General features: G+C 40.7%; 42 protein-coding genes, 1 long non-coding RNA gene, 4 other non-coding genes and 1 pseudogene across 124 annotated transcripts in view; 22 read left to right on the forward strand and 26 right to left on the reverse strand.

Annotated features, from left to right (window-relative positions):
* LOC110990777 (glycerol-3-phosphate dehydrogenase, mitochondrial-like) overlaps positions 1-1,211 on the reverse strand; it is a 52,361-nt gene extending 51,150 nt beyond the window's left edge. The window contains exon 1 of the mRNA XM_022255890.2: positions 1,075-1,211. The gene's annotated coding sequence lies outside the window, so the exon portion shown is untranslated. The remainder of the gene's footprint in view (positions 1-1,074) is intronic.
* Positions 1,212-7,591: 6,380 nt separating this feature from the next.
* Positions 7,592-16,673, forward strand: LOC147799735 (uncharacterized; annotated as a pseudogene). Its single transcript, XR_015424626.1, has 8 exons — positions 7,592-11,249; positions 11,417-11,602; positions 12,380-13,672; positions 13,866-13,984; positions 14,390-14,554; positions 14,825-15,028; positions 15,277-15,455; positions 15,766-16,673. The product of XR_015424626.1 is annotated as an uncharacterized LOC147799735 (transcript).
* Positions 16,674-32,543: 15,870 nt separating this feature from the next.
* On the forward strand, positions 32,544-57,828 carry LOC110973018 (choline/ethanolamine transporter flvcr2a-like). 2 transcript variants are annotated; one of them, XM_087134059.1, is made up of 11 exons: positions 32,544-33,863; positions 37,982-38,114; positions 38,951-39,088; positions 40,098-40,165; positions 40,758-40,861; positions 42,860-42,970; positions 43,571-43,676; positions 45,340-45,451; positions 47,343-47,383; positions 48,302-48,347; positions 52,462-57,828. In XM_087134059.1, the coding sequence occupies exons 1-11, from the start codon at positions 33,135-33,137 to the stop codon at positions 52,467-52,469; spliced, it is 1,596 nt and encodes a 531-aa protein (XP_086990185.1). In that variant the 5' UTR covers positions 32,544-33,134; the 3' UTR covers positions 52,470-57,828. The 2 variants fall into 2 exon arrangements, with proteins under 2 accessions (XP_086990185.1, XP_022079069.2); XM_022223377.2 differs by lacking the exon at positions 48,302-48,347 and having other exon boundaries at positions 32,548-33,863.
* On the reverse strand, positions 55,908-71,457 carry LOC110990439 (uncharacterized). Of its 2 annotated transcripts, none has more exons than XM_022255447.2 (12): positions 71,192-71,457; positions 70,010-70,318; positions 68,476-68,714; positions 66,699-66,834; positions 65,926-66,044; positions 65,451-65,597; positions 64,832-64,976; positions 64,298-64,402; positions 62,996-63,223; positions 62,293-62,603; positions 61,335-61,596; positions 55,908-59,128 (listed from the first exon to the last, which is right to left on the reverse strand). In XM_022255447.2, the coding sequence occupies exons 1-11, from the start codon at positions 71,319-71,321 to the stop codon at positions 61,348-61,350; spliced, it is 2,118 nt and encodes a 705-aa protein (XP_022111139.2). In that variant the 5' UTR covers positions 71,322-71,457; the 3' UTR covers positions 55,908-59,128; positions 61,335-61,347. The 2 variants fall into 2 exon arrangements, with proteins under 2 accessions (XP_022111139.2, XP_086990184.1); XM_087134058.1 differs by lacking the exon at positions 71,192-71,457 and adding an exon at positions 70,648-70,777.
* A 741-nt stretch (positions 71,458-72,198) lies between these two features.
* LOC110990448 (histone-lysine N-methyltransferase EZH2-like) lies at positions 72,199-94,054 on the reverse strand. 4 transcript variants are annotated; one of them, XM_087134056.1, is made up of 21 exons: positions 93,967-94,054; positions 89,861-90,043; positions 88,884-89,012; positions 88,218-88,334; positions 87,479-87,599; positions 86,862-86,954; positions 86,334-86,427; positions 85,007-85,170; positions 83,754-83,845; positions 83,044-83,194; positions 82,250-82,407; positions 81,630-81,721; positions 81,229-81,269; positions 80,261-80,386; positions 78,644-78,757; positions 77,278-77,357; positions 76,286-76,381; positions 75,879-75,960; positions 75,601-75,681; positions 74,261-74,345; positions 72,199-74,163 (listed from the first exon to the last, which is right to left on the reverse strand). In XM_087134056.1, exons 2-21 carry the CDS (start codon positions 90,011-90,013, stop codon positions 74,100-74,102), a joined length of 2,133 nt encoding a protein of 710 aa, XP_086990182.1. In that variant the 5' UTR covers positions 90,014-90,043; positions 93,967-94,054; the 3' UTR covers positions 72,199-74,099. The 4 variants fall into 4 exon arrangements, with proteins under 4 accessions (XP_086990182.1, XP_086990183.1, XP_086990180.1 ...); XM_087134057.1 differs by having other exon boundaries at positions 77,278-77,351; positions 82,250-82,410; XM_087134054.1 differs by having other exon boundaries at positions 82,250-82,410.
* A 1,507-nt stretch (positions 94,055-95,561) lies between these two features.
* On the forward strand, positions 95,562-98,400 carry LOC147799736 (uncharacterized). 2 transcript variants are annotated; one of them, XM_087134588.1, is made up of 4 exons: positions 95,562-95,704; positions 95,996-96,666; positions 97,040-97,169; positions 97,613-98,400. In XM_087134588.1, exons 2-4 carry the CDS (start codon positions 96,517-96,519, stop codon positions 97,630-97,632), a joined length of 300 nt encoding a protein of 99 aa, XP_086990714.1. In that variant the 5' UTR covers positions 95,562-95,704; positions 95,996-96,516; the 3' UTR covers positions 97,633-98,400. The 2 variants fall into 2 exon arrangements, with proteins under 2 accessions (XP_086990714.1, XP_086990713.1); XM_087134587.1 differs by lacking the exon at positions 95,562-95,704 and having other exon boundaries at positions 95,885-96,666.
* nop58 (NOP58 ribonucleoprotein) lies at positions 97,689-115,235 on the reverse strand. The gene is made up of 14 exons (XM_022256126.2): positions 115,084-115,235; positions 113,381-113,457; positions 112,818-112,870; positions 111,884-112,008; positions 110,863-110,999; positions 110,222-110,286; positions 109,494-109,628; positions 108,948-109,093; positions 107,869-107,995; positions 105,606-105,769; positions 105,003-105,137; positions 103,004-103,310; positions 102,548-102,651; positions 97,689-100,098 (listed from the first exon to the last, which is right to left on the reverse strand). Exons 1-14 carry the CDS (start codon positions 115,126-115,128, stop codon positions 100,051-100,053), a joined length of 1,668 nt encoding a protein of 555 aa, XP_022111818.2. The 5' UTR covers positions 115,129-115,235; the 3' UTR covers positions 97,689-100,050.
* Positions 109,797-109,895, reverse strand: LOC147799737 (small nucleolar RNA SNORD16). Its single transcript, XR_015424952.1, has one exon. It is a non-coding gene; the product is annotated as a small nucleolar RNA SNORD16 (small nucleolar RNA).
* Positions 110,495-110,586, reverse strand: LOC147799738 (small nucleolar RNA SNORD70). Its single transcript, XR_015424955.1, has one exon. It is a non-coding gene; the product is annotated as a small nucleolar RNA SNORD70 (small nucleolar RNA).
* LOC147799739 (small nucleolar RNA SNORD16) lies at positions 111,373-111,471 on the reverse strand. Its single transcript, XR_015424953.1, has one exon. It is a non-coding gene; the product is annotated as a small nucleolar RNA SNORD16 (small nucleolar RNA).
* A 213-nt stretch (positions 115,236-115,448) lies between the features above and the next one.
* On the forward strand, positions 115,449-122,822 carry jmjd4 (jumonji domain containing 4). 6 transcript variants are annotated; one of them, XM_087135039.1, is made up of 7 exons: positions 115,449-115,602; positions 115,974-116,267; positions 116,860-117,022; positions 118,422-118,556; positions 119,663-119,930; positions 120,125-120,268; positions 121,462-122,822. In XM_087135039.1, exons 2-7 carry the CDS (start codon positions 116,015-116,017, stop codon positions 122,107-122,109), a joined length of 1,611 nt encoding a protein of 536 aa, XP_086991165.1. In that variant the 5' UTR covers positions 115,449-115,602; positions 115,974-116,014; the 3' UTR covers positions 122,110-122,822. The 6 variants fall into 6 exon arrangements, with proteins under 6 accessions (XP_086991165.1, XP_086991166.1, XP_022079334.2 ...); XM_087135040.1 differs by having other exon boundaries at positions 115,452-115,602; positions 115,977-116,267; XM_022223642.2 differs by having other exon boundaries at positions 115,455-115,569.
* A 305-nt stretch (positions 122,823-123,127) lies between these two features.
* LOC110991144 (uncharacterized) lies at positions 123,128-130,487 on the forward strand. Its single transcript, XM_022256351.2, has 2 exons — positions 123,128-123,270; positions 124,487-130,487. The coding sequence occupies exon 2, from the start codon at positions 124,542-124,544 to the stop codon at positions 125,193-125,195; it is 654 nt and encodes a 217-aa protein (XP_022112043.2). The 5' UTR covers positions 123,128-123,270; positions 124,487-124,541; the 3' UTR covers positions 125,196-130,487.
* Positions 130,488-132,776: 2,289 nt separating this feature from the next.
* On the reverse strand, positions 132,777-186,216 carry LOC110989541 (TGF-beta receptor type-1-like). Of its 4 annotated transcripts, XM_087135036.1 has the most exons (12): positions 185,947-186,037; positions 179,574-185,483; positions 178,994-179,107; positions 162,498-162,634; positions 158,247-158,430; positions 157,118-157,279; positions 154,235-154,489; positions 150,692-150,922; positions 150,366-150,533; positions 149,415-149,696; positions 147,488-147,618; positions 132,777-140,325 (listed from the first exon to the last, which is right to left on the reverse strand). In XM_087135036.1, the coding sequence occupies exons 2-12, from the start codon at positions 179,650-179,652 to the stop codon at positions 140,200-140,202; spliced, it is 1,869 nt and encodes a 622-aa protein (XP_086991162.1). In that variant the 5' UTR covers positions 179,653-185,483; positions 185,947-186,037; the 3' UTR covers positions 132,777-140,199. The 4 variants fall into 4 exon arrangements, with proteins under 4 accessions (XP_086991162.1, XP_086991163.1, XP_086991164.1 ...); XM_087135037.1 differs by lacking the exon at positions 178,994-179,107; XM_087135038.1 differs by lacking the exons at positions 178,994-179,107; positions 179,574-185,483 and having other exon boundaries at positions 185,947-186,216.
* A 2,137-nt stretch (positions 186,217-188,353) lies between these two features.
* Positions 188,354-222,053, forward strand: LOC110973060 (uncharacterized). 7 transcript variants are annotated; one of them, XM_087134397.1, is made up of 22 exons: positions 188,354-188,563; positions 190,483-190,629; positions 192,071-192,229; positions 194,783-194,914; positions 195,859-196,239; positions 197,530-197,709; positions 198,598-199,614; positions 200,061-200,178; positions 200,680-200,831; positions 202,033-202,218; positions 204,709-204,859; positions 205,676-205,872; positions 206,234-206,377; positions 206,559-212,791; positions 213,590-213,776; positions 214,544-214,647; positions 214,881-214,938; positions 215,625-215,663; positions 217,373-217,574; positions 218,558-218,612; positions 218,765-218,832; positions 219,462-222,053. In XM_087134397.1, exons 2-21 carry the CDS (start codon positions 190,528-190,530, stop codon positions 218,808-218,810), a joined length of 9,843 nt encoding a protein of 3,280 aa, XP_086990523.1. In that variant the 5' UTR covers positions 188,354-188,563; positions 190,483-190,527; the 3' UTR covers positions 218,811-218,832; positions 219,462-222,053. The 7 variants fall into 7 exon arrangements, with proteins under 7 accessions (XP_086990523.1, XP_022079212.2, XP_022079209.2 ...); XM_022223520.2 differs by having other exon boundaries at positions 218,765-218,828; XM_022223517.2 differs by lacking the exon at positions 218,765-218,832 and having other exon boundaries at positions 188,355-188,563; positions 190,480-190,629.
* A 1,041-nt stretch (positions 222,054-223,094) lies between these two features.
* On the forward strand, positions 223,095-234,682 carry aamp (angio associated migratory cell protein). 2 transcript variants are annotated; one of them, XM_022223538.2, is made up of 12 exons: positions 223,095-223,161; positions 226,494-226,655; positions 227,287-227,433; positions 228,190-228,309; positions 228,595-228,734; positions 229,690-229,834; positions 230,398-230,481; positions 230,867-230,982; positions 231,135-231,217; positions 232,098-232,188; positions 233,184-233,341; positions 233,937-234,682. In XM_022223538.2, the coding sequence occupies exons 2-12, from the start codon at positions 226,565-226,567 to the stop codon at positions 234,010-234,012; spliced, it is 1,251 nt and encodes a 416-aa protein (XP_022079230.2). In that variant the 5' UTR covers positions 223,095-223,161; positions 226,494-226,564; the 3' UTR covers positions 234,013-234,682. The 2 variants fall into 2 exon arrangements, with proteins under 2 accessions (XP_022079230.2, XP_022079233.2); XM_022223541.2 differs by lacking the exon at positions 223,095-223,161 and adding an exon at positions 223,219-223,235.
* A 1,466-nt stretch (positions 234,683-236,148) lies between these two features.
* Positions 236,149-266,569, forward strand: dna2 (DNA replication helicase/nuclease 2). 2 transcript variants are annotated; one of them, XM_087133902.1, is made up of 30 exons: positions 236,149-237,066; positions 238,347-238,400; positions 238,683-239,214; positions 240,198-242,023; positions 242,528-242,673; positions 242,868-242,936; positions 243,603-243,764; positions 244,293-244,317; positions 244,641-244,703; positions 245,130-245,215; positions 245,551-245,679; positions 246,495-246,618; positions 247,008-247,106; positions 248,025-248,148; positions 248,312-248,471; positions 248,915-249,109; positions 249,687-249,800; positions 250,207-250,359; positions 250,926-251,045; positions 251,651-251,736; positions 252,514-252,615; positions 253,096-253,211; positions 253,737-253,865; positions 254,623-254,816; positions 255,550-255,763; positions 256,023-256,109; positions 261,938-262,030; positions 262,357-262,527; positions 263,694-263,839; positions 264,384-266,569. In XM_087133902.1, the coding sequence occupies exons 1-30, from the start codon at positions 237,040-237,042 to the stop codon at positions 264,442-264,444; spliced, it is 5,607 nt and encodes a 1,868-aa protein (XP_086990028.1). In that variant the 5' UTR covers positions 236,149-237,039; the 3' UTR covers positions 264,445-266,569. The 2 variants fall into 2 exon arrangements, with proteins under 2 accessions (XP_086990028.1, XP_086990030.1); XM_087133904.1 differs by having other exon boundaries at positions 261,941-262,030.
* Positions 256,117-261,921, forward strand: LOC147799740 (C-type lectin 9a-like). Its single transcript, XM_087133917.1, has one exon. The coding sequence runs from the start codon at positions 259,296-259,298 to the stop codon at positions 260,043-260,045; it is 750 nt and encodes a 249-aa protein (XP_086990043.1). The 5' UTR covers positions 256,117-259,295; the 3' UTR covers positions 260,046-261,921.
* On the reverse strand, positions 265,113-280,602 carry cntd1 (cyclin N-terminal domain containing 1). Of its 8 annotated transcripts, XM_087133913.1 has the most exons (10): positions 280,399-280,602; positions 273,781-273,852; positions 273,299-273,509; positions 272,382-272,563; positions 271,883-271,958; positions 271,125-271,296; positions 270,321-270,483; positions 269,581-269,725; positions 267,915-268,011; positions 265,113-266,998 (listed from the first exon to the last, which is right to left on the reverse strand). In XM_087133913.1, the coding sequence occupies exons 4-10, from the start codon at positions 272,554-272,556 to the stop codon at positions 266,894-266,896; spliced, it is 933 nt and encodes a 310-aa protein (XP_086990039.1). In that variant the 5' UTR covers positions 272,557-272,563; positions 273,299-273,509; positions 273,781-273,852; positions 280,399-280,602; the 3' UTR covers positions 265,113-266,893. The 8 variants fall into 8 exon arrangements, with proteins under 8 accessions (XP_086990039.1, XP_022111052.2, XP_022111070.2 ...); XM_022255360.2 differs by lacking the exon at positions 273,781-273,852 and having other exon boundaries at positions 280,399-280,535; XM_022255378.2 differs by lacking the exon at positions 273,781-273,852 and having other exon boundaries at positions 273,299-273,505; positions 280,399-280,534.
* LOC110990341 (1-phosphatidylinositol 4,5-bisphosphate phosphodiesterase delta-4-like) lies at positions 273,121-316,263 on the forward strand. Of its 7 annotated transcripts, none has more exons than XM_087133907.1 (23): positions 273,121-273,263; positions 276,925-277,035; positions 287,337-287,489; positions 287,849-288,083; positions 288,578-288,707; positions 289,401-289,528; positions 295,900-295,966; positions 297,619-297,712; positions 299,586-299,703; positions 300,723-300,808; positions 301,631-301,751; positions 302,143-302,228; positions 302,374-302,456; positions 303,031-303,162; positions 304,081-304,101; positions 305,011-305,088; positions 306,896-306,986; positions 308,186-308,365; positions 309,118-309,225; positions 310,479-310,540; positions 311,037-311,157; positions 311,848-311,994; positions 312,503-316,263. In XM_087133907.1, exons 2-23 carry the CDS (start codon positions 276,966-276,968, stop codon positions 312,589-312,591), a joined length of 2,400 nt encoding a protein of 799 aa, XP_086990033.1. In that variant the 5' UTR covers positions 273,121-273,263; positions 276,925-276,965; the 3' UTR covers positions 312,592-316,263. The 7 variants fall into 7 exon arrangements, with proteins under 7 accessions (XP_086990033.1, XP_086990031.1, XP_086990034.1 ...); XM_087133905.1 differs by lacking the exon at positions 273,121-273,263 and adding an exon at positions 276,346-276,667; XM_087133908.1 differs by lacking the exon at positions 273,121-273,263 and adding an exon at positions 276,346-276,539.
* Positions 316,264-316,542: 279 nt separating this feature from the next.
* LOC110991010 (calcium-activated potassium channel subunit alpha-1-like) lies at positions 316,543-401,939 on the reverse strand. Of its 4 annotated transcripts, none has more exons than XM_022256069.2 (26): positions 400,627-401,939; positions 386,442-386,503; positions 382,188-382,284; positions 379,549-379,660; positions 376,753-376,904; positions 375,440-375,610; positions 374,407-374,498; positions 372,676-372,786; positions 347,866-347,971; positions 347,471-347,623; positions 346,202-346,357; positions 345,212-345,259; positions 337,550-337,597; positions 334,081-334,187; positions 333,721-333,789; positions 333,041-333,127; positions 330,762-330,856; positions 330,122-330,199; positions 327,976-328,024; positions 326,432-326,531; positions 325,267-325,488; positions 324,727-324,931; positions 323,598-323,690; positions 322,874-323,004; positions 322,299-322,502; positions 316,543-321,844 (listed from the first exon to the last, which is right to left on the reverse strand). In XM_022256069.2, the coding sequence occupies exons 1-26, from the start codon at positions 400,957-400,959 to the stop codon at positions 321,605-321,607; spliced, it is 3,321 nt and encodes a 1,106-aa protein (XP_022111761.1). In that variant the 5' UTR covers positions 400,960-401,939; the 3' UTR covers positions 316,543-321,604. The 4 variants fall into 4 exon arrangements, with proteins under 4 accessions (XP_022111761.1, XP_022111759.1, XP_022111763.1 ...); XM_022256067.2 differs by having other exon boundaries at positions 334,081-334,190; XM_022256071.2 differs by lacking the exon at positions 345,212-345,259 and having other exon boundaries at positions 400,627-401,938.
* Positions 401,940-408,197: 6,258 nt separating this feature from the next.
* On the forward strand, positions 408,198-412,564 carry LOC110989170 (uncharacterized). Its single transcript, XM_022253341.2, has 4 exons — positions 408,198-408,458; positions 408,839-409,009; positions 409,141-409,460; positions 409,730-412,564. Exons 1-4 carry the CDS (start codon positions 408,318-408,320, stop codon positions 411,552-411,554), a joined length of 2,457 nt encoding a protein of 818 aa, XP_022109033.2. The 5' UTR covers positions 408,198-408,317; the 3' UTR covers positions 411,555-412,564.
* A 690-nt stretch (positions 412,565-413,254) lies between these two features.
* On the forward strand, positions 413,255-442,212 carry LOC110991103 (metallophosphoesterase MPPED2-like). Of its 2 annotated transcripts, none has more exons than XM_022256273.2 (7): positions 413,255-413,421; positions 417,439-417,497; positions 426,870-427,069; positions 429,309-429,458; positions 430,424-430,652; positions 431,051-431,166; positions 432,933-442,212. In XM_022256273.2, exons 2-7 carry the CDS (start codon positions 417,487-417,489, stop codon positions 433,184-433,186), a joined length of 960 nt encoding a protein of 319 aa, XP_022111965.2. In that variant the 5' UTR covers positions 413,255-413,421; positions 417,439-417,486; the 3' UTR covers positions 433,187-442,212. The 2 variants fall into 2 exon arrangements, with proteins under 2 accessions (XP_022111965.2, XP_022111967.2); XM_022256275.2 differs by lacking the exon at positions 429,309-429,458 and adding an exon at positions 429,518-429,664.
* A 44-nt stretch (positions 442,213-442,256) lies between these two features.
* Positions 442,257-450,270, reverse strand: LOC110991178 (charged multivesicular body protein 2a-like). Its single transcript, XM_022256413.2, has 6 exons — positions 450,111-450,270; positions 447,910-448,117; positions 446,709-446,888; positions 445,499-445,629; positions 444,404-444,465; positions 442,257-443,702 (listed from the first exon to the last, which is right to left on the reverse strand). Exons 2-6 carry the CDS (start codon positions 448,075-448,077, stop codon positions 443,581-443,583), a joined length of 663 nt encoding a protein of 220 aa, XP_022112105.1. The 5' UTR covers positions 448,078-448,117; positions 450,111-450,270; the 3' UTR covers positions 442,257-443,580.
* A 288-nt stretch (positions 450,271-450,558) lies between these two features.
* LOC110973027 (uncharacterized) lies at positions 450,559-472,511 on the forward strand. Its single transcript, XM_022223424.2, has 21 exons — positions 450,559-450,678; positions 451,931-451,995; positions 453,317-453,433; positions 453,934-454,025; positions 454,453-454,621; positions 455,411-455,541; positions 456,094-456,223; positions 457,742-457,873; positions 458,446-458,598; positions 459,472-459,631; positions 460,643-461,019; positions 461,914-462,094; positions 462,671-462,819; positions 464,275-464,354; positions 464,799-464,887; positions 466,028-466,112; positions 466,995-467,061; positions 467,174-467,333; positions 468,931-469,014; positions 469,732-469,802; positions 470,180-472,511. Exons 1-21 carry the CDS (start codon positions 450,624-450,626, stop codon positions 470,375-470,377), a joined length of 2,745 nt encoding a protein of 914 aa, XP_022079116.1. The 5' UTR covers positions 450,559-450,623; the 3' UTR covers positions 470,378-472,511.
* Positions 472,512-478,218: 5,707 nt separating this feature from the next.
* On the forward strand, positions 478,219-496,080 carry LOC110991145 (bile acid-CoA:amino acid N-acyltransferase-like). The gene is made up of 9 exons (XM_022256353.2): positions 478,219-478,600; positions 483,410-483,534; positions 484,031-484,288; positions 486,054-486,220; positions 489,357-489,473; positions 490,493-490,578; positions 490,743-490,854; positions 492,107-492,314; positions 493,472-496,080. The coding sequence occupies exons 1-9, from the start codon at positions 478,482-478,484 to the stop codon at positions 493,585-493,587; spliced, it is 1,308 nt and encodes a 435-aa protein (XP_022112045.2). The 5' UTR covers positions 478,219-478,481; the 3' UTR covers positions 493,588-496,080.
* Positions 496,081-497,005: 925 nt separating this feature from the next.
* Positions 497,006-506,179, forward strand: LOC110973067 (isobutyryl-CoA dehydrogenase, mitochondrial-like). The gene is made up of 10 exons (XM_022223531.2): positions 497,006-497,254; positions 498,022-498,122; positions 499,100-499,269; positions 500,348-500,534; positions 500,729-500,866; positions 501,349-501,457; positions 502,020-502,144; positions 502,985-503,137; positions 504,190-504,292; positions 504,667-506,179. Exons 1-10 carry the CDS (start codon positions 497,128-497,130, stop codon positions 504,717-504,719), a joined length of 1,266 nt encoding a protein of 421 aa, XP_022079223.2. The 5' UTR covers positions 497,006-497,127; the 3' UTR covers positions 504,720-506,179.
* Positions 506,180-506,821: 642 nt separating this feature from the next.
* LOC110973061 (uncharacterized) lies at positions 506,822-513,094 on the forward strand. Its single transcript, XM_022223524.2, has 5 exons — positions 506,822-506,984; positions 507,471-507,620; positions 509,913-510,017; positions 510,626-510,698; positions 511,140-513,094. The coding sequence occupies exons 1-5, from the start codon at positions 506,868-506,870 to the stop codon at positions 511,229-511,231; spliced, it is 537 nt and encodes a 178-aa protein (XP_022079216.1). The 5' UTR covers positions 506,822-506,867; the 3' UTR covers positions 511,232-513,094.
* A 380-nt stretch (positions 513,095-513,474) lies between these two features.
* LOC110991186 (ras-related protein Rab-21-like) lies at positions 513,475-523,146 on the forward strand. Its single transcript, XM_022256422.2, has 7 exons — positions 513,475-513,800; positions 515,658-515,717; positions 516,615-516,722; positions 517,193-517,256; positions 517,778-517,832; positions 518,518-518,606; positions 519,855-523,146. Exons 1-7 carry the CDS (start codon positions 513,669-513,671, stop codon positions 519,983-519,985), a joined length of 639 nt encoding a protein of 212 aa, XP_022112114.1. The 5' UTR covers positions 513,475-513,668; the 3' UTR covers positions 519,986-523,146.
* A 543-nt stretch (positions 523,147-523,689) lies between these two features.
* On the reverse strand, positions 523,690-548,326 carry LOC110973043 (nuclear receptor subfamily 1 group D member 2-like). The gene is made up of 9 exons (XM_022223469.2): positions 547,980-548,326; positions 545,415-545,565; positions 533,750-533,841; positions 531,707-531,851; positions 529,885-530,963; positions 529,229-529,375; positions 528,325-528,451; positions 527,701-527,811; positions 523,690-527,159 (listed from the first exon to the last, which is right to left on the reverse strand). The coding sequence occupies exons 2-9, from the start codon at positions 545,455-545,457 to the stop codon at positions 526,969-526,971; spliced, it is 1,935 nt and encodes a 644-aa protein (XP_022079161.2). The 5' UTR covers positions 545,458-545,565; positions 547,980-548,326; the 3' UTR covers positions 523,690-526,968.
* A 196-nt stretch (positions 548,327-548,522) lies between these two features.
* ccdc103 (coiled-coil domain containing 103) lies at positions 548,523-562,854 on the forward strand. Of its 4 annotated transcripts, none has more exons than XM_022253805.2 (4): positions 548,523-548,692; positions 559,191-559,341; positions 560,336-560,477; positions 561,012-562,854. In XM_022253805.2, exons 2-4 carry the CDS (start codon positions 559,193-559,195, stop codon positions 561,510-561,512), a joined length of 792 nt encoding a protein of 263 aa, XP_022109497.1. In that variant the 5' UTR covers positions 548,523-548,692; positions 559,191-559,192; the 3' UTR covers positions 561,513-562,854. The 4 variants fall into 4 exon arrangements, 3 of the variants coding, with proteins under 3 accessions (XP_022109497.1, XP_022109489.1, XP_086990727.1); XM_022253797.2 differs by having other exon boundaries at positions 548,525-548,692; positions 559,118-559,341; XM_087134601.1 differs by lacking the exon at positions 548,523-548,692 and adding an exon at positions 550,944-550,962 and having other exon boundaries at positions 559,118-559,341.
* On the reverse strand, positions 555,943-558,533 carry LOC147799741 (uncharacterized). Its single transcript, XM_087134602.1, has one exon. The coding sequence runs from the start codon at positions 558,047-558,049 to the stop codon at positions 557,216-557,218; it is 834 nt and encodes a 277-aa protein (XP_086990728.1). The 5' UTR covers positions 558,050-558,533; the 3' UTR covers positions 555,943-557,215.
* Positions 562,855-563,889: 1,035 nt separating the features above from the next.
* Positions 563,890-655,263, reverse strand: LOC110989403 (retinoic acid receptor beta-like). Of its 6 annotated transcripts, none has more exons than XM_087134597.1 (11): positions 654,955-655,263; positions 617,996-618,055; positions 594,864-595,289; positions 586,979-587,175; positions 586,352-586,493; positions 582,148-582,302; positions 579,025-579,132; positions 572,096-572,281; positions 570,834-571,038; positions 569,837-569,995; positions 563,890-569,385 (listed from the first exon to the last, which is right to left on the reverse strand). In XM_087134597.1, the coding sequence occupies exons 3-11, from the start codon at positions 595,066-595,068 to the stop codon at positions 569,294-569,296; spliced, it is 1,449 nt and encodes a 482-aa protein (XP_086990723.1). In that variant the 5' UTR covers positions 595,069-595,289; positions 617,996-618,055; positions 654,955-655,263; the 3' UTR covers positions 563,890-569,293. The 6 variants fall into 6 exon arrangements, with proteins under 6 accessions (XP_086990723.1, XP_086990726.1, XP_086990725.1 ...); XM_087134600.1 differs by lacking the exon at positions 654,955-655,263 and adding an exon at positions 636,526-636,544; XM_087134599.1 differs by lacking the exon at positions 654,955-655,263 and adding an exon at positions 618,232-618,288.
* A 2,262-nt stretch (positions 655,264-657,525) lies between these two features.
* Positions 657,526-679,519, forward strand: LOC110989396 (endoplasmic reticulum disulfide reductase DNAJC10-like). Its single transcript, XM_022253764.2, has 21 exons — positions 657,526-657,910; positions 659,502-659,878; positions 662,548-662,722; positions 663,783-663,833; positions 664,635-664,717; positions 665,010-665,135; positions 665,958-666,048; positions 667,241-667,318; positions 667,786-667,865; positions 668,088-668,216; positions 668,676-668,765; positions 669,188-669,310; positions 671,216-671,330; positions 672,210-672,346; positions 673,162-673,377; positions 674,468-674,623; positions 674,930-675,063; positions 675,525-675,726; positions 676,159-676,290; positions 676,924-677,007; positions 677,285-679,519. Exons 2-21 carry the CDS (start codon positions 659,627-659,629, stop codon positions 677,309-677,311), a joined length of 2,481 nt encoding a protein of 826 aa, XP_022109456.2. The 5' UTR covers positions 657,526-657,910; positions 659,502-659,626; the 3' UTR covers positions 677,312-679,519.
* A 943-nt stretch (positions 679,520-680,462) lies between these two features.
* On the reverse strand, positions 680,463-695,338 carry LOC110991113 (zinc finger CCCH domain-containing protein 15-like). The gene is made up of 10 exons (XM_087134292.1): positions 695,182-695,338; positions 692,507-692,605; positions 691,537-691,645; positions 690,745-690,897; positions 690,308-690,399; positions 689,033-689,224; positions 688,538-688,684; positions 683,838-683,942; positions 682,553-682,709; positions 680,463-681,965 (listed from the first exon to the last, which is right to left on the reverse strand). The coding sequence occupies exons 1-10, from the start codon at positions 695,248-695,250 to the stop codon at positions 681,760-681,762; spliced, it is 1,329 nt and encodes a 442-aa protein (XP_086990418.1). The 5' UTR covers positions 695,251-695,338; the 3' UTR covers positions 680,463-681,759.
* A 472-nt stretch (positions 695,339-695,810) lies between these two features.
* On the reverse strand, positions 695,811-699,142 carry LOC110989411 (SOSS complex subunit B2-like). 2 transcript variants are annotated; one of them, XM_022253786.2, is made up of 6 exons: positions 698,672-699,142; positions 698,083-698,221; positions 697,821-697,892; positions 697,643-697,715; positions 697,454-697,526; positions 695,811-696,945 (listed from the first exon to the last, which is right to left on the reverse strand). In XM_022253786.2, the coding sequence occupies exons 1-6, from the start codon at positions 698,757-698,759 to the stop codon at positions 696,740-696,742; spliced, it is 651 nt and encodes a 216-aa protein (XP_022109478.1). In that variant the 5' UTR covers positions 698,760-699,142; the 3' UTR covers positions 695,811-696,739. The 2 variants fall into 2 exon arrangements, with proteins under 2 accessions (XP_022109478.1, XP_086990419.1); XM_087134293.1 differs by lacking the exon at positions 698,672-699,142 and adding an exon at positions 698,535-698,665.
* Positions 699,143-699,916: 774 nt separating this feature from the next.
* Positions 699,917-705,019, forward strand: LOC110991166 (uncharacterized). 2 transcript variants are annotated; one of them, XM_022256383.2, is made up of 7 exons: positions 699,917-700,106; positions 700,473-700,671; positions 701,006-701,089; positions 701,727-701,825; positions 702,241-702,690; positions 702,846-703,064; positions 703,790-705,019. In XM_022256383.2, the coding sequence occupies exons 2-7, from the start codon at positions 700,475-700,477 to the stop codon at positions 703,818-703,820; spliced, it is 1,080 nt and encodes a 359-aa protein (XP_022112075.2). In that variant the 5' UTR covers positions 699,917-700,106; positions 700,473-700,474; the 3' UTR covers positions 703,821-705,019. The 2 variants fall into 2 exon arrangements, with proteins under 2 accessions (XP_022112075.2, XP_022112076.2); XM_022256384.2 differs by having other exon boundaries at positions 699,917-700,028.
* On the reverse strand, positions 703,923-716,664 carry LOC110991165 (actin-related protein 3). Its single transcript, XM_022256382.2, has 12 exons — positions 716,488-716,664; positions 715,118-715,173; positions 713,582-713,706; positions 712,659-712,769; positions 712,239-712,334; positions 711,013-711,120; positions 710,401-710,544; positions 709,595-709,768; positions 708,515-708,607; positions 706,324-706,449; positions 706,101-706,184; positions 703,923-705,751 (listed from the first exon to the last, which is right to left on the reverse strand). Exons 1-12 carry the CDS (start codon positions 716,529-716,531, stop codon positions 705,656-705,658), a joined length of 1,257 nt encoding a protein of 418 aa, XP_022112074.1. The 5' UTR covers positions 716,532-716,664; the 3' UTR covers positions 703,923-705,655.
* Positions 716,665-717,598: 934 nt separating this feature from the next.
* On the reverse strand, positions 717,599-717,680 carry Trnal-aag (transfer RNA leucine (anticodon AAG)). The gene has a single exon. It is a non-coding gene; the product is annotated as a tRNA-Leu (tRNA).
* Positions 717,681-724,939: 7,259 nt separating this feature from the next.
* LOC110991109 (A-type potassium channel modulatory protein DPP6-like) lies at positions 724,940-851,126 on the forward strand. 24 transcript variants are annotated; one of them, XM_087134667.1, is made up of 19 exons: positions 724,940-725,557; positions 731,043-731,250; positions 822,475-822,589; positions 827,087-827,179; positions 830,313-830,407; positions 832,997-833,124; positions 833,688-833,772; positions 834,260-834,407; positions 836,312-836,564; positions 837,175-837,337; positions 837,696-837,809; positions 838,381-838,514; positions 838,869-839,396; positions 840,143-840,200; positions 840,652-840,751; positions 841,189-841,253; positions 844,115-844,187; positions 845,119-845,192; positions 846,744-851,126. In XM_087134667.1, the coding sequence occupies exons 2-19, from the start codon at positions 731,104-731,106 to the stop codon at positions 846,870-846,872; spliced, it is 2,502 nt and encodes an 833-aa protein (XP_086990793.1). In that variant the 5' UTR covers positions 724,940-725,557; positions 731,043-731,103; the 3' UTR covers positions 846,873-851,126. The 24 variants fall into 24 exon arrangements, with proteins under 24 accessions (XP_086990793.1, XP_086990797.1, XP_086990805.1 ...); XM_087134671.1 differs by having other exon boundaries at positions 827,093-827,179; XM_087134668.1 differs by lacking the exons at positions 724,940-725,557; positions 731,043-731,250 and adding exons at positions 757,707-757,931; positions 762,912-762,986 and having other exon boundaries at positions 838,384-838,514.
* On the reverse strand, positions 790,221-792,315 carry LOC147799742 (uncharacterized). Its single transcript, XR_015424793.1, has 3 exons — positions 792,208-792,315; positions 791,388-791,526; positions 790,221-790,339 (listed from the first exon to the last, which is right to left on the reverse strand). It is a non-coding gene; the product is annotated as an uncharacterized LOC147799742 (long non-coding RNA).
* LOC110991052 (uncharacterized) lies at positions 850,418-890,116 on the reverse strand. 5 transcript variants are annotated; one of them, XM_087134662.1, is made up of 17 exons: positions 889,508-890,116; positions 872,334-872,466; positions 871,739-871,932; positions 871,057-871,170; positions 869,915-870,001; positions 869,432-869,517; positions 868,641-868,749; positions 868,324-868,410; positions 867,597-867,711; positions 866,756-866,814; positions 865,621-865,767; positions 864,671-864,817; positions 863,852-863,971; positions 862,182-863,082; positions 857,485-861,533; positions 853,209-853,414; positions 850,418-852,325 (listed from the first exon to the last, which is right to left on the reverse strand). In XM_087134662.1, the coding sequence occupies exons 1-15, from the start codon at positions 889,679-889,681 to the stop codon at positions 861,301-861,303; spliced, it is 2,706 nt and encodes a 901-aa protein (XP_086990788.1). In that variant the 5' UTR covers positions 889,682-890,116; the 3' UTR covers positions 850,418-852,325; positions 853,209-853,414; positions 857,485-861,300. The 5 variants fall into 5 exon arrangements, with proteins under 5 accessions (XP_086990788.1, XP_086990789.1, XP_022111845.2 ...); XM_087134663.1 differs by lacking the exon at positions 853,209-853,414; XM_022256153.2 differs by having other exon boundaries at positions 850,418-853,374.
* Positions 890,117-890,266: 150 nt separating this feature from the next.
* LOC147799743 (perlucin-like) lies at positions 890,267-901,638 on the reverse strand. Its single transcript, XM_087134690.1, has one exon. The coding sequence runs from the start codon at positions 897,293-897,295 to the stop codon at positions 896,756-896,758; it is 540 nt and encodes a 179-aa protein (XP_086990816.1). The 5' UTR covers positions 897,296-901,638; the 3' UTR covers positions 890,267-896,755.
* A 278-nt stretch (positions 901,639-901,916) lies between these two features.
* LOC147799744 (lectin BRA-3-like) lies at positions 901,917-904,106 on the reverse strand. Its single transcript, XM_087134689.1, has 2 exons — positions 902,729-904,106; positions 901,917-902,272 (listed from the first exon to the last, which is right to left on the reverse strand). Exon 1 carries the CDS (start codon positions 903,325-903,327, stop codon positions 902,758-902,760), a length of 570 nt encoding a protein of 189 aa, XP_086990815.1. The 5' UTR covers positions 903,328-904,106; the 3' UTR covers positions 901,917-902,272; positions 902,729-902,757.
* Positions 904,107-913,097: 8,991 nt separating this feature from the next.
* ints10 (integrator complex subunit 10) lies at positions 913,098-960,310 on the reverse strand. Its single transcript, XM_022256235.2, has 17 exons — positions 959,965-960,310; positions 957,856-957,923; positions 957,436-957,539; positions 956,342-956,398; positions 954,809-954,891; positions 954,561-954,642; positions 952,884-953,190; positions 951,878-952,038; positions 948,328-948,455; positions 922,469-922,625; positions 921,642-921,724; positions 921,328-921,408; positions 920,868-920,927; positions 919,793-919,984; positions 919,099-919,264; positions 918,703-918,796; positions 913,098-917,410 (listed from the first exon to the last, which is right to left on the reverse strand). Exons 1-17 carry the CDS (start codon positions 960,094-960,096, stop codon positions 917,254-917,256), a joined length of 2,112 nt encoding a protein of 703 aa, XP_022111927.2. The 5' UTR covers positions 960,097-960,310; the 3' UTR covers positions 913,098-917,253.
* Positions 924,416-927,134, reverse strand: LOC147799745 (lectin BRA-3-like). Its single transcript, XM_087134248.1, has one exon. It carries the CDS (start codon positions 927,132-927,134, stop codon positions 926,610-926,612), a length of 525 nt encoding a protein of 174 aa, XP_086990374.1. The 3' UTR covers positions 924,416-926,609.
* Positions 930,154-930,731, reverse strand: LOC147799746 (perlucin-like protein). The gene has a single exon (XM_087134247.1). The coding sequence runs from the start codon at positions 930,707-930,709 to the stop codon at positions 930,173-930,175; it is 537 nt and encodes a 178-aa protein (XP_086990373.1). The 5' UTR covers positions 930,710-930,731; the 3' UTR covers positions 930,154-930,172.
* LOC147799747 (perlucin-like protein) lies at positions 942,811-944,680 on the reverse strand. The gene has a single exon (XM_087134246.1). It carries the CDS (start codon positions 944,616-944,618, stop codon positions 944,082-944,084), a length of 537 nt encoding a protein of 178 aa, XP_086990372.1. The 5' UTR covers positions 944,619-944,680; the 3' UTR covers positions 942,811-944,081.
* A 3,760-nt stretch (positions 960,311-964,070) lies between the features above and the next one.
* LOC147799748 (uncharacterized) lies at positions 964,071-971,958 on the forward strand. Its single transcript, XM_087134035.1, has 3 exons — positions 964,071-964,225; positions 964,668-965,145; positions 971,509-971,958. The coding sequence occupies exons 1-3, from the start codon at positions 964,071-964,073 to the stop codon at positions 971,956-971,958; spliced, it is 1,083 nt and encodes a 360-aa protein (XP_086990161.1).
* Positions 971,959-974,639: the final 2,681 nt, after the last annotated feature.

A 974,639-nucleotide genomic window follows, 5' to 3' on the forward strand; every position in this document is an offset into this window, starting at 1 on the left:
TCGGTGCTGCTTGATCAAGAGCAAGCTATATTAAGAACGGCTTTCATTCTACCGTCGATTCACGGGATAGCCGAATACGGACGCCAAATGCGGTGCTCCAGCTTTTCCTCTTGCCAAACTATCCGGGCTGCGGACCTTGCACGCAAGTACGCGGTAATTACGACCATGTGAAACAAATAGTCTGGATGCTTGAGAGAGTCTTTAAACAAACTTGAAACAATAATCTCAAGAAGATCTGCATAATATAATCAAGTGCAAATCATGTTCGTGCTTCAGTTACGAAATGGCAGTTTCTGTCTATGCACACAGAAACCTAAGGCATTTAAGATGTTATAACAGCTGGACAAAAATAACCGATTCAAAGCCTCTTGTTACAAGTGAACACAAGTGCTTTTTTTCAGAGAGTTGTTATTATCAAAAAGTAGAGCGTAAGAAAATTAAGGCAACAAACTTGAAAATGCTTTAATGCCTTCGCCGTTTGCGTGGTATACCGTCGGTTACCATGTGCAAACTGGCATACACTGTTTTTCGTTATATGCAAATGAACATCGTATGTATTCATTTCATATTGTCGACGCCACAGTGTTTAAAAACATGAATGAAAATACAAAACGTTTGCTTCGCATCCTTATTACCAATTAAAATATTCATGGACAAAAAAGAGTAATGTTATCGTTCAGTTCACTTACAATCTACTTGACGGAAACACAGTTTATACTACCTAATCAAAACATCTTAAAAATGAACTAGCACCACATTGATGCATTGGATCAAACTCTGAAAACTACAGAAATAACAATTTCCCAATTCTTATATTGTGCAACTTTTAAATTGTTCGAATTGCAACCCTTTCGGCGTTACCTTACATTGGCTCGAGGTTTGAATACCACAGAATGCAGGCGTGAGCTCTCAAACGCACGGTAACTCTCAAATGGTGGCCAGGAATTTTAACAGCGCTTCAGTGAATCGGGTCGTGTATGAAAGCCTTAGATTTTCTGACACGTTGGTACTAAATTCAGTCTTTTTTATCATGGGTCATACGGATGATATAAGCACAACGTGAACGCATCTTACCTTGAAGGCGAGCCCATCGTTAAGCTGTCTCAGAGAGAACGCAAAGATTTCTGCTTTCAAAATTCGGTTTTCTCTTCCAAAAAGGTCCACACGGTCCACCAGAGAGTATTCACGTCCTGTTCATGTCCAGTTTTGCCTCTGCTTATTTGCTCACTGGACAGTCTAGAAATACTCAAGATCACTTTCGGTTTTCCACGTGGCCACCCACGCATTTATGAAACCTTTTATGTAACTGCACAATTGCTATTCATGCGATTCAGTCCTAACTATTTTTAATTCATTCATTCTACAGGAAATCGGAGCCCCCTTTTTATGCATTTCCAGAGTTAAATAAGGAATTCTACGGGAGCGGGACAATGGAGAAAGCCGTGTGCCGTCTTCTTTGGGGAAAACCGGATGTTTGGAGGAGGAGAATCAACATGGCCAAGGGTCGTTGGATCAAAATACGAACTGTTACGCGGGAGTTGAAACTGAATATTTTGCGTTTGATTCTGGATGACGAGGGCTTCGGAGGGATTTACGAACTTCGTGATTGCAAAATATTTTCCTTCTGCTGGACAAACGTAATCGCCTGCATCATGGATTGTCTGCATTGTTTTTGTTTACCTTGGCCCACGTGGAGAGTTGAGGTAAGCCATTTACGTATATGATTTTATTTGAATTATACCAGGTAGTGGAATTCTGATACCAATACGAATGGAACAATTCCCGTAGAAACTCTGTGAACGAGAAGATGACCCAAAAGTTCTGAGGAGTTGAGGGAAACATTACGATCGTTGCAGAGGCAGCAACGGAGAGTTGCAGTGAAAATTATGCATCAAACTGGCCAAGCCAAACTATCCCAATCCCCTCAGACAAAATGTCACCTCAATTCATTTGTGGAGTTACCATTTTCATATAAACCAATCACACTCACATTCTTAAGCTTGACGTGTGCGTTCACCCAGTGGGTCGAGGAGGCATGTAACGCTCACGTACAACCTGTCCGCGAGCGTTGGGGCAATAACATTTATGCTTCCAAATCTGGTTGCCAATTCACATTATAGACAAACCATCAGAAAACACAAGCACCGATCTCTCTCATACGATACAGTCTTACAGAATTTAGATATATGTACAGAGCCAGTCACTATCACTTTAAACAGAGCTTGGTGTTTGTTGCAAGTTCCAAGAGTGTAGAACGTGGGATTGGTTCCCTGTACGGTGGAGGATTTTTAGGGAATTCAGCAAGGTTCTTAACAACAAAGCAAAGGAAGCCAGGGTTAAACTTGCTTTAAATTTACCTCCTAAGTGGGCCCTGACATGGGTGTCGCAAGTTGGGGTTAAGGTGGTTTGAAAGATTGGAAAATATTTACAAAAAGGGGGGGGGGGTTGAAAGAAATAAAAAATAGGTGAAAGGGAATAAAGATCATCAATTTGCTTAAAAGAAACCCTCAAAATTACCCACTCCAGTCCATAATTGTTCATCGTTTTTGTAGCTTCAGGCTGCTTTGACACCTGAAAATTCACCTCCCCTGAAAAAGTGGTCACACCCCCCCCTCAAAAAAGGCGACGCCCATAAACCCCAATGCAGAGACTGTGCAAGTTGGTAATCGCATGGGGCAATGTCTCGAGCGGTTTCTAATTTCCGGTTGGTCTCTCTGTTAATTTACAAGAAAGAGAGCACAGGGTAAGGATTTATTTCATGTTTTACTGTTTCGAAAGGAGAGTTACATTGGCTTGAATACCTTCCTACAGATTTTGAAGTTATTTATAATAAGAACACTTATAATGCGCCGATATCCGCCACAGTTGTGCATTACTGCACAGTTAATGATTGATATTATCTCAACTGGCCAGCGATAGATTTTCTTTTATTTGAATTTCAATCAGTTTTGATACAGCATTTGTATTGAACAAAAGATTCCAAGGACACTTTCACTCTAAAACCGCCCGAGTCAGATTGACCCGTTATGTGGGTCCTATTGGGTTTGACCCTTTCCCAGGTCAAAAGATGGCTCAAAAATGACCTGAAAAAGCTCAAGTGACCCAGGAGAGGGTCGGGCCTCGCTAGACCCGGATTCTAGGTCAGTCTTACCTGGGATACTGTAGGATGTACAATATCCTATTTTGGTACAAACCTGGTGGTAACTTTAAAGGAGGGGGTCCATATTTTGTACTTTAATGTTTTGTGAAACAGTTTCCACCAAGAGAAAACTTCTGACCCATATTGGACTCTTCTATTCGATTTTTGGTTGCCGAAGAAATCCTCACTTGGAGTATGATCGAAAAGATGGGTAAATGAAACTCTTCAATAAACCCTCATGCTTGTTGTAACTTTTTTCGATCACTGATGTTTTTAAAACCCGAAAAAGTCGATCAAACACGATCAAATCTCACCAAGACTACTTAAAATTAAAGGGAGAGCATTTTTTACTAACAAATATCTTCCTCCGTACTTCATCCAGTTCAGGAATGATTTGTTCAAGAATAAGCAAACTATTGGAACCTGTCTGGTAACCAACTTTGAGTGGCACGGACACACCCCTTTGGACCCTTTTGATCCTTGGACCCCTGGATTGAACGTCATCATTAAGCGGCCCCTCTTTAGCATTCCCCGGTTGCTCACATCTCAAAGCTCCAGGGTCCCTCCGGATGACGTCAGATAAACGTCATAGCTGCCCGATAATGAGTCTGTGTTTCCGTATTTGGCAGCGACCGGACTTAGCTGAGCTGTCTCTCTGACGTCAAGCAGACCCTGTAAACCGTACAACCGGGGGACGTACCACTGTCGCGCCTTACGAGTCTATACCCCACTATGGGAGAAATCGTCAAAATGCACGCGTTGGGACCACCAGTCTGAAAGCAAGTCTGACGACGCTGGCTTTCATTGTTTTCATCGTACACGCATTGCGGCACGTCAGACACAATTCGTTCACACGAATTCGGCTCACTAAACAGTGTCGGTGAAAGAGACACCGGGTTCTCTTGCGGGCCAACACCACCATTTGTTAGCATCTTGAGACAAAAGAGTAAACTTTGCGGTTCTCGGGCTCTGTGGACCTTGGATTGCATTGGATATTATGCTTTCTGTCCACCAACGCATCAAGCAACATTGTGGTACGTTCTGTCAAACTTTGTTTACATACCTTTCCTCATTCGTTTCATTTTTGGCTGTCCTGTTGCTTAATGAAAAAGCTCTCGCTTAATAGTCAAGAGAGAGATGGGACGGCTTCCTCTCGAAACTTTGATGCATTGTTTCAAAACAACTGTTCACGCACGCTTAATTACTTAGTAAGAAGTCCAAGCAATCTGCACGAAACCTTACACTCCGCACGTAGGAAACTTTCTAGGGTCCGACTCCCTCTGCTTAGTCAGAATACTTACCTAATGCGAATGAAGCGCTGGATTATTCAAGCACTGATCCTTAACTTCCTCGCGCTGGGGGCGCCAGTTTGACATTTACCTGCGGATAGATTCCTTAAGCCATTTCAGCTCTTGTGTAACGTCCTCAGGAAACACGGGAACAAACAAACAAACAAACAAAAAGTGTCCAAAACAACCATCTGTGACAAAATTATAAAACCCTGTCATAACCTTCCGTGCAACGCTGCCGATAGCTCACGAAATAATGCACTTTGATCAATGCTTGAATTGTCATACTGAAAAATTCCATTTTTTTCTTCTATATACGAATTTTATTTATATTTACAAACAGTGAGTGTTGTTTTTTTTTCAACGTTATTTCGGTGAAAGAAGTTAAGTGGTGAACACCTTACCTAGTGTTACAAACACGTCTTGGAAACTTAATCTGTACGTGCTGGCAATGTACAGCATACCAAGAACGTGTTCTTAAGCTCTCAAAAGCGAGAGTCGCAACAGTTGAAAATTACGAAATAAACAGTACTGACGCTTTAAGTCGGGTCGTTTCAACCCATATGTACAAATGGATTGCAATTACTCAATTAACATGCAAATCGGACGTCCTTGCCCGGTGTTCCTGACCAATACAGTAAACTTTAATCCATCTCAGTGGCGTATCCAGAAGGGGTAGTTTTGAATTCTTAAAAGGAACTGTAAGCAGCAGTATTATTAAAAACAGCACTTCCACCTTAGGGGCTGAGGATTCTTGTATGGGTGAAACAATTTGACACTCGTTGGAAGGGGGGGTGGGGTTGCCCGCTGGACCCACGACCTGGACACGCCACTGATTCAGCCCTAAGTTTCGAACTCCGAATACAATTATTAGATTTTCGGGGGTGGAGGGACTTCTTGTGTAAGTTTTTCCCTGTCAAGGTGTTTCACTGAGTATGGTATTTGGTGTTCAGTGGGAGTGCACTGTTAACTTGGGAGGGCTTGGTGGATTGACTTTGTATTTGCCAGTCTAAAATGTTTGCAGACATTCGGCGCTGTTAGTATTCACATCGTGTTACATCACGTGTTGTTTGATGAACATCATGTTTGTGAGGATCGCTGAAATCCACACTCCCATCGGTTAAGGATTTTTGAGAAATGATTTGGCGTCGAAGGTTTTTTTCGGGGGGGGTTAAAATCCGGTAAAGTAAACAGCATCGTCAGCATGCTTTGTCTGCGAACGGGCGTCGTGATACGACTCCCAGGAGACAAAGTTCATTCATAAAAAGCATACGTAATAGCCAGCTATCGCGTGGGTGGGACGCACAGGCGCACGCAGCACTCAGCCACCCATACATGTAAAGAACCAGTGTTACAGTGAATTAGGCGCGCAATTAACAAGTTGTTTTCAGACAACTTTTGGTAAATATTTTCTTCATTAGATCAGTCAGAATATGACACCAGGTTTTCTTTTCTTTTTTTTTTGAAGAAGGCACACCCCACGAACCCAGCCGAACTTTAACGGATAACTGAGAGACTCCCTCTTGACGTAAATCAAAGCCAGGCATCAAAACAAAATTCCTACCACGTGGTCCGTACAATGCTACAATGAAATAGATACTCCAGCAAACAATATTTTTCGTGCTTAGGGTATTCCTCCTCCAAAACAATTCTTGAGCTACAGCTTGCTTAGTAGCTCAATAAATATTTGTAAACTTCAATTTAAGTAATCCTTTAGAAATATTTCGAAATGATTCTGCACGCTAGAGTTTGTCGGTTGAAAAGGTGCAATGTACTTCCATGGGCGTATGGCATTACTTTACACTTGTTAGGGCAAGGACATTTTTTTGTTAAGCAACAAGTTAAATAATCTTCAGTTAAAGTATACAAACAATCTTTCATAACCGAAGATGCATTCTTAGCCATTCTCTTTATTCCGGGAATCTGGACTTAAACCGAAGCGGAAATAGCTCTCATCGACTTACATTCTGTTCTTGAGCGTTGCACTGAACTGAATAATATCAGCACCGAACGAATCACTGGAGAAAGCCTACGCTCACTGCATGCATAATTAAACGAAGTATGTATACTAAGAAAGCCGCCGCGTGAAAAACAACAGACTGTGCTAGTTACAGTGACTGCTAGACGGTCAATATTTACTGTTGGATTTCTTGAAACCTGCGTTACGTCGATAACACCAAAAAAGAATTAAAATACGCCTATAACGCTGTATTATCATGCAGTTTGATTTTATAATCAGAGATATGGATTTATCTTGTCCCTAAACAGACAGTGTCACGTCAGGTAAAGGTATCACTTTGATAAAAATGCCTCTCAATTGGCTGCTGCGAAGAGTTGATTTCAAGCCCAGACACATGGCATGCATAGCATGCCTTGGCCAACCACGATACCCTTACTGTTTCTCTCTAGTAAATTGTCGCCTAATTTGCCAAGCTGCTCCTCCTAAAAATATCGCGACACAAGCCTGCTCCGAGCATACAGCAGCATTGCCCCTGTACATGAGCGTTTGATGTCTTCTTCACATGAAGAAAAATTAATCAGACGATAATCAGGTCATGGAGTACGCCCTTGGATTGGTCGGTGGCTCCCATTGACGTTGCTAGCTATATGCTAATAATATGCTAATCACCTGTCTGTTTGCTTTCCCTGCTGAATAAATTAAACGATTCGCGGGGAGCGTGCGTATGACGTCACACGTCGATGAGGCTCTATTCGCGTGTTGAGCAACCATGGGCAAAGGAAATTTAGGCGCCGCTGATTGGTCAGTGCCGAATTTATGGTATGCATGACGAAAATCTATGACGAAAATGTAGATTTGTGACGTCGTTAACGACTGCGATCTGGCATTCGCGGCATATACTCATATACCTGAGTTCATTGAATTCAGCGTGGCATTGTGTGTTGAGCGGATCGGACGGAGATGAGGGTTAGCTAGCTGTCTGCGGCGTGTCGGCTAGGAGTTACTGGGAAACACACGGCGGCAAGCCTATATCTCGACGCTCACTGCGAAGCATAGGGGATACGCGGCCAGTGCATTGAGCCCGGTTTATGCTATCATCCGGAGCCTGACAAAACAGGGTAACGACAAGGATCCGGGAACTTTTGGTGACTGAATACAGTGCCGTCAAAGTGGACCCTGCAAGAAATACGCTGTCGGGTGAGTCTTGTTAAGATTTGCAGCTTCGTTTCAATAAGTAACAATAAGATCGGCAAATTTCATGGCATTTTGAAAAAAGAAAGAGATACAAAGCTTCCAGTATTCAAATTGAAAAGTAGAGGCGCGCAAATTTAGTTCAGTTAGTGGAATCGCGACTTTTTAGCCCGTGCATCTCGTTCAGAAAATTCAAGAGTTGTTTCTGTGCTAGGTATATGAAACCACACGCTCCAGTGATTTTGTAGAAAAGTACTAGGAAACTTTTTCATCGGTGAACCCTTCGGCGATGGGTTGCATACTTTCCTAGGGTTCTCTAAAACAAAAAATAATGTTTTCACTTTAAAACTCACTAGTTTTTTTTTTACTAAAATCCGCGGATACATATACTGGTCTGATGTTTCTTCAAATTTAAAAAAAAAATGAAATCAAGTAATAAGAAAATTCATTCATGGGAAAACTCCTCAAGCGGGTCATACAAAGTTCTTTCGCCTGAACAAGGCATTAGTAGCTACTTATTATGCCTTTCTTGGATTCAAAATTCACGTTGCGGGTAAATCTTCACTTACTTAGAAATGGATTCACCTTTCTTGTTTCTTATGAATATATTGTGTAGTTGCCAACTTTAAGCTCAGTGCTCTTGGTACCATCGGCTTTTCCCTGTGCAAAGTGTCTGTGGACGCTAAGCTCGTGGGCTGACTGTAGCCTTGTTAAACCATGAGCGGTGGATTTGTTTCAACATCTCTAAACTCCAACATTGTCAGAAATGCTCAAAATCTATGATTCAATGAGGCTACGGACGCTGGCTGGCTTGTGGGCAAACTACAGAGCACAATTCGCAAGAGTAGTGACAACGTCGGTTAATCAGCCGGTAACAAGGATATGCTTTTACAATGTTGAGTTCAAACGGTAAACGTTTTTTCTGTTTGTGTTTTTTTATGGAAAAAAATACGAAATGTTAATCGCAATGAACGAGTCGAACTGAAACGTACGATTTTAGCTTTCTTTTTAGAGCCAAATAACAAATCGACATGGTACGTCTTCCTGAAATGATGTTTGATTTTGACAAGCTAGTTTGTCAGATGCAACATGCTGAATTCGAATTTATCACTCGAATAACAACTGTCTACAAATGTACTCACTCTTAAAAAATAAGCAGTTAAGATTGTTTTTTAATTAACAATGTCAGACTTTTTTAAACCTTTTTGAAGACTGGTGAAATTTTCTGACGAAAGAGAAGTTTAAATCAAAGAGTCCAAGAAAAAACTACTTGATTCCAACTCCTGCTGCAAATTTGATACTTGCTTCAACAAAAAGTTGACAAATGCGCAATCATAAACATAAATAAATATTTGGAGCACTTGAAATACGTGTAGGCAATCAGCTGTACAAACGGTCGTCCTGCAGAGAGGCATTACGTGGCCCCTGGTCGGACCACAGCGGTCAAAGATGACTGGTATGCTAGTGTTATTTCTCGAGCTTATTTGTAATTGGGATATCAAAACCACATTTGCTATGTCGACGATACAAATCACCGAATTACTAATGTTTAAGGCTTTGTGAGAAGAATAATACACCAATAAATGAGAAATTCTTTCGTACTTATCTTATAAAGATGTCACAGCGTGATGGCGCTAAGAGAGTATCTGTATTTTTCTCTTGTCCGAAATTTCCACATAAATCATATTCACAGTAGGCGCGCGGTGTCTTGCAGGGCAACGTGCACAAGGGCCTATCGGCATTAATGCATGCACCCAGCGCATACTCAGTGTGTTCTATTTTCGTCCGCGGTAGTTAGGTGATAACGTTTTCCGCAGTCTAAAAGGAGGAGAGAATTTGACGTCAGAGCTCACCGGCCCCTGGAGTGTTCGGATGACGTAGGCGGGGGCAACGGTTTTATAGCTTGGCGCGACGACCTGCACAATGATCATATAAGCGGCGAAGGAATTAGCCAAGGAACCGGCCGCGGCAGTGCAAAGCGATCACACTCAGTAAGGTCGCTACGGGAACCCTGGTTAACATTTTGTACTTCCTAATTGGAATCCAATTTGTAAATGATAACTACGCTTTTTTTAAAATCTTATTTAGTCACTGGAGTTTATGTTGCTCTTTGAAGCGGTTCCGCTAATGCCTGCGAGAGTTTGATGTTTCATTTGTTTCTACTTCCGGGACGCGCAGTTTATATTTTCGATCTCGAAAATCATCATCTTTACCTCACCAAGGTAAAGAGTCATTCAACTGGAGAATTTAAAATTTTCAATAACTATTCTTGTGACGTCAAAAAGCATTTCCTGTAAAGAAAAATCTCAAATAACCAAAAGTAATGGACCCTTGCAGTGTTTGTCACTGCACAGTCTAGCGCTGAACAATACCAGTTCGGCCGATTGCCCGCGAATACAAATTTGTGTACGGTGCAGTTCCGGAAATCGAGTTTATGTTGACGCGTACTATGCGTTTCTATTGTTGTTCGTGACCTGATTTATACAGCAGTTGTACCCTCGTTCATGTATAGCAACAGCAAATTAAAAATAGCTCTACAGTGCAGCCGAGTCGCTCAAGCGAAAACGTTTACAGCCTTGAGTTGCTAAGAATGGAAGCCGTTTCAGGTGTTCCGAGAATTATACAGTGATGTGTTACACAGCAGGGCACAAGAACAGTTTGAGGCTTAACGAATGACGTAGGGTGACGTGATAGCAACTTTTCTCAGAGGGTGCAGGGACTCAAAATTGACTGACCGAGGTGACATTTCGACTGAAATAGAATTGATCAAAGCCCCTTTTTGCAAACGCGTTTGAAATAACATTGCAAAGAATCGCGTTTATTTTTTAGTTCGTTGAAGAAGTGAAGCCTTCCTACCGTAAACTCACACTGATATGGCACCATATAGACTCGCACCGGAAGAAGGACATGTTGTCGGTGCCCACCAGACTTTGTGCGGTGTTCATAGCAGCCGCGAGAAGAACTTGATTACTAGTATGAACATAGATGCATAAATTCCCGTAACGAGTCGCCTGCATCGATTATGTAATCGCAGGTATAGGCGCCAACGGAAAGTAAGGCCACTTTCAATGTGGCTAGGGCCGCTCTAACAGGCGTATGGCTCATTGTCGGCCGCAGCCAGTTTGGACACAGCAGCCTAAAATTCGTGAACTGTACACGCGCGACTTCAGAAAGCTGGGCGTTTGAAAGAACAGAAATCCGCATGAACATTTTTTCCGTAGCCCAACTCATGAAAATTTGAATCGCCTTCAAATATGGCCTAATGTGGACAGACCTTCACCTCTCTTCGCGTTATCTTTTCTCAGAATACTGTATTTCCTTTTCAAAAACGAAATCTCTTCTATTCACAACTTTCACACTGAGCCATATACATGTACTTTAGGTGAACTACCGGTACCGAGCGCGTCCTAGATCAACAAATTCCCCCGTCCTTTTTCTGACAAGTGATCTTCGCTCCGCCCCTCCCTTTGTCCCGCTCTAATCCAGAATCGGAAACAGACCCCAGCTGGAGTCTGCGCTGGGGCTATTTTCGTCATGGCACCGTGAGTTCCCCGAATGGAGGAATTGGATGGCTGCACTCGACGTCATCAAAGCTAGATATACATGGCCCTATCGCTCGCCGGGCCCAGTTTGCTCGCGACTACCACTGGAATTATGTCCGTCTCCGAATGTACGTATTCTGCGCGTGCTTTGTGCTGTGCGTTGGTTGCAATGCAACTCTACACTCCTTTAATTTTTGTTTTCAGCATTGCGATATGAGGTTTCCAAAGTAATGTTTTTGGAAACGTGCTTACAATTTCTATGACTTTTTCTCCCCCACCTGGTACGCTTCTCCAGGTTGGCTGCGCTACAGGCAGACAGTGCTACGGGCTACTGAACAATCCTCCACCAGATTTGACGGGAACATCCAACGCAGAATGATGCTGGTTGGCCCGGCTACGGCGACGACTTACCCGATGCATTCACAGGCAGGTCCGTCCATACTAAACGTGGATTTCGCCGACATCTTTGACTATCTCCAAGGTGCATGATTGTTCATTGTTTTTAAGTAGCTTCGTAGTTGTCCAAATTTGTCTTTGTCTCCTCCCAACCCGACCACATCACCACCCAACTATTTTAATCATAACATGTTTTGCGTTGGGCTTGACAATGTGTTTAATTACTGTTCGTGCCACTCACCGATTTAATCAAATCCCCCATTGTCGTGTGTTTCTCAGTTTTCTTTTGCGAACAGTGAGGTGTGATCACAGTTTATCTGGCATGTTCATTGCTACCAAAAAAACCCTGCTTTTGATGGTAACATATAACGTGCCATATGCTGCACTGATCCCTGTCTATCCTGCACCTATAAGCGTGTGTTGTTTTGTGTTGCGATAAACCATCGCATTCACGTCAACTGCTAACCGTCTCAGTCACGAGAATTTTCCTATTTTCAGCATGTTGCCACCATTTCGAGCATTTTGGTCAGGAAAGCTGCTCTCTTTCATTTTAAGCTGCGTGTTTATGATGACGTGTGCTTGTGGCAAAAGGGCAAAGCACCTCTTTGTCACTGAAACGGCCTGCCTTACCTTAGCAGTATCTATGGAATAACATAATTTAAATTACCAAAGTTTACATGAAATGTTTTAATTTTAACAGCCATGCTAATATTCCAGTAAAGTATGCAATCATAATTTATTCAACTTATTCTGCCCTTTCCAGATTTTTCCAGTGACATTTTGTTTTATATGCCAAGGGTAACTTCGCAGATGTAAATTTTTATAGTCGGTTGCCTTTCCCATTTCCCCCTGTTCATCATAGAGTCTGCAGATCCAAGTTCAGACACCCCGTGTACTTGTGGTGTTCAAGTGGACGCGGAGACTAGTCAGGGTCTGTCGAGTCCGCTGAGCCAGACAAGCAGTACCGGAGTACAGGATTCCCCGCTGCCACAGCCCCAACAAGCTGGTCCTCCACGGACCGCCATGCCGTCCTACGTTGGCAAGATAGAGGTGATGCCCGCTGGATTTACCCCATCCGAAGCCGCTTTCCAAGCCACCTACGAGACCGGCAACTTACCTCTGCCCAGTTTTCAGGAGACCTACGGGAATTTTCTCAGCTTTGCGCTGGACCGATCACCGTACGGCGAAGACAGTGAATACGCCTCACTCACACCGCTTGGCGGCACCTCTGCTGACGGAATGGAATTTCCATCTATGGCCGACGCCAATCAGAACTTGGCCAACTCCACTATGTTGCCGGTCACGTCATCGTATAATGCTACCGAAACAGAGACATACCATCACCCCCAACAGCAGCAGCACCACTCACAACAACCACAGAATCAGTACAGCAGTCATCAGCAGCGAATCAGCCCCAGGACGTGCTCTGTCAGCTCACCGGTCTATACATCAGCTCCACAGCCGGCTACTTTCCAGTACAGCCTTTCCCAAGCCGACACCCAACCGTCCTTCTCCGGTCTAGGCAGTGTCAACTTTCCCCGGGATCCGATCCCCCCCACAGCCACCGGCCCAGTCCTACAGTGGGTACACCGGCAGTGGGCCGGGCGTGTCAGGCGGTGTTCCCGAGCCTCCCCGCAGCCTGGGTTCCTTCCCATCCGCCACGCCGCAGGGATGGGCGAGTGAGCTGGGGAATGTGGGCGATGAGTTGGGAATGCCGCCGCACACCGTGCCCGCGCCGCACCGCTCCGCTGCCGTCATGCACTCAGAACTTTCCACCCCGCGCTACGATAACCTGGACATCAAGCCACTCCCAATACCGTACCCATCCGTGTCCATGGGTGCCAGCATGAACCCACCACCACCACCACCGCCGTCCTGTAGCAACCCAGGACAGGCTGCCATGCACATGGGATCGTCACTCCGCGGGAGGAAACCCAACCCAATCCAGCTACCGATCTGCACGGAAGCATCGGCCGGTCTACCCAGCACGAGCCACCACCATCACCACCACTCCAAGAACTCACCGGGACACGAGGGCATGCTGTGTGCCGTGTGTGGTGACAGTGCCGCCTGCCAACACTACGGAGTCCGGACCTGTGAGGGCTGCAAAGGGTTTTTCAAGGTAAATTATGAGGACAAATTAAGAATTTTAAAAGTTTTAAAAAGTTGAACAACTTTCACGCCATTAAGTACACTTTTAAATGGTTACATTAACATTTGAAAAGCTCAATGGCAGCGAAAGCCAAAACATGAACACTGTTTTTAACACAATAGAATGAAATAAATTAACCAAAAATTCAACATAACTATTATTTTTCTTCCTCTATTATCACAGCGTACTGTCCCAGAAAAATGCTAAGTACGTCTGCCTTGCCACGAAAAATTGCACCGTTGATAAGGCGTCGTCGGAACCGGTGTCAGTACTGCAGGTATCAGAAATGCCTCGCCGTCGGAATGGTCAAAGAAGGTGAGAAGGCCCTACTTCTGTCTCCCAGTTTTTATTTACATTTTGTTTCGTTTTTGGGCAGCAGGGTTCAGAAAGATAAACCGATGATCAATAAAGGAAATGAATGATCAATAAGCGAACAAAAAATAAATCTCGAATTTCATTACTTTCACGAAGGGCAACAAACCTCTCAAGAATTTTTTGAAGTTTCAAAGGTTTACAGCAACATAAAATTGACATCTATGAAAAAAGTTATCAATTTTTATACATCTCGGAATTCGTGTCAAACCCCAACTGTTTCATAATCTAACCCGTCATCAGTTCATAACTAACAGTATCGTGCCCTTTTGGGGGGCAAAATTATCAAACTGATACTGTTTGGTTAGTTCATCACAGAAGAAAAACAAAGTTGTCTCTTCTCTACAGTGGTTCGAACAGCGAGTTTGAAGGGACGCCGCGGCAGACTGCCAACAAAGCAAACGACCCTCCCATGCCGTGTCGCCGCCCTCACCACCTGTTAGTCTCATCACGGCTCTGGTCAGGGCGCACGTCGATGCGTCGCCTGCTAAAGCCAATCTTAACTACGATCAGGTGTGTATTAATATTAATGTCGGTGAGAATTTGGCAAATGGTGTCATCCCAATTATTGTTAGTTTCCAGTTGACTAGGTTGTTTCAAGTTGAATTGATTGAAATTAAGGCTTTGTGGTGGTGCGAGTGCTTTTTTTATCATATTATCATTTATTTCTCATTAGATAAGATTGCCAATATGTTATTGTGTAATGATATAAAATATCATAATATCACCCTTTCTCTCCAATAATTTATTTTTCTAAATTCACCCTTTTGGTTACACTGACAGTTCCAGTTGCCAGACGTCAGCACCAGCCCGCCCTCTACGACAGACCCAGGTGAAGCAGTTCTACGAGAATTTCTGCTCGTCCATCGAGGTCCTGCGGGCCTGGGCGCGCAAGGTGCCAGGCTTCAGCGAGCTATGCGAGGAGGATCAGGAGCTGCTCTTCCAGTCGTCCTGTCTGGAGCTGTTCGTACTCAAGATGGCTTACAGGTGCATACAGCCATTTGTTTGTTTGTTTGCCAGTCACATGAGCTCTTCACTGACCCACTGGAGACACAGAACCATTGGATGACAGTGATGCCACAACAGGACCGACGCATGGCGGGCAGTGTTTCAAACCGTTTCAGTTGGCTTGCAAAACGAAACACAGTCGAATTGCCCATAGAGGAGCACACTGCACGTGACCGTAAGAGATTCTGAAATATCCAGTTGGCTAATTTTATTTCTTTTCTCAACAGACTTAACCAGAATGACAACCTGGTAATCTTCTGCAATGGCAACGCCTTGCATCCACAGCAGTGTGAGCGAGGCTTTGGGGAATGGCTCGAAGACATCCGTGCCTTCTCCAAGGTCCTGTCTACTCTGGAAGTCGATATATCAACGTTTGCCTGCCTCTCTGCTCTAGTCCTGGTAACTGGTAAGTTGAAACTCCACAAGTCAGTTGAGTGGATTGAGGCCAGCGTGCATGCATGGCAAGCGCAAAAATGCATTATATTTTTGCTGTAAAGAAGAATCGACAGATTAATGGTTAAATTGCCATAAATCTCAAAACTTATGGCGGGGGAAGGGTTGAAAATAGGCCTCGGACTCAAATGATCTCCTCACTTGCAAAATCAAATTAGACATTACGTGCGACTTCAGGCTGTGAGGGTTTCCTTCGTCAAAGTTTCAAGTGCTTATTTTCAGTTTCTGCTTCTTTATCTCCCATTTTCCCTCTCTCACATTAGAGCGACATGGAACGAAAGACCCCGCCAAAGTCAGCCAACTGCAGAACCGCATCATTGGCTGTCTCAACGACCACGTGACCTTCAACACCTCCGCGCCCAAGCGGGCAAAACTTCCTCTCTCGCATCCTTCTGCAGTTGCCCGAACTGCGTGTGCTCAGCCAGAAGGGTCTGCAGAGGCTCTACTCGCTCAAGGTAGAGGGCGCTGTCCAAGCTCCCCAACTGGTAGAGAAAATGTTTCAGCCCAATTTACCTTACTGAATTTCGTCCTCACCAAGAAAACTAGTATTCATCCAAGTGCTTAATGTTATGTATAAATAGGTACCTACTTACACACCTACAGACTTGTCAAAGCACACACTCAAAAATCAATCCGATCAAAAGTACTTAAAATTACAAAACATTATGAAGAACTGTCAAAAGATCTTAGTATACATTTTTTTATATTTGGCATCCAGCTGTCGGCAATCTGTTGTATTAATATTTTTGAGTCAACCAAAAAACATCAGATTTGTAATGAAGCGAAAACTAGCTGTGTAAATACTAGACGGGAGCGACTCCATTGAATGGAATTCCAAACATCCATCGTACTTATAATGCTGTGGTCGTTTCAGAAACTGGCTTTTTCGGCAGCTGAGTTGAAACATTTTTTGGGGGGGGGTGTTTATTTATTTGTTGTTTGTTTTTTGTTGAATTAAGAGAAAAAAGTGCCTGAATTACAAAGGCAGGTATACGTACAGAGATACATGTATATTTCTGAATTCCAGATGAATGCAATCTCTGTTTGATGGAATTAAAAGTTGTGATTTTAAGCCTCTTTTCTTAACAACAGTGACAAATCGAAGCGTTTGGGCCATTCAGATGTGATTAAAGTTTCCATACCAAATTTGAACTGTGACATTATTATGCAGCTACTGTGTTATTATTTAGGCGAATGAGCATGAACTGTGAAGCTCACTGTTTGTTCCCATACTTTTCAGCCTTTAGAATTATTTTACAATGCATTTAAACTGACCTACTAATGCTGCGTTGGCTGAATTTTTACTGTGTAGTACGTTCGGGAAAAGTAGTGAAGTCATTACTTGGTACGAAGATGTAAGGCAAGAAATGGATGATGAAGTTAGCACACGTTCCAATGAGAAAATGGATGATGAAGTTAGCACACGTTCCAATGTGTCGTCTGACTACCAGTGCTAAAGTGTGGCGAAACACCACAGCTCCTAAACTGCCAATCGCCGTGTACAAAAAATATCTTTTCAAACGTATGACGTCATGTGCGTCATTACACCGATGCCATCGACTGTAATTATGTTTCTATGAAAAATGTGTAAATTTGAACTTCACCGAAACTCTTAATGTCGCACCAAGTGTTAAGCCTATGTGTGAAGTGTTTTGTCCGCACAGAAAACGTATCTCACCACATGAAATTAAATGTCTAACATTTTCTAAGTGTTTTTAAAAGAAGTGAAACTGGAATTATAGGTTCATAATTTATTCTGTAAAGTGTTGTCATAAGACTAAATTACTTACGTAACTTTGGATATGGTTTTACCAACGCACCACCAACGAACTATTTATCTTGTCATGTATTTAAATATTCAGATATTTCTGCACTGATTTTGATACGGCGTTGTCATAGAAACATATAGCTGTGGGTTGTACCCCCTCCATCCCCTTTTTCACTTCACAGGTTTATTTGGGGTTATTTTAACTGTCGCGTCTCTGAAGGTGTGTTATGTGCAAAATCAGTTGGTTGGCAGTCTTTCAGACAGAATTAGTTCACAATATATTACAACCCTCTCATCACCTTGTTCACAACTTATCCGCACAGTTTCTCGCAGTTATGCTTACTATCCGAGCGACTCTTGTTTCATTGTTTTCACATTTATATTTAAAAACTTGCAACTACAGTAAGCAGGGTGTTAATTTTGTACATATTAAAGAATTAACATTATTTTACATGTACATTATGTAACATAACGCAGCCAGTACCTTGGCTTGCTCTGTTGGCAATTTTTTTTAGAAGCAACTGTGACATTGATTATGAAAATGATAGGAATGTTTTGCAAAATTTGGGTGTTTGTCTGTTCGACGTGGATGTACATTCGTTCGATAGAGTTTCTATTTACCAATTAGGGGTAGTTTACGATCAGACGGTTTGATGAGAGGGGCACGAACCTCGTTCCTGACGAGTTGAATTTCGATGTATTATTTTAAATGTCATTGTCATTTTATACAGTGGAGACGTGAAAACTTATAGAAGTACGTTGTGGAAGTGTAAAGTATGATTTTGGTGTTACGTACCCAGTACCCCCCCCCCCAAAGTACCACCAGTAATCCTGAACTGAGTTTTATTTGGATTCAATATCGGTGCTATCTTGCCAAGTGTATTTCGTACTTTTTTTTCATTTCATTTCGTTGAAAAACAAAACGTATATTCGTATTTTAGACAGATAGGCGGATAGTGTGCGAACACGATCGCCACGTGCTGATCACTATCTCCCTTCGGTCGGGTTGTGGTTCGACGGGAAAGTAAGTGTTTGTGGGTTATTCGTTTAAAGATTGTATTCCCCATGTGGCCAAGCTAACACCTTCCCCTTTTCAGTGTAACATGTACTGACTACAAGAGATTTTATATATAAATGTTCCTCTAACACTTGAATAAAACAGAAACGAAAATGTACATTAAGTGTTCTTTTTTTTCGTCTGCGCGTTCCATCAGTTTCTAGAACTGATTTTCAACTAACCTTTACAGCTTGATGCCTCTAAAAAACATAAAACGTAACAAAACTTTCTTTACAGACTTGCCCTTTCCGTTGTAAATACTGAAAAGAAATCTTTTGTGATTAAGTAAACTCTTCGAAAAACACACCCAGGAGTGACGTCAAAGCATTACACTATTCCTGACAAAGCTTTCACTTTAAGTAACATCCAAGCACGCTCTGACAGGACAAAAGTTTTGAGACCAATGAATTTAAACCGTCTTTAACCTTCCAAGACCAGCTCAACCTCTGGGCTGCTACCGGCTTCCGTACAGTTTGCAATCGTAACGCCCTGCATTGGGATGTATCCACGCGCCTTTGAAAAGATTGTCAAAGTAATGAAATGTAGATTTTTTTAAAAAATGCAACCCTGAGAGATGGCTCCTGGCGTTAGAGCTGAGGGGGCAAATTAAATTTTAGATGAGATCAAAGCTGCAGACGTGGATGTACTACTTTGCTCTCTGGTTAGCAGCATCCATAGAGCGTCAACGTTGGGTAGCATTTGCAGGGATATGTGCCAGTCCGCCGCAGAGTTTTATTTGCTTGGAATTTCAAATAGCTCCGGAATTTAAGTAGACTTTTAGACGGGCAACATTCGAACTTGTCCATCGTTTGAATGAGTTTGTCGTCCCTCCACAACAAAGTACATGTATTTTTATTTCTCAAGATCGGACTGACGGAACAGGGAACAATTGGTGGCGCTTTCCAATGACCGATACATCAGGTTAAGGGTGCACCACTATAAATAAATTCCCATAGACAGCAGTGATAAATCCCCATACTTCACAAACATCTTAAAAATACTCACAACTCTCACAGGTGTTCAGGCTGCACAAAAAAATGATGTTTCACATCTCTCCTTTCATTTTCCTTTCAATTTTCGGGGGTTGACCGGGGGGGTGAATTTTTGAGAAATTTTCACCAGAAGCAGACCACCCCTAAAATGCAGAAAATGTCCATGTCCAGAAAAGTAGCCATTTTGAAAAACCATCCCTCGGCAAAATGGCTCAAAAAGTGCCACTTTCAAACCAGATTGCATCCAAATTGCTTAGAATCGGAAGCCCTGAGTCCAGCCCAGAGGTCCAGTCTCATATTTCTTCAATTCCCAACTTCCATGGCTCTCAGGACCCTCTAGTATAGAATATTTTTAGTGTATAACTTTTATTAATGAGCTCGGCAGACATATTTTTGGCCTCAGTACGAGGGTGCACCCTTAATGTGCAGCTGTGTCCGAACCAATTGTCTGCACGGACGTGTATAATAAAATCTGGACTCGCAATGCCCTTAATCAGCTTATTGAGATCATTGAATCAACTCGCGGCCATTTTACCGAGCCGAATACAAAGCTTTCCTGGCAATGCCCGCCCTTGTTCTTCCTAACGTCAATAGAAGGGAGACAACCCAACATTTGTATTCGGCTCGGTAAAATGGCCGCTGGTTGGCTTCTTTTTCATACAAAGGCGTTGCAAGTCCATGTTTTTTTGTACGCGGCTAGGAGTAAACTGGTTGTACAATAGAAACTAGCTGCAGCCGCTATCCGCAAGCTTTCACTGGCACTTATTTCCAGCGGCAGCCATACAAATACATATATTTCAAAACAGCCTCGCAACAGACATGCGCCGGCCGTATAAGCGGCGTGCATTTTTGTCACCTTTCTTCAAAATTGTTGTTTCCCAGTGGACCAGGGAAATTCCTCAACGTTTAAGCTTTTCAACCCACGACAGGCCAAGTCCCAGTGAACATGATGACCCCCATTTCACCGAAAGGCATGAAAGAAATCACTAACGATGCAGACTTTTGGTTATAAAGTCGTGTCAACACAATAATACCTACTCGTTAATGAAAATTGTTTGTCACCCATCCATGTTTGGTAAGTTATTGGGGTAACAGTCGTTTTGAAGGGGGGTTGGGGAGTGAGAGCGATTTAACAAGTTTAGTCGACTTCCCTTGAACATTGGTGCACCCAAAGTTGTCAATTCCAAAAAAATACTACCTGCACTGTGAGCACACTCCCCCCCCCAAAAAAACACCACACCACTGAAAGCTGGTGCCCTCATAAGATGCTGGAGCCCCTCTTGTACCCCCCTACCTACGGCACTGTCAAGAATGTTCTGCAATATTGGACTTTTATTTGAAGATGACGCGATGCAGTAGGTACAAGAGGCTAGAGTATAAAGTTTATGCATTACATGGGGCCCCCCTTCACCGCACAATTCTTAAACCGAACCACTCAACTAAACACTCATGCCTAGAGCAAAATAGAAAGACTTCAATAATGTCCATGTACATGTACATAATACTTCGCTCACGCTACATATGGCAGCATTAAGTTTCGAAAGTGGGCGGATCCATATCCTGTTACACGTGCTCTGATTGGTTCTTCCGTTTGTGCACAAATCAATCGCAGCCGATGATAAATAGGGCAAGTTTTGCCTGCAGTTAGTAAAGGTCACGTGTTTTGACCCAAAAATCCAAGTATCTTTCATAAGCGTCAGTTTTTTTCGTCAGTATTTAATAATGAGAACACACAATACGTAATAGCAACAAATAATCTACTGCAGGTATGTGGTCAACATGAGTTTAAGTACAACAGACAAGACCTCAAAAGCAAACAAAACTCAAAAGTGCATACGTGTTATTCCACGTACGCGAAAACGAACACAGTACAGTGTGTAGCAAACAATACCACAAAATCACAGTGATAACTGTGGGAAAAGTCACAACTGACACTTGTTCAGATTCAGTACAGCTAAAACTAATCTCGTTTGTAACATGTACAAACAAACATGTAACGTGACATTTCCTCGGAGATTTTTGGGGGAATATAGCACATTATGGGTGGCTTCTCGTGGGTCCATTAAATGCGGTCATTTAAAAAGTGTACGCGCCATGTGCAAATCAGTGAACGCATTTGTGAAATGTCACCACAAAATGCACTGAAAGTCGGAATTTTCGAAAATTGAGGTATTGATTTTTTTTATTCAGCAGAAAAGGAGCTTTCCAATGGTACAATGTAAGTACATGTAACACTTTAAGGGTACAAGTAGGCGGCTGTGGGTCTTTGTTTCCGACACTGTTTCAACATTTCTGAATAATGCTATCGTCAAAATTGGTGAGAAAATGAAGTTTTTAAGTATATGATCCTGCTAAAAATCTGGAACTGAATGGAAGGGTTCATCTTTACAAATGTCACAAAACCCCCAAATTAACCCCCCTTTCACTTTTTGACATTAAACAGTCATTATAGGAAATAACGGATTGCGACTTTATATGCTCACTTTGTCGTGACAGATCACATTACTTACGCTGTTTCCGAACCGGGCCTTTAGAACTACGGCTGCATCTATTGTCAGCGCGTCTTCGTGTATTTCCAAAGGAGCGAAGTCCTAGACTAGCTCTAGATAACAGTTTCAGATGAAGCTTGAACTTTTGCTGGAAATGCTAAGACACGGCAAGTGAGGGCGCTCCACAACAAAGATCACTTCAGGGTCCAGTCCACTAATTCAACAACACATGGATACCAACATCCCTGAAATTTCTGAAACACAAATAAAACTGTTGCCTGGCTCCTAATCTCTCTTTTCTTTGTTTGTTTGTTTGTTTGTTTGTTTGTTTGTTTGTTTGTTTGTTTGTTTGTTTGTTGGGGTTGTTGGGGTGTTTGTTTGTTTGTTTGTTTGTTGGGGTGTTTGTTTGTTTGTTTGTTTTTGGTGGGTTAACCAATTACATTTCTCACAAATCAAACTCCAAACTCCCCCCAAAAGTGATTTTTTTCGAAGTCTGCTTGCAGCCATTTTGCAAGTGGCAACCCTCAAATTTCTCGGGCACTTAGGATCATTCTTCAACCGTCGTTTTTAGCCCTTCTGCCCTCATATGAAAGCTCAAAGACCCAGAGAGTTGATCCCGGCAACGATTTACACAATCTCACCATTTTGGGGGCCAAGCAATCTCCTTTTTCAAACGATACTGTGGGGAGCACTTTTACTGCTAATGAGCTGGCCAGAAATTCTTACTTGGATTAGTAGACTGCACCCGTCAAGACGTTTTCAAGACACGGCCAGGTCCTGAGCAGTGCCCTTTGTGTAACAGGCTAATCTATGTGCTCAGACAGTGAACCGTAGGCCCCTAGTACTGGCGCAATGGGAGAGACTGTTAAGACAATGTGACATCACCAGTACATAGGCCTATACATTCGATTACTGCCCGACGCTGACAATAAAGGCCAACAAACAAATCGTCTCACATGCATTATGAATCTTGAAATTCTCAAGTTCATTCGGAGTCTGTTACCCGCATCTGAGAGTTCCCATGGTCTGGTTCCAGGCCATTGACAAAATACAAAAATGTGCAGGCAGACAATCGAGTAACCATTGCCAAAAGGCAGAAAAATTGTAATAAAAAAATCATGTAATATGTCGGGAAATCCGTAAAGAAAGGTGTTTCTACCTTTCTATCATGGGTCCGTAAAATTTCGGCCAATTTCGGAGAATGTTGGAAATATGAGGAATTCTTCCGGTTTTCACGTGACTGTGGCGGCTATCGAATGTATGATTTCGCAGAGTACAGTAGTTGGAATCTAAGTTAGTTTAGGAACCAGTCTAATGTAGATTTCGGGGCCTTTTCCCCTTCACCACTTAAATCACTATCATTTTGGTGGGTTCCACTTTTCTCCTTTGTGGACTCCTTCCACCTCATTAATGACAGCTGTTTTCATCCTAATAATGTGAATTTTTTATTTTCTGTTTTGTCGGCTTATTGGTCCTTCTCTTGTGTTGAAATAATACGCCTCTTTCAGAAAACAATTTTACAGTCACATTTCCTATAAAACGACTACCTGTCTACATGTACTGTGTAACAGTTGCAATTCAATCACTCGACAGATAATGTCCAAATACCTGTGGCAAACTTGATTCTCGTCAGGCAGCCTCCGCTGGCGTTGCTCCCCTCCGCCCGCCGGAGTCGCTGTGAATCTTTTTTCACTGCTCCTCGGATTTCCTGGTCCACTGAATCTTCTTATAAGGACTTCTTCATTAACTGGATATCTGTCTCCCATTGCCACGTTGAAGATGAAGATGTTGCCGAGTCCGCTTGAATGCAAAATGTCAATAAGCCCTTGGCGAGTTAAATTTGAATAAAATCTCTCTGCGTTATCTGATCGACATAAGCATAACAATATGAATTCCCTAGACTAAAGACACTGATGCTATACCTCGTGATTCGGGGCAAGCTTTTGCACAGCGACCACCATCTCTGGAATGGACAAGTTCCTTTGTGCCCTTCTTATCCATCGAAAACAGTGTACTGGTGCAACGCGTTTCTTATTATGACCAGGCACAAGCTTGCCCTGAATCCCGCGGTACAGCAACAGTGTCTTTAGTCGGGGAATTCAAATTGTTATGTTCAAGTGAATTCAAAGAACTCAGTGTGCCAGATTTTATTCAAATTTCACTCGCAATAGGCTTTTTGTAACAATCGGCGGGAATTCTGTCCTCTCTGGATCTGGAGATTCATTTCGTGATTCGTCTAGAATATGGTGTCTCGCCGGACAAGGTCCGCCTTGTTCAAAGGAGATGGCTCCCAAGGAACGACGTGCCCTTGCACGCGAAACTCGCTGAAACAACTCCACCTATCCCACAGTCTCCCACTTATTTTAAGCAGCTTTTGCAGATCTCGTCTGTGTATCGCCGTTCTACTTCTTCGTACGCCAGCTCGAACATCTGATACGTGTATGCATACATGCAAATTATATGCAACGCAGCGTATCAGCCAATAAGAGCCGTTTATAAAGTTAATTTTTCCGTTCGGATGCGACTAACCAGTTCAATTTCAAGCCATGGAGATAATCTGGATTCGGCCAGACATAACTAGAATTAAGCGTACATGCTTCTGACAAAATACAGTAAATAATACTGAAAAAAAAAACCAACTGACTGCTTGCATACGCCATGCATATGCAGCAAGAGAAGAGAACCCCCCCCCCGCTTTGCGTTGGTCATTGTCTCGCAGGAATCTGGGGAATTCCTTTCAGACATCTTGGGGGATGTGTTAAGTAACAATAGTCTGGAATGTGTATAGGGATTGGACATGTTGGGGGGGGCACCCCTCGGTCTCATTTCTTGCTTGGTATAACGCCATGCATTTAATACGTGCAATCATACCGTTTTGGGCAGTAGGGTAAATATCTGACTTACAAGATCTTGGGCGAGTTGACGAATGTGTCTTTGCCGTTGAGGGCACTGCTTCAAAGTTGCTCAGGTTCTACAGCGCTTATCCCCAAGCACGATCCACCGACATATGTACATATATCTCAGATCAAATCACTGTGATAGTCGTCGAGACTGGTCTTGGTCTGGAACTCAGTCTCTTACTCCATTTCGAATCGTTACATTTTCTAGTATCGGCGAGTCCATTGTACTCAGTGAGGCCTGCCCGTCAGTGCCCAGGGTACATATTGAGTCGCACTACGCGGCACTATACGATCTTAATGTAATTATCATATATGGGCGTGGTTAACTGCAAGCTCGATCAATAGACCTTTTCATAAATTAATAATTATTAATTTATGAGTGAAAAGGTCTATTTAGTGAACACTTAGAATCTTCAGTTAGAAGGTGAATCTCGGGCTTTACTTTGCTATGATAAAAATATCCTCTTACTAACTACCTCCTTCCATGTAGACTCGAACCCTGGCCATGCCGCTTACAAGTCAAGCGCTCTTCTGCGCAATGGTTCAGATGAGCCCATTTTGTTATAATTACCCCAACCTTCCTAGGAAAAAATACGACAGCCCCAAGAATCATTTGATGACCATCCTCTTTCGCCCTCAACGACCAGCGTCGTGCAAGTGCTGAAATGAAAGCCGCACAAATTTCCAATTCCGAGTTCCTGCTAAAAGTTCAACGTAAAAATAAGTGTCTACATTTCACGAATCAGCGAATAGCACAGAATCCTTGACTAAGTCAGGAGCACTTTTAAAACACAGACAAAAAGAAAGCTGAAAGGCTGTATTTTTGTGTCGGCCATCTTGAATTGAAGGTGAGGTTAACTTTTCTTTGTGGGACCTTGAAAAATAACAGCAATGAAATAGATATTCATTGCAAATTAATGCCAGTTTACGTTTAGAGCAATTTTAAAATTTGTGATAAATTACTTCTGAATGTTTTATGCAAAGTTAAAAAAGTAAAAACCTGATAGTGATGCTTGGAATCCCACATGGTCTGACACTACCGTTTTTGCAGATCACACTGAATGTGACAGATTCACTGGGAGAACAAGATTGAGAATGGCTTCCCCGTGAATAATTCATGGCAACTATCTCCACTATTCTCGAAGACTTTGGGCCCACTTGTTTCATACCGATCTGGATCTCGACCAGCGATCCCAAAGCTGGTTCGCTAATAGGCGGGCTCCGGTCTCGATGAGCAAAACAGGTTCGATCTGGATCCGTGTGAAACAAACAGGTCCCGATTCCAACATAAATGAACCAGTTCGGTATTTCAATGACGCATGCCCCAATGAAGCGCGTCCAAGGCCATTCGGGCGCGCGTGTGAGGTCTGCCCGTCGACCTGCAAGCATTATTATGTATAATCTTCATGCAAAATAAAGTACATGTAGTTACTACTCTGAACCAGAGCGGAGTGGATCTGACAACTGAACTTGAAAAGGGAGTCATGAATCCGGGCACATGGCCACGAAGCTAACAATGCAGGCGCAGATCTGGGGAAATTTTTTTAAAGTAAATAACTAAAGTAAAGGCACCAATACCACTGTAAATAATGCAAGTCGTGTATAAGGTTTCATCATCGTTTCCGCTTATCAGCAAAAATGGGACATTAAACAAAAATTTCCGGCCTGACCCCCTCCCAGGGAAAATTCCTGGATCATCCCTACAGTGTCATTTCTTTTTCAATTTCCAGTGGGTTCACAGAGTAATAAGGATACAATCATCGTGGCTGCCAACATCTGGCATGTCAAGAATTTCATGTATTTGAATCGTATACAAACCTAACACTTCTGTTCACGTCCGTTACATACGAGTGCAAGTGCATCAAGTCAACTGTGTCCCCGCACAATTTGCTGCTGACAATTCAAAACAGCGCCCTCTATCATTCCTTTTTCAACGCGTATTCCCCATCGAGTGTAAGATAAACTAGAAAGCAGAGCGTTAAATGAGAGCCCCTTCCTTACTGTTTTTTTTTTTAGGATATGGAATTTTTGTGGAATCACAAAGAAGAAAACTCAAACAAGAATACGGAATTGTACGAAGACCACAAATGGGCCAATTAGGGCTCTGAGGGTTCCATTTTGACGGCATTCTTCGGTAAAGAAGAGACAAGCCGTTGAAAATGGGCTCGCTCCTGAGGAGCACTGTTCCAACTTGCCAGTCTCGTTTGATCTGAATCAAAGCATGCCTCAGGGTCCATAATATTCGACGGAAAATTTCCTGAAATTTCCGATGTGCGACGATCAGTGGCGGTGCAACTTTTTTCTAGGGGGGGGGGGAGTTGCAATGTACCTCCATCGGTTGGTAGACCTGTAAAATGGGGGGGGGCGGCAAAATAATTACCTTTTCAATAGTGGGGGGGGCAACCGGGCAATTCGAATCCGATCCCAACTGGCAAACTTATATGTAAATACGAACTTGGTAAAGTTCATTGTGTGAGTCACTGACCTTATGCATAATGCATAACACCCAATGCATAAATTGTCATTGGTGTTAGGGCTATAGAACTTTCCACTAATAAATTCATATTATGCACAAATGGCCTTGGCGGCATGGGCAATTGACGTCTTTGAACAGTAATCCGAATTTGACAGAAATACGTTCAATCCGATCCGATTCAACCCGAGGTCAGAGTCGCATCGGATTTGCATTGGAAGTGGTCATCATTTATGTCCGCGATGCATGCTCACATCAGGCCTATTTCACCTATAACCCTAACGTTGTCACTGATAAAAGGTACTGTAAGCAATAACATCTTCATTAATGGACAGGGGTCGACAGAAATTTTTTTCCGATTGTATCCTCCCATCTCTTCACTATAGACTATTATAATTTTGTATGTACATGTATTTACAGCAAATCTCCAAATACAAATTCACACAAAATTAATTACAAGCTTCTGGGGTCTGCAATGCTGTGAGTTGGTGACCCTGCGTCAGAAGGAAATCAATATATAGAGGATGAAGATGTTGAGATGAAGAAGTTTCCTGGTGCTTTATATTGTTGTGACAGGTGTTGATAGGGCCACAAATCAGCGGAGATGAGTAGTGATGTGACCCCCCCCCCAATCCTTAGCTTCAAATCCCATCGATGCCGTTTCTAGTTCATACCAGGTGCGTCTTTGGTTTCACACTAATGGTGCAGTGTACCCACTGTTCATTGACATGCAGTTCAAGAGATCTGATTTCGCGAAAATAAAGTCAAAAATTCAATAAAACGTTTACATTTTTAAAGCATTCTGGGCGACTTACATTTATACCTACCTTGCACATTTGATGATAAAATTTTACCTTATATGTGTTTCATGACTCAGATTTTAATGACGTCATCGTTACGTTGCAAATTTTCTGTTAAAGACACATCTACTAGGATTATGAAAGGTCTTGCAAAGAATTGTGAAAATGACACTGCTTCATTTAGATTATAGAATGAATAGTCTGATCAAAGAAAATAAAAAAGCACGTAATGACGTCATCATGGCGTTTTAAGTATACGCACACCTTGTTTATGTCACGTTTTAAGTTTAAGTCGTAGAGATTTATAATTGGATAGAAAAAAGATGATACGAAATCACTAAAGTAACTCGTGGTAACAAATTACTTATTCGTAATAATGAATATTGGTATCCCACTGATTTTTTTTTCTGTGGCACGATTGGGCTTTCGTAAGATGACGACAAACAAGGAGAAAGAAGTACAGAATCAATAGGTGATGGGGAGAGATCTAATTAAGAAGCAAAGACGGAAACGGAAACCATTAGGTCATCAATCACCATCGAACCGTGATCGAACAGACAAGCTAGCAATCACTCATCAATCCAACAAGACTAATTCAACAATGCCACAGGTTATCAGTCCCCAGAATAAACAACTTTATAACTTCGACGAGTGTTGCTAAACCATAACCAGACCATCAGTCCGTTGTGTTCCATCATGGCTTTCGGAATAAATGAGTTGTAACTTGTGGTTCCGATCCAAGGAACTCATTGCCTGTAATTCATGTCAATACATTCATCAACTCTCAGTGGACGAAATAAGAGTAACCCGGGGCTGTTAATCAATAACATAAAATAATATCAAAGTTGCTGCAAACTGTTTACTGACTGGAGTGACCTCACATAAATAGGGCCTACAAAGCTTCAAGTTACAAGGCCTCGCTTGTCGATCCTCGCGAAAATCGCCCTAAGAGGATTAATGACTAGAGAGATGTAACGAGCTGGAAGCACACAAGCACGGGTGAATGCAGAATGACAAGGGGCACAGGCGCCCGGCCGGCACGGCGCTGCAGGGACTTCGGAAACGCGGAGCTATGGGTGCAGACCACTAATTCAAGTGAGAATTTCTGGCCAGCTCATTAGCATTAAAAGTGCGCCCCACAGTATCTTTTGAAAAAGGAGATTGTTTGGCCCCAAAAATGACGAGATTGTGTAAATCGTTGCCGGGATCAACTCCCTGGGTCTTTGAGCTTTCATATGAGGGCAGAAGGGCTAAAAACTACGGTTGAAAAATGGTCCTAAGTGCCCGAGAAAGTTGAGGGTTGCCACTTGCAAAATGACTGCAAGCAGACTTCGGAAAAATCACTTTTCGGGGGGGGGGGTTGGAGTTTGATTTGTGAGAAATGTAATTGGTTAACACACCAAAAACAAAAAACAAAAAAAAGAAGAAAAGAAAGATTAGGAACCAGGCAATGTTTTATTTGTGTTTCAGAAATTTCAGGGATGTTGGTATCCATGTTATCGGGCCCTGAACAATGCTGATTTTACACTTCGGTTGAAAAATGGTCCTAAGTGCCCGAGAAAGTTGAGGGTTGCCACTTGAAAAATGGCTGCAATCAGACTTCGGAAAATCACTTTTTGGGGGGTGATTTTGTTTTGTGGGAATAATTAAAACTGTCATTGGTTAACCCACAAAAAATTGAAAAGAAAGTGAAAGATAAGTGACCAGACAAGAATTTCATTTGTGTTTCAGAAATCTCAGGGATGTCGGCGTGCATGCTATTGGGCCCTGAACGGTGCTGATTTTACACTGTTTTCAATGGGGCTTGAATTCGTGGACTGGACCCCTATCTTGTCCCAATAACTTGTCGTTCAACGGGTGCTTATAGGTTGGGTGGAGAGACAAACAGAGATGGGAGAAGATGGTACATGTAAAATGGGATGGCAAATGGGGAGAAAAGGAAAGAGCAATTGAAAAGGTTTTGGCAACTACCCTGAGTCTTGATCCTTACCAAGCCGTGCTAGGGCGGTGCAGGAGTGACGTCACAGGCAAGGCGCATAGGACATAAAGGTGAAGAATTGGTGCCAAACAAACGGTGTAGATTCAGGCGAGGAAAACAAAGAACTTAAGGTGCAGATTAACCGAGAAGACTTCTTGTATTGTGACGGTCTAGAGGAGATGGGAGCCTGTAGGTGGCCTGATCCAATGGAATATGAAGCTTGATAGCAGACAGTAACCTCTGGCAATCAAATCTGTGCGGTCGTTCGCGCTGGTGGGTTTCCCTTTTTGCCTTGAGATTTTGCTAAAATCGGGACATCAGGTCATCCAGGCTAATAATTGGTCTACCACAAGATGTGCAAATAGACTTCACACGTGTTCATCTTAGTGTATGTACATTTTTATTCCCACAACTCCAAAAAAGAATATCTAATCTATTCTTTGTACATATGTTATAAAACAAAATTTAATATTCCCCATCACCACCGAACAAAAGAACTATTTCGTTACTGCAAAGTACCAGCACTTTTCTCTTTTAAATGAAAATACAAATTACCCTGGCACGAAATGAGCGTGTACCAGCAACTCGACCATGTACATGATTTTGTGACTGTACATGTATATGACAAACGTCTGCACGGGCAGCGAGGAGCCATGGGTTATGTCCTTTCTCCCACAATTTTGATGGGCTCATACATCTCTATGATCAGCCCCAATTTTCATTATCCTCCCGGGTTTTAGTTTTAATTGAGTCGAAGAGCAGGTGGATTGGCCTATTTGAACATCCCAGGTATTTATAAACTTCCTGTTGGACAACCAAATTATATTGTAATCTGGGGCTTAAATAACACGAAGATATTGTAATTTCACATTTACATAATATGCAGAAAGCGCTTAACAGTTCGCATTATGGGTTATGTGCTTCTTCCGTCCCCCCCAACCTTGACAAGAAATCCCTGCTTTTGTACTGACTAACCCGTCATTCGATCAAATCTCGTACGCTTGTCACGGTTTTCCAGGAAGTCAACTTTTAGGAGTGTGATTATGCCAACTGTAGTGAGTTATCTCTCTTTTTTTACATGACACTGTGTGCCAGTGCACATGAGCGTCGTTAGGATTTTCCAGGGGCAAAGCACTTTTTTTCGAGGGGAGGGATTTCCGCGGGGGGGGGCAAAGAAGTCTTCAGTGAGGAATTGATGAATTCTCCAAAGATGAAGGGGGTCATTTTGAGGTATTTTCTAACAAATTTGTGATTTTCTACCCCCGTTCACCTTCAAAAATTCTCTTATATTCCATTTTCTTTTTGGAAGGGGCGATGTGCGATGGTGCAATGTCACGATACGCCTAAAGGCCATTCAGTTGATAACTTTCCAACAGCAAATCCTGGTGAACGAGCTCACCCTGGATAATTCAAGGCCAATGTGCACAATTATATAGGGTGACATTAAAGGCTAACTCGGAACATACACTTTGTTATTTAGCTCTGTTCCTGTAGTTTGAGGCAGCTTCTGTAAATACATTTGGTCAAGGAGATTTTTTTGCGGGGGCTACAACAGGAAGTCATGATCAGGGGCGGATCCAGGGGCGTGGGGACGCATGCCCCTCTTTCACCAAAAATAAATAAACAATGAAATAAAAAAACAGGGATTGGGAGGGAAGGACCCAGCCCCGTCATGTGACAAAGGCGTAAAAAGCAACAGTTCTGCTTCCAGTCACCCAACCTTCCTAATTTTACAGCCGCGACGCTAACGTTTTAGTTCACGCCCCCCCGGAAAATCCTGGATCCGCCCCTGATCACGATTCTTCATAAACGCAATACGGTTTACAACAGCCTCCACCGCCATTAACTGGATCACGGTTCAATGCACCTAAGTGATGACACAAACAAACGTGAGTGCAATATAAAGCATATAATAATGTAAGCTCCAGCAGAAAAATGGAAGCAAAAACATCGGAGAAGTGGCATATCAGTAAGTTTGGTTGATTCAACAAAGATCTAATGACGATCCGGTATGATGTAAATGCGATTGAACACTTTTTAAAATCCAGTTTGGACTTGTTTTTAATGAAAATTATCAGTAATTTGTGCAGCGCTGTGTTGTAATTTGTCCATTCGTTCCTTAGTAAGTTGGTTGTTTTTCATCGTGGTGGATAGGCCTTAATACAGCACACAAGGCGGTAAAACATTTTTGATCACCGGCGCTTGACGCTTCAAAGCCTGGGGCAATAACATCTGTCACTTCTGAAAAGTGAAAGCCAACTTCTTCTTTTCACTTCTGAGAAGTGAAAACCAATTCAAACTGCGGCAATTTCGGATCACTTTACCCAAGTTTGGGAGTATTTTTGTCTATGAAGGCTTTTCATTAGCTTTATATGAACAGTCGACTCAACAGTAAGCCTCCCATTTTTATTCCGGAACAAGACAGTGGAGTGAAAGTTCATGTGCATGACCCCCCCGAGAGACAATTAGAAATTCAGGTAAGCGAATTGTGCGTGTAGTCATACGCACCGTGCACATTAGCATAATTTGACATGGGCCGACTCGGACATCGTACATGAACGTTCAAGGTTCGTTCTCAGTATTCGCTCTCTGCGTTTTTGATTCAGCGTGTACAGCACATAATGTGTCGTGGGCGGTGCCACTGTGTCACGAGACGTGTGCCGCTTTCATCTGCCCTGAATTCCACGTAGATGCACTATAGGTGTCGTTATCCATTATTTTGTCCGAAGGCGCCTTGTTTGTAAGGAGAATACGGGGCGCCGCGCCGTTGCACTGAGGGTGCCCTCAGTGTACATGTACCGTGTACGTCACCGATCAGCTGTGGCCGTACGTGACCGAGCTTTGGTTTTGTTGTCATTTCAACATGCCACACGAGCCGGGTAGAATTCAGGCCAATACAGTACAGTGGTACTGCCTCCTTGGGTTTTAAATATACACGGCGGGTAAGATAAACATCAGGACAGGGCATGTAAGCCTGTAAGGAATAACTAAACTGATTCGATTGTGTCCTTCTCAGAATATCTGCGGAGAGCAACCCTTATGAATATCATCTTTCTCTGAGTGATACATACAGAAGTGTGTGGTGGAGTGCCGACAGTGGAGTGCCGATAATAGACATACGCACAGCTGCTCCCCCGGCCCATGTCAAACGGCTGGCAGGTCATCTGCTGATGCAATGGCGGATCATCCCAAAGACACTGTGAATGGCACGGTGGGGAGCGTTAAAGATGTTATGAACTCGGAGCAATACGTTCACCGTCCTGAGAGCAAACATCCTCAGGAAGACCAAGAGAAGAATGGCGAAGATGTTACCAAATCTGCCGTTGTCAACGAGGGTGAAAACAGAGCAGACCGTCCACCGCTCGCGATCGTTACGGACTCTGAACGGACGCTCGATGGTGGCAGCCTTGGCGGTAAGGTTCCTCTTCCATCTTCCCCAAAGTCTCTGGTGTCGATTGAACCTAGGGTCTACAAGCGGCGGTGGTTCATGCTGGCCGTTTTTTGCCTGGTGTCCCTGACCAACGCTGCCCAGTGGATCCAATACGCCATCATCGGCAATGTCGTCAGGGAATACTACACCGTCAGCTACCTCGCCGTGGACTGGCTGTCCATGGTCTACATGCTGGCCTACATCCCGCTGATCTGGCCCGTGACTTGGCTGCTGGAACACAACGAAGGGGGGCTCAAAGTCATCGGTGTCATGGGGGCGAGCCTCAACTGTGCTGGGGCCTGGCTCCGATACGCCGGGGCCACCCCGGATACCTTCTTCCTTGCCTTCTTCGGACAGACTCTCTGCTCCGTGGGCCAGGTGTTCATCCTAGGGATGCCTGCCCACGTGGCTGCCACTTGGTTTGGTGCTAACCAGGTGTCCACGGCTTGTGCCATTGGAGTCTTTGGTAATCAGGTAGGAATGACCGGCCCCAATTTGTAACTGTAAACGATAATTTTGTTTTCTACCATCTATTTCACGACATGGTGTTTTATTATATGACGATATAACTTATCCCGAGAACTGCATGTTGGAATTCCAAAGCATAATTCAAGACGTAAGCATTGCTAGTCGACACCATATTGTAATAGGACATTAATATTTGGACATCAATATTAATCATAAGGAATAGCAACCGACCTCAACGAGGTCACCAATGTCAAACTTCGCCAATGTTACTGACGTTGAAAACATTGCAACCCGAGGGGATGATTTCTTTCGTGAAACGGAAAGTTAATCAGTGATGTATTTACCATGATTTCCATCGCAGAGAGCACAATATTAGGAGGTTATTCTGTGTGAGAGCTCGTTCAAGAATACGCTGTTCTGGGTTTAGCTTATGGAGAATTCGATGGTTTTTATTGGTAATCGGGTGGAAGATGAAAAATAAAATTGCAGGCCTGTACTTTTACAAAGATTCCTTCTCCGGTTTTACTTTGTACGGAGGAGACTTGCTTGCCACAAAGCAATGCAATTAAGGAAGCAATGCACTTAAGCATTAATTACTGGGGAATGTTAGCTCTGCAACCACAGGCCGTCATTGACGTGGATTAATTAAGGACTTTCTTCGAAAGGCTCGCATGATGAGGAACGCAGAAATTAAAAAAGTAAGAACGTGTACCTAAACAAATGGACGTAAATCCAGATGTGACACATGTGTTGTGGTGAAACAGTGCACACGCAACGTTAATTGTTGTACTTATGAACCGAGAACAAAATGTGCACGTGAAAATGTCGAGTCTGGTTAGGACGATTGTCCCCACTTCGCCATGACCTTTATTTGTAAATTAAGCACTGTTTTGAATCCAACTCTACCAGTTTCACACAAAGGACTACATCTACATGGGACGAATTCACTCGGTCGTAACGTCTCAAAACCAAATTGGCCATGCATTTCTACCCAGATTGGTTTGTGGTCTGCACAATGTGTGTGCACCAGCAACACCGGTGTACACAGGTCATAACAAAGTCCACTATTGACCCACATAATCCTCGAGACTCACAAAAGTGGAGTTATCCACCCTGAAGAAGTTTCAGTCACGCGATTTACTTCGCCGAAACGTTCGCGATGTGCCCATAGAGGCTTTGCACGGTAGCTATTTTACAGCATAGTTCTTTTATTTATAATGGTATGTACAAGAGGTTTCCATGCAGTGGACCAAAGGCACTGCCCTGCAAGATGGCTATTACGCAAAGCCTGTATTTCGTTTTGCCTCCACTGTGCACAAATTCGGTTATTTGCATCCGGGGTGCTTCACGGGTCGATGAGGCTGGTCGACACGGCATTACCGCGCGCACTGCACTGTCACGTTGTAAGTTCTGTGCGGGCACCGGCGTATCGCCAGTCATCTAGTCTCAGGCCAAGTGTCTTGAGCCGTGACAAAAGTTTTCCTTTGCCATTGCTCATCCATGGTATGTGACCGGGACTGATGATTTGACTAATTGACTTGCAATATACATGTATGTGCTTGTGATGGAATCGGCCCGAACTGTGGTGTAACAGTCGTTTAGGGAAGGGGAATGGAATTTCTTCCAGCGACTGCCTGTAAATTTCATCCACAAAAATAAAACGTACCCCCTCCCAGAACAGTGGTATTTCTAAACTATCGGCGCTTTTAATTTCTTAAAGACACTGGCAATGTGTCTCCACCTTTCCCAATTGGAAAAAACCGAAAGCACACTCCGCAACTATAGTTCTAGGACTCTCGGGTGAAACCTCCGGTTCACTTCATGGCATACGCTGTGTGCAGTAAACACCGGTTCGGGTTATTTCCTCTTCTGGTGGTCTGGAGTACCAAGGATGGCAGAGAGGTACCCCCGATGTAAGTGTCCAACTTTGCACAACCCCGCCCTCCAACAAAGTCGCCAGATGGTACGCGAATATTACTCGACGAATCCCTATTAACACACAATCGGTGTTCTTTGTTTAGACATAATCGAGCGTGAAATGTTTCAATTAAGTGTCATTGATATTTTTCGTGAGCCATGACATTTTGCCCGATAAGCTTATAATCTAGCTTGAATAATGATTCTCGTATACCCGCTGCTTTTTATGTTTCAGAGGTTCCATTTACATTCTTCGGATTTGCCGGTTACATGCATTATGTGCATGCTTCTAACTAAGCATTTTGTTGTAAAATCCTCTCTTATATAACGGCGGTGGGAAGTCGTATTTGTTTATAATTTGAAAACATGAAGCTACCATAAACGAAACCCTATATACGGGTAATGTCGCCTCTCAAAATTAAAAAATTGGGGGGGGGGTTCACAAAGAAACACGCCAAACAAATCAAAATCGGATGAGAGAGAAAACAGTCGTGTTGAGAATTAGAAAGGTCGCGAGACTGTGATGCTGACCATCAGTGGCAGAAACAAATATCGGACATTCGGTACAGATCACAAAAGGAAGAGCAGGTGCCTCTTATCAGCCAAGCCAGGAAATCGCCCGAGGCAGACTTCGCCGTCATGATCGAAAATTTCCTGTAACCATAGATGCTGTAACCTCCCCATATAAAATAGCCGTTAGTTTTGAAACCTCGTATGTCGAATTTTATCCCAAGTCCTAAATGGTGAGATATCTTTAGGATAGATACATTATTCCAAACAATTTGACCCTCAAATTAAACTTGAATGACTTCATCGGCAGCCTTCATGACTTGCTCAAAATGAGAACTATATGCGAAATAAGTGCAGGTATAGATTAATGCAATAACAGTGACATAAATCGCAGGTTGCAAGGCCGTTCGCAGTCTTGGGGTTTGACTGATAAGCCATGTTTTCTATAATCCTCTGTAATCCTCCGTTTTCACTCATTAAAAACAAGTGCAAAGAGAAGTCTTGGATTTTAAATGCACTAGATTGCAGGATTTGAAGCACTTTTAAAAAAATTTCTTAAGGCAATATGCCCCCTGTAATTCCAAGTCTGGGACCCCATGCCATTGCATTTCTAACCTTCCCTCTGATAATCTTGGGTAGTGGGTTAAGCCCCTGGTTTCCATTTGGTTGCCAAAATCTAACATCCATTTGTGCGCTTTGGCAAGGGAAATCTTCGCAGCGTTCCTAATTTGGAATAATGTGCAAACTTGCCGACGCTGAGAAACGACGTCATTTCCTGAGACGCAAAAATTGCTGACTACAACTACTTATAAGTGAGGCCTGTGCAGCTAAATGGCCACGCTCTAACTGTGGTGTTTATATATTATCGTATGATGCAATACACTGGACACACTTATAAGTGAGGCTTGTTCTTTTTGCCTCCAAATTTTTTTGACGCTGACTAGCCTCACTTATAAGTGTGCCACTGTATTGCATCATACGATAATATATTACCATCACAGTTCTTGCAGGCTATTTTGCTGCACTGGCCTCGCTTATAAGTAGCGGTGGGTAGTCGAATCGGGTGCCCCAGCAATAGTGATGGAAGCTATGTTAACCTTGAGTTTTTGTCGGGTTTTGGATCCAAGTTTGAGCAACAGCTCTCAGTAAGGGAAGAGTGACTCAACAAAACTCGGATTTTTCCAGCATAGATCCGCTAATCAGTACGAACGTCAGAGGTCTAAAAACCTACAAGAAAACGTACAAGCGGGTCTTTTCTCAATGTAGGGCTACCCTGTATTTTAACGCATTTCTCGCGATCTCGTTTGACATTTTACTTTATGCGTTTTCAAACATTGCGCACGTACTTCCAACAAGATCGGCTACAATTTTTTTTTCATGGACGAACTACGTCAGAATTCAGACCTGAACATCATCCATCGGTTCTATAAATGCATAAATTGAAGTCAGCCGCTAGTGTTATTTCACACACACACGCAAGATCAGGCTTAAGAACCACGATTCCTGAAAATTTAAGATACGTGTGTACTTTATCGTAAATACGCCAGTTAGAAATTACAGGGACATAATTACCAAATACATCTTGAAGACATAATTACCAAACCGTTTATGCAAACGGCTTGAGACAGTTGGCGTAATCGTCGTTAGAGTAAACATCGAATCTCTTTTAACCACTTTTTCTCCATGTCGTTTTTCAGCTTGGAGTCGCCTTGGGCTTCGTCTTGCCACCGATAATCGTCCCCAATGACAATAACAAACGACAGAATATGCTGAACATGTTCCTAGGCACGGCTTGCATCACCAGCGTATTACTCGTCCTTATCTTCGCCGGTAAGTGGGACTGGGAGATGCCTCAGAATCCCCGAGGGCTTCCGAATAAAAACTTCATCCAATCGTTTGAGTGTTAGCAGTCAAGCAGATTCCAGGAATATATCACTAAGCCTTCAACAGCCAAATTTAACTTAATAAATGAAAAGTCGTTTTCCGGATATATTTTTCCTTATTCAATTCGTGCAGTCCAGTGCACTGCAATCTTTTCATTCAAATTGAGGAAAATAACTTTTTCATATCACAGAAACTCACTTGCAGCCTACACTGCAGAATCATCCAGTGAGTTACAACTGTGACAAAATGCGCGTGCTAAATGCGCGTGCAAAATGTTTAATAGCGCTGTTCGCGCATCGCGCACTACTGCTGAAGCTCATGGATGGTACTTGTGTAATAATGCTAATCCACCATACTAACAGAAATCATTAAGTTGATGAGTCTCATGTTAACTAACAGGTTTCTATTTCTGAGAAAGGATGGAGAAAATAACACCGATTTCGCTTACAAGCTTCGGCAACAGCACAGCAGTTGCGCTCACACTGACAGCGCGGCATGTATGCTATTGACTTAGAGGGCTTGCCGTGCTGAATGCAATTTACCGAGCCGCATTGGCGCTTAATGTCACTGTGCTGTTGCCGTAACGAACCAAAACACACCAGATTCATACAAGTACGCACAGCAGAGCACGCGTTCACCCTATGTCTATATAAGGATTCATTCACTTTCTTGATAAGACGAGTGATTCTCATATCACGTGTTTCGCAAAACCTTCTCAACTAAGCTATCGAAACCAGATCTTCTAGAAATGACTGCAACCAATCATCTTCTTCCTTGTACAGTTTATCAAGACAAGCCACCTGTTCCACCGAGCCGTGCCAAGTTGGGGGCCCAGATCTCCCGGACGCAGCGTTCCTACAGAGAATCCCTCAGGATTCTTTGTAAAAACACAGGTTTTGTGCTGCTTGTTATAACATACGGTAAGCATCTCCTGTTTTGTGGGAGAACAAAAGCGATTCAGTCAGCGACTGAAGGTTATTCCCCATGTACGTTAGTCAGAAAGAAACAATGCAACCTCATTTGCAGGGGTTTCTTGATTTCCCGCTTTGCATTCAGTAGTAATCCCTCGACAGGAAACTTTCATCCTTTATCCTCATTCGACACAGCAGCAATGAGTTGCAACTGACAGTTAACACTGTGAATGGGGGTGAGACTTTTTTTGGACAAGAACTCTGTCCATATTCACATTCAGTTCCCATGCAAGGAGCGACAAGTGTTCCCATTCGTGTGAAAAGGCGTCAAAAATATTTTCCCACTTGTGTGATAAGGCACGAAAGTCTTTTCACACGAGTGAAAAATGAAATGTCCCACTCTTGTGAAAAGGCATCATATTTATATGGAATGTGATATTACATACTGGGTAAAAAATAAGCTTTTTATCTGGGAAAAAAGTTGTGCTTTCCCTTGCGTCACACTGTGAAGAATCAACTCTGTTTCCTATATTATACCAGACACCACAAATTAAATGAATGCTAATTAAAAGAATTTTCGGGCAGTAGATTATTCCTTACTAAAATATGTCTCCAAAGTTTGTGGAAATGATCCAGTATGAGTAACACATTTAAACACACTGTCAAACCAGTTGACTTTGCAAGTAGGCGAGGTTAAACAAAGCTCAAACTGATACTTCCAAGTGTAAAGGGAAAAAGTACACTATGCAAACATGAACCAAAATGAAAGGGCCCCTGTGTCACACCCCAGCCCCCAAGATCCATAAAATCCCCCAGTAAGTTAGTAGGAAGAAACATGTAGATCCGTTTCTGTAAATATGGGGTGTGTTGTAAAGTCCAATAAAATAAGCTTCCCATTTCCGGCCTCATTCAAGATTTTTCAGGAGGTGAAGAATGAATCATTTTTGATACCAACAATGACTTGTTTACGTCAAGATGTGTAAAACATTTCTCTTACTTCATATCCCTATCCACACAGGTATAAATGTCGGGTCATTCTATGCAATTTCCACTCTTCTCAACCAGCTCATATTGAGCGAATTTGAGGCAAGTTGATTCGGATTATTTGGACGACTTTGCATTACACTTGCCAAACTTCACAATGACATTGTATGCCAGGCTTAAGAATAAGGTCCCGGGTTCGAGTCCCATCTATAGTAAGCTTGTATTTTTTTTCCTCATATGCTGTGAGACACCATTAAGTACATGTATATGTACATGTACTACCTGCTATGCTGCTAAAGGGCAATATCCGGAGACTGAAGTTATATCTACATTCAGCTAGAAAAAGATGTGGTAAACTTCACATGTGAGTCACAAAAAGTACCCCACACAAGGGCTGATCCAGAGCCATTTTGGAGAGGGGGAAGTTTAGGGAGATCCTAACATTTGGGGATTTGTTATGCGACCTTTTGGCCTTGCTACAAGTCATGACTAACTTTGTGAGCATTTTTGCTTTAAACGAAGAGAAATAAAACAAAAATCTCCAAAATCACATTTTTGTTATTATTTTTTGTAAATTAAATTAATTCTTTTTGGGGGGAGAGGAAAGGAATGTCCCATGACCCCACAGACAAACAACCACCTCAACCCGTCTTATTCCTCCATGCTATGCTTTTCTCGTTGAATATTGATGCAGGGTTTAGAGGCTATGGCAGGTATTATAGGGATGACTATTGTACTGACTGGTCTGCTGGGATCAGCTGTTACAGGCGTGTGGCTGGATAGGACCAGAACATACAGGTAAAGACCATTGGGTGATTAAGAATGTATGGAGATTGATCAGTTGCATTCCAGTTTTACTGCTTTGTGTGATCGTCCTCCTCGTTCATCCATGGGCATCTGATGATGGCCATGGTACAACAGGTTATCTATGACTTTATGACTTTATTCACTCTAACATCAAAATAGTTGTAAAGGTCCGGGTAAAGAAAATGTAATGCAGTTCTTGTAAACATTACTTGGTGTTTGATGTTCATATAATCTAATTTTCATTTTTTATGCAACTTTGAGGGTATTTTTGGTTCCTTTTGACATCACATTTCTGCATTACAATTTGCCCAATTTAGATATTTTGCTGTCTTAAATTAAAATGTTTCTTCTGTTATTTTTGTCTTTTTTCAATATTCCTCCAACCCGGACCCTGTCCACAGAACGAGACATTCTTTCTAACAAATAATCCCCATGCAAACCAAGGAAAAACAAGAAAACAATTCCAGAGGAAAACATTGCCACCAATGTTTAATAGGAAGGGTTAAGGATTCAGAAATGACTTGATGATCTGGTCTGGTTCAGTCACAGACTACCACACTCTTGGAGTGGAGAGAGACGTAAACAAGATTTACAGGTGTGATGGGGCATGGGTCAACATCAGACAAAGAAAGCAGCCTCATGACTAGGCAGGTTTACAACACTCCCATGATAAACCAAACAAAAGAGTCATGACAAAAAAGAGAGAATGCTGAATAAAACTCCAATTTCCATGCCTGGCATGGTTTTGGGGCTGGCACATCTGAAGAGAAGAAATGTCGTAAAAGGTTGCAGTGTTATCCAAAGTGTTTAAAAATGCATCAGCCCTTGATAGGATTCAAAATCCACTGACCAGCAGCCAATGAAAGGTCTTATCAACCTGACAGTGACATCTCACCAGGTTTCATTTCTTGACCCCCATAAAAAGCTTCAGTATTCAGCCCAAGTTAATCAGCTGCCATTGACTGTTTGTTTTAATTGGCATCCAGGGTGCATAACCACAGTGCATATTATATCCACCAGCAAACTATTGCTCAAGGTGCCAGTTACCATTAGTCCTTTTTGCCCAGGCCATAAACATTCCTAAAAACCATCTCAGCTCCCTGGGGAGTATACAGCTCAGCACAGCCATTTGCAGGCACCACTATTAATGACTAATCAAACCATCTCTGCCCCCACCAGTACCCATTTTACCCTCTAGAGGCAAATAAGGGTGAAATGACTTTCCCAAAGTTACCTGTAATTTACATCTCCTGGCCCTTTGAGTGGGAAGTACAAACCCTAATAACTACAAGGCCATAGACCGAACAAACAGGTCACTACTAAAAACCTGGTCACAAACAAAACTGATGTTTATCTACAATGAACTTCCAGCTGCAGCTGAAATCTACTGTAGTGACAGCACTGTTTCCCATCAAATCAATCCAAACCTGTTGGCCAGCAACAGGAAACTTTTACATTTAGTACAGAGACACGTACCTCATTTCACAATGTACGCCACTGGATGTGTGGTACGTGGAGGTAAATTTCAAGGTTGTGTCAATAGGTGGAGCCAATGCTGTTGCTGATAGTGGTGAGCACTCCGCTATGCATGGCATGACCCCTATTCTATGAAAAGCAATGCAGTCTTTATACTAAAAAGCAAAAACTTCCAAACTGAATATGCATGACATCGAATCACAGCTGTATAAAACTATAAATCTACTTATAGTAAGATGAAAAATGTACAATATGTGCTTTTTTTACTTGGATAAATAGTCAAACTTGATTTTTACGGTTCAATGATGAATTTGACAAAGCTTTTTTGTACTCTGGTAGGAAAATAGCTTCCAACTGTATTCAGTGGACATCATCCTCCTACACTACTAACATATAAAACTGTACAATGATTCAGATTTAAATGTTTGAAAATTCCTTTCCCAGTCAAAATATATTTGTTGGTTGATACAATCATTCAATCCATTGTATTGTGTGCTTTCATTTTTTGTTCAGGGGAACTACGGTTGTTGTGTATATCTTGTCTCTTCTTGGTCTCATCGGTTTTACATTTACGTTAAAGTTGGGCAACATCTGGATCGTTTTTGCCATATCTGCATTCCTTGGGTAGGTTGTCATCAAACATTAATTTTGACGTGGATTTCAGTTTCTTAGCAATTCCAAGAAACAAAAGTACTCCTAATATAGATGCAGATGTGTAGATATTGGCTGTTCTATTCACTTCAGCAGACATGTTTTACATCTTCAAGAAAACGATAAATTCTGTCCCCAGAACGTATTGCCAAAATTGTTCATAAAAAGATTAAATCAGTTCTTAAATTCATCTTGCAGAAAGGAAAAAATTCAGCTTCTAAAATCGTACCCCTACTTCATTTCCATGACAATGGAGTTTGTATCTCAGGCAGGAATTATTATGCGAGGCATTTCATAAGTAAAAACATAAGTACCACTTCTCATATATTTTTACATTCACCTACGAATGTCACTTCGAATAAGTTTTAACAAATGCACACAAACAAACAACCCAACAACCCCACCCAACAAACCAACAACCCAACAAACACCAAAACAAAGCAAACACCCCAACAAAAAACAGACACAACCCCTACAGTTGTTCAGTGAGTTATTTTTTAGAAGATACTGCCGAGATATGGCAAACCCAGTCAACATTTCATATCACAAACTCTTTCTTGTATTCCTGGACAGATTTTTCATGACCGGTTATCTGCCACTGGGGTTTGAATTTGCGGCTGAACTGACCCACCCTGAACCGGAAGGGACATCCTCCGGCATGCTGAATGCATCTGCGCAGGTACAGCAGACAAGTGTATGCCAAGTTGTATGCCAGTTCCTGGCTTATCAAGGATAACATTAAAAATGCTTGATAAATTTCAAGGACTGCATGTAGACAGTATGACCCTGATTGTTACCACTGTTTCATGTTGCATTCAGTGGCCTTCTTTCTGTGTATAAACAGTTTGAATGGTTGAGCTTTAAGATTAGGAAGTGTTCACAGCTTTCAGGACTGCAACTGAAATTTAACTCAAAGAATTGAGGGACAGGTTAACTCATGCATACAGGAAGGCAAAACTGATTTCTCCCTGTGTTTGCGGTTGTAAATTTACAGTCGCGACCCCCTCAACTTCATGCAGAAATTACAGGCTTTTCTGGCTGTTTGCACCACTGTAGTTGTCAGCCTCTCTGTATGCACACACACCCACAAGAGGATACTTCTACAGGTTGAGTGTTGTCCTGTACCCTGCAATGACTGCATTGTATGCTAATGGAATATGTTTATGATTAACAAAAATGGCACTTTATCTCACTGTCCCAATGAATACCTCCTGGGATGGTAGTAACTGACATACATATACTTACCTCAAACTACTTCTTTTATGGGAAATTTCCTTTTTCTACAGGTTGGGGACTCAGGTTAATTAACCCTAATGCCCCAGGGCATGTCAAAAATCATACTGAGAATGGAAGTACGGCAGACAGTTTATTATATCAGCCTGCAAAGAAAAGGCATTTTTATTTGTACATGTACCATATTCATGTCCAGCTCTAAATTTAAATGAGGAAATTACACAGGGACCTGTTAGTTTTGCAGGAATCTTGATCATGATCTCTGATTCCAATCAACGCTAGTTCCCTCTCTCTGTATGGTGGGTTCTGGTTTCTGTGAAACAACAACGGATTATTGATCAAGATGTGGATCTGTGTGAAACAAACAGGCCCACAGAATCAAATTTCTTTTTGGTGTTTGTTTTTGATTTCTTTTTAATTTTCCTATCTCTCAAAGTGTGTAAAATGCCTTAGACTACATGAAAACCCTTCAATATTTGGCCCCAGCTCCACCTTTTCAAAATTGGTTCTGGATCCGTCCTTGATTCTGTCCAAATGATTGTTATCACTAGCAAATTGTGAAAACAGAAAATTACAAATACATGTCATTAGAAGTCACTGAAATTTATCATTTATAAAGAAAAATTGTGACACAAAATGCCTAGTATTAAAAAAATAGCACCATGCCAGTTGGGCAAAGAACACAGTACTCAACAAATTGTATGGCCTTATTGAGTTCCTGCCAGGTCCAGGGACAACCACATTATTTCCTATCTTTGTTATTACAGGAAGGGTCACGTTCAGGTCAACTGAAATAAAAGCAAGACTTAACACGTGCACATCCTATGCCATTGTGTTAATTGCTCCGAGTATCAGTGACCGTGGAAACCTCTACAACACAGACATGACTCATGTGTGGCTGCACTACACATAAATTCGTTTGATTTTTTTCCCCCCTACATTTTTGCTCATTTAAGGCTTTGTACATACCTGCTAAAGTTGAAGCATATTATTCCGGAGTGTGGCAAAGCGAGGGTTAAACTGTGCAGTTGGGCATATTTTTTAAATATAAATATTCAAAATATTTTCAAAAAGTTTGGCTGTTTTGTCTTTCATGTTTTTGGATGCAGTTATTTGGGATCATTTTCACGATGATAATGGGAACGCTGTTAACCAACTTAGGCACGGTGGCAGCAAACCTCTTCCTATGTGGAGCCGTGCTGGTTGGTTGCATCCTGACCAGTAAGTCTGCAAGGTGTTTTTTTGGAAAGTAAAAGCTCAGCGGAAGACTTTGAGATGCATGGTGGCGGCAGACAAACCGGTCCTTCTCCACGGTTGTGTGCGTGCTCAGAACTAACACGCATGGCTAAAACTGCACTTGCATGCCCACATCAACCAAAAAGGACCATTATATCTCGCTGTGTGCCCGGCAGAAGGGTGTAAGCGCTTTGGCCCTTTTGCCGGGAAGCATGATCACTGCAAAAAAACTTTTCCCGGCAAAAAGACGAAAGTATGCAACTATTGTATTTTACTGAAAAATGAAGATTTCATGGCAAAAAGAAAAAAGAAAAATGCCCAAGTCCTTTAATAAATTGTTCAAAGGTTGCTTTTTGTACAGCCCAGGTTTATTTTGTAGTAAATTATATCCGTTCTTACTAAATAAAGAGAGAGTGTTTCTTACACCCTTTTGCTGGGAACATGCTTCTGTTGTGATCATGCTTCCCGGCGAAAGGGTGTAAGTGTGCTTACGCCCTTATGCTGGGCATCCGACGATCTGCCACCACCAAGTGTCTCAAAGTCTCCCATTGCAGGGCTAAGAAACAGAGCTAGGTATCTGATTACCAGACAGGTGATATCAGGAATGAGTTCTAAATTATGGCACCGAGTAACTGCCATCCCTTTACGAATTACTTTGTAACTATTCAGACACTGATAGTTGAAGGTATTAGAAAGGTTTTGGTGTTGAAATTTAAAATAACATCGAAAGTAAAAACAGATGTCATCTAGGGTAGTTGAATACATGTTCACATTTGCTTTTATGGGAAGGGGGAGTGGCAGGTACCCGTGTTTATTTCAGTAGGGTACTTATGAAAGTTGCTATACCAGCAGTGAATGAATACCACTGCCTACTTCGTCGACTCTTAACACTTTTTTTTTTTCAAGATGTATTTTTTTTGCATTGGGGAGATGTTAATTTGCGAAAAGGTAAAAGGTAAACCCGAGTAGGCTTGTGACCTTTTCGCAAGCTCTTGGACGAGCACTGAGCATACAGTGTTTATTATTAATACATACATTGGGTAAGGGCAAAACCCGTTATATAAATCTGAACACTTTTATTATGCCAAATATAGATAAGATTAACGTAAATGTAACATTTAGGGGAGTCAGGTTGGCAAGGTCGTTCTTTCCTCGCCTTCCACCTCTGTGGTTCCGGGTTCGATTCCCGGCCCAGTCCACAAGTGGATTGGGTTTCAGTCCCTACCTGACACTGTGGGTTTTACCCAGAATATTCCTCTGGGGTTCTCCTCCCCTCTCTAAAACTGTATTTGCTTCTTACTGTCTCCTCTCTACTGATGTTGGTGAATGTGGGTCGTTTGGCGGCTGCCCGAGGCGCCCTTGTATGCCATCGGCTCAACCATGTTTAAATGTATTCATTGTTCCACGCTTAATGTCTTCATTGTACAGCGCATTTGAACATATCTATATGAAATGAACATATCTATATGAAATTTGCGCTTAATAAATGAAAAACTTATTAAAGTCAAGCCAGCACTGTCACTCCCTTGGCTGGTGTCATCAACTGAGCATGCAAAACTGCTAGGCAGGAAAAGGAAGGATGGTGAATTTCTATTTGGGATGGTTATCAGACTAGCTTACTGAACATTTTTAATAGAATGTTCATCTTCTGAAAGGTATTTCCCCAAAGCTGTTTTGGGGTCAAAGGGGTTAGACACAAACACAATGAAAACTTCATGTCACATCGCAAGGCAGAAATCTCTGTTTTGTGTGCGAAGGGTTTCACTGAATGCCCCAATGTAATTTTTTCCGCATCAAAGTTGTGAAGTTGCACACTGGTACTATTTTTTTTTCTGTGTTTCACATATTCTTTCCTTCCTATTAATTTAACCCGCAGTGTTCATCAAATCTGACCTCAGAAGACAACAGGCGGAAAGAGTAAGTTTTTCCCCCAGGAATTTTATTCTTGAAACAAAAACGTGTGTCCTTTTTGTGTTTGACTTTTATGATGAATTTAAAATGACAGTTGTTGAGCGTTTACTGATCACGTAAATAACCATCCATGACAAGAGTGAGCACAGATGTGCACATATTGAATGTCATTGCAATAAATGAAAGTGTTTGCATATCCACTGGCCATTGTATTTACACAGTAGTTATGCAGCTAGCGTGAAGGATGCATTGTAAAAGGTTGTCTGTGCAAGACCACAGACTCGAGGCACAAAAATTAAAATTTTATATCAAAGTTGAGGGAAAAAATGGATCGAATCACAGAACTCTTATAATCCTTATCAAACATAGATTAGGATTATTGATTGTGCCTTTATACTTTCAAATTTGCTATGGATGTCATTCTTTGATGTTTTCTCTGTATTACATGGTCTGCTGCTAAAGAAAATACTTCCTTCTGACAAAAAGAATTTTTGATGGGTTTCTTTGGCCAATACCCAACAAAAAAGACATGTAAAATTGATTCATCTGAAATTTTGTCAGTGTTGATGTAAAATTTAAATAAACCACATTTTGAAAGATCTTTTAATTTGTAATTTCTCACATCCAATGATCCACATTTCTTGACACTTTGAAGTGGTGTATCCAGGGGGTTTCTCCATCCACCCCATCCTGTCTCACTCTGCACCCCCCCCCTCCCCGACATGTTGCCAACTTTTTCACGGTATTGAAAATACCAGCACTTCAGTAACAGCAGGCCCACAAACATCTTCCATTGGGGGAAATTCATTTATGGATGAAAAAAGTGAAATTTTGTTTCAGAAAAAAAACTGTCCCCCTCTTAAAACCTGGATAATGCCACTGACGTTTTGAAAGAAGTCTTGATCGCTAAGTTCATTTTTATAGGTTCACAGTGATTTATCAGGCAACAGCAGCACTGCTCAAACTGCAAGTATGTAGATGAGTCTCATTTCACACATATACATGTACATGAAATATCCTATTGAACTCGGCATTAACTTGGCTTTGACAAAGAGAGGCTGGGGATGTTGGAATGTTTGCATCACCTTTCTGCAAGTCCTATCAGCGATGGTTGGAATGAGAAACACAATATTGTACAGATATTGTCAACTGTAGAGTTCACTGTATCTATAAACTTGAACATGAATTTGGCCTATTTACATGTATAGAGCTTAGTTCTACCAGCAAAAATTTACATTGGAAATGAGAAAATTTATTGAATGATCAAATAAAAACACAAAACTCTTTCTCATTGTTTGATCAATATGTACGAGATAAAAATTCAGCAAGTGAAGAGAGGGATATAATAGGTATATCTCTAAAAACAAAACTTGAAATATGCATGTTTAATTAAAGGGGTCACTTGCGAGAGGTGTGGCTGCTGAATTCTAGCAAAGAATTCCAGTCATTCTGGTCTTGTTTATTCTACAAATTTATGCATGTCTTCAGGCTGATTTTTATTTTCCATCTGCCAGCTGAGATGAGTCAATTTTTCTCAGTCGGCCCCACAGGCAAGGTGAATGCATACTTGCCTGAGCCTCCTAAGCTCAGCGCCAACATTTAATAAATCTTTACTGGGCATGATGAGAAAGTTCTGAAATTATCATGGGGGGGTGTTCCTTGGTGGCTGCAGTTGGTGTGAGCTTTGGTGGTCTGGGTCAGTGTCTGCCGTTACCATCATCAGTGAAAAACCAAACATATGGCTGGCATTTAACACCAATTGAAGAAAATCATGTTTACCCAGGCTCCATGCTATATGCTTGACATAAATATACCTATTCCATTTCACCAATAGTGATCGCCATTGTGAAATTTGCCGCATTTACCATTTCTCTCATATTCGTACGCTTTCCAAAATAAATACAAAATGCAATATCTGACATATGATGGCTTGCTACAATAGTTTATAAAAAACTGATGACAGAAGGCAGCAAAACTGGGTTCTACGTGATGAAAAGTGTTCTTAAGGACTGTTTACAGTTAATATTGGCCCTAGAGAATTCTGATGGACAGTCCTATGAGAACAATCCTGTGGAATTCCATATCTGCCGTCACCCGTCGTACGTCGCCTGTCATGGGTCGCCTGTCGTGCGTCGTCCATCACGCGTCGCCTTTCTGAGAATTCAACCAAGGGTTTTTTAGCGAAATAGAATTTTCCACAAAAATGTTTAGGCAAACTTATCCGCAGTTCTATTCGCTCTTGCCTACTGTGAAAATGTGCTGACTTGTTTTCATGAAATTCTAGAAAGAAATCAGCCAGCCGAAACAGACATTCCATTTTCTCCTCTCAATTTCACCTTGAAATCCACAAACACTAGACAGTAAATTGTTTTTGTCAATTGTGCTGTGGATAAGTAACTGTTTTTGAATGTTATAGGGGGCAATTATCACTTGGTTTAAGTTTAAGAAAATATAACATGTTGGATTTTGTGGGTGTGTATGCCACGGTGGATAGGCCAATGAGCACAGGTAATCCCGCATGTCAGCACTATTTATGGGGCTAACAAAGTAACATTACTGTTTAAAAGATTTCTGTGTGCCTACATGCAACTTAAGTCATGTCTAATTTGGCAGATTTCATCGTAGGTATACGTATACCCGCCTCAAAATAATGTTGAATCAGTTTGCCTCTTATAAAAGATATTAAGGAGTCGAACATTGTAAGTAATTTATTATATACATTTAGTTCAAAGTTACTCTTGTATTTCCGGGAGTACGATCTGTTGGGATATCGTGGAAGGACAGACAGGCATGGGGGATCAATCGAACAAGTATGTAAAAAGATCAAGGATCAAAGTGAAAAATAGCACGGCACAAGCGTGACAAAAAAAAGCGACAGGCGACGGACGACACACGGTACGTGACAGACGACGAGTGACGAACGACGGCAGATATGGAATGCCATACAATCACTCAGATTCTCTTCAAAATTTTGGTTTAAAAGGTAAATTGTACCACATACCTATTTGTTTCCTCCATTTAAAGTTCATTCTAAAAGCAAACCTTAGTTATAATGTAAAGAGATGATGAGGCTGGTAGCCATTTCTGATGGTAACTAGACCACTCCTATTTGGATCAGAGTTCCTGAAGCTCCCTAACAAGAAATGCTGCTCGCCAAATGTTCTTAATTGGCAACCTGTTGATGATTGCAGCAATGCATACAATACTGTTGTGCCAAGCAGTGTCAAGGAATTTGTCCATGAAGTTTGAACACCACTGGGTTCCAAATTTATACAGCTGCTAAGCATGAAGTACTGCTAAGAAAAATTGCTATAAGCATCATGGGGGGACCATTTACAATAAGTATATGGTGTGTGACATTTTGACTTGTAACCTGTTTTTGCTAAGCAAATATTTTCCCTGCTAAGCAGATTTTTGAACTTAGTAGCTCCTACCATTGGGCCCCATGGGACCTCCCATTATTCAGCTGCTAACTCCAAGATTTAGCTTAGCAAAGTTACACATTGCGAACTGGCTAAGCAGATTTTTGTGGTGCTTTGTAAATCTGCATGCCAAGCAGTTCCACAAATTTCTCCCAAAGTCAACATGTTCACGTCGCAATAAATGGCATTTCCATTGCAACTGTTCCCTTTCAAAGCACAAGTGCAAAAAGACAGAAAAAGTCATGGCTCTGCACCATCAGTCATAGAAGTATTCACATGCTAAATGAATCCCACAGATTTCTGTGCACGCATTTTTTCAAATTGAAGAAAACTTCTTGACTGGATTTCCCTGTTTTGCTATGTAACTCCTTCTTCCCTCTACACAGTTGGTGGGTGGCAGCTACGATTATGTTTTTGCATAGTGCCAGAAGGCTACAGATGAATAATTCTAAAAGCAACGAGTTACAAGTTTTATGACCTTAACTAATGACTTGCAAATGAAACCAGCACTTATTGAATAGTGTTATAGCCCTAACCGCCAAGCACATTGTTTGGCTTACACTACACAGTGCTACAGTGCTACAAAATACTAAGTAATAGCCTGAGCCTGAAGGACCTCGCGCTACAGATTACTACTTCTGGCTAGGTTACTTCCATTGATACTTGTACAGAGAACAATAAAGCCATGCATTCATAGTGCCACAGCACTGTATGGTACCTTGTCTTATCTATTGTATCTTATGGCTTCAGAGAACAATAAGGTCACGTCCTCTTACAAGTGAACATTTTACTACAACTAGTAATTCGTAGTACCGTTGGGTTAGGGATAGAGTAGGGAAATTCAATTCATTAAATCTAAAAAAAAAACCTTTACATGTAAGGAATTGTAACTCTGGTTTGTTGTCATTGTCAATACATGGTAACCCTTCTGTTACTTCAGCATCACCTGTACTTCATTATAATTCAGCAAACATGTACATCATTTGGTACTGTACAGGCATCGATACATATGTGTACTTCATTAATCATGACATACGTGCACTTATGAAAAAAATGTCCTGCGTTTTCACCAAAATGTGCTTGTTCGGTACTATGGAGTGTGAATCAGACAGGTAGCAATGACCACCGTTAACCATAATTTATATTAATCATTTTGCCACACTGGGGTGATATTGTTTGGAAAACAAATGCAGACAGTAACAGTCTTTTTGTCGGGGGGGGGGCATGTCGAGAAAACAATTACACTGTCACCAAAATTTGGGACAGGTTTTGAGACTTTGGGAATGCCTCCAGACATGGTGCTTGCTCCATGATCTCAACCGGGTTATCAAGAAAACTTGGTGTTAAGACTGCATGCATGCCTATCCAAAAAGGTACAAAAAGGATCATTCTTGTCCTCAAATTTACCAAAGTGGTGAAAGTTCCCTAAGTCTCTTGTGTTACAGGAACAATGGGAAATGCAACGCCTTGCATTTGAAATGATACTGGTGAACACAATTTTCCCATTTCAGAATGTTGCAAATATGCCCATTCATGAAGGCTGACCAACTAATCAAGAAAACCTCCACTGATCAAATAGCTACCTGCCTTTCTCTGGGTTATACATTGTTTTTGTCTGTTTCAAGTTCCAAAATTGTAGGCTTTTAATTTTTTTTTCCTCAGATGCATGACTTTCAAGCCCTGCCCACTGAAGTGGACGAAAAGGACAGAGCTGGTGCCATTCAGCTTGATGAGAAAAGTACCACTTGAAAAGGAGGTTTACCTCGTAACCCAAACTCTTCCATATCCAACCGTACATCAGAAGAGAAGACAGATTTGTTTTATAACCAGATCTTGGTCTGAGCATGTAAACTGGTCCTTTTTTTTCTCCCACTTGAGCGTATGAAGTATCTCCCTGATTTTGCATCGATCCTCTTTGAAACTTAGGTCCTGTTTATTTCACATGGATCTACATCTCATTCAGTGGTTTCAAGGCTGGCTCATTTTATCCATTACACGGTTCTGGTGTCAGTGAACTAACCACAAATGGACCCTTAGCAAGTGAATTCTACCAGACAGGGGCAGGTTAATTAGAGTTTGTGAACTAAGCTAGTTAAAACAAAATCAAGCTGAGCCAGCTTAATAAAGAAAGAAAAAGAGAAAACCTTCCACGGTACAAACTTATCATATGCAAAGAAAAAGGTAAGTAACGTGCATGAATGGATTGAAGCAAAGTTATGACACAATCGGGAACAAAGTCCACTGATTTTTACCTTTACCCGCTGTTATTGAACTGGTTGATCAATTGATTTTCATTATGCTGAATTGATGGGTAAACATTTCTCTTTGGCTGTGCAATTTCTACATCTGATATTTCTGTTTGTACAAGATCAGTACACAGACGAGGCGTGTGCAAACCCACCTCCAATCTAATAGGGTTGTCTGGGGGTTAGACTTGAATGAGGTATTGTCATCTGATTGCTTTGGTCCCTAATATTCAAGCAACTAAAGCAAAGTTAATTGTGCAGGCCTTCAAAAAAGATATAGTAAAAACAAATAAAAATAAAACAATAAAAAACAGCTATTAATTTTCTGATATTCACTCAGAATGAATCAACTTAAGGTCTTCCTGTAAGCACCTTGACTTTAAAAGGCACCTCTAAGGAAAACATGTTTTCTCTAATTTTATCTGTTCACATAAATATGGAAGCATCCAAATCGAACGCAGAGTCATTCGTCTACAAAGCTGAACTATAACAAGCTAAAAAGGGTTTTTTTGGTTCATGCCAAGATGCGAATTCTGAATGTAGATTGCATCATTCATTGAAAACAGAGAAATTGAGGGGATCCCTCGCCCTGTGTTTGCAGTGGATAAACCCTTGTGCATGCCAAACAATGCATGTAGCTCTTTAAAGACCGACCTAAAATGAAGAATATTAATTTTGCTTTTAAAATATTCCCTTGAATATGTCCCAACATTCACAGCCGTGGACGTTGGCACATACTATTCAGTTTCAGTTATTATTTGCTGTATTATGATTGATGTATTGCATGGATAATTAAGATTTAGACAAGGAACTTCTGACTGTTGATTGTTTACAGGATTAATGAACTAGTGATGTAGATAATTACAAAGGGAAAATATGCTTTCACAGCTCTTACATTTCCAGTAAACTTTAAAACCTGTCCATTACATTACTCTTCTTGGATGTGAGTGATACCAACACATACTCGCGTCAAATATAGATTTTATAGAAAAAATGTAGCAACTCAACTGACACATTGGGTCATATGAATAAAAACTAGCAAATACTATGAAGTTCAAGCAAACAGCAAAAGCATTTACTGAGAAGTAAAAGCATTAAGAATAAGCAATTGCTTGAATTTGTATGAATAAAATGTTTCTTTTACTGTTCAGCATCTGCTTGTACAAATAGTAGCAAATGCTTTATGCTTGTGGCTGACTTCACAGCCAAACGGTTTTGCACAATAGGGATTCCACTGTCTGCACCTGCAGACACACACAGTGCAGCACAGTGCTGTATCTTGGGACCTCAGCATGGCAGATAAGCAGGGTGGCAGTAATTTTGATCGCAAAAACCTTCATGAAGAAAATTTCTCTGCTACTCTCAAATCGGTACAACTGCCTGCATCTGGCTTCTTGAGATTCCCTCCTAAAGGCATACAGCCTTTCCTTTCACATGATATTCATGAACGCTGCCATCCTGAACATAAGTAAATGCTCCTCGTTTTCAAGCTTGCCCTGACCCAGTCTTGGAAAAATGTCAAGTAAATACTCCAATTCTGTAGAACTGACTCGTTTTTACTCATACAAAATGAAGCAACTGCTTATTGTCAAGCTCAAGCTTAAAGAGTAAGAACTAAATACTTTTACTTTTTAACAATTGCACCAAAGTAAAAGCATTTGCTTCGTTATTATTCATACAAACACGAGGAAATGCTTCAAATATGGTAGTAAAAGCACATGCTACTTTTTATTCATATGACCCATTTGCTTTAGATTTGCCTGTCAAGTATTGCCAGAAGGTATTGAGGAATTCCTCGGGCATGCATGCCCATAAGGAAAAGTCTCATAAATCAGGTGATGACATTTGAATATTGCATCCAGTGGTAATTAACGAGAAAAAAATACACAGAAAATGCTTATAGCCACACTTGCAAACTTTGATTCCTGCGAGGGTGTTTGTAAAGAGTTCATGACAGGTAATGTTTTGAAACGGGTATGTTTGATTCAGATAATTCAGGTGTAGACACGGGTAATTCGGGACTCATGCAAAAGAAAACTAAACATTGCTACGTGTACGTTGATTTTGAATCATGGGGTGTTTTTCCCCATACATCAATGTGCAGCCATAACACTGTGCACTTTTTTGTGTTGTCCGAGAGCTCGTGAAAAAATTCACAAGCTTACTTGGATGGGACCCAACCTCTCCTTCTTACTAGTCCAAGTATCTTCACCACTCGACCACCAAGCTCACCAGGATTGGCTGGCCAGTCCGGCAGGAGGTCATGGGTTCAAGTCCCAGACCAGTAAGCCTGTGAATTTTTTTTTTCAGCAAGTTCTTGGACAACACTGCATACACCGTGTTATGGATATCCATCAGTGTAAGGGCAAAAGCCGTCATTGAAAATAAACATTGCCCCAACGCAAAGTACATCTTTGAAAAAAAATGTACATGTATGGACAAAAGTAATTTTCTTGTGATCCTGAAATGCTGCGACCTTCAGAGTCTAAATTTCTGCTGTGGTCAGCAGAGATTTTATACTTACAATAAGCTGAACGGACAGGTTGGGAACTGATTTGTTTTTGGAAGGGGGCCTTGTAGCACGCTATTATACTTTAGGATCATTTTCTGGGAAACTTCATGAAGCTGAGCTCAGACTTTGTAGTATTTGTTCAAGTCTGCACACACACATCACAGCTTGCTACAATGCCAGTGACAGATCAGCTGTCTAATGTGGTCATACTTCTAGTAAAAGACTAATTGAACTGACCTCTTTAGCCTTCTTATTACATTAACATTAATTAAAATGTATGAAGTGGTGAAGTGTGACAATACACATCTGTATTCAGCCGTAATTCAAGAATGAACAGCAATTAGAGTGCATGGTATCACCTTCTGTTTATTCTGAAATTCATGCATTTTTGTTAAAAACTAATATACCAAGATATATTTGTGTATATCTGATGAGTAAGTGTAGGAACCAGTGTAAAATGAACGAAAAACTAGCAATGGAGAGGTTTCATATTTTTACATTTTACTGAAAATTTGTTGAACTCATCAATGGATGCCACTTGTAAAAAAAATAACTTGCACAAAAAAGGTATAAACATTAAGACTCTTGAAACAAATGTAATCTAGAAGAAAAACTCCTCTTAAATATATATTTACATTAACTTGCCTGGGCACGATGACACAATTTATATTTTTAATTTTTACGGGGGAATATTTGTTGCCAATTTCTCTTGCTTCTTTTTTACTTTGAAAATCTGGAATGAATTTGGATAGACTTCTCTAAAATTTGTTCTTACGCTCGATGGAAATTTTTTGTGCATTTTTAAAAAAATCAAACATTTATTTAAAAAAATCCTACCGGCATGTTTGTATAAAAGTATGCAAATTATCTACTGAAGATAGCCTTATAATATTTATTAATATATATAATCTTGTGAGAAATGTATGCTTGAACTCACTGTTTACAAGTCTCATACATACGTGTACATGTATAGGGGTACACTACAGTGGTTACCTTATAGCAGTGGATAACATAGGTATCTTATTAATAAAAGATCAGATGTTGAGGTAATTAACAAAGTTCTTCCATCTTAATCTGGGGGGTCGGTATCTAAGTTGAAGCAGTCTGAGAAGCCATGGGGAAATTCTCCAACATAAAACCTTGTGTGTTGCACTATGTATGTATTCAGTGGTGTGGTGGACTTCATTCACAAACGTAAGAGGGCGCTGTTCAAAGTAGGAAAGCAAGCAAACAACTTCTGCACGTCAGTCCACTGGTGCTTATCAATAGACATTATTACTACACCTCATAAATATTCATTTAGCCATGGCATTTCATTGGCCTATTCCAGGAACTCAACCTTGATCTCAAGGCAAAGCCAAAGATCATCCAACACCTTGGGTATTATGTTGTTGGTGTACTATAGTGGAGACTTTCAATATGGAATGAGACGGTTGACCTGAAGGCCAGTTTTCACTGCTTTCATTAAATCCTGAATATCAGAGCAGAAATCTGGGTCTCTAATGCTGACCTTTATGAAACAAACATTGACTGGAGCTGTGATCAGAACCAATTAAGGTCATGGCTGTCAAACTGATGGACTGTCCAAATACTCAAACTGGACCAACAGCCCCAAAATGTGATCTTTTTTTCATGAGCCCCAATACCACAGTCTTAAGACCTGCATCTCGCTGGTTCATGTGCACCACTCGCACATGATGAGTATTAGATGTATTAGAGGCTGCATCCAAATCTCTTGTCTAGAGCTAGGTCTAGGTCTTCGCTTCATTGGAAATGCGTGGAGATGCGTAGACAATAGACCTAGCCATAGCTCTGGAAGCCCGTTTCGGACACGGCCTGAGTATACAGGGACATGTCCTAGACTGGTGGCAATGTCATGTACTTGTTACTTTGGAGTGTACTTGTCTATGCACAGTAGGTGCCTGATATCCTTTCATGTGGGACGCTTTTGTATTTTTCTGAGAGCACATTGCAACAGTTGTAGACTTTGGACAGGAGGGCAAACACTTCAGACCACTTTAGTGCTTGTTACAATTTTCAGAGTATTCTAAATTCGTCCGCCAACTGACATCACCTTCTCTTTGATTTCTTCCCCTTCTTGATTTTGTCAAATTATCTTTTGGGTTGAGAATTCCGGCTGATGCCGCTCATCATGTGTCACCTTGACCAAGCTTCCACTTGGAACTTACAGTTCCCAGTTGTTAAGAGTGTTTACATTTCATTTTAAAGTGATCTTGCTGCTTGAATAAAAACTAATTTACATAACAAAAATTTGCTTTGATGTCAACTTAGTGGTCTTTGCTTCCCTGACTTCAAAGACAGTTAGAAAATATATATTTCGTTGTCTACTTCAGAAAACATTTCATTTGTTCATGATGCCTGTCAAAATGTACTATAATCCAAAAGTTCCAAACGTTTTAAATTTTTGCCGTAAAAATATTACAAATATGCCAAATATAAGAATGGTATAAAATTTATCAACACTGTACAATTTCAGTTAGATGTTTTTCAGTTTGGTCCATTAGTTATCACTAGTCTTAGATCTGTGAGCAACTACCTTCTCAAAAACTTCACCTCAATTTACTTTCAATACCATTATAAATTGGGTCATTTCAAAGGAAAGGACTTGATTTTTATGCTTAGATTAATAAGAGACATACAAATATTTGGAAGAAGTCTTAACAGTGAAGGATGTTTTGTCAATTTTTTTCTACCAATCATCAAAAACACTGCAAACATTTTGTTCTCAAACCCACAAAGAGTTATGTTTGGAAAACATGGTTAAAGCACTTTGATAACACTTTTCTAGGAAAAAAATCTGGCTGCCAATTAAGTTTGAGATTTTTTGAAGGGCATGGCAAAGTGACAACGTTCAAGAACAGTCCTAAGTGTGAGCTTTGTCAAATATCAATCCTGTTTCAAAAATACTTTTCCTCAAGACATTAAAGCTTTGTTTCTTGAAACTCCATTAATTTAATTCATCAACATAATTCTAGGTGTTCAAATTTTTAATCCGCGAATGAAAAGAGTTAATTTGGTGTTACTAGATCTTCAAAAAGACAGATTTGGAAGAATTTAACCTTTCATAGGCTTTTAAAGAATCCCATCAATTCTTTCACAAGTGACTCCGTCGCCATGATCCACCAATGCAGATATGATACATTTAATTTACTAACTGTCACTACATGTGTGTCCTAGTAAACTTCAGTTGTGTCAGATTTCACAAGTTCTGGCAATCTGTATCCAACCTACTAACAACTTCATATAAAACTGCACAGCAATGGCTTACAATCTTCTCCAACTGGGGCAGGTGTGGGTGAGAAGTATTCAGGGCAAGAATATAAAGTCATTTTCTTTCTAGGGTTTTTGTAAACCTCGAAACCATATTTAGCCAACCATGTCAAACACAGGCTGGAAGACAAACAAACAACTGCCTGAATTGCCAGCCTCCACATACGTGCTGCACACACTTTTATGTTCCATCCTTCAGTACGTTCAGCAATAAACAAAAATTACAGGGCACTTACAGATAAGCTCCATGGTGACGACCCGCACAGTCAAACAACAAGTTCTGCAAGAAAAAAATAAACCTCTCATCAAAATAAAGCAATCAACTGGGGGTTTTTGTTGTCCAAAAACTGCCTAACCGGTGGGGCCCTCCTTCCCACACAAAACCCTGGCCCCATTTTCAAGCGGGTGGGTTTATGGTATTGGCAGCCATCTCTGTCATTTCAAAGGGCTATGGTCTGTCCATCATGTAAAGGGTGGGTGGATGGCATCGTTTGTCACAGAGGGCCTTTTTAAAGAATTTGGTCGAGCGGGGGAAACCAGCACGTGTTGGCTTTAGAGGTGGCAATAAAGTCAGTCACTTGGTTCAAGTGGCAACTGGGCTTCGGCACAATGCAGGTGGTTTTCTTCTGCAATCAAAACTTGTTTTGGCACAGTTGCCATAGAAATGGAGTGAGGCACGGAGTGGAGCTGATGATGCGTAGCATTCCTTTCATGGAAATGAAGTGAGGCAGAATGACAAAACACAAAAGGTACTCTAACAACATAATTCCGAACTGTTTGCATTTCCAATTTCATGTCATAAAGTGGGTTGGCACAATCTACTGTGATTAAAGGAAGACAATGTTTATTGGCAGGTACTTCACTCAAGCGAGAATTCTCAAAATGGTCAACAGAGGGCACTCTTCTCCATCATAGACCACACTTTAATACTGATATATCACTACTGACATTTGTTATGTCAAGTGTTGCAGCATTTCTTTACTTAATTTAATCATTTGTTTCATTATAAGAGGATCACAAGAGAAGTCATCCTGGCCACCCTTAGTTGGACTGTGCTTCCTCCTATCCCATAACCACCCTTACGCCCCCAACCCCACCCACTCCCCTTCCTCCTATCCCATAACCACCCTTACGCCCCCAGCCCCACCCACTCCCCTTCCTCCTATCCCATAACCACCCTTACGCCCCCAACCCCCACCCACTCCCCTTCCTCCTATCCCATAACCACCCTTACGCCCCCAACCCCACCCACTCCCCTTCCTCCTATCCCATAACCACCCTTACGCCCCCCAACCCCACCCACTCCCCTTCCTCCTATCCCATAACCACCCTTACGCCCCCAACCCCACCCACTCCCCTTCCTCCTATCCCATAACCACCCTTACGCCCCCAACCCCACCCACTCCCCTTCCTCCTATCCCATAACCACCCTTACGCCCCCAACCCCACCCACTCCCCTTCCTCCTATCCCATAACCACCCTTACGCCCCCAGCCCCACCCACTCCCCTTCCTCCTATCCCATAACCACCCTTACGCCCCCAACCCCACCCACTCCCCTTCCTCCTATCCCATAACCACCCTTACGCCCCCAACCCCACCCACTCCCCTTCCTCCTATCCCATAACCACCCTTACGCCCCCAACCCCACCCACTCCCCTTCCTCCTATCCCATAACCACCCTTACGCCCCCAAACCCCACCCACTCCCCTTCCTCCTATCCCATAACCACCCTTACGCCCCCAACCCCACCCACTCCCCTTCCTCCTATCCCATAACCACCCTTACGCCCCCAACCCCACCCACTCCCCTTCCTCCTATCCCATAACCACCCTTACGCCCCCAACCCCACCCACTCCCCTTCCTCCTATCCCATAACCACCCTTACGCCCCCAACCCCACCCACTCCCCTTCCTCCTATCCCATAACCACCCTTACGCCCCCAACCCCACCCACTCCCCTTCCTCCTATCCCATAACCACCCTTACGCCCCCAACCCCACCCACTCCCCCTACACCTCTTTTCTACCAGACTCCCTGCTCTGTACCCCCACTCTTATCTTATCTTTCTAGTTGATTGTTATTACATTGTAATGTTCTCTGTATCGTTTGCTATATGTGAAATGGCCAAATAAATACGAATAATTATAAATAATAACAAATAAAGGTGTCATCAGAATTTCTCGGGGGAGGGGGGGACCCGCTTTTTCAGGAGAAAGGGGCGAAACACTCATCAACGACAAACTGATAAACCATTAATGGTGGACGGAAGGCGATTCTGAGGTACTTCAGCAAAAGGGTCATTTTTATCTATTTTCTCCCCTTTCATGTCTCTGGCCATTTTTTCTTTCTTGTTTTTACTTTTCATGTTGTTTTGCCACAAAGCCCATGGTCAAGAGTGAGCGCAGGGTCTGTTTTGGAGATATCTTTTGTCGTAATAACTGAATTTTTGGAACCGTCATGCCAAAATGTATTGGAACTGAACTTACCAGGCTTTCTTTGCTAATCGGGATCCGGCAGCCACCGTGCCTCATCCATGTTCAGGGTCCACTTTTCCGCCCGATAGGTTCCTGTGAAGGACTCCACGGGGCCCACCGTCTCATTGATGACCCGCAGCATTCCTGGTGTGTCTCCGCTCCCACCGCTGTCATTCCCGTAGCCGCAAGGATCCGTAGAGGTCAGTATGGGCACGTCCGTTTGGACTTCTCCATCCGGACCAGTGATTGTCACAGCAGAGGGGAAATGGGCAATCTGGAGATAGAGCAAGAGAACAATTATCATTACATTTTTCCTCCATTTTCAATAAACATGTATCTTTGAGGGAACTTTTCTTATTAACACTGACCTAATCTTTTATTCCTAAAAGAGGAAAGTAACCTTTCCCTTTAGAATATGACTCACTGCAAACAGTCTCCATATAACTTCACTATAAGTGAATATTCCACTTTGCCCTTGAAAGATGCCAAAGGTATTAGTCTCCAGGAAATTGCATGGCTACATAAACTGTGCAGTGGATTTATGAACACACCCTCTGTAGTGTCTTGATAGACACACAACATGCAGTGCTTATCATGCGAATGAGACACGTTCATTTGCTTGACCTCTAGAGGCCTAACATAGGATAGCAGCATGCATGGACATGGTTGAGAACCAGAATAAATGTTCTGTATAGATTCTTCTGACTCCTGTGTTCAATTTGTCTTTATCCAGTTACTGAAATAAATTCATTTCCATAAACACGACACCTTTCCTGTCTATCTTTCAACTACTTGTGATGCAATCCAACAAAGAGGAACAAAACGTTTACTTGACTTTTTCAGTGCCGCGAATGATTTACACATTCCCTCTGTGTATTCTTTATTCTTTGGCAATTACCATTCCAGCTCGGCCAACGGTTTCTTTGGGGGGAAAGGAGTGATTCTTTTTTTTTTTTCTCGTCATGCTTACCATGATAATTTGATCTATCACCAGCTCTCCCACAAGGAGCACATGCCAGTTCACTGGTTCATAGGAAGCCAACACCAGCACAAACCCCCTGGCAGCATCTTGTGGTGGGCTACCCTCAAGCTCTACCTCCATATCGCCTGCTGTCGGGGGTCTGGTGTGGCGGTTACCCTCGTGCACGGCGAGAACAAAGACTCGGTATTTGGGGTTGTCTCTGGCCCGACAGCTGTAGGTTTGCTGGGTCTCGTCCTGGTAAGAGGGCGTGGCAGGGGCTGATGGGTCATCGTGCTTGATCACGCAGGACCCATACCGAGCTTAGCATGAAACGCGAAGAAATCAAGCCTGTGTTAATGCACTACAATCATGCTTTCAGTACCCAAAACTTGTTACCATAATTGCACTATTCAAGATCTGGTAACTCAGTTCCTGGTAAGGAAGCCAGAGTTTTTGAACTAAGGACAAATTAAATATGAGTTCCTGGTTGATTCTAGAAGAGGGATACCAAGGCTTCCACTGTTTAACTTTTTTAACTGAAATATCTGATGTAAATTTTTTGGTCCATAGCCACATTCTGATTACATGGAAGTTTGCAAATTTATCTAACAATCTAAAAAAACAAATAGAATATGACCTCTGAGAGTCCTTTGCATATCCTTTGCAAGGCCTGTGTCAGATTTTGCAAGAACATTTCGCAATTACCACTTACGCAAACAGGATTCCCGGGAGTAGTATGGCGACTCGCAGGAGCAGAAATCCTCCACACAGAGTGCCCTCACCTGAAACCCACCAACATGTGTGCAAGAGCCCTGCCGGCATGGGATGCGCAGCTCCAGAGGGGGCGTGCTCCGTCTCAGGTCTACCGAGGGCTGTGTGGTGTCCAATGTGGTGGGGACGTCTCGTTGCTCAGTTGTCTGTGCTGAACGCGACAAAGACTCTGGTTTGAACCGACAAAGGGAAATTCAGTCTTTTAACTTATTCATGTACGGGTTACGTTAACCCAAGTCTCTGGACTGAACCAACAAAAAGGGGAAATTCAGTCCTTCAGTTTCTTAATACTGGTGTGACACAGCGTTACTTTGAAAACTCCTAAGAGCTAGCTTGACCAGTGATCGAGTAGAGTCCATCTAATCCGAGTCCGAGCCCAACTGAGTCTAAGAGGGTCCGAGTCAAGTCCGAGTCCACTTTTGTCCGAGTCCGGCTCAAGTCCGAGTCCACATTGTCGAGTCCGAGTTCCAATATTGCCCTCCTGGGCCCAAATCCCAGACACAACAAAGATTTTGTTTGAATTGAAGGACATCAAGGTCATTTGATGATGACACAACAACACGGTATACATCGCTGTGCCACGAGCATGATTCATTCAAAAGTTTCTGTTTCAGCCCGAAATTTAACGAGCAGGATCAGAACTTACGTGTACATAAGTAACTATATCCAAGAATTTTCAGTTGCATAGGTTATCTGCCACTCCGGGACTCAAACAGACATTCTCTTGCGGGCGATGCCTGCTTTAGGAAAGAGTTTGAAATGAACCAGCACAATAGCCATGACAAGAAGACGACGAACTGTGAGCAAGTCAATCCTTCACGAAAAACGTGCTGCACTGCACAGGCAACTCTGTCACGTGCTTGCCATTATCCTTGACGCAAAATTATAATGGTCTTAACCAAACAATTATGGACAACAGATGCGGACAGTTTTTCCAATGAAATTTCTGAATTTTATGGACAGTTTTTGAATGGAGTTGATTCGAGTCCAGTACGTAGTCCGAGTCAGCCACTAGCCAAATCCAAAATGACCCGAGTCCAAGCCAAGTCAAGCGTCCAAAAAAATCGGACCCGAGTCCGGACTCGAGACCTCCATCACTGGGCTAGACTCCTGAAGAAAAAATGCACTGCAGCGATCTCGGTAAAAATGGCTTAAAACCTTTAAAAAAATAGCTATTATGAATCACGAAGGAAGAGGCATTTTTTTAGCTCAGTGATTAAGTATCAAACCTCCATAACAATACCATTGAGTTGTCTCTCCTTGATCAGGAGCTGTTCATTGAGTTGACTGATCTCCTCCTCTTGTCGCGTCAGCTGGCTGGTCAGTTCTGAAACCCTCTCCTGAAGGCCTACAAGAGAATATATGGTCATTCCTTCAGTCATGTGAAACCCGACCTTCCTACTCCAGCCAATTTGCATGGCAATGTGGAGCACAGACTCCCTTGTCCAATAAAAAGCCTGTGTCGATTCTAAATGGCAGATCAGGCTGAAGTTTCTATTCATTAAAATGACTGAGAATAATGTCCGCTCCCCTGGGATGGGACGCCAGTTAATCACAGGATGCTCCCCAGCTGATGCTGGTACCCATGTTACACTCTTTGGGTGGAGAGTAGCAAGTACGGGTAAATTACCTTGCCCAAGAACACACAACGCCACCAGCTGGATTTGAACCCCTGTCCCTATAACCTCAAGTTACAAACCTTAACTAGACAATCACATTTCCTTGATGCCTAAAACAGGGGCAAACACAATTGAAATATTAAAATGGGAAAACCAACCTGCACACGTGTCTGTGTCATCACCAATCAGACTATTAATCCAGTGGGTGTACCGATGAACCCTAGTGTACACCCCAGGGAATCGATGCCTTGCACAGCCAATGCCCCAGCTCACCAGCCCAATCAGAAACCAGCGTTTGTCATCCTGTAACAAGAAAACATTTTTTTTTTTTCGAGAAAAAGAAAAGCAAGAGCCCTGAACCTAAGACTTTTGGGACTATTTCTTCAACTGGCCGAACAAATACAAGCAGTTTAGTCTTGAGAATTGATTAAAAGTCACAAAGTCATCACAGACATAGCACTGTGGCAATTGCTGATTAGCATAAATGCTGCATTGTTACAGCCAGAGTTACGGTATCCCACAACAGCAATCCATCCTGTGTTAGGATTCCTGTTTGACTATGGGCCTGAACACATTGTTGCAGTCAAGATCAATTAAGATCACCACATGAGAAACACAGGGCCTACAGTCTGAATTGAACTGCAAATGAACTGCAACATAAATTGTTCAGAGCAGATAGCTATCTAAAGAATACTTGGTAACTGTGAACCCTCTGAGCTAATTTCCACCTGCTTATGTCTATGCCACTGTCCGTTAGGGTTATATTCCCACACTGACCCTCACGGCAAAAGGGCTACCACTGTCTCCAAAGCAGGAATCTCTTGCTGCTGGTCTGTCGTCTGAGACAGCACAGAACATCCGGTTGGTGATGACGTCTCGATGGCGTGCATTACAAGTCCGCTGGTCCATGACCAACAAACGCACCTGCGGCGGTGACAAGAAACCAGGCAAGCAACTTGTGGTTACTCGAGACAGTTACAACGACTGGGACATGCTACGTGCATGCCCTGATTCTTGTACATACGGCAAATACGAATGACTGAAATCCATTTGAATGAGCAGAGGCCAAAAGTTTATTCAAGTGGGCACACAGTCCACAAAAAATAGCACAAACGTCCATGCACTCAGCACGAATGTCAGCATTTGGCCAGACAGTGAGACTGAAAAAACTACATCCCAGCACTGCCCATCCCAACCCTTAACTTGACATCACCCAGGACTGCCAGCGAGGTTTCTGGCCCACAATCCTTACCCTCCGGAGGTATCTGGTGGTGGTGGTTGTGATTTCTGCTGTGCGTCCCCAGCCAGTGATGAATCCTCTGGTTCGAGCTTGGAGCAGGTTCATAGCCCTTATCTCACTTGGCAGGCAGACTAGTCATCAGGAGAGAAACAAGACAGATCTACAGTCTGTGAAACTTAGGGACCTCCTAGACTCAATCTTGGCCTACTCGATAAATGGCAACTTGGAGCTTTTCATCAATTAGTCTGCTGTGACAAATAATCCTGTCAGTAAGCCATGTCTAAATTAGTCCTTTTCTGTCTATGGTTTCAGTGTTCAGTCCACCTTGGCAAACAGCAAAGTTTTGAGCACAACCTTACAGCCGTGGGCAAGTTTAAACTATGACCACTCATTGATGACCACTGGTAACTTTACCCTGGTAACCTGCGCAAGATTGACCAGTGATTGACAAAATCGTTGTCACACAAACATGCTAATGACTGACCAAGTTCACAAGCATGCATGTACATTATTGCAGTAGGCAATACCTTTTACTTAAGCACATTTATAAATACTTAAAGCAACTTGACTCTGTGCCAGAGTTCATCTCTGCAAAGAGCCACTTTGACTGGATTGGAGATTTATCCTCATATCAAACATGTGTACATGTAAAGACAGACAATCCATTTAAACTGTCAACTATCTTCCAGGCACAAAGCCTGTTCTACCTTCCTTGTGCAAAGATGCATAATACAGTGTCTATCACAACCAACGGGATAAAGCAATGATAAATATCACTGACTTACTAGGAACAATGAAGTCTGTATATGTGACTGGTTGTATTAGTTTCAACAGAGCAATGTCCGAGTCGTACGTATCTTTGTCAAACTCTGGATTTATGATGAGTTGTTCCACTCGAAGGATCCTCTCGGTTCCTTCCTCCTGTTGTAAGATCAATGAGGTCATAGGTCATGGGTCAATGGGGGTCATGCAAGGGCATGTGGTTGCTTGATGTGTGCTAAAGTAAATGTAATATATTAATACTTTAGTTTCTTGTTTTAATTTGGGAAATCAAATATTCATTCCTAAAATAGAAGACCGCCCAATAAAAAATTCTGCTGTGACAAAGTGTCACTTCTTCCTTTCAGTGCACCATGGAGCTGGGTCCTGACAGTCCCGTAGCCCTCGTCACTGTCCATCTCTGATGTCATGCGGCAACTCAAACTAATACATGTATTGCTGTGTATGGCAAACCCAGTGCTAGGCACATACGAAGATGATTCTACCGGGGGGGCCCATAATGAAATCTCTTTGTGGGGAGGCCAATGCATGTGATTGTGAGCGCGTAGCGTGAAACCTGTACGGTGTGGGGTTGGCAAATATTTGTACGGTTTTGCACTTTGTGGTGCATGATACATAAGCCTCACTGAAATATCATTTGAGCAATCGGTATGTTGAAATTTCAGCCTTTTAAATCCATGTTTGACAGTTAAAAAAAGACAAGTTAATTATTGTATTAAGGTGATGTTTTGTAAACTCATTACAGGAAAAGTGTCTCACAGAAGCATTAAACACAACAAAATCAAGAACCCAACTTTTGCCAAAGGGAATGGTGGTCACAAATTAAAGTCTAAACACTCATTAGTGGGGTTTTCCTTTTAAGAAAAGAAAAAATTCTTTAATTTGTGAGCACAAACCAGCTGCGATGTTAAAGCTTTGCCTTAGATGACATCACAAACTTGATGACATGCACAAACTTTAAGTTTAAAATAGTATGCGAATATGTTTCAGTAAAACTTTTATTTACTTGAGGAAAGCCCCAAAAATGAGTGGTCATAGTGAACACAATCTTACTTGGCCTCAACTATTAAAACATTCAATGGAAGAAGCTTGTGGATATTTCAATTTTTGGATACGAAGTGATGCTTCTATCCTGTTCAGAGACGCTCTTTCTTATAGGTTAATTCTGGGACTAAACTTTGGGTGATTTAAAAAAGTTTATTCAAGGGTGTGTCACTGCGGGATTTATTTCTATGTGGAGACTGTAATGGAGCCTTAGGAGGGTAGAAATAATAGGAAGAAATTATAATAATGTAGACAAGGGGATCAGTTACATCCGAATCTTTTGTCTAGAGCTAGGTTTATGGCTTCACTCCTTTGAAAATACACTGAGACACCAAGAAAAGACCTAACCATGAGCTCTGGAAACCTGTTTCAGACATCAACACAGCCTGAAATGGGACTCCTTGCTGTTATTGGGCGCTGGAACGACAGAAACTGCAAGATCCCGATTGAAAGTGAATATTAAAATTTCCAATTTCCCATGTGATCTAAGTAAACTTATCACACACTGCTACAAATACTATTCACTTTAAATCTTCCCCTCTGAGAATGCCCGCCCCCCCACTATATTTTCAGGGGGAAGGCCACTGGCCACTGGTATATCACCAACTTAATGCCGTCAAAATACCTTGAAAATTTGTTCAAACATCTTGATTAGGGTGATCAAAAACTCTAGAGAACTTTGACAAATGTACATAGCTTGGAAGAGAAAGACAAGAGATGCCACCAAATCAAATGTACCTTGAAGAGGTCATACTCCCCAAGTCGGACCTCCATGTGATCCTTGATGTCGTACTTGAACCGGACAAAGCAGTGGGCGGCCGTCACGACCCAGCGCTGGTTCAGCAGCACCCCCCCGCAGAAGTGCATATTCTCCCGTGTGTTCCACAGCAGCGCCATCCAGGGTGCCTGGCCCTCCTCTGTCACTTTGCCTCCGATGATCTTACCCCGGATACGTGGAACACCGCATTCAACAGGATCTGTGGAGAGTGTGAATACCAGATGGAAGGTGACAAGTGAAAATTTGCGACTCCCAATACTATTATGAGAAAACATCACAAAATAAGATGGTGAAAATGTGCAAAAAAGGAAATAGGAATGCCATGTTCAACATCAATCTTTACTTTTACAAACTACAGGTAATTGTCTCTAAAAGCCAAAATTGGTCAACATTTCACATTTTCAAGCAAAATCCTCCCTAAAATGACCTCTCAATCCTCCTGTGGTGAAACAAGAACCTCCGTGGAGCAGCAAAGGTAATTTTGGACTGACACACACCTTGTCCATACAATGAGTGACACAAAAATGTAGGGAACTTGTATCATAAAGGAAATGAAGTAACTGCCTCTGAAACCAGACCAAAACCCTCCAGGACTGCATTGATCCATTGAGTCTGGCCAAAATCTGACCACTTGTCTGTGTTTCTATGCATCCTATCCACTGTCCTGCCTCCTAACTACTGAATGGTCAATCTTTTCACACAACTGTACATGAGCCAATCCATTATTGGCCTCCAGTTAAAATCACCTGGCTTCTCCTTAAGTTGCACAATATTTAAGAGTGGTCTCCTCCAACAAACTGAGTTGAGATCTCAAATTTGGCAAGTGAAATGTTCAGGACCTCACCTTTGCCACATAAAAACATTTTTCTGATTTTTTAAAACTGGAATGCACTCCTTATCAGTACAAATGTGAAATGTCAACACAATCTGCCATAGAGTTTTGTTGTTAGGGTCATTTAAGTTGAAGGCCACAAGGGTACCAGCCTGCTTACATTGAGCACAGCAGTGGAAAAGTAAAACCTTATTGGCTGACCTGTCTCAGAGAAATGGGCCATGCTTGAGAACAGTAGGTTCAATTTTCACAAAGATGGCATCAAAATGACTGCAAAGAATTACTGAAAAACTACAAAGGCTTAGTTTGCGAATAAAAAGCACTGCAGCGATATAAGAAAAAATGTTAAAGGATGGATTTATCCCCCCCCCCGGCTCTTTTAGGGTTAAAGGGGTTAACAGGAATTCTGCACCTAAAGGACAATTAAATTCCATAACCATATTATGAAAATCCATGACCCGATAATGCAAATTCTTGGACTATTCAGACTTTTAAAGTTGCGAATAAAATCAAGCATTTAATGCACATATTTCTGATAACAGAAATCACAGTGTTGGAAAAATTTCATGACCTTTCCAAGTCTGAAATCAGTATCCTTTGTACTTTGCATAAAAAGAGAAAAACAGACAAGTTTGAAATAACCCGAACAAACCAAGACTCACAGCTACGAAGCGGACGATTCTCGTCACTAGAGGGCACTACATCCAGGAAGATCATCACCTGGATCATGTGATGATGCCTGATGGCAAGACACATGTAATGACCCCTGTCGCCATACTGGGCATTAAGGACCAAAAGCCCCTCCCCCTTAATGATGTATACACGCCCCTCGTGGTAGGCATTTGACACTTCAATGGCGTTATTGTCCTTCTGCCAATCCAAGTAAGTAGGACTCACAATGCTACATTCCAAAAAGACATCTGTATCAGTAGACACAGTTATGTTCTTATCGTAGATCTCCTCATAAATTTCTGTGAAGAAAACACCAGAACAAAAACCAAAACTATGTAAAAATAAAAAAGAACGCAGACACCACTTCACAGGCCTCAAAACACTATTTTAGGAGGCTGCAAACTTCAATAAACAATTATTGTAAATTAACTTCCTTGTTTTATATGCCGGATAAGCATGTAAAATCATTAGAATTTACCAGCCAATACTAAACAGGAAAATGAAGTGAAGGGGAGTTTTTTCAGCAGAATAAAACAAATTATAAAATGTTAGGAAAGCATTTCAAGAACAGATTCTTCTGAACTGGACTTATTTTGCAATTTTTAAACTTCCAATTTCTTCCACTCACCAATTCAACGGGTAAATTGGAGGGTTTTTATTCCTCCGTGCCCTGACTCTGAGGTTACAGGTTCAGTACATGGCAAAGCGTCATTGGGGGAATACTGCACTCTGTGGATGCAGTTCAGTGCTCAGCAGCAAAACTGAACCCTAGCACTTCTACCCTTGGCCTTTCACTCAGTTTCATGGAATTGATTTGTGAGCTCATAAAGAGGTTGGCAAGGTCACATACAGCGATTACGGCGGCAAGACTACTGTTTGACTCGGGAAAGAACCTTCGCAGCACGACCGAAATTTGTTGAAAACACAACATTCCATATAAGAACGTACAGCTTACAATTAGTTCTGACCTCCTTGTCGAATTCAGTGCTACCTAGGTCAGTTAATATCAATTATAATACATGGAAAAAAGTTTGTTTACATTACTTTTGGACCAACCTGAAACTTTTGTTTGGCCTAGGGCATTGAATGCAAATCAGTGTTGCAAAAAGCCTGATGTGTTGGAGCTGGTTTGTCGATCTAAAGCGGCAAGTAACTGCACTGTAACGACTGACCTTCTGTTTGGTGCTGAGCTTGTATTTGCTCATCCTGTTGTGAACAACTAACTCTGCAGAGAGAAAGCGCCAGAATGACGATGACGAACTCCCGCGGTACCCATAGCTTCGATTCGATTCTACGCGCCATCTGTTGCACTTTACTTGAGTCACTTCAATACCCAAGATGACAGCTGATGAGCTTGAATGCTCAACTACCGTCGACAGCACGCGTGCAGCAGGTGTGCAACCCCGGCCCCGTATGCAGCATGTTGTCGTTGCGGTTTCTGGCAAAACCAGAAGGTGGCGCACTTCAACCTTCACCCCTCGGTGGATGGGATCGTCAGCACGCTTCCCCTCCCCGGCGGTACGGTTGGGGGTGTATTAGCCACGGAGATGAACACAAATTAACAGGAACAGGGTTGATCATTAGCTCTACAGGCTAATGATCTACTCGAAATTAGTACCATTCGTGAAGTCAATCACGCGTACTTATAAATCATTTCCCACTTTCCAACTTTTATTTCAGGGGTTTCGATTTCGGTGCAAGGTTTCCTGTTCAAATGCGTGAAAGACAAACATTTCATTTTAATTTCTGCAGAAATTGAAATCGTCACATTAACCAGCTTTACAATTAAAACTGAATTCAAAATGTTAAATTCCAACTTCTTGTAAATGTCATGTTTAAGGCTCAAAAGGTGAAATGTACTGTCTCAGGGACATTTTGTATTTAACTTGAACACTGTATTCAATGGAGGTGAAACAGAACAAGGGCCCGATACATTTTGAAGTAAACTATACTCATGCATCGGAATAACTTTTTTCCCATATAAATGAGAATTATTAAGTAATGGCCAGGTTTGCAAGAGGGCCACTGGAGTAGTTTGACCTCAGGCTTGCACCATGAATAAATCCTGAAGTAACCTATTCATAAAGCTATCAACAAAACTTGTCCTAAGGAACAGCATGATCTTCACATTTTTCTCATTAGGTGATCTTTTTTTAAAAATCCAGTCACAAAGCGGATGTAAATCTGACATGAGAATGCCAGTAGTGTACAAAACTGTACATTTACTACAAACTGGAACTTTTCTTTACAATAAAAACATTAACATTTCTAAGCAGTACAAATTTATGATCTCTTCTCGGTGTCAACTTGTCTTGCACAGGAATGCCAGTATTATTTTTTAGACTAGAACAACTATTTCATAGAAGCCGCCCCTCTGCAAATATCCTACATCACAGTTGTAACGAGTCACAAATTCTTGTCATTCAACACAAATAGAGTTAGTAGGCAAAAAAGTTGAGTCAAAAGTATTTAGTTCAAGTCAATTTGAGTCTCAAATATTTGAGCATGATACAATAAATAAAACAAGAGTTACTTTTCGGCATTTTAAAATTTACTTCTAGGTTTACAGCATGCGGTCATACCACATCCTACTCTTGATGACTCATGAAAGTACTTATCTGGTATTGTGAGTCATTGTGAAGAATTGTTTGCAGAGAAGTTTGCTTTTATTTAGGGACTCGAGTCACATTAACTTTCACTCGAGTCAGGTCTTCTGATGAGGGACTTAAGTTGAATAATTTGCTTGCAGTGACTCAAGTCGTTATTTGTCAGGACTCCAGTTGAATTTCTAAAAATTGTGACTCAAGTTGCACTCAAGTCGAGACATTAACTCAAGTCATTTACAACTATGCCAAATAAACAATTCATTTCAGTAATCAATCTCTAACAAGCTGAACAGCAGAGTTAGTATGATGTGGGCCTGCGTTCCATTCCGGCACTCACCAAACTATTAACCAAGACAAGAACTTCGGACATGCCACTTGCTTTAGTCCAACGACCCGCATCATGCGTGTTCACCACAAGTCCTTGCACAAGACCAGTCACAAGTAATGGGTGGACGGTCACAAAGGCATAATTTTTGTAACAGTTCATTTGGGAGGTTTGTGACTTGGCTTAAAACTGGATGACTTGTGATGGACTCAACCACAACACTAGCACATGGTGAAAAAAGAAAGCTAAAATCTGCCTCAAAATTGGGAACATTTGTAATAAAAATCTTAGATCAGTCTAAGCGGTCTGAGAAGAGACACAATCACAACCACTTTCCGTTTTGAAGTAAATTTGTCAAATCGCATATCTCCGAACTTTTAAATGAGATAAAGACGTATCAGTTTCAATGACTTTGTTCTCATAAATCCCTTTCCTAGCGCCATCCTAATGGCTATTTCTAAGATCCTCTGATTATGACTACAATGGCCATTTCAATTCCTGAGCACAGGTATCATAAATTCATACGTTTTCAACCCAAAAGTACTGTTAAAATGCTGTTTACTTTTCATCTCTCTTAACAAATGATAGCCCAAAATACATCGTCCACATCTTCAATGGGCTTCACAATAATGAAACTTTCCTGTCAAATCTGTACTAACTGCAACGGAATCAGATATTAAAATTCATACAGCTAAGATTTAGTGAACAAAGTGTACTGTCACAATTGTAATTTATTTCCAAAGTCGTTTATTTTTAAAAAATAAAATTGCCTTGAAATACTGACAGTACAATTCCAATATTTTTAAATTCCCTATTTTGATGTTTGTAGATAGACTGCTCGACATTTAAGGAACCAAATTAAGGAATAATCGAACAAAACCTAAATGTAAAAAATGATGAAACAAAAAATTTAAGAGAATTTTTTGGCGTTTCATTTTGCATTTCATTTTAATACTTGCATAATTTTCAGTCCAGGATTCATACCTTCTGCAGCAAGAAGTTGTAAAAAAGAAAAAAAAAAGCTTTGAAACACTGAAGCTCACTTTACATAAAGAAACACATTAATCAAGAAATTTTAAGTCTGGGCCCTGTATGTTTCTTTTCCCCTGCGGCGTGCTATTCACCACCTTGACCCTTGACCTCATCATTTCAAATCGGAATGTCCATTTCTCTCTCGATACCGACATACTTCAAGGCATCCGTGGCACTGTACCTGTGGAGGGAAATTCAATACAAATTACACTCAGTTCAAGTGCCATTCAATTCAAGGATAAAGAATTTCAGCAAGTACATTTTCCACTCGGGCTTACCTGTAGTCAAAGAACAATTCTTCACCGGTTTGAATGGGTCTCTTGGCAAAGATTCCAATACGATGATCTCCGTTCACCATCATGACTGCAAGTGAAGAAATTCAAACAGCTATAAATAAACCTCCTTCACATACTTAGCAGTCAGATCATTACTTCCAGCTCCGTAATTAAGTCCGAAATTTAGTTTACAGTTCAAGGCAAGTTTTTGCCATAATGAAATTTGGCTGAAGTCAACCCTATTTTAACCACTTCCTGCCGGGACTCCGGAATTGGAGGCGTATGGTTTATATGTGTGGCCGGGGTCTCCAAACTCGGACAAAGGAAACAGGGCCCTGTAACAAAAGACCATACTCTGAACAAAAGACCAGGCTGCTGGGCATTACCGACATTTTTCACTCTCAAAAGTGGTGATAATCCAGCATTGGTTTGAAACCGTATACCAGGGTTTGGGGCATTGAGAGCAAGCGGATTACCACCGGGGACAAAAGCTCTCCACCACCGCAGCGATGAGCCACACAGCACCGCTGCACGCTAATCTGGCCCCTATTGAAAAGAGGTCAACAGTGCACTGAGCCAGGATTGTGAACAAAAGACAGTTATATAACATCGCACAATCTGGGCTCTGTTTACAAGGCTGCAGGCCTGGCTGAAATACCCGGGCGTCAATGAAGGTCACCTGTCAACTTGGAGTAGTTCCTAAAGATTACTTCGTGCGGCTATAAACGACCATTAAATGAAATGATGAATTTTCGAAGGATTTTGAAAACGGAAAAAATGATAGTCATGCCAGCCCAGCATCATCAACATTGAAAAATGCCCCGGCATGAAATGGTTAAGTACACGGATGCTGCATACTACATATGTGTAAACTAAGCCCATCAAACAACAAGTTTTGAAGAATCATGGTGCACAATTTGGATCATTTTTATAAATTTTAAACGGTTGAATGGGATGATCTCAGACTATTTCCTGACTGGTGTGCTTTCTACGCCTCCCTGTCAGTATTTCTCAAAAACAGGCTTAAAACATAAGGTATTACATGTATGTTAAATCATAGATTTGAAGTTATTCAGGGCAGTAATTTGTAATAAAGTTTCATTTCAAAACTTTCATATCCACTCTCAATCTCCAACATGAAGAGGTAACCTTGCTTTTTAAATTTGGTCAACTTAAGAGTTAAGTCTACTACGTGGATACGGCTTGAAATAACAATGTATTCATGGGAAATGCACGAAGCCGCTATAAGTGGCTTACATTGGCCAGTGTGTTAATTCAAGCCATAGCCAAGTAATTTGGACATGGCTTCACCTTCCATACGACTAAATCCCATGTGTTATTACCTTTGGCATAGCAATTTGGATTGTTAGAGTGGTTGGCAAAGCGTATCTTGTTCCCTTTGCGCGTAGCATCAACAACAAAATCTGCAACAAAAAAACAAAGGTAATGAAGTAATTACCAGAAAAAGAACAACATGGCCTCATTTTCAACAAGAATTGTCTTTACTTGTCGTTGACTATGCAATCATCCAAATAGTTACACCGTGACGCTATTTTGAAAAGAAGAGTGAGTTTTTCAGAAAAGCAAACATGAGGAACTAGATCCCAAGATGATATCTTACCATTGTTCAGGTTGAACAGGAAGCTACACATGTATTTGTCGTAGACTTTGCCACGTCGGTCTGCCTCATCCTGGGAAATGATCTACAAGTAGAAAAAATGGACAAAACTGGCGATTTGCACTTCAGGCTATCGACAGTTTATAACCCCAACCCTCCAAAGCCCTTCGATATTCACTAAGGAGGTTTGACAAGTCCTACAGGACACTCTCTTAGTTTCCTCCGCACAAGTGAACTTGACAAGTTTGGGAAATTTTCCAACAAAGACCTTTTATTTCTTGATACTTGTTCATCATCTATAAGTCTCCTACAGCTTGCAATGTATTCAGTCTTTCTGGAGTTGAACTCTGACCTGCAAAGCTTTGATTTTCTCTGAACAGGTTACAGTTTGTCACCACATGATAACGAACCTCTCCACAGTACTCTGAAATGAACTCATTCTTCTGGGCCGACTGCTTGATGAAGATGCCCCACCCGGCGACATCAGATGGAGCTAGCAGGAGGTGCTATTCAAGGAGAAACAAAGACGGAAAACTTTCAAACAAACTGAGCAAAATCATCACAAGAAAGTTCCCTCTTTTTACTAAAACCCACTGCCACAGGAAATCAAATGGTGTGAGGAAAACCAGTTTCTCCCAATTAACCCGACCTTCCCAAAACCTCCAAAATCCTTGTTGTATAAGTGGTGGATTTCGAAGGGGCGAGGGTGTATAGAAAAAGCTGGTAGCTGTTTTCGAAGGATGCTTTGTGTCAAGTCTTATGCAGCGAAGCTTGAGCATAGGGCTCGATTCTACTGAAAATGACCGGCACAGTTCCTGATGTTTTTTACACTGCCTTTCCATACTGATTAGCTGCCAACAAATTCTAAAGGATTTGAGTAATGGGCAAACTCCAAGGAGCACATTGAAGGAATAATAGAGGACATTGGAGGATTGAGGATGGATCCAATTTTTACATCCATGGAGGCAGTCAGACGATTTTGTGGGATAAAGGTTGCATCCTGGCAAAAAGCCTTAGGAAGTAAGGTTGACAGGTTATTAGCTTTCCCTTTTTACAACAAAAAGCACTTCAATAATTAGAGACAAGCACTCAACAACTGGAAACAGCAATATGATCATAAAAACGTCAACAGAAGTTTTTTAAAAAACTCCCTCTTTAAATTAAAAAACCCTCACTTGAAGCATCCGGCATTTTTCATAACTGATGATGGGAACATAAATTTGATAAGCACAAGAAATATCGGCTTTAAGCGAAAAGAAAATATGTCAGATAAAATAGGTTTCCACGGTGCTTAAATTTGCTAGGGAATATTTACTGCTGTACTGCTGATGTACAGGACCCTTTTGGGTTGATGGGGGATTGGCATGTTCTGACGGACGGCAATCCAACGTTATGATCTTACCTTCTTCCAGCCTCGTTGGATGCTGACATTTTTGCAGGAAATGCTGTCACTGTCGGCCTTCTCAAAAAAGTTGCCTGAATCAGTGAAGGAAAAAACACAACAGCAGCAAAAATAAGACATTCTTTTGCGAGTTGTTCTGCATTTCCACAAAGGGTCAGTTGAACAGTATAATCTTGGGGAATGATTTGGAATTGTTCTTTGAAAAATCTTGGGAAAACTGACGTGTGAAGTTTTCATGTGAAATGATGATTAATGCAGTAAAGTGGAATGCCACAATAATGAACACGACAGGGTCCACGCTAAATGTTCGGCACAGGGGTCATTCGGTAAAGCGAAATTATCTGCCGAACGCTTCGTTGCCATGTTGAGTAGCGCCCTCTCTTGTCTAACTGAAGTGCACCCTCTTGTAATACTATGATTTGCTGTTTTTGTGATGTTTTGCCATTGCATTCATGTTTGATGTTTCTAGAAATGTATCTGTTAATTATTTTTGTTTTTTATTAAATCTTCAGTTACAAAATTGAAATCTAGTTTATCCTAAAAGTCATGAAGCTACTGCCCAGGATCGATCTCTGATGCATGCTGTGGCGAATCTCGGTTGATTTGCAACTGCATAATGTTCAGTAGGTTTTGTGCACAAAATATTGGGAGCCAAGGACGATGTTCCATACAGCCGAATGTTTGGTATAGCAGTGTTTGGTATAGCAACGTTCCACTGCACATAGAAGCACAATATTCATAATCACGGTTCTAAAAAATTTAACATTCTTGATTGTTGATAAGAGTAAATCAAGACATACGAAAATCATCTTCTTTGTTTTAAAAACCACAAGCCAAAAAGTGAATTAGCTGCAAGCTAATTTGAATAAATACATACATTACAATTTTCACCATACATATGCTTACAGCAACAGAACAATCCAAGACAAGTGTTAGTAAAATAACGCCAATCAACACTGAAGGATTAAAGATCAATTAAAGATCGGGACCATTCTTGGAAACACGACATACATGTATTTCTGGTAGTTTCAAAAGAGAGATTGATTCCATGGTGTACCCACAAGCCTACATCTCACGTAACTCCCACCATGCAATGCTTCAAATTTTACTTATTTCAAATGGAACGTAGTTTTAAAATGCATTTCAAGATAAACACTGTCTAATTTAGTTCTATTAACAGACCAGAAGTAGAAGTTATTACTGTGATGGCATCATGTTTGTACATAGTCGGTACTCGCATAATTACAAGCCTCTTCACCCAATAGGGTGTTGCAACTTGCCTAATGCACGCACCCTTCAAGTTTAAACAAGCAAGGGAGTGTGATGCCAGTTAGGTAATAACGTTTCCTGGGATTTGTCAACTTACTGGCTCCACAGGTGCCACACAGGTCGGGGTCACATTCCCGGACTGCTAAGTAACAAGGGCACTGCTTGGTGTTACACTGCGCCTTGCATCGGCATCCAGGGAAACGATTCTGACCTGCAAGAAGACAGAAACAGACAGAACAACTGAACAAAAGAAAAGACATACAGCTTGGGTGTCAGTTGGGAGCACAGGGTCCTTTCATGGCAGCCGCTGAGCACCTTAAATCTGGTTATTCTGAAATCACTTGGGAACTAGTCAAACATAATATGTATCTTCTGATCATTTTGGCTGTTTCCCAAGGCTTCAAAGCAAAAAAGTAATGCTAAGCAAATTTAAAACATCAGGATACCAATCTATACCAGTGCACACCACATGTATTTTGACTGGTAGCCTTATTCTGCTTAGTTTACTCACAAGTGTGCTTAAATCAAACTGAATGACATTAAGGGGAATCTTTCAGCTCATTTTGTGGATGTCAGAACCCTATGAACCTCAAGCTGGACCAAGAGAGGGTGCACGTTTCTTACCACCAGAGGCTCCTTTAGTCTGAACTGATCTTCACTGCTTCATGAACGACCACGAAATGCATGTGTTACGGTCACACTGCTACTAACAAAATGAACACTCCCAACCAATATGGCTTTTTCAACCGACGGGGGGGGGGCCTCTGCTCGAAGTGGATTAGAGTAAACACGAACAGTAATACTTCTGCTAGCGCTAAATCATTGGCCAATGCTTAATCTGTTAAACTCCAAGGTTCATCTCTTTTTATTCTCAAGGAGCCAGGTGGAGGAGAGGACCTCAACGTTTTCCCTGGTATCACTGAAACAAGTTTTTTCTCACACTGAGCCTTAATGCCAGTAATATCTTTCAATCATTTTGACTCCAATTTTAAGAACTCTTTCTGAGGCAGGTCAGACAAAAATGTTAACCTTTCCCATCCATGTGCTAAATGCATTAGATTGACATGGGAAGCCAGGAACAGTAAATGAGCAGAAGAAACAAACATACAATGCTAGATTGAATTGGAACTTCACAGATGAACTCATGATGAATGTCTCAATATGTATGCCAAGTTTCAAAAAGACAGCCAAGGGTAGAATCTATCCCTGGCTGTGAGGAGATCCAAAAGACCTGACTCTCTTTCTGGGCCAAAATCTCAAGGTTTAATGAGTGTTTCAGCACATATTGTTCTCAGCATTCAGCTTGAAGTGAGAAGATAAACTGAGAACAAACTGACTTCTCTAAGTTGGTAGCAAAGCCTTGAGATGTTATTTTGGAGGACCACCAACTTGATCAAGTTGCAACTGGCAAACCCTAATCCACATGGTTTATCAAGATGAGAATTGAGCCTGTCCTTAGAGGTAGGTTACAATGCAACTCCTACATTAACCTGGCCCTGCATTCATTGGGTATTGGTGCACAATTTATGCCGCGGCCTTGTGCACTTTCTATCAGAAACTGACAAATAACACAGTCGTCAATTTCACATCATCTCTTACAACATATTCATTTATGACATCTACAAACAGCACTTCAACTGATATGGTCACTGACCATTGTTGGAGTCAGTCCTAGGGACAACAAAAAAACCTAGTAAACCATTTTCTAACTCACAGTCGGAACTGCACTGACAGAATTTCTCGCAGAAGTTTTGCAGCATGATGCAGCTGCATTCCGCATCGCACGGCTTGCCTGGGTGGTCACAGGGCTGGTAATTGTACACATGGCTGGCCGTGGAGTCTGCAAAGAATGCAAGACCATTCCAAATAAACTTATCTATTCATGAGCAATTAAGTTTTGCTAGTAAGAGAGAATCTAAATAGAAATTATCCCATAACTGGGCCAGCAAGAACTTTCACACTGAATGTGACCATACTCAAAAATATCATTTTAGTTCCTAATCCTTTCAGTACTTTCCACTTTGAACAGGGAATGCTTGCATTTTTAAGACCCTTTTTTTTGACTCAACATTTATTTCCGCTTTGCAATGTATATATCAAGTTATACACAAGGTCAATAAATGAAAGATTTATGACTACAAGAGTGAAAGTTAAATAAGACCATGAGACACTGAAATAAAAGGGGGCAAACACGGAGGCATATTCAGGAGACAAAGTCTTATACAGAAATGCCTTATTAAGACAACAAAAAGACATAAGTCAAATTACACATAAAAAAGCCAATTGCAGTACAATACAGTCAAAACAAAAACAAAACAAAACAAAGACGAACCAATAGCCTGAGATGTGACAAAAATTGGAACTATCAAACACTAGAAACGTTAGAAGAACAAAAAGAAGATTAGAATCATAAAAGAGAAGGAGCTATCTGAGATAATCAGAAACGAGGTGTTTTTGTAGTTGCTCTTAAAGCATCCCACAGATGACTGGGACTTAACATTACCATTAATACTATTCCAAAGACAAGGTCCAGAGAATCTCAGCGTATTCAGGGAATAGGATACGTATGCAAAAGGCTATCCCTTTTCAGGCCAAAGAGGTGAACGGTTTTCTTTACAAAGAAAGTAAGGATTACATTAAGAAAAGACAGCAGGAATTAAACTTGGAAGAGTTTACAAGTACCTTTCTTCAGCTGTATCTTTCTGCAGTGCATCGACCACATTCTGTCAGAGGTGAAACAATAACAGGTGTTTCATAGCCCTTTTTGTTTGCATATCCACAAAAGCCAAGCATAGATGTACTGAAGACAATTGCATACGTCCAATGAACACTTTAAACTCAAATATATGGCAAAGTTTTGCGAACTTAAAGAATGAATTCCTTTTTTCCATCTTGCAACAGTAAGATAGCTGCCAGCGAGTGATGACACAAGGTCATGTTAATTAACATTATTTCCATAAGTAAGCATAGGCAATGGCAACATTGCAGCGTGCAGAAACTGGTAAGATCTTGGTACCAGGTACGAGGGCATTGCATTTCCTCATATATTAGGCCAGGTTTCAAGTCTACGTCCATGATATTACCTTTGCTTTCTTTTCTTCTTCCTGGGAGGGGTGGGGTTTCGCTCCGGGGGGAGTTCCACTATCTCACCTTCCTTCAAGGCAAACTCACAAACCTGACAACAAAAGAGAACAAAACGTGCCAAGAATGTGGCAGATTGAAACAAATTGGACTTACCTACAGGGAACTGTTTTTCCCAAGCCAGGTGAACCTGCACTGAAAATTGCCAGATATTAGATAACGCAATGAACAATTTCTTAAAATTTAAAAGCTGGAGGATTCAGGTTGAGGTGACGATATGTTCCTCACCTTCCATCTCTGCGAACTAGGTTCGAATCCCACTTGGGCCAAAGTACAAACAGGGAATTTCAGCCTACCTAATTCCTGTGATTTCCCTAGAATAGTGAGTTTCTCCTTCCACCTCTTTTTTTCTTCTCTCCAGATTTGTCCATGCTCACGAGTTACATTGTCATGTGCACTTTCAGGAAATTCTTTTATTTGGGTACTAAGTGACACACAGTAGAACTCCATGTATGACTCAATTCTGTATCTCCGTACCACTCTTCCAAAGCGCAACTCCAAAGTTCAACCCCATATAAGCTCCGAAAGCTGGTCCATTTTGAATTCAAAGATTGTTGGTTACCTGTCTGCAAGTCTTTGTTTTCAGGAGCAAAGCGATGGTGCAGTAATTGTTGAACCAAACCCCTCTCAAAACTCTAAAGAGTGAGGCATCAGAACCGCTCCACTCGCTATCTGGATTGCTGGTATCAATTGGCTTACCATCAGAGGCGGAGTCAGTGGCTGCTAGGAGAGGCGGGGAACAGTGGAACCATTACAATTAAGATGAAAATTATGGCACCACTCTAAATATCCCTGTATGGCAATTTTGGTAAGTTTTTCTTAAATTTCTATGGCAACAGCACTCACAATCTCAGGAAGTACACTGGGAAACTTACTGTGAGCTTTAACTCAACTGATCCTGTAATTTCAAGGAAACCGAAAAGCCATGCACAAGTTTTTTACCACAAATTATAATTTTAAATGGTAACATTATCACAAGCAACTACACAAACTGTGGGTAAAGTGACAAACTATGTTGTGACAACAATACAGGAAGTCACTTTAAACATTTTGGTATATGCTGTGCCACAACAGGCCAATCTCATGGAGCTTAGCAGCACAGGAGTGGCCTAGGTTAAAAAATACCTGTTTTGCACAACCAAGTTACCAGCTAAAAAAGCTCAAGTGTATTCCTTGCTGCTGGTTTTCATGAAGCACACACTTTTACAAACCAGTTTGAAGCTTCCGGGTGATGCAAAAACTGTACCAGGAGATGCGACATACATTTGTACCCCTTGGTGTAGACACCGTCTTTTCTCAAAGCACAATATCCTATACACTGCCAACTATTCAGCTTATCAGGAACAGGCATCGTACCTGGGTTCAACTTCTCGGGAGTGGATTCGTTGTCCTGGTTTGACTTCTGTCTTTTGGGGGTTGTTTCTTCGTCTGACCGGAACATGTGCCTCCTGGTAGCAGCACGGTTTCTCTCAGGGGTGCTGGGTGGACTGTTGACTGGCTCTTTGGGCTAAAGAAGATAGAAACTGAGTCAAACATTGGGAAGATACTTTGCTCCGTGTGGTATCTTATAAAGCTAAAGAGAATGTACGAAGATTGAGCAAGTGAGTAAGTCTGATCAACAAATGGTAGTTGGCTGTAGGTTGACTACTGTTTTCATCCTTGTACCTTTGCCTTGAGAGCCAACTTTAACCCAAACTGCATGGCCACGCCCACCATTAAGATATTAAGCCTGAGTACTGTAGTGATCTAAATTCAGAAAGGGTCATGTTTGTTTTTTGTTTATGTACATGACGTGACAATAAACCAGTCAGGCATGATCTGGGCCATGTGGCCTGCTCTGCTGCATGCGACCCACCCACTGGTCAGTCATATCCCAAACCCAAACCTGAGTGCATCTGCGGCTTGTCGGTGTGTCAACCTGTTTCCCTGGCAGTTCCCCTTACGGCTGCAGAGCCCTCTATCCGGAGGTTTAGTAAATATACATGGATACAACAGAACAGACAACCTCTCTAAAAGCTCCAACTCCTGGTTATTTGGTTATTGGATTAGTTTGTAGTGATTCTTACCTGTAACATGAAGCAGTCTGGCCCACAAGGCTCGGTTTCCTGACGTACCTCAGACGTCTTTGGTTTTGTCTGGCTCGGTGTGGGGTGGTAGGCTGAAATATGGTTAATACAATCCATTATTTTGCATTGTTGGGTAGTTCTACCTCGAGGTACTCTTCAGAGCTAACTTGCCATCACTACCTCCAAAGCATGGTGCAGTAAAACCAAATACTACATTAGTTATCCTACAGTCTTAAGACCTTTAGCTTCATGTAAAGTAACAATGGCTGGGCATAAAAAAAGTCACGCAAAACACAACTTTGATGTACTGAATGAAGTTAGGTAATTATTACTGTCACACACCACCCTAAGAACAGATCTTGAATATCTGAATAATGGACTAAAGTTGTATGAAACTTCCCTTCTGCAACTGTGTCTTGTTAAAACCCGAGAACAAAATTGTCAAGCTTTATTTTCAACCACAGAAATGGATAAAATTGTCGATATTTATGCTATACAAACAAAATCCCTTTTGATGGTGACTTTTAACCATATGCTACCGGGAAGCCCGGTTTCAGGCACATAGGCTTTAAACACGAAACTGGGAAGCCTGAAACCGGACAAAAGAGCTGAGCCTTGTGACAAAAGACCGTACTCGGAACAAAAGACTGAGCTACTGGGAATTGCCAACATTTTTATCAGTTGTCAGTAGGGGAGAAAATCTGTCCTTATTGTGAGAGATTATACCACTGTTTGTGGCATTCAGTACGGGTGGATTACCATCAGGGACAAAAGTACTCCAGCGATGAGCGATACAATACGGCTGCACGCTAATCTGGCCCGTATTGAAAAGACACTAGCAGCGCACTGTGCCAGTTTCGGGAACAAAAGAAAATTACATAACACCGCACAATCTGGGCTCTTTTTACAAGGTGGCAGACCTGGCTGAAATACTTGGGCATCACTAAATGTTGTCGGTCAGATTAGAGTAGTCACCAGACAGTTATTCATGTGGGTGTAAATGTCCAGTAAACGAAGCTACGATTTTTGAAGAATTTGGAAAACGGAAAATCTTGAAAATCTCCCGGTTTTACATCATGCAACTTCAAATTCCACGCAGCAGCAGATGGTTATGCCTGAAGGAGACGGCATCTTGGCTAAAGACTTGTTTCAAGAAGCACCAGAACATGAATGAAATTATTCTGAGAAGAGGAGCAGAAAGGCAAATAAAAACTTCCCGGTATCAGGGAGTCAATCTTTCCTTGAATACTTACGGTGGAGGAAGCAATCATACTTGAAACATCTGCGACAGAAGAGGGTGTGGAAGGAATGCATGGTCTGCTCACGAGGGACAGACTTGGCTGTTGGACCATCGATGTTAGGGGTGCACTCTAACACCACAGAGGTGGAATTCTGTTTCTCTAGCAAGTTACGATACCTACATTTAAAAACGACCCAGAATAACAAAATTCTTTTGTAGAGCAAATACAGAGATATTTCCAAGCTTGGCATGCTAGGAAATTCCACGGGGAAATGTCACTACCTCCTGATACATGAATCCGGTTCATTAGTTTGACGCTGTTGCGACTTAAACCCAGCCCGCTTACAGTGTGGGAATGGAGCCATTGGATGATTGTGAAAAGTTGGCGTGTCAGCCAATAGGCGCTTATCAGTCAAGTGCCCACATGAACGTCATAGTTACCTATGAACCAGACTGGGTACAAAGATTATTTAAGCAGCAACAGCTGGGAAAATCAGCCGCCCACTTTGAGAATATCCTTGAAAATAAATGTGGATGCCTACTTTCTTTTTTTTTTGCATCGGCAGATATGGATTTTTTTTTATCTTGGGTTTTGTCTTTGGTGATACAACTATAGCACTGCACACCATCTACAGAATGAGCTTTTGTTGGGGCAAGTTTGCAAGCCCACTCAGATGGGATTGAAACCCATTAACCACTTGCCGCTGGGGACTCCAGTTTCGGGCCCCATTGTGTTTATACATGTAGCCGGGGTCTCTGAAATCGGACGAAGGGAACTGGGCCTTGTAACAAAAGACCGTACTCGGAACAAAAGACCAGGCTGCTGGGCATTACTGACATTTTTTCACTCTCAATAGTGGAGATAATCCAGCCTTGTTTTGAAACGGTATACCACGGCTTGGGGCATTTAGCACGAGCAGATTACCAACGGGGACAAAAGCGCTCCACCACTGTAGCAATGAGCCACACAGCACTGCTGCACGCTAATCTGGCCCCTACTGAAAAGAGGTCAGTAGCGCACTTCGCCAGGTTCATGAACAAAAGAAAGTTACATAACTACGCACAATCGGGGCTCTTTTTACAAGGCAGCAGGCCTGGCTGAAATACTCGGGCGTCAATAGATTTTGTCTGTCAGACTAGAGTGGCCACCAGACAGTAATTCGTGTGGGTGTAAATGCGCATTAATTAATATGATGAATTTTTGCAGAATTTTGAAAACTGAAAATCTTGAAAAAGTCCCGATTATGTGCACTGCATTTTTCAAACCACCCAGCAGCAAGTGGTTAACAATATGGCCCCTAGTTTTTTTTCTTCCGTACAATATGCCAACCAGCCTTTACCTTTGTCTGAGATCTTCCGTCTTGCCCTTGTCTGGGAATTGACTCGCTATGGCAGCAAACACATTATCCGAGGGAAATCCCTTAGGCTGTTCTTCTAAGGGGGAAAATAATTTGAGACGGGTTGCATGAGAAAAGTAAAGCAACTACCTGATTCCAAAATAGAGCGATGTTTAAATGAAATCTACAATTTCACAATATGAATTGGGGGAGCGGGTTAGCGTAGCAGTTCTTTCCTCGCTTTGCACCAATGAGGCCCGGGTACGAGTCCCGGCTTGGCCCAGGCTTTTAGTGCATTTGGTTTCCAGTCCATACTCGCTCTCGCAGGTTTTCTCCGGGTACTCCGGGTTCCTCCTGCCTCTAAAACTGGACCGTCTTCCTAACTACGTAATGTGATGCTGATTAATAAAGTGTATAAATGAACGTACAGTTATTGGCGCAAATAGCCCGAGATGCTGAAAGTGCCATTAAAACAAAACAACAACAACAACAACAATATGAATTAATATTTCAGACATTATTTCAGCTTACCAACTTTGTCCAGTATCCCCTGCTCCACTTGTTCGGCCACAGCCACGCTTTTGACAAGGGCAACGAAGGCATCATCATCGATGAAACTGCATTCTGATGGCATCAAACAACCAGTAGTACATGGAACAAAAGTTCAGGGTCAGGTCAGGATTAACACTGGCATTTTTGCCAAAATCCGCTGGTAATTTTACTTGCACCTTAATTTTCAAGGGTCACCAAACTCAATTTGAGGTAGATTATTTTCCACATTCCAATGCACTCAATCATGCAAAAGCCTTAAAAATTATCCACATGGATTTTGCAAGATTCGGAAAGGTTAGGATTAACGAAAGGAAAACAACTCAAGAATTTCTCTTATACCCATGCATCGTTTGAGTTTTTTTTTACCATAAATTTTAATCATGCTAGTTTCAGAAAGAATTAGATTTTCAAAAGCACTCTGACATGTTACAATTTGATTGCCAGGTTTCATTCTGATGGGAATATTACTTTTATCCTATTAAGTTTTGCGGTAGACACTACATTACCTGTTGTTTAATAAATCTATTACATCTTTTTTTTGGGGGGGGCGCTTCTTTTTACCAAGGCTGTATTTTCTGTTTCTTTGATTATCTCACCTTTCTCCCCATGGACTTTTCCATCGTAGTTTTTGATGAGTTCCTCAATGAAGGAGCCATCTTGTTCTAGTACCTCATCTCCCATGTACGGAATGTTGTGAAGAACTGTCTCATCATCGACCTTCAAGAACATCGAACAAGGAGAATTACTGCAATGCATTTTTGGCATGCGCCTGATGAACTTAGACATTTTTAAGTAGCGCTAATAAGGCAGGGAAAGTGGACATTTGATCGTGCTGTTATTGATCTTGTTATTAAAGGCAATTCTTGAATGGTAAATTTTGAAAAAAAGCAGAGGAAATAAGAACGTCAGTACAAAACAATGCAAATACCTTCCATTTCACTTCTAATTTTTTTGGGAAAACTTTTTCTGTTTGTAAGTTGTACAGGTGTAGCTAAACAGGAATTTCCAAGCACTTCATTCTTGAAGTATGGAAACACTTTATTAGCGTTATTCCCTGTTTACTAGGCCATTAAATCAGCACAGTGTACACAAAACGTTTACGTCCTCAAGAGGGCAGGAGGAACTATAAAGAGAGCAAAAAGATATTGTGGGGAGATTTTCAACTGAATTTTGCAACACACAGATGAAAACTGTGAAGCTGCTGACACCACAAACCGTGACTTTCAACAGAATTTTATTCAAAACAAGGGAAGAACGACCAAAACCAAATGAAATTACAAAACCCCAAACCCTACCCCACCTCTGGCTATGTACAAAGAACTCTCCCATACTTACCATGAAGTTTTGTTGGAGTGGTTCCCAAGTATAGACCCATGGAACAGATGGGACTGCATTAAGGGTATACAGGGGACCAGTCTGTGGTGGTCCATCATTGCCAACCTCTACAGAACACTGAAAAAGGAACAAACATTGAACAATGCTGAGATACGAGTAATACATAAAACTTTAACTGAGTGCCTGTTAAAAAAGTTTAACATTATACCTGTGACAAAAGTTTTTCCAGTTTCTATAAATAAAGCTTGTGGACATGGCTGGTTTGCAATGTCAAAAACAGTCCAGTCATACGCTTTGAAGTTTGCATCAAGTGCACAATTGACTTCGGGTACAGGACTGTCTGCTTTGCACCATGTCTGCATTTTGTTTTCAGTTGAAACTATACATAACAAATATCTTCTTCACATATTCAACTCAGATTCAATTGACACTCCTTCGTAACTTTTAACCGTTTTAAAAGAGTTTTTTCATCTTGTTGATATATACATATACCAAAGTTAACTTTTTAAAACTTTTTATTTCCCCCCAAACATCCTGAGTTGATCTCCACATAAAGGCCTCACTCTTCATTTTGTTGGAATCTAAAATATTTCAAGCAGTGCTTGAAGAACAAAAAAAAAAAAGGATATGAAACCCATCAACAGGTAACATGTCAAATTGGCATACCCTTCTGATAACTGGCAGTTGGTCAAACGAAGCTACGGTGTGAATGGATTGGAATGGACCTTCACGCCAAGTGCAGCTGTTGCGTTGAGTGCTCTCTGCTATACATGCACGATTACAGCACCAAAGGGTCTATCAAAGAAAAGGTTACCCACATCTATGAAAGCGAGCCTCCACAAAATTGGCAGCTGCTTGCAAATGCCGACACCACCAAGACTACAAGAAACTACATGTTTAGTACAAGTAGTAATCTACAGTATTCAGTGCTCTAATCAACTTGTGTACCTTTCTTGAAGTACTTTTTAGTAAACGGTACCTCATCCAACATAAAGTGTGCAGTATTTTTGCAGCATTTGGTCCTTCCATCAAAATCAAAAGCCAGGTGGTTAGGATTGATGACAGGGTTGGTTTTTAAAACAAGTCCTTCAAAGGAATATGAATAAAGCATATATCAATTTTATAACACCTCACCCACAGATTCTGTATCTTGATTGACCGAAAGTGTGTCATGTGACGCTTGCTACTTTTATTCTTTTTGTACCACTACTCAAAAAAGACTACAATGTACATGCAGCCTCACTCTGAAAAATAAATATCCATAGCAACCAAAGAACTATACCTGAAGCAACCAAAGAACTATACCCATAGCAACCAAAAGAACTATATCCAAAGCAACCAAGCAACTATAACCGTAGCAACCAAAGAACTATATCCGTAGCACCAAAACCATGAATAGGACCCAGGCATGTATTTTGGTTCCTAGCGTAAACCTTTATCACCAGTAATGGCTCTTATTCAGGTTGCAGGATTAGTCTTAACAAAGAATAATCAACAAGTCAATAAGGAAATCAAGCATTTCATCCCTCCAAGCAAGCAAGGGTTGTCTTTTTGGCCATTGGTGGTGGTGTTGGTGGTTGTTTACCACTTTGTCAACAATTCCCAACAGCCTTTGCAAAATGCATCCATAACTGACTGCTTACTCTGACAGTATCTGCTCTCTTGAACCTTTTGAGCTGGCGCAACCTCATGTACTCTGATTTGACCTTCCGTTTGAGGTCAAAGGGTGGCTTGCTGGCGGTTCTGTCAGGGGTAGACGTGGATGACCGTGTGCCAGGCGGACTGATTGATGCCATCTCTGATTGGCTTCTCTAGGGCAAAGAATGCTAATTCAAAAAGGTCAAATGTTAATGAGCATGGACAACAAGAAGGACAACGAGAAACCATCAGACGAGTACATCAATCCACAAAGTGGTACTTTTCAGTATCAGGACGGATTCCTAGGCAATTCTGTAATTGTAGTAGTCCTACTTGTTTGGTAAGTCACTTGTTTTTTTTTTACTTCCAACAGTTTTTATACGTTGGACCAGCAAATTTTTGAAAACTCAGAGCTTTTACTCATCAACCTCACACTTCTGACACAACGATAACCATATGTTTGGTCAATGGCTGACCTCCAAATATTGCCTCGACCATTTTCAAAGGTTGGGGTATAGTGCTATCTTGTTTTCATCACACGACTGCACCTTGCTATCAGTGGGACACTTGACATTGCACTTCCCAGTGCAGGATTATCTATCCCTACAAAATACAGTGCAGTCACACAATGAAACCAAGATATCCTTCACCTTTGAGACTGGCTGAGCCAATATCCAAAATGTACATGTGCATGTAGGCCACTGGCCCAATGGAAAGAATGTCGCATCCTGCCTCCACTTTTTTCACAAGACCTACGATCATCTCAATAAACATCAGGCATTGTTGAAAAGAAATGAGCATGGGACTGAAAGATACGTCGTAATTGTGTTTGGAAATATTCATACCTTTTTTGACTACCCGTAGACTTCGTACACAACCACTGAAGTGGAGTCAGGATGTTACATTCCTCCCAACCCAAGGCATGCCTACTGCCTGGTCATTCGGCAGTATTCAAACACTGCAAATGGTCAGACATTGTCAGACATGGTCTAACATGGCTGAAAGGAATACTGCTATTACATGTAGATGATAGGGAGCATAAGCAGTCTCAATCCGAAAAATCATTGCCATTTTATTGAAGATTTAGATCGATGAAAGTATTGGGTTTGTCTGAGAGCCATGGCTTTTTGACATCTGTCTTTATCCTGTCGCCATCACAGCCCTACTTGAATGCAGGAGGTTAATACCTGAAATCCTAACAACAGAAGTGTCACAAACTTTGAAGCCTTACAGTCCTTCCAAAAGACAAAAGTATGTACATTTTAACTCACACTGATATATCCTTCAGAGATTGGACTTTCATATCCTTAAGCCCACTGAAACCCTACATTTGAAAAAAAAATTACCAGACGTCTCCCAGTGATGGTGGCTTGTCTGTGCAAGGGAAATCCAAACACCAGAATATGTATGCGAAATGAAATGTTCAAGTGTGAGTCACGAAAATAAAGCAGTTGTCATTGGAAAGAGCTTCAGAAATGCAATAAAACAATGCAAGAATCAGCTCAGTCAGATATATACCAATAAAGTTATGAATTTTGGGGGGAATTCCTGTCTAAGTGTCCTGGGCCTACATATTATATCAGAAAATTGTGACCCAAATTGAAGTCTTTTAGGACTAGTCATTTCACAACTCATTAAATACCTGGAATATCATGTTGAAATTAACTCCAGGATTTAGCATCAAATGAACTAAAATATATTGTTCTATACAGATGAATAAAACAAAAGGAAGATTTTGTCACTACTAGACATGCTAGAACAGGGCTATCTATCAAGGAAAGATCAACTTTATGTGAGCAATGAAAAAAATTTTGTCAACATGATTGTGTAACCATTGGTTATTTTTCAGTAATTAATTGCAATATAATTAATGTTAATTAAACTGTTGTTTCATCTCCCCCCTTCCCTTTAGAGTTTAGTTTAGAATATAGAGAAAGATTTCCACAAATGAGATCCGCCACCAATTCGTATTTAGAAATGTCATTACTTCTCCACGGCATCATGGTAGCTTTCATCCTGGTGCCAGAAAACGCCATCTTCATCCGCTTTGCAATTGGCTATTTCTTGTACATAACAAGTATAGATTGGGCATAATAACACTTCAAATGTTACTTAAAATGTAGTTTTGGATACGATTTGCAACCGTTGTTGCCAAGCACACCGTAAGAGTGTACAAAATTTGTGCAATTCACTTTGAACAAAAAATTCCACAAATGTGGATTAAATATATATATTAAAAATAGTTTAGGAATCCTAGGGTTTTATTCTGACACCATCCTTCCTTCCAGGAAACCCTTGATGAAATCCACAAGCACAGTTTTCAGATGATTTTAACAAGTTTCAAACATCTTACAAAACAAAAGTGCCATTGGTTTGTACAGTAGTATATCGCCAGTTGTCAATAAGTCTACATGTAGTTTCACACGTCCCCACCATATTTTAGCAATGGGCAATATTTTGAAGGTATGGTTGCCAGACTGATTTATGTACAAGGCATGTCACGATGCTGATATGATTAGTAAGGTTCCCTGACCACAGATTTCCCCGAAGTAGGTTAAATTCTACAAAATACACGAGGGTGTTCAATATACCGGTAGGTAGAACTAGATTAGGGGTAGATTTGCACTAGAAAGCGCAAACGAAGGTTTTCTCATCTACAACTACCTGACCCTAGCAGAGCATTTTTCAAAACCCCACAGTGACACCGTACCATGTAAACAAAGTGCGCTCAAAGTCACATGGAGTAATGACTTTGAATTCTTGAAGTAGGCCGCACCTAGCTGCCTAGAGCCAAATGAATAAATGAAAAAAGCAACAAGCTGTTCCAAAATGTTCAGGGCATGCCAGGCGCAAATCTAAAACTTTCATTGTCATGGCCTAAGGTGAAGTATGCAGCTGATTCTATCGATGTCGCTAAATTGAGCGAAGGCCTTGGTCCCTCAACCTGATCATAGAGGTAATACACAGAAGGAGTTTAAACTGTCCTGGCTGTAACATCTGGCCAATTACTGCTTTCTGGCATGCCTGGTATGTCCATAGCCAGAGCGCAGCGAACGCTTGCTACGCATCAACTGTTTCACAACCACAAAATCCCTTTGTACCCTATGACTGCCGCAGCAATTTTTCGCTGGTAGTCTGCATCCTTAAAACTTCGTGTACTGAGGTATAGGACATTGAATATTCATACCTTTGTTGGTACCTGGTAGGATCTCATGACAACATCAAATTTAATGCTTGCACAGTTGCTTGCATTATACCGTGTGCCCTAAATCTACATGTATATGTGCAGTCATTGCCCTTAATGAGCCCTTTCTTCTGGAGTTGTTTTGGGAATAAATAGCCCGGTTGTTTACAAGATTTTGTGTTTTGTTTGAATCACTTTTATTATGTCATTAGTACAAAAGCGTATTTTATGAGATTTCACAATCACTCCCTGTGATGAAATAGCGCATTTTGTTCCGAATGAACTAAACTTTCCAGTAGTAGTGAACATTTTGTTGGCCAGTCTTAGCCAAATTCATACCAATGCTTTGAACACTGATGTATTGGACGGAGGAGAATAAAATTACAAACTTTGCATGGATAGTGGAACAGTGTACCAAAATTTAAAAAGTTTATTTACGATTGCAAAAGAAGGTCTAATATCAGGGATTTTTCTCTCTCTCTTTCCTGGTCACAGCGATAATTTTTATTTAACTGCAAGCAAAAAACTACAACTTCTCATGTTGCTAGGAAATATTACTGGCCTCGCTTGTCCGGCTAAGCTAAGATGCAGGCAGTAATCAGGAATTTTTTTGAATGTCTTCTATTATTCGTCTGACCCGGCAGCGACCATCATTGAACACTTAAGTGCCTAAGTTGCAACTCCTGTGTCCTTTCTCTATGACCTGGTCAGGTGGCCACGATATGTCATGCCTGTGTGCTCGCCGCCAATATTAATCGCCATACACGTACACGCGTGCTGGCTATGCATGGGAGACCTGGAGGTCAAATAAGAACGCTGTTTTGTCTGACAAATTTTCCTTTTTGTGGTAAAATTTTCAGTACTACTTATAATAAAACCTCCAACTTCAAATCGCCCTCGTGAACTGATAGAATTGTCTTACCTCACCTTTGGAAAATATCAAAATCTATCCGAAAAGGAAGGGCACTCTTTCAACAAAAACTACAATGGCGCGAATTCCACTGCATGATGGGACGGCTGAGAGAGATCCGCTTGAGGGCGCTTTAATTTGTATTTTGATTTCACATGTTGTGCAGGCGTTGCAGGCCAGTAAAAACTGCCAAAATAGCCAATAGTGATAAATATCTGAACTTTAAAAAATCAGGAAAAATACTCATGAGTTTCTAAGACGTTCGAGATCATGTAAATTAAATTAAAGCCCAGTTTATGATTTTTCATTTACTGTTCAAATTTCCATATATTAACCGATGACTTTTTAAGAAATTTCCACGGCAGGTCACCCGTAAAATGCAGTCATGAAGCCCCTCACCATTTTGAAATATCGATGCCTACACTTCTCGGAAAAATATACCGTTTTCAGGCACCGATTTCTTCCACATTTTACTGAGACACAAGCTGTTTTTTCTTTGCCCACCTAGGCCTAAACCTGTCTTTTCTACAAATCTTCAAGTTCATGGGCCACAAAATGCTCTATTTCCTGGGGAATTTGAGTGCCTACATTTGGCTCGCGCAAGCAGTTTTCGGCCTATTTACTGGCCTGCAACCGATTGTGATGTGCTAAAGCACGAAGTGGGACTTTGATGGAACAATTCCAATTTACCAGAAGCATCATCCACCCCGGCGGAGGGGGGGGGGTAGTTCAAGTTAGCAAAGTTGCATTTTTAAAATTAGTGCATATACAAACCCATTCATTTGTCTACTTGGTGTGTAGGGTGTAGTTGTTGGTATTGTTTTGTTTGCTTGTTTTTTTCCCTCTTTTGGTCGGGCGATCGGTGACCCGATTTCCCGTGAGCGCGCGCCACGAAGTGAAGCCAGTTGTTGAGATGCAAGGTCATAAGAAATGCGAGTAAGTAACTATTTATTGTAATTGATTTATTTGATTAATTAAAGAAACGGAACTGCGTAGAATCCCAGGTGGATTATTTTTTCTATATTTTTATATTGCTTTCGACATAAAACTGTCATATTGTTTTTGATGTATATATTCACATGTGTATTTTGTTTCGTAAAAGTATTTTGCGCCTCGACCGTCACTTGTGACGGATTTGGCGCGTTATATATTATTATTATTATTATTATTAAGTCTGCCAAAACCTAACCCTCTATTTCTGGACAAAGCAGCCCTATTCTAGTTTAAGGCTAGGCAACTTGACTACAATTGTTCATAAACATACTGGACAAATTGTGTTTGTCGACTTAATTCCACACATTTAAAACATATTGTTTCTTGTTAAATTTTGATGTTAAGGTAAATTTAAGCTGATGCAAATTAGGTTCAGACATCAAAGCCTCATCGTGATTTGATCCATATTATAATCCTGTTCTTGAGTCCGGCGAAATATTGTTATCTGAACGACTGTCAAATTTGTTTCACCCGCAAAGAAACCTCACAAAAGTGGTAAGTGCGGTTTCTGATAATCTGGCACTTTTAAATTGCAAAAAACAGGCAACATGTCTATAACTGGCCCCTTTCAGCTAATTGGATACCAGTACTAACACCGCAGCCTACATTGCACGACTTTCTTGTAGTTATGATTGTGATAGGACTACCAAGCAGGCGTGACTGAAAATTTCAAAATAGTTTTCTGAGGAAGCAGATCGACGTGTAACTTTCAGCAACCCGCTTTCTCTACTAGCTGTCCTCCCATTCTGATCGGTCGGAAAGGTAAGTCTACTCTGATTCCGAAGTGCATTATCACATTAATGAACCATGAACAGATGGTGTTTATACAGAAAAAAAATGCACAGTTACAGGTGCTAATGAATAACCGCATGCAGGCTCTCTGATACTAGTAGTCGAAGGTTGCCTTAGCAGCGTGTACGTTAAAAAGCCAATGCGTTTGCGTCAAGGCCGGATTTCTGTGGGCTTTTTGTTTGAGTCTTTGTGCGATTATCGAGTACGACCTGCATTGCTATTGCAGGGAATAGGCTCATTCCTCTTTGGTTAATGTCACAGGGTCGGCTCGACATCTGCACTGAACTACGAAGGCCTTATTCTCTGGATATGTAGCAGTAACAAGCGGGGTAAAGCAGACGACAAAATGCTACCAAACGCATGACGAGTATCTGGACCTCGGGGAATTTATTCACAAAGCATTACAAATCCCGCCCATCATTTTCAGAGCTTCTCGCTGACGTTGACGTTGGCAACCATTGACGCAAGGGTGTGGAGATATTTCCAATATTTTGCGTCGAGGTAAACATTTGCAGTCACGTTTGAGGAGAAACCAGAGACCAGCCGAGTCATCGTTAGAGATATTTAGCTGAAGAGATTGTAATGTGTGGCAAAATACGCAAAAATGTGTTCAAATACACGATGTAGCTTCCTTGCGGTGCTTTCAAAGCCCTGACTCGACACAGTAGACGAGTGGTAGCCCTCCGAGGTTACACAAAATTCTAAGCCAGCATTTCGGTTCTTCTGGAGGACAACAAAATATTGGACCCACATTTGAGGGGGATTAAATCATTAATGCTATCATGACGGCTGCCAAACCGACTGTCACTAAAGGAGCGGTGGATTTAGCGAGTTTGAAAGGGAAGACACCGGACTCGGTCAGAATACACCCGTACAATCCCTCCCTGCATGCTGCCTCCAGGTACGAGATGGAACCGGAGTTACGACCGCCGGTGAGACAATCATTTCCCAATTTTTAATCTTATTCTGTCGATGTACATTTTTTTTGTTCACTTGAAAATGACGCTTTCCCTTGTATTTCGTGTTGGCCGTCTGAACTTGATTGTAAAGTGACACCAAGTAGTGAGGCTGATTCGATCCATTAATATCGAAAATGTTTATTCCATCCACTGGAAAAAGTATAAGGCAAGATTATTTCATTACTTTTTTTGGGGGGGGTTAAAACCCCTCAGGATCTATCAACTTCCTCACAGGATACTCAGATGTGGAGAGCAAGTCCACCTGCAGGCGTTATTCATAAAGTCTCAAAGATTTTGTTGTCTCCGCGGTCTCGAATTAGCATTCTTTTCATCGTCTTTGTTCAAGGATTACGAACCGGGAAGAAATGTATACTTCAACATTGCTAAAAGGAAGCTCTACGGGCTTTTACTTGGTCTGGTGGTCGGTGGCGTCATTCTAGGGGCATTCATTGCAATAGTTGTGGCCATAAGTGCAAGTAAGTGTTTAAAGAATATCTTATTTCATTTATAACTAGTCGCGTGTAATTAAACAAAATATTGCTTGAAAACGAGGGAAAAACAACTACAATGTACATGCACTCCAATTTGAAGAAATCAAATGGTCAAACCAGTACACGTACGTCTGTGGTGACATTTTAAAAGCTTTTGCATAAGATGTGGGGGGGGGGCTGTTTCAAACATTGGTTTTAACAGACTTGACACTGACGAAGACAAGTTGTCAACCAATGATGGTGTCGCACGCAGGTTTGAGAATATTCCTTACCCATTAGCCTCATGAATATCTTGTTTCACATTAAATTTCTTCAGTAAAGATGTCAATTCATACTTATGAACAATGCATACAAATGAACAACCACAACCGTGGATCAAATAGTAAATACATGCACTTGACAAGCTGTCCGTTTTCTCCTTTTTGCAGAAAACAAAGTCTCACCGTGAAAAGAAATGCTTCAACTCGACCAGTTCTGGACATACTTGCCAAGACATCAGGGTCATGCCATTAGAAAATGTGTTTTATTCTGTGCTTGTTTCATACAAATGCAATCACTTCTCAGAATTTTGTTTTTACCTTCTTGCTTGCTACATTGGGAATAAATGTAAAATACAGTTGAATACACTGGTTATGTATTAGTTTATAAAATATAAATTGGTTTGCTGTATGTCGTCATCCAACTGTCTAGTTTGGATATTTAACCTAAAGTGGACTCTTTTATAAAAAAAGGTTATGCACTACTGGCGCCTTCGAGCTTTTCTTTGTCATTTTAATTTAATTGAAATGATGCACAAAAAGTTTACTAGAGCCTATCCTGGCGATACAAAGCCCCTGCTCTCCAATTCTACCTTGATGCATAACCTATGCATGTATATAACGAGAAGTGTGATACCACAACTGTTGCCAAGAGCTCACCTTCCCAGGGTCTCAATCTTTTGAATTCTTTTGGCATGCATTCTTCTAGTCCTTTTATAATACAGCTATTACATGAAAAGTAATGAAGTTGGTTCTGGCAACCTTGCTGTTTTAAGAGACAATTGTCTCTCTACTCAACAGGCCAAGTAGAAACCTATTCATGTGAACATCAACTCACACCCAACCAACTCGCACAATGGAAAAATATCAGGTAACTCTAGACGATCACTTCGACAGATATGCCAGAACTCACAAATATGTGAAGAGCATGAAAAAACACTGTGTAATGATTACTAAAACTGGTTATGGTTAGGAATGTCTGCCACAATGTCCAAAATTTTGCAAATGGGCAAAGTACATGTACACTGTTTTAAAATGCAACCAATGTTGAGCGATGCACTCATGTATCGATAGTGTAATGATTTAATTCAACCTCGACACCCTTCGGTGTATGTAACTCATACTGAAATTGGAGGATTTGGGACCGTCAGGGTTAAAGTGTCTCTTATTTGTGGTAAGTCCATTCTTCATTACTGTACAACAAAGCGCAGGTGGATCTGCAGGGGAGGGGGATACGGGGTTGTTTACAAGTTGAAGTTGCATCTCCCAAGGTTTCCAAAAATAGAGAGAATAATAGGCTGCATTAGAACAAGAACGTCAAAAGGTCAGCATGGAATCCTGTTCCTAGAACATGTACATGTACGAAGGCAGTGGAGCATGGTACGCATCATCAAAAGTTCTTTCATAAAACACACCCCCGAATAACTGTTTGTCCTTTTGAGGGACACTTTTCAAACTGCTCGCAGCTCTGTGTTGTTACACCATTTACATGAACTTTTCAATCAATGTACTATGTTCAGAGGAGAATAGGCACGTCTAAAATGCATGTACATGCACATGGATGAAGCTTGAATGGAACAAATCAAGCCAAATCAGAAATTGTGCCAGAGGTCATCATGGTGTCCAAATGGAACTTATAACTGAACTGTGCCCGATTTCAAGGCATTACAAGAATGGAAGAAATAAGAACAATCTTAACTGGTCCTCATAACATTCTCGTTCAAGTCACTGCCAAACGGGGGAAAATACATCTGATTATGTACAAAAGTAAAAAAAAAACTTTGCCCAGTCTGGTGAGTCAACAGAACTGCTTGAGGAACTTCAGGTGCCAGTATAAATCCACATCGCATTTATATTTTTTGAAGAGGTTTCCTTTATTAAAAATCTTTCAATAATAGGATGCAGGAGGGGCTATTTAACGGCTGTATTTATTTCATCAGTTTAGGGGAAAAACTGAAATGGATTGTAGAGGAATTGGTGGTTGAGTTTAAAAGGCACAAGTTCAAAAGAAATGCAATTACAGTTTAGATGAAATAAACAACAACTTGTGAAGGGAGGTCTTTACAAAATGCATGAGACAATAAAGAATTTTATTTGTCAAAAATGCAAATCTAATGGAGCTTTACTATGCGTCCATACTGGTCACTGGAAAAACTAATACACAAAGTTTGATATTGAGGACTGTGGTCCTCATTTAGAACCCCCAAAAAGAAAAGTTTCGACACTGGAGAAGCAAGGGAATGACATTTAATACAAGAAGTGGAAAGCAAAAACTTTTACTAAAGAATTTGTTTAATAAAAATGAAAAATTTAAGTGGCCTTCTGCAGCACATCCATCAAGTTTGGGGTTTCTCAAGACCTAAGCATGCATAGGACAAAATGCTGCCTGAGGCAGGGAGGCTGGAGATGATTTGTGAGACCCGCGTTCCTAAGAACCGTCTGTATCTCTGTCAGAACTGAAATACTGGCCGCGGCAAACAACCAATTTTGGCTGTTCAAGCTGTTGACTACAAATGGGTATTGAACATTCCTTTTTACAGAAACTCCAGACATTTTACAGAAAAATTACAAGGGAGGAAAAGAAAAATGAGGAGGAAATGCGGTGGGGCTCACTCCTTCCCCTTTTTCTTCTTTTTCTTCTTCTTCTCTGTGCTTGGCTGGGAAGTAAAAAATGGAAACAAAGAGAGTGTGATTCAGGAAACGCCAAAACTACAAAACTACAGCAAAGGTCAGCCACTTTATAAACCAGGAAACATGAAACGCACGGCGCATTTGGTGTGTGTACTAGCTAGAGGTTGGTTGTAAGCATTTGAATAGCAATTTGCATTATGTACCTGGGATTTTCTGTGAAATTTAGGGTTAGGTTTCTTTTGAAGGAACCAGGATGCCAGTGTTTTACTTCAAACGGGCACCTGGTTCCCACACTGCCTATAAATGAGCACCACCACGCACAGTGACCCCTGTTCTTTGTCAAGTCTTCCACGACGTGATTCAATTGAATCAGATTGCTTTCTCCGGCTTCCATGGGTGGACAGATCCAGACTCTAATCGGGGTAATGCCCACTGTATGATATTGATCCTTGGGATTTATTTACAGTCTTTGTTTGGCTCACTGATGTAAGGCAATGCATATATGTTGCTGTAATGACTAAGCCAAGAAAATATTACTCTCAAAATAAGCAACAAGGTAGTGAGTGGTGTCAGACACATTTCCAGAACAGCAAGACCTTTGTCAAGTGAATGGTCCTTCAACCAATTGGAAATATTTGGCAGCAGATCAAAGTCACCTCACCAACTTAAAAGGTTGTCACCCAATAATGAAATGGGGACGTTCTGAACAGTCAAACCCGACATGCCTTGGAAAGGATTATAGAGGTTAGGCAGGGCAGCCATCTTTCTGGTCAGTGTTTTTTTTAAATACCATAGGGATACACATGAGTAGGCTCTTTGTGCATATTCCCCACAACTAAGGCACTGACTGGGAAGATGGCTGCATAGCCTGTGTAAGAAGTCAGGCTAAATTCCAGTAATCTTGTAAATCCTGCTTATAGGGATTAACTGGATAACGACCCATAACACAGGACCTGGTGTTGAGCATTTATGGTTGGTGAGAGAACCCGGCACGCTGTTGAATTCCTGGGTGCTCGGTTAAGAAACCCCCAAAAATTCAAATCTTCAATTCTGCCAAACCCCAAAAATTGATCAACAATCTTTGCTCACAAAATTTTAAAATGTGTTAAAGCACAACACAGAGATTTCCCCCTTTCTTTTCCTTAAAACCTTTTTTAAACCTTTTAAAATTTACTCCTTTTATTTTCTGAGATGTTATTTATCCCAACTCCCAAGGCCTTTTGCTAGGATGAAACCTCAGTCTCTCCGACATCCCCAAGCTGCCCCTATTGAAAAATTTGATACCGTCTTTATCCTCCCAAATCTTCCATTATTTCTTGAAAACAGACCCAATCCTTCAAAATCCACCGGCAACTCCTGTCAATACATTCAGGATGTGCAAATGATCTCCTGGAGTAGTGTGGATGATTTACAATCTTGGCCTTAATTTATGCATGCCTGAGAACAAAGACCTTGACCTTGCATCCTTTGACATGAACCACACCTTTCTTTGCCGCACAGCCGAAGTCTTTCAAGTCCTACTCTTCTGCAAGGAAGATTTTGGAGGACTTGGAATGGTTGGTTGGGGTTGAGTAACCAGTTCCCAACACCAATAGTTGGGTGCTCAAGCATTCCGTCCCAATTTTCACACATCCAGAACAGGGCCCACTTTCCACGACTATGCTTGTTGAAGCATGGAGTGATTTTTCTTCATATTTTTTCAAACTCATTTTTTGGTTTCAAAGTGAGGGGGCAGAAAAAACAAAACAAAGGGTAGTCTTCAAAATCTTGAGGCAGGTTGAAATTTGACACTGATGATCAGGGTTGGATTGATACAGTCGTCAGAGCTGTCAGACGGCTTTTCCTTGGTCATCACTTCAGCAGTGACAGATCTCTCCCGCCACATCCTACATCACTCCAGCACTAATGATAATCTAATGAACTGCACTTAATGACAAGGGCAGTCTCTCACTGCATTGATTTAACGAGCGAACGATACATCATGGCACACAACTAAGATGACACCTGAATGTCACTTGTAGCAGCTTCAGGGATTGAAATTTGAGAGACTGCGTTGCTAAAATGCTCACCTCGGACCTCAAAAATACTCCTTTATATTCTCATTAGGAAAGCAATTACCAATGCCCATTTTCACCTGACTAATGAAAACTTGGAGGTCAGAGTGTCATGAGATCTCAAACTGAACAAACTTACTAACCAAAATTCTAGTCTGAAATGGAGATGATAAAGCAGACTGAAAATGTCAGCCCTGCAGGGAGTAAGGACTCGTTCCCTTATGGGTCGAGCCCAACTTCAAGCTTCGAGTTATCAAACCAAGATTTCACCCACCAACTGTCTCCATGTAACAAACGAGTTGTTGCCACTTTGTGCACATTCAAATGAAAATTGACTGAGCACGCTCCGCCCTACACGTGCACAAACCAACATAAACACTGGTTCCCATGAGTTCATAGTAATACAAGCAATTAAACTTACCGTTTCAGGTTCTGTGAGTGTTGTGTCCGCTTCGGTGCCCCCTTCAGATTTTATCTTCTTTTTCTTCTTTTTTTTCTTTTCCGACAGGGTCCTTTCTTCTGGTTCTAAAAAGAAATGGGAGTAAAATCCGAAAAGACGATGTTACAAGACTTAAAATCAGCAGTTAGTTTTCGATCAACATTGTGAAACTAACTGTGGGCATATTGATCACTTTAACCTTTTATTTAACTCAATTGTCACTCTGAGAGTGGCCCTCACTGCACTTTGCCACCCAACCTCCTCCTGCTTGAGACTGCAAAAGTGGGATGAGGTGTTGCTAGGGAACAGAGCTGATCAGTGTTTACGTTGTCCTCACAGATTTCAGACAGCGATTCTTTCCTACATCATTTCAGCCACTGAGAGGAGAAGATCTCTATCCTCTCCAAAGTCAGCGCAACAGGGACCTGAATATATTACCTTCTGTCGCCTCCACCTTGACTATTGAGGTATCTACTTCTTCCTTGACAGCCTTCTTCTTTTTCTTCTTCTTTTTCTTCTCTGGCGTTTCCGTCTCTCTCTCTTCTAGAGGCTCCATCTTCACTCTCTTCACCGCTACTGCCACCTGAGCTTTGCTGTCTCCTTCTTCGTCATCGTCCAGCTTCCTCTTCTTTGGCACCGAGGGCAGGGTGGAGTCCTGAGCAGGGTTGTAGGTGCGGATCTCGCTCTTATGGTGGTACTTGTCTGTACGGGCTTTGGCCTTGCCTGTCCCACTGATGCGATGCATCTAGGGGAAAAAACATACATCAACATACATCAAGACATCAGCTAGATGGCCCCAAAACTTGATGCTTTCGGTTGTAAAGCAATCGCACACGTACGGTCTACCTTCCTTGCATTACTGGCCAAGATCACCCATGGGTCCACTGAATTAAAATTAGTCTCTGTATACTTCAGCAGAACTTAGGAATCCTGAGCCAAACTTGAAACGGTGTTTAAAAGAAAATATGGTTCTATCTTCCCCTATCCTACAAATTCCTCCCCAATCTCCCAGTAGATTTTGAAGTATCTAGAAAAGTCATACTTAACCCCTTGACATCGGGACTTTTTTCTGAAAGCCGACTCCGAGAATTTCAGCCTCGCTTGACCACGAATGCCACCTGTCAAACCGCAAAGTCTCGGTTTGTGGCCCTGCGTGCTCTGCACGCTTTGATTTACACAGCGAAAAGGCTCATTGTTCGGTGGCATGCAGCTCTACTCACGCTTCCACATTCCCGTTGCCTTTTCAAAGTAGGGACTATTGTGAAGCTGGTGATTATGATGGAAATTCAGCCCTTTCATTTCTTGGCAACACACAAATTCAATTACCATCTATACAAGAGCCAGGGTATGCCTTCTTTCACCGTGTTCGCTTGAGCGCGGCCGAGAATAATAGCTGAAAAGCGGGCTGAGGGATCTCAATTTTAACAGCGGCTCTTACCGCTTCCCGGTGAGAAGGGGTTAAGCTACACCTTACCACTGGAAAACACTTTAAGATGAGAGTGCCTTTACCCTGGGTTTAATAATGGAAGAATCTTTGTCAAATGACCTAGAAATTTTGGTCTATCATAATTTCAGCTGACTTCAAGATCCAAATGACCTCAACAAACACACTACAAAAATATTTTCATATCATTAAAGTTATATTTTTATTATTTTGAAATGAGTTCATGTATGCAGACATGCAACTTGGACTTTAAACGAATACGACAAAATTCCAATCTTCACAAGACTTTGTACAGTGTTTTTCAATTTTCAATGGCATGAATGTGAAGTCGCAAACGAGGAAATCAGCTGATCTGAGGAAAAGGTGCATGCCTGTGTATTGCTGCACAGAGAGAAGTGAAGCTTCAAGCTTCCACACACTCCTTTGAAACATTACAAATAGAAGAAATGCAGTGGACTCGATAAACTTTTGAAGAGCAGCGCTGATGAGAGTTTTCAGACGGCAATTCCTCAGTCATCATGTCAGCAGTGCAGTGCCACTTGGGATAGTGAAGTATGAAAGGGGAGCTGAAATGTTCTATTCCAATGTTGTCTGATGCTGAACCACTGAGCATCAATCGTCACAAAAACTAATCACGCGGGCAGATTGTGTGCCATTATTGCAGTGGCAACCAAGCTAGGATGCAAACCATACTTGTGCCTGGAAGGGTATGGGCGGTGATGTGTCTAGATGCACTTACCCTGCAACATTTTACTTTGACTTAATGCCTGAAAACACTTTGGCATCTTGAGGGAGGGGTTGAGTATATTGAAATGGGCACTGTTCTAAACATTCAAAATTGCCCATGCAATCGGGCTGAAAGGCCGCGTCCAATTCACTTAGCTATGGCTTGAGATTACACACAACCCTATGGGGCCTGGCTGCAGCCACAAGCATAGACTTGTTCATAATTTCAGGCCGCAGCCATGTAAATTCAGAGATTGCCCGACTTACTGCTCCTTCCTCCAGCTGCCTCAGCCTGGCCTCAACCTTGGCTCTGCTCTGAATACCGATCTCCATATCGTTGTCCTCACCCAAGGCGTCCACGCGGATCGCCAGGGATGTCTTGGCAGCCAGCATACGAGACAACTGCAAGAAGACGTGAGGAAGGACATCACCAACAGAGGGTTGTTAAACTTGACCTGTACCAAATGCACTGATAATGGGGGAGAAAAGGGCTGCCTGGCCAATTTACATGCCAAACACTGATCAACGGTCAATGGGAACACTACTGATGTCTTACTGCTGTATAAAATTTGTTTACTTGGCAAAAATTGTAGGGTTAGAAAGCTTCCACAAATTTGCCCACTGTTCTTTCCACTATGAACTGTTAAACAGCCTATGTGGCTTGATGCAACTTGCAGTTTAAGCTCTTGCTTACAATTTTTGAAACATTCATGACAGACACTGAACATCAGTTACCCAACAATGCTTTTTCAAAATAAGATGGTTTTGACCGATTAGGTGCCTATAGACAAACATTTCTGACATATAAAAAGCACTCCTTTCTTTTTATCTTATAGCTTATAACTTTTAAGAATTGCTCAGTGGCCATACCTTGCCCTTGTTCTTGGGGTTTGTCTGTCCGACCAATGAGGCGTGATAGATTAAACCATATTTGGGCGTGTCCTTCTTTGTTTTGAGAGCCCTAAATAAGGCCTTCTCAGCCCCAAGGATTTGCACTGTGGAGGAGGGATGCTTGGCTAGATTCATCAACGACCCTGCATCCAAAAACAAAATGGCGAAGATAGAAGTGCACCTGCCACTGATGCATTTAATTTTGAGGCTGCATCCGAATCTGATTCTAGAGCTAGGTCTAGGTCTTCGCTCCATTGGAAATGTGTGGAGACGTGTAGACAACAGACCTAGCCATAGCTCTGGAAGCCCGTTTCGGACACGGCCCGAGTCTCAAAGCACCACAGCATTCTCATCCTCAGACTCATTAGGGACCGTTCATAAAGCACATCGCACAAAATGCTGACTTGTGGACTCCTTTCACTAGTGCGCATGGCACACACGGTGGTTCACACCCCCTGGTACTTATCTATTTTAAAAAAAATCTTGAGGCAGGTTGAAATTTGACACTGATGATCAGGGTTGGATTGATACAGTCGTCAGAGCTGTCAGACGGCTTTTCCTTGGTCATCACTTCAGCAGTGACAGATCTCTCCTACCACATCCTACATCACTCCAGCACTAATAATGCAATGAACTATGCTCCTAAAAAACCAGGCTAGTCTCTACAGGTTTGAACTTCAGGACCCACAACACTGGCTCTCTGCAAGTAATGAAAGTCATGGGACACCCAAAGTGCAACTTTATCACTTCAAATAAAAAATTGACGAGAAAGACTCACGAGAGGCCTTCCATTAGGTATGTACACACAAAATGCTGACATTTCCGACCCCCTTCCCGTGTGCGTGGCACCTCCCCTTTGTATGAATTTCCATATTACCCTTTGCCTGGTGATGCTAGTATTGGTAAGATCCACGTGGTTGGGAGGGACAGTTCATGCGTCATGACAATTCTGTGTATATTATTGCTCTGCGTATGTACGCCTTACTTTTCACCTTTCGCCCCTTCCCCCCTCTAACCACAAGTAGTGTAGCATATCAACTCATCCTCTTTCAACTTCAATGACAGGAATTTCAAAACTCTCCCGCTCAACAACAATTCTATTACATGGTACAAGCGAGGCAGCCATGTTGGAAATTCTTGTACTCTAACACAATCTCTATCTCTTAAAAAGTCACTGACAAATAATACTTAATAATAATTGAAAATTAATAATGCACCGTCTCAATAGAACTGATCAAAGGCACAGTACAGGTACAACTTAACCCTAATACCCCAAGGGTTGCCGGCTCTAACCTTCCCCATTCACACAAAGTTCAACACCCGTACGGGACTTTATGCACAGAGGCTGTTGGACTTTGTTTTTCTGAGGTATGCCAAACCCAATGCAAAAGCCAGCTGTTATGGGCCTACCAGACCTATCCCCACAGAATTAAACACTTTACTACTGTTTAATTCTGTGTGGTTGGGGAAAGTTAGGGTTAAGGAAATAAACAAGTACTTAAGTTTAAGTAATAAATGAACGTCTCCACGCGAGTGTAGTTAAAAGAGTCGCTTGCAGTAATGGCATGATCTCTGCCAAACAGAGCAACACACCATGGCAATGATTATCACTGGCACACAAAGCACAAATCAAATAGAAACTGGACACTATTGACCACTTCCTGCTGGGGAGCCAAGTTTCGGGCACCGTGTGTTTATAAGCATAGCCGGGGTCTCTGAAATCGGACGAAGGGAACTGGGCCTTGTAACAAAAGACGGTACTCGGAACAAAAGACCAGGCTGTTGGGCATTACCAACATTTTTTTCACACTCAATAATGGAGATAATTCAGCCTTGTTTTGAAACAGTTTACCACTGTTTGAGGCATTTAGTGCGAGCAGATTACCACCGGTGACAAAAGTGCTCCACCACCGGCATGCTAATCTGGCCCCTATTGAAAAGAGGTCAGCAGTGCACTGTGCCAGGTTCGTGAACAAAAGAAAGTTACATAACACCGCACAATCTGGGCTCTTTTTACAAGGCTGCAGGCCTGGCTGAAATACTCTGGCATCAATAGCTTTTGTCTGTCAGACTAGAGTGGCCACCAGACAGTAACTCGTGTGGGTGTAAACGTCCATTAATTGATATGATAAATTTTTGAAGAATTTTGAAAACTGAAAAATCTGGAAAAAGTCCGGATTATGTGCACTGCATTTTTCAAACCACCCGGCAGCAAGTGGTTAGTGCGGGGGTTAATTTTTACCTGCGTGTGCTATTAGTCTTGCTCCGACTAGTTCACCGACCAATGTGGTCACGTTGGGTGCTATGGCCTGCATTCTGTTCTTCAGGTAGTCGTACAGTTGAGCTCTGTATTCCGTTATCTCTATCACCTGCAAGGCGACCAAGTCAATGACTAACAAATCAATTCTGACGGCAACGCACGTCGATCTACAGTGCCGCTGTGGGACCTCAAGTTTACGGCAGACAAACACTGCTGGGCTAGCTGATAAGCTTAACAAACATAACCAGCCTGACAGTAACAGGCATTATCAGCCCACACCTGAAACACTCCCTCATTAGCACAGTGGTCCTATGCTGTCAAGAAGCATTCCAACCAGACTCCGTTAACCCCTTCGCACCGGAACCGTTGACAGCCACGGCTTTGTGTGAGGATTAGTGCATACCACACATACAGTCTATTCACCATGCAGCTGCTGGTTCAATGGGGCCTGCTGATGGACAAAGCCCTCCATTCGGGGCATGCCACAGCCCAGCAGTCACGGTCAAAAGAATTACCGGCGCGAAAGGGTTAAGAGCACTGGGCATGAGCAGACAAACCATACATTCAACGAACCTAAAGGACCTGTTATGTTAAAGCACACCCTCTCTTGTTCCTGAAAGAAACAAGCGCTTCACACAATCTTTGGCTAGTAGTTTGTTTCTTTGATTTCAAGTGCCGAAAAATTCAAGGTGTCTCAAAATTTTCAGTTCTTGATCTTGAAATCTTTGAACAGGTTTGTCTCTTCACTTTTTCCCCAAGAGTTAACACTGACATGGTGAAACCATTTGAAATACAAAGAATGTGGCACTAGTCACATCAGAGGACTTTGGATGAAGCAGTGCGGGACCAGTCAATGGTTTGAAAAGTTCACTGCTGATCAGGGTTGGATTGATACGGTCGTCATAGTTTTTCAGCCGGCAATTCCTATGTCATCACTTCAGCAAAATTTCTCTTCAAACCACATTTCTCCATGCCAATTTTAAAGTCTCTAGTGACAGTGAGCGAGCATTCAAACGATCATGGCAGTGAACAAAAAAATGTCAGGCTACAACATGGATCACCTGTTCGCAAAGATAGAGAATATTCTGAAAGTCGTCGTCGGATATTTCTGTTCCCATTGAGATCTCAGCTGCAAGTTTGACCTGCTCTTCCAGATCTTCAGGGAGGAGTTCCGAGAAGTCTAAACTGGCTGCTTTGGTTCGGTCACCTACAGAAACAAACATATGAAAATATTAAATATTCCTTTCAAAGCCTGATATCAATAACAAACGTAACCCACACCCTTCCAGACGCAGCATATTGTGAAAAATGCAAAATCTGGTTCCCCCTTGGAAATCAACAGCTGCCAAAATACCCCCGCCCATGTTATAACAATGAGAGATGATCCCACTGAACAATACCACTGTTGGATCTCGTGGTGACTGGCAAGCACTGTGGTGGTTTTTTTTTACGTAGGGCGGCAGCCATGCAAACATGGCTACATAAAATAAATTTCACGCTGTCTCTTGCTTGTAAATGTTCACAATTTTCTCAACTAAGTGACTTTAGCTGTACAGTTTTAGCAATTGTTGAGAGAGCACACAGTTGAGATGAGACTGAAGACTTACCCATGAATTTGACAACCTTTGCAAAGGCCAGATTGTCGCTGATAATTTTCCCCAGTTCAGGAAAGTGCCAGCCATACCACTCCCGACATCTCATGATGTAGTTATTCAGTTCCTTGTCGAGATCGTCTAAAAGGGCTGTCACGGAACACCATTATAATTTAATAAATTCAAAACAACATTCATGCAGTATTTCCAATGTTTTCTATGCTCTGAACGAAATTCAGACAGAAGTCCCTTGCATGACTGTAATAGCATGACTGCTTCTTGGCAATCTTCTGATGGTCCGCATGAAGGCAATGCTACTGCTCAGAGCTGTGATCGTCACATCGGCAGGGCGGCTTGTTTGACAGTAGGCGTCTGTCACCAGCCTTGCTATCAGGCGCAAATTAACTCATCATGGCACCTGAGCACTACTTCCATGCAGAATGCAAAGTAAACTTGAAAAATTTAAAAAAAAAATTGAAAAATAAAAAAAACCCAGCAAAAACAACACATCTTGCAAAAGACTGAACTACTTCCCAAAAAGCAAATTTTATTTGTCCCCTAATATAATGAATATTCATAAACTGTGTTAAATGCAGAATAAAAAAGGAAACAGCTGCAAAACTGTGCATACAGATATCACAGTCAATGTCAAAGAGCATACTAATGCAGTTAGGCTGTTCCACCACATGCAAGAGCAAGAAAACTCGGAAACGTATTGGGGTAAATCCTGCCGGTGAACTTACAAATTGCCTGAACAATCATGGTGTCCACTTTGTCCGGGCTGAACTTGAGCTTGTATCTAGACAGACTGTGAATGAAAACAGAAGACAACAGGTCACATTCTAAACAGCGCAACAAATTCCATGGGAATTCCATGGGAGACTGAACATAACCGATTTGTACTGACTTGGTCGGTTCGGCAACTTAAACAGGTCATGGTCTGTACATCTAACATTACAATAATGTTTACGTTATGTTGTGGAAAATGTTTGTGATTTGTAAATCAAAAATGACCTAGACGGGCCGTCTCAGAGGTAGTGACGAATGTTTTTCAATCTTCACATTTTAATCTGTTACTGAATACATATACATCATTGACAGCCCATACAATGCTTGCACACGTACAATTCACTGTCCTGCCTCTTCCAAATGGATCTATAACATAGCCTCTGTGACCCAGGGGTCACCAACCGTGTATGCATGCACATACATCCGTATTTACATATTGTTAGATAAACAATTAATGACCACAGTCAACCTGGTTTGCATTCAGAAAATCGGATGACTACAAACTGAAACATTTTTTTCTCCACGTATAAATCTTTAGTCACAGCAATAAGTCAAGTAGATCCTGAACTTCATTCAGAAGGGAGACACTACCAACCTGTGAGCCAGCCCCAGTGTCATTGCTGTCAGCTCCCTCTCAGGGAGTCCAGGCACCAGACTGCTGAACTGTGACCGAATGCCTCGCATGAGCTCGGCAATGGCCGAGTTGTGAACACATGTTAGATCGAGCTTTTCCTGCAAACAAGACAGACAGACAAGGGCTGAATAACTGAACAATTTTATAGCCAAATCTTTGCAAAGTTGTAGTGATAAAGTATGTATGATGTCTCACTTGCTTTCCTCAAAATGAGAACTAAGGAGGCTTAAAAACTGAAATCAATAGACATTTGGGTAGTTTTAGGAAAACAAATTTCGGTACAATTTTCTTGAGACGTATTTCAATTGAAGTCAAGCAGGGGTGAAAGTTTTAATCTACATACATGCACTGCCCAGTTGATACATGAGAAACAAGGGTTGACACTTTGGTTAAAATATTTTAAAGTTCGACACCAAATCTCATATCGGACATTTTTCATGAATCTAGCCACAAACCGGGACCAGAGAAAAGTGCTCAGAGCTGTCGTCGTCACATAGGCAAGGTGGCTTATTTGACAGTAGGCGTCTGTCACCAGCCTTGCTATCGGGCGCAAATTAACTCATCACAGCACTGAGTGCCTCCAGCCCAACACTGGTGACTGAATGACTCCGACAACGGCACCATATTTGCTACAGAAATTCCAGAGGTCGCCAGTAGATATTCGTGCATTTTTTCCCACCATTACGAAGTAGATTCAAACACCTGCAAAAGTGCCACAGATACGGAAAATCGTGGTGAAAAAAGTGCTCTGCAACCTACAAAGTTACCTGAGACTAGCCTTCTTCAACTTGGGGCGCGCACGCATTCTGACATGACACAACACCCTGTCGGTGAAGGTCAAAGGTACCGCAGGTGTACCACCTGCCCATGAGCATGGTGACACCACAGTAATGGCTTCTAATTCAGGTCACTGAATTGGTCTCCAGAACACAGCAGCCAACATCTTCCTGATAGTAAACCTAGACAGTGACAGCCGTATTACCTTTATGATGCCACCCAATTTAGCATCAGCTACTGCAAGTTCCGAGTGAGCATCTTTCGCAACGATCTTCTTGAGGATTTTCTTCAAGCCCTTGTTGAGTTTGCCTTCCACGGCGGCAGTTGCAGCTGAAAGCATAAACAACTAGAGTGAGACTTTTCTAGGCAGGAAATTCTCTATTTCTTCACAGTACAAAGCACAAACCCTAGGAATTAGCAAGATGTCTTCTGGGTGTTTGCATTTTTCAGAGAGCATACTTGGAATTTTCCAGACAGCAATTCTGCCACCCCAACTTTCAATAGGTTATAGCCCAAATCCTTTCAAGACTGAGATATTTCACCATTTTGGGCTTTTAAAACCCTCAAGCGATGTAAACTTCTGGACAGTGAAGCCTTTACACAAGGTCTGCGTCTGACAAGATTGCAAGTTAGCTTTGTCTCTGCGCTATGCACTCAACAGACAAAGAATTTTAAGCAAGGTCGTCAGCATCTACGGGTGCGCGTTCAGAGTTGTCTCAGATGAGGTAGTGACGATGTGTGTGGCATCAATGAAATCAGACTACATTGCATCATCACTGACAACTACGCTTAGCTTCTCTTGTGTCATTGATTACTTCCAATGTGCACTTCTGTGAGGGAGATCGATGTGTCCAAAGACATTCAGAATGGGAAAATAATCCAACAAGAACGAAATGAAACCCTGCGACCAACAATCACTACCAAGCCATCATAAATCACACAGAAGACACATGCATATGATTTGGTCTTTGCCTATAAAGCCTCCCTAGAGCTCCCGAAGACTGCCATATTTTGAAATTCCCCACCTCTAACATACCACAAGGGATAACAGCTTTGTGCCTCAAAGCACCAGGTCTGTACCACACATGGAAATGGTTTGTACAGAAATTGGCATTTTACCTTTAACACCTGAAACATACCTGCAAGGGCTTCTGTTGTGTCTTGAAATTTCTCAAACTGTTTCAGCTTCACTCTACAGGTTTGTTAAAAAAGGCAAAGGTGTCAAACAGAGATTTGCTGAATATTGAAATAATTATCTACAAAGGGTTCCAATCCCCTATACTGTCCTCATTTAATCTGGCTAAAAACCTTTGTGACTCTTCAAAAAGTCAGCAATCAAGTCCCAGTTTAAGTAACAATGGCTCCTATACACCTTCATTTCTACAAAATGTTCCAAAATCTCTGAGGTGTTCATGTCAAGATGAAGCATTCTGGGCATACTCGGCATGTCATGTAATGGAACTGATATATAAAAATACACCCCAGGCAACCAATGTTGCAGTCAAGTCGTGGCCAGTCAACCATAAAGCACTTCACATGAACTCAATTCCCCTGTCCAGATTTCTAGGTTGACCAGTAATCGACTTGTGATAGGTAAACTGCATCTCTAAGGATTACTCCAAAAATTGGCAAAAAATGACAAACAAGAAACAAAACTGGACTGAATATTACCACTTGACATCTTAACACTGACTGAACTCACATTCTGCTTGCTCCCTCAGGACTGGCAAAATCCTGGTACAGGTTATCGACGGCAAGCAGCTTCTTCTCATCCAGAAGCTGCAAATAAAACAAGGAGTAATTATTCAAATGTTAACGATTGCCAAATTACTTATCTTTTTTATAGAATTTGATACCTTGAACAATAAGAGTAGGTCTACATATTAAAAAAAAGGCATTTTGTCAAATATAACAGTAAGAGTAATAACGTAACACTTGATGGCAAGAACACTGATGCGCTGTCATTCTGGTTTGATTTCATGCTTCAAGGGTCCATGCTTAGATTCATAAGAGACGCCCTGCAACAATACACTGTTCTCAGTAGTTTATTAGCACTCCAAGGGTGATAAGATTTTCAAATAAGTCAAATTTTGCACTGAAAATGTTGAACCATAGCATTTACTTAGAAACACTTGCATGACTTGGAATTTTGCAGACCAGTCCCATGGCACAGAGTTCGTACATAGGGTGTGAAATGATGTCTAGATACAGAACTCTTTCCTGCTGCTGTTTCACCCCATTTTTCCACAGAAAGCCCGCTTAAGGGCCCTGGAAAATTTTGGATTCCAGATGCTCTGTGGTGCATTCCAGTCCACTTTTGTCTGTAATTTGGCCCAAAATCTGGTTACAACGTGAAATATTGGCTAGATATTCTTCAGGAGGAATTTCTTCATCAAAGATTAGATGACGAAATTATTTTAATTTCAGGAGCATTTTTAGCAGACCCTCATGTTAGTGACTCGAGACATGCTTGAGATGAGCAGAGCATGCGGTTTTCTCATTGATCAGTTGACTGTGAAAAGGTAGAGTAAAAACAAGCCTCAAAATGCGCCCTTGAATAAAAAAGGACAAAAGAAACAATGTGTGTTCAAGCAAAGATAAGTTTACAATTTCCAGCTCACATTATAAAAATGAAGCAACCCCTCCATGAGAGCACAGTGTGGGGACTGCTCAGGCATGGCACGGTCCTTCCACTGGCGCCCGCGCACACTCCGCAAAGCAATGTTGCGCCGCAGGTACCAGTCACATGCACTATATGTACATGTACACATGTGCGCAATACGATGTACAAAACATACGCGATGGTTTTTGTTTTTCAGGACACGAGGTTGACTATGCATAACAGTAGGCAGCCAACGATCACCATTGTCAGTACACCATAAACGTTGTCGATAAACTCAAACTCGATCCACAAATTGCGGTAAACCTGTTTTTTATTAAAATCTTGAGAAAGTAGACATTCAGGGAAAAATATACTGCTCAAAAAAATAGCAGGGCGGCACACATTTTAGCAGGGCGGCAAATTTTTAGCGGGGCGGTCCAAAATTTTGGCAGGGCGATCCGCCCTGCTAAAAGAGCCCATGGAGAGCACTGCTTGTAGGCCTAATTGAAAAGTAGTACAGGAATATGGTGCTAAAACTTAAGTTAAAGTAAGGAACACCACGACAGAGTGGTCCAAGATCGCTCACTGGTGTCCTCTCGTATGTGATAAAAAGCGCGGAGCTTCGTTGGTTCACGGGACATACACGGTCCATCGTGGAACTGAACAGTGGAGAGCACAGTAAATCACATGTTGAACACGCCAGCTGCCATGGCATGCATGGCCAGGCAAGTGCCAGCATGGCTGGGTACATAACCGCCAGGCGTGCCAGGTGAAAAATTCCACATTATTTGAACAAGACAAACCTTAAAAACAGCATAACCTGCTGGAGATTCAAATAACACCAACATAATGTCTCCCGAATGTTAACATCAGTTTTGAAGTACTTTGTTGAGGACTATACGCAGAACTCGAGAAACTCCATCTCTCGCAAAACCACGCGGTCTTATTGAAACTGAGCATGCGTGAGGTCATGCAGATCATCTTCCATAAAAGTTGTGTTTTTGTGGTAGCAAAATCAGTGCCTTTATTGAAAAAAAAATTTCTGAAATAAGCCAATCCTATTATATGGTGCTATACTTTTTTACAATGGGACTTGTTTTGAACAAAATTTTTTTATGCACATATTAACGTGTTCCAGATTATGGTTCAAGTTGGAGCCTAACATGGCGCTGCCCATACTTGTACATCAGTCAGTGTCAGTGTTTGATGCGTACATGTTGAGTTACATAGTTTAATGACATTGAGAGTCTTGTTTTGGCACCTCCTCTCGCAGTTGGATATCTGTCTGTGTTAGTGTTTTTTTCAACGACTTGTTTAGTGGCGTAAGCCCTATTTTTCAAAGATTAGGCCTAATATAATTTAGGCTAGGCCTACATTATCATGTAGTACATGATGATCACAAAGCGAAACTGAGCAAGTCATGCAAGTTGAACTTCAATCTGCAATTCCAGTCACAACCATCTGACCAACATGACAATTACCCCCAGAACTGTGGGATCCGATGTCCGCCCCGTTCCAATGAAGCTATGAAGCGGGGTAGACATCGGACCCCATAGTTCTGGAGGTACATTAACAATAGGTTCTGGTCTTTCTTTTTCTTTCATCAATATGAGGACTTGTAAAAATGCTCGCCACACACATAGCATACCATGGGTTTCCTTAACTAACTTTTCCATTTTTGTATATTTTTCAGCAGTAGGATTCTACAAACATGCATTCAGATTGATAGTCGCCATGGCATCAATAAGTCAGGATACACTGAAGGCTGTCTTGCACCTCGATAGTGCAAAACTCCGATGTGATTTTGAGGTTGGAGAAGTAGAGTACATCAGCACAGGCATCTACTACGATGAGTTCTTCTCAAGGTTTCTCATCCCCAATAAGCCATGTGTTTTTGGTCCTCATATCACAAGAGAATGGAGGGCAGTTCAGGAGTGGGTGATGGAAAACGGAAGGCCAAATTTTGACTTTCTTGCTCAGAACTTTGGTGAGATTATCAACCAATTTTTGTTTCCGGACTATTTTGGTATTCTGGATATATGAATGAAGACAACAAACAAAATTGTATGTTAGATGCTTAAATGACTATCATTCCCAGCCAAGAAGTCCTTGTAGAAAAATAAACATGCTTCCACGCAGATCTATGAAGTTATGAAATGAAATACGAACTAAATTTTGAGACATATTTTTGCATGTTTAACCCTAACACTCCTCAATCCTTCACCTGTTGGAGGACTGAGGACTGTTAGGGTTAGTGAGGTTGGAAAAAAAATAATTATTTTTAGAAGTTAAAAACCAGAACTTGCAATGCTTTAAGAAATTATGTGACTGATGCTACCACTTTTTGGCCAGGACTGAAGACGGTTATGCTCGAGCAGATTGTAAACTTGATCTGTAGAATTCTGCTACCATGAAAACATGTTTATGAAAGTTATAAAAATCGTCTTTGTTGAAATCAATGCTACATGTACAAGGTCAATCTTTATTTGCACCTTACATCATGCTAAATATAACTAACTTTCTCAACAGGATTGAATAGGATCATTAAATACATGTTTTTTCTGTTTCCCTGCTCACAGGGGATGCAGTTGTGCCAGTGGCTGACTGTAAGATGGTCGAGTATTCAGCGCAGCCCAAGTCAGACATGCAGTTGGCAGAATACCTCCATTACTGGGAACAACTTAACGAGGATGTCAGGGAAAACACTAGTTGCCTTTATTTGAAGGACTGGCATTTTAAAAAGTGAGTGATCACCCGAAGACGTTTGGAAGATGAGCCTTCTTACAGAGAAACAATGAATGATTCGGCTGAAGTTGTTGGCTTGACTTACCTCAGATTGGGCCAGTTTGGTAGTTCAGAAAGGCAAGGTCTTCAGAACAAAGCACATGACGTCACTCCAGCTTGAACATATTCAGTTGTTTCTGTGAGTTGGCTAATAGCTGTGCCGATAGGGCTGGTGTGGCACATGCGTGTTGATCTGGAAGGGCTGGTGTGGCACATGCGTGTTGATCTGGAAGGGCTGGTGTGGCACATGTGCGTTGATCTGGAAGGGCTGGTGTGGCACATGTGTGTTGATCTGGAAGGGCTGGTGTGGCACATGCGTGTTGATCTGGAATGACTGACACTCTCAAAGTGTTTGTACAGAAATTCTGCATGAGCTTGTAAGCAAAACATTTTTAGTTTTACTGGATGTAACCTCAGTACATAAGCCAAAATTTTTCCCTGACCTGGAAAGTACACCAGTGACATGCGGAATTATCTTCTTCGTCTTAAGCTACAGTCATAGTCTGAAGCTATGGAAGACAATCTGCCTGGAAATTGTCTCATGCTATTTAGAATGTGTTGACTTAGGAGTTTACCGCAGTCAATTTGTAATTGTGTTGTCCATGCAACATGTAACGGCAAATATGGACTGAAGTGTGATTTGATTACATAACCCATCGTAACTATTCAATCCTTTCTGTTAGTTTCTTTGGTCGAGTTCGGGCGGCCTGTTCTCGACACGGGTTCCTTGTTCTGACGCTCGAACGGCGGGAACATGACTCAAGAACACTGTTCTCGGATTAGGATCACACACCACCCCCTCGTCAGCATTTTACAGGAACACACGGAAAAACTCGTGAGATTTTGATTTTTGAACGGCTGCAAAAAGTAGAGAGATGGCTTCCAAAGCCATAGACAATGGGACGTTTTACAAAATCAACATTAATAATTTTCTGTAACACAGAAATGAATGTTCCTGTTCATATAGAAAAGAATTCAGCCCATCCAAACATTAATTCTAAGAGGGTTAACGTAGCCTACATGGACGCAGCCAACCCACGAACAACAAATTGAGCTGTTCGTGAACATACGGGAACAAGCCGCCCGAACTCAGCTTTTATGCAGGGTTGCCACGCACCAGCCATTTTAACACATACGTTCCATTTATGCAAGGGTTAGACCAGAATTAATGATGGACATGGCAGAGAGGTTCAGTTATTCAAAGATAGTCTTTGTCCAACCCCTTCGGTTTCCCCGTGTGATTTATTAGATTACCATAACATACAGGGTAAATGTACTTCACCACTCACCCCTTCCTTCGGCCCCCAGTCTAATAATCTATCAACTGTGGTTTTTCTTTTCCGCAAACCAAACACAGATCCTTCCCAGATTACAAGGCTTACAGGACACCTGTCTTTTTCACATCCGACTGGATGAACGAGTACTGGGACAAAAGGCCCGGCCAGACATCGGACGACTACCGCTTTGTCTACATGGGCCCTAAGGGTTCTTGGTAAGTAATACACACACTGCAAGATACTCCTCAACTCTGGACTCTTCAGTACTTTGCTCAAAAACCTCCTGCATGAATGTGATTTCTCAAGTTTTACCCAATTTGTAGATTTTTGTTCCCATATTCTAGACTTTTTAGAGATTTAATTATTCAAATTTTGCTATTTCTTCGCTCTCTGTACATATAAACATGTGTGAGATTCTGTTTAGCATAGACATTAGGCATAAAATTCATGTCATGTTAGCGTGTAAACCCCCCCTCCCCCCGTTTTTATTGCAAAGTTTTTATTTTATTGCTGTCTTTATTTCAAAAGTCTCTTCATTCCTTAATCTCACCTGTGGTTTTTGCAGTAGCCTAAATCAGATGCAGTAAACGTATGGTATATTTTTATTAAGGGAACATCTAATTGCAACATACAACTCTGATTCTATTAAATACTGCAGTGCCAGGTGTTTTGACCTGAGTGCACGTAGGGCACTTGGGGTTAAAGGGTCCATTTTTTTTTTTTTTGAGCAATCATTTAGTCAATGAGAAACTACATCTGAGACATAGGTGCCCAGGAATACATATTGGGATGTCTTTAGTGTTCAAAAGTTGAAATTTAACCCATAAATGTGTGGAAAAGAGAAAAAAAGCATCAGGTGTCCTGTGCAGCTGGGGCTTATTGGCTGCGGATGTGGGCCTACCACATTTTCATGGTCTATTAGGGAACATGCGGCCTAGTGGTTAGGGTTTGTAGTTTCTAATCATGGGGTCGTTTGACACCTGGCAGGTGGTTACATGTCGATACATTGCGGCAAGTCACCTGCAAGGATAGATACAATTATCTACATATACTTATAGGGAATTGCCAGAGTGGCCAATTTCTGGACAGCAAAGTTTCCATGGGACGGTAGTTTTCTTTAAAACCAAAAAAGAGCAAAACAATATCATAGATATATCGCTTGTGTCACGAGATTCCCTGCAAATTGTTCTACCTTTCACGTGATATAAAACCATACAAGACAAATCCAGATACCCGCCAATTTTCATGACGTATTAAGTTTCCAGGTATCTATCGCAGCCCAGCGGCAAGCTTCAATTTTCATTTTCTTTTCTAAACACAGGACCCCTTTCCATGCTGACGTTTTCCGCTCCTATTCCTGGTCGGCAAACGTCTGCGGCCGCAAGAGATGGCTTCTGTACCCCCCGGGTCAGGAGGACTGCCTCAGGGATGTCTTCGGCAATCTGGTGTACGATGCCACCTCTCCTGAACTACACAATCCAAATAAATATCCCGATTACCACAAAGCCTGCAAGCCATTTGAGGTCATTCAGGAGCCAGGCGAGGTTATTTTTGTACCGAGTGGATGGCATCACCAAGTTTTTAACATTGTAAGTTTCCATTTTTAAACACCCATTTTTTCCAAGCAGGCTTAAAAGAAATCCTTTAAATTCTTTCTTGGTTCTTGCCAAAGTTGGTTGTCAGCTAAAAATACTCATAAGTCTAAAGAGAATTTTCCATTAAAGTAGTGCACTGGGTGAAATCATGCACCAGTACTGAGTCGGTTACTTCCTTGATTTTACAGGAAGATACTATCTCTATCAACCACAATTGGCTGAATGGATGTAATCTGGACATCACCTGGGCATTTTTGCAACAAGAACTGGCTTTGGTCAAGAAGTCCATTAGTGACTGCAGAGATATGGAGGGCTGGGACCTGCAGTGTCAGGTAGGCCTAGGGCGTCAAGTGGGCCTGTAGTGTCAGGCAGGCCTCGGACCAGGCACGGTTCTAGAGTCAATTGTTGGGGGATGCTAGGCCCTTTGCATGTGACATGACCTTTTAACATTTGCTATTGCAAATCCAATATTTTCCAGCCTTTTTTTATTTTTGCATTTTTTGAAGGGGGGAGGGCATACAGTTTTGGAGGTAGGCTCCCACAGGCCCCCCCCACAGCTTCATATAGGCCTTTGACCCCATCATCATGTTGGCCTAGAACCTACAGTGTTCAGTGGGCCTCAGACCTACAAATGTCAGGTAGGCCTCAGACCTACAGTGCCAGGTAGTCCTTGAAACTGCAGTCTTCAGGACGTACTTCTAAAGTCTTAAACAGTGTTAAAGTCTTTAAAAATCCCACTATTTTGTTTGCATTAATTTTGCTATCGATTCTTGCAGGCTTTCTCACTCTACCATTCTCTCGATGGCAAGCCACATAGTACATGTATTTTACAACTACGCTGTTCTGTCTTTAGGCCAATACAACTGAGCTCTAGTTGCCCATTCATAAGGCAAAGATTTAAGCCTGTTTTCCATATAGCCGTAACGAACACTGACAGCATGCAAGACAGTAACGAGTAGTCAGTCATGGAAGAGACACCGTGACGTCATTTCAGGAAAAAGTTTTACAAAATGGTGTCGGAAACATAAAATGAATATGCTGTTTTAGGCAGAAATACTGCTTCTTGAAGCCAAAATGATATGCCACTTTAATGGGTTTTGTTTATGGTCAGCTATTTTGTCTAAAATTGGGGCAACATACATCTATGTTAGTAACAAGAAAATGGGCAAAATAAGTGGTACTATTCAAGGAAGGCATTGTTGTACATCCATCATACCAGCATGTGTATTTGTACAGGCCTATTCTGGTGCCTCAACATAGTCACTAGAATAGGCTTCAACTTCACCGACTGTCGCTGTCCCTGTTTGCGTCGGTTGCGAAAAAACAAACCCATATGATTGCATATCATCGGGGAACTGATCAGTGATGCTATCTGCATCTCTGTGTTGATTTGGAATCCAGGCTTTATTCTTTGCTCCTACATAATTGACGCAGGCTTAAAGCCATGATGGAGTTTCTTTGTGTTGTCTCTGCACTGACCTTCTGCCACTGTTATAGCCCTGTTTTCGTCCGTATATGATTTCAGATGATAATGAAAGCCAACACTGGAATAGACTACCCAGAATTCTTGCAGTTGTTGTGGACAGTGGCTGAGCCTCGTCTTGACCAATTGCGGCTTTACAGTGAGAGCTCAAGAAAATGTTCAAACAGCAGACACAGCAAGCCCGACAAACCTCTTGATCGCTCCAAGAGATCCCAGGAGCTTCATGGTCTCAATACAAGATTGTCATCAGGAAATCCCGAAAGAACAGTTGAATCTACTGTCAGTGGGGAAATCCTGAAACCTTCTTCAGTTGAAGATTCCCGAGGCACAGTAGAGTTGGAGGGGCAGTCCTCCCATTGCGCACGAGGTGCAGGAAGAATTCTGTCAAACACCGATGAAACAGCTACGCCAAGTGATATGGACAGAGCTACTATCGACCATACGGGCAGTGCTGACCCAAATCAGCCTTCATCACCATGTTCTGAAGAATGTACATGTATCTGTGATAGTGGTACCACATCCAGATGGTCCACAGTATGGCATGTGATATTTGATCTGTGCCGTATTGGAATGATCTTGGAATCACTGAGAGAAAATGAAGATTTTTGCCGGCTAGAAACTGGAAGCTTGTGTGTAGATCCACAGCAGGTCATTGGGGAAATTATTTGCGTCACTGAGGGCCTAGTTTAGGAATGGTCTCAAAACTTGACAAATATGCTACTTTTCCTTTCGGGGTACTCAAGTTGGAAGTGAATTAAATAAATTTGCACTCTATGTTTCTTTTTTCCTAAAGAATGCCTGTTCCAGTGTTTGAGTGCATACCCACAGATAAACGAAACAAGGCCCTGTTCCAGGTTGAAGTTTCTAGAAACTTCACGTTTTCAGACACTGTATCAAGTGGTTCACTTACAGTAGATGTGCCCCTAACGCTGACATGAACTTTTGGACATTTTGAAATTAACCAGCAGGACTGACTGACACAAAGATATTTGATCCATCCCACAAAGGAATATGAAATACTTGTATAGCACATCTGAAACACTTTTTTCAGGTTTCATGCACTACATTTGTGGGGGAGTGTTTCGAAGAAAGGTTTTTAAGTGGAGTATGAGAGGAGCACTGTCTAGTGTCTACAGTGATAGTTTGTCTTATTTTTTTACTTGGAACCTTTTGTTTAGATTGTCTATGATTTTTGTACAATATTTAGATTTTGAAAGTGCAATAGAAGACTAAATTTTGAAGATGTTTTGTTTAAATTTCACAAAGTTTTTGAAAGAGAAATAGCCCTCGTGTTTGTCATCTTGTCCCTCTGTGGTTCCCTCACCTTAAAAACCCAAAGTAGTTAATTTGAATTAATTTTGTACAAACTGAAGCAATGCATTATAGCCAAAAAGTAAAATGCAGATACATGTATGTGTGAGTCCTCTTTTTAGAAATGATGCCAGAAGAATTGCTTAAAAACCCAAATCGTGCCAAATACTTTGCTGAAACTCTTTCAGGAAAACAGTTTCTCTTTCTGTTCCCATTTGCAATTTATACACTGGTACTGCACTCGAATGATGCGAACATAGTTACAGTACCACCCACCCCACCCCCTTTTAAAATTAACCACTTTTGTCACGCCCCTTCATCTTTCACAACGGAGAGCGACCTCTCGCGGCCAGTTTTATCAAGTTCAAGACAAGCACCCAAGCGCCATTCACGGAACTCAACGATAGTTTCACACGGACGGGTCAGGTCTCTGACTAGATCACCGAAACCAACCGCGCCTGTAGAACTTTTCATGTTTTTGTCGTATTTTTGAAGCTGTCTTGGGCCAAACTCTTGCAAATATCAGCACTTTCGAAAAAGGTAAGATTATGACGTCGGACAGATGTTGGCGTATGTTTAGACAGCTGCTAGAAACAGTCCCGCACAACTCTCATCATTGACGGCGGATCGCGTTAATGGCTTACGTGTGTACCCTACACGCTTGAGTTCGGCGTCTGCTATTTTTAACAAGGACAACGCGCTACGTTCGATGCATGCCATGGAAGCGCGGCGGACGACGAACCCCCTACCCGTGGCTCTCCCACACCCATACATGTTACATATACTCCATGTACACGCGCTCTTGATAACAGAGCCCCGCCCAACTTCGGCCATAGACATGACAGAGCATTCTAAACTAAACACAGACATCACTTGACATCCGGCCCTGTCATACTTGTTGAGAACTAGAAAAGGACAAACCCCTGGTAACTGGTCTGAAAAATAGAAGATTATTTTCATATTTTTGAGCACATTCTAGAAGCATTCATTTTGCGCGTCAGAAAAATTTGTAACATCAGGTGATAATAAATTTGTAACATCAGGTGATAATGAAATTTCATCAGAACTTTTTAGCAGATACACGAAAATTTCAATTTATGAATCAGAATAATAGGAGTTAGATAAAGTTTTACTGATTGTGAAATTTGAGGTAAAAATATTGCTCCGGCATGTCCAGTAAGACACAAGAGGCAAGAAATGAAAGTGGGCCACATCAGGGGCTGTGCTACGTTAGGGTATATCAACTATAATCAACTTGGGTTTTTTCTCCTACATTGTTGCATTCTGACAGCTAATAAGTCATTAGTTGGCATGGAACTCTTTCCCGTATTATCACTTTCTGGTGGCTGAGAAATCACTTTGGAAAATTGGCGATGTCCATACTTGGAACTCTTCCCTCACAGATTTTCATCTCACCTTGTATTTTCATTGAAGATAAGTGTATTCAACTTGAAAAAAAATGTGTTCAGCATGATTTGAGGAAAATTGTTTTGTTCATATTTTTCACAAAGTGGCTAGTTTGGCTAGCCAACAGTGATATGATCGTCATATGTAATGCTGTCACAGCATTGTACGCACAATGGTATTTGATGCCCACAGCATAATGCTGTGTTGACTGTACAGTGTATCTATCTTGGCTATCATGATGTGTATGACGTTACAGAAACTGAGAGGCTCTATTTCACATGAAAATGATAAAAAAAGTTGGAAAAATGAAGGTCTTATCACTGATTTGTTCAATGTTCCCTTATGACAGGTGTAATTATTGTCGAAAGAACCCACCAAGAAATCCACATATTGCAGGAGTAGTCATGTATAGAGGGAAGAAGAGACTCAACTATGAGCAGCAGCTGGACAAGGATGGTAACTTAGGTCCCGCCCTCGTCATGGCGGGCGAGAGCCTAGATGAGATCCCTACCATCGACAACAACCAGGGCCGCCGGCTGATCGGCATCAACGTCAGCAACAACCAGATCAGCGAGCTCCCGGAGCAGTTGAAGGGCCTGAAGAGGCTTGAGTTCCTCATCCTGACCAACAACCAGTTCACCACCCTGCCGCCCTCAATCGGCCAGTTAGCCGGCCTGCGCTCGCTCAACCTGAGCGGCAATCAGCTGTCCACGCTCCCAGACGAGATGGAGGATCTAGACGAGCTGCAGGAGCTGATTCTAGACAACAACAAGTTTGACGCCATCCCACCAGTCGTATTCAAGATGCCCCGCCTCCGGGAGCTCCACATGCAACACAACAGCGTCCAGGTCATCCCACCAGAGATCACCAAGATGACCGGGCTGCGGATCCTGGTCCTGGACTACAACAAGATCACCGATGTCCCCGCCGAGGTGGGCCAGATGAAGCTGGAAGAATTGTGGGTGCAGCACAACCGTGTGGAAACATCGCCCGACGATCTCAAGATCAGTAAATTGAAACTTCATGACAACCCCATCGACCCGATAGATCAACCTTAGACCGGTAGCTTGTGTATCCCTTATCACCGGTTTGCTGTGCCTTAACCCTACCATAAAGCTATTTTTTACCTGGAACCTTCCCGAATCCTCCAAAATCCTTCACTGTGCCAGAAACCAATGGCATATCTTTTGTTATCCACTTCCACTGGTACTGTTGCTCGAGGCACCAAACATTATTATCCCTTTTCACCAGACCACTATCAGAAGCATTCCTGAAATCTGTGGGGTGAGCACGTACATGTATATAGCTCAATGCTGCCATTTAAAGTGCACATGGCTTATCAAGCATGGCTTATAGCACATGGCACATGGCTTATGGCACATGGCTTATCAAGCATGGCTTATAGCACATGGCACATGGCTTATGGCACATGGCTTATGGCACATGGCTTATCAAGCACAGCAACCATCATCTCCCCTTGTTCCCCGGGAGTACATATACACCCATCTCTGAATTTGAACACCTGACCCCGTGATGGTGAGTTACAAACCCTGACCACAGGGTTGCACATCCTAACCTTAAGATTTTTTAGAGCATCAAGCTTTGTGTAAAGTACTGGTCAATGCAATCTTGAATATTCTCTGGGAGGGTTAGGGTGAATATGCGCATGGCTTTGACTGAATTATAAATGTAGTAAGCTATTTACTGATTAGATATTCATTTAATATACAGGTATGTAGATTGTCAATCTCTGAATTTGATAATGGTGTTCTCTGTGTGTGTAAATATACCTAAAGGTATAATCTGTGTGGTACAATGTAGTAGCATGGCATAAATAATTAGCAACTCATTCATCAAATTTTAAAATTGATTAAGAAAGTAATTCAGTACTGAAGTACTGTGTAGGATAAATTGCGTAATGTCTTGTGAATGTTGCATCGCGAACGTGCTACTCTACGTAATACATGTACTTAATGACAATTGGGTAACATATTTTTAACACAACTTGAACTGACCTTTTTTTTAAAAAAAAGATGTGACTGATGTCGGGTTTTGTGATTGTTTGTAGTTGATGGACAATTCAATAGGTCCCTCCAACTTTGCACATGGGCCAATAACTGTAGCTCATGCTGCTGTCTCCCATAGCCACACTGCATATATGTCGGCCGCAAACGTTAACTGGCAGATGCACACATGTCACACTTTGGCGTATGCGTCACAACTGTCAAAACACCCCAGGGCAGCACTTGATGGGTTGGTCTGCCCGCTCCTTAACCCTAACCTTCCTCAACCACACAGAATTAAACAGTAGTAAAGTGTTTAATTCTGTGGGGATAGGTCTGGTAGGCCCATAACAGCTGGCTTTTGCATTGGGTTTGGCATACCTCAGAAAAACAAAGTCCAACAGCCTCTGTGCACAAAGTCCGATATGGGTGTTTCACTTTGTGTGAATGGAGAAGGTTAGGGCCAGCAACCCTTGGGGGGGGGTAGGGTTAAGGAATGAGAGAAGGAACTTTAGTGACAACGTGTCACAGGCTTGCATAGTCACATGCACGTTTGGTGCGGGAGACCGACTTCTGTTCAAATCTAGCGTTTTAGCACATGTGCCCTTCACCAAGTTCACATTTTTCCTAACAGCCTGTCGCTTTGCTGGTGGGGGGGGGTAGGGGGATAGGGAAGGGAGGGTTCAAAGCATATAAGTACTCAAGTTCATATATTTGAGGTCCTTCTATATGCACAAGACATACATGTACAAATAATATATGATTTAGTTCACAAATAGCTTGTATACTCGAAACAGTTTTAGTGAAATATTGCATAATTTACTGCTTTCTGAATTTTAGTTGCACACATTGACGTTGAATTTTAGTTTAATACATTAAGCTCTACAAATCATGCCTAGACCCATTTCCCCAGCCAAGTTGACTTAAGCTTGCTGAAGTCCCCACCAAATCCTCCACTATATGGGAAACCAATGGTGTACACACACTATGGCATCATTTCATCATGACAGATGACTGGAAAAGCTATCTTATGCATCAGGTCAATAATAGTGACCTTCATATGACATCCCAAGTATTGTCCACTGGCTGGACACTATCTTCCATAGTCCCCTCAAATTCCTCAAAGGCTCCCTAGTGGATATAAAAGGATCAGGAAAGGATCTGTCTGGAAATACATGTACAGGGAATACACTGCAGGTCTGCCAACTTTTCCAAGACATTTTCAAGGTTCTACTGCAGAATACGTGGGTGTAGCAGGGGTCTGTTCTGTAGTCAAAGTTGTTAAGACAAAACCTTTCCTGACCAGTGTTAAATTGTATAACCAAAGAAGAGTACACGTATGCGTATCTCATAGGGGTACTTTATCTTAAATTGAGGATTTATGTGTGTGATGATTTTACCGTGTGTATTCTTGACAAATTTGTAACAGTCCAAGGTACTATTAGTGGAAGTCTCCCATCAGCCTGTAGCTGTGGAACAGATGGATTTGCATTTTAATAAAAGTACAGAATGTCTGTGGGGATGATATGTTGCTTAGCAACATTGATTTATGTATCACTGAAATTAAAGAGTACTGCCAAGTTCAATTTTTTTGAAACGCTAGTCTTTTGGTCGATTAACATCGATTGTTTTTGGCTTCCGTGAGAAGGAAGATCTGTCCGAGCAAGTATCTTTTAAAGAGCTCACGCAGTTGTACACATGCAGTGTTTTTTTCTGTACCAGGTCTCCTGATTGACATTGTACAAAATTTGAAAGTAGATTATATTTTTTCCACAAGTCACTTACAAAATAATGAATGTGAACCCAGCTTTTTCAGAAGTGTGCTTTAAAAGAAAACACGTATCTGCAGGTCTCTGGGCTCTCCAGTAAAAGCTTTCCTGAGTGCTGCCATTTGCCCATTCATGGAGATAAAGAATAAGAAAGGATGGGTTAATATGCTGGAAACCTCAAGGAAAGAACAACACGTTTGTGATTATGTGAGAAGCTCACCCATGTACCTCTGCGCATTTTAGTACAATTAACTATTACCACGAGTGCAGCCACCAGACAAATCCATCAGCAAGGAATTCTGTTGGATTGCGTTGGATAATTTCAGGCATCTCTTGATTGCATTCCTTTGCATGTTGTGCATAGAGAGCATTGAAATCTGTGCAAAGACTGACATTTGAACTCCTTTGTACATACAATATATGCATGTACATGTACAGTAGGTGCGTTTTCAAATCCTGAATCTCTCAATACTGACACTGTGGGTGCACAGGAAACCAACAGTGCACATTCAGTGCATACATTTAGAATGCCAGACCAACATGTATCACCAAGAAACAATGGCAGTGTTCCACCATCTTGAGGGTAGATACAGTAAACAGATTATTAGCACAGCAAATCAGTAGGACATCTTAAATTACCCTCATTTTTAAAGGAAAGCTACATGTACTCGTACATGTACATGGATAATGTTTGATCATAGGGCTGTATCAAATTACTAGAGATCTAACTCGTTATTCCATTGCGCACAAAGACCTTGAAGCCATTCTGAAGAGCACAGATTACATGTGTAAGTTCATGTGTGTATTTGTAGAACATAAGATCAGATGGACTGAATCTCAAACATTGTGTTATATGTGTATTGCCCAAGTACATGTATAATATACTATGTAAGCATGCAAACTTCAGCAAACTTCATCTCTAGTGTACATGCATACTACATGTAGTGGAGAATATAGTTTATGCAGATATGCAATTAGCCATGCTAAATCTGCACTAATTCATGGATTGCGCATGGATGTAGCCAGCAGGATTCACTTTACAAAATGAGTTAATGCTCTGGTATTTTTAACCCGCAGTATGTATTCAACAGTAAAACCAATGTAAGAAATTACAAACGTACTTGTACATGCACATTTGCAAAAATGTACAGTGCTTACTTGTTCTGAGCGTGCGTTCAGTGCATTGCGTGTATTGGAAGTTAGCAGCATCATGGAGGAATCCTTCCTCCATGGAAGCATCAAGCTGCTTGGGAGTGTCAGTCCCAAATAATGTTTAGTGTTGTGGAGTTTGTATTCATTCAAAATGGTTGTCAATCATTGTATTCATACTTTAATGCTAAATGCTCGTATTAAAAAAGTAATCACGGGGCTATTTTTGTTCGTAAGCATTGTGTTTGAATTAGGCTGAAAACGGATTTTCGTGTATATAGTGTTTTGTAGAATATCAGCATTATTCACATCAATTGGCAAACTGTGTGTGTACTAAGTCTTTGTACCCGTATTTGGCAATATGGACTTGAAACTTTGTTTTTGTATGCGATAAGAGTAGTGCCCTGCCTTCAGATGGTATTTCCATGCAGCTATTGCATTTAATAGTTCTATGGTGCACTTCAGTAGAACAGGACTCTGTCAACCAATATAGAGGTGCTGTTTGCACAAAAGCTTAGCTATGAAGGAGGATGGTTTTCAGTCCTGAATTGCAATGCTAAATGAACACATAGCAATAGTGTTGGACTGGGGCTGGGCACGGATTAAGTACCTATACAAAAGGCCTTTGGAAAGGTTCTAAGAATGCACCCACGCTGTACTGTTGAGGTCAAAAGGAATTAGTGAATGGTGTCATGCTGAGTAAACAATTGTGGCAGATTTGTACAGAGAACTTCGCACAGACATCTTTATGAAAGAAAATGTTTTTGATGGTTGACACAGCTATGGCACAATGGGCATAATGAAGGCCTCCTATTTGTAAAATGGCTGCCACACCCCCAAAAGGGTGAATTTGTAATGGCAATGAAAACCAGTGTCAATACGTCACTATTATAGCAACTGCCCACAGGATGAAATTGAATGCATTTCTAAAATGCATTTTTATTGTTTTTTACACTCAGGAACCACTCGGCCTTGACATTTGATGCTGCAAACTTGCAAAGTTACCGTAGAGTACTAAATTGTCAAGAAGAAGCAGTAGACTTGAGTCGGGTCCAACTTGACAGTGCTAATGTACTTTAACAATAGTCCAGAAAATTGCACAATCCAGGACACTGCCCACATCATGCTCGCATTCAAAGCAAAAGAATGCACGCTTTTATTTTCACAGGCCTGGGACGAGCACTGTCTCGTGTCTCGTTAAAAAAAAAAGTAATGTAATAGGAAAATGGAGTCGTTTGTTTGTCTCTTGTCTGGGACCTGGGACTTAGCAGAGACATCTGGTGTAAAATAATCCCATCTGCTGCAGTTTGTGTATTCATGCATTACCATACAAGTACTACTGTACATGAGCAGTTGGTTGATTAGTGTTATGCTCAGATGAAAATATATATCCGTATACTAGTTGAAATATTTACTGTATTGTAGCAGACATCTTGTGAGTTGCAAAAGGTTTTGTTGAGTGGTGTGCATGCATCAACAACATTAGTCCAGAATTGGCCCGGAAATGTTCTTTGACACATTCCAGCCCCTCTTAAGTGCCCCCCAAATCAACCAACCAATCAAGTAGACAAAGCCAAACAAGCCGACCAACAAACTAAATATGAATCTACACAGAACAGCACAAAGCAGTTAATTAAATGAAAAAAAAATTGTCATTTAAAGACACACAGCTCTGGAAAATTGTTGGAGCACTTATATTTTATCACATTATTACTGGTTAATATACAGTACTTAAATGATTCAAGATTGTCCGAATGACATTTGATACATTTTCTTAAATCCCGTTTGGATGGTTTCGGTTGTCTCCTTTGATGATCCTTTTTTCTAAATTACCTATCCATACAGTATCCAAACATTAGAAATTGTTTCAGATTACCATTATTATGTGGTATACTTTTCAACCTCTGAGAGCAATGCAACAAAGACTTTCATTCCGATACCACCAGAACAAGGCTACAGTAATTCAAGAAACTGGTGAATAAATAGTTCCCTGTTTATGAGACTACGCTAAAATGAGGCATAAGGAGCCCGTAAACACCTAACTGCAGCCCGGTGGATGGAGAGGGAGACATGTATCTGCTGTACGGGATGTCCACTGTCTCATCCGTTCAAGCCTGAGGAATTATCATTTGACCTCCAGTGACCTTTAAGGAGTGAGAGGCTGCGACTAATGTAACATGTTCAGCAAGGGCAGTCCGTAACAAACTCGTGGGTTGCTGTCCTGAAGTCACACCAGGCATGGAAGAAGCCTTTGATCAATGAGAAGCTGACGAAGATGATACAGCAAGCAAAGGCACACCAAAATGACTGGGTTGAAAGTGGTGTCTTCTCCTGGAATGAGCAGTGGCATATTAACAAAGGAGCAAGTCCCTGGGCCCCTGCTGCCCCCCCCCTTCTGTTTAAAATTTGGAAGTGTACACAGCCTGTGCACAAGCCACAGTTAATGTGCTTGCAGTACCCTCTTGAAAAAAAGTGCACTCCCCCCCTCCTTTAAAAGAATTCATTCTATTGGTAACCTCACTGGGAACGGATCAACAACATTACCTCCTTCAAGTTACCACAATGTGGCCCAGATTGGCATTCCTCGATCCTTCCATAGAAGCGATTTGCCTTGGCACGTGTCCAATCAGTTCGGCAGATGTTTTCAGCTCGTTGCCAAAGACTCTGCCACCAGACACGTGGATCAAGAAACAACCAGACTCCCGGACGACATTGTGATCTATAGAACTTGCCTGATGTAATAAATATGATCGGGAAAATGAGTGGCTCCATTCCATGACTAGGAAAAGAAAGTGAAAAGCCATGTTAATCTTTCCTGCAAAATAAGACAGATCTGCTAAATAGTTGTAAGCCCTGCCCCCTCCATGAAGTCAAATTTTAGTTCTAAATGTTCAAGTGCAGGAAAAGCAAATGCACGTCTGGAATAAAACAGCATCTTGAGGAGTGACTACATTGATACAATCCACGTGAACTTTCCAAACCAATGAAGAAGTAATGCTGGTCATGCTTCTTTGAGTATTGCCGAGTTAAACTACTCAAGATAAATTTAATATAAAAAATGGTCACCCAGTGTAACATGAAACAAAACCATAAAATAGAAACAAAAATGAGAAAGCATGAGCAAATCTTTTTGGAGTTCCACTTCATTTTAGTTTCCCCCAACATATTCAAGATTTCAGCATCAAATGGATATATGAACATACAGATGTACGTGTATTTTCTAAAAGCCATGCATATTCTTATGCCCTAAAATGTGGAAAACACTGGATTGGCCCGCCTCCCATACTACCTAAAAAAAGAATTCCTGACAAGTTTTGTGTCTTAATTGTTCTCATATTAGATTTACCTTTTAAAACTCTTTCTTTGTAAAATCACTTCCGGTCTTCTTTCAAACCATGTTTTTCATATTGATCATAATTAGCACTGCCGCTTTCATAAATGCACAAATTTCCTAATCCTAAACCAGTACCTCAAATTTTACCCTCATGCAATTTGCAATATGATTTCACTTTCGAGATTTCTTTTATCTGTCCTGTTGGTAATTTTCAAGTTTAGTCAATATCTAATACCTTGGGTAGTAACTCTGTAAATACTTCATCTTGAGCAAGTGCTTCAAGTGCATTTTTTTTTAATGAACTTTGGCTCAGCAAATTTTCAAGACTTTGTTAAGCTGTAAAGAATTGGCTAAGACAACACAACAGAGAGGCTGCAGGAAACATTTTGGTTATGTACACAATTATTTATTGAACAAATGAAACAATTGGTTATGTTTACAAGAGATGCTATTTACAGTCATAATACATCCCATGCTTGACTTCCAATAAATTCAATAGCTAAAATATCCACTTTAAATAGAACCACAGAAGTCACAAGTCCACAAACCAATGGCCAACTCCATCGACTACGAAAAGTCCTTTACATTTGTCTTGCTGATAAACAAATTCATATAGCAAAATTGTAATTAAGTCTGTGACTACAGTCAATCCCTTGTCAGTCACAGGTCATTTTGTGCCTGCCTGGCAATTTCTTCACAAGTCTCATATTGCAATATCTGATTTTATATCGTCCCAGCAGACCAAGTCCCAAACGCCCATCCCCTCATTTTGTGATTGGGGATGCACACCGACAAAAGGAATGCTTTTCCGTGAAATGCTTGTGACTTGAGGACTTGTGATGAACTAGACCACAATACTAAGACAGTAGCGCAAGCAATATGCAGCGAAGTACCGGTACATAAACAATGGCAAGTTTAATTTTGCTCAATACAGTCCTTCTGACGAGGCTACATGTAACTCCTGCAAACTACTTCAGGGTAATGGCCTAATCTTTGATATCAACCACCTGTGACTATATATTTTAGGCTTGTTTATTCTGATCTTTCTGACTTAACTGTCTGAGGGTTTTAAATTAAACAAGAAATACCCAAAACTTAATGTCATGCCTGTATCTTGTCAAAGACTGGCATGGGGAAAAACAATGGCACCCTGTAACAACAACTTGATGTAACAGGTGCCAAACACTATGGCAAATCTGGGCTGAGGCAAGCAAGTTTGAGGAGAAGCTGGGACCATGGGCTGGAGACTAAAGCTCTTTAAAATCCCCATTAAGTAAGCAATCTACAGAATTCAGACATTTTCAAGTTTTATTTATTTTTTTAATGGGCAGGTGGGGGGGAGTCTTTTTCTTCTCAAAGGGACGTACTGTTAACAGATCTAGGTTCTCCTGAATGTGGAACCTCATTATAAATTTTCCTCCAAGCCAGCCTTGGACCATTCCTTTTTGGGGAGAAATTACAAAATAGCTCACGTCCCATCCGGCCTTTGAACAGGTTCCAGTGAATGAGAAATTAAGAGCCTAATCTAGTACGTGACAGACATCACTGGCTAATCTAATTCCTTTTGTCACCAAAGGGTTTGTTTTGGTTAAGGCCAAGATGACTGTGACGTCAATCTCCTGTTACTGACGGACAATACAGTCCATCATATTTTAAGTGACATGTACAGTGTGTGGATTAGCACTGTCTACTTTTTCCATGCAAAATCTGGCTTCACCACACGATTTCTGAAGACAAGACATGATTTTGTCACAACCAGGCAAATTTGGGCAAAGCTAAATGTGGAGAAAGTCGGAAATGACACAGATTAATTTCATGTTCTAAGATTTTTGCACATTTTTGATACTACCAATGTTTAAAATGATCTGCAAAAGATTCAAACTGAAATTTCAGTACGACTTCCAAATTTTGGAATATCAAAAAAGCAGCATTTGAAACAGTATAGTTTACATTTTACTTCTGACCTTTGTCCAAAAGTGCCTGATTTTGATATACCACAATCACTAAAAACAAGGAGTAACAAAAGGATTAACAATAACGTCAATTAACTGCAGCAACGTCAAGCAAAATTCATATTATACATTACCCTACAAAAAAATCTTGAAACTTCTCGCAAACTGAGCAGCAAGGTTTTCATTTTACAAAACTGCACTCATAACCGCAATACAATCATTACGCCAATTTCAATGTTACACATATTCAGAAGACACAGAAATGTCTAAATGACAATGAAGCTGTTGACCCTATCATAGACATTTATCACTGATTATCCAACATCTTCAAGGTTACTGTTGTTTTTACAATGATCATGACTAGCAGGTGATTTTGTTACATACTTAGCATCTCCCAACAAAACATCAATTTACTCTTTCATCCCCCAAACTTAAAGAGCTCAACAACATTATTTGGCCTTTTCCTATTTTTTAATGGAATAAAAACATATTCCACATATCTAGAATAAAAGTTTTAAAAATGTACACATTTGTACAAATTGTTGGATTTTTCTGAGCATGAATCAGCTGAGGTATATTAGATATTGAGGTATCAGACAAACATCCCTTGATTTCATTTTTTTTGAAAAGGAACACCTGAATTTACAACAGATTTCTCAAAATGCGAACCCCATGGGTGTGCAACGCTGGCATCCCTTCCACACTTTTTGACTGAGGGGACGGGCTGTTAGGAACCCCCTTCACTTACTGGTGGAAAGATTTTGAAAACAAACAAATCTATATTTTGAGGTTATTCTAAACTTACCAACTTTCTTTGTTTTTCAAATTTCCAAAGCCAGGCAATTTGAGGCTTTTTGTTATCTTGCCCCCCCCCATCAGCACAAATTTGCAATCACTGGTTGAGAAACATTTACACTAAGAGCAGGAAAGTCAACACTTCCGCTTTGGCCAATCTCTCCCATCTCAGTGAAATGCTTGCTATCTCCCCAAACTGGCAACAATCTGTCCAGCACAATTGCCGTACTGCACATTTTCCAGCCCCCAATGTAAACGAAAGTTGTGTCCGAACCAACTAGCTGCGGCAGACAATAGCAAGTCAATGGGAAGAGGGTGTAGCCGCAAGGCAGTGGCTCCCATTGGCACTGTGTTATTTGTACCCGCAGCCTGGAATTTTTGATATAGCCTAGTGGCATCTGTCTTGCATTCCCAAATCCATTCAAATGTGCACAGAGATTTGACTTTGAGGCAGTACGGTATCCATGTACAGTCTTCATACCGGCATTCATGGACATGAGGCACTCCTTAATAATGTTCACATTTAATGTTGATTCGAAAAGCAAGAACAAGCAAAGCCTCTCTCTGAATGTGCATCAGGTACCATGACATCCACTGGTTCCCTGACACACTTTCTCAGTGGTCATATCTGACATTAACTTTGAATGGATCTTCACATACATTGTACATTAGGGTACAAATTGTACATGCACTTTGATGGAAATTGGACCATTGCATATGTATTTTGGGGTTAACCGTCCAGAATCCAGGAACTTTAGTTTTGAACAAGTCAAAGGATTTTCAACCCCCCCCCCAAAAAAACCCAGGTATAAATCAGGCTTTGAAAATGTAGTTCCCTCCATGCTGCATTTTGATCACTCCAATGGAGTCAGTGGGGACCACAAGGTCCACTCAGCACCATAGCAAAGCACACACACAGACAAGGTGGTGCCCATCATTATTGACGCTGTCAATAGAAGACTCTAGCGAGTCTGGTCAGGAAGCAGAGGAAACAAATAACTATGCAGCACTGCAGAACATGAGGTCTTTAGTAAGTAGAGATTGTTGAATTTGCCTTTAACGGCAGGCTATGGAGTCGCCATAATATTAGAAACACTATTCTGAAGCGTAGTATACATGCTATGTCTTGCATACATGGGGAGATTTCTATTCTTGTGTTGGTATTTCTTTTTACAATGTTTTGCTCTTGAAGTTTTTCCATGTCAATGACATTTACTAACCAGGGAAAATTGTTAAGTTGTTAAAAATATAGGCTTAGCATGAACAGGTCTCTGGCTAAAATGCCACACCCACTGTGTTTAGCTCAAATTGGTTATCCGCTTATTTTTGCTTAACAGGAAAATCTGCCAAGCAATGCCTTCCGCTGAGCAACTCCAGGAAACTGGACACAGCCTTGAAGAAATGGACGGAGACTGATGGCAGAAAACAAAGTGATTGGCAGTGTAATTTTTAAGCCCTGGATATTAACCCTAATTCCATGGGATGTGCGAACATTTGTATAGCAACCAGAGGGTCTTGGACTTTGTGTTGATTTGTTAATGTTGAGAAGTCCAACAGAATTGAAACATGGAAAGCCAATGACATCTGTAGGTACGACTACAAGTGGTTTTAACTCCTATCTGTCCAGTGTGAAAGAGGAAGGGGGGTTTGGATGTCTCCAGCCCACCATTGAATCCTAAGTGAAGTATCTCACCAATGCTTGAATACCTATAGTTTTTTTGCAGGGCGTGTCTTTTTGTACAGAGTGATTTTCACCTCATTGAAGACTTCTAGACCAATTTACAGTACAAGGATTGAAGTGGGCTCTTCAACTTGAAGTTTTTGCTTGGAATTTCTGGCATGACACATGAGCACAGTGAAGGGTAACAGAAAATTACTGTCCCATTCAGTGTTTTCGTGATGGTTTCACATTTTAGCCACATTTTGAGAACACAAAACATATTCTTCGTACATATCACCATGGAGGCTGAAATTGGATTAAACCCCGAGGAGTAGTTTTTAAATGAAAATAAATGTCCATTTTGATGTCAAAACTGACAGGTGAAATTTGGTCTGTCAATTTTTTGCCTGTCAAGAGGAACCCATGCAGCAATTTTATGAGAACGTAACGTTCTCTGTTGGTTCACTCTCTTATAAGAATGTTTAAACATTGGGGGTAACACTGCTAATGTGGCTGCCTGTCTTTTTTCTGTGTTTTGTGTTACAGACAAGAAGAGTTTACACGTATGTGGGCCAACCTGTTTTAAAACTTTTAACGGAGGAGCTTGGAATAGAGCTATTGCAAGACTAACATGTACATCCCTGAATATGCTTCGGATGAACCTCCTCAATTCACAATATCTAATGCTATTGTTAGGCGTGGATGTCATAAACAAGTCTGGACTCACAGTGCCCTTAATAGGCACAAATAGGTCAGTGAAAACACACAGGACAATCTTACCTTGCCAATAAAATGCTGAGACAAAGCTTGGTTTGTCATCATAAAACCAAACTATTTGTAGCAACAACAGTTACAAAGCCCATGAGCCACCAATCACCTTTGTATTTGGCACAGTAAGATGGCCGCCTGTGGCTTAGGTCGATTCAAGAGCCTTGCAAGTCCCGACTCTTTTTTGGTGACGCCCATCAAGTTAGGCCACACCCACAACAGGCATTACTATGTCCACCGTTACTTCAGGTTAATTAAAAAGCCTGGGGTATCAAACAAACCCGCATTCAAACTCAACCAGGTACTACAGATGGTGCATCTTCAAGGACTGTAGGAGAAAAGAACATATTGCCCTCATTTGTTGGAAGGCCTCCAGTTACGCATAATTGTTTGAACTGAAATCTATGGTGGGTGACTCACCTTGGAAACGATGCACTACAGTCAAGCAAGAGACTTTGAGAAGCTGGTGGCAGCAGACAAAGTGGTCGTTTTTCACAGTACTGCACGTGCTCAGAACTGTACACACATGCCCAGAACACGATCAATGCTCAGAAAGGTGAACAGGACCAGTGGGTTCGCCACCACCAACTATTTCAAAGTCTCCCATAGCAGGAAAATATCCAAAGTTTTATCATGCCCTGACATTTGAGGTACATGTACACATGTATGACTTACAACAAAGCAATGAGGTACTCATGGGGAAACATACTCATACACAAAACAAATCAAACTACAATTAACGACAATGCTCCATTTCATGCCTGTGTGTACCCGCAGTAACCACTGGATCTGCAAGTGTGAACTTGACCCAAAAAAGTCACGAGAATGTCGTACAAAACTTGACATTAATGTAATATGCAAACTTTCCTCTTCTTTTTATGTACATATAAAAGAGTTCAAAATGAGATAGTTAACTAGTGAATGTGGCCAAGTCTAAACACATGCAGATCTATACGAATGCAGATGAATACGTATATTGTAAATATGCTGCTTGATACTGTACGTACAAATGCTGGTTGACACCACCTGACAAGGTTCTGTCCAGAGAACCCGTGCAGCAGAGGATCCATGGCAGGGGTATACGTCTGCCTCATGGCATCTATCGAGACGCAACCCTGTCAGGCTGCCTAGACAATAGTCCAAGCAACTTCAAGTCCTTGACCAACTGTTCATTTTAGTTTTCTCTCTGAAGTCAAAGCTAGGCAGTCAGAACATTTTAAGAGGGGGGAAAGAAAAAAAAATCAATCTGACGGCCAGTTCACAATTGGCATGAAAACAAAGACAAACAGACTCCGGCATCGACGGATCAAATAAAGTCGACTCTCCCTATGACAAAGTTGCAGGGACCAGACAAATTATTTTGTTACAATGATGGCTTTGTGGAAAAACAAAGAAGAACCTAAGGATTCCAGAAATTGGAAATCTTGGAATCCGTTCATCATAGCAAATATAACGGTGATTTCATGATGAAACTGGACTAAATTCACGTGGCGAATCTGCACCAATTCAACTCAAAGCCAAATTTGCAGCAAACATTTTATGACGTAGAATTCGCTACGCTTCCGCATTCGCCGGCTGTGTGAACTGGCCTTGAGATACACACTGCCCAAGTCTCCGTCAGCATTTGCCTCTAAGGTTCAACTGTATGGAACAGTGACGGCGGAAGCTCTGGCAAGTCAGCTGAGAATCAATCAAGAGCAGCGTACATGCCGATCAGTTTATGGTATGTTCGATAGTGTTGTTGCCAAGCAATGCCATCTGTGCTTGACGTATTTTACTGCTTCCATCTCCAAGAAATTGGCCCCTACTTGCTAAACATTATACAGACTAACGCCAGAGATAAAATGAAATTAGGAATTTTTCTTAAGAAAATCCTCAAGATTCTATATACAATATGGTACACTTTCCTTGGGTGATGCTTGAATTGTTAAAAAGGAAGAGCATATAGCACAGCTTCTACTCCAACCTCACCGATTAGGGGATTCAGTCTCAATTTTCCAAAGCTTGATTTCTACTGGGTTGTTGAAGGGATGCTAAAGGCTCGAGCAACGCAGACGGACTGTTATTTCCCTCAAATCAACTTGGAAACTACATACATACATGCATATCCAGATCACAATGTGTTCAAAGCTTTTGTTGAATAAAGAAGGAAAAAAAAACCTTGTGACTGCAGAAAGGGTGAAGAGTAAATATGTGAGGAGATCCAGTTTCCCAAACCCTCCACAAAAGTCGTAGTTGATACCAGTGCTGCGATGTCAAACTGGACAGGCCGATTCAAGCCCCCCTCGTTCATTCTCTGGAGAATGATAAAACTCATCCCACTTGTGCACTGGGATATATTTCCTGTGCTTCCATCACAAATTGATTCCATGCAAAGATTGCTCGGCAAATCAACAAGGAAAATGGCTCCACCTGTTGTCACTGCGTCAGCAAATCCACAGTTCTAGTCTTTCCTGCAATATTCCCCCTCTTTTTAGATTTGCAACTGCACGCACCAATCACGTTGTGCGTTGACTTTTTCAGTTTAGTCTGATCGCACTTTATCTTCTTCCAGAGGGAAAAAACAAAAACAAAACAGGGCCGAAGAAGTGCATCGCCGTCAGAATTCTCCCATCTGGTTTGGACCATGGCTCTATAACTTGACGTCCTCAGCCACCCGTAGGTTGTCCAGGGTCTTCTTGATGCGGAGTGCCGTCAGGCGGGCGGCAGCGCTGTGGTACCAGCATTCCTTCATGACTTTGGCCAGGACGCGCAGCGGCTTTGGGAGAAAAAAGAGGGAGGAAATTAGGTTTACCACAGAGAATGGCAGGAAAGATTCTACTACGAGAAAAGTGTGCCCAAAGCATGATTTTAAACAGCAAGTTAACAAGTACGCTTGTATCTAAACATGGCGCCAAATGACAATCAGGGCTCGTATTTCACCACAGCCGTCACGTCACGGCCATGGCAGTCGGTGCCCTTACAATTGGCCGCGGTGCCCTGAAAGTTTCACTTTGTCCACGGCCCAAACTGGCCATGTACCCTATTCTTCCTGGCAGTGGTGCCCTTTGAAACAATACGGTATGTATACAATGTATTTCGCTTAAGTTTCCAACTTCACATTCACATTGTGTTGCGGTCTACCGGTACGCAACCATCTTCACGCCACATGGTTGGTAAGATCGCACTTTGCAGTTGAAAAAGATGCGTCAAAATTGAAGCAAAACATGTGGCTTTGTTTAATCTATGGTTTAATTCACTGGAATTCGTTTGTAAATGTCTGAATCAATTTTCTCTAAAATTAAGTAATCCTTTGTTAGAAAATGTGCCTGTTTCATTATGTAATATGATGTTTTGTCACAGGAAATGTTGGGAGTGATTACGGGGTTTTTATAAAACATTTAAACATGACAGCTTAAGCACATTAAACACCATTTTTCATTTTTCCAGTTTCTATACTCGTTTTGCAGAAATTTAACACCATGGCCTCAGCGCCTTTCCTTTGTAGAAATGTTGGCCTTGTTGCCCCTGTTATTGGCCGAGGTGCCCCTTATGACATGTCCCATTTCTTGAAGCCAAAATGGCAGTGCCCCCCCAACCCTTGAAATTCAAGTCCTGAAATGGGATCTTTGATTCCCGACTCTAGGGTCAGGGACTGCACATCAGTGATAGGCAAACAAGTACCTTGTGACCTTGGGCGCGTTTCTTCGCCACCCATGAGCCTCACTGAGAGGGTATAAAAATGGGCACCTAAATGTACAGGTGCATGTACTTGTATAAGGGTACAGTGGGTTGTGGTGACTGATTTGCAGTTAGCACCTAAAGCACGTGTAAAGTGGCAGGATCTAGCTCCCCCCCCCCCCAGAAGGTTTTAAATGTTTCTGGGCCAAGTTGCCAAGTAACGACGGATTGTGCGTATGACAAATGCTGCATTGGTACCTTCAATGTTAAACTTTTTGATTTCCACCCCTATTATTTAGTGGGATTGAAGTGTGAAAGATAACCCTTAGGGCAACATTATCACAGTGGCCCTTTTCTTTTGCAGGTTACCCTGGAACTGGCGAGGCAACAAGTGATACTGCAATACACCCATGCATTGTGTTCCAATTACTGTATTTATGACTGTGTTTGTCTTCGGTATGTGCCCCTGCAGGGTGTGTGATAATGTATGTGGTGTTCGTAGGGGTCAAATAGAAGGATAAGTTTTGGCATGAGATCTGAAACCCTGATGAAGCTGCCTCGGTGACCCTACGACCGTAAGACATAAATCGTAGTAAGAATCCTGCATGCTCAAGTATGTGAACGCCCAGAAAGAATGTACTATGAAATAGATTTCTGTCAGCATGGGGTAATTTTAGGAAACGGAATGCTGCCAAATGCAGAAAAGTTTGCCTCGGAAGAGAATGAGGTGGGGGTGGGTTTACACGTGTCTCCAGGTTTAATGAGGTTTTATAGACTTTTAAGGTACATCTGGTTAAAACCTTAAGTTACCACCTCTTGAATTTCCCATTCCTTCTGTGTCCAGCACACTTTTCTTTCTTGCTTGTGTGACGTTGAGTCAAGCACTTTTGACAAAGATAACCTTTTGAAATTTCAAAACCTGAAACTCGGAGAAAAGGTGAGAGCTGTCACATTCCATGAGGAAGATTTAACCATCATGAAACTCAGTCTTTAAGTTAAAAAACAATTGTGCTGGGAAGCAGGTCAGACAGAGGGCCAGAGGTGACAGTCTGCTAAATCAATGTAGTCTCTCGTTTGACTGACATACTGTGCCAAACTGCTTCAACTCTTGTTGACACTAATCAGAGGGGACTTCTGAGATTCACGAGTAGTGCCAGTTGCATAAAAAAATACCAATACTTGTACATGTACTGGTACTAAGGGTTTCTAGACCACCAAAAGACAAAACATATGGTAACCAATGCATGTATGTATAACAATCATAGTAACCGATGGTTTGTAAACAAAAGAATGCAGGTGGACATATATCTTTATTTTTTAAAATAACTCTTTACAGCTGTGCTTGTAACGCAAGCACAATAAGCAAGGTGTGTCTGTGCAACTTTGGCCAAACAACACGGGCACAACCTTAAGGCAAACAATTTGATAGCTTTTTGGAACAATCGATAGCCTTTAGTCATTAGGTACAAGAGTAATCCATGAAAGTGGTGCGTACAGTATTGGGGGTGATCCAAAACTAGGTGACATTTAATGAAAAAATTAAAATCCATCGATAACTCTTAAAAAGTGTTTCATGTCACTGAGAAAGAATTATATTTTTCTAAACTTCACAGGAATTTTAATAAAATCCCTACTAATTAATACATGAACATGCCTTGCCTTCAACATAGCACTAACAATTATGAAATGTGAGGGACAGACAGAAGCTTCATTCTAAAAAGCAGGTTTTCTAATTCAGGAAAGAGTAGGACTCAAGACTTGAAACTGTTTGCATATTGACAACTTTCATGTCAATACATGAAAGTAAACACAAGGTGGGATTAAACCGAATGCCCAACAGTTGTTAACAGGAGGGCACCATTTGTAATTTTGACCGTCTCTCGTGAATGAGCATAAAGACATTTTCTCCCAGACACACACTAAATCAAATGGCAATAAAATGTCCCCCATCTATTGATAATTATTAATCACTACTCACAAACAAAATTGTTTCCATCTCGGCTTTTACTGCCTACAGTTATACCATTTCAATCATGTCCATCCCCTACAATACTTCTCAGGCCAGTAGCATCATGACCTGTAAGCCACACTTGCTGGGTTTGATGTTGCAGACCCAAAGACTGTAAAGGTGTGTGGAAGGTCCAACTTTCTCCTTCCATCCCAACGGTTTTAACATGAAAAATTCCCATGTGCGTCAACTGCAGTCGACAAAAATCCAACGTTCAGCATTTTAAAGGTACCTGTACATGTTCATGTGGTGTTCTCCTGATCAGGAGAAATCTCCGTAGGAAATGCAACCCACCCAGTCTTTTTGTCAGGTTGCATCCATCCTGACTAGTGGAATGGTCCCACAAGGTGGAAAGCAAACTAACAAAACTTTGTTGAAACTTAATTGGTTGTAATGTCTGTCCCTAACGCTGATGCTGTCCGTCCCTCACATTTATTTTGAGGGCTCATCATTATATCTTCAATAAATATCTGAAATAAAGTCAATTTATTTCTTAGTAGCTACTTCTACACCAGTTGGGATTCCTTCAATGCATCTACATGTATGGTGAAATATTTCATCAGCTGTTGTTTTTCACAAAGACTCACATTTCCGTCCCTCATGCAGAACACTTTCCATCCCTCACACTTAATTCAACTCTCTGCTTTCACGAAATTGAAAGTAATTTCTTCCTTGTCAGTTACAGAGTTTGACCATTAGTGTTTTGATTTACCTTGACCAAAGTTTATAATGTTTGCAAATATCATGTAAAAAAAAATCAAATCAAATCTGTGCACTTAGATGAAGGTACCCAATTTTATTAAAGTCCTCTCCCTCACATCCTAAAATATGCTTTTACCAAAAACCCAAAATGAACTAGAACCAGTCTGTAGCCAACTTACACCAGTGTGAGGGCGAAATATAAGCATAAGTTTTGTTGAGAATAAATTTTCCAGAAATCGTTGGCAGAAAAGTTAATGTATAACACATTTTTGATGTGCGTCCCTAACATAAGGGGCACAAGAGATTACCGTACACTACTCACAGTCTGCCTCTGTGAATGCCCTGACCAAAAGCAGTAGTTTGAACAATTCAAATGTGATCAGTTCTATTAACAAACCACTCAAAGCAATGTAACAGGAATAACAAATTAATCCTTTGGAACCAGCTGGTGTGATTGAACAGGAAGACGAACGTCTTGTCACATCACAGCACCCTATTGGTCAGGGAGGCATATGCCATCATCAGCAAGCGTGGTGTGACCACAATGGTGCCCTCTAATAAGCCTTTTGCGAGTTATATTTGAATGAAATCTGGTACACTGAGTTCTTTAAATTCAAGTGAACATAATTTGAATTCTCCACACTGAAGACTGTTGCTATGTACACGTACATTAGAGACGCTTTGCACCAGTCCATTCCAGAGATGGTGGTTGCTATGCAAAAGCTTGCCCCAAATCAAGAGGTATAAATGTAGCAACAGTGTCTTTAGTCTGGGAATTCAAATTGTTCAGCTTACATGTATGTGCAATCAGATAACTCAGTGTACCAGATTTTATTCAAATTTAACTTGCAGAACTGTTATTCTGACGACCCCAATCAGGCGTTTTCACCATCTTATTGACTGAAACAAGGTAGCATCATCTGTGTTATTTTTCAACCAAAACGGTAAGAGAAGTTCAGAAAAACAAAAGTCCTGAAAAACCAATTCTGTAACAGCAATTGTGGTGGCCCATAGTGAACTGAATCATGTGCTAGTCTTTTTTCAAGTTGTGTGCATGCCTGGCACAGGCTTTTGAAAAAATTCGCAGCAATCACCTTGATTAAAGGCTAAATTATTGTGGTCAGTGTCATCAGCATGTCTGGTTGTGTACCCAAGTGTTCTCTTTTAATACAGTGAACTTTTACAAGGAACCACTTTCACATTGCATACTTGTACGTGCGTACACAGTCCACCCACCTACTGTGCATGTACATGTACTCTATCGTTTTTCTCACACCAAAGTAATCATAATTTTGTAAGCCCCAACTCCCAAATGTCTAAAATAAATGTATTGTTTACTTAGCCACAAAGCATCTTATACTATTCTGAAATTCAGATGCCTTCAAAACATGACAGTTTACTCTCATAATCCTTTGCACTTTTGATCTTTACCTTCCCAATGCATCTTTCAAATAAAAGTTATAGATGAATCTAAGTATAGACGCGGACAGTTCCCAAAAGTCATGAATTTCAACTGCAGTCTCAAGCCATTTGTTCTCAACACCAGACGGCAGATTTGTTCACGTTGTTCCCATGTTATCTATTACAGACAGCTGGGCTGAGTCATTTGTCTAGACAGGGAAATTATGATGTCCACTTGTCCAGACAAAAACAAATATGAGTGGGTGTTCTGAATTCTCCTCAAAAGGGACTTTTGTAACATTTTTAACTGAAGATTAGCAGGAACAGGAAAAACCTTATTACATGTAAGTGCATTTCACTCAAAACAAGACTAGGAGACAATTTACATGTATATAAAAATGCATAGTTACCCAAGCAACATCAAAAGGAACTCGGTGAAAAAGAAAAAAGTCAAAACAAGCACTAGAGCAGAAAACAGTTTCTGGCAGGTTCAGCAAGTCTAACAGCAGGAGGAAAATATGATTCCGGTTTTTTAGGGGATTTCTTTTCTGGGGGGGATGTGACAGCCTCAAGAGCATTTTTAATACCACGCTGCGGCTTTAAATGACGGAGTGTTTGGAGTTCAAGAGACGACTTCCTGTCACCTTTTCCTTCCCGGAAGAAATCCTAAACCGTTGTGCTGGGTTTTATTTCTAATTTCACACAAGCCTCAGGATTCTACTTTTTAAATACAGCTTCCTCTAGTCTTGTGCCCTGAGGGCACACACAAAGCTCAGTCAGACAGACAATCTCCCAGAATTCTAAACTCCATCTGTGTTCAGATTTCCCCTCCCCATTCCTAAGTTTGTTTTTTCTCCCCCTGGTATAGTCCTCCATGGCTGGCAGAGTACAGAGTACAAAGTATCTCTGAAGAAAAAACCTGCTATCATGCACGTTTTCGATAACAAAAAAATCACGCGATGAGTACATGTAGGTAGGAATGTGTGGGTATGCTCCATCAGATGTGATGATGGCACAGACCCCCCAAAAAAACCATCAGATGACTTTTACGGCATGGAATGTACCAGTAATTGTCTGTGCCTTTATCAACATTCTACAGGTCAAAAAAGACAAGGACATACCAAACCATAATTTTTTTTTAAAGTTATTGACCAACAGAAAGCCAAAAAAATTGAGTACATGACAACTGTCAGTTAATCTGGGAATGAGAAATTCTCCTCACACATTTTTCTTGGAAGGGGGATTCATAATTCACAAACTGTGACAATCTGTTCCCATAGTGGGAAACTATTTTCACGCACCTTCACACAAGTCGACTTTCAAACCTTTCCACACAAGTGGAGAAAAATTGGCAAACGTTTTCTACGCAAGTGGGAAAAGATTTTTATGCCTTATGCCACAGGTGGGAAAAGGTTTTCAACCTTTTCTCCAAGAGAAGAAAACCATTATCACACCTTTTTCACGCAAGCTGGAAAACAATCCCATGCCTTTCATGCCTTCCTGTTCACAATGTTCACTTTCAACCGCAATGTATTGTTAATCGACGAAGGGTTGAGTTTTAAAAAAATTGGGGACGGCCATTTCATAGTGTAAAAATGTCAGAGTTTTATCTGTCACAAATGAGTAAGTTTATACTGAAGCTGAAAATTGACAGACTTTAATACCAGCTTGTTTCGTTTCCATTTTCTCCATTAACCCCAACAGTCCCGAATGCTACAAAGCACTACCTAGTAGTAAAATGTAGCACTCAGCCCTGTCACTTGTAAGAGAACGTGACATTATTATTCTCTGAAGCCATAAAACACAATCGAGAAGACAATGTACCATTCAGTGCTGTGGCACTATGAATGCATGGTTTCATTGTTCTCTGTACGAGTAACAACGGAATAAACCTAGCCAGAAATAGTAATTTGTAGCGCTAGGTCCTTCAGGCTCAGAGTGTTACTTAGTATTTGGCAGTACTGAGTACTTTAAGCCAAACAACACCCGCTACTGTAGGGATTTTAATGGTCCATAGGGGGTTACGGTTAATCCAAAAATGTGTCTCTAGAGTTTGTTCTAAAAGCTTTCTCTTTCAGCATGACAGTTCTGTTCAGACTGTTCCCTATTCTAAAATCACACCTAAAAAATTACATGGTGGATGACCTACCTCCACATTGTTCCATCTGTTCGGAACTGTTGGCCGCTGCCGGTCATTGACAACCACCTTCCGCATGTCTTCAATGGACGGGTCACATGGTACCATATCGTAGTAAGGTAACCTGTACTCTTCATAGATACCTATGAAGGGGGTTGCAAAGCCATGTAAAGATCAACCAATGAAGCTACATGTACCCTGGGTGATGTATGATTCGGCAAAGCCATTTGCTCCGATTCCAACTGGTCAAACTGGTGCGTGCATTAAAGGTGGTGTACACCATTGGTAAAATCCCGAAAATAGGACTACCGTATAATCCTGATCTTACACAAAGAATGTACACAACAGTCTCAATCAGTCTATAAAATATTTCCACCCAGAATGCTGTAGTTTTTGAGAAAAACAAAGATTTTGTTCTCTTTTATTATGATGGTCGGCCGATCATCGTAATAGAGTTAATTTCACTTCGCACATCACATCCTTTAACAGGCGCCAAATTTCTTATATGTAGTGTTTGCAGATGTTGTGAGATTCCATTAATGAACGGATAAACCTAAAAGCAGCTAAAAATATACTGACATTCTTTCACCAAAAACACTGTGAACTGAAATTATAGAAACCTGAGTGGCATAAAGTAGAAAATGAATTGGATCAGTGTGAAGTTGAATTTTATTTAAGGAATAGGTTTTTAACGGAAAACTTTGCGAATCCAAAACCACCCCTAGATAATAATGGTATGATCCAATATGGCGGCTGTTTCAGAGCACAATGATTTCGTCAACAAAAAGTACAATTTCTACATGTTAATCCTCCCTTGTTTTAAGACATAATTCTTTCTTACTTATAATTATTAATGACTTGACTATGAATGGTGTTTTAGACTTTCATCGACGTGTGAACTGACATGAAAGTGTCATTATAAACACGATTGTGGGTGCACGTGTGTAATCGTATCGGCCTACGTGTATGTTACGGACACGAGTCGACTGCTGTGTTCCTGAATGAAGTTTTTCCATGAATCCGCAATGCTGGGAGGTGCATTACTCCAAGGTAAATTCACTGATTACTCCTGGCCAAGAAAACCGCTCCTTTATTAAGGGAATGAGAACCTGTCATGTTTGTTTCCCACCCTGACCCCACGGACGATGTTCGCTTGTACTACGAACGCCCTATAACCCATAAATTTTACGCAACATAAACTACAGGACCTTCAATTTAAGTGTTGAAAATGCCGCACTGTTTTTCTCGTTTTTTCATAAAGCACTTGACTCAATCATGAAACAAGTGAGTGGAATGTAAGTTGCAGTGAATATTACACACCGTAATCAGCCAATCTTGTGAAACTACGACAAAAAACCAATGGTGTACACCACCTTTAAGCAAATGACTCGATTTGAAGGAATCTGACAGTTGAAACACCAAGATCATGAATTAACCAAGGCAACAATTATGCTTGGTTGCACCAAGGCTCTTTACAACGTAACATAAACTTGATACCCAAGTAGTGCAACGAAACAACACTGGAACCTAACAACCACAAGAACTAAGGCACACACATGTAACACGTATGTCCTACGCAGGATGCTGAAAAACCGTTATTACATGCCATGCGTTTGATCATGGGATCTTCAAAACAAGTTTGGAATTGTATTTGACAGACTACATGTAGCTCATCTTTTCCGGTTACACGTATCCTGTTTTGATTTGGCACAGGATATCACAGATGAATAAATGGACTTATAGACACGTTTAAAAGCCTGGAATAAAAAAATAACTCTTTCTAAAACTGTTCTTTTGACAAGATCAGGTTACGTCACCCTTACCTTAACCACTTGATATCATACTGGAACTCACAAGTCATGTAAGCAATACCAACTTTACATACAATGCAATCTTATGTGCATCCGATTGTAATATCAACTGACTAACACTGCCTTACCTCCTATGGAGCACCGCCGCGCAATCTCCCAGAATACCAGGCCCAGTGAGTACACATCAGCTCGCTTGAAGGCCTCAAAGTGGTTGACATTGATGGTGTCATCTAGTACCTCCGGCGGCAGGTAGCGCTTGGTGCCAATGCGGTTGTTGGGGGCGATGTCCACCGTGTCACGCTCAGAGTCGTGCCGGACAGCCAGGCCTAGGTCGGCGATGGCGCACTGACCGTTGCGCTTGACCAGGATGTTCTTGCTCTTGAGGTCCCTGTGGGCTATAGCGGGCTTGCCTGTGGAACAAAACACCAAAATTCAAAGATGGTTCTCTGAACACTTTTTTGTCTGACTTGTTCAAATCTGTGTTAATGCGCATGGATTTGAGATGGAATAACGAAATCTGCAGCCATCCTCAAAAAGGTCTTTAAAATTGAGTGGGATGTACTGGAAAACTAGCATTACCTTACACGGGATTTAAGGAATCTGAAAGTCTAATTACCAAATGGAGGATTTTAGAGTCTTCGAATAGGTTGCTTCCGAAATGCCTCGGGAATAACATGTAATGTACTGCAGTATACTAATGTGAATGTCTAAAGGCCAATCCTGCAATATAAAAACTTAAATTTTCAAGACCATGCAATTACTTTATGGCAGTATCAGCTGGAACAACAGAAAATCACACAAACCTAATGCGCAAAATTTACGCGTGACCAACTCCCTACCTTTTGAATGAGTTTAGTTTTTTTGAAGGAGGTTACCATGTGGGCATCGGACCAACTGTGAGAGGGCGGGACGGGGGAGGGGCAAAAAAGTCAAGCAATCTGGAACAAGACTTGTAGCGGATAAATGCACCACGTCGTAGGTGCACATTTGGTCTAATTACATTTCTGGTACAAATGGTATTACTCGCAGCCCTGGAACATGAACAGATGATAGCAGGGGGCCGAGGGTACTGGACTGACCTTGCATTCCAACAATCTCCACATGAAGGTGTGCAAGACCGTTTGCTGTCGAGTACGCCAGCCGGATCATCCCAGCCGTGTCAAGAGTTGTCATATTCAGGTAGTCGAACAGGGAACCGTTCTCCATGTAGTCGGTAATCAACAACAGCTGCGTAACCATACCACTGTCTGCAGGTTTGGAACGAGACACAAAATACATAACAAATTTTTGTTTCAAATTTCAACTCATCTAAGTAAATATACAGAATTTAGTGTTGCTTGCAAAATCTTTTCTGCTGTTGCAATATTTTTTCCTTGGAGGCGTGAAAGCGACAGATTACACAAACCTTTGTTATCTGCAGCTATGAATCCGAGGATGTTCTCATGGCGCAGCATGACCGTTTGATAGATCTCTGCCTCGCGGAACCAGGATCGCTCCTCCCGAGAGGAGAAGATTTTGACCGCCACGTACTCGCCCCTCCAGCGGCCTTTGTAGACCTCACCGTAGCGACCCTTGCCAATGCAATCCACCAGTGTGATCTGTCGGGCAATGGTACGCTGCACCAGCAAAGGCAAGCCTGTCAAACGATTGCAAGTTAAACACAAGAGAAACGTTGATACTGGATATTCATTTGCTAGTCATTTCCACGTACAAACATTACTGCAATGCTGGCTACTCCTCGTTTGCCTTTGAATGACTATTATTTTCAAAAACAGTGTGTCTTCTACGTAGGCTGTTTCTATCTTTGTCATGTGCGTTCTTGCATTTTTGGCCTCTGTACATGTAGATGCAATTTTACCCTAACAGCGAACTGTTGGTTTTGGCTGAGTGGGGATACTTGGTCACATACTATGTATAAGGAATGGGAACACTGTGTACTCATCCCTTCAAGATCCAACAACTGCAGGGCTACACAAAATTGTCTTTGTTTTGGGGGGCTCGGATTTCTTTGTTTTATCTTTGACTTTTCTTAAAAAAGCAAGGTCACCAAACACACTGGAGCAATTTATTCGACTCCTTAAGTACAGGCACACACATACCAGCAGCGCTATTCACCAAAACCCAGCAGCAGGTACTAGGCAATATCGACCATATCCACTCAGTCAAAACCCGTCGCTGTTACTGCATGTGTACAGTACTCACCCTGCCATAACCCAACACTTTGTGTAGCAGGTCTCATATGTACACAGAACTCATCGCATCAAATTTCAACAACCTCTGTTGTTGTAAATTGATGGGATGGGGAACGTTAGGGTTAAGTATTCGCGATGATAATCTTCAGTTCACTTTGTGTTGCTTTTACAAGTCAAAACACCTGACCATTTGAAACTTCTACTGGTTGGAAATGTTGACGTACATGTAGAGATATGCCTGTCTCAAAGGTACTGTACCGCTATTGGTACAAGAAGTATTCCCTGGATATTCAGGTCTGGACAAACCAGTGATTTTCATTTACCAGTATTTGAATCTGGCTTGGTACATGAAAGTTTTACGCATTTAACTTTAAAACCTATACTTCGTGCTGCTTGGGAGTAAAAAAGGCGCAAAACAGACAAGGTTTAAAAAATACAGTTCTGAAAATATGTTTTGACATGTGGGTTTAACCTGATTTGCATTCAGCAAACTTGATCTTATAAAGCATGGGTTTTTGTAAAGAGATCAAATAGGCTTGAAATGATAACTGGGCCACTGGACTAATCCAACAAATTACAATGTGATCAGTGGTCTTCTCCTTCCTGGCAAATAGGAAGTCACTGATCTAGTACTTGTAGCTTTTCTCTCCATTCACGAGTACTGCCCCGTTCTTCAGATATTCATCGTAATTAAAAAAATGAGTTTTAGTACAGCAATTCTTAACTTCATTTTAATCATTTCAAGTATTGACAAGCATTTTACATGCATGGATCACACACTTTTTCCAAAAAAAACCCCAATCCAACAGAAACTGCAACTTTGTGAGTTATTTACATGTACTTACATGTATGTAGCTCTAATCAAGTCAATCTGCCAAGTCCAATATAATTTTTGAGCAACTACGGTACATTGTACATGTACATACATTGTATACGTGCACTGTGGGAGTGTATGGTATTGTACCCCAGGGGAGCTTGAGCCCTCCCCTCTTTCCGCCTCCTTCCCTAAGATAGAACAACTGGGTCAGGCAGTCACACTGTAGTGACAGAAATGGTGTCATTTTGGATTTAGGAGCTGACACTGATTTCAGTGAGCAAGGGCAAAAGCCGTGACTCGTAACCATGCGGCAATTATCCATGATCGGAATAGGGGACTGGCTCCATATACATGTATGAGTATGCCCCCTACATGTACTTATGAATCAGTTTCATGGGGCCAAAGAGTGGACAATGGAATCAAAGTTTATCCTGTCACTTCGGGGAGTCAGGCACAAATATGTAGGCAGACAACACAAATGCCACAGCCAAGAAACAGCCAAAATTGATGCATTATGACATCCCAGTGTAAGCCTTCCGCTGACATGAATGATGCAGCAACTGATCACTCTCTCTCGTAATTCACAGGAAGGAATGCACATTAGAGTTGCTGTTTTTTCTTCAGTGGAGAATGAATTTCAAAGTGGCACTGGTTTATGTTTTCTCATATGGGAGCATTCGTCATATTTTTGTTTGACACATTCGAGGTACAGTACACAAACTAAGCAAGGTTGGAAGACATCACACAGCAGAGGTAAAGCACATGAACGGGAAACGAAATTAAAGTCAGGCTTGGACATGTTGGACTAACAGTCTGCTTTTCACTACATGTACACTGTACCTCTGACCACCATAGTACAAAGCAACAATGCTCAAATGGACCAACATGACAGCACATGTAACCAATTTTTATTGGAGTGAGGAGTCTTTGTGCAGACTTCCAGAGCCCAAGCCCAAACTCTCTATCTTCTACCTGTTTACCACCGAGAGGTCACTGGAACCCTTCTCAAGAAAGCAGGACAGGCAGGAGTGACAAAAATTTGAAAAATTCAAAAGCAAAAGGCACCCAGAACTCACACAATCGATGACCACCGTATTGATACAAATACTGTGCCTACAACAAAGAAATTAGGTCCAAATCCTTTGTTCTTCATAGTTTCCATTCCTGACAACACAAGGCTCCAGTTATAACAAGGTGATTTGCAAAGTCTGAAGGACGTTTTATGAATGAGGTATGACTGTAATCAGAATTTTTGGGGGGTCACTTAATGTACCACTTTTTTTTTACAAATTTTGTAGTTGTTAACCGCAATACTCCCTTATCCTTCAGAATCGAGAAATCTCGGAGAATTTGACAAGACTGAGGAAGGCATAGCATACATGGGACTAATATGCTTCTTGGAAGCTTAAGTTCAAAGGAAGTGCCTTTGTTTCTTGTAGTGTGGAAATATTTCCAGGATTCAGAAAGGTCAGTAGACCCAAAAAATAGGGAGTCAGGGGTAACCAGAAGAGAAACTGCTGGCGCTCTGGTGCACCGGAAATTGTTTATCCCCAAAATGGCCTTGTCAAGCTCAGCACCGGTAATTAATTGGCCTCCACACCCTCAAGTTGACGAAAAGCGAGTGAGTGAGGTGGATGTGAATCAAAAGAACTCAATGGCATTTCAAATGATCAGGGCATCTCATGTAGTCACAAGGAAAGGGAGATTCAAGTCTTGTTCATGGAAGCTTGATTTAGAGTGACGCGCAATCGCTATGAGACAAGTCACACACTGTTAAATGAAACTTCCCTCAATACAGTGTGTTTTCACGGATTTGATACTTCAAAAAATAGTTCAGAAGTATTGTAAAGTATCTGAACTTCTTTAGAGCTTCTGGAAAACGTATCTCTTCTGTGGGCTGTAAAATTAAAAAAACTCACAAACAAAAGTTCTCTTTTACCTGAGCCCGAGCTGGACGTGGCCGTGTTGTGGAGGTCATTCAGTGTCCAGCCCATGGGGATGACCTGGCTGCCTTGTCCAGATATCAGCGGCACCTCCAGGCGCGTGATGGACTGGCGGGCCGACTTCTGCAGCAGGTACCAGCGTACCGCCATCAGGAAGAACGCCGCCAGGCAGATGATGGTAACTGGAATGGCTATGGCTAGCGACAGGTTGACCATGGATATTGGGCTGCTGTCCGGCTTGCTGTTAAAGTCTATCACAAATAGAAAGCACCACTACATCATTCTGTCACAGCGTAACTAAATCACAGTGCTAACAAGTCCAACATGAAAAGACAATAAAGTACCCGGCATCTGCGAAAAATAATCAAAATGACAAACTCAAATGATGAAACCCCCTCGAAAAAAGAGAAATGATTACATTCAGAAAAGATGTATTTTTCCCTCCCAAATCAACAATCTAAAAAATTAAACTTTTAACTCATTCCCGTCCAAATTGTATAAAATTTCCTGGAATGAGAGAGGCTCCATTTTTCAGTTTTTCTTTGTGTTTTGTCTCTCCTCCCTGTGCATATGCCTGCAAACTTATTGATCAGGGCACACAAAGACCTCTGCAAACTTGATACCTCGTGCATCAGTCAACCAATCCTTGTCCAGTGTACCCAAGTTCAGACCAAGAACACAGCCACTGCACTCTGTTCATTGGCGCGGCCAGAGCACACTGTAGCCACTGAGGTCTGACGCACGCGCACTACGAAGTTTAGTACCAGAGAGCCACACAGTGCACACAGCTCATTCAACATTACTCATTTGGATGCCAAGCCCGTAAACTAATGCCCAGCATCCGGTCCGTGCAGGAACAAGAGATGGTGTACTTTTACATGTACATGGCAGCGATGGTCCTTTGGTGGTGGACTTCACTGTGTACATATGCACAAGTTTATGTGCATTTGGCATGGGCTGCACTGAACATGTGCAATAAACCAGTCTGTGCGTGTGCGCCATGGCCAAGATGAAACAATTCCACCAATGTGCCTCTTTTCTGCCAATGATGGAGTATTTAAGTCAGGCATACAGTAGCCCATCACAACATGACCACTAAAGAATAACTTCATTTAAAGAGCAACTCAAAGGAAAACATGTTTTCTCTGATTTTATCTCTTCAAATAAATATGGAAGCATCCAAACCGAACGCGGTGTCGTTTGTCTTCAGAGCTATAACAACTATAACAAGATAAAAAGGGCTTTTTTTCTGTTCATGCCAAGATGCAAATTCTGAACATGCTGAATGTAGATTGTGTCATTCTGAGAAAACAGAGAAAATGAGGGGAACCCTGTGTATATTGGATAAACCCTCGTGCATGCCAAACAATGGCTACAAACAATGGCTACATGCGATGTTTGACATGCACAAGGATTTATCCACTATGAAAACAAGGTGAGGGTTCCCCTCGTTTTCTCTGTTTTCTTGGCATGAACAGAAAAAAAGCCCTTTTTAGCTTGTTATACTTGAGCTCTGAAGACGAATGACATCGTCCAATTCGATTTGGACACTGTCCTATTTTATTTGAACAGATAAAATCTGAGAAAACATTTTTTCCTTCGAGTTGCTCTTTAATCATGTTTTTCATTTCAGTACCCATATCTGAAAAAAAAGCTTCACTGACAAAGCCTTCACAATTTCCGGTCCCATATTGTGGAATCCAATACCTGCCCATATCAGAGCTCTGGAAACAACTTAAAACATATTGATTTGCAATCTAAATTTACATGTGCCTATATCATTGGTCATTGTTACCCTTAGCGCAATGATCTGGTGGTCAGACTTTGGCAAGTCTAGGGTTCTCTCAGGTTTCCACACCAAGCGCTTTCTCACAAACCTCGAGTGTTCCTACTCGCTCAACACAGTCCCAACATTATATTTGAATTGTTGTATTTTCTCCGTAAAGTCACCCAGTGCTTGTTCATGGTCGTTATCATAAATTAACTGTATCCTCATTAATATTAGTCTGCAACAACGTGTTTTAGTTCATTAGTTTGTACCAGACATGAGCGTACTTTTGTACACCTACACAACATACTTTGCCATGACGTACATGACGATCTGCCTCTCTCCAGCAAGAATTTGATCTGTCAGAACGTAACTTTTGTCCTAAACTTTTTGCGATGCTTCATTCGTTTGTCCCTTGTTATGCACAGTTTTGGCCTGTTCGCATTGAAAGATTTACCTCATAGTACATGCGAGCCAAGCGTGGGCTCCAAGTCGGGTCAAAAACTCGTCATACAGAGGATTTTATTTGTCGCATTGTCTTGAAAGTTTTGTGGAAAGTTTGGTCATGTGACTTGTATACATGCATGAAGCGTAACAACTGTTTCATGTTTGGACTTAACGACTATTACATGTCTTTGAACTGTTTCACTGTGTGGTCTTTACATAGCTGAACTCTGTAGACAGAGCACGTTGCACAGTGCCCTTTATCCCTTTGCACTTCTTGCTTATCCCTTTGCCTACTGTCTCTGCCATTCGAATAACGTAAGTTGTATCAATATCATTATCATCTCAGAACTTTCGTTCTTGCAATTATCACAGCATAAGCTTTTTCATTACTGGTCAACCAAAATCAATATTGGGAAAGTCCTAAATTTTGATTTCTCAACTTGATTTCAAATAGAAATAAATCAACTCTAATATACAGCAAGAATAATTCCTCGTGCCAATTCTTGATCTTGAGTGGGAGTATCTTGATTACCGTAAAAATCAATCCCTAACTTAAAACTTAGGTGTAACCACCACCGTAGGCTATCACCACCCCACGTATGAATGTGACATTATCATTATTAAAAAACCATCTGTTAAAAGAGTCTGAACAAAAGACACTCACATTCGCAGCGGCGAAGACAGGAACCCTTGCTGTAGAATTTGTTGTCATTCCCACCGCAACCACTATACACAAATTGCCGGCAGTCATTCAGGCTGATATTGTAGTACCACACGAAAGCTTCCATGGTACAGTCCCCATAATCTGGCTTCAAGTTGCACAATTCTGAACACATAAACAGACATACACCCATTAGAGACAGAATCTCTAACACTCTCTCCAACGCACTGAAACCCAGCACTGCACTTGCCACAAAGTAGACCATTAAACCTCGGGTTATGTAACAGTGGTTAGGTTCAACAGACCGAGCTATATTAAATTATGAAAACGCTACCTTTTCATCCTCCGTTCGGAGACATTTTAAATCCACGTACATGCTTGTACAACACTTGAAATAGGCTAAAATGAATATCGAGTTACGTACTCTGCAATGCGTATCAGGTACCAATAAAATCGGATTAAAAATAGCATGGCAACATTATCCGCAGCGCATACACGCACAGGCTTCCATTGTTTATACAGAGCAAAATTAAACGCTCATTTACTGTTTGTGCATGGGCTTTGTTGATGCATCCTTTTAGAATACAAACACACATATATGCAAATAGCCATACAAAAACCGTACAAAATTTCCAGTTTTTATAGGTTTCTGCCCAAACATGGATGCGCCCAGCAGGCATCATTTTGGACATGAGTCGGCTCCTTAGTGTTTAATAGCTCTTTGGTTCTGCCACAATGAACCCTTTAACATTGTGCACCGCAAAGCACTGGATTTCGGCCAATTTGGGGTGGCTATGCGCTCCAAGCCGAACAAAAGAGGGCGTGTCTCTCAATGAAATAGACAGTGCTTTTTGTACAAACTCACCGTGTAGGCGCGCAAGTTTGTGTGCGTTTGACGCAGAGCACGCTGAGTACATGCAACAAATTTAGTCCGAAACATACGGTCTTTGCACAGAACCCGGTTGTAACCAACTGGCTTTCTTTCACCGAGTTGGGGACGCACTTCAGCTAATGGCAGATAGGAGAGGTCCGCTATGGTGCCAACAAACAAACAAAGGTTAAACTCTTTGGGGGAGAGTTCGGGGTCCCTTTACCCAAGCACCTACCGTACCAATACACGCACTGTTCTCACCTGTAGGCTGGGAGGTAGGTAAGGGCAGTAGCTGCATGTCTTTGATCAGCTCCCGATTGCAGTAATCTTGCTCCACGCAACACTTGGACATGTAGTAGGGGCTGGGCTCGGGGTTCTGACAGGGGAAACGCCTCTCTGGTGGCCCCTTAGGGTCCTCCTCACACATCAGCAAGGAAACCTCTTGCTGACAGGTTAAAAAAAAAATTTATCATCAGCATCATGAATCATACCGGTACGCTTTGCTAAGTCTGCTTTCAAGATTTTGCCACCTCTAGTGGCCTATTATCTCATACATTGTTAGTACCTCTATTTTGCCACGAGGTGGAAATAATGAAACTGAACAATTGTAAGAAAAACGACAAGGATTTCACGGTATACCTCGTCACTGAAATGATGACCTGTCAGATGCAATAAAATTAACTAAAGTAGACTAAAGATAATTATTCCTTTGGAAATGTTTTAAATGAATAAATACTGGATTCATGCTTTGAAAAGAAATCCCAAAATCAAAACGCATGGCAAATTGTAAATGTTAAGGATGTGCACCAACTTAAAAGGGAAGTTGAATATCTTTTCACGCCTATAACAGGAAAACAAAGTGGCAAAAATATGTAAGACTTGAAGATTTTCATGGTGAAAGAAACTAGACGAGTGAAACGATTGCGGTGACACCGTGTATCAATCTCTTTCTGGAGCACATGTACGATTGGTTCTCAGAAGAACTAGGGAATAACTTGATGTTTCGAATCGTGTACTCTGTCCGTTTGTTTGCAAAAACATACAAAAGAGTTTCCCTAGCCCTTTGTGCGATTTGAGCCCAAGGGTCCCTTTGAAAATGGCTGAATATTACATAATACTGGCAGGTACTGAATAATAAAATTTTCAAAGATTTGATTCGGCAACAAAGAAAATACTTGCTCTTCACCGCCAAAGCAGTATCAAAAATTGTTATACCTCCATCGTGAATACTGTATTTTTACGGGCCTAGAGCAATCACGTGACCAGTAGCTAAAAACGAATATCTGTGCACGTCACATCTTGATATTACTGACTAGTCCCTGCACCACAGTCCAAGCCACAATGCAGGAGCCACAAACCAGACTTTTCTGTTCACTGGTACCTGTGCTACATGTCCTTTCACCACAGCTACAGTTGACGATTGAACCAGCATACAATCAGCTGATAGAATGCTTTGTTGACTTTGTAATATAGTTATTCTACGTGTACATCCAATAATTGAAGTCTGTTTCTTCCTGTATGGTTAGTTCCCTAATTTGATGTCTGCTGAGCTTGACAAGACATATTCTCTTTAAAAAAAATTGCTCTTTATGATGTACAGATATTGCTTTCAAGCAAGGCCTGTGCGACAAAATGCTGCACAAAGTCTGTACACATCGTATGGACCAAGGCACTAAAATCTGAAATGCTTTCAGAGACAAACATATTGCTCAACTAAACGAAGGGGTGAAACAAAACAATTACTGACTACTGTGATGTGGGGTATGATGCTCTCTAATACCCCCAGGGATGCATTTCCTCATGAGCGCCTCAGGCATTGAAACACGACATGTATATCCCCACATCACAGCAGTCAGTAACTGTTAGGCACTGCATAATTGGTGGAGTCTGAAGGTGTGTGATTAAATATCCATAGTTTGGCACACACTGGTGGACTAGTACTCGGTCACATCTCTTTAGCTACAGATCACTGGCAATCATAACTCAAAACATTAATCCCTCATGAATAATAGTAAAAGCAGAAACACGGAGATGTGGACGTGAAGATCTACGCTTGCATATACATGTACATGGGCCTCTTGTTTCACATGGCTCTAGATCTCGATTGGCGATTCCAAAGCTGGTTTGCACTATCCATTAGGTTGGTTCTGGTATCAGTAAACCAACGTCTGATCACTGATTGATCGCGATCTGGATCTACATGAAACAAGCCACTAGTGCACAGAGCGTTTTGTTTCTGAAGTCATTAACTCTCTATGCTACCGGTACATACATGTACACGTATACATGTAAATGTACATGTATATGTCGTGCTTGTACATCTGCTTTAACCCTAACCACCTGAGAAACTGATTTGGATGGAAGAACCATATACAAAATATTACAGAGTATATCGCGTTGGCCGTGTACAGTAACATCACCCTGTAAAGTTCTACTTTATTTGTGCATGTACATTGTGCCAACCAACTAGAGCACTGGATACTACAGTTTACTACAAAGACTAAATTGCAGCTCTACATGTACTGGAGATCAGGGTTAGGCTGAATCTTCATTCCTTTTTCAGTCAGCTTAAAAACAAAAAGGAATGTATACATAGACTGGATAAAGAATCCAAAAAGGTGACGAACCAAGAGGTTAGAAAACAAGAGATTCCTCCAAGGTATCAAGCCAATGTATACATGTACATGTAACATGCTCGTTATGGCATACTGGGCTCTGACTTGCTAAATCCAAGAAAACAACACTTCCGGATCCTTTGAAATTGGTCAATTCTGAAAGAAACTGCAGGATGAATCTCAAAAGGCCTGATTATTTTGAACCATCTCACAGCCAAAGGGCCGAGGGGAGATGGATTCTGCTCCCTCGTGACCTCAGCTGTCACAGTTTTGTAAACTTAGCATGCATGTACCGGTACATGTACACGGTACATGTACAGTACACACACTTATTATCAGTACCAATGTCAGGTTTCAATTCAATATCACATAGTTTTGATGTTATGATCATTTGAAGTTCATGACCTCAAATGTGTCAGTCCGTGTGCATTGAGCTCACAATGGAAAAGGTACAGATTTTTGACTGACCTGTCATGGAAAAATGCATGTTGTACAAAAGCAGTATGTCTGACTGTCACAAAATTGGTGCCAAAATGAGCACAAAATTGTATTAAACTAAAATGGCAAAGCCGCCATGGCTCGCTGCTTGCTATGAATTTGAATTTCTTTCTTGTAATAACAGGAAGGAGACATCCAAGTTATATAAATATGGTTACTAAATCAAACAAATACTACTGACAAGGTTGGCTGACATACGACTGAAATACAGATGTGCAAGCTATTTTATCGAACTTAGCACTACAATTCATTGTACTCTAGTCAGCGCTGTCTGTCATTTAAAAGTAAATCAACAAAGACCACCACCAAGGGAGATACAGGTACAAAGGCTTCACAGTTCTTTACAGGAGAGAGGAATGCCTATAGAAAGTGGGTCCAGCTAGTACAGTCAGACAAAACCTGGATGATTATATAAGCAGTGCATTTGTGAGTTTGACGGATGGTGCATAATGAAAATTCCTCTAAAGTACCAGGAACACGTACAGCTCTGCACTTTGTAACCAACCCCCATCATCCTATGTACCTTGTCCCTATGATCCTCCTCCTACAGGTACCCCTCCCCTAACAAACATCCTAACCTGTCACTTGGAATCCCCCCCATCCCTTACATTTTTCCCACATACTGTACATGTACATTTGTATGTGTCTGAACACTGTCTATACATACATACATACATGTACATTACAGGAGTGCTCAGTACATATGTACTGTAGGAAAAGTACTACTGGGCAAGTATACAAAACAACTCAAAACTTTAACATTCAACTTTTATAATTTTTTTCATAAAATTCATAAGTTTCTAAGCCATATGAGACTATTTAAATACTGATGGCATTCCAAGAAGCAAAAAAACAAGCACTCAGTGGCACATTTTAATACCTGTGGACCTGCAAGGAAAAACTTTAACATTTGAAGGCGGACGGCACAACTCAAAACTTTGACATTCAACTTTTATAATTTTTTTCATTAATTCATAAGTTTCTAAGCATTAATGCCATATGAAACTATTTAAATACTGATGGAATTTTGAGAAGAAGCAAACAAGCACTCAATGGCACATTTAAACACCTACAGACCTGCAAGGAAAAAACTTTAGCATTTGCGGGTGGACGGCCGGATGCCCCGACGGATGGACAGAAGACAGAAATCGGTATTACATAGGCTCGCACTTGCTTCGCAGCTGGCCATAAACCCCTTAGGCTTTGCACATGAAAAACTGCCACTGTAAAAATATTGCAGAAAATGTTTGCACCCCATCTCTGTAGTAAAGAAGATAGAGCCAAGCCACTTCATGTGCCACGACAGCTGTCAGAGTACACAGTACAATCTACGGGGAGTCAGAATACCACAGGGACAGTCTCTCCATTTGTAAGTTGTAGGAATCAGGGACTCACTAACCTGCTGTTCATTCCGCATCTTCATAGCAATGCACAGGGCATCTGGGTTTTGTAGGACACAGGTGTTGTTAGTCTCAAGGCATGGTTTGTCGTTACATGCACACTTTCGGCCCACTATGTCAGTAGAGCTGTCAATTGCTGCCAAAAAAAAAAAGACAGAGTATGTGAACACGGAAGCACCAGAACATGCAATACAGTGATTTCAACATTCAGACCTCTGTCTGATCAATTTTCCCAACCATGAAACATCATTTGAGGGATGGATAATGGTTCTGAACAGTCCTGCAACACTAGATTGGGAAGTTCTTGAGCTGGTGGTGTACTTGTCACTGTTACAAAAGAATAACTAATTGGCGAAGAGCGGTATCAAGACAAACTCAAGATAAACAAAATGGGGGGGGGCCCTGGATAGAATCTTAGGAACGACCGTCCAAGGTCAATTCAATTTTAAGTGAAAATAAAACCAGACATTTTGTCTCCAATATTGATGTACGTACATGTCAGAAACAATACTCCCCATCCAAACTGGAACATGAAATTCAAATGGGTCCACCAGACTGCTAGAAAATGGAGCTGCTGTCGCAGGTTATGTTTCACTCTGCTCCACATTCAAATGAACTCACCTGCTGTCCCTGTGTCACTTAAATCATCACATGCAATAAATCCAAATGGTAAGGATAACTCCATAAGGTGACAGACTGAATGTTCTATTCCATGAGGTGAATGTGAATCATTCATTTTTTTGTTTCGCAAATCCTCTGTGTACGAGTAGCTGCTGTTACTTTCTCAACTCGGTGTACAAAAAGGTACTCGTAAAACAGTGATTAAAGTTTTCACATTCCAAGCCCTGACTGAAATTGTGTCTGTTTGATCTGGCCACAAGTGTGCCTTCCCCGCACTTGATACAGTGTTTTTCACCTGTGTTGGGACTGTTCCTAGCAGGCCTGCACACTACAACAGAATATTTATTGGGTATATTTCAATGTCACACCAGGCCTCGAAATAGTACTAGCCCGGCGTACAAATTCTAGCGAAAAATGCTCTAGGCTACCTAAACTTGGTTCCTCGGTTGCCCGGTGGGCTAGTGAAAAATTCAGAATAAGCCTACCTGTTAAAGCTTAGATCAAAATATATAATGTTCTTCGTGATAATAAATACAACATCACAAAAACTGAGCTGTTGTAGATGTGTTTTTACTTGTGTTTTTGAAACATGATGGTCGCGCGACAGGGCGATAAGCCACCGTAAACACCATGAACAGAGTAGACTGGTGGGTTGTAGTACTGGTACAGAGTAGCACATGGTACGGCATGATACCGCATGTGCGCACTATTCTCTTTCACTGTTAAGGCCACTTCTGCTTCTGACTACATGCCTCTTGAAAATAGTATCGGTAGGTCAGAATTTTGGTTAGTCAATTTTTTGTACTGATGTAATAGCCTGAATGGGGATGAAAGCTTTCAAATATTGTCTCAAACAGTGATAAAAACATGTCTTGATATATGTATATGTAAAATTTCTGAAGTTGACAGATCACAAGAATTATGGAACAATCACACAATGTTAGTCAGGTAATCACGACGGCAAACTGGACAGCAATGCTCGTGTATCGCGTGGTAAGCGTACATGATGCATGCAGACAGGCAATAAACCACGTGCTATGGCAGGAACATGTGAGCACAGAAAATAAATAAACAAGAGACCAAGTTCTATGAATTAACTTGAAGAAATCCTCTTGCAACATTGTTTTTTCGACCTGCAGCTGTATGGATGCATGCGTGTATGACATCAATGTAGTTTTAATCGACTCGCGACCAGGACGTAAAAACTGATTAGCACTCTTCCATCTCACGTTCTTTTGCATGGGCGCGGCGTGGTGGGAACCAACGCAGCTTTACTTTCATGCGTTGAGCTTTGCGCGCACAAAATTTCACTACGGCGACAGCGAAACACGAGTGGAACTTGTGAAAATGACAGAAGTTTCTTTTCAACAACTGCAAATGAAGTAGGAAAACATATAAAAACAAGCATTTTAACATGAGAGAGGGTTATTGAAAGGTGTTTTGTGAAGGCAGGAAAGACATCAGCATTAAATTTTTTTTTAATTTTGTAAATTTGTTTTTCTAACCTGCCGATAAAAATGTTAGGGTCGTGCCGAAAAGTTAGGGTCGGTCGGGAAACCTAAAACAGAAGTTTTTTTGGGGGGGGGCCTTATCAATTTTTCTGACCTTTACTGACCACAGCTTGCTATACTGGACATTGCAGGAGTCCTTGAAAGCGTTTGATACGAAGTATACACAAAGCCGTGTGCAAACAGCACTCTCTTCTGATTGGAAAAAGTTTTTTCTCGTTCACCGCGCACGTGCGGAGGTCAGAAAGTAAGCAAAAAGTAGCATTTTTTGCCAAACGTAAGCAACCCAAATGAGAGGAAAGATGGAGCAAAGAGATGATTTTGATCCCGGCTCTGTGACCAGTGACTCAAGTAACAGACATGCCTCTTTATTTATTTATACCATCAGCCTTTTATTTTCCGAAAAGTCAAATTCTGCATTGGTCAGCTGATAACAAATTTGGGGTTTTCAACATTTTTTTATATACAGGCTAGTAAAATATCCATTGAACTAGCCCAGTGGGCTAGCCAGGAAAAAAAGTTAGTGCAAGGCCTGCACACTGTTAAATATACCAAATAAGCCAATAACTTGACCAATCAGTCAGATGACAAATTCATTCAGGTGTTGTACATGGACAGACCAATACATTGAAGAAACTGTTCTGAGGTGTTGCACATGTACATGTACACACATGCATCTACTGCCAAACAGTCCATGTCAAGGCTGGTCAGGGCTTTTGACAATAAGCTGATGCTGAAAGATCCATATGTGCATGTACAGCATGTATGGAACATGTACATGTATCCTTGAGAGTAAATTAGAATCATGTTACTGGTACATGCATGCACTTGTTATACCTACAGTGCCGCAAATGGTGCATGGGACCAACTGTCAGCTGCACTGGTCAAACCTGTGTCAGGTCCCTGTCAATGGAATATGTCTCACTTCTTGTACACACTAGTACAAGTACACATAAATCAGTAATGCAACTGATGTGGACTATGCACATACATGCTTTTCAATTTCTACCATCGATGACGTAAACACAGTTCAGTAGAGTCCAGAAAGAGGAACAAGAAAAGGGTACGTGAACATACCAGTAGTCTAGAGTGTGCGATAGGCCTACCGGGACAGCATACCATTCATGTACCTCAAGTGTTAAGTCAAGTGAATATGCATGTTCCTGCAGCACTAGTCTAAGTGGAATGTAAATGGGTGCACGTACAGTGTACAACGTACCAGTACATGTACGATACATGTAAATTTTATGTACTGTACATGTACGTGCATGTAGGTACTGATACATGGACAGTACATCAAGTGAGATTTCTGAAACTCCACGTTCTTTGAATATGGAGGTGAAATAAAATGAAACAAACGGTGACATACATACATGTACATGAATTTATGTAAATTATACCACATACATGTATACCAATAGGTGCTATCATAAATTTTATGCACTAGAACGAGCATGGAGTTTCATGGCTACAATGTACACATACTGGTATACGGTACTTTAAGATTGAGCTTCAGAACAAGTGCACTGTAAACATAACAGTACCCACTACATGCTCATTCAAAAACTTGGTTACTTCATGCACCGGTACAACACCACCATACACACCTAACACCAAATTAAAATATTATAATGCCTAAATCTTCTACAATAAATGAAATACAGTGAAAACCTACATGCATCATATTTCCCTCTTCACAGTTTACACAAATGTACACATGTACCTGGTACAATAAAGTTCATAAGCAAATAACACCTACCGGTATGTTCGTGTGAAGTACAAGTCTAGGAACCGGTAGGCATACATGTAAATGTACACATTTAATATCCGAGAACATGTACTGTATTTATAGACCAACAGACCATTTAATTATGTACATGTATGTAAATGATGCACATGTACCGGTACATGTATGTACATGGAACATTGGCAAATGCAATAAAATTTTACACTACACTAGATAAAAACTACCTGTATTTGTAGAACATACATGACATGGACTACATGTGTGTATACATGTACATGTATCGGTATCTTGTTGGATTAGCACCAGACACAAGCTTGCTGATGAGCACATACATCTACATGTACATGTACCTGCCACGTGTCAAGGCCAGTGTTTGAGCAAGGGGTGAGGCAGAAATGGGAAAATCACAAAACAAGCAAAATATTTCTGATGTAGTTTGAGGCATTCGGCAAACTTCCCACTCAGTGACATACAAGTACTATGCTACACAGTACATGTATTTTATACGATATATTTGCATAAAGCTCTGCCATCTGATTGGTTGATCATTGATCACATGTCAGTGAGTTACCAATGGTACTCATTGAATAGAACTTCATTTCACTTGACTAGTTCCCATCCGGTACATGTACATGTACACAGGGACAGAAACTAGCCTAATATTACACAGTTCTACCACCAGTGGGTAGTGGTAGTGTTTCCGACACAAAGCTGATTTGCAAAATGGCGAATGTTACATGTAACATGTACGTACTTGTCCTCCTAACAAAAGAGGTACATGTATTGAATAAAACAAATTCTGAATGGTTCACATTTGCGAAATGGTAAAAATAATTTCATTCAGTTACAGGCGATATGTTCCACTCCACTCGGCTTCGCCTCATGGAATCAAAAATTTCCTCTGTCATCTCTTACCACTGCACTCAAAAACACTCATTACCTGGTGTCTGTACATGTATGTAGCAGGAATGAAATCAGAATAAGAACTTTGGCATTGCCGGCCGCTGCTCTGCTGTACTTCAGGATTACATGTCCAGCTACATGTTCTGTCAATGTCCAGCACTGAAACCCCAATTCCTTACCTTAAATGTACAATGTAATTCACTTTTACGTATACATGTGCAATGTACCCATGGTCACCATGTACAAGTACAATGCAGTAATTTTTGTGATATATATGTACATGTACTACTCTACCAAACATGTTAGACTGATTGTACTGTTTGAGTCATTTAGCTCATTTGACAAAGTACATGTTCATTTTGTTTTCGACCAAGTGGTGGCAGCATTTCCACTGGACCACACTGACCAAGGTGGACAATCTAGTGCCAGGCGGGAGGGGGGGGAAGAGGGAGTGCACAGGCCTCAAGCAGGGAGGAGAGCCGTGATGCCACTGACCCAGTCATAAAAAAAAAACTCAACTGGCTGGAGAAGTACAGGGCCAGATTTTTCTCTGTGGTCACTCTGCTGTGACATAACATGGCAAAACAACGCTGAACACAGGTGGGTCAGATCAACTCTTGCAAAGGTGTCTACCATAGTAATTGCAAAGCTGACAGAGAATGGTAAAATGCAGCTTTGCAGCCGACCAAGAGACCAAGGATGAATTCACATCTTGCAATTTTGCCATGCAGCTTCACAGTACGGTGCATGAATGGTACAATACCATACACTGTAGAAAAGGAGATGAATCAGAACAAAAGGCATGTGTGCCGGGGAGATCCGACGCACTTCAGTGAGGTTGTAGACCCTTTTCCTGATAATGTTCATTAAATTGGTAGCCTCTTCACACTACACAAATTGCAGGATGGACGCAGGGCTGAGGCAGGGTTTTATAAAAAGGCAGCAGTTTACCCTTGAAAAATTTCAACCCTGCGCCAACTGCACCAAAATCCAATCTTCAATCCAGGAGGGTCACACGGTACATCTATGTTCAACCGGGGTTTAGTTCAAGTAACCCGGTTGAGAAGTTGTAGTGCAAAAAGGCCTCAAGCAAGATTTTGTGGTAGTATACCCTTTTTTCCATTCACAGGGGCACTGTCTGAGAAGCGGGGCATTTAAAAAAAAAAACATTCTGGCTGTAATGCCCTACACAGAAAAAAAATGTGCATCAGAGCATCTGGATGATGCCACTTACCACAAGAAGGTCTATCTACATATTACAAAAAAATATGCCTATAACACTTTTTGTAATCATTTTTCTCTTAAAAAAAAAGAGTTTTAAAAATTCAGGTATCATTTTGGGAATATACTGGGTACCATACTCAAAACACAAAAGGTCAGAGTGCTCATTTAAAACCTTGTGGAGCACACTGACAATCTTGACACCTGCAGACACTTAAGTTTGAGATAAGCCCACAACTTGGTGTCCAGAGAGCACGCTATTCAAACATCGCAGACAACTAAACAAAAAGTTATACCTGTATGTAAGTGTGAACATTCTTTGCAAACAAAATTCCCAAACCGTATCATACCGCACATGTACAGGTACATGTCATTCTAAAAAGCACTGTCAGAGTTATCTAAAATAAGCATAATTTTAACTTTAAAGCAAATGCTTTCCAAATGTATTACACAATAACTCTCTAAACTTCAATGTCAATTGGTTACATGCACTGCTCATGTACATGTACATGTATGCATATCAATTTAACAGAGAAGGCTGGAGCACAGCTGAGATGGAAGTATCATTTTCCACAGCCAATTAAGCCAATGTTGACATAAGGAGTGCATGTAACGTGTACACACGTACGTATGTCCCAAAATAATACCGAGCCAGCATTTGCCTGACATGTCTAGCCACATGGGAGGAACATGTCTAGCCTTTGGTGTACAGGGGCCACGTACAGTACTAGTACATGTACAGCATTGACGTACATGTACATAGGCACAGCATATATGTACTACAGTGCATACATATACATGAACATGTAGGTCAGTGTAGGTAAGCTCCACACATTTACGTCCACCCACACATTCTGTGTTGATCCGCACAATGCCCTCACTTCATTCCGTAGTCCACTTTTGTCTGCCTTCTGAGGCGAACAAGGTCAGGCACTATTCATGTCTGTAAATTATACACTCATGAGAGATCACACTTTGTGTACAATACAAAACATGAGAGCATGTCAGTCTGGATCTAATCACCCTTTGTGCATCCCTGCACTGTGCAAATGATGCATTGATCCAAAGTCTACCCGTCTCATTTCTTGAATTTGTAGGTGCACAAAAACCATCCCCATCACTAAATGCATACCTCCACTTTACTTCTTGAATCTAACAACACCCAGCACTGTGCAGTGAACCAATACCTCCATGAAATGCACATGTGTGTTACGTGCAAATGTACATGTACATGTACTATTAGTTATCACACCAGCGCGAGTGGAGCATAGAATAATGTACATGTACATGTACGTAGAGCATCTGTGTCTCACATACCATGAGGCCGAAGGCCGAGTGGTAGACGGGACACAGAAGCACTACATTATTGTGTTCCGTGAGTGTGATAACCAATTCAACTTCAAGCAAACTTGATGCCCAGTACAGATGTTACAGGGTCTACACATGTACGTGTGCAAACACGCCACCTTTGAATTTACAGTGAATGGTACAATTGTGCAGTTTGCTTTTAGCATAAAAATAGCACATTGCATTGAGTTACATGTAGAATAACACATTACGTGGGGTTTGATATGGACTGTGCCACAGTTACATGTATGTCACGCTGTTTGCTGCCATGGATCAACCAAATCACAGTGCTTGTGCGAGATCAACCTGACTTGCACACACTGAACAAGTTTGAGATGGTACGACGTCAGAAGTTTCTGTTGGCTCTGCACATGCCTCATTGAAACAGAAAAATGAAGCGTGATGTCATTTTAACCAGGAAGTGTAGTACAAACGGAGTAAGCGCACGTGTTGGTTCACGCATTGGTTCTCATAATAACGCCTTTTACACACATAACCGTGTGAATGACTCACAAGCACAGGACTTCCGGTCTGTAGTCAGGTCAAAAGATATTCAAATGAATTTCAACAGGTCGTTATTTCCTCTCTTAAACTTACGCCAGCACTTGTGAATAGTCTGGTGTTTGGCCTTGTGATGGTCTCAACTAGAACATCAAAGGAAACTTATTCAAAATCTACTGGTCTTAACATTGAGGATTTTGCAGGGCCAAAGAAAGCACAGTGCAGCTGCAGCCTCTCACACTGACCAATGTGACCGGACGTAGACTGAACATCCATCAGTGTCACAGCAAAGCTCATGGCACCTGGCACAGTAATATATGTCTTTAGAAGTACCTGCAGGAATGACTGCAGAGTTTTTTAAAGTATGGGAAAATGCACAGTCAGCATCTCATGGTGGATCAGCACGGTACATACATGTAACTACCATAATATATTACACAGGTGGTGAGACTATTAAGCTATTTGATGAAGACATTTACAAACTTACATGTATGCACATGTTCAACGTATGCTTGCTCACTAAACACCGGTATTGTACAATGGTGGCTGATCTCTGTGAAAACATGTGGTCACATGGTACTTTGACATCTTTTGATAAGCCCCTATCAATTCCACACAGCTTGATGACCCTTGAAGTTCACGGACAGTACATGTACACGGAATACAGCAGTGGATTTCTGAGTACTGAAGGTTTCCACCACAAATGTCAACAACGATAGAATACCATTTGACAACCACCTACATGTACAATGTACCTGTATCAAAGGGGAAGGAAATCCCTTCCTTCGGGATTTCTTTGTCATTTATTTGTGACTGCACAGTTTTGGTTGGGAGAACCACTATTTTAGAAAAATTGGAACAGGAAATGCCAAGTGCAATATCCATGTACACCTTTTCAAGGAAGTTCTCTCTAGTGTAACTACATACATGTACATGTACAGTGTACATGAACAAGTACATTGTACATGTACAGAGGTACACTGTACATGTACATGTACCGGTACATACACGTACATGTATGCACTTCAGTACATGTGTATGTGCTGGCTTGTTACCGTTAATGTTCCATGTTCCTGCGGTAGTCTGAGATATCGATAAACAGGTTTTCAGAATGCAAATTTTAATGCAAGATGAACACACTGGGTTTAACCTCAGAGGTTAGCTTGCCTTTTATCTGTGCTCAGTGCTAAAGATCTTCATGAAATGCACGGTGCCTCTTTAGAGTAAAATCATGCGCTTATTGCTTAGCAGTGCCACGAAATTGGGCCCTGACCACATTTAAAGAATCAAGGTGGAAGCCTCGAAAGAAAGTGTGTCGTCAGTGATTAAGACCTAGAATTATGCTTTTATGTCATTTTGGAGACCCTCGATCTGTCATGGTACATGTATGGTGAAGCAAATACAAACACATATCCATACATGTGAATTGGAAAGTCCACACCAATGTGGACTGCCCATCAAGGTGCGATGTCCTTTTTTCATTACTTATCACAGGGCTTGGCAACAATATATGGATGCTAATCGGTCAATATCCTGGAGGTCAACGGCAGTCCTCTTGCATAATCCCCCCCCTACACACTCCAGTATTGTGGGTGGTAGTGCACAATTGTCTATTCCATAAATTACATTCTTCATAAGGGTATTCAGGACTCAGGCCAATGTCAGATTTTCCTGCCCAACTAAAATTTTCACTCCTTCTTAAGAACTTTCTTGCTTCAATCACATTTTACTTGTGGGAAGATGATAACTGGCAGCCTACGGCAGGAGGAACAGGTTTAAAGTGCAGCGTATCCTTGTTGGTATTTTTGTAGTCTGAGTAACTTAGACCCTACTTATTGCCTTTTTAAACATTTGGAAATGATCTGGGGATATTAAGAGTCAGAGCAAATTTGAAGTTAGCGGCTTTACAGATAATTAATGGCCCATCAAAACAGGCCGTCAACTTTGTAATTTTGTATGCTTTCATCAGGTTGATGGGCCGACTTCTTAGTTTCACCATGACTATTGTCGAAGGTGGGAGGGAATCTTGTCTTCAACTATCCCTTATGGAAGCACCCCCTAAAAGCTTTTTTCCTGAATCAACTGTAAACTACATCAGATCTTCATTCATTCTTTACCTGCAAAAATGTTCATGTCTAATTTGAACGTTTAAAAGTCTGTAAAACATGCAAGAATATCCATCCACAGCTACACAGCACAATGGATAGCGTTAGCCCTGCCGCCAATATTAGTCATAATGCAGTCCTGGAATGAAAACAAGCCTCCCATGTACAGGGGTCAGCCCATCGAATTGGTATATGCATATACAGTGTTACAGTACAGTCAACAGAGGGTGGAAAGCAAAAGATCTGGTTTTTTCATTTAAACAGTTGGTCACATGGTGAAAAAACAAAACCATCGCTGTGATAATTTAGAGGGATATGGATTACCCATGACGTTTTGAGGACATCTACCGATGGCTGGATTCAAAAACCATAGTGCTACGACCTCATAAAAAGTAACAGTGTAATGAGGCACATGCGGTACCTAGTAAGTTGTAGTTTCTGTAGTCTGATGGGAGCATTGCACTAGATAGCCAGATTCCTGTCTGCAAGCATGTATGCGATCTCACAGGTTATTTCCCATAAGAGGCGCCTTCATCGGGACCAATTTCAGAACTCTTCTAGATCAAGCATTTGGGACTTGTGGCTTCCAACTGAGAGTATTTTGTTCACAAAAACCACCAATTTGTGGGCCTGAGGATGGAGGGCTACATTCAGACCTGAGCGTGGAGTTTGAATGCTATTTGGGAGGTATTATGGAGATGGGAGGAGGACAAAATGTCATTGCTAAGCATTGTGAAATCTTGAGTCTTCAGTGAAACACATGCAGCCACCCTCTTCCCAAGGGAGCCGGGCAATTCGCCCCACGTTTCCAAGTCGCCCTAAGTCACTTCGCCCTGAACCACTTTGACCTATCCCCATAGCGCACCACCGCAACTTCAGCCCATTTCCAATTTGCCCCAGCTGTGCTTGGTTGTGAGGAAGTTACCGAATTGCAAAGCTGGCATGTAAGGCGCCTTTTCATACTGTAGGTAGCGTAGATTGACAAAACAGTTTCGATAACCATATTTGTTGACAATACATGTAAGCGCGTGCAATAACAATTCTTTTCAATGTAACTTCACTCCTTACAGCGAGGGGCATCACCAGCACTGCACGGTGCAGCCGAAACAGTCGCACTTGCGCCCAGAAAATGATGATATGCAAACAAATGTTTAATTCTTATCGCCAATGGCGACCATGATTTGTGCCTGTTGGTCGCCCACCTTGTCAGTCATATTTCATGAATGCTCATTACCGGGTTTTCTTCTATGTAAACCGAGCATGTGTCTCTGTGATCACACAGTTCTTTCTCCATCTCACAACGTACACAACATTCATGAGACCATGTTAAATGCAACGTTGCGTACATGTACATACACGCAGGTACTAAGTACCCGAGTCGACTGGTTTGTGGTCGCACGCTGTATAGAGAGTGTATGGGGGGCTGAGATGTTTCACATACATGTATATACAATACACAAGCTTCTATGCTCGCCACGATTCCGGTGCAATAAACTTGTTTCAGTCCCAAATGTACACACGTATTTGAAGTTTGAAACCAAAGCTTCCCTTGGTCCGGTCCTAGGTACACAATACTCAAAAGTAAGAGAACAAACATGCCTTGTCTTTTCTTTCAGCTTTTTAATCATGTAATTGGTTGCGATGTTTTATTTATTTCATAAGCACAAAATCCAAAGCCTGTCTGTCATGTGGATAATTGATAGAATAATGTTTCTATATGTGTTTTGTCAGATTTTGTACAAGTACATGTAACTTGTGTATTTTGCAAATTGGTGTACAGTATGTGCAAAAATCTACCTGGCCCCTAACCCTTTTTTCTTTTCTTGGAGCCAGTGGCTCCTCATTTCAATATTCACCATACAGCACTGAGCATCACTGACTACCCTGCATTGAAAGAATAAGATAACTTTGTTGCCTGGCCACGTGACTCCATATTGGCCGACAAGACTTGATGCCCACAGATCATCAGGATGATGGTGTGTATTGTTGCATTTTCCTTGGCAAACTGCCTGCATTGAAACCTTTAGTTTCAACCTCGACATTGTAGCCTTTGCTTAGGTTAAAATTAAAACAAAAGATTGTCAAGTTTACACTGGGGCAAAATGGCATCAGGGTGAAGTGAAAACGGGACAAAGTGACTGTAAAGCCTCCCCAGGTGTCATGTGATCTGGTGTCAATTTTCAACAATTTTGCACTTTTTTCTACAGGCGTGTGCAGTACTTAGTCTTGTGCAACCTTGGATTTCCCAACATGTCAAACATTTCTTTTCTCACCCGGCCTACCCTGGACTATGTACATAGGCTGAACACCAATATTGTAAACAAAGCTCAAAAAAAAAAGGATGACTGACTTAAATCAAGTGGGGCAAGAGTTCCATATATGGACAAACTCAGAAACCACAGAAACATTACCACGCGCACTAGACAATAACTTGAAAGCTACATGTAGCCTGGGAAAAGTGGGATTGGGTGTCTGAAAAGTGTTTCTTAGGCTGTATTTGGGACACACTTTGTATCGGCAGTCCATCATGAGGGCAACCATTTTTCATGTTTATATCCAGGCACAGAGATAAAGAGTAATCACACCCAAGTTCTTTTCTGGGAAGAGGGGGACTCTGTGGCATTTTTTAACTACAGCCATGCACAAAATTGTTCACGTAATTCAAACTGCAAAAACCAAGGTGGCATAATGACTCTTATAAATGTCAGTGATGTATATGTACCATACAGGTGATACGAGTTCTGCCACTTTGGGGAACGTTGCACACTGGTTTCCCGATCAACGTCACTAGAAAATTGGTCATGCGTCCGTAGGTCAGGTTTTATTGAGTGAAATGGTTTGATCTTTCCAATGCAAGTTTCAGCCATTATGGTGTTCAATTCTATGGTTTCTAGTATGGGAAGGCCTAAACGTTTCATCATCAAAGGAACTGAAGTTTAAGACTTCAGCACTCACTGTCATGACTGTGGGAACCCTATGCTGTGATAGAAGTAGAACAGAAAAAGGTCATAGCCAAATGCAAAATGATAAGTGGCATGTTACAAGATGTAGGGTAGGCTACATGTACATGTACAGTATACATGTACTTACCGAACACCAAGATCTGTGGGATTCGATGTCCACCCCCCTCGAACGAACCCCACAGAAAACAAGCCTATTCTGCCATAGGCTTTACATGACATTTAACAGAAATTTTGTGACCACTGTGTAGCCACAGAACTGCTGCTCCATTCCCCGAAGAGTTCTATGTAAGGTAGCTTACATACACTGTACCTTCGTACTACACTGGACAGCAAAAGAAACTTGCCACTTCTATCAAAGGCCTCACATAAAAATTCACTCCATAGATATAAACAATTTTTGTGCACAGGTATGCTGCAATACCCCTTACTAATCACATGCCCAAAAGCAAGTGATTATCTTCACAACAAAAAAGAAATTGACATGCACAGCAATTTGGTTACTGAATCAAAAGTCACTCACAAAAGCACTCTCCACCAAGCAAAAATGACCCATGAATGGATAACATTTTAAACAACCAATGACAAAGTGAACACCTGTTTTGTCAAAATGATGTGCATGAGTGGTTTCTGTATAAGGATCCCATCCTTACAGACTATGCATACACATTATGGAAAAGTAGTGATTGTGACTTCTTTATTTCGTCCTGTGACATTGATTTCTGCATAAAACTTAAGGCTCATTCTGTTACATTCTGTGACTTTTGATTCAGTAACCAAGTTGCTGTGCATGTCAATTTCTTCCTTGTTATAAAGATAATCACTTGCTTTTGGGCATGTGATTAGTAAAGGATGTTGCAGTATACATGTACCTGTGTACAAATTTCTATGGAGGGGGTGGAGTCATTTTTTCTGTGTGGCCTTTGACAGCAGTGTTAAGTTTCTTTTGCTGTCCAGTGTATATACCACGAAAAAAAAGGTCAAAACCATGTCCATTTTCAAAAAAGGTGCAAATATTTCCAGATCAGCATCCGAGAGTCATGTGGTTCACATGTACATGCACTTGTGAAGATGAGCCATGGCCAAATGGTTGACTACGACTGTGATTGATACACAAGATATGGGTTACTGATTGCATGATTGATTGATAGTCCACGTTCACTCGCCCAGTGACACCCACTGTGCGCGGCTGCCCGCGTGCGATGGTCGCTTTGTCATGAAGGAATATTGTGATTGGATAGCTGTATCTTGCAAAATGTACGTCATGAAAACGCACAGTCTCATTAGCGGGTATGCTATCTTTTTGCAGCAATATGAATTATTCAGTATTGGATGATTAGTTGGGCTCGAGATGAGAGTAGTCAAGCCAACTTATTTGGCTGTATTTTTATCGGAATTGGGAAGGGACTTTTTGTTATGATGTTTGTGTGATCAATGTAAAAAACATTGATTTTTGAATCATGCTTTACGCTTGTCGTGACTACAGGAAACTGGTAAACAATGTCTGTGTATCACATTTTATGCGTGTGTGACACATCTGGAGGGGCGGGTGATTAGCCTCATGCTGCGACTGGACATTTTGTGGAAACACGCTCGTTTCAAGTACAAACAGTACATCTTCAAATTAAATACAGAAAACACAAACATAGACATGAGATCAATTTTTGTGAATGAACCTGCAGAAAAATTTGTGACGGCAGTGTTTTTTCGGCTTGCAACTGCAGAGCTGCATTCGTATACCATGTACATATAGTGGAATGCTCACGACCCTTTTTGGCAGGAACTGTACACTGACTGGTTGCCACATTTCCCTCGTGCCTTCTTTGGCAACGGTTTGGACCGGTGAGAACCAGCGTGATGCACTGCCCACATGTTTTAACCACCTTGATTCGCAAATGTTCGTTATGAATGGGTCGTCAACAATAGTTTTTCAGGCAAGAGTCACGAAAACCATTCGTTGTAACAGGAATTTCGTACAATGTGATTTCGCTGTAACAGATTTTTTTTTCACATAGAAATGTACATGTTTTCGCAGGGACCACAGACTTGTGTTTGCTACAACCGTAATTTCGTTACGGCTGATAACGAGAGTCGACTGTACATGTATAACTCCGTCGTGATGTTGTTTGTGGAACTCCTCTCTTGAACATGTTTTGAAGAGGCTTGTAACACACTAGAGCAAGGACAGGAAAAGTGGAAATGGGGCGAAGTGGGGATGGGGCGATGTGGAGATGGGACTAAGTGGTTAGGGGTGACGTGGAAATGGGGCGAAGTGACTGTAAAGCGCTTTTTCCTCAAACTGAATCACCAAAGCAAAGTAATTAATGCAAAAAGTAACTCCTCATTCAAAAGACATTAACGGGCAGATTTTCAGAAGTACAAGTAGGACATTACCAATACCCCATAAAATGTTTGCAATGTATGTGCGTGATGTGTGGTGACGTAGGTTTTACTAATACTAGTAGTACAGCCGAACCGACTCGTTTGCAGATGACATTGTTTCTGTTGCTTCGTGGTGACATCAGATGTTTTTCATAGCTAGTATAGTTAGTATTACTATTAGGCCTATTCCGTAGATTTTTAGTCAAACTTTCAACTAGGACCTACTGAAAGTGAAGCTATACAAAATTTTAGCAGGTCTACATTTAAGAACAAGTTTAGGTCAGAGTACGGCCTAACAGACCCAGTGCGCGGATGGTGACTCGTGACAACTGATCTAGAGCCTACGCTGTGGCAGAATACTAGGCTTGTCTTCATAGGTGGAGTGGGGGGACATCAGACCCCAAGGCCACAGTTCTGGTGGGTATAGGCATACATTACTTACGTTAAGCAGGCTAGGGACAGGCGCAGGCGGGCGGTACGCGCATGTGGGCCAAGTAACAGTACACGTACGTACCAAGTATGCAGGTAGGCTATACATGTACAGTATGTAGGCCTCGGCCTATAGTACATAACATCCACCGACATCTGAATACCAACACAAAATGTGACCTGACTTCTTACCTAATGCGAGACACAAGCAGAGGATTAAATGTACCAACAACTTCAAGTTGAGCGTGCCAGACGATGCCATGGTAAAGGAGAACTGTCGGAATATCTACACTTTAGTTATCATTATATTACGACAGTCCGATTCAGAAGTGAACAGCACACATCAACATAGAGTAGTACGCGAACACTAGCTTAATTGTAGCAGCGCATCTGCGCTCCATGCATGCAGCGAGCGTCCAGTCATTGCATTTAATAATTATTTACATCTTGTACAGACGTTTTACGCACAGGAAAGGGTCGAGTTCCATCCGCCAATGACGCACCGCACTGCAATCCTCCCCATGAATCTCTCGGTTTCTTTTCACGATTCACATCCAAAACGTTCTCTTAGTTCCAAATTGTGTAAATGTACTTTTGAAAATTATTTTTCAGGTATTTACTTGTAAAACGGGCAACAGTTAATAATGCGTTACAAATATCAATACGCGACAACGCGACGCATGGTATCACTGAGGGCGCTATATAAAACCGCAAGATCGAGCGCAACTACATTGTGTGTACGTACAATCACAATACATAAACGTTTTGTACCGCCTGGTGCAGACAAGAAGCGCAACTCCACATCACTACGATACAAGCGGGAATCTTCTAATCGTTGCTTCTTTATTATTATTTTATTTGACGCACAGGAACAACGACAACATTCTGAAAATACAGAAACAGAAAGGGGGCTTAATTAGGAATTTAACTCCAATCGATAACTTTAACTATTCGCTTTCCCCAGTGACAAGATTAACATAAATTTACATTCTACTAGAATATATGTTCAACTACGTCCGATACAACTGAACTAGTCGCTAAACCAGATATCGCCGTAATTAGAATAAAGCTAAAACTAGAATTAGTGGGCTGGTCATGAATAAAACAAACAGACTACAGAGTGAAAATCAAACCATTGACGTGAGAAAATTGAGTCTAATTTGTCTGTGTGTCGAGTGTACAAACCAGGAGTGAATATGCTACCGATAGCCAGACCAAGAGAAATTGAAAGCATATCTAATGTATTTCTACATTAGCAATCATTAATGCAATCTTATTGTTTTTTTTAACAATTTAATCTGTTTTAATCCCAATTGTAAATAAAATCATTCCTTTAAATTGTTCTATTTACCTGAAGGTTTTCTTCTACCGGACTTGTACCGTTCACGGGATACGACGGAATGATTCAAAACCAAAACAAAGAATTTCATTGTTATTTAGTTGGGCGCGGACGCACGCTTTCTTACGCAGCAGTCTAGCTGTTATTCAATCCAACCCTCCAAGATAAGACAACACTTTTGTACGCTCCACCTTTTCTCCCCAGACGGGGTCTTTACCAGGACGTTTCTAACTATTCCATCACCTCCAGGAAACACTTCGATGATTAGCGCCATGCTCCACTTACCATGGGCGAGCTTGTCGTCTGTGAGCAACACGACATCCCCAACGGCTCACTGTCGACCAGCGCTTCGCCATTTTTGTCTGGACATGAATGTGTGGAGGTATTCCCTTTTGAAGCGTCTGTAGAATTGCGTGACAAGACCCTGAATGAACTCGGAGCGTTTGTGTAAGTTTCCAGTCTCGTTGAACTGACCTTGTGGGGTATCTTGTGGAAGCTCTCCCAATCATGAAATGATTGGGGGTAAGAGGTCTGAAATCATTTGGTCATCAGATGAATATCCGATTGGCCTGGAATTAAGAAGACCTTTCACTTCACTGAAGGCTGTGGTCATTTCATTCCACGCCAGAATCTGGCCTGAAATTGAAACTTTCAGAGCGGTTTTCACTTGCTTAATAAGACTCTCATAGAATCCTCCCTGATGAGGACTAACGGATGTGATAAACCGCGTCTTCAATTTGTGGAGAAATGCGAAGTCTTCCAGCTCCCGTCTCTCTGTGAACAGCCTCTTGAGTTCCTTTTCTGCATCAATGAAGGAAGTGCCATTATCAGATATATGTATCAGTGTTGAAGGCCAACCATAATGTGCTGCAAATCGTCGAATAGCACGCATGGAGGCTTGGGTCGAAAGATCCTCTACTACTTCCAGGTGGATCACTCGAACTGTGGCACAAGTAAATATGGCTGCCCAAGCTTTCTTCGCCTTATTACAGCCGTATTTCAACTGGAAAGGACCGAATAGATCAACGCCAACGGTTGGAAATGGTGGCGAAAACATTCTCAGACGTTCTGGTGGTAAACCAGCCATCAAAGTGACATGTGGAGACTAACGGAGTTTACGACAGATCACGCAGAGTCTCACCGCCTCCCTCGCAAGACTCCGTCCCTTGAGAATCCAGAACTTTCTCCTGCCATCAAAGTGACATGTGGAGACTAACGGAGTTTACGACAGATCACGCATAGTCTCACCGCCTCCCTCGCAAGACTCCGTCCCTTGAGAATCCAGAACTTTCTCCTGCTGTCGCTCAACGTTCTCTCCGCTCCTGGATGAGCCCTTGCATTATGGACATCCTTCATAATCAGTCGGGATATGTGTCCCGAAGATGGCAGAAGAATGGGATGAATTTCGTCATAAGGAAAGCTTGCGTTTCTCAGTCGTCTGCTAACTCTTATCAGGTTATTTTCGTCGATAAATGGGGTGTGATCCCGACACCTGATAGACCAATCTCCCAAATCCTTTTGAGCTTGCACTAACCAATAGGTTTCAGCGTCCTTGAGCTCGTCTAGCACGAGAGCACCTGTTCCTTTCATCTGGTCTTGTCTCCTGGATTTCAAGTTGAAATGAATCGCAGGCAGAGAGCTGTAACCCTACGCAGTCTTCCCCAGCTTGAAAATCGCACGCACTCTATCGGGGGATGGATTTCGCTCCTGCTACGGTAGAAACTAACTTCGGCCTTTACCGCTCCGGATCTTCCAAGGTAACTTTTTCTTTGATTTGTGCTGGCCATTCCGTCTTTGGTTGCCGGAGAAAGGATGGCCCATTGATCAATCGTGATCTCATTTCAATGGCCGTCAGGCCGCGACTAAGGTCATCCGTAGGGTTGGCTTCTGTGGCCCCGGAGGGTTGGATTCTGTGGGTACATGATTCCATAGGTCTGGAGACCAGTTGACGGTATTTCTGCAACACGCACTCCTACGAAAGGCTTGAGATCTATGGATTCAGACCGTAACCAGAGAAGAACGATGCGGGCGTCAGTCCAAAGATGAACCTGTGGCTTTTCTCATAGCTCAGTGTGAAGCGTCTTGGCCAAGCGAGAGGCTATAAGCGCAGCCATTAATTCCAGTCGTGGGATGGTAGTCTGGCGAAGAGGGGTAACTCTAGCCTTTGCTGCGAAAAGACGAATGCAGGGACCATTTTGAGTGTTCCAGAGCATATAGACGACAGCCCCATAGGCCAAGAAATTCGCATCTGCAAAGACATTGTAGCGCTGGGACTCCAACTGCATCTGCTGGCTTGATACTCCTCGGCAGTTTTATCTCCTCGAGACCCTTGATATCCTCAAATAGATTGGTCCACAATTCTACACAATCTTGGGGAAGTTCATCGTCCCACCCCAACCTATCCATCCACCAAAGAGACTGCATTGCCATTCTCGTTCTAATGGTCACGGGTGTCGCTAACCCCAGTGGATCAAATACCATTGACATCCTGGATAAGACTGATCTCTTCGTGAAGGCCTCGGTTTCGGGTTCCTTGACATTGAAGGTTAAGAAAAACATCCTCAGTCGGATTCCAACACACTCCCAGGGTCTTAATTATCTCTTCGTCACCAAGATTGATGCAAGAGTCCTCCTGAACTGGAGTTGATGCCGAGCAATACCATCTCTTCACGGAAAAGGAGCCATCCTCGAGAAGGAGGTCTACATCCGATGTCAAATTTATATCTTGTGTTGTGGTTGGACAGGAATGAATTAGGTTATCCATATATCTATCGTGCTGCAGTATCCAAGAAGCTTCAGTATGGACTTGAACTTCTCAGCGATCTGCAGTATGACGAAGCTGGCCATAGCAGGTGAAGGCTTATCACCAAATGTGACCCTCGTCATCCGGTAGATTTCGGGTTTTCTCGAACTGTCAAGGTTTCGCCAAATAAAACGATGGACTTCAGTATCCTCTGGTCTTAACAAAACTTGAAGGAATATCTTTGATATATCTCCAACAATCGCCACTAAATCCTCTCTAAAACGTAACAGTACCCGAAACAGGTTTCCGATAAGATTTGGTCCTTCGTAAAGAAAGGAATTCAGTGAGACTGCCTGATATTGGCTGGCGGGATCGAAGACAACTCTCAACGGAGTGCTGATCTTCTCTGGTCGATATATTCCATGATGGGGCAGATAGTAGACAGGTCCCTCAGCAGCTTCGTCTGACACTTGGATGGCCCAACCCTTATCCATATGCTCCCTGGTTGCTTTGTCGTACATGCTAGCTTTGTCAGGATTCTTGGACGAGCTCCGTTCTGAAGACGCCAGTCGTTTCACTGCTAGGGGGCGATTGTTTGGAAGGAGGGATGGGTCCTTCTTCCAGGGCAGTCCAATCACATATCAGTCTCCCCCCTTGTGACAGGAGTTAGCAAAAATCTCCATTGTTCTTGTGTCATCCTTGGACATGCCGTTCACTGGACAGGAACAGGTTTGCGCTCTTAGACCCAATGTTTCAAGGTCGTACAGTTGGTTAAAAACCAGACGATCTTTGATGACGGTGCTAACAGACGCTCTTGAAGTAGAAGACTTCGTATTGTCTGGACCAATTACAAACCACCCAAGTGGAGTCTTCTTTCCAACTGGCTCAAACTGTAGGTCCTGTCGTAGCTCTTCTTCAGCATGGAGGTGGCTGTACTGAACTCCATGGATGAGGTCAATCGGTCCGGCCTGATGAGCAAAATTGAGATCAGAGATATGGGGAAAGGAGTAGAGCCATTGACGGTCTAAAGGAGGGACGCTAAGGACAGTACGGTCAATCTCATGTGCCTCTATTTCATAATCTTCCCCACTGGATAAAGGTGAAATCCAGAACCTCACCCAGCGACTAAAATTCTGCCTCAAGCGACAGCCTCCAACCACTGAAATTTCCAATGGTTCTCTTTGACCTTGCAGGCCTAGGGCCTTACCAAAGTCTCTGCGAATGATGGTGGTCGCCGCGCCACTATCAACGAGAACATTACCTTCCCTGACTCTCCCAGTCTCAGCTATGAAAACACGCAAACAGCTGGTACAATCCCATCTTTTTCTAAGGTGGAAACTGCACCGCTGGATGGGGGATCGAAATGGATCAAAGGATGGTGCATTCTGGAGCAACCGTTCTTGCTGCATTTTTTCTTGAACTTGCACTCTTCACCCTTGTGGCCTTGGTTGAGACAGGAAAAGCAGAGGCGGTGTTCCTTCACAATCTTGAAACGATGTGTGGGGGAAGAATCCTGAAAGGCAGGACAGTCCGTCACTCTGTGAGGGGATTTGCAGATGTAACACTTGATAGGCCTTCTCTCTGGGGGTTTCTTCTCGCTGACAGCATGGACACCCTTTGATTTCGGACGATTTTGTGACACCCTGTCATCTGCTTTGTCACTTGTAAGATCTCCGAAATCGGGGTCAAAATCTGCCTTGACCTGTTTCTTAAAAAATTCATCAATATGAGCGATGTTGGGTAACTGCTCTCGCTCCCGAATTTGCGACGCAACACCTTTCCATTTCCCAATCATGTAGTCTGGTAAGCGTTTAACTATTTGGCACATTAACGTCTGCAAGAAAATTGATACGGTTTAGCGTGCAAGACAATTCACAACGTCAAGTGACAAATCGCGTAGAGATCTATGGGTCATGGTTTCCAATTTTTGGTCTCTTAATGAGCTTATCGATGCACTTTCTGGCAACTATACTTCTACACCCAAACTGCTCTTTCAACATCTTTAAGGCGGAGTGGTACATTTTGCCACTAGAACCCAGACCCTTAATTGCCCTTTCAGCCTCACCAGTGAGATGCATCCTGAGTTGTATCATTCTCGAGTCATCGGTGAGGTGACGCTTGTCATGGAAATGGATCTTGAAAGAATCAACAAAATCTACATACCCCAGTGGATCACCATCAAACTTGTTCAGTGTTTCAGCTTCTAATCTAAATAATGCATCCGCAACAGTCACTTCTGAATTGTTCATAGGAAATACAGTCTCCTGAAATTCAACCACGTCATCAATCCATGCGTCAAAGGGATCTTTCGATGGACGGGCAGGCATCCCAACTACTTCAGATGAATGCGTCACACCGGCTTCAACTGGGGACACTAGTGCGGCTTCAGATGAGGGCATGACATCGTCTTCGGGTTGAGAATGTGGTGGTGGTGATGATACTTCGTCACACGAAGACGGGACCTCACTGGTTGGTCTCAGGTCAGAATTTTGGAGATGATTAGATCGACGTTCGTCTATTGAAGAAGGCTTTCCGGGGTAGGACTCTTTAGCCATCCGAGGCGGGTCAGGCTGCTGTTGAGTTGTCATACATTGTCTGGTCAGGGACTTGCCGGAGACGGGTAGGTCCAGAACTTCGAAGTAATCGCATTAGACTCTTCGAAGTCGTAAAAGCTCTCGATCAGCTCAGTCTCCCATCTTTTTAATTTCTCGCAGTCCGCTCCAGGCAGCACGAACATCTCGACATTAATGTCACGGGCATCCGTAAATTCTGTCTGTAGAATAGCCAATTCCTTGTCGGCCCGAAATTTGGTGAGTCTGCGTTCTTCCATGCAGTTGTAGATGCGGTTCACACCACGTGTGATCTTGCCCCACAAAATTTTCCTTTTCATCTTTAGCTCTTCAACTCGAGCATCTTCACGGCCGGCGGTGTCTTGGCCTCCTTGGCCCCCTCAGTCCCCAGCGTCGTCTCTTGAACTCATGTTGCCGTCTTCAAGTTCACCAACTACAAGGTAGTTCCACAATACTGGCAGTCTGCTAAGTCGACTCTCACTGGAACCTCAAACCTTCAGAACTTTGGTACAGACAAGAAGCGCAACTCCACATCACTACGATAAAAGCCGAAATCTTCTAATGGTTGCTTCTTTATTATTATTTTATTTGACGTACAGGAACAACATTCTGAAAACACAGAAACAGAAAGGGGGCTTAATTAGGAATTTAACTCCAATCGATAACTTTAACTATTCGCTTTCCCCAGTGACAAGATTAACATAAATTTACATTCTACTAGAATATATGTTTAACTACGTCCGATACAACTGAACTAGTCGCTAAACCAGATATCGCCGTAATTAGAATAAAGCTAAAACTAGAATTAGTGGGCTGGTCATGAATAAAACAAACAGACGACAGAGTGAAAATCAAACCATTGACGTGAGAAAATTGAGTCTAATTTGTCTGTGTGTCGAGTGTACAAACCAGGAGTGCATATTCTACCGATAGCCAGACCAAGAGAAATTGAAAGCAAATCTAATGTATTTCTACATTAGCAATCATTAATGCAATCTTATTGTTTTTTACAATTTAATCTGTTTTAATCCCAATTTTAAATAAAATCATTCCTTTAAATTGTTCTATTTACCTGAAGGTTTTCTTCTCCCGGACGTGTGCCGTTCAAGGAATACGACGGAATGATTCCAAACCAAAACAAAGAATTTCATTGTTATTTAGTTGGGCGCGGACGCACGCTTTGGCGCGCTCTTACGAAGCAGTCCAGCTCTTATTCAATCGACCGCCGCCACAGCGAAAATATTTCTTTCAAGGAGGTACGTGGAAATACGTTTCGGTACTAGGGTAGGTCTTAATCTTAAAAATTTCACTAACATAATTTTGATTAGTTACTTCGTGGGGGTGTTTTTTTTATTTACCGCACAGGCGCGCGTTTATAACGGATATCAATTGCGCGTTTGACACGGAGAACGCTGAGTACGCGTAACGAATTTTATTCAATAAAATGTACGGTCTCTTTTGCGTAGGCCTACTCGCAGAACGCATGTAAGAACCCGCTTGGAAAACTTACAACCAGCTGTCTTTGTTTTGCCGCTTGGGGGTGCACTTCAACTCGGAGCGGAAAGTCCATTATCGATCCTACACGCGGACCAAATCACGAATGGTTTTTGTAACCTGTGAATTCAGTGTTTTGCATTAAGGAAGGTGGAAAACTGAAAGATTCTCCGCTTGTGTTCGGCGAAATTTTAATTAAACAGAGAAAAGTGTTTTGTTTGGCAATGGTGGTCTCGTACTTCAAGACAAACATTCGGACTGTAAGGGGATTGTCTTTAGATAAAAATATCTCCTTACTGCATGTCATTAGATTAACTGCAGGATTGCAGTGGCATGACTGGGATGGGGTATATCCACAGAAACATAAACGCACAGACCGCCGGTCTTGCGCGTAAAACCGTGATTTTGAAAAGTATGGGCAAACAATGGGCGAAGCGATGGATGGCAACGCGTCCAATGCGCATTACGCGCAACGCTCTTACATTGCCTGTATTTGTTTGCATGTGCTCCAAAAATACGTTCACTTTTTTGCCTTTCGGTACGGCTAACTCTTCTTTTCAGATGTTGCAACCGCATTGTTTCGAATCCATAAGGCCTATGGCCAGATTAAGTAAATAGAGGATTTCTTACAATCGAAAAATGCTTAAACTTTTTTTGCTGGAATTTGCCCATGGTTTTGATTTAGTCGGGCGCCGCGGAGATCACGAAAAACCCCTGTAGTTTTGAATAGGACCTGGCGGTCTATTATGTGTTTATTTGTCTGTGGCATACAGTTGGATAATAATGATATCCAACTCTATATATGACCTGTCGGTATTAAACATATTCCTCCTTTTAGCCTGATCAATGGTTTAACGCAAACTACAGACATGACAGAGGGCGCTATATTTATTTGGGTCTTTTCTGACTTCAAAGCTTTCCATGATAGTGGTTCGTCTGCAGTGGTGATAGAGCCCTGTGATGATTTGGGGGGGGGTGTATGGGGCACGTGCGCTAAAGGAAGCCCATGCCCCCTGTTCCTTCCCACGATTGAAATTTGAAATATGTGCGCCACAAGCCACTGTTACTTTGTCATCGCCTTAAAAAAGGTGTCCACCTCAACTTCAAGCTGCCTCCTTCAGAAATTTTACCACAGGGGCTGGGGAGCGGATGGGCTTGGACCGGAATTTCCGAATTTCCCGCCAAAATAGCTCTTTATGCTCAACCCAGGCCGGCTAAGCTACAGGGTAATGTGATATTCGGCTACATGTATATCACAGATATGAAGATGTATACAACCCTCGGTTGGGTGCACCTCTGAGGTGAAGGCACAGCTGAACAGAAATACTGGACTTCTGAAAGATGTGGGAGGGAATAAGCTATACATACGCCACTGTAATGTGCGTCACAAGAAGTTGCATCTTTCCTTTTTGTTCGTTTGCTTGCTTTGAGTGGATTTATTGTTGTCTGCGGTCGCTTCTATCATTTCAATAAAAGATCCCACAATGAGATGTAGCTCATCACACTAAAAAGAAGGGTGAAATTTTTAGGGGCTGCCAAGGGGCCCGCATTTTTCCTAGGGGAAATGAAAGCACATGAACAATCAGGTTTCACCTGATATCAACTTTGTAAAGAGGCGGTGGAGTGATAGGGGGTTACATTCAGACGTGGGTTCAAAGACTGTCAATTACTTCAAGGTCTAGGGAATGAAGAATTTTGAAAATTGAGATGGCTAACTCTGGTGCAAGTTACAAGAGAAGAATCTTGAATTTCCTGAGAACATCTTGTTACCACTCTTGTTCCGGTACGTGGCGGGGCGGTGCTACTTTTGTGTTATCCAGGGTGTACAGGTACCGTATGACGCGTCCAAAGCAAAGTAACAGTCTTTTCAACGAGCGCCCTCTACGAGATATATGTCTGTTTCCGGACTCGTTTTCTTGCAAAGAGATAGGTAGTCGTTCTGAAGCAAGGTTCCGCAGTGTCGAGGACCAGACTAAAATGTGACATCACACAGTCCAGTCAGACAGTGCAGTACAGTCGAGTCTAATCTAGTTGTACAGCGGGCCTACGTGGACTGGTTAACGTTAACATTCATGACATTACTGGCAGGCCATAGGCTATGTATTCTACCTCCATGGTTGGCCTGGTTTATAAAGAAATTAACAAGCTGGTCCAGTTATTTTCAGGAGGGACATCGTGGTGTTAGCTACCGCTAGGTAATTTTAAATGATTTGTGTAGTTTACAGCCTACGGACAACATTTGATGCCCCTGACGCCCTGTGCACAAATGAGACTTTTTGTCTAGCATATCACCAGTCATCAATATTGACGTCAATATTTGTGACCAAATTCACGACTTGCTCTTCAGTTGCGAATATTGACGTCATTATTTGTGACCAAATTCACGACTTGCTCTTCAGTCGCGAATATTGACGGCAATATTTCTCGACCAGAGAGCGAGTTGTGAATTTGGTCACAAATATTGACGTCAATATTGACGATTGGCAATGTACTTCCAGGGCCACCATACTTTTGCCATCAAATTGTCAAGTAGGCCTACTAAATGATAATCTTGATGCTGATGAAAACATCGGCTGGAAAGTCAAATCATTGTTAAATCTACTGGCAAGGGAGGTAGTAGATACTAGGTATAAATCTCTCTACAGTGAGTGTATGTGATTTATTCTTGTATTTGTTGACATTTTAGGAGGCCCTCTCGACACTGACAGCAATTGAGTTCACTTTTATTTTGTTTAAATTTGTTGTTTATTTGGCTTTGTACCCTGTGTCTATCACTATCAGGGGTGAGAGAAATCAGCTTTTTTTGTTTCGATGTTGACCCCGAATATCAGCTTTTGTACACCTGGTGTGTACTAAAGTATGGGGACTACATTTCAGCTTTTTGCCAGCTGTTTTCAGCATTAATTTTGAGTGGCCACTCACACCCCTGGCCTATATTCCCTGAAAAATAATAAATGGAATGAAATGACACAGAATCCCACCATCGTGACCGTGTCTTCTTTTACTTCCAGAACTGTAAAGTTTTAACTTTACAGATAGCTAAGTTACACAGCACATAACTGGAGTTTTGCTATCTCTATCGTATGAAATGTCTTAGCCCTCACAAATGTCTATGCCTTTATCTCTAGTCCATTCAGCACGTTTGGGATGTAGTTTGATGTCATATGGGCAATGGGGAGGATAGCTTTACTGAGTGGAGTGTAAATACACACTCCGCTCAGTAGAGCTTGGGAAGGTTTGTTTACCTTCAATGTTCACTTGACTTTCCTCATACAGTGTTGCCAAACCTCTTGTTGAAAAAAGTCAAATTTGGTTAGATGCTGGCACTATGTGCTTCATAATACTGTTGAACCTGAGTGAACAGTTTTAGTGTCATGAAATTTCATCGGATTCTAAAGACGGCGGCGTCTAGAAATTTGGCAAGAATTCAGCTGATTGTTCACTAGCATGGTGCACTTGAAAAAATTTCAGAAAATCTCAACATGATCATTAAAGAAATCATTTAAAGTTAATAAATTCTAAGAAATTATTATTATCTATAGGCCTAGTTACCTTAATCATAAGTTTGTTTAATTTTTTTTTTTGTATTTTGGACTCATTTTAAAAGAGTTCATTTTGCACTTCAGAAAAAAAAACAGAAAATCAAAAAATAAAGTTTCATCGGAGCCAGTACTCACAATTAAGAATTTTGACACAAAATATAGGTATTTTTATGAAAATTTGAGGTAAAATATTGTTGTGATAAGGCACTAAGGGCGAAAAGTGATTTTAGGGTACATCAACATTTAGGGCTAGTTTATTAAAATAATGAAATTCATGATATTTTTGCTTACCCACATCACGCAAGATTGCAGCAAGTGCTCACTCTTATTTGAACTTGTTCATCAATCTCGAGATGGGTACAGAGTTAATCCAATTCCACGGTGCAGTCCAAATTTCAATTGGCATTTAGCCTAATTAGTCCAAATTTGATTGGTTGCACTCCATTGATTTAATCTTCAAGAAATGATCAAATGTCTCATTCTTCTTATCCCTGTCATTGCCGTCTGTCGTGTCTGTGACCCCCGGTGCGTCTCTCCATCTGGTCATTGTATGTTGTCTTTCATTCCAGTAGATCTTAACCCCTCAGTGAGGTGAAGACCCAACAAACGTTGCCATCATGTGGGGGCGACTAACCAACATTGCACAGAATGTGCAGGACAGACTGGACACTGTGGTAGAGAACGTCAACAAATCCGTGCTGGAGGAGACATCAGAAGGGGTAAGGAAGGCCTTTCTCAAGGGAAATCTTGCCTTTTCTGTTTGGTCATATCAATCAGTGCCTAAAAGAAAAGCCAAACGTGACTAGCATCGAGGTCAACAAGTTGAAAATGCATTCCAAAGCTTAACAGAAATATCATTTCATGAAGCGTTGAGATCACTATCGCTATTTTTATTGATGAGTCATATGCAAGCAAAATGACAGCCGGGAGGGTTGCAGGAGCAGCCCTCCTGTCTTTGTACTTTGTCAAAATTTCATTCTCTTAAATTATTTGAAACATCAAGGAGCCCTGTCAGTATTGTGAATATATTACACTGGCTGTCAGCTGTCCTCAAAGCATCATACCAGGTCAAGAGATACATAGTTTAGTGATGTCGACCATGAGCCCAATACAGACATTTTTGCGAGAGATACTGGGACATATATAGTGATTATTCTGAGGGGATGCGGTAATAGTGGTGACAGTGCATTTACACGTGTCTTTGACACACGTGTGTGGCACATCAAAATAACTTATTGGTTGGAAAGTCATTTAATGTGTGCGTACCACCTACCCAGGGGCCAATTTCATAGAGCTGCTTAAGCACAAAATTTGCTTAAGCGTGAAAAAAACTTGCTCGATAAATCAAGTAACCAGCCCAAACTCCATGTGATGTATATTGTTCTGGGATTGTATTTAGCTGTTTTGGGGTTAGCATGACAATCGGATAGAGTTTGAACTGGTCACGTTTGTTTATTAAGCAAAGTTTTTTCCGTTTAAGCAAGTTTTGTGCTTAAGCAGCACTAAGATATTGGTCCCAGGAGTGTAGAGCCACTACAATGACAGGCTTCCAAATTTCCAACTCTGGTCTTTTGAGAGTTGGATTTAAATGAAATCTGGTTCTCTGAGTTCTATAAATTCACTTGAACATAACAATTAGAATTCTCCGTACTGAAGACGCCGTTGCTATACCTCGTGATTCAGGGCAAACTTTTGCTTAGTTATGTGAGAGACGCCTTGCACTGATACACTGTTTTCAATGGATAAGAAGGGCACAAAGGAACCAGTCCATTCCAGAAATAGTTGCAACAGTGTCTTTAGTCTGGGGAATTCAAATTTTTATGTTTATGTGCAATCAGATAACTCAGTGTACCAGAGTGTATTCACATTTAACTCGCGAAAAGGCTTATTACACTGTAGTATATACTCTTTGTGCATCAACTGTTATTTGTTGGCTTGGTTCCAACTTTCTGAATTCTTTTAAAAGCATAAAGGTCTTTGATGGTGATGCCTAAAATTTCAACAGCATGGCAAAATTAAAAACCAAAAACCAGCGATAAGGGTAACTCTGAAAATAAGTTGCCAAAGTCATGCGAGGGAGGTGTTTCTCTCTTTTAAGTCTAAGAAATATAAAATACATATAAAGTAAAAATTATTTACAGTGCAACTTTTATTTTGAAGGACACCTCGGTTGCCTCAGGATCAGGAGATGCCAGCTTCGCCTCTGCAGCTGACGCCAGTTTTGCTAGTTCCTCAGATGTCCAAGACCAGCTGAACGAACAGGCCAAGCTGCTGAGCCAGCTGAAGGATATGATACGACAGAAAGACAAGCAACTCCTGGTGAGAGATTGAGTGCCTTTTACATGGACATTTAAGTATGTTTTTTATTTCAAAGGTTTTGGTTTTTCCTCTTTGCCCAACTTATCCATGATGTCAAGAGGCTCCTCCCCAAAGCAGGTTGGAAATGGATCTGTCACTTTACCCTGGGCTCATTTATTCAGGGGTGTGAAATTTCTGCTTTTTAACAGATTTCTGCTTTTTCGTTGAATATGCCAAATTACCTTTTCTGTTTTTTCCATCGACAGGCCAGATTTTCTTCGTTTTTCCTCCTTGCACAAGTGTTGATTTTCTGTTTTGTTTTCTACCGACATGACGCGATGGCCAGGCCAAACCTTGCACGCCCTCTTTCAGACATCAAACAGTACTGGAGCTCCGTAGTGCACGCGACTGAATCTACCGTACATGCGAAACATCATGCATACAGTGCATACAATTCTTTGGGGGCATTATTCAGCGCGGAGCCAGCCTCTTGTGTAAACAGCGTCCGCGGACCATCCAGTCATTATGCTGTGATTGGCTACCAATGAAATATCAATATTCATATACAGTCGACTTTTGTTAATACGAGGGCCCTGGGACTTACTAAATTACCTTGTATTATCTGGACCTCGTCTTATGCGAAAGCTGCTGTCCTGCTCAACGTATGTATCACCAATCGACCGTAGGTAAAGCGTACATGTGTACAAGTATGCATAACTAATGTTATGTTATATAAGATACAGTTTAATGAATAAAGGCTTGTAATAAAGAAAAACGTTCAAATGGAGGAAGCGGAATTTCCACCAGTCATGTTTATTTGGAGCGATGCCATATCACGTGTCCCTGGCCCCGCACACCGTGATGAGATCCAAATGCACGCACGTAGCATAAGTACATTAACTTTTTAGTTGGTAACCAACACCAGAGCTGCGCTTGTTGCACATAAAAATGGGAGGAAACCAGCTATTTTTGGTGTGGACAGCAGAGGGTGAATATCGAATTTTACTTTGGAAAGGCGTGTGGGTTTGGTGAAAAATAATTTGCGAGAGATGCACTTCTTTCTTCAAAACTTGTGATTATTATTTTCTTAAACATTTTAGGACTGAAAACCATGGTTTAGTCATGATTTTCTTAAATTGAGAATTTATAGAAATGTCAAAATCGGAAGGGGCGATATTATCATGTTACGGGGGGGGTTAACGATTTTCTGCTGGGGTGGGCAGTTCTTTGGGCCAGTTGTTTGGTTACGGAACAAATTTTTATTAGTTTCCTGGGGGGGACATTTTTGGGGGGGTGGGAGAATCAAACGAATGATTTCTTTTGTTCACTACTGTCCTAAATATCGTAGCACTTTTGGTGGCACTCGCTTATGTTTAGGCGGTTTGAGAACTGCCTCAAGGAATTCCTATGTTGGTTACGGGAACCGCAAACACCCATTGTTCGTCTCTTGCAGCACTGGACACAAACAGCTGATTAACAAGTTGCCTTTAAAAAGCTTGTGCTAAATAGACAGATAACAATAGATTTGCAATCAACTGGTGTGGAAAAAATGCTGGTCTTAAACCGAAATCCCGTAACATTCGAGCTCGTATTACACATTTTTTCCCTCATGGGAATGTGCACAATTCAGTCAGGACTGGCAAATATGCTTGTCTAAACCAGAGTCTCGTCTTACCCGAGATCGTATTACCAAGAGTCAGCTTTATATGTGTCAGTTGGACTGGTTACAGCCGTTTCTGCTCGAGCGGAAGTAGTGACTAACAAGGTTCACTATAACTCGTGGTAGCACACATTTCACTCTAAATTTGCGATTGAAAAAAGGTTAAGAAACTTTGCTTTCACTGACAGAGGGCTTTGTGACAGCTGACGCGGGGTGCACAAAGTGTTTGTGTCATGCATTATTGGACGGTTTTGCATCATTTGGTACAGCCTATCATACAATTTTTGGACATAAACTCATCGAAATGTCAGTGCAACACAAATGTGCAGTTGTCCAAAGAGGCTCTGACTTGGAGACAGTCTTCGACAAGACTGATCCTCAAGTTAAAAATCCATGGAAATGGACATAAATGGAATACACAGTAGATGGGCAAGCAACACAATCCATGTTGGGAAAATCCAAAAGAATGGACATCCAATGTACATTCTTTAAAGAATCAAAATTTTGAAAACGTGGTTAGATCAGGTGGGAAAAGGGCCAACTCACTCTATATACCTAGATATTTACAATTTTGGTCAGCCAAATATGGAGAAAATGTAAAATTAAAAATATGCGTAGCCTAAATTGCATGAAAACAAAGATCAACCGTTGCACCAAGAGGCTGTAAAATGTACCACAGAGCATCTACAGGAACATTTCAAATTTTTCCCTGGGCCCTGAAGCGGGCCCCGGACCCTGCGCCATATATGCTTCGCGCTTTGCGCTCACGATTTCAGCAATTTTTTTTAAAGTTCCACTCACACCCCTGGTTATTGCTTTCAGAATCAACTTAATTCCAATAATATCATGTCATGGTAAGGTCTGGTAGCTGCTAGACTTTAACCCAACTTAGCTGTCCGTTTTTTCTCTTTCAGGAAAGCAATGCCAAGTTTTCCAAGTTCAAACTGCAGGCAAAAGCGAAGATCACATCGCTAACTAACCAGATCGGAGAACTCAAGAAAGGAGGAGCTAATGCACAAGGAGAAGAAGGAAGCTCAAGTGCCAAAGTAGGTATTTAAAAAAATCTAGTGGTGTAATTTAAGGATAACTTGTATTTTCATTGCATCGGGCCACCAGAAATGTGATTTTGAATTAAGGCATCATTTCAAAATTCCTATCGGTTAACTGTTGGACAGGGCCATCCAACTGATAAATAAATAATAACAGTGACTTGTGTTGAGTGAATAATGGAGGGGGGTGTTGCTCCACCGAAACCACATAGCCTTGGGAGTAATGCAATGTAGAGGCATTTATCGGTTAGAATTGGCCACTTGAGAACACTTCACGTGATAGCCAACCGATAATAAATGTATCGGTCGGACCATTCTGTCCGACAACTACCTGATAAGAAGTTTGAAATGGTGCCTAAAGGGATTCTGATTACCATCCAAATTCTCGATGCTGCTGGATCTTGTACAGTTGTTGGCAGAGTGGTACTTGGAGGCTTTTTGGAGCTTGGAACAGTCCCACGTGTTGGATCTTGCTACACTGAGTGGTTCGCGTGGAGCAGATTTCTAACTAAGCCCAAAAACGATTAAGGCTGTTTCTTCCTCCGGCATTTGCTGTTGGTCTTACGTTAAAAACTGAACAAAAACTGCTGTTTTTCAAAGGACGTCTTTTCCTTGCAAACAAGATGACAGATCTTTACTTTGACTATCCAATACAGCTATCTACTTTTCCCAAAATTTGTATTATTAATCAGAAAACTACCAGAATTAAAAACGTTTATTGTTCTTAGCAAGTGATGCCTTTTACACTAGAAAATGTGATTTTTGCAGTGGTTTTTATCATCTGAGGGATCAAATTTTGAGATTTCATACTCTGCGAAAGAGGATATTTGTCCTCAACTGTACATTTTGTGCTCAAAGACACAAGGAAATCCAAGTGAATAGATTGCAGGTATAAGAACTTTTTACTTCTTGTCTTAAAAGGTTCATTTTTTTTTTGGCAGACTGATGGAGCTGATGACCAAGCCACTCGCGGCAAACTCATTGTCCTCAAGAAGAAGCTAGAGGAGAGTGAGAAGGCTCTCTCAGAGAACTCGGCACTCATCAAGAAGCTGGAGCACTCAGTAAACGAGAAGCAGCTTGTCATCAATGCCCGAGAGAAGCAGCTGGCCGAAAAGGGGCAGATGATCACCGAGATGGAGGACGGGGAGCGGAAGCTGCAGGCTGAGCTGCTGGAGAAGGAGAGAATCATCGAGAAGAGGGAGGCGGTGATTGAGGCACTGAGGAGTGGCGGGGTGGGCAGGGAAACGGGCAGTGGGAAGACCGGAAAAGATGAAGCTGACCAGGGTGCATCTGAGAGCCGTCCAAGGATAAAGGAATTACAGGTTAGTGTGATAGCATGCAACCATTCCATGTTTCAACTTGGGAAAAAGCAAGTCGCTCCCAAGCGGTTTTTGCTTATCAGGCCAGTGTTTATCTCCAGTTTCCTTGACATGAAACAACTGTGAACCCCCCTCTTAGATAGGATGCCAGGCCATTGTAGGTTGCCTTCCAGCTAATGCCCATATCCATTTATACTCCTGGGTAGAGAGCGGCAAGCGGGGGTTAAATGCACAGCTTGCCTAAGGCCAAAACGTATGGCAGCTAAATTCAGACCCCTTAAAAGCCTCTTAGTTGGGAGTCTCAAACCTAAACCACTAGGCCACCTGCACCCTCATGTCTGCCTCAGTACTTGTCCTAGTTCGTGTGGTAAGTTGAAGGGTTCGTTATTCGGGAAAATTGAACAACCCATCCAGTTCAATAAAACCCATGAATACTCAGTCTGAAAAATTCAGTGCCTCTGCTGACAAGGTAGCACACTGTGACCCAACGTTTGTGGGCTCTGGTGATTTGATTCTGAAATAGCGTATTTTGAGAGGTGTTGTGCGAGGGCTTGTGAGAAACTTTACAAGCCATACCCAGGTGGGATTCGAACTTATGACCTCCCGTTTGCCAAGTGCAGATGTCTTACCATGTCACCACCGAGCATGCTGGTGTTGGCTGGTTGGTTCGCATTTCATAATCAAACGAGTGTGTTTAAGTCAAAGGAAGGTTTGTAACAAAAATGGTTAGAGTTCTTGGCACATGTTGTTTTTGACTCCAACGTCAGATAATGTTTAGGAGAAAGGATTTTGGAAGGACATAAAATGCAGGCAATAGAGCACCGAAGTGTGACGTCACTGTGAACCAGAAAGTGCAGTACAAACGAATGGAGTACGCACACGTGTTGGTTCACGCGCTGGTTCTTGCACTAATGCCTTTTTACACGCTAATTGTGCGTGTGACATATTCACTTCGGTACTCTATGGAATACTGAGTTCAGTATTTCATAAGATGTTCTGATAGAAAAAAAGTTTACTGTGATCCATATTAAACTCTTGCAGGGAGTTTGTTGTGTTCATTGTTTGTGGATGAAGCACCCATATTGAATTAACTTTTGTTAGGGGCTTTGGGATTTTTTGGATACTTTTTTCTCCTGTAAAATGTAATTGATTAAGAAACCTTTGAGATCTTTGTTAATTTGTTCTTCATTTTTTATCCGCCTACAACTGGCATCACAACTTCTGTTTTATGTGCATTTTTATATGGATAAAATACTGCCAGTTGACACCTCACCACCCCCCCAAATTTCCCAGGACCAACTAAATGAAGAATCGTCCAGGGCTAAGGAACTCTATGCCCAGCTTGTCTACAAAGATAAAATGGTGATGGAGCAGAACAGTAAAGCCTTAGAGCTTGAACAACGTGCCCATGAACTGCAGGAGCATGCTAAGGATAAAGATGAGGTCATTCAGGGTCGGGACAAGGTCATTCAGGTTGGTTGGGTGCTGGTGTGGTACACTGCTCTCCGTCTAAATTCTTCCGCACTCCGCATCCTGTAACCAGTCTTGCTCTTGGTCCAAGCTTCTGGCCACCATCTTTCTTTGTTAATCTGGTTTGGTTTCCTGCACCGTGAAGGATTTTTGGCGGATGTAATAAGTGTTCCATAGAAACAACTTGAATAGCGAATGAGGGTCACTGGGGTTATTTTCTCAGTTTCCTGCAGGTTACATGTATGCTAAGCACTTTAATATGCTAACTTTTCTTTTATGTGTATGTCTGTGTGAATTCATGTTTTATATTACCTGCCAGTTAGCACATGCTTCATTCACGCACCTGTTTGTCTTGTTCCCCGTCATGTTATCTGAACACTTGTTTGCTTTTTTGTCAGCTGATTCTGTTAGCTCTCACTTTAAAGACCTAGTTTTTAAAGTGAGGAAATACACAGTTTTAAAGTTTCAGATTGGAGAAAATATGGGTACTGAAACTGACCGTGTTTCTATAGCAGAAATTGCAGAGAAAAAAAGTTTGTGTACATGTAAGCTCACCTCATCACATTTTTAAAATCCAGCAGCATTCACTACTACGTCTCTCACCTAGATTTTCAGTCTGTCACTGCAACCATTATTTCCAGCAATGTCACCCCAGAGAACATCATCACCCACAGTTGTTCGAGCCATGTTAAGAGATGTCTGTTTGCTCTGCACTTCAACCTTTGCTGAGTTTGCTGTGTATTTTGTGGCAAAGTTCTTGTCCAACATTTGATTCCAAAGGGTTAATTTCTATAAAGGTGTACTCATTCTGTCATTGAAATGGGTCACTCGGTGTTTCAACGAGTTATGAAAATAACTGTCTGTATCAAATGCTTGTGTTTTTGGTTGAAGGTCTTACAAGCAGAGTGTCGGCAGAAGGAGCAAGCAATCGCTGATTTCAACAGAGTGCTTGACAACATGCGTGAGAAGATGGAAGGCACAGATGAGAAGATCAGCCAGCTGACTTCAGAGCTTGAGCAGCGGGATGCCACTCTTGAGGTGGAACGGCAGCGCTCGGAAGCGGAGAAGCAAGAGCTGATCCGCGGTCACCAAGAGATGATGGCGGAGGTGCGGGCCGTGGCCAAGCAGCGGCAAGGCCAGCTGGAGATGTTACAGACGGAACACCGGCGGGAGGTGTCCCAGCTGGTGGGGAGTTCCAACGATGCTGCCACCAAGGCCCTGGAGAGGAGATGCCAAGAAGCCGAGGAGATCCTTGCGGGGAAGGTTCGTGTCTTGGAGATGCTGCAAGGCGAGATCGGAGAGAAGGAGAAGCAGCTCCTGGAGCAGGGGACCACCATCAGATCCCTGACTGAGAAACTTCAGACTTATCAGGATCAGTTGCAAACCCTTCAAGAGGACTTTGCCTCCCATGAAGAAGGTTGGAGGAGAGAGAAAAGAACCCTAGAAAATCAAATTGAAGACATCCGGGAGAAACACGAGACCGAGTTAACAGAGAAGGCAAATGCTGTGATAACTTTGCAAACAAGTCTACAGGAGTACGAGACTGCCTACAATCAGGCAAGGACACAGTGTGTCGAGCTCACAGAGAACCACAACAAGATGCAGTCAGACCTGGAGCAGGCCCGTTCAGAACTGGCCCAGAGCAGGACAGAACTAGAACAAACCAGGACGGAACTGGATCAAACCAGATCGGGCCAGTTGGCACATGAAAAAGCAGAGATGGAAGAGAGACAGGCTGAAACTGAGAGACTACAGCAGCAACTCAACAAGAAGGATGAACAGATCAGACAGAATGAGGAGGAGATGAAGGAGCTGAACAAGAAGGCAGAGGCCAGGTTCATGAAAGTAAAAGCCCAAGCCAAAGCTAAGATAAAGTCCCTCGAGGAAGATCTTGAAGAACTTAAAAAGGTAGCCATCTGTCAGATACGTTTTTCCTTTCACTCAGCATTTTGCTGTTTTCATGTTCAACTTTATCCCTCTTGTCTCCCTGTTTTTCTCCCCACTTAATATTTCCTTATTCTTCTCTTTCTCAAACTGAAATATCTCTCTTGAATTTGAAAAAAAAATTTCCCCCGAACTCCAGATTCTTTTTAAATGCAGCAGGATGCAACAGTGATCAAAGGTTTTTTGTGTGTTGGCAGTTTTAACAGTCAGTACAAGGAAAGCATTGTATCTGCTTAGTTCCAAAGTTGCCATGTATCCAGGACACAGCACGATGCCATAAAATCCACTGTTGAACCTTTGAGATCACCCTGTTACAGCAGTCAGAGGTTAAGGCCCAGTATACTTTACTGCGCTTCTGTGCATGTCTTTTCTCTTCACACGCACATGCACATGGTATCCTTATCACCCAGGCGGATTCCATGGCAGAGGAACTCAGTGACCTGAAACTCAAGATCGCCGAGTTAGAAGAGGAGAAGGGAAACTTACAACTCAAGCAGATGGACTTTGAGGAGAACACTGCTCAAATTGGTGAGTCCAGATAATTGTTTTGAGATTGCTGTGTGTTTCTTAGATCACAGAGGTCGAGGATTACACACGACAAATAGAATGTATTTGTAGTTATTTATATCTGGCCATCCAACAGCACTTTAAAACCAATTACAGGATGATCATGAGTGAAGAAGACAATAAAGTAATGTTCAGTTTTAGAGGTGGGAGGAAAACCCCGGATAAATGTTTTGGGGATTACCCACGGACTCAGCTAGGGACTGAAAACCCAATCCTCATGTGGACCGAGCCAGATTTGATCCCGGACCGCAGAGGTCTTACCACCCTGACTTACCAGATAAAATGTCGTGCTTGTACTTACAGTTCCAATCAAAACTTGCTGAGCATTTTTGAAGATTGCAAAGACAATTTGAAGACAATATGCCGGAAAAGAAAAGTCTTAAACTGACGCAAGTCTTTATTCACTGTGGTGTGTCACAGTTGTGTAGTGACGGATTACTTGATTTATACCTGTCCGTGTAGTAACATTGAAAGAAGCCTTGAGTAATCTTGAAGCCAAATGCAAGAATGTCTGTGAGGAGAAAGACGAGCTTCGCAAGATGATTGAGACTCAGTCACAAGAACGGCTTGAAGTGGAGACCAAGGTGGAAGAACTGCAGTCTAAGCTAGACCAGGTAGGAGCTGTTGGGTCTGTTCCTTTGTCGTCACAGTCGTGTTTTCCCAACAAGTGGCTGCCTAAACTGATGTTGGCCATTGGTACAAAAATGAAAGAATAATTCCCTAAGTGTTAAAAATCCCAGGCAGCTATCAGAAGACTGGATAATAATGCATGGACTAAATACGAAATGAAAATAAGACCCAATTTAAAACTCAATTTTGAATGAATTGGAGATAAATTGAAAACCAACCAATAGGTGATATTTCTGCAAACTTTGGCCACCATACAAGTTGTAAGCAAATAGTGGTCTATAAAAACAAACAAACTCCAGTTTGCATTTGTTCACTTCAGGTGACTGAGGGGTAAAATTGGTCTGCAAAATATTTACCCAAATCTGTGAAATGTCTCTTTATCTTTTGATCACCTTGGGATTACTTTAGACAGTTTAGGCAGAAACAACTCACTTTCTTGGTCAAGTCTTTATAGAGAAAAATATGGACAGGTTAGTACTTCATGTATAACATTGTGGATGCTTTCCATCCCATAGATGGCCAGGTTTAAGACATTTGTGAGTAACCTGAGCCTTATCCATAACAAAGTGATACAAAATGTTTGAATTTAAAGCCCCCATCTATTATACCCCTTGAGTGGAAGCATCCCCCATCAATTGCGACTGCAATGCTTGCATTCCTAGTTGAAAGGAGACTCCATTACTAGGGAAATAATGCCCTCTCTTAGTCCAGCTCGAAGCCCATGCCTAAGTTGTCACAGTTTCATATGATTGCCCTATCAGTGCAGACCAGTTGCATGAATTTGACTTGTCGCAGTACATGTACTTACTACATTCGTAACCTGACTGTTGGTTACCAGTGAGTAGCCTATGTATAAACTACAGTAGCGTAAGGTGAATGATTTTTTGGGGGCTGTGACTTTACATGTATATGATATGAGGAATGATAATGTAGCACCGAAGCACAGAAATGGCTAAGCATGGAAAATGTTTACTTGACAAAACAGGTTACCAACCAAACTGGCATGCAATGTACAATGCAATCAGTTCTTAGCGGATTTCTTGCCTATCAAGTTATTTGCCAAAGCAAAGTTTGTCTGCTTGGCATCTCCATGAATGCCAAGCCAAGTCCTTGTGTTCATAGCTTCATATTCCAAGCAGCTGTGCGTCATTAACTGTCTTGAACGAAATGTTCCCTGCCTTCTAGAATCAGCTAGAATTTGACCACCAGCAACAGGACAAGATGGATGCTCTCTCGGCAGAGCTGTCCCATCTCAGGGAGCGGCTCTGCGAAGCAGAGGACGCCCGCGACGCTGAGATGAAGTCTAGGGTCAGTGTCGAGACCAAGCTTGTTGAGCTGAGCGAGTTTAAGAAAAGTGCCGAAAAACTCATGGTTAGATTCAGAATAGTAGTATGTGTGCAAAGAGGCATTGTGCTCTTGTCCACGTGCGTGACCTGAAACCTGTTGCCCTTGTTGCTAACAATCATATTGCTGTTGCTAAAAAGAACACATTGAGGATCTGAGGAATATTAACCAGCGCAATGGCTAAGGTAACTTTATAAAGCAAACTTACATGCTTGAATGGAAACTGACTGCATCACTCTAGCACAGAGCCATCAAGACAACAATATCGAGACCGCACTTGGTTTCAGCTAAATTGATCGTAGTGCTCAAGTCAGCTAATGTACAAACATCCAGACTGTTTCTCAGCTGACCTTGGCATAGCATTTACCCATGCTTAAGTACTAAAGGTGCATTAAGTCAACATAACTTGGGGCTGCAAAAGAAGCCATTCTTGTGTTCAGAATCACTTTAGCCACGGAAATCATTTTTGTGAGTCAGTGTTACGTCGAACCAGCCTGTATCAGTACACGGGGTTGGTTTTGTGAAATAAACACGTTTTGTGAAATTTTCTACGGTAATAGTAAAGATGGTGACCGTGCTTGCTTGAACAGAAGAAATGAGTCACAAAATGAGATAAAAGGGAGGGTTTAGAAGATGAAGTGTGTAGTTTGGTTACCATTTCATTGATACTGCCCTCCAACAGTAACTTGCCTGAAGAACAGTCTCCTGCTGTGAGGATTTGCCCAGGAGTCTACATTCAGACATACATACGCCCTCTTTTGGCGATATTTTGGTCTCAGTAATGGGTTTGCTTCGCACGTGGGCAACAGTGCTTTACCTTTTGTTCAGATTTTTGCACGATACTCGTTTGTGTTTGGTAACTATACAATGTAATAATTTTGTTGCTTAACTTTTTCACCAGCAGTTTATGGCAATGAATTATCTCATGATTATTCTCATATAAAAACCTTTAGGTTTTGGGGTTTTTTTTTTACCATATTCATCAAAGTTGACTGATGCTTAAGCTTCATTAGTACTCTGTCACCCTTTCCCACTATTCTATTAATGCTTCAATTTCCCCCTTTTTATCCTCATCCTTATCTCTCACTATCTTTGTCATTTTCTGAAATACTGACCTAACCTTCCCAAATCCATCACAATGTAAGGCTTGGTTTAACAAAGTTTGACAGATGCACTTCTTGTCAAGCTACCGCTATTTCGCATGAGGCCAGCGGGCAGTTTTTTGCGGATTGATGAAGTTTGGAAGAAACAAATTGGAACTAATGTAGTTAAAATGAATATTCTAAAAGGATCCAGGAAATGATTTTTTCTTCGAATCACTTTTTGTGTATCTCTGTACTCTTCTTCCATGTATGAAGACTGTTTGACATCTTTTTTGAGTTATGTGAACTGAACGGTGCACTTTTTGAAACATTAAAAATTGACCAAGCATTTCTGGACAAGTGAGGGAGCTTTTGCTTTGATGTAAATCCAGGAAGACCTGGTTCAGGTTGCATGTTTTTATGTTCAAATTGTGAACCCCAAATTTGCTTTCTGGGAACCTTTCTATGAAAAGGATTTGGCTGGATTATTGCCATATACTTACACAGCAGTAAAATGCCAAAGGAAATAAAATCTGCCATAGCAGTGGTAAAAAAAATAGAAATTTTCTGTGCACAAATCAGTGCAACATTGAGATTTATTGCCTTGAATGACATAATAGTTCTGCTCATGAATATGCAAATATGCATTAGCATAAAAAATAAAAAAAAAACATCAAAATATGGGTTAACCCTAACCCTCCTCAATCCTTCACCTGTTGGAGGATTGAGGAGTGTTAGGGTTAAAATTGCAAAACAAAAATTGAAAATGAGGTTAATTGAAACCCAAAGATGCAATTTCAAGGGTTTTTAGTAAAATTTATAAAAATATTTCTATTTCCTGGTTCCTTTAACAGCTAACCCTTACTCCCTAGGCATCATGTTAAGAACCTTCTTGTATCCTCCAAAATCTTTCACTGAGGAGGAAATCAGGGGCGCATTCTTTAGGCTTGGACTTTTGTGGGACATCACACCTCATTGATAGTAATAGTGACTGGGCGTTGGTGACCTTTGGCAGTTTTGGGTTATGGTTAGCACTTGTGTAACAGTCGTTTTACTTATGGAAAAATGGATAGGCTGGAAAACTATTTGATTGCCAAAGTTACAGTTGCTTTCTAATGTGGGGTTTCTTTTCATCGTATCCGCCCCGAGCTGAAGTGCACCCCCATTCGGTGAAAGAAAGACAGGTGGTTACAAGCGGTTTCTTGCACGTGTTCTGCGTGGACGCAAAGAACATACAGGTTGCAATAATTAGTTACACGTACTCAGCGTCAAACGCGCATCTACTTGCGTGCCTCATGGTGCGCCTATGCGGCGAGTACCAAAAAACACGCCCTCTTTTGTTCCGCTCAGAGCGGATAATTCTTAAAAATTCAAGGTTTTCATGTAAAGCATTTACGAGTAAAAATGCATTCTGGCTTGTTCTTTGTATCATCAGGTGTCACAGGAAGAAAAGATTACCTTGTTGAGTGAAACAAGGAATGATCTTGAGAATGAGCTTGGAAGGTTGGAAGCACAGCGAGATGAATTGAAGGAGGAGAAAGTTGCCATGGAATTGAGGATGGTACAGTTAGAAGAGGAAAAGGATGGTGAGAAAAAGTAGTTCTCCTTCACCGTGAAACCAAAAGAAATTGAAAGAGATTACTTGTACCTTCATAATTACAGCTTTGTCTCCATTTAGGAAAGTACAATTTGGAATGACTTCTTTTACTTGTCTTTTCATAGTTTTGTCCAAACTTTGGAATGAGACTGCTCTATTTGTATGATTTATGCTGTACGCAGTGTTCAGTTGAAACTTGGATCACGTCTTTATCCTGTGGTATTGCTGTAGCGGTCCGGTCCTTCTGCAGTTGTCAGAAGGGTGGAGATCCGTCCGCTAATTCAGGAGGAAAGGAGGGGCAAAACCAGACAAAAAATGGACTCGAGGCGACTGGGGCTTGATTCCCTTCGATTTAATCCCAGATGTCAATCAGCAGTGAAATTGTAACCCCCCAAAAAAACTCTGACGTCTAAAAGATTGCCCAAATAGGTGTGAACACTAAAGCCAACGGGAAAAGGGCTTAAGTTATCCCACAAGGACCCATCTTGCCATGACTGCTAGCCCACCAAGGTGCAGGTCTCAAGCGTGGGAACTGATACGGAAAAAAGCCCTGAAACGTCTCAAGTCCTGCCAAAATGTAATACAGTGTAAGTGACTTCCGGCTGAAAGGGCGTGGCTTTGAGATAGCGTATTAAGTCTGCACACCACGGGGGATGCTCATACCCATGCATTGATCTTGTGCCAGAGACCGGTAGTTCACAGTTGATATTCACATCAAAAGTAATTATCTCACGGGGGAATCCCCTGACCCCTACATTGCTCGGCTGGCATTTAATGAATCTGGTTCCCTTGCCACCACTTACAGGTTTTGAGCAGCAAGCACACAGCCTCCAAGACACCGTCCAGCATCTTAAGGAGACCATGCAGAGGGAGCATCTTCCCTTGGCCGAGATGGAGCGAGAGAGGGAGGCCTTCCAGGAGCAGGTCAGAGCTCTTGAGAGCAGCAAGGAGGAGGTACTGAGACAACTGGAGGTGGACAAGGTAGCAAGAAGCCAAACAGAAGTAGGTTCCATCTTTTCAATTAATTTTGTTTTCTTCTGGATGTGATTCGAAAAATAAACTGAGTATATCATTAGGAAAGAATTAACTCCATTTTATCTTTCTTTGGCATTTTCACTGGTTCTGTAGAGTATTCAAACAGCTCATGCGCAAAATAAAGTGCATCTTTGGCCAGGTTAGAGCATCAAGGAAGACCGAAATGCTTTGTAGAGAATCAAATTGCCACAGGTGTTGAGACGTTTGTAAAGGTACTTTTTTGGTCGCTGCACTGTTGAGCAAGTGCAAGAACAGGACACCCCATGTTTCTTCCCGAGTCTCATTACTCAAGCAGATCTTACTGTTTTTGTGCTGTCTTGTTTTTCAGGCTGAGTTAGATGCTTTGAAGGCATCCAAAGCCGAGATTGAGACTAAGTGCAGCCAGGTACAGCAGCAGCTTGAAGACGCCCAGGCTGAGCTGGAGAAGGTGACGGCTGAAAATGAGAGGGTTGAACAGGTTCTGCAAGATGAGGTATACTTCACATGTGGAATGCTTTCAAGTAGTGTTATGTTCCGTGCATCCAGTAAAAATTCCGCTCTTTGACCTTAATTTTGCTGTTCTGACTCTCCATAGTCTTCTTGTTTTTACTTCAGAAGCGATGCGATTTAATAATGTTTGATGTTGATATTTATTTCTTAAATTGCTTATTCAGACAAACCGCATGCTGGATTTGATGAGCCAAATTGACAGCCTTCACAAGGAAACAGAAACCCTTGGGAATGAAAGAGACAACCTTTCACAAAGACTTTCTGACCTCCAAAACCAGTTTGACTACTTTTCAAAGGAAAAAGATGAACTCCGGGCAAAAATTCAAGAACTGGAAGCTGCCTTGGCCGAAACGTCGACGAGACTTCAGCAAAAGGAGGATGAAGTAAAGACGTTCTGCGACAAGTTTGCATCCAAGGAGACAGATGTGGCCGAAACACAGGTCAAACTAGAGGAGGAGAGAGAGAGGTTCGCCAGACTTGTGGAAGAGAAAGGCAAGCTGGAGGCAGACCTAGATTCCTCCAAGATAAATCTAACAGAACTAGAGAGAGTACTTGAAAGTCAGCACTTGAGGTTTACTGCTGAGAAAGGAGAATTGGAGGCTACCCTTCACAGCAAAGAGGAGGAGCTGCTGGAGATCACCAACTCTTGCCAGCAGAAGGAGAAGGAAATAGCAAGGCAGTCACAGGCCATGGAGGACAGCCTACAGGAACTGTCCTCTATGCGGGAGCAAATTACAGAGAGGGATTACAGGATTGGGACTTTGGAGAACTCGGTCAATCAGGCTGAGCGGGAAGTAGAGGTCCTCCGAGAAGGGCAGTCAGCTGAGGGAAAGAAGACGGAGTCCAAGATGGCTTCCCTTCTTGGCCAGATCTCCGAACTGGAGTCTGAAATAACAGAGAATCAGAGGACAATCACTGAACAGGACAACAGATTCCAGGATTTAAGTTCTCAGTTTGAACAAAAGTCCTCTGAGGCAGAAAATGTGATGAGGGAGCTGAAGGATTCCATCAAGAAGCTCTCCCGCCAGGTTGAAGAGAAAGAAGGCAAAGTGGAATCCTTACAGGAACAGCTGATGGCATCCTTACAGCTTGTGCAGGACAAGGAGGCCTCCCACCAAGAGCTGATGAGAACAGAGAAAGAAGCATTTGCCACAATGCAGACTGCTCTGGCTTCTGAAATAAACAACTTGAAGGAATCCTTTGGAAGCTCAGAGGCTGAAAAACATCAAGCAATTGAGGAGGTAAAAAAGAAGTCTGCATCTTGTGAAGAATTACAAAAGAAATTGGATGCTGCTGTGAGGAACTTAGAAGAAATAAATGATGCCTTAAACACAAAAGAGGAACAGGTAACAGAACTTCACAAGATTCACGAAAATCTTGAACACAGTCTTGAAGAAAGACAAAAGGTCTTGGACTTGGAGTCAACATCCCGTCAAGAAATGTTGACCTCATTTGGGACGCAGCGAGAACAACTTGAGAAAGAGCTTCAGGAAAGAGGGCAGTTCATCTCGTCATTGGAGCAAAGTGTTGGAAAACTAACACAGGATGCAGAGCAGCTGAATCGACAGTGTAATGATCTCAAAGATCAGCTTCAAAATGCTGCTGAAGAAATTCAGTCAAAGAATGAAAGGGAAGGGATTCTCATGGCAGAAATTGAGCAATGCAGAAGGGACGCTCAGGAATCTCTGGAGATGCTTCAAACAAAAGAAAGGGCGTTGATGAAGCAGCTTGACATGCACAAAGAAGAAGCAGGCCTAACTACAAAAGAGAGGGACAGGTTGAAAGAGGAGCTGAGTGCATCAAATCTGGAATTGGAAACACTGAAGGAATCCCTTGGAACCCAGGTTATGGCTGTGAAAGAAAGCCTGCAGAAATCCTCTGCAGAAACCAATGAAAAGCAAAGGGTAATTCAAGAGCTTGAGGAAGAACTGGCCAGGAGAAGCAAAGAGTTTGAAGAGGAAATTCTGCCACTGAAGGAGTGCCTGAAAAAAGCAGCAGTAAAGGAGCAGCATGCCAGTGAAGAACTCTGTGTCAAGGCTGAGATGATTGAAGATCTGACACAGAGACTCATCAGTAACGAAGAGAGTTTTTCAGAGGAGATTCAGCATCTCAAAAAGACAGTTCAAGATCTTTATGCCAACTTGGAAAGATCTGCCCTTGAAATTGAGACCAAGAACAACCTGCTAGAAGACATAAAGATGCAGATTGAAAAAGGGGATAAGGATATGGTTGCAAGGACTACAGCTCTGAAAGATAGCTTTGAGCAGTCTCAAGCTGAAACAGCCCAACTGAGAGAAGAGTTGCAAACTAAAGAACGTGAGTGGACCCAGTTGAAAGGGGACCTTATGGAGAGAGAAGCTGTGATGTCTGAAGAGATTGCCACTTGGAAAGAGAAATACGAAAAGATTGTACAAGGCACAGGTGACTCCATGAAAGAGATGAAAGATAACAATGCACAACTGGTCAGTGAAATTGCTTCGCTTCAGAAAAACCTGTCAGAAGTCTCAGAGAAGGCATCCACCACAGATGCGTCTTTGAATAAAAGGGAAGATGAACTCAGGAATCTGAACCAAGAGTTTGAGCAAAAGAAAAGTGAATATGAGTCAAGGATATCATCACTGAGGGAGAAATGCAAGAAGGTACTCCATGAGCGGAATGAGTTAAAGAGCCTTCTCGCAAGCAAGACAGAGGAAAGTAAGACCCTTCAAGTGGAGCTTGAACAACAAGCCAAAGAGATGTCGGACATTGCCGACTCTCGGACGGAATCCGAGCAAACCTCTTCCAACAAAATCCTCCAGATGGACAGGGAACTTGAGCAGAAATGTCTCCTTGTTGAGACTCTGAAGAAACAGCTTCTTGAGAGAGACGAAGAGTTCAATGCTGAAGTCAGCTCCCTCAACAATAGCCTGTCAGAGTTGAGCGTACAGGTGCCAGACTTGGAAGCTGCCCTTGAGGCCAAAGAGACTCAGTTGAAGGACCTCCAGGAGCAACTCCAGGACAAGGAAGGCCGGCTGAGTGATCTTAATGAGAGCTTCTCGGAGCAGGAATCAAAGCTGTCTGCATTACAGGAGCAGCTCATGCAAGAGCAGGAGAAAGTCACAGTGGAAAGGGTTCAGATGACTGAAAGTGCACCAATGTTCGACAGGCAGGCAGAGCTGGAGACCGAAAATGCTAAGTTGAAAATGGAAATAGAGAGTGGCAAACTGCGATACGGGAAGCTGCTGGTAAAAGCCAAGGAGATTAAGGCAAAGTCGGAGCTGGCTACAAAGGAAAAAGAAAGGTTTGAGTCTGAATGTGCTTCTCTTAAACGCGCCATTGAGCGGAGGGAGCAACTGATGGAGATCATGAGTGGAGATAGTGAGAGAGAAAAATTACAGCTTGCGTCATTAAGAAGATTGTTAGAAGAAAGAGGCCAACTGTTGGCTGGAAAGAATGAACAGCTGGAAATCATGGTTGAGGAAAACAACCGGCTTCAAATGAAATCATCATCACTCACAGAGCAACTCGATCAGCAACTTGACAAATTTAATGTTGTGTCTACAGAGAGGGAAAGGTTAGTTTCAGAGTTGTTCTCAATACGGCCGTCACTTGAGGAAAAGGAACATCACCTAGCACAAGCAAATCAAATTATTGAAGAGTTGAAAGCTGCCCAACGAGCTCTCGGCAGCAAGCAGATGGAAAATCTGAGCAAGATGCAGAGCCTGCAAGAGAGCACCGTTCATCTGGAAAGCCAACTGCAAGAGCAAGAAGCTTTGTTAGAAGAGGCTCGTCTGGAAAATGAGTCATGCAGAAATGAAAAAGAAACATTGACCTCTAGATTGGTGTCAGTGGAAGAAAAACTCCAACAAGCACACGCTGAGATAAATAACCAAGAGGCTATTATCCAAACAATGCAGTCTCAGATGCAAGCAACTCAGGAAGAGAATTCCAGGATGTTGAAGGAGGAGCTACAGAAGATTCAAGAAGAACTAGAAGGCGAAAAAGAGACAAACAGAGACTTGATGAAACAGCTTAAGGACTCTGACAACGGTCATCAACAGGAAATCGAGCATTTGTCAGATATCAAAAACAAATTGGAAGCACAGCTGATAAATGCCAAGGTGCATGATGAGGAACTACAGAAAATTCAAACAGAGCTGAATGGCGAGAAGGAGAAAAATGCAGCACTTGAAGAGCACTTTGCCAAAGCAGAGAAGGTCCACCAGCAAGATCAGGCGGATTTATCCGCAACCATTAAACAATTAGAATTGCAAGTGGAAGATTCGGAGTCACGTCTGCAGTTGCTGACTGAAAATGCCGAAAAGATGACGCAGCTGAAGCGGCAGCTTGAGCAGTCGGTGACAGAAAGCAGGGGATGCGAGGAAAGTCTGCAGTCTGAGCTGGACAGAACAAAGGAGATGCTGGAAAGCTCACAGAAAGAGAGAGAGGACCTGGGACAGCATTTGTGTGAAGTGGAAGACAAAGAACTCTGCTTAGCTTCCAAGCTGCAAGACGTAGGCCAGCAGCTGATGCAGGCTACTGAAGAGAAGAAGCATCTGCAGCATCTCCTAGACCAAAGAGCTGAGGATGACCAGCGACGGGATTCTGAGGTTAACGAGCTCTTGGCTAAAGTGGCTCAGATGGAGTCAGACAAGGCAACACAGCAGGAAGCATTTGAGGAGAGAAGTGGACAGTTGAATGAAATGGTGTTGTTACTGGAACAGAAGGACAATAAGTTGTCGCAGTTGCTGAGAGAGAAGGAATCATTGCAGCAGTTGCAAACCAGGGAAGATGAAATTGCTTTGAATGTCAAAAAGTTGAACGAGGAGCTGATTGAAATGAGAGATAAAAACGAACACCTCCAAAGAATTGTTGATCAGTGTGAGATGAAAGAGAGTGAAGCGAATACCAGACATGAAGAACTGTCACAGCAATTAACTCTGGCAACTGAAGAACTTCAGAAGACCAACAACAGGAAAGATGCCATCCAGAGGCAAAATGAAAAACTCAAGGAGAGACTGACCAAGATCAATGAGGCCAGGAAGAAGTTGGGAAAGGAAGTTGAAGAGCTCAAGCAAGAAAAGCAAGAAATGGACGGACTGGTGAAAAAGAAATCCGAAACAGAGTCCCAGTTCCTGGCCATGAAGCAGGAGTTTGAGCATCTTAGACAGTCAAGTGATCAGAGTGTCTCTGAGTCGGTGAATTTGAAACAGGAACTGGAAGCCACTCGGGACAAGTGCCACCAGCTGATTATGGATAACGAATCTCTGAAAACAAAAGTTTCTGAGCTGGATAGTGTCAGGACACAGGCTGCAACCATGGAGGCCCAAAGGCAGACTCTTGCAGATGAGAATGTCAAGTTGTCCAAATTGGTGCAGCAGCAGCAAGACGGTATTGATCACCTGCAGTCCAAGATGAAGCAGCTCAAGTCTGATCTGGCTTCTGCCAACAGCCAGTATAGCAGTTCACAGGATGACTTTACAAAAGTGCAAACCAAGTTAAACAGAGAGATTGAAACGTGCAGTTCCAAACTCCGCAGTGTGGAAGAAGATCTGAGCAAGAAAACTGTTGGTCTTGAGAAGTTGGCAAAGGAGTTTGAACATGAGAAGCTTGACAAGAGCATCTTGAAAGCTGAGAAAGAGGAGGTGGAAGTGCTCTTGGACAAACTCGACCAAAAGAACTCTGTCTTGGCTGAGGAGCTTGCAGTTGCTAAGAATCAGGCCAAGACAGCACAGGATGAGGTCCAAGCCCTGAAGGTGCTGGAATCAAGGCTAACAGCATTTGAGTCACAACATAAGGATTTGTTACAAGAGAACAAGGATTTGAGGGCCCGGAATGTTCATCTCTCCCAAGAGAATGAGGAGTTCGTAAGAGAACTCCAGGAGTACAGTGATCAGATGAAAGATGCACGATCCACCGCTGCTGAGCTAAAGACTGTGACCACAGATCTTGAAAATCTCAGGAGGCACCTTGGTGAACGGGAGCATGTCATCATGCAACTACAAGTAGCAGGCACCGAGAATGAGGAGAAGCTCACCCAGCAGAGCACAGCTTACAAAACTCTGGAGCAAGACAGAGAGGAGCTAGGGGAGGAACTGGAGAAGCTCCAAGGGGAACTGGAGACCTTCAAAGTGGAGCGGGACCACTTGAGAGGGGACTGCACTCAGCTCCGGGTGGCAGTGGGGAGATACAAGCAAGAGAGCGAGCAGCTCGGGGCGCAGCTGGGGGTATTGCAGCAGCAGGTGCAACAGCTGAGCGCCGATAACGAGGGCTTGAGGCTGAAAGCTCACCAGGAGGGAACAGTGGACCAGCAGCTGAGGCATTGGCAGGAGGCTTTTGAGGGAGTGAGGGCAGAGCTTGGAACAGTGGAAGCAGAGAAGCTTCAGGCACTCCAGAGCCTTCACCAAAGAGAGATGAGGTGAGACCTTTTCCAGCTCAGCTACTTCATCACAGAATAAGAGTAGCATTTAATTCATTAGCTTCCACTTCTTTGTCCCTAGTTTAGTTACCATTAACCCTAAACCCTAAGTGGTTATTTTAGAATGCACTTGGAGGTTTCAGAGGTTTTGGACAGGATTTCGGAATGAGGAGCCCAGCCACTGTTACTTTACATTTGACTTGGTGCACAATATGACATTTGTTTATTGCAAAGTGGAGTATTTTGGAGGATTCCTGAAGACTCATAGTACCAATGCCCTAGGGATAAGGAATAAGCTAATGAAAGAACATCTTTAGTGTATTTTGGTTGGACAATATGCTACAGGGGCTGTGTTACTATGGAGTGAAGTTTAGTTCTGAACCAAAGCCCTGCATCTTGGATGAAACAGCCCCCAGCTCCAGCTGGGCCCCAAGTGGAAGGTTTGGTCACAAAATAATGCAGTGAAATCTGCCAATTTAATGTCACTCTATTGCTGGAAGGCATTTGTCACGAAGAGGGGCAAATAATGATGGAAACAGTAACAGACAGAATAAAGCCAACTTTGATGTGTTGAGAACAGATTGTCAGAAATTCCCCTGACCTCTGATCACTGAAAAGATCACCGGTTCTTTTCAGAACTACACCTCTTCTGAAAGAAATCTGTCCACATGGTGTCACTGCAAGCCCTCTCCTTAGTCTGTTCTCCACCATGCAAAGCTTCAAATCTCATTGAAATCCCCTGTTTAGTAAGTATACATCCAAAATATTTGATTTTTTTTCGTCTTCCAATCACCTCAGGTGTGAAGGTATGACGATGCAGATCTCAGCGCTGATCGAGGAGCGCAACAATTTGAGTATCCAGCTGCACAACTCAGCCCGAGCAGCTAAGGATCTGCAGAAAGAGCTGCGACTGGCCGAGTCGGAGAACATCAAGCTGACCGAACAGTTGGATGACAAGGAACGGACGTTTGTCAATCATGCTGTGGTGAGTCAAGACAGTAGTTTATTGTGAAAATTTCCTGTTTTGCACCCTTTTTTATTTGAAGGTTATTTTATAAACTTGAAAGGATAGGAAAGTGGTGTTACTTACAACAGAAATCATGTCCTGACACCAGTCCATCAAAGAATCAATGTATTGCAAAATTGTAAGATCCTAAACATTTTTTCTAAAACTTAGGCAGTCTGTGCTGCTGCACCTTGAAGACCGGATACTGAATCATGCATCCAACATTTGGACTAAAAGTTGTGTTGCAGTGAAACTTAGCATGCCAACATCCGTCCAAGCCCAGTAGGGCATATGGTGATCATGCTTTAACTGTTTATGCCCCTTTTTTGCAGAACGGCTTTGCCAGGTGGTTGTTTTTTGGAGATATTGATGAAGTAGAGGCTATTAATTTACAGCTCAAGATATTTCTTTTAAAAAGATTTTGAGCTGAACCATTTGTACCTATTTTTAATTGATTTACTCTTAAGTGAATTATTCACATATCTTTTGTGTGGTGTTTTGAGATTTAAAGGTAAGACACCACACCTGACCCTGTAGGATGTGTAAAATCATTTTGAAATTGGAGGATACTAGTTTGTTAAGGCTATGAAGAAATTATTATAGCTTCTCCTGAGAAATGCCAAGGGACTTCAAACTCCACTTGTAGTTTGATTTCCAGTGCTGAATGTTAACATTTTCATCTGCCATTTGAACCGTATCTACCCATGTGATGATTAGTCAATTATTGTTGCATGGCATTATTGCAGGACATTGAGGAACCAATCACAAGAGCTGAGACATCCAGCCTTCAGCAGAGTGCACCAGTGGCACGGGAAACCCACCAAAATGAACTCATTGACATCAGCAGAAGGTGAGATAGATAATCAATCAGTTCTTTGAAACAAGGTAAAAATTTCATCAAGTGTTCTTTGTTTTGCTTGATTTTCTAGAAAGGTATACCATTTTCGTCTCTTTGCTTGAAACTATATGTTTCCATCTTTTTGTTGTTCTGATGCAAGGGAAAAATGAAACATTTGTTTGATGATTTTGTGAGGCCTTTTTAAACCCTTTTTTCAGCTTTTTCTCTTTATTTTATCCACGCAGACTGGAAGATGCTGAGCAAGCGAGAGAAGCTATGGCCAATGAATTTTCTGAACTAGAGGTGAAAATAAATATTTTTTGGTTGCATGAACCTCTGTCATGTTAGCGTTTATTTTTTTACTACTATGAAGGAACATTAAAGCTTGATCTCTTCTCATGTACACGTGGAATTTGGACAGCAACAACTTGGCCATCAACATACTTGATTGATTAAACTTCAAAAGTCTTTACTAACAATAGTCATAGAAACAAGCCTTCATAAAACGTGTATGAGTAACATGCATGCCACAGTCCTTAGTTGTTAAAAAGGTATTCAGCATTTCCTTCAGAGATTATGCGTTCCTTGTTTAATAATGTGAAGAGTTGTTGTTACCTAAGGGGGGGTTCTGGGAACTGTTTGACTGGAAATAGGATCAGGACTTTGCTCGGGACACAGGGGTACGCAGGTCCATTTTGAGGTTTCTCCGAGGTCCTGTTGCCCAACTAGTCTGTTGATGCACTCATGGAATCTGTACACACTGTAAAAAATTGTGCCGGTGGAAAGGAGCCTTGGTTCCAGTCACTGAAGTAGTGTGTACAATACAGACAGAGAGGGCACCATCCTACTTTTCCCAAGAGAAAGAGGGCATCCCAACTTTAGGAATGTTCATCAAGGCCAAAATTGGAAACAACTGGAAAACCTTTTAACAATAACAACTCCTCACAATAATAATAAAAAGCATGTCTGTTGTCTTTTTGTTACTGTAGGTTAAAACACCCACCTCAGATGTCCAACTAACTCTTGAGGTGGGTGGCTTAGCACTCTAACTTTCCCAGTGTCTTTGCCAATTGGTTAATTATCTGAGAGTCTAACACCTTAAGATTACCCCTGCAAACAATTTGCATTCTATTTAAAAGCATGAATTTTGTCTGCATGTCATGTTTCTTGAAGGCAGCATGTTGCAGAATTCTTTCTCTTGCCCCTCTTAAATTTGGAAAGCGATTTATGTTCTCAGTTATACTATACCCCATCCAACAAGATTCACTTTAAGCTACCGTGGAGACTGAGAGATAGATCTAAACGGTGAAAGGGAATCACATTTGTGTCAGAAATTACAGGGCAACAAGTCATAGGGACAGTTCATGGTACAGTGTCCCACCGAGAGGTTGTTATAGAGAGGCCATTTTTTTCCGGTGTATGGTCGACAGAAGAATGGCCACCTTTCCATAATTTGCATTTGAAAATGTCGGACAACTGGGAGACATGTTTTCAGTGATTCAGACAGAAAGAGAGTTGCTTTGTCTTCCCTGACAAACAAAAATCTAGATTAATTCAAGTTCCTTGCATGTAGCCGATGAATAGAATTTGTCGAGCATTGCCCACAATGCACCACCAAAAATGGCCTGTCCCATGGCAACCAGTGTGCACTGTATTGTGAACCACCCGTATTGCTGCATTACACCAAGCGGAAAAATCAACTGGGTAAATGGAGCACAGGATTTGAACAGCTCAGTTTCGGTCAATTTCTCCAGCACAAAAAGTTACTTAATGTGACGCCAAAGTTGGTAATACGTGTACTTTCAGTTGGATGAAATGACCCAAGATTCTGGAAAGCAAAGGGTTTTAACAAGGAGCTTCCTAGACTCGGAATTCTAGGAATGTTCCAGTTGGAAATACACGTCCCTCTCTGTCTTTGGATCAGTTGCATTGATGCCATACATTTCCCACACATCTTTAATCTGCCTCTGTTGAAGTCAAGCCAAGACCAAATTGGTCATAATTCTCTGTGGCTAGGGCTTCTTACTGTGGTATATTAATGGCAAGACCAGTGAAGTCATATTGAAAATGCCTGTAGTCGGGGCTCTTCACTGTGGTGCAGCAAGGGCAATACTCAGACACAAAGAACGATGTTTGTTCTCAGTGAGACTGGTAGCATTCAAAACGGAAAATGCCCAAAGGAACAAGTTTCCTCCAAATTTTGAAATGCCTCCTTGTTGAGCTGCTTCTTTGCTCCGAATCTTACACTCAAACTTCAAATACATACTTACCATCCTCAAATTGACTCCCGTTTAACCTTTGCACCTAACGCTTAGGGCTTGTAACTCCCAATCACAGGGTAAGAGGTGTAAATCCAGTGATAGGCATACACCATGACCCAAGTTTCTTCACTGTGATTACTGTTTCCCACTTTGGAGTATTATATAAGGGTTTCTTTGTGTTCATTAACCATTCGTACCTGAAACAGCAGTATTGAATTTTCAGGACAATTTCTAAACCCAATCAGCAGGGATACTAAGGCTGCATCCGAATCTGTTGTCTAGAGCTAGGTCTTGGTCTTCGCTCCATTAGAAATGACAATAGACAACAGACAATAGACCTAGCCGTAGCTCTAGAAGCCCGTTTCGGGCACAGCCTAAGATGGCACCTTGAGCGCCGGTACTGATAGATACGTGCACTCTATGAATAACCATTGCTGTTATTAGTAGTATTGTTATTTATGTTTTGTCTTCTTCAGGCCGCCTTGCAGAGGGAACGGGAACAACGTCTGCGAACGGAGGAAGCATTGGTGCGCGCTCAGGATCAGATCCGGGTCTTTGAGAGCGGACCCCCAGAGAAACCTCAGCCCATTGCAGCAATGCAAGACACCCAAGTGCAGATAGACGAGGCTGCAGAGAGTGAGCCATTGCTCCAGCCGTACCAAACGGGACATGTGCTTAGTGAGTTCCACTCTTTCCTTTTACAATAACAATAGGAACTTCATTGATAGAGAAATGGAAGGATATGACTGCGTATAAATTATAACCACAAGTGAGATGAGGGTAATGATCGGGGCCCAATTTCACAGCACTGCTGACCGCAAGCGAAAAATTGGCGCTTCCTGTAGCAGAAAATTCTGTGCTCACGGCAAACATATTTCACAGGTTAACGAGGAATTTTGGCTTGTGTGCATGTGTACATCCAGTAACTAAGGACTGTGTGCTTAAAGGGTTAGCGTAGAATTTTTCTAGTTTTGTGCGGTTAGCACAGAATTCTGCAGTAAGCAGCGCGATGACATTGGGCCCAGCTGTAGAAGTTTGAGAAAAACCCCAGAAGAATCATCCAGGGAAAATCCACACAGTCAGAAAGGGACAGTGGACCCGTTCCACACATTGTCCTGGGCAGGTTCGGAACCCAGGTCGCAGAGCCGGAAGGCGACAAAAGTACCGCTGCACCAACCAGACTCCCTGGCACGAGTCTCTCGCAAAGGTTGCCTTGCAGTCTTCATGTGGCAACCATTGCCTACCATGTATTAAAAAATAGTGCATGACTCGGTGGGTTTCTTTGTCCAAATAATGGTAGCAGGTACTGGTTCCGTGGTGAGTAACAGATCATGTTACTTGAGTCATTTTATGGAAGTGACTTGAGTCACGTCAGAGTGTATGGTCAAGTCAGTTTGCGTCAGATTGATGATTGAGTTAATTATAATGTAACGTTGTGTTCTAATTACGGAAAGGTGGAGTCAGAATGGACAGGAAAGGTTTGGGGTAATGAATGTAAAAAAGGGACTAGGCACCCGTCATTTTGTTAGGGTATTGTGCTGTGTAGAATGCTTGTCACAGCTCTTTTGCGATATAATGTACCTCTTCAGGAGATGTTGGAAAATGTTTGAAAGTTTCTACATTTCATTTTCCTGTTTTGCCTTTGCTTCATTTTATTACAGCTCGTCAAGCTGGATCCTTTGTATCGCAGATTGTGAGCTGGCTACAAGGTCGAAGGTCAGCTACTTCCCTTATTTATATTTAATCTTAATGCCATATGATAAGTGTATCAGGGAACCAGACTTGATTTTATATTCAAGATATGAAGTGCCCAATTACAATATTTTTTCAACTTTGTTTTTTTTTTTTTTGTTTATTCTGTCTTGCAGTCTGGTCCCCTCATATTCTGAACAGTACCGTGGAGATTGGGTCTAAATCAAATTTGTTTTGGACGTAGGTGGGCCCATTTTTCATCCTCCGATAATTTTTTGTTTATTTTGGAAGCAGTGTTTACCCACAAAGTGCAGTTAGTCACATCATATAATGCATGCAGTGGTTCAGCTTTGATTATGAGAACAGTTACAATCATTGGAATAAAGTGGTTTTAGGGGAATTCAAGAAACTATTTTGTGAACATTCTACTTTCCACTTAAGCCATTGCTTGAAAACTCACCTGCAATCCTCACTGGTGATATGTTGCAAATGCTGCAGTGCCATTTGTTTATTGGTTTTAACAAATGTATATTCATCGCTTCTGCCTGCTTGTCATCTATCGTTTTCTATTCATTCTTGATGATTAGTTGCCTCATTCATGATTCAACATAATTTCCCGATTCATTCATTTTCTGTATTACCTGACAAGCTTTACACCAAAGAAACAAGTTTTTGTTCTCATCTAGCCAATTAACACATGATCAACCCAACTGGAAAGTAATGACAAGCAAGAGCATTTCTTCTGAAAATTTCATTTCTTTCATAAAAGTTTTGGTTTATTCCAGTGTTGTGCAGTAATCCAGAGCTACCACTAAATATACCAAAAATCATCATTTTTCATTTGATTTTGGTTTTGTTCATACTGTTCTTCAGTAAGTACATCAACCGCATCAGAAGGTCTCATCCCAGCCTCCGCGCAGTGATGATGGTCTATGCTGTGGCCCTGCACCTGTTCATTGCCTACCTGTTATTTTCCTGTTAATCAGAGCTGGCACCAGACTGTCCAATCTCTAGGTATTGTGTTAAAATATCGAAGCTCAATGTAGAGGTGTATAGACAAATATCGTAAAAATATATGCAGAACTGATATGAGTTTTTTATTCAGTGAACGTGTTGAAAATGAAATATAATGTTCATGATTAAAGGTGCATTCACATTCGTGCACATGGCAAACCAATGTGATGTTAAGGAATATCTGATCAGCGAAAAAAGGACGACATGTTCATCTTTTTTGGTTTGGGCAGCATAAACTTTTGTTTGACGTCACAAACCTGTGTTTGCATTTATATCGATTGTGAACCGGCCTTAAATGTCAAATTGAAATTTCATTCTGATCTAAGTAAACTTATTCCTGTACAAAATTGTAAATATGTTAATGGTTTTAGATGCTTCCATTGTAAATATGTAAAGACAGATTGGTTAGTTGAAAGAGTAAGTATAATGGTGCGTAAGACTAGATTCCAATTTCAGAATGTTTTACCTTGAATAATTTAGCGTGGCTTTTTTACAAATTAAGTATTGTTTCATCCTGGGTTTGTTTTGAAATTATGTCGGTAATGGAAAATTCTTTGCTTTAGTTACGTTACCCAACCCCCTAACTTGTTCCGTCCCCATGTCCCACCCTGTCCCAGTTGAAATCCCTCTCCATCCCAACTCTGCTGGGTCTCACTTCCCACACCATGCCCAACTTTCTCCCCAACCTGCGCCCACACCCCTGCAAACACCCTATCCCATATCCCTTTTGTTTTCCATTTCCATCCTAATCATACTCCATCCTACTTCCAAATCCCATGTATGCTCTACTCTCCCTGCCCCATCCAATCAATGCCCCGCCTCATTCCCCACTGCCCCGCCTCAATGCCCCACTGTACCCCTTATGGATTCTCAAACCCTTATAGGCTCTCCCGTTTTTTTTTCTTACCATCTGTGCATCTGCATCACCAGTTATATCAAGTAAGTACTGTTTTTTGCCATTTATCGTTTTTGATTAAGTTTTAGATAAGAGCACACTTCATATGAGTACGCAATTAAGAGAGTACACACTGAAATTTGATCTGGATCATATTCATGCAGATTCAGTTGAATTTTAATGGTTCAATCAATGACATAAGCAGTTCAGAGAAATCATTTATCATGTGTTCCTGTATTAAAAGATGCCAAGGACTTCACTCTTAACAACCATTGAGGTTATGAAATTATTCAGTATTTGCTTAGTACAAAGGATGATATGAATTTTTTAAATTAATATAATTGTCTGGGGTTGAAGGTATTTTATTTTTCGATTTAAACCAGAAAAACTATAAGGTATGTATTATTCCTGTTAGTGCATTCCCATTTAAGATCATTACCTGCCGACAAAAATCATTGTATAATGGTATGTTTTTTGTCTCCTGAAACTCCATTTTATACTACTTGGGAAGTACGTGTTATGTCATTTAATGTTTTGTGAAGTTTATATTATGCTTTGCGGTTTTGGGCAGGATACTTTACCCTAATAGTTGGCTTTTACTGCCCAGGAGTACAAAATGGGCACAAGAGATGGGCTGATATCCAGTCCATGGGACATAAGCGTTGTGTTTTAATAGACGTACCAGGTCTGTGTCTTTGCTGGTTGAAAACATTAAGACTTCTGGCAATGGACCTAGTCATAGTTCGGACAGCTTGTTGCAGACATGGTCAGCTTTCCTTTATTTCATGCCAAGAAGTACAGAGTTAAAAAATCTGCCCTGATGAGCCACATTTGCTTTAGACAAACTTTGCTTTTTGGTTTTTTTTTCATTTTAGAAAATATTTCTGTTAGGCGAGCCACTTTTGGGAGGAGAATGAAGAGGTTGTGACATATTTCATGCATTTCCAAACAGAATGGAGAAACCAAGAAAGTAGGAAGAAATTGGTACTGGCGGTCAATGATAATAAATTATTTTGAAAATTGGCACTCTAAAAGGTATTAACTCTGAGTTGTGCAGAGAGGATCAACTAGACACGAGGTATATCATTCACTCCACACGTCAGTGATGGCTCTGTCTCTCCTGAAGTTCGTCAGGCAGTGTTATTGCAAAGCCGTTAGGGGAGACCAGTAGACTGGAATACGACACAAGGAACTGGTACATTTTCATACATCTGTCAGTGTAAAAGTAATTCATTATTGATTTATTGGGGGTCTTTTATCCAGACCAGCTATGCCAAGATTTAAGGTTCACAAAGCAGTTAAAAATAAACTGTTGAGACAGTACTCCCCCAGACAGCGCTCTTTTTGGTTGCAATCAAGCCTACTGTTTCAGTCGTGCTGTGTTTGTTCTCACCCTCGTCTCCATAGCCCTCTGTTCTTCAAGTCTTAGTTGCTTTTATGTCATTCCTTTTCCCTTTATAAAATGTTTCCATCTACATATACAAGTGAAGTGCAATTTTATTCACACAAAAATCGTGATTTTATTAAATGCTAAGCACAACTTAGCCGTAACAATTTTGATTGTATATCATTTGCCTCTGTGCTTTCAAATTCCAGTTGCCATTATGGCGTGCAAATTTAACATTTAATCCGCGTATACAGATATTTCCATTCCTAATAGAGATATCTCTATTGTACGTCCTGTTTTTAACAGAAATTTCTCTATTATGTTTCCAGTCCCGCACACTGAGTCAACAGAAAGGTCATTGTAGCGTAACGCACAAAGTTTCACTGAGCCCGAGGGTTGTGTAAAGTTCCCTAATGTAATCAACCACGGCAGTACAAGTACTGGGACACGATTCAAAACCCCTCAAGATAATAGATTTTTAAACACAGAACGGAGAGGGCGACCTGCTGACCTCTGAAGCGGTAACTTAATAAAGATATCTCTATTTCTCTATTCCATGAATAAATGTTAACTTGTCACGTCCAGGAATAGAGATATCTCTATTCTGGGATTAAATGTTAACTTTGCACGCCATATGCCATATTAATGTTTAAACGAATAAACAGATACACCTAAGTGTGGAGCATCGTGGAAAAATACCCACAGTCCTGATGGGTTGGTAAGGGGGTCGATGCAATTTTGTCAGCTTTTGCACAACTTCTTTAACGCCGACTGTTTAAGTTTCAGAGATGTGGTATGCTGCACCTCCTAGGAGGCGGTGGATACCAACCTTACATTATTTATAGATACGTTCGGAGACCAGCATCCTAATAGAACTGAGTCCTGTGAGGCGAAATTTGGATTAACATTAAATTTAGAATGAATTTACTTTGTTTTATCGCATACCATTTCAACAGTCAAACTAAAATGATTTCATTTTCTCCACATTTTTTGTTTTCAGATGGAAAAGTGACAAACGACTTGTTTGTTTGTTTGTTTGTTTCAAACTGAAGAACAGCAACAAAAAGACTTTATTTCTTTTCTATTTTTGTTTGTCGTTTTCAAATCGAAAAACGAATGAACGAAGTAAAAATGGACCAAAGGGGTTTGGGGATGGGTTTGAAGTAGAGAAAATTGCTTTCGACTAATGACTTGAAGGCAATAGAGGGCGCTATTCTTCACGTGGATTGCGTTCGCGGGGCAGTGGTTCACTGTGCAGTATGACTGGCGAAGCTGCGGTAAGAAAAGTTAAAGAAATAAGGCCTTACTTGGTCATTCAGATCTAATAATAGGCCTAGAACACGTTCAAAGAGTAGGCATCTCATTTACCGCTTCAAATATTCATTCGATGATACATGGTGAAGTTTTGTGTCGCTTGCTTCCGTAAATAAAGTAGGCCTAGCGCCTGGGCCTATTCCTATTTTGTTGTCTAGATTCCGGACGTAGACCTAGGCCTATGTTCAGACGTTTTCAGACCCGGCGTTGAGTCTGATGAGGATTCTGAAACTCAAGACATCCATTGTCTCAGCCCATTAGTAATGGGCTGAGACAATGGATGTCTTGAATCTCAGAATCCTCATCCAGCTAATGCTATTCAGCTACATTAGGGGCCTGTTTGTTTCACATACATGTAGGTCGGGATCAGTGATTCAAGAGCTGGGTAGGTGGATTGAATGCCGACCAACTCGTACGCCGACCAACTCGTACGCCGACTAACTCGTACCCCGACCAACTCGTACGCCGCATGTAGTTGCATGTGTTGTTTAGTTCATGCAAGCGCGATCGTATGCTAAGATTCAGTCCGGCTTTCTGCAAATTTATGCACAAAAATTGAGACTGAACGCTGGTTTGATGTGCAAGATATATGAAGCGAGAGTTTCTGAGAAAAACGTAGATTTTTTTTCCAAGCAACCTGGACCCCCCAAAAAAAGGAGCTGGGATTTTGAATTTTTCTTTTTAAATCTTTTTCTTGAGATTTTTTGTGTAGTATTATTTCAACTATCATTCTTTAAAATTTCCTAGCTAAAAATACAATTTATTTATTTTTCTTGGGGGGGAGTGTACCCCCAGAACTGTGGGGTCCGACATCTGCCCCGTTCCCACAAACCGCACAGAAAACAAGCCTTTTTCGCCATAGGCTATATGTGAACAATTTCTGTTGAGGTGTAGGCCGCCTGTAGCTACAGACAGGCAGCGATGTTTGTCCACATCCATGTACGTGTGGCCTTCACAGAAAGTGTTCATAGTGTGACAGCACGCTCACGTGCACTGGCACCCAACAACTGTTGCTTGTCGCACCTATTTTTTGAAAACAGCATGGTTTCGGCCCGTTTTTCTTGGTACTCAGCAGGAAGGTATGTAAGCTATTTTACATAGAATTTTGGGGGGAAATAGAGCAGCATTTCTATGGGTAAACAACTAGATTAAAATCCCTGTTTGTGCCGTGTTGAACGTCATGTGGAGCCGATGGCGAAAAGGCTCGTTTTCTGTTGGGTTCATTGGAGCAGGGCAGATGTCTGAGAAGAGCCTTTATTTCTGTAGTGCAGCAAGAAAGGTAGGTGCAGATGCATGTGGTTCAGAAGAATGTTACACTGGAAAGTGCTTGAATTGCTCCTCTTTGTAATGGAAAGGGTGACACGTTTTTTTGTTGAAGTGCATCAACTAAGTCGAGGACCAATCTGTTCGGACTTCAAGATCTCTCAGTGAAATAAAAGATCACTTTGGTTCTCTATCTCACTGTATAGAAAACTATCATCAAATAACTGCATCCTTGATTTAATGTTTTGTTGAATGTCATTTCTATATAGCAAGAATAAAACTGGGTCAAGGACTGACCCATTGACTGAAACTGCCTGTACTCTGTTTGATCCACTCCAAGGTTGGGCCTCAAATGAGGTAGTAATTTAGCTTGGCAGATAATCATTGTTGGGACACTTTGTCAAAAGTGAAAGGCTTTGCCAAAGTCGAGGAAGACTATATCGACTTGTCCGTGAGTTGAGTCTGAAGGATGTTAGTTGTGACACGCTGAGATTAATTACACCCATGTTGTGAGTCTAGCAAAATGTTGCGTGTTTTCAGTTGTGTGGCAGTATGGCTAAGCACAATATGCTGCATCACCTTGCGGCACAGACTGGCAAAGAGGTAATGGATACCAGCTCGCCAAGTTAGATTTAGGACCTTTTTTGTTCATGCCAGTTTAATACAAGAGCTTGTTTCCACTGGATTGCTACAGTTCCCAACAACATGTGTTTGGGTGCCAGGTCATCGGGACCACCTACTTTTGCTGGGTTTAATGCTAGTTGTCTCTCCACTCCGTTCACACCTCTGGTGAGATTTGGTATGGACTAATATGGTGATTTCCTTTTTGTGGGTGGTTCTTGTGTGAAAACTGATTCGAAATGTGAATTGAGTGCTTCAGCCTTGTCTACGTCAGTTGTGCAGAGTTTAGTCGTAGCCCGCAATGTCGGAATCCCTTGGTTTTCAGACCTCATTAATTTGACGTCAGACCAAAATGACTTGGGTTTCTCAGTTAGGTTGTTATCTATGATGTTATTGACATAATTCTGGTGAGCTTTATGGACTAGTGATGCAACTCTGTTTCTCTACTCCTAGAATTTGCTCTCCATGGTTTGCACTTTGCTGTCTTGTTTTCTTGCCTGACGGTGGAGCTTGATATCGTGGGTTATTCATGGGAGGTGGCATTTTCCACAGCTCATTTTTCAAGGCGCATTGTTTTTATCTTTTCCCAGAATTAACAGAATGTTAGGACGGATTTGAACTAAGGAACTCCAGTATGAATTCTCTAATGTTTTGTTTCAGATTTTCCATATCTGCTTTCGGGAAATTACTGATGCACGTATTTCTTAATGGATTTTATGTATTTGCTGTTTGGTTCTCATATTTGTGTCAATGGTGACAATGCCGTGATCAGACACCTGTAGAACTTCTGTGTTGCTGATAAGTTGTGGGCTAGTAGCGATGATCAGGTCCAGTATGTTATTGGGAACTGGCCTAGTGATACCAATTACATGTAGAGAGGGAGTTTTCCAATAAGAAGATTAGAAACCTTCATGTATACATATACAAAAGCTTTTCACATGCATACATAGGCCTAGTAGTTACATTTTGGTTAGTTCCTTTTTTGTATATTAGATTAAGCAGCCATTCATGAGTGGAATGTAGCGGTATGAGAGGGCATTATAAGCTCAGGACAATTTCAAATAATGTTAACTTGTTGCTCAGCACAATCTTGAATCTTGTGCAGATTTAGTGTACTCCTTCCTGAGTTGATTTACCTTTTAGTGAAAATCAGGCAGATTTACCACAAAGGACCATGACTAGTCAATTAAGGGAACTTCAATCTCATAATAGTTTTTGAGGAGGGGGTCTTTTGTATTCTTTCAGCACATATTGGAAATCACTAGTCCAAACTATAATTCCCCAAAAGGATTTGTATTGCTAGATATTTCTATGCCAACTGTGTGCATTTTATCTGTCAGTGTTGGTTTCCACATCTTCTGGAATAATTGTTAATTATTGTTAATACTTTTTCTTTTTTTTTAACTTGCAGCTTTCATGATTTGTCAGAAATAATCACGGATACTAGTAGAATTTTTTGGAGGGTAAACAAGTACTAGCAAGATGGATCCAGATGGGGATTCTGATGGTTGCTATGATGACACTGCCGAAGAGGACATGGCTGAAGTAGTTGATTTGGATGCTGCAGAAGGAGGTAAGAGTAACATCCTTTCTAAAATCCCCACCTCAAGTGGCTCACAGCTCCTCCCCTTTTGTACATCCCTTCTTTTCCAATTCTGTTTCGGCTGTCTCTTGTTTTGCACAATGTAATGAGAAAGACATACACGGATGTATCTCGACTTCAGGTTGGGTGAGCTTAAATTATGTTTGAAAGTATCCATCTTTCTAATAACTAAAGTTTAAAAATTTGTGGAAATTTCTTTGTGGATGATTCAGATTTTGAAGAGAAATGTCAGCTTAGTAGTGTGCTCCTGCTGTATGGAAATGTCATTTGTTTCATTTATAGGAAAATTTTGTAAATGTTTCCAGTCCTCAAAAAGAAGTTTATGTGTCACAAACTCTAACCTGTCCAGATCCCATTAAAACCTCCAGGAAATTTTGGTGGATTTGAGGAGGTAGGCACAGCCACTGTTGCATTACAGGGGACTTAATGCCCCTTGAAAGATAAAATGCGCAAAGTGCTTTGGGATTCTGGCATTTACCTTGTCTCAAGATTTTGGATGATTCAGGAAGGTTTTTCATAGCAAAAGTGCCCAGGAAATTGCGGCTAATGTGCTGAAGTTTCCCACATCTTGCATTTCATTATTCAATTCTCTTTTTAACAGAGTATGCAATTGATGACTTGGGAGAAGCAGACTCGGAAGACTTTGACCGAGAAGACGAGGAGGGAGAGGAAGAAGCACAAGGGATGGATGGCCCGCCCGAAGAAGACGTAGAAGATGACGCCGACTTTGTCTATGAGAAACACACAGGTGAGCCAGAAAACATCATTGTCGTCTTATATTTCTAAGTTTGTCTTCATCTGATAGGGCAGCCTGGAGATTGTCGGTGTAATCTAGGCATCAGATCACGGCCTCCGTTGCAATAAATGGAAGATTGGCTTTTGTGGTCTGCTTGTGAGAGCCAAGTTAGCAAAATCTTGCTTACTTGCAGTGGTCGGCCACAGGCATGCGGCACAGAACTAGATTTCGATTGAATGTGTACAACCCAGCCCATAGTCTGACAGGAACATGCATTAATGTAGCACATGGTAACAGTGACACTACATTGTCCCCATAGCAAAGATACTTTTTTGAGTTTGGCAGTGCCCAAGGATCTCGGCTTTAGATGACAGTAAGACATAAACCTACTGGAAGTGGCAACAACTACGGTTGAACGCCGCTATAACGAACAAGACGGGGTCCACGCCAAATGTTCGGTGTAACGGTGTTTGGTATAGTGGCGTTCCACTGTACTAGATATTGTCTGCCTTAAGCTTACATGGTATTTCCTGTCATGATAGCTTCAAACAGTGTCTTTCACTCCATCGGAAGAAGCTGTTCATAGATTCAGTAATTGAGTGTCCCTAGGCAAGACACACTACCTCAATAACTTTTGTCTTCTCAGGATTAACAAGTTACTCATGTGGCATAAATTGGTGTACTTGATACATATTCAAGAGTGTTGCTGTTTAAACCTGGAGATTTCTGTTTGTAACCATTTTTGTGGCAATGTTGTCTTGTTTGCAGCCTCTGTATTCTGCTGTGATTTGGAGCCCACCAAGAGTGCCCTCGCTGTCACTGGGGGTGAGGACGACAAAGCGTACGTCTGGAAAATTGGCGATGGGCAGCCAGTGCTGGAATGCTCAGGTAAAGGTTAAAGGTCACAGTTGCAGTGCTGTTTATGCCTGAAGAATGGCCTCCAGAGTTGTTCAGGCTTTGTCCGTGTCATGTCTCATCTTCAAACAGCTTGGTAAAGTCTAGTATTGATGCAGAAGTTACTATGGTTTTGACATTTTGATGAAACGTTTTCTTTTGGTTATGTATGTTTGAGCACTTTGTTAAATTTGTTGATTTTGGTGTAGTGCATTTCTTTTGTAAGCTTGAAATTCCAATACTCTTGGAAGCTTTACATTTCCATGTTTTCATTCCAAGGTCACAAAGACTCAGTTACATGTGTTGGCTTCAGTTACGACGGTTCCCTGGTGGTGTCAGGTGACATGAGCGGACTGATCAAAGTCTGGAAGGTGGACACCCAGGAAGAGATCTGGTCATTTGAGTGCTCTGACTTGGAGGTAAGGGTCAGAAGGTCATTGCAGGGTCATAGGTCAATGTGCACTTCTTACTATTCTGTACTACGAGTCCAGCAGCTTTTGTCGGTTGTTGGATTGGGAACTATATTCACAGGGAACTAGTACAGTTGTTTCAGGCAAAACCTGGGCAAAACACTTTACAGCCATTTACAACAATTACCTCTCACTACCCAGGTGTAAAAAACGTGTACCTGTGAGGATGGAGAAAGGATTTTGCTGATCTTAACAGACGACAGTAAACTGATCTTTTGTTCAATTAATAGTGGTTATATTCGTGATCCACTTTGAAACCTCTTGATTGTAAATCTTCAGTTACAGGACTATGTTGGGATTCTGAAGAAGCAAATATATACAGAATCTCTCTATTCATCTATGCACATCTTTCTTTTGTTCATACGTTGGTTTTATAAGGTACAAAAACAGTTTGCTGGCTACAGTGACCTGAATATACAAATTGAAGAAGTGAGAGGGCCTGTTGTTTTGATCCTAGCTTTCTCTCAGAGTCGTAGCTTTCTCTTAGAGTCCTAGCTTTTTCTCAGAGCCCTAGTTTTCTTAAAGAGTCCTAGCTTTCTCTCAGAGCCCTAGCTTTCTCTCAGAGTCGTAGTTTTCTCTCAGAGTTGTAGCTTTCTCTTAGAGTCCTAGCTTTTTCTCAGAGTCCTAGCTTTTTCAGAGAGTCCTAGCTTTCTCAAAGAGTCCTAGCTTTCTCTCAGAGTCCTAGCTTTCTCAAAGAGTCCTAGCTTTCTCAAAGAGTCCTAGCTTTCTCAAAGAGTCCTAGCTTTCTCAAAGAGTCCTAGCTTTCTCAAAGGGTCCTAGCTTTCTCAAAGAGTCTTTCTCAAAGCAAGTGAGTCAGATTTTGGAGGGAATTACTCGTAAAGACAAAGTTCTGCCCAAATCCCAAAGTAACTGCCATTTTTTTTCTTCCTGTGGCTTCTCACAGTGGCTGTCGTGGCACCATAGCTCACTTGTCCTCCTTGGGGGTACGTCAGAGGGTCAGATCTGGATGTGGAAGGTACCCAGTGGAGAGTGCAAGACCATGCAGGGGCATGGCTGCCAAACGACGTGTGGCAAGATCTTTCCAGACGGTACATGATTTGATCTTTCACAGAAAGTGCTTGACTTTTTATCCCCGAAAGTTGCAGGACACAGCTCTTGGTATTAAAAGTTTGCTCAAATTGTACATTGCCGATGTAGCTTCGTAAAAGGAAGAGTGTCTATTCAGTCCTCACAGAAACTTTCAGGGTGAACATACTTATAATTTTCTCTGTCAGTTTGTTTTTAGGCATTTTGGAAGGTAAGCACGTCTGTTGCTAACTTTTACACTGCTGGCATTTAAAGGAGATCATTAAGGAATCCTCCCAGAAACCAAAACTAGTGTACAAAATGCATAGATAGTATTGTCATATGTACTTTGTTAGGGATTTACCCATTCAGTTATTGTGTACATGGAGCTGTTGCAAAGTCATACCTTACTAAAATTTCATGACATAAGAAAAACATTTGTTTGTGAAAGAGTTTCTTCATTAAAAGAGCAAGATTCCCAGAACAAACGATAAAGATCTCCGAAACATAAAATCACATTTAGAGCTATTTGTTTTTGTAGATTTCTTTGTTCACTCCTCAAATGTCCTTATCCACAATCCTGTAGGAAAGAAATGCTGTGCTGGTTATGAAGATGGAACTGTGAAGATTTGGGACTTGAAAGATACAACAGCAATCCACACAATCAAGGGTTAGTCCGCCGTAGTAAAATGAATTTCTACCATCAATAATCCTGGAAACTTTCATGCTTGGGCGTACCTTTGGCATCAAAATTGACAGAATGAGGGACAAATTCTTTCTTGTTCTTTTTTCACGGGAGGGAAAGTGCTGTTTAAGTGACTAACCTCCTGGACACAAAATGGCTTCAATTCGCCCTGTGCCATTGCATTAGTGCAAATAAGTGAATGCAAAAAAGGCATGTGCATCTCAGCCATAGTATCTATTGTATGCCCAGCTCATGAAACAAAATTATCTCAACAATGTAGCTCACATTATAATTACTTTTAGAGTAATGTATAGGTTGCAGATGGTTCAAACTTTTACTAAGAATAAAATGTCTGTTCTCCTCTTTTTAGATAGCACTGGACACAGTAGTGGTGTAACATCTGTAGATTGCCATAGCAACAACATTGTGGTTCTCACTGGTTCAGTTGATGGAACAGCAAAGGTGTTCAATGGCAACAATGCTAAGGTTGGAAATGACTGGACTGATTATTTCTTTCCTAAATTATTCAATTGGTTACATCCAGCACTGTTTGCGACTATTTTCTTCTGTCGATTTCTGAGAAAGTCTTAAGTTATGATTCGTTTCGTTTTTCTTTTTCTGTATTTTTTTCCATCCAGGTTTTGGCAACTTTCTCAGCGGGAGCAGTAAAACCAGAAATCGGTGACAGCAACTCGGTGGAAGCTGTTGGACTATGCCAAAGGTCAGTTTGTCAAAGGTCAAAGTTCAGTTATTACTGCGTACTAGAGCAAGTTCGATCAAGGACCGTAGTTAACCATAGTTCGACTAACTCTCGTCGAACTCACGTTAGTCGACGATGGTTTGACTAGTGTAGTCAACTATTTGCAACCAGCCTATCGAGGTTGGTCGCATCGTTGGTTGCCATAAACCGTTTGTAATAGTATAGTGCAAAGAGGACCAGTTATGAGAAACACGACGGAAAAACAGTATGTTGGTAGTAAACAACCATTTTCACTTTAAATTTTGCTGTTTTGACCTTCTTGTAGCCCACTTTTCTCCCCTTTGGCCTAATGACCTTGCAATGGTTGCATAGAGTCGTTCACACTTCAATTTCACTGAACATGCGTCAGATAGCATCACAAACCAACCATTAGTTAACTAGCGGTCCTTGATTGAATTTGCCGCTAGAGTTAGAGGTTGTTCTCCAAAAGATTTTATTTCTTGCTGTCACACTGTTCTAAATTATTTGTGGCTTTGAATACTGAACCAATTTGATAAAATCCATCGACCATCAAGTTTTTATTTTAAGGTAATGGCACAAAACTTGATTTTCAATTTATTCTAAAAGACTGATTATACAGAAATCATTGAATATGAAACTTGGAAATAATTACTTGAACCTTGATTTTTTTCAAAAGCAATGTTTGTGCAAACAAGAATAATTCCTTACTTAAAATGGGTCTGGACCCCCTTATCTTTGTTAATTGTAACTGTTTAGTCTGCACCCACTTCAGGATATCCTGTTTGGGCAGATTATTGAGTATTCCATAGGTCCGTTTGCATTTCAGTGCTCGTGATTTGTGCTAACGCGAGGCCTCTCTGCTTCTCGCTTTTGGCGGCAGTCAATCTCTTGCTGCTGTTGGATCGCTGAATGGCATCCTTGGAGTCTGGGACATACCCACACAGAAGCAGAGGCATTGCTGTCAGCTGGAGGTAATATAAAACTACCTTTATTCCATTTCTCTCCTCTTGTTCCTGAGAACTTTATCAGCGTTGGACACTTCTGCTACAAACTGTGAAGGGTCATTGCAGTCATAAAAATAATATCGCCCATCTTACAATGGAGTTAATTTCAACCCACAGGACCTAATGAAAAAGTCTGGGAAGGCTTGATGTATGTTTCTTCCAAAGGAAAAGAAAGGTTCCATTGCAGTCAGGTCTCTGCAGCTGGTTTTCATTTTAAATGGAAATCTTCCATTTCGCACCTATTTATTACCTTCCATGTTTATTCCTCCTTTCTCTTATTGCGTTTGATCTGCTTCTACAAATTAGGGTGAAGTCAAAAATTTTGATTTGAGATAACTGTCCATCGCATTCTCTGCAGTCCCTTTATCTTATCTGACTTGCTTAGACTAAAGCTACAAACATTCTGTTCTGATTTTCTTCTCATATTTTCAACTGTTGATTTCTCCTAGTGCAAATCTCTGTTTATGCAAGGGTAGTCTTGCAAACAGTAAAAGTTTCGGGCAAGTTCAGTCAAGGACCTTAGTTAACCATAGTTCAACTAAGTTTAATCGAACACAGGATAGTTGGCAATAGTCCGACCAGTCTAGTCAACTATTCGCGACCAGCCTGTCGAGGTTGGTCGCATTGTTAGTTGCCATAAACCATTTTTAATGGCACAGTGCAGAGAGGACCAGTATATTAGAAAAATGCCAGGAAAACAGTATTTCACTGGTACACGACCATTTCCACTTTTATTTGTTATTTTGCCCTTCCTGTGGCCACCTCTCCTCCCTTTCGGCCAAATGACCTGACAACAATTAACTAGGATCATTTGAACTTTAACCTCACTGCACTTGCGTTAGGTACGTCACGAACCAACCACTAGTTAAGTAGTGGTCCTTGATCCAACTTTCCCTCAGATAAGGGGTTTACTGAACTCTGAGCGTCACACTTACGTGTTATCTCCTAAACCCCCCCCCCAGGCTGGCATAGTACGACTCAGATGGGACCCCTCTGGTACACCAACCATCTTCACAGCCGGTCTGGATGGTCAGGTTCAGCTTTGGGATGCACGGTCAGGGCAGTCGGTGGCGTCGTGGACGGGCCACAGAGGGGAGATCCTTGACGTGGCAATCAGCAAGTAAGTAGGACAGCCATGTCCTCTTGGATGGTTGAAATTTGTCAGTTGTTCGTGCATGAGTGGCCCCTGAAAAGTGGCCCTGAAAACGTGGCCCCTTAAAGTGGCCCCAGAGACCGTAGTGCCCATAATGGCTATGCCACGTAAAGATGGCCACAATGAGCTGGTGACTTCAAAAAGAGAGGCAGGCACAAAGGACACACAGCCTTACTTGGCAGGGTGAGACTCAGTTCACAGGTGGCCACAGTTGATAGACAGGCAGAAATTATGGGCTAATAACATAGTCCACAGAAGCTCACAAAATGCAGGTGACCTCCCGGTGTGAGAATGAGGAGGTGGCGAAATTACCTTACCTTAAGGGGTTGCTTGATTGATAGGTTGTCAAAACCAATTGGGTGACGCTCGGGTTGTTGAGTCTTTTGGCGGTCAGTTGTAGGCTACCTAGCCACAGTGAAGAGGTGTCCTTAGCGTACAAGCAGATATACTTTCTGCAGTGTCTGTAACTTACTCTCTGGTGAAGCATTTTGGACTCGCTTTCTGAATAAAAATACTGACTTTGTTTTTTGTTTGTTTGTCTGTGGTTTGGTTTTTTTTTCAGTGATGGTAACACCATTCTTACTGCATCAGGAGACACATCTTGTCGGGTATTCTCCCTTCAACGCCCAGAGAGGTAGAGCCTAGAATCAACACAATTCTTGAGTTATGTTGATAAAGGCATCAACTGATGTGGGTGGTCAATGTCTTAAGATAAGTCAACCCTATAAAAGGATGGCTAAGAAATTGAAGCCAGAGTGAGTACTGCTGAACTGAGGTGACTGATTAAATACATTTTTATTCAGAAACGTTCAATATGGCAGCTTTATTTTTCCAATACTTCGATTTCCATGTCTTATTGACGCATTTTAACTTTTTCCTGCACATTCCTTTACCTCCCTTGGTCACCCAAGACAAAAGCTGAAGCAGTCCTTGTTTTTAAACTTTAACGATGGGATAATTTGTCTTCTTTTTAATCACAGACAGCATTGTAATTATCTTGTTTTTTAGTTGATTTGATTTATGCATAAGCCTCATAGATTCTGTCCCTTTTGATTGGATGAGAGCAGGTTACATGGTACACATCAGCCTGTCACCGACTGACAATCAGAAAGTTCAACTCCTGAAAAACTGATTTCCAAACAACACCTCGCAGTTCCTGAGATTTCACCCAAGCTGAAGTTGAGTTTTCAAGTACCAAAGATATTAAGATGTTTGAGGTGGAAAAAAAATTTGCTCAATACAGAATTACACAATATATGCTTACCTTTGAAAGAAATGAAAGACTGAACGATCAAAGTCTCATATGAACTTAGCGTTGAATTGCTTGTGTAGTTTTTTGTATGTTTGTCCCGAGCTGTTATTAAAAACCATGTTTATTCAATGGTAAGCCAACTGGAAAGAGCTTCGTATTTGGTGCAGCAGGTAATGCAATAGTCTAAAAGTAATTGATTCAACTTTCTAGGTTTCTACTGTGCAAATTTATTTCAGTTTGGGTTTATACGCAGAGCTGGGGTGCCCGGGAAAAAAGGGAAAAAAGAGCTGGTACGTGTAACAAAAGACCCTACTCGGAACAAAAAACCTGCTGCTGGGAATTACCATCATTTTTTCGGGTTGGATTTTTCGAAGGTAATCCGTCACTGTTTTTAAACAGTATACCACTGTTTTGGGCATAGCGCGCCTGCAGATTAGCACCATGGACAAAAATGTTCCAGGGCCACATTGATGAGCGACACAGCACCACTGCACGCTAATCCCACCATGTTTGAAACAGACACCACCTGCATTCCCTGGGGACAAAGGAAATTACGCAACACCTCACAATTCTGGGCTCTCTTTACAGGGCGGCAGGCCTGGCTGAAATATTCAGGAGTCAATGAGGGTTGCCTGTCAGCTTAGAGTAGCCACCGAAGAGTCATTTGTGAGGGTGCATTTATAAAGAATTTTGAAAACTTGAAATCTTGAAACTCACCCGTATGTGTGCACTGCATTTTTAAAAGCAGCGGGCCGTATGTGGTTAATAACAGGAAATGTGTTTATGAAATGTTGAGGAATTGGAGGATAAATAGCAGTCAGCCATTTCACCATTTTAATGGCTTGAAATTGTGAGATATCTTCACATGCCAGCAGTGGCTTGAGTTTGATTTATCAATATTTTTAAAACCGGCAGAGTGTGTGAGGTGTATGTAAGATGCAAACATTCAAACATATTCAACCGTCCAAAATGTCAACTTGTGCTGCTGTGTTAAACTTTAAAGGAACTGTCCAAGGATTTTTTGTTTGTGAAAAGTCACCTCTCGGGCCTTGTTATGCTGAAGGAGGTGACGGTGTCAGTTTGGGGGAACCAAACAAGGCACAGTTGTTTTAGCTGTAGCTGGAAGTTCTTGGACAGAAAGAATTTGTTGGAGTGTCTCAAATTTGGATTCCTCAATCAATGTCCCTTTTTTCTCCTGTATTTTTTGACATAAGATTTTTTTTTTTGGGGGGGGGATATCTTGAATAAAATTAATGGCGAAAACAAAAGGAATCGTGCTTGAAAGAACACAGCCCTTCCTTTTTTGTTTATAGAAGCCAGTGACAAAAACGAGCATATTGAGGCCAATAAATCATCTGAATTTCATTTGTTGACCAAGTCAGTTTCTTATGGCTTGTGACTGGCACTCTCTGTTTTATAACATGAAGGAAGCCCAATTCTGAACAGGGCAATAAGCGTTAACGTCTGAGAAATTTGCATGCAAGTGGTTCTGAAAGTTGTGTTTAAAGGAAAAAATTACAGCGAAGTAATGTTTGACAGGAAATATCTTTGTCAACCAGCTGCCAGGTTGTATGCCTCTCCATATAAATGGAACAAACATGAAATATGTTAATTCCCACTTTGATTTGATATGTGTCTTTCGACTGTATTAACTATTTTCCTGAATTTTAAAGTAAGTGAGGGTATATTGCATCGTTATGGCACTTCAACCAGGGCGGATGCAGAGGGAATGTGGTTAAAAATGACTAAATAACAATGAAGAAAAAGCGGGGCCACACTCCCTGAAATTGCACCACAGTGCACCTAGAATTCAATCCAGTCCTAGAATCCCTTAAGCGGGCCCTGGGCAGCATGTTGTAAGGACTGCGCGCCATGCGCTAGCTCGCATTATGTCATTGCTACTTTAGTTCACGCCCCCACCCCCACCTTTTGGAAAATCCTTGATCCGCCGAAGTTCATGGCATATATATTGAACGCTTGAGGGCGCAATAAATTTGTGTTACCGCGCGTAATTTACATGGCTATCGTCCATATCGCCAGCGCAGCGCTCCATGCGAAGCTTGTCTGTGACTTCTTTTCGTAGAGACTATGACTGATTTCGGTGATTATTTCTAGGCTTACAGATTCTTTTGTGCAAAATACAGCTTAAGCCTGATATAAACATGGTTGTGCGTGGGTCTTTAACGTAGTTGCTTGGTGTCATTACTTAGTGCCATGTGTTGCCGAACATGATAACATGTCAAGTTTGGAATCGTCATGATTGTCGGGTCGTCGTCAACAATGCAATGCATGCACAACAGTGTAGGCCGTCATGATGTAGCTGGTCGAGTCTGGGCTTAAGCCTTAGCTTAGTTAGAGTTTGTCTTCCAAGAAATTTCAAATAAAGGCTGAAGTGCAGCTAGCTGATCTGATCATGGGCAAGACGACAAAGAAATCAGAGGTAAGCCTGTCATGCCTGTCTGCCTGTGTATGCATTCAACTTATGTACGAAATAACCAAGCCTACCGCCCTGTAACTTTGTCTTTGCAAGTTTTTCGTCCCTGAGAACATGTTGAAGTTTTTATTTATTGATCAGCCTATCATTTCATAAGTATAGGCCTAAAATGCCTTATTGGTTTTTCAAAAAACAGAATGTGCACATTGCTTTTGGTTTTTGTGGGGTTTTTTGTGTGGTCATGCTAACTTTGCCGTTGTCATGATGATTTTCTATTGACACTGACTTGGATTTAGACTCTAAAATAAGACCTGATGCAATTTTTGACTTTATGCTTTGTCTATTTCTCTTGGCTTTTTGGGAAAAAGAGCCAAAAAACAAACAAAATTGGAATATCCTGCAGATTAATGAAGTGGATATTTTGCCTGCATCTGTATTTTATTATTTTTTTCATGGGAGTGATACAATATAATTACAAAATTCACCGCTTGAACTCAAGGTCAAGTAGATATAGAGAGTCATAAGTGAGTCCACCAAGAAAGTAGAAATTTTATTCATTGTTTTAAAGTGATTTCTACAATACAGTGTAGAATTCCTTTCTTGATCGGAGGCCCTGGAAAATCTTTTTGAGGAAAAAATCTGAAATTACAGAAGGTCTGAATTCCATCTCATGAGCATGAATTCATAATGTCAATGCAACCATGGAACCAGATGACGGACCATAGTAACCACATTCACTACACATGGTTAGGTACTGTACCAGTATACAGCACCAGCAGCATATCACTCACCAGAACCTTCAACCAGTCAAATATCCAAGACTGCAATGTAATGTAGGATTCATCTCCGAACAATAAAGGATGATAGACCCTTGGAACTTTTTTGGCGGGAAGAAATATGTTATGGCCATTCTCGCAGTCAGACATCAGGGAACTTTTGTGCACTATTGAATAGCACAAACTTAGATTCGCCCCTTTGCCGTGTGTTAAATGTTCGTAGTGATGTCATGCCAAATGTGAGAATGGACCAATGGGATTGAAACCAGAACCTCGCTGTGGGACACACATGAGGCGTAGGCCACTTGCTTCCTCTACTCCAGGGTTGACAATTGTTTTTGTGTTTTTTTAAATTGAAAAGTAAATCAGATTTCTAAAAATTAAGATCAGATTTTTATGCTCCGTCAACAAAGTCTGCTGCTGCCCCTCTTCACTATTTTGAAATGTCGGATATAACTTTCCAAGAGTGGACAATTCAGAGTTCCAAAATTTCTGAAATAATTTTTCCAGGCAGGTACACTCATCAAAGGTCAGACATCCCTGAACAGGTTCTTCTCAAAACAGGTAAAAGACTACTTGCTTCAAAATAACACAAACATTTCTTAATAAAAATTTACAAAGTCTCAATAAAATTTATTCACCATGAAATCTCCCCATAATTCAATGAAATATTGCAAATTTATGTCTGAACACTAATTGCATGACTTTTCCAACTTGATTAGGCTTACCTGATTTCATTTCATAAATTGCTTCAGGTCATTCATAAGTATTCCTTTCCTTTATAGGAGAGTAATTTTTTATCTTTAACATCAAAATATAAATAATTGTGTTTTTTCTTTCTCGTAGCCACCCTGTGGGCAGTCCAAGTTATTTACTCAGGTCTTGCCTGGCTCAAAACCCCCCACAGCACTTCCTCCTAAAACTACCGCCTCCCATCAGTGCTTCAAGATAACAGCTGATGATGACGACTGTGATTTTCAGCCAGTCAAGAAGCTGAAGAGCCCTCCCTCTACAAATGGGAAAAATGCAAAGCCTGCCAAACCGGCCCAAGGCAAAGAGAAGCCTTCTGCAAGGAAATCTGACCACGGGTGCGAGAAACCTCTTACAGTTGACAGCCTGATTGCCAGACATCTGCAGCAAGACAAACTGCAGCAAACTTCCTCAAAAGATGACAGAATTAGTGATATACAGGCTATCAGGAACATTCAGCATGCTGAGAACAACAGTCAGGATTTCTCAAGTCTCGGTCCTGTACAAACATCCAAGACAAATTCCTCGCAGAAAGCCGAAGCCACAATATGCGTCAAACCCGAAGGACAGCCTAGCGGCTACCCCGGTAAAATTGCCTCGCAAGAGAGCCAAGGATCACCAATAACTGGTAGGTATGCTGTTCAGGCCACATCATGCTTCACTAACTTCAGGGGAATGTGAAAGCAGAGTGAAAGTCATTAGCATTGAAATTTGCTGCAGTTGAAATGTGTTAAACGTTTACAAATTCACAGTGTGGCTATTTGATCAGATATCTAGTTCATATTCACTTTCGTGCCAAATGTGAACCGGCCTTTAACATCCGACTCATAAGGGCCAGCTCATACTGTACATATGAAACTTGCAGTGAATTTCGCTTGCATTTAAAATGTTTAAATGTTGGCATTATGAATATTTTATTTGATGTTATGACATCACGGTGTCATGATGTCTCGTTTGTGTTTGCTTTCTCACCAAGTATGCACCATCCATTAGACAAGATGCATGCACATGCGAGCAATTCTTGAAAGTGAAACGAATGCTTCACGCAAGCACGTGATATAATGACCAAATCTCGTGCATTCTCTTTCACAAAAATCGCACAGAGTAAAAATTAACCCCTTCGCGCCGGGACGCAGCAAGACACGACGTAAAAATTGAGATCCTCAGCCCACTTTTCAGCTATTATTCTTGGACCACGCTAGAGCGAACACGGTGTAAGAAGGCATACCCTGGCTCTTGTATATATGGTAATTGGCCTTTGTGTGCAGCCCAGAAATGAAAAGACCGAATTTGCATCATAATCACCAGCTTCACAATAGTCCCCACTTTGAAAAGAGGCAACGAGAATGTGGAAGCGTGAATAGAGCCGCATGCCACCGAACAATCAGCCTTTTCACTGTGTAAATCAAAGCGTGCAGAGCATGCAGGGCCACAAAGTGAGAATTTGCAGTTTGGCAGGTGGCCTTCGTGGCCAAGCAAGGCTGGAATTCTTGGAGTCGGCTTTCGGAAAGAAATTCCCATCATCAAGGGGTTAAGATTTTTTACTTTAAGTTCATACTTGAAAGAGGTTAATCATGGACATGTTCAGGAAAAACTGTCTTTTTAACCCAGTCATTCCAGAAACACCAGAGATTGTTATCAACTCCAACAAGACCAAATCAAGAATCGCTAAGCCACCCTACAGTGATGACGTGACACCCACGAGAAACATCCATGCTGCCTTTTCTACTTTTGTGCCAGAAACCCCAACAACTGCCAAGCCCGAAGATGAGCACACGGCTGAAACACGGAGTAGAATAAAACAAAGAAACACCTCCTCAAGGGGTAGAGTAAGACACTCGCGTAGGGGAGCAAGAAGAAGTAGTGGTGAAGGTCGACCTGGAGAAAACTCATCTTCCTTCAAATTTCTTGGGAAGAACACAGGATCGTGTGTTAATAAAAGAAAAGTTGACTCTCCAGATTTGCTCCAAGAAATGCTTCAAGAGTATGCCCAGTCAGTGAAGACTGTGGATGTCAGAAAGGATCTGCCGACTAATCAGAGTTTGCTCTGTCATGGACTTGCAAAATCTCAGGGAACAGAAAGCAAACCTGATCGCAATCCGTTTGCAAGCAAGTCTGACGGACTGGTCCCAAACCAAAATGCCTACCAAGATGACAGACCAAGAGTCATTGCAGAATTGACATCATCTGTCTGCTTGGAAACATCAGAACACTCCCGGGAGGACATTAATGAGATGGTGAATCCTTCCATCAAATGTGATCTGGACGTGAATGAGAAGCAAGGTTTTGACCCATTAGAAGAGATGCTCCACGAGTATGCAGCATCATCAATTTTGCCAACTATAGACAGTGCTATTTCTAATCAATCAAAAATGAAATTAAGCAAAAGCCTGCGAGGTAAACATGTGATCCATGCTGCCAGACCATCCTCAAAACTCTCAAAGACCTTCAGAAAGAAGCAGAGATCAGACGACAGCCCAGCAAAACTTGGGAACCTTATTAAGACAGAACACAGTGAAATTTTGTTTGAAAGCAGATTTAGTAAATTGGAGGCAGACGAATCTCACCATTGCAAAGAATTGCAGAATTTTTTGGTTTCCACTGCTGTAGATGATTCAATTGACGATCAGATATCAGGCCATGATGCTTCAGAGAAAGATTTACTTGACTCAAGTGCAAAGAAGAAATCAGCAAATCCATTTGCTTTGAGACCATCCAAAGTAAAGCTCAAGGCATCGGTCCTGCATAAAACTAGCAGTGGTCAATCAAAACCAGCAGCATTTAAAACCCGGCTTAATACTCGGAAGAGATCCCCTTGTAAGGGGAACTCCCCCTATGCAAAACGGATGTTAACCAGTCACCCAGTGTATGAGGTTCACAATTCTGATACGGACAGATGTTGTGGGGAAATTAATTTGTCCTCTCCAAATGTTGAGAGGATCCCTGAGGTCCTTGTTGACAGAAAAGCCCACTCAGTTATGACAGCCAAAAAGTCACTTTTTCAAGACGAAAAAGAAAACGTTTTATCCGGGGATAGTGAGGTTTCCAAAGCTGGACCCTCCCCTAGCTCTGATACTAGCCCAACAAATCTGGTCGACAAAACCAACATGTCTGACCCCACAGGGACAGGATCCCCCATCTCGAAAGAGAGAAACTCACCAAGTGTCATGAGAGTTCAAGAAAAATTGCAGGATTCTAGGGTTGGTGGAATTACAGAGCCCCCCGTACAAAGGGAAACAAATGCTCAGCCTTACTTGAGTGAAATTTCAGACAAGGACCAGCATCCACCTTCAGTGGTTCAGGACAGTGGTTGGTTGTCATCACAGGAGAATGTCCTGTCAAGTCAGGGCACTGGTGCATTATGGGAAGACCAACTCAACGACTCATTTCTTGCGGCCATGGATATGGAGTACATGGAGACTGGTGTGAATGCCAAGGTATGGTCAGTTGAAATCCATCTGGAAACTTGTGCGCAGAAAAATGTGTGGCCATGCCTTCCACTGTATAGTATGCAGACATTTTGTTTTTGCTGTTATGAACTGGGAATGAGGCGTTGAATTAAGATGCATTTACTTAAAAACACAAATTCTCACAACATGCACACACAAGAGTCAAGGTGCTCACTGTTTTTGGACATTTTGGATATGAGCATTATCGTGTGCAGCAGAGAAACACATGCAGAAGATGGGTAAGAAAGCATGACAAGACGTATAGTGTGATTTGGAGAAAATATCACTCTGTTAACACTACAAATGTGAAATATCGACCAATCAGCTTTAAGATAGTAAGCAATGGTTAAGGTGTATAGCACATTTTATATTGCAGATTTTAATTTTTTAAAGAAGCGTCAATCCATTTTTTTTTTTTAGAGGTATCAATCCATATATGAATTTGATTTTTTTTCTTAATATGTATTGAAGTTTGTTGCTTTGGTTACACAGGAGAAGAAACTGGATAGCATTGAGTCTCAGGTCACTAGAGAATTCAGTCATCTATCACCGTTTAAAAGCACTTCCCAGAAGAATACGGCCCCTCTTCCTGCCGACTTGAACCGTTACAGGGTTACAGGCATCCAAGATGGCGGCAGGTAAAGACAACTTGAAGACATAACCATTTCAAACTTGCCAAAAGAGATATCTTGAAACATTCACAGAGTAAACATTACCACAGGCGAAAAATGTGTTCGGTGGTTGTCACATTTAGCAAAAAGTTAAAAGAATGAGATGGAGGGATGTCAGTGTTTTAATCCTAAAATGGAAAATGCTCTAAATTTGGTTGCAGTGAGAAGAAGTTACAGTTGCTTTGTCTAACAGAGCACAAGAACAAAGTTTGCTGCCTAAAGGGAACTTGGTAAGTGTGAATTTCACTGTTATTTCCGCATTTAAGTCAAATTGTTTTCTAGTTGTAACATTTGAGTTATATTTCTGAGTTTACGAAGCTCACAGTACTAAGCAAGGAAAAGATTCCCTTTTTCAAAAATTTTGAAGTATCTGTCACATGTTCATATTACTTCCTTGGCAATTTTAGAAATGTTGCTTAGGTTCAGTACAACAGAGGTGGGGCCAAAACAGCAAATCATGCAAAATTCGTCATTCATGCTTCCATTACATTAGTTTCTGATTAGAGTGAAGGCTGGTAGTGTGAAATTTGTCAGGAGTTTTCTTGATTTCAGTATTTTTTTGTCAGGATTTTTCAAAGAATCACTTTCAAAATTGGGAAAATCCTGGTTTTCCATTACAGTGTTTTTATATGTGAAGTTGACATAGAACACAAGAAATGAGTATTTTAAGGGATGCCCCTAGGCAAACAAATGTACATATCCTAGACCCTATGCTTCTGTGGGGCCCTCCAAACCCTCTGGCAATTATTTCGTGTATATTTTATTTTCCACCAATTTCAATCCTTTGGAAACAATACACTACTAGGTCAGTTACTTGTTTCCCAAGTATCAGTTTGCATTTTCTTTGCATCGTGCAAGTAACTCAGTTTTCCAAACTTTGCAACTCCTCTCTCAAGGCTGAATACTCTGGTGGAGGAAGGCGACATGGTAGCCGTCCACGGACGGTTTGATTCCAGCGGGATGTGCACCATAGACCAGCAGAATCACTTTCTGGTGGTTCACCCTGACCGACTGCTGACTGGCACCAACATCTCTCGCAGTATCCGCTGCATGAGGAGGTCAGTTTCCCATTGGATCTGTGTATGAACTATTGAGGGTGCTCTTGCCCATCCGCAAAGGTCATGTGAGAGTATCCATAGTGTATGAGAGAAAAATCAGCAAATGCAAAGCTCTTTGAAGACAATAAGTTGAATATCAGCGTCAAATTGACGCTGATATTCAACTTACTTCTGATTTTCCCTAGTTTGTAATATAGGAAGTGATATTCAACACATCAGCAGTCATTCAAAGCATACAACTATTGACTAACCCAGTGACAACAATCAGAATCCATTATTGTCGTGCATCACCTTGTGCACATTTGTGTTTTGAAAAATGCCAACATCAATATCCACCTCAAGTTTGAGAAAGCGTGAGACATGTAACACTGTGGTGTCATCTCAGTGATGTTGTCGCGGATTAGTTTGTAAGTTTTTGTGTGAACAGTCTACGAAGCCTTCATTGGAATCTTCATATTGTAATTTCATTTGCATTTTTTCCGTTAGTACTCATCCGAATGAGTGGTATTTTTGGTATTTTTGTCCCAGGTCAGTGCTGAGTGAAAAGTTTAAAGTGAGTATATCTCTCTCTAAAACGGACATGAATAGAATCAAATTTCATTTTGAGAACAAAATGTTTTAGCTTCATGTTGGACAGGAATCGCTCTATGTGGTGATCTGAATTAAACAAATTTAAATGGCATTTTACAAATTTGGTCCTTTTTTAAAGCTCCACTTTTTAAGCTGTGACTTAATCATCACTCATTGATTACAATTAGACATTGACAATTGCCCAATTAATTCTTGGCTTGAGTTCTAGTCCATTTCATTTGAGCGACATCAATGGAAGCTGTCATTTCTCTTCACCAATAAATGAACACCAACCTTTCTTTTTAGGGAATGGACAAAGCAAGTAAACCCATGCTCCTAGGTACCATACTCCATGATGTTTTCGATAAGGTAACTTATTTCTTGACTTTGTTCAAACTATAATGCATAACATGTCTCTGTAAGCAAATAGAAAGAATATTACCAACTTATCCTGTCATTCCTAGATCTCAATGCAGTTTTGGGAAGTGAAATATGAATCTTTGCAAATAAAAATAGAAGACTTTCAAACCTATTCAAAAGGTTCTTTCATTTGTTAATTTAACAGAAATACATAAAAGAAAAAGAGTGAGATACAAAGTTATAAAACCATGCTTCATGACTTCTTAATTTCAAATTTTCACAAAGCAATTTCCACAAACAATTTCTAAAGATGTATTTTGGCGGGGTAAGTTTTTAAATGTACCACACGCTAGACTCACAGGGAAGAGTCATCCACAATCTGTTCTTGATATTCGGCATTCAGTGTTTTTTTTATTATTTTGATTACGATTTCAGGCGATAGAAGGGAAGAATTTTGCTGCAGAAAGTCTTCTAAAGATTGTTGACAGAGTCTCGCACCAGTTGCCCTACCTCAAAGACATGTGAGTAGTCGAAAAAAGACACCTGGTGGTCGGACTGAAAATGTTGCTTTTTAATTTAGTCCAATTTAAGTTGTGAATTTTTTTCCGTTTTGGTTACGACAGATAAGCCCTGTTCTAACCCTTCATTGTCTTGTATCAGTGAATATATCTCACAGTGTTATCAATTTGCCCGATATTTAGAATATACTAGATATAAGTGCTTAGTGTGCAGCAAAACTATGCATTTTGCAGACTCTGATGTAAGAAGTAAAGAATAATTTACACCCAATATTTGTGGCACTTCAATTTCAACCTAGCATTACGCTTTGGTCTCTTTCTAATTTCTTCGGAGCTAGGTATGCTGTTGGTATGACTGAGCAAGATGTTCTTGATGAAGCTCAGGAATATGTTGGACCTATGAAGCAATGGGCAGACAGATATCTGCAACCAAATCCAAAGCAGAGTGCCACAGTAGATGTCAAAATGTGAGTTAGTAAGATTAAACTTTATTCACGCCATTGAACCCCACAACACCATTGATATACTACCCCAAAAAAGTTAAGCACCACTTTTTCCTTAATTTGTAATTTTTTTCCAAGCAATGAGTGGGGTCTACTTTTTTCATTTTTTGTTTGTTTGTCAACATGGTGATCTCATTGAAATAAAAGATTAAAAAATGTTTCAAAACATCAAATGCACATTTTCAGCAGTAAAATATCTCACATAAAAAGTATACACAAACTAAAAAGTGGTCCTTAACTTTTTTGAGTAGTGCACATTTTTTTCCCGATCTGGTTGAAGTCATGAATAGGAGACCTTAAGGTATTACAACCGTTAGAGTCTGCTGTATGCAGCATCTTTCTTTTTTTGCTTAATTTTCAAATCTGTGAGACTTAAGTTACAAATTCATCCATTATAAACAACATTTTCTATCACCTCCTATAGACTGTGGAAACTTAACTGGTGGTGTTTTCCTGCAAACAGATTCAGCATGTTGTTAATGGCATTACTGTGACTGCGTGTCTGGGATATGTCAGTTGTTTGCACAAGCTTTCAACTTTACATCGATGTACATATCATCACCGTTTCCTTCTGTTTGCATCATTATGCATTGGCTGCCACTATTTCTGTTGAATTCTGTTCATTTTAATTGTTTTTAATATATTTCCTTCTCCCTTTCGTTCAGCGTTTTGATTTCCAAGGCAATGTTTTACTTTACTGCGCTGCTCTTCCACTGATTTTTTTTTAATTTCACATTTTTGTAATGTCAAACAATGTTCATTATTCCCCAATCTCGTAGGCCCGGACAGAACCACAGTGAGAAATATAATGTCTGTATTTCTGGGGTGAAGGACATTGAAGAAACAGTCTGGTCTCCTAGGTGGGGGACAAAAGGCAAGGTGGATTTGACAGTAGAAGTCAAGGTAAGTTACTTCCAAGATTCAGACTGAATCCTAGAAATCTTTTCCAGAGATGAAACATGGAGGAGCTTCATTTTGACATTTGACGGTTGCGTGGTTGACTATTGCCAAAATAACAAATCAAAACTTTTATGTCAGCCAAACATCGCCAAATTCACTTTTGATTATGTAATTACAAATCCTTTTTACGTGTTGCAATCTCTTTTTTTAACACTCTTTGTACATTTTGTTACCTTCTTTATTTCTTTGTGACTTGGCACTTGATTAAAATGTTGGATTTCATACAAGAGAGGAAAGCTTTGAGACTCAGACGATTTATTCTCACATTGATGTCCTCTCATTGAATGAATTCTTGTCAGTACCCAAGTAATTGCTGATTATTTTGTGTCAAGATTCATCAACGGAATCTGCAAGGCAGGAAGACTCAGATGACTGTCCCCCTTGAGCTGAAAACTGGACGACAGACCAACTCCATCGAGCACAGGAGTCAGGTAGGAGGAGTTTGGGAATCTGCTGCTTGTTGTATATTTAACATGAAGTGTAATTATCAGATAGTGAAGTGAATGGAATTTGTTTTGGATGAGACGTCCAAACAAAATTAACTTGCTTTGATTGCCTATTAACCACTTCCTGCCGGGGACTCCGGAATCGGAGACGTATGGTTTATATGCGTGGCCCGGGTCTCCGAACTCGGACAAAGGAAACAGGGCCCTGTAACAAAAGACCGTACTCCGAACAAAAGACCAGGCTGCTGGGCATTATCAACATTTTTCACTCTCAAAAGTGGTGATAATCCAGCCTTGTTTTGAAACGGTATACCAGAGTTTCGGGCATTGAGAGCGAGCGGATTACCACCAGGGACAAAAGCGCTCCACCGCCGCAGTGATGAGCCACACAGCACCACTGCACGCTAATCTGGCCCCTATTGAAAAGAGGTCAGCAGTGCACTGAGCCAGGTTCGTGAACAAAAGACAGTTGTATAACACCGCACAATCTGGGCTCTGTTTACAAGGCTGCAGGCCTGGCTGAAACACTCAGGCGTCAATGAAGGTCACCTGTCAACTTAGAGTAGTGCCTACAGATTACTCTGTGCGGCTATAAACGACCGTTAAATGAAATGATGAATTTTTGAAGGATTTTGAAAACGGAAAAATGATAGTCATGGCGGCTCAGCATCATCAACATTGAAAAATGCCCCGGCATGAAGTGGTTAATATGAACTTGAATAATTCTGTGGTGAAAGTTAAAGTTTTAGTGGAATGAAAACTGATTGATGGAAAGTTTTTTGAATTTTGAAAGAGCAGTTGTTTATAAGATTGAACAAACTCTTAGGTTTTCTGATAACTTTTGGGGGGCCATTGCTTCACACTTTGCCAATCTCACTATCTTCTTTTTCCTTTCCTTTTCAGTTAGTGTTATACAGTTTAATGCTGGATGACGTTCTGGACGGCCCAGCCAGTGACTTGGGTCTGTTGCTGTATTTGAAGACAGGAGCCATGTTGGCTGTCCCTGCTAATCACATGGACAAAAGAGGTCAGTAACAGATTATATTGACTTGATCTCTTGCGTAAGAGCAGTTGGAGTATTGGAATGCCAGAATCCCTGAGAAGAAGGTTCAGAATAATTACAAAACACCAAGAACCTAAGAAATTAAGGGTGTGACTCAACTGTTACCGTGCCTGGTTTTTGTCACCAGAACTCATACACTTAAGAAACCAGCTTGCATACTACATCAGCCTGCGTGCCAAGCTGGCTAATGATGGAAAGTGGATGTTGCCGTGGTTACCAGCCCCAATCGAGGATGACTTCACCTGTGGCCATTGCCCGCAGCTGGTCAGCTGTGCGTTGCTACAGAGGTAGGAAATTGTTGAGTTCAAATGTCTTTGTTTTTTCATCTCAAGTCTCTCACAAGTTCATCACTGCAAATCCATGATGTGGGTCGTACTGCAGTAATTCGGAGGATGTCTCAGTGTATATCTTTTTTGTTTTTTCCTTCAAATTTATGAAAAGAAATCTGGCTTTGCTTTGCTTGTCGCAAAAATGTTGTGGTAGTTATGAGATTCTGGTCAAAGAAATTGCCTGATTGTTCATTTGAGTAGATTTAGGTTTTGGATTGTGTGATTTCAGAAAATGTTGAACTCATCCAATGACCGTTTCATTCAAAAGCCATTCATTCTTTGTATAAAACTGGAAAAAGTAGCAAAGACTGGGTGACTTTGAAGTTAACTTTGCTTCCGTTCACCAGTCTTGAAGTCAGTGCCTACTTCATGCCATTTTTATTTTCATACCGCTTTGACAGAATGGACAATGAGATGGGTGTTGGTCACCAGTTGAGTGAAGCTGGGCACCAGTTCTTTAGGGACCAGCTTAGCCACCTGTGCCCAGCCCATGTTGAGTACTTCAGTCACTGGTATTTGCTATGCACCCTGGAGGGTATGGCAAGTGAAAAGAAAAACTTAACCAATCAGATCTGGTCAACGACGGCCCAGGAAAGGTAAACAAAACACTGTCCCTCTTTGCAAAGATAATTGTAACATGATGAAAGCTATTGATGAGGTTCTAGTGAAGGGGAATATAAGACAAAGAGACAATTCATAGAATAAAGGGTGATTTTTTTATGACAGTGTTAGTGGCATATATCTGCAGAAATAGCGAGGCCCACTTTTAGGGTTGGACACTTTGCTTGAAGGATCGGTATTATACCTTGGTATGCAAAGGTTACCCCTGAACAAGACGGAAAAGAGCATTCCATCCTTACTGATTCACAAAAAGATCAGATACAAATAAGAATTGTGGACAGATTTAAGTAAGCTGCAGTGCCAAAGTTGCTGCGGTTTTTGCTTTTAGTGAAACATGAACTAACCCTCATAGAGAGTACTTGCCACACGATTGATGAGCCACTAGTAAACTACCATATGACAGAAGACGGGTTTTAGGACAGTTTAGAGAGGAATATTAACCAGCCTCACTAGCTGTTCCAATGCATGCATACAATGACTGCATTTGTCTTATAATGGCATACCAAGCTAAATTTCGGAGCAATTTTTGACCTTTATGTATTTGTTGCCCAGAGAGCTGAGCAGCAGGGGCCAGTGTCTGAGTGGTTTACTGTTGGCTGGATGTAGACACAACAAAACGCAAGACACCTACCATCTTACCTTCAAACGATCAACCAATCATCTTGGGTAAGACACCACTGCTGATAATATCTTCTAATGTTCCTGTGATTTTAGAAGAGGGGTTTTTGACTCTCTCGGGGCAGTTTTAGGCACCAAGTTTGCTGAAGCCAACAGCACCCTTTGATAGCAAAATTGTGAAGCTAGCTACATGAACATCCATTTTTTAAAATGGTTAGAACTGTTTTGGATTTTGTTGGATTCTTTTGACTGGTCTTGATTCTTTATTCCTATGATTTCAACCTTGAACTAATCTCATGAATATATTTTTGGTGGACTTGGTAATGTAAAGTGTATCAGCTCTTTTCTGTTAAATTTTACTTGTCTTTACAATATCTTGCAGTCATCATTTCTCTGTAAGATGAGAACTTCTTTGAAAGTTGGTACATTGCCAAGTTTTCATTAATTCCTCCAGAATTGTGCATCCCCCTAGCAAATCCATATTAGAGTTTGACGTTTCCACTGGAGATCGTGTGGTGGTTTCCGTAGAGGGAACCAGGCAAGTAGCGACTTGCACAGGGTTTGTAGAGAGCATCACATCTACAGAAGTGAAAATCAAATCAGAAAGGTAAAACATCAGTTTTTGTCGTCAGCAATCGTCGTTTTCATACTTGAAGTTGTAATTGCTTGTAGACCCCAAACCCAAGCATCTGTTGCCAGTAACTCCAATGTAGGACTGAAAAAAATTCCAGAGTTTTGCAATGTCTTAAACACTTTACTCTCAACTAGCAAAAATAATGGAGTGCCATCTTGCATAACTGTAACCCCCAAGGTTGTGTGTAAAATTCTATGGAAATGAGAGGACTGAAAACTGCCAGGTTAAGTCATAGTTGAATACACTAATCATGTAAACGGTGAGCAGTTTCATAGCATAATTACAGCGTCCTTCAGCAGTTACATTGGGTTTGTCATCCAGACATGAAATCTATACGATGGTGCCAATTTTAAATCGGTTTTCCCACACAACCCACATTCTGTGAAAGCATATCAGCAAAGAGAATTTTGTAACCTGAGCGACGACATCATCAGAGGATTCTTGAATTTATTGTTGCTCATTTGTGTTTGCAAAAGAAGGTGAAACATCATTTTTGTTGGTAATTGACGAGACAAAGTTATCCAATATTTTTTTCTCAGACCTTTACAGTCCAACGGGAGAGGCAGCCAGGCCTTTCGCATGGATAAAGACGATGCTTACAACACCATGGCATCCAGTCTGGTCAATTTAGCCCAACTGATGCGCAATGATGAAAATGCGTAAGTTGTAACAAAAGACGTAATCCACATAATCATTCACGCTGCCAACGCCATTTGAGACGTCAAATCCAAAAGTTTGTGTCATAATCTGGAATATTTAAGTTTTGGGGCCAATGCTAAACAGTGAAACCTGCTAGGTAAAACAAGATTTGCTCAGCAGAAACTGGTTACCAGCTAAAATATTATGTGTTCTGTATCTGGATGATATGGTCAGCAAAGCACCCAGAGGACACATCACACCAACTGTATTAGGTTTGCGCCTCGCGTGGGCGTCTCACGTGGGCATCGTGCCTCTACATTTGTTGTGACTGCCTCTCGGCCTGGAGATAAGAAACAGTGTTTTCATCAAAGCACTTTGCTTGGAACATTCTTTATCTTTATTGAAAAGGGATGAGCAGAGATAGGTTGCAAACAGGAAGGCAGAATGTTACTTAAAGGTAAAAGCAGGTAAAATATGAGAAGATTTTAGTCCTTTGCTGTATACTTGGAAGATGAGAAATATGTGCCACTGGGGGTCTTTAGTTGAGCTCTCTCATGGTTTGTTGAGTGGACTGAGAAAATATTAACAGAAAGACTTGAAAATGTTTCTTGGAATACTGTTTTAGTTTCCGACTTCGTAAGCTCATAGTGGAACTAAGTGAACCAGGGTTTGACAGTCAACCACAGATTCCTGACTCCGCCAAGGCTAAAGGTAAAGTGACATGGAAAGATGGCCTAGATTTATACAGTTGATAAAATTTCACCTGTGTAAAGCATACAAATTCCAAGTTTATACAAAACAACCAAAAAAAATGACTGCCATTCATTCATTCACTCACTCACTCACTCACTCACTCACTCACTCACAAGCCTAGTTTCTCACCCTAAGTGGTCCTACGTGCATCTTCTAGCCAAGTTCTTTTCTTTTATCCATAAAATTCACCAAGCATGGATTGTTAGACTCTACACAGTGTACGGACTTGATACTTGGGCTCTCGATTATGAGGAGTTGTCTAGATATCAGTACAAAAAGGGTGCTGAAAAATGTCCCGATATTTGTGAAAGGTCTTGGACTCAACTTTAAGTACAAATTCTTTTGCAAATATTGGAACATTTTGCATGCCTGCGTCCAAACCTTCATATTTCTCTTATTCAAAATCAACAGTATTTTTGTTTGTCCACTGGATTCTTTTCATTACATCCGACACTTCAGAGAATTTGAATTCAGAAAAAATGTCTCGACCAAAAATACCATTCGACAGTAGCTGACAGAATATTATTGGCAATGTTTTTACTCCTAGGGAAGAAATAAACTTTGGAGTTTTGAAGGGAAAAATATCAAGGCCTGATGAATCTTTTTTAAACTGATTCAACTCTAGTGTCACTTCTTTTATGAAGGAATGTCACCAACAGAGCAATCTACAGGCAAATAATTCTTCATGTTTTGTCTTCCAGTTGTCACATTGGCATTTTATTTTGTTTATTTTAGTGGCTGAAATCTTAAGCTCGTTGAATACAGATCAACAGACAGCCATCAATTCAGTATTGAAGAGCCACGATTATACATTGATCATTGGCATGCCAGGCACAGGTAGAAATTTGGGATCAGTTTGGTTATGATTTAATTAAAATCAATTGAAATTGGATTTGAAGATTGCAGCTAAAGGTGTTGCTGGAGCTTTTGACATTGTTAATTATTTCTTTTTCTTCTTTTTTCCGGTGTTTGACTAGAAATAAATTCAAAATGAACTGTATTACCCCTTCTGGTTTGTTAGTTTTTTGGTCATTTCGGTATTTCTTTTTGTGTTGACTTGGGATGTTATGCATACATTTTATGGACTATTTCTTCACAACACTTGAGTAAATTTGCAGCCTTCATTAGGAATTTACAGAAAACATTCTTTTTTATGCACAGGCAGTTACTTTTTACTTCAGAACCATTGACTACTGTGAGATGAGAAAAACATTTATGTTTAATTCCCCTTACGTCAGACAGTTAGTAGAATTTTAAACTTCCCATGCTGGACAGTTGACAAATGTTTCAGCTGAGTTTGTTGAACTTTGCTTGAAGGCAAGACAACAACCATTGTGGCCCTGGTTCGCATCTTGTATGCTTGCAATCTCTCTGTACTACTGACAAGCTACACACACTCCGCTGTCGACAACATCCTCCTCAAGTTAACCAAGGTAGGCCAATTTATTCACTTCCATTTTAGCCTTCTCTGCTTGTTGCAAACCTGGGTGACCTTAACTCGTTAACATTCATTTGACAAAATTGTTTGAGGCTGTGCTTGGTGGAGTATCGCTTTGCCATGCTTGCAGTACAACCATTTTTGTCCCAGCCTAAAAAAAAGAGTCAGAAGTCACCACCAGCACTTCTGATGTTAAAGGCCTTGATATAAAGAGAATTTAGCGCGATGAAATCTGTTGGAATCAGCCCTAAACATTTGGAATCCGTGCAGTGTTCATTTGCATCAGGATGTCAAAATAAGTGAAATATCAAACACAGGACTCAGTTCCCCCTTTGCAATAAAGTAAAACCTATTGCAAAATAAGTGAATTGGATCATTGCATGTGGTCACATTGTGTACAAATTATTAAAGAAGACAGACTGGCTCCCACATAGTACCAATTGTCTTGTCCGCATTTCACATACTTGATTCAAATACTGAAATCGGGAGTGTCTTTCCTGACCATTTTCCCTCTCTTTAGTTTGGCTTGTCTCCTCTGAGACTAGGAGAAGTGCATCGCATTCACCCTGAACTAGCTGCATACTCTGAGAAAGAATTGCTGAGTGGAGCTAGGAGTGTCCAGCAGCTGGCTTCGCTCTTCGAAACAAAGGTGAGAATTATCCATGCCATCTACCACAGAACAGAAGACATTGTCGTTCACTGAGTCAGAATCACCTCTGAGTGAGTTTTTTTACAAGCAGCATTTGTTTTATGTCCTCAGAGTTGTAATTGTTAGTTCAGAATGGTCACTCGTCCACTTTGTAAAAATAACTTCGCTGGATAAAAGTAACTTCACTGGAATTCCACCTTACATTGTCTGGTTTACCTGCTCTGCAGGTAATGTTACCCTTTGCCTAATTTCATGGAGATGGTAAATGGCAAACCTGGCTTGACAGATTTATTTACCCGGCAAAAAAACAAAAAGTTAACCAGTCTTATGTAATATTTGTATGGTACTTTGGTTGGTAGCCTACTCATACCAAACCATGTATTTTCTGCACTTTGCAAATCTTATGTTTAGTAGATAATATGGGTACGCCTGTCGCAAATCAACCCAGTAAAACCAGACTGTAATGTATAAATTTGACATTGCTCTGCAACTCCTTGCAACTTATATTCTGATTTTTACAAAATTGGAACTGAGTCAGTCACAGGCCAATCACAAGTCATGCCACAAGTAAATTTGCAAGTCAGTTTATAAATCGGGTCTGAACTGAAGATATGAGCATTGTCAAAGGCACCCCTCTGTCACAGTCCATTTAAATAGCTTTTTAGGATTTATTTAGGACTGATTGACCCGTGAGTGACTTGATTTGACTTGTGACCAACTCTCAACTCTGCAGTTTTCCTTCCACTTTTCATCAAAGCTTATTGTTGCTACAACTTGCCTCGGTGCCAAGCACGCCCTCCTGACCCACCGCATGTTCGACGTCTGTATTGTCGATGAGGCTTCCCAGATCAGCCAACTGGTGTGCCTTGGGCCGCTCTTCCATGCCCGGCGCTTTGTCTTAGTTGGTGACCACAAGCAGCTTCCTCCGCTTGTTCAAAGTGGTGTTGCAAGGTAAAATTCTCCCAAGTGTTGGGCTGTGTGTTTTGTGCAGAGGTGTAGAAGGATATTAGAATAAACGATAATTCAATTTATAAATGGAAATCACACTTTTATTTCGTAGTTTTAAATTTTTGTCCATTTCTTTACATCTGAATATGGAATTGAAGAATGAGTCAAATTCATTTGTAGAGAATATGAAAAATTTCACAACTCTCTCAAAATGAATTGTCATGAACTAGTTTTAAGAATGCTAACTATGGAAGTGTAGATGAGCCATGACCAAAAATTTTAAGTGCTGTCTTGCTGTGGAGTTGATATCTTATTGTGGTGAGCTATCTCCTTGCGGCAAGATGCTAACTCGTGGTGGTAAGATAGATACCCAAGAGATAATAATTTGCTGTGGCAAGGTAAGAACTTGCTGTGACAAGGTAGAACTTCCAAAACATTTTTGTTGGTTCTGATACTTCTACACTTCTGGGCTTACGACAGAATTTCATTCTAAAAATATTCCCCAAATTATTTGTTCAAACTGGCAATTTCTGGTATTTTGTGCACAGTTCACAGTTGTCATGACAACTGGCTTAAATGCGTGCTTTTTGTCATACACTCATGAAGAAATTTGACTACAACAGTTGAATGTTAAAATTTTACAGAGCCTCGCTTGTTTGGGAGTCGTTCTTCTGACCAGAAAAATTTGTATAGAAAAGAATGAGCTTTGTTCAGCTGTTCTGTTTCTTTTCTGCAGGCAGCTAGGAATGGACGAGAGCCTTTTCCAACGACTCGGTGTCAAACACGAGGCCCACCCATTGGCCACAGTCCAGCTGAGTCTCCAATACCGAATGAACTCTGACATCATGATGTTGAGTAATGCGCTGGTGTATGAAGACAGGCTTCAGTGTGGAAATGAAAAGGTTTCCATGGCAACACTGCGTCTACCCAAATGGGATTCTGTCAAATCGGTAAAGATACTTCCTATCCCTTGCGATGTATTCATTTGAATTATTAAGTTAGTCATTAATATAATGGCCGATGTTGAACTAAAAAGACTGACCGTAGTTCTGAATGCAGATTTGAGACTGGAGGAAGGGGAAAAGAATTTGTATTCAGCACACGGTCCTTTTTTTCTCTTTTATGAAGCCTTAAAAATGAAAAGTACTTTTTGGATGACGTTATTAACTGAGTGTTGAAAGTGAAAATGATTTAAAATTCTTAATGCAGGAACTCTTAGCAGGGTCCGGTGACAATTCATGGACACTGAAAGCTCTCCAGCCAGCAACCACTGTATGCTTCCTCAACACTGACAAGGTATGCATTTTGAAATATGGGAACTGTGTCAGGAATTTAACAGAGAATGGCACTTTTATAGTTCAGTGCAGTGGTGTAGGTAGGTCTTGTGTCGGTGGGAGGGAGGGCGATTTTGGCAGTCATCATTAGCATGATCACATGCTATATTCTGACAGAGCTTTGGTGACACTTTCCTCCATTCTGACCTGTTGTCCATCCATGATCTTTTCTCTCTGCCTCAAGAGCTGCTGCCATTGGCTTTGCCTAAAATTGTTTTTCCCTAAAGTGCTGGGTGCCTTAAACTCCTCAGAACAAAATAAAAAGAAATTGTTTACATGCCTCAGGGAGCAGATGCCCCCCCCATACACGACAGTTCTGCGTTGAGCACACTAGCATTGACAATTATTGCGCTGCAATTTGTTGGTGTCTGGAAGCCAACACGTGTATCTGCTCAGTAGAGGGAATAACTGATATTCCAAATAATAGTGAGTTGTGACCTGTGACACTCAGACATACACTCAACGTAAGTGACTTAAACACAAAAATTACCGTTGTTATTGAAACAAGTAAATGTATTCAGAGATTACTATGTATTCTGTTACATTTCCGCAAATCCATAGAAATATATCGGTTACAAATCCTCAGACTCGAGGGAACTCTCAACCAAGCATAAAAGTTGCATCAGAGGACTGATAAACAAATATTTCCGTACACAGTCAAACAGTTGTTTCTCTTTGTGTATTTCGATGACAACAGAAGGTTCAGTTGAATAATTAAAACTTCGTTAATAGCTATTGTTTGCACCGAAAAGCAGCTTTGTGTTAAAGTATTGATGCTTTAAAAAGCTTTAGCTAGCTGTCATGACCGCTACCACAATAGCTTAATGCCTCCAATTACTAGATCAAATTTTAATGAAGGTTTGTCCTTTTTGGCATTGCATTGCTGTGTTTTGTTTCAGTGGTCAGCTAATAATACACCCATTCAAAATTTTGAAAAAAAAAAAGGTCAAAGTACCAAAATAAAACAAGTGCTTCATCTGTCCGTGTATCCATGTTTGTGCACAGATGCATGGAAAACCCAACCAGAAAAGGTGTTGGCACTTGTATGGCTGCATTTTTTATTTCTGATCTGAGAAATGAGTTGAAAAAAGAAACATGTAAATCAAATAATGCCTTTGTATATGCTGCCTCAATAGTTGGCCAAAAAGAAATGTTACCAGACTTGTGTGTCATTGCATCACTGTTCAAGCTAACCTAGGACCATCGCGTTTTGAGTGTAGTCTGAAGTATAGTTCCTGAGGTCTTTGCCCCTCTTCATGAGCATTGGTCGTGGAAGCCGGAGGGGGCAGGAGTGGCCCTGTAACTTTTTTGACTGGGCCTCACCCCCTCCCCCACTACGCACTTTTGGCAGGTCCTTCTAATGGGGTGTGGCTTAACCAACTACCAGCCGGGGACTCCGAAATCGGAGCCGTATGGTTTATATGCGTGGCCGGGGTCTCCGAACTCGGACAAAGGAAACTGGGCCCTGTAACAAAAGACCGTACTCTGAACAAAAGACCAGGCTGCTGGGCATTACAGGCATTTTTCACTCTCAAAAGTGGTGATAATCCAGCGTTATTTAGAAACTGTATACCAGGGTTTGGGGCATTGAGAGCAAGCGGATTACCACCGGGGACAAAAGCGCTCCACCACCGCAGCGATGAGCCACACAGCACCGCTGCATGCTTATCTGGCCCCTATTGAAAAGAGGCCAGCAGTGCACTGAGCCAGGTTCGTGAACAAAAGACAGTTGTATAACACCGCACAATCTGGGCTCTATTCACAAGGCTGCAGGCCTGGCTGAAATACTCGGGCGTCAATTAAGGTCACCTGTCAACTTAGAGTAGTGCCTACAGATTACTCTGTGCGGCTATAAACGACCGTTAAATGGAATGATGAATTTTTGAAGGATTTTGAAAACGGAAAAAATGATAGTCATGCCGGCCCAGCATCATCAACGTTGAAAAATGCCCCGGCACGAAGTGGTTAGTGCATCGGTCTATTAATAGTTGATGCCTGATGGTCTCACGGTTATCCCCCCCCTTTGGAAATGGTTCCACCGCTGCTGTTCATCAGTACTGGGAGACGATAAATTTGAAAGAATGCAGCCCAAAAAAATAATCAAGTTTGATGGGCGCAGTCTTCATTTTTGTAAGGTTCCGATCCCTGTGTTCTTAACACTTGCCATCAAGGTAATTTAGTTGAAGTTATTTAAACACACCAAACATACCAAGTCTTGTGTTTTCATCACATTAATTTTTAAAATATGAAGGCTTACTCGTGGTGAAATATTTGCTACTTTTTCTTTGTACTTCAATGGTTCACCTGTCAGCCGTGTGTCTTCAGAGCAATTTGCTCAGTGGAGTGTAATGTTGCTAATGTATAGAGCATGCACAATGCATTACTTTGGCCGAGTTTTGGCTGTACTGCTGCTGGTAAGGTGGGCAAGGCAAGGAACTGAATCTAGAACAGTCCCTTTCTAGGATGCATGCAAAAGGGAGGTGTGCACCAACCCGGATGTATCAAGCCCCTTTGGGAAAGTTGGCTTTATCTAAGCACAGCCTGTGGATGTCAGCTATTCGAGTAGGTGATAATTTGATGGACACAGTTCCAGATGGCTGATTTCACTGGTTAGATTTGACCCAAACTGACTCATTTGTAAGTGCTTCTTGTGGATGATTAATGAATTGGAACCATCCACCGTGACGTTTTGTCCAATAAAAGCTTGAGACTTTCTCCTCCTCATTTCAAGATATCAAGGAAATGAGAGCAACAAGCCATTAGCAAGTTGTGCCACCAAAGGATCATCATTTAAAATTCACGATTTCCAGAAGCTGGCCTTCAGTTTTTATGCAGTGCACATACCAGGCTCCTACATGCACAAATAGATGTACTTGTGTAAGTGGGTGGTAGCAACAGACTTAAGAAAGAAAAACGGAGGAGAGAATGACAGGTAGCGATTAGTTGCTCTGAAGCAGCGGTCTCTGCTTTGCAGCGGAACGGAGGTAAAAACTTGGCTTTTGCAGTTGCACATTTATGTTCATGGACCTTGGGAAACTAATCTGCCTGACTGAGCCTAGCTGCTTTTTCAGTGGAGAAGCTTAGCTTCAGAATTAAGAAAAAGAGCTTTAAATTGGATGCTAACTGTTGTCATCGTACTTGGATAACCATGCCTGTTTGTTTTCATTTGCCTACAATTAGTGTACTATTCATAATGTTTGCTGCTGCTGTTTCCAGTCTGGAAACACGCAGTAATGGCTGTCCACAAGACTGGTTGCGTTACAACCAGTCATGCTACTTTATGTTTGCCAATAGCCTGTATGACTGGGACCGGGCACGGGCAGTCTGCCAACAGCAGAATGGAGACTTAGCCGTGCCCAACTCCCAGGGCGAGAACGACTTCATCTGGCAAGTCCTAAACAAAGCCATCATAAGGAGCAATCCTGACCGCTACATATGGCTGGGTTGTACTTACGACAGGACTTGCAAAGGCCGGGTGGAATGCTACGGACGAGACCAGGGCAACTATACTGGCCTGAATCCATGGAACAAACTGACCCATCCTGGTTGTTTGGTGCTGAAGTACCGCATTGGAGTCTGGGACTTGTACAATTGTACAGACAACAAGCCCTTCATGTGCGAACGCAACAGGTGCCGTACGCCTCTGCATTGCCGCACCGTGTCCCCTTTGGACTTTGGTCGTCACATCCCGCCCTACTGTTTGCTTGGCCATGCCTTCAAGGAGACTGTCATCGCAAGTCCTGTGCAGTGTTGCTTGGCATGCATTTCAGATCCCCTCTGCCACTCCTTCAATTTGTCAGGAGAGTTGTGTCAACTCAACAACGTCACTGCATCCCAGGTAGACACCAAGAAATTCTTTATGCCAGTGGAAGACTGTGCTTACTATGAATATGAGTGAACATCGACTCCTCGTCTCGGCACAAGTGTCATACCGGGTAGAGCCATGTACATTGTAAATTTATATTCTACACTCTGTCATCTGTCCCAAGGGACCCAAGCTTGTTGACCTGAAGAGCTGCCACAGTACAATCGTACATTATAGTCGTTAAAGAACAGCATCTTCACTCTCACGTAATAAAATGCTTAAAACTGGATTGGATCTAGCATTAAATTGCAGGATGAGAAAACCAACATGAACTAAAACTTGAGGGCCAAAATAATCAAACTGAAATGGTTTTAGTGGAAAGGAGCCATTTTAACTCTTGTGCTACCTGAGAAAACCCACTCTGAATGTACATGTACAGTGTGTTATGTTCGTACTTCTACTCTGTGAGTAACTTGAAGGACATGGATAGACTGGGAAGAGATGGACATGGAAAATAGCTTGGAGTTTGGAGAGGAAAAGCCAAGTGTGCATTACAGGACTGTCTAGATTATGAAAGCTTAAGATTGATAACATAATAAATCTTACATTATTCATTTAATCGTTTTGCAATTTGTTCATAATAGCTATGCATGAGAGTTGAAATGTTAATTGCTTCCCAATGATACAAATGAAAAAGATGGTGATTTACGCGTATATCAACATGAAAGACATTGAAGAAAGAAAAAATGTTGCTCATGTTTCATCATTGGACTTATACTCTCTGTTGAACAAGTTTAGTCTTTTGTGAATTTTGCACCAGATCAGGAAGAATCTGAGATTATTATTTATTAGTCATTTGAGTCATTTGTAAAGGTAAATTCAGAAATGCAGCTCTCAAAATACTGCATTTCCTACACGTGCAATCGAAATCCTTCACATCTACCCTAAACTTGAAAACTTTCCAAAATGTTTTGAGGCATTGTGGTCATGATCTTGTGAGTTGTGTTGTCCAGATTGAAATGCCTTTTTAACGTTTGTGATTTCACAGGACGAAAATTTGTTGTGACAGCACAAATTTGCCATTTCCTCTAGCAGGATTCCTTTGCCGTGTTTCCAACCATGGGGCAGTCGGGCACACACATTTCAGTGACCATCTCAGTCCTTTTGACCAATGTGTTGTCACATGACACTAAAAATCAAAGAAAACACCTAAGAACAGAAATCTGAGCATTTTTGCCATGATGTGTAACCTTCTATTTGCTTTGACTGGTGAAGAGAGGCACAGAATGCAAGATTAGTTTATTTAAGATGAAATGGTTTCAGAGGACATTTTTAGATGTTCCGTGAGAGAGCCTATTGGCATTGTCATCACCATTACCACCGCACTGCAGATTTTGTCAACAGTTTTGGCCACCTCATGCCCTCCAGCACCCTGGGGGAACCCTGGCTCTGAGTTTCAACAGAACTCAAGCTGTTCCTCTAAATGTTCCACTTTTCTGGTTGCATCATTCATAATTCTAAGCCCAATCTCTTGTAGGGTTTTTCAGCTGCGTATTTTCCTTGTGTACACACTACTCTGTTGCACATAAATGGATTAAAGATTATCTTTGCTGCTTGCAATTAAATACATGTATATACAGATGGTGAGAGTGAAAAATTTGATGATTGAATTTACTGTTCTCTGTTAGTGTTTGATTGCTTGGTCGTTTTTTTGTTATTAAGGAACTAAATCACTATTTACCCTTGAAAGTGAGATAAATTTTATACAAAAACTGTGTCCTTCCAAGAATCATACATTTTGAAATAAATTGCAATAAAATTCAGTGTGCATATTCAACAAAATAATCATGACCAGTAAACAGAAAAACAAAATGAAATTGATGTCATTCACAACTAGATGTATTAAAGACTTTGAGAGTCTATTTTTATGGTTGTTTTGTAGACAAGGGAAAACAGCCATTTTGCGATTTTCATGTTTTAAAAAGCAGGTCAAGTCCCCAGAGTCCTTGGGTGAGAAGCACACAGTCAACTCAGCAGAGGCCATGCTGGTGAAGTATCTTGTCTTTTGTCTCATGAAGGTACTCAACAGGATTAATCTCTTTACCATGTAGTTGGAAACAAATGCAAAGTTTTTGCTGGCCCTATAGAAATTGGTTTGAACATTCTATTTTTATTCTATTCTTTGATAAGACTTCAGGTTTCTTGGCATTCAACCTAAGTAATTTTTATCACAGTGTTTTCATTGTAACAAGTAAATTTGTATAAAATGAGAAATCATGAGCTTTGAAAGATGTTATCACTTGAAAATTTACAGGAATAGTGGACATTGATCTGAATAGATCATTTGTAGTCAGTTGTTGAAAGATCTTTTACCGGTATTACCAATACATTGACCTATTTTCAGAGTGGCTGCACAGCTGGAAACATCGGCGTCATATCTCCTTATCGTAACCAGTGCAAACTGCTGGGAACCATGCTGGATGACGGCATTGAAGTGAACACCGTGGACAAGTACCAGGGAAGAGACAAAGAGGTCATCATCGTGTCTTTCACCGTCAAGGACCAACAATCGGAGGTGAGACCAACTATGGCTGTGTTCGAAGTGGGCTTCTAGAGCTACGGCTACGTCAATTGTCTGCATATCTCCAATGGAGTGAAGACCTTGACCCACATGTAGCTTTAGCCAACAGATTGGCTGTAGCCTAAGTCTCTTTTTTCCCGCTTTGCCTAATAACAGTTCTGTTCAGGTTCTTTATTCGCATAAAATTCCCCAATGAAAATAGTACAAATCATACACACCGACAAATGACACAGATCGCTTTGTAGGCAATTTAGTGGCCCAAAATGCATTTGGAGAGATTCTCACTTTGACCAACAAATTAACATTCTCTCACTTAAAACACTTTTTTCCTTTTTCCGTGCCCTGCTTTCAAAAAGCCCTAGTGTTTAGAGAGGAACAGTTTCATAGCTAATACGATGCTTCACCGGTCCATCCTCTCAGGCTAATGAAACATTTGTAGCAAATTTGCTAAGGGAGTGGGTTTGCTCATTAACAGACAGGCATATTTCCGTCTGTGTGCTGGTGAATTTCTGTTTCATGTGTGGTCATTGGCAGCCCTCAAACTGAACCATTGCTGAATTGATTTCCAACCTGTATAAATTGCAGTTAGAGGGCGCCATCCCCGACGTGTCTAGAAAGTGACTGAATTTTTTTCACAAACTGTTTTCTTGAAAAGCAGACTGGTGGTAAGCTCAAATGCCATGACGGAATTAAACCCCTTTGCTTATGATATTATTGTGATCAAAAATTTTGATTTTCAAAAAAGGCAAGATGCAGTGGCCATTTTTTGATGTAGGGCCAAAAGCCACAAATGCTGACCCATTAGGGTTAACTGAACGATATTTTTGTATCATTTCTTGCTTCAACCTCATATTTTGCAACCCTTCGAGGCACTGCCACGGAGCGGTATTTGCTAAAACAGGTCGTTTCCGCGAACAGCAATCAAAATCAACACACGGTCCACCTCCACAGACTTCTTGGGCTTAAAGGGCATGTCCCAAAAATATTGAAAATAAGCGTATAAGCGAACGTCCACCAACACTGACTCAAGGCATACTTGGCAGTGCAACCCACCTGCTGTTCTGTGTTGGCAGACTGCCAGATCGTGTTTACAAGTTCTCCAGCACAAACTCACAAGTAATTTTAACACATATTTTCCGATTTTTTTTTTTTTTTCTCAGAGCGGTTTTCTGCTGCAAGACATTCGGCGTTTGAACGTCGCTCTTACAAGAGCCAAACACAAGCTGATCCTGATTGGCTGCATCAGAGTTCTCAGGGAGAATCCACCAATGGAACAGCTCATAGGGTGCTTACAAACAGCTAACTCCATATCCTTTTGTTTAATCATATTTTTAAATCTGTTTAAAAATTGAGGTGTTGGACATAACTTCTTGTCTAGCACTTTTGGTTTACATTTCTTTGCTGTTACTGAATTTTCATGGCCAAGTTCTCTTTCAAATCACCAAACTGGTCAGCCATGTTTTCTCATAGCAGATCACAAAAATGAAAGGAAGATCTCATTTTGGATACAAAGCAGGTATTTGGAGCTAAAGCCCTTAAAAACAGCTTTTCTGAGGTGACACTTTGTGTATTTTTTAGAGTAGTACTGAAACTGTGCATGATGCTTGTGTTTGCTATCCCTTACTAGTTCAAATTACTATCACAAGCTGTTGTGGCATAATCAGAGGCGGGGCTTGATTTCTGAAGGGAGGTTTGTAGTCTCTCATCCAATTTCCAGGTGAGAAGAGCATGAATGGCGGGGGGGGGCAGTCGTCCCATGCTACTCCCCTTAGTTATATTGCAGAAAAGCTGAAGTTGAATATGAATGTAATTCTAAATGCAAGAACCGATGATTCCTTAACCCCTTTTCACATCTCTGATCTGCCTGTAGACGCGTGCAGTACAAGCATTACATCTTTGGGTCAGACGTGAAGATGTGCAACTAACACATTGGCCTGCTAAGTTGCCTATACCCAGCAAGAAATGAGACCGAGGGGTAACCTCCCCAACATGGCCAATCCCTATACACATTCCAGACTATTGTTACTTATCACATCCCCCCAAGATGTCTCAAAGGAATTCCCCAGATTCCTGCGAGACAATGACCAACACAAAGCAGGGGGGGTTCTCTCCGTCTCATACCTTGCTGCATATGAAGTTGCCACTACATGAGGTAGTCATGACAGTACACCACACAACTGGATTTCCTGTCACTTGTGCTTATAATCAATTTACATGTACTGTGTATCTCTGCACATTTTCAGGTGATGTTTTACGGATTATTGGTTAAAAAGTCATTATTTTCCTGTCTCATAAATTTCTGTTTTTTAAGGTCCAAATCCCCGGCCTTTCTGTACCCACTGATATAAACAAAAAAAATGAATTTTTGTTTGTCTTCTAGGACTGATGGCTTAGTCGATTTTTCCCCAGAAAAAAATATCTGCTCCTGACCCTAAACAGATATGGCCTGAAGGACATTAATGTGAATGAAAACAGTTCTTGGGCAGACTGCTTGGCATCAGCTACGCAGCATAGATAGCTCTTGTACATTTAAATGTTTGATCTGTCAAAACAAGGTGGCGTACATCACTAAACAGACATTTGTACTTTGATATGATTTATTCACGGTGCTATAAACACGGGCATTTATATTTAACAGTTGGAGCACGGACGTAAAAAACAACCTGGACTTGCAATGCCTTTGTATGAAATACAAGCCAAGCAGCGGCCATTTTACAGAGCCGAATATAAATGCGTGGGTTGGCGTGCTTCTATTGACGCCAGGGAGAACTAAAGGCAGGTATTGCCGGGCAAGCTTTGTATTCGGCTTGGTAAAATGGCCACTAGTGGATTCAACGATCTCTATAAGCTGATTAAGGGCATTCAGTCCGAGTCCAGATTTTTTTCTGTATGTCCGTGAGTTTGAGAGCCATTATGATTTTTGTTGTCCAAGGATGGAAAGTACATTGTAAGTCCTTGTTCTTTCTTCAGAACAGCATGGTAATGTATTGTGTGCCGTAAAGATGAGAGGTGAAAGAAGGAAACAAAATGAAAGGTCAAAGTAAATGAGTAATAAAATCTGTGCTACTAACATGCAGACAAGAAGTGAGGAATTCTGGGAATATCTGTTTAACAATGTATGCTTAAAAAAAGTAAATAAAAGACCTGATACTTAGGTTTTTATATGTTCATTACAATTATGAGACCGTTAAGAAGTTATTAATACTGAGTGAAGTATACCAAAGAAATGGTGAAGATTTTCATTTGAAATCTGAAAAAGAAAATTTTCTTGGAGAGCCAGGCATGAGATCTATATATTTTGATGGTCAAATATGAGGAATCATTTGAGGATGAGGTTTGATTATGTTTTCTTGAGAAAGTAGGTAAACTGCTCCTATTATACAAAGGAGTCAAGAGAGGGCGCCAAATCAGGGCAGTGGCCAGGTGCAGAGGCCACATGTGGAGAAATCCAGCAGCTAGACACATGTACATTGAGGTATTGATAGTCACTTGTATGTGTCGTATGTATTTTGGAGTATCTTTTTCACAGCGCTCATGTCGTACCTGTCATTTGATCTAGATTTATAGACAAGCTTACTCCAGCTGTTTGGATTTTGTGGATTGTTCTCCGTACATTCGTCCAGCAAAAATCTAATCTTTGTCTAATGTCTGCCCAAATTTTCTTGGCTTGGGAAAGGATGCACATACAGTTTGTAAACGCTGAACTATTTTCTTTCAATGAAATGCATATTGAATTAAGTGTGCAATTCACTAGTGTGAAAATACTGTTGGCAGGACAGCTTCCAGTCTCTTCATATCAGAAACAGGATTCTTCCTACTGTGCCGAGCCACAAAAGCACTGTCGTCTACACTTGATCACTTCGTTGTTTACTTAAATCGATGTGTGTGGCTTTGTCTTACCGTTTAAAATTCTGTGCAGTAAACAGAACTAAGAATACGTGGGAATTTATCTCTTTGAGATGGAAGTGTCGTACAGATTATGAGAAAAAGGTGATCCGTTCTCATTTTCAGTAAATTAAATAAAATGAATGGACAACTGTTTTTTAGAGTATGTTATCTCCCTGTCTTCCAAGGGCACGAAACCTCCAAATTTGGCCTCACACTTGATGGAGCCCACGAAGTAAAGAGATTGCAGGGGGGCTCCCCAAAGAGACTTTGTTCTGAATCTGTCGTTTCATTCCAGAGTTCCGAGGGTTATTGTCACTTTTTGGTGTGTCTGCCCTCGAATGGAATTTAAGCAGTCACATAACTGAACTATAAATTCAAAGTGACGGCTTGGTTTGTGGGTAAATTTGTAACTGCGGGCAATACCGGTGACGACTTGTGTCTTGAACCCAAGGCTGAAGTGAGGTGGATTTTGTCACTGATGGCTGTCTAACTGGAGAGTGATCTGGACGAGGACGGTAGCAAACTCCAGTATGTCGTCAGTAGGGATGCATGTGATGCGGCTTAGATGATCAATCACCTAAAAACAGAGAAAAATACAACGAAACAGTAGAAGTCTTTAGAAGTACTTTCCATCTCTAAATATTTAAGTTGACAGCAGGTAAAGAAGACACCCAAAGTAGTCTTGAAACATGCTTGGCAATAGTGCGTAATGCACCTGGAAACTGGGATTCTATATACTCTAACCCTATTCAGTGATCCACGGACAGAGGAACTGTTGTTGGCTGTTTTTTTAAACTGTTCATGCACATCTGTGATTACCCGAAGCCTTAGACAATGCCAGTTTTTAAGGTCACACTTTTTGAAAAGGTAGAAAGTATATGATCTCTGGTAACTCTGGTAACTAAAAAACTGTGCTCTCATAGCCATCTTGATTTGAGAAAAACACAAGAAAGGGTCACTGGTCATAAGTGCCAGTTTTCAGGAAGTCTCATTTCAGGCATTTTTCACTTGGAAGTTTGGGCTAATTGTAGGCCCCAATAGGACATATTTAGACTTATCTGGCTTTCACTTCAGGATCTGGACAAGATTATGGCTGGTACCCTTGACTAGAAGATAAAGGGCCATCAAGAGGTTTTTCATCCACCTCTGCTGATGCTTGAATAGGTTTCTTTGAAAAGTTTTACCTAGAAAGCCACAAATTGTAAGTGCTTCTCAGGACCATGAATTTTGGTCCAGATGAAGTTCCTGTAAGAATAATCATGTTTTGGTAAGAGTTCCATGTTACAGACATCACTGATTTTCCACTGTGGTTTTATTCGCCATCGGAAAGTGATATTATGTCCTAAAAAGTCTAATTCAATCGGGAAAACAGAGAATTTTCTTGAAAACACTCCCAATTTTTAGGCCAGTCTCATAGGGTTTGTGCACAGCATGTCAACTGATATGCGGATCTGGAACTCTTGTCAATAAGTACTACTGATGGATTTTAATACCTGATCACTTGTGGTCTTGTCAATCACATAGGATGCTGCACCGATCACTGCCACTGCAAACAGCATTATGTCATGCTCAACCATGGCAAAACTTTCCCTGGATGAGAAGAAAATTGGCACTGTTCATTCTTTGCACGCTGCCACCACAGGCATACAGATCCTGGATCCAGCAGCTTTACACAATACATGTAAATATAGCCGGATCGGCGATTCCTGTGTACGTCACTTATGTGATTTTGCGAGAGCTGTGTTAGTTCTTACACCATGTGATTGGACAAAGCGATTCTGACGTGGTTGTACAAGCTGCCGGTTCGAGGCTCTGCATGCCTATGGCGGCAGCATGCAAAGAGTGAATACCGAGATTGTTTGTCATTTGGGGTTTTGTTTCCAGACTTTAACGCCTTAAGTCCAAATCATGCCTTGAACAGCTTTAAGATATTATCCCTTCAATCAAGATGCCTTTGGAGAACTATTCAATCACTGCCATCCAGTAACTCTACTGTTGTTTAAGTGGGACCCTTGCTGCTGTCAAATCTTGTGTGGTGGTAATTGTCCTATCTTGTGTGACAAGAGTGTGCCTTTCAAGTATTTGGGCCATTCCTCAAAGTTGAGAACTATTTTATGACATTTGGAAATTTTTTTCAGTTGAGATATGAAGGGTCACTCAGATAAAACTCAAATGTAGTACAACATTGAATGTGACTATTGCAGTCAAACTGGAATGTATTGGGTCGTTTTGAAATTAATCAGCATAATATTTTAAAAAGAAACTGGTTGCAGATGTAACAGGGACATCACATCATTTTGTCAAGTTTGGCTGAACTTCAATTTTGTGAGGTCAATTTCCTCCCAAATGAACAGCTGAGAACACAACCCAAGATTCCTAGCACTAGGGATGAGGTCTTAATGACATTCCAAAAAAGATCTGTCAGTTGACACCTAACGTCACGTTTGTGAATTTGGTCGTAATTGACGGATTTCATAGAATGACTGTTATCACAATTCAGGTCAGGAGTGTTAAGCTTGGCTCCAAGCTAGTTACTTTGGGGAATGTGATGCCAAAAAATACAGCTTTAACCAAACTTGATAGAAATAATGTGGTGTCCCTGTTACATGCACGAACAGTTTGTCCTTAAAATATCAGACCAAAATTTCAAAATGCACTGGAACATTTGAGAACCAAAAGATGAGTCCGAAGCAACATGGAAAGCAACAGGGTTTCACTCAGTGGCCCCCATACCCCATCTATAAAATGTTGAAATGTCACCATGTTCCTCAACTTTGTGGAATGGCCCATGTTGCATTTCAAGTATCAAGAAAACTTGCTTCTTGGTTTCAATCATTATTCAATGAAAGCCAGTTGTGACCCAGCCCAAAAAAATAAATTTGAAGTCACCACAGGAATTTCTTGGATTCTAAAATCTTAAATATTCCACGATGGAAACTAATTAAACATTTCCAACCTGTGTAACGCCCGCAGTCATCACTTCAAACTGAGCAATATATCAACATAAAGGGCTCTCTAATACATACGCAAAACTGTCAAATGGATTGAAGTCTCTTAAGACCCATTTTGCGAGATCCTTTCTCTGTCAGCAACTCAGTCTGCAGTTTTTATTTTACAAAGCAGACTCTAGAAACTCTACAGTATTGTTGCATTGTATACCTGTCCTTGGCAGAACCAGTCATTCCACCTGTAGCCACCCTGAAGAGTTGGTCATACACGGCGCTGCGTCGCAAGTAAGCTAGGTCCATCACTTTCATACTGGTCTCGTGTAGGATTTTCATGCTGGTGCTTTTGTCATTGTGCCCTGGGAGAAATTGCAGATGTCAGGAACTGTCAACAGAAGAAAGTCTTCTTGTATTTTTTGTACATTAGCAGTATTTCCACCAGGGTTTTAATACGTCCATCCTGTCAGGCCACTTACAACATTCTTATTTGTCTGGATGTCTGCCCCAAGCAAGTAACTCCCACAAAAAACAATGAGAAACAAATATGGTTTCATTTATTTTCTGAAAATTTATGACCACTTTCTATCTCATCTTACACAAATGTAATAAATTGCTAACTTTTAAATCAAAGAATAAACAGCACTGTGATAACGTTGATATTCACAGTGCAGTCCTATTTTCTTATTAAAAGTTTATAAAACGGATCTTTATTTTTAGCTCCCAAAAATAACGGGTAAAATTGCCAACTTTCCCGACTGAACTTTTTTCAGAGTCACAAGAAATATATTGTGGTGCTTTGGCCAGATTTCTGTGAACACTTTCTCCATTCAACTTTGGCATCCCTCACCTAATTCTATGACATCAGGTGGGCAGGACTTTCAACAGTCTCTTGCTTACTGGAATGTCTACTTCTCTCACTCTCTTCCTCTAACCCCCAGGGAATTTAACACCTACCCATGATCTCCAGGAGAGTTTCGATGTATGTGAGCGGTGAGGTCGCATAGACGTGATAGTCCAGTGTCTCCAGGATGGTCAGCTCTGTCCTCAGGATGGTTGCCGAGGTACAGCCCAGCCCAGCATCCAGGAGAAACCTGCTGCATTTCCGATTTGTCAAAATCTACGAGAGAAGAGAAGGTTTTGGAAAGATTTCAACAGATTTTGAACCAGTCTTATTTAGGGATGATCTGTGGTGAAATACACGAGGGAAGGAGGTAGATGGACTACAGAATTTATGGCCGGCTTAACCACCATATGTGCAAACATTTAGGTTGAAATCTTGATTCCACAGCTCACAGAAAATGGCTCTGTGGCGTCATTTTCGCTGTAGCTCTTGTGATTGTGACAATAAAGAGATTCAATCTTTAAAGGTTTGCAACTCAACCTGCGGCAACTTCTACCTTTAGATTTAGATGAATTTCTAAAGTCTACATGTTTTCTTTGGCAAACTCAAGTTCAAGACCATGTTGTACTAAAGAACTGTTATATGGACATTACTGCCCACAGCCTGCGACTGGAGGAGAAATGATCTGATTTGGCGAACTTGCTGATTCTTAAATGCCCAATTATAGACTATTAAAAACAAACACTTATTTCAGTTGTTTCCATGCATACCATTCATAACTTTCACGTTTCGGCCAGAAGTTGGGGAGCTGGCTAAAATGGAATATATAAGCTTATTAAGAAAGGATATCTGGTTTAAGAGGGGGAAGAAGCATGTGTTTATACCAGAGCTCAGGCTAGCTTCTTCACTGGACCTACTTTGTAATGAGAGCACATCTTGCTGGCTATCTGCACGCAGGACGTGATGTATAGCTTGAGGTGTTTCTGTATTTTCCGCAGGAAAGAATTCCAGGTCGCAGCTTTCTTCTGGTAACCCCCTCTGCCTGAGTGGGCCTTTTTGAGCTGGTCACGGGCATACTTGGTCATGAATCTGAATGGACAGGGATTAGGTAGATGCATCTAGTCAAGGGATATGACATGACAGCTGAACACGGTTTTACCCAAGTTGAAAGTTTCTAAAGATAAAATGAACGCCATTAAATGCCTCGTCAGTGTTTATATTCAACAACATGATATCATATTTAGACCAATGAAATTAATAAACCAGATTCTTGTCCAACCTGCCTTTTTTTTTTATTTCTAAAGTATAATTTTGCCACATGAATATCCTGTATACACATAAGTCCAAAGCCTGTTTGTAATGATGATATTTTTTTTATAAACATTGACGATCAAAGAGTCAAGAAACCTGGGGAGAAAGAAGACCATCCTCTCTTATTTCAAACTTGAACAACTATATCCCTTGTTTATTTTGTTGCCTAATTTCCATGTTACAGCTGAATTTGCTCAAAAAGGTACAATTATGGTACATGTAGTTACTTCTATTTAAATATATATTGTACATCAGCACATGTACTCAGAGCTTCAATTTTCCAATTTCAATCTACCCAATGACAGTTTAGGAAGTCAAGGTTAACAAAGAAAGCAGACTGAGAGCAGCATGAGGAACTTTGTACCTGTCAAAGATCTCCAAGGCTAAATAGCGGGCCTCTGGGGGTTGATTAAACTTATCACACACAAGGAACATCATTTCTGCAAAAGATGGAAATATGACAAATTTAAGGCAAGCAATGTCTAGTAAAGTATGTCGTCATACAATTTTATTTAATCTTATTGACTTTTTGCAACAATGACTTTCTTTTTTTATACATTAAATTTACCAAAACATTTTTTCCCCAAAACTGTCTGGAGTTATTGCATTCTTTTAATGCATGTTTTCAAGAAAGACGTCCATACTGGACTGCAACTCTTTCTGAATGACATAAACACCTATAGGCCTAACACATAAAAACTTGACCCTACTTTTCAAACCTGTTTCCACAGTATTCAGTGGGCTTTCCTCACTAAAATCCCCTTAAATTAACAGATGCCCCTCGTTACACCTGGTATTGTCTGTGATTGACCCTCAATAATTGTGATTTTCCATTCTGAACATTCAGCTAGGGCCTAGGCTACCTGCTATGGACCCTTGTTTGAAAGCACCATCCGCACTGCCAGAATTTTTGACTGCCTTCTCATTGTGAGCAGCCTGTACATACAGCAACTCTTCCAGGAGTTCAGAAGACAGACAACAGCCCTTCAGATTGAAGACTGGTTCTGGTGGAGTGCCAAAGATTGCACTGTCAACCATTTTGTAACTGGAAAAAAAAGGATTTTGAAGTAAAATGGATTGAATGTGAAGCATATTTTGAAGTAAAATTAACTTCTTTCTAAAAAAATAGGCTAATCAATTTTACAGGAAACTTTCATTGACTCAATGCCTTCAGATTTTTGTCTTCTGAAACTATATAAAGTGATTTACAACTGAAGTTAAAGCCAAGATGATCTTTTAATATGAGGATGTATTGTAAGTTGTCAAGTAAAGTTCTGTTGTCAACGTTCAGGCCTGTAGTCCTACTGTAGCGAACGTTCCTCAGCATGCTCAGTCCCGTATCACTGTTCGAATCCAATTAAGTCTGTCAAGTTGCAAGAAGAAAACAGTTAGAAAAGTGTGTTACCTATTGCAGCTTATTATCCTCGCGGCAGCTAACGTTAGACGGGAAAAACAAATCACCCAAGCATGTTCAGCCTCCTGGTCGCGTCCGGTTTTGCCTTTATTTATGTACGTTGTTCGTTAATTCGCGATTCATGCCAAAAAGTTTTACTCGACACAAGAGGGCGCTAGTGCGATACTTCACGCAGAGCCGTTTGGAGACTCATCTGAGCGGTAGGAGGCCAGAGCCTACCTAAATATATAAACTGAAGTTTAGCCGGTGAATTCAATTTTAACTCTGTTGAAGTGTGACCATGGTGACTTGTCTTTTACATTCTTCGGCTTGAGGTGCATCGTTCGTTAAGGTATGTGGCGTTTCATAAAGTATTTTTACTCTAACCTGTGAACATGATGTAGGAGGGATCTCCTAAGACCTTGGCCTGGGTATGTTGGTTGTGACCGTCACATCTCTGTCCTCGTCATCATCTCGGCACTCGAAAGATGGTCATGATGGTCTCCGGGTTGAGATGTGTCGACTTTCTCAGCTAGCTGTTGGTACAGTTCGCGATATGGTGTGGCCTAGGGTGTACCTTGTCATGCTTGTGTACTGACTAAGCAATAAGACAACGATGGTCTTAGAAACTGTAGGCCTACATGTACTTCGACTTCGAGAACTCTAAGTCACAAGGCCTACTTTTTAGTCATGTAGCTACTATAGCTAGCTGGTGCAGAAGCAAGTTTGCTAATTTTTTTATTTTGTAAATATTGAAAAAAACAGCCCCTCTGAAAGTACAAAAAGAATACCAGTCACAGTATTCTGTATGTGTGTTCCTACGTGTATCTTTTAACCTTACTTTGAAAACAAAGAAATATCTGCCATACCTTATAAAAAGTGGACAAAACTGTCATGTCCGTTATGCTAAATGTGTCATGTCCGTCGCGCTACATTTTGAACTGTCGAAAAAGAATGCAATGAAAAACTGTTCAATGAGATGACTTTATGATTAAAGCATGACCTTCGGGTTTTATTAACACCAAAACCAAGTGCATTCTATCCCAAAACTCACAGGAATTTTCATAATTAACAGTACATGTAGGTCAAAATGCCTTGTCCATTTCATGTCATGTCCATTACTCTCACAGTGAGTGCATTTTCTCTACAACCATTCAATAAAACTGTGTGAAACCCAATGTGTATGTCACTGATACCGGAAGTTAAATATGTCCATGGGCGGAAATCTCTCCTTGATCGTGGAGGGGACATCCATTTACGCTTTTTTTGTGCACACCATGTTTATTATCTTATTCCATTTATAAAAACTCAAAAGGGAAAATCCTCCATCCATCAATTCCTTTAGTATTTTGTTTTGCTTGAAATGTGGAGGGACATTTGACATTGTGTCCCCCTGGTCCGCCCCGGGATTTCTGCCCATGAATGTGTCTAATAAACTCAATAAAGATGGTTTGGAGAGTTCTGCCAATTCTACTGTGCGATGATTTGAATTACAAGAAACTATCTGAATGTCATGTCTGTTACACTGGAATTGACCACATCAGCATTTTGACATGGTGGCACTGTAAAGCTTTTCACAACTTAAGCCAAATCACAAGTCTGTACATGTAGACCGTGAGTCACTGTGTACACGCACCAGTACTTGGGTTGTTAAACCCAAATTCACAGTGTACGGACAACTTGGTTTGGAACTGACGAAAAAAGAAACATCAACTTTAAGTACTTACCGGTACATATTCGTGTAGTTCAGGTACTCAGGCCCAAATAAATGTTGTAGATGTACATATAAATCACAACACTTGTCATGGGCGTTACCAGATTTTTATTCGGGGGGGGGGGAGGAAAACAATTGCACTGGCAGCAAACAAAATAAAAAGTCATGAATGATTTAAGGGGTTAATTGGGAGGTATTTTCAAGCAAATTGGTGTTTTTTTATCCACTTTCCTCTTTTCTGATTTACAGGTTTTTTCTCTCTGTTTCCTTCCTGTTTTATATTTTATTTTTTATTTATTTTTTGATGGGGTGGGGGATGCAATGTAATTGCCCCCATTGTCTCACTTGCCCCCCTGCAACACCCCTGACAATTACTAATAAAAGCTAGTCACATAGATTTAAGGTTGATAATCAAATAATAATCATAAGTTTGAAAATCAAAACACCTTTAGAGCTGCGTGCATTACAGCGAAGGAGCAATTACTGTGTGCATGTAATCAGATTACTCAAGTAAAGTATAACTTATATTATTTCCCCATTGGAAACTGAAACCAGGAAAATAGACTTCAGATAGAGTTTTGTTTACCTGTTACCTGTGTTGGAGAGATTCAGAACTTTAGAAGGCAACCATTTCCAAGTGATGTGTACATGTACATGTATATTGAATGAAAATTTGATATTTCCTTCAGTTTGTATTTTTCTCTAAAAGCTAATGTTTTTGTAAGGATTAAATTTATTTCAAGTACATGTAGGTAAAGTCAACTTTTAATTGAAACTAGAGAAAATGTGTTTGTGAACAAACACATAGCTGTTCCCAAAATGTGTTTTATTTCTTTTGATGACTGTCAACAAGTATCATAAGTTTGCAATTAATTGGATTACAAATAACTGAAAAACAAATTATCACTGCAATTGAACGTATAGTTCATGAGATATGACGATGTGTGTGTTAAAATACAACTTCCGTTCAAACCGGAAGTAGAGGTCACATGAGGTCAAGTTATCAATTTTCATCTGTAACACGTCCCTGACTATGTGCATACCAAATTTGAGTAAAATCAGTCAAATAGTTTACTACTTATTAGACTGTAAAGAATGAACATTTGAATGGAGGTCATGTGACCCCTAATGACGTCACGATTACAAAAAGTTTCGCGGCACATCTTTTAATGATGGTTAATTACTATACCAAGTTTGAAATCGATCAGACTTAAAATAATTGCCAAAGTGCCTTGCAGAAAAAAAAAGTGGATAAAGAAAAGGAAAAAAATTTAACGTTTACAAAAGCTGTTCCCAATTGAGATTGGGAACAGCTAATTCTTAGTTTCACTTTGCCTCCAGAATACTTCATATATTATGTGTAGAGTTGTTGAAGCCTTTGATGTGAGTAAAAAACTCACATTACCATCGACTGAAACTCAATGGACAATCCTACAGAACTGTTTTAGTATCCCTTTAAACCAAACAAATTATCGAGTGACATCAATGTGTACATGTACATTGTGATAAAAGTTACCCTGGAAATGTATAGTTGACCGGGCAAGCATCATAAAAGTCATTCTGCCTTTTATCATTAGCTTGTCAATAGTGGCAATTAAGTTGTGGGTAGGAGATTGTCCTGCAATTTATGAATGGCATAGTGTTTTCAATCAAGAAGTGTCTTTGACTGCTCCGGCCACAAATAAAGGTTTCCTTTTTTTCTCCCCTTTTCGAAACGCGTTTCTAGCTCCTACTAGCTCCTACTGGTTGTAAAGTGGATGACAGCCAACGGGAAGGGTGTGATTTGTGTGTTTATTCCTCTGAGTGCACAGGTTACTTGAGTGGCTGGATGGTGTGGAACGTTGTTGAGGGTGACTGTGGGGGCAGGGTTAATCGTTAGTTGCGTTGACTGAGGGGCAGAAGTCTGTGGTTAGGGTGTGTATTTGGGTTGGTAGTGTACATGTACATGTACATGTATGTACACACTGTGCTAAATAGCACTTCTCTCACTACCCTACAGACTACATGTACATGTAATTTTTATTTTCCCATCTCCAAGAAATGTGAGTTTTATTTTGTCTTGCCTCCTTTTGGACAAACCTTGCGTTGTAATTTTCAAGCGCAGATTGACAAGAAATAATGTTTATTTTTGTACCCATTTGATGTTTGCTAATATTCAGGAATTCTGCTTACAGTTGAGCACACCACTTGCAGTCATCGTTTTATGTCTTGTTGCATGCGAACTGGGCACGTCAATAATTTGTAGACTCTACAAATTGTCCAACTTTTGAAATTGATAATCCCATGTCTGTTCTAACAGTGAGAGGATATTACCGGGAAGGAGCGAAGTCTGACAAGGAGATGAGTTTCTTGGCCAAGAAATTTCGGAAAGGGAGCAAGAAAGTGGAGGAAGGGGCAGATGCCGCTCAAGGTAAACATTTTGCTGATTCGCAAATTGAAAAAAGTCTTATGATTCCGGTACCTGTAGATGTGGCCAGAGCTGCTGGTGTGATGCACCTTCATCAGGTCGATGTGCTGAGACTGTGATGTTGCAGCTGCCTGGTTTTGGCAGACATGTATCGCTATGCTTGCATTATACATGTACTATAGTTCAGAAAAAATTGTGAATTTCTGTGACCAGCTTGTGAACATGTTGACGTTGAATTAGTGGACACTTTGCATGGGAACTCATGCCTGGTTCATGTTTGTTTTGGTAGTTTATTTGTGACCACACATGTATTAATACTGACATTTAAAGCAAGCCTTGTTTGACTGTGTGGGATTACATGTACATTATTAGCAGCAAGTAAATGTACCATACATGTACCGGGAAGTCAGGGTAGGCATTCATTGCATTCAGGGGACAAGTTCTTTTGTTAGCAAAATTTGAACCGAGTTGTGGGCACATTTCTGAGTCCCCACAACATTTGCAGTCCACACAAAATAGGTGAAATATCGAGTGTACACATACGTCCCCAAAACTACCGGTACAGTGCGGGAAATCATGTACATCTATAGAGTGTTTAGTGTAAAATTTCCCTAGAGCTGGATAGTACATGTAAAGTATGGCTAGCTTTCTATTGTAAAGAGTTACATCTACATGTAGGTCATTCTATAAATTTGGGGTCCAAAGTGTGATATTTTTCTGTCCCTGTTAGCTCTGACAACCATCTGACAAGTTTGACAAGGGATGTATCACTGAAATTGATTTCAAATTATTGTAGTTTGACCAGTAATTTGCAGTACTTATGCAGTCTTGGAAATTAAACAATAAGTTCTAAAGATTTAAAATCAAATGCCAGATGTAACAGGAACAGGAAAATGGACCCCAAAGTTTTTGCATGTAGAATGACCCACATGTACTTGATTCGTGGCTGTGGGAACATGCATTTACATACACTCATCATTGCAATGTTTCTTGTGGGAACTCCATGTACATATAGATTGTATTGCAGTTTAGAACCTTTAGTGGGAAAACTCCTGGTACCGCTACGATGTGCTTTACGCTGGAGCTCTCTAGCTAGCACCGTCAAAGACCTTCATGTAAATGTCATACATCGTCATTGTAAGCTACAAAACACTCCAAGCTCAGAGCAAAATTTCTTTAATGTATTTTGACTAGGTTTTCTGTGTTTGTATTTTTTTTGTCTAAAAGGCATTTCCATACATGTACATGTAGATGGATATTGATATGTAAGACAAGGAGAATCTGCCAATCAAGGATTTTATCTCCTGACATTCTTTATCTTATTCAACTTGTTTATTGAGGCTGTGTGCTCATACATGACCATTACATGTATCGTGTGTACTGCATCTGTTGGAAGAACCTGTTAAAGTGCACGGGGAAACTTGAAATACATGCATGAATGCATGAATGCACATTGATACAGTTACTGATAAAATATTCATATGTCTACAATGCGCAATATGTGATGTTATCCGGGCACTGTACCGATACGTTAAGACTGTGCATGGGAGTCTTTGAGACCCTGGTGGCAGCAGACATAACGGCCCCTGTCTACAGTTGTGCACATGCTCAGAAGTACCGGTACATGTATGTAGGCATGCTCAGAAGTACACGCGCATACCCAGTACTGGCAGAAACAATGCGGTATGTTTGCTGCCACCAGCTTATCATGGAATACGGAAATTCATAAACATATGTACCTGTTGAAAACTTCGACCAATATTTACAAAAGGTCAAAGGTACTTAAAAATAATCATAAAATTATTTGTTCAGGGTTAAACATAAAAAAAACGAAAAGAAAACAAGCAAAAAAAACGAAATGAAAACAAAAAATTAAACAGTCATGGAATAGCATTGTAAAATTTTCAAAAGTGTATCATAGTGAAGATGTGTGATATTGTACATGTACATGTACGTTTTCTTCATGTACTTGCTAAATGCATGCACCGCGTAGATTCACTTTTGTACGTGTATGCAATATGGACCTGCTAAACTGTAGGGTACAGGTACATTTTATGGCAGTGCTGAGGAGCATTAATTCATTGCTACATGTAGTTGACCATTCAGATTGTCCCACAAAGTACATTTGTGACCCACTCTGTGAAAATGAGTCTTAAGTCGCCAGATGCACTTTGGAGTAAAAAGTCCTTTAGAGTAATTTTGCACAGTGTAAATCAATAGGACCCCACAGCATTTGTCACCATGGAGTATCCACTTTCATCAGGATGCCAAAGTGAGTGATACATCAAACAAAAACTCATTTTCCCTGTCAAAACTCAAAAAGTGGCTCTGGTGACTTAAGACTCACTTTCACAGAGTGGGTCACATTTGCCCTCCAGCTCTTTACAGGTGTACCTGAGTGAATTGATTTACAATCCTTGAGCAAGCCATCTCCCGCATGCGGTTGAGTGGATGGATGTCGCTTACCTTAAGGTCAACATCAACTTCCTAGTAATAAATGGAACCTGATAATATGGCAGACAGTGAAGCCAATTACGTTACAAACACTCTGGATGTACATGTACCACAAGAGGAAGATTATTTCCAAGAAAAACAGAACTCAATGAACTGAATTAAACACTGCTGTATCTTGGCCAGTGCGGGAACTCTACTTGGTGTTACGATTTGGTAGCATGTTACAATTTCATGCACTGTGCTTGGTCAAAACTGGAGAGAAGATTGATTTGAAGTTGACCATCCTGAAGAAAACGGCAGAGCCTCAGCCTGAGGATGTGTGTACATGTATGTACCATACATCGTGTACAGTATGTGTACCCGGGTACATTGCGCATGCAGTATTGCCCATACAACTAATGGTACTGGTAGGCCTAGTGTATCAATCTATCTGTGCGGATCATGCCCTTGAAAGTTGCCAGGCTACCTGAATGAATGTTTGTACATGTTGTTCATGTACATGTTGTACTTCACAGCTTTACATACCGGTTTATGTACATTAACATGTATTTACACAAGTACATGTACATAAACCGAATTTACCATCATTTTAGGGAAAAAAAGTCAATGGCATGTGGTACATGTAAATGTACATGTGTGACTGCACGCACATGTACGTGTATACCTGTGCTTGTATCAATATGCATGCTCACAATGTGTAGTACATGTACTCCACGGACATGATTACATGTACAGTGTGTACGTACATGTACATTTGGCACACGTGGGAATATAAGTGTACATGTACATGTAGGAATGTACATGTACATGTACCGCTACTGTACAGGTGGCAGTTAATTAACGGTGCATTGTGCCAGCACACTTGTACTATAGGTCATTGCAGCATACCATGTAGTTCAAATGCTTACTTACCGCACTGTGTATCACTCAGGTTCCTCCCCAGTCATTTGTATTTTGTGCTTCCTTGCTGGTACAATTGATTAGTACTGCACAAACACTGTGTATTATTGTATGTACTGTGTACATGTTCATACATGAACATATAAAGTATGTACTGGTATTGACTTTTTACCCTGCAAACTCCCTCGGGATCAGCAACCGTGAAGACACAGGGCCATGAATGGAAGTCTCCCACAGTATTCAGTGGCATTGACACTTGTTTCCTTCATTGAGATGCAAATTTATAATTCCAGGATGTGGGTCCGCGCCCTTGAAATCAGTATTCCATAGAACATGTTTGTTGCTGACATATACTTATAGGTCGTGTTCATTCCGGCTTTGAACATTTTATTCAGTCACTCCAACTGAGAAAACATGGAAGATCATCAAGGTAGGGGATATCATGTTTTAAAAAAGTTCAGTAACTGAACTGTGGACTGTCTTATGTGTGCATACAGATGGTCAAGTTGGTTTTGTTTGTTTATTTGCTATTGGGGCATGATCCAGGATACAAAGTTGCAATAATTAATTTATTTTGTCCGTGTAATGACACGGTGTGCATTCTCTGTCAGCCGGTAGTATTTGGGGAAATATTGATCAGATAAGATCTCTCTGCTGGAACTTACACATGTACATTCTGTAAAACAGTAGTGTAACCGAAACCATCAAACTTTGTGAGGCAATCAAGTTGGAAGCAGTATCGGACATTAGAAAAAGTAAGTTCTGGAATCACTTATTGGATTTTATTCAGTAGTCTGTCTTTACTTGGATGCACTGCACATTTCTGGCATGTAGACACTGTGTTTATGAAGCCAGAAAAATCCCCGATTATAAAATAACGAGACAGCATTTGTGGGTTCATTTATCGTAAAGTTGTTCTATAAACTGAAGGGTACAGCGCAAGTTGTGGGAGTTCCGAGTCTTGCATTTTCCTTGTGTAGCAGGTACACAGGTGTTTGTGTTAGTGCCTGTGGTGTAGCAACTCCTGTGTTGTTTCATTGGGTCAGGAACAAGTGTGTACAATTGTACACAGACAGTATACATGTACATGTGTACATGCCAGCAGTAATTGAATGTACATCAAGGTTCCTTGCTCTAGGTTCCCTGCGTTTGGATTCCAAATTGACATTGTTATACATCTTGCAGGGCTGAATACAAAGGTGTATGTTATTTTTACGGAGTAAATGACCTACTCTACAGGTCACAGCAGATGGAAAGAGTTACCGATGTAACAAGGACACCGTCACAAATTGTGCCCAAACCTCATGGAATCACCCAGATCATCACATTAGTGCAGTGGGTTACATGTATATATCATTTGGTACATGTTTTCAGGGAGGGAATTCGGGTTTGCCTCATGTGGTTCTTTCCTTGCCTTTCATGTCTGCAGCCCGAGTTCAATCCCAGCCTGCTCCACGTTGTAGGCCCTATGCATTCACGGGGAATTTTTTTTGTTCATGGTTACACATTTGTAAAGAATGGGTACTGACATGGGAAACCCTGAAAATCGAAAACTGAGAAAATACTTGTGCTTGCTAAACATGAACTCCGATCAATTGAGGTACAGTAGAACTAGAAGAAACTTTCATCAGCATAATTTCACATATAAGCCCAACCATACGTACACTATTAATTTCACACTTCCCCAGAAATTTTTGAGATACTAGTAAACTCAAACCTGTAATCTTACCTGTAGCTATCAAACTTGGTGTGATTCAGAGTTCCAGAAATCAATTTCAGCTCAAACCATTATTCAGCCTGTGACTAGTGTATGTGGTATCGCTACGTAACAGCAAAGTGATCAATTAGGCTACAGTACACTTCCTTGGCACTGAGGGTGTGAGTTCTCTACACCCCAAAGGTTTAATTTTCTGGCTGTTTTCGGTACTGGACCGGTGTTAACTCTAAAAGAGCCAGGTGTCCTTCCCCCCAGTGAAATACATGTAGCCTAACAGAGCCTGAAAACCAGCAAAAACTGGAGATGACATAATACTTTTATGTGCAGCTCACCTATAAAAGTAATCAGTTACCTGTATTGCAGTAATCTGATTGCACAATACTGCACATGAACACAGTACCAACAAGTTGCTTCCACTTCAGTTATGTATATATATGTACATGTACATTCAGTGATTTATTTGAAATTGTATGTTTTTCTGCAGTTAAGTTTGCTTTGTAATGAACTCAGATGTGTAAAGGAACAAAAACACGTCGGCAGATTTCTTTTTCTTTTTTAATTTTTCTTTTTTAATTCTGTATCTCACCACTTCGCTACAGGTGTACTGGTACCATGCATGTACATGTACATGTATGTACCGGTACATGTACCTGGCCTGAAAAAAAACCCGAACTGTACGACTTGTAAACGTACATGTACATGTACCGTATTGATGTCACGAGCCTGATGGATTGGGTTTTCAGTCCCTCCCTGATTCCCTGGGTTTTACTCAGAGTACATGTACCAGTACATGTTTTTTTTTCTGGGATTTCCCCCACTTTAACTGCATCCCATTGTTTACTTGAGAGCTACATGTACATGTACTGTGCCTAGGACACTTTAAAAGAATCCCTTGGTTTGGTTTACATGTGTATTGCTGTGTAAGAGGCTATCAAAGTGGTTTTGATATCTACTTGTAATTGATAGTACCGGTAGATCAATAACTGTGTATTTTACCGTACTGCTGCATGTACATTTGAAACCGAGAGGTTTTTGTACTCAGATAATCTACAATGTACATGTACATGCAGTTCAGAGCACAAACTCCAATTTCTGCATTTATTTATTCTTTTAATACAATTTCTCTAGGGAAGGACTTACATGTACATGTACACATAGTTTACATTGTACGGTATATTTTCTCTGTACGGTACAAAAAGGTTACACACATTAAGCACACACATGCCATGTAGATGTACCGGCATAAATAAATAACTCTAGGCCATTGCACCTACGATCATAGTGAACAAGATGATTTGTGTTACATGTATTTGGAAGATTTAATTTGAAGATGGAGATATCCTCAGAACAGGTACATGCACCGGTATAGTGCAGATTTGTATGCACAAGCTCAAGAGGTTTCTTTTGTTTGAGAAAAGCAGACTTGGCAGTGACAAGTTCAGAAAGTATTAAACAGAACAAGCAAGTTTACGTCTTTTGGAAGAAGACTAAGTACATTTTTGTTTCTAGAACTTTTGTCATAGTGCTTCATTTACAAAACAGGAAATTTTTTTCTGTACATAATTTTTGTACATACATGTATGTAATTTTCCAATTACTGACTCATTTTCATTTGTTGATGTACATGTACAGTGTAACAGTGGCATACTGTAGTACTGTTTGTTGTAAGACTTGTGCTGAAAATAAACGGAGTGAAACAATTCCATCAAGAGATGAAAAACAAATAACTCTATCAATATTACTCTGCCAAAACCACTCTGATGGCCTCTTACACAGCATTGAACATTAAAATCATTATATTTCTGGTAATGAACCCAAGGATTCCTCAAAAGTGCCCTTGGGTACTGTACACATACATGCATAAATGTAATAACGCCCTGGAGGAGTTCACCGGTACAGTATTAAATGTGGTCTACTGTACAGTGCATGTACATGTACATGTAGGTTCCCAAGCCCATGTACAGGTGTACATGTACATGTACTTAACAGCCGGCTCAGTACGTGTGTGTGCATACAGTGTACTTATACATGTAGACTGTAATGCTTTTGGCCTGTGCTTGTTAATAGAATTTGAGGGAGTGGCATGTTAAATGGGTTTATACTGCATACATTTGTATTTAACTGAGGCATATCGGCTATACAATGTACAGTACATATGGTACATGTACTTCACGTCAAGTAAAATACTGGTACATATGTACGTGACCTGTTCCACAAAAAGGCAGTTTAAGTGACTCAAAGTTGAGGGGGTGGAATTTCTTGTAGAATTTCAGTTGGCAGAAGTAACATCCTTGATCTCTGAAGTTTCAAGTTTTATGGAAAAAAATGTTGAAAGGAGCATGCTGGTTGCTAGGGAGATTTAAAGGGAGTCATCTAAGCTTACATGTAGGTCTGGATACATGTAAGATTTTACCTTTTCAAAGTCTGTTTTCTCAGTTGTGGGACCTTCTATAAATTCAGGGTCCAAAAGTGTGGCATTTTGTGTCCCCAGGCTATTACACCTGACCTATGGAAATATCAGTGACACTGATTTCACACTTTTTCTATCTGTTTAGTAGCTACATGTAAGTTAAATTACTTTCCACTCTTAGAAATTAGAGAGTGTTCTAAAGTTCTAAAATCACACATCAGATGTGACGAGGACACAGAAAACAATTGGACCTCAAATTTCTGACCCTTGTATTGATTTGAACTCCAGAGAAGTAATTATGAAAAAAAAAGTCACCTCCAAGGAACATATTGGACTAATATTAAGCTTTGCCATACACAAAATGAAAGCTTACTCTGTTGGTTTTCCAGACATGCACATTACAGTTTAACTCATGTTTCACTTTTGGAACCGACCTTTTTTCCAAGAGGGTCACACATTGTATGTTATCTTATGTGCATTGCATAACTGTATCATTCGCCTTGATAACATGTGAAATGGACTTTGAATATTTGTATTCCTTTTGCCTTGGTTTAAATTAGAATTAAAAGATTAACATTGATGCATGCATTAGCTGAGGTCTGGTGTGCCACGCACGGAGGCCTGTCATTATTTGTCGCCTTTGATTAATGGAGACTACAAACTCAAATATTCTTGTCAGATAAATGTTATTGCGATGTTTCCTTCAGTCCTTTTTACACGAAGCTGTTAAAGTCGAATTTGAAAAATTGGCTTTAACATTTCATATAGGAAAGAAACCAAGAACGAGTGCCCGCAATGCTCATTTCTTCAGTCCTTATGAAATGAAAAGCGACAACAAAACTAAACCAAGAGAAACCATTTTCAATTGGGGTTGATTGTTTCACCTGCTCTGTTAAGATTTATTTCCAAAGGGATGCCTTAGGCACAAATATAAAAAAGTTCTGCTTGCAATCACATGGCATCTGAAAACCCTTACCTGTAGCAAGGAATTTTTTTGGGGGAGGAGGGCATTGTTTCTTTTCAATGATTCAGTGCACAGCTACATGTACATGTACATCTATGTGTACATGTATCTACCGGGTAAGTGTTAACAGGTGTAATCCTTTCAATGATTCAGTGCGCAGCCACATTGACATGTGTATAGGTGTTAACAGATGTAAAATAAAGCAAGAGAGGTCGAGTGGCATTTGTTTCAAATATAAGGAACAGCACTTTAAGGTGCACTAATTGCGAGCATGTACATGAGTCCCCGACTCCCTCGAACCTTTTGCCCCACATTCAAACTACAGTAGACAAACTTTTTCTTCCTATATACTTCTACATTTTCCCAAAATCAGCCATGTAGGGTACCGGTAGGTCTGGAAATACCGGTAGGAAGCATAACCTTTTTGTTTGGCTAATGTGTATGTACAGTACATGTACCGGTATCTCTCTTTTAGATAACACTGTCGAATGAACTCACTTGGTACCGGTGTGAATAAAGAAAGTAAAATTGTGTGAAGCACCATACTCTCTGTGTGAACAGTTACATTTGTATAAGCAAACATTCTAAAGACTTCAAGGTTTGAAAGCGATCATGATGTACATGTGAACAGCACAGTAAATTAATGAGCAGTGTAATCAATTGCACACAGTAATTGAAACATGCTTCATTGAAGGCTTTTAAAGTCAAGGACAGAATCCATGCATTATATATACATGTAAGCATAAATGACTGCATTACCCCTGGCAATCCGTAACAGAGGCATGAGAAACAGCATATTTCAGTTGCAAATTGCAGAATTTCAGGTGCATGTACGCATTTTGTCAAACCGTTTCCACTAATTTGCAACTTGATATGCAAGACAGGAAAGATAAGGCTGTAATGCTTATACATGTTTGAGCAGTGGAAAAAAAATTATTGCGCCGTTAAATGAAATTGTTCCAAATGGAAAAAAAGTACATGTACACGTACATGCAGGACTTTTCTGTACAGTGCACTGCACCATTGCACTTGGAAGAAAACCTTAACCCAGGGGCTTAGAACTTCACCGGAAGCTGAGTAATGCACAGGGAGAGTTGTTAATACAAATTCAGCTGGAAGAGATAGGAAATGAAGGAAATGAATAACACAGATGTTTCCATGGAAACATATTAAGCAGGTCAGAATTTGGCCAGCGCCATCCTTGCATAAGTTATCCCGTGGAGTTAGACGTGTCGGGGTAATTTAGAAATCGATCAGGGAAACGCTGTTTGTTGTACTTGTCTCTAAACTGCTGGTAGATGGGATTTGTGAGACCTTTGGGTGATACATGTACATGATGTATGTACATGCATAAGGCAATATTTGTACAATATTGTACTTCATGTTTTCAGTGGTGTAATGTAATATACTGAATATTTTCACAAGTGTGTGTGGTAAATTACTTGTTTCATAAATTTTAGGCTGGAAAAACAGGCACGGACATGGAGTGCATACATGTATGTTTTTTTCATCATCTAACCCTACATGCGCTATACACTTTCTCATTTGGTAACCTGTCTACCTGCCTTGAAAACAGGCAAATATTATTCAGGACAGACACTTTTGGAGGGGTGAAATTTATAATGCCTGTTTTATTTCAGAAATCTGAAATGCTTGAGAAAAAAAATTACTAGTACTTCTACATTTCCATCCCCAACCCTGGGTACAATGGAAGACATGGGCTCTGGTACCATATCATCAAGGGGTATAAGTTTGGCAAGTTTTGCCAAGGGTGGACCGGCAGTTTGTAGTATTGCTTATTTTTATGTACATTGTGTGATCTTGAAAGAAGATACTATATTTTTTCCTTTTTTCTGTAGTGAATCCAGTACTGCAGCACATGCAAAATGGAACCAAATTCATCAAGATCAGAGAGAACGGCTCCAAAACCTACAGCCGTTCTTTTGCCCTGAGTGAGGATGGGCTTACCCTCGAGTACCATCCTAGCAAGAAGACATCATCCCGATCAAAGAGTAAGTCCTGCAGCCAACAGAAACATCCTGGCATGTTGGACATTCTGAACACATTTTTAAAGAGTCTTCTAATGAAAAGATTTTGTTACGGTGGAGAGGGGAGACAGTATTTTCGTGTCTTTTTTATTATCTTCCTAATCATTTACATGTAATATGAGTAAAGGAACTAACCAAATACATGTATAAAGAAAAATTTAGTAGGGAATTTTAAGGGGACAAAAGACTTAAACTTCTTTTGGGGATTGGACAAGGAGAGGAAATTGCACCAACAATAATTAAAATTTTTAGATTGATTTTGTGGAACTCTGAATGAAATTCCTATTCCTGAAGAAGATGCCATTCTTTGTGTCTGTTACCAGTCCCTGTTCAGGACATTCATGAAGTGCGCTCTGGCCATGAGACAGACACCTTCAAGAACAACAAAGTCAAGACCAAGTACAGCTCGGATCTGTGTCTGGCGCTCATCGTTGGGGCGGAGAACCACACCATCAACCTGGTCGCCCCGACAAAGGAGGATGCTCGCATGTGGGCCCAGGGACTCCGATGGGCCCAGAAGAAGGCCCAGAACCTCAACATCAAAGACAAACAGGCCGCGTATCCTTTGCGAACCAAAAAAAAATTGGCAATTGAGGTCAGGGGTCATAGGGCACAGAGAAGGGCAAGAGAGGGAAAAGAATTTCCTTGCACCTGAATAGCTTTAGACTGGAGCCACGATGACTTGGGATTTACTTGTGAGGGCTTGAGATGACTTTGGGGGACTTGAGATACCGGGTAACTTACAGTGACTTGAGATTAGTTTTGAGAACTTGAGATGACTTCTTAGGACCCGAGGTAACTTGTGGCGACTCGAAATGACCTGTGGGGACTTGATTTTAATTTTTTGTGCTTTAAACTTTTTTCCCTAAAATTGCCTGCTGGCTGTTTACCGGGGACTCACAAAGAGTGAAAGGGGGAATACGCGATGTACTGTAAGGCCATGTCGTTGTGCATGCCTTCCTGTAGTTTGAGTTCAGTAACTAATTTTCCTGTTGTTAACAAGTAATAAAGTTTTCACTTTTTGTTGATCCTTGACGCGTTTCAATCCTAAGCTGGATCCGGGAAACCTTTGAGAAGGCTGACAGAAACCAAGATGGCTCTGTGGACTTTGAGGAGTGTATGAAACTCCTTAAGAAGATGAACGTCAAGATGGATAAGAATCATGCCAAGAAACTCTTTGAGGTACATGTACACAACTCTTTCATGTTTCAAATGACACAAAGCACTGGTGCTGTGTCTGTTTCAGTGTAGCGGTATTTCTCAAACTTGTCAATTTTGTAATCAATTTTGAATGTTCTTACGATGCATGTTAAATGTGACTTTGTTTATAATGTTTAATGTATTACCATCATAGTTCTCAAATTTGGCAGGGTCCCTTTTCCTTCTGTTCGTTACTTCTGCTTTCGCAGCCCGTCCCTTTCCCTAGACAAACATTTCTCCCAACCTACATTTAGATCTGGTTGTGTTAGCCTGCATGTACATCCCATTGACTTGGTACCATAATGGTTACTCTGTATGCAACCTTTAACCATTGAAGTGGTTGTTTAAAGGTCTTATCTGAGAAGTGGCTTCTTTTATTCAAGAACTTTGACACCACCATTTTTATAGCAACAAAATCATTATCAAGTGCCAACTTTACATCATTTTGTCATAGATAATAATCTCGTTAGTTCCACACATGCTGCCAGTAATTTTGACATTTACTGCCACTGATGTTGACTCATCCACTGCCCAAACTTGAGGGTTGCATGGTAACAGATTACTGTTTTGTTTGAATTCAACTCCCTTCATTTCAAAAGTTGAGTATGTTTTTGTCTGAAAAGTGCAACTTATTGGTTAAACTTTTTCTTTTTTTTCTCCTCCGGTCCCAAAAAGACTGCTGATGTACATACACATCAGGATGCTAAAGGGAAGACCGTCACCAAAGCTTTGGATGCAGAAGAGTTCATCAGTTTCTACCAGATGGTCACACGCAGACCAGAACTTGTCAAAGTCTTTCAAGAGTGAGATTTCTTTCTACTTTCTCTCTGCTTTAATTTCCCCATTTCCCTTCTATTAATTCTATCATTTTCTAACAATTGCAATGGTTATCCTGATTTTTCGAAACCAAGTCTTATCAAGAGGTACATGTACCAAACAGTTCAGCTATTTAAATCAGCAGCAGAGTCAAATTTTGAGCACAAACAATTCATTGTCCCAACTTGCCCAGAACTAGGCCAAAGCATTTCATTTATAATCCAGTCTTTTCTTGGGCAATTCTTTAAAATTCCTGTCCATTCCCAGCAAAATGTGTGAACATCTATACCCATACAGTCCCCAACACTTTGGCAGGAATATAAAGATCTATTCGCCAGTGTTAAAGATTTGTGAAAAAAAATGGGGGTTTGTAAATTTTGTGCAAGCAAAATCTACCTGTTCTGAATCATCCTGCCTGTCCTCAGGTCAGGTGGACAGGTGGCGAGATGGGACACTGACTAGACCAATTAAAAATACACTTTTCGAGGCCCAGTGGTCTGTAAACTTTCAGTAAAAATCCAGTAACCCACTAACCCTGTGTGCTGATACCTTGAAAAACTTGCTAGTACCATGTTTAACCAAATGCCCCACTGATTAAAAAGAGGAATTTATCAGTTTTGCTCTTGACCGTTTTATTATCAAAATACTAGTACAATTGTCAGCTCTGTTGTTAGATGTCAAATGCAGAAAAACTGCCATGTATTTTGGGAAACCAAACCATTTCTGTACATAACACAGATTAATTGAAGAAACTTTTGTGCCACAAGAGCCACAGATATTTCTTCCAAGAAATACTCTGTAGCTATTTCCAAAGTTTCAGAAAGTGACTAACTAGTGAATGTTAAAAAAAAAAGAGAAAATTTCAGTATAGCAGCATCAGTCTCAGGGCTGACATAACAGTGTGTATGTGGTTTGCTAACAATTAACTGGTACTTTTCAATAAATTGATGCATCCAGACCAGGTAAATGACTTTTTTGCAGCCTGTAAGTACAATTTTCTGATCAGGCTTATCTGAGTATTTGAATCAGTTGTCATTGTATGCCCAATAAGACCTTCTGCGTTGTGTGGACACTGTAGAGAAGGTCTCTCCTAGCGTTTGAAGAATTCATCAGAAAAAAGCATATATTCTTTGACCTTAAAAACAAAACAATTCTGTGACTACACAGCTGCACGTCATTTCAACATCCCTCTTGCTCTTCAAGACCTCTATGGAAACTTTTTCCTTCATTAGCTCTAAGCAAACCACTCCTTTGTTTTTAAGAAACACGCCCTTAGAAAGCTGCACAAAAATGCATACCGATATGTTTCAGAAGCAAATAATTTGTACAGATGTACTGCAGTTTTTCTACAGCACCACAGCCTTTGAAACACGCCCCTAAGTATTCTATTTTAGAAGTCTGTAAACAGCGTTCCTGATCGTTGCAAGGTTGATGGTTAAGGACATGGTTGAAGCATCCCATTCAGTGTCACGGTGAGTGGCCCTGTTGGAGTGATTCATTGTGGGGGTTTGTTGTGCCCTTGTAGTCTTAGTTGAGTGACTCCAGTACGTGGGCAGAGGAGTAATGAATGCAAAATTATATAGCACCCACGGTTTCCGCAGACACCTAGGCAGCTCGTTTGGGGTTTCCTGCTCAACTTTGGTTGGCTGGTTGAGAAGTTGATGGTACAGGTAGTTGTATCAGAGCAGAACTTGTCGGATATTCAACATTTGGCTAAGCTTGCTCCCCTAGCAACAACAGAATAAATACTAAACCCCACGCAATTCTTTGACGAGTTTACCGCTCAAGGTTACTTACTACATTGTAAATACCATGCTTGAGAATCAGCACCTACATTTCAATGTGTTAAGCATACACAGTTACAGAGAAGCTACAGTGCAAGCAAAACCCACCTTCATAAATGATAAGGTCTTAGCTAAACACTCATTTTCAGTGTCAACTTTCTTTGTCTCTCATTTGATTTGAAAACAGCCACCACACCTTCTGTTCATCATCCCCAGGAATTCTTTCTGAAGCAGGCCGTTCACTCTTTCTTGCACATTGGTGCTTTTCGAAATATTTCCAATTTTTCATGGGCATTAAGGTTTTCAAATAAACCTACGCGCATTCCACATCAGGGGATAGTTGCCTTTACCATGTGAGGAGACTGAAGTTCAAGGACTATTAACAAACTTTCAATAGTTTTATTGTGTTCTTCAGCGTCGGTTACATTGCCTTGACCTGAGACAGATCCATTTGGACAAGGATCGCCAAAGAAGTTTTGCCCTTGGCTTACGATCACCAGACCCTGCTATTTATAGCAATAGGAACTTCCAATGAGTCACTAGGCGTATGTCGGGTTACAGTTGTCACAACAAGCCCTCATGCCACCAGATGGGTGTGTCCGATTGTGGGGGAAAAAAGCTTGGTGGATGTTGTTTAGAAACATGAAAGGGGGGGATTAAAATGCAATATGGTCATAGTTAACTTTATAACCCACAAACCTGATGATGTAACTTGGTTGGCAATTAGCCATGTACACGTATATAGGGGAAGGGCTTAGAAAAAAACTTGAAGACCTTACCACGAAGGATTAGTTACCTCAATAAGTGCCATTGTTGTTCTATCAAAATTTCTTGTCAACATGTTTTTTGAATCTATCGATTATGCTAATTTTGAAATCATCATACAATATTTCTTATAATCAGTTTGAATTTGGTTCAAAGACACATGCCAATTCTCATCAAATATTTCACAAGTTGGACTGCGAGCCCTTAATGTGTAGAAAGCTGTAACAGCAATCTACCTTTCCTTTCTCTTCTAGAAGCCATTCATTTCACTGATCTTCAATTTGCCCATCTCTCTGGGCTGATATAGACACACACATAATTTGACAGATGGTATCTGTTGTGGTGGTAGGCACTAGAAACCAGAATACATGTACAATGTATTACATGTCGTTAGTGGACTGACAATAATTACTCCCTCCTGAAAACTCCTGGCGCCACTGTGGTTGTGCAGGGTCCCGGATGATCATACTATCCACATTTGTAATCGAGAACACTCTGGAGATTAAGCAGATCTGCCCAGGCTGTCATACCACATTGAGGAGACAATTTCTTTTATTGGGATTGGCGGAAGGAGTTATGGGACATAACTCCCCGTCACATCGTTGGTACATGCAACATTTATGTTTCGACATGTGTAGTCTCTGCATCTACAGAAGGAGTATTTTTGTTCGTATTTATTTCCTACTATGACAAATGTAATTGAAGGAATGGAAAAGACAGTATTATCAAAAACAATTGCTAGTCAGTTGGTTTGTTTTTTTTTCAAATGCTCACATTTAACACTTGTTTATAAACACCTTGTTAGGCCTAACTCACACATTTATCATCTGACATCCTTTTTATGGTATTTGTGTCACTCCCATTGTGTGGATGACATCATGCGTTGCGAGACATGCATGTACATGTACATAGCATTCAGGCGCACCCCTTCAGCAGCAAAATCAGAGGGTGCTGCACCCTGCTTGTTCACTGTTATGGCTGTAAATGAATTAGTGAGTGCATAAATTTTCATGTAGTAAGAATTCTTGTATAGACCAATATAGCAATAGCTGTCACACTTGAAAGAAACAGCCATCCATTTGTGCATACATGTACATCTTTAAGTCTTATACATCTCTCATGTTGTACCGGATAAGCACGTAAATATGTAAGAGATCATCTCCCCCATGTCCCTTCTGTAACTCTAGTTTGATTCTTCGCCATGTTTAATCCTTTTGTATACCTGATTGCTCGGGATTTAACAGATATCAATTACTTAGAGTTGCCAACTGCGTTTTAACACCGACAGTTGACGTCCGTCATTTGGCCTCTATTCTTAGGTTGGACCTGGTGAAAGAAAAAAGATTTCTTGATTCCTAGTCATCAGTCTGTGGATTAATAAGAAATAAAATTACATGGACATTAAAATTAAAACAAAGCCTAACAAGTTGAGCCTTAACATAATTTGCCGCAAAAAGTGCGCTAGTAAACCGACAGAGAGTGGGAAAACCATAACCCTAACATGCTTGATAATCTATGAAATGGCTTACATACAGTACCCGCTCTAGTAGGCACGAGGTCATAAGTTCAAATCACACCCAAGTTAGCTTTTTTTCCCCCCAGCATAGAGAAAGCTTAAAAGAACAGTATAATCCTTCTTTCAAAGAAAAACAACTCAACTCCTAAGAGTAGCAGGGTCTTATTATTTGAAATGCGCCCCTAAATCCCTCACAAACAAGGCAGAATTCCGCAGAGTGTTTAACCCCAAGAAACACACCATATTCCTGCTTCCCTTGCTTTGATGGCATGCAAGCAGTTAATGTCATCGGACACGTCTGGTCAGTCATGCTTGAATAAACGATTGAATTGAAATTACTTTCCTAGCTGAGTGTGTAGGCTGGGGTATCCATGTGTAAACCATCTAAAGTACTTATATAGAATAAACAGAGGCTGGGTATGGAGTATGAAAACATTTTAGATATTAAAAAGAAAATACCATACCATACCATGCCATACCATAAGATATAGAATCCCATAGCTTCTGTCCAAAAGCACTTTTTGATAAATATAAAATTTCATGAAAATGGCAGTTGGCATTCTCTTTATAACAGTGCTCACGTTTAATGATTTTTTGGGGTTACAGGTACATGAACGTGCAAGTCAGTTGAGTAAATTTGTTCCAGAAACAAGCAAGGAAGACAGCCATCTAATATTCATGATTTCATTACAGATAAAACACGACTTCTTGTCTTGTCATAAGACTTCTTGTCAGCAACTTTTAAAAATGTATTTGAATAATCTAACATGAGGTTATCATAAATGTCAAATTAACATGAAAAGTGTTGTTATGAAAGTAACGGCTGTCAGTAAAGATGGGCATGTGGAAGATTTTAACAGAAGCTGTTAAAGAGTGTTAAAACTGTTTTCACAATTACCTCAACTCGAACAAAGCTCCCTCATTTTAATGGACAGGCTCTTGCATTTTGCGAGATTGAGTAAGTTGTTTAAATCCAGTCTTGGGAGTGGTCACTCAAAAGTCAACGGCAAGGAAGCACGCTGTTATTGATCTCTGACATCTCAGAGATCACTAACTCAGTAAAGGCATCTGATTGTGCTCTGTGAATTGATCAGTTGAAGGAGTCAGGGAACTAGCCTGACAGAGAGGCTGACTCCTTAGCCATTAGTGGAGTGGGCCATGTCATCTTCAGAAACATGCATACCTTGAAAAGCTCATTTCTTGTCTTAGAATTGCCATACCTCCAGCAAATTCATCAGCAATGCATATAACCTGATCATCAGTACCATTCACACAGTTTGGCTTACATGCTTCACAGTTTACTTGTAGGATGTCCTTCTGGTGTGGGAATGACACATGTACATGTAGTCTGCACAGCACTGTACATGCACTCATTTCACATAAATGCAACAGGTTTCTCCATGATCAGAGGAGTTTATGCTGCAAAGTACGTTGTAATTGCAATGCAGCTTACATTTCTTGTAGGTACATGTAGCTATGCACTTACTTCAGCACTTATTTACGTAGAAGTTACCACAATATTTGTTTCTGTAAGTTTCTGTAATGTTTAACGTGAAAAAACAACAAAAAAACAGGGAACTCTCAGAAAGTAAAAATTGTTCTTTTCTAGAGGGGAAAGAATTAGTACTCGTTTGTAAAAGTTTTTTCTCTTCAGTGAAAGGCTAGTGACTGAAATCTATAGGCCCAACTTCATTTTGTGCAGAAGATTTGTACATGTACTTGTGTCATATGTACATGTAGCTCTAAAACTGTAAAAAACTTCATCAGGGAGGGCATTTTGAGGTTCTGCAGCATGCATGCCTGCATCTGTTCATCTCTGGTGTGTGTATATCAACAACAGTTCAAATTTTATACTTAAAGTGTGAGCCCTTGTACTGGGGATGCTGATGCAAAGGGTCCAGTTTCCAAGGAATGTGCTTCTAGATGAATACAATGAGAGGGGATTTGCTCGGACAGGAATACTGCCAACATTTGTCAATTTTTCAATCAGATTTTCGATCAGACATGTACCAAAAGATCACGATCCGGATCACATCAAGTGAGATGCACCCAAGCATGGAGATTGACGTACAGTTAGCTAGCATTTGTCTGTTTGCATTTCACAGCCAAAGGATGTGTTAGCAGGCCCTTTTAAGTCAGCCCAAGAGTCACAAGCAATGTCCTAGATGTTATGGATGCCTATTCATGTACTACACCATGGGGAACCTGAAAACATTCACTCCATGTAATTAGTGCTGAGATGAACCCTTAATTTTCTGTCATTCACCATTGTTTGATGTCTGTGCGTTGATAGGTACTCGGGTGAAGATGATTACTGGACCTTGCAGGAGTTTGTGGAGTTCATGCATGAAGAGATGAAGGTATGTGTTATATGATACTGAAAGCCATGGATAATTCATTAACAGTTAACAGGTGCAGATGGTAATTTGATAACTGGGATGTCAAAGAGGTGCTTAGTGGAAAGTAATGCTAAGCAGATTTCTAGCTCTGTTGAGCCAAATTCAGCTGGAAACTGCTTACAAGCTGTACACATTGTTATACTCAAGCACCTCCTTACTTGTTCACACAGTCAGACTAATCTCCCTGGCACAATTTCACAGAGGTACCAAGTACTCCAATCTACAAGGTATACATGGCATTTGTTTAGCAAAACAGGTTATAGATTGACCACACCAGTGAACTTCTTCAGCAATACTCTTTGCTTAGCCTTTTTTTGAAATTGGGCACTGGTCTAAAGAGAGGATCCTCTCTATAAACAGTTGGAAGACCAGAGCCCAATTCAATTGTCCTCAAAGCTTCTTAAACTCCATTGCCCTTTATGCATGTAGTCTGATTGGTCTAATTCTCTAGTGTACATGCTTACCCAATGAATGCAGTTCCATAGAACTGCACAGGAGAAAAAAAATTGGTGAGCAGTTTTACAAGCTTAGCAAAGATGAGCAGAGGGTCAGTTGTAGGTAGTATACATCTAATGGCATTTTGACCAGTACCCTGTTTTTGCTTAGCAAATGATTTTTATGCCTAGCAGATTTGTGGCTGTGGCAACTGCTTGAAATTAGGCCCTGTTGAAGATGTAACTAAGTTGACCTCAATGCAGAGGTTACAAGGACAATGGTTGCTAGCTATTCTTTGTCACTGTTTGTAAATGAGATAGTCAGGCAGTGCTAAAGCTAAAGAGTGGTTGGTCAGATCACTGGAATACAGGCTTGCTTTATGCAACTTGTAGTTCTCTCTTACTTTCCTAAGGGCATGTTGTAGCATTGGTTTTGATCAGACTGAAATAGTCAGACTGCATTGTATGCACTTGCTTTGCAGGAGTTAAATTGGGTGGCTTCAGGCCACAAAAGAAGTTTTGTAACAGTTAAAAATTATTGTCAGCACTTGGTAGCTTGCAAGCGTAGATAAAGATTTTCATATGAAAAAAATGACATTTGTGATGATCCTGAGAAGTGGCCCAGACATCAGACTGTGTACACAAAGCTTGTTACACTGTGTATCATGTAGTTGAAGTCAGAGTCATTAAAACAAGGTGAATGATGGTTTCAAAATAACAAAATCCAGTTTAAAAAATCTGGCAAGTGCATTGTACTCACTACAGGTTTAGCCAAAATTTTTTTTTTGTAAGATTGTTAACTTCATTTTCTGCTGAAGTGGGAGATCTTGACCCTTGAAGCCTCAGAAGAAGGAAGCTGAGGAATGTAGTCAGATGTAATTTATGAATGATATTCAGTTGTTGAAACATCGTGTCAATCTGCAGGTTATGTTCGTACATACCTTACATGGTCCGGTTTGAACCCTTTTTTTTTACATGTTAACTTGTAAAGATCCAATTCAGTCTTCTGAGACTGATTTTTAACAGTCATTAAGCGTTGTCTTATTTACTTTTTTTAAGTCTTAATTCTGTGAAACTTACCAGCGGAAACTATTTTGAAATGTTTAATTCTTGCAGTTGTTAAATTGGCACGTTTTTCTTGTTTCTGTTTCCTGTTACATGTACCTGTGATCTGTTCAGCGGCTTCAAGTCAAGCCACAATGGTGCAAAGAGATTATCCAGAAATATGAGCCGTCAGAGGAATGCAAGAAACGTGACATTCTCAGCTTTGATGGTATGTGTACATGTGCTTTCTAGTCTGTTGGTACACACTTGGTGCAAGGTTCTTCATTGAGCACCGGACACACATACTGGCAACTTATTCTGCATGTTTTCACATGCCTGCTAGAACAATTCCACTGGCTTGCGAGGATGGGCTTGGAACCCTCATCCTCCTGAGTAGACACCTTTAACTAATCACATCTGACTGAGACTTTGGTGCAGGGAATCAGTGATGCATGTAGATGGTGAAACTTTGCAGCGGGTTGGTGAATTTGGAATTATGAAAAAGTGTGGTGAGGAGTCGGACGTTATGTGTGTGTATGATATTCAGTTGGACTCCACCTGAAGTGAATTCAGAAACAGTTCTGAGTGGGTAAAGTTCACTTGGATTCAGCATGGGGACATTGTTGATGCTTAAATCTTTGAGTGGTTGTTTCTGTCTGAAGAGCTTTTCAGACAGAACGCTTATCTGCATGAACCTACTGTAGTTATTTTTAGTGTTACATATGTTGAATAATTACCGTGCACTGTCGTGTAGACCAGCTGTATATATTGAAGGATATACATGGATGTGTTGCATTGCTTTGTTGGCAAGTTTTCGTTTCAGTTTTACACATAGCCCACAAGTCTTTATTTGTACCTAAGGCACTTTCCTGGTTGGAAGTAATTCATGTTTTTGAAAGACAAATTTCCAGATTTTCAGAGCAAGGATTGCTACTTGTTTTGTGTATGTGAGCTACCTTAGTTGTAGATCATGTGATTCAAGACAGCTACATCTTCTGCTCTTGTTACTGAGTGCATATCCTTTAGTGTTGATTGATTTCATTGATGCAACTTGTATGTGGACTTGGATGTTGCATGTAGGTCAGTTAGCGGTTGTGGTACGTTGGTTTTGTAGTTGTACGCTTATGCGGGACTGCTTTGAAAGAAAGTTCTGACTCTTCCCTTGAAAGAAATCCTCGGATATATGTTTGGTCAAGTTTTTGTGAATGCGCTTGGAAGATGTACATGTATTTTGAGTGGTTTCTGTGTCAAAGCAGTACTGTTTGCCATCTCAAATTAAAAAAAGGTGGAAAGCCTTGCTCTCATTTTAAGATTGATTCTCCTCAAAGTTTGATAGCACTTGCAATCACCCATCCATAAATAACTAAAATAAACTAAAATAATGACTAAAAGGTATAATAATTGCACCAAAGAATGCTCCTTTCTGAGCAACAAAGAAAAGTCTATTTAATTACAGGTTTTGCCCTAACCTTGACCTAACCTAACCTGATATTATAAAAACTGCATACTCAGTGCTAGTCTGAGAGCTTGCAAAAAAATTCACAAGCTTACTCGAGTGGGACTTAAACCCACGACCTCCTGCTTACTAGTGCAGATGTCTTAACCACTTGACCACCGAGCTTGCTGGGGTTAGCTGGCCAGTCCGAGTCAGATGCAGCAGCGGGTACCACAGACTAGTTTCAAGATGCATTTCGCGTTGGGGAGATGTTAATTTTCATTTTTCGCAAGCTCTCGGACAAGCACTGAGTATACAGTGTTTGTAAATAAGGGCAAAACCTGTCATTAAGATTACATGTAATATCTCTGTATCTACGCAAAGTACACCTTTAAAAAAGAAAATCTGTCAATTATTCGTCATGCACACAGGCAAATGTCTTTGTACGAGAGTAATGTGGCCAGCTTAATAAGATACTTCCCACGGTTGTTCTGTTCACCGTAGTCACCTCATTATGCAGTGGTTATCACAATTTTAATCAATGGTAGAACTATTTAAAGAATGGATGGCCGTCACACAACACTTTTTTGTTTTATTTTAAGAACTTTGTAGTCTGGTGCCTTTCCTCTTTGCACATTCTTTTCACTCACGCTCGCTGTGCACACAGGGTTCCAGTTGTTCATGAAGGGCCCCAACGGTTTGCTCTTCAACCCGTTTCACTCCACCATCTATCAAGATATGAAGCAGCCCTTGTGTCACTATTTCATCAACTCTTCGCACAACACGTGAGCATGCATGTTCTTGTAACAAGGATTTTTCACCCTAAGTTGGAAGGCTCACAGCCTAAGCCTCAAGTCCAAGACCTGTGTATGTGCGTTCCTTCACTAATCCCTGAAAGAGTTTAGGCAAGGCACTACTCTGATTGGCCTTAAAAGGTCCTGTGTGATGAGCATTCTTAGACTAACATTTTGTGCAACTCTCTAAAAAGCATTTGACATCCCTTTTTTGGTTAATTGTGTTGAAAAGTGCACTTTTTAGCCATTTCAAATTTTAACCAAAAATAACATAATAACATATACGACCTTTAAGCATAAATATGTATAGAAAGGCCATCTGCCAACTTATTGAATGGGTTTCACATGTACTTACATGTATTGTGAAGGAATGCACATGCCTTTTCAAATTTATTCCCAATCAAAATGTTGCCCAGAATGGGTGACATAAACCAGGAATAAGATCGCACAAGGTATGCTGGCAGCAGGATTGTACCCAAGGTATGAAGTACATGTAGCCCAAATGATACCTGGCACAACCTCCTTCCCCCTCCCCTGCCCCCGCCCCCTCCCCCCCAGCAGAAGCATGCAGTTTACTTCGTCCTTCCAGAAATGATATGCAAATTTTTTTTTTCATTTTGCCCAAGTCCAGAAGGATGGAGAGGCAACACTGCAATGATTCCCAGATTTGATAGAATCACAGTTATTGTATGAATGGCATCTGTATTCACTGAAAACAGATATATACATGTTATTACGTTGAAGTGCTCTAGAAAGTTTGAAAAAGGAAAAAGCAATGTTGTCATTTGTACTGGAAAATGTACTTCCAAACTGAAACCCGACTGTCTACAAATGCACCCTTAAAATGTGTGTTTATTCCTGTTCTTGCAATGTTTTTAATGAGCAGTTAGTCCTCCCAGACTCTACTGTGACTAGACCCCAAAACTTCAATCTTTAAGACGAGGCAGAAGGGTGTATCAGCCTCAGAAACTGTGTGATTTGGGCTTTTTTTCTGTCTTCATGTACGGTAGCTATTTGATGAAAGACCAGTTGCGAGGACCTAGCAGCACCGAGGCCTATGTCCGAGCCTTGCAAAGAGGCTGCAGATGCGTAGAGTGTGAGTATAGAGCTTGGCGCTCTCCAAAAAAAAAAAAAATTAATGACAACCAACATTCTGTGCTCTAGAGAAATATTTTGTACTGTAATATGCATCACCATTTTGGCTTTGTATAAGTATGTTGTTAAACTGATCAGTCAGCGTGGTAATTTTATACCTACATGTATGGCTGCGGGTCAAGACTTCCACAGCCAAAACATCATCTATCTGTATGTCTAGTATCCTTTGTTTAGACTTTCAGGATTCCAGGCGGCAAATGTTCAATCAAATCCACAATTTTAGCTTGGTGCACAATTTCTACAGCCATTTTATTTTTTGATGCAGTGCTAAGTACAATTTTTTCCAGAGAACATCTCAGTATTGTAGATGAAGTTCAAAGTAGTTGTTATTTGGCAAATATGGCGACTGATAATTGAAAGCCTGTATTTTTGCCTGTTATATTTTGTACAGTTCTCGTGATGATCGGTTTTCAGAAGTGTAGTATGCTCGATATGATAGCCAGAGGTTTGTGTAGGTTTGAACGGCAAACATTACAATACCCCATTCCTGCACACTACAGTCAATGTCACGTGCGGATGTGCCTAACTCTGAAATAAAAATTACTTCTCCTGTGATTCATGAGAGGGCAAGCCTTTTTTATTTTTGTTTCGTTCTTCCAACACAGGATGTATTTTGCATTGGGACTTCCTGTACCACAAAAATATGTGCTGGCGTGATGCACACACAATTGCAGTGCCCCCCTTGGCTACAGAGAGACATTGTAATTAAATTTGTAGTCTTCAGCCATTTCCTATTTCCGTTTCCTTCTGATTCCTTTCGCAGTGGATTGCTGGGATGGCTCAGACAAAGAGCCGGTTGTTTATCACGGTCACACCCTCACCTCCAAGATCAAGTTCAAGGATGCAATTGAAGCCATAGAGAAATATGCCTTTGCCACCTCAGAGTAAGCTGCTTCCCTCACCTGTTCTCTGTTTCCATATTAAACAGATTTTTTTAGCAGACCAGTTCATACCTTTGTCCAGATCGTTCCCATCGCTTTGTCTTGAGTGCGGTTATGTATCCTTGGTTGTGTGTTCCAAGTAATTTTAATCACATCCTATTCCGTCATAATATAGTGAAAAGCGCGTATGACCCACTACCTTAAAATTAAACAATTGAAACTCTTTTGAGATTTGCATATTTCCAACGTTTCGAACATCTTGAGAAACTTCACAAATCAGAGGAATGCATCCCACACAGTTGTTGACAGCTGACCTATGACCTTTGAAGTTTGTAATTTTGGGGGCACTTCAGAGCTTAAAATCTTATGTCTTGTGTTCGCTTTTTTGCACTAGATACCCACTGATTTTGTCGCTGGAGAACCATTGTAGCATCGAACAACAGAAGGTCATGGCTCATCACCTCAAGACAACATTTGGCAGTATCCTTTAAACACAAACCGGACGGACAGTTGTCGCTACTTCCTGAAATCTTGTCTTCACTCCAACACTTCTTTTTTCCTTCTTGAACGAAAAGATTTCTCTCAAAGAAGACACCTTTATGTTCCTTGACAGTATATTAATCAGACAAGATTTACATGACGGACATCACCCCTGATCAAAAGGTTCTTCCTTCTCCAGAGGATCTGAAAGGGAGGGTTCTTGTCAAGGTAAGTCAAAGAGACATTGGCCAAAAACAGATATAGAACAATAACTGGTGATTTTGTAATTCGTCCTGTTACTTTGTGCTTATGTGTGCATAATGTGTAATGCTGTCTTTTTTCACAGCAGATTGGGTTTTAAACAACATGGACTGTTTTTCTTTGGGGGGTTGTTTTGTTTTGTTTTTTTACACTGGTCAGAGATGAGAGTTATCTTTTGTTCATGCCCAAACTCACTGTAAAGTTCCTGAGAATTTGACTTGGAGTCGATGTCACATCATCAAGTTCCAGTAAACCACCCGTGAATGAACCAGTTTACTCGTAAGATTGATGGATTCAGCTGGAAGATTCCAATCTGGGCCTTCTGTCAGTGGCAGACAATGGTCCTCTCCATTTATCAGGCAGGCCTTTATCATCAGTTTCTTTTGCATGAGCACCGAGAATGTTGCATTCCATTGGATGGGATGTGAGCCAATCAGAAATGTCCTCAGAAAAGTGCTATTTATCTTAGAAAAATATTGGATTTTTTTAGAGAGAGAGAGGGAGGAGGTTAAATTTGAGAATTGTTTTTGTTTTTAAACAGAACAAAAAGCTGCCCCCTCCTGTGGAGTCTTCCCAGGAAGATGACGGAGACGTGAGTGACGAGGACGAAGCTGCCGAGCTGGAATCCAACGACCCCGACTTCCAAGCCGAAGTGGCCAAGAAGGAGAAGAAGGTTAGCTGAGTGTGGGTTCGGGGATGACCGTAGTGACATAATGGGTTATTTAGTAGCTAGGGGGAAGGGATATGGAGACATTTCTTATTGGTTCATTGGACGAGCGGGCTTTATGTGAACTAGAAAAGGTTAATGGGGTAGCTGAGCCATCTTTTGCATCTGTTGCATTGCAAAGATCTGTCCTTATGTCACTGCTCTGTCCCTCATCTACATGTATCTAAACGGCTGCATTCAAGTCCCCCCTTAGCAAAGTGAGTCATAAGTATCGTTAACCAGAAATAAAGCCGACGATGGGTACAGTACTAAGACTACTGATGTGCTGAGTACTTTACTGAAAAATGGCTTTATTTTTGGTACAGTACTCAGCTCATAAAACAAAGTGTGTTTTAGGTATTGGTAACCAAACTTAAAAGACACTTAGCTATGGGAGGATGCCATGTTTGTTGGTGGTTGATACCTACTACAGGTCACATGCAATTGGTCGCTTATGCTTTTTTACTCATCAACATATGCCATTTCTTAAACTGATTTAGGAATGAATTTAGGTGCCTTCATCTCATTTCTCATACCAAATGGACAATTCAAAATTAAAGGTTAACCAAATATTGGTACTATTTTGGGCTAATTCTTACACATGTATGTAGTCCTTCAAGAACCTTGCTACACGTTTTTCTTCAAAGTTCTCCCAAAAATCAATGAAGTTTTACGCCATCGGGTGTTTGTCATCATTGTGACTATTTTGTTTTACATAATACTTTCACATCAATGAACGTTTTATATTAATAATTTCTATTTTTCTAATCAATACTAAAGATTATTTGAATTGTGACTGCTGACAAAATTGTTTTTTTCCTAACTCTAATGTCACATTACCCTGCTGGTGTCATCTGTCTGCACATCCCATACTTCTTCTGACAGAGTTCGAAGAAAGAGGGACAGGTTTGTGAACTTTCACTAACTTGTTAATTAATCCTATTAATTTTCACACCATTAACATGGGGATAATATTTCACAATCAGATTTTAGGGAAGCAGTAGTTGGTTTAAGGAAACTTGGCGTAACCCTTGAGCCTAGCGTAAGCTTTGTGCGACAAATATGCGGTGTACCTGTGCAGTAGAGTTTTGACTGACCTAATGAAAGGTTCCATAGCTACACTGTATGCACCAATTTAAATGGAATTACATTATTGGGTAAAGTTTCGTGAAATTGCGTGCAGCTGTCTTACCGTTACCGATTTGGCGTTTGACCAAATTCTGTGTTTTATGTACATTCAATCAAAAGATTTTTTTTTTACTTTTTAATGTTTAATACAAGAGAGTAATGAATAGTATAGGAAGAGGCACAGTTGATGTCATGAAACCGTTGTTTTTATTTTCCTTTTTATTATAAAATTAATTGGCTAGCTTAGACAACTTCAATAGTGTAATTCTCATCACACATTCTGAAGTTTTGGCTCAAAACCATTTGTTTAAGTCACTGACAAGGTTAAAATATCAACTACATAATGTTTCTTCACTTTTGCTGTTTCTGACAATTTGCAGAAAAAGAAAGGTTCACACAAGGCCAGTATTTATATGTTTTTAGCCGAAAAAGAATTTTTTTTTTAGTTTTTGGTAAGATCAGTTTCAAATGTCAATACATATGAACTCCAGAGGATTTTTTTACATTTACGTGTTTGCTTATCAGTTCAAATCATGTGTAACTACTAACAAACTTCTTTAGTCTGATTATAAATCACTAATGTTTGTGATTTTGCTTCAGATTCCTTTTTGCTTTTCCTTTTAGCCCAATTTAGCTTAATGCATGCATTAATTTTTAATGTCTTATTTCCTTCTTGTAATGCCAAAGCCCCATGAGAACCATTTAGCATTAGCTTCTTTGGTGGATATGATTTCCACCAAGGATCCCTCTGTCTCCCGCATCGAGGTAAAGTCTTGTCCACGTTTTGCCTCTAGTGTCTTGCCGTTGTAGCATGCGGTACCTGTCGCTCTCTAAGGTACACCTTTTGAGTGTAGGTAGTCACACCCTTGTATGGTGTTCATTTCTTGTGACTCATCTTGATGAACAGCAAAAAATTTGTGTTGGATGTTAAAAGCAGAAATGTTGTGTTCATCATTTGGAAGGGTTGTTCGCTGCTCCAGTAAGCAAGTTATTGTGCTTGCAAGAAATTTTCTTGGAAGGTTGATGATAGCAACTGTAATCTTCATACACACTCTTCACAATTATTGCTTGAGCTCTCTTGTTCATTGTGAAATTTAGATTAGATCCATCGGCACTGAATAATGTGCTCATAATCAGCACTATAAAACAGTACGTTACTCTGTTTGTGAGGCTGCTTTTTTTTAGGCTTCTACTCTTTGTGTAACTTTTCTTTGCAACACGTTTTTGTTGGGGGTTGCTTCTTTTTTTTTTTGGCTTCATGAAGATATTGTGCCTTTAAAAGCAAAAGGTTTTCCTCCAAACCTGTGTTATTATCAGAAAGTTGAAGTTTTTTGCTCAATTCTGATTGGTCAGTGCTGTGTTTATCAAATGTCAGATTTGCTTCTGAATGGAAAATGAAAATGGTCATGACAGATCCAGAAACAAGTTTTGGTTTGTGACATTTTTCAGATGTCGTTTTTAGGGGTGCAAAGATTTACAGTAGAAAAAAAAGCAGTAATGTACATGTAGATGTCTTCTGTAGTGGGCATTTCTAGAGTAGAAATAATCTTGACTCACACTCATGCATATAGCTGCATGTTGCAAGCATCTTTACGCATTTTGTTCCACAATGACACAACATCTAGGAGATTGGTCTGCCAATGAAAAATGCTGAGAAATACCGAACTGAAAGTTTATAACATCAAGTTGCTTCCAAGTAGAAAGTTGAAAAAGCCTTTAGTTCTTTAAACAGGTAATAGGTTCGTAGTTAGTAGGTGGTATGTGGATACATGTGGAGTGTTTTCATGGGGCTTATTATAGTGTTTACTGATTCTGTGTCTCATTATTGTAATGCTGTATTTGAATGTGAGTGGTAATGCTCATGTGATGAATGATCCCAAAGTTGATATAACCACCATGCAGCTGGCCAACTTTATTATTTTGATTAATGTTTGGTAATGAAAGCCAAGGAATCTTCAATAGCATTCATGGCAATGCAGCTGGCAGGCTTGGAAGAAATCAGAAGAGGAAGAAGTGTGCAATTTGGGAGTTGGGAAGAAAACCCCAGATAAATATATCAGGGAAACCCATGGAATCAGGCAGAGACTGGTCCCCCGATCCACCATGTCATTCTGGGTGGGATTCGAACCACTGACCTGACACCTCCTGTGTTGTCGTTCCTTTGACAACTCAGGTAATATTTAGATGATCATTGTGTGGTGTTGTGTTATAGTCAAGCATGCGGTAAGTCATCAGCCAACTATTAACAGTTTGCCCCCTCACAAAGCGTTTTTTCTAATTCAGGAATGAATTTATGTTTGTTTGTGTGTTTGTTGGGTTGTTTGTTGGGTTGTTTGTTGGGTTGTTTGTGTGTTTGTTTGTTTTTGTGTGTGTTTTTTGGGGGTGATCTTGCTTAGTGGACGATCCATCGTATGTCTTGTCAATTTTCCCCAGAATTGATTCTTTAAGAATAACTTACAGTTCTAGTCATGCAGGTACATGTATTTGTATCAATCCAGCATGAAGTCATGCTCAACAAAATTCTTCACTTGTAACCTTAAAAAAGACTTACTGTTGAGGGTTTTTCCCACAGGCTAAGCTGAAACTTGCCAGGGAGATCTCCAACTTGGTCAATGTCTGCAAAAGTGTCCATTTCAAAAGTTTTCCGCATTCAAAGGAAAACCGTAAGTATTTTGAACCTGATCCAGAAGTTTTCAAGATGTTGCAGATTAAATACTGGCAAAATCAAGAAAATTTGAAAACCGCAAGATTTCAGCAGTGACAGGAAAGTGAATGAACATATTCACTGATACAGATTTCCATATTGAAGGCTGTCAGATATCTCATGTTAAGTCAAATTACCCATTTAATAACACCATGAATGACCTGGATGTGATTTCCCTTCAGAAATGCAAAGATGATTTGGGTGGACATGATATTGGAGTGATTTTGGTAGGCATCATCTAAAAATCACATCCAAGTCTGAAATCACATCCAGGATAATGATGTGATACTGGTTATAACACGGCCAGATAGTGGATGTGGTTCTGGAAAGGTGCTAACACGGGATGTGATTTGGGACTTGAGCGACTAAATCCTGAATACTATTTCTCTGATGACTGTGATGTGATTTGAAAACATGCTCAGATCAGGTGGGAAAAGAGTCAACTCACTGTACAAACTGCGATATTTGTCATTGTGGGTATGCCTATTACCAATTCATTTGGAAAGAGTTCCATATATAGACAACACTTCATGCCTCTCTGCACAAACCTACATTATGAGATTTTTCTGAAAAAAAACACTTGCTTTCTCAGCAAATGCTTCAGAATTGTCTCAGTTTTCCATTTTTTATGGCTATTGTAATATTTCAAGGGAGAATTAGTGTTGCCCTTACAGGCCTAAGTAACTCTTCCCATTCATTTGAACCTCTTCAGGAATTTCAGACAAATATGAAGAAAAAGTAAAATTTAAATTACGCATAGCATAAATTGCAAGAAAAAAATGATCAACGGTTGCTCCAGGAAGCTGTAAAATCCACCACAGAGCATCTGTATTTCAAAATTGTCCCAATTTCAAAATTTTGGCCCCACGCCGTATATGCTTCATGATTCGTGCTCGCGATTTCTGGTATTTTCAGCTGATTTTTTATATTCCACTCACACCCCTGGTTGACAAATGTGTGACCAGAATTTTGTGTAGCCAGTGTCATCTCTCTCTTCAATTGAACACAAAGGAAAACTGTTCACTGTGATTTAGGTTTGGTTGAACAGGAAATTCGGCTTTAGTAGGATTGGGTCAGTACAACAGTGGTCCAATGCAGCCTTGAGTTATTTCTCTGTGTAAAACTTAAAGGTGTTACTATCATTTTCCCTTGGTTTAGACAAGTGCAATGAGATGGTTTCCCTTGGGGAGAGCAAGGCCTTTGACCTCGCAAAGAACAGTGGGCAGGAGATGGTCGAGCATAACACTCGCTTTCTGACCAGGATTTACCCTGCCGGCCGGCGGACAAATTCCTCCAATTACAACCCCATGAAGATGTGGACAGTGGGCTCACAGATAGGTACGTGCTCACCAAGGAACACTGGCATTTGTCATGCCTCCCTCTTCCGTGATCTCTTTTGAGAGAAGCTTGAATTCAGATAGCAATTTAGACCAGTCATAAATCGTGCAAAAGTAGCACAGAGCAGCATAATTTTAAGGTGTGTTTTTTTAGGCCTTTAGGTCTCAGCAGTTAGCCAAGAACCCTTGAACACAGTTTTGCCACTTGACTTCAACCCAACAATTTATTTTCAGACAAGACAGTAGAAGACATGTCAATTTCGAGGTTGAACAAATCCTATGGCATTAATGCTGTCTTGTTAATTCCATTGTTGCAGGTGCTCACGGCAGGTGCTTGTTGAGATGAAAATGTCTCTTTTGACTACAGCATTTTGACTGGAAGGCTGAAAACTGTGGGACCTTTTCCAAATTCTCAGCCAGTTTCAGAAACTCACCCTCAGAACAAAATCTAAACCCCCCAAATTCTGGGGTCATTTTGAACAGTTTGATTTTTTTGGACAGAAAATGGAACCTTAATGGGATCTCATGGGGGGGGTGGGGATAAAATCATAAAAAGTGGAGCTTGGAAATAGATGTAGAGAGGAAGCCTGGTATTTGATCCACCGTCCCCGCATTACCAAGGAATTGTTTAGAACAGAAAGCATCACGGCATATTGACCACAATCTCTGGAGAACCTGCCAGGTTTTGCATTTGATTCAAAAGCCAAAATTACCTCTTGAACTTTCTGCACGAAACAATTTGTCTCTTTACAGTTGCCCTCAACTTCCAGACAGCAGGAGACGAGATGGACCTGAACTTAGGAAAGTTCCAACAGAACGGCAACTGTGGCTTCATTCTGAAACCGGTCTTTCTTCGCAAAGGTAAAAAAGTTCAATCTCTGCTACACTTCACATTTGTAGCTGGATGTTTATTAATTTTAGAAGATTCTACCATTATAATTCTGCCTGTGTTTTATTATTTATCTACACTCAGAATGTGTGTGTTTTATTAGACTTAAGACTATCTTCAGTTCAAATTGTTTGCTGTAATCGGTTGTGATGGTCTGTTGTAGTATTCAAGTCCAGTCACAAGTCCCTTCACAAGTCTAGCCACCACAAGTCCTTTCACAAGTCCAGTCACAAGTCCCTTCACAGGTCCAGTCACAAGTCCCATCACAAGTCCAGTCACAAGTCCCTTCACAAGTCCAGTTACAAGTCCCTTCACAGGTCCAGTCACAAGTCCCTTCACAAGTCCAGTTACAAGTCCCTTCACAGGTCCAGTCACAAGTCCCTTCACAGGTCCAGTCACAAGTCCCATCACAAGTCCAGCCACAAGTCCCTTACAAGTCCAGTCAAAAGTCCCTTCACAAGTCCAGTCACAAGTCCCATCACAAGTCCTTTCACAAGTCCCTTCACAGGTCCAGTCACAAGTCCCATCACAAGTCCAGCCACAAGTCCCTTACAAGTCCAGTCACAAGTCCCATCACAAGTCCTTTCAGAAGTCCCTTCACAAGTCCCTTCACAAGTCCAGTCACAAGTCCCTTCACAAGTCCAGTCACAAGTCCAGCCACAAGTCCCTTCACAAGTCCAGTCACAAGTCCCTTCACAAGTCCAGTCACAAGTCCCTTCACAAGTCCAGCCACAAGTCCCTTCACAAGTCCCTTTCACAAGGCCAGTCATAAACAACATTGAACAATGACAAAAAATACTTTTGTCACAGCTCATTTGAATAGCTTGTGAATTGACTTAAGACTAAATGACTTATGATGGACTTATGGATTTGAATACAACACTAATGACGGTGCATAGAATCAGTGCCTGTGTATGATCAATTTTTTTTTAGTTTACCCTAATTCCCCAGAATGTGTGTCAAATCCTATTGAAATGAGAGGGTTTAGCTTTGTTAGGATCCCCAAGCACATATCTGAGAACAGGAAGAAAGAAAATGCAAGAAATTCCACGACTACAAACAGAGATAAAGGCAAATATACCTTGATGAATAATCGGGAGTAGTGGGCATGGTTTCCCATGTGCACGTACAAGCAAGGGTGAGAGTGTTTGGTATTTCACTGTGAGTGTTACAATTCTGCTGTTTGTACATCTCACTCGTCATGGATTGTTAATTCTGTTTGCAGCTAACATGCAGTTCAACCCAGACAGCCCAGGTGACCAGTACACCCAGAAACTGACACTGAGGGTGAGAAACAAAGCCTCTTCGAAATTCACCAGGAGAGTTTGGGGGGGATTTTGTAGGATTGAGGAAGGTAGAGCCCTGCCGCTGTTACTGTACAGGGGACTTTATCCCTTTTCTGTAGGAAGGTTGAAGTACCTGTACATAGAATGTGCCATGTTTCCCGCACAGTGGTGAGTTTTGAGCCATTTATGATGATTCATCATATGACAGTGCGAATGGAGTCGATATAACTAACAAGTTATTTGACATGCTTTGTACTTGTAACAGTGTTGCTACCTTATTTTGCAATTCAAATGTTGGTCAACTTACAACTTATTTATTTCTTTGAATCTAATCACCCCTGGAATTACATCGACCCTTGTGGCCTTGTGTTTTAGCTCTACTCGGAAAATCCCACTTGAACATTCTGATTGGCACTTTTCCAGATTAAACGAGAGCCACATACCATGTTGAAGGAGTATGTCAGAGAAAGTTGTGTTGTGTTGCAATTTGCTTTCAGATCATCAGTGGTCAGCAGCTGCCAAAACCATCCCGTGAGGTCATTGACCCCTACGTCAAGGTCACCGTCCTGGATGTGAATGCTGAGTACGAGGCCAAGACTAACACGGTGGAAGACAACGGTTAGTCTCAGAAAGGACATCCATTGCTTATCAAAGGAGCCTCAGATCAGAAGCTTTTTGATAAACAGAGAAAGCATGATAACACGGGTGTCCTATCTTAAACTCTGAGCACTTTGCTATCATGCAGCTACTGTCTATCCCAAACTTTGAAGAGTTTTCAAAGTTTTCAGAAACCTGAATTGAAAGTTACCCAAAGACTCGAGTAACCGAACTATAATATTAGAGTCATATTATTTACTTTTTAAAGTTAATTCAGTTCCAATCAGTTCAATACTATGCAACACGATTCTGTTCAGTTCCGTTCAGTGACGAGATAACTATAAGGGTAAAGAAAGAAGTGTGGAGGTCACTTCATTAAAAGCAAAAGTTTGCTGAGGCCCTTCGGTGAAATGATTATAATTGTACTTGTCTAAAGTTGATAGAGTTGCAAAACAAAGGCCATGTTCAAATATCTTGGCTGCGGCTTGATATACATGACTCTATTGGAAATGGCTTCCACCCAGAAATGTAAATATTATTCAGCAGTGAACCAGTTAATCGCAATACAACTTACTGAGCATTTTGGCCGGTAACCTTTTTTTTTTTTTTTTTGATAAAGGTATGTTTCTGTGTTTAGTGATTTCTGTTGGGTCAACTTTATATCCAGTAAACTGTGATCAGATTTTAGGATGCTCATTTTTTCTTCGCCAGGCTTCAACCCGGAGTGGAACCACACCATGGAGTTTGAAATCAAGTCGCCTGAACTCGCCATGCTGCGATTTGTTGTCTATGATCAGGACCGACTGAAGGATGATTTCATTGCCCAGTACACCATTCCAATCGCTAGCATCCAACTAGGTGAGGACACACCTACAACCCTCCCTTGATACCGTTATTGATTTGCAAATGTGCATAGCGGGTACTTGTTCCAATGACCATTCTCTCTTCTGTGTTTGTTTCCTTTTTATGAACTCTCTTTATTTGGTGTAGTTTGCTGTTGCTGAAACCAATTACTACACCAGAGGTACACTGACAGCCACATTCTGGTCTTTTGGACTTGCCCAGTGGTACTGCAGTAACATGGCCTTACCAACATCAGCCGACACTTATCACTAATGTGTGAAAATAAGGACAGTCTAAGTGTCCCCCCCACAAAACAACTCAATGTGAGCAACGGAAGAGTTGGTACTTGTTATAGGGCTGATTTTAGAATAATTAATTGGTGCATTTTCATAGGGTGCCAGTGTATATATTCCAAGATATATAACTTTCTCTTGGCTATGTTTTTTTGATGTAATGGTTGAGCAGTTCAATATATCCGTTTCTTTCTCTCTTTTGGTTTTCTATTTCTTTTGTGGTCGTCTAGGTTACCACCATGTCCCTCTGTTCTCCCAGGAGGGAGATGATCTGGATCCGGCTACGCTGTTTGTCCACACACTCATGTCATCGCCGTAGACTAACCCTGGTTAGCGGAACAAGTTAGTAGGAAGTGAACTGGGGTTACAGGGTTGAACTGAGACATCTATTACAGGTTTTTATCCCAAGTATAATCATAAGCAATTTGGTCACACTGCCCAGACTGGCGATCTGTGTTTCAGTAGGTTTTTTGTTTTTGTTTATTTATTTATTTATTTTTTTTTAATCTGAACAATACCACGATTGGAATGTCACAACAGAAGTGATGTCCACTTTTACGGTGCACAGACTGATGAAGCATGTATGCGCAAACACTCCTGTTATCCGTGTTCAGTTTTAGGCATCTGCATACAAGCATTAGAAATTCCAAGAGAAAGATTGAACAAACACGTAACTGGTCTCACTTTTGCTTTTGTGAATGGGAAATGTCCAGTTTAGGTGTTGCTTAGATCTTTGTGGTTTGTCATTGTTTTTAACCAGTTTCAACTGGTAGTCTAAAATTTAACCAGGGTTAAAGTATTGTTTCAGGAAGTCTTATGTGTTTCTGGTTGTCCCTCTGTTGAAATGACCTGAAGAAGTTTTAAAACTTTTTATAAAACTAGTTTTAGGACTTTTTGGTGGTTTTTAGTGAAGCATTGTGAAAAGAGCATTTACTGCAAAACACAACAAATGGCAGAGGCCAGTCTGGTAATGGAATAAAGTTAGGGTTTTTGGTGTTTTTATAATAAACAAATGATATTTGTATTAATCGAAACGAAACATTGAAGATTTTTAAAGGAGTAAGGTTCCTATGACAATTTGTAATCGTTATATTTTCTTCTCTTTTTAAGAACAAAAATCAGGTGAAATACGGAACTACTTGTAAGTAATCAGCATTTTTTTATTACACATTCCATCACAATAGAAAATGTTATTTTCTTAAGAAATAATTGTTGAGTGTCCTGTTACATGTTTGTACACGTACATGCATGTGGGCATGATGATTTGAAAAGTATGTTAGCCTGTGTCCAAAAGACTAGGCCGTGGCCCAAGTAGCACGTTGCCTCTATGGGTAATGGATGTAGCTACTAGGCAATGGCTTTCAGTGGAGTTTGCATTACTGTTTGCCTTAGCCAAATAATTGGCACATGGTCCTTGGCCATTTTCCAATACTCAACTTCGGCTCCGTCTCAGGCTTCACCTGTTTTTTAACTAGCTGATTTTGAAGCTGTAAGCACAGTAATTAGTCTAATAGTGCCACAAAACATCAAATAAGATGCAAGAGAGCCAGAAGTTACAGTAATCCAATGTGATTTAAACGCTTCAGGCCGCAATCGGGGATTGGTTTTGGGAACAAAGCCTGAGACGGAGCCCAAGTCGAGTATTGGAAAAGGGCCATAGACTCTGCTAAGTTTGTGAACAAATCTACTGTAGTCTGGTGATACAAAAACATGTATTGGATTCATTTCCATCATTGATCTGTGAAGTTAAGGTACCAGACACCACAGAGGATAATTTCAGTTGCATTCCCACGTATTGTAATGGTAAAGACGTGCTTCTTATCTTCATTCTTTTCAGAGATCTGAAGAAGCTTTTGACAGCAAGTAAAGTCACTTTCTTTTTATGATTCATCAAGCATTTGATATTCCACAGTAGGCAGTAAATAACAATCACTTACTGTACTTGCAATTGTGATGTGATGATCTCTCTTTCCCATGAGGCTCTGTAAGTTTATTCCAGTTTTTTACCCATTTTTGTACCTTGCAACTTTTTAATTGTCTTTTTGAACTCTTTCCACTTTGTTCTGCAACTCTTATCCATCATCCAATCATGTCTTAAACATAAGCTTTCCCTTATGTGTTATGTAAACTAATGCCTCCTGTGGTTTTCCCACCAAATTTTAATCAAAACAAAAAGGAAGAGCTTATTGAAGAAACATGGCTGACTGGAACTAAACACGTTTCCCTTTTTAAGGGATCTTATCCCTCCTATGTTTTATTTGTGAATGAATTGTCCCAATATCTGTTATAATTCTGTGAAAAAAAATTGTGAAGTATTCAAGATTGGATCTCTGATGACAAAAACAGAGAAATGCAAGTAAATCTACAAATTATTTTTGAATACTGAGAATTTTAAAAAGAGTTAAATAAAAAAGACCTTTTAATATTGTACTTATATAGCAGTAGAAACATTTAAAGTAGGGTGAGTTTGTTAGAATTAGCTTCGTCCTAGAATTTTGAGTCCGGTGGCAATAATACAATTGTGCTGTCTTAATGTGATGTATTTGAAAGCTTTTGCTTACTTTGTAAATTGGGGCTATATAATCATGTCTTAAAGAAGATTGGCTTACAGAGGTTGGATTACGGTGAAAGTGGTTGTACTCAAAACACCAGGCATGTCTACATGCCCAGTATTTTGAGTACAGGGTATATTGAGACCTTGAGGTTTGTAGCTGAAACCGTCTATTTTAGTGGTGGTGTAGACTTGCTGAACAAAGATGTAACTAAACACACGCCCTCGGGGTAGACAGGGCACTGACTAAACATGGAAAGTCTTGCTTCAAAGTCAGAAAAGGTGTCCCCCTTTCCCAAGTGGGGGGGGGGGTAGAAACTTGATTACTTTGCATGGGGTTTCATGACCTGTTGAAGTGGAAAGACTGTGCCATTGAGTTTCTGCTCAGTGGAGGATATTAGAGGACTCTTGAGCATCTCTTGAAATACTTTTCTGGAAATTTGGAATAGTGAAAAGAAACAAGCAACCATTGGCTAATTTTTGTTATTCGTAAGTGCCGAACTTTAAATTGGTTATTAGTATATTCTGTGCAAGAGTGGTGGAATTTTTTTTGCATGAGCTTATATAACTATCAAAGTATTAATATGTATATGATATTAATGTATGGAATTGAAATGAACAAATTATTATGAACAAATCAAAAGAATGTCACACAACTTGTATGAAATTTGGAAGATGATGCCGCACTCACTTATGAAATTTTTACTCCGTCATGGAAGCCTTCGGAGCAATATTGGCATTATTTGAAAAATATTGTTTTGGGTTTTTTTTTGTTATATTTTCTTCCCTGTTCAGGGAATTCAGACCTCAATGTACATGTATTTAACTACCGATTGGGTCATTTTATGCTCGTGGACTCCTCAAGATACACGAAAAAAAAAAACCTTCCAGTTCTTTGTTATCCAGTATTCTGTGCCTTAAAATAAACTAAAAGTTTAGAGTGCAACCGTATCAACCAAAAACAGGAAGGGGATTTCTTTAAACAATTTGCTCAGTTTGACATAAAATGGCCCACTTTCTGAACTTGGTAACAAGTGTCTCAACCAAGGGCATGGGGAATCCGGTCCGTGTGACGTCACCTCAGTTTAAACCACGCCCACTGCACATGCACTGCATATAGAGTTACATGCATTGATCGACGTTAACGTGGAACCATGGAACCGGAAATTAATGCGCAACTTTGGTGATGGTCGAATGGAAGCCTGCACATTGTGGCGCGTCTGCCTTTGTGACAAAGTCACTTATGAACCGGATACAAAACAAGAGCATTGCTATAAATGATATACCTCTTGCAGTATTTGATCCCACATTTGTGCCTTAATCTTCTAGCCTGGATGAAATCAACTTCCACATGGATTTTTAGTTGGAGACATTTGGATGTATTTCCGACTTATAAACTGCATGAATAAACATTAAAGTAAATTTGCAATCATAATGAAATTAAGGTGTAATCCTCATTCTGTTTGTAGGTGTGTGTGTGTGTGTGTTTGAAATATTAAATGTTTTATCTTCAAGCAATTTTCAGGGAGGGTTTTTTTTTGGGGGGGGGCAATATCAGTAAATCAATCAGAGATTACCTTGAGATTGTATTACTGTCAGATATGAAAAAGCTGCATTGGGCCGATATTACTAAAATTAATGCCCTTTTTCCAAACTATTTTTCCCAACAAAAGTGGCAATTTTGCTTTAAAAGAAATGAAACAAGGCATAGCCAGGAGATTGTGGTAACACCTGTACTTGACTTTATTGTAAACAAGGTTGGTACTATAAAGGGTAAATGATTATTTACATTATGTATTTTTGAAATATTTGCACAGCTGTTTCATCAGAATATTAAATTAAAGAGGACAAAAAACTTTGGCTTGCCCAAAGGAGGGGCAAAAAAAGATAGATGCATCGATGACAGAACTTGCAATGTCTGAAACATACAGAAGACATGCAATTTTCTTGTATTTTGGGAGTTTAAACATAAACTTGTAAATGTATGTAGATTGCGAGAGTGAGTGATGAGATTAAGAAAAATGACAAACTTTTCAAGAGGATAGAATACCAAAATCAAATACTGGTAGTTCATGTTAGAAACTACTCACTGCAATACAGGAATTGGGGGGAAATGGTCAACGTCTACACAGCAGAAACACAGTGATCATTACAACAGCCATTTTTCAAATCAGGAAACCTGTTGTCTAGATACAGCTGTCAGTAGAATGCTCTGGAAACTGATTTCAAACTGAGTTCCTCTAACTGTGAGAGAAACCCACCACACCTGTATTCATTATAAATCAGGATTTCAAATCCTTTAAAAATTATTGATGATCACTTACTTTAATAGCAATGCTACCTGCAAACCTGACACAGGGTGAACATGGAAATTTCAAGTTGGTGACATTCTCAGCTTCCTTAAGCTATCGTTAGAAAATGGTTTCTTCAATACAAATAACACAATGGATATTAAGACGGATGTCTTTTACTATGACCACAAACTTGGACCTGTTTAAAGTTTGCTTAAAATCTTGGCACTTTTATATCAAATTTAAATTATCTACCTGTGATTTGAATGTGTACTAAGCCCAATCTCGTGGCACTAATAAGCACATGATCTTACGCTAACAAAGGCTGAATATATTCTATGGAGTCAGTAAGCACGGCAAAGTGCATGATAACCTCAAAAGAAAAATGTGCTAAACTTAGTGATGTAACAATGGAAAGCTCCAAGTGTACCCATGTGATGTTTTGTTCCAAGCACAGCGACTGTGAAATGTTCACTATGAAATAGTCTTACCGTTAAGCAAATTTCTAGGGCCGAGTCAATTCGAATAATTCACCATTGGAATATTCGACCTTCAATTCGATGGAATATTCGGACCAACTGACAGATTGTTGAGGAACAAACCACATACAAAATCAGTAATAATAACGCCCACAATTGAACATTATGATCATAATAGCTTCTCATGTCTATGAGTATCACCAGCCAGATTTAGCTAGATTTAAGAGACAAATAATACTTCTTTTCCTGTTGAAAAGATATATGCCTTTTAAATTTTTTAATGAATAATGTACTTTTTGAATCGTTTGAAGGTTTCTGTTACTTTTCATCCGAATCTCCTTGGAACAAGCCTCCACAGTGCAATTTTTCTCATTTAAAACAAAAGGACAATTTTCTCCTCATTTTCATGAATTTGCATTGGAATATTCAAATTCGAAAAATAATATTCAAATATTTGATAATCGATCGAATATTCGGATATTCGGCACAGCCTTACAAATTTCTGCACCATGGTTAGCAAAAATGCAGTAAGCAGTACTGTGGAATTGGGCCCTGTTGAAAACATGTGAAATAGTTCCTCAAATTTCAGAAATTCAACTAATAGAATACAGAATTCCTCACTTGAGCCACACAAGAATGCTTGTCATGTCTGTCTGTCTCTCTCTGTGTTCAAAATCAAAACATCTACTCAGAATAAAGGCTGGTTCATACAATTTGCTGAGATCACCCTGTTGCAGACAAGTGAACTACAGTGTACAGATGTGAATTAACAATCCTCATACTACTAAAGATACACTCGGGATATAATTTGAAATCTGAACTAACTATTGTACTTGAGTCCAAGATTGTCCTAAATCGGTATCTCCACTACAAGTTTTGACGGAATGAAGAAAGTGTACAGATTGCCAGTTACATGCAATTGCAGTGCACCAAATGCTTACTGGAATATATCTACAATTGTTTGCATGAAGTGGTTTCTTTAGATGCAGCAATATATGTTTCTCAATGATAGTTGACATTACATTATAGCTGAATATGTCATACAATAATAGATTTTTTGTGGTAATATTGCTGAAGAGGATAAAAGTGAAAATTGTGCAAATTGAACAAGAAATTACGTCATGAGTTCACACTAGATGTCTTGAAAATGTCAAATATGTACAATGTTTGTAATAAACGATCTAAGTCAGCTCCAAGAAATTTTGGATATACTTATTTATTCGGCTAGTAGTATGGTTCTTGGCAAAGGCAGGATGGGATGTAATATATATACAGGAAGGATTGATGCATAGTTTCACAGTATATACATACATACATGTTGGGCGTGCTGTCACATTCTCTGATCTCACTAACAGTGCAGCGCTATGCGGTTTGCATGGTGTTGCCAATATTAAAAAGATAGGAATGCATGATGTCATTGTCAAATGAAACAAAGCGTTTCTCACCATCAGTATTTTACAGTGTCTAAGCACAACTTTTAGATTTGACTGTAAGATTGGAAACAGACGTCATGAGTCTACAGCCATTTTATTATCACCAAAGCTGTGGACTATGACAATTTGTGTGCTCCAGAAAGAGAACTGTATTTTTAATGTAATTTCAGCCGAGCATGCTGCTGGATAATGAAAAAAAATGCACCTTATATCACACTACTCACCGGCTTATCACTGGTAGAACTTACATATTTTTCCTTCTAGAAACTGAATTCTGTACTGCAGGCGGTCAAATCTAGCAAATAATGTTGTGGTATCTTCATAAAATCAACTCTTTGATTCAGAATAGTACAGAGGCATCATACACACCCAATTATTTCAATATTTAAAGAATTTCCTTCAATTTTGGTTTATGCCTTGTTTGGTACATAGTTTTGTGCATAATTTAAGACCTCTTACTTTCAGTCATTTGCAATGAGACTTGACAAAGTGGAACATGTGAGCACAATACCGCCAAATACCTTTCACATGGTTCAACAAAACCGAATTAACATTATTCTCTGGTACAACTGTATCAACATGTAGTGGCCAACTTATGTGCATGTTATAACATTACGTTTGCAAGAAACCAAAATTAACTTTTACAACACAAATCCTTGGGGAAAAAAAGAAGAATAGTGAACGACAGCAACAGTCGCTGCTTTATTTGGCTGATTACAACTCAAATCTGACTCATATGTGCTTAACAAAATTACAAAAATTTACCACGTCCACGTCACACTAAATACTAAGTTACTCACTAAAAAAAAATTAATACAAACAAATCTAAGACTGTAGCTAAAAGCGCCTTGCAGTAGGGGACTACCCTAATATCGGACAACCACCAAAAAGCTGTATTATCCCATGCAAGATTCACACAAGACCAGCATGAATACATACAATATTGGTCATATGTACAGAAGAGCCTTTAGCTATTTACAAGAATACCCTGCAAATGTTGAAATTCATTTTTTGGAGATATAAAAATGCACAGAAACAGAATGACTTATGTTAATCATTAATCAAAGTCTGTACATAATCTATTTACAACAATTTAGGGAACAAAATTAAGTACACATTAGATAAATGATATTGGGTAAAGTGCATCTAATAGAAATAACTAAAATATTTGATGCACTGTAACCTAATTTCTAATTATATACATAATGAAAGTAAAACAAATACTAGTCTAAAAAGAATGGTTTTTCTATTACTTTTGATTAAAACAAATCACTTCCTCAAAAATGATTTTTCATTCCACACCATTCATTATTTTTAATTTAGAACTGTTGATATTTTCGTGGTACATGATACTGCTATTTGAAGACACGTTTATATTGCAATTTTGAATTCTGTATATTTTACATCCTAACATTAGAACACTTTGGTATTTTTTACATATGATGATACGAAGAATTTTTTTCAAAATGTCAAACAAAAGTGCTATGTAAACTTAAAATTGCGTTTGGGAAATGATACACATAAGAATAGTTACTATCTTGGGTTTCATTGTGATATCATATAATGCAGGTTGAAATTGGTGTCTGTGACCTACACTATGGTATGGTGACTTTGTTCTTGAGCTATATAATTTATATCACAATTCTAAAACCTCCACCTCAAAAGCTCAGTCATCTAGTGGTTGTATTGCTGATCCAGTTCTTTAGTAATTCATTTTGAATATGCTAATTCATCCAGCAGTCCTTTTATTATCTGTCATTTTCGCGATCAATACTGGCTTTCTTTGGAACACTACATTGGGACATGTCAAAAATAGTCTGCATGGTAACAGATACCAAGACTGCAATTTTCACAGACACCTATACCAATGTTTATAAGTTGAAGAATGGAAAAAAGTTTTATAATTAATGGCCAGAAAATAATAATTAAATTTCCCATAAACATGCTATCATAAATATCAACAACTGTCATAAATCATTATGAATACGGCAATTGCATTTACACAAGCAGCCCTAACAAAGCAAAGGCTCCAAGAACTTGCATGCCTTCTATTATTCTAAATTTTAAAAATGCATCTAACGAGACAACAATTGCATTGACAGGACCCTTGTTACATTGGAAGACATCTCCAAGACTTTATCAGCATGAAATGCTTTTCTACAAAACTTGTCATGCATGCTTTGGCAACGGTATGAATTATCAAGGTGAATAAAGAAACTCAAACAATAAAAACTCTGAGTGAATGCTTCAGATAATAAACTTTTCAAGAGTGGATGAATAAACTTAAAAAGACTGACTTCTCCCGTTGGGACATCTGACTATTTCTGGTAAAAGGATTTGACATCAACTTTACATTACCCACCTTAAAGTGTGACATATATGTACAACATTGGTATAATTTTATTATTTAATGAAAGAGCATATCATTAACGTGTTGGTTGCACTGGTTATGCTATTGCAATGAGGAATTTTTTAGATTATGAGCAAATCTGAAGAACAGAATTAATAGTTATATCTGAATACAATTTTTGCTTCTGGCAATCTATATCATTTGATTGGATGACAACGTCTCTGTTGACTATAGATCTGAGCCAATCAGCGCCGTCTCTGGTATCTCCTTGTTCATGTTCAGGTCTTCAAAGTGTTTCAAACAGAAGATCCTGTCCCCAGCTAGGATATCAAAGTCTTGAGGTGGGTTGGTGATGACGTAGCGTTTGCTAGAGGATTTGCCTGCGATTATCAGGTTGCGATATATACCGAGGCAAAGAATTCCACTCTCCAAGGCATGAAGGAATAAGGAGCCATAGGCTGCGCCCTCCTAAACCATGAAAAGAACAAGTCCTGGACAGTTATCTTTGCTGGGAGAAACATTAAATAAGGTCTAGAATCTGGTGTATGACCATTTGAGAGCGAGCCACAAGGTTTCCCCAGATATTCTTGTCCTCAGCCAATCTGGAGACAATCAGAACCACACTCAGGTACAGTTGGCACCAGATTTGAAATGCATTTTCAACCGATGAGATGGTTGACGCACTGCCACAATGCCTACACACCACAAGGAACAAACATGTACAATATACATTTGACATGTCTGCAGCTTCTGCTCTGTAGCAATTGCATCTCCTCAAGTTAGCCTACATGCACCAAATGTAGCTTTGAATTACAAAAATTCTGTTGACTTTTTTTGGGGGGGGGGAGCCTGTGGAACCTTTGGAGTACAGATGGCCAACACGGCAGAAAATGACAAAAACATGGTATGCGTTTGTCCCTACCTTAAACTGCTGGAAAACCCCCGTTCCAATGCTGAGCTGAGCTACCGTGCACCTGTCTCTTAACAGCTCCTTGAGACGAGTCCTGCTGATCTGCACTCCTGGGGGTAACTCTCCACCCTCGGCCAAGATCTCCTCCAAGTCAGCGTTGGTGCCACCCGTGATCATGGTCCTGATCAACGTCAGCGAATGTGCGTTGAAGTATGTCTTTCAAAAGACAGAAAGGCATGACGTAGCTTAAATGTCACCAAGAAGTATCAGAGCTCAAAGTTATTGCACTCCTAAGCACTAGACTTCCTGTCAACAGTCAGTAACTATTTCATAAAGACTGTGAGTAGTACGTAACCCAGGCAGCATGCTAAATATCAATTACTGTACTCATGAGGGAGTCTAGCAAGCATACGGCAAAGGCCATAGCACAGCCAAGGGCTGTGTCAGCAACAGTATACCAACAACGGTACACTATGCGAGGGATCGACCACACTCATGAAGGAATCTAGCACTCTGGTGGAAAAGGCTGTACCAGAGGCAAACAGCTGCGTCCAATACAACAAGATGAGACAAAGCAAGAGACTTACTGCGCTCATGAGGGAATCCAGCACACTGACTGCAAAGGCTGTGCCACAAGCAAATGGCTGGGTCAAATACAGCTCCGTGTCTGGATCATCTTCATCATCGTCATCCAGAAACTGCACATTAACATCATTCACTGCAGAAAAATGGGGATCACATGGTCATATCGTTAGAACCACTCCAACAATCCATTTATGCTCTTGCTGACATTTGTTTGGCCATTTTCTTAATATTTAAGTTTGGTTCACATTTCAGACATAACTTCAGCTTGACTGATATCACTATTTCATGTTAAAAAAGTAAAGATGCCATCCTATGAGCCAAAAACTACCTCAATTAACACTGTGAAACAGCTAAAACTTTACGTCAGAAAAAAAGATTACAGAGAAAAGCCTGAACACTCTGTAGTCTGTTATGTTTCAATTCAGTCACAGGAATTTTTCATGGGAAAAAGAAAGGAAACTATTAATGGCAAGAAATTACAGGAATGGATAACAACTCGGGTATTCAGCAAAAATTAAAATCAGCTATCCAAAGTGCTACCCCGACCTAGCCAGATGAAATAATCAGCTACAGAATTCTCATTGTGTTCTCCATCATCCACAGCTGCGGAGTTGGCATCCCGGAGGTCCTAAATTTCTACTTCAGAGGAGAGCCGAGGGGGCTAACTAGGCTGTTTGAAGGAGGAGGCTGTTATCTCCTTCTGGGGCCTAGACCTGGCTGACTTACCAAGCTCGGTGATCATTGGTACGGTGATTTTGGGTGTGCCTTGAGTGGAGAGGCTCCTCTTGATACTGCCGCCGTTCAGTCTGGTCGGTGACTCTGAAACCAAATCAACACCACGGGATGGCGAATTAATCGCTTGGGAAGAGGTGATGTGTGTGACAGTTAAGAGAGATTTCCAAGAAGGTTTAATTTTGGGAAGTATTGATCTTCAAGATGCAAGTGACTCCAGTGCAGTGTTCTATTCGAGTCCCTCACAAATCTCTGAAAGTCCCTCTATCACAAGTCCATCACAAGTCATTCTGTCCTAAGCCATTTCCCAACTATTCAAATGAACTGTGACAAAAGCATTCCTTTGTCATTGTTGGTCCTGTTAATTATGACAGGCCTTGTGACTCGACTTGACACAGGATTTGTGAATGGACTTGTGAAAGGACTCCTGTTATAGCACTTCTCACCATACACCTGCAAACATATTCAAACACTGGCACCATAGTGTTAGGGACAAGACATGTATTGAACAATAGCTACGGTAGGGATGAATCTGTTAAGGGAACAAATTTCTGTTGCCACAAATAGATCTGGGATTTCCCCTCCAAGACACAAACACATGGCTTTACATGCCTCATGTGGCTATTCCCGGTTTTCCTGCAGTCAAAGAAACTCGGAGATTAACGCTACAGGTACATTTCTCTAATGGTGAATATCCTCCCTTCATGCCAGAGAATTTGTTTACGGTTTATATCTATTCTGATCCTTTCATGGTAGAACTTGTACGACCCCAAAATGCCTCTAACATGTCCAAAGGTGTCTTTCAAGGTGGGAGAATGTGTGTCTCTGGGGAAGTCCACACTTCCAACCAACCTTATATCACATGGACTTTTGTTCTCAAGTCGAATGGATGTTTAAAACAAGGCCATGTACATACAGTATGTGTTAGCCAAAGGGATATCATACATTTACATTGGCCACAATAACAGGTCATTTTCTTTTGTAAGGATAGTTGTGGGAGGCAAATCAGAATACCGTTGGTCCCTGCATCCATGTTCAAATAATAACAGAACAAGTATGCGCAGCAAAGCGCCCTCTCTCAGTCACGCATGCGGCTCATAAACCCACTGATTAGGATACTCACCAGCAGCGTAGGCCGCGATGATCTTGGAGCGTCGGCTGTGGGCCCCGGCAGCCATGATGGATTTCAGATTTAGCGAGGAGAGGATGGTCTCCTTGTCTTGGAGACCCTGCTCAACGCTATCGCCCAAGTTGGCTGACAGGATAACGCACATGGCACTCTGATGTACGTTGACGTTACACATGTCAGCACGACTTAGTGGGGACCCCTGTTCATCAAGGAACAACCTTCACTTAGAAATAGCCATCTCTACCTCTAAAAAACAACTTGAACACCTTAAAATGAATTTTTTGTTATTCGTACTTTCAAACTATTTCAAACTTTCAAACTATTTCTAACTCTTTAACCAAATACAGACAAATAGCTGTGATTTACAATTATCATCCATTTCTTATCTCTCCTCAACAAAGTACCATTGATCAAAAAGTTAGGCACTGTGGGTTTTAGACCATGCCCAGAAAGAAACATATTACCTTCAATTTGACAGAAAGAAACTCTTCTGAAATTTCACTCAAAGAATGCATGAAGTCAGGTTCCACTTACATTATAGATGAAAACTTTGGGGAAATTCATGATTTTATCCCACTCTCTCTCGATGTATTTGATGTTGCCTAGGAACACGATGGTCCTGAGGTCTTCATATTTGAAATTGCTTGCTCTAAGCGGCATGACAAAGTTCCGCAGACCAATCAGAGGTGACGACTCGTCTCCAAAGAGACAAACGATGATGTGGTTGACCAGGTATCGGCGCTTCTGTGCTGATGTCTAAGGTAGAGATGAGAATTAGACTTCATGGCAATCAGGTGACTTGTGTTTCTGATTTTGAGTGGCTCTCTCATCAGCTCTGATAAAATCAATCTTTTGTGGAAAATCTAGTTGACCATGGGAACTGAAAGGTATGTACCATAATAAATTTTCTGTTAGTAAATGTTGCTATGCATGCTTCATTCTGTCCATTTCTCACCAAACATGAAAGTATCATGAATCGACTGATTGTGCCCGCTAAGTCACAGTGGGCATTAAACATCAGCAAACATGGCGTCCTCCCACAGCACATTGTGTCATAAGTGTCTTTTACCAAAACTAAAGCTAGCGGTGATAAGTCTTCAGACTACTGATGTGCTGAGCACAAAACTCGGCTTTATTTTTTGTAAACAACACTGAAAACACACTTTGCTATGGAAAGATGCCGTGTTTGGTGATGTTTGATACACACTATAGGTCACATGACTTAGTCTATTAGAAAATAGAAAATAATAGCAATTTCTTGGAGGTAATTTCCCCATATAACAATCAAGCATTAAACCAATATGTATCAAACAACAGAATTATGATATATTAAAATATCCAGAATTTAGTTCCTCTTACCTCCTCCATTTCTACAGGCATTCAGTAAATAACCAGAATTGGTAACTGTGACTTAGGCTGTATCCGAATCTCTTGTCTAGAGCTAGGTCTAGGTCTTCGCTCCATTGGAAATGTGTGGAGACGCGTAGACAATAGACCAAGCCGTAGCTCTGGAAGCCCGTTTTGGACACGGCCATAGATTCACTTGTTTCATGGAAGTTTAAATACTGTAGTGAGTAATTACTTCTTCCTGCAAGACTTACACAAGACTTGTACTGTGCATTTATAATTTGAAAATTATTTTATTTTCATATTGCCCAAATTTAATGTATAAAATTCTTTAACAATATTTTGTACTCACAATCAATGCATCCTCAACCGTCCTGGCTGGTGTCCAGTGAAAGAGACCAGTGAAATCATACGCCGGCCGATCATGATCTGATGATTCTGATAAGTTGACTCTGCAAGACCCAAAAATATAATTGATAGTCTTGATATGACTGACTTCAAGACCCTGCCAAATGCTAGTGCAACAACTTACAGAGAACTGTTACACCGCTATCAGTAGGCCTGAAAATAAAATGATACAAAGTCACTTATTTTGTTTCTTCCTCATAGTGAATGAGACAGGTAACTTTTTGATGAGGCAACAAGCTTTCTTTGGGTAAGGCACACTGTGAATAAACTTTCTCACAAGTGTCTGGCACAGGGTGCAGAAAAGTGACTTCACAAATCTGCGGCATATTAGAGAGCCTTTTACATGGTAGCAGAGGTTTTTTATTCTCCCTACCTTTCTGTTTGTCACCAGTGAGCGTTTCAAATGCACCGAGGGGTATTTAACAATAATTAAATAAGGAAAAGGAGTGGGAAGTCCACATAACAACATAAAGATCCCTGAACAAAATAAAATCAGTCACTAGGATGTAACAACAGACTGATGCAAAGAGATGCCACAACTGAAGTGGCACGATACTCCCGTGGACCTTTTTCGACGGGGGTGCATGTGCATTGGACAAATCAGAGCATCTTATTGGTCAAAGAGGTTTTCTATTTGTTGTATCACCTGAATGCGAGCATTACTGTGCAATTGCATGCATGGTTTCTAATTCAGTTTTGCTGTAACAGCCTATAACCTTGTCTATCTTTTCAACGGAAGTCACTCTTATGAAAGGAAGAATGATCTAGCCATCCCAAGCTGAAGTGCACCCCAAAAGGCGAAAAGAAAGACAGGTGGTTACAAGCAGGTTCTGTACATACATGCCGGAGTAAATTGGTTATGCGTACTCAGTGTAATCTGCGTCAAACGTGTATATACTTGCACGCCTCATAGTACGCCTATGCGGTGAGTACCAAAAAAACCACACCCTCTTTGGTCCGCTCGGAGCGGATAGAGGGAATGAATTTTTCAGACAGACTTTGCAAAACCTTAGCTTGAATGGAATGTTGGTGTAGAGGTAGCAAAAACATTGCTATGCATAACATTATTCTCAGAAATTTTAAACGAATTGGGAAAAGTTGAAATAATTTGAAAGAAAGATGCTTCTCTTTCCAATCATTTATTCTTCCAGATCTGGTTTGAAAAAAAAAATGTAGAATGTTTTTTATTTCAAAGGAGCCATTTTTATCCTTAGTTGCAATGGATACTTGGACATTTTGTTTACAAGCAGAATGCTTTATTGAAATGATTGGAACAAGTCTTGTCGGTGACATCAAATTGACAATCTGAAGGGACAGCTACCAGTACATGGATGCTACTTGAATTTCCATACTGTTAACTCATTAGGCTGACAGAAAGGGTATGTCTGGGACTTGACTCAACACCACATAGACCTTCCTCATAATGTGACTCTGGGGAGACACTCTGCATATTGCAGCTTTGTTCAAAAACAAGCAAGAGTCGCTTACCCTTGAATTTTTAACTCTGCTAATTCTGCACTCGGTGACCTTGCAGGGGCTGAAGGAAATATTCAGTAGGCAAGAAAAGTCATTAGCTATCATGGTATGAACAGCATCTGATCTTCTGGGTGAACAAACTGTCTGAAGTTCTATCTCAGAATTCTTTTGCTTTAGTAATAGATTACTCTTATGCATAACTTAAACTGATGCATATCACTGTCTCAAAGAGCAGGAGAGTTGGCACATATCAGCTTGGTATTTAGTCATGCGTAAATGTCTTGAGGCAAACATTGGCTAAAAGGTAAAAAATTCCTCGTTATTAAAAATGCAGTGGATTATAGGCATGATGTGATGAGGTGATTCATTGCCAAGGTGAACGATGCAGCAGCGTGAGAACGTTTGAAAAGATTGATAAAGGCAGGGGGAATGACGTGAGCCAGAGATAATCTAACCACAAGTGTGGCAATGTTCATGGAGCTGCTTAACAGTTAGCAGAAGTTTGAGCAGAAAATTTCACTAACCGTAATTAAGTACAATTTTGTGGCAATGGTTGGCGTGAGTTGTGCTTACAGTCACGCAGGCGTAGATATTTCAACTGTTTTGTCACTATAATTATGCAAATTTTGCCCCAAGGTCAGCATGCCTTTGCTATGCTTACTGTTTACAGTCCCCATAAAATATGCAGATTAAAGCATGCTTAGCAGTGCCATGAAATTGGGCCCTGGTGGAATTTGGAAGAACTACAAATAGAAAACTTCGTAAAAATGATTTTCATTGAGTTGAGCTTAAATTTGGAAATATGTTAGGCCATACTGATGCCAGAGTTTTGTAAAAGGTCCAAACTAAAATTGTATTAATGCTCATTTTAAAGGCTTATTTTCTCATTTTTGATTTTTCAAACGGTCCACTTTTGAAAGTTCATATTATCACACTGGAATATTCACTTTTCGAAATGTAAAGCAGTATTTACAATAGTAAGACCTATATGTCATTAATTGGCCTACTGTAACAACTGAAATTTACTTCCATTCTCAAATTCGGGAAGTGTTTTCTAAATATTGCCTGAAGGCTTTTGTCCTCCCATTTTTTTTTTTATTTTTAAAGGGGATGCTTGCAATAAGGTATTGGGACAACAGCAAATGCAATTAATTTTAATTACAGGTTTTTGCCTTTACCCGATATATCAGTGCTGTAGTCAAGGCCATCACGACCAGACACAAGAGCAGACACAAGACCAGCCACGAGTAACAGAGTGAATAATGACAAAGCAATTGTTTTGTTGCAGTTCATTTGAACAGTTTGTGACTTAAATTCAGACTGGAGGTCTTGAGTTGGTCTTGTGTGGTCTTGTGAAAGTCTTAAGTGGTGTCGACTAGGTACAACACTGCTAAATATATATTTTTTATAATCATTGCATACTCAATGCTTGTCCAAGAGCTTGTGAAAAAATTCACAAACTTACTCTCCCTGATGCAAACTACATCTTGAAATGCAGTTAAATATGCACAAACCATCATGTGCCATGAAAGTGCTGTTCCAGGCTGTAAAGCGCCCTCAACTATCCGTGCATGAAGCCATTAGCAAATTGCTCGTTGTCTGACTATAAGCCTTCGCAAACCTATGTGTTTACTGCAGTAGACAATGACTAACTTGTCTGTTTCTTTTTTTGTGAGAGAATTTCCAGCTGAAGATGAGGGAAATTAATAGTCTTTTACATGAACAACAAATAGCTCACAATGTGCATGAACGTAATTTTGTAATCCAACCTAATAAAAAAGGGGGTACCACTGCTTTTCAGTTCAAGGCCTTTAAAGTAATCTAACATAATGGACCTTGATGGGACCTGCAACATTTTCACCAATATAATATTTATCTTCGTGTCGGGATGCCAAACCCAGTGATGCATGAAAACAAGTTCTGTTTGCTCTGTCTAATGCAAACTATAAGCAAATTCCAGAACCAATCAGCGTCACAACTCTCTTTAAAACTAGAAAAGTGGCTGCCAGTGTGTACTGCTGCGTGAATGTTTGCCTGAGGGTTAATAAGGGGCATCACACAATGACCAAGACTGAAAGTAATATGTGAGTTCGTCAGCATGGGCACTGAGGAGAATTTTTTTAAAATCCTCATCTCTCATCAAAGACATTTTTCCTACCTGGTTCGTGGTGATCACCTAGCCTGGTCATTGCCAGCAGTTTGTGTCCATCTTTGTGGGTGTACTTCTTCGCATGGTCTAGTGTTACAAGAACAGACACACCAGTGAGTTAACACCAAGACAACCGGATTGAAACTGTTTGAAGAATGGGACCAAACCAGTTTAATAGAAGTAAACTGACAAAGAACGTGCTGTACAGCAATTTAGAAAATATGCCAAAGAGAAAGTCAGTGGGAGGTTTTCACACAAGGGAGAAAATACAAGGGTATTGCTTTCCCAGTGAAATATAAAAAGGCTAGTTCAAACGAAAAGAGATCACTGACCTTGCTGCAGTGGCTGGAAGTAGTGTGCATTTAAATACTGATTATACTCATTTCTAAAAATATCAAAGTTGATGTCATTTTTGTATTTAATGGGAATATGCTAGTCTCTCTGCAAAGCTTTCAATTCATTTTCTTTTCAACCCAAACGTCTGAGTTCATGGCATGAAGAACTTCTTTAAAGGTTACCCTGTGAGGGCCCCTCCCTGTCTGCCCCCTCAAACACCCCCGGCATCCTCGATTCATCTCAATAATTAAACCAAGACGCAAACGGAGTCACAGAGAAAAAAAAAGAAAGAGCCAGTGACTGGCAAACTCACTGTTGTCCAGGCTCTCGCACTCTTTGCATTCACACTTCCAAATCTTCTCCACTTCGACACCTTCGCTGTGGCAGGCCCGACAGTAGTAGTATGCCCTGCCGACAGCAAGAAAGGGGAAATCCAATCATTGATGGCAATCAGGATTTTAAAGATAGTCCCGCACAAAGGGGGGAATTTTGTCTGAGTCAATTTTAACGATGGAATATTCAAATCATCGACTTTCCATTCGATCAAATATGTGGTCGTAACAAATTCCCACAAGAGCAAAAACAAAACATTTATCAGTTTTTACAAACACTAAAATGGAATAACTTGACGGAAAAGTAACTTTTGGCATTGTTGTTAGACATATGCAATCAGCAGCCTATGAATTTACCCACAACACCTTGGAATATGCTCTTAGAATGCAATATTGTAACCAAATAATTGAATTTTTCCTTTTTCACTCATTGCTTTTCACCTCCAAATATGCGAATTTGATACAAAATAATCAAAATCAATCAAACATTCAAATGTTCATTACAGCCCTTCCACTGCCTGAGGAAAGAAACCAATACTGCTTAATTTTAATAAGAATGGTAAAATAGAATTCCCGCAGAGCTATGCAGTATATATTTGAGAGTCATTGTTTTACAATTTCATATATCAACATATTTTTTCCCATTCTGTAGAGGTAATGCATGTAAATATTTCAAAAGAGGTTATTTAATTTGGAGATTGCCGTTTTAGCATTTTAGCTAAAATCTTCAATGATTGGCAAGTTGTGAAAATGACGCAGAAGCCCAATGCCTTCTACAAGAAAAGCAGATGTGTTCAACAAGAATACTGCTCATAATGGGCTATGTTGAAATGAAAAGGAAAGGAAGCATGCATGAAAGGCAAAACTTAGAACAGAACCCACATGCATGAGCTTGAAAAACCCAAACTTGACTGCATTTTGGAGTGGTTAATTCTGTTGAATTGAAGTCACGTCTGACAATGTCGAATCTGCAGTTTTGGAAATCAATACTACTAGGAATGCTTTTAGAAATGAAGCAACGTAATTGGGTAATTTTGAAAAGGATGACCAAAAAGACAACCAATTGTCTTTAAGCATTTAACCTTCAGTTTTATTTCCTGCAATAACTGAAATCAAAAGTTAACTGGTTCAAAGTTGCTGTCAATGCACACATCTAGAAATCAACGAGGCAACCATCCATATAGCCACATCGCACTTTACTTCATGTCGCAGTTTCACTGTCGCTTTCACCTCTGACAGCAGCCCCTAAACCCAGACGCGTCTGCGTCACGCTTCATCACTCACACCGTGAAAAATTTGCCACCCTTCCATGAAAACACAACCCCCCCCCTTGCAAAGCCCTCAAGAAAATGTCAGACAGGTTCAATGCTAAAAAGAGGGGTAGGGCGGGGAGGGGGGGGGTGTATGCGAAGTACATTCTGGGTACTCCTAAAGTCATTAAGGTGACTCTATGCATCATTGATGATGATTTCAAAAACCCCTCATGATTACAAAAAAAAATGATAATAAATTAGCTGACTTGGGCGGGTGTGAACATTTCTTAGAAGTCATTTAAATTCGAGGTGCAGATAACAACCTCCGATACATACTGGGAGTACAGCCAGCTACAGCTACAGCCCTGGTTTGATTCTTGACGAATGATTTTGTGCAGCCTTGCAGCAAAGCAAGAGATTTTGAAATGGCTGGAAAACTCAAAGTTAAAGTGATACTCTGTAAGTAGCCTGTGCTGGTACAGGGCTACCTCAGTCACATAACTTCATAAACTGAGTAATAAACATGGTGGGAAAGCCCATGATATGATAAAAACCATTCTCGTCTTACACAATGGATGAAGAGAACACACAACTCAACACTGCAGTCCAATTAATATTATTCCACTCCATCCATGGAAATTAGCATTTTTCTTTGGTGAAAGTTCATGTTCAAAGCAAACACATGAGCACTGAAAAGCAGCTTCACATGCTTCTTTTCAACAACAGCTTTATCAAACATTAATATCAACCATGAAACAGCCACTGAATTGGAAGTTTTTATGCATTTCGCTTGAGGTTGGTTCAATGAAATTGATCTGAGAACACATCTTTGATCTTCTATATAATTAAGATCTGTACATCTTTAATTTCATTGACTGTCCCTCCGTTTCTTTGTATTTCTTCCTCAGAAGAAAATGAGCCTCTCCTAGCTCAGATGGAGAATAACATCAAAGAAGGAATGCCTGTCACCTTAAGCTTGACTTGTTTGAAATGATGGCTTGTCTTACCTCTTAGCTTCAGTTGCATCTGGAGCCAGGAAGAACCCAACTGTTCCCTGGTTGATGGTGATATAAGGACCTGGGTTAATGATAATTCTGAAACAAAGAAAAATCAAAAATAATCTTTACTTGCATTATTTATAATTAAAATTTAACAGAATATTAATATTTAGAACTAAAAATTTACTTTCAAGTTTTGTTGAATTCTGAACAGCCTTTGTTTACCTTTTTCATGTAAGAATCATTGTTTTTAATTTTACTGGTTTGGTTTTCATATATCTACAGACTTAACTAAATAAAGACAGTGTGGATTTTGCTTTGTTCAAGGCATTGTAATATATTATAAAAACATCAGTGGTATTATTCCTATGTCCTCTGTGTTCCAGTACTTAATGATGTTCAGAATTTCTTTTGTGGAATCATTTCAACGTACAAGGTTTTCATTACATAGTATCTTGGTTGTTTTAATTTCTCTGGTCCAGACTGGTCACACGCCAAGTTTGCAAAAAGGACTTTGGAATCTCTTACGAGTAACTTTGTGCAAGGTTCCCCTCACAAAAGTGCAACATGTGAAACGGTGTGTTGGATTTGAGCTGTCTGACACAGCTTGTCAGGCAGGAAAGCTCACAACCATTGTTGTTTAGTTTCTGTTGATTTAACCCATATGTAAGTGGAGTTTCAGAGCTTACTCGGTTTCGTCAAACTCGTTGTTCTGCTGTACAGCAATCAGTAGTAGCTTCAGCTTAATGAAACACTCCCTGTGAAAGATGACACACACCTCATGTCAAATCTTTGTTGACCACACGAAGCAAAGAGACAACATAATTTACCACCAGTGAATAATGCCGCAGGTCGCATCGTCTACGTCAACTATTGTCCCTTGTGTGTCATTTGTGGGAAGACTTATGCCGTTCTTACTCCTGGAAAATCCAAGGACAGGTGAAGACTGCATCCAGCAACATTGTCTGTTGCTTATTTGCACATGCCCAAGCCCTCCCCTCTTTGAGTATCAGATTTGATATTTGAATAGACGAGCCAAATTTACTCACTTGACCATCTCTGGGGCTGTCATGCCATCAAACGCTCGAGACAGACTTTCTGTGTAGATCTCATTCCCACAGCCGTGAAGGTAATGAGACATCCATCCCTCTGGGCTCTCCTAAAAAAAATGTAACACCGTAATGGACAAAAATCTCACAGACCCCAAAATGGCCAGCAATTGTTTAACTCGTGAAAGGTTACATTAAGGGTTATTAAAATTCTCCTTAAGTGTTGTGCATGAGACAGCATGTCTTCAGAATTTTCTTTCAGTTGAGGAAAATTTAATCCTTCAAGTTCTGTCCTGTTAGTTTGAGAGGGCAGACCACTTTTAAAGTGAATTTTTTTTCAGTGTTACAATGTTACAGTGCAACGGGCAATGCACTGAGGTGGAAGTTCATGTTACGCATAAACATGCATATTAACTTTTGCTGTGCATAATCTACAAGTAAATACATAATGCTCCCTAAACTCCAAACATTAAGGTGCCTGGACCCATCATTGTAAGGTGGCAGACTTTACGATTAGTAAAGCCATCAATTGCACGATGACGTGTAAAGTCTATTAATAAATTTTCAACATTAGTATTCAGCACTTTCTGAATTAGTTCTTCACATACCTAATAGGCACAATGAACTCATTTTAGTTTACAATCAAAAGCCTTCTTTGGAAATTTGACGTTATCTGTTAGTACGCCTTCTTCACTTTTGAGCTTTTTTTAGGCTACTTTCACCACCATCATCAACTGTCTTCAAAATATTGATGATGACCTGTATTTTTGTAAACTCAGAAATTCTAGTCCTTGTCAGAATAAAATTACACCAGGTGGAATAATTTCTACGACAATAATAGCCTGCAGTCCCTCAAGGGAATATCAAAGGTTTTGAAAAATGTACTCATACTTAAGAGAATGTAGGTTAATTACATGGAGTGCTGAATTCTAATGCTATGCGTGAGCAGATGGGTACAATGTTCAATATTACATTTTCAGTAAATGGAATCTTCATCTTTAGTCAATAAATTGCACGAAGACAGAACAAGGATTCTGAGGACTGGAATCCTTCAGTAAATGCAACAGTGTTTCTGAGGTATAGCGGTTCCTTGTTGAATCTTGAAAATCCAGTTTTTAAACACAAGTTTACTTTTATCATGTGCATTGAAGATTATGTATACTTATAAAGTATTTTGATCGTCAAGTTCCAACAAAAAAAATTTCTGACTACTTTGAGAGATCGTCATGTGACGAAAACGAGGAGGAATTCTTCCCATTTCCATTGAACCCATTTTGTTAATTTTTGAGTAGTGTCCTCAATATTCAGGAATATTGAGCAGTACTGCTCTTCTTTGCATATTCACCAACATGCATCAAAATACCGAAAAAAGTTCTTCAATTTTCTTGGTACTTTATCTGCACAATGATCTCTACTTTTGCACAACTTTGATTATGCCAACGCTTTAATATCTAATAGATGAAAGCATGCGGCTTCTAAAAATAGAAGTATGATCCTAGACATTACCTAAAGCTCTGTTTCCATTAATGGCATCTATCTGCCATCATATTCTGTGACAGCAGGGAATACGTCCTGCTCTTTGAAAATAACCTGATACCGTGCTGAGAAATTCAATGGAAAGTTGGAGATTGTGGATACTATCAAATTCTCAGCTTGACTTTTGGTAATAACTTCTTGATAGGGCTCCAGACTCATTTGAAATGTTTACTGCCCTTAAAAGCATGCAGCAAACATTTGCACATTGGCCCTGCAAATTACGTACTTCAATTTTTCTGCAGCACAGATGAGCAAGCAAAAAGGTTCTTAAGAAGGCTTGAGGCTTTATCATTCTATGAATTTTAATTTATAGAGTTAAAGACTCAACAAATCCTGGGAGTGAGGCCCAGGTTAAGACACCCCTTCAGAAAACACTATACCCTTCCTGCCTTGTCCCATATCTGGAAGTACATTTTTCAAAATTGAACGTAAAAATAACTGGGCTAAATCTTCACAAATCCAAGACATGAATCTTACAGTTCATACCATTTAGGTCAACAGCAGGCAGAGACATGGCACAGCAAATACATGGAGATCACATGGCAATCACAACACACCAATAAAAGAGAAGAGAGAAAAACCAGAAACATATCAAATAGAAACTGTCGCTCTAACAGGAGATGCAATCAGAGGTGGGGGAGGGGCAGAGGTATTCAAGGTTCTCTGGTTCATCTAGACATCCGACTCTAGTCTCAGACTCTGGTCTGTGAAAACTGCATGCATGCCACAAAAAGTCTGACTTATGAGAGGTCATTTTTGTCCCCTCTCCAGAGGGGGCAGTCAGGCTGCAACTGCAAACTACATGCTGGCACTGGTTTTAATCTTGCACGTTCTACGAAATTTGAAATGTTGAGAGTGTCCCTCAGAATCAAGTCTCTGAGGTTTTCTCACCAGCAAAGTTCACAGTCTCTCACTGTCTCCTGCAGCAGGACCACAATCTCGTAACTGAAATTTAAGTTGCGGGGGAGAAATGTACCTTTGGTAATTTGTAGCATTTTAGCCTTGAAAAGGTTTCTTCAAGGGTTGAAATATATTCCAATGTCAACTGCACCACTTACATAGTTGGAAAACTTTGCACATACTTAAATTTAAGGAAATCCTTTGCTTTTGCAACTCAACTTCAAAATATAGTTTTGTGGCATCATACAAGTTTATATGGGTTTGTTCTATGTTAATGTGACCTAAAAATTCTTCATCACAGACAAAATCTTCAAAAGCCGGGTACTGCATGTACGAACCTGAACATCAAATTGTGAAGGTTGTGGACGTATCACATGTCCTTCACTCACCTGAGGTGGTGTGGGATAGTGGACAGCAATCCACCTCTCAACAGGGACAGAGGTCATGACCTCCCCCATGCCTCCTTTCATGAGATTCCTCAGATCTCATGAGAGTTCAGCAAAAGGATCTGTGATCCACCACCTGGCTGAATGAAGGACACAGGATACCTCCGAAACATTCCAGTAGGTAGTACCTTTAGAAATTTTGTCTGTGATGAAGAATCTTTAAGTTCACATAGTTTTGTGGCATTTTTTCCAAGTTAAGTCTGTCACAGAGCAGATCACAAACAAGATTCTATTCTATAAAAGGAGTGTACATATGAGATCTTCTCACAACATTCAATTACAACATCTAAAATGGGAAATGCAATAAAAAAAAAGAGTGGGACTTCATGAACACAAGAAAGGGGGGTATTGCTATTAGTCTATCAGAAATCACTGGTCTATCAGAAATCACTGGAATTAAACTGAAAAAAACATTCAACAACAATTCAACAAAAAAGGACTTACTACAATTTAATGAGAACTCTTTCCTGGTTGTTTCAAAACATGTTAGAGACAAAGGTCCGTCTCAGTGGAAAAAACAATGACTGTCTTGTGGAAGGAAGAGAAACCAGACAAAAAACTATAAACCACTGACAATGCCAACTTACAAGGTACGTCTCAGCCGGTGAGGAGGCATTCTTTACCACTGACTGAGTCTGTGAAAGCAAAACAAAACAGCATATTGCAATGACATGTACTATTATAAACGGCGTTTATTCCAACCTAGTTACCTTTGGGTTTGGGTAAATCAGCCAAATACAATCTAAACAAGATTCATGTCAATTAATTTGGGATTTTTGCCGTGCCCGACGTGTATTATAACACTGCATACTCAGTGTTTGCCCCATGAAGGCTTGTGAAAAAACCACAAGCATACTCGGGTGGGACTCAAACCAAAGACCTCCTGGTTGTGAGTTCAAGGCGCAAATACATCCTTGGAAGATTCGATGTCTCTGCAATGATTACACTGGAAGACGTATGTCACACCAATACACGAGTCATAGCAAATTCTTTCCTTACCAACTTTTAGACTAAAATGTTTGTAAAATTGCCTGGAGCTTCTTTTAAAAGCTCAGTGGCCTGGGCACAATTGGATACATCAGTATGATGTGACAACAATAAAATGGAGCCGATGCATCAACTTCCAATCAACACAAATTAGTAGTCACAGATTCAGTGAAATTTCAGTTTTGAGCCTACCCAAGAATTTGGCCACAGATAGACTGGTTTATCAGTTCCAACTACGTAGTTACATTGAGAGTAACTTGCAACTCACAACAAAGTACCCACACCATGTACCCTGCAGTTTGAAACCCTGAAAAGAACATGCAGATTTTACCTCAATGTCACTAATAACAACCTAATAACAACAAGATTCGTTCATATAGAAACAAAGAAATGAACTGAAAGTACCCAAAGAAATTGAGAAGTAAGCCCATAGGTTAAAGTACCAATCTACAGAGACAAAGCCAAATGGAGTGCACCGTTAGGCAGACACGATGTTCCAGCAATGTTCCATATTTTGGCCATGTGTTTGTAGACTTACAGAAGTATGCAGCCCCATGCAACCGCAATAAAGCCTGATACCAGCTTACAGATGAGTTCTAACCTCTGACATGTCCCATGCATTTGTTATGCTATCCACAACTTTGCTATGAAATCGTTAAAAATGGAAATACTGCTAATTAAGAGGAAACACTTGAAGAAAAGATGTCAAATATTGCACAAACTGTGTATTCATGAGGTGTACGTTGGCCTATTCCAAGAGAATTCAGTTCTATTTTGATAATTTTTGGACACAAATTTAGGTAGGATGAATCAAACAAGAAAAAAACACAAGAAAGAATCCAACTTTGGCCCATTAATATTTCATTTACACTTCAGAGACTCCCCAAACTAGTAAGGAGACTCAACCACCTCAGTAGACATAAGTTTCAAAAGCATGTATTTACAAGGACACATTGAAAAAGACAAGAAAGTAAACCTATGAAGGTATGTGTCAATCTGAAATCAATCCCCTGCCCCAATAAATGCCATTTTATATGAAATGACTTTGTTCTGTGCCCTCATTTTGTTAAGCTTAAGACTTCATGAAAATTTGTTGGACTTTCAAACAACTGTCAGAAGCACGTGTTTTCATAACAGCTAAGTTTAAGCATAATAGCTAAGAGTAAAGTAGGTCTGAAATGTCGCCAAATGTTATTACTTCAACTGTGGGTTTCAATTGTCAGAGTTTTAGAGGTAAAATTCCAAGGCAGGTAGGATGCCTGGTCCTGTCTGAAAATTGAGGAATTGAAGTATCACATTTTGGTTAAGCATTCCCAGTTGGACATAAACCAGTGGGTATAATTTAATTTACTCGTGTTAACAACTTGGAAAGTTCAAACTGGGTAGGACGCTAGTTGTAGAAATATAGTTGAATGATTTTAAATAAATTGGGGGGTTTAATTCCACTGATGGTGTGAATTTCCATTTTAACATGAAAAATTTTCAACTGTAGAACACTGCTACAACAGTCTTCACAAGTTTAATGCTAATAACTTTTCCAAATCAAGAAAATAACTTTTTAGTTTAAAATTAATCTTTATTCATCACAGGAAGAAGAGATACTTGCCAATAAAGCAATAAAAGCTATAAAATATAAACACTTGTTTCCAAGGTGAGCTTGTGCATTTCTCCCTGAAAAAGAATTGGCAAATAGCTTGAGTCAATTTGTGTCCTCGGTCAGTGAACTCAAAATTTCTGGATGGCAATTAAAAAAAAAAAAATGGCACCATATTTGTTAATGTATGCTTGAATTATCCTTATTCCGATGGACGGAATTATGGGATTAAAGGATTACCTTCTAGAGAGAATTACTCTACAGTTGACGAAAATTTGACAATTATGATAATTTATGTACAAGGCATATACAAGGACTCAACACAGAGCGAACCACATCACAAACAACCTCTTTGAACATTGGTGATCGCAGTCAGTGATAAAATTGCTACAGAGTGAACCTTCCTCTGAATATTACCGGACACTCAACCTAAATATAATGAATATTCACAGTGAAATTTGTCTTTATCGGTCCCTAAAACCCAAACAGTGGACAAAGGAATGTGATGTTAACAATGGCTATATGAAGTCAGTAAGTTCAATTTGAGAGATGTGTATCTTTTTATTTATGTGTTCACATTGCTTTTTAAGGGCAATAAACCAGGTTAGAAGTAAGGCAGATATATGTAGTCTTTGCAAAAACACACCCTCTCTTTTCCCACCACAGAGAGAGAATCACAGTATGTCACTGAGACTAATTGTACATGAATGGATTGAATTAAAGCTTACATGTACATGCTCTGCAATATTCATGAATACCACAATATAAAAATTATAATACAGCGTTTAAAGTATAAAAGCAAGGGGTGGCAGTGCAGCTGGGACTTTACATGTATAGTGAATGGATTACAAAACAGTACAAATAGTTTGTGCCTTAGTTTGCATAATAATTAAATTCACTGCATATCAATAGATCAAAGCTTCCGGGAAAGGTGTTTTTGGAGGGAGGAGGGAAAACCTAATAATCCTGATGAGAGATCTGTGAGACGAGAACATCTGCCACACAAATGCAGATATATCCCTTAAGCTACTAGATTCAGCTGGTAATGGAGGCAAAACGGGTGTTCCCACATCATCGGAAAACATCTCATCCTGTTTATGGTCACCTCAATTTATATCATTGGCTTCTTAATAATCTCCACACCATAGCAAGTTCATGTATGCCTCAATTTGGTGTACAGTTGAAGAGACATGCTTCAATAGCATGTCCATCAATATCTTGGACTTCAGTCGATTAATGTACAATTAATGTACACGAGCTAGGTGGACTGCTGACCAAGGAAACAAAAACACTCACAGGTACTCTCTTATAAAGTAATGATTACAACTAACATTCTGATTCGGTTATTATTTTTAGTGATCATTCTTTTTCTAATTTTTCTTACCTACCCTTACTGCATTAAACCCTAAAATACTGTAATGTGGACAGATTTACAATCATTTGGGGAAGATTTGAAATTTTTTTTTTGTCAAGGAGGTAGGTTTCAGATGTATCCTGACTTGGAATTATGGACAAGTTGCTACAATAAATATGAGAATATGAATCTGTATACTTGCCTACTTGGATACTTTTTGAACACCAAAACTGGAAATTTTAAGTTTTCATGTTGCTAATCCTCCACATGTCAATGCTACTTTTTAAAAATTGCCCAAAAGATAGGACAGTTTGAAATAACGGCTGACTTTTGGCATGGGGGAGTCGTTTCTCATCATCAAAATGCAGGAGGGGATAGAGCAGTCATCCTCTCCATCTCCTCAAAACATGGGTGGGGATATATTCTCACCATTGCCCTCTCCCCATCCCCCAAAATCCTCTCCCCCCACCCCAAAGTTACAGTAGCGGGACTATCTTTTCTGACTAGAAGCATCCCCTCACTACCAAATGGAAGACAAACTAGTGGGAAAAAGTTCAACTTGGCATACCGCACGTATATGCCAAACCTGTACATATCCATGCACAGAAACTGGATATGTATACTCAATGCTCTCCGTGCCAAATGCCAAAGATTTCATACAAGCACTTGATGTTTTCCCACCAAAGCAACATTTTTAGAAACCCAAGCCGTGCGTTGTTTCTGCAAAGGACATATAGTTTCCAGCAAGAGGATTATTTCAACTTAACGTTTCTTATCATGAAATCCTTGCGATTTAAATCTACAACTGGAAAATGTTGTTCCATCTGGCCATCATCCTTCGGCTTCTCATCAATTTGTGATTAGTAAAAAGGCAGCAAGATTCTGCCAAGGCCACAAAATACTGTGCATAGAATCAAAGCTGAGGTTTATGTGTCACAGGATAAGAAGCGGCTAATCTCACAGCTTTGTTGTCACAATTTTTTGGTGATACAATGGGGGCGCTTCCAGAAAAGCCACACAAGGTTCACAAATCTCCTCCTTTACACAAAGATTCTCGTGAACAATGTCTGTATTGGAGTAGTTTTAAATGCACCATAGGCTAATCTAAGGTACGTATAAATTTACTAGTTTACTTATGGGAATGATCCCTTTTTTTCAGTTGAGCGATTGTCATCAGACAGCATACAAACATGATGATGGGAAAGAAATCGCTGTATCATCTGCTATGTCAATGACTAATCAAATGTCAATACTGGGACCTAAAAGTGCAACTGCCCTTAGCAACGCATTTCAAAGCCATTCTTTTTTTTAAATTTATGTGGGGAGTGAGCTTATTGATGTTAAGTAATACGATGCCATGAGTGAGTGCTCTATACATGTATATGCCTGGTTTTATCTTTTTATCAGTATTATTCCGACACAATGGATCTTGTGTTAGATTTCACAACACAAGAAAGGTAATTGTACAAGGAAAATATTTTAAACTGATAAAAACTTCCGGTCTTGCATAAATGAGCAGGGTTCTCCTGTGATTGGAAAGTTCAGGCCAACTTTACAAATAAGATGTTAACTGTTTTAGAGGAAAGAATCCATGGGTTATTGGCCATTAGCAGCAAACACTAGTCTTTTGCTCAGGAGCAATTGTTTGGCAGGCCCAGGGCCATGTATAGAAAGAGTTGTTGTATAAGTGTCAACATTGCTGGAAACAAATTGGCAGATGTACATGTATGTGCCAGTGTGCTTATACATGGGGCCTTGTGGGGTACCGGAACAATGGGAAGTATCCCACAAGACCAGTTTTTACCTCAAGGCTTGTGAAGAATTTCACAAAACTGATATTTAGAAATAAAAAAAAAATCTGTCACAAATTGAAGTGTTTTATATAAGGGACATGCGGTCAAAATTTCAACCCAGGAAAGTGAATTTGGTTTAAATTGGAGTGATTTGACATTTTTAGCATGTTGTGTGGGAGTTTTGTACACGAGAACAAAGGAAATACCCTGCAAGTATCGCTGTGTAAGGATGTGTGCAGAGAGACAGTTGGTAAGCTCTACTGTACACATACTGAACAGCCACTTGGTTTCCACAATCTTAATCTGGTACTACTCCCTCTGTAAGTCTATACTAAGCTACCTCTGGCACTAGAGCTGAATGCCTAGGGCTACTTTGAGGGGATTAAAATAGACCATTGCACCTGCTGAGTCACATGACCTATATACAGGTATCAAACATCAGCAAACATTGCGCCCCCTCCATAGCAAAGTGTGTTATACATGTAAGTGTTGTTTACCAAAATGAAAGCCAATTGTCAGTACACTACACAGGTCAGTAGTCTCTGCACTGTGCCCAGCGTTAGCTTTATTTTGGTAAATAGCACTTACAACACCCTTTGCTATGTTTGATGATGTTTGATACCCACTGTAGGTGCTGTGACTTGGCGGGCACAATCGGTCTCTTCTCAGGCATAGCCCAAGCAAGACCAGCCAACCCGTGACCTCCTTTTCCTGCAGTGTATTAAACCGCCATCAGGCACACATCCAGGGGGAAGGTTTAGGGTTAATCCCCCTGCTCTACACCTAAATAAATCGATAAAATGAATTAATTAGAGCAATAATAATAATAACAACAACAAAGGACACCCAACTGTGAGTTTAAGGGTAATGCAATGTATTACCTGTGTCTGCTTATCAGCAATAATCAGTAAAAATCAATCAATAAAAATCTTGGTCTGGTCCCCCTCAGAATATTTCTGGATCCATCCCTGACTATGGAATTTTGTGGATCTTTCTGGACTCCACAGTAAAGTATGATGATGCAACCACACTCTTAGGAATCTAATTCCCTGTGTCAGCAGAACAGTCAAGTAAAAAAATAAATTTTGACAAGGCCCCAGAAGATGAGTCATACAACCATTTTTCCCCATCACTTTTGTTTTTTAAGCTTGCAAGAGGAAAAGCAAAACAAGCACCCTGTTTTGGTATATCACTATACAGATGAAATGGACATTGGGCGGAATATGTTCAGGGTTCCTCCTGTTTTCTCACTCAGCTGAAAAGGTTTTCCTACACTCAAAAGAGGCTCAATTACATTTACACAATTTACATTTTAGAGATTTAAAGATACAGTTAGCCCACTAGATAAGTAATCATTTTGTGCATTCTCAGTATGTGTGCCATCAATAAGAAATGCGCAGTTAATTGTCAGTGTTCACTCCATCTCCAGCACAGTTGGATTGATAGAGATGTCCAAATTAGCCACAGACAGGAGACTTTCATGATGAACACTGCCATTTAGCTCAGACTGGTCTGTGTAAACCCCTTTTTCAGAATTACGATGACTGGAATAGCAAGTGCATCCTAGTCACTGACCATAGGGCTTCAATCTAATCTGTACGTCTTCATATTCAAAATTCTCCTTAGCCACAGTGACCCAGCCACATTTGTCTTTGAAAACACTCTAGGTAAGGAGACACAAGGAGAAAATGTGCTTTATTTTAATCATTGTCTTAATCATGACTGGTTTACAGACTGATTTCTGGGTGGAATAAAAAGGAATGGCTGAGCACTGACAAGGTGCAAAATTAACTCTGCTTCACTACTTTGAAAAAAACAACATATGAATTCAACACAACTACAGGTATCAACCGATCTCCAGGGACTGCTCTGACCGACTTGTCTGTCAGCTGACACATGCTCCCAAAACAAAGGCAAAAAAAAAAAAAACTGAGCAAAAAATGCTGACAAAAATGACATTGGATTAATGGTAACAGTGGCCTCATATTGCACGCTGTGTTATTGAACACTGTGCCCTGCATATGAGGTATGATTACTTCTCTCCTACAGGCCATACAGAAAAGCAGCATGCCTACCCTTATAAAATAAAACGCCCGAGATAACCAACACCAGATTTTCCCTTGAGAGCTGTTCCACAAACCTCTTCATATTTCAAGGATTTGCACACAGAGAGATGTATTTCATTGGGAGGAGTGTGGTTTGAAAGTGTAAAAGGCATCTGCTGGGTTTTAAATGCCAAATGGTAAACTATCTACATGTACATGGAAAACAAAAAGTTAACGACAGAAGAAGTTGAAAAGACCGTTGCCCCATTATATAAACCATCACAAAATGCAAAGAGAAATAGAACCGAGCGAATCCAAGCCAAACACTGTCATTAAGATTTTGTGGAGGAAATTGTGTCTTATTCTGAGAAAAACACTTTGAAGACTGAAAGAACTAGCAGGAAACTGCAGTGCCTAAGAAAGAAAAACAATGGTGCAAAAATTAGACTAAATTTGCATAACTCAGAATACCTCACCTCTACGACCCGTTCTGTTGGGTCATCTTTCACTACTTTGACATGTATCTGAAGCAGGGAAAATGCCAAATATTTTGTCACTTGTTTTCCCAAAGTGTAATACACAGACTTCAGAAGCTCAAAGAAATCTCTGTCAAAATAATGATTTAAAAGTCTCTTTCCAAGTATCAAAAACCTGTCTTGAAAATTCTTGTGCCTTAATAATATTGACATAACTTGAACGTACATTGAAAACTACCAGTGTTTTCTGAGGTCAGAACAAATTTTGCTAAAGCCTCGCCTACAAACACACCCGCTTTACAAATACTATTTCAAGCACAGCATTTTTCAAAAATTTGAATAATTTTAATGTTTGAGAAATAAAACTTCAATATTAACAAAAAACTTACATGACCAGGTAGGGACTTGACTATTAGCACTGATGATGTTAGGGCTCTGTTTAAAGTTCTAGTGTGACTTAACTACCATTACAGCAGAACAGTGACATCCAAATCATCCTTGTACCGAGAAAAGTCAACTTTGAATAAATCAACAGACGAATGGCCAAACACATTATCTAATTGTGTACATCAAACATCTACAACTTAAAGACTGACAACGCTGAATCTGATATCTACATGGGTGGAAAAATAAGTACCCCCGATTTAGTGTCTTAGGATTCACCCGCCATTTCTTCTCTTCACAAAGGGGGATGCAGAACCAAATTTTCAATGGGTTAAAAATTGGGTAGGGGGGTTAATAACAATGTTAGAATTTCCTAATTTAATCTTTATGAGCTTTCTTGGGTTTTTAGGTAAATTTGAGAATATTTGCACGCTTAATTTTAAGGAGAGAGCCAAATGAGAGGACCTCACAGTGTCCCTCGCATTACAGTTTTGAACAGCAAAACAATTGTTCCCTCCTCTACTTTTTTGGCCTTTTCTTCCCCCCCGCCCAAATGCCAATGGCCATATCAGGGGAGCCTGGAGGTTCAGGGTGAAGTTGACTTACCTCAGAGCTGGAACGCATGGCGAACAGGTTTGCCATCATGGTGGAGAAGCCCGGGGCCAGGCAGGTCTGAGCAATGAAGCCCAGCTTGAGAGCGGCGATGCAGATGACGTCATCGCCATAGGCCTGGTTCCAGCTGGGGATGTTCAGCAGATGGGTCTGGGAAAAAAAAGAGGGGGGGGTAGGTACCACCAGAGAGGGATTAATGGTGAATGGCAGGTCGCTTTGTGCATGTGCCTGCAAAGTGCAATAAACTATGAATCTAATTGAATAGTGATGCATTAACAGCATGTCTAATGGCTTGCAAAGTGCTAGAACCTCCGTTTAATATGACACTAAAGAGCAACGCTCATTTTAAGCTATGGGAGAAAGATTGAGGGATAAAGGGAAACAGAGGAAACATCTAGTCAATGGACTGGAACATGACAACAATAATGTGAGGTGACTTTTCAGGATATTTAAATGGTCAACAACGCATTAGTTCTCTCACAAATGGCTATGATTGTGTGATTCTTTCATTTGGTTTTATTTGTACAGAGTAAAACAGTATCAGAAAAAGTCTAAGATTTCAGAGTTGAAAATCTTGAAATCCAGAAACTCCTATGAAATCTCACTCCTTGAGAATGGAAGTAGAACCATGGGCATTTGAACTACATAAAAAGAAAAGTGACTTTTACAATGCCAAGAGCCACTATTTCATTTAATATTTATTGTTACACTTCTGAATTCAGTTAGAAAATTCAAGACAAGTGAACCAGCATATGAAGACTTTTTGCTAGTCAAGCTCTTGTCCAGAGCCTGAAATGAAGGCAAGAGATTCCTAAATATACCTTCTTAAGGCCTAAACTTAACCCTACATTTTTTAATGAAAAAGCACGTAAATAGGCTTCAGCCTGATAAGTAGCATTTCACCTTAAAAGAGTTTAGAATACAGAGAAGAAAAAAGGTTATCAAGGTAACTCTTAAACTTGGGTAAAAAGTAACAGGAAAAAAATAGGTATTCCCCTTCAAATGTGACTGAATCCCACAAAACGAGTGTTACTGCTCTTACATAAAGTTATGTTGCTGGCATTTGTAAGAGAAAAATGAGGATTTTTTGTTTAGATGAACCATTTGGTTTGGGAACCCGATGAATACAGACATTAAATGTTGAGGCTCCTGCTTGTGTTGGCGAGATTCTTCTGAAGACCTTTACACAACTCAGCCATGGCCCTAACAATTTGGTTGCCACTTATTTTGTAGGGTGGGGTCACTACTGTTTTCCACTCTCACCTTACTGTGGTCTTGGATGAGCTGCACGATGACCCTCATCTCTGGATTGAAGTTCTTGATGGAGATCACCCTCATGATCTGGCCGGAATCCTCCGTGTCAGGTCTTGGGCTGTACTTGTTGCACAGGATCAAACAGGCATCAGATTCATTCAGCTAGCAAAAAAAATAAATTTTAAATTGCATGCCATTAAAGTACAAATCAGTGAACCTTCTCTTGTACCTCTTACATGGGCATCTATCACTTCTTAAATGTGGGAGGCCAATGTGTTTTATCTGGCAAAGGCCGGCACACCTGAGCACTTAAAATAGTGTGGGGGAGGGGCATAGTGCTGTTCCTCCCCCTTCCCCCATCCTTTCATAAATAGACCCAACAGCACGGCAACATTGGTCCTTACCTTAACTCTTTGCAGGTCCGATGGGTTGAAGACCGAACCCTGGAAATATCTCATCTTGGTAAAGTGACGTCTAAAAAGTGCTTGCAACTCCAGATCAGGGTCCGTCCTGCACAGAAAAACAACAAAAATACCACAAACACATATAAAAATTAGAAGAAAATGCTAAAGTGAGAGTGATACTTGTACACTTGACAGATCAGCACCACACAGTAATGTAAGCATTGCTAGAAGACAATCCAAAGCAGCTCATGGCTAAACCAGATGAGAGGTCGAGTGGTAACGACATCTTACACTTGTAAGATGAAGATTACCGCTCGGAACTGCCTGCAGGATCTTTTTCAGGTACAACAGCACAAGATGAGATAAGTAACAGCCTAGCCTAAGACAGATATTGACAATAAACCATGACTAAAGTATATAGATGCAGAGGTATTCTGGGAGAAAACGACATTTTCAGAATGAGGACAGGAAAGAGATGAGAGAAGAATAGAAAACTGCATTCTGCATAACATGAACACTTCTGCTCAGACACAAGCTGTTAAAAGCATACATTTTTCTAGTCCCTTAGTGAACAGTGCTCAACACAATCAATGCTGCCATTTTAGTGGAGGTACTTTTAAATATTACTAATGCTCACAGGACAATTGGACAGTGTAATGCACAGCTTACATGCTTCACAGCAAAAACAATCATACTTGTGAAGTATAATATGAAGGGGGCAGTTAAGGAAATTCCTGAATGAACAGTATCTGCAGACAGCATCATACAGACTAATATGGCGACCCGAATGAGAAGCCATATTACAGCAGTGGCACTACGCTCACAGGGCAGGTGATATGCACCTTGCATATAGCTCTTTAACCAATCAGGTATTGTGACCTGCTAACGCATACGGGCATTGAGGTAAAGAATGCCCCTGTGGGTAAGGTGCCGTACCATCACAGTCATGTTGTCTCCTCAGATTTTATCCCCTCCCTTCCCAAATGAAATATTTAGCTTAACAGCGGATTTCCGGTTCACATTAAATGTCGTTCTTAGTTGCACTAAAAAAACATGGCTGACACAGGAGTCAAACCTGCCGTGTTGGACTGATACACAGATGCTCAACTATCAGGGCTAGTCAGCCCCATTTTTACCAGCCTCATAACTATGTCTTTTTCCTGCATGAAGGCAGTACTTGGCTAAAAACTTATTGAGTGTGTGCACACACTGTGTCAATCAAAATAGGTAAGGCCCAACAAAGACGGTGAGCTTTACTGGCATATGATACGGGCCCATGACACGGACAGCAATAAAGGATATTCCATGTCGTAACAACAAATAGAACAGAGTGGTTTCCTAGGAGAGTGTTTAATGACACTTGAAGTAGACAAACCACGTGGGGGCGATGAACCGCTTCATTTAGAAAAAAAGGAAACCAGAGTGATTTTTTCTAAGATATTGCCCTGAGATAGTGTTTTCTGGCCAAACAGCAGTCTTGTTAGGTATGACCTATGCCACAGACTGACTAGCATGGTTGAGTGCTTCAAATCTCCCAGTGGATGGGGTGTTATTGTTGGGTGTCAGTATATATTGGTGGATGAAGCCGTTCCTGCCTTGAAGGTACATGTAAAACATCATTCTGCAATAAGTATACATGCCATCTTCTGTCATTGCCTTCACGTTTTGCTCATCTGTGTGGATGGGCACTAACATAACTACATGTCTCCTGTCTGTTCCTCATTAAATATAGCCCAAAGTGTGACACTGCTTTCCCAAATGGACAGCTTAATCAAGCAAAGTTGTTGTTCAGGATAAATGATACCCCACCTTTCTGACAACACGGCTGGCATCTTCAATAACGTGTCTTCTTGTTTCACATGAGTGAAACCATTTTTTTTTTTGGTTATGCAGCCTATTTCCCCTAGGTCATTTGATAGGTAGGATATTTCCACTTTCTCCGTACGGGGGCAGCTTTATGACAACTGTAATTTTCGCTCAGCAAATAACATGATTGAGGTCCAGTAGAGCCTGTCGGAAGATGTGTGACTAGCATTAAACCAGAATCCCGATAGCGTCCTCAGCTAGGAAACAGGGATGAGACGAGCAAACATAAATGCTGAACTAACGGTGTATTGGTGCTCATGTGACACGCAAAAGCTGCAACGTCTCAGATTGCTGGTTTAAGAGCTATTCACGCGCATCTAATTTCTTATCTTCTAATCATGTTTGTTAGCCCCGATGTTCATTAGCCCCGATGTTCAACCATGCTAAAATAAATGACACATTATGCATTTGTTCAGTTGATTTTAGCATGTAGTGGATGTAAGTGTGCATCAGACAGTTAAAAGTCAAATGACACTAAGGCTGGTTGAGGCTGCTTCAATATTTAATGCATAGAGTTCTTTGGGTGTGCGAATGTAACAGGGAAAAATGACACACTATGAGGAATTAGCAAAACAACAAAAACTCTAACTAAACCAAGGATCTTTGAAGGAAAAGTCGCAGGAAACTGAATTAATAAGGACTCAGACCCCAATATTTGACTTAAAAAAAGGGACCCAAAAAAATAATTTATTAATGAAAAAGTACAGGAAAAATGAAAAAAAAAAAAAAGGACTCAAAGACTAAAAACCACCCAAAGACTAAGACTTTAAAAGACTCAAAACCAAAACCAAAACCCAACACAGTGCGTAAAAATGGACCTTATGAGTTTACACTCGGACTTCAATCACTGACTCCTAGCAGAATAGGACTCAAGCAGAAAACCACACTCCAGTTAGGAGGAACAATACATAGGTACATGTGAAGGTGACTGGTCTCTGCTGATCTGCTACACTGAGTGTGACCAGACCGTGTGGTAACTCTATATGGGGGAAGCTAGGGCTTAAACAAATAAACAGGGGGGCACACTACTAAAAAAATCAAGAACTCTAAACTAAAGTTAAACATTTTAAAGGGGAACTACTTCTATGCATAAACGTGTACTTAATAACATAAACATTTCGGGCTCTGCCACACGAAGAACTTAGGTAGGTTCTTATAAACAGATTCACCTCGTTTCAACCGATGTATTTCGTCATTGCAAAAGAGGCCTAGTCCTATGTTTATGACCTGGCCCAAGTTTTGAACACTAATGAAATAGGCAATAGTTCATCACTTTCTTCTTTAAAATGAACCAAAAGCTGAAGCCATGCACAAGCACTACTGAAGCAATAAAAATATTATTACTCCTTGTTATGGGAAGTCTATAGACCGACCGGCAACTCCCCCCCCCCGTGAGCACTACTATCCATGCCAGAGGAGGCAACTACAGCTTCTTGGCCATGTGGTCCAGCTCCCAGAAGGAGTCCCAGCAAGGCAGATCCTGCTAGCCGCCAGCAGGCCTCCACCATACGGCTGGCGCCATCCTCATGGATGCTCCCCCCCCCCACTAACCTAGGTGCAGCAGGTAGACCTGCTCCGACTATTGCACTACTTGATGGACAGTGGGCTCCAAACCAACAGGCCTACAGAGAGTTGGTTGCCACAGTCACTTAACTGGCCATGCGAAGTCAAGTCAAGTCAAGTTTTGGCCATTTTCTCCTAGAAAATTCCCCCCATTTCCCTCCAGGGCACAAGACTGTTTAGAAGTACATGTCAAACTGTGCACTACAAAATAAAACAAAACCACACGACAAAACATTGTCTATTTCATTTCATGTCCTCAAATGATGAATAATAAATATCTGAGAAGGTTAAGGGAAAATCACAACATGTCACCATGACCTGAAAGGATAGGTGAGCTGTGATTTGAAATGCACCTGCTGAACAAGCAAGTGACCAATTTTGATGACCAACCTTTTTAATCTTTGACACAAACCTCAACCAATTTAACATGATGAGGGCCTTCGATTTTCAGTGCACTGCAGTTCCACAGACGCACAGTCAAAATTATTCCAGTTTCTTAACGTGATGGTTTTGATGATGTACTGCTAAAAATCCCCTTAAAATTGCGCACACTCCTTGACATCTAGTGCAAAAATTATTCTTCCTGTTATAACACACACTGCTCCTCAATGCCCCACTCTTCCAAGGTAGTCTCAGAGTTTCTCCAGGCAAAGATTTCAAGATAGAAAAAAAAAAATCATGGAGCCCAACTGCTCATTAGATAAACCCCTTTCCACAGAAAAACAAAGTACATGTTGAAAATGGATACTGAATAGATGAACTTGCTAATTTAGAGGGACAGTCATGGAGGATTCCAACAGGATTTCTTCTTTTTTTTACCATTAGGAATTCAGGGAGTCCTTCAGCAACATGGTTGGCCTATTGACAGAGGTTAGTCATGTAATGCATGGGATGCTGTCTGATGAATGGCGGGCCGAATGAACTTGGCAGTTGGCGCTTAGTGCTTTCCCAAACACATTTCTTTCTTTGTCAGTTCTGGTTGATTGAAATGGATTACATATTGGATCTGAACAGTTTTCTAGTCTCTGTGTGCTCCAATCTGATTTTTATTATAAAAAAAAATAATGGATAACAAATTTGTAATTTATATTTTTGGCTGCAAATGCATTACAACAGTTACATGAAAAATTAATTTTTTTGACAACTAACGTGATAACTTTACAATATTCTGTAAACACATCTCAACACATACATTTGAAACAAATTATTACTGAGGACGGTCAATAAAATGTTTTTAACACTTGTCATTGTTGCAGAGTTCATTTACTGACAAATCGGAGGATACTAGTTCAGTGCATTGAGGCAGTACTTCCCCAGACTGAATGTTTAAACATCTCGCCTTCCTGTCATCCTTCCCTCCTGAAAAGCTAGCATGGTGATGGACAAGTTGATCTGCACTTTTCACCAGCGAACGGATGCAAATGCATGACACTACGCTGGAGATCTCAGTTGCAGCAGCTATCAGGGGGTCCCTTATACATAACGCCTGATCAACGCCGACATAAAAGACATTTAGTGTTGACGTAGCATTGAGATGGCTAAAGCGCATAATGGCAGGCCCACACAAAGGCTCAAATATCCTGCCAGGTTTGTAATGGAGAATAACTATTTCATCTAGATGCTAAAACCCCGGAATCCCACCTCTGCACAAGAAAAAATTCCTGCAATGCTCAGTAATCTGAGAGTTACAACTGATTTGACTTCCACTTAGGCGTTACTTGATTCTGGGAAGGAGGTGTCTATATCTGCTTAATTTGAAAGTCTACTTGGCAGCACTGGGTAAACTTTCCATGGAAATGTTCCATCATCAATAGATGCATTTAGACATTTCATAACACACGCTGTATTATCTGACTTCTAAATGAAATGTAGAACAATTCAACTAACACGAAACGCAAAGTGCCCTTCACCAAAAAAAGAATGCAATGCCTCTAATTTTGCCGTGAGTGGTGCAAATATATGGAATTTCTCAACTGAACAACTGACAACCATTAACTCCCTCAACGTTTACATTTGAAATCTGAAATGCACATTGTTATCTAATCCATGAGTGCCATCTCATGGATGACAATTAACACACCAATTATGCACTTGTAAAGTTGCAAATTTCCCAATTTTTGCCCCACAGATTGCTGGCCCATCCAGTATAAAAATCAGAAATCTTCATATACGGGTATTTAAATGTTTGAAACTTAAACACACATGTGCCAGTAAATAGACTTATTTGTGCAAATATATCTTATTGTAGGACCTACCTATAGCTGTATGCCAGCATAACCTCAATAGAGTTTGTTCCTATTTTTATTATTATAGACCGATTGTGCCAGCTAAGTCACATGACCTATAGTGGGTATTAGATATCAACAAATACAGCGTCCACCCAAAGCAAAGTGTGCCATAAGTAACATTTACCAAAAATAATGCCAACGGTAAGCACCGTACTCTGACCACTGATGTGCTGGGTGCTATCCAGTAACTCTGCTGTATTGTTTCTTAACAACACTCAAAACACATGTTGCTATGAGGTTGATAACCACTATATAGGTCACGTGATTTAGCGGACGCAATCGGTCTCTGCCATACTATGCTAACAGACTTGCAGCGCATATGTACAGAAGCGGTTAAGTTTTGGAAGTCATCATCAATTATGCCAACCCATGGCCCATGGGTCTCTCCACGCTGGGTCAAGTTGAGTGTTCCTGATGGAGTAAAGTTTCAGTAATTGTATATTTAAGTTGGGTATACGATATGCGCCAACCTCCTTTTGTTGTTTCTTGCCATGAATCATTAATGGCCATGAATAAATCATTAAAACTTTATGGAAGCACACACCGTACACTTCCGGCAAACACATTTTTATGGATAAACTAAATTTGGAATCTGTTAATGTTGAGAAGATGAGACAAATGTCATCACTGATACTGCAAATCATTCTTACAACTTTTTATTTTCAACTTCTTAGTTATGCATTTAGTCTCCTTTGAATAATATGCAACAAAATTAAATTACAGATTTAACACTACAAAATTTTGTCACTATTACTTAACCACAAAAATAATTCAAGGAATAAACGTGCTCCTTGGAATCCTGACAGATCACTTACATGTCCTTTCTCCAGAAAAGATTTACTTCACCGTTCATGGCCATGAAATATTTCACAAAAGGCTAATGTATCTTTGGGAGATGTCCATATTTGCTCCTCAGTCAGAGTTTTTTTTTGGGGGGGGGTTATACTGATGACTTGCTTTCTGCTGAATATTCAATGGTATACAAATAATGAATGTTTATGAGTGCATTGTAAGAATAATTCCATGGGGTGACAGATGGAATGTTCTATTCCACAAGGTAAAGCCGAGTGAAATAGAACATTCCATCTGAACAAATGAACTTACTCTTACCATTGCAAGAATGTAAAACATTAATCATTTGTTTTATGCAATACCTACATAAATCCTCCTCTGTTTGGTGAACAAATTAACAGTCTTTGCATATATTAGTGTCCACTTTTATGCAAAATAGATTGGTGTCAGAATCCATCCACCTGTTTCATATAATGTTAGACTGGTTCCCGTCCATACATTATTTTGGGTGAATGAAATATATGAAATTTGGCGGGAACCAGTCAAGTGAAAGAAGTTCTATTCGACGGGTACTGTTGAATTGAACCAATAATTCAATGACATTTTAGCAATGATCCACCAATCAGATAACGGGGCTTTATGCACATATTGTATAGTACAATACGTCCCATCCATTGCAACAGTAGTACTCCAATCAACATAATTCATTCTATAGTCCTTTAAAACTACCCACAAACAGTCTAAAACCAACCCGTGCCCTTTATGCCAATAAAAATGAGATTTGCAATTCAGCACACAAGTCTCCCTCGCACTATTCAATTCAAGAATATAAATGAAATCTCCTAGCACAGTGTGAGATAATAGTGCATAGCATGTGTATGGACATTTTCCTACGGGATTGATGAAGCCTGTTGTGTGATGCTGTTACCTCTGACTGGCACATTCCATCCTAGGATGCAATTGTTTACTCACTCTACCTGCAATACTCATTCTAATCTGTGATCAACTTTCTGAGTTGGGTCGAGTCAAGTCCATCACAATTAAGTCCTCACAAGTTATACAGACCTGTTTAACAGATACTTACAAGTTCCCAGTCCCAATTTCACAGAGCTGCTAAGCACAAATTATTGTTTAGTAAGTTCATGTGCTAAGCTGCACATATTTCACAAAGTTTTGATTGGTAACCTGTTTCTGCTAAGCAAAGATTGTTTGCCTAAATTTCTGTGCTTGAAAAGCCCCATGATGTACTCAAACACACCGTGGCAAAGAATTATATATAACTCCCTCAGTTAGTTCATCTTCTGTTGCTTATGACAGGACCTGGGTATCAAATTACGTAAACTTTTGAAAGGACTTGAAGTGAACTCAATTGCACAACTTTCATGATGACTTCTGCACCTCCAGAACCATCCTAATTAAACACAACTCCCCCCATAGCCCAAACTCTCATGTCTCTCAAACAAAGCTGCAGTCAAATCCATCACAAGTCCTTAGACGAGTCCTTCCACAAGATCAATCCCAATTCCAGTCACAATAGACCTGTTACATAATGATGTCACACTTTGTATACATTTACGCTTCCCTATGGCAGTGAGATGGGATGCGATTGATCGAGACCCCATAAGAAAGTGCACGTTTTAAGCGTGACACCATGTGTTTTAGGTCTATTGGTAGCATGAACAATAACAAAGGGAATGCTTTTGTCATGCTTGATTTGTGACTGAGCTTAAGACTGGATGGAATTGCAGGGACTTGTAACAGACTCAACTAAGACCCTTCATTTACTAGTTTAATTCTACATGCAAAAAAGGCACCATATACAAAATACAGACAAAAGACCTACTAACTCCCTAACTGCACAAACCCCTTCCCATTTGTCCAATTCAAACCCGGCACTTTCCTGACCAAAATAACCTCAGATCTGTCTCAAATGACTTGTCCATTAAGGTCAGAGGGGATTATTGTCTTTTGTCTCTCTGACACCCTTGGTGATGAATCCATGAGTGCTGGGCAAATTTTGAAAGCAGCTGCCGCTCATTAGCTCAGAACCCACAGGGCAATCTGGACTAGTCCTGAAGATTGGCAAGAGTGCACGCACTTGAACGTTATCGATCTGGCCATGTGATGGCAAGGACGCATGCAATACATGCATCCCTTGTGTGACTTCCTCTAGCAAACATGGGGGATGAAATGAGAATGAGATGTCTTACAATTGTCTCCCTTGACACATGAGGACGGTCTCCTTGATATAAATGTCAAATGTCTCTTGAGGAATTCGGCATCAAAGAACTTCAACATTCAGTGGCACATATAAGCCATGCGATGTCACGAAACCATTTCAGATTGTAAAAGGAAGCTTAAGTCATAAAGTACACATTTTTCATTAATATATATCAATTAAGTGTTAATAACAGAAATGCGCCAGTTTAAAAAATGCATCTCTTTTAAGGAAGTCTGGTTGGTTCAGCTGAGTGTTGGATTGAAAACACACTTCAATTTTTTCCAAATAATTGCAAGAAACATAATGAAACTGCCAAAGATTCTTTTATCACAAGTCTTGTGTATTTGCAAGTAAATTTATCACAGTGACAATATAAAATCATTTTCTCCTCACACACACAATAGTTTCCTCGTCAGTCGTAAAACACTCCCCCCAAAAAATGATAATAGTCACCAAGTTTACTAGGGAGTTTCATAAAAAATCTATTAATAAGTCAATTCAAAAAGATTAAAGTGCCGAAAAGTTTGAACCTAGAAGAATCTTTTTCAAAGCTTTGAGGATGATTCTGCTTCAAACAAATATGCCAGGCTCTCCAACTTTTTTGATTTGTATTTTAGGTCATTATTGCCAGCAGTTTGCAGCAATTGTATTTTACTTTTTTTGGAAGAACCAATTTTAATTAAAGCAGTGCCGTTCAATAGACACCATGCTGTACTTTTTGTATCCTTCGTTTTTGTGCCCATTTTGCAAAGTTACTTGTTTTAACTAATAATAAACCTTAGAAAACACAGTAGCTTTTTTAAAACAAGATCATGAATTTTATTCCTGAAGTACTTCTGTTAGATTAGTATTTACAATTCGTGAAGCAAGACATTTTAAGCAAAAATAAACCTCAAGTTGTATTAATGTTAATCCCAACCTGGCCTCTTTACATTTATCATTATGATTTACTGGGACGCCTTTTGCTAGCACTCGACATCAGCCTGGGGTACCTCTCTTGATGGGGAGCTTCCCGCTTTGGTAATAAATTAACGCCCTTGCTCAACCCCAAGCTGAATGGACCGATGACCATTTTCTCCCGGGAAAAAGGTCAGAATGAGCCAACAAAGCTCAAGCTGTTACGGTAATGAGAGAACTAAGAATGCACCTTGCAGACTTGTTTAATCTGAAAGACAAAACTCATACCCAGTAGAATACCCACACATACCCAGTAGAATAACTAAGGTGAAGGGGGCACCTACGGGTGCACACGACTTCTGCAAGAAGTGGGGGAAGGGGCCACAGGCCTAAAAAAGCCTTAATAAATGCTCTTCAATTGGGCGGCAAACATTACCGTCCCACGTGGCTGGTCCATTACTGTTTGTGTCACATGTGGGCTAACGTGTGCATGCTCAAAATGATGCGAACATTGAGCCCCAAGGTGGACCATGAGAGGGTGCAATTTCCCCTACAACGAAGGCTCCGTTGGTTGGAACTGCTTTTCACTGGTTCATAAACAACTATGAAATGCACGCATTATGGTGGCATAGCTACCAACAAAATTGAACACTCCCCACTAACATGGCTCTTTTCAAGCGATGAGGGGGTGCTTCTGCTCAAAGCAGACAGTGGACCTGTCACAAAGGACTTATATGTCTTCAGTCACCTTGCATCTGAAATGTCTTCAATCAGTAGCGGTACATCAGACAACGTCTTTGCCTCTAAATTTGTCTATGTAAAAAACTTTTTGTCTGTATTCATGACTATGAGCATTTAATTATCAGCAACTCCATGACAATAACAAAGATTGTCCATTGACAACTACAGATTGACAAGATCATGACAAGACACTTGAATCCCACAAACTGAAGTCCATATTAATATCAAATATTCCAAGAGACAGAGAAATACAAATTCCATGAATAAAACAAGTCTCCTTATGTCTTAATACTTCATCCTCAGTTCAGTGAGCCTGTCTGAATGAGTTTCACTCAGGGTACACGTCTTGATGGTATGGCTGTTGTAAATTTTTTAATGACCACTGCATATACACTTGAACTGAGCTACAATGTAGGTACTGGCCGCGAACAGGCTTGATAATCAATAAGGAACAACTGACAGAATAAAAATCATCCATAAATCATTAAAGTGTCCCTCGTGCTGGATCTCTTTAAAGAGACCAGGCAGCCAGAGGATTTCAGAGATTTGGGAAACAATTTTGGTGACTAAGAAGGTGACAACTTAACGTGTATTTCGCTGTCATGGGCTAGAGTCATCAAAAAGAATGTTTATGAGGAAGTATATTTGGCTGTGTACTTTATCAATCCTTACACATGTAAAGCTGTAAGTGTTCTAGGTTTTCATATTAAAAAAAATGCCAATACAGCACAGAATTTAATGATAGCAACAATGAATACATGATCATGACAGGACGCAAAATTCATAGACTCTAACCTTTAGTTGTACATTGTACATATTTTGACCCTTCATCCAATAGCGGTACATACATGTGTACATGTACGGTCTGACCAAATTTATGTGTCAACAAATATCAAATTATACAATATGTACATGTATGCTGCTTGAAATTACCGTTCCCCGGCCTTCATAAGGCAAAACCAATTTAAAAATAATTAGTATACCAAATGAAGGCCAGTGGTCATACATGTGAACAATTCACTCACAGAACAAATGCAATGGAAAAAAGCATTGGCCATAATAAATGTGTTCAGTAGGTTAATTTGATGGCACGATTCAACTTCCCTTATTCACCATGGCCTGCATGCCATTTAGAACCCATTAACAATCCATATCAGTTGATATGCACACAAAACACTACTCTATCCTTCCAGCATGTATGATCTTCCAATCAAAGGGGGGGGGTGGTCTCCCAATTGTGTTGTACCAATTACTTTTCACTGTTTGTCCATTTTTGGCTCCACAAAACAACTCACAGAATGACGCTCTGCTGTGACAAACCTGTGCTTATTCCTAGTGAGCACCGAAAGCCAAAAAATTTTTAAAAAAGAATAACGATGCTTGTATCTGCTGTCTGGTTACCCCTCCCCCTCCCACAACAAAAATGGAATGAAAAACAAGCCAACATGATGCTAAATAGTGACATTGTAAGAACTCTGAATACAATGCATGTATGACAGGTGTGTTGCAGATATACACCGCTCGAAACAATCTCTTTTAGAGATTTAAGATTCTGAAGATAAACAGTGCTTTGGGAAACATTTGAGGATCACACATCTACAAAAAAGCTATAGTCACAAGGCGCCTCAGCAAAAAAAAAGTTCTCTGCCTTCTCTAATACGTAGACCTTTTGATTTGATTCTGTAAGTATAAAGTCTGTGTCTGTATACAAGTACCAGCAAAGCACCAGCATTTTTAGGTGATAGGTGTCCGAATTCAATTTTTGTTTACTCCAGTTACGCAAGATGAGATTGTTGACAATCTAAACAAAATTCCTTCTGGAAAGGCCCCTGGATTTGATGAATTGTGCTTGTTTATTATCAAGCAGGCTAAATATTCACTGGCCAAACCGCTGAGATCTTCGATAAATTCCTGACGTGTTGAGTATTTCCTAAGGGGTTGAAAAGGCTCAGGTTGTACCAGCATGTAGTGAGATATTCCATGTAAAACAACAACAATGGTTTCATGTTATCAAGTTTTCGTGAAATTACAACTACATGTACATTGTACCTACCGGTACCTCTTGAAATTCTTTATCTACAGATTCTACAAGTTCCATATTTTACTATAAAAAATAGATAATACTATTCACCATAACTTCAGGAATATTCGGCACAACTTCAGCACACAATATACAATCCTACTCGGAAAGCATATGCACTAGTGATTCACATGTGCAAGAACCTTTTACATGTATAAAAAAAGGGAATTGACGACATTATCTCATTTTTGTTGACGTCAGCCTAAAATTTGCACGCCAAATTCGTAATCAGTAACGTATCTGGTGTAACGTATCTGGCCCGCTTATGTTGAAATAGGCTTCCCTTGACAAAATGTGTGACCCTACCTACTTCTTCCATAACTTGAGCAGTCATCATCCAACAAACTATTGGCCGGTATGCATGTTTGAGGTCAGCTGCCATCGCGTGTCTCCAGAGGACAGGGAAAATAGGTAACGTATCTGGCGCTACACATACGTAACACTTGGAAATTAGGGGGCTAACAGTTCTATATTTTTTTATTCCAAACTTATTAGATTTATGTCATATTTACAATATAATCCCCAGTGTGCAACTTTAAAGGGTGTACTCCTCAAATGTTAAGTCTTTCTGTCGTTTTGAAAAAATGGTAACGTATCTGGCTATGAAATTGGCGACGTGCTCTGAGGGCGATAAGGACAAATAAATGAGCTAATCTTTTCCAATTTGTTATTTTATATTTAAGGCATACTATGGGCTAATAATAAAATGGGGTTATCACTGGTATGCACACATGACGGACAAATAGGAGAGTATTCATGAAAAGCACTTTGGCTGGCGACACGAGAAAACCGCAATAAATATCACCTTACTGTCGCCATTTCTTAGAATTTTCTTGATTTTTAGACCTCCTTACCACATGGGTCTCTGGAACAAACCTCAGCCACGAAGAAAATTCATATAAAGCATTATCAAACACACTCCATACTTCTAAAAAACACAAGCAACACAAAAATGACAAAACTGAACGCTTTATCGGAGAATGCACCCAATGCTGGGCTTCTGAAAATCACCACTTGGCAACTGCCCCAATAAACTACATGTAGATAGATGTACTTAAGTCAAATTATATCATATTTTAGGCTAGCCAGTCCAAATACACTTAGTCTTTACCCTTCCTTTTAAATGATACTCCACTTGATCATGTACAGATCGACAAGAATCTAACTTGGAAGAAACAAACATGAATCACCGCAGCATTGAAATAAATGTGTATATAACAGAAACTGCATATTGTATTGGATCATGTATGCCATAATTTCATAATGCTACATTTCTGCATCACACACAAATACTGAATTCTTTTCAAATTCCAAAATATAGCAAGCCTGCATAAATTTGCTATGATCATAGAGCTAGGACCCACAGGAAGCTAATATGACTCAATGGGGTCCGAAAGAAGGAAGTCTTTGGGAGGGGGGGATAGGATTTGGAAGCAGAGGTATAAGGAAGCACAATGCAAGAAGATATACCAGATTTGCAACTAGGATCTCCACATCGGCCTATTCCCAGCTTTGTCAGCGGATATGCCAAAGTGTTCTCAAGATGTTTCCTGTGTCGGTAATTTTATCTGTGGTGTCTTCCCTGGGAATTAAATTAAACTCACACCTGTTTTTCTGCCCCTAGCACTTATTTGCAGATGCATGTATATGTCGCATGCTTCGTGAGCCATGCTAGGCTTATTATCCCTGGGATTATATATTGATTTTGTTCATATAATTCATCCATTTTTCAGCATTCATGTATGAGAAGGGAATAAGATGAAACCCATTTTAATGTTAAGAAGCGCGACCAATTTGTAATCTACTGGGATCAAATTCGACAGGAAATGGTATACTTTATGACACAAATATGTACAAAATTTAAAGGAACATTATTATGGAACTTCACACAAACTTCTAAATCTTTGAGTTTGATGTGGATGCGAATGTCCACATAAACATTTTGTAATTTGCACCAGATATTTTTGGTGCATAATGCATATGAATGTTGGCCTATGTTTCCAACTATTTCTAAACCACCTTTTCTTTTGTCAAGCCGTTTCTTTTCATACTTTTTCCACTAAGTTCTCTTGTTCATTGAACAACTCACTGGATGCGTACAATTCATTGGATACTGTTTTTTTGTTTATAAAGCCGTACTTAGTTTGGTTTAATTTGTAGTCTAAATGTATTTGAGCTCCACACATTAGAGCATGATTAACTGCAACAGAAAACTTGAGACACAGTGTATGGTTGCACAGTATTCGTTATACATTTGTTATTGTCTATGAATGACAATTCACCGCTGCAAACGTTCAATCAACAAAGAAAGCTGTGGCTTGAATAAAGCATCGGCGTTTAAAAATTCTCAAGTGTTCAAATAATCCACCAGTCCCTACCTACTCTAACCACATCCATACCCTTGGCTTTTCAGTTCTTCAAGTTATCATACATTAGCCTTCCCTCGTCTGACGTGTACGTAATGGAAAGCAAAGATCGTGTAGCACCGCGAAGCGGCGCAAGATGGTGAACTTCACCGTGAATACACATAAAACGTTGTAATTGCAGGGGCGCCATTTGAGCAAGCGATACGCCTGCGCAATGCACATTAATGCACAGACGCAGGCGCCGCGGCAGGCACATGCACCTGCGGAGCCTGTGCCCAAGCATTACTGTAAACTGCGCAGGCGTATCGCTTGCTCAAATGGCGCCCATGGTAATTACACCTTTTGGGTAGAGTTATCCATCTTGAGGCTTTGGCGCAATACGATCTTCAATGGAAAGATACTTGGGAAATTGTGCTAAACTAATCATGTACACGATTTGTTAGGTGACACCTTTATTACCTACCACTACTTTCAATGTGGAACATTTAGAGAACACAATTTCATTTCTTTTGTAAAAGCTTTTCAATCCCAATACATACAGTTCCCTCATTAATTCACCCTTTGGTGGAGTTGAATGACTGCTCATCAATAATGTTCCCCCAAGATACGTCTAAAGCAACATGAACGGAGGTCGTTGGCCAAGCTTACTGAAAATCCTGTCTGACAGTACAGTACAGACTTCTCATAAAACATACTTTTTTGCACCAGCAATGGATTCTGAAAAATTTAATTCATTTTTTCCCATTAGCCCCAAGTTACCACAAGAACAAAGAGTACATGTGCTTAGTGAAGCGCAAATTGACATGAATAATGTATTCGTTAGCCAGCAAACTATATATAATCATCACTTTCAAAGCAGCATCAATTTAATAAAACTTTTGATTTATGTTACAATCAAAAGCGTAAGTTATGGATACCAGTCTGCTGGGTCTTGTCCAGAGCTTGAAAATAAGACCAGAAAAGCCTAGATGAAGTTTTGTACTTCACTGTGGTCTGAAATTAGTCCAACATTTTGAATGATTAATAGGCCTTTTTCGCTTGAAAAGCTGGCATCCCTGCTTAGTAGATCCAAAGGGGGGCCACATCCTGCCCGCCTGTCACAGCCATTTTACGATTTTTGGCTTTGTTTGGTTACGGAGATGCATTTCCGTTCTTTCCCTGTTTTCTTTTGTTCTCAATTACTTAACAACTCTAGAGACAATACCTGACACTAACACATGCCCTGCTTGTATTGTTGGATTGATCCCCATATGGTACTTCCCCTCCTCGTACTTTGTAAAGCCACACCCCTTCCAATGATAAAAGCTGATACAGGATAGCACCAAGCCCTAAAACAACCAATCACTGCTGGACTAGGAGAGTGCCAAAGATTTGGATGCTGTAACACACGGAACCCTGTGAACAGTATTTATTTGCTGAAATTTACCAGTTATCATCATACATGTACCCACTCAAATATCATACTAAAGTAAGTCGGTGCATTATCGGAGACAGGGCTTTAACTTTCTTCCCCTAAACCGGTGTGGGGGTTAATAAATTGATCCACTGCTGTGGCACAGGATGAGGAGGGTACTTAATACCCTCCTTCGGTCCTTGGCATGCTGTCCTGTCAGTTACTGTCTTTAGGGACTTGTGAGCTCCATCTTCATTTAATGATGGTCCAGAGACCGGTAAAAGCCCTCAGCTATTTCTCTTGGAGATTTCCCTCTTGTTTGTGCGTGTACTGGGAGAATCAATCGCGTGGAAGGGGGGGTTTAATGTATGCGGGATCCTCCTTTGAACAGGAAACGGTGTTCATGACAACGTATCGCGCCTGCCATTGTGTAAGGCCCGCTCATTGGCGTAACAAATTGAATAGAGGATCGGAGAGACGCCACTGGTGCACAGCGGTTGTTGGGTGATGCATTGGGGATTTCTCATTTCATTTTCCCCTTCCCTTATTGCAACCTTGAATGACTGGGTTTTCTTACAAACTCCAATTCTTCCCAAAGCACCGTCAGCTTCAGCTCCTCTAAAAATAGCAAAATGTCTCCGGGGGGGGAGGAGTTACGACAGTGGCAATGACGTCAGAGCATTGTCATAATGAATGGCCTCAACTGCTAACACCATGGCAACAAAAAGGTAAAACAAAATAAAGAAATAAAAGCACAATTGAACACAGAAAAATACTAATTTTAGGGCAGAAGTTAGACTCACTTCTGAGTCCTCCATTATTGGAGTCTCTAAGCAACTCCATCATTATCCTCCTCAGGACTCTTCCTCTTTTGGACTTGTTTTTTTACCCTCCAAGTAATTTATTTCCACATTTGCACGATTGTATGAACTCATATAAAGCTGTGAGTAGCAAATGGCCATTTCTGTTGCCAAACTGAGGCATTTACCATGGACACCGGCAATAACCAGCCCCTAAATTACCCCAATGATTGGAATAATCTGCAGTTATGGTATGTAACATCACAGTATTCAGAAGAGGTTTCAGTGACACCACACTGTACCATGCATGAACATGACATGCCTGATTAGCATAATTTTTCAGAGCTAGATATTGTATAGGCCCAACAATCTTTTCCTCATCATTTTAAAGCAAATGCTCATTTTAGGCAGTAATATATTATTTTATTTGTAATGTACACATAAATAAGCATGTCCATTAAATATCACTTTCAAAAATTAAAGACTATGAAAACAACTTTAAACAGTGGCAAGAAGAGGATTTGGCACCAAATTCTTACCACTGGCGGTGGAAGAGGAGGGGACAGGCCCTCCCCTATTTTTTTGCAGGACCTATAATTGGGTGGGGCTCCATGGATTGAGCTATTAACGGCTGAAGCCTGATGGTTTAACGACTGCCTCCCCCCACTTTGAAAAATCGTTTCGCCGCCGGTGAATCTTACTTCATTTTTCGAATACTTTTAAAAACAAGTCTAGCAAAAAAAAAAACAACGCCTAACCTCAAAGGTAGGACTAACATCTTATTCAACGAAAAGAAGAACTACTCAAAACCCAAGACAAAGTTGTATTTGACATCATTTTAAAAAAGCTTCATTCTACTCTTCAGAAAAACATGGAAAATGGAAACACAATAAAGGAAAGCCATAAATGTGATTTTACGTGCATAGAGGCCTGACACTGAATCATTTGTATCTTAAAAATCTCAAGTATGGTGACTATCCAAGAAAATGCACTGCTTTCTTTCAGAGAATGTGCTCGACTACGCGTTCCAGTTACCCGCATCTGTTTAATATTTCACAGTGCAGTTGAGGCAGAAAATACATGATGAATTGGGATAATTGTGGTGAACCGTGAAATCAGATCTGTGTCATGCAATCGACAAATCGCGGGCATCAAATCTGCCTTAATCAACGGGTTGAGCGATGATGCTATTTGCCATACATCTGTGTGCTACTGATGTCCAGAAGGAGTGCATTGAGGGCCAGCAAATGAATATGAGATTGGGTTTAAAAGCCAAAGTTTCAAATACTGGAATGTCAGAATCTGACTATCCTGTAGGTATCATGTAAGCAGTTGCACTTGACAAGTAAATACAGTCCATCTTTTTTTTAGCAAAAATTGCAGTCAACTTCAAACATAATTGGCTCTCTCTGTTTTCTAACATTTCATTGTAAGAATAGAACTACTCAAAATAAATATATCATTGTTTCAATTCAGAAAGGGACAAAGCAATATAAAAACGGATATAAAGCACATCAAACTAAAAGGGGTAGGATGTAAAAGAAATCATAATACGATTTCGTCATCACAAGAATTTAATTAATAAGCCAATGATATGTATCAAATGCTAATGGGGCAAGTTTTGGTTTTAAAAAATGAGCTTAGACATGAACCATACTCTGGATCCAGAAAGACATTTTCGTGAAGGAAGGGGGTCAGAATTTCTTTTTGGAGAAAACAAATTTGTGAATTTTGATGTAACCTTTCATAGCCTTTCTGAGAGTTGGTGGGGAGCATGTCCCCCTTTGGTCCACCAAATGAACTCAGATGTTCTTCAAACACCTAAAGTTAAATATCAGGCCAACTTCATTCCACAAGGAAGTTCAGATTCATTCAAAAGCAAAGTTAAGCTACTTTCAAATATACTCTGGCTGTTGGTACACACAAAATGTCCATCAATGGGAAGAAAAAAAATACTGCAGTGTTAAACAGGGCATATACATGTAGTTATTTTGATAACATGACAGTTGAAGACTGACCTCTTGACCCCCTTTGGTGGGCCATTTAACCAAGTATCATTTCTATGAGCCAACTTTAACATGGAATTAACTGCACATTTCTTTCTCTTTGGAGTCAAGCTGAATCATTCAAAAGATACTTATCAATGTCTTTTTTTCAAAAAAGGTGTTTGTTTACAACCTACTTGTGTGAAATTGTAGTTTGATAATGTCAAGCTCTGAACTGAGGGCAGTATGAGACTGCATATAGACTAATCCGATTAGACGCCTAACTGCGGTGGCACCGCACTCACACACACATTCTTCAGCTTGACGCACGCGTGCATTTGATAAATCACAACACCCTATTGGTCGAAGAGGCATGTGACGCGCGCGTACCACCTGTCCACGAGCGTTGTGCCACCACAGTAATGGCTTCTAATTCTGGTGGTCGAATTACACTATAGATACAATCTGCTCACACTTTTATCTCAATTTCTGCAACTCCCCCCCCCCACACACACAAACAAAGTCAAATCCACTCTTAAAAATTCGGGCTACAAACTGACATCCTAAATGTTGGCCCCAAAACTAGCACCTGCATTCTCGCTTGCCGACACTCTTTGTTGCACTTTAAAGTCTGCAGCGAGACAAAACAATGTCAAGCGTGGGGTGGCAGAAGTTCAGCTGGATTAGAATTAGTTTTATTAAACGCGGTCCCTTTTTTTCTGGATTAGCGCTCGCCATCACAAACACAATCCAACTCGGATGATAAATGACCCCTCAGAACTGTCTGGCAGGTTCTGCTCAGATCCATCCATCTGTGTACAGAGAGCACTTTCCCAATGTTGACATTTTGCTACCGGGCCATCTGTTTGGGAAAATACTTCATGTTGGGACAAATCTCCACCATCAAGCCCAGAATGTTTTTTAGTTAAAGCTCCCTTGATTTTTTGTTTTTCCAAAGGTTGATTTCCTGATTGTATAGATGAAAGGAAAAACAAAACAGGGAAAGAATATGGCAATGTCCTTTTAATAAATTGAAAGGAATTACTGCCGCAGAATTTTTTTCTGGTAACTCAATCCTTAGTTTTGGGACTTCATTTACAAACAAATTGGGGAAGAAATTGGTACTGCTTGAACTTCCAAGTGGCCAACAGCTACAGAGAACTCAATGTTTATTGAGTAAAAGCTGCCCAAACCGGTGATTTCGGGATAACTGATGCAGAGAGAAATCAGAGGGAAATGATGGCCCGGCAAAAGAGTCTTCACAATCTGAACCTAGTGACAGGAAATGCATAAATATTCTACTAGAATCACGTCAGCTGCAATACCAATGGAGATTTTCTATGTTTTTGCCATTATTTATTTATTATAATGCCCTTGCTTATAATGGTGCTTCAAGTTGAATTCTTTGGATGCTGCCTTGTACCATCAGACATGCCCCTTCACTCGGCACCTTCAAATGTAAACTGAAGCTATTATTAAATCTCAGAACTGTAATTGGCAATTAATGCGCATACTCTTTTATGCTTGTTTTGTGTCTGTAAATAAAGGTTTTCATTGGTCCCTTGCCTGTGTTTTCCCATTAATGCCACTATGTCCTTCAGTTTGTTTGTTTTCTGGCATGGCATTCAGCGTTCAAGCTGCACTCGTCAAGGCATGACTCTATTTCACTATTTACCTTTTTAAATTAACAGTAAATGATACCTTGCTATACATCCACTTTCAGAAGGGTGCTTTAAACTGTCAATTGTATGTGGCAAAGCTGCATGTAAATGCTGAATGTGTACCGTGTCTGGCTGCAGAGGCAACTGCTTCTGTTGGTGACTGCATACACATCTTCCCCTCACAGTTGTCTAATAGTTAACATAATTTGCCCGGTGCAATAGGCAGCTGGTAAGTCTGATGGTGCTAATTTTGGTCCTTCCTTTAACGTTTTTCCAACATCATTCTCCCCCCCCCCTTCATCATCTCTGTCTCTGCATGCGTGGTGGTTTTTATTCAATCAAATCTTTATCAGTGCGGCATGTTTGTGTACAGCACATCAAAGCAAATTGCTCCGAGTCAAGGATCTCGGGTCGCAGGACGAGTCAAACAAATTGACAGGGAAATAATAGAGAGCTTGCTCTTCTGCTGATGCCCAACAATGAGCGACACATCTGCGGGAAAATTGCAACTCCGGGGGGTCAGAAGATTTCAAGTCTTCCTCCCATTTTGGTGCTTTTCAGAATCATTCTTCACCAAACACAGGAGCTCAGAAATCCAAAGCAATAATTATTGCAAATACAAATGACGAAATCGTGTTGACTTCTTTTCATCTTGTTTTTCAGATGTCTTTAGATATTTTTGTGTTAACAATGAATAAATAAATAAGCAAATTTTTCCAGTACCTCAAAGAAAAACAGGTCAGAGCAGTGTTTGCAGATGTACATCAAAAAGGATTATCAAAATCAACAGTATTAACAGAATAATGCAACCAAAAGGCTTTAGATTTCTAAGTGCTCTTTTAAAAGAAGCAGCTCCAAATATAGAAATTTACTAACATATTAGACCATTAAGCTTTGAAAGAAGAAGTATTTTCTCCTCATCTAAGTGTATTAACTTCAGCAGATTAAAATAGTTATCATTTCTTTTATCTTCTCTTTCATAAATCCAAACTGCTTTTCATAAATCATCAGACCACTTGCTAATATTGCTTTTGTGCAGCACAAATATTAATAATTCAAAGCATATTTTACCTCTTCACCCATGTTACCTCTGCCTGCAGTCTTTTCGCCAAATTCATTATAATACACAATACAATTTGCAGACAATTTTTACAAAAGAATAAATACCACAGGAAAAATTTCGATTAAAATGAAATATATTGTGTGTGGGGGGTGGAGTGTTCCATACAATTTCCCCCCTTTTTTTACATCTTAGGATATGTTTGAAATGAGTATCATTTCACTCCACCGTCTTTTCCATTTGCACTGTTTGTAGCAAGTTTAAGCACAAGGAGTCCAGCTGTACCTCACACTTATGAAATTCATGATTTCAGAAACCCAAGTAAAACGTTCCCCTATCGCCACTGGCAAATGATGCATCACCACTTCATTTCTAACATCCCACTTGGCCAGTTAATTCTTAGGAGATCTGCTGAGGAAGACTTAAGGGGACTGGAGGTTGAGATTGATTGGGGGGAGGTTAATTGCGAAGGGTCATCCAATACCACACTTTCTGTCCCCCCCCAAAGTCTTAATTTCTTCAGCAGCTCAAAAAAATCGAATTTAATTGACTCATTATACTAAAAGGGTACAGCCTTGCTCATTCGTGTACACTGAGCAAAAAAGCTTACAGACACGTATGACTACCCACATAACCGAAGGCCCAGGAATACATAAGATGCACAGCTCTTACTAAAGCAATATGGGTAGCCCCTCTTTATGCAGTAGATCCCGGCCGACAAGCATTGGTTGTCCAACAAAGAGAAATTGAATTATGCATTTTTCACCACAGTGCATGTCACACGGGTAAGCACGCTGGTCGGCAGACCGCGAAATGTTCGCAAATTGTGACTGCACCATGTAGGGAATGCCCCGCCAAAAATAAGAAGAGGTGAAAGTCCCCAAAGGCAATGCATTGCTCAGTGTCAGTTCAGTGAACTTTTCAACGATGGAGGACAGATAGGTAGAACCCTGCGAACAATCTCCTGAGTGCATCTGCTCTTCACCGCAGCTGTTTAAGTCCTGAAGTTAGCCACACAGAGGCTGTCTACATACATGTAAACAAATCTAGTTCATCGTCAATGTCTCAGAACTGTTATGAAATATTATGGATACAAATAACTAACCACGGTCTGGCAGACTGCAGGCTTGCATTGCTGTGACTGCGGCAGAAACCACTGGTCGCTTTGAAATGAAGAAAAAAGACATCTCATTTTTTCTAATCATGCACCAGCTTGTTTCATTCCGGCCCCTTTATGAGAGCAGGCAGGCACGTGTCATCAGAACATTACGCATTCATTACAGCCAGGGATCTGTCTCCCCTCCCCCCAGGACATGTACAGACAAATATTTATATTTTGACTTGAGGATCTCCTGTCACAAGCCACCTCATAATTTATGGGTTATAAATTAACCAGAGGGGGACAAACAGCCTATGTGTTTGATGATCGGAGGGATTATACTTGACTGCCAGAGCTGACAGACGAAGTCCGGTGTTGCTTGGGTTAGGCTCAAACACCCCCAGTTAATACCAACTAATTGCAAGAGGGGTTTATCAAAGCCGGATGATGTCGTCTTTATGGCCAGTATAGTGACCAGGGAATAGCACAATTTTAATCTGGCCAAAACTGACAAGGTGAGGCTCAAATTAAACTGCTATAGCCATAACACTGCCTCCATCTATGCTGGCATCCAAATATTGTGGCTGAGGCTACAAATAACAAGTGCACCTACAAAAGCCATAGGCTGGTGGCTGTAGCCACTAGTCACAGACATAAGCACTACTGCTTGCCATAGCCAGTTTTTTGGACACAGCTTAATACAGTACCAGATCTTCTGATGTTTGGTCAACTTTAATATTCACCTCTACCATAAACTGGTACGGTGTTTTAAACACGTACATCAAACACTTGATTATATCAAGACTACAGTGATCAGGACATATCACCATGGAAACTGCATGTAGCACCCACTAAAAAATTAAGAAACAAGGAGAGTGCTATGGCTATTACCTAGCTGTCTTGAACATGTACATGAGGACTCTCTGGTCTTTGACTCAAAGCACACTTGAATAAAGAGAAACATTCAATGGACTAGCATCCCATCATAAGTCAAATAATTCTCATCTGTTCCAATCCCTTGAAACCTGAGATAGTGGTCAACACCAGCTTGACAGACTACATTGGCTGGTGACAGCAACCGTCAATGGTGAAAAAAAGAGACATTTTACAACCGACACTTGAACTGGGCACCTGGCACCTACCCAAATACAACGGCAAGTCTGCTGTGCACATTCAGATGAAACTTGTTCACAACACTTGGTGTTATGGTGTCAATCCATATACTGTATGTGAGCTTTTACAATTGATCACAGGGCACGTTCATGATGCATGTACAGACCTCAGTAGTATTATGAACATGGGAACTCTGGCTGGGAGAAACGGTTCAGTGTACAATGTGGAGTCGCGACTACTCCTTGCCAACAGTGGGCCAGTACAACAGTTGACAATATTTAATGGTTCTGGAGCACAGAGTAACGATCATTATTCAAAGTGGTTATAGCAGTATTGCCGTGGTTACAGTCCGGATAGTAGGGTTGGGTTCAAATACTGGACTGGGGCCTAAATAGTGACCTTGGGTAGGTTACCTACTTTACCCTCACCAGCCTCTCTCCACCCATCTTTGAGGACAGAGGGTGTAATTGATACCTAGTAGCACCTCAAGTGGTGGCACCCATAATTTATACACCCCTCCAAGGGGTTGAGATGGTTCATGGGAAATATTTCTGGGCCCAGTGAGTGGGCATAATAAAGGGTAAGGTGCAGTAAGAGTCTATTGGTACTGAAGTGCACAATATAAATACGTGACTGCTTCTCCTCCCCTAACGCAGCCCCTGACCCACCGCCCAACAACTGCAACTCTACCAATGTCGAAACATCCTTACAGATAAACTATCAGTTTCACACATCTTATTCGGCGAGTGCACCATAATTGGTGATGAGGTTAGACCAGATGTGACTGCACTTCTCTAACAACTTGCAACGTCCCTTAATCTGGAAAACTGGCAGAAGTAAACCAATTTACAATATGGAAAGTAAGGCTGTTTTTGAGGTACTTACGTGTCTAGCAGTACGATGTTCACGTTGACTACGTCCCGGTCTATGTGGAGGAAATCCTTGAGGAAGTTGGACACGCTGTCGTACGTGATGTGGCCACAGACAACGATGTGTCTGGAATAAACAAGAGATAGTTTGGGTTAGGAGTTAGACATAATTAACACTAAGGTGAACTGCTTCTTGACTACAACAAGAACAAAGAGAAAATTTCTTGAAGTTATTCTAGCAATGGGTTGCAGGACGAAGCGTTTCATCTTAAAAGTCATCTCCAAATCTTAAGGACTTATTAGATTGAATTTTGTTTACAACATTAAAATTGGAAAATTCCAAAGAGGTTTTAAAATACCGGATATCATACTCAGCTACTTAGTTTAACACAAAAATTGTAAAAGACAAGAACTGGTACGAGATGAAGTCTTAATTTTCAGTGCTTTGGTCTCTCTGCATTCTTTAATGAACGAAGCAAACGAGCAGGAATGAGGAAAGATACAAAATGGATGAGCTATGGAGATGGAACTAGCGACAGGAAACTGGCCACGGTTTTAAGCCAATCAGCGGAGGGAGCGAACACAAAGGGAAGAAGTGGACCCAAGTGATTACTTGCGAAAAGGTAAAGGCCGAGTCTTAGAGCTCCCTTAAGACCGAACGCCCTGGGCACAAAACTGTGGAGGAATGGGATTTACGAGTGGGGAGAAGCGATATCAGTGCAGAAAGAGGGGAAAGACGAACTGAAATGAAAGGACCTGAAAAACATTGAGAGAAAACCATTTGTAGGCAGTCTAGTGGAAAGATGCGAATGCAATAAAAAGTCCAACAGCTAATTACTAATGGACACAACGACGGACAATTGGTAAAAGAGAAATAGCTACGGATATTTAAAAAAACCAATGTAGGTATGCTAAACCTGGGCAAACAAGGTAGTTTTTTAACTGATACTGAACAATGACAAAAATCTCAAAGATACATAAAGTATGTCCACAATAAAACTAAATGCACAAAACAAAGATTAATGATTTCATTAATTTACAATGGTCTTTCGTTTTTAGTCAATATGAACATTTAAACTTTTGGGGCAGTAAACATGCTTTAGATAGGTGGCAATTTATTTCTCTGATACTGCAATACAGACAGTATAAAAATATTAACAGGGGCAGACAAGGGACTTGTAGAGAAATGGAAAGGAAAAAAGACTGAACCAGTCAAAAAACCTCAAGACAACAAAATGAGAGACAGAAAGCCATGCGTAAATAGATACACAAACTGACCTTAATAGGGAACAAATAGTAACACACAAACAGACAAAAAGGAACATATATAAAAAAAAGACAATAGTTACCACCAATAATATTTAATTCTCTTCAAGACAAAAGGAGACCTTTGGAGTAAGAAATTGCAAAATTATGCTACGAAGTGCATTTTGGCTGCTAAACGTGAAACCCTGGACAGAAAATTTAATTCTAAAAAAAAGGAGCTCAGTGACCTCTGAACAAAAGAAATTTTAAAAAAATTACTCTCAATGAAAGAAGACAATGGGCAGAAAAACTTCTGAAGCAATAACTGACTTTTACTTTGTATCTTTCAAAAACTATTATGCAGTGGGCAAAATAAGGCATGAAATGAATAGGAATGAACCGAAACAAACTCATCAAAAGACGGACAAATTCGTGCGCATCCTTGGTTTCTTGGGCCCTTGGAGACTACCTCTTCAAGAAGTTCTGATTTTTTGTGACCTACTTTTTCCCCTTCACGGGTTCATAGACACCAGAATACTTGTTTCCCTTCCCAACGATCTCCACAATTTCTGGCAAGGCGCTGGCAAAGATGGCCTGTGGGAAATCAAAATTGATGATTGGATTAATATACAGGGGGAGAAGGGGAGAGAGCGCGGGATCCAGACCAGCACGGTGATGAAATGGACGGCTATATTAAAGAAATGTTGATGCATGGGGGGGTTGGGGATGGGGAGGGATGACGTCAAGACAGATACGATGTCGTTATGACTGCTGCTGTCGTAACCCACAGTGCTACGTGAGAAGGATGACCTCATAGTGGCAGAATGCTGCTGTTTGTCTGCATCTTAAATGCTAGATCTGGCCAGATGTACTCGATATCTTTTTTATAAAGTGCAACTCTCCAATTTAGATGAATGTTATAAATAAATCTTAAGCATGATTTTTCACACTTCTTTACAGCTTTTTAACCAGAAGGAAAATGTTGCAGCCTATTTTTTTTTATTTTTATTGAGAAAGACATGGAGGGGGCTGGCAGACTTGGGAGGCAATGACCCCAGAACTTCTGATGTGACCGATATTTAGATTCAAGTTTGCTTTCTATAACAACTTAAATGATGTCAACAGATGGTGCCAAAGTTTTGGACACATATATATAATCTACAATTTACAATTGTAGGTTGTAAATTCCTTTATTTTTCAAATGAAAGGAAAATGCACATAGTGAAACCTTGCCCAGATTTAATTTCATTGTAAAAATCAATGTTTAGCTCATGATCCTGCCCAACTGTGAGTGCATAATTTGTTCTCTTTAATATGTTTTTAAAGTGTATTCTGTGGCATCTGGTTCTCAGGTCCAGGGAACAAAATCAATCTTATTTTCCCAGAAACAACTGTCCAAAATCCTTCCCCCAAGGAAAGGTGGTAGTAGGGCCTACCATTTCTGAAATGCTGGTGCTTTTAATTCACAAAAAAGGCAACCTTTCTCCAGGCAAATTGCCCCCTCCCTTCCCACTGGACGAGCTGGAATGTCTCACCAAGACTCCAAGGATGAAAAAGATGATGAAGATGGTGCCACAAGTGGTCTTGGGGGTCAGATCCCCATAGCCCACTGTCGACATTGTAACCACCGTGATGTAGATGCACTGTCCATAGGTCAGGGACTGGGAGTTGTTGAAGTTAATCCATGGATCTCCTGAATTCTCAACCTAAGAATACAATAAACTTTGACAGTGATTAAATGTGACCTGTCACCACAAAATGAGCTGAAAGTTGGAGGTTTCAAAAATTGAGATATTGGTATTTTTTAATTCAGCAGAAAAAGAGCTTTGTAGTGGTTTATACATGGAACACTTAGGGTAAAAGTATCAGGTGACAATGTGACATTCTGGCAGCTTTGCATCTTTGGTTCCGGCATTTTTTTCATAATTTCAGACCAGGCACAAATAATGCTATTGTCAAAACTACTGAGAACATGACAGTTTTAAATTTCTGATCTTGTGAAATATTTGGAATTAATTAGGAGACAGGTTACTCTTTCCAAATATAACAAAACCTCAAAATTGACCTCCACTTCAATATGACTTTGAACCCTCAAAATAGGAAAGATCGAGATGTGACTTTACTCTCATTTTGTCATAACTGGCCACAAATGTGATTTGCAGGTCTGCATAGTGGAAACAACAAGACAAAGGTTTGCAATTGAACCAGTGAAATCTCTTTTGAGAGTAAGGTTCTGGAAAGACGCAGTGTACTCAACCTTTAGGATAGTTAATACTATCCATCATCAGGATGCCGATACCAAGTGTTTTAATTTTCCATTTTTATTCGTCAAAGGTATTTATAACCAAGTTACGCTATTAAAATTAATTTTCTTTATGCAATTAACCAAATATGATTGCCTAGCATAGAAATGTCATTTCACAGTTCAGGTATCATTCAGAAAGTGTGTTGCAAATGTAGCTGCAAACTGGCTCAAGTCAAGTGCATTCTGTGTGATACAGGCCAGAAACGTGTGTTTCTTTTGACAGTTCAAATTCATGTTGCAAATTTAATTGCCTTCCAGTTGTCAGGGCCTAATACTTGTCTGGTTGTTAGGGCCCAATGCTGAGTAACCTGAAATCAATTATTACCACAGGTTGCTCACGTCCAGCTATCCCTCTGATGAAGGTGTCGAGAAGGACGTGGCAAGTAATTGATCACACTGCTTAGAAGTAAGTCCAGCAGTCCAATTGAATGAACTCAGTTGAGTTTAATTCGAGATCTATATATTTCTTGGTTATAGATAACACTTTCCTATTGATGAACCTAGGCAAGCTTTCCGCTACCTCCAGCAGGTGACGAGACTCACCAAGTGATAGATGCCCGCCGATGTTAGCCACGCCCCTGCCACAATGGTCAGCAAACTGGTCAACTTGATGCCATTGCTGGTCCGCAACACTCTCAGCAGTTGCAGGATCTCGGGCAGTTGCATCAGGATCATGATTCGCAAGCATCTCAAACCTGACCAGTGGCAATTAAACACGAAAACAGAAAACCTAGCTAAAAGTCACAGAAAAGTGTAGTTGTATGCAACTTCTTTAGTTGCCAGACATTGACCAGTTTTTGCATACAGATGACCAACGTCTGCGGCAAGTTTAACCATAGTTTAACCTCAAAATGCACATTTGTTCCTTGTTTTAATTTGACAGTTCAACTTGAAGTTTTGTAGATGCACATAACTTGAACTCATGATTTAGTGTTCAGATTGCTGTGTGGGATTTTTCAATTCACTATGTGAATTATTCTTAAGGGTTTATAGAGGTTAGCCATTCGTCAACCAGTACACGGCTGGCACAAAATGACTGTGTCATACAAGTAGCAAAAGAATGATCTATATATGCACAGGTACATTAGAACACCGAAATCATATTCACAAGGTGCCTTGCATGCACATGTAATAGAAAATTGCCTCCACCAACCTGACGATTAACCATACATGTAGGCCCAACATCAAAGTTGCATGAGCTGTTGCAAACATGTCCAACCCTTTCTTTTTCATCTGCACCAAAAGTACCCCATTATTGCTACAAGTATTAGTATTTGAGTACGGATTGGTTGCTATATTTTCTTACTTAACGCTCATCAAGTGTCTTACTTTGCAGAAACTGAGCACATGTTCTTTTGTCTGATATTTAGAACAAGCAGTATAATTCCATCCTCTAATGGTGCATGACACTGCATGGAAAATTGACTTCCTCTTGCCTGACCCTCAGATAACTTACCATCATGACTATGTCCCTGCCTGTTTCTTTGTTACATGTTCTCCTCAAGTGTACATGTACAAATTGTGGGTATGCAAGATATTAATGGACCAGACAACTGTGTACTCTTTCACCAAGAACCCATAAGAGAGATCTCCAATGTACGCCATCATTAAGGTACACAGTATGGCAGTCCTTTTCAGTGAATCTATCTCTGTGTAATCCATCTCCCTCAAGATGGGGCACTGACGTGAATCCTCCAGGAAACAAAACAGAGGGGATTCCGGCTCTGACGGCTGAGCCCATTTATTTCAACTTTCTGATCTATCCACTGGCCCAAAAAGCATCTATAAACAAATTCCGCCATTCCCTGATGTGTCAGCCTCCGTTCATGTAAACTGAACTCTGTGATGCATGCCCAGAGCGAGTCATGAAACAAACAAAAATTAATAAGGCGGCAAAGTAAGCAATTGTTGTAGGGTATACACAAGGGCGTTCTTGCAAAATTAATCATTGTACCATCTTGCCTCAATCTTTCCGTTAACCACTTTACTGTGACAGTATTCTACAGTCTCAAGGTTTCACCCACTTGTGTTTCAGGTCTCTGTATGTACAATGTTTGTTGTTCATCTACAATGTTTATACATGTACAACCCTCTACAATTTTGGGCACATACGCCTACAAATGGCCTATGTTTTAGAAGGGACAGTACGCCACTAAGTCAATTTTTAAAAATTGTATCAACAGTCAAATTTTCACAAATAGAAATGAATACAGAAAATAAATGGCACAAAGACAGCATGAAAAGTACTGTTTCCTTTTAACATTGGTGTGAAGTCCCCCCCCCAAGAATCCTCAGCCAGGTAGTTTTAGGATTTTGTCACCCTCCGATCTTTCTTTCATTGGCAAGGTTTATGCCACTGAATACAATGTGCACAGTCAGGGTTAGCATTATTTGCCTTGTACTTATTTCATTTGTAAACGGGGTCAGATTTTCAAAAATGCCAAAAAAGAAGACACATTTGGCCTACTAGTCCTCCCCCTCTAAAAACAATCACGGATACCAAAATTGAATATTTCAACAAAGAAACACATGCAAGACTATAAAAACAAATGGGACATCAATTCTCTTGACAGTACCGGTGTGTACTGTTCAAAATTGTCTCCAGGATTTTCACAAGTTGAGAAACTCATCTCTGAAATGATTTTGTTTCCCTCAAGAAAATCACACACCCATACCTCCCTACAACGTTTTGTGTTTCAAAGCGCATGATGAACCAGGTGTTTTCTCTATTCTAATCTGAACATGTGTAGCTCAAGTCTCAAACCATCTGCAGAGAATCACTGAAATGCTGCATCCCACAAGAGACCAAAATACCTTCACATTGATTAATGACACTGGTGTTTACATCAAGTATGCTGTCGGTTTTAAGACAAATTTTCCAATTTCGTGGATATGGACATGTATATGTTTCATGTACTTTTATATGTACTTGTCAGCCTGGCCATAACTTTGATTTATATGAATCTTTGGGACTTCTCTCGATGCCTCTGTCTTTAAGACACTTATCAGAAAAAGAAAATCACAAAGCGGTTGTGACATTTTCGTCTTGCCAAAAAGCCGCGAATAGAACTGGTAGTACATTGGCCAGTTCCCCATGGGGTTCATTTCTTTTGTGTGCACTTTCCGTGGGTAGCATTTGAAGTGAAACTCAGATTGTACAAATGTAGGCTTAGTAACAGAACTAGTCTTTAAGATGAAAGTGATCACTGCAATTCCACATGTTCTTGAACCAAATTAAATCATCCAAACCTACTCTGTCTATACCACCATTCCTTATTCTTCAAGTGTCAGATAAACGACAACTTAATTCCCAAGAAAGAGTATAACATGAAGACTTACCTAGCCATGTCCTGGAGATAATGAGGGAAACAAATGTTGGTGGAATGGTGAAAATGTCAACCAGCGTATTGACCGAAAACCAAAACCAAAACTTGTCGTTCCAGCTGATGAACTGTGAAGGGAAAGAAGGGATGTTAAAAATGGTCATAATTCTCCACACTGAGACATCTCATTAAATAAGTGTTAAATTGATGAAAGCGGCTACGTGCTGCATCCACCTATGCATAATTTTAGAATATGAAACTTCACAGGTCCATATGAGAGAATGGACGGATACACTTCAGGCCTAGGATGTGAAAAAAAATTGAATTTTCCCACGTGAATTTCTATGTACTCAGAGGATACCCATATTGGATCCTAGGGAGCCAACAGCCCAGCCCCCCCAACAAGTTTTTCCTAGAAAGATGAGAAAATGAAAATATCTGGTCTAATTTCTTCCCCTTCCTTCAGAAAGCCTGCACAAAAGCCAAAAACACGTAAACTCAACACGAAAGGCCAGAAAGGCCTATAAAAAATTTAATTGGAAAAAAATTCCAAATTTTTGGCCCTCCATAAAACAAGTCCCCCCCCCAATAAAAATGGTTCTAGATCAGCTCTTTCATGGTAAGGGCCAGTTTTATGGAGTCTAAGTTATGTTTGCCAACTGCAAACAAGTATTTCAAGTACAGGTAATTACTGACCAATATGAGAAAACATGAACATAGCAGTTGGCTCCTCGTACATTTACATTTCATTCGTTTTCAATTTAAATAAAGAAAAGTAAAAAAACGAGTTGCTTTTCATAATGCAATCTGAAAATGAAAAACAAGGATATATGTAATTTACACTTTGAACTCTGAAAAAAAAATAGTTCGTTGATAAAGAGGCACTGGCTGGCCAAATTAGCAATGATTGAGATTGGAGATTATGAGGAATTCTTTACATACAAAGTAAAGAAGGAATAACCCACGAGCAATTTTCTCACATTCTGAGCTCACTAACCACACCCACTACATGAACCCCATGCCAACGCACACACCCTTACATATGCATACTTGTGGGGTATTTCCTTTGTTCCCGTGTACAAAACTCCCACACAACACGGAAAAAATTTCAAATCACTGCCATTTTAACCAAATTCAGTTTCCTGGGTTGAAATTTCAACCGTATGTCCATTCAATATATGAAAATACTTCAATTTGCGACGGATGATATGAATGGCACTTGAAAATTCCTCCTTTTTGAGTAAATTTGAAATTTTCGTGAAGTTCTTGTGGGGTACCACTTTTGTACCCCACAAGGATCCAAACTGGCCTTGTGGGGTACCTTCCATTGTTCCGGTACCCCACAAGGCACCATGTCCAAGCGCACCATAGAGTACAAGATCTAGGTACATGTATTTATGTGCTGACACGGGTTATATTGCCCTTAACTAGAAGAAAGTGAACAGAAAAGAGAAGGTTAAAAAAAACTCTTCTCTTGTTCTTCAAGTTTAAATGGAAAAACAAAAAAGGAAAAACAAACTGATTTTTGGAATTTTCATTTTCATGTACAGACTCAGTTATAAGGCACTCAGGTGTTGAGCAATTTGCATAATGAAATGTTTCCACAGCATGTAACTACTTTATATGTATTGGCCCTGGGCCAAAGAAAACCACATTGTTGACATGTATACACTAAATTGCGATATACAGCAATAAACACTGCAACAGCACCACTAAAGTCCACATAAATGCAGCAATTAATTCACTAATTACTCTACCAATTACGTGAATGAAAATAAAAGGACCTTGCATAATGAATACCACCGGAAACGCAATTAGTTAACCATGGTGGTTAATTACATTGCTGTAGGTTTGCCATCATCACCAACGCATACCAATCCAATCCACATTTCACTTCATTAGGGAGTCAGCCAATTTTGAGGCTCGACAGCATTGTGGTCAAGATCGTCACATGACCATTCACGATATGCACTCACAAATAAAATAACAAGGCGAACAACGGCAAATGGAAACTTGTGTGGCAGTTCATTTGAATAGCTTGTGACTTGAATTCAGACTGGCAGTGTTGGTCTTGCGAAGGTCTGACAGGGTCTTTCTGACTGTCTACGAACTACAACACTGATCTATAAAGGATGCATTTGTCATCCGCCGCGGCAAATTTCAATCCACTGACATTCCATTCGGAGAAATAAGCAGACGCTGAGTTGTGTCAGCTGCATTTTAAGTTTAATATACAGAATTGTATTCAGTTTGTTCAAAAACAGTGAAAAGTTACAAATCCTGCTGATATGTCCATTGTCTGTTTCAGAGGCAGCAGAATCAGCCATGCATTCTTTTCTTGAATGGATCAGAAAAAAAAAAGAAAACGAATCCATATCTATGGTGGGAAGTCAGTTTGTTTTTACTCTATTAAAAGCATATCATCCTCTAAACCACAATGCAAAATGATTGACTTTGATAAACAACAAAAGAGCATGTTTTGATAGTGGATGGGATGAGGTTTGTGGGGATTAGTGCACCTCTAGAACTCTAAGGTTTGTTGTCTGTGGGAACAAGGTGGACAACAAACTCCTAGAGTTCTAGGGGTAGCGATTAGGGGGTGCACCATAGCTGGGCTGGGGTTGTCCTCACAGAGAATACAGATAGTTCACTTACCCTGAATATAAACACACCAAGAAAGAAGAAGTTAAAAATGTTGTCGATAAAAAACAATAGGTCTCCTCGATCTGCTGGCAAACATCGTTCGATGGGTCTGACAGGGAAGAATAAAAGGCAAAACTAATTAATGTTGTGGAGCCAAGATGTTGCAATTAACAGGTAGTAACAAACAAATTGTACCTTGCAAAATTTTGCTTAAAAACATTTCCAAATTAGGGTCGGTAAAATAAAGAATTCATGGCAATTCTTCACTAAGGCTTCACTTGGAGTCTCTAAAAAAAAATCAAGAACACAAGTCTATAGTGATGCTCAAATTTCACAGATGTCAGTCTAAAGTTTTATTTCCTGGTAATTTTCGTTGTTGTCAGGAAGGGGACAACAGAATGTAAGACAGGTCATCAATGATCACAACTATGCATGTGTGTCTACTGGACTGAACTCCATGCTATATGACAGAGACAGAATTTGAATAGTTTTACATAAAATTTATACGAACAGTGCTCAAAAAATCCTTTCTTGCCTGTTTGTTTGGGTTGTTGTTTTTCTTTTGCTTTTTTTAGGGCGGGGTGTGTGTTTGTTTGTTTGTTTGTTTGTTTGTTTGTTTGTTTGTTTTTGTTTGGCTGTTTGTTTTGACACGTTTATTACTTCAAGTAATGCAGATATATATGTATGACCAAATCCCTGATGTAAATTTGTGTTCCACAGGATAATAATTAAAAAAATAATAATAATGCAAGTGCTTATATTGTGCAATTCCATTACTGATCATTGCATTTTACAGAATGAAATGCAAATAAAAAGTTTACACGAAAAACAGTTGAGGGAAATCAAATGAAAAAGGAGATGAACCAAACAGGGTTGGGATATTTGAAAAAATTTCATTAGGCCTACTACATGTAATCAATCAACTCTCTGTCATCAACTCCATATGGAATCAGTGTAAACAGAAATTTTCAAGCAGCAATCAAACATTCTAATGGCTTAAAAATAAAATGGACTAGAAAACAATGATTCGACTGAGTTTAAGTGATTTATACAACCACATATGATAAAGTGGGTATTGAAAAAAAGAGCAGTACTAATTGAAAGCAATAACACCGTGCATATTAATCGTTTTTCATCAGGCACACGGCTGTACCCAAACATCTCAACACAACACCGACTCTATGACCTTCGGGCTCCACTCCTCTGGCTTGCTCAAATGTAATTAAATCCGGATTAGCAATTAGCAAAATTTGTCAATCAATCAATCAAATAATGAGCGGCCTCTGACCTAATGAGCCCTAATTTGGTTTCTCAAGTTTTGATACACTCCCAACACCTTTAGAGACATTGCAAGTGAGCAAAGCAAGCCATCAATCAATTCTGGGAGCTCACACATTACATATTTAGGACCATTATACTAAGGAGGCCATTTAAAGTCATCTTGTAATACCCTAAAATGGTCATCTTATGTTCTTTCTTTTTTGATTTTTGGTGTTGATATTCAGCATTCTGTATATTTTCCAACCACGATGCTTGAGGATAGCATACACATGTAGCTATGACATTACACAGCCTGCAATGGCTCAAACAACAGGGCAATTTATTTTATTGAATTTATCAGTTAACTGGTGATGGACCCTGTATATTCAGGAAGCGTTATCTTCTAATGAGGCTCTGAACCCACAAGGGATGTCTACTGGTAGGTCCGTTTACATGTACAAGTACTTCAGGAACACAGTTTCTGTATGGAGTGTGCCTAACTACCAAAACAAATTTGACAACTTCCATTGACTACTCTGTGGACAAAGGCATTCCTTTCAGTATTGTTCGTCAAGTCCTGAATGTTTACCCAATCATCCTAACAAAAGATATGAATGTACATAGTCCCTGGAGTGACAGTTTATATTGTTACAGCAAAGTTTGACACAAGTGATCCAGATATATTTCTGTTTGAGAACCAAGACAGAGACTATGAATTCCTAGCTGATACACATAGGAAACCCAATACAAATTGAATTAGAGCAAACAGTCCTGACACACTAGGTATATGTATTTATACCTGTACATGTCCACAGTTTATATTTTCATCAACTACTGTAAAGAGAAATCAAGGAGCTTTCTAGTATAAAAATTTGTAGACATGCAATGAACAAGAGTGGTGTGACGGCGCTGTGACGCTCTTTGTAATTACAATGAGTTTACTTTAGGAGTGCACAGACGGGGGTGATGAGTACATAGACCATGCTTTCTATGTCTGTGGTTTAAGTTCGCACCAATGCTGATGTTTGGATCATACATTCTATCCCCAGCCTATACCGTGGGTTTTCCCTGAGTTGTCTTCCAATAAACCTGATGGTTTTCAGTTTCCTCGAGGCTTGAACAATAAAGTGTAGTGACCCAAGGAATCTCAATTAGCTTTTTTCAAAAAAGAACAATCATTATAATAAAACTACTTTCGGTATGACCCCGGCTTTACATTTTCTAACAAAACAGGAATATTGCACATGAGAGTCAAACAGTCCTGTAAACTGAAAGCATGCATTCACTGCTATTAACAACAATAAATATTTAGGCCTATGTGTTGTTGGAGTTTCCCAAACATTGTGACAATTATTTTTTACGCAGTGAGAGATCAACAACCACAAACACACCTATTAGGGAATAATGGCAGCTGTTGTTCTCATCAACATGTCTAAACTGAAGTGTGCACAAATTCCATTCCTCCATCTGCAGTGTCACTGGTACACAAACAGTGTATCAAGAATGACAGACAATTTCTCTGACACATGCTTGATTGGATCCACACAGTAGATCTAAAGTACTGTCCTGAAAAGGCTTGTTTTGTTTGTGGGTTTTTTGCAGTTGAGGTATCGCAGTACATGCAAGTCTCTTTATGGGAAATATGTCATTTTGGGTGTCACAAGGCTATTTTCCTGAATGGCAGTCCCAGTAGACATTTAGTAAATTTCACAGGAAAAATATTCGGGGATGGGTAGCTCATAACTACTCACAGCTACAGACTTGCCCGGCCGTATTTTGGAATCCTGTTCAGAATTAATATTTTTAGACAGCGAAGAGTATGCAAGTGAACAAATATGTTTACAAGCAATTACACCTTGGCTTAAAAGCGGGATCTAAAATGAACTTTGACTGACCATGACTGTACTTAAAGAACTCAAAAACCTAAGTTCTGATTTTTTTTATTATTAAAGATACGTACACATTCTGATCCACAACCCTAAAGAGTGGTTGGAATATTCAAGGTCACTTTGTGGGAAAGCCCAGAAAAACCACGACAAAGCATGTATTTGTCGATAGCCAATTCACATGCCTCAGTGCAGGATAAAAATTGGCATCCTGTGTGCATTTTCTATTTATAAACTGTACGACAATTGATCTTAAAATGATCAGACACGTGCTGATTGTAGATGAGACCTCTCAAGTCCAATTAAACCACAGGTCACTCACACTTCGCTCTTCAAAAGGCAAGAAATTCAAATTCATCCAGACCCCTGAAAAGGTGATTTTTTGTTTTTGCTAAAAATTGTGGAAATATGTTTTTTTATGAGAGGGGAAATTAAAATTAAAAAAAAAACACCTTTCTCTTATAACATTTCAAAAAAGTACGTGTGTTTTTTTAGGGGGGATGGCCCATTACCCTTGCTCTGGGTTCACAAATGTACTTGTTATTTTAATTGTGATAGACCTGACTAAACTCTCAGCTCGCTACTCAGATTCCTGGTGGTTTTGATCAATTTGCTGCCTTTACCACTCTTAATGTTGTTGCCCATTATTTAACAAGGAACCGCTGCATCTTTACTCTGCAAGGTCTATTGAGCACAAGCCCGACTACTGCATTGACTGGATCTGACTGTGAGTCTACGGTTTGGCTACCCAATGGACTGATGATGGACTTGGCCAGCCAAGCGTGAACGGGCCTCACAAGCGATCATGTCTGACTAGCCCATATGGCCATTAGCAGACACTTTCTGATAAATGGCATGACTTGTGCATTAAAAACAAGCAATGTCCACTCTGTGGTCTATAACTCTGCCTGTTCCTATCTGTGAAAATTTATATAGAGATCCTGAGGTCAAGGTGAACCTCAATTAAATAAGTGAGAACAGAAAGAGTTGGAAACAAATAAACCAAATGAACAACACAAATTACTGTTTAAAATATCAAGTCAGGAATTGAAATTAAAAGTGCACTTTCAAAATTGAAAGAGTTAGGGTGACATAGAAGGGAAATTCAAAAAATACTTACTTGCCGGTGTCTATTACGTAAATTGCATAGGATGCCATACTGATGCAAAAATAGGTGATCAGCTGCAGATTTGAAAAGAAAAAAGAGAATATTTGACAGAATAGCAGTTTAAAGATGGCAAGGAATAAAAAGTTATAAGCATTCCCCTTCCAACTGATTTATAGTAATTTCTCACATATTTAGTCATGTAAAAATATAAAACAGATTCTCAGGAGGGGTGAAACATTTTTCCAAGATGATGTGATGCATTTTCTTGATTCTTTTGTCTGAGGGACCATTAAGTCTGCATGGCTGGTTTGGAACTTGCAATTACTACGTGAAATAAATAAAAGTCAAATTTGTTGCAAATTTTACACACAGAGAGACAAAGAAGGAAAAAAGTGGACAATGGGCCAGGATGAAAATAGAAGCTAGGGACAAAGGAATTATTTCATTTTTTTGTACTTGGCCTTGTAATAATAATGTAACACTATACTGCAAATTTCAGTTGACGACATATAAGACTCTCACCCTCTCTATATGAAGAGTGGCCATACAACACATTAGCCATCTACATTCCTCATGAAAAAAATCTTGAATCTATCACTCAGTAAGGCAAGTGAATAGTTAATGACAGATCTGAGACCAGTGTGAACCCCCCCCCATCAAGATGTTACCAGCTTTTTAGAGCAAGCCACATAGCCTCTGTTCTCAATAAGAGATCTCAGCTGGTAATACAGTTGCTTAATAAAACTCTTCATTAAGCCATGACTTGTGGTAAGAAAAGTGCCCAAATTAGACGTTTATATTTCTTTTTTGTACATTGGATTTTTCATGTCCCAAACCTCAGAAAATTAAGTCAGTTGCATAATCAATTCAGTTTTATTCTAAAGATGCTAAATAGAGTACAATTCATGTCAAATTGTGTTAACAGGGCAATAGATTTGATTTTTAAGAACTAGTTTAAATGATTTAAACTCCATTTATATGTAAATCCTGAGTGGGCAGAAATGTCGTATCAAACCTGCAAAAAAATTATGTCAAACACAATTACATGTAAATCACTTTAGTCCTTTGCTGTAAACTCTTACAAACCCCAATATGATTCTGATTTCTTGATATCTGCATGTAACTCTTGTTTTCTGTGAGCTAACCTTTGCATAATACAGGTCAGTGTTCTTAATTCATCCTAAGTAAGTCAACCATGATATTTTGTCTGACAGCCCCAAACACCTGCTCCCATACAAGGCGCGTCAACAAAAAAGAGCATGTGCCCAGGAGTTAGTGAGTTGAGAAATGGGTTAAACGAATGTCATCTAAAATTCCAGCACCGTCTTCTCAAGATTCGCACTTGAAGTAACAGCACTGCAGACAAAACAAGAGCTGAAGAAATCGAGCCAGAGTTGACAAAACGGTTCTGAATTCTTGGTGAAGCCTTCCAATGATTAAGCCATTTAAAATTAATGGGGGGTCACATCACTCAGTCAGGAACAAATTTAACTGACAGGGAAATTTATATTTCATAAATTCAACTTTGTCACATCCAAAGTGAATTGAAGTCTGCAATGTCTGTTTGTTGGGTGATACAGATTTTGGTCATATTTCAAAAACTAAATTAGCGGCAGATGACTGAATGGCTGTCTGCTGCTGTTTATGACACATCATATGATTTATTATGCTAATATGGGAGACGTCATCATTTATAATTCAGGAGCCATAACAGCTATACCATGCTCCTGGCACACATCATGTATCGGTATTACAGTAAAGGTGGCTGCATGGTTTTAAGTTGCGCACACAAATCATTTCATTAGAACACGATATGACTGTGTCTCGTGAATAGTCAGACATTTATCTGGAAAATGCATTTGGGAGGTGAGCCACTAAAAAAAGGTAAAATATTAAACAAATATCAGGACAGGCATGAAAATTGGGGCAGGCGGTGATGTGAAAAATTTCTTGTAACAGCCTCAAACACACACATTTCTTTAATTTTTGTATATGAGGTTGGTCACAATGTGATGAAGAGTCGTCAGACCTGGGCAAGGCGGTCCTGTTTATACACGTCAACTTCAAACTACTCACTGGTATTGCTGGGTGCACAACCTGAAGATTCCCATAAAATTATTTGAAGCTGACGCACACAAAGTCATGTGGATCCCTGGGCCAACATTCCCACGTACATGTACATGTACATGTATCTAGGCCCACATGAACTCAACTCAAACTGTCTTGCGTAGTCTTGGCTTGGTCTTTGGATATCATGCTTCTTCTAGTCGAGTCATGACTGGGGCCAGTATCTAGTACTGGCTCCAGTCTGGGGCTAGCCTAAGTCATTTCCATTCTGAGGGTCCAGTCCACTAATTAAAGCCCCATTGAAAAGAGTGTAAAATCAGCACTGTTCAGGGCCCAATAGCATGCACGCCAACATCCCTGAGATTTCTGAAACACAAATGAAATTTTTGTCTGGTCACTTATCTTTCAATTTCTTTTCAATTTTTTGTAGATTAACCAATTACATTTTTAATTATTCCCACAAAACAAAATCACCCCCAACAAATAATTTTTCCAAAGTCTGATTGCAGCCATTTTTCAAGTGGCAACCCTCAACTTTCTCGGGCACTTAGGACCATTTTTCAACCGTAGTTTTTAGCCATTCTGCTCTCATATGAAAGCTCAAACAATCTCTTTTTTCAAAAGATACTGTGGGGGCACTTTTAATGCTAATGAGCTGGCCAGAAATCCTCACTTGAATTAGTGGTCTGCACCCCTCACAGTCAGGATGACATCACTGATCCTTGGTACTTCTCTCTGATTGGTCAGTTGGTGGCTGTTCCATATTTCACACTTTGGACTCAGGGTTAAAAATAGTAATGTGGTCTATGGGGAAAATCTGAATTATCGACTAAACTCTTTACATCAAATATACCTGAAATTTCACTGGTTATACACTATGAATATCTACCACACTGTGCCGAAAAAGTTTACAGTTATTTTTTATCACATTGCAGCAAAAAATGTGGAAAACATGCAAATCCCTGTACAAAGTGAATGGAGGATTGCCCCTTTGCCCAGACGTGAGTGACCGAGAGAATACACATAGCCCATGCCTTATATCTTGGATGTGTCCTTTATTATTCAATAAACCATCTCTATCATGTCTTTTTTGAGTCATTTCTAAGTGTCTTTGGAAGCAATCTGCCACCAAAGCAACCATAAGAGAGACAAAAAAATTTGCTCCATTTCGTTTGGTCCTTAATTTCAATCGGAGGGATTGAATTTTCACTCGAATAGAGTGAATTCTCACTCTTTGGAATTTAGAGTGTAGCAGGGAGATAGGCCGCGTCGGCCGTCGGTGGTTGCAGGTGCACGCGGCCATTTGTTTCAGTATATGCAGGTTTACTTGGCTTATTTGGCTACGGCTGGGATCATGCTGAGATTAACACGTGCATCTGCGGGAAGTGGCAGCATCCACTGAGAAGTGGTTCCTATTGGCACATGTACTAATGCCGGCCACCACAGGATTCGACCCCAGCCTTTTCCTCCGACGTCAAAGTGTGTGCGAGGGAAAATTTGGTGGCTGAATGTTAATTGATGCTCTCATTGGCCAAAAGTTAGCAATTAAAATAATTCCTATCCCTAACCTTATGATGCATAAGCACATTCATGAAAACAGTCAAGCACTGCAATTTCAAGATGTCTTTATTTGATAGACCGTTTAAAACTAGCAGCGTAAATGAATTAATTATGAGGATATTTCTAAAGGGGAGCATACTAGTTTCTTCTTAAAATAATACAGAAAGACTCCGATCCCAACGATGATGGGTTTTGCCACAAAGCACCCATATCTATGACCATGAATGCAGATAAATATAAGGACATTTACGACTGCGAACAGAATCAGACTGAAACAACTGACTAAACCGATCAGTCAAAGCACAAACCAACTTTAATATCGCCAGCCCGGTAATTACAGTGTGACAATGAAGGATAACGACGTCTCATTGAGCTTAAGGTTATCAGATTATTTTCCATGGAGGGAACGATGTGGCAAGATGACGGCAATGTTTCAGTTCAAGAGACGACAACCCAATTACCGAAGTGTAATGAATGCCTCCCCGACCCTTGGGTCTGCTGTCGCGCCATAGGCATGATATGTGGTGCCTGTCCTCTAGGGGGAGAAGCTTGGGGAACTTATTAATATATCAAGCAATGTCGGCACCCTTCCACAGAGATCTTTCGGGAAAAACCCTGACGCTTTGATTTGGTTAAGGCTGCTTGGTCATTCGATCTATCAGTCGGTCAATGTTAATTTGTTCATTTTGCTGGTTCGGGTCGGTTGGCTGGTAATGTTAATTGATTACCTGTAAAGTTTATTTTCCATTGCTTTTTCTACTAGCTTTGGTTTTGCTTTCTTTTCCCACTTTATGGCTTTTTGCATTTTAATCTATTTCTGTTAGTTCAATTTTTCTTTTTACTTGAATACTCGTTAATTGCTATTTTGACTTCCACCCCTCCCTTTAAGAAACTTCTTCTGTATGTAGTTGCAATATGGAAGAAAGCTCATTTTTGCGCTAGTGAGAATTTGAATAGGAGTATAGATTTTCATAGAGCATGAGCGACGCACCTGTCCGAATACACATGATCCCAGACTTGATTTTAATCAAAGCAACGTTCCACCGAACACGACAAAACGAATACGTGCAATGACTAGACGGCACAGAGTACACAGGGGTCACCCAAAGCCAATGCAATATTCCATACGGGAAGAAATCAGCTACAGCAATCATGTTGTTATGGAGACTTGTTAAGCTATCCTCCGCGCCCTGCCCATTACTTCTGCTCGCCTCTCTTGCCCGGTTTTGACGAGGCCGTTTTATCTGGTACGCACATTGAGCACTGTGCCTCAAACCTACAAAAATTAGGGGACCGACGAAAGATACGCCATAAGCATATTTTGTTTTAAAGTTGTGGTGCCTCTCTTTGAATTTTCAAGTTTGAGAAAGCTTCCAACTAGGTAGACGTTCGTAGGCCCACAGCTAATCTCAGTGCAGAATAATCTCAACATGGAATGTGACCGCTTGTAAAATTAGTCATAAAGCTAAGCTTAGGCCTAAAGAGTGCATATAAGGTATATGTTTATGACAGGTTTTCCTTCAATTTTAGTTTCCATACTTTCAAGAGAAAAGTAAAGAAAACACACTGCAATAGCGAATTTCAAGAATTGCCCGTAGGGTTTCCTTGGTAATGTGCCCTCCCCATGAAAAAAAATCTGAGCACCACTTAATGTTCTTGAAGTCTCTCCCGACTTCCCACCCTTTCGTCTTCCCCTCTTGCCGGGCACAGTTCAATCCTGCCTCAATCTGGATATTTCCCCGGACGAAAAACATCCTGCACTCCCAAGGTGCTGTCTACCGGGGAAAAGCAAGAGTCGCCCATGGGCAGGTTTGCTCCAGTTTCCCCGTGTACAGTGTACGCGTGAACCACTGGAGCAAGTCGGTATACGATATTATTGCTGGCTGTCAAGCGGAAACGCGGCGGCGGCACCGATAATTGGAGGTTGCTCGTCTGGTTCCCGCCGACGCGCGCACACACACCCAACACTCTGGCAATGTAGAAGGGAAATGGATTACAAACCATCGGCAAGGTTGTCAGAGGACACAAGCAGACTTCCAGGCCTCCTTGATTTATTTAATGTTGTTAATCCGCGACAGCGGCCGAGGAGGAAGCTGCATTCTCTTCTTGCCAAGTCTGCTGAGAAATGCCAACTAGCTGTATACCTTCAGAATGATAGACGAGATTTTTTTTTCCTATCGCTCTGTCCAAGCCGCTGCAAAGCCATATACATGCTAATGTTTCCTGAATCCCTTTTAGCCAAAAAAAATGCACACACCGGCTGTCACATGAAAGCAAGACCAAACATACAAACTTGACAACACGAGAGTGCTGTTCCGTGTACAATGATGTTGATTTGACACTGTTGTGTATACAAGCCCAGAATCGGACCAAACAGTGGTTAAACCAAGAGTATTATTAAATTTACTACGTCTTTGCGGTATATACCCGGGACATCGACACGCCGGGCAATTGAAAAGCGCTCCATCCCAGAGAAAATTCGGATAAAGTTCACAGCAAATATGTCTGTGTTGAGCATGCTATAACACCGGCAGAAGTGAATGAAAATGTTTTCCGGGCTTGGTAGAATACCAAATGGAGACACTGAATGGACACTGATCAATTATTACTCAAGAATATTCAAAACAAACAAACAAAACTTTGACAAATTGCTTTATCTTTTATCTTTCCCTGTGCATGAAATGTTAGAGTCAATCTGTCCATACCGCCCCGACGCGTACCAATATGTGGATGATAGTATCCTATTTGATGTGTTGTTAAGTGGAAAAACTGCAATTTACATGGCAGTTCAAACATTAAAGTCCGTCTTATGCCAGCCTCTCTCTAATTTTGGTTTCATATAGACCATTGGTTGCGGGGTACTCACTGTTCGACGACCATTCCTCAGGTAAAGAGGGCCAGGTGTCCACATTAAATTAAATCCATTGGCAAGGTTGAACATTTTGTGTCCTAGCAGCATATTGAAATAAATGCTGTGCTCGATATGGGCGACTTCAGTATTGGAGAAAACGCCTTCAACTGTAAACTAACAGCCGAACCATGGTTAAACCCAGTATAAACTATACGCTGCGATTAGACAGATTCCTGTAGCGAAATAATCAGTTATCATCCAGAGAGATAAATATTAGTAATTACAGTGTAGCTGTGTGGGTGTGCAGGCGTATCATTTGCTGTGTGTGTTTATGTGGGGTTTTTTTTCAAAACATTATACAGCTATAGTATTTGATTGTTGTTTCTCATGCAGGAAAACATGACTGAGCCTAAATTTAGAGAGAGGACTGGGAACATGGAGTCCATTGATTTTGCAACCATTAATGAGGTCCTCTGACAAATTATTGCTTCGAGCACTCACATTTCGCGATGATTACTAATAAGTTACTTAAAAAGTGTCAAGGTCAAATGAGTATTTTATCTAAAGAGGCACACCAGTAGTAAGTGAATTTGCTGTTTCTTCCACACCACGGATCCTAGTGCCCTTACCACCCTTACCCCCTTTGTGTGTGAAGAATTACATTAAAATCGAGAACTTTTAGGATAAGTTTAAATAATTTTAGAAAGAACAATCCTTCACTACATCAAATCTTGAATGACGCAAATCCTCCTGTTGGAACTTAACACAGCTAACGAACAAACGACTTGTCATTGGATTTGAAGAGGCCTTGCCTCAGACGATCAGCGAGGAAAGTTACGTTTATTTTAATATATCTGTGATCTTAATTATGGCTCCTTACTGCCACAGAACCAACAATTAGAAATACATACAAGCATATTCTAGTTTAAATCCAACTTTATTGTCGCAGAAGACAGCAGCAATCCAATTTTGAGGAAGCATTGGGTGGCTTTTTACATAGTGTTTTGAAACACTTCAAATATTTTTAACTTCGAGTACAGGAGCATGCAGAAGGGGTCAAATCTTGAGCGGGAACGGGGGCGTGTCTTCAACCCCCCCCTCCCGGTTATTCGCCACTGCTAATCGTTAGGTGCCATGACTATTCACCCTCGATACTACATGTAAGTTAATCCACAGCTCCATAGTTAATCCAGCCAGACCCTCGATCCGGCGAAGACACAGCGTGACCTTGTGGGCGGGTCGTATCACAACGGATCGGCCTGAAAGTCGCGGCCTTCCACTTTGCCGGCTCGTCTCACGACTCCGGCTGTCGTTGCTATGAGATGGCACGGCCGGACATGGGCGCTAATTCGTAATGCACATGGAGCGTGGCTGCGGGAGAGCCGTGACCGCACACATCGGCTAAACCGATTTCTTATACAGCGAAATGGCAGAGTAAATAATTACACCCAATTTGTAAATACAGAGTGGGACTGCTGTGCGGATGCATTTACAGTATTCCTATTTGTGACAAATGTCTTTGGTTTGAAAAGGACATGCAGTAATGATGTTCGTTACGGGTTTTCTATGTCATTACTAAAGTAGGCCCTATCAAATTTTACATCTGCTTATCAACGATGAATCTATGTTAGATACCGGATTATAAAAAAAATCATTGAAACGGAAGCATTCACTGTAATGACGTCATTTCTGTACAGCTAAGAGTCACCACAAAACAAAACCACGAGCAAAAATATCCCCCCCAAAAATAATTTTGAATTAAGTAGACAGTGCACGCCATGTAAATAAAATATATCCCGCTGTAGTTGAAGATATTTTTATTACAGATTTCTTTTTTTTTCCTTTCCATATCACTGGCAATTAAGTCATTTTTACAAACATGAATTCCACAATATAGTAAGTCTCTTAACATAAAGATAATTGCCATGCCATAAATATTCAAAGGTATAATTCACACACCATTGGTGACAGTGACCTTCAACGTCATGCAGGCGTTAGACGTCATCGCCACTCTATAATGTGACATCAAGTGACACCGCTGAATCGGTCATCATCATACAGAAAGCTCAAGGGTCCTTCCCCGTGAAATCCCAAATCAGAGGCCTAATGACCTTATTCTCATGTCCTTGGAAATAATTTTTAAAAAGTCGCTGTTTTTAATCAAAAGATACAAACTACCGGGTGGGATTGTACACACATATTTTTAAAATCATTTTTCTGAAACTTATCATCTCCTCTACAGGCTAGGTTATTAAACATTAAGTTTGTATTCGTTGAGAAGAAAAAAACTATGGGAATACTCGAGCATTGCTAAAGGTAGGCCAATATCATTAATTTGAAAAGGGCGTACTTGCAAATTTTGACGTATATCTTCCCGATCGCGAGCTCAAAAAAATTGAGCGTGTTCCTTTCAGTTACTAGAAAGATTACCCTTAACTGCATTGTCAAATTCACAGTACGGTACTAAAGGAATGACTCTTGAGCCACGTCAGCTGTGAACAAGAAAACCAGTGAATGCATTATTTCCGCGATAAATTAACAAATTTGTCGTTAAAATATAGCAAAGTCATCTTCAAGTGGCTAAACTAAAGCAAATTTGTTCCTTGCGGTTGTTCTTGTGGTTTATGTGGAGTCTTTTTCATATGTAACATTTTAAGGTTTCCACATCCTAATTCGGAGTTACGACATTCGTTTTAAGCGGTCGTTTGACGGAATGATTATCAGGGTTACAAAGGTTGTTTGCATGCAATGTTCATTTCATTTCCATGCGTGTCATATTCTGTAATTTATATATCTAATACTTGACAATTTACAACTTTTTTCTCAAATTGGCCTTTAAGAAAATAATTTCACTTCAGTTTGACTGAACTCTGCCCTTAAACGTATCTGACTTATTTCATTAACTAAAACTTGACGTCAAAGACACTTGAGATTCAAAATATGAAACTATAAATGAAAGCAAAACTCTTCAATGTAAATAGTAACAATTTGTAAATAATTCTCGAATTACACTCTACTTACACTTTTATAATCCTCTTGTGCCCTTTTCGTCTTAAATCTTTTGTTTAGTATGATCTTGGTTCACTCATATCTCTTTATCACTCATTTCTGTCTTATGCCTGCTTTTCATCCTTAAATGCGTTATTTTGTTATCATACAAATACTCTATACTGTCAAGCTATAGGAAATAAGAAACAGAGACGAAACTTTTGATAAACAGTTCTTATGCGTTAAGCATTGGTAATATCGAAACTATTTCCGTTGTAATTCTTATGACTGAGAGAAACGCGGACCGATTTCTTTGCTTGCATTTTGCACACAATTTCTTACTGGTGGAGTCCAACTATACCCATCTTACACGTAGCTTGCAGTATCGGATTGAATAGCCAAGCACGCAATTTTAATTTCAAAGACTCTTTAAATATGGCCTAGATAAGTTTGTCATCAGGTATAAGCCTATATGAGATATCTTCAGTTAACTGAAAATTGAACTGTATGTGCGTTCCAAATCACGCAAAACATGGAAAGGACAGTCCATACTGTGGGACTTAATTGGCTGCCAAATCTATTAAATGGGGTCGGGATAACCTATGAAATATTAGGCCTTATCATAATGAATCACTGCAGTAATTCCACGACTGTTATTCCAAACCTTTAGTTTCAGTAAAATAGTCTGTCTCGTATAAAAAAGAAACAACACATACACCGCTTGATGAAATGAATATCAACATATAAATTGTGATGAGTTATTTTGCTAATGAACAAAAAATCAAACAAAAGGGTCAGCCATATCGAGCCATGTTCGAACAGATCCTCTTTCGGTGTGGTCATTTATGTAACGTTCATTTGTCTTTACGATCAGTGCTCGTTTCAACATTGAATAGCAGAGGGGGACAGAGATTTTGTCCCGTCAAGGTCGTGTATATCAACACGCGTCCTTTGCTCACGTGGCAAAGCGCTGGTCATAATTCACAAGGATATCACTGTATTCGTACGGAGACGTGAAGAGTCCCTTGCGGCTGTCGGATCATATGGCATTCGCACGGGGCGCACTTCACATGAAATTAATTAAAGTGGGCCGTGTTGGTTGTCATTATGAATATTGCTAGAGTGGTGCCCGCCAGCGCATTTTTTCTTGAAGGATATGCATTGTATTACGCGTTGCTACGTGGTGGCCATGATAAATGCATGCAATAACCTTCGTATTATTAGATGCACTCGGATGCCCCTTGCCCAAGCGAGAAGAAGAACTGTCGCCCCGTAAGAACGTGCCTACCTGTTCTGTCTACTCAGAACTGACAACTGAGTGTTACATTCTAACAGTCTTTATCGGCAATGACCTGGAGTTGTGCTATGCCATCATGAACATTTTGGATTATAAGATTAGTCTCCTTACGGGAAGTTTTTAAATAAATGAGTTCAACAAGAAGCTAAGAACAAATGTTTACTTCAGTTATGAAATCCCATTCATTGTAAAGGGAGCAAAATTACAGCGACGACAAAGTTTTCATTCATCGTAATTGAATGGTACGTTGGTAATACATCCATGTAGGCGATGTAAATTTTGTTTAGAGTAGCATCCAAGAAACCAACGTGAACTTCAAATCACGACACCAGTTATCCTGCTAAGATCTCCCTCACGAGTTCCACTTCATTATTATCCAAGGTGGACACTGACGAGGAAGATATTAAGAAAGTCTCCTGCAGAGATCTGCATGTGTAAGACTCCTTTAAGTCTGGCTGAGCACAACTCAAGCTTGTTTATGCGACTCCTTCCCTCCCCCGCAAACAGGCCTCTAAACATTTATATACACACTATACTTTGAATGGTTGCTGAGCGAGAGGTGCAAATAGGCCTATAATGAACCTGCATGGCCGGGAATCCCCCCCCCTTATAATACACAGTGTTTCGCCCAAGATTTGCCATGATTGTGTGGGTGTGTGTGTGGGGGGGGGGGGGGGGTTCGGGGTTCGGACCGAAGCCCCCTCCCCCCTAAAAAATGGCTCATGAAGCCCCTCGCCTTCCTCACTCCCTTTGTGCCAAGAGGGACTGGAATGTATGGTTGTATCAGAAGATATCTAAAGATGTTGGATAACTTAGGCCATCTTATGTCTTCGTTTTTCAGAATGTGTTTTTAATATAAAACAGAAACACTAGGCCTATTTGAGGGCTCAAGCTCCCGTTTGGTGCGCTTCGCAAAACTATCGTGTGCTTAACTCAGACGAAGAGGTATATTCAGCAATTACATGTGAATGTATAGCATTGGCCTGTAGATATCAGGCCTAAACAAAATGTATTCAACTGCGCAACACTATTTCAATGATATCTTTAGCAGTTAATACCATTCGTTCAATTTGTATACCAAACACTCTAGAATGTACCATAGTTTCTCCCATTCATTTCTTTAAACTCCGTATGAAATATTTGGTCAACACCTCCTTAGTTGCCAAACACCATTTCCAGCCTGCTGAATATTCCGGGCACCGAAAGGCCACGGCGGGAGGAAGAGGTGTGATAAGGCCTCTTGATGGAATTGATATCAAATCCAAAGTGCCCAGATAATTAGAAGGTGCTCCGACCGAACGGGGTCCATAAAAAAAGGCCGCCATCCCGCGTGTTCCCAGTAAACCCTTATGTCTATGCATTCTGCGTATTACTTTCGGCCAAAAAAAATAATATGCTTGTACTTCTTCACACAGTAAAAATGTTAAGATTGATGCCGTCGCTGTGTCAAAAGGGAAGATCATAAGCGATAAAAGAAGCAAACTTTTCTGTTCAGTCTGTAAGAAGTCTCTTAATCAAACAATACAAAACAAGACAAAGCAAAACTGACAGTGATCAAGCTCTACGGAGGTTTGTCTGATTTGATTAAAGGTAAGATGCATAGCAGAATGCGTTTCGCCGTAAACGTAGCGAGGCTTTAACATTTAAAGAACAGAGCTGGAGTCGCAGATTCAGAGGAAGGTTTGGGGTCACTATCCACCTCACCACTCAATGCCATTTTTGGTTTTTAGGAAGCTACGTCTCAAGGTTAGTGGACCCCACTAAAAGGAACAAACCATGTAGGATCTCATTTTGCATGTACGGTTAAGGAAAAACAAGGGGATTGACCCCGAACCCCGTCTGCAAAAACATTTCCCAAAATTCCAACTTTCCCCCTCAGTAAAAATCCTGGATCCAATTAATTCTGGAAAGGCATAAAATGAAAGAAGCTGCACAGTTTCACCCAAAAAAGCAAACCCCAATGTTTAAAAACGTTTGAAATTTGAACGGGCCTAGATCGTTAAATTTCTTCTCGCAGGAAAAGAGGGACCGAGTCAGACTCAATATTGCCGAACCTTGGTCATGATTATTCCTCGCCGATGATATTATCCTGCCACCGTAAACATCTAAACTGGACTTGAAAATACCAGATTTTCCAAGAAATTCGCTCGTGTGAATTGCCAGAGAGCCTGAATTTCGGATTTTCAACCTCGTACCTTCAGCTTTCCTGTTGAGGTTTGTTTGTTTGATTGCTTTTGTTTTGGCCTGATGTTTCTTGGATTTTAAGGGAGCTATCAGGCGAGCGGGAAGGAGGCGGTACATGTATTTGTGGCGTTCAAGGCCCGGCAGCTAGTTGGAAGCTCTTGGTAAATATGTCGATAAGCCCAAGCCTTTGCGATGCAGATACTTACTGTAGTCGAGAAGATTCATCAAATAATACTGCTGCTAACCCTGTCTTCAAGCGCTATCTTATGATCTACAACGGGTTCTTTTTGGTTTGATGTCGGCAGCTGTGTATATATAACGGCGGTAAAAGTGTCCCTGTTAAATCTACCTTCAGACAAACCCTCGCCGACTCGATTTCCCGCGTCTAGTTTTTAATAATATGAGCAAGCTAGCCTTCGTCTCGGTTCTTCTTATGGGATTTAATAATTGACGACATCGGCCGTTTCACGAACACCTTGAAAACACCTGCGGCAAACTTTGACGTACTTGGATTGAAGGGTTATGTAGGGGTAAAAGATGGACAAAATCATTTCGGTCTTCCTTTCCGACTCTTATTTCTTGAGATTTCAAGAACTATGAACTCTTTGTCCCATTAATCAACGTATAATTCTAACTGTTTTGGGGGTTTGTTTTCAGAACAAAACTCCATGAATTTCTGTGTTGCATAGCTGACTTTAAACGGGATGAGATTCAAGTGACGTCATTGCTTTAGCTGGGAGACGATTGGTTTCGAAGCCAGGGGATCGTGTTTTTTCATACTGAATATAAAAATGATTGTAGAAACGCTCTGTACATGTCAGTTAACGACGCGAGTCAGTGGAGTGTTACGTTATTTTTACTCTGCTTATGACATCGAAATTCAAACACTAATGTTTGGCTTGGCCTATCGCTTTAAGGAACGTCACCGTCTGGAATTATCGATGTTATTTCAAGAACACCTCTTTAAAGTTCTGAGTCCTGAGAAGAACTACAATTATACAATTGGTCTTAGTTCAGTATTTGGGGGCCTGCAATGGCAGTGGTATAAGAACAGGGAAATTCATAGGAAAACTCCAATGTGGGACTCACGAAAAAAGGGGCTGCAAACTTAAAGAGAAATTGTACTAGATATTATTTGGAACTCTCGGTTTGTCTACCTTAAACCGAGAGTTCCCACACTTCAGGGTATATACCAACACGAAATGGAAGAGAATTTAGCTTAACGTGTTTGCTGGTATGGATGGACTTACCAGAATTCTACCAAACCGACTCTGGGCTGACAAGAGTCTCGTGGCCCAATCCTTAGCCGCTTCTATGGAGTGAATCTCGGCCTCGGCGTTCTTCTCCAGCAAGTTTATGGGGCAGATGCCGGCGCAGCAGCCCGACCCATCGGGCCCTGCCACGTGGTGCCGCCGGCGGTTCAGGCAGGGTAGCCTGGTGATAAACCGAACCAAAAACACCAGGCCGGTGCCAACGGCCAAGGTGACTAAGCTGGAGGCTAGGAACAGCCACCAGTACCGCCCGGTACACACCACGTCTTCACACTCGGGGCCGTAGCAACGCTTGATCGAATGATTCAACATATTTAATACTTCCACACCGTCCCTCTTGATGACCACAGACACAAAGACAGTGACGGCGAAGCAACCCTTAAATACTTTGGCAAGTCACCAACTCTAGCTTTTCGCTACAGCATTAAGGCCTAGAATTGCATGCCATCATGACTGTCTGGGTTTTTTTTTCGGAACCAGAGTAAGCACTGCCGTGTGAGCGGATTTATGCAGTGTTACTTTGTTAGCGCTTTAGCTACAGAATAATGAATGCGTTCTTCTGATGCAAATTCTGGCTCAGGGTCGAACTCTGTTTAGTCCTTGTACAGCTTTCCCACACGAATATGTTCCACAGCAATTTTTTTTTTTCCATCAAAAGGCAAGTCCGACTTAAAGCTCGTGGAATTTCCTTTCTGACGAAGACACGCGCAGGCTCAGACCTGCGCAGATAAATCACCGAGTTGTCAAAATCTGATCCAGGTATAAGAGAATATTCCACAGACTTGCGCGCTGGCGGAGTAGCTGCGAATCACCCCCTGCAAAATTTTACAGCAAAAACACAACATGAGCCCTCATGCACTCAAAGTGGATCTACCGCGCCGTATGAACAAATCTGTCATCGAACCAAATATTTCCCGTTCGTGTTATGATGACGAAGTCAACATTCCATTATCTCATCTCCCCTTTTTTCAGCTCGTATCCTGCGCCGATCGAGTGAAAGGATCAAACCGATTCATCTGATCAGAGTCATTTTCCTGCTGGCGAGCGAGGGGAATGTGTCTTAACCAGCTGTTGACCACGTCCGATGACCACTCGGCTAGCTCAACGTATCGGCCGCAATCGTTTGGTGTCGACAGCCCCAGCTGTAAAGCTCATGGTCGTTCAGAAGTCACGGTGCATTGTGGCGCTGGTTCCATATTGACCAAACATTTTTAATGCGGAATACAATTGGTTGCTGGCAGCCAGGCAACTGAAGGCGCCGCACACAACCGGTCCAGATCAGTCGTAACGCGTCTAGTGCGCAAATGCACACATGCATGCAGTCAGGTTTTAGATAATGAAATTACTAATAATCGGCTTAGATTTATGAGTCATATCAACACTTTATATGGTCGCTTTAACCAAGGCTGAGATAAGCGAAGCATTGTGAACCTTATCGTTTCAAATGTTCCGGATTAACATATTATCAGTAAAATTGTATGCTATTTTTGTGCAGGCAAAGTTAGTGACGTCTGTTTCAACAAACGCAAAAATCAATTGTTTGGTGTTCTTATTACATATTACTACGATTTAGAGATACTAAGAAATTAATGTTAACTATTTCAGAAGTTATCTTTTCCTACCTCCATGGAATGATGTGTTCCTCTTCCATAATTAACCATTTTTTTCTAATTGCTAGAATTATTGGAGGCAGATTATCAGACTCTTTCAAACTCGTATTGTGGGTGTAATTCATATTCGCTCATTATCAATAGAATCGTTTAAAGGTCGATATTATTGAAGACTTTCCATATGATAACGTGAGGAGTTTGTTTGTTTGTTTGTTTGTTTTTCGTTGTTAGGCCTCCCCCTTCTATGGGGATCCTGATGGTGTGTTTTCCCATATCATCCTGTCGTGGGAGGACGTCTAAAATCGCGTGCTGCTCCTTGTGTCTGTGATAATTTAAAAAGGAAGCGCAAAAACGTGACAAAATTATATAGAATTCAAGCTTTGGTATACTAAAAGCTAACTATTATTACATTTATTATTTGACCACGCTATGGTCTTGTCAACTCGCATACCAGAACCCAAACTTCCTTAAAAGGTATTTTACATGAACTGGTATAATACACTCAAGAAGTAAAACACAACGAGAAAAGACTTTCCACAGGGAAGGGGTAGCAATATCAGCGTGAAACAGTCAACCGCTTCCCATCTTGATTTCTGTGTGGGTGTAAAATTTCTTTATCAATGCTTGAGCGATCAGTTTTGCTCCCTCACTCGTTCTAAAAGATAATGTGTTTTCATATCCTTTTTGAGAAGTATAGAGGGCGCTATAAAATAAAATAGAAGGGGTATTGAAAGTTTAATAAAGGCAGTCCAAAATGAGCAGACGTAGGCGTCGATTCTTTCAGCTTGAAAGAAATCGTCGCTGTAATGGTTATTGTTCTTGCCCTTAGGCTGAAAACATGCATAAACCTATCACTTCTCTAATACATTTCTACCGCTGCTATGAGCTTCCGAAGCGCTAAAAACAAACAAACAAGCAACCCCAACAACCCAACATACAAACAAACGCTACCTGGAGTTTCTTCCAAAGACTTGTAAAATTGCAAGGGGGACTTTCAACGGCTTTGCACTCGATTTTGGCGCCAAGCTCGACACTTTCCATGCACAAATGATGTTTTCAAATTAAGGTCAACACAGCTTGCTATACTTTCCGTTTAACAAAGTGGAAGGCAAAAGCGAAACCAGCTAAGCTGTGGCAAGGCCGGCTGCTGACATTTATGGCCATCGTAAACAGGAAAAACAAATACATGTTATTTTATACCAATGAAGTATCCATGCATATTTTAAAAGAAACAATTAAAAAGAAATATAAAGATAAATTCATCGAAATAAATTGATAAAGCCTTGCACCATTCACTCAAACTATTAGATTTTTTTAACTAAAACTTTCAAGCAGAACCAGCAGTTCTGAAAAACAACAAAAGCATTTGGACCATTTTGCAATTGAAGTCTGTCGATTTTTCTCAATATTTTGCTAACGAAATGTCAGGGAATTGCATTTTTTCTCTATTCCCGTAAATTTGATGCACCTTAACCTTCAAGACTGAATAAGTACTGCAAATAACCTGTCAAACAAATAAAAATTGTTTGAAATTAATTTCAGTAATACACCCCTTGTCGAACTCGTCAGATGGTATACATGTCAAAAGTCACACTTTGGACCCCAAATTTATAGAATGACCCAATTACAAAGGAAAGGGAAGGAGAGGGGGTGTTCTAACCGGGGTTCGTTTGAGCCCCCGACACCCCCCGTGTGCGCCCTTGTTTCTATCTTACTATCAGAGTCTTCATTGTAGCTCAATCTGTAATTCATCCTTAATGGGACGCCAATTCCATTTTTAGCTTGCAGACAAAATCCTGGCTTATACGCGCCGGCTAACGCTTTCATTGTTCCTTAAACAATGAGTTCTAAACATTAAAAATCAAATGCCATAAAAACAGGGATGGGAAAAGAATTGGGCTCCAAATTTATAGAATGATTCAATTCTCTGCTGTTTCAGTAATAACACAACCACAAAATGTAAGTCTTAGATATGCTTTTTATAGGCATTTCAAATGTACCAGAATGCTGGATTTGGGGAGCATGGGGGGAGCATGTCATGGGACCCCTTTTAGTCTGAGGATCAGCCCTCGGGTATCCCAAACCTATGGCGGCCCTGAAAGGACATAACATTCACGACTAGTCGTTAATATTTGTACGACGTCGTGAATTTTTTCACGACTAGTGGTGAATATTTTTAGCGACGCCCTGAATATTTTTTTACGACCAGTCGTGAATATTTTTGAGACGTAGTGAATATTTTCACGACAATGTCATGAATAATTTACTAGTCGCAAACCTTGTCGCGAATATTTTTCCAGTAACTTGAAGGGTTTGATATTTTCTTGACATGCGCTACAAAGGCCGTCCAAACGAAACAGGCTTCCAGAGCTACAGCAAGGTCTGTTGTCTGTGCGTCACCGCGTATTTCCAAGGTGTTGAAGACCTAGACCTAGCTCCGAAAGGAAAGCAAACCTTGTTTTTCTGAGCCATGTCGTTTCCCAATGCCCTTGTTTCTTTCTCAATGCACAGCTTCACTGTCCACTTGGCATTGCACTTAGACAACCATACATGACTACACCGCTGTACAATGTACATGCAGAATGCTCACGGCCATTAGGCGTGGCAGCGCTTATCATCATGTATTTGCCGTTTGTTATTAGCGCGCACTCTCCAAGCTAATGTAAAAATATTTGTGACAAGTGAAAAAAGCTTACGACATAGTGAAAATATTCATACGGAAGCGTATAAGGGCCACTTGCAAATTTTTTTCCGAGATACTATAGGCCTAGTTATTTATCTCGCCGCGGCGAGTTGTTCATCTCGCCGCGGCGAATTAGCTAAAACTAGCTCAACTTGCTACATATGAAGGCTCAGTCTGGACACCAGACCCAATGATTCCGACTATTCTTCTAATCACGGATCCTGGGCCGTTTTCCAATACTCAACTTCGTCTCCGTCTCAGGCTTCGTTCCAAAAACCAATTCCCGATTGTGGGTATGAAGCGTTTGGGTTACTTTGGATTACTGTAATTTTTGGCTTTCTTACATCTTATTTTATGTTCTGTGGCACTATTAGACTGATTACTGCGCTTACAGCTTCAAAGTCAGCTAGTTTAAAAACAGTTGAAGCCTGAGACGGAGCCGAATTGAGTATTGGAAAACAGCCCTGTATCACCCAGTGTCCACGTGACCAACACTCCTCCAGACTTTCGGGAATAGTCGAACTATTCCGAACTTTGAATGGTATTGGTAATGTTTGGGCATTTCCGGCCGCGTCTTTACCGAGAATACCGGTCGGAGTACACCATCCACTACAAAGTAGAATTATATATAGGCCTAAGCAGTTTCCTTAACGACGCCCATCAGTTGGGGGGAGCGGGTTGGCGTAGAGGTTCTTTCCTCGCTTTGCTCCAATGAGGCCTGGGTTCGAGTCCTGGCTTTAAGTGCATTTGGTTTCCAGTCCATACTCGCTCTCGTAGGTTTTCTCCGGGTACTCCGGGTTCCTCCTGCCTCTAAAACTGGACCTTCTGCCTAACTCTGTAATGTGATGCTGATTAATAAAGTGTATGAATAAACGTACAGTTATTGGCGCAAATAGCCTGAGTTGCTGAAAGCGCCATTAAAACAAATGCCCATGAGTTCACGCCTATTGCACGTTGCTGAGTCCTACGCATTAGTATATCACACGGAGCTATGGATTCTGAGAGTGACAGGAACCACCAAATTCGATCCACATATTCTGTTCGAGAAAGAATTCAAAGATTACTTCGGCCACAAATTCAACAATCTGTCTATTCCGGACACGAAGGACAATGTTCAGCTAGAGGAACTAAAAATCAAACTTGAAGCTGAAGATTTCGTCAAACCTGGTAATATCGAGCAATACCCATTCTGCGGACAGCTGGAACTCATACATGTAGGGCCTACTTGAAAAAAATAAAGGTAGCCCTTATCAAGAAAGTTGACGTAGACCGAGCCATCGATCAGAAGCAGAAGAACTCATCCACGAGAGAAAACAAAAAATGAAGATCGCCGACAACAGCAAAGCAAGCTGGCTGACTGTGTCACACTTCGAAAAAGATTCATCTTCGGAGCTCTCACCCGAGCAGCAGAAACGAGTCAAGGCAGCAGAAGAATCTGCTCTAAAGGAGATCGAGAACCGAAAACGTCGAGAGGCCCCACATGAATTAGGCCAAGATACCAATACGTCTACCATGGGTCCTGCGCATTAGTCTCTTTTTCAAGGTAAAGCCCCCGTGATTCTTTGTCATAGTTCATGTTGCACTGGCTCTTCCCATGCTTTCCAATAAATATAAAAGAATCAATATTTGCTCTCCTCTTGCTTCGTTTGTGTTATGTTGGGCATTAGAGTCAAACTACTTTTCACACGAATAAGCGCAGCGAAGGAGCACGAAAATACATTCTAAATAAATACGACCGAATAGATTAACACAGAATATGCTGACAAGCGGCTGATGTGACGTCTTACAACAGCGTCACAACGTAGCCAATGAATATTTTCAAAAGAACCATTAAGCTGTTATCTTTACAATGTATCAAATGTGAAATGCTGGTGCTTTTATTTCTTCAGTTTCCTGAAAGACTGGGGATGGGACAAGCCAGACGTCGAAACCAAATTTCAGCCCGTTCGATTGGTGTATAAAGACCTCACCGCCACGACAGCAGTGGCAAACAACGGCCGTCTCGGACACCAATCAAATCAACGACTCACATAATAGAATTACAGGCGTTTTCAGAGGCCACCGGTCTTTTCAACCAGAAATTAACTCTAAACCTAATAAGCCAGTGGTCTCTGGTAACAACGATGCCCATACATGCGATTCCCTGCTCAGACCAAGAAACTGCAAAGACCTGGAAAAATCATTATCAATTTCTGTTTGACTTTTTTCTGTTGTCACGCGCTCGATGTTATCTTTTATCGTAGTATAAGTTGTGACATGTCGACAAAGGACACACGATGACTGTTTTTGGAACGCAGCATTTGCGTTAGTTCACGATGGCTACACGATACAAAACGATATTTACATGGACATTCTCTCATTTTTAATAGCTCAAAGCTTATTCGTACGCGTAAGAAGTACAGTGCATGGGCGTTCATGAGGTTTACGCTGTATCGTGTATGTGGAAAGGACATGTGTGAATAGAAAAAGTGAAGGAATTAGTGGACTGAACTTGCCACTCTTCAGATTAAGTGTGGCCAAAGTTTATTTCATTCAAGATGCGCAATAAACGACTGAAATTTCAAAAACCTGTCCCATAGGGCCCTCTTTCATACGCAGCTCGCAGACGTTATGGAGCGCCCTCTACGGTACCTAACTGGTTAGGATGCTGAAGGCGTCACGCCGTTGAGAATTGTCAAGAAAAGTTGTAGTTTCCAGTTTTTCAATACACACAACATTTTGCCAACAATCTTAGGTAAACTGCATGATTCGTTTTTGCCTGTCCCTGATTTTGCTGTAAGAAACAGGCCTATTACTTCATCACCTGTTCGTGCATCAAACGAACCCAACACGCACACTGCACTCCCAAAATGTGCAACTTTCGTTGTCAAACCCAACGATAAAGGACCACAGAGATTTGAAAAACAAGACTAAATAAAAAACATCCCACGTTCAAACCGCGTTCAGATAAAGATACTGGTAATTGTATCGTTTTTATTTGACGTGCACGATAACAATGACGACAATGATATTGTTGCCCTTCAATATTGAAGTCTATCCGATAATAGACACAATTAATCGATACTGGAAAACTGTTTAAAACAACAGTATAGTATAGAAACGGTGTGTCGTGATCAAGACGAAACGATCGATATCAGGAAAGGTAGGCCTTGTTCTGTTTTACTGTATCCATCGATTAATATCTATATCGATTTTTGTTGGTGGTGTGGCTATTATGTTGTGGAAATAGCGTAAGCACCTGCTGATGAATTGGCGAAACAATTAGGCCTAAACCGATGGGTCGTGGAACGGCATCATCCTTTTGCCCGCCGTAGGGTAATGCACATTTGAGAGAAAGAAAACCCTTCGAAATCACCGGAATTTTAAAACTTTTCAACATGACCTCCTCTGTGTGGGGGCTCGTGATGGTATGTGTCATCATGACCCTGGTGGTGCCATCGGAGGCTACGTGCCCTCAGGGATGGACCAGGCTTGGATTCAAGTGTACCCGTTTGTTCTTGGAGCCGATGACTTGGAAGGTATTTGTGGTCTTGCTGGGTGTATAACAATTAGTAGTAATTGGCAATTGCTTGAAACTGTTTCACTGCGTTTATGCTGATGACAACGCTCATAATCAAATAATATGACTCATGCTGTCAACTATATCTTCTTACCTTAAGTCTATTTGATAGATGTGTCTCTCCCCAATAACACTCTGGAGACTAGACAGTCACCCGTTGATTACAATTAAGAAAACGCTTAGACAGCATACATTCATCAGTCCGTAAATTTGAAGTGTGGATAGTTCCTTCCTTCACACTTCAATCAGACTTACTTATGGGACTGGGAACGTGTACATGCGTGGAGTTGTAAGATATGTTAATGTACTTTTGGTACTTACATTTGTATATGTAAATAGGCAGCCGAGGCCAACTGCCAGTATTTTTCCAATGATGCCAGCGAACGAGGTCACCTGTTGTCTCTTGCGGACGTGAAAGAAACCACGCTACTGAGCTTGATCATGGATGAGGCACAGCAGGGCGGTACGTGGGTGGGGTTAGCGCAACAGGAGGATAATAACAACATGATGGTAAGAAATGGATTAACTTTAAATGAAATCAGAAGGTCCATGATGGTAATATTTTCGTGATTAGTAAAGGTAAGTTAACATTTATTCAGGATATAAGATTGTTATTTGCAAGTTTCCTTTTTCCCTTCCAGACGTGGTCAAATGGGTTGCCGATAGATCTTTTTAGTGTCATCGAAAACGAACTGCTTGACTTCAGTAGAGGAGGAGGTTGCACTCAAGCAACCATAGAAGAGAAACAGCCCACATTGCGGACCACAAGCTGTAACACCATGCTACCCTACGCGTGCGAACTCAGTGACTGCCCAGGAGGATGGACGTCTTACGCCGGTAGCTGCTTCAAGCACTTCGACGAGAAGAAATCGTGGAGTGAGGCCGAAGACTTCTGTCAGGGACACCGGAAGGATGAGGTCAAGGGTCATCTGGTGTCCATAGCGACTGACGACGAGAACAGGTATCGCAGATTTTTGTTTGGTATTGAATAGCTAACGTGAAGGCCACGTAGTGCATGATTAAAGAGATACGACGTGTATTTCGAAGTAGTGGGTGACAGTTTGCATTCAGATTCGTTGTTACTGTTCGCAACCTTATCCTCGAAATAAATCGAGAGGCCTATAATCTGCCAGGTTGGACAAATTTGGGACTTTTTTCTAAATGCATCAATGAAATCCTAATGTGACTCGTCGCAATGCAATAGATTTCACCTTAACATTCATTTTATAGGTTCCTTTCTGAGTGGCAGAAGGCAGCGTCAGGAAATGAAAACCTTGGAGACACATGGATCGGACTCTACGGCATTCCAGGTGGCGACCGGTTTTTCTGGACGGCAGAGCTGGACTTTGCAATCGACGGCCAGGCCGACCTTCAACAGATCTCGCCCAATTATTGTACGGAGATGCACAAAACTGGAGATGGATTGTGGGGCCAAACCTCGGATTGCAACCAAGCCGCGACACACATCTGCAAGCTGAGTCACTGTCCCGTGGGCCTGGTGGCATTCCGAGACCAGTGCCTCTTGTACTTGGGCAGGCCAGATACCGATGCTGATGAGACACCTGGTGGTGAAGGTCACTCGCAGTCTCCGCGTAGAAGCCCTAGAAACCGGCGCAGCGCCCCTTTCAACTTCGGCGCTTTGGCCAACAGATTCAGGTTAGGAAGGACCAATCCACAGACTTCGCAGAAGAGTTCGGCAATCACTCGTAAAGTCAGCTTCAGTAATTTGTGGAAAAAGAGGACCAGCAGCAAATCCCCTATCACTCGCACCCTTGGTTCATCAGTTAAGAAATCACCATTTTCGGGTCTGAGCTTTGGGAAAAGTTTCCAAATAACCAGAAGCGGAACTAGTGGCAAGAGGCTCCCATTCACATTCGGCGCTGCCTTCAGAAATTCCGCCAAAAGCAAAAGTGTGAGCACGGGAATCAGCAGCATCACCCAATCACCGCCTAGGCCCCAGCAGGCTCAGTCTTTGCCGGCCCAGGGTGCCCCAGTCCCAGCTCAGAAGGCTCCCGCGCCCGCTCGACCTTCTCCTGTCCCAGTCAAGTCAGCGGCAGCACCAGCCCCCGACACCTCTTCCGTCAATCAACCGGTCAGACCCTTGGTCTCGTCCACTAGTCAGACTGCATCTTGTCCAGGTGGGTGGACAAAACAGGGTAGCTCCTGCTACAAGTTCTTTGCCGAAGAGAAATCTTGGGACGATGCCGAGGATCACTGTAAGAATATCGACCTAGGAGATGGCGTTAAATACCAAGCTCATCTGACGACGATAGAAAACGTGCTGGAAAACCTCCTGCTTGGGCTGATGGTAAAAAGTCAGGCAGGCGGCGCTCACACCTGGATTGGCAAGAAAAAGATGGGCGAGCAAAACAGCTGGATAGTCAATGAAGGGACCGACTACAACGCCAATTTGGTTCAATCACAACGGGATGGTGCACCGGATGGTTGTGCATTTATTAACCACAAGGCAGAATGGGGACACACAGAGTGTTCGGAGAGATTGCGATTCCTCTGCAAGTTTAAGAAAACAGAGAAGTATAAAAAGTCAGTTGAGGTTGTACCGGAGTCACGAAATGTAGCGTCATCAGCATTGGATTCAGCGCTAACCTCAGAATTACCTGCAAGAAGTACCGGCCAGAAGTATTGCTTCCCAACCTGGAAAGAGCACAGTGGATTCTGCTATCACTTCTCCGTGGTGGAGTTACCATGGGAAGAAGCGAGAGATATATGCCGCTCCTACTTCTTCGGCAACGAAGTCATGGAACAAGCCAACTTGGTCTCAATAACCTCTGCCGAGGAAAACGACTTCTTGATGGCCACCTCTGTCGCGACCAACTCGTTCTGGATCGGCAGGAACGGGAACGCGTGGCTGGATGGCAAGGTCTTGGGTTACCGGGCTTCAGAAATCAATGTAGCGTCTCCCGGGCTGTGTTCGTATGCAGTTAACAAGCGGTGGGGCTACCAGGATTGTGGTCAGAAGCTCCGATATGTCTGCAAAATGCCGATGGCAAAAGTGGAGCGTGTTGTGCGGAAGAGGCGAAGCCTCAAAGAATAGTCTCAAGGCATTTCTCAAATTTCGGCTTCCTTTCGGTTCTGGTTGAGCTTGCATGTTCGTGATTTTTTTTTTCGGGCTAAATCTCCCTTGTCTTATCATGGTCAAAATGTTGGTCTGGTTTGTTTTGCTCGAACACTAAATGTTTGCAGTAGTTGCTGGGGCGAACCGATAGTGAAAGCTGGAGAAACGAAGTTTAAGATACGTTCCTACATATAGTATCACCACTATATTGTATTGACCCACTATCATGTCGACCCTGCCACGGAAATACCTGATTCTTGTTTTAATTGAAAGGTACCTCTTCAATATTATAATTAATCTGTCCTGTGCAGAGATATTTAAAGCTGCAGTATACTGTACCCAAAAAATCTGATATGCCCTTTGAGGGGCCAAAGTGCAAATAGAACAAAAGTGAGTTTTATGATCGTAGTTTAGCAAAAGTTCGATGTAGGTATAAACCTCTTGAGCAAATTAGCGATAATATAATTATGCTACACGGATGTTTGCTGTTTATTTCGGTATTAAAACAAATCATTATACCTACCTAACTTGGTCATCAAAGATCGTATTTTTAATATTCTAGTAATGGTGTTTACCTTATCGGTTGAATTTATGTCTTTGGTTTCCTAGATGGGTAAAAATTTTACACTTAATTGGGTGGCCAGATATCATTATTTAATCATGGTGATTGGCATCAGTAAAATCAATGAATTTAGAAGAACAATTACCAAGCGGTTATCACACGAACTTGATTCGTCAATATTGTGGCGTTGGTGTGCAGTCATGCATGTTGCCATAATGTTATAGAGTCTCGCCAAGAAAGCAATGGATTTTGTGTTTACATATTTTTAAATTAATTTATATATATAAAAAATCATGTCTATTCGAGTTTTTTGTGATTTTTTTTATTCAAGACTTTTTGATGAGATGTTTATTTTACTGTCATTAATATGGTGTCTGACTACTTTGCCTTTAAGTTCAAATAAATCCAGGGTACACTCCAGATCTTATCAGTTCGTGTCGTATCTCTTCATTTTTACCGTCATTGTTTAGTAAGCCAAAACGGGGCCTATTTGCAAGCACAGGAGGACTTTTGTATCAAGAAAAAAGTATTATTACAGGTCAATCACACGTCGACTGTCACAAGCATATCAGGCCTAGACGGAAAACAAATTTAGATGTTTGTTTTACAGTTCATATGAATTTTCTTGGACTTCTGAATGTTCCTACCATTTACGTTGTTGCTATTTTGATCGAAAAGGAATTCAGTTTTTAATCTGAAAAACTATGGCAGTGGAATATCCGCAAAGTGTCCTTTTAGAGTTGACAAATAAATTACGGGGTTCTTTTACAAAATCTGCTTTATAATAAACCAGGTCTAGAAGTGGGCCTTTTTCATTTCGTTTAAGGAAAAGAACAACGCTAACTTTCTTGTAAACGCGATATATTTGAAGATGGTTATTCTTACAAGTACCGTCTCACAATTCAACAGAGCACAGACTGAGGCCGCGTCCGAAAAGGGGCTTCCAGAGCTACGGCTAGGTCTATTGTCTACGCGTCTCCACGCATTTACAATGGATTGAAGACCGAGACCCAGCTCGAGACAAGAGATTCGGATGCAGCCTGATTAGGCGCGGCGCATGCGGTCGTTCTTGTCGCCGCTGGAGGGCGCTCTCACTATCTTCTCAGAGAAGATAGAAGAGAGAGGAACGGGATAGAATTTTGAGAATGCTCTGGGCGAACTGTTGTAGCACTCTGTTTTACCGAAAAACTTATTTCCGTACGGAAGCTGTCAGTGTGCAGAAATGGTTGTTCGAAGACACGATGAGTGATTTGGACGTTTGATATCAACAACGGAAAGAAACCAGTGAGTAAAGTTATTTTTTTTGTAGGAGTGTGTCCTCTGTAAATGTTTGTTGCAAGGCCCAGGAAAGGGCGTCCTAACCCTTGGCTGAGAAACCGAGACCCTGGTTCTTGGCCTTTTTACATGATCGCCTTGTTAACATTTGGACACTGTCGCCTGCGTCCAACCATGCCTTAATTTCAAGAGATGATGTAGAATCCTAATTAGGGCCTACTCGTGAGGCCTACCGTCATTAACACAGACAGAATGCTGTGGATATGGCAATGGATAAATTTGTTTCTTTGTTAAGTAGGGGCCGAGGGCCAGGTGAGGTAGGCTCTCTATCGCCTATATCCCGCATAGGCCTAATAATTTGCACACTTAATACTTGGACCTGTTTTAATAAAAACCAATCTGCACTTTTTAATGGCTTCACCTTTATAAGTTGAAAATCTGGGAAAGAATTCAGTACATACGGATGCCACTAAGTTGTCCCTGCATGCAGTGACCTATTTATTACTAAACGTTGGGGGATTATATTAATAAGGGACCCCCCCAGTTTCATTGTCATTTTAATCCTGTAAAACCGGTCAGCCCCCTCCAAAAGCAATGTACTCTTTATTGGGCTTGACGCTATTATTTGGAAATGTCAAATTGTAAATTATGAGAGAATGTGACTTTCTTACTGATAAACCAGCAATGCAAATTTGAATCCACCATGTGTCATGTGTAATACTCACAGTTTCCCCCTCAAAACTCTGCCCTTTTTTGACAAACATACCGTTGTTGAGCATCATGTCACAGTCATCTACCAAGGTGAATCCAAAAGTTAAAATGTAGGTCTCCCTGCTGTTGTACATGTAGGAACATGGTCCCAAATATACGATCCCCAAAAGAAGTTTCAACTTTCAACACATATCCTATAACTAAAAGGTCAAATTTAGCAATGAAAATATTTAGGTACGTAGGCCTATTCACTTGGAGAGCACTTCAACCTTTCTCAGACCAGTCCTTTATTGCACAGGGTGTGAAGCGGTATCCATGAAATTTCTTCCAAAGTCTAAAATCCTACCAGTACACATGTGCATGGAATAATACTCATATTTTGAAGAACTCCAAATGTCACCGAAGTAACAGGAATGCTAGCATCTGCAGCTGAATCAGATTGGTTGCTATAAAACTCAGATCACCATGCCGGTAATTCTTGCTTTATGTCATTTTACGGGCACCTCTGGAAACCAAAAGGCACTTCTGTGTGTCTTTTGGACAAATTAGCCCGTAAAGGGGTCATTATACAGTCTGGTTTTGAATCCAACCTCTGTAACACAAATTCTACTTTCTCATTTAATATTTCCCATGAGAGTTGTCCTGAGATGCCTGTAACTTTTGAAAACTGTGACTTGGATTTTAGACCATGAAACTTACTTTTTTTTTTCAAATTGGAGTTTTTGCTCTGCAGTCTCTCAATCTCGTGATGACAATTGCATCACACCTTGTGTGCATCACACCGTGCATGCATCAGGCCAAAAGGCCATGAGTTGACCGACCATCTTGACCACTATTGATATTGGCTCGAGCTTTGTCAGAGGTGGGGGCTTGAATCTTGTTTTCAACCGTCCCTTGCAAAAACACCCCCAAAACATTTTCTCACGATTTCTTGTTCCATAGTTGTGGGGAGATACTGGTACATGTGCACGTGATATTTACCCCGTTTTGCAGGGACTGAAACCGGTAATGGTTATGTACGGGTACACAACTCGGTCCAAATTTGCCTAACAAAAGAAATTGTCCCCTTAACCTTGAGACAGCCTGCCCCAAGTACAATGTACCATGTGTAACGCATATAAGATTTTGTTGCCACCTCTGAAAATGGTCTAGCAGATATTGTCGGCGGCTGAGATGGTTGGTATTGGCCTGGTGCATGCGCATTGTGATGCACGTGAAGTGTTCAATGCAATGGTCATCATGTACCAGTAAAGAACAAGAGATTGGTGAGTAAAACGTCCTACTAAAAAAACAAAGTTGATCTTCTGGCCCTGAAGGCATGTGGAGCCCCTTTTGGTTTCCAGATACCATAACCCTAACACTCCTCAGTCCTCCAACAGGTGAAGGATTGAGGAGGGTTAGGGATAAATAAGCTGTGTCCTACATGTACATTGTACATGTTAAATCGGTGCTTTTTGGTTGGAAACAAACTTGTGTGTTGATTACTTGGGTTTTGTGATGCAGTTTGAGAGTCTTAACTTTCCCCAGCTCTCCTTTGAAAATTTTTTTCAATTGCATCTCAAGTAACAGGCATGAAATCATTTTTTTCAGATAAATTGGAGGTACTCAAATGTAGTGATAGGCCTAAATGTAAGGGCAATTGATGTAGGTACTATAAACAGAACTTTCTTTTGTTCCATTTCTGCAAAAGGAAACCCCAAAACTAGTACCCAGTTTTAAGATGGGCACCTTGGCCAAGGAAATCTTAAAAATATAAGGGCCACAATTTTTTTTCAGTATTTGATAGTGGCTTCCCATAATGATACTTACATATAGTGAAAGTTGACCAAAGTTGTCGTTGACATTTTGGAGTCAAACACACAACACTGATCATAAGCAGACCTCACAGTAGTCATTTGTTTTCTAAATCATTTAAATGGGGTTATCTTTTGTTCCGTCTACACAGTGAAATTTTACCCTCAGCTTTGCTTTTTTACCAAGTAGTCAGTGGAAAAGCTTTTAATTTACACATACCCCCCCCCGGTACATAACATCTACAGTACATGGTCAAAAGCCCCTGTCTGACTCAGCTACTGCACAGTTCATCTGTAAATCACATGATCCTGGTAGTGCATAATGTGCGTACATAGGGTATTTTGAATAATTCATTTGCATTGCTTTTTTTTTTCCAGCTGCAATGCAAATGGCCGTGCTTGCTCATGTTGTGCTGCAGTCAGGCTGCATAAAAATAAAAAAGTTGTTGCACCTTGACCCTCCCTCCTTTTTTTTAAAGAGTGCATATGTTGAAGATCCAGAGACTGCGGTAATTCAGTTACCGGTAGTTAGACCGTTGAATCTAAAGTGGACTCTATCTGCTACCTTCAGAAGTCTCTGTTCATGCGGAATTTCCGACATGTAGTGGCGGCACCGGCCCCACCTGCGTGCACTTACAATGCACATTAAAAATCAGTGACGTGTTCCATTCACTCATACAGTAACTCTGCTTACTGGCTGGTATCCTGTCTTTGTGTTGTGACGCATACTTGGGCAGTACTAGTAGTGTACTTGTATGCAATGAGTTCATAAAAATATTTTGAAGAAACCCCCCGACACTGGTTGTATGACAGGGCTTTGCATCTAGTCATGTTTGCGGCTAAATGTTCGCTGAAACAGACTTGTTGTAGATTTAGTGACATCTTGCTGGAGTGCTAAGAAACCAGAAGATTTCAGCCTAGCCTTTGCCGCACATTCACCTCTGACATCAGGATCACTTGTTGGACTGTATTTTGTTCAAACTAAATGAAAATACTTCCATCTTTTTCGTGAGCTAGAAATTCCAAAGTCAGTGGATTAAAACTGATTCAAGTTATAGATGAAGCCAGGAGTTGGCAGTTGGCCGTGCAGTTGGATGCTTCAACCAATAAACTCACACAGCTTGGAACTCACATTAGACTCGTTGGCTTCATAGAAGTAGAAAAATTATCGGGAAGTGAAATCAATCATTGAATGGAGGCTGAGTTACAGTATGGAGCCAAGGTAAAAAGCAAATACAGTAATTTTTTGGGTGAGATCTAAAAAAAGAAGAACATTGTAATTTTTCAAGTCACATTAGCGGTGTCATGAGAAAAAAAAATCCCCAACTTTTTTGAAAAATAAGACAATGAACAATTTATTTTTATGCGTCCTTATTAGCCTGTCGCACAATAAATTCCAAGCCTTTAATGCATGCAGAAGTGTAACATGAACAAGTTAATGACATTGTAAAAAAATTATGCAGAGTTTTTGGCATGTTATAAATAGCATTCTTTCTTCCTGTTTTTATCGCGATTCTTTTAGGGATTGGTTCAACCATACTCAGGCTGATGGTTTTCAGTCACCATAATCATGTCTTTCAGGTAAGCTATCATTTAAGATCTCATGTAAATTGCTGCTTGTGGCTGACTTTTCCAAGACTGTGTGTTGTTTTTAATCTCTCCAAGATGGTCTTGGCTGGAAACAGTGAGACTTTCATGTGTTCAGCCCAGTGGGAGCACAAAGGGGCACCAGCATCTTATGGGGGGGGCACCAGCTTTCAGTGGTGTGTTTGTTGGGGGCAAATTTTTGTCAGCCTTGTTCATTATCCATTTTTTTTTCAGTGGAGGGGGGCACCGGGGGGAGGGCACTGGGAATTTGTGGGGGGGGGAATCCCCCATTCCCCCTCTGGCTTAGCCGCTGGAGCAGCCTCACTACATCCAGCCTCACCTGCACACAGTGACCATATTTGATACAAGTCTCTAGAACTTCCTTTTGAGTGTTACTTTGTATTAGATCGAGGAGTTTGAGCTCTTTGTCTCGATGTGTCACTCAGTTTGGTATGATAAAAACGGACGCTGTGTAGATTTTAAGATGTTGAGGATTCCTATGCTTCCTATGTTTTTCAGTAAACTCCTTGCAGCTGACACTCAGTAATGGTTCCTTGAACATAGGAAAGAAGCATTGAAAAAATTTACAGCACAATCACTCAGTCAAGCAGTGGGGATGTGAAAACTGCATTATACGTACATGTACAATGTACATGTACATTGTACAGTTGTACATGTACATTAATGCAGGGACAACGTGCCATTCTTGTTTCCTGGTGTTGCCACTGTATGTACTTGTGCTGGAGTAACCATTTAGCAATCATGGTAATATGGAACCCAATCTACTGGTATACATATTTGTGTATATATATACATGTGCTCAAAATTATTAATTCCCTTTGGAAAATAACATACTGTACCTTTCTAAATTATTCATTTGTAACAGCTTTTATCTCGGTACTTTCACTGTACATGTATATCTTTTGTCTGTTTGTTGCAATGCACAGACCCACATGTGTGTTGTCTAAACTTCATTTGCATAATAATAGATACATGTAGGCCGGGGTCAAAATTATTCACACCCCAGGTTTACATAAAGGTAGTCCAAAGTCTCTTCTTAATAGTCAATACAGTGACATTTTGTTCTTGAAGACTGCCTCATGACAAACCTACACGTATAAGTGCCCACAAGCTTTCTGCATGTCTCCTGTGGGATGTTGGCCCACTCTTCCTTGGCAGAAGCCTCCAGCTGGGTCAGGTTGGATGGTCTCCTGGCCATCACTCAGGTCTTCAGCGCCCTTTACAGGTTCCCTATTGGATTTAGGTCAGAACTTTGACTTTGCCATTCCAGTACATGGACACCACTGTCCTTGAACCACAGCTTTACTACCTTAGCGGTGTGCTTGGAGTCATTGTCCTGCTGGTACCCTTCGTCCAATCAGGATCTTGATTTACCGGTGATTCTCCTTTTTCACGATGCCCTTGATCTTAATGAGGTTCCTGGTAGCACTAGCAAAGAAGCAACCCCATATCGTTATGTTGCCACCACCACGCTTTACAGTTGGGATTGTGTTCTTCGGCTTGTATGCTTCTCCTTGCTTCCTCCAGACGTAGGCAATATCCATGTGGCCAAACTACTCCATCTATGTCTCATCAGACCACAGGACCGATGACCAAAAGGTACATGTAGGATTCAAATGTGCTCTAGCAAATGCTAGATGAGCCTCTTTATGTTTCTTCTTGAGTAGTGGTGTCTTCTTGGGCCTGTGTCCGTGGAGACCTCCTTTGTGCAATACTCACTGGATGGTTGCCTGGGACACCTTTGTCCCTGCCTTGTCAATGGTATCAGTTAGGGCCTTGGTTGTGATCCATGGGTTGTTGTTGGCCTCCCAGCAGATTTTTCTGGTGAGTCTAGGGGATACTTGGCACTTCCAGCCACGCCCATTGAGGTTTTCACTGTGTTAAACTTCTTATGCTTCCTGATGATACTCTGAACTGTTGCAACAGGGACCTCATATTGCTTGGAAATTGCCTTGTAGCCTCTGCCTTCTTTATGGGCATTCACGATACGCTGGCGTATATCCTCATTGAGTTCCTTCTTCTTGGTCATGGTGAGGAGTAACTGAGAAAGATCTGAAAACTTTTCTTCTTTTTATACTCTTTGGGGGAGATGGCATTTCATCAGAATCTTGAACACAAAGTCATCAAAAGAAGGTATTTATTCTTTTGGAACATCTTGAAATAGCTTCATGCCAAAGATTCTTGCAGTCATTTTTTTCTCGAGATTTTCTCTGGGGTATGAATAATTTTGATCAGGAGCAAAAAACAAACCCGGGCCACATCTTTTATGATTATGATTATTTGCAACCAAAGGTTGGATTGAATTACAGAATACAGTCTAAAAAGACACCATTTCAAAATACAATATAAAAATACTAAAGCCTTAAGTTAAAATTGGTAAAAACAGCAATACAAAAACCAGAATCAATACAAAATTCAGATAGTGTCCCCTGTGGGACACCACCATTTGGACAACCTGCGGGTGATTTACAGACCCAATTTTGACACGTTGGGTCCTATCCTTCAAGAACGCAGCCATCCAACGTACTAGATGATGATCCAGGTCGATCAGTTTCTGGATAAGAATGTAGTGATTTATGTGATCGAATGCCTCGGAGTAGTTTAGCAGCAGGATGTGTACAAATCTGCCGAGTTTGTCAGTAGCCTCGTACCATCGGTGAACCATTTCCACAAGCACATCAGTAGTACCAGACCTAGGAATGCAGCCAAATTGGTTTGGGTCTATTTTGTCCTTGATTTTACTAGACACTTGGTGGAGTACAATAGATTCAAACACTTTGGCAGCAATGGATGTCGATGAAATTGGTCTAATATCAGTCTCTGTTGACCTGGGTGGAAACGTCTTTGGTGTGGGGATGACATGAGCAGTTTTCCAACTCGTGGCAACTACACCCTCTCTAAATGAACTGTTATAAATGTCCGTTAGAGGGGCAGCAAGTACATTGGAAAATTCTCGGAGAATCCATGCAGGGATTCCGTCAGGCCCCGTGGCTTTGGCAACGTCAATCTTATCAAGAGCCTTCTTCGTAGAGTAAACACTGATGCAAAGCTCTGCTGGCACAGGTTCTGTTGACTGGAAGATAGGGTTGGTTTAAAAAGTCATTAATCTTATCTGCTAGCGCCTGCAGTTCTCCATTGGACACCGTTTTGGCAAGGCCCTGCAAATAGGCATCTCCTTTTATTGATGGTGCTCCAATGAGTGCCTACATGTTTTTCCACCAGTCTTTGCAGGACTAATTCTGCAAGGTAGCAATCTTAGACTGGTAGAAATCATGCCATTAACGCGAGGCAGCACGATGAACTTGGTTACGAAGTTGTTTTGCCGAGTCAACTTTGACTGCCATTCTTGCCCGCTGGCGTCTCTGGACCAAATGTCAAAATGCATCGGTGACCCATGGCTTATCCTTGGTGTGTCTTGTCGTGATCTTGGTGGGAAAACAGGACTGCATTAATGAGTGCAGGACTGACTGGTAAATGGCTAATTTCTCAACATGGCAACATTTATTGTTAAGCAAATGAAGTTTAGCCAACACACATGTGGGTTTGTGTATTTCGCAAACAGACAAAAGATACTGTACCAACATACATGTACATGTAATAGCCTTTACAAATGAAGAATGTAGAAGAGTACTGGGTATGTTATTTTCCAAAGGGTGTGAATAATTTTGAGCACAACTGTACATGTACACATGTACATGTACAGTGTATGCATTAAACGGGTACTGATACATGTAATGGTGTATACAAGTACAGGTTCTAGTACTACATGTACATGTAGAACCTTAATGAGTACTGGGTACCAGTACATTGTTCATGACAGTGTAGTAGGATTTTCATGGTACCGGGATGGTAAGTTTGACTGAATTTGTATGTGATAACACTGGCCGCGAGGAGCATGCTGAAATTCAGGCCAGTTTACGCGTACTTGTACCGATAAGTACCGGGTACCAGTATGCACAATCGGAAGCAATAAAGATTTATTGGTACATGTACATGTACCGGCACAGTACATATACATGTACATGTGGATCATGTTATTTGTGCTGTAAATAGGTATACATTACATGTAGGTGTTTGATGGATGGTGGATGCGTACATTTCATTTATGAAATTAAAAGCATGAAATACATTTCAGATATTCTGTTTTTCAATTATGTTTTTGCATGTTATAAAGCCTTGTGTTTAGGGAAAATGGAGTTCATCAACCGATAGCGGAAATCTGATGAGTATTTTTTGTGTTGATTCCCCTTTTCCAGTATTTTGATACTTTTTAAGTACATGTAGGTGCATGTACATGTAACTCTCCTTTTGACTCTGCATGTACATGTACGGTATGATTATTGTGTCAAATGTTGCAAGGTACAGGTATCCTGTGTGTATTTGTTCAGTCATTTTCTGCTCAAAATTCTTAGTTGTAAATATTCTTTGTAAAATACTACAGTATGTAATGGGATGGGATTATACGGGATCCATGCCGTCAGAAAAGTGTAATTTGGCATAGTTGACTGGAGTCAGTCTCATGTATGTGCTTACATGTACATCAACATGTGGCTACTGTATATTGTTTCAAATGCGAGTACTCTGTCAGCTGTTAGTGATGCTGTAATGTCATTGTCGCTCGGTCAACATTTATATTTAGAGCTGCCATGATTGTGCCACCAATGGCCATGGGGCTAATCGTTCGGTGTGATTGTTTTGCTGTAATCAAAATCACATTCCAGTTCTTGGGATGTGTCAAAAAAAATCAGATAAAAATTCTAAAAAATAAGACGATACTTGTCCACAGTTCTCACTTGAGGAGCATCCCTTCCCTGTTGGAAATTTGCCAAAACCAGAAATTGCACTCACAAATTATCTTCAGATTTGCCTTTTTATTAAATTCTAAATTCACAATAATTTAATGCTGTATGGTACACACAAGGCTACAGGTACATTTGTAAGTGTATGACTTGAATAATAATGACATTGAATTGGCAAATCAGGATTGTGGAGTAAATTAGCACAGGAGCAAAAATGTATTTATAGCATACATACTGGTATGTACATGTATGTGTATCAGGCTTTTTTTATTACATGTTTTATTTACATGTAATCTGTATTTGAAAATAATGATTACTTAATTAAAAAAATCTTCACCTTCCAGTCCTACATGTACATACATTGTATCTACGTGTATTTCTTTTCTCAGATATTTCAAAACCAAGAATACCATATTATCCCCTTTTTTGCAATTTCAAGAACCCTTTTTTATCCTCGCTGCAAGACACATTTTGAGCAGCCATTCCCAACTTAAAATATTACCCTTGACCATTTGTCCCTGATTAAAAAAAAAGGAGGGCTTACATATTGGTAGATCGATACTTTTACAGATAGTTAACAGGAAGGTAACTGACATATCACACAGCATGGACTGACCTGGATGCCGGCATTTACTGGGTTACCTAGCATGTGCACATATGTGCACGTGTAGCTGGGCCCTGGGGAATTTTCGCGTTGGCTGTCGCGCCACCGTGTAGCCTCAGCGCTGAATTGAGCGGTCTCGGGTTGCTCTGCCCCGTTTCATGCTTTGACTCCGCTGTCTCCGGTTGATGACTGCAGACCCTTAAAAAAAACACATAATGACCAGGATGCCTTGAGGGGGAAAGCTTGTCCCAATTCTCATCCCCAGAAGTTCCGTGAACTTGATATTGTCAACTCAAATCAGCATTGCACTCCACCAAACCTTAGAGATAACGCTTTTGAATCAAGTCGTAATGCCGTAATTGACCATGGAGTTATTATAATTTTGTTGGTTTAATAACTTGCCCCTGATTTAAGTCAAACGTTTCTTACCAATTGATTTTGGCGTATGGTGTACACGGCTACACATACATGTAGGTTAAAGTGAGTTTTAATCCTTTTAAGTGCCATATTGAACAGTTCTTACTATTCACCCATTGGTACCAATAGCTGGAAAAGCTTCTATTTAAAAGCAACAATATTTGCAGTACATGTACACATGTATACTTGATGTACATGTACGGTACGTATAGTTTACAGGGTTACTGACATGTACATGTATGTTTAAAGAAAATGTATGGGGTCATCTCATATTCAAGATACTCTGTACAGTAAGCTTGTAGGTCAGTATGTACAAAAAAGCTGAAAGAGAGGAATTGTCCAACATCACAAATAGTGACTTCAGCCTGGTTTGGGGATTGGTGGGTGTACGTCTTAACCTTCAGGGATAAAGAGAATAAATCTGTGTAGTGTGCATGTACCGTAGTACTGTAAATGTACAAGTACACAGTGCATGTATGCACAGTGTACAGCAAGCTGCTGAAATGTTGACATGAATTTGCATATACCGGTATCAGTGTATATTGATTTTTGTATACCTTGTACTCCTAGAAAGAGCACACAAACAATGCACAGTACATGTACAACATGTAGTGTACGTTTTGAGTAGATGAAACTAAAAAACTTTATTTAGGAATAAACATGTACCAAAAAGTACTGGTACATGTATTTGGCATATTCGGTATCCACAAAAACATGGTGTTATTATACTGGTGCATTCTGGGATACGTGCACCGTACATTCTAGGATATGTATGTGCACATGTATGGATATGTGCAATAGTTACTCTCATAATGTACCCGGTACATGTGCACGGATTACATGTACCTGTACCGTACATTCTAGGATATGTGCACATGTATATGGGTATGTGCAATAGTTACTCTCATAATGTACCCGGTACATGTGCACGGATTACATGTACATGTACCGTACATTGTTAATAATATGTACATGTGCATGCGCATGCACCTGTACATTTCAGGAGCATGTTTGCAAATGAGACATACATTGTACATGTTCATGTTCATCAGGCCTGGTTACCAAGCACATACATGTACCAGTACATTCAATATTGACACAGCTGGTCTTATGAAAACCAGTGCATCTTAAGAGATTCGTCACTGGGTATGGTACATGTACATTTAGCATTGAAATAAATGAGTTCCTCATACGGTGCATACCGCGGTAGTAGACATTTCAGCATGCTGTTTTTCAATCTCTTTGGTATAGTACATGTAAGTACATGTAGTTGGTTCATTTGTCCTTCAAACTGGGCTTCCTCTTCTGATCACGCTTTCCTTTATAAGTTCCTTTATGATTCATGCATTTTTACAACAGTTCCAAAGGAAGTGTATCAAAAATTTGATGGGATGAGCCCTTTATTAAACTACATGTACATGTACCAGTACGTTAAGCCAGTCATTGAAGTGCTTACTTTTGTTGGACTTTGAACGAAATTGTGAAGAAATGACTTTTGGACAGTTCCACACCAAAGTGAAAAGTTGATCATGCTCTTAAGGAGCTCATCAAAGGTACATGTATCGGTAAACAGAGGGAATTGAGGAGAAAAGACACTGGAGATAAGTAGTGGTACCATAAATACTCATAGCACTGTTACTTTAAATTTCAGTTTGATTTTTTTGGGGGTACAAACATTTTGTGTTTGTGAATAGTGATTAAAACTGAGGAACCAAATGAAAAAAGGGCAAAATGGAGACGTTTACCCTTTTGTTCAATTGTGTTTCACATCCCAATCACCAAGGAATTGTAAAAATATGCATTCAAGAAACAGTTTACTGTTAACGGTACATGTAATTTATTCTGGTTATCATAATAATGTTAAGACTGATCATGTATGTTTGCTTGCATCTTTACTCAAAACTTATTGAAAGCAGGCCTTGCACTAACTTTTTTTCTTCTTGGGTAGCCCAAAATTGCAGATTTTGACAGACCCTTTTTGCTTTGCTTATAATGAAAAACTTCTTTACAGTTCACACGGGGTGCTGCTACTGCTACATGTATATATGCGTAGACTCTGTACCAGACGCTACCGGCAGTGGCGTAACTACTGGGGTGCATGTGCCCTCCCTCGGGTCCCCCGCCCCCCATTTGAAATCCCTGAACAACCTGTGATGCAGCTCATTTGAAAAGGGAGAGAAATTGGTATTCCCCTTACATGTACCTTGGCTTTATTGTGGAAACATCATTGGTTGCGCTTAAACTTTAAAAAACAGATAACTTAGAACCTGCCAAGGGAGTGCATTAAAGAATCAGTAAAGACTTCGATCTGAAGTTGATGGTGTGTCATCGGCTTTGGAGGAATCAGCCGACCATCAGATGGGAGCCAGGGGCACTCATCTGCTTATCAGATGTTCTGTGCATTTCTCCGGGCACAAGAAAGATACCAGTACAGTACATGGAGATATACATTTATGCGCACATGTACTAGTACGTCATGGCACATGCCACATTCATGTACATGTAGGGTAAACGAACCGTATACATGTACATGTGTTCTGTGATATTCACGTAAATGATGGTCTTATTCTATCTGTTGTACATGTACCGGTACATGTATACGCACATGTACATGTACATACATGTATGTGTATGCCACTTCTGTAAATTATGCAGTACTAGTCTACATGTATTTTGGTTTATTGAATTGTGTATCATATTCTCATGAGGAATCCTCAAAAAATTTACCTGTGACTTGTCGAAATCACAGAAACAATAGTTTCAAAATATGTGTTGATACAGCAATTTCCCTTGTGTTGCCTCACAAAATGCTAGGTAATTTTTATATTTTAATTGCTACTTGCATGTACCTGTATGCATCTATTCCATTTTCTGTGGTCATTAAAAATCCTGTGTTGATTTCTGGCCTTTGATCTTCTCTCCTAAACCAGTCATCGGAGTAGGCCTACACTGTTGCTGCATGTACATAAATGCACATGTGTGCATGTAATTACATGTACAGTACATACAAGTAGGATTGAGGCTTCCTGTGGTCTATGTGGCTGGTTCAGCAGCACATGTACATGTACCATGTACATGTACATAAATGTATGCACAAACATGTACCGGTACATGTATATTAGTGCATACAAAAAACATGTTCACCCACGGTACATGTGTATGCAACATACGGTTGCTTACTTAAGTGACAAAAACATTTAGAAGTTGAGCTACATGTACATGTAGAATTTGCTTTGATGTTCTGGTCAGTCAGTCGTACCGGTACATGTACATGAACTGCCATCTTGAGGGAGGGAAGGGATGGGCCAAGTTGTCCCCTTGGGATGAAGTGGAATTTTTTAAGGAATTGAGAGTGCCAACACTTTAGAATTTGAAACAGTATGATAACACGTTTGACAATCATTGCTGAATGAATCCCCATGTTGCCTGCCTCCCTTCTCCCAACACTACTGGAGATAGTGCACTGCTTAGTTTACCCCTCCTAATTAGTGTGGTTATCTTCTGTTGGGTTTCTCTTGGCTGCAGACGCTTCCTACGCGCCACAGGAAGTCGCAGCTTGTCTGCCAAACCTCGGGATGAGGACATTGAGGATGAATGCGCCGGGGAGGTCACGGTTCACCCGGAGAGCCACAAGCCTACATATGTCTGGGATGCCATGAAGAACCGGTCCTCCACGGTCTGTAGAGTGGTCCAGCCCATCAATCCAGACACTCCCATACCCGAAGGTTGGTACAATGATGCCAAGAGTGTCATTAATACAACATCATGTTCAACGCGCCTTGGTACAAGAGTACATAAGTACGTGCACAGTATGCAGGATGCGTGAATAAGAAGTCTGCCCAGATGGAGAATAGATGTACCCGGGCCTTGTTCACTTCATGTACTGCTGTTTCACCATCAATTTCTTAAAACTTCCCAAGAGTTAAAAAAAGAAAATGGTTTCATCCAGAAATGGCAGCACAAGGGTTATGAAAGTGAAAACGGTCCAGAGACTCTGAGTCATACATGTACATGTAGTTTATGGGTATACATGTATCTACATGTGTCTGTATACTGTACTTGTGTCCGTACATACATGTACATGTGCATGAGTGTTGCTCTTGTTAACAAACTTGCACTGTGTGGTCTCGTAATTCAACTTTCACATGCAGAAAGCAACCTCCTGTACTCAGTGCTGCCTCACTATTAACTTGTGCCTTATAGTTGTACGGGATTTGGGCTGAAACATGTTTATGAAGCAGTAAGAAATATCGGGGAAACACAGGGAGGACTTACAGCAGTCAAGATGCATCACATTGTTGGAAGAATATTTATCACTGATTCTGCCGGTACCTTGCTACAGTATCTTCAAAAATCCAGTAATGCAGGAATTAATTGAATTTACTTTTTAAGAATCATTTTCCAAACAGAAACCTCAAAACCTGACAGCAAGGCTCTAATTCCTAAATAAAGAATTAATTTTGCAGAAGTAAAACAGTCACAACTTTTGCATATGTAAATACATTGTAAATTGATTGATACATTTTCTTGTTGGGAGATCGTCCATAAACATATACATGTATATGTGCACTTGTTGTCAAATGGCAACTTTGAAGTATGGTTTCTTACACTTTATCTTTGATTTCCAAGCCACAGTTATGAATCACATTCATGTGTGTTGACAGAATTTAAGACAAAAGGACCAACAGATAAACTGACACATATAAGCAAAGACAAATTTTTTTTCTTTTAGGTTGTTTGCATCTACTGAGCAGAGGATGAAATATCCTTTTGACCCTGCATATTTTCTGACCTCATCCCAATCCGGTTCGCAAGTGTGACGTCACTTCAGTTTAAACCACGGCCACTGCATACGTGCACTGCACATAGGGTTACATGGAACCATGAAACCAGAAGTTAATGCGCAACTTCTGTGATCGTCCAATGGGAGCCTGCGAATCATGGCCCGTCTGCCTTTGTGACAAAGTCACTTACGAACCGGATATGCCTGAACAAAAGTGGATGACACCCTGCACATGACGGGTCATGTGACCTTGACAGATGGCAGGCCAAATACTGACGATGCCCCAGCCATGTTTGCATATTCTGCTGTCCACACTTTCTTGTATACACGTATGTGTATCAGAGTACATGCCCATGCTAGAGCACTTTCCATACCTGTATACATGCACATTGTTTTGCCTGAATGTTTACTTTTTATCCATGCATGTATTCTGTGCTGTATTGGCTAGTACCCTGACTTATTCTTCAACTTTATCATTTCCTTTTTCTTTGCTTCAAAACCTGGAAATACGTCTGTTCAGTTTGTTCATGAAGTCTTGCAAGAAAAGTGCCATGTTTTGATTTGTTTTCAAGTTTTTATTTTGAATTTATTTTGAAATCCACAAATGCTGGCAAATTCTTACATATGTCAAAATAAGAGGGCCCAAAGTTACCGGTACAAGCTGAACAGTTTTTTTTTTTACTTCAAAACAAAATCTTTCTCAGAGATTCTAATAAGAGACAAATTTCACTTTTTCGAGTTTTACTCGTTAAGTTTACACAGGAGCTTCCTTCTTACTGGGTTAAATGAAGATTCTTGAAATATGCATGTACATGTACATAATGTAGATGTTATAGAGACCAAAATTATTATGGGGACGAAATCTGCTCCCATATTGCTGTTCTGTCTTTCTTAACAATAGAAATTGCCCCCCTTAACACGGGGAAGGCCTTCCCACTGCAGTCCATAAGCATTTTGCGGTGCAGCTACTTAATCTTATTTACAGAATTTAACATCAGGGTAAATGTTTAAGTACATTGTACATGTATTCATGATTAATATTAAGGTGTTCTTTGTGTTTTTCTTTTGAGCACACTTAGTTTTAATTTTGCTTGTTCGGTTTCCATCCTGCATGCCTTCACCTCATTTCAGTTTTACCCTGATTTTTTGCATGGTATCCGTCTTTGTGTTGCACTGTTCAGGGGCCGTACGCTTTGTTTGTATTTCTGACACACACAACCAAGCCGCCCGTCTTCTCCCGACAATACCCGACGGTGACATCCTTATTCATGCGGGCGACTTCACCAACATTGGTCGCCCCAGGGAAATAAAGAGATTCAACGAATTCTTGGGTGAGTCTTGCCTCCCTCTTGGTTTATTTTTTTGTTCATGTGTGTCTGTCACTACGCAGGTTACACCAGGTTTGTCTGCATCTCGGACACGTTTTCGAGGACAAGTCACATGGCCAAGATACCAGAAGGTGATATCTTGATCCATGCCGGCAATTTCAGCAACATTGGTCTGCCTAGGGAGGTTGTAGCCTTCAATGCATTTCTGGGTGAGCTGAGTACACGTCGATCTTGTCACAGTTGTCGAAAATATGATGAGAAAGTTGAAGATGTCCTGCATGTATTAGTTGCTCTTTGTTTAAGAGCTGATGACAGCTGAGGTGTGTTCAATACCATTTACAATATTTTTAGGTCTTACTAAAAAAGAAATTGTTCAGAGTAGGTAGGCCCCTAGTTCTTCAAGTTGTGTACAGTTTTGGATTGCCAGCAGCCTTAGCCCTAACAGTTGGAATCCTCCATTTTGACTGAAGAAATTACATTTACCATGAAAATAGTTATGTATAATTCAAATGTACTTGTAACCAGTGACTTTTCCTAACCCACAGTAGGGTAAGTCAAAACTATGGTATTTTAGAATATGTAGAATATGGGATGGCGCACCATTAATAGTCTCTTTTGCTTTTGAGAGTAAAAATTGACAATTGAGAATTTAATCCATATTTATGTTAAGCTGAAACTTGAAAGACCCTACAGTATATTCCAGACCTGTATCAAAAACAGGCCTTCGTTTTATTTTGTTGTGTGAAGATTTAATGTCATGATGTCCTGTGCAAAAAAGCTTGAACACGCCCATTACTGTACCGGAACCTCTCCTGAACATGCACCATTTCAAATGTTCTTAGGAAACTTTGCAGAGGTCATTAATGGAGTTGCTGTTAAATGTTGATTATTAAACTGTAAGTTGGAAATCAAATTTGAAGTTTTAAAAGTTTAAAAGGAAACACATGCATTTGCTTTCCTTCCCCCAGGTCAGTTGCCTCACAGGCACAAGGTTGTCATTGCCGGCAACCACGAAGTGACCTTTGACCGGCAGCTAATGACAGAGCAGAGCAGCCACGTCTTTATGAGCTTTGCCACGGCGCTGCAAGAAGTCAAACAAGAAGATTGGAAGCACATCCCCTCGTTGCTTACCAACTGCACCTACCTAGAAGATGCCGAGGTCAACATTATGGGATTCCGTATCTACGGGTCGCCATGGTAACTACATGTATATCTATTGATTTTTTTCCAATTGTGATCACAAGTCTTAAATATAGAACCTCCTTATGAATTTGGTGACTACAAATACTAATTTTCACACCTATGATGATTTTTCAAATTTGTAATAATTCGAAATCCTGAGGGAATTTTCATGTTATTTTGATAATTTTTTTGATTGGTAGTACTTAGATCGGTTGATTCATGAATGTATCAGACACTGTTGACAAAGTGTTGAGTGCGTTTGAATTTGGCCGTTTCATTGTACAGTTAAACATTGCGTAATGTTGAAGGAATCTTGGTAAAATAGATCGCTCAGGGACACAAGCATTATGGTACATGCTTGTGTAGACAGCACCCATTGAGGCGAACTGTCTTCTGTGTCTTTCCATTCATAGGCAACCAGAGTTCTGTGACTGGGCTTTCAATTTGCCAAGAGGTCAGCCGCTACTTGACAAATGGAACCTTATTCCAGCGGGCATTGATGTGCTAGTCACGCATGGACCACCATTAGGTAAAGTACCACTTGTCTGTCTAATCCCCTGCCCCCCGGCCTTGCTGTTACATTGACATTGTGCGTATAAAGAATACATTGAGCGCTGCTATGGTCTGGATACTACCGTGATCTCTCTGAAATAGTCAGAGACTGACAGCAATCAGGACAGCTCTTTTGCCATGATCAACCGTGGCAGTGGATGAGCATACATAGGCATCGTGTTTCACTTCAAAGCTTACCAGAAAATGAAGTCGGTAAGATGAGAGGGACAACAAACCACAGAATCATCACAGCACACAGCAGTCTAGAAGCTTTGATGGCTTCAGTCAATTAGGACAAGTATCCAGTCTTGGTGCAGCTCTTTCAGAAGCCTCTGCAAGGACCCAGTACATGTAGCTGAACATTGTAATGAGTGGCGGGTTCCCTCTAAGTAGCATGAAGTAGACTTGGAGTCCAGGAGAGTAAAAAAACAAAGCAGCTCAAAACTGGACCTGACTTAAATCTCAACCTGGTTTTATACATGTAGACTCGCTTTACTCACAAGTGAGAAATAATGTTCGACAAACTTATGCATTAAGTGTTGAGCAAAAATTAGCTGGGAACCAGTTACAATAAATACAGAATGCTGGTGATCTTTGTTTCTCAGTAGCACTGTGAAATTGTCTAAGCTGGTTCTTGTGTATACTTGATTTTGCATTCTGAAATGCTTATATTAACGTCATAATAGTAATTAATTTTCAATTCAATATAGTGAATTTAGATTTGCTGAGTCTGGATGTTAGTTTCAAGACACAGTATTGTAGGTTTGATCAATGTACCTTTTCTAAATAGACCATATTCACGGCGTTCCCAATTTCAGTCATATTCCCCAAGGTAGTGTATTTATTGGAAAATGTTAAATTCAAGGAACTAGACTATATTCTACGATTTCATTCTGACCCCCCCAAATCACCTGGTACCAACCCCCTTATGGATTTAAAATTTGTACTGTATGTTAAGGAATATGACTGAAATTGGGGACGCGGCGGATACAGTCTATTGGGCCATCCAGGACTCCATCCTTGTTTAAATGGAAACCCTGCTGCTTTTGGAGTCCCAGGAGTAATTATCCTATCTCCTCCCTGATTGATAAACATTGGTGTGTTGACCTTTACTTGAGGGTAGTACCAACAAGATTATTATGGTTTGATGAGAGTGCATCTTAAAGGCCCTGTCTAAATAAACAGGCTGTGGCTAGGAGTAACATTTACGTCTATGGAAACAGCTGCAGCTTTTTAGTAAGTGGCTTCCATTGGCATACATACATGTAGCACTGCCAGCCACAGCCGTAACTTTTGAATACAGCTTTGTCTGGATTTAGACTACGACTCAACTACAGCGAAAGAGCAGCATAGTGAGGCACGCTGGCATATCCTGCCTGACAAATCAAGCCAACAGATCTACTGTACATATAGAGCTATTGCTTTCAGTGGTAGTAAATATATCTGGTAATCAAACCAAAATTAATTAAAATTAATCCAAGGATTCCTCAGAGCACCCCTAGGCACTGTAGCACGAGAGGAGACAATAAGAAGCAGTTACGGTTTTAGAGGTGGGATAAAACCCCAGAGGAATATTCTGGGTAAAACCCACGGAATCAGGTAGGGGCTGAAAACCTAATCCACATGTGGACCGGGCTGGGATTGAACCCAGGCTGCACGTGTGTAAATTACTAGATCTGTGAATCTGATTGGTCATTGTACATGCGCAATGCATATGAAGCAGCTTTTTCCATGTCTGCACAGGTCATGGGGATTTGACCACATCCAAAGAGCGAGCGGGCTGCGTGGAACTCCTCACTACTATCCAGCGCCGGGTCAAGCCTAAGTACCATATCTTCGGACACATCCACGAAGGCTACGGTGTCACCACCGACAACAAAACCACGTTTATTAACGCCTCCATCTGCACAGTTAACTACAGCCCCTCCAACAAGCCCATCGTGTTTGATCTCCCTACACCAAAGGTCCCCAACATGGAGGCAGAGACATCAGTTTAACCTTTTCACCTCTGTTGAGGCAGAGTTACATGTACGTCATTTTATTGACCCTTGTCTGACCTCAGGTTCTGTGACCTTTGAGATTATGATCAATAGGGTCTGTTGCAAATCCTTTGTATTGTTAATAGATGATGTAAAGTTAATAGATGGTTTAAATCTTGAAAAAAGTAGCTGATTACATTAGGGGCCTGTATTGTACGATCTTTACAATTTGGTCTGGTTTTATAATTATTTATGTGGAGGCAAGTCATGTGACTTGCATAGACTAATTAAACGTAAATATGCAAGCTGTACCATCTCGTTGCTAGTAAGCATTGCTAATTTTCTAACCCATGTTGTCAGGCAACAGTAAAGTGGTTTTTTGTTACCAATATTTGTACTAGTTTCTTAATACTTTTATGAGAAACCGTGCTACGATCAGATTTGTTCAACCAAACAAAAAAAGGGGGCCAAAATGTTTTAGGCAATAAAGGCAAGCTCAGTGATGTTTCAGCATGCTGTGCGAGAGGTAATGAGCTATTGATTATGACTTTTTGTATTAGCGTCAGTGCACAGATGAAATAGCGCTACTTTAGGGAACATTATTGGACAAATGTATTTGAAGTGCCGAAATTGGCGGGTTGAATTTGACTCCCTTTTTGGCCGTATATGCCTGTGACTTTTTCAAAACGTTTTTTAATACTTTTTTTATAAAAGTTTGTTCTTCAGAGTTATCAAAGACATTGAAATGATAGCCATTAAAAAGTACACACATGTAAAAGCACTGTAAAATCTTCAATTGCAGATGAAATTAAATGTTGCTACAAAGCCATTTGGATACGATTTGAACCGTGCGGAATCGAGAAAGCAATTGTTTCTGCAACAGCATGCAGCACATTAGCAAAATCAGGATATTTGAACTGTTGTCTCTGTTAAACCCTGATACCTCTTGCCTTCGGGTCACATCTGTTCTAGCAGGTGAAACCGAGGATGGGCTCTCAACTACTGGTTTCTACTGACACTTTCTGAATTTTATGGAATGCTCCTATTCCTGAACTTCCAGATGCAAAGACACATTCTTGACACAGTTGTCCTATCAGTCAAAACGAGTCAAATTTCCCATATGTGTCTGTGTACTGGGGTAAATCAAGTGGAAGGAATTTTTGACTGTTTTTGACGGTTACAGCAAAAGGAGGGTTTTAATCTAAAATACTGTTTGCTGTTGAAAGTAGTGTGTGGAAAATGTTTGGCAGACATTCATTGGTTGGTGATGCAGATACTGTCAAAGGACTTTTTGTACATTCTTGTTTTGTTGTTTTGTAGCTGTGGTGATGTTTTATACTGCTACTATTTTACAACTTTTGTATTTTTTCAGAGAAACACAGATTTGGAAAGTATTACTCCAAGTTGCTTCCAGATAACTTGATCAAGTACCTTGATGTTTAACAAGAAAGCTGTGCATGAAATATTGCGTGGTGTGAAGTCACGGAGTGTTGATTACAATTTAGAATTGGGTTGACAAGGGTCATCCTTTGGATTTTCATTGAGAGGGCAAGTTCTGTCAAATTCAGATGACCTCTGCAGAGTACATTTTCTGGTGGTCACATTCTTTGATCATTACCAGCAGAAATGGTGTCAAACAAAATGACATTTTAACCTTGCCCAAATCTGTTGACCATATATCATTGGTGCAGACATGTTTGATAGTACAATTAATGTGTTCAAAGCACTCCTGAAAACTTTAAAATAAATATTACTCGCAATTAAGGCTTCTCCTTTTTTTATAGAGTGCAATACATGTTCGTCCGTTGACAGTGCAAACAGCCCACATCAAGTCATTGGTCATTATTAACCATTTTTAGGCCATCATGTACCATACAAAAGCAGCTCATCTCAGTGAAACTGTGAACCTAGAGTTTAGATGTGCATCTATATGTATATCAGCCACAGTTCATGACTGCCATGGTGTACATTGCTTTTTGTACCTTGTCTCTCTATTAGTGAAACACATGCACATGCATGGACTTTTTGGAGAACACTGAAAAAAACTCAGCTTGTTTGACGTGCTGGATTTTGATACTTGTGAATTCCCAGTTTTGTGAATGCACTCAGTGATAACTTGAAACAAGACTACCTTAGAGGCAAATGAGCTATGAATAGATTCACCATTGGGTACATGTATCTCATTAAAAACTCATTTATGATTGCTTCTCTTTTTGCAAGTAACCTAACTGGTACATATGTAAACCTGGTTTAAATTCACATCATACTGCACACATGCTTGATATGTAGTATTGGGAGCTTATGAGAGTAATGAAGTAAAAATTCTCCACAACTCAGTCCTCTTAATACGGTGTTCTTTCGATGAAAAAATTGTGTTGCGTTGTGCCGACCCGCTATGCTACGATGGTTCCATTGAGTCATGCCATTGCGTTGCTTCTTTTGTTGTTACTTTTATGCTGTGTTTTGTGTTGTGTTGTGGCATTGCGTTGTGGCATCGTACTGTTTCTTGATGCTGTTGCGTCTTGCCCTCATACCGTTGCAATGTCGCATCACCTGTTATTGTATCGTTGTGGGTTAGGCCGTCATGTCCTGCCATCATGTTGTCGTGTCCTGATGTCATACCATCGCGTCATGTGTCGTGCTGTCACATCGTGTCATCTGTCGTATTGTGCCACCGTACCTTACTGTGTTTAAAAAAGGGCTGATGATTATCACACCCAATAAAGGGCGTATGTCACAAGTCATGGGGAAAAAAAGTGTGGGTGCACATGGTGCATAGGGTTCTACAAGATGTGATCATGTGATGGTATCTTTTGGTATGGTATTGGAACTGCCTTCCATCTCTTAAGACGCCCTCTATTTCCACCAGTAATGAGGCAACGGTGAGAGTACGATGTGACAGCACGATGCGATGGCACGATGCAACAGCTAAAGGGCACGACTTGATGGGTCGATGGTACAGCATAACAGGTTGAACGCACAACGTGACGGCATGAGATGGCATGACGCAATGCCGACAGTACGATGGCACGATGCTGCGGCATGATGGCGCGACATGATGAGGACTTAGGGCTGTCACTGTTTTGTCGTCTGTAAAACAACTTTGTCCTTGCTAGACAGTAGTAGCTGTTTGTCACACTCTGTAAAAAAATTTATCCTGCCTTTAGCCTCCACATCCGTGCACAGAGCAGACAGAACTGCAAGCTTTATACCAGAGGAATAAACTTGACAATTGTTTTGCAGTATTAACGACATTTTGTAAAGTAAATATATGAAGCCTTACATTGTTACAAATCGCTGTGAAATTATAACTCCCTCGTCTATTTTCTAGTTTATCAAATAATATGATATCCATCGATATGTTCATGTTATAGCATCTTGATAGTGTTCCGTTTAAATCCTCTTTTCTTTTGAGTTCTTAAAAGCCAGCCATGGGATTAATTTATTTCATACATATTTTAATATGAAAGAATTACCAGCTGAAATGTTTTATTTGGTGAGGTTAGAGAACTTCAAGGAGGAAACAAATCCACTTCATTTCAGGAAGAGAGAAAAACTATGAAAACTACAAATTTTATTTTCTGTGAAATGTATATTTTATGCTGATGTGACACTGTCATCAGTGTTATGAAGTCAATTATTTTTGAACTGCGCCAAAATGAAGGCTGTTGTCGAATTTTTATTTGTTCTACCTCCTTTGGGAAAAGTAATTCTCTTTTTTTTTCTTTGAAAATTGCTACACTTCTCTTTCAGACAGAACATCAGTCTTGACTAAGTATTGAGTACCTTCAGCAAAGTTGTTTCATGATTGTGCAGTGATTTGAATGTCCAAGAGATTTATTGTCGTAACTCAAGTCTAATATTACAAAGAGTGTGGAAAACTCGTTTCCATTAACCTTCCAATCTTGACAAGGTTTTGGAGGATTTTGTAGGATTGAGGAAGGTAGAGCCTAACCACTAGTACATGTTCCTTGATCCTCCTGCAAGATAAGGTACAGAAAACATGCTTTTCATCTTCTGCAGAGTAAGGTGTTTTTGAAGATAAAGGAAGGTTCCTCGATAGTTTTCAGAAGTTTGGGTTATTACGTCATGCTTTGTGCAATTTTTGTAATTACATTTGTTGTGAGTACATCAAAACGTATATTAATTTTCAAACAAGGGCAACTTTTGTTAGAGCCTGGTATTTACATGTACGTAACAGGTCTTAAAAGCGTGATTGTACTAAAGGTATAAATACTATTTGAAAAGAATTAGGTAAATATACATTGGTATATTTTTGGTTTTGTCTGACATAGAATTTCATCCTTTGTGTTTCATATTTTATCACATTTTGTCATTGGTTAAAAAGTTAAATGTTAGGCTGTGCAATTTGTGCTTGAGTAAATATGTGCAATGTAAAAACAAATTGTGCTGTACATTTTTGTAAAAAAAAGGTTTCTAGGGATCCAAATCGCTCTCTGAAAGTGTGTAATGTGTAGGTTTTTTTCCTGAGATCTTGGGCTTTGAACATAGTATCATGAATCAGTGGTGTTTCTACCACAACTCTTTTCACAAGTCCCAGCCATGAGTAGGTCCCAGCCATGAGTAGGTCCCAGCCATGAGTAGCAGGGTGAATTAATGACAAAGGAATACTTTTGTCACAATTCAATTGAATCATTTGTGGCTAAAGTCAGGACAACCTTTGATGGACTTCCAGGGACTGGTGACGGACTTGACCACAATGCTGTCATAATGATGGATTGTGATTTGTGTACATGTACAGGTACATAAAGCATGTGATGAGTGGGCTTTCCTGGGCAATCTGTGTCCGTGGGAAGAGGTGCTGGGTCAAACTTTGATGGTTGCCCCTTGTGTTTTGCGCATGACACCCAATTACAGACCCAAGGGGATTTCACCTTATCTGTATTAGATCAGGAAATATACACACATACTTGTTCTGTAGTTGAGGGACTACACAGTTGTTAAAGCGGACATTTGTAGGGGCCAAAAACATTAAAGGGACACTTAATGTCCTCACAACTTAACTGGGTCTCAACGTTCCTGACAAGAGAAATTGTCTCAAATGCAGTGAAAGTCTGGGCATTAGTGCATGCCCACAAGTGTGTCAATATAGTAGGACATCATTGTGCCCCGTAGTAGTACGCAGGTAACATGCCGTCTGCATGCCGTGCCTGTTGACAATTTTGATGTGCTAATTTGGAGTTGTTTCCGTCATTGTGGTATATAAACTCAAATTGGAACCTTTGAAATATCATATTGGTGACTGGAAAATTTAACTTTGTCTGAGGGGCATGGATATGATGGTGCTTATGAGAAAAGTAATACCTATCAAACTGCCGTTCAGTATTAGACAATATAATACACGTATGTTTGTGTACATGTACACGAAGGCCTGCCCCTGGCTCTGTGGTACAGTTGCAGAACATAACTGGCGACTTCTCAGAAATCTTGACTTCTCTGATATGCAGACACTGATTCCCAAATGTAAAGACACGTACATGTATGTATGTTTCAGGAGAGCCTTGAGATCAAAAGAGACATTATGAGAATGAGTAGCATGACATTCATATGACCCCTGAGGTGGGATCAACTCATGGGCATTTGATGTGTAAGCGTTTGTGAAAACGACATGTACATGTAGGTCAGAACTAGGCCATCTGTCAATGTGCAAAGACCTACATGTATACAATTTCAAAACCTTTGAGGCTGTTGCCTATCCCGGTATGCATGTGTATTGTGATAGGAAGTCAGGATTTCAGTCTAAATGCAAGTGTCCTCTACTCTCTCGCAGTGACTTCACCCAAGTCATTTGGCTAATGACTGGAAGTAACACGTTTTTTTTTTCTGTTTATAGACAAGTAATTCAGATATGGTCATTATTGGCCTGCACAGTGCCGTTGTTTAGTGCATGCACAGATCAAGTCCATTGCTTCTCTCAATTCATTTTGTAACGTCACTTTTGTGGCATTAACCTCTTTTTTACATCCAAGACTGGTCTTCCTTGAAGTCGACCAAATTTTCTATTGCCAACAATAACGCTTTTCACGGATGACAGCATCGTGGCAACATGTACGTACATCTTTTTAAATCTGGCAACTTAAGAGTGAACCTTTATGTAACAATTTATAACTGCCAAAATGTCAGCGTTGTTTGAAGAAATCTAATTTTGTTCTGTGTACCTAGCTTTTACTACACTGCAGAGTTTTTAGTACCAGTGTACCATTTTAAATATACATTTGTTTATGAAATATGGTTTACATTAAGTAAAAGGGAACTTTTTGCCTAGTTTATTAAGTACATGTATATGCATTGAAGAAAGGAGTTTTACCTGCCAAAATGTGGTTTATTGGCAGCAGGCAGTTAAATCCTCGTGCCCTATAAAATATTACCTGCTTTCTGTTTCTACCACATTCTTTCTTTTTTAATGATTAAATTCTTGAGGTGCTGCTAGCTGCAAGTTACATGTACCTGTAAATGTGAAGGAGTTTTGAGGACCGTCATACTGGCGATTTGCAATAGTGTGCCTCCAAGAGTTTCCAACGTGTTGGCCAATCACAGCGTGCAAAATCTGTCGATCTGTTCCAAACGCGCATTGGGTCGACAGATTTTGTGCATTGTGATTGTGATTTGTGAATCGCCCGTATTGTTTTGCTACCAGAAAAAAAGATGAAGGTAACTAAACCACGGAAAGCCAATAGGGGATCCTGCAGTCCTGTAAAGATTGTTATCTGGGAAAGAGGGATCTTGAACTTGTATTAACCCCTTCGCGACGGGTGACGGTAAGAGCTGCCGTAAAAATTGAGATCCTCAGCCTGCTTTTTAGCTTCATTATTCTTGGCCCACGCTCGAGTGAACACAGTGAAAGTAGGCATACCCTGGCTCTTGTATATATGGTGATTGGCCTTTGTGTGTTGCCAAGAAATGAAAAGGCCGAATTTGCATCATAATCACCAGCTTCACAATAATCCCCACTTTAAAAGGAGGCAATGGGAATGTGGAAGGGTGAGTAGAGCCGCATGCCACTGAACAATCAGCCTTTTCACTGTGTAATTCAAAGCGTGCAGAGAACGCAGGCCACAAACCGAGAATTTGCAGTTTGGCAGGTGGCCTTCGTGGCCAAGTGAGGCTGGAATTCTCGGAGTTGGCTTTCAGAAAAAAGTTCCCGTCATCGAGGGGTTAAGAAGAAAGTCGGAGAACTAAACAAGCCTGGCTGAAAAGTAGAGTTACAAAATGCTGCTGCTTTCTGTAAACAATGTACATGTACCTAGTCATGCCCAAATAGAAGTATTTATATCAACTGAAAAATAAAAATTAAAACAAGTACATTTGGGGAAGGGCAGATGTGGCCTTTCCTTAATCCACCATTGTCAGGATGAATGGTGTTGCATGTAAAGGGACCATTATTATTGACCTAGCCATTTTATATCAATTTTAAAGATATCAGTAGTACATATTTAAGGCAGATATGAGGCGTTCTTTAATGACTGCATATGCCTTCATATATTTGGCAATTCATGTTAAAACAGTAACTGAATCATAAACCATTATTGATATAGCATAGGAGAGACCACTACTTACTAGGAACGTTATCACTTGCAAAAATACAGGTTATTTTGGTCAGGTGATTTAATCCTGAACCAAGTACGAGGACGCTGTGAAATGGCAAGACGGCAGAAAAGGAAAAGTTGACTATTTTATTGTGGAGAAATTTTTGGTAGAGATGGTATGGTGTTGTAACTGTGCAATAATGGTTTAAAGGTTTAATTTCATGAAGCGACATTTGTCAGGTTGGTGGGCCAAGTGGAAAAGTTCATGTAACGTGTAGGTCTCTAGCTGGCAAAGAGTTTGTAAGTGGTGTTTTACTCTGGAGCTGTAAATTTGGCTTGTAAACATGATATAAATAATTACATGTACAAAAGCAGGCTAGTGACAGGATGGTTCCACTACGATATGAAGGATGTGGCATATGAAAGTATTGAATTTGTGTGTGTTGAAGGGATTGCGACATTTCTTAACCCAACATGAACAGCAAAAATCACAGCGAAAGGGTAGTATTTTAAAGCATGTGACGTGCGTTCCCAAAGTTTATTGTGGTGTAGGCATAATTACCTGTATCTAACTGCAGCTTGGCTAATTGTTTTACTACACTGCATGGTTGAACTTTCTAGTTAACTATTTAGAACTAGAATGCAAGTTGAAGCGACAACCATTTGTTAACCACTGAGTTTCCCTGGTAGCCTACATTCTGGGTACCAGGCAAACTCGACCAGTAGTTGACAAATGGATGTCATTGAACTTGCACTGTCTGAGCCCCGTTTTGTCATGAAATACACAGGGAACGACTGACAAAATAACTGCGTGAAATGGCACCATTTGTAATCAGTGAAGTATGCAAGCACCAGTTGGACTTTGTCATGCTAAGACTATGGTCATTTGAGTGGGACCGATTGTACTGCCCACATCACACAAGATTGATGGTAGAACCCTACTGCAGTTAAACATCTCCATTTTGGATTGGCATGAAAATACACCGTGTTCATTGTGGCACCCAGTAGCTATGTCAAATATGAAATAGCCTATTTATCCAAGCTTGGTGGGTGGTTGGGTAGGAACTACACAGGGTTGGAGTCCAATTGATGTCTGCCCCTTGTTCTCACTAGCTTTTTCTCCCACCAAGTCAGTGCACCTGTGGTCATCTGTAACTGGATCGTGGGGTTGGAAATGGGCAGGTTCAAAAAAATCAAACACCACAGACATATTTTGAATGTGCCAAACTTTGTAAAAAACCAGTGCAGTGTTTATCTTTTTTCAGGTACAATGCGTGAGGTAACGAGGTTAAAGCACGGCTAAATGTTGCGACGGTGAAGGTTCATGCAAAAGCACTTTTTGTGCAGTTACAGTGGTTAGAATTGTTGAATTTTGAATGGGAGCTCTTGCTGCTCTGCCATATAGGTTTTTATACTTTTGGATTAATGGCCAGAGAATGTGCTCTTTTGTACGGCATTTGCTACGGAAAAATAAAATACTATGAATATTAGGAAAAAGTGTTGTCTGTATTTTGTACAGTGTAAATCAAACTGGAGACGGGTTGCTATTTACAAAAGTTTACTTTATTTTCTGATTCACAAAATACTTGACAAGTTGACATGAAAACTGATAAAATTCGGATGTAGCTACATTTGATGCATGTTACATTGCGTTGGCTTTGGTCAGAGTTGAAATCATGTCAGTCCACAAGTCAGTTCCCAAATCAAGTTAGAACTAAAGAAATTAGCAATGAGAAAGGGTTGCTTTTGTCCAAGTTCATTAAAATAGCTTGTGAGTTGACTTTGAATGACTTTTGACTGACTTCGGGTGACTTATGGCGACTCAAGACTGACTCAATGCCAACTCTAGCTTTCAATTCATAAATGAAATCTGTCTCATATTTACAATAATTCAAAGCAGAGAACAAATGAGATGAACAGGGGATGCAATTTCTGTGAACAATTTCAAATGATAAAAGAGCTCTGACTAAAGAGTTCTTTTGCGGACTCCTGCAATGTTCTGTTCAAGGCAATGTACATTCCAAACTTGAGGCGAGTCTCTCCTCGAGGGAAACAGTAATTATTCATAGATTTTACAGCTTTGTATTGTTTAAAACAAGTGTTCCATTACTACAGCAAAAACCCTAAGGTGACCCAAAGTGTGTCCCCTCAATTTGCTTATTAATGACATCAGACAGCATTTTCCATCATCCCCAATAAATTAATTCTATTTTACCGAATTTGTAAGGCAGCTTGCCTCCCCTCTGGTTAAAAATGAAACTGCGACAGAAAATGATTACTTCTCTTTTTCAAAAATAATTTAAAATAAACTGCTTACACTCTTACTAGCATGCCACCAAATCCACCTGCCATCAAAAGAGGGCAGTATTTAAGCCAATGAATCTATGTAAAAGTTACAGCATCCGATGCATAAACAAGTCATTTTTATCTACATTGTACAACTCAAAAAGACTTCTGCATGAGCACTGTGATATACAATTACAGCTTGAACAAGTCTGGAGCATAATTCCAAACGGTTGTAGGACAAAATTTTGCTAGATAGATAGCAAATTTACCCCACATTTAGAGCTGAGAACTAGTTTCACATGCATGTGCATCACACAGCATTTTGAACCGGTAACCCGTTTTTGGCTTAGCGAAGTTGTGAGTTAAGTAATTCAAAGTTCAGGTCAATTTAAGACCAAGGAAAACGTTATGATAAAAATCTGAGAAGTGCATGGTTACCATGGCAATTTTTATTTGCTCTCAACATCTCATAAGATATAAACTAATCTTTATTACCCACAGGTTTTTGGGCTAGGGAGGGAAGGACTTACGTAGGAGAACAGAGGATGGGGTTTAATGCGAGGGGGGGGAGATCAAGACTCACTCTCTTCTGAGATTATCTAATCTGGCCTGAAGGTCATCGTCCTCTCCCCCTCCCTCTGCTACGGCTTGCTTCGCTGGCTCCGCCTTCTGTGTCAGCGCACCACCCGTTCCTGGAATCGCTGTTGGCAAAAAAGAAACAGATCTCTCTTCTAAAATCCAAATGAACTGCGCATCTTGTTCCAATTTGGAAGAAAGCTGTAAACGTCTGCATGGCTTGCTCAAGGACACAAGCAATACCGTTCCATTCTCTTGTCTCTTACAGCGGCATTATCTCTCTCTGGACATAGCTGACTCTTGCTCATACCGACACATAAAGCCCTGTTCTAAAGTGTGCTTTACGTGTGATTGAAACGAATGAGACAGGCACTCCACGTACCACAAAGTTATAACAAACATTTTGGCCAGGCGGAGCCTAGTTTGTATAAATTAAAGTGGAAAGTCTAGCCTCCGAGGATGGCCAGTCTGTTGACATCATGGCCTCTGATCTGACCCAGTCTTCAAATCATTTATGTGGTTATGCACATGTACTCTTGAGAACTAAATTGATGCGACAAGGAGGGCAGCTCTATCAAAACAAACTACAGCCAATACAATTTCAGCAATATTAAGGGCTTCGACTGCATGTAAACTATAAACTGTTTTGAATACGAGATCGTCAATTTTGGGCACCGAAATCTAACGAGCATTAAGATTTAACTGCACACATTCTCTGCCCTTGTGTCATTGTAATGTGCAGTGTATAAACCATTTCCATCCCTTGACAACCTCTGTGCGTTTTAAATGAACATGAAAAGATAACATACTAGTGCAAACAACTTACCGGTGAGTTCATCAGTGAGCACAAGGCCAAGCTCATCCAGGACTTGAGACACGACGGCATCGCTAAAAGGAGACAAATGATGCAGTGAGAAATGAATGCATAGTCACACTGAATAATTTTGGCTTTCCTTCTGTGATGAGCCAAGCGAATTCTAAAAGAGCAAGAAACCACGCAAATATACATTTCCATTCCCCTATTAGTGACGGCAGAGAGAAACAGGTCTGAAATTGAACACCAATTCCTGTGTGCACCCAGGGCTCTAGAAAAGAAGCGATGAGTTTGTACACATTCAAATGAAAACCAGTTCAGTACATCTCACGTCACACAATGTCTCATTCAAACCAGTTTTTATGAGTGATCAAACCATCTATGATTTTTGTGTGGAGTCAACCCTGATAACAGGTTGTCAGCAGTAGTGTCACAGGATTTTTTTTTCGGGGGGGGCGCACACATTTTTTCAACGGGGCACTGAAAGCAGACGAAGTGCAGCCTGTACAGTATAGCTTCAAAATTTCAAAGGGAAAGGGAGGAACTGGGGGAGGGGCATGGACTTCTGGGCTGTGGGAGGGGCATGGACTTCTGCTGGGGGTGGCACTGGTTGACAGTTACAAACACCATGAAATCCTGGTAAAAGAAACATGAAGAACTAAAAGAAACCAAACCACATGGTACATGTGCATGTTCCTCTTTATAATGGCCATTACAGTGCTTTGCACCTTTAACCCGCCTCTGCTGAAGTCGCTCTTTGGGTCAATTAGAAAGCTGCACAAAGATGTACAGCTGTGTCATGCTGTGCACTGCACCAACTATCCCTCACAGGAATATCAGATTGCACTTTTGTGCTGTCCAACAACTGTGCCTTACTGTTTCATGTGCATAATTGTGCAGTAAACCAACTGCAGTGAAGAGGACTGCACGAAAGACCCTGTGATATTTTGTGCCGGCAACCAACCGTATGCTCATTGAACCCGTGCATATTTGTGTTCCATGTAAAAACACATGCACAAGAGTGACTGTTAGCATTCATGCATATCTGTTAAATCATAGATGGGTTAATGGCATTTAGCAAAGGTGGCGGTTTTGAGTTTCTCTCACGTTTCTTCCTCATCTTCCTCATCGCCAAGAGCATCGTCAACCGCATCATTCATCATCTCCTCCTTCATGTCCAGAATCTCAGACTGCTTCTCAAATTCCATCATGATCTTCTGAATTTGTGGTAGCTTCAACTGTTTCAAGTGAGAAGAGACAGAACCTTATTGGTCATGGAAGCTGTAGTGTTCTAACTCCGTCAACATCCACCTTATGGCCGTATTGATTTCCTTTTTAATTGCTGCTGAAAAAACTCGAATGAATTCAATGTAACAACGAAACGTTTTCGACCTCATCAGGTATTAGTCTGCCATGTACAAAGGTCAGATGGGTTCATGTGAAGATAAACAGTCAGAAAGTGACAGCAGTCTGGCTGTAATTTCCCCTCTGGTTAAGTTCCGCCCCTGCCTGAAGCACTCCCTCACCACCAAGGAAGAGACCCGCTCATGGGAAATTTTCCAACCCAGGATGATTCATGTGCTTGGCGCACATGTGCAAATGTGCATAAACATGCGGTTTTCAAGTAAGGATCATCACTACAGTCTACATTTAAAAGCATGTTATTTCTTGTTCCTCCATGGAGTGAATGCTGTTTAGAACTTTTGGGCCTTTCACTTGGCATACAACGTAGAGATGTGGAAGAATTTGAGCAGTATGTTATTATAGTGTGCAGATCTTGAACAAAGACTTTACTGGACCACTGGAAGGCAAAACTGGTGTATTTAGGTAGTTTGAAGGGGTTCTTATGGAGATTACACTTTGACTTAACATAGAAGACACGCAGTAGAACTTTGGACAATTCCTTAAACTATGCTGAAGTCATAATTTGGGTGAGTTGGTAAGCTGCACAAAGATGCACAGCTGTGTCATGATGTGCACTGCACCAACTATCCCTCACAGGAATATCAGATTGCACTTTTGTGCTACCCAACAACTGTGCTTCACTGTTTCATGTGCATCATTGTGCAGTAAACCAACTGCAGTGAAGAGGACGGCACAAAAGACCCTGGTCATTTTGTGCTGGCAACCAACCGTATGCACATTGAACCTGTGCATGTTTGTGTTCCATAAAGACAACACATGCACAAGAGTGACTGTTGGCATTCGTGCATATCTGTGCTGTTAAACCACAGGAGGGTTAAACCAAACTGAATGGTGACCACTGACTACTGCGATCCTGCAGCAATCAAAGCTAGCCTGGCTCTTACCCACCCACCTGTCTGTTCATGGCCTGCATAGCCTTTGTCACCCCCTTCATGGCATCAGTCATGGCCTGGTTGGATCTCAGGGTTTGGATCTTCAAGGAGACGGCCTGGATGTTGGCTCGCATCATGATGAACTTCTTGACGTATCTCCGAGTCCTGACCAAGTCTTTAGCCATTACCTTGACTGCGTCCTTGGAAGAACATAAGACATAAGTGAACTGGTCATTCAAACTGGCAAATGTCACCTCATTAGGTGAAGCCATTTATTCACAGGGAAGCCATTTGTGATCCTGTTCCCTGAATCTACCATACAGTATATAATGTAATCTGTTAAATAGGGTTGGTGCCAGACCATTTTGGGTTCCAAGTCTCCCTTTCAGTGTTTTAAATGTGGCTTAAAACTCTCAAATATAATTTATTCTAATATAATTTAGATATAATTCATCACAAAATTTACATTATTCCAAACGTAAACTGGCATGAATTGTAATGAACTTTTATTCTATTGCTGTTATTTGCTCTCGGTTCCAAAAATGAAAAGTTAATTTCCCTTTGAGTTCAAGATGGCTGACACATGAATACAATCCATTACCCATTACATTCCATTCATTAACTTGGGTAGCTTAATTAACAATCCATTTACTAATTCATCAAACTATTCCACACATCTTCCTCCATGCACATAAACGGTAAAATATTTTCATACAACTGCTTCCTGAGCAGATCAGCCAACAAGCATTCTGATGAAATTTAAATGTGCTGTGATTAGTCAACTGCCCTCAAGTGACAGCCTCCAGGACATGGCAAAGAATGTTTAATCCTGTCCTCGGTGAACAAAATTTTCAGAAATTGTTCCATTTCAAAGACATTTCAGGGATTGGGAATATACGTCACAGGTACCTGGCCATATCAGGGTATTGTTTGTGAAATAAACATAATTGGTAATTTCTTGCAATGGTCAGTTGTACTGACCTATACTGTCAGTGCATACAATTTAACATGTATGCCTCCCTCAACTCAGTCCTGCAACTGCGACAGCGTTTGATTTGACACTCAAGTCTGACTCAGTTACTTGGGGCAGTGTACCACACAACATGCCAACCAAAGCAGCTTAGTCCTGCGTTGCATTGCGAAGGAAATCAGGCTCTGCTGTAAATAATTCCAAAAAAATAGCTGAATTGTGTTATTTTGCTATCCCAAAAGCTTGCTTACCATCTGTCCTTGCTTGGCCATCTTCTTGATATCTGCAATGACCTTTTTCTCCTGGCCTTCCATCCTCGTCCGTTCCCTATCCAGCTCCCTCATGGCTCTATTTAAGGCCCTCTGGTTTTGCTTCAGCATTTCTGCTGGTGTCTTCTTTTTTCCGAAAAGGAATGACATTGTTGGAAGCGGATGAGGGTGACAATTACGTAAAACAATCCTGAAGGGGGAAATCAAATAAGAGTATTATGGTTATGTCCAAAAAAGTATCATTAGCTCTCCACAAACATCATATTCACTAAAAAAAAAATGAAAAAGGAGAATGAAACGTAGTAAACACAACCGGTGCAATCATCGTCGGGTGAAACAAGAGATTGGTGAGTAAAAGTGTCAGACTTTTCAAAAAATACAAAGTTTAGTCTCATGGTCTGAAACCTCTGGTACACATTTTCAAGAGCTACAGGTGCCTCAAGGTTGCTGTTACCAGGAAATTTGAATGTTAAAGTGGAATCTGTGTAACCAGATCATTTACCTCAAGAGCTCAATTAAAAACAAATACATGTACATAGCGTTACAACCCCATGTAAACAACGGCTCAAAGTCGTACGGGGAAGTGACTTGGAGTTCTTCAGGTACCCCATACCCAGGCTTAATGCTCACTGTATTTGGTCAACACACAGAGATAATTTCGGTCTTGGTCTCAGACTATCGGTCTTGGTTGTGGTCTTGGATTACGCTTTCGGGTCTAGTCTTATTCTTGGACTGTTGGTCTTGGTCTCAGTCTTGGTCTCGGACTGCCTGGTCTTGACTACAACCAGAGAACTGGAACTTTTGTAATTGTGGCAAATAGCATCGAGTGCAACCACCAAGTGAAGTGACCGAAGCACATAATGACCGGGGTTCTCTTCGCTTGCAGCCATATCTAGTTCCACTTATTCTGCACCTTTCATTCAATGACTTTTAAGTTGTCCGTTTTTTCCGCCATTTTAAATATTTCCATGTTTTGACAAAATCTGTACATATGTAGCATGATGTATGAGATTTTTTTACTCCAAACCGTGCACAATACATTGTACACATTGATCAACAGCTTATCCTGTGAAAACAATCATGGTTGCACAACCATGATGTAGTTGGTTTCCGGCTTGTTACGTAAAATAAACCTATTCATACAATCTCTGCAATAGGGAACCATTGACTGACATGATAGTCTTGAATACAAGGCTTATGTGCTCAGCACGCTAACTGCCTGCATACGCCTGCACAAATCAACTCACCTGAGATACGTGTTCAGAAAGTTCACTACGCGGTGCAATACTTACATGCTGTGCGCGTGCCACTGCTGGAACTCTGGTTGTCGTTCGACGACTGTAAAGACATGCAGGCACAGGCAGCGCATACCGCATCAAATACAAGCTTGGCAGCCTTCCTTTTAAGGCTTTCAAAGGACAAGAGCTGCACATGCATGCAGTGTGCGACCATCATTGAACTCAAGATGCATTTGAGGTGAATATAAATGCATTCCCGTTTGTGTTTGTGTAAAAAAGGAAAAACTGAAATTGAATCTAAGGCTTAGTTTAGGGCAGGAAACAATTCTATATTTTACACAGACATTCACGGACAATACCCCCAGAACTGTGGGATCTGATGGAGCGATCAGACGTCAGACTCCACAGTTTTAGGGGTAGGCCTAGGCTAGTGCGGCCAACACTAATTTTCCCTTAAAATGCTACAACAGCCATCAAAAAGTGATCGCCTTGGGAAGAGTTCCATATATGGACACCAGTAATTATTCCCTACAGTCACCTATTAGCCATCAAAAAGCATAAACACGTCTAGAAAAGTTCAATTTAGGAGGGAAAATACGAAGTGGTTTACTGAAAAAACACTTGAACCATTCCAGGTTGACTTCGAAGTTTTCAGATCTAGCTCACAGGGTTTGTGCTCGGGGTGTCAAGTGGCGTCCATATATGGAACTCTTTCCACAATGTGTCCTAAAAGTAATGTTTAATTTAGAAAATCCCAAAGCATCTACTTAAAAAACACTTAGCCTAGGCCTAAGTTTTTTTTTTTTTTTCTGACAAGTCTCATAGGTTTGTGCATAAAGCATCAAGTGTATGCTGGGGTGGCCCTGGTCTCCACTCCCTGTGGTTAAATTAATCTCGTAACTTTGCTCGTATACATTGAACACTTTGCTCTATAGCTGAACTTACCACGGGAATTAACTAATACGGTCTTCAGACTTTTACGAAGTTGTTATCAATGAAGATACTGTGACCAAGAAGGCAGGAAAACAATAATACAGTCTAACCATGGAGGTAGTGACGAATATTCACCGTACACACTCACGGTCACGGGAGGGTAGATTTATTTTTCTGTTTAGACATATGACCTCATCGTCTATATTGTAAACGCCATGTAGTTGATGGTATTAGGTTCACGTTATTTTCAAAGAAAGACGATAAATAACCAGCTTATGTGTGTATTTAAACCTTTGCAGTATATGTATACGGCAACATTTACTTAGGCATGGTTTATCGTGAAAGATTCTGATAATAAAAACGAACAACCATCTATGTGTTACTAACAAAAGAAAACTTCCGAGTTCCAGGTTAAACCGACGGCTGTTGATTTTAACTGCGCGCGCCCTCAACGTTATAAATGTGGGTAACATAGCAACGTTACGCTGCGCCAAATTTCAGGAGTTTGTGATCTGCGTTTCAAAGATGGGAGATTCACCTCGGGCTGGCTCATTCAGGAATAACGGATCAGATGGTTCAGGTGTTTATGATGCATTGACGTTTAATTTAATTACTATCAGCTTGAATTTCGGTATTTAGCCATGTCAGCTGAATGCTTTATGGAGTTGGCCAGTTTTCGGACCGTAGTCCTGCGTTTGTGCTGACGTTACTCCGATGCTCCGAGACATAGTCACTTTGTAGGCCTTGGCAGCCAAGTTTTAGTGTAGGCTAACATGAACGTGGGCCATTGTTAAATGTGTCCCTCCAATGAACTGAACATGCTGGACCCCTTTTTCTCAAGTGAAATTCCCCTGGAATCAATCATAGATACCCCCACCAAACTTTCTTAAAATTTAGGCTTAGGAATTCCTTGGTGTAACGTGAGTGTAAACAATTGCTAAATTGGGATGAGGGCAGAAATTTCATCATGAATATGATAGGCCTAACCATGCTAACTGATATTAGGCATGACTTTTTTTGACTCGCATTCAGTTTATTAATAACTTTCTTCAGCATTTTTTTCTTTTTTCACTTACGCTTTCAATGTTTGAAATCATTTTGCGGAGGATAGAAAAATGTGAATTTGTCGCCATTTTGGCCATTGAAGAAGGTAATTGCTTTCTAATAATGTTTCCATGGGGAGGATCTCAAAGTAAGGATTTCCCATTGACTTGTGTAGCCTATTGTTTATTGAGTATAGAAATTAGATCAGGTAGGCTCTACATGTAGGTCACCATGCAGTTTTGAAGTGAGAGACAAAGCCTGAGCCAAACTTTGAAAAAAATCCTCAGAATAACTCACAATCAACCACCCTTCCACTTTCCCAGAAAAAGTGTGTAACCTTTTAAAAGCCTATGTGGTGAACAAAATCTCCTGTCTGATTAATGATGTTCTTAAAAGAATGATTAGCACGTATTTGTGTTGATTTGGGCTTTGCGGACAAGATGGCAGCCAATTTAAACAAACCCAGTCACTCTCTTCACTATGAAAGTACATGTAACTTTTCATACGGTGTCAACTTAAGTGCCAATGTGGAATATGTTTGCGGTCACTACAAAGCCAAAAGTTCAAAAGTGGTCCTAGTTGGCCCTACCGTGACTGGATTTGGAGTATTTATTTAACTATGCAGTTTAAACTTTTGTGGCTGGCAGTAGAAGTCTTTCTTAATTTTGCATTTTATTAACATTTTGCACATAATGGTGTGAGTTTCTATTCTATATTCATGCACAGCTTTCTGCAAGAAGTAAGTCTTCTCTTCACAGAACATTAAGTTTTAATCCTTTCCATCATAGGGTCTGGAAAGAAGGTCACGACCCTTGACCCATTGGGTGAAGAAGATGGAGGCTCTGATAGCGAGGTGGGTATGCATATTTCCACTTAATTTGGGTTATTTCCACTTAATTCGGGTCCATATGCATGAACAGGTCTTTGATACCATTCTGGGCATAAATCTCAATGTTAAGCTATAAAATTTATGTAACAAGAACACAAAATAAATGGTAAAAGACATGATATTTTCCAGTCATAATGTTTTTTTTGGTCGTTCACTGTCGTGTGACTTAAGCCAATAAACAATGTTTAATCACATGTGTTTTCATTGGGCATATCTTTTGTTTGCAAATTGAATAGGGAAATTCTGGAACTAACAATGTCCTCCAAGAATTGCATCGTGGCAACAGTGCCCTCAGTTGTCCAGAAAAGCATGGAAAATTTCAAATGTTTAACCCTATAAACTAACAAGAATCTATACAATTTACATAAAACCTCGAACGAGCTACATATGCAAAAGTCAAGTTTTCAGTACAGAGAAGGGATGCCATATAGTTTCCATATATTTCGCCACTTGCAGACAGCGTTATTTTATAATGCCCTTATCTTAGGCATGATTTTATTTTGGGCTGAAGATACCAACTTTGGAAAACTACAAGATACCGCAACCAAAGTCTTTAATACAGAATTAAATATATAAATATGTTGATCCTTTGTTGTCACTTTTTCAATATTCATGCCATATTTTTTTCTGCATCCTCTTTTTTAAAGCTCTTAAACTTTGCCACAGGGTGGTATATGCTGCTTTGCTGCAACGCCTGGCCATATGGCCCATGGCCACCTGAGGGCCCCACACTCGCTCTACCACACTACCTCTGCAGAATATTTCAAGTGTTTGTGTACAAACTCAATTAGAATCTCTCAAGCATGAGGTCAAGTGTAGATGTCACCCTGCACTACATACAGAATTTGCTGAAACACATTTAAACATCCTCAGCGCCGAAGGCGCAAGATGGATAACTCTGCCCAATAAAAGGTGGAATCACTGTGGGTGCCATTTCAACTGCGCAGTTTACGGTAATGCTTAGGCGCAGGCTCACCAGGTGCACGTGCCTGCAGCGGCGCCTGCGCATTAATGTGCATTGCGCAGGTGTATCGCCTGCTCAAATGGCGCCTATGCGATTTACAACGTTTTACGTGTATTCACGGTGAAGTTCGACATCTGGTGTGGCGCAATATGATCTTTGATCCTCGGTGTTGCGACACAGGAAATCCTTTCATATTGACATATGTCATGCAGTGTGAAGTGGTTGTGAGGAGTAGGAAGTGGCGCAGCATCTACATTTAACCAAATCTCATCACTTGGACCCTTTGATCAATTAGACTGTTTCTGTTGTATTGGTTGACAGAGTGAAGATGAGTTTGCAGCTGCAAAGGCCGCCGCTCAAGCAGAGACAAACAAATTTGAGATGCTGTGTGATGGGGTACTCAACTCCATTGCACTGGTCCAGGCAGCCTTGGCAGAGGTCCGTAACCAGTGTCGTGTCAATTTAATGCATACAGGTCCTGACAGGGTCTAATGATTTCTGTTAAAAGCACACTTTTTCAAAGCACACTTTTTCAAATACAGCATCCTTCAAACCTAGTGCGTTGCTTTCTCATGTATTCTAGGATTTGATTGATGAAACTTTTGATTTTGCTTTTAAACAGAGGCTTGTCGGCTGTAACATTTTCCCACATTTTAATATGGAAATGATAGTACATGTATGGCAGAATCTAGTATATTGAAATGAAAAAGTGAATGCAACATGACAAGTGTATAAATGCCTTCACTGCACTGTTGAGGACTATTTTAAGGGTTAAGGCTTTGTCTAAATCCACTGGCTGAGGATTGCAGTTGAACACTTGTCTATGGGAAACAGTTGCAGCTTCTAGAAAGTGGCTAAGGCTCACATGTTACTTCCTCATAAGCCATAACATTCATATGCGGTCTCAGTTCAGGATTTGGATGTTTGCTTCCTCGTAGTTCCTAAATCTGAAGGATGAGCTGCTTCTCCATGCTCTGCCTCCGTCCTTGATGGCCAGACTCACCATGATAGCTGGAAGACTATTCAGAAGGTACTACAGCCCGCACTTGGCCTCACTTAGCATAGAATTCCACAAAAAATACTAAAATCATAACATAATTTGCTGAAGGTTATGACGCGTTCTTACATTTCTTAAGTATGAATGATTGCCAGCTTATTTGTATTCAGCACGTAAACTTGCTAAGCAACAGTTTCGCTTTCAGAAGCATCTTGATTGTACGATCACGGAAGCTGTGTACGCATTCACATTTATAGAATAAGTTTTTTAAGTTAACATGAAATCCATTTTCACAAAACTACTCATAAAAGGTTAGGTTGCTTCAGACAAAAGACAGCCAGGCCCAGGGTCAACTGTTCAACTTGTGTAGAGGGAGTGGGATAGTGCAGAGAATCACCATGAAATTTGCATTTGCACATTTTTCACATGTAGTCCATGTATATTTTTGGGACCCCTTTAGTACCACCGACCTGTACACACCCACCTCAGAGCTAGTGCGGCTGGTCCGTGTCTACTCTGGTTCCTGGGAAGAGAAGAGTCTGGCCTTGAAGAAGCTTCATGCTGACTATGAAAGCAAACATAAGCAGCTGAATATCGCCATCAGGAGGTTACAGCTGGCTGATGCACAGGTGAGTTTAGTCTTCTAAGATTTTTCACTTGTTTATTCATTTCCCACGAGAATATTTGCCAAATAAGAATCAGGTTTGCTGGCCACTGCTTACAAGGACCGAGAATGAACCTGTTGTGAAGCCGATAAACTGGATCCCAAATATGGCCAAAGGAGCAAAGGTGGACCATTGATGTGTCCAAACGGGTCACAGGATTTGATACATCGGACAGAGTAGTCTGGTGTCCTGTTGTGACTCACTTGGATACCACTGATACTTCAGAACTGCATCTGTGTACTGTACATACAGAAGAAGTCAAGATTCCACAAACTAGAACCCCTTCAGACCTCTCTGGCAAGCTGCATTTGAAATCGTTATCTCTTCTTGAGCCAGAGATTGTGGTCAGAAATATGGTACAAATATTGTGCAATGATTCTCTGGTCAGTATTTGAGGCGTATGCCTGTGGTTTAAAAGTGGGACACCAATGGGGCTATATGGTCTCTTCCATTCTCGTGTCTAGAGTTACATGTACATTATCTTTGTGGTTTCTTGTATTAAGAAGAAAAGACTAAATAAAACTATCTTGGTATTTTCACAAGTTGAATTTTTCAAGAAAAAAAGATAAAAAATTCTGCAAGCTGTTAAGCAGGTGTAACTGATTGCTCAGGTATAATCAGATGGAGAATCTTATGGCTTGTATTACTGGTTATGGGACCGAAAAAAAAATTGACAAAGATACAGAGCACCAGTAGTGTTGGGCTTTGGCCAAATTTCAGGTGGTTTCTTGGTGTACTTTTTGTTTCAATCAGGCCAAGCGCATCGAACATGAGAAGCGTATCATGAACTGGGAGAAACTGTTTGCCAAACTGACGAGCAGCCGTGGCCATGGACGACGCTGGCGCTTTCTCATCGACAACTTCAAGCAGAAAGCCAGACTTGGGTGAGGCCAGTTATGCCCAGCAGTATCAGTTTGTGTGAAAATAAAAATCAGTGTCTCACGTCCAGTTGGTTAAAATCATTTCCTATGCCGCTCCTGCAGATTGGGTTATGGCAAATTTTACAGCAACATATCACGCCAGGTTGAACATGTTTGGCGCCGATGGGTTGGCTTGTGGCCATGGTGATGGGGCCAACTTTGCATGTGTGCTTCAGCATTTTCAAATAACTTACAGTGCGCTTAATTTTGAGAATGCACAGTTGAAACATTGAACTGGCTCGTTAGACGGTAAATAATGATGTGCTTTTAGGTTTTGCACGGAATCCAACTTTAGAACAACCTTTCTGTACACGTATATGAATTCTTTTGCAGTCTTCAAGTAAAGTTTTTTTTTTCACTAGTGGGTTTTCTAAAAGGGTACGATCTGGCCGGATAACTGTATTAATGGCACATGATTTCATGAAGCACAAAATCAGGCAAAACTGAAAAAAAAACCAGTCAGATCTTGGTTTGTGAGGAAACTTGTCTTACATGACACGTTGTTTCTGGGGATAGAATGGAGCATCTACATGCCTACATCGATGAACTTGACCGAGAAGAGGATTCAGACAATGAAGATGAGGAAGACGGGAAGAAGGATGATTCCATCAGCCACACCTCTGGCAACGAGTTTGACATCAGCTCGGTAAGTCCAAACAAACAGGTGGGGCCATATGCTAGGGCTGAAACGAGGCCGGTCACAAGTCCATCTCAATCCATTAAGTAGCTTTGTTGCAGTCTAATCACAAGTACATCTTGCTTGTTCACCGATTCACTACTAAATTCATGATTATGCACGTATGCGCACAAATGACCTTGGCGGTAAGAAGTGTGAGCGGGCCATTGAAAAAGTACAGGGGTGCGACGTTGATGTTCATTTCTCTCAGGTTTTCTGGCTTTGTTGATTTTTTTTCTTCAGAAAATCCCGTTAAATTGTTTTGCTATTAATTTCTAATCTAAGTGGGATTTTTGTGCTCTGTAAAAAGACCTTATAATTGTGATTTTTCCTTTACGCACGAGATTGCTGTATCTAAGTTGGTCTCCTTCCGTGCTGTTTTATAATAAAGATACTCATTCCTTCTAGGTACCATCCACCCCAGTATTATTTACAAAGAGTCTTTGTCTTTTCCAGCACTACTTATTTGCCAGCTTCACTCTTTCAGAAATGTTTTGTGTAAGCCTTGTTACAAACGATCTGACCTTAAATGTCTCAGAAAGACAGAATTTGTTGAAATAGCCCCAACAAGTGCCTACCATTTCTTTCAATATTACTCCAAGCTATGACCAGGTTCAGTGGTAAGCTATGTATGTATGCTACATGTACATTGAACATCAGTACGTGTTTACAAGTGTATAGGTTGGCTCCAAGAACACTAACGATGCAATTTATACTACTTATGATGGAAGGGGCCATACTTAGAAACGGCAATCTCGTGCGCACAGGAAAAATCCCGATTTTTAATTGATTTAATGGACTTGTAGTGATGTAGTTACAATAACATCTGCTTGAAATGACAGAACTACCGTAATAAATTGAGGAAAGGCTAAAATTAAAAACATTAGAACATAAGAATGGTACTAATACTATTATCTTAATGGTCGTGATCAGACAGAAAGGCATTGTTCAAGTTGTTACCTACTGGGTTGAATTTGGGCAGTCGTTATTGTCTTAATGGTCGTGATCAGACAGAAAGGCATTGTTCAAGTTGTTACCTACTGGGTTGAATTTGGGCAGTCGTTATTGTCTTAATGGTCGTGATCAGACAGAAAGGCATTATTCAAGTTGTTACCTACTGGGTTGAATTTGGGCAGTCGTTATTGTCTTAATGGTCGTGATCAGACAGAAATGCATTGTTCAAGTTGTTACCTACTGGGTTGAATTTGGGCAGTAGGCCTGTTGTACCCTTTTTAAAGAAATTTGGCTGCTTCAAGTTGTTTTTTCAATCATTATTGCAACATTAACGGAGAGTTAGTGTCTGCACACTGTTTGCTGAAAATATATTAGTACAAATAAAGGCACAGAGATGGCTACGCAGCTGGTGACAAAATCTATTTATTTACTGGTAATTGCACTTGATGAGGCAATGTAATAAGTTCCTAGGTACCTGCAGCCCCCTTCCTTGCTTACAGTTGCTATAAAATAGTGTGTTTCGATTGATGGCAGTCTGATGAGCTGGAGTTCACTGAGGAGGATTCCGAAGATGAAGAGGAGGATGCAAGCACAGCGAGAGCAACAGCGCAGACTGGCCACACCCAGCAAGACATCGACAGTGACATGGTCACACCAGCCAGCAAGGTTAGCCCACCTGCCCCCCCCGCCTCCTTATAGATTTCCCTCAGGAGGCCTGCCAATGAAACTGAACATTTCAGTGGTGGAGCAGGGGGTTATCAGTTTCTTGCTCATCACCTTGGGTTGATTTTCCCTGGTAACCTGTGCACATGATATGTCTTGGTTTACCAGGCAAACTCAACCCGTGGTTGACAAATGGTCCTCGCTCGAACAAACTTACATTATTCAAAGTAGGCTTGAGAGGTGAGGTAGCTTAAAAAAGGTAAGTTTCCTCCACCCATCATAACACTCTCTATGAAATTTCTACTTCTCAACATTTGGGTTTGGAGGATAAAGATTTCCTGTGAGGCAAAACAAACTTCAACAGATTTCCAACATCTCTGAACAAGTTCAAAAACCAGTATCTCTGTCAATGTTTTATACAGACTCCAAACTTACGTATTGTAAAATTACATATCAGGCGAGCCTACATCAAAATTTTTTGTGGGGTATTGGCTCTTCAGTTGAGTTAAAATTGAAAAAAAAAACCTGATATTGACAGAGCAAACGGCTTTGCTGATTTTGTTTCGTACAATCAGAAAGTGAAGTTCCGGAGAAGGTCCAAGCAAGGGTTGAGTGGAGAGGAGGGAGAGAAGGGGACCAAACAAGAAATAGTCCCACCAGCAACGATAGTTGAACCACAGACAGTCTATATCGAGGTACCGGCACCCAAACCTCCCTCAGCAGACAAGGTAATCAGACGCATTGGTCACCCATCTACAATCCTGGCCAAAATTCTTGGGATAATTGTCAGTGAGACCCAACATTGAGAGGGGGGACTTGGGGGCCAAACAAGATTTGGCTAGGATTGTAGACCATATCAGTCAAAGACCTTTTAAGGAATATTGCACAGTATAAATCAATACAAGCCCTAAGTCTCTTTTTTTACCAACGTAATTCCAGTCTGACATCAGAATGCTGGACTATTACAGCACAACAAAGGCCTCAGTGTGCTTCTATTATGCTAACTAAAACAAGATTACTGAAGAGAGTTCCCGAAGGCTCATTTTGTGGGATCTGTTCCCATTTCTAGATTGCCGGCCTTGTTAAACACACAGTCCATATGAACAAAATTCTTCAAAATGTACCCTTATATCCCACTTTACCTTACTTCTTCTGCTGCTGTTGTAAGGATGTTTCAGGTATTACTGTATTCCTGTTCCAATGAAAAGTTTCACATTCACAAGAAAAAAATTATATCATAACACAGTCAATTTTTACTCAGCTTGAGCGCAAATAAAGTACGAAATTGTGACATCACAGCAGACCTCTCAGTGCAAATCCACCAAAGTTTTGGGATGCCCCATTGAAAGAACCTGTACAATATTCCACCGCCAAAGCAAAATGCATTTCAACTCCGCCAAGTTATGTTTCAGATGTGTTATCACATCAAATTTACTTTCTAGTTGCACTCTTGCTCCGTTCTGAACCCGTTTTGGAAAGAAACTTCTGTGTCAATTGTAGTAGTTTGAGCACAAATGTTGCCAAAAATTGAATGTAGCTAAGACTATTCGTAACATCGAAAAGCAAGACAGAAGTGATCATTCATTCTCATGGGTGCTCAGGTTGTCTGGACACATGAGCCAGAGTATGACTACACTCTCAACATCAGACTGTACAAGCCAACTGGACTGGATCACAAGGATCTCAAGTGCAGCGTCAACTTCATGAAGAAGTTCCTGAGGACGGAAGTCTTTGATGACAAAAATGGAGGCAGTGGAAAATGTACGTTAGACATCAAACATTTGGGAGATCGAGTCTTAGGTTGAAATTTTTGATATTTTGACATCGCATTGTTGGGATTTCATTTCAGGACTTTTCAGTAATGTAAGTCAATTTGGTAGTCCAACTGAACGTGCAGTTAATTGGAGCTTTTCATAGAACATTTTATGTGATCTCTTCTCAAGCATGAGATTACTGTATCTGTGTGGCTGTCTCACAGGCTCTGAACATGTTCAAGCTGGCATGACACCAGGTGCATTTATCCCAGATAGCCTTGCCTCACTGCAACACCAACTTGGCTTTAATATTTGGCATACACAGGAAACTCAGAAAGAGGGAACCTCTCAAAAATGAGTTTAGGTGTAAAAGACAACTGTAAAGAAACAGTGAGCCATTGCAATTACAAGCTGGGTCGTTCCATGAGGTTGGGGCACAATTTGTGACGGTGGTCTTTTTACATGGGTAACTTTTCCCATCTGTCATGACCTGTAGAGTAGGTCATTTACTCTGTAGAAATAACACACTCCTCTGTATTTAGCCTTGCAAGATGTAGAATTTGGAATCTACGGGCAGGGAAATAGCTGTTCATTTTTAAGGAACCCATGTAATAATGGACACCGTCACAAATTATGCCCCGATCTCATGGAATGACCCAGCTCCCCTTCATAAACTTGTGTCATGGGTTGGAATCCCACTTCTGACACCATGTTTAACACGCAGTCTGGACTCAGGCATGTAACCATGATGAACATTGCTGCTTTGTATACACATACGCATTATTTCCCATGCATTACATTTATTAGTCACATGAGTGTGGCTGAGCTGTAACTATGGTGCACTAATTGCCATGAGGACTATCCCCATAACAGCTTTGTCATACTTAAGTGACATTTGGGGAAAACCATGGTATCCTCTCTTAAGATGTGAAAGTTAGAGACAAAACCTGGTATTTCCTGAGTACATCACAGTACAAGGAGTTGATTCAAGATTGCTTGTCTACTTATCTCAATGCAGCACCCTTGAAGTCAGCACTGAAACCTAAATCCATGATTGGTTCCAAAGGATCATCGGCAGCCAGCAGAAAAGATTCCAGTGCTAATGGAGGCGACGGGGACAAGACAAAAGCACCCCCAGATACAAACTTTCATGACGTTGCCATTCCCATTGGCGACCAGCCAATACGACATGACACTGAGCTGAAAAAGCAAGGAGAGGAGTTGGGCCAGGAGGCAGCAGAAAAGTCTGACGCAGGCACAGCCACACCAGCAAGCTCTAGCCAATCACGGCCAGTCTCATCAGCAGAGGAACCAATGAGGATTGCAGTGCATTCTGGGATACTGGAAGATATGGTTGCCATGGGATCAGTTGGTATGGAGGACCTCCACAGCATGGTAATATCCATTACCTGTTATCCAAATTTTGTAAAGTACTTTCTTAATGTAATGATTTTTAAGGTTGCACGTACATGTATAAAGCTTCCTCCAAAGAGAATTCAAACTAAGAATCAGTACAGTTATCATGTTTGGCCCGTTGGGTGGAACAGTCACTCAATCATTTCAGGACTCTCATGTTTAACCCCTTCACACCGGGAGACGTCGACAGCCACAGCTTTGTGTGAGGATTAGTGCATACCACACATACATTCTATTCATCATGCACCTGCGGTTTCAACGTGGGCCTGCTGCTGGACAGGGGTTTGCATACTGGGCATACCACAGCCCAGCAGTCGCGGTCAAAAGAATCCCAGTGTTAAAGGGTTAAACAGGCGTATTGCCCTTTGTAACCAAACTCACATCAGTTTACAGAAACCAATACGCTAATCATAAGAGGCAAAAAATTGTTTTGAATAGAATGCGCGTTGTACCATAAAAACTAAAAACTTCACTCTGTATATTCTGTTTAAAATCTCCCTTTCTAGCTAGAGTCTCCATGGTTGTCATTCAGAATGTCACTGCAAAATCTCTGTGTAGCAGGGGCCTCTAGAGGTTTCTTCAGAATCCTCACTGTTATTTAAGGTTTTTCTATCACTTGACCGCATTCCTCTTAAGCAAAAAATCAATTTGTGCACATTCTGTGGAAATCAGGTAGGTGTACCCCAGACTACAGACCATACACACAGACTGTGAACAAGTGCTCAAGAGAAGTGTTGCTTTGCTGTTATAAATGGGCTGCACCTGTCCCATAAAGAACCTGTGCAGGATTGTTACAGTACTATGATTGTACTGATTTGTGTTGGACGGCATGGTGACAACAGGGTTAACGTGTTACTTCTTGTTTTGTCATAGGAAATTGAAATCATTGAAGAGGCTGACAAGTTGAAGGATCTTCGGCCTTCCTCTTTCCCTCTCTACCCGATCAGTACAAGTCACAAGGACCGGGGGAGTGCCCCCGTATCTTGTGGTAACATCCCCATTGCTTTCTACTACACCAGGGTCCATCGACCATTCGTACATGATAAAGAAACAGGTAGGTATGCCCCAATAAAGTTGTTGACTGGCGTACTTGCCCGTGAGGCCAAACAGGTGAAATTACCAGTGCTGCACGAAGAACTGGTAGTCCTTTACAAATGTCGCCTATCCCGAGCGGGAGCAAGAGAGGGTGTGTTTGTACATAGTAGAGACAGTCTTTTGGTGGGAGCCCTCGGTGTGCGTGTGCAGAAGGTTCATGTGCCTTTGGCGCAGGACATGCTGAGCATGCATGAGCAATTACTGTTTGAATCACTTGTTCTTACACAAGCCCAGTTGAAAAACATTACATCTGTCTCTTCTTTACTGGTGTTTGTGCGTGTGCAGAAGGTTCATGTGCCTTTGGCTCAGGATGTGCTGAGCATTTTGACTTCTGCAAGGTTCAGTTATGCCACACTTTACACGCTTTACACTTGTTTTCAAATGTTGGTCATCAAGGAGCAGTAATGTAAGAGCCTGAAGAATTCGCTGCGTCGTCTTGTGAAGAATTATTGTGTCTGACTTTACCTGTATCACCTCATAGGTTGACTGTTGGAAAGGAGATTGTGATTTGTCAGCTTTTTTCTTTTCGGTTCAGAGTCGGAGTCAGTAACTGACATTGTGCTGGATCTCACCGGCGTGGACCTGAGGAAGATGAAGAAAGAAGACTTGTCAATCAACAAAAGCTACGAGGAGAGATGTCTGTCAGCTCTGTCGATCGTTTCCAGTGTGTCCTCGGAAAAACCGGTAATTGACCAATGAGTTTGTATGCATTGTGATATTGGGACATCTCATTCTCAAAAATCCTATCGGCTGTGTTTCCTAGGTATGCTATACCCCCATTCAATTGCGTGAATATGTCAAAGTGTATGTTGGTTGAAAAGGGCCAAAATGAAAATGACAGTTGTCCCTGCATTTAAGATGAAACACAGTGCCAGTTTTACTCCGACAATTCCTCTGTAAGTTATTTATTCATGAAATAAATCTACTCAGAAACCCTCCTCTGCTTAGAAATGTGCCACATGTATCGATTAGAGAGGTCTGATCTTTATGCAAATCAGCCCGAGTGTGACTTCTCATGCCTACTGTTTTTTCATTAGCCCAATCACATGACAGTGCCACATTACCGCATGACACCCTCACCATAAGACATCGCATTAGCCAGTGTTTATGACATCACAAGTACGCATGCATACATGCACCCCCAGTGTACAGGATAATGCAGGCATCACATATCTCTAATGTTCAAAGATTCCCTTGTCGCCCATAATTTCCCTCAGCAAAACAAGTGAATGACATCATCAAGACAGAGATATGACAAAGCAATTATTTACTGTTGTGATGTGGGATATGTTTTGAAAACCCGAGGGACACACATGGACCCCAAGGTGCATTGTCTTCAGAAAGATCTATGCTGTGTACACGTAATCAGTCTGCCTAGCTAGAGTGCTGTATACCCTTCACCAACCTGTTCGTTGGAATCCTTAGAAAGGCAGAACCTGCTGTGATGTACCTACAGTACAATGCTTGACTCCTTCAAAAAATGTAACTCTTAACTGTCCAGTCCACTGACTCTTGCCATCCTTGATAAGAACAGACTGACAGACTAGAATGCAGACGATTCGCTGAAGAACTCTCAGTCAGTAAGCCTTTTGCAAGTTAAATTTGAACAAAATCTGGTACACTGAGTTCTTAAAATTCACGTGAACATAACAGTTGGAATTCTCCATACTAAAACCACTGTTGCCAAACCTGGTGATTCGGGGCAAGCTTTTGCTTAGTTGCATAAGATACGCCTTGCAACAATACACCTTCTTCAGTGGATAAGAAGGGCACAAAGGAACCAGTCCATTCCAGAGATGGTGGTCGCTATGCAGAAAGCTTGCCCCGAATCACAAGGTGTAGCAACAGTGTCTTTAGTCTGGGAATTCAAATTGTTATGTTTACGTGCAATTGGATAACTCAGTGTATAAGATTTGATTCAAATTGAACTCGCAAAAGGCTTATTTGGGGATGGCGCATTACACCTGAAGAGAAACTTGTTGAAACCTTGTAAGTAACCGCTGAGTGCAGTGAACCAGTGACAGCAGCAGCAGTGGTGGTTAGAATGTTGGAGTATTAGTGTTGGGAGTTTGGAGCTGCAAAGTTATTAGAGGACTAAGAATTCTCTGGTAAACTCTGTCTTGCCACTGTGCATTGCAGGAGATGGTTCCCAGAGCTGAAGTAGACATCCTTGTTGAACAACACAATCAAGAACTGACCCTTATACAGGACGAATATGAGTATGTTGTTTCATTTTTACCCATTTACAACTCATAATTTCCCCTTTTCTGTTGATGGAAAAGAACTGATTTCTGCAAAGTGCAACTTCAACATAGTGGTGTACCACATAGTAGCACACAGAATTCAGGTTTCCAGTCTGTTTGTTGTTGCAACTGTGAGATTTAAGTTGTGAGAATTAAATTGGAAGTTGTGCGTTAAGACATTTAACTGTGGCTTCGAATGCTTGTAAAAAACATGGAGTTTCCCTGTACATGCTAACAGTCAATATCAGGCTGCATCCGAATCTCTTGTCTAGAGCGAGTCTAGGTCTTCACTCCATTAGAAATGCGTGGAGAAGCGTAGACAATAGACCTAGCCGTAGCTCCGGAAGCCCATTTCGGACACGGCCTCATTCTTCTGCCTGAATTTGTTTTATAAATGCCCTTCTTGCTGTGGCTTGACAGGCAAAGATTGAATGAGTTGGCCAGGAATCTTGAGCAGCTTCAGAATGAACAGCTCAACTCTTTGTTAAATCCTCAGAAATCCACTGATGGTACGTAGTCATTCTGTTGTATCTTTATAGAAATTGCATTAAAAAACCATCATTACTGCGACTGACTTTCTTGCGTTGGTATATACCTTTGTCAAGGGAAATGGTCATTTCAAAAATTACTTGTAAGAGTTGGCTAGAAATTTAGATAATTGAACTGGCTTATACACGTTTATTGCAAATCGTTCATTTTATTTGTGTACCTGTGCCTTAACCACTTTCTGCCGGGCGACCCGTTTTCGAGTACATAGGCTTTAGATGCAGAACTCCCGGGAGCCCGGAACTGGGACAAAAGAGTTGGACCTTATAACAAAACACCGTGCTCAGCACAAAAGACTGAGCTGTTGGGCATTACCGACATTTTTTCGCTCTCAATAATGGAAATAATCCAGCCTTGTTTTGAAACAGTATACCGCGGTTTGAGGCATTTAGAGCAAGCGGATTACCACAGGGGACAAAAGCTCTCCACCACCGCAGTGATGAGCCACACAGCACCGCTGCATGCTAATCTGGCCCCTATTGAAAAGAGGTCAGCAGTGCACTGTGCCGGTTTCGGGAACAAAGGAATCTTACGTAACACTGCACAATCTGAGCTCTTTTTCCAAGGCCTGGCTGAAATATTCAAAAGTCAATGAAGGTTAACTGTCAGCTTTAGAGTAGTGCCCAAAGAAACCTATGTAGGTATAAATGGCCATTAAATGAAATGATGAATTTTTGGAGAATTTTGAAAACGGAAAATCTTGAAAAGGACCCAGCATCTTGTCTTGCTCAAGAAAAATCCACCCGGGGGGCAGCAAGACATCATCATGGTGACCTTATCTACAACCGTATCCGGGCAAACAAAAATAGCTATCTTCACTCATTGTACCAAACCACGTCAGATGTTCTGCGACTCTTGGCGCTTTCAAGACCAATATTGACAGAATTGATCTTGCTGTTCTGTCCCAACAAGTTCATTTTACAAATTAATTCTTTTAGTTGCAACCAGATCCCTTGCGGCGTCATCTGTACAGGACAGCCAGAATTTTGGCGATTGTACAGTAGCCAGCTGAAGCAGAAGTGGTTAAAGATTCATGTGGACAAAAAATTTCAAAATGCAGTAAACGTCAATCTACCCATAATAACACTATCTTCCTTTTGCAGGTCACCGTCGCAACATGACCTCACCCCTTGCTGGTTGGACAACCGACAGCAGGATCACCAAGTCAACATCCGCTAAAGAGCTCAGGTATAGCAAAGAAAGTAAAAATCATGGGGCAAGGTTTTCCAACTCTGGTTTTTCAACTACACGTACATTTTGTAGCATAGAGTTTGTGTGGCCAGTTTTCTATAGGTACATCCATCTCACTGCAGGGTTAAAAGAGCAGCAGTGCTTTTATTTCGTTAACTGAGCCTTTAGAATTTTTCCCGTAACTCTTTCCGGTTGTTTTAACATCACATTTGTGAAAATTGAAACTACCGTTCCAGCACAGGCCCCATTTTCCTGAGACCGGTCTGCCAAAATTGTATATTTTACCATTCCCATGCTCATGTGTATGGCCTTGAACTTCAAATGGCCGTCAAAAAAACACCATGCGTCAGATTGAGTTGAAACTTCATATTTGTTCTGATAAGGAGTGTCTTTACATGCATGCCAAGTTTTTACAAAATGAGCATGGGACAGCTGAATTCGTGGGGGAGGGGAAGGGTAGAACCCCCCCAGCATGAAATGGTCCAACATATCCTGACTTTTTTTAGGGCTAATAGAATGTAAAATGGGTCGGAAGAAGGCAAACTTCCACTAGCTCTAGGCAGGAACTGTTGGGATGCTGCTTTACTTTTAAATGCAAGAGCCAGAGGTAGGTCTACATGGGCGTCGCCGGGAGGGGGGTATTGAACAAGAAGGGGCGTTTCCCCTCCCCCCAGAAAAATAGAATAATGGGGAAAAAAGGAAGTAAAAGAAGTGAGCAGAAGGAGGAGATGGGATAGAAATCGCTTGAGAATACCTTGGAAGTGATCCCTGTTCCTCTGTTAATTGTTTGTCACTTTGCCGCTGCTTAGTGCTTTGTCTCTGCTGTCCAGTTTTGTCTCGTCTCATTTTAATGTTCCTTTCCTTTTTTGTTTTAAGCAGAGCGGTCAAGAGTAGAGGTAGGCGACCTGCCAATCTACCCAACTGGGGCAGTGACTTGCCCAAAGATGTAAGTAGAGTTGGCCAACTTCAAGTTTTCTGTTGTGCTTGGGCTGTGCTCTGGTATTATTACTCACTTGTAGCTGTAATTTGTCGGCAATTTGTCATTTTATTGTATCTAGTTCTTTGAGCGCCTGAAGTTATTCTCAGAGGAAAGTGAGATCAGACGAAGACAGCTGATCGAGAGAACAAAGAGCGATATGGAGGATCGTATCGTCAAGCAGCTAGCCGGCCAGTACAGGATAAATCTGCAAAATGAGAGCAACGCTGACGCTAGCAAAGGTAAATCCTTAATACACAGTTTGCCAGGAAAAAGATTAAATGTGTTTTGTGATTTGAAAGTTACTATTTTAGATAAATTGCAACACTGCTTGGTAAAAGTTTTAAATGATATAGAGCAAGTCCAATGAAGATCTAGGATTTCTAAAAAATTAATGATACTTCCACTTGTGTACATAATGTTCTGTTTAAAGTTATAAGAATTAAATTTGGGAAACTGCCAGGTTTCAGTTTTCATACTTCACTAGCTGGAGAAATCAAAAGAGAAAATGACAAAACAGTTGGGATGGTTACTTGCAACAATAAGTTAGGTGTGCTGAGCACAGTTTGGGCTATGAACAACTTTGCACCGGGGTGCCCGGTACCGGGTACCTTAGGTTTGTATGCATATCCGGGGTGCTCGAAATCAGACAAAGGAGCTTAGTCTTGTAACAAAAGACCGTACTTGGAACAAAAGACTGGGCTACTGGGAATTGCCAACATTATTTCAGTTGTGAATAGCGGAGGAAACCTGTTATTGTTTTGAATGATTATACCACTGTTTGTTGCATTCAACACGAGTGGATTACCACCGGGGACAAAAGTGCTCCAGCACTCCAGGGATGGGTGATACAATACCGCTGCTCGCAAATCTGGTCTGCATTTGAAAAGACCCCAGCAGTGCACTGTGCCAGTTTCGGGAACAAAAGAAAATTATGTAACACCTCACGATCTGGGCTCTCTTTTTACAAGGCGACAGGCTTGGCTGAAATACTAGGGCATCAATACATGTTGTCTGTCAGATTAACGTAGCCACCAGACCGTCATTCATGTGGGTGTAAACGTCCAGTAAATGAAGTTTTGAATTTTTGAAGAATTTTGAAAACAGAAATCTTGAAAATCCCCAGGGAATACGTCATGCAACTTCAAATTAAAGGGCAACTCAAAGGAAAACATGTTTTCTTTTAATCTACTTGTTCAAATAAATATGGAAGCATAGAAATCGAATGCAGTGTCATTTGTCTTCAGAGCTCAACTATAACAAGCTAAAAAGGGCTTTTTTCTGTTCATGCCAAGATGCGAATTCTGAATGTAGATTGCGTCATTCTGAGCAAACAGAGAAAACAAGGGGAACCCTTGCCCTGTGTTTATAGTGGATAAACCCTTGGCCATTGTTTGATGTGCACAAGAGAATTATCCACTACAAATACAAGGTGAGGGTTCCCCTCGTTTTCTCTGTCTTCTCAGAATGATGCAATCTACATTCAGCATGTTCAGAATTTGCATCTTGGCATGAACAGGAAAAAAACTTGTTATAGTTGAGCTCTGAAAACAAACGACAGTGGGTTTGATTTTGTTTTCCCTAGAGTTGCTCTTTAAACCCGGCATCATATAGCTAAAATATAATGTGCTAGCTTGGAGGGTGTAATTCCAACCTCATCTAAACATCATAAAACCTTACTATTAGTCACCCAAAGTGATTACTTCAAGGTCCCTGCCCACCACTAACATAGATTTGCTTTGTGGTGTCAAAATGTTCTTTGAGAATCTATACTCTTAGCACATTAAGTTCGTGTCTTTTGTGAGTATGTCACACCTTGTTAATTTAATTCTTACACAGAAGTGTGTCTTCCAGCCATCTTTATGCCCACCAAAACAGGTCAACTTTACAATCCAAGGGCTCATTCCTACTTCCATCCGACTGGTGAGCCTACGCGTCTTTTGTTTGGCAAAAACATAGTTCATTGTGATTTCCTTGTACTGATTTCTGAACAATTTCCATTTTGTGTTAACCAGCTTACTCCAGAAGACGCGTAATTAAACTGATAACAGATTTTCTGTGATGGTACAGACAGCATGTTAACTCACTATGGCATAGTATATTGACAGTGGCAGATGATGGGTCAAACTGTCGGATTTCTCATTTTGCTTTGTATATATGCACACAAGCTCTTGGAGATGAGCTTGTAATGAACGTGATTCTGGCTGATCCTTTTTTCGAGTTGCGGAGTAATTGCAAAATTGCAGTTACCATGAGGACTAACAAGCAACATTGTTCAGATGAAGTTTAAGAGTCATTATTTTTGACATTTCAGTTGATTTTTATAATTTAGCCGGTTTATAGCTGATATTTTACCATTAATAAATTGTTTTCTGCTAGAATTATACCATGCTTAGGGCTGTTCATTTTTAAATAATCCCCCTTCATATATTGGCTAAAATCTTTGCAAATGAGGACAGCATTTAAGTCACCAACGAATTCAACCAAGAATTGCTGACAAATAATTTCAAGGGAAGACTCAGTTTTTATTGCTCGTCTTGTTTGTTTGAAACAGATATTCAGGTTGTGGATTGTTTTCCAATTTATATGATATAATCATTTTCCATGATATAACACAGGTATAATTTTTTTTCAATCCAGGATCTTTAGGACAGCTGCGTCTTACCCAACCACCATCTATGTTCCAGCTGCCTCCATTACCAAATAAAAATGTATCCTTGTCTGTGATTGGTCTATTGATACTGCAATCAGTTTTTATTCAGTTTGTGATTTTTGATTTAAAAAAAAAAGCTCAGAATTTCAGAGTTGTTCCAGCTTGTGTTGTTTTTTAATCTTTTTTTGGTTCCTCCTCCTAAATGTTTTTTCTCCATTGTTGACACTTCTGACTTTAGAGGCAAAGTAAGTTTACTCTGTGAATGTTTTTCGTAGAAAAAGATCATGTCAATTATGCGGATGGCATATGTAATCAACACGCTTGTACAATAGTGACAAAAAAAGAAAACTGGTATTCAAAAAGGTGCTGTTCAAACAAATTTGAAAAGTTTAATATAGATTTTAAAGCCAGAGTTCCCTAACTTGATTTGCACAGAGGGTGTCAGTGATCAACCTGTTTGACATCCGTAAGAACTTTGAGCAGCGTGCGGTTGGAGGGGGCGGAGACTGGTCCCAGATGAGTGCTCGGAGCAGCCCCACCCATATGTCACAGCCCAATACGCCCCTGCCCTCCAATATGGGAGACACTCACGCTAGGTATACATCAGAGACAGCCAGACCTCTCACTGAGTGAACCGTTTGACCCTGAGATGTAATAGGGAAGCAAGCCTCAGGTTTGTTTTGTCTCAATGCTGTATTCATAATCACTGGTACATTCACAAAATTGAAATTATTATTCTCTGTACAATATTTTTATCATTCCATTGGGTACTTCAGCAACAGTGACTGAAGTATGGTTGTGGGCTGTAGGTTTATGATGTACTTCTAGCCAGAGCAGATAACATCACACTAGGTACAACCCCAGTTTCCATAAATAAAATACCGAGCAAATATAGCATTTCCCCTAATATGTGGTATTTAATAACTTTTGCCATGTTCAGGCTGTAGTTTTATACTTCCTATTAGCCAAAGAGTTAAAAAAAAACTGTGAAAAAGAATCCAGACTTTGTTCTCAAATTAAGAGTCTCTACTTTAAGTCCTGCTTAAAAGTACTTCCCATTTAAGCTATTTGTATTTTCAACATCGTGTCATTAACCTCTGATGACTTTGATAAACTTCAAGGTGGTCAAATTTCACAGCAAAAGTTACATTGTGTTTCTGGGTTTGGTTTTTTTGGCAGAATTGCGGAAAAAGGCCACAATAAAGTCAGACCTAGGGTTTAGTCAATACAAAGCCACTCCAGAACAGAGGTGGCAGCAAGTCATATTTTGCAAGTCCAAGTCAAGTCACAAGTCAATTTTTGCAAGTCCAAGTCAAATCACAAGTCAAAGCGGGTATTTACAAGTCAATTCACAAAAATAGCAACTCGAGTTCAAGTCACATGACTTGAGTCACCAGCTCTGCTCCAGAGTTATTTCAAGTTGATACCAGGATTAAAGTAACAGGGATTTCACAGTGAAAGGGGAATGCCTTTGTGATCATCATTCTGAACCAAACTGAGTGGCATGACACAGTCGATCAAAAGAAATTGCATTGTGTAAAGTAAGGATCTAAAAGTCTCATGTGGATAAATTTTATTTATACAGCGGTTTCATACACAGTAAACATTTACGCCAGCAAACTTTGGACAAGCAAGCGTTTGGACCACCTCTAGGCTAAACCAAAAAAAAAAACCACACCCACCAAGCGCAGTACAGTAATAGAGTGTAGCTATATGACAGCCTATGACAACAATATTGACAGAGAAGGAAGACTGAATATTCAAATTTATGTAAAGAAGTTTTAGCATTGTGAATGGGGATCAGATAACACATCACCAACTTATAGAGGTGTGGAGCATATGCACTGTACCTTCCCAATACTTCTATTTTGTTATTTGAATTAGTCACATTTAAGAGGAGTGTATTTTTGTATATTTGTATTATAGTTTTCATTAGATAACAACTGAAGAAAATGTCAGTTTTTGTGATGGAAAATGTGTTTTATCCGCTTCAGTATATAAAAGGGTGGGGTCATCTTTCCTTTTTTAAAATTAAGTGTAATGTAGGGGATTTCCCATATCATCCCCATCCATTATCATATTTGTTCACCCCGAGTCATTGATCACTTGAAACTGATCAAGTCATTGCGGTGATCCTGGTTTGATTGGATCCATGGTGGGAAAAATAAAACACCTGCCTCTCTGTGATATCAGGAGATAGAAATTGTGGCGGAAAAAGCCCCCCCCCCGTCTCCGTTACAATTTATAGATGTTCTTTATGTCCTAGGTGTGCGTTGGTGCAAAGTCAGTGTTATTGAGACCCCTGAGGACTATCAGAAAATCTATACGAAGACTTCAATTCTGAACTTTAACTTACATAAATACCATAGAGGAAGGACACAGAGGGATTTTGAACTGTCCGGGCTGTAACATCTGGCCAATTACCGCTTTCTGGCATGCCTGGCATGTCCATAGCCAGAGCGCAGCGGACGCTTGCTACGCACCATCTGTTTCACACCCACGAAATCCCTTTGTACCCTATGATCGCCGCCGCAATTTGTGGATGGTAATCTGCATCCTTAAAACTTCGTGTACTGAGGTATAGGAAATTGAATATTCATGCAATTTGTTGGCGCTTGGTATAATCTCATGACAACATCAAATTTAATGCTTGCGCAGTTGGTTGCATTATGCTGTGTGCCCTAAATCTATATGTGCAGTCATTGCCCTTAATGAGCTCTTTCTTCTGGAGTTATTTTGGGAATAAATTGCCCGGTTGTATGCAAGATTTTGTGTTTTGTTTGAATAATTTTTGTTATGGTATTTGTACAAAAGCGTATTTTATGAGATTTCACGATCACTCCCTGTGATGAAATAGTGCATTTTGTTTCTAATGAACTCAGCTTTCCAGTAGTAGTGAACATTTGGCAAGGTTGGCAACGTAGTTCTTTCCTTGCCTTCTACCTCTGTGGTCCCAGGTTCGATTCCCGGCCCGGTCCACATGTGGATTGGGTTTTCATTCCCTACCCGACTCTGTGGGTTTTACCCAGAATTATTCCTCTGGGGTTTTCCTCCTACCTCTAAAACTGTAACTGCTTCTTACTGTCTCCCTTTACTGTTGGGTCGTTTGGCGGCTGCCTGAGGCGCCCTTGTGTGCCATCGGCTCAACCATGATTAGATGTATTTATTGTTCCACGCTTAATGTCTTCATTGTACACAGCATTTTAACATATCTAAATGAAATTTGCGCTTTATAAATGAATAAATTATTGATAATTATTATTTTGCTGGCCAGTCTTAGCCTAATCCGTACCGTGTCTTTGAACACTAATGTATTGGACAGAGGAGAATAAAATTACAAACTTTTCATGGATAATGAACAGTGTATCAACATTTAAAAATTTCATTTACGATGGCAAAAGTAGGTCTAATATCAGGGATTCTTCTTTCTCTATGTCCTGGTCACAGCGATAGTTTGTATTTAATTGCAGGCAAGAACTATATGTATTGCCAGGATATTACTGGCCCCGCTTGTCTGGCTAAGATGTAGGCAGTAATCAGGCATGTTCGGAATGTTTTCTATTATTCGTCTGATCCGGCGGCGACGATCATTGAACACTTTGAGGTGCGTGAGTTGCAACTCCTGTGCCCTTCCTCTATGGTAATACATGGGCTTCTTCATGGTGTAGCAAGAAACGGATTCTTTTATCATTCTTCACCCTGTTACTCGAGACTGGTTTTGCGACTGATACGCTAGCTTGAATCTTATTAGCGTACATCCTCATTTGAACACGAGGGCAGGTGTTAGCAGAACTGGTCTCCATAATAAGTGTATGATAAAATCCCGTCACCCACTGCACGCCCCCCTTTCTACACATTTGAAGCAAGATATAGGATGGAGAGAACCCCCCCGGCCTTTGTGTTGGTCATTGTTTGATCGGAATCTCAGAAATTCTTTACACACTTCTAGGGGGGATGTGTTAAGTAACAATAGTCTAGAGTGTGTATAGGGATTAGACAGGTAAGGGGGGGTACCCCTTCGTCCCATATCTTGCCTGGTATATTTCCACGGGGCCTGGGATGAACCTGATTTCTTAGAGATGTATGACGTCCCAACAAATGGCGAACCGCTGTGCAACGAAAATCCGTGACAGGCACTAGCTAATGATTGGTATAGGCCTATGTTGAGGATACACGACGAAAAAGCGGATTCTTTGATTCAAAGAATACTCCACCTTTTTTTCGTCATTTCTCCGACTTGTACACTCAGTCTTCATTGTTTTACAAGTTTTCATAAGTTAGTTGAGGAAATACACCAAGTTAAGTTATCAAGTGCTATTGATATACCTCTCAGCTACAGAGCTCAACAAGCAAGTTTGGCCAGCGGCTAATTTGAGAGCCAGGAATGAGGACCACGTCGGTTTACAACTTAGGAATTATGTGCTTACTGATTAGAATCCCCCAGTCACGGAAGGACATGATGTCAATTGGAAAATACGTGCATTTGGAATATCATCTGGGATGTACATGTATTGTGGCGAGACAACTGACACCTGTGGCAGACCCAGTAGACTGGCCTGATCGAAGATGCCGGGAATTGACCCGGCCTGACCCCACAAACATATTTATTAACCTTGCGCAAGGATGAGCGGCTACCCTGACACAAGGGGGGATATCAGCTGACGAACAGCGGACTAAGCCTTGGAGCAGTTCGTTTGGTGGAAATTTACCACCACTTCGGAAAGACAGGATCAATACTGGTATCAGAGCAAGGAAATACAGGGAAACCTTAATTAGCTCACAGTGATACAGGATTCCTAAGGACAATAACCAAGTAATTGGTTTATTACAAGTACAAATCAATGAGGTGTATAAATAACACAAGGTTTATTTACACAATACACCTGAACAGGCAATTTAATGTGCCTCACGAGGTAAACCTAACTACCCGACCAACTTTAGCACAGCCAATTTATAACCCAAGGGATGCCTCACTACTATAGCCCTCACGCGAATAACACAGAGTGTCACGCAAGTCAGGGGCGATTTAACTAAAAGGTAAGAGTTAACCCCAAGGCCAGTTAGCACAATGATAACAGGATTGCTTCCAGCCGTCACTCCACTACCAGTGCTTACAGACGACAAGCAACTTCAAGTAAACAGCAAAGACCACTAGCTCACAGCCCTGGTTCACCACGTACACTCAGCTCTACCATCAACTAAGCTAGACACAATGCACCTTACTACTACATCTACCAGCTACAGTGTATCCACACGCAGTGCTCACGGTCCAGCGCCCACGCCACCTCAGTCACAGCACAGGACGGTACACAGCGTTCTCCGCGCAAGATGCTTCCACAACACGACCTTTCAATGAACTAGAAAAGCGAGCCCGAAGCACGCCGCAAGCGCCCAGACCCAGTGCTCAACGCACCACTGATTGGTCCATGCATGAATCAATAATTTATGAATTAGACTGGTATCCATGCCTACCCCTGTTTCGTTACAGTATTGATAGGTGCGTTTCTGAGCTACCAATCTGTTCTGTAATGTACATAAATTGCCATCGCTCTAGTTATTTTTTAACATAAAACGAGAGTAAATTGGCTGAATGCGAATTTCCAAAAGGAAACCAATCAAATTTATACATTTAACATACGAATACAAACGAGTAAAATTACGGAAAATGGTGAAATAAACAAAATGGAAGGGAAATGTAAACTAACCAGACACATTCTAAATATAAGTGTATACAACAAAAAGGAATGTTTCTGGTATTCTCAAACTATTTTCCATGGCCGTTGGGATGAAAGCTAAATACAGTAGGCCTATATGTAAAAGTACATTTTGTAATCCTCAAGAACCTAGGAACTTAACTAAAACAGTTCTAGCTTGTAGTGTGTTATTAATAAATTTTTAGACGTTTTAGTTGGTTTGTGGTCACCTGACATATTTCGCGCATTGTAATTGACCAACGCGCTGCAAACTCGTGGAGGCGCACTATTGTGAAATGCCCGTATTATCGTATTATCATGCATTTTCGGTTTCAACTTGAATAGAGCCTGAAAGTTGACCTCTGATGGCGCGCTTCCGGAACCCTTGGATAGGAAAAATAATGTGCAAAGATTTTAGAATTTGTAATTGTTTTCGTTCGGTTACAGCTTAAAAATCCCACTTGGAAAAGGGGCTTTGGAAAATATTTGCTAGTATATCAATTTATAGCAACTAAAAAATCACCTGACCTAAAAGAGAAATATCCTGCCAAAAATGTACCCGTTAGTTCCGAAAATTTAAAATACATGAAAACAGTGTAATGCGTCAGTCTCGGACACTAGTTTAACATTTACGGTTTGAAATTTTATGGTACTCCGTCGGTAAAAACTGAAATAAAAACACATCAAAATATCTAAAACAGTCTTATAATTTATAAGTAGTAAACCTAAAGCAATATTCTACTTCAATTACGAAAGATTCTAATCTTTTATCTAACCTTTGCTGACAACAACTGCATGAAGTCAACTCAACGTAATCTGGAACCCATCGACTGCAAGTAGGTAAATTTTTGCAACGTTGTGCAATTTCGTTTTCACGTGAGCACAAGCAGTGAAAACAAACGTGCACGAACATGGAAACCATGGGCACGATATCGCTGGAAGTGAAAGGTCGTTAAGAAAATTCGTTTTTACATATCTCAATATAACTTTTCCTAAATATTACTTGAGGAAGACAAAGTTAAAATTCCAACATGAATGTTTCATGGGGTAGTTTCAGTTGGGAATAATTCTTCCAAAAATTATCGAACGTGATAGGACGGCCCAACGTAAAATCCCCATAGGAGGACCGCGCAAGGGTTCCAGAAGCTCGCTGCGTGACTTTTTACTTTCGGGCTCTATGAATATGATGGAACAAGCCGTTAGGGGCGGTGAGTCTAATAACATTCTAAGCGTTCGCGTCTCAAGGAATGCTTGCAAAATGTTACACGGTGCCGTGTGAAAGGATATGGTCGCGGTTTGTAAAGAAAACAATTCCCGCCCCGAAATTGTGTCTCAAGCCTTGCGATTTTTTGGGCGTCGTGCGAAAAGGGCTTTAGACGTCAAACATACACAACGCTGTGGAAGTTTGGCAAGGTAATTAAGCGACGTGGGTTCCATTGATGAGAGGGTTATACTCTTGAACCGTAAAACCTCCGTCCGAGTAGGGAGGTTATGAGATTAGCTTAGTAGTTGTTGGCTTTGGTTTGGGGAGCCAAAGTGTACTCGTTCTACTAGGCCTACTGAACGGGGGCAGGCTGGCTGGTGTGTAAAGAGGAGCCTTCGGAAGAAATTTACCGTGAGGGTAAAGTCTTCTTTGCTGAGCCAAAGTGAAACATATAGTGCTCGGGATTTTATTAGAATCGAGTTGAGTGTTTCTCATGTATGTTGGGTCGTATTAGGCTGAGAGATCAGTAATCAGACGGGCGATATTGTTCAACCGGCCGGTAATTCGGTAACGGCATAGCGAGGTTTAGTCTGCGTGATCTATTGTCTATGATCAAAGAGGTTTACAGAGAGCTCCTTGACCTTGCCGATCCATAAGATATGTTAGTAGAGAAAATAACTAACCTGTGGTCACATAATTATAGTAATGTGCGATAATAATTGCGGTTTATACAGTGGACATGCTGAGACTGTTGATAATTCTCCGCTGTGAGGTGCGCTACACGTATTGGGTTGGTATTGAGAGAGGCTTAGGTAATTTGCATAAAGGTGCCGAAGTAACCCTCGCCCTCAAGAGTAATGAACCTTTAGTAAGCTTCGGGGCACTTGATACTGGTGTGTTTATTAGTGAACCTTTCTCATTATTTGTGTTGTGCCTATTGAAAGAGAGGACCAGTATAAACCAGCTGGGAGTTGTTTATAGCACTTGGGTGTCCCTCTTCGCTTCAGTAACTTGTGTTAGGCAGAGAACTGTCTAATGCTTGCCCATCTGTATACTGCCGACAAACGGGCAGGTTTATAGCCCCTCGAACCCGTGGGAGGATAATAAATATTGCTGGGTGGGCAAAAACCGCCACATTAAGAGTGAGTGGTTGTACGTTCAGGACAAAATGACGGCCTAATAGGGATTTTTAAAGATTAGAAAATATCAGATTTCAATTGATTGTAATTTGACCCCCGATGTTGTCATGATGACGTCAGAGTTATACACCGTTTGGGATCATGGCCAATTTATCTTCAAAGTTAAGGAGAAAAGCTGCAGGGCATGTCTGAGAAACAGACTGAGAAAGAAGGATGGAAAGCAAGAAATAAAGATTTATTTCAGCGATACATAAGAGTGACCGGGTGGCACCCAATAAAATGACTCATCAGTTACGTTGAACAAGTGACAAGTGAATTTTGCAACTACAATTTAAACACCTCGCTCCAATAAAACGGCTTACATTCCCTGGTACACAAACTGCGTATCCTATACGAAAATCGAAAGGTATTTATTTAAAAAAAACCTGCTGAAATACAAAACCCCTGTTTATGTTCATTTTCAGTGGACGGCTTGCATCTTTTGCATTATTTGCATACGTGCAAAATTATAATTTTCCCTTTATGCGTACGCAACCTCCTAGAAGCAGAGTGGCATTTGACGTATAAAAGAGCCGAACCAGTCGCACCTGAAGCTGCAGTTGATTAGTGTGATAATCACACCACGAGCATCTCCACTGGCGACCTGTGATACCATACAGACTTCATACACTTTGCGTCCCTCTGACCCATCTAAAGTTAAGATGATATCAAAAGTCAGTAAACTGGCACGTTTGATCGTCACCCCTTCTGCATCCTTGATTGATACCAAAGTGGCAATCCAAGCGACCGGACTGAAGACTTATAGCCCAGTGACTATCAGGTAAGGAACATACACTCCGGCCTCACTTGTACACCAGCAATATTTTCCTTTATCTTCAAATGGGAGATTAGATTGGTGTGACATGAGGTACCATTGTTTTCTATCATCCCTTCTGGCTGATTCAGGGTGTTTGCCTTTTTGAGGCGATATTTCGTAAACTTGTGGAATATTGAATTTCACTGGCTGGTGCCTGTACTACATTGGTCTGTTGTAACTGACAAGTAATCTGTTTTCATGACCAGTCATGTTTAGGTATGATAGTTTGCCAGCCGACAGGCCATCCTTTCTTCTTTTCTGTTCTTTTTTTCACAAGTTTCCAAAGGGTACATTTTGCTGGACCCCTCCCCCTCCAAAGTAGGCTACACTGTAGTTTTTTCACTGTAAATTCTCACAGTACTTTACTGACAGCACGGGCGCCAGTAGTGTACTGTTAATGATTTAAAGTAATTTTTTTTACGGTAAAGCGCCGTCATTGAGTTGGACAGTAATTAACCGTAAAATCAACAGTGACTTAAGTCAATTATTTACATTAATGTCATGGAGACATTAGACAAAGCACGTTGCCCTTTTCATTCAATACGGGTTCATTCTACATAGTGCATGCGTATTTAGACATACGTTCTGTTGATAATGGATTCTCTAATTCATGTTAATCTTTAACAGCTCAAATATAATTACGTATAAAATACACATACGTCGTCTTCAGAAGCCTTGACCACGGCAGAACTTTATATACATTCTTAATGTGCACTGACATGGTATGCACCGACACCACGAACTGACACTAACCTGCAAGTGCATGTCAGTTCGTGATAACCGCGTTATCAACAATTTCGGTTCCACGAACTAACACCCGGTGGTACGCGCACATATTGGACGCTGACGCGAAACTGACTGATTTTCGTTTTCACGAGGTGGCACCTACTCTCGTTAAAACAATACAATACAATATGACGCTTACAAAAATACTTCGAAAAGTTCGACATGAATTTAGTCCATCCGTAGATGCATGCATAAAATATCAATGAAAAGTCGTTTTTAGTGGTGACGTTAAGATTGGTGTCAGTTCGTGAAAACCAAAATGACCGGGCTTTCTAAAATGCGCAAATTAATGAGATCACTTCACGCACGACTGGATGCCAATCATCGTGGAGGAAGTGCTCTCGTGGTTGGAACATGAAAAAGTAATATTTTTCATTTTCACGTTCGATTTATCTGTTAGGCATTCGTACGCATTTACGTGCAAAACTACATCCAAAAAGCACAAACATTTTGTCAGACTAATGTCAAATACTTGCGTAAAGAATGGAAACCACAAAAGTAGTCGGCAAAAGTAGCAAGCCCCATTTGTGTTGATATGCAAATTGAGGTCAAAGCTTACACCGTAAAACATTACTGATAAATGTACAGTAATGTTCCGCATTCACAAAAGCACAGTAAATACGTGTACATAAACGAAGTTGACAGTAGATAAATGCTACAAAAATACAGTGCATACTGCTCATTTTAACGGTATTTTACAGTGTAGTCCACTGCCACCCGTTGCTCACCGTATTCTGTCTATTTCATGGACTACCTCATGAAGAGTGGAATTAGAAAAGATGATTTATTATTATTACGCATGGCCAACTTCGGCCGTACCATCTGGTGACATCTGCTGAAAAAAGCAGCACTGGACAGACGGCTGAGGTAGGACAGGAACAGCACTTGCTACACTGCTGTGTATTATTTTATGAGGAGACAACGGGCGAAGTAACCTTTGTCTGATGATGATGCGTACACAGATCCCCCAAGGCCCCATTAATATTGTTGCGTTCCCTAAATATCAAGTCGATGGTAGCATGGACTTCATTAGTGTCTACGGGATGTGATATTTGGGGTCAACAATTTATTAAAAAGGTGGACGTGAAACAAGGTGTTTGGGTGACAGTCAAACTGTCTGGTTGGTTTATTTGCTCTCACTTCTCTTCATCAAAGTTCAATGTGGGTTTGAAGAAGGTGTAGCTTAACATAATACAACACACAAAAGGCAAAGTTATAGAGAGGCGAAGTTGTAAACAAGTGTAACTGAATTACGGTTTGGCAGGACCATTGGAAATGCAAATCAGACGGAGTGGGTACGGTACAGGTGTGCAGCATCGCACAACTAGGCTACACTAATCGGGCCGGGCCGTGGTGGGAGCTGTCCCGGACCACCACGGTGACTAGCAAGGGCTGGATGGGGCCAGCGCCGGTATGTACCGACCACACTGCCGCTCAGACCGCAACGTGATGAGCGCAATGATAAGATCGCCGCACTATGTACCATTGGCTCAGCGTAGAGACGGGGAGGACTGGGCTAGTTAGCAGGACAAGGGTGGCGAGGGACACGGGGGTGTCTCGCCCGGCAGTCGGTTCGGACGTAGCGGTGACGGGCCGCTACGACTCTCACTAGCACCCTGGGCTAATTCGTACCGCTCTCGCATTGGTCCAAGCTAAGCTGGCCATTCATATGGTTACATTTCTTCGCCATAAGAATGGTTACTATCGCACTTCTCTCGGAAAGGGTCCAACTGCCGCACTACGTTAGGTTCCGCTCTCGCAACAACGAACCCGACAAACTGAGGAAAATCTGCTGTATTTATAGGATTCTAGAGGCTTAGGAATTAATAAAATATGAGCGTCGCTGAACAGCTCTACCAATGAAAATCTTCCATTTCAAAGGGTCACATGACTTCCTGCTGGAGTCGTGTGCAAGAATCTAAGTGTCGTGTGTAAAAAGGTAAAATACAGAATAAGAAGTCACGTGTACAAAGTGTAGAGCCGGGTGCGTGAAAGTGCTTACCCGGTCATCTGTGGCGAATGATTGACAGTTACAAAGTTTGAGGTTTCTGGACATTAGCATTCCAGGGAACCTTACCATGCCCAACCACGCATGCAGCCACATGGAGGGGAATTTTGACATGCCAAAACTGAGCAGAGAAAACACAAGGATAAAGGAGTGAAGGAACACGCGATCATGCCAGAGTGCAGCATGAATAACTTAATACAAAATTAGCGTCTCTGCTACATGTCCATAAGGCATAGCTGAGCTAAATAAGAGACCCTGAGAAATGCAAGGACCGAGAACAAGTAAAACTAGGGGGCGCTAGAATTCCAAAATTTGCGGGTGCGCAACACTACCTTCCATGGAGTAAGGTTTGTAGGCCTACGCTCCGTACTGAAAAAACCCCAAGACGTTCTATGTCTGTTTGCAACAGACCCTATAGGGTTTTCCGCATACCTAAACTATGCTAAAAAATAAACTTTCCATTCATGCTTTTATTTCCCCGGGGGAACTCTGTATTTGAGGCGCCGCCCAATCTGAAGGAGACCTCCGGAGGCGCACTAGATAATGAGGCACCGCGATAAAGGACCTCCCGGAGGCCTCTCACATTCTGCTGACATTCGTTAATATATATATATTATAAAAGCAAACAGCATGACGTAGGAACTCGCCGGAAAGTAAACTAATTTCCGCTTCACAATCAAACTAATAAGGGAATAATGTTTGCTTAATTAAAACGCTCTTTTGCTCTACAGAATAGATTTAAAAGGTCAATGTTAATTTGAAAATATTCTGCTTATGAACCATACTTCAGTATCTGCTTTTCTACATAGTTAACGAAGTGTATTAATGACAGTAACATTTTAATTACATTATAAAGTCAATGGAGTCGACGTCTGCATGCATGCATGGTATTCATATATTTCGTCCATTGTTCATGTGCTTTTTCCTTCGTGCAGCTTCATACTTACCTTGTGCATAAAAATAAACCAAATAGCATACTGTATAATGTAAAGTATAACACAAATGGCTTAGGGCAATAAAAAAAGCTCTGAAAAAATATTTTTTAACATCCAATACAATTTGAAAATGACGAAACTTACTGATGTTAATTGATTTAACCGATGAATGCCAATTCTAAATGCACCTTCCGCGGAAGAGCAACGAAAGGGATACTTTGGTCACCGTGGAAATAGAGTTGAACTATATGAAAAAAAACACCATGCTCCGGCATATTCAAGTTTTTGATTTTGCGAGATGGTAGGCCTCAAGTTTCTCTGTAATCGGTGAAGATCGCTTCGTGGGGTTACGGACGTATTTTTTCATACATGCACGCATTCAGTTGTAGTTATTGTAACAGAACACAATTTTCGTTTCCATAGCATAATTTTTAAATGCACGGGCCAACTACATGAAAAATTAAGATAAATATAAGAATGATATTTTATGACATTTTCTTATGTCTCTATCAACTTACAGAGCAATTTTAAAAATGGCATTAATGTATTAACTTGCGGTACGAGTCACCTTACTTGAACCGCATAATGTCAGGCTTCGTTTTAATTTGCAGTTGCATGCATTGTTTCATCTGGCCATATTCATGTTTATTTAATAAGTGCATCCATAAGTACTTGTACTGTGTCGTCAATATGGCCTTGGCTTTGCTTTCCATTTTTCAATTATGAAATAAGATGACAAGTGGTTTAGTTTTATACACTCAACCCTATGGAGCAATTGTACCTATAGCCTGCAGAACATCAATAAGTTTCCGTCGAAAATTAATACCCGACATCAATCCACTCTCTCTTCGCAGTGTTGCATTGCTGATTTGGAATGAAGTTATTCCCTGCAATCAAATGAAAACTCCTAGCGGAGAGGGAAAAAAAGGAAAAACATCAGTTTGTTTCGCAATCGAAAATTCAAATGATCTTAGATATTTATTGATGGTTCTGACGATAACATTCCTTCAGAGAGTTTGATCCTATCTGTTTGTGTTCAACCAGATCTGTCTCTGAGGTGGAAACCCGCTTTAGAAAAGTGATGTTTGAAGGTTACGGTCATTACATAGTCGACGATGACGGAGTTGTTTCGGTCCCTAAGCAGTCTTCCTTAGGCGGAACGTACACTGGTATGGCAAATATTTATTGACTTTCTCCCGAAGATATGAACTTTCTCCTATTATTTTCTTGTGAACAGTATTGTAGTCTGGTCCATCACCAGCCCCTGTAAACTTATTACAAGTCATCCGGTCTTAAGACAGGCCTTGGGCTGCTCAAACTAATAACTAATTTCTGGTAAATGTCTTTCTGCTTCTTTTGTAAAGCAACGATCTCTCAAGAAGTACTTAAATTTCATTAGAAATGAATAACATGTGAAACTTTTAAAAGATAATATAAAAATAGACATTTTGTTGATGTACGTATTAACCGACGATTACTGTCTATAATGTCTCAAATCTCTGTCCCCGACACAGGAAACTATTTGGGAATAACATGCACTCTTTCCCCTGCTCAATATTTCAGACAATTCTTGAATGAAAATCACTCGAATCGAACCTCGGTGCCCGTTTACGGAGATTATTTTAATTACACGGTTTGACCCTCCCCTCATTTTTTTCCGAGTAGGGTCTGAATCAATGGGGCTGTTCTGGAGCATGCAGCCTTTCCGAGGTCAGAAACTCGGCACTCGTTTCTTCGTTAAAGACGTCACGAAGCCAGTGACGGTAAATCTCTCTTTGCACTATGGACATCTGGACACCGATGCATTGCAAACGGCTGAACCGGAGGCTACTGCGACTGCCGAGAGATGGTACATGAGCAAGAACGTGGAAAGGATCAGTGTCCACAGCGGGCGCCTTAGGGGGGCATTATTCAAACCAAAAGGTGCTTTCATGTTCAAGATCGGCTATTATCAGCTGTGTTTAGGCCCATTTTGGATTTGGATGAAGATTTTATTCCCCTACGATTTCTTTTTTTTCGATTCGATTCAATTCGATTTGCATAACACCTGTGCACAATGAAATCCACAGTTGAGGCCATATCCCACCCACAATGCATTGCGACACCTGCCCTTCCTTTGTGAAAGAGATTAGCCCTTTACCACACAGACGTCAAATAAAAAGTCTGGAATCGCAATGCCCTTAATCACCCTACATAGCTGAGCCTTTGGTAATAAAAAGGCTCATCATTGTTGACCACATCGTTCATGGAAAAAATCAAGTGAGCCAATGATCATAATACGGGCAATTCACAATATTGCGCCTCCAAGAGTTTGCAGTGCGTTTGGCCAATTACAATGCGCGAAATCTGTCGACACTTTCCAAATGCGCATTGGGTCGACAGATTTCGCGCATCGTGATTGACCAACTCGTTGCAAACTCTTGTGAATTGCCCAATTGTATTTGGCACCGTAAATGGCCGCTGGTTGCTTCATTGCATACGAGAGCACAGGCCAAGGCACGTTCGATAACACAATAAGTACTGACCTACTTTTATTGTTAGCGGTGCGCATAGGCCCTACGTACAGAATGTATTGTGCGTTGTTTTGTCCCGTCCGATTGTCTCGTTTTGTCCTGTTTTGTTCAAGGCATGTCTATATAAGACCAAGTCTTCCTGATATTAAATGCCTCCATTATTACCATGCAGCTTTTTCTTTTTGTATGCTTTATGCTTTGCATCTTTTCTCCTTGAATCTATTTTGTTGTCATAATTTTCTACATGTATTTTCGTCATCTTCCATACATGGCATTATGGAAATAAATGTTGTTGTTGAAATGAATTGAATTGAAAAGTCAGACTTTTTAAAATGATGTCCGGGCCTACAAGTAACGTGTTTGTTAGCAACAGTTGTGGGGCAGTAATTGGCCGCCACCTCCGGCTTTTCCACTTTGTATTTTTACGACACATTAGGCTCAGAGTCATTGTGTCGGAAACAAGGCTAAGCCGGTTTTATTACACCACAGAGGAAGGGTACAGAAGGTGTTTGGACTGCCAGGGCTATATAACATCTGTCCAATTACCGCTTTCTGGCATTCCCGGTATGTCCAGAGCGAGAGGGCAGCAACGCCTTTGTACCCTTTGATCGCCGCAGCAATTGCTTCGCTAGTAATCTGCACCCTTAAGACTTTGTGTACTGAGGTATAGGAAGTTGAATATTCACTCATTTGTTGGTGCTTGGTATGATCTCAAAACATCAAAATGCTTAAGCATTTTACTTGCATTACGCCGTGTGCCCTAAAAAATGTACGTGTGCAGCCCATACTTTCTTCTGGAGTTATTTTGGGAATAAAGAGCCCCGTAGTTTACACGATTTTGTGTTTGTTTTGATCATTTTATTGCAGCATCTGCACAATGGTGTATTCTACGAGATTTCATGGTCACTCCTTGCGCACTTTGTTCCTTATGTACTAAGCTTTTCAGCAGTGGTCGACATTTTGTTGAATCGGTACCAAGTCTTTGAAAACTGATGTATTGGCGGGAGGCGAATAAAATTACAATGGATAATAGAAAAAATGTCGAAAAATTGGAAAAGATTATACAAAGAAGGTCCATAGTTGCAACACCTTTTCTGTGTCCTTCCTCTATGATTAACCTACATGGACCTGCCACTTGACGACAATCTTGAATCAGATCGATTCTCCTTGCGCAGGAGCAGGACCGTTTCCAGGTGTGATCGACATGTTTGGAGCTGTTGGAGGTTTGGTGGAGTTCCGCGCAGCTATGCTGGCTTCCCGTGGGCTGGTCTGCTTCGCTCTACCGCACTCCCTGTATGAGGATCTACCCTCAAAGGAAAACATAGATTTGGAATATTTCAGGGTACATATTTCAGAAATAGCGAATGGGTAACGAAAGCGTTGATCATACACCGAACCTCGCGTGAGATCCAATATCTGCAGCTAGCTCTAGCCGATTTAAAATGTACTACGTGTACATGTTGTCTAAAACGATTCCATCACACTTTCATCTCTAAATTATAAATTTCTGCTGAAAATATTCAAAACACTACATATTCGTACATGATAGGCCCAACGTGGATTTTGCCCTGTGAATAAACATTTGTGGAAAGGTCGGTTTTATTTGTTTTCAAAAAAAGTTTGTGTTGAATATTACTGCTTATTATGTTAGGCTTGCGGTTACGCCATGTACAAGAAAATATCTCGTTTTTTGAGTGTGGTTCTGAGAAGTACCGATGGTGAACACTCGACGTTCTGAACAGTATGCTCTGTTCGTCTTCAGGAGGGTGACTGGTTGCCTTGCTCTGAGGATGCTGGTTTTAAGCGCTGGAAAGGATGCTGAGGGTGCACTGCAGTAGAATGGCTTGCTTGGTGGTGGATCCGCTGGACTGAAAGACTACTGAGTGCGCTCACTGATGCTGATGCGTGGCTGTGGGGCATTGGGTGTAGTGAAAAGAGGAACTAGTGACCGTGGGTATGGATGACCCATTGGTCTGGGAGGGTAATACGGAGTGCCAGATGTTGCCGATGTGGAACCCAACGGCTTGAAGGACTGTGTCGTGCCTGAAGATCTCGATTGCTTCCCTGACGCGTCATGGGTACCATCTGTTGACCGGAGCGATAAGTTGAGCTGCTTGCCAGTTGATGATGTGATCCTTGGTGTGTGAGTGCTTGACAATCGCTGATTTATCGTAGTCATCTCCGTGTCCATAGGCGATGTGTTCTTTGGGTCTGGTGGGCAAGTCCCGACCAGTCTTGCCGATGTACGCCTTCCTACATTCACAGGGGGTCCTTCCGACACTAGCTTTCGTTTGATGGTCTTGCTTGTCCTTGTGGGTCTGCAGGGTGGCTTGAAGTTTCTTGGCTGCAGCGTGGAATACTCAGATGTTGGCTTGGTGGAGGATGCGTTGGATCTTGTGGGATGCGTTTCCTATGTATGGTAAGATCACTGTTGCCTTGTAAGAAGATGGTTGACTCTAAGTATATGGGACCCGACACGGTCATTGATCTTGGGTTCTTGATCTTGGCAGTAACAGTTGCGCTTGAGGGCTCTTGAGATGTGCTTGAGTTCTTCTTGGATGTGTTCTCAGTGGCAGATCTTGTAGGTTTGCTGCACCAGGGCACGGTTGACTGATGACTTGATGCTGAGATGATGGAATGATGCGCTACTCAGGTACCAGTCTGGCTTGCGATAGACGGCATGCCCCAGGGATCCATCTGGGTTGCAGGAGACCGTGACATCCAGGAAAGGAATAGAATTCCTCTCCTCCTGTTCCATGGGGAACTTGATGTTGGGATGCAGGTCGTTGAGGTGATCCGGGAACGCTAGCAGGTGCTGGGGGCATATGCGGCCAAGTGACGAAGGTGTCGTCCAGCGCATAGCCAAGTGCTTGGGAGGTGATCTGCTGTGTCAAGCGTTGTATTTTCGAAGACGTCCATGAACATGTAAACCAGGACCGGAGATAGAGGAGATCCCATGGAGGTCCCAGATGACTGTTGGAAGAACTTGTCCCTCCATCTGAAGCTGGATGACGAGACGCAGGTTAGCAACAGGTCATGGATTTGGTCCAGGGATAGGGCTGTGCGCTCACAGAGAGTGAGGTCTCGCTCTAGACGTTCTTTGGCAATGGGGCAGGCCTCGTCTATTGGGACGTTAGTGAAGAGGGAAACGACATCAAAGCTGACCATAATGTTGTCATGGCTGAGTTGAATTTGCTTGATCATCTGAACAAACTGATCAGGTTTTCGTGACGTGACGCGGGGATTTACCCTCCAAGGGTTAGAGAATTGTGGTAAGATGCTTGGCGCTGTTGTAGGTGGGGCCTCCTCTTGAGGCAACAATGGGACGGAGTGAGGTGCCGGTTTGTGTATCTTTGGCTGAGCATAGATCCTGGGGCAGGTGGAGCTGGACGGTCTGAGCTGTCTGTAAAGCTTGTAGGGGATGGCATCGGAGCGATGGAGTGCCAACAACTTGCTGGCGATCTTCTGTTTAACAGACGGAGTGGGGTCTTTCTGCAGGGTGCAGTAAGTAGGGGTGGAGAGGATGTCAGTGACCTTACTGACATAGTCGGCCTTATCCATGACTACTGTTGCATTACCTTTGTCTGCTGGCAGGATGTGGATGGACTCGTCTTGGCGTAGGTCAAATCGCTCGTCTGGGAACTTTCAATACATTTTACAGATCCAGTCAGCAGGGCTGACGATGTCAACAGACTTAGTTGTGCCTTAGTTGTACACTGTGCCTCCTTGAACCATGCTGGCGTAACTGTAGCGGTGGCCACAGGAGCACACAGTCCCCAAAGACGTTGGCTTCCACACCAGCAGCATCTGGCACTCCATATTACCCTCCCAGACCAATGGGTCATCTATACCCACGGTCACTAATTCCTCCTTTCGCTACACCCAATGCCCCACTGGTACACATCAGTGATCCACCATCAAATCCACCATCAAGCAAGCCGTTCTGCTCCAGTGCACCGTCAACATCCTCTCCAGTGCTTAAAACCAGCATCCTCAGAGCCAGGCAACCAGTCACCCTTCTGAAGACGAAGAGAACATACTGTCCGGAACGTCGAGTGTTCACCATCGGTACTTCTCAGAACCAAACACGCATAAAAGAGATATTTTCTTGTACATGGTGCTACCGCAAGCTAGCCTAATTTAGTACTTCCACCATGCATAGCTTTAACTCTTTTCTGCTTATTATGTGTCCAAATCCTGTCTTAAGTGCATGTTTAACACTGGTGACGTGGCGGGCCTTGGACCAATCAGAGGAGGCAAACTGTCCATCGTATCTTTAAGCACAGAAGATACTCTAGTGCAGAGCGAGGGCACTCTCTCTCGGCTATCAAATATAGGTACATGTGCAACTGTGTATACGCTCTCCAACCAAAAGCAACTTTTGGTTACTCTCCTTGGCTGTTGAAAATTGAGTTTTTCCCTTTTTGTCATTTATGGTATTTTGGTGATCTTTGTCTGTCATTTTATTTTAAATGTAGGAGGCCATTGACTGGTTGAGTGATCAACCCTTTGTGAAACCAGGAGGTGTCAGTATGGTTGGTGTCTCGACTGGAGCTCAGTTTGCTCTGGCTACAGCTTCACATTTTCCTGAAAAGGTAAGGTAAACTAAGCAGTCCCAAAAAACCCAAACCCAAACTGACGCAGTTTGAGTAAGCGCTTTTTCTTTATTGCTACAAATTTGGGTAAATTTAGTATCCTTTAAAAAGTGACCTTTTCAAACTGGAAATAGACATTATACTTCACATACCAGTTCGTTTCTCCTTCTTTTGTTCCTACGACCCCATGATGCTGAAGCTGTTACGTAAGTCAGGTTCCCAAAATCGTGAATTTATCGTCAGGATTTGAACGTTTGCATTTTGCCTTCAAAGCCTTGTTTATTAACAGTGGTGGGTAGTTGGATCGGAAACCCCTTTTTCATTTTGAGTTTTTATGCTCCAGATGAACAGTACGAAAAATGTCCAATTTGCGTGTATGCGGCCGCCACTGCACGCGCTAACCAAGCGAAAACAATGGAGCAATTATAGTTGAGCGATTTCGCCCACGAAGTCACGTACCCATAACGGGTACCGGCATCAAACATCAACGAATATGGCGTCCTAGCAAAGTGTGTTCTAGGTTTTGCCGATTTTCGGTATAGCACTCAACATGTTTGTAGTCAGTATCTTACCGACTGTTGGCTTCATTTTTTGATAATGACACTTATGGCACACTTTGCTATGGGAGTACCGGTATATTTACTGATGTTTGATACCCACTATAGGTTACGTGACTTAGTGGGTGCAATCACTCTACTTGTGTGTGTAACATGCGAAAGTTTCCTGCTCTGAGGAATCTGATACATATTCAGCATCGATCCAACAGGACTTTTTCGTTTTTAAATTATCTATCAACACTTGGCTTGCCTCTGGTGTTCTGCCTTTTCACATTCGATACTTCCATCAAAATACTTGAACCCGGCTCTTCACTGCATTATGTAGAGAAAGTTTTGAAACTCAATGTTACATAATAAATCTATGCCACACTATGTACTGGCAAAACCTTTGAAATATTAAAAAGACGGATTTTATTAATCTTCCAATTCTTTTTGTTACTGCACATTCATTCCCACATGGAGTTAAGAGCGGTCATCAGTATCAATGGCCTTCACGCTCAATCTGAGTTTCCCTTTAAATTGAACGGAAAGCAGATGCCGTTTTTTAAGTAAGTACATGCAGTCTTCTAAATTTACTTTGGTTCACGCTTCACAGTGTTTCCATCATTAAAAAAAACTCAGTTTATTTGCAAATGGGTGAGGGTTTTGTATTTCAGTACCTAGAAAAATTGTTCATCTGAGCCTGTATTGTTCAATTTTTTATTTTATAAAGGGCGCCTCCCGAAATCATGAAACCTTCTTCGAAGTTTGAGGGTGCTAAAGATGCATTTGGTATCCACAAAGAGATGTATAAAGTAACAGGTGATCATTCAGCAATATACAAGGTAATAAGCAGTCAAAAATTCTGCAATTTTTCAACAACAAAAAAATCATTTCTTTGGGTGTATGCAAGGATTTTCCCAGTTAATTACTTCTTTTCCCGTAGATATCCTAGTTCAACTTTTCAAACGTTGTGGTTCAACTAATGTTCAAACGTCGATTCAACTTTCGAATGTACTTCAACATCGAAACGTTGTCCTTCAAGTTTTCAAACGTCGTACTTTTCAGTAGCATAAAAGAAAAGTTGAGGTAAGACGTTTGAAAGTTGAAGTGCTACCAGTGACGCACCCAGGATTCGTTTGCGTGTGTCTGTTTTCAAAAAGTAGAAAAAGAAAGAAAGCCTCGTGACGTGTAGTTTGGTCCTTTTTGGTTAGTTTGTATGTCATACTTCGACTGCCTGTAGAACTGTTGTTTTATGCTTTTGTGAAATTTAAAATAAACCTTTGAAAGTTGAACTGTGACGTTTAATGTTCAACCACAACTCTTCATATTAATAATAAGCCAAATTCCCCATTGATGCACACTAATTGTAAATCGGTAGTTGGCCGGGTTTTGTTCATCCGTTTACGGTACTGTGTCGGCTGTGTTGCGCCGAAGTTTGGAAGTAGGGGCTTACATGTCCTAGCGTGCTACTCCGTCAGGCTCGGGCTCAGTCACTTGAATACAGCATAATGTATTCATGTCGTGTACATAATGCGTGTTCGGTATATCACGGACGTGTATAATAAAATCTGGACTCGCAATGCCCTTAATCAGCTTATAGAGATCATTGAATGAACTCGCGGCCATTTTACCGAGCTGAATGCAAAGTTTTCCTGGCAATGCCGGCCTTTGTTCTTCCTGACGTCAAAAGTAGGAAGCCAACCCCACGGACGTATATAAAAAAAACCTGGACTTGCAACGCATTTGTATGAAAAAGAAGCCAACCAGCGGCCATTTTACCGAGCTGAATACAAAAGCGTGGGCTGGCTCCCTTCTATAGACGTCAGGAAGAGCAAAGGCGGGCATCGCCAGAAAGCTTTGTATTCTGCTCGGTAAAATGGCCGCTGGTCGGCTTCTTTTTCATACAAAGGCTTGCAAGTCCAGGTTTTTTTTTATATGCGTCCGTGATATCATGTCAAATGATGTAAAGGGCGCCAACTAGAACATAGCTAAATTATTTTAGATTGAATTCTCCCATAGGTTTTATGTGACCAAGGATTAAATAAGCACAGTTAATTTACGAAGCAATGCATTTTTTATAATGGCCACGTACAGCTGGAAAATGCCAGGCAGTGCCACTTTCTGTTTATAACGGGAGAGGCAGATGAGGTATGGGACAGCTGCTTCGGTGCACGGGAAGCGGCAACCAGACTCTCGAGGTATGGATGCTCCAACTATCAGATCCAGAGTTATCCCGACGCCGGTCACCTGATTGAAGTTCCTTACGCTCCATCAGTCGTCACGTTTTTCCTTCCGGGCTACGGTAAAGTGCACTTAAATCTGACAGTTGTCTTTGTACTGGTTGCTTATATTTTTCTTCCTCACTGCACTTCATGTGTGTGACCTTAAGGAGCTCACTGACGAAACAAGAAAAAAAATGGCTCAGACCACTTAGTCTTGTAGTATTGATAAGAAAATTTCTTTAAACGGACCCTGAAAAGCCAATATATTTTACCACAGAGAACTATGTAGGCCTTTGTGTGCAGAGTTACAATGTTTACGTCGGACGGGAGTTCAGGCATGGAATTCTTCACTTCTCGGATACCATTAATATTGTGCTTGTGCCACAGGCAATATCGTCCTGTTAATGAAAACGTAATTTTACATGTGAGTTCTAAGCTCGGAACAATGATTTTGAGAACACAGAAGTACACGTTTTTTGTATTTCAAAATCATTATTAAAATACTCTTCTTGCAGAACGTTTAATGTACCACTGTCATGTGACCGATTTGGGCAGCGTGCCTCGTTCCAAAAATGTCTAAAATTTTCTTAACACAGTTTTGTTGATTTGCAAAGGTCCTGCATACGGCAGATGGCCTTCGTTTCTCATTTATCAACATAACTATTGCACCTTTTTGACATTTTCCCACAATTTTCTGTACTTTTGGGTCAAACTACGTTCAAGTGTAACTGTCCCAAGCGTGTTTCTTGAGCCATTTTCTCGGGGGGGGCTTGACCCTTCGCACGTGACGTCACCTTTTAATTTTCGCTATCCCGCCAACACAGTGATGATCATTTTTTTTTGGGGGGGGGGGAAACTGCGTGGACTAAAGCCTTGTCCCGTCGCTTTCCTCCCAAAAGTGCGCCAGACCTGTCCTAAAGATAGTAGATCTTTCTTTTGCTTACAAAGGTTAATCGTCATGTCTGTGATCTGCCTTGAGCAGAAGCACCCCCTCATTGGTTGAAAAAAGCCATGTTGGTGGGAAGAGTTCATTAGCGACGGGGCCGCATCGCATGCATTTCATAGTCGTTTGTAAACCTGAAAGACGCCGTTCCCACCGTGAAGCCTCTGTTGCTCGTAAAATTGTGCCCTCTCTCAGCAGTTCAATTAGCACGTTCAAGTAAGCTGTCTAAGTAATTATAACCCCCAGCCAAATGTCAACATTTCACTAAAATGAACCCCGTTCTTTTAAATGCAGGGGTTATTGTGAACGGAGGATCAACAGTCGGCAATGCTAAAGCCACGGAGGACTCTTGGAGCAAGATCGTGAGGTTCCTGCATGTCTATGGTGGCTGCTATAATACAGCGAGCTGAGAGCATGCGCCCGTAAACGACAACGCTGTACATATGTACACGATAACCTACTAAAGGATAACTTAGTTACGTGTTAGAAACCATTTTCAAGGGAACTAAAGGTTACATGCGGCGACGTATCTTGCTTTGAAATCGGGGAGGGGGATTTAAAGCGAATGGAGCTCGGGGCTTATACAACATGATGTTGGGGAGAAAAAAAAACATACCAAACGCCTTATAGTTACGGTCCCGACATCCTTGCTTTTATTTCCTGGTCTTGTAATGTATTTAATGAACATGAAACCGTCAAGAGTTTTTCAGCAATCTGGCAAAATGCCCGTTTATCTGACAAAGATCTGACAAAATTGTCAACCGTTTCCATTGACGTGCACCTTGCACGCGGGCCGGCACGCGTGATGAAAGTTTCAAAGAGTTCGATTGTGAAGCAGCTAAGGTTGAATTCCGCCTCCCACACCAGGATGGTCCAAAGGGTTAAATTTACCGACTATGGGGATGTGGGGAATGTAAGGAGATAAGACTAACTGTATTCCGAAATAATACATGTATAATTTATGTAAAGATGGGCAAATAGACATCTAATTTAAATCGAATGATATCCATGAAATTTTTAGTTTGAATAAGTTGCTAATGCATGTACTTTGATATCTTCCATTTCATCGTGATGGAACTTTTGTTTATTTGTTTTCTCCTAATACGAGGAATTGTCAAGCTTCAGATACATAGTACGATTGTGATTACTTCAACTTTCTTTTAATATGAACCTTCAAATTGCATCGATGTACGTCTCAGTTGACCTTATTTCAACTTATGTTTCGCTATTTCAGAGTATTTTAGTGCCTTTCTAGTTTTTATGCTAATTAGTATTACCATAATCATGAGCAAAACTGTGACGCCATCTTAGAAAGAAAGCTTTAATGTTACGTCGGCCTGTACACAAAAAAAGTCCTGCATTCTTGTAGATTTTACTGAACTAAATTTTCACGTCTTTGCTGATTCACTGTTAGTCAAGTGAAATAAGCAAGCATCAATCCCTTTCTTAGAAATGTTTTCAGTTAGTAAATTTTGGGTTCATAATTTTAACAGAAAACCTTTGCACTGAAGAACCGTTGTCTTTCCAAGATGACATCACAGCAACCGCGCCCTCATTTGTCCAGGAAAGCGTAGATCATTTCAATTCGTTCGTCACCCGGGCACTGGACGGGAAGGGCTGATGACTTCGCAATGTGATTGGCTACATTGTGCCCGACCTGTGACTGAAAGGTTATCACTTCCTGTTAGCGAAGTGGTATATGTTGTAAGTACGAGCAAAGTGTCAGCTATGATAAAAAAAATGGTCTTGGTACAGTCACAGTATGGTAATTTATCTTTTCACGAAGTGTGACTGATCACGTGTCTTTTGGCGATATATTTCAAATCATTGGTTATCTGGATCAATTTTGGATGAACGAATAAAGTGTAGTGAGAATATTTTCAGGATATTTTGAGGGAGAAACAGAAAAACATCCCACCACTTGTGTAACGCATTGAGCGAGCTCGGCACGCCTGCCTGGCAGAAATTTACCCACAATGCTCTGCGTGTCATTAGCTGTGACCCTGTGTGACGCATTTCCTTCACTAAAATCTGTGCAAGGCCACAAGCTCTTCCCAGTGCCCTCATCTCTGTGAGATACAAGAGAGTAAATACTTTTTTAAAATGCCCAATTTTCAGAATAATTTGTTGATACCTGTTTGACTGTACACATAAAACAACCTCACTTCTCAAATGGTCTGCAAATGTTTGAAATCATCTCTTATGGTAGTTAAACGGAAGAACAAGTAAAATGAAAGGCCAACATTGACAGTGTTTATCTGGTACTGAATAGTCAGGTTTGTCGTGACATATCAGTCATTAAACTGATTAAAGGTATTTCCACCATAAAAAGATCTTGTCTCTAAAATTTTAAAAACACCCAGTGCAATTGCTTGTGATTTAACGCCTGATGACGTAATGATGACTTCAGATTAAAGTTGATTTCATAGTTCGAAAAATATTTTACAGATAAAAAGTAGTGGTTGGTCAAGTACGTTTCGCTGTTTTGGGGGATTCCCAAAGCTACCTGTCCCATTGACAGATGGCACGCCCTCCCCTGAGGGTGTAACCTTGACTATTTTGTTGTTCAATTAAAGAAAGAACTTATTGGCCCCAGATAAGAACAAAACTTACACCCTGCTCATATTCTGAGCGCCACTCTTTGGTAAGTATCGGATCCTTCACTGATGTGGCCACTACATGTATTATGACAAAAATAATACGTTCCATTGTGCTCAATTTCCCTCTTAGCGCAGAGTAATGAAATGGGCAACAATTATTCAACTTGGGTTATCACCAATTGCGGTGTGCTTACATCGTGTCATCATTTCTGGTGGTTTTGGTTTGCGTGTTGGTTGAGAATGTTCTGTCAAAAAGTGATTCTTGAGTATTATATGTTGTCATACACATTAAAGCATTAGTAAAGCCACAAATTCTCTGTTTTCGTTGCTTTATAATGTTCAGTGTGTTGATACTTTCCGGATATTGTTTTCAGCCAGAATAGTTTATAAATTAAAGCCTATACAGTTTAGGTATATGCATGTAATCGTGCCGGAAAACGAAGTAAAAAAATTCCATCCAACCTGAAATGTAAAGCAAATATTTTAGGGGTAAATTAACGCTCTTTATCTCATATGCAGGTGGTTTCAGCCAGCGGCCTGGCGATGTTTCAACGATCGAGATGCACTTGACTCTTTCGCAGAGTTGTAACGACTCGCGTGTCGAGTTACGTTATTGTAACAAAGTGACTCAAGTCGAGTCATTGTAATGCAGTGCGACTCGGGTCGAGTCATCAGGCAAATAAAATCGAGTGAGTCAAGCCGACGCGTCGACGGCACTTGGCTCGAGACTTTGCAGCTCTGCCCTCTCAGTGGTTTTCGGCACAGCCACAAACACAAGTTAAATGAAATTGATCTGCATCACCTCAGTATTCATTGAGAACTTCAAGGAGGATGGAATCTACCAATAGGACTGCCAGCTCGTATTTCTGAGAGTATCAGACCAAACTGGGCTCTCCCGAATTGCTCTATTTCGCAATAGGCCTAATGCATGGAGTGTAGGCATCAATTTTCAAAATGGCGATGGGCCTCATTACTGTCTTGAGGGGTGATTTCCTCTGGAGAGAAACATCTTCAAAAGTCATCGATTAAGCCACTGAAAATTGAAAGGAAAATGAAAGATGAGGAAGTGAACTTTATTTTCATATTTGTCTTAAACAACTGTGAAACTTGTATTTTTCTTGGTTTTTGGAAGTCTATGGCAGCTTATGTACTGGGCTGTACCATTTGCGTAGCGCCCTCAGCAAGCTCAACCCGTCTAGTATAGTAGTAGTGCCAGTATGTACAGCACTATACATGTACTGTACATGTACTTGTACAGTTGTACTTGTACATTTTGTACATGTATCATCCGTATACACATTTTCGCGCAACCGTGTGGTTTAATGCCCCACTAACAGTAACACCAAACCCATGGCTTTTAGCAGTGGTTTACGCTGGTGTTTTCGATCTCTGCCCCAAAAGTCATGGACCGATAGCCGACTTTTCTTTCCAAAGTTGTCGACATGCGTGCTAGCAGAAAGATGTTTAAGTATTGATCGTAAGTGTAAATGAAAATTTTTTCAAACATTTTGGCTAGCCTAGGCCCCTACCCGAAATCTAAATAGGTCTGTTGCCCAGTTTACGGACAAATGCTGTGAATGCTTATAAGTTATAGAGTTTAAGTACACGTAGAGCCTAGCCAGAATAGGACCCTACAACTTAAGTTGCCCCTTCTTAAAATTTGGGCATGGTCAGCGATCGCGATATTAGATGCTGACCATGTGTCCAAATTTTAAGTGGTGATGCTTTTACTCCTCGGACAATGGTGTTGGCCCTACTTTACTTCCCATGCTTCCAGAGCCGTAATAATTATGCCCTAGCCCTAGACTGGGGGCCAGTCTACTGGACTCCCTCCGTATCCTAGGCCCCACAGCAATCCATTCAAAAGGTGGGGACTCAGCAAAAATCCCTTCTATGAAACCCCTTTTGCGTGTATGGATCACTCACCCCATCATTACTCTTGATGTATTTGGGCAATTTCCAATTTGTAGAAGTCTGTGAAATTTTGGTTTCGATTTGGGTCATTCTTTTACCACAGTGATTAACTCCCAATCACTCACCGATACCAAACACAATTGGGATCTGTTTGGTCTGGGAACCAGACAGCGTCATTACTTAGATCCCCAGAGCATCACGTTACCAATTAACATGATGAACGTTGATGAATGATGAACCGAAATGCATACATGTACGATGCTTTGGATCGAGTGTGAATTTGGTGAGTTGAAAGAAAATAGTGCGTGTATTTGTACAATATGTCAACAGCTGCTGCAGGTCTGACTGAGGAACAGAAAAGTTTCCAGACGGTGGCTTTGGACTTTGCCAAGCAGGAAATGGCACCACACATGAGGCAGTGGGATGAGAAGGTACCGGTGTTCGTGAGAAGATACATGTATTAATGGGTCCATGCGGTTACAGGTTTTGCTTACCAGTAGCTTCGCTTGCCCCGGGCTAATGCCTTTCACGTTATTTGGGAAAGGAATTCGCCAGCCATGTGGGCTGTGTGCTGTCCTAATCTTGAATGTATATTCAGTGCGGAAGTGCTCACCTGAGTACTTCACCAAAACTACTTCATGCATTGTAAAAATTGTTGCCCTGTAAGTGTGGTGGGGACGAGCGAAATCAGTGGCTTGCAAACCTCAGGCTGGATATCAGAACAAATGCAACAGAATTGCTCAGAGTTTTTTATTCTTACATAATTACTTCAAATACTCAATATTAACACTATTACCAAATACTAAATGGAAATACACATCTAGTCCCCTTTTAGTTTACACGTATGTGGGACACTTGCACTTTGATGTTGAAAAAAGGCCAGTGTCAACCGAAACTTAACTTCCTATAATATTTTCAGCCCTTACAAAGTGGTAGGCAATGTTAGTGTATGAAAGAAAAGATGTACACAAATCAAATTGGTGCAATTAACCTTAAGCCGCTAGAGTTACATTTTACTGAAACTGGAAGATTCAAGGGAATTACTTAAGAATGTTAGGCACATCCATTTCTTTAAAGACTTTACTTTTGTGATCTTTCCTCTGGAACAAGTTGGTCTGTTTTGTCGTATTTTGAAGAAAAACTGTAAGTAGAAACTCTATGTAGTGGCACAGCTACGCATTACCAAAAGGTTAAAAATTGGCCAGACAGGTGCTTGAAAATAAAAGTATTTCCCTCTGGACACGGTAATCATAAATTATTAATGCTGTACATGCTTGGGAAAGCCAGACAAGATAAATCCTTTAAACAGTTGAGAGAGTCTGAAATCTGGGGTTATACATCATCTGTTGCAGTTTTGGGCTGAGAACAACTGATTACTGAATAGAGTTCTGTCTACTTCACCCCTTAGGAAATATTTCCTGTGGATGTCCTACGTAAGGCAGGTAGTCTTGGATTTGGGGGTGTTGTTGTCAAGGAGGATGTCGGTGGTTCAGGATTGACTCGCCTAGATTCTTCTGTCATATACGAGGCGTTATCCCAAGGATGTGTTAGTACAACAGCGTACATCACCATTCACAAGTAAGTGTGCAGTACCAAAGACTGTGAGGTTGAGTTTGAGCTGCCAGTTCTTAACACAGGTTTCTTGTTCTTGCCTCTCGGAACCAGATCACACACCACCTCCTCGTCAGAGTTTTAAAGGAACTCACAGAAAAACTTGTGAGATTTTGATTTTTTAACAGCCCCCCAAAATAGTGAGATGGTTTTTATTCAAAGCTGGAGACAATGGGAAGTTTTGCAAAATAATCATAAATAATTCTCCGTAACACAGAAATGAATGTTCTATTATACAAAAAAATTCAGCCCAGATACCCAAATATTAGCTCTCCAAGAATGTACATGGACGCTGCCAATCTGCCGAGAACAAGCTCCTCAAACTCGACCTAAATGTCAATTTTGATGAAGTCCCATACAGATGAGCTTTTAGTATATTTTGTGCTTTTTGTCAAATGCATTACAAAGAGTGTATCTGTCTCTTTACTTCTGACATATCACTCAGGTTGACAGCGAAATTTACGAATCCCATGAGTGAATAGAATCACAGCACTGGTGACTTGTAAATTATTTTGTTTGAGCAGTCATAATTATATTTTGATTACAAAAAAGTGTCCTAACATCTTCTGCACGGGTCCAAAATTTCAGATGGTGTCAACATTTTCCTATGATGCACGAGACAGACCAGTACATGAAATTAATCACTTTGGCATTTCTTCTTCTTTTGCATTTCTACATGAGTGTTACAAGAAATATCTCTGTGAACATCTTTTTGAATCGCTGTCATTAACCCTAACAGTCTTCAGTCCTCCATCAGGTGAAGGATTGAGGAGTGTTAGGGTTAAGGGGCTCAATACCTAATTAGGACTGAGCGACAGTTTGATTCTCGGCCTGTTTTTTTTAACAAGGGGAAGGACGCTATCTTGACACTGATTGAGGTGGATCCCCGCACAAACATTGTTGCTGCTTTCTTGTTGGGAGTTTGAAACAACCAAAGATTTGAATCTTAAATCAATTGGAAGGTCAAATATCCAAATATTCATTTATTTGCATTGACCCAGCCTTAAAACTTATTTTTGTCTTGACCATTTTTAAATCATGGTAGTATGTGTTGTTGGATGATTGATACATTTGGCAATGAAGACCAGAGACATGCCGTCCTCCCAGGCCTGTGCTCCATGGAGAAGCTAGCCTCTTATTGCCTGACGGAACCAGGCAGTGGTAGCGATGCTGCATCGTTGTCAACCACGGCACGACGAGATGGTGACCACTATGTCTTAAATGGGTCAAAGGTGAGATGTCAAAGGATAGTCATAAATTCTGTGACTTCTTGCTAAGGTCAGAACCTTCTCTTCTAAGGTTGCTCAGGCTTCTTGCCATAACAAGAGTGATTTCCTTTAGCATTTACAAATGGTAGAGTTTCCATCATTTAGCAGAAATACAGTATGCATTATCAGAATAAAATTACTCCGCCCATTCTATTCAGGCATTCATAAGCGGAGGTGGTGACACTGACGTATATGTAATGATGGTCAAAACGGGTGAGGCAGGCCCCAGGGGAATATCATGTGTCATGGTAGAGAAAGGATCACCGGGACTTAGCTTCGGCAAGAAAGAAAAGAAGGTACGGAACCTCGTTGTTCTAAAGTTTTTCTGAAAGCGTTTGTCTTAAGCTATGGGTTGACTGTCCAATTATTACCTCATTTCTCTGATGAGAGGCTAATCCTTCTCCACATCTTCGTGATTCAGAGAGGACTGCCCTGGTTGCAGTTTCAGATCTGAAAATACTTTGGCAGACACTTAGCAATACTGCTAAGTACCCTCCAAACAGTTAAACGTCCCATCATGTTCAACGTATTCAGCTTAGCTGCTGGTAATCCACCAAGGCTAGCCATTTCTGCAACCCTCACATTCAGTCTTCATCTCACTCAGAAATTCTTTGTAATTCTAGATATATACCACTGATTAAAAAAACCATTGCAAATGTATATTTCCCCACACAACTCTTTGGTGCATCAGAAAAAGCAAGTGACCGTGTACATGCAGAAAGGGTTCTTTTGTCATTCTTGTATAGATTTTAATAATCATTACTTTTCCATTTTTCAGATGGGTTGGAATTCACAGCCTACGCGGATGGTGATCATGGAAGACTGCAGGATACCAGTGTCAAATCGACTCAGTAAAGAGGGAGACGGTTTCCAAATTGCTATGCAAGGTACCAGTGAATTTGGCACACCACGTGTACATGTGTTGATATGGTAGATGTTGTCCATGACCCAATTTAGGCAACGATTCTCACCCCACAAAGCACCTAGGAGCAAGGGGGAAGTGTACCCATCACTATCTCCCAGTTTTCCGAAACATTGTTTCTCTGCTTGTTTTCAGGGTACCAAGCCTTCACTTTTCACCTTCCTTTTCTCTTTTGTCTTGTTATAATTTGAAACAAGTGTTACAAAAATCAGACACAATTTTCATGCAAATACATTTGAAAAACAATCTGTTAAAAGTGTTAATTTTGCTGTCAACTTTTTTCACTGATTTTGTTTTACACTGACTGACTCTTGTGAGAGTATTTATTATGAATAACCATAACCAGAAATATTATAATTGATGTTTTTATAGGCAAGGCATGTTTCAAAAGAATTGATCATTATACAATCAACTGCCCCCACCCTGGCTGTGAGAAGGTCCAAAAACCTGCCCCTCATAGAATCTGCCCAGAACTTTCTCCCCCAAATTCAAGCTCGATCCCAGGTTTTTTGTGTTGCTATTTTCAGGCTTGAATGGAGGCCGTCTCAGCATTGCTTCCTGTTCATTAGGTGCCGCTCAGGCCAGCATAGAGGCCGCCAGGGATCACCTCAAAGTCCGTAAACAGTTTGGTAAAACGCTAGATCAGTTCCAGGTGAGTTAGCTGCCTCATGAGTTTCCTGTTGGCAGAATCCCACATTTTCCATGGTTCTAGTTTTCTTTCTGATATCTGTGCTGAGTCACATATAAGACTTGTTTGTCTCTTAAAAACAGAGGCCTAAGGGGATTCCTTTATCGTACATATTACTCAACCCCACCCATCAAAAACATGTTCAAATTACGTGGTAGCAGAATTCCGATCAAGTAAGTTTGCCAGCTTTTGGAATCCGTTTTATGCAAAATAAAAAATTCTTTATTTTGCTGACATGTAGGTCTACGGTGACACGCACGGTGACCAGAAACCGCAGACTTTTTTTTTGCCCAATGATTCCAGTGTTTGTAAACTGAAGCTCAATTCCTTCGTGAGGAATTGTGTTTGTGGAGCCTGTTGTAAAACTAAAATGTCACATGTAGAAATGGAGCATTATTTCTCATATTTTTATTGCAAACTCTTCCTAGTAATCATCTTCACATCCTGTTCATATAAAAGCATTGCCGTAATGGTCTTACCGCTAGACTGCAAGTCCGTCTAGATGTACTCAAATGCAACCTGAGCATGAGTTTGAACTGTTCGAAATTGTAAATTACTTGTCATCAAAAGATTCCATCTTTTGAGTTCGGCGCATGCACCTGTGACTTGTCTTTTAGTTATCATTTAAATCAGCTAGGCTACCTGAATAAGCTTAGTCAGTTGAAATTCCCTAGTTGCTCTGAAGTTGTGGGTTCCAGGTCAAGTACAGCGAGGCTCAGCAGTTTGCTCACAAGATGTCAGAGGATATTTTTTTGCCTTTCATAAATATAAAATCAGTGAGCACTTGTTTAAATCTTCCTTCAGTATTTGCAATTCAGATTAGCTGAGATGGCCAGTGATTTAGTCGCTTCTCGTCTGATGGTGCGTAACGCAGCGAGGGCGCTACAGGAGAGTTCTCCAGATGCAGTTGCTCTCTGTTCCATGGCGAAACTCTTTTCTACCCAGAGGTGCTCATGGGTAAGAAGTTGTTTTTTTTCTTGCTCAATTGCTTTTCTCTTTTTTTTTCTGTCTGAGCGATTCAGTTATTTTTGGGGCTCAAATAAATGCTTCAGTAAACTTATTTGAAGCACTACACCATTATTCAGAAGCTTGTTGGCAAATGGATTTTTACGAATCGTTTCTCCCATTCTTGTCAAGCTTTGGTGCAAAATGTTAGTGACCTGACATTTGAAGTGAAGAAATGATTGCATCTTGAGTTTTAAACAACCACTCTCTCTGTTAATGGTGCTGGGAACAGTTAACTTCTATCATAGTACTGTGAAGGAAACCCAAAGCATTGTGGACAGCTTTCTTGTGACCTGACATTTGAAGTGAAGAAATGATTGCATCTTGAGTTTTAAACAACCACTCTCTCTGTTAATGGTGCTGGGAACAGTTAACTTCTATCATAGTACTGTGAAGGAAACCCAAAGCATTGTGGACAGCTTTCTTGTGACCTGACATTTGAAGTGAAGAAATGATTGCATCTTGAGTTTTAAACAACCACTCTCTCTGTTAATGGTGCTGGGAACGGTTAACTTCTATCATAGTACTGTGAAGGAAACCCAAAGCATTGTGGACAGCTTTCTTGTGACCTGACATTTGAAGTGAAGAAATGATTGCATCTTGAGTTTTAAACAACCACTCTCTCTGTTAATGGTGCTGGGAACGGTTAACTTCTATCATAGTACTGTGAAGGAAACCCAAAGCATTGTGGACAGCTTTCTTGTGACCTGACATTTGAAGTGAAGAAATGATTGCATCTTGAGTTTTAAACAACCACTCTCTCTGTTAATGGTGCTGGGAACGGTTAACTTCTATCATAGTGCTGTAAAGGAAACCCAAAGCATTGTGGACAGCTTTCTTCAAAGATTCGTATTGTTCCATGAAACATAAAAAAGGTTAAACATTGAAAAAGCTTTTTTTTTTTTAGAATTATAGATTTGGCAAGTGATTTTTGAGCTGTGAATTATGCAGGATTTTTTTTTTCTGGTAAGAAATGAGAAACTGTACCTACTTTTTTTTTTCAGATCTGTAATGAAGCACTACAGATGTTTGGAGGTTATGGATATCTAAAAGATTACCCCATCCAACAATACCTGAGAGACATCAGGGTTCATGAAATTTTAGAAGGTAATTGTTGGCAAGGCTAGAATGCGTCTCAATTTTATCTTTTGCCATTATCTACCAGCTTGTGTCTTTGAAATGGTTGATGATAAATTGTCTGCTGGCGGGGGACAGATGCAATTAAGCCAACTGTTTGCATCGCAACAAAAAGAAGTTTCTTGTCTGCAAGCATCATCCCGAAAGCTTGTAAAAATGTTTAATTTTAACGAAACATATATGAGTTAGTTAGATAACCTGTACAGCACACCCATCTTAACCCTAACCCCCAGGGACCATTGAAACATGCACATGCTTGTTGGACTCAGAATGGATAGGGATAAGCTTTAACTGATTATCAAACATCAATGAGGTCATCGTTTGATTTCTTTGTCCTTTGCCAGGTACAAGCGAGGTGATGAGAATAGTTATATCAAGGCATCTTCTCCAAGACTAGTTAAGTCATCGTCATCAGCATTTGCTGTTCTTGAACCTGGTTCTAGTATTCACACTTATGTTGAACTGACATGGGAGGCAACTAGCACGAGAAACTTCAAACCACCTAAGTTATGCAGAGATTGGCTACAGTTGCAAGAGAGAGTACTGTTGCTATGATAAGCAGACTGCCCGGGATGAGGATTGGAGTTTGTCAGGGGAGTACTGACATGCCAGCCAGTTGGTTTTATTCAACATTCAAGTTAGTGGTGACTTCTTTTCTTACGTTCAGTCATCCTGTAAGAGTTCAAACTGGCGTCCAATAAGTTGCAAGCGGGAGAGTCCTGTTTCATTTTTTTCCAGTGTTGTATTTTCCAGCTATTAGTAAAAGAGTATTAAAACCAGATTTTGCCGAAACAGTATAAGGGGTGTAGGTGTCCTTTGGGAAGAAATGATACCTCAGGTTTAGAGAGGGAGGTGCTTATTATTCTAATGAATGTGGCAACATGGCTAATCAGGCAGGATTTGAAGTTTAGTGATTGGTAGTTGGAGATGCCTATGTCACAGTTGCATTCATTGGAGACGGCCATCAGTCATGGACTGTGGCTTTCCCATTATCGTGCGGGTCCCTTTAATTTTAACTCCCTAGCCATTTCTGCTTGTCCTTTCTGGAACCGTCATAGTCTAAAAGCTGTCGGCTTTTGAAGGCTGCAGAGGATTACCGTTAATGTCATTAACCCTAACAGTCCCAAATCCTCCAATTTCAATACGATTTTACATACACCCTAGGGGGTTAGGGTTAATGTTGTCATGTGCCTGAACCTAACTGTGAAAGTGGGTTGAAAATACACGGCTATGAGATGGAGAGCATGGATATGTTTTGGACAGTGTGAGTATAATGTAATCATGCACATAATAAGTGAAATTTGACTTGTTTATTTATTTCAAGACTTAGGTCAATTTAAAAAGGTTTTTCCCAGTATATTGGCAGTGCAAATCTTTTCTTACCAGACTTTTGAAACTCCTTTCAGGATAGGGAACTAGTCTACCGATACGAAAAATAGCTGCTATGAGAATGAACCAAAATGATACCTTCCCAACAAACACGACTGTCACATTCTGTTTGCAGTTTTCTTTTCTTCATGCCTGTATTAAGTCAGGATACTGATCTTCTGGCGTTAATAGGATTTTCAAGTTCATGTATGCTGTGTGTTTATGTGGGTGAAATGGTGTAACAGAGAGATACGTTACAGAGAATATAGTTGTGGCTACACTAGGGATCAAAGGAATACATTTAGAAGACAACACATTCAATAAATATCTGTCGTTTTATGGTATTTTGTATATACATGTAACATGTACAATAGTAACATCTTCCAGAAATGAAAACATATCTATTTTAACAAATTGCTATCGTATTTGTATAGCAAAATATAACTGTGAACCCTGCTTATTAAAATGTCGGTGATATGTGCCTAGAAATGCCTCTCTTGTCATTTTGTTTGTCAGCGTGAGGCTGGCTGTCTGTTTTTAGTGGGTTGGTCCATCTGTGTTTGTTTTGGTCGGCAGTACGATTGTACTGTGGATTGGTCGGCCAGTCTTTTAGTCAATGCAAACAGTTGACCGATAAGTTGATCACTGTTAATGGATGGATTTACGTTGGAAAGTTAAGTGAAGTAGAAACTGTCTTACATGTGAGCCTAACATCTGTAACATGTACAAATTGAACATTTAATGCGCACTTTTGGCATACATGTATATTACACTGCCTGGTGTGTATTCATTAAACATTTGATCATGAACAGATGTTTTTCTTACACACACACGTATCTGTTTCTTGCCTTTGATGGTGGGATATATGTGTGTTGACATCGTTTGCCAGCAGAGTTTTTATTTCCCCTTGTGCTGGTCTTAAATTTGTTTGACCTTTAATCATAATCCCCCCCGTCCTCCACGCAACAACATCCAAAATCCGCCCACGCCCACCCTTTGTAACGAGCGAGGTACAAGGTGCAAGTGTGCAGGTACGTGCCTACGTGCAGCGCAGCGGGCGCAGCAGAAAATTACCGCAGTGCGGCCATCCAGTCAGTCAGCGACCCATTTCAAATATTTCAAGTTGCATTGTTGTTCGTTTGTGAGCTCTGGGTACCGCGCACGTTCAGGATCAGTCATGGCGCTCCGCCAGATTTTTGCTCGAACTTGGACACACGGAAAATTTCCAGGGTTTAGATCAGTGTACGATGAGCGATTGACAGACGTTGCCAGAGCGAGAGGTGCCTTGTTTTGCGTAAGTACCCAGGAAATGAAATTAAGTGCCGTGATTTCTTTCTTCTTTTTTCTTTAAAAATAGAACACCTCCTTTTCTTGTGTTTTTCTTTTAACTTGGCCTGACATCAGATTTGATCAATGACTGCATGTCCAGAGAAAGAAAAACAACAGCGAGCAATGTTTTTAATTATACTTTTTTTGTGGGGGGGGGAGGATATTTTAAATGAATACCGCTTGTAGAAGCCATCAAGCTGGATTAAAACGCAGCTTCCAGAGACTAGATCAGAATAAAGATTAAATCAAAAGGGGACATTAAAAAAATAGTTAAAATACACTCTATGAAATATCAAACAGTAAATTAAAAACCAGAACAAAGCACACACCATAGAAAACAAAACTGAAGATAAAGTTCATAAATCTCTGTGGGAGATCAAGTGTTTTGTTGACAAGTCAACTTATAGCACCACATATATACTTTGTTCAAATAAGGTTATTTTTTGCGTAGCAATTGCGATCTCTGACCTCGGATGAATCATCCTCCGAAGAGAAACTTGCTGCAGATGCTGCCCGCCGACACAATCGGGATAAACCCAACGTCTTCCAAAAGATCATCAGTGGGGATATCCAGGCTGATACAATCTATGAAGATGAGCAGGTTGGTACGAGACTCTGTGTATTCACAGGGAAAGAATTCCATATACGAAGTTCACTTTTTAGGAGAAATTTTTGCTCCAGGACAGATTTAAAAAGGGGCGACATTTATTTTTGGGGGATAGAGATGTGAAAGGGGGTTCAGTAACTTAGGGGGACAGGTTTAAAAAGAAGGGGCCCCACGCAATAAAACGGCAAAAAAGTGAGTCCTTTTGCCGTTCTTTTTTTCCCTACTATATCCTCTACCGTTTCCTCTTTCCTTCACTATCCCGTCCTATTATTTCTCCACAGTTTTCCTGTCATTAGTACAAGGATTATTACAGTTAGTATACACATTTAAGACATTTAATCCAAATTGTGTCGTAAAGGGGAAGCGAACCTGCAATGAAGAGAACTGTTAGGTATAGAAATACAGCAGTCTAACTGACCACGCCACACGAGCGCTTGTTGCCGGAGAAAGTCGATATGTTCCATATAAAGTTACGGTTGAATTAAGGAGAGGTCAAGATGAGGTCAAGATGAATATTTAAAAAAATTAAATATTTATGAAACTGAATATGTAATTATTCACGAATATTTGTATAAATTAGAATATTTAAATATTAATAAATGTGGCTATCCGTTGTTAATATAAGTAGGTTGTGCCAAAGGAAATCAACTAGGTAAGGTACATGTCTGAGCACAATTGACTGTATGACGTGAGTTATCTCCGTACGTCGTATTATGTAAACCAAGAGAGAAAGAACAAGTAGAAATGCAGTCGGCCGTACGAAAGAAGGAATTTCAGTCCAATGCTGTATAAGAACTCAGGCTAGGTGGAGTGTTGCTTCATCCATTAGCAATACATGCACTATGAGCGAGAATTGGAGTCTTACGCGCAATTGGTGAGAGAGGTGACTATCCACACCATACAGTGGAAGCGACCAGTTTGGGTTCTACCTGGCCGAATACATGTGGCGCTGCCGACATGCAGGAGTAGACCACTTCAATCAAATCCTTAAGGATGTTCTTCTCCTGTACAAGCCTACCCTCACATTTTAGAGCGCAGATAGCCACACAATAATCTAAAGACAGGTTTCAGCTCCCTTTTCCCCTTCCCTCTGTATAAATATAGAAAAAAAACTCCTCCAACTGACAAGCATTCTCTAAAAGACTGAAATTTGCCCCTTTTTTCCTTCTAAACAAATTGTCCAACTTTACAAACTGTCTGTAAAAGAAATTGGGCCCATTTTTCCTTCTAACCAAATCCTCCAACTTAAAAATTGTCGCAAAACACGCACTATTTTCCCCCAAGTAAAAATTGTACATGTACAGTAGGGCACATTGCGCGGCACCTCGTGAACTGTGTAGATCCATCCAGACAGATGACGGCCCTCTGCACTCCTCGTGTTGCGGATTCATGCATAAAATTACCTCAATGCTTGTGGCAGCCCAACCCCTTCCGGATATGATTCGGTTCATGCGCACACGTCGTGCGCATTCGCCATGTTCTTCAGAAGCAAAGATGGCCGCCTGTCGATGTAAACCTGGTCCATGTGTAGCTCCAAAAGTGTGCCCAAAACTCCACATTTCTGTCCTATGATGTTCAGCTCTTCAATGCCTATTGGAATCGTCTTCATTCAGCGATCAAAGTAAGGATACTTTTGTAGTAATTACGCGATATTACAGTGGACTTCGTATATGGAATTCTTCCCATTCACAGCATTGGACTTGGTCTCGGCAACCTGTAGAGTCAAACAGAATCCATTAATTGTAGGAATTCATTTTCAGGGCAGTTAAACAATATTAAAAGTCAGTTAATTTATGAATACACATTAGATTACATTGAAGTGGATGGGTTTGGGTGTTTTTTGGTGATGTTACAACTTCTTAAGTTGTGATAGAGTCTGTCAGTCCATTCACCTCTCTGTCTAGGCCTTACCCATTGAATAACAAAAAGAAATGACGTTGGGGGGAGGTCAGGTTGGCGTAGTGGTTCTTTCCTGCCTTCCGCCTCTGTGGGCGGAGTTCGATTCCTGGCTCGGTCCACACATGGACTGGGTTTCAGCTCCTACCTGATTCCATGGGCTTTACTCAGGATATTCCTTTGGGGTTTTCCTCCCACCTCGAAAACCGTACGTGCTTTCCACTGACACCTCTCAACAAACATGGGCTGTTTGGTGGCCACCTGCGGTGTCCTTGTAATCCCACAATCTGAAGGCCTCCATGGAAAGTTGTGCCCTGATTGGAGCTTACCCTCATTAAAGATGATGTATATAAATGTTATTGTTATAACAGACTCCAATTTGATTCACAGTGCATGGCATTTCGGGACGTCAATCCAGTGGCACCAACTCACATCATTGTCATCCCGCGCAAGCCAATTCCTTGCCTGAGTGAATCCACTGATTCCGATGCTCCTGTGAGTATCTATCTAGGGCTGTATTTTCATGTGTTACTCTTGATACTTGCAGATGCAAGAAAATGTTGCATTGCACATTACTCTTGCATCATATTGTATGAACAACCAACAACTACCTCTCTGCCTACCCTCGAGTCATACTTCTGCCGTTTGTGCACTCGGGAGTATACTCATGTTGATATGAGTAACATACTCAATTGCTGCCTGTGGCTACTGTAACATGTTCACCCTAAAGCGTAGCTCCTCTTCCAGAACAAGCTGATTGGATACTATTTGTTGAAGATGTCAAAATTTTTGTTTTGACACAAAACATGCATGGGCAGAACAAAGCGCTAGTACGAGTCTCCATAGGGTCACGCTGATAGGACTCAAACCCTCCTTCAAATGACCTTGGACACGCTTCATTTAGGATGCGTTGTTGGAATACCGTACTGGCTCATTGTGAATTTGTCTTTGAATTTAGACCCCTGATATATAGCCTGGAAAGATTTAAGGTTGAGTTATAATTAGGACTCGGAAGATTTCTTTCTGATTGCTTTGTTTAATACATTTTGGTGGAATTTTAAAATGTTACTGTCTGCACAGCCAGTTCATTTTATTTTGGATAGCTTCTTGGACATCTAATGACTGTGGCACGTAAAGTAGCTGCCCTGGAAGAACTGAAGGATGGTTTCAGGATCGGTGAGTCCTTGTACCATGCAGTATTATAATCATGTGTTGAACATTGTTTAGGTCAAGTGGTTTGGCCGTCTTTCCTTGCAGAGAGTTGTGGTGTTCAGGAAGCGTTATACAGCTCACAACATACAAATCAATTGGAATGCTGGTTTTGGTAACGTGTGTTCCTTTTTTCTCTAGTGCAAATGTACAAGTAAGCATGCATAAACTAGCATTCTCGGCCTGTTCTCAGTTGAACATGTGAGTTGCTGGGCGGTATTCCTGACTGGATCATGTTCCTGAACAGGCTTTGTTCTTACTTGGGTCTTATTAATGGAGGGATAGTGTTCCTGAACCAGTTGTGCTCCTAATTCGGCTGTCTTCCTGGATGGGCTGTCTTCCTGATTAGGGCTTTTTTTTCTGGAAAACAGTTTTTAAGATGCTCACAAAGTTTCTCTTTTTTACTAGTGATGAATGACGGTCGCCATGGTTCCCAATCCATCTACCACCTCCATGTCCATGTTATTGGAGGACGACAGATGCGCTGGCCACCAGGCTAACGAGTGACGACCAGGCTAGAGGGTTTCTTCAAGACTGAGCAATCGTAGAGGCAGAGTGGCAACTTATATAATGAGATGTGATTTGGGTTATTATTCAAACTGATGATTGCCAGCAAACAAAATATTCTTCAAAGTACTATAGGCCCTGTGCATGAGCTTTTTTGTGCGCTGTGGGCAGACGCATGAAGTCAAGTTCTACACATGAACACTGTGTAACATTCAACAACTGATTTTCAGCAGAATGTGCACAAACCTTCAGCCAATTCATGTGTTAAAGAATGTGCACAGCGTACATGCTTGCAAAGTATTTTTTTTCTTTTGAGTGCATTTTCCCCATTTTCCAGTACCCTAGGTGCATTCTTTACCTACAAGTCCTCAGTAATATTTATTATTTCCGGTCTTTTTGCATCTGGTTTCATTTGATGAACCAAAGCCATCATTGTCAGGTTAACAAACTCATCCCAGTGTATTATGCGATAAAGAATTGGGTTTGTTTGTTTTTAAAGTATTTTTTTGCAAGGACATGGTTAGTAAGTATACCTTATTAATGTTTACATGTTTTGACCCATTCAGATGGTGTGCATGCATGTATTGGTAACCAGGCAACAAATTGTTATAATTCTCACAAATCAACGTCAGGCACTGCATATTTTGTGAAATCAATTATTTCACAGTTGTTCAGTATTTGTAATTTTTTTGCAAAAACGTTGCATGGCTTCACTGTGATGCCCTTCCTCAAAAAAAATGCAGTTTACTGTACATTACAGTGAGACCTCACCACATTTTGATAAAAGCCCTCAAAATATTAACAGATAAGAATAGAAGTCCTGAGTTCACAAAGTTCAAGTACATGTCGTGGTAGTCAAGCCAGGGAGGGTTCTGGCAGAGATGATAGCATGAATGCACGAATCGACTTGAGCACACCCACGCAACAGATTTGAGTTTGACTTGAGTTCACATCATGGACTTAGGGCCCATGGTACTCATGCAGTTTCTGAGCATTCAATTTATGATGCGGCAAATAAGGGGTATGCGTACTTCAGATAAATCACTTCATGATGAGACTGTGGAGATTGTAGTTCCCCTTTTGACTCAGCTCATTTCCTTTCATTTTGTTGATGTATTACCATTGAAACATTGAAGACATGCAGAAAGTCTTATGAATGTTGAATTTCCTTTCTTTTCTCAATTGAGTGACAAGTATCCAAATTTCTGTTAAAAGAGAAAGAAAAATGGAAAATTATGTCTAAGTGTATTGTAATGCAACTACTACTACAGTTGCATCTTGTTAAAAATTAACGAAAAAAACGATGTGATAGGTTGTCTGCCACTTCACTGTGATGCCCTTCCTCAAAAAAAAATGCAGTTTACTGTACATTACAGTGAGACCTCACCACATTTTGGTAAAAGTCTAAGTGTATTGTAATGCAACTACTACTACAGTTGCATCTTGTTAAAAATTAACGAAAAAAAACGATGTGATAGGTTGTCTGCCACTTCACATTTACCCACCCTGTCTATGGAATATGAAAAGATACCACCTATACAGGCATTTGTGGTGAAGCACCACTGATCTAGAGTCTCTTTGATGGTGGGTTGTCCGGTTCCAAGCAGTCCAAATAGTATGTCCTGTTTGTCATGAGGAGACTTGTCCATGAACCCTTCAAGTCACATTCACCACTAAATCCAATCTATTTCTCGTCACTGCATTCAAACAAGTTTGGTGATTATCATATTAACAACTGTCCCTTGCAATATGAAAGTGCATGTGTCGCTAAAGTATAGTTCTAAGGAGTTTGAAGTCAGTGATGTGTAATGAAGTGTCAGATGTGATTATTTTTAAGAATAAACTTTGAAAGTCTAGGAGTGTTTGTTTCTGGTTGCTGTGTCATGAAATGCTTCGCTGATGCGCTCGGCATGCAATTTGACTGAAGTCGATTGTTTTCGAAATAGTTTGGGGGGGTCCTTGATGCTGAATTGTGAACTTTCAGCAGTACCTGTAGACTAGTACAGCGCCCCCTATTTATGCAGACCGCAGAGGGAGCGAGGTCTCCACCAAAAATTGATTTTATTGTGAGGGAAAGAGTGACTTCTTCCCAGCTGCAAACACACTTCAATCAAATGGGGGCATTCACTACAACAATAAATCATCGTGTCCATTGCCAAGTACTGCGTCGAAACGAACGCCTTGTGTCCCAGCCCCGGGTCAATGAAACAGCTTCATGTGACCAGTGACGTCACATTAACAAGGGAGGCCGCCATCTTGTGACTGAACTCGTTCAACATGCAAGAAGTCGGGAACGTATCCTGAGCGCTAGCGAGTGTGATAATCACAGTTGAAAGTGCCCCGATTGGAAGATTTCAGTGAAGATTTTGAACACCCACAAATCATTATTAGTGTTTATAAGGAGTACTGACTCAAATTTCCCCTGAAAAAATGGCGACAGGGGGTGGAGGAGGCAAGAATTTCAAAGTCGTCTTACTTGGCGAGGGGTGTGTGGGGAAAACGTCACTTGTACTGCGTTATGTTGAAAACAAATTCAACGACAAACACCTTTCAACATTACAGGTAAATTATTTCCTGGTTTTGAGACTTCTCAATTTTACTGGCTATTGCAGAATGACCTTCATTTAACTAGGGCTAGGCCTGTGTGCAGTTAGTTCGGACCAGGACCATGAGCAATGCCATGGTGTTTTGTTAGTGGAAAATTTGGAGGATTGTGAATTTGGGGACCCTGTTCCTGTAACGAAGGGACACCTACATTTTAACTTTTGGATTCCCCTTGTTAGATGACTGTGAAATCATGCTCAATAACTGTAGGGTTGATGTTGTGAAAAGAGAGCAGGGTTTTGAGGGAAAATATTAGGGGAAGCTGTGGGTGTTTCAACACATGACACATGGTAGAGTCAAATTTGCATGGTTGGTTTCTCAGAAGGAAAGTCACATTTTCTCACAATTTACAATTTGGAATTTCCCAAAAAACAGGGTCAGGGCAGGTCAGACAGTTTTGCCATTGGTTTTACGGGGAATGACCAGTTTTGCACAGATTAAAATGACAAAAATTTGGGGTCCCCAAATTCACAGACCCCCTATTTTTGTAGTAGGCCCCCCATGGGGTATTCATAGATCCCTGTTCCAATAATAAGGAAACAAAAGTCCATTTTCTCAAACTAAAATTTTGACCTGAAAGGACCATTACTCAAACCTGATAGGCCTAGTTTAAGTAAATTTTGACAATATTTAAGTAAGAAAACCTTAAGTTTCTAACCCGACTTTGGCAAAAGACAACTGCTCTGTTGGATTACGCCATTTTGTTTCTCGTCTGGTTACCCGACTCGAGCATTTTGGATTCATCAAAACATATCTCCATCAAGGTCAAGGAGCCAGACTACATTCACTAATTTGTCATCGTTCACAGCTTTTCTGGGCGGTCATGTATGCTGTCATTTTCCCCAAAGAATTCTCTCGAAAACCAAAAGCCAACATCACCGACAACTTGTTTAGATAAGCTGTTTCGAAAAAGTAGAGTTTATTCCCTCAAAGTAGAGTTTATTCCCTCATTATAGGAACAGGGTGCTAAAGGTAATAAACACCACCTGTGGTAGGCCACGCCAAGGACATTCAGACATTGCATTGGTGATCTGGTGGTAGGACTGTGTAACATTCACTTAAATGATTTGAGATTCGTGATGACATGATGCTGTTGTTTTGTTGGTGTTAGTGTTAAATTCTGACTTTGTCTGCTGCCCCAAAAGTTCAGTGCCTACTTTGGGCATGCCCAATTTTGTTGACATTTTGATTCGATTGGACATGTCCAACTTGCGTGAATTGGTTTGGAATCCAGAAGAATATAATATACAGGGAAACATTGCACAAACTGGGCTGTGGCCAGTTTGTTGAAGGTTTTTGTGTCATGGTTGGACTACCTAGATAGCCATTTATTTTATCATTTGGTCTGATATCACTACAGTCCACAGATTTTGCTTTCTCCTCTTTTCCTTTCCTCTTGCATTTTTCCACTTCCTTTTCTTTATTTCCAGTATAATTTCTTGATACTTCGTGCTTGCTTGTGCTCTTTTGCTTGATAAAGTTTTGCTTTCTGACCACTTTTGAGAGTAGTCCAGTTCAGTAGGCACTGAACTTTTGGGGCAGTAGACAAAGTTGGAATTTAACACTAACACCAACTAAACAAAAATATATACAGAAAGCCCAAATGTTCATTACAATGTGGTTGCAAGGTATACACGTGCATGCATTTTGCCTCTCAACTACAGAAAGCCCAAATGATCATCACAATGTGGTTGCAAGGTATACATGTGCATGCATTTTGCCTCTCAACCATAGATGCAGCATTTTTTAGGTACTGAACATTTTAAAAGTAAACCTCATTTCTGACATTTCTTTATGATCTGCTTCAAATTTCAGGCATCCTTCCTCAACAAGAGGCTGAACATTGGTGGCAAAAGAGTTAATTTAGCAATATGGGTGAGTATGCAATGTAACTGGTTAATACTGCTACCCTAGATAAGGATCTTTGAAAAGGTCAAAGTTCAAAAATCAGGCCCACACTCAGTACATTTGGTTGCCCGTGTATTAAGCGGCAACTGATACCATTTTTGGTCTGATGGGTTTGGCTTGATAATTTGTATTTCTAGCTATCAAACTTGAGTCTGTACTGATACTCATGTGGTATGTATGTGGCACTTTTGACCAGGGCTTGAGCTGTTTACAATTTATAAGTTAAACACAAATTCCACAAGGATGTAGTTTTGGCACAATCTTACTTTTGCTAGAAACCTTCAAAATCATTAATCGTTCACTGTGGAGGACACCAAGTGCACATTATTAAACTTTTTGTCACATCTGTGGAGCTAAACAATGGCTCTGCTCTGCCGATATATTCCTTGGTTCTGCAAAACATTTCAAGACTGAATTTGGAAGGATCTGAGATCTACATGTAAGTTGGTGATGGTGAGATTGCTTCTGTGCACCATGTCTTACCATACAGGCATTGCCACACATTCTGTATATAAACCATTTGGATTATTATTAATCAGAATGATAGTATCGGTACGTATACATGTATGTCTGCTCTCAGGAAATTACTGGCATGTATTTTGTTTATGCCATAATAACTGAAAAAATGATTTCACATTTCATCATGCTCCTCGTTCAATGGATGGACACTGACACAGAATTTGGAGACAGGTTCAGGGGAATAATTGATGTTCTCCGTCAAGTTAATTCCATTATCTTCATTCTGCTTCCTACTTCTAGGAAAGCATTTTTGAAGGGTCAGTTTTTTATCAATTCAGTTTCACTTATGGTTGCAAAATGCTATTATTATTATTATTGTGATTGATCTTTTATCTACGTTTGCAGGACACAGCTGGACAAGAGAGGTTTCATGCACTGGGACCCATCTACTACAGAGACAGCAATGGGGCAATATTAGTCTATGATATCACAGACGAAGACTCATTCTCTAAGGTATTAAACCATTCTGACAAGTCATAGGGCACTTAACTCTGCTCATACCTGCTACCTTCAAAGCCCCTATACTTGGTATGTCACAGTACCAAAAAGCCAAGGAGAGTTTTGTCCACAAGGGTAGTTTTGGACAGGACACTACATGGATATAATGTGTAGTCAATGGTTGTCAGAAGCCATTGTGTGTCCAGCTGAGGGCACAAAATGGCTGATGTCATCTGTTACAGAGTGGAATGTGTCATGTGCATTTCATAGTCATTTGTGGACCAGTGAAGTGCAGTTCCCACCAAAGGAGCCTTTGTGGCCAGGAAGATTGAGCCTTCTCTTGGTCCAGTTCGGCGCTCATAGTCCCTCCAGAGAAGATATTTTACATAATAGCCCTACAGTCATCATCATTGTCTCTGCGTTGAGATGCCGTGACATGAAAATGCACTTTGATTTAACATTTGATGTTCATGCTTTGCCTACAGGTCAAAAACTGGGTGAAGGAGCTGAAGAAGATGTTGGGAAATGAAATTTGTCTTTGTATAGCAGGTGAGTCACTGAATAAATGTGTTCCGTTCATTCTAAAGCTCAGTATTGTCGACAAAACCATTTTTTATGTAACAAGTTGGCACCAGCATCATGCCAAATATGTATTTTGTGAATGTGCTGTTCTGAAAAGAACCGGAGGGTACTCAACGTTTCGGACAGTATGCTCTGTCCGTCATCAGGAGACTGCGGGGATTCCATTGGTGTAGCCATGGAGGCGGTGGGGTGTGGAGAGAATACTTACTCCCTTACCCTTGGCAACCATCCCCCGCACTCCCCATCCTTCAGACGGACACACTTCACTGATTATCTTACATCCCCCTGTTCTGCTTGAGCACCCTTGGGTTGAGACAGTTTTGCATGGTGCTATTGCAAACCTATTACTGAACTTGCCACCTTCACCATGAAGAAACTTCAAATCTCACAAATACTTGTTATTGTTGATTTTGATTGATTTTTTTGGGTTGATCGTTGCATTATTTCGGGGCTGTAGCATAATGTTTTGTTTGTTTTTCCTTCTTTAGGAAACAAGATAGATCTTGAAAAACAAAGAAATGTGTCCATTGGGGAGGCAGAGGCGTAAGTATAAAATGAAGCAATCTAACTTTTATAGTCTGTGAATTTCTCTTTGATTTAAGCTTAATGTTCCTCAAAACGAAATCTTTAACTTGCAGTGAGAGACATTGGGACACTTGGTGGCAGCAAACATTACATTACTTACTGGTCCACTATTTGTGTTACTCTGGAGCTTAACATGTGCGTGTTGAAAATGATGTCAACAATAGTGGACTGGTCATGTGGGACCAGTTTGTTTGCCACTCCTTAGTGTCTCGGGCGTCCCCCATGTTGGCAGTAGCTACACTTCAGATAAATCAAGGTAAAATGCTGAGATGAAATATCTCGGCAGAATGTTAGAGGGGGTGTGGAATGTCATTCTGGACGGCTTAATGTGACAGGGTAGCAGAAGGGTTTGCAGCCAGTGAAATTGGACATTGTAAAATGACGCCACACTGGGTTCTGAAAACTGTAGTCTGTGTTGTGCATTATTACTGACCAATTTGTGTGATTCTTGGACCCCTGTCGGTGATAAAATTTGCTCTGGGATGCTCTGTAACGCAAATTGTATTCATGTGCCATCCTGGGATACAAGTAAGTTTAGGAATACATAAAGTAATCAGGAAGAAGTTTGCAGTGTGTCATGGATTAGTTTATGTTTTTTGTGTTTCTGTTTGTATGTTCACTTCCCTACTCATTTTACCTGTAGCTATGCTGCTCAAGTTGGTGCAAAACATTACCTAACATCAGCAAAACTCAACAAAGGCATCGAGGAGATGTTTTTGGACCTTAGTAAAAGTAAGTGGTTTGCTCTTGCATGGACTGAAGTGGAAGGCAGTTCACTAATTGGTACCCAATTGAGAAGGTTCCATTTTATCCAACAGCCTTGGACATTTTCACGGATGGAGTGTAGAGATGATGGCTGAAATTTCCCCAAACATCTGGGAAATAAAAATGGGCTTTTCACTCTGAATAGCAGTGTAGGTTTAGAGTGAGAATCAGGCTTCATAACCCCCAACTCATAACCCCCAAACGCCCCCTCCTAAATAGTTGACTGTGACATCAGTTTGTTGTAGGGCTGCTGTAAAGTTTGGGAAATTCCAGGAAGTGAACAAATATGGCCATCACTTCGTAACTTTATACCGGTCTGCTGTATCCCCCAAGATTTGCCCTTTAAGGAAATGAGCATTCCTGAAAACTCAGATTGCTACTACGAGTATTACAGTGATTACAATCTTCTAAATTCCTTTTTGAAACTTTTCTGCCAGTTTTCTGCAAGAAAAGTGGTCAGTGTTTCCTCTAAAGTCAAGCATTGTACAAGTCTGTGGACTCCACAAACAAATGCTAGAGGGCAAGCAAGAACCCGTCTAATCTGTCCAGAAGTGTAAACCTATCCCTTGGTGATTCCTGTTTGCTGTTAGAGAATGCTAAACCTCATTGTACTCCAGTGAATCATTTGACTGGCCCTGGTTGAATTGTCTATGGTCAGACATTGTCATGGCAACTCGCAGTCCTGGCCACCTGTTGCACGTTGGGATGTGCATGGCTATTTGTTACCAGCAGACCGACCAACCATAGTTGGCTGGTCACACGTGCACGTTGTCAACTAGATAAAAAACAAAGCTTCGTCAGATTGTGTATGATGTCAAACATCGCCACAGCAACTCATAGTTCTGATCCCCTGATGTACATGAGGGTGCGTTTGGCTGTTGGTAACCTGCCTTGCAGCAAACTTCAATAGGTGAATTAGACCACAGAGTAAGAACTTTGCCACATTTGTGTACATTTGATTGATTCCGTGCACATGAAGTCAAACCATGGGTTAACCATTGTTAGTCTACTGCTTGGCGAAATGTGTCATTAAGTCAACTGCTTGCATTGTAAGTTGTATCAGAAAAGAAGGGTGAATGCCCTTTCTTCCAGGCACATGACAGGATATTGTTTTACCACTGAGTTGTATCAAATACATTTAGCTCACAAGAATAGTGTCATGTACTGCAGTACAAAAAGAAAAATTTAAGCATACCATGCTCTCTGTGTTTGCAGGAATGCTAGAATCAACGCCTTCAGATGATCTAGGGAGAGGCACATCATCGTCAAGGTCTTCAAGAAAGACGGTCACCATCGTAGATGATGAGGAGGCACCAAAGCAGGGCGGTGGGAGTTGCTGTTCATAAATGATTCTGTCCTGCCCACCCCTTCCTCCTCCTTCCCTGATTCTGTGGCACAGTGTCAATCTTCTGCACGTCTCCTGATGTATATAAATACAATGCTATCGCCATTAAAAACAAAACTTAATTGTGTATATTTAATCATAGAAAATGCAGTCTCCTACAAATAGGATATCAAATCTGGGGGACTGGCTTTTGACAGCAGGTACCCCGGGGGAAAATGCAGCCCTGGTAGAATACTAGCATTTTCAAACTGATGAACTGCATTCATAATGTATCAGTTCAGAAATTGCTTGAGGGCACCTGTCGGTTTGGGATGAGGTCCTACTACTGATAGTTCTAGAAAGTGACAGTCTTGTCTGCTGGCTTGAGACAAGAGCTGTGTTCATGAGAAGATTACGGGATAAAGAAAGAGTGAAAGTCCCATTTTTTTTAGTCAATGATTTGTCTGCCCTAACCTCGTTATTCCTTTCCAAAACCCTCAAATTTTTTGGTGTAAAATAACTCCAATTTGTAAAACTACCAATTATTTATTATTCCAAATTACTCACTAATATTTAAGATATGCTGTTAATGCAGACTCCTATCTTAAAACGAAAGCCACGCTTGCTGTCAATTTTGTTAATATCTCCAATCTACAAGTATTTTAGTATATGAGAAGTTTGTAACAGACTTGTACATTGGTCAGACTCGTGTCCACATTGCAGACGTGGCCCTACTGATAATGTCAGAAGGGATTAAAGAAAGTCTGATCATTTGTCAGTTAGGATCTGAATGTCAGACCTTTGGGGGAATTGGTTGGGGGGAAAAAGAAAAGAAAACAGGTAGTTTATAATATTCGGGGGGGGGGGGGGAATTTCTGAAATTTTGGAAAATGTTGCGAAGTTTTTATTTGCAACAAAGTCTCAGGACATTTCAGCACTAGAAAGGGCAGATTCTTCGGTGGTTCAGCTGAGATTGTTGGAGCCAAATTCCCCAGCCAGCTCTACTCCTCTAACCTCTCTGCAAGAACCACACTTGCTCACATGAGAATGTATTTCAAGAGAAGCATATATTCAAGGTTATTTCCATGCAGTAATGCGTGCGTCAGCCTGTTGTCAGGTGTCCAGATTTCCTGTTTTTGAGTCCCTGTCCATTCAGCATTGTAAAGCTGTGTTTGATACATGATCCATTTTTCCATTCAATTTGATTTTCAGAGCCTGCTTTATTTTTCAGAGCATCAGGGAATTAAATGTGATGGGCTTTTCTCTGACCATATTGCTTGTGAGTGATGTTGTCTACTCTGACTACATCTCACAACCAAATTTGAGGACATTTGAGATGGCGGTACCCAACAGTTTTTGTTTTGTTTTTGATCCTTTTTGTGCAAACAAAGACAATTATTTCTATTTGTCAAATACAGGCAGAGGTTGTCTTCATTACTGCCTATTTGTTTCCTTTTATTGAAAAGCAATTTGATAGCTGGAATTGTAAGATCCATTTGATTTGATACCTAAGACACTTAGTTTCATAATAAGATACTCTGTAAGATTTCTGTGTGCAAGAGATAAAATGACATTTGAACGACATACATGGGAGCACTTTTTTACATCACCGTAAAAAAAAAGGGAAAAGGAAAGTGTTGCCTCAGTAAGGCTTATGTAACTGAAGAAATGTTTTGTATTTCATAATATCCAACTGCTCTTCTCGTTGGATGTGAAACAAGTTGCACAATGAAGAGTTGAAAAGGATTCTCCACCTTACACAATTTGGCGGTCGGCTCTGTTGTGCACTTGTAAATGTTAGACACGTAATAATAAGGGAAATAGGGTCTAATGGTCATACCTTATCTGGGCAATTTGATTCATTGCCACCACATAAGACCAGGGCAGGCCTTACATGGCCTTCCCTGTAGAAGGTAATGCATTTAAAGATTCAAGAAATCCTGCGCCCCTTTTATTCATTTAATCTGTAAAAAAAAAAAAGAAATGAATTTTTTGTCTTCACCTTTTTCTGTCTTCAACCTGAGTATCACTACCATGCCCTTCCAGTCTTCTATAGTTTCTATCAGGCTGAGTAAGCCCAGGTCAAGAGAGGTCAATCTGCATGGATTGTGAATGGTTGTGGATGCCGCAGTAGTTTTTATTTTTGTCGTAATGAAAATCGGATTGTTCATGACAGACTTTGAGAACCACTCTTTCGCTAGTGGTTATTTTATAGTTACGTGTTAAAATAGTGCATATTACTGCATGGAATATGTTTTTATGTACATGTAATTTCATTTGTTTGGGTTTTATTGTAAGATGTCAAATTCCAACCTTTACTTGGCAAGGCAAAGTTGACTCTTCATTTTCAGTTTCTGTGAGGCAGAAAGGTTGAAATATGTTGCATTCTAGTGCATTTGGATATTAAGAAGAGATATATATCGATGTAGAAATTAATTTGTTATAGAAGTGGGTGATATAATTTAGAAAAAAAATTAGCAAAAAAAGCCAAAGTTGATTTCCATTCCTGCATTTTTCCTTTTCCTGTTGCTTCCATTTTGGAATATGTGACAATTAAGTAGTGCACCACTGGCGCAAGATTTTGAGCCTTGCAGTTACCTACATGCGCAACTTCTGAGAGTGAACTTCGGGGCACTCTTTTTACTATCCAAACCTTTCTGTCAGTCACTGAGATACTTACTCCATGGAAGCTGTTGTATCGGCCTACAGGGTTTGATGACGGTGCATATCACTCCCATTAGAACTGCCTCCAGCTACTCTGGTTTTGTAATGGGAACAATTTGAAAGGAACAATTAGGAGTAAGTGGTGTTTCAGAAAAGAGGAAGGTTTCACGTAGTTGGCATTGATTGCGACACACAGAAGAGGCGTATTTGGCTTTGTTAGTAACAAGATTTGTGAGCAATGCTCACTTGGACTGACAGTCAGTTCCCCCAATCTAATGCAGCAACACAAGTGAATGCTGGTGATGTGAAATTTCTGCTCTACTCAAGTGTTGCAGGTACATATACAAATGCAGTTGCTTGTCTTGACTTTTTTCATAGTGGGACATAGGGCGTTTAAGTTTGGTTGGAGTTTGACATTTGACCTTGACAAATATATATATAAAATATGTACATACAGTGCCAACAGAAAGTATCTTGGTGTTAATCAATGGTCAATTAAAACTATTTGCTATAAATGAAGATGGCTTCTTAAGAGTATTCTTTTTGTCTGTGCATAGTTTTGCCTTTGTGAAATTTTTTACAGTTTTCATGAGCAAGAGCTCTAGAAATAACAGTTGTTAGACACTACACTATGTAACACTTCATCTAGCATCACACGCCACTACACTCTGGTATGCCACACAACTGCATATTACATTACACTGTAGTCCATTCCACCCCTCAAAGCTCTGCATTACCCCATTTACACTACCCTCACACTGAACCAAATGTAACTCCCCCGTAATTGGAAACTTTGGTTCACTTTTCTGATCTTCACAGTATTTCTATACCTGCTAGCATTATACCCAGCAAGAAATGAGAGCAAGGGGTACCCCCCAAGCGACTTGGTAGGCATAATCCCTGCTTTAGATGTGAACATTCGGCTGGTATATTTTGGAACATCACACTTGGTTGTTGGAAAGTTATAGACTGTCCCCTCCTTTCCATTGCCCTTTGAAATTACAGGTAATATTTTCATTCCTAAACAACAAACAAAAGTGTAACAAATGGAATAAGACAAAGCAGCATTTCCCATATACTTTTTTATTAGAAAAGTCAGTCAGTGATAATTTAAGGCACAAATACTGTATAGAAACTTATTTCAATGTCATTTGCTTGGTTTTTTTTTGCAGTTCAGTGTTTACAAAATGCTAGAAAAAACTCTTACAACACACCCCAAGTCATATATTACACTCTGCCAGCGAAAAGTGCTTTTGAATTATTGAAATGTTCAAGCATTTTGTTATTGCTGAGTATATATTTCACATACAACATTTTCTATTTAAAATTCCCACTTATTATAAATTACAATTGCATAACTTCTTTATATCAGTACCTTGTTCCGATATTAAAAGGAAAAAGATCTGCAGCAGAATATGTCTTTATGGACTACATAATCAAAAACTACATAAACTGAGCCAATCAGAATGACATTCTTCTAAAAAGAATCATACCTAAGTACATAGTTAAAACTGCAAACAAAATTCATCGTAACTATCAACATACAATGAAAAAAAAGACAAACTACAAATCAGTCAAATTACTTGAACAAATATGGTCCATTCTATTACTTATTCGTCACATCCTTTCTAAAAGCATATTGCTTGAGCTCACAAGAACAAAGATATTAAGGACAACACTACACATGTATTTAAAGATTGTTTTAAATATCTTTGGAAGTGTATTGCATTGCTAGTGCATGTTTGTGTATTAAATCACATCTTGATGAGCAAGATTCATTACATAATTTACACAAAAGCTATAATTAATCAGAACATCCTTCATGGCATTCAGAAGTCAGATGGCTTTCAATCTCACAGAGTGGCAGGACTTTGAAGTCTGAATTCCTTATAAAAGACAACTTCTGCTTCTCATTAAGAACAGTCAATAAATAATAAACTCGGTCAAAACAGAATGCTATTTCAAATATGTACACTTTATGGCTCGAAATAAAATAAAATACTTCATTCAACAGCAAATTTGATGATGAAAAATTCTTGGAACGAGTTCGCCTCTCAGGACCGGTGCAATAAATTACTTGGCGATCCCATAAAAAAGCCAACAACAATAACACCACAACTGTTTCCTAAAAAGAGATGTACTTTGAAGTCGGCACTAACCATTTCAATTATTAATCTATCACAGATGGTTCCAAGCCAAGGATAAGTTTCATGAAAGACCCGGCAATCATAACAGACAAATTCACGTGCAATCTATGTTTAATTGTGTTCCCTGAACCTATTACACAAATTGTAAACTGATAAATGAGATGGTGCCAGACTATTTCATAATTAGAGTGCATGCCAAGCCTCCATTTCAATTGATTTCAATTGATCAATTTCAATTGAGACTGAAAACATTAAGGCACGTTTTAATGACAAATTGTACATAATATATTTGTCAGAGTAGACAGGTATTGATTTTGCAATCTAATGTAATTTTATTGCATTTATTTCTAGACTCAACTTCCCAAAATGAAGACTTTACTTTGCTTTCAATTAAATATGGCCACCTCGTGAATGAAGTCTATATACATTAAGGCTCTGCACCTGCAGAGCGTTCTGCCCTAAATGACGTTAAGGTCCTTTGAAGGCCTTTTGAAGCTGTATGTGGACCAATGCATACTTCAACTGTGAAAGATGACACTGCACTACGTAAATAACAGACTGAGAACTGAAAAAGCCTGTATCACCCCAACGACAAGGCACGCATCACTGCATTTACATTTTTTACAAAGAAAAGATCATGAGACAAGTAAACCAGAGTTGTAATGACTCGAGTCAGTGACTCGATGCGAGTCTGATTTGAGTCACAATTTTTGGCGAGTCCTGACAAGTTAAGTGACTCGACTCAATTCAAGTCTCTGTGACCAAGTGACTCGACTCAAGTCACTTAAGTTAGTGACTCGTTTAATACAACACTTGACGTTAACATATTTCACTGCTTCGGAAGCACTGTTCATCCATGTTAACCACTTGCCTCTAGAGTTGGAACTGGAACTTTGGGTTTGTATGCATAGCTGGGGTAAGGGTTACCAAAATCGGACAAAAGAGCTGAGCCTTGTAACAAAAGACCAAGCTGCTGGGATTTGCGATCATTTTTCAGTTGGCATTAGCGGTGGTAATCCGTTATTGTTTTGAAACAGTATATCACTGTTTGTGGCATTCAGTGCCAGTGGATTATCAGCGGGAACAAAAGCACCCCAGTGATGAGCAATACAGTACCGCTGCAGGCTAATGCGGCCGCATTTGAAAAGATGCCACTGGCATTCAGCAACGCACTGGGCCGATTTCGGGAACAAAGGAAATTACACAACATCGCACAATCTGGGCTCTCTTCACTCGGCGCCAGGCCTGGCTGCAATACTCAGACATCAATGGAGGTTGCCTGTCAGATTAGAGTAGCCACCAGCCAGTCATGCGTGTGGGTTTATACATATAGTAAATGAAGTTATGAATTTTTGAAGAATTTTCAAAATGGAAAATCTTGAAAATTCCCCGGGAACTCATCCCGCACATGCAAATTCCACTCGGCAGGAAGTGGTTAATTTTGGGAACCAATGCATACCGGGGAAGGTATGATTTGGCTTACTGTCAGAGAAAGGAACTCAGCAACATGACATGAGTTTATTTCTGGCACATCCATGATGTAACCAGCCTTTGCAAGAAGGGAGTGGGAGTCAGATTCTTAGCAACATGACATGAGTTTATTTCTGGCACATCCATGATGTAACCAGCCTTTGCAAGAAGGGAGTGGGAGTCAGATTCTTAGCAACATGACATGAGTTTATTTCTGGCACATCCATGATGTAACCAGACTTTGCAAGAAGGAAGTGGGAGTCAGATTCTGAGGTCAGATGACCTACAACCGTGGTTGACATCAGAGTTTCCATCAATACGGCACAGAGCATGCTCACATCATTTTCATCTTCCCTTGCGCAACAACTCATTGTCATCGGGGAGAGGGTACTAACACACATAGTTCTCACACTGAGGACGGCTATGAGGCATGGGATTACATAAAGCTTTCAGAAAAGACCGATTCCGCCTGCCAAGTCATGTGACCTACAAGTGGGTATCAAAAAATAAAGCTGATTTTCTGTATAGTACTCGGCACATCAGTAGTCTGAGTACGGTACTAACCGTCAGTTTTATTATTTGGTAAACAATACTTAAAACATACTTTGCAATGAGGGCCACCATGTTTGTTGATATTTGATACCCACTGTAGGTCACATGACTTAGCAGGCGCAACTGATTTATTTCAGAGGTCCTTGGAATGATGTCTTGAAGATCTGGCACATCAAGACTGGTAGGCAAGGAGAGTTTCAGCATGTTGCACATTGAGGTTGCGTAGGTCCAAGACAATCTGTAAGCAGCGGTGGAAGACGGTCGTGTCTGAGCCATGGCTGAGATACAAATATCGCTCTAGGAGACCTAGTAGTCGAGTCTGGAGCCTACGAGTGCTTTCGGCGTCTGCAAGACCTTTGCGGTCTGACAGGGGAAAAAAACAACAACGAAACTCGTGGTCATCTTGGACAAAAAGTAACAGGTTACGCTAGTGTCTGGATAATGGTTGGTTCATGCCACCGCCTGTCATGTAAAACACTGACAGGGAAACCATTACGTTATGCCAGCATTACCACTAACCCTCCTGGATCTTTTAAATCAATTGGGAGGTTTTGATGGGTGTGATGGGTTTGAGGAAGGAAGGATACAGGCACCATGTTTTGCACACAGCCCTTAGTTACTTCTGAATAATAAAGTACAAAGTGCTCCTTAAATAGTGAAGTGCAGACTTGATTTTTAGCAGCATTATGCCACAGGGATTAGGGCTAGTCTGGATCATGAAGAATTTTGCCATTTTAGTAACAAGTTTGGAGAGAGAGAGATTAGGCTGGAATACTTGCAACACACAAGGGCACTGAGTGAAATTCAAATCATTCCCAGCACTCTGGCAAGGATCCAAGCAGAATAGAGCTGACACCCACACAAACAGCGGGCTCTGAGGTCCTGCCAATGTCCTCAAACTCACCTGAGGCGATCAAGACAACGACATGTAGGAGCACCGTCTCCGACTGGGTCAGCTGGAGGGTTTTGAGTTGCTCGGCAACGGAGAACATGGCGTCCATCAGCCCCCCAAGCTCTGTGGTCACAGAGAGAAATGAGTAAACGTGGGATCAGCATGTGGTCAATTGAGAATTATAGACAAACATACAGATTGCACTCCCCAGCACACAGTTTGTTACGAGCGGAACTTGCGTCCATTTCACAGATGAAGCAAGGAGTTTCAGATGCAGCAAACAGCATATAAAAATATACCGAGTTCAGAGGAAAAACTTATTGAAACTGTTCATGCAATAAAGGACATCCTACATGTCAAGGAGTTGCAGTTCTTGGCAGTGCAATAAACTGCTCATGCACATGTACCATTAAGTTCGTACAATTTCTGTCTGCTGCAAATGTAGTTAGCACAGCAATATCTGCTTGTCACTAAGAGGTTTCTTGAAACCAGTCCCTTGGGATCAAATGTTTTAATGTTTACTGTAACTGCTTCGCAATGACCCATTCAAGAATTTCCCCCAATCCACACCCAAATCAGAAAACAGTCAAAATTTTAAAAATCATAATTTGCAAACAGATCAACTGGAGGATGTACTCGTCTCTTGGAGCTTGTCCCTTGCGAACCTATGGCCAACCAGATGGATAGTGTCCTGATTCACATCCAGAATCTCACACAGCTGAAGTAACAAAACCTCAAAACAGCCAGCCTTCAGAAGGACAACCTAAAGAAGAGGAGAAGAGAAAAACATAAACATAAGAAAAATTGCTTTCTCTAACTGACTGTATGCTAATTATTTACAAAAGTGTACCGGTGCCAACAATTTCGAACTCTAGCACGATCACTTTTTTTATCATCATGCCTGGCTGGGGCCAATCTTCCTACACCTGCTAAGCTTGAAAATTGCAACATGTAAGCCCTGAGAATATTTGCTGGACAAAAGCAGGTTTAGAACCGAGCTTGCTGAGCAATAATTTTACTATTGTTAAAGAGGGGTGCTTTGAGTCTTCTATTTGTATCACAGCACCAGTCTATACCACTGACAAATGTATGTCCTGGCGTCTGTTATTAAAGGCTGGTGGGTCATTCCTCTTGCCCATCTCAAGCAGCAAAGGCACTACAGCTAGTGATCTGTGGTACCAATCCACAGCCACGAAGCAATGTGCTATCTCTGTAATAGGGTGCTTCAGGTCTGTGCACATTCAGCCGAAAACTGATCATGACCACTCTCATCCAGAATGCAATTTCGAGGCCTGATGTCGAAGAGCTGTTGAGAAGAAATCTGTGTAATCAGGTAAGAAAGAGCCAAAAGAAACATGCAATGCCAAGCATTTGGGCCAACAACCTGCTTTTGCTCAACACGTTTTCTGTGCCTTTAAGTTCCTGAATTTAATACCATGAAATTTGGCCTACGACTGCCACACACAGGGTACCATACAGCATACCGCTGGGTATAACCTGAACACAACTGTATGAAGGCCTGAAGTCTATTTGTCCTCACCTGATCTGAGTGTGGGATGTCGCTGAATCCTGGGATGGATTTGGTGAAGGCCACAATGCGACCGATGGCAGGGGAAAAACGATTGGAGAAGGCTTCCTCTCGGCTGGTCTCTAGATTGCTGTTCTCCGAGGAATGATTCTCTGCTTTCTATTGGATGACATAGCAGAAAAAAAACAGATATTGAGTGTGATCTGGTAGGTGAACTTACCAAGATCTTTGAGCAGTGAGGTGAGCATTGACAGACATTTATCCCGAAAACTGAGGTCTGGTCATGAATTTCACAACACACTACAAAATGACTTTACCAAGATAAAGACTTTCCACTAAAATTGAACTCTGGTTACATTCTCACTGAATTTTGTACAGCATGGATGAAAGTACAGGGACGAACAACCATAAATGCACATCCCACAAAAAATACTTCAGACTTGTCTAAATGAATGTATTTGAATCGTACTAAGGAGTAAATGCAGGAAGTTCACTAAATATTTTTGTTGAAAGTGTCCCAACTTGGCTGCTGTCCAACTGTTCTCTGTGATCCACAGTGAGCCTGAGACCAGCTAAACCGACACGTTAGGTTTCAGTGAGTGCACTTTTATCACAATAGCTTTATTCAGGACAAAGAAACAGAGAAAATGGCACTGAAATGAGCCAACCTGAGAGGTTTGGAGAGAGTTGGGAATTTCTTCCGGTATCTGCTTCCTAACAGCAGCCAGGAGAATGTTCTCAAGATTGGTCCACTGTTCTTCCATTCCTTCCGCATACGCTCCGCAAATGGTGTCCACGGTATTGATTCCATCTTGCTCTAATCCTAGATGGCGTCCTTTCTCCATGGTGATGGCATCTCCCAATGGCATTCTCGTTTTCAGACTGCCACTCGAGGCAGAGCTCTTTGCATTCACTGTGCTACTTGGCGGGTAAGAATTGCACTTGCGTTTACTCCTGGGGGCACCGAGCTCGTCTTCCGCTGGTGAGGGCGTGTGTATGTGGGCCCTGTCCCTGAAATTTCTCTGAGAGACACTTAAGAGAACTTTGGCACCATTCTGGTACTGGAGAACTGCATTGCGTCCAGATTTACTGGGAAAACCTTCATGCTTTGCACTGTGAGATTCTACAAGCGCCAACTGTCCTTGAATTGGCTCAGGATGCGTCAGCCTCTGCTCGGCCAGAGTAGAGTCTCGAACTATTCCGTTTTTCTTTGGGGCAATTTCTGACTTAATTCTGTTGGATTTCTCATCTGAGCTTTGTGTAAGAGGTTCTAGAGGGGCTAATGGTGCTGTGCCCGAGGATTTCTCGGGTGCTAGATGTGGCATTGAAGCTAGATATCGCAGGTGGGATGTCGCGGAGTAACAACTGGGATCCCCAAGCACCAGCGGATAGGAGTAATGGGGGGAAGCAACCAGACCGAGATATGCTCTGGCATCTTCCTCCAGTGTCGGTTGCCTTGGCGACTTCCTGGACAAACCATTGATGGTAACTGCACCATTCATGAGGGCACTTACTGCCGACCGTTTCCCACTGGGAATGTGCCCCTTCTCAAGCTCGGCAATTTTGTGATACTGCAAAGAACTGTCGCGTCTGGGTTCAGCTTGACTTGGCGGGTCCTGATTGGACGACTGGCTGAGGTCGAGGGGCTCAGTAGAGGGAGTGTCAGGATTGACTCGGCTCACCACTTCCTGCCTAGCTGCCTGCAATTTGGCTTTCTCTTTCTTGGACATTCGACCAAACCTAACAGCTGAAAAGTTGATACATGTATGTGCAACCGATCTCAAACTAAACAATTACATGTAACTGAGATTTCAATATTGATAACTAGCATTGCTGCTAGCATAATTTTGGGCCTGTTTGTTTCCCATGGATCTGGGTCTTGATCAGGGATCCAGTGAGCTGGTTCACTCCATCAATGTAGTGGGTTTTGGTGCCAGTGAACCAATGACAAGTTGCTGATTGAGATTAGGATCCATGTGAAACAAACAGTCCCTTTGACATTAACAGACAACTAAGGAAAACAAAGAAGGTGAACTTAAAACTTAACACTACGTGCTTCCCGTTTCAATGGAAGATGATTAACACACACTGCTCCAATTATCAAGTTTCTGTGTTGGAACCAGTGAAAACGTAGCACAAGATGGTGACATTCAATTTAAACTGTCACTACAGTTACTGATTTGAATGTATGACTCCGTTCAATTCACTGCAGAAAATATGAATGTATTCTTTAAAAGAACATTATTACATCCTCAATATATCTTGCAGAGGAAATAGGATCATTCGTTTGAAGAAATGTATGTACTGTAAAACACAGTTCTTCCTAAATTCAAACTGCCTGAAGTGAAGCCCAGAGCTTCTCAATATACATGCCAAATATATTCATGGCAACTAAAATAACATGTCATCAAGTTCATCAACAAAACTGGTATCTCTGTTCAGTAATGACTTCATCTCATGACTGCAACTTTACTCCATAACTGTACATACCATTTCTGGACATGCCCATGTCGATGCACTTTTTGAGTCGACAGGACTGACACTGGTTACGACTGCTACGTTTGATCTCACACTGGTCAGCGTTGAGGCACGGGCGGTAGGTCAAGTTTTGCTGGACAGTTCGTCGGAAGAAGCCCTACATGTATCATGAGAATGCAGACCAACACTCAAAGTTTGTTTTTATGTCTCCCTCTCCAAATTAACGCTCATTTTAAAATCAATTTTACAGGGTGGACCGTTTAACATTTGAGTACTACTGACCGGAACCACTGCTGAATAGTTCTACGATATTGCCTGGTTTTAGTTCATGTTTATCACCATCTTGAGAAAGCAAAGATTATGTTTGGCAAGCATTTGTTATGTGACCAGGATGTGTTCCCTGAGTGTGGAAATGACTGAACACGGCCAAATATTCTGTTCAATTTTTGAGCAGTTGACTAATCCAATGGATGCCATTACTACAGGGGTTCAATACTCTGAGTGTTCTTGAACTTCATACACCAAACACGCTGTGTGGTAAGTCACTGCAACTTGTACAGGCACTCATGTACATACATGTACATGCAGCATGTGCATACAACCTCTGTAAATCTACTAGCTAGATTACGCTACACTATGCAGGATGTAACATCTGCAAATGATGCTTGCCTTGGACCCAAGAGAATGAACTCCGGGCTGGGACTGAACTAAAGAGAACTCCACTGCTAGACAAATTTGGGCCGAGTTGAATGGACTTGTCACCACTAGGTTATTAGTTCCAATGACTTCTCCTCTGTGTGGTCACAACAAAATTGTAATAAGGCTCTGGGCTGTTTAGTGCCTTCATGGCCATCCTGTACCTTTCCACATGCTATCTAGGCCATAAAGTGCCCTCGAGCGTCATTGCGCAAAGCCAATAGGGCTAGCCAGATTATACACAACAAAATTATAAAACTGGTGGTTTTCTGCATGAACCAAAACAAAAGGGTAAAACTCTCCTCCAATTTTGACTGAATGGGCCAAATTGTCTTTGGGTGGTCTACATGTAGGCATTGGTTCATTGCTGTGAGCGTCCATGACCACATGATACACCATTGGGGGGTCCAAACTTCAACTGTTATCAACAGGTGAAATGAGGAAGGTTTTCTGGCTTATTTTGGCCACAACCAAGGTTTCATTTTCTGAGAATCTAACACATCCGCCCCTTTGTGGTTTTTTTCCATCTATTGATATTTAAACTGAGGTCTTCACTGCGGTGCTATAGTTGAGTCATAAAATACTGTCAACAGAGTAAAAAAAACGATACCAAGTCTAAATGCAAAAAATAACTTACTTAATACCAAATAATTTCTCACATACACTGACAGTCACTTTAGCATTTCGTTGTGAATTTTGTTTGAATTCAAAATGACTCATACATGTAATATTGAAAAATGTATCTTGATGCTTAACCTTCATGAACCTGAATAAAAAAATGTCCTCAATTTACAAGATGGGCCAATAATCCTAAATAGGGGAAACTGTAACGTGCATTATTTTTATCACAAGTCAGGGGATTCCTTTAAACACTAAACTCTAGATTCTGCTGACAATTTCAGAAATGTGTAATTAGGTTTGTGGTGTATTGTGAGTGTCCAAGTTTTCTGGTCAATTCCAAAATGCAAGCTAATGTGAAATGAGCCAGAATCCTGTTTACAGTGTTTGAGTTTGAGAGAAATGAGCTGTGTGACTGGTGATACATGTGGCCAATGGGGTCTGGGGAGGGTTGATGAGAAGGTCCAATCAACTGCCCCAAATCAGACAGCTACTTATAGAGGGTGTTGTGACATGAGCGTCTCAATTGTTGGAACCAAAATGGTGGACTCTGCATCAGTGCGCATGAACAATTAGCATACAATACATTGTAGACGTAGCCGCATGCTGTACTGCATACATACATTCAATGAACTACCCTTCTGGTTCCAAAGTCTGAAGTAGGCACTATACTCTGAACATAAACAGCTCTGCCTAAAATGATGTAAGTTGTAACACTGCCCTCTTGTGACACCAACTTACCTTGCACCCTTCGCATGAGTGTACTCCGTAGTGAAACCCCGATGCTCTGTCCGAGCAAATCTGGCACAGGATGTTCATGTCATTGTCGAAATCTGTCCAAACAAAAGACAAACCACACAAAATAATACACCCTCAAACATGTAATCTGCATGTACACGTACCGGTACATAAATATCAGAACTAATAAAAACATCTGTGATCTCATTCATCAGATCCAGCCTCATGGTGTTATATATATGACATGGGAGTATGCATGCATCAGTGGTTGTGAAATTTGAGATAACAACTGAGGGTTGGATTCAACTTTAGGGCTGAGTCAATTCCAATCATTTACTATTCAAATATTCGACCTTCAATTTGATCAAATATCTGAATATTCGGTAGTACCGACTGGAAGATTGTTGAGGAACAAACCATATATAGAAATCAGTTGCGAACACGCACACCGTTATACATTACAATCATTATAGTAGCTTCTCATGACTATGAGCCACGATTTAGCAAGATTTAAGAGATGAATGATACTTCTTGTCCTGTTGAAAGTGTACATTCCTTTTAAATTTTTTAAATAAATAATGTACCTTTTGCATCATTGTAAGGTTTCTGTTACTTTTCATTTGAATCTGTTTGGAACAAGCCACCGTCGTGCAATTTTTCTCATTTAAAACAAAGGAAAATTCCCCCTCTCTTTTCATGAATTTTGCATTCGAATATTCAAATTCGAAACACAATATTCTAATATTTGATAATCATCAAATATTTGTTTATTCGGATGTTCGGCAGAGCCTTATTCAACTTTTTCTCGAGTCAAACTTTAAGAATTTCTTTCCTTTTCATTTATTTAAAAAAATTCTTTAGCTGTGGGATTTCCCTCTTTCTATTTAGTACGGAGTCCATCACTGCAAAAAAGAGAACAAACTTCTGCACAAGTAGTCTACATTTTTTCAGTGAAATAAATATACATGCATGGCATAACGAAAATCAATCAGACAAACCCGGTCTTAGTCACATATCCAACAAAATAAAGCATGGAGGAACTGCTTTCCTTCTTCCATGGATAAAGCCTTTAATTTGTAGAGGAGTTAGTGACTGATGTTTACCAGTCTTGCTATTTGCTTTCTAGGAGGCAACCCTTAACAAACCACAAGACTCACAACATGTTTTCATTTCAAAGGAACAGCCTCTCTTTAGGGAAAAGGCTCCCCCATTGTTCTCTCTGCCCCCATTCACTCCCGGCGTGACCCACCACTCCCCTTTAGGCCCGCCCTGCTGGCATAGCCTGACCCAGTCTGAGCCAAGATAAATTGCCCTCACATGTCCTTGACCGACTAGTCTGCTGGCTGGCCAGATGCTAGTCCCCAAGGCAAAGCACCGACCAACAAACATAGCCAGTGCTGTCAATTCTGTCCAGGCTACTGGTACATGGAAAATGGAAAGTCACACTGTGAGTGTAACAACAACAATTAACACAGGAAATAAACTAAAGCAGGAAAACTTTCACTTGTGCAACTTTTAATGAATCTACTGGTATTAATTGGAACAAAAACCATTTCGCTTCACGTACAGATCTGATTTGTGACAATGTGCTTGTATTTGTAATACAATTTTTGGGAATCCACCAACTTCTACATTGTAACCTAATGCAATTCCACGCTTTAACGAAATCATGTACATGTAATAATGCGATCACTACAAGTATTATCATGATATGGACGCTGAAATCAGAAAACAGTCAGTTTTAATGACAACTTCAAGGAACTGTTGAGAAACTTGAGCAACATAATTTAGACATATTCACCTGGCTTCGACCATGTGTACCCTATTATCAGTAAGCCATTGACCTTTGACAAGTTTCAGTTGAGTTCTTTGCCTATTGTTGTCACCCTGTGACGATTTTCGGGGGGGGGGGGAGGGAACCAGGAGAACAAAACAAACCACAATAGCCCGCTGATGTCATACAGAGGGGCTGGTCAGGGGAAGAAGGGTGGGAATTCCCACCAAGTTCCAAGTAAAACCAGGCCCAAATTTTCACCAGAAAATCAAACCTCAAAATCTGCACATGATGATCAATATGATGGCCATAAAAACTGTGGGGACTCAGAGGAAGAAGGCCCAAAAAACCTTTGGGTTATAAAAGGACTGGCAGGAAAACACAAATTTCAACTAGTAGACCATTTTCCATGCTCCCTTAATAGAAATGTATAAGTTCTGCCCAAATCTAACAGTACGTGTTCTAAAAATACCAGTACTGTGTTCTTCCAAGAAAAGTCATCTACCTGTAAAGTCACGCGAATGGCACATTCTTTGTAAAACTTGCACAAAGAGTCTACTATACAATGGGAACGTACCAGGTTATTGTACACGTACAGGTATGTATTACATATACCTTGGACTGGATTGTGTAATCATGAGTCTGTCAAAATGTTCAATTTTGACAGATTCAGTGTGTTATCCATCAGCACAGGATAATTCCTTGGACAACACGTGCAGTAAATTGTTAATAAGAAGTAACATCCTTCCAAAATACATGTCAATTCAGCAACTCGACTAATAAGCTAATAATAACAACTAAAAACTTGATTAATAATAAATCTCAGAAAAAGTCAGAAAAAATACAAAAAACTGAAACTAGAGCAGGATGGTGGTGCTGGTCATTTGGAGACTGCTGACTTTCCTCTACACACACAGTGTATAATCAAAAATCCACACTGATTTAACTGAACAAATATTGCCCTGGTCAGTTCATAGCACTTGGGATGTTTATCAAAGTCAGGAAATGACTGCTGCTGACCTCTGGCTGACCGATCCTTTACAAAGACACCATCAGGTGCTCTTCAGAGGCCGTAACTAATCATATATGGATCAAATGAAGCAATTTCCATGTTTTGCATGAAAATGACCACGCTGACCACTAGGTGACCTTTGTCCCATATCTGCAAACAGCCCGTGCAAAATTGACGAGACCCCCTAACTCTAAGTTTCGAAAAAGTGAGGAAACAAAGCACTTTATTCATGTTTGGTAAATAACAACATGCTGATCCCCATGTGACCTTTTGCCCCAAATCTGCAAACAGTCCATGTGAAGCTGAAGAGGTCTGCCATAACTGACCAATTTTGGCTCAAATCAATGAAAAAAGTGAGACCCCTCAGCCACTTTGTCAGTTTTTCAGAAACTGACCACTATACGGGAACTAGAATGTACACAAGCTGCTGCTCTTTTATTTTCATAAAATGACCTGCATAGGTATAGACATTCACTGACCAAGTTGGGCCTTTATTCGATAAAGATTGTGGGAGAAACAGTTAGTAAATTTCAATAAAACGACCACTGGGCATACCAACTACTAGATGACCTTTGACCCCAGTCAGAGTGCACCACATATCCAGCTTGGGTCATAGTTGTTCATATTGCCTAGTTTGGTTGCAGTATAGCTAGTTACAGCTCATGGAGGCTAACTACAAACTGAATTTAGTCAGATGCATCAGCTATATCGTTTGTACCCAGCAACAAAATGATGAAGGTACAGACGGACCAAAATGCGCTTTGAGCAGAAGCACCCCCTCATCAGTTGAAAAGAGCCATATTGGTAGGGGAGGGGGTGTTCAGTTTGTTGGCAGTGACCAGACCATAATGTGTGCATTTCATTGCCGTTCAGGAATCAACACAGTGCAGTTCCAACCAAGGGAGCCTCCGGTGCCAGGAAAATTGCGCCCTCTCTTGGTCCAGCTTGGGACTCATACATGCATAATTGTCATGAATGTACATGTATATCAGCTGGACCTGTGTTGATGAATGGTCTACACACCACAGTAGGACTACGGTACGTCCAATGCCAAAATTAGCCCCAATTTACAATGTACATGTAGTAGCAGGCTGTACAGATGCTGTATATCAACCGGAAATCCCAGGAACAAAGACACTTTTTGAAATGGTTTCACTGGAACTATGGTACCCATATTTAATTAAACATGACCTGCTTAGCCTTGACCCAATGTCCTGGAGTCCTGGCGCCAACAGCCTCCCCCCCCCAAAAAAAAAGAACAGATTTGAGACGGCTAGCTGAACTGACCTGGAAAACTCAACTGCTTTATCAGTTGGTTTGTGTTCTTTGATTATGCTTTCATTCCCACATTAAATGGGTAATTCCAGAAATTAGGGGTCCAAAAGTGTGACATTTTCGTGTCCCTGTTACGTCTGACCTTTGTTATTTGACATGGAAATATCACTGGAATTAATTCAAACTATTACTACTGTATTTGTTTGTCAGGCAATTTGCATTAATTCATCACTCTTGGAAATTAGAAATTGTGTGCTGAATTTACAAAATCATATGTTAGTGTGACTGGGACACGAAAAACAATGGACCCCTAATTTCTTGAATTACCCAAATGTAAATACAGAATTACAGGCCCTTGTGCACCGAAATACATGTACAAGTCATTTCCCATCCAAAACTTAAGCTGTCCATTTGAAACATACTAAGGATTTGATCCAGGCTTGCAACTGCATGTATGAAGACCAGTTTTTTAAATAAAACCTTTTAAAATGTAGTTTTGTGTCTCGATATACCATCTGCCTCATTTGTAAATTTTGTTTCTCTATTCAAAGGGTATTCAGATGCTTATTGGTTTTTATGCTGAGAATATCAATATTCATGAGCAAAATTGTGATGTCATTCCAAGCTGCATAAAACCTCAATGTTATACACCGATTGTTGATTGAAACTGCTGATCCAATTAAATACAAAACACTGAGGCTGGTTTTTCATGCCTTTCATGGTTCTTTGGTTGAATCACATGTACATTACATGTATGGGTACACTGCATTGTCAGCATCACTCTTTGCAGTGTCTACCAGAGAGTGATGCTCACAACGCAGTGCGCTGGTGCAATCATTTAAGTCGCCTTACTGAAGAAACGTGGACATAAATAGTGACTGGACCAATCAGTCTCAGACAAACAGTGCATGAACATGTACATGTGTACATGACCATTTACATGTACATACATGTAGGATCTGGGCCTTCAGTACAGCTACAAGTACCGCAGCATGACTGCACTGGTGTTTGCACTCTGATATAAATCCCACTTCAAGTCCGATGAAGTCATTGTGAGACAACAGCTGTTGATATAATTAAGGATGTTTGCTAAGCGAGGTACAGACCAACAACTTAAGTCTGATTTCCATAAGGTCGTAACGAACGCCGACGGTTAAGGCAGAGGCCCTGTGTGACGTTATTCCACCAAGAAAGTAAAACAAAATGGCATCTGACACACAGAAATTTTCACATAAACTGCCTTTAATTTAGATGGCAATGTCGCCTCTTGTAGCCAAACTGATACTCCAGTTTGATAGAATTTGTTTATGTTCTGCTGTTTTGTTGACGATTGGGGCTGCATATGCTAGTAATAAGGAAAAAATGGACAAAATGAATGGTACTAAGAGAGAGGAACATTGTACCGCACCCGTCATGACAGTGTGTGTCTTTGTATTGGCCTACTCAGCGACTCCACGCAGACAGTCGGCAAAGTTGAACTGGGCTCAACATTGCCGATCTGTCTGGGGCTGCCTTGTGTATGTCTGGGTTATTGGTGACACTTTGGTTTGACATATTTTCATTTACCGGTATCTGCGTTGCAGTTTGTGTCTTGATTGTGTTGCTCTCTGAGCTTATTACGTCCACATGGAAACCAGGCTTAACTTACTGCTGCTGCTAATGAACAGTTGATGAACAACACGTGATCTACATGTACATGTATGATACTGTCATTCACAATATATGTATCTGTATATGTACCCGGAACATGGACAGGTTTGTTTTTATTATGTACTGGTACATGTCCAACGCAGACTTATAACCTAACAGTTACACTGGTGACGACCAATTACAGACTAGCTAGGGTGACAACAGAATGCCGCTGATGCCATGTCTGACACCCAAGTAAATATTCAGCGGTTTTGCAAAATTACGGGTACATTTGCATGAGTATTTGCACGTACATGTACTCATGTACACAAAAACGTACAGTCACATGATCACTGAACATTGCTTGACAAGAAAATCAGTTTTTTGTTCATAGCCAGAGTTTAGAACTAAATGTAAATGTTGCACTTGTAGCACCTTGATACAATGTATTTTATGTATGGAAACCTTTGTACATGTACATGTACATACAGGTATATGTACATGTACACTATTTCTAATACATGGTTGCTTAAGTAGCAAATATCACTCAGTTGGAGTTGATAAAGGCATGCATGTGCTGGATGTTACATGTACAGTACTGACACATGTAAATTATAATGTACATAAACAGAGTAATTGACTAATTACAAGTACATGTACATGTGCACAGTTGTCAACTTGCATTGCTGACTCGAACTCACAACTTATGTCAAAATGCTTTGAAATTAAGATTTGACTTGGGAGAAAATGACTTGCAAGTTGTTACTTGACTAAATTTGACTTGTTGACAACTTGACATTACATTTGTTGAAACTGGCCCAAATAATGTACAACCAGATCCTTTACTTTATATGCGCTAAACCAAAACTGTCTGTGTTCATTATAGATATTAATGTTTCGTCAGCAAAATACAAATATATGTTGCAATGGAAAATTAAGCAGACAGTCAATCTATTTTGAGAAACATTATTCATGAAGGTCCCATCATCAAGAAAGGTTGTCAGAAAAAGTGTGCAAATTGAACAACACAGAGGCTTGAAAAAAAAAGACCTAGGATGTGGGACTTTACTTGGAAAACACATGACATGTGACTTTACTTGACTTGTGGTAAAATGAGTTGTAACTTATTTTGTAGAAAAATGACTTGGTTATACCACTGTACATGTAATGTGCATGTAATGTACATGTACAATGTATGTACTACTCAGTACATATACTTATGGAGGTAGATGTATACATGCAGGACTGAGTACATTCAAAAGGGAAATAACATAAATGCTTCAGGGAATAATGAGAGGAGGATACAGGTCCAGACATTTCTGGGTTCACTTAAAGTTTACAGGAAATCCCCTTTGGAAAAAAGTTCAGTTTGTGGAACACAACTCAGTGGTGTGGAAGTGACTCCACGTAAACACATGTATGACCAAAATGGGCAACAGTATGAAACATCTTCATTGCTCAGAAACTTGTAAAAAAAAACAACTTATTCACTTATTTTTGAGAAGTGTAAGGCTAGAGTGTTATTCCTAGAGTGTCATATCTACACACATGTAGCCTCCCCTTTGGTCCAATGCAGTCCTGCACTGTACCGTTATTTTAAACTACATACTACATTTGTACAGTACATTATATTTTAAAGAGCGCCTCTATGGGACAACATGTTTTCTCTGATTTTATCTGTTCAAATAAATATGGAAGCATCCAAATCGAATGCAGTGTCATTTGTCTACAGAGCTCAACTATTTCAAGCTAAAAGGGCTTTTTTTCTGTGCCAAGATGCTAATTCTGAATGTACATGTAGCTTGCATCATTCTGAGAAAAGAGAGAAAATGAACCCTTGCCCTGTGTTTGTAGTGGATAAACCCTTATGCATGCCAAACAATGGCTACACACAATGGCTACATGTACCGGTACATGCAATTTGTTACATGCACGAGGGTTTATCCTCTACGAACACAGGGCGAGGGTTCCCCTTGTTTTCTCAGAATGATGCAATCTACATTAAGAATTCGCATCTTGGCATAAATAGAAAAAAAAGCTCTTTTTAACATGTTTAACTTGTTAAACATGTAGTTGAGCTCTGAAAACAAATTACACTGCATTCGATTTGGATGCTTCCATATTCATTTGAACAGATAAAATCAGACAAAACACGCTTTTCCTTAGAGGTGCTCTTTAAGTAGATTAAATGCTTCATTGTTACAAAGGTTTATAAGTGTACATTTTAAAGATAATTGAGCCTGATTTACTGTATACTGATTTCAAGTGATACATGAAAAATAATTCCTGTGGCACAAAACTGCTTCAGGGGATTGTTTCACAATACCATCCTTCAACTATTTCCTTTTCCAGTTTGCTTTTTCTGATGGGAACAAGAAACACAACACGCACACCCAAAGGAAGAATAACAATGATCCGGCAATGCCTTGACCCAGTAAACGTCGCAATGGCGTGGGAAAAAAGCATGAACAATTGTGAAAAGTTCATCGACGATACCCATTAAAACTTCAGAACATGAAGCAGCAATACAATTGTTTCCAAGGGCGCTCAAAGTTTGGTAACAGCATTCACGGTACTTCGGTTCGGCAAACAATATTCCTGTTAACTTTTTAACCCTCTGCGTGCACTGCAGTGCGGTGGATTCATTAAAAAATTTACCTTTACGGGATGTAAATCATTTCAATCCATTGAGCTCACTGAAACCAAGCCATCATGCTTTTCACCTACAAAGGCTTTATGCTCCATTTTGTTGGAGTGCAAAATGAGCAACACGATTTAATACAGAAGTCAGGCTGATTTTTAGAGGGTTCAGGTACACGCCCCTAAATTTACATGTACCGGTACTGTTATATCAGTTTTTGAGAAGTGAGCTCCTGAAGGGTATAAGCAGAAAAAAAAGATTCAGAAACCTAAATAATAAACAATTTAAAAAGTGGAGTTTACACCACTATGGGTTTCAAAAGAAGGACTCCATTCTCACTGAGTCTAGACAAAAGGAGTATACACCTATAGTAGGTCATGTCTGTGTTTTGGACAAGCCCATGTACATACCAGCACACAGTACATGTATGTATGTTTGGGTAACGATTCAGACAGTTTATTTTGGGGGCATAAATTTGACTCAGCGTGAGTTCATTTTGTTGCAAAAACAAAATAAACAATTCTATAAAAGGTAAGCAATTTTGGTTGACTCTGTATCTCAGTTTTTTTCTGATCACTCTGTCAATCAGTGAAATAAATAGCCACACTTGTTTCCTTTCCTAATTGTGGGGGTGACAGGGTCATTCTTTCTAGGCCGCTGTGATGGTAGAAAAATGACAACAAAGGTGTAGATAAATTCAGGACATTAATTTAGTGATAGTGGCACTGTTATGTACAGTTAATCATTAATGTGCAAGGTATTTAGAATATTTGTTGGTTTGATCAACAGACTTGTGAGATTACCAGTACATGTACATGTACATATAGGTTGCTAGTTATTGTGTGCCTCTACGCAAAAGTACACCGTACGTACAGGTAGTCTGGACAAACATGGCCAGTACAAAGACACATCCATCATCACATAAAACTACTAAATAACAAAGTAATGTTCGGTTATAAGGTCTTGACTATTCTTCGAAGGAGTGGAGACTACATTTCAGGAAGTTGCATGCTAGTACTGGTACATCAGTCCACAATGTGTATGCATACATGCACATGAATGCAGATTTGACATGCCTAACATATGTCAATTCAGATGGGGGATCAGGGAAACCTTTGCCATAATATCTCAGAAAAGAGTGTTTTCTGGTAAAAAAGGAACTTTGGGATCCATGGGTAAATACCGGTTCATGTACGCCTGGAAGTCAGATGCTAAGTACAGGTACTATATGCCCGAGAAATTCGCATGAGATTCAATCTCTGAACTGCTCCTTCAGTCTGTTATCACGCTTTTAATATTGTATGACTAGAGCTATAAAAAATTCACAGAAAAATTCTGAGAGCAGCTTCCATAAATGTACTTGTGAAGTATTTACGTACATGTACACGTATGTACATGTACATGTACGTGCATATCTAACTCGGTTACTGCAAAGGCATTGCCACTGATAAAGCTTTACACAATGCAATGTTCATCTGTGTCACGGCTGTTATCTTACAAAACAAAACAAAAGTGGTGAACTAGGGTCACTCAGTTTGGGGTTATTATTCCTCCCTGTAAACAAATATTATTGAAATGGGTCACCTGACCACAAAGGCTGCTCACCTTCATGACTTACAATAACCTAGCATTCCGGCACAGATTCCCAGTGCCTGAAATACACAAATCTTTGTATCTTGATGATTTTCTTAAGTGTCTAAAAAAGAGGAAGCAATTTTCAAATTTGAAATACACATACATGTACAAATATGGATGGAAATGCAATCTTAACTTATGTACAATGTTCCAGTATAAAAAAGATATACATGTCCATGTTTACTGTCCAATCTTCGCATTATCCATGAATTCAAGTCTGTATTGAATGTCTGAAGAAAGGCAAAGAAAAACAAACAAAACAAAAACTGGAGAAAACACTGTTAGAAAAAAATCTGCAAAGTTCACTTTAAAAGCTTTGTGACAGATTTTTAATTCAAAAAAGAAATCAGGTTAATTTTACTTTGATGTATTCATACAGAAACTTACACACCAGTGAATTCATCACGCACTCAGAAACTATGACTTGCTTTCAAATATCAACTGACTAATCTAGAAACTTGCAGTTATGTATCACATGCAGTGACAGACTGTGACAATCATGGCAACCCAAACCTTGTGCAGGGCAGTTCTTTTGTTCCACAGGGAAACCTCCATTGTGCAAACCCTATGGAACAAAAGCACTGGCCAGCAACATGGCTGCAGTGTAAACCCTCTATAGTAAAATGTACATTGTATCCTCTCCTACGGTAACTGCCAAACTTTCATTTTGTCAGATCCTTCAAGACTCCTTGAAGGATGGAGAAACTTACGGCCAAGCCACTAGTGTTCTGGGCTGGGTGGCCCTTGAAAATTCCAAGTAAGAGGGAATGTGTTGATGGTTTTCTGCATGGTGGTGGGTTTTGCCAAATCCGGGACGGTTGGAAGCGGAAGTGCTTGGGGGCATTCTGGTATAAAAGGATGCCTTTTATACTTGGGGCACATCCAACTTTGTCGACACAGTTGGACATACCCAACTGTGGTTATTTAGCAGAATTGAATATAAAAAGAGCACATTATACTGCAAGAGTTGAGCTGTTTTCAAAATGGTTTTAACAAATGATTGCTTCATTACTAACCAAAGAAGGGAATCTACATCTGATAAATGTTAAGAAGAACTGTCAACTACCATGCAATTATACATTTAAATGTTTGGCCAACACTTTATAGAGGGTGCTGACACCTACCTTGGTATTATACATGTAGCTCAACAATGTGCATGATCAGCCCAGTGTATGAAATGTAGATCAATGCTGGGGCATTCAAAATACATGAAAGAAATGTGTCTTGCTTTAAATTCAATTTTCCCCCCCAAAAGGTGGGTGGACGCAGAAAGGGAAAAATCACTACATGCCACTAGGAGGATCAAATTTATTTGAACTGTTTGAAATGAACTCTGTCAAACCTGGAAATAAACAGGTTCCACTGAAATGTTTTGGAAAATCTGTAAACATGTTTTGAACTTTTTTCGTTTAAATGTTTAAACGTATAAATATCACATCCTCATTACTGAAATCACTGCCTGCTCTCCTCTGACTTCTTTTCAAAATCAATCTTTTTCTTACTTTATACTGGTTTCTTTTTCCTTATTTTTCTTATTTCATCTTCAGCACAATTCTATGACATATTGCTTGCACATACTCTTTTTCTCAAAGTTGGTCAGGCCCAACTGTGCAGACAATAGTGGGCCTACCTGAAGTTAGAACATACTAACGCAGAAAATAACCATTCATACGAAAATCACGCCAAATCTGAATAAACTTACCTAGTACACCTGATCCCACACGATCTCTGGACTCCCATTCCATAGTCTTATGTTTCAAGCTTTACAATTTTCGTTTCCACCAAAACAAGAATTTTTGATGTAGATACTGCAGTTATATTTCTCGTCGCCTGTCACAAAACGTTGACTCTATCTGAGAATAAAAGGGGAAAAGAGAGAGGCAGATAATACGGAAATCCCTGGCGCATGTACATGTACGTCACATTTTGACGAGCCCCTTTAAGAACCATAAATCATCCAAAATGTCACAAAATCATTGTATGTTTCTCTAATTATGATGACCAAAATTACAACTTTGGATTTGGCAGAGCAATGTTGCACAATGCTGCTGTACTACAAAGTCTCTGCACAAACTACAGGTGGTAGAGCGTGTATACATGTACATGTAGCACCTATTAAACTTGAATGGGATATATGGTTCTCAATATTGGGTTGTTCTCAATATTGGGTGGTTCTCAATATTGGGTGGTTCTCAATATTGGGTGGTTCTAAATATTGGGTGGTTCTCAATATTGGGTGGTTCTCAATATTGGGTGGTTCTCAATATTGGGTGGTTCTCAATATTGGGTGGTTCTCAATATTGGGTGGTTCTCAATATTGGGTGGTTCTCAATATTGGGTGGTTCTCAATATTGGGTGGTTCTCAATATTGATAAGGGTAAGAAGGAAAATGGGAAAACATGCATAAGATATCAATCAAATTAAAGCCCTCGTCAAAAACGACCACACATTGCAGGCCTTTTGTATACCATCAGAAACTGAGGTTTTATTGCTAAAAAAGTGTAGTGCCCAGTGTAGCCCATCCACTGTTCGCTTGAACCTTGCAAATTTGATTTTGTTCTGGTGACCCTTGGGGGAAATGTGTGTACATGAACATGTAGGATGTGGTTAGCAACAATTCTATGAGATCTTTTACATTTCCAGCACCGGTACCATTGATTAACAATTCCAGGAACTAAGACTCTTAAATTTATAAGAAGTTCAACATAGTGCCTGTACAAGAAGTTCTGTCGGTTTCAGCTGCATACATGTATGGAGTAGCAGCTATTTTTTCAGCATATGTGTTTGTGTACATGTACCCTACTGTGTATATACTATGTGTAAAATTGCCACAAAATTTCTCTGCATACAACAAACAATTTCACTGGCATAATTTACTGAAAAGGATTCAGCACCACAAAATCAAACCAACACCACCAAAAAGCCCCATTCCATTCACAGCTATAGTTGTTGATTATTTAGTGTCTATCCATAACCCAACTCCTCAGTTAAGTTGGCTTTCAGTCAGAGATAAGTTTTATTAAATCACAGTGCTGTGTTTCTCCCCTATTTTAACTGAAACTTTACTTGACAAAGGAACTTCCATTGACGCCATGCAAGATTTCTTTCAAGTAATAGTTTTAATTGGTAAATTTCAGGCTAATTAAAGAAATATTGTTATCAGCTTAGGTTTTTTGGTCTTGTTTTGTTTTTTTGTTGAACATACTTAGATGGAATTTCAGGCTATTCCTGGTGAAAGACAGCAATAAGTGGAAAGGCTTGAGGTAGCACCATGCGAAGGAATATTTCTCTTATGAGTACATGTACACTGTATGTGTGGTTCTGAAAAGAACCGGGAGTATACTCAGTGTTTCGATATTTAGGGACGCCAACTGCCTCATGGAACCAGGACCTGTAATTATCATCCATCATTTGATAGAAGAAGAAATCATACAAGCTGCAACACACTTTTGGGGAAAGAATTTTATCTACTGATGACGGCACTAATTTTTACTAACATTTACATGTACCTATTAGCCATCTGAAAGTAACAACATGACTTTAAAGGTCACATTTAGCACTGAACATATTTAAATATTCACATAGAAAACACTTTGAATTTTCAGCCCAGTTTCGTAGAGTTTGTGCACAGGTTGCCAAGTGGTATTCAAAACAGTGACTTGCTTTAAACAATGATTTCAAATAAGATTTAAAGCACAAACATATGGGATAAACTTTTATAAAGTATTTTTTAGACTGAGTTTAATTTTTGATTGCATAGGCCCACTTACTGTAAAAACACTTTTTGAAGTGGTTCATGTACAGAGATACAACTCAAAAGAGTTACACAGAATTTTAAAATACTACACAATGCCACAATTACACCTTTAAGATTTTTAAACATTTTACTGCATCTTTAAACTCAAACACTGTCAATGACTGTAAAAACAGGTTTTAATGAATCAGTTTGTAAAATTCTTTCAACATGTTCAAAGAGATCAATTCAATTTGAACACGATCAGCTTTATTAAATGTAATCTGAAATTATACCTCAGAAAGAAAATATCCCCCGCCCAAAGTTTGGCATTTAAATTAGCCTACTGTAGTCCGTAGCTAGGCCTAGGTATTGAAAAATATTTACGTATCAAAATGTAGAGAAATTTGCTAACAAAAGTTCGGCTTGCCCAGTCAGCCCATATTCGTCCTAAAAATATAGGCAGCACCTATACCGTCTTTTCTCATTGTACAAACTTAAAAATTTGTGTTTGACATAAACATAAAAACTCACTGCTTAACTTCAGTTGCCTTCTGTCCACCATAGGCTACACACGATTCCAGTCTGCACTTTGCCTACGACGAACGCTTTCTAAAACAAAAGCAAGCGTGACTGCGCGGGAATGCAGTAGGCCCACTCCGTCCCGTTATCTTGCTCTGTCTCAGTTTAAATTCCAACTTTTCTGGACAGTGTAGTGCAACCAAACAAGTACAAAAGTGTCGGTGAACAGCCACAGGTTCAACAGTTAAAATGTAAACAGCAGTGCTCGAGTATATCACGGGTGAAATGCTGGCACAGAGTGAAAGAGATTCGGTTGACCCACTGACCTACTTTGTGTCCCATGAAATGAACCGTCTGATGACCTTTCTTTCATGGACTATTATTAATTACAAGGATCGCTCCAAAGTTGCTGGTGCCCCGAGGCAGTACAAAGCAACGACGCGCGAGTGGATAAAATGGGTCAAGTTTTCCCACGTTGGCAGACTTGAAGCCAATCGTAGCTCAGAGCAATCCCTCAAAAGTGGATTAATGGCACAGCTAGAGGGCGCTACTTAACATAGGAAGTCACTGGGTTGGCGTCGTCAGTGATATCATGTGGAGGCCTGGTAATGTTACAGTATGTGCATGCACATTGCACGCTGTTGATGTTTAGGGTTAGTTTCCATGGACATGGCGTTGACGCATAGCCCTTCGTAACTCTGTGGTCTGGTGGTGATTTAGTGAAGGTAAACAAGATAAGAATCGTCCTCGAATTGAACTTAAGAACTGTTGTCAATGAAGTAGTGAGACATCCTCCGTCTGCTCCAGGCGGAGGATGCGTAACATAAGCCTTATCGCAAATACTGAATGGGTGATTTTGCAAAATGGTAAAAAAAGCATTGTAGGAAGGCAAAAAGGGGCGATGTTTGCTCCTTTTTCCTTCCCACAATGCTTTTCTGCTATTGTGCAAAATCACCCATGCAGTATTTGCGATATGGCTTATCCCCACTTCGCCCCATTTCCACTTTGCCCCGTCCATGCTCGAGTGTGTTATTATTACGGGTTTGTAAGTGAGACGTCACTTCAGTTTTACCACGCCCACTTTACATGCACTGCACATAGGCCGTTTTCCAATACTCCACTTCGGCTTCAACTGTTTTTTACTCCCTGACTTTGAAGCTATAAGTGCACTAATTAGTCTAATGGTGCCACAAAACATCAAATAAGATGCAAGAGAGCAAAAACTTACAGTAATCCAATTTGATTTAAACGCTTCAGGCCTCAATCAGGGATTGGTTTCGGGGACGAAGCCTGAGTTGGGAACGTAGCCTGAGACGGAGACGAAGTTGAGTATTAGGAAAACGGCCATAGAGTTACATGCATTGATCGCCGTTTACACGGAAACATGGAACTGGAAGTTAGCGCGCAACTTCGGCGATCGTTCGATTGGAGCTTGCAAATCGTGGCGCGTCCGGGCCGTGTGTATGACCTAGTCACTTACGAACCAGAACGAAAACTCTATGGCATTGGACTTGTATTGGGGTTATTTCACATCCTCTTTATTCTAAATTGCCTAAAAAATTCCGTACAATATTTACATCATTCTGGTTGTCACTGTCATCCACTTCACATTTTTATTTTTTAGGGAAGAATATGAAAGATGTGTCCCCCAGTTTTAGGCTGTTTCTGACACGTTTTTGACTTCATAATCTCAAGCCAGCACTGAATAGATTTATACTGAATAGTTCAGTGGCTCATCACTACATAGACAAGACGTTACTAAGTCCGCATCCTTCGAAGCCAACTTTAGAGTAAATGGAAGTCAGTGAAGCGGTTATATATGGATCGGAGTGTTTTCAGCTGCCTTTCACATCCACTTTGAATTGTGGTCCGCTAATGGATATAAGAGGCATGTAAAACACACATGGGCCCGTAGTACGTGAAGCTGCGCATTTTGATAAGTTGTGCATTTCATTTACGTATTGGGGTATCCTTGCTGAAATAAGGTTGGATTAATGAATGAAACAAAAATGAACATTTCCCCAAGTCTCCCCTTCTCTTCTATTTAATGCTTTCGTTCGGGGTATTTTTGTGTTTGAATTACTTTTGTGTGACATACCTCTCGAAAAAAGGAACCAAAAACTGCAAGATCTCCGCTTTGTCTCTGGCAATTATTTAATTCTGGTGAAGAGATGATACGATTATATTAATACATGTATCCCGTGGACAAGGCCTAGGCTAGTCTTGCCCCAAGGCTGGTTTTACTATTTTGGCTAGTGCACCATGCAGGGGGACATGCACTGGTGAGCACAGTCGAATAGCACTACCAGTAGAGGGTGCTACATTCACAAGAGACAACCTGCCAGAGAAAACCAGTCTTGTAACATCTGGCAGGCTTAACCGAAAAATTCCGAGCATAGTTCATGTGGTCAAGTTGATGAATAATAATGCCCTTACGCACTGCCAAAGACCGCGCGCCATGCAGACTGCGGTTTTCGGCATTGCGCATGGGCAATTATTCATGGTAAAAGCCCACTACTGGTAGTGCTATTTGGCTGTGCTCACCAGTGCATGTCCCCCCTGCACAGTGCACTAGCCAAAACAGTAAAACCAGTCTTGGGGCAAGACTAGGCCTAACATTTGCCGTGTTTGAATCGGAACCTCTGACTTGGCAAGGTACTCAAACCTTTTTTATTTGTTGCATGCCTCTCTTAAAGCTGAAAGAAAAGAATGCATGATAATCAGTGGGGCCAGGTTGAAATGGGGCAAAGTAGGAAAGGGGCAAAGTGACCGATACCCTTTTAGAAATGTCTGTTTGGATTTGATCTGCATGATTGGCCATAGGGGGTCCAGACAACTTGGCTGTTGGGACAACTCGACCGTCTGCGTCAAACTGAAAGACAACTTGACCATCGAGACAAGTCGTCCGTTAAGACAAGTTGACTTGTTTATTTGGGTTTCTTCTAGCTATGGTGCACACTGTGAGGGCCATCATGCCAACTTGTGGGTGGAACTCGTAAGTTTGTTGAGGCTGGAGTACAAGCTGGCACACGTACGACTTGACCAGCATTCCTTTCAACAAGGCGCACTTTTTACATCAAAGAAAGTAAAATTCAAAGAAGTTGAATAGAGGAGAAGATGGTAGGCCTAGGATCGTACCTTTACCATGCCGTGCATGCACCATCCATTGCCACTAGTTGTGAAACCATTCCCGCGTGTTCTGTGCCTTGAGGCCTGTGCATGCAATTCCTGCAAATTTGGCCCAAACACGTCGCCTTGCAGTTTGTGCTAAGTTACAGCTTAACGTTCGCACACGCTTGCCACGTACTTATACAGTCCTCCCATAGTTGAGTTGTCTCTGGGTCAAAGTCGACTTGTCTTGACAGACAACTTGTCTTAACGGTTGACTTGTCCAGTAACTGGCCATAGCCAGCCTCATAATGTGGTTCATAATACATGTACCAGCCACACAATACCATTCGTGTTATGAGTGGAGAGACCCCGTCGCTAAGGCTCCCCCAAAATGAGATTGGCAATTTTGTCCAAGCGTTCAAGTCAAGAGGAGTTTATACTTGGGTACCCCCCCTCCCATTTTTTGTGTCATTTTAATCTTGTAAAACTGGTCAGTGCCCCCAAAACCAAAGGCAATTTTCTCTTTATTTACGCTGACCCTATTTTTGGGAAATTTCAAATTGTAAATTGTGAGAAAATGTGACTTTCTTACTGATAAACCAACTGTGCAAATTTGAATCCGCCATGGTCAATTGGTCACAGTTTCCCCTCATATTTTCTGTCAAAACACTGCCCTTTTTTGACAACATCAACCCTACAAATATTACAAATATTATTGATCATTTCTGGTAATGACACCAAGGATTCCTCAAAAGCACCCTAGGCACTGTAGCTCGCAAGCCTGAAGAAACCTGTAGAGAGGAGACAGTGAGAAGCAGTTACAGTTTTAGAGGTGGGAGGAAAACCCCAGAAGAATATTCTGAGTAAAACCCATAAAATCAGAAAGGGACTGAAAATCCAATCCACATGTGGACCAGGCCAGGGATCGAACCCGGGACCACAGATGTGGAAGACGAGGAAAGAACCTCTACACCAACCTGATCTGCCTTATATTACAGGAACAGGGTCCCCAAATTTGCAATCCCCCAAGTCAATACAGCGTATATTGGTAATGTTACCAGTCCCTCTGAATTATTTCCTGTTGCTTTGCCTCTAGGCTAGTTGTCTCGACATGTCGAAGCAATGTTGGAAAAAAAGTCACCTGAAACTAGTATGGTGGCAGCCATATTGTACCTTGGGTCAAGCACACAGTGCACGCCCAAAGGTCTTACATTGTACCAACGGCTATTGCATGTCAATGTTGCATGTATTGATGGGATCTCTACAAGACACAAAGCGTATTGCGAGATAGGACACACAACAGCCGTCGCTGAGTGCATTCACTGAATAACTGTCACGGGAAGACCAGTGCAAGTCTATCCTTTCAAAGGCTCAACATAGAATGTATTTTTTGAGGAAAGGAACTCATTCTATGTGGGTAGGACGGACAATTCTGAGACTTTTCTATAAGTCAGTTATAGAGAGTGTAATGATTTGTAGTCATGTAGTCAGGTTTGGTATTTATAGAAAGGAAGACTTGAAGAAAGTGCCACGATGAAAAGAGGAGACAGGTCTAGGCCATTGTGTACCGACATTGTTTTGAAAAAAAAAGGTGAAGAAATTGCAAATGCTGAAAATCACCCCTTTCATTCATATTATGTTCTTATGAAATCTGGAAAATCTACCCATCAATGAACTGTAGTAAAACAAGATTCACAAACTCCTTTGTCCCACTCTCGATCCGTCTCCTCAACAAGTCATCACAACTGCTATTGTAACGGTGATTTTAACCCCACAATGGTCACACACTCTAATGCATGTATGTTAAGTTTTTAAATGCTATCAATCCTCTTTTCAAATTTTAATTAGCTGAAACTCGACAAACTCCTGTTATTAAAATATATATAATAGCTAAATGCTCAATAACTGTCCCAAATTAATTACATAAAGCATTTGAATATGAATCGTAAGCTTAATTACTATGGTGTTATATTATGTGGATATGTGATGACTGTGTATGTAAAGTGAATAAGAAGAGTTTCCATTTTTTTCTGGACAGTAGAGAATTGAATTGAATCATGTGGCTCACTGTATATGGAGGTTGTCCAGTATATGAGCCACATTATGGGGCTAGATCAGCCAGTGCTACCCAGCCAATCTGGTCGGTGTCAGGTCAAAATATCAGCCAGTGCTACCCAGCCAATCTGGTCGGTGTCAGGTCAAAATATCAGCCAGTGCTACCCAGCCAATCTGGTCGGTGTCAGGTCAAAATATCAGCCAGTGCTACCCAGCCAATATGGTCAGGGTCAGGTCAAAATATCAGCCAGTACTACCCAGCCAATCTGGTCGGTGTCAGGTCAAAATATCAGCCAGTGCGACCCAGCCAATCTGGTCGGTGTCAGGTCAAAAATGTCTGACATCATTCGCGGAAAATACATACCAGGTGTTACTATTTTAGTAGTGTTGTATAAGAAAGAAACAATGTTGACAACAGGTACTAACTTTGAAGAAAGGAACTTTTATTCTAAACTATTTTCAGCTTGTACAAGAGAGAGTGGGAGTACTGCATGTAGAGATGTTGCTTGAAGAGTGGTTGTGATGAGACTGGCTAAAAATATGACCAAGTGGTGAAAATAAGGTTGGGAACATAGGCCGGAAGAACAAGGGTAAATCTAACTAAAATCTAATTATAAAGTAATAAATCCTAGACCAGAAGTCTGCCAGAGGAATGTGGTAAGAAGGCCAAAGCAATAAAAGTGGGTCCTGTGTAGGAGTGCTCTTAAATCAATTAGGAGGCTTGACATTACAGGGTCAAAAGTTAAAGGCTCCTAATCTACTGCTGGGAAAAATGTACATGGAGTCTACTGTAGATGCAAGTGTTCTTATTTTTACAAGGGGGAAAAACGCTACAGGAGCCCCCTTCCAGTGAGTGACTACATAATGAAAAGGAAAGTAAAATAACTTGAGAAATTAACAAAAAAAAAATTAGGAACGAACGAATGTAACATAGCGTTTTGGCCAATGGACGGTACGGCCGGAGCGTGTGGTACGCTTAGAGGGAGTGCCTGACAAAGAGGAATTGTGATTATTATCGAGAGTGATATTAGGTGCGAGTGCTGGGGCAGGTTGGTTAGGTTTGGGCGGAACAGTAATTGTTTCTTTGGCAATGTCTAGATGTGCACATTTGAGGCGGTCAATGCTAATAGTGTCCTTTCGATGTCCTAGTTCGATGACGAAATGTTTGTCTGAACGGCTGAGAACTTTGAACGGGCCATCGTAGGGGGGTTGGAGAGGTTTGCGTACCGCGTCACGGCGGACAAAAACATGGGTGCACGTATGCAAGTCTGAGGGAACATGAATGTTAGTCCGTTGTTGGGAACGGCCAGGGGGTGGTTGAAGACTTTGCATGGAGCGTTGTAGACGATGAACGTAGGCCGTGGGGTCGAGGTCCACGGCATCTGTGGTAGTATCGAAAAATTCTCCGGGCAAGCGAAGAGTGGTTCCATAGACACGCTCAGCCACACTGTGGCCGAAGTCTGCCTTGACGGCGGTTCGAATCCCCAGCAGGACGAGTGGTAATGTCTCTGTCCAATTGGTTGTGTCAACTTGTGACTTGAGTGATGATTTGAGTTGCCTGTGGAAACGTTCCACTAGGCCATTGGCAATGGGGTGGTAAGCAGTGGTACGTATACACTGAGTGCCAAGTAGGTTGGTCAGGGCACGGAAGAGTGCAGAGTCGAACTGTGCACCACGGTCAGTGGTGAGAGTTGATGGAACGCCGAATGAGGCAACCCAGTGTGTGACAAAAGCACGAGCGACTGTTTCAGCAGTGATGTTAGGCAATGGGATGGCCTCCGGCCAACGTGTGAAACGATCAATGCATGTGAGCATGTATGTATTTCCATTGGATGGTGGTAATGGTCCTACCAGATCGATGTGGACATGTGAAAAGCGACAGTCCGGGGCAGGAAATTGAGAGAGGGGGGCAAAGGTGTGACGACTAACCTTTGCACGTTGGCATTGAATACATGATCGGGCCCACTGTCTGACATCTCGGTTGATAGATGGCCAAACATATCGATCTGTGAGTAGGCGTTGCGTAGCGCGAATGCCTGGGTGTGACAGGGAGTGCAGTGCGTCAAATACGGTGCGACGAAACTCCACTGGCACGAACGGACGTGGATGTCCTGTCGAAATGTCACAAATTAATGTTGTGTCGCAAGAATGGAGAGGAACTGCATGGAATTTGAGGGAGGATGACGATGATGTTTGAAGTTGCGCCAGTTCCGCACTGCTTGTCTGCAACTCCGCCATTTTGCGGAAATCGATGAGAGAAGATTGTTCCAAGCGAAGAGTGTTAAGTTCAACACGTGATAGTGCGTCGGCTGCGACGTTATCTCCACCTTTCACATGTCTGATGTCACAGGTAAATTGTGATATGAAGTCGAGGTGGCGACTTTCGCGAGGGGGGTGACGGTCAGATGAGGTGCTGAGAGCATATGTGAGCGGCTTGTGATCTGTAAGCACATGAAAATGTCGACCCTCAAGCGAGTGCCGAAAATGTTTGATGGCGAGGTAAATGGCTAACAATTCGCGACCGAATGTGCTATAACGTGTCTCGGCGGGTTGAAGTCTCTTGGAGAAAAATGCGAGTGGTTGCCATGCGTTGTCCACTCGTTGTTGGAGAACAGCTCCAACAGCGACATCCGAAGCATCTGACATGATGCACAGAGGCGCGTCTGGCTTTGGATGAGCGAGGAGAGTGGCATTAGTGAGGGCAGTTTTGATCGCTTGAAATGCAGCCGTAGCAGTGTCACTCCAAGGCAACGGTGCTGATTTCTTTCCTGCATTAGTGAGCAGATCGGTGAGTGGCTGGAGGACTTGCGAGCAATGAGGAATGAAGTGGCGGTAGAAGTTAACTAGTCCGAGAAATTCGCGCAGTTTGGTCAGAGTAGTTGGCTGCGGAAAATCGCGGATGGCACTGACCTTTGTTTCAAGTGGTTGCACCCCTTGAGCATCAACTCGATGTCCAAGGAACTCAAGTGATTCCGTACCAAGGCAACATTTGGCCGGATTGATGACCACTCCATACTCATTGAGGCGGCTAAACAGAAGACGGAGATGTTGAGCATGTTGTTCGGCGTCGGCACTGGCGATCAAAAGATCATCAATGTAAGCATAACAAAAATCAAGTCCGCGTGTGACTTCATCGATGAATCGCTGGAATGTCTGGGCAGCGTTGCGCAATCCGAACGGCATTCGAACAAATTCAAAAAGTCCAAACGGTGTAGTGATGGCTGTTTTCGCGATATCTTCCGGTGCCATTGGTATTTGGTGATATGCACGGACGAGATCGATTTTTGAGAATATCGTTGTGCCATGTAGTGAGCTGGTAAAGTCCTGTATGTGGGGCACAGGATAACGGTCTGGCACTGTGGATGAGTTCAGGGCTCGGTAGTCTCCACATGGCCGCCAATCACCAGGTTGCTTCTTGGGGACCATATGGAGGGGCGACGACCAATTGCTGTCAGAAGGCCGAATGATGCCAAGAGCCATCATGTGCTGGAATTCATCCTTAGCAACTTTAAGGCGGTCAGGGGCTAGACGCCGTGGGTGGGCCGCTGTAGGCGGGCCTGTCGTGACAATATGATGCGTAACATTATGTTTGACTGGAGTGTCACGACAGGATGATCTACTGGTGATGTCCGGAAATTCCTTCAGGATGTCTGCGAAATGTGATGGGGGCGGTGGCGCGAGGACAAGACCGACCGATTGTGTGTTCGAGGCTTTGCCGGTGATGCTCAACTTGGTTGTGGCATCAAGAAGCCTGTGATGTCGAAGATCTACCAGCAAATTGAAATGACGAAGGAAATCTGCGCCTATTATGGCCTGCTGAATTTCTGCAATTACAAAAACCCAGCGACATGGCCGCCGGATACCAATGTCAAGTGTCAAAGATCTCTCACCGTAAGTAGCAATTGTCGATGAATTTGCTGCTTGGAGATCTTGCCCATGTCGACGGTGGGTGCGCTCCTGCGGGGTAGGAGGGATGACGCTCACCTCAGCTCCTGTATCTACGAGGAATTGGCGTGCAGAGTGGCGGTCAGTGACATAAAACAGGCGAGAGGGTGTGGAGTGGCCGGCAGAGTATGCCGCCTTTACTTGCCGGCCTGGCCGTTTCCCTGGTTGCTGGCATTGAAGGAACAGGGTTGGGTGCACTTGTGGGCCCCGTCACCAAATTTGGCATGATACCAGCACACGTTGCCGTCATCCGGAGGAGTTGGAGTGCCGGCACGGGGTCGACGACTGCGAGAGTTTGAACGGGAGCGTTGAGGGTTGGTCGCCAGTTTCTGGATTTGAGTAGTTAGGCGATTTATCTCGCCGCGAAGAAGCTCTACCTCGCTCTGCAGGTTTGCTGTTGGGGTAGCCACCGGTGCCACTGAGTTTACCCCGTGAGATGGGATGGACACAGCCATGACTTTGTCAGCCAGCTCGGCGAGTTGTTCCATCGTCATTGAGTCTCCTGCCGAGGTGATTACCATCTGTACGCTAGCCGGTAACCGTTGCAAGAATAACTGGCGCAGGATCGAGTCTTCCAGTACTCTGTCACCGAGGAGTTGGCGCATCCGCCGCAGTAACTGCGTCGGCTTACGATCGCCAAGTACCTCGTCTGTCAGAAGCTGCTGTAGTCGTTTTTGTTCAGTTGCCGTTGTTCTTTTGATCAGCTCCTCACGCAGGGTTTTGTAGGGGGTGTCTTGTGGAGGATTTAGGAGGATGTCCCTGACTTCCTGAGCAATTGACGGGGTGAGAGCTGAAATGATGTGGTTGTATTTCGTTTTCTCCGCGTTGATCCCTCTTGTGGCAAACTGGGCCTCCACCTGAGCAAACCATACATGTGGATCTGCTGGCCAGTACTGAGGTAGTTTCAGGCTAACTGCAGCTGTCATGGGTGTGGCAGTCGAGCCCACTGCTGGTGTTTCTTCGAGTGGCATTTTCAAATCACGTCAGGGTCACCAATTTAGTAGTGTTGTATAAGAAAGAAACAATGTTGACAACAGGTACTAACTTTGAAGAAAGGAACTTTTATTCTAAACTATTTTCAGCTTGTACAAGAGAGAGTGGGAGTACTGCATGTAGAGATGTTGCTTGAAGAGTGGTTGTGATGAGACTGGCTAAAAATATGACCAAGTGGTGAAAATAAGGTTGGGAACATAGGCCGGAAGAACAAGGGTAAATCTAACTAAAATCTAATTATAAAGTAATAAATCCTAGACCAGAAGTCTGCCAGAGGAATGTGGTAAGAAGGCCAAAGCAATAAAAGTGGGTCCTGTGTAGGAGTGCTCTTAAATCAATTAGGTGGCTTGACATTACAGGGTCAAAAGTTGAAGGCTCCTAATCTACTGCTGGGAAAAATGTACATGGAGTCTACTGTAGATGCAAGTGTTCTTATTTTTACAAGGGGGAAAAACGCTACACTATCATCAGGTTTTGGGAACATGATATCTCAGGCATTGCTCAACATTTTTCCTTTTAGCCTCTTTACCCAATCTTTACAATTGCAACAAAGTGCACAAGGCTTGTTATTACAACTTCATGGGTACATTCTGTATGAGTCTCTAGGCCTGCCCTTTTTCATTAACTGAAATTCTAAAGAAGTTTTAATTTATCAGAGAGATTAGAGTTTAACCATGGCGCTATTAAAAAGGGTTTTACAGAGTCCATTCGTCTCTCTTTGTCAAAGTGGCAGCACCCACATACTCTGTTGAAAGTGCAATTAAGAATTTATTTTTTCCCCATCCAAACGAATGTAAGTTTGTAATTCCACTCAATGTTCCTCTGTCCATTGCGACTTTCATCACTGCTTAAAAATCATGACTTTCACAAGATAGCTAACTGGTCATTTTACAAAGTAGCCAGCCCTGACTTTCTAATGAGGGGACAAGTTGGCTGGGGAAAGACGGCCAAGGTGCGAGTTGGCCAGGAGGCAAGTTGTAATTGTGTAATCCAAATAAAAACAAATTGTGAAAAATGAATATTTGATCTCGTTTGTCAATGCTTAGACCTTACATGAACTGAGGAAAATACATCAAAGGGAGGGGTTACGTCACTTACATGATCTGTTGACATTCCCAGCCATGGCACATCTGAAGGAAGATTGGATTGACTTTGGCAAATTAGAGAAGGAACTAGATGAGGCCGTGCAGAAGGACGCTCGCTACTGGCGTGAGAATGACGCCAAATTCCGCGCTGTGGAGCAACGGGTCGAGACGTATGAACAGTTCAGGTAAATTAAATGTCTTTGTAGTGGGCGTGCCTTCTGTGTGGGAGGTGGGGGTGGACGGACAGAAGTGGGGGAAGTCGACCACCCAACACACACTGCATGTATGATAGAGAGTAAGAGAACAACTTGTACTGTCTGTGTGGATGAGACCATCACAAGTTAATCATTCCTAATCAAGTCACCAGCTTTTCAAATCAACTGTGACAATGACATTCCTCCAGTGTCATTGCTCATCCCCGGCTGAGATTGGACTCGTGATTCGACTTGAAATGGCCTTGTGATGAGCTCAACTACAACACTGCCTTGACCAACTCTCCTTTTCCAAAATGTCAGTGTAACCTTAAAATAGTTTAAATGTGTTTCATAGTTGGACTTGTGTGCTTTTCATGAAATTCAAAATTCTGTATTTAGTGAAACCAGATTATCCTCACACACAAGCCACATTAATCTCTTCTCATTGTTAGGAATAAAATTAATTTTCTCTGTCAAGCACTCTACTTAAGTGAGTGGATGTTGTGAAGGGAATTGATAGATCAGATCATACAAGGGTAATTCCAGAAATTAAGGGTCCCTTTTTTTGTGTCTCTGTCACATCTGATATGTGATTTTGTAAGTTCAGAACACATTTTCTAATTTCCCAGAGTGATGAATTAATGCAAATTACCTGCCAAACAACTAGTAATGGTTTGAAATCAATGCCGGTGATATTTGCATGTCAAATAACAAAGGTCAGATGTAACTGGGACATAAAACTTTTGGACCCCTAATTTCTTGAATTACCCACAACGGTTAGTAGGTTCTATTTGTGCAGATATATTAGGACTGATATTCTGATGATTCATTGTCTAAAATTAAATTTACACCAGACGACAAAAGATTGCAAAAGTTTTGACCATGAGTTCAAAAATTTACAGAGCAAATCTGTATGTATACAAAAACTACAGATTTTGAGAACTGGCTTCTAGTCTCTGTGATTTTTTTAATTGGTTGCCAACAGGGACATTGTGAAAGCTGCTCATATCAAACCTTTGGACAAAAAAGACAAGATTGGTGAAGGGAAGCGAAATCAACCGTGGAACCCTTATACCTCAAAGACAGCCGGTCAGGAACACCCCAAGCAAGACGAGTTCTCTCGCAAGGTGGGTTATCCAAGGCATGGCAGAGAACCTGTGAGTTTGTTGCATGAGTTTCGACTAAGAGTACACATTTTCATTAGAAAGTACTCAATACATAGCCATTTGTTGGAGGGTGCTAATAATAAAATACCCAGCGGTCTTATTTGTATAAAACGACCGCACCCTCAAGATTCCTAAGATGTTTGTACAAGTATAGTGCCAGAAAGAAAAAGAAAAGTTGTTCAAACAAATGGAACTATCACTGTCAATTACTGGTGTCTTGGGCCAAGACTGGGGGACGAAAAGCAAAAGAAAAGAACAAAAGAGATGAAAGGGGATAAAAATTAGTAATTTGCTTGGAAAAAAATGTCCCTAACAATTGACCCCCTCTCTGTTAATGATTATTAGTTTGTCTCCCCCCCAAAAGAGTGGTTTGCCCCACCCCTGAAAAAAATCTTGTTGGAACCCATGTTCAGTTAATGAACAAAAGGAATGCTGCCAATCTTTGTATAACTTCAAAATCTGATGATTTATACGAAGAAAATTTCTCCTTGACAGGAATCAAACAACTTACCAAAGACAAGCCATGAATTCATACAAAGTTGGAAAACTCTCGGCGACGCACCCAGCGAGAAGTACCATTTACTCACGGGTCTGGGCTCCGAACAGCTGGGTCACATTTTCCGGGCCGAGATAGGCTTCGGTCTCCTGGGTGACTTCATGACAGTTTTGAACCAACAGTTTCGAGGGAGTGATTGTCATTGCATTGTGGGTATTCTGGAAAGTCTGTCAAGAACAAATCGCTTTGGGCTGTCGGTGGGCTTCTTAAGCAAACCCGAAAGACAGGATTGTCTGGAGTTGTTTCAGAAACTCCAAGAAGCTTCCAGCTGTCTTGAGAAAAACTCAACATCTGCCTTTGCATCCAGTGAAACCAAAACTAAAGATGTGCTACCAGAAACTAGAGAAAGTGGCAAACTTCAGCCCTGCCAAATTGCAGAGGAAGGAAGCGATGATGTACAGGACAAACTAATGGCATTAAGAAAACTTTACAAGTTATGAGACGATGATTACAAGAACTGTTAGGAGATACATTATCTGTTCCTATGCAGTTCCAATTGCTTTCAACTGCCATGCTGTTTATTTTATGGAGAATACAGTTTTCAAGGCGTGAGTGGGTAAACATGGTAAACGTACCTGTGCATGATGCAGTTTAAGCTGCATGTGTACCTTGGCTGTCACTTTGTTGAGAGGACAGTTTACTTTATTTCATTCTGGACCACATTGTAAGGACAAAAGGTCTTCCCCCATAAACACCATGTTCCAACACATGTGGTCCCCGCAACTAAGGTGCCATTACGTGTGACAAGGCCAGTACGACACATAGGGGAAAGTTTCTTTTCCTTTGAGGTGACACAAAGGGGAAAGTTTCTTTTCCTTTGAGATGACACATAGGGGAAAGTGTCTTTCCTTTGAAATGACACATAGGGGAAAGTTTCATTTTCCTTTGAGGTGACACATAAGGGAAAGTTTCTTTTCCTCTGAGACTGAGTTGCAGGACAAAAGTTTGGCCCCACAACTTTTTTGGTTCCCACAAACTCTTTTTCAAGACTTATGTAGTCCCCATAGCTACCAAACAAGTACATGCAAGTACCGGTACGTTGTTGGGCTACACACGTGTGCTGAAACATGGATGTGTCAGGAGATTAAAAAATGTCATTTTTGTCCCCATAACTTGGTGTCAACCTTCCCAACAAGAAATTATTCCCTCCGTGCGGCAGTGGCCGGGGACACGACGCAAGTATAAGTGGTTAGGCCTGCACGGCATAAAGGGGACCGTTTTGTCGTCAAGAAAGTTGGACCGAGTTGAGGGATTTCATTTTTCCCCATAACATATTGGGTCCCCATAACTTCTGTTTATTTCAACACACATTTTGTCCCTACAACCCGGTAAGTGTGTATTTTAAGCCAATCAGAACTCAAATATCTGATTTTACTAAGGGAATACATATGTGCTTAGCCGGTCAAGTTAAACGTGTGTTGAAGACCAGCTCAGGAGAATGGAAACTGCAGTCCCCTGAGTGAGTCTTAAACATTAGTATAAGACCAGCCAAGCAGCCAGTCTTAAAAGTTAGTTTAAGACCAACCAAGCACATATTTATTTCCATTTATAAATACTGTTTTAGTCGAGAGTCAAAAGAAGTCATTGTATGTAAAATTTCGAAGGTTTTTTCCAAGAATTTTACTTTAATTTCCCAAACACCCCCGTCCATTTCATGGTATATTCTTTGTGCAAGTAGTCCTTATATAGACTTGGTGCGTGCTTATTGAGGTATGTATCCTGTGGCCCACACAGACTCTTGACCAATAGCAATGGATTAAACTCTCTCGTATCCAAGTGCCAGCACGTTTTCACACAGCGGGCATCATCTGTATTAATACATGGTCACATTACGCATTGTTGAATAGGGAAACTGACAAAGGTCAAATGTATGAATCATGGATAAATGTGAGACGGAGAGAACCCCCCCCTGCTTTGTGTTGGTCATTGTCTCGCAGGAATCTGGGGAATTCCTTTCAGACATCTTGGGGGGACGTGTTATGTAACAATAGTCTGGAATGTGTATAGGGATTGGCCATGTTGGGGGGGTACCCCTTGGTCTCATTTCTTGCTGGGCATATGCATGAAGGCTGTCAAAAACAGCATGGAGAAAGCACTGCAAGACATGGGTTTGTTACGTTAACAATATTGATACCATAGACACTCAAGTGAATAAGAGGGGCGCTAGATCACCTGGCAATGATGTATAATGTGATCGCACTGTAGAGTCGATCTTGTGTATAGCCAAGTTCGATCAGTGAGTGTTTTTCAACCACTTGTCAATTTTACTTGGTATCCAGAATGTATTTTGTGAATTGGTCAAACTTATCCACAGGGAGGCACTGCCGATAACATCTCATCCACAGAATGTGTCTCTGGATTGGCCAACAGGTAGTCACACTGCATTCACTACTATTGCTATCTTGCTGAGCACAGCCAAAATTACTTGACCCATAGCCACCAAAGCACTACATCTACAGTGTATTTATAATAGAATGCTCCATGGATCACCTTTGGAGGTTTGTTTTGATTTGCATACTCTGTTTTTCACTACTCTGTACCAAGTCCACAGCAGTTGGCTTCAGGTCAGCTGGAATAAAAAGTTTCAAAGTGGACAGTCCCATTTTGGGGGCGGATGAAGAAAGGTTGAAAAGGAATGAATAGGGGAGCACATGTAACTCCTCCAAAATGCCCACCCCCTTTAAATCCACCAGTAGCTCAATATCACAGAGTGAACAAGTTCAACGTACTTGGATTCTCCGTAGTCTTCACCTCAAACTCTGAAATCATCACCACAGACAACAGTCAATAAATAAACCAAAGAAGGACACAATCCAGTTACAAGCTCATCAGAAACTTATTATTTAGTAATTTCTTTTGTAATCTTTTGCCTTTGTACATGCAGGTAAAGGATGCTAAACAGACAAGCCTATGGCATAATCAGGTATTGTCACACAAACTGACTTCAAAATATTTCTGGCATGATTTGTTTTTAGACATTTATAAGAAAAAAAGTACTTTCATTTTGAAAGTACAATTACTTATTGACATGATTTTCAAACAACGTCCTCATCAAGACAAAAACACTGTATCTTCAACAAATGTAGGGACACAAGAAACGAGTAGATTTCATTCATATGAAAAGGATGAAAAGGGCATACTTTACATGACCGTTTATCTGGATACATGTACAGTAGATAAATGAAACAATGAAACATCAGCCTTATTCAACTAAATTCAACATTGTATTTGTCACTGACAATGCTCACATTCAACAAAGGTTGATTTACAATTTAATTCTCTCAATTATGATTACCTTAAAAATATCCCAGTAGTTGGATCTTCAGCTTAGAAAATTTAGTGTTGGAAAAAATCTTGTATTCAACTGGTTACTGATGAAAAAATTATGTGGAAGTAAAAATGCTCCACTGGTGCCCTCTTTGACAGGGTCTTGATATGGTGTTCCATTGGTTACCGATGAAGGAATTACATGAAAATAAATGCAACAAACACATACACCCTTATGTAGAACTGTTCAACAGATTTTGTAATCCATGACAAATTTCACAGTGGACTCCAACCCTCATGATGCCAGTACCTTTTCTTTTCAACCTCAGAAATACAGTTACATGTACAGTCTATTTGAATTATTTTGTTTTCGCTCTGTGTGTGTGTGCAGTAAATGTCACAAGGAAAGAATTACTTCACGTGTCAAATGTGAAAGTTAAAAAGTTACAGAGGTCACTGTTTTCAGTCTGAGCCATTTAAAAGACATTCAACCTTCCTATTCATTAGAGCCAAGTTTACATTTAAAATGTTATGCAAGTATAGTTGTTATCAGAAAAAAGATAACTTTTATAAGAATCTTTCCAGGCAAAAAAAGATCAGTATTTCAAATCAATACCGATCAAGATCAACTATTTCAGCAACAAAAATAAAATCAATAGCAAAACAAAATAAACCAACTAAAAAGCAATAGGTTTTCAAAGATACACTTAAATGGACAAAAGTTGATATTAAAGACCAATCAAAGTCTAGCAAACTGTCTGTGCTTTTGGAAGGAATAAAGAAAATGTACTTTCTCACTTCTTAAACTCGACTGAATCATTAAATCCGGGAGTCTTTCCGGTTTTAGGCAATAATTTTTGCCCAAAACCAAACTTGGTTTAGTCTACATGCCACTCTAAAAAAAAAAAGAAGATACAAATGTACACATTTATGTAGGAAACGTATCCAACTCCAATGAAGCACATCCCTCAAAAAATCCAGGACTATTTTTGTGATTTAGAGATTTTTTTTCCCTAAAATAATGTTCTGCTCTAGGTGCAAAGAAACCAAGTTAGTGGGAAATGTAATAAACACAATTGGCTTTACGCAAAAACATAGAATTCAAATAGTTGTCCGACTTTAAAAAACTACATTTCTTTTCACAAAAAAATCCAATTTCCATAAATCACTAAGAGTAATACTTTGTAAGAGAAAACAAATCACAATAGGAAAGCTTTAAGCCAGAAAAAAAGGAAAGGACTGACTAAATGTGGGGGGAAAAATACAGTCTGGTATCTATGGCGATTTATGGCACATGATTCACCTCTATTCACTCTTTGGGGCAAAGATTCCATATCACATATGGCACTCATTTTTCAAATGAGACTGAAAAATACAGAGAGAGAGAGAGAAAAAAATCTAAAAAATTTACAATAATGTACAGCTTCATGATTCTAAAATATAAATTTGTATTTGTGTAGTATTTCTTTATGTTTAAAGGGGAATTATTTAAAAACTCTAGTTATTGGCTCTCAGTACATGTACATTTGACATGACAATGTAGCTAGTGTGCATTTGAACATCTCTCAATAAGATCTTAGTGGTATGGTCATAAATATTTTAAATACTACATTTGGGCAATTTGTTTCAGTTCTGAAGCAAAAAGATACACTACCATAATTCTATTGTTCACAAACACTTCTAAAACAATTTCAGGTAAAATAGCAAGCATAAAAAGTAGCAGTCTACAGTAACAAAGAATGAAAAGTTTGATCATGGAGCTTGCTTGGATGAAATTTTAATTTGATCAGGGTTTTAGTGGCACAAACCGGCAAAAAAGACACCAAAACAAGGAATCCCAAACGGAAGAATAGACATGTGAATAACAATGGATCAAACAACACAGTGATCAAATGAGACAGGATTTTCAATCCAGGGGCTTGTTAAATTTGACGATTTTGAATCCAAAGACATTTGGTGAGTTGTGTAATTTAGGGGGAATTTTATGAAACTTGAAAACTCCAAAATTCAATCTTGTTTTTTAACACACAGGTCCTGGCCCACACTATATAAAAACTTCATTCATACAAAACAAAGAAGCACAGGATATCCTAATCCTCAGGAATACTAAGACATGATGACCGCCATAAACCCTGACTAATTGACACTTGTCTGGCACCCAACTTGAATGTGAACGAGTAAAATTACTGGCTACCAACAACTTGAGCCATGTCAAAGGCTGAGATGGTTTACAATTGCATGTATCTCATGATTTCAAATTGATAGCTTTGCATTTTGGGTTCTCTCTTTAAAAAGCCAGCACAGTTTGAGCTAAGAGATGTTTCTATGAATATAGAGGCAATCAATTACTGGGCTTTTTAAGGTGGCACTTGAGGCTGGATTCAGATGTTCATTTAAAAAAATGAACTGGAAGAGCTCAATGCAGCAAAGGTCACCAAACATGAAGAAATTTCAGGTGTTCACATGTAATCAACATCAGCTCCCTCCAAAGCCAGTACACTTTGTGCTTGAGTAACATTCACAGTACATGTAGGATAACTGTGACCCCCTCTGCAAAAATGAGTTGACATGCTCCCAGAGCCACTTTTGAATTAAAGGCCTTTGAAAGCATCTTGCACAGTGTTTAAGAAACAGGAATACCAAACATTTTAATATCTACACAATGTTCATTTTCATCATAAACTGAGCAATGAGTTAAATTCCTCAATCCAATATAGAGTAAAACTTAAAAGTGGCTCCGGTGACTTGTAACTCATGTTTACAGCACTTGGCTGGATACTAGCAAAAGCCAAATGAGAAGCTAGCAAATGCACGCACACTTTTGTGTAAGTGAATGGTGCTCAGTTTAAGCAACTGGTTTCCAGCGGAATATGCACAAAACCTAGTGCATCTCTAACATGACAGGAGTGGAACCAAGCTCAGGTAAATAATGGACACTCTAAAATGTTTCCCGTCTGCTCAGGAAGTCATGGCTATGTATGGAAATCAAGGTCAAATATGGACCAACCCACACACAACAACCCCACACGCTGGGGCCCTCAGGAATAACAGAGGTATCAAGCTGGCTATTCTGCAGAATATCTGGAACAGTCTTGTACAACTGGAGCCGCCATGACTGGAGGACTGTGAACGTGCAGCGATCATGTGGTTGGATGGTCTTAAATAGGGCAACCTATGTACATGTTCATGGCACGTTCATCATATGCATTTGCAAGATCTGCTGGAATGAGATTCCTAAATTTTTAATGAAATGTCACCGTGGCTTGCCAAGTAATAAATGCAACAGCACAAGGATGCATTCACAGTTCAGTCACTTCAATGCCTACATTAGTTTCAAGGATTCAAACCAGCACAGCTGCTTCAAAAGCTCCAAGCTGACAGCAAACAGGGAGGGGGGGAACACAAGATGAGCTGTTACACAATCAGAGAAACGAGGAAATCTTTTAACTGTGTGGGATTACTGCACATGATTCACGTGCCCACAGCAGCAGGTGCCATTGGTACACAATCCGGTTACGCACAGAACCATCAAAATGTGCTACCCCCTTCGATCATGTCCATACAGCACCCGCTGAAGAGGCTGACGTGCACGGGACCACTCCTAAAAAAGGGGTTTTTAAACCAAACAGCGACCTACCTGGCCCCTAACTTTCAACACATCCAAAATGCTCGGGCAGGGAACAATGCACTTTTCTGAGAGGCTCCGAGTGGTGAAAGGTTAAAGTCACGGGGAAACACTTTTAGTACGTGCCTCTGTACAAGGACATTTTGTCTTCAGTGCAGATAGCACACAAATCCTCAATATCTGCCTATCAGATACACGATCCAGTCAAATCACCAAATCTATGAACTGTTGGAATCCCTCAGGAAAAACCAATGCTATAAATTACATTTTAAAGACTACTTTGGTTCGGGATAATGTCTGTGCGTGGCCTGTGAACATATCTACACGCAGTGTCCAGTCTTCACACCACATGGTCACATCTTGATGCATACTTCTTAAGTACGCATATGCGCTCAATAGGCATGTCTGCAATCTATACATACTTAATATGAACTATTATATACACTATGAAAACACACATTTAAGCATTTAAGAAGCTAATGTGTAGAAATAGACTTTCAGAGTTAGCTTCAAGCGGGGTAGGGTTTATGTGCTCAACATCTTTTTGTTCCCCTCATCTCTTGTGAATCAATCCAACCCAAGCACTTGTCGCAACAGGTCACAACCTTCCAATCTGAATTTCACTCCTTTTTTTTTTTTTCTTGCCCACTTCAGAGCTGAAAAAATGTACAATAAATCACAAAATAAAACCACTTTAGTGCACTCAATAAATGGCGACTTTTAGTCAAGTATCCATGCAAATCATCAATAAAGAAAGTGTCAATGAAGATGTTCACCTGTTTTTAAAACAGATCTCTTTTGCATTTTCAAACAAATTTCAGTTCTTAAAAACTTCCTGGCAACTAAACTGGGCACGTCTTGATTTTTGTAATCTGAACCAGAATCAGGAATTTGACCTCCATCATGAACACTCAGACATGCCAACATATTTCATTAAAAACAAGTGTGATGTTACTGAAGCACTTAGAAATCCCCTAATATGCCAGCTGATTGGCTGTTTCATTACAGACAGGTTATGTGGTTGGAGAATCTACACATTCACACATAAGGGATTCATTACAAGTCATTTAGCACAAAACTCTTTCCTTGGGCGGTCCCGTAAAATAAAATGATTGCGTACAATGCGGAGGGTACTTAAATACTGAACAAACAAACTATACGTGATTCCCAAAACTTCTTCCAGCAGTTGTTAAAGTGTTTAAAATTCCTCTTTGTTTGCTCACTTCCTTGGGAAACTTGCATTCGAACTCTTCAAACAAATCTTCGTATCTAAGAAGCTTGAGTGGATCTTATTGGCTTATTCCATGCACCATCAGCTGTCCTGTCTTTTCACTGGTTGTCAGCTCTGTCGATCATTTCATTGATGAGGGCCGGGAATTTGTTGGGTAATTCTAGCTTGAGGTTGAGCACTCTCTCTGCACCTATTTGGGATACACACGGAAGAAGTTACACAACCATGCCCAGATAATACTTAAAGAGCTAGAAGGGGATTACTGAGCCAATTCACCAGAGATGGCAAGATGAAAAAATATGGCTACATAAGGGGCACTTATCAATAAAGGTGCAGCTCGTTGGCCTATGAAGATTTTCTCAGGCCAAGTTCTGTTTTCTAAGGTGTAAATATTTGAATGACAGTACTTCGAAGGAAAGAGAATTAACAACTATCTCTACCTTTACAAGAATCTGTTTCACCCCACAGTGGTGTGAATAAAACATCTTTTACAATGACAAACAACAATATTTAAAGGTTGGGATAAATAGAATCTTAATTATAAAGAATTCAACTTTATGACCGAGGATTCCACTGAGTCATTGGTACCAAATGTTCCAAAAAAGTTTTCCCAAACAACCTACAACTGGAACTGTACTTACTCTTCACACTGATGCTCCGCAAGTCGGTGATCTTCATTAGAATTTTTGCAAAGATGTGGGGTTCCAGGGGGCGGCGTTTCTTGACGTAGAGTCGCAGGCCTTCCAGAAGGGGTTCCTGAAGTTTCTCAATTTCAACTGGATTCTCCAAGCCGGAGCGATCTGTTTGGTAAGACAGATATCAGTGGCAACAGCTGTGATAAACAATCGACCAGAGTACACACTTGCTCTGCCAAAACAAGTCAGAAGTCACAGCGTCACGTGATGCACATTTCCTACAACAAGAAAGTTCCACTGATCTTTGCTGAACACATAAACCTCCGAAGTAATATTTGTGTCCGCTTATCTAATACCAGTATGAATTCCAAACCTTGACAAGAAGAAACTGAATGATTTTTGAACATACATGTACCTCAGAGAATTCTGTTTAGTCTGTCATTTTGTGCAACTAGCCTAACTCCAAGTTTAGTTGTGAATCAGTCGAGGACACAAAGTCCATAGAAAATACTAAAATGAGTCATCCCCCGAAAAGAAAAACACACAAAAAAATTAACATCTGGATCTGTATCAATACAACCACAATAAAATGAACAAAAAACCCCACTGTACCCAACTGAACAGGACACTTAAACAGGATCAAGCTGACCAAAACACTTGACCATGTCCAAATCAACATCAAAGTACATGTACCTACAGTCAGTCAGCCATTTCTGCTCACAACTTTTTGGTTTTAAGCCACTTGCATGACACAGGTACGACCCAAACATCCTACCCATAGTCTCTCACATGCTTAAAGCCAAAAGAAGGCTCCATCTAGTCTCTTGGAATTGGCTGTACGGCTAAAGTTGAGTATCTAAGAGCATTATTTTTGGTTGATGCCAAGACTTTTAGAAGCAGACTAAAAGTATATCGCGTCTGTGACTATGGAAATATCTTGCCCAACTGAGGATCAAACAGCTACAAAGAGTAAATGGATAATTTCTTTCCCATATTTTTTTACCTCCACTGATGAGACATATAGCAGAGAGCAAGGACACCTCCGTCTCGTCAATCTTGAGCTTGGAGAGTGCCAAGGCAAACTGCAGGATGGGCTCCAGCAGCCCACCGAAACCACCGCTCTTCAACTGGTGGTGGCTGAGCTTAAGGCCACTGGTGAAGGTGACGCTGCCGTCTTCCGTGTTGAAACGGGAGCAAATCCTGAGAATCTGGTGGGGGGGGGAGCACAAGCAGGATGCTAAGCAAAGTAAGTCAGGACTTCTGTGGGCACTAGATGCCAGGCCTGTGACTTTCCATGGAAACTGCCCAGCTTATAAAAACAGTGCATGAATTTCTTTCTGCCACGATCTTTAACGGCATCAAGAACAAACCAATCAAAGCAAAAAAAAAAAAAAAAAAAAATCACATTGCAATCCAGGGTCCCTATAATGGCAAAAGAATCATGTCGTCTCTTGCTCACAGCTTTTTGGTTTTAAGCCACTTGCATGACACAGGTACGACCCAAACATCCTACCCATAGTCTCTCACATGCTTAAAGCCAAAAGAAGGCTCCATCTAGTCTCTTGGAATTGGCTGTACGGCTAAAGTTGAGTATCTAAGAGCATTAGACACTCACAGTAATTGCTGCGCGATGATTATTCAGCAGAGCTGGGGTACAAGGTTCCCAGAACTACTGCTCCCCCCCCCCATTAACTGCGATCTCTTATAAAGACTCGGAAATTATAAAGTCACAGGGGCTGAGGGAAATTCGGCCTCATTCCTCATTTATGTGTGCATTGATTAATTCAATTTGCTTGGAATGAAAAGGGCAAGAGACTTGAACTTAGCTGACACTGCTAAATCAGGAGCACAAGGACGGGAAAATATTTTTTAAATCCAACCTCAAGCCATCACAAGTTTACTCCTGGATTTTGTCAAGGGCTGTAGCTGAATCCATTATGAGTCCCTGTCCCATACAAGTCATCCAGTCTTGAGCTGAGTCACATGCTGTTCAAGTGAACTGCGACCAAAGCATTCCCCGGTCACTGCGCACCCCGCTACTTTGTGAAAGGACTTCTGACTGGACTAGTGATAAGCTCAAATACAAGCCTGATGTTGCAGCATTTGAAATTGGACTTGGGACTGTAGAGGCCAGCCTCTGTTACTTATCATGTCAGACGTCTCAATTCCATCGAGGTAAGTAGCAAAAACACCTCACAGAAATAAGGGTTGGGGTTATGTCTTAGCACTGGAATACCACAGATGCTTGCCTGCTGGACCCCTTACCATGATTTCCAGGCACGCTGCCTTGAGTAATGTGATCTGGTCCTGGGTGGTTAAGCCCAGGAACCCGGGTAGTTTCTTGGCAAAATCCACCACCATGATTATGGCTTTGGAGGACATGTCCGTCACATAGCCAAACAGGGTGAGGTTGGTATCTGACTTATCTAAGTTCATCGATGTTTCTTCAGGCTATAAAAGACAGAAGAAAATAAAAAGGAAATGTTATTTTGAAGGAATAGTTCCTGGCCTGAATGCACTGAGTGAGAGCAAACAGATGCAATGCAATACAAGCGCCAAGCTGATCTGTGCAAAGTATATTAAACAGACTACAAGCTAAAATTCTATTCACTGAGTAGGCAGAATGCTACTCACTGGTGACTAGCTAGAATACTACTCATCGGTGAGGAGTCGGAATGCTACTCACCGGTGACAAGCTAGATTAGTACTTATCGCTGAGGAGTCACAACGCTACTCACTGGTGACGAGCCAGAATGCTACCCAATGGTGAGTAGCCAGAATGGTATTCAATGGCGAGTAGCCAGAATACTACTCACTGGTGACGAGCCAGAATGCTACCCAATGGTGAGTAGCCAGAATGGTATTCAATGGTGAGTAGCCAGAATACTACTCACTGGTGACGAGCCAGAATGCTACCCAATGGTGAGTAGCCAGAATGGTATTCAATGGTGAGTAGCCAGAATACTACTCACTGGTGACGAGCCAAAATGCTACCCAATGGTGACTAGCCAGAATGCTATCCATCGGTGACTAGCTAGAACTCTACTCACCCATGACTAGCAAGAGTGTTGCTCGCTGGTGACTAGTCAGAATGCTAGAAACTAATGAAAAGTCAGAATGGTTGTATATCTAACTGGTTACCAGCTATTGAAACACAAAATTTTAAGTTTGTTTCCTGCAAAGCCAAATCTACCATACTAGTCATCGGCAGGCATGGGGAATCAGTCAGATCTCACATTAGTACTAGTAATTGTTGCCTGTGTATCTGGAAATGCAGTTCCTTGATATGCAATAAAATGACAGATTGGAAACATCAGCGAGTCTCTCCTGATCATTATCTCACTCTGAAATACACGATCCAAAGAAAAGTAAAGTTGCCTTGTGGAAGGAGCGAAGTACAACCCGTACGATGTCATTATCTTTTGATAAACAGAATACAAATACAATGTACAGGGTATTCTACTTTATTTCTCTGTAACAAACAGTACATGGACATACCTCATACGTGTAACTCAGGACAACCAAACTCGTTCTTAAAAGATTCGTTTCTCCAAAATTTCTACATGTCCAAGAGTATCATCAACAATGCCCCAGTATTGTTGGATGTAGCATCTTACAAATGCTGACCTAGGCAAGGAGCACTGACGCAATCCTCTCAATCACGCTGTCATATTGCATAACATTGAGCCTGGCCAAGTCAGCCATGTGCAAGAGGTTAGGTTAGACACATAAACATGCAGCCTGCCATGCTGCCAGGGAGCCTATTCTATCGTCAGCCCACCCCCCCCCTTTCACCCCATAGGACACATAAAGCACATTGGAGCTCCCTATGAAAGACCCGGGGACACCAAAACAACAAATACTTGCTCCCCGCTGGGGTTTTTGTTATGACTGCCTATGTGACAACTGGAATGGACTTTTGCAGATTGTCACCATATTTCAGCCAAAAGATTTTTAATTTGAGTTTAAAGGGATGAAAAATATATCTACAAGTTCATATTTCAAGTCCTGTATGTACTCTGTAACATGTGAAGCAGTGGATTTCCTGGACTGAAGACTTAATTCCCACCTGTTATTAGTACTAAATCTAAGTTTTTTAAAAATAACACTGCAGAATGTGAATTTCATTGCTTTTTAATGGACTTGTGATATTGAAGCACTTTCTTTACTTAAGTTAGATGAAGCGAAGTACTCAGTTGCATATTTGGGGATTAACATGACTGCTCCATATAAGTAAGATTTTGGCTATTTAACAATGAGACTTTTCCAATGAGACCTTTCACTCAAGAGGAACATTTCTGCATGGACTTCAAAGGGTTAAACAGCAGAACAGTAGCTTAAAGGTTAAGGAAACCTTCTGTTTATGTGTTTTTAATGGACGCAATAAAATTGCTCAAAATCTGAAGACAGGTACTTAACCAACCAAGATTTACAATTGTGTTAAATACATGTACAAAGTAGTGCCTGTTTGGAGAAACATGACGAACATTTTTGAGGTCTCATAACTTGATTCAAAAGTTGCTGTGTCCAATTTAAGTACCGGTACATGTACGTGTTTCCATCATTGTAAGCCCTCTTGTGACACAGTAGCATTTGGTTCTATGACTACACCTGTGCAATGTCATGGTGACATGATCTCGGTACTAAAGCAAATGTAACTCCTCCCAATGCGTTTGCTGCAGCAATTTACCTTCCCCCTCAATTACAAGCCAGAACAATTAGGACTAACATTTGTGGAAATTTCGAAAAAATATGTCACCCTTTTATCATTTTCTTCAAAATGACTGCACCCCACAACCACAAGGTCTAACTTCACAGGCAGTTAAGAGTCATTACTATGCTTTTTAAAGAATAATTGTGGTTGGTTGGTTTCCTGATGTCTGTTTATGGCACTCAAAGCAAAATTACTGCCCGGTCAAGCTTTTGTTGATAAAGGAAAATAATTGCAGTCGAACCTCGTTAATAAGAGCACTTATCACAAAGAGAATCTTTGGTCCCAATCCTTTGTTTTCCATTGTTTTCATTGCTGATAATACAAGGTTCCTGTTATAACAATGTAATTTGCCAAGTCTGAAGGACCTCTTATTAACGAGGTTCGACCATATTCTCAATTTGGATGGGGAAAAGGTTTCAAATGACGTGTAAAGCAAGACATATCATAAGTCACCAAGATTTTTCACGACATACTTGAAACTGATCATTTCTGAATTTTAGGGTTATAAATGTTCAATTCATTCAGCCTTGAGATATAAAGCCAGCTCATGGAACATTGTAATGTTACACACATGAGCAAAAATGAACAGATGGCAAATAATGCTCAGGAATAATGTTAAATAACTACGCATGAGAAAACATTCCCGAGAATTCCACTTCTTCAATTGTATGACACAATATCAAGGAGATTCTTTCATTTCTTCCAATTATAAAAAGGCATCTGTCCCTTCAAACCTGGCCAACCCTTTTTTTTTCAGTGTACGTGTACACTTACTCCTGCAAGGTAGCTGTGGGGACATACACTCGATATTTCACCTACATCATTTGTGGGGGCCGAAAATGTTGTCGGGACTCAGGAATGTCCTCACAACTCGATTCCAATTTCCCTAGCAAAGGAACTTGAATGTGGTGAATGCCTACTCAGGTATACATGTACTGCAACGTACACGTACATGAATGCATGCCATGAAAGTAGAAAACATGTACTGTCAACCGACACCTGAACACAGTGAATGAGTGCACATGTGTTTGGTGAATGAGGGGACACCGGCACTGCGCTTATCAAAATAATACTGTGACAGTATGGAAAAGTGCAGTCAGCCAGCCAGTCAGTCAGGACAAATAATTACTCTGTTGATGTTAGTTAGATATCTTTGATAAACACTTGTGAACTGTGCAAAGGAGCTTAAAGATACAAATAAAAACAAGGCAGAGATAGTGATACTGAAACATAACTTGCTGCTTATACAACGGGTCACAAAAATTTAAGTGCAGAAACAATGGAACCTGTCCAGTGGGCACCATTTCTTTTTCATTTCATTACCGATGTCATCGAAGGGACAATCTGCAGGAAATGTCAAAATAACAGCTCAACGTCTTCAAAGTAATTTTGGTCAGCCAAATCCCCTCATGCACATTTGAGATGCAGACACCACTTGAGTGGCTGCACTAAGTAAGTTACCAATGAAATACCGAAATTATGTTTAAAAAAAATCTACATCTCAACCAAATTTTTCCGTTAATTGTCAAGCCCCACTTTGGGGAATCATTCACGGATGTGGACATTTGAGACGCATCATTCGTAATGCCATCTGAATGTGAAATTAAAAACTGGCACCCTCTGTAATAAATCATGACCATGTGATCGTGAATACGACTCCCTGACAATCGATCAATGACCTCTCGCTGTCTTCTCACATTCATGTTCATTTCCCTATAGACCGTGCCACGTGTGCTCCTGACCAGACAGCCGTGATGACATTCGGTGATGTAGAGCACTGTTCCCATGGGTCGTGCATCTCATCACGTGTTGACTTTTTCCGTACCCCACATCCATGATTTATTTGTTTACCAGCCCATATGCCTAACCTTTTGGTGTCTTGGCATAACGCAAGAAAGCTTGGTTACTGTGGTTTTTTTAAGTTCAGTTAAAAGAGGACAACCCTAGACATGAAAGGTTAGCTAAAGAGTCCAATGTGAGGAATGTAAACGTTTCACATGACAATGGGAAAGATTTATGTGAGCATGTTACTTGGGTCAACATAATGATGCCAACCTGAATAAATTCAATAAAAAAATTCCTATGACGGACAGGAAGAGAGGCTCAGTTAAGTCCTTGCATCTAATATTGTGTTTTGTTAGTGTCTGTAGAAATATTAAATGGGGCATTTTTGGCAAGAGAAAACACTTTGTTTAAATTATTTGTACTAATCTGCGGACTTACACCTGGTAGTTGTTTACATACAAAACATGGAAGTCCTTTCACAACAATGAAGGGAAACAGTTATCAATTTTGATACATAAGTTCTTGATGTACTCTGTACAAGTTGTCCTCAGTTATAAAAATACCCAAGATTCTTTAAAAATTTCATTAAAATTTCCATTCATGGGATTCAAAAATCCAAACGTGCCTTAAAAGGTTAATTACACAGTACTTGCAAATAGTTTTTTTCCTACTTCCTTCAAAAATACTGCAAAGTTTGCTGAACTCTTTCCTGTCGAGTGGGACACAGTGAAAAAGCTGAACCTCATCCTCTGTCCCTTTGAACCCACAGCAACTCTCAATTGTCCTTCTCAACCTGCCCTGCCCTACTTCTCTGTCCTTGTGACCCGGTCACTGCCGTCCTAGCTTGTAACCCAACACTTAGTTGGAGAACAAGAGACATAGAAACCACAAAACTTTGCTGGTAGCCTGCTGGGCTTAGATTTCTGGGGGCAACCGCAGATTCTGTTTTTATTTCCTTTTGGTTTGCGTCTGGCTTGGCTGTTTTCAGTAAAATGTAAACAACACCAATATAACATGGGCGAGGCAGTAAGAAATTTAAACAGTTGTAAATCCTTAGGATATTGTCCTGTAATTACCTCTGATTGGTCTCTCAAGGTCATATAAAACTTTTTCTCATCTCCACAACGTGTGTCTTGATTGAAAATCTGCAGTGAAATGTTTTTCCGGCATAGGGATCCCCTGCATTACATGTAACTTGCATTTTCGACCTGACTAAATGTAGTAAAATTGAAACTTCAGAGAGTCCTTGACCACTTGGTTGTTCGGAGGATCCAATTTCAGTCATACAATACTACCGCTGTTCAACAGACTGAATAAATCACCAGAAAATGAGAGATTTATTGGGCCAAATATTTCTGCATTGTTTTCATGCTTGGAAGTGATTTACTGCGTGATTTTCCCAGCAGCGACTAACCTCCTGCTCAACTCCTTATAAATAACTCACCCACTGCTAGGACAGGGGGATACTGAGGGTGACTGTGCAATGTATACCACTCGGGGGAGGGGGAACCAGCAATCACACTTTCCAGCAACAAGATAAGATGTCGTTTTATCTAGGCCAGAGCTCTGAAAAATTGTCACGAGACCTCCATACTTCCTTTCAGATCCAACACACTTCTTCCTTTGGTTTGAAAACTGTATCTTACTACTGTCCGCATTTGAGCGCATCAAATGAAGTCAGCAACATCCCCCCCCAAAAATGAACTCACAAATAAAACACAGATGTCTACAAGTATTTCTAAAAATTATGCTTTTCAAAAGTAGCTATTTTCGACCACCAAAAATAAAAAAAACAAATTGGGCTACACTAAACTAACACTTTCGCTAGAAAACATTTTTGGCAAACTACATTGGTTCAAAGAACTCCACTGCCCCCGGGCATTTTTACTTTCGCTCACCTATTAGTTTAAATTTGCTGATTTTACAACGCTTTCATAACCAGGTAGAAACAGAAACAAAAAAAAATTTTGTATAGCTCAAGAGAGAAAGAAATAACAAAATTTGAATTTCAGGCTGCATGCACTTTTATGAGAGAGATCATGCCTTAAAATAGATCATTCAGTCAAACTTCTGCTCATAAAATGGAAGGATAGCTTTTTTCTTCCTTTGTTTTTCAGAAAAAGATAAAAGATGATTTCTATACAATAAGGCATCTGCAACTACATCAAAACAAAGCAATAAGTCTGGGTAAAACTGTGCAGTATTTTGCATTTTCAGGAACACTGTAAGCAAAAAAGCCTCATGATGCAATGAACGGGCACGGATGTGAAGTGTCTGGGTAAAGTACACATTGAGTATGGCAACAAAACAGATAAGTACTGTTAAATTCAATCATGGTAGCAAGAATGCGTATGTTTATAGCAAAAAAAAAAGTGCAAATTGGAGCTCAGTGGGTGTCAGGAAATCAATGTGGACTTGTCTGTGACAACAGGGACAAACTGAAGGCATGTCAAGATGATTTCTGATGACAGGTAAAAGGGCGAGATGATTTGAGGGAGGGACCGAAGCAGGATTACAAAAGATGATATAATTTGTTTACAAAAAAAATGGAATTGTAGTAAATAAGGAGAAAGTGAACATGGTGCTGAGATGATCTTGTGGATATTTGATAACAAAACTGGGACAAGAACTACATTCAGATTTGCTATCACTTTGTTCTTGTTTGTTTGTTTGGTTGTTTGTTTGTTTTCCCCACCGCTTTCAGCTTGACCAGGCTGGTGTTATCCCTGTTATAACCGTGTCCTGCTGTCTCGCCCTTGTAACAATTCGCCAATACGCAAAGCTTATCAGAATCATCCTCCACCTACACAAAAAGAGTAATGGGATGGAGGAAAAATTGGCACAAATGCTAAGATCACCAGGTTCAGTTTCCATTTGATGTGCGTGTATCTTTAAGCAAATAAATTGCTAAAATGACTGGTTTTCACAACAATCAATAATGTATGAATAACAAAATAATACAGGAAAAGGCAATAAAATGCAAACCCTTGAACACCAAAACTATATCCAAATAATCTTCATTTCATTTTTTAAAAAAAATGACACTGGATTTTTTGGTTACCATCTGTTCAATAATTGCATACATACATGAACTGGTACACGCACTTTGATGTGCGTAGCAAATAGTGAGACTATTCATTAACTTTATAAACCTGCTATCTTTTCTTTCCATGCAGGATGCAAACTAAAATTCCCCAGGAATTCTACCTCAAGCTCAATCTTCTTGGTTAGAAGAAAGGTAACAGCATACTATATCATGTACATGTACGTAATGGCAAGTGATGATTTCAAACCTATTAAGTGTACTAACCAAACGTTTTACAGAATCCCTTATTTTTGTATCGTAAGAAGTTCCTAAGCCCTGGTTTCTGTCTGATAACCTCAAAGGAAATGCTTTAATCATGCCCAATTCCTAATTGGAGTTCTCAGAATATTAGCCAAAATGTTAAAAGGTCAACTGCTTTGAAGCCAGGTCCTGTTGGGTTAACTGACAAAATATCCCCCCCCCCTTGATATCCCTACAAGAAGGAAATGAGAATCGGTTCCTTCTGCAGACCATTAAAGAGGTAACTGCCAGTCGGGAGACTGAATATCTTAATACAGGGCATGTTATCACACCAGTTGGTGACAACTCATGGAGTCAGTTTGTCAAGGGGCAAGTCCATAATTTCATGCACGCTATGTCCTACACATAATGGAAGTTTCACCCCTGAAGATGTTGCCAGACTGCAGGTTTTTCACTCTATTGTTTGGTACCTAGATGGAGAATACCCACAAGACTTAACCCTACCACTCTTTGGGATGATTGAGTAATAAAAGAAATATGGCGTATGGGGCACAAAGGCGGCCTTTTTGTGGACTCACTGGTACCCAGGGCAGTGCAGATAAGAACCTGCTTTACAATGACAGCTTGAGAGAATGAAATAATCCTGAGGTTCAAGTCTTTATGCTACAACGCAGAAAATAATTCTGAAATATCATCTGCACTCTACCCGTTCACCTGTTGTATTACAGTGTTAGCAAATTTGGGAAGGACCCCTTGATGTTCAGAGGGGACCTATCTGTGACTGTAACTACTTCTTTGCATCTGTCAATGGCTTTAGGTACAGAAGCAACAATACCATTGCAATGGCTCAAATGAAGCCACAGCCATGCATGCTAGATACTGACATGGCTCACATTAAACAAAAACCACACAAAACCCCAATCCCCCCCAAAAAAAATAGAGAAAAGAAAACCCCAATCTGTCCCCTCTTTATGCCAGTGCAAATTACTAAGGTTGGAGTAGGCCTCCAGATATTCTCATTTTCCATTTCCTTTCTCCAAAGTCAGGTCATTTTTTTAAAATTTATTATTTTTATAGTCCCTTATTCCACAGAAAAGAAGTTCAAGTCTACGGTCTTAAAAATAGGCCCAGCAATTGACGCATGGAAATAAATGGCCAATTATGCTCTACACCTGGACAAATAAGATCAATCATGCTGGTGGTTTTTACAGTGGCTTTGAGGCCGGGGTCAAGAGTTCAAACGATGCTAAGCTGAGAGATGGAGCCATTACGGGGAGACCCCATTACCTCCGAACCTCTGACTGTGACTCAGCTCTGCAAAATTGCACTGGCAGAGGCTGAATTTCCGTGGCCTAAAAAAGGAGTTCATATTTCTGTAAATCCAGTTTGGGTTTTCAAGACCACCTGTGGTTTGAATTGTCGTATAAATTACAACAACAGAAGGCACACTGAGAGCGCTCAGACAAAATTCTGGATAATTACACTAACTAGTAGAGGCCCTTCTAACAAACATTCATGTACATTTACTGACACACAGATATGATAGCACTGTCAATTTAAACCTAATCTGTGAGATATGTACTGGTAAAAACTGACTACACAAACAAACAAGGGGAAGATTGTTTCAGTATACTAGATGATTTCCAATCCGTAAGTACAGGCCTGCTCTTAAACCTTAAATACTTCAAAGAACTGACCTTTTCTGAGCATTTTTTTTTTCTTAACATGGTCCTTATTTGGGACAAGTCACTCAGTAACACATCTGCGTGCACATACAACCCAGTACAATGTTTCGTCACCAGGCAGACGGGGTGAAATTTACTTGTCAATGGCCAGATAACAGACAGACCAAGCAACAGGGTAAGGCGGGTACCAAGGCTGGCGTTAGATAAATAGACAACGATCCCATGTTACATCAATTAGTCATCAGATGAAGGGTTTCTTTTCAAACTCTCTTTTCATGAGTGAGTGAAGGCTTTCTGCTCTGGATAGACTACAAGAGCAAGCACTTTCACCATAGGTTCATGTGCAAAGGTTAAATGTCACACGCGTGGGTGGGAGGGAGGCACATACATGTACATGCACCTGCAGAAATGGGCTACTGATTGCGTGGGTTGGGCTGTACCAAACACATGGCATAGAAAGGAAAATGCCACTCAGAGACAGTAACATCTGATGGCGTGCTGCTTTCAACTGCCAACGCAACAATGTCAAACCGTGGCACGTATACCACGTACTAGGCGCCACAGGTACACTGTATGTGCCAAAAGTTGAATTGAAAGCAAGCCATACAAACATGATTTCAATGAGAAGCATGTGAAAATGTGCACAACCAATGGGTGGACAGAAAGAACGACATAACAAGCTGTATCTGCATGAGAAGTTTGTTCCCAGTTCAAAGTTAGCTTACTGTCACCTATTCCCTCACTCACTAATGACTCTTTGATGAGCAAAGAGCTCTGTGCCATTTGGACAATTGGTAAAAAACACACACGTGCACCGACATGCAACTAGTTTGGCAGACTCACGTACCACACTGAAGGCTGGACCGATTGGGTCTGAGGGGAAGGTGTCTACGTGAGCTTGGAGCACTTTGTCCACGATGTCTTCAATCTCAGGGGGAATCGTCTGGCTCTCTGTTACCTCCTGCTTCACCTTTTTCTTCTTATTCCGGTCATTCCTAACACCTGTTGAGGGCAATTAACAGTCCGACTCTTAACATCAAATAGAGTTGATGCAAAAGGGAACATGAGCATGATTCGGTGAAGTCAGACTATATATTTGTGCTCAAAATTCCCAAATACTGAACATGTTTCAATTTAAAGTGAAATTTGTTGCAAACTATTTGTAACATAAAATTTGTCGGAAGCACAAAGCAGCCTTTATAACTGATGGACAAATGCGGCCAAAAACAAAACATCCAAACACGGAGAGGGTCAGCTGCTGTGTTTAGGTGAAATTAAGCATTTTTTATCCCTTAAAGGGATTAGAATAAAGTGCGCATACAACTGCACCTCTGGGGTGTTAGGGTACAGATTTTAGGGTCGGGTGAAACCTACAAGAGTTACATCGAAAGACCACGAGCAGAGTAGTTGCACCGAAGGGGAAAGTTAAGTCATGGAGAGGGGGTAGGTCATGTGAATAAGACAAGAAAGATGAGGGAGGGCAAGGAGAGATAGTCCAAGTGACAAGGCAGGGAGAGGTGGATGGATCGGTCAAGGGTGCCGTCAGGTTGGATCAGGGTATACAACACAGAGGAGGAAGGGTTGGGAAGAGGCGGCGGGAGGGGGAGATGATGGCTTGAAGGCTAGGTTAGGGGTGAGGTAAGCATTGGATCACAGGAGATATACAGACAGGGGAAGGTTTGGTAAGGGATAACACCTAGGATGCTGAATAGGGTCAAGAGGCAACCTCTGCACTGTAGTTGGGTCTAAAGTAATATTGTAGACTGAAACAAAAGCATTATTTGTGGAAGTCAGGGAACAAAAAAAATTCCAACTAGATTTTTATCTGAAGGATAAAATTAGATGTACATGTGTTTAGTGCAAGGGAACCTTTGAAAAAACATTATTTCAGATTTTTCTCTTTTGGTGTCTTGACTTTGAAATTCTAGGTCTAAAGAGCCTATCATTTTGAGGAGGCTTTAGTTGAGCAAAGTTTTGAATGTTTACATACATGTACAGGGATGTATGCAGATGTATGCATTGAAAGTTAGTATGTAATCATAGTACAGAGATGCTAATTTTTAAAAATGAAAAAGTGTAATCCTATCGCACTTCCAGTTTCCGATTTTCTGGCCGACCCTAATTTTTCGGCACAATCCTAAAAATTTTCATCAAAATTCGCGAAGAAAAATTAAATTTTAAAAAAAAATCCTGTTGTCTTTTCTTTCAAAACAAACACCTGTCAACAACTTCTTTCCATGTCAAAACATTTACATTTACCTGACTAGCATTGTGCAAGTGTGAATTGCAGTTAATTGCTGATCATATTTCCACATATATTCTGATAAGTTTTCATTGTAATCACTTTTGTGGCAATTTTAGTCAACTTTCGTCACATTCAATCAGCACAAAAATTGTCAAAAAATCCTTACCTACTGACCCTATTTAATCGGAAGCAGAGCTTTTTTTTTCTTGGCCCAATCATGTGCTTCTCAGTGTCAATTTGTCGTAAGACCCAGCATGGGCAATACTTATCATGTCACAGTTATATGCGTTGCAAAACACGTAAGCTTCTCTCGGACAAGACCTTGTAATTAAGGCCCATTTTTGTGGTGTATTTGTCCCTGAACTTCTGCTCAACTTGTTGCTACTGTGCAAAACAGTCCAGTTGCTCACCAAATATCCAAGAATCAACTCCTTGACAGTTCCTCCACTCTGGTCAACTTTAACATGATAATGATGTTCAACACACATGCGTACCATATCAGTACACATACGATTCATAGACATACACAATCACATTGCATATAAAGTGCAATCTTGCCTTTTCGCCCCCGTTCATCACAGCGTTAAATGGAGCCAATGGATGATTCAACCACGCTGGTTTCTACCGCTACTCATGCAGCTTGTACGCACAAACTGCAAGATGCCAGTAACACATTTCTGACGCGCGCATTACGAGGCTGGGTCCGTGCTACATGTGTAGCTTACGTCAAGTTTATACACAACTGTATGGTTTTTTACCTTTGAATTGGAAATCGTAAAAATCTTAGTCTGGATCGTACAGTCGTAAACGGACAACACAAATTGTAAAATTTATGCCTAAATCGTACAGGTTGGCATCTCTGATGGTACATATACATGCCACATTAAACTGACCAACTGCAAATCTTTCCACATTAAGCAGAAAGGGTAAAGTCACTGTCACATGCCAAAGCCAGGAACAAGGTTCCTACATGTGCATCCCCCCCAACCACCAACTGGAAATAAAACAAATGTGAACACATAACCGTACCATGTGCACGCGGGAAATGTTGACAGACTGCTGAGGAAAGAGAAACCGGAACTCTTTCCCACAAACTCCAGTCAATCTTAATTAGAAACTCCTCAATTAAGGAGTGTCTGTCCTATCTAACCCCCCAAGGATCATGTCGCAAGATGACTAATCCATGCGCTGGGGTAGTTGTACATACATGTATATAAAGCCTCTTTCCCTTTTTTGGTGTGTGCTGTGGGTTTTTTTAAAGGCAAACTACGCCCACAAATAGAGTGCACTGGCATGGCGCCCCCCCTTTCCTTTCACATAGACGGTTCAGACAGCTTTGAAATTTTCATCTTCTTTTGAATTCTGTTCAAGAGTGCACAGGCACTGACTGAAATGTGACAAAGCTAATTTGAAACATGTTACCTGAAAGAGGAGGGGGCATGGCCCAGTCTTTGAGAGGCTCAAGGATAGGAGACCACATTAATGAGGCTCTTCTGTAAACTGGTCTTCATAGGCCAGCGGCATGCCCATACAGGCTTATGTTGGAATAAGATGTTCCATTTAAGTGTGGTTTACTTTAGCAGTGCATCACTCAGAAGGGTCTACCATTACTCTCCATGATGGCAACAACCTGTTGACTTGTTCGTTGTTGTACCTACATGCAGATTACTCCAATAATCATGCTGATTTTTTTTCCCAGCAAGATTTTTTTACTTTCTGAAAGCCAAAACCTTTCCCACACCTTTCATACAAAGTAAACCCCCTTTCGATTTTCTTATTGTAAAATTTTTAGTTATTTTTTCCTCACACCTGCTTCTTTATCCAGTGGGAAAGCATGCCCAAAATAATTACCAAATTGATAGACTGTCTGGAATGTGGTTTCTGTATCATCAGTGCAACAATGGTATCTTGCAATCTTTCTCAGCATGATCATCATGTGCTCTTGACAGTGTTTGAACTTTCGATTTCGCAAAGGCAAAAAATGGAACAGTTGGGCCCTTCTGCACCTTGTGTCCCACCCTCATGACAAGAGAGGCCCGATCAGCCAACTGCAGGGGCTAATTTCAGTTCCCAACGGATTTCTCTGAGAGAACTGAGCTGTCTACCAGGTGTTCAGACTTTGAAAATGAAAAGTATACATTTTCAACTGTAATGAGACAAAAAAAAAAATGGCGCTGTGCATTAAAAAGATGTGAAGGTTGACTCCGGTTACAATCCGAGATTAGTCACGGAGTTCACATGCTGGGTGAATCAGGAAAACAAATCATGTTTGAGTGAGGGCAGCTGATACTGTCAATGAAAACCTTTTTAGAGCCCATTTATGAGCTGTTGGGTCCCACCATGTTTCGCATCACATCAGAGCTACGTGCAACAACAATTGAAAGCAAACCAAATGAGGGTGAATTGGTGAATTTGAGATGACACATGGAAGTTTGTGGCAAGAAGACTTCAAAACTACAGTACCACTGGAGATTTGAATCGGCTGGTGGTTGAAGAGGGGAATAGACAGTGCAACTGTCCATGCAGTTACGCATTTAGCTTAACAATGTTGATAGTGACACAGGCAATTTAACAAGTGTCAAAACTTGTTCGGAATAATTACATACATGTACAACAGGTCCTCAGATACGTACAGAAACTTAAGAAATCCAGAAATATTGAAGTGAATACTAATTAAATTTTCCTAGGGTTTCTGTCTGGAGTCACCTCCTGCATCTAACCAGCGGCACGTCCTCTTACCCCATTCTATTTTTTTCAGGCAGATTACAAGAGGGGGGAGTAGAACCCACCTACTCCTAATACTCACAGTCTTTTGACATCCCCACTTCGAAGCACTTCTGGAACCGGCAGTACTGACAGCGATTTCTGGTGACTTTGTTTATGACACACTTTTTGTCTCGGTGGCATGTGTATTGCATGTTTTTTTGTACACTACGTCTAAAGAAACCCTGCATTGGAAAAATAAAAGGGGTAGAGGGAGAAAAAAATTCCAAGTCAACAATCCAATATCTGCACTCATGGGGGAATTGTTTTCTTATCAAGAAATATAGGGCTTGGGCTCAAAGTTCCAAGTCTCAATTCCAAAAGCTAAATATCTGGAGATTCCAGATGGCAGACAAAGTGGAAGAGTTCTAGCGGATTAAAGAGATGGAAGGAACCCACCTTCACTCCACTACAATTTCACTGTACTCCACTGATGAACAAAATGGTCAATTTCAATCTTGCTTTATCGGTCTGCTGAAAGCGCCTTGTGTCAGCAGATACAAATTTTAAACAATCAGTTTTGCTCTTCACAGAACAATCTGTCCAAGAGCCCAATTAGGCTTATCTACTCGGATATCTCAACCACTTATTAATTAGTTCAACTTTGAGTGGTAAATAAAGATCCCCCCCCCCAGATTATCTTGGTTAAAAATCTTGCCCACGGACTTACTTTGCAACCCTCGCAGGCACTGACGCCATAGTGGTATCCTGAGGACTTGTCTTGGCAGACGAAGCAGGGTTTGTAGACCCTAGGAGGGGGTGATGGAGACTCACAGGAACTTGTGGGAAGACTAGACATAGGGGCTTGCTGTAACGCCACAGGAACTGGCATCTCGGAGGGCATTGTATACTGCATATAGCCTGAGTCTAGGAGGAAAAGCAACATAAACCACAAAAGAAAGTCAATTATCCATCTGATCAGGATGTGTTGAACGCGGTATGTCCACAAGTCACATGACCTACTGGTACATGTCTACTGAACTAATCAATAATAGATCAATGAGTCAATTACAGGATTAAAGTTTTTTTCTCTGATGAATCAAAACCACTTTGTTAAAAAAGAGGATTTCTTTGCAGAAGATACAGACGACTATAAAAAATCACAAACACTCCATTTGCATTTTCAAAAGAAATGTGGGACGAACGGAGAAACACACCTACGTGTACTTTGGACAAATGGATGGACAACACAAAAAGAACATCCAAACTAAAATTCAAAATGGAATGGTTAATCAAACCTAAAATATCAGTGTAAACTTGTGGACCCGATAAATTTCATGCAAGAACCATACCATTATGTTCTCTTTCTTTTTTTAGTCTAACTTCTGTTCTCCAAAGCATAAAACTATTTCAAGGGCTCAACTTTTTCTAACTACAAGTTGACGTATAAAAGCAATTAATCAAAAAAGATACATATGCAAGTAAACGGTCTCCCATGGTAAAATTTCCATTTCCATTTTCCTTGTATGCTGAGGTGGTGGTACCCTTCTGCTCTTTCAAAGGAAATAATAAAAAAAAAACATTTTCATAAATTTGAAAGGGTCTCTCTCCTTCAAGCCAAAGGTACACAGAGTGCATTTTGGAAATATTCCCCACTGGTTGCCACAGGCTCGACCATTACAGTTCAAGTGTACTTACCAAATGCCAAAAGTTCATGAAAAAAATATACACTGTACTGAACAGAATGTGCATGGTAAGTGGTGTCGTGTAATTTCATAAGACCCTCAGGAGATAGTGAGGTGAGGTGAGGAAATTCATTAAGACCTGCAACTTGCTTCTGTCAAGGTGTGACTGACAATCTTAGATGGTCGTAAATTAACAAGAACATGGCCTGAGCTCTGAGCAGCTGTCTTCAGGCCACCTTGGAGCATGAAAACAGTGGTGAGATTGGAAGAAAATGAAATATCCAGGAAATAATCACTAGAGATTTTGAGGGCCCTACAGCAGCATAGGGTCTCTAGTATGGTTTGTGTACATGTTTCAGTGCCCCTTAAAATACCCATTTCTTGTGCTCAAAATTTACTTACTTTTATACATAAATACACCTCCATGGTAAATTTTCAAAGAGATTGTTTGAAAAATCCTGACATCAGGGAAAAATCCTGACAAATCTCACCGTTGAGGAAAACAGCCCCAGTAGCAAACGCCTGAAAGTGATTTCAGAATCTCCCATAGCAAAGTTCATTCGGATGGTCCATTTATGAAAATATTTTAAAATCATAACCTCAACTAACCTTGAAAAAAATCCAACTTTATACCTCAAACACTGGTTATGCATGATAGTAGGGAAAAAAAGCAAAACAGCCCGAGACAGAAAACGAATCTTGAAACTAAGAGCTGTACTTGCATAATAAACCGCAGCCTTGAACAAAATGCGAATACCACATGTCGAAACATTTACAATGCAGCAACCTAATTAGAAGCTACTACAGCTTCCTGTAACTTTTCAAATTAAACGATTTCAAACCAGCATGGAGCTAAAACAAAAATTCCAAACTTGGGCAACACAACAAATGATAATTTGAGTCTCTCAGAGGTACATGTAACCGGTACCCAGTATGTAAAGAGTTAAAAACTGTACTAACAAATGAAGTGTACAATTGCATATATCTGTAAACCAACTTGCAAAACACTGAGCACATGTACATGTACATGTGGTGTTTAAACCACTTCCAAACGATATGTGGGTGTACATGTACATGTAATTACCGGTACATCATTTGCTAATGCCTGAATGATGTCATTTATGCACCAGTTTGGTATTTGTTTCAGCTTCAGAAATCACAAAGTGAGTATGGTACCGATAGCTCGACTAAAGTCACAGAAATCTTCACAATAACACAGGCCTCACCGTACACCGAGTATGGTACCGATAGCTCGACTAAAGTCACAGAAATCTTCACAATAACACAGGCCTCACCGTACACCATGTGTGCGATAAATTTTAATTTCAGTCTTCATCTAGGTGGCAGATGTACATGTCCATGAAATATGTTCTGACTGTGTACAACATAATTATGTGATCAGAATAAGTTTTAAGATCTTCTGTCATCATATGAATGTAATATTGAAGAACATCTGGCTAACAGTATGTGAGCATATGGATACCAATTCTTAGCACTAACTAGGAATGACTCCATACCTATAGGGCTGCCACCAACAGGTTGAAGTCCCTTTAAGGAAACCAACCCCTTAAACTTTGAAAGGGTTGGTACCACCCACATAATCCCAGGAACAGCCCTGGCCCATAAATCTCAACAGATAGACCACTGAAGCATGACCACAAAAGCAGAGCTCTGACCCAGCTCTGTGGAAACAAAACTCAGCTAGCTCCCCCCCTCCCACAAAACAGACAAGGTACACTCAGAAAAAAAAATATAACAGAGGAATGGGTTTGTACACAGACTTTGAGAAAGGACAGAATGCCAAGTAAATGGTTTTATATGACACTATGCAAAAATACCTCTTTTGTGAGTACATGTATTATACATGTATGTGTAGTTCTGTTCTTTTCAAAGTGTACATGATGTTGCCTATTTTTGTCTCTCTAGCTGAGCCAGCTGAGCTTTAGTTTCCACAAAGCTGGGTCAAAGAAATAAACATACTCACAAAAGAGAGATTTCTTGCATGGTGCTTCTGAAACCCTCTTACTAAACTTGCCGCCTTCACCATGAAAAGCTTCAAAGCTCAGGATAGGATGCATTCAACTGTAGGCTAATGCACATGATCATGGCCCTGAACATGTAGAATCATGTAGATCAGCCAAGCAACTTTACCAAAAGGGGCTCAACAACACGTCAGTCTCTAGTTCCCATTTGGTTTGGCATTTTGCTGAATCTTCTAACCACTGAAGGATTCAGGAATAGGGTTAAAGGGTGCCTGATGAACATGTACAGTGTACATGTACTACCATAGAGCTCTATGGTACTACATATATACCCGAACTGGTGCATACAGTACTTTGTACAACTTTCTACTCCTCTTAAATGTAAGAAAACTACAATCAGATATATTTTTGATTAAGCTCATTGAAAAACACTTTTTCAACTTTTAAAATTTTGCATGTTTTAGAGGGCACTCTTGTCTGGTAATTTACACTATAGAGCTCATATCACATGTGCATGTACATGTGAAAGAGAATGGCAGACAAAAACTGCAAGGTTCTCTGGGAGTTTTGGTTGGTGGCCAACCTTTAAACAAAAAAGACAGCTGCTCTCCATCAAAGGTGGGAGTAAACAGGTGGAAGGGTCTAGTTCTAGACAGGTTAGGGTCAGGGGTCTAGCTAGAATTACATTACATGTAGTAGGGAGGGGATTGGCTCAAGGGAAATGGGACCCCCCCAATAAACATGATCTTGTCTACTGATTGTCTGAGGGTGGTTTTATTCTTGTACCAAGCAGTTCCAAACACCTGATATCCATGCAGTGTAAAGAAATACATACACGTACAGTAGGTGTGTGCACACGTACTGTACGTACATGCACATGACGGAAACCTATGCAAACTGTAGGTCTATATTAAAACAGTGGAAATGCTTGAGTGGTGAAAAGGTACAGTTAGCAAGTACAAACTCTGCAAATATTGACCTTCCAACTCTTCAGCTGTAGGCCTATGCATTGCATCTTTCCAAAGGCAATCATTTGGCAGCAAAATGCCAGGAAGATGGACTTAGTTCAGTAGATTTGTGACCAGATCCCTCAAAAAACGGATGTGAAGGCTATATCTTCCCACAATTCCGTTGTAGTCTGAAACAGAAAGAGCAACCTACGGTAACCTCTTTGTTCTGATGCACATTTAGGCATACATTACTAAGTTTGGCCCTCCGATGAAAAATGGGTACACTGTGGCTGAACAATGCTTAGCGTTCTTACTGATCGATACATTGTATTTTAAAAAGCCTTTGACTCCTACGTAAAGGTAGTGGAGACAACTTGCATTTTGTTAGGTTGGGTCACATTTTATGTATTAAAGCAAAGTAAGATTTAGCAGTTCAAGTTCTACATTACCATCAAATGAGTCTCTGGGAGGGGACCCAGTTTGCTGGGGAGTTTTTTTTCAGTGGGCTACTAGATTAACATTTTTATTTTTGGCACCTTGGAATAAAAGTGAAAGTGTGAAATAAAACTTCATTATAGATGTAATTCATCTACACTGATGAATAATTTAAAAGTTGTGATTTATTATGCCTAAATGTTTTAAGCAACACTAAACAAAGAAAGTGAGGCATGGACCCTGAAGTACAGTAGTCTGGCACCACCCCATTTGACAGATTACACTGAATGAAATAGATTTAGGGAACAAGATTTTTAAAATGGCTCCCTTGTGAATATGATCTATCGTGTAAATTTCATCAAATGTGAGGTACACATGTAAATCGCTGCTCAACAAAATGTACATTTGCAGGACACAGATGGGTGAATGAACAGAAAATCTGCTTGTATACGAGACAAGTCTGAAATGAGAAAGAAAAAAGTATCATGGCAGGTCTGCCAAACGTTTATCCAGCAACAAAATGTCAGATGAATAACAAACTGAAGCAAAGCAGAGATGACTTGTACACATACATGTACGTCACACCACTTCCTAAAAAAACATCTGTTAAGAGAGGGGAAGTTTGATATGTTTTCATTTGGTAAAAAGCACTTCCTGGGTGTTTTTTTTTCTTTTTTGAAATGACTAAAATTTCAATTCTTTGTTTAAAACACAGTAAAGACAGAGTCATCTACCATGACAAACTCTCATCTTCAAAAATATTTTTATTAATTTTTCATAAGATAAAAAAAGAAAACCTGAAATAGATTAGCAATAATATACACATACTGCAGGAAATGACAGACAGTTCTGTATCTTTTGGTGCAGAATGTCAAAAGTTTTGGAGTTTCTATCATACAAAATCTCCAGCCCCACATTAGAATGTACCATACTGTCTGTACTGTCTTCAACTGGGTCATTCCAGAAATTCAGGGTCCAAAAGTGTGACATTTCTGTGTCCCCTGTTCCCCCTGAACTGTGTTCTTTCACAGGAGTGTATCACCGGAATTCATTTCAAACTACTGGTATTACTAGTTGTTTGGCAGGTAATATGCATTAATTCATCACTCTTGGAAATAACAGATTGGGTTCTGAACTTGCAAAATCACATCAGATATGACGGGGACATGAAAAAAATTGGACTTGTGATTTAAAGAATTACCCGATTGTAAAAACGGTACATCAGCAACAAGAGCATGCGCATGTGCATGAACAGTACATACGTATCTATACGGTGATTTTTCAACTGGCCATGACCTTTAGTTCTTGTTTAAATAGAACTTACACGTACTTTTGTGCCTTCATTTGGCCATACATTGCTCTACCTCAAATATTTAAACAAGGTAGACCCCCTGTCTTTGGTACAGTGGCATTACGTGACATATCAGTAAAGCATGGAATGTGTCTGCTGTTTTAAAACGGCACCTTACAGACTTCCATCTAGTCTTTTCTTCCAACTGCACATCGGTGCTTTATCTCAAGTGCTAATTCACTTCATTGAAACATTTCTTGCAGATCTTATTTTCAGTTTGTTCTGACAACGAAGTATTAACCTTACTGGATCAAAATCCAACTCGTCAAGTTTACGTCTTGCTGGTGCACATGTCCATGTACCATACATGTACATATACAAGGATTCCAATACGGATAGGCCTGCATATTTCTGCTGGCAACTGCTTACCTTAAAAAGTGCATTTTAGTGTCAAAGCACTAGAATTCTAGACTTCTTAGAAATTGATCAAAATTTTATAAACTACAAAACTTCAGTCCCACTTCAAAAGTTCTGTTTGACAAGTACTACTGGCATCCATATGGATACGGTAGTGACTTACCAACTACGGTGCTTCCCTCCCTCAAATCGGCACGCTCTCCCAATCAAGTTTCCCCCAACCTCCAACAACACTTGTTCCCCCCTTCTAGGTCCCCACGAGGAACAGAAATTGCACTCTATCTGGCCAGACTTCATTTCCCACACCATTCAACCCTAGGCCGGACTCCTGCTGAATCAGCCTAATGATATAATTTACAGGGCTGATACAGGTACGGCACTCCCCTTCAACCTTTGAACCTTGCAGACAAACCTGAAGTTGAGAACGCTTTTCTCTCTTTCCCCCTGCTTTTCTTTGGTATCAAAGCATTCTGGAATGTGCACGCGTGAGAAATTAAGAATGAACATACAGGTAAATGTACATGTACATGTACTTAGAATGAAAACCACTGACATGCAGTCTGCATGATCCAATGAATGCCAATGAAACTTATTATTGTCAGGCAAAACGCTGCTGTTTTGTTTCAAGCAGTAACTTAGAAGAACTGTGCATATGGGGCCATCCATTTTTTTTAGATCCTTTGCACAAGCCTACAGAACACGGGATTCTGAAGGATCACAGTTTGTGTGGACTTTTAAAAAACGTGGAAAATGTTGATCAGCCATTAGAGAAAAGAGAAGGTTGTGTAGGCTTGGAAAAGGATGGTAAAATGGGCAAACCCCAACTTAATCGCCTCTCTTCTTGACAGTATTTCAATGGCTATTTACAGTACTGAAGGACTACAACAACCCTGAACAATTCATGTTTCCAGAATTTCAAACGGTGGGTAAAAACCAGTGTTGATGAAATTCAACTCATAAGAAGAGCCAAAAATCTGTTGGGTGTCACTACAGTAATGTCAAATCTCATGATTAATCCTTTGGAAACTAGAAGCACAGTACACACCTGGGGAAATTGCAAAACCTTTGGTTTATGATCCAGATTGTCAGATTGAATTCAATCTGACACTTTACCTACTAAAAGGCTCAGTCCACTGCAAAATGGTGTAATATATGAAATGTTTCTGCTTACATTTCCATGGTGAAACAGTGACAGGATGACATTTTATTGAGGGTATTTGAATTTCCAGATCAGACGCCATTCTAGAAGCTGGAAGTTTTCCTATGAACTAAGTGAGTGAACTGAGAATGGGGTGACAGCCAAAAGGTACAGTCATGTTCAAATCAACTGGCTGTACGATACCTTAGGTGGTGCATGGTTGCAGGCACGCCAGCAAATGGCTTCCACTGCCCCACCTGTTATTCCCAGTCACAACCAAAAGCTTTGGACAAAAGTCCTTCTCCTCTTTGAAATCTAACAGAATTTCTTTGCGCCTGTCTGACTTTGATGCAGGCAAGTCGTGAAAAGGTCTAAAGCCTTGGATATGGAGACATACCTTGTCTGACAGGAAGGAATCATTTATTTGGGCGAATACCCACTGCACAGATGGCCCATTGTTACGCCACATCAATATTTATTATCACTGATCTGCAGGTTATCCATTAAACATCCAATTACTCCAAGATGCTATTGTTTTCCAATGACAATCAGAAAGCTCAAGCAACTGTTAATAAATGTCACTGGAATGGTGAACGTTAATTTTTAAAATTCAATCTTTCATTCTCGAACGGTGAACTGATGTGTTGAGCCAACGATGCAAACAAATCTGACAACATTGGTCGTCATATTGGCAACTGCGCCTCTTGTCATACTTACAATTAGCATTCATGTTCATGTTCATGTCTATGCCACACGACACAGCTGCTGACGATGTTGGCAGTGTGGTCTGTTGCTGCTGGTGCTGCTGTTGTTGTTGCTGCTGGTGCTGTTGTTGTTGCTGCTGTTGCTGCTGCTGCTGTTGTTGTTGCTGCTGCTGCTGCTGCTGCTGGTGCACCTGCATCGGCTCTGCCAGGGCCCTCATGGGGTCCTGGTGGGGGTGGGGTATATGGTGGGGCAGGGAGGAGGGAACCAGTTCCTGCTGGGCCGGGTATCCGCCCAGCTTCTGTAGGGCAAACTTCTCCACTTTGAACTTGAGCTGCACCCAGCTGCTGGGGCTGGGTGGGGCTGAGTCGGAAGGTTCTGTTTTCACCACCCACTTGTGGGCATGACCCGGCTTGGGAGAAGGTGGTACATGTAGGTTTGCTGGAATGAGACCAAAAACGGATACAATAGCAGTCAGACGGAGCCGTCAACAGAGAAACCCTTGGCAATACAGTTGAAGGTTGAATTTCAGAACTTATATGTAATACTAACTGCTGGGGGAAATGTTTTGAAGAACTGGAAACCAATAATCATCTGTTCACATACTCCCCGTCACACGTGAACACATCAGGGAGTTCTGGCCGACACCTGTCATTATGAATTTACATGGAAACCAGATGATCTATTTCTTCCCTATGCAAAAGCATTTGCCCAACCCATAACCATGTCGCATTTGCTCTCACAGTACTCTAACTTCATGTGAAAAATGAGTTTCTGACAAGTGCTGTATGTACCAGTATGCACACTGCAGTTTTTAAAGTTAGACATTGTAACTCATTTGCTACAGAGGCATGAAGATGCTTTAACAACAACCAAAAGAAGGTCCACCACATTTGTGACATTTCACAAAGGAAACATCCAACAATGAAACCTAATGAGTAGTGAAAGGCCATGAGCAGATAAGAAAACTGGAGAGACTTCAGAATATGTCGTCTTTCTCAAACATGACTTACACAAACAGCCTAACAATTTCTCCTATTTATCCTCAGTGTAAACTGTTTCTACAAATTCCCTTCGGATACAGACATGTTATTTGCCATTTCCAGAGGGCTGCTCCTCGCAACACCTATCCTTTCCATCAATTCCTCTCCCTTTGTGATTGCAAAATACCACCACGTCAACTAAAATTCCCCCTGCTGCTCCTGGTCAAAAGAAGGCAGGGCCTCATCATGAATTTGTCATGATAAATTTATGATGCAATCCCCGGAGAACGTTAACATCTGCCCGGGATTGTGGCGACCAGAAGAGCAGAGGACAAATAGACTTGATTCAAGTCCTTTTGTCTCTATCAGTGTTATCGTTTGCAGGACTATAAGGAGGGATACAAAACTACAATGGTTGGAAGTACAAGTTTCAGACAGACAGTCTGTGGATGGCAGCATAATGTTCAGAGCTGATGTGCCATTTTTCTACAGGCTAAAATCCGAAGTGTGGAATCCAACACTTGCATTTGTGCAGTCAAAGACTACACATTGAAAGTGTTCAATCCAGCATTTCAAATTTTAAATCCGGCATTTGAAATACTAAATCTAATGTTGAAGGAGTTCATTAACAATTCATGTGTCGGTATTCAACATTTTTTAAAAGGTGTTCTTTAAATTGGTTAATTAGCACTGAAAATGTCGAAGTATAAGGTTGGATTGAACACTTGTTTCAAGCATGTAATGCATTTTGTATAGTGGCAAACACCAATTATAACAATACTACATGAAAATGCCCTGTAAGAAGTGTTCGTATATTTTCCTTAAGTAAACAGGAAAAGTTGATGAAGCCACTTAATGAAGATTATGAAAGTGCTTTTGTGTATTTGTTGGCTTTTTGTTTTGGTACCGGTACCTTTTAACTTAATTCATAGTTTTTGTGCCAGGCTGTTGGTCCTTAATTTCTCCTTTGCGCTGCTTACCAGGGAGACGATTGTCATTATACATGTACATGGACAATCAATCTCCAATATTAACCCATGCTACCAGTAGTTAGTAGTTACCAGTGAGTTGGATGAGAAGGATTAAGCAATTCATGTGAACTATTTAACATGTGCATAAAGACTTTGAAATGGAAATCTGCAAAACTGGTTGCTTGCAAAAAACAAATTTGGTATTTTGTAGCCAAAAAAATAAATGAAAAAAAAAAAAGACTCGATAGAGTCAACAGGAGTGTCTTCCAGTGTCAAGGGCGATACATTAGCAAATACAGCACGTGCGCAGGGACTACCAAGCCTCAGCGCATGTGGTTCTCATCAGGGCAACCAAGAGGGATACCTCATCTTGTTGCTCCCCTCCAAGCCCTCTGCCCACCCCTTTATCCTTCAGCTTCATTTCTTTATAGTCATTCATCATTCATTTTTCCCTCCCCCCCAGATAGGAGGGGGGGTAGACCCTCCTTGTCTCCTGCGAGGTCACAGCTACCATTTGTGCAATTCAAGTGTGGGGTGGTGGCGTCAATTTTACGGCCTTCTGAAGTTCTAGGGCACCATTGGGGCTTGTGAGGTACAAACAGGCTTTTGTGTGTGGAGTTCTTTAGGAAGTCTATGGATTTAGCGGGAGACATCACAAGTGATTAGAAAAATGCTTGTGACAACAACACAAACAGGGTGCCAATGGCTACCAACAGGAGAGAGTATCATTGTACATATCTCCTTTAAATGTAGGCCTGCTATACACGAATATTACGCAGTTCACAAGTACAGTACTGTGCAGACAAGATCACCTATGCACAAAATGCATGAAACTACATTTCCCACATTAATCAACAAACCAAGTTGCCCATGACATCATGCCCGACCTTGCACCTTTCAAGAGTGACCCTGCTGGAATGTCCAAATAGGAAATGACACCATTCCCAGAATAATAGGAAATGCCAAAAAGGAGGTCACTGTCTCCATAAAAAACTAAACCAAGGGGGTTTGGCAAAGCTTAACCGGTACGTGACTATGTACAGAAGGCATACATGTACAAATAAACTGAACCAGGGTACTTGTAGATCACTGAATGCATAATGTACATGTATGTGAAGCACACGCTGTATAAAAGTAAGATCCAGAAGAACATTTACTCAGAATGTATGTTATAAGTCACAACCTGAGACCAAAATCAAGCTTTGTACCAAAATACAACAAGCAGAACTTCGTTATCAACACTTGTCCAATATGGATAGCTGAAGTATTCACACAACGCATTGAAATAAATGTACCCGTCAATGTAACACATCTACATACAGTACATAGCAGTGACAGTACAACTAAATGCAATTTATCACTCCACTCAAAACACATGGGAGACCTACAATGGCCTCCAATACACAAGTGCATGAAAAGGTTGAAGACTTCTCTAAACAGTTCAAGGGGAAGCAGAAAAGGTAGTGATACATGTAGATGCATTGTGCAATTTCAAATATCAGTTTTTGTCTCTAGAGACAAAATGGGCACATGAATGGAACAAGTGTTTGTACCTATTGATCCATATGTGAGTAAATTTATGGGCAAATGTACCAGTACATTGTTCCTGTACCTGTGTGATGTATGCATAATGTACATTTATAAAATACATACATGTAAATAAAATACATGCGTTTAACATAATTGGTTTGGATGTTAGGCAAAGGATTTTCAACCACTGTTGAGGCCCACCATATCAGAGCATGATGGATCAATATGTACAATGTACTGGCAAATAACACGGTGTAACAGCATGTGAGATGTGCGTACAGCGTGAAATTTAGTACATCAATGATAAGTGTCCCTTTAAAACCCCTCCCAGGTATCCCCATCTCCATTCATGGCAACCGCAAATTAGCGTGGAATCCTGGGTAGGTCTTTCCCCAAACTCCCCCCCTCCACTCACTCCCTTTCCAGTCTAGCTTGCCTAACCGCAAGAATGCGCAGCCGACCAGGGATACACCTCTCGTCTCATCTAATTATGTCTGGGGTTCTTGAGGCATCTTCCGAGTGCCGTGGCTTCTGTGCTCAAGGCCCAACTGTGATCTTTTTTTCCCCTCTATTATGCCTGCTCTCCAAGAATGAGTGAACGAGAGGCTTTTCTCATGCTCTGTGTCTCTCTCTCTCTGTCGCAGTCCAACCACAACTCATAACCATGTCTGGTGCCCTGTGGCTATTAAGCATCCTTACGCTTTTGAGCATACAACGCATTACTGACTGAAGTTGAACTGTTTGGTTCGATGATATTTTTTAAAGATTTCAGAAAATCTCCAATTTTGCAAGCAGGGCAAAACAATGACAAACATCTGTGCATGTATTTTTTTAAATGAAATAATTTCACCACTTCGCTTACGCTTGAGGTCGGCTTATGCAGAATGCAAGCTCAGATCAATGCCAGATCTTTGCCGTCCACATCTTTTCAACACAACAAATTCAGTCTGGCATGATGAGCAAAGGGGTGTGATATTTTGGGGCGAAGTAATCCATCCACATCACAGCTTATCCTCCACACTGCACTTCAACTCTGCCATGATTTTGCGTGAGAAGGGCAGATGAGTCAGACCGATCAGAGAGATCAAGTGTGTGCCCACAAAAAAAACCAGTTTTCCTTTCTTCTTTATTTGAAAGTCTCCAGCCGACTAATTGATCGATGCAATTCCCCCCCCCCATTCACAAACACACACCCAAATCCATGAAATGTTCACATTGAAACTAATGCAGGATTCCGCTCACACAAACTTTATTGGAGTGACAGATACATCCGGTGATAAAAGTACCCTTGGAAAAGAACCATTCTTAATATTCAAAAAGGAAACGCCCTTTTTGGATGCTGAAAAAACAAAAAGAACAGAACACATGGGCCAAACTAACCACAACAAACCTCACTTTCTTTTTTTTCAAAAACTTATTTCCTGAGTGATATTGGATATGCATTACCAGGAAAGATACATGCATGTACTTAGTAGAAGTACAGCATTGGGTTTGTAAAAATTATTACTCACACATAACGTCTGAGGAAATTTGGAAAAATAAGAGAACTTCTAAACACCAAATAGGTGGTTTTTTTTATCTGCTCATTGCACTTTGTACTTGACATATACAGCATTGTTAATATATCCAGAAGCTGAAATGATAACATTCCATACAGAAGCATCATTGCCATGAAGGACTAAGTCAGTCAGCTACCAATGACAGCCAATTTTTACTATTTTTTTTCCCTGTTCAGTTTGAAAGCAGTAAAACAACTCAACAGTCTGCATGAAAAGAGATTCCAATTCCATAACTGTGTGGGGACATGTCCTCAGTCTGAGTCTACATGCATCTATAACTGTTCGTCCTGGTCTATATCCCTTCCCAAACCAATTCTCAACCCATTGTTGCCAAACATGAGACCTTCTGTCCTTGAGAAGATTAGGCCATTTGAGGTCATCTTGTGGTTGAGGGAAAGGCTGACCCCACAATAGGGTCACAGGCACATGCTGTCTGTCAACTGGAAACAATTTGGTGCTAGACAATGGCCTGTTCCATTCTGGACACTGAGGGGTGGCACAGCATTTACAGCTTGTGAGGTGCTACATACCGCGCCAGTACTATGACAACAGGCAGACACTGCTCTTAGTTGGTGGCTGGTCTGTGCAATTGATTTGGTGTAGTAAGAAATGAACCTAGTGACAGGAACCTTTCTATTTGGCAGCATGGCAACTCAGTCCAAATGCCAAGCTCTGACACATGTACCTCTGATTCAACATTAACACAAAAGCCAAACAAAAAGAAGCGCATGACTTAACCATTTACCGGTAGGGCGTTCACTGAAAAGAGGCACAAACAGCAAGTAACGAACCAGCAATCCCGATGATCTGACAAGCTTTCAGTTCATCAGAACAATTGAATTTTGGTGTGATTATGTTTATTCGCAGTGAAATTCTGGGGTGACCATTTGGGAGAGCCAAATAGAAAACTGTTCAATGTCTAATAATACTGATGTATCAAATTTTTTCGAAGAAAGTTTTCAAGCTCAAAACCAATGGCATAATGCTGAACACCTTTGCGGTTTAGGCGGTTTAGGCCCCTACCAATTGGTCCTAACCGTGCAGCATGCAATAAATCTGCTATACCCAGCAAAAAATGAAACCGAGGGGTACCCCCCCCAACATGTCCAATGCCTATACACATTCCAGACTATTGTTACTTAACACGTCCCCCCAAGATGTCTGAAAGGAATTCCCCAGACTCCTGCCAGACAATGACCAACACAAAGCAGGGGGGTTCCCTCCGTCTCAGACGTTGCTGCATATGAAATCTGCTGGAATTGCGAGCTTTTTCAATCTTCACCAAACAAAAAAACACCTGACAACACCAACAACCTGTGGTCAGAACGGTATATTCAAATGCAAAGGCGTGCATACTCTGGCCAGTCAGCGATCTTAGCGGCTGGCTTCCTGCATTGACGACATGTCTCATTTAAATATCAATTTTTACTTGCCCAAACCCTGGTTTAGTTGCTCATTGCTTCCTGGGACAGCAAGTTTCTCCTTCAACCAGTCAACACTGATGAAATTGCCACGCCACAATATGACATGAATATACATCACCCCCAACTTTTGCGTGTAAGCAGAGGTGTGCAGGATTCTGATGCATCATTCATACAAGTTCAGGCAACGGCTACTTCTTAACCACTTGCTGTCGGGGAGCCCGGTTTCAGAGACATTGGCTTTACATGCACAAATGGGGTGCCCGAAATCGGACAAAAGAGCTGGATCTTGTAACGAAAGACCATACTCGGAACAAAAGACCGAGCTGCTGGGAATTTCAAACTTTTTTCAGTTGTCACTCAACGATTTTGCCTGGTGCATATATGCAAAAAGTATACACACAAGTACCAGGCAAAATTCACTGATGTTGAAGTCACAGCCACATATAAAATAGTCTGCGAGCTTCATGGCTTCTGTGTACCAGATTCTATTAAAATGTAACTCACAAAACGCTTATTTGGAGAAGCTTTGGAAAGTGACAAAAGTGTGGCAAAATAACATCTACTTCAGGCAAAGCAGATTTACCACGGATACTATGTGAGGATCTCTGGATCCCATTAGCAGAATCATTATACAGTCTCTTCAATAATTATTTATTCGACTTTAAACGACTCCCCAGCAACGAACCATATATCAACCTTTGTACAAACAAAAATTGCTCACATTTACAGAGTTCCTTTAATTTTCTTTCTCTTTCTTTATGACACCTCACAAGGAGGATCCCTGCTGCTGCAGCATTGATATCCCAGGGCTCTAGGCCAGTGCTTTCTGGGTGAAATCACAGCCCGGCCACACACTGGATCCCAGCATTCATTCAGCTCCATTCCATCCTTGTAATACCCTGCCTTGGCCAGCCTTGACCCCCACACAGAAACCTGAAACCCCCTCCCCTGCTGGACAAACTCAAGTGACTACATCAAGCAGCAGGAGCATTCTTACAGTATGACCTAACTCCTCTCTCTCCCCCTCCGCTCCCTTCTCTTGCACACTGGAAGCAGTTGAGCCGATGAAACGATCCAGGACTTTTCCATCAATGAACCTGATTCTTTGGCTGGCTAGAGTTTAATAATGTGCACCATCTCAACCCCCCAAAAAAGGCGATGTAAAGACCTATCTCCAATTACTCCCACATGTCATAATGTGACGGCTGATGTGTATGTACAGGCAAAAGCAGAAATGAACTCTAACTTAATAAGCCAATTGCAAGTGCGTGGTGTGAAGCCTCCTCTAACCCGAAATGTCAAGGTCACATATTTTTTTTTAACATTTGAGAGCTGCATAGAAAAAGCTGCAAGCAATTACATGTACTGGTACTTACAAAGCACCTCTGTTAAAATTAACAAAACATATAGTATATACATGTGCATGTACGGTATGTAGTTAAACTTGCATGATTCATGAATATTCAACATTGAGGCTATTTCAAAGCTATTTCCAGGTTTGTTGTTTCAAGAAGAACCTTTGCTCTTTCCTAAAATATGTAATAATATTTGGTGTATTCCTCCAGTATGTGGGAAACAATTGAACACCTGCTGTCTATTTAATAGGATGAAATTACTTTTTTTTTTCCATCTCGTCCCAACATGCACAAGGGTCACAGGTCACACGCGTACCAGGTTACAAGGTTCAACCTGAAAGGTAACAAAACCCACTATATTTTATCTTGCCTTGTACGTGTAAGCCTATATGTAGTTATTTATCATGGATTAGAGGGAAAAAAATAATATGAAACAGGCCAGAGAAACATGTACAATGTACAGGTGCATTATATATGTATGTCAATCTACGGCTCTGTCATAAAGTATTAGTTACGGCCAGGAATAACATGTCCACCAATGGGAGTTACCGTTTGGTGGATGAAGCCAATGTTTCATCAGCCCTATAATAAGTTGTGAAGCATGGTGTGAAATGACTAAATACAGTTTATTCACACATCTGGCCTGATCACATAGCAATACATGTGACACAGATGCTCATGGAAAGGATGTGTGCATGATATAGGCCTACATGCACACACACCTACTGGGCAGAGAAATCAGAAGTTGTGGAAAGGGAATTGGGTAGCAATACATGTGACACAGATGCTCATGGAAAGGATGTGTGCATGATATAGGCCTACATGCACACACACCTATTGGGCAGAGAAATCAGAAGTTGTGGAAAGGGCATTGGGTATGAAAATCAGCAAGCCAGCAACAAATTGAACAACCTCAACAAATCTAACCAAACAGGAGCCACAATACCATACTAAACAATTACTCTACAAGTACATTACCACACATGCTCCACACGTGTAAACAATGAATAAGTACGGGTATACCTGGTAAGTATAGAATGTTCAAGGCATACTGAATTTCAAAAGGATTCAAATGTGGGTATCACATTTCGAGGCCGAGTTTCATTTTTCCTTCTTTTTCTACCCCCCCCAAAAAAAGCTACATGTAAATCCACTCGTAATTGTAAAGTTACTCGTTTTGCACCTGCAATCCAGTACATGTACAAAATATGTACATGTGCGAGTACATCCACTTAGGTTTGAAAATTATGTGAGTCTGTTTAAAGAAAAGAAACAGAGTTTGGGGGTCAAAAGGTCATCAGGTGCCAAGACCCCGCATGTGTCATTTTGGCACGTTCCACTTCCTGGCTCAGTTAATGCAATTAATTTGGGTTGGGAGTAATTCATGAGATTGCTGATATGGCAGGACTTAAGCAACACCAAGCACCAGCTTGGGGGGGGGGAGATCAGAGAACTCTGCATTCCAGGTGAATTTTCTTTAATCCTCAGATCACTGCATTTGTGGGTCAAGAGGGAACACCTGAATAAATTAGCCCCCCTCTAAACTCTGTCCGGAGGGCACAGCCATGAAATGAGTTTATTGAAGGTATTTGGAGTGCTGCAAAATCAATGCGTCTGTGCAGGTACAGTACATGTACATGTACTGTACATGTAGTTTATACTGTAACAACCTGTTGGCCCTTAAGTGACAAATGAATAATGTTGATTGTATGTTTATGTTCCATAATGTACATGTACATACATGACTGAAAACAGTGCCTAGATGTACACATAGATGTACACCTTCAAAAGCATACCTGTATATGTACATGAACACGATTTCTTACATGCACAGTGTACCGGTGCAGTGTACGGATACTTTTAATGTGTGTGGTTCTGGTATAGCAAATGTCCATGAATGAACACCACTTTAGATCGCAATTGGCCTGTCATACATACATGTATGTACATGTACCAGTACCTTTATGTCCATGTATGTCACCATCCGTATATGTACAAAATACAGAATTTGCAAAAAGTTCTTGCGCTCATGTTAACCTCCTCAAATCCCCCCCTCAGAATTTTCTCACAAGTTGTGCGACTTTCACCGAGGATAAAAACTACCCCCAGCATTTCACCAGCTTAACTCCCGACCAGGAATATTAACAGAAGCGTACTTTTTGTGTGGGGCCCTACACCTGTACTTAGTGCTGGGAAACGTCAAGACTAATAATAAACCATGCAGCAGAAGGAAGGCTTTAAATCTCTTCTGGACTATGTCTGATTAGACCACATAGCCACAGAATGTAGGTCATGGGAACACAGCAGATAGACAGTAGTAGGGGAAACCAGAATTCGTCAGGTGCCCGGCAGAAGGGCGTAAGTGCGCTTACGCCCTCTTGCCTGGAAACATGATCACAGCAAAAAAAATGTTCCCCACAAAAGGGCATAAGAAAGACACTGTCTTTATTTAGTAAAAATGGATATAATTTACTACAAAATCAACACAGGCTGTACAAAAAAGCAACCTTTGAACAACTTATTAAAGGACTTGGGAATTTTTTTTTATTTTGCCAAGAAATCTTCATATTTCATTAAAATAAAATAGTTGCATACATACGTCCTTTTGCTGGTAAACGTTTTTTTCGCGGGGATCATGCTTCCCAGAAAAAAGGGCCTAAGTGCTTACGTCCTTCTGCTAAGCACACGGCAAATCATAGTCAGACACTGACTGCTTACGTCCTTCTGCTAAGCACACGGCGAATCATAGTCAGACACTGACTGCTTACGTCCTTCTGCTAAGCACACGGTGAATCATAGTCAGACACTGACTGCTTACGTCCTTCTGCTAAGCACACGGCGAATCATAGTCAGACACTGACAAAATACTGTTGTAAAATTCTCAAATGATTTGGTATGTTTTAATTTACTGTGTCATTGTGGAATTAAGAAAAATAAGTACAAAAGAGAGATTCACCCGGCAAATTTAATTATGAATAATTAATGCTTTCAGTTAACCGGCAAGTGTACTCAAGGATCTACCAATAGCTAGCAGGCAGCACTTATGCTTGTCTGAAAATTCCTTTTTCAAAATTTCTTTGTTTTTGTGTTCTGCTGTAGTTTTTGTTTTGTTTGTTTATACAGCTCAAAACAAGTGTTAATTTGCCAGTAGTTTTTAAATTAAATGCGCAGAAATTACCCGGTAGAGGGGTCTCCATTGATTTTTCTTGTGGAAATGCAGTTCATGTAACAACCAGCAGTTGGAGTGCTGGTCACTAAATGCAAACAATTATAACAGTGAACCTGTTTAGACACAACACTGGAAGAATCTCAGCCGAGGACACCTCAAGTCCCACAGTATAAAAAAAAATTAAATGTTGTCCATTCAGACCTATCAATAGTTGATGAGAAACATGCACACGTGTCAGTGCTGCATTCAAGGAGGTACTGGAAGAGCAAGGCAGCTAATGTACCGCAAGTCAGGTCTCTTGTGGCAATCCTAAATGCTAAACTATGGAAACGTGACTAGATTCCATTGAATAAATTATCAGACGCTGCAACTCTGTATGACCCGCTGCGGTGCACTTTCCCTGATTGCGATGGGTTCTTTCTGTCTCTCTCTTTCACAGTCCCTCTTGAAGGTCAGACAAAAATTAGCAAAACTGAGCTGGTGTTGACAGAGAATGCTTCTTTTATGCAAAGCCTGGAAAGAAATTTGTGAGTTCACCGCAGTGTACACGTACATTGTGCACTGTAACGTAGCGTACAGGGGACTGAAGGATGTTAAATGGTACGGCACATTATAGATGTGGAAATGTACATTCAAATCTCTGTGAAGAACTTTGCATGCTCTGATACATCTGGATATGCCATACATGTAGATCAACGTCAATGGGGCGTACACGTGTGCACTTCGCAGTTTTTCACAAAATTCATGAACGACTAGACACATGCAAGTACTGAAACATGTACCAGTGACGTAGAATGCTACTGTACCCGGTACATACATGTATGTACATGTATCTGTGATTCAGTATATGTACATATAATGTGTATATGTACTGTACATGTGAGCTTACAGCATACATGTAACAGAACATGTACATGTACAGTACTAGTAGGTGTAATCAAGGGTATCGTGGGAGGGAGGAGGGACGAAGACGCTTATCATACTCCTCCCCCCCCAAAAAAAAACCAACCCCCTTCCAATGTTAATGGTTTATCAGTTTGTTGCTGATGACTACTCTGTCTCCTCTCCACCCTTCCCCTACCCCCTACCCCCTGGAAACAATGCTGGCAACTGAATCTTCATGTTATATTTCCAATAGGCAAGCATGGACACCGACATGACATTCTTTCAATATGTGACTGCGCAAAAGTTACCAGTGTTGTCTGCGGCTTTTCGCCGTTTCCGTGACAAATTATGCTGGTGCATGTGAGTTTCAACTGATGAAGTCATATTTTTGTTTATCAGTTGGCAAACAGGGTTTTTTAGTATTATGTACGGTTGGGGTTAAGTCAAAAAGTGACATTTGAGATTGAAATAACTTACACCACACAGACCGAGTAATTTATCATGTACTTTTGACCTTCAACCCACTGCAATGATAAGTCTGGGAACAAGAAGAATACTTGTACCATTGGATGAAAGAAAATTATCTTGACAGCAGCGTACAAAGCAGTGGCATAACTAGCTAGGGGGGTATCACCTGGTGATAAATTTGCCCATTTGTGTTTCTGGATGGAAGTGGAAGTGCTGGAATTATACAATCAGTACTGGCAACTACGCATCCTTTCGGATGCCTCGCAGATACATATGCATGTACATATTCAGATTTTCTGTCAAGGGACACTCCACACAAAAACCTGCCACAGTTGAAACAATGCATGTACATGTACTGTAGTTTTCCAAACTTACATGTACATGTGCCAGTACGTGTCTGCTCAAATATGACTTTTTATGATTTCAAAGGCACACTTACAATCTAAATCATTTCAAGTCCAACCAGGGGACTGGTAAATCCTGCTTTGAACACTTCTATACACCGAATTCAAGTTAGCATTCATTACTTTACAAGTTTAATACCTTCAGCCTGGATAATACTGCATTTTGCAGCAAATAGTTTTTAATGCTACATGTACTCCTAATCTCTGACAGAGATGCGGCCAGCCAGCTGTATAGTTAACCAAGCTTTCAGACTATATCCACTTCACACTCAGAAAAAAAGTCTACTGAGCAGTTAAATGTAGAACACATGCTGTACATGTACAAACATGTATGTAAATCTGGTTGAAAATGGTGTCATAAGCTGCTCTGTTCTGATTGGTTGGTTTTATTGGACAAGGGCCCCACCAAGCCAAACACTTGATATGGGTGCATGACCTGAATTGAACAAAGCTGGGAACCCTTTTTTTTTTTGTTAAGTGTCTAGTGGAAGGACTAAGGGGGGGGGGAAAGTTTTAACTTCCTACAAGCCAGACTGGTCAACCAAATGGAATGATGAATGGGTCGTGCCGTGGGAAGGAAGGGATCAGTTTGTGTAAGGACAAGGAGGGATTATTTCCCAATATTAGCATTGCTAGGTTGTCAAGCCGCCTGTATCATTGGCCCATTTATGTTTGTTTGGTCCCATACTGCTTCACCTATTTCTGAGAATGAGAAATGCTATACTTTGGAATTTCACACAGTCTGAAATGAATGCAGACACAAAACACGTACTTCAGGCAAGCACTACATACGGTGTACTAGCTGGCTGATTCCAATTTGGATTATCGCACAGAAATAAATGCAGACATTCTAGAAAAGACAGATGTACTGAACAGGCACATGTACCACATTGTTATCAAGCAGGCAATATTAGGCCCACATGTACAGGTATAATATATAGTAGTATAACTGGACAATCCTTAAAAAGACTATCAAAAAGTAAAGGGTATGAATAGAATATACTTATGATACATGTACATGTACGTCTAGTGGTGTACTTACTGGTGCCTGTACATGTACATGTACGTCTAGTGGTATACTCACTGGTGCCTGTACATGTACATGTAATGGTATACTCACTGGTGCCTGTACATATACATGTACACTGTACATGTACGTCTAGTGGTGTACTTACTGATGCCTGTACATGTACATGTACGTCTAGTGGTGTACTTACTGGTGCCTGTACATGTACATGTAATGGTATACTCACTGGTGCCTGTACATGTACATGTACACTGTACATGTACGTCTAGTGGTGTACTTACTGGTGCCTGTACATGTACATGTACGTCTAGTGGTGTACTTACTGGTGCCTGTACATGTACATGTACGTCTAGTGGTGTACTTACTGGTGCCTGTACATGTACATGTAATGGTATACTTACTGGTGCCTGTACATGTACATGTACACTGTACATGTACGTGTAGTGGTGTACTTACTGGTGCCTGTACATGTACATGTAGTGGTGTACTTACTGGTGCCTGTATATGTAAATGTACATGTAATGGTATACTTACTGGTGCCTCTACATGTACATGTACATGTAGTGGTGTACTTACTGGTGCCTGTACATGTACATGTAGTGGTGAACTTACTGGTACCTGTACATGTATAACATGAATACCTACATGTGTACCATTACATTCAACAGTTGCCCCCGAAGAGTAATTTCCACTTTTACTTCAGAAAATATGCCCAAATTTGAGCAGCTTTGTATGAAAATTCCATCAATTCATTTTTAATGTACAACCACAGCTGCATGCATTTCCCCTTTAAATGAACAACTTGTCTAAATGAACTTGTACCAGCACACGTACATTTTCTGCCTAATTTGGCAAGAGTGTGCGTGCAAATACCCTCAAGGAAACTCAATTAGTTGTGTCCATACACATTTTAAGGAATATACCGGTATACAAATGTACACATACATGTACATGTGCACTGTCCATCTTTACACACCGGTATGATACATCATTGTTTAAAATGAGCATTGTATGTAAATGTGCATGACGATATATTGTACAATACAGGTGTATGTACGGTATATACCGTAAAAGGCACTCCGGTACAAGTACGTTATCCTACACTGCACAGGTACAATGTACATGTACATGTACCTACGTTTATGCATCACAAATTCATACAGAATACACTCCATTCTTGTGGGTAATTCATGCAAAAACACACTGACGCATGAGTGTTCATTCTTAAGAATATTCTTGAAGGAGCACGTCATGGGCATTACGGAACTGCTGAACAAAGGACATCAACCACTTCCTGGTCCTCCTGGCATAAATGTCCAATATGCTACCACGGGACAACATTCAACCATCTCACTTTCTCTGCACATTTACGTATGCAAGCCTAAGATGTCACCAGAAGGTCGCTGATCAATTATCCAAGAGACCACATTGTAGCATACACGTTCTGACGTCAATTAACTCTTTGGAGGGGAGAGGCAAACGGTACACATACATGTAGGTCAGTGCAACCTTTACAGCTGGTGAGGGGAAGGTCGACAGGAAGTTTGCTCTCGTTTTCTCCCCATGCAATTTAAAGCCCGGCCCTGTCCAGCCAGAATCCCCATGCTGCCCCTGCAGGTGATACATTTACACTAGAGCTTGAGGAGGAGGCAAGAGGTAATTCATTCCACATTGATAATCTTCAAATCAAACAGGATATGGATCATTCTGTAAATTCGGGGTCCAAAAGTGTGACATTTTTGTGTCCATGCTACAGCTGACCTGTGTAATTTGACATGGAAATATCATTGAAATTCATTTCAAACTATTTCTATTTGTTTGACAGGCACTGATAATTTGGAGAATACATGTACATGTATGTTCTGAACTTACAGAATAATATGTCAGATGTGACAGGGTCACACGCAAAAATTGGACCCTTCAATTATAAAATGACCCATACATACACGAACGCAATCCAGGTGTTTCACAATAGTGCACATCCAAGAGTTTGCAACACGTTGGCCAATCACAGTGCGCGAAATTTGTCGACCCAATGTGTGTTTGGAAAGGAATGCAACTTGATAGTGAATTCTCCCATTAGTTTATGTAAAACTGACTAGACTTGTGCAGGCTGTTCATTTTTAAAAATTTAGATAATCAATTTAGCCACCAAAGTACAGTGCAGAGCAGGCTTGAAGGAAATACTGCGAAAGAAACAGGTTGTTACCTACACGTATGTGTATGTGCATGTAGCAATGTTGCATTGTCTGCCAAAATGAAGAAATGCAATTAAGAAATTTGTCCCTTGGGTGCATTTTTCATACATGTATGGTTGGAATACAATCACTGTAGGTCTTTCTTTAGACACAAATTAATTTCGTAACAATCTCCCCCCTCCCCAAGCAAAAACTGACAAGCTAAGCAGCTGGGTAAATGCATGTACCGGTATTAATTGAACAATAAATCTGTTTGTAACTTTCTGCCTACTGACACGTCCTACTATTGTCGACAAAAGCTGTGGGAAATTCTTTTTTATAAATACAGGATACACAATTTTCATGCATTTAGTCATTCTCAGTACAAAAAATGCATTTAAAATGTGCATTTTTACATGATAGGTCTGACAGCATGCATGGCAAACAAACAGAGCGCCTGACCAGAGTGCACGTGCTGTCTGCATTGCAAAGGTTCCAAAGGCCAGTGGTGAGGTGGCAATGCACTGGCCCACGTGAATAATTAACCTGAACTTAGGGATGGAAACAGGTTAATTGGAAACAAATTTGTAAGCGATCCATTATCCCTCCTTGCCCCTTTGCAAACTCCATGTCAACAGCTAGCATCTCTTCTGAGCTTTTTGTAGCACTAATTATGGAAGTTTGCATCATACTAAGTACAGTATCAATGACAAAAGTACAGTTAGACCAAAGTATCCCCACAAAGGGCAAACAGGTGAACTCACTGGCATACATGTACTTTGTCACAAGGTTGACATACACAAATTTACACTTCAGAAAATAAAAAGATCAAACTGAAACAGTCAATGATTTCTGGGCCAACTGCTTAAATATAAAGTTTCAAACAAACCAACTGACCCCCTGAAAGCTCAAGGATCAAGTGGTTCAGAAGTCTAAATCTGGCACACGAAAGCAGGAGGTCACAGGTCAGAGTCTCACCTGAGCAAGCTCATCAATTTTCTCATATATGCGTTCGGACAGCAGTAAGTATACAGTGCTTTTTATTGGAAATTTCACTGGCAGAGAGCAAGACCAAATGTCCAAGTTTCTGTCTCCCCAACCAATAATTCAATCAACAGCGTACATGTACATCCTAATGAATTGAATGTCCCTTCCTGATTCATTTCAGAAAAGAAAAATTGTCACTACCAGCGTCACTGATTGAAACAGCTGCTTGATTTTGACCAAATTCTATTCAGACCACAATTACACTTCAGGGGAATGAACTGGCCTTCCACACACATAACCACTGGGGATAAGCTTGCCATAAGGGCACCCTTTTAAAATTCCGACTGACCCTATGGTTGGCTCCCAACCTCAAGAAAAGCAAACTTTTTTCTACTGACCCTGCTGAGAGGACCTTGCCTACTAAAAAACAGTACATCGTGATGACCAGTACCCAAAAAAAAAGCCTGAAAATATACATGGGCAATACGATTTCCCCTATCAATGCATCAACAGTTAAAATCCAAGGTACGGCATCACTACCAGACCAAGCAGTAGCGTACCGCATCCAATGTACTACATATAGGGAACACCATAGGAAAAATCGAAATATAAAGGCACTGTGTACTGTACATATGGTACATACTGGACACATGATTACCATACGCCGTCTTGACACTGACTCCAATGAGGTATTTTGTTATGTAAAAAAAAAAAATCTCTGTACTCAGCTAGAAAAAAAGACACTGATGGTATTCAATATAAAACCAAGTGTGCACAGTGTACTTTGCCTGGTTTATTCATTCATCTATATGGCAGCAGCATGGATTTTTTTTTTTGACCAACCAACTGACCCTCCCTTAATTGTACAAAGATACGAGAATCATATAAAAAGGGTGCCCTTATGAGACTGTTAACCTTTCGAGGCTAACCAACCTCAGCTGGCAGGGGCTGGTTGTTCCACCATCATTCTTATTGGGTGGTTCAAGTTAGGGTACAACCCCATCCACAAGATACACGTAAATGTACCTGTGCATGACCTAGAGTGTTTCGTATCTACAGACCCTGGTTTCTGATCAAAGGTTTTGATTGGCCTCACATCATCACATGGGCTACAACTTCCTAAATGATTGTGTCTATCATTTAATACAAAAAGTTCTTTTGCAATTCATTTTGAATTTTTAACTCTCAAAATTTTTTTACCCTCATCTCAGAGACACATTAAAAATTTCTGTACTTCCAAATTTACAAATAAAGTATCAACCAGTCCAAATCTGAAGTTAAAGGTGCTTTGAAGATGTACCAGTACTTCAATATCTGATCACTCCAAAGTTGGGGAGAAGTACAGTACATGTACATGTACCTCACACATTTCTTCTTCCTTCTTTAAAAATCAGAAACATTTCTAAATTCTGAGTAATTGATTTCTCACTAAAAAGAAGAAACAACATGATGAAACTTACGCGCTTCAGGCATCTTTAGAGGCATCTGATCGAATATGAGAAGACAAGCAGGAAGACAAACTTGAAGGGTAAGCTTGAGACGCCAACTGGGGAGATGTTCACGACCAAGCCAGGAGGTACAGTAAGAGATTCCCAACCGAGACAGAATACACCTACCAAACTTTGACAGTAACTGGTCAGCCAATTTCCGAAAGAGGTTATCCAAGTTGGGGGTTCTGACTGGTGAAACACATATGGAGATCTTGACGCCAAAAATCGCATAAATCCAACATGGGAGATGGAAAAAAGCTTGAGCTTGGCTGACGTGCAAACTGACTAGCAGCGTGGACAAGCTTTATCATAGGCAAGAGTCATAGGGTCAAGCAGCAGGCCGTTGGAAGAGAACTACACAGCCATACACGTACACGTACATCTCAGCCGGGTTGGTTTCAAATTCAGGCGGCTTCACACAGCAGCACAAAGTCATGGAAAGTAATCCTAGAAAATCAGACCATTTTACTGGAATCACACAACTGATTAGTCCTTCCCTAGACTAAAACTAAAAGGGAAAGGAATACTGCACTGAAACACACACACACGACACAGGACTATGTACAAACTGTACATGTGGCCTGGGTCACAAACTGCAGGAGTATACCCAAGATGAATGGCAGAGTGTTGCCGAGTGCGAGTGGCGCTGTTGCCAGCATCTGTGCATGCCCAGTTCGTCTGGTGGATCGATGAATGCAGTCTGGCCGGTGAGTCTACTGACTGCCCTCAATCTGCGGGCAGACACACACACGCGCGAGCCTCTCTCTACCACAGCTCAACCTACAATGGATGACCTTTACCGCTCTGTCATCATGTGTATAAATACCCACACAGTTGGGTGTGTACAAATACCCACACAGCCGGGCCATGCAAGATGGCATTTCAAGGCCAGCTAAGTCCAAGGACCCCCTAGGCCAGTAGGAAATCACTCCCTTGCACAATGTAAACACAGACACCCACCCACTGGGTAACTTGATGCCATCTCATTGGCCTAACACAAAAGGGAGGTGAGGTTTACAACACAGCACCATGGCTTAAATAGAAAACCTTAAATAACATGCAGCATACATCAGTAAGAATGCAGGTTCTGAATGACTGTTGTCTACTTTCATGAATGCATCCATAAAATAATAGTACTATTTAATGTTACATTAAAACAGGCTGTACATAAATAAACCACGCAAATACTATGACCGTAAGACTGAAATAAAATTGCCTAAAAATTATGCAATAAAAAGCTAAAAAGACCCTGGACCCAATACCCCTGAAAGAACAGCCACCCACCAAACATCCGCAAATGCCCCATTAAACACCTTAGCCTTCGGAGTGTAGCTACGAGTAACATAATGAAAGAGACTCAAAATAAATGAAAAGTTTTTAAAACATCAGTACAAAAAAAAACTTAAATGCAATTATGTACAATATAGCATAACAAGCAAGGGTGATACACTTACAAATGGTACGCCACCCAAAAGAGATGTGTGTTTAACTGTATGTATATGGTACGTGTACACTTGTCCATCTCTACAAGTTGCCACTACACAAGCCAACGTAACCACTTGCTGCCGGGGAGCCCAGTTTCGGAGACGTTGGCCCTGTACGTATTGCCGGGGTTCCCCTAAATCGGACAAAAGAGCTGGACCTTGTTACAAAAAAATGTACTTGGAACAAAAGACCGAGCAGCTGGGAATTTCGAACTCTTTTCAGTTGTCAATAGCAGAGGAAATCTGTCATTGTTTTGAAAAATTATACCACTGTTTGTGTAATTCATCAGGAGCGGATTATCACCAGGGACAAGCGCTCCAGCACTCCGCACGCTAATCTGGCCCCTATTGACGTCAGCAGCGCACTGTGCCGGTTTCGGGAACAAAAGAAAATTACACATGCCGCACAATCTGGGCTCTTTTTACAAGGTGGCAGGCCTGGCTGAAATACTCGGGCATCAATAGATGTTGTCTGTCAGATTAGAATAGCCACCAGACAGTCATTTGTGTGGGTGTAAGCATCCAGTAAATGAAGTTATGAATTTTTAAAGAATTCTGAAAACAGAAAAAAATAAAAACTGACCCGGCCCAACAGAATCAACATGGATAAATGGGTCCGGTACGAAGTGGTTGATACAACATCCATGCTGTGTTGCATATGCCATAGAAGTATATGCGTACACTTCGCAACATGGAAGCACATTCTCAACCGATTTTCATGAACACATGACAGAGTTACATGTACTAGTACATGTGCACACTGTGATCATTTAGACTCAGGCTAAACTCAGGCTAGACAGCAAGAACTGAACATGCACAAATTTCTGCCTCGGCTTGCTGTAGGATGCAAGAGTCTGCATAGTGGTCTGCAGTCTTATCACAGTAATATTCCTTTCAGACTTACATCCAGACTACATGTACATGGTGTATGTAAAGACGTACAGTGAAACGTATACAGTGCATGACGACTGGGCACCTTGGCATTTTGAGCAATGTTATCACCTGGTCTCTGTGACTGTTGCATAGCCCAACAGTTTAACTTTCCCAAACTGATATTTTGAATTCCCCACTATGACTCAAAGTCAAAAGGCTCACGTAATGCTTTGACTGCATCAGTTACCCCTGTACTTGCATGTTCCCCCCCCCCCATAACTGCCATCTTGAGAGATTTGAATCATGGGTTGTCCCGACAGCACTGGACAAACAACAATTCTGTGCGACCTGATCTAGTGAGATGGGGTATTGATACGAAATGAATACTGTAATATAGCCATGTACAGATTGCAGAATGCAAACCCTCGAAAATTTTGCAGGTTGTAATTTTTGTGTTGTATGGCAATTTTCAAATACCATGAGCATTATTTGTGCCAATGTATCAAGACTGTAAATTTGACACCAGCACAACCCTTGTAGTCATAACCTCCAAACGGTCCACCAGGGATTATACTCACATGTACTCACCCTTGAGATGATTAGTATTCTTGATTTAATTTCAAATGCCAACAGAGCCACAAATTTTTGTGGATGTCAGATGTACATGTACCTAGAAAACATCATGAAGCCACAATACTCAATATCACGTACGGAAATTACCACTGGGTAAACCATGTCTTTTTCTGTGAAAACAAGAACAAAACTTCTCGTGTGTCATTTACTAAAAACACTCTTGAGGAGAAATGAGACATGAGTTGTACAGCCAGACATGAATTGTGGTTGGTGGCATTTAGTCCGTGCTACTTCTATGGTTTTCCTATCCGGTTTTTATGCCGATCAATGAATCAGTTCACATGTAAATGGTCAATGTTGGTGTCAATGTCTGATTCCCAATTTCCTCATATTGCCAGCCCTCTGGGACACATACATGTACCTCGGACAATGAAAGACACCTTGCCTCAGAGAGCTGACACTGTGAATGGATGTATGCACAAACCTACATGTATTTGTGTAAAAGTCATTGGGACCATACCAACTCTGCGAACAGTGTTTGCACACTACATGGATAGGAGAAAAATGAAGGATATTCCATGAAGTGTGCGATTAAAATGTAGGATCAATACTCACAAAAACTCGTAAAAAATAAATTTGCATAAGAATTTAAAGTACAAGTCCACAATGTGCAAAACTTGTCACAATAAATGGAGCAGCAAGGTTTTCTCAAGGGGTACACAGTAGTGCAAAAGCCAGGGGAACAGAGAAAGGTCAGTTTCAAATTCTTCGTCAGATGCAGTTTGCAAACAGTCCTGTCTCTTTGACAGGAAATATTTGGAAAGTTAGGGTCGCGGGGATTATATGTAACTTCCAATGCAGTGTTTGCCTTCCTAAAGGTCCTTCACCTTATTACTGAGCATGTCAATGTACTCAATTTCAACTGACACTCTACTGACTTTCAGGCCAGATGCTATGAAGAAGCAATTTCTTTGGCAATTTTTTTTTTAACCAAATGAAAAAATCCCAAAGTTTGGCATCATTCTGCCGCAGGAAATGGACTTAGAGTACTTTCTACATATGGAAGCTGTCAGCCGAGAAACACCCTTCAAGCGATCAGCTTAATGTCATGCAATTGACACCAAAACCAAAGCTGAAAGGCACAATCAAGGTTTTAAGTCGAGGTTCTGAAAACACACTTTACGTTAAGTTCTGTGGAGAGCCTCTCACTATTTTTGAACTGTAAGGTATTCCCTCTTGAGAGGCTATCCCCACATGTAGTAATGAGTACTTACTGTTGTCCAACATTTTAGCAAGTTATATCAAATTTGGGCCATGTGCCTGCAGCCTACACCTGTTAAAGCATGTGTGTCCATCAAAAAGATGTCTGACTTCATGTACCGGTATTTAAATATCAGTACATGCAAATATGTCATGCATAATATTCTTTATATCTACAATACACATCCAATGTAATCAACACTGGGTATTGATACGAATTCCAAATATGGTTGTACTGTACAGGTGCATCAAGCACATGATGCAAATTAAAGATGGCATGTTGCTATAGGCAGGCCCATATATAACAATCAGGGTTTTTTCACCCACCAAGTAAAGCATGTCATTTCTGATCCACATGTATCAATCTTTTCAGTTACAAGCAAACTAAAAAGTAAATCTGACATTTTATAAAGATGAAGGTGCTAACTCAAACCATTTTATTTTAAATCAATACCTAATTTTAAAGGGTTTAAGGAAACATTAAAATTCCACGGAGCCCTTTCAAATTGAAAACATCGGGAGACTTACCAACTACATGTATGTATGTGCTCTACCAGTGAATAGTTCAAACAAAGAACTTTTCAGAACCTGCAAGAAAAAAAACAATGATTACAATTACTTAATTTCTGATCAAAGGAAACAGACACAATCATGACCTTTTTGTAATCTGTCACATATTTTCTACACGTCAGTGATGAAGCAAAATGGTTGTGCATACAAAAATATACATCACAAGGCAACTCTGAAGCAAATGTTCACTGCACCATGAAAACACACGAATGGCAAGAGATTCCGAGTTGCTGACAACAAAGACACAACTGCAATGGATAGAATCTTGCTCAACGGCAGTACCCTTTGCAGGCCCTGTTATCTAGCACCAGATAAGCTACGCCATGCACCAATTGTCGCTCCACTGAATATGCTCTCTTTTTTTTTCTATTGATGAAAAAACGTTACTGGGTGTTGTAAGTACCATCATGCAATAAAGATATTCATACACACACACTGCGGGCTGACTGTGAATCATAATACAGCTGCCCATGACATCAACGGGATTACGTAACACCTGGCTCCATTTGCATAGAATGCAGACAAGTCCTGAGATGAAAAGGTCAGTCAGGTCAGTCATGCTTGACCACTGGGCACGCTTGACTGCTGAGCGAGGCTAGTAGGATCTTCACTGAAAAGTATGCGGGTATTTGACTAACTTTAAAAAATCCTGCTGGTACTGTACTTGATGAGTCTGTCAGGAAAAATTGAAGGATGCTCAATGGGTGTTGAATTAATTGATGCTTGACCATTAACCTGGAATTACACATGTACCTACTAGTAAGTCCTGGTTCACGAGACATGCAACAAAACAATTCCACTGAATCAAGTTAAATTAGGACTTTCTTTTTGAGGGTTTGTTTGGGTTTTTTTCCAAATACAGCCCAACACGTGTAAAACAAAGTCATAAGCATGCTCTTATTTTTACGTTTGGTACAAATAAACCAATTAGTAACATTTTGCATGAAAAAACATTTAACGTGAACACAAAATCCTTTAAGACTTTTCCAAGTCAAATGAAGTGTGGTCATGGCAGCCCCCCCCCTGACTTTTTCCCCGGGTGAGGGTGGAGTGGGGTGTGGGGTTGGGGTGGTTGTGGGTTTTTTAAAGGGAGGAAAGCAAACCACATCAGCAGCAAACTGATAAAAAGTGAAAGGGATCAATTCCCTGTGTTCAAGTTCCAAATGAATGAATCCTAGTACAGTCCATGTACAAGTTGCTGAATTCTGATGTAACAAAAGTAAGTTTTTGTGACAAATTTTTAAAAATATTTGACAAATGTGATGACATTTACATGTAGTCATTATAGTCATTTAATTAATAATTTAAATCAGTCATTTAATCCAAGTCCAGCAAGGGCACCACTTCTTATGCCATTCCCTCTTCCTTTCCAAAAGAAAAGCTCCAAAATTTGGGCAGAGCTATCATGAAAGTAATCTGACACAATGGTCCAAAGGAGATGTCAATCAGGGCCCCTCTTTCCACCAAGGCTGTACTTTGTTTGGTGTTCCTGTCAAATTCCTGAAGCACATTAACTAGGTTCCCTTCCTTGTTCACCTTCAGGAACATCAATGGCAGGATACATGAACGGACAGTGATGACTAAATCATAACCTCTGCCAATCTGATATGCTGTCCAAATAAACATGCATTTCAGCCCATTCCAAACAGTACTGTGAGTCAATAGTCCTTGGAAGTCTGCATGCCTATGTACACAATCAAGAATGGGCCTTTATGCAAGCCCTACTAGTTACCCAACATTCGAAATCATTCAGTACTTCCCTTTCCAAGTTGTAAAGTTTTTCATTACAAAATTGGAAAGGAGGACTATTTTAGGGCACAAAAGGGTAGACCAAATCATTACAAAATTTCTTCAATCTAAAAATTAAAGAGAAGGACAATATCAGGGGAAAAAGGAAAGACGAGACAGGGAAAGAAGAAACTTTTTTCCCTTTTGACAAGTTTCACCAATGAAATCAGAAAGTTTTTGGAGGGAACACAGATTTCAGCACCGGTATCTCCCTGGTACACACAGCACATCAAATGAGAATGTAACAGGACTCCCCTCCAACAGAATAGGTGTGGGCAATCAACAAAACAAGAAGAGAAAAGGACCTGGCCTTATCAAGGGAGCTCAGCTGGTGCCCCCCCCAAGAAAATATGCCCAGAGTCCCCCTGGTGCTCATTAAAGAGAGATGAACAACACAAACAATGTGGCCCTAGGGTGTACCTTTAAGCATGAACAATAACATATCTCTGAATACAGGGGGGGGCAGTAGCAGTGGCTGCGAAGCAGCTGACCAGGGCCGGAAACAGTCAAGCCTCTTTTGGAGGGTCTTCTAGTGGAGGAAGGAGTGACTTTCTGCACTGAGAAACAGGGATGACCTGCATGCACATCAATGCAGCTAAGGACTTCAGGAGAACCATGCTATTAGTTCTCACTAATAGCCAAAGTTGTAAACACGTAAAAACTACAAGTAAACAAGTGGAAAGCTGAAACACCAACAGGTTTCAATGACATAATTCTTTTCTTTAAGTGTGATACTAGCTACTTTCTTGAAAGTTTCAGCATGAGTCATGATCGCCCTTATCCCCCTTGATGCATAGTTTATATCAGTATTGCACCAGAGGCATAATACTTTGTCCAGCTTCTTCAATTTCCGAATGAACTCAGAGAGAGAAACTCTTCCAGATTTTGTTTACACCCATTCCCACCGCCATGGGATTTTAAGGCCTTCGTCAATCTCCTTTGTACGTCCCTCTCCTTCCCGATGAATAATGTCTTTCAAGTTGTGTCAGTAATGTTGCAGTTCTAACTTGGGGCAGAACTCGAACATGTAACACGCTGATGATGCTGAACCGCACCCAAGAACATGTTAACGTAAGTACATGTACCACTAACGTATGTACTACTATAGAGGAATGAAAAAACAGTTTTAATATAAAAATAATACGTGACAGGAGAAGATAAAATAGTAAGGAAAAACATGTTTTGAAAATTTCATTCCAGAACATTTATTGTTATAATATGCGATACTTGAACATCAAAATAAATTTCTGAAGTACTACAGTATGTCAGAAAGTGTATTATATGTAAATATCGGCACTTAAAATGTCAATTTTCCATGGTTGGAGTTCAAGCACATGTACAAGACTGATCTTAAAATTAAAGTCGCAAAGTCAAAATAAGAAAGTCGAACTTCCGCCAGAAGTCGGAAGAATCTCATTCCTGACCCAACCCATCCTTACCTACAGAACAACCCCTACTTACAGATGAATTATGATTTCCTACTGTATTTGGGGGATCTCCATCAGAAATGATACAACTTCAGCACAAACTGCTTAACGTGTCCAAACAAAAAGATATTGAAAAAAATGCACCTATTGTAACTGTTTTTATCAAAAGGTCTCGCAAATAAATTCACTGCATGTACATCTGCATCTTGTACCCCGCCCACAATTAAGTCAAATGCTGATCACTTGATTCACTGAAAGCTTGTGATAACAAGAAAAGGTCTACGCAGACAGACCGGAAAGTATCAGAAACAGCTTATCTAGAATCGCCTTTTTCAAAAAGGACACCCTGTTGGCCTCCTTGTCTCAGAAAAATGCTACGGGGGAAATCTGCACTTTGCGCTGACCATGCCTCATCCTGCTGCGCTCGCACCCGAGCCAAATGTCATGTTTAGCTGACATTCAGCTTGCTTTCTTCTCCCAAATAATCTTGATCATTGCGTTTCCTCCCTCCTTTATGGCGGGCCCACTGCATCCGTTTCCCCCACTTGCTCTCGTCTGACCTACATCTGGTCCGGGACGGACGCTTTGTCACGGTCAAAAATAGCCGCCGTGATATTTTTGCAACACTCCTTCGCAGAAATGCCAGGCCGGCTAAGGCCATTGTGGGAATTTCATCAAAGCGTGAAACATGCGTTCTTTATTCCCTCATCCCCTCGTTTTTCGTTGAATCTGCATTACGTTATTTATAAACTGACCACATCAAAAAGGAAACAGTCTTACTAGGGTATGGCTAAAAAGGGACCAGAGGTCATAAAGAAAGTTTTTTCTTGAATCAAGGACATTAAAGACTTCAGCCACTTGTCAGAAGTAGTTCACCCTCTGTAAAAAATACAATGAACATGTAAATAGAGAAATGGGCTAAGACATCATAAATGAATGAAAATACAATGTAGGTCATGGAAGGGTACATTCGGTGAAAATGAATGTACTCATGTACTTGTACTCAGCATACATGTACATGTAATGCTTCAACATAGTTTAATTAGTGTAACCCTAAACCCCAGTGCACTAAATACATTTTATAGGAACCTTCCTGAGCCTTCAGTATCGAGCATGGTGTAGTGACCTACACGTAACTGTACATTCAACGCATACAGCATCAGCCCACTATAAGTTGACACGGACCGGGGACCACGGTTCTCATAATATTCTAAACCCTAACCACCCTCAATACTCCTACCAGTAAACCCTCTGGTTAGTTTTGGAAGATTTTGGATGAATGGGGATGAATGGCAAAAAAAGAGTGGCTGATTGCAGAAGGATGTGTCAAGGTCTTGGTTTGGACCTTGTGGGCTTATGCTCCGCATACACGTAAATTCATACTGGTACATGTACCTCGATTGTCAAATCATTCATGCTGCTCCAAGATATAGGTGTCATTCACATTGCCAATACTTAATGGCAGGAATTGCCAGAGGATTTTGAAGGACTGCGACAGGCGTCACCCCTCCAAGAAGCATATCCATGAAACAAGGGAGAATTTTGGAGGTTTCAGGTGAACACATTTGGGGGAGGGGGGGGCAAGGCGAATGATGGATTCTGTAGGATTGAGGATGTGCAAGAGCAAATAGGGCCTTGGGGTTAGGATGGTCTTTCTCACATGTCCAGCCTGGGAACCTACCGTAAGTTAAGGAGTCAAATAAAAAGAACAGTGAAACTATCCAATTTGTTGAGTCTTATAGACTATGAAAACAGAACAAAATGCAAATGTGACAGAATAAAACAATACAATGATGCATACAATATTTTTTAAAAATGTTGTTCACAACAATCTATTTCTGATCAAGGTTTCGAATCACTTTGCCTTATTCAAACATTCCTTTGAAGTGATATTTTGGAAACCCACACACTGTGCATGTTGGGTCTAGTGAAACAGGAAATAACTGTTTACCAAAAGTGCCAAGTGTTCTTTTCTGCAACAAAAGTAAATTCTGTCAAGGTTTTCCTTAGTTCTGCAAACAATGAAGGTTGCCATGGTTCAATCATGTCACACTTTTGCACACAGGGCTTTATTGAAAGCATGTACTCTGACACAATGCACATAAACCTACGTAACTTGTATTTTGCACGAGGGCTCTTTGGCAGTTACTGGCCCGCTTCAAAACTAAATTCCCGCTAGGCCTTATATTTGTGAGTAATATTTCTCACGAGGTGGGATTTTCTTCCCCGTGTTTATCAAGTTGGCCTGTAGGGGAAATCAGGTAAAGAACCCTTTTCTTCAACAAAAATCAAGGGGATTTGTTGATACAATTGACAGGAGAGAGTTCTATTTCAATGAAATTGAGAGGATGAATAGAGACAGGAAGAGAGTTCAATGGCATTGAATATAAAGAATTTTGAATAATGCTGGCAGGGTGTTAATATTACACCCATTAGTGTACATCGTAGTGGTAGTACTTTTTTGAAGGATGTTTCAAGTGCAGACCATTGAGGAATACCAGCTTTAAATATATCCCATCAAATGCTGTTTTAGAATGGGACCAACTGTACACACTGCAAATATACGTAACATCTGTATCCTTCAACCATAGGGGAAGAAAACAGATGCTTGTGTGTGGAGAATGTCTGCTATTGCACAACTCTGCAGTCTACAGACCTACTTGGTGAAAAGACCCATACAGTTTATATTCTTCACATACATGTAAATACCTTTCAAGTAATATTTTTCTTTCCAAAATTGTAAAATTCAATTGTTTCTTGTAAACACAGGATTTGTGTGTGTGAGTTTGTTTCTGCATTCAATTGGGGACCCTGAACAATAGAGGACAATAAGGTCCCCGATTGACAGAGGGTCCCCGATTGACAACTGTGTACAAAACATACCGGTGGTCTTCTAAAATAGTTTAAGTACAAACAAAAGAGGAACAATAGGGGGTCCCCAGTTGCAGGCAAATACACACTTGTGTGTGTGTGTTTTCTTATCCAGAGCCCTGTTGCAGCCAATAACTACAATATCTAGCTACTACTGCAACTAGAACTCCAATGAATCAGCAGTAAATACATTTTTAATTTACTTTTCTCAAGGTACACATGTACATACATGTACACATGTACTGGTGATGCACCCTAATCATACAGTAAATGTACATGTCAGTTGGTGAAATGCTTCAAAAAGAAGGGTAGGCATACATGTACATGTCTATTACTGAGTGCTTCTCAAGTCAAGAATTGATCTTAATATAAAAGGTGCATACAGGCTGGGCCTACACAAGGCTACAGGTTTTCAAATTTCAAATGGCTGCTTAAGCACAAGATTTGCTTAAGCCTGAAAAAAAAACCTGGTAATAATTTATCAGTGGTACTACAAGAACACAAGCAGCACTAACAGGCAGCATGATGACATCACCCCCCCTCCCACAACAGTCAGCTGTGGTCTTGTAACAGGAACAGAACGTGACCACATCTTGGTGGCCACATCCCATTAGCAAACAAGCTTCAATAGGCTGATTAAACAGACTGGCTCATTAAGTCAGGAAGGCCTTATCCTTCAGCAATTTGGGAGAGTCAATATGGAAATCAATGAGCGCCAGACACATTGGATATTGAGGTGTCCTCAAAGATATAATATAGATATGTAAGGTTACAAGCCCACGAATACGTGTACATGCAAGATCATCTGTACAGCTCAGGTACATGTACATGTATATCATTAAGAACATGTAATGCTCTAGGGATAGCATGAAGTTATATTTAGAATTAAGATAAGTGAACATATGTGTAGCACTCACTTGACTATTTCTGGATATACATACATGTAACTCTCAGTTCAAGCATGGATGAATAAGAAGGGAAACCCTTTTGTACGTAAAGATAATAGTGGCATGGTTGTTATTTTGTGAGACACTGTTACTGTGACAACATGCATGTCATAGTTTGAGTCCACATTGAAACAACCTTCTCAGTTGTCAACCTACTTGCACAAATACCCTAGAGTACCTGAAAATGTTGGTTTCAAATTTCACAGGGCAAAGCAGCGAGCATGGGTTAGCTACGCAAGTGACCATCAACAGCAACATCTGTGAGTGGCAAAACGTACATGTAATGTACAAGTAAATAGTGCAGCGTATCACCAAGTAACCTGTTACTGCTGAAGAAACTCTTTGCTTTGCTCAGTAAAATTCTGTGCTCAGAAGCTCCATAACATTGGTTTTGGGAGAGACTGGACAGACATGCAAATGCCCATCTCCTACATTTTGGACCAAGAAATTAAAGTTTCTCATTTTTATAGTGCACCTTCACTGAAGCACACAGTACATGTAAATGGCTGGCATACAATCTAACTTCTAAAAGCAATGTTTTCACAACATGACCAGTGGTTACATTAAAATACACACTTGAAAAAAAGGTGTCCTTTGAACAGTAAACGCAAATTCTTGAGGAGCCCATTCATCACGTTCAAGGGAAGTTGCATCATAAAGACCTCTAAAACTCAGACCAGTCTCAGACAGTATTGATTATTGTTCTGACGTACCTACTGCATAAATGTATATAGGCTTTACTCTGTCAATAGATATCCTTGTCTAATCTGGCCCCCCCAAGGATTTTTGAGGGCAGGGTCAGCCCATAGCGCAGACAGGGGCACACACAGGGCAAGGTCTCTGGTGAGTTGTCTGGACAGCTCCAGCCCCTGCTGGCTTTTGATTCCCTAAATGGTCTGCTGATCGGTCAGGGCCAGTGGCACCGTTGGTGGGGGATTAGATCACCATCAGGTGCTTGTTGTTAATTGGATGCCCCAAGGACGAGGCAGGTATTCTTTCCAAATCTGTGGGCAGGACTAAATAAGCCATTTGGAATAAAATCTGGTAAACTGAGTTCTTTAAATTCATGTGAACATAACATCGTGAATTCTCCATACTACAACCACTGTTGCCATATTCAGCAAGGTATGAGACGCAGAGAACCCCCCCCCTGCTTTGTGTTGGTCATTGTCTCCCAGGAATCTGGGGAATTCCTTTCAGACATCTTGGGGGATGTGTTAAGTAACAATAGTCTGGAATGTGTATAGGGATTGAACAGTTGGGGGGGTACCCCTTGGTCTCATTTCTTGCTGGGTATAACTGTTGCTACACCTAGGGATTTGGGGCAAGCTTTTGTTTAGTCACATAAGAGATAAGAATGGCACAAAGGAGCCAGTCCATTCCAGGGACGGGTGGTTGCTATGCAAAAGCTTGCCCCGAATCACAAGGTATAGCAAAAGTGTCTTTAGTCTGGGAGATTCAAATTGTTATGTTTCTGTGCAATCAAATAAAACAGTGTACCAGATTTTATTCAAATTTAACTCGCAAGTGGCTTATTGGCAGGCCATTTGGAAAGAAGTCAATCCTTAATTGCATACTTCTAAAAACATTTTTAACACTGAAATGTGTACATGTATACATGTACATGCAGCTCAGAAGACAACAGTTCAGAGATTTTGTCAAAAAGACCACGGCCAGGTTTTGGAGCAGAATGAGAAGTACAGAAATATCTGTCAAACACACGAACCCATGTAAAAATATATATACATGTGTATGCACAATTATGGGTAGTATGATCCAGTGTCTAATCATAGAACAAGGATTTTACATAGCCACCTGGCCAACTGTCTTAAAGGCAGGCAAAGCCAATTTTGGAAAGACAGGTTTCCTTGTTCAAAATTTACAAACCCCTATTTTTTTAGACAAAAGTCTGCAACACTGGTGATTAAATCGTATTTTCTTCCAAAATACTAGGGTAGAATGGAAACATGGCCTCATTTACCAGTAGCACCTGGGGGTGTCAGTTTCAAAAACATTTTTTCACTTTGGCTAGGAAGGGATAGGCAGATACCTGTATCTTAATCCAAGACAAAAGCCTGTCTAAATATACATGTCATGTCCATCACTGTAACTTCATTCACGGAAATGTTCCAATTCCTGAAACTCTTTGTGCCAAATAAACAAGTCCCAGACAATAAATCTAAATCTCTGAAGCAATAAAGGAACTCAGAGTGGCAGTATTGCCTGGACTTCCTGTTATACTTTCAATAAGTGGGACATCATCATGAAGATTGTTATGCCATAAAATGCCATAAAACACAGCTTGGTAACATTCACGGGAATGAGTCAAACTGAACACCAGGGGGCTCTCTTCGCAAGGCTGCATGTACCGGTACCAAAACAACATTTCTGAAAGAAAAAATAGATTTCCAGGCAAACATCAAGCAACAGAGGGCGGCATAACAAATCAACACACCTACCATGGTGACCTTTTCAGCAGATTTTGGGCTACATTTGACAGAATCTTTTGGGGGAAAAAATGCTTTTGACAGAAAATTTAACAGAATGAGTATTTTAAGCAGATTTTCAGCAGAACTCTGAATAAGTTCAGAATATTATAAGCAAAACCCTTTACCATATTAGATGTTTCAAACAAGTTTTTTTTAATTATCCATTTTTTTGTATAAATGAAAGTTTTCAAACCCATGCAAGGTGGAACAGGCAGGCCAGTCTGTGTGTTTTTCTGGTGCCCAGACGTCACACTACAGGGTAATTACCAAAACATTAATTTTCCCTAAGCCTTAAATGATTAACAGCTGTTGCATGTATTAATATCCATCTGCATGTAAGGATACCATACATGTAACTTGTATAAGGCAGGTTTCTCAAGATATGGACCATTAGATAATGTTCAACTTTGGGGGTTCATTTCTCCTGAAGTGAACAGCAATGAATGAATTCCCAATGTCTGATGTATGAGGGAAGTCATGGCTGGTATCTGGAACAATGATGACCGTGTCCATCTTTCAACTTAATTGGAGTTAATTAATCAAAGTCTCGAACGTCAGCATATTTGACGGACGTCAACAACCTGTTGAAATCCTAGCCAATAAAATTTACCGAGGAGTGATAATCCCTGCGGTTATTTTACACAGATTACATGGTGAAAGGTGATAATATTTATACATATTAAAACCATAATCACGAAATTAAAAATACCTCTCACAAGTAATAAGATCCCTTAGTCGGCAGTCGCAAATGTCATTCGATTCTGTCATTAGTGTCAAAAAATCAACTGCAAAAAAAAAAAAAAAAAACCAGCGAGTAAAATCCAAATCAATGTACAACACAAGCTTTAAAAAAGTGCAAAAAACCGCCAAACCATCATCCTTTTACGACTGGACCAACCACACTTACTTCAAGTACGTTTCCGAAAACTGCAGTCCAAAATACTGGTAGTGGCAATTTTGCAGCTTCCGTCATTCTCTCACAGTGCCGTTAGAGAAACGTTCCCCTGCATTGTGGCCTGTTTGACCTTTGACATCAACCCAGATAGTGACCCTCTTTTTGCATTTAATATTCATGAGCCCCTCCAAGGAGTGGCGATGCTCCACGATTTTTCTCTTCGGACCAAGGTTTCTTGAAAGAAAATTGGTCATTCTGAATGACGTTCGAAAAAAAAAGACATCCGAGACAGAAAATACAATTCATGATGAAAATCTAATGCTCAGAGTTGTTAATTTTGATTTAATTTTCAGTGGGGATATCTCCAAAATAAGTGGCAAAATGAATGTTGCACAAGGAATTTTCAAGCACTACATGTGACAGTATTTTCGGCATTCTCGCAAGGAACACACTGTAGTCATTATAAATTTTGGATGCAGCCAAACTTAAAGATAATTTTCAGTGGTTGAAAGGTAGAGCCAAACTTTTCTCACCATTTTCCATCAATTTTGTGCCCTTTTTTTGCAGTTTATATTTTTAGTTATATTTTAGGTGCTTTAAAATACATCAGTCAAAAATTATACTGAATTCTCCTTCTTCTTGAGAGAAGTTTTGAAATCAAGTCCTCTGGTGTAAACACTTTGACATAAAACTTTAAATGAATTCAACTCCATTTGATTTGCACTGGTAGCCAACCAAATGTCCACCAAATGAGCACAGTGTGCCTAATTATCCCCAAATAATCATTTTTATAAATCTGAAGGTGCTAATTTGTATTTTACATGATCAAAGTCACTCTTTTAGAAATTTTGAAAAGTGACATCCGGAGTTGCATTTTGGTCCATTTTATGAAGAACATGCCATAAAATGAATACCATATCATGATTGGGCAATTACTCAACATATATGCATGTGATTCCAAGTGTTTATAATGCATTTTGCAACTGCAAAATGTACATGTAGGTTAGGTTTGGCTCAAATTTACAAAATAAATGTGCTGCATACCCATATCTGTTCATTTCTTTTATGGCATTCTTGCCTAATTCATGTTCAAGTATCAAATCCTTCCAGGGTTCAAGCTCACTAATTTGAAATGGAAGCCAACATTTCTAGCTAATGTACCAGTGCATTTACATGTACACTGTAGGTTTAGTTCTATTAAGATTCAGTCCAAAAGTTGTGGCTAGAGTTGAGAACATGATGGTCAGTGGATAACCACTGGCTAGCGACTGCAGCCACTTCCCATTGATGTGTGTGTGGTACCCAACCACGGCCACTTGCTTCCAGCACGACCTTAAACACTGCCCTCATTCATTTCAGCAGAAAACATGTGAGGCCACAATATCTAGACACAGTAGGTACATGTACTCAACTTGAGGAGCATCACTCAGAACAGAGCGGGGGAGGGAGGGATTGCTCCTATCAACTGCAGAAAGCTTTAATATCCAGGTTATCTGCTCTTGCAAGTCATTCCACTCTCTTGCCAATGTGCATAAAAGCTTTTGAAGAACAAGATTTTTCCCTCAACCTAGGACCCTTATCTTCCCAAGGTTTAGTGTAAATGTAAACCACAGATACCGTATGTTGAGTCTTGACTGGTTTTTCATGATGTCAAGCATGAGGAAGCAGGCTCTAGGTGTACACCATACACATGCAGTGATGCACAGAGTGTGCTCAAACCACTGGCAGCTGAACAAGTGGCCACTGTACTTTCACAAAGGGAACTGAGTACATTGACACACAGCGTCCACTCAGAGTGGGCAAATAGTGCAAGCAGGTTCAACCATACAATTGTCAAAAAATCAACCCCAACCATTCAGACGCCACATACGGTAGATGACTCCACACAGACAACCAATCATAATTCAATCAAGAGGTAAAATATTTATGATCCAATCTAATTTACAGCTTGCAGGCCTGGCTTTGTGGAGATTCCCTTTGTGGCGTGTCAACTGAAAAATAACTTTCATCCATTTCCTAAACAAGCTGCATATCTTATTTTTAGCAGTTTGCAAACTATAAATATGTATGAAGAATTCAAAATTAGCACCTGAATTTTAAGACTGACAAAGGCTTAAGAAAAGTCTACGACTGCAATGAGACTAATATGTAAATGAAAATCTGCACACAAGTACAGTGACATTTTAGTGTAAATGAGTAATTTCAAGTGCCTGTGTTCCTATAAATTACATTTACCAGTACTTTGTGTAAATGTGCCTCATGAAATCAATTTCCTCTCCACTGACAATCAAAGCAGGAACCTTGTTCCCCCCCCCAAGAAAATGCAAATGAAATGTTAGACTGCACTTTCCTTGCCATCTAATGACCCTTCCAGCCTCTGACAAGAGTGGCTTAGACAGGCACTAACCACCCAGCCTAACAAATCATCGTTAAATTTCCGAAGTTCATTGTCCGAGTAATTGATCGCTCGGGTGAAGCTATTTCGAAGAGGTGATTAGGTTCACTTGGCTGCCCACTTAAGAAAAGCAGCAGAACCCAAGGCATCCAAACTACTACAAGTACATGTACTCGTAGGAACATGTACTTGTATTACTAAACGGACAAAGTTGCCACAAGGAAGAATCTAGCATCACTAAGTGTGCCTGCCAGATATCAGTGTCTTTAATTTCAATGTGTTAATACACGTACCTGCTCAACATTCTGTCTTCTGGCTATAATTGCAATGTACAATGTTGCCTAAAATAACTTAAACATGACCTGCACGTACACGATTAAAGAAAGCAATCTACACAAAACCAAACATCACGGGAGAGAACGACATACAGTAATCTGGAAGCACTACCTCCGAATGAAAAGTGCAGATACATGTAATTTGGACTTTTGCCCTGCCCAACGTGTATATGAACACTGTATACTCAGTATTTGCCCCTGAAGGCATGTGAAAAAAAAACAAGCATACTTGGGTGGGACTCGAACCCACAACTTCCTGCTTACTAGTGCAGATGTCTTAACCACTCGACCACCAAACTTGCCAGTGTTGGCTGGCTGGTTTGAGTTAGATGTAGAAGCGGGTACCCCGAACAACTAAACAAGATGTCTGCACTAGTAAGCAGGAGGTTGTGGGTTCGAGTCCCACCCGAGTATGCTTGTGGTTGTTTCACAAGCCTTCGGGGGCAAACACTGCGTATGCAGTGTTATAATACATGTCGGGCAGGGCAAAAATTTAAAATTAATTCACATCTCCCCGACGCAAATCCATCCTTGGAAATACCTGTACACGTGTATGCATACATCCTTACACAACTACACCTGTGGGGTATTTCCTTTGTTCTCGTGTACAAAACTCCCACACAACACGCACAAATATTCAAATCACTCCAATTTAAACCAAATTTAACTTTCTTGGGTTGAAATTTCGACCGTATGTTCCTTATGTAAAACACTTCAATTTGCGACAGATTTTTGAGTTATTTCCAAATATCAGTTTCGTGAAATTCTTGTGGGGTACCAATTTTGGTTGGTTTTTACCTTGTGGGGTACCAATTTTGGTACCCCAAAAGGTAAAAACTGGCCTTGTGGGGTACTTCCCATTGTTCTGGTACCCCACAAGGTCCCATGTATAAGCGCACACATGCACACATGTACTGTAAATGCAGGCTGGATGACCATAAAATATCATCCCTTTAGTTCTGTACAGTAGAACTGTGGTACATGTATTTCTCCTGAATATGTACATGTATGTGCACGTACATGTACCAGTACATGTGATGGATGTTTATGAATAGCATCTTTCATCAGTTGCTCTGGAATAGTTGATGAAAGGTGAACGACCAAAAGAGTTGAAGCCATCTCTTGCGAATCATAGTCAGTATTTCAGAACCTGTTCTCTTAGCCTGAATTTGTGACAAGAAAAACGAACGACTTAACCCTCCTATGGTTTTACAGCACAAATGTGCACTAATGCCTACAGTCACTGGTGAGCATGTAGTTTCTGTATGGAACTCAAACATGCACAGTGACTTCAGCATAGGAGGGTTAAATTAATGGTCTTTGTCCAAATGTTGCGACAAAGAATATGGAGTGAGTAACTCCGTGTATAATGCATGACTGTTCACAATTGTGATTCATCATCACTGTTCCGGTGTAAGAGAAATGATAAACGCTTATGAAACGCAAATGCACACAGGGCTCAAAGAAAGTTGTTCCTAACACATCACAGTCTAATGGTATTAAAAATTAACACTTTCCCTCTGCCAATAATGAATTGTTGCAACCAAGAAAATCCATCGCACCTTTATTATGAATCATGTGGTTGGCATTTACGCAGAGATGACATCTATTTGGCAAATACATGTACTATCTCAAGCATACACCCACTACAAAACACATAAAAATTGGCTTTCATACAAAGAATAGTTTTAAAATGATTGTAAGTCGCTTGTGCACTTAGCCGTTTGTCAGTTTGGGAACACATGTTATCCCTGGAAAGGAGCAATTTGTGTGAGTGTTTGGGTCTTCATATCTTTGGCCTCTATAATGCACCTGTAAATGTGACTACACTGTATAGTAAATTCCAAATTTTACAGCATTCCCCCTTCCAAATACACGTACATGGGTAATTCCAGAAATTAGGGGTTAATTTTTTTGATGTCCCTGTCACATCTGACATGATTTTCTAAGTTGGGAACACATTTTGTAATTTCCAAGAGCGATGAATTAATGCAAATTACCTGCCAAACAAACAGTAATAGTTTGAAATCAATTCTGGTGATATTTCCATGCCAAATAGCAAAGGTCAGATGTAACAGAAACACAAAAATGTCACACTTTTGGAACCCTTATTTCTAGAATTACCCACATGTAAAAAGCTCTTTTCACATACCAAGCAGTTTTCCCATGGACTGTGTACCAGGTACATTCCTTTCTGGTTTTGCTCTTGTTAATAGCGTGTTTTTTTTTTGGGGGGGGTACATGACTCAAACTATCAAGGCCCAGAGACATGTTAAATGGTTTCTGTTGAAGGGCTCCTAAGTTTAGATACCGGTACATTTGTAATGTACGAGTACATATTGTACATGCACATGCACAGTGTGAATGAAGTGCTTACACTGACTGGCCATCACTGAATGAACCCTGCAATGGCCCTGTAGCAAGTCACCCTTCACTGAACAGTTGCCTGCATTGAGACCTCAAAATACATGTGACTACATGTACATCCTGAGGACATGACGTCAGAAACTATCTAGGCATAGTTTTAATTTCGCCTGTAGCATTGTACATTGTATTTTGCTCACAACCGAGAAACATACTGCCCTGAATGTTTAATGCAGTTTTCCTCAAGTAATCTTCTGGATATTCCAGAGGATTAAAGTACATTTGTCTCAGACTTACTTTTGTCTCAGACTGATTTTCCTCCGCTTTCCATATTCGGAGATGGGCATGTTTGAAACCACAGCGAACAAAAACTTCCTGATGTCTACATGTACATGCACAAATACTACTTAATTAAGAAAGCTTGCAAAATTATTTCCCCACTCACAGAGAAAATCTGTGAAAATCTCTTCCCACTTGTGAGAAAAAGTGTGAAAATCTTTCCCACTTGTAGGAAAATCTGTGAAAATCTTTCTCATTTGTGGGAAAAAGCGTCAAAATCTTTTCCACTTGGGGGAAAATCTGTGAAAAATATTTTCTCACTTGTGTGAAAAGGTGTGGCACACTTTTTCACAATTTGTGAAATGAAAAGGAATTCCCTGGGAAGAGAAAAAATGTGAAAAGATTTTCCCATTTTGGTGTTAACTTTCAATCGCAATGTTGTACATGTACTGTATTTCCAACACACTGCATGTGTAATGCAAGTGGCTTCCAGTTTGGGGCAGGACGAAGGAAGAGTTCGTTAGTTACCACTGAAGATGACCATTTTATTCGAGTCCACACATCCTCATACAGACTTGTATTAATGGTAAAAAGTCATGAAATGTACTGGTACACTGTTCATGTGTTATTCTTAAATGACTTGATCTATATAGCCTTATTACTTTAGATGAAGGCACAGGTGCATGTACAGGTGCATGTACATGCATGCAGGGCACAGTAAAAAGTGTGCCTGTAAGGTTTTACTGTTGGTTCTTATAGTGCAGCACGGATATTACGCTCATGCATACATGTACATGTACATTATACACATAGGGAGGAAATGGTACATGTACATGTACAACTATACATGTACATGTACTGGTATACCGGTACATGTGGGCAGTCTCTACAATCCAAAGCATACACTTACGTGCCAAGCAACTTGTACGATGTATGTACCGTACATGTACATGAATGCCATGTACTGTACATTGTACGTGTACATGACTCTGAAGTGAATTCTTAAACTGCATTCAAACAAAACAAATGTATCTACGTGTAGTTATAGCTGATGTACTAGTACCGACATGTGACGCATCCATCGATAGAGGTAAAAACACCCCATCTTGTCAAGGGTATTCAGATCATCTCCCCAACACACAACGTCTATTACAACATGTCTACATGTAGTTTGTAAAGTCGTGTTCAAAATGAAACACCCGCAACTTGGTATGCCACCGTCAAGCCCTGCATTGCTGATAAAACTTTGTGTCAACTGATGACAGGACAGTATCTAAAGTAAAGTTCACAAGTGCAGGGGTAGCAATGATACACCTTATTCAGAGGGGTTAGTTACATGGCACTACAGAAGATAAATGGATGCATGCATTCTCAAGTGTTTTTGAATCAGTGCGACCCGACAGTGACATTACAGTGTCTGAAAGTTCACTGGGGTTGCGGAAACTTTGCAAATAGTATTCATAGCTATTCATCAAATCTAAAGAAACGGCAAATGCAAAACACTTCTTACAAAGTCTGAAAAAAACACCGTTTTAAAAATATGGCAGTGCACAATGCATACACACATACATGTACATGTAGCTTTGATATATGCAGACTATTTTTAAACTACAGCGACTAACCCTAAAAAATTTTAGTGGTATACATTTATGGGTAGTTTGGGAACTGGGTATCCGATTCCACTGATGGGCGGGTACCCAAGTGCCCATAATCATTATTAAAACAATAACAAAAACATAGTAGTCAAGTATTTTCCAACGAGTCTACTTTTCTATTAATAAATCAGCAATAAGGCACTTACAGGTTGTACATTCACATGGCAAAACTTTTGTAACGTTTGGTCTATGTCTTTACAGAGCGACATACAGTGCATAATCGGGGGCTTGCTTTCACTTGGGTTTTCCTATGTGCAGTCACATGACCTTTCTTTCAGCAGTTACACTCACATGGCCTCTGCAGAGTCAGTGACTGGATTGCATGCTAGCAGGCTACAATTGGGTACCTGGTAGCAATCAGACGAGCTGTACATGTATTACGGTTACAGGTTGGTTTGTGAGCATGACAAGTGATTCTAGTATAGAAAGACCAACGTGCACTAAGCAAAGCTAGCCAGCCTATGGTAAGTTGCATGTGTAGCGTGTCGTGACTGGTTCTTTTCGTTGATTCATCTGCAATCTAGACATTGAGAAAATTGTCGGTAAACAGACTCAGAACATATTTTTCCCATCATTTTTTTCAAACAATTATCAGCAACTAAGTGAAGAAAAGGTTGCTTGCCTTTCTGAATGCAATTTCAAGGGATACAATTGACAAAATGGAAGCAGGTCCACATGTACCAGTAAATGATAATCAGTAGTAGTAGGGCTGCTGATACCTGGATACTCGGCACGGCCCTGAATAATGCCATCCCTTTTCAACATCATACATAGCACTCATGAAGACATAAATAGTTTTATTGGAATATGAGTAGTATGTACTGGTACATGTATCACCATTGGGATAGTCATCTCAGCTCCTATTTTTTTTCTTAAAAATACTTGCAAGCTTATACCAGCCACACCTCAAGGAATACATATTACTCCCGCAAAATCCTCTGTGGTTAACTTGAGCTCTGAAGCTTGGTTGCTTGAATATCACTTGCTTTGCCCAAATACCTTCCTGTATACATGTACATGCATGCACAACTAATGAAACCCACCTGGATAGAAAGTAAACAGCCCCACAGTGCTGGAGTTAAGGTCACATGCCACACATAGGGTCAGGGTCCAGGTCTTAGTCCATTTGCCATATAAAAATGGAAATGATGTACTGTAGCAGTACATGGATGTTCCAGTACTGCACAGCTGTACACGCCACGTTTTTGCTTTACTGGCTCCAATCCAAAAGTGGCTTAAGTCTGCAGCATGGTGGAATCAAAGGGAGCCACTGACCTTGAGTCACGACTCGAAGTATGAAAGTACATGTACTGTACATTATGACTATTGGCACCAGTACCAGCAATTCACTGGTGGGAACAGAGACAGCTCAAATTTACGATAACTGCTACACGTTAATCTTGTCACAATTATTTTCAAACAACAGATGCTCTTCTACATGTACATGTATAACGTCAAACATCCCGTAACTAGACACTGCAGATTAATTTCAACTTTGAAAAATATTATGCATGTTTTTCCTACTGGTATATATGTGTGTACATGTACACATATAAAGTACATGTACAGTAGGCCTACTATGTACATGTACCACAGTGCATCAACAATTAACATTTTACAATTCTTACATTTCTGGATGAAACTGAGTTTGATCCTGCAAAATTTCCCTATTTTCCACTTCCTTTAATCATGGGAACGTGTAAAAAGACTTTCATTTCATCTGCTTTCCATGAAAGAATTTCATTTCTATCTGCCTGCCATGTCAGACAGACAGAGAAATTATTGCAAAAAAAAAAGTACAGTGAAATCTTAGCAACTTGAACCTCAGGGGAATGGATAAAAACCTAAGGTATCCAGATTTGGAGTCAAGTCATACCCACTCATAAAAGCATGTGTACAGAACATACATGTATATTTTCACATGTGCACACTGTACAGGTACAGTATGTAACCATACTTGCTCCATTGTGGCTACTGACAACTGTTATTGAGGTTACTTTCCTTTTTTTTATTTATTCTAATGGTGTATGCTCGTCATATCACCAGTGTACTGAAATTTTTAACGTTCTCAAACCATGAACCAGTGTGGCACATCTTTCTTTTGTGTCGATTGGTCTATCCTGCCTATACTAGAGTGCAATGCTCTGTGCATGGGATTTTCACTTGGGTTTTGCTATGTTTGATCACATGACTTTTCCTTTTGCAGTCACATGGCCACTGCAAACATCAACGATTGGACTGCTGGCGTACAAGCTACAACTGGGCCTGTGGTGGCAATCGGGCTTACCTGGAAGCCAGGATTTGTTGTGGTTATAGGGTGGTACATGTACATGTATACATCACTACTCGATCACATTGACAGCATGCACGCAGTGGCAAAAGACCAAGTGCCCCTGGCAGTAATGACTCATAATTAAAGTCTCACATTCCTTATACACTTTTTTCAAGCATTTCAGCAGCAGTTTCTTTGGGAATTGCCTCACAAAAATTTTGAGGTTAGCAACTGTACCAGTAGCACTGGACATTTCAAGTTATGGACATCCATAGATATATTTATTAAGCCTAGTCTTTAAGCGGCAAAGAGGTGCCGATGTATCATTGTCTTCAAGATAAATGGAGTTTCAATTTTTCATATTTTAATTTTTCACGATTTTACTGTGCTTACACAAAAAGGTTTTTATAAAGTAACAATCAGAGCTGCAATAGGTACACGTGGATGCACCACGATTTGCAGGCTCCCATTGGACGATCACTGAAGTTGCATGTTAACTTCCGGTTCCATGTAAACAGTAATCAATGTACGTATGTGTGTACAAGTACATTGAAATCTATGTGCAGCGCACACAAGTCTCCTATTGGAGCCATATGTGACCCACCATCCCAAAACCAGGTTTAAGTCGGTAACATCATCACCCTCAAATAGCAGAACTTCCACTGTTCAGATTTTCAGGGGAGTGTTACAGCTATTACTACCCATAAGAAGCTTACTGCAGACAGAATTTGGATTTAACATGGATCACCTTAAATTGTTAAAAAAAAGAGCTGAAGGAGAGGAATTTGCCCAAAATCACAAAGACTGACTTCAGCCTGGTTTTGGGAAGGTGAGTCACATATAGTGACAAGCTGATCAGGGTTGCTGTCTGGACAACAGCTGTCACCTGACTTTACTCTACATGTATAACATGAAGGTATACAATGTACAGTACATTGCATTTGAAAAATAATGCTGGCAAAGGGAATGGGAAAAAATGCAAAAGGAATTTGCATTCGCATTTGGACCACAACTTTCCCCCCCCCCACAACTTTTCCCCACTTTTGGCACACTTTTCCACAATTTGTGAAATGAAAAGGAGTTCCCTGGGAAGAGAAAAAACGTGAAAGGATTTTCCTATTTTGGTGTTAACTTTCAATCACAATGTACTGCATACGTGTAAGGACACAATACTGGCCAACAAAAATGGGACACATAGGTAAAAATTCAATCTAGTGAAAAGTGTTTAATTTACTTTTAAATTATGACAATGGACCACCCTCTATCAGAAAATAGCAATGGGAAGATAATCGGCCCAAGAAATTTTCTTCTGTGCAGTGCTTTCTGTAGAGGGGGGCCTCATAAGTTAACGTTGGTTACGGTGTCCACTTTGCAGTCAACCATGCAATAATAAAAGTCAAAGAAAAACAATGTGGAGTTGTATTGTTGTGGTTAAGCTTTTCCTCCTTTCTGAAAGTCATCTTTAAAAAAAATGTTAATTGTTACTAATTTTACGATATCTTAATAAGGTGGACACCGTAACTAACGTTAACAAGTGTACTTTTTCACACACAACAATTTTAAATGATTTGCAGTTTGATGACTTGAGGAAAACAGCTGGTTGCGAAGCTTGCAAGTACTTCAAAGAGGACATTATCATTGACAACCAAAGAACAGATACCCTCAATTTCAAAGATCTTTGTCCTGTAGTTTAACGTTAGTTACAAAAATGACACGGACACCAAAAATTTCGAATCAAAGCTAACATTTCATGTGACAAGTTTATTATGACTTGCTTTACTGGAGCCCTCAAGGTAGTTGCCTCACCTTCAGAAAATTGCCTATGTTACTATGTGCAGGTGTTAATACATGCACATGCTTTTTCATTTCTTGGGAGCATCTCTGTGATCTACATATCTGATAAGCCACTTCAGCCTATTTTTAAATGCCCTACATGTATATGCATGCAAGAAGGTTGCACATGAGCTTCACAGAAGTTGAAATCTTTGACATTGTGAACTTAAGTACATGTATGTATATTTAAATGTGCACCATTTGCAACATTAAACACTTCTGAGGAACAAGTAAATTGAGTCAATGACTATTTTATTTTTCACTCTAATCTTGTTTCTTAAAAACTGTATTTCATTATGGAGGCTATACACTGACGATCCCATCTGAAGAACATGGCACATCTCATTAAATGAATTTCAAATGCGACTACAACTATATCCCCTGGAGTGAGCTGGCGATCGGCAGGCTCTTGTGGGGTCCTGAAATTACAGAAATGGCAACAGGAATGGTTGAAATCGAATAATCTTTGATTTAATTACTACTAAAGCTTCTTTCACAAGGACATGTGAATCTACAGACATATAATCTTATCCAACCATTGAATCTTTTTCTCCTTTCTGGCTTCTGAAATAAGATAGAAGAAAAATAAAATTTAAATAGAACAATTTTTTAACATAACCGGCAGTGGCTTGATTTGTAGAAACATAAAAAAAAACTCTAACAAGACCCCAGGGGTTCCACAAAGGCAAGTTCCCCTATCTGTGTAAACATCACTTGCCTACGTGTTACATCAACTTCGCTCCATTTACTTTTAATTCACTGCGAACTCGCCCCCATACTACTGGATGACAAATGGGGCGACTTTTAATACGAATGGGGCGAAGTCGAAAGTGCCGGTGTGTAACGAACGTGAAACACTGATGATTTCTTGAACTTGGCAAGGCTATTCTTTAAGTTTGTTCATTTTTGTGATGGACTTTAGCTTAAAAAGTGTAAATTATTTGTCGTTTTGCAATTTCAAGCGGGACTTCAGATGTTTACTATTTTTTTCTTCCGTTCGTTAAACATGGACACGATTCACACGAAACCCTCCAAGCGGTCCGCGACAAAGCCCAAAAATCACCCACTGACTATCCATTAAAATCTTCCCTTTTACAATGCCATCTGACCTCTTTTCACAAAAAAATACAGAAAATAAAATCTATTTAAGTTGATACAAACCTTTTGGCTGCTCTTTTTCCGGATATTGGCTGCTCTTTTCCTGATTGTTGGAGGGAAAGCTGTCGCGCGCAGCAACTTTCTCCGTTCGTTACACAGAGACGCGAAAGCGGCGCGCGGTGGACACGGTGCTTAAAATAGCTTTATCTCGGAAAAGACGTAATCGAGCCTAAAACAATTGACCTTTAGGTCATCCATGCAGGGTACCATTGCACGTGTACGACCACTAGTCAGACTGCGTTGATCACCAGTTAAAACATGTGGACATTTTACGTTAGTTACAAAATGGACACGAAAATTATCGCGATCGATATGCTGATGTTTTCTCATCCTCGAGGGTAATTATGGTCTAGCACACATTTTACACGATGTTTATTAAGCTCATTTCGAATAAAAATGGCTTTTACAGGTAAGGGTGAGGCTTGTAAATGATGATTCTGGCCCTTTTCGTCATGGTATGGTGTGGTGGACACGATGTGAAACGAACGTTAACGCAGGTTCAGCTGCCATTTTGGAGCGTGGATTTATTTTATTTTTTTTTTGTAAAGGGCCAAAATATTACTTCATTGCTTAACTCAAAAAATATGACCATTGTGATAAAATACGTGAGCTATAAGTAAAGTAGTTGAGTTCATTAAATTTTGTTCAAGCAATGTCCCATTTTTGGGCGCCATTTTGAACTAAAATTTGCTCTTCAACGTGAATAAAAATTATAGACTCGCATTTACACTGAATTATTTATCTTTATTTATCTCTCAAATACATGTACAACTATAATCTCAAGCAAACATAGCTTGAAAATGGTTACATCATCTGATAAATTAAAGTTCATTTTTTGCATCATGAAAGTTGGCCAGTATTGTGACCTTACACATACACAAAACTTTGCTCAGTGTGCAGCTCAAGGTCCAGATGTCTTGCATGGATACATGTACCAGTATGCATTACAATTCATTACCAAATCAGTATGCAAATCATGGCAAGCTGTTCATACTAAAGATAAGAAACAGTGAAGAAACAAAGTTACATGTATGTTGGCCTCCTGCCTACACATATTTAGGTTCCATCTTGAGCTAAACTAAAGACCAAAGTACCGGTACTAGTATTCCTGCACAAAATGTGTACTGACATGTGGGCCTACGTGTATGTACACACGGTACCTGTACACATGAAACCATGGACTCTTCTGGTAGGGATGGAACAAAAAATACCATCCAGACGACAGAACTTTCAAGTCTCAACTTCAACACCAGAGGATACATCTGAACAACCTGGAGTAACCTTCTTCAAGAGCAAGTGACCCGGCCACATGGCCCACACCATCTGTTTGGCTAGGGAGCCACACTGTCTATGGGATCTCCCGGCCTTTAATGATCACAATCCCGAGAGGGTCCCCAAGCCATGCACCTGTGTCCTGCGTAGTGGAATGCACTTTATGCAATTGCATGTACATGTGTAAGTCCTTTTCCCACTAGAGAATCTTACATGTACATGTGTATGTACGTACATGTATTAGTAGTTACAGTAGTTGTCTTCATCCACCAGCTTGTAAATTTCTTCTTGACATTAGCCCAGTAAAACACTGAATTCAGAAACCATGTTATATAGTAAACCATTCATTCAATTCATGAGTTTTTTCTCACTCACAATTACATGTAGATGAACTACGGGTACATACAGCCTTACAGGTACCGGTACATAATTTTAAAAAAGCTGTAAATAAAAATCTCAAAAGTTGCACAGGCTTTTTTTCTTTGCTATAATAAGACCTTCTTCACAGAGAAGCTGTTTCCAATCTCGTTCCCTCAACCAATCATATTCGATAAAATTTGTTCAATGGGGTGGTACCAGACTACCAGCAATTGGGGCCCATGTCTCTCTTTCTTTTTTTAATACCTGTGGCTTAAAACATGATGTAGATGGAATTCATCACAAATTTTACATTAGAGTCAACATAAACTGACATGAATTTATTTTTACTCACAGGCTTGCAAAATGAAAGGCTCACCTCACTTTCAATTCAAGATGGCTGAGTGGCTGACAAACAAATACAGTCTATTGAGAAGAAAGCTGTTTACTTTTCTATAGATATTTGTAAGCTGGGGTGCTGTTATCTAGGGCAAATTGTTCGTACAAGAGGAGGGCAAGTTTGCTGAAAAGTTTGCTGTGTGATGGATGAGATCTGACCCACAAAAAATGCTAGTGTTATTCATAGTATAACCAGTTTACAATTTTCCAAGTAAAAAAACTTTAGAATTTTGAACAAAAAAAATTCACCGGACAATCCAAGGCCTTGTTAACAGTAAACTCGCAACATTCTGCACTGATATTGCCCCATTTTGTTGGCTAATAAATCCTTCACACAACAGAATCACCGGAATTTCCGTAGGAAACAGGAAGGAATCAACTGGATGTACAACAACACTGTACCTAAACCACTGTCTTAGAGGAAGTCTGTGACTGGAATTAAGAATCCCAACTACATGTACATGTAACTCAGGTAGAATCTTTTATGAATTACATTAATATACTGTAATCCCCAAGGCCTTTCTACTCGGAATCATCCTCAATCCTCCAAAATCCTCCCATTTTTGACATGACTAATCACATTCAGCCTCAATCCTCCAAAATCCTTCAGCAATTCCTCTGATTGTGTCAAGGCAGTCTGGATGACATTTTTGAGCAGTGCGGTTGTTCTCAAGAAATACTGGGCTGAATTCATGCATGACTGAGCAAGCACAACACAAGGCCTAACCCAGGATGTTCACTCATGGCATCCTTTGCAATCAGCCATGCACCTTTGCCATTCACCCTCAATCCTCCAAAATTTAATCCTTTTCATAAATACATGTACATGTACGTACATGCACATGTAGATGATAACTGTTCCTAAAGTGGAGGGGACAAAAAGAAAGCAGTTCTTTCTGAAGAAATAGAAGGTATTCTGGCATGATTTTTTTTCTGTCGTTCAAGTAGCCAATACGTTGAGGGCAATCACTGTGCTGCCTACGTACTTCCGAAAAGTGAATTGCATTCATATCCTTTATTGTAACTCTTGAATACAGGAAGCCATGATTTACTCTTCTGTTCATTTGTCAAAAGAACTTGGGTTTCGTATTCGTACTGTATCAAACAATGCTTCTGTATGAATGCGTCCATCGGATGAAGAGAGCGGTGTGACAAACAACTTGCTTCAACCTTTACTCTGTGTACAGCTGTCACCTGTGTTCCATGAATACCTGACCACAGTTCCAAAATTACCTGTACAATTATTCCCAACTAAACCCTGATAACTCTGCAGGGAGCAGCATGAATTTTGAGATCTTGAAGAAGGAAATCCAGATGGATTGTTAGAAACAACACAATTTGAGAAGCAAATTATCCTGCAAGTTTTGTACCGGTATTCCATGAGGGATTGCACAGGATAAGTCAGTGTGTGTCCTTGTCCGTCAGACTCTAACCCCCAACTCCTTTCAAATCTGACTCATGACTTGCCTCAACATTTCCAACATATTGACAGTGTAAAGTAACTTGAAGAGTGGTGGACTAACAGTCCAGAACTAATTTACAGAAACGGAGACTAAATATTGTTATACATCCCTCAACCTTTTTTGAAATGATACCAAAATAATTATCTGACTTTGCTGGATAATATTCAAAAACAACTGTACTTTAACTTGTACATGCACTGCTTAAGCACAAGTCCATACTTTTGTACGGGTATAGGCTTACATAAGATTGAAAAATAAATGCATACATTTTCTTTAAAATAATCTTAAACTATTAGAACAAAACTCTTATGTGTTCAGTGTTTGTTCTAGTTGCCGGTAATTTCAGTTTTACCATTATAAACTGAATTACAGAAGCAGGTAAATCAGCTACAGGTATATTGCAATACGGGTTATCTTAGGAAAAAATCCCAGGAGATGAGCCTACAGAGGAGTCTGTTTGAGGAATTCAATTACAGAAACATCATAAACATTCTCTTATTGGGTTCCACAAATGATTTACCAGGTGCAGTCCTGATTGCAGCAATAATATGCATGACATACATGTACATGTCCATGTACCGTACATGAACACTGTACCGGTACAATGTACGAGTACATGTACTGTACATGTACATTACCATGTGCAGTCAAAGCAGATCCTGAGTATCTGTTTCATGACCTTTGCCATTCCGTAATGTCACATTATCCTGATTGCATTAACACATGCATTTTGAGGCCAGGGGAAGAACTGTCCAAGAAGTTTTTCAATTCACTTCTTTACAAATGCATTTGATGTTCACACTGTTGTCATCCCAATATTTCCACTGCTCTCGACTAGTGAAGCTCTACCAACATACCGAAAAAGGAAAACGAAAGTTTTCTTTCGCTAAACATACCAGGTACCAGTAGGATTTTGTTTGCAAATCTACGGTAACATGCACAGATGTACATGAACACTGTACAGATGCCAATCACTCCTAAGAAAAATCGGCACATTCATCCAATGGGTATCGACAAGCCAACAATGCAAAGATTTAAGGCAATTTCACAGTATTAATTCTCAGTTGTTCCAATCTACTCAAAGGGAATTTTTATCATTAAAGAGTTGTTTTCTTTCTTTTCTCTTCATTAATTTCACATTAAAAATTGTTTTAGTACCAATATGTAGCTTTGCAGTATCATTATTGCAAAGCAGAAACAAGAAAAAGCATGTGGTCTGTTTTACACAAATCCACTCAAAGGGAAGAGCCTGTGAAAAGTTACTGTGTGACAGAAGAAAAATGATGGATGTCGAGATTCTCTCAGGAATGTTGGGCATCCATAGTGGTAAATATTTCAACCAACTACAGGTACATGCAAAACACTTATTGTAACTCATTAAGTTTTAGAATGGAAAGTGCACAACTCATGGGGCAGCGCAGACGTCCAGGAGTTTCACAAAATGGCGGGGTAGCGACCAATGAGAGCTGCATTGAACGTACACAGACATACAGATCAAAGAAATGCTTGTGTAATCCGATCCTCTGGCTGGCTAGTGCACGCGCACACCGCCGTGGTGGCTGTTTTCATCGAAGACTCCCCGCCATTTGGCAAGAGTCCCGGATGTCCACACCGCCCCATAGACAGAGTAGGCTTCTATAGTCACCATACCGGCAGTTCATGCACAGAAAGCTCAAATTTTCTTTTGGACTGGCACAAAACTGAGACGTACGTACCAGTCCATGTACACTGTACATTAACAGTGTACAGTATATAACATTTAATACAATGAAATGAGTCTGCTTTCAGCATGCACCAGTTCATGCACATGTAGACTGTTAATCCACTGCTTTAATGGCATCATTCAAGCCTACTGATGATGAATGAATTCCATAATATATATGTACAGGTACATGTATGTGCCAATGTCTCTCCATGGTTTAGCTCAATTTCGCACACCAATCAGCAATCACAGACGAAAAATTCATTACTTACGGTAGGCACATTCATGTACATATATGTACATGTACGTGTATGTGAACATTTTCATTGGGTCTAAATGTCACAATCTACCAGCAGCAATATTCCACGTAAAATAGAGCTGCCATGTACTAGTAAATGTACACATAAATGTACATGTATACCAGTACTGACATATATCGAAATGCACACAATGAATGTGCTGTTTTCTGCCCCAACATTATATAACTTTTAAATAGTGGGTGGTGATCGATTTAGATTATCTTTAAGTAAAGTAAATAATAGTGATAAGTACATGTACCTTGATTCTGATTGACTAGGGGGAATTGTTGAGCCTAAACATACCGATAATCCCCGAGTCCCTGGACAGACTGAATAATGAATCATGTCGGCCCATGTACATGAGTGTGAAACCAAGCACTTTCTTTTAAGTTTCTAAGGGTCAACAGGGCTCCAATTTCGACTTTTGGGGGCACTACCATCTTGGCCTCAAGAAATGGGACATGTTATAGGGGCACCATGTAGCTGGGGCAACAAGGCCAAAATGTCTACGATGGAAAGGCACTGAGGCCATTGCGTAAAATAGTCTGCAAAACGAGTTACGAAACTGGAAAAATGAAAAATAGTGGGGTTTTTTTGTGCTTGAGCTATCACATTGAAAATTTTACAGCCCATGACAGAACGTATTACAAGAAGGAACTGGCACATTTTCTGACAAAGGATTTCATAATTTAGAGAAAATCAATTCATTAAAAGAACTTGTTTTGTTTCGATTTTGACACATCTTCTTCGACTGCACAACGTGAGCTTACCAACCAATCCCTCCCCCGCACCATAAAGTTGACCCAAACCCATTACGTCACAGAATAATCAGTTACACACGTGTAGTTGAGACTGCTGCGTGTGTGCATACATGTACGTGATCCGAAACTATCGGTAGGGGGACAAAAGACCTACTGGTAGCCATAGCTGCGGGGGGCCATTTGGGACATAGCCTATGCCCATTTACACATGTGCCTGCCGGGTAGCTGCACACTATGCCAGGCCAGGCTGGTTGGCCATACACCATACCTGGACGTGCCTGAAGCGAATAATCGACCGCTGAATGTTGGACTGCAGAACAAAATACATGTACATTTAGGTATTGTAAATCAAAACCAAATGCAACGCAGGCAAGCCTCATTGCGCGATACAGCACTGTGATGCGCCAGGTCTGCCAGCTCGGCTGCCCTGGCCGTGCACCCATGTGGCGTTAAGACATCGCGTACTGTTAGACTGCAACATGAAATACATGTACGTTCATGTGAATATGAAGTAGGAAACTTACAGGAAATATAGGGTATTTTTTTAAGGGCACCACTACCAGGAAGAATGGGGCACATGGCCAGCTTTGGTTGCAGACAAAGTGGAAATTTCAGGGCACCATGGCCAATTGTTGGGCACAACTGCTAAGGCTGAGGTGGCTGCAGTGAAATTCAAGCGCTAGGTCTATGCAGTAATTTTTTTTTTAGACACACTTTTTTGTGCAAATTTATACTCTTTCTCAGTGTACATGTATGAAAAGTACATTTACTGGTATTTGACAGCCTTTGGGAGCAACGTTGTACATGTACCAGTATTGAAAAATGTTCTTCATGTTCTTCTGTCCACACCTTTCTGGTCAAGTGAGGGCGCTGTTGCTGTGCTGTCATTCAGGGAAGACACTGTTCAGTTTATAAGGTTTTTTGTTCAAAATAAGAAACCTGAAATTTGCTCATTGAGAAATATTTTTGAGAAGGGGTTGCTTGTTGGCTTACTGCATTTACTTTTACATACAGTAATAATATGTAACAAAAGAAAAGGAAATTTAGAATAGCAAAATATAAAATTGCCAGCAACATTTGGGCACAAATGCAGAAATATTGAGGTTTTCTCCCTAGAATGACACCACAGTCTTACTTAAAATTGTATTTGTATTAAAAGACTTTAAATACATCACAAACAAAATAATCTAAATATGAGGCTAACTGAAATAAAATGTGCTTTTCAAGACTTATCGTTAACAAAATGCATGGCACACTCAGAGCGTGAAAATACAGTTGGTCATCTGACATTTTCCAAGCACTTATTGTGTTTGTCCAAACAGAATCAAAGATGCTCACGCAAATTGTCCAACCAACATACCGGTATCAATAACAGCTCTTAAAATATCAACACAATATGTGGCATTATGGCGTCCGATATATTATTAGTTTTGTGTTAGAATTACGTTAATAACGCCCAAGGCATTCATCAGGGCTAATTGCTCATCACCGGCCCGTGTCACTCAGCGCCATGCGTGTAGGAACACATATGTCAACTTTACTTGCACAGACATAAAAATCACCCCGTAATTCTTGCGCATCCGCATCGTAAAACAAAAAACAAAAAAAAAATCAAGGTTATGCTGTCAACCCATGTTAAATTTTCCGTGGTACCCCATGCATGACACATAACCTGGGTACCAGGCAATATGGACCAGTAGTGGTTGGCTGCGTTCCCGCAGTTCCTCCAGTTTAACCATGTCAACCTGAGTGTGGTGCGTGCGCATTATATTTCTGTTTGTGCGATGGGAGTATACCCTCGTTTACCAACGGGTCTTACTCCTGCCAAACACGTGTACGTAGCTTGACCTAGATACATTTACCAAAGTATAAACTTACATGTATGCAAGTATTCTTGAATAATCATAATGTTGTTGAGTGTTAAAAGTGCATTCTGTGCAGAGTGCACAAATTTTACACTGCACGTTACAACTCTACCTTTTTAACCCTGACAGTACCGGGCGTTGTTTGGCTTAGAATACTCAGTGCTACAAAATACTATGTAACACTCTGAGCCTGAAGGACCTTGCGCTACAAATTACTATTTCTGGCTAGGTTTATTCCGTTGTTACTCGTACAGAGAACAATGAAACTATGCATTCATAGTGCCACAGCACTGTATGCTACATTGTCTTCTCTATTGTATTTTATGGCTTCAGAGAATAATAATGTCACGTTCTCTTACAAGCGACAGGGCCGAGTGCTACATTTTACTACTACATGTAGTACTTTGTAGCATTTGGGACTGTTAGGGTTATAATATTGCAGATCAAAAGCTGGTAATGGAAGATCAAAATTGATTGTGTTATAACATTTTGTCTGAGCACTTTTTTTGTCTAATTTCACGCTCTGCACATTAGTGGTACTGGTATTGATGTGGTTCACTTCTCGAGTACGCAGATATCTGTTCAGTAATTCTGGGGACATTCTCGGTATACTCCTCACTGCACTAATGCTGAAGAGACAAAAAAAGTTGTGTTAACAACCAAAAACCCCATAACACGGTCCTAATGTATCTAAAAATCAGAACACTTCCCCTTGACATAGGTGAAGGCAACCCGCCCACGCATGTCAGAATGCACTACCAACTTGCTCCAGTAGATGTACATGTAAGCTGACTCTAATGACGGGGGGTCACATGGACAAGGACATGCTGGTTGTTCTTTGATCTCAAATTCGTGGGGATGATATGAAGATGTGTTCAGCCCAGCCCTAGCAGAGTTTCATTTAATGATCGACTGGCAGCCAAACGAAAAAAAACAAACAAACTTGCGTCTCTGGTTGCCAAAACTAACCTAGAAAGTCCAGACTGAACGTTCATAAACTACAGAATCCTTTGTTTGAAATTTAATGATGACAAATAACAGCTTATAATACTGCCTCTGGAGCATAATTTGTACATGTACATGTATGTACCCCTGTACCTCTTTATGCATGGGGAGGGGGGGACAGAATATCCCTCCCCCCTCAACATTTGGAGAGCCAAATTCTTATGGCTGTAAAATGGTAAAAACTCTTGTAACTATTTTAGGGTGAAGACAGTTGGCTTGAGAAAAAGGGAATTGCTGTTGTACCCACAACTACCCTATCTAATCTCTGGACTCAGTGATGATACAGTGCTGAAACAAACCCCTACATGAAGTCAGGACCTGATGTACCGTAATCCTGCTATCTGCTGCTGATGCCTGGGAACAGAGAGCTACATGTATGAATATCCTTGACTGTCCAGTCGTCAGTCATCACATCCCAATCTGTGTTCTCACCAGGGCATTTCAGCATCTCAGGCAGTCACACTCGTGCTCTGTACTATGACACTGGGTTTCTCCAGTTACACTCAAATATATTGGCCATTACATTCAAACTGTGCCATAGTGCCCAAACTTGTAATTTCAATAATGCAAAATATTAAACCATAGGTAAAATTCGTGTTGATAAACATTGGAAGCAACTTACACTACTTGTACTTGCAGATGTGAGAAAAAAGTTGATTCTGCTCACACTTCCAAGCAAAAAAGGGCACATGAGTGATTTTCTACGAACCTTTTACCTCTACACGCTGAAAGGCCCAAGACCCAAGAATCTGGTGGAACAGTACTTTGGTATAGCAATAGGAACTACTACAGTAAAATGAAAGACATGTTGATCACATGGGTGATTGTGTAATTGCAGTCCCTGTGGTGTCAGGCAGTGTGCCGCAATGGCTACCTGCTTCTTTGGAAGCTTAAGTAGAGCTGGAAATGCAATAACCATTGGGTTAAGGGGCATGCTCTGGAATTGGGATGTGTAGGTATACAGCATGGGTGTTGTTTTATGTGGCCGGTTACCAGAAAAACAGGTAAGAAAGAAAGTCACATTTTTCTAAATTTACTGTTATGAATTTACACAAAAACCCTGTCACCATAATTACGGTACAAGAACATTGCCTGAGGTTGAACACTTATACCGAGGAACCTGTTTCAAGGATAACAAAACGGCGATCAGGAGGTGTCCCTAAATACACAATTCCCATTACACAGGATTTTTAAAACCACTGGAGCTTTCCAGAAACATTAAATCTGATATTTTTGAGTTGAACATGCACAACATAATATATAGTGTTTGAGAATGGAATAACCGTCTGGCATTGTCTGGCATTTAAACCATTACTACAGGTATACAGGTTACTTTTTATCACTAGGCCCACTAGCCAGTCATGTCTACTTCAAGACAGACCTTGTAACTAGGCTTTCTTTTAGCACAAGAAAATAAAGTTCACTCCAAACATGACCAACATTTCTTTGCCCAACTTTGGACATGTCGGAAGGATCAGCACTGCACTGACTGATGTAAGACCCTTGCAGTGACAAAACTTAGGCTGGAGCACTCACTGATGAAGAATCATTGAATGCTGTAAGCCCTAGAACATGTACAAGCAAACCACTTTTTGCTATCGTGTAATAGTGACTATCTACATGTAGTATTAAGTGACACATGGCAGCAGTGACAATTTACAATGGCCATGACCCTGATGACAGTGATTGCTATGCAGGGTTTATACATGGCAATGTGCTAGCTACACAGAGTTTAAACATGTTAACAGGTCAGGGATCAAACCACAATCTAGCATCGATCAGACATCGATCTCATTATCAGCTAAAAACTTCAATACAAATAGCTACATGTACTGTACCGGTAGTATGATTGCTCAAATTTACAGGAAACATGCTACCGGTACCCAGGGTATATAAAAGAAACTTTTCCTTTTTATTTGGAATTTCTAGAACTGGATTGAGGAGAATTTTCGGTCAAATCTTGCAAGCTTGGGCAGTTCCGACGGGTACCCGATTCTACCCGGTCCCAACATCGGGAACTGGCACCGGGTATCAATATTTTTCAGAGCCAGGCACCCATAGAGGAGTCGGTTCCGAGTGGTTACTGATTCCTACCGGGTACCTGCAGTAGAGTGCTGAAACCGAAGCCTCGCTAAAGGCTCAGTTCCAGTACCGAATTTAAGCGAGGAAACCAAGTCTTGTCTTATGCCTGGTTACACCCCAAGCTCAGTTTAGTTTGCTTGATGTGTATGCTTTTACCAAAAATCCCAAAAGACATACCGGTACGGGTGCGTTTGATTTTCTCCTGTTTCAGACATTACACATGGTTGATCTGTTAGACATCATAGACATGCATGCCGTGAGTGAGGGATCTGTATGTACAGTGTACTTCTGATTTTAAATGCATGCATGGTTAATAATTGCGTGTGCCTGAATGTCTGACGGTTGTTTTTTCTTATTCAGCTTAACTTGTATCATGGCTTGTATATACCGAGTAACGAAGCGAAGAACTACTTGTACGAGGCTTCAAATTACCAGTATGTTTTCACTGGTGAAAAAAAGAGAACTGTGTTTTGTGTTTTTGTGTTGAATAGAATCCCCTAAGTTTTTCGTAAAACATAATTGCCTTGTCAAGTAAGTGCCGATCGGCAGCCCCCCCCCGATCCCACCGCCTTGAGCTTGTTATTTTTGGTGGCCCCAACATGGATAGTTGTAAACAAGGTGTGCCGCGTCAATCAAGAGGACTAAAATAATCAGCCAATGACGATACCACATGAACTCAATCCGGGGATTCACTGCTTCATTGGCTTGCCTTATATGGAGGGTGGGGGTGTGTTTATTTGGTGAAATCGAACAGCGGTAAATACGCACACAGCTTGTGGGCCGCAGACTTTATTACAAGTCTCTTACGTGTAGAAGGAAAACGATGCTCCGATTGGGGATTAGCAGCTCTACATGGGGCTGCGGCATGCGGATCTGGACCACAGCGAAATACAGTATGAAGAGATATAATGTGTCAAGGCAAGTCTAGAGTGGCAAGCCACAAGCTTTGTATTGGTGGTCGATGGGCCGGGCTATGTGGCTGCGCTGGCTGCATAATGGCGCTATCAGTATGTCCATGATACATGTAGGTGTACGGTGTACATGTACAACGTACATTACGCACGAGTACAGTACATGTACTGCACGGGTATACGGTGTACTTCACGGCTCTGCCTCAACAGGTCAAGTCCGATGACCGAGAGCCGGCACAAATTTTAACTCCTAAAGTCAGACATGAGCTCTTATTCCTCCTCAAGTCAGATAAGTTTCAAAAAGCTCATGCAAATAGACACAGACAACACATTTTATTGCCAACTTCACAAATTCAATGATTTTACAAGGACACAATAATGGCAAAATAAAAACCTTGGACCTTATCTTTGTTACATTTTTCTTTGAATTACCCGGAACCGGGTACATGTATGAGTCAGACCCGGGCATTTGTGCGGAACAGGAACCGGTTCCATAAACGGTGGAACCACCCAAGCGTAGAATCTTGCACTGGTGGTGTTTCATTTGTATCGGTGGGTAGCCCCATAATGTGGCTCATATACTGGACTACCTTCGTATAGTGAGCCACACGACACCATACGCTTATGTGTGGAGAGTCGGAAGTGCGCAGATCGACACTAAAAGCGTTGTATTGGGATCCCTCTATGGGACTTTGTGCACAGAGGCTGTTGGACTGTGTTTTCTGAGGTATGCCAAACCCAATGCAAAAGCCAGCTGTTATGGGCCTACCAGACCTATCCCCACCGAATTAAACACTTTACTGTTTAATTCTGTGTAGTTGGGGAAGGTTAGAATTAAGGTACCTTTCGTTTTGCGCATAAGCCAAAAAAATTGAGAATTTGGAATATTGAGAATGAATGCAGTTTTGAAGTTGGGCAATTGGAGGATTGAGGATGTGCCCTAGTAAAAAGGCCCTAGTGGGCTAGGATTTTAATAGTATTTGGACGCCTTCAGAGTTTTTGCTGTATGACAAAATGACACTTTTACATTCAGCGAGTGCACTGCACAGTTTACAAATTACATGTAATATCAATATCCAAATAAAACTACAATGATCACGACCACTTCAATTTGTAACAGCTGTCGACATACTTCAGGAAAGTTGACGCCCCCGCTCAGTGGCACATAACCCATGATCTTTAGTGACATACAGTGGAAGTGTGGCAGAATTTAAGCAACATCTCTCCCAAATTTGTCTTGAAATTTAAGGACAAGGAAACGGCAAAAGGTACCAAAATTCATTTTGGGGGGATATTAAACTTCTCAGTACACACCATATTGAATGTCAAGCTCTCCAAAAATGTATAAAGTCGTTATCAGGGGACCCTGGCTGCCATCATGGTTGTCTCGTTATGTTCCCAAAACCTTATTATTATCATGTGACCTGATAAAAATGCCATCATCGCTGCTTGAACAAGCGACATGAGCAGAAACTAGCGACGTCGCTAGATTGTGGTTTGGTCCCTGACCTACTTTAATAATAGCCATGGCTGGCCTAACATGGTTAGTAAGGACCATGCACAATTCAAGAATAGAATCCCTTGCTGGAGAAGGCCAACTTCACATCAAAGCAGAGCAATCCAGCTGGTACATGAATTGAGGAATTTATCTTACGAGCATCCTTTCCAAGCTTTGAACCTTTCTCTGTCCGAAAGACGTGAAAGAAGAGACCTAATTTCAAGTTAAAGGGTTTAACATTAGACAGCACTGTCAGCAGACATGGCAGAAACTTTTCAAGACACAAAAACTGAAGCAGGGACAAGTAGGCCAAGCGCCTACTGTAGCTGTAGTGGCTTGTAGAAACTCGCACTCTAAAACTTCAAACCACTGTAAACAGTTGCATTGGCAGTGCGGAACACAATTGTAGGTAGGCCAAGGCTACTACTTTTTTCCCAACAAGTACATGGAATGCTCCCGGCCTCACCATGCTCACTAAATAGTGACTGCTTACGGTGTCAGCTGTTCAGAACAAGCTTTGGACATGCATGCTTCACGCAAAATTGCAATGCGATGGTCCTGAATGTCGCCAAATTCGACGGGTTGGGAATCTTACCTTTTTGCCTGATTCAATGGAAAGGAAACCCGCGTGAATGACAATAGTCTTGTCCAGGTGGGGCTGAAATGTCTTCTCTTGATCTCAGAGTCACCAGAAAGTGTGACAATGCGTGATCAACTTGCGCTTGAAACGACGTAAATAAACGACGAAAATCGATACGAAAACACACGAGGTCAATTTGAGGGCAGAAGCACTTGTAAGTCGTACATGCAATGTGCAGCGGTTGTCTAGTTGCTGGCCTCCTGTTCACGTACATGTAACGCCTAAGTGTGCATGCACTACCTGCAAATGGTATGGGTCGGTCTGGCCTACGGTGCATACACACAACGCACACGCTTTGGCATGGAGCAAACGATTTACCGCTACATCCTCCATTCATTGCTGTACAATCTATAAACCAGTGCAGCCACCACATCCACCTGAACGAAGTAGTTCCCAAAAGAAACTGAGTATCTTGACAAAACAACGAAAATTTAATGTTTTTTATGTTGAATTCTTATTTGAATTTTCATAATATCTACATTAGTTGTAATTTTGAGAATTTTTTGGCGAATGGAGATATTACTAGTTGGTAGCGGAGTAATCTTGTAAGAGTCTGACCTCGTGTATTTGCATATCTCACTGTAAATTTAACGGATGGTCATTTTTGCTGTGCAATTGTTTTATACTATGTCCACTTCGGTTGAATCATAGAGCCAGGAAACAAACCTTATCATACGTAAAGTTGTGCAACAAAGCAGCCTTCTACACACAAAACTCGTTGTCAGATTTAGAATTTTTCTCATCGCGTATTCTATCAAATTTTGCAGGCCTGTGACCTCAGTGGTCACTGGCAGTCGGGACAATAATCCTTGCAAACCTTATTACTACTACAGACCGCAGTTCACGTGAACCTTTCTTTCTGAATTAATTTCTTTTTTAATTCTGTGGCATTTGCGAAAATGATACTTATTTAAAGATATCTAAAACCAGAATATGTTGATTTTGAGTCAAGTTTACAATTAACATCATCGACCGAATTCACATCATCAACTATCATTGTTTTGCAGGTTATGATTTCATTAGAATACCAAGAAAATTACCCAACAATCGATAGTAAACAAAACTAGAATTTGCACAATGTTATGCGCACTTGCCGTGCGTTTATAATTCAACATCACAGAAACCGCAAAGATCCTGTTTCTGAGAATTTGCCAAATGAGCGCTTGACAGCGCGTGGTGCCAATATTTCGAATGGTTACCAGGTTCACCTTCAAGTTTCGATGCACGGAAGATTAAGATGGGTTACCAGCGGCGAATTGCCCCCTATGGTGACGTCATGCTGTTCATGTGCCGGCCAAGGCTGAGTGTGCGACGAGTACTTTTGACGGGGTGAAACAGAGGCCAACGAACCATACGTGTAAGGTTCATTAAGAGGACAAGTTTCGATATTAACCTATTTAAGTCCGTACAAAACGAGAGTTTCTCGTACAATTCAGTCATTTTTTCCTGACAGCTCAGACCACACAGTTAGTTGGTGTGTCAAAGGGCCGGCCCGGACTTCGGTTCCCCGCAAAAAATGTGGCTTATGTAATCATACATGACAGGTTGCCTAGACCGTACACAGCGCTCGATGATGCTCTTTAATTAAAAAGGTTGTTTGAAATTTTGTTATGCCAGCATGTTTGACTAATAACTATATCAGAGCAAATCTAATGATCAGCAAACATCATACTAAATATCTGATTTTAACGGTGTAAGATTCAATTTTTTCTTTTATCGGTGAATTGGGGTAACCATTATCCGAACTTTTTTGCACGGTTGTTTTAAAAATAGAATTTTCATGACAGCCTGATCAATGTGATTGTTTGTTCAAAGTTCTTGAAATTCTAAACATGCTTTTTTATGTCAACGTACTTTACCACTTTTGAAATGGGGATTTTGTATTTAATTTTTTTGGGCCGACACCCGCCTCTATTTAAATTCTAAAGAGATGTACAGACGTTTATGGGGCTAGCTAGCTGCGCGGCTTCCCCGACTGGATGATGCTCAGACTATCTGCATTAACTTTAGTCTTTTTCACAAATAATAGGCCGACATGACTTTGAATGTCCATTTAGTCCTACTTCAGAAAGATTTTTAACTTTCAATTTAGAAATGAAACAGAATACCGAACTTAATAAAATATGACGTTTCCTTCCTATAAGAACTGAATGCGTACTTGATAGGACCTCTTCACAAAATAAATCCTGGAAAAGATGTGTAAAATGAGCTTTTATTAATTTAAGAGGGTTTTAGGTATCCCCAAGCGGCAATTTATGTGCACCGTGTAGTCATAATATAATGTAACAAATGTATTCCCTGAGCTTTTTCACTAAATTTGACCTATTTTAAAGTCATGGTCGAGATTGGGCACCATTAAGCGTCTTTTAGGGGAGTATCTTAGTGACAAAGACTTGAAAGAGCGGATCCATTCCCTGAACAAACAAGAATGCCCAAGTGCCCTTGGCACTAACGAGTGAAGACATTTTTCCAAGAACACATGACTCATCAGCAGAAATCCATTGTACATTTTCAAAAAAAATTGTCGCGTACGAGCCTGTGATTGTGACTGCCACTTCCCTTAGATTTTGTTTATAATTTCAAGCCGCAGCCAAGTAATTTGGACATGGCCTTATGTTTTGCGGGCCTGCAGAGCTAGGGGTGGATGGAGCGGAATGGTACAAACAAGGCTGCCCTCTCTTGTCAAAAGGCACTCCGATAACGCACATACGACATCATCATGGACTGTACATTAATACAATCGGGACACGTCATGTTTAAAGCTTTGAAGTCGCTGGTATCCAGCTGTATAGCGCGTTTTCGAATGGTAACCCATCCGTGATCAGCGAAGATAGCAAGTGGGCATGTGGATCGATCAGGTGTACGACGTGCCGGCGGATCGGAGTGAAAGTTTCATAACTGAAATTTAACCGTAAGTGTTATTTTTATCAAGTATAATTAACACTCTACATATATGCCTCTTGGATTGTTGAGAAGTCTGTTGCATTGTGTTTAATTTAATTTATTCTGGATGTCTCCCTCAGAAAAGTCTTTGATTTTCCAACTTGTTAAATACATATTCGTAATTCGTACATACACGTATTTCTGTGTTTTTGGCAATTAACACTTATTTATATCTTAATTTAGGATACCATGCTGGTTTCAGGCTACACAAACTTGCAACTACATGTTTACTTGTTTTGTCTGTCTTTGTGTGTTTTGTGTGTGGGTGTGTTTGTAATTTAATAAGGAATGTTACAAACAGGGCCCAAATCTACAAGCATTGCTTTCATTGGGTACCCCTCTACAGCATCCTTTCTAAAGTGTTTTGAAGTATCATTCTATCATATTTACCTGTTTATATTTATTAAAAGTTTTATTATCGTGCGTGATTATTATGCTGTAGAAAATGAAATAAATCTTGAAATCTTGAATCAATTGATGGATGGAGTGTAATTTTGGAGTGGTTGTACGTACTAACGCTCCACACACAGTAAAGTGAAAACGGTTCTCAAAAATTCCAAAGACTCACCAAAAATACCCTTTTCACTGCATACTGGCTTTCTTAAATGACAAAAGAAAAGTTTTGGGGCATTAGTGGTATTTCTGATTTCAAAATCTTTCAAAATCCGGCCGTTTTCGCTCGACACATGCAAGACAAACTTTTCGACGCCTCCTCCCATTCAAATACCACATTGAGGTACATCAACAATAACTATGTTTAGGGCAAATTCCCTACACAAACGGACAAGTTTAAATTTGCGCAACAATTCTCAGAGTGCACAAAATTGTGTTAGCCAGTATATGTTTACGTGCACTAGTTGCAGTTTGCGCAAAAGCATACAATCTGAAATTGATAATCTTTAAGACTTGTGCAAATTTTGCTCTGGGTTCCAAATGTTTGCGATCCTAATAGGCTAATTTAAAGTTATAATCCCAGCCCTGTCTGTGGCCCTTTATTTGAGTAGACTCCATGCTTTGGGCTATCATGAGCACGTGTGCTCAAAAAGTTAGTGATTGGGAACAAACATGTAATGGACTCAAATTTCAATTTCATTCGGACTCATACTCAGTATGCAGGTCTGTTTACCCATGCATCTCAATATTTTCGCAAAATGAGGGCTTCCTTATGCTTTCTTCTGGTGAAATTTGTCATGTTGCATAATCTATATTGCATATCCATTGCTTTGTTTAACTATGCCACCTGATAGGTTCAGTTTCAAGTTATTAAAAAGAATTGAAATGATATTCTTAATTAAAGGAATTCAAAGTCTTTAGTGACTCATTTCCTTAAACCAATTTTAATCCAGAGACGAGTCCTTTTCCCCTCCAGTGTACATGTATATATTTTCTAGTAAGTGGCCATCTCTGAGGTTTCTCATGATGGGAAATTGTACAGCAGCATAAGGAATTCTTTGCCCAGAGTTTGTTTATATGTACATGTACTTGTATGTTTAAATGTACATGTTACTTTTGTAGAAGAAAAATCTTGATAAAACTGTGTGCATGTGGTTTCCCTGCAGGTCATTCACATCATCAAGGTAACCTTGAAGGAAAGTACAATGCACTACCAACGTTGCTGACTAAGTCAGTCCCCTGAGCATCAACAGAATTCCTAGTTCTTCACAGTTCAGCATAAATCTTGAAAATGGGCACAGGGATTGTGGGATTGTTTCCAAAGCACTTAGAAACTTGCCTCCGTACACAGATGAGTAGAGTTCAGACGTTATGGTTCAGGAACTTCCTTATTGCTGTGGCTCTCCTGAGCCTGATGTTGACCGTCACCTCGGCCTCACAAGACTACTATGAGTTGCTTGGAATTGAGCGAGATGCAAGCACCAAGGACATTCGTCGAGCCTTCAAGAAACTAGCACTCAAGATGCATCCCGATAAGAACCAGGTTTGTCTCAAATGTGATCCAGCATCCATAGGGCCTGTTGACACAGATGATTGGTAACTGAATGCATTGGTAATAAATGGAATCGGTGTGCAGCAAGGTATGCTGCATTGACACACCGATTCTTGACTCCAGTTAACAAAAATAGTCCCCACAGGAAGAATGAAGACTCCCAGGAAATACTCAACCGTAGCAGTCTGTGGCAAAGTGCTACCTTTGTGCGGTATATTTGAAGTATCACTGTGATTTTTAAGCACTTGTCTTCATTGCCCTATCATGTAGTCTGTCAACTCTCGATGTAAACCGTCTCAAAGGGAACCATTGTGTTTGGTATTTTCTTTTACCTTGCAAAAGATCCTTCGCCCTCAAGTCATCGAAATTATGTTACTTTAATCAGAGTCACGCTTCGGTTGAAATTGTAATGGGTCTCACAGCCGTTTATTGATCCATTATGCACTCACAATTGCACATGTAGCTTCTTTGGGCTGCACACAAATTATTGGCGCAAGACCACGAAAGCAAACACGCACAAAAAATTCTCACGTCAAATCAAATATTCGTGCTGTGACGAAGCTTGAGTTGAACACATTTCAACTTGAGCAAATTTTGCCACAAATGTTTTTTATGTCAATTTGCTTTGCTTTTGCATTTGCCTGAAGCACATGTACATGTATGAACTGGCCTTTTAGGAAAATTGGGAACCTTACCCAAAGGTACACATTTGTCTTACATGTAGTTTACATTTGAAGTGTGTTGTGGCTGCGGTGTATCCTCTTCACAGCAAAGTTGAAATAATGAGTCCAAGCATAACGTCTACAGCTACATGTACATGTACCGGTATATTGCCTATACATGTACATGTACGTACCCCAACCCAAGAAAATGACACATACATGTACCTACTGTAAGATAGTAAGCCTACGGGTATCATTAAAAACTGTCACCTGCATCACCCACATGATGTCCATGTTTGTCTCGGATGCCAATTTCCAAACGGAAGATTATAAAAATGTAAAATATGAACATATCGAAAGAAATTGCTAAAAAAGATGTTGAGCAAGACTTGTTTGTTGAGTGGATGTGCACTTTATGTGATGCCCATAACTGTAATATTTCTTAAGTACTTAATTTGCTTTACATAATTTAAGAAGCCCATGTATTACGTGAAGTGTTTTTTGGGAATATTACCAATCAATTGAAATGCACTTTGTCTGCTGTGTCATCTCATGTCATCTGTCGTTTCCGTGTATACAGACAGCTGGGTCCTTTGTTGACTGTTTCAGTTTAAAAATATCAATTAACTTTTAATTTCAATCAATACTGTTGAAAAAAATCCTCACATGTGCAATCTGCAGTGGAGTTTACAACTCATTTGTGAAAGCCAATAATTGTAACTTACTCAGAGGTTGTGTATACTCCTGATATTTTATATCTTAGATGTTCATGATAACTGCCTCTCATGGACTCACAAACATCCTAGAAAGTGTTTAATTTAAAACCTTTTTTGATTAAAAGAAATTCCTACTTTTTAAACAGGATATGAAAGCAGATATCAGCCACCTGGCAATATCCATGCACAGTCTTGTGTTTTCTTATCTTGAACCATGGAGGAAGGTGCTTGAACAGAGCATTTTCCTTTGTAATTTCGGTATCGTTGATCATTCTCACTTATCTTTGGTCGTGTGTGTTCGTTATTTATGACCAAACTTTTTATTATTTTCGGCACAAACATCTAACCTTGTGATAATGAGAATAAGTTTGGAATGATCATGTGACTTATATTCTTCGACAAAAGTTTTCGAACCTTGCAAGAAGGTGCAATCAATGGTAGGGGCCTAGGTGAATTAAGTTAAGAATAATCATACATGTTGACTTCAAACCCCTAGAAACTATCCAGATTGACGTTTTTCAAAATCAAAATGAGGTGTAGGCCTATTAAGCTAGTTATATTTCATTGATGCACATCAAAACAATGTTGTACCATGGAGCTCCTCAAACAAGAATAAGCACATGTAAAAAACAATTGTGCAGTAATGAAATGTGAATCAGATATCCCATAGTTTATTAGACCTTTGCCCGTTTCCTAAGTAGAAGCCCAACAAAACACAAAGCAAAGTCCCCCTCCCCCAAAAAAGTAGAGGAAAGGGTAGAAGTCAGTTTCAAACTGATCATTTTGCTTTTTACAATGACTGAATGACACTGAATGGTGTAATGGGAGCTTAAAACAAAGCTGTTCTGTTTACACCCCCCCCCCCCCCCCCGCTGTATCTGGCACGTTGGGTAGATGCCCCTATCCTTTAATTTCATCCTTGCTAGAACGCTGGCAGAAGGTACATGTACATTGTACATTGAGAAATATTGTACCAGAGAGTTGGTGTTTATGTGTATTTAAAATTGAAGAAATGTTAAACACAAAAAAATTTTGCCAACTACACTACTAAATATTAAGTTTTGGGACCAAGAATAAACCTGCACTGGGGCTTTATGTATCACATCTGTTGTGAAATTATTCCAATGTTAAGTATTTTAAAACACTTCTATTTATCTTTACAACAACCTTCAGTTGTTCATGGTCTCATCTGTTGCTACACACGTAGAATGTATGTAGATACACCTATGAAATAAAGTATTGAATAAAGTGTTCTTCTTTGCTTGCCATCTTTTATGCACAGGATGACCCAAAGGCACATGATAAGTTTGTAGAGATCAACAGGGCGTATGAGGTACTGAAAGATGACGACCTTCGCAAGAAGTACGACCGGTTCGGCGAAGAGGGTCTAAAAGACCAGCAAGGGCAGGGAAGATGGAATCGATACGAGAGCTGGCAGTACTACAAGACAGAATTTGGTAAGGCTAACTTACGACAGATTAAGTGGACGAATAATACGGGCGATTCACAATAGTGCGCCACCAAGAGTTTGCAACGCATTGGCCAATCATAACGCGCAAAATTTGTCGACCCTTTTCAAACGCGCATTGGGTCGACAAATTTCGCGCATTATGATTGGCCAATGCGTTGCAAACTCTTGGTGGCGCACTCTTGTGAAAAGGCCGTATTGCATGTGCTTTACAAGTCTCAGCCAATCCTTTATAAGCTATCACCATAACTTACAGGCCTACATGTTCATGATCTAGAGCTGAATATCTCGTCCGTCAATCCTCCGTCTTGCTATTATTTTGGCTGTTTCCTAGGTGCATCTGTTGAATGCTAGTGCTTTATTAAGCAATTGTCCACTGTCACAGGTGGATCTAATGTAGTAAGCAAATGTGAGTATCACCTTAGCCTACGCACTAAAAGATGACAGGACATTTGAATGATGATAAACAATTCTCTCCACTCAGTGGTACCATATGGTTGGGGTGTGGTGAAATTAAGACATGTAATATGGTTTCCTAGATATGAAGTCCTCTTGAAGTTGACACATTAGTTGTCTTTTCACCTAGAGAACTAGTTTTTCAACTTGCAATATCTCTAGGAGCTATTACGGACTATCTATTGTCAAACCATATGTGTATAATAGTGATCACAGAGTCTTATAGTTGAAGAACAACACATGCATGTGTACTGTGGAAGACCTACTCTTATCCGAGGCTGTGCACCCATGTCTTGGCCATTATTGATATACATGTATGTACGTATTTGTCTATGAGAAGCAGTCGCAGCCACAAGCTATTGGCTTACACTGATTCCCAGCCTCAGCCAAAACATTCCGTCACGGCTTAAGACTTAACCAGTACCTCAGCTTTTGGGTATATTCATGAAGGTGATCGGGACACATGTAAGGAGGATTTGCATTTATGAAACATGTTCACCTCATTGTCGTATTTCATATATTCTCTTGCTATACCAGATATAGCGTATGTATTGTTGATATTTGTACATTTGTTTGTCTCTGACATTGTTCAGGCCTGTATGACGAAGACCCAGAAGTTGTCACCCTCAGCAAGACAGATTTTGGTGAGTTTTTGTACATTTCAGGTCAGACAGGTGTGGGTATTCAATTGTGTTGAGGTCATAGCACTTTGCCACAGGGCTGGGTTATAATATGCTTTACATGGGAAAGTGTTGTGTAGTTAAGAGGACCAAGCTGTGTAGAAAACAAACTGTTCACACTTCACACAACTCGGCAATTTCCTGTAATAATAATAAATGGGATTTAGCAAACGCCTTCTGTTAAATTAACCTCAGGGCAGTTGACAATAATTACCAAGCAGACAAAGATATATGAAAATTAAAAAGAATAATGCGCTAAGTTGAATATGAACAGTAACCTGTGTTAGTAGAATGTGAACCACTTAAGAGCTTAAGAAAGCTGTTTCACTGCAACAGTACATCAGAGGGAAGGAGGTCAGGCGTGGGGGGATCCCCCAGACACACACAGCACCTACTCTTGAAAAAGGTCCTACAAGGCCCGCCATTTCCCAGCAGTCTCAGGGCCAAGGCCCTGCCGGTATCCTCAAAGGTCCTCTACCCTCCAGGTGATGAGGGGACGATGGTGCTGAGTGTCTGGTCAATCACCCACATCTGCCGTCCAAGACGGACAGAACCTGGAGTTTAAATAGAAGTCAATGTAGCACACAAATATCACCACTTCCTTATTTAAATTAATTAGTGTTATTGTCATCATATGAGCAATCAGAGAAGATGCAGAGGATGATATTGAACTTGCATTTTGGGCTGACTAGATTACGTATGTCTCTTTTGGTGTCGTTGACTGAGATGTAACCCTTTGCCTGTCTGTTGACCTCTGACCCATAGAGCAGTCGGTGTTTGGTGAAGACATCTGGTTTGTCAACTTCTACTCTCCGCGGTGCCATCATTGCCATGATCTGGCCCCTATTGTGAGTCTTACTTTGGCCCTTTAAATTAATCCAAACCTTTGTCCACTGGCATTCACTCCAATGCAAATTTCGGGGAGTTGGTCATGTTTTTGTTGACTGCAGACTTAAAAAATGGCCTCTCTGTCGCAACCTCTCGGTGGCACACTGTATCATGAATGGCTGGTATTGTAATCTGTAATTAGGGTGCTTGATACTGGTATTGTCTTTACACCATCTGTGTTTTTTTGTTCTTGATTCATTTTATATTCTGTTCAGTTTTATTTAGTTATTCGTTTTTTTGGTTTTTTTGCAGTGGCGAAAGTTTGCCAAGGAAATGGAAGGTGTGATTCGTATCGGTGCTGTCAACTGTCATGATGACAACCCCCTCTGCACTGCCCAGGGAGTGCGATTCTTCCCCACCCTCAAGGTCTATCCACAGGTATGTCACACTGTTTATTATGGCGTTTTCTCCTCCTTATTGTCTTCTGTTCAGCGTCAGTATATATTAGTTTCATTTTGTACTTAAATTGAAAATGTGCAGTGAAGACATTTCAACATAACTTCCTTGTTGGGGATTTGCTGGGTTAGGAATCCATTGGTTTTGTACTTTGGCAGGAATTGACAGTAATAAGAATTACTGATATTGACATGTTCATGCACATTTAAGGTAAAGATGAAGATGTTTAATATAAAAGGAATGCTTGACAGAGAAGGGTTTGACTGGGTCAAGGGATTCTTATTATTGTTTTATTTCTGCTAATGACACCAAGAAGCTAGAGTGCACCCCAGGCACTCTAGCTCACAAGCCTGGAGAAACCTGTAGAGAGGAGACAATGAGAAGCAGTTACAGTTTTAGAGGTGGGAGGAAAACCCCAAAGGAATATTCTGGGTAAAACCCACGGAATCAGGTAGGGACTGAAAACCCAATTCACATGTGGACAGAGTCGGAAATTGAACCCGGACCACAGAGGTGGAAGGCGAGGAAAGAATCACAACATCATCCTGACTCCTGAAGCATGAGACGTGGAGAAATCCAGTTGAGGAAGGGTTCAGAGCAAAAATCTAAAAGACTGTTTCTGTGTTGGTAAATAATTCAGGCTTTTTTGCTACGTGAGTTGGCCCTTAAACATGACAACTCCATTTTTTGTAAGCTTCAGCCTGATGTCGGTATTTTCAAAGCAGACAACAAGCAATATACATGAGGTCAGATTTTGTTTGTAGAATCAGCCACTCATAGGCTTTCATATTTGTTTCTTCACAGAACGAGGAGTTTACTGGCAAACGTAAACTCCAAGATCTCATCAAGCATGCCTTATGGCTAGTCAAAGCTGATGTCCATTCCATTTGGACAGGTAAGGATGGGTTGAAACACTCATGAAGGGCTGAGTCAATTTTAATAATTTATTTTTCGAATATTTGATCTTCAGTTCGATTGAATATCCAAATATTCGGTCATACCGACTGGCAGATTGTTGATAAATAAACAATATACAAAATCAGTTGCAATAATGCACACAATTGTACTTAATAATCACTACAATAGCTTCTCATGTCTACGAGTATCTCCAGCCATGATTTAGCAAGATTTAAGAGACGAACAATACTTCTTGCCCTGTTGAAAATTTCTATTCCTTTTAAATTATTTAATGAGTAATTTACTTTCTAAATCATTGTAAGATTTCCATCGCTTTTTATTTGAATCTGCTTGAAAGAAGGCTCCAAAGTGCAATTTTTCTCATTTGAAACAAAAGAAAATTCTTTCTCCCTTTTCATGAATTTTGCATTTGAATATTCAAATTTGGAAAATAATATTTGAATATTTGATAAATGATCAAGTATTCGGATACACGGCACAGCCTTACACTCATGTGTAATCACATAGGGATTAATGAAATTTGGGTTCCAACTAGGATTGACCTATCAGCATTTTTATTCCCAGCCAAGTTTAAAAACTGTCTGTCCTTTCTCGTGAAATTGTTTGAAACTGACACTGTCTGGTGCTATCTGAGGCCACATTTCCAGTATGTTTAGAAGGAGATGTGGAGAGTTGTTCTCCAGTATCAGAAATGTGTTTACCAACATTGGGGTTTGTTAAGTTTGAACAAGCAAAAAACCACCCATCCAAATTTGTTTTGGCCTATCCTCAGGACTGATGGACAGGTGTCTACATGAGACACTAATGGAAATCTTTGTAGTTTTATTTTCTCTATTTATGGTATAGGTCTGTAACCTTGACGGGTATGGAACCTTTCCATAGATCAGCTGATGTCCCTTTTTCGTGTCCCATGTATGCGATCAAAAATGAAAAACATTGCTCAAAGTCTTGCACTCCTTTTTCAAGGGACCTTAATTGACATGTCAATTTTTATAATTCTTAGTGTAGAAAGAGCCTAATAGAAGTTACAATGTATATCAGGTGGCATGTTAAGAGAACTTTGATTCACATTTTTGTGAATCCTTGCTTTGTTTGCTTCGTTTTCCTAAAATTAAATTGTTTTTATCTTTTTGTAGCGTAACTTCAATTTCTCTGTCTACTTTTTCAAGGAAATTTCAAAAAGACTCTTTTAGCTGAAGAACACAAGGACCAGCCATGGGTTATTTCTTACTGCGGAGCACCGGAAGGTTGGTCTGTCGATTTACTTGTCACTTTTTGATATTAATATTAATCTTTGTTCCTTTCATATCACAACTAGCATGGACGTATAGATTTCCAACCCTGCAGTATTATTTATGTCAAAGTTTGAGTTGCATGATGAAGTGTTATCCCTCAAGGCCTCGGGGGCCTCTGTAACCAAATCTTTGAAGACAGGTTTAACCTCATTGTTGTCCCTTTTGAACGCACATCACTTCGAATGCTGTGGTAACATCTTTTGATGTTTACCCACCTCCATGCACACTCGTATTCAGTTCAACACGTCTTTAGGCATTTCAAAGTGGGGCAACGTGCGTGTTGTATATCTGTTGTTTGCTGTTGAGCTGGAAGTTGAGAATCAGCTTTGAAATGAATGCTAAAGAGAGAAAACTGTTTTTTTTTAGTCCAGTTTCAGTTTTGCTTTAGTTTGAGTCTTTGATGTTTGACTTTGCTGCAGGAAGTGAGGCTGAGTCCACTGATGTAGCCCATGCTGGCTGCTTGGACCTGGAAGACAGAACCAAATTGGCCGCCATCTTGGTAATCTTGATGAAATTGTTAAGTTCTAGCTTCCTTACATCTTGATCTGAAATTAAATTAAATAACATAAAATGCTCATGCCTGCAAGTTAGTATTGCTTTCAGAGAAAACAGCAAATTCACAATTTTAAGAAATGACCTCCTTGTTTTAAATTTTCAGCATATTGTCAGGTTTCGATTGGTTGTTTACATTTTGTAAATGCAATATTTCTTTTCTTTTCAGAACAAAGTTGTGAATGTTGGTTTTGTTGACTGTACTGCTTCAGCCAAACTGTGCAAGAAGTTAAACATTGATGAGAGCACAATTAAGTACTATCCATCAGGAAAGAAGGCTCTGTCTTCATCAAGCCGTGTAAGATGACAGAGTTTAGTCTCTCACAATAACTATCCATATTTGCTTGCTTGAATTGCTAGCTTAGCAGAATTTTTTTCATGTATTTATTCTTGCTCTGTATGTCCCTAAAACACCAGTAATAGTAACAGACGACTGTCCTGGCACCATGCCAGTACTTGTTGAGGGCAGCGCATTGCCAGTTCTTGAAAATCCAAGTGAGAATCCTTTGATAGGAGTCACTTTGTAGCATACAGTATATGACTAATTTCGGCAGAATGCGCACAAAAATTAGCATACATCGTATTAGGTATGCTGGTGTTGCTACTGTACAGATGCATTCACACAATGGAATATGTAGCAGAAATGCCCAGTGTTGATGGTGTTATTCCAATTTATGACTACTAGAGGGCCATTTTGTGGAGCAGATGATATTTGCCGAGAATGTATCTATGTAGAATTTCATTCCTGTCTTGGCAGACCTTTGAGTTGGATGAACCCAAAAGCATTGCTTCTGAAGTGTTGAAACTTCTCCCTGACATCTCCACACTCAGTGACGAAGAATTGCAGGTAAGCATTCAGTTGTAAAGAGTCACAGTAGGTATTTTCATGGGTTGAGTCTAGCTCCTGGCATGTGGGCGTGTCATTGGGCAAGCCATCTCACCCTCACATGCTTCTCTCTATGTAGGAGCATAAATGGGTTGTAGCATTAGCTGGGGAGCAACCTGGAACCGACTAGCATCCCATCCAGGGGAAATAGAAATATTCTTAAATTTTAAGCTAGTAAAACCAGAGATAAAGGCTGGTCTTTTAGGCCACATTGGCTTGTAACAGACTTTATAACTTCATTAATTTTGCAAAAGAAAAGGAAATAAAACTAACTCAGTACAGAATGTAGCTCAGATTAATTGAGGGATTTAATCTCTGTTGAGGAGAAGATTTGTAATTGTCAAGAAAAAGGCCTCTGATTTTCTTTGACTACCGTTTTGCAGAGTGGCCGAGATGATTTGAAGTCTGGCCAATCAGATGAAGCGATGTTAGTCTACTTCATGAGTGGGAAGGAAGAACATGAAATTGAGCTGCGAAAACTGCCGTACCTCCTGAAGCACATGACGGTAAAATTACAAATGGAAGTTTTATCTGGTTAGGCAACATCTAAGGTGGTACCATTCAGCAAGCTACCAGAGACCTAGTTTAAAGTAATTTTTATGAGCGTTTCTGTGGATGCAACTTCACAACAGTGTAGGATACATAAGAGACAAAAACAAGGTGGTAAATTTTGGCTTGTGACAGAAGTGAACTTTCAGCCTTTCAATGTGTTATATTTCAGAGTGGACGTAAGGTCCTTCTCGGCCTCAGACATATCTTGCGATATGCCGGACGTTGTAAGCCATTGTTGCCATAAAAGTTCTTATTGGGTGGGTCGTGCAGTCTTGGGACGAAACCTACCCATGGTTTAAGTGAACTGTACCTGATGAGTCTCGATTGTTTAGAGATACTATTCTTATTAATTTTTTGTCAAAATTGCCAAAAAGAGACTGGTAAGAACTCTTACATGCCGGCAGTTCCCCTTCACTAACCTCTTTAAATATAATACAAATAATAATCCTGCTCGTCTACTCTGTCTCCCTTCTTGAAAAAAATGCTCCTAACCTTGATGATTAGTCTCCTGTTTTTTCCTTCTGAAAATATCCTCCTAGCATTGATGATTGGTTTTCCCTTTTTTCCTTCTGAAAATATTCTCCTTACCTTGATGATCAGTCTCCCAATTTTTGTTTCTTCTAAAAAATATCCCTCTGGAAAAGATTCTCCTTGCCTTGATGATCAGTCTCCCAATTTTGTTTCTTCTAAAAATATCCCTCTGGAAAAGATTCTCCTTACCTTGATGATCAGTCTCCCAATTTTTGTTTCTTCTAAAAAATATCCCTCTGGAAAAGATTCTCCTTACCTTGATGATCAGTCTCCCAATTTTGTTTCTTCTAAAATATCCCTCTGGAAAAGATTCTTCTAACCTTGATGATCAGTCTCCCAATTTTGTTTCTTCTAAAATATCCCTCTGGAAAAGATTCTTCTAACCTTGATGATCAGTCTCCCAATTTTGTTTCTTCTAAAATATCCCTCTGGAAAAGATTCTTCTAACCTTGATGATCAGTCTCCCAATTTTGTTTCTTCTAAAATATTCCTCTGGAAAAGATTCTTCTAACCTTGATGATCAGTCTCCCAATTTTGTTTCTTCTAAAAATATCCCTCTGGAAAAGATTCTTCTAACCTTGATGATCAGTCTCCCAATTTTGTTTCTTCTAAAAATATCCCTCTGGAAAAGATTCTTCTAACCGTGATGATCAGTCTCCTAATTTTGTTTCTTCTAAAAATATCCCTCTGGAAAAGATTCTTCTAACCTTGATGATCAGTCTCCCAATTTGTTTTCCTTCTAATAAAATCATCTTAGCTGCAATGTTTATTGTTCTGATTTAATTTTCCTTCTGAAAGTATTCTCATAGGCTTAATGGTTAGTCCCGTGGCTTTCCTTCTAAAAAAAAAACACCTCCTAAGCTCCTCCATTTTCCTTCTAAAAATGTCCTCTTAGTCGTGATGAGTTGTTTCGTATAAACTTTAATCCATCTGAATGGGCTTATTCAGGTTCTCCCTTGCCTAACAACATCTTGTCCCATTTCTTGCTGAGATCGACAAATTCTGAATGGTCTTATCCATATACAATTGGCTCTCTCATAATGGCATACTACTATAGATGGTATAAATCTCCTCCATTCCACGCCAATAGCTTAAACGTTTGACATATCGCGAGATATGTCTTAGGCTGCGTAGGACCTTATGTCCACTCTAAAAAAAACAAGGATGTAAATTATGGCTTGTGAGGGAAGTGAACTTTCAGCCTATCAATGTGATAAGATCTGAAATCCACATTGCACTATCATGCTGAGGTGTGAGCAGTGGTCATTCATAGATCCTGATGACAGGACTGCTATGTTTGTCATCATCCGTTTGATTGTTTGTTGTAGGTTGGCAAATTCAACTGCACGCAGCACCTGGATGTGTGCGGGGAATTGTACCTGGGCACCAACCTGCCAAAGGTGGCGCTGTTCAGGTCAGGAGGTGCCCATGAATTCCACCATGGTATGTTCACATCAAATGAAATAAACAGTTAAGGTTCAATGCAAAGCAAGGTTGTGGAAATTTTTATTGAAGTTCAGTCAGATTGCCAAAAAGGTTTATCCAACTAATAGGTTGATTGCCTCTGTGCACATCTTGCCATCTTTTGTTTGAATGTTAGATTCATAAAAATTCATTCAGAAATGAGAGCATTGTGCTGTAATTTTCCCATTAGTCTTATTGTTAGAGGTGAGTGGAGAAGGTAAGGCCCAGTGTGTTCTCAATAATACTGTGATTTTCTCTGTTGTCTCAATTTCCTGTGGGGGAGGGATGAGTTAAACACCATTTTTATGGGCAAGATGGGCTCCTGCACGGTCCCCATGCCCTGGTTACACCACTGGTACTCCCACAGTGTGTCTCACATGTCATACGTCATCTACTCGCAGATATTGAGGGTAATCAATCAGCGTTTTTACAAAAGTCGCATTAAAGGCAGGATTTTATTACTGGGTCATTCCATGGGGTTGGGACACAATTTGTGACGGTGTTCTTGTTACATGGGTAACTTTTACCGCCTGTCATGACCTGTAGAGTAGGTCACTTACTCTGGAAAAGTAACACCCACCTCTGTATTCAACCGTGCAAGATGTATAACAATGTCAGTGTGGAATCCACACGCAGGGAAATAGCTGTTCATTTTTACGGAACCCACGTAACAATTGACAGCGTCACAAATTGTGCCCCAACCTCATGGAATGACCCTACTAAGAATTTTTGGACTGAATTGTGATTTGTTGTTTCCACTCAGTGTTTTGGTTCCTTTAATAACTATTGAACCCCATGTCCTCACTTGTTGTAGTCCTCAGATGTTCAGCACGGCCTGAATGTGTCCTTTGCCCACAGGTCGTCTGTTTGCCCAGGATATTGCAGCCTTTGCTAGACAGAGCATAGACTCTCGACTGCACATGCTTGGCCCTGAGAGTTTCCCTGATCCTGTCACTGGCGGAAAGGAGCTGTGGTTTGTGGATTTCTTTTCTCCAGTAAGTTAGCAAATTGTCAATTCTTTTGCCAAGTGGGAGTTTTTTTTAATTGAATGTGGTTGTATTTCTTTTGGCGGAATCTTGTAAAAGCCTGACAAAGAGTGAAACATTTTCTAGAAAATTAGAATTTGGTTAGTTGAAAAAGACATAGTTGCCATTGGGACTGTCATTTTAATCTTGCAAAACTGGTCCCCTTAAGGAACACAGGCAACACACTCTCTATTGGGCTGACCCTTTTTTTGGAAATTTCAAATCGTAAATTATGAGAAAATATGACTTTCTTACTGATAAGCCAGTTGTGCAACTTTGAATCCACCATGTCCTGTGTCATGTGTTAAAACATTCACAGATTCCCCTTATATTTTCTCTCAAAACTCAAAACCCTGCCCTTTTTTGACAACACTAACCCTACAGTTATTGAGCATGATGTCACAGTCATCTACCAGGGTGAATTCAAAAGTTAAAATGTAGGTCTCCCTTCTGTTACGGGAACGGGGTCCCCAAATTTGCAATCCCCGATGCCATGCCGTTTTACACTTCAGGCAAATTCCAAAATGAAGAAAATTTGACATCTTTTGAAACAATTTTGAAATTTGCTTGAGTTCGCTCTGTAACAAACACAGCGTGTGGTCCTACCTGACTATGCACACTCAAATGTTGGGAATTTGATGTCATGTATTTGAGCTGATGTCACAAAACTGCATTGTGTTCACTTTTATGTTAAGGTCAGATCTAAATGTCGTCTGATTTTATTTCCTGGTTTCTGCCATTCATTAGACTGAAATCGCCCTTTTTTTCTTTGATTTTATGAACAGCATTGTCCACCATGCAGACAGATGCTACCTCAGTTGCGCAAGGCAGCCACTAGGAGAACAGACATTCACTTTGGCACGGTAGACTGCACCATCCACAACGCACTGTGTAACCAACACAACGTCCGGTCCTACCCAACTACCATTATGTACAATGACAGCAAACCGCACATGAACACAGGGTACAAGACAGCAGAGGAGATTGTGGATTTCATTGAGGTAATACATTGCCTGTCTTGAAGAAAGGCTACTCTAATCTTGGATTGATCCCAAATTCATTTCACTCATGGTTGATCAGATTTGCATATGCTTATAGTATGCAGTGAACTGTGCTTTTGTGTATACGTTAATACCAATAAGCCATTTGCGAGTTAAATTTGAATAAAATCTGGTATACTGAGTTCTTTGCATTCACGTGAACATAACAACTTGAATTCTCCATGCTAAAACCACTGTTGCTATACCTGGTGATTTGGGGCAAGCTTTTGCTTAGTTACATAAGAGACACCTTGCAACAATACACTATTCCCAATGGATAAGAACGGCACAAAGGAACCAGTCCATTCCAGAGATGATGGTCACTATGCAAAAGCTTGCCCCGAATCACGAGGTATAGCAACAGTGTCTTTAGTCTGGGGAATTTAATTGTTATGTTTCTGTGCAATCAGATAACACAGTGTACCAGATTTTATTCAAATTTAACTCGCAATTGGCTTATTACTTATGTATGAATATTTCTAGTAAGGCCCCTTAAAAAGTCTTCCATCTCTGGTCAGCGCTTGCGTCGATTTCAAGCATGTGTGTCAATCTTTGTTTTTCTGTGAAAGCTGCAACAGCACCCTCTATTGCTGCACTGCCTCCAGATTTTTACGGGCATGTCGATTTTGTACCCCGGGCAATAGATCCCAACGACATTGATGTTGAGCAATGATAGCAGGCTATGGATACGAAGTTGTTTGTTGTCAGCTTATAATCATGATGAAGCTGGTCTAGTCCCCTGACTCAGCAACGTTTGTCTGCAATGGTCTGTACAATCCAACCCTGCAGGAAGAAAGAACAAAAACAAACAAAAGCCACATCACCGCATAAATTCCAGAACATCAGTCAGACCAGAGGCAAACAAATTTTTTGGGGGGCTTAATACATGCACAGTATTGAAATCTGTTTTTCTTTCTGTGACAAGATATGTCGTGTTACTGCAAGATACCCTTTGTAAGTAAAACATATTTATCTGCACTGAGGTTGGACAAGTGAATTAAATTCAAGTAATGCATTCTCTGATATTCTATTTGTTTTGTCTGGATTTCAGGATATCTTGCATCCAACGATGGTCAGTCTGGACCCAACCAGCTTCCGGAATCTCGTCATAAACCGGGACCAGAAGGACATGTGGTTAGTGGACTTCTATGCGCCGTGGTGTGGACCCTGCCAAGCACTGTTGCCTGAGTGGCGGAAACTAGCCAAGGTACATGCTGCTTAGCAGCCATTTTGGTCTGGTACCCTGTATCCACCACATAGAAAACATATATTCCAGTTAATACTATGTGTTTGAAGTTGTCTTGGTCTTGTGTTTGGAAGCCATAACATTGACAGAGTGTCTACTTAAAAGTGTTGTCAGGAATTATCAGTTGGAATTTTCCTCGTAAAGTGTGCTTCTGTTATGAGAGAAACAAAAATGGGATTTGATTCCAAAGAATTTCTGGTCAAATAAATGACAATTTTTCTGGGTACAGAGCGTAATAACTGCTTTCTCCCTTTTGGATTAATTTAGAAATTGAACGGCACAGCTGGAGTTGGCACGATCGATTGTGTGACCCATGGGGATCTGTGTAATCAACAAGGCATTCGTAGCTACCCTACTATCCGGGCTTTCCCATTCGGACGAACTGGAAACACAGGAAGAAGGTAGCTTATCCCCCTACTTCTGGAGAAATTGCCGGTTCACCTCTTACAAAAGGGTTTTGTTGGATGCAAAATTGGATTGGTATTACCCTCTGGGTCCATTGTGTGTGTCAAAGGACCAGCCTGGCATTCCTTAGAGTGTGTTGCTGTCTTGTTGAACTTCGTTGTAGTAGTAATACGTCGGCAAAGTACAGGGCTGTTTACTGAGTGAATATTGAAGTAATGTAAAGGATGTTTGAGAGCAAAGGCCAAAACTTTTAAAAGCTTTTGGTCATTACCTAAAAGAAACCAACTGAATTGTTATCCAGTATCTAACTTTGTTTGAAAGGAGATCTGGTACCAAACCGTCCGTAGCATTGCATCACTCTGTAGAGAACCTGGAACTCTGTCCACAAGCTCAGACATTGGTCATAATTGACTGTGTCTTTTTCCTTTTGTTTTCTTTTCTGGGTTTTTTCTGGCAGTGATTACAATGGTTGGTTCCGGGATTCCAACTCCATCTTCTTCTGGGCTCACAACTTCCTGCCTTCCATTGTAGAAACCATCAGCCGGAGCAACTTCCGGGATAAAGTCCTCCGCAGCACAGATCCCTGGGTGATCGATTTTCACATGCCACACTGCATGCCTTGTCAGCAGTACCAGCCGGAGTTTGAGCAAGTGGCCAGGGTTGGTAGTCTCTCTTAAGGTCATTTTCGTACACCAGGCAATATTTAATATAGGGGACTGAATTCATAGTGCAGCTAAGCATACACAGTTGCTCTGACATGTTTGTTTACAGAGATGCGTCCATTAACACAGCAGAGAGCTAGCCAAATTAAGAGCTTTAGTGAGGAATGTACATGTATGGTGCAAATTCTACGTGTCTTATTTTTGTCAGAATGGAAACAAACCTGTGTCGTTGTAGGTCATGGAATTTTAGATCTGGTATACATCTCTCATACTCCCCATTGAAAGGGTTCTTGTGCAAAGCCCATTGCGATCTAAGCTCAGTCTTCCTTCAAGTATTTGTGGAATGCATTTGTAGACGTTTTAATTTGGACTGGGTGCTACAATTATCCCGATGTTTGTCACAATTTTTGTGAACTTTTATTCTTGCAGGGTGTTGAAGGCTATGTACGTGCTGGCAAGGTAGACTGCACTCAAAACCAGAATATATGTCAACAGGCCAGTGTTAATTACTTCCCCACTGTACGAATTTATAGAGGCACGCACAAGGTTGGCCATTCCCAGGTAGGTCATTAGTATTTTGAATTTTGTTGTATTTTGTACAGCCTCAAAAGATCCTCAGTGTTGTTGGGTTTTTGGAAGGCAGTAGTGCATCTCCACAATTTCCTCTAGCTGTGAGGAGGGTGCTATGTTATGCATGACATCTGCTGTTTAACGGGCTGTTAACTTGCGTGAATATGTTGGAGAATTTCAGGGAAAGTAACATGGGAGAAAAGAAATTAAGTGCAAGGGATTTCCATCCATCAGTTGAACATCCAATTTTCAGGGAAACTTGATTCAAAAGTGAAAACTGCTGTTGTGGAAATGTAGATGCAATAAATTGAATACCCAACTGAGGATTTAACCCTAACGGTCCTCAATCCCTAAACTATTGGGCGTTGCAACAGAGATAAATATCATTTCTTCATGCCAAACTTTTCTTGTTCTTGATGGAAAGTTTGAATTCGAGCAATGACCTGTATTATTTCCGTTACGTTAGTCTGTCTGTGTACGTGTATCTACTGATTTGTTCTCAATTCTCACCCTTTCTAGAGGATGGCCAAACCCTTTGGAATTAAGACTTTCAACCATGTTTTCATGGGTAGAATGTCTTTACTAGATAATTCAGGACACAATTGTTTTATGTCTTTCTCACAGAATTGGTATGGTGAACAAGTGGATAAAACTCCAAGCAGTTTAATAGCGCTTCTTCAGAAAAGATTTACGCAGAAGTTAAGCAGTGTAAGTAGCTGAAGCGGTCAACTTCTCTGACTCAATTATCTTGATGCTTTACCAAATACATTCTAGCAAACCTAGAATTTCATGAATGCAGCAGAGAACAAATTCTATGAATAATTGTCTGGAATTTTCTAAGTATGGTCCCAAGGACGACATTCTGATACCAGTGAAAAGGCAAGCGGAGATATTGGACTTTTAATTTATTTGGTTCGTGGATTTTGCAGTTTGTATTGATGTCTCCTCCAATATTCACATGCATCATTTTGCTTTCCTTCTATAGAGCAAAAATATCAAGGATGAACTTTGACCTCCCAACCACTGGAAATAGAAGAGCAACTCATCGACTCTTGGATAGTATAGTTTGTCTCGTTTTCTCCTTTTCTAAAGAAAACACCGGGTGCATTCAAAAGCAGCTTCACATTTTATGTGCATTGGTTTCACTCTCTGTTGACCATCGAAGGGATAACCATGTTTACATTGTCGGCAAGTTGGATAACAGGTCTGCTGACACTCACTCACTGAGCATGAGACTCACTCACTGAGCATGAGACTCACTGAGCATCAGACTCAGTGAGCATGGGGATCACAGCATAAGACTCACTGAGCGTTTGGTGACTGCATGAGACTCACTCACTAAGCATGGGACTCACTAACTGGGCATGAGACTCACTGAGCATGGGGATCACAGCATAAGACTCACTAAGCGTGGGGCTGACTGCATGAGACTCACTCACTGAGCATGGGACTCACTAACTGGGCATGAGACTCGCTCACTGAGCATGAGACTCACAGAGCATGAGACTCACATACTTGAGAGATTTTCCACATCAGAAAAAAGTAAAAGCTGAAACAATACATTGCCTCATCCTCTCGTTATTCTGTCTTTACAAGCATTGGAAACCTATCCTGCTCTGTGGCCTCATTTGTTGGAAACAAGTAAATTGATTGGCAGTTTTATCACAGTTTCAATTGAATATGTGTTTGTGTATGTGGACTGTGGAGAACTTACCGCCGTATTCTTCTTGTCAGCTGCTTTTGCATGAAGTTTTAAGCCACAGTGCACATGTATAGTAATATCAATATTTTAAAATGCTCTAGGAAAATTGAAATTGTTCAGCCCCCAAACCTAATCACTGTTTTGGCAGTGTGTCCCTATTAAACCCTGTGTCTCCCTAATCCCCGTCCTACGTGTAGCAATAACAAGTCTCAATTTCATATTCTTGCGTCATTACTCCTTAAGTTCTAATTGCTTCAATCTGATCAAGTCAATTAATTTAAGAGGAAAGCTGTCAAGATTGCATTTCTTAAGAATAAAGTCCATGGAAGTAAATCAAAATTTTGGATCAAGGAAACTTCAGGGAGATTTTGGAATGAATTCTAGAGGGTAGCAACATTTCCTCCCTCAGGTGCAGATTTTTAATGTTGATGGTAGCCTTCTTGCCACTTTTGTAGCAACAAGTGCAACCGAATCCGTCTTTCTAGCATGAAATTGCATGATTTTTTAATGCTTTAACATTTCTACTTCACTTTATAAAAGTATTTTTTTTAACTGTTCTTTACTTTATAAAAGCATTTTTTTACTTTAGCATTGGTATTTCTCTCACCAGATGGCAACTTTGAAACCCTCTCGGTTTTATTAGAAATATTTATTTTTATTTCTTTGTACATTACCTTTCTCAAGTAATCCTTTACAAATAAGCCAAAAAATAAATAGAACCCGACAAATTGATGTTGACAGTACTTCAGGTCTACCCTCCTGTTCTTGTTTTTCAGACAGGCAAAATTGTCTGATACCTATGTTTTTGTACATCTGTTGCATTAGCCACACTTTCACTAATATTGCTTGGTTCCAACTGTCAGATGTGTATTTTGGTATTTGTGGCATTTGTTTTTTCAGTAAATTATTCGCTTTGTGTAACGTTAACATCGGGTGTTCATCAATTTAGTTTAATTCTTGTGATGTTTGTTTGGATGGTAGATAAACTCGGTTAGGAGTTTGTTAAAATGGATGTACTTAATAGGAACAGACCAATTTTATGTTCAATTTGCAAATTTCTTTAATGAATTCATCTATGATGCATCTTCCTAAAATAAACCATGATGGCCTAACAGTCTTAACTATTTTTTTGCACACAGATTTGTCAACATGCGTGCACATTGGTTGAAATTCAGATGTGTTTATATGCCACATTGTTTTATTGCATAGTCTTGTACAGCTTTGAAATGTATTTTATGGCTGGTTTAACCATTCAGTCCTAGGGTTCAATTGATTGAGGCATGACATGGACCTTTCATAACTGTAATACTGATAATGAAGATGAGATATTTGACAGATTCTCCTTTGGTTTTGTCAATGTCTAATCGGACATTTTGTTGTTCATCATTGATGTTCTTATAGATGTAAGTTATTTTATTGACAATTTTAGGCAAATACTTAATTTCAAGCATGTTGGGTGTCCTGTGCATTAAAGCCGGTGTAAAAATGACAATAAAAATAATTATTTTCATATGTTAACTTTGAATCATCGGTGTTTTATAATAGGTGTGTGATGTGCATGTACAGTGTATTTAGATTTGGGACATATCGACGACAGCACAGCACAAGTGCATGTTAGAAAATTTTAGTAGCTAACCAAGACGAGATAAAGTCAGGAGAGGGTTGGTTTTGATTATTTGCCAATTGATATTACATTCCTGATTTCCAACTCCGCGTATCAATCATATTCTTGGCACGTTTGATTTGGGACAGAATAGCATGCCCCATCCTGAAAAAGGGTTGCTTATCCAAAAAGGAAAATGTGATCAAGATGTATACAAATGACAGGCTTGGACCTTCACCAGTTAACATCGGATTTCCTTCTCTGAGAAAGCTGTTGGGGGAGGTTTTTTACCCACAAATTCTTCAACCTTGCAATTGTGCTTTGCCCAACCAAACACAACATGTCAATGCCTCAACCACGGAAATGAAAAGAATTCTTGAACGAGCGTACACGTCCTCCATGGAACAAATATAGAAAATTATGTGTTAACACGTCATCCGGTATCAAGTGGTTGATCTGTAACAAATGACGCCACACTTTACATGTATCGACTACATGTACCATTCCCCATGTTGCAAGCAGTTAACCTACAAAATACAAATAGACCGAGTATGCAAATAGTTACTTGGAAGACTTCATTCCCATCCAGACTGGCTGAAGTCAGGTTAAGTGGGCTCCCTCAAAAATTACAACTAATTGACATGGTGGCCAGAAAGTCTGCAGTCCCATCCAATGTTGGATTTTTATCATGCTAGGACGAATCTTGGTACACTTAATGCACTTGATAGCAGTAAGAGCAGGGAATAACATCCCTGGCTCACCAGCAAAAGTGAGGACAAATGCTGAGGGAATAAGAAACAAATCTGGGAATAAAATAAATATTAAAACAGACAAAAGAAAGAACACAAACCCTATTAATTCATAGAACTGAAATATATTTATGTACAGTGTAAATTAATGGCTATTTGTTAATACCCTATGAGTTCAAACAATTTTGCTATCATGATTTTTCAAAGACTGCCATAATTCTGTCTGAACAGGAGCCTGGTGAAACAAACATTCTCCACAAAATCTGATGCAAAAATGAATTGAGTAGTTTGGAAGTACCCACTTCAAAAGTTCAATTGACGAGAACTGAGTTCCTTCAAAATGAAATTATTTTCTTTCTTATCTTTCGGAATAATTGATGGAAAAAAATAAAAGAAACATAATTCATAAGAGAAGAATCTTTCAAATGCTGTATTCATTTCTTTTTTCTACAAGGTTTACAATGCATGCAGTTTGCTGGGGATATCTTGGGGGAACCAGCTTTTCCTGAAAAGTCCAAAGAGCAGAGGAAGTGATCAAGTGATTATTGCCAAACTTTCATTTCAGTATCATTTCAAAAACATAACCGCCATCGTGTGCCCTGCTTGCAGAATTTATGCCACTCTTTCATGTACAAGCAAGTGTACTTTCTGTACTCGAAAATGGTACATGAAAATGGTGAGATGTCTTATTACCATCCATCTACAATAACATCAGGTTTGTCCTTAAAAAAATCTTGATACACTTCTATGTAGATTTGTGCAAAACTTTCACTGGTTGAAACTACTTTTTCATTTGATTAATGCTTCAGCAAGCTTCCATGCTGCCTTTCATGAAAACACTTCCCCCCCCAACCCCAACCCCTTTTTAAGAAATACACATATTTTTCAACAACTTGCAATCCTTTTCCTTATTGCAAGGAAATAATTTTATTTTCAGGCTTTACACACTGTGACACTCCAAGAAATTACAGAAAAGGAATCCAAATTTGAAAGTGTGAATTCCATCCAAAAATGACGCACCCCTTGTGTCTTACTGAGATACCATTCCGCTTGACAAATTTGGGATGTACTTGTATCTGAAACGGCTGTGAAAGAATCAAAGACAAGCAGTTCTGAGATTTTTAAGCCAAAGAAGTCTGTAGTTTTCGGTCTAACTGTAGCCTCACTGGGTCCACACTCCACAGTTTGGTATTTTTTTTTAAATCAAAATCCTTTAAGAGATTTTGGAGCCTAACCAAAGTTTTTTCGGAACCACTAAAATCCCGCATGATCGTCATTTCATTCTCCTTTTCAACCTCTGTGTGTAGAAATAAATACAGTTTCATCATCACTAGGGAAGCGGCGAGATGTCAGCATTTAGGTCTGATTTTGTTCTTTTTATTAGTCTTGGAGTGTCACAAGCTACTTCAATCTCTGAGGCTCAAGTTGTCCATATCCTCCTCCAGGTCTAGCTCCTGATCAAAGAGGTCTTCGTCGACTTCCACATCCTCAACAAAGAGATTCTCATCGACTGGGACTCCATTGACAGTGGCCGCTGCGGCGGCTGGTTCTTCTTGATCTGACGTCTCGTCAGCAGGAAGGGCAGCCGCTTGGTCGAGTTTGCTGTCTTCATCTAAGAAATGACTCACATAATTAGTGTACCCAATTAGAAGCTTCCTCGGTTAGCCTCCACCCCTAATTAGATAAGATTCCTGTTTCCCTATTTTGACAGTGCAGCCCTAACGTTTTTTCTGGGGAACATTTTGGGAAATAAGATACAATGACTTTTATCAATTGAGAAGGCATGAGTTCTCGCTCAAATCATTTGTGTTGGTCATTGTTTTATCGGAATCTCAGGAATTCTTTACAGACTTCTAGGGGGGATGTGTTAGGTAACAATAGTCTAGAGTGTGTATAGGGATTAGACAGGTAAGGGGGGTACCCCTCTGTCCCATATCTTGCCTGGTATAACTCAAAGACGTATCATCAAGTCTTTTACAAGGAGGTCAAACCTCCAACAATTTTGACTCTAAAGTCTACTCCTGACACATACAACACCGTTAACATAACTCTTACAAAAAGCAATTTCGGTGGGTCTCAATTTTTTGAATTCTTTTGTTTTCTGTCCAAATTTCTCCAGTTACTTTAAAACAAGGCTCTGGTTATACAAGGTAACAGCAATCCCTGAGCACAGCTTGTCATAATGAGAGTTGACCTTACCTTCTGCTTCTTTCTCGTCTATTCTGGTTCCGGGCAACGAGGCCTCAACAACTGTACTCGTTTCCCCCTCCCTGTTGTGGGTCATTGATACCGTCCCCGAGCCATCTACTTCTGTGGCTGTGATGTTTTCTATCCTGACATCTTTCACAACTGCATCCTGTGGTTTGGGGAGGGAGAAAATAATTGAAATGACCTGCGATTCAAAGAGATTCCATGTGAGTTCCGAGTGTCTTTTTGGATGAAATGATCTTTTTTTGTTGAGGCAGAAGTCTTTGCAATATCTTGAAAGTCTGCTCTAAACCATCATGGTACGGGAGATACAAAATGACGACAGCATGGCCTTGGAAAAAATTACTGCAAATTAACTGCAATATGAATCAAACTCCTTATGCACAGCAGGTGCAAGTCTAAACTCAGCACTGGATAAGGGTGACCCCAAATCCTTTCATTTTCTTTTCCAAGTTCAAGGAAAACTATTTGTAGACCGGACGGCAGAGGAGACAGCTTAATTTAGAAATTTCCTGAGTTTCAGATTTAAATGAATGAGCAACTTTGTTCACTATTTTTATCAATGAAGCAGCGAAATCACAGACCCACTTTTGACCACTACTGCAATCTGCTTTTATACAGAGAAAATTAAATGCATGTTTTTATCTGTCCAAATAATTTTTAATATTAAGTTATATCAGAGCTGTCAACCTCAATTGACCCAAAGTCCTATGATTTTACCTCGAAAATCTTATTTTCCTTAAAAAAAATCGTACTCTTCAGTGTTGCGTAATTCCCTACACTGAACGATTGAAGGAGCGCGATGCATAGTCTGGGCCCCAGACTGATTTTGCTTATACATTCATAGTTTACATACAGCACACAGACAAACTGTACAAACCAAGCAGCAACAGACAATAGAGGGCCTCATGGATGGACACCACGTTATGTTTGTGGTATGCATTTGCATGGTATTTCCAACATTGCCCACAACTGATGTTACCGCGTGAAATTGTCTTCAGAAAAACGTCAATTTTCAAGCCAAATCATGGGTAAAAATCTAAAAAACTAAGAAACTTTTTTTTTTGTAAGTCGTATTTTATTGAGAAAAATCATAGTGTCATATTGTCACTGAAAAATTGTACGAAATATGATAAAAATTGTACTGGTTGGCAGCTCTGTGATTTGCAAATCGAAGAGGTAAGCAATCATAGGAAGGAGTAACTTCCATAAAACAACAAGATGGGGTGCAACTGGACTTGGGTAACCATGGAAACGGCAGGAAGGTTTAACATACCCCTTCATCGTCACTTCCTCGCCTGTATTGCGTATCATCTGCAGCCTCATCATCGTCATCCCCGACCAGGTCTGGGTTGAAGGCAAACAGCTCACGACCCGTGATCTGAAACCCCCAAATTAAATTTGTTTTATTCATTTAGGCCTAGTCTTGCTTTACTACAACTTTCTCATATCTCTCCAATTCCAGCACATGGTTTTGAGGGATGGGCTTTCTGAGAAAAAGACACTGCTAAACCCATTTTATTTCACGTTGTTGTAGACCTGCTTCACTCCATTCCATAATGGTACAGGAATTTTGGAGAATTCTAGGAAATTCCTTCAACGAATACCTAGGGAGTTGGGGTTCAGTTACTTTCCCAAACCCACGTGACAACTTGATGAACTTACGAGATGACCAGACAGAAATCCAGATTCATGTCTTACAATATACAGTCAGAAATCGGCAAACAAATGACTTAACCCTGCCTCTCCCGGGGGCTCCAAAATCCATCAAGATTTTTTAATGGATTCTGCGGGATTGTGGAAGGCAGAATCCAGGCCGTATTACATCGGATGGAACTTGTTCATTGAAAGATACAAATATGGAGCATTTGCAAATGGTTTCCTACACAATACTGGATTTTGCTTGATTCAGGGAGTCTCTTAAAAAAATTGCCAGGGGATTAAAATTACCATATTACAAGACTTGAAGTCGTTCTTCTTACTCACCCCTAAGCTTTTGCCCTGCTTGAAGTCATTCTCCTTACTCACCCCTAAGCTTTTGCCCTGCTTGAAGTCGTTCTTCTCCTTACTCACCCCTAAGCTTTTGCCCTGCTTGAAGTCGTTCTTCTTACTCACCCCTAAGCTTTTGCCCTGCTTGAAGTCGTTCTTCTTACTCACCCCTAAGCTTTTGCCCTGCTTGAAGTCGTTCTCCTTACTCACCCCTAAGCTTTTGCCCTGCTTGAAGTCGTTCTTCTCCTTACTCACCCCTAAGCTTTTGCCCTGCTTGAAGTCGTTCTTCTCCTTACTCACCCCTAAGCTTTTGCCCTGCTTGAAGTCGTTCTTCTCCTTACTAACCCCTAAGCTTTTGCCCTGCTTGAAGTCGTTCTTCTTACTCACCCCTAAGCTTTTGCCCTGCTTGAAGTCGTTCTTCTCCTTACTCACCCCTAAGCTTTTGCCCTGCTTGAAGTCGTTCTTCTTACTCACCCCTAAGCTTTTGCCCTGCTTGAAGTCGTTCTTCTTACTCACCCCTAAGCTTTTGCCCTGCTTGAAGTCATTCTCCTTACTCACCCCTAAGCTTTTGCCCTGCTTGAAGTCGTTCTTCTTACTCACCCCTAAGCTTTTGCCCTGCTTGAAGTCGTTCTTCTTACTCACCCCTAAGCTTTTGCCTTACTTGAAGTCATTCTCCTTACTCACCCCTAAGCTTTTGCCCTGCTTGAAGTCGTTCTTCTTACTCACCCCTAAGCTTTTGCCCTGCTTGAAGTCGTTCTTCTTACTCACCCCTAAGCTTTTGCCCTGCTTGAAGTCGTTCTTCTCCTTACTCACCCCTAAGCTTTTGCCTTACTTGAAGTCATTCTCCTTACTCACCCCTAAGCTTTTGCCCTGCTTGAAGTCGTTCTTCTTACTCACCCCTAAGCTTTTGCCCTGCTTGAAGTCGTTCTTCTTACTCACCCCTAAGCTTTTGCCCTGCTTGAAGTCATTCTCCTTACTCACCCCTAAGCTTTTGCCCTGCTTGAAGTCGTTCTTCTCCTTACTCACCCCTAAGCTTTTGCCCTGCTTGAAGTCGTTCTTCTTACTCACCCCTAAGCTTTTGCCCTGCTTGAAGTCGTTCTCCTTACTCACCCCTAAGCTTTTGCCCTGCTTGAAGTCATTCTCCTTACTCACCCCTAAGCTTTTGCCCTGCTTGAAGTCGTTCTTCTCCTTACTCACCCCTAAGCTTTTGCCCTGCTTGAAGTCGTTCTTCTTACTCACCCCTAAGCTTTTGCCCTGCTTGAAGTCGTTCTTCTTACTCACCCCTAAGCTTTTGCCCTGCTTGAAGTCGTTCTCCTTACTCACCCCTAAGCTTTTGCCCTGCTTGAAGTCGTTCTTCTCCTTACTCACCCCTAAGCTTTTGCCCTGCTTGAAGTCGTTCTTCTCCTTACTCACCCCTAAGCTTTTGCCCTGCTTGAAGTCGTTCTTCTTACTCACCCCTAAGCTTTTGCCCTGCTTGAAGTCGTTCTTCTTACTAACCCCTAAGCTTTTGCCCTGCTTGAGGTCGTTCTTCTCCTTACTCACCCCTAAGCTTTTGCCCTGCTTGAAGTCGTTCTTCTTACTCACCCCTAAGCTTTTGCCCTGCTTGAAGTCGTTCTTCTTACTCACCCCTAAGCTTTTGCCCTGCTTGAAGTCATTCTCCTTACTCACCCCTAAGCTTTTGCCCTGCTTGAAGTCGTTCTTCTCCTTACTCACCCCTAAGCTTTTGCCCTGCTTGAAGTCGTTCTTCTTACTCACCCCTAAGCTTTTGCCCTGCTTGAAGTCATTCTCCTTACTCACCCCTAAGCTTTTGCCCTGCTTGAAGTCGTTCTTCTCCTTACTCACCCCTAAGCTTTTGCCCTGCTTGAAGTCGTTCTTCTTACTCACCCCTAAGCTTTTGCCCTGCTTGAAGTCGTTCTTCTTACTCACCCCTAAGCTTTTGCCCTGCTTGAAGTCATTCTCCTTACTCACCCCTAAGCTTTTGCCCTGCTTGAAGTCGTTCTTCTCCTTACTCACCCCTAAGCTTTTGCCCTGCTTGAAGTCGTTCTTCTTACTCACCCCTAAGCTTTTGCCCTGCTTGAAGTCGTTCTCCTTACTCACCCCTAAGCTTTTGCCCTGCTTGAAGTCATTCTCCTTACTCACCCCTAAGCTTTTGCCCTGCTTGAAGTTGTTCTTCTCCTTACTCACCCCTAAGCTTTTGCCCTGCTTGAAGTCGTTCTTCTTACTCACCCCTAAGCTTTTGCCCTGCTTGAAGTCGTTCTTCTTACTCACCCCTAAGCTTTTGCCCTGCTTGAAGTCGTTCTTCTTACTCACCCCTAAGCTTTTGCCCTGCTTGAAGTCGTTCTCCTTACTCACCCCTAAGCTTTTGCCCTGCTTGAAGTCGTTCTTCTCCTTACTCACCCCTAAGCTTTTGCCCTGCTTGAAGTCGTTCTTCTTACTCACCCCTAAGCTTTTGCCCTGCTTGAAGTCGTTCTTCTTACTCACCCCTAAGCTTTTGCCCTGCTTGAAGTCGTTCTTCTTACTAACCCCTAAGCTTTTGCCCTGCTTGAGGTCGTTCTTCTCCTTACTCACCCCTAAGCTTTTGCCCTGCTTGAAGTCGTTCTTCTTACTCACCCCTAAGCTTTTGCCCTGCTTGAAGTCGTTCTTCTTACTCACCCCTAAGCTTTTGCCCTGCTTGAAGTCATTCTCCTTACTCACCCCTAAGCTTTTGCCCTGCTTGAAGTCGTTCTTCTCCTTACTCACCCCTAAGCTTTTGCCCTGCTTGAAGTCGTTCTTCTTACTCACCCCTAAGCTTTTGCCCTGCTTGAAGTCGTTCTTCTCCTTACTCACCCCTAAGCTTTTGCCCTGCTTGAAGTCGTTCTTCTTCTTACTCACCCCTAAGCTTTTGCCCTGCTTGAAGTCGTTCTTCTTACTCACCCCTAAGCTTTTGCCCTGCTTGAAGTCGTTCTTCTTACTCACCCCTAAGCTTTTGCCCTGCTTGAAGTCATTCTTCTTACTAACCCCTAAGCTTTTGCCCTGCTTGAAGTCGTTCTTCTCCTTACTCACCCCTAAGCTTTTGCCCTGCTTGAAGTCGTTCTTCTCCTTACTCACCCCTAAGCTTTTGCCCTGCTTGAAGTCGTTCTTCTTACTCACCCCTAAGCTTTTGCCCTGCTTGAAGTCGTTCTTCTTACTCACCCCTAAGCTTTTGCCCTGCTTGAAGTCGTTCTCCTTACTCACCCCTAAGCTTTTGCCTTACTTGAAGTCATTCTCCTTACTCACCCCTAAGCTTTTGCCCTGCTTGAAGTCGTTCTTCTTACTCACCCCTAAGCTTTTGCCCTGCTTGAAGTCGTTCTTCTCCTTACTCACCCCTAAGCTTTTGCCCTGCTTGAAGTCATTCTTCTTACTCACCCCTAAGCTTTTGCCCTGCTTGAAGTCGTTCTTCTTACTCACCCCTAAGCTTTTGCCCTGCTTGAAGTCGTTCTTCTCCTTACTCACCCCTAAGCTTTTGCCCTGCTTGAAGTCGTTCTTCTTACTCACCCCTAAGCTTTTGCCCTGCTTGAAGTCGTTCTTCTCCTTACTCACCCCTAAGCTTTTGCCCTGCTTGAAGTCGTTCTTCTCCTTACTCACCCCTAAGCTTTTGCCCTGCTTGAAGTCATTCTTCTTACTCACCCCTAAGCTTTTGCCCTGCTTGAAGTCGTTCTTCTCCTTACTCACCCCTAAGCTTTTGCCCTGCTTGAAGTCGTTCTTCTTACTCACCCCTAAGCTTTTGCCCTGCTTGAAGTCGTTCTTCTTACTCACCCCTAAGCTTTTGCCCTGCTTGAAGTCGTTCTCCTTACTAACCCCTAAGCTTTTGCCCTGCTTGAAGTCGTTCTTCTCCTTACTCACCCCTAAGCTTTTGCCCTGCTTGAAGTCGTTCTCCTTACTCACCCCTAAGCTTTTGCCCTGCTTGAAGTCGTTCTTCTTACTCACCCCTAAGCTTTTGCCCTGCTTGAAGTCGTTCTTCTTACTCACCCCTAAGCTTTTGCCCTGCTTGAAGTCGTTCTTCTTCTTATTCAGCTGACTCTCCAGGAGTGCCTTCTTCTCAGCAATTTTCTTCTTCTTCCACTCGAGGAACGTCTCCAGGGTTATCTTCGTTTGTTGGGCTCCTAACTTTGACCTCTGTGTTAGAGCAATGGAAAAAAAGACAAAAAAGAAAATTTGAACGTCAAAAGTAATAATTTAATTTACATCTACTTTCAATCCCCTCCACAGAATTGTCAGGTAGGTGACAGCCTTTCTGTCGGTTGAAGTTTTCTCGATTTAATGCCCCGATCTCTCACTTTTCAGTGTGGTTGTTTTATTCTATGGCAATGAAGACAGTGGACTTGAGACCTGTGATTTCAGAGATTCAGAGTCTCTGCATTTGAGATTTGCTGTTCCAGATTTGAATTGAATTGCAAGATTTGACATTACACTGAGACCTCAGACACTCCAGACTCAGCATGTGACAATCCACTTCCTACGTACCTCTTCTTCGATGAGTTCTTCTATTGTTATCTGTTGTTCTGGTTGTTCTTCATCTTGCTTTTTCTTATGACTCTTCAAGACAAAGCCTGGAGGGAGGGCGTGTCTGTACATGCATTTGTCGCCCCCATTAGGGCACACCCAAAACCAACCGTACTTGCAATCTTCAATGGCCTGAAGGAAATACTTACACACCTACAGAAAAAAAAGGATTTCTTTCACTAAAAGATTCATAGTATCTCCACTAAATGCAAGGTGAATCTGGCCCAATCACTACTTGACCAGGTATTGGCTTTGCAGCTCCCTGAATTTCATTGGTTGTTATGCCGTTCCTGTGATCTGATTGGCCGAACCCACATAGGTGCACCTGTATTAGAGCAGTACATTTACAGGTGCATAAAGAGTACATGTACAAGGACACAAAAATGATGGCCAGAGATTTTTTGTGGTTCAAAGGGTAAATTAAGCTGAGCAATTAAAGCCATAACAAGACGGGCAACAACTGTAGGACTTGCACAAGTCTAGCCCTCTTGCAAGGAAATACACAGCAAAAATACCAAATAGGATGTGATAGTTCTTGAGCATCATTCATAAAAAAGTAAAGCTTCACAACAAAGCCTATATGGAAACACTGTTTATTGTCAAGTTAACCATATGCTGCTGGGTTTAATTAGAATTACACGACAAGTTCCCCGGGGGTTTTCAAATTTTTCCGGCTTCAAAATTCTTCAGAAATTCACAACTTCATTTACTAGACGTTTACACCCACATGAATGACTGTCTGGTGGCTACTCTAATCTGACAGACAACATCTATTGATACTCAAGTATTGCAGCCAAGCCTGCCGCCTTGTAAAGAGAGCCCAGATTGTGTGGTGTTGCATAATTTCCTTTGTTCCCAAAATTGGCTCAGTGCGCTGCTGGTGTCTTTACAAATGCAGCCAAATTAGTGTGCAGCGGTATTGTAGCGCTCATCTCTGGAGCACTTTTGTCCCTGGTGATAATCCAATTTTCCCTTAATGCCACAAATGGTGGTATACTGTTTCAAAACAATGACGGATTACCTTCGTTATTGACAACTGAAAAAATGTTGGTAATTCCCAGCAGCTCGGTCCTTTGCTCTGAGTACGGTTTTTTGTTACAAGGCCCAACTCCTTTTTCCGATTTCGGGCACCCCGGGTATGCGTATATACCTCAGGTCTCCAGTACCGGGAACCCCGGCAGGAAGTGGTTACAGTTATACCGGGCTTATGATTTTGACCTCGACTTGGACTCTGACCTTGTCTGTTTTGGGTTTCTTGGAGTTCTCTTCTTGGTGTTTCTTGTCGACAACTGTCTTCAGCTTCTCCTCATCCCAATTGTCCATTGTGTCTGCGACAAAGGATATGAAGTATAAATCACCAAGGCTGATCCATGAAACCCCTGTCATGTCAACTGTGTCTGGTAGATTGGATACAGTACACTATTGCGTTTACAGCGCTAGCGTCATATCCAGTCTAAAGTGATGAGTGTGAACTACAAACTGTGTGCTGTTTCCCAAGCAAGGGTAAGCCGTGTTTTGACTGCCAAAACGATTTCACCGCTAAACAACAGAACGGTGTGCATTCTGGGAATAAGAGCCAACTATTATTAGCATTCAAGTTTTACACTTGAAGAGAGTCTAAAGTGTAATCAAGCTCCAAACTAAAGTGAGATTTCAGTGTCAGTTCACTGTACCGTTGGCCAGGTCATCCTCCCTGGTGTCCTCGTATAAGTTCCTCTTGGCCGACTTCCTCTCTACGGCCAAGTCGTGGGAGAATTTGCACTTGTCCCCCTTGGTACAGGTTCCCTGCTTGAAGAACGCACACACTACAGACTTAGGGTCCACACCTGTCAAGTAAAATGCAAGATCATCAGCAACATCAACAGAGCTGAGTTGGGATTTACACAGAAGTCATGGGTAAATCTCAAAATCATTTTTCATCTTCAACAACTGACTTGCACTACAACTTTGACAAAGACGTTTTCGAACTCCTGAACCGTATTTACCACAGAGGATCCAAACTTTGAACCCTTTGGTTCAAAGTTTATTTATCCAAATTCATCCATCCTGTTTCTCTAAATTCAATCCATGACCATCCAACAATCTGCTTGCCGTAGTAACTGGCTGCCCAACTTCATGTGGCTCAGCGACAAAAGGGATAATAGGAGATGATCTGCCGGGAAATCATTTTCTTATATTCACTTCTACACAAGAGTGCACAGGCTTTAAAATAAGATAACTAAAATTGAAATGGATTACTTTGAAGGGTGTTTTTGGTCTGTTTTGGTTTTAGTTTTTACTTTTGATTTTGATTTTATCCTTTTCAATCAAACTCTCTTTCATTCATGAATACAAGCATTCTTGTTCGTAAAACCTTTGTATAGCCTCTTTCTTTTCCTTTTACTCTCATCCTTGGATGTTGCCATTAAAAAAGCAACTAAAAATCAGGAGAGCAAGCTTTGCCAACTGCAAATTAAGAAACCTACCCTTTGCAACTTTCTGTTGGGCAGTGACAGGCTTGAAGAGCATGTTAATTTCCTCTTGCTCCTGTTTCTTCTTGGACTTCCTGTCCAGTTGTTCTTGCTGCTCTTTAGCCTACCACAGAAGGAAAACACAGTCAGTGTTGAGGTTAGATGCTGGAGAGAGCTTCAAATCAAGACTTAGAGCCCTGTAAAATAGACACTGTAATGATTCAAATGACACTGCTGTGTAGCAGAAACGCCATTTATGTAAGCCCCCCGTACTTTTCAGAACCAAAGTCAAATAACTCATAGGAGAAGGTGGAAAAAGTACATGAATACATAGGCAGTTGTCGTTTTTGGTAACATTCACTTTGGAGGCATACATCCATTACAGGCCTGTGTACAGTGGGTCGCAGTGGGTCGAACACCAGACACTGAAGGTCCACAGGTGGAAAGTTCATGTGGTAAGTGCACAAAATACACTTCAAAGGCACAATTATTAGGTGTGATAATCCACCATGCACCGGACCAGTCATGAAGAGTTACAGTGTAGGCCAGCGACCACATCAAAGTCTGATCATTTGAACTCTACAGTGACATTGTCAACGTCTTTCAATGACTGGTTACTAACGCATCAGTGACAACAATAAACCACGGGGGATGATCGCATATCAGTGCTTCAGTCATGTCTCTCACTATTAACAAGTCGTCAGGGGACATCCTATATGCAAGTACATGCACTTTGAAAATTGGCACTTTCATGCAACTTTCATCCTGTATTCTCTTTTTAACAACCAGAACGCCACAGAACTGGGGTAGTCATGATCACCGTTCAATGTATGAACCGCAATTGTCTACAACCAGTGTGCATGAAACGCGTTTTACTTATTGCTACTTTTACATGTTCTTGAGATTTTGTTAGTAGAAGGGGTACCGAGAGAGGAATTGTAGCAGGGAATTGGAAGGATGGTAGAGAGAACGCTAAAGCAATTACCTTGGCTTTCTGATTGCCATATTTGACCTGGTTGGTGACTGTCTTGATGTAGTTCTGTGTCTTAGCACCCTTCTTGTTCTTCAGACCGAAAGTCTTATCCTATAATAAAAAGAGCAATTCTGTCACTTTCTCTGTACAAAGGTCCAGCCTATGGTTAGGCTGCCTTGCAAAGTACACATAATTTTCTTAGATGAGTGCGTTACTTAATATTTACTTCAACAAATTGAACACATTCACGCCCGATGACATGTACACACACGCACCCAGACTCACACATCTGCACATTTCCTGTATTGTAACACAGACGACAAGTGTTGACAAAGAGACTCTAACTACAGGTACGTCATCTACACAGGTCAAGCAAAGAACAAACTTCTGCTTCTCATTACATGCTTTTCAAAATCAGGGTCAATTGGTCGAGAAAAAACATTTATTTATGTAGGAAGGTTGTTGAGAGATGTTTTTGAAGAATGAAAAGATACTAACTAGATTTTCAATTAACACCAAGTAGAAAAAGAGAGGACCAGTCAGGCAAAAGGAAATAGAACTTTTTTATTTGGGGGGGGACCTTAAGTTTGCTAATCACCCTCAAGTGGCCATTGGCCATGGCTGAGCAACATAGAAAATATCGCTCCACAGCAGAGTCTCAGAGTTTAAAAAAAAGCAACGATGCAGTAAGAAATGTTGCAAACAAATACCCACCTAAGGTCAACATTTGTAAATCCAACGTTAAGGGGGGTGCGTTTATGGGTATTTTTGGAACCGGGTACCTGTTCTGTGTCAAAACCAGGTACCCTTGAAATATCAGAGGATAAAGGGAAAAGTGTTTCATTTACAGACAACACTTGATGACCATGATGTGCACAAATCAATATGACTTGTCTGAAACAAACATGCTTTCTGGGTAAATGCTTCAGAATTTTCTCAGCCAAATTTCACTTTTGAGGACATGTTATCACTTTCCGCAGTATAGTATTTTAACCCCTTGACGACGGGAATTTCTTCATGAGAGCCGACTCCAAGAATTCCAGCCTCGCTTGGCCACGAAGGCCACCTGCCAAACCGCAGATTCTCGGTTTGTGACCCTGCGTGCTCTGCACGCTTTGAATTACACAGTGAAAAGGCTCATTGTTCGGTGGCATGCAGCTCTACTCACGCTTCCACATTCCTGTTGCCTCTTTTCAAAGTGGGGACTATTGTGAAGCTGGTGATTATGATGCAAATTCAGTCTTTTCATTTCTGGGCTACGCACAAAGACCAATTGGCATTTATACAAGAGCCAGGGTCTGCCTTCTTTCACCGTGTTCGCTCGAGCGTAGGCCGAGAATAATAGCTGAAAAGTGGGCTAAGGATCTCAATTTTTACGGCGTCCCTATCTGCGTCCCAGCACGAAGGGGTTAAGGGAAAATCAGTGTTGTCCATATATGGAACTCTTTCAAAAAAGAGGAATGACACAACAGCTTTAGTTAAAGCACTTTGCAACCATCTACAGACTGATGCATCGATCTCCCTCGCTGAAAACAGAAACCAGGTAAGTCTGCAATGAATGGATCTCAGACTCTCTTTATTTTTGTGCATGAATCTACCAAATGAACAAAAAGAAAAGAAAAAAAATCTAAGGACAGTAAACACAGGATTTGAGTTCTACTGATGTCGCACTCGAACCCAAGTCCATTTTTACATGCATGAAAAGTGGCACATGCTTTATTTTAATGAGGAATCATACACAGACAGAAGTCTGAAACTTCTCCACCTGATATAGATTAGCAATACGTAATGCCAACTAGAATTTTGAAATCATGCTATGCCTGTATCTCTAAGGCTGTAGCCACTGATACTGCAATGTGCAAATACTTCATCAGCCTGGTCATTCCATCGAAACAACCACACATGTCCATGTTTTTATTTATGTTTTTACACATCATCTGATCGATTATGCACCTTGTCAGGTTGGCAAGGTAGTTCTTTCCTCGTCTTCCACCTCTGTGGTCCCGGGGTCGATTCCCGACCTGGTCCACATGTGGATTGGGTTTTTAGTCCCTACCTGACTCCGTGGGTTTTACCCAGAATATTCCTCTGGGGTTTTCCTCCTACCTTTAAAAACTGTAACTGCTTCTTACTGTCTCCCCCGTTGGTGAATGTGGGTCGTTTGGCAGCTGCCCGAGGTGCCCTTGTATGCCATCGGCTCAACCATGTTTAAATATATTCATTGTTCAACGCTTAATGTCTTCATTGTACAGCGCATTTGAACATATCTATATGAAATGAACATATCTATATGAAATTTGCGCTTTATAAATTATTACTATAATTATTAATATTATGTGCTTTACTAAAGCTTCAGAAACACAAACATTTTCCGCACTGATCTGCCATGTCTGCTGATTTAGAATCATCTGACTTGATTCTTTACTTCACAATTCCACAGACATTGTTTTCCTGATCTGAATTCTGAACTGGTTCACGCATGAACCAATCCACTGCCAACAGATTGTGCAACACGTGTGTACCCATCAAAAATACCTTCATGACACTGCACACGTCATACACTGTCTGTAACTAATAATTTGGGTGACATCATCGACCTGCCACCAAAAAAGTGGCTATACTTGTAACAAAAAATTAGTATTTCGATTCATCATTTCATGAAAACATGTAACGTAACAATTCCTCACCTCTATTATCTTGTCTTTTTTCTTTTCTACCGTTTTCTTGCTTGGTTGTTGCTGTTTTTTGGGAGGCATGTTGTCGGAAAACAACGATCAGAAGTTCTGATCTCGGAAGAGAGCTGGCACGTCAATGACGCATGGTGGCGCATGGCGCGAGAATATACCTAGGCTGGTGCCAAGCAACTGTTTTTAAAAAAATGTCTTACTGCGAATAGGGAACAAGTTCACATTTCGATGTTTCTTATAAATGCGACGGCTAATGCATGCTTTAGCATTCAAGCGGTAATGCCAGACTTTGTTCCTCCTGGTACGTAAACGGCGAGCGCTTTAGAATGGGCCTGTTGGAAATTGCCCATATAAACTATTTCAGAAGAGAGACTCTTATTTGGGAGATGAAACGGAAAATTTCACCATACATAAATTGTACATTCTTTTCAACCTTTATATGCCTATACATGTCTAAAAGGCAGACAGAAATTTACATTTATTGTAGTTTCAATGCAGAGTTCAATTATGCTGTGAACATGCATTCCAAATTCCCAACATATTTTTGGTATTTTAAAAAGTAATCTATAGCCAATATATACCACACACGCACACACACCCAAAAGGAAATTTGTCCATTTCATAAATAATTACCCAGGCAGTAGTTTGTTTGTTTTTATTTTATTTCACCCCAAATTCAAACATCTCTGCAAAAAGTGGTTGTCATACGATGAATGACCAACATTATACATTTATTTTCCATGAAATCCCTGGCATGTACATGTATGTACAAATATTAACAAATATGAAAACCACTAAAACATGCACATGCTCAGAGCAAATCTGTGGGGCATGTGTATTTGTGCACATACATGGGTTTAGGGTGGAAATCTCGAACTGTTACATGTACAAGGAAGTTGTCTATGCAATATTCAAACAACAGGCCAGTTCACTGGCTGTCATAGGCATACATATCATATCAACAGGGTACCAGTTAATCTCAAAAACAAAGAATTTTCAAATAAAGCTACACTGTTTTTAGCTTGAAGCGTATATTCGCATTGAAATTCATTTCCACTCAAAGCCATTTTAGACTTTAAACAATACACTGCAAACAGCAAGATTGCTTTTGTAGATTTGATTTGGTAGCAAACAAAATCAGCAGTTTTTTCATTTTCAACAGATGATCATTCTAGTCCACACATCGAGTTCAAATGAGGCTGGTGCACAAGTAAATATTGTATATTCAACAAATATAGGAATCATAAACTAGGAATAAGAAAGAATAATACGAGTCCTCTAATTAATGTAATTACTGTAATTCATCACAATATCATGATTTCCTATACTGAAGGGCCAACTTTGACAACGTTTATCAGTTCACGCTCATTCCTTCAGGACACTTTCCCATTTCCTACATTTTAACTTTATTTCTCCTTCTATTAATGATCTCACAAAGCTACGTTAGAATATTGATTTCAGCCACAAAAGAAATTGGTCATTTCATTCCATCTCTCAACAAAATGCATGTACTTGTTCATGCTAAACCACCTGCTATTTTTCCACCTTGAACCTATCGTTATCTTCCTCTTCTTCCCCTCCCCCCTCTCTGATCAGTGGGAAAGCCTGGCCCCATACCATTCTTTGGACCTCCCTGGCCCATTCCACCGCGGTTAGGGTGGGGTTGAGGAAAGTTCACGCCCATCGGTGGGGTGGGAGGTCTTGGCGGCTGCTGTTCGAATGTACTTTTCTGGTTTGGGTTGCCGTTGGGCCCCATCCTTGGTCCTGTCCCAAAAAAATGAATATAAAAATACACAATAACTGAAGAAATACCCTCCACTGGAAAATCTAACAAACATGTAATGGATATTTCATGTCTGTAGTTAGATGGTTGATTATACAGGTGAAAATAATACCTTTAAGAGTCTGAATTTACTTTATTTCTGTGCCAAACACATTGCATTCTACTTCACTTTGAAAAATTCCAACACTTTTCAAAACACATTTCGTCATAATAAACTGCACAAAAAGAAAACTTAAAGCTCAGTCTTGTTAGGAAAACAGTAAATAGTTGAAGAAGTCATTCTACAGAATTTTGTTCATCGCACCGGCCTCAAGTAAAATATTTTGTATTGTATGAACAACCAACACAAGCAAAATCGAAACATGATGGAAAGGTAAACCACTTTCCCACTTTCTTGGAGAAGTTTTCAATTTTGTTTATCTGCAAATTAAGTTTGTTAAATGTAAAATTCCTACATGAAACGAAGAACAATGAATTTTATGCGTATACCTCCGTTATTTGGTGGCCTCCCGTCACTGGCTCCTGGCCCAGTTGGAGAATTACTTCGCTGCTCTTGCAAATTCTTCAAGTACAAAAATTAATAAACTAAGATTCGCCTCAATTTTTCATCATTTCAAAAGAAAATATAAAACAAGTTGCATTTGTAAGTTCTGAAAACAAGATTGTAAAGGTACTTACTACTTTTTGCTGTGCGATAAACTCAGCGTTAGGCTCACTCATATTGGGAATTTCGGAAAATACCATACAAAAGCTACGGGGAAAGAAAAAAGTCCAAGTTAATGATAATTTTGTGAGTAAAATGTGAAAAATTCCTTCAACTAATTTTTTTTTTGATGGAATCATTAAAAATACTTACTCCCCTATCTTGTGCAGTTTTCCTCCAATTCCCGTGTATAGTGTTAAACTACCTCGGAAAAGGGATGCATATCTAAAACACAAACACAGAAAATTAATAAAGTGAACATTTGAAACTAATGACAAATGGGAAAAAAGTTCACTGCTTGGAACATTCAAGTTTGCACAATTTTTTTTACAAATTCCATCTTCATTTGTCATAATTTATATTTCCAAGAATTAATTTGCTTTGAGAATGATGACAATTTGAAAGTACTTTTTACCCTTTTGTTAATTTCAGCATGTCACCTGCTTGGATGACACGGCCTAGCTCATCCCACGCAGACATATTGATGCAACCTGTTTTATCAGCTACCTTGCACGAACGGATCTCATGGCCATCTTTTGTTTTCGAAGATGTACCTGCAAATTCATAAATAAAAAGGAAATATGAATATCTAAAATGAGGACAGATGCATACAGAAACATGAAAAGCTTTAACACATGAATCAGTGCAGTTGGGATATGATTGTAAGTTAAAAAGGCAACTTGCATCAGTGACAAAGGCAGTTACTAATGCAGATGCCAATTTCAATCCAACTTTCTATCTCCCATCTGAGAAAAAGTTTCAACTTCCACTGCGAAATAATTTCCACTGAATCAAAATTCCCAATATTATAATTTAGTAACTGCAGGTTGATAAGTCTCATTTTAATTAACAATGGTGTTCTCTCACTTTTCTTTCTTTTGCTGTACATCAAAAGGATAGAGCTGTAACTAAGCATGGCTCTATGATCCGGAGTCGAAAGTTTTTCAGAGGGAGGACGCAGTCTCATTGGAATACCAGTCCAGTGACGTCATGGAATACTATACCTATTTCGAGAACGATAAAAACCATGTTTAGGTTTTTCATTCCCGGTCGTAGTTCTTTGATTGATGTGATTTTTGGTTCATTCGCCATCCTCGATAACCTCAACAGGGTCTTTAGAACAAGAGGGACTCCGCAGTTCGCTTCTCAGACCAGTTATTTAAGGGGGAAATTACAAGGAAATGGCTAGCTGTCTGTCAGCTGTACATGTACACGGCCATTTTCGTGCACTGTCAAACAGAGGTGCAGATGGATCACAGACCACGATGGAGTTTTCCCATTCGAGTTTTGAAATACACTCAAAATGTATATCAGTATTCTCTTAGAGGGTCTACTGACATTTTGGGTATTTGGTAAAACCCTTAATCAAATGGGAAAGAGGAAATAAGTTGCTCAAAAACGGCCACAGAGCAGCTAGTCGCCAATCACACTGGTTCACCTCACTGTGCTGGAATATACTGTACTATAGTGGCGGCGCGGATACATTAGCATGCAAATTTATACGATATTCATCATACATAGCGCCCTCTTGAGTTGCAGTGTCTCAAAATCTTGGCCATTAATTTTGTCGATTTTGGCAAGCGTCTCCTCGATCGGGTTTCGTCTCCGTCTGACATCGAAACCGCTTTTAGATATAATGCACCGATTAAGTAAGATGAAAATATAGCTTAGTAGTTGATGTTACGCAATCGTAATATCCCGCAAAGCAATATATAAATAAATCAATATAGCTCTATGGAAACTCCCCATTGTTTGGAAAATTCCGTTGAAGTTAAAACTATAAGCCTAAAATAAAACTGGGCCTAAAATGGCCATATACAGGAAATTAACTGTATGTCTGATCTACTATTCTCGGAAATAATATCACTTGCCTGTCATTATTATTATACCCAAAAACATCAACAGGCTGTGCATCATTATTATGGCAGATTTTTTGTACATCGTTTGCCTTCACTTTATTAAGAAATTGATGACATGAACGATGGATAGTTTTTACTCTGATAATCTGTAGCACACTACACAAGTTCAAAAAAGTCGAAATTGAAGAGAGAATCAAAGGCTAGTGCACAAATACTGGAGCAAGGAAATATAGATCCTACAGTTAAAAATGATTTTGAGCACCCACGATCCGGCGTTTACGCTATGATTTTTTCCTCATACGCGCATCTGCCCCTTTATTTTACGCTACCTGCGAGGGCGCACCGTTGTTTGCGTGTGTGAGAATTTTTCGTCTATTCTTTTTTCCATCGAAGCGCTTCCACACGCACTCGTTGCACTAAGTGAAGACTGTTCTCGTTTCGTTTCGTTCATTTATTAGATAAATTGCAAGGTGTTGCTATTCTTTCAAGAGGCTTGAGATTGGTATGTTTTTATTTCAAACATTTCTACGTGAATGTAAAATACCACAATTCGTATTGTGACGGGGCCTAATCACATAAGGTTGGTTTGTTTAATTTTTCTGGACTACGATTTTGCTACCTATGATGTCATTGCATTAGGCTACATGTCATGTCACGGAAATGAACGAAAATGTATGATTGATTGATTAAATTTTGCACTTAACATATACACTGTATCATTTTCTTTTTATTTGCAGACTGCCTACTTCTCGGTTTTCGTTTTCCAATCTGTAGGGTTTTTAAGACGCACATAATTTTTTTCAGTTTAGTGTTCTGTGAAGTTATGATTTTAGCCGAATTCATGTCTTCTCTAAAATAAAAAGCACGATGTACGGCATACCACAACCTGTACGTGCGATTCATTTATCATTATCATGTATCATTTTCTTTTCCCATTTTAACATAGTTATGGACAACGATATTTACCGACATCATCTCATCCCAACGCAGACGAACTCTAGCCATGATGGTTTAGAGTTTCATAGGCGCCTAAGACTGACTTCAACATCTACAAATGATGTTGGCATAGTCTTTGTTTTCATCATGTCACTTGCTGCTGTTACGTCCGGGGCTTTTGTAATCTATGGCTTGTGGCAATCAAAAAGGTACACATTGGTCTGAACATGATTTGTGGTGCAAGTTAAGGTAATTTACAGTTTGTTTCTGTCGAATAACTCAACGCAGAGTTCAACACAGAGGCTGTCCTACTAGGCCTAGTTATAAAACTTTCCTTTCCTGTACTCCAAGAAATTAGAAATAATCAAAGACTTCCTATTTTTACCCTCAAGATTCCTCCTTTCTTAAATTGTGAAAAGTTAGCATCCTACAATAATTACGTTTAGAAAACGCGTGGAACTCCCACTTGTAATAGGCCTACCATGCTCCTGCATAATGCATGTTTACAGAAACAATGTTCTCTGATGTTGTTGCACCACTTAGACAACATCGACGTTTACGGGAGGCACTTACCATGGATTCAAAAGATTTCCTTTTCTACACGCAAATTGCTCAGCATGAAATCAGGTAGGTAGATGAAAATCGGCTGGACTAAACCTGTTTAGATACTTTTTAATCGAGTGAGAGAGGAATGCAACAAAAATAGACGAATGTGAAGAAAACCGTGATGTTGACAGGGCAGACGTTAATTGAACTCATTACCAAGTATTCATGATTTAGATACTCTTTGGTATGGTGATGACACTAGTGTTGATTGCACTGATGGTGGTGATGAAGATGACGCTGCGGGGGCGTAGCGAAGGCATTTTCGGGGGGGTGCCAGACTGCAAGAGTCACTTTGCCGACTTGTAACTTGTTCGCCAACCACATGTAGTGTAAAATTCACTCAGAGCGGAAAATGGAAATCCGCGGTACGCTACAATTCATACTTTAGGGGAAATACCGAGAGCCAACGTAGGTGTATATATCGTTTATGTACAAATTTTGGATTCATTTGCCGACCGAAGCTGCATGTGCCGACTGGCATTAAAATTAGTGCGGAAGGGGGGGCGCACTCCACCCCGGTTGCTACGCTCCTGTGATTCTGTCGATCATAGTGAATAGATGATAGTGATCGAATTGATAAGATAATGGAGATGGCGTTAGCTTTTGTTAGTACATTTATACCTTATTAACTTATCTTTACATGTGTTTTCACCACTAGCTCAGCACCGTGCATCACAAGTCTTCCCTGCCAAATACCTTACATCGAAGGAGACAGGCCTACAACCGGATCATCATCCCATCCACCCATTGCCCCAGGGTATCAAATGCTATCTCTTTTTGTATCTTGGACAAGCGTCAGCACTGATCGCAAAATTACCTGCGGTGGGCATTATTGGGATACGAAGATGTGCAATTGTTTTCAAAGTAATACCTGATAATAATGCACCTAATATGACGGCGAACATTCGAAGATTTCCTTACTAGGGCTATTCTTCTCCTCGAAACGAAGCACGACAGCTAAAATTTTATTTATGTATAAATTATAGTTTATGTTTATCTGATTCTTTCCCTCTTATGCCTAACAGCGTCACTTAGACCACCTTGGAAAACTGTCTTAACAGTTGACGAAAACGTGTTTTATATCTAATTACTGCTCTATTCGCTCTCATGATATTTTTTAAATATAGTTTTACATTTAAGATGAGGAGAGTAAGTCGTATATCCGTTTTCAGGTATATAAGAATTGTGCAAGTCACCCACCCAGCTGCAGAAGAGCTAAATGAAAGGCAACCACTCAAAAGCGTTGTTGCCAGAGAAACCGAAAACAAAGCAGCAACAATTCCTCAAGCGCAAGTTCAGAGCTTACCCAAGACAACATCCAGTGCACCTGCCATCCTCAGCGGTCTTTGGAAACAACGTCATCTGTTGACGGGTAATAAAGACGCCTTGGTGGACTCCTTCACCACGCTAAAGAAGCCGACACGACCGCAGAGAGTGCGCGCCTCCATCTCAGACACGTCGCCAATGATTGACAGGCCTGACAACCAATTGCGCAGGAGCATTTGCGAAGAATGCGGATCAGGCTCTTTCCTGTTGGTTGGAAGTCTTCCCAGGAATATATCCTGTCGACTGTGTAGACAGAGGGCGGGGATTCGTGATGTTGGAGGATCGACTAAAGACAGGTTGATTTTCTTTTATCACCCGTCTTGACTGAATTACCTTGGGTAGAAAGTTTCCTAGCTTTTGAAGTTCAAGGCGCGGCTTCATTAAGTTTGAGTTGCGAAGTATTTAAGTAAGTCCAACAATTTTACTTTGACCTGTCGATTCGATCTGAAAGAATCCCGCAGGAACGGAATTCCTTGACGGTGACCAAGACCACTCCTCACATCCCGACGACTGAGAGGGACATGGCGCTTACCCCGATTGCTGCATCGCCTAAATTGCCGAGCAGACCGAAGCTGTCCACTTTCTCCGACAACCGACGAAAATCATGCACGCCAGAAGTTCAAGCCCAGCTGGATCCTTTCAGGACGATGGTTCTCATGTCCAGTTCAAGGTTTGAAACAATTTTGCCAATTGCATCTAATGAGTATCTTATTTACCGAGAATACTTTAATACAAGCAGCTAACCGCGCCTTTGCTTTGTTTCCCGGTTTTTCTCCTATTTTTTCCTTCGTCGTCTATGGATGTGAATCCCATTAGAGGATGGGGCCGGGGGTATATACCCTCCCCATCACTTTTTTTTGTGGTGAGCAAATACTTAAAGCGGATTGTGAAGAATTTTTCTAAAGACTAATGCGTTCAATGAAATATCACTCAAAAAGGGGAAACAAAGCCATGTCATTCTGAATACGTATTACAGATGCACATCAATATCATGAACATCGACCTCTATGTAGAGTCATATAATGTCACCCCCCCCCCGCCCGCTTTTCAAATTTTCATGACCGGGTAAGTCATACCCCAACCCACCCCAATTTCCGGCACAAATTTACACCACTGTCGGCGTCGAAGTTGTTTGTCTTGTATAACGGCCTATTTGGTGCAAGGCTGCAAGAACCGTACTTCTTTTACCGTCAGACATTATTGCAGAGAAACCTCAAAATCGTGTCGTGCGGTAGGAAGTTAACAGACATAAATGCGTCGACCTTAATATACAAGTCTTCAATTCTGCGTTGAAAGTCAATAGTCATGCTTTTAAAAGCTTGGTCTTCAAATCAAGACTGATCGTGACTCATGGACTAAATTCCCAAAAGTATTAAATGACTGTTTCAATTCCAGTGAGGACCTAACAAGTGACAGCGACTGGTGAAACAAGTGTCTCAATGGTTTTTACGGATGGCTTCCTTAGGAGAAAACCCCCCAAGGTATAAAAAAAAAAGAATCACAATAACCATGCAAAGAATGGCAATAATTTTTCTTGTTAAATGTTTTATTTCATTTTATACAGCTGTAAGTACTCCCCAAGAGAAAACCTTCCCACTAATCATGTTTTCAAAATCAATGCATTGAAATATTTATATTTTCACATACATTTTACAAAAATCTGCTTAATCGGTATTATCATTGATTGTTTGGTAACACTCTTAAATACGTATGGAAACGAAAGTTGCATGGATCATGTAAAACGCTGGGAAATTTAAAAACTGCAAGACGGGGCACAATCCTTGCTTCAGAGACTTTTTATAGCTCTTCAGAAAGACCACCAGTGATTGGTTCATTGATGACTGGTTCTCGTTCATCTGGTATCATTGTAAAACCAGTGAAGAGGCTATCGGTACTGGAAAGTACACCACTTCCAAAGACACAGGGTATCAGACTAAAAAAATTCAACAAGGGGAAAAAGCTTACATGATAATACAACTACTAAACGTTCAAGATATATTCCCCAAGCAGAATCTAACTTTAACAAAAATACCCTATGGGCTCTCTAAGAAGCCTTTTTAAATGAAGACAAAAATAAAAAGTTCCATTGGTACAGTCACTGTCAAAACTAGGTGTTAAAGCTGAGCTCTTGCAAACATCTCTGTTATTTTCATAGCTTTAGATACTCATAATCCATTATGGCAAAAAGGAAAAAACTGACATCTTTGCATCAGAAAGATGATTCCATTATTCTGTCCTAAACTTAGGTTTTTATTTCTGAACAGAGAAAATGTTGCTGTTTAGAAAACATCCCTAAAAACATCCCAAGCTTTGGTTTAATGCTTCTGGATTAGTAATTTGGTAACATAGTCAACCAAAACGCAATAAACAATTTCAATCTTGAACTTTTGCATGACCTTTAACCTTCAGTCAACCTGCCATGAATAGTAAAGTGTATTAATATTCATGAGAGGAATTTACAGTTGGAATATGCAAATATTCAATTCCTGTTTCCACTCTTAACTGTACTGTCCTGTGCACATGAACTGTAATTTGTATGCCAAAACCAGCCCTTCACACGATGCATGAAATCTTTAAACTTCCGAAATAATTGAATAAAAAAGTAAACGCAGTGTGGATTTCTAATCATGTGCATACGTGCCCCTTCACTGCTTTGACTTCTACAGTTTAGTTCACTAGTCAAAGGCATTTTGTTCATTTTACAAAAAAATGCTTCATTCTTATAAAGTTTTATTTAAGCGTATCATAAACTGCACATCTCAGGATGTTATTTTTAACGGGGATTAGGTATTTGCTAAATCTACACTTACTTTCAAGAAAGGCATTGAAATAATTTGCTCAAAATATAAACGTTTGCTATGGTGTAGGTGGTACCATGAACGCATAACCATGCTCTTCCTTCTCTGAAATGCCTCAGGAAACTAAGCAATGTACATGTAACTAGGCAATTTTGTAAATAGACCCCCAGAGAGATTTTCTTCTTTTAGATATGGAACTCTTTAGAAACCAACTTCACAACTATTCGAACACTTTCAAGCTACTTCCTGCCATTTAACTATTCTTGAAAATAAATCAAAGGCTTGAGAAAGGCAGCGAAAAAACTGTCCTGTCACCCAACGAAAATGGTCTGGAATGCAGTTGGCTCATACTGGCTATGCTGCATATATATGTTTCACAGTGTTTATCTGTAAAAGGATTTTCTGGTACCACCCACCCAAGGAGAGACAAAAAACACTTTATCACCATTTGGTAGTCGCCTATCTACGACATCACGCCAAAGACAGGGTTATGTCGGCAAATGCTAGGTCCATGCTCGTCGTAATCGGACTTTGTGTGGCATACTTGGTAGAATTCAGGCTGTAACAAAAAAATTACAGACTGTCAGATTAGAAGCTTTCCATTGAAACACTCTTGAACTTTTATCCTACCCATGAAATATCCTACCCAAAATATATGTGATTTGTGCGAGTCAGCATATTAACTGAGTTTCATTTTCAAAGAAAGAGAGGCTTTGAATTGGGTGTTTGTACACACTGCTAACGCCAGATTTAGACTTCATCAACTCATAAAATTTGAAGGGAAGGATTGGGGAAAAATAAACCAGTTCTGAAAAGAACCAAGTCCAAGAACTTGGGAATGTGTGATGAGATCTCTTGAACCCTTCACATGGGACAATTTTGACTGGGTCACATAATGTGCAACTTACCGTTGATGCTAGCATACTACCTCCAAACCAGACGGCGTAGCGCTGCATGTGGTGGCTGATAACCTGCGTCTCAATGGGTTTTGGCTGTGGAAACAAGAACAAGGCGGCTGACAAAAGACTACTCGAGATATCTGGAATTGTACAGAAAGTTTCAGGGTGAAACTTGTGCAACAAATTTGTTGTGGAAGAATACCGCTGGCGAGTTGTTCAGAAGTGAACAAACCTTAATCCTTCCACCACTGAGCTCCTCACTGAGTTTCAGACGGGCATCAACGGTTCGCTTCACATCCCTCTGTAGCCTGCGTCCAAAGTCTCGGAACATTGTGGAACCTCCAGACAGAACAATATTCTAGAGGAAGGGATCAGACAAAAGAATGAATCTTTCGTCCTGGTTTCATTTGTGAAGCTGTTACACAAAAAAGCAGCAAATTGCTCTATAGAGTACACCAGGGCTCACAGAATCGGTAGTCTGACGTCCCGGACAACCGAAATATTTTGTCCGGCAACCAAATGTTCCAGCCTGCCAGCTCGATGGGCAAGCACCTGTTTTCGGCAACACATTTTTTGCCCGGCGTTTTGGACATTTCAGCACCGTGCACCGAAAAAAAATTGCAAAAAAAGACTGCCTTGATGTTGCACGACTCTACATGTTCGGGTAGGTGAACCGTGGTATGTACAGTCGAATTGTTGGCATGAACAACGCAGCCGTGTCTGTATTCAGTCCTTTTCCCTGTTCCGGATTGCTAAGACTATAGTCATATTATCATCAAATTCCAATGAAATGGGGTCAGAGATCTACGTTGTAGGCCTCCACGTAGATTTTCAAATTTTTGAGCTTTTAATTTGTCTTACGAGATCGACAACAGTGACGACGACACTTTTCCCACTTCTGGATCGGTTAAGCCAGTTCTGGATTGCTTCAAAAATTTCTTTACACATAAAAAGTAGTCAAGCGTAAACCCATTTCTCTGCCAAAACCATTGTAACAAGCACATTTTCTAGTAAAGCAAGTCTTATTTTAAAGGGGATTAGTTTATATATTAGAGTTTCAGTGCACCAACATGGATAGCCTGCATGACTTTGGACTTGACTTTGCTGCTCAGCGAGCCGTTGACCACAAATCCCCCCACGCCGCAAAGTTGACGAACCCATTACGTCACGTACAAATCTGTTATGCACGTGTATGACGTTTGCACATGTACTTGCATGCGCGATCTGAAACTAGGAAAAACGTTCATGGAATCTTGCATAGTGAGTGACCTACCGACCTGTAATTTTTTCCGGTGTTGATTTGTTTGTGCTCCCGGGATTTTTGACAAACCATCAACAAACGTCGAAGCGCGAATTGGAAATTTAGCCAGAATTCCTTTTCTTGAAATTTTCTGGGAGTAAAATTTGTACTGCAAGACTTTCATTTTACCTTTCAAAAAAGAAGTCGTCTTAGCGTGTAATGCTGCAAAGCAATAGCAAAAAGGTGGTATAGGCCTATTCGTTTCAAGCGATCGGGAACTAGGAAAATGACTGTAATTACTGAAAGCTTGGAGACCACGTGTGGCTAAAACTGCCTTGTCAGGCAACTGAAAATGAAGTTCCGGCACCCAGATTTTAGACTCCCCTGCCCGAAGGGCAACTACATTTTTAAAAATTTTGCAAGCCCTGGTACACTGCTTCTCACTGGTTCCCAGCTGATCAGGAGACACAGGACTATTTCTGTGTAAACTTTAACCCTAATTCCATTGCTTTTTGTGCTAGGATGCAACCTCAATCTTCCGAAATCCTCTTTTACTTCTTGAACATGTTCCTTGAAGGAGTGACCACTGCCTTAAACCCTTCAAAATCCTCTGGCAGTTCCTGACATTATGTCATGACAGTGCAAATGGTATCCTGGAGCAGTGTGGATGATTCATGTATAATCCTGGCCTGAATTTTAGCATGGCAGAGCATTTATAAACAACACGAGCTCAGCCCAAGACCACGACACCAATGGATCAGCCATATATTTTTGCCATGCAGCCTCAATCCTCCAACATCCTCCATATTCCCTTGGAGGCTTTTGGAGAATGTACGTAAGGATTGCAGATATTTCCTGCAGAAATCTACCCTTGAAAGTACATTCGCCCTCCCCCAAAAAAGAAGTGTAAGTTGTAAAGTAACGAGCTTCATCATGAAGACTGTTTGTGATGACATTTCCCAGCTAGTGATCATGGGGCAAATTTCTTTTAATAGAACATGTATGTCTGGGTGCAAAAACGTAAAATTGATTTCTGAAGTAGAAGAGTCTTGTCGTCAATGTACACACAGGAACTAATGTCATTTTACCCCAGAACAAGACAGATGTTTGCCAGGAAATTCCTTATTCAGTAAAGTTCATATAGGAATACTAAACACATTTCTCAAAAACATTTTTCACTGACCTTGTACAAAGGTCTCCTGACGTCAATAGGGCAATTCTGGATGACCATGTCCACTGTCTCAGAGATTGGGGTTGTGAAGTCAGGGTTGCTGAACTGTTAGAAAGAAGTTAAATAGCATGAAAAACATTTCTTTTCCATGATGTAGTGAAATTGGTGTAATGATACTGTCCTCTGGTGGCCCCAGCCACATAACATTTGAGGGTGCATAACATTTGAGGTTAACAAGCGGAATGTAAATGTAATCGCTACAGGTAATATGATAAACCTTATGTAATTCCACACAAGCTGCGCAAAATGACTGCAACGACACACATGTACAGTCTGTGTATGTACAATACATGCATGTGTAGGAAAACTCTACTTATTGATGAGGCTCACTACTTTGATATTTCATGTAATGGGGAGATTTGTCTCTCTGGCTTTTGCCTATGACAGTTGTGAGTCAACAGTAAATCAAGGTTGTGTTGTAAGCTACACGTATCCCGAGTCTGTCTCAGTCTTCATACTAGGCCCAATGCTCAATCTGTTTCACTGAGGAACCAGGCCTTCTTGTTGTGTCTCATTACGTACATTTCTGATCTAGTCAGAAACTTATGCTTCTGAAAATGACTGCATATAAAGTTAAACCAAAATCTGTTGTGCAAGCATGGACTTATGCAGTGCGTAACTTTTGTGATGTGTGTCATAATTTTCATTAAAATGTCTGCGCAGTATCTCTCTTTGCACCAGTGAGGGCGCACTTATGCACAAAGTCCATTCCATTTCCTTTACTGCAGTCCACACGCACTTTATTGAGACCATAGATATCTGAACAATACCTAGACTGGACATGCCACTACAAAATGGATGTCCGTTTCCTCTACACTAAGAATGATAAAATCGTGTAGTCCTGTTTGGTGCGTCTGTACTGCGTCTGGTTCCGTGTAGAAGCATTACAATTCAAAAGGGAGACTTGGAAACAGGCCTCATTTTTGCTTGTACACGATGACTGGGGTCAGATGTCCCTGGTCAGAACTAATCTTTCAGATAACATCCCCTCTGAGGCTGTCGTAACTGAGCTGCATATAAATTTGAACCAACCTCTGGATGGAAAAATATCTCTGGTCCCAGGAAACGTTCGTATCCGACATCCACAGAGAAAGGCTTCTTGGTGATGGCATTGACCCCGTCGTATTTCTTCATCCACTTGCCCGGGTCGTTGTCATACTTGTTGAACTCCTTAACTATGTCTGGGCAGATGTAGCCCCATCGTTCCTGCGCAAAGAGGACAAGTACATTACTCAGTTAATATGCAACAAAACTTTGTATTCTGGTCTGATTTGAAAAAAGTGTACCTTGCAACCAAGCCTGTGAGTTAAAAGAACAAAGGGATTTGACATTTTTCTGATTTTTTACTACTTTTTAAACAGTCTTGGAAGGAGTGAAACTGTTTAATGCAGAGGGCTCACACGTGAATGAGTATGTATGGTTGGTTTACCAGACAGGGCGTCATTTTATGTGGGTTTGTGACATACTCAATACACTACATGGATCTCCTATTTGGTTTGTAAATGACTTCATCCCAAAGGCAGACGCGCCACAATTTGCAGGCTCCCATTGAACGAACACCGAAGTTGCACAATAACTAACAGTTCCGTGGAAACGGCAATTAATGCACGTAACTGTATGTGCAGTGCATGTGCAGTGGGCGTGGTTTAAACTGAAGTGATGTCACACTAATGAACTGGATAAGTTTACACAGTACACATTTAGCTTACCCTCCATCAGTCTGAATTATCAATGTGTGCTTTGATTACAAAAGTAATATGAGTACCACCTTTGAAAAAAAGCTAACCTCAACTAGGTTCGTTAGCTTGGGGTTAACGGTTTAAGAGGCCCAGAGTTACCTTGATTGCTTTAGCCGTCTCTAGAGATTGTTCTGGTGGGATACCAGTCTCTCGCTCACGGAGCAGCTGCTGTATAAAGAATGTGATGTCCCTACCAGCAATGGGAATGTGCTTGATACAACTGCCGATAACGTAACCTTCGGCCTGTCAGGAGGTTCAAGATGAGAAATAGTCTGCATCAACAAATAACCATGGATGGACTTCGATGGATTTCATCTCTGTACAGGCCACCTGCCAACTTTATGGTCAACCTCTTACATATACAGTCCTTCAGCTGATCATCAGGTGTATCTACGCTTATTACCACATTCACAAATTTATTCAAAAGCCCTCAAGATCATGACTTATACATAAAAAAGCCTGAATTGCACATGTTCAAAAAGGTCAGAAATTACTGAATCCTCACTGCAAATGGCAAAATGTATACTCTTCGGCAATAAACTATATAAACAAATAATTATCTGTTTCCATACACAAATGGGACTGCTTTTATGTCATGACACGAAGAAAGATTCATGTCTCCAACATCAGCTTTTTCTGCATTGCAAAATGAAACAGCATCTGCGACAATCAGGAAGCTTCGTTATGGACTTATTTCCTCCTCTGACATACCACAGGGATGACGTGGGTGACTCCGTCTCCGCTGTCGATGACAGTGCCCGTCAAGGTACGCTCCCCAACCTGCCGTGATGTCCAGGATGCGGCCAGAGCTAACACGGCCTGCATGAGAGACAAAGTATCAGTTAGCTGATGCACTCTGGGTGTAAATATGCCTCTCAGGAAAATTGGTGAATGGCTTTGTATAATGTGGCTTGGAACCAATGCTGCAGTGTTGAAGTCCAATCAATCACATCCTTTTATAAGTCCCTTCACAAGTCCAGTCAAAAGTCCTTTCTCAAGACCAGTCGTGGGTTGAACAATGATAAAGGAATGCTTTTGTCACCATTCACTTGAACAGTTTGTACCATGGCTGAAGACTGAATGACTTGTGATGGACTTGCAGGGATTTGTAATGGACTTTATGACCACGCTGCTCTATTGCAGTTCATTGTTATATAAAAATATAAGGAGATTGGAATCAAATCACTTGGAATCAAATGTTCATACCAAGGCCCATCTATGTTGGATGAGTGTTTTCAGTGAGAAGGAAGACGCTTAGACACAACACTGCATGAATGCAAAACGTGGACATGTTTTCCAAAGAATTCAGATTCAATTATGAATTCTTTTGCAAGTAGTTGAGACACTTTTTCCAAATGTCAAATTTCTACTGATAATCACAAGCCCAAGTACTCGGATCACACTATCTGGGCCCAATTTCATGGAGCTGCTTAACAGTTAGCAGAAACGTCGTGCCATAGCAGATAAATTTGCTAACCATAAGCACTACTTCTTGCTGGTGCTTGGCCTGGTTGTGCTTACAGTTTAGCGTGCACAGAGATTTCCACTGCTTTGTAAAAATGTTAAACAAATTTTTCCTCCAATGTAAGCATGCCTTTTACCGTGCTTACTGCTTACAATTTCCTTAAAATACATGGAACCTGTGTTTGCATAAAATCAGGTGCTGAACAGTGCTATGAATTTAGGCCCTGGCTTCTTCAGAAACCTACACAATTCACATCAACAGGTACTATATGTGACTTCTACGTGGCACATAGACAATCCACACTCCCAAGGATGTGCTTAGTAGGAGGTATGTGTGACATAATTCAGGATATCCTGAGCAGTGCACAGCAGTGCAAAAAATAACACAAATTCTCTGTCGTCTCTTGCTACAAGAATGAAATAGATGGAAGTTGTACAATCCAATTTCTCTGACTTCTCTACATTTGCATTACCTGTACGGCGATATATAATCCTGGAACATTGAAAGTTTCAAACATGATTTCTGCGGTGTATTCACGGTTCTCTGGAGTATTCAGTGGGGGTTCCGTCTGTGAGAAAAAAAGATGGAAAACATATTGTGGTTTCCAAGGGAGCAACGCTCAACAGCGGAACAGAATGCATTTACTTTGGTAGAACATTTCTTGCACTGTTCGGCAGAGGACATATTCCAAATGCAAAAATGAGTATGTTTCAGTCTTCGTGTGGCAAATGTAAAGAATACCATCAACAAATAATTTGCCAAGGAATTGTTTGGAGAAGCAAGAGTAAAATGAAATCAGTTGTGATAACGAAAAAATCATTAAAACTCTTTTGTAAGACAGTATCTACATCTTGGTTTGTTTAAGCGTATGTCAATGATTCAGTTGATTTACCATAAGAAAGTAGTGATCTTCAGGTTCAGCCCTGAGATACTTGAAGATGGTTTGTTCGAGAAATCTTTCCATGAGATCCCAATCCTCGACAATACCATGACGCACAGGGTACTAAAATAAAAGGGGACAAAGAAAGGAGATTGGTCAAAGTGACACTTCATACCAGAGCAAAAGTGCCTCTGTGCAAGGTGGTTTATAGTCAGTTGCACAATGGTGAACGCTGGACACTAAAGGACACTGGACATCGATGGACACTGAACGTTGAAGCCTTTGAGACAGTTAATAGTCATCAAGGAGAGTTCATGTATTAAATTGCAAAATTTAATTGTTAGGTGTGGCAATCATGCATGCACTGGCCTTATCATGAAATGTTAGGCCAGCAACTGCATCAAAATTCAATCATTTTAACCTTTGTAGCAATGCCACCAACATCCCACAAATATCCCTCAGTCACTGGTCACTTGTACTTCAGCAAGAACTCTGCTTGTGGGGGTACTTGGGGAATGCACAGCACCCTAAGCAAAGCTGAGGGGGCCCTGGGTCTGAAGGGCGTAAAAACATCCATGACACACACTGCATCAGTCAACAACTATCATATTACATCATGGTAATAACATATGATTGAACGTCAAAGCAAATTGAACACACTGATGCCACACTTTATTTGCTATAAGCAGGAACATTGAACGGTTTAGAAATTGTACAAAAGAGCACGATGTGATGTGTGCATTAGCAATATTTTCATGCCCTTCATGGGAGAAACATTACCTACAAACTTGACATTTCAAAGTTCCAGCAAAGAAAAAAGCGCAACAACGGTTCCAATGGAAACACTTATGAAATTGGGGGGAGGCCGGGTCAGTGTGGGTCCAGGGATAATCTTATCCATACTTTGAGCTGGGGCTTGCCTCTTCATCACTGACCTTGCATGCATAATTTGGCTTGTCGACTGCCTCATCACCAATGAAAAAGTCCAGATCGTCAACTCCTCTTGCTAATCTGCGCTGTGATTGCTCGCCGACCTTGGCTGTCTCCTTGATGGCAATAGCTACAAAAAAATGAACGATATGAGCTTCGTATTTAGTAACTAGCTGCAAATAGAGATGCTGACAAATTGCATACTGTAAGTCTGCATAGCTACATTGATTTAGAGTATTTAAGAGTTTCATGTCATAGGTAATGCTACTTTTATTCGACTACAAAAAGCTTGCTTACTAGTAGTTCTTGACTTAATAAGTGTAGCTCTTTACTTATCTTAATCAAATTTACCTCAACAGAATATTTTTAAATCTTTTGTTGTTATGGAAATTGGAGTAAATACATGTACCCTATTTGAGATAAAGTACAACTTACTTTCTATTACAAGCAAAGATGAAATCAAACTACTCCTAACCATGCACTCCAAGACCCAGACCATTCTGGTCATATTGTTAGCAGAGTTGTAATGAGTCACTAATTTTGTGACTCGAGATGTCCTTGCAACGTAGTGAGTCGAGTCGAGTCATTAGGCAAAAAAGTCAAGTGGAGTTGAGTCAAATATTTAGCTTGAGTCAATTTGAGTCACCAATATTTGAAAACAAAGCTATGAATAAAAAAGAGAGAAAAATCACTTTTGTATTTTTTAAATTTACCTCTGACAATACTTACTCTTGACAATAACACATAACATGAACATTATAAACCAGCTCTGTAAATCACTCCAAATAACTGAATTTTGCAAAGACATTTGCTTTTATGTTTTGGACTTGAGTCTTATTAACTTTCACTTGAGTCAGGTCTTCTGATGAGGGACTAAAGTCAAGCTGAGTCATCTGTTCACAGTAACTTGAGTCAAGTCATTTATCCACTGGCAATCGAGTTGAGTTACCAAAACTGTGACTCAATTCAGACTTGAGTCTTATTAACTTTCACTTGAGTCAGGTCTTCTGATGAGGGACTAAAGTCAAGCTGAGTCATCTGTTCACAGTAACTTGAGTCAAGTCATTTATCCACTGGCAATCGAGTTGAGTTACCAAAACTGTGACTCAATTCAGACTTGAGTCTTATTAACTTTCACTTGAGTCAGGTCTTCTGATGAGGGACTAAAGTCAAGCTGAGTCATCTGTTCACAGTAACTTGAGTCAAGTCATTTATCCACTGGCAATCGAGTTGAGTTACCAAAACTGTGACTCAATTCAGACTTGAGTTGAGTCATTGACTAGAGTCATTACCATTCTGGTCTTCAGTGATTACTAAATTTACATGAAAACAATGAAAGTCTTTAAGTAGATGCTGCTTTCAGTGATTTTTTGTTCAATCTACAATTCGCATCCCTAGTTTTCTCAGGTGGCTTTCATCTAAATCTAGTTCATGTACATTTAGCTAAACAACATTACTGTTCAGAAAATAAGCTGGTTCCTTAAAAAAACAGAAGCAAACATTTTTTAAACTGAATAAGAGCATGAAAACTGGATACCTACCTGACGGAATAATAAACTGTGGCTCAGTATTCCCAGCAAAGCCCATCTTTGTATACCTGTGTTTACAGTAAGAAATTTCTGATAAGCAACATACTATTCCATAATTAGGTTGTAGAATATTTATTTGCATTTCAAACAGAGAGGCAAACCTTTAACTCAGCTTTCAGTATTCTGAAGGCGGAAAATCAGTATTCTGCTAGAGAAAGCAGTATTTTTCTGCATGACGCTGTCAGAATGTGCTATTTTGCTCCCAGCTGGGTTTTGAAAGGTTGCTTTCTGGAACTCTTCAAAGATGATGATGTTGAAACCATTCTTAGGATCAGTTGTGTTACGTTGGATTACAGAATCTAACAGCCAAGGTACGCAAGGCATGTTGGTGCACACCACACATCGTTAGTGAATAACTATGCTTGCCCTGCACACATTAGACTGGGCTGTAGCGCACAGTACATTGCAAGATAACTGTAGATGTCAGGGCATCAGACTATCCTCAAGCTCCCTGATAGGTAGGTGCCCCTTGAAAATTTGACTCCATAAAATCCAGACTCCTTATGTTACTGCACATGCAATCGGTTTCAGTTGGGATTGAATAGCATAGTGCCCACCAGCCAGCATGACATTGCAAGCCAGCCAATAATATGCCATGATTTGTCAAGACATCTAAACTGCTGCCAAAGTTTCGGAAGAGCCCTTGGTACATGTAGTATCTTATCGACCAGTCCGTGTATTACATATGTCTTGACATGGAACAGCTGTCGAGACGATGAGGGGTCAAGTGACATAACGTTCAACGACTTTATTTTAAAGATGGCGACTGTGAGAGTGAGCCTGTGAGATTGAATGGATAAAGGCAAAAAGACTGGAAAATACCTGAATAACGTGAGTGAAATAATTCAATAAATGGTTTTTAGAAAGCGGAAAGGTCAAGAATCATTTTCGTGTGCAAAAGAAATTGCGCCCACGATGATAAGTGGGTGCACCAAAAATGTTCAATACGTCAACACGAAATTGCGTATACGGATGTGTGGCTAAGGATGGATCGGGAGTGAGAGTGCGTGCCACACTAGTGGGGCTACATGGTCACTGTGAATAGAAATGACTTTTATACAATATTTAATCCAAATAGTTGCAATCACTGATCAGCACAAAGGTTGAATAACATGAGAAATAGTCAAATTTTTGTGCATCATTTCCATAAAAAGGAATAGAAGCGACACCCTCCCGAACAGGAAGTAAACTGCACACGATTCACAGAGTGCACAGGCGTGTACTGCACGCCCCCATAAACTTTATACACGATGACTGGAAAACGCCCTGGCACAGTGTCTCCAGATCGCATTGAGTTTTAACATCAATATTGGTCAACTCACCCCGTCCCAGGGTCTATAACACATGCAGGTAGTCTAGCAGCCATTGTGAAGCTCAGTTCTCAAAACTAATTTGGCGATCGGGAGAAAAGCGTGAAAAATCAATCGCTTAGAGTTGCTATTCCCAGCTAACTCCCGATAAAGGAAGTAGTGTTAACATGGCCGATCATTACCATAGTCCACAGTTCTACAAACTCTGCAACTAAAAGAAAATAAAATTCAATTATATTGTAATTAAATCTAACTTTTTGACTAAAATTATTTTAGAATAATGATTCATATTTATAATGTACAGATTGAAAATGGTTTAATTTATCTGATCTTGAAAGCAAACGTGTATTTCAATTGCATTGTGGGTACGAACTCGACCTTTGATGACTCTGGTAGACGCTCGACTGCTCTATTAAGTTTGCAAGGGGAGTTGTGTGAATTCGTGAGAGGGACATGCGGAAGTAAATGTCTCGCAGAAAAAGCCCATGTAATGATTGTATGTTTGGGGATTTAAGCTGGATTAGGCTTGGAGAATCATAAGTCACACAACTGAACGGAGTTACTCAAGACACCAAGATAAATTATCCTGGGGAATGCACCAAATGAATTTATTCAGTTTGACTTGTAGGCCCCTGATCATGATGCTACATTCTGCACGGCAAAAAATAAACAAGGAAAGGAAGGGTGCGTTCAATTCACTTTCCATGTGTGTTCGTATGATCTGCTCTAACTAGAGCCCCCCCCACCTGGCAGGCCGGCCGTCTAAGAAGAACTGGCTGGTGGGATATATCCTATCGCGTAGTGGCCTAGATGTAGCTCCAAAGTATTGGAATTTATGATAGACCTTTTGTTGAATACAGGTCTGTGAAAATTTGTTCGTTTTGAGAACCTGTGAATATTATATAATGAAAGCAATAGTTCATGTTCATCATAAATAAATATCATTTATGATAATGAATAATTTAAATTTGTGATTAATTATGTCAAAATGTTTGAAGCTACATAAAAAATGGAGTGAGTCATGGGACCCAAAATAGTTTGGCACCACCCCCATAGATAGATTCCGGGCACATACCCAAATAGCTTTCTTGTGAATAAGGTCCATTTCAGGAAAATAAAACCTTGGCAGCGGTGGGATTCGAACCCACGCCATCGAAATGACTGGTGCCTTAAACCAGCGCCTTAGACCGCTCGGCCACGCTACCAACTTGATAAAAAGTTGGATATGGCTGTTGCCTAATTGTCACAGACCAGGTTTCACGTGCAGACGCCACTGTTCAATACGGGCGTTTCACAATCCGCCCCGAGCGGAACAAAAGAGGGCGTGTTTTGTTAGTTATTTAGTTAGTTTGTTAGTTAGTTAGTTTGTTTGTTTGTTTTTTGGTACTCACCGCATAGCACAGACCATTGATCTCCATTATATAGACTGGTCCAGAATAGGTCATCGCGCATTGCCTATGCACAAAATGCGCGGCCGAACAATGGCGGCGTTTCAGGGGGGTAATGCGCAGTGCTGTATGCTGTGCATTTCTGGTCAACATAACCTTTTTTCTCATGGGATGATGGCTAAGCCCTCGGCCTCCCTCCCGAAAACAAGCCAAAAATAAACCGAAAATGCAAGAATATCATTTCCGGAAATAACTGAGCATTTTCTTATTAACTACCCCACTCGAAAGTGACAATGTTAACCTGTTTTTGTGTGTGTTTGTTTTTAATTCATTTTTTACACCTATTGTCTACGGTCTCGCTTTGGCAATATTTTCACTTTGGGTCGCTTCAATCGTGATTTGTTCAGTGTGTAAAACTTTGAGAATTCCTCCATGATATGCAATAGGTTTTGTTTGTTTCGATGAGCCAACTCTGAAAAAAATCATCAATAAAATGATTTTAATTTTATACACTCTTAGGAAAAATGTACTTAATAAAATTCCTTTCATATATTGAGGCATGCGGCCTACGGAAGTGTGAGAATCGTTTTTTTGAGCACAAAGTGAGCGCAGCTTTAAATGAGTGACCAAACTAACTTACTGCCGTTTTTAAAACAGACACTTATTAATCAGCTTAAAAAGTTGAGTTCACAATGTGACTTAAAGATTTACATTTAGCAACTACTTTCCGGCATAAAAAGTCAGTTTTAACAGAGAACGAATAATTTTGCTATGTAGACAAATTTTCTGTCATTGCGTTGACTTTGAATTCCCTTGTTTGTAACTTCATTCAACAGAAGCGTCAGCTCTCTGCTTCTCACTTTGCTTTAATCTCTGCCCCGAAGAAGAATTGTGTCACTCCTATCACATCGTCTGTCACACGATTTCGGTCCAGGGCGTCTTTAGATCAGACAAACGCAAATCATGGCTGCCTTGGATATTTTTCCGATGAAATCTGGGGAAAATAAATGACAAATTAGTCATTCAGTTTTTGAAACCACTTTTGCCAAGAAGTAACATTTCAGACGGTCCCAACTTCGAGATAGTGAAGTTTCATATACAAAGCCTGATAGGCTAGATAGACTGTCATAAATTTCTTACTTGGCCTTTAATTATAGGCTTAAAGTTAAGCATTATAAAGTATAACTTGAGAAACTTTGTGAAACTAAAATTTTCCTTCTGTTCCTTCTTCCAACTTGACGTTGATCTTCGGTAATACTGCTGCGTACACCCTAACCATTATTCTTTCCAAATTTATCCATTCCAAGTGCAGAATTCAGTTTTTCTTCGAAATCTGACTATTGAAGCATAAAAACCTCAACCAGTTTTTGAAAAACTCCGAAAGTACACGCAACGAAAGTCACAACGCTCGTTATTCACCCTCCTGAAAATACGCATACGCGGGACGCGTTTCGTGATGTCCTATCCAGTCTATCCAGTTCGTAGGGTTAGGCCTACATGCATTGATCGCCGTTTACATGGAACCATGAAACTGGAAGTTAACGCGTAACTCCAGCGATTGTTTTAATTAATGAGAGCCTGGAAATCGTGACGCTTCCGCCTTTGTGACGAAGTCACTTACGAACCGGATAATGGAAATCAACGGCACAGGCAAACAAACACAGGCACGCCATGAGGCGCGCAAGTAAAATGCGCATATGACGAGGAGTAAGCTGAGTACGTGTAACTAATTTATCCGCCCCATAAACTCAAAGACGGACAGCTCCTACTCAAAACACGTTTTCCAAGCGGGTTCTTGCACGCGTTCTGCGTGTCCGCAAAGACCTTATACGGTGCGTTCGATTAGCTTCCCTGAATACACCAGTGTTACACCAAGGGAGGCCTCGAAATGAGGCTAATCGAACGCCACAGTGTGTTCGCCAAGGCATTCTGGGAAAAAGGTCAAGTCCCCACCACGTTCCGTGCATGCCCATGCTCAAACAGTCCGTCCGTGACGTCATTACACTCGGGCAGCCTTCAAAGACCTGCTCGCCAGCCAAGGAGTGGTGGCTGACACCACCAGGGCATGCACGACGATCACGTGATGGCTAAACAAACGCTTTCGTGTAAGTTTGACTTACACGTGTACGTGTGAGCTAAGCGAACGCACCCATGTGCCGCAATAAATTGGTCACGAGTACTCAGCGTGCTCCGCGTCAAACGCACATGTACTTGCGCGCCTAATGGCGCACATATGCGGTGAGTATAAAAAAAAAGTAAAACCCCCCTCCAAAAAAACACCCTTCTTTGTTCTGCTCGGAGTGGATTGCGGTATATATGGTCTTTGGGCTTGTCCGCGTATGGTCAAGAACAGCTCGATTTCACGCCACGACGCGACGCTACGACAGCTCTATCGCGTCGTGCCGTTGTGTCGTGGCGTTGCCTCCTTTCTCGTTACTTTTATGCTGCGTATAATGCATTATATCGTGCTGTCGTGGCGTTGCGTCGTGACGTAGCGTCGTGCCGTCGCGTCCTGCTGTTGCGTCGTGTCCTGCTGTCTTGCCGTCGTGTCGTATCGTCGCGCCGTACTGTCGCGTCGCGTCGTGCTGTCGACCTGTTGCGTCGTGGCCTTCAGTCGTCGCCGCGTGTAGTCGCGTCGTGCCGTTGCCCCTTGGCGTCGTGCCGTCGCGTCGACGTCGTGCCGTCGTGTTGTGCTCTCGCCGTCGCCTCACTACTGGTAGAAATGGGGGCGTCCTTAGAGATAGAGTTAAGTTCAATTTTCATTTTTCATTATCAAATCTTGTAGGCCCTATGGGTGCATTCCACCAAATCGTTGGATTCCTAAGCGAGAACTCATTAATATTTTATGATCCCACGGGATCAGTCCCAAATCCCGAAGTTGGGACTGATAGTTTCTACTTCGGGGCATTTCTTTCACAAAAGCCCAAAATTTTGGATAGAGGCGGGCGGCTACATTCAGAGCCGAGTGCACAGTTTTACTACTCTTTGTGGGGTATCCTCGGGGAAAGGTGAATAAAAAATCACCTGGCTAACCCCCATAAAATTGAAACGATCTTCTGGCCATAGTCCAGTGAAAAAACGCGGCGGTACTTCGCCCTGATTTTGCCCTGTTTCCATGGGCGCGCACTTGGTGTGGTGCAACCCTTGATCTCCATTATAAAGACTGAATAGGTCATCGCCCATTGTGTGTGTACAAAATGTAATGGTAACGCGATGCTGTATAGTGCGCATTTAGTCAAAATTGATTATGGAGAAAAAATTCTAGTGCAAAAATATCATTTCCCGAATTAACAGACCATTTTCTTATTTAATAACCCACTCGAAACTGATTATAATTAACCCTTTTTCTGTTTGTTGTGTTTGTTTTGTTTTTCTTCATTTTTCACACCTCTTGTCTCCGGTCTTACTCGGGCAATGTTGTCACTTTGGTTCGGTTCAGTCGTGATTTGTTGATGCGACATCATGACGGCACGACGCGACGCAATTTTGGCGGCTGTAGTACACCGTGCGATTTGTTATTCTTGGGTCGGCCGCTCGAACGCCGGGAACGTACAACTGGTTATCGCTGGTAGTTAGTGATGACAAGCAAAATGCAACATGGCGGCGTCCATGTCGTAGTACGTTGTTTAATAGTCAATGTTTGGATAACTGGGCTGAAATCTTTTCTATTTAAACAGAAACATTCACTTCTGTGTTATGGAAAATAATTAATGTTAATTTTGCAAAACCTCCTGTTGTCTCAGACATTGTAAGCCATTTCTCTATTTTTGCAGCTATTCAAAAATCAATATCACACCAGTTTTTCCGTGTATTCCTCTAAAACCCTGGTGTTGATGCTGTTCCGCGAATAGTGTTCTTGAGTCGTGTTCCCACCGTTCGAGAGCAAGAACAAGAAACCTGTTTTCTTTCGCCGATTGATGGTGCACTTCAGCTCGGGACGGATAGCGCGCCTCCAAGAGTTTGCAACGCGTTGACCAATCACAATGCACAAAATCAGGGAATAAGCATGATTACTGCTTGCCAGTGCCAGGTATACAATCCGCCAGGCTGATTTACTTGAACGGTTATAACCCTGTCCTCCTTGTATGGTGTTCTATAGACGACAAAATTGCGTTGCGTCGTGCCATTGCGTCTTTGCGTCGCCTCCTTTCTCATGACATGCTGTGTTTAATGCATTGCGTCGTACCGTCTTGACGTCGCGTCGTACCGTCGACTCGTTGCGTCGTGCCGTTGCATCGTGCTCTTGTCGTCGCCGCATTACTGTTGGAACAGGGGGCGCCCTTAGAGCCGGATCAAAGGCTACATCTAAATCTCTTGTCTAGAGCTAGGTCTAGGTCTTCGCTCCATTGGAAATACGTGGAGATGCGCAGACAATAGACCTAGCCGTAGCTCTGGAAGCCCCTTTCGGAGATACCATTACATGATAACATCTTGAAGCCCCATAGTGCACGCACTTTCAACACACGCCCTCTATTGGCTATGATAAGCACCAGCCATTTTTAGAAACAGTAAGGCACGACGGCACGACACTACAGTCGACAAGAGCACGACACGACGGTGTGATGACACGACGTGACGGCACGACATCTGGACGCGACGGCGACGGTGTACCTAGACTGTATAAACATACAATGACAGGCGACGCGACGGTACAACGGCACGACGCGACGCATTAAGCACAGCATAAAAGTAAAGAGAAAGGAGGCGACGGCACGACGCGACGGAGCCATCGTCCCGTTGCGTCTTGGCGACGGTAAGACGAGACGCAGTTTTGTCGGCTAAAGAAAGAACACAATGTCTTTGATACTTGAACGCAGCTTGACTGAATGCAAACGACAAGATTAAAACTCAAAAATGCGGAGGCACAGCCCCCCGGTAAACCTGATGATCACTACGGCGCACACGCGTCACGGACAGCAAGCACAAAATGCAAATCGCCTTTCTCTTTCGACCATACGCATAACTCGCTGTACACCTAAAACAACCAGCCTCTTTCACCCGTTATTTGTTCATGAATGGGCGCTAATTCCATACTCATTGAGGAAACTGAAAGGTCTCTGTAACTCTTTAATGCATTGTCAGAAATTACAGGCCTCTTGCATGAAGTCTTTTGAAAACATTGATCTCCTTTATTAGAATTACTAAAAATACAAATAAAAACTGGATATACTTTTGGATGTTAGGGGGAGTATTAATTGCCTGCTCTGCCCCATTGCAAAATCCTTGCGACGCGCACGGTTCGAAGTAAAATCAGCGTCCCCCATATCGAGTTTCTACAGAACCGGTACACGGAGATCAATGACTCAAAGGCGACTCCCAAACAACCTTTCTGATACCCCGAGCTAAAAAAAGTTTAGTATTACGAACAAACCACTGAATACAAGCCCCACTCCACACTGCAAAGGGCGCAGTCATGCTACACCGCCAGAAATCGTACAGGGCCCTTTGAGGTTCTTTGCCGAGCTGTTTCGGAATTTGTGTGTGTGTGAGAGTTTGTTTCTGCATTCAATTGGGGACCCCGAACAACAGAGGACAATAAAGTCCCCGATTGACAGGTGTTCCCCGATTGACAACTGTGTACAAAACCTATGAGTGGTCTTCTAAAAAAGTACAAACAAAAGAGGAACAATAGGGGGTCCCCAGTTGCAGGCAAATACACACTTCTGTGTGTGTGTGACTCATATGCAAATGTTGATATTCCGAGGCAAAAATCAAGGCCGAAATAAAAAAAAACAAAAAACGCCGTCCCTCCAAAATAAATAAAATGGAATAAAACGAAGGAATAAATGAATACGTTGTGTTAATATTTCATTAAACCATGGGAAAAAAAGCCCCTCTTTTTACTGACTGCAATCCCGTTTGGATTATATTTCAGACATCCATTTTAACAAACTAGGGCATGGACAGCAGTAAATACAAGCATCGCTTTTAGAATTATTTGGCAAAGTTCTCGTACTTTCCTGAAAATGAACGGGGCCAAAGGAAGCAGAAGATAAAATTTCACCGACAGCCATTGTCCCTCCCCAAACGTCGTAAATATTACATTACATCAATGGATAATTTTTAATTAAACGCCAATCTATACCAGCACTTCATAGGGTATTCCAGGCATGTAATAATGCCATACAGACCGGGCTTTAAACATTGCTGGAAAAATATTGCTTCTCTATCGACGCTATTTTCATGTTTAATGCAGTTAAGACGCACACTATCATTCACGAATAAAGAATACAAACAATAAACATACAATGATAGTAGCAAACCATTATTGCTGAATGAATACGGCTATAAGCAACGATTGAACAATCCACTGTTTTACATAATGGCTACTCAATCAACAGTATTGATTTTGTTGTAATTGAAGCGGTGTGGCTTGACACTAGGCATATTAACAGATTTCCAATCCAAATTTCCAATTTAATCTTTAATTATTTAATATGTGTTTATTCCTTTTATAACAGTACAAGCCACCGCATGGAGTTTCAAAAATGTGACCCGACCGAAATCACCAAGCCCTTCGTGTGTAAAATCTAATTTAAAGAATCTTGGGCAGAATAGTAATCAGTTAAGAGAAACCTTGACCCACATAATGTTAGTTTTCATCAGGATATTTTCAAGATGTATTTTTGCGTTGGGGAGATGTTAATTATATATAACGGGTTTGCTTACCCGAGTAAGCTTGTGAGGTTTTTTCGCAAGCTTTCGGACAAGCACTGAGCATACAGTGCTTATTAATATACGTTGGGTAGGGCAAACCCGTTATATATAATTCATCAGGATACTTAACCGAGTAAAATTGCAAAACAGACCAGTTTGTTCTTCCTAATGCAAATTAAAAACGCTATTCCTAAAAAGGTCTTGAGACTCATTTTGTGGGATCAAGTTACCTATAACTTGCAAAGTTATAGGTAACTGTCGCCTGTAACTGTCGGTAATGGTAATTTTTGCCAGCTTCCAAGCGCCTCAAACAGCCGTCGCATCCAAAACATTTGCACATCTTTCACTTCGCGTGATGTGAAAGCAAGCTGCAGATAGTGCGGTGGATTAATAAAGATCGCTGCACGCACGCTGCGCAGAGCTACAGCTCCATGATGATCGTGAATTTACGGGGGAGGACTGAACGCACCAGCAACTGGGAATTATTTACTCCACACGCTGTCCTGGTGAAACGCCGGGTAAACAGCTGTCTGGCAGCTACACCTGGTGCTCATTCGTGACACAAAAGACTGTTGATAATTTTCCTTCAGAAAAGACTGCAAGCCTTCGTTGGAATTTACCAGGTGACGGTCTAATTTGTATTATCACTCGACTGGATTCGTCAATGCTTGTATTTTCGTCACGGGCCAGTTTCCCGCCTTTTTATCAATGTTGCTCGAGATGTTGTCTGCACGTGGACAGACTGCGGGAAAGCGCCATAGCGGTGATTTGTTGTAAATATCAGCCGAGAAAGTGACCCAAGCTTGAATTTATAACCGCTAATTGCGACAAGTTTAGTGGACAGTCAATTTGGTGCATCGTGTCCAAATAGTGGTGAACAGACAAGCATGTTAAAGTGTGATTTTGAAGGCAGTTTCTCCTTGGACGAAATGTGAATATTTGTTTCCGAGCCTTCACGTCATAGTTTGTAGAACGTACGTGGAAGTGGATGGATTTAGCTCTCTGATGAAAGTTTGAAACATAACTGCCACATTTTAGTAAGTATATTATCTACAGTCTTTTTTGCATAATTCCCTCAAAAGCAGGGAATATTTTGTTTGTCCCAAACGTGGTCAGTTTTGTGCAGAAACTGGGGCTGAGTGTCATGGGTAATGAAGTACTTCCGTCATTATGACGGGGTGGACGCGTGGGTTTGTTTGTCCAGAGGTGCGTGAACGGAGCAGTTGACAGTGGTATGACTATAGCGCGGTAGGACTATGGACAGAGTAGTTATGCCTATAGAGGATTTTCATGGCTGCCATCTTGCAGGTCAGTGCTTTTTATCTCCTTAGGTTATGCATAATGGAGGCTTCCCTGTGGAACAAAGAACTGCCCTGCAAAATGGCCACCACGCAAAGCCTTATAGATCTACATGATATCCCATGTGATAGCACGTACATTTTGGTAAATTTCACCTCGAACTGGCCTCTCTCGGGATTTTGCCAAAGTCTTTTTTGATTCTGCAGTACACCTAACTGGTCAGTCCATCAACATACCTCAAAACTTTCGACACTTCATAAGTCTAAACCAGATTATTTTGTTGCATTTTTACACGGGCATAAGGGAGATTAACCTCCATTATTCATCCATTTATTCATTTTCATTTATAAAGCGCACATTTCATACAGATATGCTCAAATGTGTGGTACAATGAAGACCTTAAACGTGGTCGAGCCGACGGCATTCAAGAGCGCCTCTGGCAGAAGCAGAAGCAGTTTATACACTTTTTAGAGGTGGGAAGAAAACCCGGGGAAGAAATTTCTGGGTGAGACTCACGGAATCAGGTAGGGACTGAAAACCCAATTCACGTGTGGATGGAGCCGGGAATCGAACCCGGGCCGCAGAGGAAAGAACAACTTCGCCAACCCAACTCCCAAAGAGATGGAAGTAGAGGGCCTATCATTTTTGCTACCATGCAATGTGCATGAAACTGACAGGAAGTTTTTATCCCCTTAACTGAGCGCTAAATGGTCATAACTTTAACAGGTCCATTAACCCATATATACATACCTGCTGGTAGCATGACCATATAATTATGGTAATGCTACACATAGACGACAGTAATGTACCTTTTCCAGTTCGAAACAAATTCAGTATAATTATGACAGACATCAACATCAGTAACAACAACTACATCATAAAAGAAGTTAATATAGTAGCGACAGCAGCTACAAGTGAACACTGAAACTGAAAACTACTAAACTCACCTTAAAAGTGTTTCATCAATCCCCAGTTTAGTCTGTGACGTCACTAGGAAATAACGAGCAACGTTCGCGTGATGAAGCGTGACAAATTTAATCTGCCCCATCGGATTCACAGCCTACATGTTGGCCTTTTAAAGAACATCGCAGAATCAAAACACAGACCTAGTTAGACCGTCCGCAACAAGAAAGCAACGCGTACGGTTCTTGTTGCATGGAACTAGACATGTCCCCTTCTTTAATACCCTTTTTAACTTCTTATAATATTTTTAGCATTCCCTATAATCGTGCATGACGTTCATTGACTTGAATTTGTCTTCGACTTCGTGTTCTGAAACCCTTCGACTGTGCAACTCCACCACATCGTCCATAGACGTGTAGGTAGCTGTAAACAGCTACAAGGCCAGCGTACCTGTTTTGATGATGTTACCAACCAAAGAAGACGTTATTTTATGTGAAGTGCAGACCAACTGATGTGAACACGACCCCCACCGGAAATTACAAGAGTGCACTGCCATTGGAAGTTCTTCACAATGGACTTATATCAGAGGAGTGCAGATGAAGAGGGCCTAATTGGCGTTGTTGATGAAGTTACTGAAGTGAGACTGATGTTGAGAGAGAGACTGCACTTTGCTATGCTAATGCTGATGACACTTTGTTGCGTGTCATCACCATGAAAAAACTTAATTTCTCAAATGATGCTCAAATTTACACAAATTAATGTCTCTATTTCGGCATTTTTACATTTCTGTGAAGCTGTACGCGTTTTTATCAACCAAAGGGTGTACTGCATTATATCCAAAGTGATACCAAAAGTTTCCCCTTTATCCCTCTTAGGTTTTGAGAGTGCGTCGTGCCTACTGATTTTTTGGTTTATCTTACATGATTATTTGAACATACGTATATCAAGCTTTATGCCGAAATAACCTACATGGCGGCATGCTAACATATTGTGTAAAGATTACTTCAGTTACAGAATGATTTTTACGCAGAAAACGTCTTTTGAAACGATGTACAAGTATTTAAAGAACAGTATTATTGTAACACTGTTCAGTTGACAGTTTCCCTGTTTTGTGTGCCATATTGTAATGTGATTGAAATAAAGAAATTTGGTATTATAAAAGTTCGCGTGAACAGAAAAGAATATTCGAATTGTGAAAAGAAAAAAATGCATATTTCGGTTGTGCTTGTAATTGTTTTCACATTTTCGAGGAGCTGAACAAGTGAACAGTTTCACAGAATTGGGAAATGGGCCCAAGAAGCCAAAATTGATTAAAAAAAAACACCAGCGCGTTCTATTATGTTGTACTAGTGACTTGTGTTTGTAAATGAAAGATCTATAAGGAACTATGGTGATTTCTCATACACTCAATTTATTTTACTGCATTTTATGTTGATACCAGAAATGAACTGACCTTGCACCGCAATGGCCTGCATTCACAAACCTGGCTAATGTCAATGGTCGCAAGGTCATTGGCATTACCTACATATTCTCACAGTTGCCAGGAGAGAGAAGCAGTGTAGATAGTACTCATAGATCAAGAATATGAGCCAAACACTAGGATGTAAAATTATTTGACACTCTTTGCGATTCACTGGAGGTTGATCCGGCTTGCTGACTCAAAGAATTTGTCCACTTTAGATACCCCTCCGCTTGTTCAGGTAGCAGTAATGAATATTGTATTTTCTGAACACCTTTCACTCATTTCCTGCGGGACAAGCCTTGCCCACCGATGGCGTCAGCGGTATTCCTCTTGTTGTCCTTTCTGAGCACTCGAGGACCTTGTCCAGCCATCTCAAGAAGGGATGCGGTAGGCAGTGAACGAAGATGATACTTAGTTTGAAATGCACGCGGCTGCAGGGGCTGATGAGCAGTCTTTTATGAAGAGTGAAATGGGATACCTATGCTAACAGTAGCCTTGTGCCCCTCCACACAAAACACCCCGCGGAGGGATAACCCTTCTTTTCTCAGCAGCATCTGCCGCAAAGTTCAACAGACTCAACCGTCAAGGTTGACGTGCAGGCCCGTGTGTTATGATAATGAAGCAATGACTAATTATCTGCATACAAATCAGGTTACACCCAGCCAGCTTTGGCGGAAAGAACATAAACTTTATCTTTAATCAAAAAGAGTGTCGTATTTTAATATTTTAGGGACGTTATTTAGTGGGGTTTAACACTTGCTAGAAGATGTCAAGAAGCTGCATGCCGGCGGATTTGTGGTTTGGCAACATCGTCTGGTCTTGTCTGTCAGAGTCGAACACCACCAATATAGATGGTATTGTTTGCTCCTCGACCGAATAGTTTTTTTTTTTGCAAAGTGTGCACAAGCAGTAAAGGTTGTAGGCCAGTATATCCCTGGAGAAGTTGTATGCCCTGAACTTATCCGCGGATTGATAATTTTTTAATGATCCTGTCCAGTGAACTGGAGGGTTAAAAAAATAAGGGTGCAAGCCTCCAACTTGACTGCCAGATTCTAATTTCGTGAAATTTGGACAAACGGGGCTTTCGACAAGCTGTATTTTTTTACTGAAAAGTAGGCATAAATATTCAAAATGGCGATGCACGTCAGGACTATGGGAGGGGGGCTGGTGGCGGTATGTTTGAATGGAAATTTCTCCAAAAAACTTACAGCTAAGACCAGCCAAAATTGATGAAGAATTTGTGACTCAAACATATTGTATTGTTGCTTAACTTTTAAATGATGGTTACTTTGTCATTGTTGTCTGTATATAGTAGCCTATTTACTGACGCAGTGCCAACGTTATTGCTATACGTCTATGCGCTGATAGGTTCTTTTTGCTCTAGCAGAGAGGTGTGGCAAGACATATTTAAATATATCACACGTTTCCGAAACGTGTCTATTCCACGAAGTGTGCTGATGAGCAAGTGCACGCTGCAGTTGAGAAGCATTTTTAATGAACACAACGCTAATAAGTAGGCCTGTTACATTTCAAAGATTAAAATGGGAATTTTAACTGATTTTTCAACATTACTTCAGGGAAAGCAGGAACAGTTCTGACTTTGTTTGATTACAGGACTGAAAGCTATATCGCTATACCTATTTCTCTCCTCCCCGACCCGTGTATAACATCTGCAGAATGGTACCTTTCCATATGCATGTCAACACTTGCGCCAAGCGCGTTACGTATCCATCAGAGTCGCTCCCGGGGCGATTTTACGTACACGATGCGTTTATGCGTCCCCGGAGCGATTTTGAAGGCCGAACGCAACGCACACATGTGTTGTGTTAGTGGAGTCGAATTTTGTGTCTGTTAAATTGAAACGCATAAACGCATCGTGTACGTAAAACAGCAAGTCTGATCTGAACCAATTTGGCTCATCAGGCAGGTATTCTCCAGTTTCTTTGGCATAAAACGACTGAGAATGTTTCTGTTTGCGCTGGATGCAGGTTGCTTCCCCAGCTAATACCCATTCAAACTCCTGGGTGGAGAGGGGCAAGTAGGGGTGAAGTGGCTTGCCAAGGGCCACAGCATACTGCCAGCAGTTGGATTCGAATCTCCAACCCTATGATTGGAAGCCACGAACCCTTACCACTTGACCACAGACCCATGTACGTAACGTATCCCCCAAAACGTACATAATTGTGGAAAGGCGCCTTAACAGGCTTGCCGCGTCACGTTGCGAAGTTTGACTGTGCATCTGAAAGTTATGGCTACGGCTGGCACGGTGGCTTACAGAAGTTACTTGCTAGCGGCTACGGCCACTTCGTGTTATTAAGTACTTCTGGTTTCAGTCAGTTTACTCGAACATATGGACATAAAATAGCAAACGTGGCAGGTAATATTTTTATCGGAATAGCCACCTCGGAATAAAACACAGTGGTATATTTAAAGCACTCAACTGAACCCTGTGAATAAGTCATAAATGGGCCCATTCCTTTGGTAATATACAAGCATGTGTTTTGTATAACAGCTTCCCCATGCCAATTAAATAGTGCGAATAGATATACATGTACATAGAACTGTTACCATAGAACTGTTCGTGCGTATTATGTCGGAGCAGTGACTAGAACTGCAGACAGCCTACTGTTTGTATTAAAAGGTTACGTTGCATTGGTTGTTTTTACCAAGCAATGCTTAAAAGGAAACAAATGCACAATGTGCCGAACAATGTCAGTTTGCTTTCACCAAATTTAGAGACAAAATAGGAAAATGTGTCTGCTATATTGTAAATTTTCTAAAGAGTTGATATGAACGTGACTAGGTACAGTGAAACACCACCAATGAAGACTAAGTTAAGTGCCATTTTCTCTCTTCAGGAATTAACAAGGGAACAATCGCACATCAACGGCAGGACTTTACTGTCATCTACTGGCCAGCATGAACCAAGTCACAGGAAGCGGCAGTCACTCAGCCCTGGGCCACCTCCTGCGACGGGAAAAGAAGAAGATGAAAGCAAAGGCCGCCCAGCAGCAGCTCATCAGCAACAAGCAGAAGGAGGGCGTGGTGCACGTGGAACTCAATACGGTAAGCCTCAACTACATCAAAATTCGAACCGGTCAGTTGATAGTGGCGAGATCAATGGGGCGACAGGTTGTTAGTGCCAATTAGCAGACGGTTATTCGAGTCCCAAACCGAGTAAGCTTGTTTTTGTCCCTCACAATTCCTTGGAAAATATTTACATAAAGTGCTTCATACAGTTTGCTTTAGAAAGTGATACCAGAAAAGGACTACGTTTTCATGTAGCCTATTTATTGTTATTACACTAGAAGTGCACACGTCATTAAGTACGAAGAACAACCATAATCATGTACACTAGCTACCTCAGTGAATTAATAACATTAATTGAATTACCGGGTGTAACATCGCAGACCCCTCAGACAAAAATCTCCAGCCTTCCCCCTCCTTCAACCTCCGCCAACCTCACGATGTAACCTTCATTATATTTATTGAAAACTTCCACAATTAAAAACACAAAGCAGGGCACGTTTACCAAACTTTGGTAGAAAAGTTTGTACCACAAACCTGGTTGGGTGGAAATGACCAACTGTGTAGGCAGTCGGTATTGCGTCAATATTGGTACACAGTTTCACCCGATTCTACTCAACTTTCCTTAAGAGTGATAATGGAGACATTGATCTGCTCACGGGTTCCCTGTCATGGTTGACACCAAATAATTCAAAGATGAAAATGACAACTTCTACAACGCCATAACGTATGTACCGTACAAAGTTCTTATGTGCCTTAAACCGCACGATTATAATGTTTGTAACTCGATCCTTTATCAAAACAAACCCGGGGATGAAACAGAATAGTCATTTGTCATAACTGAAACCCTCGACATGGTTTTGCACGGTAAAGGACTCTGAGCTCGGTAACATAAAAGGTGCTTTGAATATCCGGCAAAATGCCATTTAGAATACAGGTTACGTCAGTCCTAAACAGTTGCGGGTGGGCATTTCACGGACACCCAAACAGGTTTCTTAATTAAAGAGAACTTTGGAAAATGAGTAGTCTGGTCCCCAGGTCAAAATATATCGACCTTTGGAGACGATAGCAGCCAAGGACAACAGATAAAAAAGCCTGACTCTCAGTCAACGTTAATACTGTATTTATATCGTTGACGCGCGTGCCACAGGGCTGAAGGTGGCGAGTCAGCCTTTGTAAAGTTTTGTATTCCGCGCATCCGGCGAGTAACATTGCCCCTGTGACTTCAGTGACACTGTTTGCTATTAAAGCCACTGCGAGTCCAGACCTTTTTTTAACAAAAAATGACCTTCATGATAGCCGCCGCGGTTACGTGAACAACATATGAGTATCTCTTTCCGTTCAGGTATGTTTGAACCGCTCACTTCGTTTGTGCGCATGCGAACTGAATCTCACTGGAGCCAGAATTAGCCAGCAAAATGGCTTTTAACTCAGGTAGGTTGAACCCTAAAGTAATCGATGAACATCACGATATAGCGGTTTCCTCCTCATTTCTATATCCATTAGAATTTAAGCTCAAAGTGCCTTTTGCTGACTTACGATCAAAATCCATTTGCTGCCAAATTTTTGCCCATAACTATCACGTACCTCCAAAATAAAAGAGTCAGAAGTAGGAAGGGAAGCCAACATTTTAGAGGTTTTTTCAGTTTTGCCGGGTTTTCCGTAACTTGTCTCTACTTGGAATGGTGAGGAATATCATGCAATGAGTAAGTTTCATGGAAGAAGGAAACCGTATAAATGAGAACGGAGAGGTTTAGTTTATGCCTTTTAGTCAGGCAATTTGATGTCATTGTACAAATTAGTGCAATGCAGTAAAAATTAACTCGAACCCAAACTCACTCGTGCGGAAATTTTAATCCGCTTGAAAAGAACCCCATTTCAACCAATTGGCTCTCGATCTTGAAGAAATGAGCTGACAGATATAAACGATTCATCAGTCTTCCAAATAGTATCACGATGTTCTGAGGAAAATTGGACAAAAATGTTAAATATGGCACTAAGTAAAGTGAAAAACACGAAAAATGACGAAATGAGTCTCAATGAAAATCAAAGTGAATTTCAAAGAAAAGGTTTTCTTCCTAGAAGTAATAAAATTTTTGTTCATAACAGTTATTAGTCTTTGACGTAGCATCAAGGTTGTTTTGAAGGTAAACATGGCAAAATTTGCAATACAAATAAGGAGAAGGAATTCTTTTCATAATTATCCTTTGTCGTAAAATGTACACTTTTAACTTCTTTGATTCTTTTCCGAAGGTCTTTCTTACATAGGAGCTATTAAATACCACCATTTGATAGATTCTTGGCAGTACAATGCCCTCACATGGGTCGTCACGGATATGCGTCGTCTGCTAGAATAATTTTTCAGACCAACGGCTCGCTCTTTGCACGCTGCCGCCATAAGTACGCAGAGCCTCGATCTGGCAGCTTTACACACTCAATATATACATGTAGCTGGTTCAGTGATTCGTGTGCGTGTTGCTTAATAATAATTGCGCGTGCCGCGTTAGTTCTTACACCATGCGAGAGGACAATATTTCAAAAAGTTGCGTTGACGTGACTCTGAGTACAAGCTGCCGGTTCGATGCTCTGCATGCCTATGGCGGCAGCGTGCAAAGAGTCAATAGGGACCGAAGATGCGTTTGTTTTTGAAACTGGCCCAAAAGATGAGATCCAATTTCACTGAGTTTCGGGTTCTGTCGTCAACATTAGCGAGTATCAGTATCGGGCATCGATTAATTGACTATCTTTGCAAATTTCCCCATGCATCAGTTCCATATTGATCTCAACGTTTACACAATTTGCTGCCCGGTTTATAAGCTAACAGACGTGCGCGGCTTATCGAATAAAAAAATACATGGAGCTTCCTAAGATAATGTCATCACAAACTTTATTTTTGTAAACGGAGCCTACCTGTCACAGTATTATTGTACGGTGGCTTATTGATATGGCGGGGAACCAGACTAATCAGAAGACGTAAAGGATGAGGTTTATTCGCATACCCTCAAATTCTCGGCTATTACAACATTTTGTGGTCCTTGGACTGGGGGGGGGGTTGTAAAACAGAAGGGTTGATGTCACCAACAGGACGACCAGCTTGTATTTTTTGGACAAAACGGAGCCATCCAAGTGGCTCAATTTTGAAGTGGAGTATGGGCACCAGTAAAAACAAACGGGGATGGGCTTCACAACTAAAAGATTTAGAGGTGTGATGATATAAATATCTTCAAATGTTGTCTCCAACACCAAAATCAATTGAGGAGAACAAGAAAGACGAGGAAATAATCTTTAGTTTGGTGTGTTTCTTTATTTTTCCTTATTTTTTGAGGGGGGTATTTATATCATTGATATCTGTGGCAGGTTACTTACAGTGCTGCGTACTTGCTTTCTGATGCCCAAACATGCATTTTGTAATTTCCCTTCTCCCGTCGTTCGTTGACTCTTCATTTCATCAGAAACCAAGCTGGAACTCGCAGGGTACACCAATATGATCCCTGCGGGTATAATTTGAATTTTTCGAAGTGCAGGGCGCCGGTAAACCGATAGTTGAAGTGGCGACCATCCCTTCTTGATTTATTGGCGAGCATTCACTCCTTCCGCTTATCAGACGTGGCTCGTTCTTTTTTCCGGATGTGATCATCCGGTGTTTTCTGCGTTGGTCTGTCCAAATATTCTTCTTGTAATTCCTGTGATAAATATGTGCTTTTAAGAAGAGATGGAAGCTGTAAGCCTTGCTCACATAAGGGAGGATGAAGAGTAGAAATCGAGTAAAAATTCAAAGGATATCATTCCCAAACCACTGCTCATCTGTACACTTAGATCTTGTTTCATAAATTTTATCGTTGCTTGGAACTCACATCGGAAATTTCACTAACCCCGATTTTGTGACACGGGCAGATGGATTATTTTTCATTAGACTCGAACCTGGAGAAGGCCAGGACGTGCTTGGCCACACTTTGCATTAAAACGTACATCGGTGATGAATGACTATAGCTGGCGGTTGCGGGACGGATCACACGGGCAGCGCGTCACGGTCTGGGTTGATGAACCCTGGGGCTTGTGAAGCGGGTACAGTGTATCATGAGGAAAAGCTCGTGGAGAAAATAAGGAATGTTTTCACTTGCGATTATCCGTGGCCTGTAGCTGTAATGAGACGGATGAATGTCTTGATTGAGACCTGCTTTTCATTAGTTGCAAATCCTTCAGGCCCGCGAACGCAAGATCTGTATGGCTTTGTCTTTTATAGTGGTTGCCGTTTGCATACAATTAACTAACATAATTAGGAAAACTCTTCTGCATAATTTGGTTTTAATTACTCCCAATAACCCTGAACTGTATATCCCAGCTTTGCCTGCACAGTGTTTTCGTTTGTTTCGTGCGTGCGTGTATGCATGTTTTACTTTACACCAGAGAACGTGAAAAGAACAGCGGATGTTTCCCTGTTCTTGATTTTAAGTCTATCTGAGACTTGCTATACACGATGACTTTGAAGTAAGCTATTCCTTCAAGCTATTTTAACCTGGTTTTCTCGTTTGTTTTCGCGGCCCAACTCTAAGATCAAATGGCAACGAAAGTTTACAAGAAGATTTGGTATCAATGTTTACTTTTCGCCTACTGCATAATTACAATTACTCTCTGTAATATTGACGTGGGCATGTAGTACAATTTGACATGCCCTCATTTCATCTCTAAAATGAGGGCGCCTCTTATATTTGGATAGAGCTAAGTCTAGTTCATTATCTTTGCCTCAGGCTGGTTGCATATACACATATATTAAGCACGTGTTGATAATAGACGCAGTCGTAGCTCAAGACACTTCATTCTGAATATAAGTAAATCTGTATGTCTGGTGGAGGGAATGATATAGTTGGAATATTATACCGTACTGGTTCACGGCGTAATTTCTGGAGCAGTGTTCTCCATTTTCCCCCTGTGAATGCTTCCCCTCTTGTTGTCACTGTCGACTGTTTACACGAAGCCAGAGATATAGATCCGTCACATTATTTCTCCAAATTTAACACCCTCGGTATCCGTATTTAGGACAGCATTAGTTCTTGATTGTCATACGTGGATATCGAGAGTGCTAAATTAACAATGTGAAAACACATTTTTTAAATGTTAGGTTACTGAGCGTCCAGGTAGAGTTTCAAGCCTTGAATAGAAGCTTACTTGAATGTCAACTCGTCTGCTGTTTCTTCCATAAGAGCACCTCCCAATTTACTTGTATACCGTAAGGACACGGTAAGGAGCTCATGTATAAGAAGCCGATCAATAACAACAATCAATGGTGTCTTTTGAAGAAGACTTATATCGTCCTTTTGAAAAGACCCAACAAGATGTGTGTCCGTTGGGCACAGGTAGAAGCAATAGGTTCGGGCGTCTGTCCTGCAATAGATGTTAAACGAACGGAGAACGTCACACAGATTTTGGTGTGGAATACTCCTTTGGAAGCATAGAATTCCGTGGATTTAAGGAGAAGTTTTCTTCAAAGTTACTTCAGGAGGATGCCCTCATTTGTGCATGGCGGAGGAGAGCCGACATTCGGCCAGTATAAGTTGACCAAGGAGGAGAAGGTAAGCCACGCTCGACCATCTCTTAAGGGAAAGACTCCGCTATAGAAACAGGAATTGGAGTGATTACAAAGCATCCCTCGTTGTAGTGGCCGAAAAGCAATCGGTCCCGCTGGAAGTTTACGATGGCTGTTAAAAGTGGTGGTTGGTTTATTTTGCATTTTACTGTTGGTCTGTGTAACTTGTTGGTGCAAATCGCAACGAAAGGCTAGACAGTTCTCTATGGTGTTCTTGAAAATTCTTTACATCAGTTTCTCTTATACAATGTCAGGGCATCGGTTGCAGTGAGTCGTCCTTGCTCTGTGTTCTTATTGCCGATGGTATAGTTTGTACGTTAACCAGTTGGTAAAGCAATATAAATTAGATAGAATCGATATGTCGAGCATAATCAAACTCTGTTGATTTAAATTTTTAAAAAAGGGTTTCTTTTTCTCAAAACTTGCTGTGGCGCATAAAGCTGGGGGAAGAAATGTCCCCCTCCCCCAGAGATGTTGCCATTTGACAGGAATTTACAGCAGATGCACTAGAGAAGTGGTAATGACTCGCATTTCGGGTGAGGATTCATTTGCAGATAAAGACAATTGAACATAAGAGCGCATACCGGTATACTCCTAAATGTCAGTTGTCGTGGTCGCGATGTCATCGCTAATTTAGCAATCGTCGCATGTGATGTGGTCCCAAGTCCCCTCTTTTCCAACTAGGCCTATCTCAAACAAATGTCCAATCATTCACAAAATAAATGGCATAATCCTCATCCCAGGCAGTGCAGTATAGACAAGAAAAAAGAAGGTAAAGGGTAAAATAAAAGTGATTCTCTGAATATTTTTCCCCGATACCGAGGTATGCAGAGAACCTGCTGTGGGTATAACAAGTGACATTTCGAGATAGGTTTTAAGGCTAGAGCTTAGCCCAAAGAGCATGTTGGATTGTAATATAATATTCTAACACGTCAGCTATGTGGGATAATCCAGTTAGGCCAGGTGTATAACCTTGGCCTTTTTGTGTCCACCTAATCGTTGTCTTTTCGTCTTGCTTGACCCCTTTACAATAATCGATATATGTGCACCGTTAGAATGACAGCAATAAGAATATTTTTGCATAGTAATACATGCACATATATATAGTTTACCATTGGCGTTCATACCTAAGAAAAATTTCCACCCGTTCCATACCAACTTTTAGACTTTTGTATTAGGCAGAAAATATTTAAAATTTGTTGGCAGCCCCATTCCACAAGATTTGGTTCATGATTCTTTCGCCCGTTTAGTTGTTTTACAATTATGACAATCAGTACTGTGTATTTCCATTGAATAACCCTCCAAAGAAATTTTGAAGTGAGATCGCCTTTCTGGAAGTCTAATTAGAGTGCTCTTTTACAATTATGAGCACATGCAGGCAGGTGCATTTACTTACACACGATAGACCGCGCGTGTATTCCTGATGGATGAGTCAGTAATGGTATGATGAAGACGAATTACTTTGTATATTAAAGGTCAAAGCTCTTTGCACACATAACTAGTGATCCCCAAGCGGATGATCTCTGTCCACTCCTGTAGCGATATATTATTTCGCCCACTGCATCCTGCAGTGTCGAGCCGGTCAGGTGAAAATCTCACAAAGCGTAAAATTCCTCTGAAATGCCGTAGACCTCACACTATGGAGAAAGTTCCAATACACCTGATGGCAATCAAACCATAAGGGATGCAATTTTCCACTTGCACCGTCACGAGCTCTGTGTATTACTTGCCGTCATTAGATCCCCTCTGCCTCAACAAGTACCTCAAAGGACGCTCAGACGTGCTGCAAAGGAATCCACGATAGAGCCATCTCATCGATCGAAGCGATCGTGCAACAGGTCCCAAACCTGACAACAAAAAGCGAAAGGAAAAACTTACTATGTCCACTATGAACGACGACTATAAGCTCATGGCAAGCGTAAACATACAAGTATTGAGCGTATTTAAGGTTCACCAACATTCTCGATTATGAAAATTAATGCGCATACAAGGCTTGATGCTTTGACGAAACAATCGAAATAACCAAGTTGTAATTGCCATTACCGGGTCAAGGAGCCTCAAGGACTAATCACCCCCAAAACCCCTTCTAGCTAATTTGGACGTGCATGCGCAGCACACATCTGAGAGCTCTTGACCTGAAGGCCTCGCCCACATTCATCAACCTTGTCCTTGGGGCACATGAACGATTGTGGTCGAAAGTCTTGCACAAAGAAATGCACACTGGTGTGATCCTCTGCCGTATGGTTCGAACCAAACATGCGCACTTCCAATCCAAATCCAATTCCAATTTCGATCCGAATCCGACTTTGGATGAGATTGAACGTGCATCGGTTGGATTCGGTTCGGATTCTGATTGATGTTATAAAAAGTCGAATCGGATCGGGTTGATCATCTTACCCGTGATCTGACAAAATCTGATACACATCTTTAGTCTATTTGACATGTGGAAACCAACTTTTTACCGTATAAAAAAATACACACTGAAATATCTGCGATGCTGGATTTTGAGGCAGTTCTAAATTGCGGGGCACTTCTTAAACCGCAGCTTCGACTAGATGTTTCTTTGCATTAGAATAATGGGACCAACACTAAGGCATATCCTGTACAATCAAGAATTTAGAGTCAGCAATTATGAGCCCAAGATTGTGGCCAGAAATGAGGGCCAAGTTTGAGGTATAAGCATGGAGTAAAGTAGTCCCATTTTTGTTGTCTTTTTATAATCAGTGAGGACCGCGAGCTTGATGAATCCATTGCAGCCGTATAATGACAACGAAGCTCAAGCCTGTAATTGGCTACTGTTGATGTGTAATGTCAGTGGGAGCGATATCATCTCATAACATGAGTTGCGCAGTGTGTCCTTCCTGAACTACATACTTCGTGTTTTCTTGTGGATTATGATCATTGTCTTGCATGCGTAATGAGGCTGGGAACATGTTAGACATTTTAATGTCACCTTGTTCGATTCCCACTTTTGTGTTGCAGCTTAAGAGCATCATGTGCTGTGACAAAAAAAACCCAGTATCATCATTCATTTACAAACGGCACAGAATGCAATTAACTTAGCATGCGTAGGCCTATATGTTTTGTGAATGATAGGTATATACTATGACGGAACATTTGGAAATATGGAATTTCCTGTGCTGAAAAGATTAAGACTTTGATTATCAATTTCGTCTTGATTTCAATTAGTACAGTTCAATCATTGAGCACCGCTTGTCCCGTCGCGCCTTTCAAGTTGTCCAATACTTCTGATTACTGCGGGAAGGAGATGCAATGCCTCAAAGAAGACGTTGAGGTAGACTGTTTATTTATCCCCTTCTGTTCAGAATGAGGTTTACACGTTCAGCTCCTATGTTTACACTCCTTCCTCGCTATTCTAATAGTCGTGTCTCATCAGTCAGATGTCGCCGCATCCTTTGGGGCAAGCAACCGCATCACCGAGTGCCGTCGATTTATCACCGCCGTCCCCTCTCGTATGTCACTCTCCCTCCGTAGACAAAGACCGACAGAATGAAGTGCTAGCGGTTGAGGCACCGAAAACTAAATCATTCATAACTTGAGGAGCCACATTACAGCATTGCACGCACGGATGCTCTCTTTTTTTCAACAAGATTAGTCTTGCTCCCGCTCGCGAACGGCTGTTTTGGCGCGCAAGCGATGTTCCCCCTAAATAAGTGACTGATTAGGGCATTTGTAATGGCTGGTAACGGTCGCTATGTACAAAATCCCATAATATTTGCCTTAGTTTCTGACTTAAAAATTAAATGATGCTGTTTTGTCTGCGCTGGCCAGATTTATCTACTCCAAATTACGGAGTGAGCACCATTAGTGCTCTTAGGCTCTCGCATATAGTAGATGTATTATATTGGGAGTGTAATTTTGAGTGGCAAATCCAGCATGGGACCATATCAGTAGGAAAGGTAGGGAGTTCTACTGAGTAAATAGCAAACTTTTCAATGTATTATATTTGTGAACGTCATTGCAAATCACACTGACAGGTCCATTGGCCTTTGTTGTTCATTTCTGGCACTGTCTCTTCATAGTCTAAGCTATTAGCATCCTCTGTAGTGGGATAATAAATGCCGTAGCCTTGGGTTACTCTCCCACTTTGAATTCACGGCGATTGTGGGCGAAGAAACGTCCCGCTATTTTCTTTCATCGTCCCATCCTCATCTGAGCTGCCTCCCCCCGCTGGCTCGATTATCTGCGCTATAAGGATACATCGTGTAGAAAATCAACCCTGCAGCGTCGATATTGAAACTGGCTTGGAAGAAGTTATTTCTAAGACTCTAACCTCTTGTCACAGCTGCAGTGTTTGCTTGGGACTGAACCGAGGCAGGGATGTCTGAAGTGTTTGAGAGAGAGACGTGACAAATTTGATGCTGCGCTGCTGCGTGTGAGGAGGAAGGATTGGCGAAAGGACAGACGCGAATCACTAAACCAAAATATAATTATTTGTTCAGATAAATGCTTAACAAAGATTGAAGGATGTGATTGATATGTTGTAAGAATTTTTTCACTTTCACAGATCCATGATCCGGAGGATATTTATCTTGTAGCTATCGTTCTTTATAACATTAAAAAGTTAAACAGTGATTGTGCAATCTAAGCAATAGTGAAAACTACAAATGTTTACGTATTGATCCATGTGTTTGCATCAATTACTTATGAATGCCAACCTGTAGATATCCGTCGCATCAATATTCAATCAATTAGGGGAAAATGGAGTGCATAAATGATTTGTGTCAGGTGCAACGACAAGCCATTCTGCCAGCATAGCCTTGAATACCACCCCGCGTGTCGGTTATTTTGCATTAATCAAATAGCTATCTATTTTCAACGAGCAGAGGGTCAGTGGCACATTATGCAGGCCTACAAAGTATAGGCGTGAAAGTGTGACAGAAATGTGTAGACTTCGGTTTTTGTGACTGTAGCGTGTCCAGTGGACATAACAGCACTTGATTGGCTGCACATGATCTTTTACCATTCTCTGCTGCATAGCTAATTTCTTGAGCTCTCCGTTGGTGGCTGTCCTTCCTCATCAACAACTTACATTTCCGACCACTCAGTGCTTTGAGTTTTCATTCTTGGTTGCCGTTTCCCGATGTTCGGTTTTATCCCCTAACGAACCGCTGGCGATTGCTTATTATAATACACCAGGCGCTTTCATTCTTGAAACGGCTATCGCAAGTAGATAGCAATGTTCATTGATGAACAACGTACCACATGCAGAGACTTGTCACTGATAAAGTATTGCATGTACCCTGTAATTGTACATCCATGTACAAAATGCACGGGGCAGCCACATGTGGCTTTATGTTGCTTTGTATAAACTTCTGTGTATACAAAATAGGGCCTTGTTTGTTCTAATGCAGACCATGTGTGCAGATATAAAATTATTGTTGACCCCCACGGTTCGTTTTATATTTCCGTAAAATATGCTGGTAGTTTAGATATAACACTTGGCTGGTTCCCCCCACTGGTGCATTTAGTTTGAATGAAAAAAGACCTTGTAACAACATGCTGCGTACACTATTTTGCCAGTAAAACCACTGAACCATTGAAGTTAATTAGATGCAAATATTTAACGATTACTCGAATTCTGATATTGTTATTCAAACATGAAACTGTATGTTTTACATTGCCAGTAACCCAGGTAACGGAAGGTGCAGAAGAACCCGTGGTGATATCACTAGTTTTAGGCGGGTTCAAATTTCAAATTGTCACCAACCATGCAGTTGATACTTCATGGAGATCTTAGTCATCCGTGGTACTTCGATAGGGCCAGTACTTAAGCTCCATAGTTGACTTTATCCAAAAGACAAAACGATGTATGTTCACGAATGGATAATACATTTTCCTTGCACTTTTTATCTGAAAAGTGGACAACATTATCACTATACTTGTAACTCAACATTTACAATACGTAAACCGAAACGGCATTAATATTGTTAGCAATGACTTAGTATTAAAAGGAAGTTTGTATATTGTTACATCGTAATACCATAGTAATAGTGCAACTAAGTCTTGAGGATGAGAAATATGCTTTACTAAATTGGGTCATTTTTGTCCACAAGAAAAAAGGACAATGGACTGGTCGTGATGTGTACCCAAATAAAGCATTCACGCAACGTTACAGAGGTTTTCTCTTCAAAGTACTAGATTGTCATGGGCGAACACGAACGTGCTTCCAGGGGAGACAATTTAATTAGGACCGCATCTTAGCAACGTGCTTGGAAAGTGTGGATGGAATCTTGGAGGCTGTTAACGGCTTGCGCGCCATGTTATATGTGGGGCGCCTCGATAATTGGCCCCTCTGATCGGGGAGAAAAACGCCTGTCTTGCTCTGTCCCGAGGCGCGATCGGCTCGAACGATTCCATCGAATGACAGCCTCATTTGCATGTCTAATCACAATTTCACAAAGAGCTATCTAAACAGGCGCCAATTTTCCACGCTGCATGAATTCATAGTGGTCCCTTAAGAAAGTAAAGCTGTAATTTTTGTTCAGCCTTGTACACACTGTTCTAAATTTTCTCGCTGTGGGACTTAAATAGCGTTGTTTTTTAAAGTGATAATGCTAAGAGTGCAAAATTCCACGAACATTTCAAAATCATTAAAATGTGCTTTAATTTTCTTTTACTTAACTAGGTAAAGAAGGAGCTTTAGTCGGGCTGAATGGTATGTTAACAGTAACGTTGTTTATGTTGACACTTCGTGTTAAAACAACTTGCGCGTGACGTTTGCGTCCTATGTTTGCGGTTCGTTTGTTTTCTCATTGTTACGATTATAAACAAAATCCACAAGTTGCGTTAATTCATACAAGAATGAAGTAATTTTCCTAAGAGGAAAGTAATATTGGGATTTGCCTGTCCATAAACCATTTAAAAATGTTGAATGACTGAGGGTCTTGTAGCGCACATAATTCACGTCATTCTGACGACACTGAAACTCCTGCATGTCAGCCGGGTAGTAAATACGTCAAGAAACCAGACCTCGTGCTGGCGACTTTGACCCGTTCTTTGTTAGGCACGACATCAATTCCAGCGAATTCCAATGAAGAAGACAGCCCCGATTCAGGCTTCCATGCATCATTTTACAGTAGCCTACATTCATCTCAGATGTTTAATCCATTTTTAAGTGCATGCAAGGATCAAGTAATCTGAACTTGAATGATTGCTATCTTTCGTGGTCAATTACGTAAAAAAACACTCTAGGTGACTGGAGACTATCACAATAGTTTCAGAATAGTCTTAGTATCAGAATGACTATAAATGTTGCAGTATAGTACAGCTCTCAAAAAATAGATTTCTGAGATCCTTTCTTTTTTAGAAGGACTTCACTCTGTCTTTGTGCTCTTTCGAAAATTCTGGTTCTATCTGCACGATTGTAGTGTCTCTCCATAAAATGGTCTTTCCTAGCTTTTAATGTATAACCGACGAAAACCTCCGACATTCCACTTCAAAAGAAACATAAGAAACCGAACTTTTAAATTTTCGTAAACATAAGTTTGCTTAACAGACCGGCTACCCTCTTCACAGTCGAATTTAAAGTTTTTCAGGGGGGTTTCAGTTCAGTTTTTAACGTGCAAGGGAGGAACTAATGATGGTGAAAACTGCAGGAGATTTGAAACATCGGTCCACGTCAAGTGGGCTTTTACTTCGTGGCCCACACTGAAAACGGCTCTGCAAACACCGTTTACATTTCCCCTCACAAGCTAGATTGCGGCGTCATACATAAATTAAGCAAAACGAATTGTACCATGTCTTGGAAATTATTCAGCACACCTTTTGGGTGGAAGGGAATGAATTCAACGGAGTGGATCCCTCTCCATACGCAGCCACAAGAGCTCGAATCAGGACCGGATCTCTTCACTCCCAGAAATTAAAAAGTCTTATTATAGGTCCCTCAGGCAGCACGGATCACTTGAAAATCATGTATACAAGTATTCGGCCACGAGTTGGACAGCCTTCAGTCAAGGCGATCGCTGCGATAGTTGAATTTTTGTCTCGTGCGGCATATGTAGTGCTTGAAAAAAGTCTAGCATGCGAGTCGATTCACCATCGTTCACAACGACCGCCGTTCACCGTGCGTTTTACGAGGCTTATTAATTTTTTATTTTTTTATTTTTTTCTGGTGGCTTGATAGCAAAAATAATATTATCAACAGAGAAGACGTTTCGACCAATTTGCCAAAATGCTAGGAAGTGGCGGTCTTAATCAAATGCGGATCTGTGGGAGGGACCAACAGGGGGTCATGAACTCCCCCCCCCCAAAAAAAGAGCCAAACAATGAAAAAAATTAATGAGAGAAAGCCAAATTTTGCTCTAGTTCATTTCGCTTTCTTCCCCAAAAGCTTAAAAAGTCCCCAAAGTAACCCCAATCCCCAGAAAGAACATAATAGGCCAAAATCTTTGGCCCGAAACAAGTTTGGCAACTGGAAACTATGGGTTTTGATCTACCCTGAATAGCTGCATGGCCTAAGCCCTTGATTTTGGCTCTAACGATTAGCATTCACGCAGCAGGTAGCTTGCTGCGCGCAGTGATTGCCTCAAAGGATTTGCATTTATGAATTATTCCCTTACTGAATTATTCAGTTCGCGTGTTGTATTTTCCTGTTCACAGCTTCATAGTAGTTTTGTTTCAATCTATCCAAAAGCTTGAAATTTGGGTGATTTTCTTGCTTTTTCATCTCTCTGTAGTTTTCCCAGTTTCACTAAGTGGGTTAGCCCTAAACGGTGATCAGGTAAGGCTTTCTAGTGAGATTTATTGCCTCTTCTGGAACTTTCTTCTAACATGGCCACCCTTCCTCATTTTTTGAACTCCTGACTGTGCTGTTAGCATCCCTCGTCTCGGAGGATTATCAACCACCAGTGGTAAAAAACAACGAAACTAACATGTTTCACTGATTTTGTGTATTATCTTTGAAAAGTCATTTTGTAAATTTCATTATATGTTGCATTTCTACAAATAAAAAGCTAGTTTTACCTCAATAAATATGGATGGCTCTTAATGTTAGACATGAAGCCAGGGAACGGCCTTTCCGAGGCTTTTGTGACGTTAAGATCTGAAGCGATCGTCTTTCCCTTTTGGACAATTTCCTCTCTTCCCTATCGAGGACTTATCAGATGAGATCAGGGAGTCCTGCAGGGACTTCAGGGAGACACTCCTCTGCGGGATCTCAATCACATCTCGGACTTACACGCAACTTCGGTTGCCATGGCAACCCCTTAACTTCATCGCCTTCACCTCTAAAGAAAAGAACATAATAATCTGTAAAAAAAAAAAGGAAAGAAAGTGCGGGGCAAGAAACAAAAGCATTCACAGTTGGAAGCGTCATTGTTGAAGACAGAAAAAAAGTATATTGTCGGCAACGGCAGCCAATTCACTTTATCCCTCCGGATAAATGGATGCCAGCCGGAGTAAAAATAAGATTCTAAAGGAGAGCGCCTTTCTGAACGTTCGTTCAACTTCAGGACCTCATAGTTAATTCTGATCATTGTATTATCAATCGCTGCCTAGTCCTTTGAACACTGATTTGTTTCCCCCGTCGGGGCCTTCATGTATTATTTTCCACTTAAATTAATTCACCATACAGTATTTATGCATGCATTGTGTACATTGTGCACAAACACTTTTTTTCTTTTGATAATTATGGATGCAGCCTGTTCGTGTGTAGCCCCCATGGGCTGATGACGCCATGTGTTATTTCAGATATCCTAGCCAAGAACAAATGTTATCTTTTGGGGTCCACCAAAGACTGACTGCATCCATCCTTGTCCATGTCGTGATCGATCCAGGCAGACAGTCGATACACTCTTTTTTTTTCAACCGATGGCTTTCACGCCACCTCGACCGTCCATGGTGACAGCTCAGATGTGTCTGCTCCAGTTGTAAGAATGAACACTAAGCTTGCTGGATCGTGCGGTGTAGAGAGCTTGTCAACACAGATTGAGTCGTTTCCTGAGGATAGATTTAAGGCGAACTCTTCCTCCTTATCCGGGTGGCTTTCGTATTCTGATGTCTGATGACCTAGGTTGTTCATCTCTCTCTCTCTCTTTTTTTTTGGATAGGCCACGTCGCGCATAACAGGGATACCTTGGATTTTTTTGGAATCAAAATGAGCTTAGTTTTGCGCGAATTGGTTTCCCCTTTTGATTACTTTAATATTGCTTACTTTAAAATTTCAAAAGGAATGCCAGCTTTTGCTCTCATTTTCGTCATTTTGAGATCAAATAACGTTTTGTATTTTTTAATACCAAACACTTCACTCTGTTATCTCTCACCTTTACCGTTAAATTGCAGCGAGAACCACCAGGAATCGATTTCCACTGGCTTGAGATATATTTTACAATCTTTACATGAACTGGATATGCGAGAAAAATTATATTGGAATTGATTGATTGATTGATTGATTGGTTGTGGCCTTTTAGCGTCTAGTTGTTTCCCGCCGACAATGAATGGTCAATGAATGGTTATTAAGAGTTTATGACAAGATTCAGTGGCGTTTTTGAGTCGGTTGGGCTCAATTTTGTCTGAAATGGTTATCCAATTTTTAAAGCGTAGCTACAATCAATTTGTTTGAATGCAGACCTTCAAAATGCGCCTCTGTGACACAGTTAACTTTATTTTCAATTTTGGTTCACTCTTTCAAAGGGTATTTCACTGCCTTTTTAGTTTTTATGATAATGAGATTTCCATATTCATGAGCAAAACTGTGATATCATCTCAGGAAGAAGCCTGAATGTTGCATTGGTTTGTACACAAATAGTCGGGCATTTGTAGATTGTGCTGGAGTCAGCTTTCTCTTCTATGCTGATACATCGTGGTTTATAGGCATAGCAATCCGCATGCATCAGTCCTTTCTCTTAAATGTTTTCAGTGAGTAAATTCTTGGATCACAATTTGAACAGAAAAGCCTCTGAACTATACATCTCCTCTCGACTTCCGAAGAAGTAAAGGACAGTATATAGTTTTCTGAAAAGTACAAATAATATTGCGCTGTATATTTGTGATATCCCCCTCCACGGCGTTATTCTCTGTAAAGTGAAGAAAAGGACACAGTGAAAACCATACCCGCATCTGGGTGCTGTGAGAACCAGACTGGATCTTATCACAATAAGGATGCATCAAATGACACGCTGATGAAGATATGGAGATGCCTGTCTTAGTCAGACGGTTATACGGATGAACTGGACAGATGTGCCTGTCATTAGGATTTCCCCTAAAGACCCCTGATTTGTTTCTTTTTTCCCCTACCACGTCACGCGTGGCATTTGAACAAGGCTCGAAGGTCGAAAAGCATCACAGATACCACAACTGGTAAATACTACATTGTATTTCACTTTTGGGATCGTTTTGTTACGACTTAGCAACTGAATGGTCAACTCTAGTTGGCGGAGCTGAGTGACCCTCACGCCCTCCATAAAATTCCGTCACAAAATATAAATCAGTGACTATTTTATCAGTTTATATTCCTCTGGAAACCCCAAAGAAGTGTAAACTAAATGAAAGCAAAATATGAAACAAGTTATATAGGGAAACTGACTAGGCGCTTACAAATGATTACAAAGATGAACAAATAAACTGACTGGAGCGGGATTTGAATCTGTGACCTGTGGAATACCGTACCGGTACTCTACCAACTAAGCTATAAGATATTCAGTTAACTTAGTACAGATAAAAAAACTTTCGTGTGTGTTTAATAAAATATCAAAAGCACATTTTTTCCGTGGTATTTTCCGTAACATCCTCCAAGTCTAATCTCTCACAAACCTCTCACAAGCGTCCAAGAGTTTCCCTTTGTCGTTCTGTATTCTGATTCACCGGCTTTAATAGGAAAAAATAATGACGTATTGGATATTTTATCATTAACTGCAGCTGCATGAGCAGGTAAAGTGTTTTAGAGCACGGTAGACGATGATTATTATCAAGGCGAAAAACAAATCACTGCTCTGCTAACGAACTTATGTGTCTCGATTTCAACTTTACGGGTGTCTCAACCTTATGTTTCACTCATCAGCCTCTCCAAGTAATTAGAGGCAATCGGCAGCGCAGCTGGCATCCTAACTAACCTTTTCTTCCGTTAGTGCCGCCCGGGATTGAATTTGGCTCGCTCGTCGGCCATGGCTGATGAGCTTTGTGTGTGATGAAGTAAACCTAAACTGCATTGACATTAAGTCCTTTGCACACTGCAAAGAGAAGTGGTCCCGCTTCATGTTGGCGTGCAACATTTGTGAGAACGAGGTTTTTGGACGTACAAAGCAGTTCATGGCGAGTCACGGTGTCGCCAGGAACGTGTGTTGTACATGTACATGTCTGTACAGCTCGAGTATGTGCGGATAATATGGAGATTCGACGTGACCTCATGTCTACACATTCAACATATGTGTCAATCCCAAGGTTTGATGACATCTGTTGCCTTATGAAACATTGCAGTTTTGGATCAATACTGCATATAATTGCAAGAGCCACAAGCCTTTATTTTGGATATAGACGTTGAGCTCCATTTTGTGTCGTGAACCGTCTGTGCATGAGTACCAACTCTGGTTGGAATAGCGGTTGATCAAATTAGAACATCATACACCTCAATCAAAGAGGTACGAGTCTCGAGCTGGCAGAAGGGAGTGCGCAAATTTCTTAGCAACAGAACAGAGGCTCCTTTGGTCGGAACTGAACGTCGCTAGTTCACGAACTAACAACTGCCAACAAAATGAACACTCCCAATCAAAACGACTCTTTTCGACTGATGAGGGGGTGATTCTTCTCGAGGGGGTATCTTCGTTTTGGGTTGGACTCTTACTTGTACAGTGTATGATACGCAATTAAATCGTGGGGTCACTGTTTAAATTTCTTTGAGGTGTACAGGTAGTGTTATTTGATATGAGGGCCTCCCATAATTTGCCAGACAAAGCCAGGCCCCGATTGCGTTTTTCCAGATCTATTCGTAGTTAGCAACACGGGAGGCAATATGGAGTAAATGTATAATATGATAGTCGTTGTGGTTTTCAAGTCATAAAATTAAACAACCAGGTAAGCCTTTTGCAGGCTGATGAAAGACCGGAGTTTCTCGAACCAAGTAATATAAAGCGCTCGATCTCTATAACAAGCTCTTTCCTTGACGGTATCGAGAAAATAAGTTCTCCACCTCACACCGTCAACTCTAGGTACGATACACCCCGCTGTTTTCATTTTGTGTGACTCACAAAGGAAGCTATCGATTTGTAGGGAAGAGCCCGTTTTTGCCTCTTCCGACCCTAAGGAAATCCCCCCGGTTAAACCGATATGTAGACGGTACGGTCCTCGTAGTTTCTCCTAGAGTTTGTCGCCTTCAGCAAAACCTGTTGTCTCATGAGGCCGAATGATTGCATTGATCTGTTCACACCACTACAGCGGTGTTTTCATCCTCAACCTTATCAATATGGCAGACTCGTCAGCCTTTGCCTCTTTGGAGCACGAAACTATACACAGCTGGCAAACTACCGTTTCATGATTCCATCAACGATTCGGCCGACATCATTGTATTGGTACTGCATCGTCCGCTGGGGGGGGGGGCAATGTTAAAGCTTCCCAGTGCCATTTTTTCCCGATGAAATCACATTACCATAAAGCACAATTTCTCCGATGGAAAGAAGTAAGTGACACGAATTACTCAAATATTAGATAAATCGTATTCATTGAAAATGCCTCCAAGATACATGTACTCTGTAACCCAAACTTACGAATGAACCAAGAAGAGGCAGCGTCAAAGTGATATATAGTGGGGTCCCCTTTTTGAGGAATTTTAATCGCGACAGAGAAACGAGGTTGCATCAATAGTTCCTCTTCCCTCTTTGTTACTGGAGACACGTTACTCATAAAAGGTGGTGGGTGAATTCTGCCCATCACATCCGATCGTCTATCTACAGAATCCTGCGAGGAAATTGCAAAGCGGCCCTCGCGCACTGAGTACTCAACTTGGCCGCATTCCCAGACACATCACATCACGACCAAGTTCTTGACCGGGTATGCCAGTGAATATTGTCCCCTAATTGTATTGAAGACTGAATCAACTTGCCATGTGCGACAAATTTGAGCCAGAAGCAGCTGCACTAAACTTATGGGTTAAAGACGTTTCTAAGGGAAACCAAGTTGGAGCATGCTAAGTTAGAACCGTCCTCGCGCTTCTCAAGCTCAACTTATTAGAATTTGAAAAAGATAATGAAATCGCTGTTGGGAATGACGGTATCCTGGTTGAATGACGAACATACTTGAAATTTCTCCAAAATATCTACCTTAAATGCTTTTCATAAATGTAACTTGCCTTGATGCGATTTTTTATAGGACAGATTACTAGGACTTAAAAAAATGCGTAAATTTTCATTTAGGTCTACTTTTGATTTATTTTCTTTCTGTGGCAAGTTCAATTTAAACATCACTATAATTAAACTATTACTTGTAACAAAGAAATATGTCACATTTAATGGAATGGGACATTGAGAAAAAGGGACAAGACCATAAAATTAATATATTATTGTAATAACCGCTCTCTTGAAAGGTGTAGGCTTATTGAATTTCTTTTTTTTTAGTCGGATGATGCATAGTAAAGTCAAAATGGCGTCTAAAGTACTGCAATAAATGTGTCTGATGTTGTCGGCCTATGCAATACTGAAGTCCACTGGGTCTGACTACAGTCGAGGGCTTGGCTCCCGCAAATTGATAAGGGGGCTTGTCCCCCAAACCCACGGGATGGCTTGGAGGAGCAGAAAGCATTTTTTAGGGGGGGGGGTAACAAACTCGACGAAAAGGCGCCCGCGGCAATAAGACATAAGATACAGGGATAGAGGAACGCTGTTCTGAGGGTACCCGGTAAGATGTAAACAAGGCGCGTCAAGTCATCTAATTCTGCGCACGTATTCCAGGAAAGCTCTCAGAGGAAGAAATGGATATGTTTACCGGAGACGTACTGCCCAAATTCGGCAGGTTTCAACACCTACAGATACAATTCCCGGGCTGATCGTGAGGCTTATACCAATTATCAACAGGCAAATGCTTTTACCTGAGGTTAATGATGACGTCACATTTACGTAATTCAGTACTCATAAAGCCAGGTTCCGCTCGATGTAGGCCGCGCCTGCAAGTGTTTTAACTTGTATAAGGGGGTAGTCAGATTATTTTAGCACGAAGTAGGGGCCTATGTGAACTTTTGGGACTTCAGTCAACGGAATCGACCACTTGATTCTATCATCTGCCAAAGGCCTGCCACCCATCAGAGATTTGACGAAACTGCACCTTAAATAGCTTTCTCTCCCCATTGAGACGTATAGATGTAATTCAATCGGGAAATCGGCAAAGCTTTAATTGTTCTTTTTCCAAAATACAACACCAAGACACTACCATTTTGGTCGAGTTTAAAACTTAACCTCACGTATAGCCATGACAGTTGGCCTGTGACTGGATTTTACATGTACAATGCTCACTAACAATATCTGCTTGTAGTATCAATAGCAAAGCTGAGTTAATCAACGAGTTTATGTTATTGTAAAAAATGACTGCAATTCACTTGATCAAGCTGTGCTTGGTTCGTGTGTAAGTACTCTACCAGTAGTGACGCGCTGAAGGAACTGTCATATTCCCTGTGCTCTTGACCTTTGGACCTTGGAAGAAAAAAAATCTAATTTCTGTTTGTCCTGGCCTGCGAAGACGCTTTTTCATGGTCGTTTCAAATGCAGTATGCTTTTTGGGGTCGTTTCAAATGCAGTTTTCTTTGGACTGTACCGCGGGACCATCATGACATGCGCTGAAACACTATGCGGCTTGGCCTCCATGGCTGAGAACAGAAATGAGCCTGGTATTTACGGCATAAGACACATCCAGCGCAGAGAAACACTTTCGCTGAGAATGCCGGATGGACCTCAACGCTTTACTCATCTATCACTGTCACATGTAGAAAAAAAGCCTTAACGCTTTCTAAGAATACAGGGCACGCCTGTTAATGCCGATAATTTATAGCTGATCTTGTTTGATACCTTAAACATCCATAGCTGCGGCGGAATAATTGACTGATAATAACATTTTAATCCTCACAATTTCATGTTTACAAACTGAATTAACAGGCAATAACACGAAACTCAAGTGCATAAAGTTTGTGGAATATAGACTTGAGTGACACCTTCTTTGTGAAAAAAAAATCAACGAAAACTTAACAAAGAAACGCATGCATTAGGACAAGTAATATACGGTCGAACACAAATAAGGAAAGCACGAGTGCCAAGTCTTTGTTTTCCATAAGGAAAACACGGGTGCCAAATCTTTGTTTTCCATTACTGACCATACAAGGTATCTGTTAAAACAAGGTTATTTTGGAAAGTCCCAAGGGCATTCTTATAACAGGGTTCAACTTAAATCGGAAACATAGATTTCAATAATAATGTATCAACGAAATATGGAATATAATGCTAACTTATCACGGAAAAGTAGACGAGTTCTCACGATAAAATTGTTTTAGTATTAAAGCCATAAGTATCCTTCAACTTATTGTTATTGACGTTATTGACAATATCTTGCCATATGGGGGCGCTCCAACACACCCTTGTTCTCTGCATTGAGAAAAAGCTGCAGTACGCACATTATTTGGTTGTCCAAACCTGTCGGCCTCAAATTTGGAAGAGTGAGAAAATGCAATAGCGCCCTCTCTCTACTTTAAGCGCTAAAACAAGAACTTCTGTTCTCTTTTGGTAGTTTACCCCGGGCTGCACATTATTAATTAACACCGCACAATCGTGAATCCTGTGATCTCGTGTCTAGTGCAGGAAAGTCTATATTTCCTCCTGAGAAAGGAGAATGAATTTGTCTTGGGGGGGTTAAGACAAATGCTTCAATTATTGCTTATGATATTGTTTATTGCATAACTTGGTCCAAATTTGCAGAGTACTTTGTGCTTCTCAAATTCGCTGGTTTCGCAATGAACAATACCAAACTGGTTCGCACTGGTAAATGCAGGAAATTAGGAGCAGGGGCACAAGCCTTGACCGAAGTGATGTGCGCCTTCCCCCCATTTTGCAGTTCTCCATGACTGGACATTCTCTCATAGGACTTGCCTCATCAGCTCTGGTTTTCTTAAATTAATATCAAACTGTGGACAAATAACTTGGGCCCTACTACAGTTCGCTCGTCGCCCAGCGCCCCGATCTGATGTCTTTGCACCGTAATTGGCCACATTGTGCACGACCTGCGACCGCGAGGTTATCACTTCCTGTTGGCGAAACGTTTAATACTTAAATTTCTTGGTTTGCCATTGACAATGCCTTTAGTACGTCGGTAAAGCTATGATAAAAACCATGACATTGGTACAATAACAGTGTGGTAATTTGTCGTCTCACTAAGTATAACTGATCAGGTAATAAATTTCAAATCATCAGTTATCTTAATCAATTTTGGATGAACGAATAAAGTGTAAAATTTTCAACAAGGCGGAAGAAAAAGAAAAATATGAAATGGATAACCGCCGCTTGTGTAACGTATTGAGTGAGCTCGCGCGTCTGGCAGATATTTGCTCTGCTTCTGCGCGTCGTTAGCTGAGGCCCCGTGTGACGTATTTCCTTCACGAAAATCTGTGAAAGGCCATCAGCCCTTTCCATCCGCAGCGCCCTGTTCACTGGGCGACGACCGAACTCCTGCAGGCGCCCCTCGGAACTGTGCTGTGTTCATGGGCGTTGCCAGGGGGATCCCATCAGTATAAACCGAACAAACCATCATCGGTAGAGGGACACTGATTTCGAAGTGTCTTCAAACAAACTAACGAGTCTCATCTCCTTTCCTCCTTTGTTTCGGTTAGAGGACAAGATCCCCCTCCTCGGAAGGTCCGTGCAGTGGTAGATTTGTTCCTCTAATCGCAGTTTTTCAACTACAACATTAATGGCGGGACGAAAAGTCTCCATGACAGTATCGGGATTACAGGCTCGCCCTATGAATGTGTATCGATTTTTAAACAGATGCATATGCTAATAACTGAAATCATGCTAATCACCGGAAAACCTGTTAGTATAGGCTATACGAGTTAAAGAACAGTGTTGGTTTATCAATTTATTGACCAGACGTGTGGGCATGATTTTCATTTTGAACCAGAATGTTGCAAACGAGAAAACAAAATACCGAAAGCCGGAGGGGGGTTGTAATCTGCAAAGTTTCAAATATGCGATTTTTTGGTTTTGTATATCTGGAAACCACGTCAACCCCTATTTCTAGGTAAACCATGGCCCGTTTAAACCTCCACTCGTCGTCCAGCGCCCAAACGGGGCGCTGAGAAGGGCTGCAAGGCCTTGCACAGATTTCAGTGAAGGAAATACGTCACGCGAGGTTAGGCCTACAGCTAGCGACGCGCAGACGCTTGTGGGTAAATTTCGCAAGGTGCGCAAGATCGCTCGAAGTGGCGGTTATTAGTTCTTCATTGCTGAAAATATTCTCACTACACTTTATTTTAGTTCATCCAAAATTAATCGAGATAACCAATGATTTGAAATTATTGTCAAAAGACACGCGATCGGTGTTACTTAGTGCAAAGATTAATTACTGTGATCGTACCAAGGTCGTGTTTTTATCATATAAGGCCTGTACCAAAACATTGCCATTGGCTAACCAAAAACTCAAAATAACGCTTCCCAACAGAGAGAGATAATGTCGTGGTTGGAGATCATGCACAAAGTAGCCAATAAGTACAGTGCAAAGGCACCAGCCCTTCCCAGCGCCCTGGTTTGGCGCCTGGCGACGAGCCAAGTTTAAACCTCCGAAGCTGTCCATGTTACCACACGCCCCAAATGCCGAAGGCGTAAATACCTGAGGGCCACGGGGGAGTTATACGTCTTTGCCTGCCCCTCCCCATAGGTCGGCACCCTCCTATACCCAGGGGTCCCCATTTGAAATTTTGAAATATACTCATGTATGTACAAACTGCACTTTAATGGCGTTTGGTGCCCCATGATTTATGTGGGTAGGCCCCCCGAAAGCCCCCCCCCCAATGCTTTACTTTAGACAGAATTCATGCCAGGCGTCAGTGGTTCCAACTTTCTTCCCTCCTGTACGCGTACGCACTTCATGTTTGTTTGTGACTTCAGACTGCCCTATTCTGTATCGCTGAATTTCAGATTAAATTTTTTAAAATGTTGCGTTTTGTGATTTTTTTTATTCATACACGTTGCCCCTATACCGGCATTAAACCATGAGAAATACACGTTAATGTATACATTTTATTAGAAGTATTGTTTACTCTGCATGGTAAAACTGCGTATGGGCGATGGATAGGACTCTTTGTACGCAATGTCAGCAGTCAGCACCCCTTCGTTCGTATGCTTAATTCCCAGACGCAATGAGCACATCAAGTTTTATACCTAGAATGAAAGCTTTAAAACCCCAGTTGTGATCTAAAAAACCATCACCTCTTTCCTGATCGGAAAAGCCGGATATCGCCGAGGGATATTATGCAAACTTTTCTGGTACAGCGCGTGCAGTTTTTGATACCATTTTCTGGTTGGCCGCCAAATAGTTCTATGAGGGCCGCCACATAAGGCCTACCTTTCTGGTGGTCGCCACTTATTATGATTAAAATGTGCTGTTACACTCAAAGTAATGTGCCCCGCTGCTGGTGAAACAACCAACATGTCTAGCGCGGCCGCATGATGATATATGACAGCCCCCCAATAAACCCCCCAAAAACTCACGCGCTGTGCAAAAATTGCGCATCTTATTCCTTAGCACGGTCCATCCCTCGTATTTCTTTACTCTGCGGAATTTTATTCTATGTTCATGTGCAGTTCATGAATAGAACCAGCCTGTGTCTTCCTCTCTTACTGTACTCCCACCAGACTTCCAACTCACCCCTGCCCAAAAGTGGTTATTGCACTTCAAGCCGATCCCTTATTAAAGACCCGTGCATTCAAATGACGTGATGTGATCTCTTCTCCAAGAGGAATCCACCAATCCCATAGGCCAATGAAGTGTCGAATGCTTATTGTTACGCAAATGGTGATGCGTCCTAAGTGGCATCCTCAGTAAATATTCATGTAAACTTTAATACGCAATTACTCTTGACCTCCTTCTGATCTCTCCCTGTAACATTTTTTCCGTCTCAACTAACACACAGAGCATAGACGAGACACACAGGGAGAGTCATGATAGAGATACACGTAGGTGGCAGAATGTACTTTCATCAGTTAAATGACGTGGCAAGCATTTAATTTTGATGAACAAAATCTCAAACTCTGCGGGGCTGCATGTTTGAAACGTGTCAGAACCTCCTCCGTCATCCCTGGGCACCGAACCTCAAACTCCACGGGACTTTTGTCAGCGCGTGAGCATGTCACTGGCATAGTGAGTTACCGCCTCAACCCACCATGCAGCGCCCAGTGGAGCGCTGATCCGCTACGAGGCGGCACGGCAAACCGTTCCACACAGCGACTCCAATTTGCTACGTGTCAAAACAATTATTGTTTGATTGCGATTAACTTTCCGTGCAGAACAATTCCATATTTACGAGAGGTTGTGTTTGATTTCGCGCCCTTGGCAATGTAGTAAAAAACTCAAATGGCCAAAGAAACGAAAAACAGTACAGTTTGGATTTGGTGTCATAGGCACGTCTCGGGGGCTCAGGGGTAAGTTTTCCCTTCTACAGAAATTCAGTGCTGTAGATCAACAGTAAAAACCGTCTGAAAATGGTTGTCTGCAAATTTTGAGTCTAAGATCTATCTTTTAGCTTTTCTTCCTGTGACCCTTTCAATCAATTTGTATATCCATCAAAAATCTCGCCCCTACCCTCCTAACCGATCCGCCCCCGGTCCCCATCCCAGCACCTCCAAATTGACACGAACTGTATGATTATATTCAACACAATATGTATACACAAAACGCACAGCTGCAACGAACCCTGATCAATGGAAAACCATGTGTGCGCGCTGTGACCAATGTACCGCTTCATCACACACACCCCTCCGCTTCCGTACACACGAACGCAACTTTGCACCACCAGTCCTAGTCCTACTTGTCATACATGTAGTTCGAATGTTCAAGGAGCTCAGAGCCTGCCTTTCCCAATATGTTCCCGGCAATTTTAAGGCCCAGAAATTCACCTGACGGGAGAAATGGTCAGGAACAGACGGAAGAGAATCGGGTGAGTGCTTTTGGGTTTTGATGTCAATGAGTTTGTGTCACGTCATCAGGACGCTGTTGGTGTCTGTCACGTTAGTTCATTCGTTCTCAGTGTTTCTTTTTGATAGGCCTAAATACCGTTAATATAATGGTGACACTGGCAGTGAATAGCTTTGATACAAAAGTACACGTAGGCCTTTTGCATACATTTTCGTGAATGGCTATGTGTGGGTCACTGCAGAATTTGGGCTAGTTCAGGCCGGCTGTAAGTGAACCTACTGAGTACCGGTATGCGATTGAATTAAACTGTTTACCACCAGCTCACTAGGGGCAAGGTGAGGGTTTGTCCCGCACCATACCGTCATGACCGTATCTGGTCTACTGCTGAATCACTTTTCGAGTCCACATTCTAATAATGCAAATGCCCTGTACCCTTGGAGGTTCAGTGCAGTTTGGTATTTATAGCCGAGTAACCAATATGGCTGGAGATTCGTCTAATATCCTCATGGCACTGGCTAGAAAATCAATAAGTAGTGTACACATTCTATTTGTCAAAAGGCACACAACTGTAGTGTTTATAATGTCATGAGTGTCAAGAGGCACCATTCCTGTTGACAAGAACCATTTTGTAATGTGAGAAGGGAAAGTACCCAGGCATGTGCAACTGTGCCAAAGGGTTGGTTAGCTGAGGCCAAACAAAAATAGACGTTTACCACCACCTTGAAAAAATAACAATTAGGGTGGGTAGGTTGTTAAAATCGTTTATCTCTAAATGTTCATGGTCAAAATGTTTGGGTGGGATGGTGGTTAATTGATTTTTTTTAGATTGTCATATTTAGTGCTTTAATTTGTCAATACTGTGATTTTGTTTTCACTCATTGAGGGGTTGACAGGTATATGGGTAAGAACAAGCCCATTTGTTTCCAAGCCATTGAGCTGATAGTTTTAGATGATAGTTTGAAATAGAACTAAAAAAGTAGGTTCTGAGCAGGCGTCAACAGTTTTTGTATATTTTACTTTTTGAATAATTAGATAGAGATCCGTACCGAAATTTTTTTGTAGGGAATCAAACACAAGTTTATGTGGGGGGGTCCCCTGATGCAAATTTTCTTTTTTCCAAACATATTGAAACTGGTTAAATAAAAAAACCTAAAGCTCTCACAAGTTAGTTGCCAACTTGCCAAAATTCAGACCGCACAAAAATGCATTGTTCTGATAAGAGGCAACTTTTACCTGCTGTGGTGATAAAGCACATCATTTACTCTCATCATTGAATTTGTGCCTCCTGAGATGAACTGTTACGTGCTACCATCAACTTTTTGTAGTGGTACTAAACTGTGTCTAAATATTGAATGCTTCAAGTGGTGTTGTATAAAAGCCTCTTGAAGCGATCCATAAAGCAAAGCAGAGCAAATACTAGTGAAATACTTGGTGGATCACTTAGGGAAGATCAGCTCAATTATCCACTAATAGCCACTAGAAAAGGACAATTCCTAGGTACATTAACTTGAAAGAAGCAGCCGGGTATCTCAGTACAGTGTCATGGAGGCTGGGTTGTACCATCTTCAGTGCTGTTTACTTGGAGGAATGGAGGATGGGAACAGTTTTATTGGCATGAAATCTCTGCCCTGAGAAGGACTCTCCGCACAGCTCATTTTCATATTTGGATTACATGTACCTGGAAACTTTTGCTATCCTAATTGAAAGGATTAGTGAAATCAAATCATGTTTCAACGTGATGCACTCTCTTGTGCATTCAAGCATGGCAACCACACTGCATGACATTTTACAAACTCTCACTTCTCATTAAATGCATACACTGGTACCACTGGTACCACATGGATGCAGTCCAGCTTCAAGCCTCATTATTCACTGCTGCTTTTAGGAACAGCCAGAAACAAAATATTGCAGAAAATTTGCAGAAATGTTGCACCATTCTGTTAATATTTTACTCCGATGTTTTAATGGCAAATTTAGGCATCTTTTGACGAGAGATCACACTGTTTGAAAAATTAGAATGTTTATCCATGGCCTTCAGCAATCCCTTTAATTTAAATGAAGTGTGTTGGCAAAATGACATTATAATAAATGTCATGGAAAAACTACATGTTCATTCTACATTATCATGCTGATTTTCTCAAGGCACAAATTGAGACATTACGAATTACAAATAGTTTCAAAAGAAAACCTCGACTTCCATTGTACTCGTACCCTACCTGCACAAGTTCATGTATGTACATGTACGGCTAGAACAGTGGGTCCTGTTCTAGAGTAATTAAACAGCCCCTTTGTATTCTTCTGCTGGTACCATTTGAAAAGAAAACAACCCAACTGAGAAACAATAACTTCCTAGTAGGCAGTCAGCGTGATATACCAACCTGTAACAACAAGAAGGATGGCAAATCTGATGCATTGTGCATCTAATGAAATATTTATCACCCTCCTGTTCTTAAAAAGTAATTAGATGAGTCCAGGGAGGCAAACAGTGTGCTTCTGTCACTCACTCCAACTCCTAAGTCTTTTATTGAGACCCCAGCAAATTTAATTGTACATGTTTTTCTAGAATCGATACCTGCATACTAATACACCTGTCTCCATTCACTTGATTCAGACACATTCAAAATACCGGTAAAGCCACATAAATGATGACCTTGAGATTGAAAAGCAGCAAGCCAGGATAGTAGAAGACCGTATTCTCGTTACTGACAGAGGCCAAAATTGCTAGATGCTTTTATACTACCGGTAGTACCAGTACACAATTTAGTGTGATTTGCCAAAATCACACTAAGAAGATACCGGGCCCAGATTTACATGTCAAAGGTTTCCTCTTTTCTAAGGGATTTGACCCCCCCCCCCAAAAAAATAGGTAGCCTTGAAGCCACGCAAAGGTCCAGTTTAATGTGAAAAGTGGTCTCTGAGTGATTTTTTCAATAAAAAAAATTACAGGCACTGGCCTGTTTTTGTAGTAGTGCACCCCACTGAATTGAAAATTTCAAGATAAATTTCATACTTTTTTTAAAAACAAACAAAATCTTTTTATTCTACCATTTGGTGATCAAGTTATAAAACCAAATTATTCCTTGTGGACTTTTCTGATGCCTACACTTGTATTTCATATGAAATTTTCAAAAACTTGGTTGCATTTCATTGTATGGGACAAACCCAATTAAAATAGCCCGTTACGTGCCTTGTATAATCTTGGGGTTAGAAGCTTGTAATATTGCTTTGCAAGAACTGCACAAAAGAAGGCTCACCGCCCAGTTACAGTCATACAGGAAACCTGTTAGTTCATACTAACAAAGAAAAGTTCCAGTCAATCCAGGGTCGACGGTTAACTGTCACTAGTGTCAGTAATAAGATTTGTCTTATTTGCATATCATGAATATTCTTGCAGCAAATGACACAAGCTAATGCACATAAGCAGAGGATTTTAATTACTTTTTTTAATTATGCCATAAATACTCGTAGCTATTAACTTAGGCCTATTCATGCCTGGATTGCAGAGAGTGGGTTGAGTAGATTGGATAAATATCTGTGCATTACACATGCATGGCTTGTTAATTACAATTTACAACTGTACTACATGTGCCTTCTAATAGATCTGCACACATGTGATATAAGATATGCACAACTTCATGTGGGAGAGAACTGTAAATGCACAGAATGAAATGGAACGGTGATACAGAAGAATTGCCTACATGTAAGTACCCCTGGTACATGTGCCTAAATATTGTACACCGTGTGCTTGGTCATTGCTTTACTGTCCAAGTGCAGGGGATTGTGGGCTTCATACAAGCTGTTATTTTTACCTGGGGAATTGATGAGGCAAAGTTTTATGGAAGAGACGGTCATAAACGCACACATAACCCACATGACTAGATACACGTCTAGCTATCAATTAGCTTCATGCTGACATTTTTATTGGCATGACATGATCGAATAAATCATGCCACCTGAAATATTTAGTGTCATTTAGGAATATATGGAAGTATGGTAACAGTTATAATGTCTACCTTGGAGGCACTTGTTACATAGAGTAGAAAGAACATACATTTGACTTGAGTCATTTGAATTTTCTTACGTACACATGTATGTATTTTTTTCTATTGTAATTTAGGCCAAATGAATTTTCTAACTAACTTGTGAGTGCTTTGTTTCAAATTATTAGTACATTTAGGTACTGGTACTTATAAGCTGATTAATGAGAATGTTAGAGAAATGGATTCAACCTTTTCAAACAGGTGATTTTTTAAGAATAAAGGATGTCTTCCGGGGAAGGCTAAATTCTTTTTACTCCATCATCCATTCAACTCAAAGCCATTTCACTGCCAGTTGTTTCCTGTGTTTTGCTGTCAAATGTCTTTTGATGTCGTGCATCTGTAGACAATTTATTGCTCATCCGTATTTTAACTTTCTCTCGCAGTAAGACTTACTCTTGATATTAAATTAGTCTCTTGTCTACTCTGGTCCAGCAGTCACAAATCAAACTTCTGTAATGATTGGGGTTTGATGGACCTGTGAAGACCATGTCTGAATACTGGGTTTGAATTTGATTTAAAATTTATTAGAAGCGATAGAAAAATACATTGTACTTGGCCAGCATTGGTTGCAAAATTTGTTTCATTTTATGGAAACATGCACACAAAGCAAGTAAACAAGTGAAATTTTGGGCAAGGGGCACTTTTTTTTCGTTGGAGAATCGGAAAGACAGGAAAATATGAGACAAAGAATCTTGAACATTCCTTCTGATAACCTGCAAAATGGAATTGTTTATTATTAACTGAATCAAAATGACTTTGTTGACGTTATACGATATATAAAAGTGTAATCCCAGCTAGGATGTTGTGGGGAAATTATTATTGTACGTGTTAGGAAAGTTGAACACTTTTGTGTGTCTCTGTGACATTTTTCATCCCTGCAATAATGATCAAGTGTTGTCCTCACAAATACGACACAAGAATGTTTATGTTTGTGCGTGGTGTGTGTCCTTTTCTAAATGTAGTGTGGCTCTCTTGCTCAGGGTACCAATGTCCACATACAGGAGGGGGGACATAAAGAAAACGACAGTGACGAAAGGGTAAGATTTCAACTCCCCCCCCCCCATTCTTCAGCCCTCCTGCCTTCCCTCATGACATCTTGCTACTCTGCCCATCTGTGCTTAACTCACTCAGCATCTTTTAGTTAAACCTACACCCACCATTCTTCCCTAAATCTTATGTTGGGAATAGTTCATAACTTCATCATCTTGTACATGTAAATTGGTGTCTGCTTATTAATCAAAGAGCAAGTTAGTGCTTTGAAAAGCAAAACAGTACATGTAGCAACAGTAGCCACCGCCCGTAGCAAGTAATACACTAACCCCTCTGAAGTTCACAACATTTCCCAGTCATCTCCGTGGGTCCCAATGGTTAACGAGTGTTGAACATGAACTTTGGAAAAGAAATGACCGCTGCAGAATGTGTAGATCTTGAAAATCATTCCCACTTGACGTCATCAAATGTGCCTGAATTACCGTGTACATGTACACAGTGATATACCGCCATCAGTTTGGTAATTAATCTGACAGCTGTGATGGACCAAAGAGGACAAAAATGAGCATACAGTAGTTACGATTAATTTTGAAGAGCTGTGCCTTGCGGTAAGTGGGTAAGTTCTAGTATTCTACTGGTAGAAGCCATGACGTATGTGTATACAGCAATAATTCCAGTGCAGTCTAGAGGTTATAGTGCCAGCAATCCAGCATGTTTCCAACTGGTAGCTATACAGGCCACGGTACAGCCAGCGGTGCATCAGCACCTGTACAGTCCATGTAAATCACCAACATTTAATTCAATACAGATGCTGTTAGTAGATTTAATGTCATCCAATTTACTTGTCAGAACCAAGTGAGTTTGACAGTTGTTGCTGTGTAGGGGGACAGCCCGACACTCCAGATGCACAAATTTAAATGGTGCAAATGCGTGTACTGAGTATATTTGACAGGAGAGCGAGAAATTATACAGAACGTCTAGTGGTTAATTAATGCAAATCTGTGGTCTGCCACTAAACTTTTAAGAAGACAACATTTTTGTAGTTGTAGAATGGGCTTCAGCCATTGTGACTCAAAAAGTTATACTGTGCTGTCTGTATTCTTGCTTCAAAAAAGTCTGCCAGCATACGTGTATCTGCAGTTACTGTATTTGGTTTATTTGTATATAAAATCTTTTTTTTAAATCGAATTGTTGCTGAAAGCTTCTAGTTACCGGTACATGACATTTACAGCAACCTTTTGAATGACAATTTGTTGTATGAACTTAATTGAAATTATTTAGCATTTAACAAGGGGTCTGTTGAATAGCGTCAGAGTTTAGAAAGTTGTGATGTTTGTCTAGTGTGCTAAAGTTGCACATTCAAAAAAGTGCCTCAGTGAAGCAGTCAATCAGATTTTACCTGCCCAAACTTCATCTTAAGACCTTGAGACTGTCTGACGTAAGCTATGCAAAACATGTGCAGTGCATGTATTGTGGAAGTGTCAATCAATATGTGTACATGTACGTGTATGTCCTCGGTTGAACATCAGGGTAACAACTTACGTGAGGGGAGGATTTCATAATGACACTCAGAGCGTAACCTTCAAGTGGGTCGATGTTCCAGTGATGGGAAATGCCCTACACGATCAAATCATATACTCACACTCCCAGACCCCGTATCTCTGGTATGCTCATCGCTCGGCAGGCTGCATCCTAACGCCAAACCCTGTCAAGCATGTGACTTGCTCCCTGGAAGATCATCCCCTCGTCGCCTTCAGCCCTTGAGAGTGAGACTTGAGAAAACATCCGGGCGTGTCGTCTTTATTGGCGTAGCTGGCGGTTTACTAGTGGGGGAACTCTCTGTAAATCCATCACGGCTCGGTGATGCGAGGGCTTATAGTGCGGCTAATAGTTGAAGGCCTGTCACAGGAAACTGCACTAATACCTGACTGTACACAGTTGCACTAGCTATGCTGATTTTTAGCACATTGATTAAAAGTCAAACGTACAGCTGATCTGTTGGAGGATCGATAATTCTAAAATCACAAATATTTGCCTGGTACTGTGCATTTAAAATGTACACATACATTGTGTTTTCTTTTTCCATATTTGCTTCTGTTTGATACACATACAGATACCTGTCAAACAACGAAAATTGTTGCTTTGCTTTCTTAAACTAAAAAAACCTTATGTATTCCTGCATATATGCAGGTACATGTTGAAAACAAAATACAGTTCTATTCATTTATGTATTTTTTAAAAGAGGCAAGAAACATCAGTGGATGCAACCTGTTTCAAAAGTCACATGAAAATAGTGAGGGTGTATCAAAAATACACTGATTCTAGTGGTTGAATAGTGATCATGCTTGGTATATTTGTGGTATATGCTTGGTGTCATATACGGCTTGTACATTTAACCCGAAAGTGTATAAATCTACTGTACTGGCATTTCCAACATACGTGTATGCAGCCGGGTGTTCAACATACTGTACCCGTCAGTTTTATTTTATTTTTGTTTCTACCATGAGCCACCAGTAATAAAGCAGTGACTTGGTCAATAGCAAACAAAAATTGCTTGCCTGTTATTGTCAGTATTGTGTCAGATCTCTTTACTTGAATGCATCAACATCAGTTTGCAGGTAAATAGCAAACCCTGTTATTGTGCTGTGATTTTGTTGCTGTGCTCAATCCAGTGAGACCTTGGCTGTAATTCTTTGTACATTTACAGTGTAGTTGGTGACATCCAAACAAATGTAACTGCTACCCACAGTAACCAATGCAAATTTGATGTGATAACTGATATTTGCAGAAAGTATCTTCATTTCCCAATAGAAAGCCAGTTAGAAGGATTGCATCTAGAAGATGCAGCGTACTTCACAATTATTAAGAACAGTGTTATACCCCTTGAATTGAAGCGTACCTTCAGCGGCAAAGGAGTGACAGGCTAGTGGGAACTTTTTTAACAAGGCACTCGTGTACATGCCTAATATATGATGAAGTCTGTACACTCTAACCTAGATTGGTTACATTCGCATGTTCTCAAAGCACATCCCATTCCAAACATTCATAAACCTGCATGTTTGGTGAGTTCCCATCAAACGACTGTTAATTGCCTGTAAAAGTACACCCTCTTGTTCCTACTTGGAACGGATTGTCCCGGCCTGCATCACTGCTTTACACTGTACACGTCTACTTGCATGTAACAAAGTTGTAGACCAGGGCTTATGATCTCCGTAATAACCTGTAGTCTGTGCTGGTCCAATGAACAATAAGTATGAAGACCTTGTCCAAATTTGCCTCCAGACTTAAGCATGTTTGCCTTTGGTCTTAATGTTCTTAGACTGACAGTCCTCTAACCCTTGATAACTTGTTGATTCCAGGGTCCAAGTTTAAGACCATTATGACATCGAATCCAGAATGAAGCTGGTATTTGCATTTAGGCAGTGATTCACCTCTGGCCTGGAACCAGTTTTTTGCTTCAGTTTGTTTTGTCTTGTGACTCTCTATTAATGTGAGCATAGCTGTTGCAAGGAGGGTGTTTACCCTCTCCTAAAAATTGTCAAGGCAAAAGAAGAGAAATCGAATTAAATTAAGAAAGAGATGTAAGGGGATGAGAATCACACAAAACCCCTGACTCCGTCTCATTACGATATTCTATCAATTCTTAGTTGATGACTGCAACCCCCCCCCGAGCAAGTAGTTTTGCCCCCCCCCAAAAAAAAATCCTGGTAATTAAGCCCACAGATGTGAGGTGAACTTTCTGACTGTTCTTTTTCTTTGATTTATGATACTGATTTACATGTATGCACCTTTACAAATACTGGGCCAAACAGCTCAGTATAAAAAAATTAAATTTCAATTCTTAAAAGTGAAAGGGCTGGTGCTTTTAAGTTCAAACTTATCCCTGATTTATTCTACTTCATGTAGTTTTTTTACATTTAGTAGGACTGTGCAGTCAGCACATTGAGGATAACAACAGCCTCATTTGAGCCTTTTCCCCTCAAGAGAGAAATGACTATTATCATAGCCAGTCGTGTTTGCCCTACATGTAGCCTCTCTGTGTATGGGTTGATGTTACACTTGGAAAAATCCATTTGCATTGCCCAGGGCTGTGGAGGAACGGGCAACAGTTTGCTTGGAAAAGAAGTGGAGAAAAAAATGTATAGAGTACCGGTAGGCCTTGTACTGAACTCCATGCAGGCTTTTGTTATCTCTAAATAATAGTTGTGTAAAAAGTGGCTGAGCTGGGGAACAGTACAGGTAGGTGTCGTGTGTGGCCTTGTACTGTGTTCCCAGCCCTGCGCTGTTTACCAGCAGTCCTGCTGGTTTGGTCTCAACTACAAAGTCTCTCTGATGTGGTGACAGAAACACAGTCCGAGGGCAAAATGATGGATGACAATTTGAACATTGAGAAAAAGGAAGAAGAAGATCCTCCCACTGGCAATGTCCAGAAGATTGTAAGTTAGAATTTCTCTGAGAAAGTTGGAATTTGTCTTAGGCAATCTAGTACACATAAGTACATGTAGGTTAGGGTGTGTGTATGTATAGAACACATACTTGTGTATATGTGTACTTAAAAGCAGTGTTCTGGTACAACTTGTGGTCTTGTCAAATTGGACTACGTGTACATAGTCTTCTGAAGAAAATCATCTGTACAGTGTTCATGAGTTCGTCCATTGATGTCTTTCATCAAAAACCTGCTAAACCAGACAATTGACAATGTGCTAAGCAGTATTCTGGTGCTTTTTTCTAATACATTTACATGACAGGCATTTGCTACATTCTGGCATTTACAGAAATGTAGGAGTGGTCTCTGCATGAAAATGAAGTTCTTAATAGGGTTAAGTACATGTATTGCACATGCGCAGTGTGGTTCCTGTTACAACTGTTCAAGTACATGAATCTGTACAGGGGACAGTGCTTTGCAGTTTTTGGTTATGTGCTTGCTTTGTGTAAGTGTTTAAAGTTCACACAAGTGCATGGATAATCACTTAATATTTTTGCCTGAGTCAAGGGTTGCAGATAATCACGCCTTTGCATCATTGGGTAAGGTTTACCGTTATACACCTGTCTGCATCTGCTCATCTTGGCCTGTCAACAAAGCACTAATTGGATGTATTGGTGGGCTGGCAATTTACTCGTTTATGCAATTAACATCTGTTTCTGAGGAGCCAATGAAAATATATCAGGCAGCTGTATGGTCAGTGTACAGTGTGTCGTGGGTTGTTGCTGAGGACAAGAGTTCCTGGGTTGGGTTTTGAGAACACTCAGCCAGCAGTCTCCGGAAGTTGGATAATTTTCTTTGTTTCCCGTCAATCAAAGGGCGTTCATCAAATAATCGTTAGCGCATTGTAGATTGTATTGTGTTCTTTAACACGACCAGGTGAATTTGATACTATTTATACCAGTTCATTTTCTTGTAGCATTTTAATCGCCTTATGCGTTTTTCCATCCAACTGTTACGTAGTTCATAAAAACAAAACATACTTGTATGGTACATGTACTTTGTCCGATCATACTGAGAAGCACAACGAGGTTCAGCCCAGTCTTAAATTTCATTGCTTCGGTCAATAAATGCAGAAATTTAGTTGTGGAATTGTGGCCAAATTGTCACCAAAGTGGCATTTTGCCAGGATCTGATGCTTGCTACGGTACATCTGCCCAAACGCCCGATTGACTTCATGAGCTCAGCCGGCTGGGATATCTGTTGTATTATGTATGGGCTGCGCATCAGACACAGTGCTGGTATTAACACTGATGACGTGAAGGTTTGTTCTTTGTGAAATCTTTGTCGTCTCCAATGATCAGTCAGGGTATTTTGTTAAAGAAGTTGACTGAAATATTTGGCTAGCTTATTGCGACTCAACAATGTTTATCTTTTACAGCAGTAGCTTTTGTGTACACAAAAGTGAGTTACCGCTCAGACAAACATGTAAGTCAGTATAAGTGCATGCTTTGGTCTTTAACGAGGTGCATTTCTGGACCAGTGATTTTTTAGGTTGAAACTTTGGAAGGCTTCCAGTTTTTAGGAGCCTGTTTTGGATTTGGGGAGATATGGCATGAACAGTTGAACTGTTGATGAACTTTATTCTCAGTCTTCCTGTAGTTTTTAATCACAGCAATAATAACCTGCCTCTTTTTTGAGCTCCAAGTTCCTCACACCAGGAACAGGAAATGTTTGTGTATATTTTTCTCCGTTAGGGTTCTCGATGAAGACATTGAAATATCCATTCTGTTGGTTGTCATTGTCATGATCATGGTTATAAACTTCCACGCTGGCCTGTCATTTGACCTTCTGTCGTGAGTTGATCATGTCTGGGTCACCTAATCCAGCAACCGGGTCACAAACGGGGAAATGTTTGGTTGAATATTTCAGTCACAGCTCGCATCACTACATTGCCAAAAATGGTTTCTTATTTGGAGAAAAAAATTGAAACAAGTCTTTTTTTCCAGGGAGTGACACAAAATATTTTGGTTTGATCACTTCTTGTTTTAAGAAACTATTGTTTCATATTTCGTTTCTTCTTGATTGAACTACTCTGAAGTAAGAATTTTTTCCTACCCTTTCTCAAAGAAAATTGGCACAATACCTTTTCTCATTCATCAAAAAATCTGGTTTGAGATTTAATTTGCTTATTCTTTTAATCAAGAAAATCTGACAGAATAATTTTCTTATTGAAATTTCCGAGGGAATGACACAAGAAAAGGTGTTTTCTTTTGCAATGAAGAAGTCTTTTGTTGGCTGTTTTCTTACCATCCGCAGTGCTTTTCTTGGATGGTACAAGAGCTAATTTCTTGGCGAGATTTTTTTACTCAAAAAGAACCGAAAGAGTTTTTCCTAAATTCAGTTTCTAAATATTAGTGGAGACAATGTTTCCAATATTATAAAACAAAACATTTCTCAACTATGTGTAAAATATTAATCATGCCAATTTGGGAATTCTTGGGGGAAATGCAGATTTTTTACTATGGAACAATCTTTTCTGAAGACAGGGTTGATTTCATAAAAGTGTGCAGAATAATGGTCTTCCCATGCAAAGATTAAATTTCAAGTATTTTCACGACAAATTATGACAAATAGTGAATAACATTATTTCATTTCAAGTTGACATGTATCTGGTTACTTACTGACTCCTTGCAATCATCAGCTTAGCCATTTTGGGTTTCAAATTAACATGGCTGCATAGTGTATGGTAGGCCAATGTTCTGTTTCCAGAAATTAGGTGCTTAAAAGCTGTTTGACATATGGTGTGGCTTATTGGTATTGTGGAAAATACACATATGAAAATAAAATTTAGTAAGGCTGGCCAAAACATAAATTAGCAGGTATAGTACTTTTCATTGACTTGGGGACATTTGATTTGAATCATTTCATCATGCATCAAACCTACTTTTGAGCACTATGCTTAACTTTTATTCTTCTATTCATGACAATTCTGAGGTCTAGATTTGTATCAGATTTCACATTCAGTGTGCAGCTGTCAACAAGAGCACAGGAAGTGTTCAATTGGACATGCTCAGTGAAGCTTGCATGTACAGTTCAATATGTGTGCTGTAAAACATACATCAACACATTTATACATTTTTAAACAGCAGATCTGAACCTTATACAGTTTTTTAAATCTTTCCGATCTTAAAACATCTGATACAGTTAGGTTCTAAAGCCTAGCCATCCTAAATCTATGGTAACTAAATTCAAACATGGTAGTGAGCATACCTGTGGCAGGATAAAAATGATGAAATACAATGAGAAAATGTTTGTCCCTGGCAACTGAACATGCCGAACAACTTTAAAAAGAGCGCCAAACAGTACCCTCTATTTTGATCGAAAGATTTTGAAATATTTTCTTGAAGCAAGATTCCTTTTCTTAAAGAAAAGATGTACCTGTTTTACCAAAAATGTTATTTTCATAAAAGAGGAATCATTAACTTGTAGTATTAAATGCTCAATATTTTCAGAAATACTTTTGTGCCAAAACTCTGTTTTCTTTAATTTAATTTAATTTGATTTAATTCCTTTTTCTGAGAATTGATTTCTTGTATAAGCAGATAATTTTCTTAAAAGAAGAAAAAATTTTTCTTTTCTTAATTGCTCAATATTTCAAGAAATATTTTCTCACCAAAAATGTGTTGTCTTAAACATTTTGTTTAAACAAGATTAATTTTCTTTTTTCAAGAATAACTTTCTTATATAAGAAAACTTTTTGGGGAAATGTATGATGGCATCACAATCATTAACCTAACAATAACTGATAAGCATAGATGAGCGACCCTGCTGTCTTCATTTTTATTTCTTAATGATTTTATGCAGTAATGGCCACACTACATAGTTCGCAATCAATTTCTTTTGGGAGCCAGAGGTCATCAAGGTTTCTAGCCTGTGGTAGGGGAAAGTCCTCTGTGGTTGAATCATCTTACTGACCTGTGAAAAATCAGAGCTGAGGGGAATTGCAAACTGGGTTGTACGCTCCTTGCTTCTGGTGTCAAAACTGGCCAAATCCACCAGCTCAATCTGTGTCAGTTATTCCGAGATTCACCGCTCAAGCTGTGTGGCCTACCCCTTAGTTGTCTATTTGCTTTTGGTTTTAGTTTTCAAATTCATTGACTTCCCAGAACTGTAACACAGCGTAACTGATTGGATAACTGTGGAGCTTTGTAGATCAATTGGTATGCATGCTGGAATCAGGTGCCAAGTCAGTGGTACTCAGCAATGATGGCTGCCCCTAGTGAGTTGCAGGGTAATTTGGCTCAGTTCTGCTGGGAGCGGCTTGCCCGTTGGGAGAGGGATGTCTGTGAGTGTGATGGGAAAGGATTAAGGTTGTGATCTTGCTGTGGGCCATAGTCTTGCATCAAGAAATCTAGACAATTAGGCTGGTAGGTGGATTAAGACTCTTGAGATATTCAAGTGCATGTATGCGCGTACACAAGTACATGTACAATATATGCCCGGGTATCAGAATCAATAGCGTAAAGTGTTCATGCTTACAACAGACATTTTAACAAAATCTAGGCTCGTGGATGTTTAAAAAAATGGCAATGTAATCACTTTGACAGGATGGTCAGATTTTGAAAAAGATATTGTGATGATAACGGCGAAGTGCTGGATTTCATTACATTGAACTTACCTAAAGGGGAGATTACCTCGTTCTATTTTTGTTATAGCTTATCCTGTTAGCTTTGGCCAGTCTGTGTGTGCGATATGCCTTGGAAATGTAAAAACATTTTCGCGTATTATGAGTAAGTGGAGAGACGTTACTGAAAAAAAAATGAACAAGCAACCAATTATTTGGCACAGTGAGGTTAATTTTGTGAAAAATGATCATACAGATTTGGTTACAATTTTTCTGAAATAAGTGAATAAGTACATTACATGTATACTTATTCCCTAGCTGCCTTTGCATGATGCTGGATAACCAGTGGTCCACGCATATATACATGTACATGTCTGTTCATATCAAATACCTGTCACCTCATGATTCTCATTGCTTTGCATTGTCTGTTATCGAAGCACATGACAGAGTGAACAACAATGTCTTCTTTTTTTTTTAACATGGAATCCGTGTAACAATAGAGCCTGAATGACGTCAAAACCCAGCTGATCAATACACAAAGCTTTATTGATCAATACGTGTGCATTGGACCAGAATCAATCAATACGCACCTCATCAGAGAATTTTCTGTTTGGGTTGCCATTTTGCATGTCACAATTAATTCATCCTTAATTAGTGTGTACATTGTTTACATCTCCATGGGAATGTGTACAGATGCTTTTTTTTCCTCCCTTTTTTTTGTTTTTGTTTTGGTAAGGATCGGTAAACATGCATAAGATACATGTATGATGTAATTTCACAAGACTGGCGCCCAAACATAGCGGTACCTCAATCAAGTTGTGTTGCATTATCACCGTTACCTCCTGCAGACTTTCAAAATGGTCCGTGGGGGGTAAAAATGAGCACATGGCCAAACTAGAATGCTTGTCGCTCCGTGATAACGTCAAACAGCACATCTGTTAGTGTGGACACCATCTGCACGGACTTTCCTCATAGGTGTTACAGGGTGTGATATGCACCTGTTGTGGGGTACAAGAAAAGATATAAAAAGAGCAGTTTGACTGAGAAAAACCCATCATGGAAGAACAAGATTATTTCTGTTGACGTGCACACCAACTGGCATTTTCGGATGGGGTGGACGGCAGATTAGGCAATTTTACTCTACATGTACTTCGGCGTCCATGACAAGATTTGAAATGGAGTTGTTTCATCCTGAGAGTTGCAGTGACCCACTTGATAGTGCCGATGAAAAGGTAAATATAAATGTGTCTTTGTCAATCCTGGAGTGCCCAAAAATACATGTTGTCACACTCCCAAACCTTGTTTTGCAGTGCATTACAGGCGTGCCACTGTTTTGCCACAACAATTGCTAGGCAACACGCAAAAGACGTATTTGGTCCCTACAGTAATTTATGTATTGCGTGTAAATGTGTCATGCTGTGGAAATGCGCCGGTTGAATCTAGGCACAGTCGGGTTCTTTATCTTCATTTTGCCCAGGGAGTGGCATGTAGCGGGTACACATACATGTACATTTTACCTGGGTCAGGGTTTACTTTTGTACAGGAAGATCAGTGTTCTAATTGAACATTAAGTGTAATTTATAATTATAAGCTGTTACTGGTATTGACCTTTCCAATACAGTTGTCACTTTGCGGTCACCCAGCGTTTTCTCAATGACAAACTTTATGATGAGTGCCAATGAAAGTTTCGCCTGTCAGTTTGAAGCATTGAATTCACCCTGTGCAAGTATCATTCCAAACAGACGGGTGTTGTGTTTCCGCGGAGTCACATGTAGTAAATTGACAACTTTGTGAACAATCCAAAATATTCTCCAGCGTTCTCTTTACAGCCATTGCAGAACTGATCTATTTTTTGTACCAGTACATAAATTCCGTGATATCCATCACCAATAGATATTGTTTCAGTGTAACGGGTATATGAATGCATGCATGCATGAATTTTATGTACATGTATACAGGGTGTCTGTTATGTCAGACTATTCATGCATGAATCCAAGTCAAGTACTGGTACATGCCAGGTATTTGGTTTGATCAGTCGTATATTTACTGAGTGGAATATTTCAAGCTTAAGATTGGTGCTTGCACGGAACATTTCCTTCTTGCTTTCATTTAATTCATGTGCATTCATGGAACGTTTGCAATAAGGTGTGGGTCCATTTCTTCACGGGAATTTCATTTTGACAAACCGTTTCCTTGCACAGGCATGACATCTGATTTGGAGTGAGTTTTATTGCCTCCTTGTTCATGTCCTAGTCTTGTCTGCTGTCTGCATAAAAATCTCCTTGTGAATTATGTAAAGTGAGAGTAAGGTCCTCTTCTCAAAAAAAATAAATAAAATAACTACTGTAAAGTGAGACTTACATGTATATACATGTACTTGTATAATATTTTCTTTAAAAGGACGTGTAGATTTAGAAATTGGAATCAGAGTGAGCAGGATGTACAGTTGTACATGTACCCTACGGTAGCTCTGGTACTCCACTGTTACATGTACAAATGTATAGCAATATACACAAGTAGAGGAGGCAAACTACATATAAATGTACTTGTACTGGTATTGTACTGGTACTCGACATGTACGACTACATGTACTGGTATTGTACTGGTACTCGACATGTACGACTACATGTACTTGTATTGTACTGGTACTCGACATGTACGACTACACGTACTGGTATTGTACTGGTACTCGACATGTACGACTACATGTACTGGTATTGGTTATGTACACCCATTATCTTTGTGCAAGCCTGCAACTGTTGTGTTTCTCATGGGGAAGTACGTCAATTCAGTGAGGTGACTGACTAAAAATATTGTTACTTGTAGGAACATCTCAGGGTGAGCCAATGTAAACAATTAAAAGTATTGCGTTCTGGGACTGTTAGCGCTTGTTGATTTTAACCTCAGGGAATCTACCAGCTTAAAGTTCATGAATGAATACGTTTTTGGGTAGGGTTGTTCTTGAAATCCAGCCAACACATCAGGTCTTTCAATGGGCTTTAGCCTGGGTAGCATGACACTTTTTCAGTATTTGTGACACAGCCCTCTGTGCTTCTATTTTGGGGGTTTCCTCTATACCGGTACATTCAGATGAATTGGAGACATTTCTACGGTTGGTTTGGCCGTTTCATCTTCAATTATCCCTTTGTAGTTTTTTGTAATTTTGAAAAGGTTAGACAAACATGCATTTGCCCTTGGTTGGGGGACAAATGGGACATCTGCGTCACTCAAATGGTACCTTTGAGAGACCTTTAATTAATTTGAATCACCAATAAGCATTTTAATGCCATGCACCGGTACATGTACTCTATTGTCGTTTCCTTTGAAGGTTACATCCCATATGTTCTCCATGCAACAATTTCTTCTTGAGTTGCTGTACATGTACATGTACAAGTACCTATGTATATTATGCAGAATTGTTCTCACTGAGCAAATTGTATAATAGCAGGTGAATTCAATTTAGAAAAAGAGTTTGTAAAATGCATACATGTACATCTATTTCCAGGTTTATTTTTAATTGGAATGGAAGTATTTCTGTATTTGTTTTGATTTTAAATTATCAGCTTCAGCCTACATGTACAGATCTCCCAAACTGCAGAATCTAACATACTTAAGCTTTGTTGTTTCACAACTTTATCTCGTGTCACAGAAAACTATCCTGCGCGGTGTTGCATGGAGTACATGTGTTCTGTTTTCTATCTTCACCTTGGGAAAATACAAAGTTCCACATATTACCTGCAGAGGCTCCTTTTTTTCTCTTTTTTCCTTTTTTAAAATTAAAATATATTCATCTTGATCTTGTCAGCTGACTGACTCCTGCATTACCCAACTGCTGAAAACTGAAATCAGCAAAATCCAGCAAAATGTATCAACCGTTGGACTCTGTTTGATTCATTGTGGCCATGAATGTTAGATGTCATCATTTGAATCCAGTAAAACGGAGGGATTCTTGATGTTTAGCAGAAGACTTTTGTGCACTTTCACGTTTTCCTTGTTGCATCCAACGTCTGACTTGAAAGACAAGTCTGCTAAAGTTACAGTACTTTTCAGTCATCCGCTAACCCCGAGGGATTGCACGCTGATCAATATGTATCAGAGTCAGCAGACTTCTTTGAGACAAGATTGAATGCATTGTTGGGCTATCGTTTGGACGCTGCTCTGTGCAATGAAATTTAAGACTTGTTGTATTGTCCGACCTGTACAAAAACAGCATCGGGCACAAACAGAAAGTGAGAATAGTTAGAATCTGTTTTGAAGAGGGAAAGGTCAAACGAATCTTTCACTTTACATGAAATGTTCAAAGTGACTTCTTGCACATGTATTCTTCCAACGGTATGCATCCCAAGTTAGCAACGTGCTTAAGCTTGGAATTTTGTTGTTCCTTTTAATGAACCAAATCCATCTTGACTAGTAGTGATCTTTTTCTTTTCAGTTTCCTAGGGTTTTCTTGGATGTTTCATTTTTCCCATTTAAAATGCCACTTATTTCCTGTTTGAATAGGTTCCTGCAGATAAGTCCTGAAGTGTTATTCAAGTATAAAGTTTTTCTTGTTTTCCCTTCCCCCTCAAAATTTGTCCGTGCTGGAAGTAAAACTCAAATTTCATCTTCAAATGAAATTCACCAGCAGTGTGTGTGCACAGTACACAATGTGTACAGCAGGAGCTCTGAAAACAAACTTTGATTAGATACTGTGTTTTCATTTGGGATCATTTTTCAGTAAGTTTAATTACAAGGGCGTCATATGTCGGACATGTCGTCAGCAGTGGCAATGAACTTTGCCGGCCCTTGTTAAAAACACTGTTCTACATTTGCCCCACGATTCATGTTATTTCCTCTATCATCTACATGTATGAGTGAAATGTTAATGATTTCCTGAGATGACAGGTGGGATGTTCCATTCCATTGGGCAAAGCCGGTCAGGTGATGGGGATTTACGTATATTCAGGCGTGATATGTATTTATATAATAATCAAGCAGGTGTGTATGGGGCGACCCATGCACTTATGTGCAGGAACACAAGACGGCAGCAGCAACATCTCTTTGGTAGGGAATGACCACGTGTACAAACAGGTTCGTGCAAACTTGCCATGGAAGACATTGAGCATGTGGGACCAATATTGGTTAGAATGTGCCCGTCTCTGTGTGCGCAGGGCATGATTAAAAACTTTGCGTCAGGTTGTCTCTTCTTTGCCAATGAGGAGGAGCTTCTTGTCATTCCCCTCCCCCCCCAGAAGAGTTTTAAAAGATCCGTAAATAAAAAGACCAAAATTAAAATAATACGACAAAAAACTTGATTGAATGTTCGTAAAATTTATCACTCTTAATTGAAAATTGCATTTTAAGAATTTTTTATATTTCCGCAAGATTGCGGGTTTCTAACCTGTCACCTAAGTCCTGCAAAATTCCATTAAATTTAGAGGTTTTGTAAGGCCAAGGTTATAACTATGAGCCTTTCTTCAGTTTTTATCACCGTTGGTCATTAGACTGCTTGAAAAAAGATAGAGCAACCTTTGAAGGAATTCATTTCACGACATCAAAAAATTACTAATGGTACCGGTAGCTTCAAGGCTACAGAACATGACTGTACCAACAAACTGTATTTGAACTTTACTAGATGAAAAACATTCCCAGAAGCTAAAATTAGGTCAACCCATTGACCATGGGAATTCTGAATTGCAGTTAATCAACTCTTGCTTTTCTTGAATTGTAATTTGTGAAACGGGGTCTCAATTGTACAGGTACATGTATTGTAATAGGTTATTTCATTGACAAGCAGTTTAATTCTTTTTGGGGGAGAGGGGTTGTCTGAGTATGTAGCGCCCATTGCAAGCATACCGTTACATGTGTGCATGTAACATGTACATGTACATCTAGCCCTGTGGTGTATACACACGTACATGTGTACATGTCTAAATCTTGACTTATTCACATGCCATTGACCGATGACCAGTGATGATTTCCTGACCAGGGAACTCTATCCTCACTGTAAACAGCCGACACATGTTTCATATCAGTTCGTACTCTTGGAGTATTTTTGGAATTTCTTGAGCGTGACTGGCACAGACCCGGAAGTCATATACCGTAGGGGCCGAGGCTAGGTACTTTAAATGAAGCTTTGCGGAGAATGATCATTACGGATAAATACCAATTTCGTTTGGACCTCATGGTCAGTATGAGCCTCTAATTAATCAGTGTCAAGGAGATAAAACTGTAAAAAGAATGATGACGTAGTTGTTCTATTTTAACTGTATACCTCAGTTTGACTATGGTTTGACATTATAAACTACCAGATATCAAGGTTAACTTGCTCCAAACAAAAGAGACAGTAACATTTCGTCCATATTACCACGCTGCAGAAGAGTGGTTCTTAAAAAGATTCTAGATGTTTCTTGGGGTGGATCCAGGGAAAAGCAAAAAATGTTTGAGAAATCATGAAAAATCGCCAAAGTCTTGCTTCAACTCTCAAAAGGCTATAAAATGTTGCATAAGTTTTTGGCCTCCTTGAAATTTGGTTCATGATCTGAATTGGGTCTTGGAGGCTGTATCGGATAAATTCAGAATAAACCCCTCCTCTGTCTGCTGAATTTGCAATATTAAAATAATTGAACAGACTTTTAAATTGACCAATTTTGAGCAAAGTCTCTTAAAACTGTACTTAAACTTTGTCCTATTTTCAGAACATTTATCTTGCCAACCTGTTATCCCCCACCTCCCACACCTGGCCATAGTTTGAACTCCTACCTGTGTTTTTGGTCATAGACAGCAATATGTATTCCCCATGAAGATTTATTGCATAAGCTTCTCTGTCATATGTCACACCATGTGTGGCACAATTGTGTGAAATCGGACTAGTTCATAGATTAATCTTTTCCACTGTGCTGACATGTTGAATAGCTTCATGATAGAAATTGATGGATAACAATAACTGATTAAGTTCGTCAGTTGTGGTGAGTGTGTTTGTGCCATACACATACTTGTACATTGCACCCATACTGGCCAAGCCTTTCTGTGGCGTTACAGGGACCATCCTCACTCAACAGATTTAAGGAGAACCTAGCCACAAAACCTCAAAGTGGTCCTCAAAACCTCCCTATCCAGAAAATATCAAGAAAAACTTGGGTACGGAACTGAGATTTACCGCCAGTTTACAAGTTTTATTTTGATCGGTTGATATTGCTTGTTTATTTGTTTTCTCTACATATCTCCAACATTAAATAAAAGAAGTGGAATGAATGAAGAAAATTCCACTTCCTCTTTTGAATAAATATACAATAAATTGTGGGTGCTTTGCTTCACTTAAAAATACAAGAGTCTCTAGTTGGTACAAGTGCATTAACACTATGCGGTAAACTAAGCGCCCCCCATGTTTAGGGTCGAAGACGTGAGTGGGAATTGGGCTAAATAACTGTCTTATTGGTGCAATTAAGAAAATGAAAGCAAGAAAACTGAGTCATACTCAAGCTCGTTGTGTTGGTGTACACATAGTGTGGACTCGTAAATAGTATTGCAAGATACACAAACCAGTAATTATGGATGTTAATGGGTTTGAGTATGTTGTCATGTACAAAATTATTTTGTCAAAGATACCATAAATGCAAGATTGGTACGCTGATTCTTTCTATGCCTTGGGCATGCCTGAGATACATGTACATGACGGAAGCAGGTCGCCATCTTCTTTGTGTTGCAGGATACTGTACATCTGTTATGAGGAATGGGATACCAGGGATTTAGCTGACAAGTCAGTGATTGAAGTTGACTCCTTGTCCGAGTCTGAAGCAGTCACTTGTAGAAAAGTAGACTCTGGGTACATGGGACTCAGTCTATAACTGGGAGAAAAAGAAAACACGCACAAAAATCCAAGAAGCAAAACTGGATTTTACCTTACGGGTTTTTCCGGTGCCTGATGAGACTCCCGCATATGTACCTAATTCAGACTTGTCTCTTGGCAAGATTAAATACAAGTTCACACTGAAATGAGTAGTCTTAGTCCAAGATGTCTGCTCGTTGCAGCTTTGACTTCAAGAATGTAGGTACATGTACTTGTTTGCCATAATTGGCCTTGGGTTCAGACAGGAACCTGACTTGCTCGAGTATCTGTCACAGATTTTTCCAAAGCAGGACAAACTTTTAGGCAACACCATTACCTTTGTAATGCATACAAGAATTCATTTATAATCAAGATGAAATTCATCACGACATTAACAAGGGCAGATGCAGAACTACGTTTTCAGGGGGCTGAACTTGTTTTTGGGGGGAGGAGCTAAAAATTGGAATTTTTCATGTAAACCTGTGTCTTTGTGACAGTTGAGGCTACATTGTTGGGTCTTTTACACCCATTTGGAAGGAAGGCTAAGGGAAAAGAATCCTCCTCCCACAAAAAATGGATTGTCATCATCCCTCCCAAATAAAGAAAAAAGTCAGGCTTCTTTTTAGGGGGTGTGGCCCCATTGCCGCCCCCCTTTGATCCACCGTGGATCTGAATTTATGCGAAATGTCAGTGGTTAGCTATTTCACTGCTGGCCTACTTTCAAGAAAAAAAAAAGAACTGGGATCAGCTCTCGACTTCACAGATTATTTTGATCATCATCATTTTCATCCCTCTAGCAATTTCTTTCATCTGAGTGGTCAATGACAACACATGCGTGAAGCTTATAATTACCTTATTGGGTCCAGAGGACAGGCGAGGGTTGAATGAAACTTACCACAGGTCAACACTCGACGGTCGGGTGTCAGGGAGCATTGCGTTGATCCAGTGGGTGATCCATCTAATGGTGGTATTTTGGTCTTGCAGCAATGCAACAGGATTTGAATTGAACGGAGCAATGCATCTTCCATGGGCTATGAAATCCAATTTTTCTTGAAGTTGAACAAGGACATGTACCTGTAGTGCAGAAGTCACTTTTCATCACGCGTGAATTTTGATTTATGTTTTATAAAATCAATTATTTATTCATCATTTTGTATTCAACCTGGGGAGCCCTTCCAGTTTTAGCAATGAACTCTTCTCCCTAGGCACCCGGAGGGGACAGACAATGAAGAAATGTTCGTTTTCAGAGGTGGCAGGAAATCCCTTGAAAAATGTTCTAGGGAAAACCCTCAGAAAACCCAACCTGTAAGTCTGTTAGTCAGTGTGGGATTTGAACCTGGGCCACAGAGGTGGAAGGTGAGGAAAAAAAGTTCTTTGTCAAACTGATTGATGATTGGAGGAATAGAAAAACAATAACTCAAAAGCTGAAGTAATTTAACACCAGGGACAGATTTACATGTACGACTGTCAGAGAGTTCCAAGTTAATAGGACCAAGTATCAGCTCAAATTTCAAGCGCAAATTTCAAGTGTCAGGGAGCTAGGGTCCGCTGAAAAGTCCAAGAGAATTTCAGGGTACAGATTCTCAGTGCTGCAGCCTTAAGGTAACCTGAGGTCGAGAACGAACACAAATGCAGAATTGTGAAGCCAAATCGAATAACCCCACTGTAAATTGGCAAAAGTTGAACACATCCACTCAAGCAAATTTGGCTGCAAATGTTTTGTAACGTCAAATTGACTTTGCTTTTGTATTTGCCTGCAGTGTGAACCAGCCTAAGGCTTTTAGGGACTCTTGGGATGGGTGTGATGCATGCCTGTGAAAAATGTAATCTGGAAGAAAAAAAGGCAGTTGGCGACAAGTAGGAGAGAGGATATACCTGTGAGGCACACTTCCTCTTCCCCACTCCTTAGAGAAGCAGGGTACAGTCCACTTTTAAAAATTGCTTCTGTTCTACCTGCATAGTTGTATTTCCTTTGCAAGAGAGAGAAAAAAGTAAAGTGAATAGACTTGAACTTTCATGTACTGTTCAGTACATTGCTGTTGAAAGTTAACCTGGGAAGGGGAAAGTCCTTTCACACTTTTATCATTTTCATTTTACAAAATGTGCAAACAACTTTTCACATTGGGGAAACAATTTCACGCTTTTTCTTTCAGTGGAAAACATCTTCGCAACTTTCAGGCAAGTGGGAAAACAATTTCCTGCCTTTTCACATTAGTGGTTAAATATTTTTGTGCCTTTTACTCAAGTAGGAAAATGTTTTCATGCCTTATGAAATGCAGATGTGGCTGTGAAAAGGAAATCTTTTCACAAAATTCCCATTGTCATTTGCTGTGTACTGTATTTGACACACTTCTCCAACCATGTAAGAAAAGAAGCCACCAAACTTTAAAATCTGGCTGCCAGGTTTGAAATATTGGATACCTGTATTATGTACGTGAACACAAACTTGAACATTTCATCTTCCCCACTGTATCTAGATGAAAAAAAACCCAAAGAACACAACACCCCCCCCCCAAAAATCCTGTCTATAAATGCCTAAAAGTACTGCCAAATTGTACATGTACAGGGGAAAACTCAACCCCTAACATACCCAGCACTAAACCTAAAGCTTAAATTCAAAATGGGAGGGGGGTTGTTGAAGAAGGCTTCCCCCCCTTCTGTTTACTCAGACCCCATCAAGTTTAAAATTTAGAACTTGGAGAACACTTACTTTTACATTCAGTCCCTCATTTTCTGAGATATTGAAAATTGTTTCAAATTTCACATAATGGAAACTTTGGGCTGTAATGTGATTTTGAAGTTAAATAAACCATAATCCATAAAATTAATTTGGTTTAATTTGAAGGCGAATCAGTCTCCTTCATCTTTGGCATGCCTTTATGCATGTACACAATTCCAAATTGGTACAACTCGAGGGTAGTGATTTACTGTTGACATTGTTACTTGTGGATTGGGGGTTGTGATGTACATGTAACAATTTATGGGTCGAATTCTAAGTATCATGGCTGTCCACTTGAGGTACTTATGAGGTTGTTGAATGAGAAGGAAGCTTAAGCTTTGCAAAGATCTCTTTCTTTTGTTCAGATTTGTTTTATCATTAAAATTATATGTGGCAGCCGTATGTTTAAGTGTATTTTCAGAACCATTTCCTTGTCACAGTATACCATCAACAGGAAATTTTTTTTTCGACAACTACATGTATGTGTGTGATGTGTATTCATGCATTTGTCATCAACAGTGCACTCTATGTTGGTCTGTTGATTGTGACAGCTTTGGCCTATTGATATAGCTCCCTCTCTTGGTTACAGCTGGAAGTGTTTTCCTTGGTACCATAATATCAAATTTTTTGGAGGTGGTCTGCCAATGGGAAATAATGCTGCCCTCTAGTGGTGAAATGTAGCCAGGCTTTGGAGTGCAGAGAAGCACTGTTCATGGGACAAGATTATTTGTGTAGATCTATTACATGTATACTTGACTGTAGCCGCTGTACACATACACTGTACATGCATGTATTTTATCTTTAAGTAATTGGATTTTTACAATCTAATGATTTCTAATCTTTTTCTAATAAACACATTTGTAGGTTGGTAGTTCACATGCTCTAATTCTGGCCAGTGCACAAGTTTAGCACTTTAGTTGGAGTTTTATTTAAAACTAAGAACACTAATTACACCATGTAGGATTAAGAAAGACTACGACCAAAAGAAGTGAATTTTTTTCATATCGTTAATAGAGCTAATAAAATCTTAAGAGAATTAGAATCCCGTCTTTGAACACCACTTTTTTTGGACTGTGATTTTGAATTATAATGAACTAATGTTGTATTGGCCAACCAGAATCAGGATTTGAATCTTATTAATCTTGCGTTGACCCATCATGTTCATTTTCAGCCTATGGTGACTGATGTCCTTTAAAAGAGATGTGTGAAGGCAATTTTTCTTTTAGCATCAAAAACATGTTTGAATATCATGCCAGAAAAACATTAACTGACATTTCACTGGTTCAGTTCTCCTGTGGGCACAAGCATATGGAGAATGTATTGCTTGTTTCTTTGTCATTCAATTCCATTTATGCAACGAGAATGCCGAAAAGTTTCATTTATTTCACCCACAAACAAAGCTTTTAACACAACAACAGAGTTACAATATTTCATACATGAACATTAATGGATGTAAATCTTACTGGTATGGTATTACAGCACAGCACTGTAATTGCAAAAGGGCAGGTGGTGTAGTTACACGTATCAAACACCATATAACAGGGAACATCAGCAAAGTAACAAAAAAGGTTAAGTAGAGAGGCTACGGTACTCAGACGGAAAAATGCCATCATGATCTCGGTATGTATTGCATAAAACTCTAGAGTAGTAGAGAAATGATACACAGTAGTCCTGTAACTCTACAAAAACTTGACAGTATCTCTTATTTGGTATATTTCTTATTTGGTATTCTACAAAAGTATCTATAGATGCATTGCAGACATAAGTACATGTACAGTATGAGAAACCTCGATTTATCCTTTAATGATTCCTGGTTCATCCATTGACCTTTGAACCTGATTGGATATTTCCACTGAGTTGAAGTTTTTGCATGCTAGTATCCCAGGACCTAAAGGTGAGATACTTTTAATTCTAGGTAAGCTTATGTCTTGCCCCTGATGTGTCATGTACGTACCATTATACATGATATTTGTGGTGACCTCACGATGACGTTGTGTAAATTTTTTAAAGAATTATTATTTAAAAAATATATTAGCATACATGTACGTTTTGACCGTTCTCTTAAAAAGAATATCGTCAGTGGTTATATGACATCTTTAAGCTGTTTTTAACATACCTTACACATATATACTGGTATATACATGTACATGTAAACATACCAGAGTTCAGTTTCTGAGTTGGGGTGAGAGATGAAAATTGAAGAAACGTCAGGATGATGCCATCCTGTCACTTTTGATTTATCCCTAAATTTTTTTGCATTCTTTGTATTACATCTGCTGAACAAAAAATGTATCCTCAAGATTCAATTTGTGAAGGTTTTTGCATGAATGATATCACTGAAACAGTTATTTTTCTGGAGTTATCAGAAGACAGGGAGTCATCATTAAAGATGATTGGTCTGTTCAATGTGTTCTTAGAATGCAAAATCCAAAGTGATGTCATAATGACTTCAAACTGATTCTGTAGTAATAAAAAACCCTTGTTTTTTAAGTACCAGTGAGTTATCCATCTTTTCCAGGTCCTTTTGAGTCATTTTACCTCCAGATTTTGAACAGATTAATCTACCAATGCTATTTTGATATGCTGCGAAAGACGGAACCATCAAAACCATCAATTCAAACTTTTTTGGAACAGGTGTGAGGCTTTTCAGTTGCAACCACTGTCTATAGTTACATGGTAATTCTGTGATGATAAACTGTTGACATTGTTGAAAGGAGTCCTCCAGCAAAGTTTCAACATCTGCTGCCATCTTTCCTGTCATCACGGGATGGAGCGATCTGTCAGGGGATATTTTTATCTTGGTTGCTAGGTAACCGATGGATTTGCGCTCACAGAAAGTACAGTAGAGCCAACGTGTACATGCACACTGAGCAAATGAACTGCCTGTAGCTGTAAAGACTTGTATCAAGACGAGTGCTTACATTGATTTTAATGCAGCATTTGCACTAACAATTAGAGTAAGGGATTTTAGTTGGTGTTTCCGTCAGTTTCACTCAAGAATTTCGCTCTGCATCTTCTTTTTTCATCCTTTCCAGTTAACTTGGAAATTAATGAAATTGTGAATTAGCTTTTGTTCCAGAGCTGTCTGTATGTTGGTTGGTTTGACCCTGTTTAGCCATTTGAAACTGGGTAAAACGTAATTAAAGTTGATATTCTTTATGTGTGAGCATTGTAGAGGAAATGCAAAGGGCAGGCACTGAAAGGGGGCTGGCAAAGAAATGAAAAAAGAAAGAAAGGGAAATCAAATCTTAAATCGACGTGAAAACACCTCAGAATTGACCCTTTTCCTCTGTCAGTGGTTGTTAGCTTGGCAGGGATTGGAACTTTACCCTCTTTTTGTACCTCAAACGAGCTTTACCCCACGGTGACACCCATGCCCACTATTTCATTGTCAGCAATGAAAGGGCACCCTAATAGAGGTATTAAATGTTGATGTTAATCTTTTTACTTAGGCAGAAAGCAAAACAAGTAACAGTAATTGATTTTAAAAAAAATGAGTGTGGACAAAAAGAAAACACCAGTCAAAATCACTGACAGTGGAAATTTTCAAACAGCCTCTCTTTATGCCATTTTGGGCACAGTTCATGGAATTGCGAGAGTTAATAAAGTGCAGTAAAAGACAACTAATTTGATTATAGTTCATATTTTGTTACTCCATCTGCAGCAATAACGATGCGGCAGAAATTGTTTTGCCTTGTGTTTGTCTGAAACGATAACATCAAAATTCTGTGGGTACATCATTGACATTTTGTAAGCAGATATCTTCTAGTAATATCCTGAGCAGTATATCAAGTACCCAGTGCAGTATACATGTGTAGTCGTGCACTTTCCCAATCCTCAATCCATTTATCTCTGGCCGGTAGATATTTTTTATAGTCTTCCTCTTCAAATGCAATAAAAGTTTATTAAAACTTGCCGCCTTTTCTGACCTTGGGCGATGTGAATTCACACCTTCCCTTGTCCCCCTAACATGCTTTGCCAAGACTCGGAAACCTGGATCGTGTTAGGATTTTTTTGTTAATACTGATAACATCTCATCAGGAGCCCTGATCTGTCCTGGGGCCGAAGAAACCTTTTTTTTTCCTCCTTCCTTCTTTTGGTTGCTAAGGAGCAGGGAGACGGAACAATCTCCTCAACTTCCCAGTGGATGAGCATTTGGCTGCAAATGGAATTTAGCGATCGCGGAGAAATAAGACCGGCGAGGCTGTTCAGATTTCTCTGCCTTTGCACGTAGACACACATGTACACACACACACTCAGTACAATAGTACTCTTGCGTTGCTCAGGTAGTCATTGTATAGATGGAATGCACCCTGTGTAGACACATAAACTGACATTAATATAATATGCACAAGGCCTGTGTGTATCTTGTACTGGTATCAACAGACACTCTTAGCATCCTGTGCTAGACGGGCAAATTTGCCAGCATGTTTTTCTCCTCGTCAATTTTCAGTCCTGTAAAACTTAATTATGCACCACAGGGAGGGGAAAGTGATCAGACAGCCGTTGCAGGAGAGGTTCAGTGAAGCAACAAGCTGTTCGTAGAGTGAGTCTTGCAGCAGGAGGCAAGGTCGGCCGGTAAGAAACAAACTAGCAGGGCTTGCCAGGAGTTCCCCGGCAGGGGGCGAGCCTGTTTCATTACTGTCTCAAACTCATCACCACAACAAGGGGGGATTCTGGTCTTCCCAACGTGCAGGCCCGCCTTGTTGTCTGGTCAGGTTTAATCATCAAAGGAACTTTCTGGGTACTCAACGCTGCGGCTGTCACATCTTGACTGTTCCTGTCTTAGGCGTGTTGTTGGATTTGATATATTTCTGTCTTGGCCTCGACCTACTACAGCGAGTTCTGAAGATGCACTCTGGACATATTAAAACATCAACTGGCACGCATGTTACTGTGGTAAGAATCTATTTCTACCCATCTTTTTCATATCTTTTTAAACACACAGTGAAAAACAGTGTTATCAGTGATCCTGACAGAATCATTAATTGGTGATTATTTTCTTGTTCTGGATCTTACCAACTTTCCCTACATGTACGTGTCAACTGTTTCATATGATAACCCCGTAACCAAAAGTAACTTGTATATAAAGCTGACTGCACGGCAATAAGGCTACTTAAAATAAATCAAATCTTAAGAGCTTTCTGGGAATTTAAAATTGATTGTTCCTTGCTCTGTTTCACAACTTCGAAAAATAACACTATGGATTGCTTTCAATTTTTTTACCCAGTAATACAGCAATCCCTGAAATATGGAGATGGTATTGACCATTATGAAGTCAAATAAATTGAGTATTAGCACACTCATAAAAACTCCTACTCGTTTTCTCAACTTACAATTTTTTCAAACGAAGTAATTTTACATAGCTTCTTTTGAACATGTACCGCCAAAAGTCATGTGAATTTCAAATTCTGTTTCAATCCTGCATTCACTACATAAAAACTATACAACTTAAGTGGTGTTGATGCAATTAAAGCTGGACAGATTTAATTAACCAGCTTTATCATTCTGCAGTCATCATCAGTTCCTTTGACAACTGTGTGTCTCAGGCCGGCCCTGGTGCACTCGATCAATGCTAAACAATTGCAGCAAGAAAAGATACTGCCTCATTCAGTTTACTTTGCAAGTTTAATCCTTACTCACTTTAATTAAAACCTACAGTACATATATCTACATATACTGTAATTTACATACCATTATTAAACATGCCTGCTCCAGACTGTCTAGATTAATAAACTGGTAGTGGGGTGTTCATCGAAATGAAAAGTGTTAAAAAGCTTTTACCACTGGCTATTTTGCTCATCTGAAAACCAATATATTCAGTGGGAAATTGGCAACATTAGAAATACCGCCACATATATCTTTTTAACAGTACATTTTTTGACAGACAGTGAGATGCTCTTTCTCCCTGTGCCTTGGATAGTCTGGTACTTTTGTGTTTGTAATGTTGTCTCTCTTCATGAAGCTGCCCTTACAGACCAAAGGGTCTGTGCAGTGTAATTTTCAAAATGGAAACCTTTGGAAATGCATGTACAGTACATGTTCTGTGTAACCCCTTTTTTTCAATATTTTTTTCATGGTGTTAAAGGGTATTTATGCTAATGCATTGTGCATATCCATGAACCAGAATGTGATGGCATACTACCTAGCGTAGGGTTATTTTATTTCAGCACTAAATTTTGCCAGAATTGTGAATATTTTGCTGTCTTAAATTTTTCTTTCATGTGCTGATTTCCGAAGATGGATTTGCGTCGGGGAAATGTTAATTCATTTTGGATTTTTGCCTTGCCCGACGTGTGTTTACCCCTGAAGGCTTGTGAAAAAAACCACAAGCATACTCAGGTGGGACTCGAACCCACAACTTCCTGCTTACTAGTGCAGATGTCGTAACCACTTAACCACCGAGCTTACCGGTGTCGGCTGGCTGGTTTGAGTCAGATGTTGTGTCGGGTACCGTGAACATATATTTACAAAGATGGATTTGCGCCGGGGAGATTTTAATTCATTTTGGATTTTTGCCCTGCCTGACGTGTATCATAACACTGTATACTTAGTGTGCTTATTTGTTGTAAAAATTTGAATGATTAAAAAGCAGGTGAACTTTCCCTGGAGTCATTAACCAGAAGATGTTTTGTAGTTTTAATGTACATGTATTTAAGAGGAATACATGTAGAAAGTTGGATAGAATTTGTAACGGAAGTAATCATTGCATGAACCCCTAAGTAAAAGATTGCAAATAAGAAGCCATCACCCAGGATTCTGAATGTGAGAGGAAAATATGACGTGTGATGTTTGTCCTTAAGTTAAAAGAGAAAAAGTTTGTGCTCATCTTGCCAAAAGCACAGTGCCAGTCTGTAGGCATCAAGCTGCAAGGAAAGAGTTGCTTGAAGCAGTTTGGGAATTAGAAATACAAGTCAAAAATTATTCACACTAGCTGTTGTTCTTAGTCACGGTTTCCTGTAAAATTGTATGTCCATCTGGAGGAGTTTTTTATGGCATGATTTAGATTGTTTGGTTTCCTGCATAGTATACTTGAATATTCATGCATTTAGATCAATGCATCTCTGGCTGATGACTAAAACCATAAAGTCTTCATGGTTTTCCTCTAATAGACTGCAGAACTTCTCAGCTGATTGTTTATTTAGAAACTTAATTGCACTGTTTGATCTTTAACCTGTATCCCCGTCAATGTTGACATTGAATTTTAATTTGTCATGTTTGAGTTTAGTTATTACAGAGAGAAATGGATGAAATAGCTTGTGTTTATACACACCTTGTGGCAAACCCGTCTTCATTAATGGATTCCACATGGAAAAACTCTCTGCATGTTGTGTGCATGCTGCAGAAGCATAATTCTGAGATTGTTCCCCCCTTCTTACTGTTAATATTTCAAAAACTCAAAGACTGTGTGATTATGCCCTCGAATACTAACCTTTGAATGGAAAGGGGATGACCCATTGTTGTGTACAGATCAGTCAAAATGCTCGTTCGAGTTGCCCAGACTTTTACACTTTAAGAATCCCCCTGGGTTGCTTTTGAAATTTAAGAAAAAGAAATTGATTACTTTATTTTATCCCAAATGATACTGATTACTTGGTGTCTTTTGCTGGGATTCTTTATGGCCAAGAACCGTTATCTCATGGGTTGACTGCTTGATGCGTTCTTGCTAAAACCATTCATCAAGGCTTGGCGACTGTCTTGGACCAATCAAAAGTTCCTTTTACATGTATCCCCGCAGTTGGCTTGTCATTTCTCACTCTCTGTTGTTGTCTGGGCATAATGAGCGAGGGTGTCTGAGACGGCGTCAGGCAGACAAAATGTCAACTGTGATGGGGAAGGGGGGTAGAAGTGTTGAGAGGGGAAGAGAGAGACAAAGCACTGGTAAGTTGTTTGACCAGCTGCTGGGCAGAACTCAAACCACTGAGCTAGTGATACATGGACTTTAACACGATAAATAATTCAGCGACAATTTACTGTGCACCACCACAGTGGCAAATTAAACATCAGATGCTGTTAGATCAAGCGAGCAGGCCTCGATGAGCAGTTACTGAGGATCTGTTGCATGCTGTCAGAATTTGCCTTTTGTTTTGGCCTTTGTGAAATGATTTTAATTAGGATTTTGTTTTCCACCTTTTTTGTGGCTAATTTGGAGCATTTTGAGAAAATTTACAGACTTCCACTTGTACTCACTCCATGACCTCAACACATGTGTTTAAGAAGTGGCATTGTTGGAACTAAATTATAAACATAACTTTATTTAGGCAGTTTAGGTAACATCATCACATTAGTGTATAAAATAATTCGTTCAATTTTTATTTTGCCAAAGTCACACATAAAGTATACATGTAGATCAATAAGTTACGAGTAAAAGATCCAATTTAGTGCCAAAAATTGGTTCAGAAATTTGTTTCTCAAAGCTTTATATCAGTATTTGTGGCAGATAGGACTTGGAGAGTTGGGGTGTAAAATAAAAATATCAAACCTAACATATACATGTACATGGGCACTTGGTAAAAAGGAGTGTCCAAACTTTTCCAGTAAGGGCCCACAGGAAGATTTGAAGACACCTGTTTTTCTCCCTTTGGATAAACCATTGCCATTACAATGCTTCTTGCATATGGAGACACAGAAGAACGAACAGGGGTGATGTCTGAAACAATATTACAGGAGCGGTACATGTACATATTTGTTTTCTAAAAGGACTTTACAGACTTATAAATGATATGTACCGATAAATGTAAATGAAATACTGGTATCATATGCACATCATTTGTGGATCGCCAGTTGTGTACACGCATGTATGACATACATGTACATGTATATGTTTATCACCATCCGTCAATAAGCTACTCTTGGCATAAGATGCTCTTACTCGTTGTCTTTGGGGGAGGAGGCCTGGTTACCCCAAGGAACAGTTTTCCAGCCTGCTTAATGCTCTCACGAGCTCATAACCTGTGAAGCATCTTGGCGTTTTCATTTCAACCTCCCCTTACGTCCATCTCGTTGCGGCACTGTAAATCCAACGAAGAAATTGTGATGATGGGAGATAGCATAGCCTGGCACTTGGCTTGAATTGGATATCTGAAATGGTTATATGCCCTTAAACATGAAAATGTAAGTTCAATTACCCGGCCAATGTGTGTGCAACCTCCTTGCTGAATACACATGTACATTGTACGATACATTTAAATGCCTGGTCCTGTCATTACCTATACACACGTTTTGCCTGTCACAACAGTGGCTCCTTCTGGGGGGGGCAGTTTTCAGAAAGTAAATAAACTGTCGCAAAATGTAGCAGTTGGAAAATTTTAAGGTGAAAAATGTGTACAATTTGGGAGTTTCTGAATTTGCTCTGGCCTGAAAGGTAGGGAGAAAAAACAATGTTTGATATACATGGAAATGATGTTCTTGGTTCTGTGTGGGTGATGCCTGAATTTTCTTGTTCGATAAACAGACTGTAAATGTTCTTCGCCTGTTCTTTATGAGACATCACAGGGATAATTTTTTTCAATTGGGCAGATTGGAACAAATGCTGCAGTTTCCATTCAGAGGATTTGGATTTCTTCACACGTCCATTCCCGTAGGGAAAAAAATGTGTAGATCCCAACACTACATATTGGTGTTGTGATTCATTATTGATTGCACTAAGATTCTCCAGCAAGTTTGTGTATGGGGGGGGTTGTAAGCCTCACCTCAGGGCTGGTAGTTTACTCCTTGGAGATTGATCCTCGATACTGCGGTGGGAGACCAGGTGGCCTTCACTGACTCTGGTTACTATTGGATGGCTGCCTCCTTCCTGTCATCAAGATGTAAAAATATCTGCATTTGACCCTTGCTGACAAGAGCGAAGTGTGAGATTGAGTCTCTGAGGGGCTTTTGGCTGTTTTCATCAAAACTCAATCACATGGGTTCCAGGATTTGGCACATCAGAGTCTCCCTGCGGGCTGGCATTAGACTTGTACACCAGTCTCAGAGTGAAACACAGTAACATTTTTCAAACACCTTAGATTGTTCTTATGGGACATTCCTGAATTTGTCAAGTTGAAAAATTATATTGTGTGACACCTTTTTGTACTTTTTGTTCCTACACTAGGAATATTATGACTCATACAAATATTTTCTGGGCACAATAACCGAGTTGCATCCATAAATAACATTTGGAACATTGGATATTGAAAGATTAAGTGTGGATAGGACTGATAACTACTCCTGACACCAAAGCAGAGAGAAAGCATACCAAATTTTAAAACGTTTTGTTCACTAATGTACAGGGAAAAATGGTGTTCATGACATCAAATTAATAATTGTACAAGTTTGTTTTCACGCCACCTCGTCCAACCATACTGTAGACAATGCGAGTACTCCAGCCATTCACTGATGCAGATCTGTATAGAGTGCTTTTGTCAGGTGCTTGTTTGCCTGATCATCCATTAGGCAGACACATACATGTATTCATGTACATGTATGACAAGTGGTTGTCATGTGAGCTGTTATGGTGGATAGACACTGTACCGTAGCATTGTCAAGGGAACATGAAGTGCATAGATTCATATTTACTTGGCAGAGAAAGCTGTTAAATGTAATATACATGTAACTTAAATTTCATTTTCTGATGTTCTCAAATCACGATTTTTTGTGAAAAAATTGTTACGTTGTGCATTGTCAACACTGTAATACCAGCATATGTAGAAATTCTATTGGTATGTACATGTAAATGTATTTATTGTTCAATTCAAAAGCTGCTTACACATTTTCTGTATTTGCTCTGAATCAGGGCTACATGTCTTTGTAACTGTGACAACATACTGGTACACGCACATTCATGTGTAATTTATTTCGTTTTATCTTTTTTACAAAACCTTTGATGGTTTTGGGCTCAGTGGGGAAACACCTGGAATCTGAAATGCGTTGAACTTGCATCTTACTATAAACACCCCGGCGTTTTCAAGTCGGAGAGTAAAGTCTGATTTTGCAAGAAAACAAATTGTTGCCAAAGGTTCATTTGAATTCATGCCCATGGCATTTCAAACTTGATATTATGAAGTTTTTTCGCCATAACACAGCACCCAAGAATTATTGAGCAATGGTATTTCCTTCAGGTTGCCTATAGTTTTTTGGTACCTACACCTTACACTGCAGCCCTCAGGTGTATTTTGGTTTGGTTTTGTTTTTCTAAGTCACAGTTGCCTGCTTAGTTACTCAATGAAATTTGTCACCGGTCCCAAATTCATGTAACATTAGTTCCTGAAGCACAGAAAAGCATATCTCAATTGCATCGAATATAATGTGCTCAGTTAACCCTGTTGATGTACACTGTATAGTGTTCATTTAATGAAACCAGGCTATCATTAATCCACTCCACCGTCACATTGATGAAACCTGCTTTATAATAATGGAACATCATCGGGTAATCGTTTCCAGACAATGTACACTGCTCTGTGTAGTGATTGTTACCCTTCAAGCCACTCAGACGGTTGAGCCGAGGTATCCTATGACTACTGCGACAACGGGGATGTGGGATTTATTTCTAATTTCCATCGGAGCCCCATTTACTCTAAGCATTTGGTGTAGCATTGGGCCTGCAGTCGGGACAAAGCCATGTTTTAAATTCATGCCCGTATTTAATTGCAAAATTGCATTCACTATGTTTCTGTATTGCACATTAGTTCTTGAGACAGTGTTAAGCACAGGTAGTACTGAAGAACAGGTTTACAGATTTTAGTCCTGTTTGTTTCTTCCTGAATTGTATTTCCTGGTATATGTAGTGCTAGCTCATTTGATTCAGGGCCATAAACATAAGTACATGTATTTGAGAAGCGTGCATGGCATGTACATGTACATCGAGTTGCTGGCGGAACAGTGAAACCTAATTATTCTCAGCTTACTGACATTGGAGGTATTTGTGACAGTTTAATTCTGTAGTCCTCCATTTTAAAGTAGAATCCTGCTTTGATATTGTGGGGGAGCTATGGATAACGTGACATCCATATGCCCATACAGGTACCTACATGTGCACGTACATGTACATTTGAAATCTTATTATACATTTAAAGCCTGTCTTAGGTACAGAAATTTGCCTTTGTATAATAAAGCAGGTGACCCTGGTTTTTTAATTCACCGTAAGGATGGGGGAGGTGTATTTTTAGAACATGTACACCCCCTGAGGTGTGAAGACACCTGTGCTCAAATTTTCCAAGATTGAAACAATATTTCATGTGTGTAATCAATCAATATAATTGCTGCTAGGTCTTTTTACTGCGTTGGGCTTATCTCTCGTAAGCTAAGAGAACAAGGTGGATGTTGTGATGCTGAAAAATCTGACCATAATTTGAAACTGAAAAAAAAAATTTCTCGAGACAGTGTGAAGTACCGGTATGATAAAAATCTCAGCAATTAACCTTTGAAGATATTTTGCAAGACAGATTCTGTGGGGATTGGAATGCCAGACCTTTGTACTGGTTATAATTAGGCTGTCAGTCATTAAGCGTTTTGCAGCTGGTTTTTTTTGGGCTGTGTTTGCTTGGAATGATGTTACCTTTGCTTTGTAGGAAAATATGCCCCATTCAGAATACATTGTTTATTCACAGAATGCACTGGTCGGTACATGTACTGTGTGCTGTCAACCTTGACAGTGTTTGCAAAAATAAAATAAAGTACGGGTAAAATTAAATGAAATTAAAAACAAAAAGAGCGTGCAGTTGCGTGCTGTTTCAACACATACCGTGTAATTAGGTTCATCTGGAATTTCAAAATGTACTGGTACATCTACATAGACATTGTAAACAAAGGCTTTCTTTGCCGATACTTTTTTCAGACCCAAACATTTTATTTATATATTTTTTTTAACAAACAGTACTTGCAAAATAGTACTCGCAAAATAGTTGGCAAAGTGCCAGTACGAGCATCTGCCAGTGTTTAAGTATTTGAACACACATCTGTGAAACTGCCTCTGCTCCAACACAACGCGGTTTTTGGTATCAGGAGCAACACTACCGCCAAACTAAGGCTGTGTCCGAAACGGGCTTCCAGAGCTACGGCTAGGTCTATTGTCTACGCGTCTCCCACACATTTCCAATGGAGTGAAGACCAAGACCTAGCTCTAGACAAGAGATTCGGATGCAGCCTGAGCTACCAGTATGTACGTACTTGATGGTGTTTATTACATGGTCTTATCTTTCCCAGACAATGCCAGGGAATATGCAGATGTTGTAGCTGACCTCAAAAAGCCTGCAGTTCTTCAAAGAGGCTTAATCTAGAAATCTCTGTTTATGCTGGTACGGTGTACATGCAGTACTTATGGTTTATTCGTCTTTTGCAGTGAAGTCGTACAATTCCATTCCTTTCATTCTAAAAATTCCAAATACAGAGGTTACACAAAAGCATGGATTCAAAGTCAAACATCAAAATAAGTGGAGCCCACCTTGGTTATTACTAATGCATTGATTATTTTTGGATTTCATGTTAATGGACCATTGCCAGTGTCAACTAATCACCAGCATTTTCTTATTAGCAGATACGGTGAGGGCCATATTAATTAAGGAAAGCATTCATTCATTTGCAGACAAGTTTTCAGGGATGCCATTTTTTCAGGCAAAAGCCTTATTTTGAGCCTTTTAATGTCAAATTTGGGCTGATGTCTTTACAAGGTAGATTTCTACCAGTAGGTTTCTCGGACTGTATATTTTCAAGCTCCGAGAACAACCCAAATGGTATACCCAAAGCTTCATTGGTTATAGTACGTGTTACATTTAGTACTCCAGAACACAAGAACTGTTTAGCTGAAAACAACAACAACATACACTGTTGAACTGGGAACTACATGTAGACAAGGTTAATGATGACATTCCTTGATACCTACATGTACACAGTGACGGTGTATTGTACATCGGTCTCATTCCAAATGTTAATTGAGAGGTTGAAATTGGAGTTTTATTGAAAAGAATATTCATAATTAACAACTGTCTTACTTTGTGACCTACATGTAGGTCTTTCTCTGAAAAGGCAAACCATTCTTGTGTAGCCAAATTAAAAAAAAGGAAGAAATAGTTTGAACAAGTGCTTATTGATCACGTTCAGTTTATAATGAATCAACTAAGGAAATGCAGTTGATACACCATATGGTGTCAGGGTACTAGTACATGTACCATAGTGGCAGGATAAACATCTTCAATATGTACAGTGTACATGCACTACAGTGTATTTGTGGCATTTGTGTTGTAATGCAATGCAATTGATGGAGTATCCTGCTGCCCTCTTGTGTTGACTTAGAGATACGTGCAGGAGTCATGTGTAGTCTGGGGAGGATGATTGGTTTCCTGATGGACCAATCATCTATCAGTTTGTCACTGCTCCTATATTATGCTAAAGAAGCATCGGGTCTTGTGGAAGACAGCTGGTAAACCACACGTTTTGTCCATGTACATGTACAAAGACTGTGATGAGTGGGTCATGATGCACATCTGAAATATACAGTGTCTCTCAAAACAGCTCCCTCTATTGCTGCCGTAATCACCTTGCACCTGTTTAGCATATAGTTTGCATAAGTTAGAGGCAGCTGATGCTGTTGGCCAATCGGAATTGAGGAGTGGTACATGTACATGTCTTCAGTGCAGAATGACATTATGCCATATGGTGCATGTACATGTATAATATGGCTGTTCTGATGCTGCTCAGGCTTCTGTATACTGTTCACACTGCATAATTGTATTTTATTTAAGGAGACGTTGCATTGCCTCATTTTAATATGCAGCCCCAATGAGTAATATCTCATTTGTGATATCTCTGCGGGAGATTGAGATGTACACATACATGTATAATATGGTAGATGTACCGAATCTGGTTTCTTCTCTATTAAATGTAGATTTTAATTGGTTTCAAGAAATGAGTTTTGCTTACACAGTTTATATTTAGGGAGACACTTCATCATTACAATTTGTATCAGTAGCTTCTGAAGAAATAAAGATTTTTATTTACTTTATTTCTGTTTCACTTATTAGAAAACAGTACATGTAACTGTCAGAATAGCACAAGATGGTCTGGGATTTGGCAGATTAAATACTCTTGTGATTTTTAGTTTGTGAATAAGATTTGGCATATTTGGTTTGGAAAGCCACAACAATCACATGGGTTAATTGTTCATTGGTTTGTTTTCTTTGATTTATTACTTTTTGTAAAATCAATAAACTGCTCGCACACCCTTTGTAGCCTAAAAAGCTGAATTTTGAGAAAATGTCTGAAAGAGCCTGGTTACTTACTCATTTGTTCTTGGAGAATATCGATGAGGTACTAGTACTTAAAGCTAAACATTCATGTAAGCATGTTAAGCTTTGTGTGGAATGTCTCAAATCCTCACTAGACCAAAAGGGAACCATTTGCAAAAATTTTGTATACTTGTGGAAATTATGAAAAAAAGAATGACCACTAATGGAGCTACGTGTACATGTATACTGCAATACAGTGTCAAGTCATGACTATTTGTACAAGGGTCAGAGAATGATTCAGACGCAGACCAGAGGTCTGAGATCAAGCTGTCATAAATTATTCATGTGTCTTCAGTGCCCGTAGGTCCATAGTGCAATAAATGTTAAATGGTACCAGGCTAGTGTACATGTACGGTATACATGATCTGTCACTGCGTTATTTGATTCCTAGAGCAGATATGATCAACCAGCTGAAAACCTTGATAATGCACAGTAGCACTGATGGTCCCTTGATTGCTTTTTCTTTTTTTAAGGAAGGTGCTTGTTTGTCTTTAATTATGGATTGGGCTTCTCAGGAGATTCTAAGGGGGTTGCTATGCACATGTTGTTTCGTTCTTTTTTCCCTTTTTTGTGGATATACTGAATTTTTTTTGGGGGGGGATACTTTTAATGATAAGCAATTAAGAATTAAATGAAAATAAGATTCCTGGCATCAAACTGTTGGCTTCCCTGTTTGATCGATCAACATCCAATTTCAGGATACAGATTTTTCAGAGCTGTGTTCAGGCATCCATCTTGGACAGCCTTGCCCACTCAATGTGATGAGTCCCTGAGGCTTGGTGTCATTTTGTATCACATTAGATGCTGGATGCCATGTTTTCATCACCGTTTGAGGTTGTGTTACACATGTATGTAGATTCGTGGTGGATCGATCCATGTTATTGCACTCTAGGGGAGTAATTTGGTAAATGCAAGCAAGCCTTCCTGCTGGGTAGAACTTCTCCCTCGGTCTAGCTTAATAAGTAAATACAGTGAGTCCGTCCGTTTTATTGGAAATGTACAGTACGTATGTGTATGCATTTGCCATTGAGAGTTTTTCTTTCGTCACTGTAAAGACGTTCCATTTGGAGCTTTGCATCAGGGGACATGATTTTCCTGTAGTTACCTTTCCTATTTAGAATGCATTTATTTTTTCTGGTAGCATTATAATATGTTCATACTAATTCAGTTAATGGTTGAACCACTTCAGTGTCTATCAGTAGTTTGACAAGTCTGATATCCTCCATAAAATATCATCAACCAAGTATTCTTGGTAGATTTTTAAGGGCCAGTTCAGTGTCTTAAAGGTGTTCTGGTATCTTTGCATCCCAATTACCCTTATTTTCAAATTCTTAAAGGGCGTTTGGGTGTTTTTGTTTTATGCTACCGTTATTTTTTATTACTTTCTTTCCATATCCTTACCAAACTGGTGATGTAATCCTGGGCACAAAATTAAGAAACCTTTTGATATTTTGCTGACATTTCTTTCCTGTGGTGATTTATTTTTTGGCAGTACATGGCAGTAAGCTAATGGAAAAACCCTCCCCTGAAATGTTTCAGTGACTACATGTACATGTTTGTCATAATTTGAACAGAAAATCTTTCACTTGGAACGTTGTCTTCCTGGAATGATATCAGCAACAGTGCACTTGTTCGTACTTCTTAAAAAGAAATGTATCTTTTCTTTCAGTACAATTAACCCCAAAGGGATGTTTGTCAGTCTTCATACCTGCACCTTTAAGAGGAGGAGTTGAAGGTTGCACAAACTGTGTTGAAGGGCAATTTATTGCATGGACCGATAGGCTATCTGCCCACCTGTCAAAGGAGGGCTCCCCAAGAAAATATACATGACAATCTACATGTAAGCAGCACCTGCACATAAGCACCTCTATGGAAGCACCTGCATGGAAGCACCTGCACTGAAGCACCTGCACATAAGGCTCAGGGTGATAGTGGTACATGTATGATCCCTAGAGTACCACCAACTTCTTAGCCTTTTCTCTTTCTCAACAACAACAAAAAAATACAGCCCACATTTTGGATGCTGATGCACGATCATGGATTGTGACGGCACATGAGTGTTTGGTTTACTCACTCCTCTCCGAAATATTGTACATGTACAAACATCTCGGCAAATGACAGCACGGTCTTAATTTGCCTTTCAGATTGCACGCATGTGGCACCCTGAGACAGCACTCATCACACAACCCTCTATTCCCCCCTCTCCTGATTCTCAATAATAACCCCAGGCTGACTTGAACAGATCCTTAACTCCCAAACCACCTTACATCTACATTTCCCTCTGCATGTGCAAAATGCACTGTGCCCAATGGCATGTCTTAAAAAAAATCTCATTTGCAATTTGCTGTTTTATCAGCAGTAGGGTTTTTCATAGGGTGAAGGCTTTTTCTTGTGAAATGAGCCTGTAGACTGATCGTTCTCAAATCCATGAGCACATCAAGCTCTGCTCAGTCGGATTGACTGTACGTAGTTACACCGATGGAGATGGCTCCAGTGCTGTCTAATCAGATGATCTGTTTATGATAGTGGTATCTGTGTATTTCAGTCCCGGAATTAGATTTTGATGCAAATTGATTTGAATCTTGCAGCTGCCTGAATACAAGTGACGCATTTTACTCCTGCAGACTGGATCACTAAGTCGTCTTGGCTATTAACGCAACTTTCAGCTTTTCAGCGACACAACATGAGTCCGTTTGCATCATTTGAATTACATAAATAATGAAATAGAACTGATTTCAACTGGCTGGCAGTGGTATTGGATACATTATGAGCCAGTTTTAGTTGACATTGTGGAGGATATTAATGTTGTGTAATCACATTTGGCGTTACTGTCTGATAAGAAACAACCAAATGGCAGAAATGAATATGAGGGTATAAGATGGTTCATACAAGTTCTCATTGCTGTGTAGAGTTATGATTTCAATGGATGATGCATTTTAGTTCATCTCCAACGCTTGAATTGGTGAACATTCATTTTTCATGGTGGCTTTGCTATGTGCAGAAACCCACTGATGTGCAGCAAATATATATGTCATATGCATTGTACATTTAGCTTGTCTCAGGGAAATGTTGGAAGTCTCTCCTTGTCTTCACGTGTTGATTGAGTGACTGGAGAGCCAGACATCATAATATGCTTTCTTCGTTGCTAGGTCTGCCATGATTAAAAGAGCATACTGTGTAGCATTTATGATTTGTGTGTGTGTACGGAAGGTTTTACATCAATCTCTACTTTTTTTTCTGTCGAACGTCTGTGGAGACAGTGACCGTGTTGGAAGTCGGAGTTGCACGTCTGGTGCATTTGATCTCATCACTAGAGGTGCAATACTTGACGGTTGTGCAGACCTGACCAGAGAGAGGCTGGGTAGGATAGTTTCATCGAGTCGTTGCCTCAAAGGAGTCAGCAATCTAATTTGTGTCTAATTACGAGACGATAGGGTTACGGCATGGCCACCAGGAGCCGAGGCTTGTTCCATTGAGGTGCCACGCCAAATGTTAAATGTCACCGGATCTGTTTTCTGCTGGTGAATGGATGTCATGTTAAGAGGTCTTTCTAGGCCAGATATTCATTCACACTGAGCCAGCAAGTCTGAATGCTGTCGGGGAGAGGATCTTCTTGTTTCAGCTTTACTTGTGCCCGCTGTAAGGTACTTCCCTGCACTGTTGCACTGTTTCAGTCCTTCTAGGTCATATATCAATCAGAATTTCTGCCTGGAGAATCAGAAGTTTAGCACTAGGCCAAACCCTGCTCAGGCAATCTGTCATTGGCTGTTTGTTATGGTTTCTGGGTATACCTCCTCCATGATCAGTATTTTTCTCCAGGGAGAATATGGACAGACTCTTGTGGGTGAACGAAGAACCCTTTGTTTAATAGCTGTCTGAATGATGTGAGTTCTGTGCATCAGAAATTCAACGGATCATCTCACATCTGCACCAGATCTGAGAGTTGCCACTTGAGGGAAACTTGAACAACTCCGTGTTGGATTGTCTATGATTAGCTGGTAGACAAAGTTCACACCCAGCTGTTATTTTTTCCTCAGTTTTCTCTCAAAGGATTCATGCAAATGGTGTCTTCGAAGTTGTGCAATCATTGTTTTGCATGGTTGTCAAGGTTATACAGCTTAAACCACAAAAACGGAAGTTTCAATGCAGATTGTTTTACTGTGGAATTGTATGCTCATCTGTGATTTTTATGTTTTGCAAATCGCTACTGATCATGTAAGTATCCACATTTTTGTAATAAACTTTTACGTGCCGCTCTATATAATTGCAAGGGAAAAGCCTTGATTTATTGAAGAACCAGTTGGACAAGATCTCCGTAAAGTTTGGCTGGTTGAAATTGGATGGTCAAAAGAAACCATATTCAAAGTTTTTACTCTTGCTCGCATCAGTTTTATGTTAATGTGCACTCAGTTTCTTTATCCAGATCCAAGCTTCTTAATAAGAACCTAAAAGACTGAAGCAGTCTCCTTTGTAAAGAGGGTCATTTTTATCCTCTCACCTGATGAATAATTGGAAAACAAGTGCCTTCTTTTGATTAATTGCTTGCAGTTTAGTTGGATGAAAGAGTTACCAATGCCATGGATTCTGTGCTAATAAGCCTGATTTTTTGTCTAGGGTGATTTTTGTGGTTACAATTTAATATAGAAATGAAAGATTGTGGCCTGTACTTGCTTGACTGACTGAATTGAAGTACACAATGGCAAAATGATCAGAGTCAAGTATAGGCTTACTCATTAACAAATGAGACGGGGGTCGTTGTTTAGTCTCTGCAGCACTGAAGTTATGAAAAGACAATTCAATTATCTCTGTGTTTCTACATCAATGATGTCAAGCAGGTCAGTCTCCCTTCAGGGATGGACGCATTGTTGGATCTGCTAGTGCTTGCTAAACGTCCCCAATGTCCCCAATACCGGGGAATTGATGGCTTGTAATGAACTGTCCATGCGGGCAAATTTGTCACCTGAGGAGTAATGGGATTGGATCAATCCGGCCGAGATGCGATGTATGCACAGGCATGCCTTTAAAGGAGTATTTTGTTCAATTTTGTGCTTGAAAAAATTGCATTGATTAATTTTGTGATGAGCGAAGAAAAAACAAGCAAAACGAGACAGTTCAGTTCATCTTGTCAAAGATGGTCACTGCAAATTGTAATTCTGCTCGAGTTTGTCTACACAGCTCATGATATTTTTTGCCAGTAGATTTAAAATGCCTTTATAGCCGAAGAGTAGAGATGTGCCGCTGTAAAGAAGTGAAATGTGATGAGGTGCAATACTGCTACTGATGCTCAAAATGTGATGGACTGAAAGCAGGACATGGACAACCAGGCCTCCTCAAATTTGCGGAGTGAATGCGTGTGTCTGCTCTGAAGCATTGCCAGGGTGCATTTAATCAATCCATTCCGTGGAATGTTTCAAGAATTCTTTCCAGGCACAGAAAGAGGGGAGGAAATGCGTATTCTCACGGGAGTAGGAGGAGAGAGCGAGAGAAAGGTGCGCAGACAAGGAATTCTTTCATCAGGAACCAGATTCGTATGCATCCTTTATAGGGGGGATAATCGCATCAGTATTGGATGATATACCTGGTGTAAATCTGGATCGGGAGTTTCACGTTGACAGCATTTTAGCCCAAGCCGTCCCATCTGCATTGGTGGGATGCTTAGAGCTTGGACACCATTGGATAGTGCATATGTATACTAGTATACCACGAGAGGTTGGATGCATGGAATACCTCAGCTCTCTTTTCATTGAGATTTGACCCCGGCAAGCGCTGTCTTTCATTGTTGCTCCGCATGTTTCCCTTGTCAGGTGGATTAGAGTGGAAGTGAGCTTGTATCAGAGAAAGGATTGCAGTTGCTGATGGTTTGTGTCATGAAAGTATTTTGCTTCTGTAGAACTGAAGAATATAAGCAGTTGACTTTTTGTGTGGGATATATTTTGGCCTTTTTTTTAAAGAAAAATTGAAGTGAGCAGATGATTTGTATGGAAACTGATCTGCATTTGACCTTTTGAAGGAATTCTGAAGAGATTTTTGGAATTTGATGTTTCTACATCGAGTATTCACTGTTTTTTCTGTGGATTTCCTGTAACTTTTTTGTGTCTCAGGTTTTTGCCTGGTCACCAGTAAATAGTTGCTTTTGGCACTCTACACTATTTTGCTTTGTGACTTTCCAAGCAGGCCCTAGTCCTTCAGAACACAGTGAAAAACATGTTTTCCCTCATCTCTTGGGGAGAAAGTTCCCTTTTGATCTACTTTTGTTTACCTTGAAATTAAAATTTTGAATTTAGAAGCTTGAATTTTGTATTTTGTATGAGGCTTAGCTCAGGGAAAGGTTATTAGTTAAAAGCTTTTTGCTTCAGAGGTTTTGGGCTGAGTGTTGATAAATGCATATATTCACTGTGATATTTTGACGGTATCCTTAGTGTCTCACTTGAACATTTACATGTAGTTTTAAGATTGGAAGACCAACCCTGGAGATTTCACAAAAGGATTAAGCTGATTTATAGACCGATGCTAAAAAGTTTCTCTTTTAACCTACATCAAGTGGGAGAAGCATGATTGTCCCACAAGTCCCTCTTGGCATACTGCATAAAAAGAGGGTATTTCAAGAAGAGACACATCAATTCAAGTAACTACATACCAAGCTCACAAACAACTTACTAGATTGTCTGGATATTAAATGCTTCGTGTTCATATATAGAAAGTCCATATTTGCACAGACATTGTCAACACTTTTTGTTTGACTTTTTACAGAGCAGCATTCTGTTGCTCTCAAGTGCTGCTCTAGGTGATACATTTCCATGGTCGATTTCGTCACTGCAGCGGTGGAATGTGTGGGCTTATGTGTGCCTAATAGTCAGGATTCTGTAGGGGGATGAACATGATAGATTGTAAAGTTCATTCAGGTTCGTTGTCATTTTTGTGGTATACTAGCCAACTGCTTCTCGAGAGACCAAATCCTTTCTCGGGGAAACTCTTAATCTGGTGTCATCGTCCTGGATAGAGCTCATCTGGATTCACATCAGAGCCATCTTAAAAGGACCGGATCCTGACTTATTTGTTGAACGACTGGCTCGTCTACAATCTGGAATTTTTATAAACAGTCCGCTGAAGTCCTCGCCCTCCAGGAGAACACAAACTGGTTGGCCAGAGCATCAAGGTCTGTTTTTTTTTGTTGGTGACGCCAACTGGGCCTGACCGGCAACGTCTATGGTACAGCATTTACTGAGGTATTGGCTCAGGGTGAGGACTTCCCTGCGTCGATTCGTTTGTGGTCAGCCCCGCTCCATTGACACCACTGCCATGTTTTCACTGAAAAAGACCCCAAGTGAGGTAAAGTATAACTCATTTCCTATACTCGAAGTATTTTTTCTTCGATACCCTGCATGTGCTTTAGTGCTACTTTTTCCGGGTCCTCAGTCAAATACACGCACACTGTGGTTGTACATTGTGGTTTGCCTTTTGTTGAAAAGCATCATCATGACCTTAGACATGTATGTAAATATTATTTTTGCATTTCAGTTAGAAATCACTGTATTTCATTTTTAAATTCCTTTTTAAATTGAACTTTTGTATATTAGATACTGATTTAGATTAACATGTACCAGTGCATTGGGTTGGCTTGTGGAGCCTAGACAAAGATGGGAAAGATCGTCCCCTCCTTTTCCTTCTTGTATTGAAAGGAGGGAAGGCAAGGATGTAAAGTAGTGGGAACCAGTCTGCTGGTGTAGAAGTGACACATTCATGTCACTGTTTTAGCATGCATTATTACTGGATGATTTGAGAATTTGTTAATTTGTAAATCGACTGTCATTCAGCCTACAGTATATGGTTGGGAGAATCTTTTCATAAACTATCAATAATTAATACGAATTATTGCAAATCAAGGACTCTCAGCGACATTGGACATGAGCAGTCAGTGATGACTGCATTTACTGTAATTGTCTACATCATACAGTAGATCTATAAGCATTACACCTGTTACTCCCTTGCTACTGGTAGCTCTGCCCACCCCAAACCCTCCTCTCATTACCCCATTCACTGCAGTATAGTTCCCTGTATCCTTCATCTGATGAAGTCACTATATACTGGTGTGTTTACTTTGACTAAACTCTCTTTATACTTGCAGTTATGCAAAATGCACCCACCCATGTATTCAGTAATGACCATTTTAGTGTCTTTTTTTTGGCATTGTGGATGATTTCAAACACTGGCTTCCTTCATTGTACCTGGCCTCATTTCAATTATACAGGATGGCATTGCATACATTTCTGTTGACTGATGGTTGACTTCTACTCCTTCGACAAACACTTTTAGTCTCTCAATGACATAACACACACATATCCTACATCTGTACATACATGTAAGCTGGTAACATTTGTTGGTATTGTGTGGCTACTCAAAACACGTCCTGTAAATATTGATTTGAAAGTTGGGCAAATAAGTTTTCAGTGCATGAGTGCAAGCCAAATGTTCGGCTGCGTGATAAATCGACACCCAGATAGACTTATACTGGTATTTTGACAGGAAGACCGTACATGTAAGGCGTATTTTTGGCATTCGGGCAGGCTCCTCAATATGTGTCTAAACGATGCATTTGTACAAGATGGATTTGAAATGGTTGTGATGTGTTTAGGACTGAAAAAAGGAGAGTGCTTCTTGCAAATGGAAATGCTTGTTTTTGAAATGTGTTGCTGAGTGCTATTTGCAATGATTAAATATACCTACATACATGTACCCTGTACATATACATGCATGTATTAGTAAATGAAACACACATTTCAAGCCATTTTTATATTTTCTTCTGCATGATACGCAAACTGCAAGCTTAATTTTATCCCTATCTGGGAAAATCTGTTAAAGTAATTTGATATCATCAAGTAATATTTCCATGATTGATTATACCTTCTGTTTAGTGGTTTGTGTGATGTGTACATGTACATGTGCTAGGATTACAGGTTAATGGCAGATGAATTGCATTTACCGGCCCTCATGCCTATGCACAGCAAGAAATTTGCATTCTTATTTGTTGTCAACGTGGGCAACCATAGATTTAACTTTTTGGGGTAACTTTGTGATATGTACATGTACAGTATGTATTTCATGGTTTGTTGTCCAGCATGGGAAAAATGTCAATTTTCTTTTCATTTTTCCATACACATGGACTGGTATGTTCATGACCATCTCATTTGGACATCCTGAACATAAGTCAGAATGTGATCTTTTTTTGTAAATAAAGACACTACAGAAATGAACAGGTGTCTAGAATGTGCTCCACTTCAGGACAATTATGCGTGTGTCCTGACCAAAATCCATGTGTTGAGTGTGTGGCTACATGTATGAAACTTTCCATTATGTTGGTGATAATCTTCTGTTTTGTAATAATTAAAGGGAAGAGTGTTTTATTTGGCAACTTAAATCTTATTTTTGTGCTACGTAGAGACGTACGGTCGGGTCAGAGCTAAAACCTCAGTTCTCAACGTGAGTGCTAAAATCTTGGCCACACCTGCTGAGTTACATCACTGAGTAGGACTTGCATAGATTCAGCTTCCTGGCTTTAAATTAACTCATTGACACACGTTCAGCGCTTAATATGACACATGTGCATATATGTGGCAGCAGGGTTCACCAGAGAAAAAAAAAATGGGTGACTTGTACCAGCTGTCAATAATCGACGCGGCATCCTGTTTACAATGATAAAAGCCATCACATCTTTGGACTGTACATGTACGCCTTGTTGATGAGTACAGGCTAGTGCTCTTAATACCATATCATACACATGACTCCATAAACCAAATCTCATTATGTGTCTAATGGAAAGGCTGCATTACTACCACTACCAACGCCAGAGTGCCCTTTTTTTCACTTAGATACGATCAGCAGCAGTCTGTAATTTAACGTCTTAATTGCACTCCTAATTCCTGGACCAGTAGAGGTTGTTTCAGTCGGAGAGCAGATGCACACAGCAGGATGCAGTGGGATGCAGGGGTACTTTCTGTTTTCATTGCTGAGATGGACTGACATTGATGTCAAGCAAGGAATCTCCAGACCGACTGCTTATTCCCTCTGTTGCTACTGCTAACCATCTTAATGGACTGGTTGAAATCGTCATCATTATCGTGATGCGTTGTTTTCTAGCTGCATTAAGTGAACTCGACCTTCCACTAATGCATTGAAAAACGCTCCTAACGTGCACGATAAAGTCATCCAAGGAAAGGTGTTTTTAGATATTGCAAGTGGATTGGTGTTTCTGTATCTCCAAGACAACATGCCTATTGCTGTGCAGGGAGCGGGTAATTTCCAATCTAGCTTCAGCGAAAAGGTATTTTGCTCGTAACAGACGAGTGTTTTACTTTATGGGAAGATGATTTTGTGCTGTGTATATTTGACTTTTTGCTAATTAACAGTAGAAAAGCTGTTTGCTTTTTTTTATAATGAATGCAAGTTATTGATTTTGTCATAATCAATAATGTCTGGGTACAAATTTTATTGCTTTCAACAAGAGATGGATGTACTGGTGCAGTGCATGAGGAAAGCATTATACATTGTATAAAAACCAGTGCAATTTGTAATGATGAAATTTCTCATCTTCAAGCAATTTTTTGTGTCTTTTTTGAGGTTTTAATCTCCATTGATTTTCATTGTATATCTTAAAATCTTTCTGGGATTGGGGTTAAATTTTTTCTGAAATGCTTCTTTCTTTTGCTCAACTGGAAGTAAAAACATGTAATAAAATTTGCACCTAGATCTGCCAAATTATGTAGAACATTTAAAAATTTGAATAGAAATTAAACAAAATTCAACAGTTAAACATTATCTGGTCATTTTGTATTTGTCACATCAATACTAACAAGAAATCAAATCCAACTTTTATTTGGGTAATTCCAGAAACGAGAGGTGCAAAAGCGTGACATTTTTGTGTCTCTGTTACATCTGACCTTTGTTATTTGATATGGAAATATCACCGGAATTGATTTCAAACTATTACTATTTGTTTGGCAGGTAAAATCCATTAATTCCTCAGTCTTGGAAATTAGAAAATGTGTTCTAACTTGCAGAATTATATGTCAGATGTGACAGGGACACGAAAACAAAATGGACCCCAATTTTCTGGAATTACCCATTCGCATGTAAACGTACACAGCACATACCAAGAATGATTCTCTTTTCTTACAGTGTGTACATGATTTTTAGGCCATTCTGAACACTTTGTTGATACTGTGTTTTGACTACTTTGCCCTGAATGCAAAACATGCCCTCTTGGCTTGTGATCAGATTGAGGACAGACATGTTCTCCTGAGCTCGAAGGATTACTTGGTGTCCTTAAAAGGATGTCTGATATTGGAAATGGTCCTACAATGTGCGTACTACCAACGTGCCTAGTTTATGGGATCATGTTGTATTTTAAAAGAAAAGATCTGACAAGACTGTTCTTGTCCAGACTGTGTGTTCACATATCACATCGTGTTTCAGGTCAGGAGACTTGAAACAGATTTAGCCCCTTGAAAAAGTGTTGGTGCCCCTCTTTAAAAATATCCTGGCAATGCTCATGCCTCTACACCATAAGTAACACAATTGTTCTTTTGGAAATATACCATTAGTAGCGGACTCTTGGCTGTTGGCAGAGGTATACAAATTAGGTTGACAAGATTGACATCAAGTAGAAGTGCATGTTCATGTATGTGCAGCACATTGGCATTATGATCCTGTGGATGGCAGATCCAAGATGAGGCACCGGTACAACCCTGTGTGTGTTACGGGAACTGTACAAGTAGAAATTACACCCCCCCCCCCAAAAAGGGATGTTGGAGTTACTGAAACATTAAATCTTTAGCAGATGGGTTCCCCAAGCAAAGTAGACACAACAGACCAATTGCACCCAGTAAGTCCCATGACCTAGAGTGGGTATCAAACATCAACAAACATGGGTGTCCTCCAAAACAAAGTGTGTCATAAGTATCATTTACCAAACATAAAGCTGATGGTTGGTAAAGTACTCAGACTACTGATATACTGAGTGCTAACAAAGTGTGTCATAAGTACCAAACATAAAGCTGAAGGTTGGTAAAGTACTCAGACTACTGGTATACTGAGTGCTAACAAAGTGTGTCATAAGTACCAAACATAAAGCTGAAGGTTGGTAAAGTACTCAGACTACTGGTATACTGAGTGCTAACAAAGTGTGTCATAAGTACCAAACATAAAGCTGAAGGTTGGTAAAGTACTCAGACTACTGGTATACTGAGTGCTAACAAAGTGTGTCATAAGTACCAAACATAAAGCTGAAGGTTGGTGAAGTACTCAGACTACTGATACACTGAGTGCTATACCAAAAATGGGCTTTATTTTTTGTAAACAACATTCAAAACACACGTTACTACGAGAGGAAACCGTGTTTGTTGATATTTTGTACATGCTGTAGGTCACGAGTATTAGCAGGCGCAGTCGGTCTGTTACTTTGTACAAACTGGTCAAACATATATCTAAGGCTGGAGAAAGACGTCACAAGCAACAAGTCCCTTATCCATTCAGTTGCCATCGTTGTTAACTCCCTTGGCCTTGGTGTGAAGAAGCCACTCTACCGCTACCACGGACACATCCTCGCTCATTATGATCATGGTGTTGCCTTGTCAACACACGGTCATGTGATTAATTATCTACACCTTTTAACGTTCACATTACATTCACCTTATGCTGTACAAATTAAGCACTTGCTGAATAAGAGCCAGAGGGAAAAGAAATCTTGTTTCCATGGAATAAGTAGCATGCTACCAAAAATCACATTTGACACTTTTGTGTTTTGTCCAATTCCAGTACATGGCAAGTTTAGGTTTTGACCTTTGCATGGATGTAACATAGATTTGCTGTGTTTCACATGGTATTCCTCATCCTGCTGTATGTGCATAGACCTTTAATTTACTACACTGGTTGATTGTACAAGATTCAGAAAATGCCAGTAATTCCCAAGGGGTTAAGATGTTTGAACAACTCTATACATTCTCAGTAATGAAATAGACCTATATGAACTTCACCGTTTGTAACACATTTTGCACAATTCCAAGGTGAAATTTTTTTTGAAGAAGATTCTGCTTTCTGCTTTTTGTAGATTTGTTTTCAGTTCTGCAGTTTCCTGGTGAGGGAGATGTCAAGCTATAGTGTAGGACTGTTGGCTGTAGTTGTTGAGCTTCATTTTCAGAACAACCCTTGATAAACTCACAGGAATTCCCCTCAGCTGTTTGTCTTTCATCCTCTTTAATCTTTTACCAAATACATGTATGTCCAACATCTGAAGCATGCTCTATTCTCAGAAATTGCAGATCAACAGGACGTCATCCTTAATGGATCTGGATGGATGGTTGAGTGTTCTGAGAGCTTGGATTAGTGCAGCATTTGTTTTCACGATGATATTGGTATCAACTTGACATTGATTTGCTGCAGGCCACACTTTCCTCCAGTGAGCTGTCTTGTTCTTTTAATAGATAGACTGGGATGCTTGTGTAACTTAGCCTACAATGTTGGGTCAGTGGCTCTATAACTCACTCACGGTGTCAGTTGCAGTGGTGACCGAATTAAGGCTAAGCTACCAACTCAGAGTTTTGCACTTTTTGTGGTTTTTTTCCTCTACACTGTGCATTTCCTTGTCTATAGTCTCAATCGGGCCATCGTTCAACTTGGGCATTTTGCATCATTCATCCATGTACATGTACAGTACCTGCACTAGTCTACTACAACAGACTGCAAACAAGGAGAGTAAAATCCCAATTGAGATTTTTACCATTTTCCAAGATTTCTCCTCTGATGTCATCCATATTCATTTGGACCCGCCATCTACCCGCCTTTGCCTTCTACTGGCCTTTCCCATTGGCTTCTGCTGTTCATGATAGCCTTACATTGCCTTTGATTTGACCACTTGAGAGTCTGCCTCTTTTTCAAGCTGCAGATTTCATTTGGTACATTTTTTGCCTTCAGGGAAAAAAGCTTAACCTAGGGATAAAAAAAATTCAATCGTACTGGAAGATCTGGTACAGAAACACAAACATGTAACCCCTAGGCCTATTTCTCCTGCCCAGAATGGACTGCTTATAAATGATCAGTAGTTTCCACCTAACCTTCCCCCGTGCCACGAAGATAATAAGTGTTCTTGTGGGTGCAGGTATGGTCAGCGAACAGGTCCAATAACGCTAATTCACTTGACCTCGGCAGTCGTTTTCAAAGCCAACGTAATTTAGACTGTTGCGATTCCCTCCATCTGGTATTAAATGCTGCAGTAGTTGCCTGTGAGACCAAGCGTGTCGGTTGGCGTTGCTCTGCTGTGGCGACGGACAGCATGCATATTACTTTGACCAGGAGGTGTGGATGAGAGATGCAATGGCCCAGTGAATATGCTGACTTGAGACGCTCACCGATAACTCCTTACGTCATCGGCGGAGCCCACCACCATTCCAAATCAGACATAGTCTCGGGGCCCCCTCTTACATGTATAAATCATTCACCCCTCAAGGAATGCTGCTTGCATCCATGCATGCATGCGTGCCGCAACTAAATAATTTGACCGACTCGCCCACTGCTGGCTAGAGCAATAAGGTGAAATAGCCCACATCAGAATAGTCATTATGCAGCTTTTCCACCGATTCTAATGACTATTGAGCCTAAATGTTTTTTCATCTGTGCTCAGTAGATTTCAAACTTGAGCCGTCGCACAGAACACAAGGTTGCAGTCGTACAATTAGTATGAAGCGGAGTTCTTGTTTTTGACCTTGGCAATGCCGCCGGTTTATTCTGCCATCATTCTGTTACTCTGATGGGAAGCATTCTACAAGTTGCTGTAGGATTGGTTGACTGCATCAGGCGTCTGTTTTCTGGAATGTGGGTATCATACTGAGTGAAGCTTGGTTGCAGAGATGTTTGGATTTTGTGGAGAAAACATCCACTTGGATTAACTGCAACAACTGTATGTAATTTTGTCTGGGCCTCAAGATTCTTTACCAGTAGCTGTTTAGCCGCGGCTAGGCCAAATTTCTTCCAGTGTAGTCGGACCACAGTGGATTGCCTCAAACCATTAAATGTAATCCGACGCACACGAGATCACAGTACTCTCATTAAAGTACCTGCATATTCTTGCAGTGTGAGTGTTGTTCCCCCTTCCCCCGTCAGTCCGTTGTGGCAGTCCCAGTGGTAGGATCTATCTTTACTCCACCAGCCGTCTCCCGATATTTGTTCAGCCCACCACTTTCAGTGCTATGTCCAGCTGCTGAGGTGTCACTTCCAGCACTGGTTTTACACTGCTGGCTTTGTAGCCATTTCAGCCAATGTCTGTAGCATCCCTTCACTGTCAGACTGTGCTTCACATTAAGAGAAGGCAGCATTGGTTTGCTTCACCGGACTCTCGTGGCACAGGGAGGAGTTTGCTCCTCTTCCCAACTTCTACTTTTTTGGTGATTTTTCCAACTCCTTGCATACCTTCACCGGCCCCTGCAGTTGTCATTTCCACACTGCATATCATCTTCTTCCCCATTTATTGGACTTGGTTCAAGAGCTTAACTTCTTGCCGTAATCCTCTCTCTCCCTTCAATGGTCCCTCTGTGATTTGCTGCATTGGATAAATATTTGATTGTTGCATTCAGCCAGGATTGTGTATCGACTGCTTCAACATGCCGTCCATGGCATCGCCACCTCCAGTTCTGAAATTTGTAAGTTTCTGTGGCATTGATAATTCTGCTGGTTGTTTATTTAAAACCCATCAGAATGTGTTTGCATGCTGTTAGACCACATACAAGAATGCTCATGTTCATCACTTGTGGTCTTGTTTTCTGATGAAGTAGGCCTACTGTTTAAAAGGTACACACCATGTGTACATGATCATGCTAGGTTTATGTGAACTTCATGTACTGCGTACAATGGATTGATGACATTTTTGAGAAACATTTTTGAAGCAATTGTGGGATGCCACCTGTAAGCATAGATGCTGCGATTGTGGGCAGCAGTGGGATGCCACCTGTAAGCATAGATGCTACGATTGTGGACAGCAGACATTCATGTAATACAGTTCACGCACATGCATAGTCAAAATAAAACTCTGGAATTGGTGTATAAAATTTATCCAGTTATTACTTTTTATTATTTTGATTAATTTTGTTTGAGTTGTTTGCAAAAAGAAATAAAAATGTGTGACTTTTGAGGGTTGGAAGAGGATTCCAAGGATAATGCTTAGCTGTTTTAGGTCCATGGACGTGTAGTTTTGATAATCATATATCTGGATGTAATACCGGGAATAAAACCATTACATAACACAGATGGTTTCAATTTATAGCTAAGAAAATAGACAGGAGACAGTATCATAAAAATTTGTTCAGAATTCAGCGCAGAGTAGTTCTCTAATCTGAAATTCAACTGTATCTGTCCATTGTCACGGTGCCATTTGTGTCATCCTGGGTGTACCTGAATTTGTTTATGCATTCAATAGGGGACCCTGAACAATAGAGGACAATAAGGTCCGTGATTGGCAGAGGGTCCCCGTACAAACAAAAGAGGAACAATAGGGGGTCCCCAGTTGCAGGCAAATACACACTTGGGTGGGAGTGTGTATGTGTGTTTCTGCCTTGTTTTCACTAGCCACGTTTTGGGCTGTCACACTTGCCTGTGAAAAAAAAGCATTGAAAGGGAGCTCCATGCACCAGTACGTGTGCTGCTGAATGCTTTAAAGGCCATCTGGTGTGATTAAAATTATATGAGACAGATTGAAATTTAAGGCCATATTAATTCAGCCAGTGGGTGGTTTGAAAATGTCAGATGGATCAGCCCAAATTCTCATCTCGTGGTACTTTCCTCTTGGCTGGGCCCATGTACATGTAAGTCTAGCCTGGACCTCCAGTTGGTAATCTGTGATTGGACAATTGGTAGCCTGCACTGGATTGGCTGCTTGCTGGTACGAGAGGCTGTGCCCTGAACTCATTGCACAAACACCTTTGTCCCGTATCTATTTAGCTTGCTACACATGCGTCTCATGTGGTCATTAGTAATACCTTTCAGCTTCACCCTGTCAAGGCAGAGGGCTCATATTGCTCTTGCTCTCAAGTACTAGCAGTCTGTAAATTTTGTATATGGTTACCATGGTTACCAGAGAGTGGCACTTTCCAAATTACCGGTACGCAGGTACCGGTGGAGTGTTCATTTTTGTAGGGTAGAGGAAAGTCCTTCAGTGCTTTTTTCTGTATCATTTTAAAATTTGTCATATTTACCTGGACCAGCTACATGTAGATTTCAGTGATGTACATGTACCTTATAACACATTGGATGTACTGTATCATGTATCCAGCTGTCATGCGGCATGTTCATTAGACGTTTTACTACTCTACATGTAATACCGATTCATGCAGTTTTCAAAAGTACATTTTTTTGCTAGTTTTGTGACTGGGTTCAGTTGTTACAAGTGAAGGTCAAGCTGAAATTTGATTGTTTAAAGTTCAACAAATCTCAAGTCTGCTCCAAGAATATTGGTGTCGTACCTATATATCAGGTGCTTCTAGACCCTACTTACATGTAAATCAACTGGAGTCCCCAAACAATTGAACTTACTATTTTCACCATTTTGTGACAGCCATGCTCGCAAGTTTATCAATTGAAACAGTGTCTTCGATCCACACATCACCGGCATACATGAAGGTACCAGCATACACATTAGTGTACTCTTTGTAGTGCTCTGATTGCAAGTGCGTAAGCACAAACCATTCTAATGACGTGATGGTCCCTGAGCAACTGACAATTAATTAACGCTGCCAATTAAGTCCCCACCTGCTTAGCTTGGGGTAGCCGTGGTTAGACCTAGGTACCAGTGGGGCAAGCAGAAAAGAGAGATCCATCCATCTGCTTAATCAGCAGAGCCCCTGTGGTGTGAAAAGAAGCACTTGCTGTAAGATGGGGGGGGGAGATCGTTGATGGCTAACGACTTTCAGTGATCAAGCGTTAAGTGGTCTTGTGAACTTCCAGGCCAGTGGTCTGTAGACCTTTGTGTGGTGTTGGTATAGCAGGAAGCGATGGGGCTCTGTATAATTTAGCGTGTTCTCAGGTGGTCGTGGGGGCTCGCTCATTGCATTTTTTGTGCTGTCGCGGGATTTAGGAGTGACCGCTCGCGATGTTTGCAGCCTCGGTTAACCGGGAGGATGGCAAGGAGCAACCGCCGAAAGTCACTTCGACTAAGCAAATCGAGGTAGGATTGGATCGGTTGTAATCCCTCATAGGTATTCTTAGTTGGAAAGATTTGACCCTCTTGTTTTAGGCAGTTTGTGTATGGCATTGTAGACATGTAAATAGATGAACTACTGTAGTTGACACTAACATAAAACCACCACGTCAGTGAATTGTCCTTAATGCTGGAAGGTACATACTGGATGAAGATCTTGTGATACTTGTTCAGACCTGTAAGAAGCATTTTCTATCTTCATTTTGCAACTCTTATGCTCCGTGGTGCACGTTAAATTTTCTAGATGTTTGAGTTAGTGTTGAAATTGATTGGTGTCAGAAGGTTCAAAGGGCAGCTTCTAGCCAGGTTCTTAGCTTGGAAAAATGAAATTACTTGTTAAACAGCAAAGACAATTTTATTTTGTGATAATATTTTGGTGTACTTCTTCACAGTTTCAACTTTGAAAAATGCTTCTACCTATTAACGTCAGCATGTGTTTCAGAAGTTCCATTTGCCAGCTTTTCTTAAAAAGGGCTTTTCTTTTGAACTGGTGATACATGCCTTCTCCTGACAACTGGTAGATTACACTGCCCAAAATATCAAATTACCAGCTGTTCTTCTCAGAACTACAGAAATTTTCAATGAGATTTCGAACTACATGTACATGGTTTCACAATAAATCCATTACTTATTGCAGAAATAAGACTTGTTCACACTAAGCTGTTTCAATATTATTTTTCTCATTTTGGAGAAATAGCAGATTTGAATACTAGTAAATTTGCTCCATGTGTGTTTTTTTTACAGATTTGATGTGACAAACATCAAATTTACTGAAATTCAATGAAACTAAATAAAATTTAAAATCTTTTTCAATACATGTAAAATCAAAGTTGTCATGCCAGCAAATGTATAGATTTCTTGCTAACATTTGGTGTTTGTTTTTGCAAGATACCAGTGCAGGAATTATGTGGGTTCAACATCTTCCAAATTTCTTGTACATATTTATTAATTGGTAGGTTTGCGCAGCTTAAGAGGATGGGAATCGATACAGCTTCCGACCTTATGATGTTGTATTGATTACAGTTTGCTGTGATTGATGTAGGCTTGAGCTTGTCCACTCAAACAGCTGACACTGGCCAGAAATTATGGATTTCCGACAGGGATAAGACAGCTCAGGTAGTTAACCAGACATTGATTTGCGCGAACAGATGGAAGCAACGAGATTTATTTCATGTTTTGTTCCCTCGTTGGAATTTTTTGGAGGGCTGTGGCTAGAGTATAGTTTTATCATAGCAACTAAGCAGAGGATAATTTTCATTGGAGGCTGAGTAATAGTGTTCATGAATTGTTGGGATGTTGATTCAGTTCAGGGTTGGATGTGTTTGACCTCAGTAATACTTATTTTCATTGTGGTGATTTGAAATCGTTGGATGAACAGCAAACCATTTAGTTTCATAAGATGCAACCATCTTGTTAAACTTTAATCTCTGAACGAAATCATTCTTTGGCAATTTTATTGTTCAGAAAGTGGTATACATGTGAAATTTTTAACTGGAAAAATTGGGTTGCAGGAAAATTTTCCAAGGCTTGTCACAGTTATTAGAAGAAAACTTGAATTGAATGATACCGGTAGATATATACATTTAGTGCTTTCAATGGCATGCTTTGCAATGGCTGTGGATTTACGGTGTATGTTAATGAACCAAAGATGCACCTCTGTATGGAGTCCCACTTGTCATGATTGAATCGTGAATTTTTGATGTACATGTAATTGTCCATTTGACTGTTAGGCATGACCTTGAACACTGCCAGTCTTTGTCCTTGTGTGCATGCAGGTCAATCTCAGATGGCCATGGAACTGTGACTCAAAATTCCTTTACATCAATTTGAAATAATCCAGTTTTGTGAATGTGATTTTAGGACAGAGGAAAATGGAAAATCAAAATCTCAGCTCTCAGCTGATTTGGCACGTCCTTTGAAGTGTGTAATTGTTGAAGGAAGAAGAAGAAGTAATTTAGATGTTTTTCCATGGTTTCGTTTTGCCTCACTGGTATAATTTCTTCGGGGCTCTGTTGGCTGGTTTGGTTGTGATTAATCTTGTTGTGTAGGTCTCTGCTGGTGGTCCTGTTCTTTGATTGGTTCGTAGGCAGGCAGACAGGCTAGTTGACCCAGTGGTTTGTTGGCTGCCAGAATATACAATAGAAAAGGTGACTCGCTGATCAAAATTACATTTTGAATCATTGGTTAAGAAGCTGATTGAGGATTCAAATGCAGTATATCAAGTGGTCGGTTAACTTGCAGGTACATGTATCGAAATGACTTATTTAACCTGTATGTCAAGTGGCGAAGCAGACGAGTGGGATTATCGACTGACTCAGCCATTAACTGATGGGTAGCAAGCTTCTTGAGTTCTACATGTAAACTCAACTATTGGGTGACAGACTAGCGCGCCAACAGCCAGACTGGCCTGTCATACACTAGCCCAATGGCAAAGTTGCCTCTTTCCTTACTACTAACAGGCTTACAACAGCAGGCCAGCAGCCAGACTGGCCTGTCACTCGCCTAGCCAGTGGCAAAGTGGCCTCTTTCCTTACTACTAACAGGCCGGCAGCCAGACTGTTGGCCTGTCACTCAACTAGCCAGATGGTAAAGTGGCCTCTTTCCTTACTACTAAGAGTCTTACAACAGCAGGCCAGCAGCCAGACTGGCCTGTCACTCGCCTAGCCAGTGGCAAAGTGGCCTCTTTCGATACTATAGTAACAGGCTGACAACAGTGGGCAAGCAGGCAGACTGGCCTGTCACTCACCTAGCCAGATGGCAAAGTGGCCTCTTACAACTAACAAGCTAACCAGAGCAGGCCAGCCAAACAACTAGCCTGTTAGCTGCAAGCCAAGCACAGTAATTTCCTCCAGCAAGTGGAGGCACTATAGGGTTCCATAGTAGTTAATTGGCTCACTGGCCAATCATTGGCTGGTCAACAAGACCACTCATCTATATATTTGTCCAATCACTGGTTTGCAGCTGAACTTAATCGTGGCTTGGCATTCAGTTGTTTGCATTCATTGCCTTGTTCTGCTTTTCCTTTTGTTTTCATATTTGACCTCACTCTGCATTTTAAATTGTGCAAACATATCTCACTGCTGTAAACATGTAGTCTCATTTAGTTCACTGGAAAGATGATGCTAAGATACATGTAGTAACATCTCTGCAGGATTTACGTGTTTGAAGCCCTTTTCAATTAAGAAGGCTGTTATTGATTTATTCAATGACCTTGACCTTCATTACATCTAATTATCAGACCTGGCCAAGTTGCTCTAAAATATTGATTTATCAACTCTCTTGAAAAGAAATTAACCACGACGTCAGTACCGTATTATTATTCACCAATGGCCCTGTGACTCAAAATTTTAAATCCATCAAAAACCCATTCGTACTGTTTATGTTATGGCTGAAGTAATTCCAGCTACACATAAATATTGAACGTGAAATATGACAGTGGCTTGGAGCTTACGTATTATGGGCTGCATGTTCTGCTGTGCAAGTTCTCATATATGTCTTTTGGAAATATCCTCCGTTCAGAGCTACATGTAGGAGGTATTATTCCTCTTCGCTAAATATATTGACGTCAATAGACGTCATACAAGAGTGAACGTCTTGAGACAGCAACTATCACTGACCGATAGAGCAAAGATGCGATGTGCACACTGGAACCATGCACCCCACATATGGTAGCAAGGGCCTTTAATTGTGCAAACAAATTACATCTACTTTTGTTTGGAAACAGTTTCAAATGAGCATTGCATCCAGTTGTAATAGTGAGTGCCTTTTTATGTGACATGTCCCGGTACCAGTACATACTTTACTCGTAGTTATTGTTATTAGTATTTTTTTATTTGGCATTGCAATAAAGAATACACATCACGATACAGAACAATTTAAAAATACAGACAGCAGCGAATGGGTAATTCCAGAAATTAGGGGTCCATTTTTTTTTGTCCCTGTCACATCCGACATATAATATTGTAAGTTCAGAACACATTTTCTAATTGAGAGGTGAATTAATGCAAATTGCCTGCCAAACAAATAGTAATAGTTTGAAATCAATTCCGGTGATATTTCCATCTCAAATAACAAAGGTTAGACACGAAAAGTCACACTTTTTGACCCCTTATTCTGGAATTACCCAAATACACTGTTGCTATTAAATAACCCACATTAAACATCAGATAGTAAAAATATGGAATTTTAATGGTGACACCTTGTTAGGGCATTTACATGTACCTTTCACATTTCATTGTAAATAAGTCTGTGGATTCAAAACTACCATACAGACATATTCAGCATCATCTCAAACTGTGGTTTTCTGTGTTGTCCCATTTGTTCCTTTTTTCTTAAATCCCACAAATTATCCATGGAAAGGAAGCTCTGTTTAAAAGCCTTGGATATGGTGTATACCCATTGAGTCCTGCGCTGATTACTGTGTCTAGTCAGTTACCAGGCTATTATTTCTCCAGTGTTCAGGCTAATGGCAGTGGTGGCCTACATGTAAGACCATCAGTGGGACCTAATAATACTTGTAGTAATTATTAATAAAGGTCAGTTTACCCGATTGGGGTGTTTATGATGGTACCATTCAAAGTGTCCACATATCTTGCCCACACATAATTTTCACACAGGTTTTTTATATTTGAATTGATCGGCATTGCTGTGTGGTTGTCTTTTTAGCAAAATGTCAAAAACGGAATAAAGGCAACTGTTGTCGTGGAAACATAAGTCAGTTTTTGGACAACAGGCTCTCTGTTCACTGGACATTACACAGACATATACTTGTATGTCTCTTCCTGTGCATGTATTTGCATTTGACAGTGTTATTAAACCAAATCTACGGTTCAGTTAGCCAGTTCAAGCCAGTTCATACTTCAGGTAAATGCAAAAATGAAGCAAATTTGACGTCACAAAAAATTTGCAAAAAATGTGTTCAACTTTTACAAATTTGCAACTCGAATATTAGATCACGACATCACTCGTTCGTGTTTGCTTTCGCACCGAGTATGAACCGACCTTTCTGCAAAATTGTTGGTACCAAACGTTCATGTAGATTCTGCACTGACCCGATTTGCATTATGCATGCATAGTTGAGATGCCATCCATATCCTTCATACGTGTAGGTGTGCGTGTGTCATATGTTCATATAGGTGTTTTCTCATACTACATGTACGGAATACACAGCAGTGATCATACACACTTGTCCTTGGTGTGTGTTTCATCAACACACTTGCACCATTATACATGTATACCCTACCGTACTTAGCATAGTGTTGTTAATTACGTCACAATTGGTTGTGTTTTACATACACTGTATGTTATTTTGGGACAGCGATCCAAGCATTTGTTTTGTTATTTCAAATGGCATTTTGGTGCCTTTTTTGTATAAGTTTCATGTGATTTCCATAATCATGAGCAGAACTGTAATGTCATTCCAGGGAGGAAATCTCAATGTTGCATTGATTGATTCACAGATGTGGCTGAATTGCTTTTCTTTTGCAGTTCTAAATTTTCATTTCTTGTTTATTCATTGTTGCTTGTGTATGACAACAAGCCAGTGAGCATCCATTTCTGAAATACATTCCCAGTGAGCAACATTTCGTTTCACGAATTGAACACAAAACCAATAAATTGAGTAGTAACTGTACCTAATTGACATCACAACAGAAGCGGCTTTTGTTGTCAAGAAAACCACGCACAGTTTTAAATGTGAAAAAATTGCACTTTTGAATATACTCAACACCAAAATGACGCCAAGCTTTTTTCATACATTGAAGAAAGTGTAAGGTTGCACAAAATGTGCATCTAAAATACTTCCTTGCCTGTGCCCATTAAAGTGTTGGTCAGGGACTTTTGAATTCGTTTCCTTCACCCTATTCATGCACCTCAAACCAATACCCTCTTTGGTGAAAGTTACAATGTCCTTTCAGTTCAGCTTAGTATCCATTACGCTTCTTATTAATCATAAACCTCTACAACACTGTCTTCCTAAAACATAAATTTCCTCAGTCATGCCTCCTACGTGTATATCCATTTGCCTTAGTGTCTGTCCAGCACCCATATTATCTGTTTAGAAATCAGTGCCCAGAATTTGCATGTTCATGTCTTCCTCGTGAATCTTTGCCTTATCAAACAGTGGAGGTTGTTTCATATTCAGAATGAAATGTTAACATCATACATGTAATGTACAGCATACCATTTCTTGCACATTCATACCCTTGTATTTTTTCATGAGGACCCAGGTGTTTCCGACATAGTATCCCATGTCCTTTCCTCCTATGACTTTTCTTCAAAAGGATAAGCCTGACGGTTGTTTATTTATGATTTGACTCTCTGTTTGCCCTTCGCACATATACTCCATAACCCGGTTTTGATGTACATTTGCATACCTTTTGGAATTTTGTGTCAATCATGTTTTTAAGAGATTCCCACTGTTTTTCTGACTGCCTGTTTTATACTCTGTTTGTTGTCCTTTCTAGGAGCTTGTCGGGGGAGGGTCGGACAGTCGTAATTGGCGTGGCATCTCCATTTCTCTGCTTGTCATTCTGCTGATAGTTTCGTTAATTGTCATAGCAGTCATCATTGTGATGCCAGGTATGTCTACCGTCATCATAGCAAAGAAATAAAGACTTTTCTTCACTTTGAAGGAGAAAACAAATGGTCAGGTCCATGTTTATGGATCTGCGATTAAGTCCAGTTCATGGAGCACAAACAGTTGGTTCAAGAGCAGGAAACCAATTACCCAGCCCGAAATTGTGAATGGTTCCAAATTTTTGGCGTAGCACAATGAGCTGTGTTTTGTTTTCGTCATTGTTCCAAAATTGGACGTAAATTGCCTTTAAGCATCCATAGACATTGCTATTCAAGATTATTACTTACATTGAAGCTGAATACTGTTTGTTTGTTTTGTTTTACAAAGAATGCATTGCTGTTTATCATTGGAAGAAACAAAATGGCTGTATGAGGAGAAAAACAATGGACAAGGGATGACCATATTTTTAATTTGCACATTGACAAATAATTGAACCAAACCAGCTTGTGTCAATTTTCATTGTAGTCTACACCATCTAAAATTGTCACCATGGTCATACATACATCTTGAAGCTTGTCAAAGATTTGCAAGAAGTCACAAACCATGCACAAAGTTATTGTGAAACACCATTCCACCTGAAATTGTTGTTTGTACAGTAACATTTTGCTAACAGTTCATTATAACCATCAGTATCATTACCACAACTTAGTATGTACATGTGTATATTGTCTTAGTCATGTCACTAACCTACTTAAGTGAATTATTTTTGTACATTTTTTATTTGATTTGAACGCAGGTTATGCAAGTATTTGAATGTGTAGCTGGTTGGAATAAAGTAATAATATTTTGTCCAGTTACCAGTGGTGAATTGATCCATGGATGTAAGGCTACCTCTGTTGGGATCTTTATCCAATCACAGGTCCTGTTCTTCAGCTGCAGTGTCCCTTAACCTGCCGTGCATTGAACCAATCACATACTTTGTTAGAAAAATTCAATGCTGTGTTTTGCTTGAGAGTTTTTATTTGTCTACTCTTTCCCTATTGGCTATTTCTTTTTAAATTGTACTTTTCTTCGCTGTTTCCATGACCTTGCTACATGAAACTCATCTGGTCATCAAAATAACTTTATGTGCGTAAGTACCAAAACAACACTTCGCCTTTCGCCATTTGCTCCAACTTCTTCCAGTTTCAGACTTCTTGTATTTTATTTTCAAACTCCAAGTGATGTCGTTTCTTTGTTTAGATTAGGACGCTAAATAACTGCAAATTTCAGATGAGCTTTTAACGCTAAAAAAAGAATGAAATTGATAGCGTTCAACTGACTCAGTTTTCACTAAGATTGTTACAGTTCCTTGCTGATTGGGTAAATGTTACCATGGTAATGAAGCATTTCTTTCCCTCAATCCCAACCATCATGTGTTGTCATTTTCTTTTTATGATACATGTATCTTTGATGTGCCTCACCCATGCCTTTTGGTTCAGTTTTATCAGAAATGGATTTTTGTTTTGGAAACCAAAGAATTCTACTCATTCAATTTTAATCTGATTTTGATGACTGCTTCAATCACCATTTGAGTGACCTGTTCGTTTTTCTATTGACAGTCTCTGTTGGTAACTTCTTAAAATGTACCGCACATCATTGCTGTATGTATTTATGATCCATCGACTAGGTTATTAACATTGCTATGCATTTTAATGTTGCATGGTTATCTGTACTACCCCAGGTATTACTAATAATTCCTACCTGCATTATTTTGTCAAAATTCCCTATCACTGTAAAAAGGGATGCTGTCTGACAGTTTGGGTTCAACTCCAAAAATGATGCCAGATCTTTAAATAAAAATGTGTTTGGTTTAGTTGGCTTCCCAAAAATGCCGTCTTGCAGCCCCCTAACTTGGTTAGAAAGTGTTGGTTCATGATGGATTAACGTATCATCATTTGGTGTACCATGTACGTTGGTTTCCAAACCATAACAATGGTTCATTAATACCATGGGTGTAGGGAGGAGTCAGAGGTGTAGGATGCAAAGGGTGCACACCTTGCAATGAAACAGTTATAAATCGCCTCTGAAATTTTGTCTTCACATGATCTTTTTTTTGGGTGAAAGTTTTCAACTTTATATACATTTTATGATATCCTGTTCACAGGTGTGCAGTGTATCCAACATCCAAACCTTCATTTGGACATATAGCAGATACATACCTTTTCTTCAGCCTGCACCATGCCTATCCAAACCTTTTTCATACTTCCCCCCCCCAAAAGGAAAAAAATCTAAATGAGGAAAGTAAGCAGGAAAATAATTGGTAGTCTGTCCATCCTGAGTTACAGATCCTCCCCAGAAAAAAGTTACAATTTGTTATTTTATATAGTCACAGCAATGTTTGCAAGATGTTCATATATTTTATGAATTGAGTACATTCTCCCATTTTTGCAACGGTTCTAAGAAATCATACAAGTTCTCTAGGGAATTGTTCCTATTCAAAATATCTTTTTCTATAATCACCTCTCCCCCCAAAAAATAATCCTTAAAATAACTTCATCACACCCAAGTGCATTGTATGGTACACAATGCAATACAGCTCATTAATCTGGCTATTGAATTCTAGACATGTACCCACAGTCCTCTGTGAAGGAGGATCATAATGTGCTGGTAAATATTTCAGTTTCCCTCTAACTGAAATAGCCAATGTTGACTCCAACACATTTTCTTCGTTATTGTGAATCCGTATAAATCTATTAAAACAATATACATGTACCGTACGGTACCTTGAATTTTGTCATTTTTAACCACGTTGTTCTTGTGGATTTACATCTCTATCTCTATTGCATGTTCAGTCCATTGATGCGTGTAGTTGAAGCAAATGGGTAGATGCGTCCTTATATCATATACGTATTTTTTTTAGAGAAAAGTGAAAGATGTTTCATGCTCAAAGCAAAAGTAAACATGAAGCATATTTCATTTTTTTCTTTCATTATTTTTTCATGATTAATTGTATCATTTTGACATTTCCCAACCTCTGTTACCCAAATGAATTTCAGTTTGATCCCAAATTTGTGTGAAGTGAAAACCAGGCTTTCCCATCAAACTATGCATAAAAAACTCCTTGCACTTACAAAAAGTTGCATGTTACAAGTTTTGCACTTCACAGGTGTCACTCCTCCAAGTTGTTTGATTTTTATTTGAATGGTCGTCTCATCACTGCGTCACAGCATTCACATGTGTTTGTGTTTTTGGAAGCTGCACTGTTGCCATGCCATACATACATACGTGTACGCTTAGGTAGCTGGACACACTTTTGCTAATATGGAGGTCTTGTTTAAAAATATGAGGATTGTTTAATCAGTTTTGAGATGGGAACCATCCAAAAACCAACCCCATACTTGTACACATTTGCCAAGTGCAAGATGGTTACACTTATTATGGACTGACATAGACCAGGGTGGAATTTGATGCTGGGGGCGGCTGTGTGCTACATACACACGTACATGTTGTACAGAGAATTTCAATATTTTTGACATTTTTTCAATGTTTTGACATTTGCAGGTTGAGTCTTTAAAATTTGTGTACTAAATGCATGATTGGAATCATACACGCGTTGATGTAGATGCTCTGGATGCTGGATAGCAGATTTTTCACACATATTAAATTACAGAATGGATACTGTTATTGAATTACATTCACAGAAAAAAGGATGCACCTTAAATTTCTATGAAAATTTTGCCAAGTAAATCCATGCAGACATGTACTGTACACGAAGACATCTATGGACTACTACGTGTATTACATACATGTACACATACATGTATAAGGCAAGGCCTACTGGTGTGTGTTGTGAAGGGAAATAATATATGTTTACGAGCAGTAATACCTTACTACTGTTTAGTTTCATACCTCTTAAATATTGTCAGAGGAATAACCAGGATTTTAGCTGAGTAATCCCTGACAATCTATAGCAATAGTGATAGTTCCCTGTGTTCATTCTCTATAAAAAATCAATACATATAACATTTGTCTTAACTATACGCAGTCCCATGTTTGCATGTGACCATGTGACCCTATGTCTCACTCCCCCATTACTCCGCCTTGTGTCCCCAATCCATTATTCATGTTACCATGGTAATGTTCATTTGGTTGCCATGGCAACTTGCAAAGGTTTTCCATGGCAACGGAAGTTATTTAACACGCATGCTTGGTTTGATGCTGTATATTAAATATAGCACTCTTTCACTGTGCATGCCTAAATTGTGAGTGCATTATGGTAATTTTTTCAGTAGATTTGCTGTTTTTTTTAATCTCTAGATTAAATAATTTCTTCAACAAATCCACGAACGGATCCCTTATTCTCCCACAACTAAATGACTCCAGTGACCAATAATTGGCCTTTGATGTGGTTCCCAAAGAGTCTGTTTACAATATTGAGTTTTAGAAAAAAAATTGATCAGTGTTTTTTGTGAAATCCAAATGTGAGCATTAAAGACAAGCTGTTGTGGGAATATGTTTGCATGTTTTCGTAAACAAAGTTTTGTTTTCAGTAATTGTTATTGTTGGTTTGTTTGCAGATGAAGATTGGTATTTGCCCAAGGAATTTCTGTTTGATGACATTTTCAATGAAACATTCAAGCCCAAGCACTATGACTTGCAGTGGCTGTCCGGTAGGTACACAGTGAAAATTAGGTTTTAATTTGTAACATTTCCTTCTTTAACACTCCCCCCCCCGCAAAAAAATGAAATGGTTTGATATACTGCATAAGAGGGTGATTTTACAGTTGTACATCATAAGAGGGTGACATTACAGTTGTACATCACAAGAGGGTGATAGTACAGTTGTACATCATAAGAGGGTGACAAGTACAGTTGTACATCATAAGAGGGTGACATGACAGTTGTACATCACAAGAGGGTGATTTTACAGTTGTACATCACAAGAGGGTGACAGTACAATCGTACAACATGAGAGGGTGACATTACAGTTTACATCATAAGAGGGTGACATTACAGTCGTAAATCACAAGAGGGTGACATTACAGTTGTACATCATAAGAGGGTGACAAGTACAGTTGTACATCACAAGAGGGTGACATTACAGTTGAACATCACAAGAGGGTGACAGTACAATTGTACCACACGAGAGGGTGACATTACAGTTTACATCATACGAGGGTGACATTACAGTCGTACATCACAAGAGGGTGACATTACAGTTGTACATCATAAGAGGGTGACAAGTACAGTTGTACATCATAAGAGGGTGACATTACAGTTGTACATCACAAGAGGGTGATTTTACAGTTGTACATCACAAGAGGGTGACATTAGAGTTATACATCATAAGAGGGTGACATTACAGTCGTACATCACAAGAGGGTGACATTACAGTTTACATCATAAGAGGGTGACAAGTACAGTTGTACATTACAAGAGGGTGACATTACAGTTTACATCATAAGAGGGTGACATTACAGTCGTACATCACAAGAGGGTGACATTACAGTTGTACATCATAAGAGGGTGACAGTACAGTTGTACATCATAAGAGAGTGATTTTACAGTTGTACATCACAAGAGGGTGACATTACAGTTTACATCATAAGAGGGTGACATTACAGTCGTACATCACAAGAGGGTGACATTACAGTTGTACATTACAAGAGGGTGAAATTACAGTTTTTCATCATAAGAGGGTGACATTACAGTCGTACATCATAAGAGGGTGACATTACAGTCGTACACCACAAGTTGTTCATCATAAGAGGGTGACAAGTACAGTTGTACATTACAAGAGGATGACATTACAGTTTACGTCATAAGAGGGTGACATTACAGTTGTACATCATAAGAGGGTGACAGTACAGTTGTACATCATAAGAGGGTGATTTTACAGTTGTACATCACAAGAGGGTGACATTACAGTTGTTCATCATAAGAGGGTGACAAGTACAGTTATACATCATAAGAGGGTGACATTACAGTTTTACATCACAAGAGGGTGATTTTACAGTTGTGCATCACAAGAGGGTGACATTACAGTTATACATCATAAGAGGGTGACATTACAGTTTTACATCACAAGAGGGTGATTTTACAGTTGTGCATCACAAGAGGGTGACATTACAGTTGTACATCATAAGAGGGTGACATTACAGTTTTACATCACAAGAGGGTGATTTTACAGTTGTGCATCACAAGAGGGTGATTTTACAGTTATGGTGACATTACAGTTGTTAATCATAAGAGGGTGACAAGTACAGTTGTACATCATAAGAGGGTGACATGACAGTTGTACATCACAAGAGGGTGATTTTACAGTTGTACATCATAAGAGGGTGACATTACAGTTGTACATCATAAGAGGGTGACATTACAGTTGTACATCACAAGAGGGTGACATTACAGTTGTACATCACAAGAGGGTGACATTACAGTTGTACATCACAAGAGGGTGATTTTACAGTTGTACATCACAAGAGGGTGACATTACAGTTGTTCATCATAAGAGGGTGACAAGTACAGTTATACATCATAAGAGGGTGACATTACAGTTTTACATCACAAGAGGGTGATTTTACAGTTGTGCATCACAAGAGGGTGACATTACAGTTATACATCATAAGAGGGTGACATTACAGTTTTACATCACAAGAGGGTGATTTTACAGTTGTGCATCACAAGAGGGTGACATTACAGTTGTACATCATAAGAGGGTGACATTACAGTTTTACATCACAAGAGGGTGATTTTACAGTTGTGCATCACAAGAGGGTGATTTTACAGTTATGGTGACATTACAGTTGTTAATCATAAGAGGGTGACAAGTACAGTTGTACATCATAAGAGGGTGACATGACAGTTGTACATCACAAGAGGGTGATTTTACAGTTGTACATCATAAGAGGGTGACATTACAGTTGTACATCATAAGAGGGTGACATTACAGTTGTACATCACAAGAGGGTGACATTACAGTTGTACATCACAAGAGGGTGACATTACAGTTGTACATCACAAGAGGGTGATTTTACAGTTGTACATCACAAGAGGGTGACATTACAGTTGTACATCACAAGAGGGTGACATGACAGTTGTACATCACAAGAGGGTGATTTTACAGTTGTACATCATAAGAGGGTGACATTACAGTCGTACATCATAAGAGGGTGACATTACAGTTGTACATCACAAGAGGGTGACATTACAGTTGTACATCACAAGAGGGTGACATTACAGTTGTACATGTACTGTACATCACAAGAGGGTGATTTTACAGTTATGGTGACATTACAGTTATACATCAGATATTTTACAATCATTTGCCTTATTTGTCAAAGCAGAAGCAATTGTGTTAAGTCATATCATCTGAATTGTTCTTCAACAAGATGTCAAGGTTTATGTACTGTCGTTCTGATGGCAATCTTTGCATATTGGTAGTGTATTAGGTAAATACATGAAGGAATTTGACAGTACGCTTGTTGGCAGGTCATTTGGCTGGGATCCAATATGGCAAATCAAAATCTGATTTCAGAACACCTTTGTGGTCCAGTTTCACCCTCTGCTGTGCCCATAAAATTGTGTGCCAAAGCAATTCTGTGGTTTCCCATTTCCTCCTGAGAATTTTTATACGTCTCACCCCTTCTCCTTGGCAAGAATGGACACTTGTCCGGCTTTGCCTTTGGTTGTTGATTCTCTGGGCGTAGTTCTTACATTTGTTTCAGAGAAAAAAATTTGTTAAATCTAACATGCAAGATGTGAAACTTACTCTAGTAATGGAAATGTGTGTTTTGCAACCAGGGAGTAAATATGTGCACAAGGATAACTACAAAAACATTATCTGGAAGGATTTGGAGACAGAGGAGTCTGGTGTTCTCATCACAAATAGGACCTTGGTAAGTACATGTATGTTAAGAGGCTGCAACTAGACCATGGAGATTTAAGCGTGTAGCGTGACACAGAATAAGATGGTAATCAGAATAGTGTGCATAAGTGGGTGGTTACAGAGCCAGAAACAGAACATTTTAGATTTGCAACTGCCATTTTCCACCATAGGTGGGAATGGGGGGGAGGACAGTGGGAGCCATGTTCCCATCCCTAAGCAAAACCTGTTTTTTGTTTATGAAAAAGTAATTTGAGGCTATTTTAGGGCACCATTTTTGTTCATTCTCTTCCTTCCAAAAGCATGTAAAAAAAACCCAAAATTAGATTCAACCCTCAGAAAGGCCTGAAAAGGTTACACACAGAAATGCCCGTATCTTTGGCCTCCAAAACCCCAATTTTGCATTTCCCCATTTGGTTCGTGGTACCCTATTGGTTTCCACTATTATGGAATTCTGTAATGCACTGGAGTGAGGTCGTCCAAATCTCACACCCTTTGAGGGGTAACAGTCAAGATCATTTCATCATATTCAACAAGGGATGATCCTTGCTGATGCCAGGTTCACACATTTCTGACTTATTGCCAGGAACACTCTAATCTGAGAAACTAGCCCTGATTTGCTGTTTGTGAGAATAACTTTAGAATGAAGCAAGAATAGTCATGAACTAAGTACAAATTGGAAGCCGAATCAGACCGACACTAGCAAAATGATTTATCACATGACTTTGGTGTGTATTCAGCCTTGATGCATTCTGGGTATTCTTGACTCATTCTGAATGATTCTAGTTCAATTTGGCTGTATGCGGTTTTGTTCTTGAACAGTTCTGTTTTAATTCGGGTTAATTCTGAACTATTCTAGATCAATTCTTATTAAATAAATTCTTAGGGAAATTTGGAGGATTCAGCATTATTTGTAATTCATTCTTGCTACCGTAATTTTTGGACTGTAAGCTGCGACTTATACGTTGATTCTCACGGAGAAAATTGTCGGCAGCTTATGCACCAGGCGGCTTATATGGCAACCTTTGAAGGATAAAATCAGTCACAAAAGCTGCATCCTGGCCACGTGTACCATGTGCTGGTGGTGCAGTCGTGTTTTTGTTGGTTGCCATTTACATCTGATAACTCGAATCTCAAAGACTAAATAAAGTCTCCCCGAGTACACATGAAATGGGTACATGTACGTCATCTTAAACTTTACTTGCTCTGCTGTAGCAACATTTTTAATAATTTTTCCCCGCTTTTTATTCATTCTCATAATTTTTTTTTTTGCACACAATCATTTTACTGAGATTTTTTTAATGTTGTTACCTAAAGGTTTCTTTCTACTGTGAAATAAAAAAATCAACTGCTTCGGTGGTGTACCTTTATGTGGCATATCTTTTGTCTCTTCGCCAATTGTGTTCAGTGTGACATGCCACAGAATTTCAGGTTCGTTTTCACTTAGGTTTTCTGATGACAACCCTTTTTGTTGTCACGTGGTTATTGGAAAGAGTCAGCAATTGGACTGTCGGTGAACGGGTCTGTGGTAGCAGTCGGGCTGGCCTGAAAGCAGGATTTGCTGCATGTGGTGCAGGGTACTGAACGCAGTGCATGTGCCATGCAGCATGCATGCACGGCATGCATGCAACCTAAGCGGTTAGAATGGGATGACTCAAACCAAGGTCTTGTGGAGGTTTTTTTTTTTTTTGAAGCAATTTGGCTGTGATTTTTTTATCAGCTTCACAAAAACTCTGAGATAACTGGATGTAGTGTTGTGGACATTTCGAGTTATGGAGGTATTTTTGTACATAAGAGCCTTTTTTTTTGGCGAGAAATAGTCGGCCTACAAGATAAAACAATCTTTTGACTTATTAACTGACTTCAAGTGATCAAGATTTTATTGTACATCCCCGTCTGCATAACTTTTGCTAGCAAGAGCTGCTGCAGCACAATCACCTTCATGGTTGGATAGTCATGCTGCGCCGCTGTGTGGCTTATACGCCGGTGCGGCTTATATGCTAACTTCAGATCTTAATTTGCCGATTTTTGCGTGTTGTGGTTTACACACTGGGCAGCTTATATTTCAAAGATAACAGTATTCTTATTTATTCTTAAAATCTTTGTGTAAAAATGTGTACATTTTTGATACGTTCATAATGATTCTGCATGATTTTGGACTTCTATCAGCAAGAATTACCCTATGAAATTTTTAGAATGTGGAACGAATATCCAGAATTAGTTACAAATGCAACTAGAGTAATAGAATTGATATTTATTCATGAATCACCCCAACTATTTTGAACATGTCAAAATTTGCTGGGACACTTCCTGATCTTTAATGATCCTACTAATGAACTACCCTACCAGAATCACCTGGATGTACTGAAGACCATTGCTGTTTGCAGTGATTGGACTTAAAAATCAGGAATGTTTGAGCCGAGAATAATAGACAGCTCCTTATAGCTACTGATCTCATGCATTTCAAGAGCTTTTTTGTTATCGCTGTTGTTGACACTCATATGAATTTGTAGGTTTTCATTACAGATTGAAATATCATTAGTGTCCCAATAAAATGTTCTCAAATTTCACCATACCTCCCTCTCTCTTGTCATCATTTCAGAGTGAAGAGGATGCCACTAAATTCTGGGTGAACTCAGACATGACCTACATCTTGCTGGCATGTAACATCAAGAATCTATATCGCCATAGCTTCTATGCCCAGTACAAGCTGTATAATCTCGAAAAGGGGTAAGTTTGGAGAATTGTTGTGGTTGTATTTCACTTTAGATTTCACTTCGACTAAAATCACAATTGCAGTTTAGAAAATATAGAGAGTTTGTACCATACTTGAATCATGACTGACATGTTCTTGAATTTGAGATTGACAGTTAGTTTAGCAAGTCGTGAAAGACATTTGATTAAAGGAATAGTGAGTGCCTACCTGTGACCTGCTTGAACATGGCACCAAGATGATAATGATTTCTAACATGGGTTGCTGGTTGATTTCACTGTAAAACAATTGTTTGTAGGTGTTGGTGGCTGTCTTAGTGTGGGTCCGCATCATTGGGAGCTTGTCACTTCTCCCCAAGGTTTTTATCCAGGTTGACAAAAACAGTGTGCCAGAATTAGAGTATGTGAGAAGTGACCAGAGTCCAGAGTTCAGAGAAACCTTGTCAGATTTTATGGTGTTCCATCCCTTTGCCCGATCATTTTGTTGTTTCATTGTGGAACTGCTAAATGTTTGTAAGCTGGTGTGGAAATTGCATGTGATGTTCTAAGTCTTTACAAACGTTTTACATGTTTTTCTACAGAGCATCAGTTGGTCTGACTGCCCCAGGGTTGAAGGAACCGGTTGATTTACGATATGCAGCTTGGGCACCAGTGGGCTCTGGCTTGGTAAGTAATTTTGAAAACTCTCTCTCCCCTTCAATTCTCTCATGTTGGAACTTTTCATTTACATTGGCCTATTTTGGTGTAGTGTCCGTCCTAACAGCTCAGATTCATCATGTAGACATAATTTTGTGAGCTAGTCTTGATCTTTTATTCTTCACAACTTTTTATAACTTTTCTGTGACAATGCAATTCTATCTGAACGTTGAATTTGATGAAGTCTTGAGTAGAATGTCAAACTCTGTTCCATGCACATACACTATGCATGCATTGTTTAGCTAACCTACCAGTTTCGTTTACAGGGACAACTTTCCACACCAAATAAGTTTCTGCACCATCTGCAAAGTTAATCAGTTCTTCATGAATGAAGTTACATTCATAATCAGCTCAAAACAATTGGATACAGTGACTTAAAGTGTGGCATTTTAAAGGAGTCGCTTTTGCTGGACAATTTTAAATCAAAATGCTGGTGCAATTTTCTTTTCTTTTCCAGATATACGTGTACAAGAACAACATGTACTACCTAGACTCCATACCGTGGGGCGATGGGAAAGTACCCATCGGCGACACAGCAGTGCAAGTCACTCAGACTGGAGAAGAAGGGGTCATATTTCATGGTATCCCTGACTGGGTCTATGAGGGTATGTGTCAACCTGTTTCACATGTTGTCTCGTGTCAGAGAAAGTATTTGCTACCTCGCTCTTAAAGCTAGTGAAGTGGATGCTTTGGTCGACTCTAGTGGAGAAACCTATGGACCTTATTCAAAAGGAAGCTATATTCTTGATCATGTGCCCTGAATCTCTCTTATTCAATGTAATTTGTCCAATGGGGCAGTGCCAGACTATTTTGGGTTCCATGCCTTGCTGTCATTTATTTTCAATGTTGCTTAAACATCTATAACACCATGAGTCACAAATTTTGAATTTTTTTATTCTTCATTGCAAATGGAATTGACTGTAATGCATTTTCATTGCCGTCATTTTTATTCTAAGGTTCCTAAAATAAAAAAGTTTACCTTGCTTTTGATTCAGTCTGGCAGGACTTGAAATGGGGCTAACCATCACGGGACCAAGTACTTGCTCCCTAGCCAGCTGAATTTGTCAGTTTACTTGAGCAAGTAGCTTCCATATGCCATACATGTTCTAGAAAATTAAACAGCTTAAGGTCAAACAGTATTATAGTTGTGATTCCTATTACCATGATTACATTGCAAAAAATAGGTTTTGTTGGTGAGTAGTATCTTTTTTCTTCTAAAGTTTTTTGGTCAAAAATTTTTAGGTGGGGATTTTTTTTTAAATTAAAAAGTGATTTTGATGGTCTACGGTTTATTTCATCCACTGTTTTTTTCCATGGATTCGTAACTTGAGGATCGGTTCTGTCAAAAGTTGTATCCGGGTCAGACAGTTTGGACAATTATACATTTGTGTTGAATGGACATTCTGATAAGTTAATGTCCAAAATTTGTTTGAAAAACCCGCATGGTGATGCATGACACAGTAACTTTACGCACCTTGGCCCACGCCAGTTGTAACGAAACCCTCTATCGGCAAAAGCCAAAAATGTACTAACCTTAATGTCAAGCCGTAAATTCACAGTGAAATTATAGTGCAGATTGTTAGTCACAACTTCCGCTCACGCAGGAACGGCTGTAATGAGTCCCACTGACAGATGTATGAATATTGATGTTTCGTTGGCAGCCAATCACAACACAATAACCAGATGATCCCCGGATGCTGTTTATACACAAGGCTTGCACTTCGAGCTGGTTGATCACACAGCAAATATATATGACTGTACGCACGTACTTGTATGTACAATGTACAGTAGATTCAGTCGCATGCATTTCGGAGCTCCAGTACTGTTCTTACTAGCCGCTTGTGTTAGCTTGCCGTGCTACTGCTCGGTGACGTAAAAAATTGTACTTACGTTGGGGTTCCATGACAAGGGCTATCTGAAGTAAAATAGTTTAGGTATTTTTCATGGCAAGAATGGAAGCAAACGGGCGTTAGTACTTGTGCCTTTCTTTATAATTTAGGGGCACATTTATGAGACAAGCGGGTGCTTTTTGGCTACCTGCGCTCACCGATTTTGAGCCCTGCATGGCTGACTTGTGAATAAAGTCAATAAAGCCATGTGAAAGACCAATTGAAGGAGATGTCATAACTACAGTGTGGTACCATAATCGTGCACAAGCTCTTAACCTAGACACATGCGTGCATTTGACCAGTGGCATCACCTCATCTGAGGGTCATGTAATGAGCATGTCCATAGTACCTTCACAGTAGTGGGGTCTGATTATGCTCGTCATATTAGCATGCTTGCAGGCACACCACTCTCGATTTTGTTTTCTTTTTAAAACGGCATTTATCACTGTCTTGAACCTAAAGTTTTTTTGTCAAATAAATGATCACTCACAAACCAAACACTGTTCCTCTGCCCCATCCACATAAGGATCTTTGTGTAATTTTTCCTGAAGATGAGCAAAACACGCATCGTTGAGTTTCTCACTGCCGGCTCTTCTCAATGTTCTTTCCTTGGTCCACAGAAGAGCTCCTGAGTAGTGACAATGCCATCTACTGGTCCCCCGATGGTACCAAAATCGCCTATGCATCCTTCAACGACAGCAAGGTAGACAAAGCCTGGTACCCCAAGTATGAGAACCTGCGCTACAGCAAGCTGGAAGAGTTTGGTTATCCCAAAGCGGGCTATGAGAATCCAACCTTTTCCCTCCAAGTCACAAGCACTGCCAATTTTAACAACCCAGTCACTCTAGTTCCTCCAGGCAGCATCAGTAATAGGTACATTATTTGAAGATTCTATTCTAGATTCAGTTCATTTTGGGGCATTACACACTTTTAACTGTTGTGATGGTATTTCAGTCAAAACTAATCCAGATTTGTACATCAGGAAAGAGCCAGTTGTAGAGTAATCCTTGGTGCACGACATGACAAGAAACGCATAACACTGCTCCCAAAAGTAAAATTACCTAACAAAGTTCTTGCTGTGAACGCCAGTAGGTTTCCTTGTGTGGGTTTGTGGACTCCGTGGGTGAAGACTGATGCTTATTCATGCTTTTCCAGCACAACTAGAGCACATTATAATAATTGAGTAAATCTGTAGCGTATTCATGAGGGCGTCTGGCACAGAATTTCACCGGCATATGACGGTTCTACCAGCCTCTTTAACTTTATGAAACTAAACCCTAAAGCTGAAGTTCAAGTTGGAAATGAAGTTTTGGAAAACTGCTTTGCGCACAGCATGCATCATCAACACATGCAAAATAGTTTATCTACATGATGTTTTTGTCTCAGTGGCTTCCTTATTTAGTGGGCCCTAAAGCAACTGGTAGATTTCTTTCCTGAGAATCCATGAACAGACCATATTTTCCCAATCTTTTCACCACCACAGGGATTATTACTACCAACATGTAGTCTGGGTCAACAGTGACATAATTGCGGTGACTTGGCTGAACCGGCCACAGAACTACTCTGTGCTGACACTGTGCCGCGTGGATTCCGGAAACTGTCAAATTAGCTATGAGTTTGAGACACCCGGTGGATGGGTTGTTGATGTGAGTGTGAAATTGGTTGATATTAGCCTGGAGACTGATTGAGCATCTCCATCACAATCTACAATTTAGTAATAATAATAATAATTTAGAATTCAATCATATGACAGGGGTTTATTTATGTGGTATGCGAAAAGTAATGTTTCCCTGGATGGTGTGAAATGTCAATAGCTGACATTGATATTTAAAGGGAAACTTTTTTCTATTATTTTCGCAGTTAAATTCCAACATTCAGAACCAACATCTTAACCCAGCAGTCCTCAATCCTTCACCTGTTGGAGGATTGAGGACTGTTTGGGTTAATAAAATCTCAGTCCAACATCCGTTCAACTGACGTGTTCATTTCCCTTTTCCAAAACAGCGTGGAGCACCCAAATTTTCTGAGGGATCAGATCAGATAGACTATGTCAGAATACTACCCCAGAGAGAGGGCTCACACGGCAACTATTACCACGTTGCACTTGTGACTACAGACGTAAGTGATAATTGACCTTTTCTGTCCTAAGTCGTGCATGCGCATGCCTAATATGGAGAGTAAACCAGTCATTTTGCAGATCAGACTCCCCATTTTCCACCTTAGAGGGGGTACTCGTCCATGGGCCAGCTGGACATGTCAATCTTGTTCAACTCAGTAATGGCATGGTGGCTAGTGTAAAGAGCACTTGCCTCTCACCACTGGGGTCCTGGGTTCGATTCCCAGCCCAGGCCATATACGAGTAGAGCCATTTGTTGGTTCTTTGGTGCGCAAGAAGTGTTTTTGTTTGCTGGTGAACCTTGCATCTCTTGGCTCTACTCTATCGGCATATGGAAGTTGTTTGGTTAGCGTCTTTACATTTGTTTGCTTGATCAAGGTATAATTTAGTGTCTGGAATTGGTGCATAATACATGTTAGTTACTACATGATTAATACAATATTAATGCAGTGCCAAACCATGTTTGACTTCTGTATTTTCTCCATCAGTGGGTTATATAACTAAAGAACATATTCTTTTTAACCTTTTAGCATTCATTTCTAAATGTTCTTGTATTGGCTTGTTGATCCACAGCAGTCACCTGGCAAAGTGACCTTTTTGACTCAAGGTCGTTGGGAGGTCACATCCATTGTTGCTTACAGCCAATCAGACAAGTTAGTGTACTACATCAGTACGGAGAGATCCATTCGTGGGAGACACCTGTATAGGTACGCCTATCATTCATTTCAGAGAAAATCGAATTGAATCATCAATATGGTTATGATTTCATCACAAGTTTGTTTTACTCGTGCTTCTAATGAAGTGTGGGGCACTATTGTGTAGCAGTGCATGTAGTCGTAGATGATTGGTTATTCACTGTTAATTTATGATAGACTCGGCATAGTCTGTCTTAACCTTAACCCATAATCTGTCTTAATTCGTCCAACACATGAAGGATTGAAGATTGTTGGGGTTTAAGACCAGTAGTATTGAACTAGTAAGAGTAGAATCTTTTATGATTTGTAATTTACTTTAGTGCATCATTTTTGACTGTGGCTTTCTTTTAAATCTTGTCTTACTAGCGTGACCACAGAGAAGCCGTTCACACGTACCTGCCTATCCTGCGATCTCAATGTAAACTGTACCTACTACGATGCCTCCTTCAGTCCTGACAAATCCTGGTACAAGCTGAACTGTCTTGGACCCCACATCCCACGCACCACGTTGCACCAGACGGGCACCGACAAGGTGCTGGTGGTGGAGACTAACAAGGTTTTGACCCTGGCCCTGGATGGCAAAGCCTACCCCAACAAGACCTTCCTGGAGGTGCAAGTCGGCGAGTACACCCTCCCCGTTCAGCTCTGGCTCCCGCGGGCGTTGGACAAAAAACGGAAGCACCCGATATTGGTCCACGTCTACGGCGGGCCGGGGTCCCAGATGGTCAACGATCGGTTTGAGCTGGGCTGGAATGCCTACCTGTCCAGCAAGTTCTACGTTATTGTGGTCAACATTGACGGTAGGGGCTCAGGGTTTCAAGGAGAGAGGCATCTCTACCAGATTTACAAACGGTTTGGAACGGTTGAAGTTCAGGACCAGATGATAGGGGTTCGGTAAGTCAATCAGAGTGGGTGACCCAACCAACACAGTACTAGACTGAACAAACTTGTGAAGTATCAGTGCACATAATGTACATTCAGATAGCTACGTTATCATCTCACCAGATTGCTAAATGAGCCTGAGGTTGTTTCTGTAGCAAATCTCAGAGTTTGGGGAGGCGTCCCCCGAGCCCTCCCCCGTGATCTGCGTTGACCCGTGCCCCATCGTTTTCCAACTTGACACGCATGCAGAAACATTTGTAAGGAGTACATCTGTGAAGATCCAACTCAATCCAACAACATGTGGTTTTGTTGCTATGTTCATTTATGGTTCATGGCCTGACACGTGTGAACCCACGTACATTGAAACGCGTCGATAAAACAAGTTAGCATTGTTTGGCTGACCTGTCTTGAAATATTGAGCATTTTCACTAGAATGGCAAGTCTGATTTTCATAAAATTAACGTTGAGATGATCGTAAGACATTATTGTAAAAATTAAAGTCACAGCAGGAAAAGAACAAGCAATGCAAAGATAGCACATAAAATTTTAGGGGGGGGGGCTTGGATTCCCTCTCCCACTTTTGGGGTTAAAATACTTAGACAAGTAGCATAAGTGTCAAGTCTGAAATATTTGGTCATATACATGTATATTCCGTTGACATATTGAAATGTGGCAACCCTTACTATCGTTAGTCACAAAATAAGTCATAAAAATCAGTCTTGAAACAGCAAAAACATTTTTGTTTTTTCTTTCCAAAGGCATATTCTGAAGAAGTTTGAATACATCAATAGCACCAAAATTGGGATTTGGGGATGGGTAAGTCAAATAACCCTCTTTCTACGTGTAAGTGCGACTTCCAATGTGCACTAAGTGTGCAAAACCCAGCTTTCTGACTGCCATATTTTCTGCAGAATTTATTTTATCATATAATACAACCAATGAATTCTTAACGCTGAAAATCTCACCTGTTATCCATGTTTCTCCAAAGGTCATTGAGTAGAGGTCAATGGCAAGCTATATGTGCACACAACAAATGTATGAGACAGGTTTCTTCGCTTTGGTAGTTTATTGCTGTGCAAGGACTCTACACAGCCAAAAACCAACGAGCAGCCCATTATCAGAAGTGCTTTCAGTGAGCAAATTTTGGGTTCACAATTTGGACAGAAAAAAAATGTATTTAAGTAAACTTGCTCAGCTAAACCCCTTTCAAATAGACAGTACACTCAAATATGAATTATGAATATACTTGTACTTGGTTTTGTTGTAGTCTTATGGTGGGTTTGCCGCTGCTATGGCCCTCAGTCGCAATGATGACATCTTCAAGTACGCCATATCTGTGGCCCCAGTCACAGACTTCAGATATTATGGTAAGTCCTGCACACTGAAATGGCGGTTTCATACTTTTTGCGCATTTCGTTCTGTCTAATTGGTTTTGTGTTGAACAGCAAACCAGCTATTCGTCCATGGTGAATGGACTCCAGATTCTTTGAACTCCATGTTTTTGGAAGTAATATTTGTCTTCAAAATTGTCAGTTGTTGTCTGAATACTGGTTTCTGAAAGACTCAGTTCAACTCATTTCCCTGTGTAATTATCCTGATGTACCAAATTCAAATTCAAGGCCCATAGGTCAGTATAAATTCCCCATTTCTAGTGAATTGCGACGTCATTTGAACCAGTATATCAGCACATCAGAGGACAAGTACAGTTCCCCCATGAGCAAACAAAAAGTTCTGTGGTAAACAAGATCAAAGATCAAGGCAGCAGTAGTTTGGGAAACTTGGTTTATACGTTTTTTTCTGACAGATTCCATCTACACTGAGCGCTACATGGGTATCCCTGAGTCATGTGACAATATGGAAGGATACAAGGTATGACAGATTTTATTCCAAATTATTGATCGCAAAAACCAGACCACTGTGTGCCACAATATCACTATGTGTGGATCGGCTGAGACAGTAAAATGCAGAAATGATTCAATTTGGATGGTCCCATATGTAAATAGTGTTGAATTTTCTCCATAGAATCACTCAGGAACCTGTCCACCTTTTCCATATCAGTTTTAAAGTTCCATTCTGGGCGGCCGTTGCAGCAGAAAACAAACTTAATACAGGCCACTGAGAAAAAAGATTCTGATTGCAACAAAGGTACTAATGGACTGGATTGAATTTTAATTCTGAATTATCAAGTGTGTACTTGCTGAATCCTAGACTGTTGGAATGAAATAAAAGTAGAGTAGAAACTTCAATCAAGTTCACAGTGTAAGAAGGACTTGAATATGGGGCATGGGAGTCAGATCGATCCGGGGGCATGGGAGTCAGATCGAGCTGGGGAATGGGAGTCGGATTGAGCCGGGGGCATGGGAGTCGGATTGAGCTGGGGAATGGGAGTCGGATTGAGCCAGGGGCATGGAAGTCAGATCGAGCCAGGGAATGGGAGTCGGATTGAGCTTGGGGCATAGAAGTCAGATCGAGCCGGGGCATGGGAGTCGGATTGAGCCGGGGGCATGGAAGTCAGATCAAGCCGGGGGCATAGAAGTCAGATCGAGCCGGGGCATGGGAGTTGGATTGAGCCGGGGGCATGGAAGTCAGATTGAGCTGGGGGCATAGAAGTCAGATCGAGCCAGGGAATGGGAGTCGGATTGAGCTTGGGGAATGGGAGTCGGATTGAGCTGGGGAATGGGAGTCGGATTGAGCCGGGGGCATGGAAGTCAGATCGAGCCAGGGAATGGGAGTCGGATTGAGCTTGGGGAATGGGAGTCGGATTGAGCTGGGGAATGGGAGTCGGATTGAGCCAGGGGCATGGAAGTCAGATCGAGCCGGGGCATGGGAGTCGGATTGAGCCGGGGGCATAGAAGTCAGATCGAGCCAGGGAATGGGAGTCGGATTGAGCTTGGGGCATAGAAGTCAGATCGAGCCGGGGCATGGGAGTCGGATTGAGCCGGGGGCATAGAAGTCAGATCGAGCCGGGGCATGGGAGTCGGATTGAGCCGGGGGCATGGAAGTCAGATCGAGCCGGGGCATGGAAGTCAGATCGAGCCGGGGCATGGGAGTCGGATTGAGCTTGGGGCATGGAAGTCAGATCGAGCCGGGGGCATGGAAGTCAGATCGAGCCGGGGCATGGAAGTCAGATCGAGCCGGGGCATGGGAGTCGGATTGAGCCGGGGGCATGGAAGTCAGATCGAGCCAGGGAATGGGAGTCAGATCGAGCTGGGGAATGGGAGTCGGATTGAGCCGGGGGCATGGAAGTCAGATTGAGCCGGGGGCATGGAAGTCAGATCGAGCCAGGGAATGGGAGTCGGATTGAGCTTGGGGCATAGAAGTCAGATCGAGCCGGGGCATGGGAGTCGGATTGAGCCGGGGGCATAGAAGTCAGATCGAGCCGGGGCATGGGAGTCGGATTGAGCCGGGGGCATAGAAGTCAGATCGAGCCGGGGCATGGGAGTCGGATTGAGCCGGGGGCATGGAAGTCAGATCGAGCCAGGGAATGGGAGTCGGATTGAGCTTGGGGCATAGAAGTCAGATCAAGCCGGGGCATGAGAGTCAGATCGATCCGGGGGCATGGGAGTCAGATCGAGCTGGGGAATGGGAGTCGGATTGAGCTTGGGGCATAGAAGTCAGATCGAGCCGGGGAATGGGAGTCGGATTGAGCTTGGGGCATAGAAGTCAGATCGAGCCGGGGCATGGGAGTTGGATTGAGCCAGGGGCATGGAAGTCAGATCGAGCCAGGGAATGGGAGTCGGATTGAGCTTGGGGCATAGAAGTCAGATCGAGCCGGGGCATGGGAGTTGGATTGAGCCAGGGGCATGGAAGTCAGATCGAGCCAGGGAATGGGAGTCGGATTGAGCTTGGGGCATAGAAGTCAGATCGAGCCGGGGCATGGGAGTCGGATTGAGCCGGGGGCATGGAAGTCAGATCAAGCCGGGGGCATAGAAGTCAGATCGAGCCGGGGCATGGGAGTCGGATTGAGCCGGGGGCATGGAAGTCAGATCGAGCCGGGGAATGGGAGTCGGATTGAGCTTGGGGCATAGAAGTCAGATCGAGCCGGGGAATGGGAGTCGGATTGAGCCGGGGGCATGGAAGTCAGATCAAGCCGGGGGCATGGAAGTCAGATCAAGCCGGGGGCATGGAAGTCAGATCAAGCCGGGGGCATGGAAGTCAGATCAAGCCGGGGGCATAGAAGTCAGATCAAGCCGGGGGCATAGAAGTCAGATCGAGCCGGGGCATGGGAGTCGGATTGAGCCGGGGGCATGGAAGTCAGATCAAGCCGGGGGCATGGAAGTTAGATCAAGCCGGGGGCATGGAAGTCAGATCAAGCCGGGGGCATAGAAGTCAGATTGAGCCGGGGCATGGGAGTCGGATTGAGCCGGGGGCATGGGAATCGGATTGAGCCGGGGGCATGGGAATCGGATTGAGCTGGGGGCATGGGAATCGGATTGAGCTTGGGGCATAGAAGTCAGATCGAGCTGGGGAATGGGAGTCGGATTGAGCCGGGGGCATGGAAGTCAGATTGAGCCGGGGAATGGGAGTCGGATTGAGCCGGGGGCATGGGAATCGGATTGAGCTGGGGGCATGGGAATCGGATTGAGCTTGGGGCATAGAAGTCAGATCGAGCCGGGGAATGGGAGTCGGATTGAGCCGGGGGCATGGGAGTCGGATCAAGCCGAGGACAGTATCTTTCAATCTTGATTGATTTCTAATGATTATCTCAATTTGTTGTTGTTTGATGGTAGCACACCAATTTGTCAGCAAGAGCCAAGAATTTGAAAGGATTAAACTATTTCCTCATCCATGGAACTGCAGATGGTGAGTGAAATGATCTTCACTCTGCACTGGTCAGTGTAGTACTGAACAATCTTGGGGATTCAGCATGGTTGAAATATGCCACTGAGGTAGACACCAGACTTGTGGCTACATTCTCTTAGAATAAGTCATTATGCATATAGTCTAGTTCCAAGCCACAGTGTCTGAAGCTATAGGTTATGCCACAATTGCAGAGAATGCCAGGCAAGCTCAACTAATTTTCAGATGTTTTTGTATCGTGTATTAAGGATTATTGCTCCATTCATTAGAAGGAATTTTGGTACAGATTATTAAGGATTATTGTTCCATTCATTAGAAGGAATTTTGGTACAGATTATTAAGGATTATTGTTCCATTCATTAGAAGGAATTTTGGTACAGATTATTAAGGATTATTGCTCCATTCATTAGAAGGAATTTTGGTACAGATTATTAAGGATTATTGCTCCATTCAGTAGAAGGAATTTTGGTACAGATTATTAAGGATTATTGCTCCATTCATTAGAAGGAATTTTGGTACAGATTATTAAGGATTATTGTTCCATTCATTAGAAGGAATTTTGGTACAGATTATTAAGGATTATTGCTCCATTCATTAGAAGGAATTTTGGTACAGATTATTAAGGATTATTGCTCCATTCATTAGAAGGAATTTTGGTACAGATTATTAAGGATTATTGCTCCATTCATTAGAAGGAATGTTGGTACAGATTATTAAGGATTATTGCTCCATTCATTAGAAGGAATTTTGGTACAGATTATTAAGGATTATTGTTCCATTCATTAAAAGGAATTTTGGTACAGATTATCTCTGCAAGACAAATTTCATTACCCCCCTCTCCAATTGTTTGTTTTCATTCATTTCATGCATGGAAAAATAAAACAAATTTGAATAAGCCTTTTGGTTTTCCTTTTGGCATATGTGTACCATCTAGATAACGTCCACTTTCAGAATTCAGCTGATTTTGTGCGGGCTCTGGTGCAGGAGGAAGTCGTCCACAGAACACAGGTAACTGTGACCCTTCTTAATGTGACCATGTACAGCCTGGTGGTCAGAGTTTATAACTTGCGCTCATAGGGCTATGTGGGGGTTGGAATCCAGACATTGGACTAATGTTGGGAACTTGGGCCACTCATTGTCAAGGGTGGATCTGGAAGCCAAGTGTTGGGGGGGATCAGATTTGTTTTTTGGTGGGTTGCAAAAGTTTTGGAAATTTTTTCATTGGATATAGATTTTTTCACATGCTTTGGGAAGAGAAATGATATACATTCAAAATAACTGCCAATTTTTAACCACTACCAGCCGGGGACTCCGAAATCGGAGCCGTATGGTTTATATGTGTGGCCGGGGTCTCCGAACTCGAACAAAAGAAACAGGGCCCTGTAACAAAAGACCGTACTCCGAACAAAAGACCAGGCTGCTGGGCATTACTGACATTTTTTCACTCTCAAAAGTGGTGATAATCCAGCCTTGTTTTGAAACCGTATACCAGGGTTTGGGGTATTTAGAGCAAGCGGATTACCACCGGGGACAAAAGCTCTCCACCACCGCAGCGATGAGCCACACAGCACCGCTGCATGTTAATCTGGCCCCTATTGAAAAGAGGTCAGCAGTGCACTGAGCCAGGTTCGTGAACAAAAGACAGTTGTATAACACCGCACAATCTGGGCTCTGTTTACAAGGCTGCAGGCCTGGCTGAAATATTCGGGCGTCAATGAAGGTCACCTGTCAACTTAGAGTAGTGCCTGAAGATTACCCTGTGTGGCTATGAACGACTGTTAAATGGAATGATGAATTGTTGAAGGATTTTGAAAACGAAAAAAATGATAGTCATGCCGGCCCAGCATCCTCAACATTGCAAAATGGCCCGGCACGAAGTGGTTAATTAAAAAAAAATTACAGTTTTTGGCTCAATTTTCTGGGGGCCATAGCCCTTGTCGGCCCCCCTGGATCCACCCTTGCTCGCTTTAACCCCCAAAGAGCAGCTGATGCCATCCTGAAAATCTGAAGTCCAAAATGTTACGGCACATGGCAATCTGTTAGAAGGGATATCATTTGAGAGAAAGACCTACATGTTCATGTAGATATCTGGGAGGGCAGAGATGGTATTGTTTTTGATGAGCCATTTGCATATTGAGTGGCATCATCCAACCGAGTTTTGTCCATGGGACTGACATGGCTTGAAGGAATTTGCTTAGGCAGGGATAAAAGTAATAAAGTTGCAGGTGTCTTGATTGAGTTCCTGGATAATCACACCATACAAGTCTGTCCTTGTATTATTATTATAAAAACATGTCTGCTAGGTATGGTAACAGTCCTTCAGAAGAGAAACGTATACTGAACGAGAAAATGTACAGAAGAGTGAGTAATGATCATGAGTTAACATTCATTGCACATTTCCTTTTGGGTTTGAGTATTTAGAAGAGTAAGGAACATTGGACAAGGAAGAATGACAGGTTGTGACGTCATCCATTGCGAGAGAACAAGTTGCATGTATGCATTTGAAAATAAGAATCCAGAATTAAGGAAAGTTGATGTTGGTCTGTGTTCTCTTGGCAGTTCTATCCCGACCAGCGACACTTTTTGGATGACCCCCATGTGGAGCGCCACCTCTTCGACATCATGTCAGCCTTCGTGAACACGAGCATAGAAAAGATGTACCAGAACACAGAACTGCACGCATCGTGAACAGAGATTGTTGCAGGCTCCCTCTCTACGCTCTGTTTACATGTCGCTTCTCCTCCTTGTATATTTTGAATTGAGGCTTGAATGTCCATGGATAGTCTGGAAGTTCGCTGGGGAAAATTTAACAGCGCCTGACAAAAACTGGAAATATAATACAGCACCGTTGACAGTCATATTAAGCACACCCTGGACATACTGGACTTCATCAATGGAATACTGCATTTTGCAGCTGTTGTGAAGGGCTTTTATGAAGTTCCTAATGCCCTGTCCAATCTGAGGCCTACTTTGCTGATGTTGTGAAAACACAACCTCTAACTGGAGGTTGTCTTCTTTAAAGTCCTCCAGTAACAGCATGCAACAGCAGGGCTTAATTTTCTGGCTTTACGTTACACCTGGGAAGAAATTTTGCTCTCTTCACCCCAAGGTTTGTTAGTGAGGGGCCAAGTTTACGAAGCAACTAAGCACAGCAATTCTGAATGCTGAAAATAATGAAGGGTAACCAGCTAAAACATCATGCAGTGTGTTTTTCTTTTGACTGGTTCCCAGTCCATTTTGCAATACTTAAAGCTCAAGCAGCTTTCTTGTGCTGAGGCATGATGAATTTTGAACAGAAATCTCTACCGTAACTTCAGCATACTCTAAATCAAGTCATTACTTTTCCCCCCACATGCAAATTTTGAAGTGTCGTGGATGGAGAAGTAAAGCAGCCAGGATTTAGACCTCGGTCTCCTGGCGTTCGTGTTTATAAGGATGGTACTGCCCTCAAACCCTCTGAACTCCTAGTGTTCGCTGAGAGTCCTAATTTCTCTGGAGTTAAGTGGCCTTGTTCAGAAGTATACATACAGGTGGGACTACCTCTTTGTGCACTGGTGCATATGCAAATGAACAGAATGTCAGAGGTCAGTAGAGCAATCAATCCATTTTGTGTGGGCAGCCAAAGTTTGCAGAAAGTTCATGCTTGATTGACAAGACCCTTTGTGTTAAAGTGCACATTTTGTTTTATTTAGGGGCATTGAAATGAAGCATTCAGTAGGTTTTATTATAGTGTTTGTCTGACTTTTGTTTTTATATTTTGTAAATTATTCTTTTAGTTTTATACTCATGGCTAGTTAGCTAGTGGCTTTCCATTAATGCACATGTTTTTCCCAGCCTCGTTTCGTCTAAATCAACTGGTTGTGGCTGAGAGTACCACCTGTGCCTATGTGAAACAGCCACAGCCAGTGGCTTTTCACTGATGCAAGTGTGATACTTTCAATCCCAGCCATAGTTTTCGGTTCTGTGTAAATCAACTGGCTGCAGCTAGGAGTAGCACATGTCTATGAGAAATGGCTGTAGCCAACGCCATAGATATATATGTGTCAGATTTTCTGCCACAGCAAGTAGATTTAGACACCGTTGGACTATCACCGCTGTGATTGAACTGGCTCTTTTGTCGTGTGCTTTCTCAAATTCTTGCAAACTTAAAATGAGCAAAGCTGTCATTAAATTCTCTTTCACTTCAACAGAACTTCCATTTTGAGGGGCATCGCGTTGATAGTTCTTCAAAATGCCTTTTACATATTTTCTGGTTCTACAAATACTGTAACTGAACACCGAGTCCTGTTAAATTTTTTTATCTTCTGCTGTTAAATTAATTTGTAACATTCCGGCTGTACAAAGTGTATGATATATTTGTACTTTATGAACTGTACATATTGCCTGTATGCATGACCATTTTTATGCTAAAAAGCACAAGAATTAAAGTTTATCAAATTATGGTTTATTTTGTTTTTTAAAAATTGGTTGAAGTGGTTTGTTTTATAAATTTTAAGTACCCAGAAACTATTTCTTAGTTTAGAACCCCAAAAGCTCCTTTGTGATGAAGGTGACCTGATGTACATGTACCAAGTCAGTTTAATGAAACTAGCTAAAGATAAGTAATTGGTCCATTCACAGCTTGTGGTAAAAATGCAAACAAAATGTCAGAAAGCCAGTCTAAACTCTTGTTGCTTGGCCAAATCTCACCTTCACTGGTTTGTGAATATTCTTAAATATTAACGTGAACGGTGTGTGTGAACCAGTGCAAGAGATTTTCACTTGCCAATCACTGTAAAGTTACACAGAAACCATTCTCATTTGTTGTGTCCCGATGCATCGTGACAAAAGTTTAGTTTTACAAATCACTCAAACGTACTAAAGTTATCTGGAAATGTTTTTGTTTTATATTTGATCAAGTTGTGAAATGCTGTGGAGACTTTCCTCATCTTTTTGTGTCGGTGTTATTTATACTATGCCTCAGCCCAGTGTCAGTTAAATACCATAGGCTCATTATATTTCAGTGTATAACATCCAAAATTTCAAGAGGTTTGTTAAATGTAACCTAAAAGTTTTATTCCATTTCATGTATATCAACAAATGTTTTATTTTTTGATATTTTTTATTTTTTTGGTTAAATCTATGTGCATGTTAATATAATTGTGGACAAGCGATTATAGTACATGTACATTGGGATCATTTTCTACAAAAAAATCCTGCAGCAAATTCATATAACATGTATCTCCAAACACCCACCAGTATTTGGAACAGTTGCAAAATACATGTACTAATATCAAAAAATGAAAGAAAATTGGAGTGTTATATTGAGAGGTTGTGGGTTCACATCAACCCAACCCATTTTTTTATCCATGCTTAAATGTATTGTTAATAAAGCAGGTGCCATATTTAAGATGGGATAATAGTCTAGTATGTGGACTCTGAACTGAGAGGCTGTTGGTTCAAAACCAACCGAAATCTTTTTGTGTCATATTCTAATCCAAAGATAACTACATTGCCCAAATATTTCATTGATGACAGACCGATATGGTTCCTTGAAAGGGCACTTCTTTGTGTCTTTGTAATGTATGAAATGATAGAACATACAAACACATTTGATTCAGAAGAGTAAGTTGCCCAATAGCAGGACTTATAACTCTTAGAAAATGCTGGGGTAGTGGGTTCAAAACCAACCAATGCTGTTGTCGTCTTGTCTATTTATTCTAAGGGTTAAGTGAAAGGTAGTTCTTTATAAAGGTTGGGTTAATACTTGGTAAATTTAAAAATCCTTAGATATGACTTGCTTATAACATTCAATTCATTAGAAAACAAGGTAACAGTGAATTTCATTATATCAGCTTTGTTCTGTGTATTAAGTTTGAGTAATTATTCAACTGATTACCATTTATAAGCGCCGTGATTTAGTTTATTAAAAAGAGCATTAAGAATGCTGGTTATTATTATTTTACCATCCAGTCGTGTCCATGATTCATGCCATTGTTAACTCAAATTGTTATAAATGATGCTGCCTACATGTCAGAGGCACCTGCTGAATATAATTGAAGAATGTAGCGTACTTCACACCGGTACTTGGGAACAATTTTGAAAAGTGTCCTTGCTTGTGTTCCTAAATAAATTTAAACATATTCCGCCAAAGTTGTGACAACATGTAAAACAATCATTCAAGGGTTTTTTAGTGATGACAGATTTGTTTGTAAATTTTTTTTTAAATCAGTTACTAATTTCTGACGCTGACATGATTATCCAACAAGGGTTCTTTATATACACATGAAATAAATACAAATGCACATTCTTTAAATGTAGCTCCACACAGTTTCTGTATGTACAGTATATTTTGGAGATATATCTGACTTTCTTTTACTTTAAACAGTGAATCAAAACATTACAGAGACATGTTATCTTCTAATACAACCATATTGAAGCAAATGCCCCTTTTCAAAATAATCAGCAACCGATCTGTATGTACGTAGGTAAGTCGTCTAAAAAGGTCCATAATTTTGTTCACCAACTTTGCCACAGTTCATCTCTTAGATGAGTAACAAAAAGGAAACATTTTTACAGCAAGGATAAAGATTGATAAACTTGAAAAACGTCTCTAAATTCTCATTAAATAATGTACATTTTTGTAAGAAGTCATTCAAATCCTAACACATTTTGGAGAATATAATGTCCATAATACAGTTCTTTTCAATTACTACCCGTGACAAAGTTTTCCTTTTTTGACTTGTGAAACAGGTCATTGGCCTCAAAAACTTCTGATCTCAAAATTCCCTTTAGTGGATGTAGAGTAAGACTTGTTCTTGTGAACAATTTTATTTTTTTTTCCAGTTACTTCATTCAACATTGTCATTGTCCTAAGTTGCGGTCTGTGTCTTTGACCTTTTGTATGTGCAAATACTTACACGGTTCTGGATTGAAATAAAGCAATCCTTTATGATAAAAACAGTGAGTTGTAAGAGTCATACTTCTTTTTTTCAGTTTAGGAATACCTGCAGTCTTTATTGGTGTGGCATTCTCACGTGTGTGAGCAGGTACACTGGTGCTTAATGTCCCAGTGTGGTGGTCTCAGCTGTCTCCTGGTCTCAGCAGTCCCCCCTGAATAGCCGGACATTAAACGGATGACTTTCCCGTTGTTGTGCACAAAGATGGCATGACATATTTTACCATATTTGGTAAGGGGGACCTCTGAGACCGGGAGACAGCGGAGACCGCCACACTGGATGGACAACAATTATGCAAGAACTTGCCCCAAATCATGTGACAAGGCAGCAGTGTCTGGAGATTTCAAATGGAAAGGAAATTCTACTGGCTGTCTGCATCAACTGTCTGCACATGCATCTATCTGCCACTGGCAGAAACACCTGTCTGCATATGCATCTGCAAACACTCAGACTCGGCTCTGGGGACAAGATCTTCGGAAATTCTTTTTCAACACGTACATTTGACCTGGGTGGGCCATTTACCAAATGGATTAATCTTGTGATACATGAACTGGTACAAGTCCAGTCAAATACCCCACCCCAGAGACTAATGTGGGGATGAGAATGTTATAGATTGATTCCTCAATGGTGACAAAAAGCAGAAATAGAGGCAATAGCTGCTATGCTATTGTTACCATGCAGTCTATGCCCACGGAGAGTCTCTCAGATACTAAGAAAACCATGCATACAGTCATTTGAAAAAATTTAGGACCACTCATACAAAATGCATAGATGGATCCCAATGTGACGCTTTTAGCGTTGATCTGCGCACTTCCGCGTTTGAAAACGAGGCTGTATGTGTCAGCTTCAATTCTTAATATGATAAGACGATTGAAAGTAAGGAGTCAAGACACAAATACATAAAGGTATGTTAAATTCAGACTTTTCAGGCTGCAAATTTTTGTGGAAGAGTCTTTCAGGATGACTCGACACGTGAAATCCAAAGAAAAAATAACGACAATTGACGGCTAACTAATGTACCAGCGATGGTCGTGTATCTTGTGCAGTGGGCGTGGTTTAAACTGAAGTGGCGTCACACTTACGAACCGGATACTCCATGTACTATGTGGACTCCACGGGCTGGCACGACAAAGTTCCACACAGAGAGCCTCGGTTCCGATGCAGATATGCACAGATGGCCCTTATGTGGAATCCTCTATTAACCTGAAGAAAAACCAAACTTAAACCAATCAATCATGGCAACTTATAATTATTTTCAATGGGTAACCTAAGTATCTTGGTTAAACAGCTACATTTGACTACATTTCCATGATTTGAAATGTTAAGGGTCTAATGTGCCCTCCTTTATTTCTGATTACTTTGACTGCCTTAAAGACAAAATGTCATACAAGACCTGCCTTTGCAAAGAAATTCATTCAAATGGGTATATAGCACTACACTGACGTTGTGCACCACTGTAAAATATGTTAAGTAATCATTCAATGAGACAATATAATGGAGGCCCAGAGACAAATGCCATTAAAATTTCATGTGGTTTTAAGCTTTTGCAAATGACTACATGTATATGTTGAAAACACCAAAGTCCCCACAATGTGATCCAAAGTTTCCCAACTGAAATCTTTCCCATAGCAAAAGTGGCTGCAGGCGAGGCATGAACACTCAACAGGTATGTATGAAAGCTATTTATGCAAACTTGTGAATTGCAGTCATATGGAATGGTATACTTGGTAATGAACCATGGAGTAAGGAACAAATGAACCTTCAAAAGTATGAACCTTCAATTGTTTGTCCTTGACCTCCAAAAATGGAGCCCCTTCCCTCACCACACAATGTTGCTCTTTCAGTGGAGGACACATTCCTTTGTATTCTGGTCACTTTTGGCAATGTTCAATAACTTTCCCTGGACATACATGTATAGTTGAAGAAGTTACAGACTAACCAGACTTCATTACAGCACTAGTGACACCATGCTCACATATGTGCAGTTACATTTTGTAAGCTACACCGCAACTGGCAAGTCACAATACTCAAGTGGTTGATGGAACATTTAACTACCATAGATCAAAATGCTTTCCATTATAATTACCCCTGCTCACTGGGCCTGTGAAACATTTCAAATACCATCTCAGCTCCCTGGGGAGTATACAGCTCGATGCTGCCATTTCGGTGCAAAGCAGCTAAATTAATCACGATAACCATCTCTACCCTCACAGGGCCATGTCAGGACAGCATGTTGCCAATGCAGTAAAGACCTGTAAGGTACATGTTCATGTACATGTACAGTAGATCAATCTAGATACATGTACATGTACATAGGAACAGAAAACCAAAGACAGAACACGTAATCTGTATGTGACCAGTAAGCCTTGTCATTGCTTGGGCTTTGCACCAAGTACTGGTTATCACCACACCATTCAAGCTAATGTACACATACATGTACATATTGAACATTCCTTAGTTAACTTACATAAGAAATTATCAGAAGTTATTCCTGTAAGTAGATTCTGTGAAAAGGCAGTAGGACCTTGCCGACTAGGTCTCTAACATTATTCCCTTGCTGTGCTCAGCAGAAAGACTACGGTTGCCAAACCCGAGTAGTTTGCAATGACACCTTTTGAATTCACAAACATCTAGCACTGTAAAGTGTTCCAATCACATGAACGAATTCAGGGTGGAGATTATCTGTTACGTTTTCCAGGCATCGGAAATGGACTGTCCCCAAGCTTCATTTCAAGCAAATTTGTCACACTGCCCCCATCACTGTGCGTAATCATGCTCCTGATGTGGTTTCCTTGCTATGAACTTTGCCAGTTCATTCAGGGTTTTTGTGTAGATGAACTCATCTGAGGCTGAGGCAGCTATTTGTATGGAAGGGCTAGTTATTGACGATCCGGAACTACTGGTGGTGGGTTGGATGCAAAACATTATTGACGCATCTTGGAGCGACCCTGCTGAACTCACAGGCATGGGCGATGAATCAGATGAGCTTGAATCTTGTCTAGGAAGGATTGTTTGCAGCTGTGAGTTAGTGGAATGCACAGTGTCACTTGAGGTTGCTGGTGGATCACTGTCTTGATTATTTTGGTTAGGAAGATGCTTTTCACTTTCAGTAGGTGACTGATTACAGGTTTCAAGCAACAAAGAGGCTGGTGTAGAATTTGGCCCTGACGTTTCTGGAAATACACGTACCTCCTCGTTTTTGTCAGATTGGGCACTGCTTGTTCTGGTTCTGGGATTCTCACAGAAATCTTCCTCGGAACTGGACGAATCTTGAAGATCTTCACTAGACTCAGTCTCTGACTCTGGGGTGTCAGCTTTAGTCTGTCTGGGAAAGATGACCTTGATTCGGGTCTTTTCCAGTGGCTCGTCGACCTTTTGTTTTGAAAGCATCGACTTCAGCAATCTGGAACACTTACAGATGGCCTCTCCAGATGGATGCTGAAAAAAGAAGATGCAATTCACAGGTCCATTTCAGCCTATGGGTACAAACCCTGTGGTTTTGAATTTCTGCTAAGGTAATCCAAATACTAATGATGAAAGAACAGTTCACATTTGAGCCATCTGAGCAAACTCTCTCCAAACTGTAAAGAGATCTTTTCAGTCATAATAAAAACTATTTAATAATAAATACTATAATAATATAATATAATAATAAAAAAATACTGGTCTCGTGTCAGAAAACAGCCAATCAGACTCTGCAAATGAGAGAAAGTTGCCTTCAACATAATATGGTCAAACAGGTACATGTACATGTATCTCGGTTATTTTTAATTATGTAACACTTTGATGTACATGTGCAGGCCTTTGGGGTACTATTGCCACAAACATGAAAACGTGTTGGACTCTGCACTGTGGTAACATACGCATCTGTGCCTTACCTCGCTGTTTGTGTCAGGCTGTGATCTGGTCTGGGCTACTCCAGTCCGCTTCGCTACTGGTGAGACTTTGAAGACTCGGTTGCACTCTCCAGCCAGTACAGAACTTCTGAAAGTGTTGACTTTTTTGACGATGGTCTTGACTTGTCGGACACAGTTTGAACACATCCAGCCCTGCTCCACTTCCAGGTTGAGATACTGCCTCAAACATTCCTGCAAGTCCAGCCTTCCTTTGTTACTCAAAATATGACGGCCATTTTCGGAGATGCTCTGGCACGCAATGCACATTCTCTTGGGAGGACGGGGCCGAGGTTTGGTCTGAGGGATGATAGCTGTCATCGTTTTGCCTGTGCCTGGGACCTGGTGCTGCTGACTTAATGAATGCAGACAGGTTGTCAGTACCTGGGGCTCAGTTGTGGGGAGTGGTACGGACCAGCTTTTGCCTGGTTCAGATTCACTCACCGCTTTCTGCTTTTTCCGTGGAGGTGATCGAGGCCGTATCAAGTCTGCAGGGGGGTCGTAGCCCAGTTTCAGGATGGGATCAGGGTTCTGTTTTGTAGGCTGACCATCAGGGAAGTGTTCGGAGCAAACGCTGCTCCTTCCAGCAGGGTCTGGTTGCCAGGTCTCCCCGCTGGGGTTCTTGCGATTGATCAACTTGGTCCACCGCTCCCGGCCCGGTTTGTCCCTCTTGGTCGGAAATGGGAAAAACCGGAGCGGTGGATCGCATTGGCAAGGTCCTGTGCCATAATTGCAGTCATGGATACTGCATCTACCTGACCTCCATTTGTAGTAATGGTAAGAGGTGTTGCTACATGTTGGAACGGCACAATACTTCATGTTGCCAATTCATCTACTGTACCTGGATAAAATGGAAAAAACAAATGTGACCAGTGACAGTGCAAAAGCCATGTTAAGTCAATGAGGGAGACCAAACTACTAATGCTGTGAAATGAACACATTAACGTCCTGCAAGATACCGTCATTTTGCTGGGAGTTCTCTAAGTGCTCCTAAAGTCAAATGCTGTACTATCAATAATCGTTTGAGATGTTTACAAAAGGGGAACAGCACATGCAATGTAAGGCTATGGCGTGAGGGCCCTTGTAGGGATCTTGAGTCAGTCAAAGTCATTGAAGACAAGGTGATGAATCTTGGAGGAATGGGGAGGTTAGTAATAATGCATGTCACGCACAGAGTACCGGACACCAGCGTTTGTCTCTAGGGATTTCCCTCCACCATGATCCTCGATACCTAAAAATTTCTTGTTAAGTTTGTTAATCTAATCAAAGCACTATTCATTACTTGCCAGGATACACAGTGAAAGAAAAGATTGCCTACCAATGCAACGTGTGATTTGCCAGCACTAATACTGGAAGACTTACAATGAACAACGCCTACACGTTGGGTGCGACTAGACAACGAGCATGATTGGTCAATGCAGGATGATGAGGTACAAGTGATTCTGATTGGCCAGTATTACCGGTAGCTCATTACTATTCACACCCTTTGTTCAGGATAAAGCTTATGTTCTTGGAAAGGATTCTCAGAATTTTCTTTCTCTGGTAACCTTTAAAGATACTCTCGTCGTGCTGGTTTGCTTCCTAATGCACTCATAGGCACTGACATCATAAGGTCACTTTAGTCAACCTCGACTCCACGGGCTATGTGTGCGTTCCTTCAAAGATTGTGAAGGGTATGGTGGAACAAACACGGTGTGGCAAAATCACACCCAGGGGAACAAGGTTGCACTTAAGTACCCGACAGTCACTGGATGGTGCTATTTGAAAAATGTTAAAGACACCCATGATATCGTGTCTTTAAAATTTGAAGGTTATGATTTATTTTTATGAATAGCTTTATCTCAAGTCTACAGCACAACAATGCGTGAAAAGAGGATGGAGTGTGAGATAAAAGGAAATGGATTAAGGCCTAGCATGTTGTGGGTACACTTCTCCTATGGGGTTGTGCATCCAAAGGGCCTTGCTTGTTCGTCATCCAAACCAATGATGCATTGTGAACCTAAAACAGGTTTATTGCCAACAAATGCCAAGGGAAGTCATGCAGATTGCTCTCAGTAGCACAAGTTGTGGACTTTCTTTGTTGCAGAATCATATGCCTCACAGCACAGTAGGAATACATCAAGCAATTTTTAAAAACATTTATTCGGGAAATCAATCCTCTCAATGACAAGTCCACATACAAACAAGATACCGTAGGACAGTTAATTAATTCTGGGATCTAGCCCCCAAAAGCCTACAAACCTGTGTGCATACATTAGCAAAACATTGTGGTTAAAAGGCTAACAAAATAGCATGGAAGAAGGAATACACAGCAGGATAAACATGACAAACACCCAAAAACAAAACAACAAAATGAAATTGCAGAAAGACACATCAACATGATCAAACGCCGTTGAAAACGAACCAAAGCAAGAAGAAATTTCATAATACATTCTCTATATTTAGTAATTTAAAACCCAGTTTTCTTACATTCAACCATGTTTCTGCATTTGTATAAGACAAAGAATCGTCCACTTGACCATCACCAACTGTCACCCATCAGAATGTAGCACACATGTACAACCTGCGCTGATAAGACTGAACGAACCCACACTCAACAGACGTACGTAATTATACATGTACATTCACCATACATGATCGACAAATGCAACAGCGCCACCAATAGTTCTGTTGCCGTGAACTCCAAGTGCTTCGAAATGTCCTGCAGCAAGGTTGCATGAGCAACACCAATTCTTAATCAATTATTGACTGGAATCACCTTTGCCAGAACCTTGTTCAAGCAAACTACAGAATTTTACTAACTTTCCGCTGTTTGTTTTTGACCCAACGTCTAAATTAATTAAATACAATTCAGCAAAATTTGATTCTTTAGAAATGTAACTTTCATTTATTTCATGTCATATTCAAAACATCCAATGCATCATGATTTTATTTAAAAATAAAGCTAAACCTGTGTACTTTACCTTACAATACAATCAAAATATATTTATAAATCCATATTTCCCTATTTTTTTCAAAAACATTCGCATACCAAAAGCTCCAAAGACGTCTGATTTCAGAAAGTCAGTCTCTTAAATCTATATGTACATGTGAACACATGGTGTTAAAAATAGCTCTTCATGCTGACCAAGATTACCAATTTTTCAGCAAAATATACACATAAAATATACCGTCAACATCATTCCATTAAATATATAGATTTCTCCGGCTGGCAAATTTTACAGCAACTTAAATTTATATCTGGTAAACACTACATATCTTTGTGTATTCAGTGAGACAAGAAAAATCAACCTTTATCAACAAATCTACAAAATGTATTTCAAAAAAGGGAGAACTAGAACCCACCCTCAGCATGTTGATTCTTGAAATGAGGAAGTTAATATACATGTAAGTACATCCTTGTGTACTAAATCAGGACACCAGTGGATTTCCGGATAATAAGCAGGCATCAGCTATCCCAAAATGTCAACAAAACACCCAAATATAAGAGCGCATGCAGCCCCAGGATCCAGTGCAGCATCCATTGTTCCCGCCATCACTCTTCCCGCCTTAACGCCTCACCGAGCTAATCCCTACATCTGGATCCCTCTCTACACCATATAAGCTCCACTCCCAGTTAGAATCCTGCAGTCTCCTGAAGACAGACAGAGTACACTGTTCGAAACGTCAAGTTATTCCCCGGTTCTTCTCAGAACCACACATACTCAAAGAAGAGATAAATACATGGTGTTACCGCAATCTTTACTATAAATATAAGAGGTGTATTAATTTGTTTTTCATATATAATCTATTTCTCACATTGGGCACATAAACTTCTCCACTTTGTATTGAAAAAAACCCAAAAATCCCAACTTCACATAAATAATATACATGTACCTAAAACCACACTAAAGTGTCACTAATAAATAAAGGACCTAGGGATATACATAGCATTGAAGAAGGAAAGATTGGACTTGAAGTACCACCTTTTGAAATGGGCTTTCTGGATCAATCACAAAATTCTTCTCAAGGATATGTAACAACTCATCAACAGAGAGAAGTGACTGAAAAAAGAAATTTACAAGAACTAGTAACACTGCCTTGCACTGAACTAGGCGAGGTATTCTGGGGAAACTATCCATAATGGTCACAACAGCAACTCACAGCACCACTGCCTTGCACTGAACTAGGCGATGTATTCTGGGGAAACTATCTATAATGGTCACAACAGCAACTCACAGCACCACTGCCTTGCACTGAACTAGGCGATGTATTCTGGGGAAAATATCCATAACGATCACAACAGCAACTCACAGCACCACTGCCTTGCACTGAACTAGGCTATGTATTCTGGGGAAACTATCCATAATGGTCACAACAGCAACTCACAGCACCACTGCCTTGCACTGAACTAGGCGATGAATTCTGGGGAAAATATCCATAATGGTCACAACAGCAACTCACAGCACCACTGCCTTGCACTGAACTAGGCTATGTATTCTGGGGAAAATATCCATAATGGTCACAACAGCAACTCACAGCACCAGTGCCTTGCACTGAACTAGGCTAGGTATTCTGGGGAAAATATCCATAATGGTCACAACAGCAACTCACAGCACCACTGCCTTGCACTGAACTAGGCGATGTATTCTGGGGAAAATATCCATAATGGTCACAACAGCAACTCACAGCACCACTGCCTTGCACTGAACTAGGCGATGTATTCTGGGGAAAATATCCATAATGATCACAACAGCAACTCACAGCACCAGTATATACAAATATTTCAGGGCATAGGTGTTTTTCTGTTTAGTTTTGGAAAGGTGTGGATATTTATCTTATTCCCAACCCTCTATAAAATGTTACTGTTTCACGTGGCCACAACCTGCTTGACTTTTCACAACCTCCCAAAGACATGTTTTTTTAATACAAAAAAATGTGTGACACTTAATGTTGAACTACTGACATTGTTGGAGACACTTCCAGTGGTACACAGCATTGGCTAAGTTTGCTTGGTGACCCATGCCCCTGCGTGGTTAGACTGACAGAAAATTCCTGCATGTTTACATGGCATGAACTGGTTTGATCAGTCATTGCGCCAAGCCATAACTGAAGATGTGATCCTTTGGCTGGAACACGATTGTTGCCACTATGGTGAGCCATAGTCACTATAGCCAGCAATGCTAATTTAGAACTGGCTAGTAAAAAAAGGAAGGGATAGTGGTCAAAGGTCATGTCAAAGGACAAAGAACATACAAGTTTTCAGCTGCTACTTGTGGAAATGTTCTGAGTGGAAATGGATTCACTATTATCAAATCATAAAAAAATACACTACTACAGCATGTAAATTAACTCAGGTGCCATAATTACTTAGCATATTTGAGGTGGTCTAACGCAGATATGCAGGCATTTCATATGCCTTTGTCATATTTCACACTCACAAACTGACAAAATATCGATGCACTGACAATTTAACGGCAAGTTCACAGGCACTAACCCTGTTAACTCACATCAGACATTGATGCATTTTGGCAGGTTGAAGTCAAATTGACACCTTGCATTTATAGATGTGTCTTTTGACTGTAGTGGTTATCCATTCTGTGCTTAATTTGTCCCCCACCTGAGACAGACAGGGCAGCAGGGGTGACACTCATAAATAGAACAGTGTGCCTGCGTTACCCACACAAACCCCAACAGACTAGCAAAATTACTTATAAATACTCCATGCCCAAGAAAATTCACCAGAAACATAGCAGAAATGGTTAGCCTACCATTAAAGAGTCTGACAATTAGTTCACAAAGTCATTTGACAATTTGCACCAAACCATTTAGGTTATATGGCAAGCCCTTATATTAGTACACAGAACTTGCCTGGCAAAAGAATATGATAAAAGGATTTAGTCACAAAAAATAGAGCAAGTAGATATTCTATGGCCATGTCACCACTAAACCTAGCTCATACCTTCTCATTCCCTCGTGGTCTAGTTATTGTATCATATCAACACAGTCTGCCAGGCCAGAGGAGTGAGTGCTACCAACTGTGAACAGTTTTGCCTTTGAAGATCATTCAGCTCTGAAACACTCGGGCAATGGTTAACTAACCATTTAAAGTTGTCATCAGGCCTCTTGGTAACTAGTCTGCGTAATAGACATTTGCTTGCAGATGAGCAAATGGCAGAGTAGAACAGGTGAAACTCAGATAAATTTAGTAACAAGCTACATTGAAATTTACCAAGTTAAGCACAGTGCAAATTTTGTATCGTGAGCAACCTCTTTCAGGTTTCCCTTTTTAAATTTGATTCCTGATTATAAGTCTGTGGACAGCTCCCTATCAGCATAACTAAGAATGTAAGTGTAAGCAAACAGAAACTGGCTGACTGAGAACCCAAAGTGCCCCTTGTCCAAGAAGTCCGGCAGATAATCTTGCAGAAGCATGAGATGGTAGTAACCTTTGGCAACCTCCTTCACATCGCCGTGGAGAAGAAAGAGGATAAGTGCGGTCAAGAGGTCATCGCCACTCAACATGCGACACTTCCCACCTAAAGCCAGGTTCAAATGAAAGATATTTTCAATAACTTCTCTGAACAGCTCTCTCGGTGAAGTCAGTGAAAACACACTCAGAATTTCTAAATCAAATCTGATATAGCCATTTGATTAACTTTAACACCTTACTTTTTATTTTGCAATTCTGTGAAATGTATCAGGTTTTGTTTGTTAACATTGCTGTCAGGGCAAAACCTGTTATTAAAAAATAACATCTCCCCGACACAAACTACATCTTGTATTAGTTTATCCATTTAGTTTTAGTCTTTATTAAGTCCCAATTTTTGAGATGATCGCTATGATTGCTTTGCTATATTTTCTCATAAAGACTTTAGCTCCCTATTGGAAAATGATTTATCATACACACAAGAAAGGCTATCCTCACAGAGGACTGATTTGAGTATCACAGGTTTGGAAGAATCATGGTTTTTTGGAAAGTCAGGAATTAAGAACTAGCTGTGTGTAACGGATGGTTCCCCTTACAAACAAAAACAAGATCAGGCTATGTCTGAATTGACTGGCTGCGGCTTGACACTACACGATTCCATAGGATATGGTTGTAGCCAGTATCATAGACTCGTGTGTAATTTCAAGCTGCAGCCAAGTAATTTGGACACGGTCTTACAAGACAGAGGCATACTCACAGAAAATTATCTGTGACTGTTTCTCAGCTGTTGTGTTGACTTCTTGAAGGCAACGATACAGCCATTGCAGTTTGGACATGGGCACTGTGTCCTGAAGCACCACGCGGAAGCAGTTGTAGGCTGTCTGGAATCGCTCCAGGAACACTTTGGCGTTGGGGTTGTCTTGGCAACGCTTGCAAAGTGGGTCACTGGGGTCTGAAGATATTTGTGAGGGGCTCAGGACATCAGACTCTTTGGTGATGTTGAGACAAACCCCAGAGTCGCTGACTGAACTGTTGACTGGGATGGCCAGTGTCCTGGCGTTGGTGTTAGTGTTGGGGATGTCAATGGCAGGTGAGGAGTTCCTACTGAATACAGGGCCAGAGTTGACGTTGGGGACTGATGTAGACAACCTATCGTCCGAGTGGGTCTTCTCTCGGCTCCTACGCTCTGCCCGATTCAGCCCACTCCAAGTTGACGCCCGCTCTGACAATGAGGCCCCTCCTTCCGGTACTGATGGCGGGGGACTGGTAACCCACATCAAATCGATGATCTTAGTGAATCGATGCGATTGTCTCTGCTGATCATCTCTCTGGTCTGACATCTTTAGCCTCCGCACAACTTTGTCAACCCCTTGGATACTGATGCCAGACTCTAATCTCTCTCTCGTCTCTCTATCCTCCTCTCCCCCTTTGTCTTTGGTCATATCTCCTGTCTCCTTCAGAAATTCGTTATCCAACTCCTCGGCCATCTGTCCGACCTCCTCGGCATGGTCTCTGACATCTTCTGACGTCAGCGACGGGAAGTCTGGGGCATAAAGTCCCAGGATGTTCAGAATCCACTCATCATCCAGTCTTAGGTCTCGTATAGTGACTGTTGGAAGAACTTTCTCAAGCTTTTTGGTGTTTTCAGCATAGGCGCGCTGCAAAACGAAATCAGAGATCAAAATTAGACAAGCTTCAAAACCCTTGCAACATAAACAGCAGGTTTGCTTGTCACAATGGTCCAACAAAAATACACACAGAAAATAAATAATGCGTATTATTGCAGCTTGATACTTCGGATATACCAGGCAAGATATGGGACAGAGGGGTACCCCCCTTACCTGTCCAATCCCTATACACACTCTAGACTATTGTTACCTAACACATCCCCCCTCGAAGTCTGTAAAGAATTCCTGAGATTCCGATCAAACAATGACCAACACAAAGGCGGGGGGGGGTTCTCTCCCTCCAATATCTTGCTTCAAAAGACTTCGGAGATTCTTTGCTTTACAACGCTATGCCTTAAAATTGGTTGAGGATTCCTTATCTCATCCTCCATCTCATGTCATCACAACAAACATAGTGGTAATGCCAAACTCATGTTGTACACATACTTCTTCTGTACATGTTCTCAAGGATTAACCACAAAGCTTCAGCATTCAGTGTCCACTCTGTGCAGAAGCACCCCCTCATTGGCAGAGATCAAAGGGGGTTGTGCGCACTGTGTCAACTAGGCACCCTTAGCGCACAGTGAAAACTGCTCAGCACGGCCCGCACTGACATGCTTGAACCTGCAGACAGTGTGCCCACCAAGGAGATGTCATTGCTGCATACATACACTCCACATCTCTTTTTCTGACATGGAGCTCAAACCCCAACAAAATGCTGTTGCTACTGACTGAAGAAATTGCTTTCCAGATAATTGACCTCATAAAGTCGCAGGATGTCCCGACTCTTGGAAGAAAAGAAACACCTCTCGTAACACGTCCAGAGTCTTGAGAAGCATGTCGAAGGGACAGCATGGTCTTTGACTAGTTCATCTACAACCTGTCAATTGAATAAAGACCAAGTGTTAGGGATGAGGAAGGACCACATCAAAATGCTACAGTGTTTCTAAGAGCCACCAGATGATTTCCAAAATGCACAATGCTGACAGTGGTTCAAATTTCATTTTGGATAACATTTGCACAACTTTCCAAAGTGTAACACTTCCAAGTTGGAGTGTCTTCTGCTCAGGATATCCCAGGCAAGTTCGATCAAGCGCCAGTAGTTACATGTAATGTGTCGTTGGTTTTAAATTTTTACAGCGGCTCTTACCGCTTCCCGGCACGAAGGGGTTAAAAACAAATCAGATGTGACTAAAAATGCAGTTCAAGCTCACTCTCTCAAAGGAACTGAAACTGAGGCATGACAGGCACAAAAGGAGTCGATGGAGGTAGCATCGGGTAGGGGGGGACATTTGGTTTACCCCAAAATATTTTGTAGCAAGGGCTCTTTTTCACCAGTGTGATTTTACTATGTGCTATTTCATGCCCATTTTTCATGCGTGCTATTCCCTGACATCAAGCACATTGGACATGTGGTGATTCCCCCTCCCATTTTTTGCTTTCATGGAGATTGGGCGACTTGTGAAAAAGCCCACCTACTTCTTACCACAGATTTGTAAATGCCTTTTTCAAATCTACCTCCCCTCCCTTCCCCCAAGTGACGGTGCTATGTCCCTGAATTAGACTTCCTAAGACTTGCCTCTCGGAAATGAATTACGATTTCATTCTGCAGCTCTCTTGTCAGTCCCTGATAGTGGGTACCAGGCATTTTTGTCTTGATACTCTGCCGCACTCGGTTGATATCTGGAGATATCTTCAGACATGTGACATTGCCTGATTCTTCAACCTGTAGTAAAGTTCAAGAAAATCACAACCTTCATAAGTGCAAGACAAAGAAATGCCTAGAAGGTTAAATGCCCTCTCGAGGGTTAATACCTGTTTTTCAATGGACTAGTTCAGCGTAAGATTTAGAGGCCATTACTGGGGTGGCACCCTGGCTATGGACAGGTAGTACAAGTGAGTTAGCATGACTGTTGAAAGCCATTACTGGGGTGGCACCCTGGCTGTGGACAGGTAGTACACATGAGTTGTTGGAAGCCATTACTGGGGTGGCACCCTGGCTGTGGACAGGTAGTACACATGAGTTGTTGGAAGCCATTACTGGGGTGGCACCCTGGCTGTGGACAGGTAGTATAAATGAGTTAACATGTCTGTTGGAAGCCATTACTGGGGTGGCACCCTGGCTGTGGACAGGTAGTACACATGAGTTAACTGGACTATAAGAAGCCATTACCGGGTTGGCACCCGGGCTGTGGTCATGTGGTGCACGTGAGTTCACGAGCCCATTCAACCAATAGAAAGTTGAAACATGCCTAATGCACAAGCATGTCAAGTTTAAAGTCTTCTTGTATTAATTTATCTTCAGCAATTGTTTTGGAGGATACATTTTTCAATGATGACGATGTAATCTGTCTTACAACAAAAGAATGATCTCCAATTTTGACTTTTTCGGTTGAAAACTTCTTCCATCCGTTTTCATGTAAGTGTCTTTGAGGTTGATTCAATTTGCTGTACTGTCGACTGTCACACCAAAGCTTTTTGTATGTAACTTAAAAGATACATGAACAATGAAGGTGATTTTTTTTTTACCTGTGTACACTGAACAGTGCATGCTGGGAGTTTTTCCCTCCAACTAGAATGGGAATGTTGGTCAGCTAGCTCCTTATCGCAGAAATGCTGTACCCAATAGCTGAATTCCTTGTGAATCTCTTGTATCGATGGATTAAACTCCAGACTCTGTAAATCAATTATACGTCAGTTGGTTGGTTGTGTTATTCATCAATTTAAAGAATAAAACAAATTCTACTGAGTACATTAGCTTCTTGTCAGGTTATTCAACAATAATTTACTTCAGTAATGTATGAACTAGCAATGTAACCACAAAATGGATTTTATTTTGGTCAAGGGACTCTATAAAATGAGTTTAAACAATCTTGTCAGACACTCCAACTATTTAAGGACAAATCTGTGTCTGTTTTCAACGTTTGGACTGATTTATAATATTTGGCAAGTATTTTGGAAACATCTATGGATCAGTTAACAATTGAAGACTGCTGTGGTGAGGAATATAACATTTTGAACACCTAAGGGACGCATAGTGCCCCAGGGTGAAGCTGAGAGTGCTATCCCACATCATAGCAGCTAACAATTGTTTTGTCATACATTTACCTCTGTCTTAATTACATTGAGGCTGAGGAATTTATCCAAAGAAACAAGTTCTGAATTTCAGAAGTTCAGAAGATGACAGGCCTACTGTAAAACTGTATAATTAACATGACAGACATAAATGATATCATCTGCAAATGCACTAATCCCTCACTTTCTTTAATTGCATAAACTTTAATGTGAAAGTAGAGCGTGTCCCAGTGAGTACAAGTTCATGTCATGTAGTCTGGTGAGCAGTCCCTGCATTACCTTGTATGCTGCGCGGACGGGAATGAGTCTTTTGTATGAGCGCAACCATTGATTGAATTCCCTGGTAACCTATGTGCAAAACATACCATGGGTACCACACAAAACTGACTAAATGAGCAACAACGGTCGCTCTCTAACTTCCCAAAGCTCTTCTGTCTCATGTGCGTGCAAGTACTAACAGCAGAATGAGATGTCTCACATCGAGTGTGATATGTGGATATATCGCCCTAGCATGTGATCATTCTGGGCCAATGTATGACAAAAATAGTACACCCATGTGATACGTCTGTCTTTGAAACATCCTTTTTACCTTTGCAACTTGGCTTTGTAATGTTTCCCAGCCAGCTGGCAGGGATGCTTCTCCAAGCACTGTGAAAAAAGTAGAAAAAAAGATTGACAGGGCTACTAACTCTTGCATTTTGTCTGGCATAGATTCAAGCTTAACCTGAATCAAAGCCAAAATATTTCACAGTAAAGAATACAAAATCTGAGGACTATTGCATAGTTGAATAATTCAATGACAGCATTAATAAATAAGTGGAAAGGTTTGCAGTAGCACCATGCAAAGGAATATATCTCTTATGAGTATGTGTGGTTCTGAAAAGAACCGGGTGTATACTCAACGTATCAGACTGCTTGCTTAGTTCATCACACACAGTCCGAAACGTTGAGTATACTCCCGGTTCTTTTCAGAACCACACATACTCATAAGGGAGGTATATTCCTTCGCATGGTGCTACCGCTAACCTTTCTACTTATTGCTGTCTTTCAACAGGAATTGCCTGAAATTCCATCAGCATTGATAAAATTAACTCTTGAAAGGAGCATGAATTGTGTTGTAGATGTAATACTGAAAAATACTGGTAAGACACTCCAAGTGACAGAAAGGAAATAAAAATGAATCTTGGGAAAAATGACTAAAGTTGATACTTTCACTCTTTTGGAAATGCAAGAATCCGGTGCACAGAAGATAAAAGAGCACACACACACAAAATTGTGTGCTTACATAGGAAACCAAAAAAAAGAAACTAGCCCACTGAATGCAAATAGAACCATTTTCTGTAAATATACATTATCTCTTTCTCATGTAGTCCTCGTCTTGACAAGCATCCTGTGATATGAAGTTTGACAAAGTCTAAACATTGGCATACCATCTGTGGGTCGTTTCATGCCATCAGAGGTGATCTCAATCCCTGTTGTTTGACTTCCCTCAGTGAGCTCTTTCTCAGTGTTGACCAAAGCCTCACGTACGCTCATGGCACACACCTATCATTCCATAACACATTCACATTTTTTGTAAAATGTTAAACTCAAAAAAGAGCACCACAGAATGCAGTAAAGCATTTTACACCCTTGAAAAAAGTGAGTTCATGTCATGCATTCTCGGATGAATTACAGAATCTCATGTTTCTTGACAGTGTCAGGTTAGATTCCGGATGCTTTGGATTACAATGAAATTAAAGAATGGCTTTGTGGGAAGTACATTCAGAGTTATTCTGAGTAGGAATCCATTAAGGTGCTATCAGTCCACCAATACTGGCCAAATCTACTTGAGGGCATATGGTGAATGCTGTTTGGTTAACATGCCACAAAGTCCTAGCTCAAAAGTCCTGAAATCAAAGCTCTGAACAAAGGATACAGTGTCACTGTCTTATTTCAAATGCATGCTATCAAGCATTTATCATAAATTATGCATATTCAACAATGTAGATAACCCAATGAATGTAGACATGCACCAGAAAGCTGGTTGTTGTGAATCCTTACAGTACAGCAGAAAGTCAGTTACACCTATGGACAGAAGACCTGTGTTTGCACAGCTGTCATTTCAAAGAGATAATAACCACAATGACAAGTAGGTTAAACAAAACATGGCCACACCTTCTTCCGCTGGAGCTCTCTCAGTTCTTGGGTGTGTTCCTTCCAATCATCTTGGATCTTAATGTACGCCTGGTGCATGTCGGATAACTAAACACGGACAAACAATCAAACAGTCACTCTTTGATGATCAATTCTGAAAACCCAGCAGGACTGAAGGCCAAGCCAAATCACAATTATTTTACACATTTTATAGTACCAAAGAACAAGTCACTGGATTGATGCAGGAATGGCTTTCCAAGATCTGGGAAAAATTCTGTGCAAGGGACCAGATCAATTCAGGAAAGACTAGTTCATCACCCTGACAAGTTTTGTCGTACCTTCTGCTCATCTGGTGTTCTACTCAATCTGAGCATAAATCCAACCTCCTCCACGACATACAGCGATTTACTGATGCGTTCCGCAATTGTATCCCTCTCAATTCTTGCTCTGCAGAAGACAATAACACAGAGACATGTCAATAAATTAAATCCCCAAAACAACCATTTCAGAAAGATACGAGCTTCACCCAAACAGTCCTTAATCCTCCAATGGGTAGAAGATTAAGGACTATTGGGTTTAATCATGAAAGCAGCACATACGATCAGAAAATGATTGTTAGCCATCAAGGAGGCAAAATATGACAGCCACAAGATAGATACGTTACATATTACAATGATGAAGATGGCGATGACAGTGTCGGATGTACAGCATGCCAACAGTAATTTCTTTAAAATGCAATTATTTCACACAATGCATGCGTACTCATAAATTTTTCACGTTTTTCTGTGAGTAAGTAGGCTGTGTCTGGGGCTATAGACACATTTTGTGAGTACCGAGTACAGCCAAGTACTGATGGCTTTGAGTGGGAGTAAAAAATGTGGAGCAAGACACTGGTGCATGTTAGCTTTGAAGAATACCTTGTGGTTTGAGGTGATCAATGTCAAGTCAATGACACTTTTGTATCAGAGGTCTTAATCTTGAATCTGGTAGTCTGGATACAAGCACAGATAAAATCTTAATTCTAAAGTACCCCAGTACGAATGCCAAGTAGAACAACCATACTAAAGACAGCTTCTTCATACATCTCTTTATATAACTGAAAAGTTTTCTCTGTCATTCTGGCACTCACTTATTGAGCTGGCTGAGATAATGTTTTCCTTCTTTTCTCTTCACCTTCAGTTTGGCTTCTTCAACTTTCTTCTGAAAACTATCCAGCTGCAAAAAAATTGTCATCACAAAAATATTTAAGGAGCTAAAAACTCTCAGAAACATCTGGTATCTTCTATGCAAATGTGTTGATACTGGGGTTGGAAAGACCATGATTTTGTACAGCTGTATTGACAGATTTGAGCTGTGTAGCAAAGACAAGCAACAAGCCGAATGTCAGATGATGCAGATTGCAAACGGGGGCTTTTCTGCTAATTTACTTTGGACATTAAATTTTCCAGCAATTTTCCCACTAAAACACTTCACAAAAATTGAGTCCTTATCGGATTAAAAACTTATTGTTTTCCAAAGTGTCACTAGCATTTGGAGAAAAAATGGAACTTTTATTAAGGAAAACACACAATCCGTAAAAGGCACACTCATGATTTGTGGTTTTCATTCTCACCTCAACGTATGAATTGCGGATATCTTCATTCAGATGCTCACAAAGAATTTTCAGAAATGCGGTGTTACAAGAGACGATTGCCTTTTCCTAAATGTAAAAAATAATGAATCATTATTTTTCTCCACAGTTCCGAATCTGCTTGGGCAATTTAAACCTCATAAGATTTCATTACATGTCAGAAATACATTAATTAATAAACATTTATAAATACTGTACAATAAAACTGACTTCTTCCAATGAATACAAACTTCTCATTCACACGACATGCAACCAAAAGAATAAACCTAGAAACTCAGGTATCATCACCTCTTCCAACCCATTCAATTTTAAAAGCACAGGTCAACAGAGGCCTTCACTTTAACCACTTGCTGCCGGGGGGCCCGTTTTTGAGCACGTAGGCTTTATACACGAAGCCGGGCCACCCGAAATGGGACAAAGGGAACTGGGTCTTGTAATTAAGACCGTACTCGGAACAAAAGACCAGGCTGCTGGGCATTACAGACATTTTTTCATTTTCAATAATAGAGATAATCCAGCCTTGTTTTGAAACAGTATACCACGGTTTGGGGCATTGAGAGCGAGCGGATTACCACCGGGGACAAAAGTGCTCCAGCACCACAGCGATGAGCCACACAGCACCGCGGCACACTAATCTGGCCCCTATTGAAAAGAGGTCAGCAGCGCACTGTGCCAGGTTCGTGAACAAAAGAAAGTTATATAACACCGCACAATCTGGGCACTTTTAAAAAGGCTGCAGGCCTGGCTGAAATATTCGGGCGTCAATAGATTTTGTCTGTCAGAATAGAGTAGCCACTAGACAGTAATTTGTGTGGGTGTAAACGTCCATTAATTGAAATGATGAATTTTTGAAGAATTTTGAAAACTGAAAATCTTGGAAAAGTCCTGATTATGTGCACTGCATTTTCAAACCACCTGGCAGCAAGTGGTTAAAGAACCAACCAGAATATTGCACAATGAACATCCAGTTTTGCACTTTTTTTGATAGCTCCATGAAATGCCAGTTCCCTCAAAATTATTCTGAATGGAACTGGGTGTTCCTTCTTATTTACAGCAAAGATTGTATCATGGGTTTAATTCACAATGTTGGATTTCAATTTACTCAGGAAGCTGTTACTGTGTACCGATTGTAAATCTAGACAGATGTCCTCTCTCCATCGTCTCATGTTCTCTTTTATCTGTATCCTTTGACAGGACATTTTATCAATCTTGGCATCAAGCTCTCCTAAGACTTCTTTCTGTAAATTAAAATAGTTCAAAATGTAATTATTTCACATTTCATGACTGAAATTAAGCTGTAAAGACACACAAAAACATTTCTCCTAACCCACATACCACACACATGTAACATGGCGCAACTCAATTCATGACTGACCCCCCTAGCTGTTGACTGACCACATTTGTCAATGCGGAACATTTCCTGGTATACATGTACAATGCTGCTTAAAGTGTACCGATGATACTGTCTAGGTACCGGTACATAAGTTTTTGTATTTATTGCCTGGTTCCCATCACCACTCTTTTTGCCCAGGATGTTCTGAACAGACCCGGAACTGAGCGTAACCCGTGTTCTTTTCATTACATAAAACCTGCAGGTAGTTGCCACAGCATACATACATTGATTTCTAAACAGACACGCCAAAATGTAAAAGTAATGACCTCTTTGCTTGCTATGTAGCTAGGCAAAATAACCCCTTCTTTAGTATGTGGAAAAGATCACCCAAAAACCCAAAAGAGGGGTTTTTCCTCTAAGGTAAAACAAATATGAAGAGACAGTTGACCACTTTTACGCATCCTTGGACTGACCTGATTGGTCAAGGCCTGAGTCACGTGTTCCTTGTCCTCTGAATGCAAGCGTATGATTGGTAGAATGTAGACATGTAGCAGGTGTAATAGATCCACATCGTCTTCATCATCTTGTCGGACTAAGATGCGTTTGGCAAGATCAAGACCTCTCTGCAGGTCAACGTCCGGAAGGAAAAAGTCTTCATTCAGGAGACCTACAAGTACATATACATTGAGAAGAACAAATATGGAGCTCATAATGTCATGCTTCATGCTGAATGATGCAAATGAACTTCTTTTTGGAAGTAAATACTTGGTTAAAATTGGTGAGTAAACTCCAGTCTCAAGGCCAGACTGGATCCTCTAAACACTCAGTGCTTTAACTTTCACAGAGCATCATGTCCCATGTACACATAAAATAATAGAGAAGAGAATCCACATTCTTCCCAACCCATCCTTCTATTAAGAAGGTTTCCAGTACATGTAATTTCAAATCGCATCTTAGAAGAGAAAGAAATTCAAGAATCTAGTTTTCCTCTAATAATGGTGTAGACTGTGCTGTCCCTGGACCCTTCTTTCTGCTATGGCCTCCATTGTCGCCATATGCATCACTCACATTCATGGGTGTGCTTGCAACGTTGGTAACCTCTCTCTCCCATGATTCTCTGCGTGCAGTTTCTATGGGAACAGGTGGTCCACTGGATAGCTTTATTGATGAAGTCAATGCACACAGTGTCGACTACCAGCACCTGATTGAAAACGGAAAAGAAAAGAAAAGCTCAGCCAAGTTTAACGTTATGCAAAATACATTTCCAGGGAGTAAATTTTGGATGGTAGGCAAAGTTTGAGATAAATGCACATTTTCCAGCCACTTATCCTTTTTATGCGATGCTACCGTACCAGTTAGAGGTGTAGGAGGCCCTGTGGTTACGGTTTGTGGCTTCTGACCAGAGGGTTACGGGTTCAAATCCAACTGTTAGTCATGCCAGTAAGTTGTGGCCTTAAACCCTGCTTGCCTCTACCCATCCAGGAGTATACATGTACACGTACTTGGGTATTGGCATGAGCTGGAGAACAACCGGTGATAGACTGGCATCCCATCCAGGAGAGAACAAACTATTTTCAGACAATTCTTGCAAAGGAAACTGGAAATTTAACACCGACCTGATGGCTTGGAACAAACTTACCGGTGCTTTTGCTTTTACCGGTTAATACAGTACATGCACACACAACTACAAGTTTTGCTTGCCAATAGCCTAAGTTTCAAACGTTTGCCTATAGAGCTGAAACCTTGTCAAATCTACAACAGATAGCTTAGCCAAAGACACTTTAACTTCAACCGGAGAGTCATAGCAGCTACATGTAAGCAGCATACATGTATGGAAGCTGCGTACATGTACATGTATGGAAGCTACGTACATGTACATGTATGGAAGCTGCGTACATGTACATATATGGAAGCTGCGTACATGTACATGTGCATCAACACGAAAAGTCCCCTAACGTAGTGCATTGCACTGTTTTCCTTTCGTTTTCTTTGACTTTCCTCTTGCAGTGTTGCCAAACATCTTCACTGAAAAACTTCAAACTCATTCAGCTGAATACTGGTACCATTACCTTTATTATGTTGAGCCTTAGTGAACAATTTCCGTGTGATGAAATTTAGTCTGAAATTCAAGGACAATGGTGTCTGGAAACTGGGTACATATGCAGCAGCGTTCCCTACTGTGACACACTTGAGCAAATCTCAGAAAATTGCACATTAATAGTTAAGAATTTCTTTAAATTTGACAAATTCTGGCAAATCATTACAGCCTCAAATACCCAACTACGAGTTTGTAAGAAAAGTGGGGGGGGGGCATTTTAAGAGTTCCTCGTGCACAATGAAAAAACAATACGAAAAGGAGACCAAAGTAGACTTTCACTGGAACTTTATCTACTAAGTTCCACACTTACTTTACTGACGATTCATTTATTGTACCACTGAGGTAAAAATACATTACTCAAAAAAGTTAAGGACCACTTCTTAACTGGTAATTTTTTTCCAAGCAATGAGTGGAGTCTAGCTTTTTCATTTTTTTTTTGGTCTAGATGGTGTTCTCATTGGAATAAAACTTTAAAAATTTCAGGACAATTATATTGGGGTATTTTCAGCAGTAAAATATCTCATACAAAATAAGTACATCTATACACAAAATAAAGGGAGGTCTTAACTTTTTTGAGTTGTGTATTTTGCTAGCAAGGCTCAGGAAGGGAAAATGTATGCCATGTTAGGGTAGCCATACGTGTACATGTGAACATGTACGTCAACAAAACACATTCTCACAACCTGCATGTACTGGCATGACATCCTGTATGTTTTACATACAGTACGTACATATATTGTAGCAGGTGTAACCAGCAGCAAAACTGTTTCGGTTGTAGGTCAGTGGTTGTGAGTTTCAACAAGCAACTCCATGTACCCTCATTCACAGTCGTGGCAATAAAGTTAAAGGAACCAGGAAATCGAACTATTTTATAAATATTCCCTGATAGCAACTTTGGGATTCACAATTTGAACACGAAAACATGCAACCTGAACCAAGTCTTCGTGGATTTACATCAAGCAAAAAGCATTCTCACTTGTCCAGAAATGGCTGGTCAATTTTTAATGTTTGAAAAAGTGCACCATTAATTCACGTAACTCAAAGAAAATGTCAAACAGTCTTCATACATGGAAGAAGAGTACAGAGATACACAGAAAGTGATTCGAAGAAAAATTCATTTCCTGGTTCCTTTAAGCAGTTTTTGTTTGAATGAAACACAATACATCCCTGACCCAGCCAGTAGTTCTGTTCAAGAGGATATGTACACTGGACATGTACCAATATGTTTTTGGTTGTTGGTTGGCAGTTGACAGTTGTACATGCAACCTGATGTTTCATGTACTATGAACAAAATGATTGAATTTCTCCTCTCAAGTGGTTTTTCCTTTGAAAGTCACACTTGGTGTGATATCCAATAAGTGGCTATCATGCAAACACTGTACTTATATTCTAAAAATGTCTAAGTGTGTACATCTATTTAGTCAAGAATGTACACTGTACGTGTACCCATGTTTGTTGTGCAATCTGTTTGAATACTCTGTCCATCTGCGTGATCACTTGATCTTTGCACAATCTGCTGATCTCATTCGCATGATTTGCTGACGGATAATTTTGCCATCAGCCAATCACTTTTTCTTTCTACATGTAACTTATGGTTGAGGAAGATTGTTTCAAAAAAGGGAAGTAATGTCCTAGATTTCCCACTGGATCAGCTGATAGTATTACGCAATGCATGATCGTGCTGACAGACTGATCATATCCAACATACCGGTGCAGTAATTGTACAGAGAAAAGGCTACATGTAATCTACGGTATACATGTCCATGTAGACTGGTACTTGTAGGAAACTGTTCCTCCTTACACGGATGATACAGCTGTTTTGGACAAGTTACAACGTGTCATGAAGCCTCAGTGGAAGGAAGTTACATTTACACACTGCAGGCACGCAGGCTCTTTACAATGTACTTGTACATGTGTACCATGTACCCCACTGGTACATGTGCAGCAGACATACATTGCACAGTTTATTGGCTCATTGGTCCAGAGTTAATCAATGATTTCCTTAACATGAAACAACTGTTAAAGACTACGGTAGACGGGATGGAACTCTACATTACAGGTTGTTCCCAACTACCTGAATGCTGGTACCCATTTCAGCTAGCTGGTAAACCGTAACGATTCAGGAATGACAATGTATTGGCACAAGGCTAACATAGTATACTGGTAATTACTGAAACATTTCAATAAAAACCATGAAATTATCACCATAACTTAATTATTTCTGCATGGGGAGCTCCTTTTTCACTCGACTGACGCATTTTCCCCATAAACTTCTAATACACCTTTGTACAATTTACTGTACATTATGACTGGTTTGCTTATCTTTCCGCATAAATTAGCAATGAAAATGTTTCCACAAAGCAGTTTTCGGTGTGAAAACGTTGAAGATCTAGACATGCATTTATACATTACACCTATGAACGTACATGTATAATGCACAGTAAAATACATACCGGTGTATGTCTCACAAATTCAACTAATTGCTCCGTAAACTCAAGTGTGTCTTTGACATTGATGTTCAGTGACCTACCTGTACACGTACATGTCCCATATGCACAACTGTAGCTCAGCATACAAGGGTGTAAAATACAAATGAAAGGACCAGTGTTGTATTCAAGTCCATTACAAGTCCCTGTACATGTAAGTCCATCACAAGTCATTCAGTCTTAAGCCAATTCACAAGCTATTCAAATGAGCTGTGACAAAGCATTCTTTTGTCATAGTTCCTCCTGTTATGTATGATTGGCTTTGTGATGGGACTTGTGAGTGGACATGTGACAGATTCAAATGTAGCACTGAGGACTGTATATCAGTTTGAAGGATGGGCTTTTTTAGTTTGCAGAAAACGAAGAAATTACCTAACGTCACATTGCAAAGCCCAACGCATGTCTGTACATGTATCGCACATGTACACTGGGCCTAATTCATTTGAAATGACAACTCACCCAAATAATGCCTTACGTAGTAAACTTCATATTCGCTCACAATCGTGTTTGTATTCATGACTATTGTGTCCAAATTTCATGTTTTGAGTGAAAGAATCCTCTGGGACACACATTGGTTCCCTTGTTATACACTTTACTTACCGTACCAGTAAGTAAAGATATTGCAAATCTTGAAACGGTTATTCAAATTCATAAATTTCAACAAATCATTTCCTGAGCATCGCAGTTTCAACCATGAGTACATTTACTTATATAAAGGTTAAATTTTTTCCATTAAAACCCTTTGAAATTACATTGTTAGCTACAATGTGTGAAAAACTATGAAATAAGGTTTACATTTGAAAGTACATATACAATATACTGTACATGTAAATCCACACAACATACATGTAGCTTCAGGGATCATTTTAGGTATACAATTTCAAAAGCCTTTTTTCATTATCCCCTCAAACCCAAAGTGTCCAAAGCTCAATCGTACTGCTGACAGTTCTGCAAAGAATGTACAGCAGTTTCACACCATTATTTGTACATGTAATAATTTCTATGCAAAGAGAGAGTTCAGAATGAAAATAGAAGACAATAAACACACAAGAAATTTTCAATCTGTATTACCAGATGATTCAGAAGATATTCCCAGATTAAAACAGGATCCAGGGACAACATAATGACGTCCATTAGATGACTAAGACCAATTTTATTGTTAACTGCGGTCTATCTTGCATCCTGGTCTGCCATCCATGTATAGATATAGGCATGGGTACATACCTTGGATTGAGACAACATCCTCATGAGGATTTAATCGTGAACATGCTGGCAATCTATTTTAAAACCTGGACTAAAAATAACCTCTTGCCTTTAACCATGAAACGACAGAAACAACTACAGGTAGTGCTCTGGTCACATGGATCCATGTAAAACCAACGTATGTATCGATACATTTATGCACACAGATCCAGTGGATCAGAAGTCATCTCTCCCCTTCCCCCTGTGCCCCTCAGCAGACCTGCCAGCATGCCGTACCCCTTCCTGAGGCCAGGCATTAGCGCACAATAGATTAAAAATATAATGAACTGAAGGCTCATTTGAACACCTTTTAATCTATTGTGTGGTAATGCCTGACCTCAGGAAGGAGTAGGCAAGGTTGTCAGGTCTGCCTCACACGGAATTTTTGAAATGAACAAAACCTACAGATATACACGTATATAAGCCACCAGCCCACAGCTCATTTACCTTTTGAGTCCTCTTGAAAATATGGGTACTAGTACTTGCACACCCTAGGCTCAGAAATTTTAACCTACTACACATATCGGGTAGACTGTAGCCAAGAGAAGACATGTTGTACGGTACTTTTCATAGGTGAACATTATTACAAGTCCACATTCGGGAAAATGCATTTATACACATGTATATATCAGTACATGAACCGGTACATAACGGTCAGTTCAACTGTGGGATGAAAGCAATTAAGCCAATAAACATTTGATTAAACAGGTAAGAATTTGTGGCAAATTCATCAAAACCTTCAAGTTAAACTGTAAATTACATAATATGTTTTACGCATGATGTCTAGTATCTTGCCACATCGCATTTACTTTCACACAAGGTACATGAATGTGTGTGTACACATGTACATTGTACAATCTGGCCTTTCGTTATTTTGAGACCGCAACCCAGACAGGTAGCCACAGGATGCCGCTATGTGCATTGTGCATGCAACCACTCCCAAATAAATTTCATGTCTTCCTCCCACTAAAAAGCTCCTGGCTAATGGCTAGATGTACATGTATGGTAAGTGTACATGTACATTATGTGCAACTACATGTGATATATAACTGGTAAGATGTCAAACTAACAAGAGATCACAGACTTCAGAAAAGTATGTATGTAGTTAAATTGTACTTACTCTGTAGATCTTCTAAAGATGAACTGCTGGCTTTGGTTGGGAGGCTTAAGACAAAATGGAGGGCAGAATTAAAGCCTTAGGTACTGTCTGACATTTAGTACAAATAATTGTACATAAGACTTCACTGTGTCTGAAAGTTAGGGAGGTTTCTGTGACAACATTGACTAAACCAGCGTGATTTTTCTGCAGTGTAGTGCATGGTGACAAGATGGGATCTGCAGTAGGGAAGGATGGGGGTGTACTATTTAAGGGAAGTCCCACTTGCGAAGCATAATTCAATTAGTGAGAGGCCTACGCAAATGTGGCTACTGAGTCACAGTGTCTTAATATATCGAAGAACCCTCTTGGGTATGAGGGGGTTTGAAAAAGTGAAGAGGGAGGGCTGAACGGTATTAACAAAGTTGGTAATGAGTTGTCAAGATTGACGTCAATAAGAGGATGGCTGGAGATTACAGGTATGTGGGCAGAGAGACCTGGATGGCAAAAGTGCCCTTATAGAAGTCAATGATGGAGCACATCAAAATCCAGGTGTTAAAAAGATCATAGATGAATGAAATGGCTAGGGAGCCTAGGGTGGATCACATGTACAAAAGTATACATGTACACTGTATTAGTACCATATACCCAGTACCAGGTTACTGCAAGGTTCCACACATTGCTTTGTCTGTTAACTGCCCAGGGGATGGACTATGGGGACTAGAGAAGGGACAGGGGTGGGGGGAATTAGAGGAGGGACTAAAAGTGGGGAGTGGTAGGGGATGATCAAATGGAAGAGGAACGATTTTCAAAGTAGGGAGGGGGCCATTTGTGAGACCATCTTGTACTGGTACCAGCCATTAAAGGACCAGCCAAATGTGTGTGTGTGGGGGGGCAGGTTCATCACCCCAGGGTAAAAACAAGTGCAAGGGTGTTATCAATTTAACCTCTGCATGTTCACAGACATCACATAAGTGCTCACATGTATGTATACATTTGTACAGGCACCGTATGTCGTGTACTGGTACACATAATGGACAGCATGAACTCAAACTCTAACTCAAAAAAGAGAAACGACTTTTCCATTTAGCACTGCACAATGAGCTGGCTTGGTGTTCCAACAGCGCATGGCTAAAATAAAGTGTGGCCAAGGTCCTTCAGACATACTGTATGTAAAGAGTTTTGTCCTATCATCGCATTCCAACAGACTTGAGTGCATGCTTCGTTCCTGAATGACATGACCTTTACTTTTTTTTGAAATACCGAATTGGTCCATTAGACTGGTAACTGGCTGGACTGCAAGCGTCATCTGGCCAGACACACTAGGCTGATGCATATTCATAGCTGGGGCATTAACCACACTGCATGTATCAAATCTCCCACAATGAACTTCAATTTCCTAGGGACCCACATGCCTTGCAATGGCCATGGGCTGCATGATATATACAGGTGCTGTATGGTGACGGCCTGCAGTCAAAACATTTTTTCTCTGTTTTAATCTCATTTAGGTTTTCCCACTTCAAAATCTAGGGTGACTGAAGCAAAGAAAAAAGTCAAACATCTACGTACTTTATGGGAAACTTATGGTACATGTATGTACAATGCACATGTTTATCAGGGAACTCTAAAATACATACATGTACAGTAATTGCTGCAGAAAAAAACAATTACTGAACAGGACTGTTTTCAAAACCATCTTGCAAGCTGGCAAAACATTCTGACAACAAAAAAAGCGATGGGTGTCAAAGTCTACCAGTCTTACGTACCAGTACATATACACATGTACATGTATGTACATGTACATCCTAACTTGTAAAGCAGGAAGAACTGTAGACCTTCGGAATCTGACACATATGTAAACTGTAAGGAATATTTCAACTACCTCTGGGGTAAAATACGGGCTCAAATGTCAGTTGGAAGAAGTCTCCAAAGCATCGACTGCTGCTCATTTGCTGGGATTACAGATGTAAGCCCCAGTTAACTGGCCCCTTCCTGATTGAGTTAACCTCATATCAGGTTATATCGCTGGTTCGTATCCGCATCGCCAGACAACTTCTTGGGACAATCTCAGAAAGCTAGATTACACCACTGCACAAGAAACCCTCTAATCAATTGTGTCAGATCACATTATGAGTTTAAAATCTTTCAATCTGTTATGTTTTCAATAAATTTTGGGGAATTGTTTTTTTGCCCTTTATAAGAAACCAACATTATCATGTTTAAGTGTGAGTACAAAGTTTAAGTGTTGACAAAACAGGGGTGATAAAATTTGTGACTTTGGTTGAATTTAAACTATTGAAAAATCTTTTCAAATTGTCACAGATTTCTACAGTTGCAATCTTGTATCAAGGATACATGTACATGTACAGCATGTCCATAATTCTCCTGGAAATCCCTTTCACTACTTTACATGTAACCGGGGAAGAGGACAGAACTTTTATTGATGGAATTTGGCACCAGGAAACACACTGTACATTTCCAAAGACTTTCTGTACATGTAATCTGCAAGAGTGGGACTCAAACCCACAAGTTCCTACATGTCCTTACATACAGGCACTGAAGGTTAAGATGTTGAAAGGTTTGAATCTGATGCAGCATGTACATACAGCTGCCAATAACCATTGATGGAATTCTGCATGAGGAAAATTTACATAAACATGTATGTAAATTTTATCTTAAATTTTGGTTTTGTCCTGAATAAACTAAATGCACTGTAGGCTGTGTGCTTTCCAGAAGCATACAGGGAAAAAGTGTGAAGAACCAAATTGTAATGTATTAGTAGTTATTCAGGCATGACATCAATATGTACATGTATGTGAGGAAACAGTAATTTGGGGATTGCAGGAAGAGTATAAGACACGACTCTGCACTAAAACTCCTAAATGTACATGACAAGATTTAACAACTACGCAAGGGTTTTATAAGAACCAAGGGGCCATGTTCAGTAGCACCATACTGTACATGTACATGTACATAAGTACACTGGTTTTGGCATACTGGTACCCTGTGTACTTTTAGTTTTATTGTTAGCGGTATGAATACGAACACATAGTAATGGGCAATTGAATGCACCCCAGATTTGATCATGGAGCTTTGGCTCCATGGTTGGATGAACCCAACTGAGTTTGTACTGTACAAGACTCAATCCTACCCACAGTAGTTAAGTTGACTGGAAGTATACATGTATGTAAAAATGTTTCGGGGCTGCCCAGAAAATAATTTACAACGAAACCCAGGCATGCCACACATACCGGTAATCTTGTACATGTACATGTACTTCCTCCGTAATTATCATCGGGTCATTGGAAAGTCAACAACCTGATTCCTCAACTTCAAGTGCTGTACTGTACATGTACAGGTATGTATGGCCACATGCAAGTATGCACGTTTACAGGTATGGTACTACAACATACATGCAGGTCTTTAGGCACAGGTGTGATATGGTCAGGGTTCAAAAGAAAAGTACATGTAGTGCATGTATTACTAGTACCTGTACTGTACATGTACATGCTTATGTCTTGCTGAAACCACGGACCATTTAACGCCAAAGTAAATGTGTCAACTGATCATAAATGTTTTGAAAATCTTTCATATTCATTGATGGTACCAGTACACATGGTTTCGGCAATGATACAAAAGTCTTAGAAACTGTTTATGGAAACCATGTACCTCGCACATGTCGGTATCTATAAAAATACACAGGTTAACACAATCTGCAGACAATATGCATACCAGTACCATAATTTCACCCCTTGGGGAGCAACTTAAGAGACTAGAAATCAATTATACATGTCAACTGCATAGGATACAGCATATTCCAACTGTGCCAATTAAAGCGTTTCAAAGTAAGTGTTTTCTAAACTCAAACTTAAAGCAAACACACATGTTCTTGTAAATGTCAATGTGATTCTGAGGACTTCCTATCAGTGAACTGTTTTCCAAAATGTTGCCAGTAATAGTTTGGCGCATTGTTGTTGCTGACTTCTTTTATTTTCAAATCTGAATTCTTTTTTCAGCAAGGATTAACTTTTGACTCAAAAGTTTAAAGAAAAATACCATATTTCAATTCACATTAAATATACAATAAATGTACCAGTACATGCAGGCCTACATGTATATTGACAATGTACACTGGATTGGTATATGTGCATGTACATGTACCAAATACATTAATAATCCAAAGGCGCAGAGTCATGGTCAATAAGCTAAACACTTTTATTCTGGAAAAAAAACCTACATGTAGAGAACACACATTGGGGGAGATCCCTTTCTGAACATGTCAGTGGGCAAACCAAGCTGACGTCAAATCAATACCACAACACGTTCCATAACACATCACCCAAAAGTTAACGGGTAGCAGATTGAGCTGGTAAGGCGGGGCCAAGGAGACGACTGTGGTTAGATCTGACCCCATCAACTGAGTGAAACAGACATGACCAAATACTAGTTCCCTGGGACAGTAAACCACAACAGGAAGAGAATTGGGAGTTGAAAGTGGTGTAGTACCATGTACTGATATTTTGTCTACCTACCGGTAGTCAAATTACATGAGATCAGACCCATCAAGGGATGGATTATGTAAAATTTCGCAGTTCTGGGGAGTTTAAGGTTGGAGAAACAGACAGCTGTGCACATTGTGGGTGCAGTGTCCCAATTCAAGGAAAATTTTCCGCCAGGTCGAGGCGCACAAAAAGTACCCCCAGAGATTGTTTCGAAAAGAGGGGTCTGTTTGGGCCAAGAAATGGTGGGATTGTGTCAGTATGGCCCAGAATCATCTCTGTAGATTCAGGGGCACCCATCTGGGGGCAAAGCAGAGAAAAATGGGACTGAAAATTAGTAAGAAGAGCCCGAGGAAGGTGAGGGATGTCATTTGAAAAATGGCTGCTGGGAGGGCTTGGCAACATTCACTTTTTGGGGGTGAGTTTGTTTTGGGCGGATAATTAAAAAATTCATTGGTTAACCTACTAAAAATTGAAAATCACATGAAATCTGAAGGACCAAACAACACATTGTTTTTTGTTTGAGAGGCCTCAGGGACTTCAGTTGCCTGCCATGGGGCTCCAAACTTGGTTGATTTACACTATTTTCAATGGAGCTTGAATTGGTTCAGGGCACCCTTGTACAATATGGTCCGTTACATCTTAAAGAATAAAATTGCAGGGTTTTTGATTTGCAACATGATTTGGTAGTAAAATGTCTGCTCTGGTAAGCAGGAGGATGTGGGTTGTTGTTTGTTTGTCCTCAGACACCACTAATTACATCATGCATGCACTGTTTACAAAGTCGCAAAACACCCCAATTAGATGTACCGGTATGTTAGTGGTTTGGTTAGCTTACAATGCAATTTTTCAACTTTGAGGAAATACACATGTGTACATGTATTTACATTTACATGATAAGTAAAAGGAAACAAAAAACATGGGACATGTTTGTTTAATAACTGCACAGGAAATGACACCTCCTTTTGGAAACACATCAATATAATGACATTTTTATACCCGTGTGTGAATTGATGGCACTTTCCCATTTAGTGACACTTCATTTCTGGTGACTTGCAGTGACTCCTACACCGTAGTTGGAGTAGAAGAGAAACCTGCCCCTGTTATGTCTGGTACGGGTTTGATATGGGCGGACATAAAAACCCGACCAATCGTTGAGTTTATTTGTCAGTTGTACTGGTGGACAGTGGTGGTGCGAGTAGAGGACTATTTTTCCAAGTCCTCTTGGAAGTAAGATGCATGCTTTCGTCCCTTCATATGGGACTCAACAGGTGCACATGGGCGATTCCGGGGCCGGAATCATACGAACTCACAGGTGGTTTGAAAAAAACTAGACACTCTTTTTGTTGTTATACCGTACATGTAGGTCAGCCAGTGGATTTCATTCTATTTCGGTTTGTTCTTCAAGTAGGGAGAGCAGTATATTTGAAGAGGATAAATTTTCTCACATAGCATGAAAATGCCAAAGTAGTGTCTCAAAATTGCATCTTGAACAAGTTCTACCATGCTGTTATCTTGCAACATAAATTTACTTATATGTACATGTACATGTATGTGGACCAGGCTGAATATTGGAGTTGGTTACACTTTCTTTATATGTACTTGTATCTGATCATCCAACAGCACATTTAGCACTGATTACAGGATCATAACGAGTGAAGAACACAATAAAGAAATGTTCAGTTTTAGGGGCACGAGGAAAACCCTGGAGACTGAAAAAAAACCCATCCACATGTGGACCAAGCTGGAATCAAACCCAGGCCCACAGAGGTGGAAGGCGAGGAAAGAAACACTACACCAACTTGACTCCCCACTACACCAACTTGACTCCCCACTACACCAACTTGATTCCCCACTACACCAACCTGGCTCCATAGTTTTGAAATTTGTATCCTCGTAGAGACATTTGTATCCTTGTGGAGACATGGCTTTGTTGTGGGGTGCCGAAATATGGTGCCTTGTAGAGATCCTAAAGAATGGGTTGAATAGGTCTCCACAAGGAATTCCTAAAGGTGAATAGGTCTCCACAAGGATTTCACGAAACTGATATGTTGAAATTGCTCAAAAAGGAGAAATTTTTAATTTCCACCCCACTTTGGTTTTTATTCTGACATTTTCCAGGCTTTTGAGTCACAGAGCCTGTCGATGTAGTACATGAACATGGTATCAGCGCGTGTACAGGCCTATTTTTCATATATACAGTACTATACAGTATCATAAATGTACATGATGTACATTGTATGTACATGTATGTGACTATAATGTAGAGACGGATTGGTTGACCAATCTTAAGGATATTTTTCCTTTTAATTCCTTGGATTCTCAGGAATTTGCGGCTCTGAATTCAGTCTTGGGCCCACATATTTACCAATTTACTAACGTAGAAAATTTAATTAGTCCCTATCTTAACTCTCTTGAACTGCCTCTTGTCGGTGATCCTGATAATCCTTATCAAATTGTCAATCATTCCAGTTACTTTTCATATGATAAATTTGTGGACTTTTTAAATCAAGTCCCTACTGATAATTTTTCACTTCTTTCTTTAAATAAACATAGTTTACCCCAAAACATAGACCACCTAAAAAATCTTTTATACTCACTTAGTTATGATTTCCCTGTCATTGGATTGTGTGAGACCTGGCTGAATGAAAATTCCTATATAAATAGTTTAAACATACCTGGATATACTCTTCTGACTAAAAAAAGTGTTGGCAGAGTTGGTGCAGGGGTTGCCTTATATTTATCAACAAATCCGCAATATGTATGCGGACCTGACCTGAATGCTTTATCCGACAACTCTTTTGAAGGCATTTTTATTGAAATCATCACACCACAAAATCATAAGAACCTTATAACTGGGATTGTATATAACCCCCCCATGCAAACTTTGATTGTTTTATTACAAACTTTAAAAACCTTTTCCAATTAATCACAAATGAAAATAAGCCTTGCTTAATTTCAGGAGATTTTAATCTAAACCTGATCACTTCTAATACCAATCGCCAGCCTCAGGAATTCTTAGATTTAATTTACCCAGTACTCCTCCTCATGTCTGGCACTTATTACCAATCCAACTAGGGTCACTACTGCATCTGCAACTTTAATCAATAATATCTAATATATTACGCCCTCCTAAATCTGGGATCTTGGTTACGGATATATCCGATCATTTTCCTATATTTACTTTCTTTAGCTTGACTGTCAATCATCCTAGTCCACGCGTCACTTCAGTACGTGATTATTCTCACGAAAATCTAGCTAACTTAAACCAAGTATTTCACAAATATGACTGGTCCTCACTTTAATATGCAGGGTGCTAATCTTTATTTAGCTTTATTACAGATTTATGTCAAACCCCACAGATGCAAATCGTACTAAATACACACGCAATAAAACCATTTTAACTAGTGCCATTCGTACCTCTAAATGTAATTATTATACTTTAACAATTCAACAAAGAAAAAGGTAATATTAAAAATACTGGGAAGGTAATTAATAACTCTAAACCGCAGTAACGCCGCGCGATCCGAGAGTAGGGGAAAAGCTTGCAGTTTTCGGTAAATTACAAAAACGGAAACTCTAAAAAAGTCATTTTGATTAAGCAGACATCAGATGTAAAGGTTTATATGACTATTCAATTTAAAGAAATATTTAAAATTACACGTAGCGAGTGACCTATCGCCCGTGAATTTTAGTGGTTTTTTCGCTCTTGTGAACTAGGAAATTCCGGAACTAGGAAAACGACTTGCGGTACAATGGGCAGAGTGGGTAACAAAATTAGCTGTCGATCTCCGAATTCAAGTTTCATGTATGACCGCGGGACCGGGTTTTCATCGGCACGGTGGTTTTTCATGAAGTCTGTTCTTCAGTAAGAAATTTCACAGACATTTTATGCATGAATGTTTGTTCCTAATTTATTTACTTTACTTTTTTACGGGTACCCGGCCCGGAAAAATGGAACCGGGTTTTGAAATCGACGGGCGGGTACCCGGGTACCCGGCACAGGCCTAGCAAATAAGTACAGATGTAGAAGTTGTTGCTACCAGCAATCTACACTTGATTACTAGTCATTTTAATTAATTTTTTTACAAATATTGGTATAAACCTGTGTAATCAAATTCCTTCTAATGATCTCAATTATTCTGATTATTTAATGGACCCTCAACCTAATTCTATATTCTTAAGTCCTGTTATTGAGGAAGAAATGATTGATATTGTACATACGTTGCCAAACAAAAAGAGCTCTGGCTTTGATGGTAACTCACTGGTTAAGGAAGTGATCCGGGCAATCTCTGAACTGTTTACCTTTATTATGAACATGTCTATATGGACAGGTGTAGTACCAAATGATATGAAAGTTGCTCGTGTCAATCCTATTTTTAAAAGTAGCAATCTTGACCAAGTAAATAATTATAGGCCTACATGTATCTTGGTTCTTACTACTTTTTCAAAAATTCTTGAACGAATAATTGACAAGCGTATAACCCTAACGCCCTAGTATAGGGTGTGTGTAAAATCATATTGAAATTGGAGGATTTGGGACTGTTAAGGTTGATGGACTTTCTAGGTGAACACAACATAATTTCTGATTCTCAATTTGGATTCCGTCAAAATCATTCAACTTCACATGCTATTATTCACCTAATTGATAAAATAACTAATAATTTACACGTAGATGCATCCTCTGTTGCAATCGGTTTATTCCTGGACCTCTCCAACATGTCCATTGTCCAAGGCCTTTGATACAATCGATCATAATATACTTCTAAACAAACCTGCTTATTATTGCATTAGAGGAACCGCCTTGGAGTGGTTCAGGAGTTACCTTTCAAATCGTCAGCAATTTGTACCTATTTATGGTACTCAGTCCTCTGTCAGTACAGCTTCTCATGGAGTTCTGCAAGGATCAATTCTTGGGCCACTTTTATTTTCTACATAAATGACTTTGTGTTAGACTTGTTTACCTTTATATTATTTGCTGATGACAGTAACCTATTCTACAGTAACCCTGATATTGATATTCTTTATCATAATGTTAATCTCAAGCTTACCAAAGTTTTAAACTGGCTTAAAGCAAATAGGTTGACTCTTAATATTAAGAAGACTAACTATATGCTGTTTAGTAAAAAGCAACATCATGAAATACCTGAAATCTTTATTGATGATGTACAAATTGATAAAACCGATTGTGTCAAATTCTTAGGTCTGTATATTGAACAGAATCTTTCATGGAAAAAAACAAATCAGTAATATTTGCACGACTGTTTAAAAAAATATTGGAGTTATATGTAAACTAAAGCTGCTTCTCCCACAGGATATATTATTTAAACTTTACAATACATGTACTTTGATTGTACCATATCTATCATATGGGATATTAGCTTGGGGTAATGGCGGGGTTAGTTTAAGCAATAGAATACATAAACTGCAAAAAAAGCTTTAAGAATGATCCACTCTGCCACCTACCTTGAACATAGTAGCCCGCTGTTTCATTTGTACAAAAACTCTTAAAGTAAATGATAACTATTTCCTTCAGCTTGGGATCCTCATGCACCAGTTCAACACTAAAAAAATACCTAAATCCTTTTGTTCTATGTTTATCAAAAATGAAGAAATGCACCACCATTTCACCAGACAACACAAGAAACTTCATCATTCTTTTCCACATACTACTCTCACACAAAATACAGTCAATCATGAGGGCCCCAGGCTGTGGAATTCCCTAGACACCTCTATAAAGAATCTAGGGAACCTACAACATTCAAAGGTAAACATAAAGCTAAACTATTAAGTGGGTATTCAAATTTTATTTAACATCATTTAGTTTTTGTGTCATACAGGGTTAAAAGACTTAGTATTTACATGTCCTACTGTCTTCTTGTCTAACTGTATGTCATAATTATTGTATTGTCTGTAATAATGTTTAGTATTTCAATGGGACCCCTTCCACAACCAGTTTCCTTCCTGTTAAATCTTTACTGCATATAATTAGGTGGAAAATAAAGAGTAAATGAAAGGTGCAAATCAGCACCAAATAACGATACAAGGAAAAAGGAGCCATGACATTTTTAGGTTAGCTTCTCCAACTGTTCCTCCACACACTCATATGATGGTAATGAAAGGGTGATTCTTCTTCACATCTGTCTGGTTCCAGACAAGGGCAGATCTACATGTACCGTAGTTTCTTTCATTAAATCATACTGTGAAACATGCAGGACCCAGGTTCACTCTGTTTACCTCTATTTTAATTAACCAGTGAGAGTTCCATGTAAACTAAGACGTGTGTTCCTTGCTCCATGGATAGACATCACACTTGAAACCCTGTGCACAATTTAGCACAACCAAACATTTACAAGACTGGTCTGGAATTCTTACCATTTTCCACATGTAAGTAAACACTTCAATGTTTTCTTTGCTAAATTTGATATCTTAGGACACGTAATCACTTTCTGATGGCTGGTGTACCAGTACTACTTTTGGGAAAAATTTGTTCATCATGTAAAGATAGGTTTAGGCCTACTGCGGCCAATGAAAAATTTACGTTGAATACATACATAATACATGTAGCTGTAGGGTTAATTCTGTGGAAAGAGAACCGGATTTCAATTTTTAAGATTAATCATTGGGTTAAAAAAAATGGCCAAATAAAAAAACCAACCGGGTTGAGCATAGTAATACGAGAGAGAACATTGCCTTTGACTACATTATTTTGGGACTGACCTGTTGTGTAAAGCTGTTCAATACAGGGGTCCCAAACTACACACTACACAATCCCCAGGCTGTAGGATATGCTCATATGAATTTTGCTATAGCCATCGTACCTTGAACCAGACTGCCGGTTCCAGTCCGGTGATTTGAACCACACTTTGCTCGATCGTGGGCACACAGCCGTCCCGAAGGCCAACGTTCGCGCACTGTTTCCACCATTCTACGGGTTCACGGGGACTGCAACACAAACCGGGCTGAACCACGTCTCCGCGTAAAAAAACCCGCATCTCGACAACTTTTCACCAATGCAAAAATGCGATGCAGCGTGGAGCTGAAAGTTCTTCTGACGTCCACTAGCTACGTCTGCTGGATCAATAAGCAATTCGGTATTTCTGTGCAGACGAAGAAAAGTTTAGTTCCGCAACTGTCAACATCAGAATAATTTGCCTCCGACGGTCACTGCCGTGTGACGGCCAGCGGTGGCGACTTGGAATACCCATGAAGGAACAGGCCAGTGCAGTGCAGGTGCACAATCATGCAGCGGAATTACAGTTGAGAAATTCGTTGAAATTCAAGTTTGGCGCAGTTTATAAATCTGAATTTGTCACTGGCGTGACTTGTAAAAGCATGTCATTTCCGCAGATACTGGAATGGTGTCCATGTATTTAAGCGTACAGCAAGTACGCGGGACATATCACTTTGCGTGGGTGATCAGATATCTATGCGGAAATAAACTGTGAAAAAATACCAAAGACGTGCACAACACACATAATAAAGCAGAGATGTAGCGCCCTCAATCATCGGCTTAATCACTTGGGGAATTACCATGGTTATTTTACAAGAGAGAAAATATGGAATATTAATGCAAAAAAAAAAAATCTGGGAATTACCCAAATATGTTTGCCTGAGTCATAGTTTATTGATTTTCCAAATAATAAATTACATCTGAGGCCTTAGAAAAAATGCATGTGTTTTCTTTTGTTTATCCAGGTGGGCCCTAGATGACAAAATCAGTTTCTCAAACCCGGGAGTAAAACTTTTTTCAGTATATTTTATTGGTCACGGTGTGGGGGATCAAATCAAGTAATATATTTCACGCCAGCATTACTGTTGACACAGTGTATCTGCACTAATAAGTGTCGATTTTTAGGATGATCCAACATATTTTGAACGGAACAATTCAAATGATATGCTGTCTGTGGGCCTACGTATTTGACACATTTATGTGTACTTCTTGGCAGTGAAAGATGTTCCAAACAAAAACAAACCACCAAACATTTTGCTATAATTTTTCCTCCTCCAAGAGCTCTTTTTATTAGTGATAAAGAAATGTTGACTCTCATACAGCAACGGCAGAATGGTTTTGAAAGTGTGTGTGCGTAGGGGGAATTAGCCTCAGCCAATAGACTCAAAAAGAATACAGTTATGAAGTTGCAATGCACCTTCAACCACTGGTAGGCCTATAAAGTTGGGGCAGGGGGCAAAATAATTACCTTTTCAAAGGTAGGGAGGGGGTAACAGCCTCCCCCCCTTCTGCCACCGGAGCTTTCATACTATTGCAATTTACAATACTGACATGTATGCATGTTGATTTTTGTTTTTGTCTGAGAAGATACAATTTATATATGCAGGCTATACCTCTCTTCAGTACCACACACACCGTTGAACTCAACCATCAAAAAAGACTACATGCAATTCTGCCATTCTTACTACATAACACTTGGAACTAAATGCCATCAATCACAAGGACTTTGTATTTTTTTCAACTGCGAGGGTACTTTAGATAAGGGTCTAAATGTCACACTGTCAATAATACTGCACATAAAAAGTAAACAGACGATGTATACTTAGGGAAAACCCAGGGGAATTTCCCCGTGGTAACAAAGAAAATCTGGTTTTGTAATGGTTTAAAATGATTCTCCATCGCTAGACAAAGTCAGTGACGTTTGACTTTTCTCCCTGAGAGTCCTGCAAATACATGTAGGTAGTCAGAAAGGATAAAATCAAAAACTTCAAACCAAGTCCTTCGCATCCCCTCCCATCTAAGAAAACCATTTGACAACAATAGCCATAAAATTTAAATAGTATCTTATAAAGCTTGTCAGAAGGAAGAAATTGTCATATTTTTCCTGACCTTTAATCATCCCTTGGTTATTAATGCAAGATCAATCATTCCATGCTTTATTCCAACAGAAAAAGTCAGAATAAGTCTTGCATAAAAATCACTGCATGGGAATGATATCTATTGGTTATTAGCAAATGAGGTAGCGGTAGTCTAAAATCACTCTTGTGATGTCACTCTATTCAGAAAACTCTGTAACTGTATATTCTTTTTAAAACTGAAAAAGATAATATCTGTCTTATAGCCACAGAAATTGCAATCGTGATCTTAAGTTATCACAATGTTACGTGCAGTGAGAAATGTTCTTGCTCAATGCACCATGAGAAATGCTGGAATTGAATGAGTTTGGATCTTTGGGTCCTCACCAGTTCAAATCAAAGAAACTCAACTGGTACATTTTTTGCCATTTCTCATTAATGTACTACTTGCATTGATGTTGGTTTCAATTTCTATCACTAAAGTGTGGACTTTAGTAAAGTCCACACTTTTTTCAACCACATTTAATGGAATAATCCAAATTTCTAAAAATTTCTGAATGAGTAGATCTGAATCTTTTAAAATAGTCATACATGCTTTAATTTTTCATGATGTGTTCATTAATTAATGCAATTCAGCATTAAATAGAATGAAATACTAAGATGTCACACTGACAGGTGAAGATCATAAAGAGATGAGTAAAAGGTTTAGATTTAATCTGATTACAACTTGAGTAGAGTTCCAATTTACATAATTTATTCCGGGATTTTCCATATACAGAAGGAATGTTAGTGGGTCAAGTACGTGTACTCTGTGATCTTGTTTGTACCCAGAACTCCATTGGCAATAACCCTTGGAACATTGACACATGGTGCGGTTTCATTCAGTGCATTACTCACGTCTCATGACAATTTTCTGAACATAGATATTCATGCCGTGTTGATTACTTTCTGATAGTTTGAGGGTAGATCAATGATAAGACATCACACCGAATTGAAATCTAATCTATCATTAACTGGTGCACTGAGAATACTTTAGAATTGAATCTAAATAAGACAAAGGAAGTTATTGTAGACTTTTGGAAGACCACTTTTAGCATCATTCCCTCAGTCATAAGTGGCAAAGAAGTTGATCGAGTACAATACTGCATGTTCCTTGACGTTAATATTTCAACAGATTTGAAACAGGATATTTATACTGATTGTCTTTAGAAGAATCAAGAAATTAGATTGTTCTTGTGAGATAATTGAGGAGTTTCCATTGCCTTGAATGCACATGGAGATTTTCATTGTTATGTCACTTAGTTAAGCAAATGTTTCCTCCAAGGTTAGAGCACCTTTTGCTGTGATGTGCTTAGTGCTTGCAGTCTCCATGAAATACGCGGAGCCTCGTGAAATTGGGCACAGAAGTCACTTTGTCATATAATGACAGTGGTGATGATGTGGACACTTCAGTAATGAACAAACACACTGCAGGCGTATATCACCTTGGAGACAGCATATGACAAAACAATGTTTTGCATTCAGTCAATGAATGAACACAAAAAATCCAATCGAGTTAAATCAGTGAGTAAATGTACCTCAAAGTATAAGTTAAATACTTGTCACAGATGTACAAAACTCTGAAAAATTAATTAATTCTAAGCAACAACTTTCCCGTTTATGATACTTAGTAGATTGCAACGGCAGCAGAATGTGGGGGGGGGGTTCCCCACCTTTGCAAAGGCTTTTATTCCCCCCCTCCCACTTTATAGGCCTACCAGCCATTGGAGGTACATTGCAACTTCATAATTGTATTCTTTTCTAATGGCTGGGGCTAATTGCCCCTCCCACTTTCAACACCGTTCCGCCGCTGTTGGTAGATCGAGATGTATAGTGACTCAACATCATGTCTGCTGGCAATGAATGGAGAAACACTGCTTAGCTGTTTTCTAACAGGACAGTAGATAAAGGTCTCCATGTATATATGTATACACAACGTACTGCTCAAAGCCGCAAAAATGGACCCTCTTCAATGTAGCAACTACAAGTAATCATCTTCACAAAACCAGAAATTTACAAGCTGTTTAAACTATTTTATTAGAAACTACTTTGGCTGTGGACAAAGGCAAGGTAACTACTCCTGTTGAACATGGGGAAAATGGGAAATTTTAATATTGCTTCTACTCTTAGAAACATTGAATTTATTTGAAAATATTACAGATACATTTTTAAGATTGTAACAATTTAAAAATTGTCGAACAACCAAAACACTTTTATGACCTAGCTTTTCACAGCAGATATTCTGCCAAAAGGGTACTAGAAATCTGTAAGACTTCAGCTTACTCCTTGAACATCTTTACATGAACATCTGTAAATGCAGATGCAAAACTTTACAAGAGATATTAATTGATTCCAGACAACACTTATTGAAAGCATCAGCTACAGGAAATCAAATGCTTTTCATGTAACAAAGTGAAACAAAGTGGTACACTGGTTCCTGTAGTCTCCATTTGGCTCAGGTATCGCCATCATTTTTTTTTCTGACAACATCAGCAAAAGTACACACAGGTATGGTAATGCGACTCAATGCAAGGAATCATTCTGCACTTGGTAACAAGGAGATGCTTCAACCATAAATACAACACAACAAGGGTAAATCAAGTATTTCAAGTAGTTTTCATACATTGAAGAAGCGTTAAAGATGCATATAAAGTGAGTCAGTGAAAAAATTATTGTATGTTTCCTTTAAGTTTTATTGTAACTGGTCTCAACCATTAACACATGACTTGAGGGTGATAATACCAAGCTCCCTTTACTGAAGCTAAGTAATTACCAATGATAGTGCAGACAGAATGATAGTGGTATCGCCCTCTAGGTGCAAAATGATATTCAGTACAACATGTGTCATGACCTCAATGACTTTATTTTCTCACTGAATTTACTGAATTTTAGTAAACATCATCCAAAATATAATTATCAGTGTTACATACAAATCGCTTCAAGTTTTATCTGAGGTTTTGTAAACTATTTTGAGAAAATAATCACCTGTAATTCTACTGAAAATAAATATGGTATTCTTGCTGAAGACCTAAATGTTAACCTTCAGAATAATGAAGCAATACTTCAATCTAAAATTTTATTGACATGAACGTTTTCACATTCTTTTACTCCACTCACAGAGAGTAACACCACAACACCACTCCGCACCGCACCGCAAGAGTAACCCTAAATTCAGCTATGCTAATTGACAGTGTACTCACTGATGTTTAACTAATCATGTAGCATTATTCATCTGCATATACACTGTTATTCTATGCAGCCAGTCATTAAACTGTTACTGTATGTTACTGAGCGGTTAAATTTTACCGAAGAGAGGGGTGGTGGATAACCCAAAATATTAAGGAAACAGGGATGTGGAGTAAAGAAATTTCAAAAAACCACCAATTTACGAAAATAGACTGCTGATTTAATTAAAATTGAAAGTTAGAACAGTTACATGTACATTCAATTATTAATTCAGATTAATCCAAGTTACGTTAACCCCCTTTAATGCTGATGCAGTCAAAGGACGGTCAAATCCAATTTGGCCCAACCTGGCATATATTTTTGTTGGCTGGCCACCATGTGCAAACTACCCAACCCTAACCACCTGACTGGCCAAAATTTATCAAACAGAAAGGTTGCCAGTGGGAAGGCACCATAAAAATCATGCAAATGGGTGGTTAAACACTGAAGGTTTAGACCAGACACTTGACAGGCAAAAATGACGGCTCAAAATATTGTACCAGTTGACATTTGCATAGGAGGGTTAAGCAAAAAAACCTTAAGAAACCCCTAAAATACCCACAAAAATAAACGACAGTCAATATGATGATGGAACTATCTGTAAATTAAAAAGAAAATACATTTGTATAAGTGACCCAGCATCATATATATTAGAATTAAATTTACAATTATATGCATATACTGGATTCATTTACATTTTAGGCATAAAATATGCGGCCCTGCCACAGCATATGTTTTGAATTTATGGTTTACATTCCTTATTGTTTTTTATCAACATGCACTAATCAGTTTAATAAGGAATTAAAGGTTTCACAGCCACCAGTAATATTGTTGAGAATACGAACTACCCAAATTAACTTACTCAAGATGTTATGGAAGGGCTACATGTACATCAAATACAAAGTGGTGTAGGATGACCTACACATGTACATAGCGCTAGGTCCATAGGAGGACTAGGTCGGTCACTGTAAATCAGAATTAAACATTTAATGTAACACTGAAACAAATCATTATAAGTTAAAGATGTTAACTAAATATGATCAACCACTCATTTTTATTGAGGTGTACACTGTTCAAAAATGTTGATATCTCTGAACAATATGCAAAGATGCTTCCAAGAAACTACCTCAAGCAAATTCGAGTTCAACAGGACATAGTTCCATAATGTGCCTACAAAAGCGCAAAATGCAGATCTAAATGTATACAATGTATCAAACAGTTATTAAAATTAGAAAGTGCTAACTCACCATGTGTCCACTGCCACCATGCCATACTGCCGAGTTTCAAACTCAAATTTTACAATATCGGGACTACACCCGAACTAGGCTAGCTCACAACATAAGTTAGGAGCACTATCAATATCAACGTGTGAACTTCACATGTAGATGTGTATCCCACACTAATGCAATGCAGTGTGCAGCAAAGACACTAACGTGATGTAGAGAAGTGCACCTCACAAGACGAAAGGCAGAAAAGCAAAGCTACATGGTAAGACGCACTATATATAGAGAAATGAGCCAAATAACTTGCCCCACCCCAACAGGGGAACTCTAAATATGCAATAGTTATATAACTCCTACAAACGCAACACCACAACTTACAATTTATACAAAGCAGCGCTGCATTCCTACAGAGCTAGACATTGTGATATGTGGCAAGAGAGGGCGCACTTCAACTAATTATAAAGGCACATTAAAAAAGTGACATTAAACCTGGGACGGTTGACAAAGTATTGTCGACTGGTCACATGTATGTCCAAGAAACTTGGTCATATTTTCAACGATGCTCAGATTCTTGATTTGTCTTGAAGGGAGAAACTAAAATTGCTACATCCATTCATGAAGTTTTCAATCTATCATCAGGTCACAAATTACCAAGCAACTGTTGAAGGTGACGAGACTGGATTTATGTCCGGAAATCATGGCAGCTTGTAACCAGATGGGGGAAAGCTAATACAAACCACCATACCATGGATGGATGTCGATCCATTGGAGCCTTCAGGGGAGCTTAAAAAGAAAGTGTCCATCAGGACCCAGACTGAAGCAGGACATGGCAGGGACTCTGCTGCTGGTTGTCTCACATACAGTGTACCTACTGATCCTGCACAATCTATCATTCCACTGGCCATTATACTTCTTGATGTCGATTGTAGCACAGTCCTGGTTTTTATTATTATTATTTGGTCGTCCTTCCCCCCAGTTCTCATACTGCATTCTCTTGACACCTTCAGGATAACACACCCATGTGCCCTCTGTGACTTTATCACCGCAGCCAAGCCAGGCCCATGAGATGTTGAGATTTCTCAGTATTTCAGCGATGAAGTCATTTTCTTCCTCTGTCTCAATAACCAACAGCATCCCATCAAGCTCTTGACAGTAGGAGCTTCCATTCTGCCAAGTCATCTCTTGATCAGTAAACTTGTAGCAAGATGAGCCATGTTCCATCCAACCTGGTTTACAAATGGCATTTACACCAATCAATCCAGTAATGACCATCAAAATAGCAAGGTTGAAATTCTTAGGTTTATTTAAAGCCATAACGTGTGGGTAGTAAACAGAGGAAAATTGTTGTTGCACAAGTAGGCTCCTACTTTTTTGATGACTTGCAGTCAAGTCACACTTTCTATTCACTTCCACACATTAGCTGAAGTACATCACTGGCTGGCTTTGCATGAAGGAACACCACAGGATGAGATGGATGATGAAAACATTGCAAGGAAATACCAGTATCCAGAGAGGAGTGAAAAGAGAAAAGGATGGAAGAAGATGTTGAAGCCATCAATCAAACACAAATGCATCAACAGATCAAAAACTAACTGCTCCGGGATCAAAATAGCACTCTTTGACAAAATGATTGGTGACATTGGGAGCCACTCAGGCAAATGATGATGGTGATGAAGGCACTTATAAATAGGCAGCGAATGTCCAAAAAGGCTACTGGTGTCCATGAAAAAGAGAGACAGCTTAATGCTGCATGTGCACTTAAAAACCACCTGTTCATTCAACCAGTAATGGCAGCCATCAAGCAAACAAGACTGCCAGCTCACTAAGCTTATGACGAATGTTGTCAATAATAAATACTGTACTAGCCATTGTACATGTAACTCGTTAAGTGGATGGTGATGGAACCTTGTTCAAGCCTCCTAGCCTCAGTGGTATGTAACATCATCACAGCAATTAGACGGAAACGGTCTCGATGAAATACTAAATGTAGGGAATTCTACCTGATATAGGGTAATGCCATAAAGGAAAAGACAGAAACAAATTACTTGAATATTGTGATATCACGGAATATCAATGAAATTTACCTCCTCCTCAAGTCAGCTATTTTCAAACTTACCTTTCATCATCCATAGATAAAGTTTCTCATAACCCCAAACCCCTTCCCGGCGTTTTTCCAATATTACCACATTGCATGTTGGAGTCTTTTGGAATAACTCTTTGCAGTTATTTTGACTCACATTTTACGAAAATCAAACATACAGCTCTAGCGCAGTGCCCATTTTCCTGAGACAGGTTGACCAAATATGCATAATTTTTCACTGCGGCGCTCAATGCACATGAGCTGACATGCAAGTAACTTTGAACTTCAAATGACTGTAACAAACCCTATATATCTAATTGAGTTCAAACTTTACGTTTGTAATGAAAAGGAGTGCTTTTATATGCCTGCCAAATTTCCAAACAGCAAAGCCCATTTAAGCTGTGAAATGGCCAAAAATAACCCAGCTCTTTGAGGCTGTTGCAATTCAGTAATCAATATTTCCCGCCACATATTTACAAGTACACATGTATACCAGTTAATTGCTTGGCAGGTATCAAATGAACACTCATTTATAATGTCACTAATCATTGTTCATTATGAGTAGCAAATACCCTCAAGAAACATTCAAATTTTTAAGTTCACATTCTCATGCCCTACAAGAAAAAGGAAGGCTACATCACTGTCCATTCAGCTTTTTTTGTCCAGAGTCTAGGTTTCTTCATCTTGTCAAACATTTTCACTGCATGCATAGCCAGAAATGATTATGTTATTGAATACACATTTTACATAGAAGTACTTCCCCTTTAAAAATGTTTATCTTTAGTTTGGAGTTCTTGATGTTTTTAGTAGTGAGCCCCCTGTTTATTTGTTTAAGCCACAGCTTCCCCCTAGTCTGGTCACACTCAGTGTAGCAGATCAGCAGAGACCAGTCACCTTCACATGTATTGTTCCTCCTAACTGGAGTGTGGTTTTCTGCTTGAGCCCTATTCTGCTAGAAGTCAGTGATCAACAGCCAAACTCTCCTCATTAGGTCCATTTTTCACACTGTGTTGGGTTTGGTTTTCAGTCTTTTTAAATTTTTAGTCTTTTAGTTTTAGTCCTTTCAAAGTTCTTTTAGTCCTTAAGTCCTTGGGGTTTTGCATTTTTTTTAGTACTTTTTCATTAATAAATTCTTTTGTGTCCTTTTTTTGAATTCCAATTTGATGTCCGAGTCCTTATTAATTCAGTTTTTGGTGACTTTTCCCTCGAAGATCCTTGGTTTAGTTTGAGTTTTTTGGTTGTTTTGCGAGTTCCCCATAGTGTGCCATTTTCCTCGTTGCACATGTTTCTTTCCATTCTTGTTCTTATTCAAAGACACCTTTCTCATTTTTATGTTTTGTACAGCAGTCTGTGACAGGGAATAATTGTTAAATAGTTTACAAATAGTAGAAGTTTACAAGTGGAATGGATAGAATAATTTCAGTTCCATTCCATGAGGCAAGGTCGAATGGAACAGAACATTCAATTTGTTACCAAATCAAATTATTTGTCACTACATGAATGTGCAACATTTATTATTTGTTTGATACTGAACCCGAATAAATCATTTCTGAACCCAGTGTACAAGTCACTAGTACAAAGGAAAACTGCATCCTTAAGTTTCCACAGTCCGCCTTAGTACGCTAAACCCTAAAAGAGCTGAGGAGAAGGGTAGAATCCCTGATATTTTCTCTGATGTCATTGTTGTGCATTGGTTGACATGTCAAGCCATCAGAGGTCTTAAGAAATATCTTCTGGTCAAGTTTTTCTTTTCTAAAAATTAGACATGAGAAAGCCGAGTTCTTAGGCGAGTAGATCTCCCTGTAACTGTGAGAAGTGAGATTGTCCAATAAAACCCTGATCTTTAATACAGATGAACATTTGATCCTGTGTGTCTTACAATTTGCTCAATTCATTTGATAACCTATTCATTTTTTCTATTATAGAACCAAGCCGACTACTCGCATGACATTTCCTCCTCTAAGAGATTTAAAATGTTAATGTTTTACACATTTATCCCACAAGATTTTGTGTGAAGAGCCGTCAATGTGCAGACATTGTTACGTGTGCCGTGCAACCTTCCGTCTACGTGTAAAGAGCACTGACTGTGTATACTATGCATGAACACAGTGAAACAGTGTTATCCATGGGTATAGTCCATGGTTGTGTGATAGATTATGATAGAATTGTTACTTGAATTGTGTGCACTTTAACCATTGAAAACAGATTGTTAGAATTGTGCAAATAGTACTTAAAATGACATTTAATGTTTGCAATTAATTATCACTATTTTTACTGTAAAAGGAACTTGCTGAATTTTGATAGTTTTCACTAACATTGTACTCCTGTTATAGATTGATTTTAGTATGAACTGCAACCATACCCCCATCATCTAATCAATGTTCCACAACACTACTAACAGCAAAGATTTCATTCTAAATGTTTGAAGGATTTGAAATTCCACTGTGGCTATTGACATTTTGCCACAATGTTAACCATTTTACAAAACAACAAGACACACAAGAGCTCGTTAAAAGTGCTTTCTATTTTCTGAACAGTGTCTTAAGTATTGCTAAATACACCTAGCTATCTATAACAAAAAGTTGTAGTCGATTTTTTCACAAGTAGTTTCAACTTTCAAGTACTGCCGTTACAAACAGTTGGAGAACAATACAACCACAGAGCAATGTCTTTGTCATGGTTCATTTAAATAACAAGTGGCATTAGAGAAAATGACATGTACCTATATAATGCACTTATGATATTAGGTCAGGGGCGTAGCGACTTGGGGGGTGTGTGGGGGTGCAGCACCCCCAATAATTAAATTCCAGTCAGCAAATATAGCTTCAGTTGGAAAATGAATCCAAAATTGGTAAATAAACAATATATGTTGGCCGTCGGAATTTCCCGCGAAGCATGAGATGTAAAATACCACAGATTTTCATTTTACACGACACGAGTTTGACGAACAAGTTCATAATCTGCAAATTGACTCTGGCACAAACCCCCCTCCATGAAAATGACTTTGCTATGCCCCTGTATGAGGTAGGTGTGAAGCAATTGTGAGGATATGCATGGGTGTCAATCGGTGGGGGACCGGGGGAAACATGTTCCCCCCCCCAGTTTTTTCCAAAACCTAAATGAAAATGTATACCTTGCAAAAAGCCCCGGACCCTACATCACTCAGGGTTTCGCACTTAGCGCTCGCATTTGTTCAGATCAGGGCTACATGTCCCCCACTGTTCAAACTGGATTGACGCCCTTGAGGATATTACTTGACTCCAGCTTTGTGACATTATAACAACACAAATCTGTGTTGCCAGATAAAGGATGCAAAATTTGACCGGTCAGTAAAGACTCTGGAACTCGTGGTTGTTTTACAGTGATGTTCACAAATAAAGATGTCATATAGCTTTTACTACATGTATACTATTGTGAACAGCTAGTACTTTCCGCACTCAGCATATCGGCTGTCAGTTGTAGTTCCCCGTAGTTGTATCCACATCAGCGGAACATCTATTCATGAGTAAGAGAAGAAATTGTGGCTCTCGCTTTTCACACCAGTGTGTCCGTAAGAAATAGCTGAACTGCTTAGATGATGATGTAAGGTTTAGGGGTAAAAGCGGCCATCTGAATCCAAACTATAGCAGGACATGGTAGAGACTCTACTGCTTTTCTCACATATGGTGCTCCTAAGAATGTTGCAACCTCTGTCTTTCCACTTGCCATCTTTATTTTTCTCTATTACTCCACAATCTTGGCCACGAAAGTTGTTTGGTTTCTCATCTGCCCAGTTCTCATACTGCATTCTTGTTATGCCTTCATCAGCATAACACATCCATGTGCCCTCTGAGTCTTTATCACTGCAACCAAGCCAAGCCCTTATCATATTGAGATTTCTCAGTTTTCCGGTGATGAAGTCATTCTCTTCTTCTGACTCAATTACCAACAGCATCCCACCAAGATCTTGGCAGTATGTGCTTCCATTCTCCCAAGTCATCTTATCACTTGCAAACTTGTAGCAAGAAGGGCCATGTTTCAGCCATCCCGGTGTGCAAATGGCACAGTTTCCAACAATGAATCCAGTAGTTACAATAATGATGGCCGACTTGAGGTTCCGATGTTCAGTCACTGCCATTATACATGTACTTTTTATTCACTCGAACATTATTGGTTCAAGTACAGATACATATGTAGCTGACGAAGCAATTAGACCAAGGAACCGTTTAAAGCTTGGTAACAAGAAAAAACGATGTGAGAAGATGCTGTTATCATTAACAGAACACAAGACTGATCAGCAAGGATATGCAGGTAACCACTACAAAATGTGAGCAGCACTATTTGGTGATATCAAGTGAAAACAGCATGAGACAAATTATGGTGATGATGATAAGGACACTGCAGTAACAACAGGCAGCCACAAAACTAAAAGAAACAACCAATAGGAGAACAGATGTCTGGGACCCCATCAGCCTGAAAAACATTAACAATGTCATCAAAAGCCACTTCCATCACATGATGATGGCAATTATGAGATTACTAATTAGCATCCAATTACTTCAGGAAGCAGCTGATGAGCTTACAGCTTGTGCCAAGGGAGAAGAGAGTGCTGTGTAGTCAGGTGATGAAAACATGACTGCTTCAATTCAGTACCTGAGGGGAAGGAATGATAATACAAACCACCATACCATGGATGGACATCAATCCATTGGAGCCTTCAGGGGAGCTTAAAAAGAAAGTGTCCATCAAAACCCAGACTATAGCAGGACATGGCGGGGACTCTGCTGCTGGTTGTCTCGCATACAGTGTACCTACTGCTGCTGCACCATCTATCGTTCCACTGGCCATCATGAGTCTGGATGTCAATTGTTGCACAGTCCTGGTTTTTATAATTACTTGGTCGTCCTTCCCCCCAGTTCCCATACTGCATTCTCTTGACACCTTCAGGATAACAAACCCATGTGCCCTCTGTGACCTTATCATTGCAACCAAGCCAGGCCTCTGACATGTTCCGATTTATCAATTCTTGAGCGATGAAGTCATTTTCTTCCTCTGTCTCAACAACCAACAGCATCCCATCAAGCCCTTGGCAGCATATACTTCCATTCTCCCAATTCATCTCTTGACCTGTAAAGATGTAGCAAGACGAGCCATGTTCCATCCAACCTGGTTTGCAAATGGCATGTACACCGATCCATCCAATAATGACCATTACAGTAGCAAGTTTGAAATTCTTAGGTTCATTTAAAGCCATGACGTACGGTATACACAGATAGTAAATAGTCATTACAGGCTTGAACTTTTTTGATGCTTCGCAGTCAAGTCACTCTTTCAATTCATTTCAATATATCATGTGCAGTACACATCCGGCTGGTTTTGCATAAAGAAAAACACAGCATGAGATGACAAAAACATCGCAAGGAAATATCCAAAGCATAGTAGCAAGAGCAAGAGATGCAAGTCGATGCTGAAGCCATAAACAAAACACGAAAATGCATCAACAGATCAAAGCTAACACGTCCAAGATCTTAACAGTAGTCTTTGAAAACATCTAGTGAACATCATGTGATGAGATCAGAATCCCCTTAGGCAAATGATGTTGGTGATAAAGGCACTTATAAAAGGGCGGCGAATTTCCAAAAGGCTACCAGTTTCCACAACTTAGAAAAAAAAGAAGCAGCCTAATGCTGCATATGTACACTGAAAAACTAACTGTTCATTCAACCAGTAACTCAAGGCAGCTATCAAGCAAATTGGACCGCCAGGTCACTCAGCTTATGATGAAGGTTTTCAATAATAAATACAGTACTAGCCATTAACTCTTTAAGTGGATGGTGATGGAACCTCATTCAAACCTCCTCGCCTCAGTGGTACATAACAACATCATCACAGCAGTCAGACAGAAACTGTCTAGCTGTCTCCATGATATTGTAGCGTGTCCCGCTGAACAGGGTTCGACGCTGGTAAAGAATGACACTCAGCTGCAACTCGCCGTTTTGGTCACGAAATCTGTGTTTTATTGCTGTAGCGTACACCACAATGTGCTCTCAGCTCAACTCCAAACATGGCGCCTGTCGGCAGGGACTGCGCAGGCGCAAGGCGGGAAACCGCTGGCCGTTCGCATACCAGCGTGGGCAGCCAGCCAACTCCATGCGGGTCTGAGCTGGCGCCCCCACCGGCCGGACCCGCCGGCACTACACCACCCCCTTCGAGGACTCTTGTTCGTCCCCGAACGAGGTGCCGCAACCCGGCGGGCCGGCCCAAGGCCATCCCGGTCGCCCCTGCGCAGCTTACAAAGAGTGAAAACAAGCAACAAGTACAAGTCTGGTGGGTTCCAAGGGTCTTCTCCGCTACCATGTGGGGGATCCAGGGGTCCAGTGTGGAGGAGACTCCGGTCGTCGTGGTGCCCACCGGCGTTGCCTCGCTGCTCCAGGGGGGCGGACTCCGGTGGGCGGTGGAGGGGGCTCCCGCTGGACCTCCGACCGCCACTGGCTGTGGTGAAGCTCACAGAGGGGTGGGTCCATCATGGTGTCTGTGTCTCTGGTGGCCAAACTGGAGCTGGGGGTTCTTCCTCAGTCTGCGTCCCCGCCTCTACTGAGTGGCGCAGGGGGGCGGTCCCGGCCGCCGCGGGGGCCTGAGGGCCCAGGGCTGCATTGCAAGGCGAGTCCGACGGGTCTCGTTGTTCCGGCCGGCCTCGCAACCCCCGCCTTCGGCGCCGAGAGGGCACCGGTGGCGGGGGCTCACCTGCAGCAGCTGACCGGGGGTGGGTCTGGGCGGCTCCCTCCAGAGGACCGGCAGGGGGGGAGAGACTGCTCCATGGGGAACTCGTCACCCCCCAACTCCCCGCCACTGGCGGAGACCTCCGGGACGTCAGGGTCCTCGGCTTGGATCTGGCCGACGAGGACGTAGTCGCAGTGTCGGTGGTGCCGATCCCGCATGTCCGAGCGGTAGAAGCAGCGGCCACACCCACACTCACAGGTATAGGGCCGGGTGGCGAACAGCTCCATACATGCCGACCTCAGGTTTCGCCGCAAGTTGGTCCGCTGGCGGAATTCTCGCTGACAGTGGGGGCAGGCCAACCGGTCCATCCCGGGGAGAGAAACAGAGGGAGATTCAGGAATTAGCGTGGAGCAGAATCGCACCGGGCGCCGAACGCGCTGCCCCTTGCGAGTCACACGCGCTCCCCCCGCCTCCGGTTCGCAAGGCGATGGCTCCGCCGGGGCACTGCCTACCTGGCTGCTTATATCCGAGCTCTCCGGGCGTCCCGACTTTGCCCCGTCAACAGGTTCCAGTGCGGTCCCTTCGTCAACGGGGGGAGACGGCCCCCGCGGGCAGGACTGAGGGCCGGATCCCCTGGCTCCTTGCCCCCCTGCCCGTGCTGGCGCCCCCTCGGCCAAGGCTCTGTGGGCTTCGCGCTGCCACCATCCAAGCTGCACGTCGCCCAGGTAGCGCTTGAGCCGATTGCGATGCACGATCCAAGCCTTCGTTGTTGAGGCGTTGTAGCACCGCGAAGGGTCCGTCCCACCACCGTTGCAGCTTGGGGGAGCGGCCGACCTTCTTCTTTGGGGTGAACAGCCAAACAGCCTGGCCGGGCTCGAACCCGCCCTCCTGGGCGCGACGGTCGTACTGCTGCTTCTGGTAGCTCTGAGTCCGCCTCAGATGTCGTCGGGCAAACTCGTGGGCCCGCGTGAGCTTCGCTCTCAGCTCGTTGACGTGATTTAGTGCCTAGGTAGTCTCCGACCGTTCCTCCGGTGACCCCAAGACGACGTCCAGGGGAAGTCCCACCTCCATCCCGAGCATGAACATGTTCGGGGTGAGCCTGGTGCTATCGTGCTGGGAGGAATGGTAGGCCATCACGACGTAGGGAAAATGTTCGTCCCAGTCGTCCTGATTCTCATCCACGAACACGCTCAGCATGGTCTTCACGGTACAATTGAGCCGTTTGACCATGCCGTCGGACTGAGGGTGGAACGGAGTCGTCCTGGTCTTGTGGATGCCCAACAGCTGGCAGACCCCATGGAACAGGCCCGCCTCGAACTCCCGCCATTGATCCGTGTGGTGTCCCAAAGCACGTGATCACCTGCTCCACGAGGGTCTTGGCAACCGTCTCGGCCGTCTGATCTGGAAGGGAAAACGCCTCCACCCACTTCTTGAAATAGTCCGCCACTACCATTATGCTGGTGTTTCCAGCCTTGGTTTGGGGCAGGCGTCCGATAAGGTCAATGGCGATCCGCTCCATAGGGGCCCCCACCAGGTATTGTCGAAGCGGAGCTCTCCCGGGACGCGGTGGGGACTTCTTAGAACTGCAGAGATGACATTTCTGGCACCACTCCTCAGCCTGCCGTCTCATCTCCCTCCAATACACAGGAGCCTGCCTGAGTCGGGCCACGGTCCGAGCGACCCCGAGTTGTCCAGCAGTTTGGTGGTTATGGGCAAGAAGTAGAACCTCTGGCACCCTGGCCTGGGGGACGTCGATCTTCCAGGAGGGGGGCCCCCGTTGGCCTTTGCCCACTTCACTTGCAAGACCACTCGGAATAGGCGCAGTGTGTCCCATCTGGACCACCAGCTTTTGACCCCGGCGCCAAGGTCGGAGATGTCCTCCCATTCAGGCCGGTCGCTCCCCGCCACCAGCCACTGGCGGACCGCTCCCAGCTCCGGGTCGTCCTGCTACTCCTGAGCTAGCTTTCTCAGGTCCCAGACCTCGGGAAACCCGTCCAAAATCAAGTCATCCTCCTCTCCGTCCATGTCGGCTGTCGCAACCAGGAACTCGTCCTCCCCCTCTGGGAGCCGGCTCCGCGGGGGGTCCGAATCCACCAGAGGGACCGGCCCCGGCGGCGCCGTCGAGACTGGCTCCGCCAGCAGCCGGCCCCGGACGGCGCCGCCCTTCCCCTTCCCCTTCCCGCGCGGGCAATCCCGGCGGAAATGCCCATACTCGCGGCACCCGTAGCACCGGACCCGCGAGGGGGCGCCCGGCAAGGATGGGTCTCCACCCGCCGCCCCCGCCTTGCCTGGCGTACCTGCGGAGGGTTCCTCGACCACTCAGGCCTCCTTGGCCTCGATCCTACCCTTCTGCTGATAGGCCTGGGACTCCAAAAAGGCCTCAATCTCAGTGGCCAGGGTAATCGCCTCTGCCAGGGTTGTGGCCTTACTTGCGAAGACATGGCACTGCAATTGTTCGTTGAGTCCACCAGGGCGTTCTGGAAAGCCTCAACTGCCAGATCTTCACACGCCTGCATGGGCAAAGTGGGGTAACTCCGGAGGACTAACTGTTGGATGGACCTCCCCAGTTCCTCCAGGGACTCTCCCCAACCGTGCACCCGCATGGAAAGTTGAGCCCGATGGAGCGGCACCTGCGAAGCAACTCAAAACCGCTGCTCGAAGTGTTCAAGGACGCTCACGTAGTCCCTCCGGGCCTCCGGTGACAAGTCAGTGAATGCCTCCTGGGCCAGTCCACGCAGATGGGAGGCCAAGTACTCCGCCTTCTCGGCCTTGCTCCATCTATTGACGAGCTTCCGTCATACCGGTCCGGAAGTAGCACTGGTCTTCGGTCCTTCTGATCGGCTCCCCCCGCACGGGGATCGGCCTCGTAAGTCTGTGTGCGGATCCGAGGGGGATCCGCTTCGCGTGTCTGTGCATAGATCCAAGTGGGATCCGCCTCACACAGACACATGCGGATCCCCAGTTGCGCCCGCATCTCAGTATTTATCTTACAAACTCCAGCTAGCCCGTCACGATTCCCCCTCCCGACGACCGTGGCCGCGGCCTCGCAGCGCTCCAGGCGGTACGCCACACCAGCCATGTCCCTGGCGCGCGAGGGCGCCCAAAAACTTGTCACAGGTCCGCTAGCTCCCATCAATTCGCATCGGGGCCCCGCCCCCGCGGCCGCCACCACGGCCTGGCCGCGCTCCGTGAGGGGTGCTTCCTGAACCCCCGCAGCGCCGCAAAAGGGCGCCCCCATACTATGGCTAGTATTACAAGTTTCAGCTACCTTGCACCAAGGCTCCAACCCCGCGGCAGCCGCCCGGCCGTGCTCCGAGAGGAACATTCTCTCAGCCACGACGGTACCGCGAGAGGGCGCCCCGACGCTACCACACGACATGAATGAACTTCCAATCGGCCCCCGCCAGGACCCCCCAGCCGTAGACCCACCCTGAGGGTGCTCCAACTGGAACGCCTCTCCCAGTGCGTCCCCGCCGCCAGAGGGCACCCCACGGATGCCGGCGGTGGATGTACTAATGAGGGGTTGGGAGGATGTCGCCTGGCGATGCCCAGCCCCCTCCCCAGCGACCGGGGCGAAATGGTCGTGCTCCAAATGAAACTGCACCTTTCTCGCCCCATCGACTTTGGGAGGGGGGGAAGTCGCCCGGGGACTGCGCAGACTTGGCTGCATTCTCCAGGGGACCTAACCCAAGATTCCCCCATGCCGCGCACTGGATGAAGTCGATACCGTCGAATTTCCGGCCCCTGCTCCTGGATAACTGTTCCAGATTATCCGCGAGGAATGACTCCAGCTCGCCCGCCAACCCAGGTGAGTTCCACGTCGCCTTCGCGGTCTGGGCCCCGCGCTGGCATGTGCTGCTGATGGCTAGCGAGTCCGGCACGCGACCCAAATCATCCACCAATTCTATGACACAGAAAAGGCCAAGAGTTTACCTGTCTTTTTACAGCTATCCAGCATCCCACCGCTGCCACCAGTTGTAGCGTGTCCCGCTGAACAGGGTTCGACGCCGGTAAAGAATGACACTCAGCCGCAACTCGCCGTTTTGGTCACAAAATCTGTGTTTTATTGCTGTAGCGTACACCACAATGTGCTCTCAGCTCAACTCAAAATATGGCGCCTGTCGGCAGGGACTGCGCAGGCGCGAGGCGGGAAAACCGCGGGCTGTTTGCATACCAGCGCGGGCAGCCAGCCAACTCCATGCAGGTCCGAGCTGGCGCCCCCACCGGCTGGACCCGCCGGCGCTACAATATACTGAATGTCCGGAATTCTACCTCCTACACTGTGAAAATGTTTTCTGTAAATTCTCACAGTACTTTACTTGCAGCACGGGCGCCAGTAGAGTACTATTAATGATTTACAGTAATTATTATTACGGTAAATCGCTGTGATTTATTGTTCAGTAACTAACTGTAAAAACAACAGAAACTTATTTCATCTCAATTAATTACATTAATTTGATATAGACATTAGACACAGCAAGCTACCGTTTCATTAATCATGGGTTCATTCTATACGTGTATTAGGTATAATTTCCAAATCTAATTACGTATTTGATACAGATACCTCGTACACATTCTTCAAAAGCCTTGATCACAGCAGAACTTCATTTACATTCTTAAGGTGCACTGGCATGGTATGTAATTATGTGTGTTGTTAGGCTCCCAAGTGCAATCATGGTTGGGGCATGAAAAAGTAAGATTTTTCATTTTTCACGTTTGACTTATATTTTTAGGCAATGATTCGCATTTCCGTGTAAAACTACATCCAAAAAGCACAAACATTTGTCAGACTAATGTCAAATACGTCAACAATGGAAAACCACGAAATTACTTGGCAAAAGTAGCAACGCCCCTCTTGTGTCAGTATGCAAATTGAGGTCAAAGCTTATACAAAGCTTGTACTACATTCACAAAAGCACTGTAGTTAATACGTGTAACAAACACGTTTGTTTACTGCAAACTTCACTTACAGTCGATCAGTGTTGCAATAATACTGTATAACACCGCTCATTGAACAGTATTATTTTACAGTGTAAAGGGTAATGCCGTGGAAGGAAGAGAGAAATAAATGACTTGGGAATTGTAATATCACAGAATATTAGTGAAATTTACCTCTTCCTAACATGTAAGTACAGGGAATCCGCATATCACATCAGCCATCTTCACCTTACCTTTCAACATCAGTAGGTAAAGTCTCTCATAACCCTTAGAGCCGGGGATGGAATCCACCCCCCTCCCCCGACATTTTTCCAATATCACCACAATGCATGTTTGGAGTCTTTTGGCGTAACTCTTTGCAGTAATTTTGACACACATTTCATGAAAATCAACAACGACCTCTTCAAACATTTTCAGTGTAGAGGAATTCATATCATTCACCTGAATGATCATTATTGAAGACCATCATTCAAAAGTCTAAAGTTGCAATAATCGGAGTCTCCGAAACATGGCTAGATGATTCCGTTCCCGATGCTGAAATCATGATAGAGGGTTATTCTGTTCTCTGACATGACAGGACTCGACATGGCGGAGGGGTCTGTGTGTACATTAACAATAATTTTGTCTTCAATCAAAGAATGGATTTGACGAGAGACAATATGGAAACTGTTTGGTTTGATTTACTCCTACCGAAATCAAAACCAATAACAATCAGTGTGTGTTATCGCCCTCCTTAAGACAATAACGTTCTTGATCGGTTTGAAAACATTTTGTCAGTTATTGGGTTAAATCGTGAAATAATCATCGTGGGTGATTTTAACATAAATTTCCTACAGAAAAACTGTACTCAGTTTAGGGATTATAAAAATATTTTGGAAATGTTTGATTGCAAACAACTTATCACGGATCCCACTCGTACTACTAATACCTGTTCGACTTTACTCGATCATGTTATTTGTAACAATGGAGACAAGATTAGCCAATCAGGGATTTTGAATTTGGGTTTGAGTGATCATTTTCCCATTTATTGTTCTCGCAAGGTGTCAAAAAAGCCAACTTGTGGGGGCCATACTATTACCACCACCAGATCTGTTAGGGACTATAACATAGAGGACTTTCTGTTGCGACTGTCACATGCTGATTGGTCTCATGTATATTGCAGTGATATTGATCAAGCCGAGGACAATTTCAAAAACACGGTTTGGCAATTTTCGACACTGGTGCTCCGAAAAAAAGAGATCAGATTAAAGATCAGAGCTGAACCTTGGTTTAATCATGAGATGTCAGAAAATATTAGGCTTTGAGATACAGACATTTTTTCTGATATTATTGCTGTGCATTGGTTGACATGCCAAGCCATCAGAGGTTTTAGAAATATTTTCTGGTCATTTTAATACCAATTTTGTAAAAATGGGATATTACACTATTGCTGCGCTCATTTCTCCAAACCAGATCAGTCTAAATAGAATGCATCTATTGACTTGCATAATGCATTAGGGCTGATACGCATTTTGCCTTGAACTTCAAATGACATTAACAACAAAGCCATGGGTCTCATTGGGTTCACATTTGTACTAATAGTGAGTGTTCTTAGGCGAGTAGAATTCCCCATAACTGTGAGAAGTGGGATGGTTCAACAAAACCCTGCTCTTTCATACAGATAAACAGAGAATCCCGTGTCTTACAATTTGCTCCAATCATTTGATAATCAGGCCCATGACTAATTGCGTGTTCAGACATTTCTTCCTCTAGAAAAATAAAAAAGTTCATGTGTTTCACGTTAATTGTGCACAATTTGTGTGTGTTTATGTGAGGAGCCCTCAATGTGCTTACATTGTCATGTGTCGTGCAACCTTCTTTCTGCGTGTGAAGAGCATTGATCGTGTCTATGTACACTATGCATGCACACAGTGAAACGGTATAATTCATGGGTATAGTCCATGGTTGTGTGATGGATTAAAATAGAATAGATCTTGTCAGTAGCATAGTGATGGGGGGGATGTGGAAGTGCAGCAACCCCAATAATTAATTCCTGTTGGCAAGTAGAGCTTCGGTTGGGAAATGAATCCAAAAGTGGTAATGAGATAGTTGGAATTTCCCCTGAAGCATGAAATGTAGCATGCCACAGATTTCCATTCTACACTACACAAGTTTGACGAGCAAGTTCTAAATCTGCAAACTGACTCTGTCACACCCCCCCCCCAGAAAATGCCTTTGCTATGCCCCTGTATGAGGTAGGTGTGAAGCAATTGTGAGGATATGCATGGGTGTCAATCGGTGGGGGATGGGGGAAAGACATGTCCCCTCTCCATTTTTTTCCAAATTCTAAATGAAAACGTATACCTTGCGAAAGGATTTGTTTAAAAAACTGGCTAAAGTAGCCAGAAATCATCTCAGATCACACCACAGAGCGTCTATACTCCGAAATTTTTGGGAGCAAAGTGTAGCCTTGAGCAGGCCCCGGACCCTACATCACTCAGGGTTTTGCACTTAGCACTCGCATTTGTTCAGATCAGGGCTATGTGTCCCCCTCCCCCACTGTCCAAAATGGATTGATGCCCTTGAGGATATGTTTATTACTTGACTCCAGTATTGCAACATTATGACAATACAAAACTGTGTTCCATATAACAATGAAATGGATCAACAAAGACAAGCAACAAACTGCTATCTGCTAAGAGATCCGAAAGCATCATGGAAAGACAGCCTGTGGTTAGATCAGAAATGACAAAGTTAAAAGATGATGAGGAAACTTGATTCCAAATATGCAGCAAATCAACATGCATACACCAAGTGACATGGCTTATAGGGAGACAGCCTTTGACATATTTTATATAGTAAGTCAACATTGTACAACAAAAGAAGAACAATTTAAATATGCGTGTCCTTCAGGGTGACCAAAGTTCCATCATCTAGAGATGTGAATGCCAGCTAATAATACATATTCATGAGAATAGCGAGAGTTCACAAAAGTTTTAATTTCCTGTCTTGAACAATGATTCCCTGGGAGAAATTCGGTATGTGGGAGAAAGAAACCACTTGTCCTCTGCTGCCTCTTGCAAAACAGAAAAACCTTGTTTTGCTGTTTTATGGGCTTCGAGCTGGACCAAGAAAGGGAGCTATTTCCTTAGCAACGGAGGCTTCTTTGGTTCAAATCACGCATCACTGGTAAACAAAACAAAATAAACACTCCCGACCAACGCAGCTCTTTTTAACTGATGAGAGGGTGCTTCTGCTCGAGGCGGATAACAAGGCAGGGAAGTGATGAAGAATGCTTGATTTCAGAAAACAAATTCTGGCAGACAGGCATTTCTACACCACTTCAAATTCTCTTATAATGAAAACTATCAAAGATGCCACACAAAAACTGCAAAAGGAGTTGGAATGGAAGAGCAGATATTCATTCAAACCACTTTTATGGATGCATTGTTATTTTTCAAGCAATAATATATTTTGTGCCCTCTTTGCAGCATTTAAGGCTCATACTCTATGAATTTGGTTCTATGGTTCTATTTAATAGATAAGTAATTTGCATCGCTACCTGCTGATATAATTAGGTTCTATTTAAGAGACAAGTAATTTGCATCGCTACCTGCTGATATAATTAGGTTCTATTTAAGAGACAAGTAATTTGCATCGCTATCTGCTGATATAATTAGGTTCTGTTTAAGAGACAAGTAATTTGCATCGCTACCTGCTGAAATAATTAGGTTCTATTTAAGAGACAAGTAATTTGCATCGCTACCTGCTGAAATAATTAGGTTCTATTTAAGAGACAAGTAATTTGCATCGCTATCTGCTGATATAGTTAGGTTCTGTTTAAGAGACAAGTAATTTGCATCGCTACCTGCTGAAATAATTAGGTTCTATTTAAGAGACAAGTAATTTGCATCGCTACCTGCTGAAATAATTAGGTTCTATTTAAGAGACAAGTAATTTGCATCGCTACCTTCTGATACAATTAGGTTCTATTTAAGAGACAAGTAATTTGCATTGCTACCTGCTGAAATAATTAGGTTCTATTTAAGAGACAAGTAATTTGCATCGCTATCTGCTGATATAGTTAGGTTCTGTTTAAGAGACAAGTAATTTGCATTGCTACCTGCTGAAATAATTAGGTTCTATTTAAGAGACAAGTAATTTGCATTGCTACCTGCTGAAATAATTAGGTTCTATTTAAGAGACAAGTAATTTGCATTGCTAACTGCTGATATAATTAGGTTCAATTTAAGAGACAAAGTAATTTGCATTGCTACCTGCTGAAATAATTAGGTTCTATTTAAGAGACAAGTAATTTGCATTGCTACCTGCTGAAATAATTAGGTTCTATTTAAGAGACAAGTAATTTGCATCGCTACCTGCTGAAATAATTAGGTTCTATTTAAGAGACAAGTAATTTGCATTGCTACCTGCATTAGAGTTGGATGGTGTTATCGTACACCAAAGCCCTTTCTCTATGCAGCACCAGTATGCTGGTCCACACACTTTGGGATTCTCACCAATACATTACTACACCAAAAGAGGTTTAAAGTCAAACAGCATGGAACTCCAAAGCATCAAATCTGAGTATTGAAAATACCATGAAAATGAATAAGACAAACTAAGCTACGGTAAATGTAGTAGTCTCACTTGGTAGAATGCTGAACAGGAGACAGTCAGTAAATCTTAGTGGAACAGATTGATTTAGATTGTTGGTTTGGAATGAATGGGTTGTTGGCTAATCTGGATAGCATAGGTTGGGTACCCTGAGGGTTTTATTGTTCCATGATCAGGGTTACATGTATTCAGGATGGGAGACCTGAAACGTTTTTTTTATTCATTATGAATGAGGTACAGTTCCTTCATAGCATGTATTGCATTCTTGAATTCAGGCGCATGCACTGAAAACTAGACTATTGTATAAAAGGCTCTGGTAGGGAATGATCATTGTCATTCCTTCCTTAGCCTCTTCTCACGGCACCAGCTGATCAGTTGATTTGGTTTGCACTGTGATGTAGTCTGGTGGGTGTGGCATGGGTATGCAGTTGCAGATTGCATCACCATAGCATCGGGAATGACCAACCAATTAATGGTAATTCTCGCTCTGGTTACATTATGTTACTGTGAACAATACATTGTAGGGCAAAATGTAAGAAGCAAATCAGTAGCCTGGAAAAGTGTGCCCTTGTAGAGGCTGTTTTCCTCAAGAAATTCTCAGATTTTCACTTTAAAATGCTCTCATTTTCAATAGCGATCACCACTTTCCCCACTTACCTGCCTTCATTCAGCACAAACTTTGCGTCCCATCCATACTTGTCAAGGATCATGACCAGCAGCTGATGGAGTCTCTCCCAAGGATGGGTCATTCCCCAAACCCAAAGCTCTGCCCCTTGTCTACCTGGAGGGAAAGCAAGGGTGCAGTGGACCCTTTAACGACCCCCTCTAGATCGGTTATGTTCCAGTCTGATGAGTGGCATAGACTGCATGTGTAGAACTCCACAGCTTGGATCCAATGCTTGGACAGGCAATACTAGTTTACTTGCTTTCTTGCATAAATGATGGAAAGAAATTCACACGCTGAAGACAAGCAAAGTACGGTATTAATTATCAGCAAACAGATAATCCATCAACGTTGGTAGGGGGTTAGTTCCAAGGCATTTTCACCCAGATTGGCCATGTTTACCCTTTTCCTCCTTTCTTCTCTCTTTTTTTCATTACCATACCCCTGGTTGTGGTCTTACAGTCATTTTTCGCAAACATTTTTCAGCAGACTCGACAAACATCATCAGTACGTGGGTGTAAATAATATTCCTTCAAATGCTTGGTTTTACAGAAATGATCCATGACTAAGAACGTTTTCGAACGAGTGGATTCGGCTTAGACATTGGTTTTGCTGGTTCCAGCCATTTTGAAGCAGTGTTTGAAACCACAGGCTCAAGATCTGACTGGATCAGTGAAACCAAAATCTAAGCTGCATCCACTCGTTTTAAAAATGCTCCAAGTCAGTTTCTGACTCTCTTTATTAGAAGGCAAACAGAACCAATATCTCCAAACCAACAAGATAAAAAAATAGCAATGCTTCAAATTCGACAGTTAGATCATCATTTATTTCAATTACAAAATAGTAAAACAATTCACCCCTGTATTTTAAAACATATCTTATTATTAGCTTTCTTCAAAATAATCAGCATTGCTGGCTGTACGTACTTTTCTAATTGATATACGTCAATTAAGTAATTATTTTTCATTTCACAGCTGAAGAAACCTTCAGGTAGGAAAACATAGTCTGTATAGAGTTGGTGCATAGCAGCCATCTTTCCGGTAACTGCTTTTGTTACGGAGGGAGAGCACAGGTCTACTTGCGTATCCCTGCGAAACAACAGCTCTTATCAGGAAAAAGGCTGCCATGCACAACCTCTATGGAGTACCGAAAAGAATGTTGCAGGTACAAATAAGTGTGTAAAAGGCATCAACGCGAGAACCAGTGTGTGAACCAATACATATGCGTACTCCATTTATTTGTTCTACATTTCCTGGCTCAAATGACATCACACTTCAGGACTCTCTATCTACACATTCACTGTAGTATGATTGAGGAAGTCAAGTGAGTTAGAAACATGAGAATAATTCTTGGAGTTACCCACTCAAAATGAATACACTGTTCTTTACTTCTCTTGTTTTTACAGATTGATGTCTGCATGTCAACTAATAAGGTCCATTTTGGGTTTTTTTTAAAGTCCTTTTAAAGTTTTTTAGTCTTCTGGTGTATGTCTTTTCAGTCTTTTAGTCCTTTTGGTTTTTTCCCATCTTTTTTCAGTACTTGATGAGCGACACAGCGCTGCTGCTCGCTAATCCAGCTGTGTATGAAAAGATGCTACTGGCATTCACCGGAACAAAGAAAATCATGCAACACCTCACAATTCTAGGCTCTGTTTTACAGGGCTGCAGGCCTGGTCTGAATACTCCGGCATCAATGAAGGTTACCTGTCAGATTAGAGCAGCCACCAGACAGTTGTTCATGTGGGTGTAAACATCAAGTAAATGAACACATGAATTTTTGAAGAATTTTGAAAACGGAAAATCTTGAAAAGATCCCGTCATCTCATCCCGCTCAAGAGAAATCCACCGGGAAGGTAGTGGTTAATGCGATTTCTTGCGATCTTTCCCTCAAAGCTCCGAGGTTTAGCTAGAGTTTTTTATTGTGTTGCACGTCCCTCCTTTGTAGTGTGCCATTTTCCCCGGTTACACAGGCTTACGTTCCTTGACCGTACATCTATAACTGAAGCATTAAAATTGTTGTACTGTTTGTTCTCCATTTGCAATAACATTTCACATACACCTTTGGCTATTGCAAAAAAAGTCCAAAACTAAATATGAGATTTTTCATTGTGCTAACTTAAATGCTTCAATCTCAACAAATCCAACCAGCAATACGTTTAGTGGTTTCCAGTCCAGGTACTGTCGATACTTCAAATCAATCTCATCAGACGGCAATATGTCTTGCTTTTTTCTTGGCAGCTCCAAGTCTTGTGTCAGTTTAGATCCACTCTTAGACCTTTTCATGGTTTTTCACACTTCACATGAGCAGCCGCTGTAAAGAGTCTCGCTCATTGGTCAGAAAGGTCCTCATCAATGCATCCAGGTTTTCTCCACATCGTACTACCTGCTTCTCCATGGCAATGCGAAAGTCTTCCTTCCCGCCTTTTGTTATATTTCTTGTGACAGTCCTCTGCCTATTCAAGCAATGTCAAGAAACAAATAAAAATGGTGTGTTGATAAACATAAATGCCCCGCTAAACCATGCCTAAACCGTGACTCTAATTTGGAATCACAAAAACCATCTGAACTGTGAAAACCATTTCTATTGTTTGTGGTGACCTTGACCAAAAGTCCAAAATTAATAGGCTTCCAGAAACATCAAGACAAACCCACATATCAACTTTGCAGATGAGATGCCAAGCTCTTCTTGAATTATTGTAGGAAAACCATCTCTATTGTTTCAACCATTATTAAATGGCCTTGACCTTTGATCTTAAGGGTCCAAAACTGATTGGCTTCTGAAGGCCACCAAGACAAACCAACGTACATACATGTACCAGGTTTGAAGTTGATATATCAAGTCCATCTTAAGCTAAGGTGGGAAAACTAGCGGACATACTGATGGACGGAATATGCTGACACACATGCTTGTTCATATACACAGTGTGGACATTCCTTTGTGCTCCTATGGTTAAAAAAACTTGGGCAAAATAATGATAATTCCTGCAAGCTGGAGTTTAATGAATTCCTGAACTATTCCTCTTATTTTTGCCCCCAAATGCCTCTGAATTGTTTTTTTCAGTGAGGAGAAGAGACTATGTAGACATGTACAAGTCCACAAAACGTCATCTCACCCTAAATTATGTTGACATCTTTTGCAGGGAGGTCTACACTGTGTAAGCCACACTTGTGCATACACATGGAAAGGACAAGGTACACGTAAGCCTCATATACCCCCCTTCGTCCTAGCCGCCAGGGCATAAAAAAGATAGTAACGCAAGTCGAAAGGAAAGCACATGCACATCTGCCTTTACACTTGTGTTACTGCAGTTATGCTGGGAGGCACCATTCGATCAGTGCTTTGTTTTGTGTTAAAATAATGACAGTTCCGTGTATTTGTGTCAGAACCCCCAAAACCTTCAACCCCTTCCAATTTACCGAAGCACTAAGTTGGGTAGTAGAACATAGCCAATTCTCAGCCCCTAAACACTTAACAGACCGCATCCAAAGTGACTCAGCAGACGTGTTAACTAGCCAATCAGGTGCCAAATTGAAAAGCAGGTTACAGGGTCACACCTTCTGGCTTTGACCGGGATGACTTCACTCTAAAAAAAATGTATTTGCCACAATTTCCTGGATAGCTTGACTTGACTTGGACTGGATGATTTTGAAGACTAGCTTACAACTCATGTACACAAGACTTGGCTGCTGCTCTCACAAATCTTCCACTTAACAGGTCTTTTGAAGAAGCAGATCAAATACTCACCTCATGACAGATGGGTTAGGAGGAAGAAGATCTAACTGCAACTTGCCTCCTGTCTCCGTCTTTAAAAATGCAAACTCCTCCAGCATATCAATGTCTTGGGGCAAACATGTTAAAGATTATCGGGCTTTGAAATGTTTTATTTTAAACTGAGGTTGCAAATAAAACAAGTAAAACAGGAAAGGCAAGTAATCATGGCCTTGGGGAACACAAACAGAGAAAAACTTGAAGGATACTCAAGCTTATTTGGTCAATGAATATCATTTTCTGTGTTCCTGAGTTGTATGAGGAATCAAGGAAATTTAATTCCACAGTTTATGAAATCAGAACAACTGAAATTTAACACTATTACACCATTTTCATTTTTATGCTAATGATGCAAGGTATTTTCAAGGATACTGATGATATACTGGAAGAATATGGGATAGGAGAAACTTCCTTGCCTTTTCAATTTCTTGATCAATTCTTGGAATAATACCTCTTCCTTCGGCCAATCATATTGCATTAAAACTAGCATGTGACCCAAGGCTGTGTCCTCTGTGTCTCTCAGGTGGAAAACTTTCTTCTGTGAATTCAAAGAGCCACAAAATTATTTTTCTCTGGCTTTAAAAAGTTGATGGCTGACAACATGGTTGAACCAGGATCATCAAATGCAATATTTATAACAATTTATTTTACGAGTATGAAGTGGAGTCCAACTTCACTGAGCATGATAATATCACATACAGCAAATACATGACATATGATAAAACTTGTTTTAAATTGTTTCTCAGTCATAAAACTGCTTCACGGGCTGTGTCCGAAATGGGCCTCCAGAGCTACGGCTAGGTCTATTGTCGACGCGTCTCCACGAATTTACAAAGGAGTGAAGGAGTCTAGCTCTAGACAAGAGATTCGGATGCAGCCACAGACTCAGTAGTGAGATTTCAAAGTCCATTCTCTTTCAACAAGTGAATTTTACTTTTGAAAAAAACAAAATTCCCATCTTATCCAGAAATCTACAAAAAAGTCTATTTGGAACACAAATTTATGCTTCCTTTACATTGGAATATTACATTTTAACAAAATAACTTGAAGAGTCTTTTCTTAATACCTTGTAGCTAAGTAACAACAGCTGCACAAAGTAAGGCAGGAGAGCCAATGAAGTGCAGGGTACCAGCGGGAGCTGCCTAAGGTTCTTATTGTACATCTTTTCTGTTGTTGCCACACTTTGAGCAGCATGGGGAGTGTCTTTAGCCATTGGTGGTAAGTGCCTGACAGCATTCAGTGTCATTTCACAGGCACTCTGGAAAAAAAAAGAGAATTTAAAAAATGCCTGCTGTCATACTTTCTGTTTATACCAAAAATACGGAACAAGATTCCATCTTCTGCATCACCTGCCTCTTGTCTTTATATCTAATTTACATCAATGCTACATGTATTTGATTCCCAGGTCAATCATTCAATTTTTGCATGTTGGTTTCTGTTCTGTTTACAGATACAAGTTTGTGATACCTATGTGTCATATTGAACGAAAGGAGTTGAGTGGACTTTGTGATCTACTCACATGACCTGGGGCTTTTTCACTTCACTGGGCCTAAACATTTCGCTGCTTCAGTGCTAAGTACATACAGAATTAGCTCCACGTTTCTGTCCCTTTAATCACTGTCCATCAGTGCTGTAGTCCAGTACTTTTGAGTACCAAGGTTCTCAGCTACATATTGAACCGGATAAGAGGGAATAAAGCTGGAGTACACAGGCATTTGATGGTAAATGCACAATTGTAAGATTACATACTAAATGTAAGACTTCAGACACTCACAGTTTTGTAAAATTTAAGTTTTGAGGAGCAAAGTACTTGATTCAAGTACTTTTGTCCTAAGTTTTATTAAACAGTGATAGTCTGAAGTCATCATGTTACTTTGTAATCTTACCTTTCTGCGTGTACCATCAAATGCTCATTTACTTCAGCTTAGTTCTCTCCTAGCTCATTAAATATTTGGCAGAGAACTTGATACTTGAATAGTACTTGACTACAACACTGCTATCCACATCACTGATGTAAAAGTACCACAGACAACTGCTGTGAAATCATGTCTGGGTGAATTTGAATGAGGGACACATATTTCACAAAGGAGGATATTAAACTATACAAATAACACATGATAATTTGCAACTTATGGGCTCACCGAATGCTGGCTTTGTCTGAAGTAGCAAGCTGCTGTCTGAAGAAGAGTCTTCAGCACCTGCTGTGTAAAATAGGTGAAATTTTGTAAGTATCTGTATGCCAATACTCCAATGAATTAGATTTAACAAATCAAGTTCAGCCTCCGGACGTTTTCTTCCTTCCAACAAAAAGTGTTTAGAAGTAATTCTCATTATTTTCTTTGTATTTGATTTGATTTGAAATAAATAGGCCCCATTTTCTGTGAATGTCTTCAAGTGCCCTTTCCCAGGTATGCAACATCATCCATGTTGCTCACATCATGACACTTGCTGTGGTCTCTAGCAACATGACAAGCAGGTTTCAAGCTGTCATCGAGAACGTAAAAAGAATGACAACTTCAGCATGCCTGAGCCTAAGAACTGGTTCTCATGTGTTACTCAATAATACCAGGGTATACAACAGAATCCACCATAATGTCTTACCTGGTTCCCCGCGGTCTGCTGTGCTGTGGAGAGTTTCTTATATTGCTCTTGCAGCATTCTCAAGGCTTGGTCAAATTCGGCCTGTAATTCAAATTTAATTGATGAGTACAGAAATAACCATACAGTTTGGTAAGAATGACAGTTCAAAGATAACCAAATGAAAAATGGCCATTAATGACCACTGTAGAGACAAACAACTAATCAGAAAGGTGCTAATGAAAGTATTTAAGCTTTGTAAACAAAATCCAATCCAAATCTGCAACATCTACTGAAAACCAGATACTCTAGTTATTCCAAAATTGTATAAGTGGGACCTTAAATAATAAACGATCAATCTGGAATGCTGTAAACCATGGCCATGTGTCTGCCTTCCATCTGTGTAGTAACCAGTTGAAATCTGCAAAATCACAGAAAACACTGGATTTTAGATTTGAATAAAAAATTAAGATTTGGTTAACTTGGGGTTGGTGGTGAATGAGCCAATGAGAATTTAGCTTGCAATAATGAATATGTATAAAATATGCATATCATCAGTGAGGCTTAGGCTGTTTTGTGTTCATTAAATACAGATACTTTTTTAAGAACATTGTTTTAAAAAGCTGTCTGATGCTTGGTTTTGGTTTGGTTTGGTTTGGTTTATTTCACATCTTGATTAGCATTGCAGGTAGGTGAACGATGAATGTACACTTAAATTCCGAGGAACAAGATACACAATGTTTTTATCCTATTTATTCATATACAATAAACGAAGATGTAGGATGCTGGGAAAAAAGCAGAGCCCACCCATGTCAAATGCTGTGTCATAATTGGAAATATTTTAATTCATGCTACATCAAAAAAAGCTAGGGCTCTAAATTCTGCAAGCTTAATTCCGTGGAGGCCACTGGTTATAGAGTGCCGACATGAATACATCAAGCACACAATTATGTATTTTAAAGGCAATAGTGCCAGAACTGGTGCATGAACCAAACTGCGCACACTCCATTTATTTGGTCTACAATGACGCCACGCTTCGGTATTCAGTAACGATAGGGGCTCCTAAAACGTTTTGTTGACGCCAGCTGCAGACAAAATTTTCTGACACAGGCTAAACATTAAGGGCTATGAACCAGAGGTCACTATTACTGTCTTATTTTCTTACCCTTTTCAAATGTTTCATTGGAGGAGAGAAGCTGCCAACAATCAACTGCGGTCTGGAACATGTCAACGACCTCTTGTGTGACCCCTGTGACTTTGTTAAGGCGTAGTGTGGCAGGAGGGAGATGGAATACTGGGTCATCTGAGCTGTCAGAGTCACCCTGAGAGAATTTATAAAAACCATAAAATGTAATTTTCTTCTTGACTCATTTTAATCTGTACTGACTAAAAACATCCCCTCACTGGCTATGGACTTGTAGAATGTTTTCCAACCTGGCGTGTGTATGGTTGTGCAAGCAGATGTCAGTTAGGCCCCTACATGAACATGCAGGTGTGCACCAATCCAGACTATTTACATCCATGTGACCTTAGGTCAGAGGTCACCAAAGAGAGAAAATGACAAGAAGTGGTGGCTGAGGACTGACTCCATGTCTTAAATTCAACCACTGTTGCGACTAGGCATCTTTGCTATGTCCTCAATCACATTCATCAGGAAGGAATCTGCCAACCTCAATTTTGTCTACCAAACATTTCAGATCATGATTTAAGTCTGTAACCAAATGTGTGAAATTTATCTGTTGTGTTAAGTATTATAATTACAATGCTGCCACAAACTGAAAACAATTTACTTGTCATTTATTTATTTATTCTATTTTATTAGTGATTTATTTTATTCATTCTAACATAAACATGTATGTACCAGTATAATGCACTGAATAACTATAAGCAGCAAACTTAACAACAGTCTCCAGTTAATGAGATTTCCAAACCTGGCTGAAAATATGCATTTTCTTTACATTTATTTTTTTCCAACAACTTAATTGTGTTAGTTTTTATTGTATCTATGAATCAACCACCACACAACTTTGTGTTCAAAATGTTCTATTGTTATCTTGTCGATAATTTTACAACAGTGTCTCCTAGCTACTACTGTAGAAGGTTTTGAATTAAAAATAATTTTCCAAGAGTTGAAAGATGTTATTTCAATTGGATTTGTCCCTTTTTCACAATTACCAACTGGTAGATGTTAACACGGAATATTCACAAGCTTGTTGAGTATGAGATGGGTTTGAGAACCCAAGATCAAGCCTTGTTCTTGTGCAGATGTCTCAATCACTTAACCACAGACATGGCAACAGTCAAGGGCAGATAGGGGTGGGAGGCAACGGGACCATGCCCCCCCCCACAAAAAACAATGAGGAATTTTTTTTGATATTAAGTGTCCTAAATGAAGGTTGTTTTGTATGGACAGAGCCATTTTGTTTAGGATATTGTTTCCGAGCAGCAGCTTGATTGTGACTGATACGATCAGTTAATGCAAACGTGCACCGGGGACGCAGCTTACTTGTTCAGTAGGCTTTTGACGCACGACAAACTTAAACACACAAAGTAAGCTTTGCTACGTCTGCACTATGTTATGTGAAGGTGGCCCAAATACTCATTTCTAGTTTGGAATGCACACTGGAAGGATGGCTCAGACATCATTGTCAGTATCCAACACATAGTCCAATGGTGTCCAAATAATGTTTAATCCTCTCATTTTGTTCAATTGATAATTGTTTTCTTTATGTTTCACATTTTGGGTGGTCTCACTGGAAGTCAAATAGTGAAACAAAAACAATTCCTTGACTCATGGCTGGAACACTTCATGCAACATGCCGCAGGCTGCATTGTCCAATGCTTGGCCACAGATGGAGTTTGCCATGAACACTTCATGCAACATGCAGCAGGCTGCATCGTCCAATGCTTGGCCACAGATGGAGTTTGCCATGAACACTTCATGCAACATGCCGCAGGCTGCATCGTCCAATGCTTGGCCACAGATGGAGTTTGCCATGAACACTTCATGCAAAATGCAGCAGGCTGCATCGTCCAATGCTTTGAGCTGTACAATTTACAGTTTCTGTGTTTCACTCTCTATTCTTGGTATCAATCATGAAATACTCAGTCCTCCATCTACACGTTATTATTTCTGTTCACTGTTTCAAGTCTTGCCTTAATACATGTAGCTTTATAGCTTAGAGCAGATTGAATGGGAAAAAAGAGCAGAAAAAAGACCTGTTTGCTTCTTTGTCTTAAATTTGGCTAAGGACCTGCCCTTTTTGCCCCCCCCTATTTGGGTCTGGATCCACCCTTGGCAACTGTTAGTTCACAGGCTGGAATTCAGCATATGTCCAAAGCAAATGTTGTAATAAATGACCTTTCTGAGTGAATGATCTGTGAGGACAAACTTCAACATCAATTTTTACAAAGTTTTCTGATGATTTGTAGTGGTGCAAACTAATTTGCTCCACAATCAAAGTATCAGTACTGCACTGAAAAGTTTCAGATTACATTCAATAAACTTCAAAAACATCATGCATACAAATTAAGGTTTCCTTCAGGCTCACATATGAGACCAACCAACCAACCCTGCAACTTGAATATAATTGACACAGATGTGTCTTTCATATGTCCATAGACCTTTAAATACATGTATTTTAAAACAAACTATAAAGATTGTACATAGCTCAAGATGGCAAAACAGCTTTGTGACTGTTGAATATTAGACATAAGCACATCGATACATGTCTTCTGAAGACAAACGTGTCTTACCAAGTCAACTTTCCCATTGTAAAAAATTTTGAAAATAATTATTTCTAAAATCTTATCCCTGTCATGCCAAACAATTCTGACAGTGGATTTTGCCTGCCACGTTATTTCAGAACGTAAGCAGGAAAAAAATGATTTATCTGCCATATTTCAGATCGTAAACAGAAAAAAATGGTTTGGCTGTCAAAAATACATTTTAAAGCACAATTTAGTCTTTCCATGGGATATTAACACTTTCAAATGGTTGGCTTTAGCAGGTGTTGAGAAAAAAAACCCCTTTTTTTTCACAACACATACATGTACATACAGCTAATTTCACATCCATGCATGCGAGTTAAATTGATTAGTGAATTAACTAAACCACTACAAGTCTTTTTTTGTTGTTATGACAAGTGTAATAATTAAGAATACACTAGATTATTTTTAAGGGTCTACGCCAAATTCAGTTCCCCACCATTGGTGCTTTTCACACCTTTTCCATGTACAAATGATGCCATCCGTGATTTTAGCAACAATTTTTACAAGAGAGTAAATTTACAGCCTCATTTTAGTGCTAAAAACCACAACATCCCTACTATGCACACAACTTGTCAACATTATGCTACCAATACATTCAAACCAAATGATATCATTTCGAATGTTGGATCTAAAGCATTTCTGCTTTGTTGTGTGGTTGTTAACATCTTTATCTCCAGGCATACTTGAATTCTCAGTTCTGATTGGTTGATCCATGGCAACAAACAGTGTAATATATAACCATATTACATGGCTCATACCATACCCTGTGTAATGTGCTGTTCTTACTCAACGCGTTGAGCTATTTTTACCCTAAAAGCAAGCACACGTCTGCGTGTTTGCCCATGCTGATCGTTACATGTGTTTTAATGCACGTACAATTCTAACAATTTCCTTTCTTCGTGTAAGCCCTGTTGTTATTGAAAGATCATTCCTAGAGGTAGCCTTGTACACGTAACTGTACATGTATGTACTTCACAGGGTGATGGCAGCGTGCACGTGTTCGATGAAGGCAGACGTTGTATTCCTGCCTTATCGCTGATGCTGGGTTTTTCATGCAGAAACACACACAGCGACATCTTTTTTGCTTCCCGTTTTGACACCAACATATTCCTTGTGGTAGTTGAATGCAGACTTTCTGGTAATCATGACATCCACGACTTACACACCACCAAGGCAAAGGAACGCGGCGGCACACGTTGTGCTAAAAACACTATCACGGAATGGTGTCTTGTTAGTCAAGTTTGAGATCAACAAAGAGTGCATAAATAAGCATCTCGTCAAGCTGACAATTTCAAGGCAATTTCACTGTTCATGGCAGAGAATCACCAATCCAATACAAAGAGTTGGATGCTGTCTGCGTATTCCAACTGCATTATCCAACCTTCCAGTCAAATTGCATCACAGGATCAACATTGCAAAAGAGCAAGTACAGTCCATGCAAGAAACAGGTACATCGACAGTCTTCCTTCCACCTGACCATTTAATTGCAGTCCTTTAAAGAGAGGATTGTTGCTTACTAAGGGCTTGGGTGAGAGTTAGAAGTGAAGGCGTCCATCAGGACCCAGACTGAAGCAGGACATGGCAGGGACTCTGCTGCTGGTTGTCTCGCATACAGTGTACCTACTGCTGCTGCACCATCTATCGTTCCACTGGCCATCATGAGTGTGGATGTCAATTGTTGCACAGTCCTGGTTTTTATAATTACTGGGTCGTCCTTTCCCCCAGTTCTCATACTGCATTCTCTTGACATCTTCAGGATAACACACCCACACACCTTCCGTGTCTCTATCATTGCAACCAAGCCAGGCCAATTTCAGGTTGAGATTTTTCATTTCTTGTGCAATGAAGTCATTCTCTTCCTCTGTCTCAACAACCAACAGCATCCCATCAAGCTCTTGGCAGTAGGAGCTTCCATCGTCCCAAGACATCTCTTGATCTGTAAACTTGTAGCAAGATGAGCCATGTTCCATCCAACCTGGTTCACAAATGGCAATACAACCAATGACAAGGGAGATAATGATAACTTGTTTGAAGCTGTTTTGTTCAGGTAATGCCATCATATTTTTATCTCTCAAAACAATAGCTGAAGTCCATGTGAAGCTGCCTTTAATAAAAAGCCACAGGATGAGACGGACTAAGCAATCAGACCAAAGAACAGTCCACAGCTTTGTAACAAGGGAAAAGGATGCAAGAAGATGCCATGGCTATGAATATTGTGCAACATGGATAAAGGCAAGCAACCAATGGCCACAAGGTCTGCAAAGGAGATCTGGAAGACATCCACAGGTGAAACAGCCTGTGATAGATCACTGCCAAACAACACAAATTGGTATGGTGCCGAGGATCCAGACTCTTAATTATGACCAAGTGCCCTTGGCATTGGAAGTAAAGGATCAAATAGCGCGTAACACATTCAAATTGTGTTTAATCCAGCGATGAATTGACTGAAGCCCCCAACATTTCATTTTTTGGTCTCCAGGCAACCCAAACAAGGTGATCATCAACTGTGAGGCACCCTACAGCAACTAAATATATACTGTACATACATACATGTACTTTTTACTGAGAATGCACAAAAAATATCCAATTCATTTGCTGTCTGCGGTGATACACAAAAATCTCATAAAGAAATTCCCCAGTCTGTGATGAAATAAGGGTGTCTTCTTGTGATAATGACACGATAGAAAACAAATTGCCTTGCTGTGTGAAAACATAAGATGGGACTTAGAAGAAAAAGTGCCCCCCCCCTTTTGAAAAAAGTTTTAGCAGTGAAGGAAGTTACAATCCCAACTGCAAGGTGGTAGGAACTGTGTTGTTGCAAGTAGGTGCCAAGGTTTGGTTCAGGTTTGGTTTGGAATAATTTGTAATTTTTTTGCCAAACTTCGATTCGGTTTGGGTTTGGACACTTAAACAAATGTACAATGCATATTGAGACACCAAAGACCTCGCTTCAAACATGTCGTAGTACTTGAGGCATTTGGCATTTACACCCGTCAATGAATCTAATGATAATAAAGATGGCTAGTTTTATTTTCTTTGTTTGTTTTAATGCCATCACAATTTCCAGTTTTCATCTACAATTTGGTAACAACAGAAGACAGTTGTAAAAATATGCTGGAACCGTGAAAACCAGTAAAACATGTGCTGATCAAGAAAGATAAACAGCTACATTGGTCTTTGAGAGCATCAGGCGAAGGCTAGCATGTGATAACATTAGAAGTTAATCACGAGTCACAAAATGGTGGTGATGACATTTTAGTTACCATAAGTAGCCATTCACGCAGTAGGTTTACATGTACATAGTACTGAGGGTCTGAGACAGCTAGCGGGCAATACAACTCCTGCTGTGCAATCAACCGATTAAATAGTGTCAGAAAATTGTCACTATCAGAGTACCTCAATTTAACCATCAAGTTCCCTCGGAGACGTTAATGACAAGTAACAATAACTGTTGACCTGTGTGGCACACACAAAATTGCACTTCAACAAAAGATTTTGCTTGCAGAAATTCAATATGTGAGGGGAAAAGCATGGGACCTCTATTAATGAAGACAAAGATTAACTGTCTTGATGTTTTGTAATACGGCAGGACATAGTTGATATCGTTTGTACTTTGCTTGAAAAAGAAATCCTAACAATGGAAAAATTTTCTTGCCACAGAAACACGGTAGGAAATGGAAGGTATTGGGGTGTCTCCAGTAAAAAATATGTCAGGAGTTGAGATTTAAGACCAGACAATGATTTTGCATAATTGCTCAGATGTACATGCAAAAGGAGAATCTGTTTTTAGTTCAAAGTTAATTTATTATTTAAGTACCGGTAGCTATCTATATTAATGCACTGCTGTTTTTCCAGTGCACTGGAAATCGTCGTCAAAATCGTGAAGATTTCAGCTTCAAGATTTTAAACTATTCACATGTACGTTGTCTCTGAACAAAGATTCCGACATAGGCATACATGTACAGTACATGTACCGAATACTGACAGGTATTGTACTGTATACTCAGATAACAACTGGTTTAAGGCAACATCCACTGAAAGGATCAGTCATTGTACCACCTGAGGTAAATCAACAGTCATCAACAGTCATCAGCATTGTAGTCCAGACAACTTCAGACCTTCACAAGACCAGCACAAGACCAGCACAAGACCGACATAAGACCGACACAAGACCGACACAAGACCAGCACAAGACCAACACAAGACCAGCACAAGACCGACACAAGACCAGCACAAGACCGACACAAGACCAGCACAAGACCAGCACAAGACCGCCACAAGACCAGCAAAAGACCAGACACAAGACTGACACAAGACCGACACAAGATCTCCCAATCTGAATTCAAGTAACAAACTATTCAAATGAATGCAACAAAAACATTCCTTTGTCATTGTTCACTCTTGTGACAAGTCTTGTGTCTGGTCTTGTGTCTGGTCTTGTGTCTGGTCTTGTCTTGTGTCTGGTCTTGTGCCTGGTCTTGTGCCTGGTCTTGTGATGGTCTCGACTACAACACTGATTGATATGATCTGCACCATTCACAATGCACAGTCCCAAATGTCCAGTTATTTTTGCAGACTTTTTAAATTTCTTGTTGAAATTTTATCACTGTTTGACTTTCTAAAAAGATCTGAGAGTAAGACCCCTTGACTGCTTTTTCAACATGTTGTATGTGGTGCATCAAAAATGCCAAAGGGTGACGGCATAGTACATGTAGATTGTGAGGCACAAAAGTACACCCAACATACTGTACATGTAGATATGTACCATGTACATGTACACGCACAGGTTTGTACACATGTACATTGCGTGTCTCCCTTCGAACAAGCAGTTTCAATACAATGTCTTTGTTCAAGGCAGAGAAATGTAAATCCAGTGCAAAGAGTTTGATGCAGTCTTCATATTGCATGCATTGCGTTATCAAATCACATCTCAGGAGTTAGCTGGTGATGGGGTAAGTACAGTACACTGCATGCAACAAACAGGTACATGTACAGGTACATTGTTAGTCTTCCTTCCAGCTGACAATTTACATGTAAATGCAGAATCCCTATTCATGAGAAAGAGGGGTGTGTTGCTGACTGAAGGCTTGGGTGAGATTTAGAGGTGAAGGCGACTATCAGAAGCCAGAATGTAGCAGGACATGGCAGGGACTCTGCTGCTGGTTGTCTCACATACAGTGTACCTACTGCTGTTGCACTGTTGGTCACCCCACTTGCCATAATGACCCTTGGTCTTTATTGTTGAACAATCCTGGTTATCTTTGTTATTGGGTTGTCCTTCCCCCCAGTTCTCATACTGCATTCTCTTGACACCTTCAGGATAACACACCCATGTGCCCTCTGTGACCTTATCATTGCAACCAAGCCACGCCTTTGACACGTTGAGATTTTTCAATCCTTGAGCGATGTAGTCATTCTCTTCCTCTGTCTCAATAACCAACAGCATCCCATCAAGCTCTTGGCAGTAGGAGCTTCCATCATCCCAAGTCATCTTTTGATCTGTAAAGTTGTAGCAAGATGAGCCATGTTCCATCCAACCTGGTTTACAAATGGCATGTACACCAATCAATCCAATAATGACAATTACAATGGCTGGCTTTAAGTTCTCAGGTTCAGTTCCATGTAGAGCCATCATAATCTTTTCTCTTAAAACATCGGCTGTGGTACATGTACATACGCAGCTGCCTTTAAATCAAAGAGAACCAGAGAGCCAAAGGATAAGCCGGATGAGGCAATTAGACCAAGGAACAATCCACAGCTTTGTAAGAAAAGACAAGGATCCAGAAGCTTAATGACAACCCATCAATATGCAACAGTTGCTCAAGGCCTTTGGAGTACTGACACAGAATTACACAGTGTGTTTAATCAAGCGATGAAATGAAAAAATGAAAAAATTATATTTTAGTGTCTGGAGGCAACCCATTAACAAAGTACATGTACATTATCAATCACGGAGTAAGGTAATTACCTTCGCACAAAATGCACACAATCAAATTCATTTGCTGTCTGCGGTGATACACCAGAAAGCCCATTAAGAAATTCACCAGTCCCTGATGAAATATGGGAGAGTCTTTTTGTGATAATGAGTCTGTGGAAAACAAATTGCCTTGCTGGTTGCAAAAAAATAAGGCAGGCCATAGACGAAAAAGTGCCTCCCTTTTGAAAATATTTTGGGAGTGGGAGAAGTAATCAACCTAAAAGCTGTCTAGGGGGGGGTGTACTTGTACAAATTAATACACCCATCCTTGCCGCATGGTTATCTGTGTTGCAGTGGTAACCTTCAATAGATAAGTCACAAGAAACAGGCAAAAGAAAACTTTTGTTTCAGTTCATTGAACACAGATTTGTATCTTGTGTTTTGAAGTACTGGGCAGGGTCTTGTGATGTTCTTATAAAGGGTGGGGGCTTGACCACAGCATGGATGGTTTTCGTATCATGGTTCTTAAAATTCTGACGCTGTGAGAATCAACTGCCACCATGACACACTACAAGTAACTGATATCAGGTTTGTGGCATTAACATTGCAGTTCTTTCAGCAAATCGATGGAAATTCAAACACGCAGACAACAAGCAGTGGTGAAAAATTGTCAAATTTGTTACCAATACCAACAAGACATCAGCTATCCCACCAGTGATCAGTGAAAGTCAGATTTTTGTCGAGGCCAAGGACAAGGCTTACATGTTGCTGGGTATGTCCACACTAACAGACACATTTGAATGACATTCAGTAGAAATTTCCAACGGTAAAATTTTGCCTTTATTTTTTGCTTACATGTTTTCACTGTTAATTATATATAACGGTTTTTCCCTTACCCAACGTATATTAATAAGCACTGCATGCTCAGTGCTTGTCCGAGAGCTTGCGAAAAAACCTCACAAGCTTACTCGGGTGGGACTCGAACCCACGACCTCCTGCTTACTAGTGCAGATGTCTTAACCACTCGACCACCGAGCTTGCCGGGGTCGGCTGGCCGGTCCGAGTCAAATGAAGCAGCAGGTACCGCGAACTAATTTTTTTTCGCAAGCTCTCGGACAAGCACTGAGCATGCAGTGCTTATTAATATACGTTGGGTAAGGGAAAACCGTTATATATAATTAACATCTCCCCAACGCAAAAAATACATCTTGAAAATGTTTTCACTGTGTCTGATTGTTGGCACAGAAAGGTAAAGATAAATTGAGCAGTATTTAAGAAATTACAGAAGTTTATTCTGAAGATATAACGTTTGTCATATGGACAGACATTTTGTGTTTTAAATGTGAAATTAAATTCAAAACACAATTACCTGCAATGTATTAAATACTCTTTTTAGTTTACTTTTAGAAACTTTCATTATTTCCTTAAATCAATTCCAGTGTAGATAACACTGGAATTTATTTCAAGAACAATATGTAACGCTTGTCATTGGATAGACATCCCGTTTGTCAACTGGACATTTTTCTGGTGTTTGAATTAGACTATGAAAACAGAATTGTTCACAAACCAAACTTGTTTGTTTTCAGTTTTCCAAATCATTTTTGTTAAAAAGACTATTTAAACTTCAGCTAAAATGAACACTATGTAGGTTTTTCTCAATAAGTAATGTTTGTCTCATGGATAGACATAGTGTTTGTCACATGTCTTAACCCGAGGACAGACAGTCTTCTCACTTTCATTTCAGCAAAATGAACCAACTTTTTCTAATGAATTTGATTGTTCATTATTTTATTGAATTTGGTTTTGTAATAAATGTATATGTACTCACAAGATAAGTCTTCTAAGATTTTACTTTTAGAGAAAAAAATGGTTGTGACAAATATTACAAAACAGTGGACAGACATTTGCTATTCCTAAAATCAAATCTTAGTTTTGTCATCTGATAGAAAAAACAACCACAAATAGGATGTAAACTATTATTGCAAAAACTTTCTCAGAAAGATACATGTATATGTTTTAGTTAAAGTTATCTGCTCAAGGAATGTCAAAATCAGCCTGTTTCATGTTTGTCACTCTGTGGATAGACAACGTGACCTACGTTATTCCTTAATTAGCTCTCCTTAAATTCCTGTTTAAGATAACTTAAAGTAGTAAAAAGCCCTAGATTTTGACACATTTCTCCAATGTTATACCTGTAGTACCCATATTTTAACTACATGCTGCCGGGTGCCTTTAAAAGTGCAGTGCACACATATGGAGGATTTTCATGATTTTCAGTTTTCAAAATTCTGCAAAATTCATACTTTCATTTAATGGACATTTGCAGCCACACAAATTACTCTTTGGTGGCTACTCTAAGCTGACAGGTTACCTTCATTGACTCCTGAAAATTTCAGCCAGGCCTGCCACCCTGTAAAGAGAGCCCAGAATTGTGAGGTGTTGCATAATTTACTTTGTCCCCAGTTGATGCGAGTGGCGTCTTTTCAAACGCGGCTAGATTAGCATGCAGCGGTGCTGTGTCACTCATCAATGAGGCCCTGGAGCACTTATGTCTCCGGTGCTATAATCTGCTGGCGCGATATGCCAATTGCCTTCGAAAAATGCAAGCAGAAAAATGATGTTAAATTCCCAGCAGCAGGTCTTTTGTTCCGAGTGCGGACTTTTGTTACATGGACCAGCTCTTTTGTCCCATCTCGGGTACCCCGGCTCTGCGTATAAACCCATGGTGCTCAAAACGGGGTTCCCCGGAAGTAAGAGCTTTTCTCTATAACAGTGGTGTTTTTAACATGAGCTGACACAGTTACATGTATGTGCATATCCCGCAAGAACCCCTGATATAAGCTGGACATTTTCATCAAGATCTTGATTATTTTAACAAAGAACAATCAAATCTTATTAAACTGTGTAAACTATATCTCCACAATTACACATACATGAATCAGTAAAATTGTTGAAGTTCATTTCTTGACTGCCAACACTGTTAAAGAAAGAGATGATTTTGGTTATGTGCGACTGTGTCTGTTAGTGTGGCCAGACCCAGCTCTTAAATGACAGATTTTTGGCTACCGCCCATCTTGATGATACTGGGAAATATCCTCCTCTGGTGCCCCCAAGACTAAAGACATGTTGTGCATCCTTAAGTTCTGGCTAAAAAATGTACTCAGAAAGCTGCAGAGACTGGACACCTCCAAGGCCAATGGTCCTGACAGAATCTCTGCCACTGTGCTCAAGAAATGTCCACCTGAGTTGGCTCCAGTACTTGCTAAGCTGTTTCAGAAATCTCTTGACACCAAGACTGTTCCCTCTGACTGGAAAACTGCTTAAGTGACAGCAGTCCTGTTAAGGCCGATAATGTAACAATTGGTCAATAATGTAATACGGGCTGATACTGTACATGTAATAACAATCGACCCATTATGTAATAACCCAAGCGACCCATAATGAAAAATTGGCCAATAATGTTATAACCCAAAACCCGCCGATAATATAATAACATGGAGGCCGATAATGTAATAACTGTAGATTTGCTTGTTTCTTAGAAGGCTTTGGGGGACTTGGGTTTTCTTCAAGTTTTCCCTGCAGATTCTTCTTATGAAAACTAAAGAAAACTCAAAAACAAGCTATGTACATGAGAACAAGAACATAATTAAGTGGACAAGGGGGGTAGCTTGAGCCGGAAGGAGATTTTGACAGGTGTGTGCAAGGATATTTCTCACTTTCATCTATTTTCGAGGTTAGAGGCTATGAATCACAGTATATACTGTTGAACTGAGAGTTAAGGATGCTGACCTGCCAGGGTGCACTCAGGTTTGCTTCTTAGAAAGTATGATATTCATTCTGTGAGGTGGCGATAGTCCGTGTAGTATTAAGGCTTAAGACCTGTAGTCTTAGAAGTTTAAGGTGGTGAAGAAAAGCAATACTGTGCATAGCGTTTGGATTTTACAAAGGTCGTTTATTGTTTGATTTGCCAACAAAGCCACAATACTTAATTCTATCTGAGAGGAATGATCACTGTTTTATTTTTTAAATTTTGTTGATGGTGACCAGCACTTTGCGAGGATCACATATACTACTTTATGACAAGGCGTTCTTACAGTCAGGATTTGAATTCCAGAATTTCCAGGTCAGGCCAGCCAGTGGGATTATTAGCTTGACCCTCTGGAGCCTGAACATTAATCCTCCTGGGCTGCCATTCTAATCTTTCTAGGCCAAGCCCCAAGCCCTGTAAAAAGTTTCTTTTATAAGATTCTTTGTATAATGAGCGAACAGAGAATGTGCTAGGACACTATAAATTGGGTACCGGTAGATACTCCCATGCCGGGTTCTCTTTTGGCCACACCACCACAGGCAGGCGAGACGCTGACAGCACCAATGATCCAGCTACTAGTACTACCGTTGTCCAAGTCAAGCTACCTTTATGGACCCGCTGAGCGTGGCTGTTCTTCCCAAGCTTCGAATCATCGTGCTGGCGTTCACGGCTACTGCTCCATTGCCCTGAACTGTACCTGCATGGGTATGACATCTATCCGCCGTGGGTATATTTTACTGTGGAGCCAGGTAGCACTACGTTGCCCTCAGGATCATCGGTCAGTCAAGTCGCCCTCGTTGGACGTGGTCCACACCTCGCAGCAGTCCTCACCCACCGGTCAACAGAGCACCCCGGTCTTCTGTGGTTTCCTACATGTATGTTTACCGGGCAATTTCTTTGTATGTATATCGGCCAATACTTCATTTATTATAATTGTATAGATATGTATTATATTTATTTACTGGTTCATCTCCCCATGTTGATTGACGTTGATTCATTATTAAAATTAATGCACTTTCAGTTCTTCTAATGCAAGTCACGCTTTATTGCCATGATAAGTGCTGGTTGCTGAAAATGTCCTGTTTATTTGTTGGTTCTTCCCTCTTAAATTACTTTGCTGCCGTGTGCGACGGATTGGGCTTTTTTAGTTGATCTTCCCACACGTAACAGCGTGCACTTCTAAAGAAACATTAATTTCTTGAAGATTTCATTTGCAACATAACTTAAATTTATAAAGAATGTTCATCAAGGCTGTATTGTATATTACAGACTGGTATTGTTTCTTTATATTGCTACTGTCCCCAGTATCCTTGCATACTTTTGATTTAGCCAGTATTTGGAAGAAGGTACAAAGGCCCTTCATACTTGTGTTATTAACTGACTTAGTTTGATAATTATTTGCTGAAAATTCACTATAGATATGCCTTAGTGTGCCTTAAAGTATGCGTGTATGTTTCATTACAAACGTTTACAGCATTGTGATTGTTTTTAAATGAGATGAGGCCACTTTTCCTATTTTAGACGGTTCAAAGAGGACAAAAATGGGCCGTGTATGTTAGTGGACTGTACAACTGTCAACGTGCCGGTGTCATGGTGTGACTCTTGGTCAGTCTGGGTCTTAATGCAGTCAGGTAAACTATCTCAAGGGGTTTAAGGGTTAAAGAGATCATGTTTCAGAAGGAATTATGTAACAGACAATGATGAAATGATCCAGGACATCAAAGTAGGACAGCCAATGGAGACCCAACCATGGAGCTGTAAAATAGATGGTTCAACCATAGATGGGTCAACTAGAGGTCAATCTAATTCATTTCATACATAATCAGCTGGTTTTGGGTTATTTCATTATGGCCAATTTTTATTACATTATTGGCCAATTGTTACATTATCGGCCGTAACAAGTCCCAAAGAAAGGACACAAGCAAGACCCTGCTAAATACAGACCTATTCCATTGTTGCCTTTAATTTCCAAGGTTATGGAGAGTCATTTGTGACTACATTTGCAAGCATCTTGATGAAATCATCTTAATTAGTGACTCTCAATATGGATTTCTTAAGAAGACGTCTACTATTGATATGCTTTCTCACATTACTCAGTGGTTGAAAGATGATCTTGACATCCAGCAAGAAATCAGAGTTCTTGCCACTGACATCAAGAAAGCATTTGATCGTGTGTGGCACTGTGGCCTCTTGACTAAACTGACATCATGTGGTATCAAAGGAAATCGGATCAGCTGAATTTCATGATTCATAACTGATAGAAGGCAATCAGTTGTACTACGTGTACATGCATTTACGTGTAGATGTATTTGATCCTCTGCTCTTCTCGATCTACCAGTATATTGATGACTTGACAGGAGAATGATCTTTATTTGCTCACAGATCACTTCACTCTTCATGTCACACTTAAGAATCCTGAACAAAGAGTCACCTCTGGCGAAAGTCTTCAGTGTGGTTTAGACACTATTGAAAAGTGAGCTTCTGACTGGTGCATCACCTTCAGTGCTAAAATAACTGAGGAGATGATAATCAGTAGGAAGCTCATCCAGAACCACCCACCTCTCTACTTCATGAACAGTTCATTAAAACCCACTTGGAGTATAATCCTTCTCGGTGTAACTATCACCAACTCACTGTCTTGGACTCGAAATGTTGCCGGTCTTGCCAACAAATATGCAAGGAGATTCTATATTCTTGGCAGAACCAGAAATCTCCTTCCTCTCCCAGCCTGTGGTGCCATTTATAAGGCATATATTCCACCTTATGGGGTACATGTATGCCTCCCCTGTATGGAGTGGAGCAGGTGCCACTGCATTAGACAGGTTACAGAGAAAGGCTGTCCACTTCTAAAGATCGATGATCCTCTCTGGGCACACATTCTCCCACTGGAGCACAGGAGGAAAGTTGCATTCCTGTGTTCCTTTTACCATCACTTTTCTTGCAACCATCATGTTTTCCTGCCACTCCAAATAAGGATGCTTCCAAAACTGCAGGGAATACGTACTTGATGATTACAAAGTCTGTACATGTATGTTGCCATTAATATACACGTATATTAAATGTTACTCTACAGACCTGCTTTTCATCATTTCTGTTGGCAACACCAAGTCCTGAATCGATCAATTAAAAAAAAAAGCCTAACTTACCTTGGAATTTTATAGGGCAATGCAATTATTTTACTGCAACCTTAAAATGCACCTTTATGTTAAGCACCGTCGATATATCGATAAATCGATATTATTCATATTATCCATATGGGTATGATCAAATGGTTTGAAAGTTCGAAAACATCGATATTGAAAAATACATGTATATCCAAAATATTGTTACCAAGGAACGAATTTTATTAGAAATACCGGTACGAAAGTGCACTGTCGCATGAGTGTAATTTTTGATAAGCCATGGCTTACGTTGGTTCTCAAGCTGAGTGAAAAATGTCCCTGTAGCTTATACTCCGGGCAGCTGATAGGGCGACATTTGAAGAATAAATTCAGTAAGCTACACGTATCTTAGTCTCGCACTCAATAATTTGCATACACTTTGCATCGAAAATATCTCAAAAGTTATCCTCCAAAACAGAGAATTATTTGCTAACCAAACTAGCACCACGTGCTGATGATATCGCTATGCACGGCAGCATATATCACATCTCATCACACAATACGGATGCTAGAACATGTTGCCAAATTTGAATTGGATCACACCATTACAAAGTAGGGGTGTAGGCCAGTTGAAAATCAAAATGAATAAAATGTGATATATCGATAATATCGATATAAAAAACTTACATATAGTATCAACCAAAATACAAATAAAATATCAACGGAGCCTACTTTATGTATCAGTTGCACTCTAACTAACCTGATATTAGTTTTGTTTTGCTAATACGGTGCTTCAAAAGGTATGTTGGAGCCTATTTTTATGTGAATTTCTATATTCATGAGAACAACCATACCGGTATTTTGCTGGTTTAAATTTCCTTTCTTCTGGTGATTCATGGTTATCCACTTCCTATTGGCAATTCCCACCCACCTGCTGCTGGGAATTGCCAACATTTTTCAAATCAAACTTTTCGAAGGTAATTCGGCACTGTTTTGAAACAGTATACCACCGTTTTGAGCATAGCGCGCACGCGGATTAGCACCGCGGACAGAGCCCCATTGATGAGCGTCAAAGCGCCACTGTTCACTTATCCAGCTGTGTATGAAAAGATGCTACTGGCATTCACTAGAACAAATGCAACACCTCACAATTCTGAACTCGCTTTTACAGGGCTGCAGGCCTGGGCTGAATACTTGGGCGTCAATGAAAGTTGCCTGACAGATTAGAGTAGCCACCAGAAAGTTGTTCACGTGGGTGTAAACGTCCAGTAAATGAACACATGAATTTTTGAAGAATTTTGAAAACGGAAAATCTTGAAAAGATCCCACCATCACATCCCGCTCAAAAGAAATCCACCCGGCAGGTAGTGGTTATTTTAGTGTACATGTTCCGGTACCGTACTTGGAAATGAGCCATCATGCAAATTGCAGCATGTTTTCAGTCAGCAACCTTTGGGTTCACATTTGAACAGAAAAAACATATGTGATCTGCCAGAGGAAAGGGAGTAGGAACTCACCAGGAGTTTCACTTTACATTGGAAACACTAAACTCAGCTCTTTGTTTCAATTTCTCTCTCAGATTGATACTTGAAGGAAAACGGTAATCGTGCTGACAGGTGCTGAGGGTTCATGTTGATTCACATTTTGAAAGATTCTTCTTAACCCCTTGACAACGGGAATTTCTTCCCGAAAGCCGACTACAAGAATTCCAGCCTTGCTTGGCCACGAAGGCCACCTGCTCTGCATGCTTTGAATTACAGGCTGATTGTTCGGTGGTATGCAGCTCTACTCACCCTTCCACATTCCCGTTGCCTCTTTTCAAAGTGGGGACTATTATGAAGCTGGTGATTATAATGAAAAATGGTTTTTTTCATTTCTGGGCTATGCAAAGACCAATTACCATATATACAAGAGCCAGGTTCTGCCTTCTTTCACCGTGTTCACTCGAGCGTGGGCCAGGAATAATAGTTGAAAAGCGGGCTGAGGATCTCAATTTTTACGGCGGCTATAGCCGCCTCCCGGCGCCAAGGGGTCAAGGCCTTTTAACTCAAAAACTTCTCTGGTGACTTGTGAACTGAATTACATCCTGGCTGGCATGTTTGGCTGTCGAAAAATACATTGAGCAGAATTTATTCTTGCCAAGGTATTGTGAACACTTTGAAATGATTGGCTTTAGTTTAGAGCAAAATACTTTTTTTAGAACACTACATACACACAGCAAATCTCACATCTACATATGGGTACGAGTTACAGTGATAGTGAATTAACTAAACTGCTACGTGTCTTTTTTTGCATATTAGAGGCTATTATGACAAGTTTGATAAATAAAAACAACACCCAATTATTTTTTAATTCTACACTCACATTAAATTCACCACCATTTGTTCACACAATGTTTTACATATTTGTACAAATTGAAATGATGCTGCTCATGATATTAGCCACAATTTTCACAAGAAAGAAAATTTCCAGGCTTCTTTTAATGCTAAAAAAAACACCACTGCTGCAATTAAATGTAATTACCATCACGCTACCAATAAATTCAAATGGTATAATGTTGAATCTAAAGCATTCATTGTGCTTCATTGCGTGGTTATTAACATTTTGATAAACTACAATTTGATAAAAACATGAACAAGTGCACCTCCACGAACGATTTAACGAAAGAAATAATATCAATGTCATGACCAGACACAACAGTGCTTATGTCACCAGCTACTTGTTATCAGTGTGTTCAAGTCACTTCCGACTTGCCACAAGTGAATACCAACCAATGAATTTTCAGAAAGGCTGAAAACAAAACAAACTCGAGGCATGTGGCTGTGAACAACCACAGAGCTGCTTGGGAATCAGAGCCTTTTCAAAACATCATTTGTATATTTTTTAAGCTACATGTATTTAATTCCAAGAAGAAAAATCTTAAAGGGTGATTCCCCCAGTCCCAATCATCGGATCAGTCCTTGCTTTTTCTCGGATCGCAGATGCTGGAATTAGCATGAACTGCGCAACACATAGTCTTGGTTCCAAGACCTTCTAGTTTGATCCATGACACAGCGAACCATCACATGTACTGTACATGTACATGTATGCACATGTACATGATGCTATCACCTCACGAATTGTTACCACAGGAAGGTCCTGGTCTTCATGCGATAACAATTCATGTGGTGATAGCGCCCTCTAACAGTGTACGTGTGATGGTTTGTGTTGTGGAATAAGTTCTGGAAGGTCTTGAAACCAAGACTACTTGACACAGTGCATTTCCTCAGTTGTACCCTGATAGCGGCCGCCAGTGTGTGTACATGTGTTGTATGCACCAAATTGAGGGCAAAGGTCACAATGTACACAAATTATATCGGACGATCATACTTGTAAATAGCACTATTACTTCATACTCGGCTCTTAAATACAAATCGTGATATCATGCACATATACCTGAACTTGGTCAATTGAAATTCACGGTTTGTCAGCAGAATTTGAAAGTAATTGGACTTAAGTTCCAGAAATTACGGTATGATACCGGTAGGAAGATAGTAGTAGTATGCATGCAAATTGGTCTATGTATAAATTGTGAAAAAAATCATAAAAAATCAATGAATGAGGTCATGATGGCGTCACTTCAGAAATGCAATCAGGGATGGACTGTTAACATACTGAGTGAATTTCAAAACGATCAGACGTTGCCTAATATGTAGAATTAAAAATTGTACATTATCGTGACGTCATCATGACGTCAACATTTTTCAACAAATGGATATCTAATAGACCTGCTGTAGGTGTAGCAAAAAGAATTTTGAAAAAAAAAATTGTTTTGTTCAAGAGATATGTCAAAAAGAATGTCAAAATTTAAAAATCACACAAAAAAATCAGGTGGTGATGTCATCATGACATAACTCAAATTTTCACGTATAACACATTTGGATTTTTTGTGTGTGCAAAATTTCAACCCACTGGGACAAATGGTTCCAGAGATACAAACCCGAAAAGAGTTCAACTTTGTTGTCACGTGACAAGTGCTGACGTCATCATGACAGATATCTTCTAGGACCATCCTTAGATGGTGGTCTAAGCATATGCAAAGTTTGAGGGCAATCACTCTTACTAAAGTGTCAAAGTGTTATAGCGGAAGGGTTACTGACACAACAAACACAGAAAAACCGGTTATTGTCAAAAATTGGATTTTTTCTTAATCATGATGTTCCTATTCCATGGGATATTTCATTTTTTTCAATCAGGTTTCATAACCTAAAGCATGCCTCTCTTAATCCTATTAACACCGACTTGTGTACCTTGAAGAAGTTCTTTATGCTGAAACATCTGGTCTTCTGACGCAGGTCAGGTTTTGAGTTAGTAAATTTCACCCTAACCTCCATCACCCACTAGGAGCATTGATGTGTATAAATGGGTATTGCGCAATCACACATTTTTCGCCCTCTTAACCCCAATGTTTTCTCCAAAAAACTGCTGCAGACTGTCTGTGATATTGTTCATTGTAAGAACTGAAGAAAAAAAAAGGCTTTTTGAGGGGTTGCTGTTCCCGTCTCTTGAAAAGTGTCCTACACTTCACCACTGCGACCCAGAGAATGAAAACAATAGCTGCTTCAGCAGTGTAGCCGAAGCAGCTAAAAATCAAGACGTCATCCTGTTTTGACACCATGGGGGAACAATGATATTTAGGCTTGTTCCAGTCAAAATTGAATGCATTGGGGTGCTCATATGTACTTCCATAATTAAACTAGTACATGTACATATCGGATCTTTCAGGCTGAAGAAAAAATTAAAGTTGGGACCATGTCTCGGGCGACCTGTACTAATTCATACCTGTGTCTATGAAGGGATACGTGCACAGTTTAGCTGAAAACTTAGGTGAGGTTTAGGGGTAAGGGTGGCCATCAGGTAACTGTTGATTTGTAAGGCAAAAACATAATTTCACTTTAACAAAAGATTTCCCTTGCAGAAAGTCAATGTGATGGGAAGAATGCTGAACTTGTACAATTAATTCAGAAAATATTAAACAATGTCTTGATGTTGTTACGTACGGAGAACGCACGGCAGAAGAAAATCAAAATACGGGAACAAGGACAATAACATATGAAACGGCAAGGATGGCAAAGTAACTAATTTGAAACAACATTTCATTATAAACTCAAACCAGCGAAGCAATAACTTAAAGCAAAGAAAATCTAGTGGTTTTTTTTGCAACTTAAACATCTCATGCAAAAACACTGAGAGTTTTGGACAAGCAAAAGCATAGAAGCATACATTAGCACAGCCAAGCACAAATATATAAAGAAAATTAGCAAGCCGCAAACACGTGTTAATGGACAAAAAGGCAAATTATATTCAGCCGAGCATATTTACCTTACATGTAAGTGCCCAAAACCAGGACGAAACTAATAGGGCCCCGCCCAGTCAGTGCCATGGCTAAAGAAGCACACTTGTATGGTGCCCCTTCGCCCTTTGTAACAAGGCAATATTTACACCATGTTTACAAGCAATCTTAAGGTTTTGTTTTTCAAAACAATTTGCAATGACTCAAATCCGATATTCTAGAAATGCAGACTAGCGTCGGTAGAATGTAAATTCCTAATACCGTAGTTCCTGCTCAATTAGCAGGAAATCGTCAACATTTCAGCATCAAGATTTTAAACCATTCACATGAATGTTGTCGCTCAACACAGATTCAGACATAGGCCTACATGTACAGTACATGTACCGTATACTGACAGATACTGTACCGTATACTCAGATAGCAAATGGTTCAAGGCAACCCCCACCAAAAGCATCAGTCATGGTACAACCTGAGGTAAATCAAACGTCTCGATGCACACAATTCAAAATGCACAGTCCCAAGTGTCCAGCTTTATCTTTGACATTTTTTGTAGACTGAATTTCTTGTAGAAACTTGAATCATCGTCTGACTGTCTACTGCGTAAAGATCTCAGAGTATTACACCCCTTGCTGTCTGTGGTGCATCAAAAACACCAACGGGTTACAACATACATGTACGAGGCACAAAATCAGTAATTTGCACTGGTACATCCAACATGTACACGAATGTTCATACATGTACATATTATTCATGAACACTGGTAGTCTTTCTTCAAGCTGATGATTTAAATGCAGAATCCTTATTCAAGAGGAAGAGGGGTGTGTTGCTGACTGAAGGCTTGGGTGAGATTTAGAGGTGAAGGCGACTATCAGAAGCCAGAATGTAGCAGGACATGGCAGGGACTCTGCTGCTGGTTGTCTCACATACAGTGTACCTACTGCTGTTGCACTGTTGGTCACCCCACTTGCCATAATGACCCTTGGTCTTTATTGTTGAACAATCCTGGTTATCTTTGTTATTGGGTTGTCCTTCCCCCCAGTTCTCATACTGCATTCTCTTGACACCATCAGGATAACACATCCATGTGCCCTCTGTGACCTTATCATTGCAACCAAGCCACGCCTTTGACACGTTGAGATTTTTCAATCCTTGAGCGATGTAGTCATTCTCTTCCTCTGTCTCAACAACCAACAGCATCCCATCAAGCTCTTGGCAGTAGGAGCTTCCATCGTCCCAAGTCATCTTTTGATCTGTAAAGTTGTAGCAAGATGAGCCATGTTCCATCCAACCTGGTTTACAAATGGCATGTACACCAATCAATCCAATAATGACAATTACAATGGCTGGCTTTAAGTTCTCAGGTTCAGTTCCATGTAGAGCCATCATAATCTTTTCTCTTAAAACATCGGCTGTGGTACATGTACACACGCAGCTGCCTTTAAATCAAAGAGAACCAGAGAGCCAAAGGATAAGCCGGATGAGGCAATTAGACCAAGGAACAATCCAGAGCTTTGTAAGAAAAGACAAGGATGTGAGAGGATGATACGGCTATGAATACAGTGCAACATGGATACCGGCAAGCAAGTAATTGCAACAAGGTCTGCAAAGGAGATCTGGACAGCATCGGGTAAAACAGCCTGTGATAGGTCACTATCAGATAGTTACACAAATATGGATTGTAACGAGGATGCAGAAGCTTTATGACATCCGACAAACGATGAAATGACTGAAGCCAAAAATATTATATTTTAGTGTCTTGAGGCAACTCATTTACAAAAGTAACCATTGACCACGAGATGCACTTAAGGGAATTAACTCTTACAAAGAATGCACACAATCCATTAGAAAGCCCGTTAAGAAATTCACCAGCCCGTGGTGAAATATCGGTACCAGTATGGGAGAGTCTTCTTGGGATAATGAGTCAATGGACAACAAATTGCCTTGCAATTTGCACAAAATAAGGCAGGGCACAGAAGAGAAAGTGCCTCTCGAAAAACAGTTTGGTAGTGGGTGAAGTTACACTCTGAACTGCAGGTGGTAGGAAGATCCTTGGTATATGTACATGCATAAAGCAAAAACCTAGTCATCATCCCTGAAGCTGTCTTGGGCCGTACTAGTTCAAATTAACACCCCCATCTTTGCAGTTAAAACCTTTACGAGATCAGTCACAAGTAACAGGTAGGAACAGGACAAAAGTGCAGCTCATTGAACACCAGTAGGTTGTGATTTGCCCTGTGGGGTGAGTCTGGTGATGGTCTTGTAATTGAGGGGGGGGGTTGACCACAACAGTGATAATTATCATATGGTTCTTAACATTCTTGCACTATGAAAATCAACTGCCACAATGACACACTGTGATCAACTATCAAGCTATTAAAAGCTCCATGGATCAACTGACATCAACTGACATCTGGTTTGTGGCATTAACAACCTCCTTGGAATTTAAAGGTGCAATACAATTACTTTAATGCATGTTTGGAACCTCTTTGTACATGTACGTGTGAATTTCCACATTCACAAGCAACATCATGGCCGTATTTTGTAGTTTAGAATCTCTTCTCCTCTGGTAATTCATCTTACTTACATGTACATGTATATGAGTATACATGGCAACGAGCCACCAGACAAACCTTTCCCCCCCCTCCTACTTATTGATACCCATGCTTGGTGGAGTACATTTGGTCATTCCATTCACCATCATGATCTTTAATGTCTGTTGTATTCTAGGGAGACATTTTGTGGTATATTTTTCGACCTTAGGGAGACATCAGGTCATTAGGGAGACATTTTGTGGTAAATTTTTCGACCTTAGGGAGACATCAGGTCACTAGGGAGACATTTTGTGGTCAATTTTTCGACCTTAGGGAGACATCAGGTCATTAGGGAGACATTTTGTGGTATATTCTCCGACCTTAGGGAGACATCAGGTCATTAGGGAGACATTTTGTGGTATATTCTCCGACCTTAGGGAGACATCAGGTCATTAGGGAGACATTTTGTGGTATATTCTCCGACCTTAGGGAGACATCAGGTCATTAGGGAGACATTTTGTGGTCAATTTTTCGACCTTAGGGAGACATCAGGTCATTAGGGAGACATTTTGTGGTCAATTTTTCGACCTTAGGGAGACATCAGGTCACTAGGGAGACATTTTGTGGTCAATTTTTCGACCTTAGGGAGACATCGGTCACTAGGGAGACATTTTGTGGTCAATTTTTCGACCTTAGGGAGACATCAGGTCATTAGGGAGACATTTTGTGGTATATTCTCCGACCTTAGGGAGAACATCAGGTCATTAGGGAGACATTTTGTGATAAATTTTTCGACCTTAGGGAGACATCAGGTCATTAGGGAGACCTTAGGGAGACATCAGGTCACTAGGGAGACATTTCAATGTCTCCCTAATGCCCTAGCAACCAGAAGGAGGCCAAATTTTACTCTGTCCAAATTTTGAGAGATGATAGATTAGGGTCTTGATTGAAAACATACAAAGTTTGGTTTAGATCAGATTAGGGAATATTTAATTATGGGACAGTACACGTTTTTATGGGAATGTCTCCAAAGTGACCCGTTTTCGATAAACAGTAGCACAATTTTATGAGCCCTTCAAGCCATTTGGTTGGTTTGTTGTTTGTTGCACACATAGGGAAATCGATCTGTGTGTCCACATAAACGCCTTGAGACGAGGCTAGTACCACATGGTGAAATGATCAAACCGTAGCAGTAAAATAGAAGACAAAATGCATTTTTCTTGAATTAAATGAAACCTAGGGAGCTTGGTGTACCATAGCTGAATAGGCCCTTGGAAGTCCTTGATGAAGAGCAAAAGTTTCACTCACAAACATGCATTTTAAGGCCCAGATTTGATGTCAACTTTCCAAATTTCGTTGCACCACTGCCAAACAAAAATGCCCAACATTAACATATTGTCCTCAACGGCTGTTGCATACAGGATCTACTATACGACGGCACTGTACATGTATTTAATGTACATGTAATCTGATTTTGCAGACGAGGAGTGACACATGAATTGTCTGCAGATTAATCCTAAGTTTTTGATGATTGCACTGATGAGAAATCAAGGGGATGCCATCCCTGTTGAGTATTTTTTTTGTTATTCTCACAGCAGGAAATTGTTTAAAAAATGTTCATAAAATTGCGGAGTCTTTCCAAAGGAATCCGTTTCTTTTCTTTCTTTCTTTCCTTTTTTTGGAGGGGGGAGTACCAGTAAGGTCGGGCAAACAGTTTTACATGTGTACATGTATGCATAGTTTTTCTATGCTTACTAAGGTATGAAACGGAATTTGAATTTCTGAAGTGGAATTCAGGATTTGCAAAACGGCGAAATGCCCATTTTTTAATTGGAGAATCACTGACTCTATATACTCCATATGCAAATGCAGTCCAACGTACAACACTGACTTGTACACATGGGCATATTTAACAGAGGACAGAATACAATGAAAACAAAGGATGCTTCCTTGTCCTCAATGGTCCTCGATGGTAACAGCCAGTCATTATTCAATAAGAGTGTTCTATTATCGGAACAAAAAAGCTTGTACTACGCCCTAATAAACACAGCTGTGTGAACTTAACCCCTTCCAGCCTCGCTTGGCCACGAAGGCCACCTGCCAAACCGCAGATTCTCGGTTTGTGGCCCTGCATGCTCTGCACGCTTTGAATTACACGGTGAAAATGCAGATTGTTCGGTGGCATATGGCTCTACTCACCCTTCCACATTCCTGTTGCCTCTTTTCAAGTGGGGACTATTGTGAAGCTGGTGATTATGATGCAAAAATGGTATTTTTATTTCTGGGCTACACACAAAGACCAATTACCATATACACAAGAGCCAGGGTCTGCCTTCTTTCACCGTGTTCGCTCGAGCGTGGGCCAAGAATAATAGCTGAAAAGCTGGCTGAGGATCTCAATTTTTACGGCGGCTCTATCCGCGTCCCGGCGCGAAGGGGCTAAAATGCGTGGTTGTGCCGCGCTATTGCATGCAAGAAGAGGGACACGTATTTGATAAAATGGATTCAAGGGAAGTCAACGTGACACAGTTTTCAAACTTCTAAATGTGATGACAAGCACTGACCTCTTTTTCTCCAGTGTCCAGTTTCCTCTTCTTGTGAGCGTGCTTGTGGTGTTTCTTGACTCTTCGTTTGCATTCCAGGTCTTCCAGGAGGACCAGAGAAGGCTGATGAGATGGACTGGTACTGGAATCTGGACCAGAATGTTTACCAATGAAATTTTTAAGGTATACTCATCCAAACGTCAGGAACAAAGACACTACCTGGCGTAAATACACTGCCAAAATGGGAAATGATCGGCAAGTAGCTAGATTGTACTAGTGAATAGCTATCCCTGACCTCACTTAAAGCTACAAAATACTACTTTGTAGTAAAATGTAGCATACAGTGCTGTGGCTTGTATGAGTACATGACCTTAGTATTCTCTGAAGCCATAAAATACTTTATAACTCACCTTTTCATAGTTCTTTATCCTGGTTGGCCGAAATATGGTCACATGTGGTTCACCAACATAGGCTAGTACTAGTACATGAATTTGGAGTCAGTGTGACTTGACACGCGCCTAGACATTGCATGCGTGCATCAATTCCAGGGACAAGTACTAGTCTTGATAATGTTTGACTGGTTATTGCGCCCTCTGAAGGTTGTCCTGAATTGAAACAGTTCAAACCCTGGAATGTTTCTTTTCCTTGTTGAGTATATAGCAACTCAAATTAGACAGTGTCAAGGAACACTAAAATAAACCTTTAATTTTTTTCTCCATTTTTGAAGTGCGATTGAAAGTTGAATTAAAACAGTTAAAATCTGAAAAAAAAAACAAGATTTTTTTTAGTTTGAGGTGTGTTATAAAACACACAAGGATTTATATATAACAGGTTTGCCCTTACCCAACGTATATTAATAAGCACTGTATGCTCAGTGCTTGTCCGAGAGCTTGCGAAAAAAACCTCACAAGCTTACTCGGGTGGGACTCGAACCCACGACCTCCTGCTTACTAGCTCTCGGACAAGCACTGAGCATACAGTGCTTATTAATATACGTTGGGTAAGGGCAAACCTGTTATATATAATTAGCATCTCCCCTACGCAAAAAAAAAATACATCTTGGAACCATAAGGACTTGCCAAATTCAGTCACTAATGCACGCCCATGCCCCCTTGGGCCTGTGAGTGACCAAACGAAAGTACCATACAGTGCTGTGGCACTATGAATGCATGACTGCACTGTTCTCTGTATGAATAACAATGGAAGTACCCTAGCCAGAAGTAGTGATTTGTAGTGAAGGGCTTGGTCCTTCAGGCTCAGACTACTAAGTAATATTTTGTAGTGCTGAGTGCAAGATGACATGCCAGGGGGTCAGGGATGCTATGTGGTTATAGAGCACAAGTACAACATTCCGGTTCACCCCACTTCTTTCATTTAACCTAAAATTAATTCATTTTTCCTAATATGGCCAATTCAAAATATAATGTGCCACAACAAGGTTGCCATGGAGTTCACTGTCAACAGAAAACAGGCAAGAAATGTATGTACATGTACATTTATGGATTTTTATTCGTTGTTTTGAGTATCAAAGTTTGGTAACAGCTTTTTCGTTCATTTTAATATCTGTGCTTTGTTAATTCTAATTTGGAGTTCCAGCAGGTGATGGTCCAGCCTTCTTCTTGTGTTGTGCTTGGGGTGTTGCATGAGACTGAGAGATTGGTTCCCTTTGTTTTCTCTTGGTGTCCATATATTGTTCCTTAATCTGATTCTCAAAGCGCTGCAATTGCCGTACTCTGGTGACTTGGTTATTCCACTGTTCACAGATATATTGAGAACCACTCATCTCTGGGTTTTCTCCAATAATTCTCATCAAATCCGTCAAGATTTGGGGTTCGCGTTTCACTTTGATGATAAACAGATTAATGGAGAGGTATTTCTTGCACGCATCAAGTTGTCTTCCACATATCAAACACCATCGGGCATGTGGCCGGCCTGCTCCTGGCAATTTTTCCGTCATGCTTCCTGTTGGCCTTACCCGGGCCCAGCGCAAGCCAAAAAACTGCAAACCGTATGAACTGCTACTTAGCTAGTGCTTTGCTGACGAAGTCGAGCCTCATCGTATAAACATGTACAGTACATGTACTACACCGCCCGCCGTACCTACTAGCTGATCCACCACCATTATTTTGCACAAAATTGCAACACAGTGAGAGTGTATAAACTAGTCTGAAACTTCCAGCCAGTAGCGTAACTAGGCAGCTACCAGGCTATTGTACAGTTTCATGGCGTGTGTGCGCGTGCGTGAAAAACAAATTGTCGCGCACGCGCACTAGTTTCCCCCCCGTTTTCAGGGATAACCTAGACGTTGTTATCAAAGTCAAGTCGTGCGTGCGTGCATGGTTAGGCGGCTAGCGGATCGTATGTAGGGATTATCATGCATCCAAATGATAACAACATCTAGCACCTAGACTATACCCACTGCTGCATCTGACTCGCACCAGCCAGCCAACACCGGCAAGCTCGGTGGTCGAGTGGTAAAGATGTCTACACTTGTAAGCAGGAAGTCATGGGTTCGAGTCCCACCCGAGCACACTTGTGTTTTTTTTCCACAAGCTTTTGAGGGAAACATTGAGTAAACAATATACATTGGGCAGGGCAAAAAATCCAAAATTAAAATTAACATCTCCCCGATGCAAATCCATCCTTAGAAATGGTTTGGTTTATAACACTCTCTGTTCATAAATAATTCTTGTATGGTAGCCCAGAAAACCACAGGCCAATATGGTCCAGTGGTCAAGCTTACAGTTTGTAGTGTATTCAATTTTAATGGTTCAGTTACTGTACAAAATACATTTACTACGGCAACAGAAGTCTCTTGAAATTATTTTGGACATTTTCACAGTACTGACTATATTGTGTTGAACATTTCCACACAAATCTGTGTAAAACAAACTTCAGGAAGAATTTAAGTTCCCCGCGTGAATCTGGTAAGAAAACTTGAAGACTGGTTCCCACAATGCATTGTGAATAATGTCCCCTCAGTGTCAACCTCTTGGTAGTGCACTGTATTTTGAATTTGCTCTATTTAGTAATTTCTTATGGGCTAAGGAGCCCATAATAATCAGCAAAAACAATTTACACTTTATAGAAGTGGTAGGAAGCATGGTTCTATACAAGAAATAAGAAAATGTCAGACGGTTGTGTGGAGAATGTTGAAACTGAAACAAAATTCAAAAATTTAAAATGTTATAAAATGTTATCTAAAATGGGTATAATGAAGAGGCAAGCCTTAGCAGATTTTTGTTGGCTTTGATCTTAGATCTATGTTACTATGAAGTATGAAAGAAACACTGCACACATGCACGGCTTTTACAACATACATGGAAGTAAAAATGACAAATTTTCATTAGAATGTGCACACACCAAAGGCGCATGGCAGCAACGGTATCTGTCTGCCATACATGTATGTCTTTGTCAACACTGACTATCTGTACGCAATGTCCTTAAGGTTGAAGTCTGAATGTCACCTCAGCCTCCACGAACAATGATCAGTTATTCCTTACTTTTGTACAGTATATCTACAGATGTTTCTATATTCATTCTCTGATTTCTGTGATCTATTTCAACTCACTTGCAAACTGTTCAGGATCGACAGCACTCATGAAGCCATGCACAGCCTGAAGAAACATGACCAACGTCGAATAGAAGACAGGCTTCCTGACGTTAGCGGCCTCACTGGACTTAGCCCGACTGTAATGCTCATTGATATGTAGCCAGTTCACCGTGAACGGCCTGAGGATGGAAGAGAACCCAGGCGGTCAATTGTTATTGGGCTCACTTGCTCCACAACCTCTGTGTGAGGACTGATGAAATGCAGCCAATGGAAGAATTTTGAGATATTCCATGGCAACAAACTCAATGGTCATTTTCTATTGTTTGCTTCATTTCGAACATGCGCATATTGGCAACAACATGGCGCAAACAATAGCAAAACAGTGTTGGATTTGACACCATGATGCATCTCAAAACTCTCCAATTTTTTATTTCCAGCAAGAAATATGATCAGTTTTACTGTGTAAGCCTCAAGCTAGACCAAAAGAGGGCGTAATTTTCTTAGCAGCGGAGGCTCCTTTGGCCGGAACTGAACTTTGCTGGTTCATGAACGACTAGGAAATGCACACATTGCGGTCACATCGCTACCAAAAATGAACACTCCTGACCAATATGGCTCTTTTCAACCAATGAGAAAGTGCTTCTACTCAAGGCGGATTACGAAGTCTCACTGCAAATTTGCAGCTTGCTTTATACTGCAAAACTGCTAATCACTAGACAGTCTGTTTCCTCAATATACTGATATGATCAAGATTGAACTAAGAAATGTATTGTAAGTTTGTGGTAAATGTGACTGGTGGACAAGCTTAAACAATGATCACTAGCCACAATGACTAAAAAGAAGGCAGTCAGTAGATCTCATTAGATTGTAAATGCAACAACAGATTGTTTGGGAGATTAAAAAAAAAACAAGTCATTTACCAAGCAAAATGTGCTTACATAAAACAATTTTCCTCGAGAAATTCTTAGATTTTCACTGAACCAATTCTACAATTTTCAACAATGATCAAACTTTTCCCACCTACCTGCCTTCATCAGGCACAAACTTTGTGTCCCATCCACACTTGTCAGCGATCATGACCAGCAGCTGACGGAGTCTCTCCCAAGGATGGGTCAGCTCTCCAAACCCAAAGCTCTGCCCCTTGCCTGCCTGGGGGGACAGCAGGGGTGCAGTTGGCCCTTTGGGGGTCCCATTGGGATCGGCTGTCTTCCAGGCTGGCTGGGTGGCATAGACTGTGTAGAACTCCACCGCTTTCTGCAGCCACTTGTGGTATTGCTTGGGCTGGCAGTTCACTTTCTTGCTTGCACAGATGACGGGGAGAACTTCGCAAACTAAAAATGACAAGATAATCATTGTGTAAGTCACGTCCCTTTAAGATTAGTCTATACAGTCAAGACACTGTGAAACCATCATAAGACCCCATAAGAGTTGAACACTATCACAAGACCAACACAAGACCTCCAGTCTGAATTCAAGCCACAAGCTATTCAAATGAACGGCAACAAAAGCGTGAATTCCTTTGTCACTGTTCAACATGCTACTGGACTTGTGACGGTCTTGACTACACCACTAGTACCACTAAGGAACAGTAACTCTACTTTTGGGATTCTGAGTAGTCCCCAAATCTTTTTCTTTAGCTCTACATCAGGAAACTTTTTTGACTTAATAGCATCAAATCTCACACTGCACGTTGAATCTCTAAACCTCGCTTCAAATATAAGGACTGGACCAACAAGAGATGATTAAGAAGGAACTTAAGTCTGGCTGAAAATCTCGGATTGTTGAAAGCCTGATAGAGTAAAATGCACAGTCATAGAGGCAGCAATGGCCGACATGTGAAAGAAACTTAAAACACAAAATTCATGCTTTGAAATAAAATGTTTTACTGATAAAAACAAAGCATGCTTTCAATCAAAGTTGTGCTTTTCTTGCATTGTATATAAATGAATAAGTGATATGAATACTTTCCAACATAGGTAGGCAGTCAAAAAATCAACTAAAAGGACAGACAAACAAGTCCTTATTATTGTCCTGAAAGTATGAAGCAGCTGCACGACCAAAACAAATTTGTAACATTAACACAAACAGCCCTGAATACTTCAAAGTAGTAAAATGTAGTACTGAGCGCTGTCGCTTGTAAGAGGACATGACTTTATTGTTCGCTGAAGCCATAAGATACTATAGATAAGACAATGTACCATAGTGCTGTGGCACTATGAATGCACGACTTTATTGTTCTTGGTACAAGTAACAATGGGGGGTGCTCTAACCAGAGGTAGCAATTTGTAGTGCTAGGTCCTTCAGGCTCAGACTACTACTTAGTATTTTGTAGAACTGAGTACTGTAAGCCAAATAATATGAGTGACTGTTAGGGTTAACATGACAAGAAACTCAGATGCAGTAAGAGGCAAACTTCCCTCTAAGGTGCAGCAAATGTGCACGTCTGCATATCCCTTGTTACATTGGGCAGTCAGCAGCAGCAAGCATCAACTGCCAGTGTTGTAATAAATGAGCGCTAGTCTCTTTGAACAATGCCTGAATGGATCACAACCTCAAAGTTTGAGGTCCTGTGACATTCAGGATAATGCTCCAAGGACAAGAAGCTGATTTCTTCTATTTCTTGTCCGAATTTTTCCAACCCCCAACACACCCTGACTAAAGAACAAACTGGGGAATAAAATAATTGAGAAACAGAACTGACCCATGACCCTACGGAAACGGTTGACTGCTAGTTTCTCTCCTTCATTCTTCTCCGCATCCAACAGCATATCAACGAGCGGTTCCTAAGAGTCAAGTGCAGAATATAGAAGTCAGTTGCAATTAAACAACAAAGCAAAAGGTGGGAGTGGCATACGAAGTGTTCACCAATACCTGCATGCCACCCATGTTTCATTCATTTTAGTCCCTGAGAAATATTTAACAAAAGATTTTGCAGAATGGCAGACTTACCCCATGCTCAGTGATGGCGTCAGGAAATCGGTTGATGAGCAATAACTTCAGCTGACATCTCTCCAAGATGTCACTACAGTGATCTGCAACACATGAGACATCAAAAACTTCAGTTCTTCAATTCTGCCCACGAATTAGGCCACACCCACTTCAAAACCCTCAAAAGAAGCAACTACATGTATATGTACATGTACCTGAAAGTCCATCATGTCTTGTAAAAAACTGTTTCCCTCCCTGTCACACTTCACTGCCCTCCACAGGCACTCTGTTTCATTAGAACAATGCCCTGACATTATTAGGTAAACATTTCAAAACATTTTTCATGCAAAAGTTGACAGCGTTGGGTCACATTTCACATTTTACAGGAAGTTTTGATGAGAATAGAATTGGACTGTCAGAAATTCCATTATACCATTGGAACCAGACAGCCCCCGTTTTTGGCCAGAGTTCCACGGCTCGGGTGTGATTTGGGGAAAATGAAAATCCATGAGACATTCGTCGGAGGGTTTGCAAGTCACATCGGCCACAGCTTCCCAAAAATTTGCGGCATATCTATTTGATTATAGGAAGAGATTCAGGTACTACATGTAAGCCACCACAAGAGCTGTTCTTACTTTGAGGGATACAATTATAACATTTACTGCAACAAAGCCCTTGTCCTCATTCACTTCAATTGCAATTATACATGTAAGCTATAATTGGTGACAATCAAAGACCTACAAGTGTAACACACATACACACGCAGTTATCAGTGATCTACAAAATTCTATCACAATTTATTAAAACTGAAAACTGTCTCATACAGATGAGTATTGCATTACTTGTGACACCATGTGCACTTGCAGTACCCAGGTTTGTCAATTTTCTCGAGAAAGTTGCAATAATATATCCATTTCCCCTTGGTTAATTAATTCTCTGTCCACCTCGGTTTCCAGCAAGGAAAATTTCCATGTCTACATTCAGATCCCCTTCCCTACCTACTATCTTGTATGACATTTTTTGACGGACTTCGACGACATCAGACCACCACGAGAACAAAACGAAACGTAACGGCAGACGGACGCAAGTTGTACACAGTGTGTACAACGACAACGTGTACCGTGCATATACACACAGCGAACATACAGTACATGTACATACACACAATGATCATACCGCTGGCCTGGGTCCCTGTTTTAACAATGATACCCCCTCCGTTCAATGTACTATTACCTATGTATCTGGCGCATTTCCAGGGGGAGTAACAATGCAAAAGCGCATGCTATACACCTAAACTTGTGCAAGTCTTTCACTTAGTTTCGCACCAAATATTGTAGTTTTTGTGTTACATAGTGAAAGCAATGACAATACGGAAATCCGGAAAGTCTCACAGAAATTCCGGATAGTCTCACAGAAATTTTGGAAATCAGGAAAAATCCAGACAAATCACACCCCTGCCACGGTCTCTCGTATGGTGGTTTTGCCAAATCAAGAACAGAGCAACCAGGGCAGGTAAATAGAGACAAACAAAAAATATGATGCTCTTTGCAGTACCTGCACTAAGAAGTAAGATGTCAAATTGAGCCTTGTCTGGTAGTGATGAAAACACCTCTGAGATGATGGAAGGCATGAAAAAAATACAAACACAACATTTCTTGTTATATAAAAATGTGAATTCAAAATAAGAAAAAGAAAAGTGATCAAATTCAATTAATGTTTTTGTCTGTGAGGGGATAAACTACTGTTTATTTAAGGAAGGGCGGGGGGGATTTACATGTGGCAAAATGCAGAGCCATTGGTTTTACATCTGGTGGTGAGTTTTTGGAAAAAGACAGCCAAAACTGGCTTTTGCCTCACAGACGTACTGATATTGTGAAAAGGTTTCTGTTGGAGGATTTCAGACCATTCACTGTATTTGTCTGAACAAAAGGGGGCATACTGTGTCAATATGTTCCCAACGGTGGTGGAATGCTTTTTAAAGTTGGAGGGGCGGTTGTGAGACCATCAGGCATCAGCCATTAATAAGCAGATCCATTGAGCTCCACCCTATTATAATAGGACTTCCAAAAAGTGGGGGCCCATGCCCTCCTGGTCGAAAGAATGGGAGGGGGCTCCCTGGTCCCCCTGCTTCTGCCACCAGTGTATCTTCCAATGACATACATGTACAGAGGTATGAATGAGAAAGGAGGGTCACGAACCCTATGCAGTCCACTCTTATCTACAAGTATCAAGCTCAATGCTGTAATGGAAGCCTTGCATACCAAAGGGTTTTGACAATTTTCTAATCCATTCAGAACCAGAAGGTGCACAAGAACCAAAAACCTTCAACATTCAATATGCTGTACTGGTTCAGAAAGTTGCATGTGGATGAAATGCATTGCAAAGACACTATATTGTTGATTAAAGTTGACGTAGAAATTAGTGTACTGTATATAAATGGCTGGTTAATTAATTTTTGAAAAATATAATAAAGAACAGAACAATTAATCAAAAATAATCCTAAACCAGTGGGTCAAATCTAAGATACCTCTCTCCAGACTACATATCATGATAAGTTGACAGCATGTGAGTGCATTTTGCTTTTTCAACGATTTCTCTCCAAATCCCCACCATCCCAACCAAATTAAAGAAAACCAATGTACATGTACCTTGTAAGAACAGCCCATTTTCATCATCCGTGTTAGATTTCAAAGCACCTGTTACTATCTGAAGTTCCTTCCATAGCGCCGTTTCCTGTTTGAACTGCTCGAACCTGTGTAAAAATAAATTCAAAAGAAAAAGTCAACCTAAGAAAAAGTCAATCTAAGAGATTCACTTCAAAGAAAAGCAATCAACTGGCACCCAAAAGAACAAAAAAGTTATAAATTTCTGTTTGTTCAATCTATCTGTCCCTGATAAGTGGCTCGAATTCTTCAAATCTCATCCGGGAGATTAATTTCAGGATTTAACAGGGTGGAGCCCTGTGATCACATTCGTGCATGCTGAGAGTGTTATTTACTGTCATTGGCTCCTTTTCCAGCAGTTGATTTCAGGAAATGAACACAAACACAGGAAGAACTTTGACTTACATTTCTAAAAGCAGCACTGATGCTGGACGCGAGTTTCTTGCAGACTTCTCGATGCAGTAAGCTTCAAACTGAATTAGAAATCCATCACAGATGAACAACAATGCTCAAGATTATGAACAAGAACCTTTCAAAATGTTAGTACCAATTAGTCCACCTGCATCTCAGTCAATAGCGCTACACTGTCAGTCAATCAATCTTTTAGGAAATCTGTTACTTTACTTCCACTTTTATTTGCGTGGACCAGAGTCTTATCTTGCCATATTCTTGGCCACACGTCCATCAATGCTACTGTTATTGCCAGGCAAACATTTGCACACCTCTGTGCACGTCTGTGCACATTTGTGCCTCAAGCATTTTTAGGTGACATCTTCCTAAAGTCCCTAAACCATTTCAAGATTTGAAATTTCTGCCATACACAAGGCAAGCAAACATGGACTTTGACAAAAATGAGGAAATTTCAATATTTACAAGACTTTGTACAGTGTTTTCAATTGGGAAGCGTTCCAGTTGACACCCTGTGCAGAAAACCTATGAGACTGGTCAGAAAAATTCTAAGTGTTCTCTAACTAAGTAAACGACTTCGTTTTTTCCCTCCTAAATTGGACATGGACTGGACATGTTTTTTCTTTCCGACGGCCAACAGATCACTTAAGGGAATAATTACTGATACTGGCATCCGTATGTGGACCTCTTTCCTTTCAAATTTCTATGACACATCAGGGTGAAGTGAAAATAAGGAAATCAGCTGATCCAAGGAAAAGTTGCTTTCCTGACTGTTTAACCACTTCAACTACATTGATTTTTTCATGTCCACACTGACCTAGACAAGCCAATGCATGGAGTGCATGGGAAATATGGCTGCAGTTTAAAGAGGTTTAACCCTAACCACTAAGCATATTGTTTGGCTTACACTACACAGTACTACAAAATACTAAGTAATAGTCTGAGCCTGAAGGACCTAGCGCTATAGATTACTACTTCTGGCTAGGTTACTTCCATTGTTACTTGTACAGAGAACAATAAAGCCATGCATTCATAGTGCCAGAGCACTGTATGGTACATTGTCGTATCTATTGTATCTTATGGCTTCACGGAACAATAAAGTCATGTCCTCTTACAAGCGACAGTGCTCAGTACTACATTTTACTACAAGTAGTAATTTGTATATAACGGGTTTGCCCTTACCCAACGTATATTGATAAACACTGTATGCTCAGTGCTTGTCCGAGAGCTTGCGAAAAAAAACCTCACAAGCTTACTCGGGTGGGACTCGAACCCACGACCTCCTGCTTACTAGTGTAGATGTCTTAACTACTCGACCACCGAGCTTGCCGGGGTCGGCTGGCCGGTCCGAGTCAAATGAAGCAGCGGGTACCGCGAACTATTTTCATTTTCACTATATCATTTGACTCGGACCGGCCAGCCGACCCCGGCAAGCTCGGTGGTCGAGTAGTTAAGACATCTACACTAGTAAGCAGGAGGTCGTGGGTTCGAGTCCCACCCGAGTAAGCTTGTGAGGTTTTTTTTCGCAAGCTCTCGGACAAGCACTGAGCATACAGTGTTTATTAATATACGTTGGGTAAGGGCAAACCCGTTATATATAATTAACATCTCCCCAATGCAAAAATACATCTTGAAAATAGTAATTTGTAGTATTATGTAGGGTTAGGGTTAATGCTGTCTAGGGCGACTCAGCCTCAGGTTGGAATGTTCGAGGTACGCCCCTATCGGCCAAAAATTGAAGGGAAAGGACAATGAGATGGTAGGCCTATGTGTGTGCAAATATGTGCAGAAGTGCCCAAACATTACCATGATTACAGTTGTAAATAGATGTGTGGCCGAAGACAGGCCAGCACTGCAGCAAAGCGAGTCTTCTGACCATACTTGTTGGTACCTCCAGAATTGTGGGGTACCGGGTCCGACGTCCGCTCCAAGCGGGGTGGACGTCGGATACCACAGTTCTGGGGGTAACTCGTGGGGCTACATGTACATGTATGATTAATCGTAATATCATAACTGGGCAAGGCCATTTTACATGCTAACTAGAGCTTCCATCTCGAGCATGTCGAGTTAGCATAGTAATTCGTATTACTATACGCAAAGGCTCACCTGTATTCCAAAGTCCTGAGGGTGTAACGTTCTTGCCGTGATAAGCAAGGCTTTGGCAGAGTGTGGGTCGCATTTTAGACATTTCTGGGCTCTTTCTACCAGCCATTTGGGGCCGTAATTTTGAGACGTCATGTTGTTGTTTATATTTGTGTTCGCGCACTACACACGGTCTCCTATCTACTTATACTCCGTGCCATTGACGTAGTCTGGTTCCCAGACCAGGTAAATCTGACCAATCTGACTATTCCTCTCGATTTTATACCCAGCAAGAAATGAGACCGAGGGGTACCCCCCCCAACATGTCCAATCCCTATACACATTCCAGACCATTGTTATTTAACACATCCCCCCCCCCAAGATGTCTGAAAGGAATTCCCAAGATTTAGGCCTGTGCCGGGTACCCGGGTACCCGGGTACCCGCCCGTCGATTTCAAAACCCGGTTCCATTTTTCCGGGCCGGGTACCCGTACACAAGTAAATAAATTAGGAACAAACATTCATGCATAAAATGTCTGTGAAATTTCTTACTGAAGGACAGACTTCATGGAAAACCACCGTGCCGATGAAAACCCGGTCCCGCGGTCATACATGAAACTTGAATTCGGAGATCGACAGCTAATTTTGTTACCCACTCCGCCCATTGTACCGCAAGTCGTTTTCCTAGTTCCGGAATTTCCTAGTTCACAAGAGTGAAAAACCACTAAAATTCACCGGCGATAGGTCACTCGCAACGTGTGATTTTAAATATTTCTTTAAATTGAATAGTCATATAAACCTTTGCATCTAATGTCCACTTAATTAAAATGACTTTTTTAGAGTTTCTGTTTTTGTTAATTTAGCGAAAACTGCAAGCTTTTCCCCCACTCTCGGATCGCGCGGCGTTACCACGCAAAGTCGTTGCGAACTCAACTACACGGGCGCAGCAGAAATGTATGTGACGTAATGGGTTCGTCAACTGTGCGGCGCGGGGAGGATAACGTTGATAGCTCACTGTAGAGTTTAAAAGTCGAGTCAAACCGTACGCAATTTCTACCCTTTTAATTCATTAGAATTCTTATTTTTCATCTAATTTTCTCAAAATTAAAAGATTCTCTATTAGAAAAGCAACTTTTTACAATAGTTTTGGCTGAAAATGGATTTTTCGTGTGGTTACTTTTTATTTGTGAAGACGTTTTTGTCTCGATCCTAAACCGATCCAGAACTAGGAAAGGTGTCATCATCACTTTCGTCGATCGATCCTGTGAATCCAAATATAAAAGCTTAGATTTTGAAAAAAAAAATTAAAGTATATCCAAACACAAAGTTGACTTCTGACCATATTTCACTCGAATTTGAGGATTTTTTAGCTGCAGTTTTACTGAATAATTTTCGCGATCCGGAACTAGGAAACTGACTGTACCAAACCTATATGAACAAGAGACCGAAGGAGTTTTGTCTTATGAGGGGGGAGCGCTGTTGATGTACACTTGCATGACTGTATTTGTAACTATCAAACCCTGTCGGCCTAAATGACTTTTGTGCAGAATAAGTAGTGCTTACTGTTTGAATTAAGAGTATTTTTGTCAAATAAAACAATATGAATGAAAATTACTTTATGTCGGGATTGACGACGAAGCGAGAGCGGATTGTGTAATATTCCTGCGGTACTTGGACTCCACACGGCGTGCGGTAAGTAGCGATCACGCACAGATTGTGCGGTTGATCGGCCTCTTTTTATAATCAAAGCACTAAATGTGCGCTAAAAACCCAAAGAGTCAGAGAACCAGTTTAGTTAAGTTTTATACCAAGAAATATTCCGTTTCAAAATTATTTTAAATTAAAGCAACTTGAATTTCCTCAGTAATTCACCGGAACTGTGGATGAGGAATTGACCAAAAAAGCAGGAATGATTTTTTCTGTAAGTACTAAAGCATTTCAAATCCAAGTATTTTTTCATTCGAAAAAAAAGGAAATGTTGACAGGTGCAAGTCATAATACAGTCGGCCAATCAAATTTTCCTTGTCGAAGTACTTATGCATTAAAATCTCGACAATTTGAACCTCAGGGGAATGGAGTTATCCTGAAAAAGTATTTATAAAACTAAACCACTTCATCGTGGTACGTACCTTCGTGTGGAAAAACTTTCGTATCGCTTAGTCATTTAACAACATGGAGCGCTGCTATTTTTTTCACTTGGGCTTGCTTACGTGTGGTCACATGACCTTTCTTTTTACGGTCACATGGCTGCTGCAGTGTCAGCGATTGGACTGCCTGAAGGGGACTACAATTGGGCCCGCGTTGCAATCAGGTTAGTTTCAGCGTCTTGAAAGCCAGGATTACACAGTTGCAGCTACGTTGATTTATGCAACGTACTGGTCCTCGTCAGAAAAGAAATGAACTTGCGATGACTCCTGACCCTATATAGACTCCGATTCTTTCAACGCCGTTTGAAGCATTTTGGTGGCGGTTTTTGAATCAGAAACTTCAAAATAAGTGGATGTAATGGTGTGGGCATTGTTCGAGTTACGGTGGTATTTTTGTACATAAAACTTTGAGCCTTTTTACCCGTGACGTACAGAGCACTGATCTGGTCCGCACGTGACACGACCAGCGCTCACCATTCGTTCACGCCACATGCGTTCCGCGTGTCCGTGGTCATGCAGCATCCGGGACATTTCCTTTGAGCGTTTGCAGGTGCGTATATCATGTACGTGGTTTGCAGCTCTGTTCTTTTTTCTGACGTTTCCCGTGAAGATTTGTTTTTCTGTTTCATACATCCACACAAAATTTGAAAACTGAAGATAACAATTCCGTGTGATAAAAAGGTAGGAGAGATTAACTCAAACGTTTAGAACAATGTTCTGCTTGCTTCCTAGGTACCAAAAAGAACCGTGTTTCGGGCATGTGATCCACCGGGTTGCGCGCAATGCCATTATCAGGCGATCTCTTTTCCGGGTACCCGGGTACCCGATGTTAACGAAAATCGGGTACCCGGTTCTAAAAATACCCGCAAATGCACACCCCTACCAAGATTCCTGCGAGACAATGACCAACACAAAGCGGGGGGGGGGTTCTCTCCGTCTCATATCTTGCAGCATATGTCTCGATTATACTTTTTCAACGATCCTGGGCCGTTTTCCAATACTCAACTTCGTCTCGGTCTCAGGCTTCGTCCCCGACACCAATCCCCGTTTGTGGGCATGAAGCGTTTAAATCAAATTGGATTCCTGTAAGTTTTTGCTCTCTTGCATCTTATTTGATGTTTTGTGGCACTATTAGACTAATTAGTGCGCTTACAGCTTCAAAGTCAGGTAGTAAAAAAAACAGTTGAAGCCTGAGACGCAGCCGACGTTGAATATTGGAAAACAGCCCTGGTTTTGATCTCGTATCGGTGCAACAGCTTCGTTATAATTAGGCCTATTTGTAGCCGACGACGGGATAGTTCAGTTTGTTGGTTTAGACTTAACATGTTTTTCGATGATTCCCATGTGCTTCTTTTCCTACGTTCTCAAACTTTTTCCATTAAGTTTGTATTTAAAAAATTAATCCATTAAATGCACTAATTTTTAAATTTTAATCAATAGTTACTGGGCACATGAAAGACATTCAAAAGTGGAGCCAGACTGGCTCGTCATCTTTTCACCATATCAACCCCCCCCCCGCTGCGTTTTGGGTTGATAAAAATGATGCCAAGTCATTTTTCTTTGTTTTGTTCTCCATTCGTCAGATTGCTGTGATTTTGTTTATGCGAACTTTAAAGTGTTGTTTGCTACGGAAGCGTGTAAGGGTCACTTGCTAAAAAGTTTTCGAGATACTATCTCGCCGCGGCGAGTTATAGTAACTCAATAAAAAGAATTCTGCAAGTGGCTCTTATACGCCTCCGTAAGATATAATATACGTCAATTTTCTGAAAATCTGTACCTGATGACAAGGGCTTTTGCAGAATAACCCTCGGGAATCATTGGAATTAGCCAACCTGACCTACGGAGCGGATCGCCTGTATTTTGTCTATGAGCGTTCGACGCTCAGTAATACTTTATTTTGTGCAACAGCCAATTAATGTATTCTGTAAGTCCAGCGCATCGGAAGTCAACATGTTCGCGTTTTCTAAGATCAAACAGAAAAGTATGGAGAATCTTGTTGTTGATTATAATTACACAAAATATGCTGAGAAGGGAACTCCTAAGTACAACCGTCTCCGAGACCTGGACTTGTTCGTCCTGGACAACTCGATCCGTGAGAGCACCGTGGGGCAGTTACGGGGGCATACTCTGGAGGACAAGTGACGGGTGTTCGATGAAGTCAAACGGTGTGGATTCAGCGACATCATCGTTGCCGCGTTCTCGCACATGACACGCGTGGATGACATCTTCGTGAAGAAGCTGGTGCAACAAGGCGAGAACCCTAGAGGGTTGTATGCTTTCTCTGAGGTAACTGCATGTAGGTGTGATATTATGAAATTCCAATGCAGCCAAACTTATTGTTTGGGTTGTAACTCATTCCAATCTAATCAACGAACTTACATGTATCCTCACTCAAAGACACCTCCTTAAGTATAACGCAATCCTGATACAAACCGAAATCCATCCTCGTCATCATGATCAAAGCAAGGCAGAGGAGACAAGTAACAAACAGTTATAACAAAAGCCTTTCGGGGTTTTGGCACAAAATATTAAAATGGAAATATGCCATTATGATTTTGCCATTTTTTTCTTCATTTGAAGGCACAAAGATAGGATTCCAGACACAGAGACCGTCCCCGTAGGATTGCGCAAGATGAAGGAGACGGGGCTTTGGAACGCGATCTTAGAGGTGGACTTCGGCGATGGGGTGTACGACTTCAGCCGCTTCAGCATGGAGGACCTGAGCACGATGGTCAAGAAATGGATCTTGTGGGTGTACGACAACCTGAATCGAGACGCCAAAGTCCTGATCAACTTGCGAGATCTGACCGATATCATGCACACAGTGCCCGTCCGGGCCTTCCACCTGGTCAAGTTCTTGGCCGACATGCCCGAGGATGTCCATTCCTTAGGTTTGCTGTTCGAGGAGGCCAAGGGCACCTGTATGCCTGAGGAGTGCGGTAGCTGGGCCAAGTACATCCGTAAGATCATGGACGCTCACAACTGGTATGGGAAATTGCTGGTACACATCCACAGTCTGGAAAGCAGACTAACCACATATCATGCTAACCCAGGCTGGGTATTGTGAACTTAAACACTTCAGGATGAAATTCGATCTATCTTCCCCACACTGTAACATGACTTTATGGCAACCTCGCTCGACAAGTTAGTCAAAGCCTGCCCTAAAAAGCTTTTTCTTCACTAGAAGTTCGTTTTTTCACCAACGCAGAGCTTCTGTTACATAATGGACATAATGGACTCTTTAAAAGTTCAAAGAAACGACACTGCCTCCTCGCTCTGCGTTTTATAGCAGTTAAAAAAAAGAAACCATCACAGAGCAAGACTATGCCAGAGCCCAACGAGTTTGGACTGCTCTGCTTTTAACCATAAAACTCTGGGGGACTATCACGATCTCTACGCATAAATGGACACGCTGTTGCTCGCGGGTGTGTACTTAAACTTTCGCCGTGTCTGCCAAGACAACTACGGTTTAGACCCAGCCAACTACTACACGGCACCTGGTCTCTCTTGGGATGCGTTACTAAAACACTCCGTCGTTAAACTCGAACTGCAGACATTGACGTGCACTTGTTTTTTAATGTGTCAAACGAGGTGGCGTGTCTAGCGTTGGTATAGTGCTCGGTGTGTTAAAGCTAACAAGTCCTTGCCAGACTACAACTTTAGTAAACTTACCACTTACGGTTTGTATCTAGACGCAAACAACCTACGGTGGGCCACGTCTCAATTGTTACCTTATAATGCCAACTTTCACTGGGTTAAATCAAACAAGTTTATCACCGAGCGCGTGCTATCGCTCTCTCCATACTCTGTAACCGGCTATCTACTCGAAGTGGACCTCCACTATCCCCAAGGAATCCATGACCTGCACAACGATTTTCCCTTGGTACCGGAGAACCTTGTGATACCTGAGGCTTGGTTTTCCCAGTACCAAAGAGACTTGCTAGACCAGAATCAAGAGCACTGTCTAGCAGTCGATAAGTTGACGGCCACGCTTTCGCCTAAACGCAAGTATGTGGTGCACTGCAGAACGCTTCAACTGTACTTGCGTCTGGGTCTAGAGTTGAGAACGGTACACCACGTTTTGGCTTTCGCACAAAAACTTCGGATGCATCTTATATAGACAGAAACACCCAACTTCGTACCCGAGCCAACTCAGACTTTGAGAAAGACTTCTTTTAAACTCATGAACAACTCGGTCTTTGGTAAAACGATGGAGAACGTGAGAAACCGCATTGACGGACACTTGCTTCGAGACAAAGAAGACGCCGGCAAGTTCAGCCGTCTGTCATCAGTACCCAGCTATAAAACAACTACGGCTTTTTCCGAGTGTCAGTTGTCGTTTTTTGAAACGTACAGAACCAGCACTACACTAAACAATCCGATCAACTGTAGTGTAGGTATCCTCAATATGTCTAAAACGTTGATGTACGACTTTTATTACTATCAACTAAAACGCGACTACAAAGACCGAGTGAAGTAGGTTTATAGAGACACAGACTCTTTGTTGATCTCGGTTCAAACGGAAAATGTGTATGTATACTTGAGAAAATAAAAGACAAGCTGGATTTAAGTAACTTACAAGCACGTGTTTTATACAGTGGCTAAAAACAAATTGTCGTTGAGTCCTTTGGATACCAAACAGTTTTAGTTATGAAACGGGGTAGATACTTTAGCTTGCGGTCAGTACCGAGCCGTATCAGAGTCGGGCGGTAACTCTGTATCTTTGAGTACCACTAAGCTCTTCTCGAACAAAAACGCTTGGGTCCGTCAGTCAGGTAGTACAGCATTGGACCCGTCATTACCTTTATACCGTTAACTCGTTTGAACTGACTCGTGCGCTTTTCGGTACACGTCAACGCTCCAAATAGGATCGGTTGCTCTTCTAACCGTGCCATCCTCTTACTCACCCGGGTAATACAAATTTCGAACCAAGGCGTCTGGAGGTAAAGGAAGTTCTGTTTCTCTCTGGGGAGCCGCTGGCAACTGTTTTACTCGATCTAGCTGGATAGTTTCTAAAGGAACCGCGTGAAAGCCTCGCTTGTCTCGTATTAGCCGTTTTTTTCTTCGTTTAGAGCTCACGACTTGAGGCAACCTTGTAACCCATTCCATGTTTCGCTCACTTGGATTTGACATTTCTTCTGCGTACTGATAACCAAACAGTCTTTCGGCTAAAGTCCTGTTAAATCGTTCTACGATCCTTTGCGATTAATGAACCCCCGGCTCACCTACTAGCACTTGGACGCCCTTTTTTATGAGCCTTTTTTAAAAATTCGTCTTTAAATTTCGAACCAGAGTCTTTATTAAGCGTTTTAGGCCAAGTCAACGGAGATCTGCCTTACAGCGTCTGTCACTTGTTCGGCTGTTTTGCTTGTTAAAGGTATGCTTCTTTGTATCTAGAAGCAACGTCGACCACCGTTAAGCGTATTTATGTGTTTTACCTCTTGGACCTTTTAGCACGTGATCGCAGGGTATCAAACGGTTTAGCACAGTCTGTTCGTAAAGTAATCCGCCTGGGTAAATACCCCGGGGCAGGTAGATAAATTTGCCAAATGGCTTCTTTTGCTAACCAGGCTCTTACTACGCTCTTATCGATGCCGGTTTTCTAGTGTAAAAATTTATCAATTCCCTCTCCTTGCCATCCATCTCTCTCTTTTGAAAAAGAAGGAAAAAGGTTAAACCTTTTACCAGTATATCGATAGACGAGATAACCCACGAGGGCACTTCCGCCGAGAATCCAAACTAGTTCTCTTTCTCTTTGGTACCCGTGATTTCACTGTATACCATCAACGCATGATCTACATCTTTAAACGTTTTTTCTGACGGTTTTTAAAAAATCTAAAAGTCAGATACAATTTTTTACCCCCGTTCTTTTGCTTGAGCTAATTGTTCTATAGCTAAATCGTGTCTCTTACGTTCTTCGTCGAACGTTTAAAGTTCACCGAGATTCAAATTTAGTTACAATTATGATAACAGACTTAAATCTTAGATTGCAGTTGGGTAAAGAAGTCTCCAAACTGTTAAATCTGCTAAAGGTAAGCTAGTACCAAAGGTTATTTACAAAGGAAGAATATTAGTACCCTTTCGATGAGCTTTGGATACACTGCTGCGAGTTAAACACGTCTCATAATTATTATAACTGTCGACCTTCAGACGTGTGGTGCAGTATTACATACCCAAGTGAGATGACAAACCACTTAAAAACGGAAAAATAACAAGTTTCCATTTTTCGGTGAGAGACGACAGGGGAGAAGTGATTAACAACAAGGGCGCTGGAATTTTGATCGAGTTTGAAATCGTTTAGCTACCCACATTTTTTTAAAGTGTATAATTAAAAAGAAACCTTAACAACCATGAGTACATGTAAGTTCCCAGAGATCTTAAGGCCTTATCCCGAGTTATCAGAGCGTGAAGAGCGCGAAGCAGCGAAAACCAGAGACACAACTCAAAAAGATCGAAGACGTCAAAGCACAGATTTTGACAGAAAGAAATCGGAGAGAAACCACGTATAAAAAATAAAACGGATACTCACTGCGCTCAACTACATAGAATATGCAGTCGAAGCATTGGGTGTGACGTCTGCTGCTAAAGGTATTCCCGCCATGTTGGGTGTAATTATGGCACCCGTGGGGCTTTTGATGGAAGGCCTGGCTGTCGGTACTTATGGTGCTTACGCCGTATTAATATATACGCCGGTCGACGATTGCATGCCAAGTCCAAGAAAACACGACCAAATCCGAGTACTTTGTGATGGCAAGTTAAACATGATCGAAGAATACATCTTGCAGGCCATTAACGGCGGTGATATTTCTCGCGAGGAGTTTGTGTTGATCACCGGTGAGTTAACGAGTTGAAAGAAAACTCCGCAGCAGGACAGATACGAAACTCCAAGCGAGTGCAGCGAGCAACAAGGAAATTGAAGAACGCAGTAATCATTTAGCCAGAGACATGTTTGACAAGGAAATAAAAACGATGTTGGAAAACTACACGAGTAAATGAAAAGCGTTGTTGGTCGTTTCAAATTATAAAACACCAACACGGTTGGAATGTGAACTATGACCGAAAAAGTAATCTACCCAGTGACCACCAAGTTACAAGCTCCACCTTTAGTTTGAGTTTGAACCTAAGAGATTTAATCTAAAATTAAACATTTCAAACATGAAACTAGGTCTAATTTTAAGGTCGATTCTGAATTTGAGCTTATGTCTAAAAATAATTCTACGTTTGAATCCTCTATGGGATCGTTAAATTTATAATAAGAGCAATTATATAAATCGTCACAACAGAAACAGTTTTCACAATCGGACTTTCAGAGTTGCTACAATCGGCAACGTTAACGCAATTAACGCTGTCGTTACAGTTAGAGCAGTCAACACATATTTCACAGTTTTCACTTTCATAACAGTGTTAGCGGTCTACACAATTAAAACAACAAACACAATATTTACAGCGCTAACAACCAATAGATATTTTAGTTGTTTTACAACCGCAATAATTTTCAGGTCTGACGCTATCGATACAATAATCACAATTTTTACATAACTCACAACGCGCACAATCTTTATTAAAACGTATCGGTTTAGTTTTGTTTAGCGATATATAGTTTTAAGTTTGGGTCTCAAGTCTGGTCTGTTCGTCACTGTTCTTAGGGTAGCGGTTTTAAAAGAAGTCAACATAATATTTTTCCTTTTTAACAAAATGAAGCCGGTAGAGCAAATGAATAGAGTAAGAGAGACTTTTGTGGTAGATCTTCCGTTTCGATTTTGGAACGGAAGATTTTTTTTGAGAGCGCGAGAGATTTTTAAGATTTCTCACTTTTTAGGGTTGAGTAGGTACCCAAGGAAACAAAATGGACTAGAACTCTCCATGTCATACTACTCAAGTCCAAATGACTACTTGGCATTGTGAATTTTTTTAAATCAGTAATTATTTGCGTCTTTGCCCAACCTAACCTGTGTATTAGTCAAAAGTCAGGGTGCATGAGTAGTCACAAATGGGTAATTCCAGAAATTAGGGGTCAAAAAGTGTGACTTTTTGTGTCCCTGTTACATCTGACCTTTGCTATTTGGCATGGAAATATCACTGGAATTGATTTGAAACTATTAGGCCCCTACTATTTGTTTGACAGGCAATTTGCATTAATTCACCACTCTTGGAAATTAGAAAATGTGTTCTGAACTTGGAAAATCAAATGTCAAATGTGACAGGGACTTGAAAAAATGGACCCCTAATTTCTGGAATTACCCAAAGAAAGAGTGTTCCATTAGAATACATGTAATTATTTCCCACGTCCTCTGATAGATAAAACAATATTCGAGTAATTTTTTCAGCCAATGGGAACAAATATAAATTAGGGACACCACATTCGGGCATTACTAGCGAGAAAAAAAGTCAAACTGGACACGGAAAGGAATGAAATAAGAACAACAGTTTATTTCTTACAGTGAGCATAACTAGACAAAGATAAGAAAACATAAGTTTTCCACAGAAGTCTAACTCTGCAGCAAAGATCGCTCGGATCTCATGCAATACTGCGTCTGGCAATAAAAAATTATTTCATCAAATACTTGAGCAGAAAAATTATGTGGATGCAAAGTAGTCTAAACGGGCTGACAGAATTCAACCCAATTTCATGTTATATTTGCCTGTTTCAACTGACCCTTCTATTCTGCAGCTGTTGCATGTATACCTTTTCATTCAGTGGCATGGAAATGACATGGAAATGACAGAAGGCCCAATGCCACCATGTGTCAAGTTCTGCCTCGGTAAGCTTATCCGTTTTACCTTAATGTTATGAGTGCTGGGGTTGATCACAACTGGATTTAGTCGAGTGCGGCCGTTACGTACCGCAGTCGTTGAAGTTTCTTACATAAACGGCAATAGAGAAAAATCTGGGCGTGGTAAAACGCGTGACCGTTTATAGTACCAAGAGAATTCAACCTTGACCATAAACAAAGAGCTCGATCTGTATTGTACATACCCAAAGCCAAACGGATTTCCTTGTCGAATCCTCTAAAAACCAACTTACATGCATTGTCAATTAACGTGTTCATGACACTATATCAACACTCATTGTCGCCGCCTTTGGCTCCTGCACCCTATCCTCAGGTAAAGTTATACAGAAAAAGATCAATTTATTAAAATCAAGCCACTGTACAAGCGTTATTATATTTCAGTTAGGTCATGGCAGCAGTTGTGTTCGATGATTTGCTTACGCTTACGCCTTGGTATGTTTTTACCTGTTATAGTCTTACGTATTTCAATTTCAGAGACAGTTTTATATCAGGTGGTGTTTGTTTTTACATTGTAGAGTTTGATGTATGGCGCAACTGAGTCGCTTCAAACACTTTATCGGAGACCTGTGACGACCAAAGGGTATGGTATGCTATCATACTGACTGTGCTGTATTCAATGTTGTACTACTTCCAGGAAGGAGGAGTACATGAGTCTGGTCGGAGTGGCTCTCCTCTTTGATCGCGCTGGAGGCAAACTTACTGAGAAGATGCGAGACATGATAGAGAAAATGGAGATGAACGACACCCATTCAGAGATGATGCTCGCCGAAGTCCGAAAGATCTGGGACACCTGGGACCTGAAGGATGAGGTGCAAGGAGACGAGATGCTGCAGTACGACTCTTTCTGCAACGGCTTCATGGCACCATACTTCGCCTGTTTTTGGTGCTCCGATACTAGACAAGCTCTGCAGGCTATTGATATGGATGCGGACGGACAGGTAGACTGGAGCGAGTTCTTGGTCTACCTGAAGTGGGTGCTGCACCAGTATCCAAACATCAAAGATACTCAGGAAGGGGATCATCCCTGCTATGCCGGCATCCAAACCTCAACCCAATCGTTCCGGAAAGTACATGCATAAAAGTTTGATCTCAATCACATTAGCGACCGTATTTTCACCTGTTGTTGGAACGTACTAAGTGGTCAATAAAACCTTATTCGCCTCGATCTGCTTCTTGATTTCGTCGTTTCATTCATTTATGTTTTTATTCACTTTTCTTTCATCAATGCCTTGAAGCTTACATTGTTCATTTTAATAACGGTAATGAAAAATCTATAGGCCTACTCAAACAATAGCAGGAAGCAGCCTTTGGTGACGCTACTCGAATAGAGTATTCCTCCCTTTTTACTTTATGGTAAATTTATTTACCTTCTCTTATAACAAATTTATCCTTGAACACAACCTGTGAGCCACCTGTGAAGCAGTATTTATGCTGAATTATTCTGTTCTTACTCTAGCTTTTATTCCGAGTAAAGTAGCTCTTTATAAAAGCATTAATAAAACTTACCCATTCACATAAATGAACCATTATATTACTTTTTCTTTGATCTTGATTAAATATCTATGAGTCCGTAAAAAAGTAGGACATGCAAACGCGTAATGTGATTAATGATTTACATAATGTTGTGACATTTAAAAATTTTATGTGATGTATATTTCGTGACTTTGCTGCTAATTTAAAACCGGTCAATGCAAGTCTAAAAATTCATTTATGACAACATCAGCTTACTTGCCCAAACCATTTTTAGGTTATTTAATGACACTTTTCGGGCTCAAGTTTTACTTCCCCAGATGTGCCATTTTTTTAGCCAATAAAAGTGTCATTTAAAAGGAGAGTAGTTCGCCCTGTAGGACTCGGATTCCCTCAGAGACACATTTTTTTTGCCCCTGGTAACAATATTACTGGTCATTTGCAGCGGTCCCCTTTACTAAAACAAAAATACTTTACTAAAACGTCGTACATCAGGGCGTCAGGATTTAATTAACTCTCAAAAACCAAATAGATACAAGTTGAGTATACAGACGTCCAAGAACTGTTTGGTATCCCCTTCAGGAGGGGATCCTCCCTGCCGTGAGGATGAAATCTTTCTGGAGTCTTGAGATTGTTGTCATGTTAGCTACAATATATTAATTAAGTTTAATTACTTGGGTATTAAAGTCGCTTTAAATCTGCTTTGTACATGTTAGAATAAGGTAAATTGATTTTCGTCATACTAGCGGCCAACTTCACCTGTCGTACAGTTAAATGTGAAGGATAAGTTTCGAGTAAATTAAAATTATAGCAATGAAATGAATGCACATTATTTCAAAATAGAATTAAGGTTAGCTACAGAACAAAAAAAAGTTTTAAAGGGATAGAATTGTAAATACGTGTAAATACTCTCATCGTAGGATATCTAATGCAACAAAACTGGCATAATTTAATCTGTCGAAAAAATCGATATAAAAGTTATCTTTGTGAAAGAAATAATTGTTGATAATTGATGCGTCTTATTCTAAGGCTTTCATGATTTGATGTTTTTAATAACACTAAAATTCAAACAAACTGTTTACGAGGGTTGTATATCAAATCTGTGTTGGTGTAGGTATGTTTGACTTATGATATGATTGATGACTTCAGTGGGATTCCAAAGAGGGAAATACATTCTGTTAAGCATCCAAACATTTGCATAATTCCCAGCAAATCCCTTTCTTGGGATACAAACTCCATAACTGACCCCGGAAAAGTTTATCAAAAAAGATTTTTTTGGGGGGTGTAATACCATAAAATTTCAAAATACAATACGGATCTTAACTATTACAAATCCCCAGAAATACCTAGCCAAGACTCTAACCAACCATAAAAAACGTGCGTTATTAGCTCGGACATCTCAAACACAGTACAAATTCTACTAATTGTCAATCTCAGCCAATACTACTTGAGATTCCGTGATGAAGGCTCTCACAATCTGCGGAAACATTTTGAATACGCACAAGCACATTTACGTTAATCCATCTTGGAATATTACACATGCAATGAACCTTGAATGATCAATTTGATTTTAAATTTTTTTTTCTTTATGCAGATATACTTCGTCTTTTCTTTCTGCTCTAACCTTGCTTTTGCCTGAAAACGAAAAGAAATTAAACACTTATGTGGTTAACTTGACAGTGGCTTGGAATTATACTTTACGTATCTATTTTTAGCTTGACTCGTTTTCCATCTACCATGCATCATGATGATTTCGTCTGATACCCCTTTATTAGCCAAATGTGTGGCCCCACCTGATCTTAAACTATGCAAACCATATTTCTTAGGGTCCTCTATATCTATTTGCCTCAATGCATCTAAAAACATTTCCCGGCACCTTGAATAGCTTAAAGGTTTTGTTACTAATGGTGTACGAGTACCTAAGCTGGGGTGATATGACAGAGAGGATAAATATATAAGAATTATCTCCTCTGTTTATGTTACATTTTGCCATGTATTTCTTTAAAATCGTAACTGGACAGTATTCATCTTGGGTTTTTGACAAATATGTTTTGTTTCCATCTCTAAAAATGTCCGTTTTGGATCTTGGTATAAAAATACTCAAACCAGAATCATTCGGCAATTCTTGTAAATGGCTAGCTTTTAACTGTGCCATCTCGTCATGCCTAAACAATGAAAAATATTGCAGAGCCACATGACATGCCGTTCGTAAATGAGTGAGGCTTGCTTCAGGGTGTGCAAACTTTCTAACTATGGCTTTAACCTGGTGTAACTTAATTGGTTCCTTTTG

Source organism: Acanthaster planci, linkage group LG03 (genome assembly GCF_054643075.1).
Source record: "Acanthaster planci isolate LZ-2023a linkage group LG03, COTS_SCS, whole genome shotgun sequence".
Classification (NCBI taxonomy): Eukaryota; Metazoa; Echinodermata; class Asteroidea; order Valvatida; family Acanthasteridae; genus Acanthaster; species Acanthaster planci.

Bases quoted from the DNA above. Each gene is read 5' to 3' on its own strand.
- jmjd4 (XM_022223642.2), top strand. From the start codon at position 115,515: ATGACATTGAGAGTCTTGTTTTGGCACCTCCTCTCGCAGTTGGATATC. The intron at 117,023-118,421 runs GTGAGTGATCAC...AACCAAACACAG, and splicing joins AAGGACTGGCATTTTAAAAA to ATCCTTCCCAGATTACAAGG. The intron at 119,931-120,124 runs GTAAGTTTCCAT...TTGATTTTACAG, and splicing joins ATCACCAAGTTTTTAACATT to GAAGATACTATCTCTATCAA.
- LOC110991186 (XM_022256422.2), top strand. From the start codon at position 513,669: ATGGCGACAGGGGGTGGAGGAGGCAAGAATTTCAAAGTCGTCTTACTT. The intron at 516,723-517,192 runs GTATTAAACCAT...CTTTGCCTACAG, and splicing joins ACGAAGACTCATTCTCTAAG to GTCAAAAACTGGGTGAAGGA. The intron at 517,257-517,777 runs GTGAGTCACTGA...TTCCTTCTTTAG, and splicing joins AATTTGTCTTTGTATAGCAG to GAAACAAGATAGATCTTGAA.
- LOC110990341 (XM_087133905.1), top strand. From the start codon at position 276,565: ATGTACATGTACATGTATGTACACACTGTGCTAAATAGCACTTCTCTC. The intron at 301,752-302,142 runs GTAAGCTGCTTC...TTTTTGCACTAG, and splicing joins TATGCCTTTGCCACCTCAGA to ATACCCACTGATTTTGTCGC. The intron at 302,457-303,030 runs GTAAGTCAAAGA...GTTTTTAAACAG, and splicing joins AAGGGAGGGTTCTTGTCAAG to AACAAAAAGCTGCCCCCTCC.
- LOC110973027 (XM_022223424.2), top strand. From the start codon at position 450,624: ATGGGAGATTCACCTCGGGCTGGCTCATTCAGGAATAACGGATCAGAT. The intron at 454,026-454,452 runs GTACTACAGCCC...GGACCCCTTTAG, and splicing joins GCTGGAAGACTATTCAGAAG to TACCACCGACCTGTACACAC. The intron at 456,224-457,741 runs GTAAGTCCAAAC...GATTGATGGCAG, and splicing joins ACGAGTTTGACATCAGCTCG to TCTGATGAGCTGGAGTTCAC.
- LOC147799743 (XM_087134690.1), bottom strand. From the start codon at position 897,295: ATGGCTTTAAATAAACCTAAGAATTTCAACCTTGCTATTTTGATGGTC.
- LOC147799741 (XM_087134602.1), bottom strand. From the start codon at position 558,049: ATGCCACTCGAAGAAACACCAGCAGTGGGCTCGACTGCCACACCCATG.
- dna2 (XM_087133902.1), top strand. From the start codon at position 237,040: ATGGGCAAGACGACAAAGAAATCAGAG. The intron at 248,472-248,914 runs GTAGGAAATTGT...CCGCTTTGACAG, and splicing joins AGCTGTGCGTTGCTACAGAG to AATGGACAATGAGATGGGTG. The intron at 263,840-264,383 runs CATATCCTTTTG...AACCCCTTTTCA, and splicing joins TGCTTACAAACAGCTAACTC to CATCTCTGATCTGCCTGTAG.
- LOC110991145 (XM_022256353.2), top strand. From the start codon at position 478,482: ATGATATCAAAAGTCAGTAAACTGGCACGTTTGATCGTCACCCCTTCT. The intron at 484,289-486,053 runs GTGCTTTCATGT...CTCCTTGCGCAG, and splicing joins GGCATTATTCAAACCAAAAG to GAGCAGGACCGTTTCCAGGT. The intron at 490,855-492,106 runs GTAATAAGCAGT...GGCCACGTACAG, and splicing joins ATCATTCAGCAATATACAAG to CTGGAAAATGCCAGGCAGTG.
- LOC110973018 (XM_022223377.2), top strand. From the start codon at position 33,135: ATGGCGGATCATCCCAAAGACACTGTGAATGGCACGGTGGGGAGCGTT. The intron at 38,115-38,950 runs GTAAGTGGGACT...TTCCTTGTACAG, and splicing joins ACTCGTCCTTATCTTCGCCG to TTTATCAAGACAAGCCACCT. The intron at 40,166-40,757 runs GCAAGTTGATTC...ATATTGATGCAG, and splicing joins TCATATTGAGCGAATTTGAG to GGTTTAGAGGCTATGGCAGG.
- LOC147799744 (XM_087134689.1), bottom strand. From the start codon at position 903,327: ATGACTATTTACTATCTGTGTATACCGTACGTCATGGCTTTAAATGAA.
- LOC147799746 (XM_087134247.1), bottom strand. From the start codon at position 930,709: ATGATGGCTCTACATGGAACTGAACCTGAGAACTTAAAGCCAGCCATT.
- LOC110973043 (XM_022223469.2), bottom strand. From the start codon at position 545,457: ATGGAATGGGAGTCCAGAGATCGTGTGGGATCAGGTGTACTAG. The intron at 531,852-533,749 runs GTAAGTTGGTGT...TGATACATGTAG, and splicing joins ACTCATGCGAAGGGTGCAAG to GGCTTCTTCCGACGAACTGT. The intron at 529,376-529,884 runs GTTGGCTCATTT...GTCATCCAATAG, and splicing joins ACTCTCTCCAAACCTCTCAG to AAAGCAGAGAATCATTCCTC.
- LOC110991052 (XM_087134663.1), bottom strand. From the start codon at position 889,681: ATGCGGGTTTTTTTACGCGGAGACGTGGTTCAGCCCGGTTTGTGTTGC. The intron at 872,467-889,507 runs GTACGATGGCTA...GTTTTCAATCAG, and splicing joins AACCGGCAGTCTGGTTCAAG to GTGCTGGTAGTCGACACTGT. The intron at 870,002-871,056 runs GTACACAGTAAC...TTTTACATTTAG, and splicing joins TCTGTCTAGATTTACAATCG to GAAAAGGCAATCGTCTCTTG.
- LOC147799748 (XM_087134035.1), top strand. From the start codon at position 964,071: ATGGAGAATCTTGTTGTTGATTATAATTACACAAAATATGCTGAGAAG. The intron at 964,226-964,667 runs GTGACGGGTGTT...CTTCATTTGAAG, and splicing joins GGGCATACTCTGGAGGACAA to GCACAAAGATAGGATTCCAG. The intron at 965,146-971,508 runs GTATTGTGAACT...TGTTGTACTACT, and splicing joins ATCATGCTAACCCAGGCTGG to TCCAGGAAGGAGGAGTACAT.
- LOC147799745 (XM_087134248.1), bottom strand. From the start codon at position 927,134: ATGATGGCATTACCTGAACAAAACAGCTTCAAACAAGTTATCATTATC.
- ints10 (XM_022256235.2), bottom strand. From the start codon at position 960,096: ATGACGTCTCAAAATTACGGCCCCAAATGGCTGGTAGAAAGAGCCCAG. The intron at 957,540-957,855 runs GTAAGTCAAAGT...ATTTTTACACAG, and splicing joins TCAGTGCTGCTTTTAGAAAT to GTTCGAGCAGTTCAAACAGG. The intron at 952,039-952,883 runs GTAGGTGGGAAA...TTCCATCCTCAG, and splicing joins TTTGTGCCTGATGAAGGCAG to GCCGTTCACGGTGAACTGGC.
- LOC110973067 (XM_022223531.2), top strand. From the start codon at position 497,128: ATGGCTTTTAGCAGTGGTTTACGCTGGTGTTTTCGATCTCTGCCCCAA. The intron at 498,123-499,099 runs GTACCGGTGTTC...TTCACCCCTTAG, and splicing joins TGAGGCAGTGGGATGAGAAG to GAAATATTTCCTGTGGATGT. The intron at 500,535-500,728 runs GTGAGATGTCAA...CATTCTATTCAG, and splicing joins ATGTCTTAAATGGGTCAAAG to GCATTCATAAGCGGAGGTGG.
- LOC147799740 (XM_087133917.1), top strand. From the start codon at position 259,296: ATGCCTGTTTGTTTTCATTTGCCTACAATTAGTGTACTATTCATAATG.
- LOC110990448 (XM_087134054.1), bottom strand. From the start codon at position 90,013: ATGGCATCAATCAGTCCGCCTGGCACACGGTCATCCACGTCTACCCCT. The intron at 89,013-89,860 runs GTAAGCAGTCAG...TTTCTTTGATAG, and splicing joins AGAGAGCAGATACTGTCAGA to ACCCTTTGGTGCTGTAATCG. The intron at 75,961-76,285 runs GTTCGTTATCAT...TTCTACTTGTAG, and splicing joins TTTCAGAGTACTGTGGAGAG to ATCATTTCCCAGGATGAGGC.
- LOC110989541 (XM_087135036.1), bottom strand. From the start codon at position 179,652: ATGAAATTCTTTGTTTTGGTTTTGAATCATTCCGTCGTATCCCGTGAA. The intron at 147,619-149,414 runs GTAAGGCAGTGT...CCCCCTTCATAG, and splicing joins GCGGCGGTGCTCCATAGGAG to GTATCTATGAAGAGTACAGG. The intron at 140,326-147,487 runs GTAGGTCATCCA...TTTCTCCCAAAG, and splicing joins ACAGATGGAACAATGTGGAG to CCGCTGCGCGTCCTGGCCAA.
- LOC110991010 (XM_022256067.2), bottom strand. From the start codon at position 400,959: ATGTTGAATCATTCGATCAAGCGTTGCTACGGCCCCGAGTGTGAAGAC. The intron at 347,972-372,675 runs GTAAGTACCTCA...TTTTCTGTGCAG, and splicing joins AACATCGTACTGCTAGACAC to GACGGACCCTGATCTGGAGT. The intron at 326,532-327,975 runs GTAAGCGACTCT...TGGGTCTTGCAG, and splicing joins GCAGAGTTAAAAATTCAAGG to AGTCAACTTATCAGAATCAT.
- LOC110989170 (XM_022253341.2), top strand. From the start codon at position 408,318: ATGACCTCCTCTGTGTGGGGGCTCGTGATGGTATGTGTCATCATGACC. The intron at 408,459-408,838 runs GTATTTGTGGTC...ATATGTAAATAG, and splicing joins TGGAGCCGATGACTTGGAAG to GCAGCCGAGGCCAACTGCCA. The intron at 409,010-409,140 runs GTAAGAAATGGA...TTTCCCTTCCAG, and splicing joins AGGATAATAACAACATGATG to ACGTGGTCAAATGGGTTGCC.
- LOC110973061 (XM_022223524.2), top strand. From the start codon at position 506,868: ATGGCGCTCCGCCAGATTTTTGCTCGAACTTGGACACACGGAAAATTT. The intron at 510,018-510,625 runs GTGAGTATCTAT...TATTTTGGATAG, and splicing joins CCACTGATTCCGATGCTCCT to CTTCTTGGACATCTAATGAC. The intron at 510,699-511,139 runs GTGAGTCCTTGT...CTTTTTTACTAG, and splicing joins GAAGGATGGTTTCAGGATCG to TGATGAATGACGGTCGCCAT.
- LOC147799747 (XM_087134246.1), bottom strand. From the start codon at position 944,618: ATGATGGCTCTACATGGAACTGAACCTGAGAACTTAAAGCCAGCCATT.
- LOC110991103 (XM_022256273.2), top strand. The intron at 427,070-429,308 runs GTTGGTACAATG...TGCACTGTTCAG, and splicing joins AGACACTCCCATACCCGAAG to GGGCCGTACGCTTTGTTTGT. The intron at 430,653-431,050 runs GTAACTACATGT...TTCCATTCATAG, and splicing joins CGTATCTACGGGTCGCCATG to GCAACCAGAGTTCTGTGACT.
- ccdc103 (XM_022253805.2), top strand. From the start codon at position 559,193: ATGGCACATCTGAAGGAAGATTGGATTGACTTTGGCAAATTAGAGAAG. The intron at 559,342-560,335 runs GTAAATTAAATG...GGTTGCCAACAG, and splicing joins GAGACGTATGAACAGTTCAG to GGACATTGTGAAAGCTGCTC. The intron at 560,478-561,011 runs GTGGGTTATCCA...TCTCCTTGACAG, and splicing joins AAGACGAGTTCTCTCGCAAG to GAATCAAACAACTTACCAAA.
- LOC110989403 (XM_087134596.1), bottom strand. From the start codon at position 613,272: ATGCCTCTAAAGATGCCTGAAGCGC. The intron at 572,282-579,024 runs GTGGGGAAAACA...TGTCTTTTATAG, and splicing joins GCCTGGTCAAGCTGAAAGCG to CCTGAAGAAACATCGATGAA. The intron at 569,996-570,833 runs GTAAAAAAATAT...CTTACCAAACAG, and splicing joins TATATGTCTCATCAGTGGAG to ATCGCTCCGGCTTGGAGAAT.
- LOC110973060 (XM_022223517.2), top strand. From the start codon at position 190,528: ATGTGGGGGCGACTAACCAACATTGCACAGAATGTGCAGGACAGACTG. The intron at 205,873-206,233 runs GTAGGTTCCATC...CTTGTTTTTCAG, and splicing joins TAGCAAGAAGCCAAACAGAA to GCTGAGTTAGATGCTTTGAA. The intron at 214,648-214,880 runs GTGAGATAGATA...TTATCCACGCAG, and splicing joins CTCATTGACATCAGCAGAAG to ACTGGAAGATGCTGAGCAAG.
- LOC110990439 (XM_022255447.2), bottom strand. From the start codon at position 71,321: ATGGCGCGTAGAATCGAATCGAAGCTATGGGTACCGCGGGAGTTCGTC. The intron at 68,715-70,009 runs GTGAGTCTTGGT...CACTCTCCACAG, and splicing joins GAATCGTCCGCTTCGTAGCT to ATCCTGTTGAATGCGGTGTT. The intron at 61,597-62,292 runs GTAAGCATGACG...CTCTATCTCCAG, and splicing joins TGATAGATCAAATTATCATG to ATTGCCCATTTCCCCTCTGC.
- LOC110991113 (XM_087134292.1), bottom strand. From the start codon at position 695,250: ATGCCTCCCAAAAAACAGCAACAACCAAGCAAGAAAACGGTAGAAAAG. The intron at 682,710-683,837 runs GTATGTTAAACC...CCCAAACCACAG, and splicing joins GAGGAAGTGACGATGAAGGG to GATGCAGTTGTGAAAGATGT. The intron at 681,966-682,552 runs GTAAGGTCAACT...GTCATTTCTTAG, and splicing joins AGACGAGAAAGAAGCAGAAG to ATGAAGACAGCAAACTCGAC.
- LOC110991165 (XM_022256382.2), bottom strand. From the start codon at position 716,531: ATGGCTGCTAGACTACCTGCATGTGTTATAGACCCTGGGACGGG. The intron at 710,545-711,012 runs GTATGTCAGAGG...ACCTCCTGACAG, and splicing joins TCACCCACGTCATCCCTGTG to GCCGAAGGTTACGTTATCGG. The intron at 705,752-706,100 runs GTAAGTTGCACA...TTTTTGTTACAG, and splicing joins GTAGTATGCTAGCATCAACG to CCTGAATTCTACCAAGTATG.
- nop58 (XM_022256126.2), bottom strand. From the start codon at position 115,128: ATGTTGGTGTTATTTGAATCTCCAGCAGGTTATGCTGTTTTTAAG. The intron at 103,311-105,002 runs GTAAGTCGGGCA...TTTTTCCCCTAG, and splicing joins GGCAGCTGGAGGAAGGAGCA to ATGCATCGCATCAGTGGGAC. The intron at 102,652-103,003 runs GTAATATATTCA...ATTTCTTTTTAG, and splicing joins CAAGGTGGAGGCGACAGAAG to AACCAGAAGAAAGGACCCTG.
- LOC147799736 (XM_087134588.1), top strand. From the start codon at position 96,517: ATGACGGCTGCCAAACCGACTGTCACTAAAGGAGCGGTGGATTTAGCG. The intron at 96,667-97,039 runs GTGAGACAATCA...TCTTTGTTCAAG, and splicing joins AACCGGAGTTACGACCGCCG to GATTACGAACCGGGAAGAAA. The intron at 97,170-97,612 runs GTAAGTGTTTAA...TCCTTTTTGCAG, and splicing joins AGTTGTGGCCATAAGTGCAA to AAAACAAAGTCTCACCGTGA.
- LOC110991166 (XM_022256383.2), top strand. From the start codon at position 700,475: ATGGACAACGATATTTACCGACATCATCTCATCCCAACGCAGACGAAC. The intron at 700,672-701,005 runs GTACACATTGGT...TGCACCACTTAG, and splicing joins GGCTTGTGGCAATCAAAAAG to ACAACATCGACGTTTACGGG. The intron at 701,090-701,726 runs GTAGGTAGATGA...TTTCACCACTAG, and splicing joins ATTGCTCAGCATGAAATCAG to CTCAGCACCGTGCATCACAA.
- aamp (XM_022223538.2), top strand. From the start codon at position 226,565: ATGGATCCAGATGGGGATTCTGATGGTTGCTATGATGACACTGCCGAA. The intron at 226,656-227,286 runs GTAAGAGTAACA...TCTTTTTAACAG, and splicing joins TTTGGATGCTGCAGAAGGAG to AGTATGCAATTGATGACTTG. The intron at 228,310-228,594 runs GTAAAGGTTAAA...TTTCATTCCAAG, and splicing joins GCCAGTGCTGGAATGCTCAG to GTCACAAAGACTCAGTTACA.
- cntd1 (XM_087133913.1), bottom strand. From the start codon at position 272,556: ATGGTTGACAGTGCAATCTTTGGCACTCCACCAGAACCAGTCTTCAAT. The intron at 269,726-270,320 runs GTAGGTGTTAAA...AATTTCTCCCAG, and splicing joins AACTCTCCTGGAGATCATGG to GGCACAATGACAAAAGCACC. The intron at 266,999-267,914 runs GTATTAAAATCC...CTCTGTTTTTAG, and splicing joins ACAAGACCACAAGTGATCAG to GTGATTGATCATCTAAGCCG.
- LOC110991109 (XM_087134666.1), top strand. From the start codon at position 757,857: ATGTTCCCGGCAATTTTAAGGCCCAGAAATTCACCTGACGGGAGAAAT. The intron at 762,987-822,474 runs GTAAGATTTCAA...TGTCCTTTCTAG, and splicing joins AAAACGACAGTGACGAAAGG to GAGCTTGTCGGGGGAGGGTC. The intron at 838,515-838,868 runs GTACGCCTATCA...TTGTCTTACTAG, and splicing joins CGTGGGAGACACCTGTATAG to CGTGACCACAGAGAAGCCGT.
- LOC110991144 (XM_022256351.2), top strand. From the start codon at position 124,542: ATGTATAGAGGGAAGAAGAGACTCAACTATGAGCAGCAGCTGGACAAG.
- LOC110991178 (XM_022256413.2), bottom strand. From the start codon at position 448,077: ATGTCATTCCTTTTCGGAAAAAAGAAGACACCAGCAGAAATGCTGAAG. The intron at 446,889-447,909 runs GTAAGCAAGCTT...TGTTCTTCCAAG, and splicing joins TGGCCAAGCAAGGACAGATG to GACGCAGTCAAGGTAATGGC. The intron at 443,703-444,403 runs GTAAGTTGTTTG...TTTTGCCAACAG, and splicing joins GCTCACTGATGAACTCACCG to CGATTCCAGGAACGGGTGGT.
- LOC110989396 (XM_022253764.2), top strand. From the start codon at position 659,627: ATGGGCACAGGGATTGTGGGATTGTTTCCAAAGCACTTAGAAACTTGC. The intron at 662,723-663,782 runs GTAAGGCTAACT...GACATTGTTCAG, and splicing joins GTACTACAAGACAGAATTTG to GCCTGTATGACGAAGACCCA. The intron at 665,136-665,957 runs GTATGTCACACT...GTTTCTTCACAG, and splicing joins CCCTCAAGGTCTATCCACAG to AACGAGGAGTTTACTGGCAA.
- LOC110989411 (XM_087134293.1), bottom strand. From the start codon at position 698,634: ATGAGACTGCGTCCTCCCTCTGAAAAACTTTCGACTCCGGATCATAGA. The intron at 697,893-698,082 runs GTAAAAAGTACT...TTTGTGTTTTAG, and splicing joins ATGCTGAAATTAACAAAAGG to ATATGCATCCCTTTTCCGAG. The intron at 697,527-697,642 runs GTAAGTACCTTT...TTGTACTTGAAG, and splicing joins TTATCGCACAGCAAAAAGTA to AATTTGCAAGAGCAGCGAAG.